This window comes from Stegostoma tigrinum, chromosome 14 (assembly GCF_030684315.1).
Source record: "Stegostoma tigrinum isolate sSteTig4 chromosome 14, sSteTig4.hap1, whole genome shotgun sequence".
NCBI lineage: Eukaryota > Metazoa > Chordata > Chondrichthyes > Orectolobiformes > Stegostomatidae > Stegostoma > Stegostoma tigrinum.
In genome coordinates, this window is record NC_081367.1 from 52,910,533 (window position 1) to 54,063,965 (window position 1,153,433).

The window sequence follows — 1,153,433 nt, forward strand, 5'->3', positions numbered from 1 at the left end:
CATCCCCGTTATAATTTCTTCCCACCTCTTCCATTTGGCAGAAGATATAAAAGTTTGAATATAAATATGAACAGATTCAAGAACAGCTTCCTCACTACAGACAGACTTTTGAAAGGACATCTTAAATGTTAATGTTGATCTCTCTCTTTTTGTACTTTCTCTGCAGCTGTAACACTGTATTCTGCACTCTGTTCTGCTCTACTCTGATGCACTTTGTATGGTACTATCTGCCTGTAGATACCCAAAACAACACTTTTCACTGTATCATGGTACACGTGACAACAATAAATCAAACTCAAATTCAAAAACACCCATTTTTGAAGTGAAGTGGTCATACAGAATAAAGACAAAGGAAACTTTAAATTGAATTAAAATATGCTTTAGATCAGCATTTTCAGATTTATTAAAATAATACTTACAATTTCAAAAAAGCTTCTTTAAATGCAAACAAATCATTCCAATGCCATGTTGTCTGAGTAATGTCTACAGCATAAATTAAGGACTGAGATCCCTTATTATTAAAAATAAACAGTAATTAAGATACTTTGCTAATCCTAAAAAGGCATGTCAAAAATAAAATCTACACAACTTACTTCAAAGATCAGTCTTTTAAAAAAACTAAACAGATCATAATACATGCAGTCACAGGAAAACTTTTTTTTAAATTTAGTAAAGTGCTTGAAGCTATAATAGAACAAATATGTTAACATGACATTACTGCAATACAATTGAGACTGACAGCACCAGTAACAATTTCAGTATAGGTACAACCAGTCTATCCTGTTTGGTTATAATTGCATTCTCACATTGCAGAGTTTAACTTGTTGAACGTTTGTACAACACAGGCTCTAGGAACAGTATATTCAAAAGAAAAAGGTAAATCTCTGCTTGAGTTTCTTAGCATCTCCCAAGAAATCCTGTGGATATCCCTGAACATTTCTCAAATGAGATTTAATTCCTTCGTCCGCTCAAAGCTCGGTTATGGGTTAAGAAACAGCCTCCCTGAGTAGTTTGACAAGACCACATTTCTTAAACTGGGTCAGCACTTATAGCATTTCTTCTGCATCATTATGAAGCTGCTTAGCAAATTCAGTACCGTAAGTGTGGCAACAGCCATTATTGATAGCCACTAACAAGAGGTGATAGAATAGTGCATTCTGCTCAATGACTCCATTGTGTAAATGTTATATTTAAACACTGCCACAATCAGTATTTAGTTGATTAGTAAGGAGGTACAATGTATTTTTAAAATAACAGTTATCCATACGCATCCACTTCAATGAATGTATATTCGATCAGATATAGCAGCTGGGAAGTGGGTCATAATCTGCATCCTCAACCACCAGTAGTAATCCATTGGATTATAACGAGTATATGGGGATGCAGAGGTCAGTGCATGTGTCACATCGCTAATAACTTTCGATGTGTCTGTGGAACCACCCACAAGGTAAGATTGCATTTTTGTAATCTGTTCGTCAAAGTATTCCTTCCCATAATCCTTACGGACAATGTCAGGGAGATCATTCCACATTTTTTCTGTGATCAATTTGACACGTTCGGGACTGTAAAGATTGGTGGCAGCTATAAAATTACCAGGTTCAACAACACAAACTTTAACACCCCAGCGATGCATTTCATAACGCAAGCAGTCGGAGAATGCCTCTACTCCAAACTTAGTGACACAGTAAGGGGATCGAGCAGGATTGGCCATCCGTCCCAACATACTTGTGATGTTAACCACACGACCTTTCCACAAGAATGAAATTAAAACATTACATCATTGTGAAGTGGAAATTGAATCCATACAATATTAATTCTTCAGTTGATAAAGTGGATTGTTAAAGTTAGTGTAATTATAAATGTGCAGAGTATAAAACTCAATACATTAACACAAAACAACGAGTTCCATTAGACAGACAAAATAAATCTATCACTTATTTAAGTTTTATTCTCCTGCTTTGTCATTTCCCTGCATAAAACGAAAAACTCCAATTTTAGGGTGAACATTTTTGCAAATGTTGTTTTGAAGTGGGCAAAATTGAGGAATAATCGATTGAAAACATTGGATTAGTTTTCCTTATCTATTTCTTCTCTTAGTACAAAGTGTTGATCAGAATAAATAGAATTTGGGAAAGGAATTGTGTCCTATCACTCCATGGACTGCAAATGAACTAGATTCAAGTGATTTGTGAAAATATAATCCCTCAATAATACAGGCAACAGGTTAATTTAAAAATTCTGACTCAATAACTTGTAAAAGAGAAATATTATTTCTAGGTGGATGCTCTCATCACTGCAAATTAGAGTTGACAACTCTACATGTACAAATTCTTTAAAATCAGGTTGGATTGGAAGTGTTTTTCACTTATAAACCCATGGCATGTGGGTTCACAGGCACTAATGAGGGATGCAGTTGTCTATATTATTTCCAAATTTATTTAGTGGGCATTTCTAGTGAGGAAGATTTTCATTCATGAAAATGGAAACAACACATCAGTGGGTTGATTTTCAACTTGTTAGCCGCTGCTTCATTATAATATAAGGAGCAGTAGCAAGTTGCAAATTCTGAAATTGTTCACCATGCTCTTGCTGCCCAAGATAATCTGTGAGCATGTTTCAATATATGTAGCCAGTGCTCCTGCCCAAAACAAGCAGAAGACCATTCTAAATCAAGGTCATAGCACACTTCTCATCTGAAAATCATTTTGGTCTTCACTAATATTATCACTGCCATTTCCTTAACCACCAAAAAAAACCCAGACAGTACAAGTTGGGAGATAGCCATTGCTAATGACATTTAAAAACTCTCTTGTTGCTTTTGCAGGGAAATCATTGGAAAGTTTTAGAAACATTCTTCTTCAGTTATGTTGTGTTTTTTGATCATATGGGCCAGTCCTTATGTGGGCTGCAGAACAATCCCAACACTTGAAGGACTTCTGGCAATGCTACTCTGACTGGATGAACAACAGGTGACTTAAAAGAGGGTGGATAAAGTTGCAGTAGCAGGGGGAAGGTATGCAGGAACCCTTGAACTTTCAGGGTATATAGGCCCAGAATAACACAACAGCAGTCCAATAATCAATGCATAAGGAATTAGTACTCTAGGAAGGAAACTGGAGTTCTGTAACTTAAGTCAAGATTTACAACAAATCTCCATAGCTAGTGCTTGTTGCAGTCAATGTCGGCGTAACCCTCACCTACACTGCCTCCAGTTCAATCTGGACTGCCACAGCAGCTATCTGCAACACTTACTTTGTTGAATCCTATGATCTACACAAACCCCAAATCATAGTCCTAAGCTGTTACTTGTTAATAGTGAGAGTGATTAAGCAGTTTTGGTGGTAAACAAGACTGTATAATCCAGCTGGTTTCCTGGCACCAACATAGACAACGGTCAAGGTGTCATAAGGGTGCAGGCATAGTGTCATCCTGAAAGGTGGTAACGTGTGTATATCCCATTGCTGGGCAGCACATTTAATGGGGCTTTGATTCAGTGCTGACATCACTTACTGAATGAATACAGTGATCTGTCTGACACATCTGTCTGAAATGGGAGGAAAAATGGAGAAGAGAGTAAAGTAATCGCAAAGGAAGAACTATGCCCTATTTTTCTGCGCAAACTGAAAGAGCTGCAGTGAAACTGCTGCTGTAAAGGCATGGGAAGGAAGGGTTACTAATTGAATATGCTACTGCTATTACGCACGAAACATAGAAGCCAATTTGCACACAAACTTCTACAAACATGATAAAGATAAAATAATCTACTGTACTGATGGTAATTGACAGAAAATGTCCACCTGGATACTGGGGATAACTCCTCATTTTCCTGTGAAATAATGTCTTTAATGGTCTTTTATGTCCACATGAGAGCAGGCATGGTCTTGGATTAACACACCTGAAAGAAAGGAGCTTAGGTAGTCCAACACTTGCTCAAATACTAGAGTCTCAGGCCTAATTTTGTGCTTGAGTCCTGGAAAGGGATCTGAACCCTCAACCTTTTGATTCATGTATGAAATGATCACGGCACAGGGTTCCAATAAGTGTGGAAGAGACATGCAATAAGTTCTTTCTTTAACTTTTCTGGAGAAATTGCTGATTTGTACCTCCACTGGTAGTGAGAGTCAGGGGATCCATGACCTGCTGCTCACTTGCTCAATTAACACCAAATTTCACTGTGCCCTTGATGCAGATGATGTTGCCCATAGATTATGTGGCATTGACTAGAATGTGGGAAGTGCATGGCTTCTTTAAGAGGTGTGCACTGGGTTTCAATTGCAGCAGGTGGATTTCCTGCTGTCAAAAACGTGTGTATGAGCTGCCCACAGGGACTGTCACTAGCGCGGTCAACTCACCATTTTATTACAACGAACTCTAACAAAGGCAAAAAGGGTAGATTCACTGCTCATCATCAGCCTGCTTTATGTAATACATGAAAAATCATCTCTCATAGATAAACACACAAAGGTCACGATGGTGTAGTCTCCAATTCAATTATGTGTTGAATACCGAAGGATCAGCTCCGGTTCACACATTCTACTCAAATTATTCTTTACTCACCTTTTGCTCTACGAAGATAGGGAAGGAAACCTTTGGTCACACGGATAGTTCCCCATAGGTTAACCTCTGCAACTTGCTTATAAGTATCCATTGTGGTGAACTCTACTTCCCCAAAAGTTGAGATACCAGCATTGTTAATCAGACCCCAAAGACCTAAGTAAAAGAAGAAATTACTATTTTGAAATAATTTGTTGTATCATTTGAAGTGGAAATGAATTTAATCAAGTACTCTTTCAAAACAGAAAGTTCAAAGCAAGTGCTTTTTAGATCAACTGTTCCCTTTTTCTCCCACCATGTCAGAAGCATTTACTAGTTGTGTTCCCTTTAAGCAAAGCAAATTAATTCTTCATTGACACGTAAATCTTTAGGTAGAATATCTCTGCACACCAGGTTTTTCCAGTCATGCACTTATTCATAGATTCTCAGTATCTCTTTGACTGCCAGCAATACAAACAGCAGATCAATAAAAAAACCACACCCTTTCTTTATGTTTGTTTCCTTAGTCAAGAAGCTTTATTACTCCCATTCAATGTGATGTTGTGATCTGACCCTACACTACCACTCCAGAATACTGGACATCAACTGCTAGAATCATGAGAACTTTAAGTACAGATGATTATGTTGTATGAGATTTGGAAATCACAGTTGTGAAAAAGGAGAAGGGTATGTTGAAACAAAAATTCTCTTTCACAATTTTTCCACAACTGTGTACACATAGCAGACGTGGAGCTAAACAGGATTTCTTCTTCCACCCACTCTAATTTTTCTCTATTTATATGAACGTCAGACAAGATCAGTGCATAAAGTATATCCTGAATGTACTTTCCTCCTTACGGAAGGATGCAATGTCAAACTGAAAGCAGTAGATAACTTAAAAAGGAATTTCTAAAGATCTTAAAGCTTTTAAAAATGCTAATGTTTTGCACAAATTTTCAACATAAACTCTTTTTAAGTGCTTGGTAAAGAAGGGTTCTTAAAAACAGTTTACCCTTTTCTGTATCTTTTAAGTTTTCTTTCACAAACTCCACTGCTTTTGCTACTTCCTCATCTTTACAAACATCTAACTGGACGACAACCATCCGATCACTCTTCATCTCCTCCAATTTCTTTGATCCTTCCCCACCCTTATCCTGAAAACAGAAAGATGTCATTAGTGTAGGATCTCTACAAAGTTGTTATTCACCTCATGAAGTTGCATCAAAGGACTTTGAGGAAACTGAAAAAATGAATTGCAGAAGCACTGGCAATAATCTTTCAATCTTCCTTAAATTCAAGGTGGTGCCAGACTACTGGAGAGCAGGGAGTAGAAGAACAAGGAGTGAATGTTTATAGTACTTTAGTTCAGCCTCAGATAGGGTACTGCAGCCAGTTCTGAGCACTTAGTGATGGCATTGGAGAAATTAGAGAAGAGATTTACAAACACGGTTCCAGAAATGAAGAATTTCAATTATGAAGAAGCTGAGACTACTATCCTTTACAGAACAGAAAGCTGAAAGGAGACCTAATTGAATTATTCAAAATCATTGAGAGGTCTGCACAGAGTAAACAGGGAGAAAATTTAAACGCTTGTGAAAGGATTGAGCACAAGAGAAGCACGGATTTAAAGTAATTACTAAAAGAAGTGATATGAGGAGGAACTTTTTCACACAACAAATAGTTAGAATTGGGTAGGCATTGAAAGCAGATTAGGTAGTTATTTGAAAAGGAAGAGTATGCATTATTGAATGTAGTTATGTACATAAGGCAAGAGAATGATGAGATGCTTATTTGAAGAGTCAGCACATATGATGAGCAAAATGGCCTCCTTCTCTCTTGCATTAGTTCTGTGATGTTGTGATCTACAAGACAGTCACAATTCTGTATCCACAGCAACTTAGCCCATCTCAGTGACGTAACAAAACTCATGGTTGGTATCCAACAATTCCCACAAGATCAGTCCATGATGTCAGACTATGAGGATAACTTCAACATGAAGAGAGGAAGGAGACAATGGCACAGGAAGTAGGAGAAGTGTGCCATTCTGCCCATTGAGTCCGTTCTGTCATTCAATGAGATTGTGGCTGATCTAATAATCATCAGTTCCACTTTCCTAAAGTTTGACTTTGTGAAATCTTGGCCCTTTTTATGCAACTGCACTGAAACAAGCCTGTCAGCATTGGTACATGATAGATAAAATATTCAACTATAGCACCAACTACACAGCACTTGGATTTTGACAAATTTACTAATAAGGGCCCAAATTAAAAACGCTGGTTGCAAGATATTTGTGAACAATGGGTAAGAGCACGAGTGGGCTTGGCTATGTCTTGCTCATGGTAAAATGATCTTCAGATTCACAGTGCACTTTGAATGATGTACTAGATGGTAAGCAGCATCTCTTGACTTTAATCCAACAGGATTTTCAAGACAGGAAATGGAGTAAAATGAAACAGAAGTTTCTTCAGGAACAGATCACATTGGTGTCCAAAGTAATTCAAGTATTTCACTCAGCATTTTGAAAGTGTTGACTTCTATCCAGAACGCTGAATGCAATATGGATAACCACATTTTTTAAAATTTAGTTGAACAGTAGCTTGAATACGAGCAGACACCAGAACTTAAACTTCTTTTTTAATTTAACCTACCTTCCCAATTAACCTGCTCAGAGATGTTATTACAGACCTCTGGAGCGGGTTGGACTTGAACCCAGGCCTCCCACTCCAGGGGTGGGGACGCCACCTCAGCGCCACTCAAGGCCCTAACTTCAACTTTTAAACTTTACATAGTCATCCATTGCTTTTGGAGACTGAATAACAAATAATTTCATTAATTTCCACTTAAAAGCTCTCAACCTGCAAATGAGAGAAACTGCATCATTAGTGAGCTCTTCAAATGAGGATGAAGATCAATTCTACCATTAGTCTCTCCATAATACTATATTCTTAAGGAATTGCTAAGATAAAATCTGCTTGGTAATGGAAACATTGTAAAATAATTACTTACAATCAGGTTAATTTTATCTTGAAATTTCATACGAATTATCAGCAGAACACATGTTTTCTTTCTGGTAAGTGTAGCTCCAAAAGCTTCCCTGATCCAGAGTTCTTTCTCAGCCAGAGATACATGCCACTAAAGAAATTCGAGCAGTGGAGAACACTGACTGCCACATTCTGTCTCAATGAATAGGACAACTCCCATAAAGATACATGCACAGTGGCTCAGTGGTTAGCACCGCTGCCTCATGTTGCCAGGGACTTGGGTTTGATTCCACCTTCAGGCAACTGTCTGAGTGGGATTTGCACATCCTCCCTGCATCTGTGTGTTTCTTCTTGATGCTCTGGTTTCCTCCAACAGTCCAAAAGATGTGCAGATTAGTTAGATTGGTCATGCTAAATTGCCTATCGTGTCCTGAAACGTGCAGGCTAGGTAGATTAGCCATGAGGAATGTAGGATCACAGAGTGGGGTGGGAGGGGCTGGGTCTGGAATGATCTTTGGAGGGTCGGTGTGGACCTGATAGGCCAAATGGCCTGCTTCCACATTTGTGGGGATTATGATTCTATAAACGTAATTGGTTGGAAGTTACCCCTTCCTGGGGATGTCAAGAGGGGGACAAAACTTGGTGGATTTGCCCTGGAGAGAAACTCACCTTGTTGCCTCCAAAACTAAAATAAAATTCAATCAACTTGTCCATAAATGTTCTTAACACTCCCAAACTGACCTAGCCTCCTATGGTCCAGAGGTAGGGTCATTACCATGCACCATAAGAGCAAGTAAATGCTGGAGATACTTTCAAATGTTTTCAGAGATCCTACTGCACACCTCTTGGGTAGACTTGAACATAGCGCTCCTGGCTCAGATGTATGGACACTACCAGCACCACACCATTTAAAAAAAATTAACTTATTTACTTAAACAACCCGTTCAGAGATTTAATCACACACCTCCAGAACAGGTGAGACTTGAACCTGAGTCTCCAACTCCAGGAATAAGGACACTACCATTGCACCACAAGAGGGGCCCCATTGCACCATAAGAATCCCCATTAATTAACAGAACAGTAAGTCCACTGGTGACAGTGGTGACACTGGTGACAGTAATTAAGGCCCTTAATCAATCAATTAATGGCCACTAATGGCTTCAACTATTTACTGTTTCCCCAGCAGGGAAGAAGCACAGTGACTCAGAAGCCACGGACCTGTGTGTCGAAATTCAGGGTGGGGGCCTCCAACAGCCTCAATCTGGGAGTGTTAGTCACCATCTGATGTGCTTGTTGATATACTCAGGAAAAAATGGGACAATTCCACTCGCTGGGATCAAATGTTAATTATTTAAACATTAACTTAAATATTCATTATTCAAAACTAGCAGGCATAGGTTTAAAGTGAGAGGAAGAAAGTTTAAATGAGATGTGAGGTACTTTTTTTTAAACTCAGGTGAGGGATGGTAAGTGTCTGGAATGCACTATGGGAGGTGGTAGAAGCAGATACAATTGCAATGTTTCAGAGGCATTTAGACAAACACATGAACATTCAAGGAATGGAATAATATGGACCATGCGCAGGCAGATAGGATTAGTTTAGAAAGACATCATGGTCAGCACAGATGGTGGCTGAAGGGCCTGTTCCTATACTGTACTGCTCTATGTTCTATTTTGTGTAATAGCAGTTTCTTATTATAGTGCATAATAGCACTTCTCCTAAGTAGACTCTCAATAATATTGTGCAAAGTGTCAATGCTTTTTGGTCCTTTGTGTTTTTTTTTGAAGAAGTTAATTCATAAATCTTGTATTACTAAGGGACAATAACAACTGTACCTTTAACAAGCATCCTGCAAATATTCTGAATCCTTTATCATGCAGGTGTTCGGCCAATGAATATCCAAATCCAGTGTCACACCCGGTAATGACGATGCTTTTGCTCTCAGTCTGGATGAAATAATTAAAAAAAAAACTGTAAGCATTTTAAAAATGAAATTGCATTTGTGTAGCACTTTTTTAGGTTTGGATTTGTTTAATATTGTCACCGGTACCTAGGTACAGTGAAAAGTGGATAATGTCACCACATTCCGGCACCATCTTGGATTACACAATAAATTGTATAAGTGGTTAAAGAAAATTGAATAAATTAGTATTATATTTATATTACTAAAACTGAAACAGCTTCAAAAGTTCATCTTTCCCTCTCCGTAGACTTCACCCTCTCTAGTCCTCCAGCTGCCGCCATCCAACATGACCCCAGGCTGCTGGCAATGAGTTTCTTTTCTGTTGGGTGCTATTGCTTCTCTACCTGCCGTCTCCAAGCTGGAGACAGTCATGCTGCACTGGTCCTGCAACTCTTCTGACACAGAACATTGACCTACGGGGTCCCGGTTCATCTTCCGATGCCATTATCCGAAGTGGAGCAGGGATGGAGAGACACAGGGCCCTGGCCTCCCGCAGGAAGTGGTCAGGAGGCGGCCCCAGGGCAAACAAAACAAAAAAAAAGTTAACTTTTTATGACATTAGGAGTTATGGAAGTGATTTACAAACAAAGCACTCCCAAGATTTCATTGTAATGTAGGAAATGCTACAGCCTATTTGTACCCAGTGAGCTTCTACAAACAGCAATGAGATCATGGTCACATCATGATATTGACTGAAAGATCAATGTTGGTTCAGACACTAGGGAGAACTCTGCAAATAATGTCATAGGATCTACTACCTGAACCCAAGAGAACTTTGGCTTCATATCTCATCCAAAATGTTGCATCACCCTGAGGGTGCAGCAGTTGTCGAACGCTTGTACTTAAGTGCCAACCTAGATGCAGTGTTCAAAGCCCCTGGAGGGGGACTTATAATTTTCTAATTCAAAAGGAAGGAATCCTGCTTACTCAGCCAATGTTTTCTTTAACATTTTACACTGACTTCTGAAATTGCCAAGAAGTAATTAGAGATGCACAACAAATACTGTCCTTGCTTGAAATGCCCAGATCCCATGAAAGGATGAGAAAAAATACCTGACTGCTTAACTCTCCCACAGCACATACCTCAAATTAACATCCAGTATCAATGCTGGGTGAATCTGAATTTTTAATTTTGTAAGGTAAACTTTTCCCTCTCAACCAAAAAGAAACAAAAACCATGCAATTTGACCTTGTTTTGTCAGGTTTTCTGGTTTCAATTTCAGACATCTTTCCGAATCTTTCTCATTGTATATCACACACACAGATAGACGTGTATTCTCAAACTTTAATTTCTCTTAATATGCCTCTTTACATTGCTTAATGTGGAAATCTGACAGTCACCTTAACACAGTGTGGAGCTGGAGGAACACAGCAGACCAGGCAGCATCAGAGGATCAGGAAAGTTGACGTTTTGGGTCAGGACCCTTCTTCAGAAAGGTTGTGATGTGTTATCTCTGACTCCAGCATCAGCAGTTCTTACTGTCTCTGACAGTCACCTGACTTGTTTTTCCGATGAACAGGATGCAGGCCATTTCACCCAAGATGTTTCTCTTGCACGCATTTTCTCCATTCCTCTTTTCAATGTTTAGAATTTCTACAGCATAGAAGCAGGCCATTCAACCCATCGAGTCTACACCAACCCTCTCAACAGCATCCCACTGAGACACATCTCTTATCCTATTCCTGTAACCTTGCATTTCCCATGGCTACTTCACCTAGCCTGCACACCTCGGACATGATATGGAGGTGCCAGTGATGGACTGGGGTGGACAAGATCACCTCACCTGAAAAAGGGGCAGCACTTCAAAAGCTTGTGATTTGAAATAAACCTGTTAGACTATAACCTGGTGTCGTGTGACTTCTGACCTTGTCCATCCCTGGGCACTATGGGCAATTTAGCAGGGTCATTCCACCTAACCTGCACATCTTTAGATGTGGGAGGATACTGGAGCACCTGGGGGAAAACCCACACAGACAGTCAGCAGGGGCCAGAATTGAACCCGGGTCCCGGGCGCTGTGAAGCAGCAGTGCTAACCACTCAGCCACCGTGCCACTAATACTATTTCAAAACTTAGTTACTTTGCACTTTTCTCACTTGAAATAAAGAGTCTAAATGCGTAGCTCTGCAAATGACCTGCTCTCCATCCAGAATTTTATGTTTCAGTTTCTTAAAAAGTAAAATAAGAATATTTGATAAAGTCATAGTTTTTGATGGGTCATAACAGAAAGTCAAGTTGTAATGAACAAATATAATTATTGCTTTCCATAATGAATTATCATGATCAAATCCATGCGTCAGTCTTGCACAGATGCACCATTTAGGATTTTGTTGATAGTCAGTAACAAGGCATTATCTCAATTTAGATTTTGTACAGCATATTTCCAGCAGTCAGTTAACAGTTGAATTCTTCCCATATGGACTTCAGGAATTACAGGAGAGAATAAAGTTCCCTTAATCCTCACTCCACAGCCTCACCACAAGGATGGTATTGAGAAGCAATGTCACTTCAATTACACAATAAACCATCCAGGATTCTGAATGTTCCCAATTTAACATGGAACTCCATTCAACTTTATTGAATACCATTGCATATATTTCAATTATCTTCACCTAATTTTGGAACAGAAAGCTTTCCATCTCAGACAGGCACTTACCGATGCTGGTTGGCTTGCAAGTGATCGACCAGCTGTGATGCAAATAGCCGGCTGCACCCGACTGAAAGACAGGATAGCATATAAATAATAAACCTATTATAGACAAGATTTAAAACTTTAAATGTTTCTGATAACATTTTAGGAGAACGAATGAACACATTTTTAACAAGCTACGATGGAGCTAAGTTCATTACGCAGAAAGTGGATGGTCCTTTTAGAGTCAAAGAACATACACAGAGAAAAGACCGGTAATATAAGGAAATTTAAGTGGGGACCACAATTTGCTTATGCAAGGGGAAACACACACTGATCATCTGTTTCATATACTCAATTGAAGCCACATTATGGAAAATTAAGACAAAGAATGGGCCATAATTTCCTCACAGAGCACATCTAATGGTGTGTGCCATTAGATTGATTTTGTGGTTTGGTATAGAACTTGAGTATTCCTGAAAAAGACATTTTTTCCAAAGCTTATATCTTGTACTCAAAAGGGCAATTCGCATGAAAAACAAAGTAAAGCAAAAACAACATTTGTACTGAATTGGAGGACAGTGTTACTTGGTTGGCAAGTGATTCTGATTAGTAGAGGCAATGACATGGGAAATGTACCAGGTAGACGATGACTGCCAGTTAACAGTCAATCTTTGTTTACATTTTAAACCAGGTAGGTTCATTCTGATTAGTCAAGGTATTGTCCTGAAAAAGGAACCAAAGAATGGCTGTGAGAGATAATGGGAACTGCAGATGCTGGAGAATTCCAAGATAACAAAATGTGAGGCTGGATGAACACAGCAGGCCAAGCAGCATCTCAGGAGCACAAAAGCTGACGTTTCGGGCCTAGACCCTTCATCAGAGAGGGGGATGGGGAGAGGGAACTGGAATAAATAGGGAGAGAGGGGGAGGCGGACCGAAGATGGAGAGTAAAGAAGATAGGTGGAGAGAGTATAGGTGGGGAGGTAGGGAGGGGATAGGTCAGTCCAGGGAAGACGGACAGGTCAAGGAGGTGGGATGAGGGGACCTCCCACCCACAGCCTCCAACCTCATTGTTCCCCAACCCCGCACGGCCCGTTTCTATCTCCTTCCCAAAATCCACAAACCTGCCTGCCCTGGTCGACCCATCGTCTCAGCCTGCTCCTGCCCCACCGAACTCATCTCCACCTACCTGGACTCCATTTTCTCCCCTTTGGTCCAGGAACTCCCCACCTACGTCCGTGACACCACCCACGCCCTCCACCTCCTCCAGGACTTCCAATTCCCTGGCCCCCAACACCTCATATTCACCATGGACGTCCAGTCCCTGTACACCTGCAATCCGCATGGAGATGGCCTCAAGGCCCTCCACTTCTTCCTGTTCTGCAGGCCCGACCAGTCCCCCTCCACTGACACTCTCATCCGCCTAGCTGAACTCGTCCTCACACTCAACAACTTCTCTTTTGACTCCTCCCACTTCCTACAGACTAAGGAGGTGGCCATGGGCACCCGCATGGGCCCCAGCTATGCCTGCCTCTTTGTAGGTTACGTGGAACAGTCCCTCTTCCGCACCTACACAGGCCCCAAACCCCACCTCTTCCTCCGGTACATTGATGACTGTGTCGGCGGCGCCTCTTGCTCCCCAGAGGAACTCGAACAGTTCATCCACTTCACCAACACATTCCACCCCAACCTTCAGTTCACCAGTGCCATCTCCAGCACATCCCTCACCTTCCTGGACCTCTCAGTCTCCAGCACAGGCAACCAGCTTGTAACTGATGTCCATTTCAAGCCCACCGACTCCCACAGCTACCTAGAATACACCTCCTCCCACCCACCCTCCTGCAAAAATTCTATCCCCTATTCCCAATTCCTCCGCCTCCACCGCATCTGCTCCCACGATAAGACATTCCACTCCCGCACATCCCAGATGTCCAAGTTCTTTAAGGACTGCAACTTTCCCCCCACAGTGATCGAGAACGCCCTTGACCACATCTCCCGTATTTCCCGCAACACATCCCTCACACCCTGCCCCCGCCACAACCGCCCTAAGAGGATCCCCCATGTTCTCACACACCACCCTACCAACCTCCGGATACAACGCATCATCCTCCGACACTTCCGCCATTTACAATCCGACCCCACCACCCAAGACATTTTTCCATCCCCACCCCTGTCTGCTTTCCGGAGAGACCACTCTCTCCATGACTCCCTTGTTCGCTCCACACTGCCCTCCAACCCCACCACACCCGGCACCTTCCCCTGCAACCGCAGGAAATGCTACACTTGTCCCCACACCTCCTCCCTCACCCCTATCCCAGGCCCCAAGATGACATTCCACATTAAGCAGAGGTTCACCTGCACATCTGCCAATGTGGTATACTGCATCCACTGTACCCGGTGCGGCTTCCTCTACGTTGGGGAAACCAAGCGGAGGCTTGGGGACCGCTTTGCAGAACACCTCCGCTCAGTTCGCAACAAACAACTGCACCTCCCAGTCGCAAACCATTTCCACTCCCCCTCCCATTCTCTAGATGACATGTCCATCATGGGCCTCCTGCACTGCCACAATGATGCCACCCGAAGGTTGCAGGAACAGCAACTCATATTCAGCCTGGGAACCCTGCAGCCATATGGTATCAATGTGGACTTCACCAGTTTCAAAATCTCCTCTTCCCCCACTGCATCCCTAAACCAGCCCAGTTCGTCCCCTCCCGCCACTGCACCACACAACCAGCCCAGCTCTTCCCCCCCACCCACTGCATCCCAATACCAGTCCAACCTGTCTCTGCCTTCCTAACCGGTTCTTCCTCTCACCCATCCCTTCCTCCCACCCCAAGCTGCACCCCCATCTACCTACTAACCTCATCCCACCTCCTTGACCTGTCCGTCTTCCCTGGACTGACCCATCCCCTCCCTACCTCCCCACCTATACTCTCTCCACCTATCTTCTTTACTCTCCATCTTCGGTCCGCCTCCCCCTCTCTCCCTATTTATTCCAGTTCCCTCTCCCCATCCCCCTCTCTGATGAAGGGTCTAGGCCCGAAACGTCAGCTTTTGTGCTCCTGAGATGCTGCTTGGCCTGCTGTGTTCATCCAGCCTCACATTTTGTTATCAAAGAATGGCTGTGTCCTGTTTTGTTGAGTTGAAACAAGTTCAATGTGTTTACAAGATAACAAAGTGTGGAGCTGGATGAACACAGCAGGCCAAGCAGCATCTCAGGAGCACAAAAGCTGACGTTTCGGGCCTAGACCCTTAGGCCCGAAAAGAAAGCTTTTGTGCTCCTGAGATGCTGCTTGGCCTGCTGCGTTCATCCAGCTACACACTTTGTTATCTTGAATTCTCCAGCATCTGCAGTTCCCATTATCTCTGCAGTAGCTAAAATGGTCTCAACCCACACGACCCTAAAATAATTGATGTATCTACATAACAGAAATTACTAATGTGAAATATTGTTGATTTTACTGACAGTTTTGTATTCAGTCTTCGGTAAGTAATGTAGGTAGGAATGTGATCAATTATATGCAGGAACATTAGGAGAAATGACAAATGTAGGTTAAAATCAGCCAATTTTGAAAGGCAATTTAATGTGAAAAAAGGGAAATAAAGTAGCGATGTACCAAGCAGAGCTGAAATCACTGCCTCTGACCTTGACTACATCTCTTCTCCTCTTGCAAAAATGTGATCCCGTACTCCCAATTCCTCCGCTTCTGCTGCATCTGTTCCTGGGATGAAGGATTCCACTCCCAGACATCCCAGATGTTCCCCTACTTCAAGCACGGTAACTTCCCCTCTCCCATGATTCATAATGGACTCAACCACATCTCCTGCATTTCCCGCACTTCTGCCCCCAAACCCCTTCGCACCCCCCCCGCAACAATAAAGGTAGAGTCCTGGTAATTACAGACCAGTGAGCCTTACTTTGATTGTAGGTAAAGTGTTGGACAGGACTATAAGAGATATGATTTATAATCATCCAGAAAGAAATAACTTGATTAGGAATAGTCAACATGGTTTTGTGAAGGGTAGCTCGTGCCTCACAAACCTTATTCAGTTCTTTGAGAAGGTGACCAAATAGGTGGATGAAGGTAAAGCAGTTGATGTGAGGTATATGGATTTCAGTAAAACGTTTGATAAGGTTCCCCACGGTAGGCTATTGCAGAAGGCAATATGGAGGCATGGGATTGAGGGCGATTTAGCAGTTTGTATCAGAAATTGGCTAGTTGTAAGAAGACAGAGGGTGGTGGTTGATGGGAAATGTTCATCCTGGAGTTCCGTTACTAGTGGTGTACCACAAGGATCTGTTTTGGGGCCACTGCTGTTTGTCATTTTTATAAATGACCTGGATGAGGGCGTAGAAGGATGGGTTAGTAAATTTGCGGATAACACTAAAGTCGGTGGAGTTGTGGATAGTGCAGAAGGATGTTGCAGGTTTAGAGGGACACAGATAAGCTGCAGAGCTGGGCTGAGAGGTGGCAAATGGAGTTTATTGCAGAAAAGTGTGAGGTGATTGACTTTGGAAGGAGTAACAGGAATACCGAGTACTGAGCTAATGGTAGGATTCTTGGCAGTGTGGATGAGCAGAGAGATCTTGGTGTCTGTGTGCATTGATCCCTGAAAGTTGCCACCCAGGTTGATAGGGTTGTTAAGGTGTACGGTGTGTTAGGTTTTGTTGGTAGAGGGATTGAGTTGAGTTTCGGAGCCATGTGGTCATGTTGCAGCTGTACAAAAAGTCTGGTGTGGCCACACTTGGAGTATTGCGTACAGTTCTGGTCGCTGCATTACAGAAAGGATGTGGAAACATGGAAAGGGTGCAGAAGAGATTTACCAGGATGTTGTCTTGTATGGAGGGAAGGTCTTATGAGGAAAGGCTGAGGGACTTGAGGCTGTTTTTGTTAGAGAAGAAGGTTAAGAGGTGACTTAATAGAGGCATGCAAGATGATCAGAGGATTAGATAGGGTGGACAGTGAGAGCAGTTTTCCTCGGATGGTGATGGCTAGCATGAAGGGATTGTAAGTTTAAATTGAGGGGTGATAGATATTAGACAGATGTCAGAGATAGGTTCTTTACTCAGAGAGTAGGAAGAGCGTGGAATGCCCTGCCTGCAACAGTAGTAGACTCGCCAACTTTAAGGGCATTTAAATGGTCATTGAATTACTATATAGATGATAATAGAATAGCGTAGGTTAGATGGGCTTCAGATTGGTTGCACAGGGTGGCACAACATCGAGGGTCAAAGGGCCTGTACTGCGCTGCAACGTTCTATGTCACATAACACCCCACCAACCTACAAATGCAATGGATCATCCTCAGCCACTTTCGCCATCTGCAATCAGACCCCACCACCAAGGAGATATTTGCTTTCAGTAGGAACTGCTCACTCCGCTCCACACTCCCCACCAACTCAACCACACCCAGCATCCTACCTTGCAACCCCAGGAGGTGCTAAACCTGTCCCTATACCTCCCTGATCACCTCTGTTCAAAGTCCCAAACAATCGTTCCAAAACTGACAAGGATTTACCTGCACATCTTCTAACCTGGCCTACTGCATCCGTTGCTCCTATTATGGTCTCCTCTACATCGGACAGACCAAGTGCAGACTGGATAACTGATTCACAGAGCGTCTGGACTCTGCACACTCCAATCAACATTTGCTAGCTATTTTAAGTCCTCCTCCCACTCCCTTGGTGACACGTCCATCCTGGGTCTCCAGCAATGTCACAATAAGATCACATATAAACTGGCAGAACAACACTTTATATTCTGTCGGGGGAGTCCACAGCCCAATGGACTCAACATCGAATTCACCAGCTTCAAAATCTCCTCATCCCATGTCTGGCCCTCCCTCTCATCCTTGCCTCCTTGAACTGAGGCAACCTGTTCACCTTCCTTCTCACCTATCTGCCCCACCCTGCCCATTGACCTATCTCCACAATCCCCTACGTCCATCACCACTCCACCTCCACATACACCCCTCAGCCCCAAGCCTCTTTCTAATTACTTCTGAGCTCCCTTCCTCCTCCCTAGACCTGATGGAGGGTCCCAACCCAAAACATTGGCTTTCCTGCTCCTCTGATGCTGCCTTATCCACTGTGTTCTTCCAGGTCCACATTGTATCGATTCTGAAATCACTGCTACTGGTTTTGCATGGAAAGAAGCCCACTGCTTGGAGGCCAGCTTTGAAGAATACGGGGAAGTGGGGCAACAAACAAGGATGGAAACAGTCGTGGAGATCAGCAAGATATACTGTTGGAATCACAAAAGCAAAACTGTGCATATGGTGAAAATCTGAAGGAGAGGTCAAAAAAAAGGGCTGTTAAGTGGAGTGTCACATATGTGATGGATAAATAGGACATGAATATTACACTGATTTAGGTGAGGGTGTACCAAAAAGAGTGGCAAGAAGCGCTTTAAACAAATCAGATTGTGCGGTGAAAAAGGTGGATAAGAGTATATGGGTCAAATGGAAACAGTGCTGCAGGTGAAGATGTGATAATGGGAACTTCAGATGCTGGAGAATCCAAGATAACAAAGTGTGAAGCTGGATGAACACAGGAGACCTCTCTGATGAAGGGTCTAGGCCCGAAACGTCAGCTCGTGCTCCTGAGATGCTGCTTGGCCTGCTGTGTTCATCCAGCTTCACACTTTGTCATCCTGCAGGTGAAGATGACAAGTTATGGTAACTAAAATAACTACTTTGAAACGTGGCTCTGGAGATAGTAGAGTACTGAATCTACAGACTGAGCAGATATTGAATCAGCAGCACATTCAATATCAACAACAGTTGCTTCTTCCTAGGCTGTAGGTAGTTATTATGAGGGGGCATGGCTTTAGAGTGAGTGGATGTGGATATAGGGGAGATGTCAGAGGTAGGTTCTTTACTCAGAGAGTGGTAGGGGCATGGAAAGTATTGCTGGAGACTGTAGTGGAGTTGGCCTCAATAGGGGCATTTAAGTGGCTATTAGCTAGGCATATGGATGATAGTATAAGATAGGGGTGGTGGTTAGATAGGCGTTTGGATTAGGATAAAAGTTTGGCACAACTTCATGGGCTGAAGGGCTTGTACTGTGCTATACTGTTTTATGTTCTATAACAATAGTTTTGGTCTTTCCAGTGCAGGAACTCTAGTCCTGTATGGAGAGGTAGGCTAATGGAATGGAGTGGAATTAATACTGCTGTGCAGAAAAATAATGGAAAGATAAACTACTGGATGTTATTAGCAAATATATGGAAGATTGGCATCATTGTGGCACTGCAGGAGGCCCATGATGGACATGTCATCTAAAGAATGGGAGGGGGAGTTGAAATGGTTCGCGACTGGGAGGTGCAGTTGTTTATTGCGAACCGAGTGGAGGTGTTCTGCAAAGTGGTCCGCAAGCCTCCGCTTGGTTTCCCCAATGTAGAGAAAGCCACACTGGGTACAGTGGATACAGTATACCACATTGGCAGATTCGCAGGTGAACCTCTGCTTAATATGGAAAGTCATCTTGGGGCCTGGGATAGGGGTGAGGGAGGAGGTGTGGAGGCAAGTGTAGCATTTCCTGCGGTTGCAGGGGAAGGTGCCGGGTGTGGTGGGGTTGGAGGGCAGCGTGGAGCGAACAAGGGAGTCACGGAGAGAGTGGTCTCTCCGGAAAGCAGACAAGGGTGGGGATGGAAAAATGTCTTGGGTGGTGGGATCAGATTGTAGATGGCGGAAGTGTTGGAGGATGATGCATTGTATCCGGAGGTTGGTGGGGTGGTGTGTGAGAACGAGGGGGATCCTCTTTGGGCGGTTGTAGCGGGGGCGGGTTGTGGGGGATGTGTTGCGGGAAATGCGGTCAAGGGCGTTCTTGACCACTGTGGGGGGAAAGTTGCGGTCCTTGAAGAACTTGGACATCTGGGATGTGCGGGAGTGGAATGCTTCATCGTGGGAGCAGATGCAGTGGAGGAATTGGGAATAGGGGATGGAAGCCTATCCCAGGCCCCAAAATGACTTTCCATATTAAGCAGAGGTTCACCTGCACATCTGCCAATGTGGTATACTGTATCCATTGTATCCAGTGTGGCTTCCTCTACATTGGGGAAACCAAGCGGAGGCTTGGGGACCGCTTTGCAGAACACCTCCGCTCGGTTCGCAATAAACAACTGCACCTCCCAGTCGCGAGCCATTTCAACTCCCCCTCCCATTCTTTAGATGACATGTCCATCATGGGCCTCCTGCAGTCCACAATGATGCCACCCGAAGGTTGCAGGAACAGCAACTCATATTCTGCTCGGGAACCCTGCAGCCGAATGGTATCAATGTGGACTTCACCAGCTTCAAAATCTCCCCTTCCTCCACCGCATCCCAAAACCAGCCCAGCTCTTCCCCCTCCCCCCAATGCATACCAAAACCAGCCCAGCCTGTCTCTGCCTCCCTAACCTGTTCTTCCTCTCACCCATCCCTTCCTTCCACCCCAAGCCACACCTCCATTTCCTACCTACTAACCTCATCCTACCTCGTTGACCTGTCCGTCTTCCCTGGACTGACCTATCCCCTCCATACCTCCCCACCTATACTCTCCTCTCCACCTATCTTCTTTTCTCTCCATCTTCAGTCCGCCTCCCCCTCTCTCCCTATTTATTCCAGAACCCTCACCCCATCCCCCTCTCTGATGAAGGGTCTAGGCCCGAAACGTCAGCTTTTGTGCTCCTGAGATGCTGCTTGGCCTGCTGTGTTCATCCAGCTTCACACCTTATTATAGCAGAAAACTATGGGCCAGTTAGCTAAGCAACTGTCATGGAAAAATTGCTGCAACCTATTAAGGTGTTCAAAACAAGGCACTTTGAAATCTTAATGTAATCAGGTAGAGTTAACATAAATTTTATTAAAGGAAAATCGTATTTGACTAATTTAAGAGTTATAGAGTCATACAGGATTCCAGGACAGAAAAAAACTCCTTTTGATTCATTGAGGCTGCGCTGGTCACACTGAACCCATAGTCTCTCTGTGAAGAAGTAACAAACAACACAACTAAAAGGGAACCTGTGAATTTTGTATATTGAGATTTCCAGAGGCATTCGATACATTATGAACTCATGTAGTTGATGCTAATATAGTAACTCAGACAGACGATTAGCTAGCTAACAGAAAACAGGGGATAGGCATAAATTGGTCATTTTCAGGTTGGTAAGATATAATGTGTCACCAGGGATCAATACTGTGACCTCCACTTACAATCTATGTCAATGTATTGGATGAGGATACATTGTTGCTAACTTTACAACATTGATGCAAATATTTGTCAACAATTAAGTTGTTAAGAGAACATCAATAGTTTCTAAAGAGCCAGAGATAGGTGAAGTGAGTGAACAAAAAGTTGGCAAATATGTAGAATGTGGGAAAATATGAAGAACTAAGGAGGAATAAAATAGCAACATATCATTTAGATTGGGAGAGAATGCCCAATTTGTGGTGGTCTCAACTTGGCAATATAGACAAATAGTGAAAGAGTTCTGCTTCTCTAAAGTCTGTCATTTTCATTTCCGACGCAGATGCAACCATCAGCTCACAAAAATCAGATCCGCCAAGATCTTAATAAATGGCATAGACTTGAAGGCCAAATAGTCCGCTCTGCTCCTAACTTCTAATTCGTATGAAACAGACTCTATACTTATAGACAATTTCATTAATGGGACCACATGAAAAGGAGGTCAGAACTCACAATCATAACAAACACCAGTGATCTGGGATATAGGAAGGAACCATTGCTGCTATTTTGCTCGCTGTAGTGAGGGAGGCAGCAGTTTAAAAATGTATGGACACAGGGCGCCCTGCCACATCTAGAGTTTGTGAAAGGCACCATGTAAAGTTCTTTTTTACATGAAATGACGTGGTAGACATAGAGGAACTATTCCCCCTGGTGGGTGAAATCTGGAAGACGTTACAGCCTATACATGAAAGTGGCGACATTTAGGAGATAAATCAGGAAACACTTGTTTAACATGAATGCTGGCGGAAATCTGGCAACAATTCTCCCAAACGTCCCTTGAGTGCTGGACTCATTCATAATTTAAAGATTGAAATTAATTTATTTTTTGCTCTGTAGTGGTGAAAGATCATGGCTCTGAACAAGTCAAAAGGAAAAGAACAAGTCAGAAGGAAAAGGTCATGATATAGGCTGGATGGCCCACTCCAATTGCTATGGTAACATATCCTTAACAAGAATTTGAAGCCCTTTGTGACGGTCCCAATTCGGCAATTTAGACAAATAATTAAAGAGGTCCGTGTCTCTAAAGTCTGCCATTTTCGTTTCGGAAGGAGGTGCAACCATCAATTCACGAAAATCTAATTTATAATTAAATTATTTTTACAATCTTGCCGCAAGCGAGACCATAAAGGGACAATACAACCTGTCACCAGATCGGCACCGTGTACCCAGAGAACAGACAATCATCTGGACAAACCCCTTTAACATTAAACGCTCACCACCATCTAAAGCTCACTCCTAACGTCCCCTCCGTCCACTCTTACCTAAACACCGGGGGGGCTGCCCTCCACTGTACAGCCGCTACAATTCGACACAGAACCCGGTACATGGCGCTAATGGAGCCGACGCCAACACACAGCAAGGTCACCGGTACCCTTACCGTAATACACCAGGGACTGGGTACCCGTACCGTAATTCACCGGGAACTGGGTATCCTTAACATAATACATCGGGTATGGGTATCCAAACCGTAATACACCAGGGACTGGGTACCCGTACCATAATTCACCAGGAGCTGGGTATCCTTAACATAATACACCGGGGACTGGGTACCCTTACCATAATACACTGGGGACTGGGTACCCTTACCATAATATACTGGGGACTGGGTATCCAAACTGTAATACACCGGGGATTGGGCACCCTTACCATAATACACTGCGGACCCGGTACCCTTACCATAATACACCAGGGACTGGGTATGCTTGCTGTAATACACCGGGAACTGGGTATCCAAACCGTAATACACGGGGAACCCTTACCATAATACACCGGGGACTGGGTACCCTTAACATAATACATCGGGTACTGGGTATCCAAACCGTAATACACCAGGGACTGGGTATCCAAACCGTAATACACCAGGGACTGGGTATCCAAACCGTAATACACTGGGGACCCAGTACCCTTACCATAATACACTGGGGACTGGGTACACTTAACGTAATACACCGGGGAAGGGGCATCCTTACTGTAATTTACTGGGGACAAGGCATCCTTACCTTTATACACTGGGGACTGGGCATCCTTATCGTAATACCCTGGTGACTGGATATCCTTACTGTAATACACCGGGGACAGGGCATCCTCACTGTAATTTACTGGGGACAAGGCATCCTTACCTTAATACACTGGGAACTGGGCATCCTTATCGTAATACCCTGGTGACTGGATATCCTTACTGTAATACACCGGGAACAGGGCATCCTTTCCATAATACACTGGGGACTGGGCAATTTTACCACAATACACCAGGCACTGTGCCTTACCATAATACAGCAGGGACTGGGCATCCTTACCGTAATACACTGGGGACAGGGCACTCTTACTGTAATGCACCGGAGATTTTGCATTTTTATCTTATTACACTGGGGATTGGGCATCCTTACCCTAATACACCAGGGACTGGGCATCCTGACCATAATACATCGGGGACTGGGCATCCTTACCGTAATACACGGGGGTTTGGGCATTCTTATCGTAATATGTTTGGGACAGGGCATCCTTACCTTCATATACCAGGAATTGGGCAGCCATACTGTCATACATCAGGGACTGGGCATCCTTACCGTAATACACTCAGGTTTGGGCATCCTACTGTAATACACCAGATATTGGGCAACCACACATTCGGCAACCATACCGTAATCTACTGGGGTTTGGGCGTTCTTACCATAATACTCCGGGGACAGGAAATCCTCACCGTAATACACCGGGGATTGGCCATCCTTACCGTAATACGCCAGGGATAAGGAAACCCATTTTCTGAAGAAGGGTCTAGGCCCGAAACGTCAACTTTCTTGCTCCTATGATGCTGCTTTGCCTGCTGTGTTCATCCAGCTCTACGCCTTGTTATCTTTTACCATAATACACTGGGGATAGGGCATTCTTACCATAATATACTGGGGATAAGACATCCTTATCGTAATTCACCGGGGATAAGGCACCCTTACCATAATACATCGGCGATAGGGCATCCTTACTATAATTCACTGGGGATAAGGCATCCTTAGCGTAATACATTGGGGATTGGGCATTCTTACCGTAATTCACCGGGGATAAGGTTTCCTTACCGTAATACACCACAGACTGGGCATCCTTACCATAATACACTGGGGACAGGGCATCCATACCATAATACCCTGGTGACTGGGCATCCTTAATATAATACACCAGTGACTGGGCATCCTCACCGTAATACGCCGGGGACAGGGCATCCATACCGTAATACACGGGGGACAGGGCATCCTTATCGTAATTCACCGGGGATAAGGCATCCTTACCATAATACACCGGGAATAAGGCATCCTTACCATAATACTCCGGTGACTGGGTATCCATACCGTAATACACCGGAGACAGGGTATCCTTATCGTAATTCACCGGGGATAAGGCATCCTTACCATAATACACCGGGAATAAGGCAACCTTACCATAATACTCCGGTGACTGGGTATCGTTACCATAATACACTGGGGACAGAGCATACTTATCGACATACACCGGTGACAGGGCAACCTTATCATAATAGACCGGGGACTGGGCATTCTTACCGTAAGTCACCGGCGACAGGGCACCCTTACTGTAATAGACCAGGGACTGGGCATCCTTACCGTAATACACCAGGGACAGGGCATCCTTACCGTAATACCCAGATGACTGGGTTTCCTTACTGTAACACCCTGGGGTTTGGGCATCCTTACTGCAATACACCAGGGGGGGTGGGCAGCCTTACTGTAATACACCTGGGACAGGGCATCCTTACCGTAATACATCAGGTACTGGGCATTTTTACCAAAATACACCAGGCACTAGGCATCCTTACTGTAATACACCTAGGACTGTGCATGCTTTCCGTAAAACGGTGGGGACTGGGCATCCTTACCCTAATACATTGGGGACAGGGCTTCCTTACCATAATACACGCGGGATTGGACAACCTTACCGTAATACACCGGGGATTAAGCATCCTTACCATAATGCACTCAGGTTTGGGCATCCTACTGTAATACACCAGAGATTGGGCAACTATACCATAATACTCCAGGGATCAGGCAACCATACCATATTCCACTGGGGTTTGGACATTTTTACCTTAATGCACCAGGGCTTGGGGGTCCTTACCATAATACACCAGGTATTGGGCTGCCATATTGTACTACATCAGGGACTGGGCATCCTTACTGTAATGCACTTGGGTTTGGGCATCCTAGTGTAATACACCAGAGATTGGAGAGCCATACCATAATACACCAGGGATCAGGCAACCATACTTTAATCCACTGGGGTTTGGGCATTCTTACCATAATACTCTGGGGACAGGAAATCCTTACCGTAATACACTGGGGATTAGGCATTCTTACCATAATACTCTGGGGACAGGAAATCCTTACCGTAATCCACTGGGGTTTGGGCATCCTTACCGTGATACATCGGGGACTGGGCATCCTTACCATAACAGACTGGGGTTTGGGCATCCTTGCTGTAATACACCAGAGATTGGGCAACTATACCATAAGGGATCAGGCAACCCTACCGTAATTCACTGGGGTTTAGGCATTCTTACTGTAATATGCCAGGTCAGCACATCCTTACTGTGATGGATCAAAGAGGGGCATCCTTACTGTCATATCCTGGGGACAGGGCATCCTTACCATAATACATTGGGGATTGGGCATCCATACTGTAATACATCAGGGTCAAGGCATCCTTACCATAATGCACCAGTGACAGGGCACCTTATCATAGCAGACTGGGGACAGGGCATCCTTACCGTGATACACCAGAGATTATGTATCTTTACCAAAATATACTGGAGATTTGGCATCCTTCCCATAATACACCAGCAACAGGGCATTTTTACCAGGGACAGGATATTCTTACTGCAATACACTGGTGACTGGGCATCCTTACTGTAAATCACCAAGGACAGGGCATCCTTACTGTAATACACTGGGGACTGGGCATTTGTACCACAATACACCAGGTACTGGGCATCCTTACCGTAATTGAGTGAGGATTGGGCATCCTACCATAATACACCAGGGATTGAGCAACCATGCTGTAATATATGGGGAACACTGCATCCTTACCATAATATACCAGGGATTGGGCATACTTAGCGTAATACACCGGGACAGGGCATCCTTACTGTAGTACACTGGGTCTGGGCATCCATATCATAATACACTGGGGACTGGGCACCCTTACCGTAATACACCGGGGACAGCACATTCTTACCGTAATACACTGGTGGCAGGGCATCCTTACCGTAATACACCTGGGACAGTGCATCCTTATTGTAATACACCGGTGACTGAACGTCCTTATCGTAATACAGCAGGGACTGGTCACTCTTACCGTATTAGACTGGGGACTGGGCATCCTTACCGTAATACACCGAGGACTGGGCATCCTTACCGTAATACCCCGGTGGCTGGGCAAACTTACCATAATACACCAGTGACTGGGCATCCTTACCATAATACACCAGGGACAGGATATTCTTACTGCAATACACTGGTGACTGGGCATCCTTACCGTAAATCACCAGGGACAGGGCATCCTTACTGTAATACACTGGGGACTGGGCATTTGTACCACAATACACCGGGTACTGGGCATCCTTACTGTAACACACCTGGGACTGAGTATCCTTTCCATAATAAACTGGGGACTGGTCATCCTTACCACAATACACCGGGTACTGGGCATCCTTACTGTAACACACCTGGGACTGGGTATCCTTTCCGTAATATACTGGGGACTGGCTATCCTTACCATAGTACACCGGGGATTGGGCATCCTTACTGTAATGCACCAGAGATTTTGCATTTTTATCTTAATACACCGGGGACTGGGCATCCTTACTGTAATATGCTGGGGACAGGGCATTCTTACCTTAGTACACCGGGGACTGGGCATCCTTATCGTATTACACCGGGGATTGGGCATCCTTACCTTAATACACTGGGGCCTGGGCATCCTTACCGTAATACACCGGGGATTGGGTGTCCTTACCACAATACACCAGGTATTGGGCTGCCATACCGAAATACGTCAGGGACTGAGTATCCTTACCGTAATACACTTGGGTTTGGGCATCCCACTGTAATACACCAGAGACTGGCCAATCATACCATAAAACACCAGGGGTCGGGCAACTATACCGTAATCCACTGGGGTTTGGGCATTCTTACCATAATACTCTGGGGACAGGAAATCCTTAACGTAATACACCGGGTATTGGACATCGTTACCGTGATAGACCAAGGAGGGGCATCCTTACTGTAATATTCTGGGGATAGGGCATCCTTACCGTAATACATTGGGTATTTGGCATCAATACCATTTTACATTAGGGTCAAGGCATCCTTACAATAATACACTAGTGACAGGGCATCCTTACCGTAATACACCAGAGATTATGTATTTTTACCAAAATATACTGGCAATTTGGCATCCGTCCCATAATACACCAGGGACAGAGCGTTCTTACCATAAAATGCGGAGATTGTGCGTCCTTACTGTAATACGTCAGGGATTGGGCGTTCTTACTGTAATAAACCAGAGACAGGGCATCTTTACCATATTACGTGGAGATTGAGCATCCTTACCGTAATACACCGGGTATAAGGCACAAGGGACTGGACAGCCTTACCGTAATACAGGGGAGGCAATGGCCTAGTGATATTATTGCTAGAATATTAATCCAGAAACCAGATAATGGTCTGGGGACCTGGGTTCGAATCCCACCATTGCAAACGGTGGAATTTGATTTCAATACATATCTGGAATTAAGAGTCTAGTGATGGCCATGAATCCATTGCCATTTGTTGGAAAAACCCATGTGGTTCACTAATGCCCTTTAGTGAAGGAACTGCCATCCTCACCTGGTCTGGTCTACACGTGACTCCAGGCTATAGTAATGTGGATGACTTCTAACTGTCCTCTGGGCTATTAGGGATGAGCAATAAATGCTGCCTAGCCAGTGATGCCCTCATCCCATCAATAAATAAAGAAAATAAAACATGGGGGCAAGAGGGCATCTGTACTGTAATATAGACATCTGGCATCCTTACTATAATACACCAGGGACAGCACATCCTTACTTTAATACTAGGCTTCCTTACAGTACATCAACAAGGACACTGTATCCTTACTGTAATATGCTGGGGATTGGACACTGTACTGTAATACACTGGGGATTTGGCATCTTTATTGTCATACACTGGGGACAGGGCTTCCTTATCATAATACACCAGAGACTGGGCATCCTTACCATAATTCACGAGGGATTGGGCATCCTCATCGTAATTCACTGGGGATTGGGCATCCTTACTGTAATAAACCAGGGACAGGGCACACCGGTGACTGGGTGTGCTTACTGTAATACATCGGGGATTGAGCTTCCTTACTGTAGTAAACGGAGATTGGTTTCCTTGCCATAATACACAGTGTTATGATATCCCTTACTAAATACATGGGGTATCTTTCCAATAGTACACTGGTCTTGGTATCCTTACAGTACTATATCAGGTTAATGTATCCTTAACCATATTACATCAGGGCTATTCTCTGGCTATCAGTAAAACATTCAAGTCTGGATATCTTTACTGTAATATGTCAGGGACTAGATATCCTTATAACAACATGATATAATAACCATAATACACCAGGTCCAGGTACACTTAAAGTAACATACCTGGGAGCTGGAATTATTACTGTAATACACTGAGGTCTGGGTATGGTTACCATAACACATCTGAGTCTGATGTTACTACTGTAATATACCAGAGTCTGGCTATCCAACTGTATTGCATTTGAATTTTGCTTTCTATACTGTAATAAGCCTGAGTCTTGACATCATTATCATAATATACCAGAATTTGGGTATCCTTATCATAATACTCCCTGAGGGTATCCCTTCGAAGTCTGACTGTCCTTACCATAATATATGCCAGTCTAGATACCTTTATCATAATCCATTCCTCTCTGGAAGCTGATACTACACAGCATTCAGTCTGGTCACCCACTACTGTAATACATGCAAGTCTGAGCATTCTTTCCCAAATACACCAGAGTTTGGATATCCTCACCATATTTTAACCCCATATATCTATCCTTTCTGCACTACTTCCCAGTCTGGGTACAATTACCGTAATAACAATTCCAGCCTGGGGTGACATTCTCCTCGTGTTTGTGTGCATATCTGCCAGGTGGTGCGGTTTCCTCCCACAGTCTACAGTTAAGTACATGAATAGGAAAGGTGTGGAGGGATACGGGTCAGGAGCTGGCAGGTAGGACTAGTTTACTTTGGGATTATACTCAATGTGGACTGGTTGGACCGAAGGGTGTGTTTCCATGCTGCATTACTCTATTTGATCATGGAGTTGTTAATTAATCCTAGCAATCAGATTCAAAAACATAATTTTTGAAACATTGCATTAGATTCATATAATACTAATGACAATTGCAGGGCTTTCCAAACAGGGACTTGTGGCCCTGGTGGGGTCCGCTGATGAAATGTAGGAGTCATAGCTCCCAAACCTAAAACTAAAAAGTGCAGCAAGGCCCAGGGGAACGGGTGAAGATATATTGAATATCAGCACACTGTCAGAGTTCTCTGTCATTCTGGCTGATGAGTACCTAATCATCCTTGCTGGTAACTAATTATCCAACAACAGCAGTTACTAGCCTAGTAGGAAGTGCTAATATCAACTGTGTTCATCTTTTCACTCTTACTTGTCTCGCAGCCTGGATGATTCTAAAAGAGACTTTTGGATCCCATTCTACTTGGTGAGTTTCACAAGGCTGTTTCCACCACCTCCATGCCCACCCCATCCAACGTACCACGGCCTGGTACATGATGCAGTCTAGCCGCAAATAACTGTTTCCTCTTGCAAGTGTGTGAGACAGTGTTAATGAGTGAGTTAGAGAAAGAGTGTGAGGAAGTGGCTATGTGTGACAGACAGAAAGGAAGAATGAGTGAATGAGTGTGAGAGCTAGTGTGAGTGTGTGAGATAGAATGTGAGAGAGAGAGAGTGTGTCATTGAGTGAGGTGGAGCGTGAGGCAGGAAGTATTTTGACAAGCGAGGGAGTACGTGAGCATAGAAGTGAATGAATATGAGTGAGTATGAGGAAGATGGAATGCGGGTAAATGACTCAGAGTTCTATGATCTCAATACTCACTCACAAGTGAATCAGTCCCCCCAACCTCGCTTTTACAGTTCTGGATTGTGGTTCAGACAACTTTCAAAGCTCCAAACGGGGCCACATACAAAATTTGGGATGGACTTCCATGGGGTGTAGGCACATTTACAATGCATCAAGGAAGGAATCTCCAGGATTCTGACCCAGTGATTGTGAAGGAATAGCAATATAATTTAAAGTCAGAATGACGTTTGAATTGGGAGGGGAATTTGAAGGTGACAGTGCTTCCATGCATATGCTGCCCTTGTCCTTCGAGATGATTGAGATCAAGGGTTTGGAATGTGTTGTCAGAGGAACCTGGGTGAGTTGTTGCAGGGCATCACAATATCATATATACCATGTTCCTGGTGAAGGGAGTGAATGGTGAAGGTGTGGAATGAGATGCTTACCAAGCTACGTCCTGGATGGTGTCAGGCCTTTTGAGGTTGGATACAGCTTCATCCATCCAAGTTAAGTTGAGAACATTCCATTACACTCCTGACCTGTGCTTTATAGATGGCCGAAAAAGATGGTGGGAGACATGAGATGAGATATTGAAACAGAATTCCTAACTTCTGACTTGCTCTTGTAGCTATAGTATTTGTTTGGCTGGTGCAGTTCAATTTTTTGTAACCCCCAGAATGTTGAGAATGGGTGAGTTCAGTAATGGTAAAGACTGCATCTTTCCCTTTTCCTTTTTTTTGATTATTTCTGATTTTTCTTTCTTGATTTTGGAGTAGCATGGGAAAGGAATGTTTTGAAACCGAGGACTTAGTAAGGAAGTGCTGCATTTTTAAAAACAAATTATGCAACTCCTTGTAAGTGTTTACATAGCTGTTTTGGAAGCAGTGTGGAAGGTGAGATAATATAGCATTGCACTGGGATGTGTATTCAGGGTGAGACTTGGCTGGCAACAAGAAGCTGATTGGTTTATGCAATAGTGACTGATTGTGGATGCCAAAGGTCATCAACCTGACAACAACTGTCTGATTGGTTCCTGGACAGCTGAAGAGCTTGTGTGTGTTTGAATGATACAGTTGTGAAAGGTTTCCAAACTGGAATAGGGAAGGTCTGCCTCTCTACCCCTGCAGCCAAGTAACTCAAGCCTGGAGACTATCATTTTCTCCCACATTTACTATGAATTGTTGCCTCTAATCAGTGACTGTGAACCTGAACAATTAATATGTAAGTGCTCTGTGACTTCAGCGAAGAGCTGAAAATCTGGTAAAGGAGGACTTTGGAGAATAGCAGAAAAGGGAACATATCATCCAAACCTGGAGACTTATGTTACTGAATTGTGATTCCCCAATATTTTTCATTCATCAATAATATCCATTTGTCTGTTTCTCTCGATGTTCCTGCATGTGTATGTAGGACATTTAAAGAAAGTCAACGTTTTAACTAGTATATCATACATTCCCAATTCATCATTATTTGCCTGTGGTTTAAAGTTACTTAGTTGGAATAAGCAATTATGCTTGCTATGTACGGGGACTTGGTCAATGCTTTCTGTTCACCTGATTCCATCAGTTGGATAAAATGAGGACATTGCATACTTTGAATCATTTACTATTGTGACAACTCAGCACTACTGGAGCTTGAGAATCAGTATACTTTCCAAATGGTTCACAACAGATGGTAGTGGCATTGAATGTCGAGAGGTGTTGGATAGATTCTCTCTTGTCTGGGAAATTTTGAAGTTGTTCAAGAATGCAGATCAGCTGCTCAAGGGAAATTAGGGACTGGAAATAAATGCTACTAGCAATGCCTACATCCCACAAATTAATAAAAACAAAGTTAAGGATGTGCATCAAATACTGACATTATAAGCAATACGCGGATCCCATAAAAGAACATAATAGTGCAGAAATTGTTGAGGGTGGGTGGTCAAGTTGTGAAAATAGTTACAAAGGCCTTGAGCTTTAAAAACTAAAGTGTAACAGTACAGAAGCAAGGAAGTTGTGATGACATTTTAAAAAAAACTTACCTTTTACAAATACTTATCCTCTGATGCATGATATCCAGTTCACCCAGTGGGGATGATGCAAATCAATTGCACAGCTCACAGATTATTCAGACAGGTTTACTTATTAGATTACTTCACTCTTGACCTGCATTTTGGTTTTGCCAGCACATGCCCAGATGTGGCCCTTTGGTCAAAATGTTTGTTCACTCCTCACTTTTTCTGCTCATTAAACAATGCCATTACACTGAATATTGACAGGGACAATGGATAAAACCTGAACAAAAGAGCTGAAATCATTGTGATGGCACTGTGACAGATGTTCATATTGAACAGCAGAGCAGGCCCAAAGAGCAGAATTGAAAGAGAAGTTATTGAGGGTGAGTACGAGTTCGGCTAAGTGAGCTCCTGCAGGGAGCTCGAACAGTTCATCCACTTCACCAACACGTTCCACCCCAACCTTAAGTTCACCTGGACCACCTTTGATACCTCTCTCCTTCCTGAACCTTTCTGTTTCCATCTCTGGCAACCACCTGGAAACCGATATCCATTTCAAGCCCACTGACTCCCATAGCTACCTCCCATCCACCTTCCTGAAAAAATGCCATCCCCTAATCCCAATTCCTTCACCTCCGGCCCATCTGCTCCCAGGATGGCTCCACTCCCTAACATCACAGATATCCTTGTTGTTCATGGACCGCAACAGCACCCCCCCACCCCGCCCCCCGGAGGTTGAGAATGCCCTCAACCGTGTCTCCCGCATTTCCTGCAACTCATCCTTCACACCCCCTCCCCAAAATATCAACCAAAACAGAATTCCCCTCATCCTCACGTACCACCCCATCAACCTCCGGATCTAATGCATCATGCTCCGACACTTCCGCCATCTGCAGTCCGACACCACCAGTTTCTCTGTGACTCCCTTGTCCACTCCACACTCCCCTCAAGCCCCACCACACCCGGCACCTTCCCCTGCAACCGCAGGAAGTGCTACAACTGCCCCTTTACCTCCTCCCTCACCCCCAATCCAGGCCCCAAGAAGAGTTTCCACATCAAGCATACGCTCACCTGCATATCTGCTAATGCAGTATACTGCATCTGCTGTTCTGTTGTGGCCGCCTCTACATCGCGGAAACCAAGTGGAGGCTTGGGGACAGCTTTGCTGAACACCTGTGCTCGGTTCGCACTAAACAGCCGTACCTCCCAGTCATGAACCATTTCAACTCCCCTCCCATTCCTCAGATGACATGTCCATCCTGGTGCCATGACGATGCCACCTGAAGCTTGCAGAAGCAGCAACTCATATTTTGCTTGGGAACCCTGCAGCCCAATGGTATCAATGACTTCATCAGCTTCAAAATCTCCCCTCCCCCAGCCGCATCCCAAAACCAGCACAGGTTGTCCCCACTTCCTTAAACTGTCCTGCCTCCCTATCGCCTCCTCCCACCTCAAGCCCCATCCCCATCTCCTACCTACTAGCCTCATCCCACCCCCTTCACCTATCCGTCCTCCCTGGACTGACCTATCCCCTCCCTAACTCACCACCTACACTCTAATTTTCCTGGCTCCATCCCCACCTCTTTGACCTGTCTGTCTCTTCTGCATCTATTTTCTCCTTTATTCATCTTCAGTCCGCCTCCCCCTCTCTCCCTATTTATTTCAGAACCCCCCTTCCTCTCCCCCCATTTCTGATGAAGGGTCTAGGCCCGAAATGTCAGCTTTTGTGCTGCTAAGATCTGCTTGGCCTGCTGTGTTCATCCAGCTCCACACTTTGTTATAACCTAGACCTGTGTGATTTTTTGCCTTAAACTATTAACCGAGGGGTTCATTCATGATGAATAGGCGGAAAGTTTTCCTTCCCCGTGTCAGCATACGTGGTCTGCCACACTCTTGTTGGTGAGATGATACAGTAACGTTTCCGTAGCATTCACACACGGAAGTGATCTCATTCTTGGTCCGGATTGAGTGGTTTGTACGGCGGCGTGGGAGGGGAATGGAGCCTGAGCTGCAGTAGTGGGTTCAGGAGCACTCAGCGCCGTAGCTGCGGAGCAGAGCACAAGGGAGGTGGCGGCGAGATGTCTAAAGTCTCCTATGTGCAAATGACCTTTATGGTGCTGTTTTCATTCCTGTTGACCCTGGGCTTGGGTTTGTGGCTCCCCGAGGTTCTCTGCGCTTTCGTTCAACTGTTTGGTTTGAAGGAAGACATGGTGACTCACAGTATCGTGCTGATATACCTGGTTTTTGTGTTGTATTTAGCGGTGCCCTCTCTACCGCGGGGCACGGTGAAGGTAAACTCATTTGTTCAGTCACGTTCAATATGACTACCATGCTGCTGTGTCGCTGTCTGGCGTTTTGTGAAGCTTAACTGTTCGTTCTTTACGTTTATGATCTTCCTGAAGTGACAATATGAGGTAACCAGTTGAGATGCCTACTTCGGGATGATATCGTAAGAGCTGCCGATGCTGGAGTCAGAGATAACACAGTGTGGAGCTGGAGGAACACAGCAGGCCAGGCAGCATCACAGGAGCAGGATAGCTGCCCAAGAACAACTTTTAACGTTTTTCCTTTAAATGGAGAATCAAATTCATTATAACTTCTTCAGTACCCGGCCTCGCTTTGCATTTTATTCACCGCTAAGTCACGTTCTCAAATTTTCTAACTCACTGCAGAATGACATCAAGGCTTTCTTTATCACTGTCACATTTCCTGGAAGTCTATTGATTGTTTTTCGTGTGAAGGACCAGTTGCAATCTGTGATCCCCTGCCCTACTCTCTCTGTTTATTCTGCCATTCACTGTCAGAAAGATAAATACAAATAGGGAGCACGTTTTTCCCACGTAACCTGCCGCTTTTAGGTGTTACTGCCCCCACCCTCCATTTATACTAAAAAGCAGAGTTTCTCATAGTGCCTTTCTCTGATGCTCGTTTAATGATTCATCTATATAGAAATGTGTTGAAATTATAACGTGGCCACAGGGCATTGAGCCTTATTGTTGTTATTCCTCATACAATCGTGGGATCTGCACTACTGAGAAAAACTCTTCGGCCCATTGAGTCTGTGCCAGTCAAAAACAAAAAGCACATGACACCAGGTTATAGTCCAACAGGTTTATTTAAAGACATAACCTTTTGGAGCCTCACTCCTCCTTCAGGTGTTAGTGACAGAGGTAGTATCAGACACACAATTTATAAGTAAAAGATCAAATGGTCACATCACTAATGAGGATGTATTAAATAAAACTAAAGGTGCTGATCTGAGGAAGGGTTGCCCGGCCGAAAAATTAACTCCGATTTTTTTTCTTCACAGATGCTGCCAGACCTGCTAAGCTTTTCCAGCAACTTCTGTTTTTGTTTCTGATTTACAGCGTCCTCAGTTCTTTTCGTTTTTACTAAGACGCTGTTAGTCTTTAATCAGTTTGAAGGTTTTCATTGATTAATATGTATATGTAAATCCACAAGTTCCTTTTGAGTCACTGCCCTGAGAGAACTAAAGATTTTTATCAGTGTGAGGAAGGGGTGATGTTTTAGGTCAAATAATGCATGTTAGGTGTGTGGCCTTGTTTGGAATTTGTTTGTGCTTTGGTTTTGAGTCAGACTGGTTTTGTTGCTGAAGTAGGAATTTATAAAATGGAACATTGACTGACTGTTTCTCAACTGTGTGCTTTTTGAATAGAATCGAATGGAATGTATCTGCAAATACAAATTCACCCCCTAGATTCCTGTGCGTGTATGTACATGTGCATGTGGTGTGTTTGTGTGTGTGTGTGTGTGTGTGTGTGTGTGTGCGTGCGTGACAGCTACTTGCTGATCCAACCCAAAGAATACACACATTAACTGAACAGACTAATCAAGACTTTTGACCCAGTCTTTGTATCTTAGGCACTCCCACCCTGCAGACTTCTTGTGTAGGGGACTTCTACTGCCTTCCAAAGATACACAAAGCCAACGCACCTGGACATCTCATTGTATCAGGCAATGGGACGCCGTGAGAGAACCCCTCTGGTGATGTTGAGGGCATCTTGAAACCCATTGTACAGGGAATCCCCAGCTTCTGTTGCGACATCATAGATTTCTTACAGAAACTCAGCATCCACAGACCGGTCAAACCAGGAACATTCCTCATCACAATGGATGTTGTACCACTCTACACCAGCATCCCCCAAGACAACAGCATTGCTGCATCAGTCTCAGTACAACACATCAACAACTGCCAATTTCCAGACACCATCCTACAACTCATCTGCTTCATCCTTGATCACAACATCTTCACCTTCGACAACCAGTTCTTCATCCAGACACATGGAACAGCCATGGGGACTAAATTTGCTCCCCAGAATGCCAACATTTTCATGCACAGGCTCAAACAAGACTGTTTTGCTGTACAGAACCTCTAACCAATGCTATACACCAGATATGTTAACAATATTCTCTTCTTTTGGACTTTTGGTGAGGAATCACTGAAATAAGTACATAGTGATATCAACAAGTTCGTCCCACCATCAGATTTACCATGGACTACTCTTTAGAGTCAGCCTCATTCTTGGATACACATAGCTCCATCAAGGATGGACGCCTCAATACCTCACTCTGTCGCAACCTGTGGATAACCTCTCAATGCTGCACTTCTCTAGCTTCCACTTGAAACGTATTAAAATATTCATCCCCTATGGACAAGCCCTATGCATACAAAGGATCTTTTTGGATGAGTAGGAATGCAATGGACAGCTGAAGATGTTGAAGGATGCCCTCGTAGGAACAGCATAAGATGCTTAACTCATCAATTGTCAATGCTGAAGTGCCACAGTGAAAATGACCTCCTCAGAAGACAGACAGAGGATACATCTGATTGGGTACTTGCCATTGTCTAGTACGTCCCAGGAGCAGAAAAACTATGCCATGTTCTTCATAGCCTTCAACATATTATCGACGATGATGAGCACCTCGTCAAGATCTTCCCCACCTCCACTTCTTACGTACACACACCTTCCCATTCAATAGCCATTGATTCCAGTTTTGCTAGAGCTCCTTGATGTCACACTCGGTTAAATACAATTTGGCTCCTTTGTCAGTATTTGAACCAAGGCTGTAATGAGGTCAGGATCTGAAAGGCCCTAATGGAACAACCCATAAGAATATCAAATGTATCAGAGTTAAGATCACTGTCTGCAAAATGCTTTCCTCCTGATAACTGCAATCACATGTCTAGCTTCATTACCTAAAATTGAACTCAGGCCCACCCAATCTACTGGAAGGCACTCTGTTCTGACTTAAAAATGCATCCAAGAAAGGTTTTTAGAAGTTCTGCTCTTTCTAAACCATTCACACTGTAACTGCCCCAAGTAATGTTGGGCAAGTTGAGCTGAAAAAACTAGCACATCCACTGTAGCTCCCTGGTCTATCAAGTTGGTTATCTCCTTTAAAGCATTCTATGAAATTTCTCCAGGGTAATGGCTCCTGACTCCTCTCATTAACTGAGATAATGGGAACTGCAGATGCTGGAGAATTCCAAGATAATAAAATGTGAGGCTGGATGAACACAGCAGGCCAAGCAGCATCTCAGCAGCTTTTGTGCTCCTGAGATGCTGCTTGGCCTGCTGTGTTCATCCAGCCTCACATTTTATTATCTTGGAATCCTCTCATTAACTCTCTATTTTAATATGTGCGAATTTCATGCTAATTAAGGATTCTAAAATGCCCTGATTGTTATGCCAGCTTTTGTTTTAATTTTATTTGTGTCAATTAGCTTTGCCTGCCTTTTCAAAAATAAGTACTACATTGGACTCTCTCAGACTCAATAGAGCTCTGAACTGTAATTTCCAAGGCCTCTACAATTTCCCATTCAATTCTTTCAAATTCCTGGGATATACTGCAATGGATCCTGGTCCCTTACTTTAATTAATTTATTAAAAAAATTCTCATGTTATCTATCTATCTATCTATCTATAATGATAGTATGAGCATGTGTCTCAAATATACTGACTGCGTGACCTAACGTAATGCAAAATAATTCATTCTGCCTTTCCCATATTTTTTAATGCCATCATAAGTCGGCAATCTGCTGCTGTCTGCACTCCTATCGCACTTTGAACAATTCTCTTTTTACTGATTTAGGAAAAGAAACTAATTTTAAATATTGACCTAGTTATCTAGTTGCCCCTAGAAAGTGGTTCGAAGCAGCTGGTTTGAAACGCTGGTTATAGATTGATATAATTTTGTGGCTTGTTAGGTCACTTAAGAGGATAATTAAGTCCCATGTAGGGATGACACTATATGGACAATGCAAGGCAAGATAATTGGGTTCTTTCCTCAAAGAACATTTGTGAAATAGTTTGCTTTTTCAATAATCTGACAGCTTTTACCAATGCTAGCTTTTTACTTCAAGATTTGTTTCAACTGTTTTCATGTACAGGCAGCTTCTGGGTTGTGAATAGGCTTTGTTCTGGAGGCTGTTCGCAAATTGATTTGTACCCAAGTCAAAACACAATAAAGAACAATGTGAAGCAGCTGTCTGTAAATATAGGAAATGTTCATGTGTCAGGTCCTTAAAATTACACTGCTGCAAGTGACTGTGTTCATAAATTGGGGGTCCCATGTACTCAGATGTGAGGGGATATGAAGGGAGAGCATTTATGTGGAAAAAGTAAAAAGGGGAATGGCATTGCTGTTACTTTTTATGGTAGAAATTCATTACAGATCTCAGAAAAATGCTAAGCTAGTAATTAATGATAATATACAGGTGATAACAGTGAAGGAAGTTGCTGAAATGTAAAAGTAGTGGTTTAACATGTGTGTTTCAAATAAAGAATGCAGAAACATTTCAAACAGGAAGAGACTGTCAGTGGTGAGAGAAAATTAGAAATGACTAAAATCACATGGAAGCACATTAGGGAAGTTGCAGAAATGCCAGATAAATACTATCAGGGCTCAGACTGATTTTGCTAGAGAGTTCTGAAGTTGTCTCCATAGCAATGCTCCCTGAACTCTCTGGATTTGCAGAAAATTCCAAGTGATTCAATGATTAGTAAAGGAGTTAAGAATGACTGACTGTTAAATTGCAGGTTTTATGATGTGGTATAATGCACTAGAATTTTAAAATTTAATGATAGGTTGCAGAAAATGACAGACAGTCACTGTGACTTCTGAAATGGTAATTCAAGATTAACTGTCTTACTGAATTTCTTTGAGGATGTTAGTCTGGGGGACGGAATGAGATTGTTGCTGCGTATTGAGTTTTAGGAAGAAATTTAACTATGCCAACCATTGCAGAAGATTAGTGCCTGTAGAATGCAGCCTGGATTATAAATTAGCTGATTGGGTTAGTTGTGATTCAGACTGGAGTACTCGTGTGGTCTGTAATCGAGGTTAGTGTTGTAATGTTAGTCATTTATATTATTTTGTGGATAATTTAGAAGGTGGAATTATGTCCAAAATATTTATCTCACAAGGCATCAAACTGGGCACAGTGGCAAAGGATGATTACTAATTTAGAGCCAGCTGAATGTCACTCGAAAAACTGAAGGTACAGATTTTAATTTGTGGTAGGATTGGTGCTTGTAGCAGACGGGTGGGTAATTGGGATAGGTGGCAAGTTTGTGTGCTGAGGCCAAGAAGATGTTACCTCCTGGATTTCATTTCCAATTGCAGTCATGCAACATGCAAGAATCCAATCTTGCAAATGTAAATGAAGTCCATGTGTTACAATCTCACTAAGTCTTCCTGACAAGGTTGCAATTCATCTGTTGAATAAGGGTCTGAAAGGGTTAATGCTGAAGAATGCAGTAAGCACTACCCACCATGATGATGGAATGAGAGATTGCAAGGGAATAATCTTGAAGATGTTAAAGATAGTCACTAGGGCTTTTGAAATGACAATTCAAAAGGAACCAACATACTGGATTTCTTTGAGGATATTATGGAGTCAGATAGTTGATTTTGAGTTACTGGATTTCAGACGCTGCCAACCACTGAAGAGGATTAGTGCTTGGAGAATATATTATGGTTCATTAGCCTGAATTATAAATGGGTTGGTTGCTTGTGATGTACATTTAGAGTACCCTTGTGATGACTTTGGGTTTGAGAGCACAATGGATCTTGAAGGTGTGACAGTTAACATTTGGGCTTCATAAAGTCTTTGTCACAATTTCTATCATATCAATGTAACCTGAAACTAGTGCTAACACGCACTAAACTATGTCTTGTGAACTACAATAAACTCTTCTAGTTAGACCAGGAAATTATTTTCCTCTCCCATGCTAAACGAAGCAAGCTGCATAGTTTTCTACACTTAAAAGGCATGGTGACAACACCCTTTCTCTTGATATATTGTAGTGAGCTGGCATGCATTTTCAACATCTCCCTAATGGATCCCATGCCTAGCCGCATGTAGATATGATAAATCAGGCAACAGGAGGTCACCAGTGTTTAAAAATGGTCACTATCATGAGGGTTTTTCATGTTGATAATGGATGGATGGTGGGGTAGTGATTCAGGGCATTGGTGTAAACTAGAGGTGGCCCAGTGGAACCCAGAGGAATGCTCCTGATCCATTAGAACCGAAAAAAAATTATAATCATTTAAACTCATTGACCCTTTTCCCTTAAATATAGGCTTAAAATCATGGCCTATATTTATGTTGCTGAACAGCTGTTTACAGGTTTGAAATCTTGGAAGGAGAGTGCATTAATAAAAGGTGAATTACTACAGATGCTGGAAATGTCAGACAGAATAGAAAACTTGGCAGATCTGCCAGCATCTACAAAGAGACAAATATGTCTAATATTTCATCAGAACATTAATGCAGACTAGATTGAAACACCCGAACAGTGTTGCAACATCAGAAAGATATTTGGTTCTGACCTCCTGGTCTGTTGACAATGTGTGTGCCAGAATGAATGCATGGACTTCATGGAATGCATCCTAGAGGATCTTCGTAGAATCACAATTTGACCATTTCGTACAGTATTGATCAGAATATTTTCGTCTGAATTTAGAAGGATTTCAACTAATGCAAGCTGGTAGAAGAGCAGCTGCGATAGCGAGATGTTAACAACACTGGCACTTTCAACACTGAAACAGAAGGATTTAAGGTTAAGATGTTTGTGGAATGTTGATTTAGACAAGTTTGGCGAGCATGTTGGCAGTTCAAATGAAGGTCAGAATTTCAAATAGTGAATAACAAAGCAAAAGGTAATCCATGCACAATGTGTTTTGGATTAAAAAGTGGCTTAAACGTGTGGAACAGACCATTCGCAGCGCTTAAATAAAACAAAACACTGTGGATGTTGGAAATCTGAAACAAAACAAAAATGGAGAATTAATGTTTTGAGTCCGGTGACTCCTCTTCAGAGTTCTGCTTTCTCCCCACAGATGCTGCCAGATCTGTTGAGTTTCTCTGGTAGTTTCTGTTTCAGTATTAGTAGTTTCATTTCTTATTTGATATTCAAAGCACTATAATAATTTGCTTTGGATTTAGGCCTATACTTCTGTTTCTCCTTTCAAAATTTCAAAGATGAAGGAACAAGAAAATTGAAAAAGTCCAAAATAGCACATAGCAAGTTCCTGGTAGTGGATGGGACTACCAGCCAAATGTGGTACAAAGTAATTTCAGCGGAAAACCACTTAGTCTTGTAAATCAGGTTTGAAGGCCCAAATTGACTTCCAAGTGAAATAAGTTGTGTTGAGTGTTTCTGGAGGGATTCTTGTTGTTATGCCCAATGAAATCTCTTGCCACACCTTACCAAACACCCTCTTCAACTATTTGCTCTGCTCCTCATGTTTAATTCCTGCACCGCCAACATTCGTGCCTAGAACAACTCGTCACTCACTGGATATCTGCTGAAAACCTGGCAACCCTTGTGCTCATGTGATCTTTAAAAGTCTGTCCTGCATCTGGACGAGCCTTGGTCCTGAGCTGCCCTGACAATTGTCCTAGATGTGACAGAGTTCCGCTTTGCGGCCAGGGACCTGGGTGTCCAGCTGGACGGGATGATGTAGATGCAGGATTACCTCTTCCCCCAGGACTATCAGTGGTGGCCACAGCAGCAAACCCTGGCAGCATGGTCCATGGTGCTTTCGTAGAGTCATAGGGTTATACAGCACAGAAACTGTCTCATCCCAAGGAGGAATGCCCAGCACTGTAGACAGCCAATGGCTTTCTTCACTCTGCCAGAGCAAGTGCTGCTATCTTTTCTCCAATACCTCATACTAAATCTATCTTTGCTACTGTACCCACCTCCCACCAAAGCTCATGCTCTACCTGTCTCAGTAATACCCGCAACATCATTCCCACTTGCTGTCTCCTAAACCAACCCCCATCACCGCTAATCCTTCATGCCCTCTGTGCCGCCTACTCACTCATTTGTGTAACCCCATTCCTATCTGTAGCAATGTTTCAAAGTAATATTTGTTTCCTCACTTCCATCTGCGTTGTTTCTTACATTATTCATTCAAGGGGTGTGAGCGTTACTGGTAGGCCAGCATTTATTGTCCATCCTTAATTGCCCAAAGGTCAGTTAAGAGTCAAACACATTGCTGTGGGTCTGAAGGCCAGATCAGGTAAGGATAGCAATTCCCTTCCCTAAAGTACATTAGTGAATGAGATGGGTTTTTCTGACCATTGACAATGGTTTCATGGTCATCATTAGACTCTTCATTCCTGATTGTACCTCTGTTTCATACCAAGAGGAAAATGGCCCACAGTAAGGCAGATGGAGTGAGGACAGGTAGTTCGCTGTCTGACATTTGGCTCCACACCCCTTTACAAGGTGAGGATCTTGATGCCGATTGCCCAAAGTAGCTGACTGAATGCAAGCCCCTGGTCTGGTATCAGAGGCTGCCCTTGACTGTGCTGAGAGCCCTTGAATGAAGGCTATCTGCCTTGACTTGACTGGTCACTACTGATGACACTGACAAACTTCCTGCCTTTTTATCTATTCTGAATGAAAAGGTAAGACCGAAATAATATGAGACGGGTAGCTCTGGTTGAGGGGGCAAAGTGCAAAAAAATGCAATGCAAGGCAGCGATGCTGCAAGCATCCAGATAGGTTCAGAGTGAGTGAATGCTATGAAAGCAAACAAAGAGCAGGAGTTGCAGCCTGATGCACCCAGTTCATGGACTACATGTCTCTGAGTGCACATGTTTTGCAGCAGTGTGCCATTGGTTTCTGGTTTCTGGTGCAGCATGGAAATACAGAAATGTGCTGTCAGGGAATCAGAGGTGCGCCATGTGGGTTCTTGGAAGTTGGCTCATGTCGGGTGTCAATGTCAGTGGTGGTAGGTATGTGGGCAGTGTCCATGGATTGAGTCCTGTAATGTTTGTGCACGGGGTACCATATGGAGGTCTTTTGAAGCAAGTGGTGAGCTGAAGACCCACTCTGATTTCCATATCGAGCATTTTCAATCTGTCGTTTGTTTGGTGAATTTTGTAAGATAGGAAGCTGAATATTAATGAGGAAAGTTGTGCTGTTAATATGGCACAAAAAGCTGCAATTCCCCTTAATCGGCACCTTGCTGCTGCTCTAGTAAGAAACTTGCCTTGCTGCTCAGCAAAAGCTTAAAGGATGGAATAAGATGCTTCAGTCTTCTTGTTCAATTCTGGTACAAATCTCTAACTGCAGATTGCTCAGACCCCCACAATATTCCTCCCTATGTTGTCGTATGCTTTTGAAACAAAATTCTTGATGCAAATGAGAAAAACTAGGGTTTGTAGCATCAGTACTAATTAGTCCCCTTAATATAGGTTAAACTCACCCTGACCTTAATCACTCAACCATATAACAAAATATATTTAATCTTTGTATTTTAATGCCCTCAAATAATTTTTGCATTGTGCACAAAACTGATGTTGCTTCTAATACTCCTGCTATCTTTATGTCAAAAAGTATATGGCCTGTCTGATTTGTTGCAGCAGCTTTTAATGAAATTGTTAACTCTGCAATCTTAATGTAATTTCCCAAAATAGAAAAATGTATATGCCACACCTTGAAGGTTTTAATTAGTATCAGCAGTATTTTAAATATCTTAGGACTTCTTACTATAGGTTTGTGGTGTTCAAGCAGAAAATAATTTATTGAGCAGCAGGTACTGAATTTGCAGGGTCTCTTGTAGGACTTTTCTGAATTAAGTCATTTCCTGTAATTATTTTAGAATTATTTCAGTTATAGCTTTATGCATGAACAAGGAGACTGATCCCCTATTTTGATAAGTAACATGGCTGAGTAATGAGTCTAATGCTTTGATAATCATGATCAAAATGTTAATTCCAGTGCCATTTGCCAATGTTCATCCAGCAAATGTCACAAATTTAATTGTCTAACTGTAGTTTGCTATGTTGAAATTCCTTGGTATCTTCATAGTGATATTTTATAGCTAATTTTGCTGGAGGGTTAGATGTGTTCTCAAATTCATGTAAGATTAACACATACATATGTTATTGGTGATCCTTGTTCCTAGGTTAAGGATAAAGCCGTCTTGATTACAGGATGTGATAAAGGAATTGGGTTTGCTTTGGCAAAGCATCTACACACCAAAGGCTTTACTGTCTTTGCCGGTTGCCTCTTAAAGGTAAGTCTGTAACATGTTCTATTTGTCTGCTAGGTCTTTGGAGTGAAGAAATTCAAAGTGCCTTGTTTTCTACTTTTTGCCAGTTATATTATTGATGGCAAAAATTACGGGAGACTTAAGTCCTGTAACAACTCTGTTGGTTTGGATGTGATTTAGAAAGTTTGGGTTGAGAAGCAGAAATTTCTGGAAAATCTCAGCAGTTTTGGCAACATCTGAAGAGAAACAGAATTAATGCTTAAGTTCCTTGACCTTTTATTTGGAAAGCCTGAGTGTTCGGGTAGTGCTCGGTGATGGCACTAAAAGGAACTCCAGTTTGCATTTTATGTTTATCAAAAAACATAACTTGGCAATACCGACATACTAGAAGCCTTTTATATAACTTTGGATTTAACTTTAATTTCCCCTCTAGTTTCAGAGGTGAAGAGACTGTATTCTAATCTATTTTCTCACTCAATTTCTTCCCTGGATTTTTTTGTTTCTTTAAGCAGGTATGGTGCACGGGTTATAATACTGTCATCAGTATATATAGGTAAATTGACCCAATGTCTAACTTTTTCCAATTTCCAACCTACATACAAATGAAGCAAAGAGCAGACCCGTAACATTCATGTCAAAAGTGCTGTGAAAATAAAATGCAGATATCTTGATTTCTACTAATTTATATTTTTTTCAACTCTGCAATCAAAAATACACCAGTATAGCAACTGTACAATATCAAAGTTTCAGAGCATGCCAGAACCCTTACCAGTTGAAAATCAGAAGACTGCAAGTCTGATATGAGTGTTTAAGTGCATAATTTCTGAAACATTCTTGCCTGTTTTTATCGGACTGGATTTACATTTTAAATCTCTCTACTTCTTTTATGCGTACATAGAATTGCTTACTGTTGTTTCATGCAGCTCTCTTTGAACTCGGTTAAACTTTGGCATTTGCCACCTAAACTTGAGTAAGAACAACAGATTCTGTTCCTGTCTGACTGTAGTACATCCCAGTTCATGCTGAGCGATGCTTGTGATTCATCTCCTACTGTCAAATTCACTCTTTTCATTCTTCCAACACTGCACTTCAACTACATAGAGTTTCGATGACGTGTTTCATCATCTGTTTAGCCTCTACACAGTCAAACATTTAAGATGCATAATAAAATCATTATTGCTTTCCAGTCCTCATCCTTTTGAAAACATAGTAAAATAATGGAGTGCTTTGCAGCTCAAGCTAATAAAGAACACTGCCATCCACTGCATACCTCGAAAACAAAATGCCAGTATTTCAGCCATCTTATCAGAGTTGAAAAGCTGCATGTATCTCTTCTACAGGGCAAAGTGAAGAGGAGCAGAAAAAAATGTTCAACTTGGATGTAGTTGGATGACAGATATCATGAAGTTGTTGCAGATGAGCTATAATGGCTGTGTGAGGATGGTGCAAGGCAGATGAGCATGGCATATCATGTCAGCTGATCTCCCAGCAGGACAGTGGCAGATTGCATTCAACACTGTCAAGACCGTGCTAATGTGTACATGGAACATAGTAGCAAAGTGATTGTTTTAACAGACTAATCATCCAAACACCTGGGCTAATGATCTGAAGACATGAGTTCAAAACTCACCATAGGAGCCTGAAAAATTAAATTCAGTTAATTAAAAAAAGTCTGAAATTAAAATTTTGGAAAGAGTTTTGGTAACCATGAAATTACTGTACTTTCATTGAAAACCAACAGGTTCACTAAAGCAAATAAATCTGCTGTCCCTAACCAGTCTGGTATTAATACACTTGCAAATGGTCTAGCCAGCCAAGCTAAAACTCCATGATGGTATTTAGGGATGGCCTATAATTGCTAGCTTTGCTGACAATGTGTCAATGAATAAAAGTAAAATGTGCACTGTAATTGTGATATGAATTAAACACTAGCCGTTAAAATGGTGAAAGAAAACTAAATTTTGCAAAGCTGTAGATCACTTATCAAACTTTATGGTTCAAATGATCAAAATATTGAATGTGCATTTTTATTATTGCCATCAAAGACAAAATTGTAGCACATTTATTCATGTCAATTGTGTGCTATTTGTCTGTAGAAAGAAAAAGCATACATTATGCTTCTCCAAGCAGATCTATTCATTCTGTCTTGTTAATTTATCCAATGATTGCTGGACCGATAAGGGAAAAGTCCCCATGAGGAATCCAATGGCACATATTACTTACGTGCCATGTTTTGCATTGCATGCACGGTACTCAATGTTACTCACACCTTACTTGGACTAATTTGTATACTTTTCTGTGAAGTCAATGGAGAATATAGTCAGGCTGCATTTAAAGTGTGTGCACAATCTGATTATGATAATTTGCAGTCGCTGGTGGGGAATTTTAAAATGATTTGCAGTTAATGAAAAAGGCCTGCTGTTTTTATTGAAAACATAAATGACACTTTTTTAATTGAAAAAAACAGCCCATCTGCACATCTGGATTATTCATCATTTAGAAACTTAGCAATAAATCGCCTCACTTGCCCAGACTACTAACTTCTTAACTTTAGTTGAATTTGACATTGCTTTGAACATTTTATCTGACACAGATTTGCTGCAGCGAGTGATGTCAAGTTTCCTTATATTGTTCAGAAGTTTTCAGTTTACATTGTAAACACTAAGCTTATGCAGCATAATCGATGAATAATATTTTCTATTTCTGATCTGATGAAGGGTCAGCATTAACTCTGTTTCAATGGACTTTGTCAGAACTGCTGTTTATTTTCAGCATTTTCTGTTTTCATCTCCTATTTTTTGAGGCAAATGCCATAAATCTACAAGGTCTTCTCCATGCATCTTTATCTGTGTATTTTTCATTGTTGTAAAATACAAGCTAATGTTTCACTGATTTGTTCACAGTAATTTGGAGGACTTAGAATTTTAAAAAGGGGAATTTAGTACATTGTTCTCAAATACATCCGTATGTTTCTGGCAATGGAATTTACTGCTTTGCATGCAGAACTTTTTTCCTGTTTCTTCTATTAGGCAAGTATCCATAAACTTGAACTTTAAGTGATTTAGTAATAAAAAAGAGAGCACTGGGAATGGACATAGGAACAAGGGAATTCTGAGATTTAAATAAAAAGTCCATCTAGTTCTCCTCCTACAAACTCGATAGTTTATGCTATAACATAATGGTGTTGTCGGCTAATCAAAGTGATCAATCTCTGTAAATTAGGTATAAGCGTGACATGAGGAAAGCATCAGTGGTAAAGAGCTTTGGGAACCATAAGTCCAAAGTAACTTTTCCCCTCCCAACATTCGACACTTATCACATTACATTCCTCAAACCCTTATCCTCAAAATGTAATTTGCTGTAGTTTGTAGTAATATTATTTTTATTAGTTATTTACACAAGGACAGCAGTGGGAATGTAGTAACACTATAGTGCTGAGAGTGCAAAGTTACATTTAAAACACAAACATTGAATAATGAAATTTGTAGGAATGGAATGGCTATTTATTGTAATTATTTATTATTCCTCATGTATTTATTTTGCAATTTACACAGTAAAATGAACTTATGGAGATTTGACAGGTGTTCAAAATCATGAGGTGTATCTGGTCAGAGTGGTTATGGAGCAATATTTCTTATGGGTAGAAGGATAAAGGACCAGAGGATGCTGATTTAAACTGATTGGCAAAAGAAGCAAGTGTCATGGGGAAAAACATTTTTATGCAATGCATGATTGGGATCTGGAGATTGCAGTGGAAATGTATTCAGCTGTGCCTTTCAAAAGACAATCAAATCATTACCTGGTTAAGAGAAAATTATTAGGACTATGCAGAAAACCAGAGGTGTGACACTGGTTGAATTGCTCTTGTAGAGAGCCAGCACGGATATGATGAGTCATATGTTCTCCTTTTGTGCTGTAACCAATCTTATAATTCTTTAGTCAGAATTTATTTCTTTCCAGAAGGTGGCAGGAAAGTTGATAAGAAGGGGCAATAATTGAACCAGTTGGCCCTGTGGAGAGAAACATGCTCCCTTCCCAGCAACCTCACCAATGAAGTTCTGGTTGAGAAGGTTAGTTGGGGACTTCCAACTCATCAGCAATTAAAATCCTTAAATAATCAACTAATGACCACTTACAGACCTCAACTTGTGATTGGACTGCCTTCCTGTCAAATGAGGAAAGTGACTGTTTGAGACGATCTGGCTGTCAGGTTTCAGGGGAATCTCAATTTGTCTGACTCAGGGACAATCAGTGGCATGAATTTGGGGTGTGGGCAACCGGTGCAGAAATGCAGGAGGGTGGCCTCGGAAAGCCACAGCCCTTAGCTTGCCTCTAAAACTCTAGACTTCCTCTTCCTCTGGCCCCCTCTTTCTGGAAAGAATCCAGTGCAAACCTTCTTGACTCATTTTTAGGACCCAGAGGCTGCTGGTTACTGATTGGCTAGCAGCTTCTGGTGAGGCCAGATGCCACTGACCAGGCTTATGAAGAAGTTCAGATAACAAGGTGTAGAGCTGGATGAACACAGCAGACCAAGCAGCATCAGAGGAGCAGGAAGGCTGATGTTTTGGGCCTAGACCCTTGTTCAGAAAAAAAAATTCTGAAGAAGGGTCTAGGTCCGAAACGTCAGCCTTCCTGATCCTGTGATGCTGCTTGGCCTGCGATGTTCATCCAGCTCTACACCTTGTTATCTCAGATTCTCCAGCATCTGCGGTTCCTACTATCTCTTAAGAAGAAGCTGATTGGCTAGCTCTTAACAGTCTGATTGGCTTGTGACCTGGCAAGCAACATAGGGTGGGCAGGGCAGTGAAGTGTCACTGTCCCTGAATATGCCTGTCTGCATGTTGGAACTGCAAAATGGAAAACAAACCTATAATTCTATTCTAAAGATATATCTCAGGTAAAGGAAATTTTGGTTTTGGGAAAGGAGAATAGGAGGTGACTGCATGGAGACATGGAAAGTTACTTATTTCCAAAAATGGCCTGGGAGAAGCAGAAAATGAATGATTTATTTTCCAGAACTGGGTGATTGTAAAAAATGAATAGGGCTTAAAGGCTTTCAGTGAAAACTGAACAGGAGGAATGTAATTTTAGCACCACTGCAGGGCATGATTTTTACATACAAGACCTGCGCTTTGTCACCTTACTCTTTTGAATTATTTGTTGGAAAGTGTTGCAGCATGACTGAAATGCTACCCAAGTTGTTAGACTGCTCCACAAGAGCCAAACAAAAACTAAAGGACACAGATTAAAAATAACAGGGGCTGCCCATTCGAGACTGTAATAAGCAGAATTCTTTAAGAGGAGGTTAGTAATTGAACACATTAAATGTTGAGTGATTTAGATTTTTGTTAAATGAGGCAGGCAAGGTTTATGCAGGACGGATAGGATTGAGACTACCATCAGATTAGTCATGATTCAATGTAGGTGTCAAATGGTATCCTCCTTTTCTTAATTCTTGTATTTGATTGTAGCAAACTTAACTTAAAAAAAATTGCAGTCAACAGCAAATGTATGGTGCTTGCTATTTATATTGACAGCTGTGCAGAGGGGATTGCAGGATTTTGAATGGTGATTCTGTTTTTCACTATTTGTTCCACTGAAACAGTGTTCTTCAACCAATGCAATTGAGGAATCCTCACTGAAGCACAGAAGTGTAAACGAGACCATTGTACAGAGAAAGCAAAATAAATCGAGAGAACAAAAGAAATAGAAAATACAAACAGAAAAGTAACAAAAAAGTGAATGGCTCCAACACAGATTATGCTTTGATTCCATTTGGAATGGAGGGTTGTGACTGGTGGTGTTCCGAAGGGATCAGTGTGGGGTTCTCTGCTATTCGTGGTCTACATAAATGATTTGGAGGAAAATGTACTAATTAGATCAGCTACATTTGCAGATGATACAAAGATTGGTGGAGTTGTGGATAATGAGGATTGTCAGAGGATAGAGCAAGATGTAGATCAGTTGGAGGCATGGGCAGAAAAATGGCAGATGGAGTTTAATCTGGACAAGTGTGAGGTGATGCATTTTGGAAGGTCAAGTACAGGTGGAAATTATACAGTGAATGGCAGTACCCTGAGGAGTATTGATATGCAGAGAGATCTGAGTGTGCACGTCCACAGATCACTGACGGTGGCTGCACTGGTAGTTAAGGTAGTAGAAAAGGATTATGGCATGCTTGCCTTCATTGGAAGGAACACTGAGTGTCAGGACAGACAAGTTATGCTGCAGCTTCATAGAGCTTTAGTTAAGCCACACTTGGAATATTGTGTACAGTTCTGGGCACCACGCTACCAGAAGGATGTGGATGCTTTGGAGAGGGTACAGAAAAGGTTTGTCAGGATGTTGTCCTGGTATGGGGGATTTTAGCTGTGTAGAAAGGCTGGATAGACTGGGTTTGTTTTCACTGAAACACAGGAGAATGAGGGTGACCTGATAGAAGTTTATAAGATTGTGAATGGCATGAATAGAGTGGAAAGTGTGAGGCTTTTTCTCAGGGTGGAGCGGTCAATTACTAGGGCACACAGGGTCAAAGTGCGAGGAGGATGTGCGATGCAGGTTTTTCACACAAAGGGTGGTGAGTGTCTGGAATACATTGCCAGAGGAGGTTGTGGAAGCAGGCACAATAGCAGCATTCAAAAAGAACTTGGACAAATACACGAATAGGAAGGGAGTAGAGGGATATGGACCCTGTAAGCGAAATAAGATTTTGTATGGAAGGAAAAATGTGTTAGCATAGCTTGTAGGACCGAAGGGCCTGTTCCTGTGCTGTATTGTTGTTTGTTCTTTATACATTTGTAAAACTAAATTTTCAGGGTCAGAGAGGTTTTTTTTGACAACGATTGTTGAACGTTCTGTTAAATTTTCATGACATTGCAACTCCATCCACCACCTGAAAAGAATGTCCAGTCTGCCCTCCAGCAGTGTACTTTATCTGCAGCGTGCAGCATCTGTAATGGATATACTGCAGCTAGTGACTAGTGATCTTTGATAGCACCTTCTGAGCTGTGACCTGTACTATTTAGAAGGAGATCAGTCACATGGGATCAGTCACATTGCAAGTTAACTTCCACCTTACAGTGGTTCAAGAAAGTGGTTTACCACCTCAGAGATACAGTAACAGCTCACCTTACCTGTTACATCACCATCTTACGAAAAAGTTTAAAAACAAGATACCTGCTTTAACTTTTGTCAGCCATGTTGAATGGGTAACTCATAGATAAGTACAACAATATCAAGCCTGATGTGAATTTCAACATGAAGTCTGAACAATTTAGTCTGTGAAGGACCAGGTTAACTCAAGACTATAACCTCTGGATCACTGCATTTTAATGAATATACCCAAAAATGCTAACAAAGTTACTGCATAAGCTTCATTCTCAAAGCTTAATATGGACTCATATTTTACAGATAAGCTATGATGCTTTTAATAAGTACCTTTTTTTTTCTAAATTTATACTTCATTTTGGAATTTCTTCTCAAATTTCCTACTTCTTTGGATATTTTTGTAGAAGCAGACTCCTGTTGGCTATTTTCATGGCTCTTTCCCCTTTTGGTACCTTGTTCAAATAACCATTCTTTAGTCATGAGATTAGACAATGAGCTTTAGCAGACTATTAGATTGTGAATCTGGTTAGCAAAGTCCATTCATCTCATTCAACATTCACGCTCATGTACCTTTTTAGTGGGGTCAAAGACTGAGCAGCATATACCTTTGTGAAATCCAGCTGAATGTTCTGTTCTCCAACTTTGGCAGATTTGGGACTGTGGGGATCAGTGGTTGCATTCCACTGCAGTATGGACAAGGTTAGCTAATTGAGCACAGATTCAGGATTGAACATTGGATCTTTCTGCTCTATTGTTTATTGTGACACCTCTGAGTGTATTTACCTCTGAACCAAGAAGAAAACTTGTCCTTGTTTCATTTAGCAGTTGAAAAATTGCAGTAATTATATTTTTCTTTGGAAGGATAAGAACGGAGAAGGTGCTCAGACACTTGAGAAGATGAAATGTGAACGTATGAAAGTTCTTCAAATGAACGTATGCACAGATGAGGAGGTGCGACAGGCCATGGATTTTGTAAAGAGCCAGTTGAAGGAACCTGAGAAGGGTATGATGTGGGTTCCATTTCAAATTGAATCTGGTCATATCATTAGGATAATTTAACAAAATATGTTGCAAGTCCACTCTCTCTGAGAAGTAAGCTTTAATGTTGGCCAGTGGATGAGGTAGTGATGTGGTCTAAAAACCAGAAGAACTGTGGATGCTGTAAATCAGGAACAAAATCAAAGTTGCTTGCAAAGCTCAACAGGTCTGGCAGTGTCTGTGAAGGAAAAGACAAAGTTAATGCTTTGGGCCTGCTGACCTTTCCTCAGTGATGTGGTCTAATTGAGCTTGGATTCATTGTAGTGATGAAGAGGAGGGGTTGGTCATTTTCTTGATGGTTTTATCCTCCATTTGATTTAATTTGGTCTAAAACATAGCAATATCTGAAATTGGTCTATTTTTAAAGACACCTGGTTCTATTGCAAGGCCATTTTATGGTTTTTCTTCCATTACCAGAACATCATGTTTCCAATGACAACTGAATAGACTATTCATGAGGTTTTACAGTGCAGCAGAAGAAAATCTTACCAGTGGCCTGATTGTGCATAATTGCACATGTAATCTGTTCCTGTGGAACTTTGATGTCAGCAGTTACTTTCTGATCATTATCAGTTGCATCAAACACTCTGACACTGCAAAAAAACAGGATCCTAAGTAACAGTCCTCTCATAGTCTGAAGTACCATTATGGTACGAGTGTGACATTTCTATTTTTGATTATAGCAGTTTTCTTCCCCTGTCTGAGTGAAGAAGCCAGTTTATGCCAAAGCTGTGGATTGACACAGACTTAGAATCACCTCGAAGATAAAATTCAATTTGAACATAATTTTTACAGGCAGTGGCAAGAGGAGATGTTTCCCTCATCTTCCTGGATTCAAGGGGTTCCAAGGGTTATATTGCAACATTGTAATGCTACATAATTCAAACACAGGGTATGTTCATTTTTGAATGAAAAGTACAGGTTGTTGGAGGAAGACACTGTGGATTTAAAGTTTTCTTCATCCATGTTATTTATAAATTTAGATTTAGGTTTAGTAGTTACACTTTTTCTTCATGTCCAAGCTATTTCTTAAAGCAATTATGAATATTTTACTTGATTGTTAAAATAGATTGAACCCATTTATTTTATATTAAAGGAAGGTTAACATGGTATAAACAAATTTTTTTGTTAAATCTCAACAGAGTGTTTATAACTTAGCATGCATGATTGGTAATGAAACTCCATGATTAATGTATCCATGCATGATGATACATCTGCAGCAGCAAACTGAGGGACTGTCATTTCCATTGTTGATGTACAGAATGTGGCTGCCATTAGTTTAAGGGTTGAATATTGGGAACTGCCAATGGAGCTTTAGTACAATCTATGACCTTCACCAGAAACTAATGTGAAAAATGATTAAGAATTCTAATGATGCTGTTGGTCGTAAAGTTAGAAGAGAGATTGCAATGAGTAGCAATTTGCAGGGAATATTTATTAGAGCAGAAATGAGTATGATATTTGGCTATATTCATGAATCAACAACATGTAGAAGAAAAACTTGTTAAATTGTACATTATTCAATAGATTTCTATAATGATTTAAATGAAGCTATGAAACAGAAGCATGCCTTGTAAATGGAACAGAAGGTGTTTATTGCAGCTAAGTTTCTAGTTTTCGAAGAAAAATAAGGCAAGTTCCCACCTGAATGATCTAAACATCAGGAGATTGCTTGTTATACATTCAGTTTCTGGTTGCTGTTGAATGTGGGGATATGGGAATCGAGGGTGTACTCTTCCATGGGCACAGCAATCCGCAATCTTACAGAATGCAGTCCACCGGCTGTGGGTTGACCCACAATGCTATTAGGGAGAGAATTCCAGGATTTTGACCCAGTGACAATGAAAGAATGGAGATATATTTCCAAGGCAGAATGGTGAGTGGGTTGGAGGAGAACTTGAAGGTGGTCATGTTCCCATATGTCTGCTACCTTATGGGCCAGCACAGTCCAGATGGCCGAATAGCTTCTATGCTCTATTTTTTATAACTCACAATCCACCTGCAATGCACTGAATTGTTGTAACTGTTAGTTTGGATCTCTTACAAATGGTGCTACCCATTGTATGACAACATTTCCAGCCATGCTTTAAGTGGGTAGCTGTGTATTTGGTTACTTTGACTTGGCCCAGCATGTGTTGCTTTTATTTATTTGAGCTGCATATCTTGATGTACCCAATCTAGAGACAACTTCAGCATCCAGCCTCACCCTCACTCTGCACAATATATTCAAACCGAAGATAAAGTGTCAGTGAGGTATCTACAAAACTCATGACTTCAGCTGTTAAGTATTGGTTATCTGCTGCTGAAAGCCACATTCTTTCCTTTGTCTGGGAGAGGGCTGGCCAGGGTTCAGGAAAGAGGCAGATGGAGCAGGTTAACAGTGGACAGGATTTCAGGTGCAAACTCATTAGCCGGTAGGCAGTCACCAATGACATTGACATTGCGAGGAAACGTGCCTGTGATGATGGATCTAGTCAGAGGCAAAATGAACATGGCATTTCTGGCTAATCAGTTGTTAGAGGAAATTCAAAACATTTCTGTGGAAACAATATATCAGTGAGCTATTAATATTGACTCATTTAACTGCAAATTGTAACAATTTGGGATATTGTGCGTCAGTAATTTGAAACTTGACTTTTGGTGAGTGTAGCATGTTTGTGTGGGATTTTAGACTCATGGATGCCAATGATCTTTATCACAGTGATCTTTAGCACAGATTTGTGCTCATGTGTGAATTTGTTGCAGAGTTCTTAATTGAGATTGGTTTCTATGAGTCGTTCACTATTGCTGTGTCTCCAACAATTACCAGGATGGTGTGAAGCAAATGAAATGGACTTTGGTGTTTTGTTATCTTGCAATTTCTGCAATCTCTTTAAAGAAACTGTTCTGTTGAATTTCCTCGTGAAGGACATCAGCTCATTCATTCTGTATTTTTGCCTATTGTCTGATAGATTTTGTTCCATTGAAAAATTAACTCGAAGAAGCAATCCAACTCATCTTGCATGCTGAGCTAAGGACCTGATTAACACAGTTAATATTCTAGTCCATAAACTTCTAATTTGGTTACAATTTGGCTTCATATTATTATTATTGCATTATTTAAATTATTATTAAGAATAATTGCTAAAAGACATTTCTGCCTGCAACTTATAAGGTTCGGTTTAAACTAATTGTGATGACTCTTAAATACCTGCTGAAATGAACTAGAAAGCCACTGAGTTGAATCAGATGGAGCAGCACCAATGAATAAAAAGATATGTTAAGTTGATGTCACCTTGGTGAAGCTACACTGCTGGATCAGTTGCATGCAAACAGTATGTAATATGAAGAACATTTTTTGCCCTGATTTCCCATTGACTCCAGTACTCCCACAATCAATGGATCGGTTCTAAGCTGTGCAGTCCTGCCAGACTCAGATGTGACTTGTGGTGGACAATTAGTCAACTAACAGGGGGAGTATTCACAAGTATCCCCAGCCTCAAAGACAGGGGCAACCCAGCACATCAGTGCAAAAGTCAAGACCTTGAAGTAGAAGTGCTGAAGGATGATTCATTTCAGCCTCCTGTGGTGCACAGCATCACAGATACAGTTTTCAGTATTTTGATTTACTTTGTGTGACATAGGGAAATGACTGCAGATACCAGATACTGTAATCTCCGTTGATGTTGATAACATTCTGGCAATAGTACTGAAGGTTTTATTTCTCCAGAATTAGCCATGTCTGAATCCAAATTATTCCAGTACAACTATAATACAAGCATTTATCTGATGCCGTGAAAAAAAATTGCCCAGGCACATCTGTCAGCAGAAAGCAGGACACATCCAACCTGGCCAATGACTGCCCCATCAGTCTATCTTGACCATCAGCTAAATGAAAGAAGTTATCATCAACAGTGCTATCAAGCAGCATTTGCTCAGCAATAACCTCCTCACTGACACCAGTTCATATTCTGCCAGAAACACCCAGCTCCCGACCACATTACAGACTTGATTTGAAAAATGGGAACAAAGATCAGAACCACGGTGGACAGAAGAGGATTTCTACCTTTGACATCAAGGCCTCATTTGACTGAATGTGGTAACATATCCTGAGTAAAGCTGGAGTCAGTGGGAATCGAGCCAAAAACACTGTGCTGTTTAGAGTCATACCACTCACAAATGAAGTTGGAGGTCAATCATCTCAGTCCCAAGAAAATAGGATTTGCTTTGGGTGGTGTCCTAGGCCCGATCGTCTTCAGCTGCTTCCTCAGTGACCTTTCTTTTACCACGATGTCAGCGGTTGAAGTGTTCCCTAATAATTTCACATTCAAGACTCCTTGATAGCGAAGCCATTGATGTCCACGCACATCAAGACCTGGACAACATCCGGGCATTGTGTTGATATGGAGCAAGAAGCATTCATGCCACACAAATGCTAAGAAATGACCATCTCCAAAAAGAGAGGATCTGACCTCCTCCCCTTGATTTTCAGTGGAATTATCAGCTTCCAGCATCACAGGGATTACAACTATGGCTATAAGGACAGTCAAAAACTAGGAATTCTGAGTGTCCACCTTTATTAGATACATGTTAGGAGTGTGATGGAATTTTCTTCACAGGCTTGGAGCTTGCAGCTCCAATAACACTCTCTAGAAGCTCAATAACATCTAGGACAAAGCAGTCTCCTTGATTAGCACTTTATCTACTACCCTTCCACCACCAACACACAATGGCAGCTGTGTGTACCATCTCCAAGATGCACTGCAGCAACTTCAGAACCATCTTCCAAATGTCTGACCTCTCTCACCTGGAAGGGTAAGAGAAGCAGGTGCATAGGAACAATGCATGCAGGTTCCCCAATAAGCCATACAGTGTTCCGATTTGAAACTATATCACGTTTGCTACTGCTGCTGGGTCAAAATCCTGGAACTCTCTTCCTAACAGCACTGTAGATGTTCCTACCATTCTGTTTCCTTCAGTGATTCAAGGAAGCAGTTTCTCACCACTTTCGGATGGACAGTAGATATTGGCTTAGCTGATGATATCCACATCCCATGAAGAAATAATTTATGAAGTTTATGAGAATGTACTTATCCCCTCATGCAGTCTCATAATTGAAAAAGATTTGTACAATTTGCTGACTTTATTAGCTGCAGACCTTTGGTGGAAATGTGTTGGAAATTGCAGATTAACCGATTATTTGGTAGTGTAGCATTTAAGTGTTGCTAAAAGAAGTGTTTTGTTGAAGGCTTTCACCTTGCATTCATCAAGACAATTTGCAAGAAATACCAAAGTTAATGGAAAACAATGTTTATACTGTATGAGAGTGTTGATTGTCTGGCATGTGCTTTCTGTACAAGATCATCTTCAAAACTGTGTCTTTTGTTAGATTTACCAAACTTGTATATTTGTGTTTTTTTTTGCATATTCTAGACCTTAAATAGTGATTAATTGTATCGTGTAGATACATAGACTGCAGCCAGTTGGTTTAGGAAGTCCTTGCTTGTTATCTGTAACAGTTTAAATATTTGCAAAAGCGTGTGTAGATTGGTTTGAGTTACAACCTCCAGTGAAAACAGGATAACAAATACATCAGAATGAAGGCAGCAAAACTGGCATTGGAATCTTCCAAGGGGGAGCTTTCTGATTGGCCAACTTTGTGCTCATAAATAGGTTCTATTTAGTGGGCTATCAGCATTATTAGGCTTAACATGGTGGAGCTTGGCCAAGGGAGGACGGCTGCATTGAAGATTGCAGATACCTATCAGGATGGAGAGGATACCCCTTTGCAGGATGTGACACGGTCTTTCATCTATGTTGCCTCTCCATAGGGGCATGCTCCCTAGGCCTGCTTCTAATGAGCTGGCAGTTCTCATAAATTGGGGTGGTTTGGGAGGGCGGGCTCCTTCAACAATGAAAAAGTTCCATTTAATTTGTCAAATAGGGCTCTTACAAGCACAGTTGGTTGCCCACTTTCTGGAGTAGGCAACATATCCTCTTACCTGCCCCAACTGGGATACGTTCTACTGTGGTGCGAATGTGTCTGGAGCTGACACCATTCTTTCCATCCCATCCCCACCTCCAAACCTCCAAACTCCTCTCTCCAGGGCTGGAAACATAACCCTGCTATTTGTGGCTGGATTGGGCTTCCAGGACTAACCACCATGGAACAATCACAACAGGTGATGAAAGACCAAAGCATCCTACCCTTGTTAGATTAATCTGCCGGATGGAACAATTCATATCGCAAAGTGTGAATGCCCCAGTCATGATTGCCAATGGCGAGAGAGATAAATTAGTATGGGAATAAGCTTGATTTCATTTGAGAATGGATTGCAGACGTATTTTCCATTGATTTTATTTTAAGGTATTAATGAGCCACTTTGGAAGGGTTGAGTATTTATTTGTATTGATATCCTGTTTATTTGTGTGTTAGGTGAGATGAAACCAATGTTGGATGAATGGGGGACAGTAAGTGGGTGGGGTTGTTCCATAAACCAACAGTTCCATGCGCCAAGCTCCAGTACCAACTGCTTCCTCTTGTAATGCTGACAAGGGTTCTTTTTGTTGATCAGTGCAACAAAACTCAAATGAAAGCAGTACAATGTAAGATTATCACAATGCAGTAACAGTCATACGATATGTGAGAGTTCAAATGGCAAAAAGGAGTGGCATTTATATTTGGTCAAAAATGGTGAGAATCTGAGAAGAAATTTGAGAGTTGTATAGAACAGGTCAGCTTCAGCCGTTTTTTAAAAAATGTGTGTTCTCCTTAAATTTCCATTGTCTGATATATCAAAAGTATTAAAGTGTCATACCTGAACATATTGCGATGATCAAATGCGTTGTATCCTTTACTCAGGTCTCTGGGGCGTGGTAAACAATGCTGGTATTTCAACCTTTGGAGATGTGGAATTCACAACAATGGCAAGTTATAAGGAGGTTGCAGATGTTAACTTGTGGGGAACAGTCCGAGTGACTAAGGCCTTCCTCCCCCTAATCCGGAGAGCAAGAGGTGAGTAAAATTGGGTTTGAACTCTGAAATAATTGTCAGCTACAGACTACCCCTCATATGAAATTTTCATAAACACAAAAACCTAACCAGTCCTTGCTTGTGAAAGGAATTGAATCCTCTCCGTTTTACAGTATACATTTTTTTGCCAGTTGCCTTTATGGTTTTCTAACTATTATCCAATTAATAATACAGTTTGATATTTCTGTACACTTTGCATGAAACCTGCAGCAGTGTTTCCTTGTGAATTAAGAATTGACAATGTTGAGGAAATCTGACCTGGGTTGAAAGGTTTGTATCAGTTCTGTGCTTGAAAAATCCAAGATATATTGAAAAATTAGCCTGGATTTCCAAAGTTTATGAAATAAGAAATATGCCTCGGCAAAAGTACATTGCTTTTTATTGAAAGATATCTGAATTTGAAACAGTCTGTTTGAAGGTGCTTTAAGATGTCCTCTGAGCTTCTAATTACTTGCTAGATAACCTTTAATCCCTCAACTGTGTGAGAATCGTAGAGTCATGGAAACATAACAGCATAGAAGGAGACCAATGAGCCCATTGTGTTTGTGCTGACTGACCATTCTAATCCAATCCCATTGTCTAGCAATTAGCCCATTGCTTTGCAAGTTTCGGTGCTTCAGGTGTAGATCCAGGTTCCTTTCAAGAGCTGCTATGTGGTGGCTATGGAAGATCAGTTCTACGCTCCAGTGTGTAAACATTTAGCAAGCTTTATTTGATATAATTACATGCAACAGCTAGTAGGAGAGGACATTCCTGGAATTCTACTGATACAGGTCCCAATTCCATCACTGACATAGTCCTTATGCACATGATCAGTAGTTATTCTTTGAGTAGAGTTTAGTTAATCCTTCACTTCACATTTTTCCTCAAATCTTTATCCCCGCTGTCTACTTACTACTTACATATCTTCCACACCAGCCCAAAATCTGTGCACTTTACAGGCCAATTCTGTGCAGTATTTGAACCAATTTTCCTGAAGGTTTGTGGAGTTCCTTTTGAAGTTGTGCAGGCCAAACTGTTTCTCTGAGGCTTTAAGCCCCTTATCTCTGTTGTTGGTGGCTTTGTTGTCATAGTTTCCTTCAGAGATCAGGCTATACAGGCCATTGGCCTTTCTATTTAGTGAAATCAAGATACTCCTGTTTCTTGAAATTACTCCATATGCTGCTTATACCAGGTATAGTCTTGGCTGATGGACCTTTGCAAGCACTGTGCCCTTGTGTTGTTGGATCCTGAGCTACACCCAGGCTGCTGCTTCCAATGTGGGCAGGTTGTGAGCCCTGTGTCTTGAATTGAAGGTGTTGGCTTGGTCTGGCCTAATGCCCATATTCTGTAACAATAATCTTTCTGTTTGTCGTCTTCTGCTGTGACTATTGATGTTAGTATGAGAGAAAGAAAAGGAAATTGTACTTGCAGGTGATGACCCATCAAAAGCTCGTATGGAGTGAAGATGTTTTGTGAGTCTGTGGGACAGTAACTGAACAGGGCAAAATGTGGCTTATTGTCAAAGATAATACCTGGAATTTCATGTGTATACCTATGGTCTTCATTTAGGTTATTAGAGCCCCCCTGAATTTGGTTGATTGGTCTTCTGGACTTTGATCCATTTGGACCAATAGCTTTCCAAGATGGGAAAACACACACCATTGAATACCATTCCCATTGCCCAACTGGAAAGGAGGAGAACTGAATTGGTTCTTTCTGCTTCTGCGTATGATTAGCATAAGTGGCACAGTTGGAGATCAGGTCCTTAAGGTCACAAGATACCTGACTGACATCTGGATTGATGTCCCCATATCTGACACTTGGAAGCACTCAGATATGACTAGTGGATCTTCTGGACAACGTCTGTCTGGGATTAAGAACTTTTGGACCAACTAATTTCATTGTGTAATGTCAAAAGGTTGTCGACAACTCTGATGTGATGGCATTGTTGAAAACACTGCTATTGGTGGAAAAACACCCTGGCTAGCCATCATGGCAAAACATCTGGATTTGTATACTTTGTTTTGCAATGAGTGTCACAAAAGTGTTGAAGCAGTGGCTGACCTAATGAATGGTTAAAGGTGCAATGGACTCAACTTTGTGGACAAATGTTTCAACTTCATTCCCTGGGTTGGTGATGGGTAGTAATGATTGGGTTATCAGTAGTCAGGTGTTTTCCTTACATGTTCCATGTGTTTAACATTGCCTTCTCTGGCATTTGTCTTAAGGCTGGTTCTTCCTAAACATTGAATTAAACAGAAAAAGGTTGCAGGGTGACCATGTACGGCAATCCAGCAGGGCAGTAACTCTCAGCATGTGTTCGATATGAAGTGTTTGCAGTCTTAGCATTCAAATATTGACTATCATAATTTATGACTTTCAGGAAAGAAATAATTTGTTTTGCAGGTTTGTGTTTAGAAGCAGTTCTCTTTATTTGTTCATGGGATGTAGGTATCACTGGTTAAGGCAGTATTAATTGCTTTGGAGAGGGTGGAAAGCCTACTGAACTTTGGTTGCAGGATTGTTTAATCCAGACTATTCCTTGCTGTTTCCACTGTTTGGAATGTAACTAGTCCTGAGTCATGACTTCACTAGTTTGGCACTTCATTTCTGTATCTGCCTGGGTACCTCCTGGAATTCCCTTCTGTCTCTTCATTGAGCCGGAATTTATCTCCTAGTGCGATGATAATGGTAGAGACTGGATAAGCTGGATAATATGGTTACAGATTCTGGTTGAAAACAATTCTTCTGTTGCTGCCGATGGTCATCAGAGCTCCATGGATGCTCAGTTTTTGCTTGCTAGGTTTGTTTGATGTCTGTTCAGTTTAATGAGCTGATAGTGCCACACAACATGATGAAGAGTACCTTCAATGAGAAGATAAGACTTTTTGTCCACATTTGATTGTATGGCCATTTCCCTGCTGTATTGTACTGCTACAGGACTTCTCTTCAGGTTTTTCATATTCTTCTGCAATCAGATTTCTGGACTGGTCTTAGCCTTCCCCTGAAGCACTGAACTTGGCATAATGTCCAAAGGTCGGTGGAGTTGTGAATAGTGACGACGGATGCTGTAGGTTGCAGAGAGACACAGATAAGCTGCAGAGCTGGGCTGAGAGGTGGCAAATGGAGTTTAATGCAGACAAGTGTGAGGTGATGCACTTTGGTAGGAGTAACCAGAAGGCAAAGTACAGGGCTAATGGTTAGATTCTCAGTAGTGTAGATGAGCAGAGAGATCTCAGTGTCCATGTACACAGATCCTTGAAAGTTGCCACCCAGGTTGACAGGGCTGTTAAGAAGGCATACAGTGTTTTAGCTTTTATTAATGGAGGGATTGAATTCCGGAACCAAGAGGTTATGCTGCAGCTGTACAAAACACTGGTGCAGCTGCACTTGGAGTATTGCGTACAGTTCTGGTCACCGCATTATAAGCAGGATGTGGAAGCTTTGGAAAGGGTGCAGAGGAGATTTACTAGGATGTTGCCTGGTATGGAGGAAAGGTCTTACGAGGAAAGGCTGAGGGACTTGAGGCTGTTTTCGTTAGAGAGAAGAAGGTTGAGAGGTGACTTAATTGAAACATATAAAATAATCAGAGGGTTAGAGAAGGTGGATAGGGAGAGCCTTTTTCCTAAGATGGTGACGGCGAGCATGAGGGGGCATAGCTTTAAATTGAGGGGTGAAAGATATAGGACAGATGTCAGAGGTGGTTTCTTTACTCAAAGAGTAGTAAGGGAATGGAACGCTTTGCTTGCAACGGTAGTAGATTCGCCAACTTTAGGTACATTTAAGTTGTCATTGGATAAGCATGTGGACGTACATGGAATAGTGTAGTTTAGATGGGCTTCAGATTGGTATGACAGGTTGGCACAACATGGAGGGCCGAAGGGCCTGTACTGTGCTGTAATGTTCTATGTTCTATGTCCTGGGTGGATGCATCTATGACTTAGACTGGTGAGGACAAGGTCAAGCAGACTTTTTTCCTACTTGTTGGCTCCCTCACCATGTGCTGCAGACCCAGTCCAGCAGCCATGTCCTTTAGGACTTGGCCAATTCTGTCAGTACTATCAAGCTGTTGGTGATGGATGTTGAAGTTCCCCATCCAGAGTACAGTCTGCTCTTGTCATCGTCAGTACTTCTTTCAAATTCTGGTCAATGTAGAGTAGTACTGATTCATAAGCTGAGGTAGGGAATCTGTAAGTGGAAATCAACAAGAAGTGCCCTTGAGCATCTTTGACTTAATGCCATGAGATTTCATGCAGTGTGGATTCAACATTGATGCCTTCCAGGACAGCTCCTTCCTGTCCCATCATCATATCACTGTGCCGTAACTTCTCGTGGACCTGTCCTGTCACTGGCACAGGTCATAACCAAAGTTGGTGATGGTGCTATAGAATAGAATACAGCAGAATCCCTACAGTGTGTAAACAGGCCCTTCGGCTCAACAAGTCTACACTAACCCTCAGAGCATCCTACCCACACCCATCCTGCAAAACCTACCTAACCTACACATCCATGAACACTACGGGCAATTTAGCATGGCTAATCCACCTAACCTGCACATCTTTGGACTGTGGGAGGAAACTGGAGCACCCACTGGAAACCGTCGCAGTTCAGGGAGAATGTGCAAACTCCACACAGACAGTTGCCCAAGAGTGGACTCGAATTGGCACTGTGAGGCAGCAGTGCTAACCACTGAGCTACCATACTACCCTGCCTGTGCTGCTTTCTGTAGGGTTTGGGTCTGAGAATGTGGCTATATCAGGCTGTTTCTTGACTGGCCTGTGGGCTAGGTTTCTCAATTTTGGCACAATCTCCTAAATGTTAGGAGAGGTTTGCGATGTTTGACAGGGCTGGGCTTGCTGTCACCACTGTTGGTGCCTGGGTTGCTGCCAGGTGGTCCATTAGGTTTTGTTCATCCTTTGGTTAGACTCTGTAGCAGTTCACACAAACGGAGTGGCTTCTTCAGCTGTTTCAGGGGGCATTTAAAAGTCAACCATGTTGCTGTTGTTCTGTAGTCTCATGTAGGTCAGACCAGAAAAAGACAGCAAGTTTCCTTTGCTGATGGACATAGTGAACCAGATCAGATTTTACAACAATTGACACTGATTGCATGGTCATTATTAGATTAGATTTTGATTCCAAATGTTTATTGAATTCAAATTTCACCCTCTGCCGTGGTGGCATTTGAATCTATGTTCTCATAACATTAGTCTGTGCCTCAAAATTATTTATTTGACATTATCACTATCCTGCCACCTTGCCTGTTACTTTGTGCCTTCTTACTATGGGAATGGTATGAGAAAAGAGACGGCTGTGACTGCAGCCACTGCTTTCCGCAAGTCTGTGTGGAGCCTTTTTCCTGTTTATGGACCTTTCCTGTGCTGTTCAGGAAGCTTGTAATGGAAGTTGGCAAATATTCCACGCAGTTCCACAATTACTACCACAGTGTGCTTTTTGCTCTCGCAGCCTCTGTGATGACCCACTTTCATTCAGTCTGTCTCAGGTGCTGTATTGTCTAGAAAGATTTTGGATGGTTCAATTCAGAATTCATTGTCCACCTGAGTTGAAGCCTTGCTTGCACAGTGCTGCATGAGGCCCAGAGATCTGGTTTTAGAGTCATAGAGTTATACATCATGGAAACAGTCGAAGCTGACCAGTTTCCCATAATAAACTAGTGCCAACTGCCGGTGTTTGACCCATGTCCCTCTAAGCCTTTCGTGTTCATGCACCAATTCCAAACATCTTCAAAGTGTTGTAATTGTACCTGCATCTACCACTTGCTCTAGCAGTTTGTCCCACATACGAACCACCCGCTGTGTGAAAAAGTTGTGCCTCAAGTCCCTTTTAAATCTTTCTCCTCTCACCTTAAAAATATGCTCTCTAGTTTTGGAATCCTCTACCCTACCCTAGGGAAAAGGCGTTTAGTATTCACCTTATTAGCGCGCCTAATGATTTTATAAACCTCTATAAGGTCAACCCCGAAACTCCTACACACCAGCAAAATAAAAGCCCCAGGCAATTTAGCCACTCCTTCTAACTCAAACCCACCAGCAACATCCTTCCCTCACTGCACTACACTGCTACAGGGATTCTCTCCATGTGTTTCCTCATCTGTGGTGGATTGTCTGGGCTGCCCTAGTCCATCTCCCATAGTGCTGTACTGCTGTTGGGCTTTATTTCATGTGCTCCTCGGCACTTGGTTCTGATGTCTTTTGTTTTTCCTCTTTATTCATTCACTGGATGAGGGCATTGCTGGCGAGACAGCATTTATTGCCCATAGGTTAGCAGTTTCCTTCCCTAAAGGATATTAGTGAGCCAGATGGGTTTTTCCCCAACAATCGACATGGATTCACAGTCATCGTCAGATTCTTAATTCCAGATTGTTATTGAATTTAAATTCCACCATCTGCCTTTAGGGGATTTGAACCTACAGCCCCAGAACATTATCTGGGTCTCTGGATTAACAGTCTAGTGATAATACCACTAGGTCATCGCCTCCAATGGGTCTGTTCACCATTGCCTCAAGTATAAATTTAGGTGAGTACATGTTAGCGGACTTTATGGATAAAGCTGTGTACAAATGATGGTAAGAGAGGACATCTCTGGACATCTACATACTCTGATATCCGTTCCATGTGATCTGACGTCACTGATATAGCTCCTTATGCACATGCTCAGTAGTTGTTCTTAGGCCAAAAATGTTGTTAACCCTTTGCTCCACAGCGACTTTGCAAAAGCTGATCAGGTAATTAACTTTTAACCTCTTTCCATTATGGCCCATCGTTTTCCTCAGGATTGTCTAGTAGACAGGAGCTCTTGCAACTGTAGCTTCATTTCTTGTTTTGCCTACAAACTACTTCAAACAGTCTACTGAGTGTCACTCAAATCTTGCATTTTAGGTTAGAAACTTAGATAACTCTCCTGATTAAGATATATGTCGGTAGTAAACAATTTAGAAATTAAATAATGACTGGATAAACTCCTCAGCACCTACATCATTAGGGGAACCACAAAGCCTGTGTTCCTTTTTTAATTGATTCCAATATGTAATGTATGTAATTTGGCATGGAGTAAGGAATGTGGGTTTGTTGGAGGCCTTTGGCAGACTGTTCCCCAAAGATTTTAGAAAGGTTGAAGGACAAATTGCCATATAGGATTGCAGAGAGATAATGACACGTTTCAAAAGAGGATTTAAAAAAAGCAATCTCTAGAATAAATACTCAGTTCTGTTTTAAAATTAAAGGAAACCACAAAGTGGTTTAGTACATCTTGATGAAGAGAGAATAGAAATCAAGTAAAATTAAAGAGGAGAATAAGAATAATGAGAAGCTAGGAGAAAATAAATAAAGATTTCCTTCATCAATTAAAATTCTGTGAATTAAGTGAACGCATCTTAAAAAGAAATGAAGCTCTGAAAACATCTGAAACTAGGTATGGCCAGTAAAATAATTTAGTTGCTTGCTACAAGCCAGCTGTAAAGCAATTTAAATTAATAATTTGTTTTGCTGTTTCAAAAATGTGTAGGTCGTGTTGTGAACATTTCCAGTATGTTTGGCCGCATGAGCACAGCAAGTCACTCTGCTTACTGCATTTCGAATTATGGAGTGGAGGCATTTTCAGATTGTCTGCGTTATGAGCAAAAGCGCTGGGGTGTTAAAGTCAGCATTATTGAGCTGGGAAACTATATAGCTGCCACAGGATTCCTTACTCGTGATCATGTTGAAAGCATTGCTGATAAAATGTGGAGCGAAGCTGCTGAAATTGTACAGGAAGATTACGGGAAGTCTTATTTTGATCGACAGACATTGACAATGAAATCTTTCTGCAGCAGCAGTTCAAAAGACATGTCTCTTATGATTGATGCCATCACTGATGCACTAACCTCCAGATATCCGTACAGCCGCTATGAACCAATGGATGTCTATTGGTGGCTTAGATTGCACATTTTGGCTTACTTACCTACTCCTATAGCTGATTGGTTGTACAAAAATTAAACAGCTTGCCAGTGCATTACCAGAATGATCTTGTGCCATTTCCATCATGCTTCCCACTCCTTTCTTCATTACCATTGTCACCAAGAACTAATTTAACTCAAGGACACAATGAAACTGTGCAAAGTTAATCACAATTCTACTTTATAGGTTTTATATGTACTTACTCTAATGTAATTATTTTTCATTTGAACACAGTGTATGTTTGTCATGGAGTAACAGGTACTGAAGAAGTGCTGTAACACTTTATTTTTTTAATGTATATATGTGTAATTCTATTCAGAAAGTGGAAACATTGTATTATTCAGTATTTTTGTGTGCAAGATACAATTTGTTAAATAAAAACATTCTTGTGATTATAGACAGAATGTATATTCTTTTTGGTCATTTTGTTTCCTTTTTCTCCTTGTCATAGGCACCCAACATATGAGTTAGGAGCAAAAAAAGATGGTGGAGACAGTGTCGTGATTGTAATGAGGTTAGCCAAGAGGACCTCATAGAATGAACTCCCTGATCGGGACTATTAATTTGGTCCAATCAGGGAGCCCTGACTGATAGATATGAATGGGAGTGTCAGAGGTTCTGCTCACTAAGAGCTGGGTCTGAGGGAGTTGGACTAGTGTCAAAGGCTCTCCATGTGTAAATAAATGGTGACTTGATGAGATACTGGCAATGAGGAGTCATTTCAGATAGTCATTGAACATTTTGATGATAGAGGTAGGTAAAGGAATCAAAGGTTATCAGCGATAGATGGGACTGTGAAATTTGATTGAATGGTGGAGCAGCCCTGATGGGCTGAATGGCCTATTTCTCCTAATTGATAAGTTCATACTCGATACCTTGAGCATGCTTCATCACTCAATAAGATTATGACTAATCTAATTGTTCTATATTTCTGCCTACCTCCAATAATCGCTCACATCATTGCTTGTTAAGAATCTGTCCACCTTAGCCCTGAAAGTATCAAACCTTCTGCTTCCACTGCATTTTCCAGAAGAAAATGCCAAAGTTTTACAAACCCACAAGGAGAAAAAAGTCTTTCCCTGTCTCTGCCACAAATGGGCAATCCTTTACTTTTAAAGTGACTCCTATTTCTAGATTCTCCCACAAATTGAAGCATTCTTTCCAAATCCACCCTATCGAAACTCCTCAGGAGGATCCCCATGTTTCAATCAAGTTATCACTTACTGTTTGAGACTCAACGGATACAAGGCTATCTTGTCCAACCCTCCTCCTTTAAAACAATCCACCCTTTCCAGGGATTAATCTAGTAAATCTTCTCTGAACTGCTTCTAACATATTTACATCCTTCTTTAAATAAGGCCACTGTTATCTAGTAAGAGCAAAGTGTGAAGCTGGATGAACACAGCAGACCAAACAGCATCTCAGGAGCACAAAAACTGACGTTTTGGGCTAGACCCTTCTTCAGAAAAGCGGATTGGGGAGAAGGTTCTGAAATAAATAGGGAGAGAGGGGTAGGTGGACCGAAGATGGATAGAGGAGAAGATAGGTGGAGAGGACAAGAGAGTTGCAGTGGGAGAAAGATCCCCTGAGGTTGATCCAGAGGGAGGAAGGGGTAACTTCTTCAGGTTAGGCATCCCAGGAAGAAGCTTCGCAGTGAGGTTAAAATTGTGATCAGAGATCCTCTCCACCTATCTTCTCCTCTATCCATCTTCGGTCCGCCTCCCCCTCTCTCCCTGTTTATTTCAGAACCCTCTCCCCAACACCCTTTTTTGATGAAGGGTCTAGGCCCAAAATGTCAGCTTTTGTGCTCCTAAGATGCTGTTTGGTCTGCTGTGTTCATCCAGCTTCACACTTTGTTATCTTATATCTGTTTGCATCCTTCTTATGTTCTACTCACAGCTTATGTTCTAACCTAGTTTTGCATGATCAGGAAATTTAGCCTATGGCCCTTCATCCACGTAATTTATATGAATTGTAAAAGTTGACTTTAAGCATTGATCTCTGTGGCACACCACTCATTACATTTTGCCAACCAGAAAATTACCTAATTGCCTACTCTGTTTCCTGTTAGCTCGTCAATCTTCTATCAATACCCACATGTTATCCCATACAGCATGGTTTTTGTTTTTCGCTATCAATGCCATATGTTTTCAACTATTTGTTGCAGACTGCTCCATCACTTGCATTCCATTCATCCATAAATTAGAACTAGTACCAAATGATTACACACTTAGCACTGCTGCAAGCTGCATACCCCTATATTTCCATAAACACTTACAGCTATTCAATCATAGCACGCATATCACCGATAGCATTGCAGCACACATAACACAGATTTCTGTCTCTTGAAGGATAAGGTTGTCCACAACTTTTCATTTCCATAACCATTGCCCCCAGGTGGCTCTGCTTGCCACTGGTTCCTCGATTACATGGATGTTTTTCCTGGTGGTGGACTGTTAATAAAGTTAACTACACACCCATTGTTTTCACTGTATCTTGCACTTACACAGACAAGAAAAAAAAGTAAAAAAGAGTGGGGGGAGAAAAAAAAGCAGTTTCTGAGAATTTCTGACTTCATTGCTTCTCCAGACCTCCATCCTGGATGCTTGGTACCAACATCTCAGGGCTCAGTCCATGGGCAATGGCTGCATGTACGACACATCACAGATGCTAACGTAAATTACTCACTCTGCCTATGGCTCATTTCTGATTCATTTACAGTATGTTTCCACACTTTAGTCATTCACTTCCCACCAACCTGGATCATCACAGCATGCCTGCCTTGCCTAGCCTTTTAGTGTTTTTGTCCCTCAGCCAAAACTTGTAGGTGCACAGTATTCTGCCTTGACTTGCCTTTTCATGCAGACTCAAAGCCAGAAAGCTCTACATGGTTGTGAGCAGTCACCAGTCAAGGAGGTAGACATGTTGCTGTATGGCATTGTGCTATGTCTGTCTCACACCTGCTACATATACCAACAGTGTACGTGGCAAACATTACATGAGCTGCAAGCAAATGGCCATATCTCAAAGCCGAAATGGAACCTTCTTAAGACAAGTTGAGGGAGACATCCTTCAGTCAGGGGATCCCAGACCGATCAAGGGCAGCCTTTGTTATCAATCCAAGTGCTTGTGCACAGTCATTAAACTGGCCAGGGTAGTCAAAAACCACCGCTGAGCAATAAAAGCCCAAGCAGTCAGCCACCTGCCTTGGCTTTTTCTGCTCTACTGTGGGCTGATGTTTTCTGGAATAAGAGAAAGAGAGGGATAGGGGAGATTGAGTGTCACAGGTGTTAGCACTGGTGCAGGTGGGATAAAAAAAAGTGAGGGGTCCCGAGTAGGTGGTGGGCAGTGCAGAAGTCATGCTGTGTTTGTGGTGTTGTGTGAAAATGACTACCAGCTACCTTTAATTTGGCTACTTATTAAGAAAACCCAGAGACACTCAAATACTGAAACAATGATTTAAACTTTATTACATCTGGCAAGGTAAGCCATGCATGCTAACTTAGCTATTCTCCAAGTAATTTCGCCATAATTCCAACCAATACTTTCTGTCTGTAGCTTGCCTTCTTATTAGGAGTAGGTTCTCTGTTCCTTGTTACATTTGGCATTCACTGTCTGTTCAGAGCACATCCTGTCCTGCATTTACCTCTTTACATTCTTTTGCAGAGCAATCATTTGTCCTTTTGGCATAAGGCAGCCAGTTATCAAGCAGTTATTAAGACAATTCGCTTATGTAGCTTTGACTCTTATTCCTCGGCAAGGCTAATTGCCGTATTGCTTTTAACTCCTTGTCCCTATCTCAGAAAACAGTTTATTCGAGAAAGAATTATCACTGATTTTTTCAATTCCTGAACGGTTATTAAAGTTCTGAAGTTTACACAATCTCTCCTCTTTGTTCTTTATTTTTAATATGATAAACAAACACTGAGTAATTGGCCATCTTCCACCACATTGATTCATATCTAAGCTGAATTTCTACACCGTAAGCAAGTTAAGTAAAATGTTCCATTTCATTATGTGGTACAGATACATGCAAACCTATAATGAATAAATGAATTACAGAATAATGATCAGTAAAAATTACAAAACAAAATAGGGTCATAAGCATACCAATCAATTACTGTGAAATAATATTACGTTACACATGCTGTTGCTTTAAGTTCTTGTGTCTTAACTGAGTTAATTCTATTTTCAGTTACTGCATTTGTTGCTGACACCAATGATGAAACAGAATATTATTAAAGTAACATATATCTAAAATGTGAAAATAACATGCAAACCCAAGTAGCCGTCTATACATATATTACTTCCTAATTCCAGATATCATCCTACCAAGTATGTTCCCTAATATTTTTATTACCTCTCTTGATTTTCTGACTATTTCACTGAACCTTCATGTGTAACCTTTGCTCCTTTCTCAAAAACCCTTTTATTTGTTGCTGATAAGACATAACCATTTCCCTGGCTGAGGCTGTCACATCAAGAGTCACAGATTTTCTCTTCCTGATATTAACCAGTCCCATTGTTCCTATGAGCATGGGTATTTATACTCATAGTCATGGAGTCATGCAGCATGGATAAAGGCCCCTTGGTTCAACTCGTCTGCGCTGACCAGACATCCCAATCTGAGCTAGTCCCACTTGCCAGCATTTGACACATATCGCTCTAATCCCATCCAATCCATATACTCATCCAGACGCCTTTTAAATGTTGTAATTGTACCAACCTCCATCACTTCGTCTGGCAACTCCTTCCATCTGCACACCATCCTCTGCATGATATAGTTACCCCTCATGCCCTTTTTAACTCTTTCCCCTCTTATCTTAATTCTATGACCTCCAGTTTTGGACTCCCCTACTCAAGGGAAAAGATCTTGACTATTCACCCTATCCATGCCCCTCATGATTTTATAAAGGTCTGTCAGACCACCCCTCAGCGTCTGATGCTCCGGGGAAAAAAAGCCCCAGCCTATTCAGCCTCTCCCTATAGAGGCTGAATTAAGTTCCTGCCTGACTATTAAATTTAGTATCATCATTTATTGCACCAAATATACCACTAAATTGACAAGTAAATTGATTTATTTGCTCACTTATAGCACTGACGTCCATGCCATCAAATAGAGAAGCTTCTGAGCCATGAATGCCTGCAGGTCGGCTATCAAACGTCGGGGCTGTATTTTATCTTGTGATTTTTTTTTTACCATCTTGATTAAGCAAAGCCTTGATCAATTCCCTGTAAATGTTAAGTGGAGGTTTGGACACCATGATGGTAACTGAAACCTGAGAAATACAGAATTATCAGTACCAATTCAAGATGAACATATTCATGCAATACTTTATCCACGCTTTATACTTTGTCTGGGTCCTTCCTTTCCTACAGAACACTCGATAGAGTTTTCAAACGTTTCTGATCTAAGTGGGAATGTGATCTGAAGTTCTATGTAAATCGTCAGTGAAAATGGACTTGACTTCTTTCTGTATGACTGCTGCATGTAAAATTAACATACGAGGTTGTGGGCGGAGACATCTCCCAACGCTGCCGGTCTGCAAACATCAGTGTTTGACAGAGTAACACAGTCATCACATTCACCAGTACACAAGCTGTAGTGGGCCCTGCTGCTGATCGGGATAGTGTCCGTACCAGTAACATGACACTCACAGAACTGCAGAGGGGCTTATGGTTACATTGTAGCACCATGTCCCCTTCCACTCAGCACTGGATCCTAGTTGCTTACTCCGTACCTCAGTTGTGAAAGTCAGTCACGTTAACTCCATTTTTTCCTTCACAGATGCTGCCAGACCTGCTGAGCTGTTTCAGCAACTTCTGTTTTTATTGCAGTCTGCACTTGTTGTTCAAGCTGTACTTGATATAGAACTTTAAGTGCTGCCTTTGCTTAAGTCTCAATTTCTGACTCCTGAACCTGCCTCTGTTTCTTCTCTGCAATTCTGTTCACTGTCTCAAACTGAGGTTGATCACTTGAGAGGTAAACTATCTTCTTGCCCTTTCCTGACCAGAACTCCCCAGGGCTTCAAGTTTCTGTTTTAGCTCTCCATTTTTTGCCTGTGATTCCACATGTTCAGACTTAACTCACTTAACTCAGCCTTTCTCAGTTTAATTGTGTACTTCACATTTCTATAAGCATATCCTCTTTGTGTGCGTGCTTTCCCAAGGACTTCCTAACAGTCTCTAGCAAATGATTTGGTGCATCCGGACTCATGGCATCTCAAGGTCCACAATACTCTGTGCACTTTGGCAGTTTCTTATTCAAATATTCCTTAACAATGATCTCCCATTCAGGTCAATTGTCTGCCATGATTGTATAGCAAACTTTCAATGCCAAATTCAAGATTACAAACATTTAAACATTCAATTAAACCTGAAAAAGGCCTTTGTGCAAACCCAGAGATGCCACTTGTTGCCTTTTCCTCATCCACCCATTTGAATCGGAGTCATCATGTGGAGCAATTGTTCTCTTAATTCAGGCTCAGGCTTGATTTTTAAAAATTCAAGGCTGGTAGGTTTGACTTTAGAGCAACTTGGCGTCTCTGCTCATTGAAGCGCAACTAGGGACACCAACGTGTGCAATGTAACAAGCTACCTTTGATTTGGCTACTTATTAAGAAATTCCAAACTCACTCAAATACAGGAACAATAAATTAAGCTTTATTGTGTCTTGCAACCAAAATAACACCCTTTAAGTAAGCAAGTTGAGCTTTACAACTCAACTCAAATATCACCCAATTAATGGTGGAATTTAGCAATGATTCCAACCAACAGTGTCTGCCTCTGGATAGGTCCAAGGCTTGATTCTTGTGCTGTATGCCATTGAAGAATCCCAAAGTTCAATTCTTATGAGATTTTTGTCATGTACATTTGCTGATGTGACAATATGATCCTTTAGATCGATTCATCCACAACTTTGATTATACTTTTGAAGTCATTCAATCTACAGCTTGCCTTCTTATCAGGAACAGAGTTACCTTCCTTGTTACTTTTGGTGTTTGTTGTCTGTTTGAAGCACATCCTGTCCTGCCATTAACTCCTCCAATTCTCTCGTAGAACTATAATTTTCCCTACTGGCATATGGCAGCTGGTTATCAAGCAGTTATTAAAATTATTTGTTTATCTAGCTTTGACTCCTTCAGGGTGGCATGGTGGTTCAGTAGTTAGCACAGTTACATCACAGTGCTGGGACCCTGGGTTTGATTCCAGCCTCTGGTGACTGTCTTTCTGGAGTTTGCACATTCTTCCTGTGTCTGTGCGGGTTTCCTCTCACAGTGCAAAGATGTGAAGGTTAGGTAGATTGGCCATGTTAAATTGCCCATAGTATCACAGGGCTGTGCAGACTAGGTGGATTAACCATGGGAAATGCAGCACTACTGCAATTGGCTCGGGGTTTGAGCCTGGGCAGGATACTCTTCAGAGGGCTGGTTTGGACTTGATGGGCCAAATGGCCTGCTTCCACACTGTTGAGTTCTTTGGTGATTCCTGGGCATGGCTAATTAGTATATTGCTTTGAATTCCTTGTCCAGTTATCTCTGGAAACAGGTTATTCCAGAAAAGGTTATTGTTAATTCTTTCAATCCCTTAATAGTATTAAAGTTCTGAAGTTTACAGTATCATAGTGGTGTCAGGGAAATTGTATGGATGAGTGAACGGGGAAGATGTTGTATGCAAAGGGGATAGAAAAAGAGGATAATCCAAGATGGAGGTTGGAAAAAGCTGTGGCTGCTCCTTTTTTTGAGGTATTTTCAGTGTTGGAGCTGATTTCCTTGAATTCTAGGAGCAGTAATTACTATTTTATAAGCTGTTGCATTGCCTTGGAACTTTGGGAAAAAATGATCAAAGCAATGGCCCTTTGAAAATGAGGAAGAGAGACAAAGGTAGTGACCAAGTAGCAAGTGAAACAAAAGAAGAAGTAAACCTGCACAGCTGTCTGACCCAGCAGTGAACCCGAAAAGCAGACTGGCTCTGTTGATTGGTTTCAAGTATTCCTAGAATTTGGAGTTCATCTAAGAAAAATAAACAACCAGTGAAATTCACAGCTGACCTTGGAGAAACCCGTGTGGGGGAGGTCACATCAGTGGAACAGCTAAGTGGCTTTTTTAAAGTGGAACCTTATGTGTTTTTTTTAATAATCTACAATATTGAGTAGAGTGGGCTCATTTTTGATTGTATGCTTTTATTGAGATCTGTTTCTTGATTTAGCTTTAAAACATAGATCGTAAGTTAGCCTGCAGCTGTGTTTTTAGAGCAGTAAGACTGGGCAATTTTCTGGCTCTGTAGATTGTAAAGGTGCAAAGATGGCCTTTAGCAGAGTGATGTGCTCTTCTTGTTGGATGTAAAAGATTAGGGGGAGGTTTCATGTTACTGATGATTATGTCTGCAGACAGTGTGTTTTGGATCACATGGATCGGTTAGATCAGCAGTTAGAGGCACTGAGGAATTTACATGAGCTGGGGGTTGTGATCAATGGCAGTTGCAGAGAGGGTACACAACCACAGATACAGTCAGGTAGATGGGTGACCTCTGGAAATTTTAGGAGGGGTTGGCAGGTAGTGCATGAGTCTCCTGTGGCTATCCCCATCTCAAACAAGTAAGCTGTTTTGGAAAATACATGGGGGTGATGCACTCTCAGGGGAATGTAGCACTGACAGCCTGGTTTCTGGTATCGAGATTGGCTCTAATGTAATGAAGGGTATGTCAGATTCCAAGTTGTTGGAGGACAGGATTTGCATGTATTTGGAAAAACAAGATCTGATTAGGAATCATCAACATGGCTTTGCGTGTGGGAAATCCTGTCTCACTAACTTGATTGAGTCCTTTGAGGAAAGAACAAAGAGGATTGATGAGGGCAGAGCAGCGGACATGATCTGTATAGAGTCCAGTAAGGCATTTGACAAGGTTCTCATGGTAGACTGGTTAGCAAGGTTAGATCACATGGAATACAGGTAGAACTAGTCATTTGGATACATGTAGTTCTGGTCTTCCTGTTGTAGGAAGGATGTTGTGAAACTATAAAAAGGTTCAGAAAAGATTTACAAGGATGTTATCAGGTTTGAGGGTTTCAGCTGTCAGTAGAGGTTGAATCAGCTGGGGTTATTTTCCCTAAAGTGTTGGAGGCTGAGAATTGATCTTTTAGAAGTTTATAAAATCATGAGAGGCATGGATAGGGTAAATATTCAACATCTTTTTCCGAGAGTGGGTAAGTCCAAAACTAGAGGGCATAGGTTTAAGGTGAGAGGGAAAGATTTAAAAGGGACCTAAGGTGCAATTTTTTTATACAGAGGGTGATGCATGTGTGGAGTGAGCTGCCAGAGGAAGTGGTGGAAGCGGGTACAATTACAACATTGAAAAGGCATCTAGATGGGTATATGACTAGGAAGTGTTTAGAGGAATATTGGCCAAATGCTCGAACATAGGACTAGATTAATTTAGGATATCTGATCAGCATGGGTGAGTCGGACCAAAACGTCTGTTTCTATGCCGTACAGTTCTATGACTCTTTGGGAGAAGGGATCTGATTGAAGCGTATAAAATTCTAACAAGGCCAGAGAGGTTAGACCCAGGGAGGATGTTTTTCCTGTTGGGAACTCTAGAATCAGCAGACACCGTCTCAAGCTATAGCGTCCACCATTTAGGACTCAGATGAGGAAACATTTCTTCATTCGAAGGGTAGTGAACTTATGGAATTCTCCATCACAGAAGGCTGTCGGAGCCAAGCCACTGAATATAGTCAAAAAAGAGATAGATAATTTTTCACATTTAAAAATGCATTAAGGGGTATGAGAGGAAGTGAGCATCTGGCATTGTGATCTAGGATCAACCATGATCGTGTTGAATGGTAGAGCAAGCCGAGGGGCTGGAAGGCTTACTCCTACTCTTAGATTCTATGGTTTTATTTTTCTATCATGAGCCTTTGTGGGAGATATATGCTGTAGCAGAGATAGAGTGAGTGCGGGGAAGCACAAAGGATATGATGGCACTTATCCTGGCAGAACCAAAAAGTTCATTGACCCACTTCCTACATTCCTGGGTGCTCCTTCAGATGGATGAAGCCACAGTGACCTGAATGGCATCCTGGGATTAGACTGTGACATCTGATGTCATGGACTCCTCTGCTGGTCCTGTGGGAAGGGGGTATGCCTGCACCACCCCATCCACAAGGACTTCCAGGTCACTGTCCATAAAGCGGGGCACTGATATCACCTAATCTGCTATGTCCAGGGCAAATGCCTCAGCCATGCAATGCAGCTCTGCACGAGCAGTGTTTGACTGGGGGATATGCTATGGTCTTTTAAAAAAGGTGTCAGCACCAGAAGGGATTCCATGATAACCCAAAATATCATGGCAATAGTGAGAGCTTCTGGCGACAGATGGTGGGTGAATCAGGTTAACATTTGTTGAGAGTTTCACCAGAAGGGGCTGGTAGGTAGTTAATGAGTTGGACATGTAGTTTGAGAAAATTGGCTAGGCTTTGCAGAGAGAAACCCTCTAACAATCTTGATGAAAATGACACCTTTCAAAAATATGGCAAGATTCAGGCCTGTTCAGTCCTTTGCTGTGCAAAGTGTCTATTAGGAAATGCTGCCTGGTCTTCAAATTGCAGAGTATATAAATGGTGTTGTAACAATGGTACTATATTGCCAAAAGCTTCTTCTCTTAAGAAGGTGTCCCTTTGGTATAATTAGTGTGAAGAAGATGCAAAAATAATTTGCAAATTTTTGTATTGAGATTTATACAAAAATAATAGCAGATAATTTAGCTTGACAGGCAAAGATTGATGGACTTTAAGTCATCATAATGTAAAGTCATTAAGTCAATAAAGTCAACTTTGCTGCTTCTCCAATAGCCATTGTGAAAACAGTAAAACCACTACTTTTAATAGACCCCATTTTATTTAATTTTAATCCAAGTTGCAGGGAGATCTCAGTATATAAATTAGCTTCAAGCAAGCGATTCCTTGCTTCCAATAGTATGAGAGTACTAATAAACTGCAAAAACAAAATTGTTTGATTGGGAAGAGGGTGGAGAGGCTGTTTCTGCTTGTTGAACAACTGTTATTTACTTGGTCAAGGTTACCTTGCACTTCAAATCTTATCTTAACTTGTTTTGGTACTGTGACCCTGAACAGGATAAATACAGATTCAACCAATTTACCAAACTTGAGTGTCATATGTTTGCTGATTTTAGATCAAAGTTAACAGTGAAGTTCATGAAGATATGTGTCAAGGTCTGATGGTTTACACAAACAAATGAACAAGTAACACCATTTTTTCATGATGATACACTAAACAAGTGCTTTATTTTGTATAAACTAACTATTCCGCTTCTGTTTGTTGTGTCCAGTTTTATTTAATTTTATTAAGTTATTTTCCAATGCACTTAGAATCATAGAGTCATAAAGATGTACAGCACTGAAACAGACCCTTTGATCCAACTTGTCCATGTCCACGGGTATCCTATATGTATTTCGTCCCATTTGCCAGAATTTGGCCCATATCCCCTAAGCCCTTCCTATTCTTATACTCATCCACATGCCTTTTCAATGTTGTAATTGTACCATCTCCACCACTTCGTCTGGCAGCTCATTCCATACGTGCACCAGCCTCTGCATGAAAAAGTTACTCCTCAGGCCCCTTTTAAATCTTCCCCCTCTCAACTTAAACCTATACCCTCTAGTTTTGGATTCACTCCCACCCCAGGTAAGAGACCTTGCCTATGTACCCTATTCATGCCTCTCATGATTTTATAAACCTCTATAAGATCACCCCTCAGCCTCTGATGCTCTAGGGAAAAGAGGCTGAGCTTATTGAACTTCTCCCAATAACTCAAATCCTCCAACCCTGGCAACAACCTGATAAATATTTTCTGAACCTTTTCCATTTTCACTACATGCTTCCTGTAGCATGGAGACCAGATGTACATGCAATACTCCAAAAGTGGCCTAACCAATGTCCTGTACAGACGCAACATGACCTCCCAACTCCTAAACCCAATAAAGATAAGCATATCAAACGCCTTTTTCACTACCCTATATATCTGTGACTTCACTTTCAAGCAACTATGAACTTGTGCTCCAAGGTCCCTTTGTTCAGCAACACCCTCAAGGACATTACCATAAGTTCTGCCCTGATGTGCCTTTCCAATTTATCTAAATTAAATTCCATCTACCAATCCTTAGCCCATTGGCCCATCTGATCAAGGTCCCTTTGTACACTAAGGTAACCTTCTTCGCTGTCCACTACAGCTCCAATTTTAGTGTCATCTGCAAACTTACTAAACATACCTCCTATGTTCACAATGAAATCATCTACATAATTACAAAAAGCAGTGGACCCAGCACTGATCCTTGATGTACTCCACTAGTTACAGGCCTCCAGTCTGAAAAACAACTCTCCACCACCACCCTTTGTCTTCTACCTTTGAGCCAGTTCTGTATCCAAATGGCTAGTTCTCCCTGTATTCTGTGTGATCGAACCTTGCTAACCAGTCTACCATGAGGAACACTGTCAAATGCCTTACGGAAGTCTGTGTACATCACATCCACTGCTCTGCCCTCATTATTAGGTTTAGTTATTAAGTTTTTATTTCTTCAAAAAATTCAATTAAGTTAGTGAGACACAATTTCCCACACACAAAACCATGCTGACTATCCCTAATCAAATCTTGACTTTCCAAATACATGTAAATTCTTCCTTCAGGGTTCCCTCCAAAAGCTTACCGACTACCGATGTCAGGCTCACCGGTCTATAGTTCCCTGGCTTTTCCTTACCACCTTTCTTGAATAGTGGCACAGCATTCACCAACCTCCTAGTTAAGGTGATCTATCAATCCTGAGAAAGCAGAATACAATCAGGTTTTAGAGAATTCCAAAGATTCCTTCTTATTCCAAAGTGAAAACAGGTAATGCAAGGGTGGAGGTTTGAGGGAAATTTGGCAGAAGGCCTCCTGCCCAAATTATTTTCCTTAAGTTGATGAATCAGAGTTTTCTCGCCTCCTTGAATCATGAAAGGTTAGAGATCAGGTGCACAAGTGGCTCGGAAATGTAACAGAATTTTGCAATGCTTTGCAAAGGAATTGAATGCAAAACTAAGGAGGTTATGTTTCAGATATATAGAGCATTGGTGATATCACATTTAGAACACTGTGACCAGTCTTAATTATGCAAGGGAACAATGTTGGATCTGCCATCATCCTATTGAAGAGTGGAAAAAAATTCTTTCAGCATTCACTCTGTCAAATCTCCTCAGGATCGTAGAAACATAGAAAATAGGGGCAGGAGTAGGCCATTGGCTCTTCAAGCCTGCTTCACCATTCTGTATGAACATGTCTGATCATTTAACTCAATACGCTGTTCCTATTTTCTACAATACCCCTTGATCTCTTATAGCCCTAAGAACTATATCTAATTCCTTCCTGAAAATATTTCATATTAAGTTTTTATTCAACCAGTTTCAGTGGCAGAGAATTCCACAGGCTCACCATTCTGTTTGAAGAAGTTTCTCCCCATTTCAGTCCTACTAGGCCTTGCCCGCATTCTTAGCCTGTGATCCCTGGTTCTGGGCTCTCCGGTCACTGGAAACTCCTGTTCTGTGTTTATCCTGTCTCATCCTGTTAGGATTTTATAACTTTTTATTTTTAAAATATCAATCTATATAACCCTAACCAATCCACTTTCTCTTCATATGTCAGTCCTGCAAACACTGGAATCAGTCTGATAAACCCTCTGTCCATAGCCAGAATATCCTTCTTCAGACCAAAACTGTACACAGTACTCCAGGTACAGTCTCAGCAAGGCAGTCTACAATTGCAGCAAGACCATCCCTGTTCTTGTACTACAACCCTCTCACTGTGAAGGCAAGATACCAATTGCCTTTGTCACCGCTTACTGCACCTGTCCAGATTTTGTTTCACCTCACCCTTCCACAATCTACTTCCAATCAGATAATAATCTGCTTTCCTCCTTTTGCTACCGAAGTAGATAACTTCATGTTTATTCACATTAACTTCATCTGCCATGCATTTGCCCCTCTCTCGACTTGTCTAAATGACCCTGAAGCATCTCTGCATTCTCCTCATAGTTCACTACCAAATCTAGCTTTATGTCATCTACCAACTTGAAGATATTACATGTGGTTCCCTCACCTAAATTATTAATGTATGTGCAATACTCCACTAGTTACTGCTGGTCCTTGGAAAAATATTTCTTTATTCCTACTGTTTGCTTCCTGTCTACCATCCATCTTCAAACATACCAATATTTCAACCCCAATCCCACGTGCTTTAATTTTACATACTCATCTCTTCTATGGGACCTCACTGGAAGCCTTCTGAAAGGCCAAATAAATCACATTCAGTGACTCCCCCTTATTAACTCTTCTGGTTACATCTTGAAAACTTCCAAGAGATTTGTCAACTTAATTTACTTCTCATAAATCCATGCTGACTGTCTGGCCCTGGCACTGTTTTCCTTAGATCTTGTATGTTTCAATAAGAATAATTCTTATTCTTCTAATCTCCAGTTGACAAAGTTCAACTTGTCTAACCTTTCCTCATATGATCACCCTCAGGAATTGAGTAAACGTTCTCTGAACTGCTTCTCATACAATTATGTCCTTTATTGAATAAGGCAACCAAAACTGCGCTCATGACTCAAGATGTGGTTTCACTGATACCCTGTAACAAAACATCCCTATTTTTATGTTAAGTCCACTTGAAGTAAATAACAACGTTCTGCTTAAGATTCCTGATCTGCATATTACCTTTATGACATCCTTATACCAGGATACCCAGATTCCTCTGATCTTCAGAGTTCTTCGACATTTCTCCATTTAAGTGATATGCTACTTTTCCATTTTCCCTGCGAAAGTGGAAAAGCTCACATTTTCCCATATTATACTCCATCTGTTAAGTTTTTGCCCACTCACTTAACGTAGCCATATCTGTTTGCAGACTCCTTGTGGCCTCTTCACAATGTACTTTTCTATCTAACTTTGCGTTATCAGTGAACTTCCCAACCACACATTAAGCTCCTTCATCCAAAATGTTGATATCGATGGATGTCTAAAGTCAAGTGTCTGAAAGATCCACTTTGTTTCTTAGCCAGCTCAGTTAAGCTTATGTAATATTTGCTGATGCCATGGCAAGAAAAAGCTAAGTAGGTAAGTGTAACTACATCTCATTCAATAGTCCAGTTAGTTCAGAATGGATGATTAGCCATAATGGATCAATGCCAGATTTCTAATGTATCTGTACAGGGGCTCATTGGTTAATAGCAGTAGGCCGTCTTCAGCTGATGTTGTTTTAAAGGCGTAGGATACATCAGAACTCTGATCAAATGAATTGTTGCGGCAGAATAGAAGTGGACACTAGAAGGCCATGCTTAAAGTGAGTTTTCCAGACTAAATACCCCTTAATCATGTTTCTTTGGTCCCAATAGGCAATACTTAATGCTGCAAACAAAATTTGATCCCCAGCTCTGTAATCTTTGACCCATCGCTAAAAATGTGTTTTGGTAACTTGATCATATCGTGTTTTCAAATTGCACAATTTTGTATACATCCTGGTTTGAAAATTGTACATACTGTTTATATTTGTCCTGAATTGAAATACAGTGCAGTACAGTTGTTTCAAAAGTTACCAAACAAGTTGCAGTCAATGAATCATGCTGTTGAGGAAACAGAAATCTGGTTCACAATGTCCTCTCTTCTAATAAGAATTTGTAGCATCTCTAATGGACCAAACAGTTGTGCCATTTTAACCAAACTGTCATCCAGTGAATATTGTCGATAAATAGAAACACTGGGTATAAATAAGATGCTGCATGTATGGCAAGTCTGGTTTTTATGTCATAGATTTTCTAGTATGTTGCAAAAAACTCCAAAACTAATTTCTGGAAAATAAAAATCAAAAACTCTTGGAAGTCACTAGTCTTGATCATTTTCATCCCATCAAATGGACAGACGCATTTCATTGAAACTGAGTGAATGGAAGTGATTTGCATCATATTCAGTAGAGGGTGCTGAAGGTATAACAGCAATTAAAAATGCAATTTTATTAATTTACACAATCAAATTGGTGACATAGATCCATGGAATGAAATTCTTCAGCATGAAGTGTCACATCTGGGTCAACTGAAGTTGATGCAGTGTTGAGTTCCAACAACGATGAAGCAACAATTTCAATCCCACAGCCTGGGAAATTTAAGTACTTTGAAGGTGTTGGAGTTCACTCTGTGCACATGTGCAAAGAAAGAAGAAACCAACAGAGGACTGCCCATTTAAAGTAAGAAAGCGAGAGACTAATACTAAAGGTCACCTGTCGCAAATCATCACTGTGGAATGATGAGGAAAGAACTTATTTGCATAGCTTTCAAGAAGGAGGTAGAGAGAGCTCTTGTGGCTAAGGGGATCGAGGGTATGTGGAAAGAGTAGGATTAGTTTATTGGAACTCCATGATCAGCCATGATCATAATGAATGGCAGAGCAAGCTTGAGGGGTCAAATGGCCTACTCCTGCTCCAATCTTCTATGTTTCTATACGCAGTTAACTTTTATCATGTCAAAAATCATTCGACACCAGGCTATAGTCCAACAAGTTTATTTGAAAACGCTAGAAAACACTACACCTGAGGGAGGAGCAGAGCTCAGAAAGCTTGTGTTTTCAAGTCAACCTGTTAGACTATAACCTGGTGTCAAGTGATTTGTGACCTTGTCCATTCCAGTCCAACACTGGCATTTCCACATCATCACTTTCACCAGGCCTGTTGGAATTGTCAAAATATCAGGTCGAGGCAGGAGAGAAAGCTATGTAGAAAATTTTGTTTCATGGTATTGAAGTTTCAGCTGCCATTAATAAAAATAGCAATTCAATAACTGTAGAAACAAATTATAATTTGCTGGCTAAGTACAGACTGATATAGATATCACATCATTCCACACAGATCTCACCATCAAAAAGTCTGCTCTGACTTCAGTTATAGGCCTTGTATAAATTTTGTTAGTGTGCATTTTCCATTTAAAGAGTGAACTATGATGCACATTACTTGAAATATTATGGATGCTTTTGGCTATTACCTCAAAGGTTTACCTGTATTATTAAAACTTAAAATGCACTGGTGACATTTTTTCTCTAATTCTTATCATCTGTTTGAATGCCAGGAGGAATTCATGTTCAGCTAAAAATTAGTTCTAAGACAGTTCACAGAGCAGAGATTAGATCAGACAGTAGATAATTTTGGATAATTGGCCTTAGGCTCATTCAAACACTAAGATTTAGAGTACATTTTTGAAGACAGGAAAGGAAGCAAAGTGGCAAGGTGAAAAAGGTTATGAAAGAAGTTCCTGTGAGCAAAGTTAAGACAGCTGAAAGCTGTACAAAAAGCAAATAAGACCAAGAGGAGGAAAAGCACAGTAATTCAGTGGAACAATAGGAGGTTGTGGATTTTGGGAATACAATTTTAGAAGAATCCGTAGGGTAAGTTCCACGAATTTCTACACAATGCCAGCATCTGAACAAAACCAGCGAAAGTATAAACATTGACTTCATGACTTTTTGCACTAAAATGTCATTATAATCCAAATGCCCTATGTAAAAGTTGATCCTGTTGTTTCAGGGACCAAGGCCCAAAAATTTAAGAACAAAAGTATAATCCTGAAGCTGTTAATGACAGGACAGAGACATGGTTTTAAAATAAGTGCCTTCTTTCAGGACAGAGATAATATATTTTTTGTCTCTCAGAGTGTTCTAAACTTTGAAGCTTTGCTTCAGAAGACAGTGGAGATGTGATTGTTGAATAGTTTTAAGACAGAGTGGATAGATCCTTGTTAGGCAAGAAAAGCAAAGGTTATCAGGGCTAGATGGATTGGAATCAGAACCATAAAATGATCAACCATGATCTTATTAAATGGTGGAGCAAGTTTGAGGAATTGGATGGTCTATTGCTCTTACTTTGTAAGTTAATAAGTATAATAGTGATGAAAATAAGTGCTAATAAATATTAAATAATTAGAATGGATAGAATATATATAGGACTGTAAGATGTGAAACCTAAAGTAAGCCATTGGCTAATTGAATCTGTTTCACTGTTGATGAGGACATGGCAGATTTGATAAACCTTAACTTAACTATTATCTTCATTTCTGCCCCTTATTCTGAGATTATGTCCCATGGTCCTAGACACTCCCACAATGTGAAACAACTTCACAGCATTTATCCTGTCAAGCCCCATAATAATCTTACATGTTTCAATAAAGTCACTCTCAATCTTCAAAAGTCTAACTAGTCCAGGTCTAATCGATTCAATCGCTTCTCAAGAAAATCCCGTTGTACCTGGGATCAACTAATGGACCATCTCTGAACTGCCTTCAGCTTCAATTGCTGACAGCTGGTTTGTGATACAGAGCAATGTCAACAGTGTGGGTCCAATTCCCGTAGCAGCTGAGGTTACCACGAAAGATTCTATTCCCAACCTCTCGCCTCACATGAAGCATGGTGACCCTCAGGTAAACCCCGTCAGCTATCTCTCTTGAATGGGAGGGCAGTCCTATGGTCTAGAAAGACAGCGGTAGATTTACCTTTTAGTTTTATCTTTTCTTAGATAATAGGACCAAAACAGTTCACAGAATTCTATGTAAGAGATAACAAAGTGTGGAGCTGGATAAACACAGCAGGCCAAGCAGCATCTCAGGAGCACAAAAGCTGACGTTTCGGGCCTAGACCCTTCATCAGAAAAGCATTGTGTTTGCATCTTGCAGTTTTCTTTGTTTGGTACACCACTCCCTTTGAAGTCAAGGCCATCATTCCAATGGCCTTTCATTTTAGTCTCTGAACTTGATGTTAGCTTTTCGTGATTCATGCACAAGAACTCCCAAAATCCTCTGTTCTGCAGCCTTTCTTCATTTAAATAATATTCAGCATCACAGTTTTCTTATTGAAATTCATAAACATGAATTTTCTCATTTTATACATTATCAGTCAAGTTCTTTTTCCTGCTTACTTAACCTGTCTATATCCCTCTGTACGCTGTTTATGTTGGCCTCATCACTTGCTGTCCATTTGATATTTATTGCTAGTTGACTCTCAAAGTTGATTTTCTCCATTTTTTTTGTCACCTTTAGATTAAAAAAAAACCAACCCTCTTACAACTAATCTTTGCTGCACTCCCTGATTAACTATGGTTGATTTATCCCTTTCCTAGAATCCTTGTTCTTCACTGGGATATATCTTTGTTCTGAATAATTAACTATTTTTCTTAAATGATTGCCATTGTTCCTCAACTGTCTTTTCTGCTGGGTTCCTTTTCCAGCGCATTTTACCTAAGTCGACCTTCATTCCTTTGTAATTATCCTCATTCAAGTTTAACACAGTTGTTTCTGATTCAGGTTTCTCACTCTAGTCTGTATCGCATATGATATATCAAGTCTATAGCCTATACTGCTTTAAAATAAATAAATACTCCATAATTAGCATGTATTATTTTGTCAGAACTTTTGGTTTTATTCTATTGGTGATAATTCATTCGTTTATTCATTTCACTCCGAACCAAATGAAACACACACCAATATGTTGAAAATATCACCCATTTAAAAGTTAAGCCCATGATTTTTGACTTAATAAAAGTCTCATGAATTTAACTTTTACACAATATTTCCACCACCCATTATCTTGTTCCCAATCAAATTGGTGAGTGAATACGTGTGATGGATGTTAATTTAGATGGGATGGATTAGTTCTTCTACGTTCACATTGGCTTCCAACATGGCAGTTAATTTTATTTTGTTTAATTTGTTCACAGGCAATACCAGGTAAGGAAGGCAGTTTCGTTCCTTTAAGTGCATCTGGGAATCAGATAGGTTTTTCCAACAATCACCAGTGGTCATCATTAGACTGTTAATTGCAGATTTTTATTGAATTCAAATTCTACCATCTTTCACCAGGTTCTTTGAATCCAGGTCCTCAGAACATTACCAGGTCTCTAGATTACTCATGCAATGATAACACAATTAGGCCTTCATCACCCCTAGAATTCAAGTCTGCACCACTTAGTTCGCTTTGAATAAATGATTTTCTAAGTGGCATTGGAGAAACATTTGTTTTGAGTAGTGTGCATAATTTTTTAAAGAAGGGGTTCACCATTTTCACATATGTAATGAATAGAGAGACCCCTCCCTGCTATAAAAGGCAATACAGTACTTTATCAAACTCTTCCCATGTCTTCTGATCGCATACACGATCTGGCTAAAAAGCCAGATGTGAAACTTATAGGATTTTGATAATGTTGCAGACCCATTGGAAGGAGGCAGGTGGTGGTCGTCAAGTGACCTGCTCGCTACCTCCCTCTCTATAAAAATCCCATCATAATACTTGAACCAAACAGTTCATCCAAATTATGCATTCATGACTTGTGTACCTAGAATTTGTCAGCAACCACCAGCTCATCTATAAACAGGTTATTCAAAAACTTGATGCCACAGCAAGATAGGAACAAGCCTTTATTTTTGCTTATTTGAAGTGACTCATACAAGCACCAAGTACAAAGTGACTCAGAAGCAATTACTTTAACACATTAATTCTACTTCAGTCAGTGTTGTAATCTTTCTCCCTCTGACTATTTCAGGTTTTGCACATACTGTTGAATCGAGTGAGAACATTTTTTCAGAATTCACTGACAGCCAGTCCCACAGATACTTCAGATCACAGTTACAAACCCACGGATTCAGTGAGAGATCAAAACCCTGTTGCCATTTGGCCCCGATGTGCAAAAGTTTATCAAACACTCCTGGTGGAAGTGACTCCAATGTATTGTTTGAAAGATCCATTGTATCAAGCTTCAGTAGTTTATTAAACAGCCCCACTGGGATCTTTCCAATTTTATTAGCATTAATAAACAAATATTCTAAATTGAGCAAATGGTCAAAGGTACTAGGGAGCAAACTACGCAACTGATTATATCCCAGATTTAATGCCACCAGTTTAGGCATTTTGTTAAATAAACCAACTGATAAATGTTCAAATTTATTACTGGAAAGGTCAAGTGTTATCAGGTTGGTCAGATTTTGAAATGAATCAGGAAGTAATGATTTCAACATATTGTGTGATAAATCCAATGATTCAAGACTGTGAAGATGCTGAAACCATAATGGATTTACAGTTTGCAATCTGTTTCTAGGTAGTGCCAGTCTGGTTAAATTAAAAGAGGTGCTAAGTAATTCTGGTGAGATTGTAGTCAGCAAGTTGTTGGTTAAATCCAAGATTTTCAGTTGATGGAGGCCTTTTAGTGCACCTGAAGAGATGTTTGTCAATCTGTTGCTTGAGAGATGAAGCTCTTCAAGTTGGTGAAGTCCATTAAAATCCTTTTCTTTTATAATGGCAATGTTGGTAAATTCGAGCGACAGTCTTGTTACGTTGGTTGGAATGTTTTCTGGTACTTCATGAAGAGATTTAATTGTGACACAAATCACAGCTGTGACATTGTTAGAGGAATAGCAAGCGCATCGATTAGGGCAAAAGGACACAGATGATGAAAAGCAAATATAGCTCAGGAACAGCACTGCAGTAATCTTCATGGCATCCATTTGATCTAAACTTTGTGAGAAGCGTGAAGAGAACAACATTACTTGTGGTTAATTCATGACAGTGGACATCAACAATAACCAACGTTTGTATTGCGCTTTTAAATATGAAAAGATTCAAAGGAATATTTTAAAATAAAGTTTGAGACTATGCTACTTAAATATTAACTCAGGTAACCAGAATTCGATGAGCCAGATTCCCAGACTCCTGTGCAGCTTGAAGAGCTTTCAGAGATAGGCAGACATAAGGTACTGGGCAGATTTATGACTAGGACGCAAATTTATAAAATCAAGAAATTTCCTGACTGGAGCACAAAGAAAGACAGGAGCAGGCGTAAACACGGTGTAGAGATGGATGAACACAGCATCATAGGAGCAGGAAAGCTGACGTTTCGGGCCTAGACCCTTCTTTAGAAATGGGGGAGGGGAAAGGGGTTCTGAAATAAATAGGGAGAGAGGGGGAGGTGAATAGAAGATGGATACAGGAGAAGATAGGTGGAGAGGAGACAGACAGGTCAACGAAGCAGGGAAGGAACCAGTAAAGGTGAGTGTAGGTGGTGAGGTAGGGAGGAGATAGGTCAGTCTAGGGAGGACAGGCAGGTCAAGGGGGCGAGTTGAGGTTAGTAGGTAGGAGATGAGGGTGGGACTTGAGGTGGGAGGAAAGGCAGGGACGAGCTGGGCTGGTTTTGAGATGCAGTAGGGGGAGGGGAGATTTTGAAGCTTGTGAAATCCACATTGATACCATTGACTGCAGGGTTCCCAAGCGGAATATGAGTTGCCGTTCCTGCAACCTTCGGGTAACATCATTGTGGCACTGCAGGAGGCCCAGGATGGACATGTCTGCAGAATGGGAAGGGGTGCTGAAATGGTTCGCGGCTGGGAAGTGTAGTTGTTTAGTGGGAATCGAACGTAGGTGTTCTGCAAAGCGGTCCCCAAGCCTCCGCTTGGTTTCCCTGATGTGAAGGAGGCTACAACGGGAACAGCGGATACTGTATACCACATTAGCAGATGTGCAGGTGAACATGTGTTTGATGTGGAAAGTTTTCTTGGGGCCTGGGATGGGGGTGAGGTGTAGCATTTCCTGCGGTTGCAGAGAAAAGTGCCAGGGGCGGTGGGGAGTGTGGAGCGGACAAGGGAGTCACGGAGAGAGTGTTCCCTCCAGAAGGCAGATAAGGGTGGGGAGGGAAAAATGTCTTTGGTCGTAGGGTCGGATTGCAGGTGGCACAAGTGTCAGAGGTTGGTGCATTGGATCTGGAGGTTGGTGGGGTGGTACGTGAGGACGGGTGGTGGGGGATTCTGTTTCGGTTTTTATTGCAGGGAAGGGGTGTGAGGAATGAGTTGTGGGAAATGCAGGAGACATGGTCGAGGGTGTTCTTGACCACTGGGGGGGTGGGGGGGGGGAGGGAGGTAGTTGCCGTCCTTGAAAAATGATGGTATGGTACCCGAAGGTTGCAGGACTAGCAACTCATATTCCGCTTGGGAACCCTGCAGCCCAATGATATCAAATGTGGACTTCACAAGCTTCAAAATCTCCCCTCCCCCTATCGCATCTCAAAACCTGCCCAGCTCATCCCTGTTCCCTAACCTGTCTTTCTCCCACCTATCCCCTCCTCCCACCTCAAGCCCAACCCCCATCTACCTCTCTCACCAATACCTGAAGGAGGAGTGAGGCTCTGAAAGTTTGTATTTTCATATAAACCAGTTGGACTATAACCTGGTCTTGTGTGATTTCTGGCCTTGTCCACCCCAGTACAACACCGACACCTCCACGTCACTATCCTAATCCTAATTTCCCTCGTATCTCTTGGTCACCAGAGCTATATCTACCACCTTTTTAAAAACACAATGTTCTGGCTTCAACCATTTTCTGTGGTTGGGAATTCAATAAGATCACCACTCTCTGGGTGAAGAAATTTCAGCTCATCTCAGTCCTAAAAGGCTTACCGTTTTTCCTTAAACTATATCCTCTGGTTCTGGTGTACCCCACTATTAGCAACACCCTTCTTGCATCAAACCTATCTGGTGCTGTTAGAATTTTATAAGTTTCTATGAGATTCAACCCCCACCCCCTCATTCTTCTAAATTCCAGTGAGTACAATCCTAACTGATTCAATCTTTCCTCACATGTCAGTCCTGCTATTCAAGGGATCAATTTGGTAAACCTTCACTTCACTCCCCTGTACCAAGAATATTCTTCTTTAGATAAGCAGACCAAAACTGAACATATTATTTCAGGTATGGCCTCACCAATCCCCTGTGTAATTGCAACAAAACATTCTTGTTCCTGCACTCGAATCCTCATGTTAAAGGCTAACACACGGTTTGTCTTCTTTACTGCCTGTTGCACCTGCATATTTACTTTCTGTGGAAGGGTCCTGACCCGAAACATCAGCTTTCCTGCTCCTCTGATGCTGCCTGGCCTGTTGTGTTCCTCCAGCTCCACACTGTGTTATCTCAGACTCCAGGATCGGCAGTTCTTACTGTCTCTGTTTACTTTCAGTGACTGGTTATGAAGACACCCGGGTCTCATTGAACAATGTAGTTCAGAGAACACAGGGCTGACAGAGGAATGGGACTAGCTGTGAGTTTAGGTCTTTCAATGGCATCATGTTTATGGAGGGTATTTTATGGGTGAAAGACATTAGAACAGGAAAATTGTATGTTGCAAAATTTACGAATAAGGGCTTCAGAGCAAATGAATTTTTACATGGGTGTGGTCAGTGCTGTAACAGAGGTGGAAATAAATATTCTTAGTTGGACAACGTGAGATTGAAAGGCTTATCTTGGGATCAAACATGAAGGCTAGATTATGAACGGACTTGTTTCATTTCAGACTGTTGCAAAGGAATCAGTTTTTAACACTGTTCAGAATTGGATTGAAAACAATGACTTCAGTTTTTGCAATATTCAATTGAAAGCAACTGTGACTGAACTATCAGAGGGTAAATGTATCATGAAATGTGATGGGAAAGGATTTTCACTTTTAAGTTCATTTCCTCCACAAAATGTCTTTGTTGAAAGAAAACATGCAAATAATATGATTAGTGGAAATGGCTGGAATGTGTTGATCTTGCCACTAATCCTGCGTTGGAATTCAGACATTGCGATGCTCTGGGACCCTCTCAATTAGTTGTGTAATCCTGTGAAATACCAGTCTGGGCAGTCAGGTAGCTAATATACACTGAGCATTATTGGACAAGCAAGCACCAAGGCCAGGAGTGCCTGGGTCAAAATAGTTTGGAGGAGAAAATTAGGATAACAGTGAAATGTGCAAACTGATCTGTGTGTCCTGATTGCTGATCTATGTTGTTGCTGTGTGGCACTCTATTGTTGGGAGTGGAACTTGAAAAAAAGTACATCATAGTCTGTAACTTAAGCTTAGCCCTATAGCATTTTACACACAAATCATCTGAATCATGAATCAGATTGCAGTTCATTCCCAATAAAGTATCAATTACAGTTTTCAAACCCATTCTTGATCAGGTCGTAATGTACAGATGTCTGGTCAGATCTCTTTTTTGTTCTTTATCGAACTGAACCCTTCCATAGGATCCTAACATCTGCTACAATGAGCTGACTAATAAAAAGAAAAATTATCTTTGCATAAAAGGCAAGACTGCAAAAAATTTAAGGGGAGTGCAGGAGAGTGAAAACCCACAAAAACAAATGTGTGGCAAAGCACCTAGAATAATCTAGCAGTAGGGAAGAGGGGCAAATGGTTATCACAAGGCTCTGGATATCATTCTCAACAGTCCAATAACTGGTCCCAATCTGCTCCATCAAACAGCAGGAGCAACCCACATTACTTCAGACTAATCAGGGTCAGAAACTCGGACATCAAACAGGTTTGCTGAATGGCGTGCAGCCTTATACATTATAATATTTGATGTGACAATTAGAAGATATCACATCTGTGGTATTTTTGCAAGTTGATTTCTACTTCTGTGAGGAATGTATGCTAATGTTGTTATTTCGTTCAGAAAATGTCCAATGTTTCTGTTAACCATTACTAAAAAATGCCCCATTAACACAACTTCCAGTTTTCACATTTAGAAGCTGGTTCATGCAAAATGACTAAATATCCTTTTTCTACATTGCACCACCCAGTAAAATATTGCTCAACAAAAACCTGCAACTTTCTCAGCAGCCAACTTGAGACGAAGGCAGCAGTTGGTCTCTTTAGCAGTTACATTTCAACAGTTATGTGACTATGTAATTTATTTTTGGTACCTACGTTTAAGAAGTAACATTTCGGCAAAGATCAATGATTGTTCCCGCTAAGTATTAAACACCTGGCGAATAATTTGAATCTTTATAACACCCTTCAATAACTGAATAGAGAAAAAAAATGGGAAAACAGAGCAGAACCGATTTCTCCTGACGGCAGTGTGCAGGCTGCACACCGCACCAAATAGCCCGTAGCGATTCGTCCAAACACATCACGGCAGATTGACTGGAAAACGGCTCGTAGCAAAAGAAAGGACGGGCGAGAGGCCGGAGAAAATATACACACACACGTGTGATTCTGTTAGCGCGCTCCTACCTTACTGTTGAACTTATTCGGAAGTTGTTTGTTCTGTCAGCTTTGTGAGAGGCAATTGATTTGGAGAGGTGTTATATAAGCGTCCGTAGCCAGTATTTCTTCGCCAAAACAAGCAACTGTCTGCTTGTTCCCGTCAAAGGAAGTGAGGCTGGAATGTCTGAAACTGGCGAAATTTGAAGAGACGTTACATAATCACTGGAGCTGGGAACATCGCGGAGGTCTGTGCCATCATGGTCAACGGCACTTTCACGCAACATTAGTTAGCTGAGCAATAATTACTTTGCAGGGAACATAGTGAACTCTTATGGTGTAATCTATTTCTTCATTTTAATCCTGCTGTTCTGATAAAATGATATTGCATCAATGAGACTGAAAATGAGAAAACCTGAAGCAATCTCTAAAAGTTAGTAAACCTGTAACCTGACCCTATTGATAAGCGTATAACGATCACTGACCATTTTATCAGGAAATCAACATGCTCATTTCTTGATAATAAAATGTGAGGCTGGATGAACACAGCAGGCCAAGCAGCATCTCAGGAGCACAAAAGCTGACGTTTCGGGCCTAGACCCTTCATCAGAGATGCTCATTTCTTGCTCAATTAAGACGAGGACTCAGAGAATTGTGGCGATTACAGGAACAACGTTTTTGAAATATTCTAACAAAAATCTGTGAACATTGATAAAAGAAACTGCGGCTAGTATATTGATTAATGCGACTAGTGGTTAACCGGCCTCACAGACGCAGGGACCCCGCGTCCATTCTGTGTGGAGTTTGCACATTCTGCACGGGTTTTCTTTCACAGCCCAAACATGTGCAGGTCGGGTGAATTAGCCATGGGAAATACAAGTTTACAGGGATAGGGTAGAGGCTGGGTCTGTGATGCTGTTCGGAGTGTGGGTGTGGACTTGAAAGACCGAATGGCCTGCTTCCGCACGGTAGAGATTCTATTAACTCCCAAGTCAGCTATTGAGACCTACACCTCCCAAATTGGAATTATCTCACATGAGCCCAGAACGTGCTTTTAATAGACAAACCTTGTGGCTTCTGACTTAGAAACCGATAATTTATAATTATCTTCGAATCTTGCTTTAGTTAGAAGCTTAATGGTTTTAATTAGTTTTGATTTCTGGTGACAGCTTAGCGTTTTGTTCCACAGCTGAAATTTAGGTACTCAAGTGCTGTGTTCCATTTTTGAGAGCTCCTTTTCCCCAATGAGTCCTGAAAACCTCTCTTCAAGCAGTTTGCCAGGCATACTTTGCAAAGCCCCAAACGCTGAATAATTTACACAAACAGCCCTCTCCCCAGCCGACGTCCAAAACTGTCCCAGCTCCCAGGGGACCATTTGCCAGAAACTGTACAGCATTTTTTTCTTTTTATATTCTTTCTCAAATGTGGGGGCCACTTGGTTGATTCAACATTTATTGCCCATCCCTAATTGCACTTGAGTAGATAGTAGAAAACTGTCCTCTTGAACGGCTGCAGTACATTTGTTGTTGTAATAGTAGTTGCCATAGCCCCAAAGGACCGTAAGACTGCTCTCTCTTTAGAGAGAGACAACTGGTGAGTTTAACCTCTTGGTCACCATGCCTCCAAGAAGGGGTGCATTTGAGAAAACAGAACCTTCATGGTGACCTGAGCTTGTGCAAGAATTGAACCCACACCCTTGTAGTTACTCTGCATTGAAAATCTGCTGGTCAGCCAAACTTCCCTTCCTTTTTGTGTTTGTCCATCCAGAGTGCTGCTTAGAGTTGAAATTCCAGGACTTTTGACTCACTGACAGTTAAACAATAGTAGAATTCCAAGTCAGGATGGTGTGAAGTTTGGGGGGGGGAACAACAGAGGGTGATGTTCCTGTGTAACTGTTGCCCTTATCCTTCTAGGTTTGGAGACATAATGTGTTAAGACCTAAATGATCAACCTCCATCAACATGGATGTGGGGTAAAGAGTTAGCTGATGTCTTTACTCTAAGAATAGTTACAGAGCATGTGTAAAAGGACCTATGACGTAGCGATACCAGGTCACATTGAATTGGAACTTGAATCTTAGGGTTCCAGAGAGGTCTTGTTTCAACATGCCTTCTGTATAGTCATATTCAATAAAGCCTGAAAGTATTTACTTATCTGCGAGTAGAACTGACCCTACATTGTGGTGGAAAAGATGATGAGATCATAGAACCAGAGGCAAGCAGCAAGGAGTGTCTGGAGTGAGACCGGGTGACACTACAGTGCCAATGGTGAAAGCTGAAGCCAGTCCAGCTGCTTGAACACTTGAAGAGTGATCCCAGTGGAAGTGAACTGCTGTGGTTAAAGAAATTCAAGGTCCTCCCAGAAAGTGGATTGCAAAGAAAGGAAGCCTGAACAATGCTGATGAAATGTGAGTATGCCACTGTGGGTAATGTGGTATGCTGCAAAAAAATCTGTTGGTCACAGTGTAAATTAAGTTACTGCAGATTGGAAGTCTTTTCAAGAAAGGAAATTTGTGCAACACAGAAAAAAGGTCAGAAATGCGAAAGGGAGTTTTGATTACCATTGCAAAGATAAATGATCATGGATAAGACCTTGCATTTACCACTCTCTCTGCGTACAGGCCCCTGACTTTACTGTGTATTTAATGAACTGCTGCTGACAGTTTAACAGATATCATATAGACCGGTAAGTCTCACGTCTGTCGTCTGCAAGGTGTTAGAAAGGATTCTGAGGGATAAGATTTATGACCATCTGGAAGAGCATGGCTTGATCAAATACAGTCAACACGGCTTTGTGAGGGGTAGGTCATGCCTTACAAACCTTATCGAGTTTTTTGAGGATGTGACTAGAAAGGTTGATGAGGGTCGAGCTGTGGATGTGGTGTATATGGACTTCAGTAAGGCATTTGATAAGGTTCCCCATGGTAGGCTTATTCAGAAGGTCAGGAGGAATGGGATACAGGGGAACTTAGCTGCTTGGATACAGAATTGGCTGGCCAACAGAAGACAGCGAGTGGTAGTAGAAGGAAAATATTCTGCCTGGAAGTCAGTGGTGAGTGGAGTTCCACAGGGCTCTGTCCTTGGGCCTCTACTGTTTGTAATTTTTATTAATGACTTGGACGAGGGAATTGAAGGATGGGTCAGCAAGTTTGCAGATGACACAAAGGTCGGAGGTGTCGTTGACAGTGTAGAGGGCTGTTGTAGGCTGCAGCGGGACATTGACAGGATGCAGAGATGGGCTGAGAGGTGGCAGATGGAGTTCAACCTGGATAAATGCGAGGTGATGCATTTTGGAAGGTCGAATTTGAAAGCTGAGTACAGGATTAAGGATAGGATTCTTGGCAGCGTGGAGGAACAGAGGGATCTTGGTGTGCAGATACATAGATCCCTTAAAATGGCCACCCAAGTGGACAGGGTTGTTAAGAAAGCATATGGTGTTTTGGCTTTCATTAACAGGGGGATTGAGTTTAAGAGTCGTGAGATCTTGTTGCAGCTCTATAAAACTTTGGTTAGACCGCACTTGGAATACTGCATCCAGTTCTGGGCGCCCTATTATAGGAAAGATGTGGATGCTTTGGAGAGGGTTCAGAGGAGGTTTACCAGGATGCTGCCTGGACTGGAGGGCTTATCTTATGAAGAGAGGTTGACTGAGCTCGGTCTCTTTTCATTGGAGAAAAGGAGGAGGAGAGGGGACCTAATTGAGGTATACAAGATAATGAGAGGCATAGATAGAGTTGATAGCCAGAGACTATTTTCCAGGGCAGAAATGGCTAGCACGAGGGGTCATAGTTTTAAGCTGGTTGGTGGAAAGTATAGAGGGGATGTCAGAGGCAGGTTCTTTACGCAGAGAGTTGTGAGAGCATGGAATGCGTTGCCAGCAGCAGTTGTGGAAGCAAGGTCATTGGGGTCATTTAAGAGACTGCTGGACATGTATATGGTCACAGAAATTTGAGGGTGCATACATGAGGATCAATGGTCGGCACAACATTGTGGGCTGAAGGGCCTGTTCTGTGCTGTACTGTTCTATGTTCTATGTTCTATATTGTTTCAGCCAAGGTATGAAATAAGCAACTGTACAGTATGATGATTTGACACATGCTTTGGCTCCTATCTTAGTTTAGGAAGCATCCCACCTGTAGGTCAAAGTTTAATCATTTAATCAGCGCAAAAATTGACTCCATTTCTGTCTCCGTGGATACTTCCAGACCTGCGGGTGTTTCACCAGCATTTTTGTTATTATTTGAGCTTTCCATTGTCTGGGTTTTTCTAAGCTAAAGTAAATCTCTGATTTTTCTAAACCAAAAGCAGGCTAATGTCTTTCAATTTTTTATCTCTCCTATTTAAGTACCCACAATATAAACAAAAATCCATTAACACTCCAGGGGGTGTTGCAATCATCTGCTGTCTGACACATACTGATTTATAGGCAGTGCTTCTAGAAAGATCAACGTAGTTAGTTTAGCAAACCCTTTCAGAAGAAAAAGACTATATGCCACTAGTTTAAAATCCAATCTCTTAAAAGGCCACATATATACCAATCACATATATTTCATTGTACAAGTTTATGTCGTGCCACCAAAACACCAGCACAATTGATGGAAAGTAGCTAAACCCATTTTGAGGGAAGAAATGAAGGGTGTCTCTTTACTGAACCTACTTTCACAACAAAATCTGTCAATGGATATGAATTAACTCTCTATCTCGTGCCCTTCTACATCTTATAGGAAGGACATTACAGCATGCACAGAAACAAAACAACTCCAGAATATTAGCATTAGTTCAAAGGTGAGATACACAGATTTAGTGTTTTTGATAGAAAATCCCTTTCTAAAGCAATATTATTGCAGATTAACTTTATCTTAGGACTTTAAAAGATGTGGATGGTAAATTAGTGAATGTATTAGTGTTAAAAAATACCCTAGATTCAGGAAAGGGTCCTGCTGAATGGAAACTTTAAAAAAAATACTCTTTTCACAAGAACTATAAGACCATAAGACATAGGAGTGGAAGTAAGGCCATTTGGCCCATCGAGTCCACTCAGCCATTTAATCATGGCTGATGGGCATTTCAACTCCACTTCCCTGCTCTCTCCCTGTAGCCCTTGATTCCTTGTGAGATCAAGAATTTATCGATCTCTGCCTTGAAGACATTTAACGTCCCCGCCTCCACTGGACTCTGTGGCAATGAATTCCACAGGCCCACCACTCTCTGGCCGAAGAAATGTCTCCTCATTTCCATTTTAAATTTACCCCCTCTAATTCTAAGGCTGTGCCCACAGGTCCTAGTCTCCCCGGCTAACGGAAACAACTTCCCAGCGTCCACCCTTTCTAAGCTATACATTATCTTGTAAGTTTCTATTAGATCTCCCCTCAACCTTCTAAACTCAAATGAATACAATCCCAGGATCCTTAGCCGTTCATCGTAGGTTAAACCTACCATTCCAGAGATCATCTGTGTGAATTTCCACTGGACACGCTCCAGGGCTAGTATGTCCTTCCTGAGGTCTGAGGTCCAAAATTGGACACAGTATTCTAAATGGGACCTAGCTAGAGCTTTATGAAGTCTCAGAAGCACATCACTGCTTTTATATCCTCTAGAGATAAACGACAACATTACATTCACTTTCTTAATCACGGACTCTACATGCATGTTAATCTTTAGAGAATCCTGGACCAACACTCCCAGATCCCTTTGTACTTCTGCTTTACAAATTTTCTCACCATTTAGAAAATAGTCCGTGCCTGTATTCTTTTTTCCAAACTGCAAAACCTCACGTTTGCTCATGTTGAATTTCATCAGCTATTTCCTGGACCACTCTCCTAAACTGTCTCAATCTTTCTGCAGCCTCCCCACCTCCTCAGTACTACCTGCCTGTCCACCTATCTTCGTATCATCGGCAAGCTTCGCCAGAATGCCCCCAGTCCCTTCATCCAGATCATTAATATATAGAGTGAACAGCAGTGACCCCGACACTAAACCCTGCAGGACACCACTTGTCACTGGTTGCCATTCCGAAAACAGCCTTTTATCCCAACTCTCTGCCTTCTGTCAGACAGCTAATCCTCAAACCATGCCCGTAGCTCACCTCAAACACCATGGGCCCTCACCTTATTCAGCAGCATCCCGTGATGCACCTTTTGGAAGTCTAGGTAGATAACACAAACTGACTGAGTAGAAAAAAGAAAACTATCAAAATTAATAGTTGCCATGGGGAAGACATTACAATCGATCTATTAAAGAGATTTTGCTGCATAAAAAGTCAAAATACAGTTACACCACATCATTAAGAAGTTTGAGATAACATGGTGTGAAGCTGGATGAACACAGCAGGCCAAGCAGCATCAGAGGAGCAGGAAAGCTGACGTTTCGGGTCGAGACCCTTCTTCAGAAAGACCAGAAATGTCAAACTTTTCTGCTCCTCTGATGCTGCTTGGCCTGCTGTGTTCATCCAGCTTCACACCGTGTTATCTCAGATTCTCCAGCATCGGCACTTCCTACATTCCCATTAGGAATGTTAATAGGATTCCAAGCTTTATTATAACACAACTCCAACAAAGAAGTAAAAGGGTTAAGCTCCAGTTATACAGTTCATTGGTGAGATTAAATTTCCAATTTAATTGGAATGCATGAATTTGATCTTATATAACGAAGAAGGTAAGTGCATTGGGAATGGTTCAAAGGAAGTTTACTAGAATGGAAGCTGGATTGATGCCTTATGAGGATGGATGGAACAGGCTGGTCTTGTTTCCATGGGAGTTTAGAAAAGTGATGAGTGACTTTGAACTGTATGAAATCATGAATGACCTTCACAAGGTGATTGTGGAAAGAATTTCCTCTTGTGAGGGGACTTTTTTTGATTAGATTAGATTCCCGACAGTGTGGAAACAGGCCCTTCGGCCCAACAAGTTCACACCGCCCTTTGAAGCATCCCACTCAGATCCATCCCCCTATAACCCACACACCCCTGAACACCATTGGCAATTTAGCATGGCCGATCCACCTAACCTACACATCTTTGGACTGTGGGAGGAAATCGGTGTGACCGGAGGAAACCCACGCAGACACAGGGAGAATGTGCAAACTCCACACAGACAGTTGCCCGTGGTGGGAATTGAACCTGGGTCCCTGGTGCTGTGAGTCTCCAGTGCTAACCACTGAGTCACCGTGCCACCCCAACTTTCTTTATTAAAATTCAGAATGACCCTATTGGGACAGAGACATGGAGAAAAGTTTCCTGTCAGAAATTTGTGCAACTTTGGAACTCTCTGCCTCAATGGGAGGTCAAACTTGAATCATTGAATATTTTTAAGACAAACGTGGATAGATTCATATTATACAGAAAGATCAAAGGCTATTGGAATAGATGAGAAAGTGAAATTCAAAACACAAACGGACTAATCATGATCTTATTGAATGGTAGAGTTTTGTTCTTTTTCATCGTAAGGAAACAGGCCATTCAGCCCAAAAAATGCACACTGACCCTCCAAAGAGCATCCCAGCCAGAATCACCCCCCTACCCTATCCTTGTAACCCTGTGTTTCCTGTGGCTAATGCACCTTACCTACACATCTCTGGAAACTATGGGCAATTTAGCATGGTCAATCCACCTAACCTGCACATCTTTGGACTGTGGGAGGAAACTGGAGCACCCAGAGGAAAGCCACGCAGACACAGGGAGCATGTACAAATTCTGAGGCTGGAATCAAACCCTGGTGCTGTGAGATGGCAGGGCTAACCACTGGGCCACTGTGCTGCCCCTATTTCAGATTTTCCTATTGCCATAAAATGTTGATTAGGCTTCATATGAGGGTGTGATAAGACGGAAATCGGTGAAGGTTTAAAGGACTAAATGGACTGTGATATTGGGATAGGTTGGGCTAAATTATTCCTGTTGGATAAGCCATGAAAGGCTTTCCTGATCATTATTATTAATCTTGTATTTCAATGGGAAAATGGACTACATATAAAATGGACACTGACAGACAATAATATCATGCAAGTCAATGATATAAAATTTCAATTCTGAAAACAGAGGATAGGTAATAAAGAACTATAGTTATATTAAATGTATGACAATTAAATAATATTTAAAATTGAAGTCTTGTAAACATTTTTTGAAATAAGAATTTTTTTTCAAGTAGGGAATGGTGAGCCTGTGGAATTCTCTGCCACAGAAAGTGTTTGAAGCTAAAAGTTGAATGGTTTCAAGGAGTTAGACATAGTTCTTCGGGCTAAAGGGATCAAGGAGTATGGGAAGAAAGGCGAGTAGGGTACTGAGCCTGATGATCAGTCACGAGCATATTTAGTCACGAAGCAATTCTTAGTCCTATTTGCCACATTTCTGTGATTTAACCGAGTTTCTGTAGGAGACTTCGTGGCACTCGAGGGCAATGTGAGAGCAAATCGGACGGTGGGCCAGTCCTCAGAGGGTTGAGTATCTGGAAGCATTTTTAACACCAGCACGTCGGGAATCAAAGAGGGCTGCAAATCCTCAAATGTTCCACTCGCAAAGTTGAATCACTTTTCACTCAAAAATTGTCACTGCTGGCGTCACAGACCAGTTGCCCTGGAGATGGGGATCCGTCGCTATTTCAAAGAGGATGTGGAGAACAGTAGCGGTCTGCACCGCTAACTGGGAGCAGGGAGGCTACATTACAGCGGCGCCGTGCCGCGGATGGCGGTGTTGGGCACTGAGGGCTGAAAGCGTTGCCTCCTTCCGGGGTAGTTTCAGAGAGCAGACCACACGATGCTCCGTCGCCTGGTGCTGCAGAGCTGTGCTCATCGAACAAACATCATTCACTGGCGCCCTGCTAATCCCGTTGCCAAGAGGTGAGCACTGCTCAAACCGAATATACCTAGGTCTCCCATCCATTGGTATCACGGGGACTCATTCAGAAGCTTCAAATTGTTCACAGGGAACCGATGTCACCAGTCATTTCCTGATTAATCAAGTGGTAGATCATAAATTTGTCATAGCACAGAAAGAGGCCATTCGGATTATTTCTGTTCAGGCGCTCCTAAAGCATAACATCTAGTTACCGGGGTGCGATTTTTATACCTTCCAGTCAATGATTTAACTCCCTTCTGAAAATTTCAATTGATCCTGCTTCCACTACTATCTGGGACAGTGCATTGCAGATCCTAACTCACCATGTGTGAAAGAAGTTTCTTCATCCTCATGTCACAATTGCTTATTTTCCCAATTGCTCCAAATATGTGCCCTCTGCTCCTCAATCCTTGCAACAGTGGGAGCAGCTTCTCTGCCGGTCGTCTGACCCTTCTTTAGGGGGAACATTCCAAACTTGTCCAAATCTATGCACCTAATTGCAGTTTCTCATCAAATGTATGAATCACCACATTAGTGAACCTTTTTTCACTCTGTCTAATGTCTTCACATTCCTGCCAACATAATGCTCAGAACTTGACACTGCTCCAGGTGAAGGCAAATTACTGTTTTTATCGGAGGGAAAGGAGAACCGACATATCCTATCAAATAGTATAGATGCATTTAAGAGCAAGCCAGAGTAAATATGAGGGAGAAAAGAATAGACAATTATATTGATAGCATGAGACAAATTAGCATCGGGTTGCTGGCGAACTAGATCAGTTGGACTTGATAGCCTCATTTCTGTGCTGTTAATTATAAGCAAATTTGCATCACTTTTCAAATGATAGATCATATTAACCAGTGAAACTACCTAAGGGAAGAGACGATGGATCTCTGATGAGTAAAAACTGCGGTGATCCTTTATGGTGGGAGAACATGAGAACCCCTGACCTTGTTGTGCAAATTTCCATCAACCTTGCTTAATATGATTATAAATCTTTCTGTCATCAACAAACTTGTCTCTCTGGTTCCGCCTCATCATCCATATCATTAACATGCACTGTGTGGAGTTGAGGATTCAACATAGATTGATGTAAGACACTATTAATTCAATTCTGCTAATTGAAGTATCCACTATTGTACTGTTCGTCTCTTGTTGCTCAGTCAACTTCCGTAACAGATCAAAAAACTTGTCTCAATTTCACAAGCTTCAATCCAAGATGGATTCATCTAAACAAGTTTATAACCCCAATTCTTGGGATGTTATTTTCACAGGGTGCTTTAAAGCCAGTTCATATTTGGTAATAAATGTTAAGATCTGCCTGTAAAACACAGAGCATATTATTTTCTGAGTTGTGTCTGGTACCATTTAAATATTACCAATAGTTTTCTAATATTCTGTATATGTCACATTCCTATTTCCAGTAGAATTTTACAAGGAGTGTTTATTCCCACTTTGCAATTTAATGCTCACTTTGCAAGTAGAGGAAAAAAGGTGAGCCAATCTGTTGAACTGCTTTTTATAATTGCTCATTTTTATTTGTAAAGTAAGAACTGAAGTATTAGCTGAAGTGTGATTTTTGACCTTTTGAACCTGCAAGCCTTCTCCATCTTCCGGCACAATCACATACCCTTTAGTTCTCTTTGTGTTCTAAATTCTATCCACCTCTGAGTTGGATTTGCTCAATGACTGAGCATTCTGGATACTCTGGGTACAGAGAATTCCAAATATTCAAAACCTTTGAGTGAAGGGTTTTCCTGCCTTATCTAATTTAGAAACAGGGAATTGCTACAATGTGAAAGCAGGCCATTTGGTCCATTAAGTCCATACCAATGCTCCAATCCAGACCCACCCTCTCCCCTATCCCTGTATTTCCCACAGCTATCCACCTAACCTACATATCCGTGGACACTATGGGAAAATTAGCATGGTCAAACTACAACGTTAGACTATGGAGGGAAACTGGACCACCTGTAGGAAACTCATGTGGACATAGGGAGAATGTGTAAATTCCATACAAGTAGTGACCCAAGGGTGGAATCAAACCTGCACCCCTGGCATTGTGAGGCAGCAGTGGCTCACACTCAGCTACATTGTGATTTCCCACCTTGTTTTAAAAGTTTTCTCAAAACCATGCATTTGGTCATCCAAATTTTCAGTCAACTGCACTGTGCATTTTTCATTTACAATGTTAAATGAACTACCCAAATGTAAGTTGTTGAGTGCCAATAATAATGCAGGAATTCAAATGGTTTATATAATTCCTGTGAAAATGTATTCATCATTACTTGTGTGCAACTCTTGTATGATATTAGAAATAGTCTTCTGTACAAGATGGTGTGTATTTTTTAAATTGCTACAAGCTTTTGCAAGTTGTATTTCAAATTCAGCACAGTCCCCTCATTTTAATGGCAATGTTGAAGACTGCAGAATGTTCCTAGTTTTTGCAAAGGGTGTCAGCACTTGTTGGTCACAGTATGAAGCTATATTGAACAATATGTTGCAGCTAATCCACAACTGTGTCACTCTGAATGTTTTCATTTCTGACACCAGCTTTGGTAATGGCATTTGAGAGAGATTTCGAATTGTTTCTATATCACTACTGTCACAAGTATGATTTGCAAACCTCAAAATATGGTCACATTGAGAAAATGTTTGGGAAGCATCGCTCTAGGTGCTTTGGGTGAGAACTGCAATTTGGTGCCAACTGAAGCCAAATTTGGAGCAATTCTGGTGTGTGTTTGATATAAAGAACTGGGTTGAGACTATCTGATCACATTTTATGTGACCCTTGCAGACCATAAACAAAGGAAACCTTCATCCTATCAGCAAAGTTTAAAGTGGAGCCCTGTTTCTAAAGGTGAAAATGTTTAACATACTTAAGTTTGCCCTTAGAATTGCAAAGTATGAAATAGCATGCCTAATGATAATTCACAAATGGTAGTGCAAATGAAATCCTAGGAATTCCATTGAAATGATTCTAGGTGTGAAAAGTAATGCAGTTCTATATTTAATTTTCTCTATACTGCACTGATGTTTTTGTGAAGTGCTGTGTGAGCTCTGGGAATTTCAATTAAATACTTTGATTTTTTTTCCCTTTTGCAGGAATCAGTTTCCTTTGGTGTGAACATATTTCAGGGTAGAATCAGTACTGAACAAATTTTTCCTTATCCATCAGGTGAGCAGTTTAGTGTAATGGGAAAGAGAGTGTGCTAATGAATTCTTTTTTATAATTATAAAATATAAGAAACCCTGGCTCATGCATATACTCTGAAAATTGCCACTTCTACTATTTTAAGATGCATGGAAGCAGAGGTAATGGCAGAAGTGCTAAGTGTAGCAATACTCCAAGTTTGAAATTCATTAAAGTGGAATATAAGGAGATGAAGCGAAGGCCTTTTCTAAGGACAGAGTTTTCAGAGTCAGAGAGGAGGATGTCAGTAGACATTGCAAAAATATGGTGAGGGGTGAAACTTGATGAAGAGAGTTGGCAATCTTGCAAACCTTCACAATGAGGTAAGGTGTGCCAGTTTTGCTTATGGGAAAGAGTGACAGCAAATGGCACTGAGAGTATCACTATGGGTGAGGCGAGAACAATAGCCAAGGAGTTCTGAATGTTTTGGGATTGCTGGTGGCACAGTGGCTCATTGGGTAGCACTGCTGCTTCATAATGCCAAGGACCTAAATTCAATTCCAGCCTTGGGCAACTATCTGTGTGGAGTTTATATGCTCTCACTGGGTCTGTGTGGGTCTCCTCTGGGTGCTCTGGTTTCCTCCACAGTCTAAAGATGTGCAGGTTAGGTGGATTCATAGATATCCTGGAATCCCGACAATGTGGAAACAGGCCATTTGGCCTAAGAAGTCTACACTCCCCCTATGAAGAGCATCTCGCCAAGAACCATTCCCCTGCCCTTGATTTTTCCATGTCTAACCCAACCTAATCTAAACATCCATGGGCAATTTAGCATGGCTTATCCACCTCGCCTGCACATCTTTGGACCGTGGGTGGAAACCGGAGCACCCAGAGGAAAGCTACGCAGACACGGGGGCAAAAATTGTTACAGAGATAGGTACTGCCGATGCTGGAGAATCTGAGATAACACGGTGTGAAGCTGGATGAACACAGCAGGCCAAGCAGCAAAGTTTGACATTTCCGGTTGAGACCCTTCTTCCCGAAACATCAACCTTGTGCTCCTTGGCCTGCTGTGTTCATCCAGCTTCACACCGCGTTATCTCAGACACGGGGGGGAATATGCAAACTCCACACAGATAGCCACTCAAGGCTGGAATTGAACCCAGGTCCCTAGTACTGTGAGGCAGCAGTGCTAACCACTGAGCTGCCATGCCATGATGCTAAATTGCCCATAGTGTCCAGGGATGTGCAGGCTAGGTGGATAGTAAGGGCCATGGGATAGTAAGGGTGATGGAGTGGATCCCCTTCAATGGGTTGATGTATACTTGATGGACCAATAGCCTGCTTCCACACTAAGGATGATCCACTACTTTTGTTTGATTCTTTCTTTTGACTTAGCTTTGTTGTTTTAAAATATTAGTTTAAAAACTTTCCACTTGTTTTGTGAGGCAGTCAACTGTGGCAGGAAAAACAGCAGGCAGACTATTAGTTGAGATAACCTTCAAAATGATGTTGGACGTAAGGACCTGGGTGATCTTGTACATGCATCACAAAAAGTCAGCATGCCGGTCAGCAATTAATTATCAAGGGAAATGAAATGTTATTATTGCAAAGTGGATGGAATATAAAAGTAGGAATGTTTTGCTGTAGTACTATCAGATTTTGGTGACACCATGAATGGAGCATTGTACATAGCTTTGGTTAGTAAAGGATTTAGGTGCATTTGAAGCAGTTTAGAGAAGATTCATACGATGCATACCTGTGATGGGAGCTTTTTCTTGTGAGGAAAGGTTGGACAGGCTGAGCATTGGAGTTTAGAAGAATGAGAGGTGACTTTATTGAAACATATATGTTCCTGAGGGGCTTGACAAGGTGGAAGCTAAGATAATCCATGTTGTTTCCTGTCATAACTATAATCTAGAACTAGGAGGTGCAGTTTGCAAGTAAACGATCTCATTAAAGCCAGAGATAAGGAGAAATTTCATCTTCTCAGAATGTCACTAGCATTTGGAAATTTAGGATTTGCAATTTGCAGGTTGCTTCAATTAAGCTGAATTCGATTTTTGATCAAGAAGGGCGTTATGGAAGTCAGGCTGGGAAATGACATTAAGGCCATATCAGATCAGCTACAATCTTAATGACTAGTCAGGAAGACCAAATAACCTACTCCTTTTCATTTCTTTAGTGTTCTTTTGTTCCTTCTGCTTGTAAACAGCCCTATCATATCCTAATTGATAAGAGTAGATAAAACTGGCAGTCAAAGCTCTTCCAATCCTTTTTCCCCCCCCAAGAATATACTTCAATCATAAAAAAAGACCAAACAGCATGTTTTGCCAAGTAGATGATCCTCCAGCAATGGTTAATGTTTGTTTTTGAATGTCTCCCTGAGAACAACTTGTATAACACAGCGTCTAGAACACACAGTCATGTGTCACGATGCTGCCTAGGGTGAACGTCAACAAAAGACTCTGCACTATTTCCCAGAAAGAGGTAGGTCACTGTCTCTTCACCACTACAGACACCTCAAGGGCAGATCTCTTCTGACGTCAGCCTAAATTTGGACATGCATGTATGAGTACTCAGGGTCCCAAGTCATTGTGGTAACGTGCACTTAATGTCATGTAGTCATACTGCACAGAACCAGATTCTTTGGTTCAACTCAACCATGCGGATGAGATATTCTGAATTAATCTCCTCCCATTTATCAGCTGTTGGCCATTATCCCTCTAAACCCTTCCTATTCATGTACCATCCAAATACCTTTTAAAAATTGTAATTGTACCAACTTCCTCCACCTCTGGCAGCTTATTCCATACACACACCAACATCTGTGTGAAACCATTGCGCTTCAAGTCACTTTTAAATACTTCCCGTCTCACCTTATACCTATGCCATCTGGTTTTGGACTCCCCTACCCTGAGGAAGAACCCTTGGCTATTCACCCTAACCATGCCGCTCATGATTTTATAAACATCTAAAAGGTAAGAACCTCAACGAGCTCGAATGGCCATGCTAAATTGCCCATAGTGTCTAGGGTTTTTGCATGCATTTTTTAGACTGGGAGCTTTAGATAGCGATGATAGTGGAGGCTCAATATGTCTTTCCATTACAGGCCTGATGAGGAATCTCTCCTTCTCTTAGTGCTTGTTGTTCACTTCAGCAGCATCTTGATGTATAACTGTGTGTTCGAGATGTTGTGTTTTACAGGGAGATATTAAAAGGCAAACATTAATAACTGCTGGTGGTTCGTCACTTGGTGAAAGATGCTGTTTATTTTGACTGAAACCTTGTTGATCTTCCAGGAATGTAATTTTTCAATATGCTGATAGCATTGGCAAGGTGAAAATTAACTGGTTTGGCTGCATTACGGACGCATTTTATTTGTCCATCTTATCCTGGAGAGGGCCTTAAACTCTGAGGCAGAGATGCTAGCCACTATGTCACAAAATCATGCTTCTCTATGTCAGCAGTCTGCAATAACCTGTCGCCTGTTTTTTTGATTTTTTTAACTCTCACTCGCTTTTACAGCTGTTTGCTCAATAACACCAGTTTGGTGGAGGTTGTGAACTGACACCATAGGAATCATAAATGTGAACCCAAGGTGTGTAAGAGGGTGACAGGAGACATGGCTGTGTGATTTCTGTGGAGTGCTGCAAGCTTTCTATAGCTGTCAATGGTGGTCAGTGAGACAGAAACAAACCACGTCTCTGCATAAGCTGCCGTGCGAAGAAAAGCTTGATGGCTGCAGATTTCACAAGCAGTATCAAATTGCACAATAGGCATTTTATGTGCAATGGTTGTTCTGATATACCCTTATCGTAAAAGGGCAATACCCTCATGTCTTGCATGGCACAAATAATTTGGCGTTCTCCTGCAAACATCATTCTTCTTTGTTTGTTTTAAAATTTCATGCTTTGAAAAAAGAGTTATTTACTGTGTGTATTGTAGAAATTTTACAATTGCATCGAAAAGAAGTTTGTTACAATATGTATAAAGTTGAGGACTATCTACATGAATAAATAGATACAAGGGAATCAAGGGTCATGGGGAAACGGCAGGAAAGTTGACGTGAGGAATGTTGAATCAGCCATGATTTTTTGATTAGCTGAGCAGGTTTGAATGACTGAATAGCGTACTCCTGTTCCGATTTCTTATGGTATTATTTTCTTATGCCTGTGCATTGTCAAACCCTCTCATAATAAGCAATATTACATAAGAACATAAGAACTAGGAGCAGGAGTAGGCCGTTTGGCCCTTTGAGCCCGCTCTGCCATTTAATAAGATCATGGCTGATCTATTCGTGGACTCAGATCCACTTACACGCATTCTCACAGTATCCCTTAAATACTTTATTGTTCAAAAAAAAATCTACCTTAGCTTTAAAACACTTACTGAAGTAGCATCAACTACTTCACTGGACAAGGAATTCCATAGATTAACAACTCTCTGAGTGAAGAAGTTCCTTCTCAGTCCAGTCCTAAATCTGCTCCCTCTAATCTTGAGGCTATGCCCTCTTGTCCTAGCTTCACCTGCCAGTGGGAACATCCTCTCTACTTCTAATCTATTCCCTTCATAATTTTATATGTTTCTATAAGATCTCCCCTCAATCTTCTAAATTCCAATGAATATAATCCCAATCTACTCAGCCTCTCCTCATAAGCCAACCCCTTCAACTCTGGAATCAACTGAGTGAACCTCCTTTGCACTTTCTCCAGTGCCAGTACATCCTTCCTCAAGTAAGGAGCCTAAAACTGCACACAGTACTCCAGGTGTGGCCTCACTAGCACCTTGTGCAGAAGATCTGGCAGGTCTGCACTGAAGAAGACTCAAAACCTCAATTTAGTTTCTCACTCCACAGATGTGGTCAGACTGGCATTTCAGTTTGTCAAATTAAAATATAGTTTGACAATAACCCACTGGATGTGCTGCATTCTGAGACTTACTGCAGATGTCTTCAATTTCAAGGGGTTCCTAAAATGGATGATTGTTGAACAGATTTGAATTTGACTGTTTATTGTATTCCACTGTAATTTGTGGTTGAGCCTGACAGTCATAACATTCTGATGTTTCACTCAGGTTACTTTGGAATAAACATCCGTGTTGTTAAATGTAAAATACAACCAGAAAGTGCTGGGAAAACCAACGGGTCTGGCAGTAACTGTGGAGAGAGGAACAGAATTAAAGTTTTGAGTCTGCTATGACTCATTTCATATCACATGAGTGTTTCAAGAATTTGTGCTGGGTAGTGAACTTTGTTGACACATCAAATTTTATTTGTATTTTAGAAGTTAGATCAGGTACGTTTATCCCCTTCCTCAAATTACGACTCTAAATGATTCAGAGTTTGCATCCTACTGATAAACACAGGGGCATTGATCTCTGGGCCACAGTTTATTCTACTTGTTTTAAACTTGGTTTTTGATGAACTTTGATCAATGGTGCATATTCTTGAGGTCCAAGAGTTTCAACACAGCAAGGTCATATTTTATGAGCTGTTGAAGATTTACACAACTGACTCAATGCAAGGTGAGTCAACAGCAACTGAAATGAAAGCTATTACTGCAGCTGCTGGAGATTTGAAACAAACACAGAAAATTCTGGTGAAACTCGGCATATCCGGCATCATCTGTAGAGGGAGAAACCACCCTCCTTCAGTTCTAAATTAAGAGGAGATATAGTGACTTGATAACTCTGTCTTTCTCTCCAGCATAGCTGCCAAATGCAACTAGTTTGTATCTGAATGATTCAAACAGCCAAATTTCTAATTACGCCCGTCTGAAATGTTCCATTTGGTGATAAGATGATTAACTGACCTTGCATGCATTGTACAGAATAATAACAATTGTGTTTCCACTGCTTGACATTCAGTGCCTTATTTTTAACTTTTAATAATTAAATCTGGAAAAATGTTTTTAAATGAACTGGCTGGATATGTACAGAGGAAGGAGGAGGAATTCCATCAGTAAACACGAGCAAAGAGGTTTGATTTTTTTGCTCCTATTTTGTAACTGCACCATCTGTCTTTAGGAAAAAAGGTTAGTGTGAAATTGTCATTTTTAAAGATACTACTGTCGACTGCGTCCATATCTGAAATATCAATTCCCATGCTTCATGAAACACCTTTGACTATGATATGCCATGTTGTTTGCAGCATCTGCCTTTACGTTTCTGACACATCGATCCACTTGTCGATTCAATGAAATCCATTCACATAGAACAGCCAGACTTATGTTACAAGTAATGCCATGAGCTGCTATCTGCTTGGCCGTTGTGGCATTCTTCATTGGAATCATTTGAAGACTGCCATGGACCAGCAATCACAGCCTGTGGAGTGCTTGCCTAAACCCTGAAATTGTGCGACACAAACAAATTTCTGCCTGAAATTCTCCAACACACTCCTTATCGGCCTGCCATCCTCCACTCTGCTTCAACCCAAACTCATCCAAATCACAACTACTCAAATCATATCTCTCACGGAATTCTGCTATCAACCCCATTTCACTGATTCACATAGATAATTAACCAATTGAAATGACATCACAGCAATGATGATGATATAAACTAATTGTAGTTTATGACTTAGTTACTGACCATTACCAAATCAAAATGAAGAATAACATATTGTATGTATTCTCAATTTGAAAAAAGTGGCAAGGTGGCTCAGTGGTTATCAGTGCTGCCTCACAGCACCAGCAACCTGGCTTTGTTCCACCCTCGGGTGACTGTTTGGGGTTTTCACATTCAGCCCTTGTCTGCATGGGTTTTCTCCAAGTGCTCCAGTTTCCTCCCATAGTCCAAAGATGTGTAGGTTAGGTGGATTGGCCATGAGAAATGTAGGGTTACAGGGATAGAACATGGGGAGGTGTGTCTGGATCGGATGCTTTTCAGTGAGTTGATGTGCATTTGATGGGCCAAATGGCCAGCTTGCACACTGTAGGGATTCTATGATTCTACATAGCATAGAAAAAGGATTCACAATTATGATTATTTCAGCATACTGTTACTTACTGTTAATAATTGCTGAATGCAGGTGACCTTAATTAGCAGAATAGATGTTAAAGATCTACTGCAGTCTGCATTTTGCATTTACATTCAAAGATGAGATCATTCCTGAGGAGGGATATGCTTGCCATAGAGGGAGTGTAATGAAGGTTCACCAGACTGAGCCCTAGGATGGCAAAACAACCGTATGAGGCAAGATTGAGGACTGTGGGCTTATATTGTATTATCCAGCCTTCAGAAGAATGGGAGGTGTTCCCCTTAAAACAGACAAATTCTTAAAGGACTCAACATGTTGGATTTGGGAAAGATGGGTGGTATTTTTTTTTTCTGGACTAGTGTGGAGGCAGTAAAGTTGGAGATACTTCCCCTCAGGGGAGGGAGGTTTACTTGCATCGTTATGTTCTTCTCAGTGTACTGCATCTTAGTGGTCTGGTCAAACACCAAATTTTATAAGCAGGAAGTTCTGGCTTCTCCACTCCTACCACAGCCTCCAGGAATTTTTGGGCTTCAACTTCCAGGCACCATATTTAAAAAGCAACTTAGGAGAGTCATTCAACCTTTTTTCATCATCTCAGTGCATCCCTGGAGATGCCAGAAGCTAGGCAAAGGAAAACCATGCATCCCTAGAGGTTTTCCTGAAGACTGCCCAGGAGAGAAGGGATAGCAACAGGAGGCCATAATGACTGACGAAATGTAACCCGGGTAGAGGTGGGTCCAGAGCTAAGTGCTTGTAGGTGGCTCGAGAAAGCCCGACTCCAGTGTTGGAAGAGGTTAAGTCACCTGCTGTCCACCAGCAGGGTAAGTGCAACTCTCTCCTCAATGCCTCATACCTCTATGGGCATGAGATGGCATTGTAAGCTTGTCACTGCACAGGATTGTCACAGATTCTGTGCCAGTCATTTCCATCAGATGCCTCATGTGCAGTCTATATCTGTCCTTTCATTGCAGCCACCAATGTAGCACAGCATAAACTGCAGTGATACTACCTCCCACACATCTGTCTGGGTACACATTCAGATGCAAAAGGGGCTCCAACACTTCAAAGCCCATACATTACCAGCTTACTGACTTCATTATAACTAACAGAATCATTTTCTATTCAAGATGGCAGCAGAATATATGAGCTGGCCCTGGGGCTTGTCCTCTCCTATTTGCTTTTTCTCTTCTTCTGCTCTAGCTTTTTTACTTTCCTTTTTAATGTTTTGTTTCTCTTTGTTTCCTTTTCTTATGAGTCTGGAGAGTGGTGGGTGAAGGAAAAGGCCTCCGGCGGCAGTGGCAGCTGTAGCAACACCAAGACAAGCTGGACATGGGTCCCACCCAACCCAGGATCTCCTGTCAATCAAGGAGCATGTCCTGGGTTGACTCCTCCAGCCTGGACATGCAGGCTAGACCGAGGCTCCAAGTCTGCAGCTCGGCCCAGGTGCCTAAAGGAGGAGAAGTGGCAGTGTCAGCACAGTGTGACAGTCTCCCAGTGTGGAAGTCTTGTCTCAGCGAGGAGGTCTTGGCCTGGCAGAGAGATCTCGTTGCTGTGAGTAGGTCTACCTCATCTTTGGCTTCTAGGTATTCCAGCGGCCTGGCAGACGGTTCCGTCCAGGTGTGGCAGTCTTGGCCTAGCATAGAGGTCTCCTTCAGCAGAGGCTTCCGGTCGGTATTCCAGTGACCTGGCGGTGTTGTCCTAGAATGGTGATCTTGTGCTGCCTATGTCTTCAGGCTATTCCATCACTCCTTAACCAGCTTTCCCCGAGCCTAGGAGCTGTTGACGCAACAGAGATGAACCTTGTCTTACTTTTTACTTTTGTACTTTTACTAGTTTTAGTAATTTTACTTCTTAAAAATTATAATGTATGACTTCTGTCATTGATGTAGGTGCTATTGTGGGGCAACTTATAAAACCTTCCACTGTAAAAATACATGTTACAATAAATTTCTGTTCTGTTCTATGTATATCTAATAACGTTCCACCAAAGGTTTGCATTGTACAACGGCATGACCACCACAAAACTTGGGTTCAGCATGAATATCTCATGGTAGTCTTGAGCACGCACATCACAGAACTGCTTCATCGATTTGTAGTAACCATAGTTCTTTGATGACACTGAGCCCCCTTTCAATCAAAACCCCTTAGCTGCTAACTTTCCACATACCACATTTTTCTTCCTAGCAACAAATGCAGATCATCACATAACGTTAGAATGCAGACACAGCATATAATCAAGAAGATTAATGTAATGCTATCTTTTGAAATGAGAGGAAATTAATATAAAATTAAAGATGTCGTGCTTCAGTTATGAAGGGCATGGCAAGGCCACGGCAAGGCCACATTTGGAATACTTTATGCAGTTTTGGTCTCCCTATTTAAGGAAGGATCTAAATGTTTTGGAAGCAGTTCAGAAGAGGTTCATCAGATTGATAGCTGATGTGCTGTTGTCTTATGAGGATAGGTGGACATGCTGCACTTGTTTCCACTTGAGTGCAAAAGAGTGTATGGTGACTAGGTTGAAATACAAGAGATCCTGAATAGCCTTGAAAAGGTGGATGTGGAAAGGATGCTTCCTCTTGTTTCTTAGTCCAAAACCAAGGGGCATTGTTTTAAAATTGGTGGTGGCCCTGTTAGGACAGTAATGGAGATAATTATCTCCTGTGAGAGTCGTAGAGCCATAGAGTTATACAGTATGGAAACCGACCCTTCTGGTCCAAATTGTTCACATCGACCAGCTATCCTAAATTAATCTATTCCCATTTGCCAGCATTTGGTCAATATCCCTCTAAACCTTTCTTTTCATGTACCCATCCAGATGCCTTTCAAGCATTGTAATTATGCCATCCTCCACCAATTCCAAACAGTTGTGTGGCTTTGGAACCTCCTGCCTCAGAATGCAGTGGAAGTGAGATCACTGAATCTTTTTAAGGCAAATGTTGATAGATTATTATAAGGCAGAAAAAATGGAATCAAATTTAATGGGTACAGATGAGAAGGTGGAATTTGAGAAACAACCGTTCAGCCATGATCTTATTGAATGGTGGAACATGGTCCAGGAGTCAATTGACTTGTATCTGGTCCTATTTAATGTATTCTTTCATTTGTATGAACCTATGCAAAAGTCTTCAATGCAGGAGAATAATTCAAGGAAGTGGAAATGGCTGAGATCTCTGAAACTCAGAGGATCAGGTAGACTAGGCCCCTGCTGACTTCAGTGCAAGTAGTGAGACTCTGGATTGGCCATTAAGGAACTGACAGAGATGTACAGACAAGCAGGGGAATATCAGGCAGAGGTGTCAGAGATCATGTGCAGAATGGAACCAAGGGTTGTGGAGTCTTCCTAAATCCCAGGAGTTAACAAAGTGCATGCTGGTGCTGCAGGAAGTGAAAGTGGAGAGTTAATAATATGGAAAATAAGAAGGCATAATAATTAAAAAGGTATTTTGCATCAGTCTCCACTCTAGAGGATACAAGGAACATCCCAGATTCAGCAATAAATCAAGAAACAGTAGGGAGTGAGGAGCCCTGAAAATCACAATCACAAGGAAAATGGCCCTGACCAAATTGTTGGAACTGTGTGCGGTTGGAGTTCTTTGAGGAGGTGACGTGTGGTATGGATAAAGGGGAATTGGTGAAGGCATCTGATAAGATGCCATTTCATGGATTATTGCAGAAAATAAAAGCTCATGGTGTAGGGAAAGGGTATGGCCTGGATATAAGATTGGCTGGCAAACAAGAAGCAGAGAGTAGGCATTATTGGGTCATTTTCAGGTTGGCAAGAAGTATTGTGCCGTATGTTGCAGGGGTTGATGCTGTAATGTCAGCTGTTTCTAACTTACTGAAATGCCTCATATGAAGGGATGGAAGGTGTAGTTAAATTAGTTGCTGACACAATGATAGATATGAAAATAAGCTGTGGAGAGGACAGAGGAGACCGCAAAAAATATACGTCGACAAAGATATAGCAAATGGAACACAGTGTGAGAAAATATGAAATTGTTCATTTCGGCAGGAAGAACAAATAGTGAAATATTGCAGAGCTCTGAGTTGCAAAGCGATCATGAAACACAGAAGGTTAATGTGCGGGTGCTGTAAGTAACAACAGGGGGAGGCAAGGTTCTCATGGTATTGTCGCTAGACTAATAATCCAGAAACAGGACAACTCACATCGCATACAGCATAAGCAGCAAGTGATAGACAAAGATAACAAAAGTGTGGAGCTGGATGAACACAGTAGGCCAAGCAGCATCCCAGGAGCACAAAAGCTGACGTTTCGGGCCTAGACCCTTCTTCAGAGAGGGGGATGGGGAGAGGGAACTGGAATAAATAGGGAGAGAGGGGGAGGCGGACCGAAGGTGGAGAGAAAACAAGATAGGTAGAGAGGAGAGTATAGGTGAGGAGGTAGGAAGGGGATAGGTCAGTCCAGGGAAGGTGGACAGGTCAAGGAGGCGGGATGAGGTGGTAGGTAGGAAATGGAGGTGCGGCTGAGGTGGGAGGAAGGGATGGGTGAGAGGAAGAACAGGTTAGGGAAGCAGAGACAGGCTGGGCTGGTTTTGGGATGCAGTGGGGGGAGGGGACGAGCTGGGCTGGTTTTGTGATGCAGTGGGGGGAGGGGAAGAACTGGGCTCGTATTGGGATGCAGTGGGGGTAGGGGGGATTTTGAAGCTTGTGAAGTCCACATTGATACCATTGGGCTGCAGGGTTCCCAAGCGGAATATGAGTTGCTGTTCCTGCAACCTTCGGGTGGCATCATTGTGGCACTGCAGGAGGCCCATGATGGACATGTCATCTGAGGAATGGGAGGGGGAGTTGAAATGGTTCACGACTGGGAGGTGCAGTTGTTTGTTGCGAACTGAGCGGAGGTGTTCTGCAAAGCGGTCCCCAAGCCTCCGCTAGGTTTCCCCAGTGTAGAGGAAGCCACACCGGGTGCAATGGATACAATATTGGCAGATGTGCAGGTGAACATCTGCTTGATATGGAAGGTCATCTTGGGGCCTGGGATAGGGGTGAGGGAGGAGGTGTGGGGGCAAGTGTAGCACTTCCTGCGGTTGCAGGGGAAGGTGCCCGGTGTGGTGGGGTTGGAGGGGAGTGTGGAGTGGACAAGGAAGTTGCAGAGAGAGTGGTCTCTCCATAAGGCAGACAAGGGTGGGGATGGAAAAATAGCTTGGGTGGTGGGGTCGGATTGTAGATGGTGGAAGTGTCAGAGGATGATACGTTGTATCCGGAGGTTGGTGGAGTGGTATGTGAGAACGAGGAGGATCCTCTGGGGGCAGTTGTGGTGGGGGTGGGGTGTGAGGGATGTGTTGCGGGAAATGCGGGAGACGCGGTCAAGGGCGTTCTCCACCACTGTGGGGGAAAGTTGCGGTCCTTGAAGAACTTGGACATCTGGGATGTGCGGCAGTGGAATGCCTCATCCTGGGAGCAGATGCGCCGGAGGCGGAGGAATTGGGAATAGGTGATGGAATTTTTGCAGGAGGGTGGGTGGGAGGAGGTGTATTCTAGGTAGCTGTGGGAGTCAGTGGGCTTGAAATGGACCAGTTTCTATCTGGTTATCTGAGATGGAGACTGAGAGGTGCAGGAAGGTGAGGGATGTGTTGGAGATGGCCCAGGTGAACTTGAGATTGGGGTGGAAGGTGTTGGTAAAGTGGATGAACTGTTCGAGCTCCTCTGGGGAGCAAGAGGCGGCGCTGATACAGTCATCAATGTAACGGAGGAAGAGGTGGGGTTTGGGGCCTGTGTAGGTGCGGAAGAGGGACTGTTCCACGTAACCTACAAAGAGGCAGGCATAGCTTGGACCCATGTGGGTACCCATGGCCACCCCCTTTGTCTGTAGGAAGTGGGAGGAATCGAAAGAGAAGTTGAGGGTGAGGATGAGTTCGGCGAGGGGGATTGGTCGGGACTGCGGGACAGGAGGAAGCGGAGGGCCTTGAGGCCATCTGCATGAGGAATACAGGTGTATAGGGATTGGATGTCCATGGTGAAAATGAGATGCTGGGGGCCAGGGAATTGGAAGTCCTGGAGAAGGTGGAGGGTGTGGGTGGTGTCACGGACGTAGGTGGGGAGTTCCTGGACCAAAGGGACGAAAATGGAGTCCAGATGCGTGGAGATGAGTTCGGTGGGGCAGGAACAGGCTGAGACAATGCGTCGACCAGGGCAGGCAGGATTGTGGATTTTGGGAAGGAGATAGAAACGGGCCGTGCGGGTTTGGGGAACAATGAGGTTGGAGGCTGTGAGTGGGATGTCCCCTGAGGCGATGAGGTCATGGATGGTGTTGGAGATGATGGTTTGGTGCTCGGGGGTGGGGTCATGATTCATCTCCAACACCATCCATGAGCTCAGCACCTCATTTTCACCATGGGCGTCCAGTCCCTATACACCTGTATTCCTCTTGCAGATGGCCTCAAGGCCCTCCGCTTCTTCCTGTCCCGCAGGCCCGACCAATCCCCCTCCTCTGACACCCTCATCTGCCTAGCCGAACTCGTCCTCACCCTCAACAACTTCTCTTTCGATTCCTCCCACTTCCTACAGACAAAGGGGGTGGCCATGGGCACCTGCATGGGCCCCAGCTATGCCTGCCTCTTTGTAGGTTACGTGGAACAGTCCCTCTTCCGCACCTACACAGGCCCCAAACCCCACCTCTTCCTCCGTTACATTAATGACTGTATCGGCGCCGCCTCTTGCTCCCCAGAGGAGCTCGAACAGTTTATCCACTTTACCAACACCTTCCACCGCAATCTCAAGTTCACCTGGGCTATCTCCAGCACTTTTCTCACCTTCCTTGACCTCTCAGTCTCCATTTCAGGTAACCAGTTAGAAACTGATGTCCATTTCAAACCCACTGACTCCCACAGCTACCTAGAATACACCTCCTCCCACCCACCCTCCTGCAAAAATTCCATCCCCTATTCTCAATTCCTCAGCCTCCGGCGCATCTGCTCCCAGGATGAGGCATTCCACTCCCGCACATCCCAGATGTCCAAGTTCTTCAAGGACCGCAACTTTCCCCCACAGTGGTGGAGAATGCCCTTGACCGCGTCAGCCCCGTTTCCCGCAACACATCCCTCACACCCCGTCCCCGCCACAACCGCCCCCAGAGGATCCTCCTCGTTCTCACATACCACCCCACAAACTTCCAGATACAATGTATCATCCTCCGACACTTCCACCATCTACAATCCGACCCCACCACCCAAGCTATTTTTCCACCCCCACCCTTGTCTGCCTTACGGAGAGACCACTCTCTCTGCAACTTCCTTGTCCACTCCACACTCCCCTCCAACCCCACCACACCGGGCACCTTCCCCTGCAACCGCAGGAAGTGCTACACTTGCCCCCACACCTCCTCCCTCACCCTTATCCCAGGCCCCAAGATGACCTTCCATATCAAGCAGATGTTCACCTGCACATCTGCCAATGTGGTATATTGTATCCATTGCACCCGGTGTGGCTTCCTCTACACTGGGGAAACCAAGCGGAGGCTTGGGGACCGCTTTGCGGAACACCTCTGCTCGGTTCGCAATAAACAACTGCACCTCCCAGTCGCGAACCATTTTTACTCCCCCATTTCTCAGACGACATGTCCATCATGGGCCTCCTGCAGTGCCACAATGATGCCACCCAAAGGTTGCAGGAACAGCAACTCATATTCCGCTTGGGAACCTTGCAGCCCAATGGTATCAATGTGGAATTCACAAGCTTCAAAATCCCCCCTTCCCCCACTGCATCCCAAAACCAGCCCAGTTTTCCCCCTCCCCCCACTGCATCCCAAAACCAGCCCTGCCTGTCTCTGCTTCCCTCACCTGTTCTTCCTCTCACCCATCCCTTCCTCCTACCTCAGCCGCACCTCCATTTCCTACCTACCACCTCATCCCGCCTCCTTGACCTGTCCATCTTCCCTTGGACTGACCTATCCCCTTCCTACCTCCTCACCTATACTCTCCTCTCTACCTATCTTGTTTTCTCTCCATCTTCGGCCCACCTCCCCCTCTCCCATCCCCCTCTCTGATGAAGGGTCTAGGCCCGAAACGTCAGCTTTTATGCTCCTGAGATGCTGCTTGGCCTGCTGTGTTCATCCAGCTCCGCATTTTCTTTGTTATAGAACATAGAACATAGAACATAGAACATAGAACAGTACAGCACAGAACAGGCCCTTCAGCCCACGATGTTGTGCCGACCATTGATCCTCATGTATGCACCCTCAAATTTCTGTGACCATATGCATGTCCAGCAGTCCCTTAAATGTACCCAATGACCTTGCTTCCACAACTGCTGCTGGCAACGCATTCCATGCTCTCACAACTCTCTGTGTGTTATCTTGGATCCTCCAGCATCTGCAGTTCCCATTATCACTTATCAAGTGATAGACAATGCTAAGTGATTCCACTCCGGTTGGTCAGATGTAAACTTTGTAGACCTACCACATCCAGTTGTGAATGGTGGTGGACAATTAAACAACTGACTGAAGGGGGACGCTCCATAAATATCCCCGTCATAAAGGAGTTGTTCCAGTACAGTCATAACACTGACATCTTCCCAACATTGGGGAACATTGTCGAGGAATGTCCTGCACACAAAAAGCAGGACAAATCCAACCCGGCCAATTACTGCCCCATCAGTCTATTGTCAATCATTAGTGAAGTGATGGAATGTGTCATTAACATTGCTATCAAGCAGCACCTGCTCAGCAATAGCCTGCTCAGTAATGCCCAGTTTGGGTTCAGCCAGGGTCGCTCAACCCCTGACCCTTATTACAGCCATGGTTTAAACGTGGACAAAGGAGCTGAATGCCAAAGGTGAGGTGAGAGTGACAGCCCTTGACATCAGGGCTGCATTCGATTGAGTGTGGCATCAAGTAGCCCTAGCAAAACTGGAATCATTGAGTATCGGAGGCAAACTGTCCACTGATTAGAGTTAACTTAGTTCTTGGAAGTCAGATATCTCAGCTCCAGGACACCTCTGCAGGAGTTCCTCATGATAGCATCCTAGGCCCAACCATCAGCTGCTTCATCAATGAACTGCCTTCCATCATTAGGTCAGAAATGCAGGTGATTGCTGATGTTTGCACAATGTTCAGCACCATCTGCACATTCTCAGATACTGATTCAGTCTGTGTTCATTCAAATGCGGCACGGTGGCTCAGTGGTTAGCACTGCAGCCTCACAGGTCCAGGGACCTGGGTTTGATTCCAGCCTCGGGTAACTGTCTGTGTGGAGTTTGCATATTTTCCCCGTGTCTGCGTGGGTTTCCTCCGTGTGCTTCGGTTTCCTCCCACAGTCCAAAGATGTGCAGGTTAGGTGGATCGGCCATGCTAAATTGCCCATAGTGTTCAGGGGTGTATGGGTTATAGGGGGTTGGGAATGGGTCTGGGTGGGATGCTTCAATGGGCGGAGTGTACTTGTTGGGCCAAAGGCCCTGTTTCCACACTGTAGGGGAATCTAATCTAAAAAAAATGCAGCAGGATCTGGACAATATCCAGGCTTGGGTTGGCAAGTGGCAGTAACATTCATGCCACATAAATGCCAGGCTATGGCCATTTCCAATAAGAGACAATCTAATTTGCTGCCCCTTGACATTTAGTGGTGTTGGCATCACTAAATCCCCCACTATTAACATCCTGGGGGTTATCATTGCCAGAAACTCGATTAGACTCACCATATTAACGCAGTGGCTACAAGAGCAGGTCAGAGGCTAGGAATGGTGTGGCGAGTCACTTACCTCCTGACTCCCCAAAGCCTGGTCACCATTTACAAGGCACAAGCCACAAATTCTCCCCACTTGCCTGGATGACAGCAGCTCCAACAACACTCAAGAAACTTGTTACCAACAAGGACAAAGCAGCCTGCTTGATCAGCAACACAGCCACAAACATCCACTCTCATCACCACCTATGCTCAGTGGCAGCAGTGTGCTCTATTTACAAGATGCACTGCAGAGATTCACCAAAGTCCTCGGATAACACATTCCAAACCCATCGAGGTCACTTCCATCTAGAAGGACAAGGGCATCTGATACAATGCAACACCACACCTTGAAGTTACCCTCCAAGTCACTCATCATCATTTTGTCACTGTCACTATGTCAAAATCCTGATATTCCCTCCGAAAGGGCATTGTGGGTAGGCCAACCTACAATATGTAGACTGTAGTGGTTTAAGAAGGCATCTCACAACCACCTTCTCAAGGGCAATAAAAATGCTGGCCAGCCAGCAGTATTCACATCCTGTAAATGAATTTTAAAAAAAAGCTAATAAAATGTTATCATTGAATGTAAAAGGAAGGACATTGTGTAGAACTTATACAAGAAACTTGTAAAACTGTAGTTGTTTTCTGTAAGAGGTATCAGTTGACTCAAACATACACTCGTCAGCTATTTGAGAGTTGTCACTGACTGGGCAGTTCAGTACTGCTGTGATCTGCAGCACCACAGATGTAGCATCTTAACACAGTTAGCAAACAGACTGCAGGAAGTGGCAGATGCAGGTGTCTTGTCCTTGTTGCAAAGAGCCTCCAGCACTGTGTTTCCTCAATCTGCAGACAGCTGCAAAGCCTTCAATCCACTCTCTGGATACATTGCTGTGTGATTCTTAAGACCCTAGCTTCCTGCTTCAGGCATTGCTTGTTCATCCACGGCTGTAGCCCTCTCAGCCTTGTGTCTCTGTTTTCTTTTGATTTGATTTGATTTGATTTATTATTGTTACATGTACTTAGGTACAGTGAAAAGTGTTGTTTTGCCTGCAATACAGGCAGATCATACCATACAAGATGCAGTAGGGTAATAGAACAGAACGAAGACTACAATATCACAGCTGCAGAAAAGGTACACAAACAGCGAGATCGACTTTAAATTTAGAATGCAAGAGGTCTGTTCAGAAGTTTAATAACAGTAGGGAAGAAGCTGTTCTTGAATCTGTTGGTTTGTGTGCTTAAGCTTTTGTACCTTCTGCCTGATAAAGAGGTTGAAAGATATTATAATTGGGGTGGGGGGGAGGTTTTTGATGATGTTGGTTGCCTTTCTGAAGGAGCAAGAAGTACAGATGGAGTCAATGGATGGAAGGTTGGTTTGCTTGTTGTTCTGGGTTATGTTCACAACTCTCTGTAGTTTCTTACAGTCCAGGGCAGAGTAGTTGCTGTACTAAGCCGCGATGCATCCAGATAGAATGCTTTCTATGATATATCTACAAAAATTTGTAAGTGTCTTTATGGACATGTTGAATTTCTGAATTGCCCAATTTGACATTGTTCATCCCTTCTTTTCCTCCTTCTGAACCTTAGTAAATCTAATGCAGCTGGCAAGTTAGGTTGGCATGAAAGTACTGATGTGAAGAAATATCAGGAATGAGATATATGGTTTTCATTTGAGGTTTTTGCATAGTTAACCTACCTTCTGGACACTTTTCAAGTTGCTCATGTCTAGGCTGAAAGACTGCCCAACAGCAACCTTCATATAGTAAGGTGCAAGAAGCACTCATTGATTCTCCACTTTTATATGCTTCCAATTGCACGATAATTGTAGCATTAAACTTGTATCGTTTACCATGTATATGGCAATTATCACAAGGTAACTCTTAGAGGCCTTCATTATTCCTTCCAATCCAACAATGCTGCAACCCTTCTGAGGTAGAGTCACTGGACCCGAAACATTAACTTTGTTTTCTCCTCCACAGATGCTGCCAGACCAGTGAGCTTGTTTTTGTTCCTGATTTACACCATCCACAGTTCTTTTGGTTTTTATTTTGTACAATGCTGCAGCCCATTTTGCAGGTGCAGAGATATCTGACCTGGAAGAGATTTATTTTTGAATTGTGATATTTTCTTTATTTAAGAATTCAACTTAAATATGGATTCTGTGTTGTTCTTTCACACAGTTCTAAATAATGAGCAGGCACAGTTTCTTAAGGAGCTAGTGGACCCAGTCTCCAAGTTTTTCCTGGCAAGTAATGTCATGCTGATTTCCTTCTTTTATCTTAGTTTTGTTACTAATAACATTGGGTTACTGTCCTGAAGGCTTGTTATAACATTGAGGTTCCGAAAAAATGTTTCGCTCATACTCAGGAATTGCATTCATTGTATTTTGTTTGATCCTGATTTGTGTTATTTCCATGGCAGTTGAGATGCTACAGCTTGATTGCTGTGCTTTTTGATTAGGAAGGTGAAAATACATTTCCATTCCTAATCCTTTTCTCAAAACCTGTTTTGGAAGTGTGCATCTGTGGATGGTGGGCAAGGGGATCAGCACCACTCTGCCGTTTCCTTTGCTGAAAGCTGGTTCCACGCTTGCTGTCAAGCAACACGCATTACCCACAGAAAATATGCCATGAGAAATTGAACATGAAAGTTACTCGGTATGATGCTAAGTTGTAATTACCGCATTTTTGTTCCAGGAGGTCAACGATGCTGCTGAAAATGATAGACTGGGGAAGATAGACGATAAAACCATGGAAGGTTTAAAGGAAATGGGAGCTTTTGGTTTGCAAGTTCCTGTTGATCTTGGGGGTTTGGGACTCACCAATACTCAGGTAAGGGCCTCATCTATATCTGCTGTTTCTCAGTATTTACACTTAGGCATGAATAACGATACCAACGTGTAATATGAGGGGTGCTTGAATTAAATCCTTAAATCTCTTCTCTTTAACAGGATCAGAGTAGATAAGAATAATGTTGTTTTAATCATAAGCCAATTTTTTAAATAAAAAAGTGGAAGGAGTTAATGCATAACTTAAAATTAAGCACATTAGGATACATCTTAAAAACTGAATTTGAATTGCGTTGTATCATCTTTCTGTGTAATTGCTATAGCCTTGAATTTCCCTTGCTTGTTGTGGGAAGACAGGGTGAGTTGTAGGTATCTGTTGTTTTCTGGATCATGAATGAAAGGGCATAATCAATATCACTCCATCATGTGTCACCTGAGGTTCCTGGTCCTGTAATGGGCTTGTTTTCTCCATGCATTCTTCCAGCTTAAATAGGCAAATCAGGTGAACATGATTGGATGATTTTAAGCTATTAAGATTACTGTGAGATGTTGGAACACCACACCCCCTGCCCTCACACAAACTCAGTATCACCTACGGTCAGAAAAATGAGTACTTATAGTAGTTTGCTATAATCGGTTTCCCATGGCACATTCGTTCCTCATAAAGACATCACAACGTTGAAAAGTCTTGCCCACATCTGGGCCCATATGCATTTTTTTTAGAGTGTTTATTTTTACTTTGGACAGGAGGATATTAAATTAATGGAGAGGATTCTGAGACATTGTATTTATGATTATTTGGTAAAGCATAGTTTGATTAGAAATAATTAGCGTCGCTTTGTGAGGGGCAGGTCATGTCTCACAAGCCTTAGTGAATTCTTTGAGGATGTAGCAAAACACATCGATGAAGGTGGAGCAGTGGATGTGGTATACATGGATTTTAGAAAGACATTTGATAAGGTTCGCCATGGTAGGCTCATTCAGAACGTGAGGAAGCATGGGAATCAGGGAAATTTGGCTGTCTGGATACAGAATTGGCTGTCTAATAGAAGACAGAGGGTGGTAGTAGATGGAAAGTATTCAGCCTGGAGCTTGTTGACCAGTGGTGTTCTGCAGGGATCTTTTCCGGGACCTCTGTTCTTTGTGATCCTTATAAATGACTTGGACGAGGAAGTGGAAGGGTGTGTTAGTAAGTTTGCCGATGACACGAAGGTTGGTGAAGTTGTGGATCGTGTGGAGGGCTGGTGTAAATTGCAATGGGATATTGACAGGATGCAGAGCTGGGCAGAGAGATTAGCAGATGGAATTCAACCTAGAAAAGTGTGAAGTGATTCATTTTGGAAAGTTGAATTTGAATGCAGAATACAGGGTTAATGGCAGGATTCTTGGCAGTGTGGAGGAACAGAGGGATCTTAGGGTCCACATCCATAGATCTGCCAAAGTTGCCATGCAATTTGATAGGGTTGTAAAGAAGGTGTATGGTGTTTTGGCTTTTATTAGCAGGGGAATTGAGTTTAAGAGCCGTGAGGATATGCTACAGCTCTATAAAATCCTGGTCAGACCCTGGAATATTGTAATTAGTTCTGGTCGCCTCATTATAGGAAGGATGTGGAAGCTTTAGAGAGGGTGCAGAGGAGATTTACTAGGATGCTGCCTGGAATGGAGGGCAGGTCTTATGAGGAAAGGTTGAGAGGGCTAGGGCTTTTCTCATGGGAGTGAAGAAGGAGAAGAGGGGATATTGATAAAGGTGCACAAGATGATGAGATGCAAAGACAGAGTGGATAGCCGGAGACATTTTCCCAGGGTAGAAATGACTGTCATGAGGGGACTTAATTTTAAGGAGATTGGAGGAAGGTAAGGGGGAGATGTCAGAGGTAGGTTCTTTACAAGAGATTGGTGGGTGCTTGAATGCATGGCCAGCAGTGGTGGTCGAGTCAGATGCATTACGGACATTTAAGTCACTCTTGGATAGGTACATGGATGATTGTAAAATTAAGGGTATGCAGGTTAATTCATAGAGTAGGATAATAAGTCGGCTCAACATTTGGCCGAAGGGCCTGTACCAGCTGTGCTGTTCTATATTCTTCATATGTTCTATGTTGCTCAGGATTACTCTATGTTAACCCTTACCCACTGTAAAGGTTACAATTGAATAGAGGCAGTAGGAACTGCAGATGCTGGAGAATCTGAGATAACAAGGTGTAGAGCTGGATGAACACGGCAGGTCAAGCAGCAGCATAGGAGCAGGAAAGCTGACATTTCGGGCCTAGACGCTTCTTCAGAAATCGGGGAGGGGAAGGGGGATTCTGAAATAAATAGGGAGAGAGGAGGAGGTGGATAGAAGATGAATAGAGGAGAAGATGGGTGGAGAGGAGACAGACCGGTCAAAGAGGCGGGGATGGAGCCAATAAAGGTGAGTGTAGCTGGGGAGGTAGGGAGGAGATAGGTCAGTCCAGGGAGGACGGACAGGTCAAGGGGTCAGGCTGAGGTTAGTAGGTAGGAGATGGGCGTGGGACTTGAGGTGGGAGGAGGGGATAGGTGGTAAAACAGGTTAAGGAGGCAGGGACGGGCTGGGCTGGTTTTGGGATGTGGTGAGGGGAGGGGAGATTTTGAAGCTTGTGAAGTCCATGTTGATACCATTAGGCTGCAGGGTTCCCATGTGGAATACGAGTGGCTGTTCCTGCAGCCTTCGGGTAGCATTGTTGTGACACTGCAGGAGGACCAGGATGGACATGTTGTCTGCGGAATGGAAAGGGGATTTGAAATGGTTCGCGACTGGGAGGTGCAGTTGTTTAGTACGAATCGAACGTAGGTGTTCTGCAAAGTGGTCCCCAAGCCTCCACTTGGTTTCCCTGATGTAGAGGAGCCCACAACGGGAACAGCAGATGCAGTAAACCACATTAGCAGATGTGTAGGCGAACATCTGCTTGATGTAGAAAGTCTTCTTGGAGCCTGGGATGGGGGTGAGGGAGGAGGTATAGGGGCAGATGTAGCCCTTCCTGCGGTTGCAGGGAGAAGTGCCGGGTGTGGTGGGGCTGGAGGGGAGTGTGAAGCAGACGAGGGAGTCACAGAGAGAGTGGTCCCTCCGCAAGGCAGGTAAGGGTGGGGAGGGAAAAATATCTTTGGTGGTGTGGTCAGATTGCAGACGGCGGAAGCTTCTTGTCTTAGGTTGATGCGTTGGATCCGAAGGTTGGTGGCGTGATATGCGAGAATGAGGGGAATTCATTTTTGTTTTTTTTTATTGTGGGGAAGTGGTGTGAGCGATGAGTTGTGGGAAATGCGAGAGACACGGTTGAGTGCGTTCTTGACTACTGAGGGGGTAAATTGTGGTCCTTGAAAAATGAGGACATTAGAGATGTACGGGAGTGGAATGCCTCATCCTGGGAGCAGATGCAGTGGAGGCAAAAGAATTGGGAATAGAGGGTGGCATTTTTGCAGGAAGGTGGGTGGGAGGAAGTGTATTCAATATAGCTGTGGGAGTTGGTTGGCTTGAAATGGATATCGATTTCTAGGTGGTTGCTGGAGATGAAGACAGAGAGGTCCAGGAAGGAGAGAGAGGTATTACAGATGTTCCAGGTGAATTCAAGGTTGGGGTGGAAGGTGTTGGTGAAGTGGATGAACTGTTCGAGCTCCTCGTGGGAACACGAGGCGGCATCAATACAGTCATCAATGTAACGGAGGAAGAGGTGGGGTTTAGGGCCAGTGTGGGTATGGAAGAGGGATTGTTCCACGTAACCTACAAAGAGGCAGGCATAGCTTAGGCCCATGCGCATACCCATGGCTACCCCCTTTGTCTATAGGAAGTGGGAGGAATTGAAAGAGAAGTTGTTGAGGATGAGGACGAGTTCGACTAGGCGGATGAGGGTGTCAGTGCAGGGGGACTGGTCGGGCCTGCGGGACAGGAAGAAGTGGAGGGCCTTTCAGCCTTCTGTATGGTGAATGCAGGTGTATAGGGACTGGACATCCATGGTACAGATGAGGTGTTGGGGACCGGGGAATTGGATGTTCTGGAGGAGGTGGAGGGTGTCAAAGATGTAGGTAGAGAGTTCCTGGACTAAGGGAGAGAAAATGGAGTCCAGGTAGGTGGATAATAAAATGTGATGCTGGATGAACACAGCAGGCCCAGCAGCATCTCAGGAGCACAAAAGCTGGCGTTTCGTGCCTAGACCCTTCAGCAGGTAGGTGGAGATGAGTTTAGTAAGGCAGGAACAGGTGAAGACAATAGGTCGACAAGGGCAGTCAGGTTTCAAAATCTCCCCTCCCCCCACCGCATCCCAAAACCAGCCCAGCTCGTCCCCGCCTCCCTAACCTGTCTTTCCACCTATCCCCTCCTCCCACCTCAAATCCCACCCCCATCTCCTACCTACTAACCTCATCCCACTCCCTAGACTGACCTATCTGCTCCCTACCTCCCCACCTACACTCACGTTTATTGGCTCCATCCCCGCCCCTTTGACCGGTCTGTCTCTTCTCTGCCTATCTTCTCCTCTATCCATCTTCTACCTGCCTCCTCCTCTCACCCTATTTGTTTCAGAATCTCCTTCCCTTTCCCTATTTCTGAAGAAGGGTCTCTGCCTGAAACGTCAGCTTTCCTGCTCCCATGATGCTGCTTCACCTGCTGCGGTCACTCAGCTCTATACCTTGTTACAACAGAATGGCATGGGTTTATTCCCCCTCACCCCCTTCACTTGTGGGGTCATGGGATCGGGTAAGAGGGCTGCCTTTGGTTGGGGTGCTGTTTCGAGCATTGATGCACACTCAATGGGCTGAATAGCCTCCTTCCATTTCTCAGGGATGCTATAATATGGCATTTGAGCCAGTTCCACCATTCAGCATGATCCTCCAACTCAGTATCCTGTTCTCACTTTATACCCATACCTTTTAGCCCCAAGAATGAAGAAATTCCTCCTTGTTTTAGTCCTAAATGGCCGAACCTGTGTCCTTAATCTGTGATGCCTTGTTCTGGCCTCCCCAGACATTGGGAATAACTTGCCTTTACCCTTTCTAGTCTGGTTATAATTTTATCAGTTTCTATGCGATTCCCCCTCCTCATTCTTTGGAACTCCAGTGAAGAATTCTCCTGACTGGTAGCAGACAGCTGATTGAGTACAAGTGTATGTGGTGGAAGCTTCTTGTCTTAGGTGAGCATGAAGTTACAAGGAATTACTTCAAATTAGGCTTTGGAGAGAGGTTTCATGCAAAGGTTAATGATGAAATATTGGAGAGCCGGTGAAATCTGTAGAATGTGCAGGTTGACAGGGAATGGATCAGGGTGTGATACAAGACAAATTGCTCCTTCAAAGAGCCAGCATAGATACAATGGGCAAAGTGGCCTTCAGCTGCCCTTGATTTCTTGTAAATCCACTTAACAAAAAAAAAATGGGGTCAGCTTGGAGTGCCAGTGTAAAAAAGGAGCTGGTCCGGATTTTTTTATATTTCTCACCTTCAACAGGAAATTTGAATTTCTGTACTGGTCCATTACCAGGTACATAGGCTGTATATTCCAACAATTGACTGATTAGGTCAAACAGCATGTTCCCTTTAGTTTGACGCAATGGACACAGAGAAGATCATATTCCAACAGCCTACACTTACATAGCCCAAAACAAAATATCTACTGTTAGATGTGAATTTATGATGTTATGAACAATCCTGAGTGTGCAATAGCCATGCTAAGAACCAGTTTAAGATAATTAGTCAAGTTCAAATCATGGCTCATTTGTACTTACTGGAAGTGACATGCATTCATACATCAGAAGTGTCTTCTGTGCAAACCAAGAGAACACATTCAACCCTCATGCCATTTTTCGATTCCCCGGGGGTTTGAGGAGACTATAGTGCTCATTACTTTTACCGTGGCAAAGTCTCAGCTGATCAGAATCATCTTTCTAACCAATGAACACCATTTTCTTTCATACTCTAATTTGTTGTGATTGTTTGCATTTTGGCATTCTTGTATTTGTCCTGTGAGTGCCCCATGGGAAGCTTTGGCAAGAAGTCTCTTTTTCAGCAATGAGATACTGGCAAATTATCCAAGAATACACAAAAGAGTAACTAAAATAAGCATGAAACCTTTGGGAGATGACATTGGCAATCAAACAGAGTAAACATGGTTTTGTGAACAGGAATCATATTTAACAAGTTTTCTACAGTTCTTTGATGCTATAATGAGCAGAGTTGATGAAGGGGTATGAGTAGTTTTAGTGTGTTTAGATTTTCAGAAGGCATTCAATAAGGTGCCACCTAAAAGGTTATTGCACAGCATGTGAGTACACAGTATTAGTTGTGGTGATTGTAATGAGGTCAATCAACTGGACTTCATAGAATATGATAATAAAATGTGAAGCTGGATGAACACAGCAGGCCAAGCAGCATCTCAGGAGCACAAAAGCTGACGTTTCGGGCCTAGACCCTTCATCAGAGAGGGGGATGGGGTGAGGGAACTGGAATAAATAGGGAGAGAGGGGGAGGCGGACCGAAGATGGAAAAAAAAGAAGATAGGTGGAGAGAGTATAGGTGGGGAGGTAGGGAGGGGATAGGTCAATCCAGGGAAGACGGACAGGTCAAGGAGGTGGGATGAGGTTAGTAGGTAGGAAATGGAGGTGCGGCTTGGGGTGGGAGGAAGGGATGGGTCTAGGCCCGAAAAGTCAGCTTTTGTGCTCCTGAGATGCTGCTTGGCCTGCTGTGTTCATCCAGCTTCACACTTTATTATCTTGGATTCTCCAGCATCTGCAATTACCATTATCTCTCTTTCATAGAATATGAGTTCCTTGATTGGAGATGGTCCAATCAGACAGCCCTGGCTGACATACAAAAAGAATGAACATAAGAGATACTGACTCCAGTGCCTGACTCTATATGAGACAATACTACAACCAATGAGTGTTCATATGTAAATAAAGGTGACTTGGTGATGGGATACTGGCCTCTTTGGAGTTATTTCATTTTGGTTATGGATTGAGATTGGTTAATACACAGTAGACAGAGAGTCAGGATTATTAGGTCTTTTTCAAGTTGGAAAGGCTATCTAATAGAGTGTCTCAAGGATCAGTCCTGGGGCATTAATTATTTACTATCTCTTTGAATGACGAAGAGAATGGGGCAAGTGGAATATATCCAAATTTGTTGATGATACCAAAATATGTGGGATGGCATGTTATATCAAGGATATAAGGAATTTGCAATGTTGAATTAGTGGAGCAGATGAAGTTTAATGTAGGAAGGTGTGAGGCCTTGCACTTTGGTAGAAAGAATCCGAAGACAGATTATTATTTAAATGGGAGAGATGCGTGGGATTTAGGCAGCATGAACAGAAAACATTAGCATGCAATTGTAGCAATTAATTTAAGGCAAGTAGAATTTCAGTTTTTATTGCTAGGGTGTTGGAGTTTAAAAACAGGGAAGCCTTGTTATAATTGTACAGTGTGTGTGAATGAAGATGCACTTGGATATTGGTTTTGGTCCATGTGTTTAAAAAAATCTGTTCAGACACTTTGGTCTGTTCAAAGAGATTTTCAGGCTAATTCCTGGGATGAAGCAGTTGACTTATCGAGAATGGCTGAACAGATTTGTTCTTTATTAATTACAGTTTAGAAGAATGAGGGGTGATTGTGTTGAAATATGTAAGATTCTAGGTATTGAGAAGATATTTCCACTACTGGGGGAGTTTCAAACTACGGGACATAGTTACAGAATAAGGAGGCAGTCATTTAAAACTGAGATGTGAAGGAATTTCTTCCCCCAGAAGATAGTTTTTCTCTCAGAGAGCTGTAGAAGCTAGATCACTGCAAGTTTTTAGAGAGCAGGTTGAAAGGTTTTTGAAGTATCATGATGTCGACAGCTATGTTGAGCTGACACAAAAGGGGCAGATCAGCCATGATTTTGTAAAATGGCAGGCAGACTTGAGAGGCCGAACAACCTACCCCTGCTCCTCTTAGTTTGGTAAGGTTCTCCTGAATCCTATTGCTACGTTTCTGCATGTAACTTAGAAAAGATACATTGACAGATTTCTTAACTGAAGACCCAAGAAACCATCAGTCCTTAGCCAAATCTTGAACATGAGGACTTGAAATTCTGCATCTCTGAAGTTTTTTCTCACTGTTTTGGTATCTTGCCATTTGGATGGAATTGTCATGGGGCTCCTTTGGTATCTGATTTGCAAGTAAAGATAAGACATGAATAAGATCAAAAAGTGAGGTGCAAGAGTTAGCAATTTAGCCCAATCAGATTGTTCCAGCATTCAATAAGGTTAACATAAAGCAAAAAAGTTGCAGATTTTGAAGATCTGAAACAGAAACAGAAATTGCTAGAGAAACTCAACAGGTCTGGCAGCATTCATGGTTAGAAAGCAGAGTTATTGTTTTGCATACAATGACCCTTTGTTTGCTCATCAGTGTCAAACAATAAAATTCCTCCCTTTAGGTGGCTGGATTCAAAACATTAACTCTGCATTCTGTCCAACAATTCTGCCAGACCTGCTGAGTTTGTCCAGCAGTTCCTGTTTTCGTGTCAATAAGATTATGGCTAATCTGATTGTGATTTCCAATTTTCTGATTGATTCCTTATAAATCAAAAACGTGTTGAACTTGTCCTTGAATATATTCAATGACACTGCCTCCACTGCTTTCAAATGGAGAGAATTCCAAAGACCAATGACTCAGTAACAAAATTCCCCATTGTCCCCAATTAAATGCGAGGCCTTTTATTTTTAAACTTTTTGGTCCTCAAAAGTGTGCAGACTTGTTTTTACAAGAAAACAATTTGGTTGCTGTTTCTGGCCAAAGCAGAAAGAAAATTTACCACTTTACCAACTTGCTGCCTCCTTAGGAAATGAATTGGATCTTCATGCTCTTAGAATAAAATTTGAATTTTGTTTGATTGCTTTATGTATTATGATGAACTGCAAATGTTTGTGTATTTTGCTTTCGGTTGTGCTTAACATTCATTCTTCAACTCTACATTGTTATAGTATGCTAGACTGGTGGAGATTGTTGGTCATCATGACCTTGGAGTGAGCATTACTCTTGGGGCTCATCAATCTATTGGCTTTAAAGGAATTTTATTGTTTGGCACTGATGAACAGAAGAAGAAATATTTGCCCGACCTTGCATCAGGTGGGTTAGTCTTCATTCAGAGCTTCAGGGTATAGGAAATTTTTTATTTATAAGTAGACATTGTGTTTTTGTATCCTCTTGTCAAATCTGTATATTATTTATGATAAATTGGTTGACGCTATTAACTCAAGTCTATTCATTTTAAGGGGGGAGAACGAGGGGGAGGGGAAGGGCAAACCAATATTAACACTGGACTGCTAATCCCGATTTAGATTTAGATTTAGGTTTTATTCTCATGTCTATTCAAGTACAGGAATACAGGGAAAGCGTGCAAAAGTCACCATCCTCAGGTGCTGTCTTAGTATGTAGAATGAAACACAGAATCATAAGTAAAAGAAAAGGCCCAAAGAAAACATCCAGATCACTTCTCTGCCTCTGCTTTGAGTCTTTGCTGCTTGAAAAACTAGGCACAAAATCCATCATTCAGTCTGCAAACATGCACAAGTCCCGTAACGCTTCCGCAGCTGGAATGCCACTGCTTTCGCTGATAGGTATCTGGGCCCAGACATGGCCTGGAGCTGAACCGCTGCCACCGGCACCGTGACGCCATTCTCCAGCACCATCCTTCCTCCACCAATGTTGTCGCTGTATAAGTCCGTGCTGAATTTAAATATGTCGCTGGGCCCACCACATAGCCGGTGCCTTGCTCTGGCTTATGTTACCGCCGTCTGGAAATGCCATTTCAGCAAAGGAACTTGCTGTTCCTGACACTCCCAGAAAGGGGACTGATGTCACTGAAAAAAGGAAAATAAACAAAGATAATGCGAATATAAAATGAAGATAAAGAGAAAAAGAAAGGCAGATGGAAGTGGATGAGCCCGGGCCCAGAACCTGGGCACAAAGGCTGCTACTCTGCTGATGCCATCTTGAAGCAAAAAGACACAGGTGTAGTGATTATAACAAAGTCAGCCAGATGGAGCTCGTAGAATTTGAGTTCCTTGATTGGGGCTGTTAATCTGGTCCAATCAGGGAGCTTTGGCTGACAGCAGTGTCAGATACCTTTCCAGTCTGTTCACTCAGATAGCTGGCTCTGAGGGAGCTGGATCATTGTCAAGGACTTTCCATGCGTAAATAAAGTGTGACTTGGTGAAGGGATACCAGCCTCTGTGGAGTTATTTCAGTGACGACAAAAGTAAAACACAGTCCAGAAGAAATTCATTCACTTTGATTTGGGGTAAGCATTTCTGACATCATGCCATTATTTGGGAAACTTGACTCGTTCGATTCTACTGTCAAAGACTGAGCTCATTATGTTGAAAGAACATATTATTGTCTCTGGGAAAATGACATGGGGCAGATGAAAAGCATCGAGTAATTGTCCTGGCTACTTATGGAGCTGCAGCTTTTTCGGTTATTAGGAGCCAAACATTTCCTGAGGCACCAGATACTAAAATCTTGCAAGAGTTGATGGATTTAGCTAAGGAATACTATGATAACCCAAGCCTCCTCTAATTCTGAAATGCTATTGGTTTTACTCAGCGATTCAAGAACAAGGTGAATCTGTATTCGGATTTTTAACTTGGTTGAAATGACTAGCAGAGGGCATGAGACTTCAAATTTACCCTGAATGAGATGCTGAGAGACCTTTGGTATGTGGTATTAATGATGTAACCATGCAAATCTGCCCACTAGCTGAAGCCCACTGGACTTCAAACGGGCACAACAACTGGCTTTAACATTGGAAAATGTGACAAGAGGAGAAAATGAGTTTCAGGATATTCTGATGGAAGTGGATACCTTTCCAGTCTGATTGAGCTTGGGTTGCACCACTTGGGTAAAAGCAATTACATAGCCTCATTCAGGACATATCCTGAACAGAGGGACTCTCAGTCAGCCGACAGCAAAACCCCTAAACAAAGCCAAGCCTTGGCCAAGTTGTTAAAATTTTCTTTAGGATCCTTGCTGGCAAGCCATTGTAGTTGCTGCCAGTATGTGGACTCGAGACAGCAAAAGAGTCCCATCAGACCTAAATTGAGTAAGATAACTCGTACGCAGTTATCTAGGAGAGTACATGCCCTGGAAAGTCCAACTGCATCTGGTTTGGAACTGTTAGATTGCTGATCAACATCCAAATCAGAACCAATCAAAGTAAACGCCTGGTTAATGGTCATCTGGTGCTGATGGAGGCCAATACCCATGCGGCTGTGTCAGTCATCGCAGAACCCATTTTTATCAAAATTTGCTTTGGACTCCAACCCTTAAATTTGTACAAGACCTTGGCTGGACTGAGAACCTCTACCAGGCAACCTTTACAGATTAAGGATACAACTTTGGTTTTGGTCTTTTACGAGAAGCAGTTGGTTCAGTTACCACTTATTGTAATAAAAGGCTTGGGCCCAAGCTTGATGAGGTGAAATTGGCTGAGAGAGATTCATCTAGATTAGCTCAAAATTTTTCCATTAGAAAGTGGCTGTCTGAATGAAATCTTAAGTAAATACCAGAAGCCTTTCAGGAAGGCCTAGGGATTAACAAAGGACGCAAGACCACCTTGCATGTTGACCAGGAAGCAATTCCACGATTCTGCAAGGCCCGCTCAGTGCCCTTTGCATTACAGGCAAAAGCAAAGGCAGAAATCAGGAGGCTGGAAAGCCAAGGTATCATCAAACCAGAGCAGTTTTGCAGAATGGGCAGCATCTGTCATACCAACTGGTGAGCCTGATGGGTCAGTTTGCCTTTGTGGGAATTTTAACAAATAGTAAACAACTTTTTGCAGCTGGATAAATACCCAATCCGTCTCATAGAAGATGTGAATTGGCCGGGGTGGGGGGGGGGGGGGGGTGCGCAGGGCGTGGTGTCTGTCCTTAATGAAGCTGGACAAGAGGCACACCCACCTGCAATTGCAAGTTGGTGAGGAGTTCCAGAAATAAGCCACAGTTAATAATCCATAAAGATTTGTTCCAATATACAAGACTACCACTTGGAGTATTATCAGCCTGCGCTCTTTTCCAGTTGACAATGGAAAACATTTTACAAGGGCTTCCCCACGTCCTCATTTATCTGGATGACATGCTAATAACAGGGAAGACCAATAAAGAGCGCTTGGAGAGCTTGGATATAGTACTTAAATGTTTCTCCCTGGGTGATGTATGCCTTAGAAGAGAAAAATGTGTGTTCCAGGCACCTTAAGTGACCTACTTGCATTACAGAGTTGACAAGACTGGAATACACCTTTTGGATGCTAAAATGAGGGTGATGAAAGGTGTCTGTAAGTATTGGAGCTCAGGTCTTTCCTTGGGCTGGTGAATTATTATGGAAAGTTTATAGGTAACCTGGCCTCCATAGTACCACTTTTGTATCAATTCTTAAAGGGTCAGCCTTGGAAATGGCCCCATAGCCAAGCCACAGCTTCCAGGAAAGCGAAGAAACAACTATATTGTCCAAGGTGTTGGCACACTATGATACCAAGTAAGGACTGGTATTAACAAACAATGCCTCCCCAATGCATTGGGGTAGTATTAGCTCACATGTGGCCCAATGGAGAGGCCATCATGTGGAGGTGCCAGTGGTTGGACTAAGATGAACAAGGTCAGAAGTCACATGACACCAGGACATAGTCCAACAGGTTTATGTGAAATTACAAGCTTGTGAAGTGCCGCTCCCTTGTCAGGTGAAGTCGTCTTGACTTCACCTGATGAAAGAACAGTGCTGTGAAAGCTTGTGATGTCAAATAATCCTGTTGGATGACAGCCTGATGTCGTGTGACTTCTGACCAATGGAGAGGAACACCCAGTAGTATATGCATCCAGGACTTCAGCTAATGCAGAGCATAAATACACCCAGATAGAGAAGGAAGGTCTGGTGATCATATTTGGAGTCAGGAAGGTCTACTAATACCATTGCAGATATAAATGTGTAATTATATAGACCACATACCCCTGCTAAGTCTCCTTATAGAGGACAAGGCAGCGCCGCCCAGAGCTTCAGGCTCAATTCAGCAGTGGGCTGTGATACTAAGTGTGTTAATTACAAGTTGGAACACTCTCCGGAAGGCAAAGTAGCAAATGTGGATGTATTGACCTGCCTCCCATTGGCAGATACACCGCTGGTGGTACCGCCATAGGAACAGACCGCAATGGTTTTAAATTTTAAATGGAAAAACCCATCAGGTTCACAGATGTACTTTAGGGAATGAAACTGCCGTCATTACTGGGTCTGGTCCAAAACCACAGCAATGTGTTGACTCTTAACTGCTGGCCTCGCCAGCCATCCCATGAACGAATGAAAAATAAAGTTTATTAGAGGCTGAATGACTTTACATAGGTGATATACATTCTGAAAGGTGTCTTCGAGACATGGCTCATTATGTTTCATTCATAATTTTATAAGACATCGGAGTTAACCCTCATAAACCTTATGACCACAGATTTTGAGCTTCATTTTGTCAATGTTAGAAATGCAGATCCCTTTAAGGGTAAACCAGACAGTTTCAGTGTTGATGAAGAACTTCAACTGTTTTTAAGGGCTGTTTTGGTGTAGCAGCAGTGTCCATATCTCTGAGCAAATAATCCTGGGTTCAAATCCTATATTGCTCCAGTAGTGTGAAAAAACATCACTGAACTGGTTGGTTGTAAAATAAAGAGCTGGATCCCTTTAATTTGATGATTCAATAACTTGGTGCTTTTTTAAACTTGGTTTTCCTTCCTGAAATGTGAATTAAGAGAAAATTAAGCGAAGCATGTAGAGAAAAGAAATCCCCTTTATTTTCCCTCCTTAGCGCTAAAGAGGTTACATCTTATGTTTTCCAAATTAACCCTTCTGTGAATTTTGTGTGTGAGAGTATGAGTTTCACATCATTTGGGGGAATTTGTGATTGGCTTCGACCTGCAGGGATTGAGGAAAGGAAGTTTAATGCTAAAAGACTTTTAATTATTAACTTGGCTTTTAGCCAGATCCAAATAGATGCCAAAGCCAAAAAAAATTTTTGTCCTATTTATTCTTTTGATCATCCATTTGTAGGTAAAACAATAGCTGCTTTCTGTCTCACTGAAACAGCTAGTGGATCTGATGCAGCCTCTATAAAAACGACTGCTGTGGAGAAGGGTGAAAACTACATTCTGAATGGGGGCAAGCTCTGGATTAGGTGAGTGTCAAATGTATTATCAAGATCAGGCATTCAAGGATAAAATGAATTGAGAATTCTGTTGTTTCCTCGAAGATGTGGCAGATGTTGGTAAGTTTGGAAGAATAGCAGTATCTACCAAAATGAATAGAGGAGGATCTTAGAGCCGACTCCTCCTTCACCAAATTTCACCAACAATTTAGCTATTGATAGGCTTGTTGTTGTGTGAAACCCAGCAGTGGGATCCTCACTCCAGTGCAACAAGCCTTTTGTTGCAACTTCAGATTGTGTGATAATCTCCATGATATACAATGTGGAGTTTTGTTGCTGCGAGAGAGTGAACGGGGATTAATTTTTAATCTTAATCACAGTAATCCCACTGTTTACTAGTACTGAGCCTCTTATCAGTTCTGACACAAGGTTGAAGCTGTGGTGGGCACAGTGGGATGTCAGACATATTTCTGACAGAACTCCATTCCAAAGAGGAAATCTCAGGCTACTTAATTTATTGGATTCAGCATGAATTTTAATTCTTCTTGTTTTGGATGTTTTAAGGCCAAATATCCAACAAGAGTACTAGAACTTAAAATCCAGTTGCCTGACTAGATATTGCTCCTCATCAAAAGTTTGCGCTGTTAGTAACCACATTTTTAGGCAGCAAGAAGAGAACTGAACGTGTAGAGACTTAAATCTTTGTTCAGTCATTTATTTTTGAATTTTTTTCAGTAATGGGGGCACAGCAGAAATCTTCACTGTGTTTGCAAAAACTACTGTCAAGGATAAACACACTGGAAAAGAGAAGGACAAAATCACTGCATTTATTGTGGAAAGAAAATTTGGAGGAGTCTCTCAGTTAAGTGAAACAATATGTTGAGTTTTTTTAATCTCAATTTTCTGGTAAGTGTTTTTGAAGGTGTGCTTCTTTGGCTAAGTATCTACTTTTCTCCTAGTTTATTAATATCTCTGATTTGTTGTCAAAAATGCTTGCAATATCTCACATTAGTCGATCACCTTGTGTTCTCCTGAAACCTTGTGGGAGCTTACACAATCTGTTTCTCTATTTATTTGACTATTGATGTTGGTTTTCCTTCAAATCTTTTCTTACTTCTTTTAGAGGTAGAGAGCTGGATATTACAAGCCCTTGTCAGGCACATTTCGCTGTGGGAGGACTGGGGGCTAGGGGGATGGTTGTTGTGTAAATTTCCCATTCACCATAAGCTCACTTGCACAGTAGACAGAATCAGTGGGTGCCAAAGTTGATAACCTACCCACTGTACACATATGTATATATATTATATAAGTATATTTATCAATAACTAAGGGTCAATAGAGCTTTGTTGGAATCTCAGTTAACACTCAGTGTCCATGTGATGATATAGGTGGCTGGGGTAGCCAGGCAGGAATGGACATCCAATTATTTTTATTTTTTACAGAAGTGGCTGAGGCAGAATGCTACATTCAGAGAGTACCCTTTGCACTAAGTGCAGGGCAGTCAGCAACGTCCACGAGTGAGTTAAAAAAATGCATCGGGGGAAAGCCCTGAGGATAGCGCACCTGTTTCCTTCCCACCTGTCTGCTAAAAACCTGTTGACAGTGTGAAAGGCCTTTGTAAGACATAAGAAGGCCGTGTACAGGGGTAGTTCATTTCTCTGCATTTCTCCTGCAGCTGTTGCATGGTGAAAATCATGTCCTTTATGCTCCTCTGAGGCTGAAAGCCATACCGCGATTCTGGGAGGACTTCCTCAGCCCCAGGGAGGAGACCAGGAGGACCTTGGTGATGACTTTTCTAACGGTTGACAGCAGGGATATTCACCTGTATTTATCACAGCCAGACTCGTTCCCTTTTTTTTGAAAATGCTCATGACTGTGGCATCTTGGAGCTCTCCCAGGATGCACTCCTCCTTTCAGATAAGGCAGACAAGGGTGCATAGCAGCAGCAGGAGCTCTTTGCCTCCACACTTCAATGCCTCAGTGGGGATACTGTCTACTCCAGCAGCCTTGCTTTTCTTAAGCTGGCAGATGGCCTTCTCTACTTCATGAAGAACTGGGTGTTGCTGAGCTCATGGCATGTAGCATGCTGTGGGATGCTTTCAAGGATGCTTGGATCAGCGACAGAGCCCTGGTTGGGGAGGTCCCATTTTCACTACACAACAGCTGCAGAAGAAATGCAGAGAAAAGAACCGACCCCGACCTGTCCTCAGCCCAGTCTCTGCACCTTCCTCACCCCAACTACCTAAGGTTGCTCAGGTTCCCACCCAACATGCTATACATAGCTCAGTCCAGGTTCCATGCTGAACTCACTGTGGACCCTGCCTGCAGCTCCAGTAGCAGCCACCACTGAACTCTTGTCACTTCCAGCATAGTTGGAGCTGCTAGCCGAACAAATTGGCTGGCAAACCTCAAGAGCAAGACTTCCTCCCTACAAAAGACTGTAGGATATAAATATGATGCTGCCTGTGGTTGGAGAGACTAGAACCAATGGATACATTTCAGAAATAAAGAGGATGAGGAGAAATTATTTATTTCAGATGACTGCGAGCCTTTAGAATTCTCTACTGCAGATGACTATGGAGGTTCAGTCTTCCAGTATGTTTAAGGTAGAGTTGAAAGATTTCTGATTACCAGTGCATAACGAATTATAGGGAATGCTGAGTGAGTGAAAAACATTGACGTATTCAATCAGTCATGATTGTGTGAGGCATTCAAGAGGACATTCGATATTATTTGGCCAAAAGGTATGATGGGCCAAATAATGTGCCATTATACTTCTATGATTTTGTGTTGAATGGTGGATCAGACTTAAATAGCTGTATGAAATACTCCTGTTCCTATGTTTAAGCTGCTATATATCGCTGTTTGGCTGAATGCAAGATGTGCCAGTGTTCAGTACACTGTCTTTTTTGATTTTTCACTGGTTGTCTTTTTTTTAATAACATCTCAGGTGCTAGCACACATTCAGTTTAATGTTGGTTTGGACGACAGTTGCTAGATAATTATGGTAACTGCTCTGTTAGACTTATAGTAAATTGTCACATGCACAGGACATTTTTAGATTTCTTTGAGCTGATTGTGTTTATATTGTATCCTAGAATATTAGTTCCTGCTTTTCATTCTCAGCCTGTTTGATACTTAATAGGTACTGGCTTGTGCTTTTACTTTTGACGATAATGCTTTCCTTCTTCTTGTAGTTTGACTTCCCTGGGCCATTAATTGTTTCCAATTATGAGGACAAGTGCCCACATATTTCCTTCATTCATAATTGTCATTTTCCCTGTATTTGCTTACCTGGTGGATACGTTGGCTATTCCCGGCACTCTTGGTAATTGGTGTATAGACAACTACATTGTGCAGAGGATCATGGGCAAAATTAGTATTCTATCATTCTGTAAAACAACATGTGACTATTGGCTCTGACTATCCCTGCCATTTGGAATGGAAGAAGCAAGAATATTAAGTTAACCCAATCCTGAAAGTACAGATGTAATCACAAAACAGAATTAGCCGAGATCTTTGCACCGTTTTATTTGCTGGCCTTCCCATGGATAGTGTGACAACGGATTTTGGGGGAAGGTAATGAAATAAAATGTGCATACTTTATCATACAAAAGTATCATTGGATCCCTACAGTGTGGAAGCAGCCCAACTGGCCCATCAAGTCCACGCCAACCTTCCAGAGAGTATTCCACATTCATAACCCTACATTTCCCATTACTAGAGATAGTAGGAACTGCAGATGCTGGAGAATCCGAAATAACAAAGTGTGGAGCTGGATGAGCACAGCAGGCCAAGCAGCATCTTAGGAGCACAAAAGCTGATGTTTCGGGCCTAAGGGTCTGGTCCAAAACGTCAGCTTTTGTGCTCCTAAGATGCTGCTTGGCCTGCTGTGTTCATCCAGCTCCACACTTTATTTCCCATTACTAACCCACCTAACTTTTGCATATCTTTGGATACTATGGGCAAGGTAGCACAGCTAGTCCATCTAATCTGCCCATCTATTTGACTGTGGGAGGAAACCCACTCGGATACTGGGAGAACCTACAAACTCCACACTGAGCATCACTAAATGGTGGAATTGAGCCCAGGTCCATGGCACTCTGAGGCAGCAGTGCTGACCGCTGAGCCACTGTAATTATTACATGTGGAACATCCAATCTTCTTTGTGTTCTGCTTGGATCTTCTTCACTTCCTGATCCATCATGATGACGCTTTGTGCCTCACGCAATGATTGTTTTTTTGTTTTGATTCAGTGGTCCTCCTGAAAAGAAGATGGGAATCAAAGCTTCTAATACAGCTGAGGTCTATTTTGACAATGTGAAGGTGCCAGCGGAAAATGTTCTTGGTGGAGTTGGCAATGGGTTTAAAGTCGCCATGAATATACTGAACAATGGTCGATTCGGCATGGCTGCTGCTCTTTCAGGGACAATGATTGGTGCTATTTCCAAAGCAGTAAGCATACATTTGGTTTATGTTACAGTCCTTTTGTGTGTAAATGTCTTACATCAGATCCTGGATTTAAACGTATGAAACAATGGTGCCACAAATACTATTGCTCCTTGACTCCACTATAGAGCCTTTTATTTTGTATGCAATGTGCACAGCTCTATGCCAGTAAAATGTAAAGGCTACCTGTAACTTAGCTAATAGCACTTTTAGTGTTAAGCCAACTACTTGCAGAAATCAAAATTGCCATATAACCTTCAAATAGGGGAGTTTAATGATAAAAGAGAATACCGAAATTCAGAAGTAGTCTAGAGAGGGGAAATAACATAACGTTATTTGTAAGGTTTTGAAAGTGGGCTGGGTTCTCAACCTTGCCAAAATTGACACTGGAAAAATGGATTTCCTAGTAATACAGCTGCAGTGAAACTTATACTTGACTTTTCTTAGCTGTGATGCTTACACACGATGTGCTTGGGCTTTGGACCCTGTCCATCAGAACTAGTAAAATGTCAGTTAACTCAGCTGGATGGATGATTGGTCTGCAATGCCAACTGTGAGGGTCCAATTCCTGCACCAGTTGAGGTTACAACAAAGGACTCCCCTTCTCAATCATCTCCCCTTTCCTGAAGCCTCGTGACCTCAAGGTTAAACCACCACCGGTCGTCTTTCTTTAATGAGAGTGCTGCCCATGGTCCAATAATTGAAGCTGTCTTTATCATTTACAAAAAACTGCAAAACAAGAGGGATTTTCAGCGATAATAGGAACTGCAGATGCTGGAGAATCCAAGATAATAAAATGTGAGGCTGGATGAGCACAGCAGGCCAAGCAGCATCTCAGGAGCACAAAAGCTGACGTTTCGGACCTAGACCCTTCATCTGATGAAGGGTCTAGGCCCGAAACGTCAGCTTTTGTGCTCCTGAGATGCTGCCTGGCCTGCTGTGTTCATCCAGCCTCACATTTTATTATCAGGGATTTTCAGCTTTTGGTAAGTTGGTATGCAGACTTGTGACCAAGTGCAACACATAAAAAGATTTTGCAGACGTTCTGATCTTTGCCTCCATTACAATGAGGAAGTAAGGTTATGCAATGCTACCATTTCAGACACAATGGAAGAGATTCTTGTCTTTGAGATGGGTAGTTTGAGTCAAGGATGTTCCTGGCTTCGGGGAAAGTGCCCCTTCAAAACCAAATATCACATTGTGGTGACATTGGGGAGAGGGGTGTGAGATTGGGGAAAGGAGTGTGAGATTGGAAACGGAGGATGTGGAGTTGGAGGAGGTGTGGGATTGGAGAAGGGGGTTATTTGAAACAGATCAGAGACAGTCACTGGAGGTCTTCAGGTGCTGAAACAGGCCCATTGGAAGGTCTCCTCAGTACCCTGGGTTCTTTGACACACATTCCATATGCTCTATCTCCCTACCCCAAGCCAACTCATGATCCGTTTACTCTCATTCACCTAATGTACATTATATCAAGAACCAGTGACTCCGACAGAAATGATGGTATGTGTAAAAATGATAAGAAAAAGAAACCCACTCATAATTCTGTGAGAAATTGTTGTTTCTTCAACTCTATAGAATTGTCAAACAGACCACTAAAGTATCAATAACAGAAGCTAAATATTTCATATTTCATTCTTCTGTGCAAATTATCACTAAGACATTTCAAAAATAAATTTCAGAAAGAACATCTTATTAATAAGCACAAGGATGTCAAGCAAGCAAAGTTATCAACTGAGTTCAGCAGGCTTCCACTCTCATTCTTTTATAGGTGTGGGAACTCAGTCAAGCCTCATTGTGTATAGTACATATAGGGTAAAGTACATTGACCTTGGAATGGAGGCATGGAGATGTTATAGGGAATAGGTGGATGCCTGAGTTAGCATGGAAATGCAATAAGAGTGACTAGTAAGACAATTTGAACTTGGTTTTCACAAGACTTCTCAGCCCAGACTGTGGTTCATGACTATAATCACAGAGAAACTGTCTGGCTGCATGAATAGTATGGATGTAAGGGATATTTGCCCAGCAATGGCATCAGCCAGGTTCAGAGTGAAGGGGATTTGTTTCTTTTTTCAGAAAGAAAATCTTATTTTCGATGAAAATATGTTATTCTATTGATTATCTGTGCAACTCTTCTAGTTCAACACATCGTTCCTAGGATCTGGTTTTTTTTAGTTAAATCCTTGCCACACTGTAGAATGTAGTTCAGAAAGTCCTTGGATATCTGTTATGAGGGTGTTTACAATCCTGCAATATCAGAAATTGAGGTCCCAGCATAGAACCCTGCACGACTCCACTTGTCACATCCGACCAATCAGGCAATGACAAAGATAACAAAGTGTGGAACTGGATGAACACAGCAGGCCAAGTAGCATCTCAGGAGCACAAAAGCTGACATTTTGGGCCTAGACCCCTCATCAGAGAGAGGGGGATGGGGAGAGGGTTCTGAAATAAATAGGGAGAGAGGGGAAGATGGACCGAAGATGGATAGAGGAGAAGATAGGTGGAGAGGACAGTATAGGTGGGGAGGTAGGGAGGGGATAGGTCAGTCCAGGGAGGACGGACAGGTCAAGGAGGTGGGGTGAGGTTAGTAGGTAATGACAAAGGCTCGTTTATACATGCTCAGAGACAGTAAGAACTACCAATGCTGGAGTGAGAGATAATCTAGAGGAGCACAGCAAGCCAGGCTGCGTCACAGGAGCAGGAAAATTGATATTTCGGGTCGGGGCCCTTCAAAAATTAAGAAGAGCCCTGACCCGAAACATCAACTTTCCTGCTCCTTTATGCATGCTGTCTGTTTTCTGCCAGGCAAGTTTTAACAATACTAATATGTTACCACCTACACTAAGCTTTGATATTCTGCAATAACTTCCATTCCAACACCACCTCCACCTCCCTCCCCACCTCCGCGGCACCCTCCTGTGCAATCACAGAAGGTGCTAAACCTGTATGTTTGCCTCTTCCTTTCTCAGTATGAATGACCCAGACAAACCTTCCAGGTGAAGCAGTGATTTACTTGCAAATCATTCAATCTAGTTTACTGCATTCGCTGCTCACATTGTGGCCTCCTATACATAGGGAAGACGAAACTCGGACTGGGTGACCACTTCGGGGAATGTTTCTGCTCCGTCTGTAAAAATGACAGTGAGCTTCCAGTTACTTGTCACTTCAACACACCACCATGCTGTCACGCTAACATTTTTCTCTGAGGCCTGCTGCAGTGCTCCAGTGAAATTCAGTGCTAATTAGAGGAATATCATCTCATCCTCTGCCTTGCTAACTTAACAAGCCTCAGGACTCAGCATTGAATTTAACAATTTCAAATTGTAAACACCTTCCTCCATGTTCATTACACACACCACACCCCCAGGTATATGGGTTGCTCCCAGCACAGCCAACTCATTTTTAACTATTCACACTTACCATCAGCATTTAACTCCCTCTCAATTTATCTCAAGCAATCCCTTTATTTTATCTCTTTCTGGGCACCATCTCCATCTATTCGACTCCCTCATTTCTCTCATACCCTGATATCAACATTTCCCAGCTGCTTTTCACTTCTGACAGAGTCACAGGACTTAAGTGTTAATTTTTGTTCATCCCTCTCCACAGGTGCTATCAGATCTTTTGAGTTTCTCCAGCACTTGATTTTTGTTGCAGCTCCATCAGTTTGCTTATTATCATTTCCCTCATGATTGCAATATTGCTAGGTTCCTTTCTCTCTACAATCTCTTGATTCATAGAACATAGAACATTACAGCACAGATCAGGCCCTTCGGCCCTTGATGTTGTGCTGACTGTGAACTAATCTAAGCCCCTCCCCCTACACTATCCCATCATTATCCATATGCTTATCCAAGGACTGTTTAAATGCCCCTAATGTGGCTGAGTTGACTACATTGGCAGGCAGGGTGTTCCACGCCCTTACCACTCCCTGAGTAAAGAGCCTGCCTCTGACATCTGTCTTAAATCTATCACCCCTCAATTTGTGGCTATGCCCCCTCGTACAAGCTGAAGTCAACATCCTCGGAAAAAGACTCTCACTGTCCACCCTATCTAATCCTCTGATCATCTTGTATGTCTCTATTAAATCCCCTCTTAGCCTCCTTCTCTCCAATGAGAACAGACCCAAGTCCCTCAGCCTTTCTTCATAGGGCCTGCGCTCCAGACCAGGCAACATCCTGGTAAATCTCCTCTGCACCTTTTCCAATGCTTCCACATCCTTCCTGTAATGGGGTGACCCGAACTGCATGCAATATTCCAAATGAGGCCGCATTAGCGTTTTGAACAGTTGCAGCATGACACCACAGCTCCAGAACTCAATCCCCCTACCAATAAAACCTAAAACACTGCAAGCCTTCTTAACAGCACTATCAACCTGGGTGGCAACTTTCAGGGATCTATGTACATGGACACCAAGGTCCCTCTGCACATCCACACTACCAAGAATCTTTCTATTGACCTAGTATTCTGCCTTCCTATTATTCCTCCCAAAGTGAATCACCTCACATTTATCTGTCTTGAACTCCATTTGCCACCTTTCAGCCCAATTATGCAGTTTATCCAAGTCTCCCTGCAACCTGCAACATTCTTCGACACAGTCCACCACTCCACTGACTTTAGTGTCATCTGCAAACTTACTAACCCACCCACCTATGCCTGCGTCCAAGTCATTTATAAAAATGACAAACAGCAGTGGTCCCAAAAACAGATCCTTGAGGCACACCACTAGTGACCTGACTCCAGGCTGAATATTTTCCATCAACCACCACTCGTTGCCTTCTTACAGAAAGCCAGTTTCTAATCCAAACTGCTAAATCTCCCTCAATCCCGTGCCTCTGTATTTTCTCCAATAGCCTACCATGTGGAACCTTATCAAAGGCTTTACTGAAGTAAATATAGTAATTACTGGAATTTTTTTCAATGTTCTGTATTAAACAGAAACTGCAAAAGAGTAGAATCATCAAGTTTGATTTGAAGTGAAACCAGAATAATAAACTCCACGCAAAATGTTGTTTCTTTTTAACTTCAATGTTCTTTGTGCTGATCCAATATCCTTTACATTTTCTTTTGTAACTGTTTTAATAGGTTGACCATGCCACCAATCGAACACAATTTGGCAGCAAGATTCACACATATGGCCTCATTCAAGAGAAAATTGCTAATATGGCTATGCTACAGTATGTAACGGAGGTACAAATTCCAGAGCAAATTTTCTCTCGCCACTTCCTGATTGTGTATAAATGAGTCATCCAGACAGGAAAGTCCCATGTTTAATCACTAACTCTATTGCACTAGCAGATCTGAATTGGAACAGCAATAGTCATACCTGGTATTAAAATCAAAAAGTTGGACCATGTTTTGTCTTGTTATTTTGTGATTTTATCCTGAAAAATGTCACAACTTTAATAGGAGCAGAGGAATAACTTGACAGGAAAAGGAGAAGGCCCACCTAGGTTGCTGTCTTCCATCCTGGTAGCCACTTAACATGATAATGGAGTAGTTAATTAATTATAGTAATTAATCATAGTTAGTCTGGTAGGATTCAAAATGAAGTACAAGTAAAATTTCCATTGTGCAGAGCTTTGAAAACCATAAGTCATTTATCATTCCAAGCAAGCAACACATAGGTATCAGAGATAATGTGAACTGCAGATGCTGGCAAATCCAGAGCTGGACGAACACAGCAGGCCAAGCAACATCCTAGGAGCACAAAAGCTGACGTTTCGGGCCTAGACCCTTCATCAGAAAAGAGGGATGGGGAGAGGATTCTGAAATAAATTGGGAGAGAGGGAGAGGCGGACCGAAGATGGATAGAGAAGATAGGTGGAAAGGAAAGTATAGGTGGGAAGGTAGGGAGGGGATAGGTCAGCCCGGGGAGGATGGACAGGTCAAGGGGGCGGGATGAGGTTAGTAGGTAGGAGATGGGGGTGCGACTTGAGGTGGGAGGAGGGGATAGGTGAGAGGAAGAACAGGTTGGGGAGGCGGGGACGAGTGGGGCTGGTTTTGGGATGCAGTGGAGGGAGGGGAGATTTTGACGCTTGTGAGGTCCACATTGATACCATTGGGCTGCAGTGTTCCCAAGCAGAATATGAGTTGCTGTTCCTGCAACCTTTGGGTGGCATCATTGCGGCACTGCAGGAGGCCCGTGATGGACATATCGTCTAAGGAATGGGAGGGGGAGTTAAAATGGTTTGTGATTGGGAGGTGCGGGTGTTTATTGCGAACCGAGCGGAGATGTTCTGCAAAGCGGTCCCCAAGCCTCCGCTTGGTTTCCCCAATGTAGAAGAAGCCACAACGGGTACAGCGGCTGCAGTGTACCACATTGGCAGATGTGCAGATGAACATTTTCTTGATGTGGAAAGTCATCTTTGGGCCTGGGTATGGGTGTGAGGGTGGAGGTGTGGGGGCAAGTGTAGCACTTCCTGCGGTTGCAGGGGAAGGTGCTGGGTGTGGTGGGGTTGGAGGGGAGTGTGGAGTGGACAAGGGAGTCATGGAGAGAGCAGTCTCTCCAGAAGGCAGACAAGGGTGCGGATGGAAAAATGTCTTTAGTGGTGGGGTCGGATTGCAGATGGCGGAAGTGTCAGAGGATGATGTGTTGTATCTGCAGGTTGGTGGGGTGGTATATGAGGACTAGGGGGATTCTCTTAGGGAGGTTATTGCGGGGGCAGGGTGTGAGGGATGAGTTACAGAAAATGCGGGAGACAGGGTCGAGGGCGTTCTTGACAGCTGCGGGGGAGGGGGGGATGTCGCGGTCCTTGAAGAATGAGGACATCTGGGATGTACGGGAGTGGAATGCATCATCCTGGCAGCAGATGCAGCAGAGGCGAAGGAAATGGGAATAGGGGTTTGAATTTTTGCAGGAAGGTGGTGGGAGGAGGTGTATTCTAGGTAGCTGTGGGAATCGGTGGGTTTGAAATGGACATCAGTTTCTAGGTGGTTGCCTGAGATGGAGACAGAGAGGTCCAGGAAGGTGAGGGATGTGTTGGAGGTGGTCCAGGTGAACCTGAGGTTACCTGCCCACCTATACTCTCCTCTCCACCTATCTTCTCCTCTCTCCATCTTTGGTCCGCCTCCCCCTCTCTCCCTATTCATTTCAGAATCCTCACCTCATCCCCCTTTTCTGATGAAGGGTCAAGACCCAAAACATCAGCTTTTGTGCTCCTAAGATGCTGCTTGGCCTGCTGTGTTCATCTAGCTCTGCATTTTGTTAACACATAGGTACGTCACTGTATCAAATTATTCCCAGTAAATGCCAAATTAGCATGTTCTGAAAGAATCAATCTAGTTTTTGTTTAAATGAATCAATCCTGGTACTACTATCTATTTAGGGAACTTACTTTCCAAATTGATCATTCATTTCATTCAAATGCAATTTGAGCAAATTACTTTTTAATGTAGTTGTTTGAACTGCAGGTTGTACCCACTGCCTATACTTGAAATAGGTGAAGCAGTTTTTCATGGTTTACACTATCTTGTTCCTTTCGACTTATAAAAAGAACAATCGTGTCATCTCTCAATTTTTCTTCAGAGTTAATGCTTTGTTTACATAATTTTTTCACCTAATCCAAACCCTTTATTGTTTCAATCGTTCTCAATAGCTGAAAAATCCTTTTCATACTCTGGTGACATGACCTGTGCACAGTACAGAATACATGTTTATTTCTGGTTCTGACGATGTCATTCTAGACTTGAAACAACAACTGTTTCTCTTCCACAGATGCTGCCAGACCTGCTGAGTTTCTCCAACACTCTGCTGGCTTGCTTCAGAATACACAATATATTTCTGATATATGCTATCATCTGATTTGTTTTTCTCATCACCAAACATTGTCACAAGAGCCACAACTATTGTCAATGAGGATTCTAGATCTGCCTGTTTACCACATTGTAATCATTTAGGAAACCTGACTGGAAAGGAACATCATTAATTCTTGAATACAAAAAATAGAGGCTATACTCATAATATACATAGGCTAGTCCCAGCCCTGGAAAGACAATTCTGCAGACCTATTTCTGCATCTGCTTTTTTAAATATTTAACCTATTTCCCTCATCAACCTATTGAGAGGCATTATTACACCCTCTAGAGCAGGAGGGATTTCAGTGCAGGTCTCTCAGTTCTGGAGTAGGGGCATTACGTCTGCACCACAGGAGGGTCCTGATCTACTTTGTGAAGGACTTAGGCAACTAATTCTAGCTGGCAGGCTTTGCTTGTTACCAGGGGAACTCATAGTCAGTGAGCTCCACAGGGATATTAATTAATGGTTTCCCTGGGCCACGTAGGGGTTATCACGCACAGACAGTTTTCTTTCCATTTCTTTCTAATTCCTTGTCCTTTGTGATTTTCTCTCTATTAAGTTTGATCCCCCACATATTTGATCAATTCCCATGAATATTCAAATGTTGCTGTAGATCAACCTGTTTAGATGTAGCATTACCATCTATATTAGCTTTCTTTCATTTGCAAATTTAGTTATTGGTTCGAAGACTGCTAGATCTAGAACATGCGTAAGAACATTAAATGAAAGAAGTGGTACCCATCAGTAACATAATGCCTGGCCGATAGTAATCCCTGTATAAGGAGTTTTATAAGATAACCAACAAAATCTATCACATAAACAGAGAACTGTGAATGCTGAAAATTTGAAACGTAAAGGGAAAAGGGAAAATGTTGGAAATACTCAGCCAGGCAAAATCTGCAGGGAAAGGAAAGGTTAACATTTAAGGCCTCTTGCTACTTAATGGCCTGCGTTTTTTTGCCCATCAGTATCGCTAGGTGCAGTGGCAGCTACAGGCAATGTACCTATTAAACAAGAGTTCGGGATGGACTCCAGGGTGAAAGGAAAATGAGAGGAACTATTAGGTTTATGGGATGGGGTCTTGGAGAGGGAAGACAGGGAAGTCAGAGATGAAGGGATGACTCTCAGTGAGATCTCTCCTCCTAATGTTGGGTTGCTTAATCAGGCATTGAATGCTTTTGAATGTTTGATCCTATCCCTAACCCCTTGTTTTCCAGGCATTCCGCATGAGGGGAAGCATTGGTGGGGGGTGGGGGTTTCTGGTGGAGCATTAAATCCTACGGTTTATTTCTGAAGCAGTCTGAAATCCAAGTAAATCTACACCCCTATCATATCCCTACTAAACCCCTTTTTCACACCTTCAAAGCAAGCTAAGCTTGATTGGCAAGACCTCCCTCATTTTCTGTATTCTTTCATTATTTCCTTAAAAATGCTGAGATGCATCTTATCTGACCTCGGATTTATTTACCTTCCAATTACACAACTGTTTGATTTGCTGGGAATAAAGTGAAGATTGTAATAACTTTCTTGTGAAACAACCTTTAGTTTCCTTTCAAGACCCAATAAGTTACCAAGTGTCTTCTGGGTAATTTCAGAAGTTTGCCAGTTGCCAATCTGCTGCACTGCAAAGGTACACTGCAAAGCACATTTCTTTTAGAATAAATTTTAAAGGTTAAATAAATCAAGAACCGCATGTTCTTATATGCCGGAGATAAGTTGTTTTACAACTGTGATCTCTGTAATACCACGCCACAAAGCTGCAAAGAATCCTCGCAATCTTGGGTGTTAGGATGCATCGCATTTTTGTATTAGGTATCAGTTTAGCCCTTGTATCTTTTGTCTCCATTTGTATAACATTCTAGATGAAATTTGAATTCAACCCACTGAATTAAGTTAGTTTTAAAAAGATTTCGCTTTGGGCTCAGCTGGAGTATTGAATCTCATTGTTATAGATATTTACATGAGTAACACGATGAAATCTGAAATGATGCATATCATAATACTTTTCTTACTGAAGCTCATGTATATTTCTACAGTCGATGGCTTATGCAGTCAGTGGTAATATGGATGCAGGAGCAAGTGAATTTCAGATTGAAGCTGCAATTAGCAAAGTCTTTGCTTCAGTGAGTATTGGCAGAAGGAACTGTTCTAATGATTGGATTGAGTTGCAAACTGTTATTGCCCATCTCCCTAGCAGCAGAACTTCCTTATTTGCTTGAGTGAACCTAGACCATATTCTAGTTCTGTTTAGATCCTCAATAGAATGAATTGCTAACAATGTTACAAGAACATAAGATGATGCAATAAAGTAGTAGTGTGATGGTTTGTGTCTTTAGTTTTCTGTACAGCAAATTTCTTGGCTGCATCACTGGGAATTGAAAGGTGTCAAGCAGGAACCAGAAATGTTGGCTAAAGGGTGCTCTGGAAGTCAGAGGAAAAGCAGGATGCTCAATCTAACCTCTTACTATTTTGCAGTGAGATTTCACCTGATAGAAAACATATAAACAAGAAAGATCACTTGCTGATTGTGCTGAAGACTTGTGCTCCAGAACTAGCTGCACCCCCCTAGATTGTTTCTTCCAGTACAGCTAGAATGCTATTATCTACCTGACAATTTGAAAAACTGCCAAAATATGCTCCTGGCAATATACTACAAAGCAAATTCAAATCTGACCAATTACCGTTTCATCATTCTCCTCTCAGTCATCAGCAAAGTGATAGAAGCTGGTGGAAACAGTGTTATCAAGTGGCACTTACTTATCAATATCCTGCTCAATGATGCTTAACTTAGGTTGTCAGGACTACACTCCTTCCAGATCTTCAATAGCCTTGACGCATATTTGGAAAGAATAAACTGAATTCCATAGGTGAGGTCAATGTGAATCAGGGAAGAATTGTCTACTGCCTGGAGTCATGTCTAGCACAAAGTAAGAGAGTTGTCATCATTGGAGGATAATCAACTCAGCTCCAGAACATTTCTGCAGGAGCTGCTCAGGGTAATGCCGATCATCTAGCCATCTTCAGCTGCTTCATTGATGATCTTCCCTCCATCATGAGGTCAGAAGTATAGAGGTTGCTTGATGTTGCACTGTGGTCAGTCCTATTTCCAACTCTTCAGATACCGGAGGAGTCTGTGCATATGTGCAACAGGACCTGGATAGCACCCAGACTTAGTCTAAATGATAAGCAACTTTTGTATTCTTAAGTGTCAGGCAATGATGATCTCTAACAGGAGCAAATGGCATCTACATTTGAAACCTGATGGAATTATATCACTGAATGTCTGCATTAACTTCCTGTGGGTTACCGTTGATCATAAATCTAACTAGATGAACCATATTGGCAATTTGGTGACAAAGCGGGTCAGAGGCTGGGAATTGTACACTGAGTGACTCTCCTCTTGACTCAGCGGTTGCCACCTACTATATAAAAAGCAAAGTTAGGAGGGGCATGGCATAATCTCCATTTGCCTAGATGTGGCTTCATCAACTCTCAAGAAGCTTGACACCATCTAGCACAAAGGATTCCACTTGATTAGCAACCATATTTGCCAACTTAAACATTCATCACCTTCACCACTACTGCATGGTGGGAGCATTACATACCATATACAAGATCGACTTCATTAACCTGTCAAGGCTCCTTCACCAGTACCTTACAAACCAGCAACTTCTACCACTTAGAAGGACAAAGACGCCAAGTGTATTGGAACACCACAACCTTCAAGTTCCCCTTCAGGCCGCACCCCAACCTGGCTTGGAATTATATTGCAATTCCTTTCCTGTCACTTGCAAATGTCTCTTCAATAGCAGTGTGGACGTACCTGCAGCAAATGTTCCACAAGCCTCAAGATGATTGCTCAACAGCAGCTTTTCAAGGGCAAATAGGGATGCTCAGTAACATTGTCTTTCCAATGGGACTCATACACTAAGAACAAATAAAAAATAGTAATCTTTGCAATGAAAAATTTCACTGAAGATGTCAACATTAGTTATCCATCCCTAGCTACCCTTGAGAAGGCAATGACGAGCTGCCTTCTTGAACTGTTGTAGACCATTTGGTGCAAATCTCTCCACAGTGCTCTAAGACATGGAGCTCCAGGACTTTGATCTAGTGACAGTAAGAGAATGGCATTCCAGCTCCTAGTTAGGATACTGTGCATCTGGAGAGGGTTGAGCATTTTGTACTATTCCTATGTGTTCGCAGTCCTAATTCGTCTAGATGGTAGAGACTGGTTTGGAAGGTGCTCTTGAGGGAGCCATAGAGAATTGTTGTATCTTGTGGATGTGTACAGCAGCTAGCATTATGTGTCAGACATGGAGGGGGTGATTGTTTAGGTTGGGGGTTGGGGTGCTGATTAAGTGAGCTGCTTTATCCTGTCTAGTGTTGAGTTCTTTGGTGTTGCTGAAGATGCACTTGCTTGGGCAAGTCCAGGGTATTCAGTCACAATCCTTGTGCTTTGTATATTGTGGATACATTTTGGGAATTAGCAAACTGTGTCATTTGCCAGAGAATTCCAAGCCTATGACCTGCTCTTGTACCCAAGTATCTACATGGTTGGTCGAGTTCAGTTTCTGGTCAATGGCAAACCCTGGTTAGTGACAATGGGTTAATACATTGAGAGATTGCTGAAGATACTCCTTTGCTGAGAAGGTCATTGCGTGGCCCTTGTGTTATGTGAATTTTGGATCCAATTGAGACCTGTTTTTCTGCATGAATGTTTTAAGTACGGAATATAGAATACCTGCAGTAAAATTGAAATTGTTTGAAATAGATATTCCATAGCAAAAATGTTTTCTCTTATTAAAGACATAATATAGATTGTAAGCAATACAAGTAAGATTGCAGAAATATTTGGTATGCACCTTGTCGTAACTGTAATAGTAACTGTAATGTTTGAAATTAGTAACATGTGATTAATCATGAAACAGAATCCCTACAGTGTGGATGCAGACCATTCAGCCCATCAAGTCCATGCCAAGCCTGCAAAAACCATCCCATGCAGACCCACTCCTCCCACCCTATCCCTGCATTTCCCATGGTTAATCCACCTAGACCGCACATCTTTGGATTGTGGAAGAAAACTAACACAGACACAAGGAAAATGTACAAACCCCACACAGGCAGTCACCTGAGGCTGGAATCAAACCCAGCTCCCTAGCAATGTGAGGCAGCAGTGCTAACCATTAAGCCACGATGCCACCTTGCACATCGCATTCCAGGCCCTCTGTGCTATTTCTCTGGTTCATTCCTATTGCCCTTTAAATTAAATGAATACAAGTTGTTATTAAATTGAGGGAAGTTCTGAGCAGAAAGGAATGGCAGAAGACACAGGAAGGAATTATCATTTCAAATTAAATACTTGATGACTTAAAGTACTAAATACTGAAAACAAATGATCTGTGTAAAAACTGTACTGCCCAAATATTGTGACTATCTTTTTCATGTTCTCTACAGGAGGCTGCCTGGTATGTGACTGATGAATGTGTCCAGATTCTAGGAGGCATGGGATATATGCAGGTAGTGCAGATGATTGTAATGGTTCTGGATAACTACAAGGTCTACTGCATTTGTAGATGCTGAATGGAGTGCAAGGGACATGATTTTCTTTTCTGTTTTTTTGTGGAGGAACTGTAGATGTTTTTGGAGTTACTATATAGGATATATGAGGTAACAATGACCTCACTTGCAGAATTAACAATACTGTGGATGCCTGCTATAAGAACACAGCAGGCCAAGCAGCATCAGAGGAGCAGGAAAGCTGACGTTACGGGCCTGGACCCTTCTTTAGAAATGCCTGCTCTTGTTTCTTTTGTAAGGCACTCATTAAACTACAAAAGGTCTAAGATTTGAAATTTATAGATATAAATAGTATGCATATGTTATATGTACCTAATATAACAATATACAATTACGTTATGTATCTATTTTTACTAATTATGTTCCCATAGGAAACAGGTGTGGAGAGAGTGATGAGAGATTTGCGCATCTTCCGTATTTTTGAGGGAACCAATGACATACTCCGATTGTTTATTGCGCTAACTGGTGTTCAGGTAAGTTGCAACTGCTTGGAGAATATAGTAATATTATCTCAAGAGATATATCTATCTGCCCAGTACAATATGATGTATTGTATTTTCCCTAATTAGAGGCTGTTAATGTTACAACATGCTTTAGGTTTCCTGTCTAGAATAATTGGACATTGTGTTCCCAACGCAGGGGTTATGGCAATGCTTTTAAATTTGACCATCATGATCCATCTGCACATACACAGTTGCACCCATGACATCACACCATTAGGAAGTGACTTCTCCAGTCACGTTTTCACTCTGTTGTCATTTTACATGAGACAAATAGAAAGTGTCTTTGAACATGCCTTTAAATACTTTGCATTTGCAAGAAGAGAGAGAAGTTGTCACTGGAAAAGTGACTTTTTAAAAATTAACACTTACAAAAGGGAGTAAATAGGGCTTTGCAACTGCCTGCTGAAACAATTTATAACGATGGGGGATAAAGATTAACTCATTCAAAGCATTCTGAAACCATTTCTTCCAAATGTGCTTGTATTCCTCTGGAGCGGATGACCTTATTTTCATTCATTTATTCTTTGCTGGAGATGCAAGTTTAAAAACAATGCTCTAATTGTACATTTCTGCTCCAAAGTTGGTGATATTAACTACAAACACACCAGTATAATGTACATTGATTGCTTTGCCGTCATTTGTCTCTTCTGTCAGTCACATTCTTTCACTCAACACAAGAAGGTGCACAAGAGCGGCTTTCTAAATTTTAGCCTTTATTTTCATTCCTAAACTCATTCCTGTATTGCTGTTGGCTGCAGAACCAAGATCAGAAGCCTGCTGTATAATGGAATTTTACAAATGTAAACTTGTCTGTTCTTCTATGTTACAGATTTATGTATTACAGGAACTAAACCCTACCCTCCTGAAAGAATGCGCTCCCCTACTCCCAATTCCTCTGCCTCTGCCGCAGCTGTTCCCGAGATGGGGCGTTCCACTCCTGCACATCCCAGATGTCCTCTTGTTTCAAGCACCGCAAATTGGCCCTTCGATGGCCAAAATGCTCTCGACTGCATCTCTTGTGTTTCCTGCACCTCTGGCCTCACATCCTCTCCCCACAACAAAAATAAAGATAGAATTCCCCTGGCCCTGATCATCCCACTAACCTCCATATCCAATGTATCATTCTCCGTCACTTCTGCCGTGTACAATTCAGCCCCACAACCAAAAATATATTTTTCTCCCCATCCTTTCGTAGGGACCATTCTCTCTGTGACTCCCTCGTCTGCTCCACACTCCCCACTAGCCCCACCACCGTCGGCACCCTTCCCTGCAACCGCAGGAAGTGCTACACCTGCTCCTACACCTCCCCCCTCACCTCCATTCAAAGCACAACACAAACCTTTCTGTTTCTGGGGATAGACTGGCCACTAATATCCATTATAAACCCATTGACTCCCACAGTTATCTGGACTATACATCCACGCACCCTGCTTTCCTCCATCTCATTCTCTCAGTTCCTCCATCTCCGTCACATATGTTCAGATGAGGCCAACTTCAATAAAGGAGCCTCCAAAAGGCCCACCTTCTTCCTCAATCGCAGATTCCCCAGCTCCATGATCACACGGCCCTCAACCGGGTCTGATTCATTGCCCACACTTCTGGCCTCACCCCTTCTCTTCCCTACTGCAACAGCGATAGGGTTCCCCTTGTCCTTACCTACCATCCCACCAGCATCCACATCCAGAAGATCATCAGATGCCATTTCTGCCACCTCCAGCAAGATGCCACCACCGGGTACATATTCCACTCCCCTCCCTTGTCAGTCTTTGGCAGGGACCATTCCCTTCAGCACACCTTGGACCACTCTTCCTTACTCCCAACAGCCCCCCAACAGCCTCACGGGGCCTTCCTATGCAACAGGCGAAGGTGAGACACCAGCCTATTTACCTCTTCCCTCCCCAGTATCCAGGGGCCCAAACATACCTTCCAGGTAAAGCAACACTTCACCTGCACTTCCCGGAATCTAGTCTACTATATTCACTGCTTACAACATGGTCTACTTTACGTTGGGGAAATGAAGCATAAACTGGGTGACGACTTCGCAGAATATCTATGTCCTGCTTGCAAAAAAAAGGCTGAGCTTTCAGTTGCCTGCCACTTTAACAAGGACAAATTTGAAAGCAGACTACAAGGTTAATGGAAAGATTCTTGGCAGTGTGGAGGAGCAAAGGGATCTTGGGGTTCATGTCCACCGTTCCCTGCCACCCAGGTGGATTGAGTTGTTACGAAGGCGTATGGCGTTTTAGCCTTCATTATAGAGAGATTAAGTTCAAGAGCCATGAAGTTATGCTGCAGCGATACAAAAGCCTGGGTCGGCCACATCTAGAGTATTGTCCCCAGTTCTGATTGCCTCATTACAGGAAAGATGTGGAAACATTGGAAAAGGTGCAGAGGCGATTTATCAGGATGTTGCCTGGAATGGAGGGAAGGTCTTACGAGGAAATTTTGAGAGATCTAGGGCTTTTCTCTTTAGAACGACAAAGGATGAGAGGTGACTTGATAGAGGTGTACAAAATGATCAGAGGTATAGATAGAGTGGATAGCCAGAGACATTTTCCTAGGGTGGAGGTAGCTGTTACAAGGGGGCATAGTTTTAAAGTGAGTGGAGGTAGATATAGGGGAGACCTCAAAGCTAGGCTGTTTACTCAGACAGCGGTATGGGTGTGGAATGCATTGCCACAGAAGGTAGTGGAGTCGGCCTCATTAGGGGCATTTAAGTGGCTATAAGATATGCATATGGATGAAAGTATAAGGTAGGGGTGGAGGTTAGATAGACCTTAGGTTTAGGATAAAAGTTCAGCACAACATCGTGGGCCGAAGAGCCTGTACTGTGCTGTACTGTTCTATGTCTGCGCCTATGTCTATGTCTAACACACTGCCCTATTCCCTGGCCCACATCTCTGTCTCTGGCTTGCTGCAGTGTTCCAGTGAAGGTCAGTGCAAGGTGGAAGAACAACACCTCATTTTCTGCTTGGGGACTCTGTAGCCTTTTCGACTCAATATCGAGTTCAATAATTTAAGGCCTAAACTCTCCCATGTCCAAGTCCCCTACCCTACACACGAGGCCTTAATATCACACAGTCTGCCATCACACACTACCTATTGTTAGTCACTAGCAGTCCCCATCAACAACCACACACCTGCCTAGCCAGATCATTATCGGCTCCTTTGTCTAACCAACTGCTCTTCTCGCTCTTTGGCTCCATCCTTTATCCTATCGTTTACTCCCTATCCCACCCCCTTCCCTATTTTCTGCATATAAACCAATGTGTTCCTAGCTATGATCAGTTCTGAGGAAGAGGCGCCAGACATAAAACATTCACTCCAGGTTTCTTCACAGATACTGCCTGACATGCTGAGCTTTTCCAGCAACTTCTGCTTTTGTTCCTAATTTACAGCGTCCGCAGTTCTTTCGGTTTTCATTCTCTATGTATTACATTTCTTTTGATGTGAGAGTTGCCTTTAATGATCCTTTATGCTGTGCCCTGATAGTCAGTGTGATGTAGTTTTGAGTTTTCTGTACGTACGCTGTTTATGTGCAGGAAATCTCCTTAATCAGAATCTGTGTAAGAAAATCTAGCATTGATCTGTTCAGGATAACACAGCGTGAACTGCCGATGCTGGAGAATCTGAGATAACATGGTGTGAAGCTGGATGATCACAGCAGGCCAAGCAGCATCAGAGGAGCAGGAAAGCTGACATTTCGGGTCGAGACCCTTCTTCAGAAATTTCAGCTTTCCTGCTCCTCTGATGCTACTTGGCCTGTTGTGTTAATCCAGCTTCACACCATGTTACCTCAGATTCTCCAGCATCGGCAGTTCCTACTGTCTCTCTCTCAATCTGTTTAGTCTTTTATTATGATTAATGTAATAGCAAGATGTGTTGGTGACTTACTACACTGTGACATGAATACATGGTCAAATCCACATGATATCGTACAAGTTGAGCTTTCAGTTGTTATTGGGAAAATTTGTGGAGGACTTTGGTGGGTAAATATGATTTCTGGCATTGATTTACCATATAATTAGGCCTTAATTTCAAAATTTTGTCAGCAACGAAAGGAATTTTAAGCTACTTGGAAAGGACACGTGAGGCAGGCTAAGCTGCATTTGTTGGTGAAGGAGAATTGGAGAGCAAAGCACCACTGCTTAAGCATTTTCACTTCTTAACAGCCCTTTACAAAGCAATATTTCCAAAAATCTGGACATATGTTCATTTTCCATATTATCAACAAATATTTATGCAGATTGGGTGGGATGATGGCTCAGTGGTTCGCACTGCTGTCTCACAACCCCAGGGATCCGGGTTTGATTCCAAACTCAGGAGACTATCTGTCTGTGTGGAGTTTGCACATTTTCTCTGTGTGTGTTTGGGTTTCCCCTGAGTGGTCCAGTTTCCTCCCACAGTCCAAAGATGTGAAATTAGATGGATTGGTCATGGGAAATGCAGGGTCACAGGGAATGGGGTGGGTCTGGGTGGGATGATCTTTGAAGGGTTGATGTGGACTCAAGTGAGTTGAATGGCCTGCTTCCACACTGTAGGAATTCTGTGATGATTTATCCAGAACAGCAGATCTGAAGAGGATGGAAAAGTGTTTCTTAACATGTAACACATTTATATTTGCTCTATTTTAAAATGTTTTCTTCTTTGAAAGAGTAAGCAAACGATGTGAGCAGAAAGTTGTGACCTGCATTGGTAAATTCTAAGTGGAATGTGCTTTACTGATTTTTGTTCAAATGTTTCTAAATACCAATGTAACAGAAAACTGGAGAGTACTTTAAAAGACTGCAGATGGTCATGAAGAATCCTTTCAAAGATCCCAGAATACTGATGGAGCAAATCTTCAAAAGAGCTAAGCGGTATTGTGAGTTCTGTTGGAGTAACCCAATAATTAAACCCAGCTAAGAAATGCAAATTTGAACCTGCTTGGCATTTGCCTTTAGCTGTCTGAAACTAATTTTTCACATACTAATTGGGTTTTTTGATGGGGAGAAATTAGATGAGGTGTATTTAATGTAACTGATCTGATACTGCCAATTGTCCACATAATAGTGAGGTTAAAAATCCGATCATGTATTTTGTTGGTAACAAGAGAGATGTCTGAATAGTTAACATAGAGGCAAAATACATTTGAGGTGCACTCATGGCCTGTGCATTACGTACTATTCTGCACACATACAAATGATTTTCAGCTGAGCAGTTAAATTTATTTGAAACATGAATACCGCCATTGCCCATCTGAGAACCTATTCCTAGGCCTTCTTCACACACTATGATATGAGAGTAAACTTGGTTTCTTTCACCTCCAGCTCCAGATTCCCTCCTTATTCCCCTCTCTTGCAGTCTTCTCTCTGTTTATCAATAGTACCTCTCTCACTGCCCTCCCGGTTACCTTTCTTATTTCTCCTCAGTAGTAGGTATGTCAGCCTTCATAATGTTCGTCTTCCAACATCTCTTTTATTTCTTTTGAACATGACATGTTGTAAATTTTTCTACCATACCTTGAAATGCTGGGATGCCTGACTCACAGACCTCCTGAAGACTTAAGTGTTAAGGAGCATTCAATGATCATAATGCCGTTAGTTTAAAGCAAAGGACAGGGATTGCATTTCTACAAGTTGAGATAGATAGATATCACTGTCAACTGCTGTAGTTTCACATAAGAATGCAATCACATTAATTACAGATGGATTTGTGTATGTGTTTGTACATTTATGTCTTCTCAATACTAGTATAAGAAATGTAATGAGAGATAACAAAGTGTGGAACTGGATGAACACAGCAGGCCAAGCAGCATCTTAGGAGCACAAAAGCTGACGTCTCGGGCCTAGACCCTTCATCAGAAAAGGGAGATCGGAAGAGTGTTCTGAAATAAATAGGGAGAGAGAGGAGCCGGACTGAAGATGGATAGAGGAGAAGATAGGTGGAGAGGAGAGTGTAGGTAGGGAGGTAGGGAGGGGATAGGTCAGTCCGGGGAGGACGGAGAGGCCAAGGGGATGGGATGACATCAGTAGGTAGGAAATGGAGGTACGGCTGAGGTGGGAGGAGGGGATAGGTGAAAGGAAGAACAGGTTAGGGAGGCGTGGACAAGCTGGGCTGGTTTTGGGATGCGGCGGGGGGGGGGGGTGTGGGGGGAGATTTTGAAACTTGTGAAATTCACTTTGATACCATTGGGCTGCAGGGTTTTCAAGTGGAATATGAGTTGCTGTTCCTACAACCTTTGGGTGGCATTGTAGTGGCACTGCAGGAGGCCCAAGATGGACATGTCGTCTAAGGAATAAGAGGGGGAGTTTGTTCATCCAGCTCCACAGTTTGTTATCTCGGATTCTCCAGCATCTGCAGTTCCCATTATCTCGAAGAAATGTAATGAGTTGGATGGGTATGTGAATAGGAAGGGTTTAGAGTGATATGGGCCAAATGCTGGCAAATGGGACTAGATTAGATTAGGGTGTCTGGTTGGCATGGATGAATTGAACCAAAGGGTCTATTTCCATGCTGTATAACTCTATTCATACTCTCACATTTGATAGTGTATGGTAACTGCATGACTCAATGTCATTTCCTCATTTTATTCAGCAGGAGTCCCCCTTCACTGTTTGATGTTTAGCAGCAATGATATTTTATACAAAGCTCCTGCACCTTGTGGATTAGCTGTACCTTTGGTGGAACTGTTTGTTCGAGCTCATTGCTAATAAATTAATTTTGTGAGGACAGATTTGTCAACTAACTTCTTTTTAAATTCCAGCAGTTTTTAAATGATACTGTGATCCAAAGTAACCTTAATGATTACTATGTGTCTATTTTTGCTAAATCTACAATTTGCTGGTTGAGTTTGTTAATTGGAAGAACGACTCTAATTTAGAACATGCTCATATTTTGGAATCTTATTGCCTACTAATAATAAGTAGCAGCTATTTGCCATTGTTTTCTGGCATCCTGTGCCTGTGAGGAAATTCAAGCTTCAGAATCAAATCTTCCATCTGATTGAAACTTCTTGGCAAAATACATTTTAGTTAAAATACCTCACACATGTGGTTACTAGCTAGTGTCAGTACATTAATAAAATTGAGGATTTTAAGCTCCATTTGTGGATCACGTTGTTAGAAGTCACTGCTAAACCAGATTCTGACGAAATGATATGTCAGAAATGGAGGACAGAAGGAAGGCAGGTGGATATCAGTTATAGTAAGAACTGCTGATGCTGGAGACCGAGATAACACAGTGTAGAGCTGGGGGAGACCCAAAAACGTCAACTTCCCTGCTCCTCTGATGCTGCCTGGCCTGCTGTGTTCCTCCAGCTCCACACTGTGTTACACAAGTTGTGGTTTGTAATGACTACCGTCTGATTTCTCCACTCATCTATTTGCTGCAAATGCCTTGTAAAAGAAACAAAATGATTTTGTGAACAAGCGACAGGCATTCTCAAGAATTAACTCTTCCCAGATGCTCTGTAAAAGTCTTTTGTATGCTATATTTTTGGAATAATTATTTACAGGTTAATTTCTCTTGACGGTGATGATGGATTAAATATATGAAAGGTGTGGATCACTGTGTCACTTGCAGCATGCAGCAATTATCTTTTTTTCTTGGATGTTGATATGTTTTCTTTTCTCACCTGTACTTCACAGAAAACTGGGCGTGTCCTCTGGTCTGTCATTAAAGAATGTAACACATGCTGATCTGGCAGAGAGTGGGGATTTGGTAATGATTTCAAATACAACAATTATTCCTTCACGGGACTGTCAAGACTTAGGAGATTTCACCATGTAGACTCATTCTTGGAGCAGCATGTGCTGAAATCCTACCTGGTTAGCCACTGGGATAGAGATGGGAACTGTAGATGCTGGAGAATCCAAGATAACGAAGTGTGAAGCTGGATGAACACAGCAGGCCAAGCAGCATCTCAGGAGCACACAAGCTGATGTTTCAGGCCTAGGCCTTTCATCGGAGCCTCTGATGAAGGGTCTAGGCCCAAAACGTCAGCTTTTGTGCTCCTGAAATGCTGCTTGGCCTGCGGTGTTCATCCAGCTTCATACTTTGTTATCTTAGCCACTGGGATAGTTCATTGTGTGTCTTGTCCTCGTGATGCCCTTTCAATGCTGTAGTTAAGAATTTCCTCAGCAGTACTCCTGCCTTTGATTCCATTATCTTATGGAAGGTGTGGTGGAAACTCCTTTCAGAGTGAGGCCAAATTTTTTTCACTTGCCATTATTTTTTCTCAATGCCAAGTGAGAGAGAAGAGAATGCTGTAATTTTGTTTTAAAATCTAGTTATTCCATAAAATTAAGTTCTATTTTTTAAAAAACAATGCTTCCCCAAATGTATAAACATCTCACATTCTGACCATGTTCTCCATTTTTATGACGTTTCTTAAAATCTAACACTATTGACAAAGTTTCTAGTCACCTTTCCCATTATTTCCTTATTTAGCTTGGTGTCAAATATTATTTAGTAACACCCTAGGCAGCTTTTTGATGCATTACGTTAAAGTGCCATATAAATGTAGTTTGTTCCTGTTGTTGCTACATCCAGTGCATACCAGCCAAAGCTACTCAGTTTTGTTCTCAGTGGGACCATAATTAAAAATCTGACTGAAACTGGCAAGTCTTCAGGTTCTGGGGTAGAGCAGCAGAATGCTTGTTAACATTTCTCGGGTCGTTGATTGTAGAGGAACTTTTCACCTCTTACTAATAACCTATTCAAAGATGTCCACTGTACAAGAAAAGAATCCAGCTTTTCCTCAGATAAGACCATAAGATCATAAGACATAGGAGTGGAAGTAAGGCCGTTCGGCCCATTGAGTCCACTCTTCCATTTAAATCATGGCTGATGGGCATTTCAACTCCACTTCCCTGCACTCTCCCTGTAGCCCTTGATTCCTTGTGAGATCAAGAATTTATCGATCTCTGCCTTGAAAGCATTTAACGTCCCGGCCTCCACTGGACTCCGTGGCAATGAATTCCACAGGCCCACCACTCCCTGGCTGAAGCAATGTCTCCTCATTTCCGTTTTAAACTTAACTCCTCATTGAGATGAAGCATACAGATATCAGAACCAAACTGAAATCTACCAGAATTAATTTTAATGATACGGGTTGCTTTTCATTTTTAGAATTAACCCTTCTATGTCCTGCATTAACATTTTCTAAATGAGAAACATACTGGACAACTAATTGATCAAAGACACTTGCTTACGCCTTTCATTCACTCCTCTCCAAACCTTAAATTTTAGTTTTCTTAGGGATTAATATCACATTTATTTTAATTTGTTCAAAAAACAACCAGTTGCTGTACCTCGAATAGTTTTTTGAAATAGGCATGAAATAAGGAAATTAGTGTCTGCTTTGATATAACACTTGCAAAAATTTGTTACAAATACTTACCTGTCCCCACCAAATGAAAGTAGGTTGAAAATTTGAGTTCAAGCATTTGAAGTCATAAAAAGCATATAACATAGACATTTCATGGTGTCAAGCATTCTGCTTCTGTAAGTGTGCCCTATATCTGACCTAACCTGGATTTTCTCCCACCTCCCACCTATTCGTACCACCTATTCCCCCCTCCCACCTCAAAGCCCACCCCATTTCCTACCTATTAACCTCATCCCGCACCCTTGACCTGTCCGTCCTCCCTGGACTGACCTCTCTCCTCCCTACCTCCCCACCAAACTCACCCTTACTGGCTCCATCCCCGCCTCTTTGACTGGTCGGTCTCCCCTTCGCTTATCTTCTCCTCTATCCATCTTCTATCTGCTTCCCCATCTCTCCCTGTTTATTTCAGAACCCCTTGCCCTCCCCCATTTCTGAAGAAGGGTCTAGGCCTGGAATGTCAGCCTTCCTGCTCCTCTGATGCTGCTGTGTTCATCCAGCTCTACACTTTGTTAACTCAGATTCTCCAGCATCTGCAGTTCCTACCATCTCTGGATTTTCTATGCTGATTCTGGCTCTATGAGGTGGGACAGCTGTTCAGAGGACTAAGGACTAAAGTCTTATATCTTGTTGATTCCATCTCAGTCAAAAGATTTGAAGCCAATAACAGACTTTATATTTCACAGGTGGTGAAAGCTATTGAGCACTTTGGAATGTCCATTGAAGATCTGTTATTGAAATACCGAAAAGAAATAATAAGTATGTAGGAAATAATAAGGATGAAACAAAAATAAGTAAATTGTGAAGGAGAATGTTATGGAATGCAAGGTGACCATCTGTGTGAGACGTGTGATTGGCTTTGTTATTGTAGAAAATAGTTCACAGAAGTGCGTATTCAATGTGAGTTTATCATTATTGAAGCTATGTGGTTTAATACACCTGACTCTCCCTGCTAGTCAATGAAATTGTTCAGAATTTCTGGTAGCTTCATACTGTGCCCCATTACAGATAATCCAACTCCCACATCTCTCCGCTATGCAGACTGGTCTGCTATGTGTGTCTGGCATTTTCTGGTTCTGTTTTGGTAAAACCACCCTGCCTTTTTAAGGGATGAGGCAGTTGAGCTACATGTTTCTGAGCTCTACCTGCCTCTTTGTAGGATACATGGAACAGTCCCTCTTCCGCAGCTACACTGCCCCCATCCCCCACCTCTTCCTCAGTTACATCGATGACTGTATCGGCGCTGCCTCATGCTCCCATGAGGAGTTCGAACAGTTTATTCACTTTACTAATACCTTCCACAGCTACCTAGAATACACCTTCTCCCACCCACCTTCTTGTAAGAATGCCATCCTCTATTTCCAATACCCTCGCCTCCATCACATCTGCTCCCGGGAAGAGGCATTCCACTCCCGGACATCCCAGATGTCCTCGTTTTTCAAGGACCACAATTTCTCCTCAACAGTGGTTGAAAATGCCCTCCACCGCATCTCTCGCATTTCCTGCAACTCATCCCTCACACCCCCTCCCCGCAATAACACCAAAGACAGAATCCGCCTCGTCCTCGTGTACCACCCCACCAAACTCCATATTCAACGCATCATCCTCTGCCACTTCCAGCACCTGCAATCTGACACCACTACCAAGGACATTTTTCCCTTCCCACCCTTATCTGCCTTCCGGAGAGTCTGCTCTCTCCATGACTCCGTTGTCAGCTCCACATTCCCCACTAGCCCCACCATCCCTGGCACTTTTCCCTGCAACCGCAGGAAGTGCTACACATGTCCCTACACCTCTCCCCTCACCCCCATCCCAGGCCCCAAGAAAACCTTCCACATCAAATAAATAATAGAGATAATGGGAACTGCAGATACTGGAAAATCCGAGATCACAAGGTGTGGGGCTGGATGAACACAGCAGGCCAAGCAGCATCTTAAGAGCAGGAAAGCTGACATTTCGGGCCTAGACTCTTCACCAGAACGGTTTAGGCCCGAAATATCAGCTTTCCTGCTTCTAAGATGCTGCTTGGTCTGTTGTGTTCATCCAGCTCCACACCTTGTGATCTCTGACATTACCAGATGTGCAGGTGAACATCTATTTAATGTGGTATATTATATCCGCTGTTCCCGATGTGGCCTCCTCTACATCGGGGAAACCAAGCGGAGGCTTGGAGACCGCTTTGTGGAACACCCACACGCGGTTCCCAGTCGCGAACCACTTCAACTTCCTCTCCCACTCCTTGGTTGACACATCCATTCTGGGCCTCCTCCAGCGCCATAATGATGCCACCCGAAGGCTGCAGAAACAGCACCTCATATTTCATTTGGGAACCCTGCAGCTCAATGGTCTCAATATGGACTTCACAAGTTTCAAAATCTCCCCACCCCTGACCTCATCCCAAAACCAGCCCAGTTCGTCCCCGCTTCCTTGACCTGTCCGTCTTTTCTCACACCTATCCGCTCCTCCCACCTTACTGACCAAACCCAACCCCCACCTCTTACCTACCAGCCTCATCCCAGCATCCGTGACCTGTCCGTCTTCCCTCGGCTGACGAACCCCCATCCCAACTCCCTACCTACACTCACCTTTACTGGCTCCATCCCGCCTCCTTGACCTGTCCGTCTTCTCTCCACCTATCTGCTCCTTTATCCACCTTCCATCATCACCTCCCCCTATCTCTATTTATTTGAGTCCCGTTCCCCTCCCCAATTTCTGAAGCAGGGTCCAGGCCCGAAATGTCAGTCTTCCTCCTCCTCTGATGCGCCTGGCCTGCTGTGTTCATCCAGCTCTACACCTTGTTATCTCACGTTTCTGAGCTATTCCTTTGTTTCACTCCCACATAGTTAGAAACTACCTCATCAAAATATATGCTCTCAATTAGAAGTAAGTGACTGTTGAACTTACTAAATTACAACATAGCAAACCATATGGAAAAATAAATGTGGAACGTAAATCTGGAAGGTTACCTGTACTTCAAACCAATCCATGAAAGATGAACAGGGATGAATGAGAGAACTGATTGTAAGACATTTTTTTATCTGAAGTGTGATTCTCATGCAGAACAGTAGAGGGAAAAGTGATTGTAATTTTCTTTTTAAAAAGCAATTGGATGCCTGATGGTAGGTGTGAGACAAGAAGATAAATAATTTTACACAACCTGATTTATTTTGTGATCTAGCATTGGTTCTCTGATTTTAAAATAATTCCCTAGTTACAGGACTCCTTTTCCAATAGTGTGAAATTGAAGTTTGTGTTTACTTAAGAAACAGCTGTTTCATCTGAGTTTTGCCACTGATGCCTTGCAATTCCAGGATTTTTGTTAAATCCACTGGAATTGTGCATACTGGATCAGAATACTGCTTCATTGATGATTCTGAAATTGGACTGGAAAATCCATGAGCTGAAGTTTATCCGGCTAAGTGTCAATTTTAGGGAGTTTCATGAAGTGTTTCTCTCAGTAAGATCCTGTGAGTTATCTCATACATTTTTACACTGTCTACCTCATTAAGAATATACACCTCTATGATACAGCCTTCATGCCATCTTACATTTGCCAGCAATAGGGGCATCCATATCCCTGTTGCTGGAGCCATGTTTAATTCCCAGTTGTACACCAGGTTCATAGCTGCAACCCAGGAACTATGTGCATAGTTGCAGTGTGGGAAGAATTTCCTCAGAAATGGCTAACAATGCCACATTAGTGCCTCAATTTGCTGACCGGCACCTGGAGATTCTGGTGCATGTTGGTGATGGAGAAAAATGTCATCTTCCTTCCTCAGGGCTATTAGGAAAGACATTGGCACCAGACCCTGCCAGCCTCTTTGTAGATGCCACCAGGGTCACTGCAGTGTTCATGGTTTGAGGAACACCCACCAGTGCTTGAAGAAGATTACTAACGTTACGCAGTTGGTGAGAATATTTGCCGGTATCTTCTCTTTGCCACCTAACACTCATTCTATCTCTGCCAATGTACTCATCTCTCACCAAATTTCTTGGTCTACTGCTGTCACTATTGCATGCAATGTTTTCTCTCACCCGATCACATGCATCCAACCTCCCACCTTACTAACCCTCATTACCACCTTTCCTCCATCAGCACTCTCTGCTGTGCCAACCATTGCCATCTTGCTGAATCCTTCTCTTTGTCTCATTCCAGGTGAACATATTTCACATTAGGGCAAAGAAAGCCAAGTTGGATGGTGGTACACCACATATTTGTGTTTTCATCCTCTGATGAAGACTGAGTCTTTGCCTTAGTGGGAGAGAACTGTGACTGTTTACAGGATGATGCTGATATCTCTGTGTCCTAACAAAAAAGTAAAATTCATCATCAAGTGTTGCATTCCTTTGCAATACAATCTTACAATGCCCAAACCTATCCTACTATTTCACAACTCATTCTCTTTCTTGTCTCTTGTGGGAACGTGAATCACCCACACAGAGTCATAGAGTTGGACAGCACGGGAACAGACCCTTTGGTCCAATACATCGACACTGACCAGATATCCTGAATTCATCTAGTCCCACTAGCCAGCATTTGGCCCATATCCCTCTAATCCCTTCCAATTCATGGACACATCCAGATGCCTTTTAAATGTTGTAATTGTACCTGCATGAAAATGTTACCCCTCAGGTTCCTTTAAATCTTTCCCCTCTCACCTGAAACCTATGCCTTCCAGTTTTGGATGCCCCTACCCTGGGGAAAAGACCTCGACTCTTCACCCAATCTGTGCTCCTCATGATTTTATAAACCTCTACGTTGTCAAGACTCAACCTCTGATGCTCCAGGCAAAAAAGCCCCATTCAACCTCTCCCTATAGCTCAGACTGTCCAAACCGAGCAACATCCTTGTAAATCATTTCTGAACCCTTTCAAGTTTAACAACATCTTTCCTATAGCAGGGTGACCAGAATTGCATGCAGTACTCTAAATGTGGCCTCACCAATGTCCTGTACGGCTGTAACATAACATCCCACATCCTGTAGTTAAGGAAGGCAACAGTGTCAAATGCCTTTTTCATCACCATCTACCTGCAGTTCCACTTTCAAGGAACTATGCACCTGCACACTGGTTCTCTTTGTTCAGCAGCACTCCCCAGGGCCATGCCAAAATCTGTGTAAGTCCTGCCCTGGTTTGCCGTACCAAATCGCAACACATCACGTTTATCTAATTTATCTCCATCTGCCCCTCTTTGGCCTAGTGGCTCATCTGATCAAGGACCCGTTGTACTCTGAGATGCTTTCCCTCATTGTCCACCACACCACCAATTTTGGCGTCATCTGCACTTGCACAGCTTTATTTCCCAAGCAAAGGTCAAGTTTGTTCCATCTCTAGTACGTATATCCACATATTGAATAAGAAAATTTTCTTGTACACACTTTAAGAAATTTCTCCCCCATGACGTCCTTAACACTATGGTAGTCCAAGTCTAGGTTTGGAAAGTTAAAATCCCCTACCATTCCAGCCGTATTTCTCTTACAAATATCTGAGATCTCATTACCTATTGGTTTCTAAATTTCCTGCCAACTAATGGGGGGAGGGGCCTATCCTACAATCCTAATAAAGTGATCATCCCATTCTTATTTAATGGTTCCACCAAATACCTTCATCGTATGTTCTCCCAGGAATATCTTCCCTAAGTACAACTGTAATGTCATCCTCAACCAAAAACGCCAAACCCCCCTTCTCTTATCCCACTTTCTAACTTTCCTATAGCAGCTATACCCTGGAACATTAAGCTGCCAGTCCTGCTCCTCGATGAGACACATTTCTGCAATAGCTATGATACCCCAGTCCCATGCTCCCAACCATGCCCTAGGTTCATCTCCCTTTCAAGCTTGCCAGAAAGGGTGCATCGTTCAGGATATCATATCCTTCACTGCTGAGGGACAAGCCACAGATCCCTCAGAGGAATCATCAGCAAGGCTGCCTCCTGCTCCCTCCACCAATTCAGTTATTGAAGCCTCAGTGATATATGTCATCTAGATTTAGACTTGGGAGCAAATTCTGGTGAACATATCACATGTCTTCAGATAGCCAAAGAAGAAATGTCCCAGGCCACTGGGACTCAGTGGACTACTAGAAACCATCCATCTGCCCTGCCCCAGGCAGGAGAGGACTTCATGTTGGCCATTCATAACTTAACTCCACAAGCAGACACAGGGACAGCAGACATGTTTACCTGAGGTACTTGGCAAGCACTGTAAAGTTGGGGAAGCTCTTCTGTACAGTGCTGCCCATAACATGCAAGATTGGTCATCTCCATGGATACGCGGTAGCTACCTGGGAGACCGGGTCCAACACACTCAGTAACAGCTGGATGTATGCACAGTCTGGTATATCATCGCTACAGCCAATGGTGCTCAGCTGACAGGGTGACCAGGAATCTTGACCTTACTCTAATGCCCCTACTCCATCAGAAAATTGGGTGGGTAACCTAGTTAGAGAAGGCATCACATACAGGACCACCAGAAGTTTCCTCTCGGGACAAACCAGAAGTACCCAGCCACTTCAGCTTCAAGCTGTCAGCCCTCCCCAAACTTAATGGGAGTTTAAGCCAAAGAGGGTGAATCTGCATCTGGGACGATCACTCTCAGCAATATCTAGGTCCTCTAGCTACAAACAACCCCTCAGATTGCTTGCTGGCCGAAGACTCCAAGACCAAGACGCTGCACTATAGGGAGATGTCCTTCATCCCTGGTGTAAAAGCCCAAGACTGCACCTAGACGTTGTGGGATGGAAAGGAAAAAGCAACATTTTGAGAGCATGTAGGCAACACATGTGAAATTTCACTGTCAGTGAATTTTCATATTTGTAAATATTTGATCACTTTTATCCATTCTTAGCGTCACACGATGTCCTAGCCCTGTCTGCACAATAACTATCCCTTCCATCATGCCTATAGCATACAGCAACATGTCCACTCCCTTGAATGATCATTGTTGGCAAATATGACAAGTTTCCTGGCTTTGTGTCTGTGCTAAGAGACAAGACAGGACAGAAATACTTTGAGGCTGTAAATTCTGAATGGTGTGGCAATGTGCAAAATGCTGAGCAGAGATGCAGTGAGCATCTAAGTAGGTGCAATGTGAGTAAGTGGTAAGGCAGTAAATGAATAGCCTTGATGTGCACTCTGCTCCCGTCCATGAATATATGTATGCTTGTCTCTGTGCCTAAAATGGCCAAGCAACAGCAGCAAGGTGTTGATGGATTCCAAAGTGCAATGTTGAAGTAATTACCTGTGGTTTAAGCATGTCAGGGATGCGCCAGGTTGATGTGGTGAGACTGATGCATTTCTTATGCCAATCTCTGTGGATTGGGTGCACAGATGATGGTTGCCCATGAGGTGTACCCTCAGATGTTGGGAAATGCTGGCCCAGAGAGAGGCTGGGAGTGGGAGAATAGCAAACTGCTTGTAAATGAAAGCTGAAAAAAAACTGTAGATGCTATAAATCAGAAACAAAAACAGAAATTGCTGGAAATTCCTCAGGATGTATATCAGGTGAGATTAGGTACTAATAAGATGAAAATAGATGCAAGTAGACCTCTCAGCACTTGCGAGTGAGATTTCAGTCTCTCAGTTCAAGCCTTAGGTTGAAAGTCTGATTTTGTTATCTTAAAATCGAGAATATAATTTTTCCGACCTCACCACATTTTCCCATCTGACTCGCCATCATCCATGTTGTTAAGGGGCTGGGAAAAATCAGGCCATGATGTCTGTTCAAAGAGCTAGGACCACAGATTTTAATCTGGAATAGAGATTAGACACATGGGGAGATGGAAAAGTGGAGAATCTCCTTGACGTGATTAATATAAGACCTGGACAATTTTCACTTCTGGTTTAGATGTGAATATGAATGATCTTAATGTCTACCAAATCACAACAGCGAATGGGATGCCTGTCCATTTTCACTGTACGATACCTCAAGAACCACACTAAAAGAAAGAATGCACCTTTAGAGATAGGTTTCAATCTCTGTTACCATATTTCAGGAATTTCAGAAACCATAAGACCATAAGACATAGGAGTGGAAGTAAGGCCATTTGGCCCATTGAGTCCACTCCGCCATTGAATCATGGTTGATGAGCATTCCAACTCCACTTTCCTGCACTCTCCCCGTAGCCCTTAATTCCTTGTGAGATCAAGAATTTATCAATTTCTGTCTTTAAGACATCTAACGTTCAGGCCTGCACTGCACTCCGTGGCAATGAATTCAACAGGCCCACCACTCTCTGGCTGAAGCAATGCCTCCTTATTTCCATTTTAAATTTACCCCCACTAATTTTAAGGCTGTGCCAACAGGTCCTAGTCTCCCCACCTAACGGAAACAACTTCCCAGCGTCCACCCTTTCTAAGCCATACATTATCTTGTAAGTTTCTATTAGATCTCCCCTCAACCTTCTAAACTGCAATGAGTACAATCCCAGGATCCTTAGCCGTTCATCATACGTTAAACCTACCATTCCAGGGATCATCCATGTGAATCTCTGCTGGACACGTTCCAGGGCTACTATGTCCTTCCTGAGGTGTGGGGCCCAAAATTGGACACAGTATTCTAAATGGGGCCTAACTAGAACTTTATAAAGCCTCAGAAGCACATCACTGCTTTTATATTACAACTGTCTTGAGATAAACAACAACATTCGTCTTCTTAATAATGGACTCTATTTGCAAGTTAACCTTTAGAGAATCCTGGACCAACACTCCCAGATCCCTTTGTACTTCTAACCTTTTCCACTTGCCTGGCTCTCCAAATGCACAATTCACAGTTGAAGTTAAAATTGGCGTCTTAGACCTTCAAGCATTGTAAAAGTAGACATTGTAAAGTTGCAATAGTCTAACCAAACCATAGGCTGCGTCTCATTAGAGTGAGAAGACTGGTAATGGTTTAACCTGAGGTTCACCACGCAAGTAAAAGTTGGTCTGTAAATTTTCACAATCCAAAAAATTCAAATGAAAGCACAAGAAATGGACACTGATTCAAATACCCACCAATTATGGTTACCTCTACTAAACTGCAATATGGTTGACTCTTAGCTGCCCTCTGGAAAATTAGAGATGGCAATAAATTCTTGCCTAGTCAGTGATACCCACATCACGTATAAATAAAAAAAATTCTGAAGTTATGGCTGCCACTGGGTTGCATTCTTGATAACTCCTTCCCTTTCGTATAATCAAAGTTCAGCACTAATATTTTGCTGTTTTTCAGATCAGCAGTTTTTATTGAAGAAAGTTGCTGATGCAGCCATTGATATTTATGCCATGGCTGTGGTCATCTCCAGGTAAACGCCTGAAATACAATTTGATGGTGTTGTACACTAATGTATTTGAATATACTAGACCATTGTTTGTATCCAGTTGCCAAATAGTGTCCATGTCGTTCATCATAAAACACAATATCCCACGATGAATTCAGTGCTTAATGGAGGTCTAATATATTAATCATCCAAATTTTGTTTTAGTGATAAAGGACTCATTTTATTGAAGCTTTTCATCATGCACTCATCAGGACAACTAAAAGAAAAGCAACATTTATACTATATGAAAGAAGAGTATTGATTGCTTTGTCAAAATGTGCCTTTCCTTCAGGAATATCCTGAATTGTGTTTTGGGAAATTTTCAACCAAATGTTTGCTTTGTTGAGCCCACCTTAACTACTTGGATGGCTAGGAAAGCTATACCAAATGTTTAATACCATCTAGGACACCTCAGGTACTGAAGCAGTATATGTCCAAATGCAGATGACCTGGACAATATTCAGGATTGGATTGCCAAGTGGCAGGTACAGGCATCTCCAACAAAGGACGATCTAACATTAGCCTTTTGATATTCAAAAACATCACTATCACTGAATCCCCATCATCAACATCCTGGGGTTACTGTTGACCACAGCCTGAACTGGGCTAGTCATATAGATACTGTGGCCTCTATAGCAGGTCAGAGGCTAGGGAAAAGGGAAGCATATGATATGTCTGGGCAGCTATAAACTGACGAAGCCATACAGGAGTACAGAGAATTAGGAAGGAACTTAAACATGGAATTAGAAAGGCTAAAAGGGGCCATGAAATGTCTTTAGCAAACAGAGCCAAGGAGAATCCCAAAGCTTTTTATGCATATATAAGGAGAACAGGGGTAGCAATGGAAAGTGTAGGCCCACTCAAGGACAAAGGAGGGACATTATGCATGGAGCCACAGGAAGTGGGAGAGATCCTTAAATGAGTACTTTGTATTGGCATTCACTCGTTAGAAGGACATGACAGATGTTAAGGTCAGGGATGAGTGTGTAAATAATTAGAGAATGTCAATATGTTGAAGGAGCAAGCTTTGAATATCCTAAATTGCATTAGGTTAGACAGATGGGATCTATCCCACTGTACTGCAAGAGGCAAGGGAGGAAAAAGTTGGGGCATTCGCAGATATTGTCGCATCCTCTCTGACCACAGACGCGGTTCCAGAGGACTGGAGATTAGTTGTTGTTCCTTTATTTAAGAAAGGAAGCATTGTTAATCCAGGAAATTGTAGGCCAGTGAGCATGACGACTGTGGTGGAGAAGATGCTGAGGAACATATGCACATTTGAAAGTAAATGGACTAGTTACTGACAGGCAGCATGGTGGTTTTGTACAGGGAAGGTTATGTCTCACCAACCTGACTGAATTTTTTGAAGAGGTGACAAAGATAATTGATGAGGGAAAGGCTGTGGATGTAATTTATATGGACTTTAGTAAGTCCTACATGGCAGATTGGTGCAAAAACTAAAATCACATGCGATTTGCGGTTGGCTGGCTAGATGGATACGAAAATGGCTTGGTCATAGAAGTCAGAGGATAGTGGTGGATGGATTTTTCTCAGAATGAAGACTAGTAACTAGTGGTGTTCCACAGGGATTAGGCCTAGGTCCTCTGTTGTTTGTAGTATATATAAATGTTCTGGAGGAAAATGTGGGTGGTCTGATTAGTAAGTTTGCAGATGACATGAAGGTTGATGGAGTTGCTGATAGTGCTGACGATTGTGATGGGATAGATCAAGAGATAGATAGATTTGGCGACTTGGGCATAGAGATGCCAGATGGAGTTTAATCCAGGCTAATGTGCTGTGATGCATTCTGAAGGATCAAATTTAAGTGTGAATTATACTGTAAATGGCAGAACCCTTAGGAACATTAACATCTGGACAGATCTGAACCTGCAGATCACACTTCTCTCAAAGTGGCAATACAGGTGGCCAAGCTGATTAAGGAGGCATACGGCATACTTGCTTTCATCGGCCAGGACATGGAGTACTAGAGTTGGCAAAACATGTTTCAGGTATATAAAACTCTTGTTAGGCCGCATTTGGAGTATTTTGTGCAGTTTTGCTTGCCACACTATCAGAAGGACGTGGAAGCTTTGAAGAGAGTACAGAGAAGGTTATCCAGGATGTTGCCTAGTTTCGAGGGCATTGGCTATGAGAAAAGATTATAAAGACTAGAATTGTTTTCAATGGTGAGACGGTGGCTGAGAAGAGACCTGATAAAGGTCTGCAGAATTATGAGAGGCGTGGTTTGGGTGGATAGTCAGAGTCTTTTCCCCAGGGTTGAAGTTTCAATTACAAGGGGGCACAGATTCAAAGTGAGAGGGCAAAGGTTTAAGGGAGATGAGCAAGGAATTTTTTTTCATGCAGAGAGTGATAGGAGCCTGGAAAATACTGCCAGAAAAGATGGCGACATTTAAGAGGCATCTGGATGGTAACATGAATAGGGAGGGAATAGAGGGATATGGACCGAATAAGGGCAGAAAGTTTGATTTTTAGTTTAGTTGGGGCATTGTGATTGGCACAGGCTTGGAAGGCTGAAGAGTCTGTTCCTGTACTGCACTTCTCTCTCGTTCTTTTTAGTACTTTGAATCTTGCAGCAAATAACCCACTTTCTGGTCAGCCAGCATTGCCCACACTCCCTGAGTGAATAAAACAAGAATTTTAAAATGACATTCTGCAGCTCTGAATGTTTTGACTGGTGATTCTGGAATATTAGTAGAAGAAAATGGTTTAAAGATTGGGCTGTGCTGCATCTATATTTTGGGTATTGGACTACTGATGGTCCAAGATGATAGGTAGGAAATAATCATAGATCATAGAATCCCCTACAGTGTGGGAAAAGGTGCTTTGGCTCAACAAGTGCACACTGACCCTCAAAGTATCTCACCCAGACCCATCCCCCTGTAACCCACCTAGTCTACACTTCCCTGAACACTACGGACAATTTAGCATGGCCAATCCACCTAGCCTGCACATCTTTGGACAGTGGGAGGAAACTGGAGGCACCTGGAGGGAAACCATGTTGACATGGGGAGAATGTGCAAACTTCACACAGACAGTTGCCCGAGGGTGGAATTGAACCTGGGTTCCTGGAGCTATGAGGCAGCAGTTATATTTAGCTATCTGGCTGTACGTTCACTATTTGCCACGATGAGTTAGGACAACTATATATATAAAATATATATGTCCTTTATGCATGTCTGAAACAGCAGTTAGGCTCTTTGCATATGCAAGTAAAATTCCTAGCCCTTCTTTGAGGGCCTTTTAACCATTATTGGCTTGTTTTGAGGCTGCTGGGAATTGAGGAATCACTTGCCGGACATGATCAAGAAGGTAAATAACTTAGCTAGGAGGAGAGACTGATCACTGTCACTGACCATGTCCACTCCCCTAAAACATCCATCTTTCTAAAAATTCCTAAGTTTCCTAAGTGTTTTGTATATTTCAATCATGTTAACTCTCATTCTTCTAAATTCCAATGAGTATAGGACCAACCTACTCAACCTTTTTTCGTAAGACAGTCCATTTATACCTGGTATCAGCCTAGTAAACTTTCTCTGGACTGCCTGCATTGCCTGTTTATCTTTCCTTAGACAAGAGGCCCCAAAGTGTTCACAGTATTCAAACTGCAGTTTGACCTATGTGTTGTGTAATTTCAGCAAGACCACCATACTTTCATACTTCATTCCTTTTGAAATAAAGGTCAGCATTCCAGTTACCTTCGCTATGACCCACTAACCTTGGATGCTAGCTACTTGTGATTTATGGACAAGGACTCCCAAATTCCTCTATTCCTTGGTTTTATGCAGTTTTTCCATTTAATTAATATTCAATTCCCCCATTCTTCCTGCCAAAGCACATAACCTCATATTTTCCCGCATTATATCCCATCTGCCAAATTTTTGCCGACTTGTTTACCTGTCTATATCCCTCTTCAGTCTCTTTGCATCATCCTTAGCATTTTCCTTCTAACCTATTTTATGTCATTTGCAAACAAGCCGTTCACTTTCTTCATCTGAGCTTTTAATATATATTGCAAATAATTGTCACCCTAGTACTGATCTCTATGTCATTCCACTAAGAAAAGGTTGCTATCCTCCTAGTTGTCTGACCTGGCCCAGGTTCAACCTTTAAATTCTCAACCCACCCTCTTGACTCTGACCTTGGATATATGTTTTCATAGATTCATAGAATTCCTACAGTGTGGAAACAGGCCATCTAGCCCAACAAGTCCACGCTGTCCCTCTGAAGAGCATCCCACCCTGACCCATTCCCCTGCCCCTACATTTCCCCACATCTAACTCAACTAACTTAAACATTCCTGGATGCTACGGGACAATTTAGCACAGCCTACCCTGCACATCTTTGGACTATGGGAGGTAACTGGAGCACCCAGAGGAAACCCACGCAGACACAGTGGGGAGGATGTGCAAACTGCACACAGCCAGTCGCCCGAGGCTGGAATCAAACCCTTCTTTGTGAACCTATTTGTTGCAGACAGTGCTCTCCGTGCCTGAGGGGTGTCCACTCAAAGTGATGGACTAATTATCAGAATTAAACTTTGCAGAGTATGTGATGTGGAGAGATTGAGATGTTGTGCTAAAGGTTGGGGACTTATACATTTGAACCCTACCATGCAGTTGGTGAGATTTGACTGAACCGGCAGATTAAAAACATCTCAGTATTCATTGCGGATCATCTCAGTTACATTGGCTATGTATTACCAAGACTCTTATGGCACTGTGGTAGTGTCTGCACCTCTGAGCCAGAAAGCCTGACTTCAAGTTCCACCAGCTCTAGGGATGTTTCAATGAGATCACCTCTCATTCTTCCAAAATCCAGTAGGGAGAGTCCCAACATGTTTAGCCTTTGCTCATAAGACAATCTGCACATACCAGGGATCATCCTCATGAACTGCCTCCAAGTAAACAATACATTTTCTTTGATAAAGTGCCCAAAACTGTTCTCTCTTCTTCAGATGTGGTCTCACCATTGTGTTCTGTTTCAATAACAAAATTATAATGCAGTCCCCCTCCGCTTAATAACGTAGTATGTTAATCGTTAGTTAACATAATTGTTAATAACATACAAAATGAAATGTACAATTGATATATGGGATTATACTCTGTGTTACAACATCTGTTGGAGCACGGGTCATCTTTGCCCATGGGCGATTGCCAAATAAGAGAGATTAAAAAGTTTACAAAGAATAGCATATTTAAAAGTGGACATAATATGGTTTATAGTTGATTAAAATTATGGGGCAATACATAACTTCTTTGGAAGGGCTTCCAGTGCATGAATAGGACCCCTGCCTCTACAGCCAGCTGCTATGGGTGCAAGTCCTAATGTTGCACTTGGTGGTCAAGGAAGATTATCATAAGACTATAAGATACAGAAGAAGAAATAGGCCATTCAGCCTGTTGCGTCTGCACCACCATTCAATCATGGATGATATGTTTCTCAAACACTTTTCCCTGTAACCCTTAATCCCTTCAACAACCAAAAGCCTATCTATCTCTGGTTGATAGAGATAGAGAGCTTAAGTATGCTTCAATAACTTGACCTCCACTGCCCTCCTGAAGCTGAAGAAATTTCTCTTCATCTCACTTCTAGGGGTCACCCTTTTAGCTTGAGCCTGTGCTAGTCTGTCCTACTAGAGGAAACATCTTCTGTATGTCCATTCTATCCAGTAAATTTCAATCCGATCACCCCTCATACTTCTAAACTGCATGGAGTACCGACCCAGAATCTTTAACCACTCCTCATATGACAAGCACTTCATTCTTAGAATCCTTCTTGTAAACCTCCTCTGGATCCTTTCCAATGCAAGCACATCCTTCCTTAGATATGGGGCCCAAAACTTTTCATACCACCTAAATGTGGTCTGACCAGAGCCTTACACAGGAGATGAGTTCAAGATGCAGCTTGACAGATTCTGAATCAATCTGCATATCCTTCTAATGCATACCAGTACAAAGCAGTAAGATTTGAAGAGATTTCTGTCAACTATGTGTTGGAAAGACCGTTGGAGCCTTTGTCATCACCATTGGTATTCTGGGGTCATGGTACAATCAATAACAGTTTCACAGTCACCACTACTGATGTTTAAATTCCAAATTTATTGATTTTGTTCATATTCTACCGGTTGCAGGGGAGGGATTTGAGGTCATTACCCCAAAGCATTAGCCTGGGCCACCAAGGTAGGTGATAGCCCAGTGGCATAATCACTAGAAACAAGAAACAAAGAAACCTACAGCACAGGAACAGGCCCTTCGGCCCTCCAAGCCTGCGCCGATAAAGATCCTCTGTCTAACCTGTCATCTATTTTCTAAGGGTCTGTGTCCATTTGCTCCCTGCCTATCCATGTAGCTGTCCAAATATATCTTAAAAGTCGCTAACGTGTCTGCGTCTACCACCTCCGCTGGCAACGCGTTCCAGGCGCCCACCACCCTCTGTGTAAAGAACTTTCCACGCATATCTCCCTTAAACTTTCCTGCTCTCACTTTCAACTCATGACCCCTAGTAATTGAGTCCCCCACTCTGGGAAAAAGCTTTTTGCTATCCACCCTCTATACATCTCATGACTTTGTAGACCTCAATCAGGTTCCCCCTCAATCTCCGTCTTTCTAATGAAAATAATCCTAAGCTATTCAACCTCTCTTCATAGCTAGCACCCTCCATACCAGGCAACATCCTGGTGAACCTCCTCCGCACCCTCTCCAAAGCACCCACATCCTTTTGGTAATGTGGCGACCAGAACTGTACACAGTACTCCAAATGTGGCCGAACCAATGTCCTATACAACTGCAACATGACCTGCCAACTCTTGTACTCAATACCCTGCCCAATGAAGGAAAACATGCCATATGCCTTCTTGGCCACCCTATTGACCTGCATTGCCAGCTTCAGGGAACAATGGACCTGAACACCCAGATCTCTCTGTTCATCAATTTTCCCCAGGGCTTTTCCATTTACTGTATAGTTCACCCTTGAATTTGATCTTCCAAAATGCATCACCTCGCATTTGCCCGGATTGAACTCCATCTGCCATTTATCTGCCCAACTCTCCAGTCTATCTATATTCTGCTGTAATTTCTGACTGTCCCCTTCACTATCAGCTACTCCACCGATCTTAGTGTCATCAGCAAACTTGCTGATCAGACCACCTACACCTTCCTCCAGATCATTTACATATATCACAAACAACAGTGGTCCCAGCACTGATCCCTGTAGAACACCACTGGTTACAGCTCTCCAATTTGAGAAACTCCCTTCTGCTACTACCCTCTGTCTCCTGTTGCCCAGCCAGTTTTTTATCCATCTAGCTAGCACACCCTGGACCCCATGTGACTTCACTTTCTCCATCAGCCTGCCATGGGGAATCTTATCAAACGCCTTACTGAAGTCCATGTATATGGCATCTACAGCCTTTCCCTCATCAATCAACTTTGTCATGTCCTCAAAGAATTCTATTAAGTTGGTAAGACATGACCTTCCCTGTACAAAAACATGTTGCCTATTACTGATAAGCCCATTTTCTTCCAAATAGGAATAGATCCTATCCCTCAGTATCTTCTCCAGTAGCTTCCCTACCACTGACGTCAGGCTCACCCGTTGATAATTACCTGGATTATCCTTGCTGCCCTTTTTAAATTAGGGGAAAACATTAGCAAGTCTCCAGTCCTCTGGGACCTCATCCGTGTCTAAGGACACTGCAAAGATATCTGTTAGGGCCCCGGCTATTTCCTCTCTCACTTCCCTCAGTAACCTGGGATAGATCCCACCCGGTCCCAGATTATTGACTCAGAGACCAGATAATGTTCTCTGGACCTGGGTTTGAATTTGATGGAATTTCAATTCAATAATAATCTGGAAGTAAGAGTTTAATGATGACCATGAAACCATTGCCAATTGTCAGGGAAACCCCCCTGGGTCACTAATGTCCTTTAGGGAATAAAATCTTTCATCCTTACCTGATCTGCCCGATGTGTGATGTCAGATCCACAGCAATGTAGTTGACTCTTAACCAACGTGCTACCTTCTCCCCACATACAGAAATCACTAAAACTGGAACATTGACTGTTATCAGTCTAGGCTGGAATGGAAGGAGATAATATTTATTAGTTTTGTAAATCCCTGTTTAGACCCCTTTCAGAAAGTCTTGGAATGGTTGCACTGAAGGTTCATCTGAATGATACCTTTGTGTAAAGCAATATCTTGTATTTCTTTGACTGTTTAAGTATAATCCAGTTGAGTTATTTCAAATGCATTAGAGCACTTGTTAGAGTAGTTGAAAACCTTATTCCTCTGGTACAACAGACTTAATAATTTCTATGGCCTAATCCTGTTCCTTTATTCCGAGGTAAAGATCAATGTGATAAAATTCCTAAAATCCGTATTACTGTTTAGTCAGAATCATCAGAGTCTTATCTGCTCAGTATTCTGTTTCAGTTTATTAATTTATAACGGAATCTCTTTCCCCTTCTCTTGTAACCTAGGGCATCTCGTGCTCTCAATAAAGGGCTCCCATCAGCTCAACATGAGAAGGTCCTCTGTGAAACGTGGTGCCTTGAGGTGTGATTCCTGTGCCATTTTTCTCTGATAGAAACTCAGTTTTACCAAAAGTTTGACGCTCCTTTCCTCAAGCAGGGTTTGCAATCAAGGGGGAGAAATTAATCTGGCCTGCAATGGCTGAAGAGTGTGTGGAATAATCGCACTTGTGACCGAAGGGCTTTCTTTTTTCATGATCAAATCTGAATGGAATCAATAAGCTGATAGTATTATGCATGCCGCTCTTTGATAGCTTGTTGAATGGATTGAGACTTGCATTGCACATCTCTAACAGCCTTTAAAGGGAAGGCACAGGCAGTTTAAAACTCTGTTGTGAACATTTAAACAAGTAGTTGGTACCATTAGGGCCACCCACTTGTCAAATGTTGCCCATTGAGGGGTTTACAGGAGAAGAAAAATAGTCCATCAAACGGTGATTGCTGGTCAGGGCAGAATATTGATCAGGGATTCCCCAGTTAAGTGTCAGGTTAAGAGGTCATTGAACAGATGGATACCAGGAATATTGTGCTGATCAAGAGTCACCAGACTCAAAAAAGTTAACTGTGCTTTCTCCTCATAGGTCCTGACAGACCTGCTGAGTTTCACCAGCATTTTATGATTTGGTTTCAGACCTCTGCTATTCTTTGTTTTATTACATTGTGGTGGTAACTGACTGAAATATAGGAAGAGGTTTAATGTCCTGACCCAGCATCTGAAATAACAATCCTTAACCTCCTAAATCACTTCCTAGAAAGTGACCCACAAAACAGTTTAAATTTCATGATTGCTGTTCTATTGGTTACTAAATTAACAATTACATTGTACTTTTTTATAATCTAACATCGAGGGCCTGGTCTGCACTGTTATGCTCTATGTTCTATGTTCTAACAATTTTTTTTGTCAGCCTGCATCAATGTTGCCAGAGGCACACTTTTGTAGGTGACCTGTAGATGTCAGCCTTGGTTCAGTGACAGCACAGCTGAGCAAACATGACGAATACTGGAGAAACTCATTGTGTCTGGCAGCATCGGTGGAGAAAGAAACTGAGTGAATAGTTTGAGTCTGATATGGCTATTTTTCAGTTTTTCCTCTTGAGTTCTGAAGAGGAGTCTCATCAAACTCGAAACATTAACTTTCTTTTTCCACAGATACTGCCAGATCGGTCAGTTTTTCTCTAACATTCTGTGTTTGTTTCAGATGTGCAGCATTTTATTTGCTTCTGAGCAAGAGGGTAGTGAGCTTGAGCCTTTCTTCAGAGATTTGAGTGCGTAATCGATGTTGATATTTAAAACAGTGCTGAAGCAATTTTGTACTTGCCGCGGTGTCAACTTTCACATGATATATTAAATGAAGGGCCTACCTACCCTCTTGGATGAATTTAAAAGATCCCATGAAACCTTTTTTGGAGAAGAGCAGTAGAGTTCTCTGAAATCAGCATTCATTCAGCATTACTCAAATAGATTGTCGGTAAACCTTCTGACTTCTGGAACAATTGTATATGTGATTTGGCTGCTGCATCTTTCTATATAATGATAATCACAACTTCATTTGGAAAGATCACGCATGGATTAGGTAAGCCCAAGGCACAAATGATTTGAGCTTTGAGGCCGATTAAAGTGAGACTGGTAAGGTATAGATACATGCTGGATATCCTCAGGCAGCTCACTGGTCAATTAGCATTTGATTTGGGAAGGGTGACAGCAAATTATATGGAGATTGTAAGGAAAGTGATCAATGAAAAGCGATAAAGTCAGAAGTCATACGACACCAGGTTATAGTCCCACAGGTTTATTTGAAATTACAAGCTTTCAAAGTGCTACTCCTTAGTCAGGCTCTTTCACCTGATGAAGGAGCAGTGCTTCGAAAGTTTGTGGTTTCAAGTAAACCTGTTGGACTATAAATTGGTGTCGTGTGATTTCTGACTTTGTCCACCCCAGTCCAACACCAGCACCTCCACATCATGGAGACCAATGATCTGGAGTGGGATAAAGTGGTGAAGAGGGAGGAGAAAAATCAGAAGGTGGATGGACTGTGTTGGAAAGGGCTGTTTGTTTGCTGCATGGGATGTGTATGTGCATCATTCCTATGTCAGATTTCCTAGTGCCTATTTCTTTATAAATGAGGCATGAGTAGTGTAGCATCAGTCATCTCTCTCTAATGAGAGAACAGCCTCATGGACCTCTGGGACTACTGTGAATTTACCTTTAAGTTCAAAGCAAATTGTTAGGAGATATTAAAATGCCACACCTAACCTGGAGATCTGTGAAGGTTCTTTGATAAAAATGAAAATGGAGAAGTTAAGACATTGAAAGTGCTTTCAAGAATGTTTGAACTCTGTTGCTTTGTTACCCAGAGGGCAGCATAGGTATTAATAAGGCCGTGCAGTAATTGAGTCTTCATCAGGTGAACTCTTCAAAAGTATGTTTGCTTCAATAGGTTCATGAAAAATGCTGAGGACTTTCATGAAATAACTCAACATGACACTACAAACTTGTGGAGGGATTTATAACTTGTACATCTGTACGGGGATTCTGTGTTACAACAGATGCAAAGATTCACACTGCACATTCTGATTTACTTGAATTCTATTTGGAAAAAGCATGCAACATTTTCACAAACTTTCTATCTTCATTTCAGGCATTTGCTCGTATAACCAACAATCTGAATGCACTAAAGTCTGAGTCCAGCATGCAAGTCATCAATAACATGAAGGCAATATCAAAAGAGCTTGTGACCAAAGGAGGAGTTGTAGCAAATCATCCACTTGGATTCTAAACATTGAGTCTTTGGACATTGTTTAAAAGCAATTAAGTTCTTGGTGCACCTTACAATAAATGCATGTTGAGCCCTCTTGAACAAGATTCATATATGTTGTGAACATCTGTCAAACAGAAGTTGAAATGTTTTATTTTTGCAAATTTAGCTTTATAGCCAATCTTGAATCTGCAAGTCCATCGTTGTTCTTCAAGAACATGCATTATTTTTTCTTTTTCTGACATTCCTGTCCATTTTAAGATTGCAGTGAAAGAAACAGTCTGTGATTAATCATTGATTGCTGATTTTATTTTCTTAGAGAATCAAGAAGCCAAATGATGATGATTAATGTTTAAAAATTGTGACAATCCTGTGTAATTTTTAAGAATTTCTGCAAATTTGTTTCTTGAAGTTTAATGTGTGTGCAATGGACTTTTGCTGTCAGAGCATGAGGGATGACTGATGGTGAGAGTGATGTAGTGAAGTTCAACGTCAACAATATTCTGGGCTTTAATCAGTGTGTGAAGCCTACCCTAACAGCTTTTGTTGCCATGCAAGCCTCCTGAGTATATTATAGAGCCATCTGTTATTCTTTATACAGTGGAGCATTAACGTGCTGTTAAAGAAACAAAAGCATGTTTTGACAAGTTCAGCAGCCTTGTGATCAGGAGGTTCACAAATATATTTAATGAGGCCCAAGGGAATGTGGCAATGGTGTTCTGAAAGGAATATTCTACCTACCGAATTACTTATACCTATTATATCGAGAATTTCTGCTTCAGAATTTTATGCCAGTATTTGATGTTTCACAGAGTAAAACACGTATTGGTGGGAAGCAGTTCCAATGAGTGACCGTAGCCACTTTGTTCTTAGTAGCATTTGCCACTAGATCATATTGCTATACTATTTGCTGTAAATTGGAATTGTACAGGAGTGTAGAGGGTGATTCTTCACTATGGCGTTCCCCTTCCCACTGTCAACTAATCTGCTCTTTCCAGCATGAAGAAGGACAAATTGCAGACTTCAACCTGTAGGGATTGACAGTAAATGTTGGCCAGCCAATAATGCCCACATAGTGAATTAAGAAAGAATAAATCAGTGATCTATAATGTATCAACCAGTGGCCTATGCAATAAAGACAGGTGTTCCAAACAGAAAGATTTTTAGCCTCAAGGAATCCAAACTGGAGAAGATAGCCTTAAACCTTTCCCAAATCTATTCCATTCCTGATTGGAGTTTTGGGTGAGTAATGTTCTGCTGTGCAAGACCCCTTGGGGATGAGTGACCATAACATGATCGAAATTTTTTATCAAGATGGAGATTGAGGTAGTTGATTTGGAGACTGTGCTGCTGAATCTTAATAAAGGAATCTATGAGGATATGAGGTGTGAGTTGACCTTGATAGACTGGGGAGTTACTTAAAGGGATGACAGTGGATAGGCAATGGTGAACATTTAGTGAATGCATGGGGGAACTGTAACAACTGTTTATTCCTGTCTGGCACAAAAACAAAATGAGTAAGAGGCCCAATCCAGAGCTTACAAAGAAAATTGGAGACAGTATCCGATCCAAGGAAGAAGCATACAGTTTGGCCAAGATAAATAATATGTCTGAGGATTCAAAGCAGTTTAGAATTGAAGCTGGATAAATCCCCAGGACCTGATATCTACACCCAGAGTTCTTAAGGAAGTAGCTCCAGAAATAGTGGAAGGAAAATGGTATGTTGGCATTCATTGCAACAGGTTTTGAGTACTCAGGCAGGGATGTGTTGTTGCAGTTATACAGGGCCTTGGTGAAGCCACACCTAGAAAGTTGTGTGCAGTTTTGGCCTCCTTTTCTGAGGAAGGATACTTTTGCTCTGGAGGGAATGCAGTGAAAGTTTACCAGGCTGATTCCAGGGTTGGTGGGACTAATGTATAATGGGAGATTGCCTTGGTTAGGATTGTTTTTGCTAGAGCTCAGACAAATGACAGGGACTGTCATAGAAACTTGCAAAATTCTAACAGGGCTAGACATGATAGATGCAGGGAGGTGTGTCCCGAACCAGGGGTCACAGCCTGAGGATTTGGGGTAGACCATTTAGGATGGAGACGAGGAGACATTTCTTCACTCAAAGAGTGGTGAACCTGTAGAATTCATTACCACAGGAAGTAGTTGATGCCAAAACATTGAATGTATTCAAGAGATGGCCAGATATAGCACTTGGGGGTAAATGAGATCAAAGGTTATAGGGGAAAGCAGGATTAGGTTATTGAGTTGGGCAATCAGATCGTGATGAATGGCAGAGCAGGCTTGAAGGGCTGAGTGGCCTTCTCTTCCTATCTTCTATGTTTCTGTGGATGCAGGTAATGCCTGACGGCTGAAATTGCCTGGGACTCATGCTGCCAAAATCTGGACAGTTTATTCAGCTCTCATCCTAACTTAAAATAATTTTGAAGTTAACTAGTTTTAAGTTATTTTTCTGAATTTAGTTACAGTACAAAGCGGGCAATATTATCTTTATCAAAATCTAGGAACTAAAGGCTACCCTCCGGAACTGAAAGAGCTTTTATTTCATTTTCCCTGTACAAATGAAAAGATTATAAATTAACTAATATATAGTACCAGATATTGGAGCAAGTCCCACTTGCTCCAGAAGTTTGTACTAATATCACTGAACATGTTGATTAGGAAAAATAGGTTCAATTAAAAAACAGTTGAATGTGTAATCAGTTGTTTTGAGTATTGTGCTGCACTGAAGGGGAGATGTGTTTTAGCTGAGATATTAAATTGAGCCCCATCTCTCAACTCAGCAAGTAATACATGATTCATTACCAACATTTGAAGAAGAGTATGGAAGTTCTCTTGGTGTATTGGGCAATATTTTTTCTTTGAAATAAAACCATAAACAGATTATGTGGTCATTCATTTAATTGTTCCTGATGAAATCTTGCCCTGCACATTTCGGTTGTCAGATTCCTTTGTATTGCGACAATGGTGATAGTTTGGAAGTTCGATGATTGCGAATAGCTTTGGGTATTCTGAAGTTATGGAAGACACTCTACAATGTCACAAGTCATCTCCTTATTGCAATCTGAGGAGCTTGAATTTCTGAGCTACATTTTAATAATTAGTTTGTATACAACTATCTTGGTACTCAAAAAGATAATTAGAGAGTATTTTGTTCAAAAGGAAAGACTGGTAATTTATCTGATTGTGGGACGTGAACAGAGATGGAAATGACATAATGGCCAACCACTGCTAAAGTTCTGTTTTGAAACGTAGTGGAAGAGCATCAGTATCAGGTACAATGATGGAAAAACCACTGTTGACTTGAAATATCAGCCTCCTGTATCGCGTGATCTTATTGTTTGTCTGATCACTGTGTGTTTTTCTGATGCCCACTTTATGTTAACACCTGCTCAGGAACAAAACATTGAATCAGAATCACGTGGTGAATCTCATTTTGATTAAAACATTTTTCAGAAACATGGGTACTATTAAATATAATGTTTTTATAAAATTTGTTAAAAGTGTTGTGCATTAGAAACGAAGATTAGCTGGAGAAAGTAAAATGAAAATGAACTCCCCATGTGTAATGCGTTTTATTCTGAGTTGGGAAGTGATGTTAACTTCCTTGGAAATTCCTTTGCCTATTCCCTCTGGATCCAGTTTATTTTAGATATTGCCTGTAATGCACTGTCAATGGCACCTCCTGGCAAACATCTTCTGTTTGAATATATTACTTTATTAATTTGAGTAAATAATACTGGCAGTATCAGAGGTAGTTAACATCGGGCAGTGGCCGTATGAGGGACATGGGACATTTACGTACCTACATACTATTCATGGATGATACATATCCAATTAGTGGAAAATTTGATGTCTCTGATTAAGCCAACATTTTCATAAGTAGGATGAACTGCCAGAAGATGTGGTAACTGCAAGTACAGTTACAACATTTAATAGACATTTACATGAATAGGAAAGGCCTATCGCGATATGAGCCAAACACAGGCAAATTGGACTAGCTTAGTTCAGAAAACTTGGTCAGCATGGGCAAATTGGACCGAAGGGTCTGTTTCCATGCTGTATAATTCAATTACCCTATTGCCTATTCCAGTACCCATCCAGCAATTAGCAGTAAGCTACTCTCATGAACTCCATGTGCTAAACATTAATGCTTGAGAGGAAGGAATTGAGAGTATTGTTGCTACATTTGCAAATGATACAAGTGTAGGTGGAGGGACAGATCGTACTGGGGAAGCATTAGAACTGCAGAAGGACTTGGTCAGACTTGGAGAATGGGCAAAAAAGTGACAGATGGAATACACTATGGGCAAGTGTGAACTTATGAACTTTGGTTGGCAGAATAAAGGCATAGAGTATTTTCTAAATGGGGAATGGCTCCAGAAGTCTGAAGCAAGAAGGGTTTGGGAAACTTATTTCAGCATTCTCTGAAAGTTAACATGCAGATTCTCTCGGCCATTAGGAAGGTAAATGCAATGTTAGCATTAATTTTGACAGGAGCAGACTATAAGAGCATGGATGTACCACTGAGGTGGAATAAGGCTGTGATCAGACCACTTTTTTATTTCTTTGTTCATTCACGGGATGAATGCATTTCTGGCTAGGCAGCATTTATTGCCCATCCCTAATTACCCAGAGGGCTCTAAAGAGTCTGGAGCCACATGTCGGCTGGATCAATAGTTTCCTTCCCTAAAGGACATTAGTGAACCAGATAGAATGTTCCCCAACAATCGACAATGGATCAGAGATAATGGGGACTGCAGATGCTGGAGATTCCAAGATAATAAAATGTGAGGCTGGATGAACACAGCAGGCCAAGCAGCATCTCAGGAGCACAAAAGCTGACGTTTCGGGCCTAGACCCTTCATCAGAGAGGGGGATGGGGGGAGGGAACTGGAATAAATAGGGAGAGAGGGGGAGGCGGACCGAAGATGGAGAGTAAAGAAGATAGGTGGAGAGAGTGTAGGTGGGGAGGTAGGGAGGGGATAGGTCAGTCCAGGGAAGACGGACAGGTCAAGGAGGTGGGATGAGGTAATGGATTCCTGGTTATCATTAGACATTTAATTCCAGATTATTTTTATTGAATTCAAATTCCAGCACCTACTTTGGCAGGATTTGAACCCAGGTCCCCAGAACGTTATCTGGGCCTCTGGATTAACAGCCCAGCAATAATACCGCTCGGCCATCCCCTCCCTCTTAGAATATTGTGAGCAGTTTTGGGTGCCATATCTAAGGGAGGATGTGCTGACGTCAGTGGGGCTCCAGAGGAAGCTTACCAAAATGATCCAGAATGAAAGGCTTATCATATCAGAAGTGGTATGGGTCAGTACTTAATCCAGCTTAGAAGAATGAACAAAGATCTAACTGAAACATAGAGAATAATGAAGGGCCTGGATAGAGTCGATGTGGAGAAGATATTCCCATGAGGAAGAAAGATTAAGACCCTAGGGCACAGCCTTAGAATGAAGGGATAACCCTTTAGAAATCAGATGAGTTCAAACAAGGCTTCTGTCTCGCTAAGTCAGATGGTGGTAAATCTTTGGAAGTCATTGCTACAGAAAGCTGTAGAGGCCAAGTCATTGAGAATATTTAAGACAGAGATGGATAGGTTCTTAATTAGTAAGGGGATCAAACATTACAGGCGGAGGCAGGAGAATGGTGCTGAGAAACATATCAACCATGATCAAATGGTGGAGCAGACTCAATGGGCCAAATGGTTTAATTCTGCTCCTTGTCTTATGATGTTATGGACTCTTATGTAAACTCACAATACTTCTAGGGAGAAAGTTCCAGGATTTTGGCTCAGCAACTATGAAGGAATGGCGATATAGTTCTAATTCAGGATGGTGAAAGGCTTGGAGGGGATGTTGCAGGCACTATTCTTCTCATGCATTGGCTGCCCTTGTCCTTTTAGATTGTAGAACTCATGGTTTTAGAAGTTGCTGTCTAAGGAACTTCAGTGAGTTAATGCAGTACATCTTGTAGAATGTATAAAATACTGGCTCTGTGCAACAAAGATGGAGAGAGTGAATGTTGAAGCCATTAACTGGAGTGCCAGTCAAGTGGGCTGCTTTGTCTTAGATGATGTTGAGATTCTTGAGTGTTGTTGGAGCTGCGTTCATCCGGGAAAGTGAAGCTATTCCATTACACTTCTGACTTGCATTTTTTAGTTGGCAGACAGCCTTGTAGAGTCAGGAGGTGATTTATACTACAGAAATACCAACTTCAACCTTGTAGCCACAATATTTATATGGCTGGTGCAGTTCAGTTTTTGTTTAATAGCAATCCCCCAGGATGTTCAATGGCCCTATGACTCTAAGTTGATAATGGTGGATTCAGTGATGATAATGCCATTGAACATCAAATGATAATAGCTGGATTCTCTCTTATTGGAACAAGTTATTGCCTAGCACTTGTGGGGCATAAATGTTCTTGCCAGTTATAAACACAAGCTCAAATGTTGTCCCAGTCTTGCTGCATTTGGACATGGACTGCTTCAGTATCTGAAGAATTATGAATGGTGTGCTGAACATTCTGCAATAATCAGCGAATATTCCCAGTTTGACCTCATGATGGAGGGATGATCATAAATGAAACAGCTAGAAATTGTTGGGTTTGGGCCATGATCCTAAGGGACTCCTGTACCAATATCCAGCGGGCGACAGTTGTTTTCATATCTGATCATGGCCTTGCCCCACTGTCATCTGGACAAGCCTTATTATCCTTTGGTGATCTGTATTTTTCATGCTGGCTGCATCCCAGGGACTGTCATTTTCCGTAATTTATATTCATATTCTGAATTTAGAATTAAAATATACTCTGTCTCATTAATGGACAGCACTAATATTGGAGGGGACACAAGATCAGTCCACCCTGTTGCCAAGTACGTTACTTTATTCTTGCCGTATCTTAGACGGCTCCTGAAGCCTGTTGAGCTGGTTGCAGTTGCTCAACACGTGCACTGATTACAGGTTCAAGAAGATGGTGGCGTTGCCCATGTATGGGGAGACTTTGACCTGAGTCCCACCAACATCTGGGATAGTCATCTCTCCCATGATTGCATCTGTCCTGCTTGGCTCAGCAAAAGGATCAATGCTACACATGGTTACAGCAGGGGTGAAGAGGTAGCCCTGCTCGGCTCCAGACTTGGATCAGAAAGCTTTGTGACTTCCCATTGGCTGAAATTGTGATAGAGCTGTTTGTGTAAATCAGGCACTTCAAATTGACTGTCCCCCTCCAAGCCACAGTTTGGAGAGAGCAATCTATCTTGTGGTTGAGTCACATTCTGTCATAGGCCTTTTCCTTAACCACACTAATGAAACTGATGTCCAATTCCCTGTCTTGCACAGGCATCATATCCCTGCATATCCAGAGCTACCAAATGGCTTCTGCAACGTACAGTCGGGGTGGATCACCAACACTGAATTGAACTTATTTTAGAAGAAAAATCTGCTTGTGGCTCCTGTTTTGTTAAAATCAGCAAAAAAAGTTCATATTACAAGTCGGATGGAAAAAGAGTTACAAACACACACACACACACACACACACACACACACACACACACACACACACACACACACACACGGGATCCACTTGTTCTTGTTTCTTCAGTGTCTCAGTGCTTGTCCTGTTCTGCAGAGCCAACAGGTGCTTGAAACAAAAAGGGGTTGATTTATCTTGTGAATTTCCTTTTCCAACTGCTTAGCAGCTGAAACATTGTCATGACTAGTGTATAAAGTTGCTTGGCTTACATGATGTATGCAGGCACATTCCTTTCCTAGCCAAAGTATCACTGGCTAAGTAATAATGTGTAATGGTTTGTCACTTTTGAAGTGAGTATCCAAATGATTGTTTGGGTGCTGCCTTAATAGAATAGGAAAGTGTTCTATTCATTTTCCTTTGAGGCCATTGTTCCTGGTCTGCAGCATGCAGATTGGTTGTCTCCATTTCAATATTATCAATGCAAAAGGTCCAGTGATGCAGATGTGTAACCATTTTGCCTTTGGTTTCAAGCTACTGTTTGGAGCTTTAGTCTTTAAAAAAGTCAATTAGGGGCTACCAGCCTGCATTTTTGATATAAAACACAATCTACAGTGACGAACCTGGTGTTTACAATTCACTGTCCCTGTCAACAGTTGCAGTATTCTCCGTCCAACTCCATTTTCTCTCCTCCCTCTCTTCCTACCTTTCCCTTACTTTGGTTGTCATTGCACTATCCTGATCGATTTTGCATGTTGAGCAATTCAGAAACACAAGTGATTTAGTGGTGGAGTTTAAAGGAAAGAAAGTAACAGATAATTTTGCTGTTGGTAAAACATTCAGTGGTTATGCATATGTGAAGGGGGAGAGAGTGTGTGTGTGGGCTTTTGTATGTGTATTTGTGTGTATGTGCACCCATGTGTGTGGAGAGAGAAAAAGAAAGTATGTGTATGTGTGTGTGTTTGTGTGTGTGCGTGCGCATTTGTCTATGTGTGTGTGTGAGGGAGAGAATGTGCAGTGTGCATGGGGATTAGAGAGAGTGTGTGTATGTGTGCATGTGCTTGAATCACATTGTGTGTATGAGAGAGGATCTGGGTGAGAGTGTGCGTGCATGAGAGAGGATCTATGTGAGTGTGTATGTGTGTGTGTGCTCACTCTCATTTCTACACACACACATACACACGTACGCACACACACATGTGAATCTATGGGGTGCAGATACATTTCATTTTGTTCAAAAATAACACAATTTACAGACAGTCAATGTGGCATTTTATAAATTCCTACTTTAGAAATAAAACCAGTCTGACTCCAAACTAAAATACAAACAGATTCTAAGCAAGGTCTCACAACTAACGTGCATTGTCTGACCTAAAATGTCACCTTTTTTTGTCCTGATAAAACCTTTAGTTCTCTCAGGGCAGTGACTTCAAAAGAATTTGGGGATTTACATATACAAATTAATCAATTAAAACTTCTGAGTGATAAAAGATTTAATAGCATCTTATGTTTGTTTAATACATCCTCATCCATGGTGTGAACCTTTGATTTTTTACTTATAAATTCTGTGTCTGATACTAACTCTCTCACTAACACTTGAAGAAGGAGTGACGCTCCAAAAGCTTGTGTTTTGAAATGAACCTGCTGGACTATAACTTGGTGTCATGTGATTTATGACCAAGTCCGCTCTAGTCCAACACCAGCACTCCCACATTATACAACTGATAACTTAGAGTTTCTCATTACACCTGGTTTCGTGTGATTTCTGACTTCAGTTGTGTGAGTCAAAGAAAAAGGCATGGCAAATCACAGGGCCAAAACTGGGCAGAAGTAGTTCAGTCAAACTAATTGATTCGATAGGGAAGGAAAATGTCTCTGCAATTTAGTTAGCTGTAAAGTGATGGGATTGGGGTATAGATGGGATTTTGTTTTGCCTGATCCTAGGAATCCTTTAACAGTGTATGCAGTTCGCTTGATTTTTAAAATGTTATCTGTCTTTGTTCTGTCTTATTGTTCAAACCAAATGTGCAGCCTTATGTGGTATGTTTTAGTGAAAGACGGCCCTGTTAAAATTTAAACAAATGACCAAACATGATCTACCAAGCCAGATTTCATGCTGGGATCTGACCTGTTCAGTAGTATCAGCTGGGATGTAGCTCTGAAACCCCAAGAAGGGGGTGGGTCAGATTTGTGGGAACATACACTTTGACAAGCAGGTGGTAGCTTGGGCCCAAAGGCGATGATGGTAGAGGTTCCAATTTTCTTTCCCTAAGGTGGCTGGCCAGGAATCTCTCCCATTCTTATTGCCTACCATTGACAGGTGTTGGAAGGATTTACAAAGTTGATACACAACCTATTTGGCCCTGTAGTAAACACAGTCTCACTGTCCATCAAGTCCTGGATTAGGACATCAACTTAGACTTCTGGATGAGAGGCAGAGCTGGCTGCACCAGCAGACTTCCTGCATGTTAGCTACCTATCTGATTAATTTAGAGGGTCTGTGGAGAAATGGCTGCAGTGTGGAGGTGGTTTGGACAGCTCTTTGCTCTTGGCAGAGCTCTGTTTGTTGTTATTTTCATCCTGCTATGGTGAAGTTACAGTGACAGACACCAAGCAGCCAGGCAGCTGGATGGAATGTGTTATATACCGTGGGGAAAGTTAGATGCAGAAAGCTTTAATTTGTAGCAGGCGCCAGAAGATAGATAAGTCCTCATTTTTTTAAAAAAAGCTTATTATTTTACCTGCTGCTTGAATGTGCTTGCCATGTACAGATTAGTCTCGCCCCCTTAAAACTTTGAAATGACAACAAAACCAAAGATGTATTTCAGGACTCGCAGACTGCGTGAGGGAATATCTCCTTTCAGCACCCATGCATGTTTAGTAAAAGTGACACCTCCTAAGACAGATCGATTAAAAGCTATTTGACCAGGGCTCAAAACTTGCAGTAAATTCTACAATGCATGTTTCAAAAGCATATAGTGCACTGTAGAGTAACTAGGCAGTTTGACGAGCGCTGTCTCAACATTATTTATATATACATGTGTACATTGCTGAGATCTCCCCGGAGACCGCGGCCTGGGATTGCTTTCACCTCGCCCTGTTAGGTAACTCTCTGATCTAGTGGGTAGCGAGGAGTCGGATAAAAGGACTGGTTGTGTGACTGTTCAGCAGGTAGTGGGGGACAATACCTGCGGGTCACAGCATCACTAACGGACCACTTTGTTTCAAGGTAAGCTGCTGGGAATTTTAATTTTGTGGGAGGTGGTATTTAAATAGAGAAGAGCTTTTAAAACAAACTGATTTGCAGCTGGGTTGGGTTTCTGACCTTAGCTTCCCCCTTGCTAAAACCTGATGATTTTTCTTAGAGATAGTAAGAACTGCAGATGCTGGAGTCAGGGGTAACGCAGTGTGAAGCTGGAGGAACACAGCAGGCCAGGCATCACCAGAGGAGCAGGAAAGAGTCGGGACCCTTCATCAGAAAATGAACTTCCTCTGATGCTGCCTGGTCTGATTTTTTCTGCCTATTTTTGAATCAGTTGGAAGAAGAAACGGGACTGTATTTTTGGGGAGTTTTAGATGAAAACACCACGTGTAAGTGAGTTTATTCGGACAAGAGAATTGCAGCAGTATATTTAAACTATCGACTGAAAACGAATTGGTACAATTCATTTAAATAGCGTCGAGGTGTGTGGACGCGAGGGTGGGCCGACGTGTTGATTCATGATTTCCTAAAAAAGAGGAACGTAGGAAAGTGATTGGAAAGCGTTCAGAGGTAATGAACGTAAGTTTTCTGCCCAATTGTTCAAGCATAGTTTCGAAATTACATAGCACGAAAAGCCAGTGAAAAGCCTGCATGCCCAACGAGAACAAAGACTGCAATACGCAACAGGTCGACCATCATCACTTAGAGGTTCAGGTAGGTGTAATAGGCGCCGACCACAGGGTCTGTTCCCCCATCTGAAAGTGCTACGAGGAAAGCCGAGAATTTTGCACCAGTAAGAAATGCCTTTGGTTTGTTTGGTGGACAGAGTCAAACTCCAATGATTGTTAAAAACCGAAAGAACCGCGGATGCTGTAAGTCAGTCACTGGAAAAGCTCAGCAGGTCTGGCAGCATCAGAGAAGAAACAAAAATCAGAATTAACGTTTCGGGTCCGGTTCTGAGGAAGAACTCAATAAGGAATGGAACTGATTAAAGTACCAGAATGAACCATTATAAGGCAATGCTAATTCTAAATATGCATTAAAAAAGAATTCTGAAGAAACTCAGCCTGTCCGGCAACTTCTGCTGAGAGCGAAGCAGAATTAACCTTTGCAGTTGCGTTACTGTCCAGTTCCTCATCTCAATGTTTTCAACAGCAAAGGAAAGTAAAAGCAAAGATTGGAGATGATTGTAACTAACTTTAACAAGAACAACTACTGAGTTAAAAATGATTTCATTGATGCTGTCTTATATACAAAGTGCAGTTAAGCTACTGAGTATGTGATATATTTTAAACAGTGTTTCTGCTTTAACATCTGTTATTTGAAAATGCCATTCTCTGGAATGCAAACTCAGAATAATGAGGTCGATAAATCTAATCGAGGTTCTCCTTCTTTCAGATCACCACCAAGACAGTAACATGCAGCGACTGATATTGGTACTGTTTGTGTTTTCTATCTGCTTCACCAAAGGAAGTCTCAAATCATGTCCGAAATTACCGGTGCAAAGAAATTTCACTCTCAGTGAAGTGAGTAGATGTTGTTGATTAGTTAGTTACGTGGCATCACCAATCCTGCTGTACCAATATGTTTTGAAGCTTTTAGAAATTGGAGAAAACAGTACTTATTAAGAAGAGTGAATAGCACAGTGCTTCAGCGCATTGTTCTTTCACTTCTGGGAATTGGATTTCACTCCAGCTTAGCCTGAAGAAACCAATTGTCTGCTGAAGGTAACAGAGGTCCTGTATGTAATATGAACATGCAAACATGTGAATTATGAGCAGAGAAGTAAGCCTTTCAGCCCACTCTGTCATCCAACAAGATCATGGCTGATCTGATTACTCCACATTCCCTTTGATTTCTGATAAACTTTCACCATTTCATTGAGAATCAATCTACCTCTACCTTAAAAATATTCAAGGAAACCGCCTTCATTGCTTTTTGAGAAAGATGCACCATCCTCTTGTCTCTGTCTTAACTAGGCAACCACCTATTCTTAAACAGTGACCCCTAATTCTAGATTTTTCCACGGGAGCAAATATCCACTCTGCATCGATCCTGCCCAGATCCTTCAGGGAAATCTGTTTCAGTCCAGTTACTTGTACTCTGCTAAACTCCAGCAGATACAAGCCAGGCCTGTGCAACCTTTCCTCATAAGCTGACATATACTTTTGACATATTAGTCTGGTAAACATTCTCTGAATTGTTTTCTTTGCATTTATGTCCTTCCTTAAATAAGGAGATTAATATGTACATACATTCTATTAGCTTTCCTAATTACATGCTGTACTTTATACTAAATCTTCGTGCTTCATATTACTCAGTCCCCTTTCTATTTCAGGGCCCTGCAATCTCTCACTACTCAGATATTATTCTATAGTGTTGTTCTTCCTACCAAAATGGCTTATTCCACATTTTTCCACATTACTCCATTAGCCTGATATTTGCCCGCTTGTGTAGCCTGTCCATATACCTTGTAGCCTCCTAATGTCGTCTTTATAACTTACTTTCCTGTTTATCCTTGTTTCATTAGCAAACTTAGAAATTATACCTTCAGGGCTTCAGTAAAGTAATTTATGGCATAAGTTGAAGTTTCAGCACCCATCTCTGGGTACACTATTTGTTACATCTTTACAACCAGAAAATGATGTATTTATATACTTTCTGCTTTCCTGTTAGCTAGCCAATTTTCTTTCCATGCCAATATGTTACTAACAAACCATGAGTTCTTTTGCATTCCACAATGACTTTTAAAGTGGCATCTTGTCAAACGCCTTCTGGAAACCCAAGCTCGGTCCATCTACAGGTTCTTTTTCCACAGCACATTACTGTCTCAAAGAACTCCAACGATTTGGTTAAGCATGATTTTTTTTTTAGTTTTATTGTAAAGCAAATGAATGAGAAAGTTGAGAAAACTTTATTCCATATCTGGCTATATTACATTTAAATCAATAAACTGTACTGCCTAAAACGGTTAACTAATGTTGTCGAGCATTGGCATCTTTTATGTTAAGAATTGTAATATTTACACCCAAATAAATGTAGAAGGTATCGCAAAGCACACTAATTGACTGCAGTCACTGCTGAAAGATATAATGTAGTAAAATATAACATATTATAAAGGATATTGCATATAGAGCAATTAATGAGACTTGTATTTGTTAGATATTGATGTTGATTTGAAGAAACGAAATGGCAAGACTCTGCCACATCATTAGATGACCATTTTATAATCCTGAATCCATGCTAAGCTGTGGAGGACAAATTCCACCATAACAGATAATGAAATTTGAATTTAATAAAATCTGAAATTAAAACCATGTAACCATTGCTGCTGGTCTTAAAAACCTATCTGGTTCACTAATGTCTCAGTAGGGAAGGGCTCTTAGCTAGTCTGGCCACATATGACTCCAAACCCACAGAAACATGATCTCCTGTAAACTGCCCGTGAAATGGCCTGGAGAACTAATCAACTCAAGGGTAATTAGGAACGGACAGCTAATGTCAGCCTCGCCAGTGATTCTCGCTTCCCATACAGTAATTTAAAAAATAATTCCCTTTGTTTCACTTCACAATTCTTCTTGATAGGAAGGAATCCACAGTTTTCTTTTGGATTGGTTTTGATTTTTTTGAAAAACAAATTTGATGACCTGCAAGGCATAATTTACAAATTTTTGTTTAGTGTTTGGAAAGACCTAGCAGTTGTAGCACATTGTTAAGTAACAATTGGCTTTTTGGATGGAAGAAGCATTCAAGATGATTTATTAATATATCATGTACTGCGCATGAACTGTGAGCTTGATGTTTATGACTCAGCTAATTTGAGGGGGGAAAATAAGTGAAGAAACAAAACACATTTCAGAGGTGGAAATCTAATTCCAGACTCTCATATCGCTCAATGAAGTGGATAGTTTGTTCGTGGACCATACTGTTTCTACGAGTTTCCTTTTGGCTTTTAAGGGGTTGAAATATCATGCACACCTTAGAAGGGAATTGAAAATTATTCTGGGCTTCCTAGGGCCAAGAATTCCTGCTGCTCTGATTAGAAGAAAATCTGTTGTGATAATTACAACTGTCAACTCAGTGGTCATGTACCAAACTCTGCAAGATCATATGTGGACCCAACCAGTGAGACATCTCTGAATTGTTTGTATCGAACAAAACTGTTAACTAATGTTGTCAAGCATTGGCATCTTTTATGTTAAGAATTGTAATATTTACACCCAAAAAATGTAGAAGGTATTGCAAAGCACACTAATTGACTGTTTGCAGTCACTGCTAAAAGATATAATGTAAAATATTGCATATTATAAAGGACATTGCATATAGAGCACTTAATGAGACATGTATTTGTTAGATATTGATGTTGATTTGAAGAAAGGAAATTGCCAGACTCTGCCACATCATTAGATGATCATTTTATATTCTAATAGGATGAGGGTGTTGCTGGCTAGGCCAGCATTTATTGCCCGTCCCCAACTGCCCTAAGGGCAGTTCAGAGTCAACCACATTGCAATGGGTGTGGAGTCACATGTAGGCCAGACTAGGTAAGGATGGAAGTTTCCTTCCCTAAAGGACATTAGTGAACCAGATGGGGTTTTCAAACAATCAGCAATGGATTCATGGTCACTGTTAGATTCTTAATTCCAGGTATTTTTTCCTGACTTCGAATTTCACCATCTGCCATGGCGGGATTTGAACTCAGGTCCCCAGAACGTTATCTGGTCATTCGTCGTGTGGAGATGCAAATCAGTCCATTGGCAGAGTTGGAGGTAACTGCTACTAATCCTCCTCACACCGAGAGGTGCTAGTATTTCAGATAAGCATGGAGAAGTGGGTGTTGGAGAAGTCCCTATAGAGATTCGTAACCAGCCTGACTCATGCAAATGTTGCGTCCTGTCTGCACTGAACATAAACTTGATGACCAACAATGGGATTATGCTCTGAGATATTTGGATGATTTTTAACTACTAATCTTGAAGCATGCTGTCCGTATGACTTCCCTACACATCTTGATCGAAAGGGACTAACTTAAAACATGGAAGACTGTTGACAACGTTTTATAATTGTCACTGATTATGAATTCCTTTGAAGGCCACAAAATTCCACTTGGACTCAGAATCTAGGTTAATTGTTCAAAACCCTTTGCAACATACATGCCACCAACCATTTTGGCAAAAAATATTGGTCCCTCGTGATAAAAACCAAACTCGCTTTCTCAAAGGAGTGCATTTTTACATTTATATGCATGCCAGTGTTATACAATTGTATAATTCAAATTTAAGGGTATTAAAAATTGCAGTGATTTTGCTGAGTTCATTTTATTGTCAATTTGTAAATAAAAAAAGGAGGTAATGATGTAGCCTCAACGAGAAACATACGGTTGTACCAATTGGCAAACATGCCAATTCTTGGGGTAATTTTTGAAATAGTGACATGAAAAGCTTTTTAAAATTGAAGTTGGTTTTGTTCCATTTTATAGTTGCCGTCGCAAGGATGGCTTGCTCACAAAAATATTTGTAAGAAATGTGCAGTTTTTTTTAAACACGTCTTCATATATGTTCAACCAGATGTATTTTAATTCTGTTCTCAATGCATGTTTTTCAGAAACTATGTGTCTCACATAGATGATCTTCACATCCTGCCCCACTAGTTCAGAATCACTGATCTGGGCTGATATTTCAGTGCAGTACTCAAGGATCATTGTTTTGCGATACCTTTTGGGTGAATCAAAGCTGCAACTTCCAATTCAGGCAGACATAAAACATACCATTACACATTGAAAATCAGAAGGGATTTCTTCCAGTGTTCTAACCAGCAATTATCCCTCAAACAATTATAAAAGGATGCGTTTGATTGCTGCAATGCAACAGCTTCGTGCAAATTGACTGCTGTGCTTGGCAGTGATCATATTTTAAATAGTAATCAACTATGTGACGTCTGAGATGATCTGAAGTATGAAGGGTAAACAGGGAATGAAAGTTGTTTTGATATTATTGTTGAATTTTAGGTGATGTTGTTTACCTAATGTTTAACATTTTGCTTTTCAGTTCATGGGAACATGGTATGAAATTAAAGCACTTTCTACACGTTTCCTGAGAGGAAGCTGCATCACACACACATTTGCCAAAAACTCTAATCTTTGGATCAACGTTAACACTACCGAGAAGAAGTAAGTATTCCAGAAATAAAGGGAAAGTGGAGCAATTGGTAAAAATCGTAAATCATTTTGTAAACACACGAAATCATTGCAACAATAAAAACAAAAATATTGCCTGAATTGGTTTCAGTCAGTCAGTTGACTATTGAATATTTTGAAATGTTTTCATTTTTATTTTGGATTTCCAGAATTGCGGTATTTAATCTCTGCATGTTTGTTATAACAGACCCGTTAATAAATCTACTTTATTAAGAAAAGTCAGGCGTTCTGAAGAAGCTGTTGCAGTTAATTTGGATTTTATTTGTCAAGATGCAAAAATCAGGTTTTGTTCTGTTCAGATGTAAAGCCTAATCTGTCAAATGATATTGATGGAGTTGCTCAAAGCAATTGTAACATCATCAACAACACAAATAGTTCACACTTATCTAATATTTTAGAAGTATTTTTAAAAACCAAAACATGACCATACAGAGACAAAAATTGAAATTGAACTAAAGATTGATTCAGGTCACTAGCCACTTTCATGGAGTGGGAGAGAGAGAGAGTTGAGAAGCTTTAGGGAGGGAATTCCAGAGGTTGACATTTGGAAAACTGATGGCACACTGCCATTGGGTGATCAGAAAGAGAAAATTGTATTCAAACTTAAATGGAAGGATGGGATCTGCCAACAAAATAGACAAGAAATTGGAGGATGTCATTTTTTTAAGCAGTGAAATTAATCAACCAAATGGTTTCCCGATGAAATTAGTGTCCGAATTAGGAGTAAACATGTTATGAAGTAGTGCAAAGAAATGTAATGACCTTTCTTTGCACTACTTCATAACATGTGGATTTAATGGTATTTCAGGAACAACGTTTTGCAGGTACAAAACTTTGAAGATGGCAAAACAAGTGGATCAGACGTTCTCTTTCTGAAAATACGCACATGGGATGGTAGGCTTTATAAATATGAGCCAAGGAAGGAAATTATGCTAAAGCTTAACTCACTAGGTGGCCTTGGTTAAACTACCGCATCCATTTTTTAGCACAACACTTCAGCGTTTATGCCCAGATTTTGATATGAATGCAGGGATACTAGAATGTCGCCAGGAATGAGAGATTTCTGTCATGTGGAGACACTTAAGGTGAGATTTTTCAGAGACTTATTAACTAAAATGTTTTAAAGTTTTAGTTGGGCAAATAAGGAAGAACTGTTTCCACTGAGAAAAAGAACTACAGGTAAAATGAAGAGAATTTTTACCTAGCAAGTGGTTATAATCCACGATGCACTGCCTGAAAGGGTAGTAGAAACATTTTCAGTAGTAACTTTAAAAAGAGACTTAGATATATGAAAAAGAAAAAATGCATGATTACGGAGAATCTTACATTTCAATGATTAGATATATACAATTATAGATATGTGCAATGGATGGTATAAATTAAAAACTTTTATCACAGGATTTGTCTCATGGAATATGATCAGAAAAGATAATTAATTTAAGGTAATTATTATGCAATGAGAATATGAAGTAATCAAATTGAATAAGAAAAACACTGTAATATTATAGAAGCAAATGCATTGTCACACTGATTCAAATGTCAGAGAATAGCTGACTGTTTAATAATGGTGATTTGGTAAGTTTCAGTGAATTGCTTTCTGTAAATTTATTTTCAGGCTTTTGGGGAAGATTGTTGGATTAATTGTTTACTCTTGCAGTTTATTTAAGACACTTTCTTCCTGCCTCATTTCCTTTGAATGTGCCTGAAATCAACTTGACAACTGCTGCCATCTTTATTTTCTGCAATAGACTGTTATTGCCTTGCCCTTCATCACTAAGACTTCTGAGTCATTCATCATAGAATTCCTAACAGTGTGTATTCAGGCGATTTGGGCCATTGAGTCCACACCAACCTGCCAAAGAACATACCGTCCGAACCCACCCTATCCCAGTAGCCCTGCATTTCTTATGGCTAACCCACCTAGTCTACACATCCCTGGGCACCATGGGTGATTTAGCACGACCAATCCAGCTAACCTGCACATGTTTAGACTGTAGGAGGGAACCCACATAGACACAGGGGGAATGTGCAAACTCTACACAGACAGTTGCCAGAGGGTGGAATTGAACCCAGATGCAATGCTGATCACCGAGTCACCGTGATGCCCTTTATTGCATATGATCAATTACAGGACATCATTGCTGAATCACTCGTCCCTTGGAACCATCTGTATTCAAAACAGGTTGCCAATGCCCTCTGGGGTTTATTGATTCACTTCTGCTCAGAGACAGTCTGAACATATTTTTTAAATTCAGGTTACGTAATGGCAAAGATGGCAATGTCAAAACAGCGTCATTTTATGATCAAGGACAATTATTAATATCTTTTGCATACATGAAAAATTGGGAAAGGATTATTTTGTACACGACACCATTTTTGAAAAACAAAACAAGCAGTTCTAGAGCTATGAGACTATGGGGCTAGTGATGGCCTAGTAGTGTTATTGTTAGATTATTAACCCTGAGATTCTGGGATCTGGGGTCAAATTCTGCCATGGTGGATGGTGGAATTTGAATTCAATACAATCTGGAACAAAGAGCTGATTGTTATTGGTTTTTGGGTGATACGGTGGCTTGGTGGCTAGCATTGCTGGCTCACAGCACCAGTGACCCGGGTCCGATTCTACCCTTAGGAAACTGTGTGGAGTTTGCACGTTCTCCCCGTATCTGCGTGAGTTTCCTTCAGGTGCTCCTGTTTCCTCCCACAGCCCAAACGTGTGCAGGCTAGGTGAATTGGCCATGCTAAATTGCCCAGTGATCAGAAATGTGTAGACTGGGTGGGTTATTAAGGATGGGTCTGGGCGGGATGCTCTGAGGGTCAGTATCGAATTGCTGGGCCGAAGGGCCTGTTTCTACACTGTAGGCATTCTATGATTGATGATAAATCCCTTACATGTCCCTCAATCTCCATTTTTCCAAATTTCAGCCAGTAATCAACAGCTAGTGGTTGAGAAGTGTGGGGAACTGTCTTTATCTCAGCAATGCAACACCCAGACTATTTTAAAGTAATGACATCATTCCCACTGAAGTTATAGATGTCCTCTACAAGAAATAAATGGATTAAATTAAGGAAAACATTCTGAAAATCATTCAGCATTACAGAGCTTTTCTGATTGTTGAGAAACATCTTAATTTTGTCGTTCAAGCTGTGCCTTGATTTAATATTGTTAAATTCACTTCTGATTTCTTCAAAAATACTGACCAAGATAAATTTTTGATAAACTTTTTTCTTTAACCTCTCTATCCATCTTCTTTGGGGGGAAAAATGTACGGATATAGATTCTGATTCAGTCATTTGGCTCCATATGTTATAGTTGCTGGAGAAATTGTTTTCCCCCTGAGTATTGCAGCGGAGCATTATAACAGGAATTGATTTTTCAAGTCACAAAGCTCATAGCAGTGTGTTCACTGAGCCAGATCTGGTCATGTTGTATTTCTGAGATTCCAAATTGTTTCATCAATATTAGGTTACAAAATGCTGAAGTAAAGATCATTCACGTATCTTTTTAAAAGTTAAAAATTGTATTGTGTGCAGGGACGATGGTAAAAGAATACTTTACATTGGAAAATTAACTGTTGCTCGTCTGAACGAATCAGCTAATCTTCAAGTACGGTGGGCAGACGGTAAGTACAGAAAAAAAAATTAAGCCTACTTTCATCGGTCTAAAACTCCTGCCAGTTTTTCATTAAACCCAAAAACACATAAGAAATAGAAGCTGAATCAGGTCATTTGGTCCATTGAGTCTGCTCGAGCATTTGACTATAGGTGATATTTTTCTCCTGCCTTTTTGCTTCAAAACTCTTGTTCTCCTTACTGACCAGGAACCAATCTATCTGTAAAAAGCACACTCAATGACTTGGCCACCACAGCCTTCTGTGACAATGAGTTCCACTGATTCACTACCCTTTGGCTCAAGAAAGTTCTTCTCATCTCTGTTTTAAAGGGTTATCCCTTCACTCTGAGTCTGTGCCCTTGTGTCCTAATCTCTCCTACTAGTGGGAGCATCTTCTCCATATCTGCTCATTATCCTACTCGTTTCAATCAGATTCCCCCTCATCCTTCTAAACTTATTGAGTATGGATCTAGAGTCCTCAACTGCTCTTCATGTGGCAAATCCTTCATCCCCAGGACTATTCTTGTAAACCTCCTCTGGAACCCCTCCAATGCCAGCATGTCATTCCTTAGATATGGGGGCCCAAAGCTACTTAAAATATTCCAAATGTGGTCTGACAAGGGCCTCATGCAGCATCAGCAGTACATTCCTTTTATGTATTCCAACCCTCTTGAAATGAATGCCAACACTGCATTTGCCTACCTAACTGCCAACTGAACCTGCATGTTAATCTTTAGAGAATCCTGAAGTAGGACTCCAAGTCCCTTTGCGCTTCAGATTTTCAAAGCCTTTCCCATTTTACAAAAAATAGTCTTTGCCTCTGTTGTTTCTAGCAAAGTGCATAACCTGGCACTTTCTCAAATTGTATTCTGTATGCCACTTCTTTCACCACTTGCCTAATTTGTCCAAGGCCTTCCGCAGCCTCCCCAACTTCTTCAACACTAACCTGTCACTCCACATATCTTTTTGTCATCTGTAAATGTAGCAACAATGTCCTCAGTCCTTTTGCCCAGATTGTTAAGATATAACATGAATAGTTGTGGTTCAAATATGGACTCTGTAAGAACTCTGCTCGTCAATGGCTGCATTCCTGAAAAAGACCCCTACTTTCTGCTTCTGCCAGTCAGCCCAACCCCAACCCCAACCCCAGTCCCTAACCATGTTGGGTCTTATTTAGCAGTTTCTTGAATTGTACCTTGTCAAAGGCCTACTAGAAATCCAAGTAGATCATGTCCACTGACTCGCCTTTGTCTAACTTGCTCATTAGTTCTTCAAACAACTCTAACATATTAGCCAGGCCTGACCCTTTACTTAACCAAGCTGTGCTGACTCAGCCCTATTTTACCATGCACTTCCCAGTACTCTGCAATCTCATCCTTAAGAATGGGCTCTTAAAATCTTACAAATGACCAAGTGCAGGCTAATCGGCATATAGTTTCTTCGCATCTGCCTTCCTCCCTTCTTAAACAGTGGTGTCACATTAGCCATTGTCCAGTCACTTGGGACATTCCCTGACTCCAGTGATTTCTTAAATATCACCACCAATGCTTCCACAATCTCTTCAGCTATCTCCTTGAGAACATTGTGGTGTAGTCCATCTGGTCCAGGAGGTTTATCCACATTCACAGATTATTGCTTCCCTGGCACCTTCTCCTTAGTGATGGCCATGACACTCACATCTGCTCCCTGACTCTCTTGAAGTTCTGGTTTATTGTTGGTGTCTTCAACTGTGTAAACTGATACAAAGCACAAATTCAGCTCCTCTGCCATTTCTTTGTACTCCATTACTACTTCTCTTACCTTATTTTCTAGTGTTTCAATGTCTACTCTAGCCTCTCTTACCTTTTTCTATATCCAAAGAAAACTCTTGCAATCTTTCACATTACTACCTAGCTTACTCTCATATTTCATCTTCTCTGCCTTATTGCTTTTAGTTATCTTCTGTTGGTTTTTAAAGGCTTCCCAGTCCTCTAGCTTCCCACTAATCTTCACTTCATGGCATGCTTTTTATGCTATCCCTGACTTCCCTTGTTAGCCATGGCTGCCTCATTCTCCCCTTGTTATGTTTCTTCTTCTTTGGGATGAATTTCTGCTGTGCCTCCAGAATTATGCTGAGAAACTCCTGCCATTGCTACTCTACCAACTTGCTTGCTAGGATTTCCTTCAAATCAAATCAGTCCAGCTCCTCCCTCATTCTTTGTATCTACCTTTGCCGAAGTGTGACACTGTTACTTCTAAATCAATCTTCTGCCTCTCAAACTGCGGGGTGAATTCTATCATTTTATGGCCACTGGCACATAGGGACTCCTTCACCCTCAGCTCTCTAATCAAGTCTGGCTCATTACACATCACTCAGTCCAGAATTTACCCTCGTGGACTTGACCACAAGCTGCTCCAGAAAAGAAAATACATTCCACAAATTGCTTTTCTTGAAACCTGGTGCTGATTTTCCCAGTCCACTTGCATACTGAAGTTCCCATGATTATTGTAAAGAGAGGCACAATTACGTACTTTTTCCATATCCTGAATTATTTTCTTTCCAACATCTCGAATATTGCGGGGAGGCCTGTTACCAACTAGCATCAGGCTCTTTTCCCTTTGCTGTTCCTCAACTCTACCCTCACAGATTCTGCATCTTCCGACTCCATATCACTTCTTGCTGTGGGTTTAATTTCGTTTCTTACCAACAAGACAACCCTGCCTCCGCTGCCAGCTGCCTGTGCTTTTGATAGGATGTGCATCCTTGGATATTTAGTTACCAGCCCTGATCCCCTCACAGCCATGTCTCTGTGATACCCACAACATTGTCCCCGCCAATTTCCATCCACACTAGAAAGTCATTTGCCTTGTTTCATATACGATGTGAAGTTGCGTCTCACACCCTCAATCCTGTGTTGACTGCCCATGTTCTCATAGTTGTCCTCTTATCTGCTGTGCCTGAAGTTAGCATCTGGAAACAGTCAGTAATCTCTGTCGTATTACTTGTTCTGAAGACTTTAACCTCTGCTGAGTGCCCACTCCCCACCCCCAATATTTTCTATAATTTTCAGTGCAACTGAACTCCTGCCCTGCCCTAGCTATGCAACTCATAAGGACAGTGGAGCCAGTATAATTCAGGTGCAGCGTGACCATCAGAACCCTTTGTCCTTCCCCAGTATTGGTGCAAATTTCCCAAGAATTCAAACTTGTTTCTCCCATACCAATCTTTTAGCCACTCTTTGTCCCTATGTCAACTTACTCGTGGCTCAGGTAGTAATCCAGAGATTATTTCCTTATTAGTTCTGCTTTTTAAATTTAGCTACTAGCTGCTCAACATCCCACAACAGACCATCTTTCCTCTCTCTATGTATATCGTTAGTGCCTGTATGAACTGATCTTTTCCCTCCATTCCAGTTCGTCTGGTCAACCACATGTTGAAGTGAAGAGCGGGGATCTTGCAGCTGCTCCTCAGATTGCAGGCTTAGTTAAGGATTTATTATAGTGTTTTTTTAACAGTTTTACAGTTACTTTAGTTTACGAATGTAAGTTGTTCTTCCATCTTGTTTTATTAACATTCAAAAAAAGACAAACAACAAAAAAATCAATTTTTTTAAACACACTTTTTAAAACCCTTTTTTATAAGGACCTGCAGTGAATGGCTGAGTTTTTAAGTTCTGAATTCAGAAATTAAAAAATGTTTATTTAAAAATTTAAAAAGTGTTTTAGAGGTTTTTTTTAATATTGCAAAGATATTTTTGGAAAAAAACTAAACAGTTTTTTAAAAAAATATTTTTTAAAAGTAAGGAGTTGTGTTTTTATTCTGGAGAGTCCTTCATGTGATCAGCTCAGGAGAAGATTTATTTTTCTTCACGTAAATTATTGAAGAGGAATTGTTTTTATTCAGTTAATCAGCCAAGTGGATGATTTTATTTAACTTTATATATTCTTATTTATAAATATATATATTTTATATTCTTCTCCATTGTGACATTATTTTCTGTAGTTATTGAAAGGTAGTTTATTTTATATATAACATTTTTTGGATTAATGCTATTAAGGCCATATATAAGGTACAGAGTGAGATGGCTAGTAGATTTGGAAAAGTTATTAGCCAGCAGGATCAGTCAGATGGATGGGTGACTGTCAGGAAAGGAAAGAAGACAGAGGAATAGCCACCAGAGACTTTTGAACTATCAAATAGACATTCAGTTTTTGGAACAGATGAAGGGAATAGCCTCTCTGAGGAAACTGAAAGGGCCAGTCAGTTATTGGATGGTTTGTTGCTTTCCTGGTGCTTGGATTAAGAATGTTTCTAAACATTTCAAGTGTATTGATAAAGATGAGATTGAGAAACCAGAAATTATTGTACACATTCGTAGGAACGCCATTTTTAGGGAAAATATTAAAGCAGTACAGAGTGAATTTAGGAGGTTAAGTAGAAGATTGAAAATAAAACCTTGAAAGTAGTACGAGAGATAATGGGTACTGCAGATGCTGGAGAATCCAAGATAATAAAATGTGAGGCTGGATGAACACAGCAGGCCAAGCAGCATCTCAGGAGCACAAAAGCTGACGTTTCGGGCCTAGACCCTTCATCAGAGAGGGGGATGGGGTGAGGGTTCTGGAATAAATAGGGAGAGAGGGGAAGGCGGACCGTGATGGAGAGAAAAGAAGATAGGTGGAGAGAGTATAGGTGGGGAGGTAGGGAGGGGATAGGTCAGTCCAGGGAAGACGGACAGGTCAAGGAGGTGGGATGAGGTTAGTAGGTAGGAGATGGGGGTGCGGCTTGGGGTGGGAGGAAGGGATGGGTCAGAGGAAGAACAGGTTAGGGAGGCAGAGACAGGTTGGACTGGTTTTGGGATGCAGTGGGTGGAGGGGAAGAGCTGGGCTGGTTGTGTGGTGCAGTGGGGGGAGGGGACGAACTGGCCTGGTTCAGGGATGCGGTAGGGGAAGGGGAGATTTTGACTGCGTCTCCCGCATTTCCCGCAACACATCCCTCACACCCCGCCCCCGCCACAACCGCCCAAACAGGATCCCCCTCATTCTCACACACCACCCCACCAACCTCCGGATACAACGCATCAACCTCCGACACTTCTGCCATCTACAATCCGACCCCACCACCCATAACATTCTTCCATCCCCACCCCTGTCTGCTTTCCGGAGAGACCACTCTCTCCGTGACTCCCTTGTTCGCTCCACACTGCCCTCCAACCCCACCACACCCGGCACCTTCCCCTGCAACCGCAGGAAATGCTACACTTGCCCCCACACCTCCTCCCTCACCCCTATCCCAGGCCCCAAGATGACATTCCACATTAAGCAGAGGTTCACCTGCACATCTGCCAATGTGGTATACTGCATCCACTGTACCCGGTGTGGCTTCCTCTACATTGGGGAAACCAAGCGGAGGCTTGGGGACCGCTTTGCAGAACACCTCCGCTCAGTTCGCAACAAACAACTGCACCTCCCAGTCGCAAACCATTTCCACTCCCCCTCCCATTCTTTAGATGACATGTCCATCATGGGCCTCCTGCAGTGCCACAATGATGCCACCCGAAGGTTGCAGGAACAGCGACTCATATTCCGCTTGGGAACCCTGCAGCCCAATGGTATCAATGTGGACTTCACCAGCTTCAAAATCTCCCCTTCCCCCACCGCATCCCTGAACCAGCCCAGTTCGTCCCCTCCCCCCACTGCACCACACAACCAGCCCAGCTCTTCCCCTCCACCCACTGCATCCTAAAACCAGTCCAACCTGTCTCTGCCTCCCTAACCTGTTCTTCCTCTGACCCATCCCTTCCTCCCACCCCAAGCCGCACCCCCATCTCCTACCTACTAACCTCATCCCACCTCCTTGACCTGTCTGTCTTCCCTGGACTGACCTATCCCCTCCCTACCTCCCCACCTGTACTCTCTCCACCTATCTTCTTTTCTCTCCATCACGGTCCGCCTCCCCCTCTCTCCCTGTTTATTTCAGAACCCTCACCCCATCCCCCTCTCTGATGAAGGGTCTAGGCCCGAAACGTCAGCTTTTGTGCTCCTGAGATGCTGCTTGGCCTGCTGTGTTCATCCAGCCTCATATTTTATTATCTTAAAAGTAGTACTTTCTGGTTTACTTCCAATGCCAAAACCAAATGAGGGAAGGAACAAAAGCTTAAAGCGGACAAATCAATGGCTGAAGAGCTGGTGTATTGTTCAGGGCTTTGGGATTTTGGACAGTTGGAATGTCTTTTGGGATAGAAATCGACAGTTCTACCCTAAACTGGAAAGGGACCAATATCTTAGCACAGAAATTTATACTGATAGAGAAGGTGAGTGAAGGAATTCGAAACACCGGTGTTAATGGAAGGATTGATGGGGTAGCTTCTGAATGTGAGCAGATTGTGTGAATTAGAAATACATGAGAGAGTCAGAGTATGCAGTAACTCTGAAGAACTAAATTGCATTTATTTCAACGCAAGGGGCCTTACAGGTATGGCTGATGAACTCAGGGCACATTTACGAATATGGGAGTGGGATGCCATTGCTATTACAGAGACTTGGCTAAGAGATGAACAAAACTTGCAGCTCAATGTTTCCAGATGAAATATCCTGAACGCAGGTGCCGGGCAGGCTGCACAGCTTTCGGGATCCTCAATCCTGGCCACTGAGAACCATGTCTATTCCCTTGACTATACTATTCCCAACAACAAATACATTTTTCTTTTCTCCCCAATCTTGAATGGTTCCCTGTACCATTACGCTATGGCCAGTTTGTTGAATCTCCCGACAGCCCCCACTCTGATCCACACATGGAGCAGAATCAAACCTGTTAGTCAAGCTCAAGGGCTAAGGCTCATTCAGCATCCAGGTTACTCTCCCATTCCCTGCTTAGTCACAGTTTTTGAACCTCAGACTCCAGATCCTCAACTCAGAGCTGGAGTTCCTCAACCAACACACACTTGCTACAGATGTGGTCACTGTGAACCGCAATGGGGTCTACCAGCTCCTACGCCATGCATGCACAATGCATTGCCTGGCGTAGCATGTTGACTTTAATTATTTAAATTTTGAAACAAAACAAATTAAAAATTTTGTACTGGTCTTTCAGTTTGTGGCCTGCAAATGTTTCCTTACTTACTCTTAATCTGCAAGTAACCTATAATAGATCATCAGATCAGGAACTGTTACCAACCAATGACCTTACGTTTTACCTGCGATGTGACTCTTGTTTATCCTGTTTAAAAAAAAACTTAAACTATGGGCCAAAAGAAAATAAACAAAAAGCACCTCTACACTGAGATACCATATTGCCAAACTCCCTGAACTAAATATTCACTCAGGCTGTGTCTCCCTCTTACACTAGTTAAGCTTCAGAAGTGAATTAACATTTTTAAGTAAAAACCAAAAAGAACTGCAGATGCTGTAAATCAGGAACAAATACAAAGTTGCTGGAAAAGCTCAGCAGGTCTGGCAGCATCTGTGGAGGAGAAAACAGTCACTGGAGCCAAAACGTTAACTCTGTTTTTTCCTTCACAGATGCTGCTAGATCTGCTGAGCTTTTCCAGCAACTTGGTTTCTGTAACACTTATTAAGGCTCAATTCAGGTGTCTGGTGATTGATTGCTAACGATCCATCAGTCTCATACCTTAATAACCTTTTCACTGGACTACTGAGTTTTAAACTTTTCAAATGGAGAAAGAAAAGAGAGATTGACCAGTTCTGTTGCCACATGCCACCTAATTCCCCAAACTAAGCACTCAGGCTGTGTCTCACTCTGGATGGAACTTACTGATATTTGAATGGCTTTTTGCTACTTATCTGCTATCTCCAAATAAAGGGGTAGAATTGGCTTCAAAATGACAATATATGGTGGGGTATTAAAAGATGGACAGTGTGAAAATATCTACTTTACACCACTGCCCATAAAAGCTGTCTTTCTCTCTCCATATAAGAAAAATATGTTGATCTTGACCCTCCATCCCCATCAAGGAAGTATACCCTTCCTCAATGCAAAGACAGCTTTTCAACAGAGAGCGCACATCTCCTTCTCCATGGGAACTTGTGGCATTTTCTTTCCATCTTCCCTCACAGATAGATCATGTTCATCTCTGTTCTTTTCTCTCAACCTATCCTTTCCACAGCATTTTCACACTAACACAGAAAATGCTCATGCTCCTTTCTCAGAGGGCATGCACCTCCATCTCTTCTTGCACGGAAACTTTAGGTCCTTCACATTTCAATCTTCAGAGACAATTCTGGTTTGTCACTTATAGGCGAGACTGCATTGTTTTCTCTCTTGCCTTGCAGTCACATATTTCTCACTCTCCACACTGAGTGCTTGCTTCCTTCTTGTCAACCCCATGAAAACCTATTCTTACTTTTTGCCGCTGTTCAAGTAATATGCATTCTATGATACCCATTTGATATGTTTTGGAGTGAATTGTGATTAAACATGAGTTAACCCACAATAACGAGATAGCATGACTGATAACTCAAAATAACAATGCAATTGAAATCTTAAATGGTAAACTTTCCAACCTTGCAGTCAAGCAAAAAAATTTCAACAGATAAATCAATGATTTTTAATACTTTTAAAATTGATTTTCTGTCCATATGTCCCAAATCTTCATACTTGTCCATAATTTTCCACATGAACAGAACTCCAAAGATTTGTTGGCATGCATGCAGCTCCAGCACAAGAAATTCCAACCATTCTGGAGTGTGACTTGAGGTGTAACAAATGCTGACTTTTTTTTAACCTTATAATCAACAAACAACATCACGTTAACACTGATGGCAAAAGGTTCACTGCTATGGGCAGAAACAAAATGAGTTGTTGGCATAAAATGGGAAAAGAGTTCAAAAGTAGATACATAGGAAGTGATAATAAAATGTGAGGCTGGATGGAGTGGTTAAGTTGGGAGTGTGAGCTGTTTGCTTTAGCTTTGTTTTGTGTCAAAATCAATGTGATAACACTTGGGAAGGGAAATAATATGTCGAATGACAAATTATTGGACAAAGAAGATTTGGGTTATTAATGCTTAATTCACTGTGCAATAAATGGCAGCACTTAGTAAAGCTGAGCCAAGCACAACTCATTTCTTCTACATCTCCCTTCTGATGGAATGCCTCAGGCCTGGAGCAATGGGCATGATCTTCCCACCACATCTGCAATTAATTTCTGGGTGGAATGATCCATTTTCAATCGTCCTGACTTACCCCAATTTAGACCCTTAAGTTGTCAATTTCTAGTCACTTAATGATCGTAACCCACCACACTCTGATTACCTGGCTTCCTAGTGGATGTGCAAATTGGCCACCTTCCCAACTAACAAAATGGGTCGCTTGCCAGGTGATTTGGGCAGTGGTCTCGATTTTTCCCAATCTGTGGGTGTTATTGGAAGGTAGGAAAGATTGCAGGGAATAGCTGCTGAAAATGGTCCCTCTCTCCTTTCATCTGCCAGCACTCTCCTGCCCAGGCCCCTGCAACCCTTAACACTTCATTCCCCTGTGTTCATGCACAGAACAAATCTTTTTAGCTGATCTCAGTCTTCTTGACTGTGGTTCAGCTGGCAGTCTTGCCAGCTCCACACAGAGGCTGTTGACCTCCGATTGGCCGGCAGCTTCAGATGGGGCAGGATGTGATTGGCCAAGAAGCATCTAGGTCAGCACTGAGTTACTTGATTGGCATTTGACCTGATGGGCTTTCTCACTGGTCAGTGGTGGGCTGGGAGTGGTTCTCCCCTGAAAAACGCCTGATCCCACACTTTCCCTGAAAAAGGAAAATCCCAGAGAAGGCTCTTATCTGTAGTCTTCTGCTTTTAAAACTTTCAACCAATGGTCAAAATTATTTTAGAGATAATGGGAACTGCAGATGCTGGAGATTCCAAGATAATAAAATGTGAGGCTGGATGAACACAGCAGGCCAAGCAGCATCTCAGGAGCACAAAAGCTGACGTTTCGGTCCAAGGGTCTAGGCCCGAAACGTCAGCTTTTGTGCTCCTGAGATGCTGCTTGGCCTGCTGTGTTCATCCAGCCTCACATTTTACTGTCAAAATTATTTTACTTTCTTTACTTCCTTAAAATTCTATATAGATTTCCCAGGATACTTCCATATATTATAAATTTCTCCTTGTAATCCTCAGGAAGGAACTCGTATGCAATGAGAAAGTTTTGTTTCTGTCGTAATCTATAGAAGCCTCCTCAGAGAGCAAGACATAGACCTTACGATTTCTGCCGGGGAACTTGCTTTGCATAAGCAGTGCTGGTTTTCCTTTGGTGACCTCATCAGCTTGGATACTTTTTCAAAAGAAACTTTTAAAAATTCCTCTATGGTCTTTTCACGAAATGTTGGGAAATGGAATGTAAACTACTCCCTGCTTGATCTCCAGTTAGAAATTTCCTCGTCAGAATATTTCCCAGATTATGGACTGCTTATCAAGCCCTTGCTTTTAATTTAACTTTTACTGTGTTTAACACATTGGCTCAGTGGTTAACATTGCTGCCTCACAGCATCAGGGACCCAGGTTTAATCCATTCTTGGGCAACCATCTGTGTGGAGTTTGCGCATTCTCTCTGTGCGGGTTTCTGCTGGGTGCTCTGTTTTATTCCCACCGTTCAAAGATGTGCAAGTTAGGTGGATTGGCCATGCTAAATTGCCCGTAGTGTTCAGGGGTGTAGACAGGCTAGACATGGGAATTGCACGATTACAGGGGTGGGTTAGTTTTCAGAGGTCCATTGAGTCGAGCAACCAACACTGCAGGGAATCTATGATCTGCCAATTCTAATAGCCTTATCTTTGTTGCTTTTTGCCAATCACTTGGGGATAAAATCCTTCATCCAGTGATAAATCGTAGCAGATGCCAAAGCCATTTCCGTTTAATAATACATAAGAAACCTTTTAAACTTCTCCAATTAACATTACTCTACTTCTAATGACATGTTGTCAGCATCAGATGTACCTATGCATGCCCACGATATTAAGTTCTGACCAAGATGGGAGGAAATCATTGTTGTTGTAGTTCCTGTAATCCTAGTTCTCATCATGATGTAAAAAAATATTTTTTACCCGGTTACCAATAGATATTTAGCCAATGAACATGATCAAACCAGTGCAGATGGCATAGGATTACTAATATGTGTATGCTGATGGAATCAGAATGCCGATGTTCTTTGAATTGGCGACCTTGTCATGCCAAGATATGCTGACGCTAGGTCTGGGACAGTGAGGATGGAAATATATTCGCTTTTTCATCTGCTGCTGTGTTTTGTCCAGGTCTCACTACTGCAAACAGATTTGCTGAGCATGATTGACTTGCAGTTTGGTGTTCTCAGTTGGGGTGTTGTGTTCCACACTCACCTATTCAACTTTGAGATAACAGCTGCAGCTTTTGTGATGCTCGTGTGGATTTCAATATCAAGAGACAGATTGCTGTGCTGCCGAACCTAGATATGGGAAGCAAATAATAACTATCAGTGTTACATTATAGATGGTGGGACACCATGCAGGATACAGAGCTTTATCTCCTTCTTCAAACTCATCTTGATTTAACCCCTTTCCTCTCTCCCTACCTTTAATGATTTGCATTGACCATAATCGGCTTTGCTTGCAAATATTTAATTGGCTGCACGGGTGATCACTGGTTGTAGTTAAAAAGAAAACAAATGCAAAAAGGGAGTCATGGTGATTTTCGTGGTGGGAGAGTCGCTCACTTGTGCATGATAGCACTTAACGAGCATAAAACAAAAAGCAAAGAAAGAAAACAGACTCAGCATTCCTGGGTATAAAAGAATAAATAAAACAGACTCAGTAGTTATTTGAAAAATCCTTTGTTTTGTTTTGGCTGCACTTCAGCCCTGCATTGCTGATTTTTGGGCATCTGGTGCAGACGGGTATGGGAACTTTGGACGATCTCCTCATGGGTCTGCTCTTGGCCAAGTGACTATAAACAGTTCCAGGCAGCAGTCCATGGAGGGGGCCATTTCTCCTGATTGTCTGCCTTTCTTCCATGGTCATGCCTGTGCGCTTGGGTCATTGGAGAGGGAGAATGCGGTGTCCAGCAATGCTCTTGATGCCTTTAGAGAGATGTGGGCACCATGGAAGATAAAGTGCTTTATTTTTCTCTCCAACTCCATTTTGATTTAGCCCCGTCCCACCCTCCTCCTTTTCTTTTGATCGGTCGCATCATCCATTATGGGCTTTGCGTGTAAATTTCTAATTGGCTAAGCATGTGATTGCTGTGCTGGTTAATAGTTAAAAAAAAACAAAAAAAATTCAGTGATTTGGTGGTGGGAAACCATTTGATTTTGTGTGATAATACTTGCAGATTTATTGAAAAAAAATACAAAGCAGACTCAGCAGAGGCAGGCTGATGTGTAATGGTCTTGTCACTGGACTATTAATTCAGAACTCCCACAGGACGATGTTCAGGGGACATGGATTTCAATCCAATTAAGGCAGATGGTGAAACTTCAATTCATTAAAAAATTGGAATAAAGCAGACTCAGGAATGGGTCTGCAGAATGTCTCTCCTAGGCTGGGACTAGTAGTGGCTCTATTTTGGTATTCAACAAATGAGCTGTCCAGTTGGTCTTCCTGAGTTGTTAAAAAGTGTTTCTTGGCAGGCAATGCTGGTGAGGTATTGCACAGAGCAACTCTGAGGATTTGGTGCACATTTGGATGCCTGATGCTAGAATTGGAAGTTTAGGCTGAAGAATCACAAAGTGTTTGGGTTTCAGAAATTTTCCTTGGCAGTGCCAATGCAAGCAGTATCACGGCTGACTGGAAGATGCTGCCATTGCTTGATTGGCACCACATCTAAATTCTTCAACATTCACTGTCTCTGGCACCAGTGCACAGTGCCAGCAGTGTGTGTGCCATCAATAAGAAGCACTGCAACAGTTGACCAAAGTTCCATAGCCAGCACTTGATGGAGTGCCTATCACTCAGGCTGCTTTGCCCTGGATAGTATTGTGATTCAGGTGATTCTGTGACATCAAACAGATAATCTGGCAGCAGGGGTCATTGTTGTTGATTTCTAAATAATTTCTACATCACAACATTGATGAATAACTTCATCCTTAGAAAACTAATCTTGATAAAATGCAATCTTACAATACATTTAGTGAATTCCGCCAACAATATTCATATTTGATATCAGTTTTGTGCTCGTAATTTGCTGCATTATTCACAAACTATTCCATCCCTTGATAATTTGTGCAGTTGTGTGTCAACGTCTTACTTTGTTCAGAGTGGATGAGTGCATAGCATTCACTTAGCCTGAATTTAGGTGATTTTAATTTATGTTGACATTGATATTGTTACTGGTTACTTTTGTTACTTCTTGGCAAACATGGTGTTAATACATTGATTTTTGTTTTGTCGATTCAGGTGGGCACCTGGGCTTTGTTGTAGAATCAGGTATGTACTGAAATGATCAACACTTTTTAACAAAGAAGTTTGAATTTTCCGATATGAGAATTTAACCATCTTCCCTTGACATTGAATGGCATTACCGTTGCTGAATCCATCGCTATCAACATGCTGGAGGTTACCATTGACCAGATATTAAACTGGGCTGTTTGAAAAAGCAGGTCTGATGCTTGAAATTCAGCAGGGAGTAACTCCTGTCTCATCAAAGCCTATCAGCCATTTACAAGGAGCAAGTCAGGAGTGTGATGGAATACTCATTACTTCGATGAATGCACCACCAACAATGTTCAAGGACCCAGGACAAAGCTTGATTAGCACCACATCTAAATTCTTCAACATTCACTGTCTCTGGCACCAGTGCACAGTGCCAGCAGTGTGTGTGCCATCAATAAGAAGCACTGCAACAATTGACCAAAGTTCCATAGCCAGCACTTGGTGGAGTGCCTATCACTCAGGCTATTTTGCCCTGGATGGTGTTGCGATTCAGGCTCTGAGTCTTGAGTGATGTGCTCCACATTAAAACTATTACCCTCCCACCCCTGCTACAGCCTTCATTGCTGCTTCCTTCAGTCCAAGGGAACTATTTATAGTCCTTACTGAAGTGGTCACACCATTTCATTCAACATCTCTTATGGTATTATAGTCTCTGTAAAAAGCCTGGTAACTTTTAAAAAGAAATGTGAATTTTCAGTTAATAATGGGAAAAATGTGCAACATGATCTTACATTTAAATGAATAGTTTTACTGTAACATTCGAGAACAAGAATATGTGTATTAATTTGACATTATATCTAGGTAGCATTTATACTTAAAACCTAAATTCTGAACAGTATATTCCCTGTTATACTTTTAAATACAATGATAAGCTCCTTTTCTTACATTACAGGTTCCTCATTGCTTCATTGATTCTCTGAAACTGAACTAAAGAAATGTATGCTCTCTCCCTGTTGGTCAGCCTCTTTTCTGTAGCTCTCTATGTTTCTCTGTCTGTGTGTGTCTTTTCTTTGACTTTCCTGTCACCTTTGCTATTAATAGAAGGGAGTAATGGAGTACTGAAAGATTCAATAGATATTATATACGCTTTCTGTACCTACTACTCTGAGGAAATGTGGGCCATTAGCAACAGCCAAATTGTATTCCAAAACAATCTGCATTCTTGTGGTTAGGCATATCTCCCCCACCCGCAGCCATTAGCATCAAGCCAGGGGATCAGCTCAGTTCAGTGAAGAGTTGTGGAAGGCACACCTAAACATGACATATCAACCTGGTGAAGCTATAAAACAGGACTACTTGTGTGACAAACAGCATAACCAGCAAATGATCGACAGAATCAAGTGATTACACATCCAAGGGATCAGATCTAAGCTCAGCAGTCCTGCCAAATCCAGTTATGAATGGTGGTGGACAATTAAACAACTCATTGGAGGAGGTTCCACAAATATTTGCCTATTTAGAATTGGCCAGAGACCAGTTAGAGTCAACCTGGGCCAGACAGTAGTAGAGTTAACTGGATTGCAGTGGGTTTGGCGATAGATGTAGGCAAGACCAGGTAAAGACAGCAAATTTCCTTCAATACGGAAACATTAATGAAACAGCTGGATTTTTACAACAATTGACAGTTGTTTGACGGTCACCATTTGATGAACCTTTTTATTCCAGTTTATATATTTGATTTCAAATTTCATCACCATGGTGCCTCAGTGGTTAGCATCCTCAGTGGATTCCATCCTCATGTGACTGTGCGGAGTTTGCACATTCTACCTGGGTCTGCATGGGTTTCCTCTGGGTGCTCTGGTTTTCTGCCAGATTTCAAAGAATGTTCAGGTCAGGTGGATTGGCCATGCTAAATTACCCTGTAGATGGGTTAGTCACAGTAAATGCATGGATCTTGGGTGGGATGGTCTTTGGAGAGTTGGTGTGGACTTGATAGGCTGAATGGCCTGTTTCCACAATATAGGTTTTCTATGACCTATTATGAAGAGATTTGAACCTATGTCCCAAGGAAAACTTCAAAGTCTGAAGTCACATGATGCCAGGTTATAGTCCAACAGGTTTATTTGATCTCACAAGCTTTCGGAGTGCAGCCCTGTCAGCAGGTACAGTGAGAGAGAAGAGCATATAGACACAGAATTTATAGACAGAGAGATCAAGGGCTCAGAGATCAAAAGATCTGGTGTGAGTGCAGTGTCAGCTAATAAGTCTCTGCGGGTGATCAAGAGTGTTAGATCGTGAGTACAGTGTCAACAGCAGAATAAGCAGCGAGGGGATGACCTATAATCTGATTAAATAAAGCAGAGAGATAATAACAAAAAAGGTAAAAATAAAGTGATGCTGGAGTCAACCAAATGACTGGAATAACATGATAGGTATAAGAGTTGTATGCTGAGGGCCTAACCAAAGTAATAAGTAATTCAAAATTGTACAAACTAATTAAGGTAGAGAGATCATAACAATTGATCAAGTTGATGGTGTCAAAACAGGACATTGTTCACAGCAAACTACCCAGCCTTCAGGACGACATTGACCACAACGCTATACAACCCTGTCATGGCAATCTCTGCAAGACATATCAGATTTTACAGATACAGAATGGTGTAGCCGGGTTACATGTACTACAATATGAACCCAAGATCACAGCTGAGGCATCTTTATAGGTGCTAAACTTGGCTATCAGTCTCTGCTCAGTGACTGTGTTGTGTATCTCGAAGTCTGGCTTGGAGGTCACTTACCCGAAGATCAGAGGCCAAATATCCTTGACCATTGAAGTGTCCCCTGACTATGAGGGAATATTCCTGTCTGGCCATTGTGGCTCAGTATTCATTCATCCATTGTTGTAGTGTCTGCATGGTCTTACTGATATACCATGCCTTGGAGAATCCTTGCTTGCAGCATTTGAGATGGGCATCATTTGCCAAGTCACATGAGTATCTGCTGTGTACGTTGTGGGCAGTGTTCCCATGTGTGATGGCAATCTCTGTGTCGATGATCTGATATGTCTTGCAGAGATTACCATGTGAGGGTTGTATAGCGTTGTGGTCAATGTTGTCCTGAAGGCTGGGTAGTTTGCTGTGAACAATGGTCTGTTTAAGGGTTGATGGTTGTTTGAAGGCAAGAAGTGGAGGTGTAGGGAAGATCTTGGTGAGATGCTCATCATCATCGATAATATGTTGAAGGCTGCAAAGAACATGGCATAGTTTCTCTGCTCTGGGGATGTACTGGACGACGAATTATACTCTCTCAGTCATATCCTGCGTCTGTCTTCTGAGCAGGTCATTGTGGTTTTTTGCTGTGGCACATCGGAACTGGTGATTGATGAGCTGAGCGTCGTATCCTGTTCTTATGAGGACATCCTTCAAAACCTTTAGGTGTCTGTTGCATTCTGCCTAGTCTGAGCAGATCCTGCGTATACACAGGGCCTGTCCATAAGAAATGGTTTCTGTAATATGTTTAGGGTGGAAGCGAGAGAAGTGCAACATTGTGAGGTTATCCATGGGCTTGCGATAGAGGGGGGTACTGAGCTGTCTGTCCTTGATGGAAATGTATGTGTCCAAGAATGAGATTGATTCTAAAGAGTAGTCCGAGGTAAATCTGATGTTGGGATGGAACTTATTGATGTTGCTATGTAACTTATTGATGTTGCTATGTAGTTGGTTCAGTGATTTCTTGCCATGCTGTTGCAATGATGCCGTCATCATGGAGGATGCTGGTGTTGAGTGCCAAAACGTCCATCGTGACAAGGAATGTTCCACTTGAAGGAAAACTTATCCAGATTCCTAGTCTAGTGACTTTAACACTATGCACTACCTCCCCAAATTAAGTAATCTAAATTAGTGAGTGTGTCCTTTCTCTATAGTTATCTCTTTTTACAAGCTTAATTTCCTTCTTTGTTTTACCCCCTGGGTAGCCCTGTTTTTTGGTAAGCAGCTTATGTCTTCTATTGTGAAGACAACATCAAATATTTGTTTCATGCCTCTGCTTTTGCTTTGTGAGAATAACTTGCTTCTCCCAGATTAAAGTTTTGTGAACTTTGTTTTTGCAGATGAGTTCAGCTTTATCCCATTCCAGATATTAGCCTCTGACTGTACAAGTTATTCACTGGTCTACTCCTGCACTCAGCATAATTTGTATCCCACGATCTATGCATGGATTTTGTCAAGACATGCGTATTTGGAAGAAAGTACCATCGATCAACTGGAAAATATTCTGAAAGATCATAAAATCAAACTTGATAAAATACATACAATAGATCAACAGAACTGCCCTTAATAAAGAGGTGATCAAAAACCACACAAATCAACATTTTAATCTGTTATCAAAATGAATTGTTTTAGTTTATGTGATTGTACATCACAAGTGAGTTAATGTAACCGGAATGACATGTTATATGCTAAGGTTTTTTGTGTGGACTATGAATTGTGAAGATTTACTTTTACTAGAAATGAAAGTCATAATAGGCATCTCCAAGTTATCATTAGTTGTCAATATTTGTCCCCGTTAGAAGTAATGTGCCTATCAAAACATCTGTACTGATTTTAAGCTCTGATTCATATATCAGTAGAATTTATTGAGCCAAGTACACATGCAGTGGTAATTTTTCTTCAAATTACAAAGGGCTTTGCTGAGGTAATGTTATCAACTAGGTAGGCATAAACTGAGTACTGATATATTTAGTACTAATGTGTTTGAAAATAATGAACCTGCTGATTTAGACTATACAAACCATCTCTTCTTTTGCCATTATGACTTAACATGTCAAAAAAAATGAATGGGCAACTTCTTACCCTCACACCTTGCTGTAAACCATGCATTCCGCATTGCTTGCTTGTTTTAGAAACTACCTTCTAAGGTATTAGGTACATTTTCCGGAGAGTAAAGTTACATGCCATCCCTACTCAGAAATAATGTTAATTTCCATGCAAGTGAAAATTAAACATTTTCGAAGACAGTCAGTAAGCCATCATAGCAGCCTTTAATCCTGATGATAAGCGTAAAATGTAAACCATAAAGTTTTGAAATTAAAGTAACCAATTTTAACCATCTCATAAAGACTTTTTCATCTCATTATTCTTTGTGTTGTAGTTATTTTAAATGTTTATCCAGCTGCTTTGGTTAATTGTTTTATGTAAGGATTTAATGCAAGCTGCCCCATTTTATTTTTTCCTTTGCAGATGGTTTAGCAAAGTGCATTGTTGTTCAAACTTATATTATTCAATTTTCATGCATGCTACCATTTTGCTTCATACGCTGTGAAAATACATAAAAGTTACAGTATAAGTTCTCATCTTGGCAATAAAAATACAAAGTCAAAGTGGATATATTTATCATGTATTCCATTGGTTTCTTTTGAATGGATTTATGGATAGTTTTGTATTAGTTATAGCTTTGCTTTTAGCTCTTATACAGTGGCAAATTGGAAATGAGAACACTTCATAGCTGGCCACTTCTAACCAGCTTTTCTGGATTCACTGTCTTTTTCTTGTGAAGTGATTAGCACTTTAGAATGTGCAATGTTCCTGAACCACAAGAAAACTAAGCTGGGGTTTACTTCCCAATTAGGAACCATTTTCCACGGAATGGTAACCATTTCCATCATTACTATAAATAATTCCACAAGAGATGCACAAATGGTGTTAAAAATATGCCACACCTAATACACATCCGTTCTGTTGCAGTTGTGTCACATTTTGCGTTTCTAAATTACATGTAGTTTGTAGAAAAATCTTACCTCTAATTATAAGTATGGGAACATCTACAAATAAAGCAGCAGAAACTGAATGTTGAAAGACGCAAGAGCAGAGTTAGACCTGTTGGTCCATAAAGTCTGCTCGATCATGGTTGATCTGTTTTTCAACTCCATTCTCCTGTCTTCTCCCTGAAAGATTTGATCCCCTTATTATCAAAAACCTATCTGTCTCTGTCTTAAATACACTCAATAACTTGGCCTCCACAGCCCCCTATGGCAATGAGTTCCACAGAGTCATCCCCTCTGGCTGAAGAAATTCCTCCTTATCTCAGTTTGAAAGGGTTGTCCCTTCGATCTGAGACTCTAGCCTTAGGTCTCAGTCTCTCCTGATAGTCAAAACATCTTCTCCACGTCCACTCTATACAGGCCTCTCAGTATTCTGTAGCATTCAATGAGATCCCACTCATCCTTCTAAACTTCAGTGAGTACAGACCCGGAGTCCTCAACTGCCCCTCATAAGACATGCTCTTCATCCCTTTGTAGACCTCCTCTGGACCATCCCTAATGACAGTGCATCTTTCCTTTTATGAGCAAATCTGCTCACAGCATTCTAAATGTAGTCTGACCAGAGTCTTTCCAGCCTCTGCAGTAATCTGTATTCTTGTATTCTAATCCACTTGAAATGAATGCCAACATTGCATTTGCCTTCTTGACTGCCATAAGAAGCTGCATATTAACATTAAGGCAATCTGAACCAAAACTCCCAAGTCCCTTTGTGCTTCAGATTTCTGGCACTTTTTTTCCCATTTAGAAACTAATGTGCACCCCTATTCATCCAAGCAAAATGCAAGACCTCACACTTTCCAACATTATCCTCCATCTGCCATGAAATGCATGACATACTTCACATATAGAAAATGAAAACAAAAGGTTGTAAATACTTAAAAGGTGTGGTATCATCTGTGGAGAAAGTGTTTAAGTTTGATGATCTGTTATGCAATAGTTCACATAAATATCTGCTGACTCTGTCTAGTAACTGAAAAGCCTTAAATCAGACTGTTCACACCTTTGGTGTCAAATTTAACCACAGTCTGTACTTGTCGCAAAGTATATTTATTTCCTTCCTTGTAACATCATCTGATTCTCTTTCTCAGCTCGTCTGTTGAAACCCTCTTTCAAGCCATTGTTACATCTAGACTTGACTATTATAGCACACTCCAAGATTGCCTCCTATATCTTACATCCAACTGTCCATAAACCTGAGCTCGTCTAAGCATCTGCTGTCTATCTTTACTTATGCATCATCTCTGTGCTTGCTGACCTATACTGGCTCTCCAGATGAGCAATATTTCAACTGTAAAACGCTCATCTTTGATTTAAAATGCCCAAATGGACTTCCCCTTCCAATTTGATTTCCCACTTCAACCCTAGATGCTTCAAGACACTTATGTTTTAATTCAAGATTCTTGTGAACTGTAAGCTTTTATTCTCATTTTCTCTGGACTGTTGGCTTTACACTGGGTATCACTAACCCAAAGCAATTCTAGCAACAGAATATACACAATGTTGTTTATCAAAGCAATGTACACTACAAAAAACTGTTCACATGTTATGACATCAAAAGATATGATTCTTGAGTTTACAGCAAGTGGATCATTTAATTGTATTTAACTTAGTATAAGTGGAGTAATAAATTTTCTCTGACTTTCACAGTCAGACTGACATACACACACACACACACACACACACACACACACACACACACACACAGATTCGGAAGGATAGATTAAGTAATTTAGAGTCCAGTGAAATTAATCTGGCTCTGGAAGGTTGGTGACTTGACTAAATCAGCTTCAGTTTGAACTTAGGTGTAGAGCTGGATGAACACAGCAGGCCAAGCAGCCTTCCTGCTCCTCCTGCTCCTCTGATGCTGCTCGGCCTGCTGTGTTCATCCAGCTCTACACCTTGTTATCTTAGATTCTCCAGCATCTGCAGTTCCTACTATCTCGGTCTGAACTTGATGGACCTGCTGCTGTAATTCAGTGTTTCTGCTACTTTTGGCATTTAGATAGTTTAAAGCTATAGATAGATTACTCATCTTTTCTTCCAACAACAGCAGCACTAGCTTGGTTGGATTTTTAAAAATGAAATCTCTGCATGCAGCACTTGGATAGTCAAAATAGCAAGCTTGGTGTAAAATGGGCAAGTTGGCTGAGATATTGAGAGAAGGAACCCACTTCTGAGTATTGTTCCTTCTGCTTCCCAGGTGATTTTGTCCAGTTCTGTAAAGAAAACAGGTATTTAAATGTGAATGGCTTGTCACATATACCACACTCTAACTGCCCAGTGATCCAAATATGGTCATGGCTAGTGTGTTGCACATTCCTTGATTGGATCGTAAGGAAATTGCTCTCTCAATCAGTGTCCCATTGTGCAAGTGATTTCTCTCCAACTAATGCTACCAAGTGTTTGTCCTGATGTTGTACAAATATTTAGACGACTTTTGATGCAGTTTCCTGGGGCAAACATCACTGCAGGTATGTTCTAATCTGTTTGCTTCCTAACTATTAATTAGGCCATAAGACCATAAGATATATGAGTTATTCAGTCCATTAGGTCTGCTCCCCGATTTGATCATGGTTAATGTTTCTCAATCCCATTCTCCTGTCTTCTCCCCGTTACCTTTGATACCCTTGCCAACCAAGAACCTATCTAGGAGATAATGGGAACTGCAGATGCTGGACAATTCGAGATAACAAAGTGTAGAGCTGGATGAACACAGCAGGACAAGCAGCATCTTCGGAGCACAAAAGCTGACGTTTCAGGCCTAGGCCTGGAACGTCAGCTTTGTGCTCCGAAGATGCTGCTTGGCCTGCTGTGTTCATCCAGCTCTACACTTTGTTATCCAAGAATCTATCTATTTCTGTCTTAAATCCACTCAATGATGGCCTCCACAGCCATCTGTGGTCACGAGTTCCACAGATTCACCACCCTCAAGCTGAAGAAATTCCCCCTCATCTCAGGTCTAAAAGGTCATCCCTTTGCTCTGAGGCTGTTCCCTTGGATTCTAGTCTCTCATGCTAGTAGAGGCATCTTCTTCACCTCCATGCTATCCAGACCTTAGTATTCTGTAAGTTCAATCAGATTCCCTCCTTCTCCTTTGAAACTCCATCGACTACCTACCCAGAGTCCTCAACAGGTCTTCATTTTACAAGCTATTTCATCCCTGGGATCATTCTTGTAACCTCCTCTGGACTCCCTCCAAGGCCAGCACATCCTTCCTTAGATATGGGACCCAAAATTGCTCATATTATTCTAAATGCAATCTGACCAGAGCCTTGTACAGCCTCAGCAGTACATCACCGCTCTTGTACTCTAGCCCTCTCAAAATGAACGCTACTATTACACTTTTCTTCCTAGCAGCTAATTGAACCTGTATGATAATGTCAACAGAATACTGAAGCAGGACTCCTAAGTCCCTTGGTGCTTGAGATTTCTGAAGCCTTTCCCATTTTAGTAAATAGTCTACACCTCTATTCTTCCGAGCAAAGTGCATAACCTCACACTTTCCTACATTGTATTCTATCTGCCACTTCTTTACCCACTCTCCTAGCCTGTGAAGTCCTTCTGTAGCCTCCCTGTCTCCTTAACACTACATCCATCTATTAATGTAACATACAGGATTGAGTTCTTGTTGAGATAGATGTCTTAAAGTTTTTTAGTGATGCTAACTATTTACATTGCCATGTTATTGCAGACTTACACATAGTCTGGGTTCTCAAAGAGTCATGTAGTCGTATGGCACTGAAGATGCCCTTTTGCTCATTGTGTCTGCCCTCATCCCACTTTCCAGTACTTGGTCCATAGTTTTGAATGTTATGATATTTCAAATGTTTGTTCACATACTTTTAAGTATTGGGAGGTTTCCTGCCTCTACTACCCTCTTAGGCAGTGCATTCCAGATTCCCACTACTAGCTAGGAAAACATTTTTTTCCTGAAATGCCCTTTAAAACCCCTGCCCTTCACCTTAAAATTATTGACCCTTTGACAAACAGCTGTTCCCCATCCAGAGATAAGACAGTGTAGAGCTGGAGGAACACAGCAGGTCAAGCAGCATCAGAGGAGCAGGAAAGCCAACGTTTCGGTTCGGGACCCTTTACACCACAGTCAGATCTCCCCTCAGCCTTCTCTGCTCCAAAGAAAACAATCTGAGCTATCTGGCCTCTCTTTATAGCTAAAATGCCCTATCCCAAACAACCTCTTGGTGAATCTCCTCTGCGTCCTCTCCAGATGCAATCACATCCTTCCTGTCATGTGGTGAACAGAAATCATGCAGTGATCCGGTGGTAGCCTAACCAAAGTTTAGTACAGTTCTAAAACAACCTCCCTGCTGTGAAAATCTATGCCTTGTTTGATAATGGCAGGTGTCCCACATGCCTTCTTAACCACTTTATTAACTTTTCTTGTCACCTTTGGGGATCTGAAAGCACCTTCAGATACCTTGTTTCATTGAGCTACCTTGTGTCCTTCCTGGTGTATTTCCTTGTACTGTTACTCCTTCCAACATGCAGCATCTCACACTTATCCGAAACTAAATTCCATCTGCCACCTCAGGAACACAACTGACCAATCCTTCTGTATCCTCCTGTAACCTAAGATCTACTTTGTCGCTGTCAACCACTGGCCAATCTCCATGTCATCTGCAAACTTACTTATCATTCTCTCTACATTCTCATCTATGCTGTTTACATACATCACAAACAACAGAAGACTAAGCGCTGATCCCTCCAACCACACAAATATCCTTCAATCTCCACTCTCTGTCTCCTACCACAAGCCAATTTTGAATCCATCTTGCCAAGTTACCCTGGACCCCATGCACCTTTACCTTTTTTTTATCAATCTCCCTTGTGGAACCTGGTGAAAGACTTTGGTGAAATCCATATAAGCTATATCAATTATATTACCCTTGTCTACAGACATGATCACCTCCTCGAAAAATTCAATCAAATTTGTTAGACATGACCTCCTTCAGATAAAGCCACTCTGACTTATCCCTGACTATCTGTTCTAACTAACTACGTAGAGCAAATGTACATTAACTGCAAGCAAACTATCATTATTAAAATTCTGTAGCTACTGAAGATAAGAGGGATACCAATAACCTGGAGTTTCACATTTTGTGATTTCAGCTACATGCCATGCAGATACACTGCTTATCTGGTTTGAGATCAATGCATTAATTTTTCCACTTTAAAGAATGGGAAACCAGTTTCCAATAATGTATATGGGTACATTATCTTCATGCATTAGGATAAAACGTCACCAGATTTAGTCCCTATGCAATCATCACATCTTGGCTTTGTGGTTTCACTTCAAGTCGTGCTAACTGTCATTGCTGTATCTGTGAATCTTTTGCTATACATGTGAGACTGTTATGTGGCATTATACTTTCAGCATCCAACTTATCACCCTGTGTGACAGAAAGTTGATCACGTGCATTTTGGATATGTGACCATGGTTTGATATGTATAATTCTGGTTGCCACACTCCCAGGAGGATATGGACACTTTACAGAGGGTACAGCAAAGTTTTACTCACTCCTTTCCTCCCTTTTCTTCCACTCCCCTTTCTCCTTTCTTGCCATTCTTCCCTCCAAATTTTTTCCTCTTCCTTCCTTTTGTTGCTCCTTCCCACGTTCACACATGGCTGATTATTGAAGCTGATTATTGCCTCCAGTTCTCACTTTTCACTTGGACGTTGTACACATTGCGGTGTAAACTTTGTAACTTGACCTCAATATTTGCTCCTTTTTATTCTTTCTTTAACAGATCTTTAACATTTCCATTTTGTAATTGTTTTCATTCCACAAAGATTTATGTTACCTTTGTTTCTTACTTGTGAATCGTGGCAACTGCTTGCCTGCAATCACTTCCTACTCTAACCAGGCACACATTCCATTAGCCACCACACTTTCCAAGTTCCTATCCAAATATCTTTGCAGAATCTTCTGCAATCATAATCCAGATTGCAGAGGACAATGTCTGTTGCCTTCATTACTGAATCTCCTTTTCATTGCAGCCTTTCTGTCCTGCTCTTCCAGCAACCCCTCAGCACTTTGACTGCCTCTAGTTTCATGACATGACAGTTAACATTCTATTTGTTCATCCTGCATCGTTATCCTGAAAGATAGCAAATGGATTGCACCTATTGACCAGGACCAGTGCCTGAAGGAGCTCGTAGAATCCCTATAGTGCGGAAGCAGGCCATTGAGTCCACATGACCCTTAGAAAAATATCCTACCCAGATCCATCCCCCCAAAATATCCCTGTAACTCTGAATTTCTCATGGATAATCCACCCAGTCTGCAGATCCCTGAACACTGTGGGAAATTCAGTATGACCAAACCACCTAACTGGCACATCGTTGGACTGTGGGAGGCAACCGGAGCACCTGGAGGAAGCCCGTGCAGACACAGGGAGAATAGAACATAGAACATAGAACATAGAAAAGTACAGCACAGTACAGGCCATTTGTCCCACGATGTTGTGCGTGGAATAATCCTAATCCAAAAATAAAATAACCCAACCTACATTCCCCTCAATTCACTAATGTGCAAACTCCAAACAGACAGTTGCACAAGGGTGGAATCATGCCCAGATCACTGGCACAGTGAGATAGCAGTGCTAACTACTGAGCCACCATGCCATCTTAAATACTGAAATAAATCTAATAGCCTGCCATGCTATTGCCAGATGCTCATGAGGAAAGTAATGATGTCATTGTTACCCTTCCCCTGCTGACAAACACTCATACTCCATCCTTACTTTTTTTTTCTTGTGATTTAATAGAGAAAAAAAATCCCCAAATCTTCCCTGCATCTAATTGCAGCTGCTGCTCCCATGGTTTGGAAGCATTCATTTCAGCCTCCTTTCCTTTCTCCTATCAAACTGCTCCACCTGAATGAACATCATAGCCCAATGTCTGCAACCTCCCCCAGACTTCAGTGCTGACAAATGCTGTTTATCTTTCTGTGTCATTTGGAAGGAGGTTCCAGGATTTTGACCCAGAAACAGTTAAGGTGCCAAGATTCTTCAATGCTATTGGAATTACACCCATTCAGGCAAGTGAAGAATATTCTGTCACACTGCAGATTTGAGACTTCTAGATGGATATGTCTACTACAACTTCAGAATAACTAAATGTGGTAAATGAATAATGCCTTGCTAATGTCTCCCAAATTCTGAGAACAAGTAAAAATGCAGCAGGAAGTTCACAGCAAGACGTGTGTTCTCGCTTTTCTCCAAGTACTACATGTGAAAGTGATTCAAACTAAAGGGCTTATGGCACATTTCCAGATAATTGCATATATGATCGCTCACTCCAAGCACCATCTTCAACACCCTGGAGGTTTAGAAAATAAAGTTGAAGCAAACTGTAATGGCTGATAAACAGAAATAAGGAGCACCAGATGGTGGTAGCACATGGTGATGGAGTACTTTCTCTCTAGAGTGTTAGCTTATGTCCCTCCTCAGTTTTTAAGGATAAGGATCAGACAGCAGAGACCTGCTTTCCAAACCATAAAAGTGACTGCAATCATTGAGAGCAGCGCTGCTAAACCTCTTGTAGATGATGGCAAGTGTGGCCCATGACCTGTGCACTTGCACTGTGGATTGACTTAAATAAAATCATCAAGGTTACTGCCTTGGAAATGATTATTGACATGTATGATCCTGTGCAGAAGATCACCTACCAGTTGTGCATTGTTGGAATGATAAATTGTGTAATTTATAAATTAATATCTATTAATGCAGAACTAGGCAAGATGGGAGAAGCATACAAACTGAAATAAATCTAACAGCCTGCCATGCTATTGCCAGATGCTCATGAGGAAAGTAATGATGTCGTTAGCTGTGGAAAACAGGTAAGTCACCTGCCTGACACATCTGCTCTCTGTGCTTTTCCTGATGTTACTGAGATCCCCTGAGAGACTCTAGAATGAATTGAAGGAACAGGAGTTCAAACTGAAATGACCTTGGCAGTCACTGGGAGTGCCACACCTAACTTGTAACAAACCTCTTTGACAGCCTGCCTGGTGTATCTTCACTGAGGCGTACTTGTTTTGCACTGTTTGTGACTTATTTCCAGCAATACAATAGGGAGGTTAAGTGCCCAGAGCCCTTGCCTAGTTTAAAATGGCATGGTTGCCACGCCTCCCATCTTCCTTCTTCAAACAGAGAAATAAGTATCTGCAGCAAAACATCTTGAACTATTTTGGAATCTTTTGAACTTTTATTTTGGATTTTCTCTTTGATTTCTGCATTTCAGGCTACTCTTGCTTGTGAGTGCTCACTCCCTGCACTTTCACAAGTGTTTACTTTTGCCCTGATATTTAATCAGAATACCGAGATGGGTAATAATGGACATAAGGCTGAATCACAGCAGAATTCGGCTAAGTGTCATTTTTGTCAAGTTTCATAGAAGGTTTCCAGCCTTGGCATTGTGAGTCTCAGACTCAGCCTTGTTTCCAGCGATCTTTCATGTTCCTTTCTTTCTGGATAGCCATTCACAACTGATTCCTCCATAGGTTCCCACACACCACATGGAACTATGCCTGCAGCTCTCACCCTCAACCTCTGAGCTCCATCCCTATAGTTTAGTCCTAGCCACCATCCTGATCCACAACCTCCCCGTCAAGTAGCCATAGTAATGACCACAGACAATATTCCCTCCCACAGTAGGCCAAGTCCTCTTATGCACTATCATCTCCTGTCTTATATGTCAAATTTACCTGCTTGACAATCCTTAACTCCTCTGCAACCCAGGCTGCTGTCTTGAATCCCCAACACTGAACTCCCTCACTTCTGAATCCCAACAGTGTTCCCTGCTCATCAAGGTGATTGACCAAGATACACATCCCTGGTGAGTTCAATGGACTGATGAATGCCCAGATCCCTGATTAATCTTCATGCAGGTTCCTGAGTGATATTCTGTGCACCTCCCACCTGTTTGCATTGCAGGATTGATCATCATCTATTCTCTGGACTGTAGTGAGATAGACCTCCTGACTGCCACAAGTGGTTGACAGACTATGCCCAAACCATTGGTCTGAGATTATGTGATGCCCCTGACTAGCTGCACTGGGACCCCGTAACTAATGACAGCTTTCCTGGACTTCACTGAGGACCACCTCTCCTTTGAGCTTAGAGGCATGGTCTTTTGGTTGAAGCTTGTGTGATGTGTTTGGTGTGCAGGCTGCTGGTGCATGCTATAAGTGTGAGATTGACATAGGATTATGCCATACAGCAGCATGTCCATCCCTTTGACTAATGACTGCTGACATATCTGACAAACTGTCTGCTTTTTTAATCTGCGTTCAGCAGCAGGGTCTTGTAGAAATATCCTGAGCTTTTAAGGGGTAGAAGACAAAATGCCAAGAGGCAAGGCAAGGAAAGCCTGGGATGCTGTCAGCTTTGAAGCAAACAAAAAATGAGTGAGAGAATGAACAAACAGTCCAGAGATGCAGCCTAGTCTAATCCATGAGTTGGGTGCCTGCTCCTGTGTGTGAAATGTCCATGCAACAACATTGCAATGAAAGGTGTCAGTGCGTTCCCAAGTGCCAAACTGAAATATTGAGCCACAATGGTAAGTGGATCAGAGATGTGCTGTGATGATGTGGTGAGTCTAGCTCATGCCAGATGAAAATGTCCATGGGCTCGGGGTGCATATAATTGCTGGCCCTGGGGTTGCCTTGCGACATTGGCGTTGAATGTCCAAGATGGAGGCCTGGAAGTGCAAGCAGTGAGCTCGACTTGCCAGGCACCTGTTCTTTCATGTTCATAGCCTTTGGTTGGGTTGGAGGAATAGAAAACTGTGTAAGGTGAGATTAAGTAAAGAAATATGTTAATACATTCTAAAGTGTGCAAATAGACCACTTGTTGGTCAGTCAAGAGAATCTTGTCTTGCTGTGGTTTGAAAATGGGACTTTTTGCTCTCAGCATTGAAAGGCTCCTTACTGGGCTCCTCACCCAATTACCCAACTATTATTTTGCCATGGACCACATCCTACAGGGGATGGATTATTTCAACCCATAAAGATAATTTTTAGATTTGTTTCAAGTACATGTTTATCTATTGCCTCAAATTTGAGATGTTGCAGAATAACATGAATAGTTGACTCTATTTTTGACATTATATGTGGCATAAATACAATAAATAATAAAAGAATAAATGAATAATATAAATATAATTTATATTTACAATGACAATTACAAAATGATAATTGTGAATGGAAAATCAATAGTTTCAAATGTAATGGTAAAACACTTTAATGCAATGATTTATTTCTTGGCAACCATTAATGTTATCCATTCATGTATTTCTCTTCAGAAATTTAAAGCAAATGATTCCTGTTAAAGAGTGTTAAGTCACACACACTGACTCAAAATGGGCAAGCTGGACAAAAAACCCAAAATATAACTGCAGGGCCAGCAGAATTTAAATTAACTGCTAACTTCAAAAATCTAATGATAGCTATTTACCTGAACAAATTACAGAATGATCTTGTGTTTGTATTGGATATCTTTTGTTGTGAAGTGGAAGTATTTTTAACTTTTTTGCAATGTAACAGAACTAAAGGAGTCTTCATCAAACTAAAACATGGACAGTGATTCTTCATCTTTGTTACATGTCTGCAATCCCAGTTGATATGTCTCAACAAAGAAACTATGGAGATAAACACCTTAGCAGAAAACGTCTTGAGCTATAGAGTGCGATTAAACTATCTCCCAGCTATAGAGCTACTCTAACCTCTCCCGTTTCCACACCCTGAATCAAAAAAAGTTTAAAATAACAATTGAACAGTAGGCATTAAAGTTAAAGTTCTGAAGAAAAGAAAAGTCAAAGCATTAATGCTGTTTGTTTCTCCACATATGCTGCCAGGCTTGCTGAGTTTCTCCATGCTTTTCTGGTTTATTTCAGGTTTCAAGCATCCACAGAATTTGCATTTATTTTAAGGAAATTAAGGTTGCTGACTTTCTGTTCATATAGCTTTAATTATAACACTGATTAGCAATCCTGAATGTTCAACTTATGTATTCAACAGTAAAGTTCAAGTTGCTTGCAATATTGAGGCTGGAAAACAGCTTTAATGACCAGACGATCTCATTGTCGCCACTTCAACAAGTTCATTGAGACATTTAGTCATAGAGCATGGAAATAGACCCTTCGGTCCAACTCGTCTGTGTTAACCAGGTATCCTAAACTGATCTGGTCCCATTTTCCAGCATTTGGCCCATATTCCTCCAAACCCCTTCCTTTTCATGTGTCTACTGAGATGTCTGTTAAATGTTTTAATTGTATCTGCCTCCACCACTTCCTCCAGTAGCTTGTTCCTTAAATGCTCCATGCTGTGTGAAAAATTTACCCCTCAGGTCCTTTTAAAATCTTTCCCATCTCAGCTTAAACCTAGGTCTTCTCGTTTTGGACTCCCCACTCGTGGACAAGGACTTTGGCTATTCACCCTATCCATGTCTGTCATGACTATGTAAACCTCCATCAGGTCACCCCTCAGCCTCCGCTGCTCCATGGAATAAGCACCAGCCTATACACCCTCTTTCTATTGCTCAAGCATTCCAGTCCTGGCAGTATCCTCCTTTTTCTTGACCAGAACCTCAATTACCCAGTCATCCAGCATTCCGTACACCTACCAGCCTTGCAATTCCCACTAATAGAAAAATTTTCCCAACACTTGTTGTCAATTTTTTGAAGACCACCCACTCTCCACCCGTCCCTTTACCTGCAAACAACCTCTTCTTGTGAACTTTTGAAAGTTCCTGCCTGATACTATTAAAATTGGCCTTACTCCAATTTAGAACTTTAACTTTTAGATCCTTTTCCATAACCATTTTAACAATAATAGAATTATGATCACTTGCCCCAGTGTTCCTACACTGACATCTCAATTATGTGCCCTGCCTTGCTTTCAAATAGAAGGTTAAATGTTCCTTCTCTAGTATGTACTTTTACACATTAAATAAGACAAATGTTTGTACACATATTACAAATTCCTCTCCATCCAAGCCCTTAACATTATCCAAGTCTCAGTTTAAAAGTTAAAATTTCCTTACGTTACAATTGTATTATTCTCAGAGATATCTGAGATCTTATTACATACTGGCTTCTCAACTTCCTGCTATTTGGGGTCCTATCATACAATCACAATAAGGTGATCATCCCCTTCTCATTTCTCAGTTCCCATAGGACCATATAACTTCACCAGATATTGTCCCAAGAATATCCTCCCTAAGAGCAAACGTAAAGCTATCCTTAACCAAAAACATCACTTCCCTTCCGCTCTTGCCCCCCTTTCTATCGCGCTCACACCCTGGAACATAAAACTGACAGCCCTGCACCTCCCTGAGAGACATGTTTCTTTAATAGCTATGAAATCCCAGTCCCGTATTCTGAATCATACCCCAAGTTCATCTCTCCATCAGGCCTCTTGTGATGAAATAAATGCACTATCAGTCTTACCTTGAAATAATCTTTCAAAGAATTCGAAGCATTCTTGCCAGTCATTAATGTGGCGAGAACTGTGAAAGACAAATTGTGCATTATGGATGGAGATTTCGTGTAAATGACTTTTGCCATACTTTTGGCCAATTATGGCCCACCTAAATGCCTTAAATGGGTGAAATAATACAAAAATCGACCCTCTCTTCCTTTTATTAACAATGACCAATTTGCATTCCTTTATCAAAATTCACACTATGTGTCTACCACAATAAAGATTTGAAAACATACGTCTATTAATAAAAGTTTAGGGGTATAGTGGGCGCAGAGCAAATTAAAGCATTAAGACATGAGTCAATGAACAAGAATCTCCACACAATGAATCAATAGTCTCAGCCATGGTAGTGTGAACTGGTACACAGCAACAACAGAGCCATATATGGTCATACCACCGACTGAGAAGGAAAATCATTGGCCAAAACATGTAACCTATTACCATGGGAAAATGTGAAATTGTCCAATCTGGCTAAAAGAATTTAAAAAAAGGCGCGCAATTGCAGCATTTTAACATGGTAAGGACAAAGTCCAAATGCATGATTTACAACAGATTACTAAGCAATAAAGCTATTAAAATATTTTTGTTTGTAGTGAAGGGATTTAAATGTAAAACACAGAGGTTATGCTTTAGTTATATGGAGCATTGGCAAGATCACATCTGGAATACTGTGTTCAGTATCAGTGTCCTTACATGAAGAAGGATGTAAATGAATTGGAAGCAGCTCAGAGAAAGTTTACTAGATTAAAACCTGGATTAGTTGGCATGTCTTATTTGAAAATGTTGGATAGACCAGACTTATGTCCACATTAGTTCAGACTTTAGTTCAGAAGAGGAAGAAAGACATTGACAGATGGATGTGGAAAGGATTTAGAAACAGAGGTCGTTATTTCAAAAATAAGAGGTTATTCTTTGAAGGATAGAGATTAGGAGACTTCCTTTTTACTCAAGAGGGTTGTAAGCTGTGGAAATCTTTCTTCAAAAATGGTGGAAGCAGAGTCTGAATATTTTTAAGGTAGACCCTTTATAAGCAGGAGGATGAAGAGTGAACAGGCTTTGGCAGGAACGTGAAGTAATCAATCCAGCCATGATCTTAATTAAAATTGGGCAACCAGGCTTGAGGGGCTGAGTGGCCTGTTTCTCCTCGAATTTGTATGTTTATATACACAGTCCACTGATTGCTTAAATGGTATAATTGGGAGAAGATTGATGAAAGGTTAGATTATTCATGATGTGGGAAAACCAAAAGCAAAGGTGAAGTATATATAGGTTAAGAAACTAAAGGGCGATGCTCCCTCAAAGAACATTTCACGTGGAAAGTAATATTTCTGTTGACACATTTCTGCTCCATCCCCTGAGTATTCGCATAGTATGCTGCACCTGGAGCTATGGAGGAGAAGGTTCGTTTTGTTGACGGGGAGAGCATGAAACTTGCTCTTGCTGTTTCTGGAATATATAAATATAATGGAAAGAAACCTTTTGTTGTTCAGAGTACAATTGAATTGTCACAAATGATCCATGTGCATGATTCTTTATGGAATAAGCCCCATTGAAATATTTATGCACAGAGAAACAAATGTAAATCAGTGGGCAATGTGTTCCGTGCTGTTCACACTGTTCCTAACGCTCATCGTGAAAAACTACAGTGGCAAAATAAATAACTCGGTCACCGTAAAAATAATTCATATCTTGCCCCATCACTCACTTTTCCGAAATTGGAAATATATTGCCATTCCTTCAGTGTCATTAGCTCCTGAAATTCCTTCCCTAATGGCATTGCGTTTAGGCATGGACTGCTGCAGTTCGAGAAGGCAGTTCATCAGCACTTTCTGAAGGATAACTAGGGATGGGCAAAGAATAACGAAAACGGTAATTGCTGGTGAAACTCAACAGGTCTGGCAGCATTTGTGGAAACTCAGCAGAGTTAACATTTTGAGTTTGGTGACTCTTCATGTGGATGTGGTGCAATGGTTCAGTGGTTAGCTCTGTGATCTCACAGGGATCCAGGTTCGATTCCACCCTTAGGCAAATGTCTGCATGGAGATTACATATTCTCCTTGTGTTGGCGTCAGTTTCCAATAATTGCTCCAGTTCCAAAGATGTGCAAGTTTGCTAAATTGACCATACTAAATTGCCCTGTACTGTCCAGTATTCTGCAGGCTAGGTGAATTAGCCATGGTAAGGGGGGAGGGTTATTGGTCCTTGCTGGAACGCAATTCAGAGGTTCGGTGCAGACATTGATGAGCTGGATGGCCTCCGTTTGCACTGTAGGGATTCTATGATTCAGATCGGAGCATTTAGTATAACTTGTTCTGAAGGAAAGAGAATCTGCACGGTTTCCATTCACCACTGCAGCAATTGTTTCTTTAGTCCCAGCAACTGCAGAGACTTGTTAGGTCAAATTCTATACAACTTTAGTTTACAGAACTGATTCCCCACTTTGATACTTGCAATACCTAGCAGTGACCAGAAGCTGAACCATACCAGGCAATATTGTGGCTACAAGAGCAAGTGAGAGACTGCGTACTCTGTTGCAAATGACTTACATCCTGATTCCACAAACCCAATCCACCATTTGCAGATCTCAAGTCAGGAGTATGCTGGGCTATTTTCCACAGACCAGAATGAGTTCACTTTCAGTGATATTCCAGTAGGTGAACGCCATCCAAGGAAAAGCAGTCCATATAACTGATCACACATCCACCACCTTGATCATTCATTCCCCACTCATGCACAATGGCAGCAGTGCACTTTATCTACAAGATGCACTGCATCAACACACCCAGGCTCCTTTGACAGCACCTTCCATGCCTGTGACCTCGATCACATGGAAGAACAAGTGAAAGCAGGCAAACAGAAAGACCACCAACTCCAAGTTCCTTTCCAAGCCACACATCAGTCAGAGTTGAAAATGTGTTGCTGCCATTTTATCATCTCTGCCTTATAATCCTAGAACTGCCAATCTTCAGCACTACCTTCACTAGAGGACACCAATGGTTCAAAAAGGCCACTTGTTGCCATCTCATCACGGCTGCTAAAGATGGACAAGAAATATTCTTCATGCCAGCAAAACGCAAAGACAGTCAATGATTTCAAAATTCTGACCATCCTGAGAGTTACTCAAAGTGAGCTGAGAATTTTTATTTTGTTTAAATGAAATTCAGAACTTTATAAATATGAAATAGTTGAATTTGGGGAGGAATCCAGCTGGTTTCGTGGCTAAATGGATTTGACTTTTCTTGTTCTTAGCAATGGCACAGAGCAGAATCAGGTATAAATTGAAAGAACTGTGGATGGTGTAAATCAGAAACAGAAATAGAGATTACTGGTAAAGTTCAGCTGGCCTGGCAGCATCTGTGGAGAGAAATCAGAGTTAATGGTCAGAGATAGATATTTCTCTCCACAGATGCTGCCAGACCTGCTGAGCTTTTCCAGTAATTTCCATAATATTTTTGTTTCAAAGGGATAGCTTTTGGGTTTTAACTCCTTTCAAAGATCTAGCAGCCCCGCACCGCAACCTGGGCTAACAAGGCGAACAGAAAACAATCTATAGATGTATTTCGTATAGTTGGCAGGATTCGTTAAAACGATGATACCGAGCGCACGGGCAGTGGAACTGACGGGATATTTGATAATCGGGTTCCATTAGCTGCTTTATAATTCAGTGCGGAGCTGCCCTCGGGGGAAATGGCTCGGAATCTCACTCTCCTTGTTAGGTAAGTGATCTCGTGGTTGTATGGTTAGCGCGGACTCGCAATATAAGCACTGGCTATACGTTTACTCAGCAGATACTGGCACTCAGCGGCTCTGGTGTTCGGCGCGGTTCACTCTCCACGTTGCTCTGGGTAAGCTGCTGGGAATTGTATCACCTGAAAAGGGAGGGGGAGGAGAGGGGGTTACTTAAAGAGAAAAGAGTTGTTGTAAGAATCTTAGAGGGGAGAAAGGCGAAGTAAAATGCTCTGCAACGAAGCAAGCGATGTGAAGGGAAAATTTCTTATTTCGCTCAGCGAGTTAGGGCAGGATTGGCAGGACGGGTCTGGACAACAGGACGGGTCTGGACAACAGGACGGGTCTGGACAACAGGGCGGGTCTGGATAACAGGTCCGGATTGTATATTCGGACCGGACTGGAGATTAGGACCGGACTAGATACCAGAACCGGACTGGATAAAGGTGCCCAATTAGTTATTAGAGCCGGGTTAGGTCCGGGGTAAATAACAGGCCAGGATTAGGTAATGGAACTGGACTGGAGTGCGGTGGCGATGGCCCGAATAGCCGTCTCCTACACGTGAATAACTCTGTGATAATAACGAGGAGCTTTGGGAACACCGCTCCTGTCGCTACTAAAAGATGCTCCATTTGTGCAATGGTCGGTACATTTTGAATACAATCAGGAGATTGCTGCTAAACTGGGCGAGCATCAATGCATTTGGGGACGTTCGGGGGTTCAATCATTGGACTGGACTGGGACACCAGGAACTCTGCTTTGGACAGACTGGGGGGAGAGAGCGGGGCGGGGGGGTGGGGGGGGGATGGTATTGGGTCCGTGCTCCTTTGAAGCGGCTACAGCAGGTTCCTGAATGAAGAGAGACGGACCGAGTTCGGTTGCTGTTTGGTGGTAGCTCGCTGAATCGAATCGAGCTGGTTTGTACAGGGGGAGGCCCGAGCTGTACCCGAGCTGAGTGGAGTTCCCTCCGGACCCGGTTTGTTTTGACACGCTGTCCAAGAGAGTAAAGGCCTTTTTTCACTGGAAAGAAGTTTACCTTTTGGCAGGGATTTTCTTTGGGATGCGATGAACAAAGCACAGTGTGAGAGATAATGGGAACTGCAGATGCTGGAGAATCCAAGATAATAAAATGTGAGGCTGGATGAACACAGCAGGCCAAGCAGCATCTCAGGAGCACAAAAGCTGACGTTTCGGGCCTAGACCCTTCTTGCTTGACCTGCTGTGTTCACCCAGCTCCACACAGTGTGAGAGAACTGTCTGTGTGGTCAACACATCGAGCCATTGTGGAAGTCAGCTCGGGTGTGTGCCGGGAATGGGAATGGGAATGCACTCTATTTGTCGGCACCTCTCTCGGTACGAGATGGCTGGTAGTGGTACTTTAACCTGAGGGTCACAACATCACAGGTGAAGGCTGAGGTGGTGAAGGTGAGTCCTTCATGGTAACTTCAGCAACAGTGAGAATTGAACCTACGCTGTTGGTATCACTCTATCCTGGATCCAGCCAACTGACTGAGCTAACACGCTCGATCGAGAATGTGCAGATAACACGGTTGCCTCCGTAAAATTAAATGACCGACCTCTGCTTTTGTGAGTTTTTAAAAATTTTTGAGTGTATGTGGCTCAGAAATCTTTGTGTTTCAGATTCCTCTCAAGCTGCTACCATGCGGGGGCTGGTACTGTCGCTGATGATCACTTCCATTTGTTTAGCCAAAAGAGTTCAAGCAATCAAATGGGGTAGATGTGAACATGTGGAACTGCAAAAGAATTTTAGTCTCGATCAGGTTTGTTCTGTGAACTGTTTAGTTGCCTGGCAATTCCATTCTGTGTAAAGAAGTAATTTTTGCAGATGCTACAGGATCAATAAAGTATGCTTTCTAGAAGTGATTGGACAGTGCAGTGGATTTTCACACCATCTGCTCAACTTTAGCCACAGAGATTTTCAGCAAAATCTGTGTATGTTCTAATATCCCAACTGATACGGTTTCTCATTCGGCACAAACAGGGCTTAAAGTACGTTCGTATTGGTCCTTTCTTGGAGCGTGTGGGAAGTTGCCACTGAATCCAGTAATAATTAAAGCAAGAAATTCTGGAAATACTCAGCAGGTTAAGTAGCATCTGTGAAGAAAAGCAGAGTAAAACCCTCAGGTCAATGTTGATCCTTCTGAAATTTCTAATGAAGGATGAACATTGATCCAAAATATTACCTCTTTGCCTCAACTGGTACTTTCTAATCTTTCATTAAATCTATGTCTGTGCTGATATAATTGCTGAAAGTTTTGCTGCTAATTTATTAATTTATTTCACTGTAATGTCCACTGAGATAAATAGCCTCAGCAGAGGAAATACATTCATTCATGCAAATCATTTTAATGGATACAATTCTGCTGAACAAACATGTTCTTAGAAATTGTAACCTAAAAAGGGAATCTTTTCAATATGCACCAGCATTTTAGTGGGAATGTCGCTCATAGTTGAGTTCTAATATAGGGTTAGCTACAAGTAAGGGAAATTCCTTTTATTGCTTTGGTAAATAGTGAACAATTTAAATTATCATTTAAGGATTTAACTTAGAAACACCTTTCCAAACATTTGGAAACTAGTATTAATATTTAATGGTGTCTTATGGGTTCCAGCAGTACACACTGTTTAATGTTGAAACTGTATAAAGTGTTGGTTCAGCCACAGGTAGAGTAGTGTGTGCAGTTCTGGAATGCACATTGTAGGAGGGATATGATTGCAATGGAGCAGGCACAGTAAAGATAGACCAGGATGTTGACTGGACCTTGATAACAAAATGTGAGGCTGGATGAACACAGCAGGCCAAGCAGCATCTCAGGAGCACAAAAGCTGACGTTTCGGGCCTAGACCCTTCATCAGAGAGGGGGATGGGGAGAGGGAACTGGAATAAATAGGGAGAGAGGGGGAGGTGGACCGAAGGTGGAGAGAAAAGAAGATAGGTGGAGAGGAGAGTATAGGTGGGGAGGTAGGGAGGGGATAGGTCAGTCCAGGGAAGACGGACAGGTCAAGGAGGTGGGATGAGGTGGTAGGTAGGAAATGGAGGTGCGGCTTGAGGTTGGAGGAAGGGATGGGTGAGAGGAAGAACAGGTTAGGGAAGCGGAGACAGGCTGGGCTGGTTTTGTGATGCGGTGGGGGGACGGGAAGAACTTGGGCTGGTTTTGGGATGCAGGGCGGGAAGGGGAGATTTTGAAGCTTGTGAAGTCCACATTGATACCATTGGGCTGCAGGGTTCCCTAGCGGAATGTGAGTTGCTATTCCTGCAACCTTCGGGTGGCATCATTGTGGCACTGCAGGAGGCCCATGATGGACATGTCAGGACCCCCTCCCATTCCTCAGATGACATGTTGCAGGAACAGCAACTCATATTCCGCTTGGGAACCCTGCAACCCAATGGTATCATTGTAGACTTCACAAGCTTCAAAATCTCCCCCTCCCCCACTGCATCCCAAAACCAGCCCAGTTCTTCCCCTCCCCCACCGCATCACAAAACCAGCCCAGCTTATCCCCTCCCCCCACTGCATCCCAAAACCAGCCCAGCCTGTCTCTGCTTCCCTAACCTGTTCTTCCTCTCACCCATCCCTTCCTCCCATCTCAAGCCGCACCTCCATTTCCTACCTACTAACCTCATCCCACCTCCTTGACCTGTCCGGCTTCCCTGGACTGACCTATCCCCTCCCTACCTCCCCACCTCTACTCTCCTCTCCACCTATCTACTTTTCTCCATCTTCGGTCCGCCTTCCCCTCTCTCCCTATTTATTCCAGAACCCTCTCCCCATCCCCGTCTCTGATGAAGGGTCTACGCCCGAAACATCAGCTTTTGTGCTCCTGAGATGCTGCTTGGCCTGCTGTGTTCATCCAAGCTCCACACTTTGTTATCTTGCATTCTCCAGCCTCTGCAGTTCCCATTATCTCTGTTGACTGGATCTTGTTGCATTTGGACGTGGACTGTTTCAATATCTCAGAAGTCACAAATAGTGCTGAATGTTTCACAATCAAAGGCAAACATCCACACTTCTGACCTTATGATTCATTCAGAGAGAGCTACTTGGGGGTCTTTGTTTGTGGCGAGTTTATTGTATGGTTTTTATATAGAGAAATTAATTTGTTGTGTATTTTATTCAGGGAATTATTTTATAGGTATTGATTGAATGATCTTATTTATAGAATGTTATTGTTGGGGTTTTATTTAGAAAGACTTAGTTGTGGGGAATCTATTTTGGGGGAATTTAGTTTTGTGGGTGTACTACAGTACTGAACACAATTCAACCTTCTCTTCAGTCTCTAATTGGACTTGGAGAACAAGGTCACAGAGATAGAGGAGAACTTCAGGGAGAGGCTATCTGGACAGAGAGTGGGTCAGCTGGGTTGGGCCACCAGGATAAAGAGCTGGTATCAGCTGAGGCCTCGGCGGAGGTGACACCAGATGAGGTCGTACCTATTCTTGAGTTATTTCTGTTGACGCATACCAACAAGAAAGTAGGACTGCATGCTCCACGGAAGGGATGTCAGAGCAATATTGTGTGTGTGTGTGTGTGTGTGTGTGTGTGTGTGTGTGTATGCATCATCTCAGTTTATCCATCTCATTGGACAAAGACTTTACTCTCCCAAGTCCATGTGCTAATCAGTCAGTGTGCAACTATGATCAGTTGGAGTTCCTGTGTCCCAAAAAGAGACAGTGATTCTCCAACGTGATTTCAGTATCAGAGCTGGGACAGCTACAAACCTCTGGAAAGGCCTGATCCTCCTGACAAAATGCCTGGAACAGGGCCTGGTCATAACAAAAGTCCTATTTCATCAGAGAAACAAACACTTGGCACCTCATGGCAATACCTGCAGTCCAGACACTGGCAACTGTCTGACTTCATCATTGTCCACGTGAGGGACAAGGGTGTCCACATCGACCACAGTATGAATGCTGGAGCAATCATCAGTAAATCTGGGCTAGCATCTTCATAAGCCTGGTCCCAAAACAACATAGGCAACAGGGCACTACCTCAGGAAATTCAATGTCAATGGACTCAAGATCTCAGCAAAGAAAGAGTTACTCTGGTAGTATCTCACTGTCAACTTGACAATGCTCAGTTAACAGGAACCACAGTGCTCGGATTATTATCTGAAGGATAGAATGGGAAAGAGGGAGATGCAATTAGGCCTGAACATCCTTGTATACCAGTAGCGTTCGTCAGAAAGAGGACTTGCCAGGAGACTCTAGGTTTCTCTATCAGGAAACATTGAAGCTACTAACAAGAACCATGAGGAGATCTAGAAGCTACTAATTCACATGCACAAAATGATCGTAAGTGACGCATCACCAGAACATGAGGAATGAAATCAGGCCTTCAGACAAATGAAAGCCAAGGTCTAAAAGAAAAGTCAATGATGTAAAGAACTGATTTTGGATTTAAAGGGCTCTGAGAGCCACACTATGCATTCTTCCTTAAGCTCAGTCAAATCTATCCTAAGACAGACATACCCACTGGGACCTAAGGACTGAGTCACACTCATAAAGGATAGAGAGACAGTCAGTGTTCATTGGAGGGAGCACTTTGAGGCTCCGCTTAACTGAGATTCAGTCCTGGAAGTAAGCACAGTTGACCACATCCCACAGCATGTTACCTGCTACCACCTCAGCCCGAATGACATTGAAAAGACCATCTGACAACCGAGAGAAAAGATGGCTACAGGCACAGACGAAATTCCTGCTGATATACAAGAGGGAGGAGAGAATGCTAAAGAATCTCTTTGATGTGGTAATTCTGAGCATCTTCATGAAAGAAGCCAAGATTAAATGTGGCATTGATAGAGGATAATCAACTAAGAGCCTTTCCCAGAGTTACATGTGGATTCCATCCATCAAGATGCATAAAGGATATGAATTTCGCAGCAAGACAAGTCCAAGAAAAACATAGACAGCAGCAACAGCCTCTGTACATGGCATTCTTTGGCCTCACAAAGACTTTGTCTCCATCACCAGGCAGGATTATGGAGAATCCTCCTGAAAGTTGGCTGCCTGTAGAAATTTGTCACCATTTTCCATGTGCTGTTTAAAGACATGCATGTCCTCATCCAAACCAAGATATCCACTATGGCCCAACTCAGTGCAAATTGGGATCACACAAGGTGGCATCCGTGTACCAATACCCTTCTCATTTTAATAGCAAAGCACTTGGAAAACAGTGACAGGATTAGACAGCGTCAGCATGGATTTACAAACGGGAAATCATGCTTGACAAATCAATTGGAATTGCTCATGAATGTTACTGGTAGAGTTGATAAAGGGAAACCAGTCTTTATGGTTTTCTTGGACTTTCAGAAGGCATTTGATAAGGTCCCACATGAGACATTAGCATGTAAAATTAAAACATATGGGCTTGTGAGTTGTGTACAGAGAGAGATGGTTGGTAAACAGGAAACAAAGAGTGGGAATAGGTGATATTTTTCTAAGTAGCAGCCAGTGACTTATGTCATACCACAGGGATCAGTGCTTGGACTAACAATTCAGATGTGTGAGCTAAATGTAATATTTTCAAGTTGGCAGATAACACAAAGCTGGATGGGAGGATGAAATGTAAGGAGGATGCAGAGATGCTGCAGTGTGATTTGGACAAGTTGAGTGAGTGGACAAATGAATGGCAGATGAAGTACAGTGTGGATAAACATAAGTAAAAACAGGAAGGCAGGTTATTATCTGAAGGGTAGTTTGGGAAAGAGGGAGATGCAATTAGGCCTGAATGTTCTTGTACACCAGTAGCTCATGAAGAAAGCAAATGATATGTTGGCCCTCATAGCTAAGAGGAATCGGGTACAGAAGCAGGGATGTCTTGCTGCAGTTCTACAGGGTCTTGGTTAGACTGCTCCAGGAGTATTGTGGGCAGTTTTGGTCTCCTTATCTGAGGAAGGATGCCCTAGCTACGGAGGGACTGCAACAAAAGTTGACTAGACCAATTCCTAGGATGGCAGGACTGATATATAAAGACACATCGGATCAGTGAGGAATATATTGAAGGGAGTTAGACCATTAAGGGGGAATCTCATTGAGATGTATAAAATTCCAACAGGATTAGATAGGTTAAATGCAGCAAAGATGTTCCTGATAACTGGGGAGTCCAAAACCAGGGGTTACAGTCTCAGGATACAGCATTTGTCATGTAAGACTGAGATGAGGTGAAGTTTCTTCATCCAGAGAGTGGAATTCTCTGCCACAGAAAAATGCTGAGGCGAAAGCATTGAATGTTTTCAAGAAGACGTTCTTAAGGCCAAAGGAATCAACAGGTATTGCGGGGAACAGGTATGATGAGCCATGAGCATATTGAGAGGCAGAGTCAGCTCAAAGGGCTGAATGGGCTTCTCCTGCTCCTATTTTCTATGTTTCTATGCAGGTTCACTGGACGTTTTCCTAGGATGGTGGAATTGTACAATGAAGAGAGACTGGGGAAACAGGGTCTGTTTTCTCAAGAATTTCACAGATTGCGAGGCGATCTTATTAAAACCTGCAAAAAAACTTAAGGGGATAGTGTAAGTCAGGGAGATGTGGGCAAGAAGTATCTCCAAATATGTATGTTGGCGGAGGATGGATATAGGAATTTAGAACCAGAGGGAAATGTTTCAAATTAAGGGGGACCAAACTTAGGACCAAACTGAGGAGAAATATTTTTATCTTGAGGTTTGTGAATCATCAGAATTCTCTGTCCAAGAAGGCTGATTGAAGGCATTGTCTTTCACGATGTTTAAAGTAAAGATTGATAGATTGCTGAAAGTGTTTACAGGGTCTTGGGGATGGTAAGGGAAAACATTTATGGAAAGAATTTGATGAGCCATTATTATGTTGAATGAGGGAGCAGATTCAATGGGTTGAATGATCAACTCCTACTTCTATTTTGGAAGATAATGTTTGAAATACACTTATTTTTAAAATAAAAGAATGGACTAAACCTTTTTGTTTAATCATTCTCCGTTGATAAAACAAATGTGATGCTAACGCAAAGGCAGCTACAAATTTGTTCCACTTCCAAGAAATGCCTCAATTCATTCATAAGAGCCATAGAAGTCTACAGTACAGGAAAGGACACTTCAGCCCTTTGGGTCTGTGCCAGTAAAAGCCAAATAACTAATATTCTAATGAGGTGAGAATGACAGTCTGTGGTACCAAGGCTGCATCAGAGCAAGGATCCCTAGCAAGGAGCCTAGCAAAACTGGAAGTTCATAGGAATCAGGGGGAAAACTCTCCACTGGTTGGAGTCATACCTGGCAAGTAAAAAATGGCTGGATGTTAGTCATCTCAGCTCTACAACATCTCTGCAAGTGTTCCTCAGGACAGTGTTCGAGGCTCAACTGTCTTTTTTTGATCAGGGTATGGCTGGTTAACTCAGTGGAAGACAGATTAGTCTGGACTGGCCTGAGCTGGGTCCAGGTCCTCCTCTATCCCATTAAAAGCAAAGTGCGGTAATGCTGAAGATACAAAATAAAACCAGAAAGTATTGGAGAAACTCAACAGGTCTGGCAGCATTTGTGGAGAGAGAATATGACTTATCCAGACTCACCTATCCTGCTTTTTATGTGCTGCAGTCTGTCTCCAGGTCTCCTTCTCTCCTTTGCTTGTTTGGTTCCCCTCTTTCCTGGCCTTTTATCATGTCAACCTAATAATATCCAATGACATTTTCCTGAATGGCAACTGTTTCATTTATCTTTGATTTTGAATGCATTTTTACAACTTCATACATTAAAAAGTTGCATGATTTTAAAATCTTTTAGCATGCTCTTTAATCCAATAACAGTTTGTTTATAAGAACTGCTACATCAGTAAAAGTTCCTGTATTTTAGATCTACTGTTTTCTGTACTGTTCCTCATTTTGATTTGTTCATATAAAGGTGCCTCTGTCTCTCTCTGACAATTCAACAAATTATCATCACCTAAAACATAAACTGCCTACTCTCTTTCGGATGTAATGCTGTGTATTTCAGCATTTCCATTTTAATTTTCTCTGATTAGTAATTGACATCCCACAGAAATGGAAGCTAGTGAACCCCTAAATGATGTTAATTTTCTCCTTGATATTTTCATGTTAATGAAGGATTCCTGTCTTTTGTCCCAACCCCATAATCGAACTGAGAACATAGAGCTGTACAGCACAGGAATGGGCCCTATGGCCCACAATGTTGTGCTGAACATGATGCCAAATGAAACTAATCGCCTCTGCCTGCCCTTGGTTCATATGCCTCCATTCCTTGCATATTCTTGTGCTTATTGAAAAATCCCTAAAATTGCCTTATAGTATCTGCCTCCACCACTAGCCCTGGCAGTGTGTTCCAGAATCCTGTCACTTTCTCTGTAGAACTCATAACCCTCATATCTCCTTTGAACTTTCCACGCTGTCAACTCAAATGCATACCCCCTCGTATTAGACATTTCAACTCTGGGAAAAGGTTCCAAATATCACCTCTATCTATGCATCTCATAATTTTATAGACTTTTATCAAGTCTCTTCACCTCTTCCATGCTCAAGAAAAAAACAACTTGAGTTTTTCTAGTCTCTACTGATAGCTCATACCCCCAGTCCAAGCAGCGTCTTGGTAAATCTTTTCTGCACCCACTCCAAAACTGCCACATCCTTACTATCATGCAGCGACCAGAATTGAACACAATACTCTAAGTATGGCCGAACTAAAATCTTATAAAGCTGCAACATGACATCCTGACTTTTGCGCGCAATTCCCGAAACAATAAAGGCAAGCAAGCGATACGCCTTCTTTATCACCCTATCTACTTGCATGGCCATTTTCAGGGAGCTATGACTTGAACCCAAAGTTCCTTCTGTACATCAATGCCATTCAGAATCCTGCCTTTAACTGAATACTTTTCCTTAACATCTGATCTCCCAAAACGCAGCACGTCACACTTACCTGGATTAAACTCAATCTACCATTTCCCCACCCATGTCTGCAACTGATCTATGTCCCATTGTATCCTTTGACAACTTTCTAAACTGTCCACAACTCCACCGATGTTTGTACTGTCTGCAAACTTACTAACTCACCCATGGACATTTTCATCCAAGTCATTTATATATATCACAAACAGCAGAGATCCCAGTACGGATCCCAGCGGAACATGACTAATTATGGACCTCCAGCTTGAAAAACACCCTTCCTCAACAACCCTCTGTCTTCTATTGGCAAGCAATTCTGAGTAAATGCAGCCAAGTCACTGTGGATCCCATGAATTTTAATCTCCTGGATGAGCCAGCCATGAGGGAGCACTTAACAAGAAAGACCGTAAAGTTGAACTTTTTTCTCTATTTCTTTATTTTTCTGCAATTATATTCCATGTTTTTGTTTATATTTCTGTGTTTTACGATAGTACTAGAGAGTGGCTATACCTAAAACACTTTTCACTGTATTTTGTAACAAAATACATGCGACAATAAATAAATGAAATCAAAATCTACTTGCACTTTTCTGCTTATAATGCTTTGCCACTGCCATTCAGGAGAAATATTAGAAGGACTAAGTGTGTCTTTATCTTCAAAAAGAACTGGTAAGTCTGAGGAGGTAGCAAGAATTGCAGATGCTGAAGCTCGAGATAACACAGTGTGGAGCTGGAAGAACACAACAGACCAGCAGCATCAGAGAAGAAGGAAATTTGAGGGTCCAAATTCAAAACATCAATTTTCCTGCTCCTCTGATGCTGCTTGGCCTGCTGTGTTCCTTCAGATCCACACTGTGTTTTCTCTGAGGAATCTAGATTTGGTCACTGGTGCATGGAGAATCATGTTTACAGAATGATGCCACATATCACCAGAGGAGTGTTTAACTTCGTGGTGATCTTGTGAAGATATTTTGACTTGTTGTGTTGCAAGTCATGATTAAATTCCCATCTACTATATTTGAGCCTCAATGAATTTGAAACATATAAAATAATCAGAGGGTTAGATAGGGTGGATAGGGATAGCCTTTTTCCTAGGATAGTGACGGCGAGCACGAGGGGACATAGCTTTAAATTGAGGGGTGAAAGACATAGGACAGATGTCAGAGGTAGTTTCTTTACTCAGAGAGTAGTAAGGGAATGGAATGCTTTGCCTCCAACGGTAGTAGATTCGCCAACTTTAGGTACATTTAAGTCGTCATTGGATAAGCATATGGACGTACATGGAATAGTGTAGGTTAGATGGGTATGACAGGTCGGCACAACGTCGAGGGCCGATGGGCCTGTACTGTGCTGTAATGTTCTATGTTCTATGTTCTATGAATTATACACACACCCAATTAATAAGCTAATCTATTTGTTCTTATTTAACAGTATGTGGGAACATGGTATGAAATCGAACGACTTTACAATGTCACTACAGAACGCAGATGTATTTCTGAAACAATATCTAAAACTTTCAATGGGTTTAGAGAGACATATGAACTTCTCACTTGGATGATTAAGTAAGTTCTACCGTAAATGGAATGAGTGTGTATGTACGTATGCAGGTTTGTGTGCATTCTGTCTGTGTACATGCGAGATACCAAAATGATTGCCACGACCTCCTCATTGATATTCAACTACGATTATACTCCAAATAAAAGGACAGCACCACAAAGTTGGACCAATGGTCCGAAGGGCCAATTAGTTAATTAAACATTTTCATGTATCCAATGATGAGAAGCAGTTACATAAATAAACTCTTATTCAGGAACAGAAATTACTTTAATTGCATTATGTTGCAACAAGGAAGAAGTTGTCCGGTCAAATCAATCTGTGAGGGAGTTAACTCTCCACACATGCAGCCAAGTTAATTCCCATTTACTTTCATTTCTTTCAGCCATCTTTCTAAACTGTTGTTGAAAGCTGACATGGGTGTAGAGTCTCTGCAGTTCCCACCCATAAGTCATCTGATTGACAGGCAGGACATCTTTCAGTGAAGGGTGTGAAAGATGTCACAGGGGTCTTGATTGTGGAGAGAGTAATGTTATGATGGATCCAATAGTAGTTTGGGAGTACCAATGAAGGCACTCAGGTGAATGCAGGTCTAGGGGAGCAGATGATGTTTGAGGGCTTCTGGAGGTGATATGGAAGACAGACTGATTATGGGACACTCCAGCTTGCCTGCTAGCAATATTGCCAAAGCACCTGCCACATGGACTGAGCAAGCCTTTCTTTTTTGACATTTCACGGTTACGTGTGGCCTTGGAAACCCTGTGATTAAAAAGAACATGAGTGTAAATGGAGGCTGCAGCCTCATTAAAAGACTTAAATGACTAGAATGTTAACATTTGCAAATAAAGACTGCTACCAATCTGTGAATGCTTCAAATGTATCATGATGTTGCAAAGCTGATTTTAAAATGCCAATAGAATTAGGCATGGGCCAAAGGAAAATATTTTTAGAGTAAATGAGTTTACTGCAAGCCAGTTGGCTGGAATGTTACACTACCCATAGCACAAGGTGTTTGGCAGAGGAAGTTGGGCGAGTGTGGGCAGACTACACTTTCACTCACACTGGTAAATGATGAGCTTAGGGGATACCCTGTGCTCATACGGGCATCATCCCAAATTGAAAACAGGATCTTCCATCCCCATTCCCCTCCTTTTCCTCCCTAGCATATGCCCACCAATTAAGTTTTTGCAAATGGGTTTTGCCCCAAGCACCAAGGGGCAACAGTCTCACATTAAGCTTGTTTGTGACCAGGGATGCAGGTGTCGCGTTATTGAGTCGTAAACCATCTTCTCCCCCAATATTTCATATTTCTTTGCTACTCTAGCCTCTGAAATGACTCCAGCTTATTTGTTTTTGAGAATTCAGCCAATGGTTTCCAGAACTTAGATACACATATAGGAATAGTATCAAGAGTAGGCCATCTGCACCTTCAGTCCTGCTTCATTATTCAATAAGATCATGACTCATCTCATTGTAGCCTCAGCTCCACTTTCCTGTTTGCAAGCCGTAATCCTTGACTCGCCAGATAATCAAAAATCTTGTTATTGAATCAAAATTGATTGTTCAAAGGTGACATTCCTGATTCGGGTAAATGTCGTTGGAGCTGCCATTGGAGACTCCTCCTTTGCCTGTCACAATCCAAATTGTGGAGAGGGAGGGACTCCCCCCCCCCCCCCCACCCCAGACTTCCCTCATGTCCACCTTGGATCTTCGGACTGCCAAGCGAAAGATCACAGAACAGACTGGAAAATAAAGTAAATGCCCTGGACTCCTTGAAAGGAGGAAAAGAGATTTGCATTGGCCACCTCTGCTTCTCTGTCAGGCCTAGACCTTGCAGCTGAAGATCTCGGTCTCTATTGAGACCTGTAGTGGAACAATCTGTTCTGATCTTCAGGGGACACCACTTTCCTACCACCCCTGGTTTGTTGTGAAACCTTCACTGCAGCACTGCTCACATTTCCTCAGATGGAGTGGTTTCCCTCATATGAAATGAACCCAGGAAAATAAGCTGGAGTCCCATTTGGAAATTCACAGAAGTTACAAATGGAATCAGACTTTTCAGCCTAACCTGGTCACTTTGATGTTCACCCTCCATCTGAGCAAAAGGTTCTAATCATGTTTACCCACTTATTTAACTGTTTTAGTTTATTTATCAAATGTAATCCCGAGTATTCTCTTAACTTCAAACCTGGAAGTGATTCCACAGCCACACAATAACGTGTGTTAATGTTTCAGCTTTCTTCGTTTGACATTTGATGGTTTCTCTTGGAATCTTGCTCATTGTTCATGATCATCAACACTAGAAATGGTCTGTCTCCATTTACTCTGTCCCAACGCCTCCATTTTTAAAACATACCTTGCCTATTTTTCTGTGAAGTGCATTGTTCTGAAGAAGGCCCTGTGTATCAAACCTTTCTTTATTTCTGTATTGCCATATATCAGGCAGCATCATAGTTAACCTATCGAAGAGGACTGATGTTCTTCCTATCATTAAATCCAACAATATATCATGGTTTGTGGGAATAATTTTTTAAATTTAAACTTATCATGACCCCTTGGCTTTAATAATAAAGGCATCATGAGACAGAAGCTAGATGTCTATTTGCTATAAAGTCAACATTATCTTATCAACCCAAAGGGCAGCTCTTTCATTAGAGACAGACAATTGGTTCAGGATTTAACCTGATGTTCATCATGCGACAAGTAGGAGCAAGATTACGAAGTCAAGACTGTCACAATGACCTCAGCTAACACAGGAATTGAACCTATGCTTTTGGCATCACTCTGTATTGCAAACAATCTGTCCAGCTAACCAACACGTTTAATAATCGACGTTTCTCCCTTTGATGTTGTGTGAACCTGCATTTCGCAGTCCAATTCCTCTTCTGCAGCATTCGGTTACTTCTGATCAGTTATGCATTACTTAATTTCCTCACATTCATTGCCTCAAACCCAGGATCATTGAATTCTTTTTTGCCACATTTTAGTCCATTAACTTTTTATGTCCTGTTTTCAAAACAAGTCCTCATTTACATTGTGCATACATGATCTGGAACTGAACCCTCAGGAATAACAGTATTATTATTAAATATTGTTGAAATACTGGGTGGACATGAGGAGCTGAAAGACCTGCTACTGTTAAAATTTCATAGGGTCTTTTCTTGAATAATCATCCCTATTTGATTTCCTGTTCACTAGCAACTTCTAACAATTGATTCTTTATATGGACATGTGGTAATTTCACCCACGCTTAAATATTCTGAAGGGTTGGTTTTGCTCCCACAAATTTTAAACTTAAGTGGCTTGTAATTCTCTCGATTGCTTAATGGTACTGTGCACTAACCTCTCAGTTTTCCACAAACTCGTCTAATTTAACATAAGTGCTCTGGTGTTTGCGCTTGCAGTTTCTCTTTCTTCTTGTATCTTAATTAAGCTGTGCTCTCTTCTCACATTTCGCTTGCTCTATTTAACTCATCCACCTGAATTTTTTCATAGTTTATTATTGGATTTAGCAATGTCTTCCCCAAATAACAAATATCCTCTGTTGAGATCACTAAGTGGATATTTAAAAAGTTCCATAAAAGAGTTATTTTTCTACTTGTCTTTCAAACCTGGCATCAAATTTCCTCCCCATAATATGGAGAAACCCCTTTTAATCCTTAGCCTCCAACCATGTTGAATCAGTATCCAGTCCCTGTTTACATCAAGCCTTTGTGATGTATGTTGTGGCTGTTATGAAGGGGCATATTGGAGATCCATCCCACTAGAAATCTGCCTTGAAGATGTGAATCTGTCCTATCAATACTATTTGTTTACCTCGGATGAACTCATGACTAAGTGGAAGTACACTATTTGTCTTTATATATATAAAGCTTGTCTGTTTTTTGCAGAGAGAATGATGAAGTGGTTGTACTCAGTGCAGAATTAATACCACCTCCAAAGGCAAACAAAGATCAAGCAAAACTTACCTACAGACTTGGTAACTTCTTTTTATTATTTATCTTTCAGGGGTTTATTTAGCATTTATTGCCCACCTCTATTTGGTCTAGTAAATGAGGTAGTAAACTGCCTTCTTGAATGAGCCATGGGGTGTAGATCGATTCACTGTAGATAGACCCACTGAGCTGTGAGGAGAGGAGTTCCAGGGTTTTGACACAGTGGCAGTGAGGGAATTTTGATATTGTTCCAAGGTGGGATGGTGTGTGTCCTGAAGCTGAAATTGCAACAATGGTATTCCCATGTATCTGCTGCCCTTCTCCTTCTAATTGGTAGAAGTTGTGTGTTTGGAGGGTTTTTAATTTATCAGAGGGGGAAGGGCTCAGGTGAGAAGATATGTTCACTTACAAAGCAAAAGTATATGACAGCATTGCAGGCAACTATTTTTATACTGAGTGGCATAGGAATGGGCAGAACAAACAAGCAAATAAGAGCAAAGGGGGAAAATTGGCAAAAAATCGAAATTAATGGCTGTTTGCTTAAGTTTATACAGTACTGATAAGAAAATAAATGAATTAACAGCACAATAGGGGTTGATGAGGATGATTTTATACAAGTTATGAAGACATGATTAGAAAGAGGAAGCTTTGTCAGTGCAAGCTGAAACAAGTATGAGAGCAAGAAATGGCCTGGCATTGGATGATGTAGAATCCATACGGGTGGTGGTAGAAAATAACAAGAGGAAGGTGGTATTGATGGGAATAGATTAAAGGCCACTTAATAGTGACTGGTAGAACATAGAACAATAGAGCAAAGGAACAGGCCCTTTGGCCCACTTTTTCTGTGCTGACTATGATGGCATTCTAAACGAATCCCATCTGCCTGCATATGGTCCACATCCCTTTATTCCCTGCCTTTTCATGTGCCTGTCCAAATGCCTCTTAAATGTTGCTATCATCAATATAAGCAGCGAAAAAAATAAGAATATGAGGGCATGTAAGGAAGGTAGTACTTTGATCCTGGATGACTTTAATCTTCATGTATATTTGGAAATTGTAATTGGTGAAGGTAGCCACAGTGAATAATTAATAGACTGTTTTTGGAGCAGTTTCCCAAAACATTATGATGTGTATCTAACCAGGAATCATGGATCCCATATTAAAAGATTGACCAGGGAACAGTAACCACAACATGGTAGAACTTAACATTCTGTTTGAGAGTGAGAAACCAGGTTCAGAACCAACAGTGCTAAATGTAAATGAAGATAATTACATAGGGATGAGGGCAGAGTTGTTTGCAGTGGACTGGCAAAATAGTTCAGCAGGTAAGATGGTTGAGGAACACTGACAGACATTTCAGAAAAACATTCAGATTCATCATAAAGATATTTCCTAGTCAGGAAGAAAGATGGTAGTAAATGTTGAAACCAGCTATGTTGAACAAGGAAGTTAAGGATAGTAGTACGTTGGAAGTAAAAATGTGCAATCTGGCAAAGATTAATGACAAACCAGAGGAATTGGCAAGTTTTAAAAGCCAAGTAAGATAACCGCAAACAAGAAGGAACAGAAAATAAACAATGAGAGCAAACTAGCAAAGAATGTAAAAATGGACAGTAAAAATTGATTTTTACATATGAAAAAGAAGACACGACAACATGAACACACATCCCTCAGAGAACAAGGCTGAGAAATAACAAAGGGACGCAGGGAGTGGCAGAAGAAATATTTTCCGTCAGTCTTCGCAATAGAATGCAGTACAGTCAGTTCTGATATAACGTGTTTCCTCGACACGAGTGGCTTTAATGCAGTTGAAGAATTTATACCAATATTTGTAGAATGTGAACTTTTCTTGCCTGTATTGACCATAATGTGATTCCGGCTCCAATAGTTTAAATGGCGTGGCTCCTGCATGATTTTCTTATCACGCGAGATCGCTCAAGAACAGAACTATCGCATTATATCCAAACTGACTGCAATAACATTCCAAAAATACTAACTACTAAATAATCAAGCAAAAAAAAAGTCAATCATGAGGAAAATATACTAAGGGATTAAATTAACAAGGAGGATTCTTAACGGGGAAGCATTAGTTGTAATATATTTGGATTTCTGTAAAGGCATTTAGTATAGCCCCGCATACAAGACAGGTTCATAATATAAGAGCCTCGAGGGTAGAATATTATCATGGATAGAGGATTAACTAGCTAATATAAGTCAGAGTGTTGGGATAAAGGGGACATTTTCAGAATGACAACTGTAATGAGTGGAGCGCTACATTATTAATATGTACTGATGACTTGGATGATATGTGCTGTTGCCAAATTTGCAGGTGACAAATAAACAAATGCACTATAAATAGTGAGGATGACACAAGGAGTATATAGAGTGCTAAAGTGAGTGGACAGAAACTCGACAGATGGAAAATAAATTCTGAAAGTATGACATGCACTTTGGCAGGAAGAAGACAAAAGCTGAATATTATTTAAATGGGGAAAGGCTGCAGACAGTAATAGCAGAGAAGGATTTCAGAGTCCTCATGCATATATCTCAAAGCTAGGATGCAATTTCAACAGTAATAGGAAAAGCAAGTGGTATACTGGCCTTTATTTCAAGGGGAATGGAGAATACAAATATGGAGGTCTTGCTAAAACTATACAAGGCAAGAGTCGCCTTGAGCTAATTGGCACAGGGTCGATAAGATTAAAAAGGTAAATGCATGGATCAAAAATTGGTGTAAGAGAAATAGATTCAAATTCATTGGACATTGGCACCTGTACAGGGGTAAGAGGGAGCTGTTCCAAGGGGATGGGCTCGACCTGAATCATGCTGCGGCCAGAGTCCCGACGAAGCACAAAATTCAGGCTGTAAACTAAATAGTTGGAGGGAGGGGGTGTGGTTCATTTGCTTCATATTTCAGACTTACTCATTGAGTTTAGATCCTATCAGCTATAATGGTAGAATTTGAACTTTTCTCCACGGAGAAAGGATCTATACCATTGACATTACTATAACACCACCTCCTAAACTTTTGCAGAATATTGTAGCTTTCTACTTTCAGTAAATAGGATCATTGACTGCAGAAACAATTTGTTTGCACAGAGGATTTCATTCCCTCGAGGCTACAGTTTTTTTTAGCAGGCATATTTACATTTAAAAAGCTTTTGGCAAGATAGCACATAGAAGGCTGGTTAGTAAAATTGAGGCTCATGAAATTAAAGGGTTAATATCCAGTTGGATTAAAACATTGGCTTAGACATTGAAGCAACAAGTTGTGACGAATAGTCATTTTTCAGACTGGAAGAAAAATGAGTTCCATGTGACCCAGTGTTAGTACCACCACTCTTTCTTTGTTGTGAAAAAATGACTTGCATCTTGGAATGGAGGGAACTTTCAAAATTTGCTGATACTATGAAATTTGAAGGTGTCAAAAAGTGGTTGTAACAGAATATAGATAAGGCTAACAGAATGGCTGGACAAGTTGCAGATGGAATTCAGTCCAGAGAAGTGTGAGGTGATGTATTTTGGCAAAGGGAGTAGGGAGAGGCAATACAGACTTAACAGCGCAGTTGTAAAGAGTTTACAGGAGCAGTGATGCTCTGGGCTCCAGTGTATTGAACTTTAAAAATGTCAGGACATATTCGGGGAATGGATAACAAAGCTTACAACTGAGCGAGGATATGAGTACAGAAGAGATTTACTCCCAATAGTTCCAGACATAAAGGAATTTTCTTACAAGGTTAGGTTGGAAAATCTGGTATTGTTCTCTTTGGACAAAGGAAATTGTGGGAAGATTTATTAGAAATGTACAAGCCTATGACAGACAAAAATCAAGGGCTACGGGGAGAGAGCAGGGAAGTGGAGTTGAAATGCCCATCAGCCATGGTTAAATGGCGGAGTAGACTTGATGGGCCGAATGGCCTTACTTCCACTCCTATGTCTTATTGTCTTATGGACAACCTGTTTCTAAGTAGTACCAGGTGACACAGATTGACATCTGTTCAAGAGATGTGAGGAAATATAAGAAAGAACATTTGTATGCAGTGAATTGTACAGGCCTGGAATTCACTACCTGTGAAGATGGTGCAATGGGAACAATCAATGATTTCAAGAAGGAAATTGAATTGGTATTCAATGGAACTAAACTTGTAAAGATACAGGAATTGAATCAAGACCCGGGATTTTGCTTAAGGACAATTAGCATGGACTCGAAGTTCTAAATAGCCGCTTCCTGCATTACTAGTGACTTTATGACTCTTTAATCTTTTCTTCCTTTAATTCACTTTGGGGTCACTTTACTCTGTTAAAAGCAATGGATAAATATTGCTTATTGTTGGTTGTTTATTGTGAGGGATTTTTCAGCAGTAAAGTGCAAACTTCCATTTTGTTCTTCTTTGAAAATCAATCCTCAGTTTGTGGCTTGTGATTAATTTTTATTTTCTTGACTCAACAGATGAACAAATGGGGTATGAGCCTTTAGATGGTACGTATTAAAAAGTACAACTCCTCGATAAGCATGTTACACAGTAATAAACAAAATCCGATCGTATTCGGGAATGGTCAGAAATCACGCAACACCAGGTTATAGTCCAACAGGTTTATTTGAAAACACTAGCTTTCGGAGCCTCAGTCCTTCTTCAGGTGTTAGCGAGAGAGGTAATATCAGACACAGAATGTATAAGTAATAGATCAAAGGTTCACACCATGGATGAGAATGTACTAAACAAACCCAAGATGCTGTTAACCCTTTAATCAGTTAGAAGGTTTTAATTGATTAACATATATACGTAAGTCCCTGAATTCTTTTTGAGTCTTGGTCCTGAGAGAACTAAAGGTTTTATCAGTGTAAAGAAGAGGTGACATTTTAGGTCAGACAATGCCTGTTAGGTGTGTACCTTGCTTAGAATCCGTTTGCGTTTTAGTTTGGAGTCAGACTGGTTTTATTTTAAAGTAGGAATTTATAAAATGCCACATTGACTGACTGTCTATAAATACACACACACACATATACGTGAATCTATGGGGTGAATTTTTATTTGGAGATATGTATTTGTTCAAGTAGTATAATGTTCAGTGTTTTGATTACTGACTACGTTTTTCTAGTAACTCCTGTTAATAGTTTCTCATTACATTGGCTGTGATTAAAAATTTTGTTAATTTTTGAGTTTGTCGTCATGATTTGTTGGGGCTGAAGCAAGTAAATATTTTCCACAAAAAATTTCCAATCACACAAATTGATACTGGGACCTTTACTGATAAAATAAATATCCTGAAAAATCTCTGCTGTTAATTAATAACCAACATGAAATATATTCTGTGCCATTCCCAGCAATGGAACATTACTTGTGTAACAACAGCCATTAAGGATTATTACAGGTATAGTGTGCAGGATCACTGACATCATGAGATGAAGCAGTGCATAAAACCAGAGGCATGGGGGAGGATTTTTTCATGCTTTAACGTGTGAATAAAGGTTCATGACAGTCTTGAATAGTCATGTGGCAATACAGATTTAGAATATTGCTGAAAAAAGACACATTTGTCAAAACCTTTTATTGCGCACTCATCTGGACATTCACAAGAATATCGTTTTGAAGGGGAGCAACATTGTATGTTGTGTGAAAAGAGAGCATTGGTTGGTGCATCTTGATGGCAATGTCTACTTGTCAACCAGTCAGCACTGTCTTCTCAAACAGAAGACAATGTTATTCCCCTTCACATCAGTGTTGTGAATATCTGGTAAGTGTACAGCAGGACTCAGACTATTGATTCTTAGAAATCTCCAAGGACTGTGAACTCCAGCATTGACTTATTTTGCCTCTGATTGATTTGTGACATTGGATTGAGATTTTATTTGGTATTGTGAAGGTATCGGTGTAGGTCTGTGCTCAATGGATGTTGCAAATAATCAGCATGAACAGAAGTAGTTTTTCAACATTGTGGCTCTGAATCTTTGATTAGAATACTATGGCAGTACAGCTCCCCACTGGGACGGGAGAATGAACACTCTTGTCTGTGTTAGGTGGTATGTTCTTGCCAGTTGAACATGTTTTACTTGCTAGTTTTGAACTAATTTCAGTACCAACAGTGAAATTCAGGTGGTCTTTCAAATGTTCTTCATCCAGGCAAGCTAGCTATTTGCATATACTGCAGTAAGAATTAAGTTTAGAACACAGGCAAACTAGTTAATTATTCTTTCATGCCACATTTGTTTTTAATTTATTCACTAATTGAGATCCTGTCTGTCAAACTGTATTTTTTTGTAATGGTATCTATATTGATGTGGGTAGTGTAGTTGATGTGGTTTATGTAAGGCCTTTGACAAGGTCCCATATGGAAGGCTAGTCCAAAAGACGAGAGCCCATTGGATCTGAGGCAATATGTCAAACTGGCTCCAAAACTGGCTTACAAATAGGAGGTGTAGGATAATGGTGGAAGGTTGTTTTTGTGACTGAAAGCCTGTGACCAATGGTGGTAACACAGGGATTGTTGCTGCGACCCTCACTGTTGGCTATTTACATTATCACCGTTGTTGTGCATGTAGAAAGTATGATTGGTAAGTTTGCAGATGACACAAATTTGTTTTGTTGATCATGAGCAGGATGGTTTCAGGCTGTAGTCTGATATTGATCTGTTGGTACTTGGCAGAGCAATCAGATGAATTTTAATTCTGATAAGCATGAGGTGATGCATTTTGGGGAGTCTAGCAAGGAAATTATAGGCACAATGACTGGTAGGTCCTTCAGCAGTACTGAAGAACAAAGGGCCCTTGGTGTACAAGTCATGGACTGCTGAAGGTACCAGCAAGAGTGACAGAGTGTTGATGAAGGTATATGGGTTGATTGACTTCATGAGTAGGGATGTATAACACAGGAGCAAGGAATACTTGTTCCAACTTCATAAAACATTGGGTAGACCACAGATGGAATACTGTGTACAGTACTGTTGCTATACTATTGGCAGGATATGACTCCACTGGAGAGAATGCAGAGGAGGTTCACCAGGATGCTGCCTGCAATGGAAAATCTCAGTTATGAATAGAGATGGGATAGGCTGGATCTTTTTCCTTGGAGCAGAAGAGGCCAAGGGGCTGATTTGATTGAAGAACACAAAATTATGAGAGGTAAAGACAAAGTAGATCATGAGAATCTTTTTGCCTTGACACACGTGTCTAAGATGAGAGAACATATGTTTAAGGTGAGGACTGGGTGATTTAGAGGATATCTGAAGATCTCCTGGGATATCATTCACCCTAAGTTCTGTCAGGTCAAAGCTGCCGTGCCAGCTTACCAGAGGCAATGTGACAGTGCTAAGATCTCTGTCAGCAGTCTGACAGCACTGAGATAGTCCACAATCAGCAAGTGGAGATATTTCTCGTGTGTCACTGTTGGAAATGCTGTGTTCTAGTTTGTCTCAATTTTGTTTCCAAATACCGCGCTTAATTTGATTAACTAGTGAATCAAAAAAAAATTATCTGCTTGTTTCATCATAGATTAATGCTCTGTCCTCTTTTCCTTTTATTGCAGACAGTGTCATTTTTTATTACTGGGTGGTAGACACTGACTATACAAGTTACTCGCTGGTATTCTCCTGTGTTTCTTTCCTTGGCATAGCACACACCCCGTATGCCTGGATTCTTTCAAGAGAACGACAGCTGTCAGCAAATACCACAAAATACCTGCATGATACCCTGGATAAATATCACATTAATACTGAAGATTTTGTGAAAATTAATCAAGAAGGTTGCATATAAGAGCTAAACAAAAACCGAAAGAACTGCAAATGCCGTAAATCAGGAACAAAGGCAAAGTTGCTGGAAAAGATCAGCAGGTTTGGCAGTATCTGTGAAGGGAAAAACAGAGTTCACGTTTCCGGTCCGGTGACCGTTCCTCACAACTTAGTTTGGGTCACCGGACCCAAAACGTTAACTCTGTTTTCCCCTTTACAAATGCTGCCAGATCTGTTGAGCTTTTCCAGCAACTTTGTTTTTGTTGCATACAAGGGATGATCAGAATACATACAAATCATTTTAATCTGCATCAAAATGCACCTATTTTTAGTTTACTCCATTGCAATTTGCACTGGAGTTAGTACAACTGAAATTAAACAATACCTGCTGGATTTGCTGTGATGGACTGTGAGTTAAATTATCTATATCAAAAGTGCAGGAGTTTGAACAAGCACCTTCAATTGCTAATATCTACCCCCACTGAAGTTCAAATCAATGGTGAAATTTTGACTGGGCCATCACTAGACAATCAAAAATGCAACTTAAAATTAAGACAATTGGTATCACACTTCATGCTACAAACATTTGGCTTAAATAGAAAGACTGACTAATTAGTGCTAAGGAACATAAAAGAGGTCTCCCCTTGGGGTCCAGTTTTGTACACATTGGCCTGGGTTTTCTGCTTGTGAAATTTCAATCCATATTTCCTACTCCCAGTAATTTTATTAGTCAGAAAAATCACTGACTGGCAATAAGTAAGAAAAAGTATATGATTTCTAGCTCAATGCCTTTATTGTCACTCTTGGTTTGACCTCCTAACTGTTTCTTTGCTGTTCTTATGTTATTCAATCAAATAATATGCAATACTTAGAACTTAGATTAGTTTGGGATTGACAGAGTTATTTGGCTTTGTGCACTACAATAGTATCATTAAATCTGTTATACTAAGTGCTTTTTTTCAGCAATAAAAATGAAAAACTGAAATAATATGTTTCTTCTGATCATTTGATGTAGAATTCTAACCGAAGCCCATAGAACATTATTATATAAGGATTAGAAGTCTCATGACATGTTTCATGCAGCCTCCTAACTCACTAAAAACCTGTCCCCCATCGATAAGTCACAAATGAGGAGTGTGATGGAATACTCCTCACTTGCGTGCCGCTCCAGAAACACTGAACTTGACTTCAATCAGGACAAAGCAGCCCGCTTGATTGGCACCACATCCACAAGCATTCACTCCCTCCACCACCAACACTCAGTTGCAGCAGTGTGTCCAATCTACAAGGTGCATTGCAGAAATTCACCAAAGATCCTCAGACAGCATCTTCCAAAACCCACGACCACTTCCATCTGGAAGGACAAGGGTAGCAGGTATGTGGAAATACCACCACCTGCAAATTCCAGCCCAAGCCACTCACCATCCTGAGTTGGAAATATATTGCCATTCCTTTATTGTCACTGGGTCAAAATCCTGGAATTTTCTCCATAAGAGCTTTATGTGTCTCCCAAAGCAGGTGCAATACAGCAATAAACGAAGGCAGCTCATGACCAAAAATCTTAATTCAAAAAGTGAGATGTGATTTCCCATACACAAAGCTATGTTGCCTATTACTAATCAGTCCTTGCCTTTCCAAATGTACATCAGAATCCTGTCCAACAACTTTCCCACCACTAATGTCAGGCTCACAGCTCTAGTTCCCTAATGTTTCCTTACCACATTTCTTAACCCATTAGCCACTCTCCAGTCTTCCTGCACCTCACCTGTAGCTGTTGATGAGACAAAAATCACAGCAGGGAGCCCTGCAATTTCTTCCCTAGCTTCCCACAACATTCTGGGATACACCTGATCATATCATGGGGATTTATTTATCTTTATGCGTTTTAAGTCCTCCAGCACGCCCTCTCCTGTATTGTTTCAACTGTAGGACATGTTTCAAAACATGGCTCTTTATTTCCCCGAGTTCCCTAGCTTCAATGTCCTTCTCCACAGTAAATACTGACCCAAAGTTTTCACTTAGTATCTCACACATGTCCTGTGGTTCAACACATGGATGGCTTTGTTAATCTTGAAGGGGTCCTATTCTCTCTCTAGTTACTCATTTGCCCTTAATGTGTTTGTAGAAACTCTCTGGATTCTCCTTAACCCTACTTACCAAAGCTCTCATGTCCCCTTTTGGCCTGATTTCCCTCTTAAGTACACTTCTACTACTCTATACTCCTTTAGTCATTCACTTGAATCCAACTGTGAATAACTGACATATATATCTTCCTTTTTCCTGATCAGAGCTTTAATTTTTGTCATCATCCAGCATCCCTACATCTACCAGCCGGAACATACTATTACTCAACTTGTCTCATTTTTGAAGCCCTCCCATTCTTCAACTGCGATTAGTCTCTCCCAATCAAATTTGAAAGTTCCTACCTAGGTCCATCAAAATTGGTCCTACTCCAATTTAGAATTTAGAATATTAACTTTTAGATGTTTTCCATGACTGTTTTAAAATTAATAGAATTATGGTCCCTTGCTCCAAAGTGCTCCTCCACTGGCATTTCAATAGCTTGTCCTGCCTTATTTCCCAACAGGAGGTGAAATCTTGTTCCTTCTCTAGTATGGATATCCATGTATGGAACAAGAAGCATTTCTTGTACATTCATAACAACTTTCTATCCATCCAAGCCCTTAACACTATGGCAGTCCCAGTCTATGTTTGAAAAATTAAAATTCTTTACCATTACAATCATATAGTTCTTACAAATAGCTGAAATCTCCTTACATATTGGCATCCTAATTTCCTGCTAACTAATCAGGGGCCTACAGTTCAATCTCATTAAGGTGGTCATCCCTTTCCTATTTCTCAGTTTTACCCTCTTAACTTCACTGGATGTTCTCCAAGGAATATTAGTACAACCGTAATGTTACCCATAACCAAAACCCTCACTCACACTCCTGCCTTGTAATCCTGCCCCCTGTCCCCTGTCCCCAACTCCTATACTTCCTACAGCATCCAACCCTGGAACGTTAAGCTTCCAGTCCTGCATCTCCCTGAGCCACGTTTCTGTAGTAGCTATGATATCTCAGTCCCATGATCCCAACCACGCCCTAAACTTATCTCCCTGTCAGACTTCCGGCATTGAAATAAATGCTCTATCAGACATACCTTGAAGTAATGCTTCAAAGAATTCTATGTATTCTTTCGCCAGTCATAGACTGAAAGACAGTATGTGCATTGTGGACGGAGATCTTGTGTCAATGACTTTTGCCGTATTACTGGCTAATCATGGTCCACCAAAACGCCTTAATTGGGTGAGACATTACAAAGATCGACACCCAGAGATAATGGGAACTGCAGATGCTGGAGAATCCAAGATAATAGAATGTGAGGCTGGATGAACACAGCAGGCCAAGCAGCATCTCAGGAGCACAAAAGCTGACATTTCGGGCCTAGACCCTTCATCAGAGAGGCATCCACTGTACCCGGTGTGGCTTCCTCTACATTGGGGAAACCAAGCGGAGGCTTGGGGACCGCTTTGCAGAACACCTCCGCTCAGTTCGCAACAAACAACTGCACCTCCCAGTCGTAAACCACTTCCACTCCCCCTCCCATTCTTTAGATGGCATGTCCATCATGGGCCTCCTGCAGTGCCACAATGATGCCACCCGAAGGTTGCAGGAACAGCAACTCATATTCCGCTTGGGAACCCTGCAGCCCAATGGTATCAATGTGGACTTCACCAGCTTCAAAATCTCCCCTTCCCCAACTGCATCCCTAAACCAGCCCAGTTCGTCCCCTCCCCCCTCTGCACCACACAACCAGCCCAGCTTTTCCCCTCCACCCACTGCATCCCAAAACCAGTCCAACCTGTCTCTGCCTCCCTAACCTGTTCTTCCTCTCACCCATCCCTTCCTCCCACCCCAAGCCGCACCCCCATCTACCTACTAACCACATCCCACCTCCTTGACCTGTCCATCTTCCCTGGGCTGACCTATCCCCTCCCTACCTCCCCACCTATCTTCTTTTCTCTCCATCTTCGGTCCACCTCCCCCTCTTTCCCTATTTATTCCAGAACCCTCACCCCATCCCCCTCTCTGATGAAGGGTCTAGGCCCGAAAGTCAGCTTTTGTGCTCCTGAGATGCTGCTTGGCCTGCTGTGTTCATCCAGCCTCACATTTTATTATCAAAGATCGACACCCAATTCGTTTTATTCTGTGGGCTTGCTAGAATAAAGATTTTGAAACACAGATCTCTGTTAATGAAAATTTAGGGGTGTAGCGGACACACAGCAAATTAAAACAGTAACAATTGAGTTATTGTCGAAGAATCTCCACACAATGAACCAATCGTCTTGGCCACGATGTTGCGAGCTGACATAAAGTGGGAAGAGTTCTACCACTGACTGAGAAGGAAAATCATTGGTCAAAATATGTAACCTATTACCATGGGAATGTGTGAAATCCTCCAATCCGGCTAAAAGAATTTTAAAAAAGCATGGTGTGCGATTGCAACATTTAAAGGTGGTACGGCACGTGAATGCCCAAGTACTTGATTCACAAGAGTTTACCAAGCCAGAAAACGAAGAAAATGTTCTTGTTTACAGTGAAGGGTATTGAACATAAAATACGGAGGTTATGCTTTCGTTATACGGAGCATTGATAAGATCACATCTGGAATACTGTGCTCAGTATCAGTGTCCTTACATGAGGAAGGACGTCAATGAATTTGAAGCAGCTCAGAGAAAGTTTACGAGACTAATGTCTGGATTAGCTAGCATGTCTTATTTGAAAAGGCTGGACAGATGGGACTTATGTCCGCTTTAGTTCAGAAGAGGAAGAAAGGCATTGACAGGTGGACGTGGAAAGGATTTAGAAACGAGGTCATGATTTGAAAGAAATAAGAGGTTACCCTCTTAAGGATAGAGATAAGGAGACTATATTTTTCAAGTCGTTTATAAGTCTTCGGAAATCTCCCTCAAAAGATGATAGAAGCAGTGTTTGAATTTTTTAAGGTAGACCCTTTGTAAGCAGGAGGATGAAGAGTGATCAGGCTTAGGCAGGAACATGGAGTAATCAATTCAGCCATGATCTTAATTAAAATTGGGCAACCAGGTTTGAGGGGCTGAGTGGCCTGTTTCTCCTCGAATGGATGTTTATATACACAGTCCACTGATTGCTTAAATGGTATAATTGGGAGAAGATTGATGAAAGGTTAGATTATTAATGATGTGGGAAAACGAAAAGCAAAGGTGAAGTATATATAGGTTAAGAAACTAAAGGGCGATGCTCCCTCAAAGAACATTTCATGTGGAAAGTAATATTTCTGTTGACACATTTCTGCTCTATCCCCTGAGTATTCGCATAGTATGCTGCACCTGGAGCTATGGAGAAGGAGGTTTGTTTTGTTGACGGGAAGAGCATGAAACTTACTCTTGCTGTTTCTGGAATATATAAAGAAATGGAAATAATCCTTTTGTTAGTCAGTGTCAGTTGAATTATAGTAAATGATCAATGTGCATGACTCTTTTAGGGATAAGCCCCATTGAAATATTTCTGTATAGAACAAAAAAAGTGAACCGGTGGGCAATGTATTCCATGCTATTCCCAACTGTCATCATGAAAAACTACAACTGCCTGTGTGCAGCTTTGCAAGTTCTCCCCGTGCTTGCGTGGGTTGCCGCTGGGTGCTCCAATTCCATAGATGTGCGGGTTGGCTAAATTGACAATTATCCCGTGCTGTCCAATGTTCTGCAGGCTAGATGGTTAGCTGTTGTAAGGGGGGGAGGATGGTTGGTCGTTGCTGGTGCACACTTCAGAGGGTCAGTGCAGACATAATGGACTGTCTGACCTCCATTTGAACTGCAGGGTTTCTATGATTCAAATCGGAGCATTTGGTATGACAAGGACTTGCTCAGAAGTACAGAGAATCTGCATTGTTTCCATTCACCAGTCCAGCAGTTGATTTTTTAGTCCCGCCAACGGCAGTGACTTGTTTCTGTGCCGAAAATTCTATGCAACTTTATTTCAGTTTACAGAACTGATTCCCCACTTTGATACTTGCAATACCTAGCAGTGACCAGAAACTGAACCATACCAGGCAATATTGTGGCTACAAGAGCAAGTGAGAGACTGCGTACTCTGTTGCAAATGACTTACATCCTGATTCCACAAACCCAATCCACCATTTGCAGACCTCAAGTCAGGAGTATGCCGGACTATTTCCCACAGACCAGAATGAGTCCACTTCCCGAGATATTCCGGTAGGTCAACGCCATCCAAGGAAAAGCAGTCCATATAACTGATCACACATCCACCACCTTGATCATTCGTTCCCTTCCCCACTCATGCACAATGGCAGCAGTGCACTTTATCTACAAGATGCACTGCACCAACTCACCCAGGCTCCTTTGGCAGCACCTTCCATGCCTGTGACCTCGATCACATGGAAGAACAAGTGAAAGCAGGCAAACAGAAAGACCACCAACTCCAAGTTCCTTTCCAAGCCACACATCAGTCAGAGTTGAAAATGTGTTGCTGCCATTTTATCATCTCTGCCTTATAATCCTAGAACTGCCAATCTTCAGCACTACCTTCACTAGAGGACAACAATGGTTCAAAAAGGCCATTCATTCGCACCTCATCAAGGGCAACTAAGGATGGACAAGAAATATTCTCCATCCCACCAAAACCCAAATGATCTTAAAAATGTTTTTTTAAAATCATGACCATCCAGAGAGTACCATGATTACTCAAAATGAGCTCTGAGATTTTTGTTTAAATGAAATTAAGAATTTGTAATGTGATAGAGCTAAATTTGGGGAGGAATCCAGCTGGTTTCATGGCTAAGTGGATTTGACTTTTCTTGTTCTTAGCAATGGCACAGAGCAGAATCAGGTATAAATTGAAAGAACTGTGGATGGTGTAAATCAGAAACAGAAATAGAGATTACTGGTAAAGTTCAGCCGGTCTGGCAGCATCTGTGGAGAGAAATCAGAGTTAATGGTCAGAGATAGATATTTCTCTCCACAGATGCTGCCAGACCTCCTGAGCTTTTGCACTAATTTCCATAATATTTTTGTTTCAAAGGGATAGCTTTTGGGTTTTAACTCCTTTCCTGAGATGAGGACATGATACTTTAATGATGTAGCGAGGAAGATAGCGATGTGCGTACTGTCAGCGGTCCAGTCTTTCAAGTGTCAAGTCACTGTTGAGTTCAGCTGCATCCCAGCTCCTTAAACGCTCCTGTAGCCTGGTGCTTTGTAGCTGGATCTCCATGTTCTGCATTCTGTTCTATTACACTGATGCACTTGAGTCAGGTATGGTTTGTCCGGTCAGCGCGTAACCCAATCGTGTGACAACAATAAATCAAATTAAAATCAAACCAATACCACTGAAAACACACGAATTCGTGAGCCGCAGACTGTTATTTGGGGAATTCCGCTGGTGTTGGGAGAACGGTTTCTGTATTTCCCAGTCATTTGTTTGAAAGGTTTGCGACATGTATGACAAGCTCCTGTAAAAACAATATTCCCTCTTCATGGAAGCAAAGATCTAGCAGCCCCGCACCGCAACCTGGGCTAACAAGGCGAACAGAAAACAATCTATAGATGTATTTCGTATAGTTGGCAGGATTCGTTAAAACGATGATACCGAGCGCACGGGCAGTGGAACTGACGGGATATTTGATAATCGGGTTCCATTAGCTGCTTTATAATTCAGTGCGGAGCTGCCCTCGGGGGAAATGGCTCGGAATCTCACTCTCCTTGTTAGGTAAGTGATCTCGTGGTTGTATGGTTAGCGCGGACTCGCCAATATAAGCACTGGCTATACGTTTACTCAGCAGATACTGGCACTCAGCGGCTCTGGTGTTCGGCGCGGCTCACTCTCCACGTTGCTCTGGGTAAGCTGCTGGGAATTGTATCACCTGAAAAGGGAGGGGGAGGAGAGGGGGTTACTTAAAGAGAAAAGAGTTGTTGTAAGAATCTTAGAGGGGAGAAAGGCGAAGTAAAATGCTCTGCAACGAAGCAAGCGATGTGAAGGGAAAATTTCTTATTTCGCTCAGCGAGTTAGGGCAGGATTGGCAGGACGGGTCTGGACAACAGGACGGGTCTGGACAACAGGACGGGTCTGGACAACAGGGCGGGTCTGGATAACAGGTCCGGATTGTATATTCGGACCGGACTGGAGATTAGGACCGGACTAGATACCAGAACCGGACTGGATAAAGGTGCCCAATTAGTTATTAGAGCCGGGTTAGGTCCGGGGTAAATAACAGGCCAGGATTAGGTAATGGAACTGGACTGGAGTGCGGTGGCGATGGCCCGAATAGCCCTCTCCTACACGTGAATAATTCTGTGATAATAACGAGGAGCTTTGGGAACACCGCTCCTGTCGCTACTAAAAGATGCTCCATTTGTGCAATGGTCGGTACATTTTGAATACAATCAGGAGATTGCTGCTAAACGGGGCGAGCATCAGTGCATTTGGGGACGTTCGGGGGTTCAATCATTGGACTGGACTGGGACACCAGGAACTCTGCTTTGGACAGACTGGGGGGAGAGAGCGGGGCGGGGGGGGGGGGGGGGATGGTATTGGGTCCGTGCTCCTTTGAAGCGGCTACAGCAGGTTCCTGAATGAAGAGAGACGGACCGAGTTCGGTTGCTGTTTGGTGGTAGCTCGCTGAATCGAATCGAGCCGGTTTGTACAGGGGGAGGCCCGAGCTGTACCCGAGCTGAGTGGAGTTCCCTCCGGACCCGGTTTGTTTTGACACGCTGTCCAAGAGAGTAAAGGCCTTTTTTCACTGGAAAGAAGTTTACCTTTTGGCAGGGATTTTCTTTGGGATGCGATGAACAAAGCACAGTGTGAGAGATAATGGGAACTGCAGATGCTGGAGAATCCAAGATAATAAAATGTGAAGCTGGATGAACACAGCAGGCCAAGCAGCATCTCAGGAGCACAAAAGCTGACGTTTCGGGCCTAGACCCTTCATTAGAGAAAATCATTCAATGATTTACAATCGATGAATGCTTAATGAAACAGAATTTTAACAATTTACCTGCATCAACGAAGTCTGTGTGTTTAGAATGCGCGAAGCTCTTTAAGTACAGTGTAGCGCTCTGGTTGTTAGCACTTCACTGATGCGTATAAGACAACGTGAATACCAACATCAGTGCTTCCAAGCCGGATCGCAACAACGAGCAACTCCTTGGATAGACCCAAATTGAGAAGTGTCTGTTCGCAAACAATTGACATTTCAGGGAAATAAAATTTCCGGACAAACAAGTGCAGTACCACACCAAGCTAATGCAATCATCCATCCATCCAGCACGGACTTTCACATGGAATATTTGCAATTGGCTCTGCTAATTGAGACTTGTTAGGTTGGTATTTGGTGAATGTCAACTGTGATACATAAACGAGGGTTTTAAAAATAATGTATTTTGCCGAATATTCTTTTGTCAAAGTGAAAGAAGAATCCACTGGGTTGCCATGGTTTGATTTTGGAAATCGAGAATGATTACCGGCTTTGTAAGGAAGGTCAGTTTAAGAAATGACAGAAATAGAGAAGCATTTTGTGCAAGAATTTTCGGGGCTTACACCTTGGTGTGGACTGTTCAGTTAAAGTTCTTTCTGATGGGATAGCATGCATTTTTAAAGAAAAAAAAAATCTTCGTGTACCTCTAAGTGAAGTTCCCAGAGGATTGCTCTCTCGGTATGGGATGGCTGGTCGTAGTGCTTTAACTTGAAGGTCACCACATCACAGGTGAAGGCTGAGGTGGTGAAGGTGAGTCCTTCATGGTAACTTCAGCAACAGTGAGAATTGAACCTACGCTGTTGGTATCACTCTATCCTGGATCCAGCCAACTGATTGAGCTAACACGCTCGATCGAGAATGTGCAGATAAAACTGTTGCCTCCATAAAATTAAATGAACGACTTATGTTTTTGTGAGTTTTTAAAAATTTTTGAGTGTATGTGGCTCAGAAATCTCTTTTGTGTTTCAGATTCCTCTCAAGCTGCTACCATGCGGGGGCTGGTACTGTCGCTGATGATCACTTCCATTTGTTTAGCCAAAAGAGTTAAAGCAATCAACTGGGGTAGATGTGAACATGTGGAACTGCAAAAGAATTTTAGTCTCGATCAGGTTTGTCCTGTGAACTCTTTAGTTGCCTGGCAATTCCATTCTGTGTAAAGAAGTAATTTTTGCAGATGCTACAGGATCCATAAAGTATGCTTTCCAGAAGTGATTGGACAGTGCAGTGGATTTTCACACCATCTGCTCAACTTTAGCCACAGAGATTTTCAGCAACATCTGTTTATGTTCCAACATCCCAACCGACATGGTTTCTTATTCAGTACAAACAGGGTTTAAAATGCATGAGTGTTGGTCCTCCAACACATATTTCTTTGAGTGTGGTCCCTTATTGAGAATGGGAAATGGCCACTGAATCCAGTAATAAAGCAGAAATTTCTGGAAATATGCAGCATGTTAGGTAACATCTGTGAAGAAAAATAGAGTAAACCTCTCAGGTCAATGATAATTCTTCTGAAATTTCTGATGAAGGGTTAACATTTGTCCACAATGTTATTTCTTTGTCTCAACATGTACTTTCTGATAATTACAGTGAATGTGTGTCGTGATCTAGTTGCAGAAAATTTTGCAGCTAATATATTAATTTATTTCAGTCGAATGTCCATTAAGATAAATTGCCTAAATATCAATATATGTTGAAGCTGAATTCATCCAGGAAAATGGGGAGTATTCCATTAGATTCCTGATCTGTGCCTTGTAAATGGTAGACAGGCTTTGGGGTGTGAGAAGGTGAGTTACTCATTGCAGTAGTCCCAATCTCTGACCTGCTCTTGTGGGCATTGTATTTATATGGCAAGACCAGTTGGGTTTCTGGTCAATGGTAACCCGCTCATGAATTCAGAGATGGTGTCATCATTGAATATCAAAGGCCAATGGTTATTTCTTATTGGAGACGGTTATTGCCTGGCATTTGTGCAGTGTGAATGTTACTTCCCACTTGTCTGCCCAGGCTCAAGACTTGTCCAGATCTTGTTGCATTTGGAAATGGACTGTTTCAATATCTGAGGATTTGCAAATGATGCTGAACATTTCTCAGTCATAGGCAAACATCCACACTTCTGACCTTATGATTCATTTAAGAGAGTTACTTGGGAGTTTTTAATTGGTGAGATTTTATTGTGTGCTTTTTATTTTGAGAAATTTATTGGTTGTGTGTTTTATTCAGGGAGTTATTCGAAATGATTTTTAATGATTGAATTATTTTTTATGGAGCATTATTCTTCCAGCTTTATTTAAAAAAAGACTTAGTTGTGGGGATTTTATTTTGGGGTGTACTCCAGTTCTGAGCACAATTTAGCCTTCTCTTCAGTCTCTCCTTGGACTTGCAGAATGAGGTCAAAGGGATAGAGGAGGACTGCAGGGAGAGGCTATCTGGACAGAGAGTGGGTCACCTGGGATGGGCCACCAGGGTGGAGAGCTGGTATCAACTGAGGCCTAGGAGGGGGTGACACCACTGTTGATTAGAAAAATAGCATAACAACGAGTGAAAAACTATTCAGCACCCAATTAAATACCTGCTTTTCTGTGCCCAACTTTGATTTTTTAAATCAGAGTATGGCCAGTCCACTCAGTGGAAGACAGACTAATCTGGTCACACCAGGGCAGGATCCAGGTCCTGCTCTCTCCCAGTAAAAACAAAGTGTTGTGACGCTGGAGATCTGAAATAAAAACTGAAAGTGCTGGACAAACTCAGCAGTTCTGGCAGCATCTGTGGAGAGAAAATCAGAGCTAACATTTTGAAACAAATATGACTCTTGTTCTTCTCTCCTGTTCTTTTATGTGCTGGAGCCCGTCTCCAGGTCCTCTTCTCTTCTTTTCTTGTTGGGTCCTCCTCTTTCCTTGCCCTTTATCATGTCAACCTAATAATATCCAATGACATTTCCTTGCTTGACAACTGTTTCATTTACCTTTGATTTTTAATGTCATTTAACAACTTATTACAGAAAAAATGTGGCAAGATTTTAACATCAATTCAAAGGCTATTAAATCCAATAACAAGATAATACAATGTGAGGCTGGATGAACACAGCAGGCCAAGCAGCATCTCAGGAGCACAAAAGCTGACGTTTCAGGCCTAGACCCTTCATCAGAGAGGGGGATGTGGCGAGGGAACTGGAATAAATAGGGAGAGAGGGGGAGGCGGACCGAAGATGGAGAGTAAAGAAGATAGGTGGGGAGGTAGGGAGGGGATAGGTCAGTCCAGGGAAGACGGACAGGTCAAGGAGGTGGGATGAGGTTAGTAGGTAGATGGGGGTGCGGCTTGGGGTGGGAGGAAGGGATGGGTGAGAGGTAGAACCGGTTAGGGAGGCAGAGACAGGTTGGACTGGGTTTGGGATGCAGTGGGTGGGGGGGAAGAGCTGGGCTGGTTGTGTGGTGCAGTGGGGGGAGGGGACGAACTGGGCTGGTTTAGGGATGCAGTAGGGGAAGGGGAGATTTTGAAACTGGTGAAGTCCACATTGATACCATATGGCTGCAGGGTTCCCAGGCGGAATATGAGTTGCTGTTCCTGCAACCTTCGGGTGGCATCATTGTGGCAGTGCAGGAGGCCCATGATGGACATGTCATCTAGAGAATGGGATGGGGAGTGGAAATGGTTTGCGACTGGGAGGTGCAGTTGTTTGTTGCGAACTGAGCGGAGGTGTTCTGCAAAGCGGTCCCCAAGCCTCCGCTTGGTTTCCCCAATGTAGAGGAAGCCGCACCGGGTACAGTGGATGCAGTATACCACATTGGCAGATGTGCAGGTGAACCTCTGCTTAATGTGGAATGTCATCTTGGGGCCTGGGATGGGGGTGAGGGAGGAGGTGTGGGGACAAGTGTAGCATTTCCTGCGGTTGCAGGGGAAGGTGCCGGGTGTGTTGGGGTTGGAGGGCAGTGTGGAGCGAACAAGGGAGTCACGGAGAGAGTGGTCTCTCCGGAAAGCTGACAGGGGAGGGGATGGAAAAATGTCTTGGGTGGTGGGGTCGGATTGTAAATGGCGGAAGTGTCGGAGGATAATGCATCGTATCCGGAGGTTGGTAGGGTGGTGTGTGAGAACGAGGGGGATCCTCTTGGGGCGGTTGTGGTGGTGGCGGGGTGTGAGGGATGTGTCGCGGGAAATACGGGAGACGTGGTCAAGGGCGTTCTCGATCACTGTGGGGGGAAAGTTGCGGTCCTTAAAGAACTTGGACATCTGGGATGTGCGGGAGTGGAATGTCTGATCGTGGGAGCAGATGCGGCGGAGGCGGAGGAATTGGGAATAGGGGATGGAATTTTTGCAGGAGGGTGGGTGGGAGGAGGTGTATTCCAGGTAGCTGTGGGAGTCGGTGGGCTTGAAATGGACATCAGTTACAAGCTGGTTGCCTGAGATGGAGACTGAGAGGTCCAGGAAGGTGAGGGATGTGCTGGAGATGGCCCAGGTGAACTGAAGGTTGGGGTGGAAGGTGTTGGTGAAGTGGATGAACTGTTCGAGCTCCTCTGGGGAGCAAGAGGCGGCGCCGATACAGTCATCAATGTACCGGAGGAAGAGGTGGGGTTTGGGGCCTGTGTAGGTGCGGAAGAGGGACTGTTCCACGTAACCTACAAAGAGGCAGGCATAGCTGGGGCCCATGCGGGTGCCCATGGCCACCCCCTTATCCTGTAGGAAGTGGGAGGAGTCAAAAGAGAAGTTGTTGAGTGTGAGGACGAGTTCAGCTAGGCGGATGAGAGTGTCGGTGGAGGGGGACTGGTCAGGCCTGCCGGACAGGAAGAAGCGGAGGGCCTTGAGGCCATCTCCATGCGGAATGCAGGTGTACAGGGACTGGACGTCCATGGTGAATATGAGGTGTTGGGGGCCAGGGAATTGGAAGTCCTGGAGGAGGTGGAGGGCGTGGGTGGTGTCACGGACGTAGGTGGGGAGTTCCTGGACCAAAGGGGAGAAAATGGAGTCCAGATAGGTGGAGATGAGTTCGGTGGGGCAGGAGCAGGCTGAGACGATGGGTCGACCAGGGCAGGCAGGTTTGTGGATTTTGGGAAGAAGATAGAAACGGGCCGTGCGGGGTTGGGGAACAATGAGGTTGGAGGCTGTGGGTGGGAGGTCCCCTGTGGTGATGAGGTCGTGAATGGTGTTGGAAATGATGGTTTGGTGCTCGGATGTGGGGTCATGATCGAGGAGGTGGTGTCGGAGAGTTGGTGTCTGGCCTCGGCGATGTAGAGGTCAGTGCGCCATACTACCACTGTGCCACCCTTGTCTGCGGGTTTGATGGTGAGGTTGGGGTTGGAGCGGAGGGAGCGGAGGGCTGCCCGTTCTGCGGGGGAGAGGTTGGAGTGGGTGAGAGGGGTGGAGAGGTTGAGGCGGTTAATGTCTCGACGGCAGTTGGAGATGAAGAGGTCGAGGGAGGGTAGGAGGCCTGGGGGTGGTGTCCAGGAGGAGGACTTGTGTTGGAAGCGGGTGAAGGGGTCAGTGGAAGGAGGGTTGGGTTCCCGGTTGAAGAAGTAGGCATGGAGGCGAAGTCGGCGGAAAAACTGTTCTATGTCCAACCGTGACTGGTATTCGTTGATGTGTGGTTGTAGGGGGACAAAGGTGAGCCCCTTGCTAAGGACTGACCGTTCGTCCTCAGTCAGTGGGAGGTCTGGGGGGATGGTGAAGATGCGGCAGGGCTCAGTGTGGCTGAATCCAATAACAGTTTGTTTATAAAACAACTGCTGTATCATTAAAGTACCTGTATTCTAGATCTATTGTTTTCTGTATTGTTCCTCATTTTGATTTGTTCATATAACGGTGTTTCTGTCTCCCTCTGACAATTTGACAAAAGATTATCACCCAAAGTATAAACTGTCCACTCTTGTTTGGATGTTATCCTGTGTATTTAAGCTCTGATCAGTGATTGAAATCCCTTAAAAATGGAAGCCAGTAGATCCCTAAGCAATGCTAATTTTCTCCTTGATTGAAAGATTCCTGTCTTTTGATCCAAACAACATGATGTTCTGTATTATTGCAGATACTGGTGTGTGGTATTGGTGCATGTACATTGGTGAGGCCCAGCAATGATTCATCATAGTGATGGCATTGATGGAAGTGAGATAGCGCTGAAGGTGGCGAATTTCATTCCAACAGCGTGGCGAAGGGACTGTAACCAGGCCACCAGGCCCACAGTCCGTGCTGGAGCACTTAACAAGGAGGACTGTAAATTTGAGCACATTTTCTTCATTTCTTTATTTTTCTGCCTTTATGTTCTATGTTTTTGTTTATTTTTCTGTGTTTTAAGATCCCCCCCAGAGAGCAGCGGCACTCTGCAACACTCTTCACTGTGTTTTGTAACAAAATACATGCAACAATAAATAAATGAAATCAAAATCTACTTGCACTTTTCTGCTTACAAAACTTTGCAACTATCTCTCAGGAGGAATATAGGGAGCACTAAATGCATGCTTGTCTTCAAAAAGAATTGATACGTCTGAGGAGATAGCAAGAATTGCAGATGTAGGAGTTAGAGATAACACAGTGTGGAGCTGGAGGAACACAGCAGGCTAAGCAGCATCAGAGAACAGGAAAGTTGAGGGTCCCAACCCAAAACATCAATTTTCCTGCTCCTCTGATGCTGCCTGGCCTGCTGTGTTCCTTCAGCTCCACACTGTGTTGTCTCTGAGGAATCTAGATTTGGTCACTGATGCATGGAGAATCATGTTTACAGATTGATGCCACATACCACCAGAGGAGTGTTTAACTTCGTGGTGATCTTGTGAAGATATTTTGATTTGTTGTGTTGTAAGTCCTGATTTCATTCCCATCTACAGCATTTGAGCCTCAATGAATTATATACACATACAATTAATAAGCGAATCCATTTGTTTTATTTAACAGTATATGGGAACGTGGTATGAAATCGAACGACTTTACAATATCACTGGAGAACGCAGATGTATTTCTGAAACAATATCCAAAGCTTCCAATGGGTTTAGAGAGATATATGAGCTTCTCACTTGGATGATTAAGTAAGTTCTACTGTAAATGGAGTGAGTGTGTATGTATGTATGCAGGTTTGTGTGCATTCTGCCTGTACATGCGAGATACCAAAATGATTGCCATGACCTCCTCATTGATATTTAACTACCATTATACTCCAAATAAAGGGACAGCAAAATCTATTTTGGGAGCTGGAGTATAGGGCATAACTGTGGCTTTCCAAAGGACAGTGTGACACATCAAACTGATCACCATGAGCTCCTGCATTGATTAGAGCATTGAAAATTTGGAACAGTGTCAAATGTAGGAATGGCTTATGGGTGCAAAAATTGAACAATTTTGAAATGATTGAGCTACAGAAAACTGAACAGAGAACATCATTTGCTTCACCCAACTGAGGGCTTAATTGCACTCTGAAAGGTTTTCTTCCAGATTGCTAAAGGGAAAGATTAAGAAGATGTAGGAATATCTGTGACAACAAACTGGGACTGTACAGTGCTGCTGCTGCTGTGTCTGCTGCAACAGCCTGATCTTCCTGTTACAGGTGTAGATAAATTGGCATTTTTTAACTGGCCTGTACTTCACTGTGGCTGCCATGAGAGCAGCTTTCTTTGGAACATCACTCGATACTAATCCCAGTAAATGATGATCCTACCAAGTGATCCCTGATACCCAATCTATGTGGGAGTTTATCCACCACACATGCAGCCATCTTAATTCCGATTTGTTTCTAATTCTTTCAGCCATTTATTTAAACTGTTGTTGAAAGGTGACATGAGTCTAGAGTCTCTGCAGTTCCAATCCCTAAATCTGCCTGATTGACTGGCAGGAGATCTTTCAGTAAAGGGTGTGAAAAAGGGCATAGGGGTCTTGATTGTGAGGAGGGTAGTGAGGGATCAAATAGTAGTTTGGCAGTACCAATGATGCAGGTCCAGGGGAACAGATGATGTTTGAGGGCATCAGGGAGTGATATAGAAGACAGACTGATTATGGGACACTCCAACTTGCCTGCAAGCAGTGTTGCCAAAGCACCAGCCCTATGAGCTGAGCAAGCCCTGCTTCTTTTAAGTTTCAGGGGTACTTATGGCCTTGAAAGCCCAGCTGCCTGTGGCTAAAAAGAACATGAGTGTAAATGGAGGCTGCAGCCTCATTGAAAGACATAATTGACAAAAATGTTAACATTAGCAAATCAAGACTGCTACCAATCTGCGAATGCTTCAAATGTAGCATGATGTTGAAAAACTGATGTTAAAATGCAAATAGAATTAGGCATGGGCAAAAGGAAAACATTTTTAGAATAAATGAGTTTGCTGCAAGCCAATTGTCTGGAATGTTACACTACCCATAGCATAAGGCGTTTGCCAAAGGTGGTTGGGGGAATGTGGACAAACCACACTTTCACTAACACTGGTGAAAAGGCTAAAATGATGAGAGATGCCTGCTTTGGGAATACCCTGTGCTCATATGTGGTACCACTCCAAAATGAAACCACCACATTCTGTCCCCATTCACCTTCTATTCCTCTCTAAGTTGCTTGATCTTTGTCTGAAAAAGCCCTGACATGCCGATGTCCACCCGTTAAGTTTTTTTGCAAATGGGTTTTACCCCTTCCACCAAGGGGCAACAGTCTCACATTAAGGTTGTTTGTGACCAGGGAGGCTGGGGTAATGTTATTGAGTCATGAACCATCTCTTCCTCCCAATATTTCATATTTCTTTTCTTCTCTAACGTATGAAATGACTCCAGCTTATTTGCTTTTGAGAGTTCAGCCAGTGGTTTCCACAACTTAGATACACATATAGGAATAGTATCAAGAGTAGGCCATCTGCACCTTCAGTCCTGCTTCATTATTCAATAAGATCATGACTCATCTCATTGTAGCCTCAGCTCCACTTTCCTGTTTGCAAGCCGTAATCCTTGACTCGCCAGATAATCAAAAATCTTGTTATTGAATCAAAATTGACTGTTCAAAGGTGACATTCCTGATTCGGTTAAATGTCATTGGAGCTGCCATTGGAGACTCCTCCTTTGCCTGTCACAATCCAAATTGTGGAGAGGGAGGGACTCTCTCCCCCCCCCCCCCCCCCCCCCCACCCCCAGACTTCCCTCATGTCCACCTTGGATCTTCGGACTGCCAAGCGAAAGATCACAGAACAGACTGGAAAATAAAGTAAATGCCCTGGACTCCTTGAAAGGAGGAAAAGAGATTTGCATTGGCCACCTCTGCTTCTCTGTCAGGCCTAGACCTTGCAGCTGAAGATCTCGGTCTCTATTGAGACCTGTAGTGGAACAATCTGTTCTGATCTTCAGGGGACACCACTTTCCTACCACCCCTGGTTTGTTGTGAAACCTTCACTGCAGCACTGCTCACATTTCCTCAGATGGAGTGGTTTCCCTCATATGAAATGAACCCAGGAAAATAAGCTGGAGTCCCATTTGGAAATTCACAGAAGTTACAAATGGAATCAGACTTTTCAGCCTAACCTGGTCACTTTGATGTTCACCCTCCAGCTGAGCAAAAGGTTCTAATCATGTTTACCCACTTATTTAACTGTTTTAGTTTATTTATCAAATGTAATCCCAAGTATTCTCTTAACTTTAAACCTGGAAGTGATTCCACAGGCACACAATAAAGTGTGTAAAAGTTTAAGCTTTTTTTGTTGGACATTTGATGGTTTCCTCAGAATCTTGTTCACTGTACATGACCATCAACACTAGAAATGGTCTGTCTCCATTTACTCTGTCCCAACGCCTCCATTTTTAAAACATACCTTGCATATTTTTCTGTGAAGTGCATTGTTCTGAAGAAGGCCCAGTGTATCAAACCTTTCTTTATTTCTGTATTGCCATATATCAGGCAGCATCATAGTTAACCGTATCTGCCATATATTGGGGAGCATCATAGTTAGCCATATTAAAATGATTGATATTTGTCCTATCATCGATCCCAATATTATATTGTGGTTTGTGGGAATAAGTTTTTTAATTTAAACTTATCATAACCCCTTGACCTTTACAATTAATGCATCCTGAGGTAAAATTTAGATGTCTGGTTGCTAGAACGTCAAGAGTCCAGAGACAGATAATTGTGTGAAATGAAAGAGTCTTTCTGATGTATGTTGTGGTTGTTATGAAGGGACATATTGGAGATCGTCCCACTGGAAATCTGTCTCAAAGAGGTGAGTCTGTCCTATCAATACCATTTCTTTACCTCAGATGAACTCATGACAAAGTGGAAGTACGCCGTTTGTCTTTATATATACAAAACCTGTCTACATTTTGCAGGGAGAATGATGCAGTGTCTGTACTCAGTGCAGAATTACTTCCACCTCCAAAGACAAACAAAGATCAAGCAAAACTCATCTACAGGCTTGGTAACTTCTTATATTATTTACCTTTCAAGAGCGTTGCTCAGCATTTATTGCCCACCTCTATTTGTTCTAGTCAATGTGGTAGTAAACTGTCTTCTTGAATGACTCATGTGGTGTAGATAGACCCATTGTACTGTCAGTAGGAGCGTTCCAGGGTTTTTACCAAGTGGCAGTGAAGAAATTTTGATATTGTTCGAAGTTGGAATAGTGTGTGTCCTGAAACTGAAATTGCAGTGATGGTTTTCCCTTGTATCTGCTGCCCTTGTCATTCTAATTGGTAGAAGTTGTGGGTTTGGAGGGTTTTTAATTTATCAGAGGGGGAAGGGTTCAGGAGAGAAGATATGTTCGCTTACAAAGCAAAAGTATATGACAGCATTGCAGGCAACTATTTTTATACTAGGAGTGGCATAGGAATGGGCAGAACAAACAAGCAAATAAGATCAAAGGGGGAAAATTGACAAAAAAATCCCACCAAAATTAATGGCTCTTTACTTGAAAGTACACGGTATTGATAACAAATTGAATGAATTAACAGCACAATAGGAGTTGATGGGTATGACTTCATGGTACTTATGAAGACATGATTAGAAAGAGGAAGCTTTGTTAGTACAAGCTGAAATATATATGATAGCAAGAAATGGCCTGGCATTGGATGATGTAGAATCCATATGCGTGGTGGTAGAAAATAACAAGAGGAAGGTGGTATTGGGGGGAATAGATTAAAGGCCACTTAATAGAGACCGGTAGAACATAGAACAATAGAGCACAGGAACAGGCCCTTTGGCCCACCTTGTCTGTGCTGACTATGATGGCATTCTAAACTAATCCCAACTGCCTGCATATGGTCCACATCCCTTTATTCTCTGCCTTTTCATGTGTCTGTCCAAATGCCTCTTAAATGTTGCTAGCATAAATATAGGCAGCAAATAAATCAGGATATGAGGGCATATAAAAAGGCAGTCCATTGATCCTGGGTGACTTCAATCTTCATGTAATTTGGGAAAATCTAATTGGCAAAGATGGACTGTTTTCACAACAGTTTCTTAGAATCTTATGTTGTGGATTCAACCTGGAATCATGGATCCCAGTGTAAAAGATCCCCCAAGGAACAGTGACCACAACATGGTAGAATTTACCATACCATTTGAGAGTGAGAAACCAGGGTCAGAACCAACTGTGCAAAATTTCAGTAGAGATAATTACATAAGGATGAGGGCAGAGTTGTTTGCAGGGGACTGGCAAAAGAGTTCAGCAGAAAAGATGGTTGAAGATTAATGGCAGGCATTTAAAAAGATCATTCAGATTCACAGTGAAGGTACTTTCTAATCAGATAGAAGGATTCTAGTAAAGGGTTCAACTAACAATGCTAAACAAGGAAGTTAAGAAAAGTAAATTGCAAATAGAACCTATAATGCTGCGAAGATTAGTGACAAACCAGAGGGTCTGGGAAGTTTTAAAAGCTAAAAAAGATAACCAATAACAAAAAGAAGAAGAAAATAAACATGAGAGCAAACAAGCAAGTATTTAAAAATGGACAATAAAAGATTATTTTTATATAAAAGAAAAGAGAGGACAATGTGAACACAGAGATAACAAGGTGTAGAGCTGGATGAACACAGCAGGCCATGCAGGATCAGAGGAGCAGGAAGGCTGATGTTTCGGGCCTAGACCCTGTGAACACGGGTCCCTCAAAGGACTAGGCCAAGAAATAACAAAGAGACACAGGGAATGGCAGAAGAAACATTTTCTGTCAGTCTGCACAACAAAAGACAGTAATAGCATTTCACAAAATACCAAATAATCAAGCAAACAAATATCATAGTGGCAGGAAATAAACACAAAACAATCATGAGAGAAAAAGAATGCTAGGAAAATGAATAGGATTTAATTAACAAGGGGGTTACTTAAAGCCTATACAGTGGATGCGATATATTTGGATTTCTGTAAAGGCATTTGATAAGATACTGCACATAAGACTATTTCATACTGTAAGTGCCTTGAGGGTAGAATATTATCATGGATAAAGAATTAGCTCACTAATAGAAGACAGAGTATTGGGATAAAGGGGGCATTTTCAGGAATGACAACTGTATTGAGTGGAGTTTTTTTATTAATGGGATGAACTCATCGCTGGCTAGACAGCATTTATTACCAGAGGGCAGTTTAGTGTTAAACACGTTGCTGTGGTTCTGGAGTCACAAGTAGGCCAGGCCAGGTAAGGATGGCATTAAGGACATTGGTGAACCAGGTGGGTTTTTCTGATAATCGACAATGATTCATGGTCATCATTAGATTCTTAATTCCAGATATTTTTATCGAATTCAAATTTCACAATCTGCCATGGCAAGATTCAAACCCAGGTCTCCAGAATGTTATCTGGATCTCTGGATTAACAGTCCAACCATCATACCAGTAGACCATCACCTCTCCAAAGTGCTACAGGATTTGTGCCACAATTATTACCAATATGTATTTAAGACCTGTATGTTAGAAGTACACATACTATTGCCAAATTTGCAGGCGACACATACATGGTTTACTATTAAGTCGTGAGGATGACAAAAGGAGTATAAAGAGGGGTATGGATTGGTCAAGTGAATAGACAGAAACATGACAGAAGGAATATAAATTCTGAAAATATGACGTTATGCACTTTGGCAGGGAAAAGTTGAATATTACTTAAATGGGGAAAGGCTGTGGACAGTTATAACAGAGAAGGATTTTGGAGTCCTCATGCATAAATCACACAAAACTAGGATCTAATTCCAACAGTAATAGGAAAGGCAAACAGAATATTGGCTTTTATTTTATAGGAATGGAAGATATAAATAGGGATGTTTTGATAAAACTGTACAAGGCAAGGGTCTCCTGACTCATGAGCTAATTGGCATAGGATTGATAAGATTGAAAAAGAAAATGCATGGCTCAAAGATTAGTGTGGGAGAAATAGATTTGAATTCATGGGATATTGGCACCCAGCTGTTCCAATGGGGTGGGCTCAACCTGAATCATGCTGTGACCAGAATCCTGGCGAAGTGCAATATTAGGGCTGTAAACTAAATAGTTGAAGGGAGGGGGTGTCAATTATTTTATATTCAAGACTTACAAATTGAGTTTGAATTCCACCAGCTACAATGGTGGGATTCGAACTTTTCTCCACAGATAATGGATCTACACAATTGACAATACCATAACACTGCTGCCTCATCCTTTGTGGAATATTGTAGCTTTCCACTTTCAATATTGATTGATTGGATCATTAACTGGAGAAACAATATTTTGTTTGAAAAGAGGGTTTTATTCTTTGAGGTTACAGACTTTTTTTATAAAGGTGTTTTTGTGTTTAAAGAGCATTTAACAAGATGGCAAGTTTTGACGAATGGTTATTTTTCCAGACTGGAAGAACAGATAGCAGAGTTTCGTGTGAGCCAGTGTTAGTACCACCACGCTTTCTTTGTTGTGAAAAAATAACTTGGATCTTGGAATGGAGGGAAATTTCAAAATTTGCCGATATTATGAAATTTTGAAGGCGTATCAAAATGTGAAAATGATACAAATTGCTCACAACAGATGATAGATAGGCTAACAGAATGGTTGGACAAGTTGCTGTTGTAAAGTAGTAAAGTGCAAACTTCCATTTTGTTCTGCTTTGAGATTAATACAATGTCTGTACCTTGTGATTAATTTTTATTTTCTTAAATCAACAGATCAACACCTAGGGCAAGACCCAATAGGTATGTATTAAAATATATAACTCCTCGATAAATAAGTACGTTACATAGTAATAAACAAAATCTGGTCATATTTGGGAATGTAATGCAATGTTCAGTGTTTTGACTACTGTTGGCAGTGATTAATTTTTTTTAAGTTTTGTGTTTGGCATCATCATTTGTTGGGGATAAAGCTAACAAATAATTTCCATCTAAATTTCCAATCATGTAAATTGATATTGAGTCTTTACTGAGAAAATAAACTTCCTGAAAACAAAACTCTGCTGCTAGCTAATAACTGACATGAAATATGTTCTGTGACATTCCCAGCAATGGAACATTACTTGTGTAACAACAGTCATTAAGGATTAATACAAGTGTAGTGTGTGCAGGATCACTGACACCACAGGATGAAGCAGTGTACAAAACCAGAGGCCTTTTCGGGAGGTTTTTCTCAGTGGGCAAAAATGCCATGAGACTCTTGAATAGTCATTTAGTAATACAGATTTAGAATATTACTGAAAAAAGACACATTTTATCAAAAATTTTTAAGGTGTAGTCGTCAGGACATTCATTAGAATATTGTCATGAAGGGGAACAACATTGTATGCTGCATGAGAAGACAGCACTGATTGGTACATTTTAGTGGCAATGTCTACTTGTCAAGCAGTCAGCATTGTCTTCTCGAACAGAAATCAGTCTTAATCCTCTTCATGTTGGTGTTCTTGTTAATGTCCGGTAAGTGTAAGGCAGAAAGCTTTGACAAAATGTGTCCTTTAACAGCAACACTCAGATTCTTTATTCTGAAATTAAAAAGCTCCAAGGCCTGTGAACTCTAGTATTGACTTAGTTTGCCTCTGATTGATTAGTGATATTGATTGAAGGTTTTATTTGACATTGTGACATTATTAGTGTAGATCTGTGCTCACTGGATAGAATGGAATGAAAAGAATAGAATAGAATCCCTGCGGTGTGAAAACAGGCAATTTGGCAAACTAACTATATGCACTTACAGTAGTAAGAATTAAGTCAGCTCCTGTCTGACAGCTTTAATTGAGGTTTTTGAAAAGGTGACTCAATATATTGATGTGGGTAGAGTAACTGATGTGGTCTACAAAAACCAAAATAAGGCCTTTGACAAGATCCCACATGGAAGGCTGGCCCAAAAGGTAAGAGCCCATGGGATCCACGGAAATTTGGCAAACTAGCTTGCAGATAGAAGGCATAGGGGTGATGGTGGGGGGTTGTTTTCATGACTGGAAGCCTGTGACCAGTGATAATATTACAGGGATTGTTGCTGGGACCCTTGCTGTTCATTGTGCACGATAAAGAGTCAGATGTGCATGTTGAAAGTATAATTAGTAAGTTTGGAGATGACTCAGATTGGTGGTGCTGTTGATCATAAGGTGAATGTTCTCAGGCTACAGTCTGATATTGATCACTTGATAATTGGCAAAGCAATGGCCGATGAAGTTTAATTCTTAAGTGTGAGGTGATGCATTTTGGGAGATGTAATAAGGGAAGGATTTGCACAATGAATGGTCGGTTCTTCAGGAATGCTGAAGAACAAAGATACCTTGGTGTACAAATCATAGATTCCAGCAGGTGTCAGCAAAGTTGACAGCGCATTGAAGAAGGCATATGTGATGATAGACTTCATTAGCTGGGATGTACAATGTAGGAGCAAGGAATACATGGTTCAACTTCATAAAACATTGGGTAGGCACAGATGGAATACCGTGCGCTGATTTGTTTGATATACAAGTGGCTGATGTGATTGCACTGGAGAGGGCACAGAGAAGATTCCTCAAGATGTTACTGGATGGAAAAGCTCTGTTATGAGGAGAGATTGGATTGGCTGGATCATTGTCCTTCGTGAAGAGGAGGCTGAGGGAGTGATCTGACTGAAGAATACAAAATTATGAGAGGCATAGGCAGAGTAGATCATGAGAATCTTTTCACCATGATAGGTGTGTTTAAGACAAGAGGGCATAAGTTCTGTAAGACCAAAGGTGTCGTGCCAGTCTACCAAGGGCAATGTGCCAGCAGTCTGACAGCACTGGGATAGTCCACGATCAGCTAGCGGAGATATTTCTCATATGTCACTGTTGGAAATGCTGTGTTCTAGTTTGTCTGAATTTCGTTTCCAAATACTGCACTTAGTTTGATTAAATAGTGAGCCAACAAACAAAAAAACCTGCTTGCTTCATCATAGATTAATGTTCTGTGCTCTTTTTCCTTTTATTGCAGACAAGAGAGGTTTTGATTACTGGGTGATAGACACTGACTATACAGGTTACTCGCTGGTATTCTCTTGTGTTTCTTTCCTTGGCATAGCACACACCCCGTATGCCTGGATTTTTTCAAGAGAACGACAGCTGCCAGCAAATACCACAAAATACCTGCATGATATCCTGAATAAATATAACATTAATACTGAAGATTTTGTGAAAATTAATCAAGAAGATTGCATATAAGTGCTGATCAGAACACATACAAAACAGTTGAGTCTGCATCAAAATGCACCTGTTTTTAGTTTACTCCATTGTAATTTACACTGGAATTAGCATAACTGAAGTTATACAATATCTGCTGGAGTTGCTGTGATGGACTGTGAATTAAGTTATCTACATCAGAAGTGCAAGAGTTTGAAGAAACACCTCCAGTTGTCAATATCTACCCCCACTGAAATTCAAATCAATGACGAAATCTTGACCGGGCCATCACTAAATAATAATAAATACAACTTAAAATTACAGGCATAATGGGAACTGCAGATGCTGGAGAATCCAAGATAACAAAGTGTGAAGCTGGATGAACACAGCAGGCCAAGTAGCATCTCAGGAAGCTGACGTTTCGGGCCTAGACCTTCATCAGATGGTCTAGGCCCAAAACGTCAGCTTTTGTGCTCCTGAGATGCTGCTTGGCCTGTTGTGTTCATCCAGCTTCACACTTTTTGTTATCTTAAAATTACAGACAAGTGGGATTACACTTCATGCTCCAAACATTTGGTCTAAGCAGAGACACTGACTAATTAGTGCTAATGAACATGAAAGAGGTCACCCCCTTGGGGCCCAGTTTTGTACTCATTGGCCAAAGTTTTCTGCTTGTTACATTTCACTCCATATTTTCTGCTCCCCATCATTGCATTTGTTAGAAAAAATCACAGACTGGCAGTAAATAAGCAGAAGATATGATTTCTAGCTCAATGCCTTTAATGTCACTCTTTGTTTGGCCTCCTACTATTTCTTTGCTGTTCTTATGTTATTTAATCAAATAATATACAATACCTAGAACTCTTAGATTAGTTTTGGCTTGGCACAGTTATTTGGCTTTGTGGACTACAATAGTATTATAATCTGTTATGCTAAGTGCTTTCTTTAGCAATAAAAATGAAAAACTAAAATAATATGTCTCTTCTCATCTTCATCTCGATGCTATCCATTTGATTTGGGTGTGTACACTTAGCCTGCATGGTTACAATGCTTCAAATTTGTGTAAGTGTGTAAATCTTGGACTCATTCATAATCCCTTTCCCTATCATCTTTAATCTTCCATTGGGTGTATGGGTGACAGTGTCCTAGAGAAAGTGTCAGTGGAGCAGTAAGCCAGACGTCAAGGCTAATGCTATAGGCATGTGGTTCAAAGTTGCTGAAGTTTGAATTCATTTATTAAAATCCACAATTAAATGCTTGATGAATGGTGACCATTGAACCATTGTTGATTGTTATATAAACCTAGTGACCTAGCAATCCACCACAGCCAAGGTCAATTTACCTGGCAATAAGTTGAATGGTTAAATGCTTGCCATTAAGGAGTAAAGGCAACCACTGACATTTGTTACTCTTTCCTGATTGCTCTTTTACACATAAGCCATTTCAGAGGGCAGTTAATAGTTAACCACATTGCTGTTCATCTTCCAAATTCGTGTGGGACTATAATCTCTTTTCCCAGTCAATTCAATTTTGCAACTACTTTGTTATTGGTCTGGAATCATGGAGGCCTGATAAGGCAGGGATGGCAGAGTTTCATTCCTAAAGAACATTAGTGAACCACATGAGTTTTTATGACAATCAATGATAGTTAAATGGTCATCATGGCTGTGACTAATTTTTCCACTTTATTAATTGAATCCCAATTTCACCAATATTTGATGCGGAATTTTAACCAAAGTCCACAGAACATTATTATGTTTGGATTGTAAGTGTCATGATATGTTTTATAAAGTCTCCTGACTCTTTAAAAAGCCTGTCCACCATTGACAAGTCACAAGTCAGGGTATAATGGAATACTTCTCACTTGCCTGGATGGGTGCAATCCCAAAAACATTGAAGACACTTGATTCCATTCAGGACAAAGCAGCCTGCTTGATTTGCACCACATCGATAAGCACCCATTCCCTCTACCACCGACATTCAGTTGCAGCAGTGTGTCCAATGTACACAATGCATTGCGGAAATTTACCAAAGATCCTCAGGCAGTGTCTTTCAAACCCATGACCACTTCCATCCAGAAGAAAAGGGCAGCAGATACATGGGGACACCACCAATTGCAAATTCCCCTCAAAGCCTCTCACTATCCTGACTTGTAAATCTATTGCTGCTGGGTGAACTTCCTGGAATTCTCACCTGAATAGCACTATGGGTCTACTTCCCGCAGGTGGACTGCAGCATCTTCTCATAGGCAATTGGGGATGGGCAGTAAATGCTGACAGCCAGCCTCACCAAAGCCCTGTGAGTGAATTTTTAAAAAATTATCACTGTGCCACAACCAACAACATGTAAGCATTATCTAATTTAAGCATAAAATCTCACTGTACCTAATTTCTTACCAATGAAGCTCACTTTGCAAAATTTGTGTTGGTCTACAAACTTCTTTCTGGTCATTTGCAATTTTGCAAAGTTTTTTTATCAATTTAGTGTGATCTACTATTTGATGAGACAGCCTTGATTAGGGGGCTGAAGGTGCAGGAACCCCTAGGGAGCAGCGACTGTTTTATGATAGAATTCACTCTGCATTTTAAAGGCAGCAGGTGGAATCAGATATATTGGTATGCGATTGAGTAAAGGTAACTATAAAGATATAAGGGAGGAGCTGGCCTGAGTTGATTGGAAGGGAGCTGAGTAGAGGAGATGGTGGAGCAACAATGGTTTCTGGGGGTAATGTGGGAGGCACAGCAGAAATTCATCTCGAACAAGAAGAAATATCAGGGAGAGGATGAAGCAACCATGGTTGGCAAGGGAAGTCAGGACAGCATAAAAGCAAAAGAAAAAGCATACCATGTGCTGAAGATTAGTGGGAAGCCAAACGACAGGGAAGCATTTAAAATCCAGCAGAGGATAACTTTAAAAAAATGAAGTTAAGATGAAGTATGACAGTAAGCTAGCTAGTAATATAAAAGAAGATTGCTAGAGGTTTTTTAAGACATCTAAAATGTAAGAGAGAGGCAAGAGCGAACAGAAGACTGCTGCAGTATCAGGCTGGAGAAGTAGTAAGAGGGAAGAAAGGAATGGCAGACGAATTGCACAGGTACATTGCATCAGTTTTCACAGTGAATGACACCAGCACCATAATAGAACTTCAAGACGGTCAGGAGGCAGATGTGATGTAGTGGCTATCACTGAGGATAAGGTGTGGAAGCTGAAAAGTCTGAAGACAGGTAAATCACTTGGACCCAATGGTTCTGAAGGGGGTAGCTGAGGAGACTGTAGAGGCATTGTGGGTAATCTTTCTGGGATCATTGGAGTCAGGGAGGGTTCCAGATTACTGGAAAGTGGTTAGTGTAATATCTTTGTTTAAGAAGGATTGAGGCAAAAGACAGGAAACAATAGGCAGTCAGCCTGAGCATCTCCGCCTGGCCCATAATGGCTAACCTAGCATCCTGGTAACCACCCATTTCAACTCCCTGTCCCACTCCCCCTCCAACATGTCCGTACTCAGCCTCCCCCAGTGTTGCGATGACTCGGAACACAAATTTGAACAACGTTGCCTGGGCACGCTACAGCCCAGAGGACTCAATATGGAGTTCTCGAATTTCAAATTACCTTCCCACCCATCACCCGACTTCCCTACTAGCCCCACCTTCTCCCTTCCATTCTACCTTCTGACCCTCCCTTCCAGTCACTAACCAGATCCATCCCTCCCATCGACCAACCAAGTTGTACCTACCACCAGTATCCACCTATCATCACCATTCCGCCTCCACCTCTCCCTCCACCTCTATCTTCAGCTTCCCCTACCCCCACATCCAGTCCTGAAGAAGGATGATACTCAAAACTTGACTGCTCCTTTCCTCCAAATTCTGCTTGGCCTGTTGTGTTCATCCAGCTTCCTGTTTGCTTAGCCTAACCTTGGTCGTTGGAACAAGTTTAGAGTCTATAATTGAGGATGAGATTGCAGTGTGCTTAGGTGTGCATGGTAAACTAGGTCTGAGTCAGCATCACTTCATCAAGGGGTGGTCATACATGACAAATCTATTAGAATTCTTTGGTGACATTATGAGCAAGTTAAACAAAGGAGAGCCAGTGGATGTGATGTGTTTTGTATTTCTAGAAGGCCTTTGACAAGGTGCTGTACAGGAGGCTGCAAAATAAGTTAAGAGTGTATGGTAGTAGGGGCATGATAAAGGATTGGCTGACTTGCAGAAGGCCAAGAGTGGGATAATGGAGACATTTTCATGATGGTAGCCAGTGACAAGTGGAGTTCCATTGGGTCAGTGCAGGGACCACAACTATTCATACATTAACAATCTGGATGAAGGAACTACAGCATTTTTGCTCACCTATCTATCCAAAGGCACTTGATGGAGTTTAGAAGGATGAGCAGGGATCTGATTAAAAATTGCAAAAAAGATAGAAGCCTGGATAAAGTGAATGTGGAGAAAATGTTTTCAGCAGGAGGAGAAATTAAGCCCCAGGGGCACAGCCTCAGGATGAAGGGATGGCCCTTTAGAACTAAGATGAGAAGGAATTCTTAGACCAGAAAGTGGTGTATCTGTGGAAATCATTGTCGTAGAGGCCATCATCCTCCTCCCAGCTTACGAGCAGAAGCTGAAACGGGAGGACCCTTCACAAAAGGAAGTACAATGCTGTCCGATGCTGTGGAAGACTGTCTCTGGGACTGCTTGGAATCAGTGGACTGGACCGTGTTCAAGCACTCAGAGGAAAACCTAGATGAGTATGCCATCACCATCATGGACCTCATTAGCAAATGCATGGAGAACCTGTACCAAAGATGCCAATCCAAGTGTTCCCCAATCGTAAACCTTGGATGAACCCAGGAAACCCACTCCTTACTGAAGACCAGACATGCAGCATTCAAGTCAGGTGACCCCAACCAATACAGAAAATCCAGATATGACCTCTACAAAGCCATCAGGGAGGCCAACAGGCAGTACCGGCTCAAGTTAGAGGCCCAGAACTACCAAACAGACTCCTGCCTCCTGTGGCAAGGCCTAGACAAATTACGGGATACAAAATGATATAGAGCAAGATAACAGACAAAGACACATTCCTCCCTGATGTCCTCAATGCTTTCTATGCTTGGTTTGAGTGGAATGCCAGCAGCACGGTGACACCTGCCCTGAAAGTCTCGGGCACAGCTGTTCCCTTTGTCACCGCTGTAGATGTCAGATCGGTTTTCCTAGGAGTCAACGTAAGGAAAGCAATGGGCCAGATGGTATCCCCGGCCAAGCACTTGGATCCTGTGGGAACCAACTGGCAGAAGTATTCACCGACATCGTCAACCTCTCCTTTCTACAAGCCAAAGTTGCCAACTGCTTCATGATAACCACCAGCATCCCCGTACTTGTGAAAGCACATGCAATGTGCCTTCAGGATGTGAGTTTGCTCGCTGAGCTGGAAGGTTAGTTTTCAGACGTTTCGTCGCCTTTTTTCTTTAAATTGAAAAAATATACTTTATTCATAAGATGTACAAAAAAAAACATATTTATACACCTACCCAGTCATGCAAGCCGCTCCGGGTTACCCAGGGGGTACGTACACCAACTAAAGGAAAAAACAAAACAAAGAAGAAAAAAAAACAAAGCAAAGAAAATACCCCGGCAGTCGTCTCCCCGCACAGTCCCAGTTGGCCCCCTGACCAGTTGGGGAAGGCGCCAGCTGGGCCCAGTTACCAGATCGGGCCCTTTTTTCTATTCTGGACGAGGGGTTTCATACCGTGGTCTTTCCCCACCACGCCTTGGCGGTGGCTGCCCCAAGCTTTAACGCATCCCTCAGCACGTAGTCCTGGACCTTGGAGTGCTCCAGTCTGCAACACTCGGTCGGGGTCAGTTCTTTCAGCTGGCAGACCAGCAAGTTGCGGGCAGACCAAAGAGCGTTTTTCACCGTATTGATGGTCCTCCAGGCGCAGTTGATGTTGGTCTCGGTGTGCGTCCTGGGAAACAGCCCATAGAGCACGGAGTCCTGCATCACGGAGCTGCTCAGGACGAACCTCGACAAATACCACTGCATCCCCCTCCAGACCTCCTGCGCATAGGCACACTCCAGAAGGAGGTGATCAACAGTCTCGTCCCCCCCGCAGCCACCTCGAGGGCAGCGTGCGGTGGCGCAGAGATTCCGGGCATGCATAAAGGATCTCACTGGCAGAGCCCCTCTCACCGCCAGCCAAGCAATGTCCTGGTGCTTGTTTGAAAGTTCTGGCGATGAGGCATTCTGCCAAACGACTTTGGCAGTCTGCGTGGGGAACCACACGACGGGATCCACCCTCTCCGTTTCCCGAAGGGTCCCGAGGATGCTACGTGCTGACCACTGCCTGACAGCTTTGTGGTCAAAGGTGTTTCCTTTCAAAAATTTCTCCACGAAGGACAGGTGATACGGGACGGCCCAACTACTCGGAGCATTCCGCGGCAACGAGGCCAGGCCCATCCTTCGCAACACCGGCGACAGGTAGAACCTCAGTAAGTAGTGACACTTGGTGTTTGCGTACTGAGGATCTACGCACAGCTTGATGCAGCCGCACACAAAGGCAGCCGTCAGGGCGAGGGTGGCGTTCGGTACGCCCTTTCCCCCATTTTCCAGGTCTTTGTACGTGGTGTCCCTGCGGATCCGGTCCATCCTCGACCCCCAAATGAAGTTGAAGATGGCCCGGGTGACCGCAGTGGCGCTGGTCCAGGGAATAGGCCAGGCCTGCGCCACATACAACAGTACCGAAAGCCCCTCGCACCTGACAACCAGGTTCTTACCTGCGATGGAGGGGGACCGGAGCGTCCACCTGCCCAGCTTCTGCTTCAGTTTGGTGATACGCTCCTCCCAAGTCTTAGTGCACGCCCCAGCTCCACCGAACCAAACACCCAGCAGCTTCAGGTAGTCTGTCTTGACGGTGAAGGGGATGAAGGAGCGGTCGCCCCAGTTCACGAAGAACAAGACCTCGCTCTTACCCCGACTGACTTTGGCACCTGAGGCCAGTTCAAACTGGCCGCAGATGTCCAACAGCCTACTCACCGACTGACGATCGGTGCAGAAGACGGCGACATCGTCCATGTACAGGGAGGTCTTGACCTGAAGGCCTCCACTGCCTGGGATAGTCACGCCCTTCAGGCTCACATCCTTCCTGATGGATGTGGCGAAGGGCTCCACACAGCACACGAACAAGGTAGGAGAGAGCGGGCAGCCCTGCCTGACTCCAGATTTGACGGGAAAACTCTCCGATTCCCACCCTTTGATCGAGACTGCGCTAACGATGTTGGAGTAGAGCAGCCAGATCCAATTGCGGATGCCCTCCCCGAACCCCGATTTGGAGAGGACGTCCCTCATGTAAGCATGAGAGACCCTGTCGAAGGCCTTCTCCTGGTCCAGGCTGACGAGGCAGGTGTCCACCTGCCTGTCCTGCACGGAGGCGATCGTATCCCTGATGAGCGCGAGGCTCTCAGCGATCTTCCTACCCGGCACAGCACAGGTTTGGTCAGGGTGAATCACTGACTCCAGGACGGACCTGACCCGGTTGGCTATGACCTTGGCCAGGATTTTGTAGTCCACGTTCAAAAGTGAAATGGGACGCCAATTCTTAATTTCTTCCCTCTCCCCCTTCCTCTTGTAAATAAGGGTGATGATGCCCTTCCTCATGGACTTGCACATTTCCCCTGCCCGAAGTGCACTATCGCACACCTCCAGCAGGTCCTGGCCGACCAGGCCCTACAGAGCGGAATACAGCTCGACTGGTAAGCCGTCACTCCTGGGAGTCCTATTCCTCTCCAAGGGCTTGAGGGCTCTGGTCAGCTCGTCCAGGGATATCAGCCGGTCCAGCCACTCCCTTGTGCCGTCGTCTGAGACCTCCATGACAGACGACAGGAATGACTCGGAGGCCGTGCTGTCCGTGGGCTTCGTGTCACACAGTCCGGCATTGAAGGTTCTGCTGATCCTCCAAATTTTGGGCGAGACGACGTCACCGAGCCGTCGTCCTCCTTCAGCCGGCTAAGCACAGAGCTCTCTTTGTGCACCTTCTGAAAGAAGAATCGCGAGCACGTCTCGTCCTGCTCCACGGAGCGGACCCTGGACCGGAAGATTATCCGGGAGGCCTCCGCGGCGAAGAGCGAGGCTTGCTGGCCCCTCACCTCACGGAGGTCCTCCGTGACATCGACCCCCATCAACTGCAGAAGGAGCAGGTTCTGCACCCTTCTCTGGAGTCGCGACAGCTTCCCCCGCCTCTCTCTTGCCTTCTGAACACCCTTGAGGACAAAGAACCTCTTGATGTTCTCCTTCACCGTCTCCCACCAGTCGCCTGGAGACAAAGAGGGGTTTCACGGTTCTCAAACCGGCGTACTCCCTCTTAAGCTCCTCGACGTTCTCTGGGGTCAACAGAGTCGTGTTGAGCTTCCACGTCCCCTTGCCGGCCGGCTGGTCGTCCTGTAAGTGACAATCGGCCAGCAGGAGGCAGTGGTCAGAGAAGAACACCGGCTCGATGCTGGTGGACCTGACCGAGAACGTCCGTGACACAAACAGGAAGTCTATCCTTGAGCGGATAGACCCGTCTGGCCGCGACCAGGTGTACCTCTGCTGCGCTCCGTCTGCAAGGGTGCTGAAGACGTCGAGCAGCTTGGCGTCCTTCACCGTGCCCATCAGGGATCTGGACGTGACGTCCAGTTGACTCCCCCCACCCGCTGTCCCCGCGCCAGATCTTCCATCTGCATCAATGATGCAGTTGAAGTCTCCGCCTAGGATGACCGGCCTGGACGTAGCCAGCAGGGGTGGAAGCCGCTGCAGGACGGCCAAACGCTCACTCCGTACCGCTGGGGCGTACACGTTGATCAGCCTCAGGGGAGCGTTTCTGTAGGTGATGTCAGCCACGAGGAGGCGCACCCCCCCCCCCCAACCACCTCCTGAACTTGAGAGATGGTGAAGTTGCGCCCCCGCAGCAGAATAGCCAGGCCCGAGGAGCGACAGTCGTTACCCCCCGACCAGATCGAAGGCCCACAGGTCCAGGCGCTGGACCATTTCCCGTACCTGCCGAGGTGCGGTATCCCGCACTCCTGCAGAAACAGGAGGTCCGCCTTGATGGTGGTCAGGTAGGCCAACGTGGACACACATCTCGCGGTGGACTTGACGCTGCACACATTAATGCTTGCAACACATACCCCCATTGTGGGCAGTGACCGCAGTACCCTCCCCAAGTCCAAGGTCAAGCCCCTCCATCTGTCCCTTCATGCCCATTGCCCGGGCTAACTGCTGGACGCTCTCCGGGCTCAGCAAACAGTCCGTACTGCCTTCCGGGTGGCATCCCCCCGTCAGGGGTGAGGAGGCAGGAGGGTCCGGCTCCGGGTCAGGCCGGGGATGTGCTGTTTCCCCCTTCCCGCCTGGAAGTTTCGGGGGGCCCTCCAGTGCTCCAGCGGCACTTGACTGGGTGTCGGAGGGAGCCTCAGGACGCCTCCTGTCACCTGGAAGGGGGCTGCTGCTTTCCTTCCCCCTCGAGATCTTTAACTTCTGCTTCGGGTGGGCCCTCTCCGAATCCCCCTCGTCAGAGGAGATCTTATAGCCCCCCTGTAGCTGCCTCTTCCCGCCTGATGGTTGCGGTTCCTGGGCCCGCCGACGCACCTTCCTCCTCGCTTTCCGGACTGTTGTCCACTCCCCTGGGTCGCCTGTCGCCGCCTCCATCGACTCCGGGTTGTCGGGGGGGATCGGAGCCTGCAGGGGTGTTTTGCTGGCCTCGGGCCCATCCTGTGGGACTGGGCCCTCCTGCACGGCCTGGCCCTCCTGCACACTAGTGGGGTCCTTGCTGGGCCCTGGTGCCTTCCTCTCCTCCGGGGGGGCTGGCCCCGCATTGCCCCTGCTGGCGACCGGGGCGTAGGTGGTCCCCCACCGCGGGCATGCCCTATAGAAGTGGCCCGCTTCCCCGCAAAGGTTGCAGCTTTTCTCTCGTGGGCAATCCTTTGCAAGGTGTCCCTCCTCCCTGCAGTTCCTGCAGATGGTGGCTTTGCAGTCGGCCGCCACGTGACCTGACCTACCACAGGCATGGCAGACTTTAGGTTGCCCTGCATAGGTCAGGTAGCCCTTGCTCCCGCCGATCGCGAAGCTGGACGGTGGGTGTATGACATTCCCGTCCGCGCCCATCCTCAGCGTCACCTTGACCTGCCTCTTACTCATCCAGATGCCAAAGGGGTCCACGATGTCAGTTAGGTCCCCTTCCACCTTCACATACCTTCCGAGGAAGGTCAGGACATCAACTGCTGGCACATGCCGGTTGTACATGTGTACAGTCACCATACGGCTCCTCTCTGCTGGCATCACAAACAGCGGGACAGCGGTCAATACAGAGAGGGGGCCCTCACCTCCTTTCTCCTTGAAAACCTCCAGGAAGCGCTCGCAAAGCTTGGCACTCCTGAAGGTCACGTCGTAAAAACCTCCTCCGGCGAAATCCTGCAGGCAGTAAATGTCCGCAGCAGCAAACCCACAACAGTCCAACAGGACCCTCTTCACGAAGAAGGTGCGGTCCACAGGTGCACCTTCATCCACCTTCTTTACAGAAACACGGATGGTGTTCCGGACCCCCTGACCTGGGGCACGAGCACTTGCCGCAGCCATCGTTGCAGGTTGGCTGCTCCCCTGAACCAGTGTTAGGCCAAAGCCAGCATTAAGATCCACTGGTCGCAAGGGTGCACAGCCAACCCGACGGCTTCCTTCCACCTCCAAGACAGCACTCTCCTCCTCTCGGTCCACAAGAGAGTGGGTCTTTATTGTGTTTCAGATGTAAGCTGGTTCACTGAGCATGCCGGTTTGTTCCCAGATGTTTTGTCACCATTCTAGGTAACATCAACAGTGAGCCTCCGATGAAGCGCTGGTGTTATGTCCCGCTTTCTATTTATCTGGTTAGGTTTCCTTGGGTTGGTGATGTCATTTCCTGCATTGGTGATGTCATTTCCAGTTCTTTTTCTCAGGGGATGGTAGAACTCCATCAACAAGCACATTGATTTGGAGCCAATCTACCATCCATTGTCTCGGCCCGACATTTTAAGGATCAGCAGATCCTTCTATGCCGACTGTACGACACGAAGCCCACGGACAGCACGGCCTCCGAGTCATTCCTGTCGTCTATCACAGAGGTCTTAGACAACGGCACGAGGGAGTAGCTGGACCGGCCGATATCCCTGGATGAGCTGACCAGAGCCCTCAAGTCCTTGGAGAGGAATAGGACTCCCGGGAGCGACGGCTTACTGGTCGAGCTGTATTCCACTCTGTGGGACCTGGTCAGCCAGGACCTGCTGGAGGTGTACGATAGTGCGCTTCGGGCAGGGGAGATGTGCAAGTCCATGAGGAAGGGCATCATCACCCTCATTTACAAGAGGAAGGGGGAGAGGGAAGAAATTAAGAATTGGCGTCCCATTTCACTATTGAACGTGGACTGCAAAATCTTGGCCAAGGTCATAGCCAACCGGGTCAGGTCTGTCCTGGAGTCAGTGATTCACCCTGACCAAACCTGTGCTGTGCCTGGCAGGAAGATCGTTGAGAGCCTTGCGCTCATGAGGGATACGATCGCCTACGTACAGGACAGGCGGGTGGACACCTGCCTCGTCAGCCTGAACCAGGAGAAGGCCTTCGACAGGGTCTCTCATGCTTACATGAGGGACGTCCTCTCCAAATTAGGGTTCGGGGAGGGCATCCGCAATTGGATCTGGCTGCTCTACGCCAACATCGTTAGCGCAGTCTCGATCAACGGGTGGGAATCAGACAGTTTTCCTGTTAGATCTGGAGTCAGGCAGGGCTGCCCGCTCTCTCCTGCCTTGTTCGTGTGCTGTGTGGAGCCCTTCGCCACATCCATTAGGAAGGACGTGAGCCTGAAGGGCGTGACTATCCCAGGCAGCGGAGGCCTTCAGGTCAAGACCTCCCTGTACATGGACGACGTCGCCGTCTTCTGCACCCATCGTCGGTCGGTGAGTAGACTATTGGACATCTGCGGCCAGTTTGAACTGGCCTTGGGTGCCAAAGTCAATAGGGGTAAGAGCGAGCTTATGTTCTTCGGGAACTGGGACGACCGCTCCTTCATCCCCTTCACCGTCAGGACAGACTACCTGAAGGTGCTGGGTGTTTGGTTTGGTGGAGCTGGGGCATGCACTAAGACTTGGGAGGAGCGTATCGCCAAATTGAAGCAGAAGCTGGGCAGGTGGACGCTCCGGTCCCTCTCCATCACGGGTAAGAGCCTGGTTGTCAGGTGCGAGGGGCTTTCGGTACTGTTGTATGTGGCGCAGGCCTGGCCTATTCCCTGGACCTGCGCCGCTGCAGTCACCCGGGCCATCTTCCACTTCATTTGGGGGTCGAGGATGGACGGGGTCCACAGGGACACCATGTACAAAGACCTAGAAAATGGGTGAAAGGGCGTACCGAACGCCACCCTCGCCCTGACGGCTACCTTTGTGTGTGGCTGCATCAAGCTGTGCATAGATCCTCAGTACGCAAACACCAAGTGTCACTACTTACTGCGGTTCTACCTGTCCCCGGTGTTGCGAAGGATGGGCCTGGCCTCGTTGCCGCGGAACGCTCCGAGTAGTTGGACCATTCCGTATCACCTGTCCTTCGTGGAGAAATTTTTGAAGGGAAACACCTTTGACCACAAGGCCGTCAGGCAGTGGTCAGCATGTAGTATCCTCGGGACCCTTCGGGAAAAGGAGAGGGTGGATCCAGTCGTTTGGTTCCCCACGCAGACTGCCAAAGTCGTTTGGCAGAATGCCTCATCGCCAGAACTTCCAAACAAGCACAAGGACATTGCTTGGCTGGCGGTGAGAGGGGCTCTGCCAGTGAGATCCTTTATGCATGCCCGGAATCTCTGCGCCACCGCACGCTGCCCTCGAGGTGGCTGCGGGGGGAACGAGACTGTCGATCACCTCCTTCTGGAGTGTGCCTATGCGCAGGAGGTCTGGAGGGGGTTGCAGTGGTCGAGGTTTGTCCCGAGCAGCTCCGTGACGCAGGACTCTGTGCTCTATGGGCTGTTTCCGGGGACGCACACCGAGACCAACATCAACTGCGCCTGGAGGACCATCAATGCGGTGAAAGACGCTCTTTGGTCTGCCCGCAACTTGCTGGTCTGCCAGCTGAAAGAACTGACCCCGACCGAATGTTGCAGACTGGCGCACTCCAAGGTCCAGGACTACGTGCTGAGGGACGCGTTAAAGCTTGGGGCAGCCGCCGCCAAGGCGCGGTGGGGAAAGACCACGGTATGAACCCCCTCGTCCAGAATAGAAAAAAGGGCCCTATCTAGTACCTGGGCCCAGCTGGCGCCTTCCCCAACTGGTTAGGGGGCCAACTGGGACTGTGCGGGGTGACAACTGCCGGGGTATTTTTTTTTTGCTTTGCTTTTTTTCTTCTTTGTTTGTTTTTTTTCCTTTAGTTGATGTATGTACCCCCTGGGTAACCCGGAGCGGCTTGCATGACTGGGTAGGTGTATAAATATGGTTTTTTTTGTGCATCTTATGAATAAAGTATATTTTTTCAAATTAAAAAAAAGTGATGAAATGTCTGAAAACTAACCTTCCAGCTCAGCGAGCAAACTCACATCCAGAATGTGCCTTCATGACAATTCCCCAGTAGCTCTGACTTTGAAAAGAAGCAGATCATGGCCAGCATCAACTTAAGTCTCCCAACCTGCCTCGATCCCCCATAACTTGCCCACTGACATAACAGGTCCACAGCATATGCCATATCCTTCGCCCTGCACTCATCCCTGGAACATCTGACAATGAAGACACCTACATCAGACGTCTGCTCATCAACTACAGCTTTGCCTTCAACACCATTATCCCTTCCAGACTGATCTCAAAACCCTCTGACCTTGGTCCTGGCTCAGCCGTCAGCTTTCTGACCCACAGGCCACAATCAGTGAGGATAGGTAACTGCACCTCCGCCGCAAAAACACTCAACAGGTTGTGTGCACAGCCCAGACTATCTTGGAAGCCAACCTTCCTTCCATGGGCTCCATTTACATGGCTCACTGCCATGGAAAGGCTGTCAACATCATCAAAGACCCATTGCATTCCACTATAACCTCTTCCATCATGCAGAAGATACAGAAGCCTGAACACATGCATGAACAGGTTCAGAGACCTCCTTCTTCCCAGCTATTATTATACTGATGAATGGGCTCTCTGGACTTAAATAATGCAGGTCTTGCTAACATTGATTTTGCCTCATGCGCACACTTTGTGTAATGTAACCTATATGCCACTAACTATTTTTGATCTACACATCCCTGCTTACTATGACTTACCTAACCAGAGCTCTTCACTGTACTTCGGTACACATGACAATAAACTAATCGATCAAGCCATTAAAGATCAGAGATAATGGGAACTGCAGATGCTGGAGAATCCAAGATAATAAATTTATTTATGAGATAGATAAGTTTTTGATTAGCAACGATTCAAGGTTTTTTTTGGACAAGCAGGAGAAGGCTTCAGAAACATATCAGCCATGATCGACTGGCAGAGCAGACTCGGTGGGCTGAATGGCCTAATTCTGCTCCTATTTCTAATGGTCTTATGGTTTATGGTCTACAATATGAAACACTCACCCAAATGGGCATTGTTCTCATTGATTTCTGTCAGGAGAAATTCTGATGGTCTGAATAGGTACGCTGTGTGGTTTTCAGTTACTGTAATAGGGTTGAGTATGCAGAAGAGCCTCGATCATGGCAACTTTGTGCCATGAGTATCGTAGCTTTGTGGTTGCTGTGTTGGTACACTGCTGGTGTGGGGTGGGGGGCAACCCTGGACTTCTAACACTTGTCTGGATGCACATTCAAAAATGGCACAGGCACAAGGAATGTTGGCCTTTCATCGGAAATCTGTTGAGTGGTGAGTTTTTCTGGGAGGAGTGTGTGGTAAGATGGGAATAGAATCAAATATGAGAGACACCAAATGTGTGGGTTAAATGAATAATGAAGAATGTTTGGTAAGGTATGGACCTCATAGCAGAGTCCCTCCAAAAACTAGACGTATAGTAAAAAAAATGCAAGATTCTGTCTACAGTATTAGAGCCACATCTTTCTCCCTTAAACCGAATAAAAATTCAATCTTGGCTGCTGCAATGTAGGAGTGTCTTCACAATGTCGCAATTCATTAATCATATCTTATTACACCATAGCAACTCTAGGACTGGCTGCTCTCTGATCAATGCCAAAATATGCTGGTCTAAGAAACTGTCCCAAAAATATTCTAATTCATCTAAATAGAATGCGCTTCATTTAAGTCGTCTTTGCTCATCTGACTTTTCCAGTCTATTTGTAGATTAAAATCTCCAAAGTTATTGCGAGATAACAAAGTGTCCAGCTTTGCTTGGCCTGCTGTGTTCGTCCAACTCCACACTTTGTTATCTCGTATTTTCCAGCATCTGCAGTTCCCATTATCTCTATCTCCAAAGTTATTCCTTCATGTACCACCTTACAGTGCAGATACTATTAAATGGCCTGTATACCACTCCCACAAGTGACTTCTTCCTTCTTCATTTCTCATTTTTATCCAAATCATTTTCTCACCCTGATTTCTTGAACTCAGTCATCCCTCTCTTTGAGAGCTCTTGAGAAGGCACTTCTTGAATCACTGCAGGCCATGTGTTGTAGGTAGACACACAGTGTTGCAAGAGAGACAATTCCAGGATTTTGACCCAATGACACTGAAGGAACAGTGCAACATCTCTACAAAATGTACTGTAGAAATTCACCAAAGATACTATCACATCACCTTCCAAATCCATGGCCACTCCATGAGGAAGGAAAAGGTCAGCAGATATATTGTAACAGATATATAGCGGAAATGACTATTACAAGGGGGCATAATTTTAAGGTGATTGGAGGAAGGTATAGGGGAGATGTCAGAGGTAGGTTCTTCACACAGAGAGTGTGGAATGCAAAGCCGGCAGTGGTAGTGGAGTCGCTTACTTTAGAGACTTTTAAGCGACTCTTGGATAGGCAGATGGAGGATAGTAAAATGTAGGGGACGCAGAGAAGCTTTATCTTAGTAGGATAATAGGTCGGCACAACATAGTGGGCCAAAGGGCATGTACTGTGCTGTACTGTTCTATGTTCTAACACTACATGCAGTTTTGCCTCCATGCCACTCCCCATCCCGATTTGGAAATATATCACCGTTCCTTCAGCGGTGACAAAATCCTGGATTTCCCTCTCTACTGGCAATTGAACTGGCTGAGGCCCCTATAGTGCTGCCTCTTAGTCCTCTTACCAGCCTCACTTGCAGTCACAAACTCCTGTCCTTGAACATTTGACAGAATCCAATGCCCCAAATCCTAAGAGCTGTGACTGACTTTTGGTACAAAACAACCAGGTCACGTTTCCTATCTTTGATGCACCACAGGGTTTATAGTTCAGTCCCCAGTTCACAAACCCTGAGTCGATGCTATTTGAACTTGCTGTAGTTTGGACAAACCTGATATCCTGGAACTCCCACATGCTACAGATTAGACTCATCACCTGCCCTGACACCCTTGATTTGCTCTCATTAAGGACTTAATTATTCTATGTGATTATGTATTTACTTAAGTTCTTAAATATTTTAAAACCTCACCAGGAGCTGCTACACTAGTTCAATGTTAGGGATAGAATAAATCTAAGTCACTTACCAGATACTTACAAAATATGTACATCCTTTATGACTCAGTCAGATTCAATTCCTGGAGACTGAGAAAGTTAGGAAAAGCAAGAGCAACAGAGTACCTCTTTCCCTTGTCTCCTCATCTCTCATATTTACCTACCTCTGACTCTCTATTGTAAGTTGCAGTCAGATGCTAAGTCATGCTAAGGTTGCCACTGTTATAGGCCGAAAAGGTCGAACTGATTCATTTAATAAAGAACCATTGTGGACTGTTTCCTAATTAAACCCAGTAGCTCTTGCAGAAAACACCTTTCCCACTCTCCAATTATAAGCACTTATCTCCTTTGTGGCATTATTTACCTGCCCTACCACCTCCAGGAAACTGTGAGCATGCTCTCCAAGGCCTCTCACCTCCTCTATCCCTCTCTATTTTCCATTATTTGCGATTTCCCATGCTTTTCTTGCCCTCCCCAACTCCATAACTTTACACTTCTCTAGATTGAATCCAATTTTTCCGCCCACTCAAAGAAACTCAAAAAAATTATATTATCACACAGTCTTCATTATCAATGATCTGGCCATTTTTTGTGTCATTTGCAAATTTCCAAATCATGCCTCTTGTATTTAAGTCAAAATCACTAATATATCCGACAAACAACAAAGGGCCTGACGCTGAGCCCTGTGGAAGATTACTGAAAACCACTTTTCAGTTGCAAAGATTTCTTGTCACTGAGTTAATTTTGATCCAACATGTCACCATTCCCCTGTGTCCCAGGAGCTTTAATTCTTCTGACCAATTTGCCACATGGGACCTTGTTAAATCCCTGACTAAAATCCATGTAGATATCATCCACTGGATTAATCTCATCAATTTTCTTCATTACCTCCTCAAATAAATTCATTTAGGTCAGTAAGATATAATTTTGCCCTAATAAAACCATGCTGGGATTTCTTGATTAATCGACATTTTAAAAAGTAACATTAATACTATCACTCATGACTGATTTTAGTAATTTGCCAACCAACAATCTTCCCAAACCTCCAATGTTTGACTGTATCTGGTGATGATTGGAAAATGGCCTTTGGGACATCTGTTATTTCCTCCCTGGCAATTCATCCATCTTCAAAGATGTCAGCTCTTCCTACAGTCCCCTTCTCATTATGCTTATTTTATCTAACATTTCACAGTTGCCTTGAAATCTGCATCTTTCCTCTTTGTGAAGCCAAAGGCAAACTCATTAAAATCCTTCACACCTCATCTATATCCGCATACAAGCCACCGTATGCATATTGGACGAACCCTACCCTTGCCGCAGTCATCCTCACATTTATTTGAGGCTATATATGTTAATAGAATCAATCCTTAGACCTATTTATGATTCTGCCTGATTTATTCCTGGATAAGTTAAATCTTAGGTAGAAGTCAGGGTTGAGAGATCATATTTTGATGAGTTTGAGTTTCAACAAAGTGGTGTCTCTCTGAAACATAAACATGCAATGCTGCAGATTTTACTTTAAGAATAAAACAGAAGCTTATTAACAAAATAAATGAAAATAAAACAAACCAAACCATTTACTTTCAAACAAATTCAATGATTTTTCAACATAAAGTTGAAACATTATCATATTAGCTGCTTTGTAAAGACAAAAACAATAGCGTTTGCATGTGTCCAAAAAGTACCTCTGGTACAGTACTCAAAAACCACTCATTCAGTACTCAAGATGACAAAGTGTGGGGCTGGATGAACACAGCAGGCCATGCAGCATCTTAGGAGCACAAAAGCTGACATTTCGGGCCTGGACCTTTCATCTGATGAAGGGTCTAGGCCCGAAATGTCAGCTTTTGTGCTCCTGAGATGCTCCTTGGCCTGCTGTGTTCATCCAGCCCCACACTTTGTTATCTTGGATTCTCCAGCATCTGCAGTTCCCATTATTTCTCATTCAGTGCTCACACTGGAGTCCCTACATCTGAAACCTTATAGTTATTCATCATTTGTGATTCAACTTAAAGACTGGAGCTACATATAGATTCTGCCTGAAGCAATCATACACCTCAGTTTAACTGTATTCAGCTTTAAATTACCTCTTCAGGATTTTAACCCAACTACCTCTGGCCTGGGACTAACACTAACACTTCAATCTAAGGTAACCTGTTCTGCTAAATAGCCTTCTCTTCTTAGGAGTAGTGGTCTACACATCCATCCAATTCAAAGAACTTCACAGGATTGCTCCACCAAAAGTAAAACTGAAACCAAAAGTTTCTCTTTCTCAGGTATGGGTATTGCCCTTAAGCTTTTAAAAAAAAAGCACATTCCAGAAATCTCGAAAACATGAGGCACCATTATTTGCCTTGTTGGTTTGCAAACCAATTCAAAATTTAAAAAAAAGCTTAGATTTGTTGTGCACACAAATCCGTCGGCTCCGAAGCCAGGCTTCAAATCTGTTTTAAAAGAAATCGCTATGGCCACAGAAATACATAACAGGTTTATTAGTAACTTCAGACACACAGAAAACCCACAGGTTACTAACTCAAGAAACCAAATCCAAGCGTGCAATAAACGACATGAAATACATGCGTAAATCACACGTTACATTAAATCTATTAAACCTGAGTAGCTTATTTGTCCAATTGTGTGTGACAGCCCTGAGTCTTGGAAATGTCCTCCAGAACCTGTTTGCAGGGAACCTGTCCTGCAGCTCCTGACCATTTTCCAGGTATTTTTTGCTGCTGTCTTTCTTATTCTTCTTTGTCCAAAGATGAGGTTCATTTCGGATGTAAGTAGTTTCTTGTCACTGTTTTGGGAACGGCTAGCTTCCTTCATTGGATTTTCTTTGCAGCTTTCCTCAAAGCCATGCCCCAGAATCTCCTGGGCTCTTTTTCCATTGACACTGCTTACTGTGGACATGGCTCGGAGCACAGTGCCAGTAGTTAGCAGCATGTATTCTCATGCTCTTCCTTCTCTTTTTTCTTGACTACTCTGCTGCCATCTGCCCAATTTTCCTTGCTGGGGTCTTGTTGGGATGAAGGTTGCTGCTCTCCCTTATGACCCAGCCACGTACATTCACCAAGCCTCTTTTTTCTTCCATCTACTTGATATAAATGAGACTGTGTTTTTGGCCAGGCTGTAAGTAGTGGTCTGCCCCACCAAAGGCTGCAGCATTTAATCTACTTTCTGTCCTTTGTCTAGTGGCTCTCCTGCTTGTAATTCGTTCAGATTAGAATTAGGATACCCTTTATTGTCATGTGTACTCGGGTATGGATGTACAGGAGTACACTGAAAAGTTTATAATGTTGCCTCACATGGTGTCATCTTTCTTAAGTAAAAAATACCTAGGCACAGAATTTAGATAAAACAGAGAGAAATAAAGGGGAAAAATAAGAAAAAAGTCACATTATGTACAGTTATTCGTAGCATAAGTTTGAAAAATGAGAAATAAAGTTAAAAAGAAAAACATTGCAGTCTTTTTATAAAGGGCCTACAGTAGATGAGTGCAGGTTGCTTCCGCATGTGGTATGACCGGGCTCGTAAATCACTGACCACCCACTCTGGTCCCTAGTCCAACATCCATCCCTGCTCCATTTGAACCTCCAGCTCATTGGCAGGCCCCGCTCTGCTTAGACCTCCAGCCCCCTGGCCGTCCCTGCTCTGTTCGGACCTCTGACCCACTGGTCATTCCCGCTCTGCTTGGGCCTCTAGTCAGGTGGCCCTCCCTGTTCTGCTCAGACCTCCAGCCCAGTAGCCGTTCCTAATCTGTTTGGGCCTCCAGTCTACTGGCGTCCCCGCTCCGCTCAAGCCTCCAGCCTGGTAGCCATCCTCACTCTAGTCGGACCTTGAGCCTACTGGCCATCTCCACTCCACTTGGACCTCCAGCCCAGTAGCCATCCCCACTCCGCTCGGACCTCCAGCCAGGTGGCCGTCCCTGCTCCACTCAGGCCTCCAGCCTGGTAGCCACCCCAGCTCTACTTGGATCTCAAGCCTACTGGCCGTCTCCGCTCTTCTTGGACCTCCAGCCCATTAGCTACCTGTGCTCCACTCAGACCTCCAGCCCAATGGCTGTTCCCGCTCCACTTGGACCACCAGCCTACTGGCTGTCCAAGCTCTGCTCAGACCTCCAGCCTTGTAGCCATCCCCACTCCGCTCGGACCTCCAGCCTACTGGTCGTCCCCGCTCTGCTTGGACTTCTGCCCCATTGGCTATCAGTGCTCCACTTGGACCTCCAAGTTGGCTGTTCCCACTCCGTTCAGACCTCCAGCCCGGTAGCCATCCCCGGTCCACTCAGGCCTCCTGCCCAGTAGCCATCCCCGCTCCCCGCAAGGTCTACTGCACAGCCCCACTCTGCTCCATGCTTCCAGCTTCTCTATTATGGGGAAAAGACCAAAAGGGGAAAATGGAGAAAAGAAGAGAAGAAAACGGGAAATAAACAGAAGGAACAGAGGAACATCTGTATGAGAATTCTACTCTGCAACCGTGTTGGTGAAATTATTCTCCACTGGCAAAATCCTGCAGGCACTAGATGTCTGTAGCTTCAAATTCACAGCATGAGCTACTTAACAAAGAAGGTGCAGTCGATGGGTGCACCTCCTTCACCAATCAGAATGGTTAGCAAGTTCAGAGATACTTTCAAGTTTGGTGGTGTTGTAAAAATATGAGGAGGAAAGCCTGAAGGAAGATGCAGTCAGGTAAGTTAGATGGGCAGAACAGTGTGCAAATGAAACTTAATCTTGAAAACCATGAGGTGATACATTTTGGCCAGATTAACAAGGCAATGGGGTACATGATGAGTGGGGGTACCCTAAGACGTACAGAGCATTAGAGGGACCTTCGTGTATATGTCCACAAATCCTTGAAGACAGCAGAACAAGTAGATAAAGTGGTTACCAATGCCAATGAGATATGTGGTTTTATTAGCCAAAGCAATGAATATGAGAGCAAAGAGGTTGTGATTCAACCAAATATAATGCTAGAAAAGGCCACTATTTGAGTATTGTGCGCAATTCTGGTCATCACACTGTAGGAAGAACATGATTGTACAGCTGAGTCCATTGGACAGATTCATCAGGATCTTGCCTGTGCTGGGACAGTTCAACTTTGAAGGAGATAGATAGGTTGGGGTTGTTTTCCTTAAAACATTGAAGACTCAGGAAGGATCTAATTTAGATGATGTTGGGGACCTCTAGAGGAGTTCAAGATAATTGTGCAGCATGTGCTTAAACTCTTAGTGAGACATTCAGTTTTGGGACTGGTACCAAATTGTCAGCTTAGTCCTTGGTGAAAGCACTTCTTTGTGAAGAATTACTTCTAATTCATGTTTTGTTTTTTTTTCCTGAAGTTAGAATGAGTGCTTTCTAGATTCAAGTAGGCAAATTGTCTTAGGCTTGTTGCCTCTAGCTTCTGGAGACCTCTGAACAAATATGAATGTTCAGTTCTGAATCCATTTCACTTTGTGTTTCCTGGCTATTCACTGCACAAAGCTTGAAAATAAATTTTAGATGTGCACGTGCTTTTCTGCTCACTAAAGAGCATTCTTGATTTTGAATCGTATGTAAAGTCTCCATGATTGCTTTGTCATTATCCTGCAGAATCACATGACAACTGACCTCTCACTTTGAGAAGACTGCCTACTGGTCTGTGGAGTTGAAAGAGAAAAGAGACAATATATGCAATAGGAGGGATGGAAAGGGAAAAGAAAGGGATCACAAAGTACATATTAACAGTTCGAGATATGATATGAAATGATTGATTACTATAGTCACGTGTATTAATTTGAATAATATTGCATAATATAGTCATGTATACTAACTTGGAATGTGAACAATATAAATATGGTTGGCTGAAGATATGCTGAGTGAATGCTTAACCTGTGATAGGAAGCTTTTGGTCTGTAAAACAGTTTAAAACCTTCGTACTTGCAATAGAATTTGAGCTGTATGCCATTTTCCTGACAGGTCCATCTCCTATGTATGCATGAGTAAAAGGTTAAACAAAGAAGCCTGAGCATCATCTGGTCCAATACAAATTAAAGGGTTAAAATCATCTTTTCCAAGCAAAATGATGAAATGCTGAAGTGATTCTCAATTCAGCAAGTTTACATTCTTTGAGAAGGCAGATACTACAGCTCAAATTCTATTGCAAGTACGAAGGTTTTAAACTGTTTTACAGACCAAAAGCTTCCTATCACAGGTTAAGCATTCACTCAGCATATCTTCAGCCAACCATATTTATATTGTTCACATTCCAAGTTAGTATACATGACTATATTATGCAATATTATTCAAATTAATACACGTGACTATAGTAATCAATCATTTCATATCATATCTCGAACTGTTAATATGTACTTTGTGATCCCTTTCTTTTCCCTTTCCATCCCTCCTATTGCATATATTGTCTCTTTTCTCTTTCAACTCCACAGACCAGTAGGCAGTCTTCTCAAAGTGAGAGGTCAGTTGTCATGTAATCTCTTCGGCCTTGAAACTGCTCGACCATGTCCTGAAGCAAACCAGGTACCACAGCCACATCACCTTTCTCAGCACCTGCCTACGGAACCAGATCATCCCCAAGGGACTACAGTCCACATTTCAGCCTTCCCAATTTGGCCCCAACCGTGACCACCTCTACACCCAGAATATTCAGACCCTTCAGAAGCGGTTCTCCCTGCGAGTCCTGAAACAGACACTCGCAGCCATGCGCCGGCACCTCCAATCCAGCCTGCCCCAGCTCAGAGCCTCCCTCTCCCAGACCTGCAAAGGACCCCTGCTGTTTTTTATCCTCCGCAGGATCCACAGACTGAACATCCAGTTCCACTCAGCTTTACTGGACACCAAAAATCGTAAGTACAACAAACTCACGGGCCCCTGCCACCCACAAGAGGATTCCTGCGCCTCCCAAATCCCGACTCAGTCCCTGCCCCTCCCCCACCATGCACCCGCCGCCATTGACCATGAGGACACGGCCGGAGACCCCACCGATGACGTCACATCCGCCTCCGCCGGCCACAGAACTTCCGGAACCGCTGCTGCAGTCACCACCTCCACGTCCAGGTACTACAGCCCACACACTACCCTCACCTCAGCTGCTGCCGCCCACCCCGATCCTCCCACCGCCGACGGAACCCCGCCCACGGTCGACGCCGACGGAACCCCGCCCACGGTCGACGCCGACGGAACCCCGCCCACGGTCGACGCCGACGGAACCCCGCCCACGGTCGACGCCGACGGAACCCCGCCCACGGCCGACGACATCATCGCTCCGCCCACAACCTCCACAGCCTGCAACCCCAGAGGAGACCGCAACCCTGAGCCCTGCCGAATCTTCACCATCCCCCCAGACCTCCCACTGACTGAGGACGAACGGTCAGTCCTGAGCAAGGGGCCCACCTTTGTCCCCCTACAACCACACATCAACGAATACCAGTCACGATTGGACATAGAGCAGTTTTTCCGCCGACTTCGCCTGCATGCCTACTTCTTCAACCGGGAACCCAACCCTCCTTCCACTGACCCCTTCACCTGCTTCCAACACAAGTCCTCCTCCTGGACACCACCCCCAGGCCTCCTACCCTCCCTCGACCTCTTCATCTCCAACTGCCGTCGAGACATTAACCGCCTCAACCTCTCCACCCCTCTCACCCACTCCAACCTCTCCCCTGCAGAACGGGCAGCCCTCCGCTCCCTCCGCTCCAACCCCAACCTCACCATCAAACCCGCAGACAAGGGTGGCGCAGTGGTAGTATGGCGTACTGACCTCTACATCGCCGAGGCCAGACGCCAACTCTCCGACACCACCTCCTACCGCCTCCTCGATCATGACCCCACACCCGAGCACCAAACCATCATCTCCAACACCATTCATGACCTCATCACCTCAGGGGACCTCCCACCCACAGCCTCCAACCTCATTGTTCCCCAACCCCGCACGGCCCGTTTCTATCTCCTTCCCAAAATCCACAAACCTGCCTGCCCTGGTCGACCCATCGTCTCAGCCTGCTCCTGCCCCACCGAACTCATCTCCACCTATCTGGACTCCATTTTCTCCCCTTTGGTCCAGGAACTCCCCACCTATGTCCGTGACACCACCCACGCCCTCCACCTCCTCCAGGACTTCCAATTCCCTGGCCCCCAACACCTCATATTCACCATGGACGTCCAGTCCCTGTACACCTGCATTCCGCATGGAGATGGCCTCAAGGCCCTCCGCTTCTTCCTGTCCCGCAGGCCCGACCAGGCCCCCTCCACCGACACTCTCATCCGCCTAGCGGAACTCATCCTCACACTCAACAACTTCTCTTTTGACTCCTCCCACTTCCTACAGACTAAGGGGGTGGCCATGGGCACCCGCATGGGCCCCAGCTATGCCTGCCTCTTTGTAGGTTACGTGGAACAGTCCCTCTTCCGCACCTACACAGGCCCCAAACCCCACCTCTTCCTCCGATACATTGATGACTGTATCGGCGCCGCCTCTTGCTCCCCAGAGGAGCTCGAACAGTTCATCCACTTCACCAACACCTTCCACCCCAACCTTCAGTTCACCTGGGCCATCTCCAGCACATCCCTCACCTTCCTGGACCTCTCAGTCTCCATCTCAGGCAACCAGCTTGTAACTGATGTCCATTTCAAGCCCACCGACTCCCACAGCTACCTAGAATACACCTCCTCCCACCCACCCTCCTGCAAAAATTCCATCCCCTATTCCCAATTCCTCCGCCTCCGCCGCATCTGCTCCCACGATAAGACATTCCACTCCCGCACATCCCAGATGTCCAAGTTCTTTAAGGACCGCAACTTCCCCCCCACGGTGATTGAGAACGCCCTTGACCGCGTCTCCCGCATTTCCCGCGACACATCCCTCACACCCCGCCCCCGCCACAACCGCCCCAAGAGGATCCCCCTCGTTCTCACACACCACCCTACCAACCTCCGGATACAACGCATTATCCTCCGACACTTCCGCCATTTACAATCCGACCCCACCACCCAAGACATTTTTCCATCCCCACCCCTGTCTGCTTTCCGGAGAGACCACTCTCTCCGTGACTCCCTTGTTCGCTCCACACTGCCCTCCAACCCCACCACACCCGGCACCTTCCCCTGCAACCGCAGGAAATGCTACACTTGTCCCCACACCTCCTCCCTCACCCCCATCCCAGGCCCCAAGATGACATTCCACATTAAGCAGAGGTTCACCTGCACATCTGCCAATGTAGTATACTGTATCCACTGTACCCGGTGCGGCTTCCTCTACATTGGGGAAACCAAGCGGAGGCTTGGGGACCGCTTTGCAGAACACCTCCGCTCAGTTCGCAACAAACAACTGCACCTCCCAGTCGCAAACCATTTCCACTCCCCCTCCCATTCTCTTGATGACATGTCCATCATGGGCCTCCTGCACTGCCACAATGATGCCACCCGAAGGTTGCAGGAACAGCAACTCATATTCCGCCTGGGAACCCTGCAGCCATATGGTATCAATGTGGACTTCACCAGTTTCAAAATCTCCCCTTCCCCCACTGCATCCCTAAACCAGCCCAGTTCATCCCCTCCCCCCACTGCACCACACAACCAGCCCAGCTCTTCCCCCCCACCCACTGCATCCCAAAACCAGTCCAACCTGTCTCTGCCTCCCTAACCGGTTCTTCCTCTCACCCATCCCTTCCTCCCACCCCAAGCCGCACCCCCAGCTACCTACTAACCTCATCCCACCTCCTTGACCTGTCCGTCTTCCCTGGACTGACCTATCCCCTCCCTACCTCCCCACCTACACCCTCTCCACCTATCTTCTTTACTCTCCATCTTCGGTCCGCCTCCCCCTCTCTCCCTATTTATTCCAGTTCCCTCCCCCCATCCCCCTCTCTGATGAAGGGTCTAGGCCCGAAACGTTAGCTTTTGTGCTCCTGAGATGCTGCTTGGCCTGCTGTGTTCATCCAGCCTCACATTTTGTTATCTTGGAATCTCCAGCATCTGCAGTTCCCATTATCTCTCTCTCTCTACACCTGTTCCAGTGTCAAGTTTAAAATTCCTTTTGTACTTACTTCTTTTTATATTCTTTCTTTTGATTCTTTTATTTTTCCTAAGAAAGTTACCTCACTACTGTATGGATCATCCATCTCCTGGATATTGTTCATTTTCATAGGCATAATCCTCCATTTTGGCATTTATATTTCTTACTATGACAGACCATTTTAAAATGTCTAGTGTTTCCATAGGAATATGGCTCTGTATTTGTAGCAGGATAATCTTTGTAGCAAGATTATTGCATGATGGTATCTGATGCATTTTATCATATTTCCCTAACTTAGACTTTGGTTTCCTTTCAGCTTTGTGGCCAACATGCTGTACTGTCTTTATTTTTTTCCATAATATCTCTCTAGCACCTTAATTAAAGGGTCTTGTTAATTGCACTGCAACACTGGAGAGAAAAAAAATCTGAAAGGGTTTCTTCTAGATCTTTGATAACCATCAAATTTCGAATCAAATCATCTTCTTAGGTGCAGGTAATACGAGTAATTCGTAAATGAAATTATTCTCTCAAAATCAAGCACGCTCTTTACTGAGCAGAAAAGGTACCAACTGCATGTTTTGAGAACTCACCTGATTCTTATTTATGTTTTCTGCTAAATAGTGTTGAACTGAATTGAGTTGCTTTATTGTCACATGTATTCAAATGAGTACAGTGAAAAGTTTAAAGTCAGCACTTACAGTGCCGTCTTAGGTACAAAATATCTAGGTACAGATACGTAAGTATTTGGTATAAAATAGAAAAAATAATAAAAAGTCCAGCATAAGAATAAGAATGAAAAATTTAAACAGAACACAATTTACAGTCCTTCCATCCAAGTCCGTGCCAGCACCTAGCCTCCAGACAGCCCAGGGCCAAGTCTCCAGATCACTCCAGGCTTTGAAACTCAAGGCCTTGTTTCCAGTCTGCAAAGTGACCTTGCCTCCTCATGATGGCCTCCGGTTCCTCACCTCCAGTCTGCAAGGGGGTGATGTTTGCGGTTAAGATGATGGATTAGGAAATCCATTGGGTTTATTCCCATGGGGAAGGTGATGGCCTAATGTTTACTGCTGACTTGTTAATCCAGAGCTCCTTACATCTAGGAGCCTGTTTTTGATTCTGATTTCAATTTCAATTATGGGGCCCAACTGTAGTGCACTGGTGGTGTCCATTTCCTGGACCAGGAGGCCCAGGTTCAAGTCCCACCTACACCAGAAGTTTGTAATAACATCTCTAAACTGGTTTATTAGAAAAATGGGGTGATTTAAAAAAAACACAGAAGGGTTCCTACATCAAATGCACTGATTCTGTCACTTCTCAATTTGCCTTCGATCTTCCATCTTCTCAAAAGATTCTCTCGAAAAGTTCAGTGTGTCTTTTCTGGTTTCCCTTCATTGGAACTTTGCTTCCTTACAGTTCCTCTTGTTCCCTGTCCCTGTGCTGCCACTTGCATCTCAGCTGCTGGGCTGATTCTTGTAATGATTTCCCCACTGCTCTGACCTACTGCTGAGACTGTCTTCAAAGTTTCTCTCATAATATCTTTCTGCGGGGTCTCTCACCATCTGTAACTGTGGTAGCAGTCTCGGAGGTGATTGGAACACCCCTTTGTTTGAGAGATGTTGCTGGAGTCTAAGATCTCTGTACATTCAATATGCTATGAGCTGTTTACATTCTTAGAAAAATCACTGAGGTCTACTACAGCATCTCTCTTGAGAGTTTCTCATCAAGTGAGCTCTTACATCATCACTGATGTGGTTTATCACTTACATTTTGGAGTATTAAACTTTTACTCTGGATTGAGCACTGGCTTCCTACCCTGATGAACATGGTCTGTGCCAGAAATGGAATTTTAAAACCAACATATTGCTTGGTGTTGATATTTTCACCTCTTATCCACCTCTTTTTCTGTTCCTGTTGCTTTCTGAAAATTGAACCCAACTGCTGGAATGAGTATGATAAGCTGAGGTTTCTCCTTCTGTGCTGTACTGTTTCATGATACTACATTTTGCCTCCTTGTTATTTTGCTATATGCCCCATTTCCTTCCATACTACTGTCTGTGGCCAGTCTTCAGTCATAATAACTTTGCAAACTGAAATTTAACTTCTAAAAACAGTCAACATCAATGAATTTATTTATTAATCAGTGTTATGCTCTGCTGAATGTGACAGGAGAGATTAATTTCTACTGTAGTACTTTATGAAACATATGAAATAATTCTTAATCATTCAAAACAAGACATCACTGTAAGTACACCAAAGACTGAAATGGATTTGGCAAATCACAGAGACTGGGAGAGAGCAGATTCAGAAAAAATGCTTGTTTTGGAAGAAGATGATTTTGTTTTGACTGTAACTTAATTACATCCTTTGAAAAAAAATTCTTCGGTTTCTTTTAAATTGTGTTTTTAGAGTGTGGTTATTCCTATTCACAGGGTGGCTCACAATCAGGAATCTTATAAAAAAGGGAATCAGAACACTTTTTCAAAATAAAAGACAGCTGGAAAGAATTACTACTAACTTTATATTTGTATAGGTTTCCTTCTATAATTTTATTTAAATGGAAAAAGGTAATGACATCATCGTGGAAACTCATTGAAAAGTGTAAGTGAGCTATGAAAACATGAGCAGATATTCGACACTGAACTGAAGTTGTGGCCTTTAATGCCAGTGAAAGTTCAGTACAGTACAAAGTTACATTCTGAGTGTTCTGCATATATTGTTAGGTTATGATAATCCAGCAGCAACATTTAAATGTCAATTGATGAATGGGCTCTTATTTGAAGGATCTCAATCCTATTTTTAATTCCTTTACCTCCTTCACATTATTGAGTGCACCATAATGGCAGATTCCTTACACATTTTGAGGCTTGCGTGATTGACCTGTACACGCATGCATATAAAATTAGAAATTTATGCAAATAAATCTGTCTCATTCAGAAGAACTTTCTTTCCAAAGGCGTCATCGTAAGAATTAAACCTTAAAAATATTCATGGAGCAGATTTGGAAAAGAAAACTGGAAGTTATACAAACCAAAAATAAAGAGAACTTACATTTTCAAGGTCCAGTTGCCCCAATTCTGTGGTCATGTTTGAAGAATGCAGTAGAGTTTAGCAGGGTGATTTTCTGCTGAAAAAGGAATGGGAATAATAACTCCTGGTGACAGCTAAGTAGGTTTTGTGGGTTTTGAAGAAGGGTCACTGGATTCGAAACGTTAACTCTGATTTCTTTCCACAGATGTTGCCAGACCTGCTGAGCTTTTCCAGCAATTTCTGTTTTTGTGTGTGGGTTATTGGGGAATTCTGAGGGAAGAAAGCTTGTGGGAATGGCTTCCTCACTAAATTTTGACTCACAAATGAAACAAAGCTTCTTCTACAGAAGAGAATGAAGATTTAAATCTTTCTTTTTAATTCCATTAAGGGATGAATTTTATATTCTTTATTTTAACTCAGTGTAAAGATCCATTCCTGTGCTGAAAATAAAAGAATGCTGGAGATCACAGCGGATCAGGCAGCATTCATGGAGAGAAAGCAGGCTAATGTTTCGAAACTAGACAACTCTTCATCAGAGCTGTTCTGATGAAGATCATCTATACTCAAATCTGCAGTAATCTCCTGATTCCTGTACTCCCTGAGTCCATCAAGAAAAGCAAAAATCATTTTGTGTGCTTCATTAGTAGCCTTCCTAAAGTCCATATAAAAAAAGAGTTATGCTCTTAAATGGCTGGTACAATTGAATGCAGCAAAGGAAAACAGATGTCCGATTTTGCCAATGCAAGCAATCTCCTATCATTTTCAAATAGAGAGGGGTGTTGCTCAACCTTCTATGGACCTTGATGACTCAACAAGGAGGCAAAATGTTTCCCTTCACTCTTGCTTTACAATGACCCATCACAGTAAATGAGGCTGCGAAGTTTAAAAGTGTAGTTTGTGTGAACTCCATACAAAATTACAAAAAAGGGATATGACAGTTATGGGCTTCATATTATTTTAAGAGAACAGTGAAATGAAAAGCTCCCTTCTGGCAATGTGATACTACGTTACACCATGTAAAATATTGAAGAAGTTTAACTTATGTCTGCAGGATAAATTCTAATTAAGGTGATTCTACTTAATAAATATCTGGCATATGTGCTGCAGGTAAATTTATCCCTATGGAAGGAAAGTGAGGAAGAGAAGGTTAAACCGTACCTAGATATGTCAGGCATTGCATTAATGTTAGTATTGGTAAATTCATTAAGACTGTCAAATTGTTGGAATGAAATAAACATAAAAGTAACTTCTGTTGATTTACTTAGAATCACGCAAAACCTCTATAACGTGGTGATAAAAACAAACTATGAAAAGTGCTTTTCTAAACAAAAGAATGCCCCCAGAATTGTCTGGCTGAATGAATGTCAACTTTGCAGGGACTAGGGATGAAATATTTACTACTTCTGCTCTGTCTCAATACACTTAGTGGATTTATTCATTGAGCCATAGTAGTGTTAGCCGGGGAAGGAATGTAGAACGCTGTTCATCGTCCTGCTGCTTGATATGAACAAGGTAGCTTGTAAGTTATGGGTCAACTCCCCAACACCAGTCTTTGACAGATGATAGTAGTGTGCACAGAACTTACAAAACATATCACTGTGAGAACAAAGCAGGAAATAACTTGTGTAAAATAAGTTGTCCGAAAGGGAATATAAATTCCTGACCAGGAAGGAAGGGCTGAATGGCCTGTCCATCTGCTAAATGTTCTATTCTTCTGCAATATGGAGCACCAAAACATATTTTCAGAGTTGCGGGTAAAAGCATTGACTATAACGTTAATTTAGAATGAACAACAGCCGGATGTGGTAAAGTCAATTTACACATCAGGATGAGGGTAATATTACATTGGCATCAAGCATGGTCAGCATAACATATTTACATCGGCACTTGTCTTGAATGATGTTGTCCTGTGAATTTATTTTTCAGTTATCCACTCCATCTCTAGATATGTGGCAAATTTTGAAGTGGTATGATATACGATCATAACATACTAGGTTCATCAAAATGGTCATGTGCGGGAAGTCACTGTTAACTGGCAGATTGTAATGATGATTTTGACAGTGGAAATGAGAAAACTCAACAGGATGTTGACCAATATTGGAGGAAACTGGAAAATGCTAATTGCTGTAAAGCAAACCTGTGTTTACTCATCAGCCTTGTGGGAATATCCTGTTTGTTGTAGAAGGGGGAAAAGAAACAGATAAGCTCCCACTCACTCCCTTTGGTTTTCAGATTTGTATGAGTTTTATCAATAACTCGCTTTGATATAGGACATTTAGTATTGTAAAATGCCATTTGGCTCTTCACAGGAGTATTATCAAACAAACTGAGATACATAAGGAAGTATATAGGGCAGAAAATGAAAGGTTAGAAAAAGAAGGAAGTTTTAAGGAGTATTCGATGGATGAAAAATGAGGATTCAATAAGGGGTAGTGTGTGGTCCTAGGGCTTAAAAACCTAATCAGTTGAAGTCATAGCTGCTAATAACAGAGTAATGAGGATCAGAGCTATGCAAAAAACCAGGGCTGGAGGAGTGAAGGGTATAGAGCTGGAGGCTGTTGCAGAGATAGGGAGGAGAGAGGCAAATGGAGGGATTTGTACTCCCAATGTCATGCAAACTTCTCAATGAGAAACCATATTAAAGTGAACTGCCTATTTTAAAACTGTCAGGTCTGCTTCAAGACAGTCTTCAGACTCACAGTAATGTGATTGACCCTTAAGAGGGCCAGAGGGGCTGTATTCAAGTTCCCTCCTGGACTGATGGTTGGTCAAAACATGACTGAACAGGTTGGTTATAGATGATTTGGGGATTTTGTGCCACAGTGGTAGTGTGCCTATCTATGGGCCTGAAGCTCCAGGTTCAAATCCTATCTCAGGTCATGGTGGTATGTCATAATAAAAGCAGAATGCTACAGATGCCAGAAATCGAAAACAAGCGCAGAAAATGCTTTATAAACATTGTAAATCTGGCAGTATCTGTGGATACAGAATTAGCGTTGAGCCTGATATGAAGAACTGTCATACTGGACTCAATGTTAACTCTGTTTCTCTCTCTGCAGATGCTGCCAGACTGGCTTAGTTTCTCCAACATTTTCTGTGTTTGTTTCGATGTGAATCAAACTGAGTCCAAATAGATTGATTTCAAAATAACACTCTGGGTGACAGGTGAGGGTGCAACTGGAATGCACACAGCAAGAAGCCACCAAGACTTTAGGAGATACACTTAACAACTCATTTAGAATGTACAGCATAAAGCTCAGCTGGGTAACTAATGAGACAGATTTGCAAGAACTGACAAGCTGGTATATTTCAACTGTGAGAGGTAGTCTTTCGGACAAGGGTATCTGGCTGCTAGCATCACTTGGGCAACAAAGCTTGACAGAGAAAGTCTGGAGGAATGAACAAGCATCAGACAAGAGAACAGAAAAGGGAACTGCCTGTTCTGACATTGGACAGAGTAGTGAGGAGGAACTTAATCTGAGGCATTCTCCTGTTCGGTAGAGTCCAGAGAAGCACAGCTTGAAGCTGCGAAGGGTAATAAGGCAGTACCCAAGAGATTGCATGCATCACCCAAAAGTCAGCTACCTTCAAATGACAGAATACCAGTAATATAGAAGACCATGTCTCATCCAGGCAGTGGGTCTCAGGCATTTGTGCTTTGATGTTAAATGATCAGACACGGATAGCAAAAGGTGCTCCAACCAAAACTATCTCCTAACGCAGATCTGTATTGAACGTACCATTCATGGTACCTTCCAGTAGGTTCCAGCCAGGGTGCTATATTGTGGCCATTTACTCTATACTACATAACATGACCTTACAATTGACTGGAGATTGATGTAGAAGAGGACCTGCACTGCCACTCTCCCTCAGAGGATGACAGGACCAGGAGGAAGATGAAGAATGTGACACTGTAGAGGACCCTGGTGCCCATGCATTGGAAAGAGATTTCTGAGACAGTCTTAGCCTTGTGGTATTAGCAGATTTCAAACTGAGTGACAAGGTGGTTTTTGAAGCTGCTTTGCGTTCTGCTTCTTATGGTTTAAATGCCATCCATAGGTGCTGCCTACACAATATCAAAATGCCAATTCTTTACATTTCAAAATTCTAACAGGCCCATAGTGTCGCTACCTGGAACACCAACCTACAGATTAGCCAAGGAACTACACCAAAGACTAAAACACCTAGTAGAAGACTCTCACCACTCCATTCGCTCCACCCAAGAATTCCTGAACACCATCAAAGACACCAAGATAGAAGAGGATGAAATAATGGTCTCCTTTGACGTAACAGCCTGTTCACATCCATCAACATCAACCTGGCCAAAGAAACACTGATGACACTATTAGAAGAACCGAAGACACATACACCAGACACCACCAACCTCATCAGCAAGGACAACATCATCAAGCTAGTGGACCTATGCCTCACCACCCACTTCACTTTCAATAACAAAACCTACAGACAAACCAATGGTACACCCATGGGATCTCCGATATCAGGGTTCTTAGCAGAGGCAGTAATGCAGAGACTCGAAAAAACAGCTCTGCCAATCATCCAACCCAAACTTTGGGTCCGCTATGTAGATGACACCTTTGTCATCACTAAACAAAACAAATTAGAGGAAACCTTCAAGACCATCAATAATACCCTTTACTGGCACAACATTCACAAAAGAGGAGGAAAACAACAACAAACTGCCATTCCTAGATGTCACAGTAGAGCGAACAGTCAATGGGGAACTTCAAACCAGCGTCTACAGGAAAACAACACACACGGACCAAATACTGAACTACAGGAGCAACCATCCCAACACTCACAAACGAAGCTGCATTAGAACATTATTCCAACGAGCCACCACACACTGCAGCACAGAGGAACTACGAAGAGCAGAAGAAAATCACCTATACAGCGTATTCAAAAAGAATGGGTACCCTATGAACACAGTCCGCCGATTCCTCAGCAATAAACCCAAACAAACAGACAAAACGGGCTCAGAAACCATAACTACTCTCCCCTACATCAAAGACATTTCCGAAATGACTGCCAGACTACTCGGACCTCTTGGCATCAGGGTAGCCCACAAACCCACCAACACACTAAAACAGCAGCTAATGAACTTAAAAGACCCTATACAGACAACAAATAAAACGAACGTTATCTACAAAATACCTTGCAAGAACTGTGACAAACACTACTTTGGACAAACTGGCAGGAAGCTAGCCACCAGGATACATGAACATCAACTAGCCACAAAACGACATGACCCACTATCACTCGTATCCTTACATACAGATAAGGAAGGACACCACTTTGATTGGGACAACACCTCCATCCTAGGACAAGCCAAACAGAGACATGCACGAGAATTCCTAGAAGCATGGCATTCCAACCGGAATTCCATCAACGAACACATTGACTTGGAGCCAATCTACCATCCCCTGAGAAAAAGAACAGGAAATGACATCACCAACCCAAGGAAACCTAACCAGATAAATAGAAAGCGGGACATAACACCAGCGCTTCGTCGGAGGCTCACTGATGATGTTACCTAGAATGGTGACGAAACGTCTGAAAACTAACCTTCCAGCTCAGCGAGCAAACTCACATCCATTCTAACTATATTGAGCTAAAGTATATTTCTTCAACATTTGTTTCCATGGATTACCCATCATTGTATTCCAAGCACAGTGAAAAATGTTTGAGAAATCCACTTTTAAAGGAGCCTCATCAGTAAGTAGCTATGTTACAATAAGTTCCAAGAGTTTAAACAAAACTATTACTATCACATAATCAGTTTTGTAGTGCTCCCCCATGGAATCAGCAGGTATAGAGTGAAACAGATGTACTAAAGCAACATAAATCAGTTCATTTTTGCTTTCCAAAATTTGTAACATGGGAACGTATAGTACCAGAAAAGATTACTGCAGTTCTTCTGGCTGCTCCCCAAATCTGAAAGTGCTCTGTATTTTTTTTACCTCTCAGTCATTTATTTTGCCAAAAAATCATATTTTTATCATCATTTACATGATGTACTTAAGTCAAAACTGTCTGATCATCTTCCTTTTATGATCTTGAACACATGTTTATTATCTAGTCACTTTTCACATGGATGGGCACTTTATTTTTCCAAGCCTTAAATGCTTCATAGAATCTGGAAAGAAACAGGTAACTAGGGATCACGTTGATAACACAATAAAGACACGTATTTAAATTCCCATTACCTGACATCGGCTGTGGTCACTCCACAATTTGTCGAACTTTCGCAGGGAGTTGCTGCATCAATGTACATATTTTAATAAAAGCTTTAAACTGAGTGGTGGTGAGTGATCTTGGAAGTACCAATAGGTACTGAATATACAGTGAAAATCTAGCAGTGCTATGAGTGCATGGTAATTATATCCTGAGAGACGATGGCATGACATTTTCTATGTAAGTGAACTAGAATGTTTTGCTATGTCAAAGGAACCACAAAAATGTGAATTGTTGGAATAACTAAAAAAAAAGAGAACAGGAAAGGAAAAACTGGCAAACTGAGAACAACACATAAAATTACTTCAAATTTCTAGGACAAAACAAGTCATTCAGCCCAATAGCTCCACAATGTATTTATGTTTCACATGAGCTTTCTCCTGTCCAATCATTTCAATGTGCAACAGGATCCCAGGAAGACCGGTTTCAGCTGCCATGAGAAAAGGATGGCGTTGAGTACAGGCAACTTCTAGTGTATCAAAAAGGTTTTTGAATTGATAAAGGAACAATGATTTATACAGCCAACTATTCATTTAACAACTGCTCCTTACATAACCATAAGTTATATGACCATCTTGCATGAATTAATACTAAATTAAAATTTTAATGTACAATTTAACCTCTTCTATCCTGCAAAGGCTATAATTAAGTTTTTACATTTGAAACCCAAGTATGAAAATTATAAGTGGGATGTATGGCCAGTACTACTTTGCAGTCCTTTCTTATTGAGAGCTCTAGTTGCAACTGTTAATTTGGTTTGAATAATTCTCCTGAAGTTTTTCCCCTGCTTCAGCTGGGCCTTTTATGTATGTGATCTGTCAATATTCTCAAACTGCAAATTTTTAAAAAATATGAAACGTATACTGCAGGGAAGAAATCCAATTTGTGCCAGTTGCCAAACAGATTCATCCTAACCCAAAGCTGTTGGTTGCAGGCCTAAGTAAAATGTCACCCTGGGAGTGGCTGACTTCCAATTAAGCCATGAATGAAGGGGATAGTAGGAACTGCCGATGCTGGAGAATCTGAGATAACAAGGTGTAGAGCTGGATAAACACAGCAGGCCAAGCAGCATCAGAGGGACAGGAAAGCTGATGTTTTGGACCTAGACTCTTGTCCTGAAACGTCAGCTTTCCTGCTCCTCTGATGCTGTTTGGCCTGTAGTGTTCATCCAGCTCTACACCTTGTTATCTTAAGCCATGAGTGAACTTGAGTTTGGGAAGTTGCAACCTGACTTGGGTCCACAACTTTAACCTAATAAGTGAGCAGGCAGAATAATGTTCAATTTATGGCAAGGTAATTACAAAATGGCATTGTTGCTGGACTAGTAATCCAGAGCCCTAAATATGAATCCCACAGTGGAAGATGGGAGGAATTCGGATTTTTAAAATAAATGGAATTTAATGTTTAATGATGGCCATGAAATTATTTTTGAGTGTCTCCCTTTAAGGGAAGGAAATCGGCTCCTCTTTACCTAGTTTTCATTGATGATGGTACAATTGCCAATGCCCTTCATGCTCCTCAGATGCCTATGTAGTCCATCTATATCCAGGTTTGGGCTGACATGTAGCAAATAACATTAATGCCACATGGCAATGACCATCTCCAGCAACACATATATATCACCTGAACATTCAACAATATGCTGTCAATGAATCCCTCAATTAAAGGACCCTGAGGGTTACAATTGTCCAGAACCTGTTCTGGACTAGCCATGTAAATATCGTGGCTACGAGAGCATTCAGAAGCTAGGAGTCTTGCAAAACATAACTTTCCTCCTAGCTCCACAAAGCCTGTCACAAGGCACGCATCAGGAGTGTGATGGAATACTCACTCCCTTTTGCCTGGATGAGTGCAGCCCTCCTCTGCGACCATGGTATCTTTGCTTATCTTTCCCCGCACAAAGTGTATAAACAAGGTGCGCTTATGGAAACTTGCATTCATTAACTCATTTTGCAAGCCCTTAGTAGTGTCGTTTAATGCAACATAAGTCTGTAAACAAAAACAGAAATTGCTGGAAGAGCTCAGCAGGTCTGGGCATCTGTGGAGAAAAATCAGAGCTAACGTTTTGGGTTGAGTGACCCTTCCTCAGAACTAACTTAAGTAGCTAGTTAAGACGAGTGCAGAGATGCGTCTCATTCATGTCTATGAACGCTTCTAAATAAAATCTTGGAGGCTGCATGCAAATTGGATGCTACAAAGCAATGAGCGGTGGAGCTTACGCACAGGCAAAAAAGATCCCCGTTGTGTGAATGTGTGCAGTAACCATGACTCCGGAGTGTCACATGTTACAAGAGGGGGGGCTGCTTTGCGGAAGTGTGGTTTTTATGCTGGAGATTTGAAAGAGTTGCTGAGTGAGCCAGTGATCGGCCAGAACAGGTCCCACACGCCACAGACTGAACACGAGTTAACTGTGAGGGTCCGAGGCTGGGAAGTGACAAGGGCAGGCAACATCAGCAACGGGAGGAGAAGGAGGAGGGAGAATCTCTGAGAAGGGTCGGGGACGTATTGGGGCGACGGGTTAAAAGTTGAAGTCGTGAGAGGAATTATAAAGCGGAAAAATAAATGTAACCTCCTGAGCAAGTGTCGACCGTTATGCAGAGGACATCAGGCTCAAATACAGCCGTTAATTTGCGTGTTAACAGGATGCAGCAGCTTCTAATCCATTCAGGCTGAAGGGCTTGAGGGGAGTGTAACAGTCCGAAATGATCGCTGCTTGAGTCCCACTCAGTCCCCAATTTTCAGCGAGGGAAACAGCAATGGAGCTCACTGCGGTAATTATCTGCCTGCACTTCTTCGCTATTAGGCAGGCAGTTTCGGTGGAACTTCAAGGAGACATGTGAGTATAAATTATTTCTCCATTTCTTAATTATCTCCATGTAATCCATTGAGAACACAGCCTGTTCGTGTGTCAGTTACGCTGTGTTTGAATATCTGTTTCGGTCGCGAATGCCAAAAAGGCAGCCACATAATTACAATGTTTTAGCGGCGAAGTGATCCCTCTCACGCCGAAAGGAAAGCTGCTCAAGAGCAGAGCGATCAGACGGGGCACGGGCTAAAACGGCCAGCCGCTGATTTTGTTCTGGCTTTGTCCGTTTTGCAGTAGTAACAGCCGAAAGTTTAAACTGAGATTCCCGATCATCCCTGAATGTAGAAATTCTCTGCTCACTAATCTCTCGGCCAGTCGTGTTGACAGAGACCGAGCGATTAATACATGGGCTAACCCCCTCTCTCGATGTAAGACCCGTGCAGGGAAATAGCGAGACTGTGAATGGTAAATAACTGTAGTGTTCTGGACACCTCTGCTCTGTGCACTAGGACATGGGTCCCTGTGATATTGTACAGTGTGAACTAGGAGTTCTGAGATTTGGGTTCGTCAATGACAGGCACCGTTCCTGGGATTTTATTTTATACATTTTGTATTCAGTAAGAAGGCAAACCCACTGAAACTTTCTGTTTTTACCGCATTTTAAGTGACAGGATGTGTTGCTGTACAACAGATGCTGCACCGGCTTTATTTCCCAGAGTGGGGATTCACTTAGTAGCTCAGAAAGGTGTATCGCTAAAATGTGGTCATTTGCGGAGATCTCCAAACCCTATCTGACAATTGCCTGTATGTCTTAACCTTTAGGCTTCAGCGCGACACGATCGACAACCAACACGAACTTTTTTGAATCTGTCTGTAGGGGTCAGTGTGAACCACGGCTGGAGTTGTGCTTGCTGTACGAACCTATGAATTTCATTTTCAGACCAGTTTGCATCAGTCTGTGAGGCATCCTTCATTCTGGATGGGCTGTTTCCAGTTGCTCTTCAATAGTCGAGGGGTTTTTTTTGCATTAAAAGTAGGCCAAACAATGCAAACAAAAATAAAATAAGAATGTAGTCTTTAAAAAAGCATCAGAAATTACAACTGGAGAACATTAAACAAATTAGGAGAAGTAGATGATAACCGTTTTGTGATTTATTGAAGCGTCAGATTGAGTATGAATGTGCTATTAATATTACAGACATGTATTCCCGAACAATATTAGGCACTTGGTAAATCGCCAAGGCGATTAGAAACACTTATTTCACTCATCCAGAGAGACCCTACACCCCACTTACGCATCAAATTAGAACCACAGAGTTGTACAGCACTGAAACAGAGCCCTTGGATCCAACTCGTTAGTGCCCACCAGATATCCTACATATATCTAGTCCCATTTGCCAGCATTTGGCCCATAATATCCCCCGGAACCCTTCCTATTCATGTGTCCATCCAGATATGCCCTTTTGAATGTTGTAATTGTACCAGCCTCCACCACTTCCTGGCAGCTCATTCTATACACGCACCACCGTCAGTGAAAATGTTGCCTCCTTAAGTGTCTTTTAAGCCGTTCCCTCTCACCTTAAACCCATAGCGTGCAGTTTTGGACTCTCCTCCACCCTGCGGAAGAGACCTTGTCTATTTATCCTACTCAGGCCCCTCATGATTTTATAAACCTCTACAAGGTCACCCCTTTGGCCTCTGATGCTCCAGGAAAAATAGCCCCAGCCTATTCCCTATAGCTCAAACACTCCAATCTTGGCAACATGCTTGTAAATCATTTATGAACCCTTTTAAGTTTCACAACGTTCCTTCCTATAGCAGGAAGACCAGAATTGCACACAGCATAGGGCAACATGCAGCCTCACAGCGCCAGGGACCTGGGTTCTATTCCACCCTCAGGTGATTGTCTTGTCTGTGTGGAATTTGCACATTCTCCCTGTGTCTGCGTGGGTTTCCTCCAGGTGCTCTGGTTTCCTTTCACAGTCCAAAGATGTTCAGTTAAGTGGATTGGCTAAGCTAAATTGCCCATAGTGTTCAGGGGTCTGTATATTAGGTGAGTTATTGGGGAATTGGTCTGGGTGGCATGCTCCAAGGGCCAGTGTGGACTTGTTGAGCTGAAGGGTCTGCTTCCACACTGTAGGGGTTCTATGATTCACAGCATTCCAAAAGTGGCCTAACCAATGTCCTGTACAACCGTAACATAACCACTCGAGCTCCTATACACCATGCATTGACCAATAAAAAGGCAAACATACCACAGACATTCTTCATTGTCCCATTTATCTGCAACTCTACTTTCAAGGAACTATAAACTTGCACTCCAATGTCTTTGTTCAGCAACACTTGCCAGGACCTTAATAGTAAGGGTATAATTTGCCTTTCCAAGATGCAGCACCTCCCGTTTATCTAAATGAAATTCCATCTGCCACCCGTTGGCCCATCTGATCAAGATCCCATTGTACTCTGAAGTACCTTCACTGTTCACTACACCTCCAATTTTGGTGTCATCTGCAAACTTACTAAACGTACCTCCTATGTTCAAATCCAAATCATTCACATAAATGACGAAAAGCAGTGGATCCAGTACAAATCCTTGCAGCACACCGCTGATCACAGGCCTCCCGTCTGAAAAATAACCCTTCACCACCACCATATGTCTTCTACCTTCGAGCCAGTTCTGTATCCAAATGGCTACTTCTCTCTGATCAGTCCTTGCCTTTCCAAATGTATATAAATCCTGTTCCTCAGGATTCCTTTCAACAACTTGCCCACCGCTGATATCAGGCTCACAGTCTATAGTTCCTTGGCTTTTCCTTACTGCCTTTCTTAAACAGTGGCACCACATTAGCCAACCTCCAGTCTTCTGGCACCTCACCTGTCGCTATTGATGATACAAATATTTCAGCAAGGGGCCCAACAATCACTCCCTAACTTCTGAGGAGCTCTGCTGTACACCTGATCAGGTCCTGGAGGTTTATCCACCTATATGCATTTATTTTCAATTAGTCCACAACAATGCTTATTTTCACTATGCTATCTGGGAGTTTATTTTATATTTATGCCTGCAGGAATTTCCTGATATCAGTCCTAACATTACACCACTTCAGTTTGAATCAGTGTGCCTATAATCTACTTCTTCATTTAACATGACATTCCAGGTTAATTTTCTAGATTAGCTGTTCCAACTTCATCATCTCTGTCAGGTTGCCACTTTCCCCATGATTAGCTCTCTTTCCCAAGGTGTGTAGATCAACACGTCTGCAGATTAACCCATTGCTGCTCAGTGTTGATTTTATGCCCTAAGCTGAGCCTCTAAAATCTCAAACAAAAATGGAAATTGCTGGAAAAGCTCAACAGGTCTGGCAGCATCTGGGCGGAGAGAAATCAGAGTTAATGTTTTGGTTCAAGTTCTGCCTGTTCTGAGGAAGGGTCACTTGGCCTGAAACGTTAACCTATGATTTCTCTTCACAGATACTGCCAGATCTGTTGAGCTTTTCCAGCAATTTCTGTTTTTGTTTCTGATTTACAGCATCTGCAGTTCTTTTGATTTTTATTTGCCTTTAGATCTCACTTTGCAGTATCTGTAGCCATTTCAGTGCCATTGTGTCTTTCTATTCAGTGTCAGTAGTTTTTTAATAAATGAATAACATTTCACAGCAATCTGTTTTGAAAGCTATCAGCCATTACTCTGTACACTTGTTTGGCAAGTAGAATTGCACAGAATTCACAGCACGGAAACAGGCCATTCAGCCCAACAGGTCTGTGTTTGTGTTTGTGCACCTCAACAGTCACTTCCCAGGTTTACTTTCATTCATTAAGGGGGGTTATGGGCATCGTTAGTTGGCCAGCATTTATTGCCTGTCTCTAGCTGCCTTCTTGAGCAGTTACAGTCCATTTTGTGTTGGTGTGCCCCACTGTTACAGAGGAAGTTCTGGAATTTTTACCCAGTGACACTGAAGGAGAAGCAATATAATTCCAAGTCAGGCTAGCAAGTGACTTGGAGGGGAACTTACAGATGATGGTGTTCCCATATATCTGCTGTCCTTGTCTTCCTAGATGTTAATGGTCTTGTGTTTGGAAGGTGCTGTCTAAGGAACATTGGCGAATTTCTGCAATGCATGCTGTATATGATACAGACTGCTGCTACTGAGCATTGGTGGTGGAAGAGTGAATGTTTGCAGATGTGGTGCCAATCAAGTGGGCTGCTTTGTCTTTGATGCCAAGGAGAGGTGACAACCTAGTGGTATTATCGCTGGACTGTTATACCAAGGCCCAGGTCATGTTCTGGGAACCCGGGCTCAAATCCCACTATAGAAGATGGTGAAGTTTGAATTCAATAAAATCTGGAATTAAAAGTCTAATAATGACTATGAATCCATTGCTGAGTTTTTGGGGGTAGGGGGTGGGGATCCCACCTGATTCATTTGAGGGGAAACAGCCATCCTTACCTGGTCTGGCCTACATATGACTCCAGACCCACAGCAATGCTATTACCTCTTAACTGCCTCTGAAAAATTAGGGATAGACACATCTCATCCCATGCATGAATTTAAAAAAAAATGCTTGTGTTGTTGGAACTGCAATTATCCAGGCAACTGGAGAGTATTCACTCATACTCCTGACTTGTGCCTTGTAGTTTATTGGACAGAGTTTGAGGAGTCAGGAGGTGAGTTACTTGCAGCAGGATTCCTAGTCTCTGCCTTGCTGTTTATAGCCACAATATGTATAGGGCTAGTTCAGCTCAGTTTTTGTGGTATTAATGTTACCAGTTGTTAACACAAATCTGGATGTTGTTCAGGATTTGCTGCACTTGGATACAAACCTCTTCCACATCTGTAGAATTGTAAGTTGTATTGAAAATTGTGCAGTCGTCAATGAACCCTGCTCCTTACCTTATGATGCAAATTTATCGCATTGTACCAGCATGTCTTTCAATTCCACTCTCCCTCAAAATGAAAATATGCAGTTCATCTCAGCAATACTTTGTGTTTGCAGATGCCATAGTCTAACCATCTTCTGGGTGGAAAAGGTATTCCTGTATTCTGCACACAAATCTAATCTGACAGCTCAGAAAACAGTCCATTTACACTGCAGGTGATTTTAAGATTCACCGAGGGGCGCAGTACTGCCAGAGGCATCATCTTTTGCTAAGCCTGCAGTTTCAGAGCTGTTTCATTTAACTCCACTACCTCTATCATCTGCAAATTTGTTGACTTTGAATTAAGATTCCAAGTAGTGGTAAATTGGAAACAGTACACATGACGCTGGACCCTCACACATTCCGTATTAGTGCACAGCGGTGATAATGATAATCCATTGCCAAGATTGATTGGAGTCTAAATTAGCAAATGGGAAACTCACAAAGCCCTTTGCAAGAGCTTCAGTTTGACATCCCATGAAATGCAACTACTTTTCTTTTGATTCGTCTGAACAATATTTAAACCAATTGTACTGTACAACACACTTTATGTTGAGAAAAATGTGAAATAAGATATAAAAAAACTTTTCTATTTATTATTGGTGGAAGATACGTGAGTAATATATTCCAAACCCATTTTAGCTTGCAAAATTAACTTTGATTTTGGCAATTGCATGATCCATCAGTTAATGTCGCTGTGTGACTTTGATTCTCGGCTTTTTCATTGTCCATCTATTTAAGATATTAATTTTTCAAGCACATAGAACATAGAACATTACAGCACAGTACAGGCCCTTTGGCCCTCGATGTTGTGCCGACCTGTCGTACTGATCTCAAGCCCATCTAACCTACACTATTCCATGTACGTCCATATGCTTATCCAATGACAACTTAAATGTACCTAAAGTTGGCAAATCTACTACCATTGCAGGCAAAGCATTCCATTCCTTTACTACTCTCTGAGTAAAGAAACTACCTCTGACGTCTGTCCTATATCTTTCACCCCTCAATTTAAAGCTATGCCCCTCGATAAAAAATCTGAAGAAATTATTCAACTTAGTTATAGATTTTTGTTCTGTACCAAATATTTTGGCAGCAGAGCTGGATAAATTTAAAGATTCTGCCTCAATTAGGTTCTCAATTTAAGATTTTTTTCATAAGAACCTGAATAATGATACAGCCTTTAAAGAACTTTAACACTAACTTGCATTTATATAATACTGTTAATGAATTAAAACACCTTCAGAGTGACTTTCTCAAGGAAAGTTGGACACAGCGGTGTAAGGAGATGTTAGGATAGAGTATCAGAGGCGTTACCCAAGAGCTAGATTTAAAGAGCATCTTAGAGGAAAGAGAGCACAGGAGGATTAGGTTGGAGGTGGTGGGGGAAACAATTCCAGAGATTAAGGAATGCTTCAGAGTACTGAGCATAAACAGAACTACAGCTGGCTAAAAAAATGTACAATGCAGTTACAAAATATAAAGACCCACTCTAAGCAGTCCCTACTGAGATCTCCTTCAAAACTGCTGGTTTCCCTCAGTGCGTCTGTGGGGTTTTTTTTTGCTGTTACTTCCTGCATTTTATAGTAAATTACAAATATGTTCTTAAAATTAGTTCAGGAAAGTCGAATTTTGTGTTCTGTTTTATTTCATAGTTTCTACCACTTTTACATATATACTTTTTCATATTAATACCAGACTTATAGTTTCATTCTCTACTATGTTGCTGGCAAGAATGGAGCTAGCTACCTGCAAGAACTTGGATTTACATTTACTGCCAATTGTAAGACATGTCTGGCATTTGACATGCACGTATTTACTGGGTGCTGCAACCTGTGACCTTTTCTGATTAAGCAGAGTCACTACAATGTACAAGCAAACTAATCAGCCCATCAAGTCCACACTGACCCTCTGAGTAGCATCTTACCAACAACTCTATCCTAACCCTGTAACCCTGCATTTTCCATGACTAATCTACCTACCGGTATATCTTTGGACTGTGGGAGGAAACTGGAGGAAACCCGCACAGACACAGGGAGAATGTGCAAGCTCTATACAGATAGGTGCCCAAGAGTGGAATTGAACCTGAGTCTGTGGTGCTGTGAGCCAGTAGTGCTAACCACTAAGCCACTGTACTGCCGAAAATGTTTGAAAAGTTTTAAGTCAACCCTCATTCCAGTTCCTTGGGACTGTTTCTCAGGTGAAACACTAAACGTAGGTTGACATTCAGAAATCTCAGGGTGCCATTTTGAGAAAGAACAGGGTTGTTCTCCTGGTACCCTGGGCAACTCTTATCCCTCAATCAATATGTAAAAAGCCGATTAATGATTTGACTGCAGTTGCAGGAATTTGTTGTACATTACTTGGTTGCCATGTTTCTGCACTATAACAATAAAGCAATTTCAAAAGCATTCAGATCATCGTGAAATGGATTAGGAAGTCCTGAGGATGTGAAAGGCCTACATAAATATTTGCCTTTCATTTCTTTAGTTGGAACATTGCATTCATTAAAGGTGGCAGGTACCCAGGCAGGCACCAGCCTTGCATACTTGCTTATATAACCACAATGTAGGAAATTGGGCCTGGGTTCCAAAGGGGCAGGTAGAAGTCTCCTTCTGCTACCACTTGGCATGAAAGAGAGATTTTCTGAAGTCAGGTGTTGGCCGCTGCAAACTTTTGATCCATGTCATGTTTTATCTCAAAAAATAACCTCCTCAAAAGACATGCTATCAACAGCGTTACCCAATCCAGAGGAACAGGTGCAGGCCACTGAGTTCCTAAAGCATGTTCCACATTCAGCAAGATCATGGCCGACCTGTGGCATATCTGTACCAGTTGAAAGCAGTGGACACTGCTGGGATAACAGGCAATCTCCAATGACAAGGATTTCAGGGTTAAAGGGATGATCACCTTGGAACTGGGGTCTCTGGGCCCAGTGAACAGCCAAGAAGAAATCTCTCTCTCCTGATAGTAGTCCATGCTGCTGCCAGGCTTCCTGCATGGTATGGGCATCTCAACTGTGGGTAAAACACTAATGGGGTTGGGATCTAGCTCTTTAGTGGCCATTAATTGTTGCCTTTGGGGCTTAACGGGGCCAAGGGTATGTGAGTTGCCCTCTGTCTTCCTTACGCACCCCCACCCAGTAAACTTCAGACAGATCAGGAATGGGCAAATTGATGGAGGGAAAGTCACTAAGTGGATTTTACATGGCCCCTTGCTTCAATCCTCCTGAAGATTGAACATAGAATCCAGCTGTTTGTGTGTAGAAGTGTTTTCAAATTTCATTTGTGAAAGAAAAATGGGACAGATATTTTAGTCCTTCCTTTGCATTACAAAACTCTGCTCCCAGGTGAAACAATGTTCTGGTCTGAAACACGAACTCTGTTTACCCTTCTGCATGTAATGACCACCCTGCTGAGTATTACCAGGGGCTATTTCAGATGTCCATTATATGTAGTATCTGGCTTTGTATTTGAATTATTTGTACGTCTTTCAACTTTGCATGCTGTATTCACTGCTGACAAGGCAGTTTCAGCTCCTCAATTCTGAGCGGAAATTTCTCAAACAGGCAATACTTGCTGCAGACGTTGTCACACTGGCATCTACCAGCTCCCACATACCACAGCTGCAACACATTGCCTGCCTAGCCATCTCTGTTCTACTTGATTAATTAACTATGCTATAAATTTAAAAGTTAATTTTGTAACTGCATCGGATTAAAACCACTTGGCCAGTCAAAAGTGACACAGAGAAATATCCACCAATCACTTGTATGTTTTCCTGTGGCATCACACTTTGGCTCTGAAAGGTAGAAACAGTTTGAAGAGGATCTCTGCTGCTTTCTTTCTAATCTTCTGCTGCCACTACCCTCCCCACAAATTGCCACAGCTTTTTATCTTCTGTTGCTGTTGCTCTCTCACAGATGTCGGGGTGGCATGGTGGCTCAGTAGTTAGCACTATTTCCTCAGAGCCAGAGACACGGGTTTGATTCCACTCTCTGGCGACTATCTGTGTGGAGTTTGCACATTCTCCCCGTATCTGCTTGGGTTTCAGTCAGGTGCTCTGGTTTCCTCCCACAGACTAAACATGTGCAGGCTAGGTGGATTGGCCATGCTAAATTGCTGATAGTGTTCAGGGATGTGTAGATTAGATGTGTTCGCCATTGGAAAATGCAGGGTTACAGGTTAGTGGTACGGTCTGGGTGAGATGCTCTTCAGAGGGTTGGTGCGAGTTTGTTGGGCCGAATGGCTTGTTTCCACACAGTAGAGAATCTATATCCCCTTTGCTCTTTATAAAACATGCTGACACCAATCACTCATATTGTTTGAGAACTTGCTAACGCTATGCCCTCTCTAGCTCTTCAGGAAACTGTTGCCCTGATCACAGTGTTCTTTATGAAGCTGCTGTCTTCACTCTCTCTCCTGCATTGATTCAGAAGCACAGAGTCCTCCTGTCTCTTGATCTTTGATTTGGATTATGTGGCCTGTTCTTGTGCTGTAAATTCTATGCAATTCTGTGTAACATTGTCAGCGTATTGTGGATCGCTATAATACACTATGCCATAGAATACAAGAGTGCAGGGATTTTTGTCCAGCTTATGTTGATGCATTCACCATATGACACAGTTTGTACAATTTTTAGGAACAGCTGCAGAAACATTTATTGTGGGTCTGTACGTACATACCATTGGTGAAGCAAAAAAAAAGAGTTACAAAGCAAAAAGGCATGGATTTGTGCTTTAGATTTTCTCAATGATAGTTATAGGCCACCTGGAGCCAAGAGGATGTGAGATGTAATGAATGATTAGCAAATATGTTCCAAACATGGGAAGGAATGTGAACTATGGAGTGGAGTACTCTCACTGCTGTCCTTGTGGATAATAAAACAACTGGACAAAAAATGGCAACAGTATAGTTTTTGCAATTTTCTCTCTCTATGTGGATACGCATTTTCTGAACTGCCATCTGGGAATGCTTGCAACACTTCCGACTTTGAAAATGATTGAGATTAATATCTCACTAATTCAGGACTCCATAACCAAAGGAATTTCAAAGACACTTACTTTTAATGAGAAAACCATCTGACAGAAGGAGCTGTTCTGTTGTGAGAATGGAGCAGAAACCCCCTGCGTTTATGAAGTCCAGTGAAATATCAGGACTTGTGAGATGAGGGGCAGTATGCATGCTTTTTTTTTCCCACTGTTGAAGACATGCATTACATTCAGCAGCGTGAAGTAGTTCTAAGAGTCAGAATTCTTCAATAAGTGGGACTGGTGTCCTTTAGTAACATATTGCTGCGATCTTGAAAAATAGTGCAGCTTCACTCTGCTTGATTATACGCATGGCTTCCTTTTTGTGTCCTGGTTCCAGTGTCAATAACACTCCTCATGATTCTTTCTACCCCATTGTGGCCTGTTTTCCTCATGGAATCAGAAGCAAGAATTGTGGGAGGCACAGCTATTACTGGTGCTGCAGCTTGGGAGGTATCCCTGTGAGTGAGTATGCAGCTCAGAGGACATGGGGAGAGCACAGGGTTAGGGGTATCAGGTGTTAGCGTTGGGGACTGTCAGTGGGAACATGTTGCAGGCAGTAGTAGAGCTTGAGCCTCAGTGGTTGGAGGGCCCAGTAGCAGAGATAAATAAGTGTAAGGTATTAGAGAGAAGATGATGACACTCACCCTGACAGAGTGGAGAAGGTCATTGACTTTCTTCCTGCTGTGCTGGGCATTCTTCCTGACATCTAAGACTGCTCGAACCTGGCTGGCAGCCTGATCCAGGCTGTTTGGTGCAGGGGGAGATAACGTCCAGCCTGTGAATTACTCTACCCATCCTGAGCTTGAGGACTCTCCCTGCAAAGTGGACTCGCTGATTTCTCCCTATCTGCCACACTTGGTCCATAGCCTTGATAATTATGGTATTTAAAGTGCTTATCCATTTCTAAAGTTTGTGTGGTTTCTCACCTCAAACCACCCTCCCAGGTAGTGCAATCCCGACACCCTCTGCCCTCTGGATGAAATTATTTTTTCCTCAAATCTTCTCTTAAACCTCCTAGCTTTCACTTTAATGTTATTCTGCCATAATATTGACCCTTTGCCTAATGGGAACAGCTGCCTTCTATTCACCTTGCTCCACATAATTGTATACACCTCAGTTAGGCCCTCTCTCAACCATCCCTGCTCCAAAGAAATCAACCTTCTTATCCACCCTTTCTTATTAGCATCTATATTTATATAAAAAATAGTTTAATTCTGGTTTGTCAGAAGTCTTCAGCATTGCTGCATTTCCCCAATGCACCTCAAGTAGCACCAAGGATCTGCCCATCTTTACTCCTAACTTTTCATCTGTAATATGCATGCAATGTTCAATGTATACAATTGCAACTTGAACTTGCTTTTACCTCAGGGCTGTGGAGAATTGATCTTAATAAATGTAGATGGTGGAAATTTATTTATGCAAATTTGAGTTAAACTACTTCACCTCCATGGAAAATTGCAGTTCTATGAACTGAAATCATGTTCAACTTCCGCATAAAAATCAGAAAGTTTCAAAGGGCAAAGAGCATGATAAATTTTGTTCAGATCCTGAATATATCTTTTTGTTATGTCATGGATAGCCAAACCAGTGGTCTCAATTTCCTATTCCTGGGACTCACGTATATGTTGCTCATCCAAGATCCCAGGAAATAAATGTCACAACTGTATACCGTATTACAGGGGTCCAACTTTTTCTGCAGACTCTTTACTGGGCTGTAATCCTACATCATTGCTAATGGGAAGTGGAATAAAGTGGCTGCTTGTTACTAGATTCAGAAAACATTTAAGAGGGTAGATGTAGAGACGGTCTTTTCACCAATGATTGAGAACAGAACTAGGGTTGATAAACATAAGAAAGTAACTTATACATTCACCGGGGCATTCAGGAGAAACTTCTTTATCTGTAGAGTCATTTGAACATAGACCTCATTATGGCATGTAAAAAACCAACAATGTATAATGTATAGGTGTATTTAAGGGGACACTAGATAATTATGAATGGGAGGTTAGTTGAAAATGTCTTGTTCAGCATCACAGAATCACAGTAGTATTATGGTGTACGTGGAGGCCTGTCAGCCTAAATTGTGCCTACACTGGCTTGTTAAGTGAGCATCATTACTATGTGGCAATCTCCTGTTTCTTTTTCCCCGTACATATTCCCATTATTGTTATCCAAATAATGATCCAATACCTTCTTGAATGCCTCAGTTGAACCTGCCTCCACCATACCAATGCTCTGAGTGTTCCCCACTTCATCTTGTTCCTTTTTCAAATTACTTCAAATTAGGGATCAGAGTTAAGTTCAGGCTACATGCCAACATAGCAGCATATGAATTAAGAGAATAAGTAGGTCATTCAGCCCCTTGCACCTACTTCTCCATTCAAGGTTCATGATTGAACTGTTTGTTTCAAATTTCATATTCCCATTAACCCCTGAGGATGTTTGATTTCCCCTAACTAACAAAAATCTATCTAGCTCTGCCTTTAAAAAAATTTAAAGACCCTGCCTCCACTGTGCACTGAGGCAGAGAGTTCCAAACTCTCTCAGCCTGTTCAGAGAAATGACTCTATAGAGTCGTTGAGTTGTACAGCAAGGAAACAGGCTCTTCAGTCCAACTCATCCACACTGACTGCGCATCCCAATTTGACCTAGTCCCATTTGCCAGCATTTGGCTCATATTCCTCTAAACCCTTCCGACTCATGTACCCATCCAAAAGCCTTTTAAATGTTGCAATTGTACTGGCCTCCACCACCACCTCTGACAGCTTGTTCCATACACACACTATCCTCGGTATGCAAAAGTTGCCCCTTTTACGTTTTTCCCTGCTCACCTTAAACCTATACCCTCTAGTTTTGGACTCCCCTACCCTAGGAAAAAGATTTGGGTATTCACTCTAACAATGATTTTATAAACCTCTGTAAGGGTCACCCCTCAGTTCCAGCACTCCAAAGGGAAAAAAGGCCCCAGCCTATTCAGCCTGGCCCAAAGCTCAAATCCTCCAATCCCAGAACATCCTTTTACATCTTTTCTGAACCCTTTCAATTTTAACAATGTTTTTCCAAAAGCAAGGGGATCAGAATTGAATACAGTATTCTAAATGTGGCCTCGCCAAAATCCTGCACAGCCTGACAACCTAACTCCTATACTCAATGCAGTAACCAATGAAAGCAAGCCTTCTACATCACCCTGTCTACCTGTGACTCCATTTTCAAGGGGGGAATTTTGCACCTGCACCCGTAGGTCTCTTTGTTCATATCAAGCCTAAGGCCCTATCAAAACGATACAAGTCCTGCCCTTGTTTGCCTTACCAAAATGCAACTCCTCACATTTATATAAGTTAAACTCTGCCTGCCAGTCTTTGGTCCATTGGCCCATTTGAACAAGGTCCCATGGAGATAACATCTTTGCTGTTCACTATGCCACCAATCTTGATGTCATCTCCAAATTAACTAATCAAACCTCATTTATTCACTTGAAAGCCATTTAGATAAATGACAAAGAGCAGTGGACCCAGCAATGATCTTTGCAGCACACTGCTGGTCACAGGCCTCCAGCCCAAAAAGTAACGCTCTACCACCACCTTCTGTCACCTAACTTCGAACCAATTTTGTAGCCAATTGACAAACTGCCCCTGGATTCCATGTGATCTAAGTTCCGTAATCAGTCTATCACGTGGAACCTTGCCAAATGTCTTGCCAAAGTCCATATAGGACAGAAGTCATACGACACGAGGTTGTGGTCCAACTGGTTTATTTGAAATCACAAGCTTTTGGAGTGAAAGCTATTTGACAATAACCTGGTGTTGTGTGACTTCTGATCTTGTCCACCCCATTCCAACACTGGCACCTGCACATCGTGAAGTCCATATAGACAACATACACTGATCTGCCTTCATGAATTTGCTTTGTCATCTCGTCAAAAACTCAATCAAGTTAATGTGACATGATTTCCCATGCGCAAAGCCATGTTGACTATCCCTAAGCAGTCCTTCCCTTTCCAAATACATGCAGATTCTATCCATCAGAATCTCCTCCAACAACTTACCTACCACTGATGTCAGGCTCATTGGTCTGTTTGTCTCATTGTTATCCACAAAGGCTGACCCCTGATTTTAAAACAGTGTCTTCTAGCTCATGACTCACCCACAAGAGAAAACAGAAATTTTGAATTAAGAACGAGTAGGCCATCTAGCCATTTGAGACTGCTCCACTATTCAGCATAATCGTGGCTGATCATTCTACTCAGTACCATTGTGCCCACATTGTCCCCATGCCCTTTGACCTCTTTAGCCCTAAGAATTATATCTAACGTCTTGAACACATTCAATGTTTTGTCCTCAACTACTTTCTGTGGCAGAAAAGTCCACAGGCTCACAACTCCCTTAGAAGAACTTCTCCTCATCTCAGTATTTATCGTTAGACAGTAACTCTTGGTTCTGGGCTCTCCAGTCTTCAGTGAACATCCTTCCTGTGTTTACCTTGTCTAATCCTGTTAGAAATTTATAGATATCCATGAGATCACCTTCATTCCTCTATACTCTAATGAATATAGCACTTACCAATCCAATTTCTCTTCGTATGTCAATCCTGTCACCTCAGTAATCAGGCTAGTAAATCTTTGTTGCATTTCTATAACCAGACTATCCTTCCTCAGACAATGAGATCAAAACTGCACACAATAGTCCAGGTGTGGTTTTGCTAATGCCCCATACAATGCAACAAGATATCCCTGCTCCTGTATTCCAATCCTCTCACTATGATGGTGAACATACCATTTACCTTCTTCAGTATCTGCTGTCCCTGGATGCCTACATTTAGCAGCATGTGCACGAGGACCCCCAGGTCTTGTTGCATCTCCCCCTTTCCCAATCTATCAGCATTCAGGTAATTTGTCTTCCTGTTTTTGCTGCCAAAGTGGATAAACTCCACATACTAAGGTTTGTCCATATTAATGTTTCACTGGCCATGCATTTGCCCATTCGTCAACTTGTGCACAGGTAAACATGGAAGCACCCTTTCCACATCTATCTTGTCAAACTGTTCAGGATCTTTTACATCTCAACCAAGTCAACCCGCCTTCAAGGTCCAGTGAAAGCAAGCCTATTCAGTCCAACCTTTCCTTATTAGACAGCCCATCTAGCAAACCTCTTCTGAAGCACTTCCAAATCAGAAACCAAGGTGGTACTCAAGATATGGTTTCATCGACACCTTGTATAAATGAAACATACCATCCTATACTTTTGTGTTCCATTCGTCTCATAATGCAACATAACATTCAATTAACCTTCTTCATTATTTGTTAAGCATGTGTACTAACTTTTTCGTGACACTCGCACCTGGATCTCACTGCATCTTGGAACTCTGCAATCATTCCCTTTTTATCGAATGTAAGCTTTTTGATTTTTCCTGCCAAAGTGAACAATTTCGCAATTATGCACCATCTACAAGATTTTTGCCTTCAGTCTCAACCTATCTATATCCATCTGCAAACTTATTATGTGCTTTTTGCAGCATACTTTCCTCCCTATGTTTGTGTCATCTGCATATTAATCAAATATGCCTTTACTATCCTCAATTAAGTCATTGATATAAACTGTAAAAGCTGATCCTAAAGCACAGATTCCTGTGGGATTCCACTTATCACACCCTGCCACTCGGAAAAAGTCCGATCTATGCATACTCTGTTTTCTGCTAATCCTTCCTAGTATGTTACCCCCTTACAACAAATGCTTCTACTTTGTACAATAACCTTCTATGTGATGTCTTTTGAAATGCCTGCTAGAAATATATTTACTCTGTCAGTGGCCTCACCCTTGTCCACAGCTCTGTCAAAGAACTGCAAAAATCAGTTAAACATGAATTCCCCTGCATAAAACCATGCTGAATCTTCCCAACTACCTGGGGTTTATCCATGTGTACTTCAATGATCAACTCTAACACCTTTCCCACAACAGACAACAAGCTAGCTGGTCAAGTTTCCTGCTTTTTTTTGCCTTACTTCTTTCTTGTGATGCGTTCATTCATCAGAATTTGGAGTGTGATGTAACCTTTCTTGAATCTAATGAATTTTGGAAATTTAACACCAATGCATCGACTAACTCAGTCACCTCTTTCAAGGCCTTAGGGTAAAGTCCATCGAGACTCAAGGACTTGTCAGCTTGGATCTCCATCAGTTTGCTCAGTTCTCCCTCCTGATTTACAGTTATTACTGTAATTTACGATTTTTAAGTACCCTATACAGTGATGACAGAAACAAAGTATTTTATTCAATTTGCTATTTTTTTAATATCTCCTGATCTTACTAACTTTTCATTCCCAACCGCAAGAGAACCCAACAGTAACTTTATTTAATCTCTTCTTTTTTAGATACCTGTAGGAACTTTGAAATCCAACTTTACATTTCTAGCTAGTTGTCATTCATACTCTAATTTCTTTCTCCTGTTGACATTTTAGTCATCTCTACTTTCTTTATATTCTGACCAGTCATCTGACCTGCCACTCATGTTTGAGGAATTGTATGTTTTTACCTTAAGTTTGATGCTTTTCTTCTCTTCTTTCATGAATCATGGTGCTGGGCCCTCCCTTGCAAATTTTTCTTCATTGTAGGCATATACTTAATCTGAACATTTTGAAATATCTGCTTAAATATTTGTCGCGGCGTCTCTATTGATGTCAGATTCATACCCACATAGTTGGCCATAAGTTTTGAGAAAAACAGTATTAGACCCACATATTTTCCTTTCAAACTGGATGCAAAGTTCAGCCATATTGTGGTTGCTGCTGCCCAAGCTGCCTATGCTCTAAGGTTATTAAATAATCCAAACATATTACTCTATACCAAATTACTCAATACTAAATCTAATATCACCGCACCACTGTTAATTCCAAAATGTTCTGCACTAAGGAACTCTCTAGAAAGCATTCTAAAGATTCCTCATCCAGGTTATTATTGTCAATCTGATTTTTCAAGTTAACTTGTGGATTAAAATGACCCATAATACCCAATGTTTCTACTTGTGTACTTCATCCTGCATTATGGCTACTGTTTTAGGGCATGTATACCACTCTCACCGGTGACTTCTTTCACCTGGTATTCCTCATCTTCACTCAAAAAGATTCTACATCTTGTTCTGAACCAAAGTTAGGTCTAATACTGGTGACATTTTCTTAATGTGCTGCCACTCCAAACTTCTTGCTATTCTTCTTGATTATCAATAACCCTCAATATTCGTGACAAGGTCCTTGTCATCCTTCAGCCATGTTTCTGTAATGGCTAACAGGTCTTATTTATTTATTCAATGTATAGTATCTTTTGATTTACTTTGTTATGAATGCAATTTGCATTCAGATACAGAGCCTTTAGTTTTTGGCTTTTTGTTATCTTTGTTCATGTAGAGTTGACTGTTTGGCGAATTGTTACAGGTTTCTCCCTCTGGCTCCACACCATTTTCCAATCTTCATTTCTATGTTACTAATTTGCTCTGCTGTATTAAATCGATCCCTTGGTGATAGCTCACTTCCCAGTTTCATTTAAGACTCTCTAATTTTCTCATTATTTGGTTCAGTAGAACTTTAGTTGCAGTGTGGTCAGGTAACTACAGATTCCAGTTTCCTCAGTACTAATGCAGTGTCCCCATCTCTCACTTATGCCTTTCAACTCCATATTCATTTCTCTAATGTTATTTGCTCTATGCCAATAAGCCTGGGGTTGAGGTAGTACTCCAGAGATTATTGTTGATTTTTTACGTTTTAGTTTAGTGACGAGCTTTTCATATTCTCTCAGCAGAACTGCTTTTCTAGCTCAGGAGAGAGGCTTGATCATAAAAACTGGTATGGATCTATTGGCTGAATGTCCTATTTCTATGTTGGTACAATAGGAATAATACTACATATACAGTTGACTGGCACATGTAACAGCTGGCGTTCAATTGAGCATCCTCTCCTTTGAGTTTGAATGCTGTAGGTTGACTCAAAACCTGAGCACATAATCAAGGCTAATAAAATGTGAGGCTGGATGAACACAGCAGGCCAAGCAGCATCTCAGGAGCACAAAAGCTGACGTTTCGGGCCTAGACCCTTCATCAGAGAGGGGGATGGGGGAAGGGAACTGGAATAAATAGGGAGAGAGGGGGAGGCGGACCGAAGATGGAGAGTAAAGAAGATAGGTGGAGAGAGTGTAGGTGGGGAGGTAGGGAGGGGATAGGTCAGTCCAGGGAAGACGGACAGGTCAAGGAGGTGGGATGAGGTTAGTAGGTAGCTGGGGGTGCGGCTTGGGGTGGGAGGAAGGGATGGGTGAGAGGAAGAACCGGTTAGGGAGGCAGAGACAGGTTGGACTGGTTTTGGGATGCAGTGGGTGGGGGGGAAGAGCTGGGCTGGTTGTGTGGTGCAGTGGGGGGAGGGGATGAACTGGGCTGGTTTAGGGATGCAGTAGGGGAAGGGGAGATTTTGAAACTGGTGAAGTCCACATTGATACCATATGGCTGCAGGGTTCCCAGGCGGAATATGAGTTGCTGTTCCTGCAACCTTCGGGTGGCATCATTGTGGCAGTGCAGGAGGCCCATGATGGACATGTCATCAAGAGAATGGGAGGGGGAGTGGAAATGGTTTGCGACTGGGAGGTGCAGTTGTTTGTTGCGAACTGAGCGGAGGTGTTCTGCAAAGCGGTCCCCAAGCCTCCGCTTGGTTTCCCCAATGTAGAGGAAGCCGCACCGGGTACAGTGGATGCAGTATACCACATTGCAGAACACCTCCGCTCAGTTCGCAACAAACAACTGCACCTCCCAGTCGCAAACCATTTCCACTCCCCCTCCCATTCTCTTGATGACATGTCCATCATGGGCCTCCTGCACTGCCACAATGATGCCACCCGAAGGTTGCAGGAACAGCAACTCATATTCCACCTGGGAACCCTGCAGCCATATGGTATCAATGTGGACTTCACCAGTTTCAAAATCTCCCCTTCCCCTACTGCATCCCTAAACCAGCCCAGTTCATCCCCTCCCCCCACTGCACCACACAACCAGCCCAGCTCTTCCCCCCCACCCACTGCATCCCAAAACCAGTCCAACCTGTCTCTGCCTCCCTAACCGGTTCTACCTCTCACCCATCCCTTCCTCCCACCCCAAGCCGCACCCCCAGCTACCTACTAACCTCATCCCACCTCCTTGACCTGTCCGTCTTCCCTGGACTGACCTATCCCCTCCCTACCTCCCCACCTACACTCTCTCCACCTATCTTCTTTACTCTCCATCTTCGGTCCACCTCCCCCTCTCTCCCTATTTATTCCAGAACCCTCACCCCATCCCCCTCTCTGATGAAGGGTCTAGGCCCGAAACGTCAGCTTTTGTGCTCCTGAGATGCTGCTTGGCCTGCTGTGTTCATCCAGCCTCACATTTTATTATCTTGGAATCTCCAGCATCTGCAGTTCCCATTATCTCTGATACATAATCTAGGCTGGTGCTTTGATGTACAATACTATACTTAGATGTATGTGCAATTTGAGTAAGTGTTTTGATGTTGGAGACAGCTTTTTTTTGAATGAAATGTAAAACTCAGGTCCCATCTGCAATTTTAGTTGAATGTAAATGATTCTGTTGCATTATCCGAAAAATTGCAAGAGAACTCTTCCAGTGTCCTGGACATCGTCCATCTCAACTAGAATCATTTTAATAAATAATCTGCTCATTTGTCATGGTGCGGCTTGTGGGACCTTGCTTTTGTTGAATTTGACTGCTGTGATTTTACAATTTAGTATAAATTACAGTTTTCAAAAGGACTGGATTTACTCTAAAGCATTTAGGATTACATGAGCAGTCCTACATCAAAACATGCTTACTGACATTTTTGTTACGATACATTATACTTGCTCAACTATTTAACATAACTAGTAAATTATCAGTTCCAAAAAAGAGTCACATCAGGCTTGAAACATTTAACTTGGGTTTCTCTCTCCACAGATGCTGCCAGACCTGCAGAATTTCTCTAACAATTTCTGTTTTTGTTCAGATCTCTGACATCAATGCTTTACAACATTGAAAATGCTATATGAGTACAAGTTGATGTTGCATTGGCCACGAGTTCACATATAGCTTGAACAATGCTTACTTGTAGTAATTTATCAATTTGGATGAAATTACAATACCATGACAGTGAATCTTGTAGCACACTTCATGAATGGGGTTACTTGCAAACTGATGGAATTGACTTTACTTAATCCTGGGATCAGACAAAATGCAATTGAATTAAATGTAATTCAAGCACCCATTTCTCAATGAATAACTAGAGCTATCTGGAGTTACTTGCATATAAGATTTACTGCAGTTAAGCCAGATTTGTTTACAGTAATTACAATATGCATGCAATAGAATCATAAAGATTGTTTCAGAGATAGTAGGAACTGCAGATGCTGGAGAATCTGAGATAACAAGGTGTAGAGCTGGATGAACACAGCAGGCCAACCAGCATCAGAGGAGGAGGAAGGCTGATGTTTCGGGACTAGACCCTTCTTTAGAAAAGGGCCTCCTTTTCTGAAGAAGGGTCTAGTCCCGAAACATCAGCCTTCCTGCTCCTCTGCTGCTTGGCCTGCTGTGTTCATCCAGCTCTACACCTTGTTATGTCATAAACAAAGATTGTCAGGCACAACATCCCCACTAGATGGTGTACCCTCAGATACGGCTCTCATTAGTGTCAATTCACCGTTTAAAGGACCGTACTTGCCTCATCCAATGATAACTCCAGGAGAAAAGATTGCTTGGTAGCTCTCAATTTTGGATTAGTGACCATTCTTAGATTGTCTTTGCTAAAAGTTGCAAATAGGAGCAGAAAATAGTAAATATCTTAAAAAAACCTGAATTCATCTAAGGTGCAAAATACTTCTGAAAAAGTTTTTTGGAGCAGGGAGAATGTGTAAAATTACATCCCACTTAAAAGGTGTAAAATATGTTTTTGTTCTGTTCTTGTTCTTTTGAACTATTACCTTTTAATATAAAAATATAAATAAAACTTGTGTGTGGATGATAGATTAACTTTAACAGAGTAATTTAGATTTTATGCATGTAAAGGAATTGAGACTGATCAAAAACTGCTAGAAGTAAAGTCTGTGCTTTCATCAAGTTGATGCTACGAACTGTTACTGTTAACCTGAACACATTTCTTGCAGGCCACATGTGTGTGTGGAGCAGGAATTGGCCATGGTGGGGCACAGACAACCTTGTGTTCAAGCCTTCACCCGAATGGTTAAAGTGTGGAAACAGGGATGTACTGCACAACGGTGGTGTGTAGGGTATGAAAGGAGGTGAGTAAAATGTTGTCACATTGATGCAGAACGTGTGCACCTCCAGAGACCTTTATAAAAGTTACCGCTATGTTGCCATTTTTATTCTTTTCTTCATAGAATCCCCTCAGTGTGGAGACAGACCATTCGGCCCAACAAGTCCACACTGATTCTCTGAAGTGTGTGACCTAGACTCGTTCCCCTACCCTAAGCCTGTATCTTTGCATGCCTTGTGGCCTATATCATTGAAACATTTCCTGTTTTCTACACATCACTGAACAGTGGGCAATTTAGCATAGCCAATCTACCTAACTTACACGTCTTTGGACTGTAAGAGGAAACTGGAACACCCAGTATAAACCCCGGCAGACACAGGGCGAATGTGCAAACTCCACTCAGACAGTCACCTGAGTTTGGAAACAAACCTGGGTCCCTGGCGCTATGAGGCAGCAGTGCTAACCACTGAGCCACCATATCTTGGTTGGATCTCAGATTTCGGATAACTCACTACAGACTGGAGATTTAAACTAAGTTTTTTTCACAGTGTCGCTTACAGATTTCTATCAGTTGGGGCATTAGGGAAGCTGTACACTTTCTACCAGTGCTTGAAAGCAAGCCAAAATAATTTTCATTGCAGCATTTCATCATTGGTGTGTATGTTTTTCTTTTGAGTGTAACGTTCATTGTTTTAACATTGTTTTTCTTTCATAAGAAGCCATATACCTTCCAAAAACAAGATATTAGGCTCTGGAATAGCCTATAGCACTCTGCCATTCTTAATAAACCACAGCTATTCATTGAAATCAGTTTGGAATGAAGGATCCATCATGTTCCTTTCCTGTGTAGAAGTACTTTGTGTCCTTTTTTACCCCCACCCCCCTCTCAACAGGGAATGTAGAGAATGGATTTTTGACTGTTAGGATTGTGAGTTTGAATTCACTTTCTGGTACATCATCTTGGAAAATATTTTTTATTTTGATCTCCCATTTTTTAAATTTTCTGCTCTAGATTTAATGACAGCAAGATAGCTAATAAGGTTAATTAGTAGATGTATTTTAGATTATGGAGCGGAGCAAAACAGAGAGGTTCCAGTCATGGGGGTAGTTTGTGAAAAATGAGGCAGATGCTTTCATGTGAAGTGTTTACAAAGCTGTGCATTGAGCTTGTGATTGAAGCAGAAACCATGGCACCATTTGTGAACAGATCAGGTAGGTTGTTGAAGGGTTGTTGATTTACACTATGTTGTCAGACCTGCTGTCTCAGCTACCCTCTTTGTTTTGTCAGGGAGGTGCAAACAAAGTTAGCTGAACACAATTATGTGAAGAAGAAGCAGGGATATGACATTCAACCCCTCTAGCCTCCTCTGCCATTCAATAAGATCATGAATGATTTGATTGTAACTTGCAATCCATATTTCTGCCTTCCCTTGATAACTCTCCCATCCCTTGCTTAGCAAGAATCTGCCTTAAAAAAAATTCACGGACTCTGCCTCCACACATTTTCACCAAGATGGTTCCTGGTACTCATAATGCACTGAGAAAAAGAATTTTACATCATTTCTGTTTTAAGTGGTTCTTGATTCTCCTATAAGAGGAAACAACCTCCCCACATCAAAACTATCAAGATTCCTCAGGATCTTTTATCCTTTAATCAAGTTGTAACTTACTGTTCTAAACCAAAATAGATATAAGCTAGCATAGTTAACATTTCCTATAAGACAAATGATTCATCCCAGATATTAGTTTCTTGAACCTTCACTGAACTATCTCCATTTCCATCATTCCTTAAGTAAGGTGATTAGTATTGTACGCAGTACTCCATTATGGCCTCAATAGTACCCTATATAATTGAAGCATAACCTCCCTACTTTTCATGTTCAGTTCAACTTATCAATGAAAACATTCTACTAGCTTTCTAATTTACTTGCTGTACCTGATTGATAGCTCTTTGTGATTCCTGTATTAGGATACCCAGATTTCTCTGTATCTAAGTTGGGCAATCTCTCATCACTAAGATGTTTCCTTTGTATACTTTCTGCCAAAATGGACAATGTCCAATGTTCCCACATTATACTCTATTTGCCAGATGGTTTTTCACTTACTTCACCTTTCTACATCTCTTTATGTTTCCATCACTATTTTCTTTCTGACCACCTATGTGTTGTCGATAAATTTGGCACCATACCTCAGTTCCTTCAAACAAGTAATTTAAATCAATTGTAAAATGTTGATGTCCCAGCACCAATCCATATGGCATGTCACTTGTTGCATCTTCCCAAAGACCTACTTATGTCTACGCCATACTTCCTGTTCACCAACCAATCTTGTATCCAGCCAACCCACTTTTACCATCCGGTCCTCATTAACAGTTTTTCTTATTCCCCAGCATAACTACTACCTGTCCTCTTGTCTGCCTAACTGCTCTTTCTGTCTGGCTCAGATCCATCATGACTATCCGCTCACTCCTTCCTCCCCCACCCCCAACCCATCTACAGCATAAAAATCACCTTTTCTTGGCTACTACCAGTTTTCAACAAATGCTGTCAGACCTGTTGAGATTCTCCAGCTATTTCTGTTTTGGTTTCTGTCAAATATTAGTTGGCTAAATAGTTTCTATTTTGAAATTTATCGCTAGGCAGTGTTCTCACGCACAGCATGAGCAAATGAAGATCACTCTTACACATGGGCATTCTTACATTTGCCTATTCATGAGCTGTCAGGAGTGACATCTATTTTGCCCCTTTCATACATCATTATCAGGTAGACTGAAAACAGATACTTGCCACATATGAAAACCTAAATTTAATTCCATCTGCTAATGTTTCAAGATGAAGACTGCTGTTAACAACTGACTGAATTGTGTTAGATGTTGAAAATAAATCTATTTCGGTTGATATATTGAAAATTCGTTCTTTTACCTTTGTAGGACTGGGTATTATACCGCATATAGACAGGTATACAGTGTGGAGCTCCAGACTATCTACAAATGCTGTCCAGGGTGGAACCAGCAAAATGATGAGCCAGGCTGCTTACACCGTAAGTATGATCCTCTCAGTTGATTCTACTTCAGCTCAGTTTTCTGCTGTACAGTGACATAAAGGTGTTGTCATGTGAGCATGGAGGAATCAGTCCCGGGATGGAGGATGTAAATCTGACAGCACATTAGGACATTGGTTTGTCTTTGGAGTGAAGACAATAAAATGAGGACACAAGGAGTGTTTGTATCTGTGGATACCTTGCTAAAGTATGTAAAAAAAAGTAGAAAAGGGTGGTTGTTACAAAGTTAATGCTATTGCTAAATGTGTCCATGCATCCTCTAAAGTTCTAAAAAGTAGGGAGCCCTCTAGATGTGAAATACAATTATACAAAATGTAGCACTTGTCAGTGTAAATATCTGGTAGAACTGACCAATTGAGGATAACAACATTGCATGATACATTAATTCTTTGTTTCTTGTTATACATTACTACATGAATTTATCTAAGCTGGAATATGTCTTAACAAATTCCAATTGTGTCACACTCAGCTGGTAGAAAGTTGGACGTAAGTGACGAAATTAGACCATCCCTTGACACTTATCCCCATTCAGTATGTGGGCACTACAGGAGACAATGACTGCTTCCTGGTTCATTCGAAAAATTTGTCTGACAGTGGATTCAACAAACAGTCCCAGCTGTTATAAAACAAATCTCATCCATCAGTCCGTTCTGGAAATATGCTGGCCTTCATATGACTCTAGACCCACAGCAACGTGGTTGACTCTTAATTGACATTTGAAATGTCCTAGAGGGCCTCTCAGTTCAAGGACAACCAGGGATAAGCAGCTAATGCCGATGATACCCATATTCCACGAGAAAAAAAAACGCTAAGCATGAGAAAATAATTCCCGAACGATGCACAGGCATTTTTTAAGTATGGTGTTTATGTTTCCCTAGCTACATGTGCTATTGGAACATGTTTCAATGGAGGCAAGTGTGCTGAAGGAATCTTTCAGGTTTGTCAGTGTCCAGAAGGATTCCAGGGCCCTCGTTGCCAATATGGTGAGTTCTGGCAATTATTGACTCATTTACTAAATACTTTGAAATGTTATTTGTTGCAAATCATGCAGAAAAGCACATAAAAATCTCTGAGCTATGGCAATTGCATTGCAGTCAGTAAACTTAAAAATATGACATTGTTTAGCTGATCATCATTTGACTGGCTTCAATAGTTGATGGTCAAACCAGACAAGTTGTTCACGCTGATAAATTTTTCTAAACTGGGGAAATAGTTTTGAAAATTTAGTCTAAGCAAAGCATAGTAGACAAAGTCAATTAGTAATCAGGTGAAGTTAAGAGTATAAGTGGGTTCAAAAGACAACATCTGGTGAATGAAGAGTGGAAAGAATTGGGAAGAAGGTAGAAAATGAGTCAAATGGAAAGGAGGCAACATGCTCTACCAAATAGGCATTTACTGTTCTTAAGATTTCCAATTCATGGCAATGTTCAGATATATTCTGAGATAACACGTTGTAGAGCTGGATGAACACAGCAGGCCAAGCAGCATCAGAGGAACAGGAAGGCCGAGGTTTCGGTCCTGTTCGTCTGATGCTCCTTGGCCTGCTGTTCATCTAGCTCTACACTTTGTTATGTCAGTTGCATAGAAACTGTTTAAACTGCACCTGATGTTCTGTGTGCAATTTGGTCCTCCTTATACAGGAGAGATATTATTACCATAGATGAAGTGCACTGTAGGTTCACTAGACTTGTCCCGGGGATGGTGGGACTGTCCTATGAAGAGAGATTAGACAACCCGAGTCTGTATTCCTTAGAGTTTCGAAGGATGTGAGATGATCTTATTGAAGTCTACGTAATACTTCAAGGGATCGACAGGGTAGGCACAGGTTGGGGAGTTTAGAACCAAGAGTTCAATTTAAAAATAAGGATGATGCAATTTAGCAGCGAGTTAAGAAGTTTTTTTTCCTTTTTGAAGGCTGTGAATCTATGGGGTTCTTTTACCTCAGAAGGCTGGAGAAACTCATTCTTTGTGTCTGCTTGATGTCGAGATTGTTAGATTTCTGATTACCAAAGGCATAAAGAGCTATATAGATAGTACAGGTAAAAGAGTTTGAAGTGTTTGCTCAACCGTGATCAAACGTAATGGTAGATTAGGCTTGATGGTCTGCCTACTCCTGTGCCTATTGTCCTATGTCCTGTTCCATCACACTCCTGACAAGTGCCTTCGAGGTGGTTGACAGGCTTTGGGGAGACAGGAAGTGAAGTACTCGCTGCAGGATTCCTAGTTGCTGACCTGCTTTGTGGTCATGGTCTAGTTCAGTTCTGGCATGGATATTTCCTGCTTATCACCCTAAGCCTGAGCAATGTCAATGTTTTGATGTATATGGAATTTAGCTCAAAGATCTCCAGGTCCAGCCTTCATTGGTATGTATGGATGACTGCAAATATTCTTGAAACAGTTCCCCTTCCATTATGAGAACTCATCTGGAAAAGCAGTGGGAACGTACTGGTCAATACGTAACCAGAGTGTTTGGTGCCTTTCACAATGGAGCAGTTGAAGGAGCTTCAAGGAAAGTCCCAGTCTGTGTTATGCACCATTCATCAAAAAACATTTAAGTCCTGCGTATATGCACTTAGTCATCTTGGCTTTGAGAGTTCATCCAGAATATTGTCAACTCAACTATACTGCACCATTAGCATAACTTTTCTGGAGTGTAGCGGAAAGTCTCCTTCTATATCTCCAGTATGGTAAGGCAAAATGACACTACTCTGAGGAAATTCCCAGGCTTGCTCCAGAGAGAATTTGTTGAATATTACTGTTTCTATTCTCCGTCCAAATTACATTTTAGGATTATGCACACTTATGTAATGACACTCATGAATTTAACTTCCTCGAGATGTTTTACCTCTGATTAATTCCTAATCTCATAACCAAGAGTAAAGAAAGGTAGCCAGTGTAACGTGTCAGTTTTGGCTCTAAAAGTTATTGAGATTTATGGATCTCACCAAAAATGTGGCTCAAGGGATGTTAATCCATGGGTATAACATTTTCCCTCACGGTCGCACAGGGTAGAATGTTCTCAGATTGGTGGCTCATGTGAAAGGCCTGGGAAAATCCTAGAAACAGATTAAGGGCTGGTGTCCAGATGTGATCATGTCATGTTCTAGCTTTCCCCAGGATGACATTGAGGGCAAGTGGGAAGCTCTCTTGGACCTGTCAAGTAATTAATGAAGAATTTATTGAGAAACTAATTATGAAATCCTTTAACACAGAGTTCTGCATATCCCAGAAGTGAAACATGTTTTCCAGCTTGTTAGCAACTTGCCAGTGGCACTGAGGTGAAGAAACAACAGGAAAGCCTTCGGTAAAAACAGGCAAGCTGTGAATGTCTGACAGAGAGAAAAACTTTTCTTACATAGTGTTTTCACACCATCGGATGTCTCAAAGTATTTTGCAGCAAAAGCCCTACGTTTTCAATTGTCAACTTTATTGCAATTTAAGAAATACAGCAGCCAATTTACAGACAGCAAACTTGCACAACAACACAATGGTGACATACAAACGTATCAATGAAGAGCAAAAGTAGACTATTGGACCCATTGAGCCTTTACCATTCCATAAGATCAAACTAACCTGATTATTCCATATACCTGCCTATTTTCAATAACCTTTAATCCTGTTATTTATGAAGAATATATCTCTGAGTGAAAAATATTCAAAGACACCACTTTGTTTGAGGTAGTGAGTTCCAAAGATTTATGAATCTCACAAGAAAAATAGATCTTCATCCCAGTCTTAAATTGGTGACCCTGCTTTTAGATTCTCCAGCAAGTGGAAACATCTTCTTTGCATGCACCTTGTCAAGACCCCCACATGACCTTTGATGTTTCAAATAAATCACCTTCCACTCTTCTGAGTTCCAATGAATACCAGGCTATCCTGTCGATACTTTTCTCATGACAGCCCATTTTTATTAATCCAGTGAACCTTCCCAAAGCCTCTTCCAATGAATTCATAATCTTAATTAAATAAAGGTGCCATCTTTTTCTTTTTCTGTTGTTGATGGGGGTGGCACAGTGTCTCAGTGGTTAGCACTGCTGCCTTACAGCACCTGGGACTCAAGTTCAATTCCATCCCCAGGTGACTATCTGTGCAGAGTTTGCATATTCTCCCTGTGTCTGTGTGGGTTTCCTCTGGTGCTCCGGTTTCTTCCCGTAGTCCAAAGATGTGCAGGCTAGGTGGATTAGCCATGCTAAATCACCCACAGTGTTCAGGGATGTATCGATTAGGTGGATTATAGGGGATGGGTCTGGGTGGGATGCCCTGAGGGTCATTGTGGACTTGTTGGGCCAAAGGGGCTGTTTTCACACTGTAGGGATTCTGTGATTGAGGAATAACTATAAAACAGGTCATGACGGATAAGGTCTATTTTTCTTCATAGAAGGGACACCATATCTTTTACATACACCAGAGTACACAGAAAGAACTTTGGTTTAAAAATTTATCTGAAAACATAACCTTTGACAGTCCATCACTCCCTCAGGAGGGATGTCAGCATTGACTTTAATTTTTGAGCGCTGTACTTGAGCTTGAAACTGAAACCTTGCTCAAATGCAAGAACATTACCAACTAAGCTATGGCTGTTACAGAAGTGATTAATTACATTGATCACAGCAGTTGGTGGAATTTAAATTCAATTAATAGATCTGGATTTTAAGAGTGTCTCAGTAATGGTGAGCCTGCAATCAATTGTGGTAAAAATACCCATCTAGTTTACTATAACCTTTTGAGAAGTAAATCTGCCATCTTTGTCTGATCTGCTCTATATGTGACTTTAAGAACACAGCTTGTGGTTGACTCTTCATTGTCCTCTCCAATGGCTTAATAATAGACCAAAGGCAACCCAACAGATCTGATCTAAAATTAAAATAGAACCTGCTGCAGAATCTCACCAGGAGGTGGCACCTTCTGTGGATAAGGGGGCAGAGTTCATGTTTTGAGTGCAGTATGACTCTTTTTCAGAACTGGTGATCAGGCCTAAACTCAGCTGTCCTGCAAAATCCAGTTGTGAATGGTAGTGGACAGTTTGACAACTAACAGAAGATGCAAGTCTCTACATAAATCCCCATCCATCCTAAATAATGGGGAGCCGAGTACTTCAATGGAAAACTCAAGGCTGAAGTATTTGCATTATTCAGAACTGCTGAGAGGTTAATCCATCACTGCCTCCTCCAGAGGTCCTGAACATCAAAAATACCAGTCTTCCTCCAGTTCAGTTCATTTCACTTCACAACAAATGCTGAAGGCACCGGATAATGTAAAGGCTTTGGACTCTGACAACTTTCTGGAATTGTACTGAAGCCACGTGCTCCAGAATTAGCCATTCCCAAGCCAAGCTGTACTAGTGCAGGTACAGAGCTGGCAACTGCCAGATAATGTGGATCGTTGTCTAGGCATATCCTGGGCTCAAATACAGGACAAATTTAACCCAGCCATTTACCACACCATCAATTTACTCTCAATCATTAGCAACTGATGGAAGATTTTGTTAACTATGCTATCAAGTGGTACTCACAAGGAATTATCCCTTGACTGAAGTTCGTTTTAAATTGTGCCAGGGTCAACTTGGCTCCCAGTCTCATTACAGCCTTGGTGCAAATGTGGACAAAAGAGCTGAACTTCAGAGGTAAGATGAGAGTGACTGTCCTTGACAACAAGGACAACATTTGACCAAGGGTGGCATCAAGGAACCGTAGTAAGAGTCAATGGAAATTATCAGGGAGAGCTCTCAAGTGGTTAGAGTCATAGCCAGCACAATGGAAGATGGTTGTGTTTGTTGAGGGCCAATCGTCTCAGTTCCAGGATATCATTGTAGCATTTTCTCAGGGCAGTGCCTGAAACCCAACCTTTTAAGGTGCTTCCTCAATGACCTTTTCCTCCATCATCAGGTCAGATTTGGTACGTTTGCTGATTTTTATACAATATCCAAAGCCATTTATAACTCCTTCCTCAAATGCAGAAAACCCTGGATGACATATGCTGATAAGTAGCAAGTAACATACAAACCATACAAGCACCTGACAATCAATGTCCACCTTCAGCAAAAGAAAATTCAACCGGCCCTCTTGCCATACAATGGCATTATTATCACTGAATTCTCCACTATCAACAACCTGGGTGTTACGATTGAACAGAATGTGAACACCAAAATAAATGCTGTAGCTACTAGAGCAAGTCAGAACTGGGAATTCTGCAGGGAGTAACTTCCCTCCTGTCTCTGCAAGGCCTGTCCACCACCTATAAGGCCCAAGATACAAGCATGATGGAATACTCTCCTCTTGCCTGAATTGCTACAACTCTTGAGAAACTCAAAATTATTTGGAACAAATACACCTGTTTGATTGGCACCTATCAACCACCTTCACGATTTACTCCCTTCGCCACAGAACTGTGCCAACACTGTGTACCACCTACAAGATACACTGCAATAACTGACAGCACCTTCTAAATCCACAAATCCTACCATCTAGAAGGACAAGGGCAGCACCTGTAAGCTCTTTTCTAAGCCACTCACCAACCTGACTTGGAACTATCATAGAATCCCTGTAGTGTGGAAACAGGTCGTTCGGACCAACAAATTTGCACCGACCCTCAGAGCTTCCCACCCAGGCCCATCCCCCTATCACCCACCTAATTTACACATCCCTGAATACCACATAGCTTAGCCAATCCACCTAGCCTACACATGTTTGGACTGTGGGAGGAAACCGGAGCACTTGGAGGAAACCCACTCAGATACAGGGAGAAGGCACAAACCCCACACAGACAGTTGCCGGAGGGTGGAATTGAACCTGGGTCCCTGGCACTGTGAGGCAGCAGAGCTAAGCACTGAGCAATTGTGACCCCCCTATGTAGCCATTCCTTCAGTGTTACTGGGTCAAATCATGGAACACCCTTCCTAATAGTACTGTGAGTGTGCCTGTACTCAAAGGATTGTTGGAGAAAGCAGTTAATTGCCGCCATCTTCTCTTAGGGTTTGGCAATAAATGCTCATTTAACAGTGATGTTAACATTGCCACGAACAAATTTTGTAAAAATAGTAGGGATGGGGAACAAATGCTCGCATTGCTGACATTTCATGTAAGATGATCATCGGTGAAAGCTCAAGCCATGACTGTTCTGTGACTAATGTTAAAAGCGTTCCTTCCCTAAGTGAATTCTATCACTTCCTAACTGGTAATTGACACGTTCTTGAAACCTCTTGTGGAGCATGGAAATTGGCATGGATCTCTTGGCATGAAAGCTGTACTTCTGTGCATTGGTTATTGTGTAAAACTACTGTGTAAGATGAGTTCTTCGAACTTCTTCCTATGTGTTCACTGTCTTCCTGTGTGTAATGAAGGATTTGAAATGATAACACTCAGAAGCCTCATGCTCAGTCAAAAATATAGAAGCAGATTATCATCTTTGCTGCCTCGGTGGTAATCTTCAAATGGAGTGAAAAAAACTGACAGGATGTATTGTAGGCAGCCAGCTGGCCTCTGTATTCAGTACAGTTGGATAGGAAGTCTGTCACCCTTACAAACAAGCTTCAATTAGCCCAGTTTTTCTTCTTTTCTTGCAATTCCTCTTGATGTTTTAGCATTATTCCTTGCCAACTGTTCAAGTTAGCACAGTGGCTCAGTAGATAGCACTACTGCCTCAAAGCAACAGGGACCTGGATTCAATCCCAGCCTTGAGTGACTGTGTCTGTGAGGAGATTGTATACTGTCCTTGTATCTACGAAGGTTTCTTCTAAGTGCTCTGGTTTCCTCACACAGTCCAAAGATGTGCAGGTTAGTTAGTTTAGCCATGCAAAATTGTCCAGGTATGTGCAGATTAGGTGGATTAACCATAGTAAAAGTGGGAGTTACAGGACGGGGTAGGGGTGCTGGGTTTGGCTCTTTGGACGATCGATGCAGACTTCGTGGGCCAAAGGGCCTGTTTCCTCACTGTCGGGATTTCAAATTTTAAAGTGGCATTCTTCCTCTTTCCTCCTACTCGACCTTTCTCCCTCTTTTAATCTCACCAATCATTCTGTATCCCTCACCTTTTTGCCCTCAAAATGGCTCTTCACTTCTTAACGTGAAAATTCCCAATGGTTTGCGATAGTGTCAAATCACCTTAGAGCTGGCACAGCAAGCTGAAACTGACAGAGCTAATCGGGGGACAGGTAAAGAACTGAGCTTTTGCAGGAGGAGTACTGCTCCATAATGACCAGCCTAAACAGAATGGTGAATTTTTCCATAAAAGCTAGCCAAAGCTTATGTGACAGACCTTGCTAGAATGATAAATTTATGTGTGTAGGTTGAAGTTCAGATTTTCCAGGGAGGTCATCCACTTCAAATCTCTTTTCTCTCTTGTGCAGATTTCAAATAGTTGCTTAATGAGAGCAAGCCTTGAGAAACTTGTGTGAGAGATCTGGTCTGATCCTTTACGAACTTGGAAAGGTTTTTTTCTCTCCAGGTTTTTAAAAGAAAACAGTTTTACGTCCTGTCTTTATGACTCCAGATGATTGTGTTCAAACAATTGACTACTTGAATTAGACAACTCACAAATTTTAAAGCGTTTTTACTCAGTAAGGTATTTCAAACAGCATCCCATACTTAACCCGTGTCCGGCCGGAAATGTCAGGAATTCCTCTGAACCCTTGAAAATAAGACAGACATTTGGATTCAGTTAAGGGAAAAGATTTGTCTGTAAATATTACATTAAAGACCGAGGGTAGTTGTAGGGTATGGTAGGGCAAAGATAGTATTATGTTAAATAAACAATTTTAGGTCTGTTAGTATTCAAACACATGTCGAGAGAGCAGCAGAGCAGGTATATTACTCAACCACAACCCTAAACTGACGGAGGCTGACAGATGCAGCCTCCCTGTGAATTCAGCATCACCGTCAAATACTGGCATGCTACTCTGAATGAACAATGAATAAATGACAACAATTTGCATTCATATAGCTCCTTTAATGCAGTAAAGCATCCCAAGTGGTTTCACAAAAGAATGATAAAACAATATTTCAAACAGGGGCACACAATGGGTTGTCAAGACATATGAATCAAAGCTGGCTAAATGAGATAGTGTCAAGGACTATTTTAATGAAAGAGTGAGAAATCAAGACTCTTGGAAGATTTCCATGGTAACATTTTGCAAGCAATGAAAGAAGCTATTGCAGATCACTGCAGCCAATCAGCGACTCCCATGGGTGAATATATAAGAAATTAAGACTAACAAACTCATGTTGTATTTGTACGATGTATCCTGTGCTACGGACATCAGAAGAACTTCTACTATGTACAGGCATTTTCGTGGCTCTCCTTGTCAGTATCCTACATGTCCAAATATCTCAAGGATTATGGTACACTGTCATTTGTGATTGTGAATACGGCTGCAGCTTGGCTTGGTCATGGCCTGTTCTAGAGCACAGGTCCACAGTACCATTGCCAGAATTTGTCAGAGCCCATAGCCTTTTCAGTATCTCGTACCTCATTGATTCTTGATATCGCATAAGATGTATCAAATTGGCTGAAGACTGGCATCTTTGATGCTGGGGACCACTGGAGGAAGCTGAGATTGATCTTCCATTCAGCATATTTGCCTGAATAAAGCTGTGAATGCTTCAGCGTACTCTCTTGTACTGATGTGCTGGGCTTCCCCATTATTGAAGAAGGAAGTATTTGTGGCACCTTTTCCTCCAGTGAGTTGATTAATCATCCACCACCATTCTTGATTGGATGTGGCAGGACTGCAGAGCTTAGGTCTGTTTGTTGTGGAGTCACTTTACATCTGCCTATCACTAACTGCTGATGTTGATTATTATGGAAGTAGGGCTGTTTTGTCACTTTGCCAGCTTGACACCTCATCTTTAGGTATCAAACACAGAAATTGCTGGAGAAATCCTGCTGGTTTCTTAGTATCTGTGGAGAGAAAGCAGAGTTAATATTTCAGGTTCTATCCACCTTCGATCTGCCTCCCCCTCTCTCCCTATTTATTTCAGAACCCTCTCCCCATCCCCCTTTTCTGATGAAGGGTCTAGGCCCGAAACGTCAGCTTTTGTGCTCCTGAGATGCTGCTTGGCCTGCTGTGTTCATCCATCTTCACACTTTGTTATTTCAGGTACAGTGACCCTTCTTCAGAAGTTGTATTTGTTGGATTTTTTTGACAATGTTATTGTTAAGTCATTCAATAAAACAAGTCAATATTTAATAACTAGCTCAATTAGACATTGTTACTCTACATCAGTGAATGATAGTATACATTAATTCTATTGAGCAGAGTTTTGTTTACCAGGAATTATTGATCTGTGCGATGTGTGGAAACTATGGTCCATGTTTTCAAGGCTTGACTCCCATTTGGGAGTGGACCTGAGTCTGGCTTCCTTGGCCCTGCCTTAAAGGAATTGCTGTTTTAAATGGTTTTAACCTGTCATCACTAGGTGACTGTCTTGTACAAAAGTCCCAATTGCTTATGTCTCAAATGCATACCTTGAACATCACAGTTCCACCAATCTTAATCTGGTTTACCTATTATCATATCTTGTCATTTTAAAATTCTGTATGGAAGCTAATATATGAATTAATTCATGATTCCATTTTATGAATTGGCCTTATTGGTCAAGCATTGTGTGTTCTGTGCAGGAAGAGCCACAAGGTTATTGTTTGGTGAAACTAATGTCTTTGTAGTTCTAATATAGTTATCCAAATCTAAAATGGTTAGGCAATCTGTTGTTGCTTGAATCTATAAAGTGAATTGAAATGCAAGATTAGTCAAATATACATTTTGACATCCACAGCTTTATCTGCTCAGTGTCTGATTGTAGACAAAGTACCAGGAAATTATTCTGTAAATTTTACATAAATCATTTTTATTTAAAATTCTAGATGCTGTGGACTGCTGATTTGAAAGTCATTGCTGAGGTTGTTGAAATCCTTTAAAAACCCTGCAACTTGTTCCTGTTCACTGTGGTTCAGAGTTGATAGCCCCCTTTTTGAGTTTGAGTCCTGTTCCAGACTTTGAATACAAAATTTGAGGCTCAGAACCTGGTGTGGTGCTGAAGAGAGTTGTAATGTTAGAAGTGTAGTCTTTGTCACAAGACAGTAAATGAAGCTTTGTCTGTCTTTTCAAATGGATGTTAAAGATCCTATAACCTGATTTTGAAAAAAGAATGAGAAATTATCCCCAGAATCCTGACCATATTTACCCCTCAATCAACATCTGAAGAACAGACGATCTGCTTGGCATCTTAAAGCTGTTTGTGGGCATCTTGCTATGTCAGATTGCTGAGGTGTTTCCCATATTGCAGCAGTGACAGTGCTTCCAAAGGTCTTCATGAGGTGTCAAGAGCTTTGCAGTGCTTAGGGGTTATTGTAAGGACTATGGCATTACAGGCTTCCTCCGTTTCCATAGAACCAATGTTAACATTGTACTGTGTCACACCTTTCCAAAATCTACTGTATGTCATTTATGCTTTTGAAGAGTTTAAGGGCGAGTCTGAGAGACTGCAGGCACTTTAATGAAAAGTACCATTCCTGAGAGTTTCTAAATATTTCACTACTTCTGCTCTTTACCCTATGAGCTGTTCTGTGGGCTCATTCCATCCAGCAAGCACTCTAGAAACAGCTGTTCATCATTACCAGTTAGCAACATATTGGTTTGAGCAGTCACAAAAGAATGGCTTCCCTGAAGCAGGGTCAACTTCAACATGTTTAATGTTTGGATATGGTGGTTGATTGTCAGAATCCAAGTTGAATGAAATGTTATGCACGCAAATACAATGTTTTGCACTTGGCTTATCAATTCAAATTTGTTAGATGGCTTCTGTCATTCAGGGTGTAGAGCACGTTACATTTTATGAAGTTTCATTGTCTTTAAACGTATCTCCATCATATGGTAGAAAAAATACACTGGTACATTGGACTTCTCTGAACAGTAGGGAGGAAGATAAGATTTTAGGAGTCAGGATAATTTGACAATGTTTTTAGATCCAGACAGCTTTGGAATTGTGTTTTTATGACCAGGTCTAAAAGGAATTTTCTGCTGAAATATGACCTTCTAATCACCTACCATAATGTCCCTGTTGCAGAAACATTGTCCAACATAAAGAGCTGTGCAAACCTTGGGAGTAAATCCTTTTTACCCTTGTAGAAATTACTGATGGGCATAGTTTTGCATTCAGACTAATACTTGCATAGTATTCTGTCCACTTGAGGAAGACAGTGTGGCTGGTGTGAAACATAATTGATGAGATGTCTTCCTCCCCTCAGCTCCATCATGACTTTTTTATGGGGTTAATTCTTTAAACATTTGGAAGTGCTTTACAAATCAGCTGCCTCCAATAATGTGAAGTGACCTCAGGGTATAGTCTACTAAATGGAACGAGGTCACACAGGTGTTAAGTGTAGTCTGCTGTCAAAGGAATCCTTTTGATTATAACTGCAAATTTAAGCTAGTTTTCTCTTTTAGAACATTTTACCAAGCTGTTTATTTTGACCAAAGTTGGCAAAATAAAACATACATTGTACAAATTCATTGAATTGCGATATTGTGTCCCAAAGCCATGTAAATTAATTTTGGTAGTCAATTCCTGACCATTCGATTTGATGCGAAACCAACATGAGAACAACTTCATTTAGTTAACAAAGTGTGGAGCTGGATGAACACAGCAGGCCAAGCAGCATGTCAGGAGCACAAAAGCTGACGTTTGGGACCTAGACCCTTCATCAGAAAGGGGGATGGGGACATGGAACTGGAATAAATAGGGAGAGAGGGGGAGGCGGACCGAAGATGGAAAGAAAACAAGATAGGTAGAGAGGAGAGTATAGGTGAGGAGGTAGGGATGGGATAGGTCAGTCCAGGGAAGATGGACAGGTCAAGGAGGCGCGATGAGGTGGTAGGTGGGAAATGGAGGTGCGGCTTGAGGTGGGAGGAAGGGATGGGTGAGAGGAAGAACAGGTTAGGGAAGCAGAGACAGGTTGGGCTGGTTTTGGGATGCAGTGGTGGGGGGGACGAGCTGGGCTGGTTTTGTGATGCAGTGGGGGGAGGAGAGGAAGAACTGGGCTGGTTTTGGGATGCAGTGGGGGAAGGGGAGATTTTGAAGCTTGTGAAGTCCACATTGATGCCATTGGGCTGCAGGGTTCCCAAGCGGAATATGAGTTGCTGTTCCTGCAACCTTCGGGTGGCATCATTGTGGCACTGCAGGAGGCCCATGATGGACATGTCGTCTGAGGAATGGAGGGGGTAGCCCCCACTGCATCCCAAAACCAGCCCAGCCTGTCTCTGCTTCCCTAACCTGTTCTTCCTCTCACCCATCCCTTCTTCCCACCTCAAGCTGCACCTCCATTTCCCACCTACCACCTCATCCCATCTCCTTGACCTGCCCATCTTCCCTGGACTGACCTGTCGCCTCCCTACCTCCTCACCTATACTCTCCTCTCTACCTATCTTCTTTTCTTTCCATCTTCGGTCCGCCTCCCCCTCTCTCCCTATTTATTCCAGTTCCCTCTCCCCATCCCCCTCTCTGATGAAGGGTCTAGGCCCGAAGCGTCAGCTTTTGTGCTCCTGAGATGTTGCTTGGCTTGCTGTGTTCATCCAGCTCCACACTTTGTTATCTTGGATTCTCCAGCATCTGCAGTTCCCATTATCTCTGATACAACTTCACTTAGTGCCTGTGCTAGGACTGGGACATGGCCTAAGAGTAGGTGCTTCATGTGTATGGGGAGTAGATTGATCAAAATAACTTACATGTTTGTTTTTACAAATTATGGTTTCGTTACTGTGTGGTTACATGCGGTTATAAGAGTTTTTGTCTAATCCACAATCCCATGCTCTTTTTGTCCTTACCTTTCAGTCAATGTTCGAAACATACACACACAATTTTGAGGTCTTGCTTGTGTGAAGCAGTGATAATGTCCTTATCTCAGATTGAGGAGGACCGAGTTTAAGACCCACCTGTCCCAGAGCTGAGTAAAAACATTGACTCCTCAAACATGTACCATCTATTCAATGCCATCACGGCTGCTGTTTTGCCTCCATGTCAAGATTTGACACCATCCCATATCACATGTTTATTTTATTTATGTAAATTTATTGATCTCTGGCTTGAATGTACTCAATCACTGAGTCTCTACAATCCTCTGGGAGAGAGAATTCCTAAGATTCATCACATGCTGAGTAAAGAAATTCCTACGTTATCTCAATCATAAATTAGTTACATTACTGCCATGATGAAATTTAAACCCTTGTCTCCAGAGCATTTATCATGGGATTCTGAACTACAATTATGTCAATCACAAAAACATTAGTCTCTGTTGTATTCTTGGTGAGTTGTCTCAACACAAGGATTTGTTGTGAATTGGCAAAAGAAAACGGATTAATTTCGAGAGAACCTGCTTGCTTCCTTCGACACAAATTTTTGGTGTTTTCTGAACTGTCACACAAAAACAAAGTGCCGAAACTGAACGCCATTACAATTTGTTTTCCATTTGCCCTTTTTCTTTTGAGCCTTTCGTCCCCAAGCTAACTTTTTGGTTACATTGGTATCTCTTGTATCCTGCTGATTATCAGAAAACCGATTAAGCTTGGTTTGGCTTGGTCTCCAAGGAGACATTGCGTAAGCTTTTCCCAAAGCAGGTGGATTGTCTTACACTTCTTCGACTAAGTATTATAAATGTCTCATGGATCAAAGTGGCTTGGTAACATCCCCAGCCAATTGTTCTGCAGTGTCTGCACATCAAAATACAGTTGAAAAACTCATGTTGAAATTTGCAAGATGCAATCACTTACTGTTGACGGATTTGTTTGGGATTATAATGTTCTCCACAAAAAGCTCAAAATAGTGCAGTGAATCCTTTTGATTATAACTGCAAATATAAATCAGTTTGCTCTTTTAGAACATTTTATCAAACTGTTTGTTTATTTTGACCAATGTTTACAATTCAGAACACATTGTGAGCAAAGCAAAGTTAGCAAACTAAAATGTACATTGTATAAAGTCCTTGGATTGTGTGATTGTGCCCCAAAGCCATGTAAATTCACTTTAGGTAATTAACTCCTGACTATTCGATTTGATGCCAAACCAGCAAGAGGACTAAATATCACCTGCAATGCTATCCTTATATATTTTTTATACTTTTAGGTATTATTTTTCATTTATGCATTGAACATCTTTAGTTACTTTTTTAGTTTCTACCTCATTTTAGTTTCTATAATTCATTCACAGGTTCATGAGTTGTTGCAGTGCATCTTGTAGATGGTACACACTGTTGCCACATCTGTTCATGGCCGGGAAGTAAATGTTGAGAGTGATCCATGGTTACTTTGTTCTGACTGTGTTCAGCTTCTCATGTATTGTTGGAGCTGCACTCATCCAGGCAAGTGGGGAGCATTCCACCACACTCCTGCCATGTGTATTGTAGGAGATGCACAGACTTTGAGGAACCAACAAATGAGCTATTCATTGCAGAATTCCTAATCTTTGACCTGCAGTGATTGCCACAGTATTAATGGGTAGTTCAGTTCATTTTCTAGTTAATTGTAATCTGCAGGATTTTGATAGTGGTTTCTCAGATGTTAATGCCGTTGAATGTCAAGGGTGCTGTTTGCATTCTCTTTTATTGGAGATGGTCATTGCCTGGCACTTGTACGTTGCAAATGTGCCTTTGTTACCTGTCAGCCCAAGACTGAATCTTGTCCAGATCTCACTGCATTTGAATACAGACTACTTTAGTATCTAAGACTCTCATATGGCGCTGAGCATTGTGTAATCATCACCAGACATCCTACACTCCACCTTTATGATGGAGTGAATGTCATTGATGAAGCAACTGAAGATGGTTTGGCCTAGGGCACTACCCTTAGGCCACTACCTGTGGCAGAGATCATTGAGCTCCAACCATTACCATTTCCTATCTGCTAGGTATCATACCAAACAGTGGAATGCTCCCCCCTCGTTCTCATCGACTATATGTCATGATGTCTTGATGTCGCACATAGCCACGTGTCGCCTTGATATAAAGATAAGTAACTGTTATTTCCCTTCTAGACCTCAATTCTTTTAGCCATTTTTAGACCAAGGCTGTTTTGAGTTCAGGGGCTGAGAAACAGAAACTAAATAAGGTTTTATTGAACAAGCTATTGTTTTACGAGTCCTGCTTGATAGCATTATCAATCACCTGTTCTATCATTTTGCTGATGATTGAGAGTAGACTGGTGGGGCGGTAAATGGCCAGTTTGGATTTCTTTTGCATTTTCTGGTTAGATGATTCCTGGGCAATTTCTCACATTATTTGGTACATGACAGTGGTTTAACCGAACTCAACCAACTTGGTTAGGTGTAGCTAGCTCTGGAGCAGAATGCGTCAGTCCCATTACCAGAAAAATATCAGTGCCCATAGCTTTTATAGTTTCCCATGCCTTTTAGTTGTTTCTTGGCATCATGTGGAGTGAATTGAAATAGCTGAAGACTAATATCTATGACACTGTGGACCTCAGAGGAGGCCAAGTTGGATCATGCACTCTGCACTGCTGGCTTGTGATCTAGGCAAATGCTTTGGCATTTTCATATCCGTAGATGTGCTGGGTCCTCCAACATTCAGGATGGGGATAGTTGTAGTGCCTCCTCTGAAGCATTCTTATGTGACTGTCCTGTTTGTGACTGGGGTGGGAGAGAATTTGGAACAGAGGCGACCTAAGCTTTGTATTTAACTTAAGCTGCTCCTGATCCCACATGGAAAGTAAAAGCACACATCACCTACTTGGGCACTTTTGTTGCCTGGACTCAACTTGCCATTGGTGTCCTGCTCAGGCCAGCATTTCATATTATTATTATTATTAATAATAATAATAATAATAATAATAATAATAATAATGGAAGACAGGTACAAGTGCCATTTTAACCAACAAGTTTTCCATTAGCTAGATCAGGGCTAAGTTTAAGCCCACAAGGTCAGTTGATTAGATTATTCCAATGATAGTGTCAAAATATTATTGTTTAAAAGAGAAGATTGCAATTGAAGTCATATTCCACATCACTGCAACTTAAAGAAGTGTTAAATACACGGATGTTTTCTATAGATTGATGCCGTGCTTGAGTCAGGGTATACTGTCTGAATTTCCATGACCTCCATGCTCCCACATCTGCATACCAGCTGTTGCCTGATCTTTCATTTCATTTTCTACTTTATTACTGATGAAATGTTTCAATCTTTATTTGATACAGTTTTCTTTTCACAAAACTAAGAATTCTATTTGAGCAAATCAGTTTCTTTTCATTTGTGCCACTAAACAAACTTGCTACATTCACATTGTAAACTCCAGTATGCAAACACTTTCCTATTATTTGCATTGTATAAATTTCTGACTGAACAAATCAATTTCCATTTTTTTCTTGAAGTATTAAAACTAAATGGAATATGGTCATTTGGGATGAGCAAATTGTCATGATTTTCTTCGGGGAGAACAATTCTGAAATGTTATCTGATACATTTTCTAATGTTGTTGTCTAATTGTCCATTGACTCGTTGTCTAAGGGACCATTTGCCTTATTTTAATATTTATCTGTCTTCCAGGAAATTTCAGTATGGGCATGTGATTTTCTGAGTGGTTGGAGTGGATCTGGGTTTCCAATCACTGTAACCCACTCTGATGAGGCAGGTTAACATATATCTTGTCTTGTAAAATATTTCAATATTTTAATAAAGGCTGATCCATTAACCAACAAATTCATGTCCACGTGTCAGATCTTTTCAAGTTGGAGTTATGATATTGGCCTATTTATTCAGCTTGAATTTTTTTTGTCTAATCATTACGATCAGGTGAAAATGTTTATTATTTCCAAAATTAGCCTCTTTTTCACCTTTATTAATTTCAATCCTGTGGATCTGAATTTATAATTCAAATCAAATAGTTTCATTCTGTACTTTCAGCATTTCATTAACCAGCACTATGTTTCTCTTCAATCTTTATTTCAATGAAGTGGGAATGAGATGCATATGTCTACTCTGGTTATGGGATATGGGGTACATCAAGGGCCCACCATTCTGTTGCCTGTGGGTCAGGACAGGGTTGTTATGCTCATTTTGGGTGCTGGGGACAGGGCGGCATGACCACTGTGATTTCAGTCCCTCAATACTCTTACATTGAATGGACAATTGTCTGCAGGAGTTCTGAATGCACTCAAAACTTAGTGGTAACTGCTCATTATCCATGAGCTCTTTTCCTCTTCTTTCCCCTCCCCTTTTCCTCATCTTCTCTTATCTTCCTCCACTTTCCTTTTCTTCCCTGCCCTGCTCTCCTTTAAATGAATGTAGACTGGGAGAATGCTTTGTTTTGTGGAGAAGAGCCGAATTGAATACAGGAACCAAGAAATGCAGTGGGGAATTTGGAAGAAATTTCTTCACTCCGAGTGTGAGAAGAATGTGAAGCTTGCTACCACAGGGTGTCTTTGAAGTGAATGGCATCAAGACATTTAAGACATAACTATACAAGCACAAGCGGATGGAAAGAATAGACATTAGATTTAGATGAAGGCAAGTGCAATAGAATATAAACACCAGCAAGTAATGGTTGGACTGAATGACATCCTGTGTAATCCTTTACCACCTTTTATACACTCATGCATTCTCTCATGCTCTACCTCATGTTTCCTCTTTTCCCTCTTTCTTCTTTCCTACTCCATCTCTCATTTTCATTCACTCTTCTCTTTCCTCTCCTTTTGTCCTCTCTAACTCCTCCTCCTGGCTCACACTGTTTATTTTTTTCCTCTATATACTTTCCCCTATCTGCCTCACTCATTTTTCTTTTGCCATATAAACATGTTGGAGTTAGAATAAGTCATATGGTCGATGAAGCAGTTAAACTTGAGGGCAAGCTAGCAGGGAATATAAAAACTGACAGTAAGTGCTTCTGTAAATATATAAAGAGGAAGAGAGAGGTCATAGTGAATATAGATCCCATAGAAAATGAATCTGGGGACACAGTTTTGGAGAGCAATGAAATAGCAGAAGAATTCAACCAATATTTTGCATCAGTCTTTATGGTGAAAGATACTTTGAACATCCCATTAATACTAAAGAACATTGGGGTGGAATGAAGTACCATCACCATCGCTAAACAAACTTAGGGGGCTTAAGATGAATAAGTCCCCCGGCCCTGATGGCTTGCATCGTGGGATCCTAAAAATGGTGGCTACAGTGACAGTGAATAGATTGGTTGTAATTTTCCAAAAGGTGTTGGATTCTGGAGAAGTTCCAGAGGATTGAAAAACTGCTAATGTGACACACCTATTTAAAAAGGTGTGGGGGGGGGGGAGAGACAAAAAGACAGGTAATTGAGTGATTAACCTAACATTTATTGTCAGAAATGTATTGAATCAAGTACTCATGAGGTAATAGCAAAATATTTGGAAAATCATAGTCTAGTCAAGCAGAGTAAAGATGGTTTCATGTAAGGGAAATTGTGCCTGACTAATTCATTAGAGTTTTTTGAGGAAGTCTCAACAAGAGTGGATAGAGGGGTACCTGGTAGATGTGTTGTGTTGTATTTGGATATCCAGAAAGCATTCAACAAGGTACTTCGACAGGTTAAGTCATAAGTTAGAGCCCACAGTATTGGAGGTAGTAAATTGGTATGAATAGAGAATTGACTCATGGGCAGGAAACAGTGACTGTGGATAAGACTGTTTTTTAAGGATAGCAACATGTGACCACACATGGTTTCCACAGAGATCCATGCTGGGACCACAACTGTTGGCAATATATGTTTGTGAGTTGGAGGATGGAAGTGAATGTACTGGAGCCAAGTTTGCAGATGATACAAAAATAGGTGGAAAGGCATATCATGAGAGGGATATAAACAGTTTACAGAGAGATTTGATAGGTTAAGGAGACAACAAGTTGGCATGTGGAGTATAATGTGGAAAAAGGTAAGGTTGTTCACTTCGGAAGGGAAAACAAAAGAACAGAATACTATTTAAATGGAGAAAAACTGCATAAAACTGTAACACCAAGGGACTTGGGGGTGCTAGTGAATGAAGCACAAAGGTAGAATACAGGTGCTGCAGGTAATCAAGAAGGCTGAAGCAATATTGGCCCTTATTTCAGGATTGGTATACAAGAATAGGGAAGTCTTAGTGCCAACTGTAGAAGGTGATGGTGAGACTATATCTGGAGTACTATGAACAATATGTCTTTCTTATTTAAGGAAAGATATCACTTCATTGGACGCAGATCAGCGAAGGTTCGCGGGGATGATACCTAGTACAGAGGTCTTATGACCAAAGATTAAACAGATTGCGACTCTGCTCCCTGGAATTTAGAAGAATGTGAATTCCTCTCATTGAAACATATTGTACTTTTAAGGGGCTTCGCAAGGTAAATTCTGAGAGGCTGTTTCCTCTCTTGGGAGAGTCTAGGACCAGAGGACATAGTCTCAGAATAAAGGGTACCAATTTAACACTGGGATGAGGAGGAATTTCTTCATCCAGAGTGTTGTGAGTCAATGCAACTCCTTGCCACAGAAAGCTGTGGCAGTAGAGTCCCCAAACATATTTAAGGCTGATAATGAAATGTGAGGCTGGATGAACACGGCAGGCCCAGCAGCATCTCAGGAGCACAAAAGCTGACGTTTCGGGCCTAGACCCTTCATCAGAGAGGGGGATGGGGTGAGGGTTCTGGAATAAATAGGGAGAGAGGGGGAGGCGGACCGAAGATGGAGAGAAAACAAGATAGGTGGAGAGGAGAGTATAGGTGGGGAGGTAGGGAGGGGATAGGTCAGTCCAGGGAAGACAGACAGGTCAAGGAGGTGGGATGAGGTTAGTAGGCAGGAGATGGAGGTGCGGCTTGGGGTGGGAGGAAGGGATGGGTGAGAGGAAGAACAGGTTAGGGAGGCAGAGACAGGTTGGACTGGTTTTGGGATGCAGTGGGTGGAGGGGAAGAGCTGGGCTGGTTGTGTGGTGCAGTGGGGGGGAGGGGACGAACCAGCCCAGTTCATCCCCTCCCCCCACTGCACCACACAACCAGCCCAGCTCTTCCCCTCCACCCACTGCATCCCAAAACCAGTCCAGCCTGTCTCTGCCTCCCTAACCTGTTCTTCCTCTCACCCATCCCTTCCTCCCACCCCAAGCCGCACCTCCATCTCCTACCTACTAACCTCATCCCACCTCCTTGACCTGTCCGTCTTCCCTGGACTGACCTATCCCCTCCCTACCTCCCCACCTATACTCTCCTCTCCACCTATCTTCTTTTTTCTCCATCTTCGGTCCGCCTCCCCCCTCTCCCCTATTTATTCCAGAACCCCCACCCCATCCCCCTCTCTGATGAAGGGTCTAGGCCCAAAACGTCAGCTTTTGTGCTCCTGAGATGCTGCTGGGCCTGCTGTGTTCATCCAGCCTCACATTTCATTATCTTGGATTCTCCAGCATCTGAAGTTCCCATTATCACATATTTAAGGCTGAGATAGATTCTTCACCAGTAGGGGAATCGAGGGTTATAGGGAAAGGACAGGAAAGTGATAACGAGTTAGATCAGCTATAATCCTATTGAATGGTGGAGCAGATTTGAGGGGTTAGAACCTTATTCTGAAAATAAAATTTACAGGAAATCACAGTGGGCCAGGCAGCATCTGTGGAGAGACAGCACGCTAATGTTTCATGTCTAGATGACTCTAAGTCCTGCCAGGTTGCTGTGTCTGCAAGGACACATACCCATCACATACACCTGCATAGGATGCACCTCAGGGCTGTTAGTTTGCTTTTATAGCACTCACTCTGTTTGTGTGCGTTTGGGTGCTCAGAGGATCACTCCTTGCTTTTTAACACAGGTTGTAGGCCAGGGCCATGAATGCTGGCACTGAACAGTGAAGGAGGTGGGCATGTTGCTGGTTGGCACTATACTACATCAGCCACACATCGACAGGATGCATCTTCCGTGGTAAAGACAGTGGATGAGCTTCAGCCAAATGGTCATGTCTGAAAGGCTAATGTCCTTAGTTGAGTGAAAGGGACTATGGTCAGCCAGAGGGTATTGCCACGCTGAGTCAAGGTAGCGTCCAGTCTCAGTCCACAGGGCTGGCCATGGTCAGTCCAGGAGATTGAGTAGTTATTACTGAGGAAAGCTATCAGGGCATTGTCTGTGTTGTGAAGTTGGAAACTCAATTCTGGGAATCAGTTATTATACAGAGACATAGAGGAGATAACAGCTGTGAAAGTGGGGAGAATGTTTCAAGTTACAAGGGTGGTATTTGATACAGCATGGGTGGGCACAGTACTCTGTGGTTTCACAAGTTGCATCACCCAGGCAGAAGGAGGAATTGAGTGAGTTAAAAGTGCTTCAAGAACTTTAAGTGGCTGTGCAGGAGCAGAAAAGCTGGTGAGGTGTCCAGAATGAGTGAGTAGAAAGTGCAATAGGCTGGGATGTACGGCAGTTTAAAAGGCGAGGAAGGGTAATATGCATTGTGTGATACTGTTTGCATGCAGTCTTGAGAGTGGTAGACCATTAGCCTTTGTGGGAGTTATGCTCAGCAATAGAGTTACAGAGAGTGTGAGGTGGTGGAGAGAGGGTGGTGGTATCTACGCCTGTGATCTGCTGGGGGCCATTGATCTTGCTTTGTACATTGTTGGGCTTTTTTTCTCAATGGGAATACTGTGTGGGCCTGGGTGGCTGCCGTGTTAGACTGGCAGCATTTGATGCTTCATTTGTTCTGTGGGAACAACGCTCATCTCCAGCACCTCCAAGTAACTATCCTTAAGTCTTCATGGGTCATGGAATTAATCTTTTCAGGAAACTCCCCACAAATAACACTCAAGAAAAATATGGGAGGATTAAGCGCATCATTTACAAAAGCAAGTGTGTGTGAGGCTTGGATAATAAAACTGCTAATTCATATAACCATTCATAATATTACCCAAATGGAAAATAGTCTTACTGTATCCTGAATTTTCAATCATCCATCTGCTCCTGTTGTGGGTACAATCGGTCATCAATATTGAATCTTTGCCACTGCCCCTCCCACCCCCGATTGACTGAAGGAAATTGACACATTAATAATGCTGTGACTTTCCACAGACTGCTTTGTTTCCATGCTCTTTGATAGCACCTTCTTCTCAGTCTCTGAGGGGCAGAGCTAATTATGGTTCACATGGATCATCCATTAAAAATGAGCCTGCTGAGATGTGCTGTAGCCTGTAACATATACAAAGGAAACCTAGTAATTTGTGCACGAAGTTGTAATTGGAATTGAACATCTTTTGTTACTTTTTCACCTTGAAGTTGGATTCAAAAAGTTACAGACTTTTATCTTGCAAATCTACTGTGACACGTTTTGTAGACAACGAAACTCTGAAAGATAGTCAAATGAGCCAATTATGTTAGAACATCCGCTTCATTGAAAACAAGAAGCGTGTTAACGTCAACAGTCTGTTGCAGAAATCCTTTAACTCTTGTCTCGGCATTCTACAAAAAATTAAACGTTCAAAAATTGAATATAAAATTTCTACCAAATCTATTTATTTTAATGTTGATTTCCAGCTTCAAATAATTTTGATTTTGGGGAACTTCGTGACATGATTGATTGAAGCAACGCCCTTTTAACCCATGAGTGGAAATCTGAGATGAATTTCCACAGGTTAATCTCTCAGTGGTTAAACATAACTTTCGTCTGAAACAACAATTGTAAGGGTCTGGCTGAGATGAATTTGAACACGTGGTCTCATTGACAACGAGTATGATGAGTATATGTTGCTGCACGCACTCCCATTACCTGAAAAAGTTCATTGTCAGAAGCTTGACAGAAGTAAATTTCTGAGAGGGATTTTCTCTGTCTTAGTCACCATTGTTCTGGTGAAATGGCTAACTGTTTGAACAGTATCCGCATTGTTCTTGGATTTCTGCAGCTCATTTTGCAAAATGAATACCAAGCCTCTGAGGAAATTCACCTCTATTGATGCTTCAATATGTGTCACACGGAATGGCACGGTTATTAGCACTGCTGTCCCCCAGCATCAGGGAACCAGCATCAATTCCAGCCTTGGGTGACTGTGTGAAATTTGCATTTCTCCCCCGTGTCTGTGCGGGTTTCCACTGGGTTTCTATCCCGTGGTCCAAAGGTGTGCATGTTAGGTGGATTGGCCATGCTAAATTGCTCCATAATCTCCAGGGATGTGCTGGTTAAGTGGGTTAGACATGGTTATTGTGGCGTTGCAGGGATGGGATGGGTCTTGGTGGATGCTCTTCAGAGGATCGGTGCAGACCCAATAGGTCGAATGGCCTCTGTCTTCATTATGGGGATTCTATATATTTAATTTAGCCATGAAAGGTTGGATTTTCTTTTAGAGTCAGGAGTCATCCAGAATCAGGATTCAGCTGGAGTTGTGGCAACGCCGCATCCAGCTAGAAAAAGGTTACTGCAGAAGTGGACGGATGCCAAAACTACTGGTTATTATAATCACTTCATTCATTGGGATATCAGCACTAGACTCTCCATCCTTCTCTCCTCAACCTCTTCATGCCTCCTTCATAACATCTCATGCTAAGTCCATACCTCATTACCTAATCCATATTCCTTCAGATCTGTATGCTCCTCTAAATCACCATATCCCTATGCCCTCTCCACAATCCCCATATCTCCTGTGTATCTACTCAACCAATATCCTCTCTGTACAACAGTCATGGGCTATTCAATAACACTCAAGAAGGCATTTAGATGCTCATGAAATTAAAACAAAAATCATTGAAGCTTGTTTTGAAACAAGCCAATCTCCACTCAAGTGCTCCTTAATCTGTCAAACTAAATAAATATTCATTCAAAACTCTTCTCAAAATATTAAATCCGTTAGCTGCTTATAAAACTGTCAATAAAACAAACACACCACCCCCTCCACAGCTGTTGGTGGGTTTGTATATCAGCCATGCTTTCATAATAGGAATACTTAACATAAATGAACAAAACTATCTTCTGACCATCTGTTCCTTTTTTCTCAAAAGCAAACTGGATGGAGTTTAATCAGAGAGGACAGGCATCCATCGACCCTATCTCAGTTATAGAGAAGCTTGGATTTTAAATCAATGTAAAAATTGAAGAACTATGTCCATTTGACTCATTTACATCAGTTTCTTCATATTCTTGAATGCAACTAAAGCACCCCATCCACTGGATAAATTAATATGTACAAACTCTGTACAATGCTGGGTGATTTAATGATCACTTTTCTTTTATGACCAGAGTGTTATGACTAATTATTGCATTAAAATTTTATTTAATTGATCAAACAACATTTAATTTTGCCCATTTGAAGTTAGTAGGAACATTTAAAGATATCTCCAAAAAGGTTCCTGTCTTCACAATAACCTTTACTGAAGGCTTACAAATTGATTCACCTGGCACGGTTCACATAGCCTTTAGGAATCCTGTTGCCTTGACAGCAATAACAATAGTGGGAGCAAATTGCATTTTCAGCAGGCATTTATATAGCAAAACTTCATGTGAAGATAAGGTTGTGATATTTCCGTACCATGTTTCTTGTCCGTGGAATGGCCCCATAATTGCAAATTCACAGGACCCTGAATCTTCCCAGAATCCCTACAATGTGAAAATAGGCCATTTGGCCCACTGAGTCCACCCCAACCCTCCAAAGGGCATTCCTGCCAAGACCCACCCTATCCTTGCACTTCGCATGGCTAACCCACCCCTGGACACAATGGGCAATTTAGAATGGCCAATCCAAACTGTGGGAAATGAAACCAGAGCATCCAAAGAAGACACAGGGAGAATGTGCAAACTCCTCACCCACAGTTGTCCGAGGCAGGAATCGAACCCCAGTCCCTGGTGCAGTGTGGCAACAATACTAACCATTAACCCACTCAGTGTTAGGAGGTGAAATATACAACCCAATAACTTACTTGCAACATATGTTTGAAAAGCCTTTCAATTCTGGTAATAGTTAGGAAATATTTATTTTCTGAAAAAAGTACTTCTTTGAGTGCTTTTGTACGAATTTGAACACTCCACCAAATGGTATAAGAATTTTCCTGAACATATAACACAGATGACCCTGGGGATGATAATAGTCTCATTTTTTGCGACTAATATACTGGTTCAAGTTGCTACTGTCATCAATCACAATCTTGTCCGTTATTTGCTGAAATGGAAACTAACTACCTTTTTGAAAAGTTGAAATAATATTTCCTTGTTGATCTGGGAAGGTTTACCTTGCTGGGAGATAGTAGACAGTAGGTTAATGACAGTAGATCGTAGAAGCTTTCACACAAGTATAAAACAATTTATCTGCTGGATTTTCAATTTGCTATGCACTTGTCTAAGTGTTTCCTTTTAGCTCTGCAGCTGCTAATTCTTAATTCTTCCAGGATCTGCAGCTGCTAATTCTTAATTCTTCCAGGATCTGATAGTCCAGTCAACTGATGTGTGGTCTCACAAATGAAAATACAATGGCAATGGCTAGAGTGGACAACATGAGATAGCCATCTCTTCAAATAAATCATTATCTACTTGTGTGAAAGTTTCCACTATGTTTACCCTTCAATATGGTAAACCTACCTCGTCAAATTTATTGTGGCTTAAAACCCAAATTTGGAGACTTCAAATCATTAGGAAACTCAATCAACTTTACTAGATATGACTGGGTTCTATTATGAAATGTCCTTTCTCTTATGAGTTTTGAAACCAGCAAGATTATCTCAGAGTAGAATATATCAACAGATATATTAGCAGAAACAGCACTTTTTAAAGTTTCCTAATATCAGTGCTTAGAGATAATATATAAATTGCTAACATATTATTACTGTGATGAAAAGGGAGGAGGGGAGGGTGAACAGCCAGAGGTTGTGTTTCGTGTGTGCCAATGACTGAGGTAGAAAGGAGGATGTGGTCCTGCAATCAAAATCAAGGAAGTTCGGTAGACAGCAAGCAAGCAGGGCAACAAAATGTAATAGTCCCTGCAAGCGAGTACAGAAATACCAGGATAAGGTAGGTAAATGTGTGGATGGAAAGATAGTGCAAGAGGAACGGCTTTAGATTGCTGGCACACTGGGACTGGCTCTGGAAGAGATAGCATCTGGCAATCAGGCTGAACATGTTGCAACTGAACAGAGCTGGGATTGAATTCTTTGCAAGGTATTTTGCTAGTGCCATTGCGGGGTAAGAAGGAGAGGTGCTTTAAATTAAATTAGTAGGGTTTGGAAAGAAGTCTGGACAGAAGTCTTTCAGGGCTCACAAAAGTCTTGGAGATACAGCTGGCACTGTTAGGTGAAGTCATAGTATGGGGGTACGAAAGGAAATCCAATACAGAGTTATGTATGTGTATGCAAAGCCATGGACTATAGTGAGTAGGGTTGTGGAGTTACAGATGCAAGTTGCAATGTTGTAATTATGTTGTAGTGTGACAGACAGGGTTGTGGAGTTACAGATGCAAGTTGCAATGTTGTAATTATGTTGTAGTGTGACAGACACCTGGCCCATGGACAGATAGGATTTGGTTAAATATGATATCAGGAAAGGTAGAAAGAGCATGGCAGAGCTGGAGAAGGACGATATCTCAGAATTAAAGAATGAAGTCAATTTGGCTTGAGTTACAGAATAAAAAGAGTGCAATTATATTACTCAGTGTAGTCAGTAGACCACCAACTAGTGTAAAGGGTGTAGATGAACAAATCTGCATGGAAGTTACAAAGAACTGTCAACAGTATAGAGTAGTTATAATGAAGGACTCAATTACCCAAATGTAGACTGGGATCATGGTAGTATAAGGGGTAGTGAGGGGTAAGTATTCCTGGATTGTGTTAGGGAGAGTTTCTGACTGCAATATGTGTCCAGTGCAAGAAGGAAGGAAGCATTGTTGGACCCGATCCTTGAAAATGAGTTGGATCGAATGGAAGTGGGGGAATATTTGGGATCCATGGTCATTGTATCATAGAGTTCAGGATTGTGTTAGAGAATGACATGCAACAATTCAAAATAGGAAAATCAATTAGCAGAGAGCTGTCTTTCATGGGACAAGGACAGAGCTGAACAGAATTGATTGGGAGAAGAGGTTAACAAGAAAAACAGCAATTAAACAATGAGCCATCTTGAATGAGCAAAAGTTTAGCAAAACTTTAGCAAAAGTTGGGTATATTCCCTCTAATGGAAAAGGTAGGACAAACTAATCCAGAGATCCTTTAGTGACAAAGAAGGTAGAAATTAACATTAGAAAGAAAAAGTGTGCTTATGACGGGTGTAAGGGAGAAAATACAATTAAGAATCAACAGCAGGGGATGTGATTAAGAAGCAAAGAGGAACGATGAGAAAAGCCTTGTAGTTAACATAAAGGGAAATTCCAACGTCTTCCATAGGCATGTAAACAAAAAAGAAATGGGTAAAGGAGGGTTAACTCCAGCGCCCCAACCTTGAGGCAAGGGCATACAAAGGCGTAAATGCATCTGCTTTTAGAAATGAGAAAGATGCTGCCCAAGTCATGATGATAGAGGAGGAAACTTTGTCACTGGAATGGTTTAAAATTGGTCAGGAAGAAGTTTTGGCTAGACTATTGGCACTTAAAATTGACAAGACACCAGGATGAGATGCATTCAAGAATGTTGAAGGACATGAAGATAGAATTTGTGGGGGTGATGGCCATAATCATTGAGTCTTCACTGGCTTCTGGGAGGCACTGGAAACAACAGAATTGCAAACATTATGGCCTTGTTCAAGAAAGGTTGTAAGTATAATGCTGTAATTACAGACTAGTCAGTTTAAGTCTGGTCATGGGAAAATTTCACAGAATCATGGAATTGATATTGTGCAGAAGGAGACCATTTGGCCCATCGTGCATGGTAGTAGGTAATAGAATTAAAGCAATTTTCTGCCTTCCCCCATACCCTGCATGTAATTTCTATTCAAATAATCATGCAATGCCCCACTTGAACCTGCCTGAACCATATTTTCAGGCATTGCTTTTGTAATCTAGCAACCTGCTGTGTGAAAAAGATAATTCTCACATCACCCTTCCTTCAATTACACATCACTTTAAATCTGTGCCCTTGTGTTCTTTTATCATTTATGAGCAGGAACAACTTCTCCCTGTCTACTCCGTCCAGCCTGCTCATAATCTTGACATCCAGTATCAGATTTTCATAGCCACCTTCCCTCCAAGGAGAACAGTCACAACCTCTTTGACTGTAACTGAAATAACAGAAATTTTTCATTCCTGCGAACATTCTTCTAAATCTCTTCTGCACTTTCACCAATGTAGTCGCATCCTTCCTATAATGTGGTGTCCACAACTGTACACAATACTCTAGCTGAGATCTAGCAAGTGTGTTCTATAAGTTCAATGTCACCCCCTTGCCCTTGTAATCTGTGCCCCCATTAATAAAGTTGAGAATACAGTATGCTTTATTAACAACTCCACTGTTGTGCTATCTTCAGTGATCTGAGCACATATACATCCAGGTCCCTCTGCTCCTGCACCCTCTTTAGAATTGTATTCCATATTGTATATTGTATTTTAATGTTCTTCTGACCAAAGTACATCACCTCACACTTTTCTGCACTGCATCTCATCTGTCACCTATTTGACCACTCCACCAACTTGTCAATGTCCTTTTGAAGTTCCACATTGCAATCCTCACAGCTTACAATTGTTACAAGCTTAGTATCATCTGAAAACTTTGAAATTTTCCCCTGTACACTTAAGATCAAGATTATTTTATATGAGTAATGAAAAACAAGGATCCTGGTATGGAGCCCTGGGAAATACCCCTACAAACTGTCCTCCAGTCTGTAATATTTCCATTGACCATTACTCTCTATTTCCTATCACTCAGCGAACTGTCAGATACAATATTGGAATCCTAACTGTGCACACCATCAAGCATTGGCAATCCAAAGCTACCCTTCACCATGCACAGAGTGTGACAGTATCCACAACTAGTGCATCTCATGGTGCGTATGTGACAGAGCTGACACACCCTTGCACTTACAACTAACTACACATTCGTATACCTTTACTGTAAGTGGGTGATTGGCATAACACAGTGCTGACCTTTTGCATTCTATCTGTTAAAACAAGTGTGTGTTCATATGCAATAATATATCAGCAGCCTCCTATATAGAACCTTAGCTGTGAACAAGTACTGTGTGCATGCAGCCTATTGCAGTAGGACTCCATTCTTATAGTATAGCATGTTTCTATTTCCAGGAAATATATCATAGCTGATGTTTTTAAAATTCACTCATGGGATATGGAAATCACTGGCTGGCAAGCATTTTATTATCTGCCTGCACTTGTCCTTCAAAAGCGGTGGTGAGCTGCCTTTTTGAACCACTGCAGTCTACCTGCTGTAGATTGACCCATGATGCCCTTAGGTTGGAAATTCCACGACCCAGCAATACTGAAGGAACCTTGATATATTTCCAATACAGGTTGGTAAATGGCTTGGAAGGGAACTTGAAGTTAGTGGTGTCCCCATGTATCTGTTACCCTTGTCTTTCTAGACAGAAGTGGTTGCAAGTTTGGAAGAGCTATCTCAGTATCTTTGGTGAATTTCTGCGATACATCTTGTAGTATGTAGTATGCACTGCAGCTACTGAGCATTAGAGGTGGATGGAAGGGATGCTTGTGGATGCAATGCCAATCAGAATGCAACAGACAGGTTGAGTCTATTTTACTTGAAAAAGAAGGCTAAGGGGTGACTAAGAAGAGTATTTGAAATTATGAAAAGTTTTGATGGAGTGGATACAGTCTGTGATGAAGAGCATGGCTGGAGCCATCAATGTAAGATCGTCACTGAGACATACAACAGGAAATTCAGAAGTAACTTCTTTGCCCAGAGGTGAGAATGTATTGAACTAGCCACCATGGTATAGATGAAATAAATGGTGCAGATGCATTTAAGGGGAAACTGGAGGAATGCGTTTAGGAAAAAGAAATAATGAATTACAATGTTAGATTTAGGTGAGAAAAATGAAAGGAGGCAGGAATAGAGATAAAATCCATAATGGATTGTTCAGCTAAATGTGCCATAAAGCCTATGCAAGTTCATCCATTATCCATTTCTCATTGTCACCAGTTCATATTGAACTGTCAGAAAAACTTATAGAAATTAATGTATTGATTATTTCATAATGGTGAGGAGTTAATTCAATGTAATCCAGTCAGTGTCTGGAATTTAAAAATGTTTTTGGAATGTTAGAAGATGTTTCTCTTTGGGGAACTAATTTCATCTAATTAGTTTGTAATAACTCCAAGCCTGTTTACATTAGCACAGCCATCAGGATTATAGTCGGGCTCCTTATTTTCCCTTGACAGGCAATTCCATTAAATTGCAATTATGGAACTGTAGACTGTGTGATTGGATGAACCGAAACATTCTTCAGTCTTATTAATGTAATGATCATATTCAGAATGTTAATGCTTGAAGTTGATGGATTTTGTACAATAAAATTAAAAATTATCCAGTTTTTTATGAAGATTTATTATGTTTTCTAGTTGTTGTAGGATAGACCAATTAAGAAAAAGGTTGTGATTAATTCTGTTAGATACGAAGTATTTTTAAATGTTATTTTGTCATGTCAATAGAAGCCTCTATTGATTTTTTTTTTGTCAGTTCAAAGCTAAATTGCAGGCATGGTGTTTTACTTTGGGTGCACTTGGCAATCTGGGCACAAATCATGTCAAAATTGTGCTAGTTTTCAAAAGATTTTGTTTTGCTCAAATTTCTGCTCAACCCATTTGAATACTGAAAAAATATCTGTGCAATCGAGCAAAAATTCCCGTGATATAAGAGGCTCAGTGCTTACTTTCAGTTATTGTTTACTATTTTGTTCAATGTGAGCATGAGGGTGACTGGAAATGTTTGCACCATAATTTGCATGGAACTACATATGGATCACTCACGTTTAAACCTTCTTTCTCCTTGTGTGTTCACATGCCTTTTCTGCTTGTGTTTCTCTTAATAGAAGTCCAAAAGATAACCCACACCTCATTCATCATCAAACACTTAACATAATAAATCAGAGGCTCTCACTGTTTTATGTGTACTCCTTCCAAAACAAAAAAAAATCAGTGAGCATTTCAAAGTCTGTTGGCTTTGTCTTTAAATTAGCTGATGTATGAAGTAATGTTTTAGAAAGACCATACTGTTTCCAGCTGCTGGTAAAACATGAACTGAAGAGGAGAATTGAATGACAACTAAGGGAGAGGGTGTCCTTGCGAATGAGTTTCAAAATACTGTGTTACTTTATAGGGCTAAGCATTAAATCTTTATTTCATGGACTCGCAGCAAATTAGTACATGTAGTTCCTCACATCTATGTTTGTATAACATACATAAGAACACAGCTAATATTTGTAAAAGGGGCAGAACAAGTCAAGTGCAGAAATAATGCTTACTTGCTCCCTTCCTAATACAATTCTAGGGAAGGGGACGGTTAGCTCATTTGGGCTAGGTTTGTCAGGTTTGCAATGCAGAGTGTCACAACAGTTTGGGTTCAATTCTTTCACTGGGTCAGATTACCGTGAAGAACTCTCCTTCTCAACCTTTCCCCTCATCTGAGGCATGGTGACCCTCAAGTTACATCGCCACCAATCATCTCTCTCTCTAATGAGAGAGCAGCCCTATGGTCTGGAAAGACTATAGCACCTCTACCTCTACAATCCTCGAAACATAATATATTTAGTCTTTCCGATTTAAATCATGAGCAGTGGCTGCGTGGATTCCTGTATCTCCTGCTCAAAATGAAGTTTTAATACTCACTGAGAGACAAATCTTCCTTCCTTCTCCTTTCCACAATTTTTCTTTATTCTGCTGATATGACTTATTTGTCAGGTTTGAACATAAATACTGACTGGTTTATTATTTAATTATGACAGCGTCTCAGCTGAACATGATTCCAGCATCACCTGATGACCGAATGCACACTTTCGCTACAGAACGTTTTGCACAGGGGCAAAAATTATAACACGTTTTGTAATTTTTCCACTCAGTGTCCTTCTCATTTTTGCTATAAGCCCAATTACAACTGGACGAGGGTTACATGTGAAATGTAGCAAAAGTAAACGAAACACATGGAACCTGAACAGCAATTACAAAATCAAACTAATTTAGAAATATGTGTATTTTTAAAGCGTGGTTATTATACAAATGTGTTTACTTAATTTTTACCTTCTGTTGTTTATATTATAAACAAATAATCCCTGTAGTGGTCCACCACTTACTTTCTTGGGATCTGCAGAAAATGTAGCTCTAATGCGGTGTTATGTATCCATGGGTTTACGAACTAGTGGGTTGCCACTGCTATAGATACTAGATTGAGCTTTGAAGTCTGGTCTTGTTTAGTTTCAGTGATGGACTCAGCAGTAACATTCCATCATTTTATATTGTGGCAACGATATTACTTTTTGGCCTAAATTGCATTATCTGCTGTGACTGTGTCCCCCAAAGAGAAACAAAAGGAGGTTTTGTATTAAATCAAAATGTTAGAGTTAAACTTGGGAGTCTTTTGAGGTAGGCAGTAGTGACATTTGGTGGATGAAATTCCAAACTTTACTTAAATTGTATCTTCTCTACTTAAATAATCCAAGTTGCACATATTCTATATGCCTACAAAGAGTTTCAAAGTATCAGTTTACATCCATAAGCAGTCTTCCTTCATTACATACCCTGTAGAAATATTGCTAATGCTTGATCTATACCAAGAATAACAAACCCATATCTTTAACCTGTTGTTTCAGACCCAATTGATTTGCAGTCTGGGAGAGCTGCCGTTGTTGGACAAACAGGAATATTAGATGGGGCTTTGAAGTTGGATTTAATTTATCTTTAAAATAGTTGAGCAGAATAGTGAATATTGATTACACATATTGTAGCTGATGGCTTTCTTTAATGTGAAACATGTGATATCAAGCTTTGAGGATGTGTTTTTTTTGTGGGGCAGGATTTAATGAATTAGCATCCAGTAGAAAGATTAGGTACTCAAGTGTCTGAAGGCTGTGACCATTCTCATTTCTGTAATAAACCCTGGAACTATCAAACAAGCCAAATGGAAACTTAAACAACCAATAACGTTTTGACAGAGTTACTCCATGCAGCACGTTCTATCAAACATGGGCATTTTTAATTTTAAGTCTGTGAACTGTTTTTATGACTGTATAATACAGAATGATTGATAAATTTGTTTTGTGAGTTTTGTCACAACATCACTGTGTAGGATACATTCCACCTGTACCAAAACATGATGAAATTTCTTACCATATAGATCATAAGTTGCCCTTGTGTTCCTGTAACCAAAATGGACAACTTCACACCAACCTATGTTACACTGCATACATTCCATTTACACAACCCTTTGTGGAGAATGTTGATTTCGGAATTGGAATATTTTGAGTTGATGCAACCTCGTAATGTTTACTTTATGATAATATGTTTGGATATTGTAAATTATCAACTGAATATATATATCAGTTTTGATTTGCAGTGTGAGACTATCAGTGCTTTGCAATACATTGTTTCATCTGATATGATTTCACTTTTAAATGAACAACTCCTTCTGTTCTATAACTTGAGCCAAATGTATTATATTTGCTGGTTCCCCTTATCTATCCAACTAGTTGCATCCTTAAAATAACTTCTAACAAATTTGCCAATCATGATTTCTCTTATGTAAACAATGTTGACTTTGTTGGATCTTTCCATAATTTTGCATGAGTATTGTGAAAGATTTTCTTGATAATAAATTCCACTGTTGTCCAGATAACTAACGCCAAGCTAATTGGCCTGCTTTCTCCTTCTTTGCTTACTTTAATAATGGTGTTACTTTTGCCAATTTTCAATTGGTTGACACTGTTCTGGATATTTTGAAACAAACATATCCCTCCATTACCTCTGCAGATATTTCTTTTGGAACCCTAGGAGGTAGAGTGGAAATGTCAGAGATTGCAGGGATCAAATTCAAAGCAAAACAAGAACATAAAAACCAGGTGCAGGAGTAGGCAATTAAGCCCCTTGAGCCTGCTCTGCCATTCAATAAGATCATGGCTGAACTCATCTTGGCCTCAACTCATCATGCCTGCTCTCCATGACCCTTCATTATTAATTAAAAATAAATCTCTCTCTCTCTTCCTTAAGGATACTCAATGACCTGGCATTCACCAGGCTAGCAACTTCCCCAGATTCAAGACACATCTCTGTTTTAAATCTGTTACCCCCTTACTCAAAAACTGTGACCTCTCATTCTAGATTGCTCCACATGCAGAAACATCCTCTCTATGTCTACTTCTAGTATCTTATATATCTCAATTAGATCCCCTCTCATTCTTCCAAACACCAGACAATATTGGCTGAAATTGCTCAATCTCTCTTCAGAAGACAAATCCATCATCTCTGTAATTAATTTAGTGAACCTTCTCTGCACAGCCTTCAATACAACCACACATGTCTTGAAGGACCAAAATAGAATACAATCCAAGAGCAACCTGACAAATGCATTGCATAGTTACAGGGACACTCCAACTTTTAAACTCTCAATGATAAATGCTGACCTTCTAGTTTCCTTCCTTATTACCTGCAATACCTGCATAGTATTTTTCTGTGAATCATGCGCAAGGACACCCAGATAACTCTGCACTGGAGCATGACGAAATTTCTCTGCCTTTAGATAATAAGTTTCCTTTGTATTCCTCTAACCAAAATGGACAACTTCATACTTACCTATGTTACACTGCAATGTTGGTCCATTCGTTGAGCCTATCCATTTGTAAATTTCTTATTTCTTCATTGCAACTTACCTTCCCACCAATTTTAGTGCTGTTTTCAAATTTGTCTATGGTGTACTCTATCTCTGCATCTGAGTCCCTCACATTTCTTCTTTACCTGTTCTAGTTACGTAGGACAGCATGAATATGTCTCAGTCTGGAGTGTACGGCAAACACACTCAGGCACACAGACACACCCCTGTGAAAGAATTGACGGTATCAATTGACTTGTTGTACCTCACAGTCAGAAGGGTGTGTAACGGAGTCATCAGTTACAGAGTAAACCTTGTCTCCCAGCAGTCAGCTTTCAAAGGCCCTTAAAATGAACCAGGAACCCATAAGTTATCAGGTATAGACCATAAGGCCATAAGACATAGGAGTGGAAGTAAGGCCATTTGGCCCATCAAGTCCACTCTGCCATTTAAATCATGGCTAATGGGCATTTCCCCACCACTTCCCTCGCTCTCCCCGTAGCCCTTGATTCCTTCTGAGATCAAGAATTTGTCGATCTCTGCCTTGAAGACATCCAACGTCCCGGTCTCCACTGCACTCCATGGCAATGAATTCCACAAGCCCACCACTCTCTGGCTGAAGAAATATCGTCTCATTTCAGTTTTAAATTTACCCCATCTAATTTTAAGGCTGTGCCCATGGGTCCTAGTCTCCCCGCCTAACGGAAACAACTTCCTAGCGTCCACTCCCTCTAAACCATACATTATCTTGTATATAGGCATCATGGTAGGTTCTGGAGAAATGTGGAGTGGACCTGTAAGATGTGATACCAATGATCTCACATGACTTGTGCATTAATGGAATAGAACCATCTTCTATTGAAATCAGCTGCATTGTGATATGGGTACGGTTTCTAGTGTGCTCAAGTTGCTGGAAACCAACTACATTGGCAAAGCCTCATGTTTGGGGAACTGGGATGATGTGGCACAAATTGCATTGATCACAGCTATGATACATTTGTGGATTGAGAATTGTGAGATCCCACATAGGTCCTCAGTGGGTCCTTGGAGGTAGTCAGTCACAAAGGTACTTAGTGCAGATGTCAGCTTGATAGCCATTTGGACAGAGTAGCCACCCACCCCTGCAGATCACAGGCCTTGCTCCTGCATTTGGCAGAATTCTATGATGGTGCTCCATCTGGTGGAACTGACATCGAGGTGGTTATCTCCCAGCCTCTTGTACACTCTCCACATCCTGAGGGCAATCTTCTGCTGTGACTGCTTCATGTGGAGACTGTGTTTGACAGTCACCGGAGGTTGCTGCTAGTTTGCTGACACCTTTTGTTCTTCTTCAGTTTCTCTGTAGCTTTGTGGCCACGGTGAGTATAAACCCTGCATGGCTGGACTCATAGTTCTAATGAATCAGTAGTAGGGAATATCAGAAACAATGCAGCTACTGAGCAATGAGAGCCAGCAGTCACAGCACAGAGACATGACAATTTACTATCGTCCTTCGTTCAGTGGGATATTGAGGACTTTGTAAAGGAGGGCCATAGACCTTTGACATAGTACAGGTACATGGATGGCACAGGTATGGAGGGATGTGGACAAAACAGACAAATGGGACTAGATTAAATTGTGAAAACTGGGCGGCATGAGCAAGTTGGATCAAAGGGCCTGTTTCCATGCTGTAGATCTCTATGTCTGTTTAGTGAACCTTATCCCAGTGTATGCAAAACAAGCCCTGTTACACAAATAAAGTAGGAGATTGTAATTGTAGTAGGATTATCCAAAACTAATCCTCCTCCTCCCCCATGGAAGGCAACACCAGTAGAGGGTCACAGAGTACGTAATAGGCTCAACCTGTCGAGCAGTTTAGTTAACAAAGTGTGGAGCTGGATGATCACAGCAGGACAAGCAGCATCTCAGGAGCACAAAAGCTGACGTTTCGGGCCTAGACCCTTCTGATGAAGGGTCTAGACCCGAAACGTCAGCTTTTGTGCTCCTGAGATGCTGCTTGGCCTGCTGTGTTCATCCAGCTCCACACTTTGTTATCTTGGATTCTCCAGCATCTGCAGTTCCCATTATCACTGAGCAGTTTAGTTATGTCAGACATCATGATACACTATCTCCTCACCACAATCCCACTACCATTGAGTCAAAGTGGTAGTGACTATTGATGCCCTCGCCCCGTAGTACCCTGTGCCCGCCAGTGTTCTATTGTCACCCACTCTTATATGTTGAGTTGATCCCTTCAAAATCAATGCCCTCTTGCATCCCAACGTGCTGCTTCTAGTCCTTCTGACTGACTCCCCATTTGTTCCTTACAACAGTAGCTCCTGATGAACCCTTGACCCTTAACTTTCAGTGAACAGATCCCTCCAACTGACTGTATTGGAAGGACTGACGATGCCTGACGTGCTAGACAATATCCGTTGCTGCCTGTTATGACACCCCCTGACTGATGACAGCCCCCTGAGGATTTGCTCCCTTTTGACTTTAAGGCATGGCCATTTGTTTGAAGCGCATGCTGAGAAGAAAACCTGTTTTCGCTCAGTGATTGGTCTGGACTGCCTAGAAGTGTGGTGGAGGCAGGCTCAATTGGGGCACTGAAAAGAGCATTAGAAGATTATTTGTGCAAGGGACGGGTAATAGGCTAGAGATTCGCACAAATTCATGATGGTCACTTAATGAGTCGGTGCAGGCACGATGGACCGAATGGCTTCCAGCTGTGCTGTGACACTTCTTTGGATCTGTGTTTGCTTGAAAGCTGCTGGCATGTGCTGCAAGTATGACATTGACACAGCCCAGTGCCATACAGCAAGGTGCCTGCCTCCTTGACTGATCATTGCTTACAAAAATTTAAGGCCACCCAGCTTTGTGTCTGCACAAAAAGAGAAAGCAAGGCAGAGATGCTCTGAGTATCCAAGGATGCACAATGTGAATGAGTACTAAGAAATCAAGCAACGAGCCCTGAGATGCACTCTCCTTTGATTTATGAGACAGCCTGCCTTAGCGTGAAAGGCTGCCTGGCAGCAGTGTTGTAATGAAAGGTATCAGTGAGCCCCAAAATGCATGAAGGGGAGGTGCAGGCAGCCCCTGCCCGTGGAGTGTACCCTCAGGTGATGAGGAAAGCCTGCCAAGATGGTGACATAAGAAGCAAACACATAGCTGGAGCTGTAATGTAACCACTTGGACTTTCTTGTTGGTGTGTCACCATCTCGTTTCTCCTCACTGCCTGGGAAACCAGCAACTTGCATATAAATGAGGAGAGATGAGATAATAGTAAGATGTCAATACATGCAAATTAGCCCCTTATCAGCCATCTAGTTACTAAAACCTTGGATGGCATATTGGACTTTATTTCCTGATGTCAGGAAATGTCTTTTCCTAATCTCGCAATTGCACATTAATGGTGTTCTCAGCTCATATGCTGTTTAGCATCTCTCAAGGGGTGATTCCTTGACATGTTCGTACTTTATTTGGTTTCAAATATCACCATCATTTCCAGTTGTGGAAACAACATTGATGTACTGTCCTGCCCTTAGCTCTTAGTCTAACTAAGTCTTAGAATGGGCAATCTAATTTCTAAGACAGTGCACAACATCCCATCCTTTCCCCTTTCCACCCCAATCCATAGCCCAAACTGTGCCAACATCTCTGCTCCAGTTCCAAATCTTAGTAAATGCTATGTTAATGAGTAGAATTACTCATGAACAGTTTTGGAAGCTTTTTTGAGTTTTCTGACAGAACTAATTAAATCTATCCTCAGTGTTTGATTATGTTTAAGAAATTTGGTAGCAGGAAATTGTTTTTAATAAATCCTCTTCAAAAGCATGGCTAAAGGTCATGAGTAAACCTTTAGCATAGACAAATCAATGTGATGAAAAGACTCTGGCAAAAGATTGCATTTTTCTAAATCGCCCATAGTATTTTCTGTGCTTGAAATCCACGCCTGGGAGTCATCAGTTAGCTTCTGCAATATTCTGCCAAGTTGTCCCTTTTTGGGATTGTGCACATCAGTAACTGATTGTTGATTTATTGCTGTGTGTGATGTGGTATATATTTTATTGTCAACTTTGTGCACACAGGCCTGTTTTGCTACACTTTCAGTTTCAACATGTGTTTTAGTGAAGGCTTGATCTAAATCTAGGAATGTCACCCTCTCCATTATTTTGCACACAACACCCATCTATTTTCTGAGGAAGGGTCACTGGACCTGAAATGTTAAGTCTGATTTTTCTTCACAGATGCTGTCTAACCTGCTGAGCTTTTCTAGCAACTTCTGTTTTTGTTCCTAATTTATAGCATCTGCAATTCCTTCAGTTTTTACCCATCTATCTTATACCGTATTGAAATGTATTTCTGTTTCTCACAGGCCTTTCATGCATATTACATTGTGAACCTGAATCTTATTTCCCTCAGCAGTAACTTGTAAATTTTGCCTTCGGCTATATCCCACTGCAGGACCACCAGAGTAGGAGCTCTTATTCCACATGCCACATTCACCAAATGTCATGTATGTCTAGTCTATAACTTAACTCTTTGTTTTACACTGTAAGTCTTCATTTTTCTAAGAAGGCAGTTTTATCTTTTTGTTGCCCCTAGAACAGAAGTCTGAATGAATACCATTCATCTTTTAAAACAAGTGGGGAAGAAAATAAGTGCAGGAGCAAATTCCAGTCGATGGTGTTCTTGACCATTTCAGTAACTTTGTTGACAGGAAATGGAGACAAATCAGAAATAATGTCATCCAATGTTATTCTCGTGCACTCCAAGGTATTCCTAGTTTAAAGCTTTAAACTCGTTATCATGTTCACTTTCAGAACAGTCTGAAATTAGGTAGTAGCATATGAGAGTCTTTGGACTCAACCAACATTTTTTTTAATGCGCCATTTTAATCTTAGCTAAATATACTGTAGTCTGCACATGGACTGTTGCTTTTGTGTTCAAAGCTGGCAGGAATCTATCAACTTCACTCTTTATGATCTGCAGCATGTGGGAACCCCTGTGAGACTGACGAACCAGCTAATTAAATAATGTCTGCATCTTTAATCCCCAATTCCAACTTCACTGGAGTTTGCATAGGTTTCCTCAAACTCACTGGGGAGTCAAGGCAAGGCAAAGGCTAGATTTGGAGAGACTAAGCAACTGATACGCAGGAAATTCATTCAGTACTGAGATCAGGCAACAACTTCCTATATGGAAAGCTTTGGCTCGCAGGATCTGCCCTGAAAGTGTGCTTTCCTTGCTTCGGAGGTAGTTTTCACAACTGTGGAGGTCATTGCTGTTGTTTTAGAGTTTACTGTGTTTGATTTACCAGCCATCAGACTTGCAAAGCAGCTTCTTATGCAGCCCTGCATTGGACCTCAATACCTCTGAGTGTGATTGACTCTTATCTCAATTTTCTCCCTAATATCTGCTACCATACAAAGACTAATGCTTCACCCCAACATTGCCTACCTTTGCAAGTATGAACTGTTCTGCGGCAGAAGGCATCAGATAACCTGGGAGGGGGCTTTGTTTTATTTCTGATGTTCACCTTCTTGAAGGATTCTCAAAGCAAACTGTGAAGGACAGGAAAGGAACTTTGTGAGATTTGTTCCTAGTTTAAATAAGCCTTGGGTAGTCCTCTAGAAATTATAGCACGAAAATCATTGCTAGACGTGTAAAGGAGTTTTGGTGCCAAAAAAACATATTTTAAGTTTTGCCCCAGCAAAAACCTTAGCAATGAATTGTGAATTACCCAACAATAGTAATTTAGAATCTTTTGGACAAGTTGCTTTGGTTGTTAAAGTTTGTAAATTTTAATAATTTGCTAACTTTGAGCAGAGCTGCTTGTTGACCTGTTTTTTCAGGAAGTCAAAAATCATTGTGGATTGTTGTTCAGAGCTGGAGGTCCTCTGAGGTGCCCGAGTTTAGCCCTCATTTTACAAGCTGCCATTTTAGGAATCAAGTTGAAGCCATTGTTAAGAACAGCTGCTAAAGCCTCATTAAATGGCTAAGTGTCACTTAACATACCAGCTTGCACTCATTAAGGAGGCCGTGGTATTTTGCTGACTAATGGTTTGACTCACTGCTAGCAGTGACAAACTGTTTGGGAGCAAACATAGCAAGAACACTTATTTAACACACTGGCTGAAGAGATAGTAAACATTTAATGTGCTTCAGAAGCTGTGAATTGGATCTCTGAAACACCTCAGGAGCCTTTTCAATAATAGTCCTGATCTGTGCAAGGAATGGAATGATGACATGAGGCCAGGCAGAATAGGAGAGAGGGGCGGGAGTGTGAGGTGACTTCCTTCCATCTGCGGGTTTAGAACATCTTGGCTTTTCTCCAGTGCCTCCTGGAAGTCATCCATGAATCTGTGTTCTCTCTTACTAATGCTCTGTGCAATGCTGAAGGTGTTGTTGTCTACCACTGAGATTGTTCCACATATGAGTAGTTGAGAGAAGCTTACATATACTGCTCCATGAAATTGTACACCTCCAGGCGAGCTTCGGATATGGTAATCAGCAATCAGGATCAAACCTATGAACCAAATCCAGAATTTTAAATGGGTACAGCTTGTTAGAACACCATCAATTTAGCTCCACTTTTCATCCATTTGACTAATTACCCCTTGATAAAACAGCCTGGAAGGCTGCGGTGCAGCAATTAATTTTTCAAGTGATTGAGATGTAGTTTACCTAATGCGCCATGGCAATATAATGATCTACAAATCACAATAGAGGCTTAATAGAAAATTATCCTAGTGTTTAGAAGTTTCTGCGGGAGAGATTTCCGTGTGCTCATCAAAGCCACGTTTGGATTGACAAATCAAATACTTTTTAGGTAATTCAAGACATGGTTTATTTTTGAATGCTTTTAATGGAAGTTTACAAAAGACAGATTTGAGGGACATAGCAGTCACAACAAGTTAAAATGAAAGCAAAGTACTGCAGATGCTGGAGATCTGAATTAGGAAAGGAAAGTGCTGGTAAAACTGAGCAACATCTGTGTTTAGATAAACAAAGTTGACGTTTTAAGTCCACTATGGCTCTTGTTCAGAATTTAATATTCTAGCCCCTTTAATTCTGAAGAATTCATGTTTGTCTTGAAAGGCAAACTCTGTTTCTGTCTTCCACAGGTGTTGCCAGACCTACTGAGTTTCTCCAACATTCTCTGCATTTATTAAATACAATATATTGCTGGTCTTAACTTGATTTAAAAATTATGCACATTACTAGCTAAAAGGTTGCCATATGTGCCCCATGAACTATGGTCTTTTGGTGTTTGAGGATTTTCATGATTTTATATATAGTTTTGGGGAAGGGTTTGCAGTGTGGTTGGTAGTGACAGCTTATTTTGATTTATTATTGTCACAGACCAAGATAGAGTGAATAGTATTGTTTTGTGTGCTAACCAGACAAATTATTCCTTACAGGAGTACATCAGGGGAATAGAATAGAATGCCGAGTATAGTATTACAGCTACAGAGAAAATACAGAGAAAGATCAAGTCTAATACATGAAAGGTCCATTCATGTGACTGACAACAGTAGGGAAGAAACTGTTTTGAAGTCTGCTGGTACTTCTGCAGCTTTTGTAAACCACCTTCATAGTTAAATGATGTCAGAGGGGTTGAATTTTTAATTTATAGACACACAATATTATTTTTATTTTTTGTGAGCATGTTTTTTTACTGTATGTTTCTTGCTAATGTAGCCCTACTCTGGATTGTCCCCTCTTAATAATCATTCTGTAGCACAGTACAAGTGATGGATCACCAGCTTGCTTCCACCCTGATAAACTTTTCAAGAGATATGGGGAAGCTTAATAGTGTTGCAAAATTGATCGTTGCTATTGACATTTAATGGTTCACAACAAGTAAAAAGCCTTTCTGCACCAATCAAACCTGCAAAAACGGACATGGTGTAAAAGTGACTGTCTGTTCGCCAGCAAGATGCTTTGCATTACTAGTGAAGAGGAGTTTTATCCCTATGACCCGTGACTTTGAAATTTAGGTGAAAAACCTGCAGAGGATGAAATTATGCTCCATCTTTCTATTTTGCCATACACTATCCTCTAATAAAATAGAAAAAATCCTGCCCAAGAATCCTTACTTTGGTGTTAATAATTGTGCAGTCAGTGATGGTAGCACAGCATTCAGGATAGCGAATACTTGATAAAATGCATTCCCTATTGAAGCTGTAAGATATTTCATCACTTTGCATTACTGCAGTTAATAACTTTAAGTACAAATACAGATTTCCGTTTAGCAAACCATCATCCTACCAGTCAACCAACTTTTCCTGTTAGCACTCTATTTCCAATTATGATTTACAATGTGCAACCATGATGTACTGTACACTATTTTCCTATTCTTCATTTTGCACACAGATTACATGTATACAGTGGTAAATGAGTATAACTTAGAATGAAAAGGATTTTAGCACAAAGTGCACTCTGTAAGTCTGATTGCTTATTTTCATGTTTGGCTTGACCGCAGAGCTGAGGCTGTGACTTGGGAATGTTCTTCTCTCATTCTATCTGACAATTCTGCAATTCGAAACTGGAGAAATTAGGAACACAGCTTCAGGCACACTGATGCATACAATGAACTTTCTTTCCAAATCAATTACTTGTAAAAACATAAACTGGAGTGTGTGTCTGTGTCTGTGTCTGTGTGTGTGTGTGTGTGTGTGCCATGACCCGTCAGGAGAATTACCGAATTATTTACTCAACTGCTTCCTGGTTCCACCATGGCTCAAATAAAAGTAACAATTTTAATCTGATCCATTTAGATATTTCTACATTGCTATCTGGGAGAGATTTTATTAGTGAAAGAGAGTTCTATTTCAAATATCTTTGGCAGTGATTTGATTTATTGTCATGTATACCTAAGTACAGTGAAAAGCTTTGTTTGTGAGCAGTGTGGCTGATCATAGTAAGCAAGGACATACAGATCATAGGGCGAAAAAAACTTGGACAGAGTGAGGCATACAGGCTACACCGCACAGGATGTGCATGAGGCAAGATCAACATTATTTGAAGTTAGAAAGTCAATTCATCAGTCTAATAAAGGCAGGGAAGAAGCTGTTATTGAACCTGCTAGTGCGTGTTTTCAAGCTTCTGTATCTTCTGCCTGATGGAAAATGTTGTAGAGAAGAGTCTTTGATGATGTTGGCAGCTTTTCAGCATCAATGAGAGGCGGAAGTGGAGTCTATGGATGGAAGGCTTTGAGATCCAGTGCAGGTGGAAAACATTGAGATAGCAAGAACTACAGATGCTGGAGTCAGAGATAACAAAATGTGGAGCCAGAGGAACGTAGCAGGTCAGGCAACATTAAGAAAAGCTGATATTTTGGGTCGGGACATTTCTTTAGAAAATTTTCTGAGAGGTCCTGACCTGAAATGTCAGCTTTCCTGCTCCTCTGAAGCTATCTGGCCTGCTGTGTTCCTCTAGCTTCACACTTTGTTTTAAGGTGGAAAACATGTCTGCTTTGTTACATGTGAGTAGCTTCATATTCTATTCATTTGGACAAAAACACAATATATCTGTGCTCAAGAAGGAGACGAAAGTAGGGGGCAGGGTTTTTTTGTTGTACTGTGTCAGCTCAAAGTCCACAAAATACATATCCAACTCAGTTGTGACACAAGTTGGGTTGAATAAACCACCTCTCTGTCACTTTAACTGTGCAGACCAATTCCAACCTCAGAAAAATCCTGCTGACGTTTTATCTCCTTACTTACTGAAAACTATCTTCTCCCTAAGCTTGTGAGTTCAAGGATATAGGGGGATTTCTTGAACTTTGTCAAGATTCCTTATTTCTGAAGCTGCACTTTGAATGTTGACGAGTTATACGGAGAGTGTGTAGGAAAATGGTCCACTTCCATTTCTATCCTCACTTGATAACCCACACATTCATTTTCCAATGTGCAGTGATCAGCAGCAGACCCTTTGTCTTTACCTTTTATGTCATGGTAAATTTCATTTTGAGAAGATATTTCTCCAACCAAGCTCCCACCTGCCTATAGGACTAAACTTACAACATCCCATGGCACGGGACAAAAAGGAAAGAACAGTGGAAATTCAGTATATTCTGACCAGATAAGTTTCAATCAATTTTACCAAAAAGAAGCAAAATAAATGATCACTTGTCTCATCTGTGACATTCAGGGCTTTTCGCAAATTAGCTGCTGAACGGTGACTCCTTCAAAATTCAAGATCTCTTTCATGGTTAGACATAGAATCATGGAATCCCTACAGTGTGGAAGCAGGTCCTTCATCCTAACAAGTACATACTGACCCTTGGAGCATCCAACCCAGACCCATTCCCTTATAACCCAACTAATCCACACATCCCTGAACACTATGGGTAACTTAGCATGGCCAATCCACCTCACCTGCACATCTTTGGACTGGTAAGAAATTGGAGTAACCAGAGGAAACCCACACAGGCACGTGAAGTATGTGCAAACTCCACACGGACAGTTGCCCGAGGCTAGAATTGAACTTGGGTCCCTCAGTGCTGTGAGGCAGCCGCGCTAACCACTGAGACACTGTGCTGCCCACAGTGAACCAGACAAAATTATGGGGGAGAAACAAATAGAAGTTCTTGATTAGAAAGTGTGGAGCTGGATGAACACAGCAGGCCAAGCAGCATCTCAGTAGCACAAAAGCTGACGTTTTGGGCCTAGACCCTTCATCAGAGAGGGGGATGGGGAGAGGGAACTGGAATAAATAGGGAGAGGGGGGATGCGGACCGAAGATGGAGAGAAAACAAGATAGGTAGAGAGGAGAGTATAGGTGAGGAGGTAGGGAGGGGATAGGTCAGTCCAGGGAAGATGGACAGGTCAAGGAGGCGGGATGAGGTGGTAGGTGGGAAATGGAGGTGCGGCTTGAGGTGGGAAGAAGGGATGGGTGAGAGGAAGAACAGGTTTGGGAGGCAGAGACAGGCTGTGCTGGTTTTGGGATGCAGTGGGGGGAGGGGATGAGCTCGGCTGGTTTTGGGATGCAGTGGTGGAAGGGGAGATTTTGAAGCTTGTGAAGTCCACATTGATACCATTGAGCTGCAGAGTTCCCAGGCGGAATATGAGTTGCTGTTCCTGCAACCTTCAGTTGGCATCTTTGTGGCACTGCAGGAGGCCCAGGATGGACATGTCGTCTGAGGAATGGGAGGGGGAGTTGAAATGGTTTGCGACTGGGAGGTGCAGTTGTTTATTGTGAACCGAGCGGAGGTGTTCTGCAAAGCGGTCCCCAAGCCTCCGCTTGGTTTCCCCAATGTAGAGGAAGCCACACCGGGTGCAATGGATACAATATACCACATTGGCAGATGTGCAGGTGAACATCTGCTTGTTATGGAACGTCATCTTGGGGCCTGGGATAGGGGTGAGGGAGGAGGTGTGGGGGCAAGTGTAGCACTTCCTGCGGTTGCAGGGTAAGGTGCTGGGTGTGGTGGGGTTGGAGGAGAGTGTGGAGCGGACAAGGGAGTCGCGGAGAGAGTGGTCTCTCCGGAAAGCAGACAAGGGTGGGGATGGAAAAATAGCTTGGGTGGTGGGCTCGGATTGTAAATGGCGGAAGTGCCGGAGGATGATACGTTGTATCCGGAGGTTGGTGGGGTGGTGTGTGAGAACGAGGGGGATCCTCTGGGGGCGGTTGTGGCGGGGGCAGTGTGTGAGGGATGTGTTGCGGGAAATGTGGGAGACACGGTCAAGGGCGTTCTCGACCACTGCGCGGAGAAAGTTGATGTTCTTGATTGTTCATATAGATGAGAAAAGATTGGAGGGGTCTAAGTAAATCATAAACACAAGCATGGGTTGGTAAGGCTGAATGGCTCATCTGTGATTGGCACCCTTCCATCTGTAGGAGCTGTTGGGAATGCAGCCTCAGAACATTGCTGAGGCCAGATGGGATTATCTGCTGCACTTCTGATTGCTGGACAAATTGATTCTGGTTCAGTAAAGTCTTCCTCAAGGGCCACATGAGAAGTTGTGCAGTGCGTGTTAGTGGTGCAGGATGATCTCTGCCGATGCCTTGTTCACAGGGCTTACATCTGCTTTGGAGCGTCAGAAACCACATGCTCTCCTGGTTGCGAATTCCTGATGACATCATTCGTTAGCCAGAACTTTTCCTTCAATGTGATTAATGTTGTGGGTTTTCAAATGTCCTTTGACAGAAAGAGATTGACTAGGGAAAGATTAGCATCTACTAGGAACCGGTGAGTTGTGTGCGTGTGCGTGTGTACCCAGAAGAGTTGAACACAGTCCCCAAGGAAGACTTTTTGTCGATCTTCGTAATGGAACAGGACAGAGAAGAAGTAGGCATCAGGATGATAAATATGCAATATTAGAAACAAAATAAGAGAGAGAGAGAGAGGAAATACTCGCAAATTTAGCAGACTTAAATGTAAGATAAATCCACGGGCTGGGATGCCGTATATTGCTGTCTGTTCAGGGATGTAACGAAGGAGATATCAGATATCCTGGTTATAATTTTTACATCCTCTCTCATCGCAGATGAGGTACTAGAGGGCTAATGTTGTCCCATTAATGAGAAGGGAAGGAAGGGTGAGATCAATATATTACAGCCAATTAGTTAAATTTTGGTGGTGGGGAAGGAATATTTTCTTTTAAAAATTCAATCAGACTTCTTGCCTGCCAGGCTAGATAATGTAAACTGTGAAGTAAAATAGGATAGGCTGGGTTTGATTTCCTTGAGGGAATAAAGATTTACAGAAGACCTGAAGGCATTTTCTCCATTAGCCGAGGTGTCAAAAACTAAGGGCCACAGATTTAAGGCAAGAGGGAAGAGGTACAAGGTAAAGACAAGAGGCTGAGGAGAGACTGTTTCACCCAGAGAGTGGCAGAAGTCCAGAACCCGTTGCCTAAAAGGATGGTTAGGTGGAAGCTGTAAAATCATTGAGGCAGTATTTACATATTCACTTGTGTTGCCATAGCCCCCAGGGATATGGACCAACAGCTGTAAAATGGGATGAGTATAGTCAGATCTTTGGTGAATCATCCAGGCAACTGGACAAAATTCCGTCACAGTCCTAATTGGCTGCCTTGCCCATGAATTGGATGAGTTTTTATTTTCTTCATTTCATACTATCTCATCCAACGCTACAACTTCTTTAAAATCTCTAGCTGATGCCAGACTCATCATGGTGGAGTCTTTTTTTTTACTGCTATCAGAGTTCTCACTGATCTCATTTATAAGTTTGCTATACTCATTATTCCTTACACCTGCATCCTTTAGTAGGGCTTTTAATCTGTGAGCTGAAGGAGGGACAAATTGTCAATGAAGTTTTAAGATAATCCATAACTTTACTCCTAGGTGAAATTCCCATTGCTTGGTAAGCTTTTGATTTTTAGTTTGCTGAAGTTCTGGTTGAAGTTAGATGCATGAATCAGCTTATCAAAGAAAATAGGAGTTAACTAAGATATGTTATGACACAATGCACCTCAGTGTAAGGATTTTGCATTGGAAGTTCAAGGTGTGCTTAAAACCCTGAAGGAGTTTTTTTAAAGTTGACAAAGACTAAGCTCAGTTGTGAGACAGTTTTTTTTCAGCAAGTGTACAACAAGATTGTATGAAGATTGGTGGAGTTGTGGATAGTTTGGAGGGCTGTTGTAGGCTGCAATGGGACATTGACAGGATGCAGAGCTGGGCAAAGAAGTGGCAGGTGGAATTCAACCTGGAAAAGTGTAAAGTGATTCATTTTGAAAGGTCAAATTTGAATGCAGAACACAGGGTTAATGGCAGGATTCTCGGCAGTGTGGAGGAACAGAGGGATCTTGGGGTCCACTTCCATAGATCCCTCAAAATTGCGACCCAAGTTGATACGGTTGTAAAGAAGGCGTACTGTGTGTTGTTCATTGGTAGGGGAACTGAGTTTAAGAACTGAGAGGTTTTGCTGCAGCTCTATAAAACCCTGGCTAGCCCACAATTGGAATATTGTGTTTGGTTTCGATCATCTCATTACAGGAATGATGTGGAAGCTTTAGAAAGGGTGCAGAGGAGATTTACCAGGATGCTGCTTGGGCTGGAGGGCAGGTCTTGTGAGGAAAGGTTGAGGGAGATAGGGCTTTTTTCACTGGAGCGAAGAAAGATGACAGGTGACTTGATAGAGGTTTGCGCGAGAATGAGAGGCATAGATGGACTGGATAGTCAGAGACTTTTTCTAAGGGCGGAGATGACTATTACGAAGGGCATAATTTTAAGGTGATTGGAAGAATGTATAGGGGAGACATCAGAGGTAGGTTCTCCACATGTGGTTGGCATGTGGAATGCGCAGCTGGCGATGGTAGTGGAGTCAGACACTCTAGAAGCTTTTAAACAACTCTTGGAAAGGCACATGGAGGATAGTAAAATGTAGGGTATGCAGATTAGATTGATCTTAGTAGGATAATAGGTCGGCACAACATCGTGGGCCGAAGGGCCTGTACTGCGCTGTACTGTTCTTTGCCCTATGTTCTCCGTTCTAAGCAGTTTGGCAGTGTTGACAACAGCCCAGGACAAAGAAAAGAAGTCTTGATTGGTTTAGCTGTTAGTAAGTGAAGAACTCCATTAACGGAAAGCTGTGGAAGAGAAGTCTGGGGAAAAATATGAACTATGTTGGTTTGTTTAAGACTAATTGATGAAATAATATTAACTGAAGAAGTTAGGGAAGAGTGAAAGCAAATATTTTCAAAACTAAATGCAGTACTGCCATGCCAACTAAACAAGGAAAGTTAGAGTGGAAACAGAATGACCCTTTGAGGTTTGAGTTTGAATTTGGTAAGGCTGTTGAGGGAAAAAAGTTGATTCTTTATGGGTGATATTTGTGCAAATAATGTTTCTAATGATTCTTATGTAGGCTAATAAAGTTTTATTTCCGATTTATGCACAATAACATTATCTCCTATCTCTTGATGCTAATAATGCTGAATTAATGTTTCAATTTATAACTTGGGTCTTGTTAATGAAATACAATCATATCTGCATGTGTAAACTGTAAATTCATTTGACTTTTGTTAATTGCAATTAGTAACAGCTAATAGTAACGCTGGACATTTGTAATTTTGGACTGGAACCAGGCTTGATTGACTCTAAGTTTTACATTTAGAATTTGAAATTTTGAAATGACTATAAGACATAGGAGCATAAATTAGGCCATTTGGCCCATTGAGTCCGCTGTGTCATTCAATCATGGCTGATAATTTCCTCAACCCCATTCTCCCACTTCCTCCCTGTAACCCTTGTTCCCCTTGACAATCAAGGACCTGTGTATCTCTGTCTTAAATGTGCTTAATGACCTGGACTCTTCAGGCTTCTGTGGCAATGAATTCCATAGATTCACCACTGTTTGGCTGAAGAAATTTCTCCTTATCTCTGTTCTAAAGGGTCTTCACTTTCCTCTAAGGCTGTGCCCTCAGATCCCTTGTCTTTCTTGCCAATGGAAACAACTTCACAATGTCCACTCTATCCGGGCCATTCAGTATTGTGTATGTTTCAGTTAGATCCCCCTCATCCTTCTAAACTCCGGTCAAGTATAGATCCAGAGCCCTGAAACTTTCCTCTTTGTTAGGCCTTTCATTCCTGGGATCATTCTTGTGAACCGCTCCAGGGCCAGTACATCCTTCCTGAGGTATGGGCCCCAAAATTGCTCACAACACTCTAAATGTGGGCTGACCAGAGCTTTATAAAACCTCAGAAGTACATCCCTGCTCTTGTATTCTAGCCCTCTCAAAATAAATGCCAACATCGTATTTGCGTTTCTAACTACTGACTTAACCTACAAATTTAACTGAAGAGAATCCTGGACTAAGATTCCCAAGTTCCTTTGCACTTCAGGTTTCTGAATTTACTCCCAATATAGAAAATAGTCTATGCCTCTAGTCTTCCTACTCAAGTACATGTCCTCACAGTTTCCACGTTGTATTCCATCTGCCACTTCTTTGCCCACTCTCCTAGCCTGTCTAAATCCTACTGCAACCACCCCACCTTCTCAATATTACCTGTCCATCTAATTATCTTTGTATAATCTGAAAATTTAGCCAGAATGCTCTCAGTTCCTTCATCTAGATCATTCACGTATAAAGTGAAAAGTTGTGGTCCCAATACTGACCCTTGTGGAACACCACTTCTCACTGGCTGCTATCCTGAGAAGGACCCATTTATCCCCACTCTCTGCCTTCTGCCAGACAGCCAATGTTCTACGCATGCTAGCATCTTACCTCTAACACCATGAGCTCTTATCTTACTCAGCAGCCTCCTGTGCGGCACCTTGCTAGAGGCCTCTGGTAGTCCAGGCAGATAACATCCATTGGGTCTCCTTGGTCTAACCTGCTTGTTACCTCCTCAACTGGTTCTAACTGATTTGTCAGGTATGATCTCCTCTGATGGACTCCATAATCTTACCAATGTCTGAGGTCAGGCTAACCAGCCTGTATTTTCCTATCTTTTGCCTTACTTCTTAAATGGGGAGTTATAATAGTGACTTTCCAGTCCTCTGGGACCCTCCATGACTCCAATGATTCCTGAAAGATCACCACTAATGTCTCCACTATCCCTTCAGCTATCTCCTTCACAACTCCGCAGTTTAGCCCATCTGATCTAGGTCATTTATCCATCTTCAGACATTCAGTTTTTCTAGCACCTTCTCCAGCCACCATTCTCACTTCTGACTCTGACTCTGTTGAATTTTTGGGATGTTATTTGTGCCTTCCACCATGAAAACTGGCACAAAATACATGTGTGAAGCTGGATGAACACAGCAGGCCAAGCAGCATCCCAGGAGCACAAAAGCTGACGTTTTGGGCCTCGACCCTTCATCAGAGAGCCTCAGCATCTGCAACATCTGCAGTTCCCATTATCTCTGGGCACAAAATACTTATTCAGTTCCTCAGCCATTTCTTTGTCTCCCATTACTGCTTCTCCAGTGTCATTTTCCTGTGGCCCAATGTCCACTTTTGCCTCTGTTTTGCCCTTTATATATCTAAAGAAACTCTTACAATCTTCTTTTATATTGCTGGTTAGCGTACTCTCATATTTAATCTTCTCCCTCCTCATTGCTTTTCTCATCGTCCTCTGTTGGTCTTTGTAGACTTACCAGTCTTCTTACTTCCCACTGCCCTTCACCGCATATTATGTTTTCTCTTTTGTTTTTATGCTGTCTGTGACTTCCTGACTTCCCTTGTCAGCCATGGTCCCTTTACCACGCTTCTTTTTCCTAGGAATTAATTTTTGCTGTGTCTCCTGAATTGCTCCCAAAAACTCCTGCCATTGCTGTTCACTGCCTTTCCTGCTGAGCTCCTCTGCCAGTCAGTTCTAGTCAGCTTCTCCTCATTCCTGTGTAGTTGCCTTTAGTAGTTATATCTGATTCCACCTTCTCCTCAAATTGCACAGTAAATTCCATCATATTATTATTAGATTCCCTACAGTGTGGAAACAGGCCCTTTGGCCCAACAAGTCCACACCGCCCTATGGACTATCCCACCCAGACCCATCCTCCTATAACCCACACACCCCTGAACACTATGGGCAATTTAGCATGGCTGATTCACCTAACCTGCACATCTTTGGACTGTGGGAGGAAACCGGAGCACCCAGAGGAAACCCACGCAGACACGGGGAGAATGTGCAAGCTCCACACAGACAGTTACCCAAGGCTGGAATCGAACCTTGGTCCCTGCCGCTGTGAGGCTGCCGTGCTAACCACTGAGCCACCGTGCCGCCCACTGACTCCTAAGGGTTCCTTCAGCTTAAGGTCCCTGATCAAGTCTGCCTCATTGCACAGCACTAAATCCAGAATTGCCTGTTCCCTGGAGGGCTTTACCACAAGTTGTTCCAACAAGCCATTTTGTAGCCATTCCACAAATTCCTTTTCCTGCAACCCACTACCAAACTGATTTTCCCAGTCCATCTGCATATTGAAATCCCCCTTGATCACTGTAGTCTTGCCTTTCTTACTCACCTTTTCTATCTCCTGGTGTATATTGTGCCCCAAATCCTGACTACTGTTTGGAGGCTACCAAACTCTCAAGACCAGGAAATGAAAGAAACAAACTAAATTTATAGATGTAATACAGTAGGGAACTCTGGCATTTGAGTTCTGTGAAGCAATGTGTCCTGGGAAAGGCGTGATTGTATTTGAACCATGTGTTTCAAACTCTTTCAAATTATGGTGTATCTAAATAGTTTGGTTTATTCTAGTTTATCATCTTTTCTTTTCCATAATAAATATCTGCTTATTGTTAAAACCATATCTGTAGCATTGTTTCAGCAAAAGACCACCTTGTTAAATAAAAACAAAATAAAATATGATCTGTGAAGCCAGATTATAATCTGAGGATATAACTTGTCCAGTCGTTACATCAATTGGCATCAGAACAACGAGGACTTGTCTGGGATTTCAGTTCACCGGAGTTAAGAGGGATCTGTGTCATCCTTTCTAAAATAACAGGTAGATGTTAGTTCTGAACATAAAACACAGTGTTGGTGTGAAGTTTATTGCAAGGAATTTGAAGGTTTTTTGAATGTTGCTAAAAGCTTTCTGGATTATTTAGGTTTTAAGTAAAGTTAAACTAAGAGAGTTGGCGAATAAATTGAAGGTAGAACAAAAGCAAGATCTTGTAAGGATGAGAATTTGAAGTGATAGTCCAACATTTACAGTTGGAAGAATGGAAATGTGAAATTGAGCTGGCACAGCTGAAATTAGCTAAGATACAATTAGAAAAAAAAAAGCTTGAGTTAGAAAAAAAGTGAAGCATAATGGAAATTGAGGAAAAAGAAAAACAGAAAAAGATGGAAAGTCAGGGGAAGCAAAATCAAAGGGGAATGGCAAGGGACAGACGATTGAAATATGGAAAGGGAGAGAAAAGAAACCAAAGATGGTGTTATGGAGGGGAATAGCTGAACTCCTCGGATAAGTAACTAAATCACAAACCCCAATCTGTTAGTAGGGGTTCCCCTCTAACATTATCCCCCCAGAACACCCAGAGAAGCTCACCTTTCCCCTCATATTCTGTTAAAAGTTGTTAAAAGAAAATCCCTGATCTGTACTTTACAAATAGCAAGAAACAATTTATTTATTTAACCCAAACAATGAACAAATTAACAGAATTACTAACAAATCGGCAATTCCTCCCCCGCTCCCCCCACCGGACTACTCCCAAACTGAACTAAATTCTACTGGAATGCTGTTTAAATAAACACAAGTCCCACTTATAAATGCACAATTATTAAGACAACAATAAATCAAACCTTTCTCTCTCCAAATTCACACAAAATTTGTTTTCTGGAAATTTCTCTCTTCTCCATTGACCATTTGTTAGGAGCATCTCTTCTTCTGTTCTCTCTGTAATTTCTTCTATGAGGACTTTAAACTAAAGATGCTGTGGGTGCCTTTGTTGGGGCTTTTTAGGGAGCTCAAATATTTTACGTCAAAGCCATATTTATATCTCAAATGGCAGACTTGCTTCCGCCGCAGCTCAAGTTTAGCTCTCCCATCAGATGGCAGTTGGCTGTCTGCTGATTTTCAAAAATTGCTCTCACATTATACCTGTAATGGCATGATAGTATTTCTTATTACTGGGTTACTAGGATTAGTTCAATGTCGTTAACACCATCAGATTTGAAATCATTTTGCTTTCTGTATCTAGGTGTTTGGTTTAAATTAACTGGCCAAATTCAAACTTGTTGTCTTGGTAAAAATGCTGCTTGGCTGTTTGATACAAAATGTTTCTCTGTGCACAGCACTTGTGAAAAAGCACAAGCTGTAAAAGAGACCAGGACAGTGCTTTTCCCCACTATCGTTTTTACCAAAAAATTCTAACTTCCTGCCTTCCAATTCATAAATGCATCACAACAATGGAAACTGAAGAAAATGGAAAACATATGAACAAAAATCCCAAAGTGATAGGGAACTGGAGAATACAAATTGACCAAAGAAAAGCTTAAAGAAGGAAGGAGGAGGTAATATCTTGAATTATGGCTTTGACTTCGTAATGGATTTGTTTTAGTTAAAAATCTCCATTTAGTGCATTAGCATCCTGAGGATGGTGCCAAAAGGTTATATACCTCACTTGAGAAGGTAGTTGGATAGATGAAGTAGTCAAAAGGTGTTTTGGCCTTAATGTTGCTGAGTGTTTGACAATTACAGCTGTGATGGCATATGCCAGTTTGCCAGTTTTTCAGATAAACAATCTGCAGACTAAGTAGCTGTTAAAAACACTCAATGTTTATGAGCTTGTGCCTGAAGCTTACCAATTAAACTTTAGAACTACAAGAAAGCAACATAATGGCACATTTGTAGAGTTTTCAAGGGAGAAAGAAATGTTGTGGGTTCAGTCATTCAGATCACTCAACAAAGAGAAACAAATGAGAGTGTAAGGACATTATGATCATCAAGCAATTTAGAAATAGCTTTCGTGCAAACTTTTTTAGATGACCATCAAGTATTAACAATCAGAGAAATAGCAATTCTAGCAGAAACCCTTGATACCTTGCACAGCCAATAACACATTGGGACATGGTCATGTGGAAATCCAGAAGGAAATTAGAGGAATAGAATATTTGTGGATGGAAGAGATACAAGTTTAAGAAAACAGTCAGCAGGACATCAAAGTATGAAAGGAGAAAGGTCAGAATCAAAAGTTGCTATACAAAGACTTGAACATGCTTCCATTATAGTTCAACCAGACTTACCAAAGCCAATTGTTGAAAAGTAAATGGGAGATCAGTTGCAGAAGTAGAAATGTCTTTGGAATCTTCAGAAAAATGGTCAGTGCTATGACCTTCGATATGAATGTCTTGGATGTAGGGATGGGAGGTATAAGTTTGCTGATGATGCAGAATAGGGAGGAAAGCAAGGTGTAAAGAGAACATAAGAAGTCTTCAGAAAAGATATTGATTGGTTAAATCAGTTGTCAAAGCTGTGGCAAATGGAACATAATGTAGAAAAATGCAAAGCTATCCACCTTGGCAGGAAGAATAAAAAAGGAACATATTATCTAGATCGTGAGAGATTAGATATTTGCGATGCAGAGGGATCTGAGTTTGTTGAGTTGCAGTGAGTAATTAGGATAACTAATATAATATTAAGATTTCTCATGAGGGGAATTTCTCATGAGGGGAATTCAAGTGTAGGGAGATTATATTTCATTTATATAGGGCATGTGTGAGACTGCATCTGGTGTACTCTGCCCAGTATTGGTCACCTTATTTAAGGAAGGATGTCAACATGTTGAAGGCAGTTCAGAGAAGCTTTGTCAAACTAATTCCTGGAATGAAAAGATGGCTTTATGAAGAAAGGTTAGACAGTCCAGTCTTGTGTCTGCTGTAGTTGACAAGAGTAAGAGGTGGCCACTGAAACAAATAAAAACTTGAGGGGTCTTCACAGGGCACGTATGGAGTGGATTGTTCCTCTAATAAGAGAATTAAGAACATAGGGTCACAGTTTAAAAACAGGGGTTGCCCATTTAAAACAGAAGAAAGGTGAAACTTTTTCTCTGAGGTTCACGAGTCTTTGGAATTCTTTCCCTGAAAAGTAGTGAAAGCAGAGTTCTTGAATATTTTTAAGCTGGAGGTAAATAGTTTCTTGTTAAGCAAGAGAGTGAAAGTAAAGCAAAGGCAAGCAGGAGTGTGGATTGGGGGTTACAATAGGTTCTGCCTTGTTTTTTTTGAATGGTGGATCATACTTGAGGCAATAAATGACCTACTCCTCCTTCTCACTCATATGCTTGAATGCTTAGGGAGAACAACTTCAGTTTCCCTCGTCTATCCTCATAACTATGATCCCTCTTTCCTGGAAACAATAGAATAAATTTCATCTGTAACTTCTCCAAAGCCTTCAAATCCTTTTTTAAGTGTGGTGCCCAGACTTTGACACCATGCTCCCAGACAGGACTGCATTAGTGTTTTATAAAGGTTTAACTTTACTTCCTGTCTTTTGAATTCTGTGTCTCCAATAATAAATTCATGAATGCTGCCTTGTTTCATAATCTATTAATGTGACCTTCTTAGTTGCTAATCACATTTTTGTAACAACCACTGTTAATATATTAGTGGCGAAAATTTTCTTAATGAACTTGCAGATCTTATCTAGTGCAAACATGAACAGAAGTGCAACCATAGCCTTCTTACTAATCTAAAAAAATCATTCAGACCTTTTTGTAACAAGGCAGAAACACTCATTCAGGCAAACTTACCTTAATTCTATTGCTTGAAAACTGGAAGTTCCAAAGCAGATGAAGCAATAATGAAAAAAGTTAGAAACAAATGCTAAATTCTCTTGCTCAATGGATTTTTTAGACGTAGTTTTGTTTTGAATTTGAAAGCAAGAAATGGCCCATGGTTTCAGAGATAGTGGGAACTGCAGATCCTGGAGAATCCAAGACAAAAAAGTGTGGAGCTGGATGAACACAGCAGGCCAAGCAGCATCTCAGGAGCACAAAAGCTGACGTTTCGGGCCTAGACCCTTCATCAGAGAGGAGGATAGGGAGAGGGAGCTGGAATAAATAGGGAGAGAGGGGGAGGCGGACCGAAGATGGAGAGAAAACAAGATAGGTGGAGAGGAGAGTATGGGTAGGAGGTAGGGAGGGGATAGGTCAGTCCAGGGAAGATGGACAGGTCAAGGAGGCAGGATGAGGTGGTAGGTGGGAAATGGAGGTCCGGCTTGAGGTGGGAGGAAGGGATGGGTGAGAGGAAGAACAGGCTAGGGAAACAGAGACAGGCTGGGCTGGTTTTGGGATGCAGTGGTGGGGGGGACGAGCTGGGCTGGTTTTGTGATGCAGTGGGGGGAGGAGGGGAAGAACTGGGCTGGTTTTGGGATGCAATGGTGGAAGGGGAGATTTTGAAGCTTGTGAAGTCCATATTGATGCCATTGGGCCGCAAGATTCCCAAGCGGAATATGAGTTGCTGTTCCTGCAACTTTCAGGTGGCATCATTGTGGCGCTGCAGGAGGCCCAGGATGGACATGTCGTCTGAGGAATGGGAGGGGGAGTTGAAATGTTCGCGACTGGGAGGTGCAGTTGTTTGTTGCGAACCGTGCGGAGGTGTTCTGCAAAGCGGTCCCCAAGCCTCCGCTTGGTTTCCCCAATGTAGAGGAAGCCACACCGGGTGCAATGGATACAATATACCACATTGGCAGATGTGCAGGTGAACATCTGCTTGATGTGGAAGGTCATCTTGGGGCCTGGGATGGGGGTGAGGGAGGAGGTGTGGGAGCAGGTGTAGCACTTCCTGCGGTTGCAGGGGAAGGTGCCTGGTGTGGTGGAGTTGGAGGGGAGTGTGGAGCGGACAAGGGAGTCGCGGAGAGAGTGGTCTCTCCGGAAGGCAGACGACGGTGGGGATGAAAAAATAGCTCGGTGGTTGGTGACAAGGGTGGGGATGGAAAAATAGCATTCTACTCCCGCACATCCCAGATGTCCATGTTCTTCAAGGACCGCAACTTTCTCCCCGCAGTGGTCGAGAATGCCCTTGACCGCGTTTCCCGCATTTCCCGCAACACATCCCTCTCACCCACCCCCGCCACAACCGCCCCAGTGGATCCCCCTCGTTCTCACATACCACCCCACCAACCTCCGGATACAACATATCATCCTCCGACACTTCCGCCATCTACAATCTGACCCCACCACCCAAGCTATTTTTCCATCCCCACCCTTGTCTGCCTTCCGGAGTGACCACTCTCTCCGCGACTCCCTTGTCCGCTCCACATTCCCATCCAACCCCACCACACCCAGCACCTTACCCTGCAACCGCAGGAAGTGCTACACTTGCCCCCACACCTCCTCCCTCACCCCCATCCCAGGCCCCAAGATGACCTTTCACATCAAGCAGGTGTTCACCTGCACATCTGCCAATGTGGTATATTGTATCCATTGCACCTGGTGTGGCTTCCTCTACATTGGGGAAACCAAGCGGAGGCATGGGGACCGCTTTGCAGAACACCTCCGCTCGGTTCGCAACAAACAACTGCACCTCCCAGTCGCGAACCATTTCAACTCCCCCTCCCATTCCTCAGATGATATGTCCATCCTGGGCCTCCTGCAGTGCCACAATGATGCCACCTGAAGGTTGCAGGAACAGCAACTCCTATTCCGCTTGGGAACCCTGCAGCCCAATGGCATCAATGTGGACTTCACCAGGTTTAAAATCTCCCCTCCCCCCACTGCATCACAAAACCAGCCCAGCTCGCCCCCTCCGCCCACTGCATCCAAAAGCCAGCCCAGCCTGTCTCTGCTTCCCTAACCTGTTCTTCCTCTCACCCATCCCTTCCTCCCACCTCAAGCCGCACCTCCATTTCCCACCTACCACCTCATTTCGCCTCCTTGACCTATCCATCTTCCCTGGACTGACCTATCCCCTCCCTACCTCCTACCCATACTCTCCTCTCTACCTATCTTGCTTTCTCTCCATCTTTGGTCCGCCTCCCCCCCCCTCCCTATTTATTCCAGTTCCCTCTCCCCAGCCCCCTCTCTGATGAAGGGTCTAGGCCCGAAACGTCAGCTTTTGTGCTCCTGAGATGCTGCTTGGCCTGCTGTGTTCATCCAGCTCCACACTTGGTTATCAATGTCCCATGGTTTTCTGTTTAAGCCATTAATTTTTAGTATTGTCTCCAGTGCCAGTTTTATTTGTTTATCAGGAATTGTTCTTTTTCTTTATTTGTTCCTGTATCCCTGTCTGAAGAACCTGGTTACATTTTCTGAATTGCATTTTCTCCTGTTTAGCCTTCCATCTTCTACCTGCCAAAAACTTGAACTCTTTGAAAATGTAACTCACACAATGTGCTGTTTACTTTTGCTCATTAAATTGCATTGTGTCCCTGGTTTGGCAATCTTTGATTTTAAGATTCTCAACCTTCTTTGCTAAACCTTCAGTATCCTTACCCATTGAACCCTCCTAATTTCCCTCTTTGCTGTTATCATATTGCAATATATATCGCTATACTAAAATGTATTTGTTAAAGTGCTTATCAACAACCTTGAGAGTTTTAAAATCTGTTTATTGGATGCGGGTATCACAGGCTAGGCTAACATTTATTACCTATTTTAATTGCTCTTGTGAGAGTGGTAGTGAGCTGCCTCCTTAAACCTCAGCAGTCCTTGGGGTGGAGAAGCAAGTAAAGTCCATGATTTTGACCCAGGTACAATAAAGGAGCAACTGAAATATTTACAAATCAGGGTGGCAGATGATTTGGAGAGAAACATGCACGTGTTGGTTTTCCATTCATCTGATGACTTTGTGCTTCTAGATGTTTGAGTTCGTGGTTTTGGAAGGTGCTGTTGAAGAATTCCGGGTGATTTTCAGCAGTACATCTTGTAGACGATGTGCCCTGCTACCACTGCATTGGTGGTGCAGGGAGTGAATGTTGAAGGTAGTTGACGGGGTGTCAATCAGGGAGGCCACTTTGTCCTAGATGCTGTCAAACCTCTTGAGTGTTATTGAGACTGCATTCATCCAGTAAAGTGTAGAATATGCCATCACACCTATGACTTGTGCCTTGTAGATAATGAACAGGCACTAATGAGACAGGATGGGGTTCACACAAAATTCCTACCCTGTGACTGGCTCTTGTGGCCCAGTTATGTGGATTGGTTCAGTTCAGTTTCTGGTCTGTGCTAAGCCCTAGAACATTGACAGTAGTGGTATGTTTGAATGGTAATGTGTTCAAATGTCTGTGAGTAATGGTTGGATTCTTTTCTGTTGAATGTGATCATTGTCTGGTGCTTGTGTAGTGTGAATTTTATTTGTCACTTCTAAGTCTAAATCTGCATACATTTGACTCCACACCAAAATGATTGACTATTCTCTATCCTCTGAAAGGCCTCACAAGCCAAGTTAAGAGCAATTCTGAATGGGCACAAACTGCCATTAATGCCCACATCCCATGAAAGAATAAAATTTTTTAAAAGGTTTCATTTTCTGTAAATATGGAAGTGGATAATCTTCACCTTCACCAGTTGGACAGCAGAGTGCTGGTTCAGATTATCCATCTCTTGCAGAGTTTATGTTGATGGATGAGATTCTAAAGAGAGGAAAAGTGAAAATGCAAAGTTTATTTTTAAAGTTTATATTTTCAGAGGGGACTAAAAATTTGTTGCCTTTAAAGAAAGTGAGAGCTTTGTTAGGAAATGAAACACATTCTAGTTTACCTCCAAGAGTTGGAACCAAATGCCAGTATTTACTTAACACACTAATGGACATGTGAGAGCTTCACGAGCCAGATATAGAACAGGAAATGAGGGATTTAGAAGAAAGGATTGTGATAAGGTTTTAGATATGTATATTTCATAAGATGTCTAAAAAGCCATTCACAACACTTTTTCCATTAAAACAACCCATTCTAGCACCTGTTTATGATTCTGCAACTCATTCTTAACATTTTCTTATTCTTTCCAAATTAATTGGCTGGTGGAGGTTTATATTTTCGAATTTGCACCACCTGACTGTCTATAAATTATAAGTTTTCTCCTGGGTTGTGTCTTAATCTGAGTACATACAGTTCTACAAACACTCATGAAACAATTAAATATTAACATAACATCAGACACTTCATAAATAAGCTCTGCCTATCATTTTTTCCTTAAATCCTACCAGAATGCTAGCTTTTCCTTTGTGGTATTATTCTCATAAATCTTAAAGAAGTAGATTTTACTGATTCCGTGACTGAAACTGCTTAGCCATAATTTTTTTTTGTATTATGATCATTTTTATGTGATAGATTCACACCATTGGAGCTAAATTAAGACCACTGAAAATTCACTTTGTTAATGAAATGAATGCATGAGCTTACCCTCTCATATATGTCCACTGTGTTCAAATCCTGGTCTTAACTGTATTTTAACAAACTGTGGTACCAAACTTCAGAAATGATTTATTTAAGTATTTGTTGAAGTACAGGGTAGGAAATAGTGTCTGCATTTCTTTTGTAGGTGATGGTAGTGTACCATGCCCAGAGGACATATTGTGGTTGGTCAGAACTACACAAGTGATGTATTTTGTGAGAAAGAGATCATGTAAGGCAGTAATTAGTCCCAGATTCTGTTTTATATTAGAACAATATGTTGCTTGAGAAAGAAACTTGAACAAATCATAGAACATTTGTTTTGGATATGGATCAATAATTGGCTCGATTTCTTTTTACATATCGGAATGGAGATCTTTATCTACTTGAGCATTTAACATATGAAAGAGCTGTAATTCTTCAAGATGTGACCCCACAAGTTATGGCAGTGTTGTGACTGCTGGTGTCCTCCTTGACTGACCCCTCTGATGTTGGTAACAAGGAACTTAATTAACATGGGGCAGGAAGGCACAAGTTACCACTATAGCTCCATCTTTTGTGCCTGTCTGTCATCTGACACGCATGCAATTCTGGCACCTTTCTTCTACTGAGGAGAGGTTGCCTGGGATCTCTCCTCCCAATAATGGCTATCTATGTTACATTGAGTGTACACCAGAAAACCAAGGCATTTAGCCCAGGTGGTTAATGTTGATTAGCATTTGTCGAAGATTTAAAGGGTCCAGTGACATTGTCAGATAGGACAGATTTACATTTTTGAAAAGCAGTTTGGATTGTTGATCTACTGTAGATAGTCTAGATGGGATTTTTTGTCTCTTTAATGGAGTCAGAGTTGTGCAGCACAGAAACAGACCCTTCAGTGCAACTCATCCATGTTGACAGGAAATAAATCTAGTCCCATATCCCTCTAAACCTCCTATTATTCGTGTGCCTTTTAAGTGTTGCAATTGTACCATCCTCCATCACTTCCTGTGTGAAGCCCTTGTCTGTCACACCTTTCCACCTTACAGATCTTCTTGATTCCTGTATGTGTAATGTGGAATAGGGTGTGAGCTGAAACACTGAGAAAAATAACTGAAATAAATGAGAGAGAAAAGACTAGTTTAAAAAATATTGACAATCCATTCAAGGGCTCAAAAATAATTCTTCCATAATACAGCAGAATAGTATCCAAAGCAGATTGAGCATAATTAATTATATGTAATTGCTTTAATGGAACAGGTGCTATGAATAAATCAAGGATTAGTGACACAAATCATATCATTCTATAATGGAAAGCTATGATTACAGCTCAGGACAACTGTTTCGAGACTTTGGACTAATCTCTGTGGTGGACACCTAAGAACTATGATATACAATGGGAAAAGTGGAAGATTTATAATTCTGCAGATTAATTAAATGTCTATCGAAATGCAACACAATGTTGTGGCATTGATTCCAAGTTGACTACTGTTTCAGTAATCAAATACTTCAGAATCCTTGTCATGCTCATCAATTCTGTTTTCAGTTCCCAGCTGGAACACCCTTGTGTAATACTCAAGGGTGTTGAGACAGTGTACACAGGGAATACTACGCTGCAGCTTCACTTGGAGATCTTCATGGGAAAATAGTCACTTTGCTTCTAATCTGCTTGTATTGACCCTGCACAAAACAAGTTTCTTAATATGAATGTATTTGCTGTAATGAACACACGTTGAATATTATGAGATATGTTGGGTATACTTCATTGTAATGACAGTCACTGCACTGAGAACAAAATTACACTTCATTATGTGAAGTTCTTTGAGAAGTGTATGAAACACTGTGAATTTGTAATCAGAAAGGTTTTGAGAGGTCCGCACTGACTTTTCAATTCGATACTTCTTATTGTTTCTATACTGAACCTGTCATTTTGATTTGAAGTTTATTATTCCATGACATGTTTATGCTATTTAAGTTGTTGTCAAGTTGAAGTTGCTGTTTTCTTTCTCACAAATTTGTCACAAGGTTTCCTCTTGTGATACTTAAGTGAGCTCAGTCCAAACATCAATCACGTTCCTTCCATTGGTCCAATTATTCTAACCTTGCAGGAAACTAGAGAAAATTGCAGGCTTTCAAATAAGGTTGACAATCTTAGCAAAAATGTAATAAAATTAAATTCTAATGTAGAGCAGTAATTGATGTTGTAAAGCCGTTTTGAATGTGAAGGGATGATAAAAGTGAATCCTAACCTTACAGTGGGTTCTGGTCTCTTTATTGATGAGTCAATGAGATTATGATCAGTTAAAGATTAACGAATGATTTGTCAAGCAGTTGTACTGTAGTGGTTACAGGCTCAATAAACACCATAAAATTCAGCTTCACAGTGCCCAGTGCATTTGTATTAATAGTGCTGACTTTGCATCATCTCCCGGTTTGCTATCCATTAGTCCCATAAAACACACCCCCTTTGATTAATCTTTGAAGATAGTTGAATACATATATTCCCTCTTGTTAAAGAGATACAGGTGAAGCAGGCAAGTTGCTTTGAGGTTTTCAGGTTTCCTCTTGGTGCTGAGGGCTACTGACCACGGGCAGGTAGTGGGCATGTAATGCAAGTGAGCGAGATTCCACTCTTTCAATGTTCGTCTGGTAAGTACCAATAGGCAATGTTCAATGCCGACTAATTCCTAGTATCCTGGACATGATGTCTTAATCTTTCAGCAGAATGCTATGCGAGCAGCATTTGATCCAGCACAACAAACCATGAAAAACTGGTTGAAAGGCCTGATGACAAGGCTAATGACTCTGTTGTTGTAACCTTTGCACATGTTGGCAGCCTGCATTTGGTGAATGTCATACAGCGTTAACAAACATGAAAGAACTGACTGTTGGGGTGCTTTTGCTGCCAGGATCACTCTGGAGGAGCCCTGCAATACTCAACAGCTCATGTGTCAAAGTTCTTGGTGGCTTTTGCTGTGTAATGCATGACCTCACCATCCTAACATGTCACCAGCAGCAGAGGGAAAAGAAGGAGAGATGGGAGGAGGGAACCTAGCTGGACTGTTCCTGATTGGCCCATCTGGCAGTAAATGCAACCCCAATTCCCCATTTTCAAATGGGTCTGGCTTTACATCATCCTTCACAGGAATTTCAACCATCTGGCCTGAGGGTATAGCTGAAGTGGCAATGATGGGAGGCTGAGTGCTGACCTGCTTACATGGACAATAGTGTTATATTTCACAGACCCACTATCATTTCTTCCAGGATGCGCCTCAATAATTATGGAAATGTATTAGAGTTCAATTTGTTGGATTGCTGCGTTACCCTGTAAACCTATTTAAAACCTAGTGTCTATAACTATGATGCTAACAGTCTGACCTTAATGGCAACAAGTTGAGCTTGTCAGGGTAGGCACAGAGATTTTTTTACCCTCACTGGGGATTCTAGAAGATGGGACATAGTTTCTGGATAAAGGTCCAACTATTTAGGATTGAGATGAAGAGAGAAGGGATCATTCAAAGGGTTGTGAATCTTTGAAATTCTGTACTGTACTATAGAAGGTTGGGGATGCTCTATTGTTGAATACATTTAAGGTGGAAACAGATTTTTGGTTGCTTAATTAAAAGAGCCAACAGTGTGCAGATAAGCATGAAGATATACCATGAAGGGATTGAATGGTGGAACAGGCTTGAAGGGGCGTGTGGTCTAGTACCGCTAGTACCGCTCATGTTTTTCTGAGTTTGCATGACAGCAGTCACATTCAGAGTTTCCATAGCAGCAAACAGACCTTGAAAGATTTCAATTTGTGTTTCCTCTACAGCATTCATATGTTGAGTGGCTACTTATGTGAGCCGTGTTAACAGTTATCAAGTGTTGCATCAAAACATGATGATGGAAGATATTATCATCAGTGCTATGAAGTAATACTTTGGAATAACTTGCTACCCAGGGTTCGGTTTGCATTCTGCCAGGACCACCAGCTGCTGATCTCATTATAGTCCCTTGTCCAGACATGGAAAAAAACTTGACTTTCAGAAGTGAAATGAGAATGAGAGTGGTAGCTCTTAACATCATAGCTGCATTTAATGCAGCCTGGTATGAGGATGCTCTAGTAAAATTGAAGCCAATGGAATCGGGAGAATATCTCTTCACCTAATACAAAGGTGGATGTCACTGTATCCAGTTTCTCTGTGTTGATACTTTCTAATCAACACATCAAAAAAGATGTTATCACACATCTTTGGAGCAGATGGGATTTAAACCCAGGCCTCCATGCTCAGAAGTAAGGACATTACCGTTACAATATATGGGCACTTCAGTTCGTCAGTCTAGAAATTTTCTAATCGACCTCTTCAAAGATATTACACAACTCTGGAGCAGATAAGGCTTGAAACCAGACCTCCTGGTTGAGACATCAGCACACTACCACTGTAGCCTCCCTGTTCTTCAATGTAATGTCCTAGGACCAACAATCTTCAGCTACTCCATCATAAAGTCAGAAGAGGGGAAGTTTGCAGTTGATTCCCCAGTGTTCGGTAATATTTTTAACTTCTCAGATAATAAACAATTCCTATTTGCATTGGAGCAAGCTCAGGAAGGTGTTTGTGCTTGAGCTGGTAAGTAGGATGTGACATTTGCAATACACAGGTGCTAGGGAATAATTACCTCCAATAACAGAGAATCAAACCATCTCCGCATTGACGTTCAATGGTATTAGCATTGCTCAATCCTGACTATTAATTTCCTGGGGGTTACTATTGACTAGAACCTAAAGTAAACTCGCCATATAAATATCCTAGCTACACTTGTAAGTTACTTACATGCTAGGTCATAATGTCTTGTGCATTTCGAACTACCCTTGAGAAGGTGATTGTGAACTACTTTCTTGAACTGCTGCAGTCTATGTGATGTGGGTATACCCATAATCCTGTTCAAGGACTTTGACCCAGCTACAGACAAGGAATGGTGATATAGTTCAAAGTCAGTATGGTGAGTGACTTGCATTTGGTGATGTTCTCATGTATCTGCTCCATAGAGGCTGGTGTCCTGTCACCAAGTCACCCGTTATTTACATGTGGTGAGTCCTTGATACTGATCCAGCTCCCTCGGAGCCAGCTGTCAGAGTGAGCAGAATGTTTGCCACATCTGTTTATAACTGTTGGCCAGCACTCCCTGATTGGACCAGATTAATAGCTTCAGTCAGGATACCAATTCATAATCCATGAGGGCCACCTGGCTGACCTTATTACTATCACTACAACAAGGAGACTAGACAAGTTGAGGTTGGCTGAATTTTCTTTGCTCAAGGATGTCAGAGGCTTTTGGAAGTCTGAGGTAAGCAACTTGCGCCTGTATCCCTCTACTATCTACAAGATGCAAGTCAGGACTGTGGGGAGTGCTTCCTAACGGCCTAAATGAGAGCATCTACGACATCATATAAGTATCTTGATGACATCCAAGATAAAGCAACTTACCAGAACAGCACCACATTCACCAAAATCAGCTTTCACTTTCTCCATCCCTGGTGCATTCAGGAACTAGACTCCTTGCATTGACCTGCACAAATATCCACAGTGCCTGTGGATTTATGGCCACTCTCCTTTTCTTCAGGGCCATCTTCAAGCCCTTGAGTCAACTAAGGCATCTTGAGGGCCCTCTATCTTCCATGTCAGGCTATACTCATGTCTTTCATTTTGATCAAAATCACTTTTATTTTGACGTTCAGCACCTGGTTAGGCTAAAATACAGCTTCTCTAAAGGGGTACTTTCAATATTCCAGATTTGCTTTAACCCAAGTTGACCTTTCAGGGTTTTAGACCCTCTGCTCAAGCATGCAGCCACTGAACAGAGCTGGACAACATGCTGCTGTTATCTAAACCAGCAACCAGCATGAGGTTCGTATGATGCCTGCGTTGAAAGTAACAGGCACAGATTAATCAGAGTCCCCATGCCTGTTTTCTAAGGTTATCGAATTTCATGGCCTCTGACTTCTTCTGAAATAACCTTTTGATTTTCGCCCATAGCCATGATGAGGCAACTATGCGACCCTAATGGGAGACAGGCCACTTTGTGGAATGAGCGCACAATGATCATGGCTACACAAAGCTCTTGCTCACAACTAGGTCTGCTTATTGCAGATTTTGATTATATAGTTGAATGAGCAGGAAAAGGATTGCTTCAGACAGATGAAAAAATGAGTCTGCAACAATTTTAATCTGTTCTCGGAATGCACAGTGCCTGCTCTTCAGAATACCCCTATTTTTCTTGTTTTGATGAAATGGCAGTACAGTTCTGCTTCAGTTCAGAGTTATTCCAATTTGTCCACATGCTGTTTGGTAATTGTCATTGGGATTCTCAATCTGCTTTTTAAAATCTAATAAATCTGTCACATTTCCAAAGCGGGAATTTTTGTTTATTACTTGAAGATGCTGACATAGTGTTGCGGAACTGCGGCTCTGCCGTTTTACTGGAATGCTTGAAATGTTCTAGTAGTCTGGTCTCAAATTAGTATTCTGGATTTCTGAGTTTCTGTTGTCTGTCAACCTTTTCACTCTCTGATTGTGCAAGATGTCACTCCTTACGAATACCCAGTAATTTCTTTTAACTTGGTGGATTTCAGGACAATTCAAATTAACAGGTTCTGCTTGATTATGCAATTCACTTTACACATAAAGAGTGCCATTGATGTGACATGTGCACGAGAGCTGGAGTAATCAATTCTACAATCCTTGTCTGGGTTTGTTCCCTAAAAAAGTACTTTAATTGCATTTGAAATTATAATGGTTTACATATTTATAATGGTGACTTCAGATGTAGTGAGTCACTTCAAACAGCACCTCTCTCAGTAACTTTCTTCTGGCTACCCAAAATGGATGATTGTTGTAATATGAATATTGTTTGAGTCCATCATTGACATGTAAAAGCATGGATTAGGAGTAAACAGCAGAACAGAAGAAATGGGGGTGTAAGTGTTTTGTGAGCAGATATAAAGATCTGCTTTTGCCAACTGAGTGATAGTACAAGAGGATTGTGCAGGATTGAGCAAAGTTGCAGTTCTTTACTCATTGAGGTAGTAACTGGGACAGTGAGCTCAATTAAAAGAGAATGGTCTTGATTTGTGTGAATGTTCTGATTGAGAAAGATTTAGGTCACTGACATCAGGTGCATGATTTGTAAATGTGAAAACCACATTTAGGTCAATGAGGCAGGCCTGATTGAATGTGGTCAACGTAAATGTGGCAGATTTATTTTCAGATCATGTGGTACAAATTGTGTGAACAAAGGAGGATAAGCTATTGGCAATGTAGTGCTTGTGTTGAATCAAATGAAACGCAGATGGAGGAGAATTCAATGTCCCCAGGGATGGAAAGCAGGGATGAATTTTTTTAAGTGAATACTGATATTGAAAGCCTTAGAGAGGTTGAAAAGATGAGTTAAGAAAGAGGTTCATAGTCACAGTTTGATATTCTGCTGTTAACTTTAATGATTACAGGGATAGCGGCAAGCCTACCGTAAACTATTGTCTTCTCCATGGTAACACTTCGGCCAGTCAGAGTTGACTTGCTAACTAAACAGCACCTTTCCTCCCATAGAATAAATTGTTATGTTTGTCTAACAGTTGATATTCTTGCACTTGTCCAGCGGAGTGTGCAATGGAAAGTTTTGGCAACATGTATCTCTTTACGGTAACATTTAAATCTGTGATAGAATTAATGTACCTGGCATATAAGCATAATTAGTGTAATGTTCACTTCGAGCTAAGAACTGCAGATGCTGAAGTCAGAGACAACACAGTGTAGAGCTGGATGAACACAGCAGGCCAGGCAGCATCAGAGGAGCAGGAAAGTTGACATTTCAGGTCGGGACCCTTCTTCAGAAAAGGTGGAGGTGGGGGTAGGGGGTTGGAAGGGAGCTCAGAAATAAATAGAGAGAGGAGGGGTTGGCTGGGGAAGGTAGGTGGGATGATGATAGGTGAGGGCAGGTCGGGAGTGGTGAGATTGGTCACTGAGGTGGTAGGAGTGGATAGGTGGGAGAGAAGGTGGGCAGGTTGTGTCAGGTCATGGAGGCGGGGATGAGAGGGAGAGTTGGTCGTGGGATGAGGAGATTTTGAAACTGGTAAAATCCACATTTAGGCCATTGGGATACAGGCTCCTGAGGCGGAATATGAGATGTTGCTTCTCTCCTATCATCTTCTCTCCCACCTATCCATTCCTCCCACCTCATTGACCAATCCCCACCGCTCCCTACCTGTACTTGCCACACGGTGTTATCTCATAATTAGTGTAAATGCATTTTAATATAAGGCTCATGTGAATGTAATTATTACTGTAATTTAGTCACTTCATATGTCATCTATTTCTGTTGTAACAGTTATCACCTGGGTCATTGGCATCTGACATGGGCCTGAACAGCATCTCCCAATTAATGTTGTTTTGAAATACTTCGTTAAAGTTTGCTCCTATCTTTAACAAATAACCATCAGCACATTGCACAGAATGAATTTGTAACCTGTGTCATTATCATTAATCATAAACTGTATTTCGTTCATGCTGAAACATCTGGAATTATAGTGCAGGAGAGTGCAGATTCTCTGAGAATGGTATAAGGAGCCTCAGTTGGGTGACCACGGATAGAGCTTAACTTGGAAGCCTGGAATACTTGAATGGCATAGTTTGGCTTTGGGCAAAGAACTAAAGAAATGGTCCTTTTTGTGAAAGTAAAATAATTTAAATTCGATGAACTGAAACACTCATCTCACAAATAAAAAGCTTTTAAGACATTTCTTTATTTCTTCCAGGGTTACTAAATCTGGTTGAGGAGAAATATTGAACAGTTTTCATGCCAGCTGTTAGCCATTTATCTACTGAATGTGGATAATTCAAAAATGGCTTGGGGGAGGAAAGAGGTTGAATTCAAAGGGTATTCATGATGGTCTGAGGTTAACCAATAATTGAATTAGACCTGTAGTTCAGTTTGTGTGAGTTTATTTTCCCCATTTGGTTCCAGAATACTCCCATCTGTATCTAATATAATAATGAAACACAGTGAATTGAAGGAACTGGATTATTTCCACAGTTACAATGTCTGTGTTCAATCTGAAATCATTATCTTCTGTCCGCTGTGTGCTTTGTACTCATTGGAATATAATGTTAATAACATAGTGAGATGGAATGTAAGCCTCCTCTAGAAATGATAATAACACCTTCAATTAAAGTACCTTTTATCGAGCTTTTGTCAAACTGCTTTATTGCTTACAGCAGCTATGTCATGTGTATGTTGGTGGACATTTAAAATTGCAATGTAAAAACTTAAGAAGAGCAAGAGTAGGCCATTCAGCACATTCCACCACTGAGTGACATCACAGCTGATCTAATCTTGCAATGGTTTCCTTTTTCAACCTACCCCTGGTGAGAAACTGGATTTCTGACCCTTTTGTAGACATCCATCAGTTCAGCCTTGAACATACTCAACAATTGAGCCCCCACAGCCCTGTGTGTTAGAGAATTCTAAAGATGCACCAGCCTCTGAATGAAGAGCCTCCTTCTCATCTCACTGCTCACTGGCCTGCTCCTTATTCTGAGTCTATCTCCTGGTTCTGAGTCTGTCTCCTGGCGGAGGTGAACTTCCTACCTACATCCGTGTCCAGGAACTCCCTACCTACGTCCGTGACACCACTCACGCCCTCCACCTCCTCCAGGACTTCCAATCCCCTGGCCCCCAACACCTCATTTTCACCATGGACGTCCAGTCCCTATACACCTGTATTCTGCATGCAGATGGCCTCAAGGCCCTCCGCTTCTTCCTGTCCTGCAGGCCCGACCAGTCCCCCTCCACTGATACCCTCATCCGCCTAGCCGAACTCGTCCTCACCCTCAACAACTTCTCTTTCGATTCCTCCCACTTCCTACAGACTAAGGGGGTGGCCATGGGCACCCACATGGGCCCCAGCTAAGCCTGCCTTTTTGTAGGTTACGTGGAACAGTCCCTCTTCCACACCTACACAGGCCCCAAACCCCACCTCTTCCTCCGTTACATTAATGACTGTATCGGCACCGCCTCTTGCTCCCCAGAGGAGCTCGAACAGTTCATCCACTTCACCAACACCTTCCACCCCAACCTTCAGTTCACCTGGGCCATCTCCAGCACATCCCTCACCTTCCTGGACCCTTCAGTCTCCATCTCAGGCAACCAGCTTGTAACTGATGTCCATTTCAAGCCCACCGACTCCCACAGCTACCTAGAATACACCTCCTCCCACCCACCCTCCTGCAAAATTCCATCCCCTATTCCTAATTCCTCCGCCTCCGCCGCATCTGCTCCCACGATGAGGCATTCCACTCCCGCACATCCCAGATGTCCAAGTTTTTCAAGGACCGCAACGTTCCCCCCACAGTGGTCGAGAACGCCCTTGACCGCATCTCCCGCGTTTCCTGCAACACATCCCTCACGCCCAGCCCCCGCCACAACCGCCCTAAGAGGATCCCCCTCGTTCTCACACACCACCCCACCAACCTCCGGATACAACGCATCATCCTCCGACACTTCCGCCATCTACAATGCGACCCCACCACCCAAGACATTTTTCCATCCCCACCCTTGGCTGCTTTCCGGAGAGACCACTCTCTCCGTGACTCCCTTGTTCGCTCCACACTGCCCTCCAACCCCACCACACCCGGCACCTTCCCCTGCAACCGCAGGAAATGCTACACTTGCCCCCACACCTCCTCCCTCACCTCTATCCCAGGCCCCAAGATGACTTTCCATATTAAGCAGAGGTTCACCTGCACATCTGCCAATGTGGTATACTGCATTCACTGTACCCAGTGTGGCTTCCTCTACATTGGGGAAACCAAGCGGAGGCTTGGGGACCGCTTTGCAGAACACCTCCGCTTGGTTCGCAATAAACAACTGCACCTCCCAGTCGCAAACCATTTCCACTCCCCCTCCCATTCTTTAGATGACATGCCCATCATGGGCCTCCTGCAGTGCCACAATGATGCCACCCGAAGGTTGCAGGAACAGCAGCTCATATTCCGCTGGGGAACCCTGCAGCCCAATGGTATCAATGTGGACTTCACCAGCTTCAAAATCTCCCCTTCCCCCACCGCATCCCTGAACCAGCCCAGTTCATCCCCTCCCCCCACTGCACCACACAACCAGCCCAGCTCTTCCCCTACTCCCCCCACTGCACCACAAAACCAGTCCAACCTGTCTCTGCCTCCCTAACCTGTTCTTCCTCTCACCCATCCCTTCCTCCCACCCCAAGCCGCACCTCCATCTCCTACCTACTAACCTCATCCCACCTCCTTGACCTGTCCGTCTTCCCTGGACTGACCTATCCCCTCCCTACCTCCCCACCTATACTGTCCTCTCCACCTATCTTCTCCTCTATCCATCTTCGGGCCATCTTCCCCTCTCTCCCTATTTATTTCAGAACCCTCACCCCATCCCCCTCTCTGATGAAGGGTTTAGGCCAGAAATGTCAGCTTTTGTGCTCCTGAGATGCTGCTTGGCCTGCTGTCTTCATCCAGCCTCACATTTTATTATCTTGGATTCTCCAGCATCTGCAGTTCCCATTATCTCTGATATTATTTTCAAAGTGTCCTGATGTCATGTCCTTTATTGTAGCTTGTGGAGAGATCTGTTAATTTTGAAATTTGTGCAGAGTTTCTACATCCATTCTGCTGAGCACAGATGTAACCATCAGGAAATTAAAGCAGAGATAATAGGAACTGCAGATGCTGGAGAATCCGAGATAACAAGGTGTGGAGCTGGATGAACACAGCAGGCCAAGCAGCATCTTAGGAGCACAAAAGCTGACGCTTTGGGCCGGGACCCTTCTTCAGAAAAGGGGGAGGGGAAGTGGATTCTGAAATAGGGAGAGAGGGGGATGTGGATCGAAGATCGATAGCGGAGAAGATAGGTGGAGAGGAGACAGACAAGTTAAAGAGTCGGGGATGGAGCCAGTAAAGGTGAGTGTAGGTGGGGAGGGAGGGAGGAAATAGGTCAGCCCAGGGAGGATGGACAGGTCAAGGGGGTGGGATGAGTTTCGTAGGTAGGAAATGGGGGTGGGGCTTGAGGTGGGAGGAGGGGATAGGTGACAGGAAGAACAGGTTAGGAAGTTGGGAGTGAGCTGGGCAGGTTTTGGGATGCGGTAGGGGGAGGGGAGATTTTGAAGCTTATGATATCCACATTGATACCGTTGGGCCGCAGGGTTCCCAAGAGGAATATGAGTTGCTGTTCCTGCCACCTTTGCTTGGCCTCGTTGTGGCTCTGCAGGTGGCCCAGGATGGCCAGCCATCTAAGGAATGGGAGGGGGAGTTGAAATGGATCGTGACTGGGAAGTGCAGTTGTTTATTGCGAACTGACTGTAGGTGTTCTGCAAAGCAGTCCCCAAGCCTCTGCTTAGTTTCCCTGAAGCCTTCCTTTTGAAGATAGGGAAATTCCGGAATCTCACACTTTGCTGAAAGCTAATTCCTTGGGTTGGAACTGAAATAAATCCACAAGAGACTGGTATCCCCTCAGCCTTTATTTACATGTGAAAGCCCTTGACCCTGACCCAGCTCCCTCTGAGCTAGCTCTCAGACTGAACAGAACCTTTGATACTTCTGTTTGTATCAGACAGGGCTTCCTGACTGGACCAGATTAATGGCCCCAATCACAGTGCTGAGACCATAGTCCGCAATCTGAGCGGACCTCAGATTCTTTGAGGTCCGCTTGGCTAACCATGTTACAATCACTCCATCCTCTCGCCTCTGAGTCCAAGAACATGGGCCAGTTCTTTTATTTATTACCTCCTCCTGGGGCATTTTAGCGTTGTGTTTGGTTCCTTCAACTTTGCCTCTAATATGATGGTGTGTAATGCATAGTATCTCGCCTGTCGAGCCTGGAGCATCTCAGAAGAAAATCGTTCTTTTTGGTTGGCAAAGACATTGTGACAGCGACATCCACTGTGTCCATCTCAGATTCTGAGGTATCTTAAACGCTTGGCAGAGAGGGAGAATCTATGGGTTCTGGACAGTTGAAAAGGCAGTCGAGGAGCTGGACATGTTTTGCTCCCACACTATTTGAGATTGCAGCATTCGTATGGCCCATGTGTTTGTTCAGGACCTATCCAAATTTTACACATCACTGGGCCTGACATCGCATCAGCCATGCCTCTCACCCATGCAGGGCCATTCCCATGGTTCCTACACTAAACTTCTTCCCTTGAAATAAACCATATTTCTTGCTTAACAGAGTCTTGTGTCCAGCACTGGTGTTCCTGATGCCATTTCACCCTCCACACAGGTCTGGGATGATCAGATTTAATCTCGTGCAGAGTCATCTCCCCACTAGCAACTCTGCTGGAGCTGTCCGTATAGTTGCATGATGTGTGGACCTATAATCAATAGGAGCTGGAATAGTTTGGTATCCAGTGAAACTGCAGGCTGTTTCCCTCAGCCTGCCTTCAAAGTTTATACTGCTCTTGCTGGAGACCATTGAATAATGAATGGTGTGGAGTTGTTCTTATTTGTTGAATACCATTTAACGTGAGGAAATACGCAAATTCCCTGTGGGAAATGATGGCACACTATCTGTGACCAATACTTCTAGGAGTCGCTGTATGGCAAAAATGGGCATTTTTCTATCATCGTCCTTGTGTTTGATAAATGATATCTGTGCACATCCAACTATTTTCAATGGGCATCTACAATGACTAAGTACATTAAGCCCATGAAAGGACCTGCATAGTTGATGTGTAACCAAGCCCAGGGCTTATCCAGCTATCCCCATGAATATGGTGGACCTGCTGGTGGTAATTTTTGTCCTTGTTGGCACTCTGGGCACTGTCCTCACCAACACAGCTATGTCTGTACCCAATCCTGGCCACCAAACATAACTTCTCACCAAAATCTTCATTCTGCAAACTCCTGGATGACTGTGGTGGAGTTTAGCCAGTTTCTGACAGTGGCCTTTGCTGGGGACAGTCACATCCTCCACTCTGATTTGATCTCTCTGCATCCAAAAAGGTTTCAGTTCTGGTTGTGATGGTCCTTTTGGTTGCCTCAATACCACCAGCAGTTTCAGTTTTGCAAGGACCAGATCTTTCTGCATCCAAAGTCTGATATTGTCAGCTGTGACTGGAAGAAAATTTATAACCATTACAGACTCTTCCAGTGGTGGTATATACGGGTAATATTTGCAGCATACTTCTGGAATCCTCATCTAACTGCAATTGCAAGTACGCATGGCTAAAATCGAGCTTTGTGAAGGACAGGGCCTCTGCCAGCTTTACATATAACTCCCCTATGTGAGTGATTAAGTATTTTTCCAGCAGCAAGAAAAGGAGAAAACAAATGTTTAAAACCCCCACATAGGTGAACCAACTCATCAGGTTACACAATTGGTAATGACTGATGCTGCACATTTTGCGAGCTGGACTGTTTTGATGATTCAGAGATAACACGGTGTGAGGCTGGATGAACACAGCAGGTCAAGCAGCATCAGAGGAGCAGGAAAGCTTGACGTTTTGCATCAGGACCCTTCTTCAGACCCTTTTTCTGAAGAGGGGTCCTGGCCCAAAACGTCAAGCTTTCCTGCTCCTCTGATGCTGCTCGGCCTGCTGCGTTCATCCAGCCTCACACCGTGTTATCTCAGATTCTCCAGCATTGGCAGTTCCTATTATCTCTGGTTTGATGATTGCCTCACTTTCCAGCTTTCTGGCTTCTACCTCTGCTTTAGCCCCTAAAAGGCAGTGAGCGAGCCTTGCAGAATCATGGAATTGTTTTCTGGTCAACATGCAAGGTGGCTTTGCTCTTCTAATAGTCCCTCGACCTTCTTGAAACACTTCTGGCTATCTAGTTAGGATTTTACCAAAGCAGCCATTTTCTAATTGAAAAAAATGTTGGTCTTTCTCAATCAATTTTGTCCCATCAAGCTTGGGCCTGAGCCTTTCACTACGAACAGTGGTAACTAAACCAGTTGCTTCTCACCAGAGACCAGACCTGAAGTCGTACCCTTAATCAGGGTTTCCCAGTATAGGTTCTCAGTCTGTCTGAGGTCTTGCACAAGCTTAAGGTTTGAAGTGCAGAGCAAATTTTGTTAACGACTGGCTCTGTGATCACTGAAACAACCATGCCGGTATCGACTCCCATTAGAACCGGATGACTGTTCAACCAAACGTTTATTTTGATTGCTTAGCAACATCCAAGTCAGAATCAGTGTAACTACTCCAACACAGGTTTGGGTGGACTTTCCCAGGTGTGCACTCTCCTGGATACTGGCTTATAAGTTCACTTACTCAGGTTAGGTCTAATGGGAATCTTTTGCTTTCTCGTGTCCCCATACCAGCAGCAAATACACTGGTATGCCAGCCCAGATCCTGAAGAAACTTTTAACCATTGGCCAAGGCTTGGCTTTGTTTTGAGGGTTTGCTGTGGGCTGACCTGGAGCCCCTCTGTTCAGGATACTTCTTGACAATGAGGCTACGTAATTACCTCCTGAAACAGTGTTCCCCAAGCTCAATCAGACTAGCGGGATGTCCTGCAACTCATTCTACACATGCCTGTATTTTCAAATGATAAAGCCAGGTATGGTGCCACTTTGAAGTTCAGTTGGGCTTCAGCCAGCAAGTGCTTTTACATGGTTATATTATTAATCCACATACCATCTTATTAAGGAATAAAGCAAAGTCACATGCCTCTAACATAACCTAGTCAAAAATCCTGATACAGATATGCATTATTCTTGAATTACCAAATAAAACTGATGGCATGTCAGAATTAGAGGCAGCTTGTGGTTGCAATATTCTTAGATAAATCTGTCAACTTTTGAAAGGTTTTAGTGTCTGGTTCCTCAGGAAAAATAAGGCTCCTAATAACCGAAACAGCTGCAGGTCCACATGCAGTCAGAATTACTTTTTCTTTCCTGCTGCCTCAATATTATTTGCCCAGGAAAAAAAACAATCTTTCCACATACTGGGCCCAGTCTTTGACAACAGGATTGAATGAGTCAAGCTTCCTAAATAACAGCATGGTGCCAAAATTGCTTATCCCAACTCAAAGATGATTGTTTGAGTGAATTTCTTCAAAGGCATGCTTTTCTCTCATCACCACTGAAATAACTCCACAGAGGCCAGTATCCCATCACTAAGTCACCCTTTATTTACATGTGGAAAGTTCTTGATGCTGTTCATTCCTCAGAGCTAGCTCTCAGAGTGAATAGAACCTCTGATACTCCTTTGTATATCTGTCACGGGGTTCCCTGATTGAAGGTGTTTATCTGGTCCAATCAGGGAAATCATTCTATGAAGTCCACCTGGCTGACCTCATTATAGTCACTACAGAACTGTGACTCACTTAGCTTCATGTTTGATTGTTGAATGGTGATGCTGGCAGAGGTGAGGAAACATAGGAATTTGGTAAGAGTGTAAAATAACCATAATTGAAACTAGACAAGGCAAAGTGTAGTATCACTTTTGGACTTACTGACTGAGTTGTCAGTTCTTAATCTTTCTGAAACACTATGCTTTGCTTGTTAAAATCAGAATTTTCCATTATTAAGACTTTGCACTTTAAAATTTCTTTTAATTCAGGATTATACTAACTCAAGTTTTGCGAATGAAAGTGAAAGTGTAATGGTAAAGTCATTGAATCCAGTAATCCAGAATCTGAGATGAAGTTCTAGGGCATGGATTTTAATCTTGTCTACAGATGGTTAAATTTGAATTCAGTGAAGATCTGGAATTTAAAGCTAGTTTGGTGACCATGTAACTAGTGTCAGTTGCCATAAATATCTATCTGGTTCACTAGTGTTCTTTAGGGAAGGAAATCCATCATCCATACCTGGTCAAGCCCACATGTTACTCTATACCTAGAGCAACGTGGTTGACTCTCAACAGCCGTCTCCACTGGCCCTCAGGCTACTCAGTTCAAGGGCAATTAGATATAAGTAATAAATACTGGCCTTCTCAATAATGCCTACATCTCATGAACAAATTCAAGAAAACTTTGAGGATAGTTTTTTTTTCATAACATTCTCCAAATGTTAAACATGAAGAATATGACGCTATTTATATATCTCACAGTAGGATCACCCGTAAGAATAGGTTTTGGAATTTTTTTTGCTGTTCTTAGAGGCCGTCACTGTTGCTAGCCCTCTCTCTTTACTGATATACTTTATATAATCAGGATTAGGATGTAGCTCTTTGATTTCTTTTGAGTTAAAGTTAGCCCTGAGGCAATGCTGTTTAGAGATAAATAACTGTGGGACATGTGGTTAGGTTCATTCACCAAATCAAAACATCCAAACTTCAGGACATCTGAAAACTATTTCTGCAGCCAGCATTCTATCTAGTGGAGACATTGGTTTAGAGCTAGCAGCTGAATCTTTTTGTTCTACTTCACTGTATACTTCCATTCTGGTCCCAAAACAAGATCAGGCACATAATCCTTATAAACATTATGGTTCTTTAGCTTAAAGTGTACTTTTATCACACAGTGACCTATTGGCTCTGTATTATGGAGGCCCTGTCTGCAGAAGCATGATATCACTGTTTTATAATCAACGCATTCAAAAATATTATTACATACTTTTGGAGCTGGTGGGACTTGTTGAAACCTTGAATTGTTGAGTGGTGAATTCCCAACCTTACTATCAAGAGATGAATTGGGCAAAGTGCTTCACCAAAATGAGCCATGGAATCACATCAAGGATCTATGGATGTGAACCCCAAGATCCCTCTGTTCCTCCACACTGCCAATAATCCTGCCATTAACCCAGTATTCTGCATTCAAATTTGACTTTCTGAAATTAAGCACTTCACACTTTTCCGGGTTGAATTCTATCTGCCACTTCTTTGTCCAGCTCTGCATCCTGTCGATGTCCCATTGCAACCTACACCAGCCCTATAGAACATAGAACTTACAACAGTACAGCACAGTACAGGCTCTTTGGTCCACCATGTGCTGACCTATTATCCTATACTAAGATCAAACTACCCTGCATACCCTACATTTTACTATCATCTATGCGCCTATCCAAGAGTCGTTTGAATGTCCCTAATGTATCTGACTCTACAACCACCGCTGGCAATGCACTCCATGCACCCACCACTCTCTGTGTAAAGAACCTACCTCTGACATCTTCCCCCTTACCTTCCTCCAATCACATTAAAATTATGACCCCATATAATAGTCATTTCTATGCTGGGGAAAAAGTCTCTGGCTATCCATTCTATCTATGCCTCTCGTTGTCTTGTATACCTCTATCAAGTCACCTCTCATCCTTCTTCGCTCCAATGAGAAAAGCCCGAGCTCCCTCAACCTTTCCTCATAAGACCTCCGCTCCAGTCCAGGCAGCATCCTGGTAAATTTCCTCTGCGCTCTCTCTCTGGCTTCCAGATCCTTCCTGTAATGAGGAGATCAGAACTGAACACAGTACTCCACGTGTAGTCGAACCAGGATTTTTAGAGCAGCAGCATAACTTTACTGCTCTTAAACTCAATTCTCCTGTCAATGAAAGCCAACACACTATAAGCCTTCTTAATAACCCTATCAACTTGGGTAGCAACTTAGGATCTATGGATGTGAACCCCAAGATCCCTCTGTTCCTCCACACTGCCAATAATCCTGCCATTAACCCAGTATTCTGCATTCAAATTTGACTTTCTGAAATTAAGCACTTCACACTTTTCCGGGTTGAATTCCATCTGCCACTTCTTTGTCCAGCTCTGCATCCTGTCGATGTCCCATTGCAACCTACACCAGCCCTCCACACTACTCACAACTCCACCAACCTTTGTGTCTATGGCAAACTTATTAACCCACCCTCCCCCTTCATCATCCAAGTCATTTATAAGGATCACTAGGAGCAGAGATCCTGGAACAGATCCCTGATGAACACCACTGATCACCTAGCTCCAGGCTGAATACTTTCCATCTACTACCACCTTCTATCTTCTATTGGACAGCCAATGCTGTATCTAGACAGCCAAATTTCCCTGAATCCCATGCCTCCTTGCTTTCTGAATGAGGCTACCATAGGGAACCTTATTAAATGCCTTGCTAAAATCCACACACACCGCATCCACTGCCCTACCACCATCGATGTGTTTTGTCACATCCGCAAAGAATTCATTAAGGCTTGTGAGGCATGATCTATCCCTTACAAAGCCATTCTATTCAATCAAACTGTGCTTTTCCATATAAACTTAAATACCATCTGTCAGAAGCCTCTCCAATAATTTGCCCACCACGGAAATAAGACTGACTGATCTGTAATTCCCAGGATAATATTATCATGCAACTTGTGGCTCAGGTTCTAGTCTGCACATTGAGGAGATACCTATCCTTGTGTCTGTTGGTTGTTTGTGGCCTGTAATGCTGCCTGTACCTAAGTTTGCAAATTGGCCAACTTGGTCACTTCCAACAGTGATGACAGCATAAATAAAGCTCGTGTTTTAAAACTGCATAAAAGCACTTAGGGCATCTAAATCATGTAATGAAATGCCAAATATGATGGCGTTTAGCTTCAGTAGGACCGCTGCAGATAAGTTGAGCATTAAGGTGCATTGGCATTATTTTTCATACTAAAATTTATATTTGCGTGAAGTGGTAAGTAGGGTTTGATTTTTGTGAGTGTGTTACTTGCAGGGTCAGATCGAGACAACCTACATTTCTATGTTCAAGACAAATGGATAATAAGATAGGATTGCACTTTCTTGATGTGTGCAAATTGAGATATGTTTGACCACTCTAGATCCTCACTACATTCAGGACTAAATATATACACTAACTGTTGCAAGTTCCTTTCCATCCTGACTTGGAACCATATTGCTTTCCTTCACTGTTGCTCGGTCAAAATCCTGGAACTCCCTTCCAAACAGCACTCAGCCTGAAGGAGGGCAACAGTTCAAGAAGGCAGCAGGCTCCCAACTTCTCCGGGATGGACAACTAAAGCACATTTAGTCCGCAATGCCCACATCCCATATAAATGATTTTTTTAAAAGTTAGAATCCTTGAAGCAAGAGGTTAGTGTTGTTGAAGAGCAGTTGTGCACACAATGCAACTCCAAGGCATTGTGGCTTTCTAATTTGCATTGACTACAGTAGTTCAGGTTGTAGTGTCAGTTTAGGACACAGAACAACTTAGACAGGATGAAATAGTGAACAGGCTGTGCATGAGATAGCTGAAGGCGATAAGCTTCAGTTAATTCAATTTTCCAAAAAATACTTAAGAGGATGGTCTTGAGCAATAGGCTTGTAAACAGATGAGAGGTTGATAGCCTCTAAGAATGTTGAGATGGTATTGGTGGAGAAACAGGCATAAAGGTTGCTATTTTGTCATTAAAAGTGCGATTCCAAAATGATATATTGCCTCTTTGGTACCAAGATATAGAATCCTTGCAATGTGGAAGCAGAGCCATTCAACCCATCAAATTCACATCATCCTTCAAAGAGCATTCCACCCAGATCTACTCCCCTACCCTATCCTCGTAAGCCTACATGTCTAATGGCTGGTCCACCTAGCCTGCACTTCCCTGGACAATTTAGCATGGCCAATCCACCAAACTTGCACATCTTTGGACCGTGGGAGGAAACCAGAGCATCTGGAAGAAACTTATTGCAGCCATGGGGAGAATGTGCAAACTCCACAGAGTTCCTCAAGGCTGAAATTGAACACAGGACCCTGGCGCTGTGAGGGAGCAGTGGAAACCACTGAGTCACTATGCATCCCAAATGGGACCTGATAAAACAGATGAGTACATTTGCGGAAAGGAAGGTCAGCACCCAGATGTCTTTATCTGTGTTGGCTCCAGTTACATCCTTTTGAAGTCTTGCAAAGGGAACTTAAGGAATTTAGGTAATAGAATTTAAAAAAAACAGAAGTATGAATCTGCAATTTTTCCTTATGCTATTCACTGGGTAGGTCAAGAATATGAAGAACATGGTTGCAGGGCTGGTACTGAAGGGCTGGGTTCACATTCCGGTGGCTTTCCAGAGCTTTCTAGAAAGTGAGATGTACAACTTGTACAACTGAGATAACGAGGTATGGAGCTGGATGAACACAGCGGGCCAAGCAGCATCTTAGGAGCAGGAAAGCTGACGTTTCGGGCCTAGACCCTTTCTGATGAAGGGTCTAGGCCTGAAACGTCAGCTTTCCTGCTCCTAAGATGCTGCTTGGCCTGCTGTGTTCATCCAGCTCCGCAACTTGTTATCTCGGATTCTCCAGCATCTGCAGTTCCTACTATCTCTTGTACAACTGGAATGGCTTTCATACGAGATTTAATGGTGCCTATGTCCATACAGAAAGGATAAATAAATCAGAGAGTGAAATGTTGTTAAATTAATATGTCAGCAGAAGAGAAAATCCCAGATTTGAAACTACAGGAGAATGGTTTAGTAAAACAATTAGAATGAAAGCAGAATACTTCTCTGGAATAAACAGTGAGAAAATACTTTCAGAAGACAAAAGGAGTGAAACAAATTGTGATAACAAAATGTGAAAAAAGCAAAATAAATTCAAACATGATATTGTAAACCGGGAAATAGAAAAAAGGGTCAACATTTCATTAAAATTTGGAGCAAGAAGTATATGATAGTCAAGTAACTGGATGAATCTGCATGACAGGAGAGTTAAAAGCATACATGATTTCAGACAGCAATGATCTAATAGCTATAACACAGCTAGCTAAAGTTTGGACAGGACTGGAAACTCAATATGCCTGTTTATTATAGTTTTGGATTATAACAGTTTTCGAAGAGGGTTTGGGAAAGGTGGGGGGTGGTGGCAGTGGTGAGGTGTTGGGGGGATGGAAGCTTACATTGTTAAAGAGGCCTCTAACACATCACTAGAATGTAGAGATGACCTAGTGGGCTGTGGTAAAATAGAATCCATATGACTGAAAATAGGAAACGAAATGTAACAATTCTTGGCATGTGTTACAGAACCCACCAATCTTTGGGGATGAGATAGAAATAGAGAATTACATGCAATTCAGAGAAATGGAATAAAAGCAGCGGGGTAATAACATTGGGTGGTTTTAATTATCTCAAAATTGACTCGGACATTGGGAATTCTTGCAAGAGAAGTACACTATTTAGGATGTGCCTCTTATTGCTCCTAGGTCAGCATGTGCCTTGTCTCACTAAGAAAGAAACTTAGTTTAGTTCTGGGAGAAAACACCATTCACAGAGGTGAAAGGGGATCTGGCCCACATTAACTTGGCAAGAAAGTTTAGCAAACAGGTTCCTAATCAGAGGATAGTGCCCACACACAGGGCTGCACAGGCTGAAATCATTAATTCAGTGTAAACCAGGGATTAAATTTGTGACCTTACTGATCACTGCTGATCAGTGATGGAAACCACTTTGTGAACTTCATTTCCAGCCTATGAGATGTAACAGGAGCCCAGAGTGGTTTTAAACATTTAAGTGCTGCTGATCCACTTATTGCTATAACAATAGATGGGAAGATGGCTCAAGAGTGGCTGCCAACAAGTAAAAGTCAGACTAGCTCATAGCCAGCCCAGCCTTCCAGCTAAATTACAGTGAGAAAACATCCATACCATTGCAGGAGAGCTAGTAGGAAGGTCCCAACTTCTCCTTTCTAAAGACATATTTCAACTTCGATTGAGGATCATGTTGTCCTTCCCACCAGCTGTTTTCTTGCTTTCTCCTCTTCTCAGATTTGGGTACAACAGTGTTGGAGCCTGCAGAAGTAGCAGGGAATGCAGAAGTTTCAGGTTCTAAGGATGTCAGCAACTTGCTTGTTTTCACCTGCTTGTACGTCCAATTCTAGGCAGGTAGAGTTAACTCTGAGTGCTAGTAATGGTTCATCGCAGCTTTTAAACTAATATTCTTACCAACAGATACACCTTATGAATTTTTTATTCTGCCATTGAAGAGAGATGTGAAAATTTACTGGAAAAGAATTGACCACTAATGAGAACTTTACTCTTTTGTTTTCCTCCATGCTGCTGAATCAACAATTCGATGAATTGCCCATCAATCTTGTTGACATCTCTTGACAGGTAAGTGCCACATCCATCTTTTCCATGCTTTCAACTTTAGTGTATTAACAGATCTTTGTATTTGTTGTTGATGGTTTAGTGTTTGGTACTTTACAAAGGGCTGTGCAATGGCCTTTGACCTTCAGGATCAAAAGCAATGTTTCGCACACGGTGGCATTGTTGCCTTTGCCTTGGTGCTGACATAGCAGTGTTAGCCATTTTAACAGCAAGGCGATGGTGAGAAATGCTCCAATGTTTGAATTGCTGTATTGTCTGTTAAATTTACGGGGTATGGAAAGACAGCATATGCATGAAATGAAATCAAGGAACAAAAAGCTTCCGGTTGATGCTTGTGACCATTTTGCTGTAATGTTAGGGTGACAATTCTAATGCTGAGTTTATGACATATTGAAAGTGGATGCCAATAAGCTGTTTAAAATCGAATTGTTGAAGTTTGCATGAAGAGAGTGAAAATAGCTATTTGATGCAAACGCATGAAGTATTTATATGTTAATACTGTTCAGAGGAATATCCAAGCTATTATTCCAGAGATTTATGCTTTTGGCTCTGGCTATTTACATTTAATTCTGATCACTTTCTGTTCTATGTTTCATAAATGAGGACAAATCTCCATAATAAATTAAGCAGTTGGTGTGTAAAGTCAATTTCTCTTTTTTCACTATGTGACTTATGAGAGTTGCAGAGAGTCCTTTTTATGTGATGGTTTAATAACGTCCATTATTCATTCGTACTGCCTGCTGATGCCTAATTGCAGGCTCTAATTAAGATGCAACCAGATAGCCCTGCTCAGGTTTCGTAGAACTGGTCTCTGTTAAGCTCGTCAAGGGACAATTGGCGCTAGAAAGGGAAGAGCACTGCTATTTCAAAATGTGAAATCACAATCAAAAACGTGGTAGATTTAGTCAGATGTTGTCCAAATCTTCCCTGTTTGTTGAATGCACTTTACAAGCTTCTGCCTTCTCAAATGAAACACTGACACAATGAATGACTGCCACAATTAATGTCCTGCTGAATTTGAGTCCTTTTCAGGTGTACACCAGAAAAGCTCTTTGTTAGCCTCATAGGTCAGCTATTGTCATTGTAGCCTCCCAGTCAAATCCAATATTGTGTTAGTGCCTGTCATGTTTCCAACGTTGTTGCAGCTATTCATTCTCATTGGAAACCAGTTAGCCTTATTTGGTGGAGCATAGGTTTGAGAGTTGTTCCATCTAATGACTGAGTCAAAAGCAGTGTGGGCCGAAGATTTGGGCATTTGCGACTCACTATATCAACCAGCTGATACCAAATGTTACTTGTAAATCCAAATCAAAATGGGAAAATTAATCCATTTTTCAAAAAAGAAGAACCAAATGCATTGAATAAAATTTAGGATTCCTTCTGTTTTGCGTTCTTCTATATTCTTAGAGACATCGCTCCTCCAATTAACTTGGTGTGAGTATAAGTTGTTTGAAAAGTCACTGTTATCAAAAGTATTTGATTGGGGTATGAAATTCTAGTTTTTTTTGTCTTAGTTAACATATTGCTTAGATGAACTCAAATTAATCTGTGCTACAAATATGCCATATCAGTATGCTGGCATGGGACCACTATTTAATGAGGGCTTTTGGTGACTCCTTCAAAAATCCTCTGCCTATATATATAATGGATATTGGCAAATGATTTAACATTGGAAGGAATCACAGCCACATCTGATCCTGCAGGGTCACTCATTAAATACTAAATAATATAACTGTCAGATAAATATCATATAAACCAACGTTTTCCCAATTACCATCAGATCTGAGGAAGGGGCACCAGACCCAAATCATGAACTCTGATTTTTTTCTTCATACATGCTGCCAGACCTGCTGAGCTTCTCCAGCAACTTCTGTTTTTGTTCCAGGGTCACTAATTAGCTGATTAACACACTCATCAGGGATGTGAACCCTTGCTGATGATTTGGCTCCTTTCACTTGCTCTTTCTCCATCCAAGAATGTCAAGACCAGTTATTGTGCCCATCACTAAGAAAGGAAGGCACGAGTTGTATTTATTACACACTTTGCTCAGTCTCAGCATGTCCCAAAATGCCTTATAACTAATTAAATATTTTTAAAGACTAACCATTATTATAATGTAAGATTTAAAGTAGCTAACCCGCTTATAGGCAAATTCCACAAGAAGCAATATTTTAGATTAGATTCCCTACAGTGAAACAGGCCCTTCAGCCCAACAAGTCGACACTGCCCCTTGAGGCATCTACTCAGAACCATTTGCCTATAACCCACACACCCCTGAACGCTATGGGCAATTTAGCATGGCCGATCCACCTAGCCTGCACATCTTTGGACTCTGGGAGGAAACCCACGCAGACACGGGGAGAATGTGTAAACTCCACACAGATAGTTGCTCGAGGCTGGAATCAAACCCAGTTCCCTGGAGCTGTGAGGCTGCAGTGCTAACCACTGAGTCACCATGATTGAGAGATAAGTAGCAGCTATGACACAGGGGAGAAATCCTTTTCAGCCCCTCTAATAGTTCCAAGAGATCTTCTTATCTGACAGGACAAAAAGGGTGACATGTCTCCCTTAAGAGAACAGCAAAGCAAACCTAAATTGGAAATTGAGATAACAGGAGCACAAAAGCTGACGTTTCGGGCCTAGACCCTTCATCAGAGGGTCTAGGCCCGAAATGTCAGCTTTTGCGCTCCTGAGATGCTGCCTGGCCTGCTGTGTTCATCCAGCTCCACACTTTGTTATCTTGGATTCTCCAGCATCTGCAGTTCCCATTATCACTAAATTGGAAATTGAATTTGATTTGAGTCTGTTTGTGAACTGCTGGCTAACCTGTCTCAGTAGGCCACTGAGGGAGACGACAATGTGGATAGCTACACAAACATTACACATGATTGCAGTGCTGCACTGATGGTCTCATCCATGATGGCAACCCTGCCGTGGCTTGTTTTGTGTGACCTACAATTGGGGATTATCCTCCATGTGGTTGGGTTCCCTGGCTCTTCTGAAGGGAAAACATGTCTCCAAGAGCTGTCAGCCAGCCAGAGGCCTGGTCAACATTACTCCAAGAACTGTCAGCCAATCAGTGGCCACGTCAGCATGTATCCAAGAGCTGTCAGCTGTAAGCAGCATCTTCAGGAATGAGAGCAGAAAGCCCACGGCAAGGAGAGCCCTCTAGACCCTTTACAAGGGACACATTGAGGAAAATTATTGTGGATGGTGTGGTGTTGGTGAGGAGATGATTTCCCAACAGGCAGCCCTCTCTGTGAGGGTGGGGATGTGCTGCATTACATGTAGTTTGCTAGAACAGGAAGCCCCTCACAGCCCGTACGCAAGCTCACAAGGTGTTCCGTCACTCTTCTTCACTGGCTCATTTCTAGCAGAGGTAAGCTGAGGACCTTAATTTGACCATAACTGGCTATTTAAAAGCCTTAGTTGGCTTAGGCAAGGGAGGGCTGACCTTCCCTAGTCCCTTTTTAAGTGGCGTTGGGGTTGCAGGGACGGAATAAAGAAAACAATGATTGCTGCATCCAGCACCTTCCTGTCTAACTAAATGGCCCACTCACCTCCTAGCACACTCCTGGGTAAATTCTACCCACTACATTTGTTGGTAAGTCAAGAGTTACAGTGAAGTGTTGGGGAAATTGGCTGTGAAAATAATAAGGACTTCTCACGCTTCTCTCTTACCTAATTAATGGGCAGTATTAGAGAAGCTGGAAAAGTATATGCTGTGCCAAGAACAGATTTGTGCAGCATAATAAGTAGCAAGCTAAATGGCGGGACTGCGATTCCAAAATGCATCAGTGATCACTCTGTAGCCTATGATTCACAGCTTCAGCTAATGATAATCATCAGTGTCTTGTTTTGAAAACCGAGCTTCAGTCTGGGGAGAGTGACAGGTGATCCACTAGGAGTAGAGTTCAATGATCATTGGGCAAATGGCAGCAGGGCTGTAGCAAACGCCTTCAGCAGTAAACTCAAATGAACAATTTTTTTTAAAAACAGGAGGCAAGGTCATCTTAAATGAACGGCTGAATATTTTAACTCTTCCCTAGTTCGAGTACATGGTTGCTGTTGTGCCTAGCAGTTTGGTTTAGATTTATAACAAGATAATGATGGAAACAAAATAATGTGGAAGCTGGAAATATGTAACAAAAAAGTAGCCCATTTCAACTCATGCCTGCCAGCCAGCCCATGCTACAAATTACACTTGATGCCTGCCTACACCTCTCCATTTGCCCATATCCCTCATGCTGTCCGTGTCAACCTGTGCCCCTTCACTTATCTTCCATGGTCCTTTCAAAGCTTCTCTACCAACTTTGTGAACTCATGTCAGTCCATGCGTCTCCCACACCAGACTTTACTCTTAAACCCTCAATATTAACTAACCCAGCATGTGTAGGCTGGATGATTCTTGTTCAACAACATGTTAAATTAAGCAAAATTATTAAACAAAATGTTCTTAAGTACCTATTGATGACTTTACAAAACAAAATCCCTGATAAAAAATTATATTTAAATTTCTTCAACTAGTCAATCCCTTATAAAAACAAACATTTATATTCTTAGCCCACATCAAATGCTTTATACTCATTTGGAGCCATCAATGAAGCTGTGAACTGACAGGAACCCCACTGTGAAAATAGTTTGTGAAATCAGTCATGCAGTATAAATCCTAGAATGATAGGCTTACATTCTCAGGCTTACATTAACTAAGAGTGAAATAGCAAGTACTTTTGTTTTACACTGAGGATAATTTTATTTTTAGATAGGTTCAGAAATCTTTACACCTTAATAGTTTGTTGGCAGTTGCAATGCATTTGACAGTTCTGATTCATTTATCTACTTTTTATGCATACGCATGTTCAACTTGAAGCATTATGAAGTGCGTTTGGCCCCTCTGAAAATAGTCCTAACCTCTTCCAAAGGATACAGTATGCCTCTAAAAGGAGCTTGCAGAATTTTCAGGGATAAACCACTATAAAAAATTGTACCTGACTGAAGACAACTACACCTTTAACATGAGCAGCTGCCTTTATGAACCATGGATGTGCAATCTACAGTCTGACCCCTTTCACCACCTTCACCCTCTCCAGCTGGAAAAAATAGGTGCCAGTTTTGGGAGTGGGAAATTGGACATCATCTTCCAAATACCACTTTGTTTAAGATTGAGACCCTCTCCGTCATTAAAAAAAAATTGTCCCATGGCCATATTTACATCAAGCCACAATCTATAAACTACAAGCTGGAAAAAAACTGCTGATTTTTAAAAAGGCACTGTTGATGAAGATTATTTAAATTCTTCACATCTGTCAATCTCCCTACCGTTTGATTGCAGACAGCATAAAATGAGGGAAAGCAGCTTGGGATCACTTGCTATTTTATCCAATTTTGTCTCTTGCTCCATTATTCATTAAGTATAGCCCTTGTACCTTCTTGCTACACACCTGAAATTGTGAAATATATGAGGTGCAGTAAAGTGATAAATATAGTCATCTCCTTACATAGAAAGTGTATTTTTTTAACTTATACATGCTTCAACCTTACAAACACTTGCACATATAAATAACTTTCTTTTAACAAAGTGTAGTGTGCTTATCTAACAAATACAATTAGCCTTCAACTGAATTACAAGATTTAGTTTATCTTGTTAATGAGTGTTTGTTAAGCACCGTTGTACAATTCGCTGAAGGACCTCCTCTGACAGAAGATAAATGTTGGTGGTGTCGCAGCTTTAATCACACTCAGTTATGGGAAATTCTGCAAGCTGAAGCAACAGTGCAATTTTCCACTTCATTTCTGTAGCTTCAAAAACGGTTTGACATGTGCATTGGTGATTCAGGATGAAAATTTGCAAAATGACACAAGTCTGACCTTAGCGACTCTGGAGGTTTCTGAATTGAGTTAATTTTTCCTGCGTATTACAGATTGATAGCAGCTATTATGAGCTCCTTTTGAATGATTTCATCAATGGACAAGGTACACTAAACTTCCTATTGGCTGCTCTGTTGAAGTTACTAGCTACAATTAAAGTGATTATCAGTCTGTAAAAATGTGAAGAAGTAATATATTGGCTTGTCCATGAGCACATGCAAAGTAACTGTTTCATACCATAGAATCCCCACAGTGTGGAAACAGGCCATGTGACCCAATAAGTTCACCCCGACTCTTTGAAGAACATCCCACCCGACCCCTATCCTATGCCTGTAACCCTATGGCTAATGCACCTAACCTACACATACCTGAACACTACAGGCAATCCACCTAAATTGCACACCTTTGGACTGTGGGAGGAAACCGGAGCACTGGGCAGAAACCCACACAGATGCAGGGAGACTGTGCAAACTCCACACAGACAACAAAATGTGAAGCTGGATGAACACAGCAGGCCAGGCAGCATCTTAGGAGCACAAAAGCGGATGTTTTGGGCCTAGACCCTTCATCAGAGAGTCTAGGCCCAAAACGTCAGCTTTTGTGCTCCTAAGATACTGCTTGGCCTGCTGTGTTCATCCAGCTCCACATTTTGTTATCTTGGATTCTCCAGCATCTGCAGTTCCCATTATCTCTATCCACACAGACAGTTGCCCGAGGTTGGAATCGAACCTTGGCACCTCGTGCTGTGAATCACCGTGCCGTCCTATGAGAGTTATAACCTATCTATGGGATAGCCAGTCCATCTACCATTCACCACACTTAGAGTCAGCCGTATGAAGAACATACCTGCATTACAAACTCTCTTTGTATCTGATTAGTATTTCCCCATACTGCTGCTGTTTTGCAATGTTTTCTACCACTGCAACATTCACATTGTTGTGGGATGAAGAGGAAAGGAAGAGTTTCAGCGAAGCCTCTTGATGTTTTCGCACCTTGGAAGCTTTTTGAAATTAATGGAATAAATAAAGTTTAGGTCTTAATGTGTGTGAAATGTGCAGGGATGTGTAGTTTCACCCAGTACCCGTGCTGGCAAGGTAATATCAAGTTTGTGGCCTTGTCACTTTTGCCCTAAAAGAAATAGATTTTAGTCTGGAACCAAGTGAGCAGAGATGAACAAGTAAGTGAGGTATGCATTTTAATTAAGTTTACGGTAGCTGAAGTTGAATTCCAGTCAAATAAAACCACAACATGTAAAAAAACTGTCATTGGCACCTAGCTCTATAGAATGTTATCATGATGAACATTTGATAATGTTAGGTAATTTATCAATTCCACAGAACTATATAAAATGCAGCTGGAAAACTACTGGGAATCTAAAAACAATACTTAACAATATCCTGTTTTATTTTGTATTACAGAGGTCAATTTCATGAAGTGATAGGGACTGGAAAAGAAGGATTTTTTGTTTGCTATAAATTCATGGTGCAAGTTTAAAACATAAACTATGTCAAAACAGACCCGAGAAAAGTTTGTGACTATATAAAAGTGCCACATATTTTAATTACACAGTGTTACTAAGTGGAATGAAACTGTACATCAGCAGTCTGTCATGTGTACATTAGCACCATGGTATGAATACTTGATGTTATGTAATGAGTCCTGTTGTATATATTTAATCAGTATGGGCTATAAATTCTAGCAACCCTTTTGAATGAACATTTTACATCTGAATGTTTTATATGATGCCTTTGGCCATGAACAATGTTGGCATTGTTTTGTGTAAGGTATCTCAGAGCTGCTGATTTCTGGTATTTAAATGGCTTTACAAGTCCCTTTATTGCATAGATGTGTGGTTATTTGAACTTTAGATTCTACATTTCTGTCCATTATTCTGTAAAAATAAATTAACAGCTTTTATTTATGAAGATGACTCATTGTTTTACAAGCATCTTATTGCCATTTGGTTTTGGGTACTGATATTAGACAGTATTGAGGAATGGCACATATTTGCTACGTTCAACACAATTCCAAGTTTTAGTAGCATTGGGAGTAGTCTTGAGATTGGACAGAATTGGGATGATTTTCGCTGTACCAGAGTCAAGAGGTCTTTTTCAGAAAATGAGTTTTACCTGTATTACCCCTTTCATGACAACAGGTTATCCCAAAGCACTTTACAGCAATGAAACACCCTTTAAATATAGACACGTGGGAAATATGGCAGTCATTTTGTGTAGTCTAAACTCCCACATACTGCAATGTGATAATGATAAATACTTGCTTTGAACTGATGGATATTAAATGATAATAAAGTTTATGAATCGGGAATACCTCCCTTGGTCCCCTTCAAAATAAAAGGCCAAAAGTCCTTTTGTATTGACCTAAGAGGGCAGACAGGCATCTCAGTTTAACATCCCATCCAAAAGTTGACCCTTTGACAGTGCATACCTTTCTCAGTAGCATGCACTGGAGGTTTTTTGAGCTCAAATCTTGGGGTAAGAATTGCATTCACAACCATCTGACCCGTGGTTGACAATCTCCCACTGCCGTCCTCCCTGGACTGACCTATCCCCTCCCCACATATAGTCTTCTGTCCACCTATCTTCTCCTCTATCCGTCTTCGGTCCGGCTCCCCCTCTGTCCCTATTTGTTTCAGAACCGTCTCCCCATCCCCCTCTCTGATGAAGGGTCTGGGCTCGAAACATCAGCTTTTGTGCTCTTGAGACGCTGCTTGGCCTGCTGTGCTCATCCAGCTTCACACTTTGTTATCTTGGATTCTCCAGCATCTGCAGTCCCCATTATCTCTGATCACAATTTTAACCTCACTGCGAAGCCTCTTCCAGGGATGCCTAACCTGAGGAAGTTACCCTCTTCCCTCCGGACCAACCTCAGGGAATCTCATTCCCACTGCCGTCCTCTCTGGACTGACCTATCCCCTCCCCACCTCCCCACCTATACTCTCCTCTTCACCTATGTTCTCCTCAATCTATCTTCGGTTCCCCCCCCCCCCCGCCTCTCCCTATTTATTTCAGAACCCTCTCTGCATCCCCCTCTCTGATGAAGGGTCTGGGCCCGAAACATGAGGTTTTGTGCTCTTGAGATGCTGCTTGGCCTGCTGTGTTCATCCAGCCTCACACTTTGTTATCCAGGAAGTCTTTTGCAGTGTGTGAAGTGGGCCTGCCTTTGTTACAATTATGGCAAAGGTAATTAAAACTTATAAATAATTGGGGAGGGAGTAGTGAATGTACATTTAAGATTTGTGAGGTTCTAGACATGGTAGCAGGAATTTATAAGAGTCTTAACGATCCTACAAACACTGAATTCATGCTATGTGATTGGTTGTTAGATGTGTCAGATTAGACTGTTTCTGCTTTCTCCTTACATATTACACACAGCTAACAATATATCTTCCCCTTTATTTATGATTATTGATTGTTTTTCAATGAATGAAAGAGAACCGAATCATGGAATCCCTACAATGTAGAAGCAGGCCATTCAGCCCATGGAGTCCACACCAACCCTCTGAAAAGCATCCCACCCAGACCCACTCCCCGAGTCTGCATTTCCCATAACTAATCCTCCTAGCCTACGCATCCCTGAGCACTGTAGGCAATTTAGCATAGCTAATTCACCTAACGTGCACATCTTCGGACTATGGGAGGAAGCTAGAGCACCCAGACGAAGCCTACACAGACACAGAACAATAGTGTGCAGAACAGGCCCTTCAGCCCTCGATGTTGCGCCAACCTGTGAACTAAACTAAGCCCCTCCCCCTACACCATCCCATCATTATCCATCTGCTTCCCCAAGGAGGGGATGAAGGGGAGGTAGGGTGGAAAATTTAAAGTATTTGCACAGAAGACACAGGCCGAAATATGTTATCGACAGACACAATTTTGTACTTCGCATTGCAATGAGAAAAGCTAATAATAGATTGGCAGCATTAATCATGACGCCCATAAAAAGGAACAGATTTTACTTGGATGATATAACATAGATTTCAGAATAGGTCTCAATCTAAATAATATCCTTCTAAACTGTTGTACCACTTGGTGGCTAGTCCTTTAGCATCTTAGCTTGCTCGTTTCAAATTACTCTGATTATGTGGTCAAAGGAAAATCCTGAAGGAAAAGCTTTGTGCTTTCTGCTCATTAATGATTATTAGTTTTCCAAATGTTGCGTTTTGATCTGTTATGTGATCTAGAGCAGAGTTGAGGTGGATGCCATTTTTGTTTATGCTGCCTTTAGTTGGGGACCAACCTGAAATGGCCGTTAGATTCCTTAAAAAAAATACAGAAAGAGGAGCCTTGTCTAGTTGTAGTATCCAGATTGCAACTATCGACTATTGGATCTTTAAATTGCTGGTGGCTACTTAAAAAAAGGTTCTAGAAATTTTCAGTCTTTATTTTTGTGGGCCCTGAAAATGTAGAATTGCTGCACCTGGGATCTCAAAAATACTTTTGTCTATTGCCACACTTTTCAAGGCTTGTTCCAGAATTTATCTGGTTTCTGCCCGCCTACAGCTTGCCAGTGGCAATGAAATTAAATGATGACTGAAGCCCAATTTGGCCCACCTGTCAGTCTGGCAAAGACTGCTATGCAGAACGGTTGTTCGGTTTTTGTGCCCACTTTTGCCTCAAGGGAAGTTTCCTCCTCTTTTAATACTGCCTTCTAATTCTGTCGTCAAATTATATTTCAAAACTTATGTGCAGTCTCTCTGTATTTCATTGTATTTTCATTGAACTGCGATCATCCAACGTAGCGTATGTCTTTCTGTCCCTTGCACACACATTCAGAGACCCATCACTGATTGTTTTTTTAATGCAGCTGGCACTAGTTTTGAATGCTGCAGGGGGTCTGACCTTAATTCTCCACCGAGCTGCTCTGTATGTCAACTCCAACTATATCTATGGGCTAATTCAGTGAAGCATCTCAAAATGTGTTAGACAAGGATAATTAAGGAAAAAGACTCAAATGATCTTTCCTAAAAGAATAGTGTCAAAGTAGCTAGGGGCATCAATATGCAGTTTCATTTTCTTTGGATGTGTGGAATTCTTTTCCACAGAGGCCAGTGGAACCTGGGTTGTTAAGAACACACAATGTTCAGAAAGCCATATTTTTAATCAGTAAGGGAATCAAGGGTTGTGGAGATAAGGCAGGAAATTGGTTCTAGGATTTTTAGATTTGTCGCAACCATAATCTCATTGAATGATGGCATGGATATGATGGGTTGAAGGTCCTACTTTTGCTCCAATATCTTATGGTCTTATAGATGGAGGGAATGGTAGGGGATCTCAAATTCTCACATTGAGTGCTTAATCTTTCTTACACTAGTGCAAAGATATCCATGTGGTTCCAGAGGTTAATTCAGTTTTATCATTTATCTGTGTTAGAGAAGTCTTTATTAAATAAATTTGATGTTATTTTGTCCTCTATAATTTTGTCCAGTGAGCTACAGAGTTGGAGGACACACATGAATGTTTAGAGCAAAACCAAACTCCACAGAACAGTTCCACAAGTGAGGCTGACCAAATAACTTGTAGATAACACTCATTCCAGAGTTCAGTCACTTACATGACATGGGATATTTATTGATTTTACACGTACAGAGGACATTTTGTTTTGGTTGGTCAGAACTTGTGTATTGCTGTAAAAAAAGACACATTTTGTTGAAGATTTTCATTTTGCTGTCATCCAGATGTTTACAAAAAAATGCCTAGGGAAAGGGAAGGTAAAGAACATTTATTCGGTATAAATGGAGATTGCTGATTGGTTGGCAAATGGATTACCAGAGAGAATGCACAGGTTACGTACAAACATATGAAATAGGAGCAGAAGTAGACCAATCAGCACTCCCCTCCACCCCACCCCCCCACCTATTCTGCCATTCAGTGAGATCATGGCTGATCTGTTTCGGTTCCAAATTTCACAATCCCCAATAAGATGAACGTTACAGTTTACCGCCAAGTTTTGTTGAAATGAACCACAAAATAGCTAACCCCTGTTTTGCTGAGTTGCTGTAGGTGCAGAGTGTGTATATTCTTTCCGTCTGCAGAAGATAGTATGCTGTGTACTCATATATATCGCTTCCACATCTTGCAAATGCACCGCAGGACAAACCTGACTGACAATCATAGATTGGTTGCTAGTATAATTCTTCACATACTATAGATACAAAACAAAATATGATGCCAAACAACATAAAGGAAAATTAGTTAGCTTCAAAATAAATTTAAGTGATAGCTCCTGGCTTGCCGAGAGAATTATTTTTAAATCCACCAGTTTGGACATGTCATGCCACACCTCTAGGGCAGGTGGAGCATGAACCACACAGAGTTCAAAGCAGGAATTATGAGTTTGAACAATTACTTCAATGTCAAATCATGTAAAAACATTGAAATAGAGAGATTAAAACCCTGGATTAAGAAGAAGTTGAAAGACAAAAGATGAAGAAAAGGTTAATTTAAAAACAATTATCCAATATGGATCATAGTGGAAAGAAATGGGATATCACATGTTCTAATTTTTGCTGTTATCTGTACATATGCTGTTATTGGATGAACTTGTCCTTTGCACTCTGAACTATGATCCCCAATATCTTCAGTATTTCCTATACCACCAAGTCTAGGCCAGTAATGTAAATGAGGTATTTAGATGAGGATTTTTTTTTAAAAAGCTTGCACTTCAATTAACTAATATCATTAAATTCATTATAAACAGTGGGTCTGTCAATGTAATCTTCACTTATGAGAGGCAGGACCATACCTCTTCCGATATTTTGTGTGACTCCATTGCTTCAAGCTAACATTTTGTGGTAAAGAACAGTGCTCCATGTTTATGGTATTATTTTCTATCAGCTGCTTTTAAAGGGCTATTGGACATTTAAAGGTGCTTAATACATTAGTGCTGAGAAACGCCCGGACCAAACAACCAGAAGCAGAAAGTTTCATCCTATATTCCAACTTTAGAAGTCCCCTGCAGGATGTCCTATGAAGGGTGATGGTTCTTTATTGTTGTCAATAAATTTACTCAATGGCTAACTAGTGATACCTCTAATACGTTCTACAGCAGAAAACAGCAATAAACGTTAGTCACGATATAGGAAGAACAACGGGCAGTCTCTCTGGAAATAAACATGGAATTGAAAAAAGCTAATACAAATTACAACCTTGTGCATGACAGTGCTCAAAATCCTTATCACTTGTGATCCTAACTATTTACTGGTGCCTGCCATTGTCTCATTGTCAGAGACTATTACTCTTTGTTTTTTGGACTGCACCATTAAAAAAAAGTGCTTGTCTGCGTAAAGGACATGTTTGGAATGCCATGTTATCTAAGTAGTCAGTACCTATAGGACACAAACTAGTAGTTCTCTCCTTCATTGCTGCTTTTTAGCAGGAATGTCAGCATTCTTGCTAAAAAGCAGCAATCCTTATGATAGGTCTCTTCATTCCAGAAGCATTGGCCACAATTTATGTTAAGCTAATGCTCTGCATAACAGCAAGTTGAATAGACTCATTTAATTATTGAAAACCCAGAGCTAAGGAACTGGTAAGGACACTTATACAATAACTTATAAAGTTGGGATAAAATATTTTTTTGGAATGGTGGGTTATTCTCTCCAATGGGGCTTACTTGATTTGTGCTGGAGATGATTTTGATAAACTCTAGATTGTAGTGTTATGGCAGGTGCTGATTAATCGGTGCAATGGGAACTCCTATTGTAAGGATCAATCCAATTGCCTAGTTCCAACAACATTGATCTGGTAAAGGATGGACAGAAGACTGTCAAAATAATTGTAAATAAAAGTAGTAGTTTGCGACTTTTTTTCATAGTTCTGGTAACCTGATTATTGGAGTTTGCCAGAATCCCTAGAAGTTTGAGAACCAAAGTGGCCAATTTTCTTGCATAGTAAAGAATTTAGACAACGAAATTCATTCATATTTTACTACAATTGGCGTTGTCCTAGATCTAAGTCTAACATAAAATTCTGCTGCTTTTTTCAACGGAATAATATAACCTTTATGATATAGAGCTAGCAAGCCAAATGTAATAAACTCAAATCTCTTTTTTGTAAATTGCAAAATTGAATTCAATGAAGTTGGGCATGTGTGACATGGCACCAATATGTAAATGACTAATGACTGCGAAAGCTGTTGACTGCATAAAGTCCCCACTGGTTCATGAATAACTTGCAAAAATGAGCGCTGCCATCCCCACCCATTATGTCTTAAATGTGATTAAATTTCCACATTAACTGGTTAATGTTTTACTACTTTGAGAAATGGACTAGGATACCACTTAATTGTAAAAGCAATCAAGATAGCTAGGCATTGACAATAAAAGTGGTGTTGCCAGCATTACAACACAAAGAGGACAAATTTTAAAAACATACTTGCACATAAAACAAATGTCAAATTTCACTCCACAATAATTTTTACCCTCATGCTTTCTAATATTCACTAATCCATTTTCTTTCTGCGCTTGCTCATTTTGAGCAATAATTGCTGTCTGTTGTAGCTCCACTACTTCAGCACTGTCATATTGAAATTATTTCATTTCCTGCCTCTACAACTGATATTAAATCTGATCTCCCCCTATCTGTTCTGCTGTGTTGCATCCAACTTTAAATCAACATGGAAGCTTGGACTGGTGCCAGGGAATGAAAGCTGTGGTCTAAGTATCACAATGTCAGAGCAGAGTATAAATTAATAACTGAGAGCAATGGGCAATAGAAGAGCACTGGAACACTGCCAGTTTTGGGTCTGCTGTCTTTGACAGAATTGCTTCTCAATTAAGGAAACCTCAGAAAGGTTGTGATCTATGTAAGATTAATTAAGTGGTTTTTGGTTCAAAAGGAATAGATTGCAGCTTTTCAGTTATCTCTAAGAGTTTATACAACGATAGTCTGATCATTTACCTGTGACTAACTGCCCTTTACAAAGAGGACCTGTGGCTTGTTGGCAACTATGGCAAGCACTGTTAGGAACATGATTATCCTGCGAAGATTAGTTGCATGCTATTTAGCACATTTAAAGTTATTTGAGTGGGATACCTGGGCTGAGACACAGCATCATCTTGAGAGACCATGCATGCTGAGTCCTGCCATTCCATTGCTTTAAGCAATTGCTCAGTATGGGTTAGGACAGACATACCATCACTAAAAGATTTTGTCTGATACCTTTTCCACTGTTACAGCCAGGTAAGAGAGCCATGAGCCACGAGATTTTCCTATCATTGAGGAGGTTTGCTGTTATGCAGTCCTAATTTTATTGACTAATCAACATGGGTTCAATAAAATTTTGCCTTTTCTATCAGTCTGTGAACCTGCAACATGCATAAATCATCTGTCTGCGCATTGTCTGTATGACAACCACAAAGCTTTCTCTGAGACAAGAAGGCTGTGAGATCCGAGCAATTATTCAGATATGTAGCACGGAATTTGAGAGTTAACTCTGGTTCACTCAAAGGCTAATCATGGTAGGCAAATCTTGAGTTTTTTTTGGTTTACTTTGACAACCTGAATGATGTTAGGCATTTTTCTTCTCATCTGCTGACACTGCCCACAACATTGATATCATCCCACCACTACAACTCAGCTATTCCTTATGAGGAAATGTCCTGATGAGATGGGTTAGAAACAAAATTGAAGCAAGGCAAAAACTGACTTCACTTGGAAATTACAGAATTGGTTTCAATGTGTGTTACAATGTAATTAGCTACAACTGTTGTTATGCTTCAAGGTTTGGAAAGTCAATGCCATTGACCATGCAATGTAAATAAGATAGACTACAGAATGTCATTAACAATAGTAGTAATATGGACTGTCAAATTTTAACTTCTCCTTTTTGACTGTTGTACTTGAGCCCTTTCATGGACTAAGTGGTTTTAAAGTAGGAAGCAAGGAGCTAAAATGACTGCAGTTGTCACCTGACAGCTAATTAGTGCAACCTTCATCAAACCATGTGGAACAAACAAAACCATCTGCCTTGCAACTGCCATTTTTATTTAAATAATTTTCATCTCCATTGGAATTTATCCATATTACAATTTTACATATTGAGACATAAAAGACTCACCTGCTAGTTAGTCAACTTGGAAAGACAAGGAACTATACTCAGTAATTCACCTTGTACTATAATTCTGCAGTCGCAGGAGAGACAGAAAGAAAGGTGGGTTTGTAAGTAAGAATAGGAGGATTCTGTCATCAGAGATAGTCTGAAGAAGGGTCTAGGTCTGAAACATCAGCCTTCCTGCTCCTCTGATGCTGCTGGGCCTGCTCAGTGTTCATCCAGCTCTACCCCTTATTATTTCAGATTCTCTCATCATCCACTTAACATTATCTGATCGAACTTTGATGCCAAGTCACATAACGTGATAGTAAGACAGAAGAAATAGGAACAGGGTAAGCCATTTGACTGCTCAAGCCTGCCCCACCATTCAACATGATCTTCAAAGACCTGCCTCAGGCCTTGTTTTCTCTGTTCCATGGCAACTCCTCGTGGTCTTCAGCTCACCAATGTTTCAAAAATCTAACTCCTCTTTAAATACTTTCAGTGATCTAGCCTCCACAAGTCTCTGGGGTAGAGAATTCCAAACATCCACTACCTTGTGGGAAAAGAAATTCTTTTGCACCTCAGTTTTGAATGATTGTTCTGCTATTTTTTATTTATGACCCTTAGTTTGACTTTCTTCCATGAGTGGAAAAATCCTCTCAACATCTTCCCTGTCAAGTCCCTTCAGGAACTTGCATGTTTTAGTAAAGTTATCCTTAATTCTTTAAACTCTGACTAAAGGCCTAATTGGTTTAACTGTTCTTGATAAGTCAACCTCTTAACTGCAAGAATCAACCAAGTGAATCTGTATGAAGCAGCCTCCAATGCCAGGATGTAGTTTTTTTTAAAAGAGGGACCAAACTACACAATGTACTGCAGGTGTGGCCTCACCAATATCGTGAACAGTTAAAAAGATCAAAATTCTATTTGTCATCTTAATTACTTGCTGCTCTTGCATGCTAACATTTTGTGTTTTGTGCTCAAGAATACTCAGTTCCTGCTGCATTGTATTCTTTTGGAGTATCTCTCTATTTACGCAATAGCGAGCTTTATGATTTTTCAAACAAAGTGCATGACCTCACGTTTTCCTACATTAACCTCCATCTTGCATGGTTTTGCCTGCTCACTCAATCTATTTCTATCCTGTTGCAGATTTCTTATGTCTTTGTCACAAAACGACCTCTCACCAACTTTTGTATCATCAGTAGATTTGAATGCGTTACTCTCTGGAGCCTCCAGCTAGCCATTAATGTAACAGGGAAACAATTGATCCGTTAGCACTGATCCTGTAGGACTCTTCCATTTCCATCTTTCCAGACTAGAAAAATCCTGTTGATCCAAACTTTCAGTGCATTAACCAGCCCTCCATCTCTGCTAATGCATTAACCCCAATACATGCAATATCTTTTACAATAAACTTTATTTTTTAAGTTGTATTTTAATGAGTGCCTTCTAGAAATCCAAATAAACTACATCTACAAATTCCTCTTTATCAAGCGCTGGTTTGATAACAGTAGGCACGATGTGCTGAGTGATTTCCTTCCACACCACAATGATTCTTCGATCAACTCTGCTCACTATATTCTCAAAGAATACCAGCAAATTTGCCATACATGATTTCCTTTCACAAATCATGTGGACTCTGTTTGATTCTGTTAAGCTTTGTTAAGTGTTCTGCTGTTCCTTCCTTTAATAATAAGTGATGTTGGAATTACGGCCCAAATGGCCTCCTTCTGTGCCATAACACTTCTATAATTTTGTGATTAATAACATTTTCCCAATAACAGTCTAACTGGCCTATAGCTTCTTGAAAGGGGTGTCACATTACCAGTTTCCCAATCCGCTGGATTGAGCGAGTTCTTCAATACTTTGACCAATCACTTATCTCTATCTCTGTGACCATTTTCTTTAAATTCCTTGGATCCAGGCCATCAAATCCTGGTGACTTTTCTGTATTTAGTCACATTATCTTGTCAAATACTTTGTCCCCCATGGATAGTGGCTGCTTATGAGACCTCCCAATATCACCTTGTTTATCTTATATCTTTGGGATGTTTATTGTGATCTCCAACATGAAGACTAAACAGAAATATTGTCTTAAGTTATCTACCATTTCCCTGGTCCCCGTTATTAATTCACCAGTTGTATTGACCAAGCATCCCATACTTACTTCAGTTGCTCTTTCTTTTAATGCACCTGTAGAAGCTCTTGCTATTTGTTTTTATACTTCGTGCCCATTTACTTCCATAATAAAATCTCTTCTACTTTTTCTCAGTGTTTTAGTCAAACCTTGCTGGTTCCTAATAAGTCCCAATATCCTGGCCTATCACTAGCTTCACTACCTTGTACATCTTAAGTTTTGTTTAGATAGTCTTCTTAATGCCTTTCATCCTTTTCATCATGTCCTTTGTTTTGACAAGAATAATTTTTTGCTGAACATTATCAAATATTTGCCACTGCTCACCCAATGACTTTCCCTTGAATATTACTCCAGGCCGCTTTAGAAAATTCCTTTCTCGTGTCTCTGTAATTTCCATTATTTAAGTTGAGGACAATTGTTTTAATTGCTCCCCTTCAAACTGGATTTAAGATCCTATCATGTTGTGATCACTAATCCCCAGAGAGTCCTTAACTACAAGATTTCTCATTAATCTCATCTCCTTACACGGTACTAGGTCTAAAATTGCTTGTTCATGGGTAGATTCTGCAGCATGCTATATAAGAAACAGTTGCTGATGCACTTGACAAATTTGTCTTCTATGAAACCCTTGTCCATCCAATTTGTCTAGTCAATATGCTGACTAAAATCATTTAATTGTGGTGCCTTTCTTCACAACATTATTTCCTGAATTACAAGTACTGCAGTGAGATGACACCTTCAGAGGTTTCTTTCCCTTGCTATTCATTATTTCTGCTCAATTCAGTTCTGCATCACATTGTCTATTGCACTAATATCACACCTCACCACTGCACTGATACACTTCTTTGTTTTTATTCTTCTGTAACTTTGAATATCATTGGTCACTCATTGCAATCGCCCCTCTGTATTTGCTGTCAGGCCAGATTCATTTATTTCTACTTGTGCCATCAACTCGCCTATTAAAGAACAAAGAGCAAAGAAAATTACAGCACAGGAACAGGCCCTTCAGCCCTCCAAGCCTGCGCTGATCAAGATCCTCTGCCTCAGCCTATCTATTTTCTAAGGGTCTGTATCCCTTTGCTCCCTGCCCATCCATGTACCTGTCCAGATACATCTTAAAAGACGCTAACGTGTCTGCATCTACCATCTCTGCTGGCAACACTTTCCAGGCACCCACGACCTTCTGCGTAAAGAACTTTCCATGCATATCTCCCATGAACTTTCCTCCTCTCACTTTGAACTCATGACCCATAGTAATTGAGTACCCCACTCTGGGTAAAAGCTTCTTGCTATTCACCCTGTCTATACCTCTCATGATTTTGTAGACTTCCATCAGGTCCCCCCGTCATTCTCCGCCTTTCTAATGAAAATAATCCTAATCTACTCAACCTTTCTTCATAGTTAGCACCCTCCATACCAGGCAATGTCCTGGTGAACCTCCTCTGCACCCTCTCCAAAGCATCCACATCCTTTTGGTAATGTGGCGACCAGAACTATACACAGTACTCCAAATGTGTCCGAACCAAAGTCCTATACAACTGCAACATGACCTGCCAACTCTTGTACTCAATACCCCGTCCGATGAAGGAAAACATGCCGTATGCCGCCTTGACCACCCTGTTGACCTGCGTTGTCACCTTCAGGGAACAATGGACCTGAACACCCAGATCTCTCTGTTCATCAATTTTCCCCAGGGCTTTTCCATTTACTGTATAGTTCACCCTTGAATTTGATCTTCCAAAATGCATCACCTCACATTTGCCCGGAATGAACTCCATCTGCCATTTATCTGCCCAACTCTCCAGTCTATCTATATTCTGCTGTAGTCTCTGACAGTCCCCTTCACTATCTGCTACTCCATCTTGTTACAAATGCTGTATGCATTCTGATAAACAGCCTGGAGCTTTGACTTTGTATCATTATTTCTTAGTCTGATTCTAATTTCTGCTGCACACTTCTGTGTTTGTTTTGAAACTATCCTTTACCACTTTGATTATGGTTCACCTCTTCACTACCCTGAACCTCTGGTCTCTTGATTTTTTTTTGATTTTTAAACTCCTCTTCAATCAAACTAATTAATTTAAAGTACTATCCACAACCAAAGTTAGACCAGGACACTGGTGCCAGCATGGTTCAAATGAAGTCTATCCCAGCTGAACAGCTTTTACTTTCCCCAGTACTGGTGTCAATGCCCCATTTCTCCCACATGAAACTTTTTCCCAGTCTTACTTATATTGTTGGTACCTACATGGACTACAGCAACTGGTTTCTTCTCCTTCCATGCCCATGTTCACAAGAGATGTTCTTAACCTTATCACCAGTTCGGCAAAGTAATCTTTTGGACTCAGCCTTTCTTGCATAGTACTGCGTCCATTCCCTTTACAGCACTATTCCTTATTAGTACTATATTTATCTCTTCTCCTCCTTCTTCTGAATCCCAGAATCTGCCTCACACCATCCAGTCCATGACCATGGAACAAATTTGATTTAATCAACTTAAGGGATGTGACTGCCTCAGGAAATAGTGTCCAGGTTCCTCTTTCCCTTCCTGATGTGTCACAGTGTCCGCAGCTTAGAAGGCAGCTAATCAACTTGGAGTTGAAGTTCCTCCAGCAACCAACACTTGCTGCAGGTGTGGTTCATGGACTGCGCTGTAACTATGGATATACTTTTAACTCATGATGGTGAGTGGCTTGCAGAGGAACTTGCAGATGGTGGTGTTCCCATGCATCTGCTGCCCTTGTCTTTCTCGATGGCAATGTTCATGGGCTTGGAATGTGCCATCTAAGGTGCCTTAGTGAATACCTGTGGTGCACCGAGCAGATGGTACACACTGCTGTTACCGTGCATCGGTAGTGAAAGAAGTCAATGTTTATGCAAAGTTAATCAAATGGGCTGCTTTGGCCTGAATGTTGTCAAGCTCCTTGAATGTCGTTGAAGCTGTATTCCTGCAGGCAAATGGGGAGTACTCCATCACACTCCTGACTTATGTATTGTGGATGGTGGTCAGGCTTTGGAGTTGGAATTGCACAGGAATTTCTCAGTGCAGGATTCCTAACCTCTGACCTACTGTTGTAGCTACTGTATTTTAATGGCGGGTTCAGTTTCTGAAAGATTGTGAAAGATTGTTTCAGGAAGGAACACATGTATGTGCTTCCCCTCCATGCTTTCACCTTTCACTGTGAACAATAACTTGTCACAGGATGCTGCTCACAGTTATATCAGATGAATTTCACTTTACCATATACAGCAACATTTGCTAGCCAAGTTCTACATTCTTATGTAAAAGGCCCTGCAGCCAGTGCAAGTAATGTTTCCTGGTCAATGTGTTTGCCAGATAGGGAATGTGTATTTGCCTCAAAAGCATTAGTGGCAGAAAGATTGAGTAAAGCTTGATTAAAATTTGCAACAGCAATCACACTCCTGGTTGCTTTCCCATATTCCACCCAGCATAAAGCTAAGGTCATCCCGAACCTGCTACGTTTGTCTTAAATTGCAGTTAGTCCTATTTCCCCATCATCTGTTTGCCCATTGCTCTTCACTGGATCGTGGTAAAGCAGCATCTCAATTTTAAAATTCTCATTCGTGTTTTCAAATCCCCCTGTGGATATGTCCTTTCCTATCTCTGTGATCTCTTTCTGGCCTCTTGTACAATCCCTATTGTAAATGCCCCACTATTGATGGCCATACCTTCAGATGCCTATAACTCAAGCTCCACACTTGTCCCCCATTTATCCCAATTCCTTCCTTTAACACACTCCTTAAATCTACATTTTTGACTGACCTTAGGATATCTGACCTATTATCTCTATGTTGCTCAGTATCATCTTGTTCTATAAGCTTCGTGTGAGGCAGTTTTCATTATTTTATTACAGTAAAGGCACTATACACACCTTGTTGCTGTTGCTCTTGTAATTAGCAGACAACTTTAGCACTCTTGGCTTGGAAATGCCAGAGGAAAGGCAAATATGAAGCAGTGAAAAGATCCTGCAAGGTATCGAGAAAGAGAGAGAGATAGAAAAAACTAACCCAATGAATTTCATACCGAAAATAAAAGCAAAAAGCTGCAGATGCTGGAGAATCTTTGCAAGTCTAGCAGCATTTCTGGAAAGAGAAGCAGCATCAATGTTTTGAGTCCAGTCTCTTCTTCAATTCTCCACTTTTTTGTTGCTATGTTTATACTAGAAAAGGAACAGATTATTGAACTGACAAAAAGAACACTTTACAGCTTTGTTTGCTTTACCTTTGACAGGAACATCAATTTTTGAGCTGATGAATGAATGCATTTTGGCTTTCGAAAGCAACTTCTTGTTGAAAAGTCGGTCAACAGTTTGCAACTCAAAGGCCGTGGAGACTGGCTTAGGCTCTATTCAACATTTGGTTTATGAACACTTGAGGATTTGTAGTTGTTTATGTTCTCTGATCCATAGAAAATGACCTTATTATTTAAACGTTACATAATTTAACCAAGGGAGTTATTCAATACCTTTTACAAACAATGAGAATGTCGAGTCAGGATTTATGAGTCTGATGGCTCAGTCTGCTCTCCAGTGTAAATTTGTGGTGAAAAGTTACCGACAGAGGATGTAGCATAGACAGTGGTTTGGAGTCATTGGGTCAGGTAGAGGTCTCATTCCCCTGCTGGGCATTCCTATGAACCCAGCGTTGCCATTGTTGCAGTCAACACGCGCGTGCAGTTTGTTTTGATAAATGTTTACCTAATATGAGTCATGGTAAATTTTCCTTTGCTAAATTCAATTAAAAACCAATGCAAATATGAAGTACCCTCCTTGATAACATCAATATTGCTGTGCAGTTTTGTTCACAGTTAATTAAAGAAAAAATATTTAGAAGCACCTTTAAGGAGTTGACAGTTCAGCTGTGCATCACAGAATTGTGCTTAATTTGCTAAACTTCAATTTATTGTCTTGCTGTTTTGCATTTCTTTTTATCCAGCACTTTGGTGGCTGAGCCAGGCAGTACTCTCAAGTGCTTCCGTTTTTATTAGCTGTACTACTCCTTTATTTCCTGGTCTGGTTTCTGATGATTCTATTTTTGTCCCTGGACTAAAGCCCCATTCTAAGGCTGCTTGTTAAAATGCCAAGTACATGATTACTGGAGCTTGAAGAAAACGTTAATAGAAAGGAAGTGCAGTCTGGAATTCCCTCTATTGTGATGTTTTAATTGCAGTGGCACAGCCAAATTGTGCAAAATTGGCTGTCATTGCGGAGCATACAGGTTGCATGCTTTGATTTCTGTTAAGACTTTCTTTTTGGATGAAGTAAATCTGGAGAGAATCCCTGACATTGTAGGGGGTGGGGAAATTTACAATTGATTTGTTTAACGTAGGATAGTTTTCTTTTGACTTTCTACTGGCCCATTTGATTGAGTGTCTGCTCTTTAACAGGAGAGATTATGACAAGTTTTACAAAATTGGAGACTGTCCAAAAAGCAAGTTGTAAGAACAAGCTGTCGGTTTCTTTTTTAAAAAAAGATATATCTAAGATGTCTTCTAAACCCTTGCTATAAAAGTTGGATCCAACTTGTGTGTTTTTCATAATCTGTAGTATTATTCTGAATGTTTTAAGTTGCTGGCCACAGTTGGAAATAAATGGTTTTGACTGAACTATTGTACTTTAACCATTCATCCATGCAAAACACAATAGAAGCATGCCATTGCTATTCTTACAAACCCTGGTTAGTCCTCTTGCTCCAACACAGTACAGTGCAGAGTTTTCTGAATGCTGTTGAAAGTAGTTGTCTGCCTCTGTATAAATTGTTGCTGAGCTAATTTATTTTATTATTTGGTTGTTGTTGTTTACTATTTTCAAACAAAAAGAATTCTTTTTCTTGGAATGTGATGGCTCACTGTCAGCGCTGTGGTCAATTCCTGACAATGATGATTGCGGAGGTGGGGAGGCTTTGAGAAAATCTTCTGCAAAGGGTGAGAGAGAAAATTGATGGATTGCAACTGCATCCACTCTTGAGGCAGCAAGTTACAGATCACATAATAGAAAGCTGGAAATAATTTATTCTCCAACTGCCTGCTGAGAATTGAGAAATGGGACTGGCAGGGGTGGGGAAAATAGGTTTATCTGAAATAACAAGCATTTCATTTACATTCAAAAAATATCTGATATATAGCAATAAGTCTCATGGCATTCCTAGCACTAATTCCCAAAACTAGGTTGACCAGCTATGAGCTGAGGCATAATAAATACATGGAGTTACCCTCAGCGCATGCCGGTCTTAGGAGCATCGACTTGACATCCTGCTTCTGACCAATATCCAGTGAACGTGGGTGGACAGGTTTGTGGACATCAGCAGCAATTCAATCATGAACAAGAAAGTTTGAAATTAATGAGAACCACAAGGATATATTATGACAGGCACTCAAAACTTGGTTAAAGGAAATAGGTCAGGATTGGACTCAGTTATAGTGTCTTCTGTTATTTGTAAGCTTACTAACGCTTCCTGATGAAGCTAACATGAAATGGTGAAGAAAACAACTGTCTGTTAAGTCATATCCCTGCACAAAGTCAGTGTCAGGAGGAAGGGAGAGTCATGTTTGGCCAAAATAAGACAATGGGCACAATTTTCTTCTCACTGTAGGTGGTGAAAGATATGGCAAGAAAGAGCAATGATTGGCTGAGTTGGCCCAGCAAAGATACTCAGATCTTGTATGAGAAGTTCCACTGGGGACCTTCTTAACTCACTGACATTTAAGGTCCTTAAATAGTCAATTAATGGCCATCTCTCCACTTAACTATCTCCCTGACAGTGAGAAATGTGGCTAGTTTCTCAATGGGGAAATCAAGGTGATCTTCATGCTGTGGGTTAAATGGGGGCTCAAATCACCCCAGTTTGGGGGCAATCGGAGGCCAGAAAGGGGAGCAACAAGGCGGACTGGAAGATAGGCATACACTCCCCTCATGTCTGAACCTCTGAATTTTCTCTTCTCGGGACCTCCACCCTGCAGCAAGAAGGTAAAACTTACTTTCCTTTTTGCTGTTAGAACTGCTGAGGTGCAGGCCTTGACTGGTGGTCTTTAGCAGTCAGGAGCTGATGGCCTCTCGCTGGTAGCTTCTAGAAATTCAGACTACCTCTGTTAAGGCCTGAGGTAGGCCAAGAAAATTGTCTTGCTCTGCCTGTCAGCTTTTAATGAGCTGATTGATGCAGTGAGTTACCTGGGTGGTGGGGAATAAATATGTTAGTCACTACCTAACACATTCACCCACACACCCAGCAAAAGAATTTTGAAAATGGCTACCGTATTAGAGATAGACAACAATAGTTGACATTTATTTAGGGCGCCTGAAAAGCAGGAAGATGTTCCTGGACACATCATGATAGGAAACGTGGGTCAATGATATGGAGGCTGAAATGTGGGACCAAACACAAGGTTAAAGAAAAGGTTTTTAAGGAGGTTGTCGAAAGTAGTGAGGAGATGGTGAAGTTGAGGAAACTGGGCAGAAATTGTGGAAGGTAGGAACATAGTGGTGGAGGAAATATTTGACACAGGATGTAGTGGAGACGAAGAAATAGAGATGTACAATCCCTGGGGAATGGAAGGTGCGTGCATGCAAGGCTATAAAACAGGAAATGATTACTAAGGTGGAGTATGCAGGTCTACAGTGAGATTTGAAAACAATGGTAAGAATTTTAATGTTGACGTAATGGTGTCAGCGGAGGGCCAGCAGTTACTCTTGGAGAGGATGAAAGTGAGGATAGGACTGCAACCTTCTGAAAATTAGAGCGTATGGTAATTTGAGGTTGCTAGGAACATATGAAACATTTCAAATAAGCTAGGTTTTTCAACTAAATTGGAAATATTTTCTTGTATTAAGATACACAAATCTGTTTTCAATAGAAATTAATGGAATAAATGACAGAGAGATGGCAAAAGGCTGAAGGACGCAGTTTGCTAACAGCACGTGTGAAAATTGAGATGCATCAGACAAGAGTTTAGGACACATCCAGCTCAACTCGATCCTTTGGTCTTGTTCGGAGTAAGCCCTGAATGCTACAGTTGTGAGAGGTGTCACCGTCCTATCATCAACTGAGTTATGTTCTGTTTCTATCCCTTTCTGTTTCTTTCAAATTAATCTTAACATGACAGATCCAGAGATTAATTTTCTTTCAAGTCATAGGGAGCTCTGTCATATAATTTTGAAATTAAACTTGATCAAGGTTGATATTCTTGGCTTCCCAACTGTTGCAGCATCTGGCTTAAAGCACCAGTGGCTCTATGATACATGCAATTTATGCTGAAGCTGTAGATGGATGGATATTTCAATTTTGGATGTCCTTATCACAAAAGTGTTAAAGAACATGTGCTAATTGTTTGTGATTGCCATAGCGTAAGGGAAATGTTTGTTAGCACAGATGAGCTCTTTACTTGAGTGTACTGCTGAATGCTTGAAGGATACATTACTCTTTTTGTAAGTTTACTTTCAAAGAGGAGTAAGATATTTAATGCAGGTTAATAGTCTAGGTTCACTAATCCACTGAGAGTGCTGTGTTTCACAATGAATTTTTAGTCCTATATAAAGCCTATAATTACTGACCCAATTCTAACTTATGGCAGAACAACATACAACTTTTATGTTGTTATTAACAGCTTTATTATATTCCCAATTAAGTTAAAGTCATTGCATTAACTATCTGCTCAAACTGATTGAAAGAGATAAGAACATTAAATGAGGAGAGGAGCCTTTGCCAGCTAAAATGTGGGCGTAGAAGACAAATCAGTTGCTGAGCAATTTACTGCAAATTGGGTTAAAATAGGACAAACTGGGACTTATGGATTAGATGAATTCATGGAGGGTGTAACAGGCAGGCCATAGGTAAGAAAGTGATGGATTCAGAAATAGAGAAATGGAGCCCCAGGTGTCGGTGCTGGGGAAGATTTGACTTGTTGGGCATGGAAAAATGAATATGGAAGGTTGCAGAACATATGGTATCAATCTTAGATGGCCTTAGTAACAAAGGAGCCTTTTACCTTGCAGGAGTTGGAGGGGGTGAGGGATTGATGGAGTGGCTGCTAATGAGAAGTGAACTGCTCTCCAGGATGATTCAAGATTAGAGAATCATTTGGGTATGATGTGTGGAAGGTTTGGAGGGAGCAAAATTCTTAATATACATTCGAGATAGCTTTTTAAGCCCGTATGCAGAAGGCCGTATAAGAGAGGGGGCAGCCCTGGACTTAATTTTAGAAAACAAAGGCAGGCAAGTGGTTGACGTATCAGTGGGAGAGCATTTTGTAATTGTGACTCCATTAGATTCAAGATTGTTATGGAAAAGGACAAGGATGGGCCTGGAGTTAAAGTTCACAATTGGAGGAAAGCTGATTTTAATAAGATTGGATGGTCAGAGGAGGCTGGGAGCAAATGTTTTCAGGTAAATCTATTTAAGATAGTGGGATGCATTCAAGGAGGAAACATGCAGAGTACAGGGCCAACAATAATGACAGAGGGTGGGACTATCAAATCCTGTATAAGAGAAAGAGGAAGACTTACGGTTAAATAGAACAAAGAACAAAGAAACCTACAGCACAGGAACAGGCCCTTCGGCCCTCCAAGCCTGCGCCGATCAAGATCCTCTGTCTAACAATACTGAAAGCTCAAAATAACAGAAGCCATAAGGGAATACAGAATGTACAGAAGGAAATTTAAAGGGGAGATTAGGAGAGCTAAAATGGGATAAGAAAGGATGCCAGCAGGTAACATAAAGGAAAATCCTAAGTTGTTTTAAGGGCGTGGAATGCCCTGCCTGCAACAGTCATAGACTCGCCAACTTTAAGGGCATTTAAATGGTTATTGGATAAACATATGGATGATAATGGAATAGTGTAGGTTAGATGGGCTTCAGATTGGTTTCACAGGTCAGTGCAACATCGAGGGCCAAAGGGCCTGTACTGCGCTGTAATGTTCTATGTTCTATGTTCTATGTTCTATGTTCTATATTAAGGTCAATAGGATAATGATGGAAAAGAGAAGGGCCTATTAAGGACTGCAGCGATAATGCGTGCTTGGAGTCAGAGGATGTAGATAGGGTTCTAAATGAATACATTTGAATTTGGAGAGAAGACCTGTGATTCAATTAAAGAAATTAACATAGACAGGCAGGATTAAAAGTAGATATATCTCCACAGCCAGACGAAATGTATCCCAGGATGTTGTTTCAGGCAATTGAGGAGATAACAGACCCTTGCAAAAATTTGTATTTCCTCCCTGGCCACAGGCATGGTGACAGATGACTGGAGGATGGTGAATGTGGTACCGTTATTCAAGAAGAAAGCAAGGGATAAACCGGGAAATTACAGGCCAGTCAGTCTAACCTTGGTCGTGGGAAAACTATTGGAAACAATTCTGAGAGACAGAGTTAACCTGTATTTGGAGAGGTAGGGATTAATCAAGAACAGTCAGCATGGTCTTGTTAAGGGCAGGTCATGCCTGACTAACTTGTTTGAATTTTTCAAAGTGGTGACCAGGTATGTAGAGGGTATTGCAATTAGATTTCACCAAGACTTTTGATAAGGTCCTTAAGGCCAGAAGAAAAGTGATAGGAGCAGGCCATTCAGTCCCTTGTGCCTGCTTTACAATTCAAGAGGATCTGGCTGATCTGACATTCCTCACATCCACTTTCCTGACCTTTCCCTGTAAGCCATGATTGCTGGACTGATCAAGAACCTACTTACCTCAGCCTTAAACGTACACAAGAATTCTGCCCCCACAGTTCTCTGCGGCAAGGAGTTCTAAAGACTCACAACTCTCTGATGGAAGAAATTCCTCCAAATCTCAGTCTTAAATTGTTGTACCTTTGTTCTGAGACAGTGTCCACTGCCCCTAGACTCTCTCATGAGACGAAACATCCTCTCAGCATTTACCCTATAAAGCCCCATAAGAATTCTATATCTTTCAAACAGATCACCTCTCAGTCTTCTCAATTCCAGTTAGTACAGCCACACAGGGAGGCCTAGTGATTTTATTACGGTACTGTTAGTTCAGAAACTCCACTCATGTTCCAGGTATCAGGTTCGAATCCTGCCATGGCAAGTGGTGAAACTGGATTTCAATAAAAAGTATCTGGAATTAAGTATCTACCAATGACCATGAAACCATTGTTGATTGTCAGAAAAACCAATCTGGCTCACTCATGTCCTTCAGGGAAGGAAAACTACCATCCTTACCTGTTCTGGCCTACATGTGACTCCAGATCTACAACAATGTGGTTTGCTCTTAATCACACTATGAAGTGGTTGAGCAAGCCATTCGGTTGTATCAGTTGCTACAAAGGCTAAAGGAAATAAAACCGGACAGACATAGTGACATAGGCACGGGAATAAACAATGGCAGAAACAGACCTGTTGACCCTGCAAAGTCCTCCTTAGTAACATCTGGGGACTACTGCCAAAATTGAGAGAGCCTTCTCACAGACTAGCCAAACAACAGCCAGACATAGTTATACTCATGGAATCATACCTTACAGACAATATCCCATCTGCTACCATCAGCATCCCTGGATATGCCCTGTCCCACTGGCAGTCAGAAGGGAGTTGCCCTGGGAATCCTCAACATGAAGTCCCTTGGCTTCAGGTTAAACATGGGTGAGGAAACCTCCTACTGATTTCCACATACTGTCCTCCCTTGGCCGATGAACCAGTATTCCTCCACGTTGAACAACACTTGGAGAAAGCACTGAGGATGGCAAGGACACAGAATGTTCTCTGGGTGGGGTATTTCAATGTCCACCATGAAGAGTGGCTCAGCAACAGTACTATAGATCGAGCTGGTTGGGCCTGAAAGTACATTGCTGCTAGACTGGGTCTGCAGCAGATGCTGAGGGGACTAAGAAGAGGGGAAAAAAAATATACCACTTCATCCTCAGCAATCTGCCAGCTGCAGTTGCATCTGTCCATGATGAAGTCCCGCCTTCACATTGAGAATAACCTCCATGATGTTTTGTGGTACTATCAACATGCTAAATGGAACAGATATCAAACAGATCGAACAACTCAAGACTGGGCATCCATGAGGTGCCGTGGACCATCAGCAGCAGTTGACTTGTACTCCACCACAATCTGTAATCTCATGGCTCAACATATCCTCCACTCAACCATTACAATCAAGCAAGGAATCAATCCTCGTCAAATGGACAATGCAGGAGGACATGCCAGGAGCTGCACTGGGCATACCTGAAGATGCGGTGTCAACCTGGTGAAGCGAATAAACAGAGTTACTTTCATGCCAAACAGCCTAAGTTGCAAGTAATAGCTAAGTAGCTAAGTGATTCCACAAGCAACAGATTAGATCTAAACTCTGCAATCCTGCCACACCAAGTCATGAATAGTGGTGGGAAATTAAACAACATGTGGGCATGTGGGCAGCACAGTGGCTCAGTGGTTAGCACTGCTGCCTCACAATGCCAGGGACCCAGGCTCAATTCCACCCTCAGGTGACTGTCTGTGTGGAGTTTACACATTCTCCCCATGTCTGCGTGGGTTTCCTCCAGGTGCTTCGGTTTCCTCCCACAGTCCAAACATGTGCAGGCTAGGTGGATTGGCCAGGCTAAAATTGCCCATAGTGTCCAGGGATGTTTAGGTTAGGTGGGTTAGACATGGAAAACGGGTCTAGGTAGGATGTTCTTTGGAGGGTTGGTTTGGACCTGTTGGGCCAAAGGGCCTGTTTCCACACTGTAGGGATTCTATTCTATTCTAATCTATTTTAACTCATTGGAAGAGAAGACTGCACAAATATCCTCACCCACAATGATGGAAGAGCCCAGCACATCAGTGCAAAAGATAAGGCTGAAGCATTCACAACAATCTTCAGCCAGAAGTACTGAGTTGGGTGATCTGATTCAGCCTTCTCCAGTAATTCACTGCATCACAGATACCAGTCTTCAAGCAATCCAATTCCTTCCACATGATATCAAGAAATGATCAGAGACACTGAATCCTACAATGGCTATGGGCCCTGACAACATTTTGACAATAGTACTGAAGACATGCTCCAGAACTTGCCACTACCCGAACCAAGCTGTGTCAGTACAGTTACCACACTGACATCTCCCCGACAATGTGGAAATCCAACCCCACTAATTAGGATAGACTGGGTATAGACTGGCCACTAATATCCATTGTAAACCCCTGACTCCCACAGCTACATGGACTATACATCCTCACATCCCACTTCCTGTAAAGACTCCATCCCATTCTCTCAGTTCCTCCGTCTCTGTCGCATATGTTGAGATGAGGCCAACTTCGACAAGGGATCCTCCAAAATGTCCACCTTCTTCTTCAACCGAGGATTCCCCAGCTCCATTGTTGACAGGACCCGCAATCGGGTCCGACCCATCTCCCGCATTCTGTCCTCACCCCTTCTATTCCTTCCCGCAACAGCAATAGGGTTCCCCTTATCCTTACCTACCATCCCACCAGCATCCACATCCAGAAGATCATCAGACACCATTTCCGCCACCTCCAGCAAGATGCTACCATCAGGCACATATTCCTCTCCCTTCCCCTGTAACTGGTGAAGGTGCAAAACCTGCCCATTAACATCCTCCCTTCCCAGAATCCAAGGGCCCAAACATACCTTCCAGGTGAAGCAACACTTCACCTGTACTTCCCAGGATCTAGTCTATTGCATTCGCTTCTCAGAATGTGGTCTCCTCTACATTGGGGAAATGAAGCATAGATTTGGTGACCGCTTTGCAGAACATCTATGCTCTACTCCCAAAAAAGACCCTGAACTACCTGTTGTCTGCCAGTTCAATGCACCACCCTGCTCCCAGGCCAACATCTCTGTCTCCAGCTTGCTACTGTGTTCCAGTGATGCCCAATGCAAGCTGGAGGAACAACACCTCATTTACCGCTTGGGGCCCTTACAGCCCTCTGCACTCAATATTGAATTCAATAATTTTAGGGCCTAAACTCCCCCATGTCCCAGCCCCCTACCCCACACACCAGGCCTTGTTACCACATAGCCTGCCACTACAGTCCCCCAGTTGTTAGTCACTGACAGCCGCCATTACCAACTATTCACCCTCCCAACCTGATTGTTAGCAACTCCTTTGTCTGTCCAACTGTCTTTCTCTTCGTGCTCTATCCTACCCCACCCACCTCGCTATTTTCTGCATATAAACTGATGTTTTCCCAGCCACCATCAGTTCTGAGGAAGGGTCACCAGACCTGAAACGTTAACTCTGTTTTCTCCTTCACAGACGCTGCCAGACCTGCTGAGCTTTTCCAGCAACTTTGTTTTTGTTCCCGACTAATTACCAACTCATCAGTGTACTTTTGATCATCAGTGTGAAGGAAGGTGTTATTAATAGTGCCACCAAGCAGCACCTGCTCACCAATAACCTGCTCAGTGAAGCCTAGGGCCACTCAGTTCCTGACTTCATTACAGTCTTGGTTCAAACACAGATAAAAGAGCTGAATTCCAGAGGTGAGTTGAGAGTGACAGCCCTTGACATCAAGGCTTCATTCAGCTGAGTGTGGCATCTAGCAGTCCCAGCAAAATTGGAATCAATGAGTATCAGGTGGCAAGCTCTCTGCTGGTTGGTGTCATTCCTGGCAAATAGGAAGTTGAACAAAAACAAAGTTGATGGAAAAGCTCAGCAGGCCTGGCAGCATCTGTGGAGGAGAAAACACAGTTAACGTTTCGGGTTGGTGACCCTTCCTCAGAACCGGACCTGAAACATTAACTCTGTTTTCTCCTCCGCAACTGCTGCCAGACCTGCTGAGCTTTTTCAGCAACTTTGTTTTTGTTTCTGAATTACAGTTCCTTTGGTTTTTAAGTAGGAAGATGATTCTGATTATTGGAGGCCAGTCATCTCAGCTCTAGGTCATCTAAACAGGAGTTCCTCAGGGTGGTATCCTAGACCCAAACATCTTCAGCTGCTTCACCTTCCCTTCATTATAAGGTCAGAAGTGGGGATGTTTGTCGATGATTGCACAATGTTCACCACCATCCATGATTCCCCGGACATTAAAGCAGTCCATGTTTGAGTGCAACAAGATCGGTACAATATTCAGGCTTGGGGTTGACAAGTGGCAAGTAACATTTATGCCACACAAATGCCAGGCTATGACCATCACCAATAAGAGACAATCTAACCACCATTACTTGATATTCAATGGTGTTACCATCACTGAATCTCTCACTGTCAACATCTGGGGGTTAGCATTGACTAGAAACTCAACTGGCCTGGCTACATAAACACAGTGGCTACAAGAGCAGTTCAGAGGCTAGGAATGCTGCAGCAAGTAACACCCGTCATGACTCCACAAACCCTGTCCTTCATCTACACATCACAAGTCAGCAGAGTGGTAGAATACTCCCAACTTGCCTGGATGAATGCAGTCCCAACAACACTCAAAAAGCTAGACACCACCCAGGAAAAAGCAGCCTGCGTGATTGGCACTACATCTACAAATATCCATTCCCTCCACCACTGACACTCCGTAGTAGGAGTGTGTGGAATCTACAAGATGCACAGCAGAAATTCACCAAAGATCCTCAGACAGCACCTTCCAAACCCATGACCATTTCCATCTCGCCAGAAAAGGGCAGAAGATACATGGGAACACCACCACCGTCAAGTTCTTCTCCAAGCTACTTGCCAATCTGACTTGGAGTTAGATCGCTGTTCCTCCACTGTTACGGTGTCAATATCCTGGAATTCCTTCCCTAATGGCATTATGGGTCAAGTGCAACTAGTGATGGGTAATAAATACTGGCCGGTCAGTGATTCTCACATCTCAGAAATTAATTTTTTAAAAAACCCTTTTTAACATTTACTCATAGGATGAAATACTGATCACAAAGGAAGAGCCCAAGGATCCAAGGAACTGTCACCATGTGGCTCCACAATTGAATGAGCGGCAGGAAGCAGAGGGTAATGGTTGAGGGATGTGTCTCTAACTGGAAGGCTGTACACTGGGGTTCCATGAGATCAGTGTTTGGCTGTGGGCTATGGACCAAGCGCTGGAAAATGGATTAGAATTAATCAGGTGGTTTTTTTTAACCGGCATGGATGGGATGGGCCAAAGAGCCTTTCTCTGCTTTAGATCTCAGGATTCTAATACTTGGCATTGTCCAACTTAATCTGTTGATGAATAGTTCCATCAATTATGCATTATTTATGCCAATGTTGCAGTTACATGTGGAGCCAATGGATTTGTTGTAGCACAGATACACAGTTAATCATAATGAAACATTATACAAGCTGGCACAGAAATATAACTCAATTTGAAAAGTATATTACATTCTGATGAATGAATTTAAAACAGAAAATCCAAAGGGGATTTTGTTTAAAGGGTATATTAATTTGACTATTACACAGAATGTGTACATCAGCCATGATTGGCATAGAGGGTGTTCAGGGATTAAAGCTTGTAATTAGATTATATGTGCTCAGTTTATGGTGATATACATGTGTGTGTGTGTGTGTGTGTTATTGCAGTAAGGTCTACATATAACAGAGTATCCTGGAAGACTTTGGCAAAGTTCTGACTTGCTCATTGCTACCTGAGTACCTTACCACAACATCAAACTAGGGGCAAATCTGTGGGATTTGTGCCCTTGAAGAAGTAACTTCCAGCTGTACTCTTCTGTTGTACCATTTAATACACAAAGCTAAAATTAACAGCAAATTACAAAAATAATTAACATTGGAATTTCAAGTTGACATGTTTATATCACCTTTGCGTCTGTTTGCCGACTAATTTGTCAGTCCTTTTGTTCCCAGGGCTGATGTTTTAAATAGGAAGTTGTGCAATATGAAAACACTCTCCTTAATTTAGTTTAAATAGACTGTAATTCAGATGGAAGTTTGTTTGTTTCTGTTGAAACACTGTTTAAAAACAACAGTCTGGGAGGTTGTACGAGTGGGCAGAATTCTACCTGTTTAGCTCTCTCAGAGGAAATCCCAAGGTTCTGTTGAATTCCAGAACATTCACAGGTGTATTCATTTCAAAATAAATAATTATTATATTATAAATAATACATTTTCTGTGCAAACTATGCTTGTTGTGACATTGTTAAAATAAATGCATCATCCTGACTGTGGTAAGGTTACTGTCATGATCAAAGTGCTTCATGGCAATATAATAGAAATTAGAGTTACCAGAACACACAGCTCTAAACTTTTAAAAAAAAAGTGACACAGCAATCATTCCGAATTCTAAACTAACATTCATCAACATCCTTGACACTATACCACCTTAAAATAACTGAGTCTTCTGCAAGATATTACAACTTTAATGCACATGTGCACTGAAAATTACCTAGTGTAAAAGGGAGAAGAAATTGTTTGTACCTATTGTTGATCATTGAATAAGTACTAATGATATTGCAGGTAGCGAGTTTTGAGAAGATTTGTAGCTCAGGTTGAGGTTCTGGATGTGAGTTTGCTCGCTGAGCTGGAAGGTTAGTTTTCAGACGTTTCGTCACCATTCTAGGTAACATCATCAGTGAGCCTCCGACGAAGCTTCGTCGGAGGCTCACTGATGATGTTACCTAGAATGGTGACGAAACGTCTGAAAACTAACCTTCCAGCTCAGCGAGCAAACTCACATCCAAATATTGCAGGTAGTTTGGTTTGGTAGTTCAGGTGTCAAAAAGAGAGAACATTGCAGGTAAAGCTTTGGAAGCTTTTTCTTAAATTAGAGATGAGCTGCAATTTTTTCAGTGTTTTCTGTAAAAGCTTCAGGCTATGTTCCGGCAGAGTTTTTATGAACACAAAAATGTTTGAAAACAGTATTTGAAAAATCAGAGATTCTGGCTTATTTTATTTAATAAGTTACCAGAGTATGAAATTTAATTCATTAGGAAATGTGCTTTTTGTCAAATCTATCATCAGAAATCTGATTAGGCAATTGAAATATGAACCCAAGGAAACAAAGGCCTAATTGAAAACTATGCGATGGGAGTTAGGGTTTGTGTGACCTCTGTTTTGTGGAACTGAATGAAGTACAGACATGGACTTTATTAATTGCCCAGAAATTCCAGGAAGTGGTTAGTGAGGATCCTGACCATATACTTTGGTTACATTCTTTTGTCAAGGAGTGGCTAACATATTAATGGAATAACAATGTAGGACATTATGTGAGGGACTGGCTTTGATCCTCTCAGTTACAAATTCTTAAGGAAGACGATTACAGAGGTTGAATTATTGTCATTACAATCCTTCTCTTTTGGCTTGTCTGAAACTGATGATGAACGTATAATTACCTTAGTGTACGATACCTTTGAGGCCATGATACAGAAATTGTGTTTGCAGGTTATATGAATCAAGTCTAGCCTTGGTTTGGAACATCAGGCTCGCTCGTTTATATAATTCCTAATGTCTGGATTTTGATTTGATTTTTATTAAACATGAGTTACTTGAGCCACACACCTGTGTGTAGAAAAGAGAACTTCTGACAAGAAACAGTAGTATGAGCCATCGAGCACAATTTCAGTTTGTTTTCTCCTAATCCTTTACATCCTGTTTGACAATTATCTACAGCCTACTTGTTCTGTTATAAATATGTACTATTCATTTAATTAAGTATTCTAATTGCTTGCCAGGTAAATGGACTACTCGGTTGTCTGTTGCTTATTAGTATTGAACTGTACTGATAAGGAAGTCTCAGACCCTATTCTTTGACCTTTACTGAGTTATCTGATTTCACCTGGGTAGGTGGTAGAGTCCTGCATTGACTCTTCACTTTTGTGTTTGGGAGGGAGGGAAAATTTGTCTTTGCTGAGCATTACCTGATGATTCCAGACCAGGTATATGTACCTTAGACACTGGAAAGGAGACATCACTAGCCTCTGCTAATTGAACCCCTGCCATTGAATAGACTTGTAAAACCTTAGGGTCAAATATATATAATTTCCAAATAGACTGACACACTTCCTTCTTGCTTGCTCCATCTTTATCCTACAATATTCTGTAAGTGGAAGCCACCTGCCCACAGCAAGCTGATCCTCACTTCAACTGAATTACCATCATATAAGTAGGAGCTCGATGGTATTTTACCCTGAGCTTGAATAGTGATATTGCAATGGCTGAAACACTCAACAGATGGTCAGGACAATGAAGAACCTTTGCAGGTTAAGTCTCTGCTTTTGCTATTTTTAAGAAATGTGATCCATGTATTATTTTTAAAAGATAATGTAGATCCACATAAATATATCTTGAACTTGTAAACAAAAGACACTTCGCAAAAGAAAGAGCACTGGGTACAATTAAAGAAACATTTGTAAGTATCAGGGAGTCTGGAGAACTTTCAGACAGAGGTCACATGGCCAACTTTGTGAATGCGGTAAGAGTTTGTATTCAGTGGGAGAGAATTTGAGACCTGCCTGAGAAGCAATAGCCTATTGCTCACTCTCTCTCTCTTCGCATCACCTCTCAATACAATGTGTGAGCTGAAAAACCTACCAACATTCCTCTTTGCCAGTCAGGGAAAGTTCCTGATGAGGATTTTATTGGAATATACCCCACTATCTGAAGCAAAGATAATTCAGACAACACCATCTATTCTATGAAGACACTCGTGTGTCATATGTCTGTGTATCTGTGTGCAGAACAACCTCAGAATTGAAACACCACAATCCATGACTTATTCATTTTTTCACAAGTTTAATTGTACTTGATCAAAATAATTTAATGTTGACACTGCAGAGTTTTCAGTTTTCACAGTTCTCCTCAAATGTTTGTGTGTGTGTCAGTTTGTTTTAAGAGGATGGATGTGTGTGTCTATAACTGTTGATAATCTTTGTGTCTTTGCTTCAGTAATAAACCAAATACTTATTGATAACTGAAGAAAACTGGCTGACTTGTTCTGAATACTGAGCCTGAAATGGCAGGAGACTACGGCAGCCACAAATTGACAATTGGCCAAGATAATAAAATGTGAGGCTGGATGAACACAGCAGGCCAAGCAGCATCTCAGGAGCACAAAAGCTGACGTTTTGGGCCTAGACCCTTCATCAGAGAGCCCAGCTCTCTGATGAAGGGTCTAGGCCCGAAACGTCAGCTTTTGTGCTCCTGAGATGCTGCTTGGCCCGCTGTGTTCATCCAGCCTCACATTTTATTATCTTGGAATTCTCCAGCATCTGCAGTTCCCATTATCTCTTGACAATTGGCCATATCACCCAGATGGCCATGTTTCAAATTTCTTTGTGACCAGAGGACCAAGTGAACTTGAAAATGAAATGGTGCACCCTTCAATCTAAGCGGTAGCATTAGACTAGGTCAGAAGTGTCCTCAGGATGTCGCAGGATTGTTGTGACCTTTCCTGATACTCTCTTCCTTCGTTGCTCATGTGAGACGCTGTACAAATCTCATCCCTGACACTAACCAGGAGCACTGACCAAGATTACTTACCAAGGCTTAGAAAGACAGATTTTTCTACCAGTTACAGAATCAAGGTTCATGGGGGAAAAGACAGGGAACTGGAGTTGAAGATTATCAAATCAGGCAAGATCTCAATGAATGGTAGAGCAAACTCAGTGTGCCAAATGGCCTAATTTTGTTCCTTTGTCTAATGGTCACCTAGAATTCAATGCATAGGCAGTGGGCTGATGGTATTTCTGAAAAACATCAAGAGACTTAGGACTCAAAGTTCCTGTTCTGATGTTTAGGCCAGTGAATATGTTTCACAATTCCATTGCAACCCCCCTCTTCAAAACCAATAAGACAACCGTGGGTTAAAATTGATCACATTGTTTGATCTTGGCACATTAATCATGGCTACTTTGCAAAGTACAAAAAGTCATGTTATACACAGTTAAGTTACAATGAATAACTGTACAATTTGTACCAAAGAGCAGATGCTCACAAAGGTGTTTAAGTGAGCAAAGTTGAGTCATTCAAAAGATGCATTATTGTTCCTGAATCAATGGATCTGCTTCTGTATCAAATACTGCCTTAAGATTACAAGGAATTGGAGCTGGTGTATTCCATTTATCCCTTTGACCCTGGGCCAGTATTAAGTCCTTTGAGCCTCTACACCATTCAACATATTCATGGCTGAACTTTTGCTTCACCTCCACTTTTCTGCCAACTGGCCACATACCTCAACTTAGTAAGAGATCAAATATCAGTTTATCTTGATCTTAAAAATGATCAGCACATGATCACACACACCCTCTGCGTAGACAATTCCAGTGATTCATAACCATCTGAGTGAAGAGCTTTATCCTCATTGGAGTCCTAAATAATTACCTGCTTATCTTGAGACTGACCCTTAGCCCCAATTCCAGCCAGAGGTAACAACCTCAGCGTTAACTGTGTCAAGCCCCTTCTCAACCTTATAACCTTCAGAGCAAGGGCCAAATTTACTGAACCTTTCATTCTAGAAACCCTGATCCTGGCAAACAGCATAGTGAACCTTCACTGTACTGCTTCCAATGTTGTATTGTTCCAGTTCTTTATAATTTTCACACATTCCAGCTTTATGAACCACAAACATGAAGAAGTAATCATGCTTAATTTATTAATTTCTTGGTATGCATCATCCTTTAGGAACTCTTGGAAGTAGTAGTTGGCCTGGACGGTTCTCAATCTAATTCGGGATGAATAGTGATGCATCTTTCCAAAAAGCTTACTTTTGACATTCCAAGTTTTGAGGTGCCCCTCATTTGTAAATCTGTTTCCAGAGCTAGATATTCCTGGAAGAGGTTGCAGGTCTGTCAGCAGAAGCTGACGTTTGAGGGTCATTACTCCATGTCAAGCATGACTGATCAGAAGACTCTACCACTCTCACCACCATCCACAGGTGTATTTGAAGGACTTACAGGTCAATAACCAACTTGTTCTGAGGTTGCCAAGTCCTGAAGTGAGACATGAGTATCTGCCTCAGAGGGAGGGGTACTTCGGTCTGTGCCAGGAGATTTCCTTGATTTTAATAATAGGCCCCAATGACTGATGAGACACTCACTGTGCTTGGATGCTTAATGGGTGTATATCTGGTCTGATTCTGAGTTACAATCCCACATCATGAATGAGGAGCCTGTTCTTGCGTGATCCATTCAGCAAAACCGGATCATAATCCCACATAATTCTCTGACTTCGCAATTGTTTTCCTTTAAGATTTTCAATCCTACTTTCTTAAATCACGGAGTTTGGCAGCCAGGCTTCCACACAGTGCCAATTGGCCTTGACATCCTCTTCTAACACAACAAAGAAATAAAGCCAAGTGACTTTAAAGGATTTGCCTCCTATGAACATCAGCGACAGAACAAACCCTTCAGGCCTCAGAAATCAAGTTTGGGTGAGGCCTATGATGTGCAGAACAGGCGACCCATACTTGGTTTCCTAGGCTTTGGGTGATGGACCTTAGAAAGCAATTTGTGTAGATTGCAGGTGAGTGGGACTAAGTTGGAGGTGTTGGCCTGGTGATATTATCACTGGGCTGTTATTCCAGAGGCCCAGATAATGCTCTAGAGACCTCGGTTCAAATCCCACCACAGCAGATGGTGGTATTGAGTTCTGTAAATCTTTGAATTAAGAATCTAATGATAACCGTGAGTCGATTTGCCAGGAAAAACCCCTCTGATTCACGACTGCCCCTTAGGGAAAGGGAACTGTCATCCTTACCTGGTCTGGCCTACATGTGACTCCAGACCCACAGCGATGTGGTTAACTGTTAACTGCCCTCTGGGCAAGTAGGGATGGACAATAACTGCAGCTTCACCTGTGATGCCCTTATCCTGTGATTGAATAAAGGAATTGAGAATGAAGAAATTCCCAGAACATTCTCATTTAAATTACTTTTAGTCATGCAAAATGTAAGTTACAGTAATAAAAAGACCTGATCATTTTTTAAAATCGTGTTTACAGGCAGAAACTTGTAGGATGTTGAGCTAATGCTGGAATATCCTACATTGGGAAACAGCTACTTGAATGTTCACTGTTTCCTCGTGTATTTTTGGAATCTGAAAATGTTATTTTTGTCTTTCTATCCTTCTTTAACAATTGAAGGATTAACTTGTTGAACAGTACGGCTTTTGTGGCATTTTAGCAAAAGCAGTTCTTGATCTCTCATACACCAAAGCTGGCTTTCAAAAGTAACTGAAATGAATATTAAACCACAACATCTGTCTGTCTGCTCTGTACTTAATACATACCTACCACTCGCGATGTTGCATTTGTTACAAATTTAAAACAAGGTTACTAAGAAGGACTTCACAATTTTCCTGACCCAGAGCCATAAATTTACAAGAAGCTATAATTGTTATCTACTTGATCACTGGCACATTAAGCAATTAGTATTCAGACTTGGTTTTTTCCTTGCTATCTTCTTCTCAGGGAGAATTTTAGTACTGAGTTTATATGGGAGGATCAGTTTACGCATTAAGTCAAAGCAACAAAACTTCAAACGCTTGAAGCCTGAAACGTAAAGAAAGGCCTAAATTTTCACAATGGCCAGAGCTACCACATGGGGAAAGATATGGTAGTTGTCAGGAACAGTGTGTCATTTGCTAAATTTAAATCTGAGATTCAAATCTCATGTGCAGTAAGAACAGTTATGACCACTTAGGTAAAATGTTCTAGCTTCAAACAAGTGCACTGGAGTATATTAACTGCATTCTCATCAATATTTCGATGGAATGTTTTGTGATGGTGGCTTTTTGTGTGTACGTTTATGTCGGTTATTTTGAAAAAAAAACATTTTTGCTAACTTATTTGTGTTCTCTTGTGCAAATTCAAAAACTGTGTTTTCTAGGAAATTAATATTTTACTGTGTTGTGTCATTAGATTTAAAGGGTGGTAATTGAGGATATTACTGAATTCCTGTAAATTGGTTTCTGAGTAAGCTCTAGTACATGACTTATCAACATAAGTACAGAAGATAATTTTACAACTAGCTATGAGAATGAAATAGAGCCCTCAAAAATCAAATAATTTCCATCAAGACCATTTCAAGAGCCTTCAAAACTAATCCTTTGAACATTGATGCCAACCTATGCCTGCTACCCATTTCTACATTCTTCGTAACCTTGAAATCAACCTGTGTGTCTCTACCCATCACCCGTGGCCTGTAATATCCTCTAAGCCAGCAAATGTCAAAACATCCTCCTTATATACTCTTGACAAATTTTATTTCATTATGCCAGGATGTCTACAGAGACTTGGGGGTTCAAGTACATTGATCTTTAAAATGTCACGAACCAGTGCAGAAAATAATCAAGAAAGCTGGTGGATTACCTGTCTTTATATCTAGAGGACTTGAGTGGAAGGATGCAAGAGTTATGCTACTGTTATAGAAAACCTTAGTCATACCCCACTTCGAGTACGGAGAGCAGATCTGGGTACCACATTTTAGAAAGGATATATCCGGATTCGAGGGAGTTCAATGTAGGTTTACAAGAATGATACATGGACTTCAGAGGTTACGGGGACAGATTATATAAAGTAATCCTGTTTTTATAAAATTCAGATCATTAAACGGTGATCTGATTGAGGTCTTTAAGATATTAACAAGAAAATGCAAGGTAAATAAAAATAAACTATTTCCACAGAATTGGGATTTCTGGAACTAGGGGGAATAGTCTTAGAATTACGGCCAGTCTGTTAAAGAGAGACGTGGGAAGCACTTCTACATACAAAGGGTGGCAGATGTTTGGAACTGTCTTCCATAAATGGCAGTGAATCAAGGGTCAATTGCTAATTTTTAAATCTGAGACAAATTTTTGTGAAGAAACTGTATTGTGGGATATGGGCCAAAGGCAAGTATATAGAATGATTTAGGGGGAATATGGGCCAAACGCAGGCAAATGGGACAGTTCAGTTCAGGATGCCCGGTCAGCATGGATGAGTTGGACTGAATGGCCTGTTTCCATGCTGTGCATTTCTGTTTACCAATATTTGCCCTTAAACCCACCATGCCAAAGCATATTTTTTGAGTTCTTGTCCACAGTCAAAAATAAAGAATAAAAAAATTGTGGTCTTCAAGGTTATCAATACAGGATTAGTATGGTTGGACTGTTGACCATTTCCAAAGAGTATCTTACCTCTTCCGATTATTATGTGATCTTGCTCAAAGATGTTATGGGACTGTATCCAAATGAGTACCTTCCCTCTCTAGAGAGAGATTTGGCAATATTAAATTTTCTTTTGGCAACGCCTGTGGAGAAAAAGCAGAGTTAACATTTCAGGTCCAATGACCCTTCTTCAGTTCTAAAGAAATGGTAACTCTACTTTCTCTTGTAGACGCTGCCAGACCTGCTGAGTTTTCCCAGCAATTTCAGTTTTTGTTTCTGATTTTCAGCATCCGTAGTTCTTTTTCTTTAATTTTCTTCTAATAAAGTGTAAAAGTCTTGTTTTGGACATTCAGCTAATTAACGTCAGACCTGATTGAATGTAGCAACACTTAATCATCTGCAACTGCCTCATGAATTTTGAAACTGCCAATTATAACCCACCCCCATCCCTTTCCCCCAGCAGAAACTGTGGGGGCCGGGTTTGGTTCTGCAACTTTTGGTCTCTTTGTCCCATTTTTGTGAAGGTGCAGAGCCTCTTGGTTTCCACAAAAATTGAGACCAAATTGGGAAAGGGCGGGCTTGGCTTTGGGTGGCACAATGGCTCAGTGGTTGGCACTGCTGCCTCACAGCACCAGCAGCCTGGGTTTAATACCACCCTTGGTTGACTGTCTGTGTGGAATTTGTACATTCTCCCCGTGTCTGCGTGGGTTTTCTCCGGGTGCTCCAGTTTCCGCCCACAGTCCAAAGACGTGCAGGCAAGGTGGATTGACATTGTGAAATACGGGGATAGGTAAAGAGGGTGTGTCTGGGTGGGATGCTGTTCCGAGGGTCATTGTAGACTCAATGGGCCAAATGGCTTGCTTTCACACTAGGGATTCTGTGATTCTAGGTGATCCAGTGTAATCATGTTTCTGGCATTCCTATGGAAAAAGCAAATCTCTGAAGAACAAGAGGACATCGGTGTCAAAATACTTTCATTCCCTTGTGTGTCTTTCATCAAAGAATGAAAGGTAACTCACTCCCATAGTCTTCCAATGCCACCCCAAATGCAACTATTCAAAACCACAAAAGTGCACTGCAAAGGTGCTCCCAGAGGAGCCTTTTGTTCTGCATTTGGAGTGTGTAGCGCTCTCTTTCTCATTACAGATGGAATTTCAGGAAGCAAACCAGCATTGTACAATTTCTGCGTGGATTTTCAACACCATCAGGTTAATCCTGCCTTGGAGACTTTATTCAGATTCACTATTTACTATAATTGCTCCTGCAAGATTAAAATTCCTCTTCATCAGCAAGTCAATTTGACCTCAAGAAATATGGTCTGGGTAAATCACTGACAAGGAGCTCTGGCTAATGTCTTGTGAGCCTCATTTCCTTTTTTCCTAACGTCCAATGGACTTGAGGTCCACATATTTGAACTCATGCCAATAAAACACATAGGTTGGCAAGGAACTATTGTATCCTGGTTTTCTTATTAAATAGTTGACTGCAATCCATGTAAAGGAACAGAAAAGACTTAATGGCCTGTTCTTTTATTTACTTTGCACCTGTTTCAAATGGAAAAATCAATTCTGCATACTTTATAAACAAATCAAGAACAACAGTTGATCTCTCCTGTTAATTCATTTATTTTGAGTCCTTATTTTCTTTCTATCCCTTCCCATTTGGTAGGTGGTAAGCAGTTACAGAAGCTTCTTGGATTTGAATAATTATCGATAAGGTTGTTACAATGTTCTCAGTGAAGTTTAGGAAATTAATTGAAACATATATGCTGAGAGGTTATTTCCCCTTATGGGAGAATCTAGGACCACAGGACATCATCTCACAGTAAGACTTGACCATTTAAGACAGAGATAACAAGCAATTTCCTCTGAGTGAAGAGAATTCTTTACCACTGAGGGCTATCAAGGCTATACTGATAAGTTTGTTCAAGGCTGAGGTGGATAGACAGAAATGTAATGAGTAAAGGAATTGGGGGTTATAGGGAAAAGGCAGGAAGGTGAAGTTGAGGATTATCAGTTCAGCTATGTTCTCATTGAATAGTGGAGTGGAATCAATGATCTAATGGCCTACTTCTGCTCATATGCCTTATACAAACAGAACAACACAGAAAATAGGAGCAGGAGTGGATTATTCTACCCTTTGAACCTGCTCCATCATCCATATGATCAAGACTGATCACCCTAGTCAGTACACTGTTCCCATTTTTTCCATATACTCTTTGAATCATTGAGCCCAATTTCCTTTATTTCTCTTCCAAGCCTTAATTCCACAGGGCTGTCCGCTCTCTGGATTAAGAAATTGCTGTTCATCTCAGCCTATACAGCTTATCCCATATCTTTTAAATTGTGATCCCTGGTCCTGAGCTCTACTCATCGGGACCATCTTTTCTGCATTTAGTACTGAAGAAGGGTCATTGGACCCAAAACGTTAGCTCTAATTTCTCTTCTCTGATGCTGCCAGACTTGTGGAACTTTTCCAGCAATTTTTGTTTTTGTTTCTTCCTGCATTTAGCCCGAACTAATCCTGTCAAAATTTTATAGGTTACTATGAGCTAGGTTAACAGAAAGATTCTTGGCAGTGTGGAGGAGCAGAGGGATCTTAGGGTTCATATCCACAGTTCCTGGAAAGCTGCCACCCATGTGGATAGAGTTGTTAAGAAGGCGCATGGTGTGTTAGCTTTCATTAATAGAGGGATTGAGTTCAAGTGCCATGAAGTTATGCTCCAGTTATACAAAAGCCTGGTTTGGCCACATCTGGAGTATTGTGTCCAGTTCATTCCAGGAAAGATGTGGAAGCATTGGAAAAGGTGCAGAAGAGATTTACCAGGATGTTGCCTGGAATGGAGGGAAGGCCTTACGAGGAAAGGTTGAGAGAGCTAGGGCTTTTCACTGTAGAACGACGAAGGATGAGAGGTGACTTGATAGAGGTGTACAAAGTGATCAGAGGTATAGATAGAGTAGACAGCCAGAGACTTTTTCCTTGGTGGGAGGTAGCTTTTACGAGGGGACATAGTTTTAAATTGAAAGAAGTTAGATACTGGGGAGATGCCAGAGATAGGTTCTTTACTCAGAGCGTGGTATGGGTGTGGAATGCATTGACGGAGAGGGTAATGGAGTCGGCTTCATTAGGGGCATTTAAGCTGCTATTAAATAGGCATATGGATAATAGTATAAGGTAGTGGTGGAGGTTAGATAGACCTTAAGTTTTGGGTAAAAGTTTGGCACAACATCATGGGCTGAAGTGCCTGTACTGTGCTGTACTGTTCTATGTTCTACGTTCTATGTTCTATCTCTCCCCAAGCCCCATTTCTTCTGAATATAGTCCAAACTGAAAAGAACGTTTTACTGCACACAATACCTCAGGTGTGGTCTCACCAATACTCTTGACAATTGCAGCAAGACAACCCTACTCCTGTACTGAAATCTTCTTGCTATGAAGGCAAAGATATCATTTGCCTTCTTCATCTACATGCTTATTTTCAGCAACTGACGTACACAAAAACCCAGGTCTTGTAATACATACCCCTTTCCCAATCTATCGCCATGAAAATAATAGTCTGCCGCCCCTTTTCTTTCTTCCAAAGTGGATAACCTCATATTTTTTCACATTACACATTTGCCCAGTTACTCAGCTTGTCCAAATCACACTGAAGCATCTCTGCATCCTCCTTAACAGCTCACCCTCCCAACCAGCTTTGTGTCATCTGCAAATCTGGAGTTATTACATATAGTTCCCTCACCTAAATCTTTAGTATATATTGTGAATGGCTGGGGCCTTATCACTGACTTCTGTAGTACCCTATTAGTTGTTGCTTGCCACTTGGAAAAAGACCCTTTTATTCCTAAACTTTATTTCCTGTATGCCAACCAGCTTTTTTCCATGCTAGTACAGAACCTCAATCCCTGTGTTTTAGTTTTCAATGCTAGACTCTTACGTGGGAGCTTATCAAAATCTTTCCAAATGTTCAAGTAAACCACATCCACTGGCCCCCCCTTATCAACTGTAATGGTTACATCCTTAAAATATTCCAGTAGGTTTGTTAAGCATGACTTCCCTTTCGCAAATCTTTGCTAACTCTGTCTGATCCTATTACTGTTTTCCAAGTACTCTACTATTAAATCTTTTATAAAGGTCTCTACCATTTTCCCCACTACTGAAGGTGGGTTGACCAGTCTATCAGTCCCTGTTTTCTGTCTGAGATAATAGGAACTGCAAATGCTGGAGAATCCGAGGTAACAAGGTGTGGATCTGGATGAACGCAGCAGGCCAAGCAGCATCTTAGAAGGAAAGCTGACATTTTGCTCCACCATTTCTGATGAAGGGTCTAGGCCCAAAATGTCAGCTTTCCTGCTCCTAAGATGCTGCTTGGCCTGCTGCGTTCATCCAGCTCCACATCTTGTTATCCCTGTTTTCTTTCTACCTCCTTTTGTAAACAGTGGAGACACATCAACTACCCTCCAGTCCTGAGGAATATTACAGTCTTACAGTTGAAAAATGTTGGCTGTAATACACATGTGCAAACAACACAGACACTTCAAAGATCCTCGGCTCAAAGTAGACTCCCAGAAATTTATGGCACAGAGGAAGGTGCACGCCCCCATGAATAAGATCCAGCCAGTCTAATCCCATTTTCCAGTTCTTGGGTCATAAACTGCACAGATTATTGTGCATATCCAAGTGTGATTTTATTTTTTAAAAATGCATTGAGACTTTCTCCCACTCAGACACTGAATTCCAACCTCTGAATGACAACTCCTTCCTCTGCTCCCCTCAAATCCTATAGGTTGTTACTTTAAATTTATGCTCAATGACTTTAGACCCAGCTGTTAATAGATGAATGGTTTGGAGATAACAAAATTATTTGAGCTTTTTAGATCATCAAGAAAACTTCCAATGTTGATGTTGACATTATCTAGAGGTGAGTTACTTGCTATAGCTGGTTGGATTTGCACATCTGTAAGGCTCGAGTTCTGACCCACACCATAATGAATTCCCAGTGGACCTCTGGATCGGAGCCTATGCAAGGGGGTGGATACAAGATTATTACACCATTCTGCCTTGAAATTGTTCTTTCAAAGTGGCGGATCATTGATTTTAAAAAGTGTGACAAGTTGCTTTTGCTTGTAAAGCATTCTGCCTTTTGCAATCTATGACAGCCAAAGCAACAGCCTATGTCACAATAAGGATGTCTTGAAGATTGTATTACCAAAACTGTGTCTCTGTATCTGTTTGCCTCCTGTTTGTGCTGGGCCACATCATAAATTATGTACTAGCCTGTTCTCGTGGGTGAGCATTTGCAGAAGACATTGCTGATCTAATGAGTGCCACAGACCAGCGGCAACTGCTGTCAATACAGGTTTTCCAATTAAAAGAACTCACTGTTCCCACTGAGACTGATCTGCAGCTCCACTTCAGAGATGCCGAGGGATTTCTGGGAATTTTGGCAATGTAAGTGGAATACTTGTAGACTGCAACATTTTGACGAATTTTAAAAAGATAATAAATAAAGAACTTGACCCTGATCCCACAGAGAGGGAGAAATAAAGAACAAAATGTGAGCTCATAGAATTAACATAACAGAAGCTCAGTGCTTGAAATGACAACTCTAAATCCAGAAGGAATGATGACCCAGTCTGTTTGCTTCAATTCCAGTCTGAAGGGTCCTGCCAAAACACAGGAAAGTAATCAATCTTTAACTACCCCCTGCATAATTCCAAATTCTGCTGAGTGTGTCACACGGGAGAGATTTTCTCTCTTTTTTTTTATGTACACCACAATCATAAACTCCGTTATTGCAAGCTTTCATTTTATTGGTTATTTCCTTTGATTTTATTGCTCATTCCTTTGTTGCTCCAGATCTTTACGTTTCCTCATGGCTGTTTCTCACAAACCTATACAAGCAGCACAGTGACTTGTAAAATAGTAGGATTTCCTAAATGTTTATTTAGAACTTTAGAATCTGTGCAATGTCTCAACTTATTTGGTTTTGCATTCATCATCAAAACTGATCACAACTTGGTGGATTTATTCTCAGCAGTAAGCACATCCGTTGGTATTAGTTCAACAGCAGCTCTCTTCAAATGTCTTGAAATGTGATAGAAATTACTACTGAGTGCACTAGCTTTTCCACATTAACATTATTGGCATAAGATGATGCTCATGCTGCAAATCTATTGGTGATAATGGGGTTACACATGGAGCACATTTGCTGCAGAAACCAAGCTGTGAGGGGCTGCTTCTCCCACAGGGACACAGGTGGAATAGTTATCTGGTGTCATTTGGTTTGCTATTTTCTATGTGGGCTCTGGTGCCAACCTGCTGGAAATAGTGATTGTCGTGGCGACACACACCAGCATGTTGCCAATTCACCTGTTGTCAACTAGTAGCTCACAAAGTGTTAAAATTGACAACGCCTGTTTAAGCATCCTTGAGGTAGGGCATGATATTTGTCGTCTGGTTCCAACTACTTCACGAGTCAGAAAATCCTTGTGTGTGAGCCCAGCTTCTATTCTGTGAACATTCCCATGCTCAAGAAATTGCCTGTTTGATGAGTGCAACATACTGGCGGGATTTACCCTTTGGAGGGTTGTGGGCACTTGATTTTTTTTCCCTGTCATGGGAAAAGGACAAAGAGATGTTTAGCTTCCTCTCAGTAGCTTCAAGACTTCCATGTTTCAAAACTGTACAAAAATGTGCTGAGGATACAGACCTTGTAAAGTTCAGCTTGATGTGATTCAATGAATGCCCTTCAAGTTCAGCAAGACCCGACTATCTTCAGCTGCTTCATCAATGATCTTCCCTCCATCAGAAGGTCAGAAGTGGAGATGTTTACTGATGCTAGCATAGTAGTCAGCACCATTCACGACTCTCCAGATACTGAAGAAATCCATGTTCAAATGCAACAATATCTGGACAATATCCAGCCTTGAGCTGACAAATGGCAAGTAACATTCATGCCACACAAATGTCAGGCAATGACCATCTTCCATAAAAGACAATCTAACCACCATCCCTGATATTCAATGGTGCTATTGCAACTGAGTTGCCCACTATCAACATCCTGTCAGCTACCATTGACAAGAAACTCATGAACTCTCCATATAAATATAATGGCTGCAAAAGCAGGTCAGAAGTTAGCAATACTACAGCGTGTAGTTCACCTCCTGAATCCTCGAAGCCTCTCCACAATGCATAAGGCACAAGTTAGGAGTGTGATGGGATACCTGACCTGTCTGGATGAGTGCAGCCCTAACAGCAACAACAAGAAGTTTGACTCTTTCCAGGACAAAGCAGCCCATTTAATTGGCACCATGTCCATAAACATCCACTCCTGGTGACTCATTAGCAGCAGTGAATACGATGTGTGAGCCGCACTGCAGAAATTCACCAAAGATCTATAGACAGCACTTCCCAAACCCACAACCAATTCCAATGAGAAAGACAAAGGCAGCAGATGCATAGGGATATCATCACCTACAAGTTCCTCTCCAAGCCATTCGCCATCCGGACTTGGGAATATAGTTGTTTCTTCATTGTCACTGGGCCAAAATCCTGGAAATTCCCTCTCGATGGGTATTGCAGATATACCAACACCATATGAACTGCATCTTCCCAAGGGCAACTAGGAACTGGCAATAAATGCTGGCCTGGTCAGTAATTCCCATGGCCCATGGCCCACAGTCCATAGCCCACAAATGAATTAAAAAAATGCAGCAGTTGCTTTCCTTATTTCTGTATTGCGTTTAGAAGACTGGCTTTCTGTCAGAGTGGACCTGAGGTCCTAAAGTTAACCACTTCTAATGGGGTATTATTTAGTATTATCACACTGAGATAAATTGTGACACCCTTTCACATAATCATATTAATTCCCCAGTAAATGTTTCATGTGGGAGAGTTTATTGTTCATGAACAAGGTCCTTAAATACTTCATTACATGTTTTGATTCTTTGCTCACCTGTTCTTTTGTTGTCAGTTGTATTCGTAGAATCCCTACAGTGTGCAAACGGATCCTTTGGCCCAACAAGTCCAGGGCGAACCTCAAAGAATCCCACCCTGACCCATCCCTCTGTAATCCACCTACTCAATGCATCTCTGAACTCTACAAGCAATTTAGCAAGACCAGTTCACCTAACCTTCATATCTTTGGACTGTGGGAGGAAGCTGGAGCACCCAGAGGAACCATGCAGATACAGGGAGAGTGTGAAAACTCCTCACAGACAGTCACCCAAGGGTGGAATCAAACCCACGTCCCTGGTGCTGTGAGGCAGCAGTACTGAGCCTCACCATGCCACCCTGAATATATTCAATAATATTTACAGAATGACAGTAATTTTATCAGTGAAGTGACCAACACTTCAGAAAGTTGTTTAACAGCATGACAATAATATGACACCTTTTTTTCATTACCTTGGGACTAACCATTGCTCCTTCACGTCCAACAGCATTACCATCGCAGAATCCTCTACTATCAACAACCTGGGGGTTACCATTCAGCAGAAAGGAACTTGGACTAGCCACATAAACACAGTGGCTACTGGAGGAGATCAGAGATAGGGAATCCTGAAGCTCCCCAGAACTTGTCCACAATCTACAAGGCACAAGTCAGGATTGTGTTGGAATACACCCTACTTGCCTGGATGAGTGCAGCTTGAATGACACTCAAGAAACTTGATACCATTCAAGGCAACGCAGCTGGCATGATTGACAGCACATCCAGAAACATTTATTCCCTTGCTTAGCAGTGTGTACCATCCACTTGATACATTGCAGAAATTCACCAGGGTTCCTTAAATTACATCTTCCAGACATATGTCCCCTAATGTCTAAAAGGACAGGGCAGTAATTGCAAGGGAACACTGCCATCTGCAAGTTCTCCTCCAAGCCACTCTCAGTCATGATTTAGAACATAGAACATAGAACATTACAGCGCAGAACAGGCCCTTCGGCCCTCGATGTTGCGCTGACCTGTGAACTAATCCAAGCCCATCCCCCTATACTATCCCATCATCATCCATATGCTTATCCAAGGACTGTTTAAATGCCCCTAATGTGGCTGAGTTAACCACATTGGCAGGCAGGGCGTTCCATGCCCTTACCACTCTCTGAGTGAAGAACCTGCCTCTGACATCTGTCTTAAATCTATCACCCCTCAATTTGTAGCTATGCCCCCTCATACAAGCCGACATCATCATCATCGGAAAAAGACTCTCACTGTCCACCCTATCTAATTCTCTGATCATCTTGTATGTCTCTATTAAATACCCTCTTAGCCTTCTTCTCTCCAATGAGAACAGACCCAAGTCCCTCAGCCTTTCTTCATAGGGCCTGCGCTCCAGACCAGGCAACATCCTGGTAAATCTCCTCTGCACCTTTTCCAATGCTTCCACATCCTTCCTGTAATGGGGCGACCAGAACTGCATGCAATATTCCAAATGAGGCCGCATTAGCATTTTGTCCAGTTGCAGCATGACACCACGGCTCCGGAACTCAATCTCTCTACCAATAAAGCCTAACACACCGTAAGCCTTCTTAACAGCACTATCAACCTGGGTGGCAACTTTCAGGGATCTATGTACATGGTCACCAAGATCCCTCTGCACATCCACACTACCAAGAATCTTTCTATTGACCCAGTATTCTGCCTTCCTATTATTCCTCCCAAAGTGAATCACCTCACATTTATCCGTCTTGAACTCTATTTGCCACCTTTCAGCCCAATTATGCAGTTTATCCAAGTCACCCTGCAACCTGCAACATTCTTCCACACTGTCCACCGCTCCACCAATTTTAGTGTCATCTGCAAACTTACTAACCATCCACCTATGCCTGCGTCCAAGTCATTTGTAAAAATGACAAACAGCAGTGGTCCCAAAACAGATCCTTGAGGCACACCACTAGTAACCGGACTCCAGGCTGAATATTTTCCATCAACCACCACTCGTTGTCGCCTTACAGAAAGCCAGTTTCTAATCCAAACTGCTAAATCCCCCTCAATCCCATGCCTCCATATTTTCTCCAATAGCCTACTATGCAAAACCTTATCAAAGGCTTTACTGAAGTCCATGTACACCATGTCAACTGCCCTACCTTCATCCACATGCTTGGTCACCTTCTCAAAAAACTCAATGAGCTTTGTGAGACCCGACCTGCCCTTGACGAATCCATGTTGACTATCTCCAATCAAATTGCTGCTTGCTAGATGATTATAAATCCTCTCTCTTATAATCCTTTCCAAAACTTTTCCTACAACAGACATAAGCCTCATAGGTCTATAATTACCTGGGTCATCCCTACCGCCCTTCTTGAACAAGGCACAACATTTGCAATCCTCCAGTCCTCTGGTACTAAACCTGTAGACAATGAGGACTCAAAGACCAAGGCCAAAGGCTCTCCCACCTCCTCCCTAGCTTCCCAAACAATCCGCGGAAAAATTCCATCAGGCCGAGGGGTTTTATCTACTTTAACACCTTCTTGAATTGATAACACCCCCAATTCTAGTAGCCCGTAACTCAGTCGTCTCCTCTACAATATTCTCCTTTTCCAGAGTGAAAACAGATGAGAAATATTCGTTTTGCACCTCTCCAATCTCCACAGGGTCCACACACAACTTCCCACTTCTGTCTTTAACTGGCCCAATTCCTACCCTAGTCATCCTCTTATTCCTCACATACCCATAGAATGCTTTAGGGTTCTCCTTTATTCTACCTGCTAATGTCTGCTCATGTCGCCTCCTTGCTTTTCATAACTCTCTCTTTAAATCCTTCCTAGCTAATCTGTAACTCTCCATCACCTCATCTGAACCATCTCGTCCCATCGTCACATAAGCCTCCCTCTTCCCCTTAACAAGAGATACAATTTCTTTAGTAAACCATGGTTCCCTTACTTTACCACTTTCTCCCTGCCTGACAGGGACATACCTGTCAAGGACATGCAATATCTGTTCCTTAAACCAGCTCCACATTTCGATTGTCCCCATTCCCTGCATTTTGCTAACCCATTCTATGCCTCCTAAGTCTTGCCTAATCGCATTATAATTGCCCTCCCCCCGTCTATAACTCTTGCCCTGTAGCATGTCCCTATCCCTTTCCATTGCTAAACTAAACAACCAAATTATGGTCACTGTCTCCAAAATGCTCACCTACCACTAAATCAAACACCTGGCCTGGTTCATTACCAAGTACCAGATCCAGTGTGGCCTCCCCTCTTTTCGGCCCTTCGACATACTGTGTCAGGGAACCGTCCTGCACACATTGGACAAAAACTGATCCATCCGGAGTACCAGAGTTATAGCAATTCCAGTCAATGTTAGGGAAGTTAAAGTCTCCCATAATGACCACCTTGTTCCTTTCACTCCTGCCCAGAATCATTTTGCGAATCCTCTCCTCCACATCCATGGAACTTTGCTGAGGCCCATAAAAAAACTCCCAGCAGTGTGACCTCTCTTCTCCTGTTTCTGACCTCAGCCCATACCACCTCAGTGGACGAGTCCTCATCAAAAGTTCTTTCAGCCACCGTTATACTGTCTTTGACTAACAAAGCCACACCTCCCCTCTTTTACCACCTTCCCTGATCTTAATGAAAGATCTAAACTCTGGAACCTGCAACATCCATTCCTGACCCTGCTCTATCCATGTCTCCGAAACGGCCACAACAGGTCCCAGGTACCTATCCATGTAGCAATGTACCTTATTCTGGATACTCCTGGTGTTGAAGTAGACACACTTCAAACCATCTTGCTGTCTGCCAGCACACTCCTGTGACAGTGAGATCCTGCCCATGTCCTCCCTACTTTCTTCCTCCAATACACTGGAACTACACCTCAGTTTCCCATCCCCCTTCTGAGCTAGTTTAAATCCACCCAAATAGCACTAGCGAATTTCCCACCCAGAATATTAGTGCCCCCCTGGTTCAAGTGGAGACCGTCCTGTTTGTAGAGGTCCCACCTTCCCCCGAATGAGCCCCAATTGTCCATGTACCTGAAGCCCTCTCTCCTGCACCATCCCTGCAGCCACGTGTTCAGCTGAAATCTCTCCCTGTTCTTTGCCTCGCTATCACGTGGCACGGGTAACAAACCAGAGAAAACCACTCTTGTTTGTTGTAGCTCTCAGCTTCCACCCTAGCTCCCTGAAATCCTGCCTGATGCCCCTATCCCTCTTTCTACATATGTCATTGGTACCTATGAGGACCACGACTTGGGGCTGGTTACCCTCTCCCTTCAGGACCCCAAAGACACGATCCGAGACATCACAATTTGGAAATATATTGTCATTCCTTCAAAGTTGCTGATTTGAAATTCTAGAACTTCATCCCAACACCAAATGGATTGAAGTGGTTCAAGAAGCCAGCTCACTACCAACTTCTCAAGGTCAGTTAGAATGGGTAATACATGCAGGCCCAGCTTGTGAAGCTCACTCCCCATGAATGAGAGAGACAAAGCTCAACAGTCTCCAGGAGATTATGTTCAACTTGATTAGCACCTCATCCACTACCTTCAGCATCTCTCCTTCCATCACGAATGTACCATAGCAGCAGCATGTACCATGTACAAGATGTATTGCATAAAGGGAACACATAAACTATGCACAGTGCCACTGTATAAGTCTTTATTGCCTGGGCCAACTTTTCCACTCTCTGTTTATGAAGAAATGCTGGGCACGAAAGCCCGAAAGACAGCAATGGCACGAAAACTAAAGCAGAAGCCTTGTCGCTCTGCTTTGAATGTCATTGGCTTATACTTGCCACGTATGGTGTGCAAATTCAGACTCATCAAATGGGATAGAGGTTGGAGTGTGCTGAGGTGGAAGGAATTGTATGTTGGAATGTATTTTGCAACCAAACATATTCCTAAATATGTTGCATCTCATTCCAGCCCAGATCTGCCTTAAAAATTATTTGAGCATAAATGGTAAAATGAGGTAGTGATTGGACCGAGAGATATAAATTGGATTTAAAATAGAAATTAAATCACTATTTTATGGTAAATTTCAAATGCTTTACTCCATATCCTGCATTGCTCCAGGTCTGGCCATGTATATTGACATATGTGATAGATGACTTCTCAGATTTATTTCTGTGTATTTTTTCATACAACCTAGGCATTACTAGCAAATGTAGCATTTGTTGCTATTCTCAAATTACCCTTCAATTGACTGACTATTTCAAAAGTCAGTTAAGATTGTTTGTGGATTTGTAGCCTAATTCAGGCTTAATTCAGAAAGGATTTCTTTCCGTAAGATGCACCAGTGCAAGAAAGCCAGAATCAACCATAGGTTTTTGGATTCTATTCCAGATTTTATATTATTCAAAGAAATAAAATTTTACTAGTTGCCATGGTGGGATTTAAATACAATGTCCCATTGTATTCGGCTGGATGTCTGCTCCAGCGACATTACCACTGAATGACTATTTATTACCCAGTTAAATATTTCTGAGTTTCAGTAATTATGGTTTCAAGACTTGCTGATATCACTATTTGTTAATGTGGTCATTGTCAGTATAAAACCTGCCAGCTGTTTCCATTATGCCTTACTTGTAAAACTGTGAATTGAAATTAGTAATTTACAGGATGGACACAATACAGGAGTATCCTTTAAGTAGGAGTCTGCTGCATATCATATAATCAGAGAAATTGAAATTCATGTAGACAAAAAGATTTGGCCAATTGTACTTGTGCCACTGCTGCTTCTCTTCTGGAGTCATCTAATTTTCCTTTTCTATCGCCTGTAGTGTTTGATTTGTTTTTGACAAATATTTAAATTATCCCCATAAATTTTGTGATTGGTGCATTTTCGATTGCTACCTGAGGCCATGTACATCATGCTCCTTTGCAAGAAAAAAAATTCCAGTGTTTCTCTTTATTGCAATATATATTCATCTCATGATTATTCTTCTTTGCTTCCTATTAACAGGCCAGTGAACATATTCTTTCACTGTTTACTGTCTTGAAATTCTCTTATCTCTGGATAGTATAGCTGGTACATAATACAGTGATGTGACCCTGCCCATTGGCTGAAACATTGGAGGGAGCTAATATTAACTGTCTGTGGAAACCATGACTGTTTTATGTGCCTCAGGAATGAGTTGCCTAAAGCCATGATCTCTGCCACTATAAGACTCCAACAGTCAGGCTGGGTACCCAAGTTGGTTGTCATTGCTGTGACAATTGCAGACCATGGAGCAGTGATAGAAGCTTGAAGAAAGTGAGTGAAGGGCGGAGGTGTGGGGGAGAAAAGCGAGAAAACAGTGATGTTGGGCCCTCTGTTTGGCACAGGGTGCTCAGTCATGAGGATGCCTTCCTAAAGCACTGGGAAAGCTGCCAGGTTATACATGGTCTGGTGACCTTGTCTTGTGGTGTATTTCCTTTGACCCCAAACTGTTGATGAAATACCATCAGTGGCTGGAAGATGCCCATAAATGGTTATTAATTCACCACTTGCAGGTCTCAATTGGTCAAATGGTGCGTGAACTGCCCACTTACTGCCCATCACTGATAATGGTAAATTACTAGTGGAAGCAGGGAGGTGATGGAGTGGTACTGTCCACACAATGTTTACACTTCCTGTACTTGAATGGAGAGAAGAGGGAAAAACTCCAAGCCCCGAACTGCTCTTCAAATCTTGTAGCTATATTCTTTCCCAGAAAATCTAGATTATACATTTTTTTATGACTTGACCATCTTCAGCTGATCCTTAACATTCTTCCTTTCATCATAAGCTTCGAAGTGAGGGTGCTTATTGAGGATTTCACAGTGTTCAGCTTCATTTGCAACTCCTGTGATCATGAAGCTGCACATGCCCACAGTACTCTCACCACCTCTTGATCTTTGAGACCCTTCCATCATCATTCATAACATTGAGAACGTAGAACATTGTATTACAGATGCACCCCATCATATCTGTGCCAACTATGACACTAATCTAAACCAGTCCCATATACCTTCACATGGTCTATATCCCTCTATTCCCTGCCTGTTCGTGTGACTGTAAATGCCTTTAAGTATTGCTATTATATCTGCTTCAACCACCTTCCCTTGCAGCACATTCTAGACACCTAATAACCACTGTGTTAAGAAGAATCTTGTTTCACACATTTCCTTAAATCTTTTACCCTCACTTTAAACCCACATCCCCTTCTATTTGACATCTCCACTATCTACCCAATCTTGTAATTTTATATACTTCTAAAAGTTTGCCCTTCAGCCTCTGACACTGTGGCAAAAACAATCTCAGTTTGTCACACCTCTCCTTATAGCTATTACATTCCAATGCAGGAAACATCCTGGTAAAATGAAAACAGAAATTGTTGGCAGACCTGAGTAGGTCTGGCAGCATCTTTGAGAAGTAAAGAAAGTTAATGTTTTGAGCCCAGTGACTCTTCATCAAAACATCTTAGGAAACCTCTTTTGCTTCTTCTACAAAGCCTCCACATCTTACTTATAGTGTGGTAACCAGAACTGCACACGTTAGGCCAAATGTGATCTAATTAAAGTTTTATACAGCTGTAACATGACTTGCCAACTTTTATTCTCAATGCCCCAACCAATGAAGGCAAATATGCCATATACCTTTGAGGGATCTGTGGACTTGCACCCCAAGATCCGTCTGTTAATCAAAGCTACTAAGGCCCTGCCATTTACTATGTACACCTTTTTCATTTGACCTCCTGAAATGCATCGCCTTGTGCTTGTCCAGATTAAACTCCATCTGACATTTCTCTTCCCAGGTTTCCAACTCATATATATCTAGCTGTATTCTTTGACAATCTTAGTCACTCTCAACAACTCCACCAATTTTCATATCATCTGCAAACTTAGTAATTAGATCATCTATATTTTGGTTCAAATAATTTATATATATGTTACAAACAACAGAGGTTCTAGCCTGGATCCTTGTGGGACACCACTGGTCACAGACATCCAGTCAGAAAAACACCCCGGTTCTATGATAAAGCCAACTTTGTGTCCAAGTTATCACTCGCCATGAACCCATGTGATTTAATCCTCTGGACCAGCCTACCAGACTAAACAGAATCATTTCAAAATTTTGTAAATTGAATATCTTGTTTCCTTTCCCTAACATTTGCCATCCTATTGAACGGTCAGCTGAGGGTGTTTCTCAAAGTTAAATGGACATAGATATAGTTTCAGTTCAACTTTTTGCACTGGTCTCAACAAAATAAAATGTTTTCTGAGAAGTAGTCATGAAAGTGGTTTGAAAGCTCCCTTTGCAGCCATTTTAAGTCATTAATGACAGAGATAAAGCAATGCTTTGCTGAAACTTCCAGATTCAACGTTGACAGAACAAGCACAAGACAAAGTGCTCTTCTGGTCAAGTATTGTCAGGTACCTGCATATAACGTTGCCATAACAGGATGTCATTCTTCTGAATGCAAGTAGGTATTTTCTGTTGATGACAGGCCTTCAATTTGGTTATAGAATAATGCAGTCTGTTTGTTAGTGATTATAAGAGAGATGGCAATCTGGTGAAAGATGTTTTGATGGGTTAATTATTTAGAGCCTTGCTATGGATCAAGCCATCTCTCATAGTTTTCCATAGTATTGGCATTTAGTTGATTCGGATTGTAACCTTAGGCAGGATCACAATTAAACCACTGTTTCCCAAAGAACTGTCCATATTCAAACTTGAATCACTTATGTGTGATCACAGGCTTCCAAAGTGATGACATGTCCTGACGAAGATGATTGGGGCAGGGAATGAATCCTTCCCTCGACAATTTTACAGCAACAGTGCTGTAAGGTTTGTAGCTTAACATAAATCATAGACTAATGGAGAAGAGAGTTTGTAGACCTGCCAGCTCAGCCATGGCTTATCAACATGATGGTTAATGGAATGTTAGCTGCACAAAAATAGTATTAGAGTGTAGATCAAAGGGATTAATTCTGTCATCATATATAGCATAGTTTGAACTCCAATTGTTTTGTGTACAATCCGGAACTGACACTACACAAGGGAGGTAACTGAGATGAAAAATATCTGGAGAACAGTGCTTAAAATGATAAGAAGCTAAAGAATAATTGGATGGGTTCAAAGAACTTTTACCCTAAACCTAAGGTCTATCTAACCTCCACCCCTACCTTATACTATCATCCATATGCCTATCTAATAGCAGCTTAAATGCTCCAATGAGGCTGACTTCAATACCCTCTCCGGCAATGCATTCCACGCTACTACTACTCTCTGAGTAAAGAATCTACTTCTGACAACTCCCCTATATCTACCTCCTCTCACTTTAAAACTGTGGCTGCTTGTAATAGCTACCTCCACCATAGGAAAAGGTCTCTGGCTGTCCACTCTATCCATACCTCTGATCATTTTGTACACCTCTATCAAGCCACCTCTCATCCTTAATCGTTCTTAAGAGAAAAGCCCTAGCTCTCTCAACCTTTCCTCAAAAGACCTTCCCTCCGTTCCAGGCAACCTCCTGGTAAATCTCCTCTGTACCTTTTCTAACATTTCCACATTTTTCCTGTAATGAGGTGAGCAGAACTGGACACAATACTCCAGATGTAGAGTACTCTGGATATACTCCAGATTTAGTTTTGCTCAGGAAGTGAATAAAGTGGAATGTAGTTGAGGTTTTCATATGAATCCAGTGCTAAGTGGATAGGATCAATCAGAGCTATACCTGAAAGGTCAAGACAACAAAATGAGAGTGAGGCACTACACAATTTGAAGAGGTAGATTCAGATGGACTGTAAGGAAAATGTTGCTGAGAGAATGATTGTGGTTTGTGATAGCTTGTGAGGCAGATCACACAAATAGCTTGGCAAAAACACTTAAGGTATAATTGGTGTAACAACAGGAAGATCAACAAAAACCAAAAGAACTGTGGATGCTGTAAATCAGGAACAAACACAAAGTTGCTGGAAAAGCTCAGCAGGTCTGGCAGCATCTGTGGAGGAGAAAACAGAGTTAATGTTTCGGGTCTGGTGACCCTTCCTCAGAACTTCTGAGGAATGGTAATCGGACCTGAAATGTTAACTCTGTTTTCTCCTCCACAGATGCTGCCAGACCTGCTGAGCTTTTCCAGCAACTTTGTGTTTGTTCTTGTTGAGGAAGATCAAAAAGACGGATCTGCCACCAAATCAGTATTGAGATTATTTTTCCGTATTAATTGTTCTCAAAGAATATGATTCATTAGAATTAGACAATCTTTTATGTACATATTTAGTGATTTGATAGAGTGGGTAGGGAACTGTTAACAAGAGACTTGGTGCCAGAGGCCACCTATTTAAAGTAATTGGCTAAAATCCAATGGGAAAATTAAGATAATTTTCTTTGTCATTAGTTATCTTGATTTTGGATGCATAATCTGAAGAGCAATGGAAGCAGGATCAATGGAACTTTAAAAGGGAATTGGACATTGTTGTAAACGTTTATTATATAGTATAATTTGACAGCTTGCGTTCCAAAGCAGTGAGAATAGATTTAAATTTTTGGTTTACTGAAGCCATTTTGAGCATTGTGTTGAAAAGAGCAATTACAAGAAATCATGTCATTTCAGCTGTGACTAGTAAAAACAACCAGTGGAGATAATTACTAAGGAGTTTACTGACTTGAGTTGTATGACTGCCAGAGAGAGAGAGGAGCCAGAAGCAAACTCATGCAGGGGGAAGAGGCCCCTAACCAACAACTATTGATAAATTCTGTTGTATCCGTAGAGATTTCTTTTGGGTTAGACTATCTAACTGTAGCACTCATCCGTGTGCATGATTCAGATCCCATGTCACATTCTAATATTATGTTCCTGGAATGAATTTCCTCCTGTTCAGTAAGCAGGCAAGGAGTGCATAATTAGTCACTTCTATTTGTTGGGGATGAGACACAGGCTAACGTGCTCCTGGCTATGCTTTGGTGTCAGCACAGCTCATTACAAGTCCCATTGCTGTTGTGGAGAATTGGAAAGAATGGAGAGGCATTAAAACCACAAGCTATTTCATTCAGAACCACAGGGCTGAGACCCCTGCCAGGGATTGTGTCACAATGAATGGATGTATTTGCAGTCACAGTTACAGTAGACTCTACTGCAGTACTTGGCAGTGAACTCTGCTTCTTGGTAAGCTTGTAACTTGTAGGCAGCACCTGCAATTTCAGGAGCAGGAAATGAACTGACGCCACTTGACTAAGGCAACTGAGGTCATGTTTGTGGCAGCTACTTAACTGAATGTTGCAGATGTTGAACACATTCTCGGTGCTTTACCATGCTGCTTAAAGAACCTGAATCTCAGATAATTTTTGATCTCTGTACTCTTCTAGTGTTCTGTTTGGAAGAACAAATTAATCAGGGATAATCAGCTCTGATTTCTGAAGGGAAGATTGTGCTAGCATTATTTTACACGATGTATTTGGAGAAACTACTGAGCTGTGGGAGGACAGGAGTGCTAACGTGCCATGGCATTATAATTCTTCAAATAGAATATTTTACTGATGATCAGCTAGGTTGCCCACATTATCACCTGCGTTCTCTGAACAGCCATTTCTTTTCTTCTTCATTTATATAATATAGGTATCACCTAGCTACACCAGCATTTATTGCCTGTTCCTGGCTGCCTTTGAGAAGGTGATGGTGAGTGGCTTTCTCAAATTGCTATAGTCTATTTGGTGTACACTCGCAATGCTGTTAGGAAGCAAATTCAGGATATTGACCCAGTGACAGAAGGAATATTTCTAAGCCAGGATGGTGAATGGTTTGGAGGGAACCTTGAAGGAATTCGCATTCATCTGCCACCTTTTGTCCTTTTTAGGGTGGTAGTAATTGTGGGTTTAGAAGGCCCTGTCTAAAGAATGTTGATGAATTTCTGCAGTGTATATTGTAGATGGTATTTGCTGCTGAAACTATGTGTTAGTGATGAAAGGAGTGAATGTTTGCGGATGTGGTGCCAATCGAGAAAGTACTGAGGTGAGGGAGGAAAAGAGTGCTAACATGCCATGGATTGTAATTCCTCCAACAGAATATTTCACCGATCAGATGGGATGCCTACCCTACCTCCTGACTTCTGTGATCAGCTTTTGTTTTTTTTTCATTCGTGTTCTTCATCATTTATATGATGTGGTTGTCATGGCTATACCATCATTTAGTGCCTATTCCAAGCGGTCCATGAGAAGGTGATCGTGAGTAGCTTTGTTCTGGATGGCGTCACTTTCCTGAGTGTTGTTGGAACTGCATTCGTCTAGGCAACTGGGGAGTTTTCCATCAGACTCCTGACTTATGTCTCGTAGATGCTGGACAAGCTCTGGGGAATCAGGTGGTGAATTATTTCCCACATTCTAGCCTCTGACATGCTTTTGTAGCTCCTACATTCATATAGCTAGTCCAGTTCAATTTCTGATCAAGATGTTGCTAGTGGAGAATTTTGAGATAGTGATGCCATTCAACTTCAAAGGGAGATGGTTGGGTTCTGTCTTTTTGGTAGTGGTCATTGCCTGTCATATGTAAAGACCACTGAATTATGAGGACAACTAAAAAGCTAAATTGTTTCGGTCAAACTGGAGAAGACATTGACTTGACCCTCTCCCTCTCTTTGGCTGCATTAGGCCATTGATACTGCTTTCCAGTCTTGTTGACACCTTCTATATGGTCCCAGAGAATGACAGTAATAGGAGGATATGAATGAAAAATTAGTGAGAAGTCTTGATTCCTATCCATTGTTTACTTGGAAGTTTTTGGGAAAGGAACAGCCTGTGATGGTCCTGCTCAGACCAGGATAATGGAAGAAAATCCAATTCCCCCACTGTCGTTGTCAACATCTAGCACTCAGCCAAATCAAATTAACTCGAGATGCATTCCATTGATCCTCAAGAGGGCATTGTTTTTGACCAATATGCAACAGTAATCGTACTGCTAATTAATTAATTGTCCTGACAATGTGAAAGGTGCTACAAAAATATATTCATTCTTTCAAACTGAGCTCTGCTCTTCGAAGGAACGGCTGAAGTACTTTGGAGTAAAGTCAGAAGTCACATGACACCAAGTTATAGTCCAACAGGTTTATTTGAAACCACAAAGTTTTGGAGCATTGCGCCTTGTTGGGGTGAAGTGAGAAAGAAGCAGACAGAACACTGAATTTATGGGCAGAGAGAACGAGGGTAGAGAGATCAAAAGATCATACAAATGCTGTGATTGGAATGTCAAATAATAGCAGACAATCAAAAGTGTTAGTGTGAACCAAGTGTCACCTGCTGAATAACAAACAAAGGGATAACTTATAATCTAATTAAATGAGGCAGAGAGATAATTACAAAAAAATAAAAACAAGGTGGTGCTGGAGACAATCTAAATGAATGGAAGACATGATAATATAAGATTCACATGCTGAGGGTCTAACCAAAGTAATAAATCATCTAAAACTGGTCAAATTAATTAAGGTAAAGAGATTGTAACAATTTACCAAGGTGTTGGTGTCAAAGCAGGATAATTTGGAAGATTTTACAGATATAGAACAGTATGATGGGGTCACTTGTACTGCAATGTGAACCCAAGGTTGAGGCTGTCTTCATGAGAACAGAACTTGGCTATCAATCTCTGCACGGTAATTCTGTATTATTGTGTATCTTTGAGGATGCTCACCTAAAGATCGGAGGCTGAATGTCATTGACCGCTGACTGGGAGAGAACATTCCTGTCTGGCAATTGCTACACGGTATCCATTCATCTGTTGTCATAGCACCTGCATGGTCTCACCAATATGCCATGCCTCGGGACATCCTTACCTGCAGTGTATGAGACAGATAACGTTAGCCGAGTCACATGAGTATCTGCTGTGTACATGGTGGGTGGTGTTCCTGTGTGTGATGGTAATATCCATGTCGATGATCTGACATGTCTTGCAGAGGTTCCCTTGGCAGGGTTGTGTAGCATTGTGGTCAATGTTGTCCTGAAGGCTGGATGATTTGCTGCAAACGATGGTTGTTTAAGGTTTGGAGTTTGTTTGCAAGTGAAAAGTGGAGGCGTGGGGATCATCTTGGCGAGATGCTCATCATCAGCAATGACATGTTGAAGGCTGTGAAGAACATGACATAGTTTCTTCACTCCAGGGAAGTACTGGATGATGAAGGGTACACTGCCGGTCATGTCCTGTGTCTGTCTTCTGAGATTGTTGCTGTTTTTCACTGTGGCATGTCAGAACTGACGATTGATGAGTTGATTATCATATGCTGTTCTTATGAAAGTCCTTCGAAACCTTTAGCTGTCTGTTGCCTTTCTGCTCATCTGAGCAGATCTTCCTTAATGCCTTGTTTTGACCCTTTTGCTTTGATAAATTGTTATGATCTCTCTACCTTAATTAGTTTGTGCAGTTTTGCATGCAATTCTTATACCTATAATTTTATTCCAGTCAATTAAAAGACAAAAGAACTGCAGATACTGTAAATCAGGAAGAAGCACAGAAGTTGCTGAAAGAGCTCAGCAGGTTTGGCAGCATCTGTGAAGAAAAAAGTCAGAGTTAATGTTTTGGGCCTGGTGACCCTTCCTCAGAACGGTTCTGATGCTCCTAAAACTGCTAAGCTTTTCCAGCAACTTTTCTGATTTTATTCCAGTCACTTGGTTTGTCTCTAGCACCACCTTATTTTATAATTTGTTGTAATTGTCTCAGTCTCATTTAATCGGATTAAAGGTCATTCCTTCTCTGGTTATTCAGCTATTGATACCTTACTCACATCGTCTACCACTTTTGATTATCTGCAGAGAGTTATTATTCAATACTCCACTCACACCATTTGTATGATCTTTTGTTCTCCCTGCCCGTAAATTCTGTGTTTTGTATGCTTCTCTTTTACTTCATCTGATGAACAAGGAGTGCTCCAAAAGCTTGCCATTTCAAATAAAGCTGTTGGACTATAACCAGGTGTCACATGATATCTGACTTTGTTCACCCGAGTCCAACACTGACGTCTCCACATGGTACTTTAGAATGCCATTCTTCATTGTGATTTGTGTAAATGACACTACTGAGTTGCAGGGTGGGTATATTCTACAAAATCAATTTAATCCTGTGCTAATTCATTTCATGTAGGACTTCTGCCACGGATTAAAATAAGAGAACTTCTTTCCCATCATTCTCAGTTATGCTTGCACTTAAGCTTACAGTATGAATTAATTAATTATCATGGGACCCTGTTTTTGTGCAGTAGAGAAGAACGCAATCAATTTTCTGTGCTGCTTATGGCTTTGCAGGTGACACTTATTTATCACAACTGGGAATGTCTTTTTGTTTTTTCCGTCCAACTAATGTCTAGACAGCATAGGTATCACAGTGTGAACTCTTTACGTCTTTTAAAATAGTCTTGTTATTGGAAATATAAAACAGACTTTCAAATCAGTTCTATTGTGGATTGCACCACCTTTTATACAGGCTCCTACACACTGTATAATTGATGTTTCAAATGTGGAAAATCAGTTGTGTGTTTTATGGAGATCTTGGGAATGATGAAACTATTCTAAAAGAAACTTTTAAAAAGTGGCATGTATATAAAACCAGATTGAAGGCTGAGCTACTTTTTTATGCTGCGTTTAAAGTGCTTAAACAATTTCTTTTGAATAGTTATAAACTTATGAGGGAAAAGGGGATCATTCACTTGCTATCTCCTTGTCAGGCCTTGTAGATTCTCAGTACACATTGAGGGGGATAGCTCTCTCCTGCCTGGTACTGTATATCACCAGAAGTTGACATTATACAAGCTGTGCAGTTCCAAATTCAAATGAGTGCTGCCCTTTAGATGTTTCAGGTCCAGAAAGATTTACAATTTGGAAGGAAACCATTCAGATAATACAGTTTGCTAACTCATTTGCTCAAGCGGTTCAAAGATACTCTCATGCTTTCTCTCTGCATAGTCTTCCAGATTCCTATGATTTAAAGAAATATTCTAATTTCTCCTCCCAACATTAACTGTTTCTTTGCTCAACCATTCTAAGTGCGAAAACATTCTCTGCTGCACCTGCCCTTAGCACAGTGACTTTTTCTTGCTAACCTGTATATTCAATCAATTGGTGACAATTTTGTATTGATACATTCTTAAACTATCCTTTGAAGTCCGCAAATGCATTTTTTAAAAAGGAAATACTTTATTATACTAATTTTCCTTCTGTAGTCTGGCATTCATGTGGCTTCAGATGGACTGCAATGTGGTTGACTCTTTACTGCACTCTAGGCAGTTAAGGATGGGCAGTAAATGCTGGCTTGAGCCAGCGATTCCCATATTCCATGCATGAACCAAAACAAAAATTAGAATTGTCAAAAATGTACAATAATTGTTGTACTAGGAATGAAAATTGATTCCGGTAACTGTTTATGGGATAATTATTGAGAAAAATGTTTAGGAGAAAGCACCATCATCAACTTTTTTTTAGCAAGACAAGCAAAGTTGCTTTGTAGCAGGAACATTAATTGTAATAGAAGCAGTTGAATAATTCACTCTGTCAATATTGTGCAGTTTCATATCATTAGAACAAAAGTCTTGTGGTATTCTGCCAAAGCCTTGTCTTGGCCAAGGGACCTGTGAGCTCACTCTGTTGGAATCTTAATTCTCCATTTCAGAAGCAGCTCCCCTGCAGTTCGGCTGTTGATTTAAAAAAAAATGATTTTACTATCCACTGTGCAACAATTACCTGTGGAAATTGGGTACGTTAGTTCCACAAGATTGAGCAGTAGCACATGGGCCTTGCTACATCTAGGTGTTATCTACAGGACGCCAAGATAGTAGATTTCAAGACCATATAATTGACCAAATTGAAAGCCTTTGCAGCCGCTGAAAGCTTGTAAGACATTGAAAGCAACTTTCAGTCATCTCTGTAGGCATGTTGACACAGACCTGCCTAGTGTAGCTTGTAGCAGTAAAACAGGGTATTTGCATGAGTTGGACACAGGCAAAGCACAATGTGGCATTGCCAGGCAAATTATAGTACTGTTTTATTTTTAGAAAGAGCAAAGAAAAAAATGCCCATCACCAAATTCATTTCGGATAACAAATTCCACCAGTTCCATTGAGTTTTCTCAGTATTAAAGGAAACTTAGTGTTGGAGTTTTATTTTAATATAAAGCTTGTGAAAAATAGAATCTTGTACTGAATTCCTCAATATCCAGATATAATCCAGTTAAAATTGTATCAGAGATAATAGGAACTGCAGATGCTGGAGAATCAAAGATAACAAAGTGTGGAGCTGGATGAACTCAGCAGGCCAAACAGCACTTTAGGAGCAGGAAAGCTGACGTTTTGGGCCTAGACCCTTCATCAGAGGGCTTTTCTGGTGAAGTGTTTAGGCCCAAAATGTCAGCTTTCCTGCTCCTAAGATGCTGCTTGGCCTGCTGTGTTCATCCAGCTCCACACCTTGTTACCCTGTAATCCTGTTAATGTTGTTTATTTCTGTTGGAAGCATTCAGTGGGACAGGCAATAGTTACACAGGGAGAAACGGAGCAAAAAAGCTCAATGAACTGAAACTCTAGCTCAGCTTCAGCCTCTCCATTATTGATAGTTCAGTTGCTTATTTTAGCATTGAATTCCTACATTGTTGTGTTATTTGTATTGCTTGATTAATTGTTGGAAAATATACATTTTTTCTAGGGCTAAAAATGATGTTTAGGAATAAAGTGTGATTGAATAGAAGTGTTCCCTGTATTTCTAGGCAATTTTAATTTCTACTGTGATAAAAACTTGAAAACAGGTGCACCTACCCTCTGGGTTTTTGCCCTGCCTAATGTGGAACTGAGATGGAACACTAGGCTGAGATAACACAGTGTGAAGCTGGATGAACACAGGAGGCCAAGCCACATCAGAGGAGTGGGAAAGTTTGACGCTTTGGGTCGAGATCCTTCTTCAGAAAATGAAGAAGGGTCTCGACCTCAAACATCAAACTTTCCTGCTCCTCTGTTGCTGCTTGGCCTGCTGTGTTCATCCAGCTTCATACTGTGTTATCTCAGATTTCCAGCATTGGCAGTTCCTACTATCTCTGGAACACTGGGTTGTCAGATTCACGGTTCAGACTTATCCAGGCTCTGCCTGATCTCCCCCTGCTTCCATCAACAATTATTGAGTCATGGCCTGGTGTGAAAAATATAATGTTTTGTTCCCAAAAGCAGTTTTGCTGATAGAAGGACCTCTCCCACTATCCTGACAGAGATAGTAAACTGTACGTAGACCAGGAATTAAACTTGACACCAGCATTTGCATCATCATCACTAACTGACTAACATAATCGGTTGAGCCACTGCAGGTGTCAGCCTGGTAGTCTTTTGGCCAGTTGTAAGCTTCCAAGTTGTTTTCATTTAAGATAAAATAAGATAACTCTAACTCTGCCATTTGTTATGTATAATTTGATAGTTTTCCCAGGAAGAGTAAAATGGAGTGTCAGAATGGCAATCCCAAGGAGATAAAGTATGTGTAAATTATAGTAATGCTTTAGAGCAATGGAGAAGGTTGAACAGATGCTACATCTTCCAATCTTTCCTTAACCACCTTAAAATCTTGAATAAAATAAAGACATTTTTATATAGCATTTATACAGCACATGTCATGATCACAGGACATCCCAATGTATTTTACAGCCAATGAGAAGTTGACTTTGGAGTGTAGTGATTGTGATACAAGTGTAATGATACAATGTTGGAAGTGCAGCAGCCGATTTGCACATAGTTCTTCCGCAAGTGTTTCCCCAAACAACACATGATCACAACTGGATAATCTATTCTTGTGATTTTGATGGAGGAATAAATATTGTTTGAGACATTGGGTATAGCAGACAAGTGTGAGGTGATGCACTTTGGTAGGAGTAACCAGAAGGCAAAGTACAGGGCTAATGGTAAGATTCTTAGCAGTGTAGATGAGCAGAGAGATCTCGGTGTCCAAGTACACAGATCCTTGAAAGTTGCCACCCAGGTTGACAGGGCTGTTAAGAAGGCATACAGTGTTTTAGCTTTTATTAATAGAGGGATCAAGTTCCGGAACCAAGAGGTTATGGTGAAGCTGTACAAAACTCTGGTGCGGCCGCACTTGGAGTATTGTGTACAGTTCTGGTCACCGCATTATAAGAAGGATGTGGAACATTGGAAAGGGTGCAGAGGAGATTTACTAGGACGTTGCCTGGTATAGAGGGAAGGTCTTACGAGGAAAGGCTGAGGGACTTGAGGCTGTTTCATTAGAGAGAAGAAGGTTGAGAGGTGACTTAATTGAAACATATAAAATAATCAGAGGGTTAGATAGGGTGGATAGGGAGAGCCTTTTTCCTAGGATGGTGACGGTGAGCACGAGGGGGCATAGCTTTAAATTGAGGGGTGAAAGATATAGGACAGATGTCAGAGGTGGTTTCTTTACTCAGAGAGTAGTAAGGGAATGGAACGCTTTGCCTGCAACGGTCGTAGATTCGCCAACTTTAGGTACATTTAAGTCGTCAGTAGATAAGCATATGGACGTACATGGAATAGTGTAGGTTAGATGGGCTTTAGATTGGTATGACAGGTCGGCACAACATGGAGGGCCGAAGGGCCTGTACTGTGCTGTTATGTTCTATGTTCTATGTTCTATAACTTTCCTGGATTTATTTGCCCAACAGCCATACAGGAGACTTTCATGACTATTTATGAGGACAGACAGGGCCTCAATTTAACATCTCATCAAAAGACAAGCACCTCTGAAAGTGTAATACTGAGTCAGGGCTGGTTAGCACAGTTGGCTGGATGGCTAGTTTGTGATGCAGAATGATGCCAATAGCATGGGTTCAGTTAATGCATCAGCTGTTGTTACCATGAAGAACTCTCCTTATGAACCTTGCCTGAGGCACAGCCTCAGGTTAAGCAGCATTCAGCTATCTCTAATGAGAGAGTGGCTCTCAGGTCTGCTAAGACTGTGGTAAGTTTACCTTTCCTCAGTATTGCTTGGAGGCAAACTAGATGGAAGTGAGCTGTCTTACATATGCATAAGCAGCAAAGAACTGGATTTCAGAATACATTCCTAGAATATTTCTGTAGTACAAAATTAAAGGTTGCTGCAAACAATGCTGTTTATAAAAAGATATGTAGCTAAGAAGGAGGAAAGAAGTAACCTGAGCTACATGACAAGAGTATTAAAAGACCTGGAAAGCACAGCATATGTGGAAAGTCTCAGGCCAATGCTAAAGCTTATTGCTGTGCAAGAGTTACTCTAATAATTTAGCTTCTGTGAGCTGTTAGCAGTTTGGTCCCTTAGTCACAACTGGCTATGAGATGATTGAGGTTGTGAGAAGTGTTTATTGAATGGAACCATTAGTATTGCAACTACTTGGAAAGGATGCAGTACTTTGTCCAACAACTTTAAAAAAAGGAAAGACTGCTTTATTACTGGGCCTAAAGCAGCACATATTGATAACAATAGTCTGCGTTTCTGTTCCATGCCATTTTCCCTCTGTCACTTGATATGGGTAAAATGTGAATAAACAAATGATTTAAAAATATTTAAAATGTTATTTGGAGCCAATTTTCTGTCCTTCCCTTTTGTTTTGGATTGGTAAAAGATAGGATAATGGATGAATGAGAAGGGCAAGAGGGTGGCCCTACTTGCAGTCAGCTGACAATGAGAGGCACTACAATTGAGGGGACTGATCTGACTCTGGTGGTCTAGTGTGCTGTGGGTGGACTGGCAGTGTCTTGCATACCTGTTCTGATGATGGTTTCATCATTGGATGAGACTTTATAAAAAACATTCCAAAACACATGGTATTGCTGTTTAGATACACAAGAAACAAACCTGGTTGAAAAGTATACATTGGGGAAACCAAGCGGAGGCTTGGAGACCGCTTTGCAGAACACCTCCACTCAGTTTGCAACAAACAACTGCACCTCCCAGTCGCAAACCATTTCCACTCCCCCTCCCATTCCCTAGATGACATGTCCATCATGGGCCTCCTGCAGTGCCACAATGATGCCACCCGAAGGTTGCAGGAACAGCAACTCATATTCCGCCTGGGAACCCTGCAGCCTAATGGTATCAATGTGGACTTCACCAGTTTCAAAATCTCCCCTTCCCCTACTGCATCCCTAAACCAGCCCAGTTCGTCCCCTCTCCCCACTGCACCACACAACCAGCCCAGCTCTTTCCCCCCCACCCACTGCATCCCAAAACCAGTCCAACCTGTCTCTGCCTCCCTAACCGGTTCTTCCTCTCACTCATCCCTTCCTCCCACCCCAAGCCGCACCCCCATCTACCTACTAACCTCATCCCACCTCCTTGACCTGTCCGTCTTCCCTGGACTGACCTATCCCCTCCCTACCTCCCCACCTATACTCTCTCCACTTCTCTTCTTTACTCTCCATCTTCGGTCCGCCTCCCCCTCTCTCCCTATTTATTCCAGTTCCGTCTCCCCATCCCCCTCTCTGATGAAGGGTCTAGGCCCGAAACGTCAGCTTTTGTGCTCCTGAGATGCTGCTTGGCCTGCTGTGTTCATCCAGCCTCACATTTTATTATCTTGGAATTCTCCAGCATCTGCAGTTCCCATTATCTCTGGTTAAAAAGTATGTAATGTCAAAGAATACCCAGTGTTTTTCTTTCTGGAGGAATGTTCATCAATGGATTGATTTGATTCTTCTTATTTCCCATTATTTATTTGTCTCATAACTCTATTTTTGATAGATCCGGCAGATGTTACTTTGCTTCAGTCTGAGATTTAAATGTGTTTTTTTTTAAGTCGTCCCCTGCTGAGAAAGCTCTGAAATTCTCGAGTGTTGTAATGAACGGAAGTCAATTTCATTTTTGAGAAGCCTAAGCAAAGGCTACAAAGAGTGAATAGGTGATTAGATGTTAGCCACATAGCAGCATAATTCTTTCCTTCCTGTATACCTCCTATACTGAGCTTAAATATCGGAAACAAGTGAATTTTTCTTTCAAATTCCTTCATTGTTGAAGTCCAAAAACTGTTTACAGTGGGGTTTTCTCTGTCTCTACTCTGAGATCTTAAGCCTTACATTTTCCCAAGTGAGGGTGAAATGTTTTTTAAGGAAGGATAAGGAAATCACATTAACAAATACTCAGTCATGTTCTAGACAGCAAAGCTATTAGTAATACAAATGTAAATATGAACAAACATGGGATTCCGTGCAGCTTTCTGGAAGTAGAGGTGAAGAGAGCTTGTCATGTTTAGGTTTTAACACTGTGTGGATGATTATAGTTTCCACCCAAAGACTGTTTCATGTTACTTGGAACATATTTGTGAATGTTTCTAAACTGTGAGGATGACTGGTGACAGTAATGCAAAGACCTGAAGCTGACGTAAAAAGTACCTTTGGTCTATGATCTGAGCTGCAAAAGTACCACATATACGGAAGACGACCATCTTGAGAAAATGCTCCTGATACACTCACCAATTAAACCCCAGTGATTATGCACAAGAATTATTTGAGTGGAGAATTATTTTCCCATTTTGCTGATAAAGGAACCAAACAAAAAACAAGGTACAAATATTTTAAGCAATAAAATGTGCACAACAGTATGAATAACAATTGCATGTGTTTTATTTCTCTCTTTAATTCTCTCATCTCTGAATGCTTGAATAATTGCTGCAAGAAACTTCTAAAGATTAATGGACACCTCCCAAATTCTGGAATCACATTACAAATATTCAGGTGTGAATGTGATGTGTGGAAGCTGGCAGAGGTAGTGATGGTGAAAATAAGGCAAAGAGATATATTCATTTTTGGATCTTATTTCCATGGTGGATGTTTGACTCCTGCTTAACCTTATTGCAGGAAGCTGCACCTGATAGGGAAGAGGATTCCACTTATCAGAAGGCTGGTGGTATGAAGGAAAGGTCCTTATCACTAAAAGTGAGTTGTCAATGGGCATTATAGTTGGGGGAACCGAACAGAAGATCTAATCAGGGGAGTCTCCATGTTGCCTATGGGACCCAGTCTAGTGCTCTTTCTTCTCTTGATTCTCAAAGAAACCATTTCCTCCTTTGATGGGGTTTCTCCAGCTCTACTGCTGTTCGTTGCTAAATATCTTTAGCAGGTATGACTGTATGACATTTGCTAGATTGGTTGTTAAAATCCTCTTGGTATTCTAACTGTCACGTCAATTCCTGCCAGTGGCAATCACCTTATGCAACAACAAATGCTGAGTGGTTAAGCTGGGGACAGTGGTGAATTCAGCAGGAAGTTGGGCAGTCAGCTTAATTACCCATCCCTCCAATTCTGTTGGGTGGCAGGATTGATATTGGGCTTTTCATGTGTCTGGTGATCCCCTCCTTCCTGTAGTACAGGAACACTGAAGAAATTCACATCTTTCTAGCTGCCTCTGTAGCTTGAAATGTACCTGAATTCTTTGTGGTTCATATTGCTCAGTTTCATGCTACATAGTACAATTACTAGCAATGTTTTCCCAGCAGCTCAACAATATCAGATATAAATATGTATTGGAATTAAGTTGAAGAACTAATACAGTGTTGACGTTGAAACAATGCCCAGTAGTTGTTCTTATGATGCTTCTGTAACATATATGTATAGATGTCAACTTTCCAGGAAAGGATGTATGAAAGCAGGGGAGGGGTTGCCTGTCATCGCTAACTCAGAGCTCGTGACTCCGCAATCTCAGCTTGCAACTCCATTTGAATTTCTGACTTTCATTTTGGGAAGCCCTGATAAGGCCTACAGTCAGTATATCACTCTTATGTACGTAGCAATCTATTCTAGTTGCTGAATCTGTCAGTTTCAAAAGAGTTTCAATTAATGCTGACACAAACATTACAATGCAAATACATTTCACCTTTAAATAATCAGGTAGATTTTAGAGCCTGAGATAATGGGAACTGTAGATGCTGGAGAATCCGAGATAACAAAGTGTGGAGCTGGATGAACACAGCAGGCCTAGCACATCTTAGGAGCACAAAAGCTGACGTTTTTCTGATGAAGGGTCTAGGCCCGAAATGTGAGCTTTTGTGCTCCTAAGATGCTGCTTGGCCTGCTGTATTCATCCAGCTCCACAGATTTTAGAGCCTGTTGTCTTTACTTGTTATTCACATTTCAAAACTCATTGGTAGATGATGGTTTTTAATAAATGCTGGAAGCTTTGCAAATGGAGGGCAAATTCTGAGATTCCAGGCTCCATCTATTCTTCACACTCTGCAGCTATGCCCTGATGTGAGGTGGAATTCTATTGGAACATTTATTCTGTTTAATGCCATAATGTACAAGTTAGCCCCTGGCTGAATCAGCTCGCTTTAAATGCTTCTAGTGTACCTTTGTATTCATCCTGGAAAATTCGATTAGTTTATGGAGAATGCAGGAAAAGTGAATGACATTAAACCAGAACCCATGTCGACCTTTTAGCACAGGCATGAAATATCAGCCGACTTCCTTCTGCACTGAAATCTCTCCGTTTCCTTTGACACAATCTATGTGGCAGGAAAGAAATATCTTCATGGCAGGAAATTTAAAAGGTACAATTTCCTCCCATGTGAAAACTGTTGAGAACTGGTCTCGGAGCTTTTGTTTTCTCTTGAGCTAATATTTAAGTTTGAAGGCAGTGTAGGTGAAAGTATGCAGTGATACATTGACAATATTCTTAGGGGTTGTGGTTGATGAAGGATTGGATAAGCAAATGGAAGGCAATGACGATACAGGGGCAGGAGACAGCTTGATGTTCCCAATGGATGACGGTGAGGCATCCAGTTAATGAAAAGAATTTCTTGTTCCTTCTTCTTTGTGCCCACGACAAGATATCAGCAACTTTTGCAGCACAATATTGGATAAAAACTTCATGTTTTGAGTTAATTGGCAATACCGATCCTAAAGAAAGATGCCTAAGGCTTTGTACCGTGGATTCTAACTTGGGAACTCTGATAAGACCCTTTTCATTTTACTTTCGCATGTGCTGTATTGACTGGCAATCTGTCAAGATTTTAACATTTAATCGCAAGGTATTTTGGTGTTTGAAGCATTTTGTTCCCACCTAGTAACAAGGCTGGACGTTCTTACAGAATTTCATAGGTCATCCAGATCAATTCAAGTGTCAGTGAACAGTAATTCAAGAGTTAGAGTCCCATTTAGTCAATGAGGGAGAGCTGTGATGTAACCCCATATTGGATGGAGATATTCAAAGTAGAAGGTTATCCCTTTTGGGCTGCTGGTCAATCAGGTACACAGAAACAGGCAAATGAGGCTCCAGGTGTAAACATTACTGATGTTAGCATTAGCCGTCATGAGGAACTGAGAAATTGATGGAAGATCATTGGTTCCTGGAGACAGTTAGGGCTGCGAGGAAGTCTTGGAAGCAGGTGATATTTCAGTGCAGCTGAAAGTGGAGTTGAAAGAAAACACCAGCAGGAGTTGCTTTGAGCAGCTGAGAAACATTGATGATCAGAGCAGCCCAGATGCTTTGTGAAGCCCGCTCTCGATGAAGAGATGGAATTGTGGCAGTGAGGAGGTGCTCCTGCAACAACATGAACTCAGGGGTTTGTAATCCCAGTAAAAGGGCTGCAACTGCAGACAGGTGAGCAGCCTTTGAGGCAGTCCATGACTGAACAACTTCTGATGGAGATGATTCAATCTTTAATAGTGAAGATTTAGAATCCCTTCCAAAGGAGGCAAGGCCTTGCCCATGGACACTTGGATTCAAGTTCCAACTGCTCCAGAGTTGTGTGATGCTCTCTTTGTGTACGGGTTGATTGAAAATACCTCAAAGTATTTCTGGTGGTTCTTGACACTTTAACTAGAGTTTCTCAAGCTGCAGTGTGTCTTAATCATGATTTTTTTTCCCAACCATATCATAAAGACAACAGAGGGCTAGTTGCAAAATATGATTATTCTTGAATCATGGATGAAATAGAAAGTCATGTGATTCACAGAGCATCATCTGTGAACAGACTAGGGCAAAAGCAAGGGAACTGCACTGAATAATAACGTGCTGGAGAAGCCACCAAGTCTTTGACCTCACAGGTCCATTATACTGGCACCCTAAAACAAAGCAACTGAACAGCAAACCAGCTAAATGGCCACAATGCATTTTACAAACCATTCCACGTGTACCAGTCATTTGCTAGAACATTGGTGTAACTGAGTGTTGGCATCACTGATATCAAATTCCAATGTTTAACAATGCAAAAAGAAAGTTGAAGGAACTTTGTCTTTATTGAATTGTGTAGATGCATTTTAGTCTGTGAGGAGCAAGTTGGCTCTGTATTGCAGATATGTGGAGCAAGAACATGGGAGTGAAAATATTTCACTGTTATGGTCAGATAGTTTGGTCAGAAAACTTTTCAGTCAGAATGCTGTGTCACATGCAGGAGCTAAGCGTCTGTATCGTATTTCAAGACAGAAATTTACAGCTTTTAATGCAATTGCCTTGAATGGTGCTAATAGTAAAATATGCCTTTCATTTCATAATTATGAATGTTTTTAAAGGCTTTGTAGATATACTGTTTTAATTTCAACATTCTGTCAATTTTGCAACCTCAGAACTCCAATAGTGCATCACCATGCTAAGTTCTATTTACCACATCAGTAATTCCTATGACCTCACTGATTGAGATAGCTAATGTCGTGCAGAATTTATGCATAGCTTTCTGCACCTATTAAGAGCTAGTTGGAGATCGTTCAATCTTACTTCTCTGAGGAGTTATGCAGCTAGCTGAATCAGGAGACCATCAAGGCAAAAAATTCTGAGCTGGATAAGAAATCAAATTTAAAAGATTGAAAGGCCAAACAGTGAACAGGGTGCTACCCAAAATTAAATTCAAGGTGCGAGATTTTCATTTATTTTTAAACTGCACACCTGAAATGGAATCTCCCTTCACTGAAAACAAAAACTGTATGGTCACACAAGTTTCATTTGCCATGCTTTAACCTGCTTTTAGTCTTTGGCTAACAAAATGAAGCCTTGAGTCAGAATAAGGGGCAAATTGTTCAAGACTGAATTGTGGAGAAATTTCTTCACCAAAGGGTTGTGGAACGCCAAGATTCATTTCTCAAGAGTTTGTGGATTCTCTATCATTTAAGGCTGAGGTGGATAAATTTTTGGTCTCTCAGGGAATCTGGAGAGACAGGCGAGAAAGTCGAATTGAAGCCAAAGATCAGCTGTGGTATTTTTGAAAGGAAGAGCAGGGTGCATGGTTTACTCTTGCTGTTTGTTTTTTATGTCCATATGTTGTATAAGCCACTGATATATTTAATTCTTGACAGACTCCTCAAGCTGTAGCTCCAGGTAAATCCACAGAGTAGTGTTCACCAGTGCAAATCAGAAATTAACTGGAAGATAGTGGAAGATACAGATTGTTACCATAAAGGTGGAGGTGAACAGAGTTTCTGAAATTGACATTGGGTTGAAATATTCCATTGTTTGGCAAAAGATGGGAAAATTCAGCCAGTGTCAATTTCAGTGAGTTTCATGAGAATTGCCTTCTATAACCCTGGTATTTTTCTTCTGCAGTTCTCCACTGCTCAGCTCATTAGCTATTCATCCTGTTGACTGCTAGAGGAGACTAGGGCACCAGGCAAAGCTTGAAGAATGAAAGCCAGCTTGGTTGATGCAATGTCTACTGGGCGGTGGGGGGTGGGGGGGGACACAAAACAATCCTGCAAGAAGGCTCCTTTTCCTGTCTGCAAGGGTAACTGCCTCCATCTTCTGTCTGCTACCTCACTCACATTAGCTCAGCTACTACACCCAGCTCCCACCAGGGGTCATACTCCTACTTCACTCACAGTTGTGTGAGAGTTGCTCTCTTGCATCCCATCTTCCCAAACTACTAATATTTCATGAGATACTAGGAACTTCAGATGCTGGAGAATCTGAGATACCAAGGTGTAGAGCTGGATGAACACGGCAGGCCAAACAGCATCAGAGGAGCAGGGAAGCTGATGTTTCAGGCCTAGACCCTTCTTCTGAAAATGAAGAAAATGAATGAAATTTTCTGAAGAAGGGTCTAGACCCAAAACGTCAGCTTTCTGGCTCCTCTGATGCTGCTTAACCTGCCATATTCCTCCAGCTCTACACCTTGTTATCTCTACTAATGTTTCCTCCTTTTTTTACATTCACTTGGAACATTTTACTAGTTTTCCTGACTGGAGGTGGGCCAACCCCCATCTCTGCAGTCTCCTGATGGACTTACCAGTAAACTTCAGACTGGTTACACTTAATCCCCTTTGGCTGACCATGGTTCAATCCCAGATCTTGATCACTGCAAGCAGTCGACTGACCATAGCCTACCACTTGGACTGAGATTGGATGGTGCCATTTGACTAACTGTAGTGGCCCGCCTGACTGGACTAAAATGCCCCCCCTTAAATGTGGTTAAAGCATATGCAGTATGTTTGCTATGCACACTGCAAGCACATGTCCAGTTTTTGACCGCTTTCTGGCATTATGCACACTCTCTCTTGCAAAGTAAAATGCCAAAGCATTGAGCTGAACTGACTGCTGAGGATTAAATACAAAGATATGTGGAGGGTGATTTTAAAGAGTGGGTGTGAGACAGCAATCGTTCAAGGTGTAGTGCAAGTGTTATCTGTTGAGATAGGAATTTTAGGAAGAAGTTGAAGAGAAAGGAGTTTGTGTGACATCAAGATGTGTCGATTAGAGAACAATACAGGAGAATGCTGGAGGTCGATGAGGACGGGGGGGAGGTGTGTCTGCAGGGTTGTGGGAGGGTAGAAAGTGATGGATGCCAGGTGAGTGTTACAGGAAACTCTCACTTTACCAGGCTGAATCTAGGTCCTCAGAATCCTATATAACAAAGTGTGGAGCTGGATGAACACAGCAGGCCAAGCAGCATCTCAGGAGCACAAAAGCTGATGTTTCGGACCTAGACCCAAACGTCAGCTTTTGTGCTCCTGAGATGCTGCTTGGCCTGCTGTGTTCATCCAGCTTCACACTTTGTTATCTTGGATTCTCCAGCATCTGCAGTTCCCATCATCTCAGAATCCTATTGGCTGCTGGCAAACTCTTCACCTTAGACCTACACCTTCCTGATTGGCGTTTACCTTCCATCGACAGGGAAAAATGACTTCTTCCCAAACCTGCACAGCATCAATTATCACCTTGAAAGATGAGCCTGTGAACCAGGGGCTAACCTTTCCATGTCTTCCCTCTGTACCACTTTCTTACTTTTTTACATTGCTACAAGTACTGGTGCCAGTATGAATGCTGCTTGGAGTGCCTTCAAATAGAGATGGTTCATTTTTGGTTTAGAGGCATCATCTTGCCTAATCTCCCTGTTCAGCCAGAAAACCAGAAGGAGCATCTAATGATTAGTTTTCTCTAAGCAAGAGCAGCATCAAAGCACTGGTTGTGTTTCTGACCCCAAAATTCTCCCTCCTTTTATTACAACAATTACACTCTCTCCATAACCACACAATAGACAGATCCATTGATTACAGTGTCAAAGCAGCTTATCCAAAGCACTTGGAGCAATAGCTAACTTTTCCAATTAAAACAAGCTCTGATAGCCTGCCATACCACATTCTTTCCCCCCAATTTGTTGACCATTTTTTTCAGTTGTTTTCAATCATAAAAGTGCAGTTTGAAAACCATGTGTGAGTGCTGTCAATTCCAACTCACAGCAGCTGTTGAAATTGTGGTTCACTCTTACTGAATCATGATGAAACCATATACTTCATGTAGTGTAAATGTGGCATTGATGTAATTAATTTCTCTCCCACTCTATCCTTTTCTGTAACACATGGTTTTTATCTTTTTCCTTGTACCCCATTACGGACCCATGTATAAAAATGGCAGCAAGTTTTGCCGGCACTTTCCCTTGTGTATTAATGCTTTTCAACCAACAGGCCACCAGGAAAATGCATGGAATAATCAACGCAACCCACACATGTGAGAGGTTGGGATTTGTGTCAGGATGCAAAAGGATTGTAAACACACATGGGAATTTCCTGCTGAACATTGCAAGCCTGTCAATGTACCACCCGGTCTCCAGCAACAACGAGATTTCAGGCCAGTCCCAAGAGACGAAAAGTTGGCATATTAGCAACAATGCTACCCAGTCATTCCTGTGTAATGTTCATTAACCCATGCCATCTGAGGTTCACTTAAGATTTTTCATCTATGTCCTTGACTGTGCTTCGCAGGTTTATAACAATAATTTTAAAAAAAACAAAAGAATTGGAAGGATTATGGAAACTTTTCAAGGGAGTTAATTTGGCTGTGAAAGATGGGCTGCCACCCTTTGCATTTTTGGTCCTTTCTGGGACTGGGACTTGTACAGCAATAAAAATTTGTTAGGGCACATCTTTGTTATAAATATCAATTGCTCGGCAAAAATCAGAAGTAACTTTTACACTTTTGTGTAAAAAAAGCAATCTTTCTTTCAACCTCCCAGGGGATTGACTCTTGTTTTTGTAACCATGAGAACTGAAATGTGAGGGAAATGTAGAAGCTCCTTTGCAGACCCTAAGGAAGCGTGTCCATGCACAGAAACACATATTGTAATAACAGAGCTTTAGCACTGTCACTAAAAAAAAGTGTTGACTCAGCCAGCTGGAACCTGTTTGTGTGGTTGGATCTGATGTGATTAGTGAGCTTCAAGGCATTGCAGAAAGGCTGTTAGAGCAGTACAACAAGATGCAGAGGGCACGAGTAACTAAACAGCTGACAGTCACCGTGACTATCTGTACAAATGCAAGAGGCAAGTGCCCCCAAAGGAAAGACTGCAAGGGGAATGCACTTTGTCTTGGATCTGTATAAAATTCAGGTCCATGATCTATCTGGCAGTGACTAGAAGTAATGAGCCAACACACAGACAGCCGCTGGGCTCTTCAAAAACATTTTGGTTTTGATGTTTCTATGTGCTTAAATCAGAAACCTAAACACATGAATCTTTTTAAAATTATGCTGTTGAACACAAAAACTTTTCTTGAGCCTGAAGATACTATCATCTGTCAGTTTTTGATAATTGTCTTGCTGCTTTCTTGACCTGTTATACATTTGTGCAACCATCACATCCTCACCCTCCATTACCCACTCGCCACGCCATATCATTTCTTCAATTCATTTATAAAGCCTAAAATGCCCAAGGTGATTTTCTGCATTTGCAAAGATTTTGGTTTAATATCATTCGATATGTAGTTAGATTTTCAAAAAAAATAGTTCATTATTGATGCGAATTGATGTTACTAAATTAGAAATCAGATTTTTCTCCAATGAGTTGAGGAAAGGTTTGGCACTAGATATTTGCTTGGGGCAGCAGTACAAACTAACCAGCATTGCGTTAGTCTCCACTGTTGTATACAGGACCTGATATTTAATTGCATTGACAGCAATAGATACTGTGTATCAGAAACTATGTGTAATGTGCTGCTGATCTGGTAACTTAGCCATTGTTTCACAAATTTGCACATCTATGTTGCTCCTTTGTCTATGGGATCTCACATTAGACATGCCTATGTATCCCAGTTAATTGAGGAGTAAACAGAAGAAAAATACATTCCCTATTTATCTCTGATGGGACCCTTCATTGGTTGTTCATGTCAACGTATATCAGAATCTCCTCATTTATCATGTTTTCCTGTTGTTAGCTTGAGAGTGGTGATGTTTATTCTGAGTTGGTAGATATTTCACTACTGTGCTGTCTATCCTTAGCTACCACCCAAATTTGAAATCTTCCTTCTTCTGTAAAAAATTATGTAATCTGTATTCTTGGAAAAGGAATATTCATGACATTAATGCTAGGGATTATTCTGATTTTGTGGCAAAATACCTTTCATAATAAAATTGACTTATAATCCCAGACTTTTGATATGGAATGCATAGGCTTTTTACTGGTGCTAATTTTGATTTCAGCACTATGGTATACTTAAGAGTTGTAATTTGCAGATGATTGGTGTTATGTGTCTGGCTGAAGCCTAATGCCCAATACATTTTTATAATCCTCAATTTATGAATTATCAATAGGCTGGCAGACAACGGTACAAACTCAACAGCACTGACCAAAGCTCATGGTAAAAATTTGGTTAGAGATCATTTATTCAGTCCTGTCTCAGAAAAACTGTAACAGAGAACAGATTTGTCAGTGGGAGAATCGCTCCTTAAAGAAGCATCAAAGTTAGTAAAGTGGAATAAATATTTAAGGGATGACTACCTAAGTCTTCAACAACTTGGGCAATTAGTAATCCCAGGGGAGTGAAACATCTAAGTGCTCATAACGTCCCCAACCTTGAAATGCACTTACGTATCCTGAGTGTTTGCAGCTGGCAGCAGAGTATTTCCTTAGTCTATTACATACCACTGCACCAACATCCACCTCATAGTCTTGTGTTTTACTTTAATTTCAGGTGACTGGATTTAATTTATTACATTTATATTTTTAGTGAAGTTTTGTGATCATCAAGATGAATGGTACCATGTTATAGCAATAGCTTCATAAGTTATTTCTATGGTTTTGGTGCTCAGCGCAAATTTATATCTTCTAGATCGTTAACAGTACAATAAAATGCACTTGGAAATTTCACAGATCATTGAAGAGCTTACTTTTGTTTTACATCAGAAGATAGCATTTAACAAAAAAATCTCTGACTGTAACACTATGACATTTTCAGCTTTTACCCAATACGCCTTGGTTTCAATGCTAACTCCTGAAGAGTTAAGATTATTTCTGTGTTCTGAAACTTGGAATGAAGTATCTAGAAAAAAAAAGACTGAATTTTGTAACATTGGTTGAGATCAAGGTTTGCGTGCAAATGTGGAAGAAGGCATTCATAGAATCCCTACAGTGTGGAAGTAGGCCATTTGGCTCATCAAGTTCACACCAAGCATCCAAACAGCATCCCACATAGACCTGTTTCCCTACCCTATCCCTGTAACCCTGCATTTTCCCTGCCCCCAATTTACACATTCCTGAACCCTATGGGTAATTTAGCATGGCCGATCCACCTAACCTGCACATCGTTAGACTGTAGGAGGAAACCAGAGCATCCAGCAGAAAGCCATGCAGATGCGGGGAGATCATGAAGCCTCCACACAGACAGTCGCCCATGATTGGAATTGACCTCAGGTCCTTGGCACCGTGAGGCAACAGTGCTATCCACTAAGCCACTGTGCCTTGCACCTGCCTTACACAACTCCACAGATATTTCTGTGAGCCATTAAAATAGTAAATTAAGTGAGGCTCCAGGGGAATGTCTACCTGGGACACCCATAAGGTTATGTGGCAATGGCAGACATGTTTAATTATAGAGTCTGCTATATATAGATAGTGTCTTGGAAGAATGACTTCGCATTCCAAAACTTAACCTGAAAGATGTGCTGCTGCTGGCCACACAAGTTTTGAGAAAAAAAATACTTAGGCAGAATGATTGTGAGCATATTTGATGAAATTACACCATGGTGCCATCAGTCAAAGACATGTTCACCTTTTGGATGTGTACATAATAAATTTACAATGTAACGTTATGATTAGGGTGTATTGATAGACCCCTCCAACCCCAATTATAATCTCTTCCAATCTCTTCTATCAGGCAGAAGATACAAAGGCTTAAACACATGTACCAACAGATTCAAGAACAGCTTCATCCCCACTATTATTACACTTTTGAATGGAACTCTCAAATTTCAAATTTAACCTTGATCTCACTCTTTGTGCACCTTCTCTGCAGCCATAACATTGTATAGCTCGCTCTGTTCTACTACCCTCATGCACTTTGTATGGTATAATCTGTCTGCACAGCATACAAAACAAAGCTTTTCACTGCACCAAGTACATGTGACAATAACAAATCAAGTCAAATCAGTACGCCCGATACTCAGTAAAGGCTGTGCTGACACTTGTTCAGTGAAATTAGTGAACACAATTGAATAAATGACACACAGTAGTGGTCAGGAATATGGGGTCTCTTGGCTATCAGCTTTACCTATATGTAGCCAACGATTGTAGATACTTGGGATGTGGACTAAGGACAGTGTAAAAGTATCACTCCCTCTCTCCCTCTCGCTCTCTCTGCCTCTCTCTCTCCCCTGCTCTCTCCCTCACTCTCTTCCTCTCTTCCACCACTGCGCTAACCCCCCCCCCAACTAATTAACTTTACGTGAGATGGTAATTACTGAAACACCATTGTAAAATGATCAACAATGGACTAATTTGAAAATGCCAGTCTATTTCCAGCACATGTTCAATTCAAACACGATTTTTATTTTTATCAAAGTCATTTATAATCACTGAATCATTCTTTTTACTCCTTCTGACAGATGTGAATGAATGTGCCACAGAAAATGGAGGTTGTCAAGACCAGTGCTGCAATACCATTGGCAGCTATTATTGTAAATGCCCGACTGGGCAGAGATTAGCGACTAATGGGAAATTTTGTGAAGGTAAGTTGTATGAATCATAAGTAAGGTAGAGACCAGGGAGAGGGTATGATAATTCGCAGACATTAACCTAACATCCTGAACATTCCCTGTAACCATGCTTAAGAAGAATTTCAATAACTTAATCTCAATATTGATGATATTTACTTGGTGATTCTGGAAAGTGGGCACAACTATCATAAAACCATTCTCCCTCTACATATTAGGGTCTAGTTCAAATATTAGAGCTTTATTAATCATCCCAAAACACACGCACACACACACACTGAAATTGGTAACAAAGTGTGAAGCTGGATGAACACAGCAGGCCAAGCAGCATCTCAGGAGCACAATGTATTCATCCAGCTCCACACTTTGTTATCTTGGATTCTCCAGCATCTGCAGTTCCCATTATCACTGAAATTGGTGACAGTGTTTGAATATTGTTGACAAAAGACAGAAACTTTTAAAGCTTTTCATCCTGGTCTCGTCAGGATTGTGCTTAAGATGTATGGTTTATTATTATTTGGCAACTCACATTTTACAGTGTGATAATAATTTACAGCTTTAAATGTAAAGACTGTCTATTTTTGTTTTACTGTATTTTTGATGGTGAACTGAAATGGGAATAGACTGATTTAAAAAGCAAGCATTGCTGCATTTTTTTAAAAGGCAAATTATCTGAGTCTCAATGTAAGTACTGTTTGCATTGCTGTTTGTTCAGGCAGTGGGGAGGTTCTAGTTTCACACATATTGGAGCCAAGAGTTCATGAATGAAGATTTGGCCAGCAGCAAGTAGCTGATTGATCTGGCAAATTGACCAGTTGTCAATTACAAAAGCCTTCTGCCTGCCAACAGCTATGTAATTAGTTCCCAGGTAACTGAACAGCGTGAGTGTGTGAAGGTTTAGTGAAAAGCCACTAGACTTCTGGGAAGGAAAGAGCTGTCTTTCTCTTTGAAGTAAAAACTCGTCCAGCCTGAATAATGCTGATTTATCTCCCTTCATCGGTTGATGTAATCTATGGCTCTTGACCTATAAGACAGAAACTTTGTAAGTGTGAACTAGTTGCCTTGTGCCTCATATAAACAAGTGGAAGTATTTTCAGAAGGAAGGTTGAGGAGCAACTGGATCTGAGAAACCGAACGACCATCTCAGTCATCTCTGTGTAGGGAGACCATTGAACTACCTTGTCAGTCTTTCACTCTGCTCATGACAGCTGTGCTTTATGTGACTGTCAGTATATGTGTGAAAGGGAGTCTTATAAGGGGATTAACAAACAGAATTATATGTCCTGATTCATAATTTCTAATAAGTAGTAATTATTGTTAAGTACAGAGAGCCGAGTTCGATTTAAATGAAAGGAAATTTCAGTGTCTTTGTATACTTTTATAAAATTGTTAACTTTTCTGATGACCCTGGGAATAGCTGGGCTTGAGTTCCAGCATACTATGCTGTTGAGGCATACTGTGGGAGATTAGTTTATATTTCCCTATTATGAAGAGGGAAAGGATAGTTTCAGTTTTATCTTTCAGTTCTGTGAGTTGTATTTGCACTAGTTACTTGGTCAATTGTTAATCTCAAATCAGAGTCACAGCTTTGGTTATCAAAAATATAAAGGGATATCTGGCATTCACAGAACAGTGATCCAAAATTGTACCACTCCTTGCAAGTAGAGTGCTTCCTGATTTTACTCTTGAAAGGCGGCACGGTGGCTCAGTGGTTAGCACTGCAGCCTCACAGCACCTGGGACCCGGGTTCGATTCTACGCTCGGGCGACTGTCTGTGTGGAGTTTGCACATTCTCCCCGTGTCTGCATGGGTTTCCTCTGGGTGCTCCTGTTTCCTCCCGTAGTCCAAAGATGTGCAGGCTAGGTGGATTGGTCATGCTAAATTGCCTGTAGCGCTCAGGGGTGTGTGGGCTATAGGGGGATGGGTCTGGGCGGGATGCTTCAAGGGGCAGTGTCGACTTGTTGGGCCGAAGGGCCTGTTTCCACACTAGAGGGAATCTAATCTTAATTGTAGGTCTTGTCCCTTTGTCCTAACTTTATCAACCACCAGCAATAGTTCCTATGGCCAGAATTTTCCTGTACCTTTTCTACTGGGACATGAGCAAGGGTGAATATCTCACCCTCAAAACTAGTGAAGCAGGTTGCCTGAAGCTGCCATCCAGAAATCAGAAGTATTTATGTCAGAATGTGTCCCTGCAGTGAGCTATTCCTCTGGAGATCCAATAATGAGAACTGCTTTTTTCTCCTCACAGGGTGTGGGTCATGGAGAGATGGATCCATGATGCTTAGAGGCAAGGACAGATGTAAGATTTCAAAGACCATCCTTTTAACTAGTATTCCACCAAAATTGCTTTCCTAGTCAGGAGACCAGTTATCTTTGTGACCAACTGGAGAATCAGGTCATTGGGGAAGTGGTGAATTTACACTCAAATGTGGCCGTTAATTGAAAGCATAGGTTTAAGGCGAGAGGGGGAAAAGCTTTAAAAGGAACCTGAGGGGCAATCTTTTCACACACAATGGTGGTGCATATATGGAACAAGCTGCCACAGGGAGTGGTAGAAGCAAGTACAATTACAATATTTAAAAAGACATTTGGACAAGTACATGGATAGGAAAGGTTTAAAGGGATATGGCCCAAATGCAGGCAAATAAGACTCATTTAGGGAAGGAAATCTGGTTGGCATGGGTGAGTTGGGCTGAAGGGCCTGTTTCTGCGCTGTATACCTCTATGTCTCTATGACTGTGTGGGGACAAGAATCTACTGAGAGAATGTTTAGAAAAGCAAAATTGCTTTAAAACTATTTACTACCTTCAGAAATCTGAATCTGAAGAATGACAGGTCTTGCTTGTATCAAGAACAGTCCACCTTAATCAGCTGATCTTGTTGGTGACTGCAATCAAATAAAGAAAATGCTGGAGAATTTCAGCAGGTCTGGCAGCATATGTAGAGAGAGACTGTTGTGTCACCCAAGGCTCTAGTTAATGCCCATCCTGACAAGATCAGATTGCTGCGGGGTAGCTGGTATTAAAAAGGACATATTCCTTGCTCACTCTTCATATGATATAGTGATTGGAATGAGAGCCAGGTGGATCTCATTGAGTATGAGATTCCTGATTTGGTTATCAACCTGGCTGGCATATAAACAGGGGATTCAGAGCTTCTCTTCACTCTAGGTACTGGCTCTGAGCTGGCTGGTCAGAGCCCATGTACTGTGTATGTGTAAGTAAGGGGTGACTTGGTAACAGGATACTACCCTTTGTGCAGTTATTCCATATGGCGAAGTAAGAAACGCTGCCATCCAAAATAATCCACCCATAGTGGCTTCCTAAAAGGCTCATTTGGAGTTGATTTATATTTGTGAATGTATACAGGCAAGATAGGGTTATGCTGTTGTATCATTTGATCTGTGTGAATGATCTGTTGTTGAGGCGCTATTTATCATTACAGCTGCAGTTCATAAATTATATACAACCTGAGTAAAATAAAAAGCCTCTAACTTGCAGCTTGCCCCTGCACCAGCAATTCATTCCACACATTGTTTGTTGCATGAGGCTCTCTTAAATAGCTGACAACTGAGCTTCAGGATGTGTTTCACTGGTCCTGAGAGTACGGAGAGCGGAGAAGTGTCAGTTTCAGTTTTTGGCTCAATCAGATTTCATCGGTGAATAAACTATTAAACAGTCATTGAGTATTCTGGTTTAGCTGTTACATGCAGATTATTCAGCAACATCTTCCCAAAGGAACCAAATTATTTCCAACTGGCCTACATTTACTATTGATTTTCAAAACATTCAGTGCCAGGTATTTTGATCACAAAGGTTACAAATATCAGGAATAAGACTTGAAAGGAGCTTGGATATGAAATTCATGATTCAGGAAAGAGACAGCACGTATCATTGCCTACATGCTGAGGAAAATCCAAGTGACAGGTTCCAACAAGGAAAACTGAAATGCCCTGGTGATTTTTGAAACCCACTGTAATATTACCTAGATTTGAACTGGACGGAGTATAAAAAAAAATTACAAACAAAAAAAAATGAAAGAATAGTGGATGCTGTAAATCAGAAACAAAAACAAAGTTGCTGGAAAAACTCAGCAGGCATGGCAGCATCTGTGAAGGTAAAAACAGAATTAACATTCCGGGTCTAGTGACCCATCCTCAGAACTAGGGGTTCTTTGTTGTGAAATTTCACAATGAGCAACAAAATGAGCTGTCACCAACTCTGGAGACAGAATTCACATCAGGAGACCTTTATTTTCATTCGTTCCTGGAACAAGAGTAATGCTGGCTGGGCCTACAGTTTTTGTTGACCCTTAATTGCCATTGAGAAAGTGGCGCTGAGCCGCTTACTCGTATTGCAGCATACCACGTGCCATTTGTAGGGCAATTCCAAGATTGTGACCTGGGGCCAGAAATTTACTGGGGGAACTGGAAGCCAACTTGCTCTTCGAAAACCTGACTTACAGCCATAATATGCCGTGACTGGGCTAGATTGTTAACAGTGGCTAATTCATTCAGGAGTAAGTTCCACCTTTGGCATCTACTATCACATCTAACTGGCTTGCAGTGCCAAAGCCCGGTAAAATACACTGCCAGTACTGCAGGAAGAGGGCCAATGATGTATGTGGCTGGCCTGAGAAGGTTAGGCCCAGCGTTTCACAATGAGAAGGAATACTAGAGTCGAGGGACAGGGTAGAAAGGAATTAGAGGCTCAGATTTTATCAGGCAAGCAAGGATGGAAGGGTTGGTGTAATACCTTGGGAAGCCCAACTGGAAAGGAGCATCATTTATTGTTGAATGCCAAAATAGAGCCATTACTTTGTGGTGTATGTAGGCTGGTCCCAGCCCCGGACAGACAGTTTTGCAGACCCATTCCCAAGTCTGCTTTATATCTTTTATTGATGTTATTAAACACCTCTGGAATAAGTGGGACATGAACAATGGCCTCCTGGTTCAGAAGGAGGGACACTATTGCTGCAGCACAAGACCCCTCCCAGGTGTGATATTATTTTCTTCTTCATTGGTTGCTGTTAGGCTAACTTTTTTTTGATTGAAATTTCACAATTTGTCACAGTTGGATTTGGACTCCTGTCTCCAGAATATTAATCTGGATTACTGTTTTAATGACATTACCACTATGCCACAGACCACTCCCCTTCCTGCGTGGACATTTAAAACCAGCCAGCCCATTCCCATACAAATGCGTGCACATTTATTGTGTGGTTTGATGCTACCCTTTGAGCTTATGTTTGAGAGAGCTTGGTTGAAGAAAATGCAAAGTCACAAACTCTCTTTAGCCTTGGACTTCAAGTATAACTATTAGACATCAGTACTAAGTACTCCTGTATATGGGAATCATAGGAATACCAGGCTGTGACATGAGTTAATGGCTAATCTGTCATCTTTGTGTATTCCTGTCCATGTAGATTTTCACAGTCTGTTGATGTGCTTCCAGAGATTGCAACATTTAGTGTGTTCCAACTCGGCCTATGCTGCTCTGTGTACATTCCATATTGCAGCTGCATGACATCATCACAAGTTGCCCCAGGGTCCTGAATGCCATACACAAAGCCCACCAGCCATATTGTAATGTGTGCAGTGAATTGAATCGAATTGAATTGAATGATTTATTGTCACTTATTCAATGTAAAATTACAGTGAAAAGTGTGTACCTTCACCATACATACATGGTGCTGTTCACATTAACTTAGAATAAGAGAGTCCAACTTTCCTTTCCACTGCTGCAGCACATTCAGGGCTTTCCAGCCCTCACCAAGCATCCATCAGAGTCTTGCTCCAGGCCTCACTGTGCCATGCCGCTGCCAGTGTCCCACTGTGAGTCACAATACATAAGTTGCACTGGTGTAAAATTTCAGTTTCCCTAGCAAAACTTGTTTTTAATCTATATTTTTGCTCTTAGCTCTTTACTATGACAATGTCAACTGGAAGTAGCAGAGGTGGTAGAGGCAGGCACGATAGCATCATTTCAGATGTGTCTAGACAGATACATGAATGGGCAGGGAGCAGAGGGATAAAGATCTTTGGAAAATAGGTGACAGGTTTAGACAGAGGATCTGGATCAGTGCAGGCTTGGTGGGCCGAAGGGCCTGTTCCTGTGCTGCAATTTTCTTTGTTCTTTGTTCCTTTGTTCTTTTATTAAGCTCAGTTCACTATTTATTTACATACGGTGGATGAATTGCTAATCATTGGCATCTGCTCACCCTCTATTACAGGGAGTGGTTGGAAAGTGCTGGGCTGGCCACTGAACTTATTTTACATGACTCCTCGCTGCTGAAACCAGACCTGGCAGGGGACTTTGATTTCCAATCCTTCTATCTCTTGTCTGTTTGCTTGACCTGCTGAGCATTTCTAGCATTTGTTATATTTTAATTTTGAACCATACTATTTTGGAACTAGTCCCCAAACATTAGTGAGGAGGTCTTTAAAGGGTCAAAAGGAATAGGTGATCCTTGATCGTACCCAATGCCTTGATCAGTGCTGCAAGGTCAGTTTTGTCCTATTCTTATTCTGTCTTTGTGTATTGTTTTGGTAGAACTGAGTGAATTGTGAGGGCAGTTCACGGAGCGATGAAGAGTCTAGAGTCACATATAGTTCAGACTGTATAAGGACGGCAGATTTCATTCCTTAAAGGACGGTAATGAACCAGATGGGCCTGAACAAAGGTTTGGTATTGTCGTGTGTGTGAATGTATAAGACAATATTGAGTTATTATTGAGAATTGCCTTATATTCTAGCAGCAGAGTTTTATGGTTCCCATTGGTGGGGTTGCAGGTAGTGCATGAGGGAGTATATTAAACTCCTCTCCTGCCAACCCCAACCTGCTTTTGATTTACACAGAATTGTGGGTAAGGCCTAGAGTGGTTTTCAACTCATACTAATTGAGGCTGGTAAATAGCTCGTAAAAGCTGACTCCCTGTGGACTCAATTTTCCTGTCATCAGGAGGAACTCAAAGACAAGTTGGTGGTGGGGCGGTGAGGCAGGGATGTGGGGAGTGATGGATGGCTACTCGGCACATCACCTTGCTTAGACCTTAAGTGATCTGGAAAAGGGATATGCCTCTATCCCTGGCTCACTTTCCATGTCAGTTGCACCCTCCTGCCAAGGTCTGCTTCCAGCTCCATAAGTGCTCTTTCTATGCTACATCTGAACACTTTCAGCCCTTCCAAAGCCCATCTCTATTGTGGTGCTCCCCTTTCATTCCCACCACTGGACCCTAACACTGACTACTATCCTGGCTATGGGACTGAAAATACAGGGCCTGCTCGTAGACCTAGTCATGGCTGCTGCATCCTGTAATGATGCTGCTAGGGACCTAAATAGGTCAGCAGCTGCGTGAGGTAGACCTTCTTGCCGAATAAGGGGGAAGGCACACATCTAGCTGTGGAGCAGTTTGACATTAACAGGGATGCAAAAAAAACACCTATTATATTCTGTTTCAGGTTTATTCTTTTGATTGAAAGTCTCACACTGGGTGCATGCAAAGTGCAACATTCAGGGGGATTTTACTAATGCTCCCCTGCCCCTCTCCCCATGTGGAAACTGGGCATGAGGGTGTTTAAACTGTGCCAGAGGAATGGAGCCGTTGATTTCCCTTCCCAATCCCATCAGCTGTAATTTTACAATGCAGGTGGAAAAGAACTGTTCATCTTTGAATTTGCTGATTGGCTTCTAATGATGTCATGAAGGCCCGTGTGCAATATTAGCCCTGGACCTGAACAGTAAAACAGTGCTGTCTTTCTAAGGTCAGTCATCCCAGGGCTAGAAGTGGCCTAGACGTTTTGGTTTACTTATGGGCAGCCATAGGAAACCGCAGGGTCCCATCTCCCAGGCATCTTTCGCACTCTCCCAACTACAGACCTTCAGATGTCTTCCCTCATCAAACAGCCTAATTTTGGGGAGTGGATGATTCCACATAAGCCTGAGGATGGCCGGCTTCTCCTAATCCTCAAGCAACTGCTCCTCACTGAGGACAGTATCCAGGTTTTCTTTGACAAGTGCCAGGCAATGACCATCTTCAAAAAGACAGAATCTAACCATTGCCCCTTGACATTCAGTGATGTTACCATCACTGAATCTTCCACTATCCATACCCGGGGGCATTCAAAGCCTGAACTGGATTAGTCATATGCAAGATAACAAAGTGTGAAGCTGGATAAACACAGCAGGCCAAGCAGCATCTCAGGAACACAAAAGCTGACGTTTCGGGCCTAGACCCTTCATCCCATTATCACTAGTCATATGCATCCTGTGGCTACAAGCGCAGATCAGAGGCTAGGAATCTTGCAGCAATTAATTCACTTCCCAGAGAATTGCCTTACTATTCTTCAAAGTCTTGTCATAACATTTTATAAGACCAGCTGAGGAGTCGGCGGGGTCACTGCTTAATGCCTCATTCACAGGATGGCACCTTTAACATTGCGGCAATGCCTCATTATATCGTTGTAGAGTCAGCGCAGACTATACACTCAAGACTGTGGGATGGATTTTGAATTTGCAGAGAAAAAGTAGTCTGCTGCTTAGATATCCCTATATCTTTTTAATAAATCTTCTTTAACATGAAGAAGATTTATCCATTTGTAAAGTAGCTCCTTTGTGATTCACTATTATAGTCTCCCTAATGCACCTATTCACAAAAGTTCTGCACCGGGGAGAAAGGAAGATGAATTCTGACCTTGGCATAGTGACAGTTCTGATTCTCCAAAGCAAAATGAATAAAATAAAACTCTGCAGAAAGTTGAAGTGCTGCTCTCTTTTGTCGCTTTGTACAATATTTGCAACCTCATGATGACACCATTGGGAAAAGCTGTCCACAGAATAGTTGATTCCCCATGTGACCTTTTTCTGTACTGTAATGTTTTATCAATTAAGGAGCCATTTGGAATTCATGAATTATTGCTACACTGATGTCAGGGATGCTACATGTATTCTTAGTGCCCTGAGCTAATGAGGGGATAAATCAGCCTGGTTTCTGCTTCACATCACTGTCTAGTGATTCCCAATAGAAACAGAGCACAGGATCAGATTTAGATAGCTTGACCTGCTTTGGCTGATATCCATATTTGCAAAATGTAAAATTACCTTTCATGTAAAGAATGTTTCAGGGGGGCAGTTCTTGTTAACCTGCACTGGTGTGTGTCAGTGTTTTTGCTGGTGGAGGAAACAAATGCACACAATGGCAAACATCCTCACAAATATTTCAGAGACTTTGGGAAGGTATGGTTGACATTGCTGTTAGTGTGAGAAAGTGATAGGCAGACAGAGTGACCTTCATTCAGTACACTACTACTTCAGTAGATGAGTTGTGTCATTTTATTTGATTTTCTAAGCAGTAAAAGCACCAAATCTTTTCCTGACCATCCAGGCTTTGCTTTGATAATGATAGTTTCCTTTTCCATTTTGTTTGTATAAAGCTGAGTAGAAAGCTCTTTGGAGCTTCTGTCCCTACAGTCCCAAACTTAACTGAAGGCTGAAGTTATCAGCTTCCAGGGTTTGATACTCTGAGCACCTTGCCATTTCTGGTTGGAATTGCTTTTCCTTTGCATTTTGGCCTTTACTCTTTCTACAGCTGTCAAATGGGTTTAATTGTTTGCAACTTGAGTTGTTACTGAATTTATTGTTCATTTCCTCACTCAAGTGAGTCACAATACCATAAGTTGCACTGGTGTAAAATTTCAGTGTCCCCAGCAAAACTTGTTTTTAATCCATATTTTTGCTCTTAGCTCTTTACTGTGCCAATGTCAACTGGAAGTAGCTATTAGAGATAATGGGAACTGCAGATGCTGGAGAATCCAAGATAACAAAATGTGGAGCTGGATGAACACAGCAGGCCAAGCAGCATCTCAGGAGCACAAAAGCTGACGTTTCGGGCCTAGACCCTTCATCAGAGAGGGAGGGTCTAGGCCTGAAACGTCAGCTTTTGTGCTCCTGAGATGCTGCTTGGCCTGCTGTGCTCATCCAGCTCCACACTTTGTTATCTTGGAAGTAGCCATTACTCTTTTTACTGTGATGCTGTAGAATTGTGTGCCAGTAAGCCTAAAATATAAAATAGATTCTCTGACAGCACGTTCTATGCTGCAACTGCTTTCACATGTACCTAACTGTAATAATCTGTTTAGCCCCCTACCTCGGATGTGGTACCCATTCTTCACAGTATTGGTGTTGGGAGGTAATGTTGTGGCTGTACAGGGCATCAGTTAGGCCACTTCTGGAATACTGTGTTCAATTTTGGTCTTCCTGCTATAGGAGAGATTTTGTGAAACTTGAAAGGTGAAGAAAAGATTTCCTAGAATGTTGCAGGGATGCAGGGTTTGAGTTATAGGGAGAGGTTGAATAGGCTGAGACTTTTCTCCCTGGAGAATCCGAGGGTGAGAGGTAACCTTGATCGAGGCTTATAAAGTCATGGGGGTCATAAATAGAGTAAATAGACAAAGTCTCAGGGATAACCTTTTTCACACAGAGGGTTAGTGTGTGTATGGAATGAGTTGCCAGAGGAAGTGATGGAGGCTGGTACAATCATTACATTTAAAGGCATTTGGATGGGTATATAAATAGGAAGGGTTTAGAAGGTTATGAGCCAAATGCTGGCAAATGGGTGCAGATGAACACTTAAATCTGTATCTATTACATCAAAGAGAGATCTTATCAGATGCAATAAGCTTCTTAGATGGTTTAAGCTGAATTCTTTAATGGAAGCCAATTCTTTTCGAGTACTCTAGTATGGCAAGGACATTTTAAATAGGGATGACTGCACTTTGGAATGGCAGATTTATACTGTGCCCAGCACAGCTTGAAGGAATATTTTACCTTAGATCATACTGTGGGGGGTATCATTCCCAGACAGTGGGGAAAGCTGTTGAATTCTTCCAAGACCTCTGGGTAGCAGCTTAGTGATGCCAAGAACAATGTGAATACAGCTACCATCCAATGTTTCCCTTCTCAGATCAGCCAGAGCATCTCAATTTAGGAGGAAACTTTTGACCATTCTTGGCACAGACTACAGACGAATCACCAGGAATGGTTACCAATTATTTAGTTAATGGTGTGTTTTACATTTAATGTAGCAGTCTTTTTTTCCCCTCAAAATATTATTATGCTCTGTTTTGCCCAAGCCTGAATATTTACTTCTCTATTGCTATGCAGACATTGATGAATGCTCTGTGGTCAATGGAGGCTGCCAACAAAGTTGTGTCAATACCCAAGGGTCCTTTTACTGTGAATGCGAGTATGGGTACAAGATCCACGCAGATGGTCGCACATGCATCAGTAAGTTTATACACAGATGTATGGTAAGCATGTATTATGTGACCTGCTGTCCTCTTTTCTATAAATCTCAGCAATCACTTTGAATATTTCTCCCTCTATTCATGCAGTTTCAGAGCCCAGTGAATCTAATGGCCTCTTTGCTATGCATTAACATCTTGAGAAAGTGCAGTTCAAAGAAAATGATTTCCGTTTTGCTTTCACCCTGACCCTCTTTTGTAAGAAGAAAATGATTTAAAATTTATTAGTTGAGATTTATTCACAGTGTTATAATTTTAGATAAATTCAATATTTCGCATTAAAATTGCTTATGAGGCAAGATATGATATAAAGGGCACTTTATAAGCACATATCTAAGCAGTGTCACGTTTAATCAGAGAATGCTTCACTGGGATGCTTAGCTGGAATTTCTTCGAACTATCTTTTTGTATATTGAAATCGGATTAGCTGACAACCAGTACTCGGGCACTATTGCCTTTCTGAATAATTCTTTTGTGCAACCATGATAGTAGCACTGATACTTTAAATTATTTTGATATGCTTGGATGCAATCCACCCAGACCCAAAGGTATTTCTTTCCTGTCATGAGTTTTGCCAGTTTATTGATCATCAGCCCACAACTCACTTCTATCTGGAATGTCTATACGTTTTTTTTGGATCTTCTTGTTATGAACCAACCAAACTTCCTCAAAATACATCAAGAAAATAGTCTAGACCTTAACTTTTTCTTATTTTAAAGCTGAGTTTAGGGCATTACATTCCAGATGCAGTTTGATTGGTCAAACTATGGCCTTTAAGTAAAACACATTTTATAATTACACTACAGTTAAAATACAAACAAAATAAAAACAAAAATAGAAGAATTAGCTTATCTGTAACTGTATTGAAATGCTTAACAAGATCATATAGATTATCTACTACTAATTAACAGTTCCAGTATAGTAACGTCTGATAAACGCACCCCTAGCAAAGGTAAGTTCGGTAAAACAAATAATTTCATATGCAATTCTAGCAGCAGAAAGAGAACCCCAGCTTTTAGCTGTAACACAGAGGGGAATGAGAGCTTCCACATTCAGCTTCAGGATCCCAGCAATTTCAGAAAGCTGAAACTAAAAATCCCTGCCTCTGTGGGAGCCTGACCCACCCATTAATGTTGCTTCTATAGTTCCAACTTGAAAAGAAAAGTCTGAAAGGCCTCAGAAGCTGTTGATTAATGGCTTTGAGCACACTGCTCGGTACCTACATCTCAACCTTTCTTTATGAAAAAGAATCAAGACATTGTATAACTGTGAAAACCATAGTATCATCACATTTTATAGTCTTGACTGGCATGTTAGATTTCTTGGAAACCATTTAATAGTTCTTCAATTTTTATAGAATTTTCTGTGAATTTATGACGTGTATCCCTTAGTGGCACTACCTGTATCCCTTTTTAGTTATTTACTATTTATTAATTCTTAATTTAACATTGTAGTTTACAGTTGCTTCCTTTTTAAAAGTATTCATTTTTAAAACTACCCCTTGGCCATTCTGTCCTTAGCTGACAATATACTTGATGTATTTCTTATTCTTTAATTTTGGTTTTGCCCTTATTTCCTTATTTATTCATGGTGTGCCAGTTGGGTTATCACTGAGTTGGTACCAAATGAACAATACTGTGCATGATGTCCCTCTTGAATCCTATGCCCAAAGGAATGTCTTTGGTGATTATTCACCGAACCGCGAACACGTCAAGATAGAAAGTTGAGGCGGCAGGCTTCAAGTCAATCTCAATCTGCGCAAGGATCGAACCCAATGATGTTGCCATTAATCTGATAGACTGTAGCCAGCAGGTCAACTGACCTAACCCATTCCCTGTGAACATATTATCCAACCTATGGAGCTGCAAATATCTAACAGCAGAATATAGTGTTCAATTCAGCCCTGCATCAGCCTCCAAACCTTAAAGCTACACATGACATTGTCAAATGGATGTCTGCCCATCTAAACATCTCACCCATTTTATCCCCTGTCTTTATTTGAATTCTACTGTCATGGTGAATTAATCTAGACAGGATTTCTCTAGTACTAGAATAGGCCCCCAGGCTGATAATATTTTAATATTAATAACAAAAATGTAGTTTTACATAGCAACTTTTAATGCAGTAACCACAGTGCTTCACAGAGTAACATCGGACAAAATTTAATACCAAAGTGCATAAAAAGAAGCTTTGCAAACAAATGATCAAGAGCTTTGTCCACAATAGGTAGGATTTAAGAATGAAAGGGAGGAGTCAGATAGAGCAGATTTGAGGAGAGATTTCAGATGGACTGTAAGAAGTGAGGCTCTAAACATCCAATGGCATTGTGCCACTTGTGGGGAGAAATATATTAGCCATGTTTTAGACTTCAGAAATAGAAAATTAAAGAGATCTCGAGGGGTTGTAGGACAGGAGAAGGTTACGGGTAGATAGGGAGGAGTGATATTAATTTTTGGGAAGAGATGTGGAGGGTCTTTAGTTGAATTGCCATTCTATTATTCCTTCCTCTTCAATAATCTAACCTATGTATTTAAATACACAATATAGCAGACAATACACAATATTGCAGAGCTGCCTGGGGCATTGTGCTGCTGCTGCTGCCATTGCAGAATCACCAAGCTGTTTTGTTAGCTGAGCATGCAGGCAGTCCCAGCTTGGGAATAGATTCCACAATGGAGTCTATTTGCAAGTTGATTTGTAATCAAGTTGGAACACAATGCAGGACAGCTTAACAGCGCCGTTCTCAGTACAGGAAATGTTTGTACGTCTGGTCTTCGAAATTACGTCACTGCATGAGATCGCGTTGAAAAATCAGATGTTTATAAATCAGGGACCCTCTGTAATATGACTGTGCTGTTTGAATTTGTGTGATACACTGTCACATCATGTTAAACTGCCGCTGCTTTGCATTATGAGCTGAGTGCCTGGATTGTTTTGTCTCCATTGGCAGTGAACTACATTGATAGAGGTTAGCAGCATGGCAGGACTTAGTCTGTGACTTGAGGGTAAAGAGAAGAGCTGATAGATAATGGAGTGACAGAAGTTTATAAAATAATGAGAGGTATGGATAGAGTTGGTGGTAGTTATTTTTTTTCCCTAAGCTGGGGAATTCCAAGACTAGGGCTCTCATTTTTAAAGTGAGAGGAGAGAAGTTTAAAAAAAAGACATGAGATAGATTTTTTACACAGAGGGTACTTTTTGCATGGAGTGAACTTCCTGATGAAGTGGTGGATGTGTATACAATTACAACATGTAAAAGACATTTGGATGTGTATAAAAGTAGGAAAGGTTTAGAGGGGTATGGACCAGGAGCAGACAGGTGGGACGAGTTTAGTTAGGGATTGTGTTTGGCATGGACTAATTGGACAGAAAGGTCTGTTTCTGTGCGGTATGACTCTTTGGCTCTAAGACTCCCTCACAAAATTATAAGGTAAAATATAAAGATAAAACTTGTTTGCTTTTTGTGCCCTTCAGACACATAAAGCGTTTGGAGATGTACAAAAGAGATGTCTTTGAAAAAGATCAGACGGCAACATGATTAAACCACTTGCTCAGATAAGTGCAAAATGAGCAATGAAATGAATGAGGCTATCCTTCAATTCATTTCTACACGAACAGTAATCATTCATTACCACTGTCAAGCTCAGCAATTTTTTTATTACACATTGTCAGTTGAGTAATCTCATTACTGCTGACCTCATTTGCTCGTCATGACCACTTGTACTTTGTAACAATATTCCTTTCCCCCTTTGTTCAACTCCTCATGTAAAAGTAAGAAAGTATCGTTATCCACCTGGTAAACTCACTCTGAGAGATATAGTTCCTTTGCATTTCAAACTTTGGTGACTTTGTTCCACTTTGAACTACCCCAATCTTTCTCTATCTACCATTGGATTGTCCCACTTTACGCACCACCAGTGTTTTGTTACATGCTGCTTGATCACGGTGTGTTACATTTTGGACAGTTTAATCAGGGTGGCAGTATAGTAATATTTTGTCTTTATCCTGTCAGCAGAGACAGTTAACAAACTTCTAAAGGTAGAAATTTGAAGCAGGGTTCCTAAGCAAATATTTTACACAATTGCACTACATTTCCTGTGTGTAGTATTTCCACACATGCATTACACACTTTGGTAGAGTTTTGCATCGCATAACATGCCTATCAATAGTGATTTTAAAAATCTGGAGCAGAAACTGACTTGACAGCTGTAATATTTTTAGAGCATACCACGAAGAGTAGCACACTCATTTTTAATAGGTTGCCATTGGCATTCAGGTTGGAAAACCTTAGCTCCATTGTATGTCATATTCCAGCCCAATCACCTCTGCCTTAGGAGTATTTAATAATCCTCACAAAGCCTGTACAGGATGTGAAGTTTAGAATTCCATCCTCAAGGCTGTAAACCATAACTGTGCAATTCTGTTTTCCTTACCTTTCAGCCCCTTTTTTGTGTTTTTCTTGCTAAATCCCCAATGCTTTGATCTCTATCTCAGACCTTGATGGATAAGTGTTAATTTGTGTGGTACCTGCCAAATGCAATAAACCCGTCCCATTCTCTTACACAGCAGACTGGAGATGTGTTTGCAGCAAAACATTCACCAAAGTGTCTCTTTTGAAGCGAATTGGGGAGTGAACGAAAAAGGAACTTTACCTCAGGGAGGAAAAAAAAGTCCTGGCTTTTTCCACATCATTAAACAAGCAGTACTTTGAAGCTAAAAGGTCATAGACTTATTAAAGGCAAGGCTGGTATTAAAGTTAAACTGTTGTTATTTGATGCTTCTTCTGCTTAACCGCACCTTAGCGTGATCACTTTGAGTGAATGTTCAAGTCTTCGGAAAGATGAATAACATTCAGATGAACCTAGAGGTTAGGAGATGCTGTGATTAGTAGGATCACTGTTATCTCCATTGAAGTTGGAACATTAATTAAATAGACAGTTCCAGTGACTTTCAGTGCTCATTAGCTATGTGGGTACCACTTGTACTTTGACCTCTTCATATCTAAAGTTGAGCTGTCCTGTGCCTTGAATCCATAATTCTTAATTATTTTAATTGTTTTAAAAGAAAATGTTTATCACTTGCATGGTCTCAGAGTTTTGAGACAGGAGTCAGTAGGATTGATTTTCATAACCTTTGCATTTCGAAATGCACATATTTGAGGAGTGCTTGGACAGGTGTTGATCTGCAATATTGAATCTCTGCCTCCCCTTGCCTTGTGAACTGGGGGTTGTGTTGATAGCCTCTATTTGCAATAAGTGTAGGTCATGACAGTTCATTCTGAAAGGGCATTGCTGATATTCTTATTATCATTTCCTGTTTGAGGACACAGTTGGAGTGGCTAGAAACATCATTTCTCTGAGCCTAGGAGAGTCACGAATCTTCTAGCTGCAATGTTCGGATAGTAACTGGAATTCCTGACCACACTACAGTAGTAGTTCATTTTCCTCACTTCTGGGCTATAGACTCTGCAAATGGTGGGGCCTCTGGCTGGATTGTGGTTGTATCATATAAATAACCTGAACATGAATACATGGTGAGTTAAATCATTAACGATGGAGTGACCTTCAGCGGTTCTTCACCAGTCACCATTCGGGGCCACAGAAAATTTGGCACTAATGTGATTTCAAAAGCAAAGGATTCTAAATCTTAATTTGTGTCTTCTATTTTGAAATTAGCTGTCAACTCCTGTTCGACGAACAATGGTGGCTGTGAGCATGAGTGCGTGCAGAAAAGTGAAAACCATTACCAGTGCCTTTGTCAACAGAACTACCAGCTGAAGAGAGATGGGAAGCACTGTGAATGTAAGCTATGAGTTTCACAGTACTACACACTGTTACCCTATTAAGCACATACTGCAATTTTCCCTGCTATGTACATTATGTAAAATAAGTGAAGCAGCGGCAGAATTCTACCATGCTATCGAGTTACAAAGAAAGAAGCAGCAAGGAAGGGTAGCTTTTGTTCCATTCTGAACTTCTGAGAATTATAAAATTGTCTCTTTTAAGAGTTTTAATGATTAACAAATGGCACACTACATTGGTAAGTAATGTATGAACTGACCCTAGCCCTTTTTAACAACAAAAGAGATTTTTTATTTAAAGAAAAGCAGGTTCTCACAAATATTAATCCCACTTGGACTGAATGGAACAATAACTGATTCAGCTGTTTCATCTAAACCTAAAATGATTTGAAGAGTGACAATTTTATTCACAGTTTGTGGCATTGTAGGGGTTGTACCCTCAGGGCCATCAATAAAAAGGATAATAACATCCTCAAGCATGGATAAAGTGAGCAACGCTGTGGAATAGCAAATGCATGAGCATGTGCAGACCTTGAACCTGGCTATGCAGACTTTTGATGGTATCACATCTGACCGTGTTAAACTTGATGACTGCTGCCTTAGCCTCACAGTTCCTCAGTCCCAAAGTGCTGTTGTGCAGAGTAGTGGCATTGAATTTCAGTTGACCCTTAAGTGGGACAATGACTAACAAAGACTCGCATGTGTGAATTCTACTCAAACATTCTCACTTTTCATCTACAGCACTGTCAGGCCTGAATCAGCATCAGTCATATTGCCTCTTTCTTAACAGCTGAGTCTAATTCTATTCAGGTACGGGGGTTGTGACCTACAGTAGGGCCCTCGTAAACTCCAATTCCATGAGGATGTTGGCTAAGTACATAACAGCATTCAGACGAGAGACGTGGGTCTAAGCAGCAGGTCACTACCTCCGCTGAATTTCTTGGAATTGGACCATGTACCAACAGGAGAAAAAGAAGGAGGAGAGCTTTCGAATGGTTTCAGTTCTCCATCAATCTCACACATTTTGCTTTTGTGAACCATTTCCCATCTTGCCCATTTTCGGTTGCTAGGTGGCAGGTTACCATCTGAACTTGTCTGAAGTAAAGGATGATGAAATGAAGTGAGCAAATGAGTGCTGTGCCTAAGACCCTATGATATAAGAGCAGAAGTAGGCCATTTAGATCAGTATAATGACCTTATAATGCTCAAATCCACTTACCTGCCTTTTCCCTTAACCATTGATTCCCTCACTGAATAAAAATTGGTCTATCCCAGCCTTGGGTGGTTGGTTGTTGTGAGGGGGCCTTTGAGTCAGCGTGATGTGTGGGAGAGAAGTTGTAATATGTTCTTCTGATGTCAGTTCACTGATAAAACTTGAGAGAGCGTGGCATTATTAAGGGCATTGCCGATATCCCAGGAAGTGATATCAGCAGCTGGTGGTGCATACCTCTCATGACCTATTCATCCCCTAAATTCTCAGATCTTCACTCTGCAGCATGCTCCTTCTAACTTTCCAAACCCCTCTTGCTGCACGTTGTTATGTATCCCGACTATTCAATACACCCTGACAGGTGTTTACTCATGGGTTCCTCCAGATTTGTCCAAAATATGTCTTCTGCCTGCAATGACTTGCTCAATCATGCATCAGATACAAGCCAGTTTTCAACTGCATGGACACCTGTAGAATTATCATTATGTGATTATATACCGGCTAACATTGAGAGATTGTAAGTCTTGGTCATTCACTACTATTTCCAGATGTGATCCCTGGATTGTTATATATACACAGTCAACTAGAGAAAGCCGTCACCTTTGGAACAGCAGCCTAAGTTTAATTACCTGTTCATTTTGACTGGCGTCAGCACAGCCAAAGCTCACATTATGTTCAATCAATCCACCAATCAGTTGCCTTGGGCTGCCAATTTGCAAGATCATGAACATGCCTCAGAGGAGCTGTGGAAGAATCCAGAGGTGGAAATGGCCAAAGTCAATGGTGTCTTTAGCAGCTGCTAGTAAAGTCATAGCCTTAAGGTCCACAAGGTAGCAGGTCATCATCTAGGAAGCTGCAGATGTCCGCGAGCAATGATGTGACAACATAAAGCCTCTGAAACTGTTGATCAGATAGATCAAGGAAACTCATCTTTTGCCTGTTCGACGCTGTGTTGTGAGTAGGGTCTCCTGTGAATTGTATCCAATAGGGAGGCGAATGCCTAGTAGTACTATTGCTGGACTGTTAAACCAGAGACCCAGATAACATTCTGGGGACCTGGCTTCAAATCCCACCATAGCAGATGATGGAATTTGAATTCAGTAAATACCTTGAATTAAGAGTCTAATGATGACCGTGAATCCATTGTCAATTGTTGGATAAACCCATTTGATTCGCTCATGCCTTTAGGGAAGGAAACTGCCATCCTTACCTGGTCTGGCCTACATGTGACTCTAGACCCACAGCAATGTGGTTGACTCTTAACTGCCTTCTGGGCAATTAGGAATGGGCAATAAATGCTGTCTAACCAGTGACGCCCTCAACCCATGAATGAGTAAAGAAAAATAAATTCTGTTTGCTGCTCCCCAATGCCCCCCATCTTCTTTACTATTCCTTTCGCCGCTCCACTGGTCCCCCTTCTACTAGTCACCACAAGACCCCTGCCCTGGCTGTTCCTTGTAGCACCCTCTTTACTGGCTTCCCCCCACCCTTTCAGTTTGTTACCAGCCCCCTATTAGTTTCTTGCTCCCAGCAGCTGTTCCTTACCCCATGTTTGAGATCCAAACCACAGGAACCAATGCATAACCTGTCCTGTAGTGACCCAGGAAACCTTCAATTAGTGAGTAAACTCTCAGCAGATTGCAGACTCAATGGGTCGAAGGGCCTCCTCTGTGATATATGACTGTAGACTCTACAGTGAACAAATCTTTGCCATTAGTAGTAAGAGTATTGAATACTTATTACAGTATTTGTATGAGTTTGCTCAAGCATTCTGAACTGCCATTGTGTTCCCACCTTATTTTGACTGGCAAATTTCAGCTCTCCCAGGCGCAACTTTTAAATTGGAAAGTGCATTGAAATCTCTCTCCAATTAAGCAATTAGCATATATTAAAGGCAGCCAATTTTCCTGGATATATTGCACGCCAATCAGCCTTTGCTGTTCTCGTTAAATTTCGAACTTGGTTGGTTGAACCTGGCTGCCTGACAAACTAATAAATTTTTCAGGTTTTTGTCCCACACTTATGCCAAAGCCATATGAAGTGACCTTGGAGCACACTCACTGATAAAGTACAGTCTGGAATTTCCAGACAGCTTTAACATTACTACAGTAAAAGACTGGAGTTCAGCTTTATTTAACAGAACTTTATTAACTCCTGCAAATCTGACCCCAAGAGAGATGAGAGAGACCACTCTCAACATCAAAGTAGTACTTGACCAATTGTGGTATCAAGGAGAAAACAAGAAGTCATTTGGAATAAGAGGAAAATTACTCCACTAGTTGGAGTCATGAATAATAGAAGGAAGCTTATTGCAGCCTAATTACTCAACTCCAGGACATCTCTGCTGGAGTGCTTCATAGGAAGGTCCTTGGCCCAACCATCATCGGCTACTTCATAATGACCATCCCTTCGTCCTAAGGTCAAAGTTGGGGATGTTTGCTGATAATTGCACAATGTTCAGTGCCACTTTCAGTTTTTTAGCTACTGAAGCAGTTAGTGTCTGTTTCTAGCAAGATCTGAACTTTCAGGCTGACAAGTAACATTCACATTTCAGGCGACATCTATTTGCAATGAGGAAAAATCTCATCACCTCTCCTTGACATTCAATGACATTGCTATTTCTGAAACCCCACACATTATCAACATCCTAGGTGTCAGAATTGAATAAAACCTGATCTAAACCAGCCATGTAAATATTGTAACTACTAGAACAGATCAGTGGCTGGAAATTATGAAGGAAGTGAATCAACTGCCCCACAGCCTATCCACAGTCTTCAAAGCGAAAGTCAGAAGTGTGATAGAAAACTTTGTATGTGCCTGGATGAGTTCTCCTCCATGAAGCCCAAAATCCTGACATGGAAATATATTATTATTCCTTCATTATTACTGGCTCAGTATCCTGGAACAACACGGTGGGTATACCTACACCATAAGGAGTACTATGATTCAAGAAGGTTCAAGGTCAGCACCACCATCTCAGGGGCAATTAAGAATTGACAATAAATACATGTATTGAGAGTGACACTCATTTCCAATGAGTTTTATCCACAAGATGCACTGCAGTAACTCACCAAGGCTCCTTTAACAGCACCTTCCAAACCCATGACCGCTACCACCTAGAAGGCCATGGGCAGCAGGTGTATGGGTACAGTGACACCTGCAAGTTCCCTCCAAGTCATAGCCATCCTGACATGTAATTAGACAGCCATTCCTTCAATGCTGCTTTGTTGTAACCCTGAAGTTCCCCTTTTAATTGCACTGTGGGTGTTCCTACTCCACTCAGATTACAGTGCTTCAAGAAGGCAAATTACTATTACTTTCTGCAGGGTTATTAGGGATGGACTAAGAAAAATTACGTACTGGAATAAGCCGGCACAGTGACTCAGTGGTTGGCACTGCTGCCTCACAGTGCCGGGGCCCTGGTTTGATTCCACCCTCGGGCGCCTGCCTGCGTGGAGTTTGTACATTCTCCCAGCGTCTGCATGGGTTTCCTCCCTCCCACAGTCCAAAAATTTTCAGGCTAGGCGGATTGGCCATGCTAAATTGCCCATAGTGTTCAGGGATGTCTTGATTAGGTGGGTTATGGGGGATGGGTCGGGGGGGGATGCTCTGAGGGTCAGTGTGGACTTGTCGGGCCGAAGGGCCTGTTTCCGCACTGTAGGGATTCTATGATTCAAAAAACCTCACATTGTCCTGAATTCGATATCTATTACTAATCCTTTAATGCTGATGGTCAGTTTGTAAATTCCCCGTGCAATATGATCTCACAGGAAAGAGTACCATAAGGGCTGCGGCAGTGAAGGAGAAGATGTAACAACTGCTTCTCAGAATTTTTACTGATGGGCAATAAATATTGCCCTTGTTAGTTTTACCCACATGATGAAAACATGTCATTTCAAAATGTCTGGTGAGAAAAACAAAGTTAACAGAACTATAATTCAATCAGAAATAAAAAGAAACACAATGCTGACTCAACATTAGCAGCCTTTCAGAAAATAGGAAAAAAAGTCATTGCACTGTAATTCTCCAGCTGGTAGCCTTGTGGTAAAATTAATGATAATGCTTTAGTGTGCATGGATGTGGACCCTCCAGTGTACAGACTGTCTAATAGCAGAGAGTGTTACAATAAGTTGTGCTATAGCACACCAAGTGAAGTACTTGAAGTTTACTTATGTTTGTTTTGTACTCATCAGTGAAAGATCCATGCAGTGAGAGGAATGGTGGGTGTGGCCACATATGCCGCAGTGAAGCTGGAATTGCACATTGTGAATGTAATCTTGGATATCGGCTAATGTCAAATGGAAAAAGTTGTGAAGGTGAGGAAATGCTTGAGTGATCGAATCAAACAGCAGCCTGTGTGTATCCCAGTTCCCCCTCACTTATTTAATCCTGTTCTATTCTTTGTTCCCATGTTAGGATCACCAAAGGCTAAGACCAGTTCCCTTTCACTGAAATAGTTCAGAATTAACATTTCAACAAATAAAATGATGCGGATTTCAAATCAATGTCTTGCTGTTCAAATGGGGGCTTTCATTATATAAGTATTGACCAAAACCATCCTGCATGTGGGCACAATGGAACATTCTCACTGCTAAAAATGAATCTTTCTTATCATTCTCTGATTCAAAAAATAAAACAAAAAGCTTTTAACTAATTATTTGTATTCTGTATTTTACCCCACTGCACTTGTGCTATTATGTTAACTGAATTTAGTATATTACTAATCATTGCAGTCCCTCAAGATTTAGATGTGTTAAAGATTACTGTACCAGAAATACATCTGTGCACTCACACAACTGAAACACAGGACTTTTTATTGAGTTATGTGAAGTTCTGAATAATGATATAGCTAGAAAACATCTAGAAGTGGGATGGCAGGGGATTGGACCAAACAAATAATGGACAACCAATGATGTAAATTGGTCATAGGTGCTTGGATTTGGGCTGGTGCCGTGATAGGGTATTTTTGAAAGTGGCCAAACACTGCTGACTCCACAAATCAGAAATATCGTCTCCTTTCATTCTAGAGTGTTATTTGGAAGAGCATCCACAGAATTCTGTGCACTAATTCATTGTCTCAATTGAAGACAGAAAATAAAAACTGCTTCCTGTTAGATAAGCAAAATTGCTGAGATTACTCGACAAATTTAACTCAAAAGGTAGATTCTCTGAAGAGGGTTAACAGCATCTCAAGCTGGGAAGTGGTGTTTCTTCAGAGTGTGCATTTCAACAAATGTTCAACACAAGGGCTTTATTGAAATGAAGCACAAGATCTCTGCCTACAGGTCATGTTGAATACATGACCAGTGTTCTCTCTAAGCTGTGGATTGGTATGCAGATGCATTTACTTCTAGCTTCAGAATGCCTCTGCTAATGTCTTCACTATCTTTGCAGCTAATTCTCTTAAAACTCTTCGTTGCAGGCCATCAGGTTCTGCTGGCTTATCTACCTTCAGTCGCACTAATTTGTCAAATACTTATGACTGCAATTGGATGGCTTTGCTGCATTAGTGTTGTTTCAAGTCGTATAACATTGCAGCGTAACTTCTTCAGCTACATTGGAGAATTTAAGAACTGGTGTTGCCATCACTAGTTGCTTGATTTTGATGCTAGTTTCTTAATGGTGCCAATACCATTGCATGTTCTTGGCTGTGTGTTGTCATAACTGTTCACTGATGGACAGCTGAAATTCTGCTACAGCTACCCTTTCAGTATCTCAGTGTGTGGCACATATATTTGACTTTGGGCATCTTTAAATTATTTTCTTGTTCAACGTTATGCTCTCATTGGAAGCTGTGTCGAGAAGCCACACTTGATTTTGATTGTGGTCAGCAATGGCTTCTTTAATTGTAGCTCTATGTCCATCAATTAATAGATCATTCATTACAGCTTTCACTTCAGGATGATCACTTACAATCTCACAATGTCTGTGTTCTAATGTTCTGGGTTAGTAGCAGTGGCCAACAGCACATGCTGTCATCAGTATCTCCCAAAGAGTTGCAAAGAATTGAGTTAGAAAGCTTCTGTTTTAATGCTGCTTCACTTGCCAGTATCCATCCTTCGCACATAGGGTGGAAAAAAACTTTTTCCTTTGCAAGTTGTGGCAAAATTCCTTCAGTGGTTGACATAGGATTATAAGATATCTACAGGGCTTTACTGAGTTGTCTTGGGTCAATGCATACTCTCACCTTTCCAGATTATCCCACTCCTGCCATGCTATTAATTCATCCTGTAGGTGTTGTCACTTTCTTGTGTAATCTCTACTTTTCCAGTTCTTTGATCTTGTCTTTCAGAGGGCTGGAATTTTCTTCAGCAGATGCTGCATGAGTCTTGTATTCGCATCCCCTTCAAAATGATAATTCCCAGGGAAACATAAATAACTTCAATGAACATATCTTTTTGTTCGTCTAGAATGTATTTCACAGTCAATGGTCCAGTGGACTGCAAGTTTGCAATTCTATTTTGGCACATTGAGGGTTACCATTCCAAGCTTTAGAGTTGCTTTGCTTAAGATGATGCCATTTGATCTGGAACGTCAGATCCTTGTATATGTTTTTACAATGGGCTTGCTGAGTAATCTGTTGTCTTGGCTCAGGTATTTAGCCTTAAATTTAATTTTGCAGGTTTCATTTTTGGATTGCCGTTATGAGCCACTTTGAATATGCCTGGCGAGACCATTATGTTGCATGACACACCAGTGTGAATCTGATATTTTACATTAGCCTGATGCCCTTCTTTTGTAGTTCTCATCCAACAGTCACAAACCATGTCTCACGTATGGATGTGACTGAGCCACCCTTGTGTGGTGTATCATAATTCATCAGAATCTTCAGTGCTGCCTGTCCACTACCCACCTGTAAGTTCTTGTGGTGCTTTAGCCGTGAAATTTGTGCAAAAATGAATCAGTTTTTTGAAGTGTGAACACTGGTTACTCCACGTTGTACATTCCTCCTTGTCTTTTGCATTATTTGCATCCTGCCACTTGACTGTGATTATATAGTCCTATGTGCTTGGACCATCTGTCAGCACAATACAAGACCTGGTTTAATCTGCCATGAGTATTCTCCAGCTTCATGATACACAACCTCATCCCTTCTGCATAATTGTTTGTCTGAGTATAAGTTTGTCTTCTCTCAGTAGATATGTTTTCACTGTTGGATCCCTTAACCCTTGTACAATTCTAGCTCAGTCCTGAGTGCAAAATGTGTTAATGAAATTATGCCTTGACTAATGGACTCCTTTTCATTTTGTTATCTGGTATTATTCAAATATTGTTCATTTGTAATGTTTGCTTGGTTCTCAAAACATGCCTTTAAAGCTTTTAAAATTTCTGCAATGTGTTTGCTTCTGCTGTTTGGAGAGATTTAGGGTGGAATGCATTTCAAAACAGTTTCTTCTTAACAGTAATAATAGTGCAGTGACTCATACTTGTACTGATTGGCTCAACAAATTGGTAGACATTGGGTAACTACACTGTGGAAAAATTCCCAGTTCTGATTCACGTTCCTAGTAATATGAACAGGAGCGGATAGCCATTTTTCTTTTAACAGGTATCTTAACTGTGAGATATAATTTTTCATGTTCAGTGGCAGCTCACAGATTTGCAGTTGTGCTTTTTATTTGAGCTCTACAATATTAGTATTGTAATAGTATAAATATATAGTCTGTACCACGTTTGTGTTGCACACACTCACAACATGAGAGCTTTATTGAAGTGAAGCTTAAGTTGTTTGCCCATTGGGTGAGTGCCACATGATAGAGGTCACATAGCCATGGCAGACTAGAGCAGATATTTCAATCCAAACAGTGTTCAGGATGCTGTGAAGTCATCTAAATTTTTTAAACCTATCTTTCTGATCAACCTGTTCAGTGATGTAAGTGGACTTGAACCTGGGCCACCTGGTGCAGCTGTAGGAACATTACCGCTTCACCACAAGTGGGCCAAAAATTAAACCCTCGGTTTGAAGACAGCAACATTGACCAGTGTGGGAACTGAACACATGACCTTGGCGTTATTAGTTCTAACCATCCTGAGGTAGCCAGCTTGTACAATACAGAACTTTCCTTGATCAAGTACAGATATCTTCTCGTCAACTTGTTGAAAGATATTGTTACACACCTCTGGAGCAGGTGGGACTTGAACCCAAGTTTTCTGGCCCAGAGGTAGGGACGCTGCCAATGCACCACAAGAGCATTGGATTGAAAATATTTTTGGCAAAATCTTTGCTGGATACTTCTGTGTAGTAATGAGCTGCACCATAGTGTTGTGGAGTGTAGCTCACAAGGATGGAGCGCTGCATGACTCCGTACAGCTTCCAGTATGTATTGAGTGCACTAAGCTCATCAGAAATTGGGTGAGTTGTGCTAGAGTTGACCACTCCTATTGCATGTTTGCAACATAATGAAAGACCACCCCCACACTGGTTATACTCTCTTCCATCCTCTTTTATAGGGTAGAAGATACAAAAGTTTGAAAACATGCACCAACAGAATCAAGTCTGCTGCTATCAGACTTATGAAAAGACCTCTCATATTTTAGAATTGATTTTTTTTGCACCATCTCGGTACCTGTAATGCTACACTCTGCATTCTGTTCCATTACCCTGAAGTACTTATATAGGGCATGACTTGTCTGGTTAACATGCAAAACAATGCCTTTCATTGCATCTCGTTACAAATGACAATAATAAATCAAATCAAAAGTTTCTACAATTGGCAGTACCTCCATTGTAAGTTTTTCATGTTATCTGCTGGGAAGAGTTTTTTTTGATTTGACATTTTTCACAGTGATTGGCTTTAGAAAATCCAGGAAGGATTTGCTTGGTATTGATTCTAATGGCAAAATATGTAAACATCAGGAATGACTTAAGCACCCAATTAAACCCAATAAACAGCAGTGTTTGTTCGAAATCCCTGCATCAGTATGCCTACTGTCCTCTGATTCCCAAGAGTTAGAGGTTAATGGCCCAGTGAACTGTTTTGAGTGAATGGGTTTCTAATAAATAATGGGCATACTGTTAATTTCAGAAAAACTCCTCCATTTATGACATATATTGCTTTATGTCACAAATTAAAAGTCTCCTATTCGATCCCCACTCGTCCATTCCAGCAGGAGTTTAAACGCCAATCCGTTACACATCACTGCGTTATTATTTTATCCTTTCCTGGAACATGACCATCTCAGATTTCACTTGTGTGTTTAGTGTCCTTAACACCTACCTCATTGAGAAAACATTGCTTTTACCAGGAGGCAGCTGTGCAGTGGACCCAGCGCAAAAAGTCATTGCACATGATGCTCTGTGTGATTGGGGTCATTGGTGGTGTTGTCTGTATCAACTGGCGCTATTGTAAATGTTTTTTGTTGAAAAGGATGAAGTGATTATTTAGTATGCCAGCATCACATGTGGAATGGCATTGTGGTATATGCAATGACCTGAAAGGCTGCTTATCATCGCCAGGTGTATCATTTTCTGGTTGATCTGTGTCCCCCTGTTGCTAACTGTGAAGGACTTTATTGTTCTGCTTGATGAGTGATTTACTATTTTCTTGGTTAATGGTCACCCTTTTCTTTGTAGACATTAATGAGTGTGCCACAGGAATTGCAAAGTGCGCTCATCGATGTGTCAATACCCTGGGATCATTCAGCTGTGTCTGTAACCCTGGATTTGAGCTCGGTGCTAATGGGAAGCAGTGTTACCGTAAGTACAATCATCAACCTTGGCATGTGTAATCAACAAGGTGATCACTAGGTTAGATATCTTATTCAGGTCACTTTCTCCAAGCCATTAACGACAGTGATGGTACTTGGTAATGAAGTTTTGCATCAGACCTTTCAGCATGATTCACAGCATTAATGTGTTTTTCTCTCTCAAAGACAAAGAAGATTACCTACGTAGGCCAGATAGCACTGTAGATGTAAACAAAACGAAGAACATGCATTTGTTTGGAACCATTCACAATGTCAGGACATTCCAAAGGGTTTTACAGCCTCTGAAGTATATTTGAAATGTTGACACTGTCAGAATGAAGTAAAGCAGAATGGAGATATTGGGAATCTGAAATGAAAATAGGAAATGCTGGAAATATTCAGCCTGTCTGATGAAACATCACTGATTGCTTACTCTGTTTATTCCACAGATGCTGCCCCACCTGCTGAGTATTTCTAGCGTTTTCCATTTTTTATTATCATTGCTGAAATGTGTTGCTTTACAGCTGGTGAATTACTTCTGAAATGTGTCAAACCAGCTCTTGACCGAAAGCAATGATCTGATTGCACTTGCAAACTTTTGTGTTTATTTCTCCGGATGTTCAGGCTATTTGTCTAACCTGAAAACTAGGAACTTTCTTCTGGATGTGGCTGGTCTCATCTCCATTGCCACACCGATTATCACATAAATCCTAAAATCTGACTGTTGATTTAGAATATGGGAAGTCCCAGTTTAAGAAATCTCCACCTCATACGGTCCACACCTTGCAATTCAAATCAGAATCTCAGTGGTGCCAGAGACTAAGTCTCCAGCTTGGACTCTGTCAGAATTACAATGTAAACATCTTTCACTTTTGATGTCATGATTCTGAGTGGATGATGTTTTGTTTATCTTTGCCTTGACAGGTATTGAAATGGAGATCGTGAACAGCTGTGAAAGGAACAATGGAGGCTGTACTCATCACTGCAAACACACATCCAATGGACCCTCCTGTTTTTGTAATCAAGGATATCTACTAGACTCCGATGGGCGCACATGTCTTGGTATGACAATGCCCAAACATAGATATTATGAATATAACCTGTAGCTAAATTTTCAATTACTTATTTTAACACAACTAAAGCTCAATTAAAGAGTAGTGTAACATTAAAATTAAAAATACAATATTGTATTGAGTGAACCTCATCGGTTAGCTATTTATAGATGTTTGCTTTCATATAACTTAGACAATACTGCAGAGCCATTCCAGTGTCAAGCTTAGAACAAGTTGTTCTGGTCAGACTCTGCTGGTTTCTGTTACTTTTCATTCTGGCTGTGAGGCCAACTAAGACCTGGAAATAGTGCAAGGGTAGAGCCAAGAGTGTGATTGCTAGTTTGGAGGACCAGCTGATAATCCCACCTATGTGCATCCTAATTAATTCCAAACTTGAACGTTGATTTATGTTAATACTACCTGCCCTATAATGTTTTAACTTTGAATAGTGAATCAAGACTAATATTTGATTACAAAAGGGTAAATAATAGGGGAAAATTACTATTGTACCCACACTTCTGTGATCTCTGTGAGTCTTGATGCAATACATGATAGTCATGATACAAAATGATAGTGCAATTTTCTTGTTTCTTAATCGACTGATATCATGATGGTGAACCTTAACATTGTCAGATTAATAGATCTCATGGTAGAATCAACCTGTATGAATTTTGTCTAGGTTCGATGACTGAGTTGATGTTTCTTATACCCAACCAAAGACTGAATTCCATCCGCTATAACATTGACATTTCCTAATGCTTCTATCCCTTACAGATTCTAATGAGTGTGAGACTGATACAGCGTGCTGTGCACAAGACTGTAATAACAATCCTGGAGGCTATGAATGCAGCTGTCAAGCGGGATACAGGTTGAACGTGGATGGATGCAGCTGTGATGGTACAGTGAGGGTGAAAGGAAAATTGAGAAGTCATTTATTCTGTATCCAGCTTGTAATTGCACTTTACAGTGAATGTCCCACATTACCCATGTGGGAACAGGCTATCTGCATTTCCATTTTGTCAAACTGACATGTTGCATTGTTCAAGGACATGCACAAAATGAGTATGATGCTTTGATAGGGAGGAGGGAAATCCTAAAGACCACACAAACTATTGAGTGAATGGAATGCCTAATCAAGACTGTTTTTACAATGTGAATTCATTTTGCAGAATCCCTTATGCCTTACCAGAATAGACAATCTGAAATTTGTGTAGCAATCTCCAAATATCGATTTTAAATACTTTTATGGAAAGCATAGCTCTACCTATCCGATCTTTGGCGTTTCAGAGCTTTTGCAGAAAGAATGCAACGATGAAATTATACAATCCTTTTCAAGGCCAGTGCCAGACTGGAGTTGGTGTTAATAATGCTGAAAAGGAATTTGGCAAATACAGAATTGATGGAAATGAAAAGAATGTCTCAGTTAGCTCCTGGGATATTGTTACATTCATTGTTCCCTGCCACCTTCATTTTATCCCTTTTGTGGTCGTTTTCTGTGATTGATAAATTCACGACATGATGTTAGCTATCTACAGTGTCGGTTTCCTGCACAGATTTGGAACACTGTTAAGAGCTAAACCAATTTACACCTAGATGTTTATTTCACACACTTTAAGTTATTTAGATTTTAAACATTTTTGGGGGGGTGAGGGTGCTCTGAATTATATCAACGTCACCTCTAGATGGCACAAGGAGTACACTCTTGGAAATGTAAAGACCATGTGATTTGTAAGCAACAGAAGCAGCTACTCCACTTGGGATTATTCTGGGCCAGTAATTTCTAATTCAGGGTCTGATGGCAGCACTGTACTCCTGACCCACACCGTCACCTCCAGTACCTTCCTACAGTTGGCCATCCCTCTCAGACTGTGGAGTCAAAATGATTATAATTGCCACACCACTTTGAGCATATGCCAATCACATGTTTGATGCACATGCTCTGATTAGAAGATGCCACTCCGCCAGTGCAAGTGTTTGGAAGGAGAAATCATTCTGGGCTTACTGCCAACCTTTTCTTGAGTGTTAAAATGTTAACAGTTACAAAGGCCAAGGCCTGGGAACAGTTATTCACTTGTCCTCCCAACTACGGATGAATTTGAGGTATGGACAGAGGCAGAGAGGGAATATTAATTCTTTTAAAAGCTTTGAATTTTAACAGGATCAATGCTCTTCCCTTTTCCAAAACATCTTACACAGCAATGAGGACAGACCAGGAAACATGCAAAGAATCTGTCTCATGTCTGATATAAATGAGATTGGTGCTTGTGGGCATAATAATAGACTGAATAGATCTTTTGAGCACATAGGTTCCTGTGACATTGATGTAAGTATGTTTACAGGCAATTAGGTTATTGTGGATGAATATTCTGCAATTTTCTTGACAATCTTTCGGGATTTGTATTGACATTTCTTCAGGGTGTTATTGGATAGGAGACTCTGATGGAATGGATTGCATCTACCCTAAAGAAGGAGATATCCATGTCATTATGGATCAAATGGCATTATCTTATCCCATGCTTAGTTATATTTAAGTCCTTATTTCTGCTTCTAGATGTGGATGAGTGCTCAGCAGACAATGCTGGCTGTGACCATCTGTGTATAAACACTCTTGGATCCTATCAGTGTACATGCCAGGGCGGATACAGACTGGACACAGACAGGAAAAGCTGTACATGTGAGTAAAGATGGCCAAAAAACGGGCAGAGCATATAAATCATTGAACTGGGATTTCAGAGGATAAATTGAAAAGTGCCTCAAGCCATGCAATTGATCTGTCTTACATTATGAATTTACTTTTAAGCCACCAGCCATTGATTTGTGTTCTGTTAGTACTATTTGAAAGTTCAAATTGATCTTACTATTCAAAATGGATATGTGAGATGTTTTAAAATATTCTGTCTCATGGCCATTTGAGAGTAAACCTAACCTGATATTGAGTGGATTCAAAGGGGCTTATTTAAATTACAATTCCTGCTGTGTAGCTCACAATTTACTTTCTTCAAAGTTCTGGGTTGTTCTATTATCATCAAAATGAGTGTATCTCTGTCCCAATCAAATGGACAGGAGTGTACTCACAATCTGCATTGGGAAATTGTAGAAGCTTCCAATACGGGGAATTGTTTTCTTTATTTGAGTTCCTTTCCACTGCAGCGCTCTCACCATATTATGTACACCATTGTTGGCTAAGATATTAGAAAGAAAACCCGCTTCCATAGCTCTGCGTCTGCAATTCAGAGTGGAATCTAATGAAACTCCTGGGAGCAGGAAATGAATTGGACTGGGCCACTTAATTACATGGGAAGTAAAAGGACAGCTGTCCAAAAGTGGGATGAAAATTGGAAGGCAAGTTAGCGGTGGATCCAAGGTAGACCTTGGTTCCTGACAGCGAACAATAAGAGCCTGTTTTTATTGGATTAGTTTATCATGTATCCTCATTAAAAAACATAGTCACCAGATAAAGTTACATCTACAATTAATTTGGTGGTAAACAAGAACCTTTATGCCTTCAGGCAAGGTAATCTTCCCCCGGTGGATCGGGAATGAGTAGGAGTTGCTATTCCTGTGGGGGCATCCTTATTGCACAAGAGGAGAAGAGGCTGAAACTGTTGCCTTGAGTGCAGTGCAGAGAGGGCACTACATGATGGCCCTAAGAATATTTGAAGGAGACAGAAGGAAGTAGCTAAATTACGGATGGAAGGTCAATCTCTACCAAAGGCAGCTAAAGCATGATGGAGAGGAAATCGTGTTTGGGGATGTGTAGGGGTGGGAGAGTTGAGTGTAACTGAGGTCAGTTCTGGGGTGATAGGAGAAGGGTCGAGGGTGATGGGGTAGCTATAGATTGGCAGACTGTTGCTCACGTATGATGCGTTGTGATTGAAGTGTTGTAGATGGCAAGGGTATGGTGATGGAGGGAAGGTTGAAGGTGGTGGTAAGAATGTGAAAGGTGACTGAGGGAGGATGCATTGTGATAATCATTCAGCTGACGTATTATTCTGTCCTCAGCCCTGGAGGATGAATTTGAGAGGGAGGCAAATGAAGAAGAGGAAGAAATCAAACTCGCTAGATTTCAAGATATTTTGTTAAGAACCCCTCCGCAGCTTCTTCACTACAAATCCTCCTTGACACCCTTCTTTCAAGAAGATCTGAGGAGCGAACTCAGACTTGTGCAGAAAATCAGTACGTGCTATTTATTAATTTATTCAGTTAATTGCATCTGTTACTGACTGAGAACTTAAAGCAGTTGTTTGATGGTTTTTGCATTCTATGTGTTCTACTCTTTCTTCACTTCTTCCACCCTGACTCCTTGTCCTCTCCCGAGAAAAATGCGGAGAATGACTTGCCCATTGAGAAAAGCACATGATGGTGTTTGTGAAAGGATTCTCATGAAAGGCAGCTTCTTGACTGTTGTCATTCTCATGAGGTGTTCACTTCATACTTGGTGGCAGTGACTGTGGAAGATTGTTGATTTTTTCTTGAATTCTGACTTTAAGATAAGCAGGGTCTCACAGTATCATTGAGTTCAGTCTCGGAAGATACTAACTTCTGCTGGTGATTCATGTTAGGCTTTGCAGGCAGAACTGGAATTTAAAAGTGAGACCCTGGAGGTATTGCATAATGTGCAGAAACTCTGGAACCTTTCCCTTTCCCTACTAAAGTAGGCCACTCAGCCATTTCAGCCTGCTCCTTCATTCAATAATATCACAGCTGATCTGATTTTAACCTCAACGCTACAGTCCTACATATCCCTGATAATCTTTCATCCCTTTGATAAATCAGGAATCTATCTATATCTGTGTTAAAATATTTAATGATTCTGCTTCCACTGCCTTTTGAGGAAGGCAATTCCAAAGACTCACAGCTCTCTGAGAAACTGCTGTAAACCAATGTATGCCATGACTTGTGTCAAAGTTTTGCTGAAATCAGACATCAGAACAGAACTGAGATAATGGGAACTGCAGATGCTGGAGAATCCAAGATAACAAAGTGTGAAACTGGATGAACACAGCAGGCCAAGCAGCATCTCAGGAGCACAAAAGCTGACGTTTCGGGCCTAGATCCTCTCTGATGAAGCTTCACACTTTGTTATATCAGAACAGAACTGTCTGCCCTTCAGAACACATTATCATTTTCTTTTCAATGTTGTTGCTAATTGTTTTAGCATTAAATTTCAACTTTGGCAATTTTTACATTGCTGACTCAAGTTATTGCATGACACAATTGTCCTGAGATGCAAACACAATGTTGAATTATCTGTAGCAGACATTCTCCCTGAAAGAAATACTAGTGAAGAAATTACAGTCATTTCCTTGAGAGCTATCAGGCATGAAATAAATCTATGGTTCAGGATGCATTCAGCCCTGTGGCACCATTCAGGAAGATGATCATGCTGTTCAGCCTTCTGCCAAATTCCTTGGATATTTGTTGCTCATTGTGAAGGCAAAACAAAACAGGAAGGAAAATTCCAAACACCTTTGACTCCAGACAATTGAGAACTCAGAATCTATTGGATTTTTGATTGAATGATATACAAGTTTTCTAAATATGAATTAGGATACCTTTTGTGCATTCCATGCCCTCTCAACTCAGCCAATATGGAAGATGTTCTCCACGCTTGGTATCATCCAAGATTTTAGTAAACTTCAGGAAATGCCTCTTAATACAACTGGTGTAACAGTACAAGCTGTATGTTTAGAACTTCCATTTCAGGAAGGAAAATAGAATGCTGTGGTTCATTGTGAGAGGGTTGAATGTAAGAATAGAGAGGTTATGCTTTATTTTTACAGAACATTGGTGAGACCACATTAATGTACTGTGCACAGCACTGATTGTTGTACTTATGGATGGATGTTAATGCATTGGAAGCAGTTCTGAGAAGCTTTACTAGACTAATGCCTAGAAAGAGCAGATTGCTTTATGAGGAAAAGCTAGACAGACTACGCCTATATCCTCTAGATATTAGAAGCATCAGAGGTGACTTAATTGAACCATTCACGAGCCTGAAGGGTCTCGACTGGTAAATGTTGACAGCATGTTTCCTGTTGTGTCAGAATCTAAAACTAAATGTTAAAATTCAATCATAAGGGGAAGTCCATTTAGAAGGGAGATGAGGCAATTCTATCTCAGAGAGCTGTGAGTCTTTGGAATTGCCTTCCTCAAAAGGCAGTGGAAGCAGAATCATTAAATATTTTAACACAAATATAGATAGATTCCTGATTTATCAAAGGGATGAAAGATTATCAGGGATATGTAGGACTGTAGCGTTGAGGTTAAAATCAGATCAGCTGTGATATTATTGAATGAAGGAGCAGGCTGAAATGGCTGAGTGGCCTACTTTAGTTCCTGGTTCATATTTTAGCCAATAAAAATGATATTCATAGACTGTGAGAATGACAATTTTTTTAAAAATGTGCCTTATGTTAGTCCCTTGCTTATTTCCTTGATTTTTAGCAATATTCCAAATATGCATTGATCTTTGGTGATTTTATTTGAATTTACTCCAGTCTTTTGAGATCAAATTTTCTTCTCTTTGATTTTTCACTGTTTTCAATACAGTATGTGTTTTCAATTGTAGTTTGCTTGGATAACACCTTTGGGAATGACTGTAGCCTTACCTGTAATGACTGTATTAATGGTGGTGTCTGCAATGCTGAGGGAGACGGCTGCAACTGTCCTGCAGGACAAACAGGCCTCATCTGTAATGAAAGTAAGTGAACTTCTTCTCAGCTCTGTTAATTTATGTTCCAGCTTTGTTTTAGATTGTTGAGTAACCTATTTATATCCTTTATTAAATTATATGGTCCAACTAACTCATCTTAGAAAATCTTTATCTCCTCTGCATTTTGGAATTATTTGGACGTTCTGTTACAAGTATAAACAGAAACAGTAGAAACTCAGAAGGTCTAACAGCATCTGTGCTAACATTTTGAGTCCACTGACCCTTCCTCAGAACTGGCTTATACTTTAACCCCTTCCTCATTTCCTTGACTTTAGCAATATACCAAACATCGGTTGATCTTTCGTGATTATATTTGAATTTACTCTGGTCGATTGAGATCCAATTTTCTACGTGATTTTTCCTGCAGAACTGCCATTCTGAAGAAGGTTCACTGGATTTGAAATGTTAACTCTGCTTTCTCTCCAAAGGTGCTGACAGACCTGCTGAGTTTCTCCAACAATTTCTGATTTTGTTTGTTTCAGATCTCCAGCATCCCACAGTTCTTTGTTTTATCCCTGTAATGATTCAACATCTATGTCGTTGGTTATGTAGACATTGAGATCATGTTCTCGTTATAGAATGCAGATTATTCCCTACTAGACCTGCAGTAACCATGATGAGCCATAGGATTAAAGTGCACTAAGGGACAAGCTCTAATACTAAAACTGATATAATACTGAAAATCCCTTAAGCTGGCTCAAGTGAGCTTTATGATTTATAAATACCTTGAAATGCACTCTCATGGCTTTTGACACAATTTGAACCCCGTCATTAAATATTTAAAAAATTCTACCATCTACCCTCATCCACACAATCCACGCATTTGGGATCAAGAAAACCTCTCACAGCTGAAATCATGTTAACCTCTAAAGACGTCTGGAATTTGTGGCAAATGTTCTTAACTGCCTTAATTGTATGAACTTGTTCTGATTGACTGATTTGGAAAAACAGGGGGTGTAGGCAATTTTCCTCCAGAGAATGAAACAAATCACTGGGCAATCAACTTGCTTTGTTTTTATGGTTACTCAAAATGATTTTTTTATTAACTCAAGGTTTTAGAGATTTAATTACCAATACATAAATGACTGGATTTAGTTACATAGCTTGAAAATACTACATAAATAATTGCTTTTGAAAACTGGCAATAAATCATTGGGAATATGTGGTGTTCTTTCCATGTGTAGCTTTGTTGCTTAGTCTTGCTTAAGCGATTTCAAATTGAAAATCGTGCTCAGTTATTTGTAATTTAGCAGATCTATGTTTAGAAAAAGTTTAAAACACACTTACACAGCACAGACTACACTTTCAAATACAACCCTAAAAACATCCATTCAACGGGATTTAGCAAAAATGATGAGATTTTTAAAATGATTTTCTCCATCCAATGCAGATGAAAAAAAGAGCACAAAATACTGGATTGTTATTTGATGGAACAATCATTGGGCCTCAATGGTTAGTCCTGCTGTCTCACAGTGCCAGGGACCTGGGTTCAATTCCACCCCTAGGTGACTGTGTGGAGATTGCATGTTCTCCCCGTTTCTGCATAGGTTTTCTCGGGTGCTCCAGTTTCCTCCCACAGTCCAAAGATGTGCAAGTTCGGTAGATAGGCCGTGTTAAATTGCCTAGTGTTCAGGAATGTAGGGATTCTATGTTACAGGATGTTTACCTGGCCAAATTTTATTCCATAATTGGCAGTTTCAGTCTTAGCTAAATGCTGGAGAATTGGATTGTGCATCAAGGTTTGGCAAACTGGTACTGATTCAGGAGACTGTAAGAAAAGGTTACCTGTTTAATTTTACTACATGTAAACAGAATAAATTTGTCCCTTGTATACATACAGTAGAATTATTGTATTAATGTGTTGTTTTTCATGTTTAAAAAACATACTGTATTTCCTTTCATGTGGAGTATACATTTAAAAAAAAACAATTTTAGTCAAGATTGGGGGCTACAAGTTGATATTGCTCCTAGCCAAACAGAAGGCATGTTATTGGTCTAAATACTGCTCTACCAATAGCAGCAACGCTGCTGGTTTTACCAGTAACTTCTCTGTAGCCCACACGTGTATTTAGACGTGGATATCCTTAAGTCCAGAGTTAATGATTCCCTACTCCAAAAGGTGTATTGTTGCTCATGGAAGAAATCACTATCATGATACAAACATAGGGTAATTAACCATTATTCCTGCCCTAAAGATGAATAAAAATGTCAGGGCCCTATAATAAGAAAGAACTGTGTTTTTGCAAGTACAATAATTGCTAATTGTGCTGAATAGCACTTCTGGTCCTGAAAAATCATTTTTCCAGTTTGAAGTTAATGCTGCATGTTTAAAAATGCTAAGATTAAAACACTATAAAAATAGTTTGTTTTTCTTTTTGTGTTTCCTTTAATCTCATTTGGGACACGCAGCAGAAATTCATCCTCAGGAAGAAGCATGCCTTAGGGAGGATAAAACAATCATTGCTGATAAGGGAAGTCAGCGACAGCATAAAAGCAATAGAAAAAGCATACAATGTGAAGAAGATTAATGGAAAGCTGGGAGATTAGGAGCACTTAAAAACCAGCACTGAATAATTGAAAGAGCAATAACAGGGTATAAGATGAAATATGAGGGTAAGCTAGCTAGTAATATAAAAGAAGATTGCAAGAGGTTTCGTAGATACATAAAAGGTAAGAATGAGGCAGGAGTGGACATTGGACTGCTGGAAAATAAGGCTAGAGAAATAATAATGGGGAACAAAGAAATGGTAGAGGAACTGAATAGGTACTTTGCATCAGTCTTTAAGATGGAAGACACCAGTAGCCTACCAGAACTTCAAGAGAGTTGGGGACAGAGCTGAGTATCGTTTAGGCCATCACTAAAGAGAAGGCGTTGGGGAAACTAAAAGGTCTGAAAGTGGATAAACCACCTGGACTGGATGGACGTCACTCCAGGATTCTGAAGGAGACTGCTGAGGAGATTTTAGACACTGGTGGTGATCTTTAAGGAATTACTGGAGTCAGGGGAGGTCTTAGAGGGCTGGAAAATGGGCTAATGTAACACCCCTCTCTAAGAAAGAAGGGAGACAGAAGATGGATAAGTATAAACCAGTTAGCGTGACTTCAGTCATTGGTAGGATATTAGAGTCCATTGTAAAAAATGTGATTTCAGAGAATTTGGAAGTGCATGGAAAAATAGGGCTGAGTCAGCATGTCTTTGTCAAGGGGAGGTCAGGCCTGACAAATTTGTTAAAATTCTTTGAGGAGACAATGATTAAGTTAAACAAAAGAGAGCCAGTGAAGTAATCTATTTGGATTTCCAGAAGCCCATGACAAGATACTACACAGGAGGGTGCTAAATAAATTACTGGCATTGATTGAGGATTGGCTGACTGGCAGAAGCAGTGATTGGGATAACGGAATCATTTTCAGAATAGCAGCTGGGGACTTGTGGGGTTCCACAGGGATCTATGTGGGATCACAACTATTCACACTATACATTAACAATCTGGATGAAAAAACTGAGGATATTATTGCTAAGTTTGCAGATGACACAAAGATACATGGATGGACAGGTAGTGTTGTGGAAGTGGAGGCTTCAGAAGGACTTGGGCACACTAGGTGAATAGGCAAAGAAATGGCAGATGGAATAAAAACTCGGAAAATGTGCAGTTATGCACTTTGGCAGGAAGAGTAGGGACGTAGACTTTTCTAAATAGGGAAAGGCCTTGCAAATCTGAAGCTGAAAGGGACTTAGGCATCCCAGTTCAGGATTCTCTTAATGTAAACATGCAGATTCAGTCGAGAGTTAGGAAGAAAAATGTGATATTAGCACACATTTTGTGGGAGCTGGAATACAACAGTAGGTACTGATGTGCTGGCATTGGCAGGTGTTCAGAAGAATTTCACAAGAATGATCCCAGAATGAAGGGCTTCTGATATAGGGAGTGATTGAGCACTGTATTTGATGTCCTTCAGAAGGATGTGGGGGAATCTGATTGAAACTTACAGGGTACTGCAAGACCTTTTATAGAGTGGACATAGAGAAGATATTTCCACTAGTAAAAGGACTAGAACCTGAAGGTGAATAAACAACTCTTTAGAACAGAAATGAGGAGAAATTTCTTCAGCCAGTGGGTGGTGACTCTGTGGAACTCATTGATGCAGAAGGCTGTGGAGGTCAAGTCATTGCCTGCCTTCAAGACAGAGATAGGTAGGTTTTTGATTAGTAAGGGGGATCATGGGTTATGGGGAAAAGGTAGGAAAATGGGGTTGAGAAACCTATCAGCCATGATCAAATGTGGGTGGAGTAGATTTGATGGGCCAAATGATCCAATTCCACGTCTACACTTTATGGTCTTATATGGGTGTTCCGTTTTCAATTCTATATTTAAATTTATGGATGAACATTCAAACATGTGAATTGGGAGAAGAAGAAGGCCACTCACCCCTTTGAGTCTGTTCCTGCTTTCAGTAAGGACATGGCTGATCTAATTGCTCCACATTCCCACCTATCTCCAGTAACCTTCCACCTCTTATTAGGAAGGAAACGAGTCTCAAAGCCTCAGCACCCCTTGTTAGAGAAAAAAAATTCCTCATTTCTGACGCAAGTAGTTGATCTTTTGTTTTTAAACAGTGGCTTCTAGCTCTAAATGCTCACTGAACGGGAAATATCTTTCCCATAAAAATCTGGACTTCTCAGGGTCTTTTATATTTCAATCAAGGTGCCCCTTACCCTTTGAAACTCCGGGAGATACAAGCCTAAACTGTCCAACCTTTCCTTGTAAGACAACTAGCCCATTCCAGTCTTTATTGCGGTAAACCTTCTCTAAACTACATTCAACACATTTAAGTACGGAGACCATTATTGTATGCAGTGTTCCAGGTGTGGCTGCCAGCTATGACCCCTATAACTGAAATATAACCTCCCTACTTCTTTATTCTTTTCTATTTTTATGTTGAAAATGGGCAATTTGATATTTCCCCACATTATAATCCATCTTTGTTGAGTCAACTATACCCCTTGCTTCCTTATTTCTCTTACACCATCTACATTACCATCTAACTGTATGTCATCAGCAAATTTAGCAGCCTTTGCTTCAATCTGTTCATCCAAGCCATTTGTCGATATTGTTAAGAATGTGAGGCCCAGCACTTGCAGTACACCACTTGTTACATATTTCAAATAGATAATGACCCATTTAAGACTACTTTGTTTCATGTTAGTTGGCCTCTTCTAACCATGCCAAATGTTTCCCTCTTCACCACAAGCTTTTATTTTTTGCAGTAATCTTTGATGAGCCACCTAGCCACAACACATGTCACTTTCTCAAGGAACTCCAATTAATTGCTTAAACATGATTTCTCTTTCACAAAATCATCCCAGATTCAGCTGATTACCTGAAATTGTTGACAGCCCCTACTATAACATCTTTAGTAATAGCTTCTAACATTTTCCCGATGACAGATGTTAAGCTAACTGTCTTTTGGCTTCCTATTCCAAAGGAGTTGCTTCCAATCTAATGGGACTACTCCTGAATCAAGGGTGTTTTGATCAACTAAAACAATACATCAACTATCTCACTGTCCACTTCTTTTAAGACATTAAAATGAATTCCATCGGAACCTAAGAGCTGTCAATGGGCAACTCCATCAATTTGCTCAGTACCATTTCCCTAAAAATTATAATTTTTTCAGTTTCTCCCTCCCTTCTACTTTCAAATTTATACCAGTCTTTAATTCACTCATGGGATATGAATATCAGTGGCTAGGCCAACATTTATTACCTATCCCTAATTGTTCACATGGCAATTAAAAATAAATCACATTGCTGTGAGAATGGAACTGTGTCTCTGCCGGACTAAGTAAGGATGATAGATTTCCTTCCCTAAAGAACGTTAGTGATCCAGGTGGGATTTTATAACAACTGACATTGGTTAATTAGTCACCAGTGGGCCAGCTTCTTATTGAATTCAAAGTTCACAATTTGATATCAAGGGATTTCGACCCATTCCAAACGTTAGTCTGGGATTACTTTGACACTGCATCTCCCTACTTTTGGGATGTTTCTTGTATCCTTTACAAGGAAGACTGATGCAACATACCCTATACCATTACCTTATATTTTATTGTTTATCCCCAGTTCTCTTGGACCAACATTAATTTTATTAACTCTACCTTTTATTTATATTTGACTAGAAACTGTATCAGTTTTTATATTTTTAGGTAGCTTCCTCATAGAATCTAATTTTACCCTCCTATTGGCCTTTTAGTCAGCCTGTTTTAAATTTTAGAATCTTGTCTAGTCTACCACCTCACAACTTTACACAATTCTATGCCTTTATTTTGAGTTTAATTTTATCATTAACCTTTTTAGTTAACCATGGATGGTGAGTTCTTCCCCTGGAATATAGTTATTTTGTGTATTCTGAAATCTTCCCTTTAGTGTTTCCCACAGCATCTCTGTTGACCCTAACCCTTAACCAGTGTGCTTATACTCTGCTTTCATACCCTTAGAACTGACCTTATTTAAGTTTAAAATCTGAGTAATGGACCTACTCCTCTCTACCTCAAACTGAATGTAAAATTCAATCATATTATGATCACTGGATTCAGGATCAGTTCCTGTGGATTGGAGGGTGGCAAATGTTGTCCCACTTTTCAAGAAAGGAGGGAGAGAGAAAACAGGAAATTATAGACCAGTTAGCATGACGTCAATGGTGGGAAAGATGATGGAGTCAATTATAAAAGATGAAATTATGACTCATTTGGATAGCAGTAACAGAATAGGTCAGAGTTAGCATGGATTTACGAAGGGGAAATCGTGCTTGACTCATCTTCTGGAATTTTTTGAGAATGTATCCATGAAGATGGATAAGGGAGAACCAGTGGATGTAGTGTACCTGAACTTTCAGAAAGCCTTTGATAAAGTCCCGCATGGGAGATTGGTGAACAAAATTAGGGCACATGTTATTGAGGGCAAAATACTTAGTTGGATTGAAAATTGGCTGGCTGACAGGAAGCAAAGAGTAGTGATAAACGGGTCCCTTTCGGAATGGCAGGCAGTGACCAATGGGGTGCCACAAGGTTCAGTGCTGGGACCACAGCTGTTTACGATATATTAATGATATAGATGAAGGCATTAAAAGTAATATTAGCAAATTTGCCGATGACACAAAGTTGGGTGGCAGTGTGAAATGTGAGGAGGATGTTATGAGAATACAGGGTGACTTGGACAGGCTAGGTGAGTGGACGGATGCATGGAAGATGCAGTTTAATGTGGATAAATGTGTGGTTATCCACTTTGGTGGCAAGAACAGGAAGGCAGATTACTATCTCAATGGAGTCAAGTTAGGTAAAGGGGAAGCACAATGAGATCTAGGTGCTCTTGTACATCACTCAATGAAAGCAAGCGTGCAGGTACAGCAGGCAGTGAAGAAAGCTAATAGCATGCTGGCCTTCATAACAAGAGGAATTGAGTATAGGAGCAAAGAGGTCCTTCTGCAGCTGTACAGGGCCCTGGTGAGACCGCACCTGGAGTAGTGTGTGCAGTTTTGGTCTCCAAATTTGAGGAAGGACATTCTTGCTATTAAGGGAGTGCAGCAAAGGTTCACGAGGTCAATTCCCGGAATGGCGGGACTATCATATGTTGAAAGATTGGAGGGACTGGGCTTGTATACACTTGAATTTAGAAGGATGAGAAGGGATCTGATTGAGGCATATAAGATTATTAAGGGATTGGACACTGTGGAGGCAGGAAGCATGTTTCTGCTGATGGTTGAGTCCAGAACCAGAGGACACAGTTTAAAAATAAGGGGTAGGTCATTTAGAACACAGTTGAGGGAAAACTTCTTCACCCAGAGAGTGGTGGATATATGGAATGCTCTGCCCCAGAACGCAGTGGAGGCCAACTCTCTGGATACTTTTAAGAAAGAGATAGATAGAGCTCCTAAAGATAGAGGAATCAAGGGTTATGGGGATAAGGCAGGAACAGGATACTGATTGTGGATGATCAGCCATGATCAGAATGAATGGTGGTACTGGCTCGAAGGGCCAAATGGCCTACTCCAGCACCTATTGTCTATAGCTACCTAGGGTTGTCTTCACTATGAGACCATTAATTAATCCTGTCTCATTGTCTAATTCTAGAATGTGCTGTTCTAAGAAACTACCCCGAAAATGTGTCTTTTGGGCAAAATTTGACCATCTGATTATTCCAGTCTTTGTGTGATTTAGATTTGCCACAGTTATCATCATGTCCTTCTGTCGAGTCTCCATTATATTTTTATTTGTATTCCACCCTGCTGTCTGGTTGATGTTATTGGGCCAGTACACTACTCCCACCGGTGACTCCTTAACTTAATCAATTTTCATCTCTGTCCAAACATCTTGTGTTTCTTCAACTTAGGTGATCACTCCTTATTGTGCTTATATGATAATTAATTAACAGTGCTGGTTCTCCATCTTTTCCTAGCTTTCGTTCCTTTCTATTTGTCCTATAGTTTCAATATTCAGCTTCCAATCTTTGTCATCCTGCAGCCATGTATTTTTAATGGCAAACAGACCATACTTTTGTATCTGTATTTGCACTATCAGTACATCTATTTTGTTTGAAATGCTATATGCATTTAGATACAAGGCCTTTGGTTTTGTTCTTTGAGTATTTTTGTAACCATTTAAATTTGTTGATTTACTCTTATATCTGTGCTCGCTATCTCTCCTGTAAAAATCTACTTATCATTTCCAGTATTAAAATATTTCTTGCCTTGCCTATAACCCTTAATTTCCCACATTTTACCCAATTTAATCCCAAATTACCACTATTTAGTTTAAACCATCTCTAATTCTCTACATAAGCAGTTTATTAGAACACCAGCCACAGCTTTGTTGGTTGTAGACAATTCCAATGATACAGATCCTACTTTCTCCACCTCTGATGTGAGTGTTCCATGAACTAAAAACGTCTTCTCTCATGCCAGTGTTTCAGCCATGCATTAATTTCTCTAATTCATTTGCCTTATACAAATTTGCTCATAGCTCAGATAACAATCTGGAGATGGTTAACTTTTGAGATTGTGCTTTTTAGTTTCATACCCATTACTTCTTACACTGTATGCAGAGTCTCTTTTTTTGTCCTGCCTTTGTCGTTGGTGCCTATATGGACCACAAGTATATTTTTATCCTCTCTAGTCCGAAACAGATATCCTGAACCCTTGCACTGGGCAGGCAGTTCTGGACTTCCACTCTTTGTGTTAATGAACAATGTCAATCCCTCTCACTGTACTGACCCTTCCTCATTCCTTTTAGCTCTCTCCACTTGAATGGCTTCCTGAACTTCATGCCATTGCCAATTGGCTCATCAACCCTGCAGCTCATACCCTCATTCAAACAAGCAGAAGGGAACTCAAACCGTTGGACAATTGCAAATGTGAGGTTTCTCCCCCTACTGGTCCCTGTAACTGCCTCACTTCTAGCGCAGGCTCCTGTCCCTGAACACTGACCAAATCAGAAGTCCCTTTCCTAAAAGATCTGCACCTCGTGGAATAGCTTGATAGTTCTTACCATCCTTAATGGATCACAATACCTGCAACTTGGCCTTTAGCTCATGAACTCTGAGCTGAAGTTCCTTGAGCTGACTTGTTTCTCCTGGATCACACTGGCATTCACAATTTCCCATATCCTGTAGAAACAACACACCACTACCCTGCCATCATTATTGTTTACTGATTGATTAATTTTAATCAATTAATTTCAAATAGATAGACTCTACTACTGCCAATAATATTTCTTACAGATTGTAAACTTTACTAGTACTAATTAAACCTTACAATTACTGTAAATTTCATTTTGAAACCCAGGAAATTTAAGAACAAAGTACTGACCAACGAATTACTCACTCTTCTCTCTGTCATGTGCCCTTTTACTTTGTCTAAATGTGATTTGGGGAGATGATAGCCCAGTGGTATTATTGCTGGACTGTTAATCGAGAGACTCAGATAATGTTCTGGGGCTGTGGGTTCAAATACCACCACGGCAGATGATGGAATTTGAATTCAATTTTTTAAAAATCTGGAGTTAAGAGTGTAATGATGACCATGAATCCATTGTCAATTGTTGGGAAAACCCATCTGGTTTGCTAATGTCCTTTAGGGAAGGAAACTGCCACCCTTACCTGGTCTGGCCCCGTAGTAATGTTGTTGACACTGAACTGCCTTCTGGGTAATTACGGATGGACAATAAATGTTGCTCTAGCCAGCGAAATCCTCATTTTGTGAATGAATACATTTTTAAAAATTTGGTCTTTGTGGGATTTGCAGAGCTGAACTCCCACTTGCTCCCTGCCCTCTCTGTCGCAGCTATTCAACTCTTCTGAAGACTGACAGATTAGAAGGAAAGGAAAGGAGCACCTCCCTAAACTCCTCACCTATATTCCTAGGTTTATGCTCTGTTTCATTTGGATCATCTCTACTCCTTAGTTTTTGCTTTCGGCGTTGCAGTTTGTCCGCACAATGAGGACTCTTTGATTTGTCGTCGAGACTTCTGGCTACTTTTCCCACAGTCAGGCATAACAGATATCTTTGAGAGGCTGCTTCATTGGATCAGATACCCAAAAACCAACTATTGTTGACACACCCAGAAAAATAATGAATGAGGCAACTGTATGTAAGATGAAGACGGAAAACCATTCTTTTAACGATTACAGAAAAAAGTGAACGCTTGTTGTGATTGAATAGCCCAACAATGTGGTAGACATTTCTCATTTTGTTAGATATCAACAATATCACTGAAGACGCGCCCAGGAAGATAGAACCCACCACAGGAGATAAAACGAGTACAGCACAGGACACAGGCACTGCATCTATAAAAGATATAAGGCAATCAGTACGAAGAACAGTTACCACACATTATGGACAGCAAGTGGATATACTAGCACAGAGATCAGCAAATATAATAGGCACAAGCCCAGCAGGAACAACAGAGTGTAGGACAATAAGTGGGTACTATACAGCACCAGGGAAAGAATAGATCAACATGACATGGTATGGGAGTCAGTGAAAACTTAATCCAACTCACTCCGGATGAACTGCGTGGTTGTGTTCTCAATACTATCACAGCCTGATGTAGAATCCTTAACTACAGGACTCATCTTTAAATTTGAAGCTACAGAGCTATTACAGACTACATAATTACAGGTGTGATAACACTGAGACCATTTGTAACGACCCCTACTGAGTGTTTGTAGTGAAAGGCTATATGGTATGTGTCTGAACTCAGTCTTGAGAACAGCTGCGTGAGAGCTGCGAAGATAAAGTTGTTTCTAGAGCTACAATTCATCCAGTTATTAGAATATCCATTACAGGAAGCACCAGTAATCAAAGGTCCAAACACTTGTGTACCAGTCAGTTAAATAAACTCTAGTGCCCCACACCCCTACTCCACACAAATAAATGACAACATGCAGTGGAAACAGACTGTCTCCTGAAGGATTGACTCCTCCTCAGGTAACTTGATGTCATCTTCCAACTTGGTCAGTAGCTTGTGAAGTGACCTTAAAGAACAATATTAGAATACACTTCAGCACCTAGTTATTTGAAAACAGCCAAAGTGGTTATCAGCTATTTCAGAAATGGGAAATAAACATTTTTACTGAGGATAATTCCAAATAAGTATTGGGCCAAGGCTTTTTAGGCTTAAAGGGAAATATGACTGATATGGAAAGTGTTGCACAGATCCCGTAGATCCATTGAAAATGAATATTTAATAAAATTGCATGAATTGAATTATTTACTGCTATATTAAAATTTGTGATATTTTGGTGCATTGTAGAACATATCAAGGGGAAAGGTACTGGTGTTGTCACCCAGTCTAACCATTATTAGTCATCACACATTAATGAAGTTTATACACACATTATCCTTTCATTTACTTTATGTTAGCATTGTTTAAAAAAACCACAACAATTTCTCCGGCTTAAGCTGCTGCATTTACATTTCCCAGTCTAGCTGAACTGTGGCTTTCCGAGTGAGGTGGTTTCCTTGTATTGCAGAACGTACGGGGTTGGGCACCATTATGGGTTTTCCCCTGAGGAACTGGACCACAATTTGTCCGTCTGATTTCACTTTGCCCTTCTATAGCGAGCAGTGGGTGAGAAATTTCATCTCTCTAATCTGTGTTGATTGAAACTCAGGTTGTCCTAAATCACTCAATAGACCTATATTTTCTTGTTCATTCTCTGTTGTAGTACTAGGTTAGAAATTAAATTTGTGAACCTGTTTTATGTATTTTCAGGCAGTCAAGCATAAAAGTAAAATATGGTTTGTCATAATTAAAATGTCTGTGTTGAATTTTAAGCAATTCTATGGGACATTACCCTTATGAGAAAGTGATGCGCTAATTTCTTCTTAGAGTTGACTGTTGTCAATTTGCAATATGTCAATGACATAAATAGATTTTAGTTCATGTCTGCACTTGCTTTTTTCCTTTGCCTAAGCTTGTCCCCAGGGCACCTTTGGAAAGGATTGCAACAGCATCTGCAAGTGTCAGAATGGAGGATCATGTGACGCAGTCACAGGAACATGTCGTTGCCCACCTGGGATTGGTGGACAATTTTGTGAAGATGGTTGGTACCTTTGTTGTTACAGATTATATCTTTTAAGGTTGTTTAGCATACCGAACGTCAGTATTGCTGAACAAAGGCACATTGTATTAAAACATTTCATCTTGCATTCATCAGGACAATTTGCAAGAAAGCAATTTAAGGTGAAGACAACAAATTTATGCTGCATGGAAGGAAAATGCTGACACGCGGATTTTGATTGGTAGAGGAGTTTCCTTGGAGAAAATATCAATTAATGCAGATTGATAGTTAACTGTCAGGCTTTGTCCAAAACTTGAACCAGGCAGGTTGAATATGATTGGTCAAGGCATTCCCTGAAAGATCTAAACCTGTGAACGTCAGGCAACCATTTTATTGGGTCGAAAATGGATCTTCTTGAGCTTTCTTAATTTCATCTCATTTTTGTTTTATTCTTACACCTGACTATACGTGGTTACCTGGATGCAACCAACAGAGGAGAATATGGCCCAAAGGAAGTCTATTTGATCGGCTGTTTAGTTGCTGTTAGTCTAAGCATTTCAACATAACCAAGAACACAACCAGGAAAGTCTGCTCCTCTATTCGTCTAGTTTTCTTCCTTCTTTGATGGAAACAGATTGAATTGTGGCTTTCAAATGGAAGTTCGATCATCATTTGAAGAGAAAAGATTTGGCCATGTTTTCTAAATCAGCCACTCTGATTTTTTTTTACCCCCATAACTTCATGGTATCGCCAATTCGGTGCCTGTTGCAAATAACATTAACGGGCAAATTGATTTGCATTAGATTGCAATTGCAATTACTCAGAGCTTTGAATAGCAACTGTAATTTGTAAATCTTAATTTTACAAGCTCTTTCTTCCAACTTATTGGTTCCTAGTTTACTGGCAGTATGTCTAGAAGTGTTGGACGTATATGTTTTCTAAATGCCGCCTTCTTCTTCTTGTTAGGTTGCCCTAAAGGATTCTACGGAAAGAACTGTAGTAAAAGATGTAATTGTGCCAGTAATGGCTATTGCCACCGATTCTATGGTGCTTGTTTGTGTGATCCTGGACTATATGGACGCTTCTGCCATTTATGTAAGTATGGGTTGCTTCAAATCGTGAAATGCTCACGATTTATGAATCGTCCTTGCATGGAATTGGATCTCATTCTGTGGTGTGCTTTTTTGTGTGGCAAGCAATGTCATTTCAAGGCATTGTTGACACTGAGCTCCTTTTGATCAAATGCAGCACATGGAAATGCGAAATGAAGTACCATCATCCCTGCCCTCTCTTCTTTTCCATGACAATAATGCATAACACTCTTCTTTGTATTCATACAATTTGTTTCCATTCTGCACATCTGCTATGTATCCTTTGCATCAAATTATGGCCAATTCTGTGTTCCATCTGTAAGACTTTAACTGTCATTTGAAAGTCGCATGGTCCAGAGGTATCTTTTGAAGAATGATACGCCTTGAGTATGTACTATCATATGCATCTATTGTTAATTTATACAGGTATCAGACACAGCAATGAGCCTGAATGCCACTAATTCTATGCTTTGTTGCATTTGCATTAACTTTTCATGAGACGAATGCCTTGGATTTGGAAAATTGGACAATATATGTCATATCCTCATGGAGCTGTAACTTAAACTTTACCAAATCTCAAGTGCATTATTCAAACACTTCACATTTTGTGTCTGCTATTATTTTGCCTCCATGATTAAAGTTTGCCTGTGATCCTTCAAGAGTGGCTCTTGTGTGCAGGTATTGGCATTTTTTTATTGGACATTAACATTGAGTAATATTTATTCAGTATCAACATGACCACAAGGTTACAACTAATATTAGTAATGCCATTAGATTGGTTCAGGCCAATATTGGTGAATTCTTAGCATGCTGATCAATTATATCACTAATTTAACACCACTGCATTAAAATATTCACTCTTCAAAGAACATGGTCCTGACAGCATTACTAAATTCATTTTCGTCACCATTCCTCTTGAACTTAACCATGATTACAGCTCTCTCACCTCAGTAAAAATTTTGAAATGATCCTAGATCTATCTCTGCACTTTTGATCACTGCTTTCTTTGATGTGTTTCCAGTATTATTGCAGAATCATTGTTATTTTTCGATTCAGTCCTGAGTGATTTGGGGAGAAAGTGACTTGAAATCATTTCCGTTCATTCTAATGTTACAGTTGTGTCCTGAATGCCTATCGTATCTCCTGATATTTTTCCAGATCGGAAAACAAGATGATTGTTTCAAAAAGATAATCCCATTGGAAGGGTGCTTCTTCCCTCAGGTACACTCGTTGATTTCCTTCTCCACTAAGCCAGTTCTAGGTTCAAGGATTAATATGTATTTCCACTCTTTTTCAGCTTGTCCGAAGTGGGCTTTTGGACCTGGATGTTCCAAAGAGTGTCAGTGTGTGCATGCACATGCAGTGGGCTGTGACCCCAAAAATGGCACATGTATTTGCAAACCAGGTTTCCATGGCCTTGGATGTGCGAAAGGTAGTACATGTGTTGCTAAGTGCCTATTATGTGAAACAAAATGCTGAGGATTTGTACTTACTATCAGACATATTGCATACAGTTTGCAAGCTATGAATCCCCTCTTCTCCACCTTGGCACTCTTTCATCTCTTAGCTGAGATAAGGGAGGAGGTTACTTGCCTATCATCTAATGCAGTGACTGCATAAGGCATGGAGTGAATGCAATAAACTAATATCATTCATTTTTTGGCACAGTAATGCTTACATCAAAGAAGCATAATTTTATTTGTAAACTATTTTATTTTTACATCCTGATTTGTCACTTTATCAACTTCAGGTAGACGTTAATGTTCATTTCCCTGTTACAAAGTTCTTGCCCAAAGTAACTTGATGGATTCCAGTAACTTCATGTTGCAAAAGTTATATTTTTGAGGTGACCACTGACACTGCACCTTGGTTTGGTGCATGTCTGTGCTTATTTAAGTGACGAGTACATTCCCACAATGAAGTACAATCGCCCCAATGTTAAGATAGTGCTCAAAAGAACATAGAGTTATTTCTTAAGAATCAATACAATTCTGTGTGTATGCATCGGATATTACGCATTGGAATTGCATTATCCAGCTGGAAAGATGAAGAACACAAAAATAATGTTCAATTTTTGTTAAAAAGAGTTTCTATTTCTCTTCATAACAGAATGCAACCTTGGCTTATTTGGTGTTGGCTGTGCATTCCATTGTGACTGTCCAATTGGTGTGCCATGCAATCAAGAGACTGGCACATGTGATCACCAGTGCCCGCCAGGGTTTCATGGCGACCAGTGTCATTTGCGTAAGTCTTTTTGTCTAAGGATTGGGAGTAATGTGACAAGGATCATCAGGCAATGTTTCTGAGGGCAAAGGAAAGAGATACAGCAACATAAGCAGGGAAGAAATAAGAAAATAAAGAAAAGCAGGTTTAGGCCCACCATCCCTTTTACCATACTTTGCCATTTAGTAATTTCGTGCTGATCTTCAACTTCATCGCCGTTTTGTCTGCACTGTATTACTTAATATTTGTAATATGTGAAAAAGCATAACATTGGGACACATCAGAAGACATCAGTTAAGATGACTAAAAGTTTGGTAAAGAGGAATGTTTTAATCAAGACCAGGAAGAGGAGGAGCAAAAATAGTGTTGCTTCACTTTTCATCAGAAACATTTGTGTCTCAAATTGACATTGACGTCTCACGTTGTTTTATATATACACCTAGTCCCTCTAACACTCATCAATTTCAAGGAGATGAAGTGGGAAAGTCTGTCCTACTCGGGTATTTTGAAAATGGTTTACCTTATTATTGCTGCAATCCACACTTTTGCTGATCTTTTTATTGTTAACAGCTTGCAGATCTGGGAGATTTGGAATTGACTGCAAGCAGAATTGTGACTGTGGAGGGGCACCTTGTGATTCACAGAGTGGTCAGTGTATTTGTCCTGCTGGCAAAATGGGATTGTCTTGTGAAATAGGTAAGGCAAATCCAAAATTATCAGCATGATTTATCATCATCTTTCCTAAAGTAATGAAGGGTGCAAGCTATGTGCAGCAACTAAAAATGAGGTGCCAACTTGTGAAGTTGCAATATGGGACTACTTCTATGCAAAACAGCGAAAGTAGCAAGTGACAGAGTTAAGTGATGCCCCAACCAACATCAGATTTAAGCTCTACAGTCCTACAATGTTTTGAATGGTTGTGATGGTGTACAATTAATGGGGCGAGAAGGTTCCATAAATAACACCATCCACAATGATGGGTGAATCCCAAACACTTCAAAATTTGTTTCACATTCAGCCAGATACGCTGAGTAGATAATCATTTTTACATTGCATTTAGGTCCACAATGTCACAGATGCCAGCATTCCAGTTCACTTCATTCCATGTGATATCAAGAAATGGATTGAACGTAATGGATATCGTAAAAGCTTTGGGGCCTGATAACATTCCAGCAAAAGTACTGAAAGCTTGTGATTGGGAACTATCAATCTGTGCCACTGTTATATAACGCTAGTATTATGTCAACAATGTGGACAATTGCCTATGTACGTCCTGTGCGTAAAAAGCAGAACAAATCAAACTCAGGCAGTTTCTGCAGCCCAGTGTACTCTCAATCATCAGCAAATTGATGAACGCTACCATCACAGTGCTATCAAACAGCACTTGGATAACAACAATATGCTCACGGATATTCTGTTTGGGTTCATCATAACCACTTAGCTCCTCACTACACCACAACCCTACAAGAAGCATCCCAGTCCTAGGACATCTCTGAGCAAGTTCCTCAGCATCGTGTCTTAGCCCAAGCTATCTGCAGCTGTCTAATTAATGACTTTCCCTCCGTCATAAAGTAAGAAGTGGGGATGTACACCTGATTGTACAATTTTCAGCACCATTCAAGACTCAGAGACAGTAAGGACTGCAGATGCTGGAAGCTAGAGTGAATAAATGTGGAGCTGGTAAACCACAGCAGGTCAGACAGCATCCAAGGAGCAGGGAAGTCAACATTTCGGGCCGAAACCCTTTGTTGGGGCTAGGGAGGAGGAGGGGAGCCCAAAAATAAATAGGGGATTGGTGTTAGGGGCGAGGTAAATGAGATGGAATATGTGGATGCAGACAGGGGGTTGATGTACTTGGTTAGTAGGGAGGGTGGAGCCTGACCAACTAAATAACCCCTACCTCCACCCATCTATCTCCATCTCGCCTATCTTCCTGCCAACCCCCCCTCCCTCCCTCTATTTACTTATAGGCTCATTCCAGCCTTCAGCCCCCAGTCCTTACAATGGGTTTCAGCCCGAAACGTTGATTTCCCCACTCCTCGGATGCTGTCCGACCTGTTGTGCTTTTCCAGCTCCATGTTTATTGGACATTCAAGACTCCTCAGATACTGAAATAGCCTGTGTCCATATGCAGCAAGACCGGGACAATATTGGGCTGGAAAATGGCAAGTAACATTCACCCCATAGAAGTGCCAAGCAATTAGACTCTCCAACAAGACAGCATCAAATAATCACTATTTTGACATTCAATAGCTTTACCATAATTGAATCCATCACTATCAGCATCCTGGAGGTAACCACTGTGCTGAAACTGAACTGTTTACATGTTCAATAGTGAAGGAACAATGACATATTTCCAAGTGGCCTGGGTGGGAACTTGGATCCAATATATCTGCCTGACCTGTGCCTCTAGGTAGTAGTTGTCATAGATTTGGAAGATGCCATTGAAGGAGCCTTTCTTCAGAAATGATAGTACCTAGGAAAATGTCATTTTATATGCAGAAGATAGGATGGGGCAAGAGTGTTAAGGAAATAAACAATAGGTGGTGATAGAGTCCAAAGAGAGAGGAGCTGGACAGAGTGCTCATTTTCCACCTGGGGACCCTGCAGCCCTCTGGACTCAATATCGAGTCAATAACTTTAGGGCTTGAGCTCTCCTGTGTCCTTATCCCAAACCCCACACATAATGTGTTAACACATACTCGGCTCTTGCAAACAACCCATAGTTAGCACTAACAGTGTCCATTAACAGCTACTCACCCTCCTAGCTAGATAGTTATCCACTTCTTTGTCTGTCCAACTGTTCTCCTGTCTCTTTGGGCTTTATCCCCACCTATTGTTTACTCCTTACGCACTCTTCCCATCCTATTTTCTGCATACAAGCTGACTAGTTTGAACCAGGAGAGTTTCTCTTATGAGTAGATGTTGAATAGGCTGAGCTAATTGGAATTTAGAAGATTGAGAGGTAACCTGATTGAAACATACAAGATTCTATGGGGACTTGACAGGATAGGTGTAAGAATTTTGGTTTCACCTGGTGGTAGAGCCGAGGACCAGAGGGCATAGTCTCAGAATAAACGGTTGCTCGTTTTAGGCAGAGATGAGGTAGAATATACTTCTACCCTTTTCTCAGAGGGTAGTCAGTTTGTGGAATTCCTTACCACAGGGGACTGCTGAGGCTGTGGCACTAAGTAGATAGATTTTTAATCAGGTGACAAAATCAAGGGTTGCAAGGAAAAGGCAGGAAATTGGAGTTGAGAATTATGAGATCAGCCAACATCTTAGTGAATGGCAGAGCAAACCCAATGGGTTGATCCTGTGGCCATATGGCTTTATGGTATCCACACAATGTGAATCATGAATGCCAAAACTAATTTATAGAAAACAACTGATTTCTCACTGTCTTTAAACAGATTGCCCAGCTGATCGGTGGGGTATAAACTGCCAATTTGCCTGTCCTGATTGTGAAAATGGAGGTGTCTGTAATAAGGAGATGGGGACATGTGACTGCCCTGCAGGATTTATTGGAGCACTTTGTCGGGATAGTGGGTATCCAATTCTAACTGCACTGAAGAATGTCTGTAAGACCAATTTGTTCAAATGGACGGGTGTGACCCTGTTATCGCAATTCTCTCGATTTTTAATCATTGATGTTGATCACAAGTTCACTTTGATCTTTTGTCTATGACATTGTTCTTTCCTTTGAAGAACTCTGTATTTCTTTCTTGACCAGAGTATTGAGCAGTTCCCTCCCCAGACCTCTCATCTCAGACATCTCCCCTTCACTACCGAATCAGTACCCAGTGATCTTTGGGCACTTGGTGGGAGCCTGAGAATGAGATTTAACTTATCGTTCCGTCGTGGAAGGGCTCACAATTAAGCTACTGCTAAACCTATCCTCAACCATCCTCGATACATGTGACAACAATAAAATAAGTCAAATTTAATCGAATGAAATCAAATAAAATGTTGAATAGCAATAAAGCATGGGAGCTTTAGTTCACTTTTTAAACACTCTATTCGAATCCAAGGGAGTGAGCCCAATTATAGCCAGCCAACTGCTGGGCCAGCTGTAAATAGTTAATTCAGTATAAGCCAGAATCAATTTAATTTTTCATCATAGCTTATTATTGCTCTGGCTGTGATTACCCTGCATTACTCCAGCAACTACACTTCCAAAGTGCTTTCTTTTGAGCTGCGGAGTGCTTTGATGCATCCAGTGGTCATGAAAAATGCAACAAAAGTGCAAGTTTTTCATCTTTGCTTTTGGAAAAACGAGCAGTAGATTTGTCCCAGTGGCTCGGACAACACTTGACAATGAGCCGCTCATTTATTTAAACAGTCATAGAGTCATACAGCATGGAAACAGATCCTTCGGTCCACATATCCACGCCAATCAGACACCCCAACCTGACCTAGTCCCATTTGCCAGCATTTGGCCCATATCGCTCTGAAAGCTTCCTAGTCATGTGCCTATCCAAATGCCTTCTGAATGTTGTAATTACCATCATCTCTACCACTTTCCTTGGAAGCTCATTCCACACATACACCACCTTCAGCATGAAAATGTTACCCCTCAGGTCCTTTTAAATCTTTCTCCTCTCACCTTAAAGCTATCTCCTCTAGTTTTGGACTCCCCCGACCCTTGGAAAAAGACCTTAGCTACTTACCCTACCCATGCCCTTCACAATTTTATAAACCTCTATTAGGTCATATCCTCAGTCTCCAATGCGCCAAGGAAATAAGCCCTGGCCTATTCAGTTTCTGCTGACAACTCAAACCCTCCAGTCCCAGAAACATCCTTGTGAATTTTTACTGCACTTTCTCAAGTTTCACATCTTCCCTAGAGGAGGGCAACCAGAATGATACATCGTATACTAAAAGTGGCTTCACTAACATTCCTGTACAGCCACAACATGACATCCCAACTCCTATACTCAATGTTATGATCAATGAAGGAAAGTGTGCGAAATAACACCTTCTTCTCTAAATTAGAAAAAAACAAAAGAACTGGGATGCTGGAAATCGGAAACAAAAAAAAAGTCTGGAAAAACTCAGCAGCAGTGGAGAGACATCAGAATTAACATTTTGGGTCCAGTGCCCCTTCTTCAGGACAGTGTTCTGAAGCTATGCTGACTATCCCTATTTCGTCTTTGCCTTTCCGATGCAGTGACATGAGGCTCACCGGTCTATAGTTCCTTGGCTTTTCTTTACAACCTTTCTTAACAAATAGCACCACATTAGCCACTGTCCAGTCTTCTGGCATGTCACCCATGGCTATTGATAATACAAATATCTCACCAAGGGGCCCAGCAATCTCTTCCCTAGCTTCAAACAAAGTTCTGGGAAACACCTGATCAGGTCTCAGGGATTTAAGATAGCAAAGTTTGGAGCTGGATGAACACAGCAGGCCAAGCAGCATCTCAGGAGCACAAAAGCTGATGTTTCGGGGCTCTAGGTCCGAAATGTCAGCTTTTGTGCTCCTGAGATGCTGCTTGGCCTGCTGTGTTCACCCAACTCCAAACTGTGCTATCTTGGATTCTGCAGTTCCCATTATCTCAGGGATTTATCTATTTTTATGTGTTTTAAGGTATCCAGAACCACACCACCTATAATACGGACACTTTTCAATACGTCACAATTTATTTCCAGAAGTTCCCTAGCTTTCATGTTCTTCTCCACAGTAAATACGGGTGCAAAATACTTGTTTAGTATCTTGCCCATCTCCTGTTCTACACACAGACAGCCATGTTGATCATTAAGGGGCCCTATTCTCTACCTAGTTAATCTTTTGCTCTTGGTGTACTTAAAGAATCTCTTTGGATTCTCTTCAATTCTAATTGCTGAAGCTATGTTCCTTATGCCCCCTACTTGCCCTTCTAATTTTCCTCTTAAGTATACTCCTACTGCCCTTATACTCCTCCTGGGTTTCACTCCATGCCGGTTGCCTGTCCTTAATATATGCCTCCTTCTTTTTCTTAACCAGAACCTCAATTTCTCTACTTATCCAGCATTCCCTTTATTTACCAGCCCTGCCCTTCATACTAACAGGAACATACTGTCTCTGAGCTTCTAGTTATCACATTCTTAAAGGACTCCCACTTCCCAACTGGCTCTTAACTGCTAATCGCTCCCTCAAACAACTTGTGAAAGTTTCTATCTAAAACGGTCAAATTTGGCTTTATTCAAATTTAGAACTTTAATTTTTTGATCAATTCCATCCTTGTCCATGACTGTTTTAAAACTAATAGAATTATGATCACTTGCCCCAAAGCACTCCCCCACTGACATCTCAGACTCTTGCCCTGCCCGATTTCCCAACAGCAGGTCAAGAATTGCTCCTTCTCTAGTAAGTACATCCAAATATTGAATAAGAAAGTTTTAAATTGAACACTTAACAAATTTCTTTGACTGGAACAAAAACAAAGCTGCTGGAAAAGCTCAGCAGGTCTGGCAGCATCTGTGAAGAAAAAGACAGAGTTAACGTTTCAAGTCCGGTGACCTCTGCTCTTTTACTGGGACTGTCATAGTGTTACTGTTTGGAAAGTTAAATCCCCTAACATTATAGCGCTACTATTCCTACAGATGTCTGAGATCTCCTTGCATATTTGCTTCTCAATTTTCTGCTCACTACTGAGGGGCTTGTAATACTTTCCAACAAGATGATCATCCCTTTCATATTTTTAAACTCCACATGTAGAACTTCACTGGACGTGCTCTGAATGTGCATTGACTGCCTAATTTCCTATGTTACAAATTGATTGCACTGTATCGGTTGTAAAGCACTTGGGACATTTCTAAAAGAATTAATGAATTGCAACTTCAAGATTACCAGATAATGAATTGTTCCCCAGTGGTGCTGTGTAATAAGTCTAATCATCAGCAGATAACCTGCAGCAGAAGTAACTGTCTGAATGTGTCACAGTCAGCAGATCTCCCAACACTGCCATGATTAGGTGATCTGTATTTTAATCTGTCCATTTGTCTTTTCTTGTTTTGCTCCTAGTTTGCCCTCCAGGTTATTATGGGCCAGCTTGTCAGTATCTCTGCTACTGTGGAAATGACACTCAGTGTAACAGTGTAACTGGAGATTGCGTCTGTGGCCCTGGATGGATGGGACGTGACTGCAAAGCATGTAAGTTACAACACTTGAGAACTATACATTTCAAGCAGCTGTTTGCACGTGTGTGTGTGTGTGTGTGTGTGTGTGTGTGTATAACAGAAATGTAAAAATAACCAAAAATTACAACATCCAACATCAGACATAACCTTGAAATCACAAATACCTTACAGCATATGTGCCTTAATTACATTTCTTCATTTTCTATTGTTAGTACTTTAATTCCTAAAACTAAGAATGATATACCAAGACAAATGAGCATCGATACTTGTAATAAATTCACCATTTTTCCCAATATTTACAAGCTGCTTTTTAACTTTTTGCTTCCTGGGGTGTTTTCTAAGTCATTTATAATGAAAAGTATAGTCAGTTCTTCTGCCATTCCCATGTTTTCCATTATTAGTTCTTAAATTGACTTCCTGGAGAACCAATGCTCTCACTTTACTTACACATCTCCTTAAATATTTGTGGAAACTATCACAATTTATTTTTATCTTTCTGGGTAGCTTTCTGTTATATTCCTCCTTCTCCCTCTTTGGCTGTATTTAAATTACTGTTAGTTCTTAAAATCCACCCAACCTTCTTTGCAGAATATTATAATGTTTCTTTAAAGGTGATACTATCCTTAGCTAAACAATTTAGCTATGGATGATGCATCCTTCACAAAGAATATTTCTTTCCTACTGGGATAAATCTTGGAGTTATTAAATATCTCCAACAATGTCCTTTGTACTTCTACTGTCTTGTATTTTCACCCATTTTTACATCAGTTTAAATACATCTATTTCCTTGTAATTACCTTTAATTAGTGTTAAAACTAGCCCTGGATCTGCACCTCTCACCTTCAAATTGAACATAAAATTCTACACTGTTATTATCACTGTCATCTTGAGGTTCCTTTCATTTTATGGTTATTAATTAATTTTTCATTACTCTGTATTAAGAAATCTGGAAAAGTCTTTCCCTGGTTGATGTTAGAATGCACTGCTCTAAGAAATACACGCTATGGACTCATTTTCCAGTCTACCTTTATGAACCTGATTCACCCAGTCAACATGCAGATTTAAGTCACTTATGGTTATTGCAGTGTCTCTTTTACACTATCTTTTATTTCTTCTAGCATACTAGACAGCATAACATTACAGCCAAAGTAATTATCATGGCTCCTTTTATCCATTAGTTTGATGTCTTAAATTTTAGTCTTTCTCAAACATTTTGTATGTAAATTGCTTTTGGCTGGATTCCTTTTTTCTGCTCATCAGGGAGAGGATCATTGGCAATGGAATAGCTAGTTTTATTATTGGCTCTCTTGGGTCAAGTATAATACAACATGATCCAAAGCAAAATGTTTAAGGACTCTGAAGAGTAAATCAGCATGAATTGTGCACCATTGGACATCAATCATTCTTCCTACTTAAATAATGGTCTTTAATAAATTGCTTTTCTGTAGATTCATATTCATCAGAAATTTGGATAACATGTCCCAAATTAATTCAAATGAAACCCTGGCATCTTTCAGACAGTCTTAACTTGTTATATCAGTTGAATCTGAATTAAAGGTAGACATCAGGAGGCTGGAAGAACAGAGCAAGCCAGGCACCATCTGAAGGAAAGGAGAAGTCAATGTTTTGGGTATTACTCTTCTTTCAGGACTGGATGATGGGGTAGAGGGAACTTCAGATAAAGAGGGGGTGAGGGGGTAACAGAATGCTGGTGATAGGTGGACTCAGGTAGTAGGTACGACCTGATGTGACACCTACTCAAACATGACCTCCCTCACCTCCATCCAGGGCCCTAAACACGTCTTCCACATGAGACAGAGCTTCACCTGCTTCTCCTCCAACCTAGTCTACTGCATCTGATACTCCCAATGTGGTCTTCTCTACATTGGTGAGACCAAATGTAGACTAGGTGACCGTTTCACTGAGCATCTTCACCTGGCCCATAACAGCCTGCCTAACCACCTGGTCACCACCCATTTCAACTCCGCAACCCCCCAGCCACTACTCCCCCTCCGACATGTCCGACCACGGCCTTCTCCAGTGTCACAGTGACTTGGAAAACAGATTTGAGGAACAACACCTTGTCCTCCGTCTGGGCACCCTACAGCCAGGAGGACTCAACATTAATTTCTGTATTTTCAAATAACCTTCTCACCCGTCTCCCAGCTCCTTTCCCAGCCCCACCTCCTCCCTTCCATTCTACCTACTGAACCTCCCTTCCAGCTATCAACCAGATTCATCCCTCCCATTGACTAACCAGGTCTTACCTACTACCAGTGTCCGCTATCACCACCATTCTGCTACCTACGCTCCCCCCACATTAACTCCACCTCTTTACCTGCAGTTCTTCCTACCCCACATCCAGCCCTGAAGAAGGGCAATACCCGAAATGTTGACTTCTCTTTTCCTCCAGATACTGCCTGGCCTGCTGTGTTCTTCCAGCCTCCTGTTTGTCTACCCTGGATTCCAGCATCTGACGTTATTTTTGTCTCGGACCTGAATTAAAACCAATCTCACAGAGCAAAAAGCACAATGAGGAGCCCACACCTGCAAACATTGAGCTCAATTCCAAGCCTATTCTTCGATCAGTTCTCTTGGGCCAGTTTCAAAGACTTGATTCCGCAGCTCTCTCCTTTCAAAAATATGGAAGCAGTTGATCCTAACACTAACTGAAGATTGTCGGAAGAGATTGTGATGTTTTCAAAGTGAAGACTCATACAGAGTATTTACAGTGCTGTAGCTGTCAGATGCTGTGTTATGCACATCAGAGTCCCATGACAGATTCTACACACCCTGTCTGTTTTATTTTCTGCAGCTTGTGACGTGGGCCAGTGGGGAAGTGGTTGCAGCAATTCCTGTGACTGTAACAATGCTGATGGGAGCTGTGATCCTGTGACTGGCCACTGTCTGTGTGAAGCAGGCTACACAGGGGATCGCTGTGAACAGAGTAAGATTCAGAAATTTGTATGAACCTCACATGTTGTACTGTGCCAATACAAATATAGAGCGGAGAAGAGTATAATCCAGTGAATTTTATTTGATGGGAAAGAAATACATTAATCAGGAAGTTCCATGATGTATAAAAGTTGCATGATTATCAAATTAATGCAGTGCATTCAATAGCTAATATTAAAAATTTAATTAAAAATCTGTTTGCCCAGCATTATCATATTAAGGTGTACTGAGATCTATATTTAAACAATGTAATATAGAACCATTAAAGCAAAAGCTATCCGTGTGTTCAGAAAACAAAGTGTGGGGCTGGATGAACACAGCAGGCCAAGCAGCATCTTAGGAGCATAGCTTTTGTGCTCCTGAGATGCTGCTTGGCCTGCTGTGTTCATCCAGCCCCACACTTTGTTATCTTGGATTCTCCAGCATCTGCAGTTCTCATTATCTCTGAACCCGTGTGTTCAGAAAGTTCCTTCCCCTTTCTTGTCTGCCTCCTTTTTGGGTCATTGTTTCAATAGTCCCTAAAAGCTCCATCCTTTGCCCCCAGACCCTATCCTTTTCTGTTCTTATTCTTTATTCCACCCTACTACCATTTCCCACTCATAACATGCGCATTATTCATATTTAAGTTACCAACATTGATGCATTTTTTTGGATGCTGCCAAGGATATTACAACAAATATGTGTTTGCTAGTACAGAATTTGAGTATTGTTGGGGGAAAAAAGACACATGCTCTTGACGCTTTCTATTTTGCAGTAATCAGGACAGAATTGCAAGAGTAGCAATGCTCAAGAAGAGCAACAGTTTAAACTGCATGAGAAAAGGGTGCAGATTCATTAACAAATGGACCAGGGAATACCTGCCACTTACGTTTTTTTTTAGTCTAATTGGTTGCTCGTAGAAGCCTTAGTATAATCAGGATTGCTTAGCAAGTTGTGTCCAATAACAGAATCACATCTAAAGGACACTATGTGCTGAGATTTGCAGGCATGCGGTGGTTGAGTATGGTCAGTTCTCTGCCTGTTTTGAACAGCCAAAATCATGTACTGTTTGTGATGATCAGCTAGTTGTTGGGGCTTAGAACTTGTGTTCCTGGTATTAGACTGGCACTGAAATTCCTTTATGTAATAGACAGATGTGACAACATGGGCTGGTGCTTATCTCAGCTGACATCCTCATAAGGACACTTGCAGAAGGTTTACCAGATGGTGATTTGAAGCATTTATTAAAAAATAAAACCTGATTTCTGTTTTGGCTTTGGAATATCGGACAATGATTGAATCTATGGCTTTCCTAAGAGAAGCGGATTAAATGAGACACTGAACCAATGTCACCCTCCTTTCAACGAGCTTTTGTGGATTGATTGTGAAGTAATTCGGCTTACAAGAAAACCTCTGCTCCACTGAACTCCATTCTTTTGACAAGTAGGTGTGCGTACACCACATGACTGCAGCCCTTCCAGAAGGTGGTTCACTGCCACCTTCTAAAGGAGAATCAGGTTTGGGTAATAAATGCTGATCTTAACAGTGATGCCCCCATTCCAAGAGTGAATGTATAATATATGTTTATCTTCCTCTGTGAAGTTAGACAGAACATAAATAGGGGCAAACATCATTTAAATAGTAAAAACAGAAATTGTTAGAAAAGTTCAGCAGACCTGGCAGCATCTGCGAAGAGAAATCAGAGTTAACATTTCAGGTCCAATGTCCCTTCATTAGAACTGAGGAATGGTCATGAACCTGAAACGTTGACTCTGATTTCTCTTCACAGATGCTGCCACACCTGCTGAGCCTTTTTCCAGCAATTTCAGTTTTTGTTTCTGATTTACAGCACTGGCAATTCTTTTGGTTTTGATCATCTAAAAAGCATTATGTCAAATATATTTGTCTGTAGTGTGTTGTTCCTTTAAGTCATTGACACTAGATACATTGATTCTCCAATCCTGCTATCCCGGGCAGGACTTGCACAGGTTTGATGGACAGCTGGTGAATTGGAATTTGCAATCAAAAACTCAAAAACTGTGGATGCTAGAAATCAGAAATAAGGTCAGAAATCGCTGGAAGAGGTCAGCAGGTCAGGCAGCATCTGAATTAATATTTCTGAAGAAGGGCCACTGGACCCAAAATGCAAACTCAGCTTTCTCTCCATAGGTGCGGCCTGACCTGCTGAGCTTTTCCAGCAATTTCTTAATATGTCAATGTTCATGAATTATCATTGTTCAAATGTTTCAAACCACAATAGTCATTAGTTCTGATCATGAATGAAATGAACTAGAGCCTCTGAGATTTGCAATTTTCTGTTGTTATTGGACTAAAGCCCAGGTCAGCTTCTTTAATCGTTTCCTCCCTTAACTCTATTGGGATGTTGTACTAAATGCACCAATGTGTGTGGTTTAATGTGTTTTGTGTTGTCCAAATGTAATGTCGACTTTCTGAAGTCAAAGACACAAGTTAAGTTCTCTCAGCAATAACATTGTGTGTGACTTTTTAAACATTAGCTGCCTTGTAATGCATTGATCACATTTCCCTTTGGTTACTTTGAAATGCATGGAATGACAGATATAGTTGCATTCATTCAGTTGATTTTTGCAGAAGATCATAGATCATAGAAGCACTACAGTGTGGCATCAAGCCCTTTGGTCCAAAAAGTCCACACCAACCCTTAGAGCATCCTACCCAGACCCATCACCCTATAACCCACCTAATCTGCACATCCCTGAACACTGTGAGCAATTTGCCTGGCCAATCCACCTAACCTGAACAGCTTTAGACTGTGGGAGGAAACCGGATCACCCGAAGGAAACTCTACACAGACGGTAGCCCGAGGGTGGAATCGTACCTGGGCCCCTGGCACTGTGAGGCAGCAGTGTACCCACTGAGCCCCCGTGTTGCCATTTCTGGAAGGCAGGACAGATTGCACACTGAGGTGGGGCAATTTATTGGTCTGCAGCACAGCATTGCAACAGATCCTCATACTGGCTTTTTATGTCTCCTGTGTACAGAGTGCCCCGGTGGAAGTTATGGTTCAGGATGTAAGTTCAGATGTCAGTGTGAAAATGGAGCAGCTTGTGACCACGTCAGTGGCGCGTGCACCTGTGCAGCAGGATGGACTGGAACATTCTGTGAAAGATGTAAGCCTTTCATTTTCCATTCAAGCATCTCTGTTGTCAATCCCTTACAAATTGCAAATGTCAATGCGTAGAAAAGAAGAGAATGGCAAAATAACTGTTTGAAATCTAGGATTCTGGGTGGCTTTGACAGGATGGATGATGAGAGGATACCTCTCCTTGTGGGGGACTCTCGAACTAGGGGAGCACAGATTCAAAATGAGAAGTCTCCCATTTAAGGCAGAGATGAAGGGGAATTTCTTCCCTCAGAGGGTCCTCAACATTTAGAATTCTCTCACCGAAAACCCACAGAGGCTAGGTCATTGCTTATATTCAAGGCTGAGTTTGCCTTTTGATTGACAAGGGAGTTAAGGGTTTTGGGGGCACAGACAAGAACGTGGAGATTAGGCAGCAGTCAGATCAGCCTTGATCTTATTGAATGGTGGATGAGGGTCTAAATGGCCTTATTGCTTCACCTATCTATATTCTTCAGTAACCAAGGTGACATGAGGAAAGCCTTTATGCAGTGGGATATAGGATCTGGAATGCATTGCCTGAGATGGTGACAGATTCAAGCCTGGCTTTAATATAGGTACTTGATTAGTACCTGAATGTAAAAGATTTGCAGGGCTTTAGAGTAAGGGTTGGGAGTCATGAATTGCTCATATAAAGAACCAGTAGGGGCTACCAGGCCAAATGGCCACCATCTGTGCCCCAAGCATTCTGTGATTTAGCTGATTCCTTTACTCTATGAATAAGATACAAAACAATTCCATCTCTATTCAGCCCCCTCAGGCATACAGTTAGCTCCTTCACTGTCATCAAGGCCATCATCAACAGCATATACAGACCTTTTTAATACAGAGATACTTTCCTGAAGTACTTCTCAGAGGCTCACTCTAACAAAAATGGACAGTGTTTCAATGGAAGGGTTTTTTTTAGGAGGAATAGTCAGAACTTGGTAAAATGGTGGATTGATTGAGGATCTTAAAAGAGGGAGTCCAAGTGAAGGGTTTGTGGGAAGGAATGTCAGCAGATTGGGTCTTGCTTTCAGAAGATTTGGTCACTAAAACTGGGATATCAAAAGGGGTTGCGCACGCATTGCAAGTGAAGGAATGGTGAGTGCTGGGGACAATGTGTAAGAGGGGTTTTTGGAACTAGAGGTGGTCATTGAGACAATGAGGGAGCATATGGAGATAAGCAGGGGCATTAAAGAGGCATGGAAGAATGTTGAAGAGGCAACAGGGATGTCACATTACAGATGCAAGAAGTGATGTTTAGCCACATGAATGATTTAATAAAAGTATGGTTTATAAATAAGAAATTATTGCTTAGCCATCCAGTAATGATGATCTGAGCTGTTCTCACAAATGCTACCTTCTTCTCATCAGGCATAACATGTTTAGATGTTCCAACTTCATATACAGGTGCTGATCCAACAACATTATAACCTATAAATCTGCATATAATGGTCACATTTCTGTGCCTATACAAGTACTTAATACTGATAGTTTACCTAAGACCCAACATACCATGGAGGCATGGAAAATAGTTTGTTTTATTTACAAAATTCAGTTGCTGAAGACCTGAAATGGTGATGAGCTTATCTGGCAGGATCTGTGGAAAGAGAAACCAAAAGTTAACACTTCAAGTCAATGATCTTTCAATAGAGGTGAGATATTGCAAATACAATGGATTTTAAGCAGGTACAGTCACAGGGAAAGATGGCAAAAGAGAGAAAAAGACAATAGGGAACAATTGTGAAACACTTGCCATTGGATGTGACCATTAAAAAGGGACGATGGTGCAAAGTGAAAGAGGAGATTAAAGTGAGCAGGGTGGGTAGGGGTGATTCATTTCCTTTGCGATAATGGTAATTTGGACCAGACAGCCATTTTTGATACTGTAGTTTCTCTTCAGTGCAATGTAATTTCTCCTTGGGTGAAAATTAGATTGTTAAGCCAATATGAGATGCTAGCTTGCGAACCTCTTAGTTATTTACTAGGAAATAACATGAAATTAGTTAAAATCCTGCAGGAAAATGTGGAAATTGTCAGGACATTCACCTGCTTATGTTCCGAAATTAATGATGTGACCTGTGTGCTTATCTGGAAACTCAAGGCACTGACCCTAATCCCTCAAGATGGATCTGCCTCTTCAGGTCCAGTAATCTACCATGGTGTTGGCCAGTCTTCACCAAGAAACCCCAGGAATTGTTTCATTCTGGAATCAGATTACACTTTAAACTTGTAAAACAACAGTCGCTAATGCTCTCCCATGCTTACATAATTAAGTGAACTATTGCACATCACAAGGTCAAATGCAGAATCCCAATATTCACGTGAAAAGGCAGTGAAAATGCACTCAGAAATGTAGAATATTTTGGCAATCTGGGAGAGATTTTAAGTGGTCAGCATTAATTGCGGAGAACCATGTTGTGTATATGTGTAGTGTAAATGCACTGATGCATTTACCTGTGCCCCCAAATCATTGCTACCAGTTCTTGATAGTGCTGCACTCTTGATTTCAAGTATTCATTCCTATTTACAATGTGACTTGTGTACATAACCTGGAAAAACATTCCAGTGCAGTACTGGGGGAGTGCTGTACTGTTGGAAGTGCTTTGCTTGGATGAGATTCCATGGCATTGTCATCTGTGTGTGGTGACCAGTATTTATCCCATAATCAACATGACTAAAACAAATGATCCAATAGATGTAATGGATGCTGGGACATTGAATAAATTTAAGGAAGTGGTAGACAGATTTTTAGTGAGTAATGGATTGAAGGGTTAAGGAGATCAGCCAGGAAAGCCAAGTTAATGTCAAGGCAAGATCAGCCATGATTGCATTAAATGGTGAGGCAGAGTCATGGGACTGATTGGCCACTCCTGTTCCTAGTTTGTATGTTTATGTTCAAAATTGTCTGTTTATTTCTGACTGCTAATAGAGGGATCTTGCTGGACACAACTTAGCTGCTTTTTTTTCTACAAAATGATAGTAATTCAGCCTTTTGTTGACTGAAACATGCTTCAGGACAATATAAAAGTTGCTGTGGGCATTGTAGTTACTCCTTGTTACAAATTCCCTTGTTTTACGATGAGTGTCATTTAACCTATTCATGTAATTTAAGTTCCTGACCTCTGGATCCATTCTTCTGATTCTTTTCCGCATCTTTTCTAAAGCCTTCATGTCCTTTCTAGAATTGGATACAATACTGCAGTTGAGGCTGAGCTATTAATTTATAAAGACTTTTTATTTAGGTTCTCTGTGCACGTCAGAAGTCAGATGGACACGTGATAACATCTGGAGAACAATATAGCTACTAATTTATTCAGTTGAAGTAAATAGAGGAGCTGTGGGTGGCAAGTGATTTAGATGTTTCCATTGCTGCTGTGAACATGTGGCTTTTTTGTAAATGTACATCACCCAGTCATTACTTTTGGAAGAGATGCAGTAGACAGCAGCCCCTGGTGGACACTGAGAATGTTAAGTACGAGGTTTATATAGAACAGCAGTTCACTTCTTCTGAACAGACAGCTGCATAGAAATCTCCCCTTCCCCTACTGCATCCCTAAACCAGCCCAGTTCGCCCCGTCCCTCCACTGCACCACACAACCAGCCCAGCTCTTCCCCCCCACCCACTGCATCCCAAAACCAGTCCAACCTGTCTCTGCCTCCCTAACCGGTTCTTCCTCTCACCCATCCCTTCCTCCATCCCCAAGCCGCACCCCCAGCTACCTACTAACCTCATCCCACCTCCTTGACCTGTCCGTCTTTCTTGAACTGACCTATCCCCTCCCTACCTCCCCACCTATACTCTCTCCACCTATCTTCTTTACTCTCCATCTTCGGTCCGCCTCCCCCTCTCTCCCTATTTATTCCAGTTCCCTCTCCCCATCCCCCTCTCTGATGAAGGGTCTAGGCGCGAAACGTCAGCTTTTGTGCTCCTGAGATGCTGCTTGGCCTGCTGTGTTCATCCAGCCTCACATTTTATTATCTTGGAATTCTCCAGCATCTGCAGTTCCCATTATCTCAGCTGCATAGAAATGGCCAGATTAGTTTGGATGTGATAACCTGCTATTCAATGACCATGTAGATTTCATCCTTCTAGTGCAGTCAATATGATAAATTGTCTTGTTACATTTTACATCCACTCAATCCAGATGAAATAACTAATATAATCTGGTTTTCTCTGGGAGGGATTTGTGAAGAAAACTTGACAGAATAGCACATGTTGTAATTGAATAAAAGTTTCTGTTTTTGTTTTTAATGTCTCATCTTTTCTTATTAATTTACTTGTTGCTGGGATCAGCAGACATTATTGTAACTGTCTTGAAATTTACCTGACCAAGATGTAAACAGTGGGTATTTGCCTAATTCCCAGCATGTCCTGATGGATTTCATGGCTTTGACTGTCAGCTGATGTGTAACTGCAGAAACGGTGCCAGATGTGACCATATGACTGGAGCTTGCCTCTGTCCTCCGGGTTGGCTGGGACCACAGTGCAATCAGCGTAAGTTTACTCTGAGGGGAGGATAATGCATGGTAAGAGATAAGCTCTGTTTGTAATTTTTATTAATGACTTGGATGAGGGGATTGAAGGATGGGTCAGCAAGTTTGCAGACGACACAAAGATCGGAGGTGTCGTTGACAGTATAGAGGGCTGTTATAGGCTGCAGCGGGACATTGACACGATGCAGAGATGGGCTGAGAGGTGGCAGATGGAGTTCAACCTGGGTAAATGCGAGGTGATGCATTTTGGAAGGTCAAATTTGAAAGCTGAGTACAGGATTAAGGATAGGATTCTTGGCAGTGTGGAGGAACAGAGGGATCTTGGTGTGCAGATACATAGATCCCTTAAAATGGCCACCCAAGTGGACAGGGTTGTTAAGAAAGCATATGGTGTTTTGGCTTTCATTAACAGGGGGATTGAGTTTAAGAGTCATGAGATCTTGTTGCAGCTCTATAAAACTTTGGTTCAACCGCACTTGGAAAACTGCGTCCAGTTCTGGTCGCCCTATTATAGGAAAGATGTGGATGCTTTGGAAAGGGTTCAGAGGAGGTTTACCAGGATGCTGCCTGGACTGGAGGGCTTATCTTATGAAGCGAGGTTGACTGAGCTCGGTCTCTTTTCATTGGAGAAAAGGAGGAGGAGAGGGGACCTAATTGAGGTATACAAGATAATGAGAGGCATAGATAGAGTTGATAGCCAGAGACTATTTCCCAGGGCAGAAATGGCCAGCACGAAGGGTCATAGTTTTAAGCTGGTTGGTGGAAAGTATAGAGGGGATGTCAGAGGCGGATTCTCTACACAGAGTTGTGAGAGCATGGAATGCATTGCCAGCAGCAGTTGTGGAAGCAAGGTCATTGGGGTCATTTAAGAGACTGCTGGACATGCATATGGTCACAGAAATTTGAAAGTGCATACATGAGGATCAATGGTCGGCACAACATTGTGGGCTGAAGGGCCTGTTCTGTGCTGTACTGTTCTAAGCTTGGAAGTGACTTGTTCTTGAATTTATAAAGAGAATTGGAGCTAAAGTTAAGGTTATCACCTCAGCAGCCACTTTCTACAAAATTTCAGAAATTAACTGGTTTGCTTTTGGTCATCGCCGTAGCTAAGCTGGAGCAATTTTGCCATTATGTGTTTGTACATTTGTATCTGTGAAACACTGTTTCCTACAAGAGGAACATTATCATTGTTAGCATTGAATGTCGCCCTTTAGTTAGGGAGAATACTGTCAATGTTTAGGAAATTTCACTATTGAGGCACAAACTTCACATATGAGCGTAACATCATACTCACAGGTAAGAAAGCGCTAATCTGTTTCATTTACCAGACTGTCATAACATGGCTCTTACAAGGTTCTCCAATGACCAGTAACCTTCTGTCTGATGTATGAAAGGTTGAGTCACCATAGCCCTACCAGACCATAGGCCTGCTCTCACTTTAAAGAGAGATGTCTGGCGGTTTAACCTGAGGATGATCACACCACAAATGATGGAAGAGGTTATGAAGGAGATTCCTTCATGGTAACCTCAGCTGGTAAAGGAATTGAACTCATGCTGTTGATATCATTCTGCATTGCAAATTGACCACCAACCAACTGAGCTAACCACGACTCGATCTGACGTTTCAGAATGAAGGGATGGGGTAAGCCTACATTTTAGCAAAAGTAATTGCAGCTTTGCTGCCGTCTCTACGCGAGAACAATATTGACATTATATATTGACAAAGTGACAGGCTAAAGTCAGAAATTTTGTGAGAAAATTGCTTACAGTACAACACATTTCTATACAGTTTACTTGTTGCTTAGTGAGAACTGAATGCTGTAATACATGTTTGTTTCCTATTTCTCCAGCATGTCAGGGACAGAGCTTTGGTCAGGGCTGCAGCCAGATCTGTAACTGTTCCAATAATGCAACATGTGATCACGTGACTGGCCAGTGCCTGTGCACTCCTGGATGGACTGGAAATGCTTGTCAACACAGTAAGTAGCTGTTAGCAGGATTAAGGTGTCAGGATCTTGCTGTAGCATCTCGACATTCGCCTGAGCAGAACTATTCAGGGATCAAAGTGGCTGTGATAACAAGGTGTAGAGCAGGCCAAGCAGCATCAGAGGAGCAGGAAGGCTGATGTTTCAGGCCTAGAAACAAAGTGGCTGTGCCTGGTAGCCAGTTCCAGGTTGCATAAACACTTCTGCAGATTGTTACCTCCTACATTGTTACTCTCTGCCAAACCCTCCCCCAACTCTCATTTGTAGCTGACATAAAATCAATGGTTAATGACAGACTGATATCAAATTGATGTATAGAAGGGAAGAAAGAATGTGGGAGAATTTTAATTTACAATTCAAAGGACTATAAATAATAAATTGACAAAAGCCCAGTAAGTCCCCTATATCCTGGCAAATACTCACTTGAAAAGCTTTAAGATTAAGTTTGTTTCTTAATATAATCATGAAAGAGTCATTCCTTTACTGCAACAATGTAGGATTACCCTTCTCGACATCACTGACTCTTGTGAACTTTCAATAAAATCTATCAAATCAATGGCAATTCATCGTGAATAATTTGCAGTTTTACTGTTCAAATTTGTGTCCATAAGGAAGGAGACTAAAACTGCCTCAGGCTCAATTGGATTCATAAAAATATGTTTGCCAGAAGTTTTATTGTTTTCCTTCTCGAGTGACAGAGTCACACTGTTATTCGAGCTGTCTGTAAGTTGCACAGCTTTCATTATTCGTTCAGGGGTTTTGGGCTGAACTAGCTAGGCCAGTATTTATTGCTCACCCCTAAATGTCCAGAGGGCAATTAATAGTGAACCACATTGCTATGGATTTAGAGTCTCATAAAGGCCAGACCAGGTAGGGGTGGCAGCTTTCCTGCCCTAAAGGGCACGAGTGAACCAGATGAATTTTTACAACAATCAGTAGAGGTTACATGGTTGCTATTGGGCCAGCTTTTAATTCCAGTCTTTTTTATACTGCATTCAGATTTCATCATCTCTTCACTTTCCATTTTGCCATATTTTTGTCCTGTGTTGTTTTCCCACAGGATGTCCCACTGGCTCCTATGGACTGAACTGCTTACAGCTCTGCATCTGCAGGAACACAGCCCAGTGTGACCACGTGAGTGGATTATGCATTTGCCCCAAAGGGTGGACTGGTATTGCTTGTGAACTTGGTAAGCTCAGAATTCACTTTAAAGATCAGCAATTAATTTAAGATGGAAAACAATGCAAAGTTATTCCTCACTGTGAGGATGTGTGCACCCCTGTCTTAGAGTGTGAAGATGGACGGTATGGGGAAGGATGTCAGCAATACTGCAGTTGTAATAATGGTGGAACTTGCGATCGAAACACTGGAGAGTGCATTTGTGGACCTGGCTGGATTGGAGCAAAGTGTGAGACTCGTAAGTAATTTTCAGACATATAAATAGTAGCGTTACTTTTCAGATTTAAAGAAAAGATCTCTGAGTTGTAGCTAGGTGCAGTAGATCTCTGTCGAAGCTATTTTATAGGTAATTTATTTAGAAATTCAATTTGAAGTTCCTCTTAGCTGGTCATCCTCTGGTTTCTGGTTAGTTTAGAATGCTGATAGAACCACTGATATGCCATCTGTGAAATGCAACTAGCCAGTTTACTATATTACGGATTGTACTTCTGAATGAATTTAATTTTCTTTTCAGAAGTGAGAAGAAATTTGCAGGTTTTCTTACTGTCTCATGTTGTGCTGTCTATACCTAAACATTCTGTTACTGACATTTTAATTTATCTGATCTTTTTCCCAGATTTTGAATGAATTTTTAAAAAATACTTATTGTGGGATATGGGCATTGCTAGCTAGACAATATTCATTGTCCTCCGTCGTTACCGTGGGGAAGATAGCGATGAGTTCCTTAAATCTCCAGAGTCTGTAGGGTGGAAGGAAACCCACAGTGTAATCAGGGAGTTCCAGAATGTATCCGGTCAGAAAGATGTTCAAGATCCCTCATTGTTTTGTTGAAGAGGGCTGAGAACAACATTAATTATTCCATCACTACCACCAGAAAGTAGACTAATCTTTCTTCCATAAGTGTCTCTTCTACAGCTTCCCCAAAGACTGAAGCAATTTCCTCAACAGAATTACCTTCCTCCTGTTTGGCCTTTGTATCAAGCAATTGTAACTACTTACTGATTTTTAAACTTCTCTACAATGCAACCTTTCTTATTTCTATCAACCCTGATTAACAACACTCACTATCTCTAACTTTTGCAGCTCACTCCTTTAAACCTGACCCACCTTTATCTTCAAGTATTCATAGGGTTCTATCATGGATAGGTCTCGGATTATTTCTGTGCTCTCTTACAAATCCCTCTGCCCAATCCAAAATTCTTTCTTCAGTCTCAAGTTGTTCCTCAAATTCTGATCACCATTTCTAACTGATATCTGGGGCAACCTTTTTCCACAATCATTTTACCTTCAATGGTCTTATCCTTTTTTTGAATATTTTCATGGGAAGTGGGCATCACTGACCACAGCAGCATTTGTTGCCCACCCTACTAGCCCTTGAGAAGATGGTGGCGACTTTCTTTCTTTAACCTGCTGTAGTGTATTTGCTGTAGGTTCACCCACAATACCATTATGAAGGAAGTTCCAGGATTTTGATCCAGGGACACTGAAGGAACAGCAATATATTCCTAAGTCAGAACATGGTGTGGCTTGGAGGGGAATGTGCAGGTGATGGTGTTCCCATGTACCTGCTGCTCTTGTCCTTCTTCGAAGGTAATGGTCAGAGAAAGTGCTATTAAAGGAGCCTTGTAGATGCTGCATAATGCTGCTGTTGAGCATCAGTTGTGGAGGGACGAAATGTTTGTGGATGTTTGATTTGGATGGTGTCAAGCTTCTTGAGTGTTGTTGAAATTGTAGTCCTCCAGGAAATAGGGAATATTTTATCATAGAGATAGTAGGAACTACCAATGCTGGACAATCTGAGATAACACTGTGTGAAGCTGGATGAACACAGCAAGCCAAGCAACATCTGAGGAGGAAAGTTGACATTTCGGGTCAAGACCCTTCTTCAGAAATGGGAGAGGGGAAGTGGATTCTGAAATAAATAGGAAGAGGGGGGAGGCGGATAGAAGATGAACATATGAGAAGATAGGGTGAGAGGAGGCACACTGGTCAAAGAGGCGGGTTTAGAGCCAGTGAAGGTGAAGTATTTTATCACACTGCTGACTTGTGCCTTTCAGACAGTGGATAGGCTTTGAGAAGTCAGTGGATGAGTTACTTGCTGCAAGATTCCAAGATCCCTTACCTGCTCTTGTCACCACAGTACTTATATGACTTCTAGTTCAGTTTCTGGTCAATGGTAACCCCCAGGATGCTGATACTTAGGGAATCAGTTATAGTGATACTATTGAATGTCAAGGGATGATGATTCAATTCTCTGTCATTGAAATTGATCACGCCTGGCATTGTGTAGTGCAAATGTTACTTGCCATTGATTAGCTCAAGGTTGGATATCATCCAGATCTTGTTGCATTTGGGCATGGGCTTCTTTCTTTTCAGATTCTGGATAGCTTCCGGAATCTGAAGCTATTCAGATATCCCTGGCCAGGGATTGCGGGCCAACTCTGGGATATTGTCAGTAAATTTTGGTTCCATGAGTGTGTCAGGCTGTTGCTTTAGTAGTCTGCAGTTTTGGCACAGGCTCGCAGATATTAGTATAGAGAACTGTAGAGCTGACTTGGCTATGCATACTAGTGCTTAGGTTGATGCCGAGTGGTCTATCTAGTTTCCTTCTTTTGCATAGACATTGGGAAAGCTTGATAGACCATTTCAGAGAGCAGTTAAGATCACAATATGGGTTTGAAATCTCATACGGGCCATTCCAGGTAAAGATGGTATATTTCCTTCACTTTTCAGTTATTACATGGTCATTATTTGGCTAGCTCTTAAGCCCATACTTTTTTGAATAATAAATTCCATCATCTTCATCCAGGTGGAATTAGATTCAGGAATAGTTGGATTCTCAGACAAGAAAATGACAAATGTAACATCGTTATTCAAGAAGAAATGGAGGAGGGAGGCAGGAAATGCGTCCAAACATCTGTTATAGTCATAAAGATGTACAGCACAGAAACAGATCTTTTGGTCCAACTCGTCCATGCCAACCAGATATCTTAGATGAATGTCATCTCATTTGCCAGCCTTTGGTCCTAATTCCTCTTAACCCCTTCCTTTTCATCTAATGATCTAGATGCCTTTTAAATGTTGTAATTGTACCACCCTCCAAGACACCACCCTCTGCATGAAAAGTTGCCCCTTAGTTCCCTTTTAAATCTTTCCTTTTCACCTTAAACTGATGCCCTCTAGCTTTGGAATCCCCCATCCCAGGGAAAAGACCTTGGCTATTTGCCATATCCATGCCCCTCATGATTTATAAACCACTATAAGTCGCCTGACAGCCTTTGACGCTCCAGGGAAAACAGTCCCAGTCTATTCAGCCTCTCCCTAGAGCTCAAACTCTCCAACCCTCGCAACATACTTTTAAATTTGTGCCAAACTCTTTAAAGTTTCACAACATGCTTCCAATAGTAGGATGACCAGTGTTGCACTGTCGCGGGGAAGGCTTGAGTATCCATTATTAAGGAGCAACTTAGAAAATCACAAGGTGATCAGGCTGAGCCAACATGTGAAAGGGAAGTCATAATGAATGAATCTATTGCAGAATTCTGGAGAATTAACATTCATATTGGTTAGAGGGGAGCTAGTAGATGGTGTGTACTTTTATTTCCAAAAGTCATTTAATAAGGTGCCTCATGAAGGGTTAACAAACAAACTGCAAGCACATGATCTGGAAGGTAATGTGTTAGCATTGATAGAAACATGATTAACTAACAGGAAACAGAGAGTCGGGTTCAATTTTTTTTTGCATTGGCAAGCTGTGTCTAGTGAAATGTCACAGATAATTCCTGGATCCTTCATGTTTATAATGTTAATCTGTGATTTGAACAAAGAGTCCAAATGATCATAACTAAACTTGCTGATGACATCAAGATATGCAGGAAAGTTAAATCTCAAGGGGATGTGAAGAATCTGCAAAGGGATATGGTCAGTTTAAATGAGCGATTGAGAATTTGACAGTTTAAGTTGTCAGTAAATATGAACTTGTACACTTTGGGGAAAAAAAATGGAAAAGCAGTATTGCTATTTAAATGGAGGGAGATAGCCTAATATGGTGATACAGAGGGATCTGTGTGCCCTTGTATGTAATCACATTGAGTTATAATAGAGGTACGGTAAGGGAATAGGACACAAAATGTATTGTTGTCATTTTTTGCAAGGGAAAGGATTGTGCTACAGCTGTAAATGATGTTGGTGGTCAGTACGCTGTTATATTGTGTTCAGCTTTTGTTTCCTTTTTTGATGAAAGATATAATTTCTTTAGAAGCAATTCAGCGAAGATTCGCTCTACTCTTTCCTGAGCTGAAGGTCTGTCTTATTTTATGAAGAAAAGCTGAAAAGCTTAATCTTATACCCATTAGGGTTCAGAAGAATGTGAGGTGATCCTGTTGAATTTTATAAGAGTTTAGGGAGGCTCATTACAATCAACACTGGGAGGATGGTTTATCTTGTGGGTGAGGTTGAATGTATTTTAATAAGAAGTCTCCCTTTTTAGACAGCAATGCCAGGGATTCCTTTCTTCTGAGGTATTGTAGTGTAGGCTGGATTTTTATTATTTATTCAAGACTGAGTTAGATAAAAGTTTGATACAAAAGAATTAGTGGCTATGGAATGCAGACAGAAAAATGGAGTTGAGACTGCAACCAAATTGACCGTGAAATTATTGTATGCTAATCAGGCTCAAAGGGCCAGATGGCTTAATCCTGCTCCTAATTCCTTCGTTCCTATGTAATTTCTGCTTTAATCGTTTGAGTGTTAGCAGTAAAACTTCAGTGGTGCAGAAGTTTCTGGAGACAATTATTTGGTAAAAATTAAATGTGGCAGAAAGAAAGGTGTGTTGATTAGGAAAATTCAGCATGGATTTCTAAAAGGGAAATTATGTTTGATTAACTTCCTGGAGTTTTTTGAAGAGATGACAGAAGTTCTTGAGGGAACGTTGATGATGAAATGTACGTGGGTTTCTAGAAGGTGTTTGATACAGTGCTATACAAAAGAATGTGTGGAAAGTTACAGGTCATGGAATAAAAGGGTGAGTAGCAACACGGATACAAAATTGGCTGAGTGGTAGGAAACTGACAGTAATGGTGAATGTTTATTTTGGGACTGGGGGAAAAGTTTGTGGTAGAGTTTCTCAGGATTGATATTCTTGCCTTTCCTTTTAATAATCGTGATCTTGGGATGCAGGGGACAGTTTCAAAGTTTGAAGATGACACAAAACTTGGAAGTGTTGTAAACAAATATTAATGTTTTGAAGTTTACAATATTACTGAACAATAGCCAAGTTTGTGGATGACACAAAATTAGCTGGGAAGGCAAATGATGTGGATGACACAAAGACACTGCAGATGTTGTCAGGTTAAATGACTTGTCAAAAACTTGGCAGATGGAATATAATTTGGGAAAATGTGAGGTTGTACACCTTGCTAAGAAGAATAGAGAAGCTGAATATTATTTACATGAAGAATGTAAAAAGCTACAGCACAGAGGGATTTGGGGGTTCTTGCGCCTGTATGACAAAAACCTAGCAGCCATGTTCAATGGATAATAGGGAAGGCACATGGAATGCTGGCCTTTATTTCAAAGGGAATAGAGTATAAACATAAGAAGGTTTTTGCAACAACAGGGCACCAGTCAGATCACAGTCAGAGTTCTGAGGACAATTTTGGGTCCCTGATCTGCAGAAAGATATATTGGCATTGAAGACAGTTCGGAGAAGGTTTACTAGCTGATACTGGATGTGATGGGACTGTTTTATGTGAAGCATTGAGTAGGATGGCCTGTATTTATTAGAATTTAGAAAAACAAGAGATGAGCTTATTGAAACAGACAAGATATTAGGGTGGCACGGTGGCTCAGTGGTTAGCATTGCTGCCTCACAGCACCAGGGACCTGGGTTTGATCCCACTCCTGAGTGACCATCTGTGTGGAGTTTGCATGTTCTCCTCCCCATCTGCAGGGTGCTTTGGTTTTCTCCCATAGTGCAAAGATGTGCAGGCTAGGGGGACTGGCACTGCTAAATTGCCTGAAGTGTTCAGGGATGTTCAGATTTTGGGGGTTATATGGGTATGGGTCAGGGTGGGATGCTCAGAGGGTTGGTGTGGAATTGTTGGACCGAAGGGTCTGTTTCCACACTGTAGGGATTGCATGGTTCTGTTATTGGGCTTGTCTGGGTAGGTGCAAAGAAGTTGTTTCCCCTTGTGTGGAAGTCTAGGAATAGAGGGAATATCTCAGAATTGTGGGTTCTCCATTTAATACTGACATGAAGCGGGATTTTTTTTTCACAGCCTGGTGAATTTGTGGAATTCTTTATTGCAGGGGGCTTTTAAGACTGGAACATTTAGGATATTCAAAGCTGAGGTAGATTTTTAATCAATATCAAAGTTTAAGGGGAAAAAGTGGGAAAGTGGAATTAATGTTTATCAGATCAACTGTGATCTCATTGAATGAGGGAGCAGATTCAAAGGGCTGAATGGCCTACTTCTGCTCCTGGTCTTATAGGCTTGAGGCTAAGAGGAGAACTGATAGAGGTTTTCAAAATCTTGAGCAGTCTGGATAGAGTAGATAGGGAGAAATTGTTCCACTTGTAAAAGGAACAAGAATGAGAGAGCTTGGATTTAAAGTAATTTATGAAAAAGGCAAGCGTGATATGAGAAAATACTTATTCACTCAGTGTGTAGTTAGGGTACAGAATGCACTACCTGGAAATGTGGTGGAGTCAGGTTCAATTCAGGCCTTCGACATGACAATGGATGATTATTTGGATAAGAATAATGTGCAAGGACAGGGGAAACAACAGGAGCTTGGCAGTATATAATGATGCTTGTTTAACAAGCCAGCCTAGGAATGATGGACTGAATGGCCTCTTTCTGCACCGTAACACTTGGATGAATATGTCAAAACAACACTTATGAAGATACGACATCATGAACATTATACTTGTTTTCTGCACCTGCAACAAGCATTCAGTCCTTGATGAGATAGTGTCAACATTACACACTATCACAGAATAGTCACTTTTCCACTAAATAATGAACGGTTGTTTATTTCATTGGTCTGGTTTGCCCTTTAAGGTTGCCCAAGTGGATATTATGGACAGCATTGTGAAGAGAAATGCGATTGTGAAAATGCCATTTCCTGTCACCATGAGTCTGGAGCTTGTCAGTGTGTCCGAGGCTGGAGGGGGCGGAGATGTGAGAAACGTAAGTGAAAATCTAGGGATCCATTGAGTGCAAGAGTCAGTCGTTAAATTTTTAGACAAGATTTGAAATAAGTAAGAGAATGTGTAGGACATGGAGTGAATGGAATGATTAAATGTATATATTTGATCTATATTAAATGTACCCTGATGCATAGAACATTCACGTGTTACTACCAAACTATCCATTCTTTATGCCCTCCTTTCTGTTGAAAGTGACACTTTTCTGCAATAAGAGTTTAAAAATGCAATAAAAGAGAAACTACTTCACTTTACATTTTAGATATATTTGGTGCACACCTCACTTGTGGAATGTGAGACTACTTAAGAACTATACGCTTGCAATGGTCAGCTTTATGCTGGAAGAATTAGAATCTTCAGTCTTGCACAATGCAATTTTTTCTTAAATGCCTTTTTATGCTTTTTAATTAGATTATGTATGTCTGGCTGAAAAAAATACACATTTTGTTCAACTTTTTCATGTTTTACGCATCAGGACAATTCTCAAAAATACCATTGGAGGGGAAAGCCAAAGTTAATATGCTTGAATGAAAGTTGCTGGTTGGGTTAACCTCACTGCGGAGCCTCTTCCAGGGCTGCCTAACCTGAAGAATTTACCCTCCTCCCTCTGGACAAACCTCAGGGCGTCTGTCTCCCACTGCAACTCTCTTGTCTCTTCTCCACCTATCTTCTCCTCTATCTAGCTTCGATCTGCCTTCCCCTCTCTCCCTATTTATTTCAGAACCCGCTCCCCATCCCCCTTTTCTGATGAAGGGTCTCGGCCTGAAATGTCAGCTTTTGTACTCCTAAGATGCTGCTTGGCCTGCTGCGTTCATCCAGCTCCACACTTTGTTATCTCAAGTTGCCAATTGCACTCTGTTTTGAATAGCCATTGTCATGGAAAATGCACCAATCAGTAATGATTGATAATTCACTGCTAGATTTTGTTTAAACTGTAAGCCAGGAAGACTGAATGATTGGTCAGCTCACTTCCCACAAACATAAACCAGTGATTTATTGTAACCAACTTTGTTGAATTGAAGCAGACACAGGGTGGGTAGATTCTGTTTGCTAAGAAAAGAGCCCTATCTAATGAATATATATAGCTTCCAGTGCACATGTGTGTGTTACACTTCTGCCATGACTGGTAATACTAAATTAGTTGTCAACATAATTCTTCGCTTACTCAGGATTATCCAGAAGATGTTATCCAATTACAGAATCTCATCTAATATTGGGCACTGCTGTGAGTTTTACAAGCATGGGGTGGTTGCAATATGGTCTGTACGTTGCTTGTTGCAGTCAAAGGAATATGCTGTTTGATATGATCCACCATTCCTTGGGATGTACAGCCTCTTTCTTTCTCAGCAACACTCCAGTTCTGTGCGACTTCGTGGCTATTCGATATTATTTCCCTTGGTTAACGCATATGTACTAACATTTGCAAGCAAACTTAGTTAATGCTGATACAGTTCTTGGCTTTTCATTGATTATCCATATGCAAGGCAGTTTCCTTCTGGGTTGCATTTATCTGTGCTTTATCAGTGCTCAGCTTCCCACTCTTTTCAAGCCCAATGCTTCCTTCTTGCAGAAATCGCTAGTATGTGCCCCACACATTGACCACCTGTGGCCTTTTGGGCATCAAAAGCTTTTCTCTCCACGTCATAGAAAGCACTTTCCTAATTGACTGCGACCTGTAATTCCTACTCTGTAAATTGTAGTATTAGGCTTATGTGCTGTCCCTCTGTTTCTCATGAGCAATGGTCCACAGTGCAGTTTTGAGATAAGTGGCTCCTTAACTCAATTGCTAGTATTGTGGCACTCTCTTTCTGACAAAGCACTCGTTTGAGCACCTAATTTATTGGAATGCTCTTGCAGTTCAGAAGGCTTATTGCAATTACAATGCTGCTATAAATGGTTAGGAAATCAGGAGTAGGATGTGTCCAAATTCTCAATCGTTTTGCTGGTAGGTGAGATTATCTGCTAGGTGCCTGAAGGTAATGAATTCTAGATCTCTCTATCTCAGAGATGTAACAGATTTGCACTGTGGTGTGGGACAGGACAAAATAATAAGATGCTTTAATGTCAATTTCAGTTTATGAGCTGATTTATGTAACTAGTACCTTTGATCCGATTGGGTACCTGTGAATTAGTGGTGCCTGAATTTATAAACAAATACCATCATTTTATTATCTTTTTATATATCTTTAGATTGAGTTATTTGAACCTCAGTAAGGTGAGGAAAGAGTTGTGTCTACATTTGACCAAAGTTATTCAGGCTTGGATGATGCAGAGGTTTAAGGCACTTGTCCTTCATTTTTAAAGTAGAGGCTTTAATCCATTTCAGGCTGCTTGAGGGAAGAAATTCTCTGCCTTGAAGCCACATTGGGTCCATACACCTACAATTAGTATTTTCACTTAGTGCCACAGGTTGGTTATATTGAAAATGCAATAGTGTTGGGGTGTGTGCAGTCCTGAGGCCAAATGTAACCTGCAAGCCCTGGCATCAAAGCCCAAAAACTCTGTAATGTCCCCATATCGACTACACTTTGTGAGTCAGTTCTGCTGACTCAAAGTGGTGAAGAACACTTGTGCATTTCATGAGTCTTATGCACATGGTCCAGTGCATAGCTTGCTTTATTTTCCATCCACTCACTTCAGTAGATAGAAAATTGTGAGTGCAGTGAAAACACCAACTGGAAACCACTGCTGCATTCCTTAAATGTACTTTTCCATTTCTTTTGCACCGGGTAGACCTGTTGGAATTTGATTTTGAAAGGTCTGCTGTTGGTATTGTTGGTTTATCAGTGGCTTAATTTGAAATCTGAAAAGCTCAATGCCTTTATATCCGCACTTAGTATATAAATCAATACAGGTTAGGACTTTATACACGCTGGTCAAAGTACTGCGACGTAATCCCAAAAGAGAAACTTCAGGAGGGATGATTTTCTGGATTTGGCTAGATTGACTCTACACTTAACCAAGCTGACCAGAAAATGCTGCAAGTTGTCAGTCTGAAAATAAATTATTCAAATTTCCAAGGCAATGTCCCTCATGTCAAGGTCATTAAAACATTTATATATATTATAAAACTTTTGACTTAGAGTCTGATACTTCTTGCTTTCTTTCTCTTACAGCTTGTTTGCCTGGTTACTATGGAGAGAGCTGTGGCCGGAGCTGTAAGTGCCACCCTGGAATTGCGTGTAACCATGTGACTGGGGAGTGTGGATGTCCTGCTGGATTCACTGGCAATGGTTGTGAAGAAAGTAAGGAGGCAGTAAAACTTCTGAGTGTAACTTCTTGAAGAATGGCACACTTATTTGATGCTTAAGGAAGATGATGATATGCTTTGCAAAAGTGAAAGTGACTACCTCAGTTTTCTCTGTTTAATAGCAAAGTTGTATGTTTACTAACATCATGTGACTGCCAGTTAACATTAACGTTATGAAACCGAACAAATATACATTTGTTCTCTCTTGTACCAGAATTAATTGTAGTGTTATTGAAGCAGTAGAAAAGAAATTCTGATCCATTTCTGAAGTTAGATGTCAGGTGACGCCAAGTTAAAGTTCAATAGGTTTATTTGAAATCGCAAGTTTTCTGAACACAACTGCTTTGTCAGAAGAAGTGGACTTCACCTGATGAAGGAGCAGTGCTCCAAAAGTTTGAGAGTTCAAATAAAGCTGTTGGACCTGGTGTCATGTAACTTCTGGCTCTGTCCACCCTAGCTCTACACCAGCATGTCTACATTGTCCATTTCCAACCCAAGGAATTGTTATTCGGATGAAAGTAAACCTTCCAGGCAGTGAGGCTGAATCAAAAAGCAAGTCTATTGCAAAACTTCACATACTGTCCATAGTACTGGGCTCCAAAGAATAACAACGACATTTGGGCCTTTAGAGAAGTTACAATGTGTTCATTCAGATGCGAAAATAATGCAAAATATTGCAGAAATTTTTCTAACCTTCTCCATTTTTAATATTTTACCAGAATGCTAGCTAATGTAAGAAAATACAAGTTTGATGAATGAAATGGTTGGGATTTTTTCATTAGTACAAGGCAAATAACAGATTGATATTACAGAAGTGTATAAAATCATAAAATGAAAGAGAACAGAGCACTTATGCAGTGCCTGGTACTTAATGATACTTAATTTCATTGAATATAATGGGACTGCATCTGACAAATTGTGTATAACTGATCATTGATTGAATACGACCTGTTTTACACCACTGACCAAATTGAACTTTCACCTCTTCGTGCCACAACCCAACCAGTGCTGCCACCACCCTCCGTACACAACCTGCCCGAGTTCCATCAGGTTGAGGAAAGGTTTGTGTTTCCCATTTCAAAGTTAAAAGAAGGGATTGCAAAATGAGAATAAAGAAATGAAAAACTGAAATGTTCATGTAGTATTGTTCACACATTTATTGCTCTGCTATGCTCATTCCTTTGGGCTACTGATGTAACTTGTAATTTTATACCAAACTTTCATTGACTGTCTTTATACTACTTGATCCCAAAATGAATATCTACTATTTTTGTCAAATCTATTCAGGTGTCATCAATGAAGGTCCATAACTGAATTTTAAAGCTTTCCAAATTCATTTGGTGTTGGAGTACAGATTGTGTCCTTGATTTCACATTAAGTGATTTTATATATCTTTTGAAATAATAAATAATCAACATTACTTTGTTGAATTCACCTCTGCCCAGGGTCTGTTTACTTGTGAACAAATAGCTATGTCATGAATGGATTTTTGGATCCCAGGCAGCCCAGCCAGACATTTTTCCACATACTGGGGATTAGAATGTCTGAGTATATATAAATAATCTTAGCATAATCATGGTTAGCTGCTATAGAGAGAATCCTTACCTAATATCCAAACTTGACTAAATTGTAATGGGTTTGATCATTAGTGCTGACCAGGATTATTGAGTGCCGCAGTGGCTAGCACTGCTCCCTCACAGTGTTAAGGACCTGGGTTCAATTCCAGCCTTAGGTGACTGTGTGCACATTCTCCCTGTGTCTGCGTGGGTTTCCTTCCACAGTCCAAAGATGTGCAGGATAGATGGCTTAGCTTATGGAAATGCAAGATTCCAGGGATAGGATGTGTCCGGGTTGGATATTCTTTGGAGGGTTGGTGTGGACTCAATGGGCCAATTGGCCTGCTTGCACACTTTAAATATTCAATGATTCTAAGACTGAACTCTCCTCTTTCGCCCTGTGTCTACATAAGGGATGTCTTCACTGAATTGGTTGGAAACGGTTTAAAATAAAATGGTAGAAAGTGGGAACCCAGAAGTAGACAGAATAATGGAAACAAGGACAAAAACATGACAGAATAGGAAATAAGTAAAGTGCCAGGCAGAGAATTCAAGGGCAAAAATCAAATGGATCCTCAGTATAAAATAATCTGAATAGGGTTCAGCATGTTAAAAAGACAAGCCTTGGAGCCCAATGTCTTAATATATAGACGAGCCACAATAAATGTTTTGCATAATAGACAGGTATGATACAGTTGAAATTCCTGAGACATGGTTGCAGGATGACCATGATGGGAACTGAATATGCAAGGATATTCAGTTTTTTAAGAAGGACAGACAAAGAGGAAAAAAAGATCGGATAGCACTACCGGTCAAAGAGGTCGTTAAGGCAATGTTTGGATATATTTGGAGGAAGGATTACAGCGCCAGTATCTGTTTGGAATCTATATGGTTAGGGCTCAGAAACACCAAGTGGCATAAAGCAATCATGGAAGTTGTATCTAGACCTCCAAACTGTAGTGATAACATTGGGATGGCATTAAACAGGAATTTGGAGAAGCAAGCAGTAGAGGTACAGCTATAATTATGGGTGACTTTAATCTGCACATAGATTGGGCAAATCAAATCATTAACAAGACAATAGAGGAAGAATTCCTGGGCTGCGTATGAAATGGTTTTGTGGATCAATTGTTGATCGGCCAATGAGACAACAGTCAATTCTAGACTAAATGTTGTGTAATGAGGAAGGAATACTTGGCAATCTAGCTCTGCTAGGCCTTGTGGGAAGAATGACCACAATATGTTAAAATTCTTCTTTAAGGTATAGAGTTAGGTAGTTGATTCTGAGATTAAAGCTCTGAATCTAAATAAAGGAAGTTACATTGGTATGAGATATGAGCTGCCAGTGATAAATTATGGAATATTTCTTAAAGGGATGATAGCAGACAGGCAATGGTAAACATTTGAAAAGTTCATGGAAGAACTACAACAATTGATCATTCCTGTCTCACACAAAAATGAAACTGGAAAAATGTCCAACTATTGCTAACTAGATCCAAGGAAACGGAATACATATTGGCCAAAAATAATTGCAGAGCTGAGGACTGGGAGCAGTTTAGACATCAGCAAAAGAGGACAAAAGAATTGATGAAGAGAGGAATATCAAAGTATGAGAGTAAGCTTGAAGGGAACACACAAACTGATTGCAAAAGTTTCCATAGGTATATGAAGAAAAAAAGATTCATGAAGACAAATGTAGGTCCTTTACAGTCAGAAACAGAGGAAGTTATAACGGAGAACAAAGAGATGGCAGACCAATTAAATATATATTTTACTTTTGTATTCACAAAGGTGGACACAAATAATGTCCAAAAATATTGGGGAACATACAAGCTGTAGTGAAGGGGAGGAACAGAAGGAAATTGATATCAGTAGAGAAGTGTTATTGGGAAAATTGTTGGGATTAAAGAGTGACAAATCTGCAGGGCCTGGTAATCTGCACTTAAGTAAGTAGCCGTAGAAATAATAAATGTACTGGTGGTCATGTTTCAAGATTCTTTAGATACTAGAATTGTGACACGATTGGACAGAGTCAGAATGGAACAATAATAGGGAAATCATGCTTGACAAGTCTACCTGAATTTTTCCAGGATATATCTAGAAGAGTGGATCAGGGGAGCCAGTCAATATGCTTTACTTATAGCTTCAAAAGGTTTTCCGTAAGGCCCGACATAAGAGATTAGCACATAAAATGAAACATCATGTGATGGGGCAGGGGTGGGGGACGTCAGTCATGAGGGGCGTACTGACATGGATTGGGAATCAGTTGGCGGATAGGAAATGAAATAGGAACAATGGGTCATTTTCTGAGTGGCAGCTAATGAGTTGAAGGGTACCACAGGGATTATTTCTAGGACCCCAGCTATTCACAATATGTGTTAACGGTTTAGATGAGGAAACGAAATACAATATCTCTAAGTTTGTATAGGACACAAAGCTGGATGGGAGGGTGAACTGTGAGGAGGATGCACAGATGCTTCACTGTCATTTGAACAAGTTGAGTGGGTGAGCAAATGCATGGTAAATGAAGTATAATGTAGATAATATAAGGTTATCCACTTGCAACAACAGGAATGCAGATTATTATCTAAATGGCAGTTGATTAGGAAAGGGGGAGATACAATGCGATCTGTACATCAGTCATAGAGTGCAAGCAAGTGCAGCAGGCAGAGAAGAGGGTAAATGATGTGTTTGCCTTTGTAATGAGAGGATTGAGATACAAGAGCAGAGTTTCTTTCTGCAATCGTACAGGGCCTTGGTGAGACCACACCTGGAGTATTGCATGCAGTTTTGGTCTCCTTATTGGAGGGCGGATACTCTGATTGTGGAGGGACTGCAATGAATGTTTACCAGATCAATTTGTGGGATGTGAGTACTGACCTATAAAGAGATTGGATTGGACAGGATTTAATTCCCTGGAGTTTCAAAGAATTAAGGGAGATCGTATAGAAGCTTATGAAATTTTAACAGGATTCAACAGGATAAACACAGGAAGGATGTTCCTGATGACCACACAGTCCGGACACAGTGTAGGCCATTTAGGACTGAGATGAAGAGATATTTCTTTACTCAGAGTGTGGTGAGCCTGTAGCACAAAACACATTAAATGTTTTCAAGAAGAGTCAGAGGAATTAGGAGTTCTTTGGCTAAAGGAATCAAAGGGAATGGGGAGAAAGCAGGAATAGGGTAGTGATAATGGGAACTGCAGATGCTGGAGAATCCAAGATAATAAAGTGTGAAGCTGGATGAACACAGCAGGCCAAGCAGCATCTCAGGAGCACAAAAGCTAGTTGGATTACCAGCCATGATCATATTAAATGGTAATATATGTTGAGGGGCCAAGTGGCATAGTCCCACTTTTAGTCTGTAAGTTTCTATGTTAATGCATGCAGCACAATGACACCACTGTGTCAGACATGAGCTGTTCAGTATCAGATTAGACTAATGCTGGTTTTATAGTAACCACTTTTCACTGTCCGATTTCTTCTCCCTTCCAGATTGCCCACCAGGCACCTATGGACAGAATTGCAACCACGTATGCCGGTGCTCAGGAGTGAATGAGGAGTGTCACCCTGTCACAGGAAAATGCTCATGTCTACCTGGTTATTACGGGGCCCGCTGTGACCTCCGTATGTATTCATTGACCTTCATTGATGTATCTCTAGTTGGAAGATGCCTGTTAGCGTCTTTTGGCAGATCCATTTCCACTGTTTGTAAATGCTATGTTGCAAAATTCCTGGAATTATCTTCCATTCAATAAGTTAAATTGAATCTAAACGTATTTGTCTCACATCTTCGTTATTATATATGTATTTGTAACATATTATTGCTTACCTACAGTTAGTATGTGCTTCTGAGCTGTAATTGTCTTTCGGTCATGCACCAATCCTCCATAATGAGAGAGTGGATTTGTCTTTCAGGATGTTTGGAGGGAACCTATGGACCCTACTGTCAAAGGAGTTGCAAATGTCAGAATGAGGGACAGTGTGACACTGTAACTGGAACTTGCAGCTGTCCTCCTGGCTTTATTGGAGCTGACTGCACAATCAGTAAGTCACCCTTGTCCAAACCTTCCAAAAGGAATCACCAGCAAGAGCACAATAAGACAACAAATTTATAAGCCAATTACTTCTGAAAATAATCATGCTATGATGAAAATATGAAAATATTCATATGAACTTCCTTTTTAATCAGGTAGTTTCCAGGTTGTCAATATTAGCTAGATTTTTTTCTTTATATATTGTCCTTACAATGCGCTTTAACCTGAACTTCAGAAGAATAGTACTGAATTCATTGAAGATATATTATTTGGGACTGGTCTGTAAAAGATATGATGATGGCATAGCTTTGTATGTTTGTCCATTATTGCTTCCCATTTTGAGACCACACAAGACTGCAAACAAGAGGGAGAACGAAAAGTTTTCACCTGAGGCTTGACTGTGTTTCATATAAGTAACGTAATGAGAAATGATTTTGTATTGAAGCCCTTTCCAAACCTTGTGCAGTAGTCTGTTGATTGCATGAATGTATACTGTAAAACATAGAGTATACGTTGTGTTGATAGAGTATATGCTCTCAATTTTATTGTTTACATTTTAGTAAGATCCTTAACTGTTACCACAGTGCATGCATGATATATACCATTGCATTAGGCAGAATATTTATTTTCTCATAAATGAAAGGTGTTTCTGCCATGATAATCATTAAGGTAAGTTGATCTTCTGTACAGTCTACACATGACACTCTGACAGTTAGCAGATAGATGGCACTGTCATTTTTGCAATACAAATTGGATTCGATCTGGGTATTAATGGCAATGTGCTGCCAATATGTCGCCTTGTACAGCAGTTGTTATGAGAGCCATTTTTCTCTCAAAAAAGGAATCACCAGAGAAATTGTAAACTGAAATGCTATTTCAAGAAAGTATTCAGAAAGTTGAGCGAAACATCCCTGAAGATATTGGTATTTAGTTTCTATTCATTGCAACCAGTATGAGATTTTCTTCAAAGCACGACATATTCTCAAAGTGCTTTGTAACCACAGATCAGTTCACAGAACCACAGAAGTGTTACCACACATCAGGAGTTCATTGTGCTTGAACCAGCTTGCTAAATGTGCATCGCTACCTCATGTGAAGCTCCTGCCTTCCCCCCATACACTTGAATATTATTTCCAGCTATTGCCCTTTTGAATGCCTCAAGTGAACCCTCCACAATTCCATGCAGTGCATTCCACATCCCAAGTGCTTGCTAAATGAAAAGATTTTCCTCACTTCACCCTTGCCTCCTTTGCAGATCACTTTAAATCTGTATTATCTTGTTCGTGTTCCTTTTATAGAGGGATCAGTTCCTCCGTATCTGCTCTATCCAGTCCAGTCATAATTTGTCTATTATATCTCCTTCTTTTCTCTAAGTAGAAGTCCCAGTTTCTTCAGAGATAGCAAGAACTGCAGTATCTCTGGAGTCAAAGATAACACAGTGTGGAATTGGAGGAACACAGGAGGCCAGGCAGCATCAGAGGAGCAGGAAAGTTGACATTTCGGGTCAGGACCCTTCATCAGAAAAGCCCAATTCTGAAAGAGGGTCCAACCCAACCTGAAACAGGAACTTTCCTGCTCCTCTGCTGCTTGGTCTGCCATTTTCCTCCGCTCCATGCTGTGACATTCCACTTTCTTCACTCTGTTCTCATAACTGAAGTTCCTCATGGCTGTAACCATTCTTGCAAAGTATTTCTGCAAGCTCTCTGATGTATTCATATCCTTCCTATGATGTTGCTCCCAGAGCAGTAGACAGTACTGCAGCTGAGGCCTAACAAGTGGCACCTCCTTGATCATTAATTGATTAGTGATTATTTTAGAATGAAAGTTTGTTTCTGATATGATAATCATAATCAGAATAAGCACCATACTTTGTCCAGTCAACTAATCTGAGATAGTTGGTCTCATCCAACATTTCATTTTCGAAGAGTTGTGTACTTTCCTTAATAAAAACCAAAAGAACTGCAGATGCTGTAAATCCGGAACAAAAACAAAGTTGCTGGAAAAGCTGAACAGGTCTGGCAGCATCTGTGAAGGGAAATCAGAGTCAACGTTTCGGTTCCGGTGACGCTTCCTCAGAACTGATCGTGGCTGGGAAAACGTCATATAGTTCTGCATATAAACTGATGTTTTACCGGCCAACATCAGCTCTGAGGAAGGGTCACTGGACCCAAAGCGTTAACTCTGTCTTTTCCTTCAGAGGTGCTGCCAGACCTGCTGAGCTTATCCAGCAAATTTGTTTTTGTTCTGTGCACTTTCCTTCTTCCCTGCCTACCCATCAATCATTGATCTTCAGATATCATGGCCCATAGAACATAGAACATAGAACATTACAGCACAGTACAGGCCATTCAGCCCTCGATGTTGTGCCGACCTGTCATACCAATCTGAAGCCCATCTAACCTACACTATTCCATGTACGTCCATATGCTCATCCAATGACGACTTAAATGTACCTAAAGTTGGCGAATCTACATGTTCTAGCCCACATGCTAGAAACTTCCTCTTTCACCTTTCTGTACCCATTCCATTGTCTTACAAAGACTCCTGAAATTCCTGTCTGGATGGCGTGTTCTACAATGACACTTGTTTGTTCTCTTAGCTCGTGTTAATTTTGGTTCAATAATAGCTCTTTTGTCTCTGATTCCGAAGGTTCAAACTTTCAGCTCGTCAGCAGCTAACCCAGTCTTCTCTTTCGTTATCTGAAATATTGTAGCATTGCTGGTGGCACCTCCTTTTGGGTGAGACATTAACTACTCCTCTCTGGTATGCTTAAATGATACTGTGTAACAAAGGGCAGTGAGTTCTTCCAGTGCACTGGCAAATATATACTCCTCAACCAAAATTATTAAAAACAAATGGACTGTTTGGGAAGCCTTGGTGTTCAGAATTGGGCAGCAGTATTTGGTCACATTACTACAGAGACTACACATTTAGAAGTATTTAATTGGCTGTGAAGTGGTTCAAATATCCTAAGATTTTGAAGGGGACAACATAAACAAGTTTATTTTATTTGCAAAGGGGGGATCATAAAATCTGAAAATATTGTACAAATTAGAGCACATATTTCGAGACAGGAACATAACCAGCTAACGTTGCATACCACAATTATGATCCTACAGAGTTAGCAACATATTTGTGATCCACTGACCCTCCAGCCTAGAAGAAACTTGCTGAGTGTATCCTGCACAAAACTGTTCATTCTGTCCATATTTGGGTGAATATGCTTCTGTTGGCTCTCATTAAATATTGAATTTCAGATTTCACAACATACCTGAACAAATATTTCTCTTTTACAGCTTGTCCAGAAGGCTATTATGGAAAAGATTGTAGGATGCTTTGTCCGTGTGGTGAAGAAGGAAGATGTGACCCAGTGACAGGAAAGTGCCACTGTTGGCCTGGTACAATGGGTTCTACCTGTCAGAAAGGTACAGCCAAATGAATTATTCTAAAAACCAAATCATGAGGAGTCACGACATTCACAATGCAAATGCAATGTTGATACAACTGTACTGAGAAGAGGTTGTGAGTTTCCATTTACAAAAACTTACAAACTATACAAGGCCCATAACACAGATTCATTTATTTATAGTCGAGCAGTCACATATAGGTGATTTGATCATTTTAAGTTGCTACCTGATACATCACATAGAAGTCAATAGGTCAGAAATAACTCCTACTTGCCATTCTATTAAACTGTGTAAAAGTTCAGCAAGAGTCTATTGTAATAATTTGAGTGCTTTAAAATTGTTGTTTTAATAAAACACATTTCAATTTGTTGTTTTAACAAGACACATTTCTATGTAGGCGAATACAGTGCCTACTTGATTTCACATATAAATTTATTCTACCAACCAATGTTAGATGTCAAGCTGTTTTGCGTTCACCAGTGCAGGAGCTCATTTAAACCATGAACACTCTTAAAATAATTTTAAAATCTAGCAAAAGGTGAAACAAATTCTGCACTGATGATATAAGTACATTGGATATGAGATATGACATTTTGACTGATGTTGAATTCAAGTAGCTTTAGGGCAATTGTTTCAGATTAACTTGTTTAATGTGCAGTTGTTTTGATTCAGTGTGTCCGCAGGGAAGATTTGGACTAGGCTGCTTGGAGATCTGTGCCTGTCAGAATGATGCTATCTGCCACCCAAAAGATGGGACATGCTCTTGTGGACTTGGGTGGACAGGTCACCATTGTGAAAAAAGTATGTTCACTTGTTACAGTTGATCATTTATTTTTGGCAGATTCTATCATATGAATTATGATAGTGGATGAAAGTCAATAAATTCTAGATGTTCTAACTGTTGTTGTGGCTATATCAACAATGCTGGACTGTTTGTGGAGTGGGATGATGGTGCTGGGAGTTGATGGGGGTATGGTGCTGAGAGTTGAGGGGGGCAGCACTGGGAGTTGGGGGTGGGATGGTGCCAGGACTGGGGTGCACGGTGCTGGGGGAATGAGTGATGCTGGGAGTCAGGGGTGGCGGTGCTAGGAATGAGGTGAATGGTGCTGGGAGTGGAAGGATGATGGTGTTGAGAGTTGAGGGACAACAGTGCTGGGAATTGGGGGGCGTATGGTTCTGAGAATTTGGGGGTATGGTACTGGGAGTAAGTGGGGGGAAAGTGCTGGGAGTTTGGGCGGTGATGGTTCTAGGAGTAGGGGGCTGACAGTGCTGGGATTTGGGCAATGCATGGTGCTGAGAGTGGGATGGACAGTGCTGGGAGTGTAGGGGTGGACACAGTGCTGGTTTTGGGGGGATGGTATTGAGAGTGGGGGAGGACAGTGATTAGATTTGGGGAGCAGTGCTGGGAGTTGGTGGTGACTGTGCTGGGGATGGGGGTTTGACGGTGCTGGGTTTTGGGGGAGGTTCATTGCTGGGAGTTGGGGTGAATGGTGCTGGGAGTATCGGGGTGACAGTGCTGGCATTCAGGGGAGGTTTGGTGCTACAAGTAGGGATGGATGATGTTGGGAGTAAGAGGTTCGGTGCTGGGAGTTGGGGGTTATGGTGCTGGGATTTCAGGGAGTTGCAGCGCTGGGAATTGGCAGGGAAGATGCTGGGAGTTCAGAGGAGTAGTGGTACTGTGTGTCGGGGGGGCTGCAGTACTGGGACTGGGGGAATGCTTTGGTAATAGCAAGTCAAAAGGAAATGCTCAGTGATGTTTTAGGATGATGAGTGAAATAAGAATGGGGATGGGAATAGGAGTAGTGAGAGTCATGGGGGAGAGCGAAGTGATAGTTGAACTCCTGGTATAGTGAGCGATGCTGTTGAGAGGCAAATGTTTTCTGTTCTGGGGAAAGTGGAAAAATCAGTTGCAAAATATTTAGTGAAGGATTTTCTTTTGTAATTCAGCATGTCCTGTGGGAAAATATGGAGCCAACTGCCAGCTGGACTGTTTGTGTTGGAATAATGGAAAGTGCGATCGGTTTACTGGCAGCTGTCAGTGTCTGGATGGTTTCTACGGCCCATTATGTGAACACAGTAAGTTGCTTAATATTTTACACAGTCATCATCCAGCAGTCAAACAATGTGCATAAAACCTGGCAATCATTTGTTTTAGACTTGGTAACTTGGGTGATCTGGTGCGGTGGTGGGGGCGCCTCAGGTCTGTGTATTGATGAAAAAATAACCAGCTGCTGTTCTGCAGCTTTAACAATTGATTTGTTTCATTGCAGAGTTTTTTTTCAGATACACACCACTTTTATAGTGTGAACAGATGTTAGCAGTTTGTCACCTTGTTAATTATTTCCCAGAATACTGTGAATCATTAGTTCACAGCTACACTGACATTCCTTGTAGTACTTTGATCATCAAAGTAAATATTGTTTGATCCAAACAGCTTCCTGTGATCAATATTACTGCCTGCTTGGAATTAATAAGCGGTTGTTGCCACAGAGCAAGTTGCTCCTAGACAGAGTTGCCTGTCTAGGAATATTGAGTTTATTGAGTCAATCATATGTGGAATTCTTTCAGATAACATGGTAGAGTTTGGAGTGAGAATTGTTTAATAGTTAGTCAAGAGTTGTTTGGACCTTTGTAATTCATTGCTTTGTTTCCTAGCTTGTCCTCTGTGGTTTCATGGTTCAGTATGTGCTCTCTCCTGTGACTGCAAGCATGGTGCTGCTTGTCACCCTAGCACGGGCCAATGCATCTGTCCACCTGGTTACCAGGGTGATTACTGTGAGAAAGGTAATGTCACACATGACTTTTTTTCTCAAATGACTTTGCCAATTCACTCATTTAGGTTATGAGATAAAGGCTGGTGATTAGCAATGGATGGATTAGCAATTAATGCATGGACTATAATGCAATGCGTAAGTTGCAGGTATTTTCATTTTATTTATTCATGTGATGTCAGCTTTGCTGATTAGACCAGCATCTATTGCCCATCCCTAAATATCCAGAAGGGAAGTATGAGTCAGCTACATGGCTGAGAGTCTGGAGTCACATGTAGGCCAGATTGGGTAAGGATAATAGAGATAATGGGAACTGCAGATGCTGGAGAATCCAAGACAACAAAATGTGAGGCTGGATGAACACAGCAGGCCAAGCAGCATCTCAGGAGCACAAAAGCTGATGTTTCGGGCCTAGACCCTTCATCAGAGAGGGGGATGGGGTGAGGGTTCTGGAATAAATAGGGAGAGAGGGGGAGGCGGACCGAAGATGGAGAGAAAAGAAGATAGGTGGAGAGAGTATAGGTGGGGAGGTAGGGAGGGGATAGGTCAGTCCAGGGAAGACGGACAGGTCAAGGAGGTGGGATGAGGTTAGTAGGTAGATGGGGGTGCGGCTTGGGGTGGGAGGAAGGGATGGGTGAGAAGAAGAACAGGTTAGGGAGGCAGAGGCAGGTTGGACTGGTTTTGGGATGCAGTGGGTGGAGGGGAAGAGCTGGGCTGGTTGTGTGGTGCAGTGGGGGGAGGGGACGAACTGGGCTGGTTTAGGGATGCAGTTGGGGAAGGGGAGATTTTGAAACTGGTGAAGTCCACACTGACTTCACCAGTTTCAAAATCTCCCCTTCCCCAACTGCATCCCTAAATCAGCCCAGTTCGTCCCCTCCCCCCACTGCACCACACAACCAGCCCAGCTCTTCCCCTCCACCCACTGCATCCCAAAACCAGTCCAACCTGCCTCTGCCTCCCTAACCTGTTCTTCTTCTCACCCATCCCTTCCTCCCACCCCAAGCCGCACCCCCATCTGCCTACTAACCTCATCCCACCTCCTTGACCTGTCCGTCTTCCCTGGACTGACCTATCCCCTCCCTACCTCCCCACCTATACTCTCTCCACCTATCTTCTTTTCTCTCCATCTTCGGTCCGCATCCCCCTCTCTCCCTATTTATTCCAGAACCCTCACCCCATCCCCCTCTCTGATGAAGGGTCTAGGCCCGAAACGTCAGCTTTTGTGCTCCTGAGATGCTGCTTGGCCTGCTGTGTTCATCCAGCCTCACATTTTGTCGTCTTGGGTAAGGATAATAGTTTTGTTCCCTAAAGACAAGGCTAAACCAGATGGATTTTTTTGTCAGTCAACAATACTTTCATGGTCATCATTAGACTCTTAATTCCAGATTTTTATTGATTTCAAATTCCACCAAATGCTCTGGCAGGATTTGAACCTACATCCCCAGAATATTACCTGGGTCCCTGGATTAATCATCCAGCAATAATATAACCAGGCTGTTGCCATCACTCAAACCTATGGAATAAATCTCAGAGAGAGTTGCAGCGAACAATTTAACTATAAGTTTATATATATATATACAAGTATCTGGGGCATGAAATATAGGTTGAAATCAGCAACTGCTGATATTATTGGAAAAAAAATTCATTTGGGTAGAATGATTGGGAAGATCTACAGACCTTTATAGATCCCACCATTTGCCAGGTTTCTCTTTGATTTAAGTAATGGTTTCTGTTAGCGGAATAATAAATACATGGTAGTGAAAATTTTCAAGAGATTGAGCTGAATTGCAAACCTAAGACCTATGGTTCAGTTGGTAAAACTCTGCCTCTGTATCAGAATATTGAGTGTTTAAGTCTCACACCCGGTCTTGAGTGCAAAAGTAAAGACTGCCACTCCAGTGGATACTAAGGGGATGCTGTGAGATACGATCTTTGAGATAAGATATTAAGCTAAGGCCTCATCAGCCCACCCAACTGAATGTAAAAGATAATTTGGCACCCTTTTTGAAGAAGATTTGTGGAGTTACCACTGATATCCTGCCCCAAAGCTTGTCCTTCAATCAGCAACACAAAATGATTATCTGGTCATTATCACTTTGCTGTTTGTGGGAACCTGGTGTCTGCAAATTGGTGTCTCAATGTCCTATATAGTATTAGTGACTGAATCATTGAGATGTACAGCAGACTCTTTAGTCCAACCTCTTCATGCCAACCACATATCCTAAATTATTCTAATACTGTTTGCCAGCATTTGTCCCACATGCATCTAAACCCTTCCTATCCGTGTACCCATCCAGATGCCTTTTAAATGTTGCAATTTACCAGCCTCTATCACTTCCTCTGCCAGCACATTTCATACACGTGCCATCCTCTGCATGAAAAAGTTGGCCCTTAGTTCCATTTAAAATCTTTACCCTCTCACCTTAAACCTCTTCCCCCTAGTTTTGGACTCCCCTACCCTGGGGAAAAGACCTTGGCTATAAATCTTTATAACGTCACCCCACAGCCTCTGATGCTTCGGGGAGATAAGCCCAAACCTATTCAACTGTTCCCTATAGCTTAAACCCTCCAACCCTGGTAACATCCTTGTAAATCTTTTCTGAACCCTTTCAAATTTCACCATCTATCCTATAAAAGGAAGACCAGAATTGAATGCAATAGTCCAAAATTGGCCTAACCAAAGTCCTGTACGGCCACAACATAACTTCCCAATCCTTTACTCAATGCCCAGACCAATAAAAGCAAGCGTACTAAACACCTTGTTCACTGCCCTGCTTAACTGTGACTCCACTTTCAAGGAACTATGAATCTGCACCCCAAGGTCTCTTTATTTGTCAATGGTCCCCAGAACCTTACCATTAAGGGTATAACTCTTGCTCTGATTAGACTTACCAAAAGAACTTCAAAAAAAAACTTCAAAGCTGTAATAAATCTTGGGACATTCTGAAATGCATGAAATGCACTACATGAATGTAAGTCTTTGTTTCAAGCAAATAAACAAGATATACTGCTCTGTGCAATCTTTCACTATTACACTTAATTTCTTCCTCATTTCCTTTATTGTATTTCTCTAAGATGTGATTCTGCATTTCCTTGATCATGTTCACATTTCCATATGAACACACACAAGCACAGGCAACGAGCATCACAATGGAGGCCCATCACAAGAACAAAAACATTAACTCATATGTCTCATTGAACTTTGTTCAGGATAGTTGAAACTTAATTCTTTTCTTTTTGGAGGACGAAGGATGAGTCAGTGCTGCGAATATCTCCCATGAATGCTCAATGTCCAGAGATAACACTGTGTGGCTGAGAGAAGTTACTGTGGCATAGTTGAGTGTTCCTGGTGCTAATATATAAACTTTGCTTTGTATTATGTTAGTTTGTGAAGCCGGACACTTTGGGGAGCGATGTCAGCAGATGTGCGATTGTGAAGGTCTCACACCATGTCATCCAGTTACAGGAAAGTGCTTTTGCCCACCAGGTAGAACTGGCGACCGATGTGATAGTGGTAACCTTTTTCTCCTGTATATTCAATTTTCTTGCGATCTGTTTTTACAATGACAAAGTACATGATAGCAGTCATTGAGTATTCATTATTTTACATAATGTAGATGCATTTTTGGAGCTGTAATTGTAGGGCAGTTTGAAGTATAGCTGTGATCTGTTTAAAAAACACTTGTCAGCTTTTCTGGGTTAAGTGGACTCCTTTTCCCAGGACTCATAAGCTCTCATTGAATTTTTGAACTCCAACCCAGAAGAGTTCATGAACTAACTGCACAAAGGCCAGTTTCCCATCACCAAGTTACCTCTTATTTGCTTGTGGACAGTACACTGGCTGTGGATGGCCAGCCAGCTCAGAGTTAGCCTGCTGAACTGAGGAAATTTTAAATCCCCTGTTCATATTGGTCAGCCAGAGCTGATTAGCCCAGGTTAACAGCCCCAATCAAGGATCTCATTGTCAACAGGAACCACCTGGTTCCAATCACTACAGTTCAAAATTGCATTACTTTTTGCAAGGACTCTGAAATGGAATGGTAGACTGTTAGACTGTCATTGACCGTCCTTAACTGGTGAAGTGGTGATTGTGGGAATTTTCATTTAATAGACCAGATCTTAGAAGAGTTATTATTACTTGAAAAATATCAGCATTGCTTATCAGAGATAACAAGGTGTACAGCTGGATGAACACAGCAGGCCAAGCAGCATCAGAGGAGCAGGAAAGCTGATGTTTTGGGCCTAGACCTTTCTTCAGGGAACTCTAATTTAGATTGAAGATGTGACCATCATAAATGAATAAGACCAACGATACTCCACTAGTTTACATTCAGAGAAACAATAATTGAATCTCAGATGCAACTGGTCGGCAAAATGACAAATATAAGATTGGATGTCCCTTCAGTCCCACATATGTGTAATTTAGATCTCACTCAGTCTCAGCCTCAGTGATTAACTGACGATTAATTGGCACCTTCCAACAGAAGAGGGTGTCTGTTTTTCTGATGAGATGTTGCTGTCAATTGTGAAAGAGCAACATTGAAATGTAGCATAGAGAAGTCTTTAACTCTCTGAACAGATCAACCATTCTTGTTAAAAAAAAATTGCTTGTTGTAACGTAGGTAAGAAAGGAAGTTTTTGAACAAATGAAGTTTCATATATTGATTCTGAAAGTAGTTCAACGTTTTGTTGTTTTGTCAGAATGCCCAGCGAACCAATATGGACCTAACTGTTCCTTGACCTGTAATTGTGCTAACAAAGCACACTGCAATTCTCGCAATGGAAGCTGCATGTGCTCCTTCCAGTGGATGGGTCCGTCTTGTGAAGAAGGTATAGTCATGATCTACTTTAACATGACAATAATGCAACCAGTACCATCAAAAACAGATTCTTTAAGGCAGTTCAGGACAACCCTACTCCTGTGAACAAATTTTTAAAAACTTCTAAGACCTTTCTGTTCACAAACTGATTCCACATCACAACAATTTCAAAAGAATTCACTAGTGATTAATTACTTTGTGACATCCTGAAAATCATATGTAGTGTTAAAAGAAATGCAACTTCTTTTCTCTCAGGAAGTGCCCTATTGTTATTAGAGTAAAAAAAAAGAGTTGTTATAAAGGTACATTAACAACGAGGGCACAATGGCTTAATACTGGAGAGATACTTTAAAAATCCATAGTTGAAAACAAAGCATTTAATTATTTTAAACATCATTGTAATTGTGTCTGATCATCATTTAAAGATGGACTATGCAAGAAAAAAATTGCCATGCTTTGAAGCAGAGAAGATTTTTCATCCTTGAAGGATTATTTGATTGGAAATTCTTTGGTTGTCATTTTGAAGTTATCTAGTAGCTACAGATCTGGAACATAAATAACAAAAAGCCTTTCCAACTTCTATTCAGGTGGTCCTTCACTGTCGCTGATTCGTCGTGAGTTTGCTCAGTCGGAAGAACATCGTCTGCAAAGAACTTTGTATCGCTCATAGTTTGATCACAGTTTCAGGTTGCTGAGTAGCAATGGGATTTGTTTACAGCTGAAGAGTTACTCAAAAAATTAGGAAACATTATGAGCTCTTGAGTAACAGCCCAGAATTTACCCAAGTGACCCTGAAGGATAACCAAAGGCTCTGTACTTAATTTCACTAATCGTATGACATCCTGTGGCCATTTTAACATTCTGATTCCAGCCTCGAGCAATTCAAGCTCCAGTGAAGAATGTTGCGAACATGTGCAATTTTGAGAATTGGTCAGCTCTTGGTGCTTTAAGATGCTTCCATTCATGGGAAGATTATAAATATTATACAAAGGGAAAAAGAGACACTGATAATTAATCATGAGCAGCTGCAGAAGCTTAATACTGTTGCAACAAAGGGCTCATGAACATATGTTCGATTAACTAGATTTTCGGATTAAAATACTTAACTTGATTCACAAACACTTGCCAATCCTGTGCATGTTTTGACGTCATCTCATTCATTATTTTGAAAAGATATTGAATCCTAGTCTAATTTACATGCATTGGTTTGTATATCACCTCATTTGCAAGGATGGCTTTGTTATTGTAATATGTTAATTAACAATCTGTTCATTTTTGAAACATATTGAGAATTTTACCAAAAGTCTTGCCAGCATATCTATTTTGAAGCTTGATATCATACACGAGCACAATCCAGTCTGGACATGGTAATGGTTGGACTGAAACTATGAATGTGCCTTTCAAAATCTGATTCCATTGATTTCATTCTACTTAGAGAGCAGGGGGAAAGGATGGAGATATCTGGTTTCACTAAATAAGAAACATAGTCACTGAGAAAAATGCATTTAAAATAATACACTGGGAGCCCTGAGAAATATTTGCAACCCTAAACAGCTACTGTTCAGCACAAATTTCTGAAAAAGAAAGTTTCCATTTGTGGCACAAAGTGATCTCTTGTTCTTTTTCAGTGACTCCCCTCATCTGTAATAGCAGCATTTTGTTTCTGCTCTCTGGAATTCCAGAATGCAGACCTACGTTGTTTCTTTTTAAAATGTCTATTATCCTGCTCCCTTTATAATTAATGGTTTCATTTCATAATGAGTTCTAAAGCCAATGACAGATAGAGGCAACAGTCATATTGCAATTAAAAAGGAAGGCTAAAATCCATACTTATGGCATTTTGATAATTACTTCAAATTTGCTGTATGAAAGCTTAAATTCCCTAGATTCAGATTCTGGCACTGGGAGGCAGCAATGCTAACCACTAAGCCACCATACCACCCCAATGAAATGAGATTAAATATTGTGAAGATAGAGAGAGCAGGAGAGGACTGAGCATAAGAACAATATCTGCTAAAGGTCTAAGGCAATCAGTACATGTTATCCTTCAGTTCCATTCTCATCTCTGCAATTACCTAGCTGCCTTTGTAAAACATGTGATCCTTTCAGTGTGCACACCAACACATTACAAGATCTGCCAAAAAAAAATGAAGTGAAGGAGTTGGCTTAAGCATTGCTAAAAAATATTGGAAAACTCCAAAAATCAAAATGGCAGGACTGAACTGGCAGCAAACACTAGGGTATGACATATGATGGGCAAATAACTGTTGGAAAAACTAAAAGAAAATAAAATTTCATGTAAGATTACACAGAAATTTCCACAGAGACACGGAATTTGATTCAAGGAGTCCATGTTGATGTCGATACTGCAAATGGGTAGCAATTCTAAATTCAACATGTGCATCCACATTAATTCCCAATGCTATAATCCTTTATCTTGCCAATTTTTAAATGTTGTCATGCAATTGCTGTCTCTGGTAGTACACTCCACATATTTACAACCTATTGTATAAAGACTAATTCTGTGATGTTTCTTCAGTCTCTTATGTTTAATATGTGTTCTCATCATATACTCCTCAAATCAATTAGGAAATACACCTTCCTATATACTGCTTTGTAATGTTCTATAAAATCACCTCAGTCTCCTTTGTGCTCAAAAAAGCCACCTTTTTCATAATTACATTTCCTTGAAACAGTCAACATTGTTATGCATGTGTTTTGATTTTTCTTTATCCTCAATATCAACAATTACAGTGGATCTCCAAACTTAAAACAGAAAGTGCAGGAGAAACTCAGCAGGTTTGGCAGCATCTATGGAGAGAAAAACAGAGTCAACATTTTGAGTCCAGTGATCATTCTTCCCCAGATGCTGCTAGACCTGCTGAGTTTTGCCAGCACTTACAGTTGTTTCATATCCCCACCATCCATAGTTCATTATTTTATGTCCAAAAATTGTCTAATGGTCTTATTACTGATTGTACATAAGTAACTTTGCATCTCAACTTGTATATTCTAAACTACTGGTCATAAAATTAAATAGTCAATTGTGCTTAAACCTTCATCCATGTGAGGGGCTTCTTTTAATGTCTTGTGGATCTGAACCCATCCCCAGCATCCCTCTTTGACTCTTCATCACTTAGCATTTTTTCATTTTTAGCATGTTTTTATACTTTTTACAAAAATATAGCACCTCATATTTTCTGACATTCAGTTCAATCTGTCACATTTATGTCCATTCCATCATCATAAAACTGTCCCCTTCCTTGGGTCTTCAAAATTATTTACTACACCTGTTTCCTAGCCTTCTACTCAAACCCTGGTTAACCAAAGAAGCTTGAGCACCAAAGACTCCAGAACATCTCTATCTGCTGCTAACTATTCTGTGGAACAACTCTGTTTTTTTTAATCTGCTTTCAATTTCACTTTTCTTGTTCCCATATCCTTCAGTCTTCCCCAATTACCTCCTGCATGGTGCCTTGTCAAAGGTGCTCTGAAATTTAAAGTATAACAGATTAGTTGTGCAGGGCAGACAAGTGGATTGATCAGAAGTGTATGCTGACTGTGCTTTGATAAGGGAAGATGTGTTTCTGAAGAACTGATAAGTATACAAGATGCAGATATTACATGTATTCAGTACAGCCATTGAGTCATTGATTCACCACTAATTTTCAAACCATGTTACAAATGAATGCACCACTCATTTCATTTTCATCTAGAAGACTGTCAGAAGCTCATTTTTCTGTGTATACTCTTACTTTGATAAAATATTAGATCATTTGTTTATACATTACTATTTTGAGAGAATGCACCGGAGAGTCAGTGATATCAGCAACACAACTGTTTGAATCATAATGCTTTGCCCTGGTGGTTTCTAGTAACCTTTAGGATTGTAGCTCTTGGCTTGACTGGAAGCTGGCAGAGAATTCTTTTCTTGACAGTGTTCCTTTAGCACTATGGAAAATTCCAAACATAATGTATGACCCAGCAGATAGACACTCAAGCAAGCCATGTGTACAACAACCTATTTTATTTATCTGCATTAAATCCTTCAGATTACATTTGAGTTGTAATAATGTCTGTGCTGTGTATGCTTGTTTATTTTATAAAATCATTTGACTGTAACTGCATACTGTACTTAAAATATTAACATGGAAATTGGTTTACTCAGCCACAGGAGTACACTATAAAGACAGCCTGTAATACCAGGAGGGTAGCACCACCTGTTATTTGAATCAGTTACACTTTATTTATATTTTGAGTCAATTTGATTCTGATTAGATATTGCATTCAAATTCAGTATTGGATTTAAGAAGTCAAAATGTCTAAAAAAAGTCAGGAATAATGCATTTGCCTTTTTTTATATAGCATTGTAATGTTAATATTAGTGTTTCCTAATTGTGATAGTGACATCTAGTGGCAACTTAACTATATTTCACTGCTTAGATTTTAATTTTTCGGTACATCTGTAACAGGAATAGTTGCGGAGAACGAGGGATCATACACTTGGGAATATTGTCATACCCTGATATACTGACTTACTGTTTGGTTCCCAAGCCGTCACCCTCAAGCTTACCACCTGCCTCCTGGTCACTACTGCCCTTCATAACCCTCCCAGTCTCCACTCGCCTCCTACTTGTTGACCCTCTACCTTTGGCAGTTGTTTGCAACTTTGCCAGGCAAGTGGTATAACCTTAGTCTCCCCCTGCTGCAACCCCTCCCCATTTTCTTTTGCATTGTCGTCAGTGAAAGGCAAAATTATGTAGGGTGAATATATCTCGTGGTGGGTGCTGATGATTCAAAACTGTCAAAGCTGAATGTTATTGCCATGGTGTCTCAGAATTCTGATATGTTATCATTTCAACTCAATAATACTTTTCCAAATACATTCCACATTGATCTTGGTGCTGTTTTTATTCACAATTTATAAATAAAGTGATGACTTTTTTTTAAAAAAAGCAATTTTGTTAATTCCTTGATTTTCACTAGACATGCAAGACATCAGATTGGTATTCCCCTTCCATATTCAACCTACTTGAACAAAAGTATTTAAATATGATGCAAAAGAAGGAATATCAGACTTACAGTTGTATAATGCCTCTCACAACCTCAGAATATTTAGTGATTTGCAGCCAATGAGATACTTTGGACGTATAGGCATTGTTGTAATATAGGAAACCTGGTGGCCAATTTGCACTCAGTAAGCTCCCAAAAACAAAAATATGGTCACAATAAAATAATCTTAGAGATGTTGATTGAGGGATACATTTTAGACAAAACACCAGGGAAAATTTCTCAGCTCCTTCTCAAAATAGTCCCATGGAATCTTTTACATCAATTTAAGAGGGCAGAGAGGTCCTTGGTTTAATGTCCAAATCGAAAACTAGCAATTCAAATAGTTATCCTTCAGAATGGCATTGATATGTATTACAGTAATGTGAGATCCACACTCACACGTGAACAGCAATAAGCCTTATGGAACATAACTATTTACAGAGGATGGTAAGTGAGGACATCTTATCTGGGTTAAACACAAAAATTGCTGGAAAAAACTCAACAGGTCTGGCAGCGTCTGGAGAGAGAAACAGAGTTAAGATTTCAAATCCTGAAATCCTGTTCTAAAAAAAGTCACATCAGCTTTGTACTATTAACTCTGTTTCTATCTCCACAGATGCTGCCAGACCTACTGAGTTTCTCCAGCATTCTCTGCATTTGTTTCAGACTTGCAACCCTACCCACAGTAATTTGCCTTTATTCGGCATCTGAATATCTTTCCAGAAAAGGAAAGTAGGGAGTTAGCCAGTTGTCTTTCTCAGAGTGATCGACATCATCTGGACAGAATACAGAAATTCGGAAGGACAAGATACTTATTGAATTAATCTTTCCTCCAACCTGTTAACCAGCTCGGCTTGTACCATACTCTAACTCCAGCTAACATTGCAGTCATGTTCTTTGCTTATACTGCTACAAAACCATGAACAGTTGTCTTGATCATAAGTATGTATATCTCACACTCAGGTTCTGGGCTCAGAGCAAAATGTGCAGAATTACACTTCACATTTGCGCAAGATGATTCATAAGCATTTATTGCATCAGTGAAAAAGGTGATGTACATATTTTACCAATTCAGAACTCTTGATTTCCTGTTTCGAGAATTGCACAGGGCACAGATTATTGTGCACTGTTTACTTGGTTTAGTCTTATGCTGATAGCTGAATGCAGATCCTTCTTCTGTTAACACCAGTTTTGTCTATATAATGTAAGCAATACATAATACAGTGTACATTCAATATCTTTCTACAGAATATGTGCAAATTTGTCAAGCTCTAGAAGTTAAATTTTGCTTAAATTTTCACAGGTACTTCATCAACACATGATATAAAAATCAATATATCAATGATCTTTGGTAACATCCCATATCTTCTTGTTGACACATTTAAATTCCTGCACATTGGTGCGCACAACTCTGCTATAAGGAGACTACACTGTAACTAATGATGCATGTATTGCAATACAGAAACTGAAATGCTGGTTCATCTGCAGTCAAAAACTCTAAACTATAAAACGGCAACTTATCTTAATACCTCAGAAATGGACATGTGGTGGAAAAAATTGGTTGACCTAAGTAACTAAAAGATCAACACACAAATTATTCCAATAATGACAAAGTTAAGAATGTGACAGAGTCAAAGAATTCTTACAGTACAGAAAGAGGCCATTCAGCCCATCAGGTCAGCACCAACTCTCCAAACAGCATCCCACCCAGACCCAGCTCTATCCCTCATCCTATCCCCATAACCCCATATTTACTATGGCTAATCTACCTAGCCTGCACATCCTTGGACACGATGAGGCAATATAGTGTGGCTAATCCACCTAACCTGCACATCTTTGGACTGTAGGAGGAAATCCGAGCACCCAGCAGAAGCCTACAGTGACATGGGGTGAATGTGCAAACTCCACACAGTCAACCAAGGCTGGAATCAAACCTGGTTCCTTGGCACTGTGAGGTAGCAGCGCCAACTACTGAGCCACCATGTCATCCATGTGGTATGTATGCACTTCGAATGATGTCATGAAGTAGACAGATCCAGGTGATTTGCAATAGACAAAAGGAAACTTACAATTCAGCCAAGGGAAAAAGCTAGTCTTCCTAGTTGATCACTGCTGTTGCAGCTTAACGATAGAATCTGAGATAACAAAGTGTGGAGCTGGATGAACACAACAGGCCAAGCAGCATCTCAGGAGCACAAAAGCTGACGTTTCGGGCCTAGACCCTTCATCAGAAAAGGGGGATGGGGAGAGAGTTCTGAAATAAATTGGGGGAGAGGAAGAGGTGGATCGAAGATGGATAGAGAAGACAGGTGGAGAGGAGACAGACAAGTTAAAAAGAGGCGGGGATGGCGCCAGTAGAGGTGAATGTAGGTGGGCAGGTAGGGAGTGCTTAGGTCAGTCCGGGGAGGACGGAGAGGTCAAGGGGTGGGATGAGGTTAGGAGGTAGGGAATGGAGGTGCGACTTGAGGTGGGAGGAGGGGATAGGTGAGAAGAAGGATAGGTTAGGGAGGCGGGGACAAGCTGGGCTGGTTTTCCGATGCAGTGGGTGGGGGGGGGGAGATTTTGAAGCTTGTGAAATCTACATTGAAAAATCTCCCCTCCCTCCAATGCAGCCCAAAACCAGCCCAGCTTGTCCCCGCCTCCCTAACCTGTTCTTCCTCTCACCTATCCCCACTTCCCACCTCAAGCCGCACCTCTATTCCCTACCTCCTAAACTCATCCCACCCACTTGAACTGTACGTCCTCCCCGGACTGACCTATCCCCTCCCTACCTCCCCACCCATACTGTCCCCTCTACCTATCTTCTCCTCTATTCATCTTCAGTCCACCTCCCCCCTCTCCCTATTTATTTCAGAATTGTCTCCCCATATCCCTTTTCTGATGAAGGGTCTAGGCCTGAAACGTCAGCTTTTGTGCTCCTAAGATGCTGCTTGGCCTGCTGTGTTCATCCAGCTCCACACTTAGTTATCTCGGATTCTCCAGCACCTGCAGTTCTCATTATCAAAGATAGAATCTGACATAGTTAACATTTGTGATCCTAAAGTACAGTGTTGCGGTGTTATATGTTGTGAACACTAAGGGGCAGCAATCTATTCAAAATGATCTTTCTTGCTGGGGTGAATTGTTCATGAATTGAGGAGGTCCCATCACATCCTCTGTCCTCCTGGATTTAACTTTGTCTTGTTCTAGTTTCTTTGGGAGCTGGTTGCATTTTAGACATCCTGCACCCTTCTTTATCCAAGTCATACTGCAGAACTCTGCTTCTGAACTTTCAGAACTCTAATGCCAGGAATGCTATTTCATTGAGTCGTTCTCACCACCACCACTCATTTGCGACCCATTCCAAATTACCGCAATAAAGCTCTCTGTCATTATTACTGCTGACTTCCTTTCATGCTCTTCCCTTCCTTGTGAATGTTGTACATTATTCACCTGCTTTCTATGCCTTGTACATTTTTTCCTAATCTTTCTTGAGGTACGTCCAAGGATATTCAAGGATTTCAGAGTGAATATTGCAGAGGCACTTGCAATTATCTTTGAATTTTCTCTGGGTTCTTGCTTAATGCTGGACAACTAGAGAATTGTAAATATTATACCCTTGCTCAACAAAATTTGTAACCATCAGCCAGCAATTACAGACCGCTCAGTTTAACTTCAGGGGTGGGGAAACCTCCAGAGCCAATTATTTTGGATGTGAGTTTGCTCGCTGAGCTGGAAGGTTAGTTTTCAGACATTTCATCACTTTTTTTTTATTTGAAAAAATATACTTTATTCATAAGATGTACAAAAAAAAACATGTTTATACACCTACCCAGTCATGCAAGCCGCTCCGGGTTACCCAGGGGGTACGTACACCAACTAAAGAAAAAAAAACAAACAAAGAAGAAAAAAACAAAGCAAAGAAAATACCCCGGCAGTCGTCTCCCCGCACAGTCCCCGTTGGCCCCCTGACCAGTTGGGCAAGGTGCCAGCTGGGCCCAGTTACCGGATAGGGCCCTTTTTTCTATTCTGGACGAGGGGTTTCATACGGTGGTCATTCCCCACCGCGCCTTGGCGGCGGCTGCCCCAAGCTTTAGCGCGTCCCTCAGCACGTAGTCCTGGACCTTGGAGTGTGCCAGCCTGCAACACTCGGTCAGGGTCAGTTCTTTCAGCTGGCAGACCAGCAAGTTGCGGGTGGACCAAAGAGCGTCTTTGACTGCATTGATGGTCCTCCAGGCGCAGTTGATGTTGGTCTCGGTGTGCGTCCCCGGAAACAGCCCGTAGAGCACGGAGTCCCGCGTCACGGAGCTGCTCGGGATGAACCTCGACAAATACCACTGCATCCCCCTCCAGACCTCCTGCGCATAGGCACACTCCAGAAGGAGGTGATCGACAGTCTCGTTCCCCCCCCCCGCAGACGCCTCGAGGGCAGCGTGCGGTGGCGCAGAGATTCTGGGCATGCATAAAGGATCTCACTGGCAGAGCTCCTCTCACCGTCAGCCAAGCAATGTCCTTGTGCTTGTTTGAAAGTTCTGGCGATGAGGCATTCTGCCAAACTTTGGCAGTCTGCGTGGGGAACCACACGACAGGATCCACCCTCTCCTTTTCCCGAAGGGTCCCGAGGATACTACGTGCTGACCACTGCCTGACGGCCTTGTGGTCAAATGTGTTTTCTTTCAAAAATTTTTCCACGAAGGACAGGTGGTACGGGACGGTCCAACTACTCGGAGCGTTCCGCGGCAACGAGGCCAGGCCCATCCTTCGCAACACCGGGGACAGGTAGAACCTCAGTAAGTAGTGACACTTGGTGTTTGCGTACTGAGGATCTACGCACAGCTTGATGCAGCCACACACAAAGGTAGCCGTCAGGGCGAGGGTGGCGTTCGGTACGCCCTTTGCCCCATTTTCCAGGTCTTTGTACATGGTGTCCCTGCGGACCCGGTCCATCCTTGACCCCCAAATGAAGTGGAAGATGGCCCGGGTGACCGCAGCGGCACAGGTCCAGGGAATAGGCCAGGCCTGCGCCACATACAAGAGTACCGAAAGCCCCTCGCACCTGACAACCAGGTTCTTACCCGCTATGGAGGGGGACCGGAGCATCCACCTGCCCAGCTTCTGCTTCAATTTGGCCATACGCTCCTCCCAAGTCTTAGTGCACACCCCAGCTCCACCGAACCAAACACCCAGCACCTTCAGGTAGTCTGTCCTGACGGTGAAGGGGATGAAGGAGCGGTCGTCCCAGTTCCCGAAGAACATGACCTCGCTCTTACCCCTATTGACTTTGGCACCCGAGGCCAGTTCAAACTGGCCGCAGATGTCCAATAGTCTACTCACCGACCAACGATCAGTGCAGAAGATGGCGACATTGTCCATGTACAGGGAGGTCTTGACCTGAAGGCCGCCTCTGCCTGGGATAGTCACGCCCTTCAGGCTCACGTCCTTCCTGATGGATGTGGCGAAGGGCTCCACACAGCACACGAACAAGGCAGGAGAGAGCGAGCAGCCCTGCCTGACCCCAGATCTGACGGGAAAACTGTCCGATTCCCACCCGTTGATCGAGACTGTGCTAACGATGTTGGTGTAGTGCAGCCGGATCCAATTGCGGATGCCCTCCCCGAACCGCAATTTAGAGAGGACGTCCCTCATGTAAGCATGAGAGACCGTGTCGAAGGCCTTCTCCTGGTCCAGGCTGACGAGGCAGGTGTCCACCCGCCTGTCCTGTACGTAGGCGATCGTATCCCTGATGAGCGCGAGGCTCTCAGCGATCTTCCTGCCCGGCACAGCACAGGTTTGGTCAGGGTGAATCACCGACTCCAGGACAGACCTGACCCGGGTGGCTATGACCTTGGCCAGGATTTTGTAGTCCACGTTCAATAGTGAAATGGGACGCCAATTCTTAATTTCTTCCCTCTCCCCCTTCCTCTTGTAAATAAGGGTGATGATGGCCTTCCTCATGGACTTGCACATTTCCCCTGCCCGAAGCGCACTATCGTACACCTCCAGCAGGTCCTGGACGACCAGGTCCCACAGAGTGGAATACAGCTCGACCGGTAAGCCATCGCTCCCAGGAGTCCTATTCCTCTCCAAGGACTTGAGGGCTCTGGCCAGCTCGTCTAGGGATATCAGCCGGTCCAGCCACTCCCTCGTGCCGTCGTCTAAGACCTCCGTGATAGACGACAGGAACGGCGTGGAGGCCGTGCTGTCCGTGGGCTTCGTGTCATACAGTCCGGCATAGAAGGATCTGCTGATCCTCAAAATGTCGGGCCGAGACGACGTCACCGAGCCATCGTCCTCCTTCAGCCGGCTAAGCATGGAGCTCTCTTTGTGCACCTTCTGAAAGAAGAAACGCGAGCACGTCACGTCCTGCTCCACGGAGCGGACCCTGGACCGGAAGATTATCCTGGAGGCCTCCGCGGCGAAGAGCGAGGCTTGCTGGCCCCTCACCTCACGGAGGTCCTCCGTGACATCGACCCCCATCAACTGCAGAAGGAGCAGGTTCTGCACCCTTTTCTGGAGTCGCGACAGCTTTCCCCGCCTCTCTCTCGCCTTCCGAACACCCTTGAGGACAAAGAACCTCTTGATGTTCTCCTTCACCGTCTCCCACCAGTCGCCTGGACACTCAAAGAGGGGTTTCACGGTTCTCCAACCGGCGTACTCCCTCTTAAGCTCTTCGACGTTCTCTGGGGTCAACAGAGTCGTGTTGAGCTTCCACATCCCCTTGCTGGTCAGCTGGTCGTCCTGTAAGTGACAGTCGGCCAGCAGGAGGCAGTGGTCAGAGAAGAACACCGGCTCGACGCTGGTGGATCTGACCGAGGACGCCCGTGACACAAACAGGAAGTCTATCCTTGAGCGAATAGACCCGTCTGGCCGCGACCAGGTGTGCCTCCGCTGCGCTCCGTCTGCAGGGGCGCTGAAGATGTCGAGCAGCTTGGCGTCCTTCACCGTGCCCATCAGAAATCTGGACGTGACGTCCAGTTGACTCCCCCCACCCGCTGTCCCCACGCCGGATCTTCCATCTGCATCGATGATGCAGTTGAAGTCTCCGCCTAGGATGACCGGCCTGGACGTGGCCAGCAGGGGTGGAAGCCGCTGCAGGACGGCAAACCGCTCACTCCGTACCGCTGGGCCGTACATGTTGATCAGCCTCGGGAGCGTTCCTGTAGGTGATGTCAGCCACGGGGAGGCGCCCCCCCCCCCCCACCACCTCCTGAACTTGAGAGATGGTGAAGTTGCGCCCCCGCAGCAGAATAGCCAGGCCCCAGGAGCGACAGTCGTTACCCCCGACCAGATCGAAGGCCCACAGGTCCAGGTGCCGGACCATTTCCAGTACCTGCTGAGGTGCGGTATCCCGCACTCCTGCAGAAACAGGAGCTCCGCCCTGACGGTGGTCAGGTAGGCCAACGTGGACACACGTCTTGCGGTGGACTTGACGCTGCGCATATTAATGCTCGCAACTCGTACCCCCATTGTGGGCAGTGACCGCAGTACCCTCCCCAAGTCCAAGGTCTAGCCCCTCTATCTGTCCCTTCATGCCCATTGCTCGGGCTAACTGCTGGACGCTCTCCGGGCTCAGGAAACCGCCCGTGCTGCCTTCCGGGTGGCATTCCCCCCATCGGGGGTATGGAGGCAGGAGAGTCCAGCTCTGGGTCAGGCTGGGGACGTGCTGTTTCCTCCTTCCCGCCTGGAAGTTCCGGGGGGCCCTCCAGTACCCCAGCGGCATGTGACTGGGTGTCGGAGGGAGCCTCAGGACGCCTCCCGTCACCTGGAAGCGTGGTGCTGCTTCCCTTCTCCCTCGAGATCTTTAACTTCTGCTTCGGGCGGGCCCTCTCCGAATACCCCTTGTCAGAGGAGCTCTTATAGCCCCCCTGTAGCTGCCTGTTCCCACCTGATGGTTGCGGTTCCTGGCCCGTTGACGCACCTTCCTCCTCGCCTTCCGGGCCATCGTCCACTCCCCTGGGTCACCTGTCGCCGCCTCCATCGACTCCGGGTTGTCGGGGGGGGAGGGATCCTGCAGGGGCGCTTTGCTGGCCTCGGGCCCATCCTGCGGGGCTGGGCTCTCCTGCACGACCTGGCGGTCCTGCACATTAGTGGGGTCCTTGCAGGGCCCTGTTGCCTTCCTCTCCTCCGGGGGGGCTGGCCCCGCATTGCCCCTGCCGGCGACCTGGGCGTAGGTGGTCACCCGCTGCGGGCATGCCCTATAGAGGTGGCCCGCTTCCCCGCAAAGGTTGCAGCTTTTCTCTTGTGGGCAATCCTTTGCAAGGTGTCCCTCCTCCCTGCAGTTCCTGCAGATGGTGGCATTGCAGTCGGCCGCCACGTGACCTGACCTACCACAGGCATGGCAGACTTTAGGTTGCCCTGCATAGGTCAGGTAGCCCTTGCTCCCGCCGATCGCGAAGCTGGACGGTGGATATACGATGTTCCCATCCGCGCCCATCCTCAGTGTCACCTTGACCTGCCTCTTACTGGTCCAGATGCCAAAGGGGTCCATGATGTCAGTTAGGTCCCCTTCCACCTTCACGTACCTTCCAAGGAAGGTCAGGACATCAACTGCTGGCACATGCGGGTTGTACATGTGTACAGTCACCATACGGCTCCTCTGCGCTGGCATCACAAACAGCAGGACAGCGGTCAATACAGAGAGGGGGCCCTCACCTCCTTTCTCCTTGAAAACCTCCAGGAAGCTCTCGCAAAGCTTGGCACTCCTGAAGGTCACATCGTAAAAACCTCCTCCGGGGAAATCCTGCAGGCAGTAAATGAATGCAGCAGCGAACCCACAACAGTCCAACAGGACCCTCTTCACGAAGAAGGTGCGGTCTACAGGTGCACCTTCATCCACCTTCTTTACAGAAACACGGATGGTGTTCTGGACCCCCTGACCTGGGGCACGAGCACTTGCCGCAGCCATCGTTGCAGGTTGGCTGCTCCCCTGAACCAGCGTTAGGCCGAAGCCAGCATTAAGATCCACTGGTCACAAGGGTGCACAGCCAACCCGACGTCTTCCTTTCACCTCCAACACAGCGCTCTCCTCCTCTCGGTCCACAGAAGAGTGGGTCTTTATTTTGTTCCAGATGTAAGCTGGTTCACTGAGCTTGAAGGTTTGTTCCCAGATGTTTTGTCACCATTTTAGATAACATCACCAAAGAGCCTCCAACGAAGCGCTGGTGTTATGTCCCGCTTTCTATTTATCTGGTTAGGTTTCCTTGGGTTGGTGATGTCATTTCCTGTTCTTTTTCTCAGGGGATGGGAGATTAGCTCCAAATCAATGTGTTTGTTTATGGAGTTCCGGTAGGAATTCTCGTGCGTGTCTCTGTTTGGCTTGGCCTAGGATGGATGTGTTGTCCCAATCAAAGTGGTGTCCTTCCTCATCTGTATGTAAGGATACGAGTGATAGTGGGTCATGTCGTTTTGTGGCTAGTTGATGTTCATGTATCCTGGTGGCTACCTTTCTGCCTGTTTGTCCAATGTAGTGTTTGTCACAGTTCTTGCAAGGTATTTTGTAGATGATGTTTGTTTTATTTGTTGTCTGTATAGGGTCTTTTAAGTTCATTACCTGCTGTTTTAGTGTGTTGGTGGGTTTGTGGGCTACCCTGATGCCAAGGGGTCCGAGTAGTCTGGCAGTCATTTCGGAAATGTCTTTGATGTAGGGGCGAGTGGTTATGGTTTCTGAGCCCATTTTGTCTGTTTGTTTGGGTTTGTTGCTGAGGAATCGGCGGACTCCCACGACTCCATTCGCTCCACCCAAGAATTCCTGAACACCATCAAAGACACCAAGATAGAAGAGGATGAAATAATGGTCTCCTTTGATGTAACAGCCCTGTTCACAGCCATCAACATCAACCTGGCCAAAGAAACACTGACTACACTATTAGAAGAACCGAAGACACATACACCAGACACCACCAACCTCATCAGCAAGGACAACATCATCAAGCTCGTGGACCTATGCCTCACCACCCACTTCACTTTCAATAACAAAACCTACAGACAAACCAACGGTACACCCATGGGATCTCCGATATCAGGGTTCTTAGCAGAGGCAGTAATGCAGAGACTCGAAAAAACAGCTCTGCCAATCATCCAGCCCAAACTTTGGGTCCGCTATGTAGATGACACCTTTGTCATCACTAAACAAAACAAATTAGAGGAAACCTTCAAGACCATCAATAATACCCTTTACTGGCATAACATTCACAAAAGAGGAGGAAAACAACTACAAACTGCCATTCCTAGATGTCACAGTAGAGCGAACAGCCAATGGGGAACTTCAAACCAGCGTCTACAGGAAAACAACACACACGGACCAAATACTGAACTACAGGAGCAACCATCCCAACACCCACAAACGAAGCTGCATTAGAACATTATTCCAATGAGCCACCACACACTGCAGCACAGAGGAACTACGCAGAGCAGAAGAAAATCACCTATACAGCGTATTCAAAAAGAACGGGTACCCTATGAACACAGTCCGCCGATTCCTCAGCAATAAACCCAAACAAACAGACAAAACGGGCTCAGAAACCATAACCACTCTCCCCTACATCAAAGACATTTCCGAAATGACTGCCAGACTACTCGGACCCCTTGGCATCAGGGTAGCCCACAAACCCACCAACACACTAAAACAGCAGATAATGAACTTAAAAGACCCTGTACAGACAACAAATAAAACGAACGTCATCTACAAAATACCTTGCAAGAACTGTGACAAACACTACATTGGACAAACAGGCAGAAAGCTAGCCACCAGGATACATGAACATCAACTAGCCACAAAACGACATGACCCACTATCACTCGTATCCTTACACACAGATGAGGAAGGGCACCACTTTGATTGGGACAACACATCCATCCTAGGACAAGCCAAACAGAGACATGCACGAGAATTCCTAGAAGCATGGCATTCCAACCGGAACTCCATCAACAAACACATTGATTTGGAGCCAATCTAACATCCCCTGAGAAAAAGAACAGGAAATTACATCACCAACGCAGGAAATGACACCACCAACCCAAGGAAACCTAATCAAATAAATAGACAGCAGGACATAACACCAGCGCTTCGTTGGAGGCTCACTGATGATGTTACCTAGAATGGTGACAAAACATCTGGAGACAAACCTTACAGCTCAGTGAACCAGCTTACATCTCGAACACAATAAAGACCCACTCTCTTGTGGACTGAGAGGACGAGAGTGCTGTCTTGGAGGTGAAAGGAGGACGTCGGGTTGGCTGTGCACCCTTGCGACCAGTGGATCTTAATGCTGGCTTCGGCCTAACGCTGGTTCAGGGGAGCAGCCAACCTGCAACGATGGCTGCGGCAAGTGCTCGGGCCCCAGGTCAGGGGGTCCGGAACACCATCCGTGTTTCTGTAAAGAAGGTGGATGAAGGTGCACCTGTGGACCGCACCTTCTTCGTGAAGAGGGTCCTGTTGGACTGTTGTGGGTTCGCTGCTGCGGACATTTACTGCCTGCAGGATTTCCCCGGAGGGGGTTTTTATGATGTGACCTTCAGGAGTGCCAAGCTTTGCGAGCGCTTCCTGGAGGTTTTCAAGGAGAAAGGAGGTGAGGGCCCCCTCTCTGTATTGACCGCTGTCCCACTGTTTGTGATGCCAGCACAGAGGAGCCGTATGGTGACTGTACACATGTACAACCCGCATGTGCCAGCAGTTGATGTCCTGACCTTCCTCGGAAGGGATGTGAAGGTGGAAGGGGACCTAACTGACATGGTGGACCCCTTTGGCATCTGGACGAGTAAGAGGCAGGTCAAGGTGACGCTGAGGATGGGCGCAGACGGGAACGTCGTACACCCACCGTCCAGCTTCGCGATCGGCGGGAGCAGGGGCTACCGGACCTATGCAGGGCAACCTAAAGTCTGCCATGCCTGTGGTAGGTCAGGTCACATGGCGGCCGACTGCAAAGTCACCATCTGCAGGAACTGCAGGGAGGAGGGACACCTGGCAAAGGATTGCCCACGAGAGAGAAGCTGCAACCTTTGCGGGGAAGCGGGCCACTTCTATAGGGCATGCCCGCGGCGGGGTACCACCTACGCCCAGGTCGCCGGCAGGGGAAATGCGGGGCCAGCCCCCCCGGAGGAGAGGAAGGCACCAGGGCCCAGCAAGGACCCCACTAATGTGCAGGAGGGCCAGGCCGTGCAGGAGGGCCCAGCCCTGCAGGATGGGCCCGAGGCCAGCAAAGCACCCCTGCAGGCTCCGATCCCCCCCGACAACCCGGAGCCAATGGAGGCGGCGACAGGCGACCCAGGGGAGTGGACTACAGTCCGGAAAGCGAGGAGGAAGGTGCGTCGGCGGGCCCAGGAACCGCAACAATCAGGAGGGAAGAGACAGCTACAGGGGGGCTATAAGAGCTCCTCTGACGAGGAGGATTCGGAGAGGGCCCACCCGAAGCAGAAGTTAAAGGTCTCGAGAGGGAAGGAAAGCAGCACCCCGCTTCCAGGTGACGGGAGGCGTCCGGAGGCTCACTCCGACACCCAGTCAAGTGCCACTGGAGCACTGGAGGGCCCCCCCGAACTTCCAGGCGGGAAGGAGGAAACAGCACGTCCCCAGCCTGATCCGGAGCCGGACCCTCCTGCCTCCGCACCCCTGACGGGGGGATGCCACCCGGAAGGCAGCACAGACGGTTTCCTGAGCCCAGAGAGCGTCCAGCAGTTAGCCCGGGCAATGGGCATGAAGGGACAGATGGAGGGGCTGGACCTTGGACTTGGGGAGGGTACTGCGGTCACTGCCCACAATGGGGGTACGAATTGCGAGCATTAATGTACGCAGCGTCAAGTCAACCGCAAGATGTGTGTCCACGTTGGCCTACCTGACCACCGTCAAGGCGGACCTCCTGTTTCTGCAGGAGTGCGGGATACCGCACCTCGGCAGGTACGGGAAATGGTCCGGCGCCTGGACCTGTGGGCCTTCGATCTGGTCGGGGGGTAACGACTGTCGCTCCTCGGGCCTGGCTATTCTGCTGCGGGGGCACAACTTCACCATCTCTCAAGTTCAGGAGGTGGTGGGGGGGCGCCTCCTAGTGGCTGACATCACCTACAGGAATGCTCCCCTGAGGCTGATCAACGTGTACGCCCCAGCGGTACGGAGTGAGCGGTTGGCCGTCCTGCAGCGGCTTCCACCCCTGCTGGCTACGTCCAGGCCGGTCATCCTAGGCGGAGACTTCAACTGCATCATTGATGCAGATGGAAGATCCGGCGTGGGGACAGCTGGTGGGGGGATTCAACTGGACGTCACGTCCAGATTCCTGATGGGCACGGTGAAGGACGCCAAGCTGCTCGACGTCTTCAGCACCCTTGCAGACGGAGCGCAGCAGAGGTACACCTGGTCGCGGCCAGACGGGTCTATCCGCTCAAGGATAGACTTCCTGTTTGTGTCACGGACGTTCTCGGTCAGATCCACTGGTGTCGAGCCGGTGTTCTTCTCTGACCACTGCCTCCTGCTGGCCGACTGTCACTTACAGGACGACCAGCCGGCCGGCAAGGGGACGTGGAAGCTCAACACGACTCTGTTGACCCCAGAGAACGTCGAGGAGCTTAAGAGGGAGTACACCGGTTGGAGGACCGTGAAACCCCTCTTTGAGTCTCCAGGCGACTGGTGGGAGACGGTGAAGGAGAACATCAAGAGGTTCTTTGTCCTCAAGGGTGTTCGGAAGGCGAGAGAGAGGCGGGGAAAGCTGTTGCGACTCCAGAAAAGGGTGCAGAACCTGCTCCTTCTGCAGTTGATGGGGGTCGATGTCACGGAGGACCTCCGCGAGGTGAGGGGCCAGCAAGCCTCGCTCTTCGCCGCGGAGGCCTCCAGGATAATCTTCTGGTCCAGGGTCCGCTCTGTGGAGCAGGACGAGACGTGCTCGCGTTTCTTCTTTCAGAAGGTGCACAAAGAGAGCTCTGTGCTTAGCCGGCTGAAGGAGGACGACGGCTCGGTGACGTCGTCTCGGCCCGACGTTTTGAGGATCAGCAGATCCTTCTATGCCGGACTGTACGACACGAAGCCCACGGACAGCACGGCCTCCGAGTCGTTCCTGTCGTCTATCACGGAGGTCTTAGATGACGGCACGAGGGAGTGGCTGGACCGGCCGATATCCCTGGACGAGCTGGCCAGAGCCCTCAAGTCCTTGCAGAGGAATAGGACTCCCGGAAGTGATGACTTACCGGTCGAGCTGTATTCTGCTCTGTGGGGCCTGGTCGGCCAGGACCTGCTGGAGGTGTACGATAGTGCGCTTCGGGCAGGGGAAATGTGCAAGTCCATGAGGAAGGGCATCATCACCCTCATTTACAAGAGGAAGGGGGAGAGGGAAGAAATTAAGAATTGGCGTCCCATTTCACTTTTGAACGTGGACTACAAAATCCTGGCCAAGGTCATTGCCAACCGGGTCAGGTCTGTCCTGGAGTCGGTGATTCACCCTGACCAAACCTGTGCTGTGCCGGGCAGGAAGATCGCTGAGAGCCTCGCGCTCATCAGGGATACGATCGCCTACGTACAGGACAGGCGGGTGGACACCTGCCTCGTCAGCCTGGACCAGGAGAAGGCCTTCAACAGGGTCTCTCACGCTTACATGAGGGACGTCCTCTCCAAATTGGGTTTCGGGGAGGGCATCCGCAATTGGATCCGGCTGCTCTACGCCAACATCATTAGCGCAGTCTCGATCAACGGGTGGGAATCAGACAGTTTTCCTGTTAGATCTGGAGTCAGGCAGGGCTGCCCACTATCTCCTGCCTTGTTCGTGTGCTGTGTGGAGCCCTTCGCCGCCTCCATCAGGAAGGACGTGAGCCTGAAGGGCGTGACTATCCCAGGCAGCGGAGGCCTTCAGGTCAAGACTTCCCTGTACATGGATGATGTCGCCGTCTTCTGCACCGATCGTCGGTCGGTGAGTAGGCTGTTGGACATCTGCGGCCAGTTTGAACTGGCCTCGGGTGCCAAAGTCAATAGGGGTAAGAGCGAGGTCATGTTCTTCGGGAACTGGGACGACCGCTCCTTCATCCCCTTCACCGTCAGGACAGACTACCTGAAGGTGCTGGGTGTTTGGTTTGGTGGAGCTGGGGCATGCACTAAGACTTGGGAGGAGCGTATCTCCAAATTTCAGCAGAAGCTGGGCAGGTGGACGCTCCGGTCCCTCTCCATCGCGGGTAAGAACCTGGTTGTCAGGTGCGAGGGGCTTTCGGTACTGTTGTATGTGGCGCAGGCCTGGCCTATTACCTGGACCTGCGCCGCTGCGGTCACCCGGGCCATCTTCCACTTCATTTGGGGGTCGAGGATGGACCGGGTCCGCAGAGATACCATGTACAAAGACCTGGGAAATGGGGGAAAGGGTGTACCGAACGCCACCCTCGCCCTGACGGCTACCTTTGTGTGTGGCTGCATCAAGCTGTGCGTAGATCCTCAGTACGCAAACACCAAGTGTCACTACTTACTGAGGTTCTACCTGTCCCCGGTGTTGCGAAGGATGGGCCTGGCCTCGTTGCCGCGGAACGCTCCGAGTAGTTGGACCGTTCCGTACCACCTGTCCTTCGTGGAGAAATTTTTGAAAGGAAACACCTTTGACCACAAGGCCGTCAGGCAGTGGTCAGCACGTAGTATCCTCAGGACCCTTCGGGAAAAGGAGAGGGTGGATCCCGTCGGGTGGTTCCCCACGCAGACTGCCAAAGTCGTTTGGCAGAATGCCTCATCGCCAGAACTTTCAAACAAGCACAAGGACATTGCTTGGCTGGCGGTGAGAGGGGCTCTGCCAGTGAGATCCTTTATGCATGCCCGGAATCTCTGCACCACTGCATGCTGCCCTCGAGGTGGCTGCGGGGGGGGAACGAGACTGTCGATCACCTCCTTCTGGAGTGTGCCTATGCGCAGGAGGTCTGGAGGGGGATGCAGTGGTATTTGTCGAGGTTCGTCCCGAGCAGCTCCGTGACGCGGGACTCCGTGCTCTACGGGCTGTTTCCGGGGACGCACACCGAGACCAACATCAACTGCGCCTGGAGAACCATCAATGCGGTGAAAGACGCTCTTTGGTCTGCCCGCACCTTGCTGGTCTGCCAGCTGAAAGAACTGACCCCGACCGAGTGTTGCAGACTGGCGCACTCCAAGGTCCAGGGCTACGTGCTGAGGGACGCGCTAAAGCTTGGGGCAGCCGCCGCCAAGGCGCGGTGGGGAAAGACCACCGTATGAGCCCCCTCGTCCAGAAAAGGGAAAAGAATCCTATCTGGTAACTGGGCCCAGCTGGCGCCCTCCCCAACTGGTCAGGGGGCCAACTGGGACTGTGCGGGGTGACGACTGCTGGGGCGGTTTCTTTGCTTTGTTTTTTTTTTCCTCTGTTTTGTTTTTTTTCCCTTTAGTTGGTGTATGTACCCCCGGGTAACCTGGAGTGGCTTGCATGACTGGGTAGGTGTATAAATGTTTTATTTTTTTTGTACATTCTATGAATAAAGTATATTTTTTCAAATAAAAAAAAGTGACGAAATGTCTGAAAACTAACCTTCCAGCTCAGCGAGCAAACTCACATCCAGAACCTCAACCTGAGCTACAAATCTTCTCAAAACTCGCTAGCACCGATTATTTTGGATAGAATTGATACCCATGTGGAGACATGAGGATTGGTTCAAAAGAGTCAGCATGATTTATTTCAGGGAAAATCCTGTTTCTTTAACTTATTGGAGTTATTGTGAACAGACAGAAGTGATGAGGGAAAGGCTGTTGGTGTGTACGTGGTCTTCCAAAAGATGTTCGATTCTGTAACACAAAACTGGCTGTGACAAAAATTATAAATCATAAAATAAAAGGGAGAATAGTTATATGGATACAAAATTGACTGAGGGATGACAAACAGAGTATTGCTTAATGGGTACTTTCCAGGCTGGAAGAAGGTTTGTCGTGGAGTTCCCTAGGTATTGGTACTGAAACCTTGCTTTTCTTGATATATATAAATCAACTCAATCTTGGTGTGCAGGGGACAATTTCAAAGTTTGAGAATGCAAAATTTGGGAGAATTGTAAACTCTGAGGATGACAGTATAGAACTTCAAAAGGACAATGACACACTGGTGCAGTGGGCACATAGATGGCGGATGAAGTTTAACATGGAGAAGTGTGAGCAGGCATTCTTTGGTACAAAGAACCTAGAGAACCAATATAAGATAAAGGGTGTGCAGGAGGAAGAGAGGCTTGGGTGCATATATGTATAAGTTATTAAAGGTGACAGAGCAAGTAAAGAGATCTGTTAATAAAGTATTCCATTATCTAGGGTTTATTAATAGGGGCTTAGATTATTAATAGTAAGGAGGTTATGATGCATTTATGAATGCTGGAGTATGATCTACAGCTTTCGGCATCACCTCAGAAGAGTATGAGTGCACTGGAAACAGTAGAAGAGATTTATGAGAACAGGACATTGCATTAAGGGTCAACCACATTACTGTAGGTCTGGAGTCACATGTAGGTCTGGTGGTGCAAAGACAGCAGATTTCCAATTGACAATGGTTACTATTAGGTATGGTAACTCCTTCACATTGCTTCTGGTAATTCCTATAGGATACCTCCATTGGTAAACTGCATTGGAGTTACCAAAGATATTCTATATTATTCACCCAGCAGGCCTCCTATAGTTTCCCCCCAGTAACACATATAGATCACCCCAGGAAATCCTATATATTATCACAGGTAATCCCTTTAAAATATCACCCAGCAAGTAATGGCCAAGGAATATCTCCAATAATCTCTATAGAGTATGGCATCACAACTGATGGAGTGTCACAGTAATAGTTATAGATTACACTCAGTAACTACTATAGATTAAACCCAGCAGCTCCTATGAAGTAAACCCTGTAATTCTTATGTAACTCTTATAAATTATCTCCAATAACTCCTGAAAGTTAGCCCCCATCCAGTAATTCTATCTCTCCTTGATAAATCATACAGCATATCCCAGTTAAGTCCTGTAGGTTACCAGAGTAAATCCTAAAACTTGCCTTGGTTGTCCCGAGAGATTGACTCAATAAATCCTAGATATTAAATCAGGAAACCCTTTATTAATTACTCTAACACCTCTTATACATGACTCTTTGTTACCCTCTTTAGCATACACACGCTAAATTGGAAAACGCCGAGACTTTACTCTCCATATCTTGTGTGACTGTCCAGGGTAACTCCTATACCCAGATAATAAAATGTGAGGCTGGATGAACACAGCAGGCAAAGCAGCATCTCAGGAGCACAAAAGCTGACATTTCGGGCCTAGACCCTTCATCAGAAATTCGGAGAGAGAGAGCAAGTGAGCGATTGAAAAAATAATTCCGCCCCTGTACTAAACTGAACTCTGAAATTAGTTATACGTTAGCATCTTGTTTCTTCATTATCAGGGACAATACAGCCTCTAACCCCCAGCCGTGTTACTGTAGGAACGGAGCTACAATTACCCTTGGGTTATTTCCAATTTTCAATTCTTCTCTCCGAACTTCTCCAACCTGGGAAAAGGTGATTTCCTTTAACATCCAATCCCTGCGTCCCTCGCCCTCTCGATTACCCAATCCGAGCCTTCTGACAGAAAAGCCAACCAGGACAGGGAGAGGCGATCCAATTAGCACAGACGGGCTCGGGTGGGCCAGAGAGGGCAGCGTGACAATCCATTTGGATGGTCTTACGTTAATTTGGAGACGATTGGGTGTGTCATTGTATGAAGCACAGCAGTGGGGTCTTTGTTAGAGTTTTGATTAGCCTTTGAAGCATACCTTAAAGCTGAACTTTCACCGATTCTTCGCTATCTCCACTTCCTGATCCATTTGTCTTTTCAGTTCCATCAAAGGCAGTGTGTTCTCTGTAGGTATCCATGGGTACAGCAGCTTTTCTTGACAGGTGAGCTCCCAGATTTCAGCCTGGCTGGTCATTTCGGTGCAGGAGTTAAAGGTGAATTCAGCTCCCGGCCGCAGTCCCCAGGAGGCCGGGCTGGGAGGGGCTCTGTCTTAGTTCAGGTAAGACAGAAACAATGTTTGTTTCCCTCGATTTAACAGCTGATTTTACTAAAAGAAATCCCTTGAAAAGGTTGGGGACGACGGGCACCGAAATGTTTTGCATGAAGTTTAGTTAAAACACTTTCTTTGTGTGGGCGTGTAGGGGAGGGATGTTGGAGTTAACAGCAGCTTGGAATCCTCAGTTTAAATCGGAATACTGGCGTTTCCTCTTAAAAGAAGAAAAAATTTCAGTGATGTCAGTATCAGTCGTCCCATGATCCGGAAGGTTTCCTTTTAAGGGGACAAGCGTCGACTTGATTCCGGCGGAATGAAATTGTTTAGTGCTAGAGATCTTTGTAGATGACTGATACAAGAACTTGCGATCTTAACTCTGTTACCCTCTACTACTGATGCTGCCAGATCTGCTGAGTTTCTCCTGCATTCGGGTTAGAGGCTGTATTGTCCCTGATAATGAAGAAACAAGATGCTAACGTATAACTAATTTCAGAGTTCAGTTTAGTACAGGGGTGGAATTACTTTTTTAATCGCTCACTTGCTCTCTCTCTCCGAATTTGAGCCTCATCAAGTGCCTTACACGAGACATCCAGGAGAGGCTGACTTAACGAACACTGTCTGAACCAGACAGACATAGTTTAATTCAGATGTAAGCAGATTTGATTAACTGCGAGACAGAAAGATTATGGGCTGAATTTTGATGTTTTGTGGCCAAGTTTTAATATTGTTGAGTTTCACAGAGGGTTTCTCTCATTGTGACCTCGCACGTTTTTGGATTGTATTTTTCAAAATCCAACTTGTTAACCTTTTTCCCCCCAACATGCACACACAGGCATGCTCCTTGTCCAATTCTTTCCCTATTCTACCATTTGCTGTCCCCAGAACACCTCCCCATTGTTGAAATATTGCAGATGCCACCCTTACGAGCCTATTGTACACCCAGATCAGAAATGTTTGTTTGGAGTTGCTCTGCACAGTTCCAGACACTTGCCCCAGAGTTGGCAGAGAAGGGAAAACTGATGCTTTGCTGTGGGTACAGGGCACCCGAGATGGTCAGTGACCTTTTCCACTCCTAGTGTAAGTTCCACCATCTTCTTTCTGATGCCTCACATTCTATCACTGCCACAGTACCCAGCTCCCATCCAGATTCATGCCCTACCACTCTCAATATAGCCTGCAACATCTTCCTTCTCTTGCTGTTGCCCACCCTGACAGTGCTAGCCTTGCATGCCCTTGACTGCCTCTTCAATCACTTGGGATAACTCCCAGCGCCACGAATGAAAGTAACCACTGTGCCACCCACAAAAATTTATTTACCAACCAATCTGCACTATCTTTATACAGAGAAAACAGCGTGGAGCTAGAGGAATGCACCAGGCTAGGTGGCATCAGAGGAGCAGGAAAGTTGATGTTTCAGATCGGGAAGAAGGGTCCCGACCTGAAACGTCAACTTTCCAGCACCTCTGCAGCCTGGCCTACTGTATTATCTCTGACTCCAGCATTGGCAGTTCTTGCTACCTCATCTTTATACAGTGCAATGTTTCATTCCTCGAGATTTGATGTTCTTGAGATGCTGGCCTTATGAATGCAAAATGAAAAGCTTTGACGTCATGTAATGCTTCAAGCAAATCTCAAATTTTGTATTGCCATGTGACCATTCTCTTGTAGAAAATGCAAACTGTTATGAAAATAATTAATGGTATTGACCACTAAATTCTTACGCAGCTATAATGATAAATATTTTTCTGATTTAAGGGAGGAATAGTGTGGCCCAGGATCAGTTCTTTTCACAGAAAAAATGGAGAATTCAGGTATTGTATGATTATTTCATAAATAGAATGGGATGAATTTAATAGCAATTTCAAGCAGCTGGTGTAGGCCGGGTGAACGCCATGGACCCCTCTGTTGCTTAACTTTACAATTGAATTGTTCTTTAAAGATCAGATATTCCATTTGTTTTGTCCTGATAAATGTGAGGTGATGCATTTTGGGAGATTTAATGAAAGAAGAATTTACACAATCAATCTTAGATCCCTAGAGAGTACTGAGGAACAAACAGACTTTGGCATCCATGTCCAGAGATCACTGAAGGTAGGTAGGGACACAGGATGCTTGTCTTCATTAGCTGGGATGTAGACTATAGAGTCAGAAAATCTTGTTGCAACTTTATAGAGCATTGGTTAGAGCATTGGACTACAGTGTGCAGTTCCAGCCACCACACTGTTGGAAGGATGTGATTTTTCTGGAGGGGATGCAGAGCAGGACGTTGCCTGAGATGAAAAGTCTCAGTTAGGAGGAGAGACTGGATAGGCTGGGTTTGTTTCCTTTGCAGAAGAGGCTGTGGGGTGGGGGCGGGGGGGCGGTGGGGATTCTAATTGAGATATACAGACTGTTGAGGCATAGGGCACATAACAAAAGGGTTCCCCCCGCCCATCGTAGGCATGTATAAGACCAGAGGGCGTAAATTTAAGGTGAGGGGTAAGTGGTTTAGAGGAGATCTGAGGAAAATTTTCCACCCAGAAGGTGGTAGATATAAGAAACGTGCTGCCTCAGCATGGTGGAGGCAGTACTTTCACAACATTTAAAAAGCATCAGGGGAAACACTTAAAATTCCAGTGCGTAGACTGTGGACCATGTACTGGTAAATGGGCTTAGTTTATTTTGGTGTTTGTCGGTCAGTGTAGACATGGTGGGCAAAAGGCCTGTTTCTATGCTTCTGACTCTGGCTAACACCACGTTGGCCTTGTCACTCATCCAGTCAGAAAATTAGATGAAAAAGTCATGGAGCATAATCTCCTGTACATCCTTTAAGTTTTCAATGTTCATCAGAGGTTGAACCAACAATTTATAAATTTTCCAAATCCCTTGCTTTAGTACACTTTATGCCTCCACTTAAAATGCCCAGGATCCTGCATGTCATCTCACCTGTTTTGCAATGTTGTCCTTGTACCTTCAAAATTTTGTGGTCGTTGACTTGGAAGATGTTGTCTAAGGAGCTTTGATTAATTTCTACAGTGCAAATCACTTCTACTGAGCATCGGTGGGCTGTTTTGTCCTGGATGGTGTCACATTTCTTGAGTGTAATTGGGGCTTCACTCATCCAGGCAAGTGGGTAGTATTTCATCAGACTCCTGACTTGTACCTTTGTCGTTTGTGGCCAGTTTTTGGGAAGTCAGGGAGTGAGTTACTCACTGCAGGATTCCAAGCGTCTGACCTTCTCTTGCAGACACGGTTTATGTGGCCCGTCTAGTTCAGTTTCTCATCAATGAGAATGCCCAGATGCTGATAGTGGGGAATTCAATGATGGTAATGCCCTTGAATGTCAAGGGGCAATGAATAGATTCTCCCTTGAAGATAGTTTTTGTCTTGTACTTGTGTGGCACAAATGTTACTTGCCACTTCTCAGCCAAACCTGGATGTTTTTGGGTCTTGCTGTATTCCGACATGGAGAGTTTTGATATCTGAGAAATGGCAAATGGTATTGAACACTGTGCGATCATCAGCAAGTATTTGCATATCTGATGTTATGAAGGAAGTCAGGTCGTTGAAACTGCTGAAGATGATCAAGCTAGGTCATTACCCTGAGGAGTGCCTGCAGACATGATAGGTCTTCTACTGCCATGCACATCATCCTTTGGGGTGGGTAAAACTCCAGCCAGTGAAAAGTTTTTCCCTTGATTCCCATTGGTTTTAGTTTTCGTAGAGCTCTTTGCTTTATTTGGGGTAGAGCACCATTGATGTCAAGGGCAGCCCCTTTTAGTATTCAGCTCTTTTCTCTATGTTTGAACTAAGTCTGTAATGAGGGCAGGAGCAGAATGTTGCTGGCAGAATTCAAATTGAATGTCAGTGAACAGGTTGTTTCTAAGCAAGTGCTACTTGATGGCACTGTTGATGATACTCCTATCACTTTACTCATGGTCCTGAATGGACTGATGGGTGGTAGTTGTTTGGGTTGGATTTGTTCTGTTCTATGTATGGAGGACACACCTAGGAAACTTTCCACATTCTCTGGTAGATGCCAATGTTGTAACTGTACTGGAACAGCTTAGTGAGGGATGTGGCAAATTCTAAAGAAAGCGTCTTTAGTACTATCACAGGAATGTTGTCAGGGTCCATGCCTTTGCAGTATCCACTATCTCCAACCATCTCTTGATGTCACCTGGAGTGAATTGAATAAACTGAAAACTGGCATCTCTGAAATCTATTGAAGCATAGATTCTCAACTCGCCTCTTGGCATTTGCTTCCGCCTTTTATTTTGTACTGCAGTGCTGGCCTCCACCATATCTGAGAACGTCCTCCAGTGAACAGCCTAATTGTCCATCACCATTCATGAATGGTTGTAGCAGGACTGCAGAGCTTAGATCTGATCTGTTGGTTGCTAAACTGCTTAGCCCTATCAACAATTGTGCCACATGACATGATGGAGGATATCCTCTTTCTCTAAAGAATGGATTTCATCTCCACAAAGACTATATGAGGTGGTCACTTGTACTGATTAGTGCTGTGGACAGATGTACATGTACCAGGCAGATAGGTTTGGATGAAATCAAGTACGATCTTCCTTCATGATTCCCTCATAATCCACATAGACTGAGTCTAACAGTAATGACCTTTAGGGCTCAGCCAGATCAATCAGTAATGGCTCCACAGGTTCACTGTTGGCCACTACCATCTGGAGTATTTTCTGTGTCCCTGTCATCCTGCCTCCAACTGATGTAAGAGTACTGATTCACCAGCTGAGTGAGCGGTTGGGGAGGTTTTGAACAGTCAGGAACTCAACTAAAATGCAGGATGCCCGAGGCAGTCTCAGGACAACTGCCAGAGCAATGGGAAAACTGACATGAGTAATAAAATTGAGGAATTGAATGTGCAGCTCAGGAAGTGTTGTAGGAGGAATGAATTTTAATTTGTTTAGTGGAGGGGGGAGTCTACAGTCCCCTTACAAGTAGCTGTACAAAACATATTGAGATAATGAGGATTTGTGAAAAAGACATTATTTTAATCATTGGTGATTTTAATAATTATGTAGCTTGTGAAAATCAAAGAGGCAGAGTTAGCCATGAGGAAGAATTTATAGGATATTTTTGGGACAGTTTCCAGGAACAATATTTTCTGGATCCCATCAGGCTATTTTGGATCTGGCAGAGTGTAATGAGGCGGGTGTAAGAAATGATCTGAATAAAAGATTCCCTATGGAAAAATGACCATAACATGGTAGAGTTTAGCATTCGGTTTGACAATGAGAAACTTGCGTTGTAAACACCTGTGCTTTAACTTAAATAAGACTAATCACATAGGGATGAGCGGAGAGTTGGCTGGAGTGAAGTAGGAAAAGGGTTTAGCAGAAAATATGGGTAAACAATGGTAGACATGTAAGAAAATAGTTCATGACTCTCATAAAAGACAGTGAGAAAGAAGGATTCTAGGATGGGGCTAACGAAGGAAGTTTAATATAGTATCAAATTTTTGCTGCTTTTTTCTATGTCAAAGTGCAGAAGTAAAGCAGAGGATTGGGAAAATTTTAAAAGCTAACAAAAGATGACTAAAGAAATGCAAAAACAAGAAAGAAAGCAAACTGAAGATGAACTAGTGTTTTGACCCACTTCAGAGAGTACTGATTCTCAAGTGCTGCTTCTCCCAGGGAATCCATAGAAGTTAATGATTTACATAGGGCAATGAAGACCCCAATTTACCTATTGAAACCTTGATAACAGGAAGCACTGACCAGGTCTCTGTATTCAACAATAACCACTATTTATTACAAATACATAAATTCCATAGTAAACAGCAATGAATTATCATCAAATGGCTCTATACATGGCTTGAATCACAAAAAATTAGCATCCAAATCTAGTGGGCAATAGTGAAAGCAAATTGAGTGTCAGCCTTTATTTCAGATGGAATGAATATTTTAAAAATAGGGGTGTCTTGCTAAAACTACACAAGGCACTACTTGGACCAGCTGGAATGCTGTGAACCATTTTGGGCCATTTATCTAAAGATAGCTGTGCTTGCAGCAGTCCGAAGAAGTTTCACTCGTTAGGCCCTGAGTTAGAAAGGATTTTCTTATGAGGAGTGATTGAGAAGACTGTACCTATAGTTTTTGCAGTTTAGAAGAATGACAGGAAATATTATTGAACCATAGAGGATTCTTAGGCCTCACAGGCTAGATGCTGAGAGGCTTTCTCCCTGGGAGAGTCTCGAGGGCATAATCTTAGAGTAAGGGGTTTCCCATAAGACAGAAATGAGGAATTTCTTCTCTAATGGTAGTATATCTGTCATTAAGTATATTCAATGTGGTGATAGATTTTAATCAGTAGGTGAATTAGGTTGTTTGAGATAAAGACAGGAAAATGACACCTCCTTTATCATTTCAGGCATGATCTCATTGAATGGTAAAGCAGTCTAGCTGGGCTGAATGGCCTCCTCTGCTCCGACATCTTATGGTCAAACAGGACATGGGCGGGTAGAATTGGCAGCTATGTTGCAGATGGAATTTGATAGAAGAGAGGCTTGGGTGAATGTATTTGACAGAAGACATCAGGAAAGGCAGCACAGTTGATGTGATAGTTCTAAGGATTGTGCAGGAGCCAGTGGACCTTTACATATAACCTGGAATGTGGCAGGACATATTGAGATAGTGGCTTGCAAGGATTCTGGGAACCTGGGCTTCATAAATGAGTTTGCGTACAAAATCAGCAATGATATGCTGAACTTTTTAGAGTCTGATTTAGGCCACAGCTCGAGGGTTGCTTTCAATTTAATTAGCACATTTTTAGGAAGGATGCGCAAATCCCTGAGAGGGCACAGAGACTTTCCGCATGCCAGTGATGTGGGATTTTAGACACACTTGAGTTGGAGAAGCTGGCGACATTCTCCCTGAAGCAAGGAGGATTGAAGAAAGATTTTGAGAGAGGAGAGACCAGCTTAGCGAAGGTTGTATCTACAAGATATGGGCAAGAGAGAGCCAACATGAGCTGAATGGCTTCTTGTGCTGTCATGACCGAGTCTAAAACATTGACTTCCCCAAGTTTCTTCCCTCTTGAAGAAATTGCCTTTCTTTCTTTTTAAGGATTACAGTCTGTGCATTCACATTGAATCCTAATAGCAACGATGTCCCCGCCTGTATTCTTTGAGCATAGATATTTACTGTTGAATTTCAATTGAAGGGGACTAGATAAGTGTGTCTGATCTTCTTTTCCTATTCTTGCCGTTCTGAGTATTCAGTGAAAAGTCCAGGAAATAAGCACTTTTGGATACCCTGTGAATATTTGAGCAGTTTTGGCTGTGTAAGGCAAATGTTGTATTTTTTTTAGGTTCCAAACAGCACAAGGATGAAGTCAGCATGAAGCATTCAAAGTCTCCCTTTGATCTGATTGTGAACCAGATTTGGAGGAATAAATCTTTTTCTGAGAGATGGCCACAATCTTCAATGGCTCGCTTCTTTAAGATCACTGAGAATTCTAATGAAGCTGCCTGTGTGACGGAACAGTCGAAGGAAGGAAAAACCTCACTGGATTCAGAAAATAAAGAGAATATTTCAAAGATATCAGGTAAGGATCAATGTATTAACTTCAGAATTTTAGTTGCATGTCTTGCTAAGTTTAAAAATAACAAGGAAAATAAAGTCAGCAAGGCTTAACACTGTGTTCATGCAAGAATTTTACACACTTCTAATCCATTGGCTGTAGTGCTTCTAATGAACACAACTGGCTGAATTAAAGTCAAACACAGATTCAAAGTTTGCCACATGAAAAAGTATTTCTCATCTCCACTGTACCTCGAGCAAAACCTTGAATCTATGTTGGCAGCTTAACGTTAGCAATATAAAGCAATGAACAATGGATGCTGGAGATCTGGAACAAAAGCAGAAAGTTCAATGGAAACTCAGCAAGACTGACAGCATCTGTGGAGAGAAAAAAAGTGAACGTTCAGTTCCTGTCAGAACTGTGTATTCAGCATGGCTTGTGATTGTATTATCGACCTGAACCCTGTCATAGACCATTTTTTTTTTGTTTCAACGTAATCATTATCCCTTTTGTTATAGTCACTGTGTCATACAGCATGGAAACATGTATCTTTCAGTCCAACTAGTCCACACTGACAGTTCCCCAACTAAACTAACCGCACTTGCCTGGGTTTGGCCCATACCCTCCAAACCTTTCCTATTCATAAACTTATCTAAATGTCTTTTAAACATTATAACTGTACCTGTATCCATCACTTTCTCTAGCAGTTCATTCCGCACACGAACCACACTCATTGTATGTAAAAGAAACATTTGGCCCTCGTCCTTTTGAAATCTTTCTCTTGTCAACTTAAAAATATGCCCCGAGAGAAAAGTCCCTTATTCACCTTATCTATGCCCCACATGATATTATAAACTTCTATAAAATCACTCCTCAACCCCCGATGCAATGAGAAAAAAATCCCAGCCTTTCCAGTCTATTTTTGTCACAAACTCTCTACCCCCATCCAGGGACCTCTGCATATTTTTGCCCTGTATTTGCAAATTGTGTGGCAGAAATAAGATGTGCACCAACGATCTCCTTTTCAGCCTCAGACTATTTTTGAACTATCCATAACAGTTCTGGAGTATTTATCCTTATTAATTCATTTATGTTTTTAGTTCACAATTTTCCAATTCCAAATTTGAAACTAACACCTGAGTTTCAGTAGAAAAGAGTAGAATACTCATTTACCCATTTGTTAGCCAGTTTCGTGTGATGCCACACTTTGATTTTGCAACATCTATTGTGGCTGATCTGATTGCATCTCATCAGATCCTCAACTTATCTGCCTGTCAAAAATCTATTTAACTCCCATGCCCAGTCTCCACTACCTCCTGGAGAAGGGAATACCACAATATAATGACCCACAACTGAACTGAGTGAAGGGAAGGGAAAGAAAAGGTTCTCCACATCTGCCTTAAAAGCAAGACCTCACTCTTAAACTGTTAACGAAGGGGACTTGATGTTGATCTGCACAATGTAGTATGAGGACAGATGGCTGATAGCTTGGTCAAAGAAGCAACTTTAAGAAGCCTTTAAAGAGGGATGGGATTGCAAAGACATTTTGGAAGGTGAAGTTTAGGAAGATTTTTAAGCAAGGATGAGAAATTTTTCATTGAGGCTTTTCCAGACCAAGAGCTGAAGTTGGTCAACATACACAAGATAGTGTTGAATAGAACTAGAAGTAATGGCCCAAATCATGGTTCTGGATAATCTTGAGTGTATGTATTTTTGAGAGGCCTGTCAGGAAATTGTTGTAGTACTCAGGGTTAGGGTGAACAGGCAACAAAGGCTTGGAGGAATGGTTCAGGAGCAGATGAACTGAGGCAGCATGGAGTGGAATGATATAGCAGAGGTGGGATTATGAGTTTGTAGTGATGGTAAGGATTTGTGATTTGTTTACTGTGGGCCAGATATGATACCAAGATTGGGAAATGGTTGACTGAGTTCAGACAATTGTCAGGCATAGGAAGGAAGCCAGTAGCTGGGGAATGGGTCTTATGGCTGGGACTGAAGGCAGTGGTTTAACTTGTCTCCATATTTGGTTTCCAGGATGAAAACATCAAATACTAGATGGTATAGGCTTAAGATGAGAGGGGAAAAGTTTTTACACAGAATGGTGCTAGGTGCCTAGAATGCACTGCTAGGGAGCGTGGTAGAAGTGGGAAGAAATAGCAAGGCTTAAGAGGCATTTTGACAGACACCTGAACATGCAGGGAAGAGAGAGAGTTATGCAACATGTTCAGCCAAATCCGGTTAGTTTAGAATGGCATCATGGTCGGTACAAACATGATGGGCTGAAGGGGCTGTTCCTGTGCTGTTCTATGTTCTTTGATGCTTAATATTGTTTTACATGAATATCAGATATCCAGAAACCATTGTTAACTTGTTACTTGTGCGTGCTTATGAGCTCGGAGGAGAAGATTTTTAAGAGGGAGGAGGATAAAAGAAAAGTTGCTATTTAGATATATTAGCAGTGAAATATGGTTGACATTCTTTGGCCCATTTACTTAGAATGGTTTGTTTGTTTGTCTTGTACTAAGATAAATTGAAGTCCACAGATCCTGAGAGCAGTGCAACAAGATGGGATCAAGTCGTTGAGTTCATGGAGAGGCTGGGCAAGGAGCCAGACCCTAAATGTATGGATCTTAATAACAGCAGCCTCACTGCTAATGATGCAGTTAATTTGGGTAAGTTTATGCAATATTAAAAATCTTGGGCCTGGATTCAGCATGTTAATCACTCAGGGCAAAAGCATTATGCAAAAAGCTTAGTAAGAATTAACAGCACCAGAGGCAGTAAATGGAAATCAGCGAATAGTAATTTTAATATGTGTAAAAACAACTCACTTAACAACTGTTAAAGCAATGAAAATATGCAAAGCTGGGTAATTGAGTGAAAAAGACTAGGATTTGTCAAATCTTGACTGAACAGTTCAAAGGAAAAATTGAAACTTTTTCCAGGCAGATTTTCATGGGTAGCATTCCTAAATTTCCACTGAATTGTCAACTATTCAGGACTATGTGTCTATCAATCAATCGCAGCAACAAATTTCAGTTGTGTTGCAAAATATTTTCAAGAATTTTGGAACACAAAACATGTCTGCAGTAACAGGAAAATGAGAAGAGATGAAAATGGAGTGCTTTAAAAGGGGTGGGGTGAATGTTGTGAGGTGAAAAGGTTTTAAGGAAAGGTCTAACTGGTGATGTGAAGTAAATTTACAAAGGACTTTATTCAGCAGAGTATAGAGCGTGGGGTCAGACAAAAGTTATAAGTAGAAAGGAGAGGTGAGACCTACAAGGGGCTTAACACAAGGAAGAAAAGTTTGTAATGAAACACTTGTAAATGGTAGATAATGTATGTTGCCTCGGTCTGGATAATTGAAAAGTGAGATGTGGGCAGAAAATGTTTGGATAGCTAAAGTTTACGGAGAATGCAGTGACTGGCTCGGAGCAGTGGAGTAGTTGAGTCAGATCCTGTCAAACACACAGCCATGCATGTCGACAGGCAACGCTAGAGTTGCACACAGGCTCTGTCTGAGGTCTACAGCTCTGATCAGGGCAGTGAAGTTGCCTGGGGTTCGGGCAGTATTCATAAAGTCAGCAATGAAGGAACAGGATTTGGAGGGGAGAACTTAATTTAGTTTTTCCAATGTTTAGATGGAAGAAACTGAAGCTCATTCATGTCTGAGTATTAGAGAACCTGTGTAGTGATGGAGAGTGTGTGAAGAACATTTGTATAAAAGACATGTATGCATTGTCCTGTGCATCCAACAGAAAGTTACCTATTCTGAGCTAATTTCTTTGGTGTTTCATTGGAACTATGTTGAGGGTAGTCGATTGGCAAAGAATAGGAGATTGTTCAGTCAATCTTTATCTAAATGGGAAATCATAAAACCATTTGGCCTGTTGTGTTGTCAGCTTGTTTAAAAACAGCTCTGCGATTAATCCCATTCTTTCGATCCTTATACAAGCTTTGCATATTTTTGCTGTTTCAAATCTTTATCCCATCCCCCTTTGAAGGCTCCTTCTGAATCTGCTGCCCTTTCAGGTTGCGTACTCCATCAAACCTTCATAACTTGTGACGTGAAAAAAGCTTTTATCATCTGTCAGCTGGGCTTTTTTTCTGATCTATCTTAAAACTTTGTTTGTTAACATCCTGCAAGTGAAAACTGTTTCTCACCTGCTACTGTAAGCACCTTGTAATTTTGAACAACTGTATTAAATCTTACCTTTGCTTTTGAACATGATGCCATAACGCTAGCAGGAAACAGCCCATTGGTGGAGCAAGCTCGAGGGGCTGAATTGCCTACTCTGGCTCCTAGTTATTATTTTGTTCTGTGCAACCAGGTCAGTGCTGATATTTATTAACTACAGGAACCTCTCCTTTAGCAGAAAGGATTTAAAGAAAAAAAATTTAGTGTATTACTTTGACAGAAAACAGGTACAAAAATCTGAGATGGAGAAGGATTAATGTGGTCCTGCGTGTGAGTCACAGAAAGTTAGTGCAGGTACAGCACACAATCATGACAGCTAATGGGATGCTATCATTTTTAAAAAAGAGGAATTCAACACACATGAAAGAATTCTGTTCTTCAATTAAGTAGTGTATTTCCCTTCTAGTATTGCTGAGACCACAGTTGTATGCAATTTTGGACTTCTTTTAAGGAAGAATGTAAATACATTGGAGTTAGTTCAGAGGAGGATTACTGGATTGATACCTGGAATAAGCAGGTTTTATGAGGAAATGTTGAGCATGCTGAGCTTGTTACCACTCGAGATTAGAGGAGTGAGGAATCGCTTTAGTGAAGTATATAAGACCCTGAGTGGCCTTGTCAAGGTAGATAGGGAAAGGATGTTTCCTTTTGGTGAGTCTGGAACATGGGCGCCATTATTTAAAATTAGTACTCATCGTTTGAGATGATAAATTTTTTCTGGGAGTTTTACTGTTTTAAATTGTATTGCCCCAAGAAAGTGCTGGAGGCAGGACTGTGAAGTATTTATAAAACTTAAGGTAGATCATTTTTAGGCAGGGGTTCTGAGGTGATCGGGGTAAAAAGGAATGTGGAATTTGAAACAAACAGCTCAACTTATTGAATGGCAGACCAGGCTCCAGGGGCCAGAAGATGAGCACTACTACTTCTAATTCCAATGTTTTTGTACAGTCATTTCCGAGTATACCCGACGATTTTTCACGGTCAACCTCTTTACAATAATGCTGTCTTGCCCATGCTGTCACGTCCGCCCTTTCTCATGTGTTGCGTGCCCTTTCTCTCTCGACTGTGACTCCTGCCTCCATCTTCCTCCTCCATGAAACCGCCACCCCAGCCATGATTGCATTGAAATTCAGGTAACTTCAATCATTTTGAGTCTAAATATCCCTTGTCACTTCAGAGGAAAAGAAGAAAAAGTAAACATAAATAGGTGGATGAAGACATTTGCTTCAAAGATCCTACTCTGGCCTTGAATAAGATCGGACTGTGGCCTCCTTGCTATTTTTCTGCTTGCACCCACATAACACATGACTCCCTTCAAGACTTCCTTTAAGACAACCTTAAAAAAAATCAATGAGCCACCCTCCTCTGCTCTCTGGCTTCACCAGTGTGAGAGTTCTGATGTTCGACTAGATTGAACCTTGATATTGCAATGATGAATTCCACGTGTTTACTTTTGAAGCCCATCTTACAGGCATTGAAAACCATAATTCTCGTTTCTAGCTGCCTTGTTGCCAAACCTGCCTAACTTGGAGGAACTGGATCTTTCGTGGAATGAATTAATTGGTGGCACTCTCAAAGTGCTGACCAATCATATGCAGCACGTATCCCAACTGAGGGTACTGGTGCTGGGCAGCTGTAGACTGTCAGAGCTGGATCTTTCTGCCATAGGTATGTGCACTTAATTCCTACACTTACTGATGTGCCGGAATTTGACATTGCAGGAGACGTTCACTTTTATGTATAATTGTCATATTTTGTGTCTTAAATTGCTTGCTCACCTGAAATTATTGATTCAGACTGGAGGACAGTTCCTGAAGAGATTACCATTACCATCAATCCAGGAGATTGACTCTAGTTCAATGGCGAGTGTAGGCAGGCTTGCTAAGGGCAGCGCCAGACATAATTTTAAAATACAGGTATCAATCTGGTGAAGCCCCAAAACAGGCCTAATTGTGTGCTAATCAGCAGAAGCAGCATGTGGTGGACAGAGCTAAGCTATTCCACAAAAATCAGATCAGATCTAAACGCTGCAGTCCTGTCTAATTTATTTGCTTTGTTAGTGAAAAACAAAACAACTCCCTGGAGAAGGACTCTCTACAAGTATACCCATTCTCAAGGGTGAGGCAGCCCACCAAATCAGTGCAAAAGATAAGGTTGAAACATTTGCAATGACCTCCAACATACAGAGTGTCGATTCATTTCTGCCTCTTCTGGAGGTCCTCAGCATCATGACAGATGCCAGTCTTCAGTCAATTTGGCTTATTCCACATCATATCAAGTAACAGTTGGAGGCATTCGGTATTGAACAGGCTGTGGGTCCTAACAATATTGTTGCAACGTTGAGAGTTTGCAAGGACAGCTTTTTTTGTAAAAGTTCATTCATGGGATGTGGCCATCTCTGGCTGAGTCAGCCTTTATAGCCCATCCCTGGTTTCCCTTGAAAAGATATGGGAGAACTTCCTTCTTGAACAACAGTAGTCCATTTTATATAAACAGACCCACAAAACTGTTGGGGAAGGAGTTCCAGGATTTTGACCTTGTGACAGTGAAGAAACAGTGATATATTTCCAAGTCAGGATGGTAAATGATTTGGTGGGGACTTGCAAGTGGTGGCATTCCCATGTTTCATCTGCTTGTGTCCTTCTAGATGTAAAGGTCATGGGTTTAGAAGGTTCTGTCTCTTGAGCGTTGGTGAATTTTTGCAGTGCATCTTGTAGATGATACACACTGCTACAGGTGAGCATTGGTGGTGGAGGGATTGAATATTTAGGGATCTGGTGCCAATCAAGCAGGCTGCTTTGTCCTGGATGGCATCAAGCTTCTTGAGTGTTGCTGAATTTGCGCTCATTCAGGCAAGTGGGGAGTATTCCATCACAGATAATAAAATGTGAGGCTGGATGAACACAGCAGGCCAAGCAGCATCTCAGGAGCACAAAAGCTTTTGTGCTCCTGAGATGCTGCTTGGCCTGCTGTGTTCATCCAGCCTCACATTTTATTATCTTGGAATCTCCAGCATCTGCAGTTCCCATTATCTCTGATAGTATTCCATCACACTTCCGATTTGTGCCTTATATTTGGTGTCTAGGCTTTGGGGAGTTAGGAGGTGACTCATCGCAAGATTTGAAGTTGGTTATGGTTTGTACCTTACTTGTGAACAGCTGAATGGTATTGCCTATCTGATTATAGGACATATGACCTGGAATTACATTGCCACTAGAATTCACATGCCATATTGCTCAATTGTGTATTTGATGATAGCATTCTGTTAGTGGCAAGCACCACTCAAGGTGCTACTGCATAATAACAGCGCGAAGCAGCTCACTTGGCCTGTTGCTTAAACATTTGAGATACCCTGCCCTTCCAGGACAATCTGAGTTGGGATAGCAATGTGGTGTACTTATGTAGTGCATTCGGTACAGAACTTTGCTCAATGCTTTTTGTATTTGGGGTTAGCACGGTGGCTCAGTGGTTAGCATTGCTGCCTCAGTGCTAGGGGCCCGATTTGATTCCACCCTTGGGCGACTGTCTGTTTGGAGTTCACACATTCTCCCTCTATCTATGTGGGTTTCCTCTGGGTGCTTCAGTTTCCTCCTACAGTCTGAAGATGTACAGGTTAGGTAGATTGGCCATGCTAAATTGCCCATAGTGTCCATGGATGTGCAGGCTAGGTGTCCTGTCAATGGGAAATGCAGGGTTACAGAGATGAAGTTGGTCTAAGTGGGATGCTCTTAGAAGGTTTAATGTGGACTTGATGGACTGAATACCCTGCTTCCACAGTATAGGGATTCTGTGATTTTTTTTTTTTCTGAACCTCTGTCCTTATATGCTGATTTAGCCTTAGATTTATATCCTCTGACCCCTCCTCTCTCAGTATATCATTTCCCATATAAATGACTTCTCTGTTTTGTCTTGTCTTTACTTTTTGATGTACCACATCTTCCCAAATTTCATCCCTGTTCCCACTATTTAACACCCGTTTACTTCCATGCAACTTGCTGGAACACTGGTTCCAGCACGTTCAGCTGTAAACTATTCCATCATTACAGATTCCATTTTCTGGAATACTGGTGCCAATGCCCCATGATCTGGCCGAGCCTACTTCTCCCATCCCTGCTTGGAGCCAGTCATTTGTTTCTCTTGTCTAATTTGCCCTATGCTGATTTGTTCATTGCTCAGATAACGACGCAGCGAATGTTTCCAGGGAATATTCTGTTCTTCAGTCTGGTGTTTTGGTCCTTATATTTCCAATGCAGAACCTCTTTCTTTATCCTGTCTATGTTTCTGGTGCCTACGTGTGTCACAACACTGCATCAGTCCCCTCCAAATGCAAGTTGCTTTCCAGCCTTGAGCAGATGCCCTGAACTTTAGCAATAGAAAGCAATAGATATTTACTATGTAAAATGTTATTTTGACAAATTAAATAGAATATTAATTGAAGTTATTTTGCAGGTGACTGGATTCAACTCTTGCCAAATGTTGAAGAAATTGATTTATCTTGGAACAGTGATTTGGGAGGAAATCTGTGTCTTTTTACTCAGAAGCTCAGAGCAGGCACTAAGCTGAAGATTCTAAAGCTGGTAGATTGTAACCTAACTGCAGAAGATGGAACAGCCTTGGGTAATGATTACAAATGCAAACTTTAAATGAATTGTTTGATTCCAATTTCCTTACTTGTGTCTTTGCAAGGTTTTGTTTGGTCAATTTAAAGGCAAGTAGTGGGAATTTGAACTTTTATCTTGCTCTCTTAGAATGTAATTAATATTTAGAAATTGACATTAATTTGGAGATCAAATGATAGCACCGTCACTGGTCTAGTCACCCACAACTCCAGGCGGATGTTCTGGGGTCAAGTGTTTGAATCCCATGGCAAATGGTCATTTTTAAATTCAAAGTGGCATAATGATGACCATGTAACAACTGTCAATTGCTCACAGATGTCCTATAGGGAAGGAAGTCTGTTAGTCATAATTGGTCTGAGTACATGTGAAACTAGACTTTCAGCAATGTAGTTGACTCGTAACTGCCATATGGACAATTAGGGATAGACGTAAGTGCTGGCATAGGTAGCAATGTCTTCCGCCAAGAACAAAATTATTTTTTTTTGTTGAAGCTGTCTCGATGGATTTGAAATATTGAGTATTTATAATGCAGAAATGTACCATATCCAAAATGGTTTAGACTGACTTATCCTCTCGGCAAGTCCCCTTCCATCCTTGTTCATCTTCCACAAACTTTATTCCTCACATCAAATTATTTGAGGAGGTAACAGGCAACTCGGTTCCTGAAAGACTAGTTTAAGCAGAAACTCCTTTAACGCTGCAGCAGGATTTAGATATTTGCTTGCTTTATTGTAGACTCTAGGGCTATGGATCATTAGTTGGAAAATGGGGTGTGCTGTCAGGGTGCTGTTGACAGGAGCAGACATGATGGGCTGGATGGTCTCCTTGTGTGCTGTAAATTTCTCAGGAAACTGGAGTAGTTCTCTGGGGAGCAGGTACTAAGCGAAGACATGCTCAAAATCATGAATTCTACAAAAGTAAGAAAGAAATACTTTTCCAGTGGAAGAAGGGATAGAAGGACACATTTGACGTGATTGCTATAAAAAAGGTGGGTTGTTGTGATCAAGGATGTGCTGCCTAAAAATGCTGTGGAGGCAAATTCAACCGAGAGGAGGTTGGGGAATACCCAGCACACCATTCTACAATAAAATCACCACATTGGGAGTGCGAGATAATACGGTGTGAAGCTGGATGAATGCAGCAGGCTAAGCAGCATCAGAGGAGCAGGAAAGCTTGACGTTTCAGATCGGGACCCTTCTTTTAGAAATGGTAGAGGGGAAGGGGTTGGGGATTCTGAAATAAATAGGGAGGTGGATAGAAGATGGATAAAGAGAAGATAGGGTGAGAGGAGACAGACAGATCAGAGATAATGGGAACTGCAGATGCTGGAGAATCCAAGATAATAAAATGTGAGGCTGGATGAACACAGCAGGCCAAGCAGCATCTCAAGAGCACAAAAGCGGGGTTAGAGCCAATGAAGGTGAATGTAGGTGGGGAGTTAGGGAGGGGATAGGCCAGGGAGTGCGTGCTGACATCATGATTTTCAGATTGCCTTTTTAAGAACTAATAGATTAATTAAGATTTTATACAGTAACACATGGAAATCAATATTAGAACTGAACCATTAAGTTCAGTATAACATCCAAGAACAACGTCTGTCCATTTATAACCGACTTCTGAAAAAGTAATCATTATCTGAATATTGGAAAAATTTTTGAGAAATCTAGTAATTATCGAGTGTAAGGTAACAGGTTCACTATACTTGATGGGGAAAGAATTGCAAGGCTCTGGGTTGAATGGTTACCTCCTGTGTATTTTCTTTTTAAATCGCTCCTCCAAGGATTATTTGGGCCAGTTTTTTGTTTTTGTTTTAAAGCGAATGGAAGTTGCCATCATTGGTCAGTATCAGTTGCCCATTCCTAATGGCTTGAAGGCAGTTGAGTCAACCATTATAGTGGATCTAGAATCCCCTGTAGATACAAGGTAAAGACCTTAAGGACATTAGTGAACCAGATGGGTTTTTATTATTGTGGTTACGGGTCACCTATTAAGCTAGTTTCTTTTGTGCATTGCAAATTTATTTTACCTGTAGTGCTGGAATTTAACTCGGTCACCCCAGGGTTCTGAATTACTAGTCCAGTGACATTACCTCTGTTACCTACATAGACTCAGATGTCTACATCTCCCCTTTATTTCCAAAATAATTCAGCTTTGCTTACCTGGCATTTCCATCACTTTGAATTTAAAAGAAATGTACATCTGAAAACAGCCCCAATGCTTTGATTGATGACTGACACAATATGCGTCTGTCTTTCTGTAGTTTAACTTAATTCATATTCTGTATAATCTCACAATCAAATGCAGAGAGATAGCAGAGTATACTATTTCAGCTTAGATGAAAAGAAACTGGAGTAGGCTGTTCAGCCCCTTGACCCTGCTCCACTATTCTGTAGGATCATGGCTAATGCGATATTCCACATATCTACTTTACTGCCTTTCCCCTTAAACCCGTGTTTCTCCTACTGATCAAGAATGCGTCTGTCTCTGCCTAGTGGCTGTCTGTGGCAAGGAGTTCCAAAAGCACTCATCCCGCAGAAGAAATTACTCCTTGTCCCAATCTTAATTTGGGACGTCTTTATTCTGAGACAATGTCTTCTGGCCCTAGACACACTCATGAATGGAAGCATCCTTTGAGCATTTACCCTGCTAAACCCCTTGAGAATCCTATATATTTCAATGTGATCCCCTCTTATTCTTCTTAATTCCAGTGAGTAGAGCCATAACCTATTTAGCCTTTGCTCAAACAGACAATCCCTCCATACCAATGATCAGCCTTGTGAGCCTTCTCTGGACTGGAAATCCAAGTACAATACATCTGGTTCCCCTCTATCTACCCTGCTTGAGATTTTCCTTGAAGCACTATAAAATTAGTCCGACATGATTTACCTTTAAAGCCATACTGACTCTGCCTGATTAGGTTGTGAGTTTCCAAATGTTCTGCCGTTACTTCCTTTAATGATTTGATTTCAGTATTTTTCCAACAATAGATGTTAGGCTAATCGACTTATAGTTTCCTGTTCCTTGCCTCCCTCCCTTTTTGAGCAAGCGTGTCACGTTTAACAATTGCCCAATCGTTTGGTACTTTTCCAGAATCCGTGGTTGATGTTTGGAAAATTACAACGTATGCACTATCTCTCTAACTTAGCTGTTTCTAGGATCGTAGGACACAAGCCTTTAGCCCATTTGTTTGTCTATTTCTTCTTTGGCGATGGTACTTAAATTGTTTAGTGTGAATGGGATGTTCAAAGCATCTACTTCTGTAAACACCGATGCAAAATATCTGTATTTAATCCCCCTCTGCTATTATCTTGTCCCTTAAAACTGTCTCCACAGATTGATTTTTCTAAGGAGCCTGTGTTCACTCTGACCTCTCTTCCATTTTATATATTTAAATAAGCTTTCATTGTCAGTTTTTATATTCTTTGCTAGTTGGCCCTCAGTTTATTTTTTTCTCTCTAATGTGTTTTCAGTCATCTTTTGCTGGATTTTGAATTTATCCCAGTCTTCTGGGCGATCACTAACATTGGCCTTCTTATGCTTTTTCTTTCAACTTATACACTACTTAACTTCAGTGGTTAGTCATGATTGGTTTATTCTCCTCTCAGAATTTTATCCTTTTTAGAGGGATGTATTTTTGCCTAGAGTCATGAATTACCTCGTGAAATGTCTGCCAGTAGTTGCTTACTGTCAGTTCTGCTGATCTCTCCACCCAGTTCACTTTAGTAAACTCACAAACAAGAACAAAAATTGATGGAAAAACCTCAGCAGTCTGGCAGCATCTGTGGAGAAAAAGCAGAGTTAGCACTTCACGTACAGTGACCCTTCGTCAGAACCCTATCCTCATTTAGTATATTCCCTTTATTTAAGCTAAACAGTTATTTTTGACCTAAGTTTCTCCCTGTTGAACATATTATGATCACTGTTTCTGAGAGGATCTTTAACTCTGAGGTCACTTATTAAATCCACCTCATTCTCATTACCAGATCCATGGAAACATGCTCCTTGGTTGGCTTCATGACAAGTTGCTGCAAGAAGCTATCCTGAATGCGCTTTGTGAATTTATTGTTGTAGCTATTGTTTGCATGATGATTAACTCAATCAGTATGAAGATTAAAGCCATCCATAATTATTGCTCTATTCTTTTCCTATTTGTTGCTTTATAGCCTTACACACTATATCTAGTATTTCGGGGTCTGTATATCACTCCTACCTATGTTTTCTTTCCCTTACTGTTTTTATTTCCACCGAAATGGACTCTACATCATCTGAGCCTTGATTTTCTCTTGAACTATCCTTACTTCATTTTTTATTAACATTGCTATCACACCACGTTTTTCATCCCTTCTGTCACTCCAAAAGGTAAAATATCCCTGCATGTTAAATTCAGTTTTGATCTCGATGTGATGAGATTTCCATCATGGCCGTGAGATTATATTCATTCATCTCGATTTGCCGTTCATCTATCTTACTCCAATTGCTTTGTGCCTTTAAGTTTATTCTCCTGTCAAGTTTCCCAAAATGTTTATGGTTCTATTGCTTTTATTTTCTGGTAACAATCAACGTCTACACTAACCTGTAATCCTACCTTCTCCTTTACCTTTGCTTTTCATAATGTTCTGTGTAACTGAACCCACCCAATGTCTATTTAATTTAAAGCCCTATCTACAGCCCTAGTTATGTGAAACTGTCGGACTTGCATCCTAGCATGAATCTGGTGGAGTCTGCCACATTTAGAACAGCTCCATCTTTCGCCAGTACTGGTGCTAATGCCCCATGAATTCAAACCTGTTTCTTCTGCCGTGTTGATCTTTGAGTCACATTATTCAGCGCCCAGTTGGCTAAATTACTGAATTCTGATATTTTGTTTAAAAACACTGGAGGTTCTTCATAGCTACGGTAACAAGATTTTTTTTTGGTTTCTCTTCTAAAGGACAGGCTTTGTCTGTAATCTCAAAATTGGAAGTTTTGGATCTCTCTATGAATGAAGATGTAGGAAGTGGTCTGGAAGTCTTATTTCGGGAGCTGGCACACGTACCTCATCTGCAAGTATTAAAATTGCATCTGTGTGGATTAAGAAGGGCCAACATCAACAATTTGGGTAATTTCTGTAATGTGGCAATAAGGTGAACTCACTTTGTTCCTGTTGTATTTAATTTGCACTTGCCTTCTCTCAGCTGTATTCTTTTTTACATCTGTATTGTTTCTTTTGCCACACGCCTTCCTGTCCTGTTTCTCCAGACAGCTGCAAAGGGATATGCAACAATGATTGGGTGAGAAGAAGGCAAAAGAATAAATGTGGGGAAGCGTGAAATTATCCATTTTGATAGAAAGGGATAAACAGCATTTTCTTTTAAAGTTACAAACTAGGAATTATTGATGTTTGGAAGGATTTGGAGACCATTCTACACAAATCGCAGAATGCTGGCACGCAATTGAAATGTATAATTTGGAAAGCAGTTGGTATATTGCTTTGATTACCATGAAGTTTTACCACAATTTCTGTTATGCCCAAATAAATCACATGTTGCAATCTGATTAGGGACCATTAACTTTTTAAGCAAGTAGACAAAGTTGGAAATTGCAGGTATGCACCAGGAGAATAGAGCCACAGGATTCCAGCGTTTCGAACAAACAAATTAAACTTTGTAGTTCCAGAATTGTTAGGTTGGAGTCAGAGGCTGTTTGAGGCCATTATATTAGCACCTACTCATTGAGCATTTTACTCAAAACCATTTTCATGTCTCTTTCCTGCGACCCGCTTGTTGATTCTCTTCAAATAATAGTTTAATGTTCTGTGTTTTGCAGATCCTAACTACTCATTGTGTGAAAGTAGGTTTATTTTTCCTCAGATCACATTTGCTGCTCTTTCAAATCTTTAAGTCTTTATCCTCTTCATTCTCAATCTTTTGCGAGTGGAAACAGTTTCTCACTAACTGCTCTGTCCAGACCCCTCATGATTTTGTAAGCTACAACCAAATCACCTCCAGCCTTCATCTCGGCAAGGCAAACAGTCCCAACTATCTCCATTACTGGAATGTCTCATCCTTGAAAGAGTTCTTGTAAATTTCTTCTGCACACTTTCCGTGATAACAAGGTGTGGAGCTGGATGAACTCCGCAGGCCGAGCTGGAAGGCTGACGTTTCAGGCCTAGATCCTTCTTTAGAAACGTTCCGACTATCTCTGAAACAATTTTAATCCTACTACAAAGCATCTTCTAAGGATGCCTACCCTGAAGAAGTTACCCTCCTCCCTCCACCCGAAATGTCAGTCTTCCTGCTCCTCTGCTGCTTGGCCTGCAATGTTCATCCAGCTCTACACCTTGTTATCTCGGATTCTCCAGCTTCTGCAGTTCCTGCTAACTCTGCACACTTTCCGATGTGTTTACAATCCTTCCTGAAGTATGGCTCCCAAATGTGCCCAATGCACAATAGCCCAGCTTAGACCTAAACTGTGTCCTATAAGTTTAGCAGACCCCTTTTGTTCTTGTATTTTATGCTGCATTAATAAAGCCACGTTTTATTAGCTGATCTCTCCAACTGCCCTATCACATTTTTTAACGATTTAAACACAAATAAACCCAAGTTTCTTTGCTCCTTTTGGGTTTATTTTATTTTACTATAATCTTTATTTATATACTGTCACTCCATGTTCTTTCTACCAAAAGGGTTCGCCTCACTTTTCCACATTAAACTTTATCTGACTTCTATCCACTTACTTCGCCAACTTTTCAATTTCTTTTTTTGAAATTCTTCACTGTTCTGTTCACAATATACAATTCTCACAAGTTTTATATCATGTGCAAATTTTGAAATGGTGCCCTTGCCACTAATATAGAAACCATTAATTATATATTTGGAAAAGCAAGGATCACAATACTGATTGATGGGTAGCTCCACAAAAAGCCTCCTTACGCCCAAAAATTCCATGAACCGTTACTGACTGTTTCCAATCCCTCGTTTATTCCACTCTTTTTTTTTTTTCACCTTTTATTCCACTAGCTGTAACTTTGCTTACAATCTCTATGACATAGTGCCATACGCCTTGCTACGTGCCCAGCTCTCTGTGTTATATCGGTGCCTGAGAGCAGCTCTTCAGCTGTATGAAGCATTCTTCACAAACTTTCTCTGATAAACCTGACGGAGCAAACTGTTACTCATTTGTTTTTGAACTGTTTTGAGTGATCTCTCAAAACACTCCCAAATGTTCTGCCCTCATTACTTAGTAAAATGTGAGCATTTTGAGTGGCTGCTATGTGTATTGAGACTTAAAAAGTTGACACCCTGATCTTGGGATACGGGCTCATGATTCATGACTGGAACAGGGAGAAGTCTGCTCAGTTGGGGGTTTTGGTCTTTGTAACTCACTACCTCTGAGGTTTGTGGATGTTTTCTTGTGTATTCAAGAGACCATGTTCAACAAGAGTTTTTGATATCAAGGGACATGGGGAAAGCAGAATTGATGTCAAGGGTAGAGCAGGCTTATTAGACATTCTCATCCTGGTAAACCTTCTCCGTTCCTTTTCGAAGGCATTTCCATATTTCCTGAAGCGTGATGCCCAGAATTATCTTTGGTATTCCGTCTGAGGCCTGATCAATAATTTATGAATTTCTAGAATATTCTTTTAATTTCATTTTCTGTTCTTCTATTTATCCCTCTTTATAAAGCCAGGCAGCTTGTACGAAGGTTTTTAACCACATTATCAGCTTGTCTTATCATCATCTTTGATGAATTTATGTAAAATTGGGCGCAGAGTGCTTTATGCTTGCCCACATTTTGCAATATTAGGTTATTTATAGTACGCGGTACGTCTAAAGTATTGTCACCCACAGAACTACTAGAAACCTCAGCACAATAAACCATTAGAGCAAAACAAGGCTGTGTCATGACATCAACACTCTTCTCCACTTTCCTTGCTGCATGGAATACTCTACTTCACCTCCAGCAAATTACTCCTGGATAAGCAGACATGAAACTGTTCAACCTACATTTCCTTCAATCAACAGCTGTTGAAGCTTCAGCCGTTGAGCTTCAGTGTGCACATGACATTTTCTGAGTGAGCACGCACACGAGTCAGCTCTGGGCCATTATTGACTTCTTCTCCGAAGCAGACTGGGTATCTCATTAAACACCCAGAAAACTAATGTTTTCTTCAAACTGGCTCCCACAGATTACAATCTCCATCCCCTTCCCTGTCATTGATTTTTAAGATCAACACTGACATCCTAGGAACTGTCAATCATTTTCCATATCTTGATGAAATTGAGAAACTCCATGCTGCCATACACTTTTTGGCAACTTGGATAGCCTACAGATGGTACCTCCAAAGAAGTGAGGAAGTACTCCCAGCAGTGCCCTTCTAACATCCTCCACATCGGGTGGTGATGAAGAGAGTTTGACAGCAGCATTCTCTCCCAAACCAACTTGCCAGTCATTCAAAACCAATGACATCGCTCAGAAAATGATGTTTGAATGCCTGCCATGGGCCCCTGAAGCAATTTCACTACTCTGAATTTGATCTCAGCAAGAGAACAGCAAAAATGTTGTTTTAGTCCCCAAAGCCTCCCTGCAGAAGTCAAGCAGCCCTGCTGATTCACAGGACTCCCTAACTCGTGGCTGACCAAAATGGCAAAGGTCGTTTCTGGAGGGGACTGAGCATGTGAAGAAACTTCATTCGGATAATGCAGGGGCTACATTGAGATGCCTGAGAGAATGCAAGAATCGCCAACTAATCCATCTATCCATCCCTTGTAGCACTGCCTGCCTCACTTCCTGCATTGAAATGTGACAAATTAGATTCTGATTAGACAAGATTCCCTGCAGTGTGAGAACAGGCCCTTCAGCCCAACAAGTCCACACTGCCCCATGCAGCATCCCATCCAGACCCATCCCCCTGTGACTCTCACATCCCTGAACACTACGGGCAATTTAGCATGGCTGATCCACCTAGCCTGCACATCTTTGGACTGTGGGAGGAAACCGGAGCACCCAGAGGAAACCCAGGCAGACATGGGGAGAATGTGCAAACTCCACACAGACAGTCGCCCGGGGCTGGAATCGAACCTGGGTCCCTGGCGCTGTGAGGCTGCAGTGCTAGCCACTGTGCCGCCCCACAAATGTGGTCACTTTCTGCATTGAACTCCCATCTTTCATGCATCATTCAGCTTTAGCATCCTTTCTCTCTCCAGAAGTCCATTACTATTCTCGTCAGTCTTGTTTATTATCACCTGCAAACTTTAAAATGCTTTTCCAATGAAAGTGAAGTTCATTTAGAAAGATTGAGCATAATGGAGAAGGTGACTGCAAACCACCCCCCAGTCTGGGGGGAGAAAAAAATATTCATTCATATCCTTGTTCTATCACAGAGACAGTTGCCTACCGATACAATTACTTCCTCATCAGTTTCATTTGGCTGTGCTTCCTAAAGTTATGACACCTGTCTGGGGAGGCTGGGACTTGAACCTCGACCTCTGACCCAGACTATCACATCAGCCCTAATGAGCCTCCCATATGGCACAATATTCAGTACTTTCCAGATATATATTTCCTGCATCAACTTGATCAGGTAGGAGGGAAGGTATAGTCAATAATTTAAAAGGTTGGTCAAACATGATTTATCTTTAAGAATTGCTGGCCCAAATCTAGTCACGAACACAGGAGATGTGAGAATTTTGTCATTGGCAGAAGGTTACTTGGTTTTTTTGGTAAGTGTGAGTTGCATTGGTTTTGTTTTGGCGTGATTTTCCTCCTGACGCCCCCTCCACCTTCCCCAGTACACTTTCTCACCATATCTTACCAAACTTGCCTCATTAACTATCTGCCCCATCTCCATGGACCCCACATGTTTGATTTTAGTCCTATCTTACCCTGCACCGTTTCCAGAACAAATTTCCACAACTGGGATTTCAGGATTCACTGTCTGCTCTGTGCCTGTGACAACTTTAAATGTCATAGCTCACCCTGACAAACGTTGTCAGTCTAGAGCTGACCTGCATGGTTTCTAGCATTTTCCCTGGACGTTGGCAACAGGAGGAAATCTGTCTCTCAGTTTGCAGGCAGGCCGTAGGGGTCCTGTTGGACAGAGTAGAGCACAAGCAGGAAATCTTTTTCTCTCAGGACCAGCAATGTTGGCCATAACATCAGCCTCGTCTGAAATTGCTTTAACACAGATGACACTTTGTGCCAAATGGATAAATACACAACTCAGTAGGAAGAAAGTCAAAGACCACCTCCACTCCCACCAGTGTAAGTGCCGCCATTTGCTCTCCATCCCTGATGTTCTCTCCATCTTTACTGTTCAACACACCTCCAACCATGGCTCATGTTCTACCAGCCTCACTCACTTTAGGCTCATGGAGTGGGTCTGGTTGGGATGCTGTTTCGGAGGATCAGTGTGGATTCAATGGGCTGAATGGCCTGCTTCCTCACTGTAGGGTTTCTATGATTGAGTCCATTTTGGGTTCAATTCTTGCCGCAGAAACACTTTTTAAAAAAAAATGTAAGTACTGCACTGTCAAAGGGGAACTGCTGTGGACTGTAGGATAAGAGTTAAACATTTGTAATGCCCTACTTTTATGAATAAAATTGAGGGAATAATGAATTCTAGTGTCCAGCATCACTGACCAAAAGAGGTTTAACACCACTGTCTGACTAAGCTGATCAGTTACCACATGTCCTCAATCACCTTTTAATTTTAATAAATTTGTCTCCATATCTGCAGGTGATGCACTGGAATATGTGCCTTGTATGAAGAAGTTAGTGTTCTCCTGTAATGACATTGGTGGTGGTTTCCAGGAGACAGCAGCCCATTTATCGAACTTCAAACAGCTCCAAGTGTTCGATGTACATAGGTGCTCATTGACTGAAGATGATGTTTCTGCTCTCAGTGAGTAAATCTGCAATCATTTGTTCTATTACTGTTCTTAACAGCTTAACAACTGATCACATCTCCAAGGGAAAAACTTTCTGCGCGAACATTGTAAAAGTGATAATTGGTGTTTAAACATAATGACAGAAAATTGAAAATTTACCCACTTTTTTTTTCTCACACTTGTTTTAATGCCACTTAACCTGAGTGGCATTGTTAGAGAAAGATGGGAACTCCCCGTTACTGCTCCAATCTGAAAGAATGCTCCGACTACATATTAGAATACATCTTTTCATTGACCTGTTGCTGATTAGGCATTGGGTTCAGATGAAATTTGTGCGTATCAGCTTTAGGCAAGAGAATGCCTCTGTGTCTGGCACCTAAATTACATTAACAGTTGGCACCTTAACTGTTTCACAATGAACCACAGAATGCCTACAATGTAGACTTGGGCTGTTGTGTCTGCGCTGGCTCTCCAAATGAGCATCTCATTTGGTGACATTCCCTGCCTTCTCCATGTAATACTACGTGAATTTTCTTGTTCAGATAACAGTCTGATTTCTTCTGGAATATTCCATTTGAACTTACCGCTACCATATGCTCAGGCAGTGCATACCAGATGCTAACCACTTGCTGCAAGAAAACCGCTTTTCTTCATTGACACTTTTTTGCTTTCTATTCTTTTTCACCTGTGGGTTCTCGTTCTCTATCAATAGGAACAGTTTCCATCCATCTGCGCTCTCCTTCAGGAATTCTAGCACCTCTTTCAAATCTCCGTTCAAGCCTTTCCTTCTCCAAGGAAAACAGCCCTAAATTCTCCAATTCCTCATTGTTCCCTGGATCCATTCTCATAAACATCTTCTACATTCTCTCCAGTGTGGTCTTATCCTTCCTGAAAGGTGGTGACCAAACTCACGCCTTATGCAAGTTTAGTGGAACTTATGTTCCATTTCTGCTTGGGCAGAGCCTTCATCTCTTTCACTGGTACATCAATGACATCATTGCTTCCTACCTCTGGTCCAGAATTGGAAAAGACTTCTAATTCTGCTTCCGGAGTTCATAGGCCTCCTCTCTCTTTCAACTGTTCCATTTCTGACTCTTTCCTTCATTGATTTGCCTGCTTCCATTTTTGGGGATGGCTAATGACTAATATCCACTACAGATCTACCATCTCCCACAGTGACCTTGACCACAATTCCTCATATCCTGCTGTTTACAAGGATTAAATTAATACAGCGTGGAAACAGACCCTTCAATCCACCTCATCCATGCTGATCCCGTTCCCTGAACTAAACTAGTCCCACTTACCTGGATTTGGCCCATATCCCTCCAAACTTTCCTATTCATATCATTTAAACGTTATATCTGTTCTGGCTTCTACAACTTCCACTAACAGTTCAGTGCACACACAAACCACGCTCTGTGTGGAAGAATTTGCCCCTCAAATCTTTCTTTTTAAATCTTTCTCCTCTTACCTTAATATGTCCCCTAGTTTTGAACTCCCCACTCTAGGGAAAAGACCTTTTGCTACTCACCTTGTCTATGCCCCTCATGATTTTAAAAGCCTCTGTAAGATCACTCCTCAAACTCTGACGCTCCAGTGAAAATGGTCCCAGCTTATCCAGCCTCTCTTTCTAACTCAAACCCTCCAGTCCCCCAGTAATATCCTAGCAAATATTTTCTGAACCCTCTCTAATTTTAATAATATCCCTCCTATAGCAGGGAGACCAGAACTGTACGCAATTCCTGAACAGTGGCTCTACTAATGTCCTGCATGAGCTCAACATGACGTCCTAACTCCTATACTCCACTGGTCTGAGCAATGAAGGCAAGTGTGCTAAGTGCACTCTTAACCACCCTGTCATGCACCTTTCAAAAACTGTACCTGAACCCTGAGGTGTCTCTGTTAGACAGCACTGCGCAGGGTCCTACCATTAACTGAATAAGTCCTGCTGTCTCTCACAATTGAGGTTGAAAATTAAATATCTTTAATGAGCCAATTACTTTTTCTTTGCAGCCCAGATACTGCCCCTGCTGTCCAGTCTACAAGTGCTGAATTTAGCATTGAATAAGAATATAGGAAACTCTCTGAGGCACCTGATTGCCCGCCTGCGCTTTTTACCAAGATTAACAACTCTTGTTGCCAGCAATTGTAACTTATCCAAGGAATCAATTGTGGAATTAGGTAAGAAAATTGCAGCCTTGATCCAAGAATTATGTTTGTTTATAACTTTTTGCTATCATTAAATGAAACAAATTTCCCTTGAAATGCCTCAGAGATGATAGACTTTCTCATTGCTGCAAATTTCTATGCTAATGAGACTTTATGGAGGATCTAACATTTCTGGAAGGTGAATGATGGGAGTCTAATAACATGACAGATCGCTAGATATTTTAAAACTTGTTAGTGTTACGACACAAAGTCATCATAGATCTATGCAAAGGAAATTGTGTTTGGCACAGCTACTGGAGTTTTTTTTGAGGATGTTATCCTGCATCTGCCATGTGCTTGCTCACTCCCTCTCTCAACTTCTCTAAATCAAGCTGAAGCCCCTTTACTTCCTTCACTTGCACCTAGCTTTGTGTCATCAGCAAACTTGGAAATAAAACAGTTTAACTGAATTCCTCCATCCAGACTGTCGATACATATTGTGAATAGCTAGGGTCTCAGCAATACTCTACCAGCCTTCCACTCTGAAAATAACTCTTTCTATTCCTTCACTTCTTTTGCCAGTCTGCTAACCAATTCTCAGTCCCTGCTAGCATGTTACTACCAATCGCATGTGCTTCAATGTTGCACAGACTCTACTTGTGCGTTTTTTTTACCAAAAGCTTCCTGAAAGTCCAAATATACACATCCACTGGTTTTTCCCTTGTCTGTCGTTTCAATCAATCATAAGATGTGGGTGTTGCTAGCTGGACCAAAAGTTTTTGTCCGTTCGTTGTTGCCTTTGAAAGTAGTAGTGAGTTGCTGCAGTCCATTTGGTATAGGTACACCATAGGGACATCCAGGGAGGGAATTTCAGGATTTTGACTCGGGGCACTGAAGGGACGGTGATGCATTTCCAAGTCAGGATCTTGAGTGGTTTAGATGGAAACTTGCAGCGTTGGTGTTCTCATATTGATGCCCTTTTTCCTTCCAGATAGTATGGGCATGGGTTTGGAAAGTGCTGATAAGGAGCCTTATCTGTGGTACATCTTGGTGATGATGCACACTGTTATTACTGATGGTCAGTGGTAGAGGGAGTAAATGTTTACAAATATGCCAGTCAAGCCGGCTGCTTTGTCCTGGGTGGTGTCAGGCTTCTTGTGAGCTGCTGAAGCTGCATTCATCCAGGTAAGTGGGGAGTACTCAATCCCAATCTTGACTCTGCAGATGGTGTATAGTCTCTGAGGAGTCAGGAGGCGAGTTCCTTGCTGTGGGCTTCTGAGCCTCTGAACTGCTGTAGTAGCTACATATTTACGTGGCTGATCAATTTTGCCCGGGTGGAGTTGTATTTGGCTATGGCCTGCTTCAGTATGTGAGGAATCATAAATGGTGATGAACAACAATTAGTCATTCTCATCTGGCACAAAAATAAAACCAGGAAGGTGACTCAGACATGGCTTACAAATGAAATTAGGGATAGTATTAGATCCAAAGAAGACATACTGAAAAATTGTCAGAAAAAGCAGCAAGCTTGAGGATTGGGAGTTGTTTAGAATTCAGCAAAAGAGGACAAAAAGATTGATCAAGAAGGGAAAAAAATGTGAGTAAATTTGCCAAGAACTTGGAATCCAACCATAAAAGCTTCTAAAATTTTATGTGAAGAGAAAAAGATTAATGAAAAGAAATTTTAAGTTCCTTTAAGTCAGAAGCCAGTGGAAATTTTAATTAAGTTACAAAGGAGAACAAAAAAATAGCAGAATTGAACATGTTTTAGTTCAGACCTCACAGAAGAGGGCACAAATAACTTCCCAGAAATATTGGAGAACCAACAATCACGTGAGAGGGAGTAGTTGATCAAAATCTGTATTTATAACTTTAATTTCCCCCAGCACCCTTTTAATGAGGTTAGAGTCTGATAAATTGCCCAGGCTGATGATCTATATCCCAGATTAATAAAGGAGATGGCCCTGGAAATATTGGATTCATTGGTGGCCATCCAAAATTCACAGTTTCCACAGATTGTTGGGTGGCAAGTTTAACCCCACTGTTTTAAAAGGGAGGGAATGAGAAACAAAACAGAAGATAGACGAGTTAGTCTAATATCAGTAGTAGGGAAAATGCTAGAGTACTATCAAAGATGTGATAGCACAACAGTTGGAAAGCATCAGCAGGATTAGACAAAGCCAGTATGGGTTTACGAAAGGGAAAATCACATGGAACTAACCTCCTGGAGTTTTTTGAGGATGGAATAAGTAGAATAGGTTTTGTGGAACAAGTGGAAGTGGTGTACTTCGATGCCCAGATGGCTTTTGATAAAGTCTACAGAAGAGGAGATGGCCTACTGATGTTATTCCTGAATTGTTAATCCATAGAACCAGGTTCAAATCCTGCCAAGGCAGATGGTGGAATTTGAAATCATTTAAGAGATTAATAATGACCAAGAGGCCACTGTCAAATGTCAGGAAAAAATTAACTGGTTCCCTCATGTTCTTTAGGGAAAGAAATTGCCATCCTTACCTAGTCTGTCCAATGTATGATTCTAGACTCTCAGCAACGTGGCTGGCTCTTAACTGCTCTTTAGACAATAAATAATTAGCATGGGCCTAGCTGATGAGGCCCTCACTATGTGAATGAATAACAAACAAAAAGGCTCTTGGGCAAAATTAAAGCACAAAGGATATAAGGAGTGGTACACTGGCAGGGACTGAGAGTTGACAGACCAGAAACAGAATAAATGGTTATTTTATCAGGTGGCGAGCAGTGACTAGTAATGAACTTCCGGGACCAGTGCTTGGGGCCCCAGCTTTCACGATATCATAAATGAATTGTATAGGGGAACCAGATACGATGTTACCAGTTTTGCCAACAAAAAGAAAACGAGGTAAGAGGAGAACCCAAAGGTGATCTCCGGTTGAGTGTGTGGTCAAACACATGACAGATATAGTGTAATGTGAATAAATGTAACAAAATGCACATTGGTGTGAGAAACATAAAAGCAGAGCATTATCTAAATGGGAAGTGTGGATGTACAAAGGGATTTGGTGTCTTTGCACACCAGTTGATGAAAGTTAACAGGCAAGTGAAGCAAGCAATTAAGAAGGGAAATTGGCCTTCATTGCGAGATTTAATTCCAAAGTAGGGATGTCTTGCTGCAACTATTTGTGAGACCACACCTGGATTATTTTGCATAATTTGGCCTCCCTGTCTGAGAGAGAATATACTTGCCTCAGAGGAAGTGCAGAAAAAGTTAACGAGGCTGATACCGAGGCTGGAAACATTGCCAGATAAATTTAGATTTGTTTTGTCTGGGCCTGTATTCTCTAGAATTTAGAAAAACAAGAGGGGGGTCTGATTTGAAATGTGTAAAATTTTGACAGGGTAGGACAGACTAGATGCAGGGAAGATATTTGTCCTGGGTGTGGAGTTGAGAACCAGGGATCACAACTTCAGGATAGAGCAGGCCATTAGAACTGAGATCAGGAACTACTTCCTCACAGGTGAGGCTGAGGGGTATTATTGCTGTTTTGCTAATCCAGAGACCCAGATAATGTTGTGAGAATCTGGGTTTGAATCCCACCACAACTGATGATTGAATTTGAATTCAATTTTAAAAAAATCTGGAATTAAGAGTCTAATGGTGACCATGAATCCATTGCTAATTCGTGACTCAGAGGGGTTTTTTCTGACAATGTCCTTTAGGGAAGAAAACTGCCATCCTTACCAGTTCTTGCCTATATGTGATTCCATACCCACCACAATGTAGTTGACCCTTAACTGCCCTCTGGGCAATTAGGGATGGGCAATATTTGCTGCCTGCCAGTGATGCCCTCCTCCAATGAAGGAATTAAGGAAGAAAAAACTACTTCATTATAAGGATGCTATCCTGTGGAGTTTTGTTGCCACAGAAGGATGTGGAAGTTGGGTCACTGAATATATTTAAGATAGAAATTGATATAGATATTAAAAGGCATCAATGGGTATGGATATAAAGAATCAGCTCTGATCATATTGAAAAACAGACCTGGCTTGAAGGGCCAAATCACCTTCTCCTGTTCCTAATTTGAAAATCTGTACAACATTAAACAGTCATACCTCTGACCTTGTGTGGGGAAGGTCTGTAGTTTGGCAGCTCGAGATAGTTAGGCTTAAGACTGTACTGAGGAACCCCTGTCGGGATATCCTGGAAACTGAACTCCAACAACCACAACCATCTCCTTTTGTGCCAGGCCAGGCTCCAATCATTGGAAAGATTTCCCCTTGATTCCCATTTGCCTCCAGAGTTGCTGGGGTTCCCAAATGCCCTCTCTGTCAAATGCAACCTTGATGTCAAGGGCAGTCAGCTTGCCCATGGACGACTTCAAACTCCAATAAAACAGTTTAGAAATGCTGCTGATCCATAATTTGTGACTACGTTAAGTAGTGTAACCAGTCGGCTGTAAATTTAAAAACTTCACTGATGTCTTTGCAAGACTATCTTAAACTACTGCCTAATTTTAGAGAATATTGGAATGTTGAAGCTGACCACCTTTTAATCACACAACTGCTTATCTGATGCCTCTGGATTTTGGCTTTTGCGTCCTGTGCCCTGTTACCTCCCCTGGCTATTCTGTACTCTGTAAAATACAGGAAAACAACCTCATCATATTCCTGAGAGCACCACTGTATCCATTTGTACTGTGATGTGCAGCCCTCTTCATCCCTCCTTCTGTTCATGACCATTCCATGATTCAGATCAGTCCCAGACAGGCTGGATCTTTATGTACATTTCACTTATCATGATGCATAGTCCATAACCTGACATAATAGAAACCCTACAGTGTAGCTGGACGCCATTTGGCCCATCAAATCACTAACACTTCAAAGAGCATCCCATGCCCCTTACTACCCCTGCAACCCTGAATTTACCATGTCTAAACCACCAAATTGGGACATCCCTGAACACCATGGGGCAATTTGGCATTACCTACCTACATATCTTTGGACTGTGGGAGGAGACTGGAGCACCCGGAGAAAACCCAATGCAGACATGGGAGAACATGCAAACTCCACGCAGGCAGTCACCTAAGGGAGCTAGGTTTGATTCCAGCCCGGTGCTGTGGTAGCTGCACTAACCACTGAGTCACTGTGCCACTCGGACTTTCCAGCTGTTCTCTGTACGTTCCATTCAGCTTGTGTTTTTAAGTTTTTGGGAAGATTGATGACGATACAAATAAAACTATTGTGTTAAATATTACAGCTGACACCATCCCAAGCCTAACGGAGCTAGAGATCTTGGACCTGTCCTGGAATAAATGCATCGGTGGAAACCTGGGGCTACTTCTCCAAATGTTGCAAATTAGCACCCGTCTCCGTGTCCTGAAGCTGTGTAGCTGCAATCTAACTGGCCAGGATTTGGAATCTCTCGGTAATCCCATCACATGACTGCTCAGCCAGAATCCATTGATATAATCTACTGGAGGTCAATAGAATTTTCTTGAGCAAGGAATATGAAGCAAAGGAAGTTAGGTGGAGCTGAGGAATGATACAACATGGGGGAAAGTGAAGGAGCAGTGATAATGACATTAGACTAGTAATCTAAACTTCTCCCCTAAGGACACTGGTTCAAATCCCACTCTGGCAGCTGGGGAAGTTTTAAATTCAATTAATAAGTCTGCAGCATGTGTTAATCTTTAGAGATGGTTATCATGAAAATGATCATAGTTGTAATGTCATAACAGAGATAGTAGGAACTGCTGATGCTGGAGAATCTAGTTGTACTGTCCTTTGGGGAAGGAGATATGCCATCTTTACCTGGCCTGATTGATTCTTAATTGCAATCTGAAATAGCCCAGCAAACCATGGTGCTCAGTTAAGAAAACAAACCCTTTCCTTGTCAATAACGTTTACATCCCACAAACAAATAGCTTCAAAATAAATGGTTATAATTGGCTACAGGACCAAGTGTGGGAAGTAGTCGTTTTACAGACTGAATACTGACTGGCAGTGATTAGGGTTGGTGTTCAGATCATAATTTTTTTTTCATACAGTTGTGGACAGGACTTGGGTACAAAACCTTTTCAAGTTTGCAGGTGACATGATGGTGGAAATGTGGTAAACAAGATTCTCTTCATTAATAGACTTCAGAACATCAAAATGTCGGAGATGTAGTTGAATGCACTGAAGTGCCAGGTGGTACATTTTGGAAGGAAGAATGCTAAGAGGTGATGTAAGCTAAATTGGTGCAATTTAAAAGCAGCAATGTGATGGAGACTAGAATGGAGCAGTGTAAGGGGTGCTAGGCAAGCATGCTTATGTGTAGATCTCTTTGAAGGTGAAAGGATGTGTCGTTGAGGCTTTTTCTTTTAAACAAAGCTGACAGAGTCCTAGGCTTTGAGTTGAAGTGGGAGAGGACGGAAGTGGCACTGCTATAACTGCTAATTCAGAAGAACATTAGGTTTGAAAACAGATCAAAATTAAATTACACAACAGCTGTGAGTGGTGGATAAGCATTGCTGCTTAGTAATAAAGCTAAATAACCATCACTTCTAAAAAAAAGTATTAACTATTAGTAACAACTAAAATGTGAGTCGTTGTTGAGACTTGCTACGTTAAAACTCGCTGTTTTTGTTTTTAAATTCACTCCTGAGATGTGGGTGTCGCTGGCTGAGCCGGTTTTTATTCTCTACCCTGAATCTCTTGAAGGTAAGTAGTGAGCTGCCTTCTTGAACCATTGCAATCCTTTGGCTGTATTGTGCTATTAGGAAGATAGATCCAGGATTTTTCACCCAGAGAGGTTGGTAATATATTTCTAAGTCATGACGGTGAGGGCCTTGCAGGGGAGCTTGAAGTTGATGGTGTTTCTGTGAGCCTGCTGCCAGTGTCTTTCTAAGTGGTGGTTCAGAAAGTGCTTGTCTCAGGAGTCCTGGTCGATTTTCAGCAGTGCAGCTTGTACGTTGTATATATTGTTGCTACTGTGCGTGCAGTCATGGGGTTGGAAAGTAATGTACTTTCTCGGTATTTGAAAGGTTTATTAATTATAGAATGAGTGTATTTTAATGCCTTATTAGCATTGTTCAGGTTTATTATTGAGTAGGGTGTATTAGCAATAGCGAAGTTTGAGTTAATGATTAAAGTAGTGGTAGGATGACTGCAACCTTTGAATGGATATCCTGTGTAATGTATGTTCTCCAAGATAATTCTTGGGTCCTTAATAACAATTTGTGCAACGCATGTTGACTGTGGCCTTGTTTCCTTCAAACAAGCGCTAGTGTCACTGTGGTGCAGCCGTGAATCTGAAAGCAACATGGACTGTACAATTCTAGATGTGGTCACCCTGCAGCTCATGGATACACAGGGAGAAAAGGATTAGGTGACCATTGACATGCCTCAGTGGAATAGAAAGCTGGAAATTGACCTCTGCTATTCTCAGAGTCATTGCAGAAGCTAAAGATTTTAGGGTATAGAAAGTTGCCCAATTTACCTGACATTCAGATCCCTACGTTGACAGAAAGCATGGATCAGGTTTCTATACTGAACAAGAGTCACCATTTATTAGAAGTAATTGGACTCTAGCTACAGGTAAACAGTTAGACAGCTTTGACATTCAATACTATTAATTGAACTTTAATGGCCTAATAAACTTGCCCCACTTCCACAGACCGAGACACACATCAGGCAAGTTGTAAAATGTTGAGATGATCTTTACATCTTTTCTGCTCATCAGCCATTGCTTCAGTCATCCTACTCTGGATCCTTATACTGCTTGGTAATAGTCATAAGGTGACTGGTTCCCTTATAAAAGGTCTCTTACTTTATCAGTTAAAAGTCATAAGTTTATAACAACTGCTGCAGGAAAAATAAACTTCAGGATTGTGATCAGAGATAATGGAAACTGCAGATGCTGGAGAATCCAAGGTAACAAAGTGTGGAGCTGGATGAACACAGCAGGCCAAGCAGTATTTTAGGAGCACAAAAGCTGACGTTTCAGGCCTAGACCCTAGACCCTGAAGGCCTGCTGTGTTCATCCAGCTCCACACTTTGTTACCCTTTACCTTCAGGATTGTGGTGAGTTTTAATGGCAGAAAACAAAGGTCCAACTCATGAGCTTGAAAAGAACTGAACGTTGTTCTCTGTAGCTTGTTCCTAGCCCCAAGCTTCTCAGTTACCTGAGAACAAATCATGCAGTTGTTAGTTGGAAGAAAATTCTCTACCTTTGATAACTAGTCATTAGGCCATAGCCCAATCAACTTCTTGCTCCCAGTAAAAGCTGCATCGGTACACCACCTCGGCTTTGAAATTTCTGCAAGTCAAACTTCATTTACTATTTGTTTGAACAGTCATCTGTGATGCTCACCATGGTTCTCTGGTTACTTTATGTTCAAAACAGCAACCACCTTTCAAGATAACAAGGTGTAGAGCTGGATGAACACAGGCCAAGCAGCATCAGAGGAGCAGGAAGGGTGATGCTTTGGGCCTAGACCCTTCTTCAGAAATGAAGAATTTTCTGAAGAAGGGTCTAGGCCCGAAACATCACCCTTCCTACTCCTCTAGTGCTTCTTGGCCTGCTGTTTATCCAGCTCTACACCTTGTTATCTCAGATTCTCCAGCATCTGCAGTTCCAACTATCTCTGAAACAATTTTAACCACACTTTCAAATACTGGTTTTAAAATAATTCTTTCTCATTTCAGTCCACAGTTGATGTTTAAAAGCCCAAAATAAAAACTACTCAATCCTTACACCATCAATCAGTCAGAAAGAAACAAGCAGATTTTCTGACTTTCTCAAGTCCTTCCCCATTTCCAATGACTTTTCAGTTCACGGAGTTCAGAGTGAAATGCATGGCATCATAAGTGGCTCAGCTGTAGAAGGGGGCACAAAGAATACTGATGGAATAATACTAAAAGAGGATTCCACAGTTAAGGGAGCGGCCAGGTATTTTTGCAGCAGTAGATGTAACTCCAGAATGATTTGTTGCCTCCATGTTGCCAGCATCATGCTACAAAATGCAGACTCCTGATAGTCTGTATTAGTACTAATGGCATTTCTTAAAAATGAGCTCCTATGGGCACAGTTTAAGGAGTTAGACAAAATATTGAAAAGCAGGGTCTGAAATGTAGTGTTCTCTGGAAATTTTTCCCGAGTCTTACACCAGCAAGCTTGGCAATAGAACAGATGAATGTATGGCTGCAGAGAGGATGTAGGAGCAAAGGCTTTAGATTTCTCGGGCATTGTGACTGGTTCTGGCTAAGGAAGAACCTGTTACAAATCATAAAAATATGAGAAATAGGATCAGGAGTAGACCATTCAGCTCGTCATGTCTACCTATCAACTACAAGATCATAGCTGATCTGTCCCAGGTCTTGACTCTCTTTCTGTCCCAACTCATCATAGCTCTCAACTCCCCAATTTCAAAAATGTATCTACCTCAACTTTAAATATTTTTCAGTGATCTAGCCTCAAAAACACTAAGGTAGGAAATTTCAGATATTCACTATCCTCTGAGAGAATAAATTTCCTCACATCTGTTTGAGATGGGCGTACTCTTTTTCAATAACTATGTCCCCTAGTTGGAGATCCCCGTCCTCATGAAAACTCTTCTCAACATCCATCCTGTCAAGCCTTCTCAGATTCTTGTATGTTTCAATAAGTTCACCCCTCATTCTTATTTGTAATGAATAAAGGTCTAACCTGTTTAGCCTTTCCTTTTATAAGTCAACGCTTTCATCGCAGGAATCCACCCAGTGAATCTCTTTTGAACTGCTCCCAATGCCAGTATATCTTAAATACAGAGAACAATACTGTGCATTATACTCCCAATGCCCTGTACGATTGTAACAAGACTTTCCCTATTGTTAAATTTCAACCCCCAGGGAAAAAGGCTAAACTATATTTGTATCTTAATTACTTGCTGCACTTGCATCCTGATAATTTGCGTTTCTCGCACATGAACGTCAAAATCCCTCTATTCTGCACTTTCTTTGAAGTCTGGCTCCATTTAAATGATTGATAATTTGTGTGTTGTTTCTTCCTCATCATGACTTCAGATTTTCCTACATTAAATTCTATCTGCTGGGTTTTTGCTCATTCACTCAACCTATCTATATCTGCTTGCAAATTCTGTATCATTCTGCAAATCCTCATCATAACATGCCCTCCCACCTATTTTTGTGAATGTGCAAATGTGAATACATTACACTCTACTGTCATTCAAGACATTACTATATGGAGCAAATAATTGTGCCCCAGGACCGAACCTTATGACGCTCCATCAGTTACAACTTTATAATCTGAAATTGATCCCTTAATCCTGATTCTGTCCTCTGTATGTTAACCAATCCTCAATCCATGCAAATACTTTACTCTGTAGCTGTGAGCTCCTGTCTTGAGCAGTGACTTTTTTTTCATGTGGCACCTTTTTTATTGAATGCCTTCTTGAAATCCAAGTGCACATCATCTGTTGGTTCAACATTTTTTATATCCTCAAAGGATTCTAGCATGTTTTCACAAAATCATGTTGACTCTGATTTTGTTAAGCTTTTCTAAATGTCCTGCTATTTATGTTTTTAATGATGAACTGTAGCGTCTTTCCAATAAACATATTAGGTTATCTGGCCTATAGTTGCCTGCTTTTTGTGTCCCCTTCTTGAATAGAAGAATTACATTAGTGCTTTTCCAGCACTAGTGCTGAACCCTCCCAGCAACCAATAGGTTCTGAAATAATTCAACAAATGTTTCCACTTTCTGTGCAGCCACTTCTTTTACAACACAAGTTTTCAGATCCTGGAGATTTGTCTGCCTTCAGTCCCATGAATTTGTGAAATAGTTGGTCCCTTGGTTTAGAAACTCTTCTATTAGCACTTACTTATCTGATGTCTTTTGGATTTTTACTGTCTTCCATTGTGAAAACTGATAAAATACATTGGTTTAAATTATCTGCTGTTTCTGTTACCTGTTATCAATTCCCCAAGCACATCATCCAAGGATCCCACAATTATTTTCGCTGTTTTTTTTGTATATACAAATGCGACGGTTTGCACCCCAACAAGGCTGAGTCAAGTATCTTTGAGTTTTTACTTGTATTGGCGGTCATGGTTTAAACAGCACAGGAAGGGAATGGGAATGGAGGGTGAATTTAGCTGGTACAATATTGGAAATGGAATGTGCAAAATTGGTGATTGCTTTATCAAAGGTACAGTAAACAAAAGTTAGAACGCAAAACAGTGAGTTTGCAGTGTTCAATGGCTATCTACTTGATGCAAAGGATTTAGCAAATAAAACACAAGCTGAAGTCCCAGACACAAATGTGGTAGTACTAGGGACTCGGAAATTGAAAGAGTGGTTTCTTGACTGCTTATTTGTCTTGGCAAGAACAGATTAAAAGTTCCCAAGGAATCTCCTATTTGTACCTTTTTCAAAGGTTTAATTACTCGACCAAGCTCATGCCGTTGAACTGATGTACTTTCACTGTTTTGATGTCCCTCCTCTACTGCCCAGCAGTTTCTGTTCACTCACTAGTAAGAACCTGCCTTGACTCTTCCTCGGGCAAAACACAATTTCAAAAATGCCATTTCACCTCCCAACACTTTCTTCATCGACTTTCTGTCCATCTGTGAGCAATCACTGTTTCTGTCACTCGCAGCTTATTTAGGCACTGTAACATCAGTACAAGCATCAACAGTTTAAAGGATCACTTTGCCTATTATAGCAGATTATGTTCTTCCAATAAAAGGTTTCAAAAAGCTTCTATTTTTCTGTGCTTTGAAGAAATGCAGACTTGCACCAGGTGAGTGAAGTGTTCATTCCATAAGATCTCTGACCAGTATCAGGGACACAGTTAGGACTGGGATTCGTTGTTGTGCTTTCTTCACATACCATTTGAAGCTGGACTCTGTCACAGTAGCTTGAACGTCATGTTCAACTGGGTGCGTCCTACCTGATCCTGGTGATTTTCAGGTAAAGCAATTCTCACTGGGTTCAAAACTCATTACAAATTCTTTCTTTACAGTGTCTGTCGCACGTGCTGGATTTCTAGAGAACCTTGAGGATCTGGATTTAATCTACAACAATACTGTCAATGATCAGTCTTGGGCAATGTTTTTCCAAGAAATTAGTGGCCTAAAGGATCTGTCTGAGCTGGACATTGGCCTCCGACCTTTAACTCATCGAGCATGCGACCCATGGATCACCATTTTTCTGGACAGCCTGGTTAGGTTTCCCTCCCTCACAGAATTCAGGATGCATCACTGGGTCCTTAGTGCTTCACAACGAAAACTTTTGGAAACTTTCAACAGGGATAGTAAGAGGAACATCCTTTTTCACTATTAGTCATTTGAAAGATGCTGAAATAGAGATTCAAAGGTAAGGACTAAGCTCAGCACATCACAAATCACAGATTTTTTTTAATATTCGTTTAAAATTGTGGTGCATTATTGAAAGCATTTAACACTCACCCTGGTTGGTTCCAAGACATTGACTCCAATCCACCTTTCACATCCATCGAATTCTGTGCATGAACAATTCCGGTCTGTCATTTTCTTTAAAATTGATGAATGTTTGAAGTAAGGAGGAGAATGATGGAAATGCTGAGCAGATGATTGTGGAACAGATGGTCTGGATCCCCCACAACTGATTCTTGGTTTTCACAGACTGAGTTGCTGAAATTTGCACTATTTAAGATTCTGATGTTAACTAACTTGTCATGTTATTAACGCTGAACTATCTTCACCCAATGCATTAAATCCATGTTTGTTTTCAATGTTTTCTGTTTTTATATTTGACTGCAGGACTGATTTAAGGATAGTCAGCATGGTTTTGCATGAGGAAAATCGTATCTCTCAATTTTTGGAGTTTTTAATAGTGAAGTAATTAAAATGATTGAGAGCGGAGTAGTAGACATTGTTTTTGACCAAGTAAACAAAGTTGCTGGAAAGGCTCAGCAGGTCTGGCAGCATCTATGAAAGAGAAAATAGAGTTAATGTTTTGGGTCCGGTGACCCTTAGGTGCTGAGGGTCAGCGGACCCAAAACGTTAACTCTGTTTTCTCCTCCACAGATGCTGCCAGACCTGCTGAGCTTTTCCAGCAACTTTGTTTTTGTTCTTGATTTAAGGCATCCACAGTTCTTTTGGTTTTAATGTTTATTTGGATTTTAGTAGAGCCTTTTGACAAAGTTTCACATGGGAAGCTAATTAGTAAAGTTAGATCACAAGGGTTTCAGGGTGAGCTTGAAAATAAGATACAAAATTGACTTTATGGAAGGAGAGACATGGTGGTGGAGGATTGCTTTATGGGCTGGAGGCCTGTGACCAATGATGATCCATAGGGATTGGTCTGGTGTCCAGTTTTGTTTGTCATTTTATATAAATGATTAGGATGAGAACATAGGAGGCATGGTTAGTAAGTTTGCAGATGACACCAAAATTGGTGGTATAGTGGACAGTTAAGAAAGTTATGAGCTTGCAAAGAGATCTCGATCAATTGGCCTAATGGTCTGAAGAATTGATCATCCAACTTAGTACCCTGCTCCCACAATCTCCCTATCTCCTTTTGATCCCTTTAGTCCTAAAGACTATGTCTAACTCCTTTTGAAAATATTCAATGATTTGGCTTCAAACGCTTTCTGTGGCAGAAACTTATACAGGCTCACCGCTCTGAATGAAGAAATTTCTCCTCATCTCAGTTCTACATGACTTAATCCATATCGTTCGATTGTGACTGGACTAGTCATACAAATAGAGTGGCTGCATGACTGGGTTAGAATCTGGGGAGTCTACAGTGAGTAACTCACCTCTTGATTCTGCAAAGCTTGTCCACCATCTAGAAGGCTCATGTCTATTTAGAATATTTAGACTTCCAATGGCCTGTATTTTTTGTAATAATCAAGGAAGAATGTTCTTAGCTTCACTAAGTCATGCTGCTGAACAGGTTCAGAGGGAACACACGCCATCTGTACCACTGCAGTAGTTTTAATAACTGTTTCCTTTCTTGGTCATCTATTTTTGAGAATTTCTTGGAGATTCCTATTACTGCAATTGATCTTCTCCCTAACTTACAGCTATTAACTAAAGTACTTCCAGTCTTATTATAATGAAAACATGTTACTTTCTTTATGTCACTTATAAATTAAAGGTAGATTTATAGTTAAATCCCTCATTGGAATCAGATCATCCTGGACTTTTGTCTCTTCCTTCTTTATATAGTCTAAGCTCTTATTTGTAACATTTTAATTTCTCCTTGTTTAGCTTTACCCCGAATTTTCCAATTCAATCTTCCTTATTTCCAGATTCCTTTTTCTTTCTTTATGTTTCCATTTCTACTACATTTTTTTCTGTTTTCTTCTCAATTGTAATTTGTTTTATTTTAATACTTGAATCTTAGCTAATCTAGGAGTGACACCTCAATTTCCAGTTCCCATCTTTCTAGCTCCAATACAGGGTAATTACTTCAAGCTTTTTATCCTTACAACAACCTTTTTATTTGCAGGCTCTTTAAGTGTAGCCCTAGTCAAGATCTCCAATAATCCAGCATTTTCTGTTCCCGGAAAAGACATTTAACACCTGCAGAAGCTATTTTGAAATTCCGTTCTATGTAGTTTACTTCACGATAGCTCTTGCTTTTTCTTTTATCCAGAACCTTAATGCAGTCATATCTTCTGAATACTGTCATATCCTTCTTAAATTCAATGAATTTCTGTCCTGGATGTACCACCACTGTCTGATCCCAGCTGATGGTAATGCTAGACAGGTCAGATTCCAGAGAGAAACCTGGCTGATAGACCAGGAGTTTGATTTTTACAATTTGTGTAACATGGTCATCAGTCACTGGACGTTTTCATGTGGCTGTCAATGTTCTCTTTTTAAAAGCCACCAGTTTATTACACAGAGGGGGGAAAAAAAACAAAGCTTTGTATTCATGATAATTTAGAAAAATCTTAACGTGGAAAACGATTCAATGCATTTTAAGGATATGTGCACGGGCACAGGCAATAAATGCAGGCTTGCCAATGATGCCCATGTCTCAATAAAGTAAAATTGTTTTTAAAAAATTTCTTTATGGGCACATAATCTCAGTGAAGTTTCACTTTTTTTTTGAAACACCAGCTACAGCCTTCATACTTATTTCCGATTCTGACAGCCTGGAGATTTCAACAAATCTAAAAAGGAAACACCTTTCTGTTGGAATGACTTTTCTATTGAACTGCACCTATTAGTGATTCCTGACCATTCATTTCTTGGATCATAAACTGAGCTTGTAAATATTCAGCTATTAACTTAAGTCCACAGACTTTCTTCAAAGCTGCCTTTAGTTCACTGCTTACAATTACTTTCTCACCTTAAACTGAACACACCACTGTTACATGGTTCTTCCAATTCTTCCTGCCAAAATATATTACTGAAACATTTTTTTCTATGTCAGGATACACTATGCAGTAAATGGATCGGTGAGTGATCATGATTAGTGTGAAGGTTTTCTTGTAATTTGTTTTAAATTTACTGCAGTATTGTTGTTCCAGTTTTAAGTGTGGGGAGAGAAACAAAATGAACCCAGTATTTCTTTTTTGTGATTAAAATTGTGTTTCTTTTGGATAATTCTGTTGTTTCCCAAAAGCTGTTTACGTAACCTGTTTTTATTTTAACAAAGTCACCAGCAGCTGACTTTCTTGGGCTTTCCTTTCGAAAACAGCATGAGACACACCATTTAAAAATAAATTGTTATTATGACACACAATATATACACCAGACAGATAGAATTATAGCAAGGAATTTCACTTCTAAAAACATTAAAACTGAACAGAAACTTGCAAGTTCATATCACTGTTAGAATCTGGTAAGAGGATTTCTTCTACTTGGGAGTTCATGTTTAGATAAATCTAGGTGGCAGAGGACCAGATTTTGTAGAGTTTCTTCAGAAAAAGAGATGTGCACCAAGTTGAGAGGATGAACTTCAATAATGATCAAAGAAAGGGGGTCTGTTTGCTTTTCCTGTCAGGAACTGGTTTCAAGGAGGATCTAAAATGTCATGCCTAGTGGCATGGTAAAAGGTTAGATGTATCCTGGTTTCTGCAGTTGCTCTTTCTGATATTCTTGCTTGCAAAAGGCTTGAAAGAAAGCCAAGCTTATCACAAAATTTAGTTTCCGTGTTCTAAAACAACCGCCTCCACGGTCGAAGATATAAATGATTGACGATGATGTCTGAAACTTTGATACATTGACTTTTGATTCATCTCTTGCTGCTGAACCAGATTCAGTCTTGGCTTATTGACATGGTGTTTTTGCAGTTGGTTCTGATAACTGTCGACTTGACATTCCGTAAATCCTTTCTCGAAGTCTGAAGAGGCTTTGACGCTTGGACTTCTAGAAATTGGGTGATCCATTGTAGCCGTTTTTAAAAGTCCGAAAAATGTCAATATTTAAAAGGGAGTATAGTTTTTAACAATTGGTATTATTGTCATGTTTGATCAGCATGACACCAGTTTTTATACTAGTTCTGTATCTTGCAACTATAGAGGATTATTTTTACAGACATTAACTGCTACTTTATAGTGAAAGTATTGAATTGTTTATCTGTAACCCCTTTCACAGCATTCCCAGCATGGTGAGGATTCTCTATCATTTTTAACATCTAGAATTTTTAATTCTTTTCCTTCTAGAAATGGATTTGTTTTCTATTTATTGTAGCCTTATTAACCTGTCTCTTAATTAGTGATTTATTTCCCTTTTGCTGCAATATTTTGTTTAAACTTGTATAATTCATACAGAATGTGGCCTCCTTTATTCTTCTACTAAACTTCACTATCTCACACTTATTCACAGTGAAATTAGTGTCAAGGCATGCCCATTCTGCAAGTCACAATTTGTCACAGTTCTTTTCAGTTTTAACTAAACCCTCTGTTTCTTTCCCCTGACCCTCATCCTTCAATTTGCTTTTATTTACTGTTTTTGAAATTGTAGGCATTCAATGATACAGTTTGGAAACAGGCTATTCGGCCCACACCAACCTTCCAAAGAGAGGCCAACCCAGACCCATCCCCCTACCCTCTCCATGTAACCCTGCATTTCTCATGGCTAATCCCTCCCCTAGTCTACACATCTTTGGACCAAGAGGAAACCGGAGCACCGGTAGGACACTGGTAGAATGTGTGGATTTCGCACAATCGCCAGAGGGTAGAATCGAACCCGGGCCCCTGGTGCTGTGATGCAGCAGTGCTAACTACTGAGTCACTGTGATGATGCACTTCTGATTCCTGATTCGAATTGTTCAAGTACATTTGAACCAATTACAACTGACATAGTATCAAGGTTTCTGGTCTTTGATACTTTCTGATATTTTGCCAATTTGAGTAACTACCTGTCACCAATGGTTTTTTTTTCCAGGAAACCCAACCTGATAATATTATGTGGTTCATTAGCAAAACCCTTTTGGAAGACCTCGATATATTGGCATGTATTACATTATTTTTTGTCTATTCTTTAATACTTTTGAATAGTTTAGGAAAGTTGGTTGAATACAAAGCTGCATTTGATGTGGTAACCAAATACCAGAGTGATTCAATTGTGTTTGCTTTTACTGTAGATGAGAATAAGATCCCAAGCTGCAACTTACTAAGGTTTTCCTTTGGAAAAAATAGCCGGTACGGTGCCTGAGTTTAACTCCTTACATCCCATTTTTGATCATACAAGTTAAACATTCAAGCTACATTTTTGTCATAAATGCTGTAAAGGCATGGTGTTTCCAATTTACAATTAGTTACGATTATACTGTCGATTAGGCAGCTGTTTTATAAAGTGCAGGACAGTGAGTACACGTTACAGGAAATTTCTAATTGACGTTAATTTCTACAAACATCTAGCATTTTTGATCGTTCTATCTCTGATCATCTCTTGAGAGATTGACCTTCAGCACTTGAACACGGACATTTTAGGAGGATAACCTTTGAATTTCTTAGAGAGAAGCTGAAAATGGTCTTCAGTGGGAAAGCTTGAAATGGGATGACACCGAGTCAGCAGGTCCTTTAATCAAGGGCTGGAAAATGGAGTGGACCTTGCTATTGCCTGATTTGCATTAGCCCTGATATCTAGAAAGTGAAGCACAATATTTAAAATACAGATAATTCTGCTGAGGACAGCCCCTAGGTGAACAGGCTGTTGACGTGATCAGGCTGTTGTGGAAACAAGTTTCCTTCTCCCCCTCCACTCTGTCATCTCATTGCTTCTCTGGCCAATAAATTTATGGTTTCCTGAAGCCTGAATATTGTTGGAACCTCCAGCTTTTATGCATATTCACAGATTTTCCTTCTGGTTTTACAATGTCAATACTTTTATTTCTTTTTTCCTTTCTGCTGCTGCTTCCGCTTTTCATCCTTTCCTTTGTCTTTCTTCCTTTTTTTGTCTTTTTTTGGGAACAGGTTTTTGAAAGGTCCTAATTCCTTTCGAACCATCAGTCCACGCCACCATGCTTGGATCTGTGGATGGAGAAATGAACATTGAGTTAAGAACAAAGCAAGAACTCCTTGCTCATGGCTGAGCAAATATCAGCCCAGCAAGAATGTAATCAGCTGGAAATATGAACAGAGGGGCAGGAACAAGAGAGACAGAGATGTCTGATGGATTATAAGTGAGTGAACTGAACCTAGAGGTGGTGGGTTGGTCGGAGGATGATGGTGGCCCAAGGACAAAGCCTTAGTGAATCTCCCCAGAATATTAGCTGAGGGCTCTGGATTAATTTCTGGTTGAGCAGGAGCCTGTCGGGAAGCCGGTGAGTCAGTTTTTGAATCTATAAAAAGATTACCTCGAGTGTCAGTGCCTTGCATTTCTGATTGAACTTTTTTTTCTGTTTAGGGGATTAGCAGGGATGGCAGTGCAGGTAGAGGAATGTTCCTCCTGCATGATGTATGAGGTGAGGGACGCCATTAGTGTCCCATCCAAATACGTCTGCAGGAAGTGCACCCAACTCTTGCTCCTCCAAGACCGCGTTAGGGAATTGGAGCGGGAGCTGGATGAACTTCGGATCATTCGGGAGGCAGAGTCAGTGATAGACAAGAGTTTCAGGGAAGTAGTACCTCCTAAGCGTGAAGAAAGCTGGGTAACTGTTAGAAGGGGGAAGAAGCAGTCAGTGCAGGGATCCCCTGTGGTCGTTCCCCTGAAAAACAAGTATACCATTTTGGATACTGTTGGGGGGGACGACTTACCAGGGGCATGCAGTAGGATGCAGGTCTCTGGTACAGAGTCTGTCCCTCTTGCACCGAAGGGAGTGATAGTCATTGGGGACTCAATAGTGAGAGGGACTGACAGAAGGTTTGCCGGGAACGAAAGAGATTCACGATTGGTGTGTTGCCACCCAGGTGCCAGGGTCCACGATGTTTCGGATCGTGTCTTTGGGGTCCTGAGGGGAGAGGGTGACCAGCCCCAAGTCGTGGTCCATGTAGGCACCAACGACATAGGTAGAAAGAGGGATAGGGATGTCAGGCAGGATTTCAGGGAGCTAGGGTGGAAGTTGAGATCTAGAACAAACAGCGTGGTCATCTCTGGTTTGTTACCCGTGCCACGTGATAGCGAGGCAAAGAACAGGGAGAGATTTCAGCTGAACTCGTGGCTGCAGGGATGGTGCAGGAGGGAGGGCTTCAGGTACGTGGACAATTGGGGCTCATTCGGGGGAAGGTGGGACCTCTACAAACAGGACGGTCTCCACTTGAACCAGAGGGGCACAAATATCCTGGGTGGAAAATTGGCTAGTGCTATTCGGGTGGATTTAAACTAGCTCAGAAGGGGGATGGGAAACAGGTGTAGTCCTAGTACACAGGAGGATGAGCGTAGGGAGGACATGTTCAGGACCTCACTGTCACAGGAGTGTGCTGGCAGACAGCAAGCTGGATTGAAGTGTGTCTACTTTAATGCCAGGAGTATCCGGAATAAGGTAGGTGAGTTTGCAGCTTGGACAGGTACCTGGGACTTCGATGTTGTGGCCATTTCGTAGACATGGGTAGAGCAGGGTCAGGAATGGATGTTGCAGGTTTAGATCTTTCATTAAGGTCAGGGAAGGTGGTAAAAGAGGGGGAGGTGTGGCTTTGTTGGTCAAGGACAGTATAACAGTGGCTGAAAGAACCTTTGAGGACTCGTCTACTGAGGTGGTATGGGCTGAGGTCACCGAGGACGGTTTGTCGACTGAGTCAGTATGGGTGGAAGTTAGGAACAGCAAGGGAGCAGTCACAGACTCCCAAATAGCAGTAGGGAGATCGAAGAACTCATAGGCCGGCAGATTGTTGAAAAGTGCAAACGTAGCAGGGTTGTTGTTATGGGTGACTTCAACTTTCCCAATATAGATTGGAACCTCCTTAGTGCAGATGGTTTGGATGGAGCCATTTTTGTCAGGTGTGTTCAGGAGGGTTTCCTTACTCAGTATATGGACAGGCCGACGAGGGGGGAGGCCATTTTCGATTTGGTGCTCGGCAATGAGCCAGGACAGGTGTCAGATCTCGTGGTGGGAGAACACTTTTTGGTGACAGCGACCACAACAGCCTCACGTTTACCATAGCCATGGAAAGGGAAAGGAGCAGTTACCAGGGGAAGATATTTAACTGGGGGAAAGGAAACTGATCCTATCAGACAGGAGTTGGGAAGTACAGATTGGGAGCAATTGTTCCACAGAAAGGGCACAGCAGACACGTGGAGACTGTTTAAGGAGCAGTTGTTGCGAGTGATGTATAAATTTGTTCCTCTGAGACAGGTAAGAAGGGGTAAGATTAAGGAGCCTTGGATGACGGGTACAGAGGTGCTTCTTGTCAAAAAGAAAAAGGCAGCATACGTAAGGTAGAGGAAGCAAGGGTCTAGCATGGCTTTAGAGGATTATAGGCTTGCTCAGAAGGAGCTCAAAAGTGGACTGAGGGGGGGGGGGCACGAAAAAGGCTTGGCAGGAAGGATTAGGGAGAACCCGAAGGCATTTTACTCATACGTGAGGAATAAGAGAATGATCAGGGAGAAGGTAGGGCCGATCAGGGATAGCGTAGGGAACTTGTGCGTGGAGTCTGAGCAGATAGGGGAAGCCCGAAATGAGTTTTTTGCTTCAGTTTTCACTAAGGTAAAGGGACCTTGTTGTGAATGAGAACTTGAGGAGGAAAACAGGCTTGAATGGATCAAGATTGAGGAAGTTAATGTGCTGGAAATTTTGGCAAACATTAAGATTGATAAGTCCCCATGGCCAGACCAGATTCATCCTAGGTTGCTCCGGGAAGCGAGAAAGGAGGTTGCTAAGCCGCTGGCCAAGATCTTTGCCTCCTCACTCTCCACGGGAGTCATACCGGAAGATTGGAGGGAGGCAAATGTTGTTCCTCTTTTCAAGAAAGGGAATGGGGAAATCCCTGGAAATTACAGACCAGTCAGTCTTACGTCTGTGGTCAGCAAAGTTTTAGAAAGAATTCTGAGGGATAGGATTTATAACTATTCGGAAAAGCATAGCGTGATTAAAGGGATTCAGCATGGCTTTGTGAGGGGCAGGTCATGCCTTACAAATCTTATTGAGTTCTTTGAGCAAGTCACGAAACAGGTTGACGAGGCTCGAGCAGTGGATGTGGTGTACATGGACTTCAGCAAGGCATTTGATAAGGTTCCCCACGGCAGGCTCATTCATAAAGTCAGGAGGTATGGGATACTGGGTGATTTGGCTGTCTGGATTCAGAGTTGATTGGCTGACAGGAGGCAGAGAGTGGTTGTAGATGGTAAGTATTCTGCCTGGAGGTCAGTGCTGAGTGGTGTCCCGCAGGGCTCTGTTCTTGGGCCTCTGCTCTTTGTAGTTTCTATAAATGACTTGGATGAGGAGGTTGAGGGGTGGATTAGTATGTTTGCTGATGACACAAAGGTTGGAGGTGCCGTTGATAGTATCGAGGGCTATTGCAGGCTTCAGCGAGACATTGACAGAATGCAGAGCTGGGTTGAGAAATGGCAGATGGAGTTCAACTTGGATAAATGCCAAGTGATGCATTTTGGAAGATCGAACTTTAAATGCTGAATATAGGATTAAAGGCAGGATTCTCAGCAGTGTGGAGGAACAGCGGGATCTTGGTGTTTAAGTGCATAGCTCCCTCAAAGCTGCCACCCAGGTGGATAAGGTTGTTAAGAAAGCATATGGTGTTTTGGCTTTCATTAATAGGGGGATCGAGTTTAAGAGCCGCGAGTTTATGCTGCTTTGGAATATTGTGTCCAGTTCTGGTCGCCCTATTATAGGAAAGATGTGGAGGCTTTGGAGAGGGTGCAAAGGAGGTTTATCAGGATGCTGCCTGAACTGGAGGTCTTGTCTTACGAGGAGAGGTTGACTGAGCTCGGACTTTTCTCTCTGGAGAGAAGGAGGAAGAGAGGTGACCTGGTTGAGGTGTACAAGGTAATGAGAGGCATGGATAGAGTCAATAGCCAGAGACTTTTCCCCAGGGCAGGATTGACTGCCATTAGGGGTCATAGTTTTAAGGTGTTAGGAGGAAGGTATAGAGGAGATGTCAGAGGGAGGTTCTTCACCCAGAGAGTTGTGAGCACCTGGAATAGTTTACCAGTGGTAGTCATGGAAGCAGAGTCATTGGTGACATTTAAGTGACTGCTGGACATGCACATGGACAGCAGTGAATTGAGGGGAATGTAGGTTAGGTTATTTTATTTTTGGATTAGGATTATTCCACGGCACAACATCGTGGGCCGAAGGGCCTGTACTGTGCTGTACTTTTTAATGTCTATGTTCTATGTTCTAATACTTCAGTGACATTATCACTACACCATTGCCTTCTCCTTAATTCACTAAGGTTCGGTATTCAGCACCCTTCAGACTCATGTCCACCACCATCGAAAAGGATAAGGCCAGCAGGTAAATGGGAATATCACCAAGTTCCCCTCCAAGTCACTCGTCGTCCAGATATGCCACAACATCACTACTCCTTCAATGTCTTTGGGTCGAAGTTCTATGATTCACTTCCTATTCCATGTGGACTGCCGTGGTTCAAGAAGGCAACTTGCCACCACCTTCTCGAGCGACTAGGGATGAGCAATAAATGGTGGCCTATCTAGTGATGCCCACATCCTACGAATGAATTTTTAAAATGATTTGGAAGACTGAGGATCCAACCAATCCAGCAGTGAATAAAGCTGATCATTTGCTGTATAGATATCATCAAAGAATTTTGAAACCAACCCATCCAGTTATTTTTGCCTCGAACAGGTCATATGAACTGTTTCCCTGAATTTTGTTTTCTCCATTCATGACATTGATGTCTTGGTTGTTTCTTTATGTTCGTGTATGTGTGTGAGAGTTTTAAAGAAAAGGATAAAGTTTGTGTTTAGTCATTAAATTAGTAATTCATTTCTGTTTTATGCCATTGGTTGAGAAAAGTGGTTTGTTTACAATGAACAGTTTTCTTGTTAATGATTATTTGGTATGTATTCCCGTTTTAGCCTGAGTCAGATAATCCAGTAAATTGGGCTTTCTGGGGTTTTAATTAAATTTTCACATTTGTGGTCATTGCAGTGATATTGGGATACTCTCCTAAGCAAGATGTGGGAGTAGCCAGAGTATTTGTATGATCAAGCTAGTCCAGTTCAATTTCTGGTCAGTAGTATCCCAAGGATGTTGATGGCAGTAATTAATATTAAACATCCAACAAAGAGTATTAATTTGTAGTCTAAACCTGAAGACAGTCCTTAACTTTTTTGTCTTTTCCTCAAACTGTCTGTCTTGAACCCAAGTTCATAACGTGGCATCAAACCACATGACAAAAGAGGTCTGAAAGATTGAGTTAGTAAGGGGTAGAGTGAGTGAGACTGAGTTGATCAGTCTGAAAATAGGACTGAGGAATGATCAATTGGTGAATGGGAACTGGGAATTTTAAATGTTTTCGATGATGAGCCAATAGGGAACACTAAGGGAAATCAAGGACCTTGACAGAAGGGTAGTTCCAGAGGACTTCAGAATTTCAAATGTTCTTCAAAAAGGGCATAAAGATAAACCAAAGAACTACAGACCAATCAGTTACACCTCTATCATGGAAAATCTTCCAGGAACAAAACTTCAGAACAAACTTCTGGACAAACACAAGTTAATGAAGTAAAAATTAGAATCTGAGAAAAGATGGTATAGTGGTAACTCACTGAACACATAATCCAGAGATCTCCGCTGACGGTACAGGCATAGTTTCGAATCTCAACTATGGAAGCTGGTGAAATCTGAATTCACTTTCATTTGGAATGCAGGGTTAGTTAAATGTTGATCACTTAACTGTTGGCTATGTGACAGGAATCACAGAATCATGTACAATTTCAGGTTAGATGAAGATTTGTACTAGAACTGTCCCACTTCTCCTAGGCACTGGTGTTGGGGCTCTTGCTTGCTTATTATATATTGGTGACCTAGACTTGGCATGCACAGGACAGTTACAATGTTTTTGGAAAACATGAAAAGTGGCAGCATTGTGAGCTGTGCAGAGGACAGTGTAGGACTTCACAATGATGTCACAAGGTGAAGCAGAAAGACAGTGGCCAATGAAATTCAGTGCCTGGATGTATAAGGTGATTTATTTGGCAGGAAGAACAAGGATACCACAGTATAAAATGAAAGGTACAACTCTAAAGAGGATATAGGAGCAGAGAAACCTAGGTGTATGTGCGCACAAGTTATTGAAGATTGTAAAATTGTTTGAGAAAACAGTTAATAAAGCATACAATTCCTCAGCATTATTAATAGGCTTGTGCTATTGGACTGGGGTGGACAAATCAGAGGTCACATAACATTAGGTTATAGTTCAACAGGTTTATTTAAAATCACAAGCTTTTGGAGTGCTACTCCTTCATCAGGTGAAGCAATCGCCAGTTGAAAAAGCAGTGTACCAAAAGCTTGTAATTTCAAATTAACCTGTTGGACTATAATCTAATGTTGTCTGACTTCTGAGGATGAGGCTAAGGAAGGGTAATCTGTGTAGCTCGCTTCTTACATAGCAATAGGTTTACAAATGTGCACTTGTATTTGAAATGGAGTGTCAGTCATGCTGTCTGTGTACTCCGAAAAGTGTTTGGTTTTGATACCCTTCCCACAAGGAGCACAGTGAAGAACAGGTCTTGGCTAGCAGGACTTGTCTGAATGCATGGCTGGGCATTAAAGATCATGTCAGTGTGAGGGATCCCAGGAAAGCTCGGTAGCAGTAGGTATTTCTGCCTATGACAGGAGGGAAGGTACAAAGGTATGATGATTGGGAATGAGATGAGTTTCGGAAAATTGTATTAGAATTCGCACTAGGATTCAGAGAGGGAAACCCTTTATAAAACTTGCCAAAATTGACACTTAGTCAATTTCAAATAACAGTCAGCTCTTTGTCTCCACAAAGCTGGTGCCTTCTACCAAGACTGTCATCCTTAGAAGTCTCCGTATGGTAGTCTGATTAGTAAATTTAGATCACATGGGATCCAGGGAAAGGTGGCCAATTGAATACAAAAATTGGGTTAACGTTAGGATACAAAGGATGGTGGAGGTGGGTAATTTTTTTGGCTTGGAGGCCTGTGACCGGTAGTGTTTAAGGATTGGGTGCTGTGTCCACTGTTTGTCATTTTAAACCATTTGTATGAGATTACAGGAAGTATGGTTAGTAAGGTTGATGATGTAGTGGACAGTGAAGAAGTGCCTCTAAGTGTACAGCAGGATCTTGATTAGCAGGGCCAATGGGCCAAGGAGTGACAGATGGAGTTAAATTTAGATGCAAGGTATTGCATTTTGGTAAGACAAACCATGGCAGGACACATACAGTTAATGGTAGGGCCCTGGGGAACATTGTCAAATGAGACCTAGGGGTTTAGGTACATTGTTTCTTGAAAGTGGCATCACAGGTGGACAGAGTGGTGAAGAAGGAATGTGGCAAGCTTGCCTTCATTGCTCAGAATCCTGAACATAGGATTTGGGAAGTCATGTTGCAACAGTTGAGGTCATTTTGGGATTACTGCATACAGTTCTGGTTGCACTGCTAACTTCTTTTATTCTTTACTTCTTCAGGGGATGAGAGTGTTGTTGGCTGGGCCAACATTTATTGCCCATCGCTAATTGCTCAGAGGGTAGTTATGAGTCAACCACATTTGTTGAGAATCTGGAGTCACTTGTAAGCCAGACCAGGTAAAGATGGCAGTTTACCAGGATTGGAGGCTTTGGATAAAGGATAGGCTGGGACATTTTTTTTTCCTGGGCCATAGGTGATTGAGGCGTGACCTTTATAGAAGTTTATAAAATTATGAGAGGCATAGATAAGGTGAATAGCGTAGGTCTTTTTCCTAGGTAGAGAAGTTTAAAAATAGGAGGTCACAGGTTTAAGGTGAGAGGAAAACTATTTAAAAGGGACCTGAGGGGCAACTTTTTCACACAGATGGTGGTACTTATATGGAATGAACTGCCAGAGGAAGAGATGGAGGTAGATACAGTTACAACATTTAAAAGGTTTTTGAACAGGTACATGAATAGGAAAAGTTTGGAGGGATATGGGCCAAATGCAGGTGAGTGAGACTAGTTTGGAAAAACCCGGTTGGCATGTACGAGTTGGACAAAAGGTCTTTTTCTGTGCTGTATGTCTATGATAGGTGACAGGTAGTTTGGTGAGGCCAAAGCCGAATACGTTTCCCTCTTTTTGGTTCCAACAATACCTCGGCTAGTGCCACATCCTGCAAGACTTGCCCAGGTTAGTCAGTAAATGTGCTGCCAAGCCACGTTCAGTGACAGACATTAAAGACCCCCCACCTTCTCCCCCAAAAACATTTTGTGCCCTTGCCACCCTCAGTACTTCCAACTGGTATTAAACATGAAGGAGTATGGATTGCTCAACTCAAGGGGAGTGGTAGGTGGTAATCAGCAGGAAGTTTGGCCTGATATGACATCTCACAAGGTCTGGTGCCAAAGCTAGAGACTCCTAGAGCAACTGTAGCATTGCCACCTCTGGGCGTATCCAGGATTTTAATGTGATGTCTGGGAAATTGTTTCTAAGGTATGATTCCATGAGGGTGACTGTCTTAGACTGTTACTTGTAGTCTGTAAGACAGCCTCTTGGACACAGTGGTGTTGGACTAATAATCCAGAGCCCCAGGCTAAATTCTTGGGACATTCAAATGAATCTTATGATGTCAGACGATGAAATTTGAATTCAATAAAAAACAAAAGGTCTGGAGTAAAAATTAATTAACTTAATGGCTAACGGTGACCATATAACCATTGTTGACTGTGTATGCCCTTGTTGTTTCTGGTGCCAGTGTCAGTGCTAGGTGGTGTAAATTGGACAATCCAATTTCATTCCTTTGTAAAGCTGGGTGTCTCACTGGGTCATTTCAGAGGTGCGTTAATTTCTGTCACATTGCTGTGATGAAGGGGTCTCAAGTAAGTTTGGTAAGGAGAGCTGATTTCCTTTTAGTTGAGACCTGGGACTACTGACATGCTGCCAAAGTAATTATCATTTCTGAAAGCCAGGTGTTTTGTTTTGACCTGTCTTACACATCTTAAAAAGTGGAAATATTAATACCTTGATTGCCTTTAAGTTCTGAGTCTTCATTTTCTCTAAGTATTGGAATACAGCAGACACTCCCTGAAGGCAAATTTCATCAAGAGGCTTTTCCAGGGGGTTTCTCTCCAAGGAAAGGACTTCTAGATTCTTCAGTTTCTCAAGGTTTGCTGGGAGATGTCTTATCCGATTACAACTTGCTAAAAGCTGCTTCAAGCCTATGGGATCACACCATGTTTAATTAAGTAGTTTTCTTTCCAAAAGACTGAAGTTAGTTAAAGTTAATTTTCAAGTCTATACATTGCCCACAGGTAGGCTCTGTAGTTTATGATCGTATATTTTCCCAATACCTACCATTCTCCAGAGAAATTTCAATATTTCACAAAATTGATTCAAACAAGTTGTTTGTAATGAATATCTATATCTATGGGGGTATTAATTAAAAATCAAGAAGTTGGGAGTGAGATGAAAAATGGTGGAGAACACGTTGAAACAATATTTGAGCAGCCTGAACGTAGGGTCATATAGCATGGAAACAGTCCAACTAGTCCACACTGACCATCTTCCCAAACTAAACTAGTCCCATTTGCATGCATTTGGCCCACAGGTTTCCAAACCTTTCCTGTTCTTGTACTTATCCAAATATCTTCTAAACATTCTAACTGTCCCTGTATCCATCACTTCCTCTGTGTTTAAAAACAGACGTTACTCCTCATCTTTTTCAAACCTCTTTCTTTTCACCTTAAAAATGTGCCTCCTAGTTTTCAACTTCTCCACCTTAGGGAAAATACCCTTGCTATTCACCTTATCTATGCATCTCATGATTTTACAAATAATATGGTCACCCTCTCTACTTCCTGTGCTCCGGGGGGGAAAAGTCTCAGCCAATCCCACCTCTCCTTATAACTCAAACCCTTCAGTCCCAGTAACATCCTGTAAATCTTTTCTGTACCATCTCCAGTTTAATCATCCTTCCTATAACAGGGCGACCAGAACTACATACAGATGCCTTACCAATGTCCTGTACAACCTCAACATGACATCCCAACTCCTATACTCAAAGGTTTCCTGTTCTTTAAATTAATATCATGGATTTTCTTTTTTTTGGTCCATTTTCACACCTCAGTGGGATAGACCACTGATAATTGAAACACTTATTCCTACAATCAACACAATAGTTATTGTTTCTCAAAGAAATGTGGAAAATTCCCAAACTACCAGATTTACAAACCCAAGTGGATAGAAAGCATGGATCGGCTGTCTGTAGTTAAAAGGATTGCTGTTTATTGCAGGTCATTAGCTGCTAGCTACAGGTAAACAATTTAACTAAATTAGGTACAGAAATTGAGACCATACCTAGAGTGTAGTTTTGGGTTCCCTACCTAATAAAGGATATATTCGCCATAAGGGAGTGCAGTGGTAGTTCATTAGGCTGATTCTAGGGATGGCAGAACTATCCTATGAGAAGAGATCGATTTAATTGGGCCTGTGGCCATTGAGAGTATGAATTGATTGAAGAGCTAATTTTGTTTTAAGAGACCAAGTTTTGTGCAAGTGAATCATTTGGAATTATTCATGGCTAATGGTCTTGCAAATTTTTTGTTTAAATCACCGTCCAAGTAAAGAATATTTGAATGAAACAAAGAATGCAGATGCTGGAGATCTGAAGCAAAAACAGAAATTGCTGATGAAACTCGGCAAATCTGGCAGCATCTGTGTAAAGAAAGCAGAGTTAATGTTTTGAGTCAAGTGACTCTTTTTCAGAACTGTTAGCATCTAGGAAATAGTGGGATTTATGATGGTGAGGTAGGGACTGGAGATGAGTGGAGAGGTAGAGATAGAGAGATATGAAATGGGATAGGCAAGCATTGAGATCATGGATGGCAGGCCAGGCCAGAAGAAAAGCTGAATAAGTGATAGTAAGAGCTAAGAGTGAGAAAATGGGTTTGCTGTGCTGAATGCTGCACACATAATGTGATAATGGGCCTTGCAGTATGTGGGAATGGGTGACTGTGCTAAAAGCAACCCATGTCATAACAACAGGAACAAGAACAGAGTTGCTGGAAGAGCTCAGCAGGTCTGGTAACATCTGTGAAGGAAAAAAAGAGTTAACGTTTCGGGTCGGGTGACCGTTCCTCAGAACAGGATTGAGTGTGGGGTGGGTGGAAAAACCGTGGAAGATTGAAATCAAGCTGTAGAGTTATTGAAATTGATGTTGAGTCCCAGAGCCTGCTGGTCCCCAGGTAGACAATGAGCTACTGCTCTTCCAATTTGCACTGAGGCTTGCTAGAACACTGCAGTAGGCCAGCAACAGAAATGTTGGCATGGGAGAACGGTGCTGTGTTGAAGTGATAGGCAACTGGAAACTCGGTCATTTTTGTGGTCAGACAGTAGGTATTCTGCAAAGTGGTTACTGAGCTGTATTTCATATCCCCAGTGTAGAGAAGACCACATTGTGAGCAGTGATTACAGGAGACTAGATTGAATGAAGTACAGGTAAATCACTGCTTCATCTGGAAGATATGTTTGGGATCTTGGATGCTGAAGAGGGAGCAAGTAAATGGGTAGCTATTATAGCTTCTGTGCTTGCACGAGAAGGTGCCATGGGAGTGACAGGATATGTTGGGACTGGAAGAGGAGTGAACGAGTGTCCCAGAGGGAACAGTCCCTGCGGAAAGCTGGCAAAGAAGGGGAGGGGAATGTGTGTCTGGTTGTGGCATCCCATTGGAGGTGACAGAAATGGTGGCTGGCAATCCTTTGGATGCAGAGAATGGTGGCGTGGTAAATGAGGACGAAAGCGATCCTATGGATGTTGTAGATGGGAAGGAAACGGGTGAAGGCAGAAGTGTGAGAGATAGGTCGAACACGGCTAAGGGCCCTCTTGACCATGGTAGCAGGGAATTCTCAGTTGAGGAAAAAGATGGATGTTTCTGAAGCCCTCCCACCCAGCCCCACTTGTGAAAGGTTGCATCATCAGAACAGATCTGACAGAGTGGAAGAACTGGGAGAATGGGATGAAGTCCTTACAGAAAGCAGGGTGTGAGGGATTCTATTTTTCTTTGTTGAAGGGACTCTATGAAGGTAAGAGGAGGGCCTACCTGTGATCAAATTCATTCTTAAGCAAAATGCAGTCAGCCATTTACTTGAAATAAAAACAGAAAATGTCAGAAATACACAGTAGGTACATTTTGGTCTAAGAAAAGTTGACATTTCAGTTCAATGATTTTTCATCAAAATTGCATCATTTGTTCGTGAGGCATCCTTTTGTTCAGAATTTTCTGGTCTAAGAGACAAATTTTTAAAAACAAATGATTGGTCCTTTCACACTGGCTATACTTTCGTGTTAGTCTCCACTTAATTAGGTTGAAGTTTATGCTTGGGGTGTTTAGTAGGCAGGACACTTCTCCTTGGCAAGTTGCCCTGTAGCCATTTAATGGCTGTTAGCCCTTTTATTGGGTTGAGACAGGACAACCCCACTAGGATTGAAATTTGCTTCTGAAAATACAGTCACCAAGAGTGATAAGAACCGGGACCATCACAAATGCTGTTGGGGAAGAGATAGCAATGGAGCCTGGGCAAAACTATTTGCTGGTAGAATGTGATGAAGGATGTAGGGTCCAGGTGGACAAGGCATGGGGGCAGGGGAAGGATCAGGTGTCTACAGTTGGCATAACAAGGGCAAAAAAAAGGCATCTTCTCTTGATTGGCCACCTATCTAGGCTGGACCTTTGGCTACAATCTCTTCTGCTGCTCTGTCACTGGCAAAATCATTGCGGATGTGAATGGGGGCAGATGGATGATGGGCATTGTGCATGGTTCCTATAAGTAACCGCACATCCTCTGCCAGCCTGCCATTCCTGTGCCTGGAGCCATAAAATTCTGATCATGATTTTCGTGTCCATAAAATCAGAGGCTGCTGGATGTAAAAAAACAGCCTCCTCCTTAACAACAAGTAACAAACATGTGCAATTTGCCTTTTTGGTGTCACTAAGCAGGTCTACTCTTCAGTCTGTACCAAGTTAACTGACCTCAGTTGTATATTATTGCCTCAGAGCTTATTGCCTCTAGCCCCTGCACAGATTTCAGCTTCACCCTTGATGTTGAATATTGACAGCAGCAAAAGAAGAACCATTCTCAAATGATCTATAGCCCTGTCACAGACTCATCAATAGTGTCCTACTGGCGAGGGTATGAAAAAAGACTATGAATGTGGGGATTTAGTTCAGGGAGGAGGTGGAGCAATTTGGAGGGAAGGATACAGAGATGTCTCCAATCTCAGATTTCCACTGTTTAGCCAGTAACATTTGAGTTTTTCCACAGAAATCTCTGGTCATCATCTTTGTTTTCCCACCTGAGTTTTTGGAGTCTCCTGACATTGACTAACTCAGCCAGACCTTTTTTATTTTATACCACGTTGGATGCAAATGTGACGGCTGAAAAAAAGAGCTAAGTACCAGTGATGTCCACAATTGATTGAGGTAATTCCAGTAAACGGTTTTCGTGGCAGTCAAGCACAATCAAGTTCTGGAGCAATCCAATTGTTGATGGCAAAATCTCAACCTCATTGTTCTCGAGGTATAATTCTCTCAGGTTCTGGAAAAAAAACAATACAGGCTGTAGTTACACAAACCACAAGTATCTGACCACAGGCAATAATTTCTCCGTATCTGAGCTATCAATCCTCCTGAACATCTGAAAATCTTAACTCCTAACCGTCCAAAATTCTGTGAATAAAATCCTAGGTTTGTACTTCAACCTCAAGTCCGGGTATCATGCTGGTAAATCCACACCCTTGGCAAGGTCAATATATGTTAAAGTGTGATGTCCCAAACTGTTCAGTGACATCAGCCTAACCAGGGCTGTGAGCTCAATGAAGGTAGGGACAGTGGTACAGCTCTCTGCAACACAATGAGTGTAGCTTCAGTAAGTTCAAAATCACCCACATCCCAAGAGTGAGTAATAACAAATACATAACTATGCTCCAAACCTGCAGCCCAATGATATCAATGTGGACTTCACCAGCTTCAAAATCTCCCTTCCCCCACTGCATCCCAAAACCAGCCCAGTTCGTCCCCTCCCCGCACTGCACCACACAACTAGCCCAGCTCTTACCCTCCACCCACTGCATCCCAAAACCAGTCCAGCCTGTCTCTGCTTCCCTAACCTGTTCTTCCTCTCACCCATCCCTTCCTCCCACCTCCATCTTCTACCTACTAACCTCATCCCACCTCCTTGACCTGTCCGTCTTCCCTGGACTGACCTATCCCCTCCCTACCTCCCCACCTATACTCTCCTCTCCACCTATCTTCTTTTCTCTCCATCTTCGGTCCGCCTCCCCCTCTCTCCCTATTTATTCCAGAACCCTCACCCCATCCCCCTCTCTGATGAAGGGTCTCGGCCCGAAACGTCAGCTTTTGTGCTCCTGAGATGCTGCTGGGCCTGCTGTGTTCATCTAGCCTCACATTTTATTATCACTGATACTCTATTTGGGTTAAGCCAGGACCACTCAACTCCTGATCTCATTGCAGGCTTAGCTCAAACATGGACAAAACAGTTGAATTCCAGAGGAAAGACAAGAGTGACTGCCATTCACATCAAGACTACATTTGACTGAATGTGGCATCAATGGGAATAATGGGAAAAGGCTCCTACTGTTTGAAGTCATATTTAGCATGAAGGAAAATGGTGCAGTTGTAGAAAGTTTGATTTCAGCTCTAGGCCATTGCTGCAGGAGATCTTCAGGTTTTGTGTCTTAGCCAACCATCTTCAGTGACTTCACCTTCCCTTCACCATAAGGATAGAGATGGGGATGTTCATTGATGATTGCACAACAGTAAGCATCATTCACGACTCCTCAGATACTGAAGCCAAATTCAGAAACACCTGGATAATGTTCAGGTTTGGGCTGATAAATGGAAAGTAACACAAAGTGTTAGTCAGTAGTCATCCCCAAGAAGAAAGAATCTAACCATTGGTCCTTGACATTCAATGAAAATACCATCACTAAATCCCCACTATCAACATATCTACAGCTCCAAGTGATGGTTCAAAGTTAGGATTTCTGCAGTGAGTAATTAACTTTCTGAACTCCGTCAACAAAGCAAAAGTCAGGAGTGTGATGAAATACTTTTTATTTGGCTGGATGAGTCCAGTTTTGCCAACATTCAAGAAATTTGATAGCAGTCAGGACAAAGTAGTCGACTGGATTGACATTCTATCCATTATCTATGGTGAATGAATTTTCCATACTGAGGTGAGGTGGTTTTTTTCTTTATTTTTCTCTATTCATTTATGGGCTATGGGTGTCACTTCTTGCCCCTCCCTAGTTGGCCTAAGAGGAGGTGGTGGGTGAGCTGCCTTCCTGAACTACTGCAGTCCTCCTGCTGTGGGTTGACCCACAATGCTATTAGGGAGGGAATTCCAGGATTCTGACGCAGCGACAGAGTGAAGGAACAGCGATATACTTCCAAGTCAGGATGGTGAGTGGCCTGGAGGAGAACTTCAGGTGGTGGTGTTCCCATTATGTCTGCTGCTCTCATCCTTCTAGATGGAGAGGACATGGGTTTAGAAGGTGCTGTCTGAGGATCTTTGGTGAATTTTGTAGAAAGTAGACACTGCTGCTATTGTGCATTGGTGGTGGACGGAGTGAATGCATGTGGCTGTAGTGTCAATCAAGCAAGCTGCATTGTCCTGGATGGTGTCAAGCTTCTTGAGTGTTTTTGGAGCTGCACTCATCCAGGCAAGTGCAGGTATTCCATTAGACTCCTGACTTGTGCTTTGTAGATGATGCACAGGCTTTGAGGAGTCAGGAGGTGAATTACTCATTGCAGTATTCCTAGTTTCTGGCCTGCTGTTGTCGCCGCTGTGTTTATGTGGTGAGTCCAATTGAGTTTCTGGTCAACGATAACACCCAGGATGTTGATAGTGCGGGATTCAGTGATGGTGATACCATTGAATGTCAAAAGACGGTGCTTAGATTGTCTCTTATTGGTGATGGTCAGAGCCTGGCATTTGGCGTGAATTTCACTTGCCACTTGTCAGCCCAAGCCTGGATATTGTCCAGATCTAGTTACATTTGACAGTCTCAAAGGAGTCACAAATGGTGCTGAACATTGTGCAATCATCAGCGAACATCCCCATATTTAACCTTGTGGTAGAAGGAAGTTCATTGAAGCAACTGAAGATGGTTGGCTCTGGGTCACTATGTTGAGGAACTCCTGTAAAGATGTCCTGGAGCTGAGATGATTGACCACCAGGATTACCTTCCTGTGTATCAGGTGTAACTCCAACCAGGTTGGAGAGGTTGCCCCAATACTCATTGATTCCAGTTTCACGAGGGCTCCCTGATGCCATGCTCTGTCAAATGAAGCCTTGTCCATCACTCTGAACTCCCCTCTTGAATTCAGCTGTTTTTGGACCAAGGCTATAATGAGGTCAGGAGCTGAGAGGAACCCAAACTGGGCATCACTGAGCAGGTTATTTCTGGGCAGCTGCTACTGTTGACAGCACTGTTGATGCCACCTTCCATCACTTTACTGATGATTGAGAGTAGACTGGGGCAGCAATTGGCTGGGTTGGATTTGTCCTGCTTTTGTTGTAAAGGACATACTTGGGCAATTTTCCACATTATTGGCTGGATACCAGTGTTGTATCTTGGCTAGGGGACGCAGCAAGTTCTGGAGCACAAGTTTTCGGTACTATTGCTGGAATGTTGTCGCGGCCTGTAGCCTTTGCAGTATCCAATGTCTGTAACCATTTCTTGATATCATGGAGTGAATCAAATTGGCTGAAGACTGATATCTGTAAGGCTATGGACCACTGGAGGAGGCCAAGATGGATCATCCACTCAGCACTTCTGGCTGAACATTGCTGCAAATGCTTCAGCCTTATCTTTTGCACTGATGTGCTGGGCTCTTCCATCATTGAGGATTGGGATATTTGTGGAGCCTCCTCCTCCAATGAGTTGTTCAACTGCCCACCACCATTCACGACCGGATGTGGCAGGGCTGCAGAGCTTAGATCTGAACAATTGGTTATGGGATTGTTTAGCTCTATCATTTGTGTTGATTAAGTTGATGGAAGATGCTGCAAAGGGTTTTAGTTCTGACGCCTGAAATCATCACTTTTCTTTTAAGGAATGAAATGTGTACTGAGCTGTCAGACAATGCCTGGTTGTTTGACTTCGGGTTTCTTACAGACATAATGTCAAAACGTAACGAGCAGAATTGTGAACTGCAGAGAAAAAACAGACTCAGATTTTTTATTACTCTGGCAAATTTACAACTTTTTTTAAACAATGTTATGTAATTCATAACTTTATTTGTTAACCATGGTTGACTGACCATTTTTAAGTGTCTGCATCTTGAAGGAATTTATAGTAGCTTTACACTCGTTGTTTATAAAGACTATCTATTGTCTCTGTATGGTCATGCCTTTTCATATATTTTCCAAATCCACCTCAGCCAAATTGTGCCTCATGCCTTCACAATTTCCCTAGTAGGTTCTAGAATGTATTTGTTTTACAAAATTGCCATGGAATATATTATGAACTCATTTCCGGACTATCTTGGATTTGTCCTCTTGATACGAAGATTAAAGTCACCCTCAACTATTGGTCTTTCAAACCTCTGTTATTTCTTGAAAAACTCAGCAGGTCTGGTAGCATCTGTGGAAAGAATACAGAGTTAACGTTTTGGGACCAGTGACTCCTCTTTAGAGAAATGCAGTCTCTTCAGGAAGGAGGGCGTGAGAGAGTACAGGTAACTGTGGGAGTCAGTGGGTTTGTAGTGGATATCGGTGGCCAGTCTATTCCCGGCAATGCAAGCTGAGATGTTGAGAAAGGGAAGGAAGGAATCTGAGATTGACCAGATGAAAGTGATAACAGGGTGAAGATTGGAAGCAAAGTTGATCATTTTTCCAATTCCAAATGAGAGAGGGAAGCAATTACAGGGGAAGGAGTTGTAAGGGAGGGACATCGAGCAGGACTGTAACAACAAACGTTCCATGTATCCCACTAAGAAGTGGCATTGTGGCTCAGCAGTTAGCATTGCTGCCTCACAGTGATTGGGTCCCGGGTTCAATTCCACCTTTGGGCAACTGCACATTCTTCCTGTGTCTGTGTGCGCTTCCTCCAGGTGCTCTGGTTTCCTCCCACTGTCCAAAAAGGAGCATGTTTGGTGGATTTGCCACGCTAAATTGCTCATAGTATCCTAAGATGTGCTGGCTAGGTAGGTTAGCCAAAGGGAAATGCAGGGTTGCAGAGATAGGGTTGGGGTAGTGGGATGCTCTCAGGAGGGTCAGTATGGACTTGATAGGTCGCATAGCCTGCTTCCACGGTCTAGGGATTCTGTCAACCTATGAGACAGGCATAACTGGGTCCAAAAACAAAGTTGCTGTAAAAGCTCAGCAGGTTTGGCAGCATCTGTGAAGTAAAAAACAGAGTTAACATTTTGGGTCCAGTGACCCTTCCTCAGAACTGATGGTGGCTGGGAGAATGTCAGTTTATATGCAGAAAAAAGGGGAGGGAGATGGAATAGAGAGTAAATGATAGGATAGAGAACCTAAAGAGTTGGACAGGCGAAGAGTTGATAACGATCAGGCTTGGAAGGTGAATAGTTGTTAATGGGGACTGTAAATGACTAATAACAGGCAGTGTGTCATGGCAGGATATGTGATAACAAGGTCTTGTGTGTGGAGTCGGTGGCTGGGACATGGGAGAGTTTGGGCCCTGAAATTATTGAACTCAGGCTATCTTAGATTTGTCCACCTGATATGACGATTAAAGTCACCCTTGACTATTGCTCTTTCAAACCTCTTATTTCTTAAGAAACTCAGCAGGTCTGGCAGCATCTGTGAGATGCCCACCTTGAAGAAATCATAACTGGGTCCACTGGGTATCTATTATCATGCCTTTGATTTGAAGAAATGGAGAGGAGCTAAAGAAGATGTTGTACAAGGTGAATAAGGGTCATTGGACTTCAAATATTAACTGTCCTTTTTCTCCACACATCTGCCAGATCTGTTGAATTACTCTGGCAATGTCTGTTTTTGTTTCAGATTTCCAGCATCCAGAATTTTTTATTTTATCTTTTTTTTTATTACATTACCTACAGTGTGGAAACAGGCCCTTCGGCCTATGCTCTGTCCTGCAGTGTTGCTAATGTCAGGGGATCTGTGAACAACTCTCACCAGTGACTTTGATTTCTCAAATCTACACTCAAACTGATCACTGACTTTACACATGCAAAACTATCCTAAAATCTCATGATGCCCAACATTTCAATCTAGTTTGAACATTCTGACCAACACATTGAGACTTAACTATGATTTGGTAATATTATTTAACCACAGATACAATTCTTTTATTCAATGTTATGTCAGTATTTGTTGCCCATCTCTAATTATCCTTGAACTGAGTGTTCTGTTAGGGCCATTTCAGAAAGGGAGGTAAGAGTCAAGAACATTGCTAGGGATCTGGAGTCAGATGTACACCAGATTTCTTTAACTGAAGGATATTAGTAAACTTGATGGGTTTTTTTTTGTTAGTAATATTTCATGGCTGCTATTATTAAGATTAGCTTTACATTTAATTTTTTAATTGAATTTAAACCCACCTACTGTTACAGTTGAGTTTGAATCCAAATCCACAGAACTTTAGCGTCTGGACAACACATCCAGCGACATTGTCACTTTACCACCATCACTCCATTCTAAGGCACTGACCATTTATACAGAGAACATTGGCAAGTGTCACCAACTCAACAGCTATTCATCTCAGATATATCCCCCTTGTCCAGACTAACCAGAGCTTGTCAGAGCTCACAGAGCTTTGACACGCCAATTTTTCATCCCTTACCACAAGTTGGGAAATCTCCTCAGGTACGTGGATGAATTTCATCCCGTGATCTTGTCCCAGGTATAATTTTTCCAAGGATTGAATGGAGCAAATTTCTTGGGGAAATGTCCGGAACCTGTTTCCAGTTAAACCGAGAGTCTTCAGCTTGCTCAAATTCTTTATTCCTGGAGCGACCTGTGAATTAAATGAGGATTTTGTTGTTGCCAATGAAATATGGGAGTGTCATCTGGTGATCTCAGACCACAACTACCTATTAAACATCAATTGCCACTAGAACCAGAGTTATACTGTTTGTTTGGTTTGTTCCCTGGTGGTTTCCTGTTGCTTGGTGGGACAACTGGTCCTGTACGACAGGACTTTCTCCCACCACAAAAGCATATCCTCGATTCTGGCTACATTTCTAGCCTAGGGTCATTTACTGGCAGTTGTTTGTGGGTGATGCCTGCAGTTGCTTCCAATTAGACATAATACACATGATTAAAAGGAAAGCTGCTAAAAAAGATTCTAAAGGAACATAGGAACAGGAGTCAGCCATTCAGCTTGTTGACCCTGCCCCACGTTAATACCTTGTACTCCCCCTTAACCCTTATATATATATCACTGACGGATTTCAGATTACCTTCTCTACCTTAAATATACTTCAAAGACTGAGCCTTCAGTCCTCTCCAGTAGAGAATTTCAAAGGTTCACAACTCTTTGAGTTGGTAAAAATTCTCATTCCAAGCCCAAGTGGCATCCTCCTTATTTTTAAGTTGTACATCCTGGCTCTAGAATGCCAACTGGAGGAACCACCTTGCTTGAATCTAGCCTATCTATCCTATATCTAAAGAATACAAGCTTAGTTTGCCCGATTTCTCTTCACAACAGTCCCAATATCCCAGGAATAGGTCTGGTGAACTTAAAACAAAGAACTGTGAATGCTAGAAATATGAAACAAACCAGAAATTGCTGGAGAAACTCAGCAGCTTTGGCAACATCTGTGGAGAGAAAGCAGTCAACGTTTCAGGTCCAGTGACCCTTCCCCAGAAATGGCGAGAGCGGTGATGTAGTTTCAGAACAAGGGAGAAACTCAAATAGAAAGTTGAATGGGATCAAGGGAGTTTGGTGAGAGTTGTCAATGAGCCTCAGAATGTTCATCCATTTAGGCTGTCAACAAAGCTGAAGCTAGTTAGATCTGAAAGATCAACATCTTCCTGAAATTAAGGGAATGTTTTCCAGATGAACAGTAAATCAAGGCAATGCAAATAATCCAAAGTCCAGATTATGTGTCAAGGTCTGTGGGGAGACTAACAACTCAACCCAAGACCTTCGTGTTGGTTCCTGGACTATCTAATAATTCAATTAGATTTTAACAATTAATATCCTGCTAAGTGTAGGAGGTCTTGTGGCACAATGGATAGTGTCTCTACCTCTGAGCCAGAAGTTCCAGGTTCAAGTCTCACTTCAAGGGCCAAGAAATATATGTTCATATTGCAACCAAATAGGGTTGAGTATCAAGGTGCTTCCTCATCCATGGAGGTAATGGTGCTGTGGATTGAACCTATCTTCAGATAGAGATCTCAATAAGAGGTTAATTCTGGTTCATAACCTAACAATGTTATGGCAGGAATCACAGCTCCTTAGAAGGTATACCAAGAATGTGTATGATTTCAATTTTTCTTCAACGGGAGCTATTTGCATTAATAGTAGTTCCTATGTCTTGATAGGTTAGAACTTGAGTTTCCTTGAAAAAAGAACATGCTGCCAAATGCTTGCTGAAAGAAGACAAAGGGTGTTAGTGGATGGGAAATGTTCATCCTGGAGACCAGTTACTAGTGGTGTACCGCAAGGGTCGGTGTTGGGTCCACTGCTGTTTGTCATTTTTATAAATGACCTGGATGAGGGCGTAGAAGGATGGGTTAGTAAAGTTGCAGATGACGCTAAGGTTGGTGGAGTTGTGGATAGTGATGAAGGATGCTGTAGGTTGCAGAGAGACATAGATAAGCTGCAGAGCTGGGCTGAAAGGTGGCAAATGGAGTTTAATGCAGACAAGTGTGAGGTGATGCACTTTGGTAGGAGTAACCGGAAGGCGAAGTACAGGGCTAATAGTAAGATTCTTAGCAGTGTAGATGAGCAGAGAGATCTCAGTGTCCATGTACACAGATCCTTGAAAGTTGCCACCCAGGTTGACAGGGCTGTTAAGAAGGCATACAGTGTTTTAGCTTTTATTAATAGAGGGATCGAGTTCCTGAACCGAGAGGTTATGGTGAAGCTGTACAAAACTCTGGTGCGGCCGCACTTGGAGTATTGTGTACAGTTCTGGTCACTGTATTATAAGAAGGATGTGGAAACTTTGGAAAGGGTGCAGAGGAGATTTACTAGGATGTTGCCTGGTATGGAGGGAAGGTCTTACGAGGAAAGGCTGAGGGACTTGAGGCTGTTTTCATTAGAGAGAAAAAGGTTGAGAGGTCACTTAATTGAAACATATAAAGTAATCAGAGGGTTAGATAGGGTGGATAGGGAAAGCCTTTTTCCTAGGATGGTGACGGCGAGCACAAGGGGACATAGCTTTAAATTGAGGGGTGAAAGATATAGGACAGATGTCAGACGTAGTTCCTTTACTCAGAGAGTAGTAAGGGAATGGAACGCTTTGCCTGCAATGGTAGTAGATTTGACAACTTTAGGTACATTTAAGTCGTCATTGGATAAGCATATGGACATACATGGAATAGTGTAGGTTAGATGGGCTTGAGATCGGTATGACAGGTCGGCACAACATCGAGGGCCAAAGGGCCTGTACTGTGCTGTAATGTTCTATGTTCTATATTCAAATAGCACTGTGGCTCTTTATGTCCACTTGAAAATATTAGTTGTGTAGAAACATGAGACTTAGGAAAAGGAGAAGGACAATCAGCCGTTTAAGTCTGCTCTGCCTGTCAATAACATGTTGGCTGATCTAATTTTGTCTCATTTCCACTTTCCTTTATACCCCTCAGACTCTTGACTCCCAATCTATCAAAAATCTATCTAACGCTCCTTTGAATAGATTCAATGATCCAGCCATCACTAATTTTGTAGGAAGAGAATTGCATAAACTAGCAAAGCTCTGAGAAAAAAAACTATTTCACTTAATCGCCATTATAACAGGGAGACCACACATCCTTAAGCTATGCCCCTGGTTCTAGTCTCTTCCACAAGAGAAAACATCCTTTCAACATCCATCCTGTTGACTCTCCTTAAGATTGTATACATTTCAATAATAGTGATAATGGGAACTACAGATGCTGGAGAATCCAAGATAACAAAGTGTGGAGCTGGATGAACACAGCAGGCCAAGCAGCATCTCAGGAGCACAAAAGCTGACGTTTTGGGCCTAGACCCTTCATCAGAGAGGGGGATGGGGAGAGGGAACTGGAATAAATAGAGAGAGAGGGGGAGGCGGACCGAAGATGGAGAGAAAACAAGGTAGGTAGAGAGGAGAGTATAGGTGGGGAGGTAGGGAGGGGATAGGTCAGTCCAGGGAAGATGGACAGGTCAAGGAGGCGGGATGAGATGGTAGGTCAGAAATGGAGGTGTGGCTAGAGGTGGGGGGAAGGGAGGGATGAGAGGAAGAACAGGTTAGGGAAGCAGAGACAGGCTGGGCTGGTTTTGGGATGCAGTGGGGGGAGGGGATGAGCTGGGCTGGTTTTGTGATGCAGTGGGGGGAGGGGACGAACTGGGCTAGTTTTGGGATGCAGTAGGGGAAGGGGAGATTTTGAAGCTTGTGAAGTCCACGTTGAAACCATTGGGCTGCAGGGTTCCCAAGCGGAATATGAGTTGCTCCGCTTAGGCCCGAAACGTCAGCTTTTGTGCTCCTCAGATGCTGCTTGGCCTGCTGTGTTCATCCAGCTCCACACTTTGTTATCATACATTTCAATAAGTTTGCTTCTTAGTTTTCTAAATACCAGCAAGTCCATGCCGAACTTGCCCAACGCCTTTTCATAAGATAAATCTTTCATTGTAGAAATAAGACATTAACTTGCTCTATAAACATTTACAATTTTTTCCAGGTAAGAGGACAGAAACTCTAAACAGTACTGCAGATGTGGCCTTGTGAACACTGTATACAACTGCAACAGAAGATCACTGTTCTTATATTCTGTTCGTCTCACAATAAATGACCACATTCAATTTGCTTTCCGAATGACTTGCTTTTGTTGCATCCTAACTTTTGGTGTACTCGGGCACCCAGATCCCACTGAGTTCTGCAGTCAATTTCCTTTTAAATAATTATCTGCTTTTCTATTCTTTCTGCCAAAGTGGATAAATTCACATTTTCCCAAATTCTGTTCTACTGTCAAATTTTAGCTCAATCACGTAACCCATCTATATTCCTTTTAAGCTCTTTACATTTGTTTTTCTACATTGTATTCAAATGTCACCAGCAAAGTCCATCCTTAATTGCCCATGAACTAAGTGGCTTCCTCAACCATGTCAGATGGCAGCTATGAGTCGACCACATTGCTGAGCATCTAGAGTCTCATGTAGATCCAAAACAAAAGTTGCTGGAAAAGTTCAACAGATCTGGCAGCACCTGTGAAGAAAAATCAGAGTTAACGTTTTGGGTCTGGTGACCCTTCCTCAGAACTTAGATATTTAACTCACATGTACATCAAACTCGATAAAGACAACAATTTCTCTTCCCAAAGAACATTGGTGAACCCATTGGGTTTTTATGCCTATCAATGACAGCTTCACAGGTACTGTTAGTGGCAATAGGCCTCCTCTTGACAGCTCCCTTTTCCATCCATCTTGGTGTCATTGGCAAATTTATCTACCTTCCCTTCTTTCTGCAATCCTCAAATGACACATAACATCCATCTGGGGTTTAGCATCTTTAACATCCCTCTCTGTTGGTAGAAGCCAACTTCCCATCTGCTATACAATGGCTGCTAAAGCTCTTAGCATTGACTCTCTTAGCTCTTATCCACTTTTATTGCCGGATCTATTACTGAATTTAAACGCCAACAGCCACTGTGGAGGGATTATGTTCCCAAAGCATTATCCTGGGCTAACAAGGCGTAGAGGGTGTATAGTTCTGAGGAAGGTAACCAGACCCGAAACATTAACTCTGTTTTCTCCTTCACCGATGCTGCTAGACCTGCTGAGCTTTTCCAGCATCTTTGTTTTTGTCCCAGTTCTGAGGAAGGGTCACCAGACCCAAAACGTTAACTCTGTTTTCTCCTGCCTGGATGTGCCAGGCCTGCTGAGCTTTCCTGCAACTTAAATGGAACAAAATTTGGGAAACTCAAGTGTCGAGCTAGATGAACATAGCAGGCCAGGCAGCATAGGAGGAGCAGGAAAACTGACGTTTTGGTTCTAGACCCTTCTTCAGAAATGATCCTGGGCTACTGGATTACCAGTTCTATGACATGAAAACGTGGTCCCCATTGCTGGACTCCTCTTGACAGCTGCCTTTTCCATCCATCTTGGTGTCATTGGCAAATTTACCTAGCTTCCCTTCTGTCTGCAATCCTCAAATGACACATAACATCCATCTGGGGTTTAGCATCTTTAACATCCCTCTCTGTTGGTAGAAGCCAACTTCCCATCTGCTATCAGTGATAATGGGAACTGCAGATGCTGGAGAATCCAAGATAACAAAGTGTGAAGCTGGATGAACACAGCAGGCCAAGCAGCATCTCAGGAGCACAAAAACTGACGTTTCGGTCCCATCTGCTATACCATGGCTACTAAAGCCCTTAGCATTTGAATCCTGGCCTCTAGGAATCTTATGGATTCTCCAGTAAGATTCTTACTGGTAATTGCCTTAAAGGGGGTTCTTGTGGTGCAGTGGTGGTGTGGCCCTTTGAGTCAGGCAGCCCACGTTCCAGCTAACATCCTGCTCCAGAGCTGTGTAATAACATCTCTGAATAGGTTGATTGGAAAATATCTACAAGGCCTGTTCTTTTTCCGCCACCCCAACCCTTAACTCCCCGTACTGCCTCCTCCAGTTCTCTCTCCACAGCCCCACCCTCTGTTGTGCTCGATTTTGACCAGGAAGGTCTGTACCTCTTTCAGTTTGCTGTCATCCAACGACAGAACCTCCAGCTGGCCCAGGCTGCAGATTTGCTTCGGAAAGTACCGGAGAACATTTTGACTGAGATCTAAAAGGCGAAGTCCTGTTAACTCGGAGAAGCAGCAGCTGAGGTTCCTTATGTGCGTGTTTTTCAGGTAGAGTAGCTGCAAGGCGGCGCCGAGCTCGCAGATGACAGCCGGGACTGTGTGCAGAAGGTTATCGGACAGGTCAAGTTCGGCCAGAGAACCTGGGAGTGAGCAGACGTGGTTCGCGTCCAGATGATTCCTGCTGATGTCTAACACACATAGGCTGCTGCAGCCTCTCATCGCCTGTGGAATAAAAGTCAGGTTGTTATCGGCGAGGTACAAGTGTTTCAGGTTTTGCAAACAGTTGATATCCTCTGGGAGGTAAATCATTGCATTCTCCCTGAGATCCAAGACCTCTAAATGGTGCAGCTGGCAGAAGCCGGCGGGTAAAACCTGCAAGTTGTTGGATTGAAGGTAAAGTTGCCGCAGTTCCCTGAGGCAGCTGATTTCCCAAGGCAGCAACTCCAGCTTATTCCTGGACAAGCCCAGCAGCTGCAGGTGGTGAAGTTTCTTGCAGAGCTGGCCTGGGAACTGCTTCAGGTTGATGTGATACAGGCGCAGTTCCCGCAGGTCCCGCAGGCGGCACAGGGTGTGGGTGAGGGCGCTGCAGTTGAGCGGGTTCTCGCTCAGATCGAGGCTCTGCAGGCGTTGCAGTTCGCCCAGCTCCTCGCACAATTTCTGCAGCCTGTTGCCGTTCAGGTACAGGACCCGCAGCTTCCGCAAGCGCCCGATCTGCGGCGGGATCTCCTCGATGCAGTTCCCCTCCAGGTGTAACTCCTCCAAATGCTGCAGCTGGAAGACGGCGGACGGGAAGCTCGGCAACTGCATCTCCCCAAAATCCTGGAACAGGACTCGGCCCCGCAGTACCAGCGGGACATCTGCACCTTCACTGACATAGCGCCCACTCCCCTGGGCGGGGGCGCAAGAAAAGTGCTGCAATCCCACTTTCAACATCTGGGAACAGCGGAAACCCACCCCCCACCACCACACACACACACACACACACACGAACGCTCCCCTCCCACAATCACACACACACAAACATTCGTTCCCCCCCCCCCACACACACCACACACCCCCAACACACACAAACACCCCTCAAAGATCCAGTGTAGGGATCAAACCACTTCTTCAAACCTCACACCGTCCCAAAACACTTCAGCCCTCAGTCCCCTCAAAATCTCTCAGATTCCCCCCACTTTACCCAGGTTTGTGAGTGTCAGCTCGCGGCTGGAGGGCGTTTCCATGGAGACAAGAGACGCGATGACTCAGCAGAAATCAACAAAAACCCAGATCAGGAACATGAGCCGGAGCTGTATTACTGAGGGAGTTAATAAAATGTGAGGCTGGACGAACACAGCAGGCCAAGCAGCATCTCAGAGAGCTCTCTGATGAAGGGTCTAGGCCCGAAACGTCAGCTTTTGTGCTCCTGAGATGCTGCTTGGCCTGCTGTGTTCGTCCAGCCTCACATTTTATTAGCTTGGAATCTCCAGCATCTGCAGTTCCCATTATTACTGAGGGAGTTGTCTGATTCTTGCCGCTTTTAATTCATTCATTCATTGGATTTGAGTGCTTCTGGCTGGCCCAGTATTTGTTGCCAGTCCCTAGTTGCTCCTTGGGGAGGTGGTGAGGAGCTGCCAGTGGTGGCATTTTCTTTCTCTCTCACCTCCCACTCTACCCACCACCAAAACTGACCAATTGAAAAGATAAAACTTGCTGGCGGAACCATTTTTCAGTATCTGAACTGATGTCAAATTTGCAGGATTTCAGTCTGAATGCTTGTGACTTTAAGAATGACACTTGCATTTGTTTAAGAATCCTTCCATTTAATCCAGAGAATGTGCCAGAGGCTTAACTAGTGGAATTTCGCTCATGCTCTTATGTCTTGGTGATAGATAGTCCTTGCAGTGTATGACAACTGCTCTGTACACTGGGATTTTTGTTGACTTTCAGAGTGTTTTTGTCATCAAACACTAGCTTAAAACATTGGCATATCAACAAACTATGCGAGTTCTGAGAACAAAAACTAGCAGCCTTTATCGACTGGCAGATACAGGGAAGAATTTTTTTTCTATTCACTCATGCAATGTGGGGTGGGGGGCAGCGCTAGCTGGGCTAACATTTATTTCACACCTAGTTGTCTTTAGATGGTCGTGGTGAGCTGTCTTCTTGAACCACTGCAGTTCCCACTGTGTGCTGTAAGTAGACTCACAATGCCATTAGGTTAGGAATTCCAGGACTGTGACCCAGCGACACCTAAGGTATATTTCCAAATCAGGATAGTGAGTGCCTTAGAGGGGACCCTGCAGGTAGTAGTGTTCTCATGCATCTGCAGCCCTTAGCCCTTCTAGATGGAAGTGGTTGCCAGTTTAGAAGATGCTGTCCAAGGATCTTTGGTGAATTTGTGCACTGGATCTTGTAGATGGTAGATACAGTCATAGCGAAGGCACAGGCACGTAGTTGGAAACTCATTTTGAGGTAAGGTATGACCCCAGATTTGCAAGCAGTCTAACTCTACTTCAGACAATTTCTAACGAGTGAGGGGGAGATGGTAGATATGGGATGAAATTTGTGGCAAAGACAATAACTTTGATCTTTGCCACAGAAAGCAGTTGAGGCCAAAAGATTGTTTTTTTAAGAAATTAGATATAGTTCTTAGAGCAAAAGGGATAAAGGGATACGGGGAGAAAGGAACAGAGTATTGAATTGGATAGTCAGCCATGAATTCCAGGATTTTGATCCAGTGCCAATATATTTCCAAATCACAATGATGAGCAAACTCTAGATGAACTTGCAAGTGGCAATATTCCTTTGTTTCTCTTGATCTTATCCTTCTACACGGTAGACACTGTGAATTTGGAAGTTACTGCCAAAAGAGACATTGTGAGTTGCAGCAGTGCATCTTGTGGTTGGTACACCCAACTACAGTAGTAAGGCATCCTAAACTATGTTTCCTTTAATTTTATTTGCTGCTGTGCAGACCTCTGAGGCCCATACATTGCAGTGGTTTCCAGAAGAGGAGGTCATGCATAGACCTTCTGAGTGTTTGTGCAGCCATGCTTAGAAGGAATATTGACCCTGAGGTTCATTAGGTGTGAGTTTCAACAATACTAATCATGGCATTTAATCTAATTTATACTAAATTAGAAATTAGTACAAACAACAATATCCCATTGATACAAATGACATTAAATTGAGGTTAATATTTATACCAATACTACTTCAAACAATCTGAGGCTGCATATGTTTAAAAGGTTCAATTTTGAAGCAGGTGTGCAAACTGATGGATCTGGGTTTTATTGTACAGAAATCTTTAGAGGTGACAAATTAAAGTTGTTAAACAGGCATCTGAATCCTTGACTTAATAAATTAAGGCACAGAGTGCAAAACCAAGCAAATTTGTGGTAAACACTTTATAAAGAACTGTTTCAGGCTCTGCTGCAGTATTGTGTTCACTTTTGGTCACCTATGCTTTAGGAAGGAGGCTCACAAATACGTTTTCAGGAATGAGATATTTCGGGAATCAGATATATGGGGAGATAGGAGAATCTGGTCTATTTTCCATAGGCAGAGTAAGTTATGAGATTTGATTGAGGAGTTCAAAATAGAAAACTAGAAGAAATTGTTTCTTCTTGCACAAGGATCAATAATTAAACGACATAGATTTGAGATAATTGCCAAAGGAATCATGGGAGATGAGAATACATTTTCTGCGGTGAGTTGTTGTCCTCTGAAATGTGCTGTCTGAAGGGCTAGTAGAGTTGATTCAATGGTAGCTTTCAAAAGGGGTTTGATTGCATATTTTAAAAATGAACACTTTCAGGATTATGAAGCGATAAAAAGCAGATGAATGAGGTTCATTGAATAGCTGCTAGAAAGAGCTGTCAAAAAGATGTTAGAAAGATTGGTTTCCTTCAATGCTGGAAGTATCTACAGATTCTTCTATATCGATTTGGCTTAAGGAAATATTTGGATCTTTCAGCAGGTATGTGTTGGCATTACAGGCTGCCTCATCTACATCGCCATACAAGGGAGTCCAGTAATAATACAATTGCAGCCCATGAGCTAACTCAGAGAGGTAGACTCTTCCATCAATCCAGTATGGGCTAATGTCTGTTCGTTTTGGCTTCAAACGCCCAGCTTTTATCAGTTTTGCAAAATCCTGAAATATAAAGTGAAACATGTTAGAAGACCATGTAATCTCTGCTCAGCCTTCCATGCCAAATAAAACATCAGAATTCTCCCTGCTTCTAGACAGTTCATTGCACAGACTGCATCATTTGTATTTTACTTTGAATTGTAGACCAAAATGGGAAAATGATTGCTATAAATGAAAGACTATGGAAGGAGCTGCTGCATATTTGAAAACAAGTTACTGCAACTCATTGTGAGTTGTGATTACATTGTTACATTATTCAAGCAGTGGGGAATATATGTAAAATTTCATGGCATTGTGGGTGTGATTTGGTCACCCAGAGACAGACTGGTTGTCCAACTGAGACCAGTTGTGTGGGGCCAAACTTATCAGCATGACAGCAACACTCTGGTTGGCTCCTGGACAAGTTGACAGTTTCTGTGGGAACAATACAGAGGTAGACTCAAATCTCTAGACTGCAAGAAACAGTCTTATTTTTGTTTCTCTCTGTGCAGTGAAGAACCAAAAACTGTAAAAATACCTCACATCTTCCATCATTTGCTGTTGCCTCTAACCAGTGATGAAAGTATGAACAAATAATGTGTTAACTACATGCATCTTTAAGAAAGAAATGAATGAATCTAGAAAAGTGATCAGATGAAACAAAAGGGTCACGTGAATGAATCCTGTGGCCTAGTGCAATTGAACTGTGTTTGCCCGGTATTTTTCCTTCCACCAATAACATCCATATTAGTTAGTTTACTTGTTTGTGTCTGACTGCATCTGTGAATAGTAATTTAGAAAAGGGACAGATCTTAAGCCAGAAGAGTTGATAGTTCATACATTGTTTCTTGTTTTAAGTCACCCAGAGACAGACTTATTAGAATTTATTTATAATGAATTGTATTTTCTTGTTAAGTACAGAAACCCATGGTCAGTGATGTCTGTTGACTTGACTCTATCAGACAGTTAAACTGCAGAAACTTTGAGTAATTTCATGAAAACTTTACCTTTTGTGATGACCTTGGATCAGAGCACTTGAGCTTCAGTACATTTTCTAAGTTTGTGTCATGACATTTTACATATAAATTGATTAATTTCCATTATAAGGATGTTGAATTCTGGCTATTTTCATGTCCTCTGACACAAACTGACTAATCAGTTCCTGCCTCAGAATTTCAATGTTATTGTCTAGTGTCTGACCCTCATACACTGCCTAACCATTGAAGTAAAAACGTGCATTGAGAGATCACTGCACCTGAATGCGGAGTTGAGAGTTTGGTTCATGTGAAGTCATTGCATAAAGGGAAACAGTGTTTCTTTCTCTACCTTTTTTCAGCCTCCATTAGCTGTAAACATTACAACTTGTTTCCCAGAAATAATCACAGACTCATGAGGCCATTTGGTCCAATGTGTCTGGGCTGGCTCTTCAAATCAGCAGATCTCCAAATACCACGCCATATTCCTGCATTCTCCTCATAATCCTGCATATCCCCAAATGGGCCATCGTCTTTAGTTGTGGTGGCACGGTGGCTCAGTAGTTAGTACTGCTGCCTCACAGCACAAGGGACCCAGGTTCAATTCCACCCTTGGGTGACTGTCTGTGTGGAGTTTGCATATTCAACTCATGTCTACGTGGGTTTCCTCCAGGTGCTCCGGTTTCCGCCCACAGTCCAAAGATGTGCAGGTTAGGTGGATTGGCCATGCTAAATTGCTTGTAGTGTTCAGGGATGTGTAGATTAGGTGGGTTATAGGGGGATGGGTCTGGGTGGGATGCTCCAAGGGTCAGTGTGGACTTGTTGGGCCAAAGGGCCTGTTTCCACACTGTAGGGATTCCAAGATGGATCCTGTTCGGATAACCATCTAAATCCCTGCTGAAAGCCTCAATTGAACTCATCTCTACCACCCTATTACACATTGCATTCCAGATCCTAATCACTTGTACTTGAAACAGCATTTCTTCTAATTACTTTTCCTTATTTTACCATTTCCTTAAAACAGTGTCTTCTTATCCCCAATCCTTCTTTGAGTGGGAACATTTTCTTCCCATTTTACTCTGTTTGAAACTCTCATGATTTTGAATGCTTCAATCAAATTTCCTCTTGGCCTCTTCCAAGAAAACAGTCCTAACTTCTCCAATTTATCTTCATAATTGAAATTCCTCAACCTTGGAACAATTCACAAGCTTCTCCTTCACACATTCTAATACTTTATGTCCTTCCTAAAGTATGGTATTCAGAACTGGACATAGCAGCAGAAGTAGGCTATTCAGCACAATGAACCTGCCCCACCATTCTAGATCATAGCTAATCATCTACCTCAATTGCACTTTCCTGCATTATCATCATATTACTTGATGCCACGAGTCTCCAGAAACCTATCAATTTTCATCATGAACCTGCTCAATGATTGAGCCTTCACAGTCCTCCAGGACAGACAATTCCAAGATTCACCACTTTCTGAGTGAAGGAATTTCTCTGCCAATTCGGTCTTGAATTGCCTGCACCTCATCCAGAAATTATGCTACCTGGTTCAGGCTGGAGAAACATCCAACATCCAACCTGTAAGAATTTTATTAAGTTTCAACCCAATCGCTTGTCTTTCTTTTTAACTCTACAAATACAAACCCAGTTTCCTCAACCTCTCCTCATGAAATTATTCCACAATCCTAGCGATTATTCTGGTAAGCCACTGTTCAACTCCCTCCTTGACAATTTTATTCCTTTTTAGATAAGGAGACCAGAACTGTACACAGAGCTAAAGGTCGAACTGTAAGATGGGTCTCTATACTGGTGAGATTACCAACAACTGTAAAAACCCATCTGGTTCAGTAGTCGCATTAAGGGAAGGAAATCTGTCATCCTTGAATGGTCTGGCTGACATGGGACTCCAGATCCAGAGCAGTGTCGTTGAAACTTAAGTACCCCCCTGAAATGTCTCAGAGAGCCAATCAGTTCAGTTGGGGATGGGCAACAAATACTGGCGACATTCATAACCCACCAAAGAAAATACTTTCTGATTTTCTATCTACAGGATGAAAATGTCACTGAAACTGCAACCTTTTCCACTCATACCAATCCTGATATTGGCAGAAATTCGGGAAGAACTGAAAAGCGAAGATAAATGCAAAAAGGAGATTAAATTCAGCCAATCAGCCAAACACGGGGGAGGTTGGGAAGTAATGGTGATGTTGCTAGACTAATAATCCTGAGGCACTGACTAACGTTCCAGAGAAATAAGTTTGAATCCCATCACTGCAGTTAGTGAAATTTGGATTTGATTAATAATTATTAAATTAGAAATGAAAACAAGCCTAACAGCAACCTTGAAAACATTGTCCATTGTTGTAAAAATAACGCATCTAATTCACTAATATCCTAAGAACACCTGCCAACACAGAAGTTGCTGGAAAAGCTCAGCAAGTCTGGCAGCATCTGTGAAGAAAACATCAGAGTTAACATTTCAGTCAGAGCTACTCAGAACTCTCCAGTTCACCAGGCTCGAAACGTTAACTCTGATGTTTTCTTCACAGATGCTGCCAGACCAACTGAGCTTTTCCAGCAACTTTGTTTTTGTTCCAGATTTACAGCATCCGCAATTCTTTTGGTTTTTATTAAGGAAATCTGCCATCCTCAATAAGTCTGGTCTACGTATGAATCCAGATCCAATGCAATGTGATTGACTCTTAACTGCCCTCTAAGTGGCTGAGCAAGTCTTTCTGTACAATGGCAATGGGGATGGGCAACAAATGCCTGCCTTGCTGGTCATGTCCACGTCTCATGTAAGAATAAAACATGCTCTTATTAAGACAAAGCTACTGGTAATTTTCTTTTATAAAATCTCTAGTTCCAGATGAAGTCTGGACAAGCTGGATCATAGCCCCAACCACGGATTGGGCCCACATTTAACTATGCAAAAGTTAACAGTTCAAATCAAACCCAAAAATTCAAACTAGGTAAATCAAGGGTTAAATTGGGAAACATTTGTTTGTACAAAGGGCAGTGCAAATCTGAAACGCTGGACCCAAAAATCTTTTGAAGTTCGGGTCAATGACACTTTTGTCGGCGACGCATTATGGAACCCAGATGGGTCACAGGAATAAGATGCAGTTCACAATGAACTAATGGATTAATAGAACAGACTTGAGGGCTTGACTGGTTTTCTCCTATATGTACTTTGGTAATGATAGTTTTACAGAAACTAAACAATTAATTCTATTCCAAAAAAGATAGAATATATTTTATCTTACTATGGAGGCTGATTCATCGAAGCTATTGCCCCAGACATAGACATTGGTTAATGTATTGTTAGATTTCAAGGCATTTGCAAGTGCCATCAGTCCAATGCCAGAAATGTTATTCCTGGCCACAGATAGTCTGGTGGAACAAAACATATGTTATAATTAATTCTATAAATGGATTTCAAAACTTTGAGCATGATTATTTCATAATTTTATGAGTTAAGAACTATGATATTGATGGAGCTTTGGTAATAGAAATACAGTACTCTTTTGTTATGAGGCAGTGATTACATTAACTTTTTCTTGATCATGTATATTAACTGGCATTTGTGTAGGATATTATTTGCCATTTAACAGCCCAAACCTGAATATTATTGCAATACTTGCTGCATTTGGCTATAGACTGCTTTAGTAACTGAGGAGTTGTGAAAGGTGCTGAACATTGTGCAACCATCTGTGAGGAACTCAGTCAGAAATCACATGACACCAGGTTATAGTCCAACAGGTTTATTTGAAAACACAAGATTTCGGAGCCTCATTCCTTCTTCGGGTGTTAGTGATAGAGGTAGTATCAGACACAGAATTTATAAGTAAAAGATTACAGGTTCACACCATGGATGAGGATGTACTAAAGAAACCTAAGATGTTGTTAAATCTCTAATCAGTTAGAAGATTTTAACTGATTAATATGTATGTGTATATCCCAAATTCCTTTCAAGTCATGGTCCTGAGAGAACTAAAGGTTTTATCACACACACGCATTCTGTCTCCCTCACACACACAAACCTTGTCACTCTCTCTCACCACCCCCCTCCACCACCCCACACACACACACACCACACACACACACACACGTACACACACACACATAATTTATAGGCAGTCAGTCAATGTGGCATTTTATAAATTCCTACTTTAGAAATAAAACCAGTCTGAATCCAAACTAAAACACAAACACTTTGTAAGCAAGGTCTCATCTAACATGCGTGTGATAATGGGAACTGCAGATGCTGAAGAATCCAAGATAACAAAGTGTGAAGATGGATGAACACAGCAGGCCAAGCAGCATCTCAGGAGCACAAAAGCTGACGTTTCGGGCCTAGACCCTTCATCAGATGAGGGGTCTCTGATGAAGGGTCTAGGCCCGAAACGTCAGCTTTTATGCTCCTGAGATGCTGCTTGGCCTGCTGTGTTCATCCAGCTTCACACTTTATTATCTCACCTAACATGCATTGTCTGATTTAAAATGTCCCCTCTTCTTTGCACTGATAAAGCCTGTAGTTCTCTCAGGACCATGACTTGAAAGAAATTTGGTGATTTACATATACATATCAATCAATTAAAACCTTCTAACTGATTAAAGGGTTAACAGCATCTTAGGTTTGTTTAGTACATCCTCATCCATGGTGTGAACCTTTGATCTATTACTTATAAATTCTGTGTCTGATACTACTTCTCTCATTAACACCTGAAGGACTGAGGCCCCAGAAGCTTGTGTTTTCAAATAAATCTGTTGCGACACTGAAGGTACAGTGATACATTTCCAAATCTGGATGGTGAGTGGCTTAGATGGGAAGTTGAAGGCGGTGGTGTTCCCATGTATCAGCTGCACTTGTCTGCCTCCATGGTAGTGGTCATGGGTTTAGAAGATGCAGTCTCAGGAGTCTTGGTGAATTTCTGCAGTGCATTTTGGAGATACTATATATTGCTGCTACTGAGCATCAGTGGTAGAGAAAGTGAATGTTTATAAATGTGGTACCAATCAATCAGGCTGCTATATTTTGGATGATGTCAAGTTTGTTCAGTACTGTTAGAGCTGCACTCATCCATTTGGGTGTATTCCTTCAGACTCCTGACTTGTATATGATAGATAAATATTGAGGAGTCAAGAACCGTATAATGAGCTGCAGCATTTCCAGCCTGTGACCTGCTCTTGTAGCCGTATCTCCCAAATCATTATCTGGCAATTTAACTTTCTTCGGTCTCTGCTTTAATCTATCTTTCTCTTTCATTGACGTGTCAGTAATTTTTGATGGTATTCTTTCCCTATGTTCTCATATGTAAAAACATGCACCATTGTCCTGTATTGATCTTCTATCCTATTTATACTGAAGGTGTGTGTCAATTTGTGTTTGTTCCTTAGCCCCATTTCCCCAAGGGAAGTTCCTTAATGCTGGATTAACCTGTTGTTCGCATTAGATTAGAATTGAGACTCACGCTACAAGCTGGTCATTCAGGTATCGAAGAGCATCACTAATGCAAACCAGTCCATCGTCCTCAATTCTGTTTGCAGCCAAATCCAGAATCTTCAAGGGAGTGTTGTGTTTCAGCAGTTCAGCCAAAGACTTTGCTCCATCAGAGGATATCTGGTTACTGACACACCACATTAAATGATTTGTATACGGTACATATTGAAACGAATCCACATGATTTTCGTTCACATACGGCCCAATGTCTACATAACCCCTCAAAACACTACAGGAATAAGTTTAAAGGAAAATCCTAAATGAGTGAAGTAGAGATAAATTGAAGGTGGTCCATGACTAGGAACCAATTCTAACCAGTGGTAGCAGTGTCTGGGAACATGATGTGTCAAGATGTGGGCAGCAGACTTTTGGACGAGCTTAAATTCACAGAGGGTGCAGGGTAGGATTCTGGTCAGAAGGGCAACCGAACAGGAACATCTTGAGGTAACAAAAACATGGATGATGGTTTCAACAGCAGATAAGCTGAGACAGGACAGAGGCAGGGGATTCTACAGATTAGAAACAGACAATGTTGATGGTGAGAATGTTGCTGATGATGAAGATATAGAGTGAGAACAAGAACCAAATCTATTTGTTTTATGCTAAGGAGCAATAGGTACCATTAAACTACTGGGTGCATTCTGTAGGCCACCAACTGGTGGGCAAGAGAGATAACAGCAAATTTACAGGGAAATTGAAGACAGATGCATGACTGAATTTTTGGACCTGCACCTATCCCAACACATGGAGAATACTCCACCACACCCCCGACTTGTAAATGGTAGACAAGCTTTAGAGAGTGACGATGTGAGTTACCTGCCACAGGAACTTTAAACTCTGACCTTCTCTTGTAGCCGCAGTATTTCTATGGTTAGTTCAGTTTAGTTTTTGGTCAATGTTAACCCGTAGGATGTTGAAAGTGGGTGACAGTGACAGGTGATGAAGTGACCAACCAGAGAGAAATTGTAATTAACTTTGTCCTCGCCCTTTTACCAGTCGCAGATGCCTTTGTTATGCAATTGCAATAATTTGCTTAATTGCCCTCCCTCAGCAGTAAACAATATCAAATTATTGAATCCTTCTGTAAAGAAGGAAGTCATTCAGCTCATCAACTACCTGTTAATTGAAAGACAAAATGCATCTTTTACCAATGGAGGTCAAGGAGTCGGAGACTCTTGTTATGAACCAGTTTATCACAAAGTTGCTGTATTCCAAAGTTGGTCATTCCCATTTTTACTAAATGCAACTCCTGAAGAGTGTGGTTAACTTGAAGCATATGGGCCATGTGGACAGTTTCCTCTTCCTAAACAAACACAAAAGGAAGAAATCCTGGTGAGTATAAGTATTATTTAGGAATATTAACCATTATTAAGTAACAAGGATGCATAGAACATTACAGCGCAATACAGGCCCTTTGGCCCTCGAAGTTGCGCCAACCTGTGAAATATGCACACGTACCATTTAATCTTGAACCGAATGCCACATTCTATATGCTACCAACTATCTGAATGGTTCCACCTCAATTCACAGATATTTTCATTGATATGCTTAAATAACACCAAATCCAACGTCTCTAAAACCCCCCCTCATTGAATTTAATAATTCTGCTGTCTTATTGCCAGTGCAATGAATGTTGTCTGCCTGGATATTAGTAAGGAATTTAACAAGGACCCACATGACAGCTTGGTCAGAAATGTAAGGGCCCATGAGATACAGGAAATGTGGTCAGCCATATTGAAAGTTAGCTCAGCATAGGAAACAAAAGGGTCCTGACCTGAAATGTCAACTTTCCTGCTCCTCTGAAGCTGCCTGGCCTGCTGTGTTCCTCCAGCAACACACGGTGTTATCTCTGACTCCAGCATCAGCAGTTCTGGTAATGGTCAATGGACGTTTTTGCTAACAGAAAGTAGTTTCCAGTGGTGTTCCCCAGGACTCAGTGTTAGGTCCCTTGCTATTACTGGTATAATTAATGATTTGGATATAAATGTGATGGGAGGCATGATTGAGAAATTGGCCAGGCTGTTGATAAAGTGGAGGATAGCTATCGATTCCAGATTAACAGGAGGCAAGGGTTAGTTCTGTTACAACAGAAGAAGCTAAGGGGTGACTTAATTGAGATTTACAAAATCATGAAGGTCTTGAATAGAGGAAACAGGAAACATCTGTTTACCCAAGTGGTGATCCATTGTGATGTAAGGTGTGTCATTTTTATATATTTTAATATCATTTATTTTATTGATTGATTTATTATTGTCATATGTATTGAGATACAGTGAAAAGTGTGCTTTATGTGGTATACAGGCAGATCATACTGTACAAAGTACATCAGGGTAGCAGAACAGAGTGCAGAATATAATGTTACAGCCACAAAGAAGGTGCAGAGAGAAAGATCAGAATTAACATTCACGAGGTCTGTTCAAAAATAGAATGTGAGTTTGGCTTGTGTCAATTAAGGGGTTTAATGATTAATTTACAAATATTTCTATAACTCATACTGCACAGTGCTGTACCATTTACAAACATCTTCCCCTACTGCTTGAACAAAGCAGCAATATAAACAGTTTCAGTAACATCCATTTTAAAAATGCAGCAATTCCTTCCAAAATCTCTGATTTTAAAACAGTCTTCTTTTAAAAAGATATTGAGTTGATAATCAAAAGTACAGCAAATTAAATGATGTAGTCTTTACAGTTTTGCCTGTGTCTTTGAAGGGTTTAATGATTAATAAACAAGTACTTTCATTGCCATGATGACTTATTTTAGAAGTACAGTATGTAAGAGACGTCCGGGAGTTTTATTTTCATTGGGTGAGTTTTATAAGCAGAGTAAACAGTTCTGCAGTAAGTTTCAGTTAGAAGGTTCCAGAATTCTTCATTTTGGTTTATAGGAAACAACCATTGCTTGAAGAACACCATTTTGAGTTCAGGTTTGTAAAGTCTTGGCTAAAGTTGGGTGTATGAAACAGTCTTTCCTGAAGATTTAGAACTGTTAAGAAACAGGTTACCTCAATGTAAGGAGTTTAGTTGAACATTCCAGATCAGAAATGTTTGGTTAAAATCCTGAAGGGATTATTTGAAGCTGAGAAAATTTAAACACAGTTGCATTAAGGCACAAAGAAGAGTTTGCCAGATTACTGAGACTAGGAATTGTATGTGATGAATGCGGTGCCAGTCAACAAAAGCTACTTTGTCCTGGATGGTATCAAACTTCTTAACTGTTTTTGGAGCTACACCCATCCAGGTAAGTGGGGAGTATTCCATCTAGCTTCTGACCTGTAGATTCCTTTTTATCTGTTTGTTACAGAGAGAAGATAGTCAGACTGAAGAAAAATCAGTAGGTGTGCAGCTGTCAGATAGCCCTCTCTGTTCACTGCCGTGAGCTACTTTGAACCTGAATGAAACCAGCTTATCTTTCCTTTGATTCAAGCTGCAAATTGAGACTTTGAATTGAAGAAGTTAGAGACCTTTAATAAATGAAACAGCCACCCTGTGTCTCTTGTATTTGGAAGTATGTGGGAAAAGGAAGCTTGAAGAGAAATCTAGGTCAGCAAAAGCCAACCCACAGATCTTGTGAACAAAGACGTTTTTTCAGTTTTCCTCTGACCATGTGATTTTTTTTAACCAATGTTATGTTTATTCCTATCTGGGTTTCTGTAAGAGGCAGTTTATAAGTGATTTAGGTTTTAATTTGTAGAGCTTACTTAATTGAATTAATTGCTTATCTGTAGCTACAGTCTAATGACCTGCAATAAATAGAGATTTCTTGTTAAGTACAGAAACCTGGTCCATGCTTTCTATCGTCTGAAAATCAGGCAGTTGGGGGATTTTGTGTATTTGCTTCAAAAACTTCAGTCTTGGTCACAATTCCAAGAATAATGGGGTTTGATTTTCAGGGAATACCCCAGTAAGATCACATTGTTTTGGGCAGGCAGGGAGGAGACTTCTAACATCGATGTCTGGACATTAGTCCACAGATCAATCAACTACTTGTTTCCAACTGAAGATCTATCTACTCGTACCAATTCCCCTACAACCATGCTTCCATTACTGCTTCAATTAATAACAATGTGTAACAAGTATTCACAATGAATTTGCTTCAAAAAGCGCAGCAATCTTTCAACAATCTTTGTTTTTAAAAACAGTTTGTTTTTAAATTTTAGATAATGTCAGAGATCTTTCATATGCGAAACAACCACCCAGTGCCTCTTGGAAACCAGTAGAAGCATCTGGAAAAACGAAGGTCGAGAAGAAACTTCAAGAAAGTGTTTTTTCACATTAAAGTGCAACTCTGTCAGTGCAGTCCTTGGCACCAGTGCAGAGGGTCCCTGATATCTGAGGGTATCTGTAGTCAAGGATACTTGATCAAAAATACTGGAAATAAAAAAGGATACAAATTTTACAACTGCAAGTTCTCAAATCCAAACAAAGCAAACTGTATGTGTGGACTAGATGAGATGGATTGGTAATTTAGATTTTAAAATATGACAATAATTAATCTACGATTTGCAATAAGATTACATTCCATGAAGGAATAACAAGCCAACAGGAAAATTTGCAAAGAGACTTTTCACCAGTACCTGAATGGTGTGAATGATTGGACCACGTACATCAATGGCTCTGAGAGATTTGTTGTGGTGTAGAACTGTTGCTAAGGCAATTAGGCTTTGAATTTCCTGAAAACACAAAATGAAAAAAAATCATAAAATTCCACTCAAAAATGAACTAAGTTATGCTGCGGAAAACATAATTCCGAACAGGAATGAAAACAAAAGAACTTAAACTAGCTTGGAAGGTAGATACTTCTTTGGCAACAATTTGTTAAAATGTTTCAATATTATCTAAAATCTTGACAGTTCATGGCAGGTAGTAGTGAAGTGGTAATGTTACTGGATTAGTAATAGCAAAGGTCAGGCTAATGCTCTGGAGATCAAATTTCACCATGGTACCTCGCAGAATTTAAATTCAATTGATAAATTTGAAATTGAAGCTATTCTAATCGTCAGCTTAAAATCAATTATAGTGAAAACTCATCAACTTGTGACTCCAGACAGCAATGTAGTAGATTCCTAACTGACCATTGAAATGGCCTAGCAAGTGACTTAGGGTTGTATCATGCTGATCTGAAGCTTCAGTAAAGGGATGAAACCCAGCATCAATTGAGGCATTGGAAATAACACACACAACTCTTATGAATACTACAAGGTCTTCCTTCATAACCTTGAGGATCTTGCACCACATTTGGGACAGCCATTCCACATACTAGTCAAGCAACAAACAGACGTAGTGAGAATCACAGAAGTTATGTCTCATATTTCAACATGTTTGCGGACTTGAGCCTAAAGGATTGTGGGGATAATTTTTTTTAAACTTCAATGAAAAGACACATTGGATTTTTTAAAAAATAAAACATTTCCTAGAAACCACATGGCTCCAGGTAATTGCTGGACTTAATTGCTTGAACTAATTTCATGAAAAACAATCTGACTGTTTTGTGATTTTTGGTTCCTTGGGTATTGTTCAAACAGGCTTTGGCAGTGGCTTTGACTTTTCAGGGGCTGAAAGATTTGTCTTTGGATGATTCGGCAAAAAAAACAAGGCAAGATTATTAGGATTTGGTAGGCAAAGTTGAAGTTGAGATTTAAAGCAGGCTAAGAAAGCAGATGTAAGTGAGGTAATAACATAGCATTTAGGATAAGAAGAAAAGGAAAGCAAAGTAAACAGCAATTCGGTTAAGTTAAAAAGTATTTGGTTGCACATGAAGCAAATTAAACAGGAAAGAGAATGGGACATGAAAAAAGGTTGAATTTGAAAGAGAAGGCGATACCAGCGAGTTTTGAGAAGATTTGTAGCTCAGGTTGAGGTTCTGGATGTGAGTTTGCTTGCTGAGCTGGAAGGTTAGTTTTCAGACGTTTTGTCACCATTCTAGGTAACATCATCAGTGAGCCTCCAACAAAGCGCTGGTGTTATGTCCCGCTTTCTATTAATCTGGTTAGGTTTCCTTGGGTTGGTGATGTCATTTACTGCATTGGTGATGTCATTTCCTGTTCTTTTTCTCAGGGGATGGTAGATTGGCTCCAAATCAATGTGTTTGTTGATGGAGTTCCGGTTGGAATGCCATGCCTCTAGGAATTCTCGTGCATGTCTCTGTTTGGCTTGTCCTAGGATGGATGTGTTGTCCCGATCAAAGTGGTGTCCTTCCTCATCTGTGTGTAAGGATACGAGTGATAGTGGGTCATGTCGTTTTGTGGCTAGTTGATGTTCATGTATTCTGGTGGCTAGCGTTCTGCCAGTTTGTCCAATGTAGTGTTTGTCACAGTTCTTGCAAGGTATTTTGTAGATGACGTTTGTTTTATTTGTTGTCTGTATAGGGTCTTTTAAGTTCATTAGCTGCTGTCTTAGTGTGTTGGTGGGTTTGTGGGCTACCCTGATGCCAAGAGGTCCGAGTAGTCTGGCAGTCATTTTGGAAATGTCTTTGATGTAGGGGAGAGTGGTTATGGTTTCTGAGCCCGTTTTGTCTGTTTGTTTGGGTTTATTGCTGAGGAATCAGTGGACTGTGTTCATAGGATACCCATTCTTTTTGAAGGCAATACCTTCCAAACTGACCACCGCTACAATCTAGAAGTAGGTACTTAAGAACACCACAACCTGCAAGATTCCCACAAGTTATTCACCATCCTGACTTGGAAATATATGAGACTTCACTGTTGCTGGGTCAAAATCCTGAAACTGCCTCCCTAACAGCATTGTAGGTGTCTCTATATCCCTGGGGTAACAGTGCTTCAAGAAGCCAACTGAGCACCACAATTGCTAAAGCAAGTAGAGATGGGAAATAACAATGGTCACCTATGCTGAGCCCACATTCCGTGGTCAAACTAATAAAATAAACACACAATAACACACATACTGGTATGCACTGATTCATACACAGATACACACCAAAATGTACAAAACTACTCGGGAATACACAAATATACTCACTGACACAAAGGTAATGTCACCATAGTCCTACAGGACCATAGGGCTGCTCTCATTAGAAAGAGGACTGGTGGTGTGTTTAACTTGATGGTTGCCTATATTCAGGCCAAAGTCAAGATTGAGAAAGGTGACTTTCGTGGTAACCACGGTTAGTGCAGGGCATGAACCTGAACTGTTGGTGTCACTCTGCATTGCTAATCTGATATCCAGCCAATTGACTCACACAAATGTGAGCACACAAAAAACACACACTGGCATATAGCTCCACACCCAATATATAGACATACTACATAAATGTACACTAACTCATATAAACATACTCTTATACATTGTTAACACGTATATTTATCAGATAGTCCTGAGTCTCAAGCTACACCTTTTTGCAAGCGTTCACTGGCAACGGCATCCATGACTCCTTGATCACGTAAATCCCCTGCTGCTGCTGGTTGGCCATTTGTGATTAGTCTATATAACTGAATCTTACTGAACAACTCACCAAGTCACAGTCACCAAGGTCTAGAGATTCCAAAGTACGGTTCAACTGAAGCATTGTAGCAAAGTGCATTCCACCTTTGTTGCCAATTTTATTCCCATTCATCCTCAGATTCTTCAGAGATCTGTTGAACTGCATGAAAAGGTTTATTTTTAATATTGTTTCCTTGTAAGTGTGAATAAAGCTTGTTGATAGGTTTCATTTCTTGGCTTGTTATCTCCCATAATGCAACTTCGAGTCGCAAGTCAGAGATAAATCCCAATGTAGCACCTTTACCTTTATTCTTATTGCTGCTTGATTGAAACACCTCCCAACCCCAAAGTCCAGGATACATTTGAACCTCTCCCTAGCAAGGAAAATGCTTGCACTCCTATTTGAATCATTCCACAGGTAACACCTCAGTGCAAAGCAAAAGGAAAGAGGCAACATCCCTTAAACACTGACTCTTCACGCCAGTGAGCCCACTGCAAGTGTCAATCACATCCACGTCAAGTGTAACCAGTCATCCTGTCACAAATCGGATCATTCAGGAGGCAGAGGGGGTTATTGAGAGGAGTTACAGGGAAGTAGTCACTCCTCAAGTACAGGAAAAAGGCAGATGGGTTACGGTCAGGGGACGGAAACGGAACCGGCAGGCAGTGCAGGGATCCCCTGTGGCCATTCCCCTCAACAATAAGTATACCGTTTGGTATACTGTTGGGGGGGGGGGGGCGACTTACCAGGGGAAAGCAGTGGGGCACAGGTCTCTGGCACAGAGTCTGTCCCTGCTGCTCAGAAGGGAAGGGGGAAGAGGAGCAGAGCATTAGTCATTGGGGACTCCATAGTTAGGGGGACAGATAGGAGGTTCTGTGGGGACAAGAGAGACTCACGGTTGGTGTGTTGCCTCCCAGGTGCCAGGGTGCATGATGTCTCTGACCATGTTTTTGGAATCCTTAAGGGGGAGAGGGTGCAGCCCCAAGTCGTGGTCCACATCGGCACCAACGACATAGGTAGGAAGAGAGATGGGGATTTAAGGCAGAAATTCAGGGAGCTAGGATGGAAGCTGAGAGCTAGGACGAGCAGAGTTGTTTTCTCTGGTTTGTTGCCTGTGCCATGTCCTAGTGAGGCGAGGAATAGGGAGAGAGAGGAGTTGAACACGTGGCTAGAGGGATGGTGCAGGAGGGAGGGTTTTGGATTCTTGGATAATTGGGGCTCTTTCTGGGGTAGGTGGGACCTCTACAAGCAGGATGGTCTTCACCTGAACCAGAGGGGTACCGATATCCTTGGGGGGAAATTTGCTAAGGCTATTCGGGTGGGTTTAAACTAATTCAGCAGGGGGATGGGAACCAAAATTGTAGTTCGACTATAGAAAAGGTAGAGAGTAGGGTGGTCCAAAATAAAGGTTCAAGGAAGCAAGATGGCACCGGCAAACAAGAAGTTGGTTTGAAGTGTGTCTACTTCAATGCCAGGAGCGTCCGGAATAAGGTGGGTGAACTTGCAGCATGGGTTAGTACCTGGGACTGCGATGTTGTGGCCATTTCGGAGACATGGATAGAGCAGGGACAGGAATGGTTGTTGCAGGTTCCGGGATTTAGATGTTTCAGTAAGAACAGAGAAGACGGTAAAAGAGGGGGAGGTGTGGCATTGTTGGTCAAGGACGGTATAACAGTTGCAGAAAGGATGCTTGGGGACTCGTCAACTGAGGTAGTATGGGCTGAGGTTAGAAACAGGAAAGCAGAGGTCACCCTGTTGGGAGTTTTCTATAGGCCTCCGAATAGTTCCAGAGATGTAGAGGAAAGGATAGCAAAGATGATTCTTGATAGGAGTGAGAGAGATAGGGTAGTTGTCATGGGGGACTTCAACTTTCCAAATATTAACTGGGAACACTATAGTTTGAGTACTATAGATGGGTCAGTTTTTGGCCAGTGAGTGCAGGAGGGCTTCCTGACACAGTACGTAGATAGGCCAACAAGGGGCGAAGCCACATTAGATGTGGTACTTGGTAATGAGCCTGGACAGGTGTTAGATTTGGAAGTAGGTGAGCACTTTGGTGATAGCGATCACAATTCTGTTATGTTTACTTTAGTGATGGAAAGGGATAGGTGTATACCACTGGGCAAGAGTTGTAGCTGGGGGGAAAGGCAATTACGATGAGATTAGGCAAGATTTAGGGGGCATAGGATGGGGAAGGAAATTGCAGGGGATGGGCTCATTAGAAATGTGGAGCTTATTCAAGGAAAAGCTCCTGTGTGTCCGAGATAAGTATGTACCTGTCAGGCAGGGAGGAAGCTGTAGAGTGCGGGAGCCGTGATTTACGAAGGAGGTGGAATCTCTGGTCAAGAGGAAGAAGAAGGCTTATGTTAGGATGAGATGTGAAGGTTCAGTTAGGGCACTTGAGGGCTACGAGGTAGCCAGGAAAGACCTAAAGACAGAGCTCAGAAGATCCAGGAGGAGACATGAGAAGTTGTTGGCGGATAGGATTAGGGTAAGCCCTAAGGCTTTCTATAGGTATTTAAGGAATAAAAGAATGACAAAAGTAAGATTAGGTCCAGTCAAGGATAGTATTGGTAAGTTGTGTGTGGAGTCAGGTGAGATAGGGGAAGCACGAAATGAATATTTTTCAACAGTATTCACTCTAGAAAACGACAATGTTGTTGAGGAGAATACTGAGATACAGGCTACTAGACTAGGTGGGATTGAGGTTCACAAGGAAGAGGTATTAGAAATCCTTCAGAGGGTGAAGATAGATAAGTCCCCTGGGCCGGATGGGATTTATGCTTGGATCCTCTGGGAAGCCAGGGAGGAGATTGCCAAGCCTTTGGCATTAATCTTTAACTCGTCATTGTCTACAGGAATAGGGCCAGATGATTGGAAGATAGCAAATGTGGTTCCCCTGTTCAAGAAGGGGAGTGGAGACAACCCTGGTAATTACAGACCAGTGAGCCTTACCTCAGTTGTTGGTAAAGTGTTGGAAAAGGTTATAAGGGATAGGATTTATAATCATCTAGAAAAGAATAAATTGATTAGGGATAGTCAGCACGGTTTTGTGAAGGGAAGGTCGTGCCTCACAAACCTTATTGAGTTCTTTGAGAAGGTGACCAAACAGGTAGATGAGAGTAAACCGGTTGATGTGGTGTATATGGATTTCAGCAAGGCGTTCGATAAGGTTCCCCACAATAGGCTATTGTACAAAATGCGGAGGAATGGAATAGTGGGAGATATAGCAGTTTGGATTGGAAATTGGCTTGCTGAAAGAAGACAGAGGGTGGTAATTGATGGGAAATGTTCATCCTGGAGACCAGTTACTAGTGGTGTACCGCAAGGGTCGGTGTTGGGTCCACTGCTGTCTGTCATTTTTGTAAATGACCTGGATGAGGGCGTAGAAGGATGGGTTAGTAAATTTGCAGACACCACTAAGGTCGGTGGAGTTGTGGATGGTGACGAATGATGCTGTAGGTTGCAGACAGACATAGATAAGCTGCAGAGCTGGGCTGAGAGGTGGCAAATAAAGTTTAATGCAGACAAGTTTGAAGTGATGCACTTTGATAGGAGTAACCAGAAGGCAAAGTACAGGGCTAATGGTAAGATTCTTAGTAGTGAAGATGATAGGAGAGATCTCGGTGTACATGTACACAGATCCTTGAAAGTTGCCACCAAGGTTGACAGGGCTGTTAAGAAGGCGTACAGTGTTTTAGCTTTTATTAATAGAGGGATCGAGTTCCGGAACCAAGAGGTTATGGTGAAGCTGTACAAAACTCTGGTGCGGTCGCACTTGGAGTATTGTGTACAGTTCTGGTCACCGCATTATAAGAAGGATGTGGAAGCTTTGGAAAGGGTGCAGAGGAGATTTACTAGGACGTTGCCTGGTATGAAGAGAAGGTCTTACGAGGAAAGGTTGAGGGACTTGAGGCTGTTTTCAGTAGAGAGAAGAAGGTTGAGAGGTGACTTAATTGAAACATATAAAATAATCAGAGGGTTAGATAGGGTGGATAGGGAGAGCCTTTTTCCTAGGATGGTGACAGCGAGCACAAGGGGGCATAGGTTTAAAGTGAGGGGTGAAAGATATAGGACAGATGTCAGAGGTGGTTTCTTTACTCAGAGAGTAGTAAGGGAATGGAACACTTTGCCTGCAACGGTAGTAGATTCGCCAACTTTAGGTACATTTAAGTCGTCATTGGATAAGCATATGGAAGTACATGGAATAGTGTAGGTTAGATGGGCTTCAGATTGGTATGACAGGTCGGCACAACATCGAGGGCCGAAGGGCCTGTACTGTGCTGGAATGTTCTATGTTCTATGTTCTATAAATGCACACTGGAGAAACAGTGGCCTTTATTACATGTTTCGTGTGGGTTGGAATTGGGGACAGTTGTCACTCAAGTACAACATGTAGCACCACATGCAATGCCACAATCCATGGAATTATCCAGTCAGGACTGGTTCCAGGCCCACCATGCGATGGTCAAGAGATTCAGACACTTACCTGTAAACCTTTGGCCAACCATTTAGCTCCATGGCTGCCAATCTCATTGCACATCAGGTTGAGATCAGTAAGTGTGGTGCTGTTCTGGAAGATGACAGCAAATGAATGACAATCAAGAGGAAGTCACCAGACACATTCACACAAGCATCATTATTATTCAACATTCAGATTGATTAAATCTATTACTTTAGTTATTTCAACTGCCTCATTCTTCCTCTATACCCCCTATCAATCTCAAACAATTAGATTGTCTTGCACTGTTCCATAGCCTAGTATCAATCCCAAACTAATCCCACTTCCCTATCTTCTACCCATCACCCCATGTCAATCCAAAACTAAACCCACTGCCCCACTGTCTCCTTACAACCGCATAGTAATCACAAACAAATCTCACTGCCTTTTATCTTCCTATCATCCCGTACCAATCCCAAAACTAATCCCACTTTACCATCTTCTCATCATCACCCTGCATCAATCCAAAACTATTCCCACTGTCCTACTCTCTCCCCATAGCCCTGTAGCAATCCCAAACAATCCCACTGCCATTTTTTCCCAGTCACTGTGTACCAATTAATCTCACTACTCTTTCCCATAGACCTGTATCAATTAGAAACTAATCCCACTGCCAAATTCTATGTCCACAGTCCTGTATCAATCTCAATCTAATCCCACAGCCTGGCTCTCTCCCATAGTCCCATGTCAATCCCAATTTAATCCCATGACCCTATGCTCTCCCTATACCTCTGTATCAATCCAAAAATAGTCTTGCGCCCTGCTTTCTCACCATGACTGTATCAATCCGTAAACTGATCCCAACATCCTGCTGTCTCTCCATAGCACTGTATAGACCAGAACCGTACCCAGTTTTTCTTCTAACACATACCAGAAGCAATTTTCCAAACATTTCCGCTGCACAGTTTGTCAAGTTGCTGTATGGTAAATCAATGCCTGAAAAAAATACAAGTCAAAATAGAATGTTCAGGACTCTTCATGGAAGTTAACATTTTTATTCTATTCCTAATCCCAATCTTGAAAAAAAACATCCTTGATCTATGTAAGTAAACATGTGAGGAATCCCAAATTAAGCCTTCAGTCCCACTGTCTCCCATTAGTCTGTACCAATCCCAAATTAATACCACTGGTCTGCTGTCTCCACTTAGCCCTGTATCAATACTAAACTCATTCTGTTGCCACGGTCTCTCCGAATCACCCTGTACAAGTTCAAAAAAATGCTCCCATTGTTTCCCTCTGTAACCAGAGGTCCATTGGAAAGTAATAACCTGCATGTTACTTTCTCCCCGTAGCCCTGTATAGATCCTGTTATTCTTTATTGGGAGAGCATGCTGAAAATCAAGCCCTGCCATTCTTGGAGTTGTCAGAAAAGTTAAAATAATTTTAAAAATATGCAGAACTCCCCAGTTTATCTGGATGAACACAGCAGGCCAAGCAGCATCTTAGGAGCACAAAAGCTGACGTTTCGGGCCTAGACCCTTCATCAGAAAAGGGGGATGGGGGGAGGATTCTGAAATAAATAGGGGTAGAGAGGGAGGTGGACTGAAGGTGGATAGAGGAGAAGATAAGTGGAGAGGACAGTATGGGTGGGGAGGTAGGGAGGGGATAGGTCAGTCCGGGGAGGGCGGGATGAGGTTAGTAGGTAGGAAATGGAGGTGTGGCTTTAGGTGGGAGGAGGGGAATAGGTGAGAGGAAGAACAGGTTAGGGAGGTGGGGACAAGCTGGGCTGGATTTGGGATGCAGTGGGGGGAGGGGAGATTTTGAAACTGGTGAAATCCACATTGATACCATTGGGCTGCAGGGTTCCCAAGCGGAATATGAGTTGCTGTTCCTGCAACCTACAGGTGGCATCATTATGGGACTGCAGGAGTCCCAAGATGGACATGTCGTCTAAGGAATGGGAGGCGGAGTTGAAATGGTTCACGACTGGGAGTGCAGTTGTTTACTGCGAACTGAGCGTAGGTGTTCTGCAAAGGGGTCCCCAAGTCTCCGCTTGGTTTCCCCAATGTAGAGGGAGCTACACCTTGTACAGCGGATGCAGTATACCACATTGGCGGATGTGCAGGTGAACATCTGCTTGATGTGGAAAGTCATCTTGGGGCCTGGGATGGGTGTGAGGGAGGAGATGTAGGGGCAGGTGTAGCACTTCCTGTGGTTGCAGGGGAAAGTGCCGGGTGTCATGGGGTTGGAGGGGAGTGTGGAGTGGACAAGGGAGTCACAGAGAGAGTGGTCACTCCAGAAGGCAGACAAGGGTGGGGATGGAAAAATGTCTTTAGTGGTGGGGGCAGATTGTAGATGGCGGAAGTGTCAGAGGATGATGCGTTGTATCCAGAGGTTGGTGGGGTGGTATGTGAGGGCGAGGGGGATTCTCTTTTGGCGGTTATTGCGAGGGCGGGGTGTGAGGGATGAGGTGCGGGAAATGTGGGAGACATGGTCGAGGGTGTTCTCAACCACTGCTGGAGGACAGTTGCAGTCCTTGAAGAGCGTGGACATCTGGGATGTGGGGGAGTGGCATGCCTCATCCTGGGAGCAGATGCAGCAGAGGCTAAGGAATTGGGAATAGGGGATGGAATTTTTGCAGGAAAGTGGGTGGGCAGAGGTGTATTCCAGGTGGCTATGGGAGTTGGTGGGCTTGAAATGGACATCGGTTTGTAGGTGGTTGCCTGATATGGAGACGGAAAGGTCCAGGAAGGTGAGGGATGTGTTGGAGATGGTCCAGGTGAACTTGAGGTTGGGGTGGACGGTGTTGATGAAATGGATGAACTGTTTGAGCTCCTCTTGGGAGCAAGAGGCGGCGCCGATACCAGTCATCAGCGTAACGGTGGAAGAGGTGGGGTTTAGGGCCAGTGTAGGTGCGGGGAGCAGGGAAAGCGGTTCAGCGGTCCCTGTCACGGTTCACTGAAATGATCCTCTTGGTTTGTCACTCATTGATCTTCCTTCTCTTGGTATTTTTAGTTGTTTTAACAAAGCTCATGGTTACTGGTTCACACATACAATGGTGTCTAAATCATTCATTCAAAGTCATAGCTTACAGCAACTGATGGGGAAATAAACTGGCTATCTTCAGGCTTGAACTGCATTTTACTGCAGGGCAAAAACAGCCCCTTTCCTTTCAGAGGTCTGATATCTTTTGTCCCAACAATTCACATCCCGAAACTGTTGAACTATCTGAGAGATTATTGGCAGGTAGGAGGCCTTTATATTTGATAAGTGGTCATTTGCCCACAGACCAATCAACTGCTTGTTGCCAGAAAATTTCTATTTGTACATAAGCCCCTGGGCCCAGACCATCTGTAATTTTCCCTTACAGCTTGCACAAGCAGCTGTGTGAACAGCACTTAAAATGATCTTTTCTTATAGCAATTGTACTTCTTTGGCTAGTCCAGTTCTACTTTGGTCAATGGTAACTCCCAGCTTGTTGACAGTTGGAATTCAATGATGGTAATTGCCATTAAGTGTCATGAGGAAATTCACAGTTGTTGCCTGACATGAATGGCACGTTCCACTTTACAGACCAAACTAGTGACCTGTACCAATTAGAGTCCACTTTCCAAACAACTAGCATCCTCCTCTCATCAAATTATAAATATTGTTATTCCGTTTAAATGAATATTCTTGTTAGTTTCCCTGATGCATGCAAGTTAAGAGTCTTCAATAAAATGTGTTTATGGACAGCAATACTCATTAATGTAGCTTGTATGCTGATCCTTGCATCGTTCCACAAGTGACAACTTCAGAATATCTCATTTATCCCTATTTTCTGCTTCCTGTTCATCAACCAATCCTTAATCTATGCGATCACTCTCAACTTCTCAAGGCATTAATCTTGTATATTAAATTTTGTTTGGCACCTCATTGAATACCTTTTGGATGTCTGAATACACCACATCTATTAGCTCCACTGCTTTCGACCAACTAGCTGTAGGCTCAAAAATCTTCCATAACTTTGTCAATCATGATTTCCCTTTCCTACATCTATCTTGGGCTGAATGTGATGTTTTTGTTGGCTACGTTTGAGTTGCTTTGAGAGTTTGGAGGGTCTTGAGCTGTGAGGTATTGTGGGTTTTGTTGCATCAGTAATAACCTAACCCACTTTTTGGTGTGTGGCATATCCAATTCCAGCCTCACCTTACCATGGACTGTTCCCAGAGCAACTCGGATACCCCAGAATTCACCAGCATCCTTTGCTATCAAACCATCTTTAAAAGCCCACTGCGCACCTGGACAAGTACTGTCAGTACAGAGCTGCTCTGCATGGTTTCTGACACTTGCCCCAGACATGGCAGACAAGGGGCAGATTTGTCTTTACCCATTGCAAGCAGTGGCCTGGAGTTTCTACTGGATGGAGTGGTGAAGTGGTAAAACTTCCTCATTCGTCAGGACCATCCATGGAAGCCACCACACCAGACCATGCCAGCTTAGTTCAAGGTTTGCCACCCTGGTTAAAGCAGTCTCTGCATCTGGAGGAATGCCCAACAATGTAGGAAGATGGTCAATCACCTTCTGTCGTCCACCATTGTAAGTGCCACCATCTTCTCTATGATACCTCACCCTCACTCAATCAGCTACTGTACAAACCTCCCACCAAGGCTCTACCACTCTCACTAGTGCCTGAAACATCTTCCCTGCCATAAGACCATATCACAGCTGACATGTTTGTCAACCACATTTGCCTGATTTATCCCTCAGGAGGCCATTAAGTATATCTTGCTATCACCCACTCCAATCCCCATATCCACTAACCTTGCATGTCCTCTGTGCTGCCTAGTCACTAACTCATTACATCTCCCCATCTCCACCAACAGTAAAATTGTTCCTGATGCTGAGTTAGGCCTTACCAGGCTTCTTACCCAATTCTGCCACAAATTGAGTTTGTCTGGACTTCTCCACAATTCCACCCTTAGCGTTTGTTTGTTTACGCTGAGTTAACCTAATTGCATTGTTAAAACTTCCTTCATCCAAGATTCCAGTACTTTTATGATGACTGTTATTAGGCTAACTGGCTGCAGATCACAGTCTTTCTCTTCATCCTTCCCTTCAGTAGTTGTATCCATTTGCCAAGTGCTGGGACACTTCTACAATTCAGGAAATTCTATAAAATCATAAGCGGTGCATCCATTATCACAGCAGATTTCTCTTTTGAAATCCCAGACTGCAGGCTACATGTTCTGGCATTTGTTGTACTTTAGTCTCTTAAGATTCTCCAGTGTTTTTCCTTCTTCCAATATTAATGACATTAAGTTTCGCATTATTATTAAATTTGTGCTTATCCCTGATTTCTGGAAGGTTATTCTTACCTTCTACTTGAAGACAGATGCAAATATTTTTCAAATGTCCCTGCCAATTCTTCACTCCTTCTGATAATTTCTTCTGTCTTTGCTCAAATATATCATATTTACATTAGCTACTTTCATCATTTTTATGTACTTGCAACAGCATTTAGAAACAGGTTTTATGTTCTTGGTGAATTTAGAAATGTAATCTATCCTCTTATATCAATTTTATGCTGGTTGTTTGCTTGAATCGTTTGGAGATTTCATTTTTAAACTCCCTTGCGGACGCCTCCTTCTCCACAGCAAACTCCTCGCGATCTTTCTGGGTTTTCACCGTCACTTTAATTGGCCGCTTTCCAGAGCCTTCTGCACCCGCCTGACTGTCCCCTTCTCAGCTAAGTCTTTGCATCATTACAAGCCTCTACTTTTCCTCTAATACTACATTTAGCTTCTTTAGTAAGTCATAGTTGGATCTGCCTTGACCAGTTTTGTTTTTCAGTTGAATCTAGTTTTGTCAAACACTTACAAATTGCTTCATAAACATTTCACATCTTTTATAGAACATAGAACAGTACAGCACAGAACAGGCCCTTCAGCCCACGATGTTGTGCCGACCATTGATCCTCATGTATGCACCCTCAAATTTCTGTGACCATATGCATGTCCAGCAGTCTCTTAAATGTACCCAATGACCTTGCTTCCACAACTGCTGCTGACAACGCATTCCATGCTCTCACAACTCTCTGTGTAAAGAAACCCGCCTCTGACATCCCCTCTATACTTTCCTCCAACCAGCTTAAAACTATCACCCCTCGTGTTAGCCATTTCTGCCCTGGGAAATAGTCTCTGGCTATCAACTCTATCTATGCCTTTCATTATCTTGTATACCTCAATTAGATCCCCTCTCCTCCTCCTTTTCTCCAATGAAAAGAGTCCGAGCTCAGTCAACCTCTCTTCATAAGATAAGCCCTCCAGTCCAGGCAGCATCCTGGTAAACCTCCTCTGAACCCTCTCCAAAGCATCCACATCTTTCCTATAATTGGGCGACCAGAACTGGACGCAGTATTCCAAGTACGGTCTAACCAAAGTTTTATAGAGCTGCAACAAGATCTCATGACTTTTAAACTCAATCCCCCTGTTAATGAAAGCCAAAACACCATATGCTTTCTTAACAACCCTGTCCACTTGGGTGGCCATTTTAAGGGATCTATGTATGTGCACACTAAGATCCCTCTGTTCCTCCACACTGCCAAGAATCCTATCCTTAATCCTGTACTCAGCTTTCAAATTCAACCTTCCAAAATGTATCACCTCGCATTTATCCAGGTTGAACTCCATCTGCCACCTCTCAGCCCATCTCTGCATCCTGTCAATGTCCCGCTGCAGCCTACAACAGCCCTCTATACTGTCAACGAAACCTCCAACCTTCATGTCGTCTGCAAACTTGCTGACCCATCCTTCAATCCCCTCATCCAAGTCATTAATAAAAATTACAAACAGTAGAGGCCCAAGGACAGAGCCCTGTGGAACACCACTCACCACTGACTTCCAGGCAGAATATTTTCCTTCTACTACCACTCGCTGTCTTCTGTTGGCCAGTCAATTCTGTATCCAGACAGCTAAGTTCCCCTGTATCCCATTCCTCCTGACCTTCTGAATGAGCCTACCATGGGGAACCTTATCAAATGCCTTGCTGAAGTCCATATACACCACACCCACAGCTCGACCCTCATCAACTTTTCTAGTCACATCCTCAAAGAACTCGATAAGGTTTGTGAGGCATGACCTGCCCCTCACAAAGCCATGTTGACTGCATTTAATCAAGCCATGCTCTTCCAGATGGTCATAAATCCTATCCCTCAGAATCCTTTCTAACACCTCGCAGACGAAAGACGTGAGACTTACTGGTCTGTAATTGCCGGGGATTTCCCCATTTCCTTTCTTGAAGAGAGGAATTACATTTGCCTCTCTCCAGTCCTCAGGTACGACTCCAGTGGAGAGCGAGGATGCAAAGATCTTCGCAAGTGGCAAAGCAATTGCATTTCTTGTTTCCCAAAGCAGCCGAGGACAAATCTGGTCCAGGCCTGGCGACTTGTCAATCTTAATGTTTGACAAAATTTTCAGCACGTCAGCTTCCTCTATCTCTATCCATTCCAGCATGCACACCTGCTCTTCAAAGGTTTCATTCACTACAAAGTTCGTTTCTTTCGTAAAGACAGAAGCAAAAAACTCATTTAGGGCTTCCCTTACCTCCTCAGAGTCCACACACAAGTTCCCTATGCTATCCCTGATCGGCCCTACTCTTTCTTTGACCATTCTCTTATTTCTCACATAAGTGTAAACTGCCTTTTATATTTGCTTTACTTTATATTCTATTTACCCAATCAATTTAGACAACTTTTTCCCTATACCTACGCAATTACGTTTATTTAATTTTAAGATTTTTTTACATAAATGCTGTCAAACGTTATATGGAATTCAATTGTATTATGATTACTTTTTCCCAGTGGATCTTTTCCTGTGTGCTTATTGATATTGTGCAGTCTCACTGCACAATACTAGACTTATAATGACTAATATTCCAGATTGGTTCCATGCGTATTGCACGAGAAAACTGTCAAAAACATCGGGGTAGTTTATAGAATAAAACAAACCGAGTGAGATTAACAGGTTAATAACATGATTCATAAAAAAAAGCGTGGGTTTCTTCCGAGTGCTCCGGTTTCCTCCCACAGTCCAAAGATGTGCAGGCTGGGTGGATCGGCCATGCTAAATTGCCCGTAGTGTTCAGGGCTGTGTGGGTTATAGGGGGATGGGTCTGAGTGGGATGCTGCAATGGGCGGTGTGGACTTGTTAGGCTGAAGGGCCTGTTTCCACACTGTAGGGAATCTAATCTAATCTAAACATTGATTCAATTTTACGTGATGTCAGCTGATATTAATACTGGACAATTCAGATTCCAGAGAGTTATGTGGCTTGGATAGACATTAACTTTGTCTTTGTTAAACAGCTGAGGTCAAGTACTGAATATATTCACAAGAGTCTGGCAGTGCAGTTTTAACATGAAAAAAGAAAAGAAAACATGAGCTATGTTACACAAAAAAAAAGTTGAAAAAGTTTCATTCCAGATGTCAGAAATAAGTAATTTCTTCTTCAATAAGACATTCAGAAAATCTGAAATTGATAAGTTTTTGTTAAGCAAAGGTATTAAGGGATATGGGCCAAAGGCAGGTACGTGGAGTTAACAAATGATTTGGATGAGAATGCAGAAGGCATGGTTAGTAAGTTTGCAGACAACACCAAAATTAGTGGCATAGTAGACAGTGAAGAAGTTTTTCTAGACAGATATCAAAAAGTGGGATGGGTTGTACCTGAGGCAAGAAAACCCACAATACCTCACAGCTCAAGACTCTCCAAAACTCTCAAAGACAGCTTGATCAAATGGATCAATGGGTTGAAAAATGGTAGATGGAGTTTGATCTGCATAAATGTGAGGTATTGCATTTTGGTACAACAAACAAGGGTAAGACTTATACAATTAATGGTAGGGCCTTGGGTAGTGTTGTAGAACAGAGGTGCCCAGGGGTACATAATTCTTTGAAGTTTGAGTCACATATGGACAGGGTGGTTAAAAAGGCGTTTGGCATGCTTGCCTTCATTGCTCAGTCCTTTGACTGTAAGAGTTGGGAATTCATGTTGAAGTTGTACAGGGTAGAGGTGAGGCCTCTTCTGGAATACTCTGTCTGGTTCTGGTTGCCCCGTCATAGGAAGGATATCATCAAGCTGGAGAGGGTTCAGAAGAAATTTACCAGGATGTTGCTGGGTATGAAAGATTTCAGTTATAAAGAAAGGCTGGACAGGCTCAGGCTTTTTTCGCTGGAGCCTAGGAGGTTGAGAGGTGACCTGATAAAAGTTTATAAAATATTGAGACATATAGATAGAGTTAATGGGAGTTGGTTTTTTTCTCATTAGGATGGGGGACTTCAAGACTTGAGAGATCACTTGAGGTGAAAGGAGAGAGATTTAAAAAATACATGCGAGGCAAATTTTTTACACAGGGTGGTTTGAGTGTAAAATGAACTTCCTGAGGAAGTGGTTGATGTGGGTACAATTACAATGTTTAAAAGACATTTAGATAGATACATGAATAGGAAAGATTTGGAGGGATATGGGCCAGGAGCAGGCAGGTGGGACTAGTTTAGTTTGGGATTCTGTTCGGCACGGAGTGGTTGGTCCAAAGGGTCTGTTTCCATGTTGTATGACTGTATGACTCTAATAATTAGGTCTTAGGTCAGCCATGGTCTCATTGAATGGCAAAACAGGCTCGAGGTGCTGAATGGCCTACTCCTGTTCCTAAGTTCCTATGTCAATCTTACCACCACCTCTTGATATTCCATGGCATTACCATCACTTAAATCACCCACTATCATTGACCAGAGCTGAACTGGGATATCCCTATAAAAACAGTGGCTACAACAGCAGATCAGAGCAAGGAATACATCAGTGAATAACTCACCTCCTGACTCCTTAAAGCCTGTCCACCATCTAAGGTACAAGTCAGGAGTGTGATAGAACTCCTGACCTGCGTGAGTGCAGCCCCAATGACACTGAAGAACCCTGATACCATCCGGGACAAAGCAGTACACTTGATTGGTATCGCATCCGCAAACATTCATTCCTTACATTACCATGGTAGCATCAGGCTGTACCATCCACAAGATGCACTGCAGAAATTTACCAAGGCTCCTGTGACAGCACCTTCCAAACACATGACCACTTCCAGCTAGATGGATAAGGGCAGCAGATACATGGGAACACCAATACCTGCAGGTTCCTCTCCAAGTCATTCACTATTATAACTTGGAAATATATCATCCTTCCTTCAGGGTTGTTGGGTCAACATCCTGGAATTACCTTCATAAGGTATTGTAAGTTAACCTACAGCACATGGACTGCAGCAGTTCAAGAAGGCAGCTGATCACCACTTTCTCAAGGACATTAAATGCTCACTCAGCTAGGAATGCGCATGTCCCACAAGTGAATATAAAAAACAAATTCACATTTGTTTGTCTCAGTGATATCCTTGTAAATATTCAAACCTCAGTGATGAGTCACTACTATTCTCACTCTAAGGCTCTTTGCTTAGACTCAGGTCGGTAGAGCTACAATGATTTTTCTTTTTAGTGTAATTACAAAATGCATTTTACATTCATCTGGTGTCTCTCCTTAAGTCACCTAAAACAAACTGCAAACTAAACTCACTATCATGTTTAACATCAGAGAAAACCCATAGGAAATCCCTCACTCAGTTGTCTGGCTGACTTGCCTTTGTCCTTTCGTGCTTCTTCACAAAGACTGACTGACCTTTTGGATTGTTGAGTTTCTCTGTGTCACTGGATTTCTCTCGCTAGGTAACAACACCTTTCTTTTCCTCTGCCTTTTTAGTTCATTGAACTGTTCACCTCAAGGATTTAAAATCTCATCAAAATACTGATAAAGAAACAAAAATCTCCAGATTCCATTTCTCAAGATCCTACAAGCTCAGAAATGCAACCCTGAAAATGACTAACTGTGTCTTTCCCTTCTTATCTCCCAAACTGCAAAAAAAATCAATTTAAAGTTATATCGATCTTAAGAATTAGACAGAACAGGACTGACCTGTGATATAGGTATGTCGATGTAGGACATGAACCAGAACTGAAACATCATCATCTGTTGGTTTATGGTTAGGGAAAAGCCGTGTGTTTCCGTTGAGAATCAATGTGAATCCCCCATACGTAGTCCTACAAGGAAATGGCAGACAACTCAATTGATGAACAAAAACAGAAGTTGCTGGAATAGCTCAACAGGTCTGGCAGCAACTGTGAAGAAAAATCAGAGTTAATGTTTTGGATCCAGTGGCACTTTCTCAGGATTCAATTGATGGACTTGGGGCACTTGGGATTTGTCACACACTCTTTGCCTTCATATTTACCAAACTCAACTATACCGCAGCCAGCCATGCCTAAAGCAGGGGTGTCAGACAGTGGTCCTTTCCTCAGGACCCTCACGCCCACCATTCAACAATTCTGGGCAAGAAATATTTCCCTTTTGTCAGTTGGGCGTTCAGGGTTCAAGATTTGCAGACTGGGCTGAGAAATTCTGCCAGCAGCTCATCCATGTCTACCTTGAAAAATGACCTGAGCACAGACATGGAATGAGAAAGAAGCTTTCTTCACAAATTACAAAAAAATGTACAAAGTATCCAGAAACTAAAAGCATCAGTTGGTACTGGAGACTATTTTCCCTCATCATGGCAGGCTTGGTCTAATGAACACGAAGGGCCTAAACCTGTCTACAGTTGTCAGAAGGGTCTTTAGTCTAGCTCCATTATTCTTTTTTGGAAAGGCCTTATTCTGAATTTGGAAAGTATAGGACTCCTCTGGGCCATTAGGCTTTGTGCCCTCATCCTGCAGTATCCTATTAGGTAAGTGAGAAAATGTCACAGTTCACTAATGATGCGATTACATCTGGAAATTCACTGCAGTTTGAGATGATACAGGGTCAATTGCAGGTACATAAATGAGAGAGAAAAAAGAGAAGGAGAATGCAAAGTAATCTCTGTCTCCTCTACTCCATTCAGGTTAAGAGTGCTACAGATATAGAAAGGTAGAAGCATAGGTCCTGCTATTGTTACCTGCATAGATTGGACTATTTCAAGAAATACCGGACATGAAGTCATCCGGCACCAGACAGTGACCAGATTTATAAAAGACAGACTATCCAGGGTCACGTCTAGCACAAACCAAGATGCTTGTAGTTGTTGCATATCGGTTGGCCCAGTTCCAGCACATCGCTACATCCCTGAGGACTTCCTCAGGGTCATGTCCTGGGTGCAACAATTTTTAGCTGCTTCATCAATTACCTTACCTCCGTAATAAGGTCAGAAGTGGGCACATTTACTGATGATCACACAATCTTCAGCACCATTCGTAACTCCTCAGATAGTGAAGCAGTCTATCTCCAAATGCAGCAACATCTGGACAATATCCAGACTTGGGCTGACAAGTGGCAAATAACATTCATGCCACACAGTACTGGGCAACTACCGTCTCCAACGAGTGAGAATCTTAACAATAACCCTTTAAATTCTATAGCATCACTGTCACTGAATCCCTCATACCAACATCCTGGGGGGTTACAATTGACCAGAAATGGGCTTGCATTAGCCATATAAATACTGTGACTATAAACATGCTAAACATAATCAAGTTGAAGGCAGCTAATCACCACCTCCTCAAGGGGAATTAGGGATGGACAACAAATATTGGTCAAGCCAGCAGCTCCCACATCCAGTGAATGAGTAAAAATAAAACTTTTATAGTTTTTGAGTGTCTTTTTGCCCTGACACTGATATATTATTTATTGTCTACAGGGACTTCTAACTCTCTTTGTACTTCAACTGATTCAATTAAATATGTACACTGATCTAAAATAAATGCAAAACACTGTGGATGCTGGAAATCTGAAACAAACACAAGGAAAGTTGGAGGTATTCAGCAGGTCTGACAGCAACTGTGCTGGGAGAAACAGAGTTAAATTTTCAAGTCTGATTTGACTCTCCAAAACTTTTCTCCCCAGTCCAGGGACTCCCCGCCTATGTCTGGGGTACTACCCATGCCCTCTACCTCCTTCAAGACTTCCAATTCCCTGGCCCCTCAACACCACATCTTCGCTATGGACATCCAATCCCTGTACACGTGCATTCCCCAGGCAGATGGCCTAAAAGCTCTCCACTTCTTTTCCTGCAAGCCCTACCAGTCCCCCTCCACTGACATCTCATCCGCTTAACCAAACTTGTCCTTACCCTTAACAACTTCTCCTTTAACTCCTCCCACTTTCTACAGACTAAAGGGGTGGCCATGGGAACCTGCATGGGCTCAAGCTGTGCCTGCCTTTTTGTAGGATATGTGGAACAATTCCTCTTCCCCTACTACACTGGCCCTATCCCCCGCCTCTTCCTCCACTACATCAATAACTGTATCAGCACTGCCTCGTGCTCCCACAAGGAGCTTGAACAGTTCATTAACTTTACTAACACCTTTCACCCCAACCTCAAATTCACCTGGACTATCCCTGATATCTCCCTCTCCTTCCTGGACCTCTCTGTCTCCATCTCCGGTGACTGCCTCGAAACCAACATCTATTTCTAGACCACTGACTCCCACAGCTACCTAGGCTACACCTCCTCTCACACATCTTCCTGCAAGAATGCGATCCCTTACTCCTAATTCCTGTGCCTCTGCCACGTCTGCTTCCAAGATGGGGTGTTCCACTCCCACACATCCCAGATGTCCTCTTATTTCAAGGACAGCAACTTCCCTCTCTTCAGTGATCAAAAATGCATTCCTGCACCTCTGCCCTCACATCCGCTCCCCCCAACAAAAACAAAGACAGAATCCCCCTTGTCCTTACATATCACCCCTCCAACCTCCGTATCCAATGTATCATTCTCTGCCACTCACGCCACCTACAATCTGACCCAACGACCAAAGAGATATTTCCGTCCCCACCTGTATCTGTCTTTCATAGGGACTGCTCTCTACATGACTCCCATGTCCGCTCCACATTCCCCACTAGCCCCACCCTCCCGGCACCTTTCCCAGAAACCGCAGGAAGTGCTACACCTGCCCCAATACCAACCCCTCACCTCCATTCAAGGCACCAAACAAATCTTCCACATTAGACAGAGGTTCACCTGCACATCTGTCAATGTAGTCTATTGCATCCGCTACTCCCAATGTGGCCTCCTCTACATCGCTGAGACCAAGCGGAGACCACTTTGTAGAGCACCTGTGCTTTGTTGGTGACAAATGACAACACCTTCCAGTTGCAAACCATTTGAACTCCCCCTCCCACTCCCTGGATGATATGTCCATCCTGGGCCTCCTCCAGCATCACAATGACACCACCCGCAAACTGGAGGAGCAGCACCTTGTATTCCGCCTTGGGACCCTACAGCCCAATGGCCCAAATGTGGATTTTACCAATTTCAAAATCTCCCCAACCCCAGCCTCATTCCATGACTAACCCTCCCTCTCATCCTTGCCTCCTTGACCTGACAGGACATGTCCATCTTCTCTCCTACCTATCCGGACCTTCCATCTCACTGACCAATCCAGGCCACTCGCTACCTGCCCTCACCTATCACCGTCCCACCTACCTTCCCCAGCCCCATCCCTCCTCGATCTCTTTATTTCTGAGCTCTCTTCCTCCAACACCCCAATCCCCCCACTATTTCTGAAGAAGAGTCCCGAAACGTCAACTTCCCTGTTCCTCTGATGCTGACTGGCCTGCCGTGTTCCTCCAGGTCTACACTATGTTGTCTCTGACTCCAGCATCTGCAGCTCTTACTGTCTCTGTGTAAACTGATCTTCCCATTTTTGGTTGAGAATGGATAACCACATACTTAATAAGTCATTCACTCAAAAAAAAATTATACTGCCATCTGTAGTGATCGGAATGCAGTCAGTCAGCTGGACTTCATAGAAGATGAGTTTTCTGATTGATGCTGTTAGTCAGGTCCAGTCAGGGAGATCAAGCTGACATAAAATATGAATGCCAGGATATTGGGCCCCCTGATTGTCTGATTGAGTGAGAGGCAGTGCTCTTGTCAAAGACTATGCACTTGTAAATAAAGGGTGATTGGTGATGGGATGCTGGCCTCTGAAGAGTTATTTCACCATCTACATTGTGAACATTGTCACCAACTCTGCGCACATTTGGCAGTTACGTTTGTCTTGTGTTATTTAACTTATTACTAAATATAGCGACCCTAAATATTCTTACAGCAGGAACATTTTAAAATCAGTAGAGTATTAAATAAATAATAAAGGGAAATGAGAATGTAAAAGTAAATTTGCAAAAAAAAACTGAAAAAGCTTATATGTATATGTAAAAGGAAAAGGTTAGCAGAAACTTATTTGACAAGCAGCGTTAATAAAATTTATAATCAACAATAAGGAAATGCAGACATTAAGAGGATATTTCTGCCTGTCTTCATAGAGCAAGAAACTGAAAACCTTCAATTGCTGTTGGCCACAAAGCGATGAAAGACTTTCAGTAATGTGAAAGGTCAGTTGAGCTGAGATCATTATCCAGAGTCTGTTAGGAAAGGTTGGAGATACTGATTTCTGAAACTTTCTAAAGTACCCAGAAAATACTGTGGCAGCTTTTCAGCTGGGTTTCTTCAAGGCTTTCTCACTGGAAGAGAGAAAGAATGGGAGAGAAGGAGAGAGAAGTGACAAAGAGTGAGACAGCAATTCTCATGTCTATGGTATAATACATAGCACCTTGTCCCTTCCAAAGCTCAGGTTGTTTGTCTAGCAATCATTGACCATTAGGCATTCTCTTATCTCTCTTTTAAGAGCTTTTCTTGGAAAGTCACTTGACTTTTTGTGATCAGCAAACAATCCCCAGTTCTCTTTACCATTTGATTCTGCATTTGAAAAAGTCAAAAGACAAACCATTTGCAAGCAAAAAATTGCCCAAATCTTCAAATTTCCTATTCTTATAACCCTAGAGGTCATATTTCAAAATTCTACAGTCTCAGAAATAGTTCCTGCAGATGGAACAGTAGCAAGTGTACTTCCACTATATAAGACAGGAAGGAAAGAGATAAGAGGGAATGACAATCCAATATCTAACATTAGTTTTGGGGATAACATACTTATATTTCAGGATTATATTGAAAAATTAGAAGTTATGGAACATTCTGGACATTTTCTGGATGTAAAGGTTTTACCAAGGAATAAAATCAACAGCATGTTGTGTGCTAAATACTATTCTGAGTGCAATTGCAAGTCTCTCCGCTAAGATCTTTTTATCAATAGAAGTTCTTAGGAATCTGGCACAGTTTCCAAAAACCGGTGTTTCTAATTACCTTAATGTGGAGGTGTAGGTGTTGGACTTGGCGTGAACAAAGTCAGAAGTCACATGGCATCAGGTTATAGTCCAACAGGTTTATTTGAAATCACAAGCTTTTGGAGCACTGTTCCTTCACCGGGTGAAGTGAAGCACAGAGTTTATAGGCAGAGGGATCAAAAGATCATGCAAATGGTGTGAGCGGAGTGTCCACATGCTGGATAATAAGTCTCTGAAGGTGATTAAAAGTGTCAGATGATATCTAACAACTACTTTGTAAAACCTAAAAAGCTGAGCTGTGATCTAATCTAGGTTGATTGTTTCAATGGGACATCTGGGACAAGGTAGAATTCTGCAGGGCTTGATTTACTAAACATCAATTTCTCAGTTTCTCCTTCTGACCAGACTCTTCATTCCCTGAATTCCTGGGAAGTTGTGATTTCGTCTATGAGGGTAGAACTAAAGTAATTTTTTAATTGATCTGCTAGTTCCTTGCATTTCATAAGCTGTAGGGGACCTTCTATTTATGTCTTCAATAATTTTACCCTTTTCTCCGACATAGTTGTTGAAGCTTTTATCATCGGCTTTTATTTACCATGCAAGTTTACTACTTATTTCTTCATGGGATGTGGACATTGTTCTTCCCCAACACTAACTATCTTTGAGAAAGAGGTGATAAGTCGCCTTCTTGAATCACGACAGCCCTTGGAGTCTAGGGACACCCACAGTGTAGATGGGGAGAGAGTTCCAAGATGTTGACATAAAAACTGTGAAGGAAAAGCAACACAGTTGCAAGTCAAGATGGGATGTGACTTGGAGGGAAACTTGAAGATGGAGGGGTTCCCATGTTTCTGTTGGCCTTGTCATTTCTAGAAGGTGGAGGTTGCAGGTTTGGAAGGTACTGTTGAAGGACCTTTTGTGAATATTGTGCATCATGCTGTCACTGTGTCAGTGGAAAAGTGACTGAATATTTAAACTTTTGGTTGGAGTACTTATTAAGCAAATCGCTTGGATAGTATCAAACTTGTTGAGTATTGCAGTGTGCTCCCATCTTGTGCTGTGTGGATGGTGAACAGGCATTCAGAAGACAGGTGAGTTATTTGTTACAAAATTCCTACCCTCTGACTGAAACTTGTAACCACAATATTTTTATGGCTAGTCAAGTCCAATTTCTGATCAATGGTAATGCCATGGGATATTGTTTATAAGGATTCAGTGATGGTAATGTCATGAAACATCAAAGAGTGGTCATTGGTCATTGCCTGGCAATTGTGACACAAATGTTACTTCTAAAAAGTAAACTTTGGCTAGTTTGCAAAAAAACAGAAAGTAGGCACAAATGGGTCATTTTCTAGTTGACAACAATGCAATGAGTGGTGTGTCAAAGAGATCAGTGATAGACTGAGCTTTTTACAATTTATCCAAGTGCTCAGACCCTTGTTGTTTGTGGTTTATAGTAATGATTTGTACTGAAATGTAGAGGATATAATTGAGAGATTTATGAATGACATGAAAATTGGTAGGGTGATAAATAGTGAGGAGGATAAACTTAAACTGCACCTGGCCAATGGAATTCAACTCAGGAGAGTATGAGGTAATGCACTTGGGAATGTTCCACAATGCAAGGGATTAAGCTATCAATTTGTATGTCTTTCTCAGTCATTTCCTAGTGCAGGTCTGATTCAATCATGTTGCCCTTGGCGTGGAATCTCATGTACGCCAGATCAGGTGATGACTGCAGATTTCTTTCCATTACAAACATTAGTAAATGAGATAACCTCGATGAAATATTTATTCTAGCCTGATTTAATTGATTGAACTTTATCAAGTTAAGTAAGTTTATCATCTGCCATTGTGAGACTTGAACTCATGTCTGTCAATCATTGGTTTAAATCTCTAGATTCACTGTAGAGTAAATCTACCATCCTGTCACTGTAGTTACATATCAACCACACTGATATAATAGGAAGAAAGTTTTGTTACAACTTTGCAAAACTCTGATTGGAACACGTCTGGAGTACCATGTTCCCTCTTAGGCAACATGTTTTAGATAAGATATTTTGGCCTTGGTGTGAACTCCAAGGATTAGATATTGAAGAAATTTGTATTCTCTGCAATAGAGAGGGATAAGGGATGATTTGATTGACATTGTTAAGACTTTTAAATTAATTGATAGGTCCAGGAAACAAACTTTAGAACCAAGCTCTTCATGAAAAAGTCAGAAACACCTCCCATGGAATTCCCATGAAAGCTAATAGTTAATAACTTAGTAACTTGAAATTGCTAGTAATAATTATCTTGGGGATATGGAGTTCAGATGTATGGATAAAATGAAGACACAGATCAATCATTGGATACAACTTGAAGATAGACTATAATCCCTTCATTTTAGATATTCCTGTGATGTATGATAGAACACACAATTTGAAAAAGATGGTCAGAGCTGATGATTCCATAATGATCTTAAACATGAGTTGGACAGGGACTTGAGAATTAAAGAAAACCAGCTCACAGGGCCACAGGCAAGCAACAAAAAAAAAATCTGGGCCATGGGTCGAAGCAGGTCAGTTATATCGCTCACTACAGGTATGATGGGATGAATGGCCTCCTTCTGCACCCGCTCGTACACTTGTTCATACATATTTCATCCGCGCCCTCTTTTACGATCAGATGTAAAAAACGTGTTTTACAGACATCCAGCCCCCTCCCCAGCTCATTTGTTTTCAGTTACAACGTCTGCACTTTAATGAACCCCATCTCCCTTGATCGTTCTGTCACTCATATAAAGGCGTTTACTACTAGCCGTAATATTATTTGCAAATTAATACAAGTGATTAAGTATTGTGCAGACTGACCCTGGTGGGAGGCCGTCAGCATGGCCAATCACTTCCTGAATGTATGGGTTGGGTTTTTTTTCGAGTTCTGCGCAAGTTTGCAAGTAAAACTCCGTCAATCTTCCTGGACTAGTCACTCTGCTCTAAAAACATCGCAAAAGTAAATCAGCCGGTCTGTCATAAACCAACAATTGATACCACTTTATATCATTACTGTCTCCCCATAAGGTTCTCCTCCCTCCTCCCCGCTTCTGCCTAATGCCTCTGCCTTCCTAAGTCAGCCTCTTCCTAATTTCTAGCTCTCAATTCTGTCTCACCAATCCCCATCTCTGTTTGTTTTCTTTCTCTCCCTTTTCACTTCACCCGTTCTCCAATCTCGCCCCTGCTCCCACCCCACACCTCCCTTTCCCTGTCGCTCTCCTCCCTTTGTCTGGATACCCCCACACCCATCTACATCTCAACTCCCTCTCTCCTGGTACCTCTCCGTGATACAATGTGAAATCCATCTTGCGTACAACTGCGTGTTCTGTTTCTATAGTGACCGACAAACAGCAACAAGCGCCTCATAATACCAACACAACCGAAAGCAGCATCTGCTGCTAGGGGGAGATAGAGAGGAATGTAGCTGAAGAGATGGGAACAGGAGGCACACACCGGGAAAGAGACAAACAGAAAAATGGAGAAACGTAGGGACGTCGAGACTCGGAGGATAGGAGAAAGATAAAGAGCGGGAAAGAGAGAGAATGATGTGGAGAAAGGAGTAATGGAGATTGGAGGCACATAGAGGAAGATAAAGAAAGATACGGAGAGAGGACAAAAAATGTTGAAGCTAGAGACAAAGTCAGAGTGGCAGGAGAGAGGGAAACTGGGGCAGAAACGTAAAGCAGAACAATTCAAAGACTCGTGGAGACAAAGACAGTCAGAGATAAAAGGAAACATAAAAATAGGCAGAAACAAGCAAAAAGAAAGATAAAGGCAGAAAGGGCTCGGAAGGGACAACAGGGACGATTATGGGAAACTGGGCGAGAGAAGGGTAGAGTCGATGAGATACAAAGAGAAAAACACAAAATCCCCACACTGACCGCCGAGGAGCATCCTACCACCCTACATTTAACGCTGCATTTCCCAAGGCTAATTCACCATCCCACATATCCCTGGACACTATGGGCAAAAGAGCATGGCCAGTTCACCCATCCTGCACATCTTTGGACTGTGGGAAGAAACCCACACAGACAAGGGAAGAACATGCAAACTTCATAAAGCCAATCACCCAACAATAGAACTGAATCCGGGTCCCTGGCACTGTGAGACAGCAGCACTAACCACTAAGCTTAGAAAAAGATCAGATTGTCCGAAACTAATCGGAAAACAAGGCAGCAAGTCCTAGTGCCAAATGGAATAAGTGACAATAGGATCAATTTCTAGAAATTATTTTTAGTCTGTGTGGCACAGGGACTGGCACGAGTCCCAAGCTGTTGCCTGTAAATTGCTGATTTTTAAAACTGATTTGTCAGAGGCGGGCATTGCAGGCTGGCCAGCATTTTTTGCCTGTCCTTAATTACCCTTGAGAGGATGGTGGTGAGCTGCCTTGATGAACCACCGCAGTCCATCTATTGGAGGTTGACCCACAATGCCATTGGAGACAGAAGTCCAAGATCTTGACCCAGCAACTGTGAAAAAGCAGCAATATAGTTCCATGTCAGGATGGTGAGTAGCTCGGAGCATTTGCCACATAAATAATTCCCCGTGTCTGACCTGTTCTCATAGCCAACGTATTTACGTGGCAAATGCAGTTGAGTTTCTGGTCAATGGTAAATCCCAGGATGTTGACAGTGGGGGAATTCAGTGAAGGGAAACAGGCAGTAATCGCTTATTGGTAATGGTCACGGTCTGGCATTTGTGTGGCACAGCTGTTACTCGCCACTTGTCAGCCCAAGCCTGGATATTATTCAGATCTTGTTTCATTTCGATACACACTGCTTCAGTCGTGAATGGCGCTGAACATTTGGTAACGATTGTCAAACATTCCCAATTTTGACCTTAGGTGGAGGGAATGTTGTTAATGAAGCAGCTTGGTTCATCAACAGAAGATGGTAGGGTTGATTTAAAAAAAACACAACACCAAAGGAGCAAAACAGTTTATTGTGCAGCTCAGATTTCAAAAGACTCACATATGAAGTGACAAAAGCAAATCCCACGCATCCAAAGCTGCAGATTAATCGCAATTTGGCAAAATAACATGAGAACTGCTGAAGACAGGATAAAGACCAATAAGGTCAGTGCTCCTGAGAACCATGAGACAAGGGAAATATGGCACACCAGTTTGGATCCCTCTTTTTCTAAACAAAGTAAACACATTATCCCCCCTTATACTGTCCCTATGAAGGACAGCTACAGCAAGGGATTGGAGTCAGAGTTGTACAGCATGGAAATAGGTTTGACGCATTGCGTCCGTGCCAATCATCAAGCACCCATCTACTCTAGATCTACGTTGTGACGGTTTCCACTTCTAACACCTTTTCAGGCAGTGAGTTCCAGATATCCACCACCCTCTGGGTGATAAATGTCTTCTTTAAATTTCTCCTAAACATGCTGTCCCAATTTAAAATCCATGCCCCCTTTTATTGACTCCTCTCGTTCATGAAAATGTTTCTTGCCATCTAACCTCTCCACACCACTCAATTTTGTACAACTCAATCAGATCTTTCCTCAGCTTTCTCTGCTCTAAAGAAAATAACCCCAGTCTATGTAGTCTCTTTTCAAAGTTGAATTGATCTGGCCAACAACATCTTCGTGAATCTCCTCTGCACCCTCTCGAGGTCAGTCACATTGTTTCCATAGCACAGCGATCACAACAGGCCAGGCAGCTTCAGAGGAGCAGGAAAGCTGATGTTTTGGGTCTGAACCCTCCCTTGTAACCTCTCTGCTTTTACATTCAATGCCTCACCTAATAAAGGCAAGTATTTCATTTTTTTTGATCACCTTTTCTACCAGCTCTGTTACGTTCAAGAATTCTCCTAGGGTCCTGCCATTCATCTTGTATTCCCAAAATGCATCGTCTTACACTTATCCGGACAGAATCCCATTTGCCACTGGTCCACTGCTTCCTGCCACTAACTCATTTAGTGATGGTGAGGGCAGCCCACTGGTATTATCATTTGTCTATGAATTCAAAGACCTAGGTAATTTGCTGGGGACCAGAGTCTGAATTCCACCACGGCAGAAACTGAACTCAAATTAAAAATAAAAATCTGGAACTAACAGTTTAATGATAACTACGAATCCATTGTATATTTACTGTAAAAACCCATCTGGTTCACCAGTATCCTTTAGGGAAGGCAACTGCCATTTTTAGCTGGTTGGGCCCACATATGACTCCACACCCACAAGAATGTGGTTGGTTGGCTCTGATATTTCCCTCTGTGCGATTAGGGATGGGCAATTAATGCTGGCCTAGCCAACAATGCACTTAGTCCATTAATGGATAAAAAAAAGGATCCAATTGACAAACTGTCCTGGATCCTATGGGTTCTTACCTTCTTGACAAGTGTTCCATGCAACATCTTGACGGGTGCATTCCTGAAGTCTACATAGACTACAACAACTGCACAATTCTCATCTGCACATCTAGTTATCTCCTTGAAAAATTAAATCAAACCTGTCGGGCATGATCTCCCCTTGACAAAGCTATGCTGAATATCATTGATCAATCCTCGCCTTTTCAAGCAGAGATTAATTCTGTCCCTCAATGATTTCTTAACCTTTCCCAACCACTGATGTTAGTCTCACTGGCCTTTAGTTCCTTGGTTAAAATGTAAATTCTTCTTGAATAATGATATCACATTCCAGTCCTCTGCACTTCTCCTACAGCCAGAGTGGATTTGAAAATTAATATCAGGTTCTAAGAAATTTCCTCCCTTGCCTCCCACAACAGCCTGGGACTAATTTCTTCTGGGCCTAGGATATCAAATTTTAAGCCTGCTAAAATCTTTTACACTCCCAATAAGATACAGGGTAAAACTTCTTCTACACTGTCTTCATAATACACTCCCAGGACAACTAAAGTTGGGGTTAGATTTGGAACAAAATTCACTCTACGCTGTCCCCATCAAACATTCCCAGGGCAGATATAGCATAGGGTTAAATTCAGAGTAAAGCTCACAGTATTGTCCGTACCACTGAGCCAGGAGGCTCAAATTCAAGTCTCTTCTGCTCCAGATGTGTGTAATTACATCTCTGAATTAGTAAACATCTAAAGCTTCCTGTACACTGTCCCCATCGAACACTCTCAGGGCAGGTATAGAACAAGGGTTACATATAAAGTAAACCTCCCCCAACTCTTTTAAACAAAGTAAACCTTTCTCTACACTTTTAAACAAAGTAAAGATACCTCTACACTGTCCCCAAACATTTCCAGCAAAGGGTTACTTAAAGAGTAAAGTCCTTTGTACACTGCCCCCATCAAATCATCAGGACAGAATACAGGTTGGGTTAAGCTCCTTCTAATCCACAAAAGGGTAGAGGTTGAGACTGTTGGAAGACTGATTCAAATAAGTAAATCTCTGATACAGAGAAGTTAACAAGGAGAAAATACAGACCCATAGTTAGTGTGCAGTGGGACAGCTGAGCTAATGAATTAATATTAGTGAGTGTTGGATATAAAAAACTGAGATGTTCTACATTTATGATGGAGAATATTGACCATAAATACTGCACCAGATAACAGCTCACAGTAAACAGATACCTGAAGAAATGGTCACACAGCTCTTCATTAAAGACAAAATGTTCAAGACCTGAGGCAGGTAAATCATTGTTATCAGACAAACATTCTGATCTGTCAGTAGACAGAAAGATTCATCCCAGGAACAAAATAACATGACTTGTTACAATGGTTCCATCGTGTAAACAGCACAGGCTTTGCCATGACTAATGTCCCAAGTACATGGGAATAAATACATGGATCTACATTGTCAGTTTCTGTGGGCAGCAGTAATGCGGCAGCAAACCCCGGAAAGTGAGGAGTTTAAAGATTTCACGCTTTACAGCTCACAGCTCAGTCCACAGGCAACCTACTGTGTTCCCAAACACATCACAGCTCCCTTTCCTCTATCCATCAGTGAGTTGTGATCCCCTCCCTCTCTCCATCAGTGAGTTGTGATCCCCCCTCTCTCTGTTAGTGGGATCCTCTTCCTCTCTCCATCACTGAGCAGAGAGCCCCTTTCTCACCCAGAAGATATGATTCCCACCTCTCAATGAGTTCTGATCCCCTTTTAATTCAATGAGATCCTTCTCACACATCTGGGCAAGCTGAGAATCCCTCGCTCCCCTCCAACCTTCCGTGAGCCGACCTCCCCCTCCTACACACAGTGAGCCAAGCTCATCTCTAATCTTCAAAGGATTGAACTCTCCTCTAACCCTTGGGAAGCTGAGCTTCCCTCTAACCCTCCGTGAGCTGAGTTGCCCCCCAACCCTCCGTGAGCTGAGTTGCTCCTCTAACCCTCTATGAGCTGAGTTCTGCCTCTAACAGTCTCTGAGCTGGATTCTTCCTCTAACCATATGTGAGCTGAGCTCCCCTCTGACCTTCAGTGAGCTGAGCTCCCCGCCTGTCAATCTGCTGTGATCCTCTCAGTACAGTTGTTGCAGGAAGATGAGTTGGGTTTCAGGGTAAGAGGATACTGATGGTCGTAGCAACTGTTCACCGGATAAAGATGAGCCCTCGCCCATGGGCAACATCATTTGTTGCTGATCTGCACCCATGGCAACAGAGAGTGGGATGGGTAGATCAGAGGGTTTCAGCTCCATGGAGTCCTGTGATTCACGGTCAACAAAGTCTGTCCCATGGTCATTACTATCGGTCCTCTTTACAGCTGGAAAGGAAATCATTTCATGTAATAAGCTCATAAAGCATATGGATATCCTCAACTTCTCATTTAAGCACCAAATATCAAGAGTATGCGAGGATTATGTTCTTGAATAAAGACCGGACACTCTATAATGGCAATACACAGGCAGATGTAGGGCTAAAGCCCCTTTAACACCATTACAGAGGAGGTGTGGGGGCAAGTGTAGCATTTCCTGCGGTTGCAGGGGGAGGTGCCGGGTGTGGTGGGGTTGGAGGGCAGTGTGGAGCGAACAAGGGAGTCACGGAGAGAGTGGTCTCTCCGGAAAGCCTGGGATAGGGGTGAGGGAGTATAAAAGTTGGCAAGTCATGATGTAGCGATAACAAGGTGTAGATCTGGATAGAACATAGAACATTACAGCGCAGAACAGGCCCTTCGGCCCTTGATATTGTGCCACCTGTGAACTAATCTAAGCCCATCCCCCTATACTATCCCATCATCATCCATATGCTTATCCAAGGACTGCTTAAATGCCCCTAATGTGGCTGAGTTAACTACATTGGCAGGCAGGGCGTTCCGTGCCCTGACCACTCTGAGTAAAGAACCTGCCTCTGACATCTGATTAAATCTATCACCCCTCAATTTGTAGCTCTGCCCCCTCATACAAGCCGACGTCATCATCCTCGGAAAAAGAGTCTCACTGTCCACCCTATCTAATGCACTGATCATCTTGTATGTCTCTACTAAATCCCCTCTTAGCCTTCTCTCTCCAATGAGAACAGACCCAAGTCCCTCAGACTTTCTTCATAGGGCCTGCGCTCCAGACCAGGCAACATCCTGGTAAATCTCCTCTGCACTTTTTCCAATGCTTCCACATCCTTCCTGTAATGGGGCGACCAGAACTGTAGGCAATATTCCAAGTGAGGCCACATTAGCATTTTGTACAGTTGCAGCAGTCCCAGGCCCCAAGATGATTTTCCACATTAAGCGGAGGTTCACCTGCACATCTGCCAATGTGGTATACTGCATCCACTGTACCCGGTGTGGCTTCCTCTACATTGGGGAAACCAAGCGGAGGCTTGGGGACCGCTTTGCAGAACACCTCCGCTCGGTTCGCAATAAACAACTGCACCTCCCACTCACAAACCATTACCACTCCCCCTCCCATTCTTTAGATGACATGTCCATCATAGGCCTCCTGCAGTGCCACAATGATGCCACCCGAAGGTTGCAGGAACAGCGACTCATATTCCGCTTGGGAACCCTGCAGCCCAATGGTATCAATGTGGACTTCACCAGCTTTAAAATCTCCCCTTCCCCCACTGCATCCCAAAACCAGCCCAGTTCGTCCCCTTCCCCCACTGCACCACACAACCAGCCGAGCTCTTCCCCTCCACCCACTGCATCCCAAAACCAGTCCAACCTGTCTCTGCCTCCCTAACCTGTTCTTCCTCTCACCCCAAGCCGCGCCTCCATCTCCCTCCTACCAACCTCATCCCACCTCCTTGACCTGTCCGTCTTCCTTGGACTGACCTATCCCCTCCCCACCTATACTCTCCTCTCCACCTATCTTCTTTTCTCTCCATCTTCGGTCCGCCTCCCCCTCTCTCCCTATTTATTCCAGAACCCTCACCCCATCCCCCTCTCTGATGAAGGGTCTAGGCCCGAAACGTCAGCTTTTGTGCTCCTGAGATGCTGCTGGGCCTGCTGTGTTCATCCAGCCTCACATTTCGCTATCATCCATATGCCCATTTAATAGCCGCTTAAATGCCCCTAATGAGGCCGATTCCACTACCCTCCCACGTCCCGACCACTCTCTGAGTAAAGAACCTACTTCTGATGTCTCCCCTGTATCTACCTCCATTCACCTTAAATCCATGCTCCCTCATAATAGCTACCTCCACCCTAGGAAAAAGTCTTTGGCTGTCTACTCTATCTATACCTCTGATCATTCTGTACACCTGCATGAAGTCACCTCTCATCCTTCATCATTCTAAAGAGAAAAGCCCTAGCTCTCTCAACCTTTCCTCGTAAGACCTTCCCTCCATTCCAGGTAACATCCTGGTGGCAACTTTCAGGGAATGTGGACATGATCCCTAAGATCCTTCTAATCCTTCACACCGCCATAGAATCTTTCCATTAACCCTGTATTCTGCTTTCAAGTTTGTCCTACCTAAATGAATCACCTCACACTTTTCAGGGTTAAACTCCATTTGCCACTTCTCAGCCCAGCTCTGCATCCTATTTATGTCCCTTTGTAACATAGAACAGCCCTCTGCACTATCCACAACTCGACCCACTTTCGTATCATCTGTGAACTTACTAATCCACCCTCCCAATCATTCATCCAAATAATTTACAAAAATCACAAACAGAAGAGGACCCAGAACAGATTCTTGTCGTAACTGAGCACCATGTTGAATATTTTCCGTCCACTACCACCCTTTAGCTTCTAAGGGTCAGCCAATTCTGAATCCAATCTGCCACATTTCCCCCCATCCCATTTCTCCTTATCTTCTGCATGACATACCATGGGGAACCTTATCATTCGCCTTACTTAAATCAACAAATACCACATCCACTGCTCTACCTTCATCCACGTGTTTGGTCACCTCTTCAAAGAATTCAATAAGGTTTGTAAGGCATGATCTACCCCTCACAAATCCATGTCGACTATCACGAATCAAATTGTGCCTTTCCAAATGATCATAAATCCTATCTCTCAGAGCCTGTTTCAATACTTTGCCCACCACTGATGTAAGACTAATTGGCCTGTAATTTTTGGGTTATCCCTCTTCCCCTTTTTGAACAAAGGAATGACATTTGCTTCTCTCCAATCTTCCAGCACTATACCCGTGGACAGTGAGGATGAAAACATCATTGCCAAAGGCCCTGCAATCTCGTCCCTCACTTCCCTGGAATCCTTGGATAAATCCCATCCAGCCTGGGCGACTTATCTATCTTTAAGTTCCGCAAAATTTCTAGTACATTTTCCTTACTAACATCGACCTCCTCTAGCCTACCAGGCTGTTTCACACTGTCATCCTCTATAACTAGGTCTTTCTCAGTTTGAATACCGAAGAAAACTATTAAATAAGGACGTCTCCTATCTCTTTAGGCTCTGTGCACAAATTTCCTTAACAATCCTTGATCAGCTCTGCCCTTTCTCTGGTCATTCTCTTATTCCTTACAGATGTGTCAAAAGTCTTGGGAGTTTTCCTTGATCCTATCTGCCAAGGTTTTCTCATGCCCCCTTATAGCTTTCCTATTATCTGAAATGTTGTTGGTATCACATTTCATAGGAACATCCAGAACGCAATGCACTATGTGGAAAACCTTGGTACTTGATGGAATGAATAATATGTTTCAGCACTGCCAATATCTACAATTTGAGGAAAATACTCACCATCATGAGCTTTACTGTTATGTTTCTTTAAATTCTTCACATCGGAGTATGAATTTCCACATAATTCACAGACAAAAGGTTTTTCACCTGAAAGAAATACTTTAAAGTCAAATATTTATGTAAATAGTTCAAATTATCTGATTTCCCATATAGAAAATTCTTCCATTTTTTAATTTAAATTTTAGTTTGGATCAGCTTTAGGCCACAGTTCCAAAAGTCAATCCTGCTGCTCTGCTCTCCTCTTCTCCATAGCCCTGTATCAATCCCCAAACTGATCCCACTACCTGTTGTCTCCTCACTGACTTGTATAAAACCCAAACTAATCCCAATGCCATACTCTCTTTCCAAAGCCTTGCAATAATTCTGTACTAATCCCAATGTCCCATTCTCTTCCATAGCCGTGTATCAACTCCTAAACTAATTCCACCACACCACAAACTCACTTTAGGCCCTTATTAAAGCTACAGTTAAAGCCACAGCCTCCACTCTCGTTACAGCCTTGCGCCACTTCTAATCCCACTGCCCTGCTTCCTCCCCAAAATCCTGCATCAATTTCCAAATATTTGAGGTGGGGCCACAAACATCCTCAGCTCGGTACATCAGTACAAAAGACAAGACTAAACATCAGCATCTATGTTCAGCAAGAAGTGGAAAGTGAATGATCTGTTTCAGACCCTCCAGTGTGCACAACATTATAGATGTATTCTTCTGCCAATTCCATTTACTCAATATGCTATCAAGAATTGGTTGAAGGCAGTGGATAATGTCAAGGCCATGGGTCCTGACAACATTTTGGCGATAGTACTGATGAGTTGTACTCGAGAACTTGCTGAGCTCTTGGTCAAGCTGTTCCAGTGCAATTACAACATTGGCACCTACCCATCACTGAGGAACACAGCCTAAGTATTTTCAGTCACAACAACAAGACAAATAAACCAGACAAGTATAACTCAATCGGTCTACTCTTGATCAACTAAGTGAATGGAATGGGGTGGCAACAATATCATCAAGCAGCCCTAGCAAAGTTATTACATGCTCAATGATGCTCAGTCCCAGTTACGCCAGACGACTAAACTTTGATCTCATTACAGTCTTGGTTCGAACATGGACAAAGAAAGCTGAACTCCAGAGGTGAGGTGAGAGTGACTGCCTCTACATCAAGGACCACAAACAAGTGTCAATGGAAATCAGGGAGAAAACTCTCTACTGGCTGAAGTCATACCTAGCACAAAAATGAAGATTGTGGTTGGTGGAGGTCAATCATCCCAGTCCCAGAACATCATTTCACTGCAAGAGTTCTTCAGGATTGTGTTCTCGGCCCAAACATCTTCAAGTACTTCATAATGACTTTCCCTCCATCATCAGGGCAACAGGGGATAAGAAGTATAGGAATAGGCAGATAGAACAGATGAATGTATCACTTAAGGGCTGATACAGAAGGGCTTTAAATTCCTGGATTACTAGGTCTGTTTTTGAGAAAGGTTGGGCCTAAAAAAGTCTCAGCTGCACCTAAGCTGATGCAGGCAATGGTGGGGACATTGAGAATTTTGGACAAAGTAATGTCACTTGGGCAAATGTAGATTAATTAAGGAAAACCAGAATTTGACTTGTTAAGGGCAAATCATGTTTAACTGATGTAACTGCCTGAGTACATGGTGGAGGTTGGGTCACTCAAAGCTTTCAAATACACTGCATCTTTGTCTGAAGGAAGAAAATAAAAGGACAATGGACAGAGGAGTGAAACAAAGTGAAGTACTGTAGTAGAGGGGTGACACAGACATGGCGGCTGAATGGCTTTCCATGATTCTGACAATTCTGCCTTTCTCCCTCTTTATAATGATAGTAGTGACAGCAATCCTTAGATGCCATGCCTGCATCCACAGACTACTGTAAAATGATGATCAGAGTCTTTGCTATTTCTTCCTTTCTACTTTAAGCAGCCTGGGATATGTTTTACTTGGACCTGCCTGACAGGTTACCTACTTTCAAAGATGCTAAACTCATTGACAATTCCTAAAGATACACTTATCTTATGTAATGTTTCACAAGCCTCCTCCACTACCACATATGCACCAGCCCTGTCTTACAGCCATGCATTCATCTCTGTAATTAGATTTCCCTTAAGCCAATTTGCATGTGGCTCAGGTAACAAAACAGCGATTCCTCTATCTTCTTAAGTGGAAGCCTCCTGATCAACTTCTTGAATGCCTCCGCCGCACAAACGTTGGTTTACCTTCTAGTAGCCATTTTCAGTCTACTTTCACGAAACACCTGCCAGTTAAGTAAAATTAGCCTTTCCCCAATTTAAAACTTTTGGTCTAGTTTGTCATTTTTCACATCTATTTAAACCTTAACTGACTTACTATCACCACAATCAAAAAGCTTGCCCATGATATCATTTCCACTCCTGAACTTCCTCCACTTGGACTAAAAACTCTCTCATGCTGGGCTTGCTATACTAATTAACATGCATTTGGAAAAGCTATTTAAGAATTCTACAATTGTTATTATTTTACACTGATTTCATTCTAGTTAATATTTGGTTAGTCCAAATTGTCTATTTACAGTGCCCATTTTTTATTTGTATGATCGGGGAAGCACTTGTACCTTAATGTCAAGGCTAGTACTGTATTCAAGGGCTTCTTGGATGATGTGAATGGTTATAACATCACCAGGACAGACTCTCTCAGGGAAGGAGTTCAGCATGTGAGCAATGGTATTTGCATGGCCACAGTTACTCATTAAGCAGTTCCTCATATTCTGCTTGTACGGCAAGTGACCATACTTTCCCTGATCCATCCTCAAGCAGTTGATTTGCCCAGATTTCTCATGGAAAGCTATAATCTCCCTACCTCCTGAGTCATTCCCTTGCTCCATTACTTTCGCCCATCACCTTTCTCACTTATTTTACCCTCCCTTGCTATACCACCAACACTCTGTATCAAACTAAGTTGAGGGTACAGGGGTTCAGTTGCTGGTACTCTTTGTTAACTGGACCACTAGGAAAGCTACAAGTTAACAATCCACACTCGAGTTTTAAAATTCTGCTCAAATGAGGACCAGCACAGATTCCGGACCACCTCGGAGTGCCGCCATTTACCCGTGTGTGATCGGCTATGTTTATTCAGCTCTCCTGACGAGATGAAACTTTTACTACATGTCCGGCAGCTATATGGCTTCTCACCTGTAAAAGACAGAGTGAATCATAGTTGCATAATATGCTTGCTAAATGTTAACAGCTTCAAACAGTTTAAATTATAATCGTCAGTGACTGACTAATTATGAGAGATTTTTGGGGGCTTGGTTTTCGTCGTCCCTCACAATAAATCACCGTATACTCTCCGGCTGCACCAATCACACAACAATTTACATTGTGCCAGCATGGTTCAGTTGGCAATGCTCTTAATGCCAAGTCAGCAGATCACACAGTCATTGAGATGTACAGCATGGAAACAGACCCTTCAGTCCAACTCAACCATACCGGCCAGATAGCCTAGATAAATATAGTCCCATTGGCCAGCATTTGGCCCATATCCCGCTAAACCATTCCTATTCAAAGACCCATCCAGATGCCTTTTAGATGTTGTAATTTTATCCGTCTCCACCACTTCCTCTGGCAGCTCATTCCATACTTGTACCACCCTCTGTATGAAATAGTTGCCCCTTGGGTTCCTTTCAAATCAATCTCCTCTCACCTTAAACCTATGCCCTCCAGTTTTGGACTGCCTTACCCCAGGGAATAGACCTTGACTACTTACCCTATCTATGCCCCTCATGACTCTATAAACCTTTATAAGGTCACCCCTCAGCCTTTGATGCTCAAGAGAAAATTGCCCCAGCCTATTCAACCTCTCCCTATAGCTTTAACCTGCAAACCTGGCAACAACCTTGTAATTTTTTTCTGAACCCTTTCAAATTTAATAACATCCTTCCTATAGTAGAGTGACCAGAATTGCAGTATTCCAAAAGTGGCCTAACCAATGCCCTGTACAGCCACAACGTGACCTTCCAAGCCCTATTCTCAATGCACTGTCTAATAAAGGCAAGTGTACCAAATGCCTTATTCACTATCCTATCTACCTGTGACTCCACTTTCAAGGAACTATGAAGCTGCACTCCAACATCTCCACTCAACACCACTCTCAAGGACCTTATCATTAAGTGTACAAGTCCTGCCCTGATTGGCCTTTCCAAAATGCAGCATCTCATATTTATCATGGTTTGAATACACAGACAGTAGAACATGCTTGGCTTCAACAGGTGACAAGACACAAGGTGGACCCAGGAGGCTCAGAACATACTGCAGTTGAACACACTTCACTCTGGGTGTAATCAGGTCATAAAAATACTGTGACTAAAAAAGTGAGACTGGGAATCTTGCAACAAGTAACCCACTCCTTGGCTCCCCCATGTTTATCCCCTATCTTTATGCTACGAGCCATGAATGTGATAGCACTTGGCTGGATGAGTGAAGCTTCAACAGCTTGTCGAAATCATACAATGTTTTGGCCTCCAAGATCAAAGGTCATTTAAAGGGGTGAATATAGTACCAAATCAGTCGAGCTGCTGCTTAATGATGTCAAGCTTCTTGAATGCTGTTGGAGCTGCCTTCGAAAGGTCTGACATCATTAAGGATCTCAAGAAAGATTTTGCCTCATCCCTATTTTAAAATCGATAACTCCTGATTTTTAATCAATGACCCCTAATTTTCCCATAAAAGGGTATATCCTGTCTAAATCCACTCAGTCAAAACTTTCAGGATTTTATATGTTTCAATCAAGTCATCTCTTCCTCTTCTAAACTCCGCGAAGTTGCAAAATTTTATTTTTTATTTGGTATTAATATAGAGCCCTATGTTGTGCAGACCATACCAGTATGTTTCCGTGCATGTGTGATGAGGGAGCTGGAGACAGCAAATGCCTTCCCACATGTGTCACAGATGTAAGGTTTCTCTCCTGTGTGACGACGCACATGGTATGTAAGGGTGCTGGCCTGAGCAAATCGCTGGCCACACCGGTCACACACATATGGTTTCTCCCCACTGTGCTTCCTGTAGAAACAAGGCCAGAGAAAGACTGAAATATGGCACACCTGAATCTGGTAATGACAGGATGTAGACTGAAGATAATTAAAAATACAGCCAATGAAGAAATGAGGAGAATTTTCTTTTAATGCAAGAAATGATAATGGTCCAGAAGGTGCTGCTTGAAGCATTGGTGGAAGCAGATTTAATCATAACTTTTAGAAGAGGGGGATATTCAACTTCAAGCATGGAAAAGTTTGTTTGAAACTAATGGTCCACTGCAGTGCACATGATCACACAGACCTCTTCCCAATATTCTTTATTTCACCCTTTCAAAATATCCCCTCCAAATGCAACATCAGTTGGTTTAATCATTTATGTGCATGAGTTCCACATTTTCACTATTCTCTGGGTAAAAGTTTCTCCTGAATTCCCAACTGGATCTATTAGTGGCTACAGAGACAGCGAGAGCAAGAGACAGCGTCTTCCATTCTAGAAGTCCAAAGGCTTCCGACACTATCATTAATAGGCAAAAACTACTTCTGTCCCTGGAAGCCAATCACATAGTTGGTGTAAAGCAGAAGGCCTTTGCCATTGAAACTGGGCAGTGCACTATAGACCAATCAGTTATTTGCTGCCAGCTGAATGTCCCTTAATATAATCCTGGCTCCAGCTCATCTGCATTAACAAACACCCCCACCCTAACTTGAAAAAATAGCAGTGTAAACAGTGCTTACAATTAGTATTGGTAGCCTGCTTTTTTAAAAAAAAACGTGCAGCAATCCCTTCCACAATTTTTGGTTTTTAAAGCAACTCTTTAACCAATTCACAAATGCACTGCAAGTGTCACTGGTTGGATTTCCTATGTGAAGATGGTGGCGAACTGCTGCAGTCTATGTGCTGTAGGAAATTCTAAGATTCTGACCTAACGATTAAGGAATGGCCATACCATTTTAGAGTTATGTGACACACAAACAATGAAATACAAGACCTACATTGCTTCATCCTTCTGTTCCCTTATACAATTCTAACATTTATTAAATCTTTTACTTACACTTGGAACAATGTGACTTCAATTACATTAACTTTTCCAGTACAGCAATGTAATTAATCTTTATACCAAATGGTTTAAGTGAATAACTTCTTCCTATAGTAGAGTGACCAGAATTGCATCTGAATAATCTCTCATTCCAAGGTTGAAAATTTCCAAACAAGGCCAGTGGACTATGATCAATGCATGTTAACATTTTTTTTAAACCACATTGGACACAGACTTCAAAATATTGAAGAGCTGATAACAACCTCAAAGTGTCTTTATGAATGATTGACTGTCATGTATACTGGAGTACAGTAAAAGATAACACAGTGAGGAGCAGGAGGAACACCGCAAGCCAGGGAGCATCAGAGGAGCAGGAAAGTTGATATTTCGGGTTGAGACCCTTCTTCAGAAATGGACTTTTCTGAAGAAGTGTTCCACCCCGGTAAAGTCAACTTTCCTGCTCCTCTGATGCTAGCTGGCCTGCAGTGATCTTCTAGTGCCACAATGGGTTATCTCTGACTCCAGCATCTGCAGTTCTTGCTATCTTGGGAGTATAAAACTTTTGTTTACGAGCAGTCCATGCAGGTCATAGTAAGCAAAGACACATAAATCACAGGTTGTGAAAAACTTAGACAAAGGCATACAGGTTACATTGCACAGGGCGAGCGCCAGGTGAGATCAATGTTAGCAAGACAAGCATTATGAGTCTAGAAAGTCCAGTCATCAACATAATAATGGCCAGGAAGAAGCTGTTCCTGAACGTGCTGGTGCATGTGTTAAAGCTTCTGTATCTGCTGCCTCACAGAAGAGGTTGTCGGACAGTATTACCAGGTGAGATGGGTCTTTGATGTTGGCAGCCTTTCCACAGCAATGAGCTGTGTAAATGGAGTGCATGGACAGAAAGTTGACTTCCGCGATGGTCTGGGCAATGCACACCACCTTCTGTAGTTTCTTACAGTCCTGAGCACAGCCATACCAGGTCGCTAGGCAGCTGCACAGTATGTTTTCTATGGTGCATCTGTAGATATTGGTGAGGGTCCCTACAAACAGGCCAAATTTCCTGAGCTGGCTGAGAAACAAGAGGTGTTGTTGTGCCTTCTTGACCGTCACATCTAGTGAGAAGTCCAAGATAGGTTGTCAGTCGTCGTAATTCCGAAGAACTTGACACTTTTCACCCTCTCAACCTCAGTTCCATTGATATAGAAGGGGGCAAGTTCTCCTCCTTTGTTTCTGAAGTCAATGATCAGTTCTTTAGTTTTGCTGACGTTGAGAGAGAGGTTATTCTCATTCCACCATGTCACCAAGCCCTCTATCTGCATTCTGTACTTTGACTTGTCATTGTTAAATATCCATCCGACTGCAGCGGTGTGATCAATGAATTTGTCGATGGATTTGGCAACATAGTTGTGGGTGTACAAGGAGTACAGTAGGGGGCTGAGGATGCATCACTGGGGGTCTCCAGTGTTGAGTGTTATTGTGGAGGTCTACAGAAGAGTACTTCTTCTGATACTGATAAGGAGAAATACCAAACTGGCTTCTCAACTCCCAGCTTATCATCCTGTAACAAAACTGCACCTACCCCAAATCTGGAAAAATCTGGGTAGCTATGTGCTGAAATTAGGCACAGATCCGAGTAACACCTACATGCTCCTAAAAATCAAGATTTCTTGTTTCATTTTAGGAACTGGGAATTTGCTGCCCTTGGCAACACTTGGTCTTCTCTGATACATTCAAGGTAAATTGCTCTTTCTTTCACAAAATCACTTTTGGCTAAGTTTACTATTAAATCAGCAAACTGTAATTGCTTAAACAGGTTTTCTACTTGTTATCACATGTTCTGCCCATCTGTTATAATTTGGTTTTATCCATTCATGAGACATGGGTGTCACTGGCTGGCCAGCACCAATTGCCTGTTCCTAGTTGTTCGAGAAGGTCCTGATCAGCTGCCTTCTTGAACCACTGCAGTCCACATGCTATGGGGTGACCCTCAATGCCATTAAGGAGGGAATTTTAGGAGTTGACCCAGCAACAGTGAAGGAGTGGTGATATATTTCCAAGTCAGGAGGATGAGTGGCTTGGAGGGGAATTTTCAGTTCGTGGTATTCCCAGGACCTTATACTTCTAGATGGAAGTGGTCACAGGTTTGAAAGATGTTGATCTTGCTGCCCAAGACTGTACAACAAGACCTGTGCCTTATGGATGGCAGACAGGCTTTGGGGAGACAGGAGGTGAGTCACTTGCTGTAATATTGCTAGCCTCTAACATGCCCCTGAAGTCACTGTGTTTATGTGGCAAGTCCAGTTGAATTTCTGATCAATGGTAACTCCCAGGATGTTGACAGTGGGGGATTCAGTGATGATAACACCATTGAATGTTAGGGGACAGTGGCAGATTGTCTCTTTTTGGTGACGATCATAACCTGGCATTTGTGTGTCATGAATGTTACTTGCCACTTGTTAGCAAAACTGGGATATTGTGCAGAACCTGCTGCAGTTCACCATGGACTGCTTCAGTATCCGAGGAATTGTAAATGGTACTGAACATTGTGCAATCATTGGTGAACTTGCTCATTTCTGACCTTATGTTGCAGGGAGGGCCTTTGATGAAGCAGCTGAAGATTGACAGGCCTGGAACACGACCGTGAGGAACTCCTGCAGAGAGAGCCTGAAGCTGAGATGACTGGCCACCAACAACGACAACCATCTATTATGCCAGCTATGAATCAAACTGATTGCAGAGCTTAGGTCCGATCCATTGGTTGTGGGATCACTTTGCTTTGTCTACCACAGGCTGCTTATTCTGTTTGGTAGCTTCACCAGGTTGACACCTCACTTTTAGATATGTTCATGCTGCTCCTGGCATGCCTTCCTATACTCACCATTGAACCAGGGTAGATCCCCTGGCTTGATGGTAATAATTGAATGGGGGATATGCCAATGCATGAGGCTGCAGGTTGTGCTGGAGCTCAATCTATGATGTGAACTGTTCTAGTGGGATGGGCTTAACTTGAACAATGCTGGGACCAGTGTCCCGATGAATCGAATAACTAGGACTGTAGAGAGGGCTTTGAACTAGTTGGGAGTGGAAGATTTAGGAAATGTGGACTTACAAAGCAAGGGAATAGGGCAGCATTTTCAGGGCAGCCATTTAAATGATGACAGGAAGGGACAGAGAATACAGGTGTGGTACAGCAGCAGTAAATAGAGTCAAACAGGGAAAAAGTGGTGAAGAGGCAAAATTAATGGCTCTTTACTTGGATATGCATAGTATTCAGAACAAAATAAATTAATTAATTACTGATTATTGGATATGATCTTCGTCAGTACAGAGACACAATCACAAAGACATCAAAGCTGGGAATTAAACGTTAAGATATTTGACTGCTTGAAAGGACAGACAGGAAGTGTGGTGGTAGCATTGTTAGTAGGGGATTAAGTATGGTAGCAAGAAATGATCTTGGTTTGTAAGTTTAGAATCTATATGGGCGGAAACACAAAATAAAAACAGGAAGATGGCACAGGTGGGAGAAGTCTATTTGGCACCCAATAAGTAGATATATGGTGGGGCAGAGAAGATATCAGCAGATAATCAGGGCATTTAAAAAAAGGTAGTACCTTGTTAATCATGAGTGACTTTAATCATTGTGCAGATTTGAATAGTTGGGTTGGCAGAGGTACCCACGAGGAAAAAACTCAGTGTAGTTGGGACAGTTTCCTGGAACAATGTGTTGTGGATCCACCACAAATCAGGCTGTTTTGGATCTGGTAATGTGTAATGAGGCAGTTGTCAGAGTAAAAGATCGCCCCAAGAACTGTGACCATAACTTGGAAGAATTTAGCTTTCAGTTTGAAAGGGAGGAACTTGGATTGCAACAATTGTCTAAATGCAAAGAGGGTAATTACAAAAGAATGAGGTTAGACCTAGCTGAGTGGACAAAGAAAGGAGCTCAGCAGCAAAGACTTTTGTGAAATAATACAGATATTTATGAAAATGGCTCATGGCTCAGAACAAAGATGTGCCACATTGAGAAAGAAAGATTTGAGGCAGTGGGTAAGTCAACTATTGTTAACCAGGGAAGTTAAGGTTGGCATTGAATTTAAAGAAAAAGCATTCAATGTGGCAAAGATTAGTGGTCAACTAGTTGTGCATGAGTTGTGCATCTCATCCTAATTCTGCATCATAGTTTAGTTGATCACCTGATTGGAGTATATTTGGGAAACCATGGGAGTTGCTTTCTTTAGCAGGAAGAACGAAAAGCAGAGTTTTATTAAACAAAAATTACTGCAGAACTCTTGGGTAGCAAGAGTTATAGATGTTAAGGTGCTTGAAAAGTTAGTTATGTAAGTACAGCATGCAACGGGTAACGGGCACAACCCTTTGATACAAAAATTGAACATATTATGCTTCAGTTATACAGGTATTGGTGAGGCCACATCTCTCACACAGGAACCACAGTAAGTCGTCATAGAAATTAAATGCTGAAGTTATTTGGCCCTTCAGCCCTGTTCTGCCATTCAACATAATCATGGCTGATCTTTTCTCTCAAAGCCATATTAGCACTTTGTCCCCATCCCCTTATTGATTTTAAAACCTTAATGTTTATCTCTGTTTTGAATATATTCATTGGCTTGATCTCCACAGCTTTCTGTGACAGAGATTTCTACAAGTTCAGTACCCTTTGAGTGAAGAAACTGCTCCTCACCTCAGTCCTAAATGGTCTAACCTGTATCCTGAGTCTGTGTCCCCTCGTTCTAGACTCTCCAACTCAAGACTCCTAGACTTAAAAGATGGGTCATGCTCTTGTGCAGATGATGCATTACACTGTGCAGGAGGTACTACCTCAAGCGAGACATTAAACTTCGGCTCTACAGGCCTGTTCAAGTGGATGTAAGAAGATCGCACGGCATTACAGAATTCAATTGCAGAAACTGAACAAATCAGAAACTGAACTGGGCCTACAAGAGATCAGAGGCTAGGAATTCTACGAGTAACTCACCTTCTGACTCACAAAAGCCTGTCCATCATTTACAAGGCTAAGTACAGAGTGTGATGGAATACTGCATGCTTTCTTGGATGAGTGCAGCTCCAACAACACATAAAAAGCTGCTTCAGGACAAAGCAGCTCATTTGATTGGCACCACATTCACAAATATCCACTCACTCCGTCACTGCTATTCAGTTTCAGCAGTGTGCATCACTACAAAATACACTGTAATAATTCAGCAAGGCTCCTCCAGCTGTACTTTTCAAACACACAACCACTTCCATATAGAGGGTAAAGAAAGGGAAGCAGATTCATAGGAAAATCAACTCTGCAAAGCTCTCCTCCAAGTCACGCCATCCTGGCTTGAATATTTATTGTCATTCGTTCAATGTTGCTGGGTCAAAATTCTCTAACTCCCTTGCCAAAAGCATGGGTGAGCAACGGTTCAAGAAGACAGTTCAGCACCACCTTCTTCAGGACAACTAGGGATAGGCAATAACTGGCAGCTTGTCCAGAGACACCCACACCTGGGAATTAAAGAAATCATTCTGAAGAGGATAGAGAAGTTCTTTCCAGTGTTCTGGTGAATAACTATTCCTCAAATATCACAAAAACAAACCCTGGTCATTTCTCTATCACTGCGTCAACATCCAGGAATTCGCTGCCTAACAGCACTGTGAATGTACTGATACCATAAAGACTACAATATTGCAAGAACACACAAACTTCTCAAAGCTTCTTTGGAATGGGCAACAAATACTTGTGAGCAACACTCAAACAAAACTAATTTTATAAGGGCAGATTTTAGGAACTGAAGCACTAGCACATAAGAAACAGGATGATAAAGCAGATGCAAAAACAAAGTTTCTGGAAAAGCTCAGCAGGTCTGGCATGGGTGGAGGAGAAAACAGAGTTAACGTTTCGGGTCCGGTGATCCTTCCTCAAAACAGGTACAGTTTTTGCACCTAATTTACAGCATCCACAGTTCTTTTGGTTCTTAGATAAAGCAGATGAATGGGTTGCTGGAGAAATGATGCAAAATAAAATTCTTTAGTACATAGTCTAAAAGATTTGGGACTGATATGTACACATGAATAGACTACATTTAAACAGAAGTATAAACTCTGTCCTCATGGGCATGTTTCCTCCTACCTTTGGAAGGATTTAAACTAACTCAGCAGGGTTGAGAACCAAGATGTCGCACTTGAAAGAGGAAACAATATGCACAAAGGATCATGGGAAACAATATGCACAAGGGATTATAGGAAACAAAGCACATTAGAATAAGATATAGTGAACTATTCGGCAGTGTCAGTGCAAGATGAAATATAATAAGGCCTAATTACACAAAGTTACATAGGAATATCATGTTGTGGGAATAACAGCCCTCTCTCAAACAGCAGATCTTCTACTCATAACTCACTCTTTCACTTGTGGATGTAAAGTTTAATAACCTAAATAATAACAATCAATAATACCCAACAGCAAATTAAGGAGATGAACATTTGGGAATTTTGATGAAGGCTAGGAATTCTACGAGTAACTCATCTCCTGACTCCCAAAAGCCTGTCACCATTTTCAAGGCTAAGTACAGTGTGATGGAATACTGCATGCTTTCTTGGATGAGTGCAGGAAGTAGATTTTATGTTAAAGGTCAGTAAGAGATCATTGCCAGTCAGCTATCAATTGCAATGAATAAGTAGATTTTTTTTGTTTTGAGGAGAGAGGATGGAAAGTGAGGTGATGTGATTCAAATCAATAATAATAACAACAAGTAGAAAGGCAGTTTATCCCTGCAGCAATTCACCATGTCTTGATTGGCACCTCATGTACCACCTACAAAATACTGTCTCATCAGCAATGTTGCACAGTGGTAGCAGTGTGCACCATCTACACAGTACACTATCTTATCTCACTAAAGATGCTTCATAAGTACCTACCAAGAAGGACAAGGACAGCAAATGCATGCTAACACCAGCACCTCTAAATTCCCTTCAAACTACACATCACGCTGATATAGAACTATTTGATATTCTTTTGTTGTTAGGTAATGTACTACACAATGTAGACTACAGAGATTCAAGAAGGAAACTCACCACAAATTTCTTGAGGGTAATTAGAGATGAGCAATAAATGCTGGCCTGGCCCGTGATACCTGCATCCCATGTATGAACTTTTTTAAAAACTGGTGACGGACAACAAACTGTGGTCTAACCAGGGGTAATCACATCCTATTTTTGAATTTAAAAAAAAATGGAATGGAGACAAAATTCTGGTCTAGCCAGTGAAGTCTACAAATAAGTGAATGAAACAAGCAAAAATCTCAGACATACTTTAAGAAAGGAAAGTAAGTTGTTCATATGAACAGCTTACTGGTTGTAAAATAGCAAATCTTACTCAATGGACGACAGTGATGGAACGTGCTCAAGGACGGACTTGACACAATGTGTGGTTTGTACGTTACCTGGCATGAATTTTCAGGTTACTGGAAGTTGCAAACTGAAGGCTGCAGACGTCACAAGCATATGGCTTCTCCTCACCATGGTGCATGCGATTGTGGAAGACTAGCTGGCATTTCTGGGCAAAGCTTTTATCGCACATGTCACACTGATAGGGCTTCTCACCTGCAAGAGGTTACACCAGTACATCAGCTTGCAGCAAAAGACTGAACGTGCAACTGTAACTCAGAATGTCTAACTAAAATTAGAAGAGAGGCTCTGTCTTAATGCAATAGATTTTGGTTGCATTTTAGTGCAGGAGAAGTGCTGCAGCACTTTTCAATGAAAGGATGCAGTGAATGTACACAGCAGGAAAAATACAGTGGCTAAAGTTGGGGAATTGAAGGTAAAGCTTAAGCTGAAGGTTTTGAAAGCCAAGGTGTAAAGTATATGGCTGTGGAAACTCAACAGACAATTTCAGAGAGCAGGGCTGCAATAATTTAATGGGCATGGCTAAAGAGGATAAATGGTGAGGGACAACTCAGTTATCAGGAAGTGTTGGCTGATGTTGAATAGATTAAAGGGGATGGACTGATAGATAGTGGATATATTTGAAGTTATCTTTCAAAATTATATAGATTTTGGAAAGGTTCTGCAGATGTGAAAGCAGCAAACGTAAACCCACTGTTTAAGGGAGGAAGAATGGAGATCTACATGTTAGCATGGCTCCAATAGTAGGGAAAATGTTAGAGTCTATTATAAAGGATTTGATAACTGGATATTCAGGAAAGAACAGTAAAGTTGGGCAGAGGCAACATGGATTTATGAAAGCAAAAATATGCTTGATAAACTTGCATGTATTTTGAGGACGTATGTAACATTAACAACAGAACAAATAGATGTGGTGCATTTCGATTTTCAGAAGTTTTTTGTTAAGGTCCCACTCAAATACAAATCTGATCACATGGTTTGGCAGAATATACTATGATCTGAGAATTGCTTAACAGTCAGAGTGGTAAATGGATCATTCTCAGGACAGCAGGCTCTTACCTGTGGGATACAGACAAGTCAGTGCTATGGCACAACTGTTCACTATCTATACAAATGATACAGAAGTGGGAAGCAATTGTAACATTTTAAAATTTGCAGATAGCATCAATCTGAGTGGGAATGCAAGTTGACAGGAGGACACAAGGAGTCTTCGAGGGAGAGTTTTGGGTGGCAGTGGTAGTGTTAGTGTTCTGACTTCTGAGTTAAAAGGCATGGGCTCAAGTCCCTCATGTTCCACCTGGGTCATAATATATCTGAACAGTTTGATTAAAAATATCTACAAGGCAGTTTCAATAAGTCCCACTGTGCTTGGAGGTATGTCATAGCAATTAGGAAGGCAAACAGTAAATTGGTATTCATCAGAAGGGAATTTGACTGCAGGAGCAAGAATGTCTTACTGCAGTTGTATAAAGCTTTGGCAACATTTCACCTGGAGTAGTGCGTGTAGCTCCTGTCCCCTTATCGAAACAAGTACATTCTTGCCATAGAGGAGGTATGCCGATTGATCCCTAGGAATGGCAGGTGTGTCTTCTCAGGGGACAATTAGGAAACTGTTCTACATTCTCCAGAGTTTTAAAGAATGAGGGATGACCACATTGAAATTTACAACATTCTTACTGGGTGCGATAGGATGGACACTGAGAAGGCATTTTTCCCTGGTGGTAAATCAAAAGCTGCAGACCTAATCTCAGGATGAAAGGTAAGCCATTTAGAACCGAGGTGAGGAAAAATTCCTTCACTCAGAGGGTTGTGGGTCTTTGACTTCTCTTCTGCTTCCAGCAATCTTCAGATTTACCTTTCAGCTTTATGTATTTGATTCATGATTGGAAAATTATTTTTATGAAAATATTGTGCTCTTGATCCACAATATGACAACCCATTCCAATCTTATTGTAATTAATTTCTTCCTCATGAGGATATCAATGGAATTCACTGAAAGACGGGCAGATCAGAAACTGACAGGGAAAACTGTAATTAAACAAGGGATAGCATTTAAAGAAGAGACGTTTCACTTACAAGCTAAGTACAAGCTAAGTACAACTGACAAGAGTGAAAGGCAGGGAACCCAAAACTAGAACTGCTCATATGATGAGGGAGATAGAGAATATGAAGAAACAGCAACAACAATAACACAAAAAAAAAATGCATGGTGCTGAATTTTCAAGCAAGTAGGAGGCTAAATACTTTCCTTTGGTTTCCAACATCTAATTGAGAAACTGGCAAAGACAGAATAAGGATTGGAACAGCAGCCAATGTAAAAATGAACCCAGGAATAGCAAGTGGGTGGTAAGACATGGAGTGGATTATCTTCCAGATAAACAGGATAACATATGCTCTGAGATACATGGCAATGCTGGAATACTAAATAGTACTTTTAACCCATGTTTGCTAAGTGGATACTGAGAAAATAACATCATGAACAAAAATGGTACATGTTAGATAGGGTACAAACTAACAGGCAAATAGGGATAACTTAGTAGAGAGATCAGTCAGGCCTACAGCAGAAAAATTACTTGATCCAGATATCTTACAACCCAGATTAAAGGAACTGTGGGTAGAGATAGCAAAAGGGCTTCCCATAATCTCCCAAAAACATTTCTCCTAAAACAATTCACTGAATTTGTAGAGTTAATCTGAACCTTTATAACGTTTTGTATAGGGTAGAACACAGTTGGTGTAAGCAGCTCCAGTGACCATACTTAAAAGAATTAAAAGTATACAGAGGAATCAAAGAGTCAGAAAATGATTATAGCACAGGAGGAGGAGGCCATTCAATCCTGCCATCTGTGCTGGCTGTCTGAAGTACTGATTTATCAAGCAACATTCTGTGATTTCTCTGCATAACTCTTCGTTTTCAAAACAATAATTCAAATTCTGCTTAACTGCCTCTACTGAACCTTTCTCTAACACACTCTCAGGCAGTGCATTCCAGACACAAAGCTACACACTGTGTAAAACAAATTTTCTCATGTTGCCATTACCTCTTTAGTTAGTTGCTTAAATCTGTTTCTCCTCAACCTCAAGCATACTACCAATGTGAAGTTATTCCCTATCTACTCTGTGCAGACAGCAGGACTTTCATCAATCCTCCTCTTAGCCTTCCTTTCTGAAAGAACAGTTCCAACTTCTCAAATGTATCCATGTAATTGAAGGTCTGTGCCCCAAAACTATTCTCAAATCTTTTCTGCAGCCTCTATAAATTTTTCACACCCTTTCAGAACAGAAACTTCAGGTTGGTGCTGTTCACAGATATTGCTTGGCAACCTTCTAGATGGTAGAGATCATGGGTCTAAAAAGTGCTGTCAGAGGAGTCTTGGTGACTTACCCTAAATGAATTCTTACAGTGAAGTCCTTTGTCCTTTTTTTAAATTCCAGTCATGGGAATGTTGGTACTGCTGGCTAAACCTTGAGAAGGTGGTGGTGAGCTGCCTTTTTAAAACTGCTGTAGTCCATTTGTTATAGGGAGGGAGTGTCACAAATTCGATCCGGTGTCACAAAAAGAACAGCAATATATTCCCAAGCCAGGATTGTGATTGGTTTGAACGGGAATAGGTGGTGTTCCCATGTATCTGTTGCCCTTGACCTTCCACATAGTAGCGGTCATGGTTGTGGAAGCTGATGTTTAAGGAGCATTGGTGAATTTCTGCAGTGCATCTTGTGTACACGTTTGCTCCACAGTGTCAGTGATGGAGGGAGTGAATGGTTGTGGATGTGGTGCCAAGTGGTTCATTTCGGAAGGAAAAACTTGAAAGCAGAATACAGGGTTAACGGAAAGATTCTTGGCAACGTAGAGGAGCAGAGGGATCTTAGGGTTCATGTCCACAGTTCCCTGAAAGCCGCAACCCAGATCGATAGAGTTGTTAAAAAGGCATATGGTGTGTTAGCTTTCATTAATAGAGGGACTGAGTTCAAGAGCCATGAAGTTATGCCCCAGCTACAAAAGCCTGGTTTGGCCACATCTGGGGTATTGTATCCAGGTCTGGTCGCCTCATTCCAGGAAAGACATGGAAGCCTTGGAAAAGGTGCAGAGGAGATTTATCTGAATGTTGCCTGGAATGGAGGGATAGTCTTATGAGGAAAGGTTGAGAGAGCTAGGGCTTTTCTCTTTAGAACAACGAAGGATGAGAGGTGACTGTGATAGAGGTGTAAAAAGATCAGAGGTATAGGCAAAGTAGATAATCAGAGACTTTCTTCCTAGGGTGGAAGGAGCTATTATGAGGGGGCATGGATTTAAGGTGAGTGGAGGTAGATAATAGGGGAGACGTCAGAGGTACATTTTTTACTCAGTGAGTTGTCGGGGCATGGAATGCATTGCCGGACAGGGTAGTTTACTCGGCCTCATTTGAGGCATTTAAGCAGCTATTAGATTGGTATATGGATGATAGTATAAGGTAGGGGTGTAGGTTAGATAGACCTTAGGATCAGTGTAAAAGTTCAGCACAACATTGTGGGCCGAAGGGCCTGTACTGCTGTACTGTTCTATATTCTTTATGTTAAGTGGGCTGTTTTGTCCTGGACATTGTGAAGCTTCTAGAGTGTTTCTGACGCTGAGCTCAGTGGAGAGTATTCCATCATAGTCCTGACTTGTATCTTGTTGATGGTAGTCAGGCTTTGGAGAATCAAGAGCAAGTTACTCACTGAAAGATTCTGAGTTTCTGACCTGCTTTTGTAAGCATTGTTTTTACATGACTGGTCCAGTTCAGTTCAATTTTTGGGTCAATGGTAACCTCCAGGATGTTGATAATGGGACATTAAGTTATGGTAACACCCACTGAATGTCAAGGGACAGTGGTTAGATTCCTTCTTGTTGGAGGTAGTCATTGCCGAGCATTTGTGTAAAACGAATGTTACTTGCAGCCTGTCAACCAGACTTGTGTATTATCCAAGTATTGCTGTATTTGGATTTGGACTTGGACTGCTTCAGAATCTGAGAAGTGACAAATGGTGCTGAACATTGTGCATTCGCCAGCAAGCATCTCCGCTTCTAGCCTTGTGATGGAGGGACGGTCATTGAGGAAGCAGCTAGATATAAGTGGATATGGGACACTGCCCTAAGAACTCCTAGAGCCGAGATGACTGACCTCAAACAGCCACAGCCATCTTCCATTGTGCCAGATATGACTCTAATCAGAGGAATGATTGACTGAAGACTGGCACCCCATATGGTGAGGACCTCTGGAGGAGGTCAAGATGGATCATTCACTTGGCTCTTCTGGCTGAAGATTGTTGTAAATGCTTCAGCTTTATTGGCTGCATTGATGTGCTGGGCTCCTCCAATATCGAGGATTTGGATGTTTCTGGAGCTCCCACTTCACTGACTCATTTGTCCAGCACAACCAATGACTGGATGTCGCAGGACTGCAGAGCTTAGATTTGATCCATCCACTGACTGTGGAATCATTTGGCTGTCTACCACTTACTGCTTATGCCGTTTGGCTTGCAGGTTGTCTTGTTTTGTAGCTTCACAAGGTTGACATCTCTTTCTTAAGTATGCCTGGTGCTGCTCCTGGCACACCCTCCTGCACTCTTCGTTGAGCCAGGCTTGATCCCCTGGCTTAAAGGTAATGGCAGAGAGGGGATGAAACTGGACCATGAGGTTGTTGGCTATATTGGAGTACAAGTCTGCTGCTGCTGCTGCTGCTGCCACTGCCATCCCACAGCACCCTCTGGATGGCTGTCTGGTTTGAAATTTGTCCAATTCAACACAGCGATAATGCCACACAACACAAAGTAAGATATTTTCAATGTGATGGAGGGACTACACAATAATCACTCTTACTGATACTATCATGGACAGATGCATCTGCAGCAGGAAGATTAGCAAAGATGAGGTTGAGTATGTTTCTCTTTCATTAGTTCCATCATTATTTGCTGCAGACTCAGCTTAGTAGTAATATCTTTTAAGACTCAGCCAGCCTGATCAGTAGCATTGATGCCCAGCCAGCTATTCCTGGTAGGGGGCACTGAAATTCCCAACAAGAGAACCTTGCGCACCCTCAGTGTTTCCGTTAAGTGACATTCAACATACGATTCATTAATTTCTTTTCAGTAGGGACAGCATGTGGTAACCAGGAGGTTCCCTTGCATACGTTTCACTCGATGCCATTCTACTTCATGGGGTCCTGAATCAATGTTGAGGGCTGCCAGGCAAATCCCTCCCAATTGTATACCACTATGCCGCCACCTTTGCTGGATCTGTCCTGCCACTGGGGTAGGACCTGTATAGGAATGGTGATGTTCATGTCTGGGACAGTGAAAATCAATCAGATAATTGCTGTCTGTGTCCATTCATCACATCCTTAATAAAAGATTCTAACATGTTCCCTGCTACTAACGTATAGCTAAGAGGTCCGTACTTTCTTGTTTTCTCTATCATTCCTTTCTCAAATAGCATGATGACATCTGCTTACTTACAATATGCAGGAATCATCCCAGCATCTATCGAATTTTGTTTGGTGATTACCAATGCACCAACATTCTCTATGGCCACCTCCTTCACCACTCTGGGATGAAGATTTATCAACTTCCAGTACCACTGATGTCTAAGAATGTAGATTGGAGGCAAATGTTTGAGGGCAAGTCAACATATAATATGTGGGAGGCTTTCAAATGTAAGTTCCTCAGAACTCAGGACCGGGACAAATCCTTTAAGGATGAAGGATAAGTTTGTCAAGTTTAGGGAACCTTGGATAACGAGAGATATTGTGAGCCTAATCAAAAAGAAAAAGGAAGCATTTATCAAGGCTAGGAGGCTGGGAACACATGAAGCAAGGGTGGAATACAAGGAAAGTTGCAAGAAACTTAAGCAGTGAGTCAAGATAGCTAAAGGGAGTTATGAAAAAAATCACTAGCCAACACGATTAAGGAAAATCCCAAGGCTTTTTACACATATATAAAGAGTAAGAGGGAAGCCAGGCAGAGGGTTGGCCCATTCAAGGACAGAGAAGGGAATTTTTGTGTGGAGCCAGAGGAAATGGGCGAGGTATTAAATGAGTACTTTGTGTCAGTATTCACCATAGAGAAGGACTTGGTGGATGATGAGTCTGGGGAAGGGTGTGTAGATAGTTTGGGTCATGTTGAGATCAAAAGGGAAGTAGTATTGGGGTCTTGAAAACGTTAAGGTAGAAAAATTACCAGGGCCTGATGGGATATATCCCAGAATACTGAGAGAGATAGGGAGGAAATTCCTGGGGCCTCGAGGGAAATCTTTGTATCCTCACTGGCCTCAGGGGAGGTCCCAGAGGAGTGGAAAATAGCCAATGTTGTTCGTTTGTTTAATGATATGGCAGATGGAAATTAATCTGGAAAAATGTGAGGTAATGCATTTTGGAAGGTCTAATCCAGATGGAAAATAGACAGTAAATGGCAGAACGCTTAAGAGTACTGATAGGTAAAGGGATCTGGGTGTACAGGCACATAAGGCATGCTTGCCTTCAGCGGACAGAGCAGCGAGTTTAAAAATTGGCAGGTAATATTGCAGCTTTATGGAACCTTAGTTAGGCTGCATTTGGAATACTGTGTTCAATTCTAGTCGCCACACTACCAGAAAGGTGTGGTGGCTTTGCAGAGGGTACAGAAAGATTTACCAGGATGTTGCCTACTATGGAGGGCATTTGCTATGAGGAAAGGTTGGAGAAACTTGAGTTGTTCTCACTGGGATGACAGAGATTGAGGGGGGTACCTGTTAGAGGTCTACAAGATTATGAAGGGCATGGACAGAGTCAGAAGCTTTTTCCCAGGGTGGAAGACTCAGTTACCGGGGGCCATAGGTTTACGGTGTGAGGGGCAAGGTTTAAAGGTGATGTACAAGGCAAGTTTTTTTACACAGAGAGTGGTGGGTGCCCTGGAACTCGCTGCCAGGAGAGGTAGTGGAAGGAGATACTATACTGACTTTTAAACGGAGTCTTGACTATTACATGAATAGGATGGGAATAGAGGGATATGGTCCCCAGAAGGGTAGATGGTTTTAGTGGTGATGGACAGCATGTTGGTGCAGGCTTGGAGGGCCAAAGGGCCTGTTCCTGTACTATAATTTTCTTTGTTCTTCGTTCTTGTTTAATTACTCCAGTACAGTAGTTGTTTCTCATTACCTAATACCAGATCTAAAATAGCCCGTTTTCCATTTAGCTCAACATGCTGCTTTAGAAAACCATTCTCAGGTCAGTCTTAGGTTGTCCTTTACAGCTCATATTGTTTACCCAATCTATATCAGATTGAAGTCTCCCCTAAGGTCATGCTTCAAGCTTCTCTCTCACGTCCTGATTTATATCACACCCCAAATTAACACCATGTTTGGTAGCCAATAAATAACACCAATATCTGCTGCCCCTCACTGTTTCTTAGCTCTATCTAAAAAACTGCATTCATTGTTTTTCTAATGTGAGATCCTCTTACTAATGCACCGATGCCATCCCTTATCATCCCATGCAACTCTGCCTGCTTTCCTGTCTTGTCTGTCCTTCCTAAATGTGGAATGCCCTGGAATATTCAGTTACCAGTTCTGGTCACCATTCAGTCATGTTTTTGTAATGGCAATTATGTCATAACAATTTAACTCTTTTTGCATTTAAATCATTTAGCTTGCCACAAATGCTGTGTACATTCAGGCAGAGAGAGTGCTTAACGTTATCTTTTTGACATCATTCTGCATTTGAGGAACACCTGATCAGTACTGTACCCAGTGTAACAAAGTGACAGACCTGTTCCCACCAATAGTGTATTGTAATGTTATACACTGATAGACCTGTCCCTATTGATGCTGTATTCTAGTATTATGACAACAGCACTTCCCCCACTAGTAAGGTACCTAAGTATTACTGCAGTGACAGACCTGACCCAAACAGTTCTGTACCCGTCATACGGTGACAGGCATGTAGTGGATCCCACCATTCTACAGAGAGTAATGCATTTATCCCTGTTCAGGTGGCTGTTCCCGTGTTCAAAATTTAGACATTATAACAAGTTTCACCATAATCCTAGCGATTACATGGACAATAAATTAGGATTAGTTTCATTCGGTTGCTGTATTTGCAGGTACCTGTGTGGGTCCTGATGTGTGTTTTTAGTTGGTTACACTGTGTGAAAGCCTTTGCACAAAGCTGGCAGACATAAGGTTTCAGTCCTTTGTGAATTCTCATGTGTCGGCGCAGGCTGCTAGCCTCTGAGAATACTTTGCCACAAATGTTACAAATTGGCTTCATCTTCAGCTGCTTCATGTCAGTATTTCCTGGCTCCACCAGTCTTACACCACTTCCTCCAGTTATCAGCTTTGATTTGCACCGTTCTGCTACAGATTCTTGCTGCTGAGAGCATCTCCGTCTCTGTTTCCCATTTGTTTTCTGAACAAGCTTGTTCTCAGCTAAAGAAGTTTTACAGTTATTGAACAAAGCTGACTGAGAGTCTTTGTTAGGCTGGAGGTCAGTGCTGACTGTGTCTAACTGTGCTGTACTCTCACTACATATTCTCCTCTCCATCCTTCTCACAGTGCAGCCACTCTTTCGTTTAATCTTAGTACACTTGAGCACGTTGTTAGGACTGATGCCTCTCACTGGCAGCATAGAGTTGTGGTCAGCCTTTGGTTTCTGTCCTCTGGTTCTTGACACAACGTTTATGTTTGCTGGCTGTGTTTGTAGTTTTTCGGATTTGAGATGAAGTCCAACATGTGGAGTATTAAGCAACTTATCTTCACAGGTGACCATTCTTCCAGGTCCTTCCTGAACAATGTCCTTCTTTGTCCCTGAAGGAGTGAAGCAGCTACTCAGCTCTGTGTTCCCCTGTATTTCAGATGCTGCTTTCGGGACAGTGTTCAAATTAATTACAGGTGATTCCATTTTTGCTTTACACATTTTCACCACATCTTCCATCTGCAGGTAACCAGCAGCAGCCTCTATTGCAGCAACATTACATCTGTGGACATAACAGATCAGGTTATGATAGCAATAGTTACAATGACTACCTCATGCACCCAAATACAAGGGGCCTGACATTGTCTACTCAGGAAAATCTTTAATCAAGAACATCCAATTCAGTCACTGCTGTTAAGTGGTTTTAGCCTTCCCAACTGGTTTAACAAAAAGCAATAGACGGAAACCAAAAATATCAAAGAACACTGAGAATAGATAATACTCAGTTCTTGCAGAAAAGTATTTCAATTTGCAATAACAAGGCAAAAACCATTAAATGAATTCCATCTAAACTGCCTTTCAAAATGATGGCCTTGGCACAAATACAAATTTTATCCAGCAGTAATCCTGCTGAAATTAAATGCCATGGAAAATTTCCAGCAATCACACCAGACGCAGAGCACATTCAGACGGTTGAATGCAGCATATAGGATCATCAAAATATGATACTAGGCACTTTCTGGGAAATTGATGGATTCCATATATAATGCTCAAGACATACTAAAATCAACACACAGATGTTTCAGCTTATATTAGGATAAGGTTGTGGTCAGTGGCAATGCCTTTATAACTCAACATCAATGCAAATAAATAAATGGTAGTGTTTACAGAAGAGGAAACAATCAGCTTGCTTGATATTCTAAGGGGACTAATGTTGAATTAGGCTTAAGGATTAACCAACATTCATGAAACCAAAATAGCAGTTATGAAGAAAATACAGAACAAACGAATGACAAATTCTGTATTAGATGACTTCCTACTTTTGGTTTTTAACAATAGTGAGAACGTTGCAAATACTCTATAGACTTCAAAATTTCCCTCAAATGGAAAACTGTCCATTTCACTCTGCTTTTTATTCAAGGTGACAGAGGGAATCTAGGGACCTGTATTTCATTGGCCCAACATCTATTGTTGCAAAACTGCTGAAGTCCATAACTAACATCTGAAAATGCTCAGCTGATTAGAGGATCAGTGCCATTAATAGTACTAACTAGGGTGAAGGAAGTAATGTACTATCGCCAAGTTTGCAAATGGGGCAAAATTAGGTAAGGCAAAACGTAAGGGTAACACAAGGAGTCGGAGGAACATAGTCAAGTTAAGTGAGTGGGCAAAGATTTGGCAGAAGGAACACAAAATGGGAAAATGCAAGGTTATGCACTTTGACAAGAAAAATAAAGAGCTGCATATAATTAAATGGGTAAAGATTTCAGAAATTACAACACAAAAATACTTCGACATTTTTAAGGGTCCTGACCCAAAACATCAACTTTCCTGCTCCTCTGATGCTGCCTGGCCTGCTGTGTTCCTCTAGCTCTACACTGTTAAATCCAACTTGAGCATCTGCAGTTCTTAGTATTACACAAAAGAGCGAATTGGGTGCATGAATCACAAAAAGCTAACGTTTAGCTAGTAAAAGGAAAAGTCAATACAATGTTGGCTTGCATTTCAACGGATATGGAATATAAAAATGGGGAGACAAGTTTTGTCAAATTATACAAGGCAATAGTCAGACCACAGCTGCAATAGAGAGAACAGTTTTGGTCCTGTACCTAAAGCAAGATATATTGGCAGTGGAGGCATGCCAAAGGTTTACTTGTGTGATCCTAGGTATGAAAGCATTTTCCGATGAGAGGATGAGCAAATTGGATTTGTACTTATTTGGAGTTTATTTAGATGAATGAGAACAGATATTGTTAAATCATACAACATTGTTAGGGGGTTTGACAGGCTAGACGTTGTGAGGTTGTTTCCCCTTGTGCAAAAGTCTAGGACCAAAGGATGTAACCTCAGAGTCAGGGTCACCCACGTAACACATTGATAAAGATTTTTTTTCTTTCAGGAAGTAGTGAATCTGTGAAATTCTTTACTGTAGAGGCTGAGTTGTTAACAATATTTAAGGCTGGGATACACAAGCTTTAACCATTAAGGGAATCAAGGGTTAGCACAGAATCCCTACAGGAGGGAAGGAGGCTATTTGGCCCATCGAGTCCACACTGACCCCCCTACCCTATCCCTGTAACTCTGCACATCTCTGGACATTATGGGCAATTTAGCATGGCCAATCCATCTGAGCTACACATTTTTGGACTGTGGGAGGAAACCTGAGAAACCAGGCAGACACAGTTATGGGGGTAAGGCAGGGAAGTAGAGTTAAGGGTTACCAAATTAGCCATAGTCTCATGAATGTTGGAGCAGTCTTGGTGGACCAAATGATTACTTTTGCTCCTATGAAGTATGGCCAGTGCGGCTATGTAAACAGTAGACATTACCCGAGAATATGACAATGTTTATAAAAAGCTGGCTAACATATTAGATCGGGAAGTATCTATGCGAATTACTTCAATGGACTTCTAGAAGATATCTTCGTAAGAGTCTGTCAGCTAAAGCTGAAGTTAATAGAATTGAGGGCAAATTACTGTTCTGATTAAGCAACTGCTGCATGAGAGGTGACACAGCAGTGGTAGTTGAGCTCTTTTACATAAACAGCAACTGATGCTTAGAATAATTGTTAAGCTTGTCAATCTCATTTAAAATTTTAAGGCAAGATAATAAGGATGCAAGAAATATGGGTACATGGAGTCAGGTCACAGATCAGCCATAATTACACCAAACGTGAAGCATAGGCTCAAGCAGAGAAATGATCTCCTGTTTCTAAACTGATGAATGAACACTCACCAGCTGTTTTCATGCGTGTACGAAGACCGACATCATTCAGGGAGCTATTAGTTGAAATAGTGGACCAACAATTAAGTCCGGAATGACCTGGCTCATTTAACCAATTGAAAATCTTCAGGTTCAACATTCCAACAATTTCTCCAAATCTCCAGGAATAATCACCCCACAGCCAAGATGGGAAACCACATCCCACACTCTCTTCACCAGACTTGGATATGCCTTGATCTATTAAAGACCTGTTTGGATGTTAGCTGGAGACTGATGTCAAATTTTGACATGTAACTGACCTCCGCTTTGCTTTGTTTTCTAGCAGAAGCAGGTTAACAAAACATGGAACTGAGATCCTCTTTCTCTAAGACCCTTGGGACTGGAACAGCAGTGAACTGGGTCAGACTGGGATGAAGGAATGATAGAACATAGAACACTACAGCACAGTCCAGGCCCTTTGGCCCCTGATGTTGCGTCGACCTGTGAAACCAAACTGAAGCCCATCTAACCTACACTATTCCATTTTTATCCATATGTTTATCCAATGACCATTTAAATGCCCTTAAATTTGGCAGGTCTACTACTGTTGCAAACTGGGCATTCCATTTCCTTACTACTCTCTGAGTAAAGAACCTACCTCTGACATCTGTCCCATATCTATCACCCCTCAATTTGAAGCTACGTCCCCTCGTGCTAGCCATCTCCACCTGAGGAAAAAGGCTCTCACTGTCCACCCTACCTAATCCTCTGATCATCTTGTATGTCTCTATTAGGTCATCTCTTAACCTCCTTCTCTCTAACGAGAACAGCCTCTGTCCATCAGCTTTTCCTCATAAGACCTTCCCTCCATTTCGGGCAACATCCTGGTGAATCTCCTCTGTACCTTTTCCAATGCTTCCACATCCTTCCTATAATGCGGCGACCAGAACTGTATGCAATACTCCACGGGTGGCTGCACCAAAGTTTTGTATAGCTGCAACATGACCTCATGACTCTGAAACTCAATCCCTCTACCAATAAAACCTAACACACTGTACGCCTTCTTAACAACCCTATCAACCTGGGTGGCAACTTTCAGGGATCTATGTACATGGACACCGAGGTCTCTCTGCTTATCCACACTACCAAGAATCTTACCATTAGTCCAGTACTCTGTATTCCTGTTACTCCTTCCAAAGTGAATCACCTCACATTTTTCTGCATTAAACTCCATTTGCCACCTCTCAGCCCATCTCTGCAGCTTATCTATGTCCCTCTGTAAACTGCAATATCCTTTCACACTATCCACAACTCCACCGACTTTAGTGTTATCTGCAAATTTACTAACCCATCCTTCTACGCCCTCATCTATATCATTTATAAAAATGACCAACAGCAGTGGCCTCAAAACAGATCCTTGCGGTACACCGCTAGTAACTGAACTCCAAGATGAACATTTCCCATCAACCACCACCCTCTGTCTTCTTCCAACTAGCCAATTTTTGATCCAAACCGCTAAATCACCCTCAATCTCATGACTCCCTATGATATGCAATAGCTTACTGTGGAGAACTTTATCAAACGCTTTACTGAAAACCATATACACCACATTAACCGCTTTACCCTCATCTACCTGTTTGGTCTAGTTAGGCCCCATTTAGAATACTGTGTCCAATTTTGGGCTCCACACCTCAGGAAGGACATACTGGCACTGGAGCGTGTCCAGAGGAGATTCACATGGATGATCCCTGGAATGGTAGGTTTAACGTACGTTGAATGGCTAAGGATCCTGGGATTGTATTCATTAGAGTACAGAAAGTTGAGGGGAGATCTAATAGAAACTTACAATATAACATATGGCTTAGAAAGGGTGGACGCTGGGAAGTTGTTTCTGTTAGGCGGGGAGAGTAGGACCTGTGGGCACAGCCTTAGAATTAGAGGAGGTAAATTTTAAACTGAAATGAGGAGACATTTCTTTAGCCAGAGAGTGGTGGGCCTGTGGAATTCATTGCCACAGAATGCAGTGGAGGCCGGGACATTGAATGCCTTCAAGGCAGAGATTGATAAATTCTTGATCTCACAAGGAATCATGGGCTATGGGGAGAGTGCAGGGAAGTGGAGTTGAAATGCCCATCAGCCATGATTTAAATGGTGGAGTGGACTCGATGGGCCGAATGGCCTTACTTACACTCCTATGTCTTATGGTCACCTTCTCAAAGAACTCAATAAGGTTTGTGAAGCATGACCTACCCTTCACAAAACCGTGTTGACTATCCCTAATCAAATTATCCCTTTCTAGATGATTACAAATCCCATCTCTTATAATCCTTTCCAACACTTTACCCACAACCAAAGTAAGGCTCACTGGTCTGTAATTACCAGGATTCTCCCTCCTCCCCTTCTTGAGCAAGAGGACAACATTTGTTATCCTCCAGTCTTCTGGCACTATTCCTGAAGACAATGACGACATAAAGATCAAAGACAAAGGCTCTGCAATCACGTCCCTAGCATCGCAGAGAATCCTAGGATACATCCCATCCGGCCCAGGGGACTTAGCTATTTTCACATTTTCCAGAATTGTTAACACCTCCTCCTTATGAACCTCAATCCCGTCTAGTCTAATTGCCTGCCTCTCAGTATTCTCCTCGACAACATTGTCTTTTTCCTGAGCGATTACTAATGAAAAATTTTCAGTTAGGATTTATTCATTAGGAAACTGCAGGGGTTGGGCACAAATGAAATGTAGAGCTTGTTCAAGGAACAGCTAATGTGTGTCCTTGATAAGCATGTCCCTTTCAGGCAGGGAGGAAGTGGTCAAGTGAAGGAACCACTGCTTCCCACTACTGTCCTTCATTGGGGTTAATCTTACTCTAGTCATTCTTTTGTTCTTGACATACCTAGAGAAAGCTTTAGGGTTTTCCTTGATCCTACCTGCCAAAGACTTCTCATGTCCCCTCCTGGCTCTTCATAGCTCTCTCTTCAGTGCCTTCCTGGCTAACTTGTAATGCTCAAGCGCCCTGAGCCTTCACGCCTCATCTTTACATAAGCTTCCCTTTTCCTCTTGACAAGAGAGTTTCAATTTCTTTAGTAAACCACGGTTCCCTCACTTGACAACTTCCTCCCTGCCTGAAAGGGACATGCTTATCAAGGACACACATTAGCTGTTCCTTGAACAAGCTCTACATTTCATTTGTGCTCAACCCCTGCAGTTTCCTTCTCTATCCTATGCATCCTAAATCATGCTTAATTGCCGTTCCCCCCAGCTATAACTCTTGCTCTGCAGTATATACCTATCCCTTTCCATCGCTAAAGTTAACGTAACCGAACTGTGGTCACTATCACCGAAGAGCACACATACCTCCAAATCTAACACCTGGCCTGGCTCAGTAACCAGAACCAAATCCAAAGTGGCCTCACCTCTTGCTGGCCTATCTACATACTGTGTCAGGAAACCCTCCTGCACACATTGGACAAAAACTGACGCATCTAACGTACTCAACCTATAGCATTTCCATCAATATTTGGTAAGTTAAAGACCCCATAACAACTACCCTGTTACCTTCGCTCCTTTCCAGAATCATCTTGGCAATCCTTTCCTCTACATCTCTGGAAATTTTCAGAGGCTTACAGAAAACTCCCAACAGGGTGACCTCTCCTTTCCTGTTTCTAACCTCAGCAGAAGAGTCCTCATCAAACGTCCATTCTGCCACCGTAATACTGTCCTTGACGAATAATGCCACACCTCCCCCTCTTTTACCACCTTCCCTGATCTTACCGAAACATCTAAGCCCCAGAGCCTGCAACAACCACTCCTGTCCCTGCTCTATCCCTGTCTCCGAGACGGCCACAACATCGAAGTCCCAGGTACCAATCCATGCTGCAAGTTCACCCACCTTATTCCAGATGCTCCTGGCGTTGAAGTAGACGCACTTCAAACCACCTTCCTGCCTGCTGGTACACTCCAGTGACCTTGAAAGCTTATTTATGACTTCATTACTCTCAACCTCCTGGACACTGGAACTACAATTCAGGTTCCCACCCCTCTGCTGAATTACTTTAAACCCTCCCGAACAGCATTAGCAAATTTCCTCCCCAGGATATTGGTATCCCTCTGGTTCAGGTGTAGACCATACCTTTTCTAGAGGTCCCACCTACCCCACAAGAAGCCCCAATTATCCAGGTATCTGAATCCCTCCCACCTGCACCATCCCTGCAGCCATGTGTTCAACTGCTCTCACTCCCTATTCCTCACCTCGCTAGCACGTGGTGCAGATAACAATTCTGTTTGTTCTAGCTCTAAGCTTCCACCCTAGCCCCCTGAATTTCTGCCTCACATCCCCAACCCTTTTCCTACCTATGTCGTTGGTGCCTATGTGGACCACAACTTGGGGCTGCTCCCAATCCCCCTTAAGGATCCCAAAAACACGATCCGAGACGTCACGGACCCTGGCACCTGGGAGGCAACATACCAACCGCGAGTCTTTCTCGTTCCCACAAAATTTTCTATATGTCCTCCTAACTATAGAGTCCTCAATAACTAATGCTCTCCTCCTCTCCCCCATTCCCTTCTGAGCAACAGGGCCAGACTCTGTGCCAGAGACCTGCACCCCATGGCTTACCCCTGGTAAGTCACTCCCCCCACAACAGTATCCCAAATGGTACACTTGTTATTGAGGGGAACAGCCACAGGGGATCCCTGCACTGTCTGCCTGTTCCCTTTCTATCCTCTGACTGAAATCCATCTACCTTTTTCCTGTACCGGAGGTGTGACTACCTCGCTGTAACTCCTATCAATCATCCCCTTAGCCTCCAGAATGCTCCGAAGTTCATCCAGCTCCAGCTCCAGTTCCCTAACGCGGTTCCCGAGGAGCTGGAGTTGGGTGCAATTCCCACAGATGAAGTCAGTGGGGTCACTAGTCGTGACCCTTACCTCTCACATTCTACAGGAGGAACATGCAACTGCCCTGGCACCCATTCCTCTGTTCTAAATTCACACATAGACTATTGAAAAAGAAAAAAAAATAATAATCTTACCAAATCAGCGCTCAGATCCTTTTGTTGGTGGGAGGAGGAGGATGGGTCATAGACACTACTTAAGTAATGTTTCAGGTGAAGCAACCGCCCAAATATATTACCTCACTTACCTTCCTGTTGGCACTCTGGCTCACGCTGCTGCCACTGAAAATGAGGGCCGCTGCTGGGTTGGAGGGAGGCAAATTGTTCCTGACAGTGGGGTGAAATGGGTCTGGGAAGGGGCAGTTGGTTACTAAAGAGTGCAGTGCTGAAGTGGCAGGTAATAACTTGTATTCCATCACTGTTTGTCTGAAACTGAGTGAGTAAATCTGCCTACAGCTGACAATTTAACAGAAAGACAAATTCTCACCCATCAATATTAATGTTTCCAGTGTATACAAAATCCAAGATTTTTTGAAACCCATCAGAGCTGACATGGTTGGGATCAAGGAACACAACATTATTGTCCAGACTGAGCCCGTAAACAGATCGGAAATAGTCGCTGAATGCAGCTAAAACATTTCGGTGGGCTCGGAACTGCAACTGGCCAATGACAACAGTACAGTCACACAAAAAGCCATCGAGGCGCTGCTGTTGGAGCTGGTCAAGGAGTTGCTTGCAGTGATGAACCTGCTGCATTCTGTGGCCAATGATGTTGGTCAGCTCTCAGCTGAAAATCATTGCAATAAGACATTAGTAAAGGAAATCAAAAGTCATCAGTAATCAGACTCAGTTAAGATTCAGCTGACAATTCAATCACCAAGCCCTTACATTTTCCCCAACTCTCTTCCTCCATCACCTGTGACCCCCCCCCACCCTGTGTTTTCTCTCTCTCTCTCTCTTCCCCACCCCCCCACTCAGCCATTCTCTTCCCTTCCTCATTGCTGTCTCTCTCTCTCATCACCACCACCCCCCGTGTCTCTGTCTCTCTCTACCTCTTCATGAGACCATAAAATATAGGAGAGAATTAGGCCATTTCATTATCAAGTCTGCTGTGCCATTCGATCATGGGTGATATGTTTTCCAATCCCACTCTCCTGCCTTTTCCCTGTAACCCTTGATCCCCTGACTAACCAAGAACCAATTTATCTCTGTCTTACATACACCCAATGACTTGTCTCCACAGACCTGTGTAGCAATGAGTTCCACAGATTCACCACCCTCTGGCTGAAAAAAATTCTTCATCTTAGTTCATAGGGTCGTCCCTTCACTTTGAGACTGTGCCTTTGTGTCCTAGCATCTCCTACTCTTGGAAACATCATCTTCACGTCTACATGTGCAAAGTCCACACAAACAACTGCCCAAGGACAGAACATCTGCAGTTCTTGCTATCTCCTTCTTTGTGTCCCCTCTATCCAGGCCTCTCAATATTCTGAAAGTTCCAATCAGATCCTCCCTCATCTTCCTAAATTCGATTGACTACAGACCCAGGGTCCTCAATGCCCCTTATATGACAAGCCCTTCATCCCAGGGTCATTCTTGTAAACGTTCCCCAAGGCCAGCACATCCTTCCTCGCAGACAGGGCCAAAACAGCTCACAATATTCCAAAGGCAATCTGACCACAGCCTTATACAGCCTCAGCAATACATCCATGATGTTGTACTCCAGCCCTTTCAAATTGAATACACTTGCTTTCCTAACTGCCAGCTCAACTTGCATATTACCCTTAAGAGAATCCTGAACTAGGACTCCCAAATCCTTTTGTGCTTTGGATTTTCAAAGCCTCTCCACACTTAGAAAATGGTCTACACCACTGATCTTTCTACCAAAGTGCACAAGCTCACAACTTCACACATTGAATTCCATTTGCCACTTCTTTGCCCATTTGCCTGACATGTCCAATTCCTCCGCAACCTCCCACTTTCTCAGCACTACCTGTCCCTCCACCTAGCTTTGCGTGTCGTCTACAAACATAGCAACAACACCCTCAATTCTTTTGTCTGGGTCTTTAATGTATAACGTGGATAGTTATGGTCCCAACACTGGGTCCTGCGGAACTCCAGGCGTTACCCAGTTGTCATCCTGAAAAAGACCCCCTTTATCCCCACTCTCCGTCATCTAACAGTCAGCCAATCCTCTACTGATACCAGTACCATGCCCACTAACACCATGGGCTCTTATCTTGGTCAGCAACCTCCTGTGCAGCAGCTTGTCAAAGACCTTCTGGAAATCCAAATAGATCACGCCCACCGGCTCTCCCTAGTCTAACTTGCTCGTTACCTTCTCGAAGAGTTCTAACTGATTTGTCAGGCATCCCTCCCCGTGCTGACTCAGTCCTATTTTTACCATCTCCGTAATCTTATCTCGCTCGCCTTCCCCCATCTGTCCGTCTCTCTCTCTCTCTCCACCTTGCTCCGATTACCTCCTCTTTCCTTCTTTCTCTTTCTCCCATCCTCCTTGATGTACTATTGTTATTATTTTTACCTGTTAATTTTCTCTCCCAATCGCTCAGCCGCCATCCCGGTGCCGTCACATCCGGTCATGTGCTCTACGGGTCATAACCCGGATCCACTTCCCACGGCTCGTTACCTCGGTGATCGCCTTAACCAGTAGCCTGCACCGTCTCTGCTTACCGACTCAAGTGAGTGTCAGCGTCATTTGCTCGCAGTCACTAAGCGGTTTGTTTGAGTTAGGATGCTTTGAAATAACTCCTACCCGCTACGTTCACCACTTCTTCAAAACCCCTCCCCGTGTCTCTGAACAACTTGCCGAATCTTTCGCCCCCAGCCCCATCCACCTCTACCCCCTTACACGCTCCAACATTCATTTGCAAACGCTACCCATTCTCTGAACACCTTCATACCTCAAACATTCCTCTGACCCTTCATCACTTCCTCCTCTCAACCAACCCCATGTTCACCCTCAAACGCCTCTGGCATTCCCCAAATACTTCCCTCACTCAAACCCAAACACACCCATCTCTCAAACAACCCCACATCCACCCCCAAGCAATCCTCCATTTACCAAATACTGACGATTCCCAAATGCCCCTCATTCACCCCAAAACACTGCTGTCCCTCAAACTCTACTCAATTCACTAACATGCTTTCCAATTTACTCCTAAACATACCCCACCCTCAAACATTACCCCATTCACCTCCAGTCTCCTTATCCAATTTGATCATTACTCCCTCAAAGCATTCTAATGGATTTGCCAGGTGTGACTTCCCCTTGATGAAGCTGTGCTGACTCTGCCCTATGTTACCGTGCACATCCAAGGATTCTGCAATCTCTTCCTTAATGATGGACTCCTTCCTTTCTTAAGCAGGGGTGTAACATTAGCCACTTTCCGGTCCTCTGGGAGCCACCCTAGCTCGAGTTATTCTGGAAAGATAACCACCAATGCCATTACAATCTTCTTCAGAAATCTGGGATGTAGTCGATCTGGTCTGGGTGATCAATCCACTTTCAAACCTTTCGATTTCCACAACAACGTTTCATGAGTGGTGACCACTACGCTCACCATTGTCCCCAACCCTAGTGTAATTCTGATATTTTCCACTGTGAAAACTGATGCAAATACCTATTCAGTTCCTCTGCTATTTCTTTGTTCCCTGTTACTACTTCTCCAGTGTTATTTTCAGCAATCAAGTGTCCACATTGATGCTCTTATTTCTCATGTCTAAAACAAATTTTGCATTTTTTTTGTATTACTAACTAGTTTACTCTCATAACCCAAACAACTGCAACTGTACCTGGAAAGACCCTAGAAACACTTCATATGTCTACTACTTTACAATCTCAGTCTTCTGGCAATGCAATAATTTCTGTCTGAGCCTCAAACTGCCAAAAACACAGGGAAGGAATCAATATCAAGTCCAACAGCTTCCCAACTGGAGAACTGAAGACTCATGCTGTGGACAAAACAGTGCTCCTAGCTAACTGATTACAACACTGGCATCTATCAAAAATGGAAAATTTCTCAAATATTCCTGTTATTAAAACACAGGGAAACATAAGGACAGGAGGAAGATGCTTAAATCTGGAGAGCCAATGTTCCAAATGTCTACAATCCAATGTATGATGAAATTGTAGCTAATTTCACGCCTGAAAGCTCACCTCTCATTCCCTTAGTGGAAATATTCAAGAATATAATGTATTCAGAAAAAATATAAAAGGAGAAAAAAGGGGGATGGAGTAGCAGTAACTGATCAGGATAAACATACTATTTGAAAGAAAAGACAAAGTCAGAATCTATTTGCCCAGAGTTGAGAAATATAAGTTTGATCTGGCACTTGGGTATACACTATGGTTCTCCAAGTAGTGGAGGAGAGGGGAAAATCTGTAAGGGAAAACTCACAAGAGCTATGGGGAGGACTTTAGCCCAATTGATATTGGATGAGTCATGTTAGAGTAAAATGATTAAGACGTGAAGGAATTTCTAGGATATATCCAGGAAAAGCTGATATAAATATTTTCAAACCACCTTGGAAGAAGACTGCATAACTGGATGATTAGATCTTGAGGAGTATGTTGTGTTTGAATTTGGGGGCTTTGTGACTAGAATTATTTAATATAGGCAGTTGATTATTCCTAAGGAATTTTCAGATAGTTTATTTGTTTCTTAAGAAGCGAAAGTCTAGATATGACACTATCATTAATTAGACAATTAGGTATACAACCCAAGACAATTGAGGATGGTTCATTGATACCAGAGGACAAAGAATCTTGGTGTTTGTCAGTTCCATTAAAATTGTGAAGGCAGTATCATCTGAAGCTGAAGTGATATGGTGCTCTTTCTTAGGTCTTAGCCCTTCTCTCCTCTTCCATTTTCCATCTGAAGGAGAAAGCTGTCTGTTGAGCACCTTCACCTGACAAGCAATGTCCTTTGCTTTTGAGCATTTTGAGAGACTTTTCAGGAGTGGCAATCTGTGCTTTGTCAATCACTTTTTTGGAATCCTTTTAATCAGTGGGCAGGAAACAATCACTCATGACATTAGAATTAACATTGTCCCTTGCTCACCTTCATTTGAAGATTAGTTTTCATGTTTTTTGGGAATGTAACTTTTATTTTCCCCAAACACAGCATTGATAATGGGTTATGTATGGTGCCAAATAATGATATGCTAGTTTGTGGTGGCCATTTTTGTTACCTTTTTGTGTTGTTTATTAGCAATTGTTTTCGTTTGGGAAAGGTAAGTAGATCATAGACACCTACGGTGTAGAAATAGCCCTTCAGCCCAACAAGTCCGCAACGACCCTCAGAGCATCCCACCCAGACACATCCCCCTAATCTCCACATCCTTGACCACTATGGGCGGTTTAGCATGGTCAATCCACCCAACCTGCACATCTTTGCACTGTGGGAGGAAGCCCATGCAGACACAGGGAGAATGTGCAAACTCCACACACAGTTACCCAATACTGGAATTGAATCCAGGTCCGTGGTGCTGTGAGGCAGCAGTGCTAACCACTGAGCTACCCTGACAGTTACTGTAACAGTTACATCAGATCTCAAACTGTCAGAGAAATACTAGAAAAACTCAGTTTTAAAGGAATGTTGATTTCCGGTGGCCATGACAAAGAGATCTAGTGTTTGAGAACAATTGTGAATTATTAATAGACAATTATTGTTTTACTATCAAAACAAAAAAAGAATCAACATAGATATAATCATTGGTTGTACACAGTCATCAATTGCAAACATTAAGCTTATGCCACGAAATACCCACTTAAACGCGCACAGTCTTCAGGAATGGAGGAAACAAATGGATATCTCTGCAGAGAAGGAGGGGAGGATCTTGTTTCAATAATGTACATTGATCCTAACAAGATTGATCGGATAGTAAAAGGGGTGCTGCTAGAAGATTTTGAACAGCTAGAAAGAAAACAAGAAGTAGAACCTCAAAAGCAATAACTTAGGATTACTACCTGTGCCATGGGCAAACTAGCATAGAGGCAATAAAGTCAAGAGGGAATATATGTGGCTTAAAGATTGGTATGGGAGGAATGGTTTCATTTCATGGATCCCTGGCGTAACTGGTAGGGTAGTCAGGAGGTTTTCCATTTGGAAGGGCTTCACTTAACCTGTGCTGGGACCAGTGTCCCAATGAAGTGAACAACTAGGACTTAAAGAAGGCTTTAAACTAACTAGACGGTGCAACGTAAGCTTACAAAATAAAAGGATATAGCGCATTTTGAACACAGTGCCAAGAGAGGGGGCAGAAAGATTAACCCTATAGAAGGCAAAGAGTGGCTTCATTGTGAGCATAGTGTAATGGAGACTGAGTGAAAAATCCAAAAGTGACTTGTCAGGAAATCTATACGGTATTTGGTTGGTGAGAAGTTATTGTCAGGACTGAATTCAAATACATTTCAGCTAGGAACATTTGAAAAAGGGAGGTAAAATTAATTCAAGTCCAAATCTAAAAATAGTTAAGTAAAACCGAAGGAAAACAAAGGGAATGTAAGTATGTTTGTTACCAGTATGATTTTATAGTTAGCTTATATTTATTCTCAGGACGAAAAATAGTTTTCAGAGTGATGGGGTGGCAAGTCATTGGTGAGAATGTGTATGTGTGAAGACATGCATGTACTGTGTCTCCCAGAGAAACACATCTGCAGGAACTGTCACCAGCTGCACAAGCTTGAGCGCCAGCTTTTAGAACTTTACGGTAGCTGGAGTCAATCCATGAAGCCAATGTTATATATAGGGAGGCGGTCACACTGCAGCTGAGAAGTATACAAGCGGAGATGGAATGGGTAACAGCCAGGCAGACATAGTAAAACAGGAACTAGTGCTTGCCAATCTGTTTTCTATTTTGTAAAAATTGAAGGTGATGGTTTCTCGGGGGAGTGCAGCCCCTGTCCATGGTCCTCCCAACGTCATCTCAGCTGTACAGTGGGGGAGAAAGAAGAATGAAGGGGCAACAATGATGGGGATTACATAGTCAAGGTATCAGACAGGTATTCTGCGGCATCCAGGATGGTATGTAGCCTCTCTGGTGTCAGAGTCAAGGATGTCAGAGAAGAAATTAAAAGGTAGGATCTCGATAAAAATCTCGAGATCGTTCCCAGTGAGTGCTTGTGGGCATAAGAATAGGAGAATTGATCAATTGAACATGTGGCTGGAGAACTTTTAAGAGGGAGGGCATCAGATTTTTGAGGCATTTGGATTGGTTCTGGGGAAGGAGGGACCTGTATAAGCTGGTTGGAATACATTTTAGCAGGACTGAGACAGATTCCCTGAGACTTGCAGTAGGATTTGTGAGTGCTGTCAGGCTTGGATTAGCTTGGACTAGCTTGTTAGGGCAGTGGAAGCTGGCGGTTAGAAGGAAATTAATCTGGTAACATTAAGTTGAAAAGTTGTGAGGGAGAAATGAACATTTGAGGAATTAATTGTGCATTGAATATGCCTCAATGATGTAAAAAGAGACAAAGTGGAGGATATACCTGAATGCATGCAGCATTTGCAACTACGCAGATAATCTAAAGGTTAAAATATTATTGCCAATAGAGACACATGTTAGCTTGGTGACCGGAACTGGGAACTGAATATTCAAAGATATTTTGTGTTTAGGAAGGAGCGATGTCATGTCTCACTGGGGTAGTAGACTAGAAATCAAGCTCTGTTACTCATGGAGTTGTCACAAAAATTAAAGATTTTATCAAATTATTCAAAGTATGTCTTTTCGACCCAGGTTTACAAAACATTGGTCAGGTTTCTGTGCTTCACAAGAATGACCTTATTATAATAAATATGTTCTAACTACAGTTCAACAACTACAGAACATCAACAATAACTCTATGAGTTAAAACGCTAACCCTGTTATAAAACTCCCCTTACACATGCATACAGACAGGAAAAAAAAGAAACACAGGTGTTTTGGGTGAAGGGAAAAACTGGGAAAGCAGTTCAATGGTCCATGTCCACAGGGCTCACTGAGATGATCCCTTTTGTTTACCAGGACTTGCAGCTCAATGATCTCTCTGCAGGTAGTTTCACTTACTTGCAGAATGTACAGAGGAACTAGTTCACAAATTGTAATATGTCTGATTTATTAGCTAAAAGCAGTAGCTCACAACACCAGGTAAGAGAAACAAACTGATTTACTTAAGGCTCTACGAATTTCTTACTAGAGAAAGAAAGAAAACACTTGTTTCTCAGAGGTCCAAAGGGTTCTGGCTATCTTGTTCATGCCAACAATTGTTCAGCTATTTGGGAGCCAAGAACATCATTGGTGATAGACAAAATGTCTTGTCATCGACACTTGGTTCCTATTCCATAAGCTAGTCAGCTATTTGTTAATGGCTGAACATCATGTTGTATACACTGCCAGTTAAATTTTGTAAGCCACATTCTGTCCCACTGTTTGAACAAACAGCAATGTAAAAAACGCTTACAATGAGTGCCAATAACCTGCTTTTAAAGCACCAAGTAATGAATCACTTCCACAGTTCTAACAGTCTTTTTTTCATTTCAGCATACAATCAAAAGTACAGAAAAAAAGCATTTTATCTTTACTTGCCTCCACCCTTATAAGATGAAACACTATTTCAAAAATATGGTTTATTACAAAATATGTGTTACACAAACAACAACACATATCTATTTATCCTTTCTTAAAGATCACAGTTTACAGAAATTGCTGAAGGGGAAATACACTCTTTCCTTTAGGGTTAATGTGACTTTTATTGCAGACAAAACAGAATGTCTGAGCATTTGAGATTTGATGCCTTCTCCAAATATTGTTTAAACCCCCATCAACTACTTGTTGCCAGCTGAATCTCTGTTTGTGGACATCCTTCGGTTTTGCTGGTCTGCATCTTCTGCTGCTGCTGGAACTGTTGTGCAAGCTGCTTCAGCTGTGCAAACAGTACATACAGTGAATGTCATTTACTTGCTTTCAAATGCATAATAATCCTTCAGCTTCTAAGGCTTTAAAGCAATTACTTACCCATTTTGCAGAAACTTAGAACACAAGGCTAGGAGTAGGCCATTCAGCCTTTTGAGTCTGCTGTATTATTCAAAATGATCATGTCTGATGATAGCCATTCAATCCACAATTAAAAATTCAGAGCAATAAGAAAAGACATGGATTTACAACCTCAATCTTAGAAAGAAATGATACCCTGTCAAAAATACTATTCCTCTAACAGTGGAATAGGATTCAAATGTGTCTTCACAATTGAATTTGCCTTTCTTTAATCCATACAGAATCAATGTGTTCTCTCCAGTTTAGGAACTAACTCAATAGGTAAACTCAGCATGTTAGAGTAGGTTCAATCAAGCAGCTTTTCAGTATGTATTGAAACTGTTTCCACCAGAGCTTACAGAGTTGTACGGCATGGGAACATGCCGATCAAGTTTCCCAAAGTAGACTAGTCCCATTTACCTGTGTTTACATCTAAACCTTTCCTGTTCATGTAGCTATCAAATGCCTTTAACAGTTGTAACCGTACCTGCATCTACCAGTTCTTCATTCCACATAGAAACCACCCTCTGTGTGAAAATGTTAGCCCTCAGGTCCCTTTTAAATCTTTCTGTACTCTCGTTAGATATTTTCCCTCTAGTTTTGAACTCCGCCACCCTAGGGAAAAGACATTTGCAATTCACCTTATCGATACCCCTTGTGCTTTTATAAACCTTTATAAGGTCACCCATCAACGTCCTACACTCCAGTAAGAAAAGTCCCAACCTATCCAGCCTCTCCTTATAACTCAAATCCTCCAGTCCCAGCAACATCCTGGTAAATCTTTTTGAACCCTCTCCAATTTAACATTATCTTTCCTAAAGCAGGGTGACCAGAACTATACGCTCTACTCCAAAAGTGGCCTCACCAAAGTCCTGTACAACCTCAACATGACATTCAAACTCTATACTCAATGGCCAAAGCAATGAAGGCAGGCATGCTAAATGCTTTCTTAACCATCCTGCCTACCTGTGATGCAAATTTCAAAGAATTATGTACCTGACCCCCCCCCCCCCACCACCGTCTGTCTGTTCAACAGCACTACCCAGGGCCTTAATATGAACTGTATAAGTCCTTGTTTGTTTCACCAAAATGCAATACCTCACATTTATCCAAATTAACTCCACCTGCTGCTCCTCAGTCCAATGACCCAATTGATCAAGATCCCTTTGTATTCTTAGATAATCATCTTTACTGTCAACTGTACAATAAATTTTGGTGTCAACTGCAAACAGCCAGCCTTGACCAATAAAGATGTAGCTTTATCGCTCCTGATTCTCCTACGTTCACTTCATGTCTACCTAATGTAGTACAGTCAGGTGTTTAGCTACAGATTGCCTTATACTTTCTAAATGATCTTAGAACATATTTTGGGTTTCCTCTCTTTAAATATATAACAGAGTATTTACCTGTCCTAGTACTTCTGTGTTAGCAAGTCAAGTTGTAGTTCACTCTGAGAACTGTCTACCTCTCCTTCCACCTCACTCTCATTATCTCCATGATCTTCCACTTCTGTTATCACCTGACACACGTTTCTTATTCTCTTCCCTATGATGATACCTTTTCAACGTATTTATGTGCCATTAATTCTTCCTATGATCAGAGTATTTATCAGATAAGTCATTTTACTAGCTGTCCTAACTACTTTGTATAGACCACTTAATTTCATTTTCAGAGGTTCGTTTTGCAAAGGCAAAAGAAACAATAATTTGTGTCCACTTGAAATGACCTAGTTGCTGAATATTTTTCTTTCATTTTCATCTGTGAAACTTTCAGAAGCTCTTCTGCTAGCTTACATGCACATGTAAGATTTTCTAGAAACATGAACAAGTAATTAGATTATTCCCTACAGTGTGGAAACAGGTCATTTGGCCCAACAAGTCCACACTGCCCCTTAGAGCATCCCACCCAGACCCATCCCCCTATAATCCACACACCCCTGAACACCATGGGCAATTTAGCATGGCTAATCCACCTAGCCTGCACATCTTTGGACCGTGGGAGGAAACCGGAGCACCCGGAGGAAACCCACGCAGACACGGGGAGAATGTGCAAACTCTGCACAGGCAGTTACCTGAGGCTGGAATTGAACCTGGGTTCCTGGCGCTGTGAGGCTGCAGTGCTAACCACTGAGCCACCCCAACTGAATCCAACATTGAACATCATCTTTTGATTCAAGAACTTCTCCCTACTCAATTTTAATGGACATGTAACCTCATGCCTGTAAATTAATTTAAATGGATTAAACCCCATTTGAGGAGATCACTGGAAGCAAATTGTAAGAAATCTGACCTTTGTCCCAGCCATGTAGATATTCATAACAATTTATCATTTTGGGCATTAAAATATTTTTGAGAGCCTGATGGTATATTTCCAAAGCTCCCAGTGTTTGCAAATGATATGCAGTTGACCTCAACTGTTTGATATCAACATTGCTCATAACGCCCTGTAAATGATGTGCAGTTGACCTCAATTGTTTGATATCAACATTGCTCATAATGCCCTGAAGAACCCTGATCAGACTATATCTCAATTGATGATCCACAATTACCTAGAAAAGTGAGTTAGCCTTTCCACTGCCAATCCTTAAAGGAAATCGGGTTGTGTTATCCATAGTTGTAAAGATATACTGATGTCCCCCGCTCTTGCTTTCAGGAATGGTCCTGCACAATCCAGTGACACGTGACTGAATCCTTCTTCAAAAACCGATATGTCTCCCAAAGGTTCTGGCTTAATTGCATTTTGGGGTTTTCTTACCGCCTGACTTGTCTGACACCTTTCACTGAACTGCAGTACGTCATTATGAAGTCTTATGTAAAATACCTGTTTATTGATGCTTGTGTTTTTTGTATTTCTTTATGTCCTAGCATAGGAGTTTCATGTGCTACTTGCTACATGTCCTTACGATACCTGGACAGTATTTGATAAAGAATCGTCCAGCAAGCCTACGATGATGGCTGAATATACTCATCCAAACTCCATTTCTAAAATAGTAGCTCTCTGGAACCACGTCAGCCTCAGCTTGTGTGGGCTGTGTTACTTTACTTAATTGTGAATCTTCTTCCTGAGCTTCAAGTAACGAAGAAGTGCCAAGCACTTCTTTTAAATGATCCTTGTTCTTAAATAGAGTATCAGTTATGCTACCAATCACTAGTGGTCTAACTGTTATATCTGGTAATAGACTGCCATTACTCTGGCCACTACACTCAATGAAAAGATACCTGGAACATGTTCTTGCAACTCTTCCATCTTTTTGGCCTCATATGGACTTTCTGTGAAGATAAAGCTGTAACTTTTAGTCCAGCTAAATTATTTCCCAGGGGTAGATGCTTTTGTGCACAGGTAATTTCTTAAATGTCTTGACAACTAACAGTCCAGTTAACAAGTCACACTTAAGAGTTCTGAAGAAAAATCATAACAGCTTCGAAACATCAACTCTGTTCCTCTTCTCACAGATGCTGTCAGACCTGCTGATTTTCCCCAGCCTTCTGGTATTTTTTTCTTTATTCATTCATAGGATGAGGGCATGGGCTGACCAGGATTTATTGCCCATTGCTAATTGCCCAGAGGGCAGTTGAAAGTCAACCACATTGCTGTGGGTCTGGAGTCACATGTAGGCCAGCCCAAGTAAGGATGGCAGTTTCCTTCCCTAGAGGACATTAGTGAACTATACCTATATCCCTTTTCTCCCTCCTTGTTTGCTCGCCACAACTTAATTTCCTGCCCATTTTTGTCTCATAGCAAATTTAACAACTGCATTTTCTGTCTCTTCATCCAAGTCAGTTAAAAAAAATTGTAAACAGTTGAAGTCTTAGCAACAATCCCTGTGGCACACCACTCACAACATTGTGCCAATAAGAAAAAGATCATTTTATGCCTACTGTCTGGTTCCTATTTGCCAGTCAATCTTCTGTCCATGCCAGCATGATTCCTTCTATACCATGAGCTTTAATTTCACGATAACCTTTGATGTGGCTCCTAACAGATGTTTTCTGGAAATCTAAGGACAGCAAATACACCAGTCCCTCTTTATCCATAGTACATGTTACTTGTTCAAAGACAACTAATAAAATAATTTCCCTTTCATTGACTCTGCCTGATTACTTTGACTGTTTTTAAGTACTCTGCCATAACATCTTTAATAACAGCTTCTAGCATTTCCATATAACAGATATAAGCTAACTGCACTGTAGTTCTTATGAGGAAGAGATCTTGCAGAGCTGACTCATCATCGTGTGCCTTTGTTGTTTCTGGTGCTTTGATTAATGCCAGGTGTTGTATTTGTTTTGAATGTTCCTTGGCTTTTCTGTAGCAATTCAGTGCAACTGAGTGGCTTGACAGGGTATTTCTAAGTGCAGATCAGAATCAACCACATTGCTGTGGGTTTGGAGTCACATATAGGACAGACCAGGTAAGGAACAGCAGATTTCCTTCCCTAAACGAGACTGGTGTATCAGTTGTGTATTATAATTATCCAGTAATGTCGTGCATGATCGCCATTCTGATGACTAGCTCTCCTACTGGGATCTGGTTACCAGCCCATTTCCATCATGACCATGCCATTGTTCCTCTTCTTGTGATGTGACTGCATTTCTCCAGATGAGTGACTTATCTGGGGCATGTGGGGGATTGGTGAGATGAGAAACTGAATAGCATGTTCTTGTTGCTCCCTGGTTGACACGCTCCTTAATTCTAGATTTGTTGGTGGGAGTCCTCAATATTGACATAGAGAGGGCTGTGAAGGCTGGTGAATTTAATGTTGGCTGGATGGTGGGTTTCATAAATGAAAATCAGAAAATATGATAAAGCTAAAATACTTCCTTTATTAAAAGAGCAGATTCATACCAAGGTGAATGTTTCTGATCGCCTTCATGACTTAGACAGAAATGTGTTGCTGATTTTTGGTGTTATAATTATATAATTTACCCAAAGGAATGAAATATTTACAATAGATTGTTCTACAGAAAACTCATTCAAAGTTGCAGTAAAAACGATTGAAAACAATTTGATATTTTTGAGGTTTGAGTTCCTAAAATTTATCAAAAGTTCTTGACTTTTGTTACATTGTGGATCCACTCTAGGCTTTTCCTGACATCAGAATAAACTCCATATCTGTTGTCCTCTCCACAGCCATCTCCCCACGAGACTGTCCCTACCAGGAACCAGCGATTTGTTTCATTGTCTAGCGCCACCATTGGGCCCCCAGAATCTCCTTGGCAGGCATCACTCCCACCTGGAATCATCAGCAAAAGCAATTAAATTCACAGAGAGAATCACTGAATAGTTATAACAAAGGAAGAGGCCATTTTTATCTGTAAGGGATCTTGAAAAGGGTGATTTATCTGGTTTCATTATCCCCACATTTTCTCCAACTTTGTTATTGTCATATCTTCACGTGCTAATCCAATTCTCTTTCACAAACCACACCTAGCTCTGCAACTATCACACTCTAAGGCAGGGTATGCTTTTAGATTCATGCTGCTCACTACATAAAATAGTTTCTTCTTATGTAGTCTTTGGTTCTTTTGCCATTGCTTAAAATTTGTGCCCTCTGATTCTCACCCCTACCCCAATTGGGAACAGCTTCTAAACCTGGTCATGGTGTTGAAGTCTACTCCCATCAATTGCTGCTTGTATGAGAATTCTAGATAACTGTATCATGAAATATTCCGTATCTTCACACATGGACCTGGTTTCTCAGTGTTGGCAAAGATTACGTGTAATTAAATGAGTAACTTACAAAGATGATGGCAGGTGAAACGAAATATCTTTTAACAGAAATAGGAGTGAAAGATCAAGGTTCATAGTTTTGGAATCTATCAGGGTTGAAAGTGGAAGATATACCTTAAAGGTTTGTCAGGACATTTATTCAGGATCATTCCTGACCCAATTCAACATCATAGAGGAGCTGTGGGAATTGGATGACTGAGGTCGATGTGGGGTGCCTAAACTGAATTGGGAGGTGGGGTTGCCATTAGCTAACCAAAATTGTTATACATGTTGTATGTTGTATGGCATACTGCTCTACTTCTACTTGATGATAATGTGGCACTGCTTTGCTGACTGTAGTCTGAATGGATACGTGCACAGACTCACTGCTAAGGGATACAACGCACACACAAATGCTGCTGTGAGATGGGCACCTGATATGTAACATGTAAACGTGCTCACATAGAGCTGTGTGACACACACTGATGTAAGACACACACACAGTGCTATGAGACATACACAAGTGCACATTGCTGAGAGATGCACTCGAACAAACACATCTGCATAACAATGAATGGTTGTCTCATCTGATGTCATCTGAATGGATGGAAGGGACAGTGCTTACCTTGCTTCAGACCTGCACAGATCATGTCATCTGTTACTTGTCTCCCAAGTTGAGAGTAAACATTCTTGCATTTGTCATGGTCCACAATAGGAATCTCAATCTAAAACAAAAGAAAGCAAGGAAAGTTTGAATTAATTGTTGAATTAGAGCTGATGGGGTGTTTACAAGGTAAGCGATTGGTTTGTAAACTAGGGACCATTATCAATGACAAAGATTTATATACAGAGAGAAGCTAGTGAGATCAGAAGAGGAACCAGTAGATCTGCACAAGCCACAACATACTGGCTCTCACTTCTCTGCAGTAAACCACTTTAAACTGAAGAAAATTTGTGTATCTTTTCTTAACTGGATAAGTGCTAGGGATGATAATTATTTGTAAGATACAAGTGAAGAGTTCTGTTGCTGTAACTTTACCAGAGGTGAAACAGAAACTCAGTTACTTTGCATGAAAATTTTCCGCCAAAGTTGGATGAAGTAAGTTAATGTACTTTTACCAATCTTGCAGATGACACAAAAATATATGGGAAAATAACTGGTGAGGATTACACAAAGAGTCTGCAGAGGGATCTAGACATGTCTAGCTGGTGGGAAAAAGAACTTGACACATGGAATATAATGTGGGAAAATGTGAGGTTATGCACTTTGAAGGGAAGAATAGAAGATGTTAATTTTATTTAAATAGAGAAAGACAACAGAAAGCTACAGAACGGAGAGATTTAGGAGTCCTCATCCATGAATCACAAAAAGTTAGCATCCAAGCACAGCAGGTACAATGGAATGGAAATTGAATGTTGGCCTTATTTCAAAGGGAATGGAGTATAAAAGTAGAAAGGTTTTGCTAAAACTGTATAAACTACTAATCAGATCACAGCTGGACTATTGTGAACAAATTTGGACCCCATATTTAAGGAAAGATATACGAGCATAGGAGGCAGTCCAGAGAAGGTTCAGTAGGTTGATACCAGGTATAAAGGGACCGTCTTATGAGGAGAAGTTGAGTATATTGGCCTGTACTTGTTGGAACGTAGAAGGATGCGAAGCAAACTATCGAAACAACGAAAGCTCTTAAGGGACTTGTCAGGTTTGTGCAGAAATTTTGTTTCCCTCGTAGGAGAATCTAATATCAGATAGCACAGTCTCAGAATAAAAGAGCACACAGTTAAAACAGAGATAAGGAAGGAATTTCTTCTCTGAGGTTAGTAAATCTGTGGAATTTCCTCACGGTTGATGCTGCGTTATTAAGCATACTCAAGGCTGGGATACACAAATTTTTAATCAGTAAGGGAATCCAGGATTATAGGGAAATATAGGTTGAGAATTATCAGAACAGTCATGATCTCATTGAATGGCGGAGAAGACTCAATGGGCTGAATGGCTTAATTTGGCTCCTACTACTTATTGTTAGCAGATGCTACAAGTTGTAACTTGAATTGGATATGTCAGAGATATTTGACAAGTGAAACAGTCACCCTGTGCCTTTTGCAAACCAATAGAAGGATTTGGAATAAGGAAGTTTTGAGAAGAAACCTTTTTAGCAAAATCCCAACAGATTTTATGAACAAAGATTATTGAAATGTTTTCCCAGTGTTTCCCTCTGCCCACATTTTTTTCCCTGTTTTATTTGCATGTCTGTATGTGTGTAGAGAGGAGTTTATAAGAGATTTACAGTTTTAATTTGTAGACTTTGCTTAATTTACTTTAATTATTTATAGTAGCAAATATAATGACCTGTAATAAACAGTGATTTTGTGTTAAGTACGGAAATCTGGACCATGCTTTCTATCAGTCTAGGTCTGCAAATCAAGTAGTTTATGAATTTTGTATATTTCTTTTAAAAACTTTTGCTTTTGTGAAGATTCTGGGAATAACGGGACTTGATTTCCAATGCAATACTCCAGAGAGTTGTGACAATTCATGGCACCCCTATCCATCACCTTCAATGATTACTCCTTCCAAAGAAGACAATATTGAGCTTTTTACTTGTAGGCAGCAGTACCTGGGATTGGATGCAAGGCTGACAAAAGTGAAATATTTATTTTGTTGGTTCTGGTATAGTCCAGTTATGATACACAAGAAATGAAAAAAAAATCAGGATTTCATCTGCAGTGTTAAATGATGCAGCATGCTTCACAGAGGTTTTTGGTTTGTAGGAGGCCTAACTAAAACAGGTTTATGTTGCAGTAGATTCACCCATATGTCTGAGTCAATCCAGAAACATCTGCTAAATATTGATGAGGTAGTAATGTTCAAAAATTATTATAATAGTCTAGAAATTCACAGAAATCAAGTCAAGCCTGTTTGTTTCTCCAGCTAATGAGAATGTAAGTAATACAGAATTGTGTGTTCTCAAGTTTAATTATAAAAATTACTATTCTGTGTACAGATTATAGATGATTTATGGAAAAATACTTTTATTCTTTGCACTGTGCATTTAAAAATAGGAATAGATACAGCTTTAAACCAAGAAACTGTAGAAGACATAGCTTTGTTTAAAAATAAGTTACTGGAATTCAGAGTCAGTACAGTGTGGAGCTGCAGGAACACAGCAGGTCAGGCAGCATCAGAGGAGCTGGAGGTTTTGGGTCGGGACCCTTCTTCAGGCCTGGTGAAGTCCTGAAGAAGAGTCCTGACCGAAATGCAACTCTCCTGCTCCTCTGATGCTGCCTGATCTACTGTGTCCCTTCAGCTGTACAATATATTGACTCTGACTCCAGCATCTGCAATTCTTGCTATCTCAGTTACTGGAATTCATTGTGCGTTGTATTTACAAGGTGGTCTCATTTAAGCACAGGGAGAGTTTGTTATATTCTTCAGCTCTGTGAGTGGGTATCCAGGGGCATTTCTGATCTGTGTCAAAATTTTGACTTGTTTTCAACAGGATCAGTTGTGTGTAGTAAGGAGTACTGAGTATAGTAACAACTTCTTGATTGGTTCTTGGAGAACAGGCTACAGTATTGTGTTTGGACAATACAACAGTAGCATCCAGCCTGTAAAGGAGAAAACATCTGTTTCTCCTTCCTGTAAGTGGAGAAGTAAAACAAAATCCTGAACAGCTAGCTACTGTCCATTTCCGTCTACAAATTATCTTCTTAAGCCAAAAAGGGGAAAAATTGCTTTCAGAGATACTGAAAGGTTAAAACCCCAAACATTGAGTGGAAGGTCATGAATTAGTGGCTGTGTCACCTCAAGACCTCATCAAAGAGTTAAAAGCAACTAAAGGAAAACATCTTAATGATGCCTACAATTTGGACCATGCTTGATACTGGATACTTCACTAGCTATTATTTTTGCTTCTTTCCCACCCATAATATTTGTGTCTTGCCTCTTTTTGCGTATGGGAACTTTTTAAAACTGGGTGGAATTTAGTTAATAGTGAGTTGTAAGTTAACAATTTGTGCTAGCCATGCTTGGGAAAGTGATGCTGAGCAGCTTTCTAGAGCTGGGAGGCGATGGCCTAGTGGTATTATCGCTGGACTGTTAATCCAGAGACCCAGATAATGTTCTGGGGATCCAGGTTCAAATCCTTACCTGTTCTGGACTACATGTGACTCCAGACCTATAGCAATGTCATTGACTCTGGGCGATAAGGGATGGGCAATAAATGCTGCCTGGCCAATGATGCCCTCATCCCGTGAATGAATAAAAAAAAAGTCAGTTTAATGTAGTTGGATCCACAACACTATCAGAGAGGGAGTTCCAGGACTTTGACCCAATGACACTGAAGGAAGGTGACACATTTCCAAGTCAGGATAGTGAGTGACTTGGACAGAAATTTGCAATTGATGGTCACACACAGCAAGGGTCAAATAATGAGAGCTGCACAAAGTTGGAGTGCTGCAGAGAATTTTCTGCATGTTCAGTAACTTGTTAATGGCAAACTTACCTCCATCAGAGTTTCGGGAATTGAATGCAGGAACTGTTTGCCCCATCCACTGACTATCACCATATCATCTTTAAAACAAAACATTGGAAAATGTTAGTATTCAAAACACAACAACATCAAGGACATTTCCAATTAGACAATACAGTTGGGACAGTTTCAGCATTAATCCCGAATGAGGGTGGAGATCATTTTAACAAATGCAGTACGAGGACTGCAGTAGGTTCTTTATAGCCTTTGGGTGCTGTGAAGAATGTTGGCCACAGTTCAGAGTGGCATGTAATCCCCAGAAGGTCGTATTTGGTGGGATGAATGAATAATGGGATGGTAGACCAGCTGGTTCCTCAATGCTTGATGTTTGGAGTATCAGGGTGAATTGTTTGGAATTGTCAGTAATGGCTCAATACTCTGTGGAGACCACTAGCAAACTGCCTCCAGGCTCTGCAGCCAAATTCTAATCCCACATAGCTGGGAACATCTTTGCTCAGTGTTAGTGTCCTTACTTATGAACAAGGATGCTTGAGTTCAAGTCCCACTTGCTCCAGAATGTGTTATAACTGAGCAGGTTGATTAGATAATTTCTCCCCCCATAGCTGGACTGGATTATTGCGTTTACTACAATCAAAAAGCCCAGAACCATTTACACCACTTGATTGGCTTTTTATCCACCACCACTGATGGTTACAGCAGCTACAAGATGCGTTGCAGAAATTCACCCAGATTCCTTCGACAGCAACTTCCAAACACGTGGCCACTACCATCTAGAAGGACAAGAGCTGAAGATACGTGGGAACACCACTACTGTAAAGTTACCTTTCCAAGTCATGCACTGTTTAGCCTTGGAAATATATCACCATTCCTTTAGTGTCGCTGAATTAAATCTTTTAACTCCCTCCCCAACAGTGTTGTCAGGTACCTTCACCAAATGGTGTACAACAATTCATGAAGACACCTCACCATCACCTTCTCCAGGATAGTGAGAAATCGAGAATGAACCCTAGTCCAGCCAATGATGGTTACATCTCATGAATAAATACAAAAAACAAATGGCCTCTGATATCAAATTAGGGGACATAAGCTAAATGACAGTTTAGTCCACATTTAGTTCAAGATGTTATCTTGAGAAAGAACGGAAGCTTGTGCATAGAATTGCTGCCTGGACAAGCTTTAAGGAGCTGATTGGCACTTCTTGGAGGTGCTAGTGCTCATTAGCGCTGCATGACGTGTTGCTCACTCCATCTTGTGCTAATGCTGTTTCCCAGCAATAAATGCCTGATTGAGAAGGAAAAACATCTGAGCATACAAACAAGGAGCAAGAGTAGGCCAATCAGCCACTCAAGCCTGTTGCATCATTTGATATGATCATGGCTGAACTGATTATAACTTAAAATCAGAAATTTCCCCTCCCTGATAATCTTATACCCCTTTGCTTACTCAGAATCTATTCACCTCTACTTTGAAAATATACAACAACTCTGCTTCCACTGTACATTTTAATTTTTGCCAATAATCAGGAAGGAATGTCATGAGTGGAGTCATACTGGACTCGAAACCTTAACTCTGTTTCAGTCTCCACAAATGCTGCCAGACCCGATGAGTCTCCCTAGTGAGTCTCTCCAGCATTTTATGTTTTTATTTTATACAAACGCAGTAAAAAAAAAATCTTCGATAATAAAATGTGAGGCTGGATGAACACAGCAGGCCAAGCAGCATCTCAGGAGCACAAAAGCTGACGTTTCGGGCCTAGACCCTTCAAGCCCGAAACGTCAGCTTTTGTGCTCCTGAGATGCTGCTTGGCCTGCTGTGTTCATCCAGCCTCACATTTTATTATCTTGGAATCTCCAGCATCTGCAGTTCCCATTATCTCCAAAAAAAAATCTTCATTCATTTATCAAATCTTCTTGCAAGAAAGCCTATTGTGGCATTTGCCTTCCTAATTGCTTGTTTACCTCATGTTAACTTTCTGTGACTCATCAACTTATCAAGTACGTTTAAAGTTCAACACGTTTTTTTCTGACCAAAGTGGAAAACATCACATTTTTCCATCTTGTATTCCATCTTCAGTATTTATATTCTCCGGCTTAGTCTCTCCAAATCCCATTGAAGCATCCTCCACAACCAATGCTTCTGCCTAGTTCTGTGCCATCAGCAAACTAAGAAGTACATTTTAATCTCCACATTAAAAGGTAGTTTAAGACTGCCACTATTTGTTAAGAAAAGGATAATGTATCCAGTCTGGGCAAGGAAACTTGGCTGCAAAAAGGCAACTGACTGTATCACTGTAGAAAGATATGATAAAACATTTCTTGTTCAGGAATTAATGAAATTCCTTGACTCATTGTGAGAATGAGAATTTCAAATTCAATAGAGCAAAGCCTTCAGTGGGAGCTGAGCTGTGTCCAGAATGCCAGTGCTTTACATGGAACAATAGTTAGTTTATTGCATGGGTCACCTGGTTACAGCGGCCATTACGAATGATTTAAACGACAAGCTGCTTAAACAAAGAACATTTTTGCACATTGTACCATCAGGAAGAATACACCTCTCTAGGCAGACAGAAATGGCAAGACAGAGAGCAAGATCTTGAAACACTTGTTGGTCTTCTGTAAAGTAAATATGCAGCTTACAGACCTGAAGCCAGGAATTTTCTTCTGACCTATAGATCTACTTTTACAAGGAAACATCAACTAACCAACTTACAGAAACCATCACAGCTGCTGGATCTGACTTCAAGCTTTGATCCATTTGCTTCAGGGATGGGGAGCACAAGCAACAAGCCCCAGGATTATACCACGGAAGCTTATTCAAAGGTTTTTCTTCTAACTTTTTTGTCTTCTTGCTACTTTTCCAATCTTGGTAACAGTAATTTCTTGTTCTGACTTTATCTCTTTATCCTTAAGGTACTTTCAGTAAGGACTTATAATAAACAAACTTTTGACTTGTTAAACAAATGATTGATTGCTGATCTGCTTCAGATTAATCATTGCAAATTGAAAGGGCGCTATGTAAGACATATTAATCACTTGTTCACTCAACATGTGCTGGACACACTTGGAAGTTGTGATACATGTTGATTGTTAGACAACTAATGCAAAAGTATATTTTCTTTGGTTAGGTGTATTATGTGTCCATTTAGTGTTTGTCTGATATTGATTTTAGTTTGTTATAATAAAAGGCATAAAACATGAGATCGTATCCTTCAGTAATTCCCATATGTGACTAGGAAATTTGTATATTTGTTTAAAATGTTAGATTTTCTGTGGCGATCATAATAGGTCATTAACTGGTCAGGGAAGCTTGGATCTATTCAGCACCCAATGTAACACGTGCAGGTCATCGAATAAGACAACCTGAGGCAGGTTCAAACTATGGTAATCGGCAGTTAGGACCAAAATAGCAAATAAATCAAAACTTTAAAATAGATCACATTAACACAGCACTCATTTTCCTTTTATCCATTAATTCACAGGATGTTGATGTCACTGACTCAATATTTGTCACCCATCTCTAATTGCTAATAGCTGCCTTCTTAACTGCTTCAGCCCATGTGGTGTAGGTACAGCCACAGTGCTGTTAGGGAGGGAGTACTAGATTTTGACTCAGCAGCCGTGAAGGAATAACTGATCTAATTCCAGGGCAGTATTGTTACAGTCCTGTGGATTAATCACTTGTGTCGCAACTCTAAATAATCTAAATTCAAACACATTCACAGAATACCCGTCCTGAAGAAGGGTCACTGGACCCAAAACATTAACTCTGCTTTCTCTCTATAGATACTGCCAGATGTGCTGAGTTTTCCCAACAATTTCTGTTTTTATTACATCCACAGAATTATCCATTTCTTGAACATGCTTAACAAGGTCTCCCTCCCCTAATTCCATACCCATTAACCCTCTGTATAAATAAACCTTATCATCTAGGTTTGCACGGCCTCAGTGACAACTTTAAATCAATGATCCATTTGCATTAACTTCTTGAAGGTAACAATGGCAGAGTGGCAGCCCTGTGTTTCATCATGATGGTTTGTGCCATTGTAGTCAACCCTGGGTTCTGAGGAAGGGTCACCGGACCCGAAACATTAACTCTGTTTTCTCTTTCACAGATGCTACCAGACCAGCTGAGCTTTTCCAGCAACTTTGTGTTCCTGGGTTCAGCATCATCTGCTGTGGTTCAGGAGCCCCAATCTGGCATGGCAGTCTCTGAGGGAGACAGCGGGCTGAGAGGATGCATAACTCCCTGGCCTCTGTTTTCTCTGAGCCCTCTTCTCAGCTAGCTGAGCTTTCCGTTTCTCTTTGCTTCCAGCAATGCCCTTCCAGACAGTCAGCCTCCAAAGGCTCACGGCCACCAGCGACTGTCGCCCAGGAGAGGGACATAGTTGGTTGGCTGTCCCAACTATATGTGGTCTAAAATTGACCTCCAGAAGTTTACTGCTTGTCCCCTGTCCCTGCTAAATTAGATGGAACAGGCCCTCCCATACAGGCCAGGATGAGTTCCCTCCTGATCACTATCCCAGCTGTTGGACATCAGACAATTGTGCCAAGAGGAAATTGAACACAACTGCAATGGTGTTGGGTTTATTTATAAGATATTCCCAATGTACCTGTACGTAAAGTTGAGAAGGAGTTCTCTGGTAGACAGATTGGCATCACATAGTCTGTTATTGTCACTTTATGTGGGAGTTCCAACAACGCAATGTCAAATTCAAAGGTTGAGCCATTGTAACAGGGGTGAGAGATAATTCTTTTAGCACGAAACACTTGTTCTGTTTCTTCTTTTCTCAACGTTTTCTGCCTCCCTGAAACAGAGAGGCCGGGAGGTCAGAGAAAATAAGCACAATCCATGGGTCCCAATCTGAAGTAAGTCACGTTCTGAAATTTCCACTTGATTGTGCTGGTTTTTTCTACATCAATTCTCCCTATCTCAGCAAAATCAGCAAATTGATCACAGAACATGAAGCACAAATTGATTTTGGAATCATTTGTGCTACAAGGAAGCCCAAGTCAGAAACCTGACAAAACTTCCAATGCAAATGCTCACCAAGGTGAATTTCCACTAATTATTCTCATTTGCGGGCTTTTGAGGAGGCTGCAAAGAATTAAACTAACCTGGAGTTTTTGGTTGTAGAAGGATTAATAGAGAAAATTTTGAATGGTTTTGAATAACTCTTTTTTTAAGTCTCACTAATCACCAAACTGAATACTGCTTAGATAATAAAATGTGAGGCTGGATGAACACAGCAGGCCAAGCAGCATCTCAGGAGCACAAAAGCTGACGTTTCGGGCCTAGACCCTTCATCAGAGAGGGGGATGGGGGGAGGGAACTGGAATAAATAGGGAGAGAGGGGGAGGCGGACCGAAGATGGAGAGTAAAGAAGATAGGTGGAGAGGGTGTAGGTGGGGAGGTAGGGAGGGGATAGGTCAGTCCAGGGAAGACGGACAGGTCAAGGAGGTGGGATGAGGTTAGTAGGTAGCTGGGGGTGCGGCTTGGGGTGGGAGGAAGGGATGGGTGAGAGGAAGAACCGGTTAGGGAGGCAGAGACAGGTTGGACTGGTTTTGGGATGCAGTGGGTGGGGGGGGGAGAGCTGGGCTGGTTGTGTGGTGCAGTGGGGGGACGGGACGAACTGGGCTGGTTTAGGGATGCAGTAGGGGAAGGGGAGATTTTGAAACTGGTGAAGTCCACATTCATACCATTAGGCTGCAGGGTTCCCAGGCGGAATATGAGTTGCTGTTCCTGCAACCTTCGGGTGGCATCATTGTGGCAGTGCAGGAGGCCCATGATGGACATGTCATCAAGAGAATGGGAGGGGGAGTGGAAATGGTTTGCGACTGGGAGGTGCAGTTGTTTGTTGCGAACTGAGCGGAGGTGTTCTGCAAAGCAGTCCCCAAGCCTCCGCTTGGTTTCCCCAATGTAGAGGAAGCCGCACCGGGTACAGTGGATGCAGTATACCACATTGGCAGATGTGCAGGTGAACCTCTGCTTAATGTGGAATGTCATCTTGGGGCCTGGGATGGGGGTGAGGGAGGAGGTGTGGGGACAAGTGTAGCATTTCCTGCGGTTGCAGGGGAAGGTGCCGGGTGTGGTGGGGTTGGAGGGCAGTGTGGAGCGAACAAGGGAGTCACGGAGAGAGTGGTCTCTCCGGAAAGCAGACAGGGGAGGGGATGGAAAAATGTCTTGGGTGGTGGGGTCGGATTGTAAATGGCGGAAGTGTCGGAGGATAATGCGTTGTATCCGGAGATTGGTAGGGTGGTGTGTGAGAACGAGGGGGATCCTCTTGGGGCGGTTGTGGCGGGGGCGGGGTGTGAGGGATGTGTCGCGGGAAATGCGGGAGACGCGGTCAAGGGCGTTCTCAATCACCGTGGGGGGAAAGTTGCGGTCCTTAAAGAACTTGGACATCTGAATGTGCGGGAGTGGAATGTCTTATCGTGGGAGCAGATGCGGCGCAGGCGGAGGAATTGGGAATAGGGGATGGAATTTTTGCAGGAGGGTGGGTGGGAGGAGGTGTATTCTAGGTAGCTGTGGGAGTCAGTGGGCTTGAAATGGACATCAGTTACAAGCTGGTTGCCTGAGATGGAGACTGAGAGGTCCAGGAAGGTGAGGGATGTGCTGGAGATGGCCCAGGTGAACTGAAGGTTGGGGTGGAAGGTGTTGGTGAAGTGGATGAACTGTTCGAGCTCCTCTGGGGAGCAAGAGGCGGCGCCGATACAGTCATCAATGTACCGGAGGAAGAGGTGGGGTTTGGGGCCTGTGTAGGTGCGGAAGAGGGACTGTTCCACGTAACCTACAAAGAGGCAGGCATAGCTGGGGCCCATGCGGGTGCCCATGGCCACCCCCTTAGTCTGTAGGAAGTGGGAGGAGTCAAAAGAGAAGTTGTTGAGTGTGAGGACAAGTTCAGCTAGGCGGATGAGAGTGTCGGTGGAGGGGGCCTGGTCGGGCCTGCGGGACAGGAAGAAGCGGAGGGCCTTGAGGCCATCTCCATGCGGAATGCAGGTGTACAGGGACTGGACGTCCATGGTGAATATGAGGTGTTGGGGGCCAGGGAATTGGAAGTCCTGGAGGAGGTGGAGGGCGTGGGTGGTGTCACGGACATAGGTGGGGAGTTCCTGGACGAAAGGGGAGAAAATGGAGTCCAGATAGGTGGAGATGAGTTCGGTGGGGCAGGAGCAGGCTGAGACGATGGGTCGACCAGGGCAGGCAGGTTTGTGGATTTTGGGAAGGAGATAGAAACGGGCCGTGCGGGGTTGGGGAACAATGAGGTTGGAGGCTGTGGGTGGGAGGTCCCCTGAGGTGATGAGATCATGAATGGTGTTGGAGATGATGGTTTGGTGCTCGGGTGTGGGGTCATGATCGAGGAGCCTGCTCCTGCCCCACCGAACTCATCTCCACCTATCTGGACTCCATTTTCTCCCCTTTGGTCCAGGAACTCCCCACCTATGTCCGTGACACCACCCACGCCCTCCATCTCCTCCAGGACTTCCAATTCCCTGGACATTCCACTCCCGCACATCCCAGATGTCCAAGTTCTTTAAGGACCGCAACTTTCCCCCCACGGTGATTGAGAACGCCCTTGACCGCGTCTCCCGCATTTCCCGCGACACATCCCTCACACCCCGCCCCCGCCACAACCGCCCCAAGAGGATCCCCCTCGTTCTCACACACCACCCTACCAACCTCCGGATACAACGCATTATCCTCCGACACTTCCGCCATTTACAATCCGACCCCACCACCCAAGACATTTTTCCATCCCCTCCCCTGTCTGCTTTCCGGAGAGACCACTCTCTCCGTGACTCCCTTGTTCGCTCCACACTGCCCTCCAACCCCACCACACCCGGCACCTTCCCCTGCAACCGCAGGAAATGCTACACTTGTCCCCACACCTCCTCCCTCACCCCCATCCCAGGCCCCAAGATGACATTCCACATTAAGCAGAGGTTCACCTGCACATCTGCCAATGTGGTATACTGCATCCACTGTACCCGGTGCGGCTTCCTCTACATTGGGGAAACCAAGCGGAGGCTTGGGGACCGCTTTGCAGAACACCCCTGCTCAGTTCGCAACAAACAACTGCACCTCCCAGTCGCAAACCATTTCCACTCCCCCTCCCATTCTCTTGATGACATGTCCATCATGGGCCTCCTGCACTGCTACAATGATGCCACCCGAAGGTTGCAGGAACAGCAACTCATATTCCGCCTGGGAACCCTGCAGCCTAATGGTATGAATGTGGACTTCACCAGTTTCAAAATCTCCCCTTCCCCTACTGCATCCCTAAACCAGCCCAGTTCGTCCCGTCCCCCCATTGCACCACACAACCAGCCCAGCTCTCCCCCCCCCACCCACTGCATCCAAAAACCAGTCCAACCTGTCTCTGCCTCCCTAACCGGTTCTTCCTCTCACCCATCCCTTCCTCCCACCCCAAGCCGCACCCCCATCTACCTACTAACCTCATCCCACCTCCTTGACCTGTCCATCTTCCCTGGACTGACCTATCCCCTCCCTACCTCCCCACCTATACTCTCTCCACCTATCTTCTTTACTCTCCTTCTTCGGTCCGCCTCCCCCTCTCTCCCTATTTATTCCAGTTCCCTCCCCCCATCCCCCTCTCTGATGAAGGGTCTAGGCCCGAAACGTCAGCTTTTGTGCTCCTGAGATGCTGCTTGGCCTGCTGTGTTCATCCAGCCTCACATTTTATTATCTTGGAATCTCCAGCATCTGCAGTTCCCATTATCTCTGAATACTGCTTAGTATTCTTTAAAAAAATGAAGGATAGACCTTCAGCTAATCTTTACACAATTTTAGAAGTATTTATTACCAAGCACAAGAATACGCCTAACCCAGCAACTACTTCTTTTGTTTCATTCCCAGTTATTGGACCACAAGTGAATCAGCATATGATTTAACACAATTAATGTGCAATATTCCCTACTCTCTCTAAAAGAAAATTATTGTTTATATGTAAATCAAAATTTCAGAACAAATTATTTCAAGATCTTGTTCATTAATGTCCTTTATGAGAGGAAATCTGCTGTCCTTACCTGGCCTGGCCTTTGAGCGTTTCCAGACCCACAATAATGGTGGCTGACTCTTAACTACCCTCTGAAATGGCCTAGCAAATAACTTTGTTGAGTAAAACCACTACAAAATCTAAAGAAAGGAGCGGAAATAGGATGGATCACTTGGCATCAACTTAGGCAATGGAAATGACAGATGTTTTTCCCCAACCCTTCTGATCCTGAACCATCTGGAAGGTTGCGACAAAACTGGGAGAGCTCTGTCAAAGACTGATGGAATTGTACCTTGCAGACAATGTTCCAGACATCACCATTACCATCCTTGTATGTGTTCTGTTCCGTCAGTAGTACAGAACCAGCAGAGCTTGCGGCACAATGGTATTCAGTTGGTTGGTAGATGCCCTGGGAATCCTCAACATTGACTCCAGACCCAATGAAGGCTCATGACATCATGGGCAAGGAAACTTACTCCTGATTATTATGAACAGCCTGTGTCAACTGATGAATCAGTATTCCTTCATGTTGAACAACACTTCAGGAAGCACTGAATGTGGCATGGTTGCAGAATGCATTCTGGGTGGGGTCTTCAGTGTACATCACCAAGAGTGGCCGGGCAGCACTAAAACTGACCAAGCTGATTGAGTCCTAAAGGTCGTAGGTGCTGAGAGAACCAACAACGGGAAAAAACATCCTGGACCTCATTCTCACCAGCCTACTGTCCATGACAGTATGAGTGACCACCACACAATTCTTTCAAAGATAAAGTTCTACCTTCACATCGAGGATATCATTGTGCTAAATGGACCGACATTATACAGATCTAGTAACTCAGTACTGAGCAAAATCATAAGTTGCTGTTGGCCATCAGGAGCAGTGAAATTGTATTCTACCACAAAGTGTAATATTGACGTCTGGTATATTTTCCAATCCATTATTACCATCAAATAAGAGTTTCAACCCTGGATCAATGGAGAATGCACGATGGCATGCTAGGAATAGCACCAGTCAGACGGAAATATGTGTAGTTAACTGTCTTTGCTTTTGTACGCTATGCCAATTTTCATAAAACCTAGGATGTTGCATGCTTTCAACCTGTCCTATCATCTTCAATAACCTAACCAAGGTCACAGATACCATAGGCACGCCATGTAGTCAGTGATTTGATTAACATTGTTTATTAAGCCTCCTGTTTTGTTTGTATGATTCAAGTTAAAGCAGATCAGCAGTCAAACATTTGTTTAACCGGATTAAAGGTTAGTTCACTCAAGTTATTTTTGAAGGCTCCTTAAGAATAAAGAGATAAAGTTTTGACCAAAGTACTTAACCGTTCCTCATAAGAAAATCTTTCCATTTTGAGGATCAACCTAGTGAACCTTCTCTGGAGTGCTTCCAATGCCAGTATATCTTTCCTTTGAAAAGGAGACCAAAAATGTTCACAGTATTCTAGGTGAGGTCTAACTAGTTCCTTTTATTGTTTTAGTTAGAATGTAAATATGCTTCTAAAAGAATTAATAGTGAGGAGCACTATAAGCTGTGCCTATCTCTTGAACTACAAGCTCACATTTATAAATATATAAGTACGTCATCACCTGTGAGATTGTCTGACATTGTAATGGTTTAAGGTATTGTGAGCTAAACAGCTTAGGATCTCATGGTAGTGGCACGGTGGGTCAGTGGTTAGCACTGCTGCCTCACAGCGCCACGGACCCAGATTCGATTCCCGCCTCGGGCGACTGTCTATGTGGAGTTTGCATTTTTCCCCGTGTCTATGTGGGTTTCCTCCAGGTGCTCCGGTTTCCTCCCACAGTCCAAAGATACGCAGGGTAGGTGGACTGGCTATGCTAAATTGCCCATAGTGCCCAGGAATATTTAGGTTAGGTGGGTTAGACATGGGAAATGTAAGCGAATGGGTCTGGGTGGGATGCACTTCAGACGGGCAGTGTGGACTTGTTGGGCTGAATGGCCTGTTTCTACTCTGTAGGGATTTTATGAATCAAAGGAGGGACAATTGATATCTGATCCTCCTTAAAGTCTTTGTAACAATGTCTATCAGATCAAAGTAACTTGTAACTAGTTGTTAACTGTCAGAAACTGTTCTAGTTAAATCAGTAAATGGCTTTTCTGTACCACACAGGACCAAGCAGGCACTGTCGTTTCCAAAATGAAGAGAGGACGCTGGCAGCAACATCCATTGTGAGCAGCAGCTGGTATCATGCCTTGATCTGGCGTGCCCAGTTAATATACCAATGCAGAAAATCTGTCTCCAGATGATTCAACATTTCTTTGCTGTAATTTCACCAAATTCCTGAAACATTTAATATTTGTTATAATTTAGAATAACCTACTCAAATTGTGTAAGAATTTTAAAACTATCTCTCTTCCTCACTTTACTGCAGATAACACTAGGCAGTAGCCCATGACACTCACTGGTGCTCGTCTGAGCCACCTTGTCATGTTGAGATAGCGTTAGGCCTTAGAATGTGTAAATACTAACCTAAAATGACTTTAAACGATGTGACATTAATGTGTTGGAAGTTGCTCAGATTTGGATTGTCAGGGTCATATGGAGGATGAAGACAATGGGCTGCAGTTATGATCCACTTCTGCCCTACAGAACAAGCAGAAATAGAGGATTAGGTGCAATAAATATAAGAAATTACTTATATTTTTGTTATTGTGAAAAATATCAAACTTTTTATCCTGGCACACAGTACCATGCAGCAACAAAATGCTCAGCAAAACTCATTGCATCATTCTGACACCATTAAGCTGCTTCTAATTCTCCATCCTTATAGATATGTCTGAGAATGTCAACTGACTTATACCAAAAAATGGCTGTCAATTTTGGGAGTGTCATAGAGTGTCATTTTCTCTCCGTAGGTTCTAGCAAGTCTTCTCACAAAATTATCTGCTGTTCACTTTGGTGTGAATGCACCATGTTCCTGTGGAGCCATGATCGTGACATTATCATGCACTCACCAGTAACAGAAGTAGCTGACACTTCCACAACACTCTGGGATTTCTGTTGCTAATACCATATTTAAAGCCCACCTGTGTACCAGGTCAATCACTGCCAGCCACACACAGCCCTTCAAAGACAATATTGTGGGAGGGAAGTGGAAAAGAGAAGCTTCTGAGGGTACATAGATGGCACAGGCCACACTTCACTGGAAGTGGAAGCTCCCATTTGTCATTATATTGCTGTTTTGTCATTTTATTGCTGAGAGGCATAGATAGAGTTGATAGCCAGAGACTATTTCCCAGGGCAGAAATGGCTAGCACGAAGGGTCATAGTTTTAAGCTGGTTGGAGGAAAGTATAGAGGGGATGTCAGAGGTGGGTTCTTTACACAGAGAGTTGTGAGAGCATGGAATGCCTTGCCAGCAGCAGTTGTGGAAGCAAGGTCATTGGGGTCATTTAAGAGACTGCTGGACATGCATATGGTCACAGAAATTTGAGGGTGCATACATGAGGATCAATGATCGGCACAACATTGTGGGCTGAAGGGCCTGTTCTGTGCTGTACTGTTCTATGTTCTATGTTTACATCAGCTCCTGTCCAAGCAACTATCACATGAACAGCAGTTGCTAAAATCAGATTACACAGGCTGCTAGTTCTTAGCGACACTCCATGTTAGAACCCTGTCTTGTTGAAACTTGTTGAAAAGGTATCGTCCTAGGGAAGATAAGGGGAAGCAAATGTGTCAAGTGTTAAGAGTAGGGGAGGGTGACAGACACAATAGAAGTGAGGTTGAAAGAGAGGTAGACATACTCAAAGTGAACCTCCTACAATTCCATTAGCTATACAGAAATATTGAAACAGTTAGAAATTGTGCTCTTATATTTAGAGAAAAGACAGTGGGAGAATTTTGAGAAAGTATGAGTAATCTGTAGAGATACACCTGGATGTGCTACATCAGCTAAAGATGATGTGCACAGGGGAGTCAGGACCAATAAAACAAGTTGTGGTAATTACAGAGATTCAGTACATCTGAGAGAAGTACCCTACCATGGAAAAAGAGACTTTGGAAATGTTGTTGGCTCTTCAAGACTCTGAAGACTATATCAGACACAAAAACAAGGAAAACCTAATGCACACTATTATAATCCACCAACCTTCATTGAGAAGTTTAAAAGGTGGAATGTGAAAATATTCATATGGTGTCTTTTGTTACTATTGCTTAATGTAAATATTATTTATGTTATTGGAAAAAAAACAAGTAATTGCAGATGCATTGTCCTGAATGTAAAATGTTGGATCAAATTAAAGATTTAAGAAATACTACTATGACATGGTTCAATAACGTAATGTGAATACACTTTTTGGTCTGCACAGTTGCCAGGACTCATGCTCTTTGCTGCAGAGAATGCTGTCAATTTCTCCTACTGTATGTTTCCTAAACCAATACATTCCCTCTGTACTCTCACCTGAGTGACTTCCTTAACCATGGTGCCAATGTCATTCAGCTCATTTCCTCTGCAGTCCCACCCTCATCCAGACAAGCCTAGAGAACCACACACGTTGGATAATTGCAAAGGCTAAGGGTCCTGCCTCCTTACCCATTTCTCTGACAATAAAACCTTCTCATCGCTGAACAGTGACCAATTTGAAGACCCTACGTTATGAGATGTGACTGCCTCCTGGGACAAAGAATCCAGGTAAGATTTCCCCTGCCTGATGTGTCACAGTGTATGCAATTCAGCCTCCAGTTTATAAAATTGAAGCCAAATCTGCTTGAACTTCAAGCATTTACTGCAGACATGTTTGCTGCAGATAACGGTAATGTAATGTGAATACACTCCGTACCAAGGAGCTCTCACATGCTGCAGCCTTGATATAACACCTGTCCTACCATACTTAACGTGCTCACAGTAACTATTTAATTGTCTCACTTTGAAATACATCTGTAGAACATAGAACAATACAGCATAGAACAGGCCCTTCGGCCCTCGATATTGTGCCGACCTGTGAACTAATCTAAGCTCATCCCCCTACACTATCCCATCATCCTGCTATGTGCTAATATATTTTAATAAGCTTACCACTTAACTAGATTTTCAACAAGTAAATCTTTTTCTTCTGAAGTAGAATAAGAATCAATTGCTCAAGGCTACCAACTGCTAGCTGTCCTCCTCCCACCTTCACCTGTAGGTGCTGCTGACTGCCTGTTGTGCCCACCTCTCACCTTCTCCTGTAGCTGCTGTTGACTGCTTGGCTCAGTCCTCCCTTCACTTGCTATCAACTGTCTGTCTTGGGGTTCACCACACACACATGCTTCTCTTAAGTGCTGATTTCTGCTAGAATCAGGGTTCTTCACACACACATGCTGCTCTGGGTGCTGTCGATTGCCTATATTAAGGTTGACCACACACATGCTCCTTTGGGTGCTACTGACTTTCTGTCTCAGGGCAATCCTCATGCTTGTTTATCTTTCTAGACAGTTTTCTGCAGGTTTTGAGAAGTTGGACTTTTCCAGAGCATTTGTACACCTTTTACACACCAATCGCTCTCACTGGTCACTCTCACACAATTGTCTCCACATTGAAGAGTCTAAAAGGTCACCAGATCTCCCTCTCCAAAGAATTCCTCACAGTCTCTCATCCAACATATTTTGGGATCTAACCTAGGAGGTTGGGGGCAATCTTCAACTCTCCAGATGGATTACCATGACCAACCAAAAGAAGTGCAATGAGAACAGACATGTATTTATCTGGTCTAACCTGTATATTCCAGGTTTTAGACACCAAGAACTCCAAACTTCCATTGCAATGAAGGCAGGTGGACACATATATGATCATCTGCATCCAAGAACCATACAAAATGAATCACAGCCCTTTCCCAATCCCAGTCCACAGAAATGTGAATTGCTGGGTCCAGGGATGAGACTTGGGATTTCTGACATCTTACAACATTTTCATTGCAATGGAATCACTCTCCAATATGGAGAAAATCTCAGCCAAATAATCTGCAAAGGAATGTAGACAGGTTAAGTGAGTTGGCAAACATATGTCAAATGGAATATGATGAAGGAATATGTGAATATGTTCATTTGGGAGGAGAATATGAAATCAGTGTACTATTTAAATAAGGAGTAATATGAAATCTTGTTCTACAGAGGGATCTGGTGTCCTGATACATGAATCGTAATAAGTTGCTAAGCATGGAAAGAAAGTAATTTGGAAAGCAAATGTAATGTTGTCCTTTATTTCAAGAAGAATGGAATATAAAAGCAGGAATGTGTGCTGCAGTTGTGTACAGAGGAACCCTATCTTAAGAAGAACAAACAATTCTGGTTTCCTAATTGAAGATATAAATATGGTAGAAGCAGTTCAGAGAATGTTCTCCTGCTTGATTCCTGGCATTAGGGAGGATATCTTATGAGGAAAGGTCGGACACGTTTGGCCCTGTGTCTGTTGGAGTTTAGGGGGATGCAAGATGATCTTATTGAAGCATGTAAGATGCTGAGGGGCCCCAACAGAGTGGAGGCTGACAGAATGTTTCCCCCTGTGGGAGAGGCTAGAACTCAGATACACAATTTAAAAATAAAGGGTGTCTCATTTAACATGAAGGAGAACATTTTTTTCTCAGAAAGTTGTGAATCTTCAGAATTCTCTTCCCCAGGGAACAGTGGAGTTGAGGTTATTGAATACTTTTAAAACAGAGGTTGATAGAGACTTGACTAACAAGGGATTTCAAAGGTTTTGAATTAGGCAGAAAAGAGGAGTTGAGGCCAAATTCAGATCAGCCATGATCCTATTGAATGCAGAGCAAACATGAGGGTCTGTACACATTTAGGAGACTCTAAGGTCAGTTACTGAATGGCAATCTAAGTCCATTGATTTGTGTCTGACCAGTCTGTTCCTGCAGAAAGAATGCTCAAAATAATGCAACAAAGTTTGTTTCACTCACCAATTAATGACCCACCACAGAAAGGAATGCCATTCTTCGACAACATTGTGATCCATGGTAAGGCTCCTTTTGATACAGCTCTGCCCTGTGCTATTTTAGGTTGGATTGATGATGGTTTTATTCTCGGCTTCCCACACACTGGAATGTTTTGCAAAAAAGAAGTTTCATTCAAAATGAGAAATGAGCAGAAAAATAATGTGTTTAGACTGACGAACATTCGAGACAAGATTAATCACGAGAGTATTAGCTTCACCAAACAGATCTGAGGTCCTTTGCTCTGGCATGCACATGCAGTGAGAGGTGAAAGATGTTAGGTGCCATTGCATGCACTGAATTGCAATCCTATAGTTTAAACATTTTCCCTGTCAAATCCTGTTTCAGAGCAGAAATTAAATAGACATACCATGGGAGTATGTGTATGTGTGTTACTCAGGAGGGAAAATATTCACAGAAACACACAATTATTAAAGCATAAAAGGAGGCCATTCAGTCAAGCATTAATAGATAGAGGTATTAAGTAGCTCAACGTTACTGGTGCTCCACATCAAAGGTGAGGATTGAACTCATCTGAATGGTGGACTCTAACACAGAACTGTTTGTTCACCATGCACTTAAAAATGGGCAATACCTTCTGAGTAGAAATGTTCATGAATCCTGATCACTAATCCCCTTCAGATTCTCACCTTCACACATCCTTCTGCAGCTCACAAAATTGAGAGATCACATATCACTTGGCTGATGATCTGCCTAAGGTACATGTCCTTGTTTCCTTTGAAACCAATTGTTGATTAATTATCCGCTGTTCAAAACTTAACTCTCTGGACGTGAAATTCTCTGGATGATTCAGACATATGAACAGGCATGGAATATAGGGCTGCGGACCATGTGCATACTAGTATAGAATGGCATCACAGTTGGCACAGCCATGATGGACCAAAGGGCCTGTTCCCATTGTTACACCTGTTCTATGTTTTGTGTTTCAATAATGAAGCTCTAGGTAAATCTTTAATTTTCTTCTTAATAGTTCATAGAGACAAGGTGTCAGAGATTTCAGCTGCTGAATGAGAGAGCTAACTGATAAATAAGCTTTGTCAGGTCAATGTGGGACCAAGTGACTTGGCATGAATTTCATTATTTGCATCAACTTATTTCCATTATCATGTATAAATTAATTGTGTTTCAGTTGTGTCAGATACTGGCTACCAGCCTTCCTTAACTATTAGAAAGGTATTTTCATAAATCACTTGCACTGATCACTCTAACTGGTCACTCACACTGGTCACCCTCACTGGTCACTTGCAACAGTCACACTCAGAACTCTTCAAACTCACAAATTCTTCCGTCTAAAAAGATATGGACAGTAGATACGTGGGAATACCACCATGTGCAAATTCCCCTCCAAATCATGCATCATCCTTACTTGGAAATATGTCACCATTCCTTCCAATCGAAGGATTGGCATTAAATGCTGGCCTCATCAACCAAGTTCATAATCTTTGCTTGAATAAATTTAACAAAATTTACATTTCACATGTTCTGAACTCTACGGCTCTTTGATTGTTTCAGATTCACCACATCTTCTACTGAAAGGCCTGAATGTTAAGATTGAGATGTGTAAAAGTGTGGCACAGTCACGAAGCAGTTGGCTTGAAAGTCCTCAATACTGACTCTCAACTCCACGAAGTCTCATCGCATTGGTCAAACACTGGCAACAAAATCTCCTGCCGATTACCATGTACCAGCCCACTCTCAGCTAATGACTCAGTACACCTTCATGTTGAATCACACTTCAAGAAATCTCTGAGGGTGGCAAAGATGATGAATGGGATGTACTTCGAACAGATCTATCAACTCAAGTTTGGGTATCAATGAGGTACTGTGGGCCATCAGCAATAGCAGAACTGTACTGCAACACAATCTGTAACCTCATGACCTGGTGTAGCTCAGACTCAGGAAGTATAAAGACGTGAATCTTGTGCCTTCAATGTATAACTGTATCACAAGATGTTTCAGTGGAGGGTGAAGATGAACTGGGGGTGTGAACAAAGCATCTGAGAGTCAGAGCAGTAAGAAGCTGAAGGAGTGGCCTTTAAGAATGATCTTCACTAAATTGGAGTTGGAGGGTTTCACTGAAAATTTCAGAGAATGGGATTAAGTTGTTGAGGGCTGCTCCTAGCAAATGTTGGACACATTTTTTTAGCCTTCAAAACCTGCAAAGGGTATGAGTCTTTGATGTTTGATTAGACATTGATTGTAGATTTGCAGGTTGGTGTGTGGTTTGACTAGTTTCCCATTCCAGGTTTCTAGTGTTAATTTGGCAAATTAACCAGAGAACCTATGCATATCAACCAAAACAAATGTTTTATTATTTAGAGTCTGCTACTGCCACAAATATTTTAACTGCATTACAAAATGTTCCAGTATATCATGCATACATTATGAAATAAATTCTGCAATAGATGTTCTGATCATGTGTTCTGATTTACACTGCAGTTCCGGATTAAATATCGTTCGAAACACAACTTTATAATTACGCCTGACCTTTAACTGATGAGGGGAAAATATAATTAGTTTTAGTATTGTAGGTCGAAATTGTGTTCAGATTCAATATGTAAGATGTTGTGCATTGGAAATACCTAAATGTATAAACATTTCACCATTCAAACCATCTAATAACTTGAAAAGACAACCTTGGTTGTATGGAACTTGACTATTTCTTAAAACAGAGACATATTATTGAAGATGTTAATCTTGCCCTCAACAGGACAAACACATGAATGACAAATTCCAGGCAGGTTGTGGGATAGGCAGGACACCTTTTCTTATATGTCTTCTGGTTAATGGGAAATACCGTTCACACAGCCAGCATAACACTTTTGCTTAACCTATTGTTCAAACATTTGCATTGCTTGACCTTTTTGAGGCGATTTGAGGTAGCTTGGACACCTCAGGGCTGCAAATGGTACCGCTTCGATCAAATGTAAATTTGTACAATATTAGGCTTAAAGTCCAAGAATGAATAAAACAGTCTTTACAAGTTGAGTTTTGGAAAAGTGTGGGATTGGGACAAAAGGTTTGATGCAAATGAACTCAATACCTTAGGGATAGACAGGAAGAGGCAACATCCTGATTCCTGAAACAGTCTGAATCAACTATCCCAACTCATACTGTGTGCCTTCCTGATTACTGAACCTCGACATTTTTATCTTTCCCAATTACTCAACCCTGATACTGTATACCATCCCTATTACTGAACATAAAACTGTACACCATTCCGATAGATGAACCCAAAACTGTACAACGTCCTGTTTATTCAATGCCAATAATATACACCATCCCGATTACTGAACCCAGATACTGTATGCAACCCCAATTCATCACACCTGATGCTGTACATCTTCCCAATTACTGAATATAAAACTGTTCACCAGACCTATTACTGAACTCTAATACTCCATACTACCCCAATTCCTGAGCTCTGATGCAGAACTCCATTCCAATTCCTGAATCCCAATAATAGACACCATCCCAATTTCCAGACATAAAACAGTACACCATCTGACCATGGAACTCTGATATTGTATCCTATTCCAGTTACTGAAAACTATACTGTATGCCTTTTGATTACTGAACATAAAAAATAACACCATACCAATTAGTGAACCCAAAACCATATACTGTTCTAAGTAATGAAGTCAGATTCAGTACACCATCATGATTATTGAATCTTGATTCTATACATCATCCCAATTATTGAACCCTGATACTGTAGTCCATCCCGATTACTGAACGCTAATACTGTACACCATCCCAATCACTGAACTCCAATATTGTACAGCCTGTCGATTACTGAACTCTGATTCTGCACACCATCTTGATTACTTAACCATGATTCAGTACTGCATCACATTACTGAACCCCAATATTCTAACTATCCTGATTCCTGATACAATATAGCATCCTGATTTTTCACATCATCCCAGTTCCCAAACCCTGGTTCTGTACACAATCCTGATTACTGAACATAAAACTACACCATTTACCCAGATGAACCCAAAACCGTACAATGTCCCAATTACTCAACATTGATGCTTTGCACCATCCTGATTACTAAACCCTGACACTGTACAACATCAATTTCTCAAACTTCATACTGTACACCAAATCGATTACTGAACATAAAATTGTTGACCATCCCAATTACTGAACCCTCATACAGTACACACTCCTGATTACTGAACCTCGATACTGTACACAATCCTGATTACTGAACCCAATATGGTACACCATCCCGACTATTGAATCCTGATACCATACACGATCTCAAATTGTCAAACTTGATACTGTACACCACCCAATTACTGAATATAAAACTGTTCACTATCTCAATTACTGAACCTCAATACTGTACACAATTTCAATTACTGAACCTCAATACTGTATATAATCCTGATCACTGAACCTTGATACTGTATACCATCCCATTCACTGAGTCCTGATACAGTCACCATTCTGATTGCTGAATCCTGATACTGTACACCATCCTAATTACCAAACATAAAACTGTACACCATCTGACTACTGAACCCCTATATAGTACAATATCCCAATTACTGAACCCTGATAGTGTATCCCATTATGATCACTGAAAACTGATACTGTACACTTTTCCGATTACTGAACATAAAACTATATACCATCCCAACTGCTGAACTCAGGTACAGTACACCATTCCTATTACTGAACACTGATACTATACATCAACTCAAGTCTTGAACTTCAGTACAATACACCTTTCTGATGACCTGGATACGGTAAAACATCTTGTTATACAAAACTAAAACTGTACATCATACCAATTACTGAAATCCCATTCAGTGCAGCATCAACCCTGTAACTGAGCCTTGATACTGTATACAAACCTGAGCCTTGAACTTCGACACAGTGCGCCTGAACCGGGATACTGTACAACATCCTGATACATGAAACCAAAACTGTACACCATACCAATTGCTGAACCCAAAACTATACACCATTCTAATTACTGTAACTCACTACTGTACACTGTCCCAATTCCTGAAACCTGGTACTGTACACCATCCAGTCTAGTCAACATGAATACTGTTCACGAATCGTATTACTGAACCATGATACTGTACACAATCTCGAATACTGAATGCCAATATTAAACAATTACTGAATTACTGAACCTAAAACTACATACCATCTGATTACTGAACCCTTATGCTGTACACCATCCCAGTTACAGAACTCTGAGACTGTAACCCATTCCAATTACTCAAAACTGATACCGTGCACCATCTTGATTACTAAACATAAAACTATTACACCATCCTGATTCCTGAAACTTGACAGAGTACATCATCCAGACTACTGAACTCCAGTACTGTACTCTATCTCAGTTACTGAACCCAAAAATAGTACACAATCCCAAATACAAAATCCCGACACTGCACTGCATCCTGATTACTGAATCCTGAAACTGTACACTTTTGGCATTTCTGAACCCAAATACTGTACACTTTTCCAATTCCTGAACCTTAATATTTCATATCATCCCAATTACTGAACTAAGATACTGTACACCATCCTGATTATTGAACTTAATGCTGTACACCATACCAGTTCCTGAGCCTCAATTCTGTATGCAAAGCCAAACAGTGAACAACAGTCAATCCTGATACAATACACCGTACTGATTACTGAACCTAGATACTGCACAACATTCTAATACATGAAACCAAAACTGTACACTATACCCCTTGCTGTACCGTGATACTGCAAACCATTGATCCGTGAACCCAGATACTGTACAATATCCCAATTTTTGAACACTCATACCGTACGTCATCCCCATTACTGAACCCTAATACCATACACTATCCTGATTATTGAACTGGACACTGTATGTCATACCAATCCTGAGCTTCAACTCTGTACACCAATCGATCATTGAATCCTGACGTAGAGACAGGGAAATGGGAGATCTCATTGCCATCTGCTGATCAACCCTGGAAGGATCCTGTGGCAAGAAAGGTTAAGGGTCAGACTGGCCTTTAAGTAAGATGGTAGCATAGTGGTGATGATATTGGATTAGTAATTTAAAGACCTCATCTAATGGTCTGGGAAACACAAGTTCAAAGCCCAACGCAGGAGCTGGTGGGATTTTTTATCAACACACAATATCTGGAATTGAAAGTTAGCCCCATGATGGTGACCATGAAACTATCTTTGATTGTTGTGGAAAGCCATTTGGTTCATTAACGTTGATTAGGAAAGGAAATCTATCATCTATATCCAGACTGGCCAACACGTGACTCCAAACCTAGAGCCATGTGATTGACTTTTAATTGCCCTCTAAAATGAACTGAAGGGCCACTCAATTTAAGAGCAGTTAAGGATGGGCAAGAAATTTTGGTCTTGCCAATGATGTCAACATATCATGAAAGAAGCAAAAACAAAGTCAGGAAGAGCTGTGGATAGTGTGTTGTCTAGGCCCGAAACGTCAGCTTTTGTGCTCCTGAGATGCTGCTTGGCCTGCTGTGTTCATCCAGCCTCACATTTTATTATCGTGTGTTGTAAGGCTTGAGATGGCTCATTGCTGAATGATCTCCAGTTCAATAACTGCCGCTCTGGTAGGTGTCTGCCACTGAACACAGCGTTTTCTATATCTACGGCTTCATCTAGCTCCATTCCCCTTTAACAGGCCTGTCCTGTCATCTTGTGCTATCTCCATGCTGTTATCTGCTCCCTCGTCATACACCCCTGTCATTGCCCATCCGGCATGCAATCCCATTTCCCCAGGCTATGAAACAAAACCTGCAACACCAACAGAATTATAAAGTGAATTTTCCAAAATCTGAAACCAAACCAAGAAACACTCGGAAATTAACAGGCAGCCGGAAAAAACAAACCAGCAACTGACCTGGGAGCTCGGGGTGATCCCTTCCTGCCGCTTAGCGCCAGCTGTTGTTGGGTCAGATCATCAGAATCAGGTAGGGTCCTGCAAGAAGCACAGGACCCCGATTTAAATCACATTCAAACTTTGAAATCCTGATTAAGGAACCCTGGCATTTTACAAATTCCAATTACAGAACGCCAATAGTCTAACCCATCCCAATAACGAATCAGCACTCTGATTACAAATCCCCTAGATTGTACACCATTGATTACCGTACTTTAATACTGGGCGCATCCTGATTACAGAACCCCGTAATGTACACTATCCAAAATACTAAACTTGATACAGTACACAATCCTGATTGCGATCCCCAATATTTTTGTAGATACCATCCTGAGTACAAAATTCTGATGGTGCACATTGTCCCGGTTATAGATACCTCAATACTGTCTACAATCACGACGACAGAACCCCGAGAATATGCTCCATGACAACAGATGAACACAATATTTTACACATTCTGGCTACTGAACCCCAATACTGTACAATGAACTCTGATCACGTGGTCTTGGTGGGCTTTCGCGGATGTAGCAGTCTCGCATCTCGCCACTGGAACAGTCAGCTGGGAACAGAGACTCGATACCCGCTGTCCTGCAGCCATTCAATGTTTGGCATGCACAGGTGAGGGACCTCCTGCTTTAGGGATCTTGCAGCCAACCTTCCTTCGGCAAAAGGGATATACAACCTTCTTAATCCAGGAACCAGTCCAGTTAACCTTTGCAGTATAACCTCCAATACAAATTAATCCTTCCCAGAGAATGAATTTACAGTCAGCATTCCAGGTGTGGTCTCAAAATCCCGTAGCAAAACTTCTTCATTCCTATACTCCAATTCCCTGACAATCATTTCCCACCTAACTACTCGCTGGAGCTGCGTGCTGACTTTCTGTGTTCCTGATGAGTTTACCCAAGTCTCTCCTCGCATCAACATTCATTACAAGTTTCACATTCTCTGGTTTTAAGATCAAAGCGTACACATTTTCACATTATAGCCCATCTGCTAGTTTGCTTCCTACTCATGGAGGGTTTGAGTTATAAGGAGAAGCTGGATCGGCTGGGACATTTTCCACAGAAGGTTGAGGGTTGACCTTTTAGACGTTTATAAAATCATAAGGGACAAAGATAAAGTGAACATCAAACGTCTTTTCCCTAGGATAGGGGAATTCAAAACCAAAGGGCATATTTTTAAGTGAGAGGAGAAAGATTTTAAAAGATTTGAATCTGAGGGGCAACTTTTTCATTCAGAGAGTGGTATTTATGTTGAATGAGCTGCCAGAGGAAGTAATAGATGCAGGTACAGTTACAGCATTTAAAAGACATTTGGACAAGTGCGTGAAAGGAAAGGTTTAGAGGGATATGGGCCAAACATAGGTAAGAGGGGCTAGTTTAATTTGGGAAAATTGGTCAGCATGGACAAGTTGGACCAAAGAGTCTGGTTCTGTGCTGTGTTGACTCTATGACCTCTGTGCAAGCTCTTTGTGATCTCCCCACAGCTTTTTACATTCCCATCAGCTTTGTGTTGCCAGCAAATTTAGATATGTTACCTTTCCTGAGTCATTCATGTGGATTGTAAATAGCTGTGGCCTGAGTGGTCCATTTGGTAAAATCTGCCAGCTTGAAAATGCTTTAAGTCCACTCTCAGTTTCCTGTTGCAGTACTAATGTGTCACCCAACTCCACAAGCCATTAACTTATCTCATAACATTTTATGCGACAACTTATCAAATGCCTTGCAGGAATTGAAATACACAGCAATTACTGCTTCTCATTTATTACCCACCATAAAACAGAAATAAGTTTATCAAACACAATATAACTTTAAGAAAATAAGCTGACTGCCAAATCACTTGACTATCATCAACATGCCCTGTTAACACCCTTCTGAACAGCAGATTCCAACAATTTCCTGATTCCTGTTCTCACAATAACTGAGTTATTAGTCTCTGTTTCCTAGCACTGGTGAGTTACATTTACTGCTAGTGTATCAGTCAAAACATTTTCAGAAAGTGGGAAACTTTGGAAGATCACAGCACTGGACCCAACATCATTTAAGCCATCTCCTTCGGAACCTTAAGACGTTGGACTTCAGGTCCACGGATTTCAGTCAGTGGTCACTTTGTGGGAAAGTATTTCAGTCAGTGATCAATCAATGGGACAGTATTTCAGTGAATGGACATTCAGTCATTAATGAATGGGACAGTATTTCAGTGAATGGACATTCTGTGAGAGCATTTCAGTCAGTGGTCACTCTATAGGACAGTATTTCAATCAAAAGAGTCAGTTGAACTGTTTTTCAGTCAGTTGTAACTTTGTGTGACAGTATTTCAGTTAGTGGTCATTCTGTGGGACAATACATCAGTCAGCAGTCTCTCTGTGAGACTGTATTACAGTTAGTGGCTACACTGTGGAACAATATTTCAGTCAGTGGATCAGTTGAACAATGTTTTTGGATAGTGATCACTCTGGAAAAGTAGTGAATTTTGTTGGGTGCAGATTATCTGGATCCCCCACCTTCCCAACTTAACAAAGTCAACAGCTTGTAGTTGACTGTGTTTGGCATCAAGAATCCCTAACAAAACTAGAGACAACAGGAATCAAGGGAGAAACAGTTCACTGCTTGTAGTTATACCAGGCATAAAGGCAGATGAGTGTGGTTTTGGAAGTAAGTCACCTGAGTTGCAGAATATTTCTGCAGGAGCTCCTCAGGGTCATGTCCTGGCCTAACCATCTTCAGCTCCTTAATCAATGACCTTCCCTCCTTCAGGAGGTCAGAATTGGGGATGTCTGTTGACGATTGCACAATGGTCAGCACCATTCATTTTTCTCGGATACTGATGCAGTCCATAACCAAATGCAGCAAGACAAGGGAAATATCCCAACTTGGGTTGAAAAGTAGCAAGTAGTATTCATGCCACACAAGTACCAGCCAATGATAATCTCCAACACGTGAAAATCCAACCATTGCTCCATGACATTTCATGATATTATAACTAAATAACTACAACGAAATCCTCTAGCATTTTCTCCTGAATTCACAATTAGAGTTGTGTGATTATTTTGCATTCATAGTTCCTAACTTCTTTCTCCCACAAACAGAAACATTTTCTGTATGTCCATCCTATTGAATCTTTTCATCACTTCAACAGGCTAGAGAGTAAAATGAGATAGAAAATTGGTTTGTGGTAATTGTCATTCTCATTATGCAGGAAACCCAAGGATAGAGATGGATAGAGAGAACAAGTTAAAATCTAACAGAAAAGAAAACCCAAAGTTCATTCTCTTGAACTATGCAAAGAATAATTTCAAAATATTCATCTCACAAAAATATCAGAAATGTAGTAAAAGTAGGTCAGTGACAGACTTCAAGCCACTCTAGTTAGTTAAATGGGCACAGAGAGATGAAATTGAATGTGGAGAAATGAAAAACAATATATTTCTGTTGGAAAATTGCAGGGTTAAATGATCTGGTTTTCCAAGGGTTGGTACTAGAAAAGTGAGAGCTGGGGTGTGTACAGATTGATCTTTGTAGGTGGCAGGGCAGGTTGAGAAAGGTGATTTAATTTAAAAAAAAATCCTACAGGATCCTTGATTTTGATCACTGAGGCGAACATAAGAAACTAGGAGTGAAACAGGCCATTTGGCCCTTTGAGCCTGCTGTGCCATTCAACATGATCATGGCTAATCCTCTATCTTGATTTCATATTACTGCATTCTCCCCACAATCCTCGATGCACTTAAAATATATAAGTCAACCTATGTCTTTCCTAGTGTAGGTATGAAAGGAGCCATAGTTTACAAAGGACCGTAGACACCTTTATACATCTGAGAGAGAAATTAGTTGAGTATGCTGATTATGTATATCTTGACGGTAATCATTCCACAAGCATGAGCAATGTGAAGAGGCAGGTCACTGTGAATTGCTACAGGTAGTATGGGGATTGAACCTACGCAGCTATCTTTATTTTGCACCACACTGCATCATTTAACTAACTGAGCTAACTGATTCCCCTCGAGCACAACGAGATCAAAATGTTCATGTACATCAGTCAATGAAAGCAAGCATGCAGGTACAGCAGGTAGTGAAGAAAGCTAATAGCATGCTGGCCTTCATCACAAGAGGAATTGAGTATAGGAGCAAAGAGGTCCTTCTGCAGCTGTACAGGGCCCTGGTGAGACCGCACCTGGAGTATTGTGTGCAGTTTTGGTCTCCCAATTTGAGGAAGGACATTCTTGCTATTGAGGGAGTGCAGCGTAGGTTCACAAGGTCAATTCCCAGAATGGCGGGACTATCATATGTTGAAAGATTGGAGCGACTGGGCCTGTATACTCTTGAGTTTAGAAGGATGAGGGGTGATCTGATTGAGACGTATAAGATTATTAAGGGATTGGACACTGTGGAGGCAGGAAGCATGTTTCCGCTGATGGGTGAGTCCAGGACCAGAGGACACAGTTTAAAAATAAGGGGTAGGCCATTTAGAACAGAGTTGAGGAAAAACGTCTTCACCCAGAGAGTGGTGGATATATGGAATGCTCTGCCCCAGAAGGCAGTGGAGGCCAACTCTCTGGATGCTTTCAAGAAAGAGATAGACAGAGCTCTTAAAGATAGTGGACTCAAGGGTTATGGGGAACAGGATACTGATTGTGGATAATCAGCCATGATCATAATGAATGGTGGTGCTGGCTCGAAGGGCCGAATGGCCTACTCCAGCACCTGTTGTCTATTGTCTATTGTCACACAGTTCAAAAGGAAGGAAGTTATGTGGAACTTTTAAAAATCGCTTATTAGGCATTTTGCTTCATTTGGGCACTTCACGGAAGATGTCAACAAATTAGAGAGGTTACAGGGGAGATTTATTAGAATATGACCAGGGATGAGCGATTTCATGAATGAGGAGAGTCTGGATAAGTTGGGATTGTTCTCCTTAGGGTAGGGCAGGTAAATGGGAGATTGAACAGTATGTCCAAAATGTTAAGGAATTCGACAGAGTAAATAAGAAGAAACTGCTTCCAATGGCAAGTAGGTCAAAAGACATAAGTTTATTGTCATTATAGGCCCAGATGTGACATTGAGTTATTGGGATCTGAAATGTATTTCTTCCGAGGGTAGCACAGTTGCTTATAAGATAACAATATAAAACAATGGAGCAGGTATTGGCCATTCAGCCCATCAGGTCTGTTCTAGCAAACATCAAGATCATCACTAACCTGATTATGGCCTTAACTCCCCCTTTCTGGATGCTCCTTTACATCTTTTCACTGCCTTGCAGAATAGAAAGGCCTTGAGCTCAACTCTGAGTATATTCGATGAGGCAGCCTGCACTCTTTAGAGGAGAATTTAGAACATTTAAGGATCTCTGAGAGGATAACTTCTTCTTAATTTCCATCCTAAGTGACAGATTTCAGATTCAAAGTCTCCCTCTCTGTTTTCTACACCTACGTTGTCCTTCTCTCTAGTGAATACAGTTTCAAAGTACTCATCTAAAATATCAATGTTCTCTTTGGCTTACATGCAGATTGTAACTATGATCCCTAATGGGCTCTCCCCTGTTTATTCTCTTGCTCCTAATATTCTACTGCTATCTAGTTCTAATTCTTCCCATGAGGACAAATATTCTCCCACCATTCACTAGGTCAAACACATTCAAAATCCTACATATTTCAACAGGAGACAACTTTTTGAAATTCCAATGAGTGTAGATGCAGGCTGCTTTCCTCATTTGTAATGCCTTCATCTCAAGGATCAGCCTTGGACACATTTTCTGAACTGCCTCAAGTACAAATATATTCCTGCTTAAAAGTAAAGGTGACAAAATTCGGTTTAGGATTTCACAAATACCCCGTTCAGTTGGAGTAAGATTTTCCCCACTTGTATAGTTATCATTTTTCCAATAGTTCCACTACCACAGATATCAGACTGATGGGCCTGTAATTTTCTAGCTTATCCCAACCAGACTTCTTGAATAATATTACCACATTAGCTACTGTCCAATCCTCTGGCACCCATCCTGTAACCAGAGAGAATTTGAAAATTATTGGCAGAATTCCTGCAATCTCCTCCTTTGCTTCCCACAGCAGCCTGAGATGCACCTCATCTGGGCTTGGGGATTTGTCTACTTTCAAGCTTGACAAATAAACTAATGGCTCCTCTCTCGCAATACTAATTCATCCAAATATATTAAAGACCCCTCTGTGGTTTCTAATCCAATGTTGTCCTTCTCAAGGTTCAAAGTACACATCTAAAGCCTCAGCATTGCCTTTGGCTTACACATAGATTGTCGCTATGATCCCTAATGGGCCTTTTTCCTCTCCTCTTTATTCTCTTGCCTCTAATATTCTTATAAAACACCTTTGGATTTTCCTTAATGTTAATGAAGTATCATGTCTTTTCTTCACTCTCATAATTTTTTAAAGCAATCCCTTGCATTTCCCACACTCCTCTAGGGCATCTCTGAAGAGGGGTCCAGACCCGAAATGTCAGCTTTCCTGCTTCTCTCATGCTGCCTGGCCTGCTGTGTTCACCCAGCTCTGCACCTTGTTATCTAGGACATCTGAGATAATGGGAACCGCAGATGCTGGAGAATTCCAAGATAACAAAATGTGAGGCTGGATGAACACAGCAGGCCAAGCAGCATCTCAGGAGCACAAAAGCTGACGTTTCGGGCCTAGACCCTTCATCAGAGAAGGTTCTAGGCCCGAAACGTCAGCTTTTGTGCTCCTGAGATGCTGCTTGGCCTGCTGTGTTCATCCAGCCTCACATTTTGTTATCTAGGACATCTGCTGTTTTGTGACTTCAGTACTTAGGTTCATGTTTTGATCCTTTGGTATCTAGAGGTTCGTGTTGGGCCTTGTTTGGCTGCTGCACATTCTATGTTTAACGCTCAATGTCAGAATATTTTGAATACATCTCACTCTGAACTCAAATCAAAATTTTAAAATTTCATAGCACATTTAGACTGCCATTCCTGTCATAGCTCTTCTACATTTGGGAGGTCGGTTAGCTTAGTTGGATGGACAGCTGGTCTGTGATGCAGAGTGATGCCAACAGCACATGTTCAATTTTCCTGTTGATTGAGGTTACTATGAAGGTCCCTCCATCTCAATCTCTCTCCTTGCCTAAGACATGGTGACCTTTAGGTTAAACCACCACCAGATGCCTCTCTCCAATCAGAGGGTGGGGCAGTGATGATTTTACCTTTAGTACTGTTTAAATCAGACTGGTGTTTTTGCCAAACTCTGTTGTCTTCCTCAAATTTCTTTTGAATGTTGCTATTGGCATCTTATGTAACCATCCTTTCCATTCCAGATTTTTAAAAAAACTTTCTGTATGAAATAACTTCACCAGTTATTTTAAGTTTGTAACCTTATTACTGATGCATTTGGAGATAATAAAATGTGAGGCTGGATGAACACAGCAGGCCAAGCAGCATCTCAGGAGCACAAAAGCTGACGTTTCGGGCCTAGACCCTTCATCAGAGAGGGGGTTGGGGGGAGGGAACTGGAATAAATAGGGAGAGAGGGGGAGGCGGACAGAAGATGGAGAGTAAAGAAGATAGGTGGAGAGAGTGTAGGTGGGGAGGTAGGGAGGGGATAGGTCAGTCCAGGGAAGACGGACAGGTAAAGGAGGTGGGATGAGGTTAGTAGGTAGCTGGGGGTGCGGCTTGGGGTGGGAGGAAGGGATGGGTGAGAGGAAGAACCGGTTAGGGAGGCAGAGACAGGTTGGACTGGTTTTGGGATGCAGTGGGTGGGGGGGAAGAGCTGGGCTGGTTGTGTGGTGCAGTGGGGGGAGGGGATGAACTGGGCTGGTTTAAGCCGCACCCCCAGCTACCTACTAACCTCATCCCACCTCCTTGACCTGTCCGTCTTCCCTGGACTGACCTATCCCCTCCCTACCTCCCCACCTACACCCTCTCCACCTATCTTCTTTACTCTCCATCTTCGGTCCGCCTCCCCCTCTCTCCCTATTTATTCCAGTTCCCTCCCCCCATCCCCCTCTCTGATGAAGGGTCTCGGCCCGAAACGTCAGCTTTTGTGCTCCTGAGATGCTGCTTGGCCTGCTGTGTTCATCCAGCCTCACATTTTATTATCTTGGAATCTCCAGCATCTGCAGTTCCCATTATCTCTACTACTGATGCATTTGGCTCCATCAAGATCTCTCATCATTTTGAAGAATTTCGTTTAGTCTGTTCTAAGGGAACCCATCCTAGTTTCTTATAACCTCTGCACATAACTGAATGTTGGGACATTTGCCAGTACAATGGAGGAGGATTTAAACTAGAATGGGCAAAAAATACTAAGCAGGGAGACAAGAGTAAGTAGAAATCAAAACTAGAAAGTGGAGCAAGTAAGGGCCACAGCAGCAAATAAGACCATTGTAAACAAATTAGATGTTAAAATATGAAAAAAAGGTCAAAGGATACTATGTCTGAATAATGAAACATTAACAACAAGGCAAATGAACTAACAGGACAATTAGTTGTGAATGATTATGATTTGATTGTGATTAGAAAGACATGCCTACATAGTGACCAAAGCTGAGAAATGAACTTCCAAGGGTATTCAATCTTCAGGAAAGACAGGCAAAAAGGAAAAGGAGGTGGGTTGGTGCTGTTAGTGAAAGATGAAATCAGTGCAAAAATGCAAAAGTTTAATGGCATGGGAAATCCAAATGTGGAATCAGTCTCGCCGACGAGAATACATACCAGCCAGTACAAACTGAGCCGTCACCACAACTAGGCGACAAAATCCTATACATGATACAAAGCCTTAAACAACAAGACAGACCAACAAAGAAGACTTCCTAAGAATGAAACCTGAAGGAAACAACACACCCTGACTCTACGGCCTCCCAAAAGTGCACAAGCCGGAAGTCCCCTTCAGACCCATTGTCTCCCTACCAGGCACTCCATCACACAAATTAGCCAGAGAACTACAAATACTCAAGCACCTAGTCAACAAATCACCCCACTCTATCCATTCACCCCAAAAATTCCTCAACTCCATCAAAGTGGTAAAGTGTTGGAAAAGGATATAAGGGATAGGATTTATAATCATCTAGAAAAGAATAAATTGATTAGGGATAGTCAACACGGTTTTGTGAAGGAAAGGTCATGCCTCACAAACCTTATTGAGTTCTTTGAGCAGGAGACCAAACAGGTAGATGAGAGTAAACCGGTTGATGTGGTGTATATAGATCTCAGTAAGGCGTTCGATAAGGTTCCCCACAGTAGGCTATTGTACAAAATGTGGAGGAATGGAATTGTGGGAGATATAGCAGTTTGGATCTGAAATTAGCTTGCTGAAAGAAGACAGAGGGTGGTAGTTGATGGGAAATGTTCATCCTGGAGACCAGTTACTAGTGGTGTACCGCAAGGGTCGGTGTTGGGCCCACTGCTGTTTGTCATTTTTATAAATGACCTGGATGAGGGCGTAGAAGGATGGGTTAGTAAATTTGCAGACGACACTAAGGTCGGTGGAGTTGTGGATGGTGACGAAAGATGCTGTAGGTTGCAGAGAGACATAGATAAGCTGCAGAGCTGGGCTGAGAGGTGGCAAATGGAGTTTAATGCAGACAAGTGTGAGGTGATGCAATTTGGTAGGAGTAACCAGAAGGCAAAGTACAGGGCTAATGGTAAGATTCTTAGTAGTGTAGATGAGCAGAGAGATCTCGGTGTCCACGTACACAGATCCTTGAAAGTTGCCACCAAGGTTGACAGGGCTGTTAAGAAGGCATACAGTGTTTTAGCTTTTATTAATAGAGGGATCGAGCTCTGGAACCAAGAGGTTATGGTGAAGCTGTACAAAACTCTGGTGCGGCCGCACTTGGAGTATTGCGTACAGTTCTGGTCACCGCGTTATAAGAAGGATGTGGAAGCTTTGGAAAGGGTGCAGAGGAGATTTACTAGGATGTTGCCTGGTATGGAGGGAAGGTCTTACGAGGAAAGGCTGAGGGACTTGAGGCTGTTTTCATTAGAGAGAAGAAGGTTGAGAGGTGACTTAATTGAAACATATAAAATAATCAGAGGGTTAGATAGGGTGGATAGGGAGAGCCTTTTTCCTAGGATGGTGACAGCGAGCACGAAGGGGCATTGCTTTAAAGTGAGGGGTGAAAGATATAGGACAGATGTCAGAGGTAGTTTCTTTACTCAGAGAGTAGTAAGGGAATGGAACGCTTTTCCTGCAATGGTAGTAGATTCGCCAACTTTAGGTGCATTTAAGTCGTCATTGGATAAGCATATGGACGTACATGGAATAGTGTAGGTTAGATGGGCTTAAGATCGGTATGACAGGTCGGCACAACATCGAGGGCCGAAGGGCCTGTACTGTGCTGTAATGTTCTATGTTCTATGTTTAAAGACTTAAAGATAGAGGACAAAGAGACCATGATATCATTTGATGTCAACACCTTATTCACGTCAATAAACATACCACTAGCAAGGGAAACAATGAGAACACTACTTGAACAAGCCAAGGACAACAGGCTTAAACTACTGGACCTATGCCTGACCACCCACTTCACATTCAATGGCCAAACATATGAGCAAATCAACGAGACACCCATGGGATCGCCTATCTCCGGACTGATAGCAGAAGCAGTGATGCAAAGACTGGAAAGGACTGTCCTTCCACAAATCCAAACTAAACTATGGATACACTACGTAGACGACACCTTTGTCATCATTAAATGGAACAAATTAGAACAGACACACAAACTCATAAACAACACCCTCACTGGAATAAAATTCACCAGAGAGGAGGAGAAGAACAAACAACTCCCATTCCTGGATGTCATGGTACAGCGCAAGACAAATGGGGAACTGCAAACCAAAGTACACCATAAAGCCACACACACAGGCCAGGTATTGAACTTCCATAGTAACCATCCCAGCACACACAAACGAAGTTGCATGCAAACTCTATTTAAAAGGGCAACAACACACTGCAGCAACATGGAACTACGCCAAGAGGAGGAGGAATACCTCTTCCAAGTGTTCAAGCATAATGGATACCCAAAGAACTGGGTCAGGAGATGCCTACAGGAACAGTGTCAGAAAGATTCTACATGCCCCGACACACTCATCACACTACCCTGCATAAGGAACGCGTCAGAACTCACCACAAGACTTCTATGACTTCCGGACATCAGAGTGGCACACAAGCCCACATCAACCCTACAACAAGTGCTCACCTGAACTAAAGACCCACTCCCCACCATGGACAGGACCAATGTCATCTACACGATCCCCTGCAGAGACTATGAGAAACACCATATCAGACAAACAGGAAGGAAACTAACAACAAGAGTACATGAACACCAACTGGCTACAAAAATACACGACCAATACTCACTCATCTCAATCCACATGGACAAGGAGAACCATGACTTTGACTGGGTCAACACCAAGATCCTGGGACAGGCTAGGCAGAGACAAGCACGAGAATTTCTGAAAGCATGGCACTCCATGAAGCAGGCTTTTAACAAACACATTGAACTCGACCCCAAATACATTCCACTACGGAGGAAACCTGGAAGTAAGGCAATCCATCGCAACGGATCCCAGAGCTTAAAAACCAGGTGGGAAAACACACGGACGCTTCACCAGAGGCTGCACTGAGGATGTTAGCCAGCACGGTAACAAAACATCTGCAGAACAATAAAACAGCTCGGTGAGCCAACCAACTTCGAAAGGGCTTAACAGTAGTAGGTAATGGTTAATATTTTAGAAACAAATGCGTGCGTTGCATCAGTTATATATTCCATTGGTAAAATAACACTATAGGCAAAGTGGCCTAACCATAGTTACCAAAAGAAATTAATGATAACACTGGTTTCAAAAAGTGTCATTAAAAGTTGCTACTGCACCAGTCACTGAAAGCAAGTATGTGGGTGTAGCAAGTAGGGAAGGAAGATGCCTTCATTCCAAGAGGGTTTGTATGCAGGAGCGAGGATGTCTTACTGCAGCTATACAGGGCCTTGGTGAAACCACACCTGGAATACATTGTGCAGCAATCTCCTTAGCTAAGAAAATATGTCTTGCCATAGAGGGAGTGTAACAAAGTTTCACTAGACTGATTCTTGGGATGGCAATTTTGTTGTATGGGGAAAGAGTAGGTTGAGTGGGTCTATTTTCAGTGGAATTTATGAGAACGAGAGAGGATCTCGGTGAAACTATAAAATTCTGACAGGTGTGGATGGCTGGAGTAGGCTATTTGGTCCACGTTTCTAGGTGATATCACTCATTCCTGATAAATCTCCTTTGTACCTTCTGCAAGAACTTGACATTCATCCTCATTAGTGGATCTTTCCACACAATTGCAAAGTTTACTAAGGTCAGCACCTCTATTTACAAAGATGAGTAACCACAACCTCACTTAACCACCTTGTCCTGCCATATTCAATATAACGTGAATATAAATAATAAAGCACCTAGATCCAGTCCATAAAACTTACACAGTGCCAAGACACAGTCCATAGCAAAATCACACAGAGCCCATTCAAAGTCTATGAGCTCAGGCCCAGTCCAGAGATATCCCATACAATTCTGTTCCAGTCCCTTTAAATCACACAGAGCCCAGATCTAATTCAGTCAAAATTCATATGAAACACTCTTAGTCCAGATGCAGTCCCTATAGATCAGACAGAGCCCAGACCCAGTGTATATATTTTACACAAAGCCCAGTCAAAGCGCATAATAATCACACAGAGCCCTGACGCAGTCCATATAAATCACACAAACTCAGTCCATGTTAATGTAGCAGATTCCTTCTTTGAAAAGGAAATGTTTGATTTTTCTGAGGGTGCAATTCACATGCACTCTGCATTAATCTGAGGAATTGTTCAGTTTGTCTGTCAGCCACCTTGAATACTTGGAAATCTTGGTGTAAACTCCATAAACTCGTTTACTGCCACATTTCTCAGGCCCGCCCCAAGACACCAGTCCTTGAGCAACCCAGCGCTGTGTAACTGAGTTGTATGTAATGAACGCTCCTCCACTGTCACCTAAACATGTATCCTTCCCACCTTCATAAAAGCCAGCACAGAACATGTTATCTGTCACATTGTAGCTGTCAGAACGTGACTCATAGCTGCTCTTACACTCAGCCTGGAGTGTGACTGGAAGCTTCACATACTGTAAGATGTTTGACAGTGTTGCATGGTCACCACCAGTGGCATCGTCCATAGTCAAGTTTGGGTTGGTAATGCCCCAGCCAGCCACTAATCCCAGAGTATTTGGCTGTGGTTCTTCCACCTCCTGATGAAGGCTGGGAAGACATAAAGGCATCACAAAGACATTCATAGTGACCTTGTCCTTCATCTTTACTAATGCAATGTCATTGTTGTAAGTTCTGGGATCAAACGCTTTGTGAAGAATGATTTTTTCTACAGCTCTTTTCACAGCAGCTTCCTTCTCCCGAACATCATGAAGCCCCAGGTAGATAGTGACATATTCACTAGGTACCATGGTGATGGTGTCCCGTCTCTGTGATCGTAATACATGAGCTGCTGTCAATACCCACGACCTGGAGAGCAAAGCTCCGCTGCCGAACCACTTGTCCTTTGGGACTCGGCTCATGTCCTCCACCACCATCAATAGTTGCCAGGGGAAGAGGCCCGGGAGTGCAGTCCGCCCTCCAATAATTCGCTTGTTGAGTGGTGGCAGGGATCGAACTGGCCTTCCACAGACTATCATTAATAAATAAAAACACAACAGTAAGTGCAGTTAAATAAATCATGTAGATAGAGGCCAACAGAAGTTCATTTCTGTGAAATTGTCAGATGTAGGCTACAGTCCAGTCAATAATTCCTCGTTCAGCATTTTATGGTATGCAACAAGAAATAGCTTCCATTCTCATGCACAAAATCATAGCAAGCAAAGTGTTCAACCATGACTAACAAAAAAAATTGTATTGTATGGAAGGAAGAGATATATAAAATTGATAAAGAAAAGTATTTAAATTGAAGATTTGGAGCATTTTAGAATTCTGTGAATGACGACCAAGAGAAAGATTAAGAAAGCAAAAATAGAATATGAGAGTATGTTAACAAGTGATGTAAAATGGACTGTAAAAGCTTCTAAAGCTTTGTAAAAAGGGAAAAAAGAATAGGAAAAACAAATTTGGATATATTACAAGCAGAATCAAGAGCTTATAATGGAGTACAAGGAAATGACAGAAAAAAACTAAATAAGTAATTTGTATTTATCCTCATTAAGCAAAATATATAAATCTCCCAGAAAAAAAGGAGATTCTCAAGATTAGTTTAAAAGAGGAACTGCAAGATATTATTGTTAGCAAAGAAGTAGTACATGACAAATTACGGAACTAAGGAGAATAAATCTTCTGGACCTGATTATCTACATCCCAGAGTGTTAAAGAAGGGGCCGTGGAGATAATGGATAAATTGATGATCGTCTTACAAAATTCAATACACTTTGTATAAGGACCATGTCTTTTCACTTTGTATGCTTTTCTAAAGAGAACTATGGACTGAAATAAGAAAGAATTGTTTTAAAACCAGTGTTTGAAAGAATGGTTGCAGTTTTGCAAAGCAAGTAACCTGACATCTGTGGCAAATATTGTAAACAATAGTTTGAACAAGCAACAACTGAGTTTGAGTTGCAGACTTAAGCAGAGGGGTGTACAGATGCAGCATTACAGGCAACAAGAAGATCATTGTTGTATGGATTAGTGCCCAGTTATCAATGACAGGGACTTTCTCTCCTACTGAGTGATTGGTTCAGAGGTAACTGGAAAGCTTGGAACTCAGAGCAAGTTACAGAGAGAGAGAGAGAGAGAGAGAGAGACAGCGATGTTCCATTTCTCCCCATTTTGCGAGTAGTCTCTCTGTTTTGTGCAGTCAAAACTTACCATAAACCTGAAGAAAACCAGTTTACATTTCCTGCAACAGTTGTAGTAAGCAATGAATTTTAACTGAAGTCAGAAACTTTTTACGAGTGAATTGACAACCTTGTGTGGCTTACTAAGCATTGGTAGCATTCAGAGAAATACAAGTAAACTACATGCTGGCTAGCAGAACAGTCGTAAGGATCAGAACCTGATAACAAAGACTACTGAATTTTCTTTCACGTTTTTATGCCCTGTCCATAATCTTTCTTGCTTTGATTGTGCACACACACCAGAGGAAGATTATCAGAGAGTTAATATTTTAATTAGTAGTCTTAAATGTCTATTCACCTATATTCACCAATAGCTATAGTCTTATTACTTACAATAAATAGTAATTCAAATTCTTGTTAAGTACAGAAATCTAGTCCATGCCTTCCACCAAACGAGGTCTGAACATCAGGTATATTGAAGAACTTTGAGTACCTTAAAATAACTTCAACCTTTGTGATGACTCCAGGAATAGTGAGACTTGATTTCTGTTGCATTACCTGAGTGAGTAGTTATATCTGGAATGTACAAGGCAGATTAAATGATGATAAATGTAACTCCACCTACCTAAGAAAGGAGGAAGATAGGAAATCCAGAACTGCAAGCCTGTTGACACAGCATCAGTTGCAGTGAAAAATTTTGAATATAATGCTAACAGGATACTTTGAAAATAATGGTAGGACTGGGCAGGGTCAACGTGGATTATGAAATGGAAATCATTTTTGACAGGCCTGTTGGAAATTTTTGTGGATGTTACTTGAAGAATAAATAAGGAGGAACCAGTGGAATATTTTTGTTTTTCATTTGTTCAGATGATATAGGTGTTATTGGCTACTCCAAGATTTATTGTCCATCTGTAATGACCCCCAAGGCAGTGTTCCCTCTAATTTTCCTACTGGCTACTCAGGCGTCTGAGCATCATGCATGACAGTGACTTCCATATCTGCAAGTCAGTGCTGTACTTGGGGTTGAAACCGATCACCATGTATGGACCATCAAAGCGGCTGCTGTGCATGCAGCCAAGCAACTCAGAGGAAAAGTTGCCTGGAGACGGTGTGGAAAATGTGAGGCTACTCACTTTGGGAGGAAGAACAGAGGAGCTGAATATTATTTAAATAGAGAATGACTGCAGAAATATTCAGACAGAAAACTTTGGGGCCCCTTGTGCATCAATCAGCAGTTAATAGAGAAGACATATGGAATATTGGTAACAAGGTGTAGAGCTAGATGAACCCAGCAGGCCAAGCAGCATCAGAAGAAGGGTCTAGACCCGAAACATCAGCTTTCCTGCTCCTCTGCTGCTGCTTGGCCTGCTGTGTTCATCTAGCTCTATACCTTGTTATCTCAGATTCTCCAGCATCGGCAGTTCCTACTATCTCTGGAATATTGGTCTTTGTTTCAAAGGGAATAGAGTATAAAAAGAATGAAATCTTATTAAAACTATACAAGGCATTGGTTAGACTACACCTACGATACTGTGAAAAGCTTTGGACCCCTCATCTGGGGAAAGATATACTGATAGTATAGGCAGTCTAGAGAGGTTTCACTAGCTTGATCCCAGATATGGAGTCACTATCTTATGGCGAGAGGTTGAGTATGTTGGGCCTGTTCCATTGAGTTTTGAAGTATGAGAGATGACTTTATGGAAACATACAAGATTCTCAGGTGACTTGACACAGTAGATGCGGAAAGTGTGTTTCCCCTTGTGGGAGAGTCTATGTCCAGAGGGCATAGCCTAAGAGTAATAGATCCCCCATTTAAGACAGAGGTGAGAGGAAATATTTTTGTCCCAGTGGCACACTTCATCATAAGTATTCTCACTGTGACGTTGGAAGTTCATCTCCACAAAGGCTGTGGAGTAACATAACATTCTGTCAGGAATGGATGAATCTCAGGCAGATTTGTGAGGATGAAATCAATTAGATTTTTTTGGTTCTCTCATCAACTGCTGCAGATCCAATCTAGCAGCTATGTCCTTTAGCACTCGATTAGCTCAGCCAGTAGTGGTGCTGCTGAGCCACTCTTGGTGGTAGACATTGAAAACATCAACCCAGGGTACATCCTGCACCCTTGCTACCCTTAATCCCTTCGTGTTTCCTACAAGTGCTGTTCAACATTGAGGAAGAGCTAATTCATCAGCTGCTGGCAGGGGTGGGGGTGTTATGTGATAATGAGCAGAAGGTTTCCTTGTCCATGTTTGACCTGATACAATGAGACTTCATGAGGTCCAAAGTCAATGTTCAGGATTTCAAGGGCAATTCCCTCCCAACTGTAAAGCAGTGTAGTCCCTCTGTCGGGTTTGTCCTCTGCTGTGGATTTTTGAGCATTTTTCAGGAGGTTGGTAAAAAAAATTCAAGCACATGGAATAGTCTGAACATTTTGAGGGACACTTTTCCTGAATAAAACAGAAAAACAGTGAATATATCTAGGAATTTGGTTCATAGTGGGAAATCTATTCAGATGGGGAAAGGTGCACTTTAATATACTTCACCTGATGGAGGAGCAGTGCTCCAAAAGCTTTTGATTTCAAATAAACCAGTTGGATTATAACCTGGTGTTGTGTGACTTCTAACTTTGTCCAGACCAATCCAACACCAGCACTTCCACATCATCTTTAATATACTGAAAGAAGTACCTAAGAACATTGGATCTTACACGGCTGATGTCATCTTGACCTCAACACCACTTTCCTGTGAGCTCCCCTTAACCCTTCAACCCATTGCATTCTGGGTGGCGAATTCCATGAATTCACATCCCTTTAAAGAAGTAATTCTCCTCATCTCTGTTTTAAATCTGCGATCCCATAGCCAGCTTCTCATTCAAGATAAAACATAGAACATTACAGCACAGTACAGGCCCTTCGGCCCTCGATGTTGTGCCGACCTGTCATACCGTGTTGTGCCGACCTGTCATACACTTGTCCGATATGAGGAGACATCTTCTCTCTCTCTGAGTGGGTAGTTTGATGAAGGGTGAGGAGGAAGTGCTTTATCTGAAGAAACTGTAAATGGCCTGTCTTTAAATTGCTGTAGGCTAGGAAAGAGTATTATTTCGAAACAAGTAGCTACACCTGAGAAACACCAGGACTAAAGGAAAGTGAGAGCCAATATAGTAAAGCAGGATAAGTAATACAATATTGTTTAAAATTAACAAAAAGAAAATAATGTTAAGACATGGCAGCTCAACTTGGTGGAGCAAAATGTGTGCTCTGTAAAATATAATAAGTTATTGATCGTATTAGTGTCCTTGATGATTACATGTGCAGAAATTGCTGCCAGTTGCAGAAACTTAAGTTCCAGGTTTCAAATCTCAAACAGTGGCTGGAGTCAAAATGGTAACATTTGTGGGCCTGAAACCCAAGTGAAAGTCATGCTTATTCAGGTGTTCACATTGCAACTTAAGGAACTGGAGTCAGAAAGGGAATAGATGACTGCTAGATAGTCCTCGAGAAACAGGCAGTTCATGCAGGAATTGCCTGGGGTCCCACTCATAAATTGTCTTTCTATTTTGGAAGCTGATGAAGGCACTGGAACCCCAAGGGAGTGCAGAAAGTGCCACATTTATGACAGCATGAGTGGCGTGGCTGTACAATAGGGTGGGAAGAAGAAAGGAAGAGCAATCGTGATATGGGATTTGTTAGTTATGGGAACAGACCAGCATTCCTGTGGCCATAGATGTGACTCCAGGATGATATTTTGCAGGACATTCATCTGGAGGACAGAGTACATGGCCCATGTTAGTACTAATGACATAAGATTGAAGGAGAATGCAGAAGGTTAGTAAGCAAGACCTCAAATGTCTTAATCCTCAGATTACTGCAAGTGCCACCTGCTAGTGAATACAGAAATAGGAGAACAAAGCAGATGCATGCAAGGCTGGGAAGATGGAATGGGAGGGAGGGCTTTAGATTTCTAGAACATTGGGGACAATTCTGTGAAAGTTGGCACATGTATGACCCAGACAGGATGCACCTTAACCCGACAGGAATTGAGTCCTTTGCAGGATGATTTACTAGTGCTGTTGGGAGATCTTTGAATTACCTGTCAGGGTTTAGGGACCAAGACAGAATAGGGGACAATAATATCAGGTTCACACAATACTTAGGAGATGCAATGGACACCAGTACTGTGTATAGTAAGTAAATTAATGAAGTCAGAATAACAGAGAAAGAAATGAAGTCCAGAATCAGAGTTACTGCGCATGTATGTGAATGCATGGAGTAATATAATTGGTTGGTTACAGGCATCAATTGCCATATGGAAGTCTGATCATGTGATTGCTACCAAAGGTAGGGCAAGACTGGCTGTTAAATGTTCCTCGGTACAAGGTGTTCCGAAAAGATAAAAAAAGGGAATAAAGGATGAAGGGTGGTGGTACTGGTGAGGGAGAACATTGCTATGCTGCAGGAAGATAATGTTTCAGAGACTCCAAGGATAGAATCAGTTTGGCTAGAGCTGAGGAATTAAAAAACTGTGTAGTCACAGTGCTCTGGAAAGTTACAGACAATCAATGAGTGGGAATGATGCAGAGAAACAAATCTGACACAATCATATTAGTTTACAGCACAGAAAAATGCCCTTCAGCACTTTGAATCTGCGCTGGTCAAAAACACGCAACTTTCTACTCTAATCTCATTTTCCGACACTTGAAAGGATTCAGAAAAGATTTATGAAGATGTTGCAAGAGTTGCAGGGTTTGAGCTATGGGGGAGGATGAGTAGATCGGGGCTATTTTCCCTGGAGCATTGCAGGCTGAGGGGTGACCTTAGAGAGGTTTATGAAATCATATGGGGATCGGATAAGGTAAATAGACAAGGTCTTTTCCCCAGAGTGGGGGAGTCCAAAGCTAGAGTGCATAGGTTTACAGTGAGAGGGGAAAGACATAAAAGGGACCGAAAAGGACATTTTTTTATGCAGATTGTGATTCTTGTATGGAATGAGCTGCCAGAGGAAATGGTGGAGGCTAGGACAATTACAACAATTAAAAGGCATCTGGAGGGTATACAGAAGGGTTTAGTGGGATAAAGACCAAATGCTGGCAAATGGGACTACATTTATTAGGATATCTGGTGAGTATAGGCAAGTTGGACTGAAGGGTTTATTTCCGTACTGTATATCTCTATGACTGTATGGCCTGTCCCAAATCCGTGTATGCCTTAGTACTTCAAGTGTACCTCTAAATGTGTACTTATTAAATGTTACGAGGTTTCTATCTCTACCACCCTTACAGGTAATGAATTCCAGATTCACACCACCCTCTGGGTGAAACCATTTTTCCTCATGTCCCCTCTCATCCTTCTGCCTCCACTGCCTTAAATCCATGCCCCCTGTCATTGATCCCTCCACCGATGGAAAAATTCCTTGCTGTCTACCTGAGCTATGCCTCTCATAATTCTATAATCTCAGTCACATTTCCCCTGCTCCAAGGAAAACAACCTGTCAAATTTCTCTTCATATCCAAACCTCTCCAGGCTAGGCATCATCCTGGTAAATCTCCTTTGCATCCTGTCTAGTATAATTCCATCTCAGATAGTACAGTAGGCCAGAAAAACTGTTCTCATTGGTGGAAGGATTGAGAGTCCGATGGCACTGATTTAAAGTCATTGGTGAAAGAAGCAATAGTGAAATGAGGAAACTCCTGACACAGTGAGTAGTTCAGGTCTGGAATACATTGCCTGACACCTGATGGAGGCAAGTTTAATTGAAACATATGAAAGGGAATTCGATGGTTATTTGAAAAGGGAGAAGGTGCAGGGTTGCCAGGAGCAGGTGACGGAATGTTGCTGGGTGAGATGTACATTCGGACAGCCAGCACAGACATGCTGAGCTGAATGGCCTCTTTCTGCACATGTAACAATTCTATGATTTGATAAAGTCAACGTCCTTTTACATAAAGGATATAGCGTTTGTCCGATTTATTAGAATGCTTTCAGAATGGAATCGATGGCATTGATAATGGGGTGCCAGAGATGGAGTGCTCTTGGATTTCCAAAAGGCATTTGATGTGATACAAAAGACTATTACACAAGATAAGGCCTCCTGGAATTGGGCATGAATGTCATGTCCACAGGGATTATACTTTGCTTTTGTTTTAAATGTGACTTTGAAAGGCCTTTTAACATGGCTGCTACAAATTACATGACTTACAAACAGCCAAAGTTCTGGAAGCCTCAGTCATTAATTGGCAGAGACTCATGATGTTGTGAGATTTCTCACCTGTTACTGTATAGACAGGCTGCAAAATATTGAAACAAAGTCCCTCAGACTCCTGGTCATTGGGCCCACAAAAGGTGCTGAAAATGTCTAACCATTTCTAACCATGTCTAACTGGACAGCACAATGGCTCTGTGGTTAGCACAGCTGTCTCACACTGCCAAGGAGCCAGGCTCAGTTCCACCCTCTGGCAACTGTTTGCACGTTCTCCCTGTGTCTGTGTGGGTTTCCTCCCACTGTCTAAAGTTGTTTTGGTTAGGTGGATTGGCCATGCTAAATTACCCATAGTGAGCAGCTTAGGAGAATTAGCCATGGAAAACATAAGGGTTCCAGGATAGGGTAAGGGGCTGGGTCTGGGTGGGATGCTCTTCAGATTGTTGATGTCGACTTGATGGGCCGAATGGCCTGCTTCCACACTGTAGCAATTCTAAGATCTGCTGAGGTAATTTAGTTAGATCTGAGAAGGGGATGGGAACTTTCTGAAGACAAACAGCTCATTAATGGCCACCAACATGTGTTCATGGCCGGCAATTTTTGATTGAACTTATTTAGAATCACAAAGACTTTAAATGCACATTCTGAACCTTTAAATCAGTTTGATATCAAGAAAGCAACAGATTCCATGCTAACAATTAGACCTGTCTGAAGGTTAGAGCCTCAATTCTTGCTTTCAATTCAGTTGAAAAGTTAAATGATCTTCTGTCTACTAATATCACTCGCAACTACTATCTCATCTTGTCACCCTTCCACCCAGCTTCAAAGTAACTCTGCAAACTCTGACTCCACCATTTGGATTCTGAACTTCAACTGAATGAAAGGGGGTTACATATTTAATTTTAACATTTAGATACATGATTTTCCTTTTACTGTATTGTTAGTGTGTGTGTGCTTGTGTGGTTGCATGCAATTTTGTAAGACCTGTCTTGGATCAGAAATAAATAATGCCCTTATTTAAATCTGAGAGAGTCTGGCATTTGCTACTTTAAAATTGCTTTCGTACAAACAGATGTTTGGGAAACACACCTCATTCCTTTCGAAATGAAAGCCCTCTGCTTATGGAGTGAAAGTGAGGTAAAATAAAGGTGGTGTGTTTCTGTCATTGCTGTTTACATTAAAACCATTTAGCCCTTTGCACCTGCTCCACCATTTAACATATCTTGGCTGATCATCCAACTCGGCAGCTTTTCTGCTTTCTCCTCATACTCATTGACCTCTTTAGCCCCAAAAACTACATTCAACTTGTTCTTGAAAACATACAATGTTTTTGCCCCAACCACTTTCTGTGGCAGAGAATTCCACAGGAAACATTCTCTGCATCTAACGGGTCCGATCTATTATTTTACACACCTTCAGCAAGTCACCTCTGAGCTACCTGTTTTCCAAAATCAAAGTTCTAACCTGTTCAATTTTTCCTGATCACTGCAGTCTCTTGGATCTGAAAGGCTGTATTCCCTATAAGTCTTGTTTGCATTTTCCCAGTGTTTCTATCCTTTTTACCATTCTGGAACAGTGCAGATCATGTATTACCTGTGCAGGATAACATACAGGTCAAACAGCACCTTTGCTTCTCTTGAAATTGACATCCTGAGCAAGAAATCCTAGGGCTTGATTATTATTTTTAAAGATACTCCTGACTGGAGATGCTGCATTGATGATTTGTCCACCTGTCTCACATGATGAATGTGTTTCACTATCTTGTTCTGTCTGATTTTCTGAGCTATAAATGGTAGCCCTGATCCTGCCACCTGATCAGACCTGACCAGGCAGAAACATCAGGTGAGAGAGTTCGATCGAGTCGCTCAACTGATTAATTCTTTCCTTTTGTTATTGGGAAACCTGGATTAGCCACCCTTTTGCCCTTCCTCATACTCCCCTTCACTACTCCCCAATTCCCCAAAACCTCCATGTTGTCCATTGGTTCCCTTTCCTCTAAATGCTCCTCTTCTCCCCACCCAATTCCCCACAGTGCTGTTCCATGGTGCCTCCTTCCTTACTGTTCTCCCCCCAACTTACCCAAAATTTCACTCTCTGCATCTCCCTATCCAACCATCATCTTCTCAACCCCCATTTCCCAGTGATTCTGTTCCCACCGCATCAGCTCTTGTTTTGCCCATACCTCAATGCCCCTTTCAAGCTGCTCATATATTACTCTCAGCTGATGGACTGCTGCTGGTAAAGAAGCTGTAGAGCAAGACTGCAAGACTCCACCCCTGTCTCGAGGGAGGTAAGAGGTGCTAGCTCCAGGGATCAACCTATATCTGATAACAGATAATGTGTGTCTGTCCTGTGATGTAACAAGGTGTAGAGGTGGATGAACACAGCAGGACAAGTGGCATCAGAGGAGCAGGAAGGCTGACATTTCGGGCCTAGACCCCGCAATCATTTCTGAAGAAGGGTCTAGGCCCGAACGTCAGCCTTCCTGCTCCTCTGATGCTGCTTGGCCTGCTGTGTCCATCTAGCTCCATACCTTGTTATCCAGATTCTCCAGCATCTGCAGTTCCTACTATCTCTGTTTCTGTTATGTGGTGGCTTTGTTCATTGGGGCAGTGCATATCAGACCTAAGACCCAGAAATGTGCATCTACGTTTCCCAGCAGGGCTTTCTGGACTGTGATTTTCCTCCACTGTATCTCTCTTTCTCGAACCGAGGGATCACTGATTAGTGGTCAGAAGCAGGGACCCTGGCTGATCTCTTCTCTCACCTGAGCCCAGTGATTATTAGACTGTGATCAGGAGTAGGACCCTGCTGATTTTCCTCCATATTCCTTAGCCCAGGGATCACTGGACAGAGATTAGGAGCAGGACCCAGGCTGATTTCCTTTCTCTTATTTGAACCCAGTACTCATTGGACTGCGATCAGGAGTAGGAGCCCCGGTTGACTTTCCTCTCTTTCCAATTTAGGGGTCACTGGACGGTGACCGGGAGCAGGAATCCACCATTATTTAGCCAATATTTTGTTTAGGTCTTATAATTCTTGCATTTTATGCCTTCATTTATACAATCCAGTTTTATGTGGTTTTTTAACAGTTTTCTTGATTGTTGAACATGAAGTTTTTAGTATTTTACACGTATTTCATTTATTTCCATGTGATTTCCTCTCTCAAGTAGACTGTTGTCAAACTGGGTAGAACATTGATCAGTTTGTTATGATCCTGTGATTATGACACACACACGCACAAACACAAATACAGCACGGGAACAGAGAGCCATTTCTGACCACTAGAAAAGGCTAACCTTTAAACTGACATTTAGCTCTTCAATCTTACCTGGCTGACAGGTAGGGAGATCTGTGCCCAGTTCATCATTGACCCAAAACCCATTCTCCATACAGGTATATGTAGCTGGTAAAGTACAATGATTCCATTTATCAGTAAGAAGATAGAAAATGGTGCAAAAATAAGACATACATAAATACTTTCAGATAGTAGGAACTGCAGATGCTGGAGAATCTGAGATAACAAGGCTTGGAGCTGGATGAACACAGCAGGCCAAGCAGCATCAAAGGAGCAGGTAGGCTGACGTTTTGGGCATAGACCCTTCTTCAGAAGTTTTCTGAAGAAGGGTTTAGGCCTGAAACATCAGCCTTCCTGCTCCTCTGATGCTGCTTGGCCTGCTGTGTTCATCCAGCTCCAAGCCTTGTTATCTCTGTACATAAATACAGATTTTCTGATTTAAGTGGCAAGAAATCCTCAAAACATACCGGACAATTTTTTCAATCACAATTATTCATTTTACAAACAGCTATTCCACCCAGTCTATTTCCATTCTCCTCTCACTCCCTGCGTCCTTTACCATTCCACCCAAGTCTAATCCCACTCTATCTCTCACTCTCTGCACCTTATAATTACCATCCAATCTAACCACACTCCCCCTGCATTCTGTACACTGTTTAATATCTGACCCAGGGTGGTTCCACTCTCTATTTGCTCCCCGCATCATTTAATAATCCAACCCAGTCTAATTCCATTCTTCACTTATTCCCTGTACCCTTCAATATCCCCCAAGCCCAATCCCACACTGCAGGATGTTATCTTGTAAAGAAGACAGTGAGTTGGACAGAATTTGTCAATAAGCTCATTTCTGTTTGTTCCATTCCCTGGTCTAGAATAGAACTTATTTTGGGGTAAGACTGAGCTGAATGCCTGTGGGTTTGAGAGAGTTTGTCAATTCTACAATCCTGTGCCTGCAGTGTGGGTTGATGTTTTGTACTTGTTCTAATAAGCAAACACAATTTTATTCATTTGAATGAAACCTGATCTACTTACTGTTCAATTCTGTCTCCATCCGGTAATATATGGCATGACATGAATATTCAATGTGGCTTCCAAACAGTGTTCGATTGTCTGTGCTATGGAAAGTGATGAATCCATCCTCGAGTGGTCGGGGTGTCCCACAGTCGATAACTGAAAATATAGAGAGCTACATTCATGACGCTTACAATACCTTAAAGAATGGCAGCATTCACATCACTACCTTTTTACTGATATAATATTTATCTTATTACATATGGATTGTCCCTCTGTCATACTGCTGTCCCAAGCCACCCTTCTTTACCCACCTCTCTTGCAAATGCTGAATTTGTCTGGAGAGTTACTTACTACATTATGCTAGTTCATTTAATAGAACTATTCTTCTAAAGCGAGCATGGCCAATGAATGTTGCAACTTCAGCTGTAGGAGATTTCATGCTGAAGAAAAGAATGACTTTAAAGATTAACCAATCCTCAGGATTTGAGGTTTTCCATCCTTGGGTTTCAAGGAAGTTGGAAAGAACATTGCCAATGCTTTAACTGTAATCTTTCAAAGTTCTCTCAATTAAGACGAAAGAGAAAACCCAGGGAATTATTGACTAGTTCACTTGGTGTAAACTTAGACTCTATATCCCAGGACAAGATGAATGAACCCTTTTGTACTCACATCTGATTGAAGGAATGTCCGTGGATGAAATTAATATGCATTCTCCAGAACAGACTATTAACCAAAAGTGAAGTTTATGGAATTGAGAAGAAATAATTGATCTGGATAAACACTCAGCTGAATGCTAGGAGAGAGAAGTAGGACTCATAGGCAGGTGCTTTCATTGTCAGAGGTGTAGTTGACAGCAAAGAAGGTTACTTCAGAGTACAATAGGAACTTGATCAGATGGACCAATGGGCCAAGGAGTGGCAGATGTAGTTTAATTTAGTTTAGCTAAAAGTGAGGTGCTGCATTTTGGAAAGGCAAATCAGGGCAGGACTCATACACTTAATGATAAGGTCCTGGAGAGTGTTGCTGAAAAAAGAGACCTTGAAGTGCAGGTTCATTGTTTCTTGAAAGTGGAGTCGCAGCTAGATATGATAGTGAAGAAAAAGGCTTCTGGTGTGCATGCCTTTATTAGTTAGTGCATTGAGTATAGAAGTTGGGAGATCATGTTGCAGCTGTACAGTACATTGTTCAGGCCACTTTTGGATTACTATGTGCACTTCTTGTCTCCCTGATATATGAAGAATGCTGTGAAATTTGAAAGGGTTTACAAACAATTTATAATGATGTTGCCAGGGTTGGAGTGTTTGAGTTATAGGGAGATGCTAAAGAGGCTGTGGCTATGTTCTCTGGAGTGTCAGAGGCTGAATGGTGACCTTATAGAGGTTTATAAAATTATGAGGAGTATGGAAAAGGTAAATAGACAAGATATTTTCCCCAGCATGGGGGCTGGGGGTTGGGGAGACTAGAAGGCATAGGTTTAAAATGAGAGGGGAAAGATTTAAAAGGGACCTGTTGGGCAACTTTTTCACCCAGAGGGTGGTCATGTATGAAATGAGCTGCCAAAGGAAATAGTGGAGGCTGGTACGTTTAGAACAATTAAAAGGCATCCGGGTGAGTATATGAATAGGAAGAATTTAAAGGAATATGGGCCAAATGCTGGCAAATAAAACTAGATTTATTTAGGATATCTGGTAGGCATGGATGAGTTGAACCGAAGGGTCTATTTCCATGCTGTATGACCCTTTGACTGATGATCCACAGAGATTTGTGTTGAAGGTCCAGTAAATACAGCCTTGGAGAGTTAAAGAACAAAGGAGAACAAAGAACAGTACAGCACAGACAAAGGTCCTTTGGCTAACCAAGTCTGTGCTGGCACATGATGCCTTTCTAAATTAAAAACCTGCATCTATGATGTCCCTGTTCTTTAATTCTTCGCCTATTCATGTGACTGTCAAGTTGCCTCTTAACCATTGCTGTTATATCCACCCCAATCTTCCTGTGGCAGCGCATTCCAGGCATTTATCACCCTCTGTGTAAAAAAATACCTGCGGCTCATTACCTCTTTTAAACTGACCCTCTTTTACCTTAAAACGATGTGCCCTTGTAATTGACAATTCTACCCTGGAACAATCTCCAACGAATCCATGCATCTCATAATTTTATAATATTCGATCAGGTCTCTCCTTACCCTTCGACATTCAAATGAAAACAAACTAAGTTTTTCCAATCTCTCCTCATACCTTATACTCTCCAAACCAGGCAATATTCTGGTAAATTCTGGCACCCGCATGGGCCCCAGCTATGCCTGCCTCTTTGTAGGTTACGTGGAACAGTCCATCTTCCGCACCTACACAGGCCCCAAACCCCACCTCTTCCTCCGGTACATTGATGACTGTATCGGCGCCGCCTCTTGCTCCCCAGAGGAGCTCGAACAGTTCATCCACTTCACCAACACCTTCCACCCCAACCTTCAGTTCACCTGGGCCATCTCCAGCACATCCCTCACCTTCCTGGACCTCTCAGTCTCCATCTCAGGCAACCAGCTTGTAACTGATGTCCATTTCAAGCCCACCGACTCCCACAGCTACCTAGAATACACCTCCTCCCACCCACCCTCCTGCAAAAATTCCATCCCCTATTCCCAATTCCTCCGCCTCCGCCGCATCTGCTCCCACGATAAGACATTCCACTCCCGCACATCCCAGATGTCCAAGTTCTTTAAGGACCGCAACTTCCCCCCCACGGTGATTGAGAACGCCCTTGACCGCGTCTCCCGCATTTCCCGCGACACATCCCTCACACCCCGCCCCCGCCACAACCGCCCCAAGAGGATCCCCCTCGTTCTCACACACCACCCTACCAACCTCCGGATACAACGCATTATCCTCCGACACTTCCGCCATTTACAATCCGACCCCACCACCCAAGACATTTTTCCATCCCCACCCCTGTCTGCTTTCCGGAGAGACCACTCTCTCCGTGACTCCCTTGTTCGCTCCACACTGCCCTCCAACCCCACCACACCCGGCACCTTCCCCTGCAACCGCAGGAAATGCTACACTTGTCCCCACACCTCCTCCCTCACCCCCATCCCAGGCCCCAAGATGACATTCCACATTAAGCAGAGGTTCACCTGCACATCTGCCAATGTGGTATACTGCATCCACTGTACCCGGTGCGGCTTTCTCTACATTGGGGAAACCAAGCGGAGGCTTGGGGACCGCTTTGCAGAACACCTCCGCTCAGTTCGCAACAAACAACTGCACCTCCCAGTCGCAAACCATTTCCACTCCCCCTCCCATTCTCTTGATGACATGTCCATCATGGGCCTCCTGCACTGCCACAATGATGCCACCCGAAGGTTGCAGGAACAGCAACTCATATTCCGCCTGGGAACCCTGCAGCCATATGGTATCAATGTGGACTTCACCAGTTTCAAAATCTCCCCTTCCCCCACCGCATCCCTAAACCAGCCCAGTTCATCCCCTCCCCCCACTGCACCACACAACCAGCCCAGCTCTTCCCCCCCACCCACTGCATCCCAAAACCAGTCCAACCTGTCTCTGCCTCCCTAACCGGTTCTTCCTCTCACCCATCCCTTCCTCCCACCCCAAGCCGCACCCCCAGCTACCTACTAACCTCATCCCACCTCCTTGACCTGCCCGTCTTCCCTGGACTGACCTATCCCCTCCCTACCTCCCCACCCACACCTTCTCCACCTATCTTCTTTACTCTCCATCTTCGGTCCGCCTCCCCCTCTCTCCCTATTTATTCCAGTTCCCTCCCCCCATCCCCCTCTCTGATGAAGGGTCTAGGCCCGAAACGTCAGCTTTTGTGCTCCTGAGATGCTGCTTGGCCTGCTGTGTTCATCCAGCCTCACATTTTATTATCTTGAGTAGAATAAGCTCTTGGTCACTTGATGTAAGTACGTTGCTATTAAAGTAAAGCCAAGTGCAGTAGAAATAGCTCTTGAGAGATTGGAATAGAAACTGAAAATACCTCTGAAAGATTTTTTTTCATATTTTGTTCCTACAAGGCATGTTTGTGGAAATGTACAACTTTTTACTTAATTTGCTCTTTTTGTACTAAAAAGTGGAGGCATAGTTTTAGCTCATCGTTAGCGTTGTTTCTATAGCCTGGGTAGTGAGAGGTCTGAAGAGTTGATTTCATATTGTTTCATCACCCTAGATGTGAAGAGATGGGGTGATTCAGTGAGTTAAAAAAGAGAAAAGAAGTAAAAAAATGTTGTTGATTTACAGTTGAACTGCAGAAATAACAGAGAGACACAGAAGAAGCTACAAATAAGTCAGTCACCGTGCGGGTAACGTGCAAAGAGTGGTGTTCCATGTATTTGCTGCGCACGTATTTCTAGACAGGTTTCAAAGATGTTGTCTAAAGACCCTTGCTGAATTTTTGCAGTGCATCTTGTAAGTGCTACACACTGCTGCTACTCGGTGTCCGTGGTGGATGGAGTGAATGTTTGTGGGTGAGTGGGCTGCTTTGTGCTGAATGGTGTTTAGTGTTGTTGGAGCAGGCAACTGGAGAGTACTCCATCACACTCCTGACTTATGCCTTGTAGATGGAATTTGGGAAATCGAGATGTGATTTACTCGCTGTAGGATTCCTATTTTACATTTTTCTCTTGTTGGGCATGGTCATTGCCTGGTACTTGCATGGCTTGTCTCTCACTTTTCACCTATCAGTACAAACCTGAATATTGTCTGGGTCAGAATTTGTGAATGGTACTGAACCCTGTGCAAACATGAGTGAGCATCCTCACTTCCGACCTTATGATGGAGGTAAGGTCATTGATGAAGCAGCTGAAGATGGATAAGGCTTTGTAGAGGAACTTGTGCACTAATGTTCTGGTGGTACATAAAGGGTTATTGATGCTGCTTCATATCTAAAGGTCTCTGTTTTAAGATGTCATGGTAATTCTGTGTGAGCATGTCTTACCTTTGCATGTAGGAATACTGCTACTCCACGTTCCAGATTTCTGGCACTCAATCTGATATGCTTCCACTTCATCACCACCCTGAAAACCACCCAACATGAATTTAAACAATGTCATCAGGAGCAACCTATCAATATTACATTGCTTAATGCAATATTCTGGACAATAGGCAGGCAGCATCTATCTGTGAAAAGAGAGATAGAATTGTATTTATTTGTTGCTTTTCACAACCACCAGAAACCTAAATGCATTTATGGCTAATGATGTGCTTGTTCAGTGTATTTACTGTTAAAACATAGGTAACATGGTAGCCAATTTGCACTCAACAAAATTTCACTCAGAGCAATGACATAGTGACCAGTTCATCTGTCCTTCGGGTCATGAATTGATGGATAAATATTGTCCAAGATACTGGAGAGAATTTGCCTGCTGTTCTCTGAAGTGATATCCTAGAATCTGTTACATCCACGTGTAGGAGAAGAAGCAGTCTTCAGTTACAAACATATAAATCAGGAACATGAGTAGGCCATTCAGCTCCTTGAGCCTGCTCTGCCATTTGGTAAAATTATGGCTGACCTGTTCATATCCTCAAACCCACATTTCTCCAGACCAGATAACCTTTCACCCCTTGCTTATAAAAAACCTATCTACCTCTAGCTTATGAAATATTTAACGAATCTGCAATAAACCAACTTTTCAGGAAGAAAGTTCTAAAGAGTCACTATTTGCTGACTCTATTTTAAATGGGTTACCCCATATTTCTAAACAGTGACTCCAGTTCTAGGTTCTCCCATAAGAAGGAACATTCTCTCCATGTCTACCTTGTCAAGACTATCAGAACCTTTCATGTTTTAATCAAGTCACCTTTTCCTCTTCTGAACCCCAGCAGATAAAAGTCTTGTCTTTTCATCCTATTCTCATTAACCAACCCACCCATTACAAGTCTGGTCAACCTTCTCTAAACTCCCTATAATATTTTTACATCCTTCCTTAAATCAGTTGATCAATATTGTGTTCAGTATTCCAGATGTGGTTCTACAAGTGCTCTGTTTAACTGAAGCATAGCTTCCCTAATTTTGCATTCAGTTCTCTTCGCAATAAATAATTGCATTTTATTAGCTTTCCTAATTATTTCCTTTACCTACATACTGACCTTTTATGATTCATACACAACACCCATATCCCTCTGCATCTTAGAGCTTTACAACCTCTCACCATGTAGATAATGTGCTTCTTTTTTATTCTTCCTGCCAAAATGGACACTATCACATTTTCGCACGTTACAACTCATGTGCCACATCTTTGCCTACTCACTTAAAACAGGCTAGAAAAGATATTAATAGGTTCGTTTCACAACTTACTTTCCCACCTTTCTTTGTGTCATCAGCAAATTTGGCGACCATTCCTTCCATCCCAACTCATTTATGGAAATTGTAAACAGTTGAGATTCCAGCACATCACTCATTTTTGTTCCAATTCTTTGCCATCACTGTGTTTCCTATTGTTAATTACCCAGCCTTACTCGCCAGGAAAGGGACAAAGTGCTTGAAGTCGAAAAATTGAATCTTTTTAGGTAAGAATTAGATATAGTGTTTAGGATTAAAGTGATTAAGGGGTTTGAGGAGAAAGCTGAAACAAGGCACTAGTTTGCTTTTTAGATTAGATCAGATTAGAATCCCTACAGTGTGGAAACAGGTCCTTCGGCCCAACAAGTCCACACTGCCCCTTGGATTAACCATCGTAGTTATATTGAATGCCTTGAATGCCAGAGCAGACTGAAAGGGCCAAATTTCCTCCTTCTGCCCCTATTTTATACCTTTATATGTTAAATTGTTATGTTTCTTTTTTCTGATTTCTGAAATGTTCCCAACCCTCAGGCAAACCTGTATTCTGCACAGTAACATAAGTCTTTTGTTTTCGTTTAACACCTCTTGTTAACCATCTTTGTTGGTCATGGATGGTTCATTCATTTTGTAGATACTTTCTCAATGGAATATATTTAAGTTGAGAATTATGAAGTATCTCCTGAAAGATCTGCTTCTGTAATAGCTCTTTTACCTTTTAAATCATTTTTCCCAGTCTACTTTAACAAATTAGATTAGATTAGATTAGATTCCCTACAGAGTGGAAACAGGTCCTTTGGCCCAAAAAGTCCAACCGCCCCTTGGAGCATCCCACCCAGACCCATCTCCCTACAACCCACACACCTCTGAACACTACGGGCAATTTAGCATGGCTGATCCACCTAGCCCGCATATCTTTGGACTGTGGCATCACAAGTGCACATCAAATACTTCTTAAATGTTAGGAGTATTTCTGCCTCTACTACCCTCACAGGCAGTGAGTTCTCTCCCCATGAAACAGGACAGGTACAGCACAGGGTTAGATTGAAATCAAACAACTTCTAGATTGACCCCATCAAAAATTTTTGGGACAGGACCAACATGGGGTTCAGTACAGAGTAAAGCTCCTTTTTGTGCCTATCAACCTTCTAAAATTACACCATTTTGTTCATTTGGCAGCCGGGGAGGAAATGTTGTTAATTAGCTTCTCGGCCAATTCTAGAGCTGTTTGTGTCTGTAAGTTTGTTTTCTGAGGTCGGTATTATTACACAATTTCTGTTTTTGCCTAGACCTTGGTTTTACTGCTGTTGCCACTGATGTCAGGAGAACCTTTGATAACAAAGTGTGAAGCTGGATGAACACAGCAGGCCAAGCAGCATCTCAGGGGCACAAAAGCTGATGTTTTGGGCCTGGACCCTTCATCAGAGAAGGCCCGAAACGTCAGCTTTTGTGCCCGAGATGCTGCTTGGCCTGCTGTGTTCATCCAGCTTCACACTTTGTTATCTTGGATTCTCCAGCATCTGCAGTTCCCATTATCTCAGGAGAACCTCTGGTTCTTTTTTATGATTCAACCTTACATCTCATTGTCTGCCTTTGGATTTCACTGAGTTCCTGTATTCATACACTTCAGAATCTCAGTCATGATGCTGTCAGAATTGACTGCGACAAGTCTGTGTAAACAACAGAGGGAGAAGGAGAACATTTAAAAAATTCTCAGGAGCTCAGTGTCACAGTGTTCCAACACCAAGATTCTGGCTGTTGTCAGATGGCACTCTCTCGCAGCTATCTTACACACTGCCTTCCTTAAGGCAAATAATTTTTAAAGAGTGCAGAAAAGATTTAAAAATAGTGTCAAGGATGAGGGATTTCTGATTTCATGAGAGATAGGTGAAGCTGGTGCTCTTCTCTGTTCATCAAGAAGACCCAGAGGATGACGAAGATGCAGAGATCCTTCAGCATGATCTCGACAAGTTGGGTGAGTGGCTGAATAAATGGCAGATGCAGTATAATTTGGATAAATATGAGGTTGTTCACTTTGGAGGCAAAAACAAGAAAGCAGATTACTACTTGAATGGCGAGAGAGGAGTATGTAGTGGGGAGGCGATGGTCTTGAGGTATTATCACTGGGCTGTTAATCCAGAGACCCAGATAACGTTCTGGGGACTCGGGTTCAAACCCTGTCAATGGCAGATGGTGGAATTTGCATTCAATAAATATCTGGGACGAAGAATCTAATGACTACTGTGAATCCATTGACAATTGTTGGGGAAAAAACCCATCTGGTTCACTAATGCCCTTTAGGGAAGGAAATTGCCATCCTTACCTCATCTGATCTACATGTGACTCCAGACCCACAGTAATGTGGTTGACTCTTAACTGCCGTCTGGGCAATTATGTATGGGCAATAATTGCTGACTAGCCAGCAACACCCTCATCCCATGAATGAATGAATTAATACAAATAGTGGGACCTGGGTATCATTTGAGTACCAGTTGCTAAAGATAAGCATGCAGGTGCAACAGGAGATAAAGTGGGCAAATGGTATGTTGACCTTCATTGCAAAAGATTTCAAGTACAGGAGCCGGGATGTGTAGTTGCAGTTGTACAGGGCCTTGGTGAGACCCGCCTAAAATTTTGTGTGCAGTTTTGGTCTTCTTTTGTGAGGAGGGATGTTCTTGCTCTCGAGGGAGTGTAGCAAGTGTTTACCAGGCTGATCCTGGGGATGGTGGGTCTAACATATGAGGAGAGATTGATGAGGTTGGGATTGTTTTTGCTAGCGTTCAAATGAATTGGGGGGTGGGGTTCTCATAGAGACTTATAAAATTGCAATAGGATTGGACAAGGTAGAAGCAGGGAGGATGCTCCCGATGGTGGGTGCGTCCAGAACTAGGCTCACAGTATGAGGATCTGGGGTCGGCAATTTAGGACAGGGATGAGGAGACATTTCTTCACCCAGAGTGGTGAGCCTGTGGAATTCATTATCACAGGAAGTAGTTGATGCTAAAACATTGAATGTATTCGAGAGAGAACTAGATATAGCACTTGGGCAAATGGGATCAAAGGCTATAGGGAGAAAATAGGATTAAGCTATTGAGTTGGACAATCAGTCATGATCGTGAAGAATGGTAGAGCAGGCTTGAAGGGCTCAATGGCCTCTTCCTGCTCCTATCTTTTATGTTTCTATTTATTTGACTGTGGTGTTCAAACTCATGGCAATTGGAAACAGACTGAATAAAATGTGTAGATAACAGTAAAAGTTTCAGGAATCAAAGGCACAGATATAAAGCAACTGTAAAATAACCATACACTATGTGTAGAAAAACATGTTATTTCCCACAGAGAGTAGTGATGATTTCGAATGCATAGCCTAAGTCAGAGAATAAAGGTTCAAAGATGGACTTTAAAAGAGAACAAGATAAAAAGCAGATGTGTATGCTGATCTGGACTGATTGGATAACAAAGTGTGGAGCTGGATGAACACAGCAGGCCAAGCAGCATTTCCGGAGCACAAAAGCTGACGTTTCGGGCCTAGACCCTTCAGCCGACATCGCTCCGCCCACAGCCTCCACAGCCAGCAGCTCCAGAGGAGACAGCCACACTGAGCCCGAATTTTCACCATCCCCCCCGACCTCCCCCTTACTGAGGATGAACGGTCAGTCCTCAGTAAGGGGCTCACCTTTGCGCCCCCCCACCCATCCACCTACACATCAACGAATACCAGTCACGTTTGGACATCGAGCAGTTTTTTGGCCGCCTTCGCCTCCATGCTTACTTCTCTAACCGGGAGCCTAACCTTCCCTCCACTGACCCCTTCATCCACCTCCGACACAAGTCCTCCCCCTGGACACCACCCCCAGGCCTCCTACCCTCCCTCGACCTCTTCATCTCCAACTGCCGTCGAGATATCGATCACCTCAACATCTCCACCTCTCTCACCCACTCCAACCTCTCCCCTGCAGAATGTGCAGCTCTCCACTCCCTCCACTCCATTCCCAACCTCACCATAAAACCTGCAGACAAGGGAGGCACAGTTGTAGTATGGCACACTGACCTCTGCATCTCTGAGACCAGATGCCAACTCCCCAACACCTCCTCCTACCGCTCCCTGGATCATGACCCCATCCTGGAGTACCAAAGCTTTTCTGATGAAGGGTCTAGGCCCGAAACGTCAGCTTTTGTGCTCCTAAGATGCTGCTTGGCCTGCAGTGTTCATCCAGCTCCACATTTTGTTATCTCGGATTCCCCAGCATCTGCAGTTCCCATTATCTCTGGGCTGATTGGATTCCTCTTTTTGAAAAAGATTCACATTTGAGGTAAGAATGGTCTCTGTGCTGTACATTTCTACAATTTGATGTTGTGAGACATGAAGCAAGAGAAGATGCAAAACAGAAATCTGCTACTCAGTTTCAGAGATTTGGATTTTAAAAGTTGTTGGCTGTATCAGCTGGAGCTCCGAAAGGCTGGGGTACACAATGGTATAAAATTTTACAGTTGTCTGCTAGTTACTTCCTTGCTATGTATGGCACAGATTCCCATGAAATCAATCACCAATTCATTTCCATATGAGGTGCATGTATGATAGAATGCTCCAAACATGTAACACAAGACACTGACCCCAACTATCAATCTTAAAGCCATGGGATGGAAGGAGACAATGGATAATGGGAAAGCACTGAGAAGAGATAGGATTGGCCTTGCATTCAACTCCCATATAGAGTCACAGCATTGTACTGCATGGAAATAGACCCTTCGGTCCAGCTCGTTCGTGCCCACCAGATATCCTAATTAAATCTCGTCCCATTTGCCAACATTTGGCCCATATTCCTCTAAACTCTTCCCATTCATATATCCATCCAGATGCCTTTTAAATGTTGTTATTGTATCTGCCTCCACCACTTCCTCTGCCTGCTCATTCCATACACACACCACTCTCCGGGTGAAAAAGTTGCCCATTAGGCCACTTTTAAATCTTTCCTCTCTTGCCTTAAACCTATTCCGTCTAGTTTTGGTCTGCCCCACCTAGGGAAACGACCTTGTCTATATACCCTATCCATGCCCCTCATGATTTTATAAACCTCTATAGGGTCACCACTCAGCCTCCAACACTTCAGGGAAAATAGCCCCAGCCTATACATCCTCTCCCTACAGCTCAAATGTTCCAACCCTGTCAAGATCCTTTGCTGGCATGATGGCTCAGTGGTTAGCACGCTGCTTCACAATACCAGGGACCTGCGTTCGATTCCATCCTCGGGTGACTGTCTGTGTGGAGTTTGCACATTTTCCCTGTGTTTGTGTGGGTTTCCTCTGGGTGCTCCAGTTTCCTCCCACAGCCCAAAGATGTATAGGCTAGGTGGAGTGGCCTGCTAAGTTGCCCATAGTGTTCAGGGATGTGTAGATTAGGGGGGATGGGTCTAGGTGGGATGCTCTGAGTATCAGTGTGGACTTGTTGGGCTGAACGGCCTGTTTCCACATTGTAGGGATTCTATGGTGATTTTTAAAAAAATATTTTGTGAACTCTACCAAGTTTCGCAACATCCTTCCTATAGCAGGGAGACCAGAACTGCACGCAATATTTCAAAAGTGGCCTAACTTGTACAGGTACAGCTGCGACATGACCTCCCAAATCCTATACTTAATGCATTGACCAATAAAGGCAAGCATACCAAAAGCCTTCTTTGCTGACCTATCTATCTGTGACTCCTCTTTCAAGGAACTACGAACCTGCACTCCAAAGTTTCTTTGTTCAGCAACACTCCCCAGGACCTTGGCATTAAGTGTATAAGTTGTGCCCTGATTGGCCGTTTCAAATGGAGCACCTCACATTTATCAAAATTAAACTCCATCTATCACTCCTCAGTCCATTGGACCATCTAATCAAGATCCCATAGTACCCTGAGGTTACCTTCTTTGGTCTCCACTACAGGTCCAATTTTGGTGTCATCTGCAAACTTACTAACCACTCCTCCAATGTTCACATCCAAATCATTTATACAAATGACAAAAACCAGTGGACCCAGATCCTTGTGATGACACACCACTGGTCACAGACCTCCAGTCTGAAAAGCAACCCTTCACTACCACCCTCTGTCTTCTATCTTCAAGCCAGTTCTGTATCTAAATGGCTAGTGTTCTCTGTATTCTATGTGATCTAACCATGCTAACCAGTCTACTCTGAGGAACCTTGTTGAACACCTTACTGTAATCTATACAGATCATGTCCACCGCTCTGCCCTCATCAATCGTCTTCATTACTTCTTCACAAAACTCAATCTGGTTAGTGAGACATGACTTTCCTCACATAAATCCACATTGACTATCTCTAATCAGTCCTTGCCTTTCCAAATAGATATTAATTCTGTCCCTCAGGATTTCCTCCAACAATTTGCCCACCACTGATGCCAGGCTCACCGGTCTATAGTCCTCTGGCTCTTCCTTACCACTTTTCTTAAAGAGTGACAGCATGTTTGCCAACTACCATTGTTCTGGAATCTCACCTGTGGCTATTGACGATACAAATATCTCAGCAAGGGGTCTAGCAATCACTTCCCTAGCTTCCCGTAGAGTTCGAGGGTACACCTGACCAGGTCCTGGGGATTTATCCACCTTTATGCATTTTATGATGTCCAGCACTTCCTCCTCTGTAATATGGCCATTTTTCATGATGTTGCTATTTACTTCCCTACATTTTCTATCTTCCATATCTTTCTCCACACTGATGCAAAATACTTGTTTAGTATCTCCCCCCATTTTCTGCAGTTCCTCACATAGGTGGCCTTGCTGATATTTAAAGAGCCCTGTTCTCTCCCTTGTTACTCTTTTGTTCTTGATATAATTTTAGAATCCCTTTGGATTCTCCTTAATCCTATTTGCTGAAGCAACCTCATGTCCCTTTTTGCCCTCCTGATTTCCCTCTTAAGTATACTCCTACTGCCTTGATACTCTTCTACGGGTTCACTCAATCGCTTCTGTCATCCAGCCAGGCCAGGCTCAGTGTCACCAAACACTTTCATCAGGGCTGACTTTAAAATTTAGATTGTTTTAAAATTTGAAAACAGGAAGAATAAGACAACAAAACTACTAACTATTGAGCAGAAAGGTACCAAACTGATTTCAGAATAATGGAAGTTTTTATGTAAAATACCTTGACAAATTTAAATCCAGTGTTACATCTGATTTGGACCTGATCTTTGAATGAATATTGCTCCTGGACAGGTTCAATTGTACCATTGGCAGGAGGATGTACAACAGGACATGGGTTGCCTACAGAAATACAAAGAAACATGTATATATAATCAAAGACATTTTTCCTCATTTCTCATATAGAGAATCATTCTTAAACATCACAGAGTAAGGATCGTTTATGTAAGAACATAAGAAATATGAATAGGAGTAAACCATTCAGTCCACTAGTCTGTTCTTCCAGTCTATATGATCATGGCTGATTTTGGGTTTCAGCACCCCTTTCCCACTTGCTCCCCATATCCCTCAATGTACTGAGAGACAAACAATCTAACTCAGATTTAAATATATGCAATGACAGAGCATCCCCAGCCCTAGGGGTAGAGAAATCCAAAGATTCATAATTCTTTTAGTGAAAGGGTCATCCTCAATTCGGTCCTAAATGATCGCTCCCTTATCTTAAGACTGAGTCCCTATGTTCTAGATGTCCCAACCTGTGGAAACAACTTTTCAATTCCTAGTGAATCTCTTCTCCATCCTCTCCAGTGAAAACATATCCTTCCTATAATGGGACAACCAGAATAAATTAATCTAAATGCTGAGAGATTGCAGAGCTCTGAGATGCAGAGGGTGTCTGGTGCATGAATCAAAAAAGGTGAATATGCAGTTACAGCAAGTAATTAGCAAAGATAATCAAATGTTATCATTTACTGTGGGAGGAATTGAATATAAAAGTAGGGAGGTTATGCTTTAGTTATGACACTGGCGAGATCACATCTGGAGTACTGTAAACAGTATTGGGCAATTTATTTAAGAAGTGTATACATTTGTTGGAAGATGTTCAGGAAGGTTTACCAGACTAATATCTGGAATGGACAGGGTGTCTTAAGAGGAAAGATTGGACAGTCTAGGCTTAGCTGTACTTAAGTTTTGAAGAGTAAGAGGCGACTTGATTGAAACGTTAAGTTTCTGTGGGGTCTTGACAGGGTAGATGTGGAAAGGATGTTCCCTTGTGTGAGTGAGTCTAGAACTAGAACCATTATTTAAAGATAATGAATCACCTATTTAAGAAAGAGAAAAAATATTTTCTCATGAGACTTTGATAACCCTTCGTCCCCATGGTTCACTGAGAATCTATCTATCCCTGCCTTAGAAATATCCAATGACTATGGTTTCAGCACCCTTCGAGGAAGAGAGTTCAGAGTTGTGTAGAATGTGGAGTAATCAGATCAGCCACAATCTTACTGAATGGCTGTTTAAGGAGGAGGGGTTGACCAGTCTACTACAGCTCTCAACCTATATGTTCTGTTGCTAAGATGGAGATTTTCCACTTCTTCATGGGCAATATGCACATTTTCCCATGTTTCATGGTCCAAAACACATCATCTATCCCTTCACATTTTTTAATTAAGTCTTTTGCTGCAGTCTTAATAAATGTTTCCACCGATATCGTCATTTGAATCATGATGGTACTGATCTTCTGAAAGTCATAAAATTCTTATCACTTTCTCAAATTTATCAATTGTTTTTGTCAAAAATAGATGCAGCAAGTTTTCTGCCAATGCTGTTTCGGGAGTTGCCAGTTTGTAAAATACTTGTGATGGAAGCAGAGCTTGTTATTAAGGTTAAGTGCATCCTTTCACTTTTCTCCTTCCTGGTCTGCTCCTTGGCGCTGTTATTGTAATGTTTCTTTATTCCCTTGTTCTCAGTGATGTCTAACTTTACTGCCAGAGCTCCTAATCACTCTCACAATGTCTTTTTCTCTGAGGTGCCAGCCTCTATCCAGTATCCAACGTTTTGTTTTCTTTATTCATAACTTCCTAGAGAAGTATTTGTTGATCATCTCTAGTTGCTCTCAAGACGGGTGCAATGAGCTGCCTTCTTGAACTGCTGTAGTCCATTTGATGAAGTTAAACTGACAATGCTGTTAGGGAGGGAATTCAAGGATTTTTACACAATGACACTGAAGGAACGGCAATATGTTTCCTCATCAGGATGCTGAGTGACAATGGAGGGGAACTTGCTGGTAGTGGTGTTCCCATGTTTCTACTATCCTTATCCTTTTATAGTCTTGAGTTTGGAAGGTGCTGTCTAAGGAACCTTTGTGAATTTCTGCAGTGCATTTTTTTTATTCATTAACGGGATGAGGACATCGCTGGCTAGGCAGCATTTATTGTCCATCCCTAATTACCCAGAGGACAGTGTGGAGTCAATCACATTGCTGTGGGTCTGGTGTCACATGTAGGCCAGACCAGGTAAGGATGGCAGTTTCCTTCCCTAAAGGACATTTATGAATCAGGTGGGCTTTTCTGACCATCTACAATGGATTCATGGTCATCATTAGATTGTTAATTCCAGCTATTTTATTGAATTCAAATTCCATCATCTGCTGTGGCGGGGTTTGAACCCAGGTCCCCAGAATGTTTTCTGGGTCTCTGGATTAACAGCCTAGCAATAATACCACTAGGCTATTGCCACTCCTCTATCTTGTAGATGGTGCACATTTCTGCAACTGAATGTCGGGTTAGAAGGATTGAATGTTAAAGGCAATGGATGTGGCACCATTCAAGTAGGTCATTTTGTGCTGGAATATGTCAAGCTGCTTGAGTGTGGTTGGAGCTGCACCCATCTAGAAAAGTGCGTGGGCACTCTTTCACACTCCTGATGTGTTCCTTGTCAATGGTGAACAGGCTGCACGGAGTGAGGAGGTGAGGTACTCACTACTGGATTCCTAGCCTCTGATCTGTTCTTGCGTTTTTTTTTTGCATTTATACAACTAGTCCAGTTCAGTTAAACGTCAATTATAACCAGCTCGATATTGATAGTCGGGCATTCAGCGTTGGTAATGCCATTGGAAGGGGCAATAGATAGATTCTCTCTTGTTTGTGATGATCATTGTGTGGTACTTGTGTGTTGTGGTTATTATTTCTGACTTATTAAGTCAAGCATGGACATTGTCCAAGTTCTGCTGCATTTGGATATGGATTTCACTGTCTGAGAAGCCATGAATGGTGCTGAAAATTGTGCAATCACAAGTGAGCATCCACATTTTTGAACTTATCTTAGAGCTGTTGAAGATGGGTAGACCTAGGGCACTACCTGATGATATTTCCTAAAGCAGGGATCACTGTGCTCCAACTATCACAATCACTTTGCTTTGTGCTATGTATGACTGCCGCCATGTGGGAGTTTACCATGATTCCCATTGACTTCAGCTTTGCTGGGACTGATTGATACCGCACTTGGTCAAATGTGGTCTTGATGTCAACGACTGGTACTCTTATCTACCTCTGGAGTTCAGCTCTTCTGTTCCCATTTGAACTAAAACTGTTTTGAGGTCAGGAGCTTAGTGACGCTGGAAGAACCCAAAATGAATCCAAATATCTTTTAAAGTGTTGTAACTGTGCTGGCCTCTACCACTTCCTCTGGCAGTTCATTCCATTTATGCACCACCCTCCGTGTGAAAATCTTACCTCTTAGATCCCTTTTAAATGTTTTGCCTCTCGCCTTAAACATGTGCTCTCTAGTTTTGAACTCCCCTACCCTAGGTGAAAAGAAGGCTTTTGCTATTCTCCATGCTTATGCCTCTCATAATTTTATTAACCTCTATAAGGTTTAACCTCTATAACCTCAACCTCCTGTACTCGAGGGAAAAATGTCCCAGCCTGTCCAGCCTCTCTATGTAACTCAAGCCCTCCATTTTTGTACAGCCTTCTCCTCTAGTGAGTTCTTTGACTGTGCACCATCATTCACAGCTGAATGTGGCAGGACTGCAGAGCCTGGTCCATTGGCTTTGGAATCACTTACTTCTGCCACTTACAGCTTGCACTTATGTGGCACTTAAACAGACCTGTGCTGTCGCTTCACCAGGCTTTTGCCTCACTTTTAGGTATTTTCAGGTGCTGCTGAATAGCCTCATACACTCTACATTGAACTAGGATAAATCACCAGCTTGATGGTAAGGTTGTTGGGGAGAAATTCTGGAATATGAGTTTACAAATTGGAATTAAATACTATTCTGTTGCTGCTGGTGGCCTACAGGGCTTCATGGGTGCCCGGTCTCGAGTTGTTCTGATGAAGAGTCACCAAACTCAAAGCATTAATTCTATTTTTTCCAGACCTGTTGAGTTTCTGCAGCAATGTCTGTTTTTGTTTGGGTTGCTAGATCTGTTTAAAGTTTGACCTGTTGTGCACAGTGACAGTGCCACATGACATGGTTGAGTGAATCCTCAATGTGAAGACAGGACTTCATCTCTATAAGGACTGTCTTCCTTTCTGATACTGTGGCAGGCAGATTGTTAAAGATGATGTCCAAAATATGTATTTTCCTCTCATTGGTTCCTTCACCACGCCCTATAGGATGATTCCAGCAGCTATTTCCTTTAGGACTCAACCGGCTTGGGGCTGTAGTGATGCTGCTGAGCTACTCCTGATGGCAGACATTTAACTCCCCATCCAGAATGCATTCTCTGCTCATATCACCTCTCAGTGCTTCCTTCAAGTGATGTTTAATGTAGAGAAGCACTGAATCATCAACTGGACGGGGGCTTTAGTATGTGGCAATCAGAAAGTGGTTTCCTTGTGCAAGTTTGACTTGATGCCATGAGAATTCCATTGCCAATGCAGAAGATTCCTAGAACAACTTCCTTCTGAATGTAGTATCAGAGATAATGGGATTTATTATCCTTCTGAATGTATACCACTATGTCATTAGCTCTTCTGGGTCTACTCTGCCAGTCAGACAGGATGTGACCTGGGATGATGGTAGTATGTTTTCAGGCATTATGTGTACATTATGGTTGTGTTAGTAATGACACTGTCAAGGTTTTGTTTGACTAGTCAATGAGACAGCTCTCAATTTGACTCTAGCTCTTGAATGGGTTAACATCCTGAATTCCCTCCCTGAGGGCATTATGGGTCTACCTATAGCACATAAACTGCAGTATGTCATGAAGGCAGCTCACTTCTCAAGGGTAACTAGTGATTGGCAATAAAGGGAATGTAGAATAACGTTAGGGTGGTGCAATTAAACTACACAGAGTAAAATTAAGCCTTACCTGGAATATTGTGAACAACTGTGGACCCTTAACTAAGGAAAGATATATTGGGAGTAGACAAAGCCCAGAGAAGGTTCACTAGGCTGATCTTGGCTATGAAGGGGATAGATTTAGTCAGTTGGGCTTGTACATAATGGAGCTTAGAAGAATAAAAGACAACCTCCTTGAAACATACAATATTCCTAGGGGAACATCAGGAAAATGGAGTTGAAGATTATCGGATCATTAAAATGCATAGAAGTCTGAATTGTCCACTTTTGCTCTTATGTCTTGTGGTCTTAAAACTATATATAGTGCTCTGGGTATGGTTTCTCCAATGCACTGAACAACTGTAACACCATTTCTCTATTTTTATATTTATTTCACCTTGCAATACAGACCAATATTCTACCTACCTTCTTAATTACTTATGCTGTTCTTATCCTTTCTGTCAAAGTGGATGACCTCAATATATTTTTGCACAATATACCTCATCTGCTAATTTTTGCCTTATGTCAATTAATTTACCCATATTCCTTTTCAGTTTCTTTGTGTCCTCCTCACAACTTGCTTTCCTACTCAAATTTGACTAAATACAATCAGTTCCATCATACAAATCGTTTACATAAATGATAAATAATTGACGCCCCAGTTGACCCCTGTGACCATTAGTTATGGCTTGTCAAGTTCAAAGTGTCCCAGTGAACCAAATTCTTCATTCCCTGTTTGTTAATCAGTCTGGTGTCCAAGCTGATATACCACCCGTATCAGCATGAGGTCTTACCATCCATTGAACCCACTTATATTACTAATAACATAATCAAACACCTTTTAGAATCAAGCACGTATACTTTTATTCACTTGCTTAGTAGATCCTCAATATATTTTTCAAATAGAATTTCTCTGTCATAAATTCATGTTGAATCTGTTTGATTGCATTATAATTTTCTAAATGTCCTGCCACTACTTCTTTAATAATGGATTCTGGACGTTTTCCAACAATAGATGCTGCACCAACTAGTTTATAGCCTCAGGGCCTAATAATCTACATCCCAGAGTACTTAAGGAAGTGACCCTTGAAAGTGTGAGTGCATTGGTGGCCATCTTTCAAGATTCTGTAGAACCTGGAACAGTTCCAATGGACTGGAGGGCAGCAAATATTACCCCACTATTTACGAAAGGTAGAGAGAAAATAGGAATTTGTAGACTGGTTAGCCTGTCATCTGTAGTAGAGTTCATAACAGGGAGCCAGTGAATGTGGTTTACTTGGACTTCTAAAAGGTTTTTGATAAAGTTTAACATAAGAATAACATGTAAAATTAAAGCACATGGGATTGGTGATAATGTACTGACATTGGTAGAGAACTGATTGGCAGACTGGGAATAAAGAGTAGGAATAAGTGGGTTGTTTTCTGAGTGGTAGCCACTGTCTGATGGGATACTGCAGGGATCAGTGTCAGGACCCCAGCTATTCACAATACATATGAATGATTTAAATGAGGCAACTAAATGTACTGTCTCCAAGTTAGCAGATGACACAAAGTTGGGCGGCAGTGGGTTCTGTGGGGAAGATTCAGAGATGTTTCATTATCACTTGGACAAGTTCAGTTAGTGGACAATTACATGTCCGATGAAGTGGATAAATGTGAGGCTATCTACTTTAGTGGTCAAAACAGGACAGTAGTTTGTTATCTGAATGATGATAGAGTGGGAAATGTAGAGGTGCAGCAAGACCTGGGTGCCCATGTACACCAGTTGCTGAAAGTAACCACTCCCAACCCAGTCTATTCCCCACTGGCACTTAGTAGCAGCAGGGTGTTTTATCAACAAGATGTACTGCAGAAGTTCACCGAAGACCCTTAGATAGCACTTTCCAAAACCACTTCCATTTAGATGGAGTAGGATGGCGGTGGGACTATGGGAACATCACCAAGTTTTGGTTCCCCTCCAAGTCACTCACCATCCTGATTTGCAAATACACAGAAACAGAAACAGAGATTGCTGGAAAAGCTCAGCAGGCCTGGCAGCATCTGTGAAGAGAAATCAGAGTTAATGTTTCAGGTCCAGTGACCCTTCCTCAGAACTGATGGAAGCTAGGAAAATGTCAGTTTTTATGCAGAAGATAGGGTGGGGGAGGGGCTAAGGAGTGAACAAAACATGCAGATAGAGCTCAAAGAGAGAGAAAAATAGTTAGACACAGGAATGGATAATGACCTGGCTAGAAGGGAGAATAGCTGTTAATGGAAACTGTTAGTGGCTGACAATGGGTTGTATGTAATAGCTGACTAGGTGATCTCAAGGCCTAGTGTGTGGAGGCGGGGCATGGGACATAGGAGAGTTCAAGCCCTAAAGTTATTGAACTCAATAAAAACTGAAAGAACTGCAGACGCTGTAAATCAGGCACAAAAACAAAAGGTCTGGCAGAATTTGTGAAGAAAAATACAACGGTTAACGTCTTGGGTCCGGTGACGCTTCCTCAGAACTCTGCTTTATCCTTCACAGATGTTGCCAGACCTGCTGAGCTTTTCCAGCAACTTTGATTTTGTTACTGAACTCAATATTGAGTCTTGAAAGCTGCAGGGTGGTCAAGCAGAAAATGAGGTGATGTTCTTCCAGCTTACTTTGAGCTTTGCTGGAACACTGCAGCAAGCCCAAGAAAGAGATATTGGCCAGGGAACAGGGTTGTGTGTTGAAGTGGCAGGCAACTGGAAACTCAGGGTCACTTTTGCAGGCAGAACAAAGATGTTCTGCAAAACGGTCACCCAGCGTATACTTCATTTCCCCAATGTTAAGGGGGCTAAATTGTGAGCAGAAAATGCAGTAGACAAGATTATGCGAAGTGCAGGTAAAGTCCTGCTTCATCTGGAAGCTATGTTTAGGACCTTGGATACTGAGGAAGGAGGTAAATGGACAAGTGTTACACCTTTGGTGATTGCACAGAAAGGTACCCTGGCCTGTGGGTGGGGGGTGGGAGTGAAGGAAGAATGGACCAGTGTGTCCCAGAGGGAATGGTCACTGTGGAGGGTGGATGAGAGAGGAGACAGGAATGTGTGTCTGTTGATGGCATCTTGCTGGAGATGGCCACTTTATCCTCAGAAATAGAAACGGATGTGTCAATGCAGGGAAGGGAGGAGTCAGAGATGGACAAGGTGAAGGCGAGAGCAGGGTGGAAACTGTGGATGGGGGCCAGAATAGGACTGGAACGAGAAAGTTCCATGTACCCCACAAAGAGACAGGCATAATTGGGGCCCATCTGGTTCCCTCTGACACTCACCCACAACTCTTTTTCCGGTATATCCATGATATCATCAGTGCTACTTCCCTCTCATCCAGAATTGGAAAGGTCTGTTGATTTTTCCTTTCCAATTTCCACCCAACTCTCACCGTCACCTGGTCCATTTCTGACTCCTCCCTTCACTTGCTTGACATCTCTGTTTCTATTACTGGGGATAAATTGGTCACAAATATTTATTATGAACCCTCTGACTCTCACAGCTACCTGGACTATACATTCTTGCACCCTGCTTCCTGTAAAGACTGTTCCATTTTCCCGGTTCCTCCGTCTCTGTTGCAAATGTTCCAATAATGCCAAGTTCAACAAGGGAGCTGCCAAAATGTCCACTTTCTTCCTCAACTAAGGATTCCCCAGCAACATCGTTGACAGGGCCCTCAACCAGGTCTGACCCATCTCCCACATTTCCGCCCTCACCCCTTCTCTTCCTTCTTGCAACAATGATGGGGTTCCCCTTGTCCTTACCTACCATCCCACCAGCATCAACATCCAGAAAATCATTAGCTGTCATTTCTGCCTTCACCAGACATATTTCCCTCTCCTCTCCTGTCTCCCTGCCACAGGGCCGTTCTCTAATGGGACGCCCTGGTCTGCTCTTCCTTTCACTCCCAACACCTCATATCAGCTCCATGGCATCTTCTGATGCAATCACTGAAGGTGTAACAGTTGTCCATTTACCTCCTCAGTATTCAAAGTCCCAAACATACCTTCTAGGTGAAGCAACACTTTACCTCCACATTACATAATCTTGTCTACTGCACTTGCTGCTCACAATGTGGTCCCCCTTGCATTGGGGAAATGAAGTGTAGACTGGATGACCACTTCACAGAGCACATACTTTCTGCCTACAAAAGTGACCCTGAATTTCCAGCTGCCTGCCACTTCAACACATCACCCTGTTCCTTGGCCAATATCTCTTTCTCAGGCTTGCTGCAGTGCTCCAGCAAAGCTCAAAGTAAAGAAGAATGAGACCTCATTCTCTGCTTGGCCACCCGCAGCCTTAAGACTCAATTTGGCTTCAATAACTTTAGGGCTCAAACTCTCCTATGTCCCATGCCCCACCCCCACACACCAGGCCTTAAGATCACCTAGTCAGCTATTACATACAACCCATTGTCAGCCACTAACAGTTTCCATTAACAGCTATTCACCCTCCTAGCCAGATCATTCATGTGTCTGTCTAACTACTCTTCTCTTTCTTTGGGCTCTATCTCCACCTTAGCCCTTCTCTCACCCTATCTTCCGCATAAATACTGACATTTTCCTAGCTACCATCAGTTCTGAGGAAGGGTCACTGGACCTGAAATGCTAACTCTGATTTCTCCTCATAGATGCTGCCAGGCCTGCTGAGCTTTTTGAGCTTTTCTGTTTTTGTTTCTGATTTACAGCATCTGCAGGTCTTTCGGTTCTGACCTGCAAATACAGGGAGGTCTGCTATAACGCGATAATTGTCTTCCTGTGCCACATTGCATGATAGAAAATTGCACTATTGAAATAACAGAGCTTTTGGGAAAAGCAGGAATTAGGGCAGACTGCCAAAGTCATCATTCAGAATTGCTCAAAAATCACTCAAAAGCCTAACACAAAGGATAGCACAGTTTGAATAAATGTTTAACTATGTAATAATGAAACAAAGGTGAATTTAACACCTTGAAAAAAATATCAAGATGACTTGATGGGGGAGGAGGTTTTGAAGTTGATCTGCTGTTAGTACAGTGGCTGAGGGTCATCAATTTCAGCATCGTCATCATGATCATTATCTCCAGGTGCAGTTGTAGTTGGTGGGGAATATAGTTAATCCAGAAGTGGGTGGCCTGTAGTTCATTGTCTTCTGACTGTTTCTTGGGCTTGGCTTAAAAAAAACATCCAGTTTTTGCTGCTTTGCTGATTTTCTTCTTTCATGAAGAAGCTGTTTATAGGGTGCCAAATAAGATCTCATTCCATGAACCCTGCTGCATTCTGCATTGTAATCGTTTGTCCTCTAACAGCTGCAACTACTTCTCAATTCTCTTCAGGGTAGAGGACAAAACAGAAGCGGAAAGCTCTCATGGTGCGGCATCCCGGACTTCATTTTCTTCATCTCCAGCTTCCACTTCCTCTTCAGTGACAAGTTGTTGTTGATCAGCTGTGGAGTGATCTTCACAGTGGGACTTAAGCAGCTCTTCAACATTTTCAATCTCTACTTCTTCAAATCTGACTTGCTTTGCAAGATCAACATAATGTTCTTTGATTGTTGGGAGCTCCTCTGACAGATCAAAGGTTTTAAAATCTTGAAAAAAGTCTGGGAGAAGTTTCCACCAAACTGCATGCAAGCAGTCCTTACTGACATTACCCCAGACCCCCATGATATTGTCTATTGCATTCTTGATGTTAAAGCTCTTCTAAAATTGAAGAACACTGTCTCTATTCCCCTTGGTGGCTACAATTAGCCGCTTTAATATGCTCCTCAAATAATAAGCTTTAAAAGCTACTGTTGCACCTTTGGTCCAAGGGTTGAGTGAGAGAGGTTGTGTTTGGGGGTAGAAATAGCACTTTGATGTTTTGAGAAAGCTCACCAGTGGTGGGAGGATGGCTTGGCGTATAAGCCAGATGAGGAGAATTTTGAAATCCAGTTATTTTTCCTGCAATACTTTCTAAGTATCTTCCAAAACATCAACAATAATGGAAGAAAAACTTTGCTCAGTCATCCAATCTCTTTTACTTGACCTGAAGTAGATGCCTACAGTAGACTTAAGGTAACGTTTCAAGGCTTGCGGGTTGGCACAGTGGTACACCACCATAGGCTTAAACTTTAAGTCTCCATTGGCACTGACACCCAGCAGCACAGTCATATGATCCTTTGCCACCTTAAAGCCTGGAGCGTGTGCTTCATTTATAGAAATGTAAGTTCTTGATGGCATTTGCTTCGAGTGTAAAACTGTCTCACCCACAGTGAAAGTTTGATCCAAGTTGTAGCCTTCTTTGTCAATTAAGTTTTTTTTACAATGGGAGGAAATGCCATTGCATGCTCCTCGTCTACACTGGCAGCTTCGCTACATAACTTTACATTATGACAAGCATAGTGGTTGTTAAAACCAGAAAACCAGCCACGGCTGGCACTAAAGGCAGGCACATCTGCAGGATTTTCATCTTTTTTTGTTCGATCTTCATAAATTGATAAGACTTTCTCTTTCATGGTGAAAAGGATTTGCTTTTTTGTTTGATCTTCTATCCACACACTTAGAAGCCGCTCCATCTCCTCAAATTCCTTTGTTTATGACCTCACAAATTTGCTAGCACTCAGGCTTTTTCCAGCAATACAGCTTGCTTTAATCTTTTCTTCATTGTCTCTAATGGTGTGACTCCTTTATTCCTGTTATGTGAACAATAACACATGCTCTCTCATTACCCTCAAAACACTTTATAACATTGAGCTTCTCTTCCAATGTTACAGCCTTTTATGTTCACCAACCACAATTTTATCACCAGGATGCTTCTTGCTAAAATTCTTGTTACTTTGTCCTTGCATTCTTGTAGGTAACATGGTAGAATTTGCGAGCAAATATGAGTACTGTACTTCGCATAGAAAGTGCAATGATCCTGTGATATTGATGCAGAGATTCTTTTGGTGATAGGCTCAGGACAAAGTCATTGAAATGATAATGTGATGTCAATGCATACTCCTCCATGCACCAATGGAATCACGTTATAACTAACACAAATTTGCATGTTAGAAATAGCGTTCCCCCATTCGTCAGTTGCATCATAGCCAATTCATATTTCGGAAACACGCATTAAAGCAGAACCCTCATATATCGCCGTTCCTTCACTCTCACAGAGTCAAAAGCCTGGAATCCCTTCCGTAAGGGCATTTCAGATCAATCTGCAGCATGTGGACTATAGCGATTCAAGAAGGCAGCCCACCATCACCTTCTTGGGGACAACTGAGAACGGGCAATAAATGCTGGTCAGCCAGTGATGTCTATGTCCCATGGGTAAACTAAAAAGAAATTTATTTAAGATCATAAGGAGCATGCCCAGGTGACATGTTAGCATTTAATCCCAGTCATTTTACCAGTACATTTTCTCAAGCAATTGTTATTGTTTTAATTTCCTCGCTTCTTTTTTGTTCTAGATTTTCTGTAATTCTTGGGATATTTTGTTCAATGTCTTTGTCATTTTCTTTGTTTCCTATTGTTAATTCCCTGGTCTGATCCTCTCAGGGGAAATACACTTACCTTAGCTATTTCCTTCCTGTTTGCGCAGTTGTAGAAGTTTCGTGTCCATCTATGTTTATATTTCTTGCTGTTTTGTTCTCAGTTCCTAATTTCTGCCTTTTTTTAGATCAAAGTCTCAGCCTTTATTACTGCCCTGTTCCCAATAGGCAATGCAACTTTTCAAGTTCTCAAAAGGTTTGAAAGGTTCCCCATAATAAATTAATAAATAAGGTTATAGAATGTGGAGTTCAGGCCAAATGTCAGAGTGGATTGCTCACTGGCTTCAGAAACAGAGTGGGAATCAAGGAGAGTCACTCAGACTGGCAGATGGGGACACTGCTGTTCACAATTTACATTAAACATTTGGCCTTTGGAATCAAAAACACAATTTCTACATTTGTAGATGACAACAATTTACCACGGATGGGGGCATAATTGGTGTTGATGATAGTGAAACGGAAATTGCAACAAATTGGACAATGAATTATAAACTTTGTAGAATGTACCAATTGTTGTCAGATGAAACTTAATATCTACAAAGGTGACGTTGGTCATGTTGGTGTTGAGAAGTGTGAGGTTAATTATTACTTGGAAGGTGTGGGGTAGAGGAACAACGGAATTTCCGAGTACAAATACATCAATCATTACAACTTGTGCCTTGGGTGAGCAAGGCCATATAGACAGCCAACCAAGCATAGATATTTTTACTGGAGTGATAGAGTGGAACAAAAGGGAAGTTATGCTAAACCCGTATTGAACTTTAGTTTGACCACACTTAGAGTACTGGCTACAGTGCTGGTCAACTTGATACAAAAAGGACGTAGTGAGAATCGAGAGGGTGGTGAGAAGACACACAAGGACAATATCGAAATGATTGGGTTTTTCATCAAGCAAGTTTAATGTTTAAATGAAGATTTGTAGCTCAGGTTCACATTTGAAGTTGTTGGTTGGTTCACCAAGCTGTCTGGCTTCCATGCAAATGTTCATACCAAAAGCCACACTTTGCCAGTTCCTCTCAAAGACAAAAGACCCCATAGCCACAATGAGCAGGACAAATGTGATATATAAAAACACCATGCAACAACTGCGAGAAATGCTACATAGGACAGATGGGCAGGAAACTCGCCAACAGGATACATGAAATCAATTCGCAGCAAAACAGCACGAACAGCTCTCCCTCGTTTCAATACACTCTGATGTAGAAGGGCATCAATTTAATCAGGACAAAGTCACGTTACTAAGACAAGTGAGACAAAGATAAACATGAGGATTCCTGGAGGCCTGGTTTTCAACTACTGATGCAATTAACAAACATGTTGAAATTGACCCCACCTAAATACCACTATGGTACAAAACCAGAAACAAGACTGTCCACCATGATAGACTGCACCATATATATTCAGAGTGGGACAGAACAACAGTACTTCAACAGAGGCTACACAGTACTGACGATGTCACCTAGATGGGAGAAGATACGTTTGTGCGAAAATTAGTCAGCTCGGCAAACTAACCGACAACTTTATCAGGAAAGTATTGACAGCCTGGGTCTGTTTTCTGTTGGCTGGATGGTAGATAACAGCACAGTAACCATAAGGGACTCTCCTTCTCAATCTGTCCACTTGCCCAAGATGTGGTGACCCTCGCTTAAATCACCACCAGTTATCTCTCTCTGGGACTATAGCAATTTTATCTTTACCTTTTCTTTTGAAGAGAATGTTGAGGTGTAACCTTAATGGGAGATCTCTAAAATTAAAATGTTTTGACAGTGTGCACTCAGAGACAGTGTTTCCATTTGTGGAAAAGAGCATAGCTGGAGGATGTCATTATGTTAAAGTTGCAGAGAAATCCAATAGGAAATTCACAAAATCACAGATTTATTACAATGCAGAAAGAAGTCATTTGGCCCATTGTATCTGCATTCAGCTTTCTGAATGAGTGTCACACTCAATACCCTTCTTCAGCCTTTTCCCTAAACACTGTGAATTTTCCTTTCTCGAGAACAAACTCATACCTTTTTTAATGTTGCCATTTAATCTGCCTCTGATAGACAATCAGGCAATGCATTCCAGACCCAAATCACTCACTACGTGAAAAAAGATTTTCTGCATTTCACTTTTCCTTTCTTTAATAATTACTTTAAATCTGTACCATCACATTCTCGATCCTTTCACAAGTGGGAACAATTGCTCTCTATCCACTCTGCCGAGATCCTTCAGGATTTTGAATAGTTCAATCAGATCTCCTTTCAGCTTTCTCTTCTCCAAGGAGAATAGTCTCAGCTTCTCAAATCCAGCTTCATAATTCCTTATCCCTGGAACCATTCTCATAAACATCTTTGTACTCTCTCAAATGCCTTCATATCCTTCCTAAAGTGTGCCACCCACAACCGTACACAATACTCCAGCCGAGGCCAAACTAGTAACTTATGTGAGTTCACCATAAATCTTTTGCTGTTGTACTCTATGCCTTTGCTAATACAGCCCAGGGTACTATATACCTTACTAACCATGCTTGTGACCCATCCTGTTATCTTTAAAGATTTGCAAACGTATACATGCAGGTCACTTTACTCCTGAAAGCCCTTTTAGAATTATACTATTTTTATTTTGCCTGTCCATGTTCTTCCTATCAAAACGTATCACTTCACATTTCTGCACATTAAACTTCATCTGCTACCTATCTGTCCACTTGTCAATGTCCTTTTAGAGTGCAACACTGTATTCACACTTTACAATGCATCCAAATTATAGAGCAACTGCAAATTTTGAAACAGTCCCCCGCTCACCAAAATCTAGATCATTAACATATATTAATAAAAGCAAGACAACCAATACTGACGCTTAAGAAGCTCCTTTACAAACCTTCCACTAGCCTAAAAAAAACTTAACCAGTAATCTCTGTTTCCTGTTATTTGGCCAATTTCATGTCCATGATGGTCTTATCCTGTTATTCCATGAACTACAACTTTGATCATAAATCTATTGAGTGTACAACATCAAATGTCTTTTAGTATTCAAAGCAATTTAGGCTGGACGTTCCCTCCCATAGGGTTAGGTTAAAATGCATTGTATTGATGCAGTTAGGGAAAAGCTAGACAAGTGTATGAGGGAGAAGGGAATAGATGGTTACAATAGCATATTCAGCTGAGGTAGAATGGGAAGAGACAAATGAAGTCATAGATAGATTGTGCTGAATGGCTTGTATCTGTGCTGTACACTGTGTGTAATCTTCTGAAAAGTGAGAACATTCCCTATCAATTCCATAGTAAGGATCTAATATAACTGTCCAAGGCTAAGAACCTTCTATCTTTCCCTCAAAAGTGACAAAGTTACTCAACTGTTAAATAAAAGTGTCATTGATCTCAGTGCGCTAATCATAATGATCACAGTGCGAGAATCTCATTGATCCCAATGTGTTAATCTTAATGATCCCAGTACAAGAATTGCTCTAATTGATCCCAGTGTGGGCATCTTTCACAGCTATGCCAGGGCAAAAATCTCTTCCCACTTTTCAGTGTGGGAATGTTTCTCACTGATCCTAATATTAGAATCTCACTTATCCCAGGGAGTGAATCTTTCTCACAGTGATCTCTGTGTGAGAATCTTTCTCACTGATCTCTGAGTGAGATTTTTTTTCATCTTTTATCTCAGACTGGGATTCATCTTCACTAAACTGAATGAGAACCATTTTCTATTCTTATTCCAGGTTGTGAATCAGCTTTAACAATCCTAGAGTGATGATGGTCACAATGATCTGAATGGCCTTCTTGCGTCATAGAATCATACACCATAGAAACAGGCCCGATGGCCCACCATGTCTATGCCCACCAAAAAACAACAATCTGCACTAATTCCATTTACCTGCACTTGGTCCATAGCTTCCTGTACCTTGGTATTTTAAGTGCTTGTCCAGACGCTTCTTAAATGCTGTGAGAGTACCTGCTTTCACCACCCTCTCATGCAGCATTTCCATATTTCTACCACCCTCTAAGTGAAAAAAATTTACTCAGATATAAATTACAACATTTCTGTGATGCTTGTGATCCCTAACCTGAAATGAAATTTTTCCATCTGGCACTGAGAATCCTAACACTCTTCCATTGTATAGTATTCATTGAAGTTCTATTATTATCACTTTTGCTTCAATGTGACTCATTCTGGAGTCTGAAATGCAAATGTCAAGGACTGACCCCACAATGAATTAGAGCGATAAGAGTCTACCCTTCTCAAAATCCCTCTCCTTACTGCAATATCCACTCCCGCTGCAAGTCGAGATTTAGGTCACATTCACAATGTCAATGTAATGTTAATGTCTAGTTGATTTGCAACTGTTATTATTCAAATATATTATGCAAATCAGGTCAATGGTTGAACTGACAACAACTAAGACAGGAATCATAACACTGGAATCAGACTGCCAACAGAAAATTGGATGTTAGAGTCACAACAGTGACATCAACATTCATGCCCACTACTGTCAGTCATTGATCCATTCTATCATACCAATTTGTGATGATTTATCACATTTATGGCATAGTAAGAGGTCATTTCAGTGCAGAGTTTAAAGTACAAGTTGATTTAATCTAACTATCATGATTTACCTCATTGTCTGCTATAATTTATTATTTACTTCCATCTTAAACTTAAGTGTTAAACCTTTTTAAAAGATTCAGCTGCAGTCTTGACAGATTTTAAAAAAGAGCAACTTGCCATCGTACTTTGATGTAAGAACAATAGTAGGACATTTGGCTCCTCCCCAGCATTCAATTAGGCCATAGCTGACAGAATTACCTCCTACCCCTTAGTGTAGTTGCTAAGAGGCCGTCACTTTAAAAAGAATGCTGTTGTGATTGTATTTCATAAGGCCATTACAGTTTCCTAATGTTGGTGAGGAATTTTGGAAAATGTACAATAATTTGACCCTGCTTGCAGGTGTAGAGGGACTGCTAGCCTAATAATGCTGGAGGTTGACACAATGTCTTGACACAGCAAGATTGAGGTTTTAAATGCTCGTTCCTAGCTTCTACATTTTGTATTTGCAAAAGGAGAAAATTAAAAAAAACTGAGCAAATCATCACATCAAAAAAGGCAATTTAATTAAACTCACCAGATAAATTAGTATCATAACAAATAATCTCATTAAACTATCAAATCAAGCAATATCAAATTCATAACGTTAACAACATCACGACTGACAGCAACAAATTTAATATCAACACCATTAACATTGTTGACTTCATTTTCAACATTAATATCACTTAAAATATCATTATCAACAATGCATATAGGTCACTAAATATGATCAAGTCCTTTAGGGGAGAAACAGACTTGGGGTTTAAAGAGGAACTGGTTGATTCCTCATAGATAGGTGGCAACCATAAGTACTGGTGATGCCTCACTGAATGGGGATTGATTATGAGTCGGATGCTGACAGTGTGTGCAGGATCCCTTCCATACCCAGTGTGTGAGAAGCCCAACAAACAAGGAATCACAGCTGGATCCAGAACATAAAGCACAGCACATAAAAGAAGGAAGCACAGAGAAACATCTGGCCATTAGCAATCATAATATAATGAGACGTAAGAAATTGCTGGAAATATAATAGTGAATTAGTGGGACTCAGATTGTTAGTTAATGAAAAATCCAGCAACGTGTTCTGGAGATGAGATAAGCCCCAAGTTTGGATTTGCCACAAATTCTGGGTCAATTTACCAAAACCAAATAAATTTATGTCTTGCAATTAAACTCTTCCCTGAGGTTCAATTTATGTAATAAAACTGATGGATTCACAGTAGTGACATGAAAGTATTTTACATTAAGGCTGAGTAATTTATGTGGTGAGACCCCTGTTAAGGATATGATGTATAAATCATGACATACCACAAATCCAAGGGCCCTGAAAATGAATAAAGAAGTTTGAAGTTTTAATGAAGCAGTTTGTGAATTGTTCCTATAGGTTTTTTTGTCAGTGTCATGCAGTTTATTCACATGAGTTATTTTGCTTTCAAATTTTTGTAGCATTGAAGAGAACCGGGTTTCGGGATACAAAACTGTTCTGACAATTTAAAATTAGAAAATATTTAATTCAGAGGTTAATTATGTAATAAACTAAAAATCTTTTTGTTTATTAATGTAGCCATGATGGGCATTTATTGTTCCTTAACTACCCTGCAGAAAATGACGGTGATCTGCCTGCCTGCTGTCCATTTTTTGCAGGTATATCTACAATGCTTTGAATGAGTGAGTTCTGAGATTTTAAGATATGCTTACAAGTCAGTATAGTGAGTGGCTTGGAGGGGAACTTGCACATGGCTCTGTTCCTGAGTATGTGCTGACCTTCTTTTTCTAGATCTTAGTGGTGTTTAGTGAATTTCTGCAGTGCACCTCTTCATTTATTAATTCACAGGACATGGGCATCACTGGCTAGGCCATTTTTATCGACCATGCCTAATTGTTAATTGCTGTTGGTCTGGAGTCACATGTAAGCTAGATCAGGTAAGGCCAGAAGTTTCCTTCCCCAAAGGGCATTAGTGAACCACATGGGTTTTTCCCAACAATTGACAATGGTTTCATGGATTCTCTACAGTGCCGAAGTAGGCCATTAGGCTCATCGAGTCCACACCAATCCTCCGAAGAGCAACCCATCGCGACGCCCCCACCATCCTATTCTTGTAACCCTGCATTTCCCATGGCTAAGCCACCTAACCTGCACATCTTTGCAATGTGGGAGGAAGCCAGAGCACCTGGAAGAAACCCACGCATTTATGGGGAGAATGGGCAAACTTCACACAGACAGTTGATTGAGGCTGGAATTGAAGCTAGGTCCCTGTCACTGTGAGGTAGCAGTGCTAACCACTGAGCCACTCTGCTACCCATGGTCACTGCTGGAATTCAAATTCCACCATCTGTCATGGCAGGATTCAAACCCAGGTCACCAGAATATTATCTGTGTCTGTGTATTAATAGTTTACTGACAATACCACTAGACCATCACCTCCCACTAGTAGATGGTATACAGTGCTGATCCCCACTGTCAGTGTTGGAATGAGTGGATGTGATACCGATCAAGTGAGCTGCCTTGTCCTGGATGATGTTAAGTGTTTGGCGTAGTTGCTGAAGCTGCACTCATGCAGGCAATTCCATCTCAGTCCTGACTTGTGCCTTAGATATTGTGGACAGGCTTTGGGGGAGACAAGAAGTAAGCTAATAATTGCAGTTCTTTGACCTGTTCTTGTTACCATGAATTTATATGGCCTGTCCAGTCCAGTTTCTCATCAATGGTAATCTCCAGGATGTTGAGAGTGAGGAATTCAGCAATGGTATTGTCATTGAATGTAAAGGGTCAACGGTTAGATTACCTTTGGTTGAAGATAGACATTAACTGGCAGTTGAGAGAGTGAATGTTACTCATTACTTACAGACACAAACCTAGATATTGTTTAGGTCTTGCTGCATATAGATAAATATTTCTTTACTGTTTGAGGAATCTGCAATAATAAGCAAACATCTCCACTTCAGTCCTTATGATAGCACCCTACCCTGAAGAATTCCTACTGAGATATCCTGGAACTGAATGACTAACCTCCAATAACCACGACCATTGCACTTTGTGCCAAGTATGACTCTTATCAGATGAGTTTTCCTGATGATTCCAAATTACCCTTGTTTTGCTAGGGCTCCTTTATGCCACACTGACTCAAATACTGCCTTTGTGTCACAAGCAATCATTCTCACCTCCTCTGATGAAGGGTGTAGGCCCGAAACGTCAGCTTTTGTGCTCCTGAGATGCTGCTGGGCCTGCTGTGTTCATCCAGCCTCACATTTTATTCTCACCTCCTCTCTTGGCTTCAGCTTTTTTATCTATGTATGAACCAATGTTGTAATGAGGCCAATGTAAAACTTGCGGTGAGTGTAACATTTTAAGAAGCGCCAGGATTCAGGTTAGGAAAACCTTTTCGTGAAAAGAGCAGTTTCCGACTGAAATGTGCTGTCTCAGCCTGTGTTGGAGGCAGGACAAATCAAGGTTTTTGTAAAAGGGTTGGAGAAGAACTAAGATTTACAGGTATAGAGGACAGATAGAAATGTGAAACTAGCTACATAGCTCTTGCAGGGAACCAGAAGGAATATAACGGCAGTGAGTTACCTCCACTCAGAAGTAAAATGAGAAAAAATTGGAAATAATGGAATTGTTTTAAACTTGTCCTGTGTAACCTGAGCCATCTCCCAAGCGTACACCAAAGATGTCATTTCCAAGTTTTACTGCTTTTGCCATTGTATGCTTCTTTGATAGGATTTTAAATTGACCTTGGTGCACTCTCATTTTTCAATTCCTCTATTCTTATTCAAGTAGGTACACTGTTCCTGATCATGATGTACTGGTTTCATTTTTAGTGCTTAAAGAAGTTTGCAGATGAAGAATTTAAGAAAGCAGCAAAGGAAAATAAAAATGAAACCATAAAGCCATCAGCCTTACATTAGTGGCAGGGAAAATACTAAAACCTATCATTGAGGATGAGATAAATGAAAACTTGAATTAAATATAAATGTTCAGACTCATCATGGATTTGCAAATGGAAAATTTCAAAGAATGAGAGGTGATCTGATTGTGATCTACAAAATACTTAAAGGGATAAACAATGTAGATGCAGATAAAATGTTTCCAATTCTGTTTATAACTAAGATGGGGACAATTCTTTTTACACAGAGGATGATGAGTCTTTGGAATTCTCTAGGCTAGAGGGCTGTGGAAGCTGAGTTGAGTATATTTAAAATAAATGTTGATAAGTGTTTGGATATCAATGATGATGAGTATGGTGATAGTCTAAGTAAAGGCAATGAAGTGTTTGATCAGCCATGCTCATATTAAATGCTGGAGCAGGGTCAGCAAGATGAATAGCCTATTCCTGCTCCCATGTTCCTATGGCAACTTAAGCACAGTGCTCTTTAAGGAGGGTACATGGAATTTTGGTACTGAATGCCATATTGATTGGTTAAGTATCAACTAGTCGTCCAAATATTATGTAATGTGATGCTCAATATTTCATCAACACTGCAACAAGAGTTGTGAAGAAAAGCTTTGAAACATATCAGAAGACTTTCTGGGGGACATTTAAGAAGCACTCTATCAACGTTTATTCTGGAGAGTCTCTGCAATCTTCCCCTGTAAAGAGCAAATGTTGTGTTATTCCAGCATATTTGACTTACCAGAAGAAGGGGAACCCTTGTTCTAAGGAACTATGTTGTGGAGCATCTTTGTGCAGGCGGAATGGGAAGAAAATATGAGGTTAAGCAGAGTAGCACCAGCTGCTGAAGCTGAGAAGGACAAAAAGGCTGAGGGAGGCTCCTTCCCATTTACGGGTACAGGATATTCCTCCTCCACCAACGCCTCCTGAACTATACCAGAGTCTGAGATACAGCAGACCAAGCAGCATCTTAGGAGCACAAAAGCTGACGTTTCGGGCCTAGACCCGAAGATGCTGCTTGGCCCGCTGTGTTCATCCAGCTCCACACTTTGTTATCTCGGATTCTCCAGCATCTGCAGTTCCCATTGTCTCTATATTAGAGTCTATCTTCTCCCTCATTCCTTGAGCATTCCTGGGCTCTGTGGCTATGTGTCCCCAGCACATTATATACCGTCACTGGAAGTGGCCGTGACCAGCCTCATAAGCAGCTGCAGAAATATTGTGTCCATTCAGCACTGAGTGTTAACCCTTCAGGTAGCTGAATAAAGCAATGCAGGGAAGGTCAATTCTGGTCACCCAAACTTTGAATCAAAACTGTATGCCAATTCCAGCCTTTCAAACAGGTGTGCTTTATTAACTCAGCTCCCATTTAGTTTCCTGCTTCCAATCTTTACGTAATAATCTCCACTAACTTCTTCAAGGCAAATGTAGCAATTGCTAAACAGGACTGATTTACAAAGAGCTCACTCTCTTAGCTTGAGAGATAATGGGAACTGCAGATGCTGGAGAATTCCAAGATAATAAAATGTGAGGCTGGATGAACACAGCAGGCCAAGCAGCATCTCAGGAGCACAAAAGCTGACGTTTCGGGCCTAGACCCTTCATCGGAGATGGGGATGGGGTGAGGGTTCTGGAATAAATAGGGAGAGGTGGGGAGGTGGACCGAAGATGGAGAGAAAACAAGATAGGTGGAGAGAGATAATAAAATGTGAGGCTGGATGAACACAGCAGGCCAAGCAGCATCTCAGGAGCACAAAAGCTGACGTTTCGGGCCTGGACCCTTCATCAGAGGGGGGAATGGGGAGAGGGAACTGGAATAAATAGGGAGAGGGGGGAGGCGGACTGAAGATGGAGAGAAAAGAAGATAGGTGGAGAGAGTATAGGTGGGGAGGTAGGGAGGGGATAGGTCAGTCCAGGGAAGACGGACAGGTCAAGGAGGTGGGATGAGGTTAGTAGGTAGATGGGGGTGCGGCTTGGGGTGGGAGGAAGGGATGGGTGAGAGGAAGAACCGGTTAGGGAGGCAGAGACAGGTTGGACTGGTTTTGGGATGCAGTGGGTGGGGGGGATGAGCTGGGCTGGTTGTGTGGTGCAATGGGGGGAGGGGACGAACTGGGCTGGTTTAGGGATGCGGTGGGGGAAGGGGAGATTTTGAAACTGGTGAAGTCCACATTGATACCATTAGGCTGCAGGGTTCCCAAGCGGAATATGAGTTGCTGTTCCTGCAACCTTCGGGTGGCATCATTGTGGCAGTGCAGGAGGCCCATGATGGACATGTCATCTAGAGAATGGGAGGGGGAGTGGAAATGGTTTGCGACTGGGAGGTGCAGTTGTTTGTTGCGAACTGAGCGGAGGTGTTCTGCAAAGCGGTCTCCAAGCCTCCGCTTGGTTTCCCCAATGTAGAGGAAGCCGCACCGGGTACAGTGGATGCAGTATACCACATTGGCAGATGTGCAGGTGAACCTCTGCTTAATGTGGAATGTCATCTTGGGACCTGGGATAGGGGTGAGGGAGGAGGTGTGGGGGCAAGTGTGGCATTTCCTGCGGTTGCAGGGGAAGGTGCCGGGTGTGGTGGGGGGTTGGAGGGCAGTGTGGAGCGAACAAGGGAGTCACGGAGAGAGTGGTCTCTCCAGAAAGCAGACAGGGGTGGGGATGGAAAAATGTCTTCGGTGGTGGGGTCGGATTGTAAATGGCGAAAGTGTCAGAGGATGATGCGTTGTATCCCGAGGTTGGTAGGGTGGTGTGTGAGAACGAGGGGGAATTTCCCCTCCCCCTCCCATTCTCTAGATGACATGTCCATCATGGGCCTCCTGCACTGCCACAATGATGCCACCCGAAGGTTGCAGGAACAGCAACTCATATTCCGCCTGGGAACCCTGCAGCCTAATGGTATCAATGTGGACTTCACCAGTTTCAAAATCTCCCCTTCCCCTACTGCATCCCTAAACCAGCCCAGTTCGTCCCGTCCCCCCATTGCACCACACAACCAGCCCAGCTCTCCCCCCCCCACCCACTGCATCCAAAAACCAGTCCAACCTGTCTCTGCCTCCCTAACCGGTTCTTCCTCTCACCCATCCCTTCCTCCCACCCCAAGCCGCACCCCCATCTACCTACTAACCTCATCCCACCTCCTTGACCTGTCCATCTTCCCTGGACTGACCTATCCCCTCCCTACCTCCCCACCTATACTCTCTCCACCTATCTTCTTTACTCTCCTTCTTTGGTCCGCCTCCCCCTCTCTCCCTATTTATTCCAGTTCCCTCTCCCCATCCCCCTCTCTGATGAAGGGTCCAGGCCCGAAACGTCAGCTTTTGTGCTCCTGAGATGCTGCTTGGCCTGCTGTGTTCATCCAGCCTCACATTTTATTATCTCTCTCCACCTATCTTGTTTTCTCTCCATCTTCGGTCCACCTCCCCACCTCTCCCTATTTATTCCAGAACCCTCACACCATCCCCATCTCTGATGAAGGGTCTAGGCCCGAAACGCCGGCTTTTGTGCTCCTGAGACGCTGCTTGGCCTGCTGTGTTCATCCAGCCTCACATTTTATTATCTTGGAACTCTCTCAGCTTGTTCTTGTTAATGTTTTTCTTCCTTTTCTTTCTATTAGCTTTTACACTCTATTTTGACCTACTGTCTGTCTTTTTCTTTTGGACAATAATGTTACTCTAATTCAGATTTTTTTTTGCTTGTCATTCTCTTTGTACCTTTCTTTTTGCCTTTCTTTCACTGGTTCAGGAGATAGACTATCGAGAATCATGTCCCTGTAGATCATCAAGTTGTGCAGTACAAAAACAGACCTTTCAGCCCAACTCATCCAAGCTGAGCAGATATCCCAAAATATTCTAGTCTGACTTGACATCATTTGGTCCATATCTCTCTAAACCCTTTCTCTTCATATACCACTTGTCTTTTAAATGTGTATTGGTACTGGCCCCACCACTTCCTCTGGCAGCTCATTTCATACACAAACCACTCTCAGCATTGAAAGGTTGCCCCTTAGGTCCACTTTAATTTTTTCCATTCTCACCTTAAACCTATGCCCTCTAGTTTTGGATTCCCCTACCCTGGGAAAACGACCTTGGCTATTCTTCCTAACCATGCCCCTCATAATTTTACAAACCTCTATAAGGTCTTCCTTCAACCTCCAACACTCCAGAGAAAATAGCCCCAGCCTACTCAGCCTCTCCCTATAGCTCAAACCTTCCAACCCCGGCAACATCCTTGTACATCTTTTCTGAACTGTTTTAAGTGTGACAACATCTTTCCTATAGCAGGGACACCAAAATTGAATGCAGTATTCCAAAAGTGGCCTAACCAATGTCCTGTACAGCTGCAACATAACATACCAACTCCTCTACCCAATGCAGTGACTAATTAAGGCAAGCGTACCAAACACCTTCTTCATCACTCTGTTCTACCCGCTACTCCACTTTCAAGAAACGATGAATCTGTATCCCAAGGTCTCTTTCTTCGGCAACACTCCTGATGTGATCCCAGATCAAATAGTGACACCCTGTTTTCAATTTGCAGTCACAGAAAGCTGTGCCAAAAATATTCTGCAGTCTCAGGCATTAGGAACAGCCTCCAATCAAGCTTCCCTGTTCCAGCAATTCCTGCTTCATTGTTTGAGAAAGACAAAGAAGAACAAAGCTCAAAGTAAACTATTGCTAGCACTGACCTTTTGTTAGGCTGAAAAAAATACACTCCTTGTTGAAGCTTTTCATTTTGTATTCATCAGGACAGTTCATAAGAACAAGGGGAAAAACAAAATTTATGAGAGGCAAGTGGTGATGATTTAAAAATGGAATCTGATTTATGAAGACACTGCCATGTAAATTACACCCATTGACAGAAATTACCAGACTGGCTTTGTTTCAAGTTTAAATTTTAAACCAGACAGGTTAATTCTGATAAGGTAATATGTAGTTAAAAAAGCTGATAGTGATGGATAAATATTGACAAAAAAATATTGCGACAAAGGCAAATATTTCGACCAATAATCAGTTCAGGAGAAATTATCTTCATTTAATAAAATCAAGGCTATCAAATCATTTAAAACGGAAAAGGGGGAAAATAATTTATAAACTAATCAAACTCAGGAAGGATAGAAGCCCTGGTCTGGATGCATTGCTTCTGCATATTGAAAGAAGTTGGAGAGTTTAGAAAAATAAGAGACAATCCTAATGAAACATACAAGACTTGTAGACAGTTTAGATCCAGAGAGATAGTGAGAACTGCTGATGCTGGAGTCTGAGATAACACAGTGTGAAGCTGGAGGGTAAAGATCTCTCACCTGTCATGGGTCATACATTCCCTTTCTTTGTCTAAGTGAATAGCATATCATCAAAACCATTGCTTCCTAACAAACTTTATATACTTGCTGAAAATTGCTTACAAATGGTTGACTGCCTTTATTAAGTACCTGTGATCATCAACCCCCAAAACCTAACACAATTGCCAGAACTGGATTTCATTCTCAAGAAGTGACCACAGCAGAACTCAGTACAATGGCTCTGCAGCATTATTTATCTCTTTGTATTCCTGCGGCCTGAGAGGAAATAAAGACTTCAGTTTTATGTGTGTCCACCTACACTTAGAGATTACAAGAGGAAAACATGCAAAAATAGAAAATTTCTGTGAAGCTGGTACAGAATTTTGGTTGAATGGTGGAGAATGGAATAAAACATTAACATTGAAATAAAGAATAGCAGGAGGGAAAACTAAGCAGCAGGAGGGTGTCAGTTGAATCGCCAATTTCCATGAAATGTAATTCCACAAGGATCGATGTCTGGGCTTGCACACTTAATTTTTATCTGTGATCCTAGTGAGGGAATCAGGGACATGTCTGCAGGGTCATGGAGTTCATGCAAACATATATGTGGATTCAAGAACCTTCAGTAAGTAAAACAGTTTCCAGGCAGATCTGGGTGTATAAGGGAATTCACCTCCGTCTAACAACCATGCAGTTCAATGCAATTGTATGTAAGTGTGAGTAACAAGTGGAAAAAGATGTAGGTAGGTAGGATATCAGCCACTGTTCCTGAGGGTCTTTCTGTATTTGCCTGTGTTGGAGCTTGACAATTGGTTATACAACTTTTCAGATACCATTTCAAATCAAGAACTGGGCAGCTGAGGAAGAATGCCCATGTCTCCCGCAGTTGGAATGGAACTGAACTTATGCTGTTACCATTGTTCTGATGCATTCTGTAGCTTTCTAGCTAGCAGGGGACACCAACACCCATGACATGAGTATGATAATTCTTAAATCATTGATAATCCATGACATGAGGTTATTGAGAAAGCAAACAGAATGCTCTCATGTACTGCCAATTAGAAAACATGAAGGGCCAATGCTGTCTCCGTGCAAAGTATTTTTAGGCTTCATCCAGAATACTGTGTCCAGTTTTGGTTCCTCTCCCGCTTCACAGTAAGTGTTTTCAAAATCCTTGCCAAAGATTCTGGAAAGGGTTAGATACTGGTTTTAATAGTTCTTAAATGGGCTTAAAGGACTGGGACTTCTGTAAAAATATAGATAGGTTCAGGAGGATCAGAAACCAAGAAAATACATTCCACAAGCAAAGAAGAATGTTAGATGTTAGAAGATATTTCACTGTGCTGTTTGTTGATGACTGGCTCATGCAGTTAGTGCAGATTCCTGCAATCATTCAAGAGGCGGCTGGAGATGTTCATGTTTTGGGAATTGAGGATGTATTTCTTGTTCACTGTGATCTCCCGGAGCTCCTTCGGTTTCCTTCAGGATCAGGAAGGAATTTCCCAGAATGTTTTCCTAAATTACCAACACCAACATCAACATCACTAACGTCAACTTTGGCATCACAGATGTCAACATTGACACAAGCATTATTATCACTGACCACACCGCACACACACACACCCACACACCAAAATCATCTTCAAAATCTTCAATATAAATTCATTATCATTTGACCACATCAATTTTGGCACTGGGCCATAATCATCCGTATAAACATAATGATAGTAATAATCCCAAATATCCATTATAAACCATACAACCTTACCCGTAACAAACATTGGAAAAGAGATGAAAAGGATTGGGCAATGTCACAAAGAGCTAGGAGTGAAATGCAAGATATGGTTGAAGGGGTAAGAGTTGGAAAAGAGGACACTGCTTCTCAGGATGGGAAAGCCTAATATGGTCTGTGTAGCAAGGAGGGGAAATGAGGAGTGAACAAGTGAAAATGATAGACTGCAGTGTACAAAGAGATCTGGAGACCAAAGAACGAAGTGAGGAAGGAGAAGGATTTATAAATGAGGGTGTAGGTCAAATGGAAGATCAACAACAATCCCTGCTGACCCCTTTCCTGAGTAAGCCACATTTGCCCCTAAGAGACCCACTCTTGCCCTGAGTGACCCATTGCCCACTTCCTGAAATTTGTACCATTTCTATGGGGCAGGAGGATGGGGGTGTAGCTAGAGACTTGCTCACTGGTGATGTTCAGGTTCTAGAAGTGGAACTTGGATAAAGTCTTTCCTGAAATTTGGGTGGTTGAGATTGGGTGACAAAAGAGTCTCAAGAGCTTGACTGATCTCATCAGTCTTCTGTGATTGCAACCTGTTCACCAGTGGTGACCAGATCCCTAGGGATGACCAGATCACTCATGGCATTCAGTATCTGGGAAGTGGCAGAGATTGTATTACCATTGTCTGTAATGGCTGAATGTGTGGTTTCCCTGACCAACCCCTCATAAGACAGCATGGTGGCAAAATGTATACAACTCCCAGCAGATTCATCTCAGAATGCTGACTCCACAAAACTAAATCCACCTCAATCCCCAGAAACAGTAAGATCCACAAAACAGGTATAGAATACTGCAATTGCCAGTACTAGTTTCACACCCAAAATCACACACATATAAGTGCGCATGAAGTTGTATGTTCACATAAACATACATTTGCACTTACATATATCCATACATACACATGGACATTTATTCACCTGTGCAAGCACTCAAATATGTACACCCACATGCATATCACATATGTGCTTGCATCCTCACACACAGGCAGAAATATGCATGCAGCAGATATTGAAAGGGTGAAGCTGGGTTACTATTGAGACTGGCTGCACACACTGGCAAATGGATGCTTGGTCTCATTTGCTGGGTATGGTTGGACAGTCACTGAAATGTTGAGCACACTTGAAGAAGCAAGGATCAACCCCAGTGATTTGCCAAATATCCCCAACTCCCGGGAAATTACCTGCATGTGATGATTTTTGCTGAGAATGAGATGACTTAGCTAGGATGCTACAGGAGACTGAAGAGCAAGATGATGACTCAGACTGGAACACTCAGTTAGACAACCCTCTAGCAACAGGAATTTCCCCATCAGTTGGTCCCGCATTAGAAGTTAGGAAAGGAGAAGTGAATAATTGTGACAATGAGAAACTCTCAGCAGTCTGAGCTCAGGCAACTTACCAACTGATGTGAAAGTGAGCTTCCAGCCTTGGTTATCCCCTGAATCATCACTGTGGAAGGTAATGTGAATACTGCTGCTGTTTGTATTGACCTTCCCAGGACTTTTATCTCCACAATACGGACCAAACTCATTTATTCCAGCTTTAATCTACAACAGACAGACACCAAACACAGAGAATGAAACAAGAAATCTGAACTTGGCTGGAACCTGATTTGCAGGTTAATGGAGAAAAAATAAACAGATCAACCAGTATATAAACAAAACAAATGATAATCAACAGCCCCGCACTCATGTCCCATGTGATCATTTTGGTGCAATTTAACTACAACTGATTAAAATTTTACAAGTTGTTCTCAACTGGATGGAATGTGTGCTCTTGGCCAGATAAGAATCCTAATGCAGCAAATCAGTCATCAAGAAGAGGAGTCAGTATTCAGAGAGCTCTCACAGAAACATAAAAACTAGGAGCTGGAGTCAGCCATTCAGCCCTTTTAGCCTGCTCCACTATTCAGTATGATCATGACATCCTCTTTCTCAGAGTCCTCTTTTGCTGAATTCTAAACTGTTCGCAGTCCTCAGGTTTACAGCCTTTTTGGCAATTCTCTTTATCTCTTCTTTGGATCTAATACTATCCCTAAATTTCTTATAAGCCATTGTTGAGTGATCTCTATTGTCACACCAGATAGGAATGGATAACTATTGTAATTTATAAATAGGTGTCTTAGCTATTAGCCATAGTTTATCCATTGCCTACCCATTTCGTAATGTTCACCAATCCATCATTGTCAACTTGTGCCTGATATTTTCAGTTAATGGTTAATCTTCCCGAACGGACCCCCCACAACAGGTTGTTAATTAAATTTTTTGCATTGCACAATACCCACTCGAGGAAATCCTCCTCCACAATTTTGTTGCTAGTTTGGTTTGTCTAATCTATATGTAAATTAAAGTCACCCATGATTACAATAACCTCACTGCATGCACCTTTAATCTCCTGTGTAACGCCTTCCCTTACGTGTCTGCTACTGATTGGGGACCTACAGTCAACCCCCAACAACGTTTATTGCCTCCTGGTTTTTTTTATCTTCACCCATATAGATTCCTCAGCTTGACTTTTCAAGCGAATATCATTCCAAACTATTGTACTGATTGCCTCCTTTACGAAGAGTGCTATCTGCCTTTTTTATCTATTTGCCTGACCTTCCCAAATAATGAATACTTTTGGATGTTCAGTTTTCCCCCTTGATCACCCTACAGCTATGTTTCCATAATTACAGCTATACAGTAACCATGTATATCTATTTGTGCTGCTAATTAATCAATTTTATTGTAAAGGCTCTACACATTACCACACAAATATAACACAATGCGGAGCTGGAGGAACACGGCAGGCCAGGCAGCATCAGAGGAGCAGGAAAGCTGAGGTTTCGGGTCGGGACCCTTCTTCAGAAATGGGGGAGGGGGCATGGAACGCTGAAAAAATTTATTTCAGAATTCTCTCCCCCCTCCCTCATTTCCTCAGAACAGGGTCATCGGACCCAAAACATTAACTCTGTCTTCTCCTCCACAGATGCTGCCAGACCTGCTGAGCTTTTCCAGCAACTTTGCTTTTGTTCCTGATTTACATATCCGCAGTTCTTTTGGTTTTTATCTGTTATGTCTGATTCCAGCATCTCTTACTATCTCTGACACGTTAAGACACAATGTCTTTATAATCTTGTTAGTCATCTAATTTTGATTTTGCACTGTGGCCCCATTTGTTTGTTGCCATTTCTTTTTCTGTGCCTTTTACTTTTGCTTATACATTTCTCTCTTTCAATTCTATTCTCAATGTCTATCTCCTTGATCTGGTTCCTACCCTCTTGCTGTTCCAGTTTAAACCATCGCTGACACAAAAGGCAAAGAGCACCCTCCACTCCTCCCTCCCACTGAAGACATTGTTGGCCAAGATGCAACACATCCTGTTGAACTGATTCCATCTTCCCAATAACCAGTCCCAATGTCCCAGGAATGGTCCCTTAAAGCATTTCTTCAACCGTGTATTCACCTGGTATTTCTATATTTCTATTCTCACTATCATGTGGCACTGGAAGCAATCCTAAGATAACTACTTGTGAGGTCTTATTTAGTAATTTACATCTTACTCCCTATATTCTGCATGTAGGATCGAATCTATTTTTTTACATATGTCATTTGTACTGGTACGTACCATGAGCACTGTTTGCTCTCCTCCTTAAAAATGTTTTGCAGCCTCTCTGAGTCTTTATTGACCCTTGCACCAGAGAGACAACTGACTATCCTGGAGTCTCTTCTGTGGCTGCAGAAACAGCTGTCTGTTCCCATTACTATTCAACCCCCTACCATTTAGCTCTGACATTCTTCTTTCTCCTATCTCACACAGCAGAGCTACTCACCGCCCTGACTGATGCCGTTATCCCTTGAGATATTGCCTGTCCCCACAGTAACCTTTTGCGGGGTGGGGATGGACACAAGGATCTCTTGCACTACCTGCCTTCCTTCATTCCACCCCACTACTACCCCCACCCCCCAACCCAACCCCGGCCTGGTCAGTTGTTACCTGCAGTATGACTACCTCACTGAACATGCTGTTCGTGATAATCACAGCGCAGCCATGATCCAGCTCCAAAAATGCAGATGTCAGTAGCTGCAATTGGACACACATCCTTCACCCATGGTCACCAGAGACACTGAAAATGTTCTTGACTTCCCATATGGTGCAAGAGGAGTATATCACAGGTATGCAAGCTATTATTGTGACTTCCTTTTAGGACAAACATTTCAATTACACCCTTTAGACAACAATGATTACAGATGGGACCTTTTCCACTCCAAAAATCCTATTACAGTCCAAAGTTCCTGCCTTGTTTCAGCTGAAGGACTGCAGCAGTTTAATCAGTAGAAAAATTAGAGGTGGAAGTACTTGCTTGACCTCACTCCAGAGCTTTCTAATTTAGAGCTATTTAAAGACACACCCAAACATCACCATCTCACTAAATTCAACACTCTCCACTTGCCCTGCTTTATACTGAATTCTTCCCAGTGTGCTTCACAGTGATGCTGTACTATCAGAGGATGCTACACTTTGGAGAGTCAGCACTGAAGGACCACCATACTGTCAAGATTTATTAACATTCTGTGTCTCTGTTAATTCTATATTTGAGGTCACTGCTGAATGTTTCTCACGTGTATCATGTTCCATGCAATGACGCACCTTCAGGTAGTCATAGGGGCACGGCACATCAGGGTGATCTTCTAAATCAAAGATGTCTGCAAATTCCAAAGAGATGGTGAATCCTTCCTCCAGTTCAATGCGGTATAGGCAGTCTGAGCTTTTGGGGTATGAATTGGGATAGTCTGGACTGCTGATCGTGCCTGATTTCTCAGTGAATACATTGTCACGACACTCAACTTGTGAGAAATGAAAAGAAAGAGCAAGTCAACAAATCATTAACCAGGGACAAGACAAGAACTGCAGCTCATGATCAGCCAACAATTTGCTTAATTTCAAAGTTAAAAGGTGACAGGAAACTGAGATATGGGGTAAAAAGTGAGGAAGGTGGTGACAAACCCCTGAACGGAACAGCTAGTGGGTGGTATGTTCAGACATGAGGCAGATACAAGCTAACATGGAAAAGTGGAGCAATACACTGAGATAAAAACAATGAACAACATGAAGTAAAATGCTACATTGTCAATCATTGGTTTGATCACACTGTATTCGATCTGGGAACACTGCACTTATAGGAAAGAAAAATTGTCCAGTGAGTTGTTGTGATCTAGAACCTGCTGCCTGAATGGGCATTGGAAACAGATTTAGTTGTAATTTTGAAGGGGAAATTAGTTATGTTAATGAAGGAGAACAAGTTGGAGAGCCCAGTGAACAGAGTAGGACTGCAGGGTTAGCTGTTAAATGTTATAAATGAACCAACAATGGCACAATACGCTCAATGGCATAGTTATTTCAATCCAATAATAGTGATAATACACAGACTAGCTTATGACATGAGCGCACACTGTCAGTCTGAGTGTGGTACAAAAACGGCCAAAGACACAGTTCATGAGCAGGAGTTTGGTCATGTACCCTCTAGAGCCCAATCTTGCCATTCTGCAAGATTATGACTGATCTTATTACTGATTCCTGCCCACCTCTGTTCGCCTCTCACTTCTCACCTCTCTGCTTAATAGGAATGTATCTGACTCTGATTTAAAAATATTCAAGGACTTTGGTTCTACCACCTTTTCAGGGAGATTTCCAAAGCATCATGGGCACATTATGTAAAAAAAATGTTATTTTTGAATAGTGATCCTAGTTCTACATTCTCCCACAAGTGAAAACAGCCTCTCTATATCCATTTAATTAAGATTCCTCAGGAACTTACATGTTTAAGTCAGGTTGTCTTTTACTCTTCTAAACTCCAGTCGATACAATCCTAGTCTGTCCAACCTTTCCCTGTCTGAGCTGCTTCCAGTACTGTGCCCAGCATTCCAGATGGAGTCTCACCAGTAATCTGTATTACTGAAACATAGCCTCCCTACTTCTGTGATAATAAAATGTGAGGCTGGATGAACACAGCAGGCCCAGCAGCATCTCAGGAGCACAAAAGCTGACGTTTCGGGCCTGGACCCTTCATCAGAGCAACAGCCTGTTCCTGCCCCACCGAACTCATCTCCACCTATCTGGACTCCATTTTCTCCCATTTGGCCCAGGAACTCCCTATCTACGTCTGTGACACCACCCACGCCCTCTACCTCCTCCAGAACTTCCAATTCCCTGGCCCCCAACACCTCATTTTCACCATGGATGTCCAGTCCCTATACACCTGTATTCCGCATGCAGACGGCCTCAAGGCCCTCCGCTTCTTCCTGTCCCGCAGGCCCGACCAGTCCCCCTCCACCAACACCCTCATCTGCCTAGCCAAACTCGTCCTCACCCTCAACAACTTCTCTTTCGATTCCTCCCACTTCCTACAGACAAACGGGGTGGCCATGGGCACCCGCATGGGCCCCAGCTATGCCTGCCACTTTGTAGGTTACGTGGAACAGTCCCTCTTCCGCACCTACACAGGCCCCAAACACCACCTCTTCCTCCGTTACATTGATGACTGTATCGGCGCCGCCTCTTGCTCCCCAGAGGAGCTTGAACAGTTCATCCACTTCACCAACACCTTCCACCCCAACCTTCAGTTCACCTGGGCCATCTGCCCCACATCCCTCACCTTCCTGGACCTCTCAGTCTCCATCTCAGGCAACCAGCTTGTAACTGATGTCCATTTCAAGCCCACCGACTCCCACAGCTAACTAGAATACACTTCCTCCCACCCACCCTCCTGCAAAAATTCCATCCCCTATTCCCAATTCCTCCACTTCCGCCGCATCTGCTCCCACGATGAGGCATTCCACACCCGCACATCCCAGATGTCCAAGTTCTTCAAGGACCGCAACTTTCCCCCCACAGTGGTCGAGAACGCCCTTGACCGCGTCTCCCGCGTTTCCCGCAACACATCCCTCACACCCTGCCCCCGCCACAACCGCCCAAAGAGGATCCCCCTCGTTCTCACACACCACCCCACCAACCTCCAGATACAACGCATCATCCTCCGACACTTCCGCCATCTACAATCCGACCCCACCACCCAAGACATTTTACCATCCCCACCCTTGTCTGCTTTCCGGAGAGACCACTCTCTCCGTGACTCCCTTGTTCGCTCCACACTGCCCCCCAACCCCACCACACCCGGCACCTTCCCCTGCAACCGCAGGAAATGCTACACTTGTCCCTGCACCTCCTGCCTCACCCCTATCCCAGGCCCCAGGATGACTTTCCATATTAAGCAGAGGTTCACCTGCACATCTGCCAATGTGGTATACTGTATCCATTGTACCCGGTGTGGCTTCCTCTACATTGGGGAAACCAAGCGGAGGCTTGGTGACCGCTTTGCAGAACACCTCCGCTCGGTTCACAATAAACAACTGCACCTCCCAGTCGCAAACCATTTCCACCCATTCCTCCCATTCTTTAGATGACATGTCCATCATGGGCCTCCTGCAGTGCCACAATGATGCCACCCGAAGGTTGCAGGAACAGCAACTCATATTCCGCTTGGGAACCCTGCAGCCCAATGATATCAATGTGGACTTCACAAGCTTCAAAATCTCCCCCTCCCCACCGCATCCCAAAACCAGCCCAGTTTGTCCCCTACCCCCACTGCACCATACAACCAGCCCAGCTCTTCCCCTCCACCCACTGCATCCCAAAACCACTCCAGCCTGTCTCTGCCTCCCTAACCTGTTCTTCCTCTCACCCATCCCTTCCTCCCACCCCAAGCCGCACCTCCATCTCCTCCCCACTAACCTCAGCCCACCTCCTTGACCTGTCCGTCTTCCCTGGACTGACCTATCCCCTCCCTACCTCCCCACCTATACTCTCCTCTCCACCTATCTTCTTTTCTCTCCATCTTCGGTCCGCCTCCCCCTCCCTCCCTATTTATTCCAGAACCCTCACCCCATCCCCCTCTCTGATGAAGGGTCTAGGCCCAAAACGTCAGCTTTTGTGCTCCTGAGATGCTGCTGCGCCTGCTGTGTTCATCCAGCCTCACATTTTATTATCTTGGATTCTCCAGCATCTGCAGTTCCCATTATCACTCCCTACTTCTGTATTCAATTCTGCTCACAATCAATAACATTCAAGGACATTTCCACAGATGAGAAACTTCAGTTGAGCCTAGATAGACGAAGTTGGGACTGTTCTCTTTGGAGAGAAGAAGGCTAAGAGGAGATCACAGAGAAGTTTTCATGAGTGGGATGGATAGTGCATTGGGAGAAACTGTTCTCACTCCTAAAAGGAACAAGAATAAATAGGTATAGATTTAGGATCAATTGTAAAAAGAGAAAAAGTGCTCTGACAAAAACTTTTTTACTCAGTGAATAGTGTCTGGAATGTACCATGTGGAAACGTCGTGGAAGCAAGTTAAATTGAGAGGACATTGTATGATTGTTTGGACAGAAATAGCGTGCAAGGATATGGGGAGAAAACAAGAGACTGGGGCTAGGTAATGATGGTTGTGTGAAGATATAGTGCAGGTATAATGGGCCAAATGTCTTCTTTCTGTCCTATAATACTATTGTGGTTCAGTATTTCTATTAGCTTTCCTAATTACTTGTTGCAGCTTCAGATTAGCCTTTGTGATTAATGCATAAAGAAACCCAGATCAATTTGCATTTCAGACCTCTGCAATCTCTTCCCATTTAGATAGCATACTTCAATCGTTCTTCTTACCAAAATGGGCCATTTCACATCGTTTGGCATTGTACTCAATTTTCCAGTTTGCCAGGTCTTTGCCTGAGCATTTAACCTATCAACATATTTTTGCAGCCTCCATATTTCTTCTGCAATCTGAAACCCCATCTTCTACCTTGCATCCAAGTCATTGATATTAATTATAAAGGTTAACATTGCAGCACCAGTCTATGTAGTACACCACTCGTTACCAGCCACAAAATGATTCATTAATGCTGACTGTTTCCTGATAGCCAGCTAATCTATCCATGCCAATATGTGATCCATATACGCAAACAACATGAGTGTATATTGCCAATGTGTTTGAGTATACACAGATAGGGTGTGGTACATGCTTAGTGTGAATGTACATGGCCACTGTGAGTGGCAACATATATGGTCAGTAGTGCACACTGTCAGTGCAAATTTGAGTGTACACAGTCAGTGAGAATCTACTGTAAAACGGTGTATTTTTATTTTTCTGTATTTTTTTTATTTTAGACTGAAAAGGGAAAAGGATTATTATAAAACCAGAAGGGTTACTGCATGTCTTGGAACTGAATAATCTGACATTCACTGTAAGCACTATTTACAAAGCTGCTGGTTCAAGTCGTAGTCGGAGAACATGCAGACAAGCTGGAGCAAAAGAGGTGCAAATAATTAGAGATTCAACTGGCAACATGGAGCTAATTATTCGTTGAACCTAGTGACCAATTATCAATGTCAAAAGGCCTTCTGCCTCCCAACAACCACATGATTGGTTTTGAGATAACTGAACAGGTTGGGCCTATAAACAAGTTAGTGACAAGCCATCAGACTTCAACCAGCTCAGGACCACTCTCTGTTCTCTGCAGTAAAAGCTACTTTTAGCCTGGCCTGTATTTTCTGTCAGCTTACATATGAAAGTCAGATAAATTGGGGGGCTACGAGTACATTTTAAAATTTAACTTCAGCAGCCACTCTGGGAATAGCTGGTCTTGATTTCCAGTATGCTAACCCAGTAAGTCACAACAGTACACTGTGCAAATGTCAGTGTATGCAGCCAGTATGATTGTGAATGTGACAATACCTTTGCAGGTCCGATTATCTGAATGAAGGATATAGCTGAATCTGCAGGAGCAGTAAAATCCACCGATGAAATTGTGACAGAAGTGGTCGCAGACCAATGCTTCATCCAGCTTCTCCACACACTCATCGATATCTATAAAGAAAAAGGCAATTCATTACCTCCATCCTACACCAGGTATTCCAGTGACCAGTAAAATAACCAAAGGCTAGACAAACACCACTGACAGGAGAAACTAGTGATCAATCACTGATTCCTTCTCTTATCCCTTCACTAGTGTCTCTACACTAAGAATGTGACTTTGCGCTCTCCTTTCACGGCAACTTCTCCAACTCTTTTCTCCTCCCCAATATATTCAGTCTATCATCAGCATCAATGTTTGAAGTAAACTTTTCTTCTTTTATCTCAATCTGTCCTGAATGATTCACAGAGACATAGACGGCTACAGCACAGAAAATGACCCTTTGCCATATTGAGTCCACATCGATTAAAAACAGCCACATAACTACTCTAACCCCACTTTCTAGCACTTGGTCTACAGCCATGTATGCCTTGACATAGCAAATGTACATTCAAGTGCTATTTCTCATTCTTGGCATATTCCATGTCCTCCACAGCATCCCTGTCCTCTCAACCCCATGATCATGGGCTTAATCATTCACCAGACTCCCTTTCTCCCTCACATTCTGTCTATCTCTCCCTCTCTCCCTCACCCTTCTCTTTCTCTCTCTCTTTATCACTCACATTCTACACCTCTTTCAATAAATTTTATTTTTTTTGTTGAAAAATGCACATTGGTTGGAGTTTTCCATCTTGCCATCTTCATGATAAATTTGCAAGAACTTGTAAAAATTCAGGGGTTAAGAATATTTGTCCAGCATTAGAGAAGAATGCTGACTGGTTAGCAAGTGCACTATAATTGCTACCAGTGTAGCTATCTTTGACACTGCTTGACTATTAACAGGTAGGCTTTGCTTAGTACACCACACAAATCATGGTGATTTAGACTCACCATCATTGTGTGAATCAGTATTCACTGAATTTATGAATTTGGTAACTTGCACAGCTGAGTTCAGTTTCAATGTATACCCAAATTGATGGTGTTGCCATGGGATTCTCACTAGGCTCAGTGGCGGAGCCATCCTTACAAAGACTGTCCCCACTGTTAAGCAGTGACAGACCTGTCCCCACAAGTACTGTAACCCAGTGCTTGATAGTCATAGCCTCATCCCCAATAGTACTGTGCTTCTGTTATACAATGGCAGTCCTATCCCCATTAGTACTACATCCCAGTGTTATACAGTGTCAGACCAGTGCCTATGAGTACTGTACCCCAGGCTAACAGTGACAGTCCTATTCCCAGTGTTCAGTCGTTCTGTTGAACCACAGTCAGTTTAAAGGGAGAAGTTCTGAACATTTCTAGGTGGCTTACCTTCTCAAAGTAATAATGGTGAGAATTATTTCTAATGCAAGTTCCTATACTGACTTCATAATGCAGCCTGCATTACTGGGGATTAATCAGTTCTAGGGTTCCCCGTTGCACTGCCTCCCTGGTTAGTATCCCTCCATGCCTTGGTGACTCATTCTCATCCTCTGCTCCTTAAACTCACCAATTAGATCCGACATTCGCACAATGACAAGAAGCAAATGGGTTCTGTTTGATGGGTGATTTGGTGGCCAGTAGGCCATTTCCAGTGGGATTCTGCAGGCTTCCGCAGTATTGGGCCCTTTGCTGTTTGGGATATATATTACCTGTTTAGACTTTAATATGGGAAGTTCTGCAGATGGCAGAAGAATTGGCCCTGTGGTTGATAATGAAAGGGGTAGCTGTAGATGCAGGAAGGTATCAATGGATTGGTCATCTAGACAGAAAAGTGGCAAGTGAAATTCAAACCAAAGAGTGTGAGGTGATGCATTTGGGAAGAGCAAATAAGGCAACAGAATTGACAATATATACAATATATAGGGTATATTATATATGTAATACATGATATATGATATATGTATTACATGATATATAATACAGCGATAAGAAGTGGAGACAATGAGAGAGATCTTGGAACTTGTCTGTCAGACCCTGAAAGTAACACAACGGTAGATTTGTTGCTCACAATGGATATGGAAGACTTTAGCGGCCAAAAGCTAATGTACAAGAGCAAGCTGACTGAAGTTTGAGAATTTTGTACAGTCTGGTCATCACATCACAGGAAGAATGTGATCACATCACGGGGTGTCACCGGGAATGGAGAGTTTTAGCCAGGGAGAAGAATCGGATTGCCTGGGTCTGGTTCCTTTACAACTGTGGGAGCTGAAGCCAGACGTAACTGACTAATAAAAAAAGAGCTCAGGCAGAGTGCTAAGACAAAACTCACCTCAGCAGTAAAGTCAATCACCAGTGGTAAAGTAACTTAAAACAATTGGCAGAAGTATTAAAGGGAGTTTTCTTTTCACTCAGAGGCTGGTGGGGATCTGGGACTCACAGCTTTACAGGGTGTTAATGACAGAAACCCCTCAACCTATTCCATAAATATTAGGGCATGCCCCTAAAGTGCTGGTATTGACAGGGAAACAGATTGAAAGTGGGAAGATTTGATTTTAATTCATACATGAGATATGGGCATCATTTATTGCCCATCCCTAATTATTTAGACAGTAGTTAAGAGTCCAGTAGTTAAGAAGCCTCCACTAACTCCAAATTTGCCCCGGGGAGGGCACTAAATTCTTCCCCGACAAGGAATGGTTCTGGTCTTGTGGTCCTGACTAAGGAGAAGCCTGACCTGGTTGAATCTATTTCCCTTGTCCTTTACCTCTTTACCTACAGGCATGGAACACAATTTGAAATCAGCAGGGATTACCCCAGCTCCTAAGACATATACTGCTGAAGGTTCAGAGGTCAGGGGAGCCAGTTGGGGGTCTGGAGTCACATGTAGGCCAGAACAGGTAAGATGGCAGCTCCTTCCCTAAGGGACATTAGTGATCTAGATGGGTTTTTGCCCGACAATGAGCAATGGGTCATTATTAGATTCTTGATTACAGTTTTGCATCCCTATAGAATTAATTAATTAGTCGAGTGGTAATACCATAAGGACATTGTAATCACTGATGAGATGGGATAGATATGACTGCTCTTTCTTGGCCAGGCTGGACAAAATAGGTAAGTTATATCCTTCTGAGCTGTAAATATTTTTTTATTTCTGGTCTTCTGCTGAAGGGCCCAGATGAGGTGGTACCATTGACTGTTAAATCTTCTTATGCCAGAACAATCAGAGCAGGAACTGAGCAGTGTGCAGCAGAGAGCTGCTCCTGCTTTGAGGGCAGGGGAAGAATTCCCACCCTGTGAATTCCTGTTTAGGAGCTGCTCCATTTAACTGCCTTTAACTTGCTTCTTTTACCCTTCAATTCTTGCCACCATCCCCCAACTGGCTCCCCTGACCTCCGATCCTTCAGCAGTAGAGGAGATAATGGGAACTGCAGATGCTGGAGAATTCCAAGATAATAAAATGTGAGGCTGGATGAACACAGCAGGCCAAGCAGCATCTCAGGAGCACAAAAGCTGACGTTTCGGGCCTAGACCCTTCATCAGAGAGGGGGATGGGGAGAGGGAACTGGAATAAATAGGGAGAGAGGGGGAGGCGGACCGAAGATGGAGAGTAAAGAATATAGGTGGAGAGAGTGTAGATGGGGAGGTAAGGAGGGGATAGGTCAGTCCAGGGAAGACGGACAGGTCAAGGAGGTGGGATGAGGTTAGTAGGTAGCTGGGGGTGCGGCTTGGGGTGGGAGGAAGGGATGGGTGAGAGGAAGAACCGGTTAGGGAGGCAGAGACAGGTTGGACTGGTTTTGGGATGCAGTGGGTGGGGCGGAAGAGCTGGGCTGGTTGTGTGGTGCAGTGGGGGGAGGGGACGAACTGGGCTGGTTTAGGGATGCAGTAGGGGAAGGGAAGATTTTGAAACTGGTGAAGTCCACATTGATACCATTAGGCTGCAGGGTTCCCAGGCGGAATATGAGTTGCTGTTCCTGCAACCTTCGGGTGGCATCATTGTGGCAGTGCAGGAGGCCCATGATGGACATGTCATCTAGAGAATGGGAGGGGGAGTGGAAATGGTTTGCGACTGGGAGGTGCAGTTGTTTGTTGCGAACTGAGCGGAGGTGTTCTGCAAAGCGGTCCCCAAGCCTCCGCTTCCTCTACATTGGGGAAACCAAGCGGAGGCTTGGGGACCGCTTTGCAGAACACCTCCGCTCAGTTCGCAACAAACAACTGCACCTCCCAGTCGCAAACCATTTCCACTCCCCCTCCCATTCTCTAGATGACATGTCCATCATGGGCCTCCTGCACTGCCACAATGATGCCACCCGAAGGTTGCAGGAACAGCAACTCATATTCCGCCTGGGAACCCTGCAGCCATATGGTATCAATGTGGACTTCACCAGTTTCAAAATCTCCTCTTCCCCCACCGCATCCCTAAACCAGCCCAGTTCGTCCCCTCCCCCCACTACACCACACAACCAGCCCAGCTCTTCCCCCCCACCCACATCCCAAAACCAGTCCAACCTGTCTCTGCCTCCCTAACCGGTTCTTCCTCTCACCCATCCCTTCCTCCCACCCCAAGCCGCACCCCCAGCTACCTACTAACCTCATCCCACCTCCTTGACCTGTCCGTCTTCCCTGGACTGACCTATCCCCTCCCTACCTCCCCACCTACACTCTCTCCACCTATCTTCTTTACTGTCCATCTTCGGTCCGCCTCCCCCTCTCTCCCTATTTATTCCAGTTCCCTCTCCCCATCCCCCTCTCTGATGAAGGGTCTAGGCCCGAAACGTTAGCTTTTGTGCTCCTGAGATGCTGCTTGGCCTGCTGTGTTCATCCAGCCTCACATTTTATTATCTTGACCCTTCAGCAGTATCTGTTTTAGGAGCTGGGGTAATCCCTGCTGATTTCAAATTGTGTTCCATGCCTGTAGGTAAAGAGATAAAGGACAGGGGAAATAAATTCAACAAGGTCAGCCTTCTCCTTAGTCAGGACCACAAGACCAGAACCATTCCTTGTCGGGGAAGAATTTTATGCCCTCCCCTGGGGCAAATTTGGAGTTAGTGGAGGCTTCTTATCACACAAGAGACACAGTTTCCCCCTCAAATATGTCTGAAGTGGAAAAGCAAGTGATCAGCTTCCTGAGGACTCTAAGTGGGTAGCTAATGCTGCAGCCACCCATGTTCATACAATCCGTACAGTGCAGGTAGGAGCCATTCGACCCATTGAATCTGTACTGACCACCTGAAGGGCAGCCCACCAGACCTACTCACAACACTATCCTTGAATCCCATATTCACCATAGCTAATCCAACTACCCTCACATCCCTGGACATTACAGACAATTTTAGCACTGCCAGTCCACCTAATCTGCATATTTTTGGACTGTGGGAGGGAACTGGAGCACCTAGCACAAACCCATGCAGAGATGGGAAGAATGTGCCAACTCCACACAGACAGTCACCCAAGGCTGGAATCGAACCCAGTTCCCTGGCACTGTGAGGCTGCACTGCTAACCGCTGTGCCACTGTGCCCACATTCACCCGATAGTTGGTGGGGGTGAAGACTGCCAACTGGTAGAATCGTCACTTGTGATTGTCCTGACTAAATGACCCAGCCACTAAACAGCCATGGAGGGGTCAAAAGATTCCGCGTACTGTTTGATACTCATACTATGGGATCATACTCTGAACAAAAGACTACAAAGCTACTTACCGATGGCAGAATAATGAGCTTCAAAGCCAGTGAATCGTTCCTCATTGGAAAAATCTGTCTTGAACGTAACAGTCATGGTGTTGCTCTTTGTTAACACAAACTCTTGGCCAGGGATTCGTTCAGTGTCAGTACTCTCTCTGCCACAAAATGTTTCCAGCAAATCATCAGACACGACCTAGAACCAAAAGAGAGGTTTTAGCACCATGGACAAGGAATGGAGAGATCCTATTGTTCATTCTTGGCTTCCATTCTTTACACTCAACTTGTTAATCCAAACCCTCTTACAGTCCTTTAATTTTTAGTGCACAATCTCATTGATGACTCTCAGTGCAAATGTTTCCCTCTGCAGAGTCTGACTCAACCCAAGCTGTTTCCAAGGCAAACATTATGTCAAGTATCAAAATATGACAGACTCTCTGAGCGCAATGAATCAGAGATCATGTAACAGCAAGATACACACGCACGCACATACACACACTCATTCAGTGTCCTGTTAGAAATTCAGTACCTTGGCAGAAAAATTGCTTCAAGAAATCTGAGGCTAAGTGAGGTTGATTTTCACCACATTGCAAGGATCATTTTCAGATCAATCCATATTCCAGCCCTTTTTAAGGATTTAGTTCCAAATTAGCAGTTAATTCCTAAGCTCACAGGATCAGGGAAACTTTCCATGTTTGTCAAAAATGACACAGGCTACATTCAGCTCAGCCCAGTGGTAAAGCAGAGTTATTGAGAGGTACTTTCGGCCCATTTGATTATAGGGAGAGAGAATCAGTGCAGGTACCTTCTCATGATCAACATTCAGGACATCATTTGGAGCCTGATATCATGTTGTCCTTGCTATAGAACTAGAATTAGTTCATGTGCAGAGATTGTGTTGTGATTTTAATGTCACTAGTGTAGTAATCCTGTGGTTCAGATTAACGATCTGGGAACAGTGAATCAAATTCACCATGGCTGTTGGTAGTATTTAAGTTCAATTAATGGATCTAGAATGCAAATATGGTTTTGCTGTTTGCAAAGGATAAAAACAAAATGCAGTTACAGGCCAGTTAATCTTACTTTGGTGGTGGGAAAATTGTTAGAATCAATCCTAATAGATCAGATAAACTGTCACTTAGAAAGGCATGGACTAGTTATGGATAGTCAGCATGGCTTTGTTAAGGGGAGGTCATGCCTCACAAATTTGATTGATTTCTTTGAGGAAGTGACAAGGAGGATCAATGAGGGTTGTGTACCAGATGTTGTCTGCATGGACTTTAGTAAGGCATTTGGCAGGGTCGCACATTGCAGACTGGCCAAAATGGTTGGATGCAGGATAATGTGTTGAATTGGATCCAAAGTTGGCTTAGTAACAGGAAAGAAAATGTAATGGTCGATGGCTCCTCTTGTGAATGGAAAGCTGTTTCATCTGGTGGTCTGCAGGACGTGGTATTAGAACCCTCTGCTTTTTGTTTTATACATTAATACTGTAGAATTGAATGTGGTGACACAGTTGGGGAATTTGCAGATGACACAAGAATTGGCTGCGTAGTGGACGGTGTAGAGGATTGCAGTAAGCTTCACAATGGGTTTGTGGAGTGGGCAGGTAAGTGGCAGATGGAGTTCAACTCCAATAAGTGTGAGGTAATGCATTTCAGGAGATCAAACATTAAAAGGGAATACACAACAAATGGGAATATACTGAGATAAGTAGATGAAGTAAGAGATCTTGGCATGCAAATGCACAGGTTCCTGAAGGTAGCAGAACAAGTAAATAAGTTTGTAAAGAAACATAAGGAATGCTCTCCTTCATTTGCAGAGGTATAGAATACAAAAGTAGGGATGTAATGATGAAACTGTGCAGGACGCTGGTGAGGCCATGACTGGAGTATTTTGTGCAGTTCTGGATGGCACATTACAGGAAGGACATAATTGTTCTGGAGAGATTGACTAGAATGTTGCCAAGGCTGGAGAATTGTAGCTGTGAGGACAGATTGGAAAGGTTAAGCTTGTTTTCATTGGAACGGAGAAGGCCAAAGGAGTCACATGATTGCAGAATACAAAATTGTGAAGAGCAGAGTAGACAGAAGTAACCTGTTTCCTTTGGCAGAGAGTTCAAAAACTAGGGGTCATAGATTCAAGCTGTTCAAAATCATGAGGGATATGGACAGAGTGGGTAGGGACAGACTGTTCCTATTGATGGAACAATCAAGAAGGAGAGGGCACAGATTTAAAATAACTGGTGAAAGAAGAAAAGTGACACCAGGAAATGTTTTCACATAGCAACTGATTAGCATCTGGAATGTACTGTCCAATGGCCATGTTGCCTGTAATTTTTTCTTTCACTGCATTGAACTCCAGTGTCCCAGCATAGCAGTGATTTCCGGAACCAGATGTCAATCGGTCTGCATGCTAATGCATGTTGCATGACTGGGCCCTCTGAGCAGCTGCATGGCCTGACCATTGCCTGACTAAGAGGTGGAAGAAGAATCAATTGAGGCTTTTAAGTGGTAATTGGATTATATTCAGAGGAGAAACAATTTGCAGCGCAAGGGGCTGGAGACAGTAAGCTTCCCTTAGAGAGAAACAGAAGTCAAAATGGCTGAGTTTGTAGAGCGTTAAACTGAAGATCTAAAGGTTGCAAGTCCAATTCTGGGTTTCGGCCAAGTATGTAAAGAGAGATGGAGGGGATGCCTGTGGTGTGGTGGGACCTATCTATGAATCACAAGGCCAGAGTTCAAGTCTCACCTGTTTCAAAAGTGTGTCATAGCGTCTCTGATCAGACTGATTAGGAAATATTTATTGCAGTTGCTTAATCCCCAGAATCCATTTGTCTGATGAAACATGTACAAAAACTGGAATCCTTAGAAAATTGCACTAACTCATATGTTACTAATGCTGTGTGTGAGACTGTTAAATTTGCATAAAAGAATTTGAGAGTGATGGACTGGGCTCAATCCGGTGCAGTGATAGTCTTCCTACCTCTGGACCAGAAGGCCTGGATTCAAGTTCTACCTGCTCCAGAGGTATGTAACAAAATGCTAAACAAAGAAATGTGGGTTCTGGAAGTCAGAAACAAAATCAGAAATTGGAAAAACTCATCAGGTCTGGCAGCACTTGTGCAGAAAAAGCAGGGTTAACACTTTGGGTTGACGGAGTTCTGAAAGAGGGTGACTGGACCCGAAGCATTAACACTGCTTTCTAGCCACAGATGCTGCCAGTCCTTCTGAGTTTTTAACAGCGATGTCTGATTTTGTGTGCTTGTGTAAGAAAATATCAGAACAGGATAGATGAGAAATAATCTAAACAGAACACAGTTAGGTTCACAGAGTGTTGCCAAGACAGATGTAGTCATGGCTTTCAAAAAGGGAATTCTCTCCCCTTCCAATTCCATTTTGATTTATCTGCTTTCCACGCTCTCTTTTTCTCCCTGCCCGTTGATAGTTTAAATTGCCCTTAATGGGCTTTGCACACAAAGTATTCAACTGGAACCACAAAGATTAGCTCATACAGAGAGATTAGACAAAGTAGGCCTTTATTCTCCACAATTTAGAAGTTTAGGGGATGATCTAATTAAGGTCATGAGCATATTAACAGGGAAAGATGGTTAGTAGTTGAAAAAAAAACATGGTAATCTGGTGATTGGGAATAAAAATGCCTGTTCAGTTGTGTAAGTGCACTTCTGGATATAAAAAAAACTGTGGAGAGATGGATCAGCTGTGCGCCTAAATTTAATAATCGGAAACACAAGTGATTTTCCTGGTGGTGATTAGTAGTTGATAGATACCATGGGTGATTTGGTGGAGATATAGGGATTCAGGTATCATCTTTGTAAACCTGTGTTGAACACCCCTCTAGGCCAAAACAACCTTCCAAAGGTGTGTGCTCTCATGACTCTATGTAGAGTCTAATTAGGGTATTGTATAACTGCATAACATCTCCACTGGGTGCTTTCTACTTGTTAGATCCTCCCTCATTGTAGGAATGCTGATGTGCTGAAAATTTTGTCAAACATTAAGATTGACAAGTCGCCAGGCCCGGACCAGATTTGTCCTCGGCTGCTTTGGGAAACGAGAAATGCAATTGCTTCGCCACTTGCGAAGATCTTTGCATCCTCGCTCTCCACTGGAGTCGTACCTGAGGACTGGAGAGAGGCAAATGTAATTCCTCTCTTCAAGAAAGGAAATAGGGAAATCCCCGGCAATTACAGACCAGTAAGTCTCACGTCTGTCGTCTGCTAGGTGTTAGAAAGGATTCTGAGGGATAGGATTTATGACCATCTGGAAGAGCATGGCTTGATCAAATGCAGTCAACACGGCTTTGTGAGGGGCAGGTCATGCCTCACAAACCTTGTCGAGTTCTTTGAGGATACGACTAGAAAAGTTGATGAGGGTCGAGCTGTGGATGTGGTGTATATGGACTTCAGCAAGGCAGTTGATAAGGTTCCCCATGGTAGGCTCATTCAGAAGGTCAGGAGGAATGGGATACAGGGGAACTTAGCTGTCTGGATACAGAATTGGCTGGCCAACAGAAGACAGCGAGTGGTAGTAGAAGGAAAATATTCTGCCTGGAAGTCAGTGGTGAGTGGTGTTCCACAGGGCTCTGTCCTTGGGCCTCTACTGTTTGTAATTTTTATTAATGACTTGGATGAGGGGATTGAAGGATGGGTCAGCAAGTTTGCAGACGACACCAAGGTTGGAGGCGTCGTTGACAGTACAGAGGGCTGCAGCGGGACATTGACAGGATGCAGAGATGGGCTGAGAGGTGGCAGATGGAGTTCAACCTGGATAAATGCAAGGTGATGCATTTTGGAAGGTCGAATTTGAAAGCTGAGTACAGGATTAAGGATAGGATTCTTGGCAGTGTGGAGGAACAGAGGAATCTTGGTGTGCAGATACATAGATCCCTTAAAATGGCCATCCAAGTGGACAGGGTTGTTAAGAAAGCATATGGTGTTTTGGCTTTCATTAGCAGGGGGATTGAGTATAAGAGTCGTGAGATCTTGTTGTAGCTCTATAAAACTTTGGTTAGACCGTACTTGGAATTCTGCGTCCAGTTCTGGTCGCCCTATTATAGGAAAGATGTGGATGCTTTGGAGAGGGTTCAGAGGAGGTTTACCAGGATGCTGCCTGGACTGGAGGGCTTATCTTATGAAGAGGGGTTGACTGGGCTCGGACTTTTTTCATTGGAGAAAAGGAGGAGGAGAGGGGACCTAATTGAGGTATACAAGATAATGAGAGGCATAGATAGAGTTGGTAGCCAGAGACTATTTCCCAGGGCAGAAATGGCTAACATGAGGGGTCATAGTTTTAAGCTGGTTGGAGGAAAGTATAGAGGGGATGTCAGAGGCGGGTTCTTTACACAGAGAGTTATGAGAGCATGGAATGCGTTGCCAGCAGCAGTTGTGGAAGCAAGGTCATTGGGGACATTTAAGAGACTGCTGGACATGCATATGGTCACAGAAATTTGAGGGTGCATACATGAGGATCAATGGTCGGCACAACATCGTGGGCTGAAGGGCCTGTCCTGTGCTGTACTGTTCTATCTATGTTCTATGTTCTATGTTTCTGATCAGTAATACTACCCCATCTCCTCTGCCACTTTCTCTGTCTCTCCTGTAAATCTGATAAACTCTGGTGTGCTCATTTCCCAGTCCTGATCATCCTGCAGCCATGACTCTAATGGCCACTGTATCATTGCTTTCAATTTGAATCTGTGCCTGCAGCTCATTTAATTTGTTCCTTAAACTCTGTGCATTTTTATAACAAACCCCAATTTTGGCTGTACACTCTATCCTGTCCTTCAGCATCTTTTTATTATTTCTCCCTCCTGGCTTACTCAATACAATTTTTATAGTCCCACTTTGTTCATTAAACTGGCCTGACTTGTTCATCCTATTAACCTCTACATTTTCCTCCAATTCTGACCTACTGCTCTGGTTCTCACCCCTCTGCTAAATTAGTTTAAACCCTCTTGAATGGCACTAGCAAACATCCCTGCAAGTTTACATGTAACCTTGTACAAGTACAGGTCCTACAAGCCCTGGAAGAGATCCCAATGATTCAAATACCTGAATCCCTCCCTCCTGCACCAGCTCTTTGGCAATGTACTCAGCTGTACTATCTTTCTGTTTCTAGCATCACTGGCAAGGGACATGGGAACTAATCCTGAGATTACATCCCTGGAGAACCTGCTGTTTAACGTGCTGCCTAACTCCCCAAGTCCCTTTTGTAGGATCTCATCATCCTTCCTGCTTATGTCAGTAGTTCTAATATGGACCACGATCTCTGGCTATTCACCTTTTCCTTTCAGCATGTCCTGTGCCTGCTCATGACCTTGATACTGGCACAAAGGAGACAACACACCATCCTGGAGTCTCATGTAAGCCGACAGAAATGTCTATCTGTGCACCCAACAATAGAGTTACTGACTACCACTGCTTTCTCAGTATTGACCTCCCAATAGCACAGCGCTCCCGCAGTACCGACTCTCCTACTGTGTGGTACTCCCTCAGTACTGATCCTCCAACAGTGTAGCACTTCCTCAGTACTTATCATCTGCCTGTGCCACGGTCCCTCTGTATTGACCCTCATATAATATCTTTCAATCTGATCGTCCTACAGTACAGTGTTGTCTCTCTACTGACCCTCCAACAGTGTAGTTCTCCCTTTGTGCTGACCTCTGACAGTACAGCACTCCTTCTGCATTGGCCTTTTAACAGTTCAGTTTTCCCTCAGTAATACCTCCAGCACTACAGTGCTACCTCAATACTGATCCTCTAACAATGTAACACTCACTCAACATCAATTCTTCAACAGCACAGTAATCCCTCAGTGCTGACCATCCAACAGTGTTGCACTCCCTCTGTGCTGATCACCTAACAGTGATGTATTGACACTCTGACAGCACAGTGTTCCTTCAGTACTGATTCTCCAAAGCTGTAGTCCTCCCTCAGTACTGAACTGCTAACAGTGTAGTGCTCCCTGTGTTGGTGAGGGGGAGTGTACTATCAAACAGCTCAAAGAAATGGAGCAGATTGTTTGTGGTTTTGCACATTGGGCCATCACTCTGTCTGTTAAAATTGTTTTGTTCTGGGATCCCTCAGGCTCCAAATACTTCATCACATCATGATTGGGAACAGCTGCTGGCAGATCAGCCAATGAGCTGCAGCCACCGTTCCAGCTGCTTTACAATTTGAGTCTTGTCATTGATTGGCCCAAGTCTGGGAACAGGATCAGTAATACACACATTGGCAGTAGCAACAACACTAGCATCTGGAGCTGGTAACAGTTACTATTGTGAAACTCTCGGATGGTCGTTGCTAATTATTTACTTGCATTTTGAACTTTCTGGAAAGTATGTCCTGACCGTGGCTTTTCAGAAATGTTATCAAAGGACGGCTGGAATTCACAACCAGCATGATGTACAAATCATTAGTACAGGTGACATGCTGTACGATTTGATACATTTTAAAAATTAGAAACAGAAGGAGGCCATTCAGCTCCTCAAGTCTGCTCCATCATTCAATATAATTTTGGCTGATCTGATTGTAAGCTCAGGTCTATTCCCTGTCCTAGGAAAATTCTGAGAGACAGAATTAATCTCCAAAGCAAGGACTATTTAAGGATAGTCAGCATAGTTTTTTCAGAGAGGGATCAAGTTTGACAGTTGATTGAGTTGTAAAAGGAGGTGTGGATGAGAACACTGCAGAGGGTGTAATTTTTTTTGCAAAATCTTGCATTGGAGACCCAATGGAATCCTTGGCAATTTGGTCTATTGGATCCAAAATTGGCTTTAGTAGCAGGAGGCAGATGCATCAACAACAAAGGTTGTTTGTGTGACTGGAAGCACGTCTCCAACGATGTCCAGCAGGGCTCTGTGCTGGGCCCCTTGCCATTTGTAGTGTACATTAATGATTGAGACATGAATGAACGAGGTTTGATGAGGTGCCAGTGAAGTGGACTGCTTTATACTGGATATTGCCTTGGCTTTGAAGGGTCAGGAGGTGAGTTACTTGCTGCAGTATTCCTAGCCACTGACTTGCTCTTGTTGCTTCTGTATTATACAGCATGTCCAGTTCAATTCCGGTCAAGGTAATCTCCAGGATGTTAATGGTGGGAGAATTCAGTGACAGTAATGCGAATAAATGCCATGACTGAAGGTTAGATTTTGTCTTGATGGAGATCATTGAATGCGTATTCATTGATCATTGAATCCCTGCAGTGTGGAATCAGATCATTGAGACCACAGTGTCCACAGTGACATCCAAAGAGCATCCACCCAGACCCAACCTCGCAACCGTATCCCTGCGGCCCTGCATTTCCCATGGCTAATCCACCCAGCCTGCACTTCCCTGGACACAATGGTAATTTAGCATGGCCAATCCAACTAACCTGCACATGCTTGGACTGTAGGAAGAAACCAAAGCACTTGGAGGAAGGCCGCACAGATTCAGGGACAATGTGTAAGTTGTCCTCTTTGGTCACTTCACCAGGTTGACACCTCATTTTCAGGCATGTCTGTTGCTGCACCTGACATGCCCACCTGCACTGCCCATTGGATACATTCAGGCAAGTATCAGTGGGGCCTGGGTTCTCTCGGGATGGGAACACTGGGAAGTGAGCTCAATTGGGTTGGGAATGTTGGGAGGTGGGATCACTTAGAATGGGAACAGTGAGAAGTGGACTTACTTGCAATGGGAATTCTGGGAACTGGGATTGTGGCTGCTAGGAGGTAGTTCGCTCAGGATGGGAATGCTGAGAGATGGACTTGCTTGGGATGGGAATGGGGGAGGTGTGCTGGAGTGGGTCCTTGGGATGAGCTTAATTAGTTTACTACACGGGAGATTAGACTCACTTGCTGGGGGCAGGATTACTGTGAATGATACAATAAGGGGTGGGCTTCCTGAAGACGGGTGGGTTCTTGAGAATGAGCTCACAGGTTGTGACCAAACCTAAGGACACATGGAGTAGCTTGATTTGAGTAGCCTTACTGAGCATGTTGGGGGTGGGCTTGAAGGCGGACACACAGGGTGAGGTCACACAGGGTTTAGGGCTCAGTACAGGTGGGCCCAGCAGGGGTTGACTCACTGTCAGTGACATAATGCCTTAACAGAAGGATCCAGCTGCCTATATGTCCACCTGCATGTGTTCCAGATAACTCAGCCCTCAGAGAAGAGATTTCTCCTGATCTCTGAAACTGCAACCGGTAGTTCTGAATATCCCCCACAAGAGGGAAACATCCTCACAGCACATGCCCTATCAAGCCCTCTCAGAATTTAATATATTTCAATAACAAGATCTTTCATTCCTCTAATTCCAAAATCTGTGCCCAGTGCCAGTTTTATTGATCACACCTTGGAGTGAGGAATTACTGTGGAAAGAGCCGGGTCCAGTTGTCGTGCTCTCCAGTTGAGAGGGTTGGATTATGATACTCATTGGAATTCAGAAGAATGAGGGGAGATCTTATAGAAACATATAAGGTTATGAAAGGAATAGATAAGGTGGAGGCAGGGAGGTTGTTTTCGCTAGCAGGTGAAACTAGGACTGGAGGGCAATGTCTCAAAATAAGGGGAAGCAGATGTAGGACTGAGGTCAGGAGGAACTTCTTCACTCAAAGGATTGTGAATCTGTGGAATCCCCTGCACAGTGAAGCGGTTGAAGCTACCTCGCTGAATGTTTTTAAGGCAAGGCTAGATGAATTTTTGAACAGTAGAGGAATTAAGGGTTATGGTGTGCGGATGGGTAAGTGGAGCAGAGTCTCAAAAAGATCAGCCACGATCTTAATGAATGGCGGGGCAGGCTCGAGGGGCCAGATCGCCTACTCCTGCTCCTAGTTCTTATGTCCTTATGTTCTTATTTGCTTCATGTAGTTGGCAACAACATAGGTAGGCCTAAGACAGAGGGTCTGCAGAGAGGTTATGAATAGGAGTTAAGTTAAATAGCGGAACCGCAAGTGGAGGAATGTTTAGATTACACATGAGCCAGGAATAATTTGGCGTAAGGGGAACAAGATCAAACTGCTGAACAGGCACCAGTGCTGGGGAATGTGGAACTATTTTGCTGGTATAGTCCTACCAGAACTGTGGCAGGACTAGAGTTCTGCAAAACATGTAACTAATGCTGTAGGGAGTGATTTAAACTAAATGGATGGGAGAGTCATCTGGAAAAGCAACCAGAATAGTCAAGCCTATAGTGCACGGTAACAATTGGGGTAATGATTGTTGGGGTGTGACAGGAAGGGACTGGAGCACAAATATAGTGTGCACCAGCAAATATGGTTAAAGTTGGCAAAAATGGTAAAAAGACAAAATGTAACGGCTCATTATTTGAATGCATGCAATATTTGTAGCAAGACAGAAATATTGACAGCACAAACACAAATCAGTGTGTAATAGTGTAGCCAATATCAGAGACATGGGAGGCAATGGCCTAGTGGTAATACCACTGGACTGTTAATCCAGTGACCCAGATAACATGCTGCGGACCCGAGTTTGAGTACTGCCATGGCAGATGGTGAAATTTGAATTCAATAAAAATATCTGGATTTAAGAATCTGATGATGACCATGAATCCATTGTCAATTGTTGGAAAAGCCCATTTGGCTCACCAATGTCCTTTAGGGAAAGAAACTGACATTCTTACCTTGTCTTGCCAAATGTGACTTCAGACCCACAGGAATGTGGTTGACTCTGAACTTCCCTCTGAGCAATTAGGGACGGGCAATAAATGCCAGTGACACCCTTGTCCTGTTAATGAATTTAAAATAAATCATGGTTGCAGAGTGACCATGACTGAGGCCTGAATATTGAAATGTTTTTGAACTTTTGGATTGACAGAAGGAAAGATAAAGGAGGAGGGGTAGCTCTGTTAACAAGAAGAAGCTAAAGCACTATGGTCACAAATGAGACTCGGAGATAGTAAGAACTGCTGATGCTGGAGTCAGAGATAACAGTGTGGAGCTGGAGGAACACAGCAGGCCAGGTTTTTCTACTCCAGTCGCTTTGAAATAAAGGCCAACATTTCAAATGCCTTCCCTATTACCAACTCAACTTGTATGTTAGCAAGTGGACCCCATATCCCTTTGTGCTGTAGCTTTCTGTAGTTATTTTCCTCCATTTAAGTTAATATTCAGCTCTTCTTCTCTTGTTGCCAATTTGCATAAGCTCACCCCTTCCCACATTATATTTCATCTGCCAAGTTTTTGTCCACTCACTTAACCTGTGTATATTTCTTTGCAAACTCTTTGAAATCCTCAGCACTTTCTTTCCCACCTACATCTGTGTCATGTACAAACTTTGCGACAGTAAATTTATTTCCATCAGCCAAGGCATTAATATGTATTGTAAGCGATGTGGTGCCAGTGATGTTTGCTGTAGCACTTCACTGGTTACAATGTTCGCTGTATCCTCTTCAATCTTATCCTTCACCCTATTCAGTTATTCTTCACATCCTTTTCAAAAGTATCTTGGATTCTCCATTGGGCATATGTTTGTGTCAAGAACTGAGTGAATATGTTTGTGCGTTAAAGTGGCTGATTATTTCTGAACTTTGCATTGTTTGTATGAAACAACATTTGATAGCTTAAAGTTTTCCTCTTAGTGTCCAAAGGCATTTATATAATTTGCATTGTCAACTGAGACACTGGCAGAGGAATATATAGAATATCAGCCGGTCTAGTAATAGAGTGTGTTTCTATCTCACCTTCACATAATCATATTCACAGAGATAGGAAGGCTCCAGATCGAAGTGCATGAAGTAGAGTTTGATTCGGAATCCTGTGGGAACTGTGATATTCCAAGTTAAGTCTAAATCACTCGGATAACCTTCTGGGTAGTTGGGAGACTGAATCTGTCCAAACATCCCAGTCAGCTCAGTGAAGTTTGCTCCAGCTGGAGAGAAGAGGCACAGCACAAACAACCAGAAGCATCTGCCAAAGGGGGAAAAAAACTGATTAAAGGCAAGATGTTTAAATCCCTGAGAGTAGAATGCAGGGACCTGGGGAGTGGGGGTGGCGGACAGAAATTAACAAGCAGAATCAATTACTTCCTCATTTACACAGTGCTGTACAAGAAATCAAATCAACAAGAAACAAATTAAGACTGAGATATAGATTCACATCATTTGGAAATGTGCGACAGATGGGAGACTATTCAGAGAACTGGAGGAGGCCATTCAGCCCCTCATTTGTGTTTGATCATTCACTTATGGCTGAGCTTTATGGCTGATTTTACCCTGTCTCCATGTCCATTAGAAAACGTGGCAGAGAAACTCAAACAATTTCAGATTGAAAATTCTTTAAGCGAGTGGCATTGAAGTGGGATTTTGAGAATTTAACAATTTTCTGTAGGGAGTAGGGTGCAGAAATGCTTCATAGCTAGGAAAGGGTAGAAAGGGACATCACATTTGAGAGTGTTTGACAGCCTGTCCATGCACAAATGTAGTGAGCTGTGAAGTTAAACCCCGTCTCACATATGTCACATGGTAACTCATTGCTCTTCACAAGTGCAGCAAATGTTTTGTTATCTTGCTTTTGAGAAAGACTGTCTGGTCATTCTGAGTAGCAGGTCCAATGGATACAGTATCTAGGGATGACGTGCATTTTGCAGATGCAGTCATACAAGTAAGGATGACTATTCCAGTCCTTGAAGGGACGGGATAGCTGATTTATACGTCCATGTTGGCTTTCAGGCCTCACAATGCTGCCAAACACCAAGGTTGCAAATAAAAATCAGAAAAGCTATTATATATGCGCATTCAATCAGTAGAATCGTTATATCAGAACAGTTATCACATATGGACATTCAATCAGCCAAGTATGTCCTCAAGGATTCATATTTTCAGTGGACACTGGTTTGTGGTAGAATAGCTGGAAGCAGAGGGGTCTTAACTCAGAAAATTTTTTTTCTTGTTTGATGCGAGGTCAAGAAACACCAAAACTGAAATCACATGCAAGGATAAATTCCTTGCTTTCAGATGGTACATGGCAAAAACATTTATTACAGGTTTAGTGGGGTCATTAATTGTGTTGCCAAACCATTTTGCTTAAGTGGGTTTATGGTTCAATCAACTACTGAAGCAATATAGTGGCATCAACAGATCAAATCAAAAAATTGAAAGAAATTTGCATAGTTCAGGCCAAGTGCAGTGTAAGTCTTGGCATAAGTTAGTCACCATATTACCAATCTTAACTCACATTAACGCTCATTCAATTGTGGGACAAAGTAGTAGCAATGCGAGTGATGTTCGCTGCTAACAGAATGTTGCCATTGTGCCAAAAAGATGTTCTGCCTAACACACAAATGAGTAATGTGGTATATGAATTTCAGTGCAGGTGGGATGCCAGATATGCAGGCCATTTGTCCTAAAGACTGGTGAATCACACCAAACAGAATATCCCCTTGGCGGTTTGCTTCAGCCCGATGAGAATGCATGTGGAAAAAGAAAAACAGTATTTACCAGATTTGATTCTGCAATTGGACAGCGTTTGCTGAATGATCAAGAATATGCAAACAGTTACACAGACAACCAAATCAGAGTTGCCATCTGAATTTGCGTTGTGGCACGCTTGTGTGTACTGGGAGCTAAATATATGAATACACAAGTATGTTCATATATTTGTACGCTACACATGAACATACAAATTAGGAGCAGCCATTTAGCCCCTTGAGCCTGATGCACCATTAAGTAAATATTTACTGATCTGTGTATTACCCAAAATTCACAATACTGCCTGCCTCTGTAAATCTTTCACCCTTTATGCTTAACAAAAATTTATCTAATTTTTCCTTAAAAATATTCATGGAGTCTGTTCCCACCACCATTTCAGGAAGGAAGTTCTAAAGACTCTCAACCTTCTGAGAGGACATATTTTATTTTATCTCTGTTTCAGATGGGTTATCCCTGATATTAAACATTGATTTCTAGTTCTAGATTCTCCAATAAGAGAAAACATCATCTCCATATCCATCCTATCACAATTGTTCAGGACATTATGTTTCAATAAAGTAACCTTGTGTTAATCTAAACTCCAGTGTATACAAGCTTAGCTTGCCCAAACTTTCTTCGTAAGGGCACATATCCATTCCAGATACTAGTCTGATAAAGATTCCCTGAACTGCTTGCAACACATTTACATAAATTCCCCAAATAATCTGTCCAATACTGTATATAGTCTAGGTGTGATTTCAACAATACTCTGCATGACTGAAACTCAACACCCCAACTTTGTGTTCAATTCCCCTCGAGGTAAATGATAGCATTCTATTAGTTTTCCCCAGTACTTGCTGTACTTTTCATACCTACTTCCCATTTATTTTAACTCTGGAAACTCAATCAGGTTGAGTAAAACATTTAATGAAAGAAAAGGAATTTAAGCATAAGCAGGACTAAAGATATTAATCACAATGTAACAAACAAAATAATTAATTAATTAAGTGCCACAAAGTTAGCAGAGCAGGCAATTTGTGACAGCTGCTGAATGTGTGAGCTCATGGCATTCTGTGTTTCTAGGCTAGAGTCAGGGGCACCAAGGTGTATCAGCAAATGGACCAAGTTACCACGATGCAGAAAGCTATTCCAACAGGGGGAGTTAATAACAATGTTACGGGGCAATGCACACAATTCTCTGTAGCTAAGGATGGCAGTCCAGACAGCTGTGTTGCCTGTTATACTCCAAAAGGTAATTGTATTTAAATGAAGTTAATGTCCACACTTTTATGTGAGAGCTTTACTTTAGTTAGCACCCTACATAAAATTCGCTTCGCACTGATTACGAGCTTTTTATGTTTCTACAACCAATTCTAGCCCCAATTAGCTTTTAATTAATATATTTTAGCCATCAACTGTTCCCTCATTCTATTAGGTTTCAGATATTCCTTCAACTATTTTAGATGAGTATTGCCAAGAACTGAGATCAGGACTTCTCTGTCAGCAGAAGAATACCTTGCAGTGGGAGGAAGTATGACCAATTGCAGTGGTCCACGTAGGTACCAATACCATTGAGAGAACAAGAAAAGGGGTTCACACAGGTATGAGCAACTAAGGTCTAAATTAAGACGCATAATCTCAAAAGGTAATAATCTCTGGATTGCTAAATAAACCAAAGCAAATTAACATATGGTAAATAAGGGTTTCTATTATACAGCACTGGGAAAGATGAATATGTCCCATGGTATCTGAATTACCTGGGATCTGGACTGTGCTGAACATAGAGTTCCAGTGAGTCATTAATGGGGAGGACTTTAAACTAAATAGTGAAAGCTGAATGAATGGGGCAAGAACATAGCAGATAATGCAATGTACACATATGTGAAATTATCCACTTCATTATGAAAATCAGATATCCAAAGTATTTTTTGAATGGAGAGAGGTTGGAAAATATTGATGTGCAAAAGGACCTGGGTGTCCTTGTTCATAAATTATTCAAATCCAACATGCAGATACGACAAGTAATTAGTTACCAAGTTACATTGCAACATTATGTGACTGTAGGAATAAAGGTGTCCTGCTGCAACTTGTGATAATGGTTTATAATGTATTATTATTATAGAATCTGGGTACTAGAGTAAAATTAATTTTGGTTTTAGTTCTATGAGGCTGACTTTTTTTTATTTAAGAGGTCAAAATGCCACTTGTTTCATAGTGAGTTCAGAAAATTATCCCAAAAATGGCATGTGAGTGAAGTTAAATGATTCAATTAGCTACCTGTGAAACTAATTGCTGAATGTTTACAATGTTAAATATTTATGGCCTGTACAGAAATAGATGGCTAGGAGCCATGTTCAGGTTTCAGTTGGGACGAATAGTTTCATACCAGCAGAAGGCAGTTTAGTCCAGACTTTTAAAAACTGGAAAAAAGTCTTAAAACTGTTTTAGCAGTTTAAGCAGCCAGAGATTCAGTTAAGAAAAACCAGAGAAGTAACCAGTGTATCTGTATCTCAGGGAGAGATAGAATTAGAGGGAACCACATTTGATGAATGTGCAAAATGTTGCTAAGGAAATTCTTGCAATCTTACCAATTAAGTAAAAAGATTAAGAAAAATTTAAAAAGTTAAGATAGGAGATATAGTACTTCATTGGATTGAGTGTCTGTAAAAGAAATTGCTGGGAAAAGGACTGACTCTGTCTTTTGACTATGTATATTAAATTTTTTCTAAATTGTTCTACATATAGTTTTTCTTTGTTTTATTTTATGTAATACAATAGTGTGCTTTTGGTAAAATACGTATGAATATGTTCAGTGACTGACCACTATGGTAATTAAATCACCAGAATCACCATCATCTGAGATCAAAAAAAAATTTAAAACATCGGTGCGACCACACTTAGAGCATGTGTGCACTTTTGTTCTGCTTATCTGAGGAAGGATATACTTGCCATAGAGGGAAATATGATTCACTAGACTGATTCTGGGATGGTAGGTTTGTCATATGAGAAGAGATTGGGTCAACTGCATCTACAATCTGAGATAATGGGAACTGTAGATGCTGGAGAATCTAAGATAACAAAGTGTGGAGCTAGATGAACACAGCAGGCCAAGCAGCATCTCAGGAGCACAAAAGCTGACGTTTCAGGCCCAGACCCTTCATCAGAGCTCTGATGAAGGGTCTAGGCCCGAAACGTCAGCTTTTGTTCTCCTGAGATGCTGCTTGGCCTGCTGTGTTCATCCAGCTTCAAACTTTATTATCTTGGATCTACAATCTTTCAGGTTTGGAATAATGAAAGGGGATCTAATTGAAATGTATAAGGTTCTGACAATACTGGACAGGCAGCATGCAGAGATAATGTTTTTTATGTCTGTGCGTGACAGAACAAGGGGTTGCGGTCTTAGGATAAGGGGAAGATAAGAGATAAGCTTGGGAGTGAGAGGAAGAGAAATTGAAGGTGATGAATCTTTGGAATTTTCTATCCCAGAGGGTTATGGTGGCTCAGTCATTGAGCATGTTCACGACTGAGAGAACAATAGATATCTTGATATAAAAACATCAAGGGATATGAAAGTGACGTGGGAAAGTGGCATTGTGGTAGAAGTTCAGGATGACCTTATCAAATTGCAGAGCGATTTTAAGGCATTGAATGACCTACTCCTGTGCCTATATATTTTTGAACAAAGCAGTTTACACTGCCTGCCAATGCCATCAATCTTTATGCCACTGGTAAAAGTAAATGTATGGCTCTCTATTGGATGATCTAATCATTAATAATATTAAAAGAAGATAAACAGTATTCCTCCTGACTGTCTCTACTTCCTAATCAAGTCAATAATTTGCTTTTGAGCCCATAAGCTTTAATTTTAGCTAACACTCCCTCAAGTGAAACCTCACTGAGTTCATCTGACAGTTCACATGAACCAAGTCAAAATTCCCCTTTCTGATTCTCCAGTTACTTCCTCAAAAGAATTCAATTACCAGAATTTTGGAAGATAAGTTTTCACTTATTTATAATCCTTACTGTTAATGAAGTACCTTTAAAACATGGTCGCTATTATAAGTAGGTAATGCAGTATTCAAAATGTGAGCTTTCACTAGCAGCAAAGTGTTAATGACTAGATTACATTTTCTTATAATTTTTGGCTGAGTGATAAGTATTGGCTGAACAATGGGAAAGGCCCCCTGCTCTCTATTGTAATAGCATTATGCAATCCTTTATGTCTACCTGAGGTGACCATAAGGGTGTCAGCTTAACATCTAAAAGCAGAATTCCTCAAATCAGGAATACTTGGGCAGATCATACCTAAAGAATTTGTAGGTTCTCACCGAATTTCTCTAAACTCCTTTGGAACCATTATTTTTCTGAAGCTGTTTTCTTGTGAAAACTTATTTATTGAGTTCCAGTCCTTGATATATCATTTCTTTGTGTACAATGTTAAGTATATTATTTTCCTCTTGTATTGCAAAGATTTATAGAAAATAATTATCTAGGTAATTGTTAGCTATTATCCATATTACCTCAGACCATCTGAAGACTTTGTGTTGATATCTCTGAAGTTTCATTTTGAATTCTTTCCTGAAGCTGTTACTAGGATTCTTTACTTCTGTCTTTTTTGTCTTTGTTTCTCTGCCAATCCCCAATCGACACTAAACTTTGCACTTACTTATATTCTATTAGTTGTATTTTACATTCAACCTTTGCTGTCGACTAAAGCTGTTTTCATTCAAGGAGACTGCTGGATGGTCCTGTATTAAGCTGAACAAGTTTTGAACACCTCTCATTATTTATCTGTAATTTTAACTAATAACAGCTTTAACCAATTTGCCATTGTCACTTTCTGCTTCATACTGTTAAAGTTAACATTAATGCAATCTTTTCAAATCCAACATTGAATTTACGCTTATTATGCTTACTGTCACCTAAAATGACCTCTTACAGGGGATAATTAACTTTGGCTCAGTGCTCATTAATAAATATAGAATAGCCTGCTCTCTTGCTGACTTTAGAAGATGTTGCTCTCGAGAACCAGAGTCAATGCACTGAAGAAATTCACCAAATTTCTGACTGTGGAACAGTGTGCCTTAATCTATACAGAAATTAAAACTTCCTCTCAAATTAACTTTGCTTTAGTTACAAACCACTCTACTAAATTAGTCGATTTGCAGTTTCACTGCTGCTATCAGGAGGTCTATTGACAACTCCCGCTACACATCTAAATTATGGCTTATTGTTTAATTCCAACAATCCAAATCTCTGGTGATTGCCTTCCCTAACGTAAAGACCTATTTCTTCCATGTAATAATATCTTGAATCAAATGGAATAAATGCCTTTCACTTCTTTTTTTGACCTTTTTAAATACATTATAGCCTTATGGAATATTTAACATAAGCAAGACCAATATGTCGCCAGTCTCTGTAATGATCATATGATTAGAAGAACTTGGAAGAGTAGGCCATTCAGCCCCTCCAACTTGCAGCAACATTCACTCAGGTATTGGTTGATCAAGTCGTCGCCTAATTTCCACTGCCTTGCCATTATCCCTGAATCCCAGGTTAATCAAAATTCTGTCAAAATCAGATTTGAGTATATTTAGAGAGCCAGCCTCTACTGCTCACTGTGAATGTGAATTCTAAAAAAAAGACCAATCATCCGAGATAAGAAATTTCTAATTACCTCTATCTTAAATGGGATATCCTTTATTTTGAAACTGTGCCCGTTGTTCTAGAATTCGCCAAGAGCAGGTACATGGTCTCAGCAACTGCCCTGCCACATCACATGCATGGCATTCCCTCAGAGCAGTATTTCAGTTTCAATTTCACCATATTAATTTCTGATTCAAACTGGGCAAAGTATAAGCCTTTATGTCTGAATGCGTGAGTGAGATAGTAAGTGTGTGAGTGAGAATGTGAGTGAGTGCATGAGAGACAGAGAGAGGGAGAGTTTAACCTACTTTGAGGCCAGGTACCCAATACAGATCCAAACAGGACCCACTCTCTCAAATTGCTGCTGAAGTCTAGTGGTCACTTACTTTGTTGTTCATTCATGGAACAGAACAAGTAGGGAACAAGAACAGGCCATTCAGCCCCCTTGAGTCTGCTCCACCATTCTAATCATGGCTCACCATCTATTTCAATGGCATTTCCCACACCATCCTCATATTGCTTGTTATTATTAACATCTAGAAATTTATCAAGCTTTGTCTGAATATACTTAATGACTGAGCTTCTACAGCCTTGTGAGATTGAGAATTCCAGAGATTCAACATCTCTGCGTGAAAAAAATTCTTCCTCATCTGTCTTAAGGGGCCTATGCCTTATAATCAACAGCCAGGGGAAATGATCCTTTCTGTGTTTCAGAATTTTGCAAATTTCTATGAGGTTGCCTCTTATTCTTCAAAACTCCAGAGAAGTCTCTGCAGGGAGGTGATGGCCTTGTGATATTATTGCTAGACTGTTAAATCTAGAAACCCAGATAATATTCTGGGGACCTGGGTTCAAATCCCACATGGTAGAATTTGAATTCAATAAATATCTGGAATTAAGAGTCTAATAATTACCACAAATCCATTGTGGGAAAACCATCTAGTTCACTAATGTCCTTGAGGGAAGGAAACTGCCATCCCTACTTGGTCTGGCCTACATGTGACTCTGGGCCAACAGCAATGTGGTTGAATCTTAACTGCCCTCTGGGCAATTAGGGATGGGTTGTGATGCCCTCATCCTGTGAATTAATAAAAAGAAACAAAAAATCTCTCTTCATGGGACAGTCCCACAATACCAGGAATCTGTCTGGTGAACATAAGATCATAAGAAGTAGGAGCAAGGGGAGTAGGCCATCCGGCCCCTTGAGCCTGCCCCACCATTCAGTAAGATCATGGATGATCTTTTTGAGGACTTAGCTCCACTTAGCCACCTGCTCACCACAACTCTTAATTCCTTTACTGTTGAACAATCTATCTTTGCCTTAAAGACATTCAATGAAGTAGCCTCAACTGCTTCACTGGGCAGGTAATTCCACAGATGAACTTTCCTCTTTGACACTGCTTCCCAAACTGTTTCCTAATGTGACTCCATTTTTGAGTCTTTTAAACTGTCACAACCTCTCAGCCAGAACTGAGACAGCAGGGGCTTGTTTGAGTCGGAGTGCAGCTGTTATAGCTCAGTCAGAGCTCCACGACTGTCAAGGCTTCCTCAGAGATCATGAAACCCAAAATTTCAGCCTGGGAATTCCCAGCTGAGGTTCATAACCCCTACTTCGAAGCCCAGCTTCAAAGGATTGGGGAATCGAGCTATAACTGCACGCAATCCTTCAGGAATGGGTTTAACCAGTGTTCTGTATAGTTGCTGTATGACATTTTTGCTGCTGTACTCAAATCCTCCTGTGATCAAGGTTAACGTGGGTGTTACCTTCCAAACTCTTTGCTGCACCTGTGTGCCAGCATCCAATGACTAATTAACAAGAGTACCTTCTCATCTTTTGGACAGCAACACTTTTTAAAATTGATTCATCATTTGAGAAATATTCAGTCTTTCTGCGCTTTCTAGGCTCAGACTTACCCACATCATATTTCCTTTGCCATGCTCCAGCCCACTTACACAGCCTATCAAAATTCCCTGAAAGCCTCTCCCACATCACCGCCTCCCCCCAACCTCCCATCTCCAACGAGTCACATTCTCATCGCATTCAGTGTTAGCAGCAAATTTGGAAATACGACAAATGACCCAGCCCCCACCGCCCCCCAGCCACATCTTTGCTTCAGATTTGTGAGCAGTTGGAACAAGCAGGCTCACCGGTCACACACTGCCAACTCTTATTTATTCCTACTTTTCTCTGTTACTTAACGATACTCAGTTGATGCCAGTCAATTCGGCAGGCAAGGCCAGCATTCATTACACAAGATCTCCAAAGTCGAGATTGAAGGATGTTGTTTGGCGAACGCGAGCAGGGATCTGGCATTGATCTCTGTCGAGAACAGCCTCAGTTGGCTGAATGGCCTCATTGCGGGCTGTGGCCGGAACAATGGCAGGAGCTGACACAATTTCACTTTGATTTCAAACACTGGAAGCTTGGAAAGTAAAATCAACGGCCTGACGGAGGGGGAAGAGTCCGGGACTGAGCTTTCCACTTGGGGAGTTGTGAAGCCGAGCTGCTGCCACATAAAAGGAGCGCTCTCGATACCTCCCCGGCACAAAGAGACTGCCCCTGGCCGGGCCAGTCAGCACCCAGCCCAGCCCCGTACTCACCCCATACCGCCCGTCCGCGTTGCCCAGTTCCCGGAGCCGCTCTAATTCACGTCGCGTTCCCAGCTCTGGGTCCTGCAGTCACAAAGAGATCAGAGAGCCCAAATCTCGGAATGGAGCTGCAGCTAGCCAACAGCCAACCCACCCCCATCCCCCCGCCCCGACTTCAAACTCCAGCTGCTGGCACATCCCAGTAACCAGAGCACTGCATTCTCCCAGTCACCCGGCCAGCTTCAGAAAGCTCTCACTTTACACATTCACTACCATCCAGACACTCACTCTTCAATACACAACTACACCCTCTACACATTACAGATTCATCTCCCACTTTCCACACACACCCTGTCACTTTACACACTACACTTTACACATATCCCTCAATACGCGCTCACCCCTCACTTGACACTACCCTCTTCAAATTCAGTCCTCACTTGACACACACTCTCTCTGCTCACTCACTCCCCTCATTATACACTCAACCCCTCTACACACACCCCTCACTGAATACTCACACCCCTCACTACAAAATTATTCCCTTCCCTCCACACATTCACCCCTCACTTTACACACTTACCCCTCACTACATACTCACCACACACTTTACACTGTCTCTCCCTCAATATATCCTCACCCTCTCACTTTACACACTCACCCCTCACTACATACTCACCACACACTTTACACTGTCCCTCCCACAATATATCCTCACCCTCTCACTTTACACACTCACCCCTCACTACATACTCACCACACACTTTACACTGTCTCTCCCTCAATATATCCTCACCCTCTCACTTTACACACTCACCCCTCACTCCCTTAACTACACACATCCCCTCACCTTCCTCATTACACAATCACTCCCCTCACTAGACTCTCATCCCTTTCACCCCTCCTCTCTATATCCTCAACCCTCTGACGAGATCCTCATCACGTATCTCCCCATCTCATGCACGTCACTACACCCTCATCCCGTAAACGTGCTAACACTTTTTAAGCAATTTGAAGCAGACTTAGACACAAGTCACATAATCTGTTATTAAGGCCAGGGTTTTGTTAAAGATTTCGGTTTATAGGAAGGTCTAAAAGGAGCAAAGTGAGTTGAAGAGGTTTAGGAAGACATTTGCACAACTTACTTCTCAGGAAGATGAAGGTACAGCATGTCAACTGAAAAAGGGAGTTAGAGGAGTGCAGAGATCTTGGAGGATTATGGAGTTGGAAATGTTGAAAAAATAAACAACAAAAGCATCACATCACCTGTGGCAAATGCACTGCATGTGCTTCATTTGTGGTAAGTGGGCAGTTACCAATAATTTTGTAGTCACACGCTAATATTTGGTCCACATGAACTACCTCATTCCCCAGCACCAGATCCAGCAATTCCTCTTTCCTGGTTGGATCTAGAGCATGGGTTCAATGACGGTGTGTGAAAGTCAAAGGGGAGTACTCAGTCCGTAATGAAGTTAAGGGGGACTACAGTGAGTCAGGGGCTATACTACCATCAGTCAATTCTAATTCCAGTTAGGAGAGTTGTTTGAGGTCAGTCCGATGGATGAAGAGCAACCAGTCCACGGTTGGTGAGTCAGGGTGATGTGGAGGCATCAGTCTGGAGGTTCAGTCAATTAAGCCCTTCGATGAGTCAAAGGGAGGGATTGAGTATGATAGAACGGTTAGGGATGGTGCAGCAAGATTAGAGGTGTATTCCCAGCGACTGAGCAGAAGGGCAGAGGGCAGGAAGGATCAGTATTTTGCAAGGGTGAGGTAGGTGTGAACCTTTGGGTGAACTTGCTGATATATGCAATAGTGAGAGTTGCAATCCTTAAGCCTTGGTAAATATTTCAAGCCCAGTATGACTCCTCTTTGGAGCAAAATCTACTCTACATTTGCCTCCAGAAACAGAGACTGCTTATCCTTGAGAAGCAACATTCAACAAATGATAGCCTCTGTGATGGCCTAGTAGTATTATTGTTTGGTTATTAACCCAGAGACCCAGGTAATATTCTGGGAACTTGAGTTCTAATGCAACCATGGTAGTTGGTGGAAATTAAATGCAATAAATATAGAATTATAGAATTTTACAGTACAGAAGTAGGCCATTCAACCCACCAAGTCAGTACTGGCTCCTGAAAGAGCTACTTAGCTAGTCCCATTCTCCAGCTTATCACTGTAGCCCTTCAGATTCATTACTTTCAAATAAATAGCCAGTTATCTTTTGAAACCTCCTATGGAATCCGTTCTGCCACTGTCCAAGACAACACATTCCAAATCCTAACAAATCTCAGAGTAATGGAGTTACTCCTTATCACATTCCTAGTTCTTTTGCTGGCAGTCTTGAAATTGTGCCCCTAAGTTATTGACATACCAACTAGTATAAACTGAATATCCATTTTTATTCTGTCAAACCTGTTCATAACTTTGAACACCTTAATGAGGTCACCTCTTAATCTCTGCTCCAAAGAGAATAAACCCAATTTCTCTCATCTTTCCTTGTATTCAAAACCCCTCATTCCTGATATTATTCAAGTAAGTCTCCATTGCACTCATTCCAGGGCTTTAACATCCTTCCTTAAATAAGGTGCCTAGAACTGAATGCAATACTCAAAATGTGGTCTGAACAATGATTTTTAGAGATATAGCATCACATAGAGTCAAAGAGTCGTAGAGTAATACAGCTTAGAAACAGGCCCTTCAGCCCAAACTGGTCCATGCTGACCATGGTGTCCACTCAGCTAGTCTCAAGTGCCCGCATTTGGTCCAAATCCCTCTAAACCTTTCTCATCCAGGTAGCTATCCATATGTTTTTTAAAATGTTGTTATTGTACCTGCCTTAACCACTGTTTCTCTGGCAGCCAGTTGCATATACGTGCCACCCTGTGCGTGAAGAAGTTGCCCCTCAGGTTCTTCTTAAATCCATCACTCTCACCTTAAACCTATGGCCTCTAGTTTACAATTCCCCATCCATGGGAAAAAGACTATATGCATTCATCCCATCTATGATCCTCATGATTTTATACACCTCAATAAAGTCACCCCTCATTCTCCTATGTTCCAAGGAATAAAGTATTATCCTTGCCAACCTCTCCCTATAACTCAGGCCTACTAGCCCTGGCAACTTTTTCATAAATCTTCTTTTCAGTTTAGCTATGAATTTCCTATCTGGTGACCAAAACTGTACACAATACCCCAAGTGCAGCCTCGCTAATGAATTATACAGCTGTGACATAACATCCCAACTCCTATACTCAGTGCCTCGACCAATGAAAGCCAGCATGCTAAAGGGCTTCTTCACTGCTCTGTTCACCTGTGACGCCGCTTTCAACAAACTATGTTGAAGAATGAACTATCACTTCCTTGCTTTTATGCTGTGTGCCTCTATTTATAAACCCAATGATCCTATGAACAATATCTGGAATTAAAAGTCTAATGATGAGCAAGAAACTAGATGTGGTTGTCAGAAAAAATGGGTTGGGTCACTTATATCCTTCAGGGAAGGAAATCTGTCATTCTCACCTGGTATAGCCTACATGTGACTTTGGACCTACAGCAATGTGATTGACTTTTAACTGGCCTATGAAATGACTTCACAAGCCACTCAGTTGTAATATTTATCATGAGAACTCAAAAGAAATGAAGCTGAACAGAGATTTTTTTCTGAGTGTGGCATTAAAGAGCCCTGGCAAAACTGGACTCAATGGGAATCAGGGAAAAACTGTACTGCTTGGGTATTACCTCGCCCAAAGCAAGATAGTTATGGTGTAGGATGTCAGTCATCTCAACCATAGGACATCTCTGCAGGAGTTTCTTAGAGTGGTATCCTAGACCAACAACATTCACCTGCTTCATCAATGATCTTCCCTTTATCATAAGATCAGGAGTTGAAGATTGCACAATTTACAGAACCATACACAACTACTCCAATGCTGAAAAAGTCATTTCCAAATTCAGCAAGACCAAGAATTTTTCCAGGTTTTAGCTGACCATTTGTGCAAGCCAATAACCATCTCTAGCAAAACAGAATCTAACCACCGTCCTTTGAAATTTACCATTGCTGAATCCCTCATTATCTGCATCCTGGGCATTACCATTGACCAGAAACGGAACGACCCTAGCCATGTGAATACTAGGGATATAAAAGCCGATTACAGATTAGGATTCCTAATTCTATTCTCGTCTCCTCACACCCCAAAGCCTGACCACCATATGCAAGGTACAAGTCACGAGTGTGATAGAATACTCTGCACTTGCCTGAATGAGTGCAGCTCCAACAACGCTGAAGAAGCTTCTCTCTATCCAGGATGAAGCAACACAACAGATTGGCACCACATCCACAAACATTCACTTTCTTTACCACTGATGTTCAGTAGCAGCAGTGTGTGTACCATTTTCAAGATGCAGAAATTCACTGAAGCTCCTTAAACAGCAGTAATGGCCGTTTTTGTCTATTTTTCTGTATTTTTGATTATAAATTGAAATGGAAAAAGGACTGTTTTGAAAGCTAAGGGTTGTGGAAAGGAATGTCACTAGTTTTTAAAAGCAAGATATCTGGTATTCTTTGTGACTGGTGTTTACACCACTGTTTTTACATGTAGCGGGAGAGGCCAAGCCAACTGGAGCCAGGGGCCATGTAAAAAGGGAGATTTATCTAGCAACATGTAGATGATTGGTCTGTGGAATGGATACCTGGGAGAGAGAAAATAAGTTCTCTTTTCTCTGCAACAAAGAAATAACCTCACACGTGAAGAAAGACAATATAACTTCCTCTCCTTAGTTGCTGTAAACTGTAGCCATTTTAACCAGTATGTCAGACACTTCTATCAGCAACTGGCCAATAGGCTGCAGAAAATCATGTAGTTGTTGCCAGCTGAAGTTAATTTTTACTCAACCCTTGGCTTCAGCACATCTCTACCTAGACTTCCCTCAGGACTTGAATAAACAGCACTTACAAAAAGTCTTAGATAATTTGCTTTTAGAAGTAATCCAGTAATCCTAAAATAATCTTTGGCTTTTAAACCAGTTCTTTTCTGTCCACAACCAGGCTACAGAAAAATAAAAAGGCGTAGTCTTTACAACCTATACACATGCAGAATCATAAAATGCTAACTGTGGCGTTAGAACTAAGAAGACATATCAATTATTATAACAGTATGAGTTTTGATTGCTGAGCAAGAGACTTCTGAAAGAGTCATAAGGGAACTAATTCACCTCTAGAGAGATTAAGAAATTTGCTGAACTGTTTGTGTTCAAAATCATTATCATAATAATTAGTGGCAGATATAATGCAGACCTTAGAAGATGGATAGAAATTGTCAGAAGAAATTTTGTGAAGATGAAGGAAATAGTTTCTAAGATGCTAAATTCTATCCACTTTCTTATCCACCTCAGAAACCTGGACACTATATAAAGATCTGTGGAAGAAAATATAGGCCTTTGAAATGTAAATGCTACGAAGAATACTTAAAATTGCATCCACGCATTAGAAGACAAACAAAGAGGCATTTGAAACTGTAAGAGCAAAAGACTGCTAAAACTTACAACCATAAAAGAAAATGTCATTCTTTTTGTCACTTGATCAGAGCTGACAAATTACAGTGATCTCTTTGGAAGGCAATGTGGAGGACAGAAAGAGACAGATTGACCCAGGTGTCAGTGGATAACAAAAGGTACGGTGCTACTTTCACTGATGATGCAAAGATAAATCGAAAAGTAATTTGTTGAGAGGACATAAGGAGGCTGCAAAAATATATGGACACTTTAAGTGATTGGACAAAGATCTGAAAAATGGTGTATTATGTGGGAAATGTGAAATTGTCAATTTTGACAGGATAAATTAAAAGAAATATCTAAAATTGTGAATAATTACAGAGGTCTAGGAGATAGAGGGATCAGGGGTCCTCATGCACGCATCGCAAGTAGTTAATTTGCAAGTATAACAAGCACATATTCCTTTCATAACGTACAAAAACAAAGAAATGATGATAAACCTGTCACTCTTCAGCTGGAGTATTGTTTCTAGTTCAAGGCCCCACACTTTAGGGAGGATTTGGGAATCACACCAGGGATGACGACATTCAGTAGAGAGGATAGATTGGAGAAATTGGGGCTGTTCTTGGAGCAGAGGTGGCTGAGAAAGCATCTGATGAAGATCTTCAAAATCAGGAGATGTCTGTACGAAGAAGGCAGGGAGAAACAGTACCCACTGGTAGATGGATAATGATCGAAAAAACACAGATTGAAGGTAATTTGCAAAAGAAGCAAAGGCAACATTCCAGAAAATGTTTTTACACAGTGAATAATTTGAATGTAGAAGACACTGGAGAAGAATGTAGAGGGAGGCAGGTTCAGTCATAGATTTGCAAAGGAAAGTGAATTATTATCTGAAGAGAAGGAGTATGAAAGACTTTAGGAAAAAAGACAGGTGAATGGAACTAGATGATTTACTCTTGCAGAAGGTTAGTGCAGACATGATGGGCCAAATAGTCTTATTCTGCGATGTAACTAATCTGTTATTACATTGTGTGTGTGTATATATAGACATTGATGGGGTGGGAGGAGGAGATAGGGTGTGGAATTTGGCATTAACCTTTCATTGACTGAATAAAATCTGATGATACATACTGTATAATGTTTTGCCATAGCATCTCTTGCTTCTCATTTCAATGCTCTAAATTTCAAAATATCAGCAGTTCATCAGTGACCCAAACCTGGTCAGGCAGGCGCTTACATTACTCCTATTGACAGCACTTTAGTAATTTGTGGCTTGCCTGTCAAAGAGTCTGAAAGGTGGGGAAGCTGGACTTCATAAAATCCAGCAGGTGACATTCCCTACTGACCTGCCTACTTGCCCCCACCCTGTCTAACACTGCACAGGGGCAGAGAGAGATTTCAAGCAGTCCATCTGCTCTGCGATCTATTGAGGGCTTTGTGCCTCATTTTGCAACCCCTGGTATTTCTACTCCATTGCATAAAACCTAATAGATCACCTGGATAGTCTAGTGTTGGGTAATAGGTGTGGAAATCCTTAATGAGCATTCTAGGACTATCAGAGATAACACCCAAAATAACCCCTGAGACACCTGAACCTGAATTTACCCTGAGCTCCATGACACAGTTCCAACTGTGGCCACTGTTCTTGGCCAGCGCTGTTGCGACCACAGAATTACTGGTAAACAGTGTGGTTGGGCAGCTCACAACTGCAGGATGTTCTCCTTGGATATTGGCAGATATCTCTCCTGAAGGCAATGAATGCCATATCTTTTGTTAAAATGCAATGGAAGAGCCATTATCCTTAACATTTTAACCAGGAAATCAAAGCGTGCACATTATACCAAGCCAACTGAGTCAGATTCTCAGCCATCAACTCCTCATTGTGTCCACTCCATATCACATTCACTCACTGTTTCACTAACTTCCTGTCCTGTAATCTCCCCTTAACTCCAATCCCAGACAAATTATCTCTTACCTCATGACTGGGGGATCTGATTGGAGAAATCATTTTTTGAGGAACACAGTTAGAGCAGGGTAGTTTTGGAACCAGGACATAATTTCAAGATAAGGAGCAAAGTAGGCAATTCACTGCTTTGGGCAGTTGGAGCAAATGGGAAAGAACCTGTAATTTGCATCAAATTGTGATGTCACACTGATGTGTCATGATATCACAAAGAAGGTTAAAGAGATTTCCCATCCCATCAGTTAGCACAGAAACAACCTTGTCTTCATGGCATTGACACTGGGCAGCAATTGTACACATTTTGACCCAATGACACTGAAGGAATAATGGATAAATTTCCCAGTCTGGAGGGTGTGCACTTTGGAGAGGAGCTTGCAAGTGATGGTGTTCCCATGTATCTGCTTCCATTGTCCTTCTGGATGGCAGTAGCCATGGGTTTGGAAGATGCTGTTGAAAGAGCCTAGGTGAATTTCTGCAATGCATCCTGTAGATGGTGCACACTGCTGCTACACAATATCACTGGTGAAAGCAAAGAATGTTTAAAATGTTGAATGGGATTGGATACTAATCAAGAGGTAGCTTTGTCCTAGATGGTGTCAAGCTTTTTGAATGTTTTTGCAGTTACACTCATCCAGGAACTGAAGCACATTCCATCACCAACAATAAGTAAGATCTTGCTTAACCCTGCTTTCACCGGTCTGTGTGCGTCTTATCCACAACAGTATCAGTAGGAGTGAGCACTGTACAGATTTTATTCAGACAAACTCTTCTTTCCTACACAGGATCATCATGTTCTGTGGCCTCACCACTGTTTTAAATATGATGGATTCAAAACAATTCCTGCAACTCAAAATTTGAGTATTGATGAGGTGCTGTGAACAATCAGGAGAAGCAGAATTGTATTCAGTTGTATTCTGTAACTTATTTTTTGATATTTCTTCACTCTACCATTACAACATACCAGTGGAATCATACTGGTTCAATTGACAGTGCAGGAGGTCATGTAAGGAGCAGCACCAGGCACACCTTAAACTGAGGTGTCAACCTGATGAAGATATGCATAGGACTATGTGATGCCAAGCAGCATAAGCATGCATAAGTATACAACAGACAGATAGAAGCAATCTCACACAAATGGATCAGACCTAAGCTCTGCAGTGCTTTTGCATCCAGTAGTGAATGGTGGTGGACAATTAAACAACTCACTGGACAAGGAGGCTCCATGAATATCCCGATTGACAATAATTTGAAGGGCCAGTACATCAATGCAAAAGATAAGGCTGAACCATTTCAACATCACAGTTACTAGATTTAAGCCAATTTGATTCACTCCAAATGATTTCAAGAAATGGCCGAAGGCTCTGGATATTGCCGAGAGCATGACATTCCTGCAATAGTACTGAAAACATGTGCTCCAGATTTGTTATGCCCGAGCCAAGCTGTTCCACTACAGCTACAACACTGGCACCTACCTGTCAATATGGAAAATTGCCCAGGTATGTCCTGCCTTCAAAAAGCAGGAAAAGTTCAACCCAGCCAATTACCTCCCCGTCAGTTGACACTTATCAGCAAATGGTGGATTAGTTTGGAGAATTTATGGCAAGAGTCAAAACAAAAATGTTCACAAAGGTTCACAAAGCATTGTCATTTTGGTTCTGCACATTAACTCTTCTTTGGAAGCAAAGTTAGCTTTACACAGTTAGGAATGAGAGATCCCATTCAGAGTGGGACATAGACTGAGTGAATATATAGTTTGGGGGATTTGTAGGCAACGTGGTAAGTTGGTGCAGGGGCAAGAGATGCTTTTTGCTTGCCTTTCTTTGGCTCGTAGTTTGTAACATGTTTTTTGACAGGATAAGTTAAAGCCCAGCATCAGCGGCCCAACACAGACGAGTGACATTATGGAAGACTGACTGAACATGGCAGTACAGTGGCTCAGCAGTTAGTACTACTGCCTAACAGCACCAGCAATTAGCTTTGATTTCTGTCTGTTGGAGTTTTCACATTCTGTTTGTTCCTGTGTGGATTTCCTTTGGGTGCTCTGGTTTCCTCCTACATCCAAAGATGTGCAGGTTAGATGGTTTGGCCATAGGAAATGCAGAGTTAAAGGGATAGGGTAGAGGTACGGGTCTATGTAGGATGCTCTTCAGAAAGTCATTGTGGACTTGATGGGCTGAATGGCCTGCTTCCACACTAGAGATTTAATGAATCTATGATCATAGATAAACGGAACGTTTATTCGCTGATGATAGCTACTTGGCTACAATTTATAAGTTACGTTCAGATTGAAGGCAAATGGGGGAGTTATTTTCAGGCTACAAATGTGTTCAGTGCAATATTTTTAAAAATCAAATTAAGAATTGAGTAGTTAAAACAGAGATGCCAGCTCAGGCAATGTGTTGCACCTGCATGATATGGGAGCTGGTAGATCCACTGTGGTTCATAGCGACTGTATTTTTAAGTTTGATTTTATTGTCATATGTACTGAAATACAGTGAGAAGCTTTGCTTATGAGCTGTACAGACCAACCGGAGTAAGCAAAAGATGTATAGATCAAAAAGACTTAGAGGAATCCAGGTTACATTACTTGAGGCTAGAGTCTATTTAACAGTCTGGTAACGGCTGGAAAGAAGTTGTTCCTGAATCTGCTCGCGCATGTGTTCAGGCATCTGTACCTTCTGCCTGAAGAAAGAGGTTGTAGGAGGTCATTACCCAGGATACGGTGGGTCTTTGATGTTGGCTGCCCTTCTGTGGCAGTGAGCTGTGTAAATAGAGCCCACACATATTTGTAGCAAACACTGGTTGTTTAAGGAACTCCAGCTCTGAAACCTGCTGATACCAGATTCCTGGCGAATCACATAACTAGGGCTGATGTTAGGGCTAAGTAGTAAGGGAGAGGTTAATGGAGGGGGGAGGCCAGTTGTATGGAAAATTATGGAAAAAGTTAAAGTTGGGAGGGGCTAATGCAAAAGTTCTTAAAGTTTTGAGAACAACTAATAGGACAGAGAGTTTGAAGAGGATCAGGAATCTAACTTCAGGTGCAGTGGATAAGGGGACAACTGTGAAAAGTGGGAAGTCAATGCAAGACTGATGATGTTGTACTTAAATGTGTACAGTATATAAAGCAAATTGAAATTAGGAGGTATGATATTGTTGGTATCAGAGAGACCTGACTACGAGGTGGTCAGGGCTGGGAACTAAATATCCAAGAGTACGTGACCAATTAAAAAGACAGGCAGATGGGCAGAGGGGTTGGAGTAGCCCTATTGGTAAGAAATGACATTAAATCGACAGCAAGGAGTAGTATAAAGTTAGAAGGTGTGGAAACTGTGTGGCAGACTATGTAAGGCCTCCTAGCAGTAGTCAGCACGTGAGGAAGAAAATAAAGCAGGAGACAGAAAAGACATGCAAGAAAAGCACTATTACAATAATTATGGGACTTCAATATATTGGTGCACTGGGAAAGACAAGTTGGTAGCAAATATCAAGAAAAGAATTCATGGAATGTCTACAAGATAGTTTTTTCAGAGTAGCTTGTGGTAGAGCCCACTACTGAACAGGCAATTTTGGATTTGTTGATATGTAATAAGGCAGACTCAATTAGGGAACTTTAGACGAAGGAACCTTTAGGATAAGTGACCATAATATTATAGAATTTACCCCACAGTCAGAGAGGAAGAAGCTGGAGTCAGATGTAATGGTATTACATTTGAGTAAAAGTAACTACACAGACTTGAGGGAGGAACTGGCCATAGTTGATTAGAAGGGGACTTTATAAGGAAGGCAGTGGAACAGCAGTGGCAGGGGTTTTGGGGTTAATTCAGGAGAGAAAAAAAGAAGCTCACTAAGGGGAGGATGAAGAAACAATGGCTGAGAAAAGATACAATGTGGTGAAGTTTAGTGGGAAGCCTGAGGTTTGGGAAATCTTTAAAAACCAGCAGAGGATAACTAAAAGAGCAATAATGAGTGGAGAAGGTGAAATATGCGGGTAAGCTAGCTAGTATAAAGGCATGTGGAATGAACTTCCTGAGGAGGTGGTGGATGTAGGTACAATGCATTGTTTAAAAGGCATTTGGATAAGAACATGAGGAGGAAAGTTTTGGAGGGATATAGGCCAGGAGCAGGGAGGTAGGACTGTTTTAGTTTGGGAATATGTTTGGCATGGACTTGTTGACCGATGGGTCTGTTTCAGTGCTATATGATTCTAAGATTGCAAGAGTGTTTTCGGATGTCTAAATAATAAGAGAGAAGCAAGAGTGGACACTGGAAAGAGAAGAGATAGTATTGGGAGCAAAAAAATGGCAGATGAACTGAATCAGTTTGCATCAGTTTTCACAGTGGAAGACACTATCCCCTATTAGAATTTCAAGAGAATCGGGGGCACAGGTGAGTGTAGTGGCTATCACTAAGCAGAAGGTGCTGGTGAAGCTGTAAGGTCTGAAGGTGGATAAATCAAATGGACTACACCAGAGTTCTGAAGGAGATAGCTGAGGAGAATGCAGAAGCATTGCTGGTGAACTTGAAGCAATCATTGGAGTCAGAGAGGGTCCCAGAGGGCTGGAAAATAGCCAATAGAACACCCCTACTTAACAGGGGACGGAGGCAGAATACAGAAAGCTATGGGCCGGTTAGCCTGACCTCGCTCATTGGTAAGATTTTAGAGCCCATTATTAAGGATGGGATTGTGGAGTACTTGGAAGCACATGGTAAAAATATGGCTGAATTAGCATGGCTTCATCAGGGCATGGTCATGCCTGCTAAATGTGTTAAAATCTTTGAGGAGGTAATGAGCAAGTTGGGCAAAGTGGATGTGATCTGTTTAGTTTTCCAGGGGATCTTCTACAACGTGCTGCATGGGTGTCTGCAAGATTAGACAAGAGTCCATGATGTTAGGGGTAATGTACTGGCATGAATATAGGTAGAAAGTGGGTAGGGATTTAGGGCTCTTTTTCAGGATGGCAGCTGGTGATTGGTGCAATTCTGTAAGGGTCTACATTGGACCCACATTAAACGCAGAGTGAAAACTCTCCACTTGATAAAAATATTCCTGCACAAAATATGATATTGTGATTGTTGGAGGTCTGTCATCTCAGTTCCAGTTTCATTGTAGAAGGCAAGCTAATAATTGAGTTAGTCACTGTTATGTAAATATAAAGTAGTGCTGTTGACAACACCATCCATCACTTTGCTAATGATTGACAACAGAATAATGTACAAATTGGATTTGTTTTGTTATTTGTACACAGGACATACCTGGACAATTTTCCATATTTATTGGGTAGATGTTGGTGCTGTAATAGTATTAGAACAGTTTGGCTAATGGCATGGCTGGTTCTGGAGTACAATTTATCAGTATTCTTGCTGGAATGTTATCAGGGCCCATAATCTTTGTAGTATCCAGGCCTTCAGCCAATTCTTGATATTGCATCGTTTGTCTGAATTGGTGAAGAGTGACCAGTGGTTGCACAGTTAAACATTGAATGTTACGAGCAGACTCTTCTTGGACAACAGTGAAAACAGGCAGATCGCTGAAACTCTCAGGTTGTTGAAAATTTTCTTTACCATCGAGAGTTGATGAAGCCTCCTGCAGAGGGCCCTATAGCTCCATGCCAACTGTATTATCTATTTTTCGATCTTCTGCGAGAAGCTCATTTGATATATTCTGAAGAATTGCAATGTAATTATTCTGTGCACTGTTCCATCTCCATTTTACGGAAGCACTGGACAAAATACATAAATGATTTAAGGGGTGTTACTGGAACCAAAAGGTCCCACTTTCAGGAAAGGTTGTAATTCATTTCTTTAGAAAGGATTCTGAAATGTGAGAAAAAATAAAGCTTTAAGATAACACAAGTGTTTGAAAGGCAGGCATTGAGAAATGGCAGCTCAGTTTGGATTTGGAACACAGCTAGAGAAGGCAGAAGTGACAGCTCCTCTGGGCTTCCAGCAGACCGTGACATGAAACAAAGAGTGCCAGCTCTGAGCAATACCCTCTGCCAACTTGGAACCAGACTCCTCTATGCTTCTTAGCAATGACAGGGGGCTGTTGGGATTGCTAACCATTGTGATTTCTGTATGAACGACACCTCCCAGCCAATTCCACTGAGACCCTCAAATGACTCTGCTGCAGTGGAACAAGCTCTGACCTTGCCCTTCATTGAACTGGCACACAATCTGCTCTCTTCACTCATTCTGCTTGTGTCAGGTGACTCATCACAAGCTATTACTGAGCTAGTATTGGGTTGGTGAGTGTCAGATCAAAAGATGGGAACTCGTGATCAATGGTAGCTCCTCTAACATTCTTTTTGGATGAACAGCACTCCTTGGGTATCTTGAAAGCTGGAAATCAGAAAGGATAGGATTGAAATGAGGAAAGCTGAGTGGGGAAAACAGCATGAATTTGATTGGGACGGCATTGGTCATCGTGCAGGCTGGTAGGATGAGGTTAATCTGGGAGCTAAATAGAAGAAGAAGAATAAATAGATGAAAAGCATCATTATAACCATGTTGTGGCCCAATGATCCACTTTCTCACCGAGTTCAAGAGATGGGGAAGTCTCTGTTCACATTGCATTTACTCCCCTACCTACGATCACGTGACATTTTCTCCTGCAACAGAAAAGGTAGAATTTGAACAGCAGTGTTGCACTGTTCTTTGGTGAAATACCTACAACAGCTGACTAACTAAAGGTATATGAAGGCCACACAAGCAGAGCATAAGGCTGGTATTGTTGGAACAGGCATGAGTATGAGGTGGAGTAAGTGAATGGTTGTTGGTGTGACTAAGGAGATTGTGATGCGTTGAGCTGTGGAAGATTGTGGGTGGGAGGTGTCACGTGAAGATGTGATCACTGTCCTTCACATAAAAATTATGCCCCCTTGCGACTGACCCTTCAGCTAAGGGGTACAGCTGCTTCCTATTCACACTGCCCATGCCCCTCAATCTTATACACCTCTATCAGGTCCCCACTTGGTTCTCTTCTGTTCAAAAGAAAACAGCCTGAGTCTATTCAACCTTTCCTCTTATCTAAAATGCAACATCCTGGTGAACCTCCTCTGCACCCTTTCCAGTGCAATCATATCCTTTCTATAGTGTGATAACTAGGACAGCAAATGGTTCTCGAGATGTGGCCTGGCCGAAGTTTTGTACAGCTGCAACTTAACCTACCTGCCCTTGTTTCTATCCCAGGACTGATCTGGTTGGCATGGATGAGTTGTACTGAAGAGTCTGTTTCTGTGTTGTATATTTCTGACTGATAAAGGCAAGCATTGCATATCATATGCCTTCTGCCACCTTCTGGGCTGTGTAGATAAGCACCAAAATACCCTCTGTACTTCTGAGATTCCTAGTCTACTGCTAGTCTCTAAAATATCCAAATCATCAATTCAGGTGAAACAACTTTCCCCAGAGAGTAGTGAGAATGTGGGACTTGGTCCACTTGGTGACTGAGGTGAATCGTGTCAATACATGTGAAGGAGAAACTGAATTAACGTAGAGTCATAGAGACATCAAGTTATAACGTACAGAAACAACCCTTCGGTCCAACTCATACATGGTCACCAGAATCTGGCCGAATCCCTTTTGCCAGTATTTGGCCCAAAAGACTCTAAGTCTTTCTTATTCATGTAGCCATCCAGATGCCTTTTAAATATTGTAATTGTATCAGCCTCCACCACCTCCTCTGGCAGCTTGTTCCAGACATGCGCCACGCTCTGCATGAAAATGTTATTTTGCAGGTCCTTTTTAAATCTTTCTTCTCGCAACTTGAACCTATTTCCTCTAGTTTTGGACCCCCTTACCCTGGGTAAAGATCTGGGCTTTTTCACCCACCTATCAATGCCCCTTATTATTTTACATACCTTTATAAGGTCACATGGGGGAACACAGTTTGCGGCCAAAGATGCTTTCTTCTTCTGCTTTCTCTGTGAAGTAAGTTCAATCGTATAAGGTAACAGTTCTGAGAGAGTTAATGTCAAAGATTGAATTAAACTGTTCCCAAATCTGGTGACATTGCATAGTCTTTGGTCGGAAGAGAGACAGTTTTATACAAGGTCATGACACATCTGTCTCTCAGTTTTTGCAATTGTATTTAATTAATCAATGTAAGTTGCACCTATTGCTATCATGCAAAAAATTACACCTTGTTGTTCAGACAAGTGCCTCTTTTCACTATGACTCAATAGTGGATGATCCTGGACCACCGCTAATCATATTGATCCTTACACTCAGAACTAAAGGAAGAATTTTGGGAGCTGTTTGGTGCCATGGTAGTCCTGTTTTAAGGCCTTTCTGTCAAAGGATAATGCGTGTCCATTCATTGTCAGACCCCCTTCGCTGCCTGAAAATGAATGTAAATAGTTTCCTGCATGAGTAGAAAATGCTTCTGTTTTGCAGCTGCAGGGAGGCTTTGAAGAATGTCAAATTCCAACAAGCTGTTTGTTTTTTTTTTGCTGCAAAGACCATACCAATCTGTTTAAGGACCGCATGTACGTACGTATGAAAAAATTGAGTAAAGTATATTTTTGAAATTATCCAGAGGTGCAGTCCCTACCTCTGGATCAGGAGACCTGGTTTCAAGTCCCACCTGACCAAGACATGTGTAATAACATCTCTGAGCAGGTTGATTTTTAAAAAAAAAAGTGTAAAAGGAGAGTTTATGGTGCTATTCCATCTTAAATCACAAGCCTCCCAATTTTACTACAATTTTACTGCAACATATATGTTCAAACCCACTCTTCGGCCGGTCACTGGCATATCCACAGCCAGCACTAAATCTTGAAAGGTAAAGCATTTAAAGCAGTTGAAGACACTGCAAATTTCAAAAATATTGCTCCTTAACAAGTGAAGTTGCTCTGTTTCTTTCGAATGATGTTGGCCAGGAGCAAAACACTTACTTTGACTTTGTTTATAATAGGAAGGTTTTTGTCTAACTCTGACAAATGAGATGCACTGTGAGGGTTTCCACTTAAAAGTGGAGGGATCACATGATTCTTTACATAGGGAGAAGGCAGTTCCTGTGGAGGAACAGAGAAATTTCAGGGCCCATCATGCTGCTCTCCTCTGTCACATCAAGCTGCAGCCTTAGGAATGAATACCAATGATTAGTCAGATTCAGCCTTATCCAACTTTCTGTGAGGTGCAGGAGAATGACCCTGACACATGTTTGATCAAATGTCCACTGAATGCCAAAATGTTATTTAACACCAGGTGCTATGATTTGACACCTAATAAGCTCATTTTTGTGTTTTTGATTTCCTGGAATTGAATTTAATGTGCTGATATTTTGTAAATATGTCAGTACCTGCACCTGAAGAGGTGTTGTCTCTGTGGTTAGTTTTGTTTTCAGTCTGTTAACATTAATGACTGGCAAAAGGTGAAGAATCCATCATTTTTATCTCTATCAGTGTTTCAAATTTCAACCACTCGCAACAAAGAGCAATACATCGTACCTCATTCAGAGCTGGTAACAGATGATAAGATTATCAGTGTCCCTGTAACCAGAGCAGCATCAGTCTGAATTGTGTTAAATTTTAAGTGGAAAGGGTTATATGATTTCATTTCTCTTGCTGTCTGCCTCTCTCTTCTTCTCCTGGTCACTTTGTCACACTGTGTCTCTCTATCTCTCTCTCTCTCTCTCTCTTCTATCTCTCTCTCTCTCTGTCTGTCTCACTTTTTCTTTTTCTCTGTATCCTTGTTTGTTCCCCTTTACCCAATTTCATTCTATCAATTTCAATTGTCTTTCTCTGTCTCTGTATGTCCCTGTCTGCCTCACACTCACTCTCTTTCTCTGCCTGTGCCTTTTCTCATTTGCCTATTATTCCGCAAAGATTTGAGATAGAACAGAAAAATGTTAAAACCAGCAACAAGAGAGAATTTAGAATATGAAGGATGTAAAAGTTTGCCTCATGTCTACAGCTTGCAAAAAAATGGGCCTATACTCATTGGAGCTTAGAAAAGTAGGAGGTAACCTTATTGAAACATATGAGATTCTGAGGGGACTTAACAGAGTAGAAGCTGAAAGAGGATTTCACTCTTGAATGAATCAGGAACTGGGGAGTATTTGCCCTCAATATGATGTCTCTGAATTAAAACTGAGATGTGGAGGATTTTCATATCTTAGAACATCCATAGTTGTTTGGAATTCTCTTTGCTACAGAGCAGTGGAATCGAAGTCATTAAATGTATTCAAGGCCTGGTTAAGTAAAATTTTGGTCAACCAGGAGTCATAGTGGAACTGACAAGAAGCTAGAGTGGTGGTCACAATCAGATCAGCCATGAATTAGTTGAATGATGGAGCAGGCTTGAGGGGCTGAATGTTCCCTCCTAATTTCTAGTTCTTAAGTTCGATATTCCTGTAGAGACTCAAGCTGAGTTAATGTTTCAGGTCAAGGATCTTCTTCAGAACAGAAGAAAGTTACAGAAGTAAGTTGCAATTCTGTCATCATGATGTAAGCAAAGATTGTGATGAAGATTCTTGACATCCAAATTTTTGCAGCACGACCTTCAGAACTTCGCACTTTACTGCGCCAAATGCACCGATAAGTGTGATCAAGAGTTTTTTGGTGCAGTTTTCTTGGATTTGTCTGACAATAATACAAGTCAAAGGAAAGGTGGGACAGGTTGTGTCTGTTCACACTGGAGTTTAGAATAATGAGGGACGATCTTATTGAAACGGTTAAATTGCTGAGGGGACTTGACAGAGTGGTTATGGAGAAAATGTTTCCCTTCATGGGAGGGACTACATTTGGGGGAAAACCAAAAGAACTGCGGATGCTGTAAATCAGAACAAAAACAGAATTTACTGGAAAAGCTCAGCAGGTCTGGCAGCATCTGTGAAGAAGAAATCAGTTACCATTTCAGGTCCAGTGACCCTTCCTCAGAATCTGTTCCTCAGTTCCAAAATGTTAACTCTGATTTTTCGGAACTGAGGAACAGATTCTGAAGAAGGGTCACTGGGCCTGAAATGGTAACTCTTGATTTTTTTCTTCACAGTTGATGCGAGACCTGCTGAGCCTTTCCAGCAACTTCTGTTTTTGTTCCTACCATCAGGGACACTGTTTAAAATGAAGGGCCACCATTTAATATGGAGAAGAGTAGACATTTTTCTCCCTTCCTAAGACTGTAGTGGAGATAGGATCTTGGAATACTTTTACAGCAGAATTAGATTCACTCCCTTGTGGGCTAAAATTTATGCTATAAGGGATGGATGGGATTAGGAGTCGAGGGCACAATCAGATCAATCGTGATCTTATTCAATGGTGGCATAGGTCCAAGGTGCCACATGACCTATTTCAGCTTCTGATTTGTGTGTTCCTATCTCCGAAAGTTTCCATTCTCACTTGCTGTCTGACTACCACTCTCAACCTGAGCTCATGCCTGTCACTCGCTTCTGTCAGTCTCCACTCTTCTTTTACACCATTGCGAATATACCCATCACAATTCCATCATGAGATAGCATCAGGAGATACCATTCAATACCTGAGGATCTGTTCTGCCACTCAGTGAGGTCATGCCTGAATTTTGAGCTAACTCCATGCACCCACCTTTGCCCAGTATTCATTATTATGTGAAGATAACAGAAATATATCAATCTCAGGTTTTAAAAGGACAATTGATTGAGCACTAATGCTTATTTTCCGAAGAAGAATCCAAACTCCTACCATCCTTTGCAAGTGGAAATGTTCCCACATTTCAATCCTGGAAAGCCTGGCTGTAATTTTTAGACCATGGCCCCTTGTCCCAATTAGTGGCCATATTTATTCTTTATTTACCCTCTGTTTTCTCCTCAATGTCTTGAACATTGAAAATAAATCATCCTGTAGTTACGTTACGGGGAATAAGACCTGGGTTTGCTCCATTTCTTGATGTAATTTTACTGTCAAGTTTGAGAGATCACTTTGGACTCTATACTGTCCCTTGTTCTGTCCTGCTACACTGACCACATGTGACCACCCTTCAGCTCCAGATTGAACTCCTGGACTTCTATCCACAACGTCTGTCATCTCTTCCATCTTATTGATTCTTTCCCTTTGCCTTTCATATTCACCAATCTCTTGATACCAACACTCCATCTCCTCCTTCTCACTTGTCCTCTCTCTGTTCTACATCATTCCCTTCACATATTGCCCCCTCCACTTTAAATGCCTCATTTTCTCCCAATGCCCTCCTTCACTTTTCACTTCCATTTCCCTCCATCGCTCTCCCTCTTCCTTCTTCCCCACTTATTTGAGTTGCGGGGGCAGTGGACATTATGAATGGAGACAAATTAAGTCTCATCCTCACAGGGATAGAATGCGCATTCAGAGTTGTGAGTGGTATCAGTCAGAGCAAACTGAACAAGGCAGCACCAGCATGATTGATTTGATTAATTCCTAATTAATTGAAGTTTCACGACTGGCAGCTTTAAGGTTTGTTATCATGTGGAGCAGCTGAATGAGATTACTCCATGATCACACAGCCCAGTTACAATTCTCTCTCCATTCCCAATGGATGTTCTGATGACCTCAGATAAGCTGAAGAGAGCTAATGACAATGGGATTTCTCAAGATGCATTTTAATGGCAAGGTGTTTCAAGATCATTTCAGACAGCTTTACAACAATATAAAGAAAAACTATGCTATCCTAGAGACAGAATATCATGGTAAATTCTGAGCAATCCAGTATGCCGAAACTAAACAAACACATGACATAGGTATCTGGGATATAGTGGGATATACTCGTATCCTGATGGTACATCGCCATAACGTTTATGGATAAAGCTGGGATACATTGTGATATACTCAGGGTGTTCCAAGGTATATTGGACATTCAGATATACTTAATTCGTAGTAGAATATGCATTGAGTATATTGGGATAAAGCCAGAGTAAACTAAAATGTACCCACTTACCGTTACTCTGTTTCCTTTCTCTCAACCAACTTTGTGTCCAGATTGCTCCTGACCCCTTTATTCCATGGTTTATAATGTTCCTCACAAGTCTATTGTGTGGTTCGATAGAAAAGCCTTCTGAAAGTCCATATACACATCAATGTATTATCCTCATCAAGCCTTCCTGTTACTTCCTCAAAAAACTCCAGCAATATGATATTCCCTTTAGAAATCCACATTGATATCTTCTTAATCAACCCACCCTTTTGCTTGTGAGTGATAAAGCTATATCAAATAATTATCTCTGGAAACCTCCTCACCACTGTAATTAAACTGACTGGTCTGTAGATGCTGGGCTTATCCTTGTAACCTTTCTTGAACAAACCGTAATGTCTGCAATTTTTTAGGCTTCTGACACCTCCCCTAAGTCCAGCAAAGTTTGAAAGATTGTGGCTGGTGCCACCTACAATTTCCACTCTCACTTCTTTAAAAATCCTTGGATACGTCTCATCAGGAACTGGTGTCCTGTCAACTCTAAGTACCAACAGTCCATTCAATACATCTTCCTTATCAGTTTTGAACCATTCCAGGTACAGAGTTTCCTTTTTAGTTGCTATGGCCTGGGTAGCCTTTCCTTCTTTGGTAAAGACAGATACAAAGTTTTCATTTAACAGCTCAGCCATTACCACATCCCTTCATGTCTAAATCCCGTTTCTGCTCTCTAATTGTCTCTACTCCTTTTACCACACTTTTTGCTATTTATATGCCTGTAGAAGTCTTTTGGACACCCATTGGCTACCTGTCTTTCTACATAATTCTTATATGCTTCTCTTATCTGCTTTTTCTCCCCCTCTAAATTCTTTGTATTCCTCTTGGTTCTTAATTATATAATCCACTTGAAACTTGCTATACGCACATTTTTAATGCTTTATTTTACTTTCTATTTCCTTTGCCATCCAAGGAGATCTGGATTTGTTTATCCTGTCTTTCCAATTTGAGGGAATATACATACCTCAACTGTACTCAAACCATTTCCTCTCTTAAGGAAGCCAAATTTTCAGTTTTCAAACAACCTCCCTTTCTCATCAACCTTGCCTAGCTGCCTTCTCGCCTCATTGTAGTCTGTTCTGCATCAGATCATTTTTTTACTCTGTATTAATGCTTGGCGTTCTCCATCACCATACTGAACCTAACAATACAATGATCACTGTCTCCCTGATATCCGTCCTTTGAGACTTGTTTTACTAAACTCACCTTATTATCAACAGTAACAGGTCCAACAGTATATCTTTACTTGTTAGACTGATCAGCCATAGCAAGTTTTCCCAAACATTATCCAGGAGCACATGTTCCTCACTGCTCCTATACTTCCTCTTCACCAATTTAGACTTGAGAATTTAAGTCCCCTATTATAAATATTCTATATTGTTGATATTTCTCTATACTATTCCTCTTGACATTTTCCTCTAGATCCTTCTCACAAGTTAGTCTGTCTCGACTACACCAAGAAATGTAATTGTAACCTTTCTGTGCTTTAGCGCTGGCCAAGTTGATTCTGTCCTTGAATCCTTTGAGATTTCCTCTTTTTCCATCACTGCAATGCTCCCCTTAATCAATACTGCAACACTTCCACCCTTCCTTAATTTCTACAGGACTGCACGTTCTTCCAGGCAGTTGGGGTTGCACTGAGGAGGATGGTGACCTGAGATCATTTGGGCATGGTCTGTTGTGATGACATCCACTGCCAGTCCTGGGGAAAGACAATACTCCATCTCTGCATCACCCCATCCAGCAGGACTTCCAAGTCCCTGCCTGTAATACAGGGCACCAAATTTCCCTTGTCTGCCATGCCCTGAGCAAATGTCAGGAATGGTGGCGGTCAGTTTTGGATTAACAGTGCTTACATCGGTCCACAATGGCCTTTTAAAATGGCACCAGTGCCAGTGATGCTGGTCAATTCTGGAATAACTTGGCAGTAACATGTTGATCCTGAAGCTGTCTGTGGTACAACAGTATTAGAATCTGACAGGAGAGTCACCATACTTGAAATTAGGAAGTTTAGAGGTGTGTTTGGTAAGAAATGGTGTAAAAGCCCATGCAGTATTGTAGTGAAAAATCCACCAAAAATATTCTGCACAATTGGTACTTAACCAATGAATGTAAATTTAGCTGACTGTTTCATCTTGGTGGGGAAATCTAGAACCAGGGAATCATCATAGAATCCCTATAATGCATAAGCAGGCCATTTACCCCATCAAGTCCACACTAATCCTCTGAAATGCATCCCACCTAGACCTGCCTACCCTAACCGCACAGTTCCCATGGCAAATCCACTGAACCAGCACACATTTGGACTGTGGGTGGAAACTAGAAAACCTGAAGGAAGCCCACACAGTCATAGGGAGAATGTGCAAACTCCACACAGACAATAACTCAAGGCTGGAATTGAACTCTGGTCCTCTGGACACTCTGAGACAGCAGTGCGAGCCACTGAGCCATTGTGCCACTCCAGTGACTGAGATCAAGCTGAAGTCATTTAGGGATAGTGGGCAATGAAAACCTTTTCTTGTTAGTTGATGGTTATAAGACTAAAAAACACAGGGTTTAAGATTTTAGAGAACTGCATGGGGAATGTGTGGAGGAACCTTTTTTCACATTTGCTTCCCTTGGGGCTGGTGGAAGTCAAGATGATCAATGATGCCAACAGGAAACACTCAAAGTAAATAAATGTAACAGTGTGATAAGGATAGAACAGTAAATGGTTACTTCACCAAGAGTCAGCATGGATTTGAAGAGCTTGATAGGATGAGTGGCTCCCTCCTATAGGCATGAGCCAGATCTTTGCTGGTGAAACAGAGAATTTCCTGACTCAGTTTAAAAGTCTATATTACACTTGATTTCCCCTCCAGGGAGGTGGAGTTGGACCCATCAAACCCAGACTCATTTCTGGCTGGCTATGAGAGTCAGCAAGTGCCAAGGCAGGCTGGTTGGAAGGCCCATCTAGTTCTCTGGGAATTTGCCTCAGTTGTTCTGAGTGGTTAAGGTCTATAGCCTTCATCCCTCACATCATTTCAGATAGACCCCTGCCCCACATGTGAACTCACTCATCCACCCACACCTCATGTCATCTCATAAACCCATAGCAACTCCACAGCCTTTTCTGCAAATCTACTATGAGAAGACCTCCGGACCTGTGTAGAGATTGAACAAAATACTTGTAGCAGCCTAATAAAGCTCTCACTCTTACATTTTTAATACTGAAAAAAAGCATTGATTTCTTTACCGATTTAAAATTTGCCCCCTTCAGCCATAATATTTCTAAAAACCCAGGCTTGACTTCTTGCTGCAGTAACGAATTCCACTCCATCTGAGAGAAGACATTCCACCTCATCTCCGCCTTAAATGGGCAGCTTCTACTTAGAGTCATACAGCACGGAAACAGACCCTTTGGTCCAATAAGCCCATGCAGAACATAATATTTCAATGCAAGAAACTTAATAATAACATTCAAATGAGGATAGAAAATCCAGTATCACAAACATTGCTTTAGTAAAAAGTTGAAGAGGGTGGGCAGTAAAGACAGAATTCCTTATGCAAATTCGATGCACATTTTCCTTCATCTAAGACAAAAGCTAGTGTTTTTCTGAAATTTACTTTTTTTCCACATAACTGGGTGTTAATATACCAGAAAGTTTGCAATTTTAAAAAGTTCTAATTAATAGTTAAATCCATTACAATTTCTGAAGAATTGGTTTGGCTGAGTATCCTCCCACCCACTCGCAGTTTGAATGCAACACGGCATAAAATAAAAACTTGCCCATGTTTGTTCAAGAAAGCAAAAACTGCAGAATCACATCTTTACATTAGCTTGTCCCATTCAAGGGGATGTAAAAATTAGGGATACTGTAGGCATCAGAATTCGAGAATGGATTTTAAGCAGCCACATTATCACCTCTAATTTGACTCTCAGTCCCATGACCTTCTCACTGTAGCGAGACCTCATGTGCTTCAGGACAGGAGAACCAGAGTGCGATCAGAATTGCTGCCAGATGGCATCAAACTGTAAACAAGGTAACCCACAAACCCAAGCTGCTCTTCTCTCCTCCCTCCCTCTCTCTGTGCCCACTCCAATCTCCTTACCTTCCCCGGTTCTCTGACCCCACTCTGTGATTATGCCCTAGACTCTCCCTCAAAGCCAAATAACCCATCTACAACTATCCTGTCAAGCACCCAAGAACATTATGTTTTGATAGAATCTACACTCGTTCTTCTAAACACCATTGAGTCAAACCAACATACTCAACTTCTCCTCATAAGAAAATCCTCCTAAGTCCAGAAGCAATCTAGTGAACTTAGTCTGAACTGCCTCTCATGACAATATATATTACCTCAGGTAATGGAACCAAACAGTTCAGTGTTTTAACTCAGCAAGAGTAAGAGCTGCCAATACTGGATCAGAGATAACACAGTGTGGAGCTGGAGGAATACAATGGACCAGGTGGCATCTTTTCTGGAGAAGGGTCCTGACCCGAAGCGTCAACTTACCTACTCCCCTGGTGCTGCCTGGCCTGCTATGTTCCTCCAGCTCCTCACTGTATTACCTAGTTTTAGGTTTTGTCAAAAGACATCCCTATTTATATATGTCATTCCCTTTGAAATAAATGTTAACATCTTTTTATTTATGCACAAAGACCACCAAATCCCTCCCTGCTACAGCATTCTACAGTCTTTCTCCATTTGTACAATATCGAGTTACTTTATTCTTCCTGCCAAAGTGCAAAATCTGATTTTGCCTCATTATATTCCATTGTCAAGTTTTTGCTTTTGTAGCTAAACATTCAGGATGACTTGAGCAATACTAATAGACATTGAGAAATGTCATCAAATAAGTTTATTAAAATTGGGAGAACGGAACGTAATAGTTTCTTTTTCCATCCTGTACCAGAGAGCCTGTAAATCAATACAATCCATACGAGGATTTTAAAAAATTCTCTCAAATTCAGGCTGTTTTTTTTTCATGTTTAAATGACTGGCCATTTAAATATATTCAGATCGTGACACATCTTTTAATTTTACTGATGGGATCAGGGTGAAGCTGGCTGGTTTATTGCACTTTCCTAGTTGCTAGGAGTGATCTGCTGGCTTCTTCAACCTCTGAAAGCTATTTTTTGTGAGTTGGCCCACTTTGCTGTGAGGGAGGGAGTTACAGGGTTTTGACCCAGCAACTCTGGAGGAATGATGATATATTTTCAAGGCACCACAGTGAGTGATTTAGAGTGGAAATTGAGGTGCTATTGTTCCCATCTATTTGTTGCCCTTGTCCATTTAGATGGTCATTGTCATGGGTTTGGAAGGAGCTTTTAAGGAGCCTTGGTGAATTTCTACAGTCCATCTTATAGATTGTACACACTGCTGCTGCTATATACTAATGGTGGAGGAAGTGAATATTTATAGATGTGCTGCCAATCAAGAGGGCTGCATTTTCCTGAATGATGTCAAGCTTCTTGGGTGTTGTTGGAGCTGTACCGATTGAGACAAGTGAGCAGTATTCCATCACATTTATGATTTTTGCCTTGTAGATGATAGACAGGCTTTGGGGACTCAAGAGGTGAGTTACTTGCTGCAGTATTCTGAGCCTCTGAGCTGTCCTTGTAACTACAGTATTTAAATGGCTGGTCTAGTTCAGCTTCTGGTTTATGGTAACCCCTAGGATTTTAATCATGGGAATTCAGTGATAGCAGTACCATTGAAAGTCAAAGGGCAATGGTTAGAATATCTTTCGTTGGAGACAGTCATTACCTGGCCCTTGTGTGGCATGCATCTTATTTACCACTTGTCAGCCCAACCCTGCATATTGCCCAGGTCTTGCTGCTTACAAAACTTTACCCCTCTTCACTAGCACTTTCATTTACTCCATAAATGTATGCCTCCCATGTTGTGGATTTCATCCCTTTGAACAGCCTGAATCAGGTCTATTTGAAATTGCCACAAATTTTAAATGGCAATTTCAGATTTCCTGCCTGTGCGATTTGTACCTTACAGCATTTTGCTGCCAAGAATAAAAGGATCAATTGGATTTGAAAGTGAGACTCCAAATATGAAATCCACCCACCATTTTTAAATACCTCTGAGTTGGACTGACTTGGAAATCTGACCTTATGACTCTAATGTCTCAGGATGAGCTGTTGGCTGACAGGGGAAAACCCCACTATTCAGAGTGTTAACGATCTCTGAAATTGAGAGTGTTGAGAAAGCTGAGTTCTTCAAGCCTGAGATTGCTATCATTTCTGGACTCTAGGAGAATTAAATAGAGTGGATGGGAAAGTTGAGTTGTTGTAAAAGATCAGTCAAATTTGGGTTCACTGGACTGTACAAGGTACTCCTGCATTTGTTTATGTTCATTTCATTTTGTCCTTTATTTGATCTATTACAGTCCTTTCTTGCCTTACAACATCATCAATTTTGCCACTTAATCTCCTGTCACCTGTCCTATCACTGACCTGCTCCATTGTTCTTTCCTCTCTTTCCCAGTCTTCGTGGTCACTTATAATCTGCACCATTTCCACATTCCCAACTTTTTCCAATTCTAAAAAAATGTCATTGCCTGAAATGATAACTATTTTTCTCTCTCTGTGGACGCTGCCAGACCCATTAAGTGATGCTAGCTTTTTAGCTGAACCAATATTCAGATTGTTATTGTTCCACCTTGAATGGTGAATGGCTGAATGAGCTTTGAAGATGGAATAATTTACCACAGCTAGTCAGCCTTGGACAGGGATTCTTCTTATTTCTCACTTCAGACATATTCAGGGTCACACTTAGCTTCAGGAAATGGCTCTGATTTTTATTCCTGAATAGTGAAGCAGAAACTGAAAACTTCAATCTATTTCTCAATATCAGCAAAATTAGGTTATTTTACTTGGCTGTTCATCATCGGACAACCTTCCTATCCCAGGCACCATTCTAAGCAACTGACACTGTTCTACCTCCACTACAGGTATATCCTTCCTTAAAGATGAGGTATAGTCTCTCTGACACTCCACCTGTTACAACTTGCCAACCCAGAAATGACCCATTTGTCCTTGAACTGTGTTTCCTGTAAACTCTCAATCAAGTATTTCATAATCTCTCATTTCCAAAACTTGTAATTCTTTACTGTGGGATCTGATGATTCAGCTTTTAAAATATTTCATTTGTAGTGATAATTTTATTAATTCATCGGAAGTTGATGTTGCTGGCTGGGCCAGCAAGTATTGTCCATCCTTGACTGTCTTGGAGAACGTGGTGGTGAGCTGCCTTCTTGAACTACTGCTGTCTTTGGGATGTAGGCATTCCCACAGTGGTGTTTAGGACCTCCAGGACGTTAGCCCAGTGACATTGAAGTAATGGTGACATACTTCCAAGGATGGTGAGTGACTTGGAGAAGAACTTGTCAGTGGTGGTGTTCTATGTATCTGCTGCCCTTGTCCTACTAGATGGCAATGCTTTTGTGTTTAGACAGTGCTAGCTAAGAAACCAAAGTAGTTACGTGCAGTGCATCTTGTAGATTGTAGATTGTACACACTCCTGCTACTGAGCCATGGTGGAGGATGGAATGGTTGTTTGTGGATGTGGTGGAGTCAAGTAGGCTGTTTTGTCCTTGATGGTGTCAAACTTCTTGTTATTGGAGTTGCATTCTTCCAGGTTGGTGGGCTGGGTTTGGGGTTATTCCATCACACTGCTGACTTGTGTCTTATAGATGGTGGTGAGGCTTTGGTCAGTCCATGGATGTTGGGGTCTTTTGCTTTGAGGAAGTAAGAAATAATAGCATGGTTGTACAGACCACATATTCTTAAAGAATTCTCTCAATCTAATTCTTTTTGTAAGGCAGGACAATCTAAAGACTAATTTGAATAAAATATGAGGTTTGAAGTCTGCATTCACACACTAATATCATTGCTAAGAGGGCTGTTGAATCTCAACACCTGTTATGCTTTCTGAGTTACAATCAACAACAAACATGCAGAAATAATTCAGACATCAAGAAAGGCTTATCTTTGATGTGAAGAAAATTATAATCAGTGGCTGTCTGGAAAGGGCATTTAAGTAATGAATCTGGGAAAATGTAGTTTAACTACTGAAAGGGTATGGACTGAAGGTGCTGGTGCCACCTGACAGTGAGCAATAGATGATGTTTCAACTGGTACAAGCAGGGCAAACACAAACAGCAACTCTAATTATAGTGCAGCTAATAGCTATCATACATATAATAACCATTCTGCTGACAACAGATGTAGATGAAGATATAAATGCCTAAATAAGTAAAGTTCCTTTGAGTTTAAAGAGAAGCCATACTTACCACTTTAAATAGGCAAGCATTTCCTCAGTGAGAAGAAATGTATCCCAGTAAGAGCCAGCACTTTCAGGAGCTGTATCCCAGTTACAGTCACTACCTTCATGAAAGCGGCACAGTGGCTCACTGGTTAGCAGTGCTGCCTCATTTTGCCAGGATCCTGGGGTCAATTCCACCCTTGGGCGAGTGTGTGGAGTTTGCACTTCTCCCCGTGTCTGTGTGGGTTTCCTCTGGGTGCTCTGGTTTCTGTACACAGTCCAAAGACATGCAGGCTAGATGGATTGGCTATGCTAAATTGCCCGTAGTGTCACAGGGATATGCAGGCCAGGTGGGTTATAGGGGGATGGATCTGGGTGGGATGCCCTTGTTGGGCCAAAGTGCCTGTTGCCACACTGTAAGGATTGTATGCATCCATGTGAGAGTCACCTCCTTGTTGCACTGTATCCCAGAGAGAATTAGGACCTTCAGGATCTGCATCTTGGAGTGAGTCAGCACTAAGCTGGTAGGTTTGGTTGCAAATGTTTCGTCAGCCAGTGAGGCAATATTGTCAGTGTGCCTCCGGTGATGTGTTGGTGCTCTGTCCCACTTGTTATTCATATGCCTCAGTTTGTTAGGGTAAATGTACCACTTCTGGGTCTGTTTCTCAGTGGTTTGTACACAGTGTCAATGTGTTTGTTGACGGAATTCTGGTTAGAATACCAAGCCTCCAGGAATTCCCTGATATGTGTCTGTTGGCTTGGGTGGTAAGGCTGTGTTGTCCCAGTTGAATTTGTGTCCCTTGTTGTCTGTGTGTAGTGAGACAAGTGAGAACTGGTCGTGTCTCCTGGTGGCTAGTTGTTGTTCATGTATCTGTATTGTCAATCTTTTTTCCATTTTGGCCTATGTAGTGTTTCTCACAGCCCTTGCATGGTATTTTGTATATTACACAAGCTTTGGTGGTTTGGGTATGGGATCCTTTACGTTCGTCAGCAGCTGTTGTAGAGTGGTTGTTGGTTTGTGGACTACTTTGATACCTCAGGGTCTGAGTAGGTAGGCAAGCATGTCTATGACCACATCCACAACCCGAGCCACAAGTCTTCTCAAACTTTAGAGTTAACACCTTAAGGAACTGTATCCCAGTCAGAGTGAACACCTTCAGGAATTGTATCTCTGAGAGAGTCAGTGCCTTCTGGAATGGGAAGCACAGTGGCTCAGTGGTTAGCGCTGCTGTGTCACACTGCCAGGGACCTGGATTTGATTCTAGCCTTGGGTAACAGTCCGTTTGGAGTTTGCACATTCTCCTTCGACTGCGTGGGTTTTCTCGTGATGCTCTGGCTTCCTCCCATAGTCCAAAGATGTACAGGTTAGGTGGATTGGCTGTGCTAAATTGCCCCATAGTGTCTAGGGTGGTAAATGCAGGCATTGGGTAAGTATGGGTCTGTGTGAGATGCTCTTTGGAGGGATTTGTGGACTCGATGGGCCAAATGGCCAGCTTCAACACAGTCAGGATTATATGAATAGTATCCCACTGAGAGTCAGTACCTTCCGGAACTGTATCTCAGCGACAGTCAGTATCTTCAGGAACTGTATCGTCATGAGGGTCAACAATGAACAAATGCTGGGATATCTTACATTTCCTACCTACCTTTTGTGAAGAAGTGGGAGAAGGTTAGGGTGCCACCTCCATCTTTAACTTGTTCAAATATACACACTTTCTGTTCTATTATCCTTGAAAGAGGATATGAAATAAGGAGCCTGCCTGCCCAATCTGTCTGGTTTTGGTCGACCCATATATAGCCTTAGTGGGAGAATTATTCCCAATCCCATAACCAACAGTAGCCAGCCAAATTTAAGTGGATTGCGATATCCTTGCTGCTTTTGGGTTCATGCTGCTCACTAATTGCTGCCTTTTCCACTAACATTTTTATGATGACCACATTCAAATATGATTGTGGTAATTGAGCGCCTTGAGAAGGTCTGTCTGTGATATAGTTCAGCGATGTATAACTATGGCATTATGTTTTTGAAATTGATATTAATGCTATGAATCAGGAATTGCAATATTTTCAATAGGTCCATGCTATTATTGAAGCTGTTTACATGATTTATTTGTAGCTATTATTGCAGCAATAAAATGACTCCAGTGTGCAATATCTGTTATCCTATTCTCATATTCTGAAAGATTAATTGCTTCTCTCTCACATATTCTGCAACTGCTGACATGTGACCATCTTGTTGTAGTGTGACGTCAAATACAGTTTGCTTTAGAATAAATCATCCCAAAAACTGACGCACAAGATTCAGAAAATCAAGACAAATCGATTGATTGGCCTTTTAGCCTATTCCTCAGCTAATTCATTTCCCACCATGATTTACGGAGTCTCATACAATAATATATCTGTATTGCCTTGTTCAACGTGCTAACAAATTAATTCCACTCTTCTGCTATCTCTGTAATACTAAAAAAGAGTCTTCTTTCCAGTTATGAAAGTTATGGGTGGATATGCTTCCACTGATCTCTCACGCTGGCTATTCAATAACCTACAAATCAGAAGTTGTCTTGCTTAATTTCATCAGCAAAGTGATCAAAGGAGTTATTGTAAATGCTGTAAGGCTCTTGTTCAGCAATAACTTTCTCATTGATGCTTGATTTGGATTCCATCAGGGCCACTTAGCTCCTGACTTAATTACTGCCTTGGTCTGAACAAGAATAGAAGAGCCGAACTCCAGAGATGAAGTGAGAATGCCTGCCCATGATGTCAGGACAGCATTTGATCAATGAGAAATCAATGACTAAATTAGTTTAAACCCACCTGAATAGCCTTAGCGAATATCCCCCCCAGGATATCGGTACCCCTCTGGTTCAGGTGAAGACCATCCTGCTTGTAGGGATTTCAGAACTGGGAATCAGGGGAGAACTCTCCACTGGTTAGTCATACCTAGTACAAAGGAAGATGGTTGCGCTTGTTGCAGGTCAGTCAACTCAGATCCAGGACATTTCTGAAGGAATTGTGCCACGTGTTAGTGAGGCGAGGAATAGGGCGAGAGAGGAGTTGAACATGTGGCTACAGGGATGATGCAGGAGGGAGGGTTTTGGATTCTTGGATAATTGTGGCTCTTTCTGGGGCAGGTGGGACCTCTACAAGCAGGATGGTCTTCACCTGAACCAGAGGGGCATCGATATCCTGGGGGGGAAATTCGCTAAGGCTATTCAGGTGGGTTTAAACTAATTCAGCAGGGGAATGGGAACCAAAATTGTAGTTCGAGCATAGAAAAGGTTGAGAGGAGGGAGGTCCAAAATAAAGTTTCAGGGACGCAAGATGGCACCGGCAAGCAAGAAGTTGGTGTGAAGTGTGTCTACTTCAATGCCAAGAGCATCCGGAATAAGGTGGGTGAACTTGCAGTATGGGTTCGTACCTGGGACTGCGATGTTGTGGCCATTTCGGAGACATGGATAGAGCAGGGACAGGAATGGTTGTTGCAGGTTCCGGGATTTAGATGTTTCAGTAAGAACAGAGAAGACGGTAAAAGAGGGGGAGGTGTGGCATTGTTGGTCAAGGACGGTATTAGAGTTGCAGAAAGGATGCTTGGGGCCTCGTCAACTGTGGTAGTATGGGCTGAGGTTAGAAACAGGAAAGCAGAGGTCACCCTGTTAGGAGTTTTCTATGGGCCTCCGAATAGTTCCAGAGATGTAGAGGAAAGGATAGCAAAGATGATTCTCGATAGGAGCTGAGAGAGACAGGGTAGTTGTCATGGGGGACTTCAGCTTTCCAAATATTGACTGGGAACACTATAGTTCGAGGACTATAGATGGGTCAGTTTTTGTCCAGTGTGTGCAGGAGGGCTTCCTGACACAGTATGTAGACAGGCCAACAAGGGGAAAAGCCACATTAGATTTGGTACTGGGTAATGACCCCGGCCAGGTGTTAGATTTGGAAGTAGGTGAGCACTTTGGTGATAGTGATCACAATTCTTTTATGTTTACTTTAGTGATGGAAAGGGATAGGTGTATACCACTGGGCAAGAGTTATAGCTGGGGGAAAGGCAATTACGATGAGATTAGGCAAGATTTAGGGAGCATAGGATGGGGAAGGAAATTGCAGGGGATGGGCACATTAGAAATGTGGAGCTTATTCAAGGAAAAGCTCCTGTGTATCCTAGATAAGTATGTATCTGTCAGGCAGGGAAGAAGCTATAGAGCGCGGGAGCCATGATTTACGAAGGAAGTAGAATCTCTGGTCAAGAGAAAGAAGAAGGTTTATGTTAGGATGACATGTGAAGGCTCAGTTAGGGCGCTTGAGGGTTACAAGGTAGCCAGGAAAGACCTAAAGAGAGAGCTCAGAAGAGCCAGGAGGAGACATGAGATGTTGCTGGCGGATAGGATCAGGGTAAGCCCTAGGTCTTTCTATAGGTATTTAAGGAATAAAAGAATGACGAGAGTAAGATTAGGGCCAATCAAGGATAGTAGTGGAAAGTTGTATGTGGAGTCAGAGGAGATAGGGGAAGCACTAAATGAATATTTTTCGACAGTATTCACTCTAGAAAATGACAATGTTGTCAAGGAGAATACTAGACTTGGTGGGATTGAGTTTCACAAGGAAGAGGTATTAGAAATCCTACAGAGTGTGAAGATAGATAAGTCCCCAGGGCCAGATGGGATTTATCCTAGGATCCTCTGGGAAGCCAGGGAGGAGATTGCCAAGCCTTTGACATTGATCTTTAACTCGTCATTGTCTATAGGAATAGTGCCAGACGACTGGAGGATAGCAAATGTGGTTCCCCTGTTCAAGAAGGGGAGTAGAGACAACCCTGGTAATTATAGGCCAGTGAGCCTTACTTCAGTTGTTGGTAAAGTGTTGGAAAATGTTATGAGAGATAGGATTTATAATCATCTAGAAAAGAATTATTTGATTAGGGATAGTCAGCACGGTTTTGTGAAGGGTAGGTTGTGCCTCTCAAACCTTATTGAGTTCTTTGAGAAGGTGGCCAAACAGGTAGATGAGAGTAAACTGGCTGATGTGGTGTATATGGATTTCAGCAAGGCGTTCAATAAGGTTCCCCACAATAGGCTATTGTACAAAATGCGGAGGAATGGGATTGTGGGAGATATAGCAGTTTGGATCGGAAATTGGCTTTCTGAAAGAAGACAGAGGGTGGTGGTTGATGGGAAATGTTCATCCTGGAGACCAGTTACTGGTGGCGTACCGCAAGGGTCGGTGTTGGATCCACTGCTGTTTGTCATTTTTATAAATGACCTGGATGAGGGCGTAGAAGGATGGGTTAGTAAATTTGCAGACGACACTAAGATCGGTGGAGTTGTGGATGGTGACGAAGGATGTTGTAGGTTGCAGAGAGACATAGATAAGCTGCAGAGCTGGGCTGAGAGGTGGCAAATGGAGTTTAATGCAGACAAGTGTGAGGTGATGCACTTTGGTAGGAGTAACCAGAATGCAAAGTACAGGGCTAATGGTAAGATTCTTGGTAGTGAAGATGAGCAGAGAGATCTCGGTGCCCATGTACACAGACCCTTGAACGTTGCCACCCAGGTTGACAGGGCTGTTAAGAAGGCATACAGTGTTTTAGCTTTTATTAATAGAGGGATCGAGTTCCGGAACCAAGAGGTTATGGTGAAGCTGTACAAAACTCTGGTGCGGCCGCACTTGGAATATTGCGTACAATTCTGTTCACCGCATTACAAGAAGTATGTGGTCGCTTTGGAAGGGTGCAGAGGAGATTTACTAGGATGTTGCCTGGTATGGAGGGAAGGTCTTACAAGGAAAGGCTGAGGGACTTGAGGCTGTTTACGTGAGAGAGAAGAAGTCTGAGATGTGACTCAATTGAGATATATAAAATAATCAGAGGGTTAGATAGGGTGGATAGGGAGAGTCTTTTTCCTAGGATGGTGACTGCGAGCACGAGGGGGCATAGCTTTAAAGTGAGGGGTGAAAGATATAGGACAGATGTCAGAGGTAGTTTCTTTACTCAGAGAGTAGTAAGGGAATGGAACGCTTTGCCTGCAACGGTAGTAGATTCGCCAACTTTAGGTACATTTAAGTCGTCATTGGACAAGCGTATGGATATACATGGAATAGTGTAGATTAGATGGGCTTCAGATTGGTATGTCAGTTCGGCACAACTTTGAAGGCCAAAGGGCCTGTACTGTGCTGTAATGTTCTATGTTCTATGTTCTCTGATAGTGTACTTGGCCCAACCATTCTCAGCTGCTTCATCAATAGTCCTTACTCAATAAGAAGGTCAAAAATGGGAATGGTCATTGATGATTGCAAAACATTCAGCACCATTCATAACTTCTCAGATACTGAAGCAGTCCATTTTCAAATGATGCACAACCTGAAACATCCAGGCTTGGGCTAATAAGTGACAAATATCTGTAACAGCACATAAGTATCAGGCTCCTTGACATTCAATACCGAATCTCCCACTATAACCATCTTGGGAGTTACCATTGGCCGGAAACTAAACTGGACTAGCCATACAAATACCATAGCTACAACAGCAGGTCAGGCACTGGGAAACCTCTGGTGAGTAGCTTACCTCCTGATTCCCCAAAGCCTGCCCACTACCTAAAATCCACAGGTCAGAAATGCAATGGAATACCTTCCACTTATCTGGATGAGTGCAGTAGTAATAGCACGTAAGAATCTGGACATCAGCCTGGGCAAAAGCTTGCCTCATACCCCATTCAACAACTTAAACATTCACTCCCTTCACTGCTGATGCTCAGTGGTAGTAGTGCATACCATCTATGAGATGCAGTGCAGAAATTCACCAAGGCTCATTTAGCAAATGTTCTAAACCTGCGACCATTACCATCTAGAAAGATACAGGACCAGACACATGCAAACATAGCCATCTGCAAGTTCCCTTTCAAGCCATATTGCATATTGATTTTGAACTATTATCACCATTCCTTCACTGTTATTGCTTCAGAATTCTGGAAGTCACTTCCTAACAGCTCTGTTAGTGTGCTTACACCTCAAGGAGTGCAGCATCAGCTTCTCAAGGGCAATTAAGGATTGCCAATAAATATTGGCCCAGTCAGCATTGCCATATCCCATAAATGCATAAAAAAGAATTGCCCAGCTTTGCACAAAGAGACATGTGGCACAAAAAGATACTGGAAACACCAGTGTGGGAAGTCAAAGCTTCCAATGACACATCAGCATGACTGGTATGTACTGTAAAATTACTGAAATGTTTAATGTCAGCAAACTAAACCAGAATTACATATTGCAATGCTACCCCTTGGAAGAACACAGCTCAGTGCAACCATTCCTTCCCCAGAACCATTATTTCTCAGCAAACAAGGTTGAAGAAGCTTTCCCAGTATATTTCCAGGAGTACAAGTTGTGTTCATTGAGACAGCAGAGGACAAAGGACACACTGGACCAGGAAGAGAGCAAAGACTTTATTCAAGCGACAAAACAACAGCCAAACAACAGAGTATGAAGAAGCCATGAGAAGCTGCTGAGAATCATAAATCTTATCAACCCAGCAGCATGATAGTGTGATAAAACCATAAAATCTGGGAAATGCCAGAACAAAAAACAACCTGTCACTCACCATAAACCACAATCTAAGCACAATATGCCTGCGGAACTGTGGGAGCACACAGCAATCTCAAACCAACGTAAGAGGGAGTACAGCAAAGCTTCATCAGACCAATTTCTGGCATGACTGATTTGGCAGGAGAGACTGGGCTTGTACTCAGTGGAGTTTACAAGAATGAGAGGAGATCACATTGAAATGTACAAAATTCCGACAGGCATCAAAAGACTGATTGCAGGGATGATGTTTCCCTTTACTGAGATGGAGGCAGGTGCAGTTCAGAACAAGGGTCACCATCTCCAGATCTAAACTATTTGGACAAGAAGACACATCTTTACTCAGAGGATGGCAAACCTATGGAATTCTCTATCTGTGGCTGTGGAGGTGAAGTCACTGAATATATTTAAGAATGTGATAGATTTCTAGAAGCTAAAGGTGTCAATGAGTATGGTGATAGAGGAAAAGTATGATGCAGTGGTAGAAGATCAGCTATCATCATATTGAATGATGAACTGGCCTCGATAGTCAGAGTGGCCAACTCCTGCTCCTGTTTTCTACGTAAGCAATTATTCTGTGATTGGTAGCACTTGCTCAACAAACCTGAAAAAGCAATTTACAACAGTCCACTGAGTTCATAAAGTAACTCTTTTACATTTGCTAGTAGCAATGTGCATGCATGTTCAGGGAGCCATTCTGCAAACAAAAGACACTTGTTTAAGTCTTGTGTTTTTTTTAATTACTCAGACAGCTTGAGACCTCAAGGATCGCTGTTGCTTTCTGACAATGGCTCATCTGGTAAGAGTTGACTTGCCAACAATTCAAGCAGCATCCTAGGAGCACAAGAGCTAACGCTTCGGGTGTAGACCCTTCATAAAGGGTCCAGGCCCGAAGTGTCAGCTTTTGTCCTCCTAGGATGCTGCTTGGCCTGCTGTGTTCATCCAGCTCCACACCTTGTTATCTCGGATTCTGCAGCATCTGCAGTTCCCATTATCTCTTGCCAACAAATCAGCTCTCTTTTCTCCTGTAGTGTAAATAGTTGTGATTGTTTGAAAGCTGGTATTCTCATGCCTGTGCTGATCGGTACAGGATGAAAATCTTCGGGAACGTATCTTCCATTTTGGCAATAGTCAAGTTCTGTCTCAGCAAACAACTGTTGCTCTCTGAATATGTTGAAAATCCCCAAAAGCAACTGGCACTTCTGTAATAATCAATCAATTTATTGTAAAATGCTCAAAGCCACCATAGTGGTATCAAACAAAATTTAAAACCAAACTAAAGAGGGAAACAATAGGTCACCAAAGGTTTGGTTGCAAATGTAAGTTTTGGGGTCAGAAAAGAAGAGACAGACCCAGGAGTACGTAGCTGCATGGAGGGATTACAGACCTTGGGGTCAAGTTCACTGAAGACATGACCAGTTGTTGTGGAGCAATTCATTCATGAATTACTAAAATTAATAGCATGCAGTTGTCCTCAAGGGTTTAAGGTTGGATAAGATTAGAGATAAAGGGTGTTATTTATTTATTCATGAATGGGATGAGGCCTTTGCTGGCTAGGCTAGCATAGATTGGCCATCCCTATTTTTCCAAAGCTGTTAAGAGTCAGCCACATTCCTGTGGGTTGGAGCCACATTTGGGCCAGACAGGGTTTAAATGGCAGTTTGCTTCCCTAAAGGGCATTAGTGAAGCAGATAGGTTTATACTACAATCAACAGTGGTTACACAGTAAAAAACTGAAAGAACTGTGGATGCTGTAAATCAGGAATAAAAAAAGAAGTTGCTGGAAGAGCTGAGCAGGTCTGGCAGCATCTGTGAAGAGAAATCAGAGTTAACATTCCTGAAGGGACGGTCACTGGACCCAAAACGTTAACTCCAATTTTTTCTTCACAGATGCTGCCAGACCTGCTGAGTGGTAACACAGTCACCATTAGGTCAGCTGAGTAGGGCCATGAAGGGATTTGAAAATGAGAACAAGTCTATTAATACGGCAATGTTGCTTGCTGACTTCCAACATAGGTCCGTGAGCACAAGGTTATGGTGCTTCTAAGGACAGTAGTTAAAATGAATAAGGAGAGTCCATGGATTAAAGAGAAAATGTCACGGTCTGGCAAGCCTGGTAGCCTCTGTAGAGAGAGAGAGAGGCTGAGTAACTTTTCAATTTGCTGACCTTTCATCAGAACTGATTTATAGCACTGGGACAAAGCACCGAAAGGCCCCGTTCTGTTATAAGATAATAAAATGTGAGGCTGGATGAACACAGCAGGCCCAGCAGCATCTCAGGAGCACAAAAGCTGACATTTCGGGCCTGGACCCTTCATCAGAGGCCCTGTTCTGTTACTGTTTCATTCTTTGAATTGGAAGATGTTGAACATGAACAACTTCTAAACAAAGACAGGCTTATGACATAAATAAAAGAAAGAGGTCTGTGATTGACTAGATGTCAGGCACCTTACTGTAACCTGAGGAGTCTTGCTGCAACCCTGTCAGATCCAGGCTTGGTTGTCACATGAGGCAATTCAACTACAAGAGGCTGCTATGCTGTAGCAAATATACATTCAAAAATAGTTCATTGACTGTGGGATGTATTGAGATGTTGTGAGATGGTAGAAATGGGAGTTTGTTTTCTTTCTCTTCTTTTAGAGAGCAGAGGTTGGGCCTTGACGGTGAACAGAAGTTGCAGATCAAAGCCAGGTGCTTCCTAGACTCAGGATGAGTTGTCCCTTTACGCACTGAGTGGCGAATGGACAAAGCTGAATAGTTGAATGTTCTCAACCTCTGTTCCCCTCATTAATACACTGAGCTATCAATCTCTCACACCCCTTCAATGCCACCACGTACCATTAACTTCTCAAATCACAGTCTCCTGTAGCTCAGTGTTAGATGACAACATTAAACATTTCAAATTGCTTTCTCCTTAGTTAGAGTGCAAGAAAAAGATTGATTTTAGCAGAGGAGCACACTGTCTTGTCCATTAATAACTCAAATTAAATAGCCTCCCGCAGTTCACCTATAAACCATATACTCATTTTAAAAAGCTGACCAAATGATTCACTGTATTTGTTCACATTGAGCTAATTTATTTAAAGACTGATGGCAAGTATTATCCATGTCAGCGAGTTTTACGCACAGTAGTTGTATAATGTTTATTTAACACGTTTAATGAAGTTATATGTTCCTGTAAATCAAACAGTATTTTGGTATTGAACCACATGAGGACTTATGGAATTTTCTGGGTCCACCAAAAATGAGGGGGGCTGGAGGTTTGGGGGAGGGGAGGTGGTGGACACAGTGATGGGCGGCAGAAAATCAGTTTAACAACAGCAGGAGAAAGTCTTGTTACTATGTTCTCACAACCTTTCCCAACTTTCCAGCTTTTCCAAACTTGATGGTCAGCCACATTTTTTTGCAGTCATTAGTTTGTCCCAAATTCTCATTAACACACTCGCCCAATGGGATTACATTCACAGGGGTTAGTTGATTAGCCAAAAATGGGCAACAAGCATGTTCGCAAACTCATCTATGTATCTAAGATGTGTACCTGGCTTCTTCCTGCAATCTCGGCTGAGTACGAACTGCTTCAGTAACTCGGCTCCTTCATGACCAAACTGTTTCTTTATACAAATGTTCACAACGCTTAGGATGAAGACTCTCCATGTCAATTGTGTCATGAGACATCTCAGTTAAATGCAGCTTGGCTTGTTTTAGTTATACATTTCAAACAGGCAAGTTACCTTGGCATAGCCACAGTGAAAGAGATTGATTTATACAGAGCCCTGCTATGTTTAAGTTGGCATCCCATCGTCAACTGACAAACCACATATTTATTTTAAAACCTGACACAATGTTTGAAGTGGAAGGGGTGAAAGCTGATTGGACCCAATACTTTTTGATATATACAATGGCATCCCCAGTACAATTGGACCAGAGCAAGGTAGATACATTTGCCAATACACCAAACCTGATGGCGACAGGCAAACTGACATGGTTTGCAGAAAGGTGGGCTGGCTGAAAAGAAATTGATTTCAAATGGAATAGTTGCTAGGTTTTAGGAAGGATCTTGGGGAATCAAGTGGGAAAACTGGGATACAGTGTGATTCACAGTGATGTGGCGGTGAGGCAAAGAAGGACAGAATAGGAAATACAATTAGGTGCACTGAGTAGGAAGAAACAGTGGGTGAATATAGTAAGGGGTGATGTAACATTGAGACTGGAGCTGGGGATCTGGATGGGTGTGGGATCAGGGTATGAGCGGCAAAACTGAGAAATATAATCAAAGGGCCTTTAGTCGTAGCAAGAATTGAAGAAGGCCCAAGGGAAGACCAGAGGAGAGGAGGAGACTATTTACAATTATGGAGGGGGCATATGTACATAATAGAGGAAGAGGGTAGAAGGTGAATAACTTGAACAAAAAGATAACTTTCCCTAAATAAAATTTCAAAGGAAAACTTTTAAGAGAATTCACAGTTCACATGGGAGGGGCCTGAGATCTATTCACATATTTTTGCAAATTGGAAGCAGGCCTGACTGAGCAAAACAAAACAAAACAAAACTGCAAAATACGAGATAACAAAGTGTGGACTGGATGAACACAGCAGGCCAAGCAGCATCTCAGGAGCACAAAAGCTGACATTTCGGGCCTGGACCCTTCATTGTCTAGTTCCGAAACGTCAGCTTTTATGATATTTCTTCACGGATTCCTAAGACGCTGCTTGGCCTGCTGTGTTCATCCAGCTCCACACTTTGTTATATCAGATTCTTCAGCATCTGCAGTTCCCGTTATCTCTGAAAACTGATAAATACTGTTGTTTCTGCGCTCAGTTAAGGACTGAGCGCTGAAGGGAAGCTCTCACTGCTAAGTAGAGATCTTCCAGCTTGAAACTCAACACCCCAAGCATGTTCCATCCGTCAGTAAACTTTGTCAAGAGTGTGTTTAAGACTCATCAGCAGAAATGCTGGTGCTATAGGGTAGGAAGAAGTGGGGTTTGGACATATGGATAACATTGTTACGCAGGATGTGGATTCCAAAACTGTAGACCAAGTATAATTCAGAACAGCAGGGGTCACATGCCAAATGGAAAACTGTGTTAAGATCCAGACTACATCTCTGTGTCAGGAAGGGGTAAACCAGTTCATGGATCATGGACATTGCCCCTCAACATGTGGAAGTGTCTGAAGGGTAGGCTTACACCCAACACATCATCATCCTGACACTAGTCCAAAGGATAGACTGATCATGTTGAAATCTCAAATTGAAACATAGACCTCTTAATAAACACAATACCATTTATGATATTTCTTCACGGTTCAATACTTCCATGCCAGATATTTGGCCAAACTAAGCCACAGCTGTATGTCCATTGCTGAGGTTAAAAAGAAGAAGGAGGAAGAGAGGAAGGAATCAACAATATCAACAGAACCAGAGACATGAAACTTAAGAGGTGGTAATGGTATTGAGTTTGCAGTGCCTAAAGCGGGGCATCCAGGATCTTTAGCACTGTTGAGTAATAAGAGAGGGTGCACCACAGGCATGCACCTAATCAGCAGATGTGTGCAAGATGTGTAATGCCAGAGGTGCATTTGCATAACTAGAGGCACTGTGGCCTACATTAGTGCCCTCCTGCAATCAGATCTGCAGTAGGGACTTGGAAGGAATGTCCTATGACCCTGAAGATCACAGCAGTATTGAACAAGCTTCTTTCTAATCTCAACTGGGAATATGTGTGACTTCTCGCAATCAGTGGCCCAAAAACTTTTATTTTGTGAGGTCAGTGATGAATCTTATGGGAGAGTATTACAGTTTCTCCACTTCACATTGGGCTCAGAAATCAAACTGCCTGGGCTGTTAGATTTGTGATCTGTGAGGCTTGAGAGTCAGTGACTACATGGCACATGGGACTCAGATCTCTCTGACGTTATCCATCCAGGAAAAGATTTTACACCTTCAATGTTCCGCTCATTTGTACACCCAGGCAATAACTCCTCCACAACTCCCAGGTTCTTCAAATGTTTCTTTTCCCACAACGTCTCCAGGACTGGCTCAAACATGATGAGGAGTACTCAGAAGATCTGGCTAAAGATCTTGTTATGAAACTCTCTAACTGATATTAGAATGTGCGACAATGCTGCCTGTACATCCCCTGGGGCCATCATTGAACAGATATCTGATCTTTTTATGTTTTTTATCTTCCGGACCAGTAAGGAGGACAGCTCCAGTACTCATTGGAAACGGTGTCCAGTATAATGATTGTTTGCTGTGTTCTGCACAACCAAGCCCAATGAGAAGGTCAGTACCAATTTTTAATGCCTGTTCCTAGTTGCCCTTGAGAAGGTGATGGTGAGCATGCTTCTTGAACTGTTGCAGTCCAGAGACAGTCTAGAGACAATGAACTAATGGTGATGTATCTCCAGTTTAGAATAGCGAGTGGCTTGGTAGTTTTCCCATGTAACTGCTGTCCTTGTCCATCTCCATGAAAGTGGTTGTGTGTTTGGAATAGCTGTCTGAGGATCTTTGCTGAATTTCTGCTGAGTGTCTTATAGATAGAACTCACAACTGCTACCAAGCATGAGTGGAGGTGGGAGTAAATGGTCATGGATGAGATGCCAATTAAATCTGTTTCTTTGTCCTTGATGGTGTCAAGCTTTTTGAGTGCTGTTGGAACTGCACCCATCCAGGCAAATGGAGAGTATTCCATCACAATCCTGACTTGTGCTTTATAGATAGTGGACAGGCTTTGGGAAGTCAGGAGGTGAGTTATTCACTGCAGTATTCTTACTGTCTGATCTGCACTTTTAGGCATTGTTTTTAAATGGTCAGTCCAACTGAATTTCTGGTCAACAGTTGGCTCCAGATTTTTATTCAGTGATGAAAACACCATTGTGTAATGTGAATGTTCCTTGCTATTTCTCAGCACAAGCCAGTGTATTGTTCAGGTTTTGTTGCATTTGAATGTGGACTGCTTCTGTATCTGAGGAGTGGTGCATGATGCTGGACATTGTGCAATCATTGGCAAACATCCCCACTTCTGAACTTATGATGGATGGAAAATTATTGGTGAGGCAGCTGAAGATAGTTGGGCCTAGGGCACTACCTTAAGGAACTCCTGCAAAGATGGCCTGGAGCAGATGTAACTGACCTCCAACAACTATTTCTTGTGTCACAGGTATGTTTCCAACTAGTGGAGAGCTTTCCCCCTTTTTCTCATTGATTGCAGTTTTGCTTGGGCTCCTTTGATGTCACTCTCAGTTGAATGTAACCTTGATGCTGCAGGTTGTCACTGTCATCTCACCTCTGGAATACAGCTCTTTTGTCCATGCTTGAACCAAGACTGTAATGAGATCAGGAGCTGAGTGGCCCTGGGGGAACCCAAACTGGGCATCGCTGAGCAGGTAATTCCTGAGCAGGTGCTGCTTGATAGCAATGTTGATGACAGTTTCCATCACGTTACTGATGATTGAGAGTAGGTTGATGGGATCGTAATTGGCTGGGTGGGATTTTTTCTGTTTTTTCTGGACAAGATATACCTGGGCAATTTTCCACATTATTTGGTAGGCACCAGTGTTGTAACTGCACTGGAACAGTTTGGCTATGGGATTGGCAAGTTCTGTTGTCAGGGTCCATAGCATTTGCAGTATCCAGTGCCTCCAACCATTATTGATATTATGTGGAGTGAATCAAACTGGCTGAAGACTGGCACCTGTGATGCTGGGGATCACTGGAGGAAACTGAGATGGTTCTTTTGAAGATTGCTTTGAATGCTTCAATCTTATCTTTTGTATTGATAAGTTGGTCTCTTCCATCATGGAGTATGGGGAAATTTGTGCATCCTCCTCCTCATGTAAGTTGTTTGGTTGTCCACCACCATTTACGACTGGGTGTGGCTGGACTGCAGGGCTTTGATCTGATCCGTTTGTTACGGAAGCACTTACGTTTGCCTGTCACTCACTGCTTTTGCTTTTGGGTGTGCAAGTAGTCCTGTTTGAAAGGTTCACCCGGCTATGATTTTATCTCACACCCTTCTGCACTTTCCATTGAACCTGGGTTGATCCCCTGGTTTGATGATAATGGCTGAATCGGGTCGATGGTGTGCCATGAGGCTGCAGCTTGTGTTGAAGTACAATTCTGTTGCTGTTGATGGCCTGCAATGTATCATGGATGCCCAGTCTTGAATTGCTAGATCTGTTCAATGTCTGTCCCATTTAACACAGTGACTGTGCCACACATACTTACCCTAATGCTACGTCTTAATATTATGTCAGGCATACCCAGCCCAAATATGCCACAACACACCACACCATAAAAACCCACCCCCCCCTCCACCAACACCCCTGTCAAACCACCTCCCTCGCTAAGCTATGCATGGTTCTGCTGATTGCACCTCTAGATACATCTGCAGATATCAATGCCAACTGCTGTGACTGTTTGTGAGAGTTATTTGTAAGAAGAAAGTGATAAGGGAAAAAGGGTCTAGGCCCAAAACATCAACTTTCCTGCTCGGCCTGCTGTGTTCATCCAGCTCCACACCTTGTTAGCTAATTGGAAGGTGGTTGAAATAATTGCACAGAGACTGGTATTCTGTCACCAAGTCACCCTTTATTTAAATGTACCACAGTGCATGAGCTTTGACAGCCAGTTCAGGAGTAGTCATTAGAATGAGGAGGCTCTCTGAATTTTTTGTTTATTTGTTTTCCCCCACAGCACCTGTCTTATGTGTATGTAATCGCAGGAACTCAGTGACACCACCGTATTCAATATTTCCACCACTAGCAAATACACCCATGTGGCCAGGAAACTAGTGACAAATGAAGAGCAATGCTTACATGAAAAAAAAACTGAAGAGGCAGGATAGGCATTAAATTCTATTGTTTATATTATCTCCTACCCAAGATATTGTTTCCACAGCACCCATGTTGTGTGTGTAAATGCAGGGAATCAGTAAAGACACTATTGTGCAAATAGCTTTATTCAACATTTGTAGCACCAGGGAAAAACACCAATGTGGTCAGGGAACCAGTACCAATTTTTTTTTTGAAAAAAAAAATACTTTATTCATAAGATGTACAAAAAAAATAAAACATTTGTACACCTACCCAGTCATGCAAGCCGCTCCGGGTTACCCAGGGGGTACATACACCAACTAAAGGAAAAAACAAAACAGAGGAAAAAAAACAAAGCAAAGAAAATACCCCGGCAGTCATCTCCCCGCACAGTCCCAGTTGGCCCCCTGACCAGTTGGGGAAGGCACCAGCTGGGCCCAGTTACCAGATCGGGCCCTTTTTTCTATTCTGGACGAGGGGTTTTATACCGTGGTCTTTCCCCACCGCGCCTTGGCGGCGGCTGCCCCAAGCTTTAACGCATCCCTCAGCACGTAGTCCTGGACCTTGGAGTGCTCCAGTCTGCAACACTCAAGGAACCAGTACCAAACTTCTTTTTTTGAAAAAAAAATATACTTTATTCATAAGATGTACAAAAAATAAAACATTTATACATCTACCTAGTCACACAAGCCGCTCCGGGTTACCCAGGGGGTACGTACACCAACTAAAGGAAAAAAACAAACAAAGAAGAAAAAAAAAACAAAGCAAAGAAAATACCCCAGCAGTCGTCTCCCCGCACAGTCCGCAACACTCGAGGAACCAGTACCAAACTAGGCCAGATAAGGGTTGATGTGAAAGTGAGAGGGAGGGAGAGGTAAGGATTAAATTCTCCTGTTTATATCTGTCAGCCAAGGCTCTCTGATTGGACCAGGTTAACAACCCCAATCAAGAATTTCTGTCAATAAGATTTACCTGGCCCTCGTTCCAATCATTGCAGTGGTTCAATGTCATCAAAGGGCTAAAGTTCATGCAGATTAATTAAGATTTATACTGTGTGTGCCTGAGATACCTGTGAGTTGTTTGTACTAGAGTCAACTTTTGTGGTGGTGTCCTTGTTCCATGTGAGCCTTTGGTGAAGAGCTATTAGCTATGTATTGTCTGCTCGTTGAGACAAAATGTCTTTGAGCTGATAGTGAGTGAGCAGTTGAGTGCTATCGCTCCTTTTGTCTTTTAGGGGTGAATCCTGGCAGATGTGTGAGAGTATCATTGGCAGTTGCAACGAAATGACAAATATTAATTGCACGAAATATCTGATAGTGATGTCTAGTACCCAGCCTCGTGTGTGACAGTCCTGTGTAGTCGGAAGGAGACAGTAACCACTGCCGATGTTGGAAGCAAGTGTCAAAAAATGTGGAGCTGGAAAAGCAGCAGGTCAGGCAGCCTCCTCAGATGCTATCTGACCTGCTGTGCTTTTCCAGCTCCACATTTTTTGCCTGTATACAATGGGAACATAGAAACCCAAAAAAAGTAGGAACAGGGAAGAAGCTTTTAAGCCATTTGAACCTGCTCTGCCATTCAATATGATCACGACTGATCCATTATTTCAATGCCATAATCTCACTTTCTCCTCATGCCTCTTGAATGCTTCAAATCTAAAAGAAAATCTATCTCTTTTTCCAATATATTCAGTGACTTGTCCTGCACAGTGTTATGTAGTAACAATATTTCCTCATTTCAGCCATGAAGTGTCCATCCTGAATCTTGAGACTATGTCCCCTGGTTTGAGACTCCCCAACCAGGGAAGATATCCTCCCTACATCTAATCTGTCCAGCACTGTTAGAATTTTAATCGGACATTTTAATGCATTTTAATTGGACAGCCTCTCCTGTTACATGCTCATCTATGTTTATAGTGCTCTGAAGCATTGAGTACACACTGAATCATACATCTTCTTGCACTGCTGAAACCAGTTCTCTTGAGCCACCCCCAGGTACTGATCTCCACAGCCACCTTTACCCAGGTTGCCTCTGTCAGTCGGATGAATTCTTTTTGTGATTCCTATGGGTAAGAACTTCCCTTCTCATGTAGACAGCCTTCAGGAGAACCTCTGGGGAGGTATCACAAAAATGGGTGTCTGGTCCCTGATATCACCAAGGGTGGGGGTGATCAGACAGATTGAAAGAGAGAGAGAGGGAGAGAGAGAGAGAGAGAGAGAGAGAGAGAGAGACAAGGAGGTTAGTCGAGAGCTTGGAGTATAGGCAACTAAATAAATAGCCACCAGTGGTAGAGTCATTAAAATCAGGAGTTAAAACTGCACAAGAGGCTAGAATTAGATGAGCATTGAGATTTTGGAGGTTTGTGGGATTATGGGATTGGGGGGTGGGGTGTTGAAGCTACGGAGGGATTTGGAAACAAAAATGAGAATGTTTAAATTGAGGCATTGTTGATCAAGTGACAATGCAAGTCATCAAACACAGAGTTTGCAGGGAATGGGGCATGGTGGAAGTTTAATTCTACAGTTTTAAATGGCCTCTAGCTTATAGTGGCTAAATGGGAGGTGGTTGAAGACTGTGTTAAAATAGCCTTGTCTGGAGCTAGTAGTAGTCATGAACGAGGGCTTTTGTAGCAAATAAGCAAAGGCAGAAGTTGCTATTTAACATTCCTGTTTCACCCTGTACCTGGTGAAATACAACATTCACTCAAGTGCTTTAAAAACATCTTCAGTCTTAATTTTAATCAGACTTGTCAAGCGATTCTGGAATCTGACATTACACAGGCCCGTCTCTACTGAGGCCAGAATTTTGCTGTTATGTTGAACTTTCAGACAATCAACATTCCAGCCATTTCAATAGGAGAGCTGTGGTGGCCTTTTTTGTTAAACATAAACATTTGTAATAAATGTCTGTATTTTCTAGCAAGTCATGGATCTGCCAGCCAGTCAGCACTAACATTGTGTGAACAACAAGGGGGAGAATTCAGCTCTGGATATTGTGCAAAATTAAACATGAAGCCCGGAGTTTGACCACTATATCAACTACCTATAATTTATAAAGCACCTTTAACATATTAAAACACAATTCAGTGTTTCACAGCAGCATTGCCAAGCAATATTGAACACCAAATGAGATTAGACAGTGTTACAGTAAATGACCAAAAGGTGAAAGAAGTGAGGTTTAAGGAGGGCCTTAATAGAGGGAAATGAGATAGAGAGATGTTGGAGGAGAGTGCATTCACTATGTCAAAGACTGCAGACAGGTCAAGAGGGTCAAGAAATAAGAAGACAATGTCCCTTTTATCACAATTACAGAGGATGTATTTGCAACTTTGATAAGAACTATTCCATTTCTGGAATAGAGACAGAAAGCTGATTGCAGGGATTCTAAAGTACAGTACAGGGAAGGTTGTGAGTGGATTTGGGGATTGACAACACATTGATGAAGAGGAAAGAGAAGTTTGTAATGAGACAATAGTTGCTTTGCAGAAGGCTGGATTTTTGAGGAGAAGCAAAATGACGACAGATTTAATGGAGAGACATGCAATTCTCCTGAGAGAACTGTCAACAATATTTGTAATCATGGGACACGAGAGTAGGAGTCAGTCTGTATTTAATGGGAATAGAATTGAGGGAGCAGGAAGTGGGACTAATGGATAAAGTGAATTGAGAGAGAGGACAGAAAGAGATAAGAAAAGGATGAGTGCAAGAAGTGAGTTCAGGGCTAGGGTAAAAGGGATTCACGTACAAAACAAGTGAATGGGCTTGTGGAAGGGATATGGCAGAGGCAGCTGATGGATAGCCCAGATCTTAGTGCTCATAACTCTAATGTTTCAAGAATAAAAACTTCCTTTTTTTTAGAGGGAAATTGCTTTTGCTGATCTCATCTTCCCAAGTACGAGGCCAGTGCCCGCCATCTGGAACACACTTCGACCACAGTCTTAGAGCCACAAGCTTAAAAGTTTTAATGAAGGACATACACATAGTGGATGAAGAATGCAATAAGCTTTTGGAGGTGAAAAGTGGTAGATATAAGATTGATAAGAAATACCAAAGCGCATCATCAGAATCTATGGCAAATCTGCCATCAGTGACAGATTTCAATGAGGTAGCATGTATGGGTTTAAAAAAACTGTTACACACTGCAGATTTTGTAACCATGTTTTGTCAGTTGACAATAATGCATAATAGTGATAGGAAAATAATTACAGAGAATATAGTGGAAAATTGGATAGGGACCAGACATGGATGTAACGATGCTGTAGCTTTAAGGGGTGCATTTTGTCCTGGCATTTTTTTGAAGAGAAGTTCTAAGGCCGAGGTATGAAACAGTCTACCAGAACCACTTGAGTGAACATCTTGTGAGGCTTTGGGGTGTCCTTTTTAACTGTTGGAACAATAGAAGAAGGCTGAATGGATGTGGTCAAACTCACACAGAACTAAGATATTTAGTTTAGCTTTTAGCAGAAGCTGCTGGGATTGTGAAAAGCTGCCGCAGCTCTCTTTGCTGCAGCTGAAACCTGCAATTTTCTCTCTCTCCCTCAGAATTATCTTTTGAGATTTTTTCCTATTGGATTGGAGAACTGCTTGTGAAACAATCTGTTTTCTGAATTTGCCTTTTGCCAAGGGCGTGTTAATGGGATGTTGCTATACTGGAACAGTTAGTCAGTAATAGCTTCTGTATCTGTTATTCTTTTAAGTTTTCCAGTAGAGTTAGATTATTCCAATTCCTTTCTTTTTGTTGTAGTTTAACTAAAGTGAATGAATAAAGTCTGTTTTGCTTTAAATCTGATAGTTTGACAAAGCAAATAGAATCTGGAATGCAAGACAACAAAGTGTGGGGCTGGATGAACACAGCAGGCCAAGCAGCATCTTAGGAGCACAAAAGCTGACATTTTGGGCCTAGACCCTTCATCAGAAAAAGCTGGATCTGGAATCTGGAATGCAACAGCTTATATCTGCCTGTAAATTAAAAAAAAAAGTTAGGGTCTGGACTATCTTCTGAATAGTTTGACATGGTTTGGTCTGGTCCAGAATATGGACCACCAAAATGTTTCCCACTAACAATGAGGGAGTTTGCTAATTACGATTTCAGAGATATGTGTGCAAAATGAACATAATTATGAAGACAGGAGAAGAAAACCCTCCTTGCAATGGAGTATGTGAAACGGTCTGGGAAGTAACAGACACAATGCTTCATAAAATTTTGGCAGTTTGTCCAAACTGTAAATTGTTGGCTGCAATGGTATGAAGACTTATACTAAAGAACTTGCCACACACTTAGTCAAACTGTTCCAGTATAGCCACAACATTGATATCTACCCGATAATGTAGAAAATTGCCCAGGAATGCCCCGTCCATGAAAAGAAGAAATAATCCAACTTGGCCAATTACTGCTTCATAAGTCTACCCTCAATTATTAGTAAAATGATGAAAGGTATTATCAACAGTACTTTCAAACAGTTCTTGCTTACCAGTAACTAGTTCAGTGATGCTCAGTTTAGGTTTCAGGCCTACTCAGCTCCTGACCTCATTACAATCTTAGTTCAAACATGGACAAAAGAACTGAATTCCACATGTGAGGTGAGAATGAGCAACCATAACCATCTTCCTTTTTGCCAAATATGACTTCAACCAGTGGAGATTTTTAACCCCTGATCCCCATTGAGTCTAGTATTGTTAGAGCTCCTTGCTGCCACACTGAATCAAATATAGTGTTAATGCCAAAGACACTACAAAGAAAGATGGTCAGTTTTCTCAGCTCCAGGGCATCTCTGCAGGCACTCGTCATGGGACACGACCACCTGCAAGTTCTTCTCCAAGCTACATACCATCCCTTTAATATCCCTAAACAACATAAGCACAACGTTTTGAAAAATAACCTTAACCAAACTTAAAATTCTCAAAATGAAGTGCAATGCTAGAACATTAGCTGTGCAGACGATGTGTAACATTTATTAAATATCAGCACAGCAGAACGGGTCGAGGAGTGTACACGTGCTGAAGAAATGGAATCATGACCGGGACACGTTTTGATGACAATTAAATGAGAGCAGTGACTGTAGACCTCATTGTAGTTCAATAATGAGCCTTCTCTTTCATATTACAAATTAATCTCATATTTCTTTCTGACGTAAAAGGTTAAAGTTTGTTGAAAGGATAAAGATAAATAATGGCTTTCTTCAGTGAATCATTGAATTATATTGCAAGTTTTTTTATTCATTCGTGGGATGTGGGTGTTGTTGGCTGGGTCAGCATTTGTTGTTTATTCCTTGTTGTCCTTGAGAAAGTGGGGGTGAGCTGCCATCTTGAATTACAGCAGTCCATAAGGCTGGTACACCTGCAATGCCATTATCGAAGGAGTTTGAGGACTTTGACGCATGTGTAGTGGGACCCATCAATGGGATTAATCCTACAGTTCTTAAATATGTAAACCTCTTTATAAATGCAAATTAAAGGCTCCTGTGGCAAAGTGGTACTGTCTCTACCTCTGAGCCAAGCTTCCTGGGTTTAAGCCCCACCTGCTCCAGAATTGCACCATACATCAGAGTGTATTTAGCGTAATACTCCTGATGATGAATAGAGCGATGGAGAAACTGTAGATTTAAGAATTCAACAGCCACCAAGCATCAGGCTTTCAACATGTTCTGTTTTTCAAATCCCAAATCCCTGGGGTCTGTTGCCAAGCAGAACTCCTGATTACACAAAAACAAGGGCAGCAAGTGAGAGCTTCAGTCAGATTCCAGTTTAATAATCCAGAATGACAAATTTCACCCAGTTAATCAATAAAGTCAGAAACAATTTATTCAAGGACAGTCAGATATAGTCAATAAAGGCATCAGGTTTTGATGTATTTAAGAAGGGACAGAGAATTATGGAGTTAGGTGGATTGACCATGTTAATTTGCCCAAGTGTCCAGGAATGTGCAGGCTAGGTGGATTAGTCTTGGGAAATGCAGGGTTACACGGATAAGTTAGGGGGTGGGTCTGGGTGGGAAGCTCTTTGGAGGTCCAGTGTGGACTTGATGGGCTGAATGGCCTGCTTCCACCCATTAGGGATTCTACTATAAGGAAAGACTACAGCATTAAGATATTTAACCATGCTTCCAATACTTTGATTTATTCTTTTTCAAACTCTTGCTAGCTTCCTTGATGTTTGTCAACCAAAGCAAAAACAGGGAGCATTTTTAAATATTCACATTATGAATAGGAAGTAGATTGGTGACTGAGAATGAGTGAGGACATTGACAAGCAAAAGGATTACAGCAGACCACTCAGCCCATTGTATCTACTCTGAGTAATTAATATTCTATCTGATTTTGATTTTATTGTCACGTGTACCAAAATATGGTGAAAAACTTCGCTTACGAGCAGTAGAGGCAGATCAAAACAAGCAAAGTATGTACAAATCAAAAAGACTTAGAGCCATACAGGTTACATTATTTGATGCTAGAATCCATTCAACAGTCTGATAACAGTCAGAAAGAAACTGTTCCTGAACCGACTTGTGCATGTGTTCAGGCTTCTGTATCTTCTGCCTTACAGAATAAGTTGTAGGAGGTCATTACCACGGCGCATGCAACTTTGATGATGTTGGCGGCCTCCCTATGACAGGAAGCTGTGTGAATATAGCCCATAGATGTCAGGTTGACTTCTGTGATGGTCTAGAATGTGCACACCACCTTCTGTAGTTTCTTACAGTCTGGGCAGAGCAGTTGCCCTACCAGGCCCTTATGCATGCTTTCAATTGTGCTTCTGCAGAAGTTGGTGAGGGACCTTACACACATACCAAATTTCCTGAGCGACCTGAGGAAGAAGAGACCTTCTTGACTTTTACTTTTAAGTGGGACGTACTGCTCAGTTTGTTGGTTATTGTCACTCCGAGGAACTTGATGCTCTTCATTCTCTCAACCTCAGTTCTATTAAAGTAAATTGAGGTGTGTTCTCCTGTCTCCTTTCTGAAGTCCATGGGGTGGCACGATGGCTCAGTGGTTAGCACTGCTGCCTCACATTGCCAGGGACCCAGGTTCAATCCCACCCTTGGGTGACTGCCTGTGTTGAGTTTGTACATTCTCCCCGTGCCTGCGTGGGTTTCCTCTGGGTGCTCCGGTTTCCTCCCACAGTCCAAGGATGTGCAGATTAGGCAGATTTACCATGCTAAATTGCCCATCGTGTCCCGGGGTGTGTAGATTAGGGGAATGGTTCTGGGTTGGATGCTCTGAGCGTCGTCGTGGACTTCTTGGGCCGAAGGGCCTGTTTCCACACTGTAGGGATTCTGTGATCCTATGAAAAAAATCAGTTCTTTAGCTTTGCTGACATTGAGAGAGAGGTTGTTTTCAATGCTCCATGTCACCAAGCTCTCTATCTCCCTTCTGTAGTTTGACTTGTCATTGTTAAACATTCGTCCCAATACGGTGGTGTCATCAGCAAACTTGTAGATGGCATTTGGTCAAAATTTGGCAACACCGCCATGGGTGTATGGGGAGAACAGTAGGGAACCGAGCACATTTCCTTGGAGGGGCTTATTGTGGAAGAGGTGCAGTTACGTATTCTCACAATTGTGGCTATGGGTCAGAAAGCTGAGGATCCAGTTGCAGAGGGCAGAGCTGAGACTAAGGTCATGCAGTTTTGAGATCAGTCTGGAGGGGATAATGGTGTTGAAGGTGGAGCTGTAGTCATTGAGCAGGAGTCTGACTTAGGTGTCTTTATTGTCCAGATGTTCCAGGGATGAGTGCAGGTTTAAAGATATGGCATCTTCTGTGGATCTATTATGTCGGTAGGCAAACTGTAGGGGCTCAGGGCAGGTTGTGCGAGTGGAGTTGATGAGGGCCATGACCAGCCTCTCGAAGCTCTTCATGATCAAACACTGGGTAGTAGTCAATAAGGCACACTGCATGTGTTTTTTTTGGGTAAGGGGATAGTGGTGGTCTTCTTGAAGCACTTGGGAACTTTGGCTTGTTGAAGGGAGAGGTTGAAGATGTCACTGAATGCCTCCACCCATTGGTCCGCACAGGATCTGAGTGCTCCACCGGGGACACCGTCTGGGCCCATTGCTTTCCTTGGGTTGACTCCCAGGAAGACTGATCTGACGTCTGCACTAGTGACAGAGGGAACGGGTGCATCTGTGCCCGTTGGAGCAGGTGTCGCCACGCCGGGAGTATTTGGCTCAAAACGAGCATAGAAAGCATTGAGCATGTCAAGGAGGGATGTGTCATTGTCCGCCATCTTACACTTTTCTATCTTGTAATGTTGTTTAAGCCTTGCCAAAGATGGCAGGAGTATTTTGGTAGGTCTGGGCCTCTAACTTGGTCCGTACTGCCTGTTGGCCTCCCTGATTGCATTGCGGAGGTCATATCTGGATTTTCTGTATCGGTCCGGGTCACCCGACTTCAGTAGGAAGTGGGTATCATGGTCCAAGGTTTACAGTTGGGGAACACATGGATTGATCTCGTTGGTACACAGTCCTCCATACATTTGCTAATGAAGTCTGAGATGGTGGTATCATACTCATCTAGGTTTTCCGCTGAACATTTGAAGATGGTCCAGTCTACTGAGTCCCAGCATTTCTGGAGACAGGTTTTCCGCTGCTTTGGACCCACACTATACTTCGTTTTGTGAATGAGTCTCCCATTCTCAGCTCCTGCCTGTAAGCTGGGAGGAGGAACACAGCACTGTGGTCGGATTTTCCAAAGTGTGGGCAGGGGATTGAGCGGCAGGCCTCTTTGGTTTTATAGCAGTGGTTCAGAATGCTCGGCCTTGTGGTGGGGGCAGGAGATGCGCTGGTGGTATTTTGGCATAACCTGCTTGAGGTTGGCTTGGTTGAATTCACCGGGAACAATGAAAAGGGTCTCGAGGAATTTTGTCTCTCGTGTGTCGGTGACAGTGTAAATCATGTCCAGGGCTTTCTCCACATGCGTGTGGGGTGGTATTTGCCTTTGTGGTGGAGATACTGCGGTCAGCCATGGTAAGAGGTTGAAATTGATAGCCAAGACAACACTCACCCAGGGTTGAAAAACCTCCAGAAAGCAACACCGAAGTTTTTGTGTAAACTAATTAGTTTGTTGAGAACTGCTACATATCGAAGACTTCACTGTTTATATTTTCTGAAAATTGTTTATAAATTGTAAAATTGTCACAAGTAAAAGACTGTTCCCTTAAAAACATAATTGAAATCTTCTCCCAATTGATGTTAATAAACAGGAAATGTCATCATTCTCTGGATTGTTGCTCCTAATCAGAGTTTGGACTCCAGCCAACTGCTGCTAATTATAATCCTGGGAGAGATCAGAACCACTCAGTCCCACAACATTCCCCAATAAACAGTCACTGTCATAACACAGTTTCAAAATTATGAAAGTTGACTAGATTTATCTGTATTATTGTTTCTTATTCTCTTCTAATAACATCCCTATGTGTATTAACACATGGTAGGAAATGGCTGGTAAATAGATTTAAGGAAAAGAACCTGGTACACAGAGAACTAAACGTGGTACACATGGAAATGAGTCAAGTTCAAAGGGAACTGAACATAGCTCATAGCGAACTGAATCCAGTACATAGGGAATTGAAAATGCTACGCAGTGAACTGAATCCATAATACAGGGAACTGAATGCGAAACACAGGGAACTGAATGTGATACACAGCGAAATGAAAATGGTACCACGGGGAACTGAATGCAGTAAATTGGGAACTGAACCTGGTACACAGAGAACAAAACCTGGCACATAGGAAATTGAACACTGTGTACAGGGAACTCAGCGCAGTACACAGGGAACTGAACCTGGTACACACAAAATAAAACATGGTACCTAGGGAACTGTATCCAGTATGCAGAGAACTGAACCTGGAACATAGGGATTTGAAGTGAATACACAAGGAACTCTGCAACTGGTATGTGCAAAAGTGAACCCAGTTTTCAGGATTTCATGTTTTCAGGATGCCATAGTTTAGAAAAAATATGAACATATTGGAAAGACTGCAGAAATGATTTGCAGGAATGGCTCAGGGGATGAGGGACTTTGGTTATGAAGATAGTTTGAAGAGGTGAGGACTGTCCTCTTTGGAGAGAAGAAAAGCGAAGAGCAGATCTGATTGATGTTTTCAAAAACATGAGAGATCCGAATAGAGTAGCTGGGGTGAAATGGTTCCCTCTTGTAAAAAGATGAAGGACAAAGATCTAAAGAGATTTGTCAAAAAAATGATATGAGAAAAATATTTTGGATATCTGGAATGCACTGCCTGGAAATGCAATGGAGGTACATTCAAGATAGCATTGAATGTGGGGTTACAGGAATAAGGCAGGGTTACTGAGAGAAGGCAGGAGAATGGCTCTGAGCATATCACACCTCACTGGAGTAGTAATCTGGAAATCAAATACTGCTATTTTGGAAGTAGTCACAGAAGTTAAAAATTTTATCAAAACATGAAAAATTCACCACTTTACCTGTCTTTATAGATCTAGGTTAACAGAAAACATGGACTAGGTTTCCATACTTAACAAGAATTATATTTATTACAAATAAATGACACTAACTACAGGTAAACAACTATGAACTGTTGAAAATTAATTCCATGAGTTAAAACGCTGACTCTTTCATAAGGTAAAGTAAAAAACATTGGTCTTGTTTTAAAAATATCCATGTCTATAGTGGCCTCGATGAACTCTTTTGAAGAAACCACTGCATGTATTTCTACAAAATTTGAAATAAAACCTTTTTGTGAAATTTGTGGAGGCATTGGTATAGTCACTATATTCTTAGACAAATAACCCAGAATCCCTCATGTTCTGGAGAAATGGCTTCAATCCCTGTCATGGCAGGTGATGAAGTTTTGATTCAATAAAGTTCTGGAATTAAGAAGAAAGTCGAATGATCAACATGCAGGCGCCATTTTTGATTGTTGTAATTATATATCTGGTTCACTAATGTTTTTTAGGGAAGGAAATCTGCCATCCTATCAAATGATTCCAGACTTACGGCAATGTGGTTGACTCTTGACTATTCTCTGAAATGGACTAAGAAATCATTCAATTATAGGGCATTTAGGAATGTACCACAAATGTTGACGTCGTCAGCGATGCCCATATCTCTTGAATGAATAAAAAAACCTTTAAAATGTAATTTTTCAAGGAAAATTAAATATGAAATATCTTTGTAGTAACACAGAGAATTGAACATATTATACGTAGAATTGAATACATTTCACAGAAGCTGTTTCGTCAAGAACTGAACCCAGTGCACATGAAAATGAACCTGTGACACAGAAAACTGACCCTGGTACATAAAGGGTTGAACGCAATACACAAAGTCTGGTATGCACACATCTGAACACAGAGAGCTGAACCTCAAAGTCTAGTGCACAGATTGCAGTACATAGCTGGTAGATGGTAAACTGAGCCTGAGTTTGTTGCAACTTTGATTCATTTTTCAGGCTGAAGCTAGATAGCATGTTAGAAAATACAGGAAAATAAAACCTCACGGCTGTTCTCTGAACCCTTTTCAGCTTGTCTCCCCGTCATACTCGCAGCTAGAGGGTATCATTGTACCTTCATCACTCGCTCATTGATTTGCGCAGCTTGCTAGTGAGCAGTTCGCTCTGCTGTTGTATGATTCTCAGAGGAAAGCACTTTGATTTCTATTGAGTGCCTGAGTTGGGAGAGTGAAGACTTGAAATGTTTCAAAATGTGGACAATGAGGTTGTAATAAGCAAACATTAACATTTACAGCTGCACTTCATCCTGTCTCCTGATACAATGACACTAGTTGCACTGTCAGTAAATTCTGGTGAGAATGGAATTCTCTGAGGAATGCAGTTACACAGTTTTTTTTTTCTCATAGCAACTGGTGTAAAGGGCAAGGTATGTTTTATGGACCGTTTTAACAATCTGATGTGTTCAAGAGGGACATAACTCACGCACCTGAGTATCTGGATTTACATTGCTGAACAAACAGTAATTTCCTGAACAACTGCTCCCTCTGCATATACTGAATAATGAGACCACCTCTAATTTTTATTCCTTTCTGGGATGTGAATGCAGCTGGTCAGAATGCCTGCAATAACCTAACCCCAATTACTCTGAAGATATACCACATCATCAGATCCGCTCCTCGTGGGCCCCAAATCTGATCTGTTGAATTCCTGGAGGTTGTGTCGTATGACATTTTATCACATGCTTCCTTCTCACCTCTCACTGGTTTTCACATTTCTCCAATATTCTGTTTATAAATAAAATCAAAATACAGCGGATGCTGGAAATCTGAAATAAAAAGAAAGTGCCAGTGAAAACTCAGCAGGTCTGTCAGTTTCTATGGAGAGAGAGACAGGATTAACATTACTAGAGAAGGAACATTAACTCTGTTTAAAATGTCACCACCTGGTATTCTAGAATCAATTTCATTTTCCCAATATGGATCAAATTCTTCTCAAGTTCTCAGGATTCCTTATTCTCCGCTTTAGCTCTTCTATCTCTCAGTGAGTCCAACAATTGTTATCACTGATTGTCACATTGCCATTCTTGCTCGCGTTTCCTATTTGGTTGGAAGCTGCTGATAATGTATTTCTCGCTCACATTTACTTTTCCTCCAGATCTATCTTCAGTTCCTTTCCTTATTTCTTCACTGTCTCATTATTGCTTTGCTCCATCATTCCTTTTCTTCATCACCACTGTCTATCACAGAACTTCAGTCACCGTCACCACCTGTTTTAGTCCCTCGACTTGTTTAAAATTTGTAAAACCCAATTTTCCGATATTGAAAGACCTGAAAAATATCTCTGACAAGGCACTGGTCCATGCACTGGACACTGACAGGGCACCACTGTTTCCAACTGGTGATGGGAGGTGACATGATTGGTGCTATCAAGCAGAACCTGCTCCTCTGATGCTGCTTGGCCTGCTGTGTTCATCCAGCTCTACACCTTGTTATCCCCATTAATCTGGATGGGTTTTGAAGGGAGGTGCAGGGAGCGGGGGTAGATGGGGTGCTGTGATTTTGGGACATTGTAAATATGAAAAGTTTGGTTCTAAAACAATACTGATTGATAATGCATGAGGGCAGTGGGTGGAGGCGGCACTGTGCCTCATTCTTGTTTTTTTAAGGTACTTTTGAGCTTAGCCCCAAGTATGAGGGAATGTGACACTAGAAACGGTTAAGTTAAACAGGGTTTATTGACCCTATTTAAACACCATTGATCTTGAATATTCTGGTTCTAAAAGTTTCTCAAGTGTGGAGAGTAGGTTTGCTCAAAATCCTCTCCTGGCTAGGTTTTATTACACTGCCACCTACTGCCACAATCAGGCAGTTCAGCGTTTGAGAAACAGCCCACGACGACCAATCTGTCTCCCAGCCTGCGCAGTCACGGTCAAGTCCTTATCAAGCGCAGGTTCCACTGCCCAGACCTTGAAAGTTCCCTTCCACCAAACAGGGTCGCACATGGGTCACTGTTGACACATTGGAACTGAAAAAAATACTTAAAGGGAAAGGTAGGGTGGATGGTGGGAAGATGTTTCGCTAGTTGGGGAGCATAGAACTAGAGAGTATAATGAAAAATGAAGGATGTGCCACTTGTTCCAAAATCAGAAGTTTTTTTTTACTCAGAGTGTAGTGAGTCTTTGGAATTCTGTACCACAGAGGACTATGCAAGCTCAGTCTTTGGATATATTTAAGGTAGAAATTGATAGATCTCTGATTAGGAATGTTATACAAAGTTATGGGGATGGAGTGGGTGAAAGACATTGATGGGCTTGATAAGCCATCCATACTAAACGGTAGGCAAATTCAGTGGAGTGAATGGCCTAATTTTGCTCCCTCTGTTGCTACATACAGCCTGGTGTTTGATTGTATGATCTGACACCAGCACATTTTTTTCTTCTCCATCTACTCTTTATTTTTAGGAAATTCTGGATGTTTGTCCTTTGACTGAATATACCATGTCTGACTTTGAATGTAGCCCATTGTTTAGCCATATTTTCCCGCCTACCTTTAATTCCAATTCATGAATCAAATTCATTCTTACTACATTGATGTCGACTTACCCCATGGTTCTTTTTTAAGATTCTAGTTTGTTCCTTGTCTTTCTCTGTAGTCATCCTAAACTTTATGATACGATGATCACTGTTCCCTGAATGTTTTTCCACTGGCACTTAATCCACTTGGCATACATCATTCCCAAGAACTAACTGTAATAGTGCTTCCTTTCTCATTAGACTGGACACGCATTGCTACAGAAAATTGTCCTGAGCAGACTTTAGGAACTCTTACCCCTTTCTTCCCTTTATATAACTACTATCCCAGTCTATATTTGGATACTTAAATCCCATTATAATTACAGTCTTGTTTTTACACCTCTCAGTAATTTAGTTGTAAAGGATTTTCACTACTTCTTTTCACCAAGTTGAAGACCTACAGACAACATTGAGTAATGATGAAATTGTATTTATTTTGTACCTTATCACCAGCAAAATACATGCTGCACTTGACCTCTTTATTGCTTACTCTCTTAAACTGAATCCACTAATTGGTAATCAATCTCACTTTCATGTTGTCTAGTTCTCCAGATATTTGTGCATTTTCACATGCCTCTTTGATAGTACCTCTTGGTTCCCACACTCCCGCTGAGTTATTTGAAACCCTCGTCAGCTGGCCTGGAAAAATGATCTGCAAGGGACGCAATCCAGGCTTGCAGAGGTTCCAGCTCCTCCAGACCCTGTCCCAGTGTTCCCGCAATTTAAAACTCTTGCTCCAGCATTATCTCCCTAGCTGTACATTCATGTGCCTTGAGTTCCTGTTTCTGTACTGACTTGCACATGGCACTGGGAGTAATCCAGAGTTTGTGACTTCTTGAGGTCCCACTTGCTAATTTTCTATCCAGCTCCCTAAATTCTGACTGTAGAACCACACCCCTTGTGGAGCCGATGTCATTGATTTCAATGTGCTCACCCCTCAGGGTACTCAACACCTGCTCAGGCATTGAGAACAAAATACCATACTGGATTCACATCTGCAGCCATAGCATTGTATTTATTCCCCTGCACTTCCCTTATGAATCAGCTCTCTCATCAATATCAGAACTAAATACTAGTCAGAGAGTGAGAGCACCTGCGGAACTCCTGTGTGAGCTGGCAAGTCCTTTTTGATTGTTTGGCAGTCATCTACCCTCCCTTTCTCTGTCTACACATTAAACTGCAGGCTGACCACTTTTACAAATGTGTTACCCATTTCGCTCTGGGCCTCACTGATGTACCTTAATGACTCCAGCTGTTGCTCAATTTCTGAAACCCAGAGCTACTGAACCTGTCAACACTTCCTGCACAAATGATTATGCACACATACAAAATAGGTGCAGAATTAGTCCATTCAGTCCCTCAGTAGGCTCATGCCAATCTGTGCATGACACAGGAACTTCACAGGAAGCACCCGGAGTTCTCACATTGCACATGATGGGCATCTTCAGGTCTGATTATTCTTGCCATTACTATTAAAATAATAAGCCTAGCTACAATAAATAAATCTCTGATGTTAACAGTTTAATAAACACACTTACTGCTATGATAATGACATTTAATTCTTGATTTCCTAGTTTCTCATCTGAAAGAAGTACATGAATTTCCATGGAAAAAAGAAATGTACTCACTCACCAATTAACTACATGGTTTTTTGTGACGTCACACTTTGATTTTCTTTAGAGATTTCCTTCTGTTCTCAATATGGCTCTTATCCTCTCTCACACACTGTCTTTTTTTCTCTCACTCTCTCTTTAACACTCTTACTCTTTCTCACTCTCACTCTCTCAATCTCTGTCCTACTTCCTTGTACTCTCTTGGTTATTCTTTCTATCTTTTACTGGCTCTCACCTCTCCCACTGGGCTTGCAATGAATCTCCCATTCACTCTCTCTCTCTTGTTCTCTTTGTCTTTCTGTCTGTCTTGCAGTCTCTCTTCTATTCTCTCATCTTTCTCCCTTGCTCTCTCTCATCTCACTCACCTGATCCTTTAATCCCCACAGTCCTATCATGCTGATCTCACAGAGACTCTATTCCTTATTCTTTCTCACTCTGTCTCACATCCTTGTATTCTGTAACTCTTTCTTTGTTGTTCTTTTAACTCCTGCACACTTTTCTGCTGTAGTTTCAGTGGAGAGGTGGCCACCACCATACACATTTAAGGGGGTTTAACAAAAAGGAAAAGTGAAGGAGGAAATAAGAGAAGTAAAGTGTGTGGAATTTGAAAAGGGACCAGCTAACATAAAAAACAATCCCAATGACTACCATAGTCTGAGTAATACTAAAAGAATGGAAAGGGACTAGGCACCAAGAGGGAATTAAAACATGGAGGAAGAGGGTATGGCTGAGTTGTTAAGTACATAGCTTTGATCTGTCCTTACCAAGAGGAAGTGTGCCTAGGCCATCTTAGCAGAGGATGAAATTCTGTCATGAGAATTGTTTAAAATTGATAAAGAAGAGATTATGGATAAGCAGTTCATGTTGACAGTTATTAAGGCTGTGGGACTGAATGGGAGGTATCCAAACACATTGAGGGAAATGAGAATGGATATTGCAGAGACACTGGTAAACACATTTCAGTCTTCTTTAGATTCAGGAATAATGCCAGAGCCGCGGAGAATTAGAAATGTAACACCCTTGTTTGGAAGGATGAGGAAGAAAAACCCAACACCTATAGGACACTTCAGTGGTGGGAAAACCCCTAGAAGCATCAACATAATCATCAACTGTTTTAATTAAAGAGAACCAGCATTCAGAGCAAATAGTGTTTTACTAACTTCCTAAGGTTTTTAGATGAAGGTAATGCTGTTGATGTGGTGTGCGTGGTCTTCCAGAAGTTGTTAAATAGAATGCCTCACATTTGAGCTATGATGAAACTTAGAGCTTATGAAATAAAAGGGGCAGTAATAACATAAATACTGTAAACAGAATAATGATCAGTGTGCAGTTTTTAAGCAAGGGGGAATGTTTGTCGTGGAGTTCTCCTTGGTTTCTTGGCCAATATTACACCATAGAAAACAGATCGCCTAATTATTATTTATTTATTGTATGCAGGAGCTGTTGTGTTTCCTGCATTGTAATGTTGATTGCACTTCAAATAGTACAACATTAACCATAAAACACTTTGACTTGTCTGGTGGTTGTAGAAAACAGACAAATGTAAGCTTCAGAGATAATGGGAACTGCAGATGCTGGAGAATCCAAGATAACAAAGTGTGGGGCTGGATGAACACAGCAGGCCCAGCAGCATCTCAGGAGCACAAAAGCTGATGTTTCAGGCCTAGACCCTTGGTTTACCCTTGGGGACCTTTGGACCCTTACCAAATGTAAGCTTCTCTGTTTTTGAAATTGCATACAGTTTGCTCAAGATATTGTACTGCGTATTACTGAAAAAAAAACACTTTGTGTCAAAGCTTTTTGCCTTATACTCATCAGAAAAATTCTCTAGAAATATCAGATGAAATGGAAAACAACAGTTACACTGCAGGAGAGGAGAGTGCTTGTGAGTTTGTAATTGGCCTCTGATTGGTAGATGCCTTGGAGGTAGTGACAACTGCAGATACTGGAATCAGAGTCAATACAGTGTGGAGCTGGAGGAACATAGCAGGTCAGGCAGCGTCAGTGGAAAGTCGATGTTTCGGGTTTACACCCTTTATCATTAAGGATGATTGCCGAGCTTTGTTCAATTTTAAAGCAGGAAGATTGATTCTCATTGGTCAAGGCATTGCCCTGGGAAAATAACTATGAACAGTTTTTGTCTATTCTGCTAAGGTGAAGCTGACTTATTGCATGCATATTTTCCTAGTGCTGACAAAGAACAGGATCCTGCGTATTCATACACATAGATTCCAGTTCACAAATGAATGCAGACTGTGGGTTCTGATGTGAGCATTATTCTCAAACACTCAGGACTATGTAGCAAGTGGTGACAAACTGAAAATAACATCTAGTTTTGGACACTGAGTTTTGCAACCATGAGCTGATTGGATACTGTCAGTAATTTGCTTGTTGCCAACGGTTGAAGGGTTATTCTGATTGATGGGATCTGCCAGCCTTTAGGATGTAGTACCTACATACCCAGCATCACATTGTCATTGAAATGAGGTCCACTTGACAATTAATCAATACCGTCCACTCAAAACAGTACAAATATTGAATTGCCTTTACTTTGATATTTATAGAGTCATAGAGTGATAGTTATACAGCATGGAAACTAACTCTTTGGTCCAACTTGTCTGCCCTGACCAGTAATCCCAATCTGACATTGTCCCGTTTGCCAACATTTGGCCCATATCAGTCCAAACCGTTCCTGGTCATATACCCATCTAGATGCCTCTTAAATGTTGTGAGTGTACCCGCCTCTACCACTTCCTCTGGCAGCTCATTCCATACATGCACCACCTTCTACATGAAAAAGTTGCCCGTTAGATCACTTTTAATCCTTTCCTCTCTCACCTTAAACCTATGCCCTCTAGTTTTGGACTCCCCCACCCTAGGAAAATGACATTGGCTAGTCAACTTATCCATGCCCCACATGATTTTATAAACATCCACAAGACCACCCATCAGCTTCCAACGTTCCAGGGAAAATTGTCCTGGCCTATTCAGCCTCTCCCTATAACTTAAACTGCCCAGTTCCAGCAACATCCTTGTAAATATTTTCTGCATCCTCTCAAGTTTAACAACATCTTTCCTAAAGAAGGACAACCAGAATTGTACACTGTATTCTAAAAGTGACCTCACCAATGTCCTGTACAGCGCAACATGACATCCTAACTCCGGTACTCAATGTTCTGACCAATAAAGCCAAAGTCTTCTTTACCACCCTGTCGACCTGCAACTCCATTTTCTAAGAACAACGCACCTGCACCCCTCGGTCTCTTTGTTTGGTAACACTCCCCAGGGTCCTACTGTTTACTATATAAGCCCTGCCTTGGATTGCCTTACCAAAATGCAACACTTTTATCTAGATTAAACTCAATCTGTCACTCCTTGGCCCACTGGTCCATCCTGTCAAGACCCCATTGTACTCTGTGATAATCTTCTTCACTGTCCACTACACCTCCAAGTTTAGTGTCACTTGATTGAGCTTTTTGAAGAGGGGACAGAGGAGATTGCTGAAGGTGTAGAGGTAGACATCGTCTATATGTACTTCAGCAAGGTGTTCAACAAGGTTCTGTATGGTTAATTGGTTAGTAAGGTTAGATCACATGGTATCAGGGGGGAGCTAGCAAATTGGATGCAAGATTGGCTTGAAAGAAGGAGACAGAAGGTGCTGGTAGAAAGTTGCTTTCCTGGTTGGAGGCCTGTGACCAGCAGTGTGCTGTAAGTAATGGTGCTACGTCCACTGCTTTTCATCATTTATATAAATGCTTTGGATGTGAATATAGAATGTATGGCTAGTAAGTTTGCAATGATACCAAAATAAGTGGTGCAGTGGACAGTGAAGAAGATTATCTCAGATTACTTGCTGTGAAATGTCATCATGAGGGAAAAATAACAGATTTCAACAAACTATTACTATTTTAAACAGCACCCCAGTTCTGTAAAGCTTTGGTATCTTTTATGTGGCAACCTTGGGTCCAACTGCTTTTTTTGGAAATCAGGAAATTATGGTTTTCGGATACAGCCTACTTAACCTACAGCTCTTGACTTTCAAATGAGTTTTTCTCACCTTCCACTCTTGAACTCGTGACTCCTGTTAGAGTGAATTCTTGGAGGCACTGATGACCGTTCTGAGCAATAACTTACCTCAGCCCTATAGAATCTTTGTTTTTTTTCTTGCAAAAGTATACTTAATTTGTAAAAAAATCTTTATATACATACACATGACTGAAGCAGGTATGTACAGTCCTTGCGCATGAAGAACAAACATTGGATTTTGGCATTCTCTGCAGTTGTAAAAAGCTCAAAGCTTTTCTTACTTATGCAGTATAATATTTATGTACATTTGATGCACCGATAGGGTCTGATAACTGAACAGGCTGCCACTACACTTCGGCAGAAAGACCTTAAACGGTGGTCTTTCCTCACTGTGCCTTAGTGATAACTGCCTCGAGAATTAGTGTTAGAGTTTTATTTTCAAATTTCCTCCTTTTAAAGATAGTCCTGGACATTGATCCTTCAGTGTTTTGGGTCCATTCAGGTCTCCCTGTTCAGGTAGCTTTTGAAAAAACTTCAGTTTTTAGATCAGTTTTGTTTTTGGGTGTGAAGATAATGGATATCTGACCTATACTACTGAATAACTTTGCACCAAATGTAAATCTGGCTTCAGAGACTTCATAATTTATTAGTAATCAGAACTTATTACAGATCAGTTTGAATCTCAGCTTCTTGAGTTTATACTGTATTCAAATGACAAACAAAAAAGCAGGAAAAGTCAGTTGACTGTTTCTTCCCTGCCTCTACCATACACTGGCAGGGATTTAACCTGAAGATTCCTGAATAATTTAAAATGTTAATATCTAACGAAACAATTACTGACAATGTTCTGCTCGCAGACTTTTTTTCACTTATCTGAATTTAGAAAACATTTTCACCTGTTTTACTTTCAAAAGAGGTTGCTCTGCTGTCAGAGGATTCATGGCTGTTGCTCAACGTTATTCCGAGATATGAAATTCTCGTCAAGCAGATAAGCAGCATTTGAACAAAAGACAGAGTTACAGAAAAGCACAATTAGAGGAACCTGGGAGAGCTGTGAATACTAATCAGTCATGAATGTCAAGGCTAGATAACGACTCTGTGATGTACCAGCAATGGAGAGGAGGTGCTTGGGTTTGAATGGCTCCCTACTGAAAGATGAAAAGCCTGAAGTTAAAAGAGTGAGTGGGTTTGTCATATTTAATCTGTAGACAGCTAGCCCTCCTTCAGAAAAGCAGACCTTGATCTTGCTGTCACCTCAATGATATGAGGCTCCTGTGCTGATGAATCATGAACTTTACGAAATATTACATAGTATTTGCTGCCTGCTAATATTTCTGTTTGGCATGACCTTCCTCCCATCTCACTTTATCATTAGAAATGTTCTATACTTTTCTCTTCATCTGTTTGTCTAACTCTTTAAATATATTAATGTTAGTTATTCCAAACAAATTAAGTCTAGCTAGTTGGTTGTTTTTGAGAGGCCTAACTCTGACATAATTCTAGTTCATGCTTTTTGCACTATCTCCAGGTCCTCTGTGTCCATTTTATATGGAACCCAGCTCTAGAGACAATCAGTTTTGTCATGATGGACTCTGACTAAACTCTAAATTGATGATGGGAGTTCAATTTATTCTGCGTGACAAATATTGAACAAAATATTCTTCTTCTGATCAGCTCAGGAGGTTACCTCAGCACCTCACTTCAGTGGATTGTTCAGTTCAGATGGTGCAAAATGAAATACCTAATGGTCCATGTGAGGAACACAGCAACTCATAATACCAGGAATTCCATCTCACTGTCTCTCCCTCAAATAATCCCCCAGATTATACTGTGTCAAAGGCTTTGTTGAAACACACTTACATTACAATCATTCGATCAGCTACGACTTGTTCAGATTTTGTGAGTGTCATCTCTGTTCAAATTTCTGCTGCCTGCTTCTGAATATTTTCTCTTTATTTAGATCAGTGGGAATCCCTTCCTTTATAATGCCAAATGTCTCACATCCCAGGAACTAACATAAGCAAGCTGTTACCTTGATCATCTCTGAGTTTTATTAATAAGAATTATACAGAATTGGCCTCCTCCCTGTCCTCTGCCCAAATGCCTATTCAACGATCCTGAAAATATAAACTGTGATTTCACCTTGAGGCATTGGTTGAAATTTCAGGGCCGACTTGGGATCAAGCAGAAATGCTTACCCATCTGAATGTAAGGTCAGAATGATTCAACCTCATTTAAAAAAACCAACACTGACTCCCACTAAAGCGAGTGGGAACAACCTCACTCAATATAGGACCCTAGGAGTGTGAGGAGAGGGAAGGCCGATCAGTGGATCCTAAATTAGAGAGCTCATTATGCATCCACACATACACACACAGCCAGGAATTAAAAGTGAGGTGAGACCACTTTCTTCCATGTTCAGAATCAGTCCATCACTGCCAAGCAAGAGAAAGGAATTACTTTCCCATTTAACCAGCTGCTTGTCCTGATGCGGAAATTGATTGAACACTGATTGTGAGCCCTGGAAGTAGGAATTAAACAAGTGATTTATTTGTCTTAATGTATAAGTCAATATCCTACATAATAAACATGACAGCTAAAACAATGGATTCCTGTTGTGATAAAAGTCACTATCAGACAGTAAGCTGCCTCTCTTGACCCTTTCACATTTTAAAGACCTCTATCAGGTCACCATTCAGTATTCTCTTTTCTGGAGAGAGCAGAGATTGTGTGTTTAATCTTGTTGAATCTGTCAGGCTGTATTGTCAAGCTGCTTACCCAACATCTAGATTGGATGAATCTGAATTCCTTCCAATGTAAGTTTGGGACAATCAAAGCCATTACGTTCAAACAATTTTAAAAATCCCTCTATGACTTCGGTTCTCCATAATTAACCCTAAGATGAACCTTTGGCCAATTTCCTTTTAATTACAAAGCACCTACATTATCTTGCTGCGCCAGCTGCTCAAATGCTCATCAATTTCCTTGGCACCTTCAGATTTTTACTCTTTCATCACCTTCTCTACCATCCCCTAGCTTCCCGTCTCTTTGAAATGTCTTATGTTTCAATGCCTCCAAGACGTCACCTCTCCCAATCTCTGTAATATCCTTCATTTCCCTCCTGAAATTCTCTCCTCTAAGCCTGGATTCTTATTCTGCAATTTCCTGATTCCTAGCTGCTGTTCAGTGTCAAAGCAAGTGAGATAGCACAGGAAAAAACAAGAGAGAAAAGAAAAAAATTGGATGGAGAAGAGCAAAGGAGGCAGAAGCAGGAAAGTGTAGAAGATGCTAGCGGAAGACAAGAGCAAGCGATCAGATGGGCAGTGGAGGACAGAATGAAACCAAATAGTGTGGGGCAAGTGAACATTTCACCTTTCTGCATTGATAATGACTTTTTGGGCATTCACATGATTGACTGATATTTAGTGATCACCACTGACAGGGCTATGTGTGCTCTGTTGTCTATAGACTGTTTTACATCACTGGTCAGAGAACAGCCAGTCTGGGGAAAGACTATGATGGCTATCGCTGCCATTGATTTTGTGAATGATATATCCTGGGGTGAAAATTCTTGCTGATAATGTTCTACCTCTACCTCCACAGAGAACCAGGCTACACTGATCATCAATGAATGAAATGCTTGCATTTATATAACACCTGTCAACACTACAGAGTGTCCCAAAGTGCTTTACATTCGATGAAAGATTTCAGAAGTTTCGTAATGTGGAAAGATATTGCTGAATTGGTGCACAGCATAACTCCACAAACAGCAATATGATAATGAACAGACTGTCTGCCTCAGTCATGTTCATTGAGGGGTTGATAATGTCCAGGACACCTGGGGAACTCCCTGTTCCTCTTTAACATATGCTGAGAGTGTCTGTTATATTCTATGTCTGAGAATTGACATGAGCTCAGCTTGAACTCTCATTCAAGACACGTGTATCTCAAACAGTGTACCACTTCTTCAGTACCAACTCTCCCTAAGTGTGCATGCCTGCTGTACTGACAGTCCAACAGGGCAGCATGTCCTCATTAGTGACCTTCTAACAGGGCAGCATTCCCTCAGAACTGCATTGGACTATTACTTTGGATTGCGGATTTCATGAACAATATTTGCACTCAGGGGAAAGAGGCACTAACATTGGCCAGCTGTTGTAAATGTAAATCATTTGGGCAGAGTTGAGTGGCAAGAAAGTGCGATTACATCAGAGCTCAGCATAGCCCTTAATTCAACAACTAATGGGAAGGATGAAGATGAACAAGCTGTCAAGAAATTTATGGAAAGGTTCAAAAAATTAGTAACTGTAGTAGGCATTTTTAATTACCCAAAGGTAGACAGGAACAGAAGTTGTGTAAAGGACATAAAGGAATAAGAGCTCCTATAGTGTGTTCAAGAAAATTTTGGACAGCAGTATGTGTTTAATTTAGTGGAAAGAGACACTGCTAGACCTGGTTCTTGGGGCTGAGGTGGGCCATATTTCAATGGAGGAATATTTAATGGACAATAATCATTGTACCAGTAGTTTTAGGCTCACAATGGAAGGTGAATTGAACAAATTGAAGTAAGACTAACTAATGGGGCAAAAGCCAACTTTAAATGGGTAAAAATGGATCTGGGTTGAGTAAATTGCAGGCATGAGTTGACAGGAAAATCGGTAGGTGATCAGGCTACAACACAAATAAGGCATCACGATTGAAGAAGAGATCACACTGAGGAACGTGAGCCTCTCAAACTTGCCTCCTCAAGAGATGGTGGAAGCCGAATTTTAAGGCAGAGGTAGATAGGTTCTTGATAAGCAAGACTGTGAAAGGTTAATGGGGTCAGGCAGGAATCCAGAGGAACCCAGATCAGCCATGATTTTACTGAATGAGGATGAGGCCTAGAGAGCTGAGTGGCCCATTCCTGCTTCTAATTTATATGTTTATACAAATCATATGCTGCCTTCAAACAATAGGTAGCTCAAGTACACTCAAATGTGTTCCCTGAAAACAGGACAAATAGATTCAGAAATCCCTGGATGACGAAAGAAATTGAAATTAATGTGAGGAAGAAAAGGTGTCCTGATGACAAGTGTCAGCTAGAAAATACAAATAACATTTCAGGCAATAATAATTCCAAATAAGAGGGAATCTAATACCACCCCTTAAAGTTCTAAGGTATCAACATCACCCCCTTCAAGCTCCCCTCCAAGCTACTCACCATTGTGACTTTTCTTATTCATTCATAGGATGTGGGAATATCTGGATAGGCCAGCATTTATGGCCCATCAGGCAATTAAGAGTTAGCCATATTGCTGTAGGTCTGCAATCACATGTAGGCCAGACTCTTAATTCCAGATTTTTATTGAATTCAAATTCTACCTTCTACCATGGCAGGATTCAAACTCAGGTCCCCAGAATATTACTTGGACCTCTGGATTAACTGTCCAGCGATAATATCATGAGGCCATTACCTTCCTGCTTGGGAATATCTATTGCTTCAGTGTTGCTGGGTCAAAATCCTTGAACTGTCTCTCTAATGGCGTTGTGGGTGCGCCTACATCACATGAACTGCAGCGGCTTAAGAAGACAGCTCACGACTGCCTTTCCAAGGGCAACCAGGGATAGGTAATTAAATATTTGCCCAGCCAGTGACACCCGCATTCTGTAAGTGAATTAATACAAAGCAAAATGCTGCAGTTGGTGGAAATCTGAAAGAAGCACAGAATGTACTGGAGAAACTCAACAGGTTTAACGGCATCTGTGGGGGCAAAAACAGAGTTAAATGTTTTGAGTCTGATGATTCTTTTCTGGAGATAGTAGGAACTGCCGATGCTGGAAAATCTGAGATACCACGGTGTAGAGCTGGATGAACACAAGCAGCATCAGAGGAACAGGAAAGCTGATGTTTTGGGTCAAGACAACTCATTTTTTTCTTTCACATAGAACAATGTTTAGCATGGACAGAAGATTGGATAACCGACACAAAACAAAAAGTGGGGGTAAGTGAATGTTTTTCTGGTTGCGATCTGTGGCTAGTGGTGTGCCTCAGTGATTAGTATTGGAACCACAACTGTTTTCAATTTACATAGATGATTTTTGAGTTCAGGACTGAGTGTACTGTGTTAAAGGTTGCATATGACACTAAGATGCGTTGTAGAGCAAAGTGTGCAGAGGACACTGAAAGTGTGCAGAGGGAAATAGATATGTTAAGTGAGTGGGCAAGGGTCTGGCAGAAGGAGTACAATGTTGGTGAATGGAGGTCATCCATTTTAGTAGGAGTAACAGCGAAATGGACTACTATTTAAATGGTGAAAAATTGCAGCACGCTGCTTTGCAGAGTGACCTGGGAGCCCTCGTGCATCAATCACAAAATGTTGGTTATTAGGTGCAGCTGGTAATTAAGAAGACAAATAGAATATTGTCCTTTGTTGCTAAACAAATGGATTTTAAAAATAGGGAGGTTATACTGAAGATGTATTGGTCCTGGTAAAGCTACACCTGGGGTACTGTGTACAGTTTTGACCTCCTTCCTTGAGAAAAGGTGCACTGGCACCGGAGGGGATGCAGAGGAGGAGGTTCATTAGGTTGACTCTGGAATTGAGAGGGTTGGCTTATGAAGAAAGGTTGAGTGGATTTGGACTATACTGAGTGGAATTTAGAAGAATGAGGAGGGATATAAAATTATGAAGGGAATACGTAAGACCGGAGCAAGGAGGTTGTTTCCACTGATGGGTGAAACTAGAACTAGTGAAATAGCCTCAAAATAAGGGACAGCATATTTAGGACTGAGCTCAGGAGGAACTTCTTCACCCAAAGGATTATGAATCTGTAGAATTCCCTGCCCAATGAAGCAGTTGAGACTACCTCATTGAATGTTTTTAGAGCAAATTTTTGGGGTAGATTTTTGAACTGTTAATCCACAAAAAGATCAGTCAAGATCTTACTGAATAGTGGAGCAGGCTGGAGGGGCCAAATGCTAATTTGTGCAACAATTTCTTATGTTCTTATGAAGACATTTGACTGGGTACTAGAATCTGTGATGCAGGGGACCTCAGAAATAAGCTGAGGAGGATGATTTACTGCAATTGCTTCAGTTTTATCATTTAGAACTTACATACAGTGACTATCAGAGCTATAGTTAAAAGCAAAAAAAGGAAGTGAATGTAAGAAAAGTCAGATAATTAACATTAAAGAGCGGAGCTATACAAGTTGTAAAAGGATGGTAGGAGGAGTAGAATGATTAAGAAACAAAAGGGGATTTAAACATGAAAGGTGAGAATATGGATGAGGTAATGAATCAATACCTTGCATCTGTGCCTGCCATAGAAGAAAATTCTTTTCAAGGCCTTGATGGCTGAGGTAAAATTCAGTTGCAAGAAGGGCTTAAAACAAAGAAGGATGGTTGTTTTGGATAGGCTGTTGACCAAGCTTTGAGATGCACTCAAGGACATTGAAGGCAGTGAGGGTGAAAATTTCAGAGACTCTGGCCAAAATTTTACAGCCACCGTTAGAGTCAGAGGTAGTGCCTGAGAAGTAGAAAATTGGCACTGTTCCACACTTATTCAAAAGGACTAGAAAAGAAGCTGTCTATAGGTCACTTTCCCTAGTGATGGAGAAATTGTAGAAATAATAATTCTGGACAAAATTAATAGTCACCGAGGCAACAGTGGGTGAATTAAAGAGAGACACCACAGATTAGTTCAGGTCACATCATATTTTACTGCTTGCATGTGTTTTTTGATGAGGTCACAGAGGTTTGATGAAGGCTGTACAGCTAATGTGGTACAGTGCAAGTCTAAAGGAAGGGTCAGAACAGAGGGACCTGGGTGTATAAGTGCACACATCATTGAAGGTGGCAGGACAGGTTCAGAGAGTGGTTAATAAAGCAGATAGTTACCTCAACTTTATTGATAAGGGCATACTACAAGAGCAACCAGGTTAAGTATCTTTGCCTTAGGTAGAGTATTGTGTCCAGTTCTGGGTGCCATACTTTAGGCAGAATGTGAAGGCATTGGAATGAATCAAGAAAATATTCACAAGAATAGGTCCAGGGAGATAAATTGGAGAACATGGGCCTGTTCTCCTTGGATGAAAGTAGAAATAAGATCTTACTGAGGTGTTCAAAACCAGGAAGAGTCTGGACAGTGATATTGGGAACTGCAGATGCTGTAGAATCCAAGATAACAAAGTGTGGGGCTGGATGAACACAGCAGGCCAAGCAGCATCTCAGGAGCACAAAAGCTGATGTTTCGGGCCTAGACTTTTGATGAAGGTTCTAGCCCCGAAACGTCAGCTTTTGTGCTCCTGAGATGCTGCTTGGCCTGCTGTGTTCATCCAGCTCCACAATTTGTTATCTTAGAGTCTGGACAGACTGGCTAAGGAGAAAATGTTCCTGCTGATGGAAAGATAGTGAGTGACAAGGCACAAATTCAAGATAATTGACAAAAGAATCAATAGAGTTATAGGAAAAAACTTTTTCACATGGTGAGCTGCTTGTGTCTGGAATGTACTGCCTAATAATGCAGTGGAATTGGGGACAATCAAGGCTTTGAAAGGCAATTAGATAGCGATTTGAAATAGATGAATGTACAGCAAGTATGTAGGAGAGTAGCACTGAACGAATTACAGATTTGAAGTGCTGGCACAAATGTACTGGACTGAATAGACTCCTTCTGTACAATGATACTTCTGTGTTTCTCCGAACCATTCATTGGAACTACTGCAGTATTGTGTGTTAATTGTATAGGTGCTGTAACCTCTAAACTTAGTGCCAATCATCAGCCTGGCTTGAGTCTGGCTTGGATTTATAAGGTTCTCAAGTTGGCACTGAAGGACTGTCAGAGGTACTACCATTTAGATAAGACAATAAACCAAGGCCTTATCTGTCTGATTGGGTTGATGTGAAAGAATCAATGGTACTATTTTATCAAAGTTTCAATTGACAGATTTTCTGTGCCTGCCTATACCAACACGCTGACAGGGATTTGACCTGAAGATTCCTGAATAATTTAAAATGTTAATGTCGGACAAACAATTACTGACAGTTTTCGGCTCACTCAATTTTTTCACATTTCTGAAATCGGAAAACATTTTCTCCTGTTTTACGTTCAAAACAGGTTGTTCTGCTGTCAGCAGGTTCCCGGCTGCGGCTCTGCGTGATTCCAAGATATGAAATACTCGTCAAGCAGATAAACAGCATCTGAATAAAGGGCAGAGTTACGGAAAAACACAATTAGAAGAAACTGGAAAACTGAGAAATTGGGGAATTGCAAATGTTACACCCTTGTTTAGAAGAAGAGTGTAAGGACAAGCCAAGCAACAAAGGGATAATCAGCTTAACGTTGTGGTGGGGAAATTTCTAGGAACAATAATTCAGGATATTTAAATGAATAATTATGGGTTAATTAAGGAGAACCAACATGGATTTCTGTGTTTAAGGAACTCTGATGGCCAGGGAGGGGAGGGGATGGAAAAATGTCCTGGGTGGTGGGGTCGGATTGTAAATGGCGGAAGTGTCGGAGGATGATGCGTTGTATCCGGAGGTTGGTAGGGTGGTGTGTGAGAACGAGGGGGATCCTCTTGGGGCGGTTGTGGCGGGGGCGGGGTGTGAGGAATGTGTTGCGGGAAATTCCCGCAACACATCCCTCACACCCCGCCCCTGCCACAACCGCCCCAAGAGGATCCCCCTCGTTCTCACACACCACCCTACCAACCTCCGGATACAACGCATCATCCTCCGACACTTCCGCCATTTACAATCCGACCCCACCACCCAAGACATTTTTCCATCCCCTCCCCTGTCTGCTTTCCGGAGAGACCACTCTCTCCGTGACTCCCTTGTTCGCTCCACACTGCCCTCCAACCCACCACACCCGGCACCTTCCCCTGCAACCGCAGGAAATGCTACACTTGTCCCCACACCTCCTCCCTCACCCCCATCCCAGGCCCCAAGATGACATTCCACATTAAGCAGAGGTTCACCTGCACATCCGCCAATGTGGTATACTGCATCCACTGTACCCGGTGCGGCTTCCTCTACATTGGGGAAACCAAGCGGAGGCTTGGGGACCGCTTTGCAGAACACCTCCGCTCAGTTCGCAACAAACAACTGCACCTCACAGTCGCAAACCATTTCCACTCCCCCTCCCATTCTCTAGATGACATGTCCATCATGGGCCTCCTGCACTGCCACAATGATGCCACCCGAAGGTTGCAAGAACAGCAACTCATATTCCGCCTGGGAACCCTGCAGCCATATGGTATCAATGTGGACTGCACCAGTTTCAAAATTTCCCCTTCCCCTACTGCATTCCTAAACTAGCCTAGTTCGTCCCCTCCCCCCACTGCACCACACAACCAGCCCAGCTCTTCCCCCCCCACCCACTGCATCCCAAAACCAGTCCAACCTGTCTCTGCCTCCCTAACCGGTTCTTCCTCTCACCCATCCCTTCCTCCCACCCCAAGCCGCACCCCCAGCTACCTACTAACCTCATCCCACCTCCTTGACCTGTCCGTCTTCCCTGGACTGACCTATCCCCTCCCTACCTCCCCACCTATACTCTCTCCACCTATCTTCTTTACTCTCCACCTTCGGTCCGCCTCCCCCTCTCTCCCTATTTATTCCAGCTCCCTCTCCCCATCCCCCTCTCTGATGAAGGGCCTAGGCCCGAAACGTCAGCTTTTGTGCTCCTGAGATGCTGCTTGGCCTGCTGTGTTCATCCAGCCTCACATTTTATTATCTTGGAATTCTCCAGCATCTGCAGTTCCCATTATCTCTGATGGCCAGGGAGTTGTTTTTGCAACCTCAATGGGAGCCGCATCTCAGGGCCATTTAGAAACTCTGACATTACAGACTCTGAGAGAAATCCTGGGATATTGACAATTCTGACAGGCACTTCTCCTGCACCTGGAACACTTCAGAAGTGTCCATTTACATGGGAGATTTCAGAGGGCTCCAATGCAGTTAAGTAAATAGTTGCTCAAGAAATGTGTCTCCGTGGTTAGCACTGCTGTCTCACAGTGCCAAGGACCCGGATTTGGTTCCAATCTTGAGCAATCTTGTCTGTGTGGAGTTTGCACCTTCTCCCTGTGTCTGCATGGGTTTCACTGGGTGCTCTGGTTTCCTGCCACATCCAAAAATGTGCAGGTTAGGTGGATTGGCTATGCTAAATTGCCCATCATGTTCAGGGATGTGCAGGCTAGGTGAATTAGCCATAGGAAATTCAGGGTTACAGGGATAAGGTAGGGGGGTGAGTCTGATTGGAATACTCTTCATAGGGTCGGTGTAGACTGGATGGACTGAGTGGCCTGCTTCCATACTGTAATGTTTCTGTGATTCTACGAATACCTGGTCCAATGTCTAATTAATATTCAACTGACCTCCAACTCACTACACCTCCCCGATCTTCATAGAATCCTGCAGTGCAGAAAAGGGCCATTTGGCCCATCAAGTTTACACCAACCCTCTGAAGAACATTACATTCCCTTAAAGATTGCTCCATGTAGCCTGTACATCCCTGGACACTATGTGTAATTTAGCATGCCCAATCCACCTAAACTGCACATCTTTGGACTGTGTGAGGAAACCAGAGCACCCAGAGGAAGCCCACACAGATACAGGAAGAATGTGCAAATTATGCACAGAGGCTGGAATAAAATCTGCACCCCTGGTGCTGTAAGGCAATAGAGCTAGCCATTGTGCCTCTGTACTGCTCTAAACAATACAATGCTAAACCACAACACACTTTACCTCTATCCTGGTGCCACCAAACCTAACAGCCCCCTGTCCCCAACCACCAGAATCTGACAACCCCATCACCCAAGAATGGACCTGCCCTCTCCCCTCTATGACCGAATGCCATTCTGCCTCCTTGTCAAACCCAAAGCTCTACTTTCTCCACAGACATGATGCCACCACCCACCCCAACCCATCCTAAACACTTCATAATGTAACTGGCATCCCAGTGCACTACCCACCAGACTCCCAACTTATATGGCACTCTATCTATTGGTAACATACGTATCTGGCTCCCTACCCAATTTGTACTCTGCTCATCTGACACCTGACTCATCAGGCAACCGACCCATTTGGCGCCCTAACCTTACATGTGCCTTACGGACTTATCCTTTCAAAGGAAAGCATTAAAGTGACTGATTTACTGCTGTACATTTAAATCATAGAATATGGCTACTCCCTTATCTAACTATTTTACACTATGAAGTACAAAGTTGGTTTCAAGATATGTCTCATATTTCTGAAGGAGTGGTGATCAGACTTCACCCTCCAAAGTGCAGAGCTCTGCCTTAACAGGGGAAAGGAACAATGGAGAAAGAAACAATGTTTCGAGCTCAGCACATCTTCTTCAGAGCCTGAAGTTCAGTTCTGAAGAAGAGTCAGACTGGGCTTGAAATATTAACTCTGTTTCTCTTTTCACAGATGCTGCCCGACTACTGGCAGACCTGCTAAGTTTCTCCAGGACTCTCTGAGTTTGTTTCAGATTTCCAGCATCTGCGGTGCTTTGCATTTATTTGAGGTTCGGTTCTGGGCGCTGTACTTTAAATAAAGATGTAAAGGCTTTGGAGATGGTACAGAATAGGCTTCCAAGATTGGTTCCAGGGATGAGGAGCTATAGTTACATGGATAGTTTAAAGAAGTGGGACTGTTCTCCTTGGAGAAGTGAAGGTAGAGGTAATAGAGATGTTGAGAATCATAAGCGGTCTGAACCAATTAGATCGGGAGACATTTGTCATGAAAGAATTGGCTTAAGAATCAAAAGTGATGTGAGAAAACACTTTTTCACACAGTGAGTGATTTGGGTCTAGCAAACACTGCCTGCGATGTGGCGGAGGCAGGTCCAATTGACTTTTTAAAAGAGAACGGGGTGGTTATTTGAAAAGGAAGAATGTACCGAGTGATGGGGAAAAGGCACTGCATGAGATGCACATTCAGAGACACAGAACAGATATGATGGGCCGAACGTCTTCCATCGGCTCTGTAATAGTTCTCTGATTCTGTGAAATGAACATAATGGATTCAGGAATTCCATTACAGATATAGTGGATATACTGGGAAATCCCACTCTTTCTGTGTATGGCAAACCATCTTTAACCTTTCATGGGAAGTGGTAAGGTGAGCATTTGTTGCCTAATTGCCCTTGGACTGAGTGAGTTGCTCAGCCATTTCAGAGGGCAGTTAAGAGTCAATCACATTGCTCTTGCTTAGTCATGTCTGTCATTCAATGGAGCAACATCATATTGCATAAAATGTCACAACCAAAGTTTATTCCTTCTGATATTTATTCAATCCTTTCAGTTAATTAGTCTGGAATGCAGTAACTGGAAGCTATGATTACTTAGCTGTCAGTATTCAGCTGAGCCATGTTGCATATTTGTTGAAATATGGTTTTAATTTCATCATAATAATTTTCATAGCTTATTGCTTCTTGACAGTCTCAATTCTCAAAACAACACAATAGACAGAGAGTGCAATTATCAGTGAGATACAGTCGTTCATCCAGGAAAATATGTACAGCTTCATGCTATCTTTCAGCACCCAGAACACCGTCACACTGAGCATTAGTTCCTGAAGAACCAGCAGAGAACAATTCCAAAGGAAAAGTTTAAAAAACAGCTCACAAAGTAGAAAGAGAATGGCCGAGCCGTGAAGATGGAGGGTTCCGGAATGGATGGAAAGAACAGGAACAGGATCAGAATCAATGAATGATAAGTGAAGATTGTTTCAAAATTGGTGAGCAGTGAGCGGGAGAGGTACTGAGTTCAGGTTTAGTGAGTGGTGAGTGGGGATTGGCTCAGGATTGGTGAGCAGTAAGTGGGGATTGATTCAGGATCACAAAGTGGCGAGTTTGATGAGGAGTGAGTGGAGATTGGTTCATGATTGGTGAGCAGTGATGAGGACTGGTTCAAACAAACTGCAGTCACAGTATGAATATTGTGAATTCTAGTGAATGCTGACATGTTAACAATTTAACGAGTTGCCTGCTAGGATATGAAATTTTTGAGGATTTCTATGTACAGAAAAATCATTCAGGATATTTTTGATTTTAACCAATTGGAGCAACAAGAAATTGCCTGATAAAGAGTTGCAAAAGTGCCTCTCAGAATCACTCAAACTCACCAACCAATCTATTATGTTTTGTAGATGATAAGATGACTGAAATAAAAAAAATCAGAACTGCTGAAGGTACTTAGCAAATCTGGCAGCAACTGTGTTAACTGCTGGATAATCATGAAAACCCTTCTGGTTCACTGAGGAAGGAAACCTGACAGAGCAGCACTCTTAGAATCCCTACAGTGTGTTAACAGGCCATTTGGCCCAACAACTCCATGCCAACCCTTTGATGAGCATCCTACCCGGACCACTCCCCTCAGCCTATCCCTGTAACCTGACATTTCGCATGGCTAACACACCTAACCCACAAATCTCCGAATACTATGGGCAATTTAGCATGGCTAGCCCGTCTAACTTGCACAGCTTTGTACTGTAAGAAGAAACAAGAGCACCCAGCAAAAACCCACCCAGACATGGGGAGAATATGCAAACTCCACACAGGCATCTTTCTAATGAAAATAATCCTAATCTACTCAACCTCTCTTCATAGCTAGCACCCTCCATACCAGGCAACATTCTGGTGAACCTCCTCTGAACCCTCTCCAAAGCATCCACATCCTTTTTGTAATGTGGCGACCAGAACTATACACAGTACTCCAAATGTGGCTGAACCAAAGTCCTATACAAAATGTGGTTAGTAAGGAAGATTGCCAGAGAATGTAGCAGAAGATAGATAGTCTGGAGGCTGAGGCAGAGAAATGGCAGATGGAGTTTAGTTCAGGCAAATGTGAGGTGATGTATTTTGGAAGGTTGAGTGCAGGAGGGAAATATACAGTAAATGGCAGAATTCTTAGAAGCTTCGGAGGGATAGAGATGTACAGGTCCACAGTTTTCTGTAACTGAGAGAACTAGTGGATACAGTAGTCAATAAGGCATATGGCATACTTGCCTTCATCAGTTGGCATATGGAGTATAAAAATTGGTAAGTCATGTTTTAGCTAGATAGAGCTTTAGTTAGGCTACACTTAGAGTATTGTGTACAGTTCTGGTCTTCACACTACCAGAACAATCTGAAGGCTTTGGAGAGGGTACAAAAATAGTTTACTGGGATGTTGCCTGGCTTGGAGAGAATTACCTATGAGGAGAGATTAGACAAATTTGATTAGTTTTCACTTGAATGTCGAGGGTGATCTGATAGAAGTTTAAACAAGTATAAGAGACATAGATAGAATGGATGTTTGGAATTATTTTCCCAGGGTAGAGGTGTCAATTAAAAACTGAAAGAACTGCAGATGCTGTAAACCAGGAACAAAAACAGAAGTTGCTGGAAAAGCAACCTTGGTGGTTGATGGGAAATGTTCATCCTGGATTTCAGTTACTAGTGGTGTACCGCAAGGATCTGTTTTGGGGCAAGTGCTGTTTGTCATTTTTATAAATTACCTGGATGAGGGCGTAGAAGGATGGGTTAGTAAATTTGTAGACGACACTAAGGTTGGTGGAGTTGTGGATAGTGAAGAAGGATGTTGTAGGTTACAGAGAGACATAGATAAGCTGCAGAGCTGGGCTGAGAGGTGGCAAATGGAGTTTAATGCAGACAAGTGTGAGGTGATTCACTTTGGAAGGAGTAACAGGAATACAGAGTACTGGGCTAATGGTAAGATTCTTGGAGTGTGGATGAGCAGAGGGATCTCGGTGTCCATGTGCATAGATCCCTGAAAGTTGCCACCCAAGTTGATAGGGTTGTTAAGAACGCATACGGTGTGTTATATTTTATTGGTAGAGGGATTGAGTTTCGGAGCTATGAGGTCATGTTGAAGCTGTACAAAACTCTAGTGCGGCTGCACTTGGAGTATCGTGTACAGTTCTGGTTGCCGTATTATAGGAAGGATGTGGAAGCAATGGAAAGGGTGCAGAGGAGATTTTCCAGGATGTTGTCTGGTATGGAGGGAAAGTCTTATGAGGAAATGAGGACTTGAGGCTGATTTCGTTAGAGAGAAGAAGTTTAAGAGGTGACTTAATAGAGACATACAAGATGATCAGAGGATTAGGTAGAGTGGACGTTGAGAGCCTTTTTCCTCGGATGATGATGGCTAGCACGAGGGGATCATAAGTTTAAATTGAGGGGTGATAGATATAGGACAGATGTCAGAGGTAGGTTTTTTACTCAGAGAGAAGTAAGGGTGTGGAATGCCCTTCCTGCAACAGTAGTAGACTCGCCAACTTTAAGGGCATTTAAATGGTCATTGGATAAGCATATGGATGATAACGGAATAGTGTAGGTTAGATGGGTGTCAGATTGGTTCCACAAGTCGGTGCAACATTGAGGGCTGAAGGGCCTGTACTTTGCTGTAATGTTCTATGTTCTATGTTCTAGCTCGGTCTGGCAGCATCTGTGAATAAAAATCAGAGTTAATGTTTCATGTCCAGTAATCCCTCCAAAAACAGTTGAAGGTGAAAGGGGGTAAGTTTAAAAGAGATGTGAAGGGCAGATTTTTAACACAGAGGGTGGTAAATGCCTGAAATGCTCTGCCAGAGGACGTAGCAGAGGCAGGTACAATAGCAATGTTTAAGAGGCATGACAGACCCATGAATAGGTAGGGAATAAAGGAATATATACAGCATAGAAGCAAAAGGTTTTTAATGGAAACATGGAAGATAGGAGCAGGAGGAGGCCATTCAGCCCTCTGAGCTACTCCGCCATTCTTCTCAATCATGGCTGATCATCCAACTCAGCAACCTAATCCTGCTTTGTCCACATAACCTTTGATCCCATTTGCCACAAATGCTTTTTCTAGCCGCCGCTTGAACATTCAATGTTTTGGCATCAACTACTTCCTGTGATAATGAATTCCATAGGCTCACTACTCTTTGAGTGAAGAAATGTCTCTTCATCTCCGTTCTAAGTCGTCCTCCCTGAGTCCTCATATTGTGACCCCTGGTTCTGGGCACACCCACCATCGGGAACATCCTCCCTGGATCTACCTTGTCCAGTCTTGATAGAATTTTACAGATGGCTATGAGATTCCCTCTCATTTATCTGAACTCTAGTGAAAACAACCCCAAACTAATCAATCTCTATTCAAATGTCAGACCCGCCATCCCTGGAATCAGTCTGGTAAACCTTCACTGCACTCCTTTAAGAGCAAGAGCATCCTTTCTTAGAAAAGGAGACCAAAACTGCACAAAATATTCCAGGTGTGGTCTCACTAAGGCCCCATACAGCTGCAACAACATATCCCTGCTCCTGTACTCAAAACCTCTTGCAATGAAAGTCAACATATCATTTTCCTTCTTTCAGCGATATGTGCACAATGACTCCAGGCCCCACTGCACACTTTCCTCTCCCAATTTGTAGCAGTCCAGGTAGTAATCTGGCTTCTTGGTTTTGCTTCCAAAGTGAATAACCTCACATTCATCCAAATTATACTGCATCTGCCATTGATTTGCCCATTCACCCAACTTGTTGAGATCATGCTGAAGGATCTCTGTGTCCTTGTCACAGTTCAGCCATCCACCCAACTTGGTATCATCTACAAACTTGGAGATGCTACATTATATTCCCTCATCCAAATCACGAATGTATATTGTGAATAGCTGAGGCCCCAGCACAGATCCCTTTGGCACTCCACTAGTTACTGCCAGCCAATTTGAAAAGGTCCCATTATTGTTGTTTCTCTTATTGTTTCCTCTCTGCCAACCAGTTTACTATCCATCTCAATACGCTTCCCCCAATCCCATGTGCTTTAATCTTGCAGGTTAATCTTCTATGTGGCATTTTGTCAAACGCTTTCTGAAAGTCCAAATATACTACATCGAATGGCTACCCCTCGTCAACTCTACTAGTTACATCTTACAGAATTCTAACAGATTTGTCAAACATTATTTCCACTTCATAAACCCATGCTGACTCCGTCTGATTCTGCTACTGCTTTCTAAATGCTGTGTTGTAAAATCCTTGACAAAGGATTTGAAAAATTTCCTGACTACTGATGTTAGGTTTACTCATCCATAATTCCCTGTTTTCTGTTTACCTCCCTTGTTGAATATTGGAGTGACATTAGCTACCCTCCAATCTGCAAGGACTGTTCCAGAGTCTATAGAATCCTTGAAGATGACCACCAATGCATCCACTATTTCTAGAGATACTTCCTTAAGTATTCCGGGATGTAGATTATCAGGCCCTGGGAATTTATCAGATTTCAATCCCAACAATTTTCCCAACACCATTTCTCTACTAATACTGATCTCCCTTAGTTCTTCCCTCTCACTAAATCTTGCATCTTCGAATAATTCTGTTATCTGATTTGTGTCCTCTTATGTGAAGGCAGAAACAAAGTATTCAGTTCCTCAACCATTTCTTTGTTCCCTATTATATATTCCCCTGTTTCTGTCTGGTTTTGTCTATTATCTATTAATTTGGAAAAGCATCACGTTTCAGAACAGTTTTGGTGGGCTGAAGGGCCTGCTCCTGTGCTGTACTGCGCTTTGTTCTTCTTTGACATTCTGACAGTGCAACACTCCCCCAGAACTGACCCTCTGACAGTACACCACTCCCTTAATACTGATCCTATGACAGTGGAGCACAACCACAGTAAAGACCTATGGACAGTTCAGTGCTTCCTCAGAACTGATCTTCTGACAGCACAGCATTTCCTCAGAAATGACTCTCTGAGAGTGCAATGTTTCTCAGTCCTGACCCTCTGACTGTGCAGCATTCCTTTGGTACCAACACTCGCACAGTGCAGCACTCCCTGAATGCTGATCTCACAGCGCAGTGCTTCGTCAGTATTGGCCCTATGACAATGGACCGTTCCCTCAGACTGTGAAGCGCTCAGTCATTGTTGACCCTCTAACAGTTCAACATTCACTCAGTACTGATTCTTGGACAGTGTACTATTCCCTCATTAATGACCTTCTAACAGCGCAGCATTCCTTCAGTAATAACTCTCTGTCAGTGTAAAACCCATTAGTAGTGACCCTCTGACAGTGCAGTACTCCCTCAGTCCTGATGCTTTGACAATGCAACATACTTTTAGTTTTGCACTGTAAGTGACTCCCAGATTATGAGTTCCAGTTTCTCGAGCAGATGTGAGAGAAGGGGCAATGAGCTGGGCATCAGATAATTATAAGAAGAAATATAATTCTGCCAAAGACCAGGGTTGTCACTGTAGAGAGAAAAAAATAAGGAAGCAGGTGGATCCTTTGAATGTCAATGTCCCAGGGAGCCATAATTCACAGCAAGGAAGTAGAGACTGCCTTTCATTAATAATGGCTCCCTGGTCTACGTGGCAGATTATAATTCCTCATTTCAATGAGAAGCACGACTGTGTCCTATCCTAGCTCCTGTTTTAATATGCGGAACCATGGGTTTTTGCTCAGTTGATTGTTGCAACAGCCATTATCATTCAGAACACTTTCCTTCCTGATAGTTTCAGGGTTATGTCTTGCTTGTGGTATGTTCATCCATCTTCATCAGGGTGATACTAAAAAAAGGAAAAACAATTCATTAATACAGTGTCTACCAGGAATGAGTCCCAATCACTGCCCAGTGACCTAGTGAGTGCATGTCTGCATCTATTCTGTGAGCTGTGGCATGAAGAATGGCCATTGTAATGAGATTCTGAATTGCATCAGATTACACAAATTGAACAGTGCAGAAACAGGACCTTCATCCCAACCAGCCCATGCTCGTGCTTTGCTCTTGGCAAGCCTCCTCTCACTGACTGTCATCTAAATCTACCATTATAGCCACTGTTTCCCCTCTGCCTCATGAGCTTGTCTAGTTTTCCACTAAATATATCCCACTATTCACTTCAAACACTCTCAGTAGTAGTAATTTCCACATTCTTACCACTTTCTTTTTCCAGAGGTGTGTGTTTAACAACTACCATTGATTGTGCATAAAGGGGCTTGCAGCAGAGGTAGAGGTCATATAGCTACAACACAGGAGCAGGAAGGCTGATGTTTCGGGCCTAGACCCTTCATCAGAACTCGAAACATCAGCATTCCTGCTCCTATGATGCTGCTTGGCCTGCTGTGTTCATCCAGCTCTACACCTTGTTATCTCTTACTACAAGTACAATTGTGCTTTTCCATGTTCACAACAAAATAAAGAAAAATTTGCATGCAGTATTTGCAATTACAAGTTACACACATTGCCCAAAGTACATAACACCAAGGAAATGATCATTCATTAAAAGATCAATGCATTAATTCTAGTCAGTTCCATTTTCATCAGTCCTTGCACACACACATATATAGTCACTAAGTTGTGTAGGTCTCCAAATGGCACATGTGCACATTATCTTTGCCTGCTCATCTGTAATCTGCTTGTACCCAAGGTGATGTTCCTGATCTGAGGAGTTTTGTTCCTGTATTGAATGCTACTGCCATAGTAACTGCTGTTTTTGGCCCATTTCCGTTGCTGGGGAATGGTGGACCTCTGGGACCTCTGGTCGTTCTGGAGTCTGTGGACATTGGGTGATCATCCACTGCCTACAGTGAAAAACAGCGTCTCCAGTTGTACTGAGACATCTGCGGTTGAAGTGACATATTCAGTCATTGATGATCACCATGTATGGTCATGGTAGCAACTGGTCAACACAGGTCCCAAGCTGCCATATGGGCTGACTTTTGGTTAGAGCATTGAATGTTGCATTGTGATTGCCAGAGTTGTGGACTGGAGAGACAATGACTTGGCAAAATGAGATTTGGATACCTGTCATTTCACTTTGATTTTGTCATTCATGTCTGTTACTACTTCTGACTGCAATAAGTTTCTAATTATTGGAAGAGATATTTGAGTTCAATGCAACCTTAGCTTTTAGCTAGACTACCTTATTGTCTTGTACAAGTTTGTACTGGGTATGCTGTTTTCCCTTTGATGATTTTCACAGCCATCTCAGTCTTTCCATTAGACTGGGGATAGTGCGGAGATGATGTGCAGTGCTGAATTTCATAATTCTTTAGGAGGCAGCTGAATTCATCACATGTATACTGAGAGTAATTGTCGCTCATTCTAATGCCTAGGCTGCTGTAATGACTGAATTATGTTTTCAGGCATTTGATAATGTCACGACTAGTTGTTGATATCAACTGTTCTAACACTCAGTAGGTGGAATAATCGTTGATAATGTCAAGATAATCAGTTCCTGTAAAACTCAAACGTTTTACTCCCGGCTTCGTTCTTGGTCTCTCTGAGATATTATGGATCATAAGTGCTCCTGAGCTTGCTTCGTCTGCTACAGGCTTACGATACATTATTATTGCTGTTATTTAGAAACTTATGTTCTGAAGAGAGCGGAACCATGTCAGGATGTTATGCTTCAGATATACAAGGCATTGGTGAGACCATTTCTTGAATATTTTATGCAGTTTTGGTTTTCATATGCAAGGAAGAATGTAAATACATTGGAGGTAGTTCAGAAGAGGTTTACTTGATTGTAACCTGGAATAAGGTTAGGTTAGACAGGCTGGGCTTGTTTCCTCTGGAGCTTAGAAGAGCGAAGAGTGACTTGATTGAAGTGTATCATGTCATGAATAGTCTTGACAAGATGGATAGGGAGACGATGTTTCCTCTTGTGGGTGCATTTAGAAATAGAGGGCATTGCTTTAAAATTAGGTAATTTTGGTCAGAGACAAGGGGAGTTTTTATTTACTGAAGACAGTGCAACATTAGAACATTGCCTCAAAAGTCATGGAGGAAGATCATTGCAGATCTTTAGTATGGTGACAAGCAGATATTCGTTAAGCAATAAAATCAAACATTATCAGGGATGGAGAGGAATATAGAAGTCACTACACAAACGGATCAGTCATTTCCTTATCAAATGGTGAGGCAGGCTTGAGCACTGAATGGCCTACTTCTGTTTTCTAAATTATTTACTTGTATGCATTTCCTCAGTTAAAACTTTAAGTTTGTTTGTATATTTATATTTAAGTGGCTTAAGAAGGAAATGCCATGGTTTCATTTAGATGAGGCCTTTTTAAAAATCCCTTAAGGTGAATAGTTCAGTGCTTTAGAAAATGGTGATTGACAAAAGAAAAAGATTGGACTATTGCTAGCAATAAGGCGTCCTATAGTAAATGGAGACAGAGGCAGAAATACTTTCCTTCTGGAAAGAGGGAATCATTCAGATTGTCAGGGCTCTCTGTACCAAAAAGGACCATGAGCTTTCAGTTGCCTGCCACTTCAACACACCACCTAGTTCTCTTGCCAACATCTCTCTTTCAAGCTCGCTGCAGTGCTCCAGCAAAGCTCAGTGCAAGCTGGATGAATGGCACCCCGTTTTCCACTTGGGAACCCTGCAGCCTTCTGGACTCAATATTGAATTCAATAACTTGAGGTTTTGAACTTTCCCATGTCCTTACCCCTATCCCCATTCACCAGGCCTTGTTAACACATATTAAGCTATTACATACAACCCACTTTTGGCCACTAACAGTTCCCATTAAGAGCTATTCACTATCCTAGCCAGATTATTATCTACTCCTTTGTCTGTCCAACTGTTCTTCTATTTCTTTGTGCTCCATCTCCACCTATTGTTTACTGTTTACACTTTCCCCCAACCCTATCTTCTGCGTATAAATCAAAATTTTCCTAGCTACCATCAGCTCTGAGGAAGAGTCACTGGACCCAAAATGTTACTCTGATTTCTCTCTCAACAGATGGTGCCAGATCTGCTGAGCTGTTCCAGCAATTTCTGTTTTTGTTTCTGATTTCCAGAATCTGCAGTTTTTTTGGTTTTTATTTGGTCAAGGATTGTGTTGGTTTCTTACAGATAGAAACAGGTCAGTCATGGAGAAAAGCCTGCAAAAGCAGTGGGATGCAGTTTTAGTCATCTTCAGAGCAGCTGGGCAGGAGAAAAGAAGTCCTTAGTAGTTACTGTCAGGAAGATAAAATGTTGGGAATGTACAACAATATTTAGGAAATATCGGGAAAGGTTAGAAGTAGTAGAATGCTGTGGACTTTTTCTGGGCTATCAAGAAAAATAGGATAAACATTACATGCACTATAAGCTGCACTGAATAAAGAAAAGGTAAGTAATTTAAGAGAAATAAGCCAAAGGAATTAAGAGATGGTGTTTATTGCCTTAATTACTGGAAAACCTAGCTTTGAAAAGATTGAAGAGATTCTAGTTGCCGAGCAACTATTTTCTTGACTTAGAATCTACAGGCCCTGGAGTTGTAACAAAAAGACCTTGGAAGATATAGGTCTCTCTCCTGAACTTCTATTCCCAATATTCCATTGCTAGCGCGTGCACGATCCTTAAATGGCTATTGTACACATAGGCAAACAATTTCAGCCTGTATTGCACCACAAGTTTTATTGACATTTGCCCCAGTTGTGGCAGACAAAGGACGTTGGTGCCCCTGTTTATGGACGGTCACCTGGAGGTGCTGGTTTAATAAGGTGGTGCTGAGAAGGGATGTCCTCTTACCCCAGAACTGGCAGAGGACAGCATGTATTCAGACACTGCCAGCCTGAACCAAGTCATAAGCACTTGCAGGAATGAACTGCATTGAAAGAAGAGGGTCAATTATCATCTCTACTCTGCCAGGGTAAGTGCCACCATCTTCTGTCAGCTCCCACTCTCACTCTATTTCTACTGTTGTACACACATCTCGCCATGGTTCATGGTCTACCATGCACTCTCTGGAATGCAGAATCTTCTCACCCCCCACCAATTCCCTGACACTCCTAATCCCGCATCACATCTGCACTTTCTATCCACTTCCTTGGAGCACCTCAAAACATTTCCTCCACTGGCACAGCACAAACAGCTGGCTTACACAATTTAATATCCCTTTTGCTCATTCTATGAGAAAACAGTCCACAGTAGGGCAAAAAGAACCAAAGACAGCCAAGTGGTCTGCTCAACATTTGGCTCTTCACCCTTTATAAGGAGACAAATCTGATCCTGACCACCTCAGGCAGGCAACTGATCATAGCCAAGCTCCTCAACTGCTACAGGAGCCTGCCCTTGACTTACTGGGCCAGGGGCCTTGATTGAAGACAGTACAGAAGTACTGTGAGCCTTGTGGTTCTGGCTGTTGGGGAATACTACAAAAAAGCAGGGTAAACTAAAGCAGGGATGTTTCAAACATCCAGATTCAGAGGAAGTGAGCATTTGAGGGCAAATGAGCAGCCTGGAGACACAGCCTGGTTCAATCCGTGAGTTAGGTGCTGTTCTTGCGTGCAAAGCATTCTTGCAGCAGCATTGCAATGACGGTTGCTGATGTGCCCTGAGATCCAAAATGGCATTGTAGAAGTATAGTGTAAGTGGTTTGGAATTGTATTATGATAATGCAGACAGTTTGGCACATCATATTCGAGAATTCATGGATGTCAGGTGCCTGTGGCCATTGCCCATGGAGTGTGCCGTGAGATGTAGGTGCTGGGGATCCTGGTGAGCTGACCCACTGTGACTGTCATATCAGGAACTGTCAACATCTGGTTTACTTGCTGCAGTTGGTAGAATTCAAAGCTGCATATTATTGAGATGAAATCTGCAGTTGATGAGGCTGATGAAAAGCAATAATCCTGCTTTACAAGCATCTTATCTTTTCCTAAGGAGAATCTTGTTTTAATAACAGAAGCTCTGTTTGAATATTTAACGAATTTTTCCCAATGGCGAGAAAAGCCTCACCAAATTCTTATGTAATTCTCTCAGATTTTTTGCCATAGTCCAGTCATTCAGGGCCCGAAAAAACTCAGCCCAGGATTTCTGCAGAGACTTAGCTTATTAAGTCATCTGTGGGACACAGTTCTAATTCTCGATTGAAGCTTAGATGTTTGCCAATGTTTGCCATTTGTTTTAAGAATATGTTTCATGTATAATAAATTGATAATTTAATTGATTGGAAGTTAACATTTTGAGTCTGTTATAACTCTTTTTCAATAGTCTTTCGCTGAACAAAATTCACACCAGAATCAAAATATTGACTCTGTTTCTCTCTCTACAGATGCTGCCAGACCTGCTAAGTTTCTGCAGCATTTCTCTGTGTTTGTTTCAGAATTCCAGCATCCACAATATTTTCCCTTTATCTGGACTATGCTAACTGTTATCTGTAATGTCAATAGATGTGTTTCAGCATATCTTTTCCTCATCTGTTTGGGATAATGACTCTACTTTGTTGCACAAGAAGCCATTTTGTGCTATCTCTTCATCACTATATATCCAATATACTTTTACAGAAACAGATGTGTCCTTGATAGTTTCAGATCATCTTTTTGAAACTACATTCTACAGCATTTAGGAAAGTTTACATTGTTTTGTAGATTGCCTGACTTCAGCAAGAAGATTTTCTTTCAGATTCAATGTTTCTTTTGGGCTGATGACCTCTATAGTATGTTGAGCTGTTGCTACCTGTTGAATCCGGAAGATTTCACACACCTCAACTTTCTTCATAGGCAGTGCCGCTCAACACAGCATGTTGGCTGTGTATGTCCAGTTCCCTTGATTATATGTTATATCGACAGGATATCTCTGCAAATGAAATAACGTTCTTTGCAGATGTTTTGGCGAAGCCTGAAGCAGTTTGACGGAAGATGCTTTGAAATAGCTTGGTCTTCATTATCATTTTAATTTTCCAAAACAGGTATTGTTACTTAGAATGTTTACAAGCGAATACAATAGCCTGGTGCTCTTTCTCTATCTGAACGCGGTTGTTCAGTTGTGTCAATGCCTGAGATGCAATTGTAATTGATTGTCCTTACTATATGGGTTCTCCAAAACTTGTCTCGTTGGCATCACACTGCAAAGTAATTTCATCACAGAGATTTATAGTTCATCAGCACTGGTGTACTGGTGTTCATTACTACTTGTATTATTCTTTTTTCATGTTCAACTTCAGATTCATCTTCAATCTATCTCTAGCAGCCACAGTAGATTAAGATCACAGTCTGCAATGGACTCTTTCATTGTTTCTCGAAGTGTATTAACTAGAAGATGATTCACAGTGGCTTCCAGTCTGGAAAGATCTTTGGCGATCTTATGTTGTCCCTGTGTTTATCCTCTTCCAGAACAGTGGAAATGCCAAATAATGCAAGAGTTTATAAGTATCAATCCCAGATTCCAAATTCTTTATCCATTGATCCCTAGTCCAAGAGTCCAAAAACCCAATCTCTGATTTCAGAACTTTTACCCATTGGTCCCAGAGCTAAGATCCCAGAGGAGTCTATGCCAATGATCCCTGATCTCAGACTCTGTGCTGTCTAACCCTAATGTCTGTGTTCTTTGACCTTAGATTCCAGATCCCATGCTGATTGATCCCAAAGCCTAGATTTGAACCCCTTAACCCCAGATCCCAGAGTAGTTGAATGCAGGGATTCTAAATGCCATATCCCAGAAGAATCTGTAACAATGATCCATGACCTTGGAGATTGTACCCATTGATCCCAAATCCCAATGTTTGTGTTTATTGATCTAAGGTCCTGGTGTCCCTTCTGATTGATCCCAGGTCCAGTACCCATCAATTCTAAATCCTAGGGTCTGAAATTATCTATGTGAGATCACAGAGCCCTTGCCCACAATCCTAGATCTCAGAGTGCATGGCCACAGATCCCACACCCTGGAATCTATGCTGATTGTAATCTACAGAGGGTTGACACTGATGGATCTCTGATCTCTGAGGGAATCTGGAGATATGGAGAGCTGACAGGAAAACTAACTAATGGTAAATGAACTGTCTTGGCTACATTGAACAATACGGCTGAATGGTCAACTCCTACTACTAGTCCTTATGTTCTTAAGTGAGGGTGTTTTAATTCACTCTTGGGATGTAGATGGTGTTGACAGAGCCAGCACATATTGCCCATCCCAACCTTGTTTATTGCCCATCCCAACCTCACTGCATTCCACGTGCTGTATTTAGACCATAATGCTGTTCGAAATGAAGTTGCAGAACGCAGACCCAGTGACAGTGGAAGTATAGCAATATATTTCCAAGTCAGGATGGTGAATGAGTTGGAGGGGAACCTGCAGATTGCGATGCTCACATATGTCTGCTGCCCTTGTTCTTCTAGTAAGTCAATTGTTTGGAAGGAGCTGCCTCAGGAAACTTGATAATTTCAACAGTGTATCTCTAAGATGGTGTTATTGGTGGAGGGAGTGAATGTTTATATAGTGCCAATAAAGTGTGTTGCTTTGTCTAGTATAATGTCAAATTTCTTAAGAACTTTTGGACCTGCACTTATCCGGGCAAGTGGGGAATATTCCATCACACTTCTGATTTGTGCCTTGTATATGTAGTCAGGCTCTGGGGAATCAGGAGATAGGTTATTTGCTGCAGGATTGCTAGCATCTGAGCTGCTGTTGTAGCCACTATGTTTATATGGTGAGACCAGTTCAGTTTATGATCAATGGCAAGCCCCCAGAATGTTGATAATGGGGGAATTCAGTGATAGAAATGCCAGTGCATGTTAAGGGATGTTGGTTAAATTCTCTCTTGTTGGACATGGTCATTGCCTGGCAATTGTTTGGCAGGAATGTTGCTTGCACTTGACAACCAAATCCGAAATGTTGTTGGGGTCTTGATGCATTTGGAGATGAACTCTTTCAGTATTTGAGACGTTGCAAATGGTTCTGAACATTCTTAATCATGAGCCAACATCCCCACTTCCAACTTTATAATGAAAGGAATGTCAGTGATGTTAAGAACACCTACAGTGATGTCTTGGAGCTGAGATGACTGACCTCCAGCAACCGCAACCATCTTCCTATGTGCCAGGTATGACTCCTACCAGCAAAGTGGTTTTCTATTGATTCAGATTGATTCCTGTTTTGATCAGGCTTCCAGCTGCCACACTTGGTCAAATACTGCCTTGACTGCAATCACTCTCACCTTACGTCTGGAATTCAGCTCTTAGGTCCTGTTTGAACCGACAACTGTAATGAGATCAGGAGCTGAGAGGCCCTGATGAAACCAAAACTGAGGGTCAAGAAGCAGATTACTGACGAACAAATGCTGTTTTAATAGGAATGTTGATTATGCCTTCCATCATTTTACAAACAATTGAAAGTAGAATGAATGGGTGGTAATTGGCTGCATTGGGTATGACCTGTTCTTTTGTGTACAGAAATTTGAATTAGAATTGGCTTTACTGTTGCATGTACTCAAATGAATATGGTGAAAAGTTTACAAGACACCACTTATGGCATCATCTTAAATACAAACATACCTCGGTACAGATACTTATGTACATACTCTTAGGGGAAAAATAGAAAAATAAAGAATTACAAAGTCCAGCATTGCAGATCATAGGAATAAATTAGAAAAATAATGAAATAAAATGTTTAGAAAAGCAATCCTTCCAACACAGTCCACACCACCACTTTGTCTTTAGTCTGTGGTGGGCCTTGACTCCAGTCTACACCAGGCTTCATCTCAAGGTTTTCAAGGCTTGAAGACCACTCTGGAATCATTTCAAGGCCAGAAATCCATGCTGAGGCCTTGGCTGAAAAACAAGAAAGCTGGGCCATGGAGAAACTGTCATGCCAAGCTGGCAGATTACCACCCTTGGTCCGTGCTGTGCCAAGGGTTTGAGTCCATGCTGAGGCCAGGAGACCAAGTTCATGGTGAGGCTGAGAGTTCAAGACATCATTGAGAAGAAAGAAGGAGAAACAAACACAAAAGAGAGGGAAAAAAGAGTGAAACAGAATAGAAACAGGCAAAGCATTTGAGACCCGATTGAAGACTTTTACTGTGCTGCCATCTTTCAAGTTTTTGCTTCAACATGGCCAGGTAGATGTCAATATTGTATTTGCACTGGAACAGCTTGGCTAAGGATGCCGTGAGTTCTAGAACACACATCATCCATAACATTGCGGGAATGTTGTCAGGAACTATAGACTTTGCTATATTCAATGCCTGCAATTGTTTCTTAATATCATGTGGAGTGGAGTGAATTGAATGGATTAAGGACTGGCACCTGTAAGGAAACCAAGATGGATCATCTACTCAGCACTTCGGGATGAAAATTATTGCACGTTCTTCAGTGATGTTTACATTTTAAGATATTTCCACTAAACTTAGGTAAATATCATTTTCTGTGATTCTGTTCCAGCTTCATTATACAGAGAATCAGTGATAGATACTTGAATTCACTGTGCCTACTCTTACATATGAATGGATCAAGAGGTGAATCAAAGATTTATAGATTCTGTTCTGACACACGCTCAAGATGTCTGAAGCATACAGAATAATTTAACGCATCAAAGAAAAAGCACCAAATTTGCAAACAAAATTAAACTGTGCAAATTTGCCAAGAGCCCCTGTAAGTAGCTTTCATGTCTGATTAAATCTTCACGCTGTTTTCAAAGCTGAACCTCTACACAGAGTTGTATATCATTCTTGAGGTTATGGTTTTCTTACTGGCTGTCATTTATTTTGCTAAAGCCCATGGTCCTCCAAGAAATGATCCTGGTGAGTGAACTGTTTTCTTTTACAGATATGGCATCACTGCCTAGTACTTCTCTTATTGCACACATCTAATTGCCCTTAAGAAAGTGATAGTTGTTGTCTTATGTCCCTGTAAGAGACATGGTCACAATATCATCATTGTATCAAAGCATGTGACCTTATGGTTTAAAAGTCTCAGTTTCCATCTTGCTGAGTCTACTTGCAGCATACACGCTGAGGGAAATGTATTACGGTTTATTACCAAATTGCTCAGTTGTTGTCTTAGTGTACCAGTGCCTGTGATTGAAATACAGTTAGATGCCAGGAACTGAAATAAAAGTCTGCTGAATCTTTCAATGAGACATTATCACATGTCATTTTTATGTTATGAAATCTAATGTAACTACTTTCTCATTGTGTAAGAAAAACCTGCTGAGAAAGATTCATCACTGCATCTACAGAAGACAGAACAAATCTGGGTTAAAGCCGTACTTATTTATGAAGAAAACAGTTCCAGACCCCAAATACCACATCATATCACATGACAGGTAATCACATGAATTGAGCTGCTCTAATTTTGGGATATAGTTTCATAGTGGATTAGGGAGCAAGTTGCAGGATTTTGACCCAGTGATTCTGGAGAAACAATGGCTTATTTCCAAGTCAACCTGGATTGAATGGGAAATTAGATGATGATGTTCACATGTGTGTATTACCCTTGACCTTTGAGATGGTAGCAGTCATGGGTTTGGAAGAGCCTAGGTGATTTTCGGTAGTACATCTTGTGGATGGTATATATTGCTGCTACTGCGTGTTGCTGGTGGAGGGAGTGAATGTTGAAGGTGGTGGATGGAGTGCCAATCAAAAGAGCTGTTTAATCTTAGATGGTGTCAAGTTTTTTAAGGCTTGTTGGTGCTGTGCTCTTCCAGGCAAGCAGGGAATATTCCAACCCATTCCTGACTTGTGCATGTTGATGATAAACAGGAATTGTTAAAATAATTATTAAGTAGGTTAAAATGTACACCTCAATGATGAACATGGATCAATTTTCAGCCATAAATGCTCAATGGTTGATCCATCTTTATCTCCTCTAGAGATCCCCAGCATCACAGATGCCAGTCTTAGGCTATACGATTCACTCCATGTGATATCAAGAAATACCTGGAAGCAAAAACCTGCAAAGGTCCTGCCAGCATTTCTGCAATAATACTGCTGATGTGTGCACCAGAACTTGCTATACCCCTTGCCAAACTGTTTCAGTTCACTATAACATTCGCAATTTGACCCAGTGATTCTGGAGAAACAATGGCTTATTTCCAAGTGAACATTGTGAAAAATTGTTTAGCTATATCCTGTACATAAAAAAAGGACAAATTTGACCTATCCAATTACTGTCCCATCACTTTAGTCTCACCAATCATGATGACAAAATGATGGAAAATGTAATTAACATTGCTAGGGGTCAGGAGGGGAGTTACTTGCTGCAGATTCCTCGTCACTGGGCTGCCCCTGTGGCCGTGTTTTTTTATATACATAGCTTATCCAATTCAGTTTCTGGTCACTGGTAACCTCCAGGATGTTGACACAGAGGGATTCAGTGATGATGACTCTATTAAATGTCAAGGGGTGATGGTTAAATTCTCTCCTACTGGAGATGGTCATTGCCTGGCACTTGTGTGATGTGAATTTTACTTGTCACTTACCAGCCCAAGCTTGCGTGCTGTCTCGTATAGCCACAACATAAACCACTGGGATTTGGCAAAAATATAAATTGGACAAGATATTTCAGGTGATGAAATCTAGTTTGAATTCTCCCCTTGCTGATGAACCTGATGCATGCTGAGGTCAATTTTCTAGTTTCTACCCCTCTCCTGACACCTTGCTTTTGGCCTCTCACCCATAGTTCTCTGCTTTTTAACCCTGCAGTTGATATGACAAGGAAAGGATCCCGTGCTTAAACATAAATGATGGAATCTCTACTGAACAGTGCTGAGGTCCCTAAACAAAACCAACCACCTGCGTTTGATCTCTAGCTCTTCTGGAGTATTCTAACCACGGAATTACAATGTAAACCCCCCAAAATCTAGTGTCTAAACAGATTGGGATCCATCTCATCGGACAGAAGCCAAAGGTAATGATTAAAAGCTGGGAATTATGATAACAGGGAGGAGGAACAAGGAGTGTGTTCTGCTCTTTAAGTGCAAAACAGACACATAGTGTTTCAAGTTATAATGGTTGAATATCCTCTCTCTATCAACAAATGCCCCTGATATGAACAAACGAATCAGAAGCGTGAATAGGCCACAAAACCCTTCAATCTTTCTTTGTATTAGAGAAGATCATGACTGACGTGATTGCAATCTCAAACAACATAGCTGCTTCAAACGTATTTTTCATACATTTCAATACATTTCTGCAATCATTTTTAAAAGATGTCTGAACCATTAAGGGAGGGGTTGTAGTAGTGATAGTAATTTGGAGACCTAGGATAATGCTCTGGGGACATGGGTTCAAATGCCACCAAGGCAGCTGATAGAGTTTAAATCCAATTAATTCAAAGCTAATCTCAGTAGAAGACCATGGATTGTCATTGAAGCTCATCTCATACCTCATAGGGAGGGAAATTGGCCTTGGCCTACATGTATTCCAGATCCACATTTGGATGATTTTTAACTATGCCCAAAATGATTGCACAAAATGTTGAATTTCACCAAACTGCTGTCTCATGGATCAAGAGCTTTCTCAAATGTATTCAAGAATATGTGACAAATGCTGGCTTTTGTCTTTGAAAAATAATTTAAAAATCAGGTCACTCCTGACCTATTCTGTGCACAAAAGCGCCCTCCTTCCCTCCTACCCAAGGATGAATTTTTCAGGCAGTTGCATACCTTATAAAACATGATCCTGTTTCTTAGCTACACACTCAGACACATGTTCAAGGCAACAAAATGTGAAGCTGGATGAACACAGCAGGCCAAGCAGCATCTCAGAAGCACAAAAGCTGACATTTCGGGCCTAGACCCTTCATCATGAAGGGTCTAGGCCCGAAATGTCAGCTTTTGTGCTCCTGAGATGCTGCTTGGCCTGTTGTGTTCATCCAGCTTCACACTTTGTTATCTTGGATTCTCCAGCATCTGCAGTTCCCATTATCTCTGATCACATGTTCAAGGCCATCAGGCGGAGTCAACATGGTTTGATGGAAGGAAAATCATGTCTACCAAATTTCTTTGAAGAAATAATGTGATGTGGATAAAGAGGAATTGGTGGATGTATTGTACTTGGATTTCTGGAAGGCATGTAAGAAGTTTCAAATTCAAAGTTTATTTCAGAAAGTAATTACTAATGGTGTAGGGGATAACACATTGGCTTTGATGGAAGATTGGTTGGCACAGAGGAAGCAGACAGTAGGCTTAAACAAGAAATTTTCTGATTGACAAAATGTAACAAGTAGTGTGCCACAGGGATCAGTGCTGGATTCTCAACACTTTAGTTTATATAAATTACTTAGATGAATGGATAGAATGTATGGTTATCAAATTTGGTCTAGACAGAAAAGTAGATTGAGAAATAAGCATAAGCAAGCAACAGGAAGATATAGGTAGGTTAAGTGACTGTGTAAGTATCTGGCAAATGGAGTATAATGCAGGAAAATGTGAAGTTGTCCATTTTGGCAGTAAGAATAAAAAATGTCCTATCTTATCTAAATGGTGAGAGATTGCAGAGTTCTGAGTTACAGAGAGATCTGGGTTTTCTCATGCATGAATCACAAAAGATTAGTAAGTAGGACATCAGGTAACTAGGATATCTAATGGAATGTTATTGCTTATTACCAGGGGAATCGGTTACAAAAGTAGAAGCGGTTACGCTTCAGTTATAGACGGTACTGTATTGTTCATTTTATCTAAGGAAGGATTGCAGTTTGGAGAGTGTTTACCAGACTAATACCAGGAATTGGGCAGTATGTTTGGGGGAAATGTTTGTAGAGGCTGGGCCCTACCCATTGAAATTCATAGTACTATGATGCACCATGAATGAAAGAAGTTGGGCCCTGAGAGGCCTTGCCAGAGCAGATACAGAGACAATCTTTAGTCTTGTGGAAGGAACTGCAGCTCTGTTCAATAGCGAAGGGGTACCCATTTAAAACAGAGATGGGGGACTTTTTTCTTACAGTCAGTTGTAAGTCTTTGGAATGATCTTTCTCAAAGGCTGTGGAAGTGGATCTGAATATTTCCAAAGCAGAGGTCAATAGATTCTTGTGAAGCAAAGGAATAAAAGGTTATCAGGGGTAGGTGGGAATATGGAATAAACAGATCAGCCATGACCATCTTCCTGAATAGGAAGGGAGTAGGGACATAGGCGGAGAGGCCAAGTGGCCTACTCCTGCTTTTAATGTGTATGTTTCTATATTGCCCTTTAGGCAGCAGTGGAATTACTGCTGCTTGTTGGAACTTTCACTGCTTAGGCCTCAGGGATCTGATATGGAAACATCTGCTTCATTTGACTTTGCTCTTAAGCCTGTTCCTCATTGAAAACTGTTAGAGGATGAATAATTGTGTTGCTACGTAATTAAGGATACTTATTGTCCTGATTAGGCTCCTATTCAGAGATAACATTATCAGGGGTAATTGAGTAGTGTGTGCAAAAACACATTAACATTTACACTGGGAGACTGATAAATCTTCAAAATGAATTAGCCACTAAATCTAGAATTCCAAAAAATCATTGTTTCGGTTGTGAAATGTCAGTCATGTGTTATACTGGTGACAATTAATTTTGACACTGGAGAGGGTGATCGCATGTGCAGTAATGCTCGAAACACCTTTGGGAATTAAACTGTCATTTATTAGAATGATGTAAATATCTCTTAAAATTGACCAGAATCTAAGCACTGTTCAATTATTAACCTTTATTCAAAATACAGCAACAACCTTCATTAATATAACACCTTCGTTGTAAAATATCCATTGTGCTTTGTAGGAGAGTTTTCAAACAAAATCCAACATTAATTCATGTGAGGAGATAGTTGGGTAGCTCTCCAAGGCTTAGTTAAGGAGATGAATACTAAGGGATCAAGAGAAATAGTGATGTTTAGGCACAGAAGCCCAGCACTCATGACCAGGAGTAAGAGATTCTCAGGAGGCCAGATTTGGACGAAACCTGAGACCTGAGAGAGTTGTGGGAATGGAGATTACTGAGGGAATGAAGCCATGGAGGGGTTTTAACATAAGAATGAAAATGTGAAAATGGGATTTAATGTTGGTTAGTGAACATTATATCAGTTGGATGGGCAAGATGTGAGTTAGGATAGGGTCAGCAGAGCTCACAGCATGTGCAAGTTAGGAGTTCAACCAGAGCAGCATTAAAGCAGAAACAAGAATTGCTAGAGAAACTTCTGGAAGCATCCCATGTTCTCCAGGGTCACAGGGATTGAAACATTAATGCTGCTTTCTCTCTGTCAGCCCTGCTGAGGTTCACCAGCAAGTTCTGTTTGTGTCTCAGATATTCAACATCCACCTTTTTTTGGTCATTTATTACAGCATTAAAATCACTGCGTCTGAAATAGCTAAAGTATGGAAAGGCTTCCGGCTCAAAGGAGCTGAGGCAAGCATAGATTTGAGCAATGTAGCAGATATTAAAATAGGTGGTTTTAGAGGTTGTGTGGGAAAGGCTGCAAACATTCTGATTTAACGTCATACAGGCACCATGGACAGAGACGGGGTCAGTTGCTTAGGAACAACATTAGTGAGAAGACAATAGCTTTGATCTTCCCGATAGATAACTGGGGGAGATTTCCACTGCAGCATTAGACATTGGACAGATGGTGTAACACATCATTTGAGTAAAGTGCTGGTGCAGTGGTCATAATCATTGGACTAGTGTTCCAATGATCCAAACAATGGAGATGTGGGCTCAAATCCTGTAAGGTTAGCTACAGGGATTTAAATTCAATTAATAATTCTAAATTTAAAAGCTAATCTCACGTGATGAAGGCCATTAATGCTTTAAATAAATGAATATAATCTGTTGTATCATTTGGTGATTTGGAGTTTCACGCTAAGGCGAAATAGCTTCATGGTTTCTGTCACATGAATTTAATCTTTCTCTTAATCAAAAAGACATGTGGAACAGTGAAATATAATTTTCAAGAAGCATGTGACTTAGGTTCTGTGCCTAGCAAGGTACCAATGGTATTAATTGTTGAAGCGCTTGCAATGCTGACTTTTATAATATGCAGAAAAATAAACAGTCAGGGCCACTAGTAGGGATAACAAGGTGTAGAGCTGGATGAACACAGCAGGCCAAGCAGCATCAGAACAGCAGGAAGGCTGATGGTTCGGGCCTAGACCCTTCTTCAGAAATGTGGGCTAGTAAGTTGGTAGGGCTAATAGAAATGGCACTAGTAGGTTGACTTCTGAAGAATCAGGTTTTCAAGTCAGAAGAAAAGCTTTATTCAGGAAGAATATGGTCTGTTATATAGAAATCTCCAGATAAATGAGTTTATTTCATAGGATCCCCAGGTTGTAAGAGTTTGTACAAACCTACTGGCAGCCAGACCTGTAAAAGAATCTAGGTGCTTAGAACTGGAGCAAAATCTCTAGGCTATTAAAACTGGAAAAAAACTAGTTAAATAAGAAATTCAGGAGTTAAGATAGGCATGACAGTAAACTGGGATTGAGTATTTGTCAAGGATATTGTGAAGAATAATATTGAATCTTTCTTTTTGCTAATTATGTTAAGATCTTTCTAAGTTGCCTCGTAATTATATGCCTTTGCTTTTGCTGTTGTGAAATAAAATTGCGCTTTTTGCTAAAGAACATTGTAAGCCTTCATGTGAATATGGTCAGTGACTGACCAACATGGCAATCAAACTACAAAATGAAATTTATGTCCACTGTCTCTGAATGGTTCGACAATTCATTGCTGAGCAAAATCTTTCCCACTTGCTTTTAGAGCATAAGTTATGCAGGGGATGGCGATCTTCACTTTTGGAGTTATATGATGCATTGTGAATACCTTTTCCAGTTCTGAAGAAATATTGTAATACAGAAAATAGGAGCAGGTATAAACCATTCAGCCCTTCCAACCTGCTCAATAAAATCATGGCTGATCATCCAACTCAGTACTTTACTCTCGTTTTCACTGTACACTTTTTATTTCCTTTAGCTCCAAGTGCTATATCCAACTCTTTCTTGGAATTATGCAAAGTTTCAGCCTTGACTGCTTTCTGTGGCAGTGAATTCCATAGGCTTAGCACTCTGAGTATTTGCAGTATTTTGCTTTTATCTGATCTGAATATTTTGTTTTGTTGCTTGACAATTGATGATCGTTGATTTGATAGGACACAGCACATGGTCTGTTAGATTGCTTGAGTCGAGATAATGGAATGAAACTGTGATATCCCTACTTAGCACACATGTCTTGAATAAACTGAAAATAGGGCTTATTGTATCAGATTTAGTCATGCTTGTTATGTTGCTTTTCTTTTCGAACAATTCGAAATTTGACAAAGAAATCTATCACAAGGATCTAATCTTTTATCTACCACCTCTCTTTCCCTGTGCCTTCTGAATAGGTCTGTTTATTTTTGTCCAAGGAGTACGTGGAAAATTGTGTGGATATAGAGGCACCGTCCACTGATGGGGTTGATATAGCCGGCATGCCTCATCACATTTTCAACTCATGAAATTTTCTGATTCATCCCTGCTCAGTACACAGAGCACTATACTAGCCGGCTTGTGTATCCAATGCCCATATACCCCAGGTATAACATGGATATGACATCTTGCTATAATGCTTCTGGTATTAGGATTTGTTATCCCTCGAACATGACTTTACATTTGACATGAAGATTATCTTTGTGCAGCCAAAGTGAATGAATCCACTCAGGTGCTTCTTTAGCACTGTCATGCCATCCCTGGAGAATGATCTTTTACAAGTCTTACAGTTACTCATCTTCAGTACTTGCCAATTGAAATTGTTACCATTGATTCTGAATAAAGCACAAGAGACCATGGTTGAGAATATCTTGAACTTCGTGGTCTAGAGCATCATTTCCACCACCGCAACCACCCCCCACCATGTCCTCTAATTTGTTGTATATTTAGATGCTTTGTTTGCTTCCCCTCTGCCTGCATCATAATCTTGCAATTCTCTGATTTGAATTCAGTTTGCCGCTTTTCTGCCAACTCAACCAAACCGGCTTGCAGTTGACTGCCATCCTTTTCATGATCAAATATTGCCAATATTTGTATTGTTTACAAATTTTCCCATCATGCCTCCCACATTTAAGTCTAAATCATAAATTGTTGAGGGACCCAACACTGAACATGACTGTTTACTGCTTTCTGTAGAGATTGTAATGAGGTCCGCCAGCTGAAACTCAGAGAATGCTGGGGTTGTTAATCTGGCCCAATCAGGGAGCTCTGGCTGGCATATAAAAAGAATAAGTGTCAGAAATACTGACACTGATATCTGTCTCTGAATGAGGCAGTACTAAAGTCAAGGATGTTCATGTGTAACTAAAGGGCAAGTGTTGGAGACGCTGATGCTCTGGCACCTGACTAAACAAGGCAGTACTAAAGTCCAGGATTGTTTATGTGTAAATAAAGGGCGACTTGGTGATGGGATACTGGCCTCACTTTCCATTTGCAAAAGATCTGTTGACCATTACCTTTTGTTCCTTTTCACTGAGCCAATTTGGAATCCATATAGATAACATGCATTACATATTAATCCTTCTTGTTGCTTCCTCAAAAAAAAAGTCAATTGAGTCAGTAAGGCTTGACCTTCCTACAGCAAAACCATGCAACTCTCCATAATTAATCCATGCCTTTCCAAGAACAGACAATCTTATTTCTTGATGTTCATTCCAGTAATTTTCCGAATATCAAGGTCAAATTAGCCTGCCCTATAATTATTTGGCCTATCCTTTGCACGCTTTTTGAATAGAAACAGCATTTGCAGACCTCCAATTTTGTGGCACCTCATCTGCAGGAGTGACAATTGGAAAATGACCCTCAGAGTGTTCATTATTTCCTCCCTGGGTTCCCTCCCCAGGCTTGAATGCAATTCATCTAACACTGAAGATTTATCCACCTTCAAAAAGATCAGACCCTCTGACACTTCCTTTCTAATTATGTTTACTTTATCTAATATCTCATACTCCTCCTCTTTAACTAAATGTCCATGCCATCCCTCTCCTTTGGGAAGATAGAGAGAAAGTCCTCATTAAGAACCCTCTCCAAATCTTCTGCATCCACACATAAGTTGCCATATACTTCTCTGACTAGCTCTACCTTTTCCTGAGCCAATCTTTAGCTCTCATTTGCAGCACATTATGCTGAGAAAACATGTTTGGATTTTCCTTAATTTTATTAGTAATATGGCTTATGCCTCCTCTTTATTTCTGAATCTTGTTTCTTTCACTTCACATTTGCCTTCTGTTATTGTTTAAGCTTTTTGCGATTCTCATAAGCACCATATTGCTGCTTTAATTTACCATGTATGCTTCTGGATAACTGATGGGTCAAGATTTGGCAGCATTGCTCTTTCTCTTAGTGTTGACATGGCTACACTGTGCCCTCAGAATTTTACTTTTGTTTATTCCCCCATTTGATTTGCTGCTGACCTTTCTTCATGTAGGTGTATCCAGTCCACTTTTGCCTAGTTTTAGAAAACTTGCCTTCACCCAATTTTTACTCCTGTTTGATCTGGCATCCTTTCTATACTGGCGCTACATTTAAGTGTTTTGTGATCACTTTCTCCAAACTGTTCTGTTACTGCTACTTCATTCAACTGTCCAGCTTCATTTGCTAAGGTTAAATCTAGAATTGCACCTTATCTCATTATGAAATTTGCAGACTTCTGTAAAGTTACATGAGATGGCGATCAAAAGCAGAACTCTTCAAGACAAAGTTGAGGCGTTTTGACTGAATACTCTCCTGATAGGATACATTACTCTGAGAGTGTAATGTCATGCCAAGACAGAAGATCTGAAATTCCAATTCTTAGTTACATTGCTAAAGCCATTCATCTCAGCAGAAGCAAATTGAAAGCTCAGCCTAGTAACCATAAATACGTTACAAGAGATTTGCTGTGTTTCTCAGGCTCATTGTTTGACAAATAAAGGGAGACAACTGAATGAAACGGATGGCTAAGGCAACACTGTTAATCAACAAAATCATCTGAAAAGTTTTCAGAACTAAATTAGAGAGCGCATCATTCTAACCAGAAGGCATTGGCAGAAAGGCTAACAACCTGCACGTACATCATGTGTTGAAAAACATAGAACATAGAACATTACAGCACAGTACAGGTCCTTCGGCCCTCGATGTTGTGCCGACCTGTCATACCGACCTCAAGCCCATCTAACCGACACTATTCCATGTATGGCCATATGCTTGTCGAATGACAACTTAAATGTACCTAAAGTTGGCAAATCTACTACCATTGCAGGAAAAGCGTTCCATTCCCTTACTACTCTCTGAGTAAAGAAACTACCTCTGACATCTGTCCTATATCTTTCACCGCTGGATTTAAAGCTATGTCCCCTCGTGCTCGCTGTCACCATCCTAGGAAAAAGGCTCTCCCTATCCACCCTATCTAACCCTCTGATTATTTTATATGATTCAATTAAGTCACCTCTCAACCTTCTCTCTAGCGAAAACAGCCTGAAGTCCCTCAGCCTTTCCTCGTAAGACCTTCCCTCCATACCAGGCAACATCCTCGTAAATCTCCTCTGCATCCTTTCCAAAGCTTCCACATCCTTCTTATAATGCGGTGACCAGAACTGTACGCAATACTCCAAGTGCGGCCGCACCAGAGTTTTGTACAGCTTCACCATAACCTCTTGGTTCCAGAACTCGATCCCTCTATTAATAAAAGCTAAAACACTGTATGCCTTCTAAACAGCCCTGTCAACCTGGGTGGCAACTTTCAAGGATCTGTGTACATAGACACCGAGATCCCTCTGCTCATCTACACTACTAAGAATCTTACCATTAGTCCTGTACTTTGCCTTCTGGTTATTCCTACCAAAGTGCATCACCTCACACTTGTCTGCATTAAACTCCATTTGCCACCTCTCAGCCCAGCTCTGCAGCTTATCTATGTCTCTCTGCAACCTACAGCATCCTTCGTCACTATCCACAACTCCACCGACCTTAGTGTCGTCTGCAAATTTACTAACCCATTCTTCTACGCCCTCATCCAGGTCATTTACAAAAATGACAGACAGCAGTGGACCCAACACCGACGCTTGCGGTACACCACTAGTAACTGGTCTCCAGGATGAACATTTCCCATCAACTACCACCCTCTGTCTTCTTTCAGCAAGCCAATTTCTGATCCAAACTGCTATATCTCCCATTATTCCATTCCTCTGCTTTTTGTATAATAGCCTATTGTGGGGAACCTTATCGAACGCCTTGCTGAAATCCATATACACCACATCAACCGGTTTACTCTCATCTACCTGTTTGGCCACCTTCTCAAAGAACTCAATAAGGTTTCTGAGGCACGACCTTCCCTTAACAAAACCGTGCTGACTATCCCTAATCAATTTATTCTTTTCTAGATGATTATAAATCCTATCCCTTATAACCTTTTCCAACACTTTACCAACAACTGAGGTAAGGCTCACTGGTCCATAATTACCAGGGCTATCTCTACTCCCCTCCTTGAACAGGGGAACCACATTTGCTATCCTTCTGTCATCTGGCACTATTCCTATAGACAATGATGAGTTAAAGATCAATGCCAAAGGCTCAGCAATCTCCTCCCTGGCTTCCCAGAGGATCCACGGATAACTCCCATCTGGCCCAGGTGACTTATCTATCTTCACCCTCTGAAGGATTTCTAATACCTCTTCCTTGTGAACCTCAATCCCACCTAGTCTAGTAGCCTATATCTCTATTCTCCTTGACAACATTTTCGTTTTCTAGAGTAAATACTGTTGAAAAATATTCATTTAGCGCTTCCCCTATCTCATCTGACTCCACACACAACTTACCACTACTATCCTTGATTGGGCCTAATCTTACTTTTGTCATTCTTTTATTCCTTAAATACCTATAGAAAGCCTTAGGGTTTACCCTGATCCTATCCGCCAACAACTTCTCATGTCTCCTCCTCGCTCTTCTGAGCTCTCTCTTTAGGCAGAGAAAAGAAGGACAAACAAACAATAAACATGTTTGTAAATGCATGTGAACAGCTATGTGCATGGTGTGTATTTTGAGCAACTCACAGTGATCCTTGATAAGGGAGGGTGAAAGGTTATGGGGATTAGGCAAGAATATGGATTAATCAGCTTGTCCATAAATGGCAGAAAAGATTAGATGGGCTGAGTGGCTTATTTATGTTCCTAACATATATGTTAATGATAGTGAAAAGAATTTGCCTCGAACATCTCTTTTGAACATCCCCCCTCGCACCTTTGACCTGTGTCCCCTAGTAAAAGCCTCATTCTTTCCACTCTATCCATTTCCAATCACAATCTTTTAAAATTATATCAAGTTACCCCTCAACCTCCTGCATTCCAGTAAAAACAAACCTAGTCTAGCAAACCTTCCTTCAAAGCTAAAATCCCCAAACCAGACAATTTCCTGGTAAGCCTTTACTGTACTCTCTCCAAAGCATCTATATCCTTCTGGTAGCGTGGTGACCAGAACTGTATGCAATATTCAAAGTGTCGCCTAACTTAAGTTCTATAAGGCTGTGCCTTCCAATGAAGGCAAGCATGCCATAGGCCTTTTTTTACTATGTTATCTACCTGCGCTGCCACCTTCAGTGATCTGTAGACCTGCACACCCAGATCCCTCAGCATATAAATACTCCTACAGGTTCTGCCATTCACTGTATAATTTCCACCCATACTTGACCTTCCAAAATGCATCGCCTCACATTAGTCTGGATTAAACTCCATCTACCACTTTTCTGCCCATACCTCTCACTTACCAATATCCTGCTGTATCCTCTGACAATTCTCCTCACTATCCACAGCTACATCAAACTTTGTATCATCCGCAAACTTACTAATTAGACCAGGTATGTTTTCCTCCAAATCATTTGAGTAGATCAGAGATCCCAGCACTGATCCCTGTGGAACCACTAATCATAGTCCTCCATTCCAAAAAGCATCCTTCCACCACTACCTTCTGTCTTCTATGACTAAGCCAGTTCTGTCTCCATCTTGCCAGTTCACCCCGATACCATGTGACTTCACCTTTTGTACCAGTTTTAGTATGGGACGGCAAAATGCACTGATGCAGGCTTGGAGGGCTGAAGGGCCGGTTCCCGTGCTGCACTGCTTTTCTATTTCGTTTTTTGATAGTGCATTCAACTTTATTATTTTGTAAGAAAAAGTGGATGTTTGGAAGGAAATGCAAAACTTTATTAATGTCCTTCATGACCTTACCATAGTCACGTGATGTATGCCATAAGACAAACTCGCTGCAAGGAATCATCTTACCATCAGTTCTTATAAATACAAAAAAAATACAAGCCACATTGCACTCCATTGAACATATAATACTCTCAATGGCTATCACATTCTTCCTAAAGGGAGGAGCCTAAAATTGCTCTAAGCGTTTTAACTCTTGACTGGCTGACCATTTGTGATGTGCTAATAATTAGGACATACTGAGAATTGTGATATACTGATGGCCATACTTTATTGTGTTATTTGTAAGTAGCACTCATTGAATAGTGTTGGAGAGGGGTTTGAAAGAGAAGTTGTTCAGTATTCAGCAGGATAAATTGATCTTTATTTGGAGCTCCTTATCAACACAGCATGGGAGGGATCTCTAGAACACTCTACCTGTCACAATTAGGTGCGAGATATTTACACACACTGCGTTACAAAGGTTACATGCATCACTGACATCAGTACCTGCCACATCCACTCTGACCTATATATCCGACCCAGTGAATACATGATCAATGATGGACAACTTAATGGTCAACCCTAGGCCCTCCCATCATCTCATAATGTTTGTTCAACCCTCATAACACCCTTACAATACAATTTATTGACCACATTCCAATACTGACTATGGTGTCTTTTCTCAGATATTTGCTAGCTGTATCAAATATTTGCTTATCATTAATGACTTTTAAAATTCTATTATGCAATTTATAGTCCTCGCTAACCTTAGTACAGAAGATTAGAAAGAATGTTAATATCTACCAACTGTATTAAAATTTGTACAAAAACAGAAATTGATGGAAACTCTCAGCAGGTCTGGCAGCATCTGTGGAGAGAAATCGGTTTTAACATTTCAAGTTGAGTAAACCTGAGAAAAGATCACACGACTTAATTCTGATTTCTCTCCATACAAGCTTTTTCAGCAAGTTTCTGTTTTTGTTTCTGACTCAGAGCATCTGCAGGTTTTTGTTTTTGGCTTTTATTTAGTTGTAAAGTGTGCAATAGCAGCTCCAATATAAAGTTACTTATAAAGTTATACATAGTTACACCTATTACTACAATTCTGTGATGAAGTTGACAATTTTGTAAGCAGCTTCCCTTCCATTCAACTTTGAAAGGTCAAACATAGTCACTTTATGTAGTAGCTGTCATTTAGAACTTCTATTTGCATACAGTAAGGTGGTTTAAGGCAAAAGTTTGATATCAGGATGGACTTTATTGTCATTACTTTAAATACTTTCTATTCATGTTCCCTTTACTAAATAAGGTAGCAAGTATTCAAATTACATTGATTGAATGACATCCAATCACCTTTTAGGGCTTTATTAAGTCATCAAAAGGGAGCTTTAGTTGGATTCTTTAAGATTCTATGGATGTGACCTCTTGTTCACCCTTGTCTTGTAATTTTTCTCTGTCGTTCTTCACCTTACTCTTGAGTGTGTTTGTTAGGTTGTGAAGTGATTTTTGTTTATTCTCTTGAGATCATAATGGCCTTGTTTCACAATTGTTTCTGCCCCCTTGCTATGTTATTTGTGTCTTGGTACTCTCTTAAAAGGTTATCTTGTTTATACTTTTTCATTGTTCCAATCTCCCTGCTGATGGACTGAAGGCTTCTCTCTACTGCCTGTAGTTATTCATTGAAAGAAAATTCAGTTGAATCCCTTAATGCTAGTGAATTGGTTGCATTTATACTTTTCATAGATCGTGACTATTACCAAAAAATGTCTTGATTATTGTGGGATCAAACTTTTCTTCTAATCTGTGCCAAATAACAAACTTAAACTACCCGGCACCAGGCCCTTATCAACGCTCTCCAAGAGTGTTTATCGAAACTAGACTCTGCATCCAAGGCTGACTGCCTTCCAAAATCTAACTAAATTTCCCAATGACTAATGTATTAAAGCTACTATTATTTTATAAACTCATATGTAATTAAAAGGCCTCATCTAAGGCTGGTCAAACTTTCCCTGCCTATTTCCTATTAAAATAGTAAATTTCAAATCAGATGATTTCCATCTGAGCTACCCTCATCAGAAAGAAGGAGTCTTCCTGTCTGCATTCTTGCACCATCTTACTAAACTCTATTGTGAGCTGCCTGTGAGGGCCATGACTTGAGTTAAATGAAATGCTGTATCAGCCATAACTTCCTTCAACCGTTTTGTGTCAGCTAAACACAAACCAAATGCAACCATTTTGTCACATTCATCCAACAAAAAGTAATGTGAATTCAGTGATAATGGGAACTGCAGATGCTGGAGAATCCAAGATAATAAAACGTGAGGCTGGATGAACACAGCAGGCCTAGCAGCATCTCAGGAGAACAAAAGCTGATGTTTCGGGCCTAGACCCTTCATCAGAGAGGGGGATGGGGTGAGGGTTCTGGAATAAATAGGGAGAGAGGGGGAGGCGGACCGAAGATGGAGAGAAAAGAAGATAGGTGGAGAGGAGAGTATAGGTGGGGAGGTAGGGAGGGGATAGGTCAGTCCAGGGAAGACAGACAGGTCAAGGAGGTGGAATGAGGTTGGTAGGTAGGAGATGGAGGTGCAGCTTGGGGTGGGAGGAAGGGATGGGTGAGAGGAAGAACAGGTTAGGGAGGCAGAGACAGGCTGGACTGGTTTTGGGATGCAGTGGGTGGAGGGGAAGAGCTGGGCTGGCTATGTGGTGCAGTCGGGGGAGGGGATGAACTGGGCTGGTTTTGGGATGCGGTGGGGGAAGGGGAGATTTTGAAGCTGGTGAAGTCCACATTGATACCATTGGGCTGCAGGGTTCCCAAGCAGAATATGAGTTGCTGTTCCTGCAACCTTCGGGTGGCATCGTTGTGGCACTGCAGGAAGCCCATGATGGACATGTCATCTAAAGAATGGGAGGGGGAGTGGAAATGGTTTGCGACTGGGAGGTGCAGTTGTTTATTGTGAACCGATCGGAGATGTTCTGCAAAGCGGTCCCCAAACCTCCGCTTGGTTTCCCCAATGTAGGGGAAGCCACACCGCGTACAATGGATACAGTATACCACATTGGCAGATTTGCAGGGGAACCTCTGCTTAATATGGAAAGTCACCTTGGGGCCTGGGATAGGGGTGAGGGAGGAGGTGTGGGGGCAAGTGTAGCATTTCCTGCGGTTGCAGGGGGGGGTGCTGGGTGTGGTGGGGTTGGAGGGCAGTGTGGAACGAACAAGGGAGTCACGGAGAGAGTGGTCTCTCCGGAAAGCAGACAAGGGTGGGGATGGAAAAATGTCCCCTCCCACCCACCCTCCTGCAAAAATTCCATCCCCTATTCCCAATTCCTCTGCCTTCGCTGCATCTGCTCCCACGATGAGGCATTCCACTCCTGCACATCCCAGATGTCCAAGTTCTCCAAGGACCGCAACTTCTCCCCACAGTGATTGAGAACGTCCTTGACCGCGTCTCCTGCATTTCCCGCAACACCGCTCACACCCCGCCCCCGCCACAACCGCCCAAAAAGGATCCCCCTCGTTCTCACACACCACCCCACCAATCTCCGGATACAACGCATCATCCTCCGACACTTCCGCCATCTACAATCCGACCCCACCACCCAAGACATTTTTCCATCCCCACCCTTGTCTGCTTTCCGGAGAGACCACTCTCTCCGTGACTCCCTTGTTCGCTCCACACTGCCCTCCAACACCACCACACCCGGCACCTTCCCCTGCAACCGCAGGAAATGCTACACTTTCCCCACACCTCCTCCCTTACCCCTATCCCAGGCCCCAAGATGACTTTCCATATTAAGCAGAGGTTCACCTGCACATCTGCCAATGGGGTATACTGTATCCATTGTACCCGGTATGGCTTCCTCTACGTTGGGGAAACAAAGCGGAGGCTTGGGGACCGCTTTGCAGAACACTTCCGCTCGGTTCGCAATAAACTGCACCTCCCAGTCGCGAACCATTTTAATTCCCCCTCCCATTCTTTAGATGACATGTCCATCATGGGCCTCCTGCAGTGCCACAATGATGCCACCCGAAGGTTGCAGGAACAGCAACTCATATTCCACTTGGGAACCCTGCAGCCCAATGGTATCAATGTGGACTTCACCAGCTTCAAAATCTCCCTTTCCCCCACCCCATCCCAAAACCAGCCCAGTTCGTCCCCTCCCCCCACTGCACCACACAACCAGCCCAGCTCTTCCCCTCCACCCACTGCATCCCAAAACCAGTCCAACCTGTCTCTGCCTCCCTAACCAGTTCTTCCACTCACCCATCCCTTCCTCCCACCCCATGCCGCACCTCCATCTCCTACCTACCAACCTCATCCCACCTCCTTGACCTGCCCATCTTCCCTGGACTGACCTATCCCCTCCCTACCTCCCCACCTATACTCTTCTCTCTACCTATCTTCTTTTCTCTCCATCTTTGGTCCGCCTCCCCCTCTCTCCCTATTTATTCCAGAACCCTCACCCCATCCCCCTCTCTGATGAAGGGTCTAGGCCCGAAACGTCAGCTTTTGTGCTCCTGAGATGCTGCTAGGCCTGCTGTGTTCATCCAGCCTCACATTTTAGTAACGTGAATTCAGTTTGCTTGCAAATCTCAAACTGGTTTGTTAAGAACTCAAGCCACAACTCTCAGTTGCAGGTATCTATGTAGGCCACCTTCTCCGAGTTTCTTTCTTCCTGGACTGAACGTAACAGTAGTTCATGCAGCTCACATCAGTGTTCTTGACTCATTAGCTTTTGTCGCAACACTCTGTTACAGCAATAACTCAACAATCCCCATTTTTCCCAAGTTTAGAATGATAAACACGAGGAATAAAAATACGTGGATAGTATGCTAGTTGCAAAACTATATGCAAAAACAAAAATTGAAAAATTAAGAGCTCAAGAGACTCTTTGACAATCCTTCCAGATACAGATGTAACCTTCTGAAGACTTAGACACATTTGTGTGCTCTCAACTTGTAAGTGTGTTTGTGTCCTTCTAGATATTATTGTGTTGGTTGTTTTCTGGATTGTATTCCATGTCATTGGCCAAGTTTATTTTTGAATGTGATTCATGTACAGTTGGAGTATTGTACAGCTCCCTAAATTGACATCTGCTTCTCTTCTATGAGCTTGTTTTGGTATTGTGACTTTCATAGAATCCTTACAGGGCATAAGAGGCCATTCAGCCCATCTTGTCTGCACTGACCCTCTGAAGAGCATCTCACCTAGATCTACACCCCTGTTATCCCTGTAACCCTGTATTTACCATGGCTAATACACTAGATTGCACATCCCTGGATACTGCAGGACAATTTATCATGGCCAGTCCACCTAACCGGCATATCTTTGGACTGTGGGAGGAAACTGGAGCATCTAGCAGAAACCCACGCTGACACAGGGACAAAATGCAAATTTCACCTGAGGCTGGAATTAAGCACGGGCCCCTGGAGCTGTGAGGCAGCAGTGCTAGACACTGAGTCCCTGTGCTACCTCTTTTATAAAATATAGGGGACTGCACACTTTGGACATCTCTGTGGTTAACCAAATTCCCTGTCAGAGTCTGACCTTTTTCCTATGTGTTGACTAGGAAATTCTGCATCTACATGTTGGTTACGCACCATCATTATTCTCCCTTGTGTATTGAGATGTTTGTCCTGTATCTCTGAGAACTTACATAGGTGATGATGGTACACTCATACCCAAAACTGTAGCCATTTTGGTACCAAGATTGTAGCAGGTGCCAAAATCCTATTCCTGCATTTTAATTAAGTCAGTGGTTTGTGCCAAATTATTTCAAATGGTTTGTGATCAATTTTCGCAGTGAATTGTTTTTACCAACCTGTTATGGATGGAATCTTATGATAGCAAACACTGGAGCAAGTTTTGGAAAAATTAAGCTGCCCTTGTCATAGACGTTTGGAACCAAATGCAAGTGTTTTTCCATCTTGCATTGTGCCCACTTCTAGCCCTTTTTGTGATGCATGGATCTCAGGATTGTCTTCTTTGTTGTGTCTTAGCTATTAGGATACAACTTTCTGCTGACAAGATTTTTTTAGAACCATTGAAACATCCATTGATGATCCTCTGCTATATGTGAATTTCTGTAAGAAATCTCTTAATGACAATGCTTTGTTAGAAAAATTAGGCATGTATGACTCTAGGATGATGAAACAAAATCCGAGACATGTCTTACAAGTCTTCAGCATCTTGGGATGAAGGCATACATTGTACATTTTTGACTTTGCCTGGATCAAGACGGATCTAGTTATCTGGAAAAGTAGAATAAGACAAGTTGGCCTGACGTACATTCACCCATCTTGTGTCGAAGACGATGTCTTCAAATTGAGCCGTAGCCATCAGTGAGTGTAGATTTCTATTCTGTTGTTCCTTTGTTTTGTGTTAATGGGTAAACATCAGCAACATACACATCAGCAAGTATTCTCTATGGATCTATTCATAAGTTGGTGAAACTGATTTTGACTGACAGACTCTATATTCAGGTTTATTTCAATTTATTAACTATTGCCAGTTGTACCTAGTTACAGTGAAAAACGTATAATGTTGCCACGTTCAGTGCCAACTTGGATTACAGAATAAATTATTGAATAAATTGTATAAATGGTAAAATAATGAAAAAAAGAATATTAAATTGATATTACAAAACTGAAACAGCTTCAAAAGTTCATCTGTAGACTTCATCCTCTCTGTCCAGTTGTTGCCATTTGACATCATCCCCAGAATCCTGGAAATGTGTTTCTTTCCTGCTGCCACCAGTGCTATTCTTCCACATCCACCACCTTCAAGCTAGAGACAGTCACATTGTGTGAGTCCTGCAACTCCTCAGATGATTTCTATCCGCAGACAGGTTCTGGATCCGAGTCAAACAACGGGATACTGGTGTGTCTTCCAATGTCCCCACCCATGATGGAGTGGGGGTAGAGATATCCAGGGCCCAGGCCTCCCACAGAAAGACCTCAGCAGAAGACCCCAGGGCAATCAAAACAGAAAATAATGTTACCGAGCTGGAAAAACAATGGTCTTTAGTGTGGATGCAACAGAACCTACCACATGTACTATAAGCAGCTGAGCCACACGCTTAGGAGCTGAATGCTGCCAACCCCACCACTGCCATCATGACCGAAAGATAGTTTCTGGTAAGCTTTGGAAGCAATATCTTCCAGCTAGTGTTCTGAAAGTAATGATTTCTCCAGACAATAGACAGTAGACAATAGGTGCAGGCGTAGGCCATTCAGACTTCGAGCCAGCACCACCATTCATTATGATCATGGCTGATCATCTACAATCAGTATCCTGTTCCTGCCTTATACCCATAACCCTTGATTCCACTATCTTTAAGAGCTCTGTCTATCTCTTTCTTGAAAGCATCCAGAGAGTTGGCCTCCACTGCCTTGTGGGGCAGAGCATTCCATATATCCACCACTCTCTGGGTGAAGACGTTTTTCCTCAACTCTGTTCTAAATGGCCTACCCCTTATTTCTAAACTGAGTCCTCTGGTTCTGGACTCATCCATCAATGGAAACATGCTTCCTGCCTCCAGAGTGTCCAATCCCTTAATAATCTTATATGCCTCAATCAGATCCCCTCTCATCCTTCTAAACTCAAGTGTATACAAGCCCATTTTGGCACATGAACTGATCAATCTCAGAATTTGGCAATCAATTTGAAGATGAAACTTACTCCGGTGAATTTTTGAATCAGTGATAATGGGAACTGCAGATGCTGGAGAGTCTGAGATAACAAAGTGTGGAGCTGGATGAACGCAGAAGATCTAGCAGCATCTCAGGAGCACAAAAGCTGACGTTTCGGGCCGAGACACTTCATCAAAAAAGAGGGAGGGCGAGAGGGTTCTGAAATAAACAGGGAGAGAGGGGGTGGTGGATCGAAGATGAATAGAGGAGAAGATGGGTGGAGAGGAGACAGACAAGTTAAAGAGGCAGGGATGGAGCCAGTAGAGATGAGTGTAGGTGGGGAGGTAGGGAGGGGATAGGTCAGTCGGGGAGGACGGACAGGTAAAGGGGGTGGGAGGAGGTTAGGAGGTAGGAAACGGAAGTGTAGCTGGGAGGAGGTGGGAGGACGGTATAGGTAGGAGGAAGAACAGGTTAGGGAGGCGGGGACAAGCTGGGCTGGTTTTGGGATGGAGTGGGGGGAGAGGAGATTTTGAAGCTTGTGAAATGCAAATTGATGTCATTGGGTTGCAGGGTTCCCAAGCGGAATATGAGTTGCTGTTCCTGCAACCTTCGACCGTGTCTCCCGCATTTCCCACAACTCACCCCTCACACCCTGCCCCCGCAATAACTGCCGAAAGAGAATCCCCCTCATCCTCACATAGCAACTCACCAACCTCCGGATCCAATACATCATCCTCTGACACTTCCACCACCAAAGACATTTTTCCATCCCCACCCTTGTCCGCTTTCCAGAGCGACTACTCTCTCCGAGACTCCCTTGTCCACTCCACACTCCCCTCCAACCCCATCACACCCGGCACTTTCCCCTGCAACCGCAGGAAGTGCTACACCTGCCCCTACACCTCCTCCCTCACCCCCATCCCAAGCCGCAAGAAAACTTTCCACATCAAGCAGATGTTCACCTGCACATCTGCCAATGTGGTATACTGCATCCGCTGTACCCATTGTGGCCTCCTCTACATCGGGGAAACCAAGCAGAGACTTGGGGTCCGCTTTGCAGAACACCTACGTTCGGTTTGCAATTAACAACTGCGCCTCCCAGTCGCGAGCCATTTCAACTCCCCCTCCTATTCCTTAGATGACATGTCAATCCTGGGCTTCCTGCAGTGTCACAATGATGCCACCCGAAGGTTGCAGGAACAGCAACTCATATTCTGCTTGGGAACCCTGCAACCCAATGACATCAATATGCATTTCACAAGCTTCAAAATCTCCTCTCCCCCCACTGCACCCCAAAACCAGCCCAACTTGTCCCTGCCTCCCTAACCTGTTCTTCCTTCCACCTATACCCTCCTCCCACCTCAAGCCGCACTTCCATTTCCTACCTACTAACCTCATCCCACCCCTTTGACCTGTCTGTCCTCCCCGGAATGACCTATCCCCTCCCTACCTCCCCAGCTACACTCATCTCTACTGGCTCCATCCCTGCCCCTTTAACTTGTCTGTCTCCTCTCCACCTAGTTTCTCCTCTATCTATCTTTGCTCTGCCTCCCCCTCTCTCCCTATTTATTTCAGAAGCGTCTCCCCCTCCCCCTTTTCTGATGAAGGGTCTACGCCTGAATCGTCAGCTTTTGTGCTCCTAAGATGCTGCTTGGCCTGCTGTGTTCATCCAGACTTTGTTATCTCAACTTTTGAATCACTTCCTTTTAGATTGGAGTTTAGTGTGACAACTATGTTCTATATTACCCAGCTCACTATTAAGCTCCTTTTGTATGTGAACTTTGTGCCAGTGTTGATTGATGGAATTGGATCTTTTCCGAAGTGGAATACTGTATGACTTTTGAAGCTCCCTATAGCATCAAATCTCTCTGGTTGTGACTTCTGTAGTTCCTGGATGGACTCAATGTGGGCATTTTTCATCTTTTCTGCTGCCATTATTGTATCTTGTGATCTTGAGACTGATTGCAACATTGACATATGTACGTAGTGATAACCTTGCTTCTACTTGTAACCGTCTTGGGATATAGGAACAGGAGTAGATCATTCAACCTATCAAGTGTGCGTCACCATTCAATACCATCATGGCTGATGGTACACTTCAATGCCTTTTAGCCACCCCACCCCCTTTTATTCCATTGGATAGTCAGAAATCTATCAACCTTTCCCTTAAACATAGTCAAACACTGAGCTTCCATATCCCTCAGTGGTAGAAAATTCCAAAGAATCATAATTGTCTGAGTGAAATAATTTCTTCTCATTCTAGACCCAAGTGGCATGGTCCTTTTTTAAATATGGCCCCCTGGTTCTAGACTCCTAAGACAGGGGAAGCATCATACATGTATCTACCCTGCCTGTTCCTTTTAGTATTTTATGAGTTGAATGAGATCACCTCTCATTCTTGGAAACTGCAGAGAATGTAGGCCCTATTTGCCCAATTTCTTTACATAGGACAGTCCTGCTATCCCAAGAACAAGTCTGATGAACTGTTGTCGCATTCCTTATATGGTAATAATAACTTTTCTGAAATAAGGAGACCAAAACTGTGCAGGGTCCTGCAGGTGCAGTCTAACCAAGTTCCCATAAAAATATGAAGCAAGATTTCACCGATCCTTACTCAAATCCCCTTGCAATAAAGGCTAATATTTCATTAGCTTCCGAATATCTTGCTGCACTTTCACATTTGCCTTCAGTGATTTCTCGACAAAGATACCTTGGGTCTTTTACACACCTACACTTTCTAGTCTCTGATCATTTAAGAAATACTTGCCATATTTGTTCCTCCTACCAAAATGGATAATATCACATTTTCCCACATTATATTTCATCAGCTATATTTTTGCCCATTTATTACACCTGCCTAAATCCACTTAAGATTGTTTTACGTTTTCTTTCACAAGACATATTCCCAGTCAGCTTGTATCATCGCAAATTTGTGAATCTTCGTTACACAGTTAGTGGAAAGATGGATAACTTGTGAGGGAGAAAGGAATAGATGTTGACAAGGTGAGATGAAGAGGGAGTAGGAGGATGCCCATGGAGTAGAAACACCAGCATAAAGCAGATGGGCTGAACAGAACGTACCTTTGTTTGAAACTCTAGGTGCTGCATTTTATGGGAGACTGCATTGCTCACCAGCGAAAAGGTGCCCTGCAGTGACAATACGACTGAATAAGGAAGGCTTTCTATCAAGAATGGCCAATTTATCTGCATCCACTCCCTCCACCACCAATGCTCAGGAACAGCAGTGTGTACTATCTGCACAATGCACTGTAGAAATTCAAAGATCCTTAAACAGCATTTTCAAAATCCACAACCACTTCTATCTACAAGGACAAGGGAGCAGATATATGGGAACACCATCAATTGCAAATTCCCCTCCAAGCTACTCATCATCTTAACTTGGAAATATATTACTATTCCTTCACTGTCACTGGATCGAAATCCTGGAATTCCCTCCCCATAAGGGCAGCTCGCTCCAACCTTCTTAGGAGTAACTAGAGACAGGCAATAAATGTTGGCCAGGCAGTGATGCCCATGTTCAACAAGTCAATAAATGAAAGACAAGTTGCATTCAGTAATGGTCACTGCTGGGACTACACTCGGTCACAAAGAGACACCCCATGGTGACCAGACTTTGAGGTAAGTCTGAGGTTATTAACTGTGGAGGAATCAGAGATCCTGCAGGTGAATGGAACTGTGGATGGATTGGGGAGGTGTGTTATGGGTTGTGTTTTTGGTCCTGAGAGAGTCACAAAGGCAGGGTAATATTTTTGGGGTGGGGCGCTAACCCAATAGCCTCCTCTCCATCCCCAAAGGTGTACCTTTCTGTTCCTTCCCATTCTTCTCACCTGAGAAGGTGAGTAGCAGGACGGCCTCTTACATTGTCCTCTCTCAGTGTGTGTATTATTGTGCAGAAGAAGTAGTCTCTTACTTGCTTACTAATTTTTTGAGTGTGAGCAGCAGCGAAGGTAAGACGAACCCGGAAGACTGTAGCTAAGGTAAGGCAGTTTTTAAAAATTACTTACCGGTAACGGGCAGCGGTGTGTGAGCAGCGGAGGAAGTGACGAGGACCAGAGGGGCAGCCGGGAAGGAAAACAGTGACCATATATATCAGCAAGGCAGCTAAACCCGAGACTCTACAACTGTAGTGTCTCCCACCCGCCCTCCTCCTCTAACCTAGTTAATAAGGTAAGGTTCATTCTAAACTTTCTCTATTGAATATAAGTTTGTTATTAATTTTACAGCAACTTGAACTAAGCTTTATTTTAGTACTGAGTGGGTGTTCAGATAAGTGGGGTATGGATGCTAGGGCACTTGCTTGCTCCTCCTGCAGAATGTGGCAGGTGGGAGACATGGCACACGTCTCTGCTGGCTACATCTGCGGGAAGTGCACCCAACTCCAGCTCCTTGAAAACCATGTTAGGGAAATGGAGCTGGAGCTGGATGAACTATGGATCATTCGGGAGGCAGAGGGGGTAATTGAGAGGAGTTACCGGGAGTTGGTCACTCCTAAGGCTCAGGACAAGGATAAATGGGTTACAGTTAGGGGGAGGAAAGGGGCCAGACAGACAGTGCAGAGATCCCCTGTGGGCATTCCCCTCAGCAATAAGTATACCGTTTTGGATATTGCTGGGGGGGGATGACCTACCAGAGGAAAGCCATAGTAGTCAGTTCTCTGGCACTGAGCCTGACACTGTGGCAAAGAAGGGAAGGGGGCAGAATAGAAAAGTACTCGTGGTAGGGGACTCGATAGTTAGGGGAATCGACAGGAGAATTTGTGGTCAGGATCGGGATTCCCGGCAGGTATGTTGCCTCCCTAGTGCCAGGGTCCAGGACGTCTCCGATCGGGTGTATAAGGTTCTGAAAGAGGAGGGTGAACAGCCAGAAATTGTGTTCCATATTGGCACTAATGATATAGCCAGAAAAAGGATTGAGGATATAAAAAATGATTTCAGGGAGTTAGGATGGAAGCTGCAAAGCAGGACGAACAGAGTAGCGTTCTCTAGTTTACTGCCGGTGCCACGAGATAGCGAGGCGAGGAACAGGGAGCGGGCGCAGCTTAACACGTGGCTGCGCAGCTGGTGTAGGAGGGAGGGCTTCAGATATGTAGATAATTGGGATGCCTTCTGGGGAAGGTGGGACCCTGTACAAGAAGGACAGGTTGCATCTGAACTGGAAGGGGACCAATGTCCTGGGTGGAAGGTTTGCTCGAGTAGTTCGAGAGGGTTTAAACTAGTATGGCAGGGGGGTGGGAACCTGAGCTGTATACCAGAGGGGAGAGTTGATGCAAGTGAGGCAATAGCAAGGGGTAGACCAGCTAGTGGGAAGGATTTTCCTGGGAAGGAACCAAGGGATCAGTTAAAGTGTGTTTGCTTTAACACAAGGAGTATCAGGAATAAAAGTGATGAACTTAGAGCATGGATCAGTACCTGGTGCTATGATGTTGTGGCCATAACAGAGACATGGGTTTCTCAGGGGCAGGAATGGTTGCTGGATGTTCCAGGGTTTAGAGCATTTAAAAAGAATAGGGAGGGGGGGGAAAAGAGGAGGGGGTGTAGCACTACTAATCAGAGAGGGTATCACAGCTACAGAAGCTTCCATTGTCGAGGAAGATCTGCCTACTGAGTCAGTATGGGTGGAAATTAGGAACAGCAAGGGAGTAGTCACCTCGTTAGGGGATAACTACAGGCCCCCCAATAGCAGCAGGGAGATTGAAGAAAGCATAGGTCGGCAGATTTTGGAAAAGTGTGGACGTAGTAGGGTTGTTGCAATGGGTGACTTTAACTTTCCCAATATTGATTGGAACCTCCTTCGAGCAGAAGATTTGAATGGAGCTGTTTTTGTAAGGTGTGTTCAGGAGGGTTTCCTAACTCAGTACGTTGACAGGCCGACGAGGGGAGAGGCCATTCTAGACTTGGTGCTCGGAAATGAGCCGGTGCAGGTATCAGATCTTGTGGTGGGAGAGCATTTTGGTGATAGTGACCATAACTGCCTCACATTCTACATAGCTATGGAGAAGGAGAGGATTAGGCAAAATGGGAGGATATCTAATTGGGAAAGAGGAAACAATGATGCGATTAGACATGAGTTAGGAAGCATGGACTGGGAGTAATTGTTCCATGGTAAAGGCACTATTAACATGTGGAGACTGTTTAAGGAACAGTTGTTGCTAGTGATGAATAAATATGTCCCTCTGAGACAGGCAAGAAGGGGTAAGATAAAGGAACCTTGGATGACGAGAGCGGTGGAACTTCTCATCAAAAGGAAGAAGGTAGCTTACATAAGGTGGAGGAAGCTAGGGTCAAGCTCAGCTCTAGAGGATTACAGGCAGGCGAGGAAGGAGCTCAAAAATGGTCTGAGGAGAGCCAGGAGGGGGCATGAGAAAGGCTTGGCAGAACAGATTAGGGAGAGCACAAAGGCATTTTACACTTATGTGAGGAATAAGAGAATGGTCAAAGAAAGAGTAGGGCCGATCAGGGATAGCATAGGGAACTTGTGTGTGGAGTCTGAGGAGGTAGGGGAAGCCCTAAATGAGTTTTTTGCTTCTGTCTTTACGAAAGAAACGAACTTTGTAGTGAATGAAACCTTTGAAGAGCAGGTGTGCATGCTGGAATGGATAGAGATAGAGGAAGCTGATGTGCTGAAAATTTTGTCAAACATTAAGATTGACAAGTCGCCAGGCCCGGACCAGATTTGTCCTCGGCTGCTTTGGGAAACGAGAAATGCAATTGCTTCGCCACTTGCGAAGATCTTTGCATCCTTGCTCTCCACTGGAGTCGTACCTGAGGACTGGAGAGAGGCAAATGTAATTCCTCTCTTCAAGAAAGGAAATAGGGAAATCCCCGGCAATTACAGACCAGTAAGTCTCACATCTGTCATCTGCAAGGTGTTAGAAGGGATTCTGAGGGATAGGATTTATGACCATCTGGAAGATCATGGCGTGATTAAATGCAATCAACACGGGGGGCAGGTCATGCCTCACAAACCTTATCGAGTTCTTTGAGGATGTGACTAGAAAAGTTGATGAGGGTCGAGCTGTGGATGTGGTGTATATGGACTTCAGCAAGGCATTTGATAAGGTTCCCCATGGTAGGCTCATTCAGAAGGTCAGGAGGAATGGGATACAGGGGAACTTAGCTGTCTGGATACAGAATTGGCTGGCCAACAGAAGACAGCGAGTGGTAGTAGAAGGAAAATATTCTGCCTGGAAGTCAGTGGTGAGTGGTGTTCCACAGGGCTCTGTCCTTGGGCCTCTACTGTTTGTAGTTTTTATTAATGACTTGGATGAGGGGATTGAAGGATGGGTCAGCAAGTTTGCAGATGACACAAAGGTTGGAGGTGTCGTTGACAGTATTGAGGGCTGTTGTAGGCTGCAGCGGGACATTGACAGGATGCAGAGATGGGCTGAGAGGTGGCAGATGGAGTTCAACCTGGATAAATGTGAGTTGATGCATTTTGGAAGGTTGAATTTGAAAGCTGAATACAGGATTAAGGATAGGATTCTTGGCAGTGTGGAGGAACAGAGGGATCTTGGTGTGCAGATACATAGATCCCTTAAAATGGCCATCCAAGTGGACAGGGTTGTTAAGAAAGCATATGGTGTTTTGGCTTTCATTAGCAGGGGGATTGAGTTTAAGAGTCGTGAGATCTTGTTGTAGCTCTATAAAACTTTGGTTAGACCGCACTTGGAATTCTGCGTCCAGTTCTGGTCACCCTATTATAGGAAAGATGTGGATGCTTTGGAGAGGGTTCAGAGGAGGTTTACCAGGATGCTGCCTGGACTGGAGGGCTTATCTTATGAAGAGAAGTTGACTGAGCTCGGACTTTTTTCATTGGAGAAAAGGAGGAGGAGAGGGGACCTAATTGAGGTATACAAGATAATGAGAGGCATAGATAGAGTTGATAGCCAGAGATTATTTCCCAGGGCAGAAAAGGCTAACACGAGGGGTGATAGTTTTAAGCTGGTTGGAGGAAAGTATAGAGGGGATGTCAGAGGCGGGTTCTTTACACAGAGAGTTGTGAGAGCATGGAATGTGTTGCCAGCAGCAGTTGTGGAAGCAAAGTCATTGGGGACATTTAAGAGACTGCTGGACATGCATATGGTCACAGAAATTTGAGGGTGCATACATGAGGATCAATGGTCGGCACAACATCGTGGGCTGAAGGGCCTGTCCTGTGCTGTACTGTTCTATGTTCTAATTGGTCAGTTAAGGGCCTCAATGTGTCTTGGTGTGGTCAGGCAGACTCGTTTTGATGTTCTGTACTGCCTACATTATACTGGTTGTGGTGAAGAGGACCGTAAAATCATCCCCTTTTGACAGAGGTATGCCTCTCCATTGTGGCTATCTCAGGTTGATAACATGTAGAACATCTCTACAGCCAGGCAACAGAAGATTATTCTCACTATGTGCATTGCTCAGTTTGAAAGATTAATGCATGTACTTGAGTAAATATTTGAAGAGCCATTTCACAGTCAATGCCTGCACTCACTACTCTGAAACCTCATGTAATATGGGCCGGTACAAATAATCTTTGTTCAACCATTACTCTGAGGACTTCAGTCATGGTTTTCTCATTTATAACTGTGCAGTGTAATAAATTCAAGTGTAAATAACCCAGTCAATTAAGTAACAACAAAAGTACTTGGAGTGTGGATGCCCACAGTTTAGAAAAGAAAATGTCAACATTGGTTTAAAATAGAGAAGAGGCAAGTAAATTGGTTAGATTGGGGATCACAGTCGATGTATTATAACCAGGAAAGGAAGAGTTGTTGAGAAAGGTAAAATAGAGGGTGAGTATGAGAGAGGGAATGAGATGGTGAGAAAGGATTAGAGCTGAGAGATAGGGATAAGATATGGTGACTTAGACAGGTACAGCACAAGGTTACGTGTCGTGTAAATCTCTCTCCACACTGTCTCCATCGAACACTCCCAGGTCAGGTACAACAGGAGGTTAGACACAGAATTAGGTTTCCTTCATACCGTCTCCATCAAATAATCCCAGGATGGGACAGCAACAGATTGGATATAGAGTATGCCTCCACTGTCTCTCGATCTACTTCATTTGTTATCTTCAGATGCATCCCATCAGATCCAGGGGACTTACTTGTCTTTAGCCTCATTAATTTCCATAGCACCTTTTCTGTGGTGTTAGTTTTTTTTAAATTTCCTCTGTGCCTCGTGCTCCCGAATGCCCAGAATGTAAATTTTGGAACAGATTCCCTACACTTTAATGTACTGAAGGGTAGTTGTAAGCAATTGGCAGGTTGGCAGATACCTGGGTGTCTTTGTTCTAAAATCCCACCAATTTTTGGAAAGTCTGGTTGCATATGGAACCTAGTGTACATCAAAAGCCAATGTATCTGCAGTTGACTGCACTTCCATACTGGAGACACAGATCTGTATCTACTTCATGTGATCATATGTTTACTGATTGTCGTTGCAACTTGCATTAACTTGGTAATAGTTCATTTATATATTTTAGAATTACCTTGATTGTCACATGTACTTACATAGGTGCAGTGAAAAGTTTACAGGCTACCACTTACAGTGCCGTTTTAGGTGCAAAGGTACCAAGGTGCAGATTTGTAAGTACAAGTTCTGATTGAAAATGTTAGAAAAATAAAGAAATAAAAAGTCTAGCTATAAATTAGAAGAATAGAGAAGTAAGAGTTCAGAATAACAGTCCTTCCAACCCAGGCTGTGTCACACTTCACCTCAAAGCTGGGTGTTCTGAGATTTCGAGTCCATGGTGACGCAGGGAGTTTCAGTCTACGCGAAGGCCAGGAGTTTGAGTCAAAGCTGAGGCTGGGAGCTCAGGTCCACATTGAGGATGGGAGTCTATTTGTCCATTCACTAATGTACATAAAAGATGGAACAACTTCATTTTCAGCTAATGTCTTGAACAATGAGTTTTGATGCTGTTCAGTTAACCTGTTTTCAATGTCACTTTGTTTTTATACCTTTGAAGCTGCCCTGGTAAAATAATAACTAGCACAACATGCAGATAGATTGAGAAAATAAAGCAACGCTTGTGTATCTGCGTTGGATTTGCAATAGTTTGAGTGCAAAATAGATTAAAGTAAAAGTGCCGTGAAAAGCTCCAAGATGGGGAAATTTGAATTCACAGCCAGTGCTTCATCTTATTAACTTGATGAAATATTTAATGCTATTAGAGCTTAAAGGTAAATATAGATCAACAGAGAGTGCTCTCAGTCATAGAAATTAAATATATTCTTTCTGTTGCTGTATGTGAGAAGGTGTTACAGTGTATTCAGATACTTGTCTTTCTGTTGGTGAACTCTTTCTGACATTTATGAGAGGATGTGGAGTCAGACTGGATTTCCACCTCATGCTCGATGCTTCGTGGGATTGCATCTTTTGAATACAATTCAGTTTGAGAAAAGAAAAGCAAGTTAGAATCAATCTTGAGTGCATTTATTCAGGTTCTGGACTGAAAAGTGGCAAACAGAGTTCAACCCAGAGAAGTCTGAGATAATACCTTTGGGGATGTCCAACAAGACAAAAGGAATACATAATAATTTGGATAATAGTGAGTAGGATAGAGGGCATTTGGGGACTTTGGAATGAATGCCCACTGATCTTTGAATATAGCAGGACAGATTGATAACGTTTCGAAGAAGATGTGTGAAATCCTCTCCCATGTTAACCAGGGTATAAATTATAAGAGCAGGCAGGTTAATCTGGAACTATGTAAACAGTTAGTTTGGCCACAGCTTGAGAACTGGGCAGCTTTGACCTTCTCATGGTAGAAGGGGTGGGCTTGAATAGAGAAAGTGCAGAGGAGATTTGAGGCGCTTTCCATTAGTGAAACATTGCAGGTATGAGGAAAGATTGGGTTTGTAGGGGATATTCTCCTTGAAGAGAGATTTGACTGACAAGTACAAAGTTATATGAGGTAAAAGAGTGGATAGAATGGACCTATTTATCTTAGAATTGTCAATGACTAGGGCCATAGATTGAAAGTGATTGCTGGGAAGATTAGGAGAATAATTTTCACCCAAAAGGTGGTAGGCGTCTGGAACGTTTCGCTTATAAGGGTAGTAGAGACAGAAACTCTTGACTAATTTAAAAGATGTTATCTAAGATTACAAATAAATCTTGATCAATTGGGGAAATGGACTGATGAGTGGAGATGGAGTTTAATTTGGATAAATGTGAGGTATTATATTTTGGTGAAACAAACAAGGGCATGTCTTATACAATTACTGGTACAGTCTTGAGTGGTGTTGTACAACAGAGAGACCTCAGGGTTCAGGCACATAATTCTTTGAAATTTGTAACACAGATAGACAGGTGGTTAAGAGGGCATTTAGCACCCTTGCCTTCATTGTTAAGGCATAGATAAGGTGATAGTAAGGATCTTTTGAGTATAGGAGTTGGAACATCATGTTGAGGTTGTACAGAATGTTTGCGAGGCCTCATCTGGAGCACTGTGTGCAGTTCTGGTCACCATGTTATGGGAAGGATATTATTAAATTGGAGAGTGTTCAGAAAATATTTACCAGGATGTTGCCAGGAATGGAGGGTTTGAAGTATAAAAATAGACTGGAAAGACTGGGACTTTACTCACTGGACAGTAGGAGGTTGAGGGCTGACTTTATTGAGGTTTATAAAATCATGAGGGACATGGTTAAGCTTACAGACAAGACTCTTTTCCCTGGGGTGGGAGAGTTCAAAACTAGGGTTATTCTTTTAAGGTCAAGGGGGAAAAATTTAAAAAGGACATGAGGCGCAACGTTTTTACCCAGAAAGCGCACTAGAGAGAGGTAGACGCAGCTACAGTTACAATGTTTAAAAGACATTTGGAAAAGTACATGAATAAGAAAGGTTTGGAGCAATATGAACCAAAAGCAGGCAACTAGGACTAGTTCAGTTTGGGAACATGGTTGGTGTGGATTGGTTGAACCAATGGGTCTGCTACTATGCTGTAGGACTCTATGACTCTACACTGTGCCCATTAAACACTCTCACGACACACAAAAGGAATGATAATTTTTAACTTAATCTGTGTTCCTTCAGGGGTTACTGTGCGTTCTGGGTTCAGGTAGTTTAGGAACAATTCAAGTTGTTCAAGTATGAGAGGAAAATTGACCATTCAGACGTGGGAGGTTAATTTTGAATATTTCTGCTCATCCCTCATTCTTCATTTTATCACTGCCTGGAAACTGGGCAAAATTGATGTGCTGAGCATGTAACATGATCATGTGACACTGACTATTTTAATGAAAGCATCTATTATGTTTATTTATATTAATAAAGATTTAGAAAAATCCTTCAATTATATGAGTGAATCAGCTCACACTGTTTGCATCCAAATGTTTGTTTCTTGCACAAGTTTATGTATTTAGTGGTCTAACATCCTTCTTGATAGATTTCAAATGTAACTCAAATATTTATGTTTGCTCAACTAATGTGAAATTAAATGTTAGAGTTTAAATCAGTTCACTAATGGAGAAGATAAATATTGTGTGAGTCCATCTCAGTCTGGCAGTGTCTCTGAGAGGGAGGTAATCAAAGGTAATTATTACCGCATCAAGCAGCACAGCCAGACACCCACAGCTGGTTGACAAGTGCCCTGTGCCCTCCAACTATTTACATAATTACTTGCCAAAATTAGTTGCAAAAGTGCTCGGCACACCAACCTTTTAGTAAACTGCTAAATAGATCTCAAAACTGCTGTAAAAAGCAGAAAAAGTAATGTCAACATCAAGCAGGTCAGCAACCATTACTCACATCCAACATCTGTGTACATTGGACAGAAAATGTGAAGGCTTTGTAGGCGATAATTACTGCTGATAATGACCCTAATGTCAAACTGTAGTGGATGGGATTCTAATCAGCAGATAATCACAATTAACCCCTTGGGAAATCCAGCTCAGTATTTCGCAGATGGACACTGAAGAGGACGTTTATTCCCAAAATGTGGCTCCTGCTTGCAAGGCCAATGTTTAGTCTTGCTGCACTTTCATAGACTTGGTCCTAAGAGAGCATCACATTGTTCCAGTGGGTGCCTTTTAATTGAGATGTATGATGGACAGTAACTGTCTGGCAACTTAACATTCTGGGATATAGGATCTTTGGGCAGGACAGGGGAGGGTGCAAATCCAGAAATGGTGTTGTATTAATAGTTAGAGTCAGTGATTGCAGAAAGGAGGGAGGATAACATGGAAAAGTTGTCAGATGAAGCTATGTGGGTAGAACTTCGGCCATAAAAAGGGGTCAGTCATAATACTGTGAGGAGTGTATGATAGACCCCAAACAGTCAGCAGGCAATTGAAGAGCAGATATGTAGTCAATCACTGAGGCTTGTAAAAATAATGAGATAATTATACTAGGGGATTTCAACTATCCCAGTAATAACTAGGATAATCATTGTATAAAGGATGTAGAGGGAGCAGATTTCTAGAAATGTACACAGGAGAGCTTTTATGTTGACATGCAAATAGTCTGCAAGGTATGGTGCAGTGCTGCATCTAATTTGCTCAAGAACCTCACAATCTACCTTCTCGAATTCTGTACTTGTATCCTCCTTCTCCCAAGTAAAGACCAAATCTGAAATATTCATTTAGCACCCTACCAATGCATTCCAGCTTCACACACAGCTGGAGAAAACAGTGAAGGAGACAATTAGTCTCCATTTGCTGCAAAATCCAAACACAAAAATGAAATCAGATAGAAGACTTGACATCGACCTAGCAACTGGAAATGGCAATGACAAAACAGCCCTATCGAACTTACAAAGTCCTCCTTCTTAATATCTGGGTGCTAGTGCTAAAGTCTGGTAAGCTGTCTCACAGTCTAATCAAGCAATAACCTGACATATTTATACTTATGGAATTATGTCCCAGATACCACTATCATCATCCCAGGATATGTCCTTTCCCACTGGCAGGACAGACCCAGCAAAGGTGGCAGCACAGTTGTATACCATCAAGAGGGAGTTGTTCTGGCAGTCCTCAACATTCACTCCTTACCCCATGAAGTCTCACGGCTTCAGGTTAAACATGGGCAAGGAGACCTCCAGCTGATTACCATGTACTGTCCTCCCTTGGCTATTGAATCAGCACTCCTTCATGTTGAACAACACTTGGAAGGCAACTGAAGGTGATATGGGCATAAAGTATTACTCTAGGTGGGGGAATTCACACCAACTGTGGCTCAGCAGCAGAACTATTGATCTAGCTGGTTGGGTTTAAAGGGCCACAGTAGATAGACTGAGTCTAAGGAAGGTGGTGAGTGAAACTGCAAGAGAAAAGCATACTTGACCTCATCCTCACCAATCTGCATACTACAGATCCACTTGCTCATTTAAGTGTCAGTAAGAGTGATCACCACTTGGTCTGTGGAGACCAAGCCCTGCCCTCACGTTAGGAATACCCTCCATTGTGCTGTGTGGGACCATCACTGTGTCAGATGGGGCAGACTTCGAACAGATCTAGCAACTTAAGCCTCTACGTCCAAGAGGCACTGTTCTGAATTTTATTCCAGAATGATCTGCAACCTCATGGTCTGGCATATCCCATATTCAATCATGACTATCAAACGAGTGACAGCACCAAGCATACCTAAAAAGGAAGTGTCAACCTGGTGAAGCTACTAAGCAGGCCTTCTTGCATGCCAAACTACATAAGCAGCATGTGATAGACAGATCTAAGTGATCTCACGACCAATGGATCAGATCAATGCTTTACAGTCCCGCCACATCCAGTCATGAATGGTGCCAGACAATTAAACAAGGGACTGAAGGGAGAGGCTGCAAAAATATCTCCATCCTCAATGATGGAAAAGCCCAACACATTGGTGCAAAAGATAGGGCTGAAGCATTCACTGCAATCCTCAGCTGCAGGTGCCAAGTGGATGATCCATCTTTGTCACTTGCAGTGGTCACCACAGATACTAGTATTCAGCCAACTTGATTCACTCCATGTGACATCAGGAAACATTTGGAGGTATCGGATATTGCAAAGGCCATGGGCTCTGACAGCATTAAGGCAATTCTTCTGAAGACTTGTGCTCCTGAATTTGCTGCTCCCCATACCCAAGCTCTTCCAGTACAGTTACAACAGTGGCATCAGCCCAACAATGTGGAAAATTGCCTAGGAATGTCCAGTACATAAAAAGCAGGACAAATCCAATCTAGCCAATTACCAATCCATCAGATTACTCTCAATTCTTGGTAAGATGATGGATGTGATTATCAATCATGCTATCAAGCAGTGCCTACTCTGCAACAACTTTCTCAGTCACACCCAGCTTGTGTTCCACCTGGACGTCTCAACTCCTGACCTCCTCACAGCCTTGTTTCAAAAATGGTCAAAAGAGCTGAATTCCAGATGTAAGGTGAGTGTGAGAGCTCTTGACATCAGGGTCCCATTCAACCGAGTATACTATCAAGGAGCCCCAGCAAAACTAGAATCAATAGGAAACAGGGGACAAACTCTCCACTGGTTGGAGAGAAACCTAGCACATAGGAAGATGATTGTGGTTGTTGGACATCAGCATCTCCGCTCCAGGACATCTCTGCAGGAACTCATCAGAGTAGCCGGTTAGGTCCAACCGCCTTCAGCTGCTTCATCAATGAACTTCCCCGAATCATAAGCTCAGAAGTATGGATATTCACTGATGATTGCAATATTCAACACCACTTGTGACTTCTCAGATACTGAAACATCCCAAATTCAAATACAACTAGACTTGAATATATCCAGGCTTTGGGCTGACAAGTGGCAAATAACATTCGTGCTACATAATACCAGGCAATGACCATCGCCAGTAAGAGACAATCTAACAACTGCCCATTGGCATTCAATCATGTTATCATCAATGAATACGATACTAGCAACAGCCTGGGAGCTGACATTGACTCAGAAACTCAACTGGGCTCACCAGATATAACAGCTATAAGAACTGATCAGATGTGAGGAAAACTGCAGCTCAGAATACTACCGCTCCAGAATCTCCAAAGCCTGTCCCACCATTTACAAGGCACAAGTCATCAGAGTGATAGATTACTCCAGCCTGGATGGGTGCAGCTCCAAGAACACTAAAGAAGCTTGACACTATCCAGGAAAAGGCTCGACTCGCAAAACATGCACAAGCATCCACTCCCTCTATCACCAATGCTCAGGAGCAGCAATGAGTCCAATGCACCGCAGAAGTTCATCAAGATCCTTAGACAGCATATTCCAAACCCACGCCCACTTCCAGCTGGATGAAGAAGGGCAGCAGAGACATGCGATGGTCATCACCTGCAAGTGTCCTTCCAAGCCACTCATCATCTTGACTTGGAAATGTATCACTATTCCTTCACTGTTACTGGGTCAAAATCCTGGAATTCCCTTATTGTTTGTGATATTCATAAATGATGTAGGTGAGAATGTGGGAGGGATGATAAGTAAGTTTGCAGATGACTATTTATCTGGGTGGTTGAAAGTGAGGAGCACGGTGACAGGTTACAGGAAGATATAAACAGACGGCCAGATGGGCACATCAGTGGCAGATGGAAGTTAACTCATAGAAATTTGAAATAAGGTAACACAGTGTGAAGTTGGAGGAACATAGCAGGCCAGGCAGCATCAGAGGAGCAGGAAAGTTGACATTTTGTGTTGGGACCGTTCTTCATTTTTTTCATTTTCTGAAGGACAGTCCTGTCCCAACACATCACCTTTCCTGCTCCTCTAATGCTGCCTGGCCTGTTGTGTTCCTCCAGTTCTATGCTGTGTTATCTCTGACTCCAGCATCTACAGTTCTTGCTATCTCTAAATTTGAGATGATACACTTTTGAATAAAAAACAAGACAATGGAATGCTCACTGAATGGCAGGACACTAGGAAGCTCAGAGGAACTGAAAGATCTTGTGAAGCTTATCCACAGATCCCTGAAGGTAGCAGGACAGATTAATGAGGGAGTTAAGAAGTCAGAAAGAACCCTTTCCCTTATCAGTTGAAGCATACATTATTAAAATAAGGGACATCATGATAGAGCTGTACAGAATTTTAGTTATGCCACAGCTAAGTACTGTGTGCAGTTCTGGTCACAAGACTATAGGAAAGATATGATCACACTGGAGGTGATGTAAAGGAGATTCACCAGAATGGTGCCTGGAATGGGGCATTTCAGCTATGAAGAGGAGCTGGGTAAGCTTGGGTTGTTGACTTTGTAACAGAGAAGCTTGAGCGGGGATTTGATAGAGGCATATTTGATTATGAGGGGCATAAACAACGTGAATAGAAAGTAGCTGTTCCCCTGAGTTGCAGGGTCAATGGCAAGGAAGCATAATTTTAAAGTGAAAGACAACAGATTTATAGGGGATTTGAGGAAAATGTTTTCACCCAGCCCCTGATGGTGATCTGTAATGTATTGCCTGGGAGGATAGTTGAGGTGGGAAACCTTCCAACCTTTTCAAAAATACTTGGATGAGCATTTGAAGTGTCATAACATTCAAGGCTGCAGGCCCAATGCAGGCAAGCGTGTCTAGTGTAGGTGGTAGTATGTCTTTGTTGGTACAGACTTGATAGGCAAATGGGCCTCTTCTGTACTTTATGAACCTAGGATTCAATGATACAGCAATCAGGACCATGTGCTGTAGTCTTGTCTGGTTTGGCAATCTGTCTTGATCAAGTTTTGATAAATGCTAACGTAACTTCCCGACTGCACGAGTCTATTGGTCTAGAAAGAAAGCCATGTGCTTAGTTTTCTATCTTAATGGCCTTGCTTATCCAAGGCACAACTTGTAGCTATTGGTCTCTTGGTATTCCAAGATTACCATGTTCCTCTACCTGCACATTCAAGTAATAATTAACCTCAGGGTTTTCATCACCAACATGTACAACTTCTCTCTTAGGTGTATTGAACTTCATTTGACAGCCATTAATCCATTCTACAAGGCTTTCCATTACGTCTTTTATATTGTTGCACGTTCACCTCAGTATCAACTAGTCCCTCTAATCCACCTTAACCTGCTCTGCCAAATTAGTGTTATCTGCACTTTGAGAAATTTAGATTTCATTCCAAAAGGCCAAATAGTTAATGAAAATTGTGAGCAACAGTGGTTCTAGCTCCAATCCTTGTGGAACAGCACTTTTTCCCTCCTGACTGTCTCCTCTTGACTCCTATGCTCTGTTTCTGAAGTCAGTGAGCGATCTACTCTGCCATTTGTCCCAAGCTCTACATTCCCTGACTTTATTCATTATTTTACATTGGGGGAATCTTATCAAAAGCCTTTTGAAAACCAGATAAATTACATCTACTGCACCACTATTGTCTACTTCCTTTTAAAATCCATGTTGACTATCCATTATTACATATTTCTGTTTCTAGCTGATATTTGATTCTCTTTTTTCAGAGGGATCCATTTACATTTCTATCATTGATATTAATCTGACTGGCCTATAATTCCCTGGACATGTTTAGTACCACAGAAAAAATATTGAATTACGCTAATTATCCACAAACCCATAGGTGCTAGATCATATTCTAACACATTATTGAATTGTAATAGCACAGTAATGTCTAAACTGTCTCTTTTAGAATACACAGATGCAATCCCATCTTGACCAGGAATTTTATCGTCTTTGTGGGCCTGAAGGAAATTTCACAGATAGAGGGGGCCCATGGGGGAATCTGATACTAATGATAAGAAGTTTAAAATTTAGAAATTATCTAGGAGCCAAGATCAGCATAAGGATAATGGGTGAATGCAGATATCCTGAGAGTTAGGGAAAGAGGCAGAATTTTGGAAGAGCTGAAATTTGCGGAAGTACAAAAGGGAGGTTGACCAAGAGAGAATTGAAATAGATCTAGATGAATGGAAGCCATGACTAAAACTTTCTGTGACAGTTGAGATAAGGCAGAGATAGAGTTTGACAATGTAACAGAAGTGGCAATTATTACTCAATTTTCTGGAATGCCGTCATCCCTTAAAATTGATCAATTTTAAGCTGTTTTCTTTTCACTTTTAGATACTTGTTAAAAGTGAAAGCTGCACAAATGTGTGGCAGAACACAGAGAACCATTCTGAGATTACAGTCATTTAGGCTGGCCCACAGTCCCCTTTAAAGCCTCACTCAAACTGTTGCCTTGGTTACTAGTGTCACTGAACTCATGTTGATGTAGTCCTGGTAGCTTTCATGTAAGTGAAGGAGAGCTGAAGCATAATACAATAAATAAGTACTCCAACAAAGTGAGTCACCTCAAAGTTAACATGAAGCCATTGCAATAACTGTTTCATGATGTTAACCCTTGTGCTGACACTGATGAAGTTTGGAGTTCAATTTTACAGGTGCTCCCATTCTGTCAGAGCCTCAACCTTTCATCACATTTTGAGATATTCTTCAGCAATCTGTTCAGGCTTGTTATGACACACATCTGAAGCAGGTTGGCCTTGAACATGGATCTTCTGGCTCAGAGACAGGGACACTACCACGGTGCCACAACCTCTTTCTGATCAAGAGTCACTGGACATGAAATGTTGACTCTGCCTTCTCCCTGCAGATGCTGCCAGACCTGCTGAGTTTTGCCAGCAATTTCTGTTTTTGTTCCCCTTGCCGTTCTGTTGTGAACCAAAACAGTTCATGTCTGTGCTGAACTATATAATCACAAAAAAGTACAGTATACAGGAAGCTCATTCTATATATTTAGCCTACAGTGGCTTTTTGAATAGCAATGTAGTCGGTTCCACTCTCTCATTCTTTCCCCTTCACCCCAAAACTTTTACCTCTCCAGATAATTATCCAAGTTTCAACGCTACGACTGAACCATCACAATCTCAGGCTGTGCATTGCAGATGCTAACCACACACAGCAACCTCACGTTGTCTCGGCCTCTGTTGCCAATCACCTTCAAATCTCACTTTCTGGTTAATGACTGCTCAGCAACCAATCAGAATCTGTTTCTTTTTATTTACTATTCAAACCAGCCATGATTTTTAACATTTCTATCAGATCACCTATTAATTTTGTCTGCTTCAACGGGAACAAATCCAGCAGCGACCTATGTAACTATAAGTCTTAATTGATTGAGTAATTTGAGTCAATCTCCTTGGTAAAAAGTATTCCAGCTGGAGTCAAACCAGTGTTTTATAAAAGCTTGGCATAACCTCCTTGCTTTTGCGCTCTATGTATGACACCCAGGATTCTGCTTTATGAACTAATTTTTAAACCCTCTCTCTCTCTCTCTCGCACACACACACACACACACACACACACACACACACACACACACACACACACACACACAGAGTCATTATCTTCTTCATTGTTCACTGCACTTCCAACTTGCATGTCAATTGGAAATTTCAAAGTCATGCCCTCCCAAGTCCAGTAATTAAGGGAAATCAAAAACAGCAGTAGTCCTGTTGCTAAGCCATGTAGAATTACACTGTCTACAGGAGGTCCTCAATTAATTTGCTCTCAGAAAATACAATATTTGGTCAACAGAGAGTCAGAGTTACTATGTTATAAGTGGCATTGTTTCCTGGGGGGGAGGCTTGCGGTAAATGCATTTCCCAGCCAATACACATATTAACATTTTAAAATTAAGAAAAGGCAAAATGATCAACTATTTATCATATCTTAACATGAAAAGTCCACGAAAATGTAATGCTTGAGTCCTCACTCAGCATGGCAGACTTGTGTTACCCTGAAGAATAGATAAGTGGAACTGGAGGTGGGGTGGTCTTTCTTGAAGGGGAGAAGTCTGCAATTTTCACTCAAAGGAGAGCAATGAGAATGGGGATTTTTAAAAGTACAACATCTGCCTGAGAAGAAGAAACACGCCTTTGTTTTCATTGTTTAGATTGTCCAATCCATTTACTTGCAAAATTCTGCAATTGGCTCTTGGGTTTTCTTATAGCCTTTGGCTCTAACACAATCTGGCTACAACATACCCAACTCACCATTCGTAGTGAACAAGGCAACTTCACAAGTGCCACGCAATGACTGTCTCCAACAAGAGAGGTTCTCACCAGGCCCAATGACAATCAATGGCTTTACCATCACTGAATTTCCAACTATCAATATGCATTGATTAGAAACTGACCAATCATATAAATACTGCGAGTGCAAGAGTAGGCCAGAGGCTAGGAATTCTGCAGCAAGCAACTCATCTCTTGATTGTCCAAAGAATTGGGACTCGTGCCCTTTATTGCAGGAAACAATGTCACTCCCCCTTTCATACCCTCCCCAACTACCATTGTGTTCACTGCTGCTCTACCCATTTGAATGGCTTCCTTTAGCATTGTCAGTTTGCATATCCATCCTGCAGCACACGAACTCATCCAATAAGGCTAAGAACTTCAAGCCTGTTGAACAGACACTCCTGCGCTTTGAGTCCCCTTGCCTGCTTCACTCACAAACACAATCTTCTTTCCCTGACTACTGACCAGGTCAGAAAACTTTATCCTATGTGGTGTCTCTTGATACAAAATATAAGTAAAAGCTGCAGACAGTGTTTGCCATGTAGCACAAAGGTATCCAGGAATTCCACATGCAGCAGCCTTGGCACATCATCTGAATTGCCATAAACCTTGTGTTTTAATTAACTACATACAAAATTTATTCAATTATTTGTGTTTATTCACCTTAATGACAGTTTGTGTATTATTTTAAACCTTAAGAACAGTGTAGACCTGAATCACTCACTATATACTTTCCAAACAACCAGCTTCCTCTCTGCAGTAGAGTATGAATCAATTCCAAACTGCCAGCATCTGACTTTGGGTCCTTCCTTAGCCGAAGGATTCTGCTCCTTTGTCACTGGCACTAACAGCTTTCCCATTACACCACTGCAATACAAGCTTGTGATTTCAGCTTTCAAACCTTCCACAATTAGCATTAAATGTTTCAACTTTCACCTTGATCTTTGTTAAGATTATAACTTTAATATTTATCGAAGTGGGTCACAGACTTTCCATGTCCCTTATAATCTGCTCTGACGTTTTCTACCATATCTAACAGCAGTCAAAGGAGTTAATTACTTATCAAACATGTTTTAATCATTGTGTTTGATAATTCATTTCACTTTTGCTGCTGCATGTCAAGAGCAACCGTGAAATTCATTGCACATTCACCTTTGCAGACTTTCTAAAATCTTACTTCACTTGAAGGATAACTTGTTTTCGATGTAGCTTTTCATTGAAATCATTTCGTCATTACCGGTTCATCCTGGCTGATTGTGCATTAAGTTTCTGGTAAAATTATAGAAAGCCTCAACAATTTCATGCAGAGAATGGTACATGAATGGAATGAGCTGCCAGATGAAGTGGTGGAGGTTGGCACAATTACAATATTTAAAAGGCATCCGGATGGGTATATGAAGAGTTTAAAGGGATATAGACCAAATGCTGGCAAATGGGACAAGATTAATTTAGGATATCTGGTCAGCATGGACAACTTGGACCAAAGGGTCAGTTTCCATGCTGTTCATCTTTATGACTCCATAACTCTAATTTAAGGCACCCAACATGACAGCAGGAGAGAACGCTGTTTTGTCTGTGTCACAAAATGGTGGGGTGCACACTTAGAGTCATAAAGCCATAGGGATATACAGCATCTAAACAGACCCTTTGGTCCATCTTGACCGTGCCGACCAGATATACTAAATTAATCTAGCCCTATTTGCCAGTAATTTGGCCCATATCCTTCTAAACCCTTCCTATTCATATACCCATCCAGATGTCTTTTAAATGTTGTAATTGTACCAGTCGTCACCACTTCCTCTGGCAGCTCATTCCATACATGCACCACCTTCTACATGAAAAAGTTGCCCGTTAGATCACTTTTAATCCTTTCCTCTCTCACCTTAAACCTATGCCCTCTAGTTTTGAACTCCCCACCCTGGGGAAAATACCTTCTCCTTTCCCTATCCAAGCTTCTCATGATTTTATAAATCTTCCTAAGGTCACCCCTGAACCTCTGACGCTCCAGGGAAAATAACCCCAGTCTATTTAATTTCTCCCTATAGCTCAAACGCTCCAACCCCGGTAACATCCTTGTAAATGTTTTTGGAACCCCTTCAAGTTTCACAACATCCTTCCGATAGCTTTGATACCACTTATATTGCACTCCACTTATACTGTAAAAGGGATGAGTCCTTAAGTAAGCTCCCCTAAATGAGCTGCTGGAGACTACCACAGGGCTGTACATCCTGATGCCACCTTATGTGAGGCCTAACTATGCAGGCACAACCTGGGGGTGATAACAATGTGTGGAGCTGGATGAACACAGCAGGTCAAGCAGCATCTCAGGAGCACAAAAGCTGACGTTTCGGGCCTAGACCCTTCATCAGAGAGAGGTGCAGGAACACCAGGCATATGGCAACATTAACAAGAATCAGTAGCAAGGTAATTTGAGTACAGCTTTGAAATTAAAGATTGACATCAAATGTTAAGCAAGGACATCCTGTACCTCTGTTTAGTCAGAAAATCGGCTACTCAGCACAATTCCATTTTCTATCCCTTACCCAATTTTGTACTAAGCTGCTACTGTCCTGTTTATCCCATTGACTTCAATTTTGTGAAAAGCTCTAATGTGATATTGTATTAAGCACCTTTGAAACTCCAGATGGACAACATAGCTGCACTGCCCTCATCCACTCCTCAAACCATGTCACTGCATCCACTCATTAAATAAATTACTCAAGTTAATGAAATGATTTTCTCTTAACCAGCCTCGTAGTCTTTTTATTATTCTACGTTTTTCCAAGCAACTATTAATGTTCTGCCGATGGCTGGAAAAGATATAAACATGAAGGAAATGAATACTGTTGGCTCACTGGAGTCACGCAGTAATCATTACAATCAGCTGCCAGCATTGGGACTAAGTGGTGCAGCTGGTTTTGGCCCTAACACCTCTCCCGCACCGTATTCATCAGTTCTCCCCTAAACCCCTCACACTAAGCTGTTGCCCCTGCCCTCAACCTTCTGCATGTCATCTGAACTTTCACACTGCTTCTTCATTCTCAGTGAGCTGCTTTCTAAAGCCAGCTCTTCCACAGTGGCCGGGATCATCAAAACAAGCACACTTTATATTAGGCAACAAAATGTGAGGCTGGATGAACACAGCAGGCCAAGCAGCACCTCAGGAGCACAAAAGCTGACATTTTGGGCCTAGACCCTTCATCAGACAGGGGGATGGGGTGAGGGTTCTGGAATAAACAACAGTTCGCAACAAACAACTGCACCTCCCAGTCGCAAACTATTTCCACTCCCCCTCCCATTCTTTAGATGACATGTCCATCATGGGCCTCCTGCAGTGCCACAATGATGCCACCTGAAGGTTGCAAGAACAGCAACTCATATTCCGCCTGGGAACCCTGCAGCCTAATGGTATCAATGTTGACTTCACCAGTTTCAAAATCTCCCCTTCCCCACCGCATCCCTAAACCAGCCCAGTTCGTCCCCTCCCCCAACTGCACGACACAACCAGCCCAGCTCTTCCCCTCCACCCATTGCATCCCATAACCAGTCCAACCTGTCTCTGACTCCCTAACCTGTTCTTCCTCTCACCCATCCCTTGCTCCCACCCCAAGCCGCACCCCCATCTACCTACTAACCTCATCCCACCTCCTTGACCTGTCCGTCTTCCCTGGACTGTCCTATCCCCTCCCTACTTCCCCACCTATACACTCTCCACCTATCTTCTTTTCTCTCCATCTTCGGTCCGGCTCCCCCTCTCTCCCTATTTATTCCAGAACCCTCACCCCATCCCCCTCTCTGATGAAGAGTCTAGGCCCGAAACGTCAGCTTTTGTGCTCCTGAGGTGCTGCTTGGCCTGCTGTGTTCATCCAGCCTCACATTTTGTTGTCTTGGATTCTCCAGCATCTGCAGTTCCCATTCTCTCTGTCACTTTATATTAGGAGAGGCTTGTCAAGCAAAGACTGGAAAGTGGACTGGCAGCCTTTTCACTGAGAGCTGCAGACTCTTCTCTCCAGGGATTTGCATGCTTATTTATTCTCACTTTTTGTAAGGTACTCAGAATGCATCTGCAGACTTTGTGAAGTGGCTATGAGTCACTAATGGTTGAATAATGCTTTATCTGCCAGAACAAAATAATAAGGAGGTCATGTTAAATAACTAGAGACAAATCATTTTATTTTAAAAATGTTTCACCTAAACAAAGTATTTCCTACAAAAATTAAATTGCTTTTGTAGAGTTGGGAGCTAAGGCAAACCTAAGCGAGACCTGTAGTTCACCCTGTAGTGAGAATGATGCTAACCATATGAACAGAAGCAAAAAGTGCAGCGATGATGAATTGCACTGAAGGTATTTTCAAACAGCACTGCCAGTTTGATGAGTAAAGGAACTCTTAATCACTTCCTAAAGATCTAATTTTGTTCATATTTCACATTTACATCACAGGTCCCTGAAATTGGTAGGACAGGCAAATAAGATGCTTTCCTTCATTGGATGGGGTACCAAATACCACGGCAATTTTGTAATGCTGGAACTATATAAGACACAGTGTTTTTGAAGCTGTACTTATCCAGGCAAGTGAGGAGAATTTCATCATAATCCTGACTTGTGCCTTACAGATTGTGGGCAGGTTTTGGGGTGTCAGCCGGTACATTGCATGCTGCAGACTTCCAAGTCTCTGACCTGCTCTCGTAGCCACATGGTTGATATGATTAGTTCAGTTTCTGATCAATGGTCACTGCTGTTAGTGGGAGTATCAATGATTGTGATGCAATTAAATATTAATTGGCAACGGTTAGATTCTTTCTTGTTGCACATGGTCAGAATGGTCATTGGTCATTTGTGCAGCACAAATGTTTACTTGTTACTTAGCAGCACAAGTCTGAATATTATCCAGGTCTTTCTGCAATTGGACTTGGACTAGTTTAGTATCCACAGATTCACATTGGTACTGAATATTGTGCAATTATTGGTGAATATTAAGACACTACGTTGACGGATTCCAAGCTGCACTTGTTCTGAGATAATTGACCTCGAGCAATCACAACCATTTTCCTTTGTGCCAGGCATGACTTTAACCAATGAAGAGTTTGTCCTTTGATTCCCAATTATGCTGGAGTTCCTTGATGCCAAGGTCAAATGCGGCCTTGATGTCAAGGGCAATCACTATCATCACACTTCTGGAATTCAGGTCCTTTGCCCATATTCAAACTCGGGTTATAATGAGATCAGGAGCTGAGTCATTCTGATGGAACACAAACTGAGCCTCAGTGAGCCCAGTTTGTCCCCCCTCCCCCCCCCCCACCACTGTACCCCAAAAGCAGCCCAGCTCATCGCGCCCTCCCTAACCTGTTCTTTCTCTCACCTATCCCCACCTCCCACCTCAAGCCACACCTCCATTTCCTACCTACTAACCTCATCCTGCCCCCTTGACCTGTCCATCCTCCCCGGATTGACCTATCCCCTCCCCACCTCCCCAGCTATACTCTCCTCTCCACCTATCTTCTCCTCTATCCATCTTCGCCCTGCCTCCCCCTCTCTCCCTATTTATTTCTGAACCCTCTCCCCATCCCCCTTTTGGGTCTAGGCCCGAAACGTCAGCTTTTGTGCTCCTAAGATGCTGCTCGGCCTGCTGTGTTCATCCAGCTCCACAGTTCGTTATTACGGCGCAAGTGCTGTTTGATAACACTGTTGATGACACCTTCCATCATTTTATTGATGAGCAAAAGTAGGCTGATTGAGTTGTAATTGGGTGGATTGGATATATCCAGCTTTCTGCATACCAGACGTATCTAGGTGTTTTAGACATTGTTGGATAGATGTATCCCGTACCTTCAGTTGTTTCTTGGTACTACATTGAGTGAATCGAATCGGCTGAAAATTGGCATCTGCGATGCAGGGGACCCCTGGAGAATGCACTGTGGGCAAATGCCCTTATGGAAAAAATCAGAAATCTGGGCCAGCAAAGGTAATAGTTTTAGAAACAACTGAAGGGCACCAAAGAAGTAAGGGAGGGATAGCAAGAACTGCAGATGCTGGAGTCAGAGATAACACAGTCAGGAGCTGGAGGAACACAGCAGGCCAGGCAGCATCAAAGGAACAGGAAAGTTGACGTTTGGACAGAGGGTCTCGACTAATAAGGGAAGGAACTTGTATTCAACCCTGACCAATCAGAGTGATAGTGATAATGGGTACTGCTGGTGCTGGAGAAACAAAGATAACAAAGTGTGGGGCTGGATGAACACAGCAGGCCAAGCAGCATCTCAGGAGCACAAAAGCTGATGTTTCGGGCCTAGACCCTTCATCAGAGAGGTTCATCTCTCTGATGAAGGGTCTAGGCCTGAAACATCAGCTTTTGTGCTCCTGAGATGCTGCTTGGCCTGCTGTGTTCATCCAGCTTCACACTTTGTTGTCCCAATCAGAGTGTTGTTGCTATACTAGCTGTCCCAGAACCACAAACAATGGTGCCAATTGAAAAGCCAAATGAAAGTCATTGTTTAGGAGGAGTTGACCTGATTACACATGTGGTGCTGATTTATCTGGACTCAGTGTCTCCAAAAGTAATTCTGCTTTGTATGCAACAGTTAGCTTCACTTGGTTTTCCAAAGCTGCAAAGTAATCCTTGAATTACCTTTTTTTTAAAGCAGTGTTCACTTTTCTCATTTTCAGTCATAACCCAATAAAATAAAAAGATGTTCTTTCTTACAGTTACCAAAGTCTGTCAGTTGACCAAAAAGCAGCTGATAAAGACCAGATAACAAGATTGAAACTCAGACCAAACTGTTGGACATAATGTGTTAGTGTTATTATCTGTCTCTGGGTTATCATTAAAAGCAATGTTCACTGGGCCTCATCAAATCTAAAAGAAACTGAAGATGTGAACCATACAGTGAATGCTCCAGACAAGAGGAAAAATCAGTGAGCGTAGAATGTTAATATGTGAAAAGACCATATTACAAAGGCTATACGGAACAGAAGTGTTTCTACAGTGGTAAGAGAAAAGAGAAGAAAATAAAAATGCCAGGACAATTTGAGAATTAATCAGAAATTGGAATTCAACAGTCAATCCTTCAGTAAAATGATTGAACATTACCAAGGTGCTTAAAAGTTTAGATTGAATATTAAGCTGTCTTTCCCCATGGCCTGATCATGTATTGGAGCGGAGCCATGATTGTCGCGAGGGATGGCAGACGCTGGATGCCAATGTTCTTACGTGCAGGGCTCTTATGACAGGTGTCCATGCATCATGTCCTGAGTTGTTCCTGAACTACTATCCAAGAGGGTTGTCATTCAGAGTATGCGGCGAGCTGAATAAATAGGGTTCATGTTCTGGTTTCCTTGTCAACTTTTCCGAACCTCTAACTTGTTTGATTAAGTGAGTTGGGATATTAACAATTGGCAACTTGCCGCTGACTAGTGAGAATCTCACCATGCCATTACTAAAAAGCATACAAGATGGAGCTGATCTCAATGTCAAAATGGGCTATGCTGTGACCCCAGTGAGATTACATCTATAGCTGTCTTTTGGAGTACAAAGTCAACATGGTCATAAATTTGGCTAATAGTGAATTTGCCAAGGTATCATAGTCTTACCTGGGTCACATTGTGGGGGAAGGCCAAATAAAGCTAGATAGGATTTACCTCAGCCTAATACAAAGCATAAGGTTCTACAGTATATGGGTATGAGTGGATTTTATCAAAGGCTGTTTTCCGATTTCCACACTGTTATTGCTTTTGTGATGAACTTATTAAAGAAAGGCAAGAGAAATTACATTGTTAAAACATTTTCAATTCTGGATTAATATTAATTTTAATTGCTTATTTTATGAGTGCAGGATTGCTATGAAAATAATATTTCTGTCAATGGTTTTGGAGTTGATCCATGACTGTAATATTTGGGTTTATTAGATATTTACCAAAAATATATCAGTATCTCCTCCAGAGGTTCCTAGCATCACATCAATTCAACACACTCTACATGATATTCAGAATCAACTAGACTAACTGGATACTGCAATGGCTAATACACCCTACCAACATTCCAAAAATATTACTAAAGACATGCACTTCAGACCTTGCTACACCCTGAGCCAAGCTGTTCTAGTACAGTTACAACGCAAGCTTCTATCTAACAATATCAAAAATTGGCATGGTGTAACCTGTACACAAGTAGTAGGACAAATCTATCCTACCAATTCCCTTCAAAATCGAAGAACTGGGCAACAAAGGCTGTAATGAAATCAGGAGCTGAGTGGCCCAGAGGAATTCAGTGAGCAGGCTAGTAATAAGAAGTTCTGAAAAAGAGTCTTACTGGGTTGAAATGATGAACCTGTTTTTCCCTCCAGAAATGCTGCCAGGTTTGTTGAGTTTCTCCAGCATTCTCTGTGTTTGATTTGTCCAATATACACTCAAAAGCCAGGGAATGATCATCTTCAACAAGAGAGGATCTCATCATTGTTCCTTGATATTCAATGTCATTGCTATCACTGATTTCCCAAATATCAACATCCTAGGACTCACCATTAACCAGAAACTGAACTGGACTATGAATAAAAATAGTGATTGCAATAGTATCTTAGACACTAGGAATCCTGTAATGAGTAACTTACCACCTGACTTCCCCAAATCTGGTTTGGAATCACCAAGGCACAAGTCAGAAGTTGGACGGAATGCTCTCCACATGTTTAAACAACACTCATGCAGCTTTATGCCATCCAGGACAAAGTAGCTTGCTTCATTGGCACCACATCTACAAACATCCATTCACTCCACTAACAATGATTGGGAGAAGTAGCGTGTACCATCTATAAGTTGGACTGCAGAAAATTCACCAAGGTTCCTCAGACAGCACCTTACAAACTAAGAGCATAAGAACTAGGAACAGAAGTAGGTAATTGAGTCCCTTGAGCCTTCTCCTCCATTTGATGTAATCATGTCTGATCCTACCTCAGCCTCAATTCCACTTCCCTGTCTGGTCTACATTACTCATGGCCATTACCATCTAGAAGAACCAGGGAAGAAGATACATGCGAACACTGCCATCTGAAAATCCACCTTTAATTCAGTTGCCACCCTGAATTGAAAATATATTGCTCTCCAACAGTGTTACTGGATAAAAATCCTGGAACTCATCTTTAACAGCATTGTGGGTTTACCTCCAGTTCATGAATGGCAGCAGTCCAAGAAAGCTGCTCACCACCACCTTCTGAAGAGCAACTGGGGATTGGCAGTAATTGCTGGCCCAGCCAGCAACACTGACAGCAACACTGACATCCCATGATTAAATTAACAATGAATTGAATATGCTGTGAACAGCTGTATCAAGGGTTTTATGTATTTAATGAAACTCTTAAAATTTTAAGGTGACTATCTCAGTACTTTAGAAAATAAGCAGTAGGAGAGAGAAATATTGGGTTGTTGCTAGCAACTTTGTGTCTCATGACAGAGAAAGACAAGCAGAACCTTTTAGGAAGACAGAACCATCTAGAAGTTTAGGCAGTGCACAGGATTCAGTGATGGCAATTCGATGAAAGTCAAGGGCTTAGAATTCTGAAGTGACTAAGTTACTGAGCCCCATCCACTGACCTGATAATGTGTTGCTCATAGAAGTCACCAAGCATGCTGTCCAAGAACACCCAGATATCCCTTAACACGTTTGACCCCAGCACTTTGAGCCTTCTGAGCATCCTTCCTTCCAGTGGTGCATCAATCAAGTCACAAACTACCAGAAACCCCAAGCGATGAAAACTGTGACTGAGGACAGAAAGGGAGTGCTTGATATAGGTCAACATGAAACAGAAATCTAGATGAGGGAAGAAATACCAGTCAGCAAGATACTGGAAGAAAAACTAGTAATGGTTGACACCTCTGCTCCCATATCAATTCGGCATGATGCTTCTAGCTCAAATTTCATGTTTACTGCAGGGGAATTCCTTGCCTTTCTTCATAAGAATGCGCTTCACCCTGAAAGACCCTTGAACTAATCCCCCACTACCCCCTACCCCACCTTCACCAGCCGTTCACTGGGAGCTCCAACTTGTTAAATGCCTGGTGAGACAGGAAGACCCTTGTACAGGATGGGGGTCTCTACATCGGGTAACAATGGCGGTTGTGGTTATTGAGGGCAGTCTGTTTTGAAGTACCCAGCTCTATCACAATTCCAATGCTTCCGCAGAGGATTCCTGGGATGGGATCAGCTCAAGGCTTCCCATGGAGATAAAATGACAAGGACTGGATCTTCACTTGCTGTGTAGCAGTCCACACCACCTGCCTCTTCACCCCAAGGCTCCCGATCCGCACCGATAGTCACTTCCCTGGAACAGGGATTCTTTATTCCACTGGCATCATATCATGACAAACAGTTTGGAAAATCAAGTAAAACAGGACATAGAATACCCATCAAGTTAAACCTGTGGTCTACATCTGGTTGAGTAAATCCTTTGTCTGACTGATTGTTCTCTCCCTGGGGTCCTGTTCTCCCAAAGGCACCCTTTCCCCATGAACAGTCTGTTCAAATGCTCAAGCTACTTTACTCTATACCCTTTCTCTCTCTTGATCTACTTCCGGAGCTCCCATTATATTAGGAAAACCCACCAACAATAGATTCCCCTTTGAGTCATATATTATCCTGAGGTGTATCTAGTGATATATTATGATTCCTTGACTGTTATTGAGCCAGATGTTGGAACCTCGTTCCCAACAGCACTGTAGTTCTTAGATAACATGGACTGCAGAGGAAATGGCAGAGGAATAAATGAATAACTACTTTGTATCAGTCTTTATGGTGGGGAACACAAATAGCATTCCAAAAATACTTAATCATGTGGCAAAAGATGCAGAAGAAATAAATACAAAAGCTATCACTAAAGAGAAAAGACCAATGGAAAACGTTAGGGTTTCAAGTGGATAAGTTTGTGGACTTGATGGGTTGTAGCCAAGGATATTAAAGAAAGGAGCGGCAAAAATAGCAGATGCATTGGTCGTGACCTTCTTTGAATCCTTTAATTCTGGAAACATCCCAAAAGATTGGAAAATTGACAACTTAGCACTTTTATTTAAAAAGGCAAGGAGACAAAAAGAATAGGTAAGCATAGACCAATTTAAACGTCTGTTATTGGAAAAATGTTAGAGTCTATTAAAAAGGCTGTAATAGCAGAGCATTTAGAAATATTATCAAGCAGAGACAGCATGGCTTCACAACAGTGAAAGCATGTCGGAAGAATTGATTTGAATTCTTTGATGAGATAACAAGCAGGTTAGATAAAAGGAACTAACCTTTTATTACTACTGAATTTTGATTTCCAAAAGGTGTTCGATAAGGTACCACGCACTAGGCTACTTAATAGGATAAGTGTTGTGGGTAAAATATTACTATGGATAGAGAATTGAGTAACTAACAGAAGGCAGAGAGTTGGAATAAGGGGAGCATTTTCAGAATGGCAATCTGTAACTATTGGAGCGTCACAGGGATCAGTGCTGGGGGCCATATTTATATACAATTGTATTAATGACTTAGGTGAGAAGAGTGAACATACTTTGGCAGAAGGGACATTGGAGCTGAATTTTATTTGAATAAAGACTGCAGAAAGCCACAGAATGGAGGGATTTGTGATTCTTTGCAAAAAAAATTCACAAAAAGCTAGCAAACAAGTTCAGTGGGTTATGAGGAAGACTACTGGAGTGTTGGCCTTTATTTTTAAGGAAATAGAGTATAAAAGAGGGGAGGTCTTGTTAAAACAATACAAGATGCTGGTCAGACCACATCCAGAATAATGCAAACAGTTCCGGTTCCCTTTACCTCAGAAAAGATTTACTGGCATTAGAAACTGTCCAGAAAAGATTCATTACACTGACACCAGTAGGAGGAAATTGTTTTTATGAGGAGAGGTTGAATTTGTACTCATTGGAGTGTAGAAGAATAAGAGAGAATGAGAATGAACATATAAGATTCTTAGCAGGCTTGGAGTGTATCTGTGGAGAAGATGTTCCCTGTGGTGGGAGAGTCTAGGACCAGAGGGCATAATCTCAGAGTCGGGAAGTAGCCCATTTAACAGACATTAAACATTTAAAGAGATTAGGAGGTTTTTTTCTCTCAGACGGTAGAGCCTGTCAAGGCTAGACCATTAAGTATATTTAGCTGAGATAGACAAGTTATGAGGTAAAGGCAAGAGAACAGTGTTTAGGATTATCATATTAGCCATGCTCTCATTGAATAGAGCAGCAGACTTGATGGGTCAAATGGCCTTCTCCAGACCCTATGTCTTGTGGTTTTATGGTATATACCAACTCAGCATTATCTTCACAAAGGCAATTAGGGATTGACCTAGCAGGTGACATTACATCTTGTGATCAAGGAAGAATATTAATGATCAGATAATGAAAGGGCTTAGGAATATTGCAAGAAGATGGGTCGATAGAGTGAAGGAAACCGGAGAAGGCGGATGGTGCGGTTTCGGGATATGATGAGAAGTGTGCAGCGGGATTTTAAGATATCGGAGAAGGCTGTTTTAGACAATTTTGTCTGGCTCAGTTGCCTTTTCTTGTTTTGAAAGATTCTTCTGAATGTTGGCAGTGAACTCTGCAAATATCATAATCACAGCACTCTTGATAGATGTTAATTACACAAACAGAATAGAGACATATCCACATTTATTAGCACTGAATTCTCACTAGTGCCATCTCATCCTGATTAGTTGTTGTGAGATATGGAGATGAGGTGTTCTGTAATTAGGTTTAAGTAGGCTGCAGGTTATGTTATTAAGAAGTAATTTATCTTACCTTTTCAGTGAAACATTAGGTTGTTCTGTTCATTGATTAATTGTAACAAGGGCACATTGATCTCCTTTTCCAATATATAAATCAATCATTCAGGCTCCAGTCTGTAATAGCCAGGGTACTGTAATATAGGGGAATTGAATAAACCACTCACTCATTCACTCACTCACTCAATTGTTTACTTCCTGACTCTTTGAACCACTCACTATATCACTCTCACTCAGTCATGCACTCACTCCAACCATTAAAGTGGTTTCACCCTGATTCTCTGAAGGTAATGAAAATCAGAGGAGAGACCTCCCACTGGTTGGAGTCATACCTGGCAAATGGAAAGATGGTTGTGCTTGTTGGAGGTCAATCATCTCAGCTCCAGGACATCTCTGGAGGAGTTTGCCTGGGTAGCAAGGCTTATATGCGCCTCTGGATTGAAATGATTCAGGGAGGCAGACCAACATCACCTTCTCAAGCAACTAGGACTGGGCAATAAATGGGCCTAGCCCAATGACACCTATGTCCCACAAAGGAATAAAAAAGAATCATTCACTCATGGACTTAGACAGACACTCACTCACTCACTCATTCACTCATTCACTCAATGTTATTATTTTCTCCTTTTACTGACTTGCTTCTCTGTGAATTTCCAGTGCTTTTAATAACTTAATAATAGTCAATAATATAGTTAACTCTATGGTTAGTTCTATGGTTACTGATTGTGGAATTGAAAGCTGGTCCCAGTAATCGTAATCGTGCAAATATTAGATTGCCATAAAAATCCATCTGATTCATCACTCTGCTTTAGAGATGAAAATCTGTTCCTCTTTAATGTTGGAAAGTGTGAGGCCATTAACTTTGGTAGAAAATACTCATTAATATTTAAATGGAGAAACTTTCCAAACAAGAGCAGCACATAGGGATTTGAGTGTTTTTGTGCTTAAAACACAAAAAGGCAGCATGCAAGTGCAGCAAGTAATTAGGCCAGTGGAATTTTGGTCCTTATTGTTAAGTGGCTGGGCAAGGCCTTGGCTCGGCCACTTTAGAATATTGTGTTCACTACTGGCTCCCTGCTAAAGGAAATATGTTGTTAAACTTGAAAGGGTTTAGAGCAAATTTTACAAGGATGTTGCCAGGATTGGAGGGTTTGAGCTGGAGTGAGAGGTTAAAAAGGCTGTGGCTTTTTTCCCTGGAGTGTCGGAGGTCGAGGGGTGACCTAAAAGAGACTTAGAAATCATGAGGGCATGCATAGGGTGAATAGCCAAGGTATTTTTCCCTGGGGTGGGAGAGCCCAAAACTAGGGGGCATAGTTTTAAGGTGAGAGGGCAAAGCCTAAACAGAAACTTAAGGGGCAACTTTTTCATGCAGAGTGTGATACAGGTATGGAATCAGCTGCCTGAGGATGTGGTGGATGCTGGTACAATTATAATATTGAAAAGGTATCTACGTGAATAGGAAGGGTTTAGAGGGATATGGACCAAATGCTGGCAAATGGGACTAGTATCAGTTTATAGACGTCTGGTCAGCATGGATGAGTTGGATCAAACAATCTGTTTCCCTGTGGCATAGTTGCATGACTCTGTGACTCTGGGCCAGTCTAGAAGTGGGGTCACAGTGTAAAAATCGAGGATCATTCATTTAATACAGAGATTAGGCAAAAATGTTTTCCTTCACAGGGTCATGATCTTTGGAACTCCCTTCCTGAAAACGTTGTCAAAGCAAAGTCAATAAATATTTTTGAGGCAGAGGTGAGTAGATTGTTGTTAAAGAAGACATTGAAAGGTAAGTAGGGGTAGGCAGGATTGTGGATTTGAGGTTACGATCAGATCAATCATGATCTTATTGCATGGCAGAACAGGCTCAAGGGGCTCAAAGGCCTATTCCTGCTCTTAATATGTTTGGATATTCATCAATCCAATAAAAAAATTGCAGCTTTCAAGAAATTCTGTGTTTACTCACACATAAAATAGACCATGATCCAAAGAAATAGCTACAGAAACATAAGATTAAGCTCAAAGCATGGTGAAGAAAATATAAAAATAAATGGAGATACACAGTGTACACAAGGAGCTGCGAATTACTCGAGAGAAATAAATACCCTTCAGAAATAAATACCAACAATGATGCTGTAGGGAAATAACTGAAGCAGATCAAGGAAGAAGCCGAACAAACAGTGAAGCAGCAAATGGAGGAGTTTGAGGTTTGAAAGAAAATAGAAACTAATAGAAGTTTTGGAGGCTGGGCAATTATGAGAGCAGATTCTGAATAAGAAAAATATACTGGTCCAGCAAAAGGCTAGAACTTTGATAGGAATAAAGGGTGTAAAACCAGAATCTTAAGGATGAGCTGTTAACTCTGAAGGAATGAAATAATCAGTCTCAAGAAAATTTAAATTACTTGAAACAGCTTGAGAGGCAGCATCAATCAGTAGCTAAGGTGGAACAAAACTTGCTGTAGTCCAACAGGATAAACAAACTCTGAAGCAGCACGTGTAGTATATGAAGGAAAGACCTGAGAACATGAACAATAATAATAGGCAATGTCACTGATGACTGTGAAAATGGCCTCCAAATAAATCCACTGCCATGAAATCTGGATCTATCAGCAAATTACTTCTATGTTTTAGAAACTTATCAACTCACTGCCAATGGTATATAGTTAAACTTCCTTTTGGAAAGAATGGAGATACTGTGTGTGTTGAGATAACAAGGTGTAGAGCTGGATGAACACAGCAGGCTGAGCAGCATCAGAGGAGCAGGAAGGCTGATGTTTCAGACCTATACCCTTCTTCAAAAATGGGGGGGGAGGAAGAGAGTTCTGAAATAAATAGGGTGAGAGAGGAGGCAGATAGAAGATGGATAGAAGGTTAGGGTTAAGGTCAGGGTTAGGGTTAGGTTGCTTGCTTTTCAGAGAGTTCATCTTTAAGGACTCCATGTGGTATGTGTGCATGGTTTTATGGTGCTGCCAGGCAGTTCATCTGTTGGGGCTCTGTTAGCTGAGCCCACAGAGAAATCAGTTGGTTTGCTGTAATGTCTGCTTCACAACTTACAATGTGTTTTACTGTGTTCAATAAACTAACCTACAAAGTAAATCATTTCCAAATGAGCAATTGGTCATTCAAGTCAAGTGCCATAGTCTTACCCAGACCCAAAGGGCAACTGTCTCAGTAGAGAGAGACAACCGGTGGTGATTTAACCTGAGGGCCACCATACCTCAGGCGATTTTAAGAAAGAGAGTCCTTCATGATAACTTCAGCTGGTAATGGGAATTGATCCTACTCTATTGACATCACACTGCTTCATGAATCACGTGCCCAGCCAACTGAGCATCCAGGACAAAGCAACCTGCTTACACAACACTCTTTCCACTACTTGCAATGTCCACTCACTAGACCATTAGCATAGTGTGTATCAGTAAGATGCATTTCATCAAAGTACAACGCTTCAACAGTATGTCACAAGTCCATGACCTTTACTACTTAGGTGGTCTAGAGGAGGACATGCAAGGGAACACCAATCTCTGCAATTTCCCCTCCAAAATGCAATCATCCTTATTTAGAATTTTTCACTGTTGTCACAACACTCATGAGTAGAGTACACTGGTAATTACGACCCATTCCACAAGCCATCACAAATGTACAAATGACTAATTGAATCACCAGATGGTTCATTTGCCGGATATTGACTGATATTTAGGTCACAAAAAACCCATACAAAGTTGCATTGATAAAGAAGAGAACTTATTTACTATCAACAAACCAATCCTTTAATAAGTCTTAAAATGGAAAATTACTTACTATTTGCAAACTTATACTATATCACCTTTAAATCTAATATATGTACACATTCATTCAAAAATAGGCGGGCGCACCGGGCTATTCTGTAGGATATCCTGAATGGGAAAAACAGGCAAAAAGGAACAAATCCTGTGGATTGAGAATCCACAATAGTAGAATAGGATGACTGTCAGAAAGTTCTTTCAGTTTTTGGTCATGTAATATTGCTGGTGTTGACTATGTAAGATCTTCAAACTGGTAGTTGGTCATTTGGGACTTGGACTTTGTTTCAATTAGATTTCAATTATGCTCATGTTAGAGGAGATAGTTAGATGCTATGTTATTGGTGATGGTCATTGTATTGCAATTATTACTTTTCAGCGGATTTGGCTGTTAATTTTTCCACCTAAAGAGGGTATATAAGAGAAGGGCCACAACCATAATACCATAAGACATAACAGCAGAAAGGTTATTCAGCCCATTGGATCTGCTTCAGCATTCATGATGTCATAGCTGATTTGATAATCCACAACTGCACTTTCCTGCCTAATCGGCATAATTCTTGATTCTGTTACTGATTAAAAATCTGTCCATCTCAGCTGTAGTTATACTTAATAAGCTAGTTGCAGCAGCTGTGCATGGTAAAGAATTCCATAAGTTCACAACATTCTCAGAGAAGAAATTTCACCTCATTTCCGTCTTAAATGCATGGCCCCATATTCAGAAGTTATGTCCTCCGATCCTAGGCTCTTCCACAAGCAGAAACAACCTCTCCACATCTAAACTGTCAAGTTCCTCAGGTTCTGAGGAAGGGTCACTGGACCCGAAATGTTAATTCTGTTTTCTCCTTCACAGATGCTGCCAGACCTGCTGAGCTTTTCCAGCAACTTTGTTTTGGTTTCCTCTAAAAGTCTTGTTTGTTTTAGTAAATTGCCTCTCATTCTGTTATAATTCAACAAGTACTGCCTCAATCTACACAGCCTCTCATCATAAGCTAATTACTCTATACCTGTTATCATCCCAGTGAACCTTTTCTTGTCTGCCTCCAATACCAGCATATCATTCCCTAACTGAGGGATCCAAAACTGTTCACACAATTCCACTTTCTTAAGTGTAAATAAAATTCCCTTTAAAATAAAGGCAAACATTCCAGATGCCTTCACTATTATCTGCTGAATTTGAATGAGAATTCCTTGTGATTCATAAGGAAGGATTCACAAATCCCTTTGTTCTGTAGCTTTCTGTAGTCTTTCTCCATTTGAATAATATTCAACCCCTCCTGACAAAGCACACAACCTCGTACTCCCCCACATTATTTTCCCATTTTTGTAATCCTCTATTCCATCACAAACACTTTATGTTATCCTTGCCACTTACCTTCCCACCTATTTTTGTGTTATCTACAAACTTGGATATACTACAATCACTTGCCTCATCCATGTCATGAAAATATATTTTACATAATTGTGGTCCTAACTCTTGATTCCAGTGGCAAATCACTAGTTACAGGTTACTATCCTGCAAATGAACCCCTTATCCCAACTCTCTGTCTTCTATTCATCTGCCAATCCTTTATCCAGGCTAATATATGACCTAAAATACCATATCATCTTATTAAGCAGCTGATTATGAGGTACACTATCAAACAGCTTCTAAAAATTCAAATATTACCACTAGTTGCCCTTTATCAATCCTGTTTGTGATCTCAAAAATTGCTAGTAAATTTTTGACAAGATTTTCCCACCATGAAACCATACTGCTCTACTTAATTATATTATGCACTTCTAAATATTCTGATATTATGAACTTTATAAAAGACTTGCTTACCAATAAAAGATGTTGAAGCTAACTGTCCTGTAGTAACCTATCTTTTGTCTCCAACCATTTTTAAATAAATGTGTTACATTGGCAGTTTTCTAATCCTCTGAGGCAGGAACCTGTCTTTGCTTGCAGGCTTTGTGGGAGTTTAATGCAAAATGCTTTATCAGGTCTGTCACAAGCTGTGAACACCACACATTACCACTTTTGAAATTCAGCTACCACTTTTCAAGTTTATTGTCCAAAATTAATTTCTTTGTTACACTGTTCCTTCAGTGCCGCTCATTTAACATTCTGAAACTCACTCCATAGCATCACTATTGGTGTATATACAACTTGCAGTTTGCAGCAGTTCAAAAAGGCAGCTCACAACCAGCTTTTTGCAAGCAATTGAGGATGGACCATAATTGATGGCTTTACTAGTGATGCTGACATCCCAAGAATGAATTAAATTGTAACAGGGTGAATTACAGTGCATTAACTCTGAATTAAATTCAATGAGCTGTCAGTGATTTACAGAACCAATAATAATTGCCCATAATTAATATATTCCTTACTTTAAGTGTTCAGTTTTGTGGGAATGCGGAGGATGCTTAGTGTAAGCAGAGCAGTATATGCTGTGCCAGGAATGCCATCCGTTGTGCGAATTTCCAATCTGCTGCACGGGAGGATGTCTGCTTGTAATATGTGGAGATGCAGGTATTGGATTAGGGTGGATAAGGCCAAAAATCACACGATACCAGGCTGTAGTGCAGCAGGTTTATTTAATGACACAAGCTTTTCAGAGCCTCACTCCTTCTTCAGATATTAGAGAGATGGTATCAGGCACAAATTTATAAGTAAAAGATCAAAGGATTACACCACTGATAAGGATGTATCAAACAAACCTAAGATGCCATTAAATCTTGAATCAGTTAGAAGGTTTTAATTGATTAATATGTATTTGTAAATCCCAAAATTTCTTTCAAGTCACTGCCTTGAGAGAACTAAAGGTTTTATCAGTGTAAAGAAGAGGTGACATTTTAGGTCAAACAATGCATGTTAGGTGTGAGACCTTGTCTAGATCTGTTTGTGTTTTGGTTTGGGGTCAGATTAGTTTTATTTCTAAAGTAGGAATTTTGACTGACTGTCTATAAATTGTGTGCTTTTTGGACAAAATAGAATGTAACTGCAAATACAAATTCACTCCCTAAATTCACCTGTATATATAGAGGAGATTCAGCAGGTGTTTTGACTGGATCACTGTGAGAATCAGAAATGTTAGGCATTTGCGAGCAATTTTTCCAGATGCATTAGTAAAGTCATTTACAAGAGACAGATCAGCCAAACAATGCCTGAGAGGTGGTTATCACTATACTCCAATCTGGCATGTGGCCATAGCCGTCAAGGCTGCCGTTTATTATCCATCGCTTGCTGCTCTCAGGAGATACTGTTTGACACCCACTTTGCTGTTTGAAGGGAGTTCCAGCATTTTGACTCAATGACAGTGAAGGAGTGATATAGTTGCAAATCAGGATGGTTTGTGGCTTGAAGAGGAACTTGCATGTGTTGTGCTTCTACTCCTCATATCAATCTGCTGCCCTTATTTTCTAGGTGATAGCAGGCACAGGTTTCAGGTGTGTTATCAAAGAATCCTTGATGATCCCTGAAGTATTTCTTGTAGATGGCAGATAGATTACAGTTATTTTCATGTATTTTCACTGGTCCTATTGTCTTGAGTTCATTTGAGTTGAAGTGTCTGTTTTTGTGTGAAACATAATATTTCACATCATGAAGTTATTTTCCCTGGATCGTGAAGTAAAGAGGTTATTAAGAGACTAAGGTCCTTAACAAGGATTTCAGATTCCTGCTGGATACTGTCACCTGAAAAATATGATTTTTAAAAATTTTCTGGCACTGAACCTTCTGTATGGCGTAGAGTAATCATGGCTGATCATGGGCATGCTACAATCTAGTATCAGACAGGAGCCTAACTATGAGAGATACTGGTATCCTTGTGTGGAGTTTGCCCATTCTCCCCGTGTCTGCGTGGGTTTCCTCCGAGTGCTCCGGTTTCCTCCCACAGTCCAAAGGTGTGCAGGCTGGGTGGATTGGCAATGCTAAATTGCCCATAGTGTTCAGGGGTGTGAAAGTTATAGGGGGATGGGTCTGGGTGGGATGCTTCAAGGGGTGTGTGGACTTGTTGGGCCAAGGGGCCCGTTTCCACACTGTAGGGAATCTAAAAAAAACACTGAGCCCTCTAGGTTTTTTTTAAGGTGCTTCTGTTGGTTTTTTCTGCATTTGATGGTAATGCACTTTTAATCAATTCAGTCCAAATTATGAATTTGCTGTCAGTGATGTTATGCCTCATTAATGAAGCTGCAGTGCGAACTGGGTAAATCACTGAGTTAAATCTTATTATAGGTTATTAATTCATAACAATAGTTTTTTTAATGATTTTGTTAACAGTGCATCAATCTGTTCTGTATTTCCTTTCAAATAATTAAATATTTGTGATGATGAATAACAAGCCACTGGGGCATTAGTCTCAATGCAATGAAACAATGACTGACAACAGTTTTTGCTTCAACCTGCTGTCTGTTATTAAGCTTTTGAAGTTATTATTCTCAAAGCATTGTGGCATAAAATTAGTTTGTTGTTCAAACTTTTGCCCCACTTTGTTTCTAAATGATTGCCGGATCTCAACTGCGGTATAAACTGCAGAATCTGGAGACGTCTGCATATGAACAATACATGCTCCTTCTTTCCAAGATTCTTTCTTTGCCTGCCTTAGTCTAGAATGTCTAATTGCAAGGGACACATTGGGACCAGTTGCAGAGGGATGAACCAAGTTTAAATCTTCCTCAGAGAGCTGAAGAATCTAGAATCCAAATTAAAACACAAGCTCATGGTGAAAGATAAACTGAATAATGTTGATATTGAAAATCAGAACTGAAAGTACTGGAGAAACACAACAGGTCTGGTAGCATCTGCAGAGAATGTTACAATCCTGAATTTTGTGTATTTTTGGTAATGTGCAAGCAGCATCAGGTTTTTTGTATGGACTTCCAGTACAAGACCTAACAAGGTTTCTTGCCATATCTTATTAAACTGCCTCATTAGTACCTACCCCCTTCCCTATGGTGCTGCTCACATCTGATTTATTGCCCATTTTACTGTGTATCATTCCCAGAACAGCTCACTGATTGGTGGATAACCCTTAATTAACCAGCATCCGTTGCACCTGCATAATCGTTAAAAGCATGTTGTGCATCCTGACAAGCACCATCAGTCCAGACTCACATGCACAGGTCCTTGGCTCAGAGCACCCTTACGAGTTGTTCCACTTGCTCCTCCTCCTTCTCTGCCTACAGTGTTTAAAACATAATTCTACGATCCTATTCAGTCCTGCAGAACAGTCATATCAGACTGCTTCTCCCCCAACAGAAGTTGCCAAACTTGTTGAGTTTCTCCAGCACTTTCTATTTTCTATTTTTTTTTCTCAGATTTCTGGCAGCCACAGTATTTTGCTCCTACTATTATACTACTGCTTATGCATCACTGAATTTCACTTCCAGAGGCTCAATTTACAAAGGCAACAGTACTTCATTTGCCACTTGAAATGTGCTTGTTACTGAATGTTTATCCATCTATTCTTTCATTTTCACTTGTGGAACTTTCAAGTGTTCCTCTGCTGTCCTATATGCTCCTGCCAGTCGTTCTAGAAACATGAGCACATAATCCAACGCAAAATTTTTCCATTCAAGATCTCCTAACTAATCAGTTTTAACCTCTAATCCCATGACCATCGACCCGTTCAAATGGACTTAAACCTATTAATTTCATTTGGGGAATCTCTGGTGGAGGATACTTAGAAATCTAATCCTTTATCCCAATGCTGTGGGTATTTGTGACAGTATAATTAATGATGGCCTTGAGAGAGTCTGATGTTAGCTCTCAAAAGCTCCCTGTGTTTGCAGATGATATGTATTTGACTTTAGTTGTTTTCTAACCAAACTGTTAAAATTTCATGAAAAAGTTAGAATCCTGATGGCATTGCAATTCAATTGGTAGTCCATTACAAGTAAAAGATGTTTTGCTATTATTTCTATATAATCTACAAACACTAGAATGAATCATTCTTTGAAACCCAGTATGGATATCAAAGATGCTGGTTTGATTGCATGCTGAGGCTTTCCCACTACCTGACAAGGATAACTTATTTTTCAGAACTGTACTAAGTTGCGTGAAGTCTTGGCAATTTAAAATGTTGATATCTGCATTTTCCATTATCTGATACATTCTGCTATATGAATTTTATGTGCTACTCACTCTGCTCTGAGATGCAGAGAGATCTGTGTATCCTAGTGCTTGAATCACAAAAGATTAGGATGTAGGTCTTCAGGAAATCAAGAAAGGTAACAGAATTGTATGTTTTATTGTGAGGGGAATTGAATGCAAGACCAGGGAGATTGTGCTTCACTTTTTCAGAACACTGGGAAAACTGCATCCGGAGTACTGTATACAGCACTAGCTACCATTGATAGTAGGGATGTTAATGTGTTGGAAGCAGTTCAGAAAAAGTTTACTAGATAAGTACCTGGAATGAGCAGGCATGAGCACCTATATGCATAAAGGCTGCACAGGCTAGGCCTGTATCCTTTGGAATTTTGAGATTCAGACTTAATTGAAACATATAGGATCCTAGCGAGTTTTGCAAAGATTTGTAGCTCAGGTTGAGGTTCTGGATGTAAGTTTGCTTGCTGAGCTGGAAGGTTAGTTTTTAGACATTTCGTCACCATTCTCGGTAACATCATCAGTGAGCCTCCAACTAAGCACTGATGTTATGTCCCACTTTCTATTTATCTGTTTGGGTTTCCTTGGGTTGGTGATGTCATTTCCTGTGTTGGTGATGCCATTTCCTGTTCTTTTTCTCAGGGGATGGTAGATTGGCTCCAAATCAATGTGTTTGTTGATGGAGTTCCGTTTGGAATGCCATGCTTCTAGGAATTCTCGTGCGTCTCTCTGTTTGACTTGTCCTAGGATGGATATGTTGTCCCAATCAAAGTGGTGCCCTTCCTCATCTGTATGTAAGGATACGAGTGATAGTGGGTCATGTCGTTTTGTGGCTAGTTGATGTTCATGTATCCTGGTGGCTAGCTTTCTGCCTGTTTGTCCAATGTTGTGTTTGTCACAGTTCTTGCAAGGTATTTTGTAGATGACGTTTGTTTTATTTGTTGTCTGTATAGGGTCTTTTAAGTTCATTAGCTGCTGTTTTAGTGTGTTGGTGGGTTTGTGGGCTACCCTGATGCCAAGAGGTCCGAGTAGTCTGGCAGTCATTTCGGAAATGTCTTTGATGTAGGGGAGAGTGGTTATGGTTTCTGAGCCCATTTTGTCTGTTTGGGTTTGTTGCTGAGGAATCGGTCGACTGTGTTCATAGGGTACCCATTCTTTTTGAATACGCTGTATAGGTGATTTTCTTCTGCTCTGCGTAGTTCCTCTGTGCTGCAGTGTGTGGTGACTCATTGGAATAATGTTCTAATGCAACTTCGTTTGTGGGTGTTGGGATGGTTGCTCCTGTAGCTCAGTATTTGGTCCGTATGATATCATCCCAACCATCCCAACACCCACAAACGAAGTTGCATTAGAACATTATTCCAATGAGCCACCACACACTGCAGCACAGAGGAACTATGAAGAGCAGAAGAAAATCACCTATACAGCGTATTCAAAAAGAATGGGTACCCTATGAACACAGTCCGCCGATTCCTCAGCAATAAACCCAAACAAACAGACAAAACGGGCTCAGAAACCATAACCACTCTCCCCTACATCAAAGACATTTCCGAAATGACTGCCAGACTACTCGGACCTCTTGGCATCAGGGTAGCCCACAAACCCACCAACACACTAAAACAGCAGCTAATGAACTTAAAAGACCCTGTACAGACAACAAGCAAAACGAACGTCGTCTACAAAATACCTTGCAAGAACTGTGACAAACACTACATTGGACAAACTGGCAGGAAGCTAGCCACCAGGATACATGAACATCAACTAGTCACAAAACGACATCACCCACTATCACTCGTATCCTGACATACAGATGAGGAAGGGCACCACTTTGATTGGGACAACACATCCATCCTAGGACAAGCCAAACAGAGAGACGCACGAGAATTCCTAGAAGCATGGCATTCCAACCGGAACTCCATCAACAAACACATTGATTTGGAGCCAATCTACCATCCCCTGAGAAAAAGAACAGGAAATGGCATCACCAACACAGGAAATGACATTACCAACCCAAGGAAACCCAAACAGATAAATAGAAAGTGGGACATAACACCAGCGCTCCATTGGAGGCTCACTGTTGATGTTACCGAGAATGGTGACAAAACATCTGGGAACAAACCTTCCAGCTCAGTGAACCAGCTTACATCTGGAACAAAATAAAGACCCACTCTCTTGTGGACCGAGAGGAGGAGAGTGCTGTCTTGGAGGTGAAAGGAGGACGTCAGGTTGGCTGTGCACCCTTGCAACCGGTGGATCTTAATGCTGGCTTCGGCCTAACGCTGGTTCAGGGGAGCAGCCAACCTGCAATGATGGCTGCGGCAAGTGCTCGTGCCCCAGGTCAGAGGGTCCGGAACACCATCCGTGTTTCCGTGAAGAAGGTGGATGAAGGTGCACCTGTAGACCGCACCTTCTTCGTGAAGAGGGCCTGTTGGACTGTTGTGGGTTCGCTGCTGTGGACATTTACTGCCTGCAGAATTTCCCCGGAGGAGGTTTTTACGATGTGACCTTCAGGAGTGCTAAGCTTTGCGAGAGCTTCCTGGAGGTTTTCAAGGAGAAAGGAGGTGAGGGCCCCCTCTCCGTATTGACCGCTGTCCAGCTGTTTGTGATGCCAGCGCAGAGGAGCCGTATGGTGACTGTACACATGTACAACCCGCATGTGCCAGCAGTTGATGTCCTGACCTTCCTTGGAAGGTACGTGAAGGTGGAAGGGGACCTAACTGACATCATGGACCCCTTTGGCATCTGGACCAGTAAGAGGCAGGTCAAGGTGATGCTGAGGATGGGCGCGGACCGGAATGCCGTACACCCACCATCCAGCTTCGCGATTGGCAGGAGCAAGGGCTCCCTGACCTACGCAGGGCAACCTAAAGTCTGCCATGCCTGTGGTAGGTCAGGTCACGTGGCGGCTGGCTGCAAAGCCACCATCTGCAGGAACTGCAGGGAGGAGGGACACCTTGCAAAGGATTGCCCACAAGAGAAAAGCTGCAACCTTTGCGGGGAAGCGGGCCACCTCTATAGGGCATGCCCGCAGCGGGGGACCACCTACGCCCAGGTCGCCGGCAGGGGCAATGCGGGGCCAGCCCCCCCGGAGGAGAGGAAGCCACCAGGGCCCTGCAAAGACCCCACTAATGTGCAGGAGGCCCAGGTCGTGCAGGAGAGCCCAGCCCCGCAGGATGGGCCCGAGGCCAGCAAAGCGCCCCTGCAGGCTCCGCTCCCTCCCGACAACCCGGAGTCGATGGAGGTGACGACAGGCGACCCAGGGGAGTGGACAACAGTCCGGAAAGCGAGGAGGAAGGTGCGTTGGCGGGCCCAGGAACCGCAACCATCAGGCAGGAAGGGCCAGCTACAGGGGGGCTATAAGATCTTCTCTGACGAGGGGTATTCGGAGAGGGCCCGCCCGAAGCAGAAGTTAAAGATCTCAAGGGAGAAGGAAAGGAGCACCACGCTTCCAGGTGACGGGAGGCGTCCTGAGGCTCCCTCCGACACCCAGTCACGTGCCGCTGGGGCACTGGAGGGCCCCCCAGAACTTCCAGGTCGGAAGGAGGAAACAGCGCATCCCCAGCCTGACCCAGAGCCGGACTCTCCTGCCTCCGTACCCCCGACGGGGGGATGCCACCCGGAAGGCAGCACGGATGGTTTTCTGAGCCCGGAGAGCGTCCAGCAGTTAGCCCGAGCAATGGGCATGAAGGGACAGATAGAGGGGCTAGACCTTGGACTTGGGGAGGGTACTGTGGTCACTGCCCACAATGGGGGTACGAGTTGCGAGCATTAACGTGCGCAGCGTCAAGTCAACTGCAAGATGTGTGTCCACGTTGGCCTACCTGACCACCGTCAGGGCGGACCTCCTGTTTTTGCAGGAGTGCGGGATATCGCACCTCCGCAGGTACGGGAAATGATCCGGCGCCTGGACCTGTGGGCATTCGATCTGGTCGGGGGTTAACGGCTGTTGTTCCTCGGGCCTGGCTATTCTGCTGCGGGGGCGCAACTTCACCATCTCTCAAGTTCAGGAGGTGGTGAGAGGGCACCTCCTAGTGGCTGACGTCACCTACAGGAACACTCCCCTGAGGCTGATCAACGTGTACGCCCCAGCGGTATGGAGTGAGCGGTTGGCCATCCTGCAGCGGCTTCCACCCCTGCTGGCTCCGTCCAGGCCGGTCATCCTAGGCGGAGACTTCAACTGCATCATCGATGCAGATGGAAGATCCGGCGTGGGGACAGCGGGTGGGGGGAGTCAACTGGACGTCACGTCCAGATTTCTGATGGGCACGGTGAAGGACGCCAAGCTGCTCGACGTCTTCAGACGCCCCTGCAGACGGAGGGAAGCGGAGGTACACCTGGTCACAGCCAGACGGGCCTATTCGCTCAAGTATAGACTTCCTGTTTGTGTCATGGGCGTTCTCGGTCAGGTCCACCGGCATCGAGCCGGTGTTCTTCTCTGACCACTGCCCCCTGCTGGCCGACTGTCACTTACAGGATGACCAGCTGGCCGGCAGGGGGAAGTGGAAGCTCAACATGACTCTGTTGACCCCAGAGAACGTCGAGGAGCTTAAGAGGGAGTACGCCGGTTGGAGAATCGTGAAACCCCTCTTTGAGTCTCCAGGAGACTGGTGGGAGATGGTGAAGGAGAACATCAAGAGGTTCTTTGTCCTCAAGGGTGTTCGGAAGGCGAGAGAGAGGCGGGAAAGCTGTCGCGACTCCAGAAAAGGGTGCAGAACCTACTCCTTCTGCAGTTGATGCGGGTCGATGTCACGGAGGACCTCCGTGAGGTGAGGGGCCAGCAAGCCTTGCTCTTCTCCGCGGAGGCCTCCAGGATAATCTTCCGGTCCAGGGTCCGCTCTGTGGAGCAGGACGAGACGTGCTCGCGTTTCTTCTTTCAGAAGGTGCACAAAGAGAGCTCTGTGCTTAGCCAGCTGAAGGAGGACGACGGCTCGGTGACGTCGTCTCGGCCCGACATTTTGAGGATCAGCAGATCCTTCTATGCCGGACTGTACGACACAAAGCCCATGGACAGCACGGCGTCCGTGTCGTTCCTGTCGTCTATCACAGAGGTCTTAGACGACAGCACGAGGGAGTGGCTGGACCGGCCGATATCCCTGGACGAGCTGACCAGAGCCCTCAAGTCCTTGGGGAGGAATAAGACTCCCGGGAGCGACGGCTTACCGGTCGAGCTGTATTCCGCTCTGTGGGACCTGGTCGGCCAGGACCTGCTGGAGGTGTACGATAGTGCGCTGCGGGCAGGGGAAACGTGCAAGTCCATGCGGAAGGGCATCATCACCATCATTTACAAGAGGAAGGGGGAGAGGGAAGAAATTAAGAATTGGCGTCCCATTTCACTATTGAACGTGGACTACAAAATCCTGGCCAAGGTCATAGCCAACCTGGTCAGGTCCGCCCTGGAGTCAGTGATTCACCCTGACCAAACCTGTGCTGTGCCGGGCAGGAAGATCGCTGAGAGCCTCGCGCTCATCAGGGATACGATCGCCTACGTGCAGGACAGGCGGGTGGACACCTGCCTCGTCAGCCTGGAACAGGAGAAGGCCTTCGACAGGGCCTCTCATGCTTACATGAGGGACATCCTCTCCAAATTGGGGTTCGGGGAGGGCATCCGCAATTGGATCCGGCTGCTCTACACCAACATCGTTAGCGCAGTCTCGATCAACGGGTGGGAATCGGACAGTTTTCCCGTCAGATCTGGAGTCAGGCAGGGCTGCTCGCTCTCTCCTGCCTTGTTTGTGTGCTGTGTGGAGCCCTTCACCACATCCATCAGGAAGGACGTGAGCCTGAAGGGCGTGACTATCCCAGGCAGAGGCGGCCTTCAGGTCAAGACCTCCCTGTACATGGACGATGTCGCCATCTTCTGCACCGACCGTTGGTCGGTGAGTAGACTATTGGACATCTGCGGCCAGTTTGAACTGGCCTCGGGTGCCAAAGTCAATAGGGGTAAGAGCGAGCTCATGTTCTTCGGGAACTGGGACGACCGCTCCTTCATCCCCTTCACCGTCAGGACAGACTACCGGAAGGTGCTGGGTGTTTGGTTCGGTGGAGCTGGGGCGTGCACTAAGACTTGGGAGCAGCGTATCACCAAACTGAAGCAGAAGCTGGGCAGGTGGACGCCCCGGTCCCGCTCCATCGCGGGTAAGAACCTGGTTGTCAGGTGCAAGGGGCTTTCGGTACTGTTGTGTGTGGTGCAGGCCTGGCCTATTCCCTGGACCTGTGCTGCTGCGGTCACCCAGGCCATCTTCCACTTCACTTGGGGGTCGAGGATGCACCGGATCCGCAGGGACACCATGTACAAAGACCTGGAAAATGGGGGAAAGGGCGTACCGAACGCCACCCTCGCCCTGATGGCTACCTTTGTGTGCGGCTGCATCAAGCTGTGCGTAGATCCTCAGTACGCAAACACCAAGTGTCACTACTTACTGAGGTTCTACCTGTCCCCGGTGTTGCGAAGGATGGGCCTGGCCTCATTGCCGCAGAACGCTCTGAGTCGTTGGACCGTCCCGTACCACCTGTCCTTCATGGAGAAATTTTTGAAAGGAAACACCTTTGACCACAAGGCCGTCAGGCAGTGGTCAGCACATAGTATCCTCGGGACCCTTCGGGAAAAGGAGAGGGTGGATCCTGCCGTGTGGTTCCCCACCCAGACTGCCAAAGTCGTTTGGCAGAATGCCTCATCGCCAGAACTTTCAAACAAGCACAAGATCATTGCTTGGCTGGTGGTGAGAGGGGCTCTGCCAGTGAGATCCTTTATGCACGCCCAGAATCTCTGCGCCACCGCAGGCTGCCCTCGAGGTGGCTGCGTGGGGGATGAGACTTTCGATCACCTCCTTCTGGAGTGTGCCTATGTGCAGGAGGTCTGGAGGGGGATGCAGTGGTATTTGTCGAGGTTCATCCCGAGCAGCTCCGTGATGCGGGACTCCGTGCTCTACGGGCTGTTTCCCAGGACGCACACTGAGACCAACATCAACTGCACCTGGAGGACCATCAATGCGGTGAAAGACGCTGTTTGGTCTGCCCGCAACTTGCTGGTCTGCCAGCTGAAAGAACTGACCCCGACCGAATGTTGCAGACTGGCGCACTCCAAGGTCCAGGACTACGTGCTGAGGGACGCGCTAAAGCTTGGGGCAGCGCCACCAAGGCGCGGTGGGGAAAGACCACGGTATAAAACCCCTCGTCCAGAATAGAAAAAAGGGCCCGATCTGGTAACTGGGCCCAGCTGGCGCCTTCCCCAACTGGTTAGGGGGCCAACGGGGACCGTGCGGGGAGACAACTGCCGGGGTATTTTCTTTGCTTTTTTTTTCTTCTTTGTTTGTTTTTTTCCTTTAGTTGGTGTACGTACCCCCTGGGTAACCCGGAGTGGCTTGCATGACTGGGTAGGTGTATAAATATGTTTTAGTTTTTGTACATCTTATGAATAAAGTACATTTTTTCAAATAAAATAAAAGGTGACAAAACGTCTGAAAACTGACCTTCCGGCTCAGCGAGCAAACTTACATCCATATAGGATCCTGATAGGACTTGACTAGGCGGATGTTGAAAGGAATTATCCCCCTGTGGGAGAATCAAGAACAAGGGATTGTAAATTCAAAATAAGGAGTTGCCCATTTATGACAGAGACGAGGATAATAAAGTTCTCTCAGATAGTTGTGAGTCCTTGGAGTTCTGGTCCTCACACGGCTTTGGATGCAGAATTTTAATTTTTTTTAAGGTCGTAGCAGAAAGATTCTTCATCTTTCATATCATGTTGTGAAGATTAAAAAAAAAGTCCTGATGTGAATTATGTATAGGTCTCCTAGGTGTAGACATGAAATGGGGCAGAAAATAAATTGGGAGATAGAAAAGGCATGTAAGAAAGGCACCATTATAATAATTATGGGGGACTTCAATGTGCAGGTGGCCTAGGAAAATTAGGTTGGTAGCAGATACCAAGGAAAAGAATTTGCATAATGTCTACAAATCTCTTTCAGAGGAACTTGTGGTGGAACCCATTATGAACAGGCAACTCTGGATTTGCTGATGTGTAATGAGGTTACCTTGATTAAGGAGTTTAAGGCGAAGGAACCTTTAGGGGGCAGTAAGCATAATATGATAGAATTCGCTGTGCAGTTTGATAGGGAGAAGCTTGAATCAGATGTAACAGTATTACAGTTGAGTAAAGTAAAGGTAACTTTAGTAAAGGTACAAAGACATGAAGGAGGAGCTAGACTGAGTTGATTTGAAAAGGGGCCTGGCAGGGAATGTGGCAGGTGCTCCTGGGGGTAATTTTGGAAGCACGGCAGAAATTCATCCTAAGGAAGGAGAACCACACTAAGGAGAGGGCGATGCAACCAAGGTTGACAAATGAAGTCAGGGACAAGATAAAAGCAACAGCCAAAGCATGCAATGTGATGAAGACCCCATGGGAAGTCAGACAATGAGGAAGCCTTTAAAAACTAGTAGAGGACAACTGAAAAGGCAATAAGGGGGAGAAGATGAAATATAAGAGTAAGCTAGCTAGTAGTATAACAGAAGATTGCAAGAGGCATGTTTTGGATGTATAGAGAGTAAGAGAGAGGCAAGGATGGACATTAAACCACTGAAAAATGAGGCTGGAGAAGTAGTAATAGAGAACAAAGAAATGGCAGAGGAACTAAATAAGCACTTTAAGATAGTCTGGGGGCAAAGATGATTACTATTGGCCATCATTAAGGAGAAAATGCTTGGAAGCCAAAAGATCTGAAGATGGATAAATCACTGGACTCCCCAGGGTTCTGAAAGACATAGCTGAAGAGATTGTAGAGGCATTGATGATGAACTTTCAGGAATCACTAAAGTCAGGGAGAATCCAGAGGACTGGAAATTGGCTAAAGTAACACAACTGTTTAAGAAAGGAGGTAAGTAGAAGACCTGAAATAATAGGCTGGCAACCTTGGTTATTGGGAAGATTCCATTAGAGTCCATTATCAAGGATGAGACTGGAGAGTGATTGGATATATATGGTAAAATAGGACTGAGTCAACATGGATTGATTAAGGAGATGTCATGCCTGATAAATCTGTTGGATTTTTTGTGGAGGTAACAAGCAATTTAGACAAAGGAGAGCTAGTGGACATGATCTCTTTGGATTTCCAGAAGGCCTTTGATAAGGTGCCATATAGGAGACTACTAAATAAGGTAAGATGATGTTAGAGGAAAGGTACTGGTATGGATAGAGGATTGGCTGTCTGGCAGAAGGCAGAGAGTAGAGATAATCAGATCTTTTTCAGGATGGTAGTATGTGACTTATGGAAATTCCCAGGGGTCAGTTTCGGGACCACAAGTATTCATATTATGCATTAGTGATCTGAACAAAGGAACTAAGGGAATTGTTGCTACATTTTTAGATGACAGGATAGATGGAGGGACAGGTATGATTGAACAGGTGGAGAGGCTGCAGAAGGACTTGGTCAGGCTAGGAGAGTGGGCAAAGAAATGGCAGATGGAACACAATGTAGGAAAGTATCAGGTTATGCATTTTCGTGGGAAGAACAGAGGTGTAAACAATTTTCTAAATGGAATCTGAAATTTGAAGGGACTTGGGAGTGTTAGTTCAGGATTCTCTTAAGGTTAACATGCAGGTTCAGTGAACAGTTAAGAGGCAAATGCAATGTTGTTATTCATTTCAAAAAAACTAGAATATAAAATCAGAAATGTACTGCTGAGGCTGTCTAAGGCTCTGGTCACACCACATTTGGAATAGTTTGAGCAGTTATGGACCATATCTAAGCATTGAAGGGGGCCCATAGGAGGATTACAAGAAGGGATGAAGGGCTTATCATATGAAGAACAACCAAGGACTCTGGTTCCGTACTCAACTGAGTTTAGAAGAATGAGACAGGATCTCACTAAAACTTGTAGAGGCCTGTTTAGAACAGACATGGAAAAATGTTTCCACTAGCAGAAGAGTCTAGGGCACAGCCTCGGAGTGAAAGGACAACCGTTTAGAATTGAGAGCCAGAGGGTGGTGAAGTCATTCTGTGAAAATCTGTGAAAGCTGTGAAAGCCAAGTCATAGAGTATTTTAAGACAAAGATAAATATGTTTGGGATTCGTAAGGGGATCAAAGGTTACGGGAAGAATGCAAGAGAATGGGTTTGAGCAACACATCAATCATTCAGTGGGCTGAAAAGCCTAATTCTGCTCCTACATCTTATAGACTTATGGAGTGTGCAGGAATGTAGAACTGGGGTTAAAATCAGATAATCATGTTTGTATTGAATGGCATAGCAGGCTTGATGGGCCAAATGGTTTACTCTTGTTCCTTGTTCATACATTCATATCATTGTTTTAGATTGGTTTTAATGAGGTCATCTTTCACTGAAACATCAGCATGTAATTTTGTAAATTTGGTTTTAATAATAAAACTGAGTTGATTATGTACAAAGAAAATCAAAACAGAATAAACCAAATTGGTAACATATAACTCAAATTTAAAGATTGAAAATACATAGTAAAATACAATTCCATTAATTCTAAAAGCACTTCTTTACAGTACTCACACCAGCAAGAATTCCCTTCTGTTTCACATGCTTCATGCTTAATTTTATTGTGGTTTCAATTCCGCATGCAAAGAATCTTGAGCCTTCTTGCAACTGAAATTGGAATTTCTCATCTTTAAATAATTATTTCAGTGGTTTTCACATCAAACATTTCTGATGTGAAGCTTTCAAATTGAACTGCAAACACAGAGGTAATCTACTTCTTAACCAGATCTAAGCCATCTCCTTTTATCAGATGTAACTGACTTATAAATCCAAGGTAGCACAGCGGCTCATTTGGTTAGCACTGTTGGCTCACAGTGCCAGGGACCTGGGTTTGATTTTACCCTTGGACAACTGCTTGTGCAGAGTTTGCACGCTGTCTGCGTGACTGTGTGGATTTATTCCCACAATCCAAAGATGTGCAGGTTAGGTAGATTGGCATATTAAATTGCCCATAGTGTCCAGGGATGTAAACCCAAGGTGGTTTTGCCAGGGGAATTTGGTGGGATGTTTTTCAGAGAGTTGGTTTGGACTTGATGGGCTAAATGGCCTGTTTCCACACTGTAGGGATTGTATTGTTAGAATGTAGATTCAACGAAGGCTTCCACCAAACTGAAACACAAACACTGTTTTTTTTTCCTAATCAGTAAGTAAAAAGACAATCCCTGACATTCTGAATCAACCTGCAATTGTTGATTTTGTTTGCTCATAAAAGCTCTTACAAATAAATCAAATTTCTATTAGCCTGCAAGAACTATCTCTTTCTGACTGCTTTTACAAAGAAATCACCATGGCTACAGACACACTTATAAGTTAATCATTAAACCCCCTTCAGACACACAGACCGCTAGCTCAAATCCAACTCTGAACTAAATGATATTAAAACGTAATTAATTATGTTAATCATGGAAATACTATGAACAAGTTAGTGAAAGGCAAAAATGTTGCAAATAAATAAAGTAAATGAGCAAAAGAGAGAGGCTGAAAATTTGGCTCCATCACGCAGCTGGTGCTGGTGAGAAAGAAAGTCAAAATTCCTAAAATGTCAACCTTTCCTCAAAGCCCACTTCCATGTGGCACATGGAATGGTGTTATTGTAAAGGTGTGAGCACAGACACAATGCGATTGGAAGGACACAAACATAAACGTGCCATGATTTCATGCTTTGAATCTGCATGTACAATGCAAGTGCCGGAAGTAGATACTGCAGGCAGATTCGGATATCAAAAAGGATCCAACTTCTGTGCACTGATCGCCATTTAGAGCCTCATCCCAAGCTATTAATACCCTCAATTAACCTGGCTGCATATGGACTTTCCATGCATCTGTTTAAAACAATCAACATTAAACTTTCAGCTGAGGTATGTTTGACTTTCTTTTTTCTTACATAAGAACATAGGAATGTAAGAACTAAAAGCAGGAGTAGGCCATCCGGCCCCTCGAGCCTGCCCCACCATTCAATAAGATCATGGCTGATCTTTTTGAGACTCAGCTCCACTTACCCGCCCGCGCAACATAACCCTTAATTCCTTTGCTGTTCGAAAATTTATCTAACCTTCCTTTAAATGCATTCAGCAAGGTAGCTTCAACCACTTCACTGGGCAGGGAATTCCGCAGATTCACAACCATTTGGGTGAAGAAGTTCCTCCTGACCTCAGTCCTATATCTGCTTCCCTTTATTTTGAGGCTATGTCCCCTGGTCCTTGTTTCACCTGCTAGTGGAAACAACCCCCCTGCCTCCAGCCTATCTATTCCCTTCATAATCTTACATGTTTCTATAAGATCTCCCCTCATTCTTCTGAATTTCAATGAGTATAATCCCAGCCTACTCAGCCTTTCCTCATAATCCAACCCTCTCAATTCTGGAATCAACTGAGTGAATCTCCTCTGCACTCCCTCCAGTGCTAGTATATCCCTTCTCAAGTAAGGAGACCAAAACTGCATACAACACTCCAGGTGTGGCCTCACCAGGACCCTATACAGCAGCAGCATAGCCTCCCTGTTTTTAAGCCCCATCCCTCTAGCAATGACACACAAAATTCCATTTGCCTTTTTAATTATCTGCTGTACCTGCAGTCCTACTTTTAGTGATTCATTGTATCATTGACAAGATGCACCACAAAAATACATCAAATCTCCTTAGGGAGCACCTCCCAAACCCACAACCAAGCACATCTGTAAGGATAAAGGCAGCCAATACAGGGAACACCACCACCTCCAAGTCCCCTCCAAGCCAATCACCAACCTGACTTGGAAATAAAATCACCGGTCACTGGATCAAAATCCTGGAACACTGTCCTAAATAGCAGTGTGGATCTACCTACAGCTAATGGATTGCAGTGGTTCAGGAAGGCAGCTTATCACACCATCAAGGACAACGAAGCATTGCAGTGAGTGCTAAAACAGCCTGCTGCTATCCCATGAGTGAATAGCCTTAATATATAGCCCAACAAAATTTTGAAGATTTACTCAATGTGCAATATCTCTTAATGTATAGTTTCACTCAATGTACAATCTCATGCAATATGCATCACACAATTTACAGTCTTTTAATGTGAAGTCAATGTATCATGTCATTCAAATTCAAGTCTCACGAATATGCAGACTCTCTCAATGCTCACTTTCACTCAATGTACAATCACATTCAATATATACTTGCACTCAGTGTGCAGTTTGTCCCAATGTGGTCTCCCTCAAACTGCAGACTGTCTTCAATGCAGCCTTCCTCAATGTGCAGTCTCACCCAAAATACACTGTACATCAATTCAACCAGAATTTACAGTGAGAAACAGTGTTGAATGACTAGGATTTACAGATTGCAATCAATAGTTACAATGAGCAACCTGGAGGTGCAGGGGAAATCTATGAAATGAAACGTGTTAGCTGGATGGAAAGTGAGTGGCATTATTATCAATTCTGAAGAAGAGTGACTGGACCCAAAATGTTAACTCTGATTTCTCTTCACAGATGCTGCCAGACCTGCTGACATTTTCTAGCAATTTCTGTTTTTGTTACTATCAGTTACCACATATTCTCAACAGATTCACCTGTTGCGCAGAATCTGGAGTTTAGTTCCTGTGATCAATTTCTCCATAACATTGCAATATTCTTGCATCTTCCACTTGCATCTTTCTGAAAAGCTTCCAAATCTAACTCAAATAATTGAAGCCACAGCAGAATGCAGTGTTAACAATAGGGATTCTGAATGAATGATTATTCTGGTAAATAATGATTTTGATTAAAATCAGTTGAAGAACATTCTGGGAAGAAGTTAATCTAGGCAATGCCAAGATATAACAGTGGTCAACAAAACAATACTTGGATTAATTCTGCTGGTGTCTGCTCGGAGCAGCATTCCTCTCAATTGATATCCATTCCATCGAGTGATGACTTTGATGTAACTTCTCCATTGTTTCACCCTGTAAATGTCCTGAATTATGGACAGTTCGTACACATCAAGTGAAATTTCTGCAATTACTACCTGTCATACATAGCATCATTCAATGTCTGATCCAGCAAAGATGTGTCTCAATTTCAACTCTATTTCAAATAATTTGTTCTTGAGGTGTGGGTGTTGCTAGCATGACCATGCTGATTGCCCATTCTACATTGCTGGCAAATCCTCTGAATCTCAACGCAATGCAATGCAATGGCAATGCAATGAAGCACACATAATGGGGTTAGACAAAAGGCAAATAGAATGAGTGATAATAGAGGAATGACATTGAGGCTCTTTGCACATCTTTGTTATCTTCGTGTACAAGCACTGGATCAACTGTGTTATAACTTTCTCTGTATTTGCCTTGCAGTCATGCTCTCTAAATCTATGTACAGCAATTTTTTTTATTAATCAGCACCTAACAGGACCAGGAGTGTGTCAGTTGATCGAGTATTCCAAATAAGCAAGATGTCCGTTTAATCAATGTAAAACACACACACTGAATAATAGACATATATTGGAAGGGGTATACACATCACAGTTAAACTTTGTTTACAGCATATATCACTTAGATAATAATGCAAATTAGCCCTAAATAAAACTTACCAGCGGAGAGCCTTCTCACTTACATCTTCAAGTGACTATTCAGACATCACAGAGATTCAGGCATATGTGGAGAAATTGAATCGACTGTTGATATTTCATACAGCCATGCAATTGAATAACAAGTATTAAAACAAGTTTGATGTATATATGGGGCTGTCCTCATAATGTCAATTGTCACACTCTCTAAAACCCTCTGGTCAGTCTCTCTCAAACCTTCCGTACACTCTATTTCCACCCTGTGATCACTCTCTGTCTGTAGCCCCTATTATTGTCACTCTCACTGTGTTTATTGTGCACAATTTCTCTCTGCCTCATTGGGCTATGTGCTATGCTGCCTAGGTATTGATGATAATGAAGGAGTGATGTCAGCAACAAATAACTATCAAGTTTGTGATAAAGTGGATTGTTAGCGAGGACAAGCTGCAAAGAGCTGAGAACTAACTCAGTCACCCGAACAAGTATTCACCTCAGATAGTTCAACCAGTCTCGGATGTGACTGAACCATAAATGATTCTTAACAGGAAAGGAGAATGAAGCAAGAGACTGTCGCTGCTCCCACCCACTACCATCTGCACAGGGGGCACTGCTCATTACGGAACTGAAAGAAATGCTGTCAGAAGATGATTACTGCATTGCTAATGATTAATAATAATCAGTGGAATTGTAATGACATCAGCAAGGTAATAAATATTGCCAAAATGCATCACATAACCAAGAGAAGCTGTATATGAATAGGATCATTGACTTTTGTCGGATACAGAGGTTATTTCAGGCATTGTTCCAATTTATGCAACAGCAATATCACAGCTTCCAATGAATCCGTCACCGTGAGAGCACATCTCATGGATGCAACTGCTTCATTAGCATATATGTTAATGATGTCAGGAGGTGGAAAGTCCCATATTGTGACAGAATCATCAAAGTACCCATTTACACTGACTCTAAACAATAACTAATCTTAAACTGGACACTGATCTGGAGGAAACAATATTCTCATTAGCTGCTGTTGGAAGACATAGGGGTCAGATTTTTAAGGTTTTGGGTGAGTATCACAGAAATGTTACAATGCAGAATGTGCCGTTCAACCCATTGTATCTGTACTGGCCCTCTGAAGGAGCATCTCACCAAATCCCATTCTCTGTGCAGTCATTCTTTTCAGTTAACAATACAAATCCCTTTTAAAGCCTCAATTGAACCTATCTCCATCACACTTGCAGGCCACGCATTCCAAAATTGCTGCATGAGAAAGATTTCTGTCATGTCCTTTTTGCTTCTTTAGCCAATCACCTTAAACCTGTGCCCTTTCCTTCATGATCCATCCACTGAGAACAGTTCTCTCTTCCTCTCTGTCCACACTCCCAATGACATTGAACATCTCGATTAAGTCTGCCGTCAGTCTTCTCTTCTCCACAAAGTACAGTCCAAGCTTTTCCAATCTACCCATGTAACTGAAGTTCTTACCCCTGGGATAAGAAACCTCGTCTACATGTCTCTCCAATATCTTCACATCCTTCTTAAAGTTTGGCAAATTACTCCGGGAGGAGTGGGCAAGGGGAGTATCAGGAGGACATTGTTTTAACAACAAGTAGAGATGAACTGGAACTTACTGCCCAAGAAGGGGGAAGCAAAGCTGCTGGATGATTTCAAAAGGAAATTGAACAGGCCCTTGCAGGAAATAAACTTGCCAGATAATGGAGGTGGAATAGTGAATGGTATTGATGGGGTTACTTCAAAGGAAGTATGGATACAACGGCTCATTTTGTCCAAGACAGCCCTCTGACTAATTACTATTAAGAGAAGAAAATTATTGCAGAGAAACAAGAGGCAAAGTATTCCATAGATACCTTATATCCAAGGGCTCCAAAAGAGGCAATTATAGAAATAGCGGATATGATCTGTTTTTGTAATCTTCTAAAATTCTGTAGGTAAAAGGAAGATCTCAGGGTTGGAAAGCAGAAAATATATCCCAGCATTTCAAGAGAGAAGACAGAAAGCAAGCAAGGATTGGCAGAGATAGTAAGAACTGCAGATGCTGGAGTCAGAGACAGCACAGTGTGGAGCTGGAGGTAAACCGCAGGCCAGGCAGCATCAGAGGAGCAGGAAACTTGATACTTCAGGTCAGCACACTTTCTCAGAAATGGCAAGGGGGAAAGGAGCTCAGAAATAAATAGATAGAGGAGGGCTGGGACTGGGGAAGTTAGATGGGATGGTGATAGGTGAGTGCAGGTAGGGAGTGGTGGGGATTGGCCAGTGGGATGGGAGGGGCAGATAGATGGGAGAGAAGATGGACAGTTTGTGTCAGGTCAAAGAGGCAGGGATAAGAGGAAGGGCTGGACATGGGATAAGGCCAGGGGAGGAGGGATTTTAAAACTGGTGATTTCCATTTAAGGCCACCAGGTTGTAGGCTTCCAAAGCGGAATATGAGGTGCTGCCCCTCCAGTTTGTGGGTGGCATCATTATGACACTGGACAAAGCCCAGGGTGGACATGTCACCAAGAGAGTGGGAGGGGGAGTTAAAAGGGATAGCAACCGGAAGGTGTTGTTGTTTGTCGCGTAGAGAGCGCAGATGCTTTACAAAACTGTCTCCGAGTCTATGCTTGGTCACACTGATGTCGAGGAGGCCACATTGGGAGCAGCGGATACAAGGGATGGCAAGCCAACTAGCAGCCATTTGGAATATGGTGAAGCCTTTCATTAAGGAGATGTATTCAAGTCATTTAGAAAATGAACCCTCTTTATGTATTCTAAACTATTATCCTTATTTGTTCCAAAATCCCCGCTTAGTTTAAAGACCTGAACAACATCAGAAAAATGTTCTGTGAAGAGGCAACCACCAATTACACAGGTGCTAGGCCTTTCACAGGATTAGCATCCAGTAATCACACCTTCCTTCTCTTCTTTGAAAATTTCCATTTTCTTCACTTTCAATTGCTTATCAAAGTTCTCTTTTAAATGAGCACACAATAATTGCAGATAAGTCCTTGCTTAATAAAACCATAAATCAGAGCCTGGCATATCCAGGATTACTGTGCAGAAGTATGTTGTATAATGTATCATTGATAGTGTACTTTGATTGATAGAACCATACAGCATAAAAGCAGGCCCTTCCACCCACCATGTCTAAGCCAACCAACAGGCACCAAACTACACGACACCTACTAATCTGCACTTGGTCCATAGCGAAACACACCCCGACATTTTATGTGCTCATCCAGATGTTTCTTAAATGTTGCAAGAGTACTTGCCTCCACCACCCTCTAAAAGCAGCACATTTCATATTTCTGCCACTCTCTGGGTAAAAAGTAATTTTTTTTCTCAGGTATCCTCTAAACCACTTGTGCCTCATTTTAAACAAGTACCCACTGGTCTTAGACTTGACCGCCATGGAGAAAAGATTCTAAGAATCTACCTTGTCAATGCCTCACATAATTTTGTATACCTCAATCAGATACCTCCCTCACCCTCCCCTACTCCACGGAAGACAAATCCAGCACATCCAGTCTATCCTCATAGCTGAGATTTTTCATCCCAGGCAACATTCTGGTAAATCTCCTCTGCAATGTTTCCACTGTATTCAAGTCCTTCTGATAGTATAGTGACATGCAGGATTCCTCCTGTGCCTTACAAATATTTTATAAAGTTGTAACAAGACTTTCATGCTCCTACATTTTATGCCTGACGAATGAAGGCAGGCATCCTTTTTCTCTTGATCACCCTATGTACCTGTGCTGACACCGTCAGGGATCCATGGCCTCTATATCAAGATCCCTTTGTTCTTCAGGACACCATAGGGATCTACCTTTCATTATGTATATCCAGCTCTTTCTGAAATCTCCCAAAATACATCGCCTCACACTTTTTGGGGTTAAATTCAATCTGCTATTATCCAGTTTACTAATTGATCAATAACAGACTGTAGCCTGAGAGCATCTTCTTCACTACCCAAACACATGACTAATTTTCATGTCACCTGCAAACTTACTAAGTATACCTTGTATTTTCAATCCATGTCATTAATGCACAAAACAAACAGCAAGGATACCAGCACCAATCTCTGTGTTACACTGCTGGTCACAGGGTTCTGATTACTGAAATCACTCCCCACCATCATGCTTTGCCTCCTATGCATCAGCCAATCTTGGATCCAGTTTGCCAACTTGTCTTGGATGCCAAAGGCTCTTACCAGCCTTCCATGTGGGACCTTGTTGAAAGCTTTTCTGAAGTCCATGTAAACCACAACAACTCATTACCTTCACCAATATATTTAATCACCTTCTCAAAAAAAGGTCACACTGATGTAGAGGAGTCAGACTGAATTTTCTGAAAAACAAATCTGTGCTGACTATTCTTGATCAATCCCTGCATTTTCAAGTATTGATTAATCCTGTCCTTCAAAACATTCCTTACCAATGACATCAGACTAACTGGCCTGTTATTACCTGGCCTATCCCTGCTGCCCTTCTTGAAAAAAGGAACCACATTAGCTGTCCTCCAGTCATGTGGAATGTCATCTGTAATCAATGAAGTCTTAAATATCTCTACCAGAGTCCCAGCAATCTCTTCCCTTGCCTGCCATAGCAGTCTGGGATATATCCCATCAGGTTCTGGAGACCTATGCACTGTTATGCGCACTAAAACATCTGATACTTCCTCCTCACTAATCATAATGTGTTCTAGAACTGCACCATCCCAACTGACATCCCTGGCTACAACAACTTTTTCTCTGTGAATTCTAATGAGAAGTATTAATTTAAGATCTCAGCCATGTCCAATGGCTCCACATGTAGATTGCCCCTTTGGTATCTAATAGGCTTCACTCTTTCCCTGGTAATCCTATTACTCCCAATAAACTGATAAACGAACTTGGGGTTTTCCTTGTTCCATTAGCCAAAAATATTTTGTGACCCCCTTTATCCTCCTAATTTCATTTTAAGCAAACTCCTACAGCCTTTAGATTTCTGAAGGACCTCTCCTGTTTTTCCTTCTTTATCTTTATCAAATTCTCAATATCCCTTCATATTCAGGCTTCAGTAGACTTGCTGCCTTTGCCCTTCACTCTTAGAGGAACACACTGGCCCTGAATTCTCACATCTTTAAAAATTCACTCGTGTGTCATGGCATTTCTGGTTGGCCTTGAGAAATCAATGCCTTAGAATCCCTACAGTGTGGAAACAGGCCCTTTGGCCCAACAAGTCCACACCAACCCTCAGAGCACCCTACCCAGACCCATTCCCCTAAAGTCCACCTAATCTACACTACAGGCAACTGAGCATGGCCTATCCACCTAGCCTGCACATCTGTGTTCTGTGGGAGGAAACCGGAATACCTAGAGGAGAATGTGCAAACTCCACACAGACAGTCACCCAAGGCTAGAATTGAACCTGGGTCCCTGGTGCTGTGAGGCAGTAGTGCTAGCCACTGAGCCATGCCACCCCAAGCATTTTATGCTGTTGCTTTCAACTTAAACATAGCTCATCCCTACCCAGCTTCAGCATAACAGCGAATCAACACAACAGACAAACAGCATAAGTGGCAGCAGTGGGTTTCTTGAGCCGCTGCAGCCCACGTGCCGTAATTTGAGCCATAATATTCTTAGGGAGGCAATTCCAGGACTTCGACTCAGGAACAGTGGAGGAATGGGAGGAATGGCATTTTCTTTCCCTGTCAGGATGGTGTATGGCTTGGAAGGGAACTTGCAGATGTGGGTGTTCCCATGTATCTGCTGGCCACGTCCTTCTAGGTGGAAGTGTTTGTGGGTTTGGAAGTGTTGTTTAAGGACCTTTGGTGAATTTCTGCAATGCATCTTGGAGATAGTACACATTGCTGCTACTGAGCATCGCTAGTGGTGGAAGTGATTTTTTATGGATGCAGTGCCAATCAAGCAGGTTGCTTTGCCCTGGAGCGTGTCAAGCTTCTTGAGTACTGGTACTGCACTGGCAAGTGAAGAATATTCCATCACCTTCCTGGCTTGTGCCTGTAGATGATGGACAGACACTGGTGAGTTAGGAGATGAGTTACTTGCTACAGTATTTCTAACCTCTGCCCTTCAGTTGTGACAGGTCTGGCCAATGGTGACCACCAGGATGTTGATAGTGGGGAATTCAGTGATGGTAACACAATTGAGTGTCAAGGGATAATGGTTAGATTGTTTCTTATTGCTGATGGTCATTGTCTAGCATTTGTATGGCATGAATGTTACTCACCACTTGTAAGCCCAAGCCTGGATATTATCCAGATCATGTTGCATTTGAACATGGACTGCTTCATTATCTGAGGAGTAACAAATGGCACTGAACATTTTGTAATCATCAGCATATATCCCCACTTCTTACCTTATGATTAAGGGAAGGTCATTTAAGAGAAAAGTAGTTGAAATGGTTGGGCCTAAGACACTATCCTGAGGTATTCCTGAAGAGATGTCCTGGAACTAAGGTGACTGGCCTTCAACAACCACAACCATCTTCCTATGTGCTATGTTTGACTCCAAACAGTAGACATTCTGTCGCCTGATCCCATTAATTCTAGATTTGCTTGGGCTGTTTGATGCCACACTCAATTGAATGTGGTTTTGATGTCCAGTATTGCCATTCTCACCTCGCATCTGAAATTCAGCTCTTTTGTCCATGTTTGCAACAAGGCTGTCATGAGGTCAAGAGCTGAATGGCCCTGGTGGAACACGTCATTTCTGACCAGGAGCTGCTTGATTGCACTGTTGATGACACCTTCCATCACTTTATAGATGACTAAGGATAGACTGATAGGGCAGTAATCGGCTGTGTTGGATTTGACCTTTTTTTTAGTACAGGGCACATCCAGATAATTTTCCACATTGTCGGGTTGATGTCAACATTTTAATTGCATTGGAAGAGCTTAGCTAGGGCAATGACAAATTCTGGGCCATAAGTGTTCAGTACTATTGCTGGAATGTTGTCAGGGCCCAGAGCCTTTGCAGTAGCCAGTGCCTTCATTTGTTTGTGATATCATGGGGGTGAATCAAGTTGGCTAAAGAAGGGGCACGATAGTGGCTCAGTGGCTGCCTCACAGTGCCATGGACCTGGGTTCAAGTCCAGCATTGGGAGGAGTCTGTATAGAGTTTTCACATTCTCCTGTCCTCATGGGCTTTCTCCAAGTGCTCCAGTTTCCTCCCACAGTCCAAAGGTGTGTACATTAGGTGGACTGGCTATGTTAAATTGAACATGGCGTCTAAAATGGAAAATGCAGGGATAGGGTAGGAGGCTGGTCTCAGTGGGATGCTATTTAGAGGGTCATTTTGGGCTGAATGGCCTGCTTCCACATTGTAGGGATTCTGTGATGATGTTGGGGACACCTATAGGATGCTAAGATGGATCATCCACCTGGCATTTATTGCTGCAAATGCATCAGCCTTATCATTTGCTCTTAACTTTTATTGGGATTCTCCATCCTTGAGGATAGGGATATTTGTGAAGCTTCCTCCTCCAGGGAGTTGTTTAATTGTCCACTACCATTTACAACTTGAACAGTAGTGTTGTACCACATTCTTTGTGGTAGACATTGAAATTCCCCACCCAGAGTACAGTTTGTGCCCTTGCCACCCTCAGAGCTTCCAAGTGTTGTTCAACCTGGGGGAGTACTGATTCATCAGCTGTAACTTAGTAACCAGCAGGTGGTCTCCTTCCCCATGTTTAACAAGAAGGTATGAGATTTCATGGGGGTCCAGAGTTAATATTAAGGATTCTCAGGGAAACTCCCTCCTGACTTTATACCACTGTATTGCCACATCTTCTGGGTTTGTCCTGCCATTGGGACAATACTTATTCAGGGACGGTCATATTAATGATTGGATGTTATCTGTCAGGTATAATTTTGTGAGTACGACTATGTCAGACTGTTGCTTGACTGGTCTGTGAGATAGGTGTCCCAGTTTTGGCACTAGTCCCCAGATGTTAGACAGGAGGATTTTGCATGGTCCAGAGCAGCTCCTGGCAGTGCCTTTTTCAGTGCCAATTTTGATGCCAGGTGGTCGATCTGGTTTCATTATTTTTGGAGTTTTCATAGTGATTTATACAACTGAATGGCTAGCCCATTTTAGAGGGCAGTTGAGAGTCGAATACATTGTTGCGGGTCTGAAGTCACATGTAGGCCAGACTAGGTGAGGATGGCACATTTCCTTACCTATAGGACATTAGTGAGCCAGATGGATTTTTGCAACAATTGACAATGTCTTCATGGTTGTCAGAATATTCTTAATCACAGATTTTGTTTTTGTGGAATTCAAGTTCCACAATCTGCCATGGCATGATTCCATCCCAGGTCCCCAGGATATTAATTATGTTTCTGGATTAAGTCTAGTGATAATACAACTAGGCTATTACCTTCCCCTACAACTTCTATAACTTAAAAAAAACTTTCTCTTTCTAAATGTAGATTTACCTGCAAATAGCTGCTCCCAGCCTACATTGACCAGATCCTGTACAAGGATATTAAAATTGGCCTTCTGATTTGGATAGTTAACTTCTGTACTATCCTTATCCCTTTCTCTAATGATGTTGAAATTTACAGAGTTATGGTCACTATCTCCAAAATGCTTGTCCACTGAAATTTCAACCACTTAACCAGCTTCATTGTCCAGGATTCAGTCAAGCACTGCCTCATCTGTCTAGCTACTGGCACAAAAAGCTCTCCTGGTTGCACTTTAAAAATTCCACCCAGCCTAATGCTACCATATTAAGGCAATCCCTGTTAATGTGCGCAAAATTGAAATTCCCCCACTACTATAGCCCTCTTTCTCTCATACTTTTCTGCTATCTGCCCCTCTGTCTCCCTCTAACTGTGGAGAACCCCATAGTATAATTCCAGAAAGATAATCACCCCTCTTTTTATTTCTAAACTGTACCCAGATAGCCTTATTTGAAAACCCTCCTCATTCTCCCACATTACTGAAGTGATTGTTTCCTTTATTGATAATGCAATGCCCCCACCTTTCTTACATCCCCCCAATAATACCTGAAACTTCTACACCCTTGAATATTGTGCTGCCCATCATGACCTTCCTTCAACAATTAATCAGTGATTGCAACAATATCATATTCCTACTGGTTGATCCATGCTCTAAATTCATCCAGCATTACCAGTCAAACTCTTTGTATTAAAATAGATGCAATTTAACTATCTGGACCTCCCATGTGTCTTCTCCTGCTCATGTCTTTTCTGCCTACTGGACTGTCCTAGCATGCCTTCTATATCTGATTTGACCTTGCTCCTGACTTTGTCCCTACTTTGTGCCCCATCCCATTGCCAAATTTGTTTAAAACCTCCCAATAGCATGATCAAACCTTCCAGCAAGGATATTGGACCCATTCCGGTTCAGGTGCAACTTGTCCAGCTTGTACAGGTCCCACCTCCCCCAGAAACTGCCCTAGTAACCCAAAAATCTGAAGTCTTCCCTCTCACACCATCCTTTTACTAACACATTCATCCAAACTACCTTCCTATGGCTATACTTGATAGCACATGGCACTGGAAATAATCCAAAATTTAGTAGTCCTCCTCTTTAATCTACTACCTAACTCTCTAAACCCTTGTTGCAGGGCTTCACTTTTATTTTGATGCGTGTCATTAGTACTGACATTTACCATGAACAAAAATAAATTTGCTCGAAAAGTTCAGCAGGACTGACAGCATCTGCTCATCCTTCCCTTTCAAAATATCTTGCAGCCTCTCTGAGACATCCTTAACCCTGGCACCACGGAAGCAACATATCATTCAAGAGTCTCATTTGCTGCTACAGAGCTACTTGACATTTCCTCTTAAAATCAAGTTCACTATCACTAAAGATCTCCCAGCCTTTTTCCTCCCCTGTTGTGCAGCAGAGCCAGTCAAGATGTCATCAAACTGGCTGCTACTGCTTCCCCTGAGAAGCCACACCTCAGCCCCAAAAGCATCAAACACGGTATATCTGTTTGAGAGGGGAATGGCCACAGGGAGCCCTGCACTATTCCCATACTTACTAGTCTTCCTGGTGGACATCCAATGCTTTTCTTCCTTTGTACCACTTATTTGTGACGGCACCCGCTCACTAACGTGCTCTCCACAATATCCAGGCTTCATGGCTGCCCCATAGTGAGTCACCTCCAGTCCCAGTCCCTGCACTCAGCCAATCAGGAGCTTCAGCTGAAAATTTCCTGCGTGCACAGTCACCACAGATACGGGAAGTGTCCCTGATTTCCCATATATTAAAGGAGGAATATTCTCAGGGCCACGTTTTCCTGCCATTGTGAATCTTACCAACTACAAGCAATAAGCTAGGAGCTATTTACTCAACCTTACATCACTACTCAGCAAATTGGATTCTTCTCTCTGTCTCTCTCTCTCTCTCTTTCTCCCTCTCTCTGTGTCTATTCCTAACAAATTATGAACTACAAAAATCAGGGCATTATACGCGGTCTCTCTTCAGGTACTACCTCTCAGTCCTTAAATTTGATTCCTAAGCAGCCAATCCTCTTCCCCCATGTTTTTGAACTTTAACATCAACTCAGCAACTCTGCTTCTGGATACAATGAAGGTTCACTCCGCTCCTCTCCCATTGCTGTTCTGACTGAACTCAGTCTGTGCCTTGGTCCTCAGGTTTTTATCTGGAAGCTCCACTGCTGCTGTACATCCACAGGTTCACTTGGCTCTGCTTCTCCCCTGCTGCTGCTCTGACTGAAGTCCACGACTGAAGACAGCTCTTGACTTTACCATCTCCTTGACCACTCTGTCATGAACAAAAGCTCAGGATAAATAAACTCACACAGTAAAATATCTGCCTCAATAGTCTTCATATAAAACATTCCTTCTTATTTCTCCCCAAACCTCCCAATAAGAATCCTGAACCTTGTTCATGAATTACAAACAATATTTTACAATTTACTCTCTTCAACGTATGAGCCCTCTGGTTCATCCCTCTTTCACAGATTCTATGCAGAAGAAATATTCTTTATAACTGTTAAACTGATTGCTATTCCTTGGGGAAGAGATGTTCATTTCAAAAGCAAAGCTCGTTCCCTGTAACTGTTATTAACAATTGTACAGTTAATGAAACCTCTGTCTCTCTCATAAATCTCTGCATTTCAAATTAATTTCACTCCAGCAGCAACTCCAGTTAGCATTCTGCAGCTTTTTAAACTCAACATCAGACTTAGATCAACTTGATTCGATGCTACATTAGGAGCTGGGATTAAGTCGGCTCTGAGTTGACTAAACTGAACTAATTATATCTCATAGGGAATTATGCTTAAAATAAAGATCCACTATTCAGAGTGTTCACAAAGGTTAAATTTTTTTTTAAAATATGAAGAATTATCCAATATATTTTTTATACCAAGATAGACAAGTAAGCATGGGTCATATTTTTACTTAGCAAGTAAATAGGTTCTAACTGCAGATAAACAATTATGAACAGTTGATATATAACTCCAGTAGCTTCCAAATGAACTTCCCATTCTCACATATATACAAGCAGATGTAAAAAGCATGGGTATTATGGGTGAAGCGTAAGAATGAGAAAGCAATGGAAAGTTGTCCCCATTCACAGGGTTTGATAAAATGGTTCTCTTGCTGATCAAAGCACTGCTTCTTCATCTTCTTTCTCTGGATGCTTTCACTTGTTTGCAGGAGACACAGGAGGGCTGGTTCATTGGTATAAACATCTCTAACTTGTTATTAAAATGCTACAGCTTACAGAAACTGCTGAGGCAAAACAAACAGCTCTTCTTCAGACTTTGGGTCTTTTTTATTGCAGAGAATAGGGACAGCTCCAGTCCTCAGAGAGATCTGATGGCTTCACCCAATCACATTCACAGCCCCAAACTGTTCAGTTATATGGGAGCTAATTACATAGTGTTGGGCAGGCAGAAGTCCGTTTTAATTGGTAACTGCTCACTAGTCCACAGACCAATCTGCTACTTGGTGCCAGTTGAAACTCTGTTCATACCTAGCCCTTGTCCCTAATTCATCTGGAGTCTGGTCTTCCAATACTACTTGAACAATGGGTAAACAACTCATACAATGAGTGTCAGATTACTTACTTTTAAAAAGTGCAACAGTCTTTCAGCATTTCTTGTCTTTTAAAATACTTCTTTTCTCATTTCAGTTCACGATATAAAATGCAGAAAAATAAATATGCTGCCTTTATACATAACAAGGTGCGGAGCTGGATGAACACAGCAGGCCAAGCAGCAGCTTAGGAGCAAGAAAGCTGATGTTTTGGGCCTAGACCCTTCATCAGAAATGGAGGAGGGAAAGAGGGCTCTGAAATAAATAGGGAGAGAGGGGAAGGTGGATCAAAGATGGATAGAGGAGAAAATAAGTGGAGAAGAGACAAACAAGTTAAAGAGGCATGGATGGAGGTGAAGGCGATGGAGAAACTGCTCAATGTCCCAATGTGATTGCTTCAGGGCATAGTCAAGCAGTTTCAACGCTGAAGAGATTACAAGAAAGTTGCAGTGGGAGACAGATCCCCTGAGGTTTGTCCGGAGGGAAGAGGATAACTTCTTCAGGTTAGGCATCCTTAGAAGAGGCTTCACAGTGTGGTTAAAACTGTATCAGAGATAATAGGAACTGCAAATGCTGGACAATCCAAGATAACAAGGTGTGGAGCTGGATGAGCCTGCTGTGTTCATTCAGCTCCACATCTTGTTATCTTGGATTCTCCAGCATCTGCAGTTCCCAAAATCTCTGATAAACTGCCTTTATATACTGATAAAAATGCTTGTTTCAGGACCATTGAAAGTTATAGCACAAAAGAAGGCTATTCAGCCCAGTTTTGCACGGGCTCCTTGATGACAACTCGGTAAAAAAATGTTGCCTTAATGTCGAGGACAATTACTGTCACTCATCTCTGAATTTCAGCTCGTTTGTCCATGTTTGGACAAATACCATAATGAAACCAGGAGCGAAATAGGCGTGGTGTAACCAGAACCAAACATGAGCGAGTAAGTAATTGTAGAGGAAGCATCAGTTACTGAGCCTCATGCTGATCCCTTTCATCACTTTGCTGATTGTTGAGATTAGACTGATAGAATGATAATTGGTAGGTTGGACCTGTTTTGATTTTTGTAGACAGGACAGACCTAGGCATTTTTCCCAAATTGCCAGATAGATGCCAGTACTGCAAACATACTGGTATACTTGGCTTAGGATGAAGCTTGTTCTGGAGCAAACATTTTTAGTGCTATGGTCAATATTTGTCAGGATTGATAGTATTTGTAGTATCCAGTGCTTTCAGCAATTTCTTGATATCATGTGAAGTAAATGAAATTGCCTGAAGATTTCATTTATGATGCTGGAGACCTTTGTGGGAGGCCAAGATGAGTTGTTTACTTAATACTTCTAGCTGAAAATTGAGAGCAAATTGTTAGACCTGCTAGCTGACAAGTCCCTTGCTTCTGGTAAAGTTCATCCTTAGGGCTTAAAAGAAGCTGCTAGTGTGATAGTATATACATTGGTTTTAATTGTATAAATTTCCTCAGGTTCAGGTAAACCTCCACTATGTGGAAAAGTAGTGAATGTAAATCTATCCACTTTCATAGAGTCACATCATTTTTACAGTACAAATAGGCAATTGACTTCATTCATCAACCATTTACTATTACAATCTCATTTTCCAGCACTTGGGCAATAACCTTGTATACTATGGCATTACAAGGGCTCATCTAAATACATTTTAAATGTCTTGATGGTTCCCACCTCTACTGCCCTTCTAGGCAGTTACTTCCAAATGGCCATAACTCTCTGGGTGGAAACATGTTCCTCAAATCCCCTCAACCTAATCCTTAATGAGAAACTGTGTCCCCTGGTTACTGACCCCTCTACTAAGGGTAAACATTTCTCCCTGTCTACTCTGTCTATGCCATTCAGAGCTTCATATATATCAATCATATCCCCCCTCAGTCTTCATTGCTCAATGGAAACTACTCCAACCTAGCTAGCCTCTTTTCACAACTGAATTGTTCCAGTCCAGGCAACTTCCTGGCAAATCTCTTTTGCAGCCTCTCTAGTGTATTCACATCCTTCCTATAGCGTGGAACTGCATACGATAAACTAGCTGTGGCCTGCCTAACATTATGTACACCTCCATAATAACCTCCCTGCCCTTGTATTCATGCCTTGATTATTTAAGATAAGTATTCCATATAATTTAGGTACTTATTTGCCTGTCCTGCTGCCTCCTAGGATCAATGGACATGTGCATCAATGCCTCTCCAGTCCTCTGCATTTCCTAGGGTCCTACCATTCAATGTTTACTCCCATGCTTTGTTAGTCCTCCCAAAATGTAGCAAAGCACCCTTTGACCATCAACCTCTGTTTCCTGCCATGAAGCCAATTTTGGATCCAATTTGCTAAATTGCCCTGGATCTCATGGATTCTTAGCTTCTTTAGTAGTCTGCTATACTCAAGTCCATTCAAGTGACATCAACTGCACTGCTCGTTTAGACAACTAGTCATCTCCTTGAAAAATTGAATCAACTTTGTTAGACATAAGATCCCCCTGACGCTGCCATTCTGACTATTATTGACTCATCTTTGTCTCTCCAAGTGAAGATTAATTCTGTCCAGCTGATTTTTTTCCCAATCTTTCCACACCATAGATGTTAGACTCATTGGCCTGCAGTTTCGTGGTTTATCTCTACCAGCTATGCTGAATAATGCTACCACATTAACTATCCTATGGCACTTCTTCTGTAAACAAAGAGCATCTGTATTAATGTCAGAGTCCCTGCAATCTCCTCCTCTGCCTCCAACAGCAGCCGGTGATACATCTCTAAGAATTCAATGATCGGTGCCAGGAAATGTGTTTACGTGTACTTAAATTATGTTTTTAAAGAAAAGTGCTTGGAGGTGAATTATTCAGTGCATAGGAAGACAGGTGTAAAGGAATTGGGGGGAAATCTAACTGTTGCCTAGCAACAACATGGACCATGATACAAGGAGATGGAGACAAAAGCAGTTTCTTTTAGGAAGAGATATCATCCAGAAATTTAGGCAGCGCAAAAATTTCTTTCAGAGAGAACAAGCTTATGACAACAAGTGGTTGTTAGCTTATTAATGTCCAAAGCAGTTTGAGCTGAAAAGCAACCTGACTGGCTTATATCAGGAAGAGAAAACTGCAGAAACAGCAAACTATGGAAAGGAAACTTAAGGGAATCCATGTTAAGAAATAAGTGAGCTTTATAAGCAGTTAAGAGCCCTTCATTAACCAATGAAGCTTTGCATAAACACAAATGTTTGCTGGAAAGAAACCTACTAATGTAGTGTCAATGGAACAAGAAACTTTAAAACAGAACTAGGGTCACGCTGCAATGTTGTGGTTGAAGGTAGAAAGGTCGAATCTTTATTTCTGATATTTGAAGTAAGATTGTGTCAAATAGATCTTATGTGGTGAATACTAATTTATGTCTTTTCTTTCCCCTTGTCTGCAACAAACTTTTATTTGGCAGTCTCTTGTAGATATGTTCAGTAACAACACAGTAACCAAATATTAAAACCTATGACCTATCAAACCATGTTCACTCTTACGATGTGAAGAAGAGTTGCTGGACTCCAAATGTTAACATTGTTTTATCCCCACAGTTGCTGCCAGACCTGCTGAGTTTCTGCAGCAATTTCTGTTTTTGCTTCAAATTTCCAACATCAGCAGTTCTTTGTTTTATTTCATTCTGGGGCCAGACTTGTCTAGTGTTACCATGAATGCTGTGGGTCTCATGTCTTTTGTAGCCAGACTGGGTGGAAGAGGCTGATATCCTTTAGGCCCAACCTAAGTAATTCCACCACCTTCTACTTTCTCTTGCTTCATGCTGAAAGATGGTATTCTCACCTTTCAAAGCTGATAAAGATCTGACTAACCAATGGACAGAAAATTGATTATTGCCCTAAGTTCTTACCTGTTCAATTTTCCTTACTATCCTTCTCACAAATCAGTTCGGGCAGAATTTCTTCCACACCCTCTGGAGCAAACATTTGGAGCTGCATCTGTTCTGTTGCTGTAACTTGTACAGAAACTTCAAGAAAAGCATAATAGTGCAGATGCTGGAAACCTTAAGAAACTCAGCTGCTCTGACAGTCTCATAACAAAATTAATGCTTCAAGGAAGTGTCGCTGATTTTCTAGTTTCTATTTCTGTTTTCACTTTCTGTGTTGGAAATGTCCCTTACACAAAAAAAAGGGAAGGCACCCCGGGATAATACTTTGGGAGTGTTTTTCAGGAACTTTTTAAAAGCAAGTATGGACTGCATTGGAACTCGGTCTAGCAGCAGCGGAGATACAGTCATTGTTAGTCTGAGACTGTTTAATCTGAGTATGATCCACACCGTGAAACAAGCACTGTAGCATGATCTCCCACTGCTCTGCTGGGAATTCTCTAGCATTGAAACACAGAGATGAAAAACGAGGGCTGGGAGTGAGCAGCTTCTTTATCCGGGATCCTGGCTGCAATGAGTGACCAGTTTACCAGCCAGTTTTGAGGTCAGCGGACAAACTCACAGTGACTTGATGCCATCTTTTAACCTCTTGCTATCTCTCTGTTGCTAGGGCTGCTCAGTCAACTGCAGATGACCAGCCAAAAAACGCACTGAACAATCAGTAATCATGGAGGAAAGGAGCAGTCAACGTTTCGAGCATAACCTTTCTTCAGTCCTGAAGAAGGGTTATATCTGAAACATTGTCTGCTCCTGTCCTCCATGCTGCCAGGTTTGTTGTGTTCTTCCAGCATCCTGTTTGTCTACCTTGGATTCCAACATGTGCAGTTGTTTTGTCTCTAATCAGCGATCATGTTGCATTGCCACCATGTTACACTACTAGTGAGGTACGCTAGTGAGATTTACACCAGCACAGACTTACATTGGCACATATCACACTGGCACCCAGTTTACACTGGTACTGAGTTTCACATGCAACAATTCATATTGAGGCCACGTTTTGGCACCATGGAGTTAACACTGGCACTGAGCAATGTGGCACTAAATGTTGCACAATTTACACAAGGATTGCATTGAACTGGTACCTAGTTACAGAGGCATATGTTTCACTTTCAGTGATTTAGACTGGGACTGGACCAGTGGCACCATCTTCTGTTGCTATGTTCTGAGGTAAGGTTGCGCGACCCAAAATGTTAACGCTGATATCCCTCCACAGATACTGCTAGACCTGCTGAGATTTTCCAGCAATTTCTACTTTTATCTGTAGACTGGGAATTAATTACACAGACCCAACAAGGGTACCTCCATGCCATTGAAACATGATACATGTATAAAAAAAATGCCAGTGCACTAGCTTTTTTTTATTCATTGAAGGAATGTGGGCATGACTGGCTTGGCCTGTTTATTGAGATTCAACCGGATTGCTGTGGGTGTAGGGTTGCATGTAGACCAGACCAGGTAAGGACAGTTGATCTGTTTCCCAAGGGGATATTACTGATCCTGGTGGATTTTTCATGACAGTTCGCAATAGTTGTGTGGATATTATTAAGTGTTAATTCCAGACTTTTATTGAATTCAAATTCCACAACCAGTCACCAATGGAACATTAACTGGGTTTCTGAATTACCAGTCCAGTAAGAATACCACATGGCTATTGCCTCCCCTAATGGCATTTGGTGTCTTTGTAACTTAGTGCCAATGGTAACTCAGCATCAGTACAACAGCATGGCAGTTTGCCAGTAAAATAGTACCAGTTCAACTTAGTGGAACAGTGTTGCACTGGTATAAAGTTGGCAAGACAGCCAAATTATTTAAATGCCTTATCAAAGTCAACAATAACACCTTGTTACACTGCCACAGAGTTAAACAGGCATCTTGGTGTTACTGAGATAGCAAGAACTGCAGATGCTGGAGTCAGAGATAAAAATGTGTGGAGCTGGAGGAACAGAGCAGGCCAGGCAATATCAGAGGAATAGGAAAGCTGACGTTTGGGTCCTGACCCGAAACATCAGCTTTCCTGTTCCTCTAATGCTGCCTGGCCTGCTGTGTTCCTCCAGCTCCACACTTTGTTGTCTCATTATAGTTTTTCCATAGTTGGGCTAGTGTAACAATGTCTCAGTGGAACTCTCTGCCAGTTTGTAACAGTATTGAATGACAATATAATTCAATGTCAGTATAACTTGGTGCTGGTCCAGTTTCATGCCAGTGCATCTGGACGCCAAAGTGACTCAGTGCCAGAGTACCTTTGTGGTGATATAACTCATTTTCAATATGAATTGTTCCCTGTGAAACTCTGTATTGGTGTAATTGGTACTGGTGTAACCGTACGATATGCATAATTATAGATTTACACTTGCACAGAGTTACATTAGCACCAACTTGCTATTGGCATTGTGGCACCAAGCTGCGCCCACACACTTAGTATTGAACATGAGTACATAGATTTACACTGGTACACGGTTACACTGGTATGTGATCCAACCTATATTGGTATTATCTTATGCCTACACTGGCATTGAATTCTGTTAGTTTGGGGTAACACTTACATTGAATTACATTGGCGACAAGTTACACTGTTGCTGGAGTTGCATTATCACTGCATTTCACTCGCACAGAATTACATTTACACTGAATTGCACCAGGTTGTTAATACACTTGTGGCATGCTACATCAGGAAAGAGTTACAGACACTGAGTTACAATGGAGCTGTGTTACACTAGCACAAAGTTACACCTCATGAAGTCACATTGATACCATCTTATTCTGGCACAGGACTGATCTGGCACAAAAGTGCAGTGCCATTGTGTAAGTATTGAGTTACACTGACAACAGCTTATGCTAGCATTCAGTTGTACTACTCTGAAGAGTTACTCTGTCCAAACTACAAATTATACTGCTTCTAACTGCAACTTCCACTAACAGTGGAAGGAGGTTGGAAAATGCAAGGATGTAACCAAGACTATCTTTTGGTGGCAATTGATGAGACCAGCAGCAATTTTACAGGACATTTGATTAGATTTCATTGCTCATTAGCATAACTTTAGGTTTCAGAGGACATTGAATGATCCTAGAAGCAAGTTTGTGCAGGTATTTGATGGAGATGAATCATTGGTTTATCAGGTGATCTATCTTTCAAAAAAATCTGCAAGGCTAATAGATGGGGTGATTTGGAATATTAAGTGAAGCACTGGGATTTGATGCAGGGAGGCCACAGATGAGCTCCTTAAGATCAGTATAATCTGAATCAAAATGTTTTGAATCTAGTTGGCACACTTACTTCAGTACACCAAAGACAGATTTTGATCATGAGCCATTTTTTCACTTGATATCTACAGTTAGTGGAAATGAATTCCAGCTGCTTTCTTGAAGGAGTGTGGTTCAAAAGAATAGCTTCTGCTTGGGTATTATTCTGACGCCTCTGAAGTCAGACTTGAATTCATAATCTTCATTGGCTTGAGAATAAGTGTGAAATATTGAGCCACCCAAGCAATCACACTGAAATCAATGAACTAACTACTGATTAAAATATTGAACTTGAGTAGAGAACCACATGTCAGTGGTTAAAGTTTGGAAAGCACCATTATTTAGATGGGCTGGAGTTGGGCTATGTTGGGAATTCATTGATTTATGAATTGCCCATATCCAACTGTACATGAAATGACATTAAATGGAGCCAAACCTGAATCAGCTATGCAGTTTTTTTTAATCTTCCCAGATTTTATTGAATGGCAGAGCAGGCTCAGAGGACTGACTGACCAACTCCTGTTCCTGTTTCTTAGAATCTCAGGAGAAAAAGATTTCCGGGGTAGGAAATGGCTAGCTTTCCACAGTTTGGATGTGGATTAGTGTAAAAAGAATGCATTTTACAGCTAATGTTATAACTTTCTGAGTTTGTTACTTGTGAGTGAACTACCTCCTGTTTATTTAATCACAAATTGAAGATGTAGGGGTGACAGATGATAAGGGAAACATATCCTTTCTGTTGGATGTATTGATTTTTATTCAGCAATTGCATGTTGCTCGTCCAAAATAAATAGTACTGTTCGCTTGGAAGGAAAATTGCCATTAATTGAGACTTCAGACTGGAATTCTACCTCCTACTGGTTGCTCAGCCCACAGCAATCTGCATTCTCTCAGCATTAAATGATTGAAGAAATTGCAGATAAAGATTGAAGAAATTTGAAAACAAAGGTCCGTCAGTCGTTAGAGGGAAAGTTCAGGAATTGAGATTGGATTTTACAGTAGAATTGAGGAGTTTGCAGCAATACATTTAAAGAAATCTTCTTTGTTCATGATTCGTTCACCTGCTGGATCCTGGGAGAGTCTCAGCAACATATAGTCACGCTCACTTCCAGATAAAGATTTTACAAACTTTCAGCTTTGTCCCTAACACTCATGAGCCGGACTTCATGATTGTGAATGGATATTTTCATGTTATTTCATTAATCCTCTTGCTACCTCCTTACTGCTATTCTTCGCTGGGTATAATAGGGCAACAGTGCTTTGTTCTGATCAGCTGGCTCTGACAGATATCTCGATGTTACAGCTTGAATAATTCTGTGTCTGTTTTCTCAATGAGATTGCTGCTATTCCTGATATCCCCTCCTGTTGCTGAATGATGGGTTGTGAATGTCTGTAGCAGACCCAACATTTATAACCACCTTTAATTATTCCGAAGAACGTTGTGGTGAGCTGCCATTTTCAGCTGCAGCTATTCCTGGGAGGTAAGATCAGCCACAATGGCTTTGGAAGGAAGTTCTTGCAGTTTGACCCAGAAACAATTTGTCTCCAAATCAGAATGGTGAATAGCTTGGAGAGGAACGGGAGGGCGATGGCATTCCCATAATTCTTACACAGCCGACTGGATAGATGATTGTGGAAGACTAGGAGGTACCCTCCGCAACGATGTTGGGCATTGTGGCGGTTTACAATTCTTCTAAGTTAACGGCCCATAGTGTGTCATTGACCGTGGTGATTTAGCGTCAGCTTGTAGACACTCAGCATGTGGGTGTGATGCACCGCGAAGGTTTGCTAAAGACAATGCTTTGCATTCTTAAGGAGTGTGTGGGTCTCCCTCCTGCCATTGCTATAGTGATCAGATATGCCCTAGGCGTGTGTGTTGTCGCGACGTTGCACTCTAAACTCTGCATTCGTGTACGTTCTATATCCCTGCTTCCCTCAAAGCGTGCCGCTGTGTAGCATAATGAACCTTAGTTTGTTAAGGCAGGAAGTGAGTGATTGTTTGATCGGAAATTTCCTCGAGGAAACCATCCCTTCCCACGCTCAGAATTTCACTTTGACCTAGACGAGCCTGCGTTGCTGATGGGACACAGACACCTTTGTTAAAATCTGTTTTCAGTTGTCATTCCCTTCGTCAAGTGATAGCTTTCCTCACCGTCTGCGCTCCCGTGATCTGTCTGAAGTTCAGGATTGCAATTACTGATATGGGCACTTGCTGATTGAGCCACCCTGCGTCTTTCGTTTCCTGGATCCTATTGGATGAAGAATGGGGAATGGATCCCCTTCGCACTACCCACCTCCCCCAGCTCCCCGCCCCTATCCCTTCACCACTACCAGCAATAATATCCCCAGCTGGAACACCACGTCTCCCTCCTGAGACTGGGCAGCAAACGGTACAATGGTAAGTTTTAAGAGAAATCGACATTGAAATGAGAGACTGGCCGCCGGTTTGCGGAGTGAAAATTTACGCTTTGTGGATTGTTGGTTACATTGAAGCGGCTGGGTCCTGATGCCTGCAGTGTGGGTCTTCTCCTATGTAGCTTCTAATAGACACAATGCGCTCGAAGACCTGGTGTCGAACCCCCTTCATATAGATAAGGCTGATTGTCACTGCCTCTTGGTAACGGAGCAATTTAAGACAAAACAGACTCCAGAAATGGGACTCAAAAGTGATTCCCACCAGCTCATGGCCACATTTTTCTAACTGTGAACACTTAATTCCGCGCATTGTACCTTCCCAGAACGACTGGGCTTCGCGAAACCTTGATTTGTTTCTGCCTACTCAGGTGTATTGCCCACAGTTCCCATCACATAAAACACGAACACAATATTCCACTTTCAAAGATTTTATTTCAATGAGAAAGAGCTTCTTTAATCAAACCGGTCCTCCCTATTCACGATGAGGACTGGTCTGCTGAACAATTCGAACCTAAACTCTTGAACCAAATAAATCAAATCAAATAATCAATTACATTATTTATTTAACAGTTCTGGTGCTGCCGCATCTGACCGTACGTGACTGAGATGGAGCAGTGGCCCGCGGGTTGTTCTGGAGTGTCAGCGAGTTAACAGGATGTGAAGGTTTTCCAGAAGAAGTTTTTGCAGCCCGCTTTGCGTTCCCTCTGGGGCGAATTGGGGTTGGCGGATCGTTCCAGATCAACCCGTACCTCATTCTGTTTCGCCAGCCGCGGCAAATCCTCCACATCCAAAGCTTCGTTCTCGGCATTTGCCAGCTCCGAGAGCAATTGGACGAGATTGTATTTGATCAGCTCCTACGTTAAGAGAAGGGTATAGTTAGGGCAGAGAAATCCTCTCAGTTGGCGCTGATGTAAACACCAAACGCTGGATTTGAAAGTATAGTTTGGCGAATGTTTACAATCGTGTCAGCCCATCAGCCTCTATATCCCACTGGGTGAAATTATCCTCATTTCCTATCTCTAGACTCCAACAGGCAGTGAACCTCCCAATCGAAAATTAAATCACAATGTAACAAATCTATTGTGCAGCTCCCTCCATATCCCGTGTGGATGTTTTGGGGGGTTAATTAATCATGATAGGCGGGTCTTTGAGAAAAAGAGGAAACCCCGGATGAAACGGTATCGAGTGGTTAGGGTTGAGCGAAAGGCGGATACAGTGGAGAAAGGGACAGTCAGTGCGCGTTTATCTGGTGAATACGGGTTCTGAGCTTCCCGCTAATAAACAGAACAGCTATACCTGAAAGATTAACGTCATTTACATCAATATCTCTTTTAACCAAAGGTAACTTTGCTGCTAGGTTAGAGTTATTTTCGATGAGCGAGTGGAGGCTGTTCAGAGAATATCATTTCAATCTGAGGAATGACTCTGGATCGGAGACAGGGAGGGACTGATGCCTGAAAACTGCGGAAAGTTGCAAGCTGTTTGTTTCCAGTCTGACCGGAGTGGCGATATCGACTGGAGAGAGGGAGAGTACTGTCTCCCTGAAGCTGGGGAACTCAGTGATCTCTCTCAGTAGAAACAAGCGCGCTCAGAGCGGTTTATAAACCGAGAGATCTGTGGAACTCAAATATAACACTTGATGGGCATTACATCTTTCTAACCAGGTTGGATTCAGCAATTATTCTCTCCCCTTATTCGGCTCTATTTCAATTAAACGGTATAGCCAGATTATCCGCTGTATTACATGGGGGTTTCACGTTGCAGGATTCTTACCGCTTTACTCCGGGGCTCTGCGGCAGCCACGGATGTCTGGAGGAGTTCGCGGTACCTGTCGGCTGTGGAAGCGGCGCCCGCACTCAGCATTGCCAGAGCGATGGAGAGCAGGGCGAGGGCGCACTGAGCTCGGCTGCACCACATCACTGCACAAAGTGAGGTACCTCGTCGAGGGAAGGAAGAAAGTGAGAGATGCAGCTTTACAGCTTTCGAAGTTGCCCGAGTCTCAGCACCAGCTCAGTGGACAGCTCCGCTCCTACTGGCTCTTCGAAGTGGCAGCTCCTTTTAAAGGCGCTTTCTCAACCTGAACACACGTCAGGAGGACGGCTCCCAGGAGATTTACAAGCATTTACGCACAACCCAGTCACATTATCCAACCAAATCATTACCAAGCTGACGAGTATTGAGATAACGGCCAGGAACTCTCAATGTGGACCACCTTATCGCATTCTGGCAGTTGGTCCTGTGATTGGATATTGGGCCATGTCCATCACGAATGAACACAGTAAATTCAGTCAAGTCTTGAATTGTTCCATTTTCCTGTAGCTTCATGATTTGAGTTCCGTTTTTGATATTTCAATACTGCGCTACCCTTGAGGAACCGCTTGTTGATGCTATGATACTCGGGTGGTTCCTCAAGTTGGTACCCGTTCTGTATCTCCGCGTCCAACCCCAGCGTTCTTAATACCTAAACAAAACAAAACTGCGAATGCTGGAAATTAGAAGCAAGATTGTAAAGAAGTTTTACTGGAGCCGAAAAGTTAACTCCCCTTCCTTTCACATATGCTGCCAGACTGCTGATTTTTTTTCAGCAATTTCTGTTTCTTTTGTCACCGTGTTCTTATTGCGGGTCATGTTACAGGTATGAGGATGAATTTACTTTGATCAGTTCTTTAGATGTTTCTGAATCGGTCATTGTGCGGGGGGCCTGGGATGGGTTTCCATGTGAAGTGGCCTCTACTAATAATTCGATCCTGCCAAAAGGTAGGAATGACGTTAGGGCTCGTTCAGAATAGGGAACATATCTCTCCAATACACAAATTCTTCTCAAGTAAACTTTGTGACCATAATCCAGGGGAGCGCTGGCCAACTCATTATAGAATTAAATGACCCAGAGATGAATATGTGTGAGATGCCGAAGGATGTTTCCACTTTTGAGGGAGACAGTAACTCTCGGAAACAGTTTAAGAACGAAGTCACCCTGTTAAGACTAAGATGGAAGATATCAGAGGACTGATATCAGAGTCCTTCAACATCGTTTCCTCAGAAAGTAGCACAGTCTGCATCATTGAAAATAATCAAAACAGAATTCGATAGATTTCTGATAGTCAAGACAGTCAAAGCCTATGACAAGACAGCAAAATGGAACTGGACCACAGCTAGTTCAGCCTGAATTTTAACAAATGGATATCGGGGGAGACAGGCAGAAAAGCTGATTCCAGCTTCTAAATCATTTGCTGCGAATTGTGTGAGATTATGGGGCAGAGGCTACGTGAGGCACAGCAACGGATTGTTTCCTGGGAAAAGAGTCGCTAGTTTCCTAATCATTGCGTGGTATTTTGTGGTTTTATCCCCCTGTTCTACGCGTGGATTTACAATCCCATTTTGATTGGCATTCCTCTTAAAACTAACACCGAACTCAGTAGACTTGAAGTTTAACTTTGTTTTTACACTGAATTAGTGGATTGGTTGAGATTTACAACCTGCAACCCTATAATTTTAACGATATCGCCATCCCTGATCGCTTCAAGCAATATGAAATATCTGAATCTCTGCGCGAACACAAGAAAACTGTACAGTACCAGGTTGACTATTAAATATACCATTACCCGATGAAACATTTCCTTATTGGCATGAACAAGCGAATAGGTAAAGATTCATCGGAGATTTCAAATCAAGTAAACAACTACTTCAGACTTGATCACGATTAAAGAGTTGCATTTTCTGTCTGCCTCCCTGGCTTTGCCTGCGACTCCATCTCTGTCAGTCTCTGTCTGCCTCCCTGGCTTTGCCTGCGACTCCATCCCTGTCAGTCTCTGTCTGCCTCCCTGGCTTTGCCTGCGACTCCATCTCTGTCAGTCTCTGTCTGCCTCCCTGGCTTTGCCTGCGACTCCATCTCTGTCAGTCTCTGTCTGCCTCCCGGTCTGTCTCGGTCTCTGGCTGCCTCTGTCGTTGTCTGCCTGCCTCTGTCAGTCTCGATGGTCGGTCCACTTTAGTTCATCTTTTGGATTTTTGTTTTGTAAAAACAAAACAGCCGACAACATTTGGGCTCTGCTGTAAGCTTTCCGCTGAACCGTAGCTGTATGAATAAGTGGCAAGTTTTCTACCCTCACAGACGCTGCCTGAACTATTTGTAGCCTGTTCTGATTTTATGTAATACTGACTTTTGGAAGATTCCTCTGACGAGTGAGAATGGCTGGAGGGGGCTGCAATTAAATAAGATTATTCGTTTACAGACGGCACTGTGCAACCCAGCAGCAGAAATGTTCTAGTCATGATTTTTTGTTTCTTTTGCAACAGATCAGGAAGATCTGTACTTTGTTCACTAAAGACAGAACGACCAGAATAATGTTAGTTTGAACCATTGCAGTGAATTGGGTGAGTGAACGGGAATTTCCTGGACCTATTACGCAGATTTTTCTGTTAATCAATGGCAAGGAACTTGAGAAATACGTTGTGGAAGCGGCTTGGGTACTGAGCACTGATGAATATATTAGGGGAGCAGTAATCGTTATTTACAAGTTGGTGTGTTTTGACAAGATAAGTAGAAGCCTAACAGCATGAGTGGACTCTGTCCTGTTAGGGTAGTAGTGCCAGGGATCTCTATGATACCACATGTCATTTATCTTAACACAAGACAAGGCAGTAAGTCTTCTCACTGTTAGTGTGCAGTGCTAGTGGCTCGGGAGATTAATGAACTGTTAATCTATGAGACGAAATTCTCATTAACTGGAAACGTCTCAAATGGAAAGGAACTGTCGAAATGAATCGCTTTTTCATTAAATGGACATCATTTTAGGCATCTCACTTGGAGTCGTATCACTGGGATTTTTCTCAACCTTGACTTTGAGACGGTGCCGAACACGGTCAGAAATACGACATTAACCTCTTGTATTGTAGAATGGACCAAGAGAATGGCATCTTCAAACAGGTGATGCCATCAGATGGGCCGAATTGATCACTTGCATCACCATTGATTTCCCTGAACTATATTAACGAACGAGATCTTTCAATACGTTAGATGATTTCAAAACATACTGATGGCGCAATTTGAAAACATTGCGAACTGTGAGGAGGATAGTGTAGAAGTTCCAAAACCGAGAAAGGCTAGTGGAATTGACAGACGTTACAGAGCGAATTTAATTCAATAAAATGTGAAGCGGTTCATTCTGGTGGGATGAACGGAGAAACAGTATAAAATAGAGTATGCAACTCGAGAGGGGAACAACAGTACCTCGGGACTTGGACGCACAAATTATTGAATGAGGTTGGATTGCAGCATAATGAGGAAGGGACAAAATTCAGAGTTACAGCACATAGAGGGAGGGGGGAGTATAAGACGAGCAAGGGAGGGTACAGAAGTTACAGCACTGAATGAGTGTAGTAGACCCAGGTGTGCAGCACAGTAAGGTAGGGTATAAGTCCCAGGCATATGAGTGGGAGGTGGGGGTGTGGGGATGTGCAAGTTAATAGACCCAGCATTACAGTATAACGATGAATGGTACAAGATTAAGGGTTATAGTAAATGGGTTAAAGCACATTGAAGGAGGAATGGGGCAGGTAGTTTGCAGGACACAAGGCTATTACACAAGCAGGGAGAGTATAAGGCATATGTCACAATACCCAGTGGAGAACATAATATTCAAAGTTATGGACCAGTGAGGGAGGGTAATAGATCCAGGATTACAATGCAATAAAGGATATTATAAGACCCAGAATTTCAGCACCGTGAGGGTGATGGGGTAGCATATAGGTCCCATGTATTATAATTAACTGAGACTAAGTATAAGATCCAGGGTTACAGCAGAGTGGGGAGGGAATGAGAACCTAAGTTACAGCTCAGTGAGGTGTGAGAGTTTAGGACATGAAAGTACAACACAGTGAGGTAGGAAATTGACATGAAGCCCAATAAATTTCAACATTGATAGATCTGAGGTGTTACACTTATTGGTGTGAGCCCCGTGCAGTTGGCAATGTGATTTCATCATGGCCTCTGCAACCATTTAAGCAGCTATGTTGGATCTTTTGTTTCTACCATGTACAATGGCCTGACCCCAGA

The 1,153,433-nt window shown here is 42.1% G+C and overlaps 14 protein-coding genes and 1 long non-coding RNA gene across 36 annotated transcripts; 7 read left to right on the forward strand and 8 right to left on the reverse strand.

Moving 5' to 3' along the window:
* Positions 1–363: 363 nt before the first annotated feature.
* On the reverse strand, positions 364–22,737 carry LOC125457892 (D-beta-hydroxybutyrate dehydrogenase, mitochondrial-like). Its single transcript, XM_048542635.2, has 6 exons — positions 22,601–22,737; positions 12,134–12,194; positions 9,351–9,461; positions 5,546–5,687; positions 4,558–4,710; positions 364–1,746 (listed from the first exon to the last, which is right to left on the reverse strand). The coding sequence occupies exons 1-6, from the start codon at positions 22,663–22,665 to the stop codon at positions 1,277–1,279; spliced, it is 1,002 nt and encodes a 333-aa protein (XP_048398592.1). The 5' UTR covers positions 22,666–22,737; the 3' UTR covers positions 364–1,276.
* An 11,717-nt stretch (positions 22,738–34,454) lies between these two features.
* On the forward strand, positions 34,455–68,503 carry bdh1 (3-hydroxybutyrate dehydrogenase, type 1). Its single transcript, XM_048542819.2, has 5 exons — positions 34,455–34,778; positions 44,941–45,051; positions 52,996–53,137; positions 60,014–60,166; positions 67,688–68,503. Exons 1-5 carry the CDS (start codon positions 34,566–34,568, stop codon positions 68,155–68,157), a joined length of 1,089 nt encoding a protein of 362 aa, XP_048398776.1. The 5' UTR covers positions 34,455–34,565; the 3' UTR covers positions 68,158–68,503.
* A 20,096-nt stretch (positions 68,504–88,599) lies between these two features.
* On the reverse strand, positions 88,600–94,439 carry LOC125457542 (leucine-rich alpha-2-glycoprotein-like). Of its 3 annotated transcripts, none has more exons than XM_048541883.2 (2): positions 94,236–94,439; positions 88,600–89,700 (listed from the first exon to the last, which is right to left on the reverse strand). In XM_048541883.2, the coding sequence occupies exon 2, from the start codon at positions 89,693–89,695 to the stop codon at positions 88,679–88,681; it is 1,017 nt and encodes a 338-aa protein (XP_048397840.1). In that variant the 5' UTR covers positions 89,696–89,700; positions 94,236–94,439; the 3' UTR covers positions 88,600–88,678. The 3 variants fall into 3 exon arrangements, with proteins under 3 accessions (XP_048397840.1, XP_048397839.1, XP_059507152.1); XM_048541882.2 differs by having other exon boundaries at positions 88,600–89,705; XM_059651169.1 differs by lacking the exon at positions 94,236–94,439 and adding an exon at positions 93,927–94,057 and having other exon boundaries at positions 88,600–89,705.
* Positions 94,440–102,487: 8,048 nt separating this feature from the next.
* LOC125457540 (very long-chain specific acyl-CoA dehydrogenase, mitochondrial-like) lies at positions 102,488–171,662 on the forward strand. 3 transcript variants are annotated; one of them, XM_059651166.1, is made up of 18 exons: positions 102,836–103,033; positions 104,457–104,526; positions 106,138–106,210; positions 125,011–125,075; positions 125,527–125,661; positions 134,587–134,731; positions 139,688–139,811; positions 140,517–140,642; positions 144,038–144,236; positions 149,322–149,426; positions 154,071–154,157; positions 157,492–157,554; positions 157,986–158,087; positions 162,879–162,976; positions 165,746–165,818; positions 168,171–168,243; positions 171,264–171,393; positions 171,641–171,662. In XM_059651166.1, the coding sequence occupies exons 1-17, from the start codon at positions 102,951–102,953 to the stop codon at positions 171,344–171,346; spliced, it is 1,704 nt and encodes a 567-aa protein (XP_059507149.1). In that variant the 5' UTR covers positions 102,836–102,950; the 3' UTR covers positions 171,347–171,393; positions 171,641–171,662. The 3 variants fall into 3 exon arrangements, with proteins under 3 accessions (XP_059507150.1, XP_059507151.1, XP_059507149.1); XM_059651167.1 differs by lacking the exons at positions 104,457–104,526; positions 106,138–106,210; positions 154,071–154,157 and having other exon boundaries at positions 102,488–103,033; XM_059651168.1 differs by lacking the exons at positions 104,457–104,526; positions 106,138–106,210; positions 154,071–154,157; positions 157,492–157,554 and having other exon boundaries at positions 102,488–103,033.
* Positions 171,663–198,669: 27,007 nt separating this feature from the next.
* On the forward strand, positions 198,670–227,026 carry LOC125457544 (apolipoprotein D-like). 3 transcript variants are annotated; one of them, XM_048541887.2, is made up of 6 exons: positions 198,670–198,802; positions 200,174–200,301; positions 204,823–204,944; positions 208,506–208,594; positions 221,939–221,968; positions 226,020–227,026. In XM_048541887.2, the coding sequence occupies exons 2-6, from the start codon at positions 200,194–200,196 to the stop codon at positions 226,244–226,246; spliced, it is 576 nt and encodes a 191-aa protein (XP_048397844.1). In that variant the 5' UTR covers positions 198,670–198,802; positions 200,174–200,193; the 3' UTR covers positions 226,247–227,026. The 3 variants fall into 3 exon arrangements, with proteins under 3 accessions (XP_048397844.1, XP_048397845.1, XP_048397846.1); XM_048541888.2 differs by lacking the exon at positions 198,670–198,802 and adding an exon at positions 198,904–199,164; XM_048541889.2 differs by lacking the exon at positions 198,670–198,802 and adding an exon at positions 199,372–199,489.
* Positions 227,027–243,958: 16,932 nt separating this feature from the next.
* Positions 243,959–268,043, forward strand: LOC125457543 (apolipoprotein D-like). The gene is made up of 6 exons (XM_059651165.1): positions 243,959–244,077; positions 245,600–245,739; positions 255,273–255,403; positions 259,286–259,374; positions 263,781–263,810; positions 266,854–268,043. Exons 1-6 carry the CDS (start codon positions 243,969–243,971, stop codon positions 267,078–267,080), a joined length of 726 nt encoding a protein of 241 aa, XP_059507148.1. The 5' UTR covers positions 243,959–243,968; the 3' UTR covers positions 267,081–268,043.
* A 5,215-nt stretch (positions 268,044–273,258) lies between these two features.
* Positions 273,259–293,553, forward strand: LOC132210490 (apolipoprotein D-like). The gene is made up of 8 exons (XM_059650828.1): positions 273,259–273,311; positions 273,924–273,945; positions 274,822–274,951; positions 277,055–277,194; positions 282,962–283,092; positions 286,349–286,437; positions 290,142–290,168; positions 292,395–293,553. The coding sequence occupies exons 1-8, from the start codon at positions 273,259–273,261 to the stop codon at positions 292,619–292,621; spliced, it is 819 nt and encodes a 272-aa protein (XP_059506811.1). The 3' UTR covers positions 292,622–293,553.
* Positions 293,554–330,803: 37,250 nt separating this feature from the next.
* Positions 330,804–630,748, forward strand: LOC125457479 (multiple epidermal growth factor-like domains protein 6). 5 transcript variants are annotated; one of them, XM_048541696.2, is made up of 38 exons: positions 330,804–331,302; positions 352,381–352,515; positions 355,420–355,529; positions 356,429–356,533; positions 526,170–526,292; positions 537,440–537,562; positions 543,255–543,380; positions 548,783–548,905; positions 554,164–554,286; positions 555,201–555,338; positions 556,103–556,225; positions 557,880–558,002; positions 559,331–559,504; positions 561,900–562,031; positions 574,513–574,641; positions 575,566–575,694; positions 576,988–577,122; positions 577,800–577,934; positions 578,484–578,609; positions 581,327–581,494; positions 584,920–585,048; positions 587,851–587,982; positions 590,990–591,118; positions 595,481–595,609; positions 597,459–597,587; positions 598,654–598,782; positions 598,882–599,010; positions 605,837–605,965; positions 609,099–609,227; positions 614,286–614,417; positions 614,709–614,837; positions 618,124–618,252; positions 618,907–619,035; positions 620,182–620,310; positions 620,890–621,018; positions 624,391–624,519; positions 625,707–625,835; positions 626,413–630,748. In XM_048541696.2, the coding sequence occupies exons 1-38, from the start codon at positions 331,223–331,225 to the stop codon at positions 626,493–626,495; spliced, it is 4,842 nt and encodes a 1,613-aa protein (XP_048397653.1). In that variant the 5' UTR covers positions 330,804–331,222; the 3' UTR covers positions 626,496–630,748. The 5 variants fall into 5 exon arrangements, with proteins under 5 accessions (XP_048397653.1, XP_048397654.1, XP_048397655.1 ...); XM_048541697.2 differs by having other exon boundaries at positions 624,391–624,492; XM_048541698.2 differs by having other exon boundaries at positions 581,327–581,458.
* Positions 589,799–650,020, reverse strand: LOC125457483 (uncharacterized). 2 transcript variants are annotated; one of them, XR_009446680.1, is made up of 3 exons: positions 649,585–650,020; positions 618,099–618,241; positions 589,799–592,711 (listed from the first exon to the last, which is right to left on the reverse strand). It is a non-coding gene; the product is annotated as an uncharacterized LOC125457483 (long non-coding RNA). The 2 variants fall into 2 exon arrangements; XR_007248644.1 differs by lacking the exon at positions 589,799–592,711 and adding an exon at positions 615,214–615,319.
* lrrc31 (leucine rich repeat containing 31) lies at positions 649,456–737,873 on the forward strand. Of its 8 annotated transcripts, none has more exons than XM_048541705.2 (12): positions 649,456–649,824; positions 651,574–651,629; positions 657,136–657,372; positions 659,874–660,020; positions 663,047–663,214; positions 665,996–666,163; positions 671,096–671,263; positions 676,883–677,047; positions 679,047–679,214; positions 684,415–684,582; positions 691,163–691,515; positions 737,545–737,873. In XM_048541705.2, exons 2-11 carry the CDS (start codon positions 651,617–651,619, stop codon positions 691,480–691,482), a joined length of 1,722 nt encoding a protein of 573 aa, XP_048397662.2. In that variant the 5' UTR covers positions 649,456–649,824; positions 651,574–651,616; the 3' UTR covers positions 691,483–691,515; positions 737,545–737,873. The 8 variants fall into 8 exon arrangements, with proteins under 8 accessions (XP_048397662.2, XP_048397660.2, XP_048397659.2 ...); XM_048541703.2 differs by lacking the exon at positions 737,545–737,873 and adding an exon at positions 721,526–721,637; XM_048541702.2 differs by lacking the exon at positions 737,545–737,873 and adding an exon at positions 701,933–703,922.
* LOC125457481 (leucine-rich repeat and IQ domain-containing protein 4-like) lies at positions 694,879–724,574 on the reverse strand. Its single transcript, XM_048541709.2, has 5 exons — positions 723,528–724,574; positions 717,498–717,671; positions 711,097–711,235; positions 706,664–706,860; positions 694,879–697,615 (listed from the first exon to the last, which is right to left on the reverse strand). Exons 1-5 carry the CDS (start codon positions 724,572–724,574, stop codon positions 697,472–697,474), a joined length of 1,701 nt encoding a protein of 566 aa, XP_048397666.1. The 3' UTR covers positions 694,879–697,471.
* On the reverse strand, positions 726,633–765,707 carry LOC125457482 (leucine-rich repeat-containing protein 34). 3 transcript variants are annotated; one of them, XM_059651171.1, is made up of 11 exons: positions 765,671–765,696; positions 765,213–765,329; positions 757,114–757,238; positions 747,054–747,118; positions 746,171–746,254; positions 741,712–741,840; positions 738,818–738,913; positions 735,390–735,544; positions 734,213–734,368; positions 732,005–732,131; positions 726,634–727,782 (listed from the first exon to the last, which is right to left on the reverse strand). In XM_059651171.1, exons 4-11 carry the CDS (start codon positions 747,072–747,074, stop codon positions 727,516–727,518), a joined length of 1,035 nt encoding a protein of 344 aa, XP_059507154.1. In that variant the 5' UTR covers positions 747,075–747,118; positions 757,114–757,238; positions 765,213–765,329; positions 765,671–765,696; the 3' UTR covers positions 726,634–727,515. The 3 variants fall into 3 exon arrangements, with proteins under 3 accessions (XP_048397667.1, XP_059507154.1, XP_059507153.1); XM_059651170.1 differs by having other exon boundaries at positions 726,635–727,782; positions 765,213–765,334; positions 765,671–765,707; XM_048541710.2 differs by lacking the exon at positions 741,712–741,840 and having other exon boundaries at positions 726,633–727,782; positions 765,213–765,334; positions 765,671–765,707.
* A 1,637-nt stretch (positions 765,708–767,344) lies between these two features.
* LOC125457950 (myoneurin) lies at positions 767,345–808,019 on the reverse strand. Of its 2 annotated transcripts, XM_048542771.2 has the most exons (8): positions 807,956–808,019; positions 805,901–806,200; positions 797,010–797,878; positions 787,948–788,107; positions 779,309–779,487; positions 777,538–777,621; positions 774,438–774,524; positions 767,345–771,058 (listed from the first exon to the last, which is right to left on the reverse strand). In XM_048542771.2, exons 2-8 carry the CDS (start codon positions 806,167–806,169, stop codon positions 770,817–770,819), a joined length of 1,890 nt encoding a protein of 629 aa, XP_048398728.2. In that variant the 5' UTR covers positions 806,170–806,200; positions 807,956–808,019; the 3' UTR covers positions 767,345–770,816. The 2 variants fall into 2 exon arrangements, with proteins under 2 accessions (XP_048398728.2, XP_048398729.2); XM_048542772.2 differs by lacking the exons at positions 805,901–806,200; positions 807,956–808,019 and adding an exon at positions 805,662–805,886.
* An 11,292-nt stretch (positions 808,020–819,311) lies between these two features.
* Positions 819,312–951,689, reverse strand: masp1 (MBL associated serine protease 1). Its single transcript, XM_059651172.1, has 16 exons — positions 951,581–951,689; positions 941,609–941,834; positions 929,925–930,099; positions 924,188–924,319; positions 919,054–919,250; positions 915,821–915,968; positions 886,342–886,460; positions 877,860–877,938; positions 872,925–873,062; positions 871,926–872,000; positions 840,577–840,714; positions 836,163–836,276; positions 829,258–829,452; positions 824,661–824,728; positions 820,778–820,877; positions 819,312–819,676 (listed from the first exon to the last, which is right to left on the reverse strand). The coding sequence occupies exons 1-16, from the start codon at positions 951,583–951,585 to the stop codon at positions 819,483–819,485; spliced, it is 2,103 nt and encodes a 700-aa protein (XP_059507155.1). The 5' UTR covers positions 951,586–951,689; the 3' UTR covers positions 819,312–819,482.
* Positions 951,690–1,147,793: 196,104 nt separating this feature from the next.
* Positions 1,147,794–1,149,432, reverse strand: LOC125457813 (somatostatin-1A-like). The gene is made up of 2 exons (XM_048542448.2): positions 1,149,155–1,149,432; positions 1,147,794–1,148,235 (listed from the first exon to the last, which is right to left on the reverse strand). The coding sequence occupies exons 1-2, from the start codon at positions 1,149,296–1,149,298 to the stop codon at positions 1,148,029–1,148,031; spliced, it is 351 nt and encodes a 116-aa protein (XP_048398405.1). The 5' UTR covers positions 1,149,299–1,149,432; the 3' UTR covers positions 1,147,794–1,148,028.
* Between the last annotated feature and the right edge of the window lie 4,001 nt (positions 1,149,433–1,153,433).

Coding starts and splice junctions, on each gene's coding strand:
- LOC125457543 (XM_059651165.1), top strand. CDS start 243,969: ATGGTTAGCGCGGACTCGCAATATAAGCACTGGCTATACGTTTACTCA. Junction 259,375..263,780: donor AAAACTTACCTACAGACTTG/GTAACTTCTTTT, acceptor TTGACTCAACAG/ATGAACAAATGGGGTATGAG. Junction 263,811..266,853: donor GGGGTATGAGCCTTTAGATG/GTACGTATTAAA, acceptor CTTTTATTGCAG/ACAGTGTCATTTTTTATTAC.
- LOC125457482 (XM_059651170.1), bottom strand. CDS start 765,697: ATGGATTTCACATTGTATCACGGAGAG. Junction 757,239..765,212: donor GCTGACGGCCTCCCACCAGG/GTCAGTCTGCAC, acceptor ATTTCCTTGTAG/GACTACGTATGGGGGATTCA. Junction 746,255..747,053: donor TGTTTGGAAAATTGCTTCTG/GTATGTGTTAGA, acceptor GTCATCTTCCAG/AACAGCACCACACTTACTGA.
- LOC125457542 (XM_048541883.2), bottom strand. CDS start 89,695: ATGGATGCCATGAAGATTACTGCAGTGCTGTTCCTGAGCTATATTTGC.
- LOC125457950 (XM_048542771.2), bottom strand. CDS start 806,169: ATGCAGCAGGTTCATCACTGCAAGCAACTCCTTGACCAGCTCCAACAG. Junction 779,488..787,947: donor AACCTGAAAATTCATGCCAG/GTAACGTACAAA, acceptor TTGTTTCTACAG/GAAGCACAGTGGGGAGAAAC. Junction 774,525..777,537: donor ACATAGCCGATCACACACGG/GTAAATGGCGGC, acceptor TATTTCTTTCAG/GTGAAAAACCTTTTGTCTGT.
- LOC125457479 (XM_048541696.2), top strand. CDS start 331,223: ATGGAGCTCACTGCGGTAATTATCTGCCTGCACTTCTTCGCTATTAGG. Junction 556,226..557,879: donor GGATGGATGCAGCTGTGATG/GTACAGTGAGGG, acceptor TTCTGCTTCTAG/ATGTGGATGAGTGCTCAGCA. Junction 614,418..614,708: donor CGGGGCCCGCTGTGACCTCC/GTATGTATTCAT, acceptor TTTGTCTTTCAG/GATGTTTGGAGGGAACCTAT.
- LOC125457540 (XM_059651166.1), top strand. CDS start 102,951: ATGCTCCGTCGCCTGGTGCTGCAGAGCTGTGCTCATCGAACAAACATC. Junction 140,643..144,037: donor AAATTTGGAGGAGTCTCTCA/GTTAAGTGAAAC, acceptor GTTTTGATTCAG/TGGTCCTCCTGAAAAGAAGA. Junction 157,555..157,985: donor GAGGCATGGGATATATGCAG/GTAGTGCAGATG, acceptor ATGTTCCCATAG/GAAACAGGTGTGGAGAGAGT.
- lrrc31 (XM_048541705.2), top strand. Junction 660,021..663,046: donor TAATGATGCAGTTAATTTGG/GTAAGTTTATGC, acceptor TCTCGTTTCTAG/CTGCCTTGTTGCCAAACCTG. Junction 666,164..671,095: donor AGAAGATGGAACAGCCTTGG/GTAATGATTACA, acceptor TCTCTTCTAAAG/GACAGGCTTTGTCTGTAATC.
- LOC125457813 (XM_048542448.2), bottom strand. CDS start 1,149,298: ATGTGGTGCAGCCGAGCTCAGTGCGCCCTCGCCCTGCTCTCCATCGCT. Junction 1,148,236..1,149,154: donor CAGAGCCCCGGAGTAAAGCG/GTAAGAATCCTG, acceptor CTCTTAACGTAG/GAGCTGATCAAATACAATCT.
- LOC125457481 (XM_048541709.2), bottom strand. CDS start 724,574: ATGTTGAAAGTGGGATTGCAGCACTTTTCTTGCGCCCCCGCCCAGGGG. Junction 717,672..723,527: donor ATGACAGCAAACTGAAAGAG/GTACAGACCTTC, acceptor TTTAATTCACAG/GTCGCTCCAGGAATAAAGAA. Junction 711,236..717,497: donor AGGAGATTTCCCAACTTGTG/GTAAGGGATGAA, acceptor TTTTTTTTCCAG/AACCTGAGAGAATTATACCT.
- LOC125457544 (XM_048541887.2), top strand. CDS start 200,194: ATGCAGCGACTGATATTGGTACTGTTTGTGTTTTCTATCTGCTTCACC. Junction 200,302..204,822: donor GAAATTTCACTCTCAGTGAA/GTGAGTAGATGT, acceptor TTTGCTTTTCAG/TTCATGGGAACATGGTATGA. Junction 204,945..208,505: donor GTTAACACTACCGAGAAGAA/GTAAGTATTCCA, acceptor TATTGTGTGCAG/GGACGATGGTAAAAGAATAC.
- bdh1 (XM_048542819.2), top strand. CDS start 34,566: ATGTCTAAAGTCTCCTATGTGCAAATGACCTTTATGGTGCTGTTTTCA. Junction 34,779..44,940: donor TACCGCGGGGCACGGTGAAG/GTAAACTCATTT, acceptor CCTTGTTCCTAG/GTTAAGGATAAAGCCGTCTT. Junction 60,167..67,687: donor CCTAATCCGGAGAGCAAGAG/GTGAGTAAAATT, acceptor AAAAATGTGTAG/GTCGTGTTGTGAACATTTCC.
- LOC132210490 (XM_059650828.1), top strand. CDS start 273,259: ATGCCGGACTATTTCCCACAGACCAGAATGAGTCCACTTCCCGAGATA. Junction 283,093..286,348: donor CTTCTCACTTGGATGATTAA/GTAAGTTCTACT, acceptor TACATTTTGCAG/GGAGAATGATGCAGTGTCTG. Junction 290,169..292,394: donor CCTAGGGCAAGACCCAATAG/GTATGTATTAAA, acceptor CTTTTATTGCAG/ACAAGAGAGGTTTTGATTAC.
- masp1 (XM_059651172.1), bottom strand. Junction 924,320..929,924: donor AGCTCATTATTCTGCCATCG/GTAAGTAGCTTT, acceptor TTTTCTTTATAG/ATATCGATGAGTGTGTGGAG. Junction 829,453..836,162: donor ATCGTTTAAAGTCATTTTAG/GTTAGTATTTAC, acceptor TCTCTGTTTCAG/GGAGGCAGAAAACGTTGAGA.
- LOC125457892 (XM_048542635.2), bottom strand. CDS start 22,665: ATGTACCGGGTTCTGTGTCGAATTGTAGCGGCTGTACAGTGGAGGGCA. Junction 9,462..12,133: donor TTGCAAGCCAACCAGCATCG/GTAAGTGCCTGT, acceptor TATTTCATCCAG/ACTGAGAGCAAAAGCATCGT. Junction 5,688..9,350: donor TTGCAGGATGCTTGTTAAAG/GTACAGTTGTTA, acceptor TTCTGTTTTCAG/GATAAGGGTGGGGAAGGATC.